At 43.6% G+C, this 1,153,433-nt stretch overlaps 59 protein-coding genes, 3 long non-coding RNA genes and 2 other non-coding genes across 112 annotated transcripts in view; 32 read left to right on the top strand and 32 right to left on the bottom strand.

Moving 5' to 3' along the window:
* LOC120955139 (uncharacterized) overlaps nt 1-314,502 on the top strand; it is a 438,811-nt gene extending 124,309 nt beyond the window's left edge. Inside the window, exons 1-10 of one of the 3 annotated variants that reach the window (XM_040375677.2) lie at nt 131,642-131,775; nt 134,793-135,686; nt 168,087-168,132; nt 305,272-305,474; nt 305,559-305,737; nt 305,841-306,016; nt 306,126-306,339; nt 306,496-309,003; nt 309,094-309,361; nt 309,993-314,502. In XM_040375677.2, the coding sequence (XP_040231611.2) occupies nt 135,630-135,686; nt 168,087-168,132; nt 305,272-305,474; nt 305,559-305,737; nt 305,841-306,016; nt 306,126-306,339; nt 306,496-309,003; nt 309,094-309,361; nt 309,993-310,004 (3,663 nt within the window). In that variant the 5' untranslated portion in view covers nt 131,642-131,775; nt 134,793-135,629 and the 3' untranslated portion in view covers nt 310,005-314,502. Of the gene's footprint in view, nt 1-131,641; nt 131,806-134,789; nt 135,687-168,086; nt 168,133-305,271; nt 305,475-305,558; nt 305,738-305,840; nt 306,017-306,125; nt 306,340-306,495; nt 309,004-309,093; nt 309,362-309,992 lie in introns of those variants that run through there. The other 2 variants (XM_049610695.1, XM_040375674.2) reach the window with 2 other exon arrangements.
* On the bottom strand, nt 62,653-66,436 carry LOC120955140 (condensin complex subunit 2). Its single transcript, XM_040375678.2, has 5 exons — nt 66,033-66,436; nt 65,819-65,941; nt 64,246-65,739; nt 64,002-64,172; nt 62,653-63,364 (listed from the first exon to the last, which is right to left on the bottom strand). The coding sequence occupies exons 1-5, from the start codon at nt 66,114-66,116 to the stop codon at nt 62,984-62,986; spliced, it is 2,253 nt and encodes a 750-aa protein (XP_040231612.2). The 5' UTR covers nt 66,117-66,436; the 3' UTR covers nt 62,653-62,983.
* Nucleotides 314,503-328,489: 13,987 nt separating the features above from the next.
* LOC125907356 (adenylate cyclase, terminal-differentiation specific-like) lies at nt 328,490-329,799 on the bottom strand. Its single transcript, XM_049609011.1, has 2 exons — nt 328,618-329,799; nt 328,490-328,543 (listed from the first exon to the last, which is right to left on the bottom strand). Exons 1-2 carry the CDS (start codon nt 329,797-329,799, stop codon nt 328,490-328,492), a joined length of 1,236 nt encoding a protein of 411 aa, XP_049464968.1.
* Nucleotides 329,800-338,859: 9,060 nt separating this feature from the next.
* On the top strand, nt 338,860-342,577 carry LOC120958860 (para-nitrobenzyl esterase-like). The gene is made up of 4 exons (XM_040381924.2): nt 338,860-339,263; nt 339,337-339,600; nt 339,668-340,704; nt 340,787-342,577. The coding sequence occupies exons 1-4, from the start codon at nt 339,036-339,038 to the stop codon at nt 341,085-341,087; spliced, it is 1,830 nt and encodes a 609-aa protein (XP_040237858.2). The 5' UTR covers nt 338,860-339,035; the 3' UTR covers nt 341,088-342,577.
* A 34,083-nt stretch (nt 342,578-376,660) lies between these two features.
* LOC120956829 (uncharacterized) lies at nt 376,661-379,081 on the top strand. Its single transcript, XM_040378588.2, has 4 exons — nt 376,661-377,047; nt 377,161-377,263; nt 377,364-377,577; nt 377,651-379,081. Exons 1-4 carry the CDS (start codon nt 377,024-377,026, stop codon nt 378,768-378,770), a joined length of 1,461 nt encoding a protein of 486 aa, XP_040234522.2. The 5' UTR covers nt 376,661-377,023; the 3' UTR covers nt 378,771-379,081.
* A 16,260-nt stretch (nt 379,082-395,341) lies between these two features.
* LOC120958803 (uncharacterized) lies at nt 395,342-397,236 on the top strand. 2 transcript variants are annotated; one of them, XM_049610700.1, is made up of 4 exons: nt 395,342-395,501; nt 395,573-395,671; nt 395,761-395,974; nt 396,056-397,236. In XM_049610700.1, exons 2-4 carry the CDS (start codon nt 395,593-395,595, stop codon nt 396,981-396,983), a joined length of 1,221 nt encoding a protein of 406 aa, XP_049466657.1. In that variant the 5' UTR covers nt 395,342-395,501; nt 395,573-395,592; the 3' UTR covers nt 396,984-397,236. The 2 variants fall into 2 exon arrangements, with proteins under 2 accessions (XP_049466657.1, XP_040237740.2); XM_040381806.2 differs by having other exon boundaries at nt 395,343-395,501; nt 395,569-395,671.
* An 8,039-nt stretch (nt 397,237-405,275) lies between these two features.
* LOC120957886 (uncharacterized) lies at nt 405,276-409,784 on the top strand. The gene is made up of 2 exons (XR_005751992.2): nt 405,276-405,553; nt 405,635-409,784. It is a non-coding gene; the product is annotated as an uncharacterized LOC120957886 (long non-coding RNA).
* Nucleotides 409,785-431,203: 21,419 nt separating this feature from the next.
* LOC120958524 (protein transport protein Sec61 subunit beta) lies at nt 431,204-432,387 on the top strand. The gene is made up of 3 exons (XM_040381394.2): nt 431,204-431,410; nt 431,536-431,744; nt 431,829-432,387. Exons 1-3 carry the CDS (start codon nt 431,408-431,410, stop codon nt 431,914-431,916), a joined length of 300 nt encoding a protein of 99 aa, XP_040237328.1. The 5' UTR covers nt 431,204-431,407; the 3' UTR covers nt 431,917-432,387.
* A 2,140-nt stretch (nt 432,388-434,527) lies between these two features.
* LOC120954923 (uncharacterized) lies at nt 434,528-436,953 on the bottom strand. The gene is made up of 3 exons (XM_040375270.2): nt 436,298-436,953; nt 435,592-436,219; nt 434,528-435,525 (listed from the first exon to the last, which is right to left on the bottom strand). Exons 1-3 carry the CDS (start codon nt 436,471-436,473, stop codon nt 435,352-435,354), a joined length of 978 nt encoding a protein of 325 aa, XP_040231204.2. The 5' UTR covers nt 436,474-436,953; the 3' UTR covers nt 434,528-435,351.
* Nucleotides 436,954-436,962: 9 nt separating this feature from the next.
* Nucleotides 436,963-446,511, bottom strand: LOC120954925 (uncharacterized). Of its 2 annotated transcripts, none has more exons than XR_005751755.2 (3): nt 445,555-446,511; nt 439,186-440,239; nt 436,963-437,132 (listed from the first exon to the last, which is right to left on the bottom strand). It is a non-coding gene; the product is annotated as an uncharacterized LOC120954925 (long non-coding RNA). The 2 variants fall into 2 exon arrangements; XR_005751756.2 differs by having other exon boundaries at nt 439,186-440,236.
* LOC120954924 (protein phosphatase PHLPP-like protein) lies at nt 443,495-444,743 on the top strand. Its single transcript, XM_040375271.2, has 2 exons — nt 443,495-443,705; nt 443,777-444,743. The coding sequence occupies exons 1-2, from the start codon at nt 443,689-443,691 to the stop codon at nt 444,588-444,590; spliced, it is 831 nt and encodes a 276-aa protein (XP_040231205.2). The 5' UTR covers nt 443,495-443,688; the 3' UTR covers nt 444,591-444,743.
* Nucleotides 446,512-449,387: 2,876 nt separating the features above from the next.
* Nucleotides 449,388-451,173, top strand: LOC120959230 (zinc finger protein 572-like). Its single transcript, XM_040382484.2, has one exon. It carries the CDS (start codon nt 449,539-449,541, stop codon nt 451,009-451,011), a length of 1,473 nt encoding a protein of 490 aa, XP_040238418.2. The 5' UTR covers nt 449,388-449,538; the 3' UTR covers nt 451,012-451,173.
* A 6,291-nt stretch (nt 451,174-457,464) lies between these two features.
* Nucleotides 457,465-604,292, top strand: LOC120955582 (solute carrier family 12 member 4). 11 transcript variants are annotated; one of them, XM_040376603.2, is made up of 25 exons: nt 485,873-486,114; nt 504,114-504,976; nt 505,064-505,586; nt 562,064-562,134; nt 562,989-563,112; nt 563,893-564,026; nt 568,719-568,801; nt 570,541-570,643; nt 583,316-583,421; nt 584,114-584,243; nt 584,540-584,661; nt 584,757-584,839; nt 585,041-585,176; nt 589,816-589,972; nt 590,064-590,456; nt 590,532-590,651; nt 590,752-591,114; nt 592,402-592,591; nt 592,674-592,889; nt 597,122-597,229; nt 598,191-598,250; nt 599,715-599,846; nt 599,954-600,120; nt 600,236-600,375; nt 602,320-604,292. In XM_040376603.2, the coding sequence occupies exons 3-25, from the start codon at nt 505,520-505,522 to the stop codon at nt 602,409-602,411; spliced, it is 3,297 nt and encodes a 1,098-aa protein (XP_040232537.1). In that variant the 5' UTR covers nt 485,873-486,114; nt 504,114-504,976; nt 505,064-505,519; the 3' UTR covers nt 602,412-604,292. The 11 variants fall into 11 exon arrangements, with proteins under 11 accessions (XP_049466655.1, XP_049466654.1, XP_049466656.1 ...); XM_049610696.1 differs by lacking the exons at nt 485,873-486,114; nt 504,114-504,976; nt 505,064-505,586 and adding exons at nt 516,293-516,560; nt 517,296-517,379; nt 533,287-533,630; XM_049610698.1 differs by lacking the exons at nt 485,873-486,114; nt 504,114-504,976; nt 505,064-505,586 and adding exons at nt 457,465-458,092; nt 465,456-466,263.
* Nucleotides 479,636-480,484, bottom strand: LOC120955584 (uncharacterized). The gene is made up of 3 exons (XM_040376605.2): nt 480,373-480,484; nt 480,028-480,163; nt 479,636-479,871 (listed from the first exon to the last, which is right to left on the bottom strand). Exons 1-3 carry the CDS (start codon nt 480,373-480,375, stop codon nt 479,756-479,758), a joined length of 255 nt encoding a protein of 84 aa, XP_040232539.2. The 5' UTR covers nt 480,376-480,484; the 3' UTR covers nt 479,636-479,755.
* A 5,466-nt stretch (nt 604,293-609,758) lies between the features above and the next one.
* On the bottom strand, nt 609,759-613,285 carry LOC120956020 (vacuolar protein-sorting-associated protein 25). Of its 2 annotated transcripts, XR_007452783.1 has the most exons (3): nt 613,047-613,285; nt 612,443-612,967; nt 609,759-612,346 (listed from the first exon to the last, which is right to left on the bottom strand). XR_007452783.1 is itself a non-coding variant. In XM_040377372.2 (2 exons), exons 1-2 carry the CDS (start codon nt 613,094-613,096, stop codon nt 612,496-612,498), a joined length of 522 nt encoding a protein of 173 aa, XP_040233306.2. In that variant the 5' UTR covers nt 613,097-613,285; the 3' UTR covers nt 609,759-612,495. The 2 variants fall into 2 exon arrangements, 1 of the variants encoding a protein (XP_040233306.2); XM_040377372.2 differs by having other exon boundaries at nt 609,759-612,967.
* A 1,394-nt stretch (nt 613,286-614,679) lies between these two features.
* On the top strand, nt 614,680-625,128 carry LOC120956018 (uncharacterized). The gene is made up of 2 exons (XM_040377370.2): nt 614,680-617,778; nt 623,834-625,128. The coding sequence occupies exons 1-2, from the start codon at nt 615,592-615,594 to the stop codon at nt 624,542-624,544; spliced, it is 2,898 nt and encodes a 965-aa protein (XP_040233304.2). The 5' UTR covers nt 614,680-615,591; the 3' UTR covers nt 624,545-625,128.
* Nucleotides 619,078-623,816, bottom strand: LOC120956019 (uncharacterized). Its single transcript, XM_040377371.2, has 3 exons — nt 622,010-623,816; nt 621,550-621,944; nt 619,078-621,454 (listed from the first exon to the last, which is right to left on the bottom strand). The coding sequence occupies exons 1-3, from the start codon at nt 623,248-623,250 to the stop codon at nt 620,649-620,651; spliced, it is 2,442 nt and encodes an 813-aa protein (XP_040233305.2). The 5' UTR covers nt 623,251-623,816; the 3' UTR covers nt 619,078-620,648.
* Nucleotides 625,129-625,343: 215 nt separating the features above from the next.
* On the bottom strand, nt 625,344-629,545 carry LOC120958748 (CD2 antigen cytoplasmic tail-binding protein 2 homolog). Its single transcript, XM_040381749.2, has 2 exons — nt 629,130-629,545; nt 625,344-629,058 (listed from the first exon to the last, which is right to left on the bottom strand). The coding sequence occupies exons 1-2, from the start codon at nt 629,270-629,272 to the stop codon at nt 628,110-628,112; spliced, it is 1,092 nt and encodes a 363-aa protein (XP_040237683.2). The 5' UTR covers nt 629,273-629,545; the 3' UTR covers nt 625,344-628,109.
* Nucleotides 629,546-631,492: 1,947 nt separating this feature from the next.
* On the bottom strand, nt 631,493-637,496 carry LOC120955438 (UDP-xylose and UDP-N-acetylglucosamine transporter). The gene is made up of 2 exons (XM_040376312.2): nt 636,297-637,496; nt 631,493-632,999 (listed from the first exon to the last, which is right to left on the bottom strand). The coding sequence occupies exons 1-2, from the start codon at nt 636,380-636,382 to the stop codon at nt 632,072-632,074; spliced, it is 1,014 nt and encodes a 337-aa protein (XP_040232246.2). The 5' UTR covers nt 636,383-637,496; the 3' UTR covers nt 631,493-632,071.
* A 3,650-nt stretch (nt 637,497-641,146) lies between these two features.
* LOC120955437 (major facilitator superfamily domain-containing protein 12-like) lies at nt 641,147-646,427 on the top strand. 3 transcript variants are annotated; one of them, XM_040376311.2, is made up of 7 exons: nt 641,205-641,312; nt 641,819-642,308; nt 644,297-644,736; nt 644,819-645,141; nt 645,215-645,519; nt 645,594-646,064; nt 646,147-646,427. In XM_040376311.2, exons 3-7 carry the CDS (start codon nt 644,307-644,309, stop codon nt 646,286-646,288), a joined length of 1,671 nt encoding a protein of 556 aa, XP_040232245.1. In that variant the 5' UTR covers nt 641,205-641,312; nt 641,819-642,308; nt 644,297-644,306; the 3' UTR covers nt 646,289-646,427. The 3 variants fall into 3 exon arrangements, with proteins under 3 accessions (XP_040232243.2, XP_040232245.1, XP_040232244.1); XM_040376309.2 differs by lacking the exon at nt 641,819-642,308 and having other exon boundaries at nt 641,147-641,312; XM_040376310.2 differs by having other exon boundaries at nt 641,206-642,308.
* Nucleotides 646,428-647,930: 1,503 nt separating this feature from the next.
* Nucleotides 647,931-657,197, top strand: LOC120957572 (sorting nexin-17). 2 transcript variants are annotated; one of them, XM_040379846.2, is made up of 7 exons: nt 647,931-648,086; nt 648,767-649,113; nt 654,780-654,972; nt 655,038-655,756; nt 655,838-656,095; nt 656,171-656,278; nt 656,358-657,197. In XM_040379846.2, the coding sequence occupies exons 2-7, from the start codon at nt 649,051-649,053 to the stop codon at nt 656,526-656,528; spliced, it is 1,512 nt and encodes a 503-aa protein (XP_040235780.2). In that variant the 5' UTR covers nt 647,931-648,086; nt 648,767-649,050; the 3' UTR covers nt 656,529-657,197. The 2 variants fall into 2 exon arrangements, with proteins under 2 accessions (XP_040235780.2, XP_040235779.2); XM_040379845.2 differs by having other exon boundaries at nt 647,931-649,113.
* A 54-nt stretch (nt 657,198-657,251) lies between these two features.
* On the bottom strand, nt 657,252-657,932 carry LOC120956276 (uncharacterized). The gene has a single exon (XM_040377658.2). It carries the CDS (start codon nt 657,930-657,932, stop codon nt 657,252-657,254), a length of 681 nt encoding a protein of 226 aa, XP_040233592.2.
* Nucleotides 657,933-658,906: 974 nt separating this feature from the next.
* Nucleotides 658,907-729,886, top strand: LOC120957020 (tyrosine-protein kinase-like otk). The gene is made up of 12 exons (XM_040378926.2): nt 658,907-660,071; nt 668,115-668,243; nt 668,336-668,524; nt 719,584-719,731; nt 722,222-722,418; nt 722,520-722,936; nt 723,278-723,421; nt 723,751-724,332; nt 725,305-726,158; nt 726,227-726,405; nt 726,484-726,820; nt 726,903-729,886. Exons 1-12 carry the CDS (start codon nt 659,966-659,968, stop codon nt 727,008-727,010), a joined length of 3,390 nt encoding a protein of 1,129 aa, XP_040234860.2. The 5' UTR covers nt 658,907-659,965; the 3' UTR covers nt 727,011-729,886.
* LOC120960250 (U5 spliceosomal RNA) lies at nt 677,476-677,602 on the bottom strand. The gene has a single exon (XR_005752306.2). It is a non-coding gene; the product is annotated as a U5 spliceosomal RNA (small nuclear RNA).
* Nucleotides 729,887-730,125: 239 nt separating the features above from the next.
* LOC120958574 (conserved oligomeric Golgi complex subunit 8) lies at nt 730,126-732,190 on the bottom strand. The gene is made up of 3 exons (XM_040381468.2): nt 732,065-732,190; nt 731,481-731,956; nt 730,126-731,404 (listed from the first exon to the last, which is right to left on the bottom strand). Exons 1-3 carry the CDS (start codon nt 732,117-732,119, stop codon nt 730,151-730,153), a joined length of 1,785 nt encoding a protein of 594 aa, XP_040237402.2. The 5' UTR covers nt 732,120-732,190; the 3' UTR covers nt 730,126-730,150.
* A 1,070-nt stretch (nt 732,191-733,260) lies between these two features.
* On the bottom strand, nt 733,261-755,878 carry LOC120956797 (E3 ubiquitin-protein ligase SH3RF3). Its single transcript, XM_040378534.2, has 10 exons — nt 754,405-755,878; nt 739,999-740,107; nt 739,494-739,923; nt 739,021-739,368; nt 738,091-738,689; nt 737,864-737,985; nt 737,181-737,785; nt 736,856-737,098; nt 735,897-736,178; nt 733,261-735,819 (listed from the first exon to the last, which is right to left on the bottom strand). The coding sequence occupies exons 1-10, from the start codon at nt 754,516-754,518 to the stop codon at nt 735,648-735,650; spliced, it is 3,024 nt and encodes a 1,007-aa protein (XP_040234468.2). The 5' UTR covers nt 754,519-755,878; the 3' UTR covers nt 733,261-735,647.
* A 1,771-nt stretch (nt 755,879-757,649) lies between these two features.
* LOC120958228 (zinc finger protein 317-like) lies at nt 757,650-759,751 on the top strand. Its single transcript, XM_040380869.2, has 4 exons — nt 757,650-757,920; nt 758,004-758,752; nt 758,827-759,567; nt 759,639-759,751. Exons 1-4 carry the CDS (start codon nt 757,774-757,776, stop codon nt 759,679-759,681), a joined length of 1,680 nt encoding a protein of 559 aa, XP_040236803.2. The 5' UTR covers nt 757,650-757,773; the 3' UTR covers nt 759,682-759,751.
* On the bottom strand, nt 759,740-760,450 carry LOC120958229 (uncharacterized). The gene is made up of 2 exons (XM_040380870.2): nt 760,295-760,450; nt 759,740-760,096 (listed from the first exon to the last, which is right to left on the bottom strand). Exons 1-2 carry the CDS (start codon nt 760,339-760,341, stop codon nt 759,976-759,978), a joined length of 168 nt encoding a protein of 55 aa, XP_040236804.1. The 5' UTR covers nt 760,342-760,450; the 3' UTR covers nt 759,740-759,975.
* A 1,755-nt stretch (nt 760,451-762,205) lies between these two features.
* On the bottom strand, nt 762,206-832,123 carry LOC120959165 (probable phospholipid-transporting ATPase IA). Of its 10 annotated transcripts, none has more exons than XM_040382356.2 (18): nt 817,942-818,560; nt 809,930-811,153; nt 783,826-783,946; nt 782,850-783,392; nt 782,523-782,658; nt 782,235-782,376; nt 781,288-781,397; nt 780,891-781,112; nt 777,622-778,392; nt 777,184-777,540; nt 776,969-777,105; nt 776,773-776,892; nt 776,507-776,699; nt 776,293-776,411; nt 776,064-776,198; nt 775,205-775,264; nt 769,073-769,104; nt 764,867-765,077 (listed from the first exon to the last, which is right to left on the bottom strand). In XM_040382356.2, the coding sequence occupies exons 2-18, from the start codon at nt 810,654-810,656 to the stop codon at nt 764,980-764,982; spliced, it is 4,023 nt and encodes a 1,340-aa protein (XP_040238290.2). In that variant the 5' UTR covers nt 810,657-811,153; nt 817,942-818,560; the 3' UTR covers nt 764,867-764,979. The 10 variants fall into 10 exon arrangements, with proteins under 10 accessions (XP_040238288.2, XP_040238297.2, XP_040238296.2 ...); XM_040382355.2 differs by lacking the exon at nt 769,073-769,104 and adding an exon at nt 767,453-767,544; XM_040382354.2 differs by lacking the exon at nt 769,073-769,104 and having other exon boundaries at nt 762,206-765,077; nt 817,942-818,561.
* LOC120959166 (trypsin inhibitor ClTI-1-like) lies at nt 803,488-804,052 on the top strand. The gene has a single exon (XM_040382365.2). The coding sequence runs from the start codon at nt 803,636-803,638 to the stop codon at nt 803,882-803,884; it is 249 nt and encodes an 82-aa protein (XP_040238299.2). The 5' UTR covers nt 803,488-803,635; the 3' UTR covers nt 803,885-804,052.
* Nucleotides 832,124-849,575: 17,452 nt separating the features above from the next.
* Nucleotides 849,576-956,671, bottom strand: LOC120957297 (5-hydroxytryptamine receptor-like). Of its 2 annotated transcripts, XM_040379422.2 has the most exons (7): nt 955,746-956,671; nt 933,363-933,400; nt 908,001-909,630; nt 884,092-884,335; nt 874,783-875,080; nt 870,820-870,855; nt 849,576-861,272 (listed from the first exon to the last, which is right to left on the bottom strand). In XM_040379422.2, the coding sequence occupies exons 3-7, from the start codon at nt 908,863-908,865 to the stop codon at nt 860,640-860,642; spliced, it is 2,076 nt and encodes a 691-aa protein (XP_040235356.2). In that variant the 5' UTR covers nt 908,866-909,630; nt 933,363-933,400; nt 955,746-956,671; the 3' UTR covers nt 849,576-860,639. The 2 variants fall into 2 exon arrangements, with proteins under 2 accessions (XP_040235356.2, XP_040235357.2); XM_040379423.2 differs by lacking the exon at nt 870,820-870,855.
* Nucleotides 956,672-964,416: 7,745 nt separating this feature from the next.
* Nucleotides 964,417-965,675, top strand: LOC120957261 (uncharacterized). The gene is made up of 3 exons (XM_040379359.2): nt 964,417-964,496; nt 964,571-964,664; nt 964,735-965,675. The coding sequence occupies exons 1-3, from the start codon at nt 964,476-964,478 to the stop codon at nt 965,523-965,525; spliced, it is 906 nt and encodes a 301-aa protein (XP_040235293.2). The 5' UTR covers nt 964,417-964,475; the 3' UTR covers nt 965,526-965,675.
* Nucleotides 965,676-976,205: 10,530 nt separating this feature from the next.
* On the top strand, nt 976,206-1,003,128 carry LOC120958015 (hyaluronidase Tab y 2.0101-like). Of its 8 annotated transcripts, none has more exons than XM_040380546.2 (8): nt 976,206-976,392; nt 982,328-982,769; nt 985,931-986,223; nt 986,343-986,482; nt 995,830-996,011; nt 997,854-998,055; nt 1,002,629-1,002,717; nt 1,002,797-1,003,128. In XM_040380546.2, the coding sequence occupies exons 2-8, from the start codon at nt 982,696-982,698 to the stop codon at nt 1,002,903-1,002,905; spliced, it is 1,089 nt and encodes a 362-aa protein (XP_040236480.2). In that variant the 5' UTR covers nt 976,206-976,392; nt 982,328-982,695; the 3' UTR covers nt 1,002,906-1,003,128. The 8 variants fall into 8 exon arrangements, with proteins under 8 accessions (XP_040236480.2, XP_040236481.2, XP_040236484.2 ...); XM_040380547.2 differs by lacking the exon at nt 976,206-976,392 and adding an exon at nt 980,866-981,133; XM_040380550.2 differs by lacking the exon at nt 976,206-976,392 and adding an exon at nt 981,148-981,285.
* A 6,703-nt stretch (nt 1,003,129-1,009,831) lies between these two features.
* LOC120957243 (apolipoprotein D-like) lies at nt 1,009,832-1,020,667 on the top strand. Of its 2 annotated transcripts, none has more exons than XR_005751913.2 (5): nt 1,009,832-1,010,209; nt 1,014,670-1,014,895; nt 1,015,043-1,015,194; nt 1,019,964-1,020,269; nt 1,020,453-1,020,667. XR_005751913.2 is itself a non-coding variant. In XM_040379336.2 (5 exons), exons 1-5 carry the CDS (start codon nt 1,010,069-1,010,071, stop codon nt 1,020,561-1,020,563), a joined length of 837 nt encoding a protein of 278 aa, XP_040235270.2. In that variant the 5' UTR covers nt 1,009,844-1,010,068; the 3' UTR covers nt 1,020,564-1,020,667. The 2 variants fall into 2 exon arrangements, 1 of the variants encoding a protein (XP_040235270.2); XM_040379336.2 differs by having other exon boundaries at nt 1,009,844-1,010,209; nt 1,019,964-1,020,170.
* A 1,025-nt stretch (nt 1,020,668-1,021,692) lies between these two features.
* Nucleotides 1,021,693-1,023,033, bottom strand: LOC120957244 (zinc metalloproteinase nas-13-like). The gene is made up of 4 exons (XM_040379338.2): nt 1,022,894-1,023,033; nt 1,022,601-1,022,820; nt 1,022,089-1,022,531; nt 1,021,693-1,022,021 (listed from the first exon to the last, which is right to left on the bottom strand). The coding sequence occupies exons 1-4, from the start codon at nt 1,022,912-1,022,914 to the stop codon at nt 1,021,902-1,021,904; spliced, it is 804 nt and encodes a 267-aa protein (XP_040235272.2). The 5' UTR covers nt 1,022,915-1,023,033; the 3' UTR covers nt 1,021,693-1,021,901.
* Nucleotides 1,023,034-1,024,095: 1,062 nt separating this feature from the next.
* On the top strand, nt 1,024,096-1,024,985 carry LOC120957245 (zinc metalloproteinase nas-14-like). The gene is made up of 2 exons (XM_040379339.2): nt 1,024,096-1,024,227; nt 1,024,309-1,024,985. Exons 1-2 carry the CDS (start codon nt 1,024,153-1,024,155, stop codon nt 1,024,723-1,024,725), a joined length of 492 nt encoding a protein of 163 aa, XP_040235273.2. The 5' UTR covers nt 1,024,096-1,024,152; the 3' UTR covers nt 1,024,726-1,024,985.
* A 499-nt stretch (nt 1,024,986-1,025,484) lies between these two features.
* Nucleotides 1,025,485-1,026,864, top strand: LOC120956344 (astacin-like). Its single transcript, XM_040377729.2, has 4 exons — nt 1,025,485-1,025,747; nt 1,025,814-1,025,984; nt 1,026,057-1,026,163; nt 1,026,232-1,026,864. Exons 1-4 carry the CDS (start codon nt 1,025,660-1,025,662, stop codon nt 1,026,643-1,026,645), a joined length of 780 nt encoding a protein of 259 aa, XP_040233663.2. The 5' UTR covers nt 1,025,485-1,025,659; the 3' UTR covers nt 1,026,646-1,026,864.
* A 342-nt stretch (nt 1,026,865-1,027,206) lies between these two features.
* On the top strand, nt 1,027,207-1,028,463 carry LOC120956345 (trypsin-3-like). Its single transcript, XM_040377730.2, has 4 exons — nt 1,027,207-1,027,355; nt 1,027,433-1,027,589; nt 1,027,674-1,027,932; nt 1,027,996-1,028,463. The coding sequence occupies exons 1-4, from the start codon at nt 1,027,298-1,027,300 to the stop codon at nt 1,028,278-1,028,280; spliced, it is 759 nt and encodes a 252-aa protein (XP_040233664.1). The 5' UTR covers nt 1,027,207-1,027,297; the 3' UTR covers nt 1,028,281-1,028,463.
* A 673-nt stretch (nt 1,028,464-1,029,136) lies between these two features.
* On the bottom strand, nt 1,029,137-1,034,421 carry LOC120956343 (uncharacterized). The gene is made up of 7 exons (XM_040377728.2): nt 1,034,291-1,034,421; nt 1,032,031-1,032,477; nt 1,030,864-1,031,962; nt 1,030,657-1,030,792; nt 1,030,438-1,030,580; nt 1,029,779-1,030,361; nt 1,029,137-1,029,714 (listed from the first exon to the last, which is right to left on the bottom strand). The coding sequence occupies exons 2-7, from the start codon at nt 1,032,451-1,032,453 to the stop codon at nt 1,029,396-1,029,398; spliced, it is 2,703 nt and encodes a 900-aa protein (XP_040233662.2). The 5' UTR covers nt 1,032,454-1,032,477; nt 1,034,291-1,034,421; the 3' UTR covers nt 1,029,137-1,029,395.
* Nucleotides 1,034,422-1,035,727: 1,306 nt separating this feature from the next.
* LOC120959534 (protein charlatan) lies at nt 1,035,728-1,057,499 on the top strand. Of its 4 annotated transcripts, none has more exons than XM_049610266.1 (7): nt 1,035,728-1,036,128; nt 1,050,766-1,051,210; nt 1,051,337-1,052,308; nt 1,052,387-1,052,585; nt 1,052,721-1,052,957; nt 1,054,271-1,054,534; nt 1,054,826-1,057,499. In XM_049610266.1, exons 2-7 carry the CDS (start codon nt 1,050,796-1,050,798, stop codon nt 1,056,864-1,056,866), a joined length of 4,128 nt encoding a protein of 1,375 aa, XP_049466223.1. In that variant the 5' UTR covers nt 1,035,728-1,036,128; nt 1,050,766-1,050,795; the 3' UTR covers nt 1,056,867-1,057,499. The 4 variants fall into 4 exon arrangements, with proteins under 4 accessions (XP_049466223.1, XP_040238930.2, XP_049466225.1 ...); XM_040382996.2 differs by lacking the exon at nt 1,035,728-1,036,128 and adding an exon at nt 1,047,022-1,047,228; XM_049610267.1 differs by lacking the exon at nt 1,035,728-1,036,128 and adding an exon at nt 1,047,303-1,047,738.
* A 371-nt stretch (nt 1,057,500-1,057,870) lies between these two features.
* Nucleotides 1,057,871-1,063,451, top strand: LOC120959535 (ubiquitin-protein ligase E3C). The gene is made up of 9 exons (XM_040382998.2): nt 1,057,871-1,058,812; nt 1,058,896-1,059,033; nt 1,059,118-1,059,751; nt 1,059,831-1,060,298; nt 1,060,374-1,061,168; nt 1,061,237-1,061,381; nt 1,061,451-1,061,672; nt 1,062,528-1,062,618; nt 1,062,697-1,063,451. Exons 1-9 carry the CDS (start codon nt 1,058,477-1,058,479, stop codon nt 1,063,249-1,063,251), a joined length of 3,384 nt encoding a protein of 1,127 aa, XP_040238932.2. The 5' UTR covers nt 1,057,871-1,058,476; the 3' UTR covers nt 1,063,252-1,063,451.
* Nucleotides 1,063,419-1,064,006, bottom strand: LOC120959541 (DNA-directed RNA polymerases I, II, and III subunit RPABC4). Its single transcript, XM_040383005.2, has 3 exons — nt 1,063,815-1,064,006; nt 1,063,655-1,063,747; nt 1,063,419-1,063,574 (listed from the first exon to the last, which is right to left on the bottom strand). Exons 1-3 carry the CDS (start codon nt 1,063,873-1,063,875, stop codon nt 1,063,552-1,063,554), a joined length of 177 nt encoding a protein of 58 aa, XP_040238939.1. The 5' UTR covers nt 1,063,876-1,064,006; the 3' UTR covers nt 1,063,419-1,063,551.
* A 325-nt stretch (nt 1,064,007-1,064,331) lies between these two features.
* On the bottom strand, nt 1,064,332-1,066,464 carry LOC120959538 (leucine-rich repeat-containing protein 47-like). The gene is made up of 2 exons (XM_040383000.2): nt 1,065,668-1,066,464; nt 1,064,332-1,065,591 (listed from the first exon to the last, which is right to left on the bottom strand). Exons 1-2 carry the CDS (start codon nt 1,066,281-1,066,283, stop codon nt 1,064,531-1,064,533), a joined length of 1,677 nt encoding a protein of 558 aa, XP_040238934.2. The 5' UTR covers nt 1,066,284-1,066,464; the 3' UTR covers nt 1,064,332-1,064,530.
* Nucleotides 1,066,465-1,066,715: 251 nt separating this feature from the next.
* LOC120959537 (large subunit GTPase 1 homolog) lies at nt 1,066,716-1,069,669 on the top strand. The gene is made up of 3 exons (XM_040382999.2): nt 1,066,716-1,066,999; nt 1,067,079-1,068,614; nt 1,069,308-1,069,669. Exons 1-3 carry the CDS (start codon nt 1,066,907-1,066,909, stop codon nt 1,069,545-1,069,547), a joined length of 1,869 nt encoding a protein of 622 aa, XP_040238933.2. The 5' UTR covers nt 1,066,716-1,066,906; the 3' UTR covers nt 1,069,548-1,069,669.
* On the bottom strand, nt 1,069,670-1,072,363 carry LOC120959540 (RNA polymerase II subunit A C-terminal domain phosphatase SSU72). Of its 2 annotated transcripts, none has more exons than XM_040383003.2 (5): nt 1,072,254-1,072,363; nt 1,071,802-1,072,202; nt 1,070,599-1,070,728; nt 1,070,389-1,070,517; nt 1,069,670-1,070,138 (listed from the first exon to the last, which is right to left on the bottom strand). In XM_040383003.2, exons 2-5 carry the CDS (start codon nt 1,072,032-1,072,034, stop codon nt 1,070,037-1,070,039), a joined length of 594 nt encoding a protein of 197 aa, XP_040238937.1. In that variant the 5' UTR covers nt 1,072,035-1,072,202; nt 1,072,254-1,072,363; the 3' UTR covers nt 1,069,670-1,070,036. The 2 variants fall into 2 exon arrangements, with proteins under 2 accessions (XP_040238937.1, XP_040238938.1); XM_040383004.2 differs by having other exon boundaries at nt 1,071,802-1,072,185; nt 1,072,254-1,072,340.
* Nucleotides 1,072,364-1,072,694: 331 nt separating this feature from the next.
* Nucleotides 1,072,695-1,074,348, bottom strand: LOC120959539 (uncharacterized). The gene is made up of 2 exons (XM_040383001.2): nt 1,073,696-1,074,348; nt 1,072,695-1,073,627 (listed from the first exon to the last, which is right to left on the bottom strand). Exons 1-2 carry the CDS (start codon nt 1,074,057-1,074,059, stop codon nt 1,073,170-1,073,172), a joined length of 822 nt encoding a protein of 273 aa, XP_040238935.2. The 5' UTR covers nt 1,074,060-1,074,348; the 3' UTR covers nt 1,072,695-1,073,169.
* Nucleotides 1,074,349-1,074,781: 433 nt separating this feature from the next.
* On the bottom strand, nt 1,074,782-1,076,193 carry LOC120959542 (odorant receptor 94a-like). The gene is made up of 3 exons (XM_040383006.2): nt 1,075,865-1,076,193; nt 1,075,250-1,075,806; nt 1,074,782-1,075,183 (listed from the first exon to the last, which is right to left on the bottom strand). Exons 1-3 carry the CDS (start codon nt 1,076,178-1,076,180, stop codon nt 1,074,863-1,074,865), a joined length of 1,194 nt encoding a protein of 397 aa, XP_040238940.2. The 5' UTR covers nt 1,076,181-1,076,193; the 3' UTR covers nt 1,074,782-1,074,862.
* Nucleotides 1,076,194-1,076,346: 153 nt separating this feature from the next.
* Nucleotides 1,076,347-1,079,262, bottom strand: LOC120957786 (odorant receptor 49b-like). 2 transcript variants are annotated; one of them, XM_040380143.2, is made up of 6 exons: nt 1,077,679-1,079,262; nt 1,077,167-1,077,623; nt 1,077,013-1,077,115; nt 1,076,841-1,076,939; nt 1,076,605-1,076,760; nt 1,076,347-1,076,539 (listed from the first exon to the last, which is right to left on the bottom strand). In XM_040380143.2, exons 1-6 carry the CDS (start codon nt 1,077,980-1,077,982, stop codon nt 1,076,489-1,076,491), a joined length of 1,170 nt encoding a protein of 389 aa, XP_040236077.2. In that variant the 5' UTR covers nt 1,077,983-1,079,262; the 3' UTR covers nt 1,076,347-1,076,488. The 2 variants fall into 2 exon arrangements, with proteins under 2 accessions (XP_040236077.2, XP_049464997.1); XM_049609040.1 differs by having other exon boundaries at nt 1,076,347-1,076,760.
* Nucleotides 1,079,263-1,079,355: 93 nt separating this feature from the next.
* On the top strand, nt 1,079,356-1,081,370 carry LOC120957785 (uncharacterized). The gene is made up of 5 exons (XM_040380142.2): nt 1,079,356-1,079,839; nt 1,079,917-1,080,050; nt 1,080,117-1,080,548; nt 1,080,631-1,080,808; nt 1,080,874-1,081,370. The coding sequence occupies exons 1-5, from the start codon at nt 1,079,615-1,079,617 to the stop codon at nt 1,081,006-1,081,008; spliced, it is 1,104 nt and encodes a 367-aa protein (XP_040236076.2). The 5' UTR covers nt 1,079,356-1,079,614; the 3' UTR covers nt 1,081,009-1,081,370.
* Nucleotides 1,081,371-1,082,555: 1,185 nt separating this feature from the next.
* Nucleotides 1,082,556-1,087,175, top strand: LOC120955157 (uncharacterized). 3 transcript variants are annotated; one of them, XM_040375712.2, is made up of 6 exons: nt 1,082,556-1,083,059; nt 1,085,230-1,085,354; nt 1,085,437-1,085,602; nt 1,085,677-1,085,945; nt 1,086,021-1,086,198; nt 1,086,293-1,087,175. In XM_040375712.2, the coding sequence occupies exons 1-6, from the start codon at nt 1,082,796-1,082,798 to the stop codon at nt 1,086,437-1,086,439; spliced, it is 1,149 nt and encodes a 382-aa protein (XP_040231646.1). In that variant the 5' UTR covers nt 1,082,556-1,082,795; the 3' UTR covers nt 1,086,440-1,087,175. The 3 variants fall into 3 exon arrangements, with proteins under 3 accessions (XP_040231646.1, XP_040231650.2, XP_040231648.1); XM_040375716.2 differs by lacking the exon at nt 1,082,556-1,083,059 and adding an exon at nt 1,083,923-1,084,197; XM_040375714.2 differs by lacking the exon at nt 1,082,556-1,083,059 and adding an exon at nt 1,084,244-1,084,351.
* An 89-nt stretch (nt 1,087,176-1,087,264) lies between these two features.
* On the bottom strand, nt 1,087,265-1,098,217 carry LOC120955156 (SHC-transforming protein 1). Of its 5 annotated transcripts, none has more exons than XM_049610737.1 (8): nt 1,098,119-1,098,217; nt 1,095,601-1,096,705; nt 1,091,698-1,091,768; nt 1,091,383-1,091,614; nt 1,091,019-1,091,312; nt 1,090,784-1,090,940; nt 1,090,505-1,090,719; nt 1,087,265-1,090,435 (listed from the first exon to the last, which is right to left on the bottom strand). In XM_049610737.1, exons 2-8 carry the CDS (start codon nt 1,095,721-1,095,723, stop codon nt 1,090,265-1,090,267), a joined length of 1,263 nt encoding a protein of 420 aa, XP_049466694.1. In that variant the 5' UTR covers nt 1,095,724-1,096,705; nt 1,098,119-1,098,217; the 3' UTR covers nt 1,087,265-1,090,264. The 5 variants fall into 5 exon arrangements, with proteins under 5 accessions (XP_049466694.1, XP_049466693.1, XP_040231645.2 ...); XM_049610736.1 differs by having other exon boundaries at nt 1,098,093-1,098,211; XM_040375711.2 differs by having other exon boundaries at nt 1,098,097-1,098,211.
* Nucleotides 1,098,218-1,099,634: 1,417 nt separating this feature from the next.
* On the bottom strand, nt 1,099,635-1,102,377 carry LOC120959072 (outer dynein arm-docking complex subunit 4). The gene is made up of 5 exons (XM_040382226.2): nt 1,101,092-1,102,377; nt 1,100,906-1,100,997; nt 1,100,664-1,100,821; nt 1,100,341-1,100,584; nt 1,099,635-1,100,254 (listed from the first exon to the last, which is right to left on the bottom strand). Exons 1-5 carry the CDS (start codon nt 1,101,442-1,101,444, stop codon nt 1,099,878-1,099,880), a joined length of 1,224 nt encoding a protein of 407 aa, XP_040238160.2. The 5' UTR covers nt 1,101,445-1,102,377; the 3' UTR covers nt 1,099,635-1,099,877.
* A 7,622-nt stretch (nt 1,102,378-1,109,999) lies between these two features.
* Nucleotides 1,110,000-1,110,072, top strand: Trnaf-gaa (transfer RNA phenylalanine (anticodon GAA)). Its single transcript has one exon. It is a non-coding gene; the product is annotated as a tRNA-Phe (tRNA).
* A 1,119-nt stretch (nt 1,110,073-1,111,191) lies between these two features.
* On the top strand, nt 1,111,192-1,112,037 carry LOC120959706 (uncharacterized). The gene has a single exon (XM_040383306.2). It carries the CDS (start codon nt 1,111,314-1,111,316, stop codon nt 1,111,929-1,111,931), a length of 618 nt encoding a protein of 205 aa, XP_040239240.1. The 5' UTR covers nt 1,111,192-1,111,313; the 3' UTR covers nt 1,111,932-1,112,037.
* Nucleotides 1,112,038-1,113,711: 1,674 nt separating this feature from the next.
* Nucleotides 1,113,712-1,114,792, bottom strand: LOC120955261 (WAP four-disulfide core domain protein 12). Of its 2 annotated transcripts, none has more exons than XM_040375967.2 (4): nt 1,114,646-1,114,788; nt 1,114,506-1,114,562; nt 1,114,257-1,114,415; nt 1,113,712-1,113,911 (listed from the first exon to the last, which is right to left on the bottom strand). In XM_040375967.2, the coding sequence occupies exons 1-4, from the start codon at nt 1,114,647-1,114,649 to the stop codon at nt 1,113,802-1,113,804; spliced, it is 330 nt and encodes a 109-aa protein (XP_040231901.1). In that variant the 5' UTR covers nt 1,114,650-1,114,788; the 3' UTR covers nt 1,113,712-1,113,801. The 2 variants fall into 2 exon arrangements, with proteins under 2 accessions (XP_040231901.1, XP_049466681.1); XM_049610724.1 differs by lacking the exon at nt 1,113,712-1,113,911 and adding an exon at nt 1,113,946-1,114,150 and having other exon boundaries at nt 1,114,646-1,114,792.
* A 471-nt stretch (nt 1,114,793-1,115,263) lies between these two features.
* LOC120955255 (cyclic nucleotide-gated cation channel beta-3) lies at nt 1,115,264-1,120,062 on the bottom strand. The gene is made up of 6 exons (XM_040375961.2): nt 1,118,552-1,120,062; nt 1,118,303-1,118,487; nt 1,117,834-1,118,219; nt 1,117,619-1,117,768; nt 1,117,467-1,117,551; nt 1,115,264-1,117,395 (listed from the first exon to the last, which is right to left on the bottom strand). The coding sequence occupies exons 1-6, from the start codon at nt 1,119,565-1,119,567 to the stop codon at nt 1,116,092-1,116,094; spliced, it is 3,126 nt and encodes a 1,041-aa protein (XP_040231895.2). The 5' UTR covers nt 1,119,568-1,120,062; the 3' UTR covers nt 1,115,264-1,116,091.
* A 251-nt stretch (nt 1,120,063-1,120,313) lies between these two features.
* On the bottom strand, nt 1,120,314-1,122,230 carry LOC120955257 (inactive peptidyl-prolyl cis-trans isomerase shutdown-like). The gene is made up of 2 exons (XM_040375962.2): nt 1,121,928-1,122,230; nt 1,120,314-1,121,857 (listed from the first exon to the last, which is right to left on the bottom strand). The coding sequence occupies exons 1-2, from the start codon at nt 1,121,978-1,121,980 to the stop codon at nt 1,120,597-1,120,599; spliced, it is 1,314 nt and encodes a 437-aa protein (XP_040231896.1). The 5' UTR covers nt 1,121,981-1,122,230; the 3' UTR covers nt 1,120,314-1,120,596.
* Nucleotides 1,122,231-1,124,328: 2,098 nt separating this feature from the next.
* Nucleotides 1,124,329-1,125,411, top strand: LOC120955259 (ribose-5-phosphate isomerase). Its single transcript, XM_040375964.2, has 2 exons — nt 1,124,329-1,124,846; nt 1,124,920-1,125,411. The coding sequence occupies exons 1-2, from the start codon at nt 1,124,415-1,124,417 to the stop codon at nt 1,125,307-1,125,309; spliced, it is 822 nt and encodes a 273-aa protein (XP_040231898.2). The 5' UTR covers nt 1,124,329-1,124,414; the 3' UTR covers nt 1,125,310-1,125,411.
* LOC120955260 (protein TEX261) lies at nt 1,125,312-1,126,497 on the bottom strand. The gene is made up of 4 exons (XM_049610723.1): nt 1,126,362-1,126,497; nt 1,126,157-1,126,295; nt 1,125,652-1,126,065; nt 1,125,312-1,125,567 (listed from the first exon to the last, which is right to left on the bottom strand). Exons 2-4 carry the CDS (start codon nt 1,126,224-1,126,226, stop codon nt 1,125,449-1,125,451), a joined length of 603 nt encoding a protein of 200 aa, XP_049466680.1. The 5' UTR covers nt 1,126,227-1,126,295; nt 1,126,362-1,126,497; the 3' UTR covers nt 1,125,312-1,125,448.
* Nucleotides 1,126,498-1,126,583: 86 nt separating this feature from the next.
* LOC120955256 (uncharacterized) lies at nt 1,126,584-1,129,334 on the top strand. Its single transcript, XM_049610721.1, has 2 exons — nt 1,126,584-1,126,659; nt 1,126,942-1,129,334. Exons 1-2 carry the CDS (start codon nt 1,126,634-1,126,636, stop codon nt 1,129,214-1,129,216), a joined length of 2,301 nt encoding a protein of 766 aa, XP_049466678.1. The 5' UTR covers nt 1,126,584-1,126,633; the 3' UTR covers nt 1,129,217-1,129,334.
* A 161-nt stretch (nt 1,129,335-1,129,495) lies between these two features.
* LOC120955258 (UPF0598 protein CG30010) lies at nt 1,129,496-1,130,451 on the bottom strand. The gene is made up of 3 exons (XM_040375963.2): nt 1,130,235-1,130,451; nt 1,129,970-1,130,174; nt 1,129,496-1,129,899 (listed from the first exon to the last, which is right to left on the bottom strand). Exons 1-3 carry the CDS (start codon nt 1,130,358-1,130,360, stop codon nt 1,129,604-1,129,606), a joined length of 627 nt encoding a protein of 208 aa, XP_040231897.1. The 5' UTR covers nt 1,130,361-1,130,451; the 3' UTR covers nt 1,129,496-1,129,603.
* A 1,925-nt stretch (nt 1,130,452-1,132,376) lies between these two features.
* LOC120957521 (uncharacterized) lies at nt 1,132,377-1,142,260 on the top strand. The gene is made up of 8 exons (XM_040379770.2): nt 1,132,377-1,132,742; nt 1,132,943-1,133,133; nt 1,133,278-1,134,764; nt 1,135,974-1,136,069; nt 1,136,155-1,136,341; nt 1,136,417-1,139,429; nt 1,139,497-1,140,601; nt 1,141,033-1,142,260. Exons 1-8 carry the CDS (start codon nt 1,132,703-1,132,705, stop codon nt 1,141,400-1,141,402), a joined length of 6,489 nt encoding a protein of 2,162 aa, XP_040235704.2. The 5' UTR covers nt 1,132,377-1,132,702; the 3' UTR covers nt 1,141,403-1,142,260.
* A 1,385-nt stretch (nt 1,142,261-1,143,645) lies between these two features.
* On the bottom strand, nt 1,143,646-1,148,698 carry LOC120956922 (transferrin-like). The gene is made up of 4 exons (XM_040378741.2): nt 1,148,406-1,148,698; nt 1,146,058-1,146,570; nt 1,144,941-1,145,765; nt 1,143,646-1,144,858 (listed from the first exon to the last, which is right to left on the bottom strand). Exons 1-4 carry the CDS (start codon nt 1,148,479-1,148,481, stop codon nt 1,143,933-1,143,935), a joined length of 2,340 nt encoding a protein of 779 aa, XP_040234675.2. The 5' UTR covers nt 1,148,482-1,148,698; the 3' UTR covers nt 1,143,646-1,143,932.
* Nucleotides 1,148,699-1,150,455: 1,757 nt separating this feature from the next.
* LOC125907293 (uncharacterized) lies at nt 1,150,456-1,152,217 on the top strand. Its single transcript, XR_007452572.1, has 2 exons — nt 1,150,456-1,150,959; nt 1,152,030-1,152,217. It is a non-coding gene; the product is annotated as an uncharacterized LOC125907293 (long non-coding RNA).
* The last annotated feature ends 1,216 nt before the right edge of the window (nt 1,152,218-1,153,433 follow it).

The raw sequence follows: 1,153,433 nt of genomic DNA, 5'->3' as shown, positions 1-1,153,433 counted from the left end.
GCAGATCTCCAGCGTCCCCGAAGGAGTACGACAACTACGTTTCTCCATTTAAGTGACATCGAATTTGGGTATCGATGAAATTCATTGCCTTGTACGTTACACAACATCTTTGTATCATCGTGCCCCGATAGGGCATCCTCTTTTCTTGCTCAGCAGGATCAACGGAATACGTGTGTGTGTGTGTGTGTGTGTGTGTGAGTGTGTAGATGGAAAGGGTTTCCTTACGCTTTCAAGCACGACAAGCTTAAACACCTTTCGCCCATGAATAATAGAGCACCCAATTTCCGTACTTGGCCGAACGAACCGAAGTAGCAGACGCCGGCTTCACAGTATGGTTTGCTTACGTATTTGGAGTTTGGGAAACTCATCTCAAGTGTGATACCAGCAAGATACATTCATTGCATAAGCTTGCGCTGGTCCTTTTGGCTGTGGGGAAGGAAGGAGCCCGCCCAAAACCAAACGTCTGTGCAGTTGAAATACTTCTTAGCACATTGTGGGTAGCACTTGACAGTGTACAGCACGAGGTATCGATTGAGTGGGCAATAAAATGAAACTGGAAATCGAGCAAAATCGAGCTCCTTGATACGTTACGTGTCATTGTAGCAGCACTAAGATATTGGTGGTTACGGTGGTTCCCCGCTCCGGCGACACGATTGATTCTTTCTGGCATGAAATGTTGAAGCGATCGAAAAGTTCTTGCGAGCGTTTGGGTGAACCTAGCCGAGACCGAGTCTTGAAAACGATGTAGACCAAGTTCTGTACACCAAAAACCGACTGTGACAGGAAGGGGGATGTGTTGCTCTTAAATGGATATTAAATATTGAATAAATTAAATACTCCCCAAAGACTCGCAAACGGTTTTGCGGCAAGTGCTGAGGGAAGAGCTGATTCCCTACGATGTCCTCCTCATCTAGGATTTTAGCCCCGGAGTTGGTGGTCCACAAACTAGGGTTTTGGAACAGTTTGGGACGAGAAAATCCTTTCACTACTTTGTGGTTTCAATGTTGCGGTCCTCAAGACAACGTTCAATAGTTGGGAGAGCAGCCTCACTGCGGCTTGTTTGTCAACAACTTTGGAAACATTCTCACCGGCTGGGATAAGAGAAATTGAATTTAATATGCAACATGAGGGTAATACATTTTATTACTCACCACCTGTAAGAAAGATGCTTGGATTGAGCTACTTGTCAAGAACGATGACTGTCTTGGAACCGTTTGCTTCTAAAGTAGCTGAAATAAGATCCTTTAGCCTTATATCACTCCTCCTATGGCATGGGACATGTGAAGAAGTATTTAGCTGTACTAGTTCAAATTCTCAAGGGCGTTTTGGTCCAGTTTAATGCTTCCGAATCAGAGTTAAGGATGTAATTCAGTAAAATTAAACCAGCGGATCCTAATGGCCATTAATTCTTAACTAATTTTTGATACATTGCCGGCTTTTATGGCTCTACAACACTGCGTAATGCCGTGCGTATTCCAATTGAACAGGAATCTATGACTTTCACCCATTTTTGGTCCTGTCTTCTAACGGCTGCTGTTACCCTGGTGGACTGTCCGTCCGTTTGCAACAATGCATTTGCATGAAACAACCATTTTGCAACGTTCTACTGCACAAAAAGGTGCTAAGAAGCCTTGGGTGCAAATAACGACTCGTGTTTATCCGTGGTCGTGTTTAGCACGAATTTCCCTCCTGCCATCGGCTTAATGATACCAAACAGGCTCATGATCATCGACTTTACTTTAACCTCAACGCTGTCCGTCGTCCACAACGGACAACAGTAGTAAAAACCACCACTAGTCGTTTGTCTGTGAGTGTGTTTTAGGGCTGAAGGAGACTGAAAAATCTTCCCAACTGGTAACGAGCCTTCCTGGAGCCTTCAATGGATGGCATGGATAGGGGTGGAATGCGAAACGATGGTGGATTATGTAAATTAAAGGATATTGAGAGGCTGGTTAGAACTAACCCGCCTCGCCCAGTTTGGAATGGGTGTTTCGTTTTGTCGAATCGACAGTGGTGTCCGTGTCGATGACCACTTGAGCTGGAGTCGGACGGAGAAAAGGGACCCCGATTTCTTGCTCTTTGCGTTCGAGGCTGCCGTTGCGGTGGCTGTTGTTATCGGTTGTCCTGATTATCGGCGTTACGAGGTGGCAAGAATTCTATGCAAATCCAACGCCACCGACTAGAATGCGCTCTCCGTGACAGGCAAACGTCTGCAGCGGGTTGTGGTTTTTCACAAGCAGCATCATCATCATCACTCTCTTAAGGGTGAACGCCTACTGGCCATTCTGACCCGTTTCTTCCCTGCCACTGTCAATGATCGAAACGGCCCGCAAGTGCTTCTCGGAAGTTCATTCAAAGATAATTGATCCAACCATTGCGATGGTGCTGACCATTCCGGTACGCTCCACCACAGTACACCAGTCCGATTGGTCGGTAATGGCAATGGAGTAGTCGTACACAAAGTGGTGATCATTGATGGTCGATTTATCATTCGATGGTGAAACCGATGCGAAGACCTTGTGGCCAAGTTTGTCTGCCTCTGTCATAGAGCGCCGGGAAACGACGGGAAGGTAGCAGCAGAAAGCAGAAAACTCATTATACTGCTGCCAACTGCTGCTGCCAATTGGTCCATTCCGGAGTGATGAGTTATGGCTCGGGGTCCGTTGGAGCCGTTGCCGGTTCTTAAGAGTGGGCGCGTGCTGTATGATAAGCTCACATCAAGTGCAGAAGCGTACCATTTGTTGACGTTTCGATCTTAGCGAAAGTGGGTAAGAAAACCAACCAAGCTACTGAATGAGTGTTGTTTTTTTTTAATTTAATGTTCGTTTCATGATTTTGTCTTAAATTTGAAAAGATCAAAGAATGGATGTTATATCTACATAAAACATGTAAAATTCAACAGGTTGTTCAAATATTGTCAAACATTTTTTTATCATTCAGTATAATAACTTGGTTAATGTTTTTTATCTTCTCTTTCAGGTAAGCTGTTTTATTAATTATTGCCGTGGATCCAATTCATAAATAGGATATTGGTAAGATTTTATAAAAATCGATAATATTCTGTGTATACCAGGTTTGTGACACAGTCATTAACATTAAAGTTTATTGGTGTATTTAACTGCAAACTTAAATAATTCGATCCACCATTACATTTCTGCGATAGTACATAAACATTAACTGTTCATTTAAATATTTATGCATAAATATTTTATGCTCTCCCACCACACCCCACAAACAACAGAAAAAGGTCAATCATCTTTCTTCGCACTTGATCCGACGGTAATTTGTCACGGGTTGTCAAAAATCATAATTCTCACAACCCTCTCACACTGGGCTGCACGTCGGTTACCATCAACCACTTATAAAAAGCAAAAAAAAAAAAAGAAACGAATAAAGAATCACAATCTCGAACAATTATAGTTTGTGTGGCGATTGCTGATCGTTTCGCTTCAACCATTAACCACGCTCACGTTTCGACACTTCAATTTTATCCATTTTGACTAGCAATCCCCTTGCTTCGGACCACAGACTGGTCAGTGCGGTGCGGGTACGTTAGGTTCTGGTGGGAAAAAATGTTTATTTTTATTTCCATTTTGAGAGAAAAAAACCCATAACGATTTACCCACCTCGGAGGGCATAAATTGGGGCGAAAGCATTTTATGGTTCATTTGTGCAGTTTGGCCGCCGTAAAACGCTTAGTTAAGCGGGTGCGGAAAGAACGTGATGTAATTTACACTACAGGAGGAAAAAAGTTTGAGTGTGCTTACTTTTTTTGTTGTTGCTGCTTTCTCTAACGAGGGCGTCCGACGAAAACAAACAGGACAAATGGGTTTCGATCGTAAAAGAAACTCAGCTACTGTTGCTGCTGACCCGTACCGGACCAGGACCGAACAGTTGTCGCAGTGGATTTATTTTATTACAACACCGAAAGCATTTTCATGGAGACGCAATGATAAATTGGGGCAAATCTTCGTTTAAATGACCGTGGTATGGTTTCGCACTTCACCGCGATGCAATAAGTGCTGCTGACGTTAAACAAGTCTTGATTTCGTCACAAATAATCCGGTTCGAAGGACTAAGCTTTGTGAAGAGAACGCCTAAAAGTATGCAAAATAAAACATTAAATTTTTTTTTTACAAGATACCTACATTTAATTTTGGTTTTTTTAAAGGTTTCTCAATCAGGCTCAGCATTGAAGCACAAGCATAAATAAATAAATGTCAGTGCACATAAATAATTGCTACAAGCACACTCCTTGCAACATGCTTCTCCGCAAAATGCAACAAATCTTGCTACATTGTTGCGAACTATCTTTAATTAAGCTCGAAACATCAAAAGAGACCGCCAGCACTTCCGTTCTGTTGTTGTTGTTTTTGTTGCTACTCTATTCTGCTCTTCCTTCACTGTAACATCCTTCATGTTTAACTACTTCTGCAGCTGCACTTTCCAAAAAGGAAGAAAGTTCATTTCCGCCCCAAGAGGTCAAGCCTACTGCAGTCATTTTTCAACGTCCAGCCACCACCACTACCACAGTACGGTTGCCATTCCGAACGGTCTGTGTCTGTGGCCGACCCGATGCCGCCTCCTTGCCCAACATCCGGACCGGCAATTAAGCAAACGCTTGAGCAGCAAAAACTGTGTCAAAGGCGCCCGGTGAGTGAATGTGTGTAAACCGTTCGGTTTATGGTTCCGATTCGCATTCGGAAAAATGCAAATGTGCACGCTATACAGCCGAACGGATAAGTTTTGTTTCGTAATTAGTCGAACACGATCCCACCCGTCGCCCTGGGTCCCGACTAAACCACCCTGGGTCCGAGGTTTTGGGTCGAAAAGTTGGCTGAACTTTAATTTACCGCCAGCTGCATTAGTGCTGTTGTTGAGGGCTTGCACAACAGTGGCAGCGGGGGCGATAGAAGGAGCAAAGGAGTAACTACTCGGCACCACACTAGCGAGCACTGTTTGTCTTAAATCCCGCACACAGGGCAATGGGAAATTTATTCCATTATCCTGATCCAATACACCTTAGTGTGTGCACGGCTACCACTCCCCTTTTGTGCGGGGCTCGATGGGGCAACGGTTGAGATTTGTAACGGTTGGTTCTCACGCACATGTTGAGAAGCAATTACAACACGTTGGGTATGTGTGGGATACATCAAGTGAACGAGAACAAGGAAAAACAAGACGAAAAAACTCGTCACCCGTCAGGAGCTCGATATTTAAACACGAAACAATGATTAAAAGTCCCTCTGGTTGGGGCCATTTTAGGAGGAAAAAGAACGTCCCCAAAAATAGAAAATAAACAGAAACAGCGACCGTGTTTGCGTGTACTTTTTTCATCCGAACTTTTCGTTACATTGTGACTGAAAGGTAGTGCACACGCAGGAAGTCGTTCGTTTTTTAAATCCATAATAATAATCCATTCCCATTTCAATTCCCAGCGCACCAGTGCGGTCCCCTTTTCGACAGCGTTGCGTGCCTCGTTGCTGGGTCCCTAGGTGTGAATTGATTGTTGTTATAGCCCTCAGGCCTACCTCACCCGATACGGATATGATATGAGATGTGATCTTCATCCGGCTGTAATTCGGGAATTGAAATAAATTTGTGCTCCCGTTAGAATACTATTTACATGCGATTTTAAGGGTACGCTCGCTGTTTTTCTTATCCGCGAGTCCGCTCAACAGTTTTTGCTACAATTCCTGGTTGGTTTTCCTTTTTTACTGCGCTCCAAAACGACCATACGACCGTGAAACGAGCCCGTCCCGGGAGCCATTTTCGGGGGCCCATTCACATTCATCCCCGGGCCGGGTGAAAGTGGAACGACGCAAACGGTACGATAATGTGATGCCATTTTCGCTCGCATCCGTAGCGTCTGCCGCATGTCTGTCGGGGAGTCGGGCCGGAGCGTTGCAACCGATGCTGGAAGTCGTCTTTTCTGTCCCTTGGCGCTCAGGTTTCGGGCGCGTTTTGTAAGGTTATCTTCAGTGTTGGTGGCGGTTGTTGGCGAGTTGGAGGCAGCAGGACGCTCGTTTCGGCTAACGTGCTTTTTGCCGTGTCGTTTGGTTGACTTTAAGTGTGGGGCATACCTGGGTTGTTTCGCATTTTACATCATCGGTAAAGGTAAATTTGCAGGGAAAAGCTGAAGTTGCGTTGAGTTTAAACACTGTTAAAGAAAATGGTAAAAAGTACACCCAAGAATAAAATAACAACAACTAATTAAGTACTTTTAATTTACTCAATATTGTGTCTTTTTTATCCTTAAAGTGAATCATAATAAGCAATAAAATTTCTAATAAAAAATAGTCAATATTATACGCGTTTTTCCCTAAATGTCTTAATTCTAGTTTAACTTGTTAAAACAAAGCTCTACGTTTTGATATATTTTTATAATCTTTTTCCGACATTTTTTCCCATCTAAACGGTTCTGTTTTCAAAAAAAAAATCCTTTATTCTATACCGTTAAAATTTATGGCTGCTTTATGCTGCTGATTTTACACGGCCAGCAGTCACATAAAAGGTAAAACTGCAGCACTGTTTTGAGCAATGCTGACCAACGCCACCCAACATGCCAACATGAAAGTGAAAAGAATGAAAACAACCACCATACTCCTCTCCTGTGTTCTTCCATGAGCGTTCTATCGTAAAATCGGCCCTCTTGAAACCCAGCCAGCATAAAATGGCCACTGGACATACACCACACAAGCCTTAACGAGAGAAAAAAAACCAACTACCACAACCCTTCTCATGTTCCTGTTTTGTACACTGTTCCGTGCAGAATCGCATGCTGAACGACACGCTGGCAAGAATCAGCTCACACCAAAGGGCCTTTTTTTTTGTGTGGCTGAAACAAGAATAGTGGCGGTGGCCTTGGTTTGTTTCACCTGGCCTGTGATAGTTTCGGGGTTTGAGCGCACGAAAAGGTACGAGCCGACAGCAAAAAAAAAAATCGATAGTGTTCCGTTCGATTGTTCGATCGACTGGACCTTTTTGGCTCGGTGTGCTTTCTTCCGTTGCCCGTGCTCTGGTCAATTCTTTCGAGAGTTTAAAGTGTCTATTCATTATTTGATGGTTGTCCCTGAGCGGCACCTGGGTGGGGTTGCCTTGATTTAGTTCCACCGCACGGTCCAGCGCCTCCATCAATGGGCGTAGCACCGGGCAGCACTGTTTTATAGTGTAGCGTAAACGGTAGCGTAACCGTGCCCTCTGCATCGACATAATTTTTGCACTTTCTCTTCAATTGACAGAATGATTTATCTGTCTACCTGTGTGCGGGTTTGGCTGTTGCGCTTGCGGATTTGTTTAAGGTGGGAAACGCGTTGGACAAAGACTGGCCAGTAAGCAGAAAAATTTGGGTATCGGGTTTTGGGGTGACCACAAGGAAACATTAGGATTCTCACGAGATTTGAGACGTTGAACATCAATTATGGTTTCAATTGGATGATAAATGACCAATTAGGTTCATTTTTACCTCATTAAATTATCCTTTAATATCATGATATCGATATATTATATGATTTCAAGCGCAAAAGCAGAACAAATGGCAACAGTTTATCAAACTGCTCTGCAAAATGTAGGAATCTATTTTATATGTTATTTTTCGCTCGATTCCAAGACATCTTCGGCCGGTCTCGTGGTACAGTTGTTAACTTGCACAACGTGGGCCATGGGTTCAATCCCCATATGGACCACATCACCCCATACGTAGGAGAGTTTATTCAGCTATGGGTAATCAATCGTTAAGGCACTGAATGTCAAGCCCATTAGTGATATAGGCAGGCCTAAACCAAGAACAGTTTAAAGAAAATCTAGAAAGAACAGGAAAACACATTTGATTTTAAGAAAGTAAACAATCTCCCATATCTAAAACAAATACTTTATGTCAACGAAAAAAATTAAATTAAAAAGAAAATATTACATATACATGTTTGAAGAAAGAAGACATTTTTATACAAGCTTTTATTATCTTACTTTGATACAAATGATTACAAAAAAAAATCTTCATTATAATTCAGCAACTTCAAGAATTTATTTCCTTATCATATATTTTACTAACATTAACATATTTATAAACCTATCTTATCACGAATTGAATTTGAGCCTAACATTTTCAAACTGTTATTCTATTCTTCATTCACCACACCTTACGCTATCACCGACAGACGAGTTATAGATTTTTTTCAATCTTAGATTCCCCACCATCAAACCTTTAGCTTGAGTATAGCACCAAATGCTGATGACTTTCAACCTGGGAAAGGGAAAGCCAAATGGCTTCCCCATACTTAAAGAGAGCTGAGTTGACTGGTTGGAGAGCAACCAATGAAAAAAAACACAATGGAACAAATTTAAACCACTCGGCACAGAGGGCAAACCAAGAGCTCACCGAACTTTGACCATTATTATTGAAAACTCGAATCGATAAACGTGAAAACTCACCGCACTGCTGTGCCCGACTTTGCATGCACTGGAAGCTAGAAAAGTTTCGAGTCCAACTGACCGAAGGGATGAAGCGGAGCGTAAACAAACTTGAGAATTTTAATTTCCCTCAAACCGCCAGCTAGCATGCCGGTTCTGGGTTGGGAAAGAGAAACGGCCTTTACCGGAGCAAGTGGGCAAGTCGGGAGTGCCACATTGGTTGAAAATCAATTTCCATTTCGGTGGTTGAGTTCATTTCCTCTCGCTTCAAATGGAGTCCCCTGCCTGTTCGGCAGGGGGGGGATGGGTGAGAGTGTTTAAGCCTGGATCTGCATAAACACCGAGAGTCGACAAAGGTTGAGCTGAGTTCGGAAGAAGCTTGAAGCACTCAGGGAAGGAATACCGATCGATCGAGTGTTTTGGATATTTTAACCGAAAGAATGCCAAGGGAACAAGGGGCACGAGAGTGGAACGGTCAGTACGGTTGCGGTCGCCCGAGGTTGTCCCACACGCACACTTTGTTTCGGAGCGGTTCGAGCTAAATCTATCAATTACAAATCAAACACAGACACAGTTTGCCCACAAGTCAGAACCACAGGCATGGGTGTAGTTTTCCATTCCGTGCACTCCCAGCTAACGGTCTAGAATCGATGACTCGATGGCAAGTTTTAGCGAGTATGCTTGATTACAATTGTTATTCCATCGGTGATTGCTTGGCACTTGTATTGACTTTACAGTGTAATGGTACGACTGGGTGCACGTTGCCGTCAAATGTCGCGCAAAATGGCTGTAAAAATAGAGTTAAAAAGTAACCTCCTGCTAGCAGATGCATTTAGAACGAATGTTTGTTTACCCGCGCCCGTTACTTTGGCAAATAAAGTTTTTCTGCAGTAAGTATAGACAGCTGCCGATTGTACCTGTTTGTTGTGTGGATTTATTTTACGTGAATGAAGTGATATGCTTATTTGAATTATTCTTATTTGGAAAGTGTTTCAAATTTTGATTATTTTCTGATCTCTATATAATTCAATAAAATGAAAGATTTTTTCATTTGATGGGACTGGATCTTAATCTACTAATAAAAACTATAAAAGAGGACCACAGCTTAAAAATATTTGATTGAAAAACAGCTTGCATACTTTTAGGCGAGTTACTATCATTTTGTTTAGTTGCCTAATTTCAGGGGCTAGTGATCGTAATTCAAGTTTTGGTGTGTCTTATCATTGAAATAATGGATGTTTAAAAATTGTATAATAATTGAAAAAGAAAATAAAAATTATCATCAGTTATTAATTTTAGTAACAAAGCGAAGAACTTCGTTGTTCCCTTTCGATACCTTGCCAGCGAGTGCCTCACCGATATTATTATTTCAAAAAAAAAATCTCAAACAGTTAATTTATAAACTGATTCAAGACACCAAAAATCAATAACCTATAAACTTAATTAATGACTGTCGATTTACGAAACAAACGCACGGGAGCGCCCCTGCTGCTGCACGAATCGAAGGACATCAATTACGGCTGAGCCAGCATGCGAGAAAACCGTTCCACTCATCAAGTAAGAAAGCTTTTAGATTCAATGTTTTCGCCCTTCCCTTCGTCTGCTGCTCTAAAAGCTTCTTGGAAGCGTAGCAAAAATGAGTGTTAAATGGACGAAGTAGCTACGGTAGGACGCGTGTGTTTTATGTGTGTGTGTTGCTGCTGTGAATCGTGGTTAGACACTCGAACCATGCAAAGACGACACCCGGTCATGAAAAAGTGAAACCACCCTTTAACCTCCTTCTGCAAAAACAAACTCCAAAGAAAAAACTAAAAGCCCAATGACATCTCAGCAAACCGCTCGTACGCTGTACGGAAGCGTTTTTTTCTTCTGCTCTCCCATCACAGCCCATCGGCAAACCGCTTCCGGCAGCTTTCAGCAAGCGACGCTTGATGAGACCTGGTGCGCGGGTGCCTTCGGTGGTTTATTTCGCCACACGCAAAAGACGACACTGTGACACCAGGCGAAGGCAATCATGCACTTGCTCGTTGTCAACCTTCTTTCCCATCCCCGGAGGGGTTTCTTATGCCTTTTTTGCGCCAAGCGAAAATCGACAGATCAATTAATTAAACTGCACTTTCTGCTTCCTTGGCGCGTGGTGGTGAAGGCGCGGGCCGACATCATCACGCTTCGTTTTGCTGGCGTTGACACAAAAAAGTGGTAGCACGCCCGGCACATGGTAGGCGGGTTGATGCTGGGAAGCTTCCAATGGTAGAGCACGAGGTGGAATTTGGTTAGCAGCAGCAGCAGCAGCAACAGCAACCGAACGGCACGACAGTTTGCCTTCTTCACTAATTGCGCTGAAATTAAGCAACCATGATGACATGGCAGACACACACACAGCCTGAGCCTCGGCCATGCTTGACGATGGAGGTCCCTTTCGGAACCGTGCAAGGAAGGCGAATTAAGTGCATTGAAAGCACATCGAATGTCGGGTGTCACGTACGATGGCATCCCTACAGAGACGCAAGAGCCTCAACACTCAAGAGAGCAAATTATCCATCCAGCAGCCACCCGCTACAGGAAAGGTGTTGGAAAAATCATCAACACTCCAAACAAGCACGAAGCAAAAAGCAATCAATGTATTGTGTTGGAGCCAAGAGAAAGAAGCAAAATCAATTATCGAATAAAATTGTACAGAAATGCTTTAAATTCCACTTTAAAACCCCAAAAAACACTCTCTCCCTCAAACATCCCTTCAATTAAAGAGCTACGAGTATGAGTGAGTGTGAATAATTCAACTCTATTTGAATTCCACCGCGCATGGGGAGCGGTGATCGAATCGAAAACCAAAAACAGACGTTACACAGCCCTTAAGCATTGGTCACATTATTCCAATTTGCGCCAATTCCAATTCCATCTTCCTTCGGGCTGGACCATGGCGCTGTGCATTGCTGTATCGAAACCCATCCCAGGCTGTAACGGGCTTCGCACATACATTGTGCTATTAATTATTTTTTAATGACAGTTTAATTTGATTGTGATTTATTCTTCACTTCGTTTGTTGTGTTTGATTGTTTTTATCTGTCTCGGTTGGTGGGGTTTTTGTTATCCTTTTCTCTGCGTTTTTTTGTTGTTTTTTTGGAGCATGTGTTTTACAGGGTTTCCCACGATTTATTGGTTAGTTTCCATGTTTTTTTTTGCGTTTCCACAATTTTTTGATCATATACCATAGATTTTTGGTTCGTTCCCATAATTTATTGGTATTTTCCGATTAGATATCAATACAATTGCACTAAAAAATTCTGGGAAACGGCCAAAATATCGTGGGAAACCCTGTATGTGGGGTTTTGGGAGGAGAAATGCAACACATTATCATGTGGGAGCTTACCACCTGTTTATTTTTGTTTTTGCGTGTGTCTATGCTCCGTATGCATTGTTTGGGTAAGTTCAGCTTCACAATATTTGTCATGCTGGCAAGATGCGAATTACACTATTTTCCACGAACTGTTTCATGCTTCCCTGCTTTAAGTAGAATAATAAAAAGGCACGTGAATGGATGCTGCACGTGTCTAAAGAGCGAAAGTAATTAATGAGTCAATGCTAAATGCTGTTTCTGTTCGAAACAATTTAATGCGACCGAAAATGCTTTCACGGTAGTTGGTTCAATTTGCGAATGTAAATATGCGTTATGTAATGTTAAAAATACACTGCACATATATTGATTTAAAGGACAATGCAGGAAAGTGGATAGAACATTAAACAATCCAAATGATTGACTTTAATAGAACAAACCCTAAACAAATAAAATAAACAAATCCTTAAAATAACTTTTTAAACAATTTAAATGTAAGCCTTTTTAAAACAACATATTTAAATTCTTCGTTATTTCAACGAATAAAGAACAGCATACATGTCGCGAAATGGGTTCCAACGTGTCTGAAGTTTTGGGAATTTATTAATTGAAGACAGGACCAACCTACAACCAGCGAGTGCATTTTCCGGCTAGACGAAATAAATCTCCCAACTGTCACCATTCTCAACAAGACGACTTGTGTCTTGTGCGATCTCCTCCTGACTCACACTGCGCCCCTTCCATGTGAAGGCCAACCGCTTTCCACACAGAAGACACTTATCGGATGTACACGCCCCGGCGAGCAGATTATTCGCGTTGGCAACCTTCAACGCACTCCGCACGCGAGTACACGAATTTACCGGCTCAATGATTACACGGGTGTACGCTATACATTACACAACTTAGCGCTGAGTAGGAAAGCTATGCGGCAAACAAAACAACTTTAAGCTCGTGCTTCTTCACCAAACAACGGCGGGGGAAGTTGCTCTGCCACAACAGAGCACGATCTCAAAATGCTGATGGGAAAATGCTGTAAACAACAAACCGAATCCGAACTCAGCACACGAATCGGCGGTTGGGAAATCCGGTCTGTCAATGCATGATTCATAAATATTTCCCATCGAATATGAAACTACTTTTCTAGGGTGGGGATGTTTTTTTTTTTTTGCTCGACAACACCAACAAAAAATCGACACAAAAAGCACATTTTGCCAATGGTACGTACTCAGCGTCGGTGAGATGTTTTGAACGCTTTGCTGCTTGTGTGCCCTCTTGCAAAGTGGCTTACTGTACGAGAAGATGGAAATAACGTCTCCAACCCCAAAACGATGCTGCGGCACATTGCATGTACACGTTTGTGTGGCCGCTTTTTAAAATTGAAAACTTTTTCCATACCACTTTCCACTCCATTTTTTTTCTGGTGCGGCATATTCCATCTCCCAAAACACAGCAATAGCTACACACTTCGCGATCAAAATTGCGCAAAAAGAGGGCAGACGGCGCAGAAAACATCCACAGAAGAAGAAGTAAACTGCAAACGCTTCAAAATGCAAAGCATGCGAAACACAACAATCGCAAATCCTGCCTTAGCTACCGCAGTTGGAGTAAGTTGGCTCTCACAAGGAGAATACACAACAACAACAACAAAAAATGGTTGACGAAATTGAAAAATCATTGAACGTTTATTGAATCATTGTGCCTGCAAAAGCTCGTTCCGATCGGTGCCCCAGCACGAGAATGCTTCTGACTGCAACTTTTTCGCTCCCAAAAACCTGCCAAGGGCTACACTCTCGACTCGAACTGCTGCTGCTACTGCTGCCGCCTGGCACTTGGGACTCCTTGGGGAGATTATTCATTGATGGAAAAGTTTTGCTGCATCCGAATCGGGGCTGTGCAGCTTTCGTCGGTTGGGCCGGGAGAATGCAAAAATATTGGCAGCCAAAGGAGGCAGTCCAAAAGGGCTAAGATTAATATTTCCCCCAAGCTTTGACGTAAAAGTTGCACGTTGCACGTTGCACGCTGTGTCAGGCTAACCATACTTTTGGCCGTGGTCATTGTACTCTGTCCTTCCGGCGAAACAATATGTCCAGTCCAGGGTTGTTTTGTTTGCCTTGTATCCCGTTGCACCGCTTGGGATATTGGAAAGGATTATGATGTAGAGAAGCAACGTACGGCAAAGTAAAGAAAGATGGAGCGTTTACTTTGTTGCCTTGCCTTCTGATGGACTTGTGACCTCAATCACAATTGACAAATATTGACGATGGAGTGTGCTTGAGCTATTGAACTTTGGTCCGCCTTGGTGAAAACATTCCACTACACTCACCGAGATGAAGAATTAATAAATGCTCTTCGGTAGCTATTGTGGTTAGGTGCATTGTGTTCACAAATTAATTTTATGTAAATATACATTTTGATTAAAATGTGGTCATTCAAAAGTGTAAAACATTGAAGTAGAAACATAGTCATTACTTTGTGATCAATATTGTCTCGTATGGTAAAACTGCAAAATATTCTATATTCTTTTGCTCTATTAGCTTTCCTTTTTTGGACGTCAAAGGAGTAATATCGTTATTTTTTATGTAGTAGCCTATAATCGCATTCACTATTTCAGCTTTTATCTGTTTTGTATTAACATCTACAAAAATGTGTGATAAGGTATGTTTGTAAATACACTTTTGCTATGTAGATTGCATACCTGCAGGCGTTTTTGTTCATGAACATGTCTGTTGCAAGTATCACTAAATCCATAAGTTAAAATTTTGCAATTTTAAAAATTGTATCTAAGGACCCAATGCACATAATGCAGAAACTATTCTCACATGATACGGACAAAACGGTATAATTCTTCACCTTCCAATATTTGAAAATGGCGGTACGTGCCATCTAGTGCACTCGGGAACAATACGAATACAATGGAAACAAGAGCGATAACTCACCGAGAGAGAAAAAAAACCCACTGCTACGCTCCAGCACGATGACGGCCTGAAATGTATGCCAGCGTCTGAATGTGTGTCGTTTGAGGTTGTCTGCATGCTGCTAGGCGAGCAATCCGTACAATAAATCATTCATTTTAATTAAAACTAGGAAACGTAGCCAGAAAGAAAGTATGCACAAAAGACGGACGGTGAAAGGAATAGCGCATGTGAGTATTCGAGCTTTCAAAGAAGGACATTCTTTTATGTGCGCGTGTCAGTTGCTTTTAGGTAAGGTAATCTGAATGAATAGAGTGAATCCATGTATGGTTCTTTATAAAGACAGTAAAAGCTCACTATGGACTCACTCAAATTTCTAACATTTTGTTTGAAGAATCAAAGTATGGAATAATGCATTCATTTTTAGCTAGTAATAAATTCACTCAAAATGAAAATAGAAACTAAAGCGTTTTTTCGACTTTCATCACTTCAAAACTATCACCATCAACAGTCCTCGTGCAGTGAAAAAAGGCAACCGTTTTCCGAAACTATTCGCTCCTATTCATATGTGCCTGCGTGCTGGGCTATATTTTAACCGTCCCAAACGATCCCCCCCGGGCGGCATGATTTGCAGGCTTGTGAATGTGAGGGAATGACTGATGACTGACCACGTGGCAGCTCGAACAGAACAGGCTATTCTTCAACTTTTGCCGCCCGGTTTGTGTGCGATGCGCTTGTCTGCCTTGACTCTGCCGACGAAGGCGCAACAATTCAACAGTTGTGTTCCGGTGGTTTGGCCTGCCTGTGTGTCTGGTCGTATCTCTCGAGCAGTGCCCGTTTTCTCAGCCCTATGCTCCACCCGGGCTGTGCTGACGGATGAAATCCACTCTACCGCAAAAATGTCCGTAACTATAACCACACTCATGAGGCGATTGTATGAATATTCTTTTCACTCCTTCCCGTTTCGGGCAAGGATTTTCGGAATGAACCCCCAATGGTGCTCTGGCCCAGCTGGGTAGTTGGGGCGGTGACTCATCCTCCGGATGAGCTTTTAACAAAAAAAACTCCCACCTTTTTCATTCAGCCCACCCAACCCAACCAAACTGCTGACCGAGGAGTTTTGGTGCAATTTTCGGGATTTTCGGTTTATTTGAAAACGGACTAAAACTGAAGTGTTTGGTGTGGTGTGGTTCTATTCTCTTTCGGGCGCTATGGTAAAGGCTTGGCCCCGGATGTTGCACTTGGCATGCATATCAAGCGGTATGATACTCTGCGGTTAAGTGAGCTCCTTCCCGTAGGCCACTCATTTAGTTGCGATGCAGGCACGCAGATGCTCTAACAGAGGAAGGCCACGGGTGATGCAAAATGCTTAACCGGCGGATATTAACACCAACTGGTTCGGTTGAAAATCACCAATTTAAGTTGTTGAGAATTTGCCAACCGCAATCAAACCCATTGCTGCAACTGCCGGCGATTGGAATTTAAAGTGGTTGTAATGTTGGTCAGTTTGCTCAATTTCACCTACCGATAGCTTTGTGTTTTGGACAGTTCAATTTAATTTTGTTACAAAAAGATAATTTATTTAGAACACGATTTTATTTAAGATTAACTAATTAAGATACACAAAATGTAATTATTTTATGGGGTGTTTGTGTTCAAGGGACCAATATTTTTAATCATTAAACAATAAAACACCCAATGAGCAGAATAATAGAGAGATTTTGGTGTTTTCCTTTAATCTTTTCAATAATTTTATTTATTTGAATTACTAAAGTATGCGAGCTTACTGTTCATCTTTGTTTCATTTAATATTTCTCTTACACGACTGTTTTTTCCTCATTATTGTATTTGAGGTTTTATTTCATATAATGTTGTGGGATTCAAATTGGATTTTTCATGTTATATATCTTTAGCATGTATCTATCATATTTGTTACATTTTTTGACTAAGACGATTAAATTTGTTCCTTTATATGACTGTTAATGCATTTATTTGCCATTCTTCGTTTTCTTATTTATCACTCATTTGTCTTAATTATCTTGAAATATTTTACCTGAAAGCTTAAAATATACTGTGACAACTTTATCAAACACGACAAGAATTGCTGCAATTTCAACGAGCAATAACTTATTCAAAGCTTAAATTGAAGGAAGCAATAAAACCTGCCCATAATGCAACACTTAATTGCCGATTCCAAGCAGCTCATTAACTCATTCAACCTTTTCAAACGGCGTCATAAATATTCTCAGCGCGTCATGATAATTAACAAAAGCGACATCATTCCTTCCCGCCTTCAACAGAATCGAAATACCGTAAATGCAATAAACCATGGCAGCACTTCGAACTCATCCATCGTGTCCCGCCAACAATAATGATGATCACCGTGATGGCACACCGTTTGACGACATTCCATAGTGTGACGCTTTTTCTAGTGACACCTATGGCTGATGAACACATGTACAGAGTGTGTCCCAGTCCCAGAAATGCTCACCTCGTCATGCTTTTACGCTTTGGTTTTTGCGTTTTTTTGCAGAAGCCATTTTTTCATGCGCTCCGGGACTTGCTCTCACCAACAATCTATACGCGTCATGCTCTTATCATGCGCCATTTAATCGACAACGATATGGTTTGTGTTAAAACTTACTCCATCGAGCGCCGAGTCTCCGTTACCGTCCCGTTTAAGCGCAATTGGGGGAAAAATGAACGCTCACAAAAAAATAATACTACAGCGAGAGAAAGTTCAGATACATCATCCTCCATTTCGGGCGAGCAAGAGACCCTAGCGCATGGTAATTGAATTTTAAAACCCCGAACTCTTGCAAGCGCACATAAATATTAATTTCATCAGCTCGTTGGAAATGTGTTCGTGTTTTAACAGATTTATGAATCCGTAATGAAGAACGAACAAAAGCGTCGGACAGGGCGCTACCGGACAGGGCGAAGGCATGCAGGAAGGTGCATGATGCACGCGAGCTTGTTCTTTTTCATCACTCTGCCTCAACAGATGAGTGCATGTTTTTTTATTCTTCATCCCAACTTAAGGGAGCGTCCCGTAGAGGTGCAAGAGAACGGCGGCTGAAACACTTGTTCGATGACACGTTCTCTTTAGAACACCGCTCAAACGCATCAAGATGGGAACGGCAGTGCATTGTGGCACGGGCGCTGAAAAGTGCACACAGAACAATCTGCATAAGAACCATGCACAATGGTGTACAGCGTGTTGTGTGCGGGTGTTACTTTTTATCAGCTTCCTTCCCACAGGACCGGCAGAGACACGTCGAATGGAGATTTATGCGGTGTGCTGCTGCCGGCACTAGGCAAAAATCTAGTGGTTGTGTGCATTTTCAGCACGCTTGCTTCCTTCGGTGGTGCTTCACCGAGATCGGATTTCTGCCATTTATTTTGCTTTCTCTGCTTACGTTCTTTCGATAGATTATGGGTGAAGACTGCATAGTGTGCCGAACAAGAAACAGAGTGCTAGAATACATTTCATTCTTTTGAATGCAATTCAAAGCTCTCGAAATCTCTTAATAATATTCTTTTGTTGCACAGTCAATGTTACTGTCGGTTTTAAGCAGTTTAAGTATTCATGCCCTGAAATGGAATGACTGTAGGATGATGTTACGCTTCTTTACATTGCATTCAGTGATTTAGGTGTTACAATGAACAAAGATAATATTGACCATTGTGGATGAAGAAATGTTTCACAAAACTATTTTTTAAGGAGTTTTATGTCTTTAATTGTGTTTGAACAATGATTGGTTACAATTTATAATGTTAATTTTTCTTTTCATATTTGATTTTCATTCTACTATGACCATTACATTCCAATACGGGAAATGTGTACCTTATTGCATACTTTGAGGCGTTAATTTCATAACGAATAGTTACCAAAAGCGTATACCTAGCATATTTTAAGGCGTAAAATACAAAAGAACGATATTTCTTGGCTTGCAACTGCATCATTACAGTAAAATTCAAGACGATTAATGCATTTTCTTAGCAGCTGCATCAGTCTACACTTTCAAAAGTCATTATTATCAGCACAAAACCCAAAATCTCCTCTCTTGTTCGGTTTAAAGTCACGCGATACCTTAATTGCACTGATTATTGGTGAATCTCGTCCACATTAAGTCCCCTTTTCATCGATCATAAATCATCGCATCCTGCGCATTCTGGCCAGCGTCCAGCATTCAACCATTTTACGACATTCGGCAGCAACAGCAAATCGATCGAATTTATGGTTTATGGCATTGTGTGTGTGGCCCACCGTGCTTAATTGGAGTCCGATTCAACCCGATTGCACAAATTTCCACAACAATGCACCCACAATCGGGAAACGGAACACGTGGGGTGTTTTTGATGAACTCCAAAGCCCGCTGCATGATCGCGCGGAGCATGACACGATAGTAGTAGTAGTGGCAGAAAGGGTGGATCACGCACGATACGAGAAAAGCGATAAAATTAAACGCACCATTTCTCATGCGGAACGCTTCCGGGGATGGGTGCTGGTTGGAAAAAGCGCGGCGTACACCTCGCCGGCTTGCTGTTAGGGGAAGGGAGTATGCTGATTGTGCCTCGGGCTGTGCTGTCTATCTTAATTAACATCTAAATGATATGTCAAACAGCGCATCGGCCTAATTAATTAATTCGTATGAATTATGATGATTCGCGCAACGTGTTCGATCGATCTGGAGGCAGTCGGCGAGCCAGTCCAGCATCGCCGCGAAACAGGATGCCGTGGGAAAAGTAGCTCAAATTGGGCGCTGCTGGTTCAGGGCCGGATGCAAAAAGGCACGGAACGGCAAACGATGACTTTTGAATTTTGAGACGGTGGTGGCTAAGTGATGCGGTTTAGCTATGCAAAATTGATTCGTTGTGCTTTTGATTTCGGCAGGCGTGGGTAAGTCTCGGTAGGAAAAGACATATCATGTCCGGTTGATAGGGGGAAAGGAAATTACAACGAAATTACAGTTTAACGGATTTATTAAATAAAGCTACAGCTAACACTATATCTTGATATTGATACTTTGTAGCATATACTGTTTATCGTCAAATGATAATAGAATCAAGATGTTGACTCCTAGTCAAGAAATACTACATGAAACCAGTTGAAGTTTACTAAATTTTGAGAAATCCCATGAAATCATAGAATTAAAAGCATAAAAGTAGCTTTCAATTTATCATGAATCATTAATGCATTGAATTCAATATACTTTTGATAGGTTCCGAAACAAGAAGCTTAAGCGATTAATTCCTAAAGCACTCATTCGCTGCTATTCCAATTCACTCGTCCAAACCCACGCCTTATTCCCAGATCATCCATCCATGACGTATTGCTCCCCCTTCTCAGCCCGTGTTGTGGGATTGGAAATTATCTGTATAAATTAAACATCCACCAGCGCTGCTAAACGTTGCTACCGCTCGGGCAAGAAAACTTGTCACTTGTCACTCATAGCGGCTGGTTGTGCTTTCTCACTCTGCTATTTCCAAGTTGATTTTTACCGCGATTTTTCGGTTTCTTGGTTAAGTGCTTGAACTGTTTTAGTTCGGTTAATTTGCACTCGCGCGTTCACGTATCACAAATTTGTGCGGCACCTGTGAATTGTACGGTTCAACAAATAAACATTGCGATCCGCCTGCGGTTGTTTTGACCACTCATTGTGCAGTTGAACATTGCGCTATTTTGCGATGGCGTCCGTGATCTGTAAGAAATGTGAAGGTGCTATTAGCAACGATCCAATTCCGTGCTTCGGTCTGTGTGAACACTATTACCACGATAAGTGCATTGGACTTTCAACCCCGCTCCTGCGTGATTTTAAGAAGTCACAAAATCTATTCTGGGCTTGCGCGGATTGTGCTCAGCGTTTGCGGGCCGTTGACACTTTACGCTTTTCGCACGGCCTTTCTCGTGATGCTGCCTACCTGTTGGAATCGTTGCAGTCCGATTTCCGCGATACCTCACGTTCTGTGCAGGCGACATCAGCTGGCTTGCGACTCGAACTTTCCTCTTCACTGGATTGTTTTAGAAACGAGATAGCTTTGATGAAACAGGAATCAGCATCATCAATTCGTTCCGTGAAAGATTTCATAGACTCACTTACTGCTTCTCACTCAATGGAACGCAACTACTCACAGGCTCCACTACTCACAACGCTTGATGAAGTTAAGCATGGCATCAAGGGGCTTGATCTCATGCACCGTGAGTTTCTCACTTCCTTCAACTCACTAATGAACAAGCTCAACTCTCATCTTGCCACGCATACTACTACATCGAGTGCTCACCATTCCGCGATTCCTGCTACGCACTCAACGACCACGAATCCAGTTGCGGCCTCTAAGCTCACCCATCAAGCTGTTGGTGAGAATCCTTCTAAACGCCGATTGATGGATCGCTCTCCCGACTCGTCGCCTACCAATACCGTTACACGCGCTATGCTGTCATCGGGTACAGGGTTGTCCTACAACAATATTACGACCGTTCCTGAACGCCCACCCCGTACTTGGGTCTTTATCTCCCGTATTGCTCCTGATACTCCGATTGAAGCGATCCGTGAAATGGCCTGTTCCAACATAGGGACAGACGACATCTTGGTATACAGCCTTGTACGACGCGACCGGGATCTTTCTACGCTCTCCTACGTATCTTTTAAAATTGGTGTACCGGATTCGCACCGGGCTATTGCTTTGGCTGCTTCAACCTGGCCTCGCGGGATCACTTTTAAGGAGTTCATCAACCTTAATCCCCGCTCCGTCAATGTTTGGCGACCCACTACTGCAGCATCCCATGCACCTTCTGCGCCTGTTACCCGTGAATCGGATCATCATTCATCGCCACCTTCTATCAACCACGCGACACAACTGCGAAACGCTGATTTCACTATTTCGCCCGATCATGGTCCTATGAGCTTGCCTTATACGCAGTACTTTCAGCAAGCGTAAACCGGCTGATCCGGCTGAAGATTTTCATGAACTACCGACTTTACCCGAATTGATGGAAGCTAACCCTGCATCTAATACACACAATCCGTCCGACTCTCTTCCGCCGTTAATAACTTGCAGCGAGAGCACTCCCGGCGCATCTCGCTCTCTCATTCCTTCGATCGATCGACTAAACATCTACTATCAAAACGTAAGAGGATTGCGCACAAAACTAGACGAGTTACGCCTCTCTCTATCTGAGCTTGATATGGATGTGTTGGTGTTAACTGAAACATGGCTCGATGGCTCAATTCCGTCCTCTCTTATCTCGGAGGATGCGTATGTCATCTATCGCTGCGACCGAAATTCTCTCAACAGTAACCGTTGCCGTGGTGGTGGTGTACTCATTGCCTGCTCTTCCGTGCTGAACTCGTCAACTTTATCACTGCCGTTCGACTCGCTGGAGTCTGTTTGGACAATTGTTAAGCTTCAAAACCTTGCAATCTATATCGGCGCCGTTTACATCCCACCCGATTTGCGTTCTTCCGAAGTAGTCCTTGACGATTTACATGAGAGTGTTAGTTTCGTTGCTGGCAAACTTAAACCAAATGATCTTATGGTGTTACTTGGTGATTTTAATTCACCATCACTCTCCTGGCAACCGTCGGCATCGTGCGTTAATCAGTTCATTCCTACTGGTGTATCTCGTGAAAATGTTTCTCTGCTTGATGGAATGTCGGTAAACGGTTTGCTGCAATTATCCGGCATAAAAAATATACGCGGAAGACAATTAGATCTTCTATTTGCCAATGCTGGCTTCTTGGAATGCTGCTCCCCCGTCATAGCTTCACCTGTTCCACTCGTCGCGCTAGACAATCATCATCCTGCTCTTGAGACAAGCGTGCTCCTTACGCACTCTCGCCCTGCACCCTCCCAACGAATACCTACGGCTCGTATGTTCAATTTTAGAAAATTGGACTACCAAAAGCTTCATCGTATATTAGCCGATACCGATTGGTCCTTTATTAATGCTGACTGTGACATTAATCAAGCTGTAGCAGCGTTTACTAATGTAATCACTTCCGCCTTCCCTTCCTGCTGTCCTCTCCTTAAACCCGCTCCTAATCCTAAGTGGTCGAACAGAGCTTTACGTCTATTAAAATCGGACAAAAACCGCGCTCAACGCGCCTACCGTTTAAATAATACTTTACACAATCTTTGTGTATATAAATATGCGGCTAAGGCTTATCGTCTTCTTAATCGCCATCTGTATCGTCGCTACGTTCGGCGGCTTCAAATGCGCTTCACTATTGATCCTGGGTCATTCTTTCGTTTTGCGAACTCTCGGCGAGGCTCTGCTAGCCTTCCATCCACCCTGTTTCTTGATCTGTCCTCTGCTACGTCCAATCCTGATATATGTAACCTATTTGCCAAACATTTCTCTAGTGTATTTGTCGATCCTAGTACTTTTAAGGTTCCTTTGGACGTGGGCTTGTCTTACACGCCCTCTGATGTGATATCATGTAATTCAGTCGTTGTAAGTGAAAGCCTAGTAAAATCCGCTTTATCCAAACTAATGTGTTTTTTGTCTTCTCTATATCACTATCTGTCTAGTGGTAAGCAAGTAGACACTATCTATACCGATTTCAAAGCGGCATTTGACAGTATACCTCTATCATTACTTGTTGCTAAGCTTCGAAAACTAGGTTTCGGTGGCTCTATATTGCCGTGGTTCAACTCCTATCTTGAGAATCGTTCATATGCAGTTAAAATCTGTGGCTCTTTCTCTGAATGCTTTCTTAGTTCTTCGGGAGTCCCTCAAGGTAGTGTCCTTAGTCCCTTACTGTTCATTCTCTTCCTCAATGACTGTACTTCGATCCTTCCTCCTAACGGCTTCTTGCTATATGCGGATGACGTTAAAATTTTTCTTCCTGTATCTTCTACAGCTGATTGTCTAGTCCTTCAATCCTGGCTCTGTAAATTCTCTACATGGTGTGCTTCTAACGGTTTAGTCCTGTGTCCTCAAAAATGTTCCGTCTTGTCTTTCTTCCGTTCTTCTACAAGTATAACTCATGCTTATAGTGTCTGTGATGCCCCTATTCCCCGTGCGTCCTTGTCTAAGGATCTTGGCGTCTTCTTTGACCCGAGTCTTTCTTTCAAGGAGCACACGGACTATGTCATCAACAAGGCCAACAAAAGTCTTGGTTATATTTGTCGCATGTCCACTGAAATTCGTGATCCCTTTTGTCTTAAGTCCCTTTATTGTTGTTGGGTCCGTTCCGTACTGGAATATGCCTGTGTCATCTGGTCTCCTGTCCAACTATCTCTGCTCCAAAGGATTGAGAGGATCCAGAGACGTTTTACAAGGATCGTATTTCGTAGGTCGCTGGGTCATCACTCTATTCCGCTTCCTTCGTATGAGGATAGATGCACTTTATTAGGCCTTGCCAAGTTGGAGCACCGCTTCTCGGTCGCTCAGGCTTCTTTCGTCGCTGGCATATTGCTCAATACGATTGATACCCCTTCACTTCTGTCGCGCTTACATTTGTATGCACCTTGTCGCACCTTACGTTATCGTTTTCGTCTCCAGTTACCTATATGTCGTACACGTTTTGCTCGCAATGAGCCTTTTGTAAGAGCTATGTCGTCTTTTAATAGTACTTATGATCTGTTCGATTTCAACATATCCTATCCTGTCTACCGATCCCGTCTTCGCTCCTTTTCCGTACCATAAACTCCTTCCAACTCCTTCGTGAATAATTGTTATACTATAGTCAGTAAGCACTATTGCTGTAACCCAACGTGGCCGAGCAAATAATAAAATAAAAATAAAATAAAAAATAAAAACTCCCAGCGGAATTGCACCGTCCATCGGTCGTCCCAATGATTTGCTGGTTTCCATTTCCGAGCGTTACTGCACATTGATTCACGAACACACCCGTGTGCGCCATCATTTGCTCACAATTAGTTTACACTTTCACTGTGCAGCAGCCCGGCCACGATGAGCAGACGATGGGTTTAGATCCAAACCCCCGGGTCCGGGATTTCTCAAACCCTTGCTCGACCGAAGGTTTTGCCGTCCCCTCAGGGGGGCAAAGTCACCGATGCATCGATACGGCACCACCCCGAACCGCTCCACGAGCGAGTGTGTCATCGGAGTCACGCTGACCGACCATCGGCGACCAGTGCCATCGAAACCATCCGAGCTAGGCGCAGGCACAGGACGCTCGAGTGGAATAATTTAATTATACCAACTTCATCGAAATCGCATCACACTCGGCACTCGAGAGCACTGGAGAGAGCGGCGGGCACACACTGTGCCGAGTGTGGTCGGTCCGTTGCGTTCGACTTGTTGGGTTGGGAAGACGGGTTGAAGGTTCGAGTGTTTGTGGTGTCACTGGTGGTGGTATGCGACACGATGGACAATCGATCGACGAACCCACAAACACACAGGCGCACACACACACTGACCATCAGCGTCTAATTAATATTCTACAAAGTTATCGATGACGATAATTGGTAGGAAAATATATCGCATTTCATTAGGCCGATTGATCTGCGGCCGGCGGCGCACGCACACCATCGATCGTTTCGGCACTTTGAGTGTCTGAGTGCGAGCGTTTGTGTGTGTGTGCGAATAAGTGGTCAGTTTTGGTTTCGTTTCAGTGGTTCCTGCGTCCAATGAAAAAGGGTGGGTAAAATCCCAATTTCCCCCATTAGAATTCCCGTTTTCTCGTTTCAATATCACAGCATGGAAAATGAGAACTTAATCGATTACTCTTTTTTTGTAGCTCGTTCATTGTACACTTTGGTTGAATGGAAGGGTTGAAATTGATGTGCGGTCAGGTTTTCCCTGTAGTATTACAAAACTAATACAGTCTGGGTGATATGGAAGCATTCTTATAGCATTTTATTGAAGCAAACTTTAATTATTTCATGCAACTATTTTAGGAATTTTCATAATATTTCAGCTAGAATCTGGAACTTTAAGGAAACCCTTTAATAACCTTCTCATAAAGTGCTTGGAATTGATCGAATCATATTTTATTCAGCGTGAGACCAACTCCGACTGTCAACGTAAACCGTTTGAGTTTTTTACCCATAAACTTTACGTGCTATAGACATCTTCTTCGGATTGGCCAGCCCGAAGAAACAACATATTCTACGCCTCCACTCGGTGACAACGCTCTGCCACGAGCTGTCGACCATAAATTTTATTATTACTTCATAATTTCATCACCAAAGTCACCGTAGCCCCGTAGAAGGTAAGGTGGCTGATCAAATAAGCCAGCCAGACTCGCTGAACTCGGCAAAGCACAAACTGTCTGTTAAAACAAACGCTGCCAACCCCGGAGATGGAAAGGAATGGGAAAGAATAACCGTCCATTCAAGCTGGTGCTGCAGCCGATGAAGACTACCGTGAACGCAAACGATTCGAACTCTTCCCCATCTCAGGTATGGCAGATAGCGATAATAAAGATATTAAGCTGATCTTCTCCGACCTCCGGCCCGATGAAGTGCTTCCCCAAAAGCAGGGGTAGAAGTTGCTTAAATGTTTTGCAATAATTTTTGGTCACCAAGATAAGGCGGGGTAAAATGGGGGGTGGCAGGTCTGCTTCACCGACGCCTTCATGAAGCCGATGATCGTTTCGACAATTTTCGGCTCCGTTTCCTGGGGACATAAATTCTCGTAAACTTCCAAAGCCTACACAAAGCCTGCACAGGTTAGCGTAAGAGGTGGGAGTAACAATAATAAATTTTAAACGAAACATCAGCGTAATGAAAAGTTATATCCACTTTAACAACGCTCGTGCAGAAGGGGTTGATTCCGGGATAAGCTTCCGTTCGATGAACCCTTTACACGCAGAGTTAGGAATACGTACCTATGGGGCTAACGAGTGGGGGGGGGGGGGGGCAAAAAAGTTTCAGACAAAATTGTCACAAGGATTAAATTGACATCACTTTTGGTTCGGCAAGGGATGCGAGGAAAAAGGACTAAGCCTACATATTGTAAGGATAAGTTGATGGTTTAAAATTGAATGTATCGAGAGGGTAGCGTTTGGTAGAAAATCTTTATCCTTGCTCTCAGGAAATCGGCAGGTTATACCCCTTTGTTGTGTTTTTTTATTGCTATCGAAACACCACTACCACCAGCTTCGCCATCACCAGTCATACTTACAAACTTTATAATACAAACAGTTGTACACTTCAGCCCAAAAGCGAAAGATTCTATCATCCTTGAACTCTCGCATCTCCAACGTTTTATCGATGTTCAAGTATGCGTTAGCTGAGTCATTCCCATTCCAGGGTGTCCAGGTAATGTTCGAAAGCTTACTGGGAGTTGGTGTTGGATTGCTGAAGAAAAAAATGGAACCATTCCACTTCAAACTACATATTCACAGCCTTCAAATTATTACTACCTACCCATGCTTGATAAAGTTGGCAATCAACTCCACTGTCCAGCGATGTATTCTCCATTCTTCCCGATACTGATCCGTGTTTGCAAGGGCCTCCTTCAGATTGTAGGGTGAAAAAATGTACCCCAAATCATCCCCGTGTATGGCACCGTACTCCGAATCAGGCAGATAACTAATATACTCCTTATATTTTGCCTTCCCAAACTGTCCATCAAACTCAAACCGAAGATAGTACACGGGCATCGTTCCGTGCAGTGTTTGTGCTAAATCCTGCGCCAACCGTCTCATAGGATATCGTAGATTTGCTACATCTGCTATCTGTTGAAACACCTCCTCACTGGAGTTAACATGACCTGCCGCCACCAACTGGGATGTAAAATTATGAACGAAGGAAATTAATGCACCAACCTTTTGCGCGGTCCAATTTTGAGGAATATTTGGGTAGAAGCGAAACCCATCTAAATGCTTCAATTGGTCGACAAATTCACGTGCCGTTTCACTTATCAGTATTGGAACCTTTGTAATCGGTGGGCTTAGCACGGATATATGAGGTGCATTCACGGTGTAGTTATCCCGCTCGATCTCTTCCTGTTCCTGCTCAGGTATGAAGCAAGGAGTACCCATCGAAGCGAACCCAAACGCAAATCCGGTCGTTCCATTTTGGATGAAAAAATCTTCAACAGCTCTGGTACGAAACTCTATCGCAGTTTTGGGTTGTAGATCACTCAGGTACGACTCCGTGCAGAGTCGCGGTTCGTACATAAAGGACCAGGACGCTAGCAGCGATCCGCTCAGTACAATCATACGATGGAAGAGATCTTTAGACTGGGGTATGTAGAGATGATGCGTTACGGAGCCGGCTCCCGCACTATGACCGAGCAGTGTAACTTGCGCAGGATCACCGCCGAAGTTGCCAATGTGCCGCTGCACCCACCGCAACAGTGTGGTTTGATCTTTCAGCCCAAAGTTGCCACTGATGTTGAATTTGTTTGTTTTTAGAAATCCTAAAACATTGAGCCGGTAGTTAAAGGTCACCACAACAACACCCTGCAAGTAGCGTTAATGATGAGTAGTTAGTTACAATACCAAAACACAACACTTTTATACTGCTTACACTATCTATTAGTAGATCAGCCCCGTTAATGTCTTTTTCACCATGTCCAACCGCATAACTTCCACCGTGAACAAACACTAGCACAGGATATGCCGCTGCTTCCGTGCTTTCTTTAACACGAGGCGTATAGATGTTTGCAAATAGACAGTCTTCGCTACCAATGACATAGTCCCGAGTGAATGGATTGTTGTACTGGGCACAGACACTCCCGGGTGTGGTGTAGTTTAGAGATCCACTCGGTTGATGCACTATTGAATGCTGTCAGGTGTAAAGCCTTAATTACTGACAACGGTCACATTGCTAATCCTTCATTCAATTTTCTTACACGAAATCGTAGGCTTCCGGTCGGCGGCTCTCCGTATCTGACACCATAATACGCACAGTATGGTGTACTGTTGAAGGTAGCCTTGGGCTCTCCCACTCCCGTTGCTGCCTGTTCGTACTGCACCAGACAGTTTGCCTGCACGCTGCTAATAAAGAAATGACCCAATAACATAACAACGCAGGGCCACATCGCCACGACGTGATCGGTGGGGATGGTGATGAATGAATGAAGCTTCTAAACGACAAACCGATGAGCACGAGATGCTAGCAATGTGTACTATTTATAATCAAACATCATCACATCGGGTGTGCGAATCTTTATTGTGCGTGATAAGGAGTATAGTTCCGTCACTCCGTACCGAGATTAGGAGCGGTGCCAATAAACAGTTTTGATTGATTATTATCATGAACATCAGAAAGTGTGCCTGGAAGGTGGCTGAGATTTTATAACAGCAATAGTGCAATTCCAGTAACAATGACGTTCTTTACATGTAATTCCATATCTTTTGGGGAAATCAATTTCTGGTTCGGCCTTTTACTAATAAGCTTATCATTATCATCAAATCTCATCATGTTTTCAATCGGATGGAGACAGATTTCTGTGAATTTTATACATCACTGCTCAGTTCTCATCTCAGAATTCTGTAGTGTAAGTAAGAAAGTAAATTCAGGCCAGTGGACGGCAACTCATACTTAGCTCGTGAGTTATTTTGAAACAGCTAAACTCAATCTTTTACATCCTTAACTTTAAAATCCACAATGTAATTAACTAAACGTTGAAATGTCATGTTTTCATTTGACTTTATTTTAGTTATTAAGGTGCTTTCTATCCACTGTTAACACTGATAGCGATGGCAATAATAAACACATACTTTAACTTTCCAAGAACACGTCGTAGTACGAACGACGCTCCCAAGACATCATAGTCCCAACATATCAACCTGTACAACGTACTAGCCTTCGCGTAGTATTCTCACCTCCAAAAACAACCGAATTGCACTGTCAGAGAAGATTATTATCTAATCCTGAATGTAAAATTAATTGTGCCATGAGCTATCATCTACAACGGCAGCACGGAAAGTGAGCTTCATTTGTGCAACTAAAACGTTGAAAACAGTTGAAACTTTAAGCGTGTACGTTTAGTACAGACGTCATCATCATCATCAACGACTTTCGTTTGTGTGTGAGATGATGATCCCTCTTCCAGGTGGGAAAGCACCAAGCATCGATTCAGTAAAATGGGCTGTAAACAGGTAAGCTCCATTTAAGGTAATGCATTTACTTACTGCCAATGGAAGGCTTCAGGTCGAGCGAGAGTGTAGTGTAACTTCTCCACAGAAAGGACGCCTAGGCATGATTTACTCTACCCCGAAAGGTGTGGGCTTTTATTGTCTGGTCCGTATGGGGCTCCTTCCAGTCTGCCTCTCGAAGCTTAAGTTATTAATCTCGCATTGAAATATGTTATCATTATCATACGACTTTCATAGGTGCTTAGGAAATTGTCCTTTTGAACTATGGCTTCCTTCCCAGATGTAATACAACCGGAACCAACCCATATGGCAGGAAGGTCATCCAATGCGGACAATCTGAACCAATCTGGGGAGGAAAATAGACCTCGGCCAAGGGGACCTCGGATTGCGGATAATCATAGGAAGCCAACTAGCACTGGTTTTGCCTCAAAGTCTAACCTCAAAGGACAATCAAGCCGAACAGCTGGTTGGCCCTTTCCGTTGCTACAACCCCGTCGGTAGGGAGGTCGTACGGACAAATAAATTAGATTGTACCTTCGCCCCACTTTTCCATCCTTGCACTTCTAAAAAGGAAGTTGCATAATTCAGTCAAGGAACTTGAACCCAAGCAAGCCAAGGAGTTAGCGGAGCGCTCTGGCCGCCCAAATATGCGCGCGTCAAGTGCATAAAACGTCACATCCTATCGGTGCAGTATCTTTCCACTGCTCGGGAGCGTGGTGCGAGAGAAAGCGTGAGTCTAGCAGTCGCAGACTAGAAGTACCACACCCGGGGGCGAAAGTCGATTACGGGTGAATATTTTGTCGCTAAACTCGACAGCGCCGGCTTCGTTGGCGCAATGCTATTTCTGGATGCTGTGTCTGCTTGCGGAGAAAAGTTTCCCCGAAGGCAAGCTGTGCGGGAAGTTACGCTAAGCTCTGGAGGCATTGTGTCTGTGTGCGAATTGTGACTTTTCCGGGATGCTGTTGCTGCCTGCCTGCCTGCCTGCGATGCAGACGATCTCTACGATCCCGGTCAAAAGTTTGCACACAATTCTCACGTGCTTTTGTTTTCACGGGATATTGTACGAAGGGGCCGCCTAAAACTCGTCGTGGCAGACGTCGTCAGCCTTGTTCTTCCCTTTGCAAGATGGCAACTAATCCGATGCGGATGTGTATGTGTTTCGTTTCTGGTGAATGAAGAAGTTTTGCATTATATTTTCGGCAATGGTATTGAGCCTGAGGTGCTTGTAGTATGATTCGCACGAAGAACTTTCTCCCGAGCACCCTTGGAATGGGAACGGGAAAAGGGAAAGAGAATCGAATTGTTTTGTAAGTTGAAATTTATTGCTTTCGTTTAACTCAATTTAGCGAGTGGGTTGGTGCGATCTTTAGCACAACGGGTGAAGCGCAAGGCTGACCAGGATGGTGGGGAGTTATGACGAAACAATACACTTTCGCCCAGCCAGGGATTGACTCACCAAGGAATGAGATGCCAACAAGGACAATAACACGAGAAGAATAGCGTCTACGTAGTGGTTCATTAGCATTAGTTAGCTCGTTTAGGTTAAACACTGTATTGAGATGAAATTATTGAAGTTATATAGACCTTTAAGTTCATTAAAATACCCTAAAATTATGCATATTCCTCAATCAATAATCCTATTTCTCCTAACGCACTCATTCCTCCATATTTTACTTTTCATATAAAGGCCTTTGATGCATTTGCGATAATAAATAATAATCCAACCATAATTATCTCACGTTCACACCATTCAATTGCAAAAGGGGAAAAAAATCATTCCTTTTCTATCCCCACTTCGTGATATACTGCAAGGATAATCCAACTCTTCGCAGCACTCCCAAGTGAGCTATTGAAAAATTAAACATAAAAAAACCATTCCCCAACAATACGTGCCTTCTTAAAGACGCTGCTCGCAAAGAACGGACTTGGCAAAAAGCTTCCTGCAAGGTTTTATTGCATATGCGAGTGCGACAGCGACGAGAAGCTCTCATTCATCCTGTGCTGTGAAAATCCCACTTTATGACTCGTCACGTTGAGGAGAGAAGGGATGAACCGTAGAAAAGCGGACTTTAGATTGCTTTATTGCATTTCTTTATTTTCACCGCTCGTTTAGCAGAGTTGTTCAGTGTTGTTCCTGCGTTATTGTTGCTGTGGTGGTGGAGAAGGATATCGTTATGACTCCATGCAACCACTCCACCATTCGTAAACAAAAAACTTCGAAACAAGAGTGTAAAAAGGTCAAGCGAAAGTGTAACGCACGAACGCACATCATAAAGCGTAAATCATACCCTCGGTGTTGGAAAGAAGCTGACCTTTCTTAGCCTCACTGATCCTTGCCACACGGGGGCTGAATGTGTTATGAGACAGCATAAATTTATCCATCGGCTTGGCACGGCACAAAACAACCAACTACAAGAAGCCGTAAAAAAGCATCCCATCCCCTCCCGGCAAGGATCTCGGAAGAGTGAAGCGACTGCTCACATGAGAACTGCGCCTTTACACGAGACTGCGGTCATGTCGAACACGGTCGTTAAGTGAAAAATCTTACTAACTCATCGTTGACCCGCGAATCGGAATGGTGATGAAAGACCGAACGAGGTTGGGGTTTGGGTGGTGTGATGAGGTAGTTTAAGTGTCGATGAAGTGAGAATGAAACACAAACCAGATGTCCAACGTCCATGTTTGGTCGGAGCTGGGAACACTAAAAAGTGGCATTATTTTCATTGACCAGCGTGCTGGGAGAAGACCGAAATGTGAGTGGAATGTGTGTTTGTATGGAGAGCTGCACAGGCTTTGCTAGGAATTATTGCGTTTGCAATAAAACGCAGCCGTGATTCATGTACGCAACATCTACGGTCAAATGTACATTGTTGATACAGGATCATGTTTTTTGTGTAGGAAACGTTGAAGTTTATTAAATATCAACATAAATACACGCGGTTCTTGCTAAAACGAACTGATAAACTTTCAATAAATTTAATTAATATGATATTAAGGATATTTTATATGAAGGAGTGTAAAATGTAATAAATAATTTAGTGGAAGAACAAAGAGATTTGAACTTTTTGAAACTAAATTCTTATGCATCCATTAGATTTTCTAGAATTAAATTATGTCTTAAACGGAACTAATATGATTTTCTCAATAAAGGCTTCCGAGGTTTAGTATTATCAAATAGCCTAATAGTCAGTCCTAGATACGGGAGGAAGAATAGAGTTTGAGAATCATATTTGACCTTGTTGGAGGCGATACATCTATCGAATAGAGCAACTAACCTTAGAAATCATGTTAAACTCAAAGTAAATTAAATTATACACTGGACGTAAACCACAAATATCTGTATCATATATCTTCTTCTATTTGACGTAACGACCTTCGAGGACATACCGGTCGATACATGATAGCCAAGTCCTTGCTACTATATCATACATATGGTGCCTTAATAAGTCCTTAGAATCTAAAATATTGAATTATTCGTGACATGAAAAGGAATAAAAATCATCATAAAATTGTATTCTACTTTACTGATATCAGTAATTCTTCAGCTTCACTTAATTCGTATACAATTATTTTAATTCATTGCAATGAGTTCCACCCTAGTTCAATAAAAGAATGTTCATTTCTGCTATGCATGCCATAAAAACACAACTTCCAGTTTAATATTGTAGTGGTTCAATCCTCAAAAGTAGCAAAGTATTCATGTTCGCTCTGCACACAAACTTCCTTTCATACGCCACCATCGAACCGACCGCAAAACCTTTAAACATCTCCTGCCTGAATCCATCGGGCAGAAATCATTTCTTTGTTGTCAGGACGATGCAGCGAGCACTCCTTCCCCGTGACATCAAGGGGTAATTATTATCGAATGAAGCCCGAAAATGAGAAAATAATTCGATTTTAATGCCCTCGTGACCGGCGGCCATCTCGTGCACGCGTAGCCCTGACGAACCTATCCGACCGTCCGATTGAATGGTTAATCCGTATGAAAGGAGTTCCTTCCAACTGCTGCCGACGTTGATAGAACCGGCATTGTTCTCTACTGTGTAGCATTTTGCGTTGCTTATGAGTGATAAGCGGAAGGGGCCACTTTATGATCGAACCCAAAACCGTGACTGTCTCGATGTTCAACGGCCACCGGAACGGCCAGTACCGCTCGACGACCTTTCTTGAGCGGCCAGAAAAAGTACACCGATAACAATCGCAGCGATTAAGATGTCGTGGTGGCGCACAGTTTTGTTACTTTCTGTCGGAGTGGGATTGATAGTACAAGAAGCCAACTGTCGCTTACGGTTAGAAAACACAATCACCGAGGAATACCAGGTAGAAGCGGAGGTGCCGAACATATTTGACCAAAACAAAATAAAGATATCTAATGCGGTCAAATCCAGCAGCTGGGAAGCGAACCGGCGATGCACCTTTCCAAATGCGAATAAAACAATACAGCTTGACAGGATTCGTGAGGGCCTATGGATACCGCTGGCCTATCTACGCCACAGTGACAATCATCTGCATCCCTTCGTGAGCCCGTACGTGGAGCTGCGCTGTCTGCGCGTACTTACCAAGTACGATCACATCACACGGCGGCTCATTCTCCACTACGGATGCGCTACGCACGTAGACAGCCGGTTGTGGTGGGATTTTCAGTTCGAGTTCCTGCCCAACAAGCGCATCTTCTATCCCGAACGGTACGGTTGCAGAAAATCAAGGCGGCTGCGAAGATCCGTCATCGCCAGCACGGACTACACCGACTATCTGCTGCTGCACGGCTGCCAGAGCAATGCGACAACGTTGTCGCGTGCCAACGCACTGATGGTGCTGGTGCGAACGCTCAACCTGCAGGAGAGTATACAGTGGGAGATTGTAAAGTACAGCCGGGAGGTTCTGCTGCCTGCGACGATTTCAAAAATTACCTACCTGAATGTCACGCAAGGTTTCGCGCTGAACGCCAGATGCAATTGTACCCCAGGAAAACAATTCTTATTCTGTAAGCGAAAGGAGCGCACAGATTTGGCTACGGTGCCGAGTGTGGATAGGGTCTACTATTGGGTTATGGTTGTGGTGACTACTATTTCCCTGTTGATGACAGCATTTGTACTTCTGGAGCAGCTGCACTTATTTCGAACGGTGGGCAGTGAGACGAATGTTGTGATGGTGCAAGAATGCATGAGAAACGAAAGTTGAGGAGATAATTTCAAAACTTTTAGATGAGGTTCACGTAATAGATACTCTTTGCATTAATGTTTAATGTGTTTTAATATCCTTTAAAATATTTCTAGGCATTAGGCTGTTTTATATTTTTTGTAAGACTTCTCGCCGCTCCCTGTATCATCAAACACTATTATTAGGAGAATCGAAATCCAATATTTGAACTCTTTCATCAAGAAGCAAGCCTCAATATACTAAACTAATACAGAGCTTTATTGTGTTGTTGTGAGATTTGTGAATTATGAACTGTATCGCTTATCGAATAAGCCAGCCATTCTGTTCTATTTCTGGTTTACTACAAGAATCCTATATTAAATAAAGGTTTTTATTGATAGAATTTAAATATCATTCAATAAATCTAACATGCTAGAGACTTGAAAACATGTCTAAGACAATACTATAAACATGAATAAAATTCATGATTAACAGTTCTATTTTGTATCCATTTGTCAAATCATTTATGTCAAAATCATTTATGAATTAACACTCAACACAAATCAAATGCCGATCAAATGCGGAAAATTAAACTCAACGATTGAAAAAAAACTACACACCATGTCACAGCAATTGCTTCAAAATCAAACTAATCAGACGTGTGAATCGAAAAATATATGAGCAACCCGATGATTCGATTTCCGATGTGCTTTTTAAGCCCTCCCGTTTGATGACACTAGGCTTATGACGGCTTAAAGCACCATTCAGGCGTGTGAAAAATCCGATTAACTTGTAAACCACAGCTGGCAATGTAGAAAGCGTTCTAAACCTCTCAGCGAAGTTTCGAGGACGTTGAGTGCACTCGCTCACGCGCTCACAAACCGCCGTCACGCGTTAACCGGCATGGCATTATCAATTAATAAGCGGAATCAATTATGCTACACCACCGCCGGCAACATCACCACAACCACCGGTGCACGACCGGTGCGGGTGTGAACAAATGCTTCCGGTTTTGCAAACATTTCTCGATTAAGTGCCTCAAATCGGTGGCTCGGTAATTGATTAAAGCTGGGTATTTGCAGTCGCGGGTAAAAAAAAACAACAATACAAAACAATAAATCCTTCTCATACCGGTGGGCTGATGAGATGGTGGAGGATGGGGCTGCATAAAAATCAGTCCAATTTATTAATTCCAACCATTCCCTGCTGGGTCTGACTGGTAAAAGATTAAAACCGTGCGCGAGCCGGAGGGATGTGGTATGATATGTATGAAAACCCATTGGGATATGGTCGCGGTAGGGTTCGGTGCCAGCGCATACCGTTATGAAAATGATTTCTCATTTGTTTTGACCGTTTTTTGTGTGCGTGTGTGTGTAATATGCTCCTGATTTTTCACACCACTGCCCACAGTTTGCTTCGTTTGCTGTTTACAATCGTTCAACTGAGCCAGCCTTCAAACTCGCTTTTGGGTAACTTTTTTTTGTATGATCGGAACACACATATCCCGTCATAGTTTAACACTCGCATGGTCAGATGTGGCTAACAATGCACCCAATTTTACCCCTTACTGTGGTGAGATTGAAAAGCGATCGCACGGGCATTAAAAAAAATGCATACAAAAAACCACCTCAATAACCCTCATCGGAGCCGCAACAACAGAAAGAAATAAAAATAAAAGCACACAAAAAAAACACAGAGAGACGACGGCGGGTGGCATTAAAAAGCAGTGAAAAACTATGGTCATAAAACATGGAAAAGTCACCGCGTGCGTACCTCGCCGACAAATGACGGTGAGCCGAAGGTGGAGCACGGTTTGGGGGATGGTGATGGACGGTGTACGGGATTGTAGGATTGCTGGTTAGCAATGGTATGATTTAGTAAACGATGCCAATCAGATATTGATTATATGTATGTTTTTTTTTATGCGTGTTCTTTTGTGCGTGTTATTTTGAGTTTTAAATTGTGATTTGGATGTTTGAAAAAAAAATGCCACAAACCATATTGAATTGTTCAATTTTATTTCAGTTTCATTGGTGGTTAAAATGGTTAAAAGTCCTTTGCTTCAGTTTTTAAAAGGAAAGATCTGCGATGTGATTTGCATACCTTCAGGCGTTTTACATTATTTTATTATTCAAGACATTCTCATACCATGGAGCTCATCCTGATCCAAAATTTATGTATGCCAAAATAGTTAGTAATTTTAACTAACCTAATAAACAAATAACTTAATAACAGCCTTACTTCGCATGTTTTTCTGAAGCCCAAACTATTATCTAAATCATAAATAAATGATTGTTTTTGCTGATTTCAAAACAAAACAGTATTAAAAAAAGAAATAGCTTGCACCGTCGATCTAAAGTGCATTTAGAAAACAATGTAATGCACTTGTAATCCACGTTGACAGGGGCAACATACATAGGGCATAAAAGCTTAGTTGGGCATTCAGCAAACCGGTCACGTGAAATCCGACAGCATCAGTAAACCACCTTTGCAGCTCAAAATACAATCAAAGCCATGAAGCTTAAAGCATTTTAATCCATTGCTTTGCTGCTGTGGTTGAGCGAATTTTTCATCCTAAACGGGTTTATGAAATGAATTTCGCTCCTTTACCCTGCCAACAAAGGGTTGAATTGGTGGAGTTGATGCACTAAATCGAAAGTCAAAAAAGGCTGCAGCTGGACATGAATTAGGAAACGATCACTGGTGCAGGGCACAGCAAAAAACAACGCTGCCGAATTTGGTGCGATTTATGAAGCGCTAGAATGCCGCGGCAACTCAATCAGATGTCAAATGCATTTTTCATACAAAACATTGAAATGTGGCGGCAGTAACAAAAAAAAAAAAACACTCTCCCACTAACCCGCTCTCGATGTCAGTTATGAAATTTAAACACACAACAAACCAAAAATAATGCAAAAAACTGCAAAACACTGTGGTGCTGTGGCTATGATAAGTCTTGTTTTTGAAGTTTTGCTTCCTCCCGGTACCGCAGCATCATCATTCATTTCTCGTACCGATTTCTAACGAACTGGAAAATTTGTCCAGTCCGCGCATGAGAGAGAGAGAAAAAAACAGACTCGGCGGGATTAAAAGTTTTAGTATTGGGGTGAAACCGGTACGACTTTCAGTACGGAAAATGTGAATTTATTTCTGCATAAAAACATATTTCTGCAAGAGAGGGAGAGAGCGGTATAATGGTCAAAATCTGACGTATTGGGAAGGCAGCACGAGCAGCCTAAAAAAAAAGAAAACACTTTGAGACAGACGGCGTCATACTTTGACGGTTGCCGACACGCAGACACCGCTTAACGATGTTAATTAATTACGCTCGAAATTCTGACGATCCAGTTCGTCAATTAACTGCACCGAATTCGGGAGGGTTGAGGTTGAAAAATGGCTAAAGTAAACTGAAACTAATCCTTGCCGCTGAAGCTAGCTGCCGCTTCTACAGCCAACGATTCAAAGAGAATTTCAGTGCACAGTGTGTGCCGAGGAGGAAGAGTTTTGTTTAAATTATTTGAGTTTAATCGTAATTAGCAAGGAGGCCTAATGGAAGCGATACTTTGAAGATGCTTTTGTATTTATTTTTAATAAGATCACTCTATAGTTTTTTTTTAACAAAATATGGACCTTATAACATTTACCTAGAACGTCATTTAAGTTTATCTATTGAATCTATTTATTTAGCATCGTTTTTGTATCCACTCAATGCCTTGGATTAATGTGTTCCTTTATTTCAACCATCAATTAAAACAGGCTGAGCTGTTTATAGCTGCTCAATGTTTATGGCACACCAGATAGCAGGCAGCTTCATCCAATTACCTTTTTCGCTACCATGGCGACTGTTCCCGCACTTCATTGCACGCTCGTATGAGTTCCCGTTTGTGTCTCCCGCCTTCTATTACGGCAATAGTTTATCGAATTCCAATCAAAATAAAACCATTCTGTTTCGCTGGCCTGGGCTCTGAAAGAGTGTGTGTGAGTGAGACAGGGATAGATAGCAACCAGGAGAAAAATAACAAAACAAAACTACAATCACCGGAGATAATAATAGATCGAAGTTATAATTTTCAAAATAGCAATCGTTCCCTTCGCGCGGCCCTCGTTCCCAATCGTTTTGAACGTTTGGCGCGTATCGATCACCGGAAGTGCAATTCCAGCAGAACGAAACCACCATAAAAAGTTACCAGCATCAAACGCCACTGCACTTCATCGCTTCCCACCTTCCTCGAGGGTTTTTTTGCACCCCTCCCCACTACCGCCAGCAATGTCGTTGGCCAGACGTTTGGGGAGAGCTGGTTTGAGAAATTTTTCAAACAGCAATAACACTACAATAAAATGGCAAACCAACCGGCAACCGGTAGGCGTCCGAGGCCTGACGATGAGGTGGTAATGTTGCTTGCCACCATCCCTACCGCCGGGCGATGTAGTTGCTGTAATTCCACCCGCCCCCCGTCCAAAACGCTAGGTCGCGGGCGGAAAGTAATATCATTTTATGTCTGGCAACGCGAACCAGAAGACGGTCACGGAGAAAACCTCGGTAGCAGCCGCAGCCGAAATGCAATCGAGCATAACGCTTCCTCTATAGCGTTGGGTTGGTAACGCGGCCCACTAGACCGAATGGTACTGCACTACTGCACCGTATAGAATGTGTATGTGGTGTGTGTGGTGTGCGCGCCATGTGAGAAAGGATATATGAGCGGAAGGTTGAGGTGAGCATAAAATAAACATAAATATGCGAAGGTTCCGTTTCCTCGCCATCCCGTACCTGCACCAGGCGATGGGCATTTGTTGTCGTTGTTGTGGCTGTACGACGTATAGCGGGCGACGACTTCACAACGCCAAACACTTTGGCCACCGCAGCGAAGGAAGGGCGTTGAAATACTACGACAACGGAACAATGCTAACCGACCGGGAACAACAAAAGCTTCTCCTCGTTCGATCGATGGCCGACCGTGTCGACTTGGGGGTCCCGGCGGCCACCCCTATGGAGCTACAAAACGAGGCGCAAGGTAGTGGAAGGTCAGCGGGATTGGCCAGGAGTCGATCAGATAAGATGCAGGTAAGAGCGGTTCGGTTATGTATGTACTGCTTCGATAATCAGCTCCGTACGCTCCGTATCCTCGGTTGTGTCAGGTGGGTTGCAGGTGACGTGATAAGGTAGCGTGATTACGGCAAAGAGACGCATTATGTGTTTTGAACACCTTGGAATTGGGCAGATTTAATAGTAGAAGTGTTTGGTATGAAGACATAAATTGTTAGCCTTTTGTAGTTCCAGTACTAGTAAACAGGGTTTGACTTGAAATGTAGAACATATTCCTGGTCACGGCACCAAAATGAAGAGTAGTTCTGTCTTATTTGCTGTGTACGGTTTTGCTACAGTAATACATATGAGTTGATTTATACACATTACAAAGCTTTTATAATTGAATCTTTAAATAACAAATTCAAAAATGAAAATATAATTCAATCAAATGATGGTCACCAAGTGAACAAGATTTTTTTCTTTCTTTTGGTAAAACTGATCACGCATCTTGTTTTTGAATAAAGTTTTTTCAACGGTCACACAATTCTTAAGATAATTGATAGTTTTATTTTAGTTTTTCTTCCAAATTCTATGATAGAATTGTTTTCTGTATTGAATGGTACTATAAAAATACCTTCCCACGATGCAATTGAGCATTCCACTGTCCTACAAAGGATCTGCTCTGCCCTTCTACCCCTATCTTAAGCCTAGTTGAGAAATCGTTCAAGTGGAACGTCATCCGCATGCTAAACAAACGACATAACGAGAGGTGATATTTACGAACAACATAATCGTCACACACTCAATCCTGCATCCTGCAAGCCCCCACACAGTACGGGAATGTCTGCTATTCAATGGCAGAAATCGTCCTAATCGTCCGATCCCCGTACCAACATGCCGTCAACCGCATTCGGAGGAAGCAATGCAGTCAACATTCGTTAACAATCTTATGTTGGTCATGCAAAAGGGCACATAGCTCGATCATCATCATCATCATCATGAGCAGCCTTAACATCGTGCTGAAGCCACACGTCTCGTACTCCGTTTCAGTAGCCACCGTCGGCCTGCTACGTCTTGTACGGCAGTGCAATCGCCTCAAGGACTGGTTAGTTGAATTCAACCGAAACGGCAAACGACGACAACCAATCGGTACATCGGAACCACTACGTACGAGTGTCGTACTGGCAGTGCGACACTATTCCTTTGCAGCACAAGCTAAATTGCTGCCTCCCCACCTTCCTAGAAAAGCTCAATGGAGCATTCATATCGATGACACATGCTGGACCTGCATCCGGATCGAATGGGATTACTCATTAAATTCGATTAATCGATAATCACTGAAAGCAAAAATCCTGCGTCGAAACCTTTCGCCTGCACTGTGATGCATCGTGCGACCGGGGGAATTTAATTACTATATGCCAAATGGAGTGCAACCTGCAAACATTAAAAACTGAGAGGTCTACACTGGTAGAGGCTGAACATTGGTAGTTAATTCAATTTTTCCGGCAATGTGGGATATAATTAGTTCGAGAGTCCCTTGCCAATTGGTAGGCAATTTTGAGTGATAGGTTTCTGTTCGAATGATTGGTTTTTAGCCCTGGTAAACTTTTCAGAACATTCTCAGTATTTTACCTTGCCTTTGTTCATCTTTCAGTGATGTCCTTTTTACATCCTGCTTTCAAGCACAAAGTCTTCGCATGACCAAAGCTTGTTAATATTTTTGGGTAATTCCTTCATCCCTTTTTTAAACTTCCGTAAGCTTTTTTCCCCCAAAAATACAAACCATGTAAACTGCAACGTCAACACATCACTGGAGACCAAAAGAAGAAGAAAAAACCCTGGCAGTCTGAATTCCCCTCCCGGGAATCATACTTTCCGCATCCGTTGAAATGATGATACTGGAACTGGGAGCTGTTTTTGTGCTTTGCATCAAGTTGAGGCAAATTCTCCATACGAGATGGACCCAACGTCACTGTTTTTGACGTCAAAGGGGTTTTCGGTGAAGAGCGATGCCCATCTTCAGCGTCATCAGAAAACGTTCAGAAATAAAAAGGTGAACTGTTTGGGTTTGTTTGGGCGAGGTAAGACAACAACAAAAAAGAAACTGAATATGGGAAGATTTCCCAAATGGGATACACAAATCGAATGTCTACCGAGAGAGAGTTAGAGTTGGAAATTGGAAGTTGAAGAGGCAAATGTTGCCCTCACATTCGCAGTTCGTCTGTGTCCCGTAAATCCAATTCCGGGTGGAAATGGGATAAAAATGGAAACGGACAAAACCCCGGGGTGGTCGACCATCCTTTCCAGCATTTATCTTTCCCGTATTTCCCGCCCCCTTATTTTGGATATGATTCCCAAGTTTGATGGGGATGATGGAAAAGTGAACATGTCATTGGAAAGGCATTTTTGCTTCCTGCAGCCCAACCCACTTGCCAGGTTGCCTTTGTTTGGATATCTCACATGCACAATGACCCAAAACAATATATCGATGAGATGGAACGGTTCTCCTAACCAACTGGACATCGGTGTGTTGTGCATGCTCGCGCCAGAAGCTCCGGAAGCTTCAAGTGTCCAATTGTGAATGTCCAGCCGGTGGAACGAAATGCTTTGCCGTATCCTTTGCTCCACAAAAGGACGATAAGAAAGCACACACACACACAAAACGTATCCAAGATATGATCATGATGCGAGCAGCAAAGGATGCTGCCAACGGAAAGCTGAACCAGTCTAACACAATAAAAATCATCATCATCATTTTCCGGTCCATATAACGAACGAACGATCGGAATGTGTTTGTCGATGGGTATGCCGTACCCATACCCTGTGCTACCGTGCCGTACACCAACCCGTTGATCAGCTTTTCTTGGCTTCCGTTAAAAAAAAAGAAAAGAAGGAAAAACAACGACAGCACAAAAAGAAAAACTCTTAGAAAGCTGACTGGCTGACGTTTTGCGAGAGAGTGAAATGTTTACCTTCATCTACATGCTTGCTTGCAGTTCGTCGGTGCTCCCTATCATCATCATTATCAAGATCAACATCATCTCGTCTCGTTATCGTGTAGAGAAACGGTTTTATTTTATCCGTTTTTTTCGTTGCGCATGTCCCTTTTTCCTCTGGCAGCTTTCGTTCGTTATCGTACGCCGGGGTCGGTGTGAACGATGCAATAATGATAACGCGCTACACACAGCCACACACTGTTGCCAGCTCAGCAAGTACGGTGGAGTTGCCGAACTGTGAGTAGTGCTTTGTGACAAACTAATACAAATTTGATAGCGGATGTGATACATCATTTTCGGTGTGTAAAAGACTACCATTACCATTTGCTGCTTGCTTCTTTTTCTCGGCAAAGGGTCGTTTGGTTGGTTGGTGGGGAGATTGTAATTGAAATGATAGTATGAACATGTGTTGTCATGTTTCATGCCTTTTTGATTGGAAGTGTGACAAATCATATAAATGTTTGCTTATGATAGGCTTGGGGCTTAAACAATGGAAAGAGCAGAGAAGTTTAAAAGACGTTATGCTTGTTTGGTTCAAATGTCTTAAGCTCTGATCCCAGTACTTCAAAACAGGATTTTAAAAGTTTATTTTACATATAAAAACATTTAAAAAAGTTATAAATAATAATTATAATAAAGACTACTTGTTTATAATAAAGACTAACCAAATGTTTAACAATTTAAGATAGTAAAATATAAGTAAACCACGTAAGTACTTGAAAAGTTAAAGTTGTAAGAATTATTGAAAAAAACAACAATAAATCTTAAAAATTGCGTATCAAATTTTAAAAGTCATAGTAACCGGTGAAGAGCTGCTTAAAACGACAAAACAATGAGGCAAATGTATTAGTGGTGGGAGCTCGGAATCAGACCTACCCGATTCCGATTTCGTGTTCGGAATCAATTCCGGAGCCGATTCCGGAGTTGGTTCCGAAGCCGATTCCGGAATTGGTTCCGGAGCTGATTTCGGAGTTTAATCCGAAGCCGATTCCGGAATTGGTTCCGGAGCTGATTTCGGAGTTTAATCCGAAGCCGATTCTGGAGTCGGATCCGGAATCGATTCCAGGATCGGAATCGGCTCCGGAATCAGAATCGTTTCCGGAATCGGAACCGGCCTGGGAATCGCAATTTGCTCCGGTGACGGAATCAGGCTTGACTCCAGAAATGGAATTTACTCAGGAATTAGAATTACTTTTTGAATTGAAATAAGAAGTGTAGGAAGCCAAATGAGTCAGGAATTTTTCATGTAAATAGATGATTTACAAGTAAATTTTGATTTTCTTTGCCTCTATCAACACGTAGCATCATTGAACCCAAACGCCTATTCCTATGAAGATGCCGAAACCGACTCCGTTTCGAAGCCAATTCTGATGTCGGAGCCGATTTTGATTCCGGTACCAATGCCGAATCCGATTCCGATTCCGGAGCTGATTCTGATTCCGGAGCCAAATCCGATTTCGGGGTCGATTCCGATTCCGGAGCCAATTTGGATGTCGGAGCCAACCAATTCCGGAGCCAACCAATTCCGGAGCCAACCAATTCCGGAGTCAACCAATTCCGGAGCCGATTCCAGAACCAATTCCAGAGCTACTTTGGAACCCATTCCGGAGCCGATTCCGAAATCGATTCTGGAAACTGATTCCGGATATACTATCTGGAATCGATTCCAGATAACTTCGGAGCTAACCGGAATCGATTCCGACGAAATCTTCATTGTTTCCATCACTAAAATGTATCATAGATTTGTCAATAGGAAAATAAATATACTAACAAACAAACAAACAAGATTGAATAATCAAATGTGTAAAAAATATGGCACAGTTTTCGTAAGCCTTTAAAATATTTGATTTGATATTATTTTAAATCTTTTATTGAACAAATATATAACTGCACCTTCACGTTCACTAGCCAGTATGACATTAAATCTCAATATAATGTCTTGCTGATCCTGATTCTGATATAGCTCGGTACTTACCAAAAAAAAACTCATCCAAGCGTTATACTAAAATGTTGCTTCAATCCACTGTAACACACTACAAATCCCAAACAAATGTGTACTTACACCGTTATCCTGCGAATGGGTGATTTGCAACATCCGGTTCGTCTCCTAAAAGCCTTTAACAGCCCGCCCGCCACGTTGCCACATTAAAGCGGGGGCAAGTTTCGCACAGCCCGCGTCACGAACCCGGGCATCATATTCTGCCGGATGCTTATGCAAATATTTACCCCGTGCTGATGGCGTTGGTGGTGCAAATTTTTGGCTCCCCAGCTTTCCTTTTTTTTCTTTTTCTTGCGCGTTCCGTGTTCGCTTAGCTCCAGCTAGCTTTCTTTTTCAATATTTATTCATCTAGCGGAGGGTTTTTCCTTGAACGCGGAAGTGCGAAGAAAAAAATATCTGGCGAGGATTTTGCTTCACCATTTTTTTCCTTTTGCATTTAACTGAGGTTGAAGGCCTGTACTCTACGTTTCGTCGCGTCAACAACCTGCGCGCCCCCGGTGGTGTCGGTTTCGTACGAGTGGTCCACCGCAAAAGCTACCGAGAAGCAGTCGGGTCGAGAAGTCGAGGTTGTGAGTGCGCGTGTAACATTTTCCTAACGCACCACCGTCTCTTGCAGGAAAAGCGTCTTCCATCTTCTGAGGTCAGACAGTTGAAGTGTGAGACTGGCTGGCTGTTTAAATACCCACAATTTACATTCAAATTTTGAATGGCAACGCCCGTGGAGGAATCCATCTACCGTTCCGTGGGAGCCCGTCCGTCCGGAAAAGCTGATGGCGACACGGTTCTGCATTTAAGAATATTTCCGTCCCAACATCCTGCTGCTTGGCGAGAAATCCTTCTCGACGTAGGGATAGAAAGAGAAATACAAAGAGAGAGAGTGGGGGAAAAACACCGCCTTCCAGTGGGTCCAAGCTTCGGTTGGCTTGCGACGCAGCCCAAACACAACTGCAATATGGAGGTAACGCGCTTTTTCCATTTCTTTTTTGGGGCGTCTCGCGCGACCGGAAATAACAAACAGGAGACGACATTGTGTTGTGAGAATAACAACGGTGTGAAGGAAGAAAAAAACCTGCCCACACGTACAGCATGTATCTTCTCCCCGACTCGTGAGTATGAAAGGAAGGTGATTCGTTTCAATCTCGATGAAATCGATCAGTGTCGGATGCGCTTCGGCGGAACGCGACATTGCAGTGTACTTTTTTCCTACGCTTTTTCCTACGCATAAAAAAGCCCGCCCGTCAGATTTTGCATGCCTTTCTTGTTGGCGATTGATTTCTGTAGCCTTTTCTTCACTGTTTCGATTTGTTGCCTTTCGGCAATTCGTCCCACCCGTGTGCGGAATCAATTAAGCGGAAAATGGTGTAAAGCAGGGAGTGGGCTCTGTGCTGTAGATATAAATAAGAAAATGTCAATCGAGATAAATTTTGGCAGGCTACTCATGCGTTTTTATCCTCTTTTCATTTCAGGTAAGCGATCTCACTTACGTGGACGGGTTTAGTTTGGGAATGGAGATGTAAATGCTACAGCGGTAAGCTTGTGTAAGCAGAATCATTATGTAAACCATTCAACGTGCACTAAATTTTGTATCAAATCTTTATTTTGTATCACACATCCCGGAATAAAGCTTTAAAATACTCAATTTCAATCGTTGCCTGTAACAAAATTGTGTTTCACAACTTGTCTTCCATATATATCGACCAAGAAATGGGTACCATATTACCGTCATATTTCTTAACTTACGTACCCTCACAGCCCCATAATCTGATAGTAAAACGGATCAACAGTGCTAATAGCATTTCCACGTACTTTATATCCACGTAGAAGCATTCCCCGCACTGCAGCAGACCTGTGCCATATTGGGTTCGAAGACAAATACGATAATGATCGGATGAAGTCATATAGATCAAGCAAGCAGCTGCATCGGACGACTTAACTTTCGAGGTCGTTTGGATGGATTTTATCTTCTTGCTACAACGAAAAAAACAAAAATGGCACAAATGCATGTGCAAACGATGGCACAGGCAATTTGGGGAAATAGATTACCGATGCGAAACACAGTTCGCTTTTAATGCCAAGGATACTATTTTAGGGATTATACTGCTATGAACCTGTTTGCTTTGTGCCATTCCGGTACGTTGTACCCCTCAATTGATAAGCTGCAGTTTCTTTCGGCCAAAACTCACAATCAACAAGAATTTGTTCAGCAATTTGTACACTACACACACGTGTGCGTGTGGTGGAAAGAAGTATTATCCCCATTTTTGTCTTCAATAATGAGGACTTTTTTTTTGTTGGAAATCCGGAAGCACTCGAACCAACGCACATCAAACGAATCCCAACCTACTGGTGCCTGCAATCGCATTAAAGGGAGGTGTTGCTGCGTATGAATATTTGAACCCAAGCAGGATGTACCTCGTCTGCTCTTTCGCTTTGCTTTCCGTTAATGATTGCTATCTCTAACGCACTGAACCGTCCCAAACCAATAAACTAATACCACACGGTGTGCACCTTGAAGCATACGTTCACATTCTTCTGCCAAATGCGGAGGGGATCTTTTATAATCTGCTTTTGCGAACTGCAGCTCCCTACAGCCCAAAATATCGTACTAAATGCTACAAATACCACACACACACCCACACGCACACAATAGCAGCAGCAAGCAGTTACAGTATCAGCAGGGGGTTAGCCATCAGAGATCAATGAACTGTGGAGAAACTGGGAGTTTTTGGGAGTGCCGAAATTGATGCAGACCGAAAGTCAATGGCTCAAGAAATCCGATTCCACACCACCGTCGCTCATTTGGTGCGGATTTAGAAGGAAAAACGCCTGGCAACCGGGGGGGGTGCCAGTCCTGGACAACGCAAAAGGAAATATCTTCCAATCAAAGAACCTAACGACCACCGATCCCTCGGAAGGAAATGGACTGTGCCGAGGGTTGCGGTGTGACCACATGCGGAGAGTGCGGGGAAAGATTAACTGCATGCTGCAACAGATTTGTTTGATGAGAAGGAGGTTCCGTTTGGACGTTTGCTAACGATGTGGCCGATGCATGCAGGACTATTTGTACCGAAGAGGGGGGAGGTGAATCAAGCTCGAGGGAGCATTACCGTTTAAGAAACGTCAGTTTAGGAATTGAAGGATTTTTTTTTTCTTTTAGGTTTTCTGTAGCGGCAAAACGGGGTTCGGCTGTCCATTTGATTCGATTCGATGTGGATTGATTGATTGAATTGTCTTTGCGTTTTGTTTGACACCGAGGTAATCGACTCGAACAGCTAATGGGTGTGTTATGGTTGATGGTCAATTGATGATAAGGTTTTCTATTGATGAGAGGGATTGACCTATGGACGAAAGGAAGAAGAGCATAGACCCGATGCTTACCGTACAATATAAAGGAATGACTTTGTTAAATGCAAAAGCAAACAGTAGTATGTTGTTTTAGTGCCTAATATAGTGGGGTGATCATTCTTGTCGCAAGGAGCTTTAAAGTATTGAAAAAAGTATTGAAAGTCCTGAAAAATAGAATTTCAGGCAACATCCAACAGAACTGCAATGCTACTAAAACTTTACATTTCTTTTGCTTTTGCCACATTGGTATACAGCGGATTTTTTGTAGATCAATGTTTGGAATGTTATGATATCATAATAAAGATATCATAGCCGTCTCAACCGTACACCAATCACTACATAATTCTCGATAGCATGTATAGGCCGGCATGACTGCATAGGTCGTTACACCGAACAGAAGAAACGTGGAGTTTGCCGCGAGGGTTGTACAAAGGTTCAATCTAGTAACAAAAACTACATATCTTCATAATCTCAATATATCTCCTTGCAGTATAGCTAACGAACAACAGGATGTAGCTCAATCTTGCAAACATTAAAAAAAAACAATTCAAATTAGTAAATATATCTCTGGTGGTAATTACATTTTAAGATAAAATAATAATAATATAACATCAATAGCCAAAGCCTGTTTTGTAGAAAATCATACTATAATAGCTAGGCATTACAGGGTTTTCCCGGAGTTCTCATAGCTGTGGAACACTTTTTTGACTCCTTCTTACGTGAAATGAACTTAAAGTAATACGAATTGGACTCTATAGCACCCTTGTTAGATAAATCCAACTGGAATTTCCAAGGAGCCAGTCCAAAAAAGTGCCATAGAGTCCAATTTCCATCATATGAAGCTCATTTCTCGTAAGATAAAGTCAAGGAAGTGTCCCACAACTATGAGAACCCCTGGAAAACCCTGTAATAGACATTAATATCCTGATGCCATTCATTGAATATTTGTGTGTAACGTTGCAATGGATCTTTGGAATCAAATACAGTCTGCCGAGGTTCTATATACAGGGCATCTCGATTTTTTAAGAATTTCGCAGAAACGTACCAATTGAATTTTGCCAAATAATACGGGAGCATCAAATTTCAATTCTATTTTATCCTGAACATCGGGAGTTTAATTACGGTTGCAGTACCTGCAAATGCTTTATTTTGGGTTTGAGTTTATTAATTTTCTATCTGTCAATGGTCAACATGTCCACCGCGAACTTCTGTACGAGAGGAACGTACCATCTTGCATTAGTTTTTGCTGTCCTCATCAATTATCGAAGAAATCCTCGAGCTGCTTTGCAAAACAAGTAAAACGAGAAGGGCTCATTGTACCTTTAAAAACTGCTTTCAAAAGAAATTGTAAAAAAAGCTATGATGGAACATACTGTACGAACTACTTACATACTGTATTAAAAACGTTTGTTTGTGGTTTTAAATTTGTTTGCTTGCTTAATTTCTGTACTATTCTAATTTTAAAATAATCTTTATCTTTTCATTTCATCGCTACACTGTTTCCATGTGACTACTATCACAACATACAATCAAACAGTATCCCCACGACATTATATAGACCTCATTGACCCTAATCCTTCCACCCCATTCAAAGCAGAACAACTACCACATTGGCACAAACTTTCAGCTTCAAATGAAGCCCATTTGCACCTCGACCTCGGTCGGTGGGTCGGTTGGCTGCAAACTCGTTACTCGAAAAATCCACCACGTAGACGATGCGTCCGAATAATTCCACGCTAATGTTCTCGCCGCTCGATAAACAACACAAATAAAGTGGTCCTCCCCCTAAATGCCCCAAAAACCAGGGTAATTGCAGTTTCTCATGCTACCTGCTTTTGGGTAAGGAGGGGTAGGTTTTGAACGGTGTTCGTGTGGATCATTCCAACTTGTTAAGCATCTGTGTGTTACATTTCACGCTAGATAGTGAGTACTGAGAGTAGTGGTAGGTTTCGTTACCAGTGTGTGTATGTATTTTATCCTTTCGAGCGATCCACCACAACCATTCCCATCTAGACGCAAATCTCATCACGTAGAGCTGGCAGGAATGGAAGTAAAACAATGGGGAAAAAACTAACTTTTCCATTTTTAACTTTACCGTGACATTTTTGTACGGATCGGAAGGTTAGAGGAGGTTTTCTGGAGCGCGCATCTAAGGCCTGCCACCATTTTCGGTATCCAGTAATTCCCTGGAATTCTCTCTGTCTCTCTTCCCGGGAGAGAATTGTGCCCTTGTCCTTAGCCTTCTTCCAGTGTCAGCCACCATTGCGCGTTCGTTTCAATTTATGACTGAGAAATTCCTAGTTTACGACCACGGGAAGAGCCATAAAACATGACACGTACGTACAATATGTTTTCACATGTAATTTTCCCCGTTTTCGGGCCGCTGTTTTATTTTCCCACACCGCTGTGCTGGATCACGACGTTGGGTCGCTCGGTGTGTGTGTGTTCTCCAGCCCACAGTCCCAGTTGAACGGACAGCTGGGAAATGGTTTCGATTTTGCTTCTTCCTTCGTTCCTCGCTCGCTCAAAGTCACCCACCCATTGGGAGGGAATGTTTTCGGTGGTCTCGTTTGTGGTCTGTCACTTTGCGACCAAACATCGTCCCGCCCGGCACCCGGAGAAGGCTTTTTCCCAGCAGGACCACAGCATACAAAACCACACAGACTCACACGGAGACGCGTTCGTTTGGCTGGGGTTTCCATTCCCTAAAAAGGTTGCGACATTATTATCCTGACCAACGGTTGGGAGCATCACACAGAGCATCGTAGCGTTCCCATCTGTACCTTTGCTATCTTTCCCACTTCTCGGGCACGGACGCAGTCCGTTTTTTTTTGGGAACAGTGCCTACAATGCCTTGCAAATAGCTTACCGTTGTCAGATGATGATGACGGTGAGTTGCACCCACATTGCATCGCGTTCTGATGCACATGCTCGCTTCTTCTTACGACCCGTTCATCATCATCGGATGACTTTTTGAGTACCGGTACGATAAGAGCGCTTGCGGTACCGGAAAGGGGATGGCAATCGAATTCGGATGCCCTGGGTGCAAGGGATGTTTATTGAACTGAACGGCTGGCCATGAAAACGGAGACACCGAGACCAGTGTCGCTGCATTTATGGTCAACCGAGCGTACGCTATGAATTTTCCATTATCGTCCGGTGGTACTGTGTTGGACCATGGTGAGCATTGCAGCCGAGCTTTTGGTTTGCGTGCACCGTACTTTGGGGTGACTTTTCACGTCGCTGGCTGATAAGGAAGAGTAGGGATGCATTGAGAACATGGTCTGGGATGGATACAAGTTCTCGAAAGCTATTTCATTCGGAACAATTTGAGTGGTTTATGGGTTTGAAGTTTGTGTAAAAGTTGCTAAATAAATACAACTTGAGACCCAGTGCAACAAGACTTCACATAAATGAGAAACTAGATATTAAAAAAAAACATTTAATTAAAAATACATCCAACTCTTAGCTACAATTTTACAGTAAAATACAAATTACTTTCCCATGCTTAAAACGTTTATGTCGAACGGTCCTTTGAGAGGAAATTCCAAACTACGTCTCTTTTGGTCAAAAATCCCAATTTCTTCACTCCCTCCTCCCCTCTCTTTTTATTCCCCTCTTCATCTACCTTGCTCGGTTCCGGTCAGGTTAGAGGTTACGTAAAGAGCATCATTACAGCACGAAAGCGGGAAATTGCTTTATAATATGCTGACCTTAGCCCCTGGTTCGCCGCAACCCGCAGCGCATCGCTCCGCATTCATCCGGTTCGAAGGACCAGATGAATTTCTGCACCGAACAACACTGAACACCGGCTCCAGTGGACGGTCCGATCGATCCTTTCGCAGCGCAAAAGGATGATCGTGAGAGCAGAGAACGGGGGAAGATGCGAAGGAAAAACATAATAATAATACCGACAATGATGCCGATGACGGTGATGATGCCGATGATAATAAGAATAAAAGAAGACCGGTCAAGGTTTGCGATGGGTCCGCAACCGTCCAATCGGTCCGCCGGGTTCCGGATGCAAGACACACAGATATATCCGCCCCGGCTGGGCTAGGCACCACCAAGCACCACGCTTCGTACGTGAGATGACATATTTATGATCGTTAGGATACGGTGCCGGAGATGGTGCGACTGGGAGGGAAGTTATCGCAAGCAGCTCCACTGCAGTGGAGCGCCCACCAGTAGGGCTGTGACCTACGCGCGAAACGCGGGGACTCGACTCGCTTTGCACGGGAAATGATTTACTCGCCTTTTGGATTGTGTAATTCACCATCGCGCACCATCGTTATGGTACGGAAAATGGACTTTTCTCGCTTCTCCACAGCCACCGCGGGGCCGTGCGGGGCGGGTGGTGCAAAGTCAGCGAAGTAATTGTAGCTGCCAGGTTCACTTCTTTGCACTATTTCATTCCACCGCCCTTTTGAAACGCACCCACACACACAGCTCCGTCCGTGCGGTCATCGCTGCAGATAAACTCACAAATTGAATGCACACCGATGTAACATCGATGCAGTGCAAGCAATATTTATGGTCGATGGGCTCGTGTATGCAGCAGGACACCGTTGTATGCCCACGCCCGCTGGTTTGTGAGCCGTTGCTTTGTGCAAGATAGTGAGGTTTTAGGATGTTTTATTCATATACACAGTGCAAAGGCTTTGCAAACCCGTAGCAGCAACGCTAGACGCTACGTGTTGGTGAGCGAGTGATAAAGCGCTCTTCTAGTAGCGACAAACTCCAGTGCAAATTGAGCTCGGATGTAATTTAAATTAAGACCTATTATATGGTAAGCCTTTAATGAAACGCACCTAATGGTAGTAAAATATTAACGCAAATCTTTAAACGACAGCTCTCCATTCTCACCGTTCGATAGGGAAGTAACCAAATCAAACGTCATGTCTTGTTTGCAGTCATCGCCTCAAATCACATTACGCACCTGTCCAAATCCCTCCCCCAAAGGTCCTGGATTGATTCTACTGTCCCCCATTGCAAACGGGTTGCAATATCCGGCCCTAATTCAATATCCCGCACGTAACGTAACGTAAGCGAGTAAACTTCTCCGACATCCAGGAGTGATTGACAGCTTTAATTTCCAGCCCGCGCTATGACAGACCGGAATCCGTGTGACGATTCCTGCCACCTGTGTTCGTGTGACAGTGTAAATTAAAATGATAATCGAAGCAGGACCACACCATCTCCGGGTACTGCGTGAAGAATGCACAATGCGCCTTAAAGTATGCACGCTGTGCTGAAGAATTCGTCACGCTCTTCAGTTTCGCCGTTGAACGACGTTAAAGGACGGGGAAAATTTAAAGCTGACTGTGCAATGTGTGTGCGACTGTTTGTGTGTATGCAAAGTGAACAATTCTAGACGAAAAAAAAAGGACGCATCTTTAGTTTGCCCTATCTTGTCTCTTATCTCTTCACCTTTTTTTTTTGTAGCAACGAGTGATTGTAAGGGTTTAGATTGAATTTTAAATTTTCAAATACTACCACATTCGGCTTCACCGAAATCTGAGGGAAGATTCAGGCCGGGGGGAGAGAATAAGCAACCCACACACGTTCAACTGCCCCTGTTGCAAAAACCATAAAGAAGCTTCTCTAGCGTCAGACACACAGCATCGCGCGTTTTCGCGGCATCGCACACCGGCGCTTTAGATAGTGATAAAGGAAAGCAAGGCGATAAAGAAGAGAAAAAAAACCCAACGCCAACCGATTCTGAAACGAAATGAAAATATTATTAAATGCATATCAAAACAGGATGAAATGAAATTCTAGCCCCTTGAAGGTATGCTCCTCTGTGAGCAGTGAGGATAGAAAAGATGTTTCTGAATGACTCTTTTATCATCTGTTTTTTTGTTGCTCTTATTCCTTTTTTGATACTACCTTTGACAAGACGAAAAGGACCCGAAAAAAACAGGCTCTATTGAAAATCAATTTTCCACCACCTTGAAATGATGCTGATGGTGGTTTGCACCTTTTTTCGTCGTTCGATTTTTAAAGTCTTCATTCACATACACGCACGCAGCAAAAAACAGGACACCGCCAGGACAGGCGGAAAGAAATCATAAACTCAACAAGATAACGTTGAGGAGGGTTCGGCGAAGTAATCGAAATGGATAGTGTGCGCCAGCTGGAAAAAGATGCCAGCTGCCGCACGCTGCCGTTTGTCACGCAGGTGTTTATTGTGTGGAAGACTTTCGCGCGTATGATGCTTCGCCACCCTCCCCCCGTAGACGTGGCCGGCTTACATCGACCCCGAGCTAAGCCCGGCGACGGCACGGCGTGTCTTACATTCTCGACTTACTCTACACTCCCCTCCCTCGTTCGCAATCACACTTAAGATGACATTTGATGCCGGCATCGATAAGGCGTGCGTCGTACGTTGGTAGCAATCAGAGAGCTTCTGTTGAAACAACCCTCACTGATTCATAGGAATTGCCAAACCCTGGGAGGAGCAAGAATACCGCTTCCCGACGTCCAATTTTCTTACGTACTGCTCACTTGCTTGCCGTTCGATGTGGGCGCCATCGAGGTGGCAAATTTATGCGCACATTTCGTGCACAAACGCCCCGAAGCGGAACCGCAAAAACGGGCGCATTGTGCTGGCAAGGATTTGGGGTGTGCGGGCGGCCCGAAAATCGAGCAGAGTGTTGAATCTAATTCCCAAACTGTTGATGAGACGGTGGCGCTCGTTGCGGTGCGTGTTACTTTGCTCATTGCGCCATCCGGCGTCCCTCCAGGTCATCGACATCTTGCCCAGCGTCGATTTGTCAGTAATGTGCGTGCGTGCGGTGAGGTCGGCGAGAAGGAATAGTCGGTAAAACCCAAGGCTTTATGAGACGCGCGTCACAAATCTTCCACAAAAGGGCGGAACAACGAAACTCATAATAGTTTTGGGAAGATGGCAAAGGAAATTGGTGTAGGACCGTGTGTGTGCATTGGAGGGGATTGAATTGTCCATTGGATTTAATTAGCGCTGGCTAAGGTAGGATGTAGTTTGACGCTAATGTATTCTGGAATTCGACCGAATCTTCATAATTGCTTTCTCGCAAAGGCGACATATTGTAGTGTGGAATTAATTTTAATGGTATTTTAATAACGTTCAACATACGCTTGGTTATTATGCATGCTAAAGTGAAGATGCTCTCAGAAGCTGAGGAAATATTCAAAAAAAAAAAATTGGGGTAAATATATGAAAAAATATAATTAATTAAATGATACAGGATTTTTTTTTATTTTTAAAACAAGAAATAGTTATTCCTGGCACAAAAATAAAATTCCTAGATAGACACATACAATATGCTAACAAACTACCCTGAAAGTATGCAATATGTTAAATTATGTCCTGAAGTTATACAATCCTTTTCGCAAAATGAGAACGATCTATACGCCTTAAGGTATGCAAAGCACTATTTAATGTTAATTTTGTTTGAAATTCCCCGTTTTTGGTAAAAAATCATACTAAAAATAAGTAAAACTAAGTAAAACAAGTAAAAATAAGTAGCATACTAAGTAACAAACACTGGCATTTAGTTAGAACGTCTTTATTCCACAGTTACCTAAGCCTATCTTGTTTTCTGCTTTTTTTCTTAAATTTTTGAAAATATCAATTGATGTAGTTTTATTTTATGTTTTATTTTTGTTTTTTTTTGTTTTTTTACTCTTTACATGCCAATGTAGTGGCTTAAAATAACTAACATGAAAATGATAATTATATTTCCCATCTCTTCATCGTGAACGCCTAAATGTATACACTACTGCAAAAAAAATTATTATACACATAATTGAATGTTAAATAAAGGAATAGTACTTCAATTACTACTTATTGCTATACTTTGCTGTAGATCCATTATTCAACACTTTGAAAAGATTAATACTCCGTGAAAAACAAGTTGTTTCATGTACAGCATACTTTGCATATATTTAGGCGCTTCAGTCCCGTGTGAGCGTGAGTGGATGCATTGTGCCCCATGCCAAAGCTGTACTTTTAAACATTAATGCATAAAACAACCTTTTATTTCAATTCAATCCTTCAATAACCATTATCAAATTCACTTCCCCAAACTGTTTCCGCTGTCCCAATGCATGTCCTTGTTCCATTTTAAGCATCTCATTTTGTACGAACGCCCCAATCCCGTGCTAAAACCGAAACACCCGCTTAATGCCCCGACTATTAGTGTAATCGTTCCACCAGCGCTCGTGGAAATCGTATCACTTTTCCGCCGAAACTGTGCTTAAACTCTACCACCGCCAGTGCGACGTGCAGGAAGCGCCGAACCCAAATCCGAAGGTTGAATCAATTAAATAAATAACGCTCAATCAAACGGAAATACGAAACGCGGCACTAATCTTTCCCCTCAGTGCACCATCCGCTGTCCGCACTGCAAGAGCTACAGTTTCACGCAACTGTACGGGAGGGGACAAGAGTGCACACTCGATAGTGTGCCGAGTACTGTCGGGACGTACGGACAGAGCAGCAGGTGGATCATTAGTTTTTGCTTCTCTACCGACACCAGAGACGTATTGCTGGTAGAGGTACAGTGGGAGGAAATTCGCTGTACCGTTCGATTGGATTTGGCACCATGGTTCGATGTTGCGCTTATCCTTGCGCTGTGGTTTTCCCACAGCGGGTGATGCAAGATTGGCGAGAAGTCATCTTTCTTCCCAAGCGTTTCTCAAGCGATAAACGAACCAACCAACCCGCTGTGATGAGGACTCCCGGGGAAGTCTTCCTTGCACACACACACACACAGCACTGGTCAATCTTGCACCGGGAGAAAAGGAACCCGCTCAAGTGTGTGTGTGTGTGTGTATGGTTAGCAATACGCCACGGGAAAACGATGATTTATACACGCTTACGTCAGGCGTTTTAAGCACCTTCTCTCGGTGGTCTGGTCGAGCACTTCGCGCCATCTAATACGGCTAAGTGGCTCGATAAACTTTACAGCACGGACCACATACACCCAGTCAAGTCAAGTGAGTGTAGATACTTTCCAGCTGCGGCGGCAGCAGAAGCAGCAGTACATCACATCCTCTGCCAAGTGAACTCTTCCGAGGCGGGTTTTTTGCCTTTTCCGAAGGAGTTATCCTCTCCCAGGGGGCACTGTTTTGATTTAGTCCACCATCGCCATCTTGCGGTTGATTTATTCACCCGTACGGTGCGATAGAGTTCCTCAGTTTCCGAATCATTATCATCGTTGGAGCCTCTGGCCAAAGGGTTCACCTATCAAAAGGACTGGTAGCAGGCGGTCGCGGTAGCTTTTAAACTTCCGCCTCAGGCCACGAAACAGCCTTTCATCATGAGCTCGGCGCGTATAAATCGTATAAATCCCTTCGTTTCCGGCAAGGACTGGGCGTAAGCCAGGTGGCGGATGCGAAGGCTTTTCTTACGAGCGGTTCGTGTTTTCTTTTACCTTTTCTAAGTGGGTGTATAAAGCGGTGAGTAGGTAGGTGTACGGGCTGGATATTGGTAAAGGATTCTACGAGTTTATGGTGGTGCTAAAGAAATGCTATAGGTCGAACGTGCTTGCTCGACGACTCACGATACAAATGCTGATTGCTGCGAACTCTACGCTCCGTTCTACGGCGTTGGTCAATTTACTTCCATTCCAAGAGAGTTGTACAAACAAAACCTCATTCACTCATTTAGTGTAAATTGTGGAAACACATACCGTAAAAGCTCCATTGCTCAAATACAAAAGACACAACGTGTCGGTTCGGTTCCATCGTTAATGTAAAACATGCTTTCTTAATATGTTATTACCGAGAAATAACCGCGATGCCATCCCGATCAGGGTTATTGGAGCAAATAGATTGAATACGACCCCGTCCGTGCGTCCTTCAGAAATGGGGTCAAAGCTTCTGCTTCGGTTTGCGTCGTTTGAAGCGCAAACTGCAAAACAGAAGAAGCAACCACATTAAAGCGTCCACCACACAACATCAAACGGTCCACTCCCGGTGGCCACTAGTGGGAGACGTCTGTGTATGCTTTTTTTATCTTCTTTAGAAATTTAGCAACAGACACACAAAACGAAAAGCGGAGAGATAAGGTTATAATACCAAAAAAAAAACACCCTGTAGAAATCTTCAACTCCAGTCACGTTCCTTAAACACAGCTTCTCGCCGGGGAGTCCTTGCACAAAACGGGGCAGAAGGGCCGAACAGGTATTTTGGGAAGAGAAAATTCGGTTTCGACCAAAGCCGTGCCCCGAAATCCCCGGACATCGGATGAAGACATCTCGTCTCAAAACGATGTTCGTGCTCGAGGAAGCACACGAGATTTTCAAACGGCTACGGGACATAGGAGGGATTTACGAGACTGTATAACGGTCGTCTGAGGCTTGTGTCGCGTTCGCATTTTCTATAAAGGTAAATAAATTATCGATCGATCGGTGAACTTTCCAGGGGCTGAGGTAGCTCGTCAGGATTGTAATGCGTGGGGCGTATCAATTATAGTTATTGCCCTGGTTTTAGATTGACATCAAGTCCGGATTGCGTGTGTGGTTCTCCACGCATCAGTTCACCACTATTGATTGTGGCAACTTAAGGGATCCTCGATTAGGAGATGTCGTTTAGGTTGGTGTTCCTTTGAGACCTTTTCAAAGCTTGTAAGATTTAGTAGATTGGTTCACGATCCTTTGTATTTGCTGTCTAGTTCGACACTTAGGACCTTAGCAGTAAGAACTTCAGCAATTATTATAGTTCAAACTATTCCAAGGTGTATATACTAAAACAGTATGTTTCGGCTACTGAAGGTAAGCCTGTAAGCGGCTAGATGTAATACAATAATAAACAATAATATAACTCCTTCATTGGGATCTACAATGGGGAGAGTCAGGACACTTCAGAGAGTAACATTGTTGTTATATTCTATCGAGACATTTACGTGAAAATCCGGAAATTATAACTCATCATGTTCAGGTTCTATTACATTGTTAGTGCTATTTCTAGAACAAAACTATAAAATCTCGTTTAAAGGCTCTCTGTTACGACCAAAATTTGGCTGTGCACAATAACCTCATTTGCCCTCTTATAATAGAATCAATTTAATTGAAACGATATTAGCATCCGAACATAATCCTGACCATATTTCTCACTCAATGCCCTATTTATGTTCCGTTTCACCCCCAAATAAACATTCTCCACACAGTACCAACCCATGTGACAGGTCTAACGCAAACCAGCAGCCTCCAGAGAGGTGCAGTGTGGCATAGGGAAGTGATAATTATTCGACTGCACCATTCACCGTGTGCAGTATACCGTTTCTTTTTGATCATACCCACATCCCACATTGCCAAAACGGTGTTATTAGGTCTAGCGGAGGGTATTCACCAATTGCACCACAGACATAGCACCGAGCACCCCGAGGTGATACCGTGGAACCTGCTGAAGTTATCGCAATAATTGGATAGAATTATTTTCCATACGGTGACCAACAACGCGCGTTCGGGTCTCGATGGCTGTGATGATAAATCGATGCCACGATTTGGAGCACCGGACACACAGACTCCGCAACGATGCGTCATCTCTGGAATGGATCATAATTAGCGCGGACCGTAATTGCACGTTGAGAGGGATTTAATCGGCGCAAGGCTCCCCGAAAACCCGTGTTATCTCTGGTGTGTGTGCTTGTGTTTGTGCTTGTTCCTCTCCCGAAACACCCGAACAGTGTGAACAGTGTGTTCTGGGTTAGGACCAAACTGTTTAATAATTTCACATCAAACGATTTGTACATGGGGACTACTCGTGTACACCGGAGCGTACCTTTGCTGGTTGAAATGGATGAATTTCTCCAAACGCACACAATCAATCAAAAGCACCCAGAATCGGATATATATTAATATTTTACGTCAGTAGATATCCCTGGCACTTGTCTGAAATCTCTATCTAGAATCGCTACAACTCCCTACAACACAACACATGTGTCTATCAGCTGGTTTATCAAATTATATCGTTACCTGTAGTGTATTGTTGTTGTCGCGTGTGATATAAATATCAATTTCATCATCCATCTGCCGTTAACGTGTGCGGCGTTCTTTTAGGACTGTGTCCTTTTTTTGTCTTTTTGGTTCCGTTACCCTCATAACTCATCGCAAGTACCACGGTCCCAGGGCTGAAGTTGAGCAGTAGAAAGGATCATTTTTTACACCTTTTTTTTCTTCGCCAAGAATGCTTGAAAGTGTCTGAAAAATAGATGATCCTGAAGAGATGCCGAGTAGAGAGTAAAGACAGGAAACACAACACGCTCTCGGAGAAAGTTTTTGCACACAAACAACACCATGATTTATCCGTGGGTCCCATGCATTCAACAATCCTTACATTTCATACCAAAAGCGCACACAAAAAAGTGACCCATCGGTAGTATAAACTGCCACCGTACTGGCAGGACACGAATGATCCCCTGTCAGAAAGTTTACCTATTTGTTCGGCGGCAAATAACTGCCATATTGGGTTGCCATTCATTTTTGGGGCTCTCCTCTCTCAGTTTTTTTTTTGGGGCGAAGGTCCACCGAAGGTAAGGTGTGTCGTCCAGACTGGGGTCGTAAGAATTTGCGCGGAAAACACTTGGAAATTCCGGTTGGATCCCCGAGTGTCTAGGGGAATTCATTCGTTCATTCTAAAAATGATGATATACGTTTCACTGTTCTTGCACGTTAGTCGGGAAAACAGTGGACACAGCAGAACTCACTGTCATGGAGACGCACAATATCGAAGGTTCTTGCGCGTTAGGACACTACTGTTGCAAAAAGTTGTTGCAATCGGAAAATTATGATAAGTTTGGTAAGTTCACTTCTAGACCACTCTGTCGCCAATCTCATCCCTGCGATGTCTCTTTGTTCTTAATGGAGTTTGCTACAAAAACAATCAACTTAAAACAGGACAGACCATGTCAGACAGTCCGTTTTTAACGGAAAACTTTATCCGATCCCTGTCGTAAAGAGGGGATATGAAACTGTCCTAAAATAAGACATTATGATGGGCAGACAGACTGTCCTTGGACTTGCTTTTTAAACGTTGTTTTGCCGTGTCTGCAAAAAAGCAATCCTTTGTTATGTTTCTTTAGTATCCTTTTAGTGTCTACTGCTTAAGAACTCCAACTCCCATCTGATTTGAATGATTCAATCCCTATAGGAAAATCTTTTCCCGGTGAAGAAATTTAATTATTTTAACACATATCTCACATAAAATAAATAGCCTACACTCTATTTACTTTCAAAACTACACTTTACATGCATTCCCATTTCAATTAAATGTACCACCCTCTTTTGCGGATGCTGATTGGCCTTCCTGTGTGCTTACCGAGCAAGGATATTGATTGATCAATCAGTAGCGCCTTTTTTGTGTTGCTTCTATCTCTCCCTTCTCCACCCAAAACAACTCCGGAACAAATCCTTCAATCGATCGACCTTTTGAGTAGCCTGTGTGCATGCAAAGTAAAAATAATCCAGGAAGTTAGCCCTTTTCCCTTGAAGGCCGATCAATCGTTGTCCCAGCCATTTCTTTTACTACTTCTAGCCTGCAAAGTGCATGCCAGAGAGAGCGAGAGCGACCAGGAGTGAAGGAGAGTTCTCGTTTTATTCCACATTCCACTTGATTTGATTGCATGCCACTGGCCCGTGGATGCAGTAGCAAGGACCATTAAAGGACCTCACCGTACCAGAGGTTTTTGGAGACTAGCATGAACCACCACCACTCGGCTGGCTCCGTATCTTGTATTTGTCCAGCACGGGGAAAAGAAAAAAAAAACGGTACACTCACCGAATCCCCGCCCGCATTCAGGGCCGGTGTGTGCTTCATCATACTGCCAACACTTCCACCGGCAAGGGCCGTTTCGTGCCCTGTCGGATTGATTAAATGGGTGGATATTGGGTAATAAATTTAGCTGATTTCTTGCACCCCGAGAGCGTTCCTCTGCGGAGGCTGAATGTTGCGTGTACCGCTGGACATGCGAGATGTGTTTGCCGTGTGTACGCGTGGTCATCCACAAATCCATTTGCAAACACACACAACACATACAGAGAGGACATGACGTATGGCATGACTCACGCAAATGGAACGCGGCACCGTCCGTCCGTTCGCTTCTGTGTTTTTATGGACCGCAACACACACACGGAAGGCAGACGTTTTGCACCTTTTCTTTTGGGAGAGAGTGGGGAATGGTATAAAATCTGAAGCAACGGATCGATCGGTTACATACAGCACCGATTAGATACACGCCCATGTTATTAGAGCTTGTATGAATTTAATTTACTCGTGCAATCCTTCGATTGGCTGCGATGGGTTAGGAGGTGTAGGAGCCCATTGTATCTATTTTATTAACCTAAATTTATTACGAATCGTTAGCTCTTTAGTCATCTTTCCCAGGGAAGTTAGTTAGGAAGAATTCAATTTAAACTTTCATTCTACTTATATTTGAAATTGCAAAACCCTACGCACTATTATTATAAGTGTACATAAGCATTTGAATTCCTATGTGCCAGTTGTTTTATTGTTCAGTTGTGCAAAATCATTATTACGATGAAAAAGATTCCAAGTTACTGTCTGACATTGTAAACAATCTAAGATGTTTTGAAGACGATACATACATTTTGTACACACAATCATCTCCAGCGCGCCTCTCCCCAGCTTAAACTCATTTGTCTATGCTGTGTACCCTGCCTCCTTCCCCCCAACACTGGTAAATCTTCCTGCTTAGTGTCGTCCCAATTTCGTAAAATGCAAAAATGTCTATACATTAGCCTATAAATAAAAAATGCTATCCAACCCCTTTTGTTTCCTTTCCACCCCCGGTTCAGTCGGCATCCCCGTCGTCCTCCTTTCGTATGGTAAAATCGTTCAAATCCTCCTGCCTGCCCAGCAGCAGTGACTTTTCGTTCGCTAAATGCAGCACGGCGTAGAAGGCGAGCGATTTGGAGATGTTTTCGCTCATCGTTTTGCTGAGCAGCTGGGGCACCTTCCGGTAGAGCGCGCTGAAGGTGATTCTCGTCTCCTCGGGCTGGGTTGGCGGGGGCATCGTGACGTCCGGTTGCTGGGAGGCTGCTGGTTGCTGGGTCGGCGGCGGTCCTACCTCCGCCTGCACGTGCGAGCTGATCACGCGCCAGCAGTTGTACTTCAGTTGCTTCATGTCGATCACCTTGGCCGTCTTGGCGTACGCTATGTTGATCTTGTGGACCTGGAAAGGTGTTAAGTGGCATTGGGTGGTTTGTAGTAGTGATGGGAAACATGAGGTTTTCGTAGGAATCGGCTTCCGGCTAGCACCGAAGTTTTCTGAAATCGAAACCGGATAGTTGGTCCGGAATCAGCATCCGGATTCGATCCCAGAATCGGCTCCGGAATCGGAATCGGAATCGGCTCCAGAATTAATTCCGGATTCGGCTCTAGAATTAATTCCGGATTTGCCTCCAGAATTTATTCCGGATTCGGCTACAGAATCGGATTTGGTTCCAAAATCGACTCAGGAATCGAAATCGGCTCTCGAATTGAAATTGGCTCCTAAATTAGAATCGGCTTCCAAACGGAGTCACTAATAACTAATTCTAATTCTGGAGTCAAATATGATTCCGTTATCGGGGCAAATTGCGATTCCGGAGCCGGTTCTGATCGCGGAATTGATTCCAGAGCCGACTCAGGAATCGGCTCCGCAGTCAACTTCGGAATTGGCTCCGGAATCAACTCTGGAATCGGCTCCGGAATCGACTTCGGAATCGGCTCCGGAATTGATTTCGAACACGGAATCGGAATCGGGTAGGTCCGATTCCGAGCTCCTACTACTAGTTTATAGAATCGAAGGTAAGGCCTCGCCTTCCTACCTTATCCGGTGCACCCAGGAACTCGGTAGAGATTGCCTCGAGCCCGACGGTCGCATTCATCGTTTTGTCCTTTTCGTGCTGCTCCTCCGCCGGTCCACCGTTGTCGTGGTCCATCTGGCTAAAGCCACCATCGTCATGGTTCATCATCATGTCATTATCACCGCCATCGTTCTAAATGAAGGCAGAGGAGGAAGGGTTAATTTAAACTCCATTTCGGTACCAAAAACCCCAACACTCATCTTACCGTGTCATTGCTGCAGGAAATCTGATCGTCTCCACCGTCACAGTTGTACTCCTCCGACGGTGCGTGGTTCGGGGCCCCGTAGTCCGGCATGCTAAGCCCCCGGGCGTACTTGTATAGATCGAACCGCTTCGGATCGATCTTGTAATCGGTGGGCAGCTTCAGCTTTTTCGACTCCCACTTCTTGCACACCAAACTCTTCAGATGCGTGATGCCCCTGATCGGCCGGTTGGGGTTGTACTCCTGGAACAGAGTCTCCGTCACGCTCAGCACATCGTCCAGCGTGTCCGGTTCGAACGTTTTCTTACGCCGTCCCACCGCTCGTCCCTTCGCCGTGGTCGATGACGTTTGCGAGGCCGTATCGCTGGGCGGCGGGGCCATCGTCGAGCGGGGTCGCATCGAGCGCTTGAACTTCCAGTGCGCCGGACCGGCCCAAAACTGCGAAATGTTGTCGAGCGGCCGGTACGAGTACTCCAGATGCGAGCTGGTCGTATCGAGCGGCCGCATATCCTCGATCACCACCGTTTTGCGCATCAGCCCCTTGCACTGTTCCAGCGCCAGCTCGTCATCCTCCGCAAAGTCGTCGTTGCCGTCGATGTCCTTCGCATCGTAGTCAAGTATGAACGCGTCACCGGACGGTACCGGTTCCACCTCCGCGTTGATGTCAAAGTGTACGTCCAGCGCGGACCGGTTCAGCAGCGCCGCGCTGTGATCGCGTGCCTCCACATCGTCCATGTGCGCGTCGAGCGAGGTCCGGTTGGTGCGCGCGTCCTCCTCGTCCTCGTCGGCCTCGGCCGGTGCATCCGTGATGAGGTAGCCGGACCGTAGCGTGCGCAGCAGATTGTTCGGCCCGAGGGGCAAAAAGCGCATCGTGCTGCACTCCAGCCCCTCGTACGCTTCCGGCACGCCGTCCAGATCGAGCTCGGGCGATGGCGCCGGATCCCAGAACGCGTAGTCCATGCCGAGCCGCAGCTCCGACTGCTTCGTCGGCACGATGTTCTGCATCAACCGGCTCGAGCTGTTCACGTCACCGACGACCGAGTTCAGCTTGGCGAAGAACGGATCCATGAACGGGTTCGTGTCCAGCGGACCGTTGATCGAGTCTTTCGATTTCGTGATCGTGCTGACCACCTTGCGGGTGCGCTTCTTCCTCGCCTTCGGCTGCTGGGTGACGGTCTGCTCGTTCTCCTTGTTGCCGCCCCCTTCGCCACCCTCGGCCATCGACTGGTCGCCCGCATTGCCTTCGCCTCCTGCCTCCTCGTCGTCCTGGTCGGCGGCATTGTTGTTCATGGCGCGGGCCGTTTGACGCGTCAGCTCCGAGCACATGCGCATGACGTCCGTGTGCACGGAGTCGACCCGCAGCCCGTACACCTTGGTCGATGCTTCCAGCGTGGAACCGGCTACCTGGAAGTTCTGCAGCGATTTCGAATGCCGGGACATGAGCGTCGCGAAGCTGTCGATGATCGTGAGCGACCAGGCATTTTCTTTGCTCATTTTCTGCAAACAGAGAGACATTAACACACGTTAATACACGGCACATTTACACTGACTTGCGCATGCGCGCGCCGCTTCTCACATTGTCCGAGTACAGCTTCAAACACATCTTAATGTTTTCATTTTCCTCCACGGCGCTTGTGGATTCGTTGAGCGTAACCTCCGAACGTCTGCTTCTTCGTTCGGCTTCATCGTCGTTTGCGGCCTAAAAATGTGAAACGGGTTTAATGCGTTTTGTAAACACACAGCGATGTGCGATAAAAAAAACAGACGCCACCCTCCCGGGCCGTGTTTACCTCCCGGACAACAACAGACTGCGGTGTGCGGAACAGACGCGACGCGTCCGATTTACGGAGCGGTGTGCTGGTGAACGAACTCATGGGGGGATTGGTTGAACTAAACGCTTATACTTTTCAACGATGGAAATATTCCTAGCTAATGCATCAATTACTATTACAAATAACCGACAATTACGGGCACTGCGCCGCTTCCTGTTGCTCTGTGGGATGTAAACAAACGCGCGACGCTCTCGGTTTGGCGTGCTTGACATAAATGGCGGTTGGGAAAATTGAACGCAGTGTGGCCAGATTATTTTGGCGGTTTTCGGTAGGCGCACTGTTGAGAACGCAACCATTTAAATTTAATCAATTATTTTAACGATCAATTTCTTTTTACCCTACTAGCATAGAGAATGAAAAAAAAAAGTGTGCGTCTTTTAAAAATAATGTGTGAGGTTTGAAGTAAGATTGTGTGAAGCTATGAATTGAAATGTGCGTTTAATTTGCAATAAAAGTGATAAAATATTTATAAACCAAGTTTGATGTGTTAAAGTTTTTCTTTTGATTCGGGTGCACCAAGTCCGTGTAAAGAGAAGCGCACAGCACGCTAAGAAAGACACGAGCGGGAGGGGGATTCAGTCCAGCGCAGAGCAGCTCGTTGGAATCAAGTGGGGTACCAATTCATCGCAACGCAAGGCGAAAGAAACGGAAAGGAAGGGGTATAAGAAAAATACAATGAAACAGCGCGAGCGAGCGTTCTTTTCAGTGAGAGCGCCTCGTGCATTTGAAAGGCATGCAATAGAGCGCATTCTTTCCGTGGTAACGCTCCATCCGCCATTTTTAATTTTTATCCCAAAACAACGGACTTCGGATCCGATCTTGGGCTGGACCCCTACCGTGTGTTTCTACTTACCCTTCGCCTGAAAATTTCATTCTCTTTGTCGGTCGGGTAGCCGGTCTCGTAGTACAGTCATCAACTCGTACGACTTAACAACATGCCCGTCATGGGTTCAATCCCCAAACAGACCGCGCCGCCATACGTAGGACTGACTATCCTGCTATGGGGGGGAATCAATTAGTCACTGAAAGCCAAGCCCACAAGTGGGTACAGGCAGGCCTTGACCGACATCGGTTGTTGAGCCAAAGAAGAAGAAGTCTGACGGGTAAGCTTTAACCGCCGACAGCGAGATTCAAATTGAAATTTAAATGATTTTCTTTGACGAGCAATTCTCGGAATCCACGCAACTGACATTTTCTACTTATTATGAACATTACATTTTAACGGATAAAATTAAAAGTGCCAGCCAAACAAACGTGCATCAGCGCGATAAGTAACAAATGAGGTTAGCAATTCTTGAAACAGCATCCCAAGCGTCACAGATTAAGCTTAAACGACTGAAAAATCAAAGATCTGTGATTTTCGGTAGGATAAATGGAAAATCGGTAGTTTTAGGAGGCTTATTTCTGAATCGGTAGGCATATGAAAAATCGGTAGGAATTAAATCGGTTTTTCTGGTCACTTTGATTGAACGGCTGTCATCGCGCAACGCAAACGCATTACGTGACGTGAGCGCCCTCTGTTGCGGAAACAAACCCCCCGGTGTGCTGTCAGTTTTGTGTTGGTTGTTTCTGTTGATACGCGTACGCTGAATAATAATGTGGCAAATTGGACGAAATAAATGTATTAAATAGTGTAAAATTAGTTCAGTGCTGTTTTTAAACATTATTTAAAGGCTTTTGTATTCGGTTTACATGGATAATACGTGGAATTCCGTTCCAGCAGCTCAAGCCAGTCCCTTGTTGTGCGATCTGGTGCGATATGGTGCACAGGGGTGTCAAACCTTTTGTTTGGTAAATTTAAATAGGCAAAATCGGTTTAAATAAACAAAACCAAAACAAGAAAATTAACTTAAATTAATAATCTCGTTTGTGAAAAGGTATAAAAACGACTATTTTAGCATGCTCCATTATTTGTTTTTTTCATTTGGGATATATTTCAACCTTACTTAAATTTTCAGTTATTGTTCTTGTGATTTAAAAATTATTCGTTTTACCTAGAGAACAATGCAAATGCTTACCATGTGACTCAATTCCTGCAACAAAGGAGTGAATGCCTGCGTATGTTCTTTTTGGATTCTTTGCCTTCAAAGCCTACTATTACTTTTGGCGATTTCACTACCCTACAAGCCCGTTCATACTGGGTGTGAAACGGTGCTGCCGCATTTTGGTAAATCAACCTAGTCATCGTTAATCACATCGTGTGCTCTGTAGCGATAAAACTTGTTCTTCCATTTCTGTAAAATGGCGAGACTTGGCCCACTCTTAGTCCAGTAAGTGACGAAGAAATTCAAGTTAAATAGTGACAGTTTGATTATGTTTAATCAAACACTGAATCTATATTTGAAATCGTGTATCGTGTAAGCAGAAAGTACCCAGCAAGTACTGTTGCCGAGTTGTTATATAAGGTAACAACGCCTGAATTCCTTCCGATACTACTTAAATTTTTGTATGCAAATTTTACGCCTCGTACGATTTCACTAATGCTTCCCCCCCCCCCCCCCCCCCTCTATAATCTTCTTTTTCGTTTTAGGTAAGTCTGGTTCATGTAATTACACACCTTTTTCCAAGTTCCGGACCGGTGCGCCCTGGTGCAGGAGGTGGTATGTTTTAGTGATGGGTGAAGTTAGCAAAAATCCGGAGTCGACTCCAATTCGACTCCGATTCGACTCCAATAATTTTGGAATCGACTCCGGAAGGCAGGTCTGCCCAGCATTATCTGGAGTTGTTCTGAATCGGCCGGAACCTTCTGATAGTCGTGCGAAGTCGTCTGTAGTCGTTCGGAGTCGTCCGGAATCGGTTGGAGTCAGCTGGTGTCCTCCGGAATCGGTAGGAGTCGAAGTCTTCCGGGGTCGGCCTTCGAAACAAAGGCCTGTATACGAAGTGCACGCACAAAGTGAAGGTAAAAAATACGGTATGAAATATCTAATCATAAGCACATTATACCCGACGGCTCCTGTTTACTCCGACCGCCTCCGATTCCGGTCGACTCCAATCGACTCTGGACGACTCCGAATGACTCCGACTCTGGTCGACTACGGCCGACTTTAGCCGACTCCTGACGACTCCGAACGACTCTGGATGACTCGGGACGACTCCGGACGACTCTGGACGACTTCAACTCCAAACGACTCCAAACGACTCCAAACGATTCCAAACGACTCCGAACAACTCTAAACGATTCTGAACGACTTCGGACGACTCTGGACGTCTCTGGACGACTCCGACTCCGGGCGGCACTAGTGGTTCAGATTTTAACGGAGTCGGAATCCGACTAACAATATCCGAAGTCGGATCGTAGTCGTGGATGCGCTCCAAAGAGCACATCACCAGTATGTTTCGTTTCATCAAAAAGTGTTACCAGCGTGCAACGAAACGCACATCACACGTGTCTTAACCACATTCAACATAGCGTAGTAATTTAATCTCTTCCTCTTCGGCGAGTTCTCTTTCAACAGAGAGAGGTGGTTCAATTTTTCCCATATTTCATAGTTCTTGCAAAAGGAGAGGAGGGAGTAGCGCAACCGAGTACACAACATACTGCTAATTACAATGTCGAAATGTTGTTACAAATATCCGGCACACGTGGTGCACACAAATTTGTCAGGGGGTTTCTTTGTTGTCCTCCCCATTGCTTGAATACACCGATACAATCGGACTCGCCCGAAACGGCACAACTCAGCGGTGGAAGGAATTCCGACAGCGGTGTAGATACTTTCGTGGGGAATTTCGCACCATTTCGAGATGCGAGACATGGTGGGGTTGGTGTTGGTGGTATGTCTTCTGGTACGCTCCAGTAGACTGCATTTCTCAGTGCTTGCAGCAGCGTTCCTAACCGGCACCAAACAACAGCTTGATTGTTGGAGGGAAAAGTTTGCCGCATTAAAAATTCATTATTTTTTACATCACCCGAGAAAGTAAAGGGTGTGTGTGTGTGCGCCCGCTTGGGATGCAGCAGCACTCAATGTCGGGTACCAACAGGTGTACCACGGTGCTGTATTCTGTGTCCGGAAACTTTCCTGCTTGCAAAGGGGAAGAAAATAGCACTCGTTCACTTCGCGAAGGTGTGCTGTCAGGACACAAACACACCCTAGAAGGTAAAACTTTTCCGTTTTGCTGCAGAAGAAAAAGAAGCAAAAATAATCCAAAAAAGAAGTGAAGATTCGTTTTTGCTGCATAAAGCGATGTAACACACTACCGCTTCCGCTGCTTGGCGATGCATTTCCCCAAGAAGCGGAGATTGTTTTTCCTTCAGCTGAAATGCGATGTGTTCACTCCAGATTACTGCTGAACAATTTAAATTTAGCACCAAGCAGAAAGAAATACTCGCTGAAAGTGTCTTGCCAATAGGAAGTTTGTTGCGGTTGGAAGAAGCGTTGGAAATTTCTCGCCCGAAATGCTATGAATAATGAAAAATAAAATCGTTCCCCATCGAGCAAAATTCATGTGAATGGCAGCCAAGATAGGTTCACACAAAAAAAAACCCATTTCGGACAATTCGGGCCTGGATGTCGCAGGTTTGCTCTCAAGATTCAAGTGAAGCCTCCTCCTACACACAATGGGGGAAAAGACATCGGCTGTCCTAAACCAAAAAAACCAAAGATGAGCAAAGCAAAAAAAACAGCCTGCAGTGTGCGAAAAGCGCCACCGGAAACGAAGAATTGAACCAACTGCGAAAGCAGCAAGTCCAATGTCACTGCCCGAGTAGGACGCCTAACGTAAAGGACGCCGGTAAAGCCTGTCAGCTTGACAATGGGTGAGTGCCATTCTGCTGCTGCTGGGCCGTCCTCCGGTTCACTCCGGCCACCGTCCGGTGGACGAACTTCGCCAGCCAGCCAGCCAGTTCCCGGGAACACACTGACACATCAGCGTGGAATGGGTGCGTAAATTCAATTGTGTTAAGAAGATTAAAACTTCCCATTCAGTCGAACGGAATAATCGGATGCTTTTCTTTACGACTCAATATTCGTCCACAAGCGTCACCACGCGGGATACGGGGAACCGTTCGAAGAAAACTATCATCGCCCGGCCTTTAAGAGGCTGTCCCGGTGAAAAGGTGCACAATTCGGAGAGGGGGGGAAAGTGGCAGCAATGCGCACGGGTGTATGATTTAGTGTCGCTTCTGCTTCTAATAACCGTCGTAAAAAAAGGAGCGTTGCGGAAGATTGCTGACAGGTTTTGGTGCTGACGCACACCCGCTTAAAATCGCTCTCTTCTGCAGCTACTGCTGCTGCACTTCTAACCCTCCTAACAGAGTTGGCCACCTTGCCTGCGTGTTTAATTCAATTAAGATATCAAAATATAACGCGCGAAGGCATCCCGCAGAGGCTCCCGCTGCGCTGCGGACATTGCGAAAATTTGATGGAAATCTCGCAGCGACTAGAGCGGGTGAAGCATCAGGAAGTAAATCTGGCCGTGAGAAAGTGGCTACTTGCAGTTTGTGCTGACATTGTGGTGCGCGGGTGCGTATCTGAACCTGGTGGGCGCGCAAACGGGGTTGAATTTATGGCGGATTAGTGCTTCGGGTTGGAATGGAACACGTTGCAGAGATTTCGCTTGAGATACGCTAGAGATATCATGGAGAGATGATGGAACAACGCGATAGCGGAGCGTGATTTTACGATGCACCGAATGGTATGTTTAAAATGATGCCGGAAATCTATATAAAAACGAATGCTTTATAACCTCTTTCTCGTGTCTTTTCGTAGATTTGGTGCAAAATGTGCAATCGGTCTGCTTTAAGTTGAAGAAGACACGCTTAAAGTGATGAACCGACGACCGATCGATGGACATGCTTGGACAAGGGAGTTGAAGGGGAAGGGAACAAAAATCCCGGAAAATGTGTTTTAATGATCTGAACATTTGCTCCTGGACGTGTTCATCTACTTCTCCCCCGTCTCCATCAATGCCCGATAATCCTTGAACTAACGCCAATCAGCTTTAAAGCAATAAGCCATAAAGTATCCTCATGGGATTTTCAACACCTGGCACAATGTGTAGCGATTGAGCTGTGTGTGTGTCTGAATCGTGTGCCTTAACACCACTTCAGATTTGTGAACGACTTTTTTTGTCGTTGTAATCATACGCTTGGAAACAGCAGCAACAACAACAACAAAAAAGTCCTTTTAAAGAGCATTATGTCGGCATTTATCCAGTTTTCGCAAGTAGTCAACTAAAACGTTACAACAATCTCTCTTACCTATCAACACGTTCGTGAGGGGTTCTTCGCTGTGTGCCGTTTTTGTTGTGTTTGCTTGTGTGTGTGTATATATTACTTTTAATCCATTTCCGACCCTAACTTTGCGATAACTTAATCCCATCTCCCCCTGTTCCGATATCCTTTTTAAAAAGGAAGGGTACAATTCTTTGGATCTATCTCACTCTTTCGGTGAATCTCGCTCTCCCCATTTTCATTGGACTCGATATTAAAGAGCAGCAAACGGGTTCACCATTATCGTCACGAGGGGGGTTTGTGCGATTGCCGGAAATTGCTGTAACCCTTTTTGTGCGCGCAGCGTGTACCTGAGGACTGCAAAGGAACTTCCCTGCCATGATTCGATTAATTTTCACTCCGTACCGTAACTTCCGTGTGCCGATGTGTGCCGACTCATAAGTATTTGCTGCCATTTTCCGTGACATTCTGCGCCCGGGATGGTTGGGGAGTTCCGCGGAGGAGTACGGTTAACCATTCCATTCCTGCTGGTGAAGCCGGAAGTTTTCGCGTAAATTTTCTCCGTGCCTAGCACATGTACACCTGCTGGGAAGGGAGGACGTGTGGCACGTTCCAAATAAATGGCACCCGGCCTTGAAGGTCAGAAACCGGCAGCAGAAGAGGGTCGATTTGTTTGGTTTTTGGTGCATATAAATTTAGAATTATTTCTGGCTCAACCCCTTTTGCTGCTTCGTTGTCTGGGGATGAGAGGTTCACATTTGTACTCCCTTAATCCGAGCGAATGTGTTTGGTACACAAGTTTGGTGCCATTGAGCCACCTAACGAGTTGGAGGTAAAGTTTGTAAATAATACACCGAGCACTGGAACTGGTTGCTGAAAAAACCGCAAAAAACCCCCTTCACCTGAGATAAAAGGGACGTAGGATGAACACGGGGAAGAATTAAATCCTTCCAGCATAACTTCATGGTACTGTTCGCTACTTCCACAAAGGGTACGACAAAGGTTTGTTGGTCGATGGTGTTTCATCCACTGTAGAGTTTTGCGTTACAAAATCGAATGGCTTTAATATTGGACATTAATTTTTGTCTGTGTCCTCCGCTCGGATGACAGGGCACGTATGGCATCGGTTCCGGCTGGGAAGGCCGGTTGGCATGTCGATTACGGAAAATCACACAAATTGACTAGCCTGAAAGTGGGTAAAAGGCACGCACAAAGGTCCTCACCTCACCCATCCACTCTCTCTCTCTCTTTCTCTCTCACTTACTCTGTACAATTTTAGCAAACCCCCCGCCAACTGGGGTGGACATTATCATGATAATCATGTTTTGGAATTTCTAAATTAAAACTTCCTCGCCGTTTGGTGGCTTGCTGTGCGCTCCCGTGTTTTGCTGTTTGACGATCAGTTTCACAAGCAGGCTTGCTTTTTCCAGTGTTTTGAACAACGACCATCCTTACACAAGTGTGGTAGTGTGGCAACAACAACGACGGGGCACACTCGAACATATTGAACCACCGCTGACATTTTTGTGCTGCGTTAATTGGATTGGTTGTGGTGGGTTGGTGGAAAAAAGGCAAACGTGAAAAACAGACACATTGCTACAATTTATATGTGCGCCTGTTTGGGCCGGGGTACGAGGGTATGGAACGTTTGCGAACGGAATACATATTGGGCGTTAAATAAATGCCCTAATTTGCATTTGCAAGCCTAAAGAATGGAGAGCGGAGACAATAGAGGGGATAAATACGTAGTGCGCGTATATGTCTTGTTGCGCAAATGGCAATTACTTTTAATTAGTAAGTTTTTAAGGTAAAATTAGTGTGACGTGTTACGAATTTAAGGTAAAAAGATAATCCAATAGACTGGGGGCATATTGATTAGGTAGATATACCAATGGGAGTTGGCATCCTGTGTATGTTATTATTATTATTATTATTATTTATTTAATCTTCAACGGGCCGTATGGCCTAATTATGTGCTGTTTTATTTTATTTTATTATCTTATTCTAATTATGTAACAAACATTCATTGCCTTTAGCTATTCATTTCGTATTAATGTTCATGTCTTTCTTATATATTCTTGTTCCTTTTTTTTTTCTTTGACTTTGCGTTTTTCTTCCGTACTATAAATGTCTTTATCTTGTATTTGTTTCTGTTTTTAATTAATCATTTGTGTTTTTTTTCGTGCTTCTGCTGTTTTATTTTATGGTCATTTGTTTTGTTGATATTTGTTGGTTTGTTATGTTTATATTTCATGTTGTTATATTTCTTTGTCCGTTTTGGTTTTAGTTTCTTGGTTCGTGATTTAACTTATGTGTTTCTGTTATCATCTCATTTTGTTTCATTTTGCTTCATCAATCCTTCGTTTTGTCCTTTAAATGGTTCTTCGTAATATTATTCTTTTTGACGAAGATGACAAATTTTAGTATCATTGGTTATGTGCATTATTAATTTTTTATTGATTATCTTATATCATTCAGATTGGAAATTCATCGGATCACGAAAAAAAGATTCGTAAAAACATACTTTATTTTTTTCCTGTTCAGTACTTTACTAAAGATACTCTATAATAATTTAAGTTTAATAACCTAATCCTTCATAACATTTCAAGTACATTCTTCTTCTTGTTCTGCTGTTGGTCCAACAATCGCTTTCGGTCAAGGCTTTTTCTATACTACAAGTGGGCTTGGCTTTTCTGTGACTTACTGATTACCCATAGCAGGATATTCTGTCCTACTTATAGGGGCACGGTCCACCAGGGACTTGAACTCACGATGGACATGTTGTTAAGTCGTGCGAGTTAACGACTGTACCACGAGACCGTATATATGTATATTAACTAAAAATGCCCAAATCGTGCGTTCTTAATTTCCACGATTGTCTCGCCTACTTGAGATATTAGTAACGCTACACACACAACAGCACTCGTTGGTAGCATTTCCGAACAGCTCAAACTCATCCTTTTCTGCCCAGCCAGCCACTTTCATCATCAATATTCTCCACGGAATCATAACGCATCGAGCATGGCTCGGAAATACTCATTTACCGACTGTTTACATTTCATTAGGGTTGTTCGGGACGGCTCCCGGCGGAAAGCCGGGAACTGATGCGCACACGGGCCCCATCGGTAGATGTGTCCTTGTACTTTGCGTTTAATTTGCGCTTCAACTAATTTCAAAAGCCGCCTCCAATTCGAGTACTACCGAGTATGAGATTGACGTCGATAGCAGCGTGGCAAAGCGAATGCATCGAAGCGTTAGCGAGGATGAGTAGGATTTCAACGAAACCAGAAGAACAAAAAAAAAGAAAACCTTCAAAGTCAAGGACTCGGCCGGCAAAACTGGAGGCGGGTGCACATTTTTGTTTTACGTGCTCGTCCGACGGGAAAATCGTGTTAATGAAGCTTGTTCGCTTTTCATCATCCTCGCCCTGGTGTGTCGCCGTGCTGTCGTGAATCCGGTAGTTTCCGTCGCTGAAATGATAACTTCTGAGGCAGGCTGTCGTGTTGGACTGGGACAGAGTGTGCAAAAGTGTGTGAGTGAGACTCATCAAATGCTTTTTTAAAAATAAAACCAAAACCCAGCTGGGGGGAAAAAGATCTGAGGCTCGATTTCAGTTCAGTTGAAATGGCTAAAGCTTCCCCTAGTCCAAGCCTTAGCGATTGGTCGATTGGTGTTCCACTTTGACAATGGCCCCTAAAATGGCATATCGAGTCTTTAGAGTAGGTGGTCACTGTGCTAGTCTCTCCGAATGCCCAACGGTGCCATGAGATCATCAACCTTGAAATTAATAAAAAGCTTTAATTATTCCACTCCATAAAGCAGTCAACTAGCCACTTCGGCTGTCATCGTGGGCCGTCATCGTTAGTCCGCGTTGGTAGCGTTGGTCAGCGTGGTGAACTCGGGTGAATTTTTACACCCGGCACCACTCGCCCGGGCGGGGAGCTTTTACTTCCGTTACCATGCCGGGGAAAAGTGCAATAAGTGGAGGGGAAAATTAAATTGCACTCATCGTTCGGTGTGATGCACTTGGCGTACTTTGGTGGAGGCATAGGAAAAAGGAAAAAAAGTGGCGGTCGCTCTCGTTAGACCCCCCGTGGTCGTTTTACATGTCGAGTATAATGGAGTTTGCAAACTCATGCTGGCGTCAGTGTAGGCTGCTCTGTTGTGCCTAATAGCATCTCTTGCGTTCGGTTGTAGCGGGATATAAGGATTTTTAAAAGCGTTTCATGAAAAAAAATGGCACCATCCAATCCGATTCGTTTAACGCTGGAGAGTTATTGGGTGAGAAGGCAAACTAGTTTGAGGCGGGCGAGAGAGTAATGGAATGTGCGGCAGTGTATTTGAGATGCCAGCTGGCCCAGCTGTTGGTGTGTGTTGGTTGATGGTTTTAACTTTCCTGCGCCAGGGGAGTACTTCATCAAGATGCTTTGGTGTTCAGGCTTTTATTTGCATTAGCGAGATATTGGCAGATTTCCAAGAAATATTTTAGGTGCTTTGCTGAGCGGAATTTAATGTCGCGATAAATGTAGCGTGATTAGTATGATCGTGTGACTGCAAAATCCCCCTGGCGGTCATTCCAGACATTATGTTATCCCTTGTAGAATATTGCTATGCATATTATAGCGTGTGTAATATCGCTTGTAATAGGATAACCAGGTAATGGGAAGGATAACATTAAAGGATCTAAAAAAACACATGATTGTTGGTAACTTAAGCAATACAAATAGTTTTGGGTTTCATGAATCTTTCTTTGAGATTCATTCTTACGAATCTTGAGAGATGAGTGATTCGAATCTCGAATCGAATCTGCAAATATTCATGTATCTCTAAATCTAAATGTGTGAAGATTCATAAACTTCCAAGAATTCACGAATCTTCCAAAATTCATGTATCCAATAAGATTCATAAATCACCAGGGACTCTTGAACCTTTAGAAATGTATGATATTCAAAATATTGAATTCCATACTGCGGCGATCGATGCCGTAGCAAAACAAAGAATCCGGCTGTGTGGTACATGCCAAGAAGTCTCGAAAGTCTGCATAAGCTGGCATCACCACATCAGTTGTTACGCTAAGAAGAAGAAGAGTAATAAGCTCTATGAAGCTTGGCAGATTTATGAATCCCTAGAGATTCGTAAATATTTCGAGATGTATGAATCTTATGAGATCTATGAATTCGAGACCAGAGATATCATCAGAGATACATGATGCTTTGAGATTCATGAATCTTTCCAGCCGAGATTCAGATTCATTGAATCAGTTGAAAGATTTATTCCGAATCGTGAATCTGAATCTGTTTTCTCCAAAACTAAATACAAAGCTTTAAAATTGATGTTTACAAGAAGCCTAAAGTTATGCAATTGTCATTAAAAATTTAGCCTGTTTAATTGTTCGTTTTTAAAACACGGTGGACTTTAGTTGAAGTCGTTTCTTCTCGTTTTCTCGGCGTTAAGGATGAAAAAACACATGTCTTACTTAAATGATACATTATTTATGTGACTTAAATAGGTAATCAAACGGTGCAGAACAGTCTTAAATAAAATAAATATCAATTCAATGAACAATCAGAGGGGACTCCTACACTGGCTGCCACGTATAATGAATCCCCATCCCCATCAATCAGTCCATTCAATTCCGATAAATCATTACCGCTCCCGTAGGAAGAAATGTTTTCTTTACCATTCGCTCGCCCTCTCGAAGGCTGTATCGATTTTCCCGTCCAAAGCCAAAATAAACTTTCCTCAGCTCTCATTCGCGTTCCCCGCGATAACGAACCGCATCAAAACCGCACAAATTATCCTCCCAAATATCGGAAAAGCAGCGCACAAAAAAAAAAGTTAATTTCCCTATCAGACAACCGCGGCCGGTGGTTCGTTGGACGCCCCCTTTTTCCGCATCGGAATGCAGCAATTCAGGCGTTGTTGTTGCGTGGGTGGGTGAAAAATAAAAGCTTATCAAAATCAATAAATTAATTCAACGGCCTCGCTCTCGACCCGGATACACACAGGCAAGCAATGCATCCCACCGTAGCAGTGTGGCCCACATTTCTTATCGATGGTGGTGGTGGTGTTCCTTGTTATTGTTACTGTTCGGGCGGTAAATGAAAATAAAACCCGGCGAACGCTCGTCGCAACGAACCTCGGAAGCGGAAGGAGCAATCGCGATTTCGCGAATTGGAAATCGTTAATTTTCCACTTCCGCTGTCGCATCGACGGGGCTTTGCTCTCCGTTTGCCTTGTGTCTGTTTCGGTTTCGGATCCCACGTTTGCGTATCGTACAGCGTCGAAAAAAAACAATTTAAATTCTTTCTTCCCTCTCCAAACCTATCGACGCTACATTGTGGGTGATGGAGAGGTGTTTTTTTCCGGTGGAGCTGGTTGTAAGGTATAAGGAAAAAATGGGCCACGATAAAATTACAAACAATTTACCATTTATCATCGGCCAGCCCTGTTCTCCGGGGATGCTACGTGTTTCAATTTCGATTTGATTCTAATGTTTCGTTACTGTTGCTTTATTCCAAAATTCTTAAATTTGCTACAGCTGTGGATTAGAAATTTCCCTGTTTTTTGGTTTGAATATGAAGCTCTTGACCTTATTAAAATAATTCGTTAGACAAAGCGAGGAACTTCAATGTCGAATTCAATCAGATATGCAATCAGCAACCATTCTCAAAATAATGACTATTTCGCTTCAATAACTGAACTCTGGGCTTCATCTTCAATGCAGCGTACGAACGAGCTCTTGTTTCAGTATTTTAACCACGAAATAGCAGAAGCACAACAAGAGCAAGAAATCGTTCCAAGCTATGCCGAACAAAACCAAAACACTACCAGCAAGGCGGGGGGCAAGTTTTGATATCGAACATGACGTTATTATTAAATTAAAAACTTTTAATGAGTTTGAATATTAATTCCTCCTGCACCTTTTGCATACTTTTGCGCGAGGGTGGATATTAAATTTTCGAAAGACACATTGCCAAATGTCTTCCCTCTCATTGACGGAACGCGGCGCGGTTTCTTCCACTACACAAACTAACTGTGTGTGTGTTTCGCGGCGCATCTCTTTTTCAGTTGCTCTTTCACCGGGCCGGCACAATAGCAGCAGCACCACGGAAAAATGGCAAATCCACTCGACTGCATGGAGGCAAAATTGTCTTTCCGCTTCGCTGATAATGTACGATGCTTTTTTTGATTAACATCGTCGTTGCCATCGGAAGAAAAGGACATAAATGGTGTCTTTTGGCCGTGGTAGTTGGCAGGATGCGACAAGTCGTTGGCTTTTGGGTCTTGTCCGAGGGTTTTTTGTGTGCTGTTTGTAGACACCCGACGTCTTGATGAGCGGTGAATGGTTCACGCTTTTAGGTTGTTTCCTTTAGTTGAAATGGATTTACCGGAGTTTTGCCTTTTGGTTTCCCGCTTACTGAACTGCCCGGCTGGGATATCGGCTGAGGACAAATACTTGCCTTATCTCCAGCGTAACTATTTCTCCAAGACACTGACTGTTTAATTCAATTATGCCACCCCTGGATTCATAATCGAATCAAAAATATCGTCTCGTCTTCCTATTATCTGCGTAGAGACAGTTCGCTCAGGAACGAAAGCCACGGTTTTTGTCCAAATAAAGTCATACACAAAACACGTGTTGCTACGAAGACTTGGCTCTGGCAGTAGCAAAATATATGAAGCCGGTGTTACACGATGTTCATTACAGCTCGTCCAGCTGCATCTGCTGCAGTGAAACATTTCTTCATAAACGATAACAAATTCAATAACGAAAAATGAAAGGGGCGCTCGCTCGAGTAACTCGAGACTCCCGGGAGTGGGCAAACATTGTGCAAATTTCCGTCCCGTTCGCCAAGCAAGGCGAGACTCTGGTTAGTGGCTTTTCTTTCATATCCTTCACACAGCGCAGAAAAGAGTAGGAGGGAGGTTAAGTGATGCAGCCAAATGGTGCGCGCTTCGTATGCAGCGCTCTCCGCGATGGCAGCGATTAATATTAATGATATGATGCGCGCATCTATATCGTGGATGAAGGGCGAGCAGCAGTAGTCCCAGGACATTGGACACTATCCGGTGTTCGGTCGTTGCTGCTTTATGACTTCTTCTGCGGGCTCTTCCTGCGGATCTCGGTTCCAAGACTGCGATGGAAATTTATCCTTCCCGTTTTTTGGATGGACCAAAGCCGGAGATAATTATGGTACGCGTGGAAGATCGCAAATCGCCGCTTTTATCTGCTGTTGGTACAGTGGTCGCTTTAGCCGTGGCGGAACTTTATCGAGTTCCGTTAGCGTCGCAGCAAAGTGCAAATTTAAAATTGTACTTTTGATGAGTTTCTGGCAGCAGCAGCTTTTAGCAAAGGTTGGCGCAAAGTGCTGCTAAATGTGCGATGGAAATGAATTTTTGGAAAGCATTTTTGACTTCGAGTTCTACGCCGCGTACATTAATCGTACGTATCGTTTATTCAAGATTTTATGGATGAGCGTTCTTCAATTTATCAAACCTAACCACACGATTAATATGCTTCAAAATCGATGCTTTCTGCTCCAGCTTGGGGGAGATAAGATGTAAACCGTTCGACACGTCACGCACGTTTGATAGGGGCAGAAGAAAAATGGCATTCCACCATGAAGATTAACGTCACATGGCCTGACGGTTCGCCCGGTTTGAATGGGCTGCAGGGACGTGCAGGGAGTCTTCATAATTCAAACTCTGCACTCACTCTGTCACTGTCAGACACAACGGCCTCCCCATGCACGGCTGGATCATGCATTGGAGTCCGGCGTCATTTACAATTACCCAACTAGATGGAGCGCCGACCGAACGCGCCAAATGCCTCCCAGTTATTGTGGGAGTTGAGCATTCTCCCGAAAAAAAAAATGTCCTGGAAGGATGCAGGACTTGCTGTGGATACTGTTGGATGCCGGTTGGTTCCGTTACATTGAGCGCTACGCCCAGGCCGTGTGCGTCACACATGTCACCTGCAAACGATACACGAGCGATACGCGGGCGCCCCTATCAGCAGGATGCGTGTTGTGACGATTTATGTAATTGAAATGATTATCTGTTCATTTTGTGATACGCATTGGGATATTCACCGCGGGGAGTTGCATCTCGTTGAGTTGCAAAGTAAGCGCGGGGCACGGTTGTTGTTTCAGTAGCACACAACGCCCCTTCCCAACACGAGCCTTGCGTAGGATGGTGTGGATGGATGTAAAATTTCGGAACCAGACAGAGGACCTAAATCATCTCAGAATTTATGTCCTCTATTATCTCGGAACCTTGGAGACTTGTGACGGTGCTGGTGTCGATTTCGATTACGGTTTTTAAACCAAAACCCCATAGAGATACACACACTATGGGGGGATGGTTTAATGTCCTGTCCTGTTCCGCTTTGGCCCGAGCAATTCCGGCACCGTTGCTATTGGCACATACAATTGCCTCTATCAGTAATGGGCTGACGTAATCAAATCACTGCTGCTGCTGCTGTTGCTGCTGCTATCGGTGGGAGGAACAGGAGAATCACGTGCTTTGCGTCCATCGTTGAAGCCGTACGGGCGTACGAGAGCAAAACACACACGTACGTTGAAGGCTCCAGTTAAAATCAAATCGCCTGGGACTTAATTAATGCTGCTCGTGACTTGACGCCCAGCGAGCTCGAGCTGGTGCGTGCGTGTGCCCCCCGTGTGTGTTTTTGTAGCTTTTGTTTGCATTATGCACGGCACACTACTCTACCCTCTCTGCTGCTAACCTGTTTCGCCTTCCGACACGTTTGTCCCGGGATGTGAAAGACGTCAGGAGCTCGCCGTGTGTATGTATGACTTCCTCGCCAAATGTGCTGTGCATGAAGCCGGTTGGGCATCGGCGGTGGGGTTTACTCATTGTTCGGTGGTATTTTCATACAGCCATTTAAATATTGCCACTGGTGTAGGTTTGCCTGTACCCTTCGCCCCTCGTGGATGTGCCTTCATCAGACCGTAACGATGGGCCTATTATTTATACGCTTATTTTGCCACATCATAATCATCATTATCGTTCGCCGTGTTGAACGAGTTGTCGATTTGTTGTTTCGTGGCGCGCGCGTGCACGACCGGAGTCGTGGAGGAACCGTGAAGCCCAGCTGGTGGAGGTTTGTTTGATTGCGGGTTTTATGATGATTGTGATGATTAGAAATTCCTGCCTTTCTCTTCTTCACCCTTGGATTGCTGACTTTTGAGTTAACACTCTTTGAAGCAGCAATTTTGGAGCGGTTTAATGAGAGGTTGACTTCGTGCGGGTGATTTTTGTGTTCGGAATTGGATGATCATTGAAGCCGATGTACCGACTGAGACTCAAGAAAGGGGGCTTAAGAACAAAAAGCGGAGCTAAGATTTGAATTGCTATTGCTGTTAATTTTTGTTAGTACTTTTTTTGTAAGAAGATTCTTAAGTCGCTGATGTACTCTCTGGAGCTTATCCACGACTCCGATACGACTTTGGCTATTGTTAGTTCGATTCTGGCTCCGGCAAAATCGGAACAACTAGTTTCGCCCTTAGTGGGAATCTTCCGGAGTCGGTCAGAAGCAGAATCACACTGGAGTCGGAGTCGGTCAGTGTCAGGCTGGCATTTTATTTCGTTCAGTTTTTCTTCGTCTTTTGCTTTGCGAGTGCTCTTCGTAACCAGGTCTTTGTTCCTAAGTACATATAGCGCTTAGCGACGACAGCATTATTAGTAGTATCCAGCTACGACATTGACCGATCCCTACCTATTCCGACTCCCGTCGACTCCTGTCCAGTGTTGTAAACTGTTGACATTTTTTTTTGACGTTCGTAGTAGGCTGCTGGTCAAAATCATTTTTCGTTCATCACATTCACTGTTGCCATGACTCGACTGTTGAAGAACGCCATTCATTTCTTCGATGACACGACTATAAAAAATGTAGTTTGAATGTCAATTGACATTCATCTTGTGAATCCAGAACTGCCCCGTGCCTTTAACAATCGTAAGAGACTCAATATCTCAGATATCTTTACTCGGCCAGAGCGAAAATTAGTTTCTTCTTGCTGGAGTACACGAATTTAAAAGAAAAAAAGTGTTACATAGGAGAAGGAGATCTAGTGCACTCGAAAATGAAAGTCAAATGAATGTCGCCAAAAAATGTCGTCAAATCAAACGACATTCTTTGACGTGACTGTAGAATGAAAGAATGAAAACTGAATGCGAAGCTTCAAGTCGTGTCAAAATAGGCAATTTCATGTCCAAGAACGTCACCGCTAACAACACTGCTGCTGTCCATTCCGACTCCTGCCGACTCTGGACAACTCTAAACGACTCCGACTACGGACGACTTCAGATGACTTCGACTCTGACTTCGGACGACTCTGACTCTGTACTACTCTGATTCCGGACTACTCCGAGTTCGAACTTAGGCCAATTCCATACTACTCCGGATAACTTCCGATAATGCTGATCGGTCCTACCTTTCGAAGATGGTTCCGAAATGTTTGAAGTTGAGGCAGACACGACCCCAGAATTTTGCAGTTTTGAGTTTTGAATTCCTAATAGAGTATGCTTCTGCAAAAAAATATCTTGAACACAAGTATTATATAAAGATCATCATGCAGGATCATTATAAGCAGGAAGAAAAAAGTATGTCGAGTTGTGATTGCGACGATTCATAGTAAATTCAAACTATTTGAGTAATCAGCGAGACGAAATAGATACAAAATCACATAGAAGTAGGAAATAAAAAAAAACAACAAAAATACTAAAAGATGTATGGTATGATATGCCTTTCAACAATGACAAAATGGGAGAATTCGAGTGGATACATATGTACGCTTCCTACTCTGTACGGCAAACTGTATGCTTCCTGTAAAGCAATCCTTTTATTTTTGGAAAAGACAACCTCCTCTCTTTAATGCTGTTAGTTTGCTGTCATCATTTGACTTGAAAAAGGGTTAAATTAAAGCTTTTAATTCTTCAAAGTGTAAATACGCATAGAACAACAATAATCTCGTTGAACATTGTTGGTCCTCCTCGACCCTTTTGACACCTCTGCCAAGGAATCAAATTGTATAATGTTTCTCTTGCCTCAACAAGAATTTTGGAGTTCAAATAATTTAAAAACTGGGTATGAGTATTTTGAAAGAGCCCTCGTTACGCTCATATCTGCCACTACCAGAAGCTAGGCAGAAAGGTACGATACGATACACAAGCAGCATCAAACGAGCATGCGTGTAATGTGGGCGCATCAGTGCAAAAGAGGCAAGGCAAAACGACAGGGGCAGCATAAATTCATTTGTCCCGACTAAAGCGGAGGAGTGTGGAAAATGGAAACTTTGCCTTTTGTGCTGGCGTATGATTTTGAGCCATTATTTATGAAACATAATACCTGCCTGCTTCCCGACGTATGGTCGGAAAGCGGAAAGGGTGGATACATCACTCCGCGTGTACCGTACGCGCGCACCGAACTGCCGTGCGGTTGATGTAATTGAGCAGGCTTATGAAGCCGGGAAGGATGGGTCAGTTAAATCCTTTCCCCCCTCATCTAACAAAAGGTGTCGGCCGACTTGTTGTGCATACCAATGTGGTGGCCTTTTCCGCGCCTGCTATACGCACTCGAGCTTCGCCGTACGGCTTAATCCGCGCTAAGACCCGTTGATACTGGCCGATAAATTACCGTACTTGTGAAGTACTGGAATCACCCTTTCCTCCTACGGGTTTAGAAAACAGTCCACTTACTGTTGGTACGCGATGGTGCAATGGTGAGAGGCCGTCTCCCCCGAAGAATGGAACAATTATCTTACGAACGTGCCACAGGAAATGAAGTCTGCAGGTCCTGGCGAGGATGCTGGGTAGCAGAAAAGGTTCCCAGAATTTGAAGCGCTTTCTGCCAATTTTGCCGTTAATGTTCATTTAAAAAGGCCACCCCTTTTTTTGGTGGCGTTTGTCGGAGGAGTCTATTGCGCTCCATTGCGCTCAACAAAGCGCAGTGTGTTGGGGACTTGCCTTTGGTGGCAGCACCCTTCAGCAGCAGGAAACGCATGCCGGAAGTAAAGTTGTTACCGTTTCCCGACCTCCCGGCCACCCCAGCAGAGACCGTGCATTCTTCTTTTTATGCGCTCCCTCACCACCGAGCATTTTGCTCCTGGTGGAAAAACTTTTTCCGCTAAACTTTTTGAGCAAATTTCATCTTTTCTTACGTTGTGTCAACTCGTTTTCGCCAAAATTGCTCTTTTTTATTAGTCTGTGTCTATTGTTTCGTTTGCTTTTCCGTCCTTGCTCTGCCACTCGCCCCCGTACTTGGAAACCTTTTGTTCCTTCCACACTGGGACAATCGTTTGTGGTACAATTCTTTTTGCGCGCAGCGACTGATAGGTTGGCAATTTGGTAGATTCACGCTTGTTTCCTTCCTGACGGGCGCGCGCGCTCCATGTCCGGAGAAGGGATGGCAGCGAAAAGGTGGAAAATTTTAACTTCTTCCGTAACACAGAATGGCACAGAAAATGGTTTGGTGAGGACGCAAATCGGTTGGAAGATTCTTTTCCAAGTGTCACGGGCCCACGAGACAGAGTGAGAGAAGCACCCACTTCTTTGCCGTCTGTAAAGTTTGAAAGAATAAGCGTTCCGATGGCATTTGTGACATTTTGAAGGGAGAGTGAACCTTCGGTGAGGGTTTGTTTTATGTTTTTGTTTTATCTTTTTTTTTGGGAGCAAATTTTACAAAATAATTATACATCTTTGTATAATGTAACTCTTGTAAGAGAAGTGTATAACAGTTTAGTTTTCGTATAACAGTTTTGTACTACCTAAAATATCTTTTTTTTTCAACCAAACAGACATTGTATCTGTTGATGACATTGCGAAAGAATAACAAGTGCTTAACTCCATTCTGAAGACTTCATTAGAGGATCACTACGGGGGCGATGCCGTCAAAAGAAAGGCAAAAGAAATTGAGTGTAGTGTAAAAGCAGATCCTTCACCGATTCCCAGTCTACTTTTCAATTTGGCCCTCCGAAAAGTGGCAAAACGAAACTGTCACCGTCCTCTGAAGGGACAGGCAGTTGTTTCATTCGCTTGCAGGAAATGAAACGTTTCGTCCATTGACAACGTCCAGCTGGAGTTGGAGGTAGAAATAAGGAATCTTTTGCTCTTGTTTTACCCGTCCATCCGCTTGCCTTCCGTTGCCTTGCTAAGGATCTCGACCAATAAGACCGACCGAACGCGTCAGGGGATGGTGAATCATCTTCGTCTCGTATTGGTTCAAACGGACGTTGGTTGTCGGTAAGATCTGCCTAGAAGGTAGTTTTTCTTTTCTTCTCCATTTCGTCTTTGGCAACGGCTCCAGATCTATGGCCAGTTGGGTGTAGAGGCCGTGTCGTAAAAACCGACCACTCGGCAGAAACTTTATCGTGCGGGAGATCGTCTTAAACCTTGCTTTTTCGAACAATGTCTCGTATACCGGGGGACTTATTATTATCCCTTTTTGAATATCTTACCCACTTCTGTAAGTACCGGAAACTCGGAGCTGCCTCTGCCTAGCTCAGACTCATCCGGGAGGAAGCGAGAATCCTTGTTGAAAATTCAACCCACCCACGGACGTGACCGACCGGAGCCGACGGAGCACTGGTTGAGAGTGTTCGAAAATGAAGTGTAGTTAATATTTAATTCCGCTCAAGTGCTGCTTCAAACAGAACGGCTCGATTTTACCAAACGCGCGTCCCTTATTTCAGGACGCCACCCCTGCTGGCAGGTTGTTCGTTTCAAGTGGGCAATAACCTTCAGGCGACAAATACACGGATCTACTACAGTACGCCGCCTTGCAGGATGCCTTTCCGTCATTTAACGTGACTGAAATTATGCCGATTGGAAGTCAAGGTTAAGAGAGCGCGGAGCACATACACACACACACACACGCACAGGAATTGCTTGGAATGTGGCTCCCAAAATAAGCGATAGAGAACGAACCCCCCGCGCCACAATGCACTTGACACTAATCGCCGCCAGCACTTTGGATGGCAAATTTGTTACCGCTCTTGAGATAATCACGTTTGCAAAAATCTCACCAGCCAGCAGCACAAGTGCAAATAGTTTTGTCGTTCGGGGTCGGCCGGTCCGGCGTGTAGAATTTTGGGCCTGGTGGTGATGATGCCTTTGTACCCGGCGCTCGTAAAATCAATTGGAATTCCTTCCGATTGCCTTGGTGCCGTGACCGGGATTGTGCAGCGAAGGAATGGGGCACTGCTGACGTGTTTATAACTTGACATGGCGCACGTACCTTTGGGGCGTAAAAAGTGAGCAGTGTTTTTCGGGCAGGTTCTCTGTTTTGTCAGGCAGTCGTTTAGTTAAAGATTAAGTGCGCCCTTGAGGGTGGCAGAAAAAGGTTTTTCTTCGAACGAGCAGCACACAAGTGTTGGTTTTGATTGTTGTGCTTTCTGATGATTTACAGCAGGAAGGAGGAAGTAATGATAAGGTGTCATAAGCACGGGATTCATTGATTGTTGGGTTTTTCCTACTAAATAAATGGAATAGAACAACCAAAGTAGTATAAATCGACTTTAGTTAAGTCGGTTTTTAATTGACTTCAATGAAAAAATATGTTTTGCTCATGGGATCTGTCCTGCTGTGTTTTATTTTTTTGTTTTGCTTTGTTTTATAATCATTTTATATAGTATTTTTTGATGTTTTCTGTTTGTTTTGTTTTGTACCATGAACTGTTTTACGTATTTTAAAGTTGTCTAGTACTTTTCATACATTTTTTGATACTATTTTTTATTATTTCCATTTAGTAATTTTCTTCATGTATTTTAATCTTTTCCAAGAAACGCTAACAGAAGCAACATTAAAAAAAAAAACAAGTTACAAACAAATATTGATAAAAGAAAATTAAAATTTAAGATGCACGCTTCAATCAAACAATTTAAAGTAAAACAGCAGACTACAAACAACTTCAATCGCTCCCGGGTGTATTCCTCAAAGTAGTACAAAATATCCTTTTATATTTCCGTATTGTTATTATTTATGCTTTTGCTGTTCCTCAAGCCTTTCCGTTCCTCCTCTTCCTCGACTTCATCAATTAGCTTCCATTTGGGATCCACTTCACTAATGTTTCAGCCGCCAGTGCACAGCATAAATCATACCGCGTGGTGTAGAAGTCAGAAACGGCAGAGAACAGACCGACCGCTACTACTACCACCACCACCATTGCGTGTACAGAACGATAAACAATAGCATCAAAACCACCACCAACAACAACAGTTTGCAACCTGCAAACCTCAACCACAGCCGCCAGTGCCAAGTTGCCCGGAATGTCACACGTTTCCTGGATGATGCGCCATGCCACCGGTGGCTCAAGTGGTGCCACTGCTAGGTTTCTGGTGCGCTGCAGAAATAACAAAAGTACTTACTCACTCGCACTGGTAGAAGAAAGAAACAATCTCGAGTACCACCGAGTAGCACACACACACACACACACATTTCCCCTGTACGGAACGGCACGAAGACAAGAACACACAAATGAGACAAACAAAGCAGCAAATTGTGCCGCGGGAGAGTGCACTTACCCGGCGTTGTACCAATTCTAATGCAAAGGGTGGAAATTTATTGCGGAAAATCAACGCTTTTAGTTGAGGTGTTGTGCCGCGAAACGTGACTTCAAATGAATGCTACGCCGGTAGTAGCTGGCCTGGGATAGAAAAGCTTGCAGAAAAATACAACAACAAAAACATGCTTGTTTTGCGATATTGTGTGGCATTTTTTTTTTTCGCTTTCGGTATGAATGTCATGAATGTGAGACAATTAGCAACAACAGCAGCACCAATGATGACCGTTTGGGGGAAAGGCGAGGGTTAAAATGTACTTGTAAGCAAGCTAAAGTTACACTCTATAATGAGTTTGCTGTTGATATATCGTTTCCTTTTTTTTGTTTTGTAAAAATGATCGTTTTTGCTGAAATTGGTGTTAATATTTTTTTTTGAAATTTTTGAATATTTTAAATGCGCTGAGTAGAAAACATTTTAATGAATGAATTTGCTTGAAAAGAGTATTCTAGCAAAAACTTATAAAGTGGAAAAACAAATCTTCATATTATCTTTGAATTTGACCGTCGCTGATGCGTAGATAGGTTAATATTAACCTTAGGAGCAATTTTTGCCTAACTTCAGGCGCTCACTACAACTCGAAAAGTGTAGGTTTGTAGATTAAACAAAATTGAAAAACTCCCAATAATTTTTGTTTTGTTTTTTTTACAAATTATTTCATCTATTTTATGAACAATAATTTAAAATGCTTATTTCCTCGACAAAATACTGGGTCGTTCCTGTTGAATAAAAAAAAACGCCTAAAGATATACTTTTTTCGCAACAAACTATCATTTTTAAGGACTATTAGAGTTATTTAAAAAATATTAAATATACGAAAGATTAAAAAATGAAATAACTGTAGCTTAAGTTCTGTTTATGTCTTTTAAACTGTTCTTATCACTTTAAATTATCATTATTTCCGTCATTATTGGCCTGACCTACTTCGATTTTCTCGAAAATATCGGTTTAACGAAACTTCTTGTGGAAGGTTCCTCCGTTCACCTCATTTCTGCTGGCCTTTATAAAAAAAAACCAGCTGTTGCTATTTATAATCACGTGCTTTCATGCACCATATTTATGTCTGCAAATATTCGCAGGACAGAGAAGCATCACACAACATTGCTAGCCCCTGCTGGCAGCCAGCCAGCCCCGTCCGCTGCTCGTGAAAGATGAAAGGAAAATCAATAATTTTAAATTTATAACAACCAATCGGGCGTGTTCACCGTCTAACGCTCGCCTCTGGATGTGATGCTGGTGTGTTTTTTTGCTTCGCCGTTTTTTTCTCCTCTCTCTATATCCCTCTCTCTGTACTTCTCAGCACAGAAATTCTCCTAATCGGATCGATATCCTGCCGGGCAAATGTCTTTCGCCTATGATGCAGTTTCCCTGTTTGTGGGTATGTGTGTGCCCGTGTGTCCGTGTGAAACGGCAACCGAACCGACCGTGCAGAATGTGTGCATTCACGTCGAAGTAAAATCGGTACAAAATAAATGGGTTATCTGTTCAGGCACGACGACGACTGACTGTGTTTATTATCTCGTCCAGCACCGATGGCATGGCAGCAGCAGCAGCCGAAGCACTACTCTGCTCAACCGAAACCGGGTGCTCGCTTGGTGTCATCGAACCATGCCTCCGGTTCCACGGTCCCATGGGACCCGTGATGGAGAGCTGCGGGTGAGGAGCAGGAAGCGAATGCAACGATTGAATTGACAGCGCCCTGTCACTTTCACACCCGGCATCGTAACGACTGGCGATGGTGCACCACCGTGGTGCATACGTATGTAATGTCTTCCTCTGTTGCTAGCAATGGCAAGCAGCCTCCATTCACATTCAAATGTGGCCAACTTCATGCGCTATCTTCCTCCTACCTTGCCCAGGATCGAGGGGAAGAGCTTTAGTAGATGTTCCGGCGTTGTAAATCGAATTCAATCCTTAGTGGGTGCTGCACAGCATGAAGCGTAAGACCTGGCCGTAGGGGAAAACAGAGAGATGCAGAGAAAGAAGGCGAGACCGAAAGCAAAAGTGCATGTTTTATTCATTCCGAACAAAGCAATTTCACAAAGTGAAATGGTACCGCTGGCGGTGGAGACGCATGGTGGTTGTTGTTTGGTGTGAAAGAATCGAACCGAAGGATCTTTTAATCAACCGGGCCAGCGACATCACACACACACACACATGTACTGAGGGGTTTTACTGGCATGAGAACGCAGGGTGGAATGTTTATGAGAAAATCATCTTGTTCCAATCGTTGCTTCTGTGCGGGTAAATGAAACGATTGCAAGACACTTAATTGATATCTTTCTTGGAAATGCACTCGCTCTCGTTGTTTAGAAGGAAATAAATGATGTTTGTTCATGTGACGGAGGTAATGGAAATAATTGTAACAAGAGCGTTGATTGCCTTTTTGAACGTATTTTTATGATACTTTAATTAGAATTTAGAAATGTATATTTAGAATTAGAAGTAATGCAGACGTTTTTTTGAAAAAGGAAAATAAACTAGTAAAATATACATTTTTGTTTTGAAAAAGACAACCATAACTAAGAATCTCGAATGAATTCGATTAAAATTACCTAAAATTTAATAAAAAAAAATAGTGTTGATGACTAAATTCATAAATAAACAAGCTAATTTTAATCTAACTGGACTGGATCTAACTGGATTGATAAATATATTTTTCCTTTAAAATATAATCGTAATCTAATTACATTATGGATTTCACATTTATTGAAGTATAAGAAATGTATAAATGACTAAAGTAGCCAATTAAAATGCTGCTAATTATAACCTAACATTAACTTGTTAGTTGCACCGAATTTTGACCTTTTTTATTCTTGCGAAGAATGTACCTTTTTTAAATGTAATCATAACAATTTCCATAACAAAAGAATGCGCCTTTGTTCGCCGCCCAAAAGGCTGCCAATATAATGAGGCCTTTAAATGCCGTTCCATTTTTTTCCTTTTCACACAACACAAGCGTCGGCAGCTAAAGCAAAAATAATAAAAAAATCCTGCAAATCGTTCAGCTAAACTTTCACTGCAATGAACAAAACGATGAAAAGAAAACATAATTTCCCTCCCCCCTCTCTTGTGCAGCGCGTGCATATTTAATTATATCGCACCTTTTTTCTTTTCCGTAGCAACATTTCCTTCCCCCCCCCCCTCAACCAAAACAAAAGCCTGCGATGCAGCAGCAGTAGCATCACTATCCGTGGTTGCACGACGCCTGCACAATTCCTATTTTAATTAGCGCTCAAAATGGGGGTTAAAAAAGCACAACCAACAAACGGAGGAGAGCACACTGTACAGCAAATTGAAACCGGTCGGTCGGCACTTTCACTCGCTCGTGTAGGGTGCTGGTGAGAGGGTGCTGCTGCTGCAGAGAGAGGAACTACCCTAGATCGCTTGTGGGATTTTTCGGGCAAGCGCTACCGCATCTTGCCACAGTGCAGCGTGTTTAGCATATTTGTATAAATATTTAAAGCGATTGCGCCCGCCGCAAGGGAGTTTCGACCAGCTTGCCAGTGCGAGATTGTGCAAAACTGGGAAGGAAAAGTGCAACCGCAAAATCTCCCCTTGCCTTCTCGGCTACAGCACCGAGAGCTTCACGTGCGCTTCACTTTTGACACTCGAAGCCGTTCGACTCTTGGCCTTTTGTTATCTTTACTTTGCGCCTCCTGATGCGCTTTGCTTTTCCCGCTGTCCCCTTTTTCAATAATGCTCCGGCTTGCTGGCATTATGTTTTTGGGTTTTCCTTCAAGAAAAAGCTGCTGCATCCTAAGACCAACTCAACAGCTACCCGGGCGAGGGAGATGGTTTTAGTTTAAAAGTTTGCTGTGCCGTTGGGAAGTTTTGTGCCGCTGCAGCATCTTTCAATTGCTTAAATCCGGTTGGTGCAAGCGCACTGTTGTTGTGGTTAGGAAATCGAATTAGCACAGTGCGCCGTGGATTAGCATTTCCGCCCGGGGCCAGGACAACTTTTGCGCGCCGGCGGCCCAGTGTGTTTCCATCGGAATCTGTGCGAAAATTATTTCAACTATTCCCGTAAAACCACTTGTTCTGCGAAACAAGTTACGGGCTCTTGTTTTGTTAGAATGCTGCACAGTTAAATTTCGGTCCGGCTGTGGCTATACATGTAGATGGGTTCCTGAATCGCCTCAAACTAGGGCTTCGAAGCCCTACCGGAGCGTGGTATCGTAATTTACCAACAAATAAATTAATTGCATGAGTTCACGCCACGCCGCAAACAAGTGCCTACTGCCGGCGCTCGAATGCACACAATCGGAAGCAACCAGACCGAAAAACAAACTGCTGCCGTTGGAACCACGGGCGTGAACCTTCCCCCTCCCGAGTGCAACGTCCTGCTGTGGCAGATCGCGGGGGTGGAGAGGTATCGATATTTATCGGTAAAATCATGAAGCGTTGGAGAGCTTTCGGATAATAATCTAGCCCAGTGCGCGTGCCTTTCGCGTTAATATTTTCTAAAATAACAAACCTCAAACCTCAAACCCTGTTACGATACAGACGGCACGCAAATACATGCCCGGGCTGTGGGCTATCCGCTCTTCACACTTCCTCCCCCTTAACGGCCTTTCCTTGATTTCCTTTTCCCGCCCGTTTTTGACAGCACAATCGATGCGAATGGCTGTATGGGTTTTGCGCTAGAAATCGATTTGACCGCAATCAGAGGAAAGATTGTTTAAATTAAAAGCGGATTTCGTCGCTGGAATGGAATGTAGTTGTTATTGTTGTTGTGAAGGTACTTTACCAAATCCCCACTACTATGCGTGTTATGTCGAGTCACAGTCCGTATTGAATGTTAACTAGCCAAAAAAAAAACCGGTAACCCTTTCCGTCCGTGCGAATGGTTTTGGGCTGAAGGTCATATCATATTTCACGCATGCCCGGGTTTTCCGGCGAGCGCGTTTTCCACGAGCTTCCAAAATAAACTCGTGTGTGTGTTTACTCGATGGGAGGGGGAGGGAAGGATGTAAACGTGGCGCCCGTGTGTGTTTGTTTAGGAAACAGGCGACATTAGCATTTTGAGAAGGGTGGAGAGAGTTGTATGTAATCGATCCCCCATAGCCGTTGACTTCCCCTTTTCCACCAAGCAGCTGCGCCTTGCCAGGGAACAACTTTTCTAATGAGATGTTAATTATGAGCAGCAATCGATTACATTCTCGTTACCGAAGGGCATTCTTTTTTGGTGTGGTGGTGATGGTGTGGGGAGGAGGAAAATAAGCTTGGAAGTAGGGTTGAGCGATTGTTTGAAGAAATAACAGTTCGTAGTCAATTTTCCAGGTCATTTTGCATTAGTAAAGCCGTGTCCTAAGTCTAGTCTTGTCACTACTTCCAATCATTTTAAGTAAAAAGTAATGTATTGTGTCAATAAGATAGATTCACAATTACGATACGTACATCATTCTTTATTTAAATTAATTTATGTTAACGTATTGGTAACGATTTAAAAAGGATGGTTTAGATCTAAAGATAACATTTAATCCTATGCTAAAATGTTGAATAAAACATAAAATTAATATTAACCTACAAGAAGCCACATGTAATAGATAAACCATCCGGGAATATAGTAAATACTTTTTGACACTAGAAATACCTTGCCTTACTAAAATAGGACAATTCGTTTGGACTGGTAGCGTCTAAATTCAACAACCTATTACTCATAATTAAGAGTATGGCATGAGATGAAAATGAATTAATTTAGATTTTTTTTAAAATTTTCTAAACCTCCATCCATCAATTACTAACTAAACCGAAAAATATTACTAACAATTCCTATCAATTTGGTCATAAACTCTTTAAACGCTTGGTAGTTCTAGTGTGAGATTTAAAGCATTAAGTAGCAGAATTGAAAAGTTTTGCCTATGTCAGGGAAACAATTATCAATTGTGTTGTTTCTAGCTTCGTGTTCACACAATCATTTTAATCAGGCTTATTTTATCATTTTACTCGATTGCTGTTTTAAATATGCTGTTTTAGAAGTCTCTTAGCGGATATCAATTGAGATGAAATCGCAGTAGGCGTCAAATTGTCAGATTAATTGTCGGATTGGATATTACTTCCACATAATTGAAACTTAAGTTATCGAAACAAATATCCTGTTTTATCTTATTACATTGAATTTTATCTTTTTTCATTTTGGTCCATCCAGTTTTGCGTTATTGGCATTCAAATGTTTATCTTAGATTAACCTTAAAATATACCATTAATTTACCATCGCAGAAAACTGCACAAATCTTCTTCCTCTTCTTCTTCCTCTTCTTCTTCTTCCTCTTCTTCCTCCTCCTCTTCTTCTTCTTCTTCTTCTTCTTCTTCTTCTTCTTCTTCTTCTTCTTCTTCTTCTTCTTCTTCTTCTTCTTCTTCTTCTTCTTCTTCTTCTTCTTCTTCTTCTTCTTCTTCTTCTTCTTCTTCTTCTTCTTCTTCTTCTTCTTCTTCTTCTTCTTCTTCTTCTTCTATTTGACGTTACGTCTTACGCGGGCATGCCGGCCTATACAGGCTTCCAACACTTAATTCCACCACACAGCCGGATAGTCAATCCTTTTGCTAGATGTTATTGAGTCGTCCGAGTTGACGACTATACCACGGAGCCACCCCAAATTTGTTTAAAAACTGCCAAAATATCGCTTTAGATTCATTTCCTGCTAGTTTTTTGATGTCGAGAACGACTTACTTGAATTGAGTTAAAAATCGAAACACTCGTAGACGCTTACATGGACTACTTGGCTCATTTCTATGAAAACCTCAAAACCACTATAGTATACGCTCGGTAATCTGCACTTTTGACAATCAAATTCATTCGAAGAAACAGTGTTCGGTCAAAAGTAGTGGTATTTATCGTTACAAAATGTTTATGTTTTAATTTAAAAACAAAAATTGGTTCGATCCTAAGGCTAAAATGATCTTCAATAAATTTGATGCTAGTTTGGCGGTGTGATGAAGTATATATTGTAGGCATAGTTTCAGCCGTTAAATGGCAAAGTGCAAATAACGTAGTAAGAATATCCATGTGGAATCATAATTTGTTTTCAAATAATGAGTTTCAATGTTATATCATGTAATTGAAAATTAGTTCGACGCAAGAAACTCACTAGCATTGATTTATCTCTTTGGTTAATTATAAAGAAGCAATTTACTAAATCTGCCCCTTTTCTCCTCACTTCCCTTCACAACCCCAATGATCTATAGTCACCCAATAAAACTAAAACACGCGTGACGTTTAACATTCCAGCACTGAATCTTGCACGGAACATACCGAAATACGACAAAAATCAATCGACACAATAACCAATTAGGAGCATTATGTTGAATGTATTTTTCTCCTCCAGTCACCAGTCCCTCCAGTATCCGCGATATCCATCCAGCCGAATCGAATCACGCCCCCAACCATTAGCAGCCTGATTGCCTGATGCCGCCGGCGTCTTCTGCCCGTCTGCTATTAAACGATGCAATTTAGCTCTCCACACACCATACGCGTTTTCTCCCCTCCACTCAATAGGAAATGATGCGCAAGGAACGCAACACCATCTGCTTCCCCCGCCCCAAAAAGTATTCCGTATTTTGGGCCATCCAGAATGTAAAGACAGACGAGCGATGGCACAAAATAGATTGCCATCCATATTCTGCTGCTGCTTCTGGAAGGCGACATTTTTTTTCCACACACCCCATTGGGTTCCGTTCCACGCTTGTTCTGTATTGCAAGAGTAGGAACGAGATGTGCTCGCCCTTCGTCTCCGTTACCGTTGTGTCCTGTGGAAAGTGTAATTTCTCACTTTCGCTACGCTCTTTCGGTGAAGATAAGTCTTGCTTTCCTTCGTTTCTTCGGTGGCAAGCACGATCGTGGAGGGCGAAGCGGTAGAGAAGAATAAAATGAATATGTTTTCAATATTGATACCGAAATTTATTGCACATTGATGGGTCCTTCCGATACTGTGAGGTGATGGTGTGCTGCCTCGTACGGCCAAAAGGAAGCTTATTGAAGAAGTCATCCCCTACGTGTGTGTGTGTGCTCTCTCTCCCTTTCCCCTTTCTCGATAACCTTCCGATGTCGGTTGAGCGATCGGAAACACGCTTCCGCTACCGCTTTCAAGCTTGTACTTGGCCGTCTCCGTTATCTTTAAGCATTGTCTTCCGTACCCGCCGTATCAGCGTACGGTTCGAGTGTTGCCTCTGGTGGTTTTTCTGTTGCCACCTAACACACATACGCCACACACTGGCAAGGCGACACGCGGTGTCATTCGCTTCCTGTCACAACCAGATTCGAGAAACATACTCGTGAGGCGTGTGTGTGTGTGTGATTGTTCCGGAAGACAGAAGCAAAGAAAAGAAATCCTTACCAATCACCACCATGCACAAGTAAATCGATATGCGCCACATTGTCTCTTTGCCGTACCAGGAACATGTTAGGATTTGCAGCAGCCGATGATGCAGATTTTCGGCATTAGAGTGACGATGGCCGGAGACGGACGGGATTGGACGCGTCACTGCCAGTGTGCTTTACCCTGGAGGGGGGTTCAAAATGGTTCAGATGTAGGCAACAAACCGTTGACTTCGTTCGTTAGAGCTAACGAGCCACACACAAAGGGTAGTAGACAGGCCTGGGCATGCTGGCGAAGGCGGTGTGCCTTAACGAAGCTTTAAAAAGCTTTAACGAACGATTTCACTTCACAGCCCAAATCGGAAAGTGGCCACTTCCGGTGTATTTGGGGCTGCGTAAAATCAGCTGCTGTGTGAAAGAATACAAAAATGCGCTTGCAAATTATGCTGATGCTAGTATGTAATCATCTACTGTAAGTTAACATGTTTTTTATGTTCTATTGACATCTTTTTCTCCATCTATTTCTCCTTGTCATGTTTCGCCTTTTTACGAAAACTACATTGTTGAAACAGGGAGCAGCCCATTTTATTACATTTTTGCAACGCGTATTGCATACCTTTAGGCGTTTAGAATTACGACACAGATTGGGTTATACACTGCGGTTAGTTTCTATAATCGCAACCCTAATTCTCGTGTTGATATAGCAAATTCGTATGTACCACTTGCATGTACCACTAGTGGGCTTGGCTTTCTGCGTCTTATAGACTACCCATAGTAGGATGGTCAGTATGAGAGTACAGTATACTATACACACGAGCACGGTTACAAAAATGTGATATAGGAATAAGAAAATAAATTTCTTACATTGCCCCTCCCAAAGTTTTAATCTTAATTCGGTAGAAATCATTGGATGAATCATTGTTCCTAGGGTATTGAAGTAGAAATATATATTATTATTCCAATCGACAATATCCTCAAAAATGAACTAAGTTGTTGCCAAATAGTGCTACTTTTGCGTGGCTTGATTATTCGCTTCAATGTGTTTCGCCACAACAAAAATGTCTTAGCGAAGCGAACTCAATGTTTGGAAACAATTCGTCTAGAGGTCATGGGGGTTCCTCGTTTTTGCTAGAACTATAACACCAGGAAGTCACATCATAACACCCATTAGAACATAAATGTAAGAAAGGAAAAGCGCTAGTGGTAGTGAGAGAGAGAAATAACGATAGCGAGATCAGGAGAACGCGAGCGAACTAGGAACGAGTAGCGAGAGAGAGAACGCGCAGCTTTAAAATCGGGAGCGCGGGTTAAGCGCGAGGAGTTGAATTCGGACCGCGAAGCGAATAACATGTTGTGAACTAAAGTAATTAATAAAGCGTTATTTGTCTTAAACCGAATAAAAAACTCCACATTTGGTGTCAGAAGTGGGATGAAAATCCAGCAAACAGTGGTTTTACGTGTAGCTTGTGGAATGAACAAGAGTGATTAGAACGTTGAGTAGCTTGATCTAAGAAAATCAATTGAAGTGAGGGAAAAGTGATCCCGTGACTAATTGATTTGAGGTGATCAGAGTAAGACTCAAATTTCTGTGGAGTGAAAGTCAGTCAAAGTGAAGGAAAGTGTTCGTTCCTGTGACCGATTGATTTTCGCCAAAAAAGTTGACTGATCAAAAATGGATGAGCTGGAGCAGCGCATTCTTGATCTGTGTGAAGAATTGACGAAGACTGGCCTAGCGAAAAGGTGCCAGCAAAAAGGGTTGCCCTCAACGGGAACCAAAGAAGAGATGGCTAGATCACTAGTGGAAAGTGAAGAAATGTCCAGCGCGGATGTTTCTACCATGGATCAGTATCATGACGTTTATGAAAAATCTGAAGCGGCAGCTAGCAATGCAGCAGCGAAAGTGGAGCCGAGCATAGTGCAGCAGCCCTACTCCTTTAGGGACGTGGAAGAGGGAATTGAGGCGTTTTGTGCAGATGGCTCGGTGGATTTTGCTGCGTGGCTGACCGATTTTGAGGATGTTGCGACCATGGCGGGATGGTCAGATGAGCAAAAATATGTGATGTGTCGAAAAAAGTTGGTGGGCACAGCGAGAAGTTTTTTGCTAACGATGCGTGGGGTCTCATCGTTCGGGGCTCTTCGCAAGGCGCTAGTAGCAGAATTCGGAGAAAAAGTGCGTCCGATGGACATTCATCGTCAACTTGCATCACGACGACGGAAAAAAGGGGAATCTGCTTTGGATTTCATTTACTCTATGCAGCGAATTGCCAAACAGATTGACCTTGACGAAGAAAGTGTGTGTGAGTACATTGTTGATGGTATCGCGGAGAGCGAAGCGCAACGCGCGGCATTGTACGAAGCGCGCACGGTGAGAGAGTTGAAAGAAAAAATTGCCTGGCAAGAGCGTGCAGCGCAGAAACAAACACGTGCGGTGAGATCTGCATGGCACGAGCGCGCGGGGCAGAAAGAGAACAAAAGTTTGCCGGTTCAAGACACAATTCCTGTGAAAAATGCAACAAAAGCACGTTGTCTTAATTGTGGTGTGATGGGACATATGGTACGGAATTGTCCAGAACAAAGAAGTGGACCACGGTGTTTTCAGTGCAACGAGTTTGGGCATCGTGCGAATCAGTGTGGGCAAAGGAATAAACAACAACCGGGTACAAGTACAAACCTGATAAACCATGTCCAAGCTGAGCTACCGACAAAAATGGTCCAGTTGGGGGGAAAAAATATAAAAGCGGTTATTGACACAGGCAGCGAAGTGTCGATTGTCCGTCAAGACACATTGCAAGATTTAGGGTGTGTACAACAAAGGATGGAACAATCCATACAACAATTGCGTGGTTTTGGTGGAATCATACAAAAGCCGATAGGCGAATTGGTAACAAACATTGGCATCGATGACGTTGAATACGAAATCGGTTTGCTGGTGGTCTCTCCAAATTCGATGAAGGTTCCAATGCTGGTAGGCATGAATTTTCTTCGAAGTGTTTGTTACGCTATAACCAACGATGGAGTGCAGATTTTTAAGAAAAAAAGTGACAATGAGGAATCGGGTAGCGATCACGAAAGTGCTGTGTATAAGATTGATTGTGAACAAATCCAAGAACTGGAAGTGCCGGAGAAGTTTCGAGACAAGGTACAAGCACTGAAAAGTCAATACGAAGCTTCAGTGGTGGATAATTACGAAGACAATTGTCCCATACAAATGAAGATAGTGTTGGAAGAAAACGCGTCACCTTTTCGGCATACGCCCCGTCGCTTGCCTTTAATGGAGGAAGAAGCAGTCGAAAACCATGTAGGGGAATGGTTGAGGAAGGGAATTGTTCGTCCATCGACGTCAGACTTTGCAAGTCGCGTTGTGGTAGTGAAGAAGAAAGACGGCACTAGTCGGATTTGTATCGACTTTCGGAAACTGAATACAATGGTTCTAAAGGATGGGTTTCCAGTTCCATTGTTAGAAGAAGTTTTGGAGCAGCTTCAGAGTGCAAAGGTGTTTACTGTTATGGATTTGGAAAACGGGTTTTTTCATGTGCCGATAGAAGAAGCTAGCCGCAAGTATACCGCATTCGTTACAAAATCGGGATTATTTGAATTTAATCGTGTGCCATTTGGACTATGCAACTCGCCAGCGGTGTTCATAAGGTTTGTGAATTATGTTTTTCAAAATTTGTTAAGAGAGAATGTGTTGCATATTTACATGGACGATATTGTGGTTTGTGGTAGTACGGCTGAGGAGTGTTTAGAAAAAATGGGGAAAGTGTTTGAAGTAGCAGCCCAAAATGGATTAAAAATAAAGTGGAAAAAGTGTCGTTTCCTTCAAACATCGATTGAGTTTTTGGGACATCATATTGAAAACGGATCGATTTGGCCTGGACAAGAAAAAGTTAGTGCGGTGAAAAATTTCCCTATACCGAAAAACATAAGAGCAGTGCAAGCGTTTTTGGGTTTGACGGGATTTTTTAGGAAATTTATAAAAGGATATTCTATTATGGCCAAGCCTCTTACTGACTTGTTGCGGAAGGAGGTAGATTTTAAAATGGGTAGTATAGAGATCGAAGCCTTTAATGATTTGAAAAGTGCGTTAGTGAAAGAACCGGTGCTCAAAATATACGATCGAAATGCTAAAACAGAAGTGCACACGGATGCTTCCATCAAAGGGTTTGGGGCAACAATGTTGCAATGGTTTGATGGAGAGCTGCATCCCGTATATTTTTGGAGCAAGAAGGCAACCGATGCAGAGGCCAAACATCACAGCTATGTGTTGGAAGCAAAGGCTATTTATCTTGCGTTGAAAAAATTCAGGCATTATCTCCTGGGGATAAAGTTTAAGCTTGTGACCGACTGTAATGCATTCAAACAAACATTGAAGAAAGCAGACGTTCCGCGAGAGGTGGTGCAGTGGGTTATTTGCTTGGAGGAGTTTAGTTTTGAGGTGGAACATCGTGCCGGAGACCGATTGAAACACGTCGATTGTCTCAGTCGATATCCACAGTTAACAATGATGGTGACATGTGAAGTGACGGCTCGTGTTAAAAGAAGTCAACAAAGGGACGATTCAATAAAAGCGATAGTTGAAATTCTTAACACCAGACCGTACGAAGATTACAAAATAAAAGGAGAACTTTTATACAAGTGTGTCGAAGGACAAGACCTTTTAGTGATTCCGCGTGATATGGAAAAACAAATAATTTCGGACATTCATAGTGAGGGCCATTTTGGACTATGCAAAACCATGCACGCCATAAAACAACGGTATTTTATACCGCATTTAGAGCGAAAAGTGAAACTGATTCTCAACAGCTGTGTGAAGTGTATCATCCACAATAAGAAGTTAGGACGAAAGGAAGGGTTCCTGCACCCCATTGACAAGGGAGATCAGCCACTGCAAACCCTTCACCTCGATCATGTAGGGCCGATGGACGCCACGGGAAAGCAGTACAAATACGTTTTGACTGTAGTGGATGGTTTTTCCAAGTTCGTCTGGTTGTACCCGACAAAAACGACTGGAGCGGAGGAAACGTTGAGGAAGCTGGAATGCTGGTCGACAATTTTTGGCTATCAGGCTCGTATCGTAACCGACAGGGGCTCAGCTTTCACAGCCAACGCATTTGGTGAGTACGCTAATCGCCATGGTATACAGCACGTCGTTTGTACAACAGGAGTGCCGAGGGGGCAACGGTCAAGCGGAGAGAGTGAACCGCACCATGTTATCGGTTTTGACGAAGTTGTCATCGGAAGATCCTGGAAAGTGGTTCAAGGTGGTGCCTTCTGTGCAGCGAGCGATTAACTCTCATATTCACGTAGCAGCTGGAAAGTCGCCATTCGAGTTGATGTTCGGGACAAAGATGAGGACGTCGGAGGTGGAAGACTTGTCGCGGTTACTGGAGGAGGAAGCGTATGATCGTTTTGATTGTGAACGGCAGGAAATGCGAAAAGGAGCGAAGAATGACATTTGTAATGCGCAAAATGTATATAAAAAACATTATGATTTATCACGAAAGCCGGAATATGCGTACGTGGTAGGAGATTTGGTAGCCATCAAAAGAACACAATTTGTAGCCGGAAGAAAGCTTGCTAGCGAATTTTTGGGACCGTATGAAGTTATTAAAATTAATCGTAACGGACGATACAAGGTTAAAAGGGCAGCCAATTGCGAGGGACCGAACATAACAACAACAAGTTGCGACAACATGAAGTTATGGTCGTTTGCCATCAGTAACGACAAAGTATTTTCGGAAGATGAAGCAGAATCGGAAAATGAATAAAATGAATTAGAAGAAAAATCTTCAGGGGCTGAAGATAGGGTAGGACGGCCGAATGTAAGAAAGGAAAAGCGCTAGTGGTAGTGAGAGAGAGAAATAACGATAGCGAGATCAGGAGAACGCGAGCGAACTAGGAACGAGTAGCGAGAGAGAGAACGCGCAGCTTTAAAATCGGGAGCGCGGGTTAAGCGCGAGGAGTTGAATTCGGACCGCGAAGCGAATAACATGTTGTGAACTAAAGTAATTAATAAAGCGTTATTTGTCTTAAACCGAATAAAAAACTCCACATAAATATCGAAAAAATGACGACTATACACATGCTTCAACTTCATCCCAAACCTTCCTTATCTTCTCCCAACAATTATTGTTTTGATGCGAGCGTGGATAAGAAATACCGACGTAACCTCAAAATGTCACCCTACTACACTTAAAATCTCAGTGGAAGTCTGGGCGGGCAATTTGAACAATGCAAATTTGCTCTAATTGCTTACCATTTGCGCACACAAACACACACACACGTCTACCAAAACGGGCAACGGACAATTCAGTGTGTCATACGCAACTGTACATAAACATAAAATACCGAGCCCAGAAGAGGCCGAAGAGGGTCGTAGCAGGAACAGTTGTTAACACCGCCGTACGTGAAATGGACTTCAGGTTTTGGGGATGGAAAAGACCACCAAGGTGTATTGGGGTGTTTATGGTCGTGTGTGTGTGTGTAGTTTTGATGTCATTAATTTGCAGCAGAATTTAGCGAGTGTAAAGGCACTTAAAAGGCCCGAAACACACAAACACACCGAGGCAGGTGTGAGAAAGTATGCTTATCGTCTCATTATCCACCACTTGAAGCAATTAAACGAATCTAATTTACGATTATAATTGAATCATATTTAATCCACTTACGTGGCAGCGGTGGTGCGGTGAACGTGCCTGGTTTCAGCCGAAACTCACAGACGACCATAAACATTGCAGGTACGCTAATGGTTCAAACGGGCGAAACTGGAAGACCGCATAACACAACATTTGCCAAAAACGGAACTTCTGTGTGAGTTAAAAAACCTAGAATAAAAAAAAAAAACGAACTAAGGCCACAAAGGGATCTGTGGAATTGGAATTCATACGCCGTACCATCACACCGGCAGAGATAGCTGGCTAGAGACGCGCTGCATCTTCAAAGCGTGGCTTCCCCGTGCTCTCGTGCGCTCTAAAGAGTCCATTTGGCAGTGCTCGTTTCAGCTATAACTGAGCTCACTGCTGCCGACTGTAAATTGTATGTGAACTTCCCTCGAAATGGACCTGGACGGCCAGTTGCCACCGTAAGCTGCAGGCAGCATATGGGAACGGCAGTCTCACTTTGTCCGTAGCCTCCGTATGCGAGAGTGTTTGCGTGTGTTGTTTTCATTCATAAACAAAATCTACCCCAAAACAGGGAAGATCTCTCGGTTGGATGACCCGCATCGCGGGTCCATTCCATTCAGCAGCCACATCATATCTGCGGTAGGACGGACGGTCGACGACGCACTCTTTCACAGGTACCATGAATCAGGATCAAGCATCATGGGGGTACATCTGTGCTGTACAGTGTTGGTCGGTAATACCGAGTATCTCCCTGTCTGGACTGTAGACGTACAACTTTACATGAAAATACCGGACCACACCGGTGCGTCCGTGCATATCCAAATGGCACCCGTTCGGACTAGGAACATCATATCTTTCTGCGGATTGAATCCTCGCCGATGCGTGTGTGTGAGGTGTGGTGTGGTTACGGCTTACAATTATGTGATTCGTTACGGATATCTAAAATGCGAGATAAATCGGGACGTGTGCTCTGCTCACATTGCGTAGCTTTTCAGCTGCAGTGCAGCGAGGTGTGTAGGCGAGATGGGTGTCTTGTTTTATTTTTTTTGCGGGCTTTGCTCGTTTGCTGGCGGTACATTTTACTCTATGTAAAGAGCGCACTTGCGCCTCGTGAAAGGTAGGCAATACAGCACCGTTCGAAAAAGGGACCATCATTTGCATTTTGGCTGAATACATGAATTTTAATGTCGGTCGACGAGAGGAGGCTATGATGGGTTGAGTGGCTGCTGCTGTTGCCTTTTTTTTTAGGTTCATGTTCCATGAAAATTGTTCCACGAGCTTAATTTTGTGGCAAAAATGAAATACAAACCTTGTAATTAACACGACACACGGCTTGACCAGCTTATGAAGAAGAACCTACTCATGCACCGACATACTGCACGCACGGATACAGCAAGAGATTCGTTTCCTTGGTAAAAGCTCCCGTATCTAGGCATCTTCTGCCTCTCGATGAGTATCAGTTTTAATTAAATTGCATATGACAACATCCCAATCTTTTAGCTCCCGTTGTACGTTGAGCGTCCTTATGATGGTTAGCCTTTCTGGAGACACTCGTGCCCAGAGGAACATGATAAGACGAAGTTTCTGCTACTTCGCTCCCGTGTCCCTTATAACTGCTTCGACAAATATCTCCTCCATGACAGTTTTGCTCTTGACGCTGGGATGCGAGTGCAGGAGGGAACAGCTGCGATTATACGCCCAAGTAGACACTAGACACGATGCTTTCTCCTTCAAGCAGTAGAGCCTTAGCGTCTTAAAGCAATATGTGCCCCAAAATGTGGAACTTCTACTTACCCATCCAGTGGCTTGGCTAGCTGGTCCAGGCCCTGGGACGGCCCAAGTTAAAGCACACCCGAAGGTGTTTTCATACCGTTTAGTTGCGGGGGCGAACAAACCACTGCCCTTTCGGGTTAGTTTAGGAAACGGTTTCAGCAGGAATCTTGTGACCGGAGAGTTTGCTTCCTCGGGCGAAGACTTTCGGTACAAGTTTTTCGAAGCAAAGTTTGCCGTAAGGCAACGTTACATGTTCCTGTTGGTGTTGTGTGTGCGTGTGTGTCTGTGTGTGGTAGACATTGCCGGCTGCAGAGGATGTACATAGGGAAAGCTTTGAATTTTTAAAGTGGCTGACCAGTAGCAGAGTCACCTCCTGTGCATGTCCATGATGGTTGCAAAGGTTCGGTTTTTCGAGCAAGTTTCCCAACAACTTCCGGGAAAGGCGAGAACATGCACTAAAGAGTTTGAGGTCATCCTTATAGCACCTTCTCAAAAGCGACGACCTGGCACGTCAAGTATCGTGTCGTGTCAGAGACACGAGGACGATGTTCGATCTCGGTGTCCCCGGGGGTACTCTTCCGGTTGCTACCTTAATTAATAAAGTTTCCGATGGTGGTCAGTTGGAAGATGTGTGTGTATTTTTTTATATTTTTCCAGTGAAGTTGTCCTAGTTTGCTGCTGGTCAGCTTGGTAAACAACTTCACACCCGGTAAATTGTGGTTTTTAGCCTAAGGTTCCGGGAGGGCGCTGGTGTTGTAATGGATGCAAAGGGGTCAGAGTGTAGAGATTCATTAATAGCCTTGGAATGTTTTTAATGTGTGATGAAACATTCCCCAGAAAGGGGCTAATAGAAGTTAACTATTCATCAACCAAAGCGGAAGACGTTTCATAACTCATCTCTCCTTGTGACAGTCCCGTATCTGGGACGTTTAAAGATAATTAATCATCGGTTATCCTTATTGCTTAATCAGAAATTCTCAAGCTCCACGTAGATGGAAATCGTCACAAGTTTGCCACTCGAATGACCAGCTCTCCAACGAACCCCGGGAGCCAATGTTTATGGATTAGACTTGAGGCGTTTCTGCTACTGGATCTACTACTGCTGCTTCGAAATATTCACACCGAAAAGGTTTCGGCGATGTTGATGACTGACTTTACCATCAATCTTTTTGCTCTGCCCCGGGTCCCATGCTTCGTCTGGCGGCTCCAGGGATCAGGACCCGGACCAGGACCAAGGTTTATGGTAATGCCCTCTTTCGAGCGAGGTCCGTCCCCAAGGCTATTCCCTGCTAGGACGCAAAACGAACGATGTTTTGACATGTCATTGGCTCGGATATCGGACGATATGGCGCTTGTAATTAATTACCATTTTTTGGCACGAGATTATTAACTCATTCACCCGACTTCATCTTGCCTTCGCCTTCGTGGCGGTTGTGGTTTTGCCAACTTCCGGGCTCCCAAAAGGTTACTAAAACCGCTTGAACACAAAAACATTCAACGATTATCATAATTACTGCTACCCTACTACCTGTTTTTTTTAAAGTATTTCGCTTGCCCTCTGGGGATATGTTGTACATGGGGAGAACTCTCGTCCACAATGGCTCGTTTTTGATTGGAACCGGGATAGCACGGTTAAGGTGTTTTTCATCCATAAAACTATTTCCTCCGTCTTCCACCCTGGCTGGCGCACGAAGGAGGAAGAAGGTTTGAAAGTTGTGTGTATGTTTTTGATATTGATTTGATTTTATCGGGTTCCTGAAATTATAGCTCGATTAACTTGTACCTGGCAATCAAACCCTCTCTCTCGCTTCAGGCTCTCTCTATCCTCTCCTTCGCTGGCTTTCTCTGTCGCTTGTACGATTGGGATGGAGGCGCATGGTAAAGTTAACGTAGATGGTACTCCATATGGAAAAGTTTATCGTGAGTGTGTGAATAAGCAGAGGAATGATGGGAGGGCGCGTGAGCGTGTGATAATTGCTTTTCGTTACACTTTCGATTATACCGATGTGTGCTTGAAACTAATTGAATAAACATGGGAATGGAGAGTTGGGTGCGAGATCGGGTTCATCGCTTCGGTGTGAGTTGTTTTGGCGTTGTAAAGTGATGATTGGACAGTCTGAGCCTTTTATGTGTATTAAAAGTAACACAACAAGAGTATGAAGTGCATGAAATTGGTAGTGCATAATATGCCTCATTTCTAAATGACTTTTTATTATAACATTTCTGTTAGCACGATAACGACCACGTGCATTTTGATTGGCGATTGTTTACAATACATCAAGCTAGATACGATAGCTCGAATAGTTGGAACTAAAAACGACAGATGGTGATATCTTTTAGATAATGACGAAACGATATCCGCAAATATGAGACAACTAGCCAACCGATTTTAGGGTCAACTTGCAATAAGTTCGGCTAAGGCCCTTAAGTAGTGTTAAGCAGACCAGCTGATCGAGTACAGGATGCTATCGAAAATTGTCAGTAGCAAAAGAGGTACCAGAAAGGACGGACTCATTTTTAAACTGTGCAGCAAATACTAAATACACACGAAAACCAGTTGTTATTTGATAGTATTTATTAACCGTTTTCCTATTTTTTCTTCTTCTCATTCCAGGTTAGTGTAACAATCGACATACAATCAGTACAAGAAATGATGGAATTATGTTTAACTTAATTTTACGGTCCCGTTGAAAGTGTGATCACTAACAGAATATTAAGTTTATTATGAAACTAAACCGATCTGTTTAGCTGTTGTATATGAAGCTACATTTTTATAAGAACAAAAAGATTTATTAAAACTCGATAAACATAAACTACATAGTTGGGACAAACAACAAAAGAGCTAAGGTAAGTGTTGAATTTGTTGCTACACTTCTTTCTAGACAAAATGGCACGCGTAAAAAATTCATCCCCCTTTTTACAATTCAAATTGCATTTACTGTGCACATTCACGAATATCAAAACAGCAGCACCAAAGGACATCTTAAGCCACTACACCTAAAGCTAACAAAAAAACAGCGGAAGCAGAAAGTTCAGCGAACATTAGGCTTTAAAAACAATACACAGAAAAACACAAAGCGACGTAAAATCACGACGGGAAGGGAAAATGGGAAAAGCGCTTCCGTGAAGCTAGCTCACCGTCAAATGCCTTCAGATCGGTATCGGAGAAAATGAATGAAATTATAAAACGTGCCCGACCGTGGGTCTGATGATGGTGCGGGAAGGTAGGAATGAAAGAGACCGAAATGTTCGCTCCACCCGGCAGTTAGGATATGGTGTAGCAAAGCTACTGGCAGCATGATTCTTGGAAAGTTGAAAACAACCAACCGAAGTGAGGTGCTTCCGGGTTCAATTTGTAGCGTTTTACCTAAAGTTCGGTGTGTTTGTGTGTGTGTGTGCTACTATACAAACGGATTTGTTGTTAATCGATGAAAAACGAGCAAAACAATGGTAGATTGGTCTCCAACAACGATTGTGCGCTGCGGCGTTGTGAGGGCAAGGAGGACATAGAAAAGCAAAATTGGTTTCATTGGAAATTTCACCTTGTATTTCTAGTTTGAATTTCTTCCTGTTGGTTTGACGCGGGTCCATGCCGTTTTGTTGGGACCGGATGGAGAGGTGTGTTGATTAATTGCGGTTGCCAGCGTTTTGGCAATCAAAATCGGGAAAATTAAACCAAAGAAGAACAATTACCGCCATTGCGGGGTAACGTTAATTGGAAAGTGTAAAAGTGATAGCTCATTTGTTGGAGCTGAAGAGAACTTTCTCGCTCGTAAGACGTTTGTTTTTTTTTTTTTTTAATATTTTACACAAGTATCAAAATAACGTCTCATGAATGTTTGTAATGCATATTTATGCCTCCTAATCCCGAACATCCACACTGGGAGCATGTTGCTTCAACTGTTGTTTTACGCTTTCTGATTTTCCATTCTGTCCGCGCTCCGGCCGAGCGCACGCAACAGTAACAAACACTCCACGGCACAGGCTCACTAGAAGGAGGGGACGATAACAAGACGGGACACAAATGTGTCCCCAACGAAACATAACGAGACTGTGTTATGCCAGCGTTCGTTTCATCTTTCCTCCACTCTGCTGTTAAAGCTGCGGGCCGAAATTGCATACTTTCGGTCACAAATTATTATCCCTAGCAGAGTGTATCTCCCGTGCCCGAAGTTCTCACACTTTCGCTCTTCTGCATTTATTGTGCCAGCTGAAGAGCGAATACACTGGAAAAATTCATACCATCGCTGTGGTAGGGCAGGAGCTAGACCATAAACACGAGGGCGATCTTCTCCACCGTTTTTCTACCATTGTACGTACGTTTTCCTATGTTAAGATTTCCTATTGTGGCCACCGCTCGAACGTCGTGGCAGCACTACTTGAGTGGAAGGCGGAAGTGGGAACGTGTTTCGGAACCTATTAGAAATTGTTTCATTGTTTCAATTGTTGATTCCAAAGTGGTTTACAAAGCAGCATGGAAAGAAGGGGGGGGGGGGGGGGGGGTGGTTGCATGTCCTTCACGTTTGCGTTCTTCTTTCATTTTTTAAAACGGTAAACGTTTCACCCGAAAGTGCTTCGATCGCACTGTGTCTCGTTCGCTTTTCGCTTCAGCCCGGAACCATTATTTTAAGTTCTCGATGGTTTCGGCACTTCAAGCCCTGGCGCACGCCGGCGGCGGCAGGTGCTTGTGAATCGAAATCACAACCGTCGGGGGGGAGTTTCGTGTTGGGGCGGCGGCTGCTTTAATTCGAAACTTGTTTTAATCACGAGCAGCAGCTGCGCGTCGGTTTGATATGGGAATGAAATGGGGATGATGTTTGTCTGCTGCTGTTATTAGTTTTGGACAAGATTCAGATGATCTTGGAGAGATGATTGTAATGACTAGAATACTGTTTAATTGAATATATTGATTGCTTTATTTTAAAAGTTTTTAATGAATTTGACATAAAATATGCATACAAGATTCCGACTAGAAATAATATTTTGTATGATTTTGCAGCATCATGAACGTAGATTTTATGATGAATGAATGGTACAGATTTGTACTGGGTGGCACATATTGTAAGATGGGGGTTTACCTTGAAAATACAGGGTTTTCCTGGGGTTCTCATAGCTGCGGGACACTTTATTGATTCATTCTTACGTGAAATGAACTTAATCTAATGGGAATTGGACTCTGTAGCATCCTTGGACAATAGGATCCAATAGAAATTAGAGCCTGTCCAAAAAGAAACCAATTTCACAACTATGAGAATCCTTGAAAAATCCTGTCTAACGGAGAAACTTGTCGGAAGATTTCTAGGTACTTATTACGTCATTTGTTGTGAAATGTTGTAGGAGGTGTAATTGTTATAGTTTGTTCAGTAATGTACAACGTCTTTTTCCTGTATGTCTGCTTAAAGATTCATTAAATCATCCTGTGCAACATAAACACGTGCAACAAACGGACAATGAATTAAAGTTGTCTCAGTTTTGCCGCTCCAGGTTTTTTTTTCCCAATGACATGTTAGTAGCCATACGGCACCGTCGCGAAAACAAAGAAACCCTGAAATAACTCAATTCGAAAGCTAATTACTCACGAACGACCGGGCTAAAGCTTGCGCGATTGCTGTTCCAACTTTCCGCTTTCCAACTTTCCAATTCCCCCGAAGGGATTGAAAGCAACGGCGCACCAATACGATGGAAAGCGGTGGATGAAAGCAACAAAAAACACACTCACACACACCTTGTCTTCAAAGTAGCTTTACTATCGAAAGGGTATGGAGTGGAAAGAAAAACCTCTCTGCAATACCCATGCATGGAATGATGAGAGGAGATTTGGTTTGGATGTATTGTACTGCAACGTCTCACGTGCTCATCGAAAGCGCGTCCAGTCGCAGTACACCTGCCCAGATTGCGGGAGGCTACGAGAGTCGTACTGATTGTGAAGCTAGAATCACACATAAATCGCTTGTCGACGTTGAACGTTGGAAAATCCGATAACACTCACACACTCGCACGATACCCGCGGCAAACCCGGAACCCGAAACCCGTTGGAGAATTAATTTGGAATTTTTCAAATTAATTACTTATTCAGCGAGCGTCGTACGATCGGGCGTATGTTACAAAGGATCCACAAAGGATGGTCGTAAACAAAAAAATGGTACCGAGTTGGATCCCACCCTAAGGGCGGTAAGAAGAAAAAAGTGTAATGTGTGCCTTGCTTGTTCCGGATGCTTGAAATGCCGTATCATCGATTGGTCGTTTGCTACGTTCCGGTTTCTACCTGGGTTGAATTTGATTTCACCTTTTGAAGCCAACACGGTTTCACTTTTCAGTTCGATCGTTTGTCCACCAACGCAACGCTACATAATGTATGCGTCGGTCATTTTACAGCGCATTCAATGTTCGCGTTTTTTTATGTGTGAGTGGGTGTTTGACGCCTTCCTGAGGCTGGGGCTGTTTTGTGTTACGAAATGGGATTCAACACAAAGGATCAAGCGATAGTGGGGAATCAGCCGTTACGAATTAAGCACCGCAACTACAACGAACTCCGCAACAACGAAAAAAAACCCTTTGAGCCATAAAAAAAAGTTACCCCCTGTCCACCAATACAAACCAGAGACGCTGGCACACGGATCACCCATTTCCTGTGCCCTGGTGCGGGATTTCAATTTGTGCAGTTTGTTGAATTCAATTTATTTTATCAAACCTCATCTTTCTACGTTCTTTTTTGTGTGTTGTGACACGTTCCGTGTGCGTGTGGGATCCGTTGGAATTGGATCCTTTTGGGCTGTAAAATCATGCATCACCTAGTGTGTTTTGTACTTTTATTTGGCTTAAAATGAGCTTTCTACCTTTCCCGCTGGCCGCTGGCTTTTGCGTTTTCGTTGACCGTGGTGGTGATCGCTGTGAGGCCAATGAAGTCGATGCCACAAATCTATCGCCGCCGTGGGTTTTCGAATAGCACCACGTTGTGTGCGGGGAATGAGCGCGTCCACTGTTGAGGACGCAAGTAAAAATCACCGTTTTGGTGGCAATTTGGGAATGTGTGCTGCTGGTGTAATGGGGGTGGGGGGAGTTTCTGGTTGAAATGTACCTTTTGGCGATACAAATCACCTTGCTGTTCCGTGTTGACGTGTGTGGGAAGTGTGTTTGATGCGATACTACTTTGATGGATTTTTCGTTCACTTTGTATTTGCGGGTTAGTGCGCACCACAAAGCGCCTCTGGACAAAAGACACATGTTGACGATGGTTTGATTTGATAACACTTTCGTGACATTTTGACCATGGTTATTCAGGACCATAGCGGATATTGGAAGTTTAAAAGATGTGAGAATGTAGGTACTATTTGGAATCTTGCTGTACTAGACTGTACTGGTTTGAAGACTGAAATGTTATTAATCATAGCTTTGTAGTCTACGAACAAATAAAACCTTTCCTCATATGTTTTTGTTTAATAGAAGGTTGAAAAAACAATAATTTTAAGCAGAATGAAAATATCTCATCTGTTAGTGTCTTCCAATAAACAACCTTTATGGCAAATACGGTTTCTTTTTTTCTTGTTAGAGATGAGACCGTTAGTTCTTGTTTACATGAAACGACCTTTTTTCGTATTTCTCAACGTGAGATCGTTTGTATATCCTGTAAGATATCCTTTACTTTTTAGCTTTTGTGTAGAAAGTGTCATACAGATTTTCATTTTATTAAACATATCATGACCATTTGTTAACATTAATTTTAACTTGTAGGATGCGATTAAAAACCATTTAACAGAATTGATACAATAAAACTAAGATAATCTTCTAGACTGTTATACGCGTTTGAAGACTTCGGTTAAGCGGATCTATCTGACTTCCGATTGTGCATACAATACATGTAGCACGTAGCAATGGTTTTGGGAAACAGCAGGCGCCATCTATTGGCAGCATAGTTGCACTGCAGCTTGCGTTCAACCTCCCTTTTGTGTGAAGCATAAATTGAATACAACTTATGCGATGTACATTCTTGTTGTGAGCAAGGTTTTTTCACATAAAAGTTATGCTGCAATATAATGCAATAAAATGCGTGCAAGGTTTTGTGTGAAAATGTGAAATTGCATTGAAATATGAGCAATAGTATACAGGTTGACATTTTATGGCAAGTTTATGGCATCAGTGTGTCCTTTGTTCAGAAAAGTATTATTGTTTCCAAAAGGCTTTAAAACGGAGAAAACAAAAGATTGAAACGACTGCAGATAGCTTAGGTTTAGTATGATGATGGATCTATATTTGTAGCCCTCGAAGATCTTTATCTTGTCCAAGATCTTGTAGCCCTCGAATACAACAATATTATAGCAAATAACAAATAATGCAAAACATATTACAAATATTTTAGAAAATATATTTTTGAAGCAAATAGTTGAAAAAAATACAGCAGGTCAAAGCCTAATCAAGAAATTCAATAAAAAGAGTAAAAAAACTTTCTAAATCTTTTGAAACTCATCCTTTTCAACAAAATAAAAACAAACTTTCTTGTTCATCACAAAACCATCCCAACCACGTGATGCCGAGCTAATTCAGTGGAAGGTAAATAGTCCAGGACACACACACAACGAACGCATCCGACCAGCATTGAACCAAACTTTCCAGTCTAATTCATTTTTGCGAGAAGCAAACAGAAGAAAACAGCCAGAGATTACTTTCAACCAGCGCCCTGGTTGCCCATAGTTTTTTCCCCTTCAAACAAACCTTGACAGTTAAGCTAATGCTCTGGCCAACCGCTGTGGCACTATCGTCTTCACCGGTTTATCATCCGAACACAAACACAAAAGCTCGCTCCCACCAATGACTTGCAACGAGAAAACTTGCGACAACCATACCGGCACCCGGTAGCGCTCTTGAAATCGTCAAAAAATCGTTTGTTTTTAGTTCTTCCGAAGGTTAGAACTGCTTCGGTTCTTTGGTTCGCTCAGACAAAACTTAACCACCTTGCGGCGTGCAGTGTGTAAAGGAAAGATTTGCAGTGAAAGGGGACGGGAGACAGACCCTATGTGTGTGGCCCGTAAAGTTACGCGCAAAGGTGCGTTTTCCCTGGAATGATTCTCCGGCCGGTTGTCGGTGACAGTTTCGGTTCGTTGAAGCGATCTTCCACTGCTACACTACTACAGCCCGCGCTGCGGCATGCCTCGAAACTTTTATTCTGCTCTGATTCATTGCCAAACCTTGGTTGTTTTTTTTTGAGTACTTCTTCAGAAATATCTTCTGACCAGCACGAACTTTCTTTTGCGTCTCGATATTTTCTATCTCTCCATGGACATCCTCTCCTTACTGTCGCTGCAGTTTGGCTCCTGCAACGCATAGAAACGGATGAGTAAGTGGGAAAGTTTTCCATCTTCTACGTTTTTTTAATTCCTTTTTCCTTCTTCCCACTATGATGACTCTGCAAATGATAACTCCGCATGACATTTATTAAATTTAACTTTTAATTATATGTAAATTTCCGGCTCTTGGTGAAAAGCGGATTTACAGCCGTAGAGAAGCGATTTCCCTGGGAAGATAGCCAACCGGACTCTGCAGCGTTTGCTCAGAGGGCGAGCAGTTTTCTGCCGAGAGCTGGGAGCTGTAGCTGATAATCCACTTTGCTCGTACGAATTCCGATCATGCTAATGGGAGAAGGGATATAAAGATGATGAAAACAAAGAAAACTAATTTTCACCATGAAGATAAGGGTAGATAGTGATTGCATTTGATTGCGGTATTTGTTTTCGATTTGTAGAAAGATAATCATTTTGCGCGAGTGCTTTTGTTCTGCTGACCTAATTGCTTGACTTGAATGAAAAATAATTTATTCGAGAATGACTCACTACTTGAATCTGTGAACAATCAATTATCATTATTCCTATGAAAGGAATATAATATTTACAAATTCTATCATGCACAGATTTCTAATAAAAATTATTCTTACTGGATGAATTATAAACCAACAGAAAAAAAGATTCGTTAAAAAACACACTTTGTTGTTTTCCAACCAAGTGTCATGTTATCAACATTTGGCGAATGATAATAGCACAGCTATTGAAACGAACAAATATCTGCTGATTGACAAGACTTCCCAGCGTGATGCCACCATTGTTTTAAAGGTGCTAATAATCACCCACGGGAACAACAGCCATTCTTTGTCCTTCCCCAAGCGACATCTAGAATTTGTTGTAATTTCTCGCCCGCCAGCGTACGCCCATTTAGAAGCTTAATGAGCCACCTGTTAGTGATGCCGTTTTACGTTCGCAGCAGCGGCGGACACCATTGTTGTAACGGGTAAGCTCTCCCGGTTATGGTGTAACAATTATCCGTCGCCTGCGCTTTCTTCATCGAGGCGGTATTGTCATTTGGGAGAAATTGCCATCATCGTCGTTTAATATGCTATGGACTGGACGCTGTGTTTCGTGTGGAAACGGGTTTTGGATTATGGTTCATGATAGGGAGTTAATGGTTTAACCCGGTTGGGGGGAAAAGGTAAACTCAAATTTGAATGGTGTAATGGAGACAATTAATGGTAAGGATATTGTGACGTACTGTTTTCGGTGTGTTAAGTTCATTAATAAGTTCATTCATTAGTACACATTAGTTATTACATTCATTCAATGTATTGTCTTCTGTTGTAGTGATCGTTATACGTATATATTTGTAAGGATATTATTCAAGCTATATTCATATTATTTAGATTATAAAGTAATTGTTTTTTGAAATTTAACTTATGTTTTCACAAACTTTTTTTGAATTTATCTGACAGTAGTTTATCTTGTATTTTAATTTTCATCAATTCCAGTTAGAACTTTTGTAATGAATAAATGATGTTAAAAGATGAAAAAAAACATCTAAAAACAGGAAAATTATTGTAAACATTACAGGGTTTCCCACGATTTATTGGTTGGTTCCTATAAATTTTTGGTCGAGTCCCATATTTTTTTGGTGCGTTCCCACAATTTTTTGGGCGTTTTCCAGAATTTTTTTTTCCAATTGTATTGATATCCACTTGGACGATACCAACAAATTATGGGAACGAACCAAAAATCTATGGGATACGATAAATAAATCATGAGACGAGCACAAAAAAATATGGGAACTGACCAAAAAATCGTGAAAACCCTGCACCACGATTTTTTTTTCAATTTTATGTCTAACTGTTCCATCCATTTATTTTATCAACGATTTAGTACGGAAAATCTTTAAACTACCCTCAGGATAGGGGACAATTGTCAGACGAAGCTCACTTTTGCCATCATTAAACTCAATTACCAGAGCGTGCCGACCGCGAGAAAACTGAACTAAGAAATAGCGCAATTGAAGGATAATTTAGAGAGCCCGTTCCCTTCCAAAACCTACTCCCCGTCCATATTTCATTCAAATTGTTCGCGCCTGTTGGACAGCATTTAATTACAACTTCCGGGTGCGGGAGGAAAATTGTCTTTCGCCGAATGTATCGGCTAGCAATCGGATCTTTCCCCGTCTCCTTCGGCCTGCTAAGTCTCCAAATATTCACATCAATTACGCAAATTAATCTAATGGTACGTGCTCGTGACGAACGACAACAAAACCACAATGGCTCATTTGCTGTGGGGGGGAAAAGACAATAATGAGAAAGAAAACCACATTTGCAACCAATCCGGAAGCCACCGGGGTGTCGTGTTTGAATTTTCACTGCAGAAATGGACACCAAGAAAGCGAAGTAGACAAAAAGTCCACAGACACACACTCAGACGTACCCAGTGCCTCACGCTTTAATTGCATTAACCGGGCAAATATCAAGGGAGCAGAGCCGGGGATCGGGCAAACTGGGTTGTGCAAAGAAAAGTGGCTCAATTCGTCGTCGTTGTGGCTTACCCCGGCAGGCATTTGCGCGTCCTTCGGGGAATGAAAGAAAAACACCTGAATCAACTGAAATAAAACTCCCGAGCGCCGGTAAAAACCGGCCGGTCCGACCGAGAACGCCTACGAAAGCTTGAGTAAACAAGCAGTTGGAAACGGAAATAAGGAGCGAGTGCAGGCGAGCCGTAGGCGATTTTTCCACCACCAAACGAATTAATTTTCCCCAACAGTTGTGGAAGAAAAACGCAAAAGCCTCAAGGTGGTGCCCGTGTATACACCGTGTGACTGTGTACCGCCGGTGGTCGTCGTGTGCGCTGGCCTGATTTTCTTTCGTCGTTGGTTGGCTTTGGTGGTCGCAGTCGGGGGCACAGTCTCGGGAGGGAGTTTGGCAAGGCGCTGCGGTCCTCTGTTTGCCCGTGGGGTTGATCTGTGCAGTAGGATTTAATGCCACACATGCGCCGCACTCGTCGCTTTTAACTGGCCATAATCTTAAAGCCAGCTTCGGATGATGATAAGCCGGAAAAACAATTCAATTGAAATGAAATGTACTTTGCGGCAGGTTGGAAGAAGGAGGAGTCCTTACTTACCAGCCAGCAATCGTCAGGAGGAGAGGGAAATAAAGCGATAGATGTATAGATTAATTTAATTTCATTGCATTCCCTCCGATTGTGTCTCACCAAAACCCGAAGTAACGTTTTTGCCTCGAGGGAACGACCGTTGAGCAAAATCCTACCCAAACTGCGTATCACAAACTGTGTCCGTAGTATTTTATTTTTTTTTACATTCACTTTCTCCCTATTTCTCCCCGTACACGACGCCAGATGATCGACACGGTGTTCAATACGCACTTTAAGCAGCCAAGGGTGACCAACCGACAACTTAATTTGCCATTGTTCCACACCCATTCCTCGGGCGCTTAGCAGCGCGGGAAACGGTGCCATTAATCAGTGGTTTATTTTGTAGTTAGGCCACCGTAACACTGCTGCTGCTGCTGCTGCTGTAAATGCACTGTGCTGTGTTGTGCTAATTCGTAAATTATGTAAATTTAATAGATCCTGCCACATTGCTACCATTTCGACGGCGGTCTAATGTGTTGCTGTGTGTGTGTCCTTTCCATTGATGTGCTACCGGATCTGTAAGTGCGTTACTTGTGCGTTGTACTTTTGTCGGCTGGTGGTGCGTTGTGCGGCGAAGGTGTATTGCGAAACACTAATTATGATAATCTAATCGCTGGAGCTGGTTTTGACCTCTGACTGTAGCGCTACTCGTGTTACTACCGTGCTTGGAGCTGCAGCGTGTCCAATCGAATCGATATTGGATTCAAAAATGAAACATTTCATCAAATAATTACAGCCGAGCAAAGTAAACTGGAGGTTAATTAATGTTTGAAAAAAAAAAGCATTATGTCTGTGTGGCTAGAATGTTTACTTGGAATAAGTCGCAAAATATAAATTGCAACGGCTTGTTTTACTGAGGGAGATAGAGCAGACATCTTGCTTTATTAATAAAATCAAAATTTTCTTTTAATCTGATCTTTAAACATACATTTACAATAAGTTCAGAAATATATAAACAGATTTTTTATTCGTTAGAGTCGTTGTTGTTTAATTTTTGCTCCAAGGCGTTCATTTTTTCCTCTAACTCTCCCATCTTTTTTTAAATTATAACGCACCTTTTTTGTCTGTAATTTGACATTGACCGTGTAGTTTGATTGTTTTTTTGCTGAGAAAAAAATGAAGAAATGTTATGTATTCTCACGAAATTTTTTATACCTTAAAATGCGTGCTACTTTTTTTCGCTCCAGAAAAACTTCCAAAATTGGCGTTACAATTTTTATATTTTCAATTAAACAATTTTGAATAACATCAAAACACACACTCCCAGAAATTAGGTTCTTCTTCTTCTGTTTTCCGAGAAAGGATATATCTTCCTATGTTGTTCAAATTCAAATTGGATTCCCAAGACGCAGCGGCTTACTTTCTCTTGTTTCGACTTTGACTATCTAGAGGCATATGAAACATTATGTTAAATTGGGTAAACAAAACGATTTACTTTAGGTAATAAAATTGAAGGCTTAAAGGCAAAAGTTGTGACACACTGCCAACAATTGGTGCCCGAGGGATGAAAATTAAAGAGTTAGAGCCAAAATTTAGCCGCAATGACCATATCTATTAGTACAGAGTATCGCAAAGCTTTGGCCTACTCTTTGCAATTCTTGATTTTACAATAATATGAAAGCGTTTTTATAAGTAAAACACTAAAATCTATTCATTTGTTTTATTAGTTGACTTAAGTTGATTATTAAATATTTAGCTAAATTAATACAGTATTATTCCTAAGGCTGAATCAACGATTTACTTGAACACTTGCTTTTTTTCTTCTTCAATTATTCATAATAGGAAGTTTTGTTTATAAAGATTTTAAGATCAATGCGTCATAAAAATCCTTTCGTGTGTTGAATGTTGAATAAAAGTATCACACACATTGTTGCTCATCTTAGCTCATTATACCTCACTACCGGATAGAAGCAAAAACACTTTGCGTCCTTTCATCTTTGCTTGTACATTCCTTTAAGTGATGTCTACACTCATAAACATTTATGACAGCGGAGCCCGCCTAAAGCATATCCCTCTTGCAGCGCTTTAATTGTTGAAATGAAAATAAATGGATGACTGCTCCAGTGTGTGTCCTACCTTCCAGTTCATTGAAAGCGGAGGCTCCCGCTGTTTTTGGTTGTCGTAGATCAACGCCTCTCAAACCTGTGACGCTGGCAGAGTGCACAGCAAGGGGAAACAACGCACGTACGCGTGCTCAACACTCCTAAACAAGGGTGCGAACCAGTGCTTCCCCGGCTCATCTTCGCGTCCGCGATTTTGAGGTACACCATTAGTGCTATTAATGGTACCAATGTCTGCAGACGATGGATGCAGAGTGCGTGGTAACGGGGTCGGTGGCGTAACTGAAAAATGAATCCCGACGTGACGTACCATCTGTCATCTGTTTACGGGGCTGCCCAGTCTCCTGTGCAAAGTATTTGACGCGGTTGGCATTGGCCTTCTAGCTTACGGGCGATGCGATTGATGGCGGTGGTACTAGGTTTCTTGTTTGCCGCGCGAGGAGATGAAGATATGCCAGTGTCTATTCTTAAAATGCGTTTTCAGCTAGGGGACAGGGGCACACATCATTTTCGATTATGCTTTTGGCGCCAGTGACTGCGCTTTACCGAAGGGAGCACCAAGATCATCTTAATAGCAGTGAGCGATGCAATAGGATCGACCCGTACGATGATGATTTAATTGAGCACCCTACGACAAAAACAAGAATTCACTCTGTACTGCCGCAGTTTAATCATCAGCATTTGTGCAGTGCTGAGTCTGTGTCAGTTAGAGTCAAAATGACAAATCACTTCGGTGCGCATCGGAAGTGTTTCGAGTGATATAAATAAACGGCATTTTGCTGTTTGGGGTTGGTTGTTGCATCAATGCGACGGGCAGGAAATGCATCGAATACGTAAACGGCATTGATGAGTAATCAAGTAACGATGCTCGCGTTCTTGATGTGCGGTTTTGGAGCGTTTGTTGTGCGCATTTGGTTTTGATTGGTTTCTTTTCGTTTATTGTATCATACGATGGTGGTTGGTTGAGGTTGCCTTGAAAATAAGGAATTTGTGTGACTCATCACGTTAGAAGATTATTTTTAATCAGCTTACGTGTATTTGAGATGCTTCGAAGGACTTTATCTTCAACTATTTATTGTTCATGAATATCCTGTTCACCTGCAAATAAATATATTCGCGTAAAATTGATTAATTCTTGTTTGATTAATTCAAATTTAAACATCTTTTTATTCTGTTTGCATTTTATTGAATTATTGTTGAAAGAAACAAGCGCATTGAAATACAAAATTAATCAAAAGTGGCGATCGTATATTTAAAACACATTTCAATAATTCACGCCTTTGTCATTGGAATCCATTTGTTTTAATCATTGCGAGCAATGTTCATCGTTTTTCCTATCGGAAAAAAACGATGCACTCATTGCGCTGTTTATTTATTAATTACTGGCAGCACACTCTCAACCATTCCTGCGATCAATTTAAACAATTTCCTCCGGAGCAATATTTACCGGTCAATCACATTATTTACGTTCAATTTACATCCTCATTGACTCGGTCGCCTTCGACAGTGCGCGGGAATGGAATGGCTGTTGCATAATTATTAATATTCGAAGTCCACGGCACCACCGGGCCAAACCCCCAATCGTTCACGCAGGGAAGATACTGGCGTTAATTGAAAATTACTTCCAGCGCAAAGAATACGACCAATCGCTTCCAAGCAATCAATCACCATTAGCGGAGTACGGAGCGGGTACCGTTCGCTCAACTATCGGGCTAGGACGACAGCAAAAGCCATCAGCACTGTCCCACCGTGTACCAATGCTCTCCTCCCCATTGCTGTGGGTGTGAAATGTGTGCATTCTTGTTGTGCCTTCGACCCATCGATGCAACGCGGAGCGTAAGTCGTCGGTCGCGCCGTGCATGTTGATGATTCGTTATTTACAGATAAATTTACGGCATTCTCGTGGGTTTTTCATTTATTCTTTGCCTAGCGCTCGTTGACAAGCTCATTCTCTACCATAGTTAACACGTCGCCGTCAAAGGCAGATGTAATTGCAATGAAATGTTTGCATTTTTTTGCATTTTGTCAGGTCGTAAAGGTTTTGTTGAATATGCACGCTGACCAAGGAAGGATGAAGAAAAAGGTTTAAATTATTACTCTAGTTGGTAGTGATGAATAAATTGAATGGTCTGAAATTGGCAGCAAACGTCATCGCAATGGATGAGATTCCTGTACAGAAATAAGAGTGATTTATTTATTGAAGTATGATTTGAGTATGTGCTCAATTTAATGGTTAAATTATAACATCGATGTTATCTGAATACATTTTCACACTATTTTGAGTATTTTGTAGTGTGGATATTATCAGTAATTTGTCAGTTGTATACTTCTGCAAATTTGTTTGTGTTTAACTCTTGATAATGATGCTGATTGGGGCAAATTGATGATGGTGAAGATCACAATATCATATTGACGAACATTTTTCTCAACGTTTGTCCATAACAATTTTTTAAATTATAATTCAAATTAGGCTATATTCTATAAGTATTTTGAATTTCGTCGTCTTTTAAAGAACGGCCTACGACAACTATCTAGTGACAGTGCTCTCTGGAGCGTTCCGGCATTCCGAGCCCGGTAAACCACTAGCTCTGCCCGGAGTTGGAGTCATCCTGAGTTGGAGTCATCCGGAGTTAGAGTCATCCGGAGTTAGAGTCATCCGGAGTTGGAGTAGTTTGGAGGCGGAGTTGGCAGGAATTAGAGTCGAACGGAGTCGGCCGGAATCAAAACCAAACTGCTTTCGGAGTTGCCCGGAGTCGGTCAGTGCGGAAGATTTCGTATCCAGCCTACTCTGACTCTGGACAACTCAGGACGACCCCGGACGACTCCAGACTACGCTGACTCCAGATGACCCCGTCTCTGGACAACTCAGACTCTGAGCCGCTCCGAATAATGCTGGTCAGACCTACCTTTTGAAATGTTCGGAGTTGGGTCTTGTCAGAGGAACTACAAGAGGAATGGCTACAAATATCACTGTTTTGCTCCACATATTGAACACATTTAAGACAAGTAACATGTTCCTTTGTGTCTCAGATGCATCGGATGAATTAAAGTCTATTCATAGACACTTTCATCCATCAAAACATTCCTTTTGCTGACCAGAACTCATCATCTACCGATCTTTCTTATGAAATGGGCTGCCTTCTTTACTGCGGCTGCCACCATAACCATGCTGTCCATCTGTAATAGAATCTGCCTCTCCTCTACACCTCACCCTTGCTCACACACTCAGTGTACTCAAGTGCAGCTGCATCAACACGTAACGGGATGAAACGAACCGTTTTGCTGATTTGCATGGCCCGCGTCCCACTTCCTGCATCCTGTCATGCATTGACCGTCCCATGCAATCTTAAAGAGCTTTACTGGGGACCGTTTTTACTCCCCTCCTGGATGGAGCTGTGGTACGGCTGCTTTCTTGTTGCCTACAGTCGGTCAAATGTTTGCCCGGTTCAATATTTATGAAGACATTAATTTCGAGAATCTCGTTCCCATCGTTCAGCCCTCTCACCAGTGGGCCGAAGAAAATAGGACGGGCAGCTCTCTGCTTACACCACGAGGAATGCTGACGTCGCTGCTACCACCGCCCTTCTCTTTGAAGTGTGACGCCTCTTGTGTGTGCAAGCGAGCAAAAACCGGACACAAATATTGACCGCAGACAAATGTTTATGTCATGACGCAATTTAATGAAAGAGTTATCTGCTTTTCGAGCGAGGAAGAATCGCAGGAAATCACACACCGAGGGCGTGCAGGAGGGCACGTGTAAATGATCCTTTCACGAAACGTTCATTTCGGCCACCATCATTACAGGACGCTGGCGGCTGCCAGCAGAGCACGCATTAAATGACCATCTCTCTGCCATCGTCAAACAACAGCGGGGACAGCGAAAAGGACTGTTTTGAATAATGACCCTCGATTTAGTGTTAATTGAAAAGCAAAAGCGAGCAGCCGCAGCGTGCCAACGAGAAATAGAGAGGAAAAAAATCCCTTTCTCGTCACCACTAAACCCCGAGGACCATTGAGAGTGCAGGAAGGGTTAAACCGAAAGGGCACAACACAAGAGGGGGTCTTTTGGTGCAGGTTTGCACCGCGAGACAGGACTGAGCAATCCTCAATGTCGTGTCGGTGTCGTTTTACACCGAAAGGAGAGGGATCCTCGCGCAAAGGATGTGCAGCGCATTTTTATAACATAATCCGATTACGTTGACTTCGGTCGGTTGGTTTTACGGTGCTGTCGCTTTCGCTCGTACGGCTTTCAGGGTTGATGCTGCAGCAAAGAAAGAAAGAGCCCGAACTCTTCTACTGGGAAGATAATTTTCATCCTGCGTTTCAATTCAATTAAGTTGTACAAATATTTTCCAGGAAATGTTTAGGGTGATTGTGCAATGGAGGAAATAATGAATTTAGAAAGTTTGTTAGATAGTGCTTACAGGAAAAAAAGGAGCCGAGTCGTGATGCGTCATTTGCTGAGAGGGGGTTTTGAATTAATATAAAATTGGCAGGATAGCGCTACACAGCAATATCTCTTGTGCTGCATTAAAGGCGATGAAATACAATCCTTAATCCTAGAATACAACCACATTCTATGGTGTTTTCTGCTGATGGATGTCCCATGTTTTTGCACATCATTCCGTCATAATCTGTGTGTTGTTTCTGAGACCACAGAAATCGCATTCATATCGTTTCCACCTTCTCTTTACCACCATTGATCCTGACGTTTGTCGGGTTGTGTTTTCATTCAACTGTTTCTTTCTCAGCAGGAAAACACACTCGGTCTGCTGTATGGTTCGTAATCGCTCGGGTTAAAATTGATAGTGGTAATGCTTCAGAAACATACCTTGCGCTGTTCACGAACATGCAAAATCTCATTACGAATCGGAACTCTGCCCCTTTGGTTGGTCTTTGCATTTGCGACATTTGTTGATGAGCTTGGGTAGTATTGTGTTTGAGAATAAATTGGATAAATGTTATTAGAAAACAATTTCGTGCGGATTTAAATCCCTTTTGTGTCTCAAGGGACGGGAAAAGTCGTTTCAATTACAGTGAACATCAGTAGAGTTTCAATCCCATTTTTATACGTTAAATGGATTTGGTTTGTAGTGTTTGAAGGTTGTAGTCGTATTTGGTAAGCTATACTTAGTATAAAACGAAATAAAAAATCTTTTTAATTGGCAGTTTGATGATAACACACTTCAAGAACTACTAAAATGGTTTAATCTTGGAAAATGATAATCTTTAAGAAACAAAAAACAGATATGTTTTAGTGTAATAGAAACGACTGCTTATAAACAATAACAGTAACTCGATGGAGAAAAATCTATCAAAATCAATATAAAAATGTAGTAGCACTTGAATTGTCCTCCAAATCTCGTTTACAACAGTTTTTGGTGTTCGTAAATTGTAAACATACGTAAATACGTTTTGAAATATTATCCGTCACAACTCTGAAACCCAAATCACCCGTTGTGATTTGCGTTGGCGACCACATATGTGACCGCAAAGCTGTGTAGGCCCTTTCGGGTTTAGTGCCTTACCGATGCTTGAATGCAATATAGCTCAACTTTTCGTTAAATCCATCAAGCCTATTCAGGTCCCGGATCAGCACACAAAAGCGTCTTGTGTGCGTGTGTTATATCTTGCGTCAAGCGAACGTCGACGTAATATTCCATCTTCTCTGTATCTTTCTTCCTTTCCTGTTGGGATTTTATCACTAGAATTATCCATGCTTTTACACCAGAATCTTTACCCCTTTCACCACCGAGCAGATCCGTAAAACCGATGATAGTTTTCTCAAGGCGCGCTTTGGCTTCGTTCGGAGCTTTTTGCTGAGTGGAACGAGCATACACACACACACCATAGCTCGACTACTTCAGCACACAAAACATCAAAGGGAAAAGCCACAACCATAGACACACAAGTGCACGCAAGCTTGGTTGATGCTGGTGTTGTGGCTGAGATTGAATTCGACAGCTACATGCATTGCGCTAGTGAGATAGCATGTGTTGGCTCTGGTTAAGGGAAATTTAATTCGAAAGACGGGAAAATATGGGCAAAGGATCATTCTTCTTTATTTTGTGTGGTTGCATGGCGATGGCGTGGTTATGTTTATTGCTGCTTCAAACAGATTAAAAATAATTTAAATACACATTTTCACCCAAATTTCTGGCAAGTTTCACGGTTAGGACAATCTTTCGTATGGTCAAGTCACAGATTTTTACTTTTATCCCTTAATGTCATAAATAGATTTTCCGATGATGATCCCTGATGCCTGAACTTTTTGAAATTCTTCCCCATATCTGATCACTTACAGCATCCTTGCCGAAGCTTGTCTTTTATAAATATGAGAAAATGTATTCAGCTCATTCAAGTACGGTTGAGTGGTGGATCCAATTTCCGTTGCACTCCGTCATCTGGTCGAAAGCTTGACGTAGCGTGCGCGCCGAGCCTTCGCTTGTCTTCGCTGTTCGCTTTTCCCACTGGAAAGAGTTTTAGTTTGATTTTTCATTATTTATATACACCATAAGTAGCGCAGAAAAAAATGACAAAAGTCACCCTTTGAAGTGCAAAAATTAAATACAAAAAGTAGCTCTCGTTCATCTTGTGAACATCCTTTCCGCCAAACAAACCATTGGGAGCAAACACACAAAGCGCTGGGAAAACATTATCACCATCGACGTATTTACGGCACTTCTTCGTCAATCTTCTTATTGGCTATTGATGGTAGACCATTGGGATGATGTACAACAATGCTGTAACTGTTGCTGTGTAATGTTTTCCTTTCTTTGCATCTGATGGAGCCCAGGGAAGCAGAAAAGGGTAATTTTTCCATATCCTCTCGAAGTGAGGTTTTCTCTGCGAATTCACTCGTGCCATTTCACTCAAACCATCCGGGGCTGGAACGTGCGCTGGACAGTTGCAACAGTTTTCCTTTATCGGTAATGATGATGATGGTACTGCTGCTGCTGCATGGTAGAAAGTGGGATGTGTAAGTGCACAAGCACTAGTGTATTATTTACTACGCTCGCTGATACTTCCATTTTATGCGAGATGGGCAAGTGTTGTTAGTGTTCGCCCGTTGTTGCCGTTGGCGCTCAACCTTTTCCATTAGTGAATTCCGACGAAAATGGAGATTGCAGAAGGAGGCAGGAATGGTAACGCAGTACCATCGGCGGCAACATGCTAAAGAGATTTGCCCCATCGAGTTCTGGGGCGAGCGAAATAAAGCGAAGAAAACCTCAAACAGCGCTCCTTCGTGTGCAGTGATTTTACTTGCCTTCACATGCGAACACAAAGCGTCCGTAGAGCGGGCATTCTTTTTCTCCGTTTTTGGTGGAGGTGGTTGAAAACAAACAAAAAATTAAGCACCAATCTTCCTTTCGAGTGTGTAAAGTTTGTGCATTATGTGTGAACCGTAAAGGGCTGATAAGGGAAGCAGTCCAGCAAACACACAAGCGATGAAATGATGCGTTGAATAGATGCATTTCGTAGCTCTGTTGTCTTAAGTACAGTTGTGCAGATTTAATGTGTCTGAGTTAAATGTTCCATGCAAATGATGACGTTTACCGTTCGTATCGTATTATTCATGGATAATATTTCAATGTAGCCATTACAAGAAACATTTAGTTAATGAACTGAAAAATGTTAATATTAATATAAAATATTTTAAATTTTGATGTCCACAATATGACTGTCTTCTTCTGGGGAGGATTATTCTTATTAAATGCTTTAAACATTCAGTTGTATTTGAAAATTGTAACAATTTTTCCAATATTCAAACTCATGCTCTCGAAATTCAATAATTCGTTTGAAACGAGCCAACGCTCTTCCAAAGTGCCCTTGACCCACGTGAGCGATAGTGATCTTGACAAATGCCAAACATGCCACACGTGCGCAGGCTCGTTTGCGTGCCGCACCAGGAAGAACCGCTCGAATCTGATCGTTATCTTCCCTTTCCTTTGCCGTCCCAACATCAACCCCTCACGATCCTAGTTCACGGATCGTGCAATAATCCCAAATAGTATAGCCCAGTCGCTTGTTTCCCCCGCACGGGGTTGGAGAAAAGCGTTGAATTGGCGTACAATTATACTTTCTTTTTTTTTTTCTTCTTCCTTAAATCCTTGTCACGTGTCATCTTTCACTGTATGAATATAAAGCATAGAAAGCAAACGCTGGGTGGGAACGGCAAGTGACAATGCTAATGTAAATAATGTCGCGATGGAATTGATTCGCCGCCGACCGTCCGGTCCATTCTGTTTTGCCGTTTTCTGGCACCTTCTCTCAGCCTTTTGTGTGTGTGTGTGTGTCTGGATATAATGGGTGATTGATGAAAAGGTTATGATTGTGCAATTGAATAAAATGGTGGTTCCCTGCATTTACGGTGCTGAGCTGAATGCTCAGCGACGGTGACGGAAATGATAAAAGGGAACGGGATAATTCATTAGGAAGCTTGTACGTGTGTTTGAAGGTTTTGTTTCGGCTTATACTTCAACCAGCAGAAATGCAGCAACCCCTTTTTTGCCTTCTGGGCTCATTATATTTCGGGCGTTTAGTGTGTAATCACCCCTTTTATTTCCCAGTTTTCCTTCCATTTGTTTCTACTTTACACTCCGCTGGTGTCTCTCGCCCAAGGGCATGACAGTCCAGGGGCGCCACCCACAATTCAGTGAAGGTCGAACATGCATTTTCTATTATTATTATTGTGACTCATGCTCAGTGGACTCAAAACTGCCTCGGGAGCGCTGCATTCCTGCCCAGTTAGCGGGTGGAGGGGTCGTCGGAACGAAAGGAATCATAATTAGGATTCATGATCCTTTTTTTCCTGCCTTTCTATCCAAAATATTCACATTTTTGGAAAATAATTTACCCTCCCGAATTGTTGACGTCCTTTCCTTCCGTGTATCTCATGCACACTGACACACACACACACTGTCAACATAATAGGAAAAAAATGACAACAAAAAAGCAGCACAATGGTGGTTTGAGAAGGACGACCGCGTGAACATCTCAGCGTAGTGCCTTTCAAAAAAAAAAAAACGGGGAAAGAATCAAATGTGGGGGAAAATCAAAAAAAAAATTGAAATGTAGAGTTAGGAATGCGATCAAACAATTTTCTCTGACCCTCCATCCAAGGAGCTCCGGGACGGGGGATCGGTCTCGCGCATCCTTGCGGAAGGTAGATGGCACGGAACCAAGACCCAGGAGGGTATGTCGCCCTTTTGCGTAGGCTGCTCATGAAGTACTCTGCGCGGTACGGCAGAGGGAGAAAAGTTTTGTTGTTGTCGTTGTACCCTGAGAATTATTATAATAATGCAACATTACCATGCCTTTCTATTTCAGGCGCGCTCTCCTGCACCTTTTACCGCTCAACAGGAGCGAACGGACGGCGTTGCATGCCACGAGCCGATGACAATAAAAATTATCTATTGTCGAGTGGCTGTTGTCTCCGGTTCGGTTCACGATTTGCTCTGCCTCTTTCCTGTGCCGTGCCGGAAACGGTACGGCCGTACGTGTGGCAACTTCCGTGGCTAATTCTCCCGCTCACTGGCTGGCTACTGCGCTGTTGCAGTGTGGGGTTGGTGTGTGGAGTTTGTGGACGGCTTGTCTGTGACTTTTCACAAGGGTGTGCAGTAACTTTTCATTTGCGTAATGGTAGCTAGTCGCCATGCCCCGCGATTGAGCCACGGGACGCGCATCAATGTCGCGCAATGTGGTGCGTTTGTGCTTTGGGTGCGGTACGTGGGAGGAAGCGTACCACACGCATAGACTGGCCGGATGCACACAGGACGCAGTACAAATGTTAGGTTGCTTGCTCTGCTCGCAGTTAGCAGATTTGTTCGCGCTGATTATCGAGCAAGCGTGTGCAGCATTATTATCAGCATCCAGAGGGCATCCGCTCGCAATGGTTTTAATTGCCGATGTTTGGGTTACAGTGGTGAAAGGGAACTGAAATAATCGTACGAAACGGTAGCTTTTCATTTGTGCTGCTGATTTTTGGTTTAATGTGGGAGAAATTTACATCTCAATTCTTTCGCTTGATGGTAATGTGCCTATCTAGTGAAGTGTAGCCTCGCATAGGTAGGTATGAAGAGGAATGGTACTGGTTTTATAAACTTGAATACATTTGAAGTTTGAAAAATATTTCAAAAACAGATTCCAATAGTACTATAGATGAATATTGTATATCTTCTTATTGCGTAACCACATACGCAACCGTGCAATTATGTATGATTTCAGTTGTGATCATGTTTTATTCTATGAAAAAGTAAAACTGAATGCAATTAAAGGGATTTGCAGCAAATTATAAAAAATAAAAAAAAATCGCAAGAAAAACTGTTTTTTTTAAATTTAGTTACTACGTTAAGCATTTCAGAAATCATTTGCAACGAACCCTGCAATATATTCATTGGAGGTAGGTTTGCGTATTTTTCCACCAGGTGGCGCTATAATGTTCCACAGATGAACCACTGATTAAGAGTTCATTTGTATGAATTTTGGGTGCAAGCAAAAGTTTTGTGAGGAAATTGAAGGCTGAATTAGTTAAAATCGCTTAGTATAGCATTTTCTTTAAATATAGAATTATTATTTAATGTAATTTATCTTATTAAACCTAATTTTATCTCTTCCCGTTGATACGACTTTGAAATTCAAGTGCGTTTTCGAATGCTCATATTTTACGAGTTGTTTTATTTATTATTGTCATAAACAATACGACAGAAACTGGTAATTCTGGTAGTTTATTCTATTTATAACAAATTATTGAGCAACTTTTGATAATGTTTTGGCTAATAACGAAAGCTTCTTACAGGTGATTTATCGAATTGATTCGATTGTGTTGCTTTTTGAGTTTTTATTTCAATCTGCAATCTGAGGACACGATAATGTCCACAAATGTGTTTGATGGAGTGCTTTGTGCAGTACCTTTGCATATCAACACATCACATCGTTTTTCATTATCCAAATAGTGTGCCTTTCTGGAAATACTAATCGAACGAAAGTGTTGTAATAATGGCCTTATCACACATGCACATGATTCGGGATGAACGCAAGATACCGGAAAGCCCGGGAAATTGGTCACGGTTTCGCAAAATGTTCGGCTGCGACCGGCTACCAATGTTCGGGTGAATGTTTTCCTTCAAAGCAACCCGAACGCAAAGGGCTTCTGTTTATACTGTTTAGGTTCGGCAGCAGTCGGGGGCATTTCTGATGAACTTCGGCATCTCTTTGTCCCTCGCCTCTAATTCGGGTTGGGTTGGTTCATGTGTGACAGTCGATTACTTCAATAAACATGCTTTTGTGCTGCGCTCTGTTTGCCTAATCCAAGGGAAAAATCGTAGTTTTAGGTAGAACAAATATTAAAATATACAAAAAATCCCTAACAATAGTAAATGCAACTACTTTTCATTGATCATTTTGGCCAGAGAAAAACAAATCGCTCACCGTTCGCCCGCACTCGTATGAATGAACCCAGCAAACGGCGGACACAGAATGAATGTTTTCGTTTCCAGCCCCGGCATACCGGTCTCGGGGTAGCAGCTTCGGCACCGGTGCGCGGCAGCATCTGCGCAATTTGGAACACGCGCACCCGAATGCAAGGGAACAAGCGTGGAATTCATTCCTTCCCTTCAGTCTGCTTTTGAACCGCGCGGAAGGTGTGTGCACGCTTGTTCGATGTTCGCGCGAGACCGCTAGCAATTGAGGGAACAACGATATACGCACAGGGCGCCCCCTGTGCGCGTTTCTTGTTGTGGTGTGCGTATGTAATTTGGGAGTTAAATCTTGGTTGGTTAAACTGTGGAAATCATTGCACAATTTGTTGTTTGAAAATGTAAACGTGTGGCGTTAGTGGTTAGTTATTAAGATTGAAGTGAAGATCTGTGAAGCAAAACACAATCAATTGCTCGTTGTTTAAGCGTGCTAGCTTACTAATAATTCCCATACAAACCGGTACGCGAAACAGTTCCTGTGGTGACGACGAGAACTGTAAATTACAAAGCATTTTTTTGCAGAAAATACGAAGGAAACAAAGTTCATAACCGCACTGAAGTGTATCCAATAGATTGAAATCTTATCGTTATTAAGTAAGCAACGACAACAAAAAAAGTGTGGCTTTTGTTTTCGCAAAGTATTTGCAAACCCGTAAATACCCAACTTTTTGACGATGATGACTCTCGAGCGACGAGAGGAACGAGCGGAAGAAAATCGTCCCAAAGAAAGGATAAGTGGTGTGCCTTTTGTGCTGTGTGCTGTGTGGTCGCGAATTGAAAAAGTTACCAAGCGTTTGAAGAGGGTCAAATTTTAATAAAACCCTACACTACAAGCAAAAAATATTCCGGACCGCGCGTGCTGCTGCTGCTGTTGCTTCATTCATAACGCGCGCGCGAGGTTGTCGGTCCCGGGAGAGCGTCCTCCCACTGGTGGTGGTGGTGGTGAAAGAAATTCAATGAAAACGGTGGAGCATAAGACGGCCATATTTTGTGTGAACGCCATATCAATACAGAGCTAGGCAGAGGAAACTGAAACTGGAGCATCCTGCTAGGAGGTACCGTGTGGCTGGTGAAAGCAACCAAAAGAATCCTTGTATGTGTGTTTATGTGCGTTTTTGTAGGGTCGGTTGGTTTCCCTTGGAGTGCTTTGGAGCTGACAGAACGCACCAGAAAACCCCGAAGCGCCGAGGGGAGGCTGTGAATGAGTGGGTGATAAGTACCGGTGTGAAAATTGCGAATCACAGCCGCGCGCCCGTGCCTGGTTGGGAAGGAAACGAAACGGATGGCAACCTTGAAGTCCTCCTGGGTGGGCAGCATAGCATCGGGTGCAGTGTGGTGGATGTTGGAGGTCTGTGGGCGTTCTTTCGGAAGGCATAAGGAATGTTTGTAAGCTGCCGAGGGAACGCCGGTAGAGAGAGAGTGATGTTGCTGCATGCTGCGTTACCTTGTGGCAAGGACGTGCTGTGATCTGTGTTGTTGTTGTTGCTGCTGTTGCTGCTGTTACCTTCTTGAGAATACGCTGTGAGGCACGGACTGGGTTTTGTCGTGAACAAAGTGGTCCAAATTTTCCGCTCCAAAACACTCTACATGTTGGAAGATACTCGCTTTGGGTGGTCCTGCTTACTGCATGCACTAAACGTCTGCTCGGAGAAGCTCTGTTGCTATTCACTCCACAAAAAAGAGGGTCTTTGTGACCTTTTTGTGCCATTTTTTGGAGCGAGTACAGTCCACCGCTCAGACATTAATGACAATTTGTGATTATCTGCTCATCGAGCCCTTTTTTGAAGTTCGTTTATGCGAGTGTGCGTGAGTCGCATTTCCAAAGGCTTACCCGCTGCTGTTTGGGGATGGGAAGCAGGTAGTAAACGCCAAATTGCTAAACTGCTCCAGCTTCAAAACGCCTCAGCAATCCCGGAAATTAAACCTGCGGATTTGGCCGATGGTCCCAGCTCTCAACTTCGGTCGTCTGGCGTGAGAAGGCTTAAGCGTTTCGCATTCGAGTGGTGATGCTCGGTGTATTTTTGTGTTGTTTTTATTGCGATGCCGCTACACTTACACACCCTGCTGAAAGTGTACGTGGGGCATGAGCAAAAGTGGAAAGCAAGGGGAGAAAAAAAAATTCCAAACATAGCCAACGTCCAGCACCCCGGGAGTTCTGAACGCAGAGCAGCGCGGTCTGGCAAATGCCCACCGGCGTGTTAACCTGCAACGGAGTGCCCGGGCGATGAATAATTAATCGCTGGTCATTCATTATAAACGAAACCGTCCGGCTGGTGCTGGTGTGCTCGGCGCACTGTTTGTGGGTCCTCGTGGATGAGGACTTAATTAAAAACGAAAATCTGGAATCGGCATAAAGGCTGCACGCTCACTCACACTCTCTCTTCCAGAGAATGCCCGACTTCACTTAACGTCAAAGGGCCGCCATGCGAGATATTGGGAGGCCGTTTTGGCACCCGACACTCTGGAGATGATAACCTTCAATTTTTCGGAACAGTTTGATTGATGGATTGAGGCCGATCGATCGGTGATTTTGATGGACGTGTAGCGTGGCCCACGAATGGTTATTCTTTTGCCCGCAAAAAAATATATACACAAAATTCGCATAATTATTTGGGGGAGACGGAGGACGGAAACGGGTTTGATGCCCGGAGAAAATAAAACTCAATTTTGGGCCATTCTGATATTCGTGTGAAATGTTGCGGCATTAGGCACAACCAGATTGTGACGGGATGCGGAGTCTAGCTCGAGGCGAACGGGCAAAAAGCCCAAAAGAGAACGACAAGCTTTAAACAGAGCGCTTGAAAAAACGGGAAGTGATTTTCGAGTGCGAAAACATCGCTTCGAAATAAGTTGGCCTGGCACGCAGGGTTGCTAATAGCAACCTCCCTTTTTATATCACTCACCACAGCACACAGCACAGCATCACTTAGCCGGCAGTGGGTCCTTGCGGACGCTCAGTGAAGCAAACACGCTCGCTTGAGCAGAGCAAGTTCTAGGAGTTGTTCAATTGCAATCGAACATCAATTCCAAACGGACATGTGTTATTTTTTTTTTTGCTCGGTATTGGTGTATGTGTGGTGAACGGGGAGCTTTTCCAGTAGCCCGGAAGCGTTGTTCAGAAGTGAAAATTGATTGCAGTGAAACGAAACGAAAAACAAAAACGGGAAAGAAAAACAGAGCAGCCAACCGAACATTGTGCAAAAGTTTTCTCTTCTCGTTTTGTTTTCTTTTTATTGCCAAAAATCACTCCATTTTCGTGTGTTTCGTTTTCTCATACAGCAGTGGTAGCATCAGAGCAGCAGCAGCATCCATGCCCGTCTAGCGGTGCCGGTTAGATATTTTTGTGTGCCAAAACCTGAAATCTAGTACCAAAAGAAAAAGAGAGAAAGAGAGAAATATAAAGTATAGAAAGAAATGGTTTGAAAGTGTCCGGTAAAGTGCCAAGTGAACGCGAAAGGAAGCAAAAGAGGTGGTCGAAAAATAATTATAATAATAGTGATCAAAGTTTTTTTTTTTTTGCTATCAACCTCTCCCTTGTACCCCCTTTTCGCGCTCAGTTTGTGGTTGAATTGCTACAGGGCTGCAAAAATTGGAAGCCAAAAAGAGAATAATAGATAGTGGTGTGCGTGTAGTGATTCTCGTACGCCGTTGTGAAGCGATGGCAGAGATGATGTGCTGTAAAGCCTACTACGCTCGCGTCGGTTCGCTTTATCCGTCTGATAAAGCACGGCAGGTGAATGTGAAAGTGTGATGGTATTGGTGCGTCCGCGCGCGCGTGTGTGTGTGTGATCGGTTTGTGAATTAGATGCAGTACATCTGCTCTTGGTAGCTAGCAAATATACAAATTCTATACCCTACTCAACCAAGCTCCGAGCTAATTAAGGTTTTGTAAGTGTTGGAGAAGGAGTGGTTAACACTGCCTTTCTCTAGCGCCATTCGAATAGCGGCCAAAACAGGAATTAAGAATTAAAATAGAGAAAAAAGTGGTGCCAAAAACAGCATCCCTCGTTAGAGTGCGAGATAACAGTGAGGGAGAGGTGCTGATAACGAGTGAAATAGGTAACGGGCAGCGTCCATTATCAAACCCCAAAGAAGAAGGCAATCAGCGTCATCATCATCATGGTGGATATAAGCTCAATTATCGAGGGAACTGTCAAGTTTCGGGATGGAAAAAAGGTTAGTAGACTGTGATCGAACAGTGGACGAACAGTGGGAATGAAGCACTAATTACCGACAACACAACGCATTTGACGATTTTCGGGGGGATTTCATTCAGAATGCGTAACGCCCGTGTACTATCTTCTGGTGGAGGCTTAACGTCAAGTCTGGTTTACTCTTATCACCGGAAATGTCTTCCAGAACAATCCCTACTTCCTATGATGATCCAAATCCCGTTTGGTTCTTACAGAAATCAATGAGCTGCTCTAACAATCATTACGGCATGCCGTAACTTTGAAGGAAATAGAACGAAAGTGGAGTGTTTCAGGGAACTTTTGAGGCACAAAACAACTTCTGCAATAATCACCAAACTCAAATCCTTAACGGTTCATGTAACACCTGTTTCTGTATACATATATACTCTCTCTTATTATCTACATAACATCTACTGCTGCGGTAACTTCTCGCGCAATGTAACACTTGTTCTGGGAATGAAGGCTACACTCTCTTTGTATACAGCCCTGACATTACCAAACTACGCCTAATTGGGTGCCCTGTTTAGACGTTGCAGTACGCTTTTTCGGTCGACCTTGAGAACAAGACCAAACCGACACAAGAAAACCAACTTGTGGCTGGGAGTTTTCCACGCTCCCAAGACCTTTGCATTACTTGCTAATGTTCGGCTTCAATGTTTCTTTCGGCTTCAAACTTCCAAACGCGCCAGCACCACCACCCGGCGAGTGCGTAGGCTGGGTAAAGTAAACAATTTGAAAGCATAATATAAACCACCGTGTACCGCCTTCGTACGGCGCGAACCGAAAGAAAATCCCCGCCAAGCGAGCAACTCATGCCGAGAACTCGTTAGATTTGAAGATCAGTGGCAGCCGGCAGTTTCGGGATTGTTGTTTTGGGTGGTTTTTTGTCTTTGCATAATGGTTGCTGGCGGCCTATCGCAAATTTTCTTTTCTTTGCCAAGACCTTGTTGTTCCTCGAACGGCAAGGGCTCGCGACGAGAAGTTATGATTGGAAGAAAAGGGGCAAAGAAAAATCTCCCAAACCTTTCCCGCTTCGTTTCACAAGAAACGTCATAATGACCTTCGGAATGATTTGCGGAAAAAAAGAGAGCGAAAGAAATTATCTGCGGCTGCGGAAAATACACCGTTCACGACGATGACGCTGCATTAGTGCCAGCCGGATGGGGGTGTAGGCACTAGCCTGATGATTATTTAAGACCCCCTCTTCCATTTGCACCTACCCCGAGGTTATCCGCGGGCTTATGGGTGGAAGTAATTTTGTTAGTCTATAGTTTTGGCCATCGGCTCGCTGGGTTGAAACTTTCTCACGAACTTCCTCTCTGTTCGCCAATTGCACAAAGTCTCTTCCTGCGGCAAGGAGGTTTCCTGCCAACCAACATCACCGCTACCAGTACGTGACTGACTTCGAATGACTGGTCGAAACTTTTGTTGCGCAAAAGTTTTGCACCATTACCATGCTTGCTACCGCACGGAGGCTGGAAAGGCCTTGTGATGGGAGGTCCTAGCGAGTTTATAAGGTGTCGTTGTGAGGTGCTCAAAGTTAGTCGCTGGGTATGGAGTGCTAGCACGCGAACAACTTCAAAAACGTGTTTGGAAGGCGTAGCTCTGCGGACCTGACTGCCAAACAGGCAGGGATACGTTTCAGTTGTGTCCAATTTTGGATAATGTCTGAGATGGTAGGAGAAATGGGAATGGTTCGACGATGGCGAGATCCCGTAACCTGCGTGCCTGAAAGTTGCATCACATTTCACTAAGAACCCATGCTTATAGCTACAGCAGCAAGCTAGCGCTAGTCCCGAGAGCTGTGGACATTGAAGCTCTCTCCATTTCATCCAGCGAGACGACCGATCTTAATCCGATTAGACGTTTTGCATTTATGCATTCAGCAATATTCTCCATCCAGCGCTCGGGGTATATACGCTTGCAACGACCCGAACGACACTGCTAGCATATGCAGTTGCCGACCGGCAACTCGGCTAAACTTATTCCTTACACCGAGTTGGAAAGATGAAGCGGAAGTTCTTCAAACGACGACAGACACACAAACCGTACCAGACACGGGCCTCAACTGCACTGGAGGAAAACGCACCGGCAAAGTCTTCTGGAAGTTATGATATGCATTTTTCATCCCACCTCGGATTGATTACGCCGGTTGCAAGAAATGCACACCGGGAGCTTGGCTGGGAAGGGAGTCAATACCTGCATTGACGCTGGGGGCTGCTGTGCCTGTCAGACGTAAGAAAATTAATTTTCAATAATTAAAACCACCCCGGCTCAGATTTACGTGCCCAACTGCTGGCACTGGATTCGGGAATGGAGCTGCAGGAGCTGCACGAAGTCTGTGTGTCTTCGTAAGAACCCCAAAGGCTAGGATTTTGAGCTGTAGGTTGAGTAAACGAGTACATGATTTAAGGCAAGGGATTACGTGTGTAATCTGGAGTGCAATTTAATCGAATGTCGCATTCATCAATGTTGCATCAGGCGAAGAAGGAAGCGCAGGGATGGTAGTTCATGGATTATAGAAATAGAAATAAAACGATTTAAAAATCATTTACGTACCAAGTGAAATCTTGCCGGTGCGCTTTCAGTTCAATTAAAAGTGTTATAAATTGGGTCTGAATTTCATTTTGGTTATCTGTACAGTCGAAATTTATTTCAGTGCAAGGGTTAACGAACTTATGGGTGGATTATTTCTTCACGCCATACCTTTTATAAGTTAAAAACTGAGGGTCTGAGTCAAAGAGTGTCAAGCCTCTATCGTTCTGCATTTGACATTTAAAATATTCGACCCCATTCGATGTCTAACGACTAAAGAATCACGACTTGTTCAGCACGCAGTCTCGCGAACATCAAAGGACAAACGCGCCCGATGTGTACCACGTCAAACGTTTGATCTGCTTCTGTACGATTACGGGAACCACCACCAAAAAGGGCAACACATTTTCGACCGAAAGATTAGCAGACATTGAGTCGGCAGTTTGTGGCCATCATCGTCATCATCAGCACCAACGCCATCAGGCAACGATCGATCGATAGGCACCCGGTATAGCTAAATCCCCGTCCGTATCTTGACACTTAATCGATAACCACGATGTAACATTTCGCGAACAGTTTGATGTAGATTGTCGATTCATTATGGCGCGCGTTACACGCACTCTCACACTGCACCTTATACGCTACCGGCCTTCACCAAATCGTGGTTTGCATAAGAGACCACGGCACTGGATGGACGGCGATTGCTAATTTGCTGATAAAATTACTGTAATCATATCGGGGAGCAATGCTTTGCGTCATCTCTCCCAGCCCTTGTGCAGCTCTCGATGTTGGGATGTTACAGCATCACGGAGTAAGATTACTAGGTAGCGAGACAAGATTGAGAAAGTGACAGAAAATGAACACATTCAGCAATCTTGATAAGCTTGGACGTAACCGTCTCTAATCCATTTGCACCTCGCCGGGTGGTTGGTAATGCTTGACAAAGAAGACACTCGGTATGACCAAGTTTGAACCTAAAGCCTACCGCACACTGAAGTCCACGTCGACATCAGGTCGGCATCTTAAGAACTCCGCCGGGACACATTCGTTGTGCGGTGCAAGGTGTTGTGCTAATTTGCCCACCGGAGCTATTTCGTCTTCTTCGTTCGGTACTGCTTGACTAGAGTTTTTTTTTTACTAACTTCACTCTACTTCTTCCGACTTTCGCGGTTCGGTATACCTTCGGAAACGAGCTGCTAAAATGTCCCACCGGGGGTGCCGTGCGCTCCAACTTATGGTGGAGATAATAAAAGAAAACGGTTTATTTTTTCCATTAAATAATGCCAACCTTACTACCTATCGCAAGTGCCTTGAATGCTCGTACATCAAGAGTCCATTGAGAGATTGGGATAATACGCCGTGCGCTTCACCGGATCTTGGGAGCAGACAGCAAAAAAAAAGAACACTCACACAAAATACACGTTTGGAAGTTTCCGGATTAATCAGATTATGATATTATGTAGGGCATGCTTCCAAGAGCCGGTGGTCGGTTGTAGGTATTTTGTTTCACACCGTCCCCATCATCCGCGATGTACATTAACTTAGTTGTGATTTTGTGGCTACCTTAGGTCACTTTTGCTCTCTCCGTAGCTCCCCACTTTGTCGATGATGGATCGCTACGGGCACGTCATGTCTCGTTTTGAGGTGAATGAATCAAATAAATACTTCATTAGAGAGGGGTCGAAGCGTAACGCGAAAGACAACCACCGTTGGCTTTTATGGACTGCCGGTCGGCATAACTTTGGGAGGTAATAATGGGTAGGCTTTCCATGATTAAGATATTGTGGAGCGAGCTGTCAGTAAGAAGACATTGAAATAGGTAGCTCGCTTTTACACGACCTATTTAATGCTGGGGTCCTGCCGTTAGCGGAGTGGCTTTTGTTTCACAGTTTGTAATCATTTTGTTCTTCAATTTGTAACATGTAAGCGTACAGCAAATCACCTTGGCTACGGAATTCCGCTTAAAAAGGTGTCAATTGCTACATGCTGCGGAGTTTGTGTGGCTGTCGCTCGGTATGGCATGCAAAAGAGTTTTGCAGGTCAAGCAGTTTTAATGCTAATTGCAGCAACCGCACTCTCCACATGTGTCAATTAGCGTATGTGTGTCGAGCATTCCGACGCCAGCAAACTGCTAACCAGATTTTGCACCTTTTTTGCATTACACCAGAACGATGTCGATTAGCGTTCTTCTTTGCCCGAGCTCCAGCATTGCCGTTGCGGGGGGACCACCCAACGTAAAAGTGAGCATTCAGATCATTCTTTCCGGTGCTTTTGCTCTCGAGTGCCGACTGCTGCTGCTGCTGCTGCTGTTCGGGTGAAAGCATTTTCGTGCTCCACCGTAAGAAGAGGTACTTGTGGGGTCCATTCTCCAAAACCTCCGGTGCAAGAAAGCGTGAGCAAAACAACAAAACTCTTCAGACATTGCAATTTTGGAGTGCCATTTACGTCTTCCGCTACACTTCTGGGTGAGTGGAGCAACGTAAAGAAAGGGTAGTACCTCGATTTGGAATTCGTCGAAGAGTTGGGAAATAGTGCATGGCGGCTGTGGAGCAAGAGACAAGTTTGTAGCGACTCTGTAGCGTCGTTGGAGAAGCTGAAGCAGTTGAAAGCAGTCTTAAGAGTGCGCTTCAACAATGTGCTGCAACAACACAGGAGCCGATCTTTTCGACACACCAAAGCGGACCCGAGCATAAAATCTCAATCAGAGTGCTGTTCCATCCCGTTGGACAATGTTTTATTCAAAATGAAAATGAAAACATTTGGGCACGACGCTACCCCGAGCAGAGCGTCCGGGTAGTCGCTCCTTTTCTGAGCGAGAAAATTATAGCATGACACATAAAAGCGTAAAAAACCAATGATACTGTTAGTTGCCGAGTCAGGAACGATGACCACTATCAAAAATTCTGGTGACATTTACTATGGTTCACAAACGGGGATGTCCCATGAAAAGGGAAATGCTTTCAACTCTACTGAACAGACTTGACTGCTCAAAATTGGGTGGGTGCCTTTGCACAAACGGTTCCAAACTGTCGGTGGTCCTCAGTTTTGGGACGATGAGCCTCTCCCCATTTAAAAGGAAGACTACCAGAACCTTGCTCCAGTGAGTACCAGTCCGGTTTGTTCGGTTCGGTGATTGGTCCTGCTTTCTGTGTCATGAGTTTTCGGGCAAACTGACAACCGAAACGAAATGCTGATTAGCATACGATTCTTCATAATGTTGTCATTTGCGTTTGTAAAAGCCCCCGTTCGGGTAGGTGTGGTGTGAGGCAATAGTTGCCTTTATAGTTTTATCTAGCCATGAACGCTAGGCACATGTTCGCGTCAAGATAACAGCGCACAACGGTCTTTTGGTGTGAGTGTGCCATATGCTATTGCAACAACGTTTCCGACCTTCCAATTCGTGATCCGGGAGCTTGGAGCCTTGGAACGGGAACACGTACCATTCCAGCATGTTATTTCATTTAAATATTCATCAAAAGTGTGTATGAGAGAGTGTGTATTTGGAGTTTTCTCCCATGTACACCGCATCGGTGGCGGCTTCCAATTGCTGTCACAGGCACACGTCACGTTGACTCATTTCTGGTCGGTGAACTTGTCGCGCAGTTGGCTCTCGTCACGCGTTTCTGAAGAGCGGCAACGCAGGCAAGGCGTAAACTTTGACACTTCTGTTGCGGCATTGAAGTCGAAAAATAATGCCTCGCAGAGAGTTTGGAACAACAACGGGGAAGGTGGCAAAGATAGCACAATTTCTAGTTTCATTTTGTGTGTGTGATATATACCTCTCGGTGACATGAATATTTTATGAATTTAAACACCTCGACGACCGACGCTACGTTTGCTTTACTCGTTGGAAGTACCACTGTTTCTAAATATGGTGAGATGAGGTCGTATGAGTCTCAAACAGGCTATTAACTGTGCAGAAAAAGTTGGAATGAGATCCTCCAACCCTAGTGCAATGCGTGAAGGTATTATTATGGTTATAATTACACCACGTACAGCTTCTGCGCTTGGGTAAAAATGTTGCCCGTTCCAACGAATAATTGCGGAACCCAGGCGTTTACGTAGCCTGCGGATGAAAAGGGGGGTTCGCAGCAATGTTGCTGCTTCAAGTGTTATGGGTGGTAGTTTTGCTTACTTTGGGATTTAATATAGCCTGGTTCCGGAAGTGTGGTTTTCCAAAACTACTGGCAAACTACTTCCGTTGGTGGCTTTTAAGTTATGCTTGATGAGTGAGTTGGAGGTTTTGTGGAAGTGCGAACGGTGGGAGTAATGTTTAACGTTTAACTGGACATATTATGTAAGTTGGGTAATTTTAGTAGGAGGCTCTCGTAAGGTTAAGCGTTAAACATTACAATTTATCAAAATATATGAATATTTGTGCAATGTGTTACAGAGGATCCTTAGTTTTAAATTTATGAAGTAATTCAAACTCTGCTTTCTCTGTTGCAATCGAACCTCACTCCCCGATTCATTTATTATTCCAAACCCTGCAACATGTTTTGGTACGTGGCGTAATCTGGCAAATCCCAAACACTTCACACTTCAATCGAAATCAGATTTAGCTTCAAGCTTTTTTAAACCCTCCGCCTTCTCTTTGCATTCGTACGAACGAAACATCCTTTCAATCAACACGATTGAGTTATTCCGCCAATTCTGCTTCTCACAATGATATCCACCCAAGCGAGCACCAGTAATCGAACCAGTAATCAACACATCCTAGCCCTCTTGTGTATGTATGGATGTATGTATGGGTGTGTGTTTCCACAACTCATCCCTTGTGATGATGCCGCAGCTAATGATAGACACCGGCAAACCGAATAACCAGGAGGCAGAGAGCGGGGACTGGGGACAAACAAACCAACAATGGGAAACTCTCTCTCTCGGTGTGTATGTGTAGTGTGCTGGTGGTGTGGTTCTCGTTCACTCTGTACGCTCGTTAAATAAATAATTATTCAATTATGAAAATTCCGCCTCGTAATGGTTCCGGTTGCTGCTGCTGATTGGAAGCAAAGGAAAATGGGGAAAGCAGGAAGAAGCAGGAGCAGATTGGTATGACATGAGATTGAAAGTGGCAGGCTGCCGGCGGGGTATGCAAAAGGTTATTGTTAGTGTTTGAAAAGGGATAACGCTTCCGAAGAGAGCAACATCCCCGTCTGTAGACGAGCTTGCTTCGATTACGGCAAAGGATGCGGTGTGGAGAGCTTTTCCTACAAAATGCCCGCTTGCTTATGCGTTTGATGTGGTTGTGTTTTGAATAATGAACGGGTGTTGATGGCATGGCACGCGGGACCCAAGGAGCTGGAGATCGTGTATAATCCACCCCGAACGAACGTTGCTGTTTTCGCGTAGCGATGCTCTGCCACGCTTAAGTTGTCACTATTCATTATGCCTTCCGATTCCGGGCGGGATAATTAAACGCTTACTGGAGATTAATTGCCGTTGCTGCTGGTTGCTGCTGCTCGGTTGGCTGTGATGCGCAGTGCTGGCTTGCAACGGCTTCTTGACGTGCGGCTTCCTAACCGCAAGTAGTTTCTGCAAGCAAAGTGCATCAATCACCGATCGGTTCTCCCTATCGGTTGAAGTTATGAAAACCACACCACCTCACGGTGGCCCGATCGGTGGTAGTTGAATAAACTTGAACGATGCCGGCGACTGAGCATGGAGCGGAACATTCCAGCCATTCTAACTTTCGCCAGGGTCCGGTCTGTGCGGTGCATCATTGTGCATTATGGCAGTGCAGTGGTAGCACAGCTACCGATATAGCTATGGAATGTCGAGCACTTTCCAGCGACTCGGGGCTTTGGACATCGATCGATAGAGGGAGGGTGACGTTCCAGTGCAAGCGGGCGACCTTTGCCCAACCAACCTCTGAGGTTCGTTGGTTGATAGTTTCCGATCCCAAAAGCACTCATAAAGTTTTGGACCCAGCCCAAAGAATGTCGATATATGAATATGCGGTCGGTTGGAGTTTTTGCGAATTCCGAAAGCAAACAACAATCTCCGTCCAACGTGGGAAGTTGGGAGAAAATTATAAAGAAGTTACGGGGTTACGGGAAACGTCTCTGAACTTTCGAAATGGGAAGCAACCTCTGGATTCCGGAGGTTTTGCTTTTGCAAGTTCCTGCAACCAGCAAACAGGAAGATGAAATTAAACCCATTCCGCATGAAAACATTTTGCGCGCATGCGAGAGAACAACCCCCTGTGTGTGTGTGTTCTTCCCAAGATTTGGTTAAAAGTTTTGCCCAAGTAAATCTATTCTTTGAGACTTTCACCCGACACGGAACGAAAATCGATTGTACCCACCCAACATCAACGACCTTAAAAACTAAACACAGCCCGGGAACGTTCCGGAAGAATGCGCGACGACGCATCGGGTAAGCTGTTGGTCTTTAAATAGTACGCCGTCGCACCGCCACATCGAAGGTGTTGCTGCACCGGGAGAATGCTAATGGACTTTCGGGGGTGCTTACCCCCGGGGATATTGGGGTCACGACGATTTAAGGTGGCAAATCGTACATTATTCAAGCGTTGTTTTCGTTCTAAACCTGCCCAAGCAGGGTGAGGTCCAAAGTCGAGCTGCTCTAACCTAATGTCCCGAGTTGCTAGACAGGAATGCTCTTCCAATGCGATTGTGCAATCGTAGACATTGCCTAGCCATCAAACCTTTGGCTAACCTTCTGCATCTGGTGTGACTTGTTGCCCGATCGGAAAGAGGAAAAAAAAAGAACATCCAACCAAACTCGTAATCTAAACAGAGTGAAAGTGTTTTTTAATTCGCAGCCCCTCTGCAGCTGGTTTTCCGTCGTTCCCCTGTGGGCATAAACATTGCAGCGGAAATTTATGGAAATTTATTGTTTCCAATGCCCAATCGGTTTCGGCTGGTGCATTCCGTACCGTACTCGCAAGTGCAGCCCAAATACCAATTGCATTGCGCAGCTTGCGATAGTGGCGTTTAATCTCGGTCGGAAACCGGATGGATTTACTAAAGTAAAGATACGCACCACGTGCGTTTTGATGACCCGAGCCTGGTGCGGATTAGTTGCTTTGTAGCGATTAAAATTTTAATGCAATCGTTTGGAGCTGTTTGCTTGTGTTGTGTGTATGTGTGTTGTTTGTTGTTAGGATGACAGGAAGTTTTGAACATACAAATGATTCGAAATTTATTGACTTGACTGGTGCACGGATGTGAATTCCTTCTGGTGTATTTAATGTGCGCCCGATTTATGGAGTTGGGTGTGTTGTATTTAGGTCAAATAGCTTGGTGCAGAACAGTTGGAGATGGTCGACGTTTAGTATGCTCGATATTTATCGTTACTGTTTAATAAAAACAAATGTACTATACTCTTCACTCTCTACTCAAATTTTTAAATAAAATTAAAAAACCAAGCAAACCAACAGCTACTTACAGTCTGATATTTGAAATCCTTATATTTCCAACTCAAATATAGTTTTGTTCACATTAGAACGTTAGGGATACATTATTTTCCAATTTTTGTATAGATTGAATTAGAATGATGAATGAATATCCTTTACTGTAACGTCTTTCCCGATGTGAGATAAATGATTACAAAAAAAGTACAACAAAAGATGTTAAATAGCTTCTCATTACATAAGAAAGTGGATTTCATTCTCCAACAGAGAATGGAACAAAAGAACAAATAATGCTTTGCAATTACAATCGTGGAGGACTTAAGTGCTTTCATTTATTTCATCTTTATAGTTCCTTAACCTCCCAGTCCTAGATAGCCTAGATAGCCTCTTTAGTTTCTATCGCTTACAAAATTGCCTGCCAGTTAGCCATCATTTGGATCCTTCCTCATGAAGCGTTCGTTAGCGCGTGGTCCACAGGGGAGAAGTAAATTATCTTCACCTTTCGACCGGTGAACGGAAACAGTAGCAAGCAAACCAATCGACATCGGGTGGGGGGAGGGGTGGGGGGATGGAAACCATTGCGAGAAGGAGATTAATTAAATCTCGAATTCGATGCGCTGAGGCATCGCAAGCGAATTAATTAGATTTTTACATCTTTTGCTCGATAATGATGTGACTGCCTGCCGGTTGGAGCTGCTGTACATAAATTACATTCCGATTCTGGTTCACAACACGGCGGGACGTATTGCCAGAAATATGGCTACCCACCCCGACCCACAAAAGCAGCACTGTAGGGGGTTGCCGGTGCTGGGTGTATAATAATCCAATCTGACCCACATCTTGAACCAAAAGCAGAAGCTAGCACTGGTGGTGGGTTAACTCGGTTGAGAGGAAGTTAAACATACCCCCAATTGAACTTCGGCCGGCGTGACTTCATCTGATATGATTATCGCTCTAATCTAACGGTGGAAAGGATTCGCCTAGCTTATGTCACTTCTATGCAATAGGATACTGCTGTTGGGTTTGGGCTGGGTTGGGGAATGGGGGAATTGCTTTAATATTTACCTTGACGCGTTCGTCGTTCGCATCCTACCAGCTTTCCGGAACATCCGGTACACCACGGAACGAGAACGAGCTGTGGAAGTGCGGGAATATCTTAATCGATAATCATCGTCAAAGCGGCAGAGCACCTGTAGCCCACCTGTTTTTGTGGGGTCCTTTCGCCCCGGAAACTCTTCGAAACATTGGAGGAACCATTAACGCTTCCAATGGGAGCGCGTGAGTGGAATAGCGCTCCTGGTGGTAGCGCATGTTGCGTGCCCTGCGTTGCTGTAAACAACCGCACGAACTGAAGTATCTTATTTCGCGTTCGAGTTGAGGATGGGGGTTTCAGGTTAGGAGTTGAAGAAAGAAGACCTACACGACCAGAAGGGGATGGTTGTAGGATCCTGCTCGACATCTTAATCGATGATAACAGTAATGATATCATTATCAGGTTGCGTTGGTTGTTCGTTGCTTGGCTCTTCCGCACGATATCGTGCAAACCTCCCGCGAACGGCTTCCACGATAAACCTTCGAGTCAAAGGTAGGAACTCCGATGCCTAAACCAACATATGGGGGAGTGAGTAATTTGGGCAAACACAGAAGAACATCGAGGCGCAGGGCGCTTTTTTGAGTTGGGTATGAAAGTTGTTAAACATTGGTTTTTAATGTGTACGCGTGTGTGTGTGTGTGTGCTGTTGATGGGAGTGTGAGAGAATTTAGCATTTAATGTGTCTAAAGCTATTTGTCGGATATGTTATCCCTCCCGAAACCTCATCGATGGAAAGCCATTATCGATAAGGACAAATATTTGGTTTCTAATTTTAACTCAAACTCTTTCGCCTTCTTCGGATCGTTTCCCTCCGAAAGAGTCAAGTTCCGTTTTACGCACACAGACATACACACATGTACAGCACTCCAGTAGTCACTCCAGTAGGTAGAGAGAAATATCAATTTTGATGATTTGTTTGAACGGGAAATGGGATCCATGTTTGCCGAGAGTAGTGGGAGAAAGTTATTTAATTAATAGCTTTTCAGTTTTGTAAACTTTCAGCGAGTGCTTAGCGTTACCGTTGGGTGATACTATCATTTTTCGATGCACCGCTACCGTACGGTTACGCAAGTAATAAATCTTACCTTCCCATTAACACTGGATGAAATTGAGTTGCGGGCGGCCTCTAAATTGTTTCGAGTGTGATTAATGTGAAGTAATGCACTTCAATTGGCTTCAGTTTCGATTCCAACAGAGAAAAAAGCCTTCTTTCCTCTTTTTCCCCTTTGTTGCTCGCTTTGTTTCGGAGATCAGTGTACATCAAGCTACTGGCAGCTCCGGATCGGGCCAGTGTGTAAGTACGGTGGCGGCTGGAAAATGCGATTGCTTCACACCCACTCGAGCTCTCGTGGCCCGAGCGCACTTGAACAAATTTGATGGGCCACTTGGTACAAACTGGCTGCGAGCAAGCGAGACAGAAAAAGTGTCATTTTCGATGCAATGAACTCTCTTGCCGCCGCCTGTAGTCGCCACTAATGGACCAAATGATCGGATAGAGTGTAGCAAATGGACAAATTGCACAAGCTTCGCCACTTCCACTCTCCGATCTTTCGTGCGTCCTCTTTGCGCTCGTTCACGGACACTCGGAATGAGTTTCGGTCCGAGATTCAGTGACAAATCCGAGCGAGTTAGAACAGTCACGGAGAAGGAGCGTGAAAGTGAAAAGCGCATTCGAACGCCCGGGGCTTCCGGCTGGGAAAAAAAGCAGTTGGGGGAGTAGTTGGAGACCATAAATAACCGGGATGATTGGCGTTGGCAGCAGCTCGTAAGTTCGAAATTGAAGAAATTAATTGAGCCTCCGCTTTCCGCTCTATGAACGCGGCGAGTGTGAGCTGCGATTTTCACAATTATGCAATTAGAGCGTTCCTTTTTTTTTGTTCCTTCTATTCTTTACGTCCCCGTAGTGCAGAGATAATGGCGCTTATCGGCGCACTGGTTTGGCTGGTTGGCTGTGCTGGGACGGACCCAGAAGCGGAGAGACATCATAAAACAGTTGAAGAAATTACCCCAAGGCACAAGCTCAAGGGGCTGTTAATCCCCCCCTGAGCTCCGAGCTTCGTCGTCCTGTTTGTTCGGATGAGGATGAAAGGAAATAAAACGAAATGCGCTCACTCGAAATAATTACAATTAAATGCGTCATTTTAACTTCATACAGTCGTCCGGTTTTGTGTGCGCTTGGGCGAGTGTGGCAATCTGGGCCAGTGACTTATGCGCGAAGCCTCGAGAGGGCCTTTTGTTTCTGTCAATAAACGGCTAGCGGACCATGGGGAAAGAAAATTGCCTCCATTGCGTTCTGATACGACGATTCGTAGGTTTTTTGTGTCCGATGGCATAAATGAGCGAAAATAAAACAAGAATGCTCCACCAGATGTTGATTTCAACTAAGAATCGCCGAGAATCAAAGCATTTCGAAAGTGCACAATTACCCTGTGGGCAGGAAGTAAATTGTGACGCATTTCTGTGATAATAGGAAACTTAACAAAGCAGAAATACGTGCGAATGTGTCAAGGCAATAATAAATGCATGTTCAATAAAAAAATGACCAATAATAGAGAAAAGAAAATTAATATTCAGTAGTTGATGATTTCAAAACATCTCCAATATTTTATTGTTGTTTTGACTCCAGTTTTTTCGGTGTCTTTTATCAACTTGAAGCATTTCTCACAAATTAAAGGATCCCTCCAACTATTAGAGAAACAGTACTGCCATTACAAAAATAAAATCGTCTTTTTCCATTAAGTTTGGCTCTAAAAAAAACACATCAACAAACAGTACTTTAAAACTCCTCTCATAAAACTCAAACTCCAAAAAACGCAGGCAAGCTAACCGCACAGGACAATAAAACGAGCGTCAACGCAGCAACCAGCAAACGAAACCGCTGCACACCGGGAGCGCACAGGAGTTCAGCTACATAAATCGTCATCATAAATCGTTCGTTGGATGCGTGGGGGCTTCTGTCTACAGGAATGGGGTTTTGGAAAGCTTGACAAAAAAAACAGGACCTCTCCATCGTCCGTTAGAAACCGCTAGACAACTGACTACCTTGTTCGCTCCTTGGGAGGAACGGATTTCCAGGCAACGGCTTGCATTTGCTCCCTTGAAAGCTGACTTTTCTTTTGTTCCGCCATTTTTCGCTTTCAACTCGCATTCATTTGTAAGTTTTGTAACTTCTTGTCGAGCGTTAGGGCAGACCATCATCGCGAAGAGGACCTCTGTCCCGGTCACACGGGGGCTATGTGATAGCTGAGAAAACTTAGTGCTCTAATTCCAACTTCGTGTGCTCCGTCGAAAAAAAAAGAATAAGAAAAAAAAAACATACCAAAGGGGGTTGTAGTAATGCGCTGATACGGGTCGGCATTTGATGTCATACGTTCCATCTTCATAAAGGAACATTTTCTCCCTCTATTGTTGTTGAACGGGCTCTGGTGAGCACTTGGAAGCCTGGTTTGGGGCTGGTATTTGCCGCCCAATGTTATGGCTTGAGGGTGAAACCAGCAGCCGGAAGCATCCGTTACAGTGCGAGAAACTATGTTTAAAAGAAGTAAAACGGTAGTTAGGAAAACTATTCAAAAGCACAATAACGGTACGTTTCTACTGTTGGTAGACTTCGTTTTTTTCTGTTGTTCCGTGCTCCTGTGAGCTACGTTCTTTTGTTACCAATGTGTACGGCAGGGTGGAAATGTTTTCCTCTAGCCGGGAAGGACGGCTTCAGAGTCAGAGTTTATATTTTTCCTTCCATTCCTGGGAGCTCTGCTCTCTAAGTAGGACGAAGGAAACACATGGTACAGTTTGTGGAGAGAAGTTATTTTTTATTATTATTTGTAACAGTACGTCGTTTTATTTGTAACCGTCACAATTCATCTCTAGTCATTCGAAAGGGAAAAAAGGACGCCGGAAAAAAAGACCCGTCGCAAGCGGAACCCCAAAACGTTTCGTCTCGCAAAGTTCAACCTGGTGGTGACTCTGGTGCGCTATAATTTAAAGCAACTCTCTGTTCGCTTTGCTGTGTAAAGCTGTGAACAGAGGAAGAAAAAGTTACAGCACTGAGGGCAAAAAAGGACGAGCCGTACGACCACCGTAACTCACCGAAATGTCAGCGAAAGAGTTACTCCCCCAACTGCCTCCTCACTTATATACACGCGAATGTCGGATGAGCGGAAAACCATAAAGGATTCTGGACGGCGCATTTCCAGTCGCGAGCTTCTCGTCGGCGTCGTCGTCGTCTGCTGCAACCCAGGACCACAGGGTGAATGAAATATGGCTCCAAACAAAACGCACCAAAACGGCGGCGTATGTGAGGCAATAATGCGTCCCGGTTTTGGTCGGCACCGAATGCTGTCTCCCACAAATCTGGGCGCTTGCTCATTCACATTCTAACCACTTTTTTTGTGTGCCCTATCTTTGCGAAGATATTCACCTCCCGGGTGGAACGACCGGATGTTCCGTTTGCTGGCCTAAAAGTGCTCTCCTGCTTCTGTGCATGAGGATGAGATGAGTAGGAAAAAAAGGGTTTTGAATAAATCAAATCTCTCACACCCGTTCGCTCGCTTTATGCTGGCGTTTATTGCAAAGATTATGAAAATGTGTTATCCATTTTCCGGCTGCCAGGGCGGGGGCCGAGATTCCAATAGATGACCTCAGCACGGTAGCAAGGGCAGAGCGGGCAGCCGGATTGCGTTTTGCGGAATTTATGATGGAATGCAAAAGGGTGAGACGGTTTACTAACAAGCAAAGTATGGCAGTATTTTACCGTCGGTTGAAGGCTTTGGCTTTGGGCTACCGATGATGCTGATAGAGGAATAAATATCCTAGAATTGCTTTAAGTTTAATTTACTTTTTTTAGTGCTATGTTACAGCTCAGTTCAGGCTGCTCTATTTCCAAAGTTAATACTGTGAAGCTTGTACCAATATTGTTCTTTTTACATTTTAACCAAAAATCATCAATATTGAAATACAGGATGTCGTAGCATAATTGGAAAGCATCTCGCAAAAACGCCACTTGCCCCTGTGCTATGGCAACAGCTGTCCACTTTTCCACGCATCAATCATTGATCTACCGTTTGGTGCGTGAGAGGTCTGTCCGCTCGTCCTTGACTTCAGGGATTCTCAACACGCTAGAGTTTTATCGATGATTGTAAAAAAATGGATTCAATTTCACGCGCGGGCTGTATAAATACACGGAATGAATTTAATTACCATTTTCAGCGCACAACAACTGTGCGCGGGGGGCATCGATACAGCGTTGACTTTTTGCGTGTAGCCCAACTTTTTTTTTCATCGGACGGAAATTTGGACAGGTGTTTTCGTTCACCGTTGCCAGCTTCCATGAATTGATATTTTAGCAATTTCCATTTCGAACCGTACCACACAAACGTGCGCACAAAAACGCACTCCGAGAACTGTACGCAGATAACAACTTCGGAATTAGATCAGTTTTTAGTTACATTTTGGATGGTCGTTTTTGTCGGCCGCTTTTAACATGTTTGACCTACTGTGTGTGTTTGTTTATGGCCAGCGACCTAGCTGGAACTGCTTTGGGAAGAAAAAAAGATCGTCTGTTTTTTGACGCTCCCACGCTCTGCGCTATGGTCACACTGCACGCTTTGCTATTTTTGTAACCGTTAAAAGTACTGCCCAGCGCGGACTGTTTGTTTAGCCAGAAAAGCTTCTCTTCCTACGCATAAAACATCAAAGCCGAAAAAGTATCGCGTTGCCCAGGTTGCGTGCTTCGGTGGAATGGTATGTTGTATTTGTGAGCTTTTACCTATCAGGTACAGTATCGGACATTAAGATAGGACCCTTTTTTTTCAATGCACCGTGCACTTGTTTTGCCACGTTACTTGTGTTTGTGTGTGTGTATGTGTGTATGTGTGTGTGTATGTGTGTGAGTGTGTGTGTGTGTGTATGTGTGTGTGTGTGTGTGCATGTGTGTGTGTGTGTAGTAGTAGAAAGAGAGTGTGCTTTTTAATGTGTATTAGCAAGTGCGCGGGTTTGTGTCTGAAAAACATAGCTTGCCATGATGTCATATTGCGTTGAAATTATTCTTATTATGTGTGTTATCATGTGAAACATTGTGCGTTTACACTTGGATAAAAACTAAAGTTTGCATCGACAGCAGCGCTTGTTCCTCGGACGAAAACGCAGGTGTGCTGTTTCATGAATGTGAATGCGACACCGGTGCGAAATGGACACGCGCACAATTGCAATGAACTCGGCATTCCCTCACAGGTGTTTCTCCAGTGCACGCCATTGAAAGGCCTTCGTGCATCTCTGCGTTGCACGTTGTGTGCGAATGGTAAACTTTGTGCGTGCATTGAGCTGGCGCGCAGTTATTCTTTTCAATGGGCGTTTTGTTTCATGAGCGCGGCAGTATTCTTTTCTCGATTTTGAAGGGAAGACGCTTACTCGCGTACTCGTTGATAGTTTTTATCCATGCGATGTTTTTGCTGCTCCAAAACGATGTAATTCATCGCGTATAGAAGTAGAACGCAGGCAGAGCACGGGATCAGCCGTGTCCAAGTTTTTAACCAGTGCGTTCTTGACGGTCCAAGCAAGCAATGTTAGTAACAATGGGTCGAGGTAAACGTTGTACCGATCATCAGCGCCATATGTAAAAGCGAATGGCTGCTGCTGGCATTAAGTGCAAAAGGATCGAGTTCGTAATGGAACGATCGCGCACTTTTGTAGCAAACGCGCTTCGGACAACCGAAACGTGCTTAGACAACTGAAACGCGTTTGGACAACCGAAACGCGCAAATCAACCGGACGTCCTCAGAAGACCACGGCGAAAGAAAACCGTAACATTGTTAATACATCGAAAACACACTGATCGCGAGGGCGGTGGTCCTGCTTATCACACCAAAAACCTAACCCAAAACACAAAAAAACTACTTACAAATCTATTCGAAACGACCTACTTGTGAAACAAACACACACATCAATACACATTCAAACATACATCCACACACACACACACATGCACACACACATATACACAAACACACACACACACACACACAAACACACATACACACACATACACACACATACACACACACACAAGCACATACAAACCACACATAAACTTGACCCAACGGGTGCACGGTGCGTTAAAAAACCAATGCCCTATCTTTCTGTCCGATACTGTACCGGGACATGTACATGTGAAATGATGATTTTTGCGAAATATCAGCCGTATGCGGAAAGCGTTAATTGAATGATTGCTTTAGTGTAGAAATAAATGTTAGACTTTAGATGAAATTTAATCCGATTTTGATGGGTTTTTTATTCTAAAAAAATGATAAAAATGCTGAATTTGTATGGAAATAGTTTTTGGTGCCGTGACCAGGATTCTATGACTCAATTCAAAGTACGACCAATTGTGGTTTGAAAAATATGGTCTCTGTGTGATTTGGTGGCTTCTTTAAGCAATTGATAGTAACACGTGTCTGCAATAAAGTGAAGTCATCTTCCAACGCTCGAAAAGGCACTGATTTTTACTTCAGACCTTATTCTCATGGGAGTTGATTAAATTTTCCCTGCAGCTGTATAAAGCTGTATTGCAATGAAGAAAAAACTTCCATTTCTTTATCACCATCCATATCTGACGCTTCTCCAACAATAAAAAAGTCAATCTTTATTCGGTGCCAGAAGAATGAATGCAGCATGCACGCGCGCATACGCAGCATCACAAGGGCAGGCTTTCATTAGAGCCCTTGAAAAAGTGTCCCGCCGCTAGCGGTTGTCGTCCCTCGCAAGCCGCGATGGGAAACAGCTTAATCAGTGTCACCACCGCTGGTTTGGCGGCAGCTTCCGGCACGCGGCTCGCGTGTGGCTTTTCCACATGGGACCTCAATTAAGGATCGGCCCCGCGGATCAAAACCAAACCGACCCACAAACACAAACACGAACGTGCGCGAGGTGGGTACGCGTATTGTGTGTATGCGTGTGTGGGACCGTATGATTGAGAGTATGTGTGTGTGCGATGCTCAAGTGTGTGCGAGAGCGAGGAAAATGCCACCCAATTAGTGTTGTCGAAAATACCATTTTAATGAGGCTCCCGGGGGAGGACGCGGGCTCCTATTAGGAACCTTGCGGGCGGAAAACCCCGGCTGTCGGTAGCAGATGTGGTGGTGTACGGCAAGAAGAAGAAGAGAAAAAAACGAATGAAGTGCTAGAAAATCTCACAGCAGCTGTACACCAGGAAGAGGTATGGTAAGAGTGGTATGTGGCATATACACGCGCCATGATACATCATTAAGGCGGTGTGCATTGCGCTTATTTTCTCCAAACACTTGATTATGTTTACCAGAAGCAAACAAATCCTTATTTTTCGTTTTCATGAAAACATAAAAAAAATATTAGGCATACACAAACATTTCATGCAAAAATGACATTCCGATTTGCTAAGAAAACGATATTAATCATTAGTGTTGAACCTTCCGGCTGCTCAGATGTTGTGTTTTCAATTTAATTATTGACTATTGTTTCAAGGGCCAACGGTCTGTCAATTAAGGCGAAATATTTTTAATGAGATACCCTGATTCTTGGTATTGGAAAATGATTCGGACAAAGCCGAAAATCGAAAACAAGTGGAACCACAGCTCGCTCGACATAGCATTGCTTCGTCTACAGCGTCGCTTACAAGCGAATGTTTGTGCAATTTTAATTGAAATTCCAGCCACGGAGCATACCCCGTAGAACAGGGAAAGCTATCGAACCGATCGGGAGGCGAAAATTTTAAATCCCGTAACTACAACTTTTGCTGCATCAGTTTTTTCCCTCCCAGTGCGGTAGCCAAAGTTGTGAATGTGTCAACCGCTGTGTTTCGGCTTTCCACCCCGAAAAACCATATGTCCCCCTCCGAGATACTGAAATGGAAAGAGAAAATATCACCCGGTCCCAGAATGGATAAATTAAAAATTTCCTTCCGACGGGCTAGACGGCGACAGCAAACAGTTGAAAGTTGCTGCGCTTAGTTTGTTTTTCATATGTTTTCCTGTATTTTTACGACCACTTTGCTGCCTCGTTTGTGTGAATGTGTTTGCAAGCTGTGCTTGCTTTCTACCACCGGGCTCAGCTTTTGCTCAATTTGGCGGGTGTTGAAAAATAACAACACATCGTCAGTCCGCATCGGTACAGGAACGCGTCAAACTGTTTTCCGATACAAGGAAATCGTCCTGAGGGACACACACACCCTGCCTGCAGACTGGGAATGTGGATTATAGTTCCGGGAATGTGCGCGATGAAATGTATCGTCCGGACTATGGCGCCCAAACACACCGGAACTCTGCTAGGCAGGGCGAAAACAACGGGGCAAAATCCCCTCCTTGTTGCTTTTTTTTATTGTCAAACGATCTAACCGATAGCTTCTCAAAACCAGCCTGGCGGTGTCCCGCTCATACTCGATAATGTTTTTGATCCAGCAGGGGTTGGTGATAGTGTTATTGATTTTTCTGGCGCCTTCCCTATACGAGCAACCCTCCTCGCGAACGACGACGACGACGACCGCTTTACGCATTTTTTGGCCTCGACCTCGAAAAACGAAAGCGAAGACGCGCTTGCAAATACGCAACAAAGGCCGGATATTGCACCGGTGTGTGGGTTGCGCTGAAGGGGGAACGCTGAGCAACAACAGCGCAACGTAACACAACAACAGCAGGAACGCTGAATAGAAAAGAAGGCAACAAAAACACATAATGGCTACAAAACGCCATTGAACCCATGTTGGGCGGTGTTTGTCAAGGTTTGACGCAATCGATTTTAGACGCAATTTTCGAAGCCGAAACGACGGTAGGGTAGGGTGGTTGTCGCCAAGCTAATGGAAGGTGATTTGTTTTTATATCTGTCTGACTCGCGTCGTTCGATTTGTTTCGTTGCGATCGTTGCGTACGGAAATAGGTTTTCCAGTTTAACCATCGAGATCCTTGAAAACGAAAATAGGGTCCTGCTTGCAGGAGGGTTATTATGTGCTTGAATGTTTTATTTAAGGATTTCAAACAAAATGCAAGTATTAGTTTTAACACACCAACACCTATTAGAAGTAGCGAAACAATTAACAATTGCCCCATTCACGCCGTATGCCGGATCCGGGTCGAAGGACTAAATTAATGCGCCCGAAGTGCGGTGCGTGCTATTATTTATGAAGGTATCAAGTTCCGACCAAATTTCCACTTGTGTGCCAACATTCTATTGCGCCGGTGCAATTGGACAACTGTCACCTTACGTCGCTGAAGCACCCCTTTCATCTTAAAAGCGCACACATTAAACACTCCCGAGACCGATAAATGCAATCCCTGTATCCCTTACAGCGAGCAGGAAACAAGCAAAAAAGCGCACACCCTTGTATCGAATCGAAACACTCTCTGCGTCCGCTGAGGGGGGTTATACCTAATCTCGGGCTGATGAATTCTTCTAACGAGGGTCCTATCCACGGACACACTGCAAAGTCCCATGAGAGCAGTCACAGTTGTTTCAGCGGCACATGTGTTGTGTACACAGTGTGCGCAGATGAAAACGGAGAGCCTAAAATAAAGAAGAAAAAAAGACGCAGCAACCAATTTCCGTTCCGAGGGTCTCATTTGTCCTCCTGTCTCCCTCGGGCATGTCCTTTGCGCGAGGTCCAATTAGAGATTTTCCAATGAAGAAACCCGCACTGCATCTCAATCGGAAACAAATCGGTCCTGCAAGCCGCGTGACGACCCTCTCTGGTGATGACATTTTTTTCCCGTGGATGTCCATGTGGAAGATCTCAGCTTTCGCGGGTGCTTTTTTTCTTGCCTCGACTTCTTGTACCGTTTTCTGCGTTGGTCTTTTTACAGGGCAGCCAGTTTGCAGTTCGTTCTTCCCGTGGGTATGCGAGCTCGTGGATCGTTCTGGTATCGTTTCTGTTCCCGTGGGCATTGAAACTGATGTTTCTGATCTAGTGCAGCAGGACCCGGGAAGCAGCAGTTTGGACCCGTCGGCCTGCTGTGGAACTGATTGGAGTTCCTGTACAGCTTCAAACTCTGTTAGGTTCTTTTGACAAATGGCTTGTTCAATGCTTACGCGCGGGATGAGAATAATCGAAAAAACCGTTGAAGGACAAAACACAACCATAAACACTCATTCCCGGTGACCTGGGACCGCTGCGCTATGTTTGTTTCTTTCCCTTTTTTCCAAACTACCCAACAAGACACCATTTGACTTCTTCGTTTTGTATTCGATGAGCGCTGCATGTGTGCTGTCCCTAGAAATGGTAGGACTTTACTGCGTTGTTCGTGTCCTATCCAATGCGCACGACTTGGTTGATGAAGCCCGCATCATCCGCAGTAGAACCCTAACAGTTTGTTTAGGCGGCCTTACAGTAGCTCGCCATCAGTTTTGGTGGTAGCTGCCCGGGCCACGGGACATTCAATTTTGATTGTTGCCAATGTTTTTGCCTTCTTTTCTAATCCGCTCGGCAGGGGTCCCGAAGGATTGTTACTGCTTGTGAAAAATCCCTCAGCACGTGTGTGTCTACTTTTTTTTGTCTTTTTCACTCTCTTGCTTTGAGCCGCTCGGGACCAGAATCGTTGACACAACAGCAAATCCCTCCACGGCAAAAGGTCTTGCTGAAGTTGTTAGGTGTCGATTGAACCATCATCATAATCGACATATGGTTTGACGTTTTGGAATGGTGTACGGTCGGAAGAGTGTCTGTCCCGTTAGGATGGTGTTTCCTGCACAGTGGTTTTCTCTTCATTTGGTTTCGTTCATTTTCTCCTCTCTGTTTGTTTTCTTTTTCTGTGCTACCCTTACTCTTGGGTCTGGTGAAGTGGCGATCAACTCGGTTGGCTTTGCTGATTGTATGTTGTGGCTCTTTCCGTCCGCACGATCTCGGGCTTGATGGTTGGCATTTATTGGATAGGATTTTCGGATTATTTTTGCATGTGTATAGGGTTGGGTATGGGAATTGGTTTTTATCATTGGTTTCTTCAATGCATGAGACGGGAGCTTTATTACAGCGAGCGAGCTTTATTACATGTTACCGTTCTATTTTCCGTGTTGGGACTATATCATGCTCTGTTGAAATAAAAAGAACTTGTAAAATTGTTCTATCTTTCAACTTTTTTTCGTGAAACTCATGTTCGAAATTAAATTTGAAAAAAAAGTAAAAATAAATTCAAATCAATTTAGGCTTCCAATCCGAAGAATAGCTTCCCTGGTCTAAGAAGCTACACGTTCTGCTAATTAGGAGTTGTTCTCAGAAACGACATCTTACTTCAATTTCCAATATATTCCGTTTCAATTCGTTTAACCTTGGCCTGGTTTGGTAGAAAACTGTCAAACGATTACTGAGAAATCAAGATGAAAGAAATTTTTTTTTTCAAATAATGGTTGTCGAATCGAGTCCTCCTAAATGAGGTTAAGAATAATTTGAAGCTGTTCCGAACACATCAACAATACTAAGAATCATAATATTCCGTAAGGCTGATAAAAATCTTTAATTACACGTTTGATTCGAGTCAACAGCTATCAGAACAATTAATGGTTAGATTGAAACGGCACGCCGACGTCAAAAAATAAAACTAATAATTACATATTAATAACAACCACTAGCGGTAATACAACATTCATACGACTCACTGCAGTACGTCCCTCACAGCAAACCTTATCGTGATAATATTTGTTATGCGATTACGGTTTAAATAAACCATTATCGATTCAAACTGATCGCCCCCTCCGCTTGTCCGGTGCGGTCGGTTACGATCAAACGTTTGTTTAATTTTTCAACCCAATGCCATGTTCCACGGTGGATTTTTTTTCAGCGACTAACTCCCTGCCACTTCAATCCCTGCGGTAATACTAAAGGACCAAATTATGTAATTAATATAATTTTTCACCCCGTCCTCGCGGCATCAGTGTGCTGGACGGGCGGTGGACATCAATCCGGGTCCCCGTACCCGTGAGTAGTACTGCTTACCAGTCTCTCCAGTACAAATGGTTGTGCAGCGAGGGTATGAAATAAAAATTATTCAACCAATTGGGTTCTCTCTGACCCCCATAGCGTCCGCTGTCCACGCCGGCAGACGTGGAAGGTTTCAATTTCCAACTCCTTCCTCATTTGTACAACAGAGCTTCGAAAGAGGGAAGGAACGAAAAAAAAACAAGCACACGACATAAATTAAATCGAACCTACGGGTTTGTAAAACCAGACGCACACTAGAACAGCGAGCGCTGCCCATGCTCCCGAGGGTGGGTTTGGGAATTTTTAAGTGGTTTCATAAATTTTTACATCACATAATTGAGATTTATTTTTTCGGTTCACGATGTGTCCACCGTGCTCTGGTCACATGGCGGCCTGCTGGCTGTTTCAAACGTACCTCGAGCCTGGGAAAAAATGTATCCCTCGAACAAGCGATCACCGTTTTCCGTAGCGCCTACAGGCGCAGGCAGTCTGACGAATCGGTAGTGTGGTGCTATTTTTGCACTTCATCGATTGTTCCGCTCCGGGCGATGCGAGGGACTTATCCGGCGCGCGCTTTGTGTTCACGATAGAAAGCGCTTGCATCATCATCATCATCATCCGGTGCAGTGAGCCAGAGCTGCGGTTGGGAAAATATCGACAGATTTGCACATGTTTATAAGCGTGCATGATTTGCATAAAAATGTAATATGAAAAATCAATTGCCCGTCCTGCCACTTTTCCGTGACAGTGATTTTTTTTTTGGGGGAGCGAATGGGAGGATGGCGATCTGTTTGCTGTAACGATGTATCGTAATGTGGTAGTCTGCTTCTCCATCCTCCCGAGCGCGTGAGTGTCTGGATTGCAGGCAGCGGCAGCAAGCACGAGCGCAAAAGTTGCCCCATAACGTGCCCCGAGCCCGTAACGAACCATCAATCTTTGCTTCATTTAACCTCTGGCGCTGCTGGGAAGCATTGTGTTGCCAGACGAATTGGCAAGGATGAAATATTGGAACCAGCGCCGGTGATAGATGGCCATGAGATGAGCAGAGCAGCAGAAGGCCGCACTTTAGGAAGTTTGGGTCGTTTTTTTGTGTTTTCTTTTTTGCTTCGTTTCATCGCTCCAATGTTCCAAAATCGCCCATCACCGTGGCGAAGGCAGCGTCTCGTCGGATATCTCAATATCCGGCGCGTCCCAGATCTGGCGATATCGTCTTGTGCACCAACTGACGCTTATCCCGCACAGTGTCTAGGATGGGCAAATTATGTAAATTAGAACAAAGGATCAATATCCATCGCTTGGTTTTTGCTGCGTTTGGCTGTGTTTGTGTGAGCCGTGCGGAAATCGTTGAGCCGGAAACAACTAATCTGTTCGCTTTAGTTGGCTCACGAGCGTTGGGAGCGATGGGTTTGAAGATGCAAAGATCCAAAGTTGAAATTAAACAATGTGGGGCTTGGCAAAGTTTAATCGTGTGGAGCAGCCGGCTCCAGTGTTCTTGTCATTACTGCCAAAAGAGCATACCAGTAGAGAGGGCACTCCAAAAAGTATTCGGCTTGACGAACTAAATCTATGCCCCATCGGGTTTGTGTGCTCCGAGACGGCAGACGATACTTTGGCTCGTTAGGGGGTTTCCCCGAAACGACCTGTTTTGTTACATCCATTTAACTATCAGGTTGATATGAAATTACGCCCTCAATTTCGTTGAAGATATGCCTTAAAAACTCTATCTTGCGTCGTGCACGGAATCTAAACAACCTCATGAAAATATCCCGACGGTATTAACCAAACCGGCTACACATCCTTGTTGATGCCTTTCACTTTTAGTTTAGAGTTTGCTCTCTTGCTATTTCCCACATCCATTTGCTACTCCACGATGATGGTATGTTTCAGCAAAGGAATTGGGGTGGAACGTTGCCCGTGGGCAGCAACAATCCCGTAACCGCCATTGTGCAGTGTTGAAATGTCAGGTTCTTGTTCTGCAACACACTTCACAGCATAACACTCATCATCGGGCATGAGTTTGTACCAGGGCGTGATATCAAATTTCCATCCGCAATGTATGGCTGAAAGGTTCTGACCACACCACTGCCGCCAACCATCTTTCGAATCTTTCTTTTTTTATTTCGTACTAAAACTCGAAGCACGAAAAGAGGAGAAAAAAAATCCTCCCTGACAAGCGAACTCTCCACTTCAACGTGCCTGCCTGGAAGTTGCGGTGTGAGTTCGGAAATTGCTGTTGCATTTCTTGCCCTACACACAACGAAGGTGAAGTTCGGAAACGTGCGAAGCATAGAACCAGAAAATGTTGGCACTAAAACTAACTTCCTCCCTCAGCCATCGCCGCCGTGTGCGATACACGTACCCAACAAAAAAGGGGTTCGCTGTGCCACACGTCCAACCTGGTCTGGGCACCTTTGCTCGGGCGTAACGTTCCACTGTCGAAAATTGGCTGCCATTACAAGCGGGGTCCAGCCTTTGGACGGTGAGGTCCTTTTTCCGGAATCGCTAGAGGAAGGAGGATAGACTAGCCAAAATGTGGCCAACAAAAAAAAAACTACAACAGGAGGGGAGAAAAGGGGGCCTGACATGAGCTTCGTGTCCCTTTGGTTCCGGCCTGACATGTGGTAGCCTGCGGGGTGATGAGGGTGAAACTTCAGGAAAACCATATGTTAAACACATCAAACACAGTTTTCAGCGGAGGTTCGCTCTTTTTTTGTTGTCGCTGCTGCTGGACGTTCTATACATGCAATCCTTCTCCGTCTCCGAACGGCAAGCGATCGGTGTGTGCGCGTTGAGTCGTCGAGTCGGTAGAAGGTGTACCTTGTTCCAGAATTCCAGGCGTGGACTCACCTCAAACACGACAAGTTTAGGAACATTAGCTTCAAATGGTTACCACCCGTGGTGGATGGTGGATTATATGCGGGAGACATGGCCGTTACAACACGCTGCTGGTGGTGGGGATGGTAGGGTGGGTACGTACGTGCACCACAGAAGTTAGCATAAAACGACAAGCGTGCCTGAACCCACTTCCTGATTGCACGGGGGCGCTCACGGGTTGAACTTTAATAACAAGGGTTATTGAGTTTTATTGCACCCGCGCCTCCTAGGACTGAAGCTGACGGTGAAATACCTGGAGGTAACTGTTTTTTTTGTACTCTAGCGTTTATTGGTATCTAGTTTATGGTACGGTAAACCCAATAGACTGACCTCATCGGTAGTGATGACAATTGACACATGTCCCTTACGGTGGGCTTTTAACCAAAACCAACACAAAAAAGAGCTCTGGGCATGGTTCCACAACCTTTCGGGGACATAGACCCTGTATCCATTCCATTCCACGGAACAAAAAAAACCCAACCCACACGAGCTCATGCATTATGCTAAATAGCATAAATAATTGTACACTTAACCGAATCGCATCAAAAAGCCATAAAATGTCACATTTTCTAGATAAGCTTTTGGTGTGTGTGGTTGTTGTTTTTTTTTTTTTGTTTTTTGGGCACCTATATGTCAGTAACCTCCATATCAGATGGTTTACGGTGGTACGGTGCGTGCAAAGCCACCGATCGAGAGGCACGCGGCATGGAATAAATTTATGGAAATTTTTATGTTCCACGCTGCACACGGGGCCGCCAACGAGTTATCGTTTCGTTCGTTGATTGTGAGGCAACCGCTTGACGGTGATGGATGGAGGTCGAATCATTCAAACGCTTGTCAATGTTCAATTTTACGCCTCGAGACAAACGTTCAAGATTCATAGAATATCACGAGGAGAATCATGGTCGTTCTTGGTGATATAACAGATTCTTTTATATTTGAAATTTGTAGACATTGGACACTTTTTGTGAAACATTAGTGAGGTACAAATCAGTTTGTTAAAAAAATACAACTTCTCGTTAAATATTACCCTTTAATTTCCAAAACCTACCTAGCACGTCCTACTCTTATAAGAGTTGTATGAATTTTGTAAAAAAAAAAATTGAATATTAAACATTCCAGTTCTTGACGGTGTGCCACGCCTCGCACGTCACATACATCTGCGACCGACAGACGGCTTTGCGGGGATTATGACGAATTCTATCAGAGAGTTGTTTTTTCTTCTTCTTTGTACTGTTATCTCTCAGTTTTTTTCTCTCCACTTCCTATTACTCAAATACTGCATTGAATCGAGGGGCGCAGGCAATTGCCAAACTGTGAATCACACAGGCTCGGGGCACATATGATAAGCGGCAACCACCACTCCACGCGCGATGTGCATGTTTCTAGCATTTTGGCACGACATCTGATTAAATAATGTCAAAATTTTAGATTGACGCGCTCGCACAAACACACACACCGACGGTTCTAAAACATTCCGGCTAAAACCGTCCGAATGCTGTCAAATCTCGGCGCGGATGGTTCATTCCGGCTTTCCGGCTGTCTTTATCCTTCACGAGGGGGTAAAGTTTTTGAAGTACACACGCTTTCTAACGGGTGGCGTGATGTTCATTTGAACATCAACCACGCGGTTGCTTTCTAGACGAGCAGCGTACATTATCAGATGGCATCGGTGGGAAACAGTACGCACCGAGATTTCGAAATTGCTGTATGCTTCACGTGAAGTGTGTTGCAGAAACGTGATGTGTGTCCGCATAAAAAAAGAGAGAAAAAAACGATGAACATCTTTCATTTATTAGAGCACGAAAGAAAAAAAACGTGATCCAAAAATCTTGCAAACCTCCTTGACAATGTGTCATTTTTGCCAATTTTGGGCTGTCGGGAGATTTTCAAAAGTGGAAGAACGTACTTTTCGTGTGGATTATGCAAAAATCCTCCCAATGGCTGGTACATCCAATGTATCGTAAGCCGATTAGGACTCGCCAAATAGACACAACTCTTTGTGACGAATATCCGGCGAAGAAGTTTTGCGAGTTGGGTTGGCCACATCCAAGCATTTGGGATGTTTGAGATGGATGCATGAGAGCGGAAGTCAACAACAAGCTTACAATACGTTTCATTTGGGTAAAGATGAGATTAAAACTTTGCCGAACAACTCGTTCGCTGGGGAAAAAAGTGTTCCGCAAGTGTCCCGCCATAATGTTCAGGAAATCGGGACTGTGGAAGGGATGGATTTCTTTCGGAGTGGATTTATTCTTTACCTCACTGTTGAACTAACTGAAGGATTCCATCTGGCTTATTACGCTCCCTGATTCGTTCACTGATTCTTGTTCATTCCGATAAATCGCACCCTAATCTCATCCCCGAAGCTCGGATACTATCGATCCTGTGTGGAAAATGTACGCAAGGCAAACTTTGAGTATATTGATTGCCACAAATCCCGCACGTCCTCGGGGGACTTTCTCATCTTATCAGAGTTTTCCAGCAGTCCCGCTGAACGGTGACCTTATGCCAGTTTTGCACATCGAACGCTTCTATGGGAAACTCTGTCTTTCTCTAATTTCTCGCTGCACCAGACACTCTCTATCGATCTCTCTCTCTTTATCTACTTATTTCTCTCTGTCCCTCGACTACCAAAGGACAAGTCGTAATTTGATTATCAACTCTTAATCTATCACGTGCAGCAATAATCACTATTGGAATCTCTCCATCTAGTGGAAAGCCTCCTTCAATTGAGGAAGTATTCCAGCGCAAAACACCTAGCACCACACCCAATACCGGCATTGGGAATGGTCTCCGAGGTCTTTCGTACAATAAAAACAGCTGGTGACCAAACAGAGCACAAACCCCAGAGTGGACTGGAGAGTTTTCATTGCCATGCACACAATCGGAATGGCAATTTGATTGCCACAAAATGGGCAGCATCTAAGATGAGTAATGCGGGTCTTCTAGGCGTCAATACCCTACGGAGCGGGTTCGATCGATTGATTCTCAAGTTCAATGAATCCCTGGATGCTGTGTGCCGGCTTGGAGAACATAGATTTGCTCTACGAAAGATCTTCATAATCACATGCACAAGTATGGGAACGGTAACGGTGAGCGAATGGTGAATAGCATCGGAAACGGAATTCGATTAGCATTAAAAGCGATGCGTTTGGATTTAGGCAATTGTGTATTCTGAGCGCAGCACAGCGAACACAGCAGCTGGCGAGTATATCGTGCTGAACGAGAGATATCTGGCATCCAGCAGTGTATCTCGGCGAGTTTGCTCCTCGGCCGGACCCAGCAGGGATCCTTTTTAGCGATGCAAAGCGATGGATCACGTACCGATGGCGATGATTTGAATGCCTGCGTGCCGGTGAGGATGATACATAATGGGATGTAAAAGGTACGACTTGGAATTGTGGACGGGCGTACCCCATCGATACTAGCCGGTGGAACTGTGTTAGAAATTGAAAATAGTACTACCAGCGAGCGACAGATGCAGGCAGGGTTTGTGTGATGAATGTTGTTGGTCGTGTAAATCACGGACAGATTTCAGAAATAGGCTTAGCAATGCTAGGATCACACTTGCCAGAAAATGTATTTTGGCTTTTTTCTGTGACGACCTGAGTTTCTGGGTTTATATTAATCAAACCAATAAAATAGTTTGGGAAAATTTAGACGACAGTTGAACCTTAGTGCTTTAAAAACTTCTGTACAATTGTCCTCTGAGTAATGAAACTGTAGAAAAACTGTTGTCCTTAAAATACTTAATTTGATAATATCTTTCTGTACACTCAATTGTATTTCAAAAAAATGTTTGAGATGCCTTTTCAGGATTGTTAAATATCTTGTGCATTATTAACAGTGTCTATTCTTCACAAAACACATTTTATTTTTGTGCCTGAAGTTGTTTGCTTTTCGTTTGCAAATCTGCTGAAGCATATCTGTTAAACACATACTCACACACCATCGTTAAGTAGTGTCCCAGATTGAAGTGGCAGACCATTCGGAGACTGTTCTGCAAACATTTCTTGCTCGTTGTAATATCACAAAATTCAAGTTGCATATTTCTCTTCCCTTTCCCATTTGTGAAGACTGAGACAAGCAGACCTGTAATGTAGCTATAATATTTGCATCAAGTCAGGCGGGGATGTATCCACCAGTTTCTCCCCTACACTCTGTGTTTGTACAAGGAATATATTGTGGGCTTTAGACTCGTTGCTTCCGTAACTTCCACTTTCCTCTTCTGCATACGGTAGGACGTGTTCCCGAAAATGTTGGTGATCTATGGGCAACTTTGTGAGAATACTAGTTGTCTCTACTGCGCAGTCATCACGGGGATGAGGAATGTAAAAAGGGTTGTATGCAATTCTCTCCCCTGCAAACGTAATAGTGTCCCACGGTGCAAGGATACAATGTACAACAACCGGTGAGTCAGTGCACGCTAATGTTCTGCTGCTGCCGCTGCTGCTGACACCTGCTCCGGTGGTAGCAGTGGGAGTGCCCATGTTTCCATAACACACAGTGCACTCTCCGCTGCAAAGGTGGCGAAACAAAATTAGTGGTACACTTTCCCCCAAGTTGGTCTTCAAAGTTTGCACCCAAGCGTGGGCATGAAGGGTAAAAGGAACGAATCTGTGTACGTGTTGACATTATGGTCGCCAGCACGGATCCCCCACCGGTAAAGAGCAACATGAGCGAAGCCGTAGTGCTAATAAATTTGAAATTTTTATTGCATTTCATGTTGTTGTTTCCTGAGATTTTTCCTACCGTTTTAGCATGGTAAGGAGTGGGTATGGCGTTTAGCAACTGGCCCAACTGCCTTTATTAATGTGTGTGAGTGTAGACCCGGTGGCAGCTGAAAAGCACAGGGGTGAGAGTGATCGGGAAATCCGTTTATTATTTTTTGCCCAACTGGTTGCTGTTACTCGAGCGGCTTTTCCAAAAACATGCACTTGTTTGTTTTAAAATGTGGGATTGGCTCCTCAACTTACCACCTTCGTTTTGGAATTGTATTCCTGCGGGGTTTGTACATGTGTGAGTTTGTTTTATAGGGGCGCGTCAGCTTTCAGGCGTACCAGGTCTAACAAGGGCAGGAGTATGGGATGCACGGTGAACAGATTGTCCACGAGCTGTAGCATTGTGCATGTTTGTATTAGCTAACAGTCCACCCGGCGGTTACTGTGTTGGAAAGCGTATTCCACCAACTCATTGTGGTCAGTTGGCAAAATCAGTGCCTACAACACAGCGCAAGGGTATGTGAGTGTGTGGGATAAAAACAAGGATTTGATGTGATTTTAGGATGTTATTTCATGGAGGGCGTTTTTTGTGTGTGTTTTGCACCGAAACTATGGACACAGATTATAGCCACCCAGAGTTTTGGTTATGAACCAGCTCCAAAGTACGTAGCAGTGCTAACTTGTCGACATCGTCGTTATTGTACTACCCCGAGCAAATGTGTTGTTGTCTGCAATGTGCTTCATTCCCAGGTACCACGCTAAGAGGGCTCTCCAGCGAAAGAGAGTGCATTGAATTTAATGAATTTATTTTTGTACCTTTCCCTTCCCCAACTTTTCCTTGAATTCCCCTTTTTCAGTGGAAATCACGGTGGTGTGTCATGCGGAAACTATCACCAGTTGCAGGTAAGTGTTTATAAGTGGTGCAACAACCGGGAATCTAGATTTTGGGGGATATTTTATTGTCATGTTTTTCGCGCTTTGGAGCATCGGATTTGCGCCATTGCACTATTTGAGCTCTTAACAGCTTACCGGTAAAGCAATGTTGCTGGAGGTTAATTATGCAGAGAGATTATACAGGGCGTACTTCTGTTGGGTTCCGGCGTAAACCAACAAAGTGGAAATGTGGAATATTCGGATTAAAACGGATAAAGTGGTATCCACTTTTTTATGATGCTTCCCGGTACATCCTAATATTCTGAGTGCTAAGAAATGTTTCATGTTTAATAACTTTTTTCATTAAATGAATTACTATCTAGGTCTTTATATCTTTATACAAAATTGCAATCAAGATGATTGAATCTATTCATTACTTCCATGTTTTGTATGAGTCAGCATCAACGCGAATGAAAATTGGAATGTCCTTTGGGGGGTGTCATTAAAATCGTACCCCACCATCATGCGTCATACAATTTAAGCTTGCTTGACAGTAGATATGATTTTGCAATTAACGTCCCCTCGCTCAGATATACAGAGAATTCGTTATGTGCCCAAAACTTTCAAACCGATTTCCATTTACAACCATTCCATTAAAAAGTCCTAATGGACAAGATGTCACCCAAGTCGTTAGGCTCGGACTCCCTAGAGAGTAATGTGTCTCGGTACTGTTAGAAATGCCGTCTAACTACGGTGGTTTCTTCTTTAGAGTCCAGTTTGGAAAATATTCCTCAGACATTCGGCAAAGTAAGAACGTTCTAGTTTGCAGTGCATTAAGCTTGCGTTGAAATCGATCATGCCCATCATCACACTGCCCCCACCATCATCGTCAGCAACTGGGCGCAATTTTCACCTATTCAGCGTGTTGCCGTTCGTTCACTCTCGTGATTCGCGGTTAGGGAAATTAATTCCAAATTGAGGATATCATGGCTTCAATTCAAACTTTTTGATAACTTCTCCCATAAAACTTTACCGTCCTGGGTGGGTTTGGTTAGCTGGGTGAGTAGCAACATGCTCGACACTCAACCTTCAGTAAACCATCAGCTACATTGCTCCCGAAACTCCCGAAACCACAAACGCGTCCAGCTGAGGGCGATAAAACCGGAAACAAAGTATCGTTGGAAAAGGGAATATGGGAGTGAGTGAGGTAGAGAGAGCGCGCGCGATCAGTTCGTCTTGGACGAACGGCAGTGATTTATGATGATATGTTTCCTTCCGTTATCAACGAGACGGGGGCGCTGTGAAAATCCCCGTTAGATTTGAAATGACGACGGTATGGGAGACTGCGGGATGCAGGCGAAAAACACGAACTTGGTGAACAATATTTCATCCCGAGGTTGGAAAAAATACAACCCAAAAATTGGGTGAGGTTCTTGCGGTGCAAACATCTTATCGAGGTTATTGAGAGAAAGAGAGAGGCGTTGGAGCAGCGAGATCGATTGAGCGAGCAGGAGTCATTAATTCTGCTAATCTTATCGCATTGAGGAGTTGGTTCGAACCTTTAGCTATTTTCGAAATGAACCAGTGAGAATTGCTTGGACGCTCGTTAAAGACTTTCAATGTCTCTGTGTTACTTTCATACATTCCATAACGTTGAATGAAAAGATTCAAAATTCTAGACATGCAAAACGTGATGTAGACTTGGTTGTGTTCTAGCATTATTAATGGTTACTGACGAAGTTTTACCAACAAAACTCCAATGCATGTCTGACTGTCATGAATATTTAAATTTTTCAATAAAAACTTGTACATCTTGGCAAACGGCTAGGCAACAGTTGTATCTTTGTCGTTCAACCGTCGGTTGGCACAAAACGAAACAAATCAGACAACAAATAACACTCGCTCGGGTTGATTCTTTGCACACCATTATTATTACCCAGACTCAACTCGTCCGCTCATCCCCTGGAGATTTCAAATGAAAACTTTGTCCTGCCGACAACAATTTGCCTCCAACCGAACAAGATCAGAAAGGCAATCAAGGCAGCACCCGTTGTTGGGTCCGCAATCACAGCGTTAGCTGAAAGAAGTTGAAAGGGGGAAAAACCTCCAAAGCTTTCTTCTCTGGTCTTATTGGCATCGTTGGTGGGTGAAGAAAAAAAAGTATTAAAAAGACACCGATGTGCTTGGTTTTGATGAAATCAAATTTGTCGCTTTCGATCTTGTCTCGAAGAAGTTTGTTTTGCTAGCTTCGCTAGCTTTATACACCGCCCACGCAAAAGGGCAAAACGATATAGATCATGTGAGCGGTTCTTTCGTTTGCTTGGATCTGCTTAAATGGATTTCTTCTGTAAATCAGTACAACGCTCATACTTAACAACCGTTAAGGGTTCCTTCCTTTGCTCTGGTGTAGCGGTCCCGCACAGCTTTCCAAAGTGTAGTGGCAAACCCAGGTGTAGCGTATAAAAAAAAAATACAAAATCCCGTACGACACAGGGCAGAGTTGACAAATGAATGCTCGCGGCCCGGCTCAAGTGCTCACCGGTACACAAAACCCACGCACAGCTGCCTTTGTAAAGGGGCTACGGAAACGATCCCGAGCCTCCTCTTGGCGAACCTCGAGGTCTTAGCACACACACACACAACCCTCCAATAGGTCACTGAGATCAACTCGGGGGAATTATGGTTTGTCTCGAAAGGGTTCTTGGTTCTTTACTTCAGCCTTCGCCTGGAGAGGGTTTAGATATTGGTGCGTTGTTTGTTACTCTGCCTGCTCCCGCGGTCTGCTCCAACGAACTTGCTCTCCCATTCACATCCGACTTCTTGGATCGGAAATAAGACTTGCACAAAAGAGAGGGGACTTGCCCCATGATGCGGTGTATCGAGCACCACGCTGGTAAAGCGGAACTGGAGTGAAAAATGGTGTTAAAGTAAGAACTCCCATTCGGCTGCCGCTTTGGGCCACAGTTCGCTTTATCCCGAGACGAGACAATGAAGGATGATTGTTTGCAAGGTTCGATGGGCGATTTTTCTCCTCTTGTGTGCACTCTCTAGACGGGCTTTTGTTCTGCAGGGAACCAGCACGCGGGGCAAAATGGATGTTATGGCTGCTGTTGACGGATGATTGCTTGCCTGCACCAGCTGAGGCCTTTTGCTGCGGGCTGAGATGATGGTTTAGAGCCGGGGCTCCGTCAAGCTCAAGGACCCATTCGTGTAAATCATCGTGTAAACTCATTTTCAAAGCGTATCCTGTTCAACTTCTGCACGGTTAATCGACGGGTTTAGAGGTAGAGGTCGTTGGTCGCAGTCTTTTGCATTAGGATGTGCGTTGGGGAAATGTGAAGCAAGGCGAAATCAAATCGAAACGAGCATCAAATTCGGGTTGGCACTCGGATGAAAATGAGCGCATGTTTGTTTGTCGCCATAAATTGTCGCCTCACAAACACGCTTTCCCCTTACTCACAGTCACACTCACAAAGTCACCCCGCTCGTTAATGATGCGATCTAAACTCCGGCACTCCCGTGTAATGGGCAAATGATTCATGGATTTATTTGTTTTCCATTAAATTGCACGCCCCGTTATGTCGCCCCGGAGCAATAAATGGCATTGATTATTTGCTCATTTTGCTAACACAAACATACACACACACACATGCGCCCGCGCACACACAACGTTACTCCCCTGCACGTAATTGTCAACTAGTTATATTCCAATTTCACGCGCGCTCTCGCTGCCTGCTCGGTGCGAACTACGCTCTAGCGCTATGCAAACATGTTTAAGTGCATTTTTATGCTTTACCAGCGCTGCAAATAGCATTGGAGCAGTTATTTTTTTGTTTAGACTCTTCCAGCTTTTCCCATCCGCAGCAAAACCCGTTTAAACAAACAACGCAATTTGAGTTGAGATTTAAAATACACAGAGCTAGAGTTTGGGTCCATTGCGGGTGGATTGGAGATGGTGTAGCAATGCATTTCGTTTACGCACGCTAGATTAGCTTTAATGTAATAAAATATGTATGCTTTTTACAACTATTCGTCGCCGTAGTGAGAGGTGTGTGTGTGTCTTCCCTCATCGATTAGTTTAGCATCGTTCGATAGCACAAAAGCATGAAATAAGTTGAAACGCTAGGAACTGTAGTGGATGGAAATAAGCGGCGATTAAATTGCATAATTAACAAATTATACAAATAATTGCATAAATCGGCAACGCAGAATGGAACCTTTGGGGTGGCCTTTTTGCCACCTCTCAAATGGGGCGGTGGATTGTGCGTAAAATTAATGCTTTTCAATGTTCAACCACTTTGCGTATGAACTAAACTACACTTTATATTAATAAAAGAAACTAGTTTTATTTTTGTTACACCGTGTTAATAGCCAATTTATTGCACCTTCTAGCTTCCCGTCCACCGAGTTAATCCTCCTTCGTATCCAAGTTAGCCACCACTTGACCTCTCTCCCGAGGAGGAATGACCGGACGACCCCCCCTTCTTCTGCTTCTTCTCAATTTCTCTATCTTTGACAATCTTTCGTCGATCCTTACGTTGTCCTCCGCGCGATCACTAACGCGCCGCTTTGTTTTATCCTAGCGTTGCGCTTTATAGCGTGAGCGGAACGCTTCATCTCATTACCTTTTTTTTTTTTTTTTTTTTTTTTCTTCACCTCGTGACAAACGTCATAGCTCATTCCGGAAACATCCTTTCGTGCAGCAATACCGAAACTACCTTTAACTTCGCCGAAGTGTCTTAACTAAGTAGTTTTTCATGGTGCTTTCCTAATCCTTCTAATAACATTCTCTATCACCGACTTTTAGCTGTACGGTGTTCTGCTGTGCTGATCCACATACCATTCGGCTCCCTACACATCGTCATCGATTCATGATTATCGCTCAGCGATCGCTATCCCTTCTTCATTGTCATATCATCATCGTTCGTTACTATCGTCGTTCCGTTGGGCTATACTCAGTGTGTGTGCGCGGAAATAGTACGTAATATGGATATCTATTTTTCTTTGTGACCCATTCTAACCTTTTTTTTCGTTGAGTTTTTAGCCATACTACTACCGTTGTATCCTGGTGTACAATACATGTAACTTCACCTCTCATCTCTCTCAATCATCGCTCTCTTCGATCAACGTTTACAAATGATCGATCATCTTCTTCTTCACACAATCATTCCGCCTACGCATACGATACGTTGAGCGCGAGGCTTCCGGATCGCCTATCAAACCCCTCCGAGATCAAAACCAAGCAGTTGCTAAAATGGAATGTAACTGTTAGTGGCTTACAGTGGCATAATGTGGTGTATGTGTGTGCTTGTGTTTTTTTCTTTTTTTTCAAATAACGTTATAAAAGTAATCTTAACCTACGCGTACTTAAAGCTACCTACAATCTAAACCTAGTGAAAGAGCCTACCTAAGATTAGCGATGAAACCTTTCTAAACCTAGTGAAAAAGCGTACCTAAACCTAATGAATTAACCTACCTAAACCTAGTGAACTTATTAATATTTTAAAGATAATAGGGGTATGAAGTATTTCAAGAGAATTCACAGAGTTTCTTTTTTTTTTTTTTTTTTTTTTTTTTTTTTTTTTTTTTTTTTTTTTTTTTTTTTTTTTTTTTTTTTTTTTTACCTAGCTAAATCCTAAACTTATCACTCATAGAATCTTTTTAACCTATTATTGTGAACTTTTTCGAATCTTTTTCCATTTCTTACGACACATGTTTGGTCGCTGGGAATCTCTACTACTTCATACGGACCTTTCCACAGGCTTTGTAGCTTCTGTCCTGCACCTGTTGGGATATTTCTTACCAACACTTTTTCTCCCCACATAGGCTTCCATTCTTTCGCATCTTGATCATATTGTTGTTTCCTCATCTCTTTTGATTTGATTAGATTTGTTTTTGCTATTATATGCATTTCGTTTAATCTTAATTTCAGTTCCTCGCAATAATCATTATACACTCGCTTATTACTATTTTGGTTAAAAATTGATGTCGGTAATCTTGCCTTCCTGCCATAGATTAGCTCATATGGGGTAAATCCGGTTGATGTATTTACTGTAGTATTATATTCAAATGCGAAGTATGGTAGATATCTGTCCCATGTTTTATAGTTTTGCCCTACAAACTGTCTTAAGTAAATTTTTAGCTCTCTATTAGCTCGTTCTACGAGGTTTGCTTGAGGATGATATGCCGAAGTGTTTATTTTTTTAATTTTCAACAGTTTGCAAGTGTCCTTCATAACCTGGCTCATAAAGTTTGTCCCTTGGTCGGTTACTAATTCCAAAGGAGCTCCAACATAGCATATAACTCCTTCGACAAATGCTTTTGCTACGGTTGTTGACTCTTGATTTTCCATTGGTAAAACTATTAAATATCTTGTTAAGTCATCCTGAATCACTAGTCCGTATTTGTTACCCTTTTCTGATTCCGGGAGAATGACAATATCCATGTATAGCTTATCAAAGGGGTTATTTGAAGTGGTTGTTATTTGCATGGGTATTTTGTTGTACCGGCTAATTTTGTTACATTGACAAGATCTACACGTTTTAACGTATCTTTCTATATCGACGTTCATATCCTTCCAGTAAAACAGTTCTTTTATTCTTTTTTTCATCCTACGTACCCCTACGTGTCCTCCTAAAGGTGCGTCGTGAAATTCTTTCAAAACTGTTTCTATCTCACTTCTATCTACTTCTATTCTCTCATTGCCCGGTTTGTAATTTTTAAATTTAGTTTTATCAACTTGTTGCATAGAGATCTACTAGCATATGCAATAGGTTTTTCTTTAGTTTTTTCATTAGAAAGCACTGCTCCAAGTGCATAATCACTGGCATCTGTAGTGATTATAAACATATCATTGTAATTTGGTCGTACTAATATAGGTTCAGAAATTAAAAAAAATTTTAGTGTTTGGAAAGCCTCATCGCAATTTTCATCCCAAGCAAATTTCGAATCTTTCTTTAAAAGTTCGTGCAAGGGCTTTCGTACCTCGGAAACATTGGGAATGAATTTTCCGTAAAAGTTAATAGCACCTAAAAACGATCTGAGTTGTTTTAATGTTTTTGGTGCTGGCATATTTACTATTGCATCAATATTAGATTTTGTAGGTTTAATTCCCTCTGAATTGATTGTATGCCCCAGATAATTTATTTGTTTATGTAATAGTTTGCATTTAGATGGTTCTATTTTTAGGTTGTAATGCTTTAGACCGTTTAAAATTTTAATTAAATTGATATTGTGTTCTTCTATGGTTTCACCAAAAACTACAATGTCATCTAAATAAACAAATGCTTTTACCGGCTGTATAGCATATATGACGGTATTCATCAGCTTTTGGAACGTAGATGGGCTGTTTTTTAGTCCCATAGGCATTCGTGTAAATTCATAATGCCCTCTAGTTGTAGAGAAAGCTGTCTTTGCAGCATCTTTAGGATCTATTAATATTTGAAAAAAACCGGACTTCAGATCGATAGTGGAAAAAAAATTACTTTTGCCTATATTATCCATTATATCGTCTATTCTAGGTATAGGATAGATAAATGGTTTAGTTATTTGATTTAGTGCCCTGAAATCTACAACAATACGATATTTCTTTTTTTCATTTTCGTCCGTCTTTTTCGGGATACACATGACAGGTGAATTCCACGGACTTTTGCTTGGTCGTATTATATTTTGTGCTAACATTTCCTCAATTTCTTCTTCCATTATCGCATTTATTGTAGCCGGGAATCTGTATTGTCTCTTGTAAATTGGTATATTTGAACTAGTTTCTATTTCATGTTTAGTTGCTTCAGTGAATGTGAGCTTATCTCCCGGCAAGTAAAATGTATCAGAAAAATCCATTATTATTTTTGTGATGCATGTTTTTTCATGCAAATCTAAATGGTTGGTATTAATTTTGTTTAATAATTCTTTATATCTTGCTTCACCTATTGCCTCTTTCCCCTTACCTAGTAAATCGCAATCTGCATCTTTTTCCTCCAAGTAAGAGAGGCATTCATGTGCATTCTCTTCTGAGTTAATCTTCTCCAAGAATCCCTCCTTATCGTTTTCATCATTCCCTTCTAAATTATTACCCTCTTTACACTCTTCTTCGTTGTGCGGCTTTGTTAAAAGAATGTTTTGAAAATGTCTTTCAACCTTGCTTGCATATTTTCTTAAAAAGTTCGATCCAATAATTCCCGGTACCAAAAGAACTTCCACTATGTGAAATTTCTCACAATATATAAATTTTCCAATGTACAAGCGTACTAACATTGAACCCATAGTTTCAACACAACTTCCATCGAAACTTGACAACATTATTTTATCGGTATAATTAATAGCCGATTCCCCTAACATTTTAGCTGCATCCCAGCTCAGCACATTGAAACAAGCTCCAGAGTCTATTAAATATTTTAGCTCGATTTTTTCACGATGCTCGGATAAAATATTAGCCATTGGTTTTCCTTCATTTGAGAAACTAACCTGAATGTTTTCATAATAATCCCCATCTGTTGGCTCTGTCTGACTATGATTTGACTCTGGATGGCTTATATGAAAAATATTTTTCTTTTCTATGGGAACACTAGAGGTTTTAGTAGCAATATCTAATGTTCCAATATTTAGTTTTTTTGTTGTTGGTTCTGGCATAACTGTTGCTGTATTTTATCGTTGTGATATGGGTTATGTTTTGGTATTTGTTGGGTGTTATGGTTTTGATATTGACTACGTTGTGGTTGTTGCAAATAACTACTTTGATGTTGGTTACGTTGGAAGGAGGATGGATTATTTGGGTAGTTTATGTGTTGTGATGAGTGTTGATTATATGAGGAGCCATATGAAGTGAATTGTTTAGGTTGAGAAAAGTTTCTTGAAGTGTTAGGATAATAAGTGGTACTGTTGTGTTGAGGTTGGAAATTACCCTTATCTACCCGTAAATTATTACATCTACTTTCATCGCAGCGTGTTAATCTATCTCTATTGTAAAAACTACCGTGTTGACAATTTCTACTTTGCATCGGTTGTTGCACGTTATCATCTATGAAACTTTCCTCCAGGTTGGGTTGATAATTGGTGTGTGTATCATGTGTGAGGAAACTGTGTGAGGAAACTTGGCTTCGATTTAACCTTTCCTCAATCTTTCGAATGTGCTCAATTTGCACCACCTCCTCTTCGAGGTAATCTAACAAATCATCAAATTCGAGATGCTTGTTGGTTCGAGCCAGTGTTTTCAGTTCTTGATTTTTGAGTCCAGCTAAGAAATGAATTTTTAAACTTTTAATGGCATATGAATCTTCTGCGTTTTTTGCATAGTTATTCATGATCTGCTCTTTTAATTTTAGAACTCTTTCCTTATACGTTGTGAAAGGTTCATTGAACTCCTGCTGTAGCGTTTCCACTTGTTGGAAAATGGCCTCCACGTTAACCTTTTCACCAAATTGCTTGATTAAATTTGTTTTCACATTATCCCAACTTTCATCAACAATGCGATTAAACAAACTTGCAGCCTTTCCTTTAAGTTTGAACATTACTACTTGAATAAGCTCTTCCTCTGACTCCCCCTCAGGGATTCGTTTAGCAAAGAAGTCGATTTGATATAAAAATCTTTCCAAATCTTTCGATTCACCGTGAAAGTCCGGAATGCACATCATTGCTCTCTCTGTTGGGAACGCGTACTCCATATTTGTTAATGTGTTATTCAAAGCTTTTTCAATCTCAATACTTTGGTTAAAAAATTCCGCCTTAAGTATTTGAAGTCGTTGCTTGTAACAATAAGCTTTATTTACGTTTGATTCACTTATTGCAGTTGAATTGAAATTGTGCAAATTGTGAATTTTGTTAATATTATCCGAACTATTGTTGATTCGAACAGCTCTATTCCTTAGCGCCAGCACTCTGTCGTTCATTCCCGTACCAATGCTCTTATACAAATGCTGTATACGCAATAATTATTTGACTTATTTAACTACTTTTAAACTTATTGTATACATAAAAATAACTTTAATATTTAAAATAACCCAAAAAAAATTATTTAAAAAATATGTTTAATAAAAAAACTGAAAAATCCAAAACCAAAAACTTCACTATGTGTTAATCACTATTATAATCACTAACTAATTAATCACTAAATTTCACTATAACTACGCTGCGATTTACCTTTCACCAATTTACTTTATCACCTAGCCACTTGAATTTTAGCACCAGCCAGAAATCACCATGCAAATATTTGCTTTACCGCTGTCACCAGATGAACTAAACTACACTTTATATTAATAAAAGAAACTAGTTTTATTTTTGTTACACCGTGTTAATAGCCAATTTATTGCACCTTCTAGCTTCCCGTCCACCGAGTTAATCCTCCTTCGTATCCAAGTTAGCCACCACTTGACCTCTCTCCCGAGGAGGAATGACCGGACGACCCCCCCTTCTTCTGCTTCTTCTCAATTTCTCTATCTTTGACAATCTTTCGTCGATCCTTACGTTGTCCTCCGCGCGATCACTAACGCGCCGCTTTGTTTTATCCTAGCGTTGCGCTTTATAGCGTGAGCGGAACGCTTCACGTACAGTGAGTTTCACGTACAGTGAGTTTCAGTTTGAGCGTACAGTTTTTCTGTAGGAATGTCAACGAGAATTACACTTCTTTTATTCAACCTTTTTTTAGAATACCAACAACAGTTCTTTGTTTTTTTATTTTCAACTACTTTTTCTTGTTATAACAAAATTGTATTTGTTAATTTATTCCAATTTGAAATAAAAGCATCCGCTGTAACATTTTACTATCCATCTGTGTAAGGGATGGTGTCAATCGCGTTAAATGTATCGCTGTGCATTATTTAATGCTGCTCATTTGAACCCCACCAAAGGGCCTCCGTTGTTCTTTTCACACGGGAAAAAAGAAAAGGGGGAAAAGATCGAAAAACAACTACAGGATTTAAAATAAAACGTTTCCTGCAATAAAATAACGCGAAAGGTAATGGAGGAGTATATAACCAATGCCGATTTTTTCTAGTTTCCGGACATCAAAACTTTGTTGTGATGTCCACAGTTACGTGTGTCCGAACGCAGAAAACACGTAAACTGAGTCGTGCGTTCCGGATTCGATTTAATTTAAATTAAAATGTAATTTATAAAATATACATGTCGGGTCAAAGTGAAAAGCTTTGTGCGGTTATATTTTCTCTCATTGGCAGTAAGGAATGTGATCGGTGGGATTCTTATTTTCAAATTGTTAGGTTATCATTGCCACTCGTTTTTCAAATATTTAGAACTATAATTTTAAATATTTAGAAATATTTAGAAGTTAGAATTTAGAAAAAATCGTTTTTTTTAATATTTAGAATTTAGAATTTAGGATGTAAACATTTTTTGTAAGATTTTTTTCCATTTCGAGAAAAAGCTTAAAATCCTGCAATTGTAAAAATGGTATCCTCGCCAAACAGAGGAACGGAAGCTAATTAGGCATTGCTCTATTAACCGCCGAATGATTTAATGATTTCCATTTCATTTCCCAGTATCATCGGTAGCGAAGAGGGGCCACGGGGTAAAGAATTTTTGTAATTAAAAAATACTCGCTCCATGGGAAACGGGTCCTGTTTGATGTTTTGCTCCCCACACCATCCACGCTTATGATAAAATTTCGAACGCTTCCGTCCCGATAGCCATCCGGCGCTGGGAGTATTTGCGGAAATTATTCATTTCCACTTTGCCTACGGATTCCGCTTTTCCGCGTTCCAATGGGAACTGCAGACCAGCCGAAAATGTGCCTACAAGCCACCGCCTGAACCACTTCCCTGTACTCGCAAAAAAGCCCCACATTCCACAGCCGTGTAGAATTATCTTGAAACAATAACTTGTTATTGCTAGCGCGCAACAAACAACATTCGCGGGCGATAGCACCGCTTTGATCTTTTTGTTCCCGGGAAAAGTATTTCGCTATTCCGAGACGCACGGAAAAAAGGCATTTGGTTTGGGTTAAGCGCGCCGTTCCTCTTTCTCTTCTGCCCCCTCTGCTGTAGGCGTGCGTATCGATTCAGCGCGATTTTCTTCCCCAGCCAACCAAACAAACAGTTTCCGGAAGGACACTGTTCGGGCGAGTTTGGTTCGATCGATTTTATTTTTTCGAGTTCAGTTTGGAGTGGGAGGGTGGAAAAACCACAACATTCAATTTAGCGCAAATTGTCCAGAAAGCTAGGAACCGGTGTCGTGTCATAATGATGACAGTGGCGTTTGGCAGTGTGCGGACAGGAAAGCTGTTTGTACTACCGTTCGGCTTCCACCTGAATGCTCACACTGAAAGGAGTGTGGAAATGCGGAGGACCAACAACCTCTCTCCCCGGCTTGCCTACGCGCCTCGAACCAAGGGTGGCCTTGCTCCTTTCGAGCGCAAATTTGTTTCGTCAATTTCGGTACGATCCTTTGAACCATCTCTGTCTGTATGGTTCTCTCTCTCCCTCTTGCTTTGGGTCCGTACTTGTGCAACCATCCCGAACGGCCCCGGTTAGCGAAAGGGCCGTTTTGGTAAGGCGCCTTTCTCCACGCGCTAGGCATTCATATTTCCGTTTACCATGGTGCGTGTGTTTGGTTGTCGGGTGAAGTGCCGTCAATGTGGCTCATTTTCACAGCTCACTTCCGTTTCTCGTTTCGCATTTCGATCGCATTTGCGTATTGTGCGATGGCAGATACACGTCAAACTCGAGTTCAGTTCAGGGCAAAAGAGGGCAAAAATATTGAGGAAAAAACCCCAAGCCAAACAGTCGCTTTGAAGGGTTTTTTGGGGAAGACCCAATCCTCGTGTTCGTGTTTTGTGATTCGCGACTAACGAGCGACTATTTTGCGTAACTCCTCGCTCCCTCTTACCACCGTTTGCATGGTGAATGCTTGGTGTATCTTGTCTTGGACATTGGCAGAACAAAGAAAAGCATCAGCCGCTTTTCCGCCGGCCGTCCTTACGAGAGCATTTGGAAGGCAAAAATATGCACAAGTTTGATTATGGGAAGAAGTGTATCCGCTTCGAGGAAGCCACCGACGGCTCGCTTCCGCTCACTTCTTGTTAATGTGATTTGTGTGTTTGAAGTTTTTGGTGAATAATTATGATTATGATTATGGAATTTCGTGTTGAAATATTCCAATCTCTCCTCCCACACACCTTCACCCGACTCCTTTGGCTGGTGCGAATCGTGTCGTGCGGCGAGAAGGACCACCAAACCGGAACGCTACTTTGTGTTTCTTTCCTGCGGCCGAGCTTATCCAGCGAAATTTGTTTGAGTTTCCACGATCCACGCCACCACTTCACGCGAATTATCTTCAAATCACTCAGCGAGCTCGGCGGAGCCCGGACACACTCGATGCCGGTTACGTTTGATGCTGTTTCGCAGTTTTCTTCTTCGTTTGTGTTTTGCCAAGAAGATCCAGACAAAACTGTTGAATTTGAAATGATTTAATTGCTCTCAGGCGTTTGTGTCCTATCGGTGGAACGGCGAAATGGGCTGCTCGACAAGCAAAAAGCTTGCGAAAAAAAGGCCCGGGCGACAGAACGCGTGTCGCCCACGAGCGCACCCGGTCGAGATGGCGAGACGTTCTGTGTGCGTGGGCCCTGTTTTCCTTTGATGTAAGTGCCTTGTGCCTTGTATCACATTTCGATAATAATTGATTGAATTTTCCCCCGAAAGTGAACGACGAGCGTGGGGCGTCGTACCGTGGTAGTGAATATTTTAATTTCCAATGAAGAATGCTGCGTTGTAAGCGGTGCTTCAATTAACATACCTAATAGTAAAATGAAAACATTAACAGTAGCAAGCTCTGTTTTGGAGCCGGTATTAACCATCGTTCTGAGTATTTGTTGATAATGTTACTTGCCTAACACCAACTCTGTCAACATAAGTAGCAATTGCACTTTCCAAAAATGTTTGATCTGTTCAAATCATCCCATCTATCACTAGAGATATCTTTTTTTTCCTCTAGTGGAAATGAAAGCAACTCCTTAATACCACAAGTTTGGATATATCTAAAGAACCGATACGACGTCTCGTCAACACTCCACGCCTCGGCTAACTTCAGCGCAAACATGGTTTCCATCGATCGGTTTGTTGTTTGTTGTACTTTTTGTGCTTGCAATGCACGGTACAAGATTTCTTTCACTCCACTCTCGCGCGCCACTGAATTGCTTCTTGCCAGGAGTGAGTATGTGTTTGCGCTCCATGCGACGGTAACTGCGATTCTCCAAGAATCCAAGATGTTGGATTGCCTTCTCATGCTTAGTTAAATATTTACCTCGGAATGATATTTTTGACAAACAGGATCTCAAGTTCGTTCGGCTTCGACCGTGATTTGTGCCAGCGTGAGAGTAAGGGACAGCTTTTGAGGAGTGACGATAATGTGACACGCGATACGTTACGCTACTGCTATTGCGTAACAATGTAATAACGAGTGATGTGTATTTTTGCTGTGAACCTGATTGCGGTAGGTACCGGTTGCCCGAGTGCAGATTGTGATTGAAATTAAGTACACGTAATTTGACAGCTAGAAATAAGGATGTTTTTTTTCATGAAAAGAATAAAGGCTGAACAGAATAATTTTGTTTCAAGGAATTGGCCTTATTAACTTACATAAATGTCATATATGATGAAGTTCCAAATTAACGGACATAAGGATGTTTAAATTCTATTGATTTCACATGTCTGTTGTCTATCCTATTTAAACATATTTTTGATAGTTTCAAACGAACGGTTGAAAATCATCCTCTTATTTCTGAAGATCTTATTTCTGAAGATTGTACCTGCAAACTTGAATAGTTGATATCTTCTGAAACCTAATCATAGCTTAGTTTTACAATATCTCAGTTGGAATGTTGCTTAGGTTCAATTACATCACGTAATCTTAACGTTAAACAGTGTGTATAAAGGAATGTGAACATCAATTGCATTACCCGTAAGCTATTCTTGACACAGAGCAACGGAAATAGGTCTCAACATTTCCATTCCCTACATTCATTTTCTTCTACCGAATTCACAGCCGCAAGGATCGCCTTCAGCCGAACGGACCGATCTCACCGTTTGACAGGTGTGTTTTATGGATGGGTGCATCTCACTGCGTGCGCACACGCGAGGATCACACATTTGGAAACGTGTCATAAATTTGTCGCCGAACCCTCCTGCGCTCAAAAACGCATCCAATATACACTGAAGAGGTTTCACTTTCACAAGCAACACTAGACCAAACATCGTACCGAGGGATTAGATGTCTTAGGTAGAGAACGTTGGTGCAAAGGGTGACTCGTGCGTCTACCGCCACAGCGGGACCGTCACTCGTTTGCGCAACGCGCGCTTCAAAGTCGTCCCGCCGTCTGATCGTTGTTTGTTTAATTTCGCCCTTTCTTTTGCTCTCTTGGGAGTGTTTTTTTGTTTCTATCTTCCCATCCGTTAATTCGCCCCCTTCGTCGGTATCAATTAGCTTAATTTTTGGATGGGATCATCTGTAGCAGCAGCAGCGGCATCAGCACACGGTGGTTTGTTTGATAAGCATGCGCTTAACGATGGGCAATAAAATGGCTAATTTTATTGATACGCTGCTTTTCGGGAGTTAGCAGGCAGAAAGAAAGGAGTATGCTCGTCCAAAATGATGATCGGTTAGAAAAGGAGAAGAAACGAACTCGTGGGCATATGTTGTATGCCGGTTCCTCTTTTTATTTCTTTCACCAAACCGTTCCGTTTTGAGTGGTTTATTGCTTTATTTTATAAGAGCTCGGGCCAGAAGAAGATGGTTGAGATACGGTGCATACATCAACCGGCTGTTGAACTTTCGGCTCTGCAGGCATGTGGATGAGTGTAATTGGCCCCATCGGGAAACATCTGGCCCGTGGTGAGCGCAGTTCAATTGATGTTCTTTTGGCAGGGTCGTTCAATGTATGTGGGTGGATGAAGAAGTAACGGCCGTTAACTTTATAGATACCTCTGGTCATCGAGAATCGAGGGAATATCTTTGAAGTGTGAGTCGATGTTGAGGTGTTGAAATAATTGAGTGATAATCACTGAACGCGCAATTTAACAGGCATTGGACGCGATTAAGGATTATGGAGAATAACAAGCTTGAAGTTCCTATATCTCTTTTTTTTGGATGGAATGTTAATAGTATTGTTATTATTATTTTCATTATTATTATTACTTGTATTATCGCTATATTTATTAAATTTATTACTATTCTGATTATTATTTTTATTATTATTATTATAATGTTGATTAATATTATTATTCTTATTATTTTAATTATTATTATTATTGTTATTATTATTATTATTATTATTATTATTATCATTATTATTATTATTATTATTATTATTATTATTATTATTATTATTATTATTATTATTATTATTATTATTATTATTATTATTATTATTATTATTATTATTATTATTATTATTATTATCATTTTTATTATTATTATTATAAGTTTTATTTTTATTATTCATATTATTATTATTACTTTTATTATTATTGTTTGGAGTATGATGGTTATTATTATTATTATTATTATTATTATTATTATTATTATTATTATTATTATTATTATTATTATTATTATTATTATTATTATTATTATGATTATTATTATTAATATTTTTATCAATATTATTATTATTATTATTATTATTATTATTATTATTATTATTATTATTATTATTATTATTATTATTATAATTATTATTTTCTTATCATTATTATTATTATTTGTTATATTATTTTTGCTATTAATATTACTATTTGAAATTTTGAGTATGATGGTTATTATTGTAATTATTGTTTATATTATTATTGTTATAATTTTCATTGGTATTATTATTGTCATTATTATGATTGATATTATTATTATTAATACAGTAGGTGACCGCTAACTGGATGTGTTTTACTGGAGTTTTTTTTAAGTGGAAGTTCGTTAACTGGAGTGATTTTCAGTTAAAAATCACATAAAGGTCAAAATATGAAGCATCTGGAATCTTACGAAGGGAAATTCATAGCAAATGTGCATTTTTCTCACAAATTTAAACTCTCAGTTAGCGGTCACCTACTGTATTAATATTATTACTATCATTATTTTTCTTTATTATCTTGTTATTATGATTGTTTTTATTATGTTGTTATCATTGAAATGTCTCCTTTTAGCATATTTTACCAAGAAGTAAAATTTGAACATTGCACAATGTATCATTTTATGTATGGTTTTGATACCTCTTATTCAAGGTAAGTTGAAGACAACTTTTAATAAATTATGAATATTAATATCAATTGTCAAAAGAATTCGAGAATATATGCCACCACTTACTAAGCAATACTAAATTATCGTTTATTACTGTGTCACATCTGTTCTATTGTAGTTTCAATATAGGTTAAAGTTAAATAATTGCAATTTGGATTTTTTTTCTTATTAATTTATAAACACAATTTGTAATTAAAGCTATTCAATAAGTTAAACAGCCAAAGCTCTTGTGTGTCGTTATGCTCAAAAGCATAAACTGACATGGAATTGTGTAACAGGTCGCCTTTACACCGCATAATACATCCCAAACTTGTCTCGCATTTGCGCCCCTTTTTTTCGTCTAATCTCGCAGTATATTTGCGTTTTATTTATAGCTCCAACACACACACACACACAACGCAGGATCATTTACGGTTCTGACTGCACAAACCTCCTCTCCTCGGTACCGGCGTCCCATCCATATATGCCACCAACGCATCCGGCATTCAAACAGGCGCGCGCGCACGGCTCGCAAAACTCGCAAAACTCCATACCGCAGCGGGCGCGTGTGACACCGGACAGGCTAGCTCCGGAAACATTTCGACCGCACGATCCTGCGGGAACCACCCGGGCAGCCCGGTCCGGCGTGTGTGTATCCGGTCGGCTGTGTGGTTGCGCCTCGCACGACGAGAGTTTGTTTTTCCACCTTAAATGCCCTGCGGTCGAATGCGGGAGTTGACGCTCGACGGCCAGCTGGGCTCGAAATTTCAAATATCCTACCCTCATAGCCTCCTCTGGATACTTCCTCTCTCTCCCCTCTCCATAGACCGGTCCGGGAACTCGGAGCCTAAGCAAACTATCCGCATGCAACGGTCTACTGAAATTAACAAACAATTAATTATATTTTCACACACAAGCCCGATTGTGAGAGAAGGTGGTTTGGCCGAGGCGAAGGATTTCTGGGCAGTGCTCATGATGTGGGTTCGCTACGCTCTCGGTATGCGTCGGTTGGAGCTAACGGCCACGCACAGTGCAGTGCCGGGCCGCAGGGGAAGGTCGCTCTATTTACATGTCAAATATCGATAAATACTGTACGCTTGAAGAATTGCAATTCCAACAGAACCGTAACCGTGTTGCTGCCTGCTCCCCTATCGGGTGACTTGCCGGAGGCAGCATACATACCGACGGCAAGGAGGAGCATGGCCTGGGACCAAAGGGGTGATAGAGTATTTCTGATATTTAATGAAATTATTAGAACTAAAGAGAGCTGTTTTAGCGTTGCTAGATGAATCCAGAACCAAACCCGCACAGGCCCCGATATGCGTCACAGGTTTGAAGAGCATACCGCAAACCCGGTTGGGTCCTTTTTGTCACAGCGCCGTTTAACTTCTCGTGGATGTTCATTAGTTTTTGCCTGTGATTCCAAAAACTATCCCTCACCATCTGCTCCCTCATACCTGTACCGCTTGATTCACGAAACTGTCCGGGTTCGTTACGCTCCATTCGCCATTTGCCGGCGCGCTGGGGTTTTCGCCTCTTTGTTGTGAGCTCACACGAGGCGCTCTCTCTCTTTCGCCTACGCTGCTCCGGTTGAACTATTAGACCAATTTATCGGAATAATAGCAGGAGTGGAAATATCGAAACCGATTTTCGGGAAAATCGTGTCCCGTTGATCGCCGTCCCCACGTGTTCCCTTGCGCCCACGTGGTGGTGTAGGTTTTCTATTCCGTTCGTCGCCGCTCGCGTTGTTTATGAGCGTGGGCAAAGCGGCGTGATTCGGAAACGGATTTCGGTTCGATGGTTTGCACAGGTAGTGATTTTTCCTAATTCCCTAGCACCACCACCGGGGTCCGAGAGCACGGTTGAGCAATTCAATTTTCGGCTAGCCGATTTCCGTTTGATTATAGCCCATTTTCCACGCTCAAGCAAAAAGTGCCTTTTCAGCGCTGGTAGAAGTGAAACGTGTTTTTGGGGATTGGATTGAAATGTTGGACTCTGTTGCGGGGAATACTAATCAGTCATTTATGGTTTAACCTTTTTGGGAAAAATATTTTTTACTAGGCTTTTTGGGTCTTGTTGTGTAATGTTTCAAAATCATAAATTCTCAAAAATATTTTGTTGTCTTAAGGTAGATGCTCGAGTATAATTTCAATATATTTGATGTCAACAAAAACAGCTTATTATATAGTTTCTTTCGTTAAGAATAGTTATTAAAGGGTCTTATTCTTACAACATATGATATATTACTGCTACAAAGCCTTCGTTATCACTTTCGTTTTCATCCTGCCCTTGCGACGGACGGTTACACATGCACTCTCCAACGCAAAGCAAGCAGCAAACAAGCTTAAATCCTTGTTCCATTTCCTTTTCTCTCATCGTTGTTCCCGACTTGCTGGAAAAACTTTAAATTTATCGCGCACGACTTTTCCGTGGCGGTTTTGTGGCCATGTAACGCAAACCATTCCAGTAGGTCTGGCTGTGTAACGCAATGGAACCTTTCGTGTTTTGCGGGATGCCTCTCGTGCCTCAAAACCATCCTTCCGGGGGACCGAATTCCCTGTCCTTCCGACTGACCGACTAAAGCATTTCGCAGCCGTTGCAAGGGGGGAGGAGATCTCGTGAAGGATCCGAGCATCCTTAACCGCGAGCCTCGCAAAGGCAGACCCGCATTGAACTTTGGTAAAACACGACGAGACCGGCAGACAGACAGGAGCAGGAGTTTAAAAATGGTTCAGATTAATGATTCCAACACTCGCAAAGCGGCGACGGCGGCGGGGTCTTTCGCACGAAAAAGGGGTTACGGATTTGGTTTGAAAAATGGCACAGCGTGTCCTGACCTTCCGCCCTTTTGGGGTCTTCTTCCCGTGTCGTAGTCGTAGGTTGGCGCTCTCCGAACGGAACAGAACAGGACGGAACCGAACGCGGCTGTGGCTTTTTTTTTATTATCAACACCCGCTTTGAGGTGAGGTTGGGCTTTTGGGTGAATTTGTTGGTAAAGTGGTTATGTTTCTAGGCGGGCGAGGATTCAGTTTGGTGGTCCGCACCTTCTTTGTTAGGTGCGCTTGGTGTGTGTATTCCAGGGTGAGGGTTCGAAACTATTAATCAAACTTGCAGATCCGGAAAGAGCCTGCAGCTTTTTTGGTGAAAACGTTCACAGTATGTGAAGCGGTACTACTATGCCGCCATACTGCGAGTAGCAGACTGGTTGAGTTTTACCCGGAATAGGGTGAAAGATAATTAAGCAGTGGAGTTTCGAGTGGGGCATCGTTTTCCATCGCAAAAACACAGAGTGAAGTTTGCAGGATTTTAATTAATTCTTTTGAAAATCTCACAATTCATTACAGTGTTGCCTAATGTGTCTGGTGTTTTTGGTGAACATGTTCAGTCTATGCTGTTTATTGGACTGTGTTATTTGCCAAGAGTACCTAAGGTCCCATAATGCTACGAGCTGCACAAGCAATGCACTGAATGCTACAAGCATACGATTGAAAAGTAATAATAGAAATCGATAATCACTGTTTTAATGCTTACATTTATATATTTTTTTATTGGAACCAAAAATTACAATACATAAAGATCCTATTCAAGCTTAAATATTTTAGCTTGAATGTTGCTTGAACAACTATTTCTTGCAATTCGGCCTTTATGCATCGGTCGTCCTAAATGGAAAAAATCTATAAGCTTTGTTGGTCTTTTCTTCGCTCCTCGAAGGCTGCATTCAATTAGTACATGTAAAGTCAGCTGTCAGTTTGACTTCTACACGTCTGCTTCTTCCAGCTGCTCTGTGAAACTTTGTCCACGGGTCAGACATTCAGAGCCTATATAACGAACCTTCTGTGTGCTCCGTTTTCGAGCACCTGAAATTCCCTTGTTGGATGATTTCTGGGAAGGTTTCGGGTAAACATGTGTGCACAATTTTTTGGAGATACGTCCCAGCAGGTCCTGCTGTACCTAAGTAAGGCTGCTGTGTTTGTTATTTTTCTCTCCAAGATATGCTATGATATCCAACATCTGCTGTTGCCACGCGCTGGAATATCACTACACTGCAAAAAAGGCTCCATTTCATAGTGGATCAATTTGATGCAGCGAAGCAAAACGCTTTCCTGACTGATTGTCGGACACGTGGAGCACGTGCGCTGATTAAATGTTTCGCTTATTGTTTGCAGAAATGTTATATTCTGGGTTTTTTTTTTTGATCGCGTGAAAAACTGCCCACACTGCTGAAAAACTGCTCTGCTCAAAGTTTCCGCAGCTGCGTGGCATTTGGCCATACTTTAACCTGCCGTGCGTACCTTCAGCACATTTATGCGATGTACCTGGTTGGGCAGAGGACGCGCGTTAATTGTGTTTCGGTTGAATTGAACATGCGTTTTGTGTTTTGTTTTGCAACGTTCTCCCCCAGCAGGCATACACATGTACGTAAAACGAGCCTGGCGAGCTGTAATTTAAATAATCCTTCGGCGTTGTTTTGTTTCGTTTGATGTTAATTATTTTACACGCAACATGCAGAGCGATAAGGGAACGGTGGTGGAAAGTATAAGTGAAAATCAAACAAACCAATCACGTGGAAATTGGTTATAATTGGAATGTGTTCTGCACCGGGCATTTGCGTGGGAAAGAGTGTGATTTTTTTTTCAATTCTTCCACGTCAAACTGAAAAGCATAATTGTTGCAAACCTTAATACAAATCACTACGTCCACATTCACTTCACAACATCTGCCGAAATGGTTTAATGCACGGGCAATATCGCAACAGGAGAAGCGTAGCAAACATCGTAAAGGAAAAACTCTCATCTTTTGCTACTTTTTTTGCTAGCTTCCGGATGGCTGGATACTTTAAAAGGAAAAACTTTTCCTCCCCTCGCTTCCATCAGCTCGCTCTTTCGCCCACTAGCTGTTGAGCGCTCGGGAAGTTTTCACGGGGAAATTAATTAACAATCGTTTCAATTCATTTATCAATAGCGATCGATGGCTTGTGAAAGTGGAGAACAAGAGTACCCCTCCTTGGCAGCTTTCCTAGCGTTGTCTGGTCTATTGCCGAGTGAGTGTGACGGAAAATGGTCACCATCACCAGCACCACCACTACTTCTCTCTTGAACGAACAATTTGTTGTTGTATGGGGCGTGAAAAAGCATAGAAACTCTGAACACCTTAAAAGCAAGATTTGTTGTTGCGATGGTGACGACGACGAAGACGGAGTTTGGTCGCTGCGTCTGACGGCACCTGGAGAGTGGCATTAAGTTTTGCCGGCAGCTCTAGGTTGTGTGTGTGTGTTTGGGGGGTCTTTTTGTTACTTTGATATGTTTCGGTTTCTTTTGTGACACAATTTTAGCGACAAACGATAGATGAAGAAAATTGCGGAGGAGAGGTTTTTTTTTCTCAGAATCCGCCTCAGATTTCTTGGAATGTTCTCTCTCGAAGGGAAAGTGAAAGTGTCGATTTACTAGCTATTGTGTTTGTGTGTGTATTTTATCAATTGTTTGTTTAATGCGGAGGACACAATTTCAATTATGTAGCCCATAGAGGGGTTGATTTTTCTTCCGAATAATTTACGATTTCAGTATCTTGATTAATAGTTGTTTTTATTCTGTTTCAACGATTTTGATTTTTTCAGCGCAAAGAACTGTCATAATTCTTATAAAAAAAAAAACAAGTGAAATGAACCAAAAATTGTAAAACATCACTCAAATACCACTGTTGTTTGTATTTAGTCGACTGTGAATCAAAATTTTCCTTTCCCATCTTCAATGATCCAATCTTTGTTGCCCGGTCGAAATCAACCAATCATAAAATCCGAACGCTCGCGCTCATCAATCTTTCCCGCCCGGTACGGGACAGGTATTTTTCATTATGTTCATTTGTCCAGCAAAAACACAAAACGAGCCCACCGCAAAAGAAGCACCATTGTGTGAGGCTTTTCTCGCTGAAGCGCACCACCGTTGGTTGCGGCTTAATTCGATCAGTTTACTAAAATTACAACTTTTGCAGCTAGCAAGACCTGCAGGTCGTGTCAGGTTGAGCGTGCCCGGTTCGATAATCTCAGAGACAAGCAAGCGCTCGCTCAAGGTGGACACCGTACGAAGAAACACAAAAAAAAACGCCAGATACACTAGAAAAAGAAAATCCCGATGATTTATATGTTTTTGATGATGATCGTCAATCGGATTTGATTCACCGTCTGGCTGGATGGAAACGTTCAGCTCGATTGCCAGCGCAATCCGGAGCCCGTGACCGGAAGGGCAGAAAATCGTATCACACTGAGTGTACTGGTGGATGGGAACATCTTTCTATGTCTGTCAATCACGATTGATTAAAAGTGACGATTAGTGCATCGATGCGAACGGTTTCGAAAGGCGCGCGCACACACACACAGCGATCCTTATCAAAGCGGACGCAGGACATCATCGGTTGGGTGGTGGAACAAGCAGCCGTCAGCTCGCTTGACAAATGAGGGTCCAAATAAGGTGGCTGGAGAGGCCTGGAAGAAAAGCCCTCAAATCTCAATTCCTTCTTCAATCGAACGTCCCTGCCGTGTCGCCGGGTTGTAACGATTGGTGAAGTAAAACTGTCCCTAATCCGGAGTTGGACGAGGACTCACTCGAGAAGAAAATGCTAGAAAACGTGTTCGGTTGTGATTTCTGATTTTGGTTGATTCCATCACTGCTGGACGGTTGTTGTGGGCGCTTTACTGTCGCTCATTCCACTGTGTTTGGGAAATCCACTGTCCTTCGGTCAGGCAAAAGCAAGGACTCGTAAGTGTGCTTGAGCAGGAGCTTTACGCTCTGCCCAGTGGGATGTATTTTCTCCATCGCTAGTGGTAAGATTTTCTCCTTCTTTTTTCATTCGGGCTTTCGTTCAGCTAGGGATGTCAATTAGCAAAAACTTTACGTCAATCTTCTTTTGCACTCTTGTCTCGTCTTCGGTAGCAGACGATTTGGGGAAAGGGTAAAAGGATGTGTTTTTCTGTGTGGGGGAATTGGTTGATGGACAAAGAGGGGGAGAGCGTTTCTGTGAGAAGTTGTAAGAAGCTTTCGTATTTACCTCCCTTACCCAACATCGTTTACCAAGGCGATTATGTGAGCACGTGGGGAGGCAAAGTCGTAGCTTACGAGTGGATAATTTTCCAGCTGAAGTTGGTAATCGTGTTGGTTTTAATTATGAAACACGCTCGGATCACGACGGATTGGAGGTGGCGCAGAAGTTACTTCTTTGTTTGATCGTCCGTTGTCTAATGAAGCGTTCACGTTGAGCGTTCAATAAATGTCTGCTGTTTGAAGCTTATCATTACTATTGCAATAAATTTAATTGTTTGTACATTATCAAACAATTTCCAACCCATGTGTGCATCGTATAAGTAATGATTTTTTCTCTCTCTGTCGTTTCAGGTATGTCTTCGTCTTAAGCAATTCGTCTCCATATTTATTCTCCACCTCATCGGTAAGCAAACTCAACAAACCATTCGTTTGTATCTCAATTAGAGAAAGCATAACGCCCATGCTTGCTATACTTGAACGAACGAACAAACAAAACCACCACACCGCGGCTGTTGTTGCGCCTTTTCAAGGGAACTCCCCACTCAAACACCACATGTGCTTGCGCAGGGAGGATTTCGATTGCATTGCCCTTCGGGCTCTTTATTTTCTCATCTGCTTGACAATTCATTAGTAAAACAAACAAAGTGATACATTTCGTTTGGGCTTGGTACTTTCTGGAATAATACAAAGGAACAAATGATTTTATTTTTGGGAATGTTTTAATGGATTTTTTAAGCAAAGTTTAATTCTCTTCAAAGTCAATTTTGCAAAATATTATCTGTTTTAGACATGCTTTTATGGAAAAGTTGCGAGAATATTGGTTTCCAACTGGATAACAATTAGACCCAAACTGATTTTAGGTCATTTTTAAGGGCAAATACGTGTACACTTCTGTTTGTCAATTCTTTAGGCACGCTGAATGGTGTTCAAGTCTTGGTTGGAAGTACACGATTACTTGTTATAGAATAAATCTCAACATTTAAAGTGGAAATATTTGCTCGCTAATGTAATGTGACTTATATTTACAGTCTTGAAAGAGCATAGCATACTTTGAAGAATTGTTTGGAAAGAATGTGTTCTTGAGAGAAAGAATTTGAATGAGTATGAGTACGTTTTGCAATAAAAAATAACGAATCTATTATATTAAAATTAACCTAGCAACATTAGTTTCTGAAAAGATCTAAAATTCTGTGTATGATGAAATGCATTTGTTACTCATTACAATATATAATATCTTTAGTATAAGTGTAAGCAATAAAACGATTCAAGTGCAATGATACATTCTATCAATAAATAGTATTTTGTAAAAAAAAAAACTGCACTCTTCATTGCGTTAGGAAGCAATAAACAAATCAAAGAAATGTTTTCGTTCCATGTTTCTTCCTTCTCGAGAAGAAGCTCTCTACCATGCAAACTGATCGTCACACAAGTTTCTGTAAACATCTCCAATTCCCACCAGTGCCAGATGGATGCAAACGCGCTTCTTTGCGCAGAGTGTAATTTTGCAACGGCTCTGGCATCGTTTCGCAGGGCAGAACCCCACACGCACCTCATCCGGGCGATGGTTTCACATGCCCTACCGGCCGTTCCGGATCGTTTGCACTCAGTTTTGAGGCAGTTCTCGGTAAAAGTGGTCGACGACCAGAGGAAGCTCATCTTACTCTCCCACTGTGTGGCTGTGTGGAAGCCAAAACACGCGCGAGAAAGTGTACGGTTTGCACGCATGGGATATTGCAATGCATGTGTCACACGGATGGGCGTACGCACATTTTCTTGCTGTGGAGAAAAGGAGTGTGTCTTTCCGTGCAACAAAAAAAAAAAAAGAAAAGTCGTACGATGGAGAGCATCAACCACGAATGGATGAGAAATGTGATCGATGGGGGGTATGCAAAATATGACTTGCGCATGCATGCGATCGTTACACCGGTTGAGTCAATTTTTCAACTTGAGTAAGAATAAATAGCGAAAGAAATGCTCGTTGCTTTGTGTTGGCAGTTTCCACGAACGTGGTAAAGCGATACTGAGTCAACCGCAATGAGTTGACATTATGGAGCGTTTGCATTAATTAACTAACCACCGACAGCTTGGTAACGTGTGTTGCCTTTACTCATGACCTGTTTTATCGGGTGTGGTCAGTGGAAGATTTATGATTTTTCATGCAATTATCATAATTGGAAGCAGTAGCTGTCGTTTCCGAATGGGGTACAACAAGCGCATAAAGAGCAGGAAACAAAAACCGTTTGTTTGTTTGCAGCTGCAGTATACATTCCACCTCCATCCCCTCCGAGTGCAGTCAAACCTTCCCGAAAAGCATCACTCTTAATCAAATATTGTTGAAGCGTGGATGAAAAGCATGACGTGTTTTTCTACATTTCACTTTCCAACGTTTGCCATGTGTGTATGCTTCATCTTATGCTTTATGATGCCCCCCCTCAGTGAGAGGTGATATTTATCTCATAAAGCTTGGGCGCCAGGTCGATGTTTACATGTCACTACCCCCCCTCCCCGCCTAGCGCAAACATACTCTCTGCCCCTTGAAACAATCTGACCCATCCATCCATCCATCACACACGGCATGGTTGCACGCTCACCTTTACAATTAGTGGCTAATGGGGTGGGCAAATGTGCGTGGTGCGAGAGATGTGTACGTTTTTCATCATCAAAAATGGGCCTCACAGGGCCGGGGGGAGAAGGGAGGGAGCAACCCAAATGAACTGTTAATTGAATGGTGAAGTGCGATCGTTTCATTATTACAATTTGTGCACCTACCATTACTGTTTTGTGTATGAACTGGTGAAAGGGGCTGCTGTGGACATAATTGCCATTTGACACTTTTCATTTCATCCACGGGAGGGCCATAATTTGAAGTTGTTGTCGGCCATTCTAATGAGCACACACACGCACCTTGGTAAATTCCTATGATGGAAATTAGTTATTGTGTTGCTAAATTGTTACAAAGTGTGTCATTTCAGCGTAATAATGGCCACAATGGATTGGGAAATCGTATCAAAAGAATCGTTTGCAGAGAAAATTTCATGCTGTGAATTTGGATTTTTGAGGTGCCAAAGATTGGCAGCTAATATTATAAAGCGTAACATGATAATTAAATCAGATCATTCAACGTGATAATCACGTTGATTGTTAAGCGTTCACATTACGTTGAACAATAATTAATACATCAATGAAACTGTGTTAAAATGTATGTTCAGCGCACGGTAATGTCAATTTCTGAAATATGAGAATATTAAATATATATTGGGACTCTTTCCGTTTTAAGTTCGTAGCTGTTTGGATTGGATAGCAGTTTTCGAGCAGCTATCTAAGTGAGTATAATATACAGGTGGGCTTATCCCAAGGTGTATGAATTTAGAAGGCTGATTTTTATCGCTTCTGCTTCTAAATGAAGATTGTGAGAGTGTTTTCAGTATTCGTCAAGCCTCCAGAAAGCTCGATGGAGCAAAAGTTTTCACTCGTTCCGTCAAAAAGTGATGTTCAAAATTGGTTATAAAAAAATGCTATGAGGCCACCTGGACTACATACACTTTGATTCCAGATTCCACCACCTGATCTCTTTAATGCACATTGGGATAAATGTAAACAACACCGTGTTTTCGAGCAGGTACTCGAATCTAAATGTAGCTTTGTGGCTAGAATAATCTAGACTGAAAATTTCACGCTAGTTTTTTTTTGTGTGGTTTTGTATGGAGTGTTCACATGATTTCAGCCTCCAACTGTCAAACTCCATACAAAAAACTAACTAGAATCGTGAAGGCCCCCATTATTAGAGTTACAATTAAATAATAAAATTATACAACACCAGCCAAAATAATTTTAAAAAGTAACGGAGAACTTAATGATATCGGGTTGCTTTCAAACTCTTTACAATGAAAATCTATTAATCGAAATTGAAATAAGATTTATACACATTGATATTAAATTAAATACATATTTAACGTACTAGACATGTTCAACCATCAATAAATGATAGATCTACAAAGTTATCAAATGATATTACATTACACGAGCGCAAACGATAATGACCCTGGAAAGCAACTTCAATTAGTTTGCCTTGTGTCTGTTTGGACGGGTAAACATCGCTGTATGGAGTTAATTAAAATACGATACACTCCAGCGCACGGGTTTGCACACGCATCTTGAGTGGACTTCAAACACATCAAACCCCGACCCGCGGAACTTTTCGCATGACATTTGATCCCGTAGCTCGCCCCGGCAGCATCAGCAGCGGCGGCAGTAGTAGCACGGACAGACAAAGACTTCCACAGTCAATGTGTGTAATGAAATGCTATCGAACGATGTGGCCAAAGTTGGCAGAATGTTTCCTTTTTTCTGTTCTCCCATCTGCTCTCTTGAGAGCCACACTGTTTACGGTTCAACTTTTCCAGCGTGTGTATTTGCTGCAAAGTAACGTAAAACTCGGCTCCTCACATAACAATCATTGCCATTCATTATCGCACAAAACAAACCATACCGCATTCGCGTGCACGTACGTGGGGAGTGGAATAGCATTATATGGTGCATTACGCGGGGGGAGCCTGCAGCGACGCATCGTTTATGCTGCGATGAGCAATAAAACAGCATCGCACGGGCAGCGCGAGCTGTGCAAACATTTCCGAATGATGAAAATCGAGAAATCGTTCTATCGTGCTTCGACAGAGCCGCTGCGCCGCATCGGAAAGGGAGCGCAGCACACGAATAGGTAGCGACTTTGAGTTGGAGCGCTTTTGAAATTGGAAGACCCACCGACAGGGCCAAACCAGCAGACAATGGGGGAGAGCAACCAAGAACCAAAGTGAGAGAGAGAGAGAGAGACACCCAGTTTGTTTACGGCGGTAATTAAAACATTTATCCCAGTGTGTTTGTTGCGAAAACACACAACTTTCGCTCGGCAACACCACGATGGTACGGCGCGTTGCCCCCGGGGTTGTGAGCTCGAGTGGAAACATATGTTCTGCACTGGTTTTTGAGAACGAGAGCGAAAGACAGAGAGCAGGCCCTGGGTACGACACAGACGGGGTATTATGTTGCGGTTTGATGATGGAACCTCTGGTGCTGCTGCTGCTGCTTGTTGTCGGTGGTGAGTTGAAGACGATACGTCAGCCCGTCTCGGCAGGAACCGAGGAAGATGTAAGGATCTACTGGTAATGGAACCAGTGTGAGTGACGGAGAAATAAAAAGAGTACCTTGCGGATGGAGTGGCTGTTCCGGACGGAACCAGTGCCGAACTGGGCTCGTGCGGAAATGAAGTGAAATTGTTTCTGTTCCATTAACCCATATTTGTCTTTATGTTTGTTGCCCCGGGATGTATGGATGCTGGGGGAAGGGGGGAGATGTTGGATGGTGGTGGCGGTTGGTTGGCCCGTAGCTATTGCTAGCAATTAGCCCAACTTTGAAGTCGTATTTAATTGCAGTTTTATAGTTCGGAGCAATAAAGTAAACTCTAGTTTGATGGTGTCCTTGTGCGCTGGATAGTTGCGGGCCGGTTCGCTCTCTGAGCGCAAAAGGGTAATGATGTATAGCGATGTTATAAATTCGTTTAAACTAATTGGAAACTATGCTAGAACTTAATGACGGTTCAAAAGCAGCAGACAGCTTTTTTTCATCGAATTAGGTGTTTCATAAAAAGATAAACCCTATGATTGAACCCAATGCACTTAAGGATGAATTGGTTGGTTGGATGGGTTTTTTATCGCTTCTGCTTCTGAATTTAAGATTTTAAGAGTGTTTTGAGTATTCGTCAAGCCTCCAGAAACCTTGTTTGAGTAAAAGTTTTCACCAATTCTGTCAAAAAGTGACGTTCAAATTTGGTTATAAAAAACATACTATGAGACTACCTGGACTACATACACTTTGATTCTATATTCCATCACCAGATCTCTTTAATGCACCTTGGAATAAAAGTAAACACCACCTTGTTTTGCCCTTTTTTCGAGCAGGTACTCGAATCTAATTCTAGCTAGAATAATCTAGACTAAATACTGCAGGCTAGAGCTGTGTGTAGTCATGTATCGAGTGTTTACATGATTTCACCCTCCAACTGTCAAACTCCATACACAAAAACTGAGTAGAATCGTGTAACGCCCCAATATCAGATTTAAATCGATGTTAAAGTACCTTTAGCGTACCTGATGGTTCTTTGTTAGAATGTCTGATCTGCAGTTCACAAAAACTCACATGCGCTGCATAACAAAAGTATTGTTCCTACACTAAACAAACAATCCGTTCAAATCAGTTCCCTCGTTTAGGCAAACACTTACTCGCTGCGAATGGAACAGGAACCTTAACAAAACAATGTAAATAAGCCCTGTTTTCCACTTGTTGTACCATCCGATCCACTTGAACCACGAGCATTTGTGAACCGGCCTGCAATTAGTGTCCCGATTTGTGCATCACCATGCTAAGCCGCTCATTTTTTTATCTTTTGCTGGCTCCGTTGTTGGCCTAATCCGCCAGCCAGGATCAGGTTACGCAAATGGATCGCCATAACCGCATGCGAACGAAGCAATCCCGACACACAGCAAGGACTTCCTGTGAAATCTATCCGCTCCGAAAAGGTATTGCTTACGCTACACTGGATCAGAAAGAGAGAGGGAGAGATAGATAGAGAGAGAAAGAGAGAGGGAGAAAGAAAACACAAATTTTCCAACCGAATGCATCGCAACGCGTTTGAAGCTTGCCCACACTCCCATCGCCTGGCTCGATGCCAGAATCATTTAGCTAATGGTACAATGTTCTTCGTTGCATATCGAGCGTATATGTGTGTGTGTGTGCGTTGTTATCATTCTATCCTTTTACCCTAACCTTGTACAAGGTGACAAACATTTGATCTTGGACACTGCAGAGCATCATTGCCGGGAAACGGGTGTTCGGGAAACTCGATTTTCGATTGTCGAAAATGTAAAACATACAGTGCACTGGAGCGGGTGGTGTGCCGAGTGAAGCAGCGAAGAGGCAGCGATGGATGTTTGCCGCACAAAAACATTGCCCTCATACCGTGCTATCATGCATACAAGGATCAAAAGGATGATACGCTGGAAACAAAAGGAAACGGGACGCGTGGAGCGGTCCTGGTGGTGTTTGTTTATCCATCCAAAATGGGAAGGTATTATTATCTCATTTATTTTCCTTTAGCTCCGTTGTCATCCGATATCCTTCCGCTGGGTACTCGGTGTGAAGTGCAGCAGCAGCAGCAGAAGTCGCTTGAGAGGTGCCCTATGGTTATTGGCTTTTCGGATGGCACAAGCAGCATCTTGTTACTAAACAGTTTCCCTTTGCTCTCTGGGCTTAAACCGTACATACATCCTGTACAAGCGCTCACCAAGGATCATCACCACTTCGATCGTTTTCTGAGATTTCTGTCAGTTGTGTATATCCTCTGGCTCGGGTAAAAGAACCAAGAATGCCCGTGTCTGTTTTGCACATCCCGTCCGCTGCTGGCAGCTCCTAAACACCAGGCGTACAACCATTTACACTTACATGGCCGGATTACATACAAGCATCCGAGGTTGGTTCTTTTCCGCTTTCCGCTGCGCCACTCATCATCATCTCAGGGATTGTCCATGGATCCTAAAATAATAAAACCACCCTCCGAACGATAAGATGCGCTCGATACGATAGTGTAATAAAAATAAGTATCTCGTTACACACACACATGCAGCTGAAAAACATAGGACCGGGTAAACATCACGCTTGATGGTGTGGTGTGGGGGTGTATAGGAGAGGGGAAGGTCATAGCAACACTTGCACAAACAAAACGCATTGTTGCTACTGGTACACAAGATCTTCCTCTCCTGCCGAGACAGCGAGCGAGCGAGCCATTCTGCCGGAAGCGACAACCGTAATACACACTGTTTTTGCCGCCATCTTCTCACCATGCTCAGGCAAATCGGCTTGCCGCGTCTTAAGCTTGACGTGGTGCCATCGTGTGTATCGTCTGTGCCCAAGAGAGCACACAGAGCAACGACGGCTTGGTACAGTGGCAAACAGCAAAAAGCCCTAATCTTCACAACACTCACTCACCACTCAAACACAATGTTTTATGGGCTTTTAACTATTGTTGCGTGCGGGGGTACTCTTGTACGGTTGTGTAGGCGAAAGTTTGCATGCTTGCATAGTTGCTGTAGATACTTTCTTCGTGCGGCCAGTGTGGGAGAGGAACCTTTGCCACATTGTGATGCAATCGTGTAACCATGTGTAAGCGTATTGATCGTTCGATTGTGGGATTACAAGAAACTGGGGGATCTGGGGGCTGTAAACGTGTTTTATGAGATAATGGACTTTTTCGATTGGCATTACTACTACAGTTGGAGCTGATGAGCTAGCTGGTGGTAAGAACACGACGAGAATACCGCTCTGGTATAGTTTGCAATTGGAGCAGAGTTCTTACGGAGGTACAATATTGCAGTTTTTATTGCGTTGCCTAATGGCTGTGATGAGTGCACTGTGTACGCATGCCAAGGGAAAGTCATTAGGGGGATTGGTTTTTGTATGTCATTATAAATTGGTATACAAGGATTGGCATCTGTGTGAAATATCTGCACCATGTTGGAATGTGTTGAATGTTTTTTTTTATGCCCAACATTTGACTTGAACACAAATATTGAATATCAAATTTAATCTTTGTTAATAAAAGCTTATATTAACAATCTAAGATGATCCAATCTGGTAGAAACGATTAGTCAAAGCTATGCGGATTTTTTTGCATAAGCTCTACAGTGATATGGTAAAACTGTTTTTGAAGACTTTTGAAGAATTTTGATAGAATTGGCAGATGTTGGATGAATGTAGATAACGTTATTGCAGCATGAGTATTTGTACTTTTATCATAATAACCAGAACTGATCTAAATTATTTGATATTTATTTCTGTACGAAGAATTCCAGTAACAATCTCAAAAAGGTAAAAGTCGATTCCCAAATATTGTATAACTCAAACTAACAGATTCACCAAAACCCTTACAATTTATTTTCTCATTCAAATTGTTTACTGAAAATCAAAATATTGTTTATTGGCGGACAACGATTCTACTGATGAAATTTTAAGGTTCTAAAAGAAATAAAACGTTTGAAAAAGCAATAGAATGCACTTATTGCAATTTTTTATCTGCATAGTTTGAGCGGATGTCAGGATCTATCAAACTAAGCAATAAAACTGCGCTGAAATATCCCAAATTAATTTGAATTTCGCACACGCACCGCTCCGCTAATGAGAAAATTTATTAAAAAGGCACCTAATTGCCTACCTACTCCCCATTATACGCCCTATGCCACCTAGACATCGATGCTGTTCAGCAATAGGTATGCGCCGCAGCGCTAAATGCGTTCCCACTCTGCCGTGCGCTCGACATGCGTGAGGAAGTGCAATTTGATTTTTCAAGTGGAAAACTCTATTCTCAATTAAGTTGATTAACACATTTTTCACTATCCCTTCCTCCTCCTGGCAGCGCATTTGCCCCAGCACTCTAGTGCACCTATTGCACCTTCGTTCGTCCGGGCGGGAGGAGAACCAGAGAACGTTAATGTTCGGTGTGTACAGGTGGTTCAGCCATGCCTTTCAATTTAATTCTGTACTGTAGCCGTCTGTACACTCCGACAGCAACGTATCATTTCTCCATGCACGTTTGCTCTTTCATGCGAGTGGCAGTTAGAATGCTACTACTAGACCTGAAGTCGTTCGCGCTTCTCGTTCGGTCGCTTTAGCTGCATCTATGACTTGCTTGTTTTTGCTACTATATCCGCTTTGGGGGAATAAAAAGTGCACAATTGTACGTACGGATGGAGCTACGATCGCTTTATGGGATGAAGTTATGCTGGCGAGCAGTGACGCATACAGTACCGCCGGCCATTGCACACCGACAGAAGGTTGCAAATGATAAGCAGCAGCTCGACGTAATGATTGGTTTAAGTTGGTAATTATGGTGGATAGTGCGAGGCAATTGCTGCAAAGTTTGCTCAATACAGTATCAATTATTTGCAAAACTGGCTGTGGTTGGCACGATGATGAAGAAGAGAGTTCAGCTTCAGTTCACCTACTGAGTTAACCGTCAACTATGGAAATGTTGTGTAATTTCAATGGAACAGTAGAAAAACACAATTAAAACCAATGAATGCTGGAGTCAGTCGTCTTTAAACCTTCAACATCTTACATAAAAAATGATTTCAACAATTCTTCTCCAAGCGATCCGTAATAAACTTAGCTTTAAAGATCTTTATCCAGGTTGAAGAGCATGGCATTCGTAAAGCAGTCCAAAAACCCGGCAGCACACCTGTGTTCTTTCCCTTGCACACATACCATAACCCAAAAACAGCAGTCGAAAGAGAACCTCAATCTGCGGACATTACGGTGACAGCACGCACACAGGCACGCACACTGCCATCCATTTCAGGAGGACCGTCCAAAGATGTATGCTTCCGGGATGCGTCCAGCTTACCGAGCTATCTCGACAAGCCGAATCTCGTACCTTACCGAGGTCGTGCCGCTCCGTGATGCAAAAAAGCATGCAACCTGCAAGCCCGAAATGGTTCTGGTGTATCCCTCGTCCCAACAGCAAAAAAGAAACCCATTTCCAATGGGAGGGAAAAGCTCAGCCCGGCTTGGGTTATCTGCCCAGGGCTCTTCATCACAGCGCACAGCACCAAGATGGATGTATTAGCACAAAAGCGCTCGCGCATTATTTGCATGTCATCTGCAACTGGGGCGGGCGTATACGGTTGGCTGTATATGGAGCTTTTGGATATGGTGGATCGCTGCATAATGGTCACGTAAGGATTACGAACCGAGCTGCTGCTTGCCGTTACTTCCGGCATGGGACTGTAAAATTCTGATTCATCGCGCCGTGGTCTCGGCGAGCGGTGCAGTTGGCAAATTTGTCAGCCAACGCAGAGCGCGGTCAGTGCGCGATCTGTCCGGATATGCCGTCGCTATCGTTGCCAGCTGGTTGTTTTGCAAATGTTCGCATCCATAAGGGGTGCTTGCTGGAAATGTTCACTGGACCACCGGTAAACAAGCGTCACCCGACCGTCGCACAACGTTTCGCAATCTTACGCTCGCCAAGCAGCAGATCTATCGGAGGAGCACATTCGTCGGACGACAGTGGGAGAACGAAAGAAACATCTGCTCCGAAAAAGCCAAAACCACAGCCCTCCCCGCGGATGCTGGTCGTCGTCGTCGTCGTCGTTGTCGTCGGTTTTCGGAAAATCGCGGCCCATCATCGGTCCGGGATGCCGCGAGCATCATTAGCATAACACTGGAAAAGCAGCAGCCTCTTGCGGAGCAGATCGCCCGAGATTTTGGCGCGGTTTTCTAGGAGGCATGAATTTCAATTTTCCCCCAAAAACCGCGGACAAGCTGCGGCTGTTTGTGGTTGGTGAGAACATTTGCTTCCGAAACATTTGCAGAAGGAAACAAAGGAATAACAGCAACAACAAAAAAAACTTCAACAAGCCTAAAAGGTACTCCTTTTAGTTAGGCAACAGAAACGGTGGAAAGCAGGACCGCCCACTGTCGGTGTAATCTCTGGTAGCCGTGTAGGTTTAAACAAAATCCTGATTCACTGTCCCCATCCGCACAGTGATGTGATGGTTTCGTAATGGTAGCGCTTATTAAGGAGGCCGAAGGCGTATGTTAGCTCGTTACATTTCAACCGAAACACGGGGACAATTTCACATTGACATTTGCTGCACGACGGCTGTGACAGATGGGTTTTCCGTGCCCTTATGCCGTGTTCGGCTTTTATTTCCTTTCTTTTTTTTTCGCTCCACATTTGATGACCCGAATGGTTAAATTAGTTTAATCACGTCGCGCTCATCCACTCTGCTGTGTCGGTCGGCGGCCCGTCAAAAATAAAGGATAATTTAATTTTTGAACCGAAAAATGAGCGAAACGACTCGCTGATGATGGTGATGGCAGTCACGGGTGGTGGCGCTGGTCGATGGTAGTTACTCTCCAGGGGACGAGGCTGAGCTAACCGCTTCAAACGCGCGTACGTGTGCAAACGTGATGGTGGTCATCATGGCCCGACCCCTGCTGTAGTGCTCTCGATGTAATGGGTTTCAATTATGCTTTAAAATAACGGTAATTTATTCTAATGGGTTATTGATTAGCTGTCCGGTGACATTCGAGGGTGCCGTACACTGTCGCACCCAAAACGAAAACGCCCCAAACCAAGCGGGCTACAGTAAATGTGTTCTGTAATTCAACGAACCGTGAGCCCTGCTCCAGACGCATTTTACACAATTTGAATACAATTTTTGAAGTTTGTATCACTCTTTTTTTGGTCATTTTGATTTTTTTTTGTTAACGTCATATCAATTTTGCTTGGATTAATTTCGAATATTACAAATTGAAGAATTTTTAGATGAAAAATAAATTTCTACAGTAAATTTTATAAACAAAACCATAAAAATATTACTAAAGTGATTGCATTTTCTTCCCTCGATATCAATTTCCCAACACTCTAGTCAAGAGTTCCGATGTATATTATCCGTCTTAATTTTCCTAACTCAACTCAACTCATGCAACCCTCCCCCTACCCACCTAAACTCTAATGCATCATCATCATAATTAGAAAACCCCCGTCAAGGTGACAGTTTCCCAGGCCAAGTCCAAGAGGATTAAGTGTGGAACAGCCGGAACTCAATTAACAAACGGGTTATTTTAAATTGAGACGGTTCACTTTTGGACCTTTCGGGGTGGTGGTGTTGGTGGTGGAATAGCGCGTATCGATTATATCGCTTACCCCGGGTAGGAGTGCAACTGCAGCGTACGTGTACGTGTCAAAAAGTGAACGTGTGCTTAATTGGGTAATTTTCTGGTACATTTCCACTCGCCGTCGGCGGTTGCAGTGCCTGTTAGTTGCATGGTTAGTCATTTTGAAATCATTTTTCCTTGACCCTGTGGACCCTTGCCCCCCCCCCCCCCACACCCCATGCGATGGATAATCAAATTATGAAGCCCACAAATTGGTGGTTGCACAATTTAAAGCCGACACATTCGTGTGTTTGACCTTCACGTGAAGCACGCTGCTGGGTGAATTATGAGTTTTTTCCCCTTTCAGATGCAAAAAACGATCGAATCTCGTTATCGATAGAATATTCCCCAGGTGGGGTGCATAAGTCAAATATTTCTGCTGTCTTTTCTTGATTTCACCACACGCACACACACATATATGTAGGAGCGTAGAAGCAGTTGGAAAATTCATTCCAACAGACAAACAAAAAAATCCTACGAGATTTAAGCTTCCCTTGGTTTTGCAATCGAAAACGGGCGAACAAGATTGAAGCACGTTCATCCGTTGGGAGTCGACAGTCCCTTCCTGCCAGACTTCTTGCCGCTGGAAAGTTGCTGGAGCACGATTGAGGCTCCCATGTGGCCACACAAAATCAGGAAAAAATAAAGAATTCAAACAAAAAACCGAAACGAACAGAAAACAAACCCACCCCCACACACACCGAATCCGAGTTCAGCACACACACGCAAGGGCGAACCATTGGCATTAGCATTCCATTTGCGTCGGCTTCCGGTGGCTTTCGATTGATCCTTCATCCGCCTGATTCCGATGGTGGCAGTGGCAAAGACGGGAGCATACAATCAAGACACTTTTCTGTCCCGCACAGGAAGCATCCCAGCATCATCAGAGTGCATAAGTCGCTGGAACCATTGCTGACCGGTCGTTCTTGTCTGCCCCTTTGCCGAAAGTCCGGGCAGAGAATTATAGCGCGATGGAATTGATTTTTTGACGGAAAGGATTCCGACGGATTTATTGGCTCATATTTGCACAGTCCCCAAGATCAATCGATGCCGAGGAAAAGCTCCCCGAAAAATATGAACTCAGACAATTGGACACTACATGATATCGGTGTTTTCTTCGTTTCATCTCAACAGTCAAAGCTTTTATTCATCATCAGGACGCTGGACGAGGCATAGTCACTTCGTTAAGGTTAATGACCCAATCGTCTCCACGTTTTTTTTCCCGCAGTCCTCATCCGCAGACGAACTTGCTACTAAAACGGTGATCCAATATCCTCACACGACAGTCGTTTGATCTGGAAGTGTATTTTTATGAGCCAGTCCCCGAGTGCCTTCTGCGAAATTCCGATAGAGACATAGAGCTCGGCTCATCTCAGCAAGTGATGGTGTCCAGCGTTTTTGATGTGAATATATTCCACCACCACCACCATCACTCATACCCATAAGCACTCTCTACCCTGTTTTGGTGACCCGTTGGAGCCAAATCCGGCAACTTCATAACACTCTTGCGTCACGAATCAATATTTGCACTGCAGAAGGTTTTTGGCTTGTACGTAATGAAAATTTATTCTATCTTGCACGTTCGTCCTTCGTCCTGCTGTGCTTTACTCAGAACAGGAGGGTCCGGGGTGTGTTCATTTTTTTTTTATTTTTTTGCTGCTGAAAAGCCAAAAGTTAATGCGGTACCATTCATGTGTTTTTTTTTTTGTATTCAAGAACGGGTCACATTGGCGTGGTCCATTTTATTGTTGCTTGTTGGTACGCTTTCCAATTGTACTGCTCCATGTTGTCTTTTTTTTTATTTGTTAGTCGATGTTCTTATCGGACGATGGACGTTTATTTTCGCTCGCAAAATGAGCGCGGTTTTGGAGTTTCATTTTGCTTTCCTTTTGCTGTTGCGAATTTCAACTACCTTCTGGTTGGAGGGTAGTGTGGTAGTGGTGGTGGTGCTGGTGTGTCACGTACTTCGATGCATGTTTCACCGCAATTATGGCGTCTGGTGGCGTGAATACTGATGCGGTGTGGTTCAGTTTTGTTTTTCGCACCGGGAGATTTTCTCTTCCGGGAGGTTACAATTTTGAAGGATTTTTTTTATTTATTGATATTAAAAGGCAAAAGAAGAGGCAGTGGTGGCAGTGGGAAGCAGTGACAAGCTGAGTTTTATTTTCCGGCTGTCGCGTAATTGACCACAAAAATAAAGCAGCCGGCGCAACGAGAACGCTACATGGATGGTATAAGTTTTAATTTAAGGGTATTTTTTTATGAAAGTCCCTGGCTGCTGCTGGATTTTGTTACGAACTGTGCGCTATAACGAATGTGCTGTCTTACATGGTTCATCAGATGTTATTGAGCTTTTCGATTCAAAACTTCTGACTGAAGATCTGCAGTAATAAATTAAACGTTATTCTTGTTTTAACTGCAAGGATCATTGTAAAAATAATAAATAATTCCCAAAAGATGTATGACGTATTCGATAAAGGGTTGTCATTGGATTGTTTTTCATTGATTGTCGTTTCCGACGACTTGCCTAGAATCACCTAATCACTGTAAATCAATTGAATGTAGTTTAATAGCTCACACATATTTCAAAACATTCAAAAACAATTCTGAACAAAAAACTGACTCACAAAATTCTCCGACAAATTGTTTCAGGTGTACCTACCACAAACACACCTTGACATTCCGTTTCAATCCAAATTGTTGATGTACCATGTCAGACTACCAAAAAAAAAAACCCCTCTACCTACAGTACCTAACACTTACGCCACTGATTGCACGTTTGCGCGGAACTTTTTTGACTGAGAGGAATTTAAACTAGTTTAAACTTTACCTTGCTCCCCTCTCGGTTTGCGTCACGCCATCATTCGCGTTTGCGTTTGAACTTTTCGAGATAAAGCTATTTTTACAGAACAAAGCACAGAACACCGCACCACTAGCAGCAGTGCAGTGTGTGTGTGTGCATCAGCAAACAAACAGAGAATACACACACAAAAAAAAGCAGGAACTGCACGTACATGACGGAGCTGCTGGTATAAAATAAATAAAAATGAGAAGATAATACACAGCCGCTGCAGCCCCTGGCCCCGTGACAAACGCAAACTAAAAGGCGACGGGAGGGCAGACGCGAGTGGTAAAATTAAAATATGACTAACAAACTTCTGCCGCTGCCACCGCGAGCCGAGGGCACAGGCACGTGTCGGCGTTGGAAAATGTTGGTCACATTCCGCGGACGTGGTTGCATTGTGTGCATCCCTGCCCGCGCTGCAGCAGCTGGTTCGGTATGCATACATACAGCGAAACGCACGCGCTCGTGTGGTTCTGCTTAACCTCTCGACCGACTGATGGCGAGCGCGCGCTTGGACCAAATAATCTGATGTTCGTGCCGGGCGCGGCTGGCACATTATTTCGGCACTGCGGCGATTGCAGTTGCATAATTGAAAACAATTAACTTTTCCACCGGAGAAGAAAAGGACCCTTGATGATGGACGGTGGCATGTGGATGGATGAGTGGAGAGTTTTAGTTTCGTTCGGGATGACAGTTTCGCACCGACACTGTTGGAGAGAGAAATTTAGACATCAAATGGGCAAAATAGTGTGCTTTTATAGCTTTAACAAAACTGACTAACAAAAATAAGTAAATATCTTTTTAAAAATGATAAATGAGATAAACCATGAGATACATTATAAATTATAACTTATTTATTGCAAGAAATTCCCAAAAAAACATAAATAAATAAAACAATATATGGCAAAGGAAAAAAAATACTCTCGGAGCAAATTATTATTGCTAGGCTAGGGACGTGAAATCTTCAGCAAACGTACAAGAACATTATTCCAAATTCCAAATATTTCCACCGTTCATTTTTCATTTTCACATTTTCCTATTCTTTCTGTTCGTCATCCCTTCTGCTCTTAGCCAGCTAGCATCCATCCATCATCGAAAGTTGAAAGGGTGAAGCTAGTTTCTAGTTTGTGTGTGCAAACATGCCACCGATGTTCGATGTGTGAGCCATGTCATCGATGTTTGCTTGGGGGATTTTCTTGTGTTTAAAAAAAACTAGCTTCCAACCGAACCCCAGCTACCATAGTAGTTGCGACAAAATGTGTTTGTTGTAGAGTTTCTTTCCCATTTAGTGGGGTTTATATTGAAAGTCAACAAAAGTGCTTCTCCTTCAAAGGCCCCTTCCTTTTCGCGCGTAGCGTAGCAGATATCCCATCACAGCACTGGCGCTTGTCATATAAACGCACTGGCCCAGTCTCGCTGATCACTTCTCAGCGATGTATTTTGATGCGCTTTTAGCTGTGAAAGATTTACGAGTGATGGCAGGAGCCGTCGCCACCGAACACATCACCACCAGCGATGGGACATTAGTGTGATGAAGCTACAATTTTTTTAGTGTCCCAATTTTAATGATGTCACACCGTGGTGGTGTCTTTTAGTGAATCCCTCGGGGAAGGTGGCTCTGGAGCGCAATGAGTCGCCGCATACCTCAAGGCGGCTTCTGACGATGGCTTTTTAACGGACGTACATTTGACATTAAAAATACTTCTCAACGACCACGAGAGCACACAACATTATGACGACCAATGTTTTAAAATAAATTAAATTAAAAAATTGTTCCAGCGTTGCTTTAGGCACTCCATCGTCTTCAGGATCTTCTAATTTCGATTGGGGGCTTCTAGTTTGGTAAATATGGCCCGATCGTTAAAGTTTTAGAGCTGCCAAAGGCGATGTTTCGAGTCGTTTGTTCTCGGTTACGCTCTCCCGCTGACAGATGGGCAAGCGAACAAGTCGTGTGTGTGCGTTTGTTTTTATTTTTTTCATCGTTTCGCTAAGGTGGTCGTGTTTGGTCATGTTTGAACTGTCAAACTCAGCCGGCAGGTTGGTTTCGTGGGTGATGGCGTACCACCGACGCACCCGTCATTGGAACGGTGCCCTGTCACTTTTCACACACCTAGATGCGTTTTCCCAGTGTGGCTGACACACACGCTGGCGGTGGAAACGGTGGAAACCATTGACGAGCATTAAAACCCATCGATGATGACGTTGATGAAACGTTTCATAATTGCCCACACATCATTGCCCCGACTGGACGACGACTACCGGGGGCCGAAAGACGGGTGGCAAATGTTTGTCGGCGCATCATCAAAAATCCGGTACGAAGGGGAACCATAAATTTGATTCCGTCCCTCCCGGGAATCTGTCCGATATGTGCGTGTGTAAGCTTCGGTTCGATCGGCCTGTGGTTTTACATGTGCGGCGGGAGAGAGGTGAATGTGCATCACACACACACCCCGATAATTGGCACACAACTGCAGCTGCTGCGTTAATCTACCGTGTGCAGCAAAGCCAAAGACACACGCAGGGGGAATATCCGTCATTCATCGATAGCCAATGGGTGTGTTTGTGGACCGTGTACATGATTTATAGTTGTTCTATTTCTTGATTTTTCGACATCCCGCTATATCCCCATTGATAACTTCCCATTTTGTTCCATGTTAGGATGGGATATTAGAGACACCTTAATGCCTTCCATTTGACAGGGTTGATTTGAAATATGTTACAGCTTAATGACAGATCGTGAATGGTGGCCTAATTTGTCGGTTGACAATTTGTAGAACGACCGAATAGTTCCTTGAAATACTGCTTGTAATACTAATGTTGTATCTATTAAAAGTCTTATATTAAGTCGATATCTTTTGCTCTTTGTGTCCTACTTGCTTTCTTTTTATCGCTCGCTTTGATCTTTGTTGTGCTTTTCAATGAATTCCAAGTGATAACGCTCTTTACCAATTAAAAGTGATTGAACTCGCAGGCCTTTTACTTTTATTCTTCCTGGCCTTGACAACCTTTCTGAACTCTTCCAGGGCTTGTCCTCATAACCTTATATCCAACCTAGAATTACCACTGCAATTGTCAAGTTCATTGCCTGGAGCCATAATCCTCGATCGGCACAAGCAGCTGCCTGCAAAGGAGTTTCCATCCTTTCGATTTTATTGCAGATGTCGCATCCAATATCACGCTGTGGCGTATTCGATCGCCCACTCCTAACCAGCAAGGCTGTGTGACTCAATAACAAACAAAAAAATCCTCTAAACTAAAAAAAAACTTTTCGCCCGCTGGTTTCAGTTTGCCAAAAACACACACCTCGTGCAGGAAATGCATTCTATCGCCCGAAGGCAGTCGTCGGTCATGTTTCGAGTCTTTGACTCTCGGTCGGTTGGTTTCGAATCGATGTGTTTCGGTGCAGGCTTTTTTGTACGCTGAACGGCAGTACTGCAGGCGAAGGTGAAACCAGTACATCGAGAAGAAGTGTACCATCCGACCGCAAAATCTTTCCCGCTGACGAACTTGAGGCGTTTTTGGGAGGGCGCAAATGACATCAAAGGCGCGCAGCACAGGCCTTTTCGATTCCGAGGGAAGATAAAACGCGCACAGAAAGTTGACACGAATGGATGACTCTGAAGAGCCTGGAAACCGTTTCAGACCTTTCGGAGAGCTGGGAGGCTTGGTTTTGTGATTCAGTTTGTTGTCCCTTTCCTGGTGCGGAATCGAAATGAAGTTTCAAACATTCAATTACCACTTCATCGAGTGATCACGAGCCGCGCAACCACACGCTCTCTACGGTCGTGGCGAAAAGTGTCCGATATTTTGCTGGAAGATATGTCTTGTCAGACGAGAAGTTTGTCTCCCGTTTTTTTTGGTAGTTTTTAGTTCTTGAAAGCAGTGCCAAAAGTGACCAAAAGTTCTGCTTTCTTTTGCCAGACGTGGTGTGGTGGAGATAGAAGAAGAAGTAAAAGTGTCTGAAAAGAACAAACATCAATTGTTGGAACAAATCTTGCGAAAAAAAAAGAACTTGATAGGAATAGCTCCACAAATCGTAGCTCAAATCGTCTGTCTATTTCGTTTTTCAAACATATCATCTAGACTAACGTTTAATACTACTTTGGGTTGTGTAGCTGAAATTTAATTAAATTCCGACAAGATTACATGAAGCAGTTTTACCGTTACAAAAAGCGATATGTTTTCCATTAAATAAGTTTTATCATATATATCAGGCAACAACAATATGTCTTTGAAATGTCAAAGATTCCACGATGCAGTTAGAGCTTAAAAGCAACCTCGGTAAAAGCAAAAATGAAAAGCTTGAGCGTTTTTCACTTTTGCTTCCTTCTAGCCGAGACTGTTTTCCCTTGCATCTTCTAGTATGTTTCGTTTGTTTTGCTATGGTCGCTCCATCCATTTTGCCCACTCCTTCTTAAGTGCATTTACGCGGACGATGCACTTACTACGTACGGGCATGAGTGTATCTCCGTTATCGTGCTCCAAAAGCTTCCTTGCTTCCCACCACCGGCAAGTGAATTGCATCGGAAATGATGCTGTGGATCATGCTTAACCGAGCCAGCAAGCGCTCGACATCGTCCTGTGTCAGGATGTGTGCCGGGGGGTTTTTCTTCTCCCCCAAACTCTTCTTCCTCGCCTAAAACTGCAGCGGAAAAGTAATGTCCTCAGCTATCTGAGAAAATATCTTCTGGCCCCATCTTGCCAGTGGACGGGCATGTAGACGTCGGTACCTCTTCACCATCATGTTTACACTTGAGCGAGCATTAGCGACACCACCACTGTGAGAAAAGCGCCGCGATGGAAAGCGTAATGTGAAGACACACACGTATGTGACAAGAAGGACGAGCGCGCGCGCGCGCTTGGATGCTCGGCACAGTGAAATCAGTTTAAATCCTTCGCTTCCATCAACGGCTTCCAAAACCCTGTGTGTGTCTCAACCGTGGGATGTGGGAAAATCCCTATGCCTTTTTCGTTCCCTTATCCACACACAAACACACACACACACACACACACTGGTGGATGCTTTCAGATGCCAACATGGTGGAGCATCTCGTCATCATCGCCTCGCTTGCGGCCCGAAGCACTCGTTAGCTCGGTTTGGCGGAAGTTTTAGCTTTTAAATCCTGCCAGCTTAACGCCGGGAATAGCAGCGTAAGGCAGAACAGTGTTGCCTCCACTTCGTCTTCTGGCCTATCTTCGCTCGTGCCTGGCTTTGGAGCTAGCCAAATGAAAAGGGTATCCGTGGGAAGGATGCAGCATAGATGTGTAGGACACACATCGGGAATAAGAAAAAAATGAACATGAATGAGTTTAGTTAAAAAAAAGAGAGAAACGGAATAGCTTTTCGAGCATAGACCTAGCAAGGCTAAAATTTAGAATGAAGGAAACTTGTGTCTGAGTGGATGTGGGTGAGAAATAGGAGGAAACAAAAAAAAAACGACCAGCAACCTCAAAATGTTGAACGGAAAAGTGGACCGCTTAAACTTTATCCTCGACAAAATCGACAGCGGTTTCGGTCGTTAAACAGAGTGACAGAGTGAGAGAGTGAAGAAAAAAATGTTTTTTTCGCACTCACACTTAAGTTTTTTTTTTTGTTCACGGCATACAGAGCGTCCAGACTAATCGGTTAGTCGTCTCGTTCCCTAAGGGGACCGCTGTGTATGTGTTTAGGTGTCCTTTGATATAGTGCTTACTATCCTCATTCTATACGGCACCGTAAAACTCATTTCAATGAAAAACTAGTTTAATTTTTTTTGGTGTAGAATATTTTAACCACTCCGAAATTGGTAAGGCTAAGCAATTTAAAATGTTTTGGTTTTAGTGGAGACACATTTCGTTTCACTCCTAAAGACGTGGTGCTTTTGCTCGGGGAGATCAACAGAAAAGTCATTAGTTTTCCTATTTTGCAGAAAAATCCTCGCCATTTGGGACAATTAAAACAATTAGAAAACATTGAGAATATAGAATATATGACAAGATCATCTTCTTATCTTGCAAATGTTTTTGGATATGCCCCCCAGTACGTCAGAATGAATGTAGATATTACAATAATATTATCTTAGCGACTTGAGACTAGATATTTGATCAGCAATTTTTTAATGTTCGATTCAGACTGATTTCGATGTTGATTTTAGACACTAAACCGGTGGACTGTTGCCAAATTTTCAATATAAAATCAGTTGTATTGTGACTAAGTTCCAAGAATATTGCTGGAATCTAAAACAGATATCAATTAGGACCTGCTAGAATTCCATCAACAAGTACAATTGAACGTTTAAAGACCACGTTATTCTTGCATGCAATACTGCTCCTATCAACCACCAATCAGCAACTAAGTGATCTCCAGCAAGTCCACCAGAGTAGATGACGTCGTGTGACTAATGAGAAAAAGAGCATGTGGTTTCCTGGCCTGACCAAACAATACCCAAACTGTGTGGAGCGCTCGACAGTGTAGTATAGCCCAACGTAAACGAGCTATGTTGCAAACAGCTTACACCAACAAACGATGTGAAAAGACACACACTGTATGTGTGTGTGTGTGTGTGTCGCAAAACAAAGTTCCAACAGGAGACGTGTGCTTTGACGCAACATCAAAAGTGCCACCTCCGGCTTGGGGAGGAGCGGACAAAAGTTTCCCGTTTCAACGGTTCCTCTCTACCTAACAGGAGTGTGTGTGTGTGTGTATTTGACCGGATACAGGTCATTATTCTAATGTTGATTTTTATGTGCTCTAAGGTAGGTCTGCCGTCTTGTCAGGCTCCTCTGTATCCAACCAGCCTCTGGCTGCAAACACACACACACACACAAACACACTTTCGTGCCCGATGTCGTAGAACAATTTCCGGTAGTTGGTGAAGTTGGCCCGTTGTGCATACACATACGCCCGTAGGGTACATAAAAGGTGTTACAAATTGGCACGAGTCACACATATTTTACCTGCGCACCCTTACTTGCAACCGCCAAAGGACCTCCTAATGCCTCGGAACAGGGCAACAACGAAGAACGCACACTTTCTCGCTTTCCGGTGTTTACCTCCGCCACAGTGTGCTTAACGGTGGTAGTTTCTCCGGTATATTTGGACCATATCTGAAACACTCGATCAAATTTGGACAAAAGCGGGGTAACGTTACGACACTTCGAACAACAAGCATCCAAAAAAAAAAGGGACGAATGCCCCTTACACCCATTCACAACTACAAGGGACGTGCGGCGTCTGTATCAAGGGCAGGAAACTTTCGTACTAATTTCACGCACCAGGTGTTGTTGCTCCCATTTCAGGGCTCAGGCTTTGAAAAGTTTTGCCCATCGGTTGGTAGGTGGCGGTGTTGGTTTTTAGTGCGAAAACTGTTCGCATTAAGGAACGTCCACACTCTGCTTCTGCACACACGCGTCCTCTGCGGTGAGGCGTTAACTTCCGATCGATTGAATTACGGCGCACGGAGGAGTACATTATCGAAATCGACAGCCATTATAATAATGCTAAATTTAAGCCGCTCAATAGGCAAACTTCCAAACTCGCCTCGTAATGATACAGTTTAATCAAGCGAGGCTGAATGTTACACAACAAAAAACATAGCTTATAATGTAGACAAAAGAGTGAAAGGATCTCAGCCATTGGGTTTTTCCTTTCACTGCACCGAACTGGACCTTATTTTACTGATTTAATTTAGTTTCCTGGATGTGATCTAGATAAGGAGCGTGAAATCTTCCGGTCAAAGGGAAAAGGTTTTCTTCTACCCGATACACTGTTTTGTCGACAAAAAACGAGGGACTCATCGATAACGATCCGGCATCATTTTTCTAGTTCTGCTTCCTATTACGTGTGATTGATGTTGAAAGGCCATATGCCCAGACGTACCGGGTAAACTGAAACCATGTTACACACGTCAGCTGAAGAACCGTAGCAACCGCGGGATGAGAAATCAAATGGGATTAAGGGGTACGGGACGGATCAAGGACCTCTTGTCTCTGCTCAAGATGATGGAAGGATAAGAAAGCAAATCGGACTATTCATTGACGGAACATGATGCGTTCTTGAAAATCTGGAATCTTGAGAAGGTTTAAACAGGCGTTATTGGATTACCAGGCTCGGGTTGAAACCTTCGGTTGTAGTCGTTGATGGGCAGTGGGTTTTACGTCACTGTTTCCAATGTGATGTAAAGGTAACACAGATAGTGAAAGCGAATTCTTGCTGATTCTATGAAATTCCTGACATTTTATGTTTGAATTTTTACATTTTCTAGTATTTCTCATGTTCGTAAGTTTATAATTGAAGACGGTATTAATGTTTACAATGTAAGCTTATGTTTGAATGAAATAGTTTCTCATTTCAAAGTGTCCTTTGAATATCATAACCCATTTCATGCTCACGAACTGAAGTCAAAATAAAACAAAAATTTGAATCCAATTTGTTTTGATTATTCTCTTCAACCGCTCATTGAACTCGAACTGAAAGCATCTCCCGCCGCAAAAATAAACTATCGCTGCGATGTAGCAACGCTAATTATACTACACAAACTTACTACGAACAGGAAATCCTTTTACTTCAGTTTCCTTCTCTATAATTGGGTGAGCTGTTCGCGTGCTGCAGAGCAAATAAATATTGTAGTGCAAAATTTAAATATTTAATCACCGCCACTAACCAATCTTTCCCACCGAGACGGAAAGTTGTAGATTATTATAGAAGTAAGTGCGTTTGTGAGAGTGCTTTTTTTCTCGCTGTTCGCAATGTTACGAAGGAAAAGATAAGCTTTTGCGTCCTATTAGGACGTTCCGCTTTTCTTGCCAGCTTTAATCGCGACAACTTTTACTTCATTCCACCCGGAACCCGGGGAGGTTCACTCTCTTGAGACCAATTTGCAAGCGCTTTTCCTCCGAGCGATGACTCCCTCAGCGTCTCTGTATCGGAGTGGTGTGTGGGCCGCACTCTTCCCCGTCGACGTTTCGAATAAAATTAGCGACGCAAAAGTTTCAACCGCGCGCGGAATACGGAAGTGCACCGAGCTCAGTGGCGCGGGTGGGGTTGCAAATTTTATAAATTAATTTGCTTGAAATTTGTTCCTGGCAGAACCTTCCTGGGACGTTGTATAGGAGATGAAAAGGGCAATGAAGAAGCAATGAGTCTGCTACCACCCGAAACAGGGAAAGAACCAGCACGGAAGGGCACTTGCCGAGGTAAAAAATGTGCATGTGCATTTTATATTCCATTCGATGTCGCGTGTGTATCGTGCTCTAGGATCTTGCTGTGGGTTGTGGGGTAAGGACAAGAGTCCGTCCCGGGATTATACCGTCGGGACAAATCGATCTGTGTAGCTTTCGAGGGAAGCAAAAACAGATACAAAAAATATTTGCCCAGAAAGCCACTGCTACTGATAACTAAAAGCACCGGTTGTATGGGAAATAGCAAAAACAGAGAGATAGAGAGTTAAAAGTGAAATTTCATTTGGCGAATTTCAAAGTTCCAGCTCTGTATGCCCCACTGTGCAGTCAGCGAGGAGGACGGAAGTGCATCACTCTCCGTACATATCGTGTGTCCGTGTACACCTCCGGCCTGTGTACGCCCGTTTTAGGACGACGAATTTATCCGTTGACGGAAACGGATGCGAAAGCAAATTAGATTTTCATATTACGAGCACTTCTGCTTTCCGATGTGTTTTTGCAACGCGCCATCCATGACAGCTTTACAAGCAGAAGAGAAAGCTTGATTATCTGCAATGCAACGGTTTTTGGTGGTGGGGACGGGGACGAAGATTCTCATGGCACGTCGCTGGTGTTTCTTCCTGTTTTTTTACGAAGCAGTAGAGTTAGCAGTAGCACCAGAGACATAACATGGTAGTAGTGGGTCTAAAACCAACTTTTTCGTACCTCCAGGAAATGTTGGTTCTCAAACGGTTGGGAAGTCGTCATCATTCTTCGGGGTTTTTTTAGCTGTATGACCTATACCAACGGCGCATTTCACACATGTCCTTCGTTTTAAATCTCATCGTGGGTAGGTGGATCGTTACTACACAGCGATCAACGATTGGTCTGAATTGGCAACGATTTTAAATTGGTTGCATTCCACCAGAAACGATGCCGAGGTCCGAGGCTTTTTTTTGTTCATCTCCCAACAGAATCCTTTTGTGCACTGCACATCGCCACACATCGATATTTCCTTTCGAATTGGCACGCTTGGTACGCTTGCCGGGGAAGCAAATGCTGCTACATACGCCGAATGCGAAGCAAAGGAAAATCGTCGGAAACGTGCCAAAGTGCTTTACACAGTAATCGAACGTAAATAAGCAACCTGCTTGCGGAGGAGTACTTTTCTTCTGATTTTATTAGCGTCAGAAGGACATCGCTGCCGGTCCGCGCGTCTAGCATTTTGAACACAATCGGTGCTTGGCAATTCGGCTTCGAGGAGATCACGTCGCGACGACGGGGTGGGGGTATCTAATGCTCGGTAAAAGCACCTGTGTGCAATGTTGAGCAATTGTGTGCGCTTACTCCCGGGGCCCGTCCCATGAAGCGGCGGCACAAGAGGAATAATGGAAAGAAAGGGGTTTTTTTTGCTCCTGTGCAATGCTGCTTTCCACCTGATTGGTGTTGGCGGAAAATTGTAGCAAGCTTTTGTACACTTTTGTACGATTTTATTTTTGGCTGGGCGAACGTTGGTAATTAGACAAATTACGTTATCCATCTGGAGGTAATTTGTACGTCTGGCATTGCTTGTAACTTGTGTGCGAGGATTGGTGAGGCATTATAACTATATTCTGGTCATGTTTTGTTTTGGTTTATGTTTCAATACATGTATTTAAACATTGTTTTTAATAATCGTAAATATTTGAATATATTTTAAGGACATTTTGTGAAGGCTGTTTTAACTGAGCAAGAGATTTGTCTAATTTAAATATATTCAATTAAAGCTTAACAGTTTTGTTGATAAATGTTTATTAAAATTATCTTTTTTCTTTCTCATTTCAGGTACGTATTTCCTATAAATCGCTTGAAAACCGTATGCACGTAGTGATGTGTAAGTAAAAGAGAAAAACGAATTAATTCGTTTTCTAGTCGTTGACTTTCAAACCCCAAAAATAAATCTTATCGCTGCACAATAAGCAACTACTTATCCTTTGAGTTTATCATCTCCTGCAATGCGTGTATGAGACAAGCTGGATGAGACAACACAACCTCAACCACCACGCAACCACGCTTCACTACCAACTGAAGCAAGCAATTATGCTTTTGATCATGTTTGGCAAGAAAAAGCACTACAACAACAACAGCAAAAAAAAAACACATCATCAAAACACTTGAGAACATTGTCTATGTTGGCCGCTCTCATCCCATTCCTTGCGCTGTGCTTGTAGTTTCATCAAACAGATTTTTCCGCCATTATTTTCATAATGCTTGGAAGCATTTTTCTCCCCCCCCCCTACCCCCTTTACCCTGTCAGTGCACTTCTGGCTTTGACTCGCTTTATGATTGCAATTATGATCATTATGAAAAAAAAGAGAAACAACTGCCCCGAATCATCCCGGCTTTATAGTGTGCGGTTTTATCGTACGGGTTTTCTTTTTTGTTATCGTTCTACTAAGAAGATAGCTCCTTTTTTCGCCTTGTGCTTTTTGCTTCTGCCCCTTGTGCAGTGTCGTGCAGCCCATTTGTTTTGTAGTGTTTGCCTACAGCCACTACTGTTTTTGCTCGCTGCCTTGCTCATTGAAAGTGTGCGAAGAATTGTTCAAAGAAGCATAACATTCTAGCAACAAATCATACTCTTAAGCAGGAGCATCATAAGAAAAAAAGCAGTCAAATCTAAAATGCATCGCAGACAAAAAACGACATCAAGAAAACAGTGCAAGAACTTGCACTGACAGCAACAAAATAAGCACCAGAAGCGCTGCCTGTCAGGAAAATCGACTACGGGATGCGATCCATTCGGTCGCCCGGAATGATGCTACTGCCGAGGTGCTGGGAGTCTGAAAAATGAGCCGCACACTACGAATGAGCCCACATCGCACCATCGCTCAGAATGGAGCCAGTGGGTTGGATAGAATTTTGAAGATGAGCTAGAAACGAACGAGCGTAGAAAAAAAAACCAGGTAGCACACACTCTTCGAAGATGGTGCTGGAATTTCTTGTCGAAGTTTGCGACCCAAATCTACCGAGAAGAGGACGTTGTGGGCTTCATAAGTAAAAAAAAAACTTCGAGAGTTGGGCGGATCAATCTGTCCGTTGCAGAACATCGCTTCAGGAGAAAATCAATTCTGCTCAAGCTCAGGTGTCTGTAGTAGTAGTAGTAGTGTGTGCCCACCCACAAAACCGTTCGGTTGGTGAGGATAAAAATGACTCTGCCAACGCTCTGCTGAACGGCATTTTATCGTTCTAAGCACGGTGCTATCGGAGTCGAAACTCAAACAACCCGTTAAAGACTCACAAAGCGGAAGCGAAGCGGAGGTTCCCAACACGGGGAAGACTATTTGCTCAGGACCGAATACTCAGGTGCGATACGGGGTTCCAGTTTTTTAATGTCTCGTTCCTATACCCCTTCTCGGCCGAACGGTGGTTGGCTAATCCGTGAACATGTTCATTGGATCTTTGTGTTCGCCCGGGCAACGAAGTCATCCCGCTCATCTGACATCTGATCGAGTCTCGTTCAAAACACGAACTGCATCGGACGTGAAAGTAGAACGGTCTCCCGGCACTGTAGCAGGAGCCCGCTAGGCCAAACCTGGCAAGACCCGGTGTCGAGTTAATGTTTATTTTTATGACTCTTGCTCAACAAAGAGATTATTTGGCAAAAAGCTTTTGTCACTGGCCGGAAGGTTGGCGGTTGGCAGTAACGAGAGTAAAGATGGTCCATGGAAGGATAGTTTTTCCTCTCTCCGTGCCCATTCTGCGCATCCGGACGAGAGCTTGATCCCAAATGTCTAATATTCTGAAAATAGAGAGCAATTAAGCGCCGGAACTTTTGCTTCTCTGTATCGGGTGGGTGAAAGCACGGCACAGAGGGTTGTAAAGAGCTTGACCGCAAGCCTACTCCACTCTGCTCGAGTTCCGTTGCTAAGGCCATCAGGGCTGCCCACTTTCAGCCCTGTCGGCTTACTTCCTTGAATGTCGTTTTTTCTTCCTCTTTGTCTCTGCTCTCCCACACTACTGGCGGCATCTCCTGCTGCGATAAATCCGAGGCTTTATTCGCAAACGATAGTAGCAAGAACGGGGATGTGGAGAAAGCTCCTCATGCAAGCAAGACAATTGAAAAGCATTATTCAAATTTCTATCTCTGTGCCCAGTGAGTTTTCGGAACAAAGCCTGTCTACGTTTCTACTGGAATACGATGCCCAGTTCGAAGACATCTAGAGAGAAGGAGGGCCTGCATTATAAATGGCAGCTAGGAAAAAGTTCCTCCGAAACGATTGGAAGGGCGTGTTAAGGGCTTGATCCTGTAGGGAAGAGTTAACATTACAGTTGATAGTAAAAAAAAAATCTAGGAAGACAGATTTCTGGGTGGAACGATTTAGTTTAGCTTCGCTTTTTTGTTACCATACATTATTCTGAAGGATGTCGGTTCCGGGCAGGAGTGCCAAACCGAGCCACTATGTTTGGGATGTCGTTTACACAAGTCCCATTTATCTTGGATTGATAAAAATGGGGTTTGGAATGGATGTTTCTCTCAACCGTTTGCTGGTGACATTATAAAGATGGACAGTTTTATTGGACATGAACAATTTTTGAAGCTTATTCATGTTACACTACGAAACAAATTTTCCCTTTGACAAGACTGCAATAACATTTAAATCACCTGTTTTCTCACATTGAACTTGTTTGCTATGTCAAGACTGCAGACCCATGCTATAACTAGCCTGGTAGCACAGTAGCCACACTCCAAACATCGGCATAAAGTGTGCCCCTACCATCAGCAACCCCACAAACATGCAGACAATTTCTACTTAGAACACTTGTAAAACATTCATAACGCTCACAGATCCACGCGTTCGGGTATCTCTCCAGAGGCACTGTTACCGTACGGTTGGCCGGTTACATTGGGAACGCACATAAAACTATGCTTCACCTATACCATCGAGGAGACCATACCTTAATGACACGGTAAACGTGGCATGGTAGCTGCTCGGCTTGGGACTCGTAAATCAAACAATTGGTTCGCTGTAAAAGAGCCTTCTAATGGGTTGGAATGTGCATTAGTTAACTTCTCGATATTTACTCGGGCTGTTGGGTAGCGTACTTTAATTCAATCATTACGAAATTATGCTCCCGGGAGCTAGTGGTGAGTTTATTTGAAGACGTGTATTCAATAAAAATAAAACCATCCTGGAGTGTGAACTACCGATTGTAAGTTACTGTTGAAGATATAGCCGTTTTCAGGAATTCCAAAGGGCTGTGAAGAAATGAACCATTCTTCCTTCGGCTAGGTAGCTTGTTGAAACAATTAGTTGGAGGTTGTAGTTAACAGGGCACATTGCTATATGCGATTATAACTTGACACCTTGGAGGAAGTTAACACCTGCTCCAGGGTATGTTTTTCTATGTCATGTAGTTGATGTGATGACGGATGGAGGATCTGTCGACACTTAGAGGAAACATGCAACCTCAAGCGACACAGTTTCACACCTCTTCCAACGTGCGCTAGACAATGCGATACAACTGTCCCAAAATACCGTGACAGGTGTCAAGTGAACTGTACCCAACACCACGCACGGAATGTGTGAATAATTAACGCCTTCCGTACGCGGTATGGTCACCGTTTTTTAGCTTATGCATGGTCACGAAACACTTGGAAAGTTTATTGACAATGTCTAGGATCTCGTAGTTTTGTTTTCCTTTCTTGCCAAGGTCATTAACTCTTGCGACACATGCAAGATGGTCCCTGGAGAAATAATACAGTTTGAAGTGTTTTGAACATGGAGGAAATACGACGTGAATTAAGATAAGCCACATGCTCTGACATCTGTTGGTGATACATTCTAATTAAACTACTGAAAGCAATCCAGTCCATGGAACTAACGGGGGTATTTTGAAGTTACCGATCCAAAACAGTACACTGTGAAAGACCCAAACCGAGCGACCCTATCGTTCGATCTTTCCTGCTTCACTAATCCAACCGATGGAACAGTTGTTAGTTTCGGCAAGACATCTTCGGCCGTAAAACGGCATGAAAAAGGACCTCTCCGACCTTCGAGTCCTTGTTTGACAAACGGGCGCGTGCCGGCACATCTCACCCCGTCCCGCCGTAGAACTCCCAACAGACAGGCAGGCATGGAGCGAATGATTTCTTTCTCTTTTCTCTCCGTTGTTTTTTTTTCACTTTCCGAGCCAGGCATCATAAGCATAAATTAACCTCAAAGTACCCGAAACGAAAGTGGAATACGAATAAGCAGCTAGGGCAGACAAGAAATGGTCACCCTATATCGCGCAGCCATTCACTCGCGTTAGTGATTTTCCTACGGGGAAGGGGACCGGAATGAGCAGTGAACGTAAATCCTGCAACCAAGTAACTGGTGGCTCCCGATTTGTCCCTGAACTGATACTGTTGCGTGTTTTGGCTTCTTCGTCATGTAAGAAGCACAGGGAAGAAACAGCTTCCCGCAAACGGTTCACGCTCACGTAGAGAAGATAATGGATATTAAATGGTTTGACTTATTCTACTGCTTTATTTGGTGGCTTTCGTGGCAAATTTCAATGCATAGCGGCGTATGATGTGTTCTACGCGAGGGAAGAAGTTAGTTGACCGTAAGTTCGAACACGAAGGGTTACCGTTTAATGCGGCTGTGTTTCAATACGACGCACATTTGTATGCTAACGATCGACTCTTAATGGGTACAAGTTTGGGTTATGTTTGACAGAGAAGTTGAATTTAAGAAGATGCTCACGAGTCACTGCGAACTGGTCTTATCTAGATGTACGCAACACAATCACCGGAGTGATTTTAAGAGCATTTTGGAAAAGTGTATTAGCTAATATCATTTGTATATGAAACTTTGAAGGTGAGCATATAGAAGCAAATTCATGAAATTATATTTGATTTTGTTAGAATAGCCTCTTTAGCGTTAAAATACTAAATTGTTCGTCCTAATGATTTATAAAAGCAAATGCTCGCAAGATGCCTTGAGGGGACTCCTTAGGTTTTAGGCACGGTCTTTCTATTGATTTTGATTACGCGACTTCAAATAGCTGAGTTAGCTGACAGCTAATTGTTGTACACCAAATTTACACTTTGATCTTGAAGAACTGTTGCAAAATAAACCTATTCGTATGCTTTTATCGCGTTTCCCAGTACATCCGGAGTATCCTTTCCACAACTGTAGTGCCTCTGAAGGCACTCTAATGCTGATGGAAATTCCACCGGTTTCAGGTTCAAATATCTCCTGCTCCTTCAGCGTACTCCAGAATTTTGGTACATTGAGTTTTTAGGGAGGACAAAGCTTTAGGAAAGGTACTCTGGGTGTACTTGCTTCAATGTGGTATGCGGCAGTCATCAATGCTACGCCACGTTTCAACACCTTCGCCGAAACGCGGTAAAGGTGGGAAAATTCCTCCGGAGTCTCATTTCAATGGGTGGGCGCAAAGGGCGGCAGTGCTACTGCAGTCAGCGTCCTTCGTAATGCGGTGCGTTATTCGAGCCCGTCAGCCGACTCGCTTAAGCCTGACGGTTTTGATGTCGTACCCTTGCGGTACCGGCACACAGACAGCGTTCGTTCGTTTAAGATAATGAGTGGGTATCCTGTTTACTTGCCGCACACGCGCTTCAAACAAAACGCCATAGCCTTTAATACCTCCTGCGAGGGGGTTTCAAAAGGCCTCCTACACACACACACACACACACATGCATTGGGTCGTATCTTAAGCCCTACCGTGGAGCGTTCACGCAAACAATCGGTGGAATAATTAGAAAATTCCATCAAACACTTCAAAACGAAGGGGAGAGGCTAAGATTCTGGCAAGTACGCACTGCAGGCGTAGGTGTAATCCAAGAAGACCGGCGACTGGCAGCTTCTGAAGTGGTCGTACTGTTTGCACATTTTCATGTGTTTTTGGGAAGCAAAAAATGCTGCTGAGATCTCTTATGAAACGTCTAGTGAAGTGCCCAAAACTAATTTCACACACTCACACACTTGCTCTCATGAAGATTCCTGGAGATGTCCTTTTGGTTCAGATTTCTTGACACACTGTACTGTGTCTAGTTGATCCCCGCGGTCCTTGTTATTTGCACAGGGAATAATACATTGCAAACCCGATTGGCTTTCAACACTACAATATTAATCTAGACCCTAGACGCTACCGACAGAAAAAAAAGTTTATCCAATTTCCCCCTTTCTATTTCAAATTAACGTCTGTGTTGATGTCTGTCCATCGCCCTTTGAGTGGCACTTGATTGCTCAAGTGTCTGAATATTTGTTTATTTTTCGTACCAACCACCACGGGATGGTCTGCTTTTTTTCTTCTTCTCGTCTTCCATTTTTATTTACTCTCCACCACCATATGCATCAGCCATCACCCTAGTCAGAGCTAGACATACTTTCGTGAATGTGCATTCGGTGGGAGTGCCTCCGATCGTTCGGAACTTTGACAGGTCGGCAATGAGTGGGAGAAGAGGTAGACAGCATTTTATACGGCTGCAGAACTAAGAATAACAAGATGCTGATGGATGTGGTTTGAAAGGCGGACGACCGACCATATATGCACGCGACAATAGTGTTAGTGGGTGAAAGTGTTGAAACTGTATCTCAAGATGGGATGATGCGTTTTAAGATGCACTCAATTGTTTGGTAACACTTGCCTGGGTGGTCTTTGATGATGAGTTTTCACTCTTGAAACTTGAAACTAGGTTATGTAGGCATGAGTTTTTATCAAATTTCTGGCTGTAGTTTACTTGGAACCGAAATACCATGGCATATCCTGGTCACGGCACCAACGAGCATTTTTTACGCTTATATTTCTGCATGAATATATGATTCCTTTGTATGTTTTCATTTTTATGCTTTACTATGTATTGCATACGTTATAAATGTAAATTGTGCTACAAATTGAACTAGCATGCATTTGATCTTTTATTTATGTCACACTATCATTAAAACAGTGATGAACCCATTTCCTTACAAATATTGTTTTCACGCGTCGCGAATGACCCATTTTAAGTGACCGTCGGAGTAAATCAGACACTGACCGGTCGGGGTGTGATGATTTATGTTATCATGATTGCATACCCGTACCATCAACATATCACTTCACTCGTCCATCAATACAATCCGGCCAGATTTTACTCGCCAGCAGCTACTGCAGTAATCCTCCTCACTCGAAATGTATTCGTAAATGTGAATTGACGTTTCTCTACCACCGTCGTCATGCTCGTTTAGCAATAATATTTTTCTCTCATTTTATGGACACTTCGGTATGCCTTACCATATACCAGTGCCTGCCAGCATTCGGGTCCCGTTACCAGAAGCCTGTTAACATATCGCAATCATCACGCATTTGCGCACATCCGGTGTGTGTGATAAGTTGAAAAACGAATTTGTGTGCTCTTTTTTCCCGGCCCTCCCTTCCGTTTCCATTCGACAGCAGCGGATATAGCGTTTAGTCTACAGAAGGCTTTGGATGCCAAGCCTCACCGAAAGCCAGAACCAATTTTGCTGAGCGTTTTTATGATTGACCAATAAAAAATGCTCCACCCATGGGTCGTCTGCTGCTCTAGCCTTGAGGGCGAAAACCGGTGGCACATCATAATGCGTCCTTTTTGGGTTTTTTTTTTCGAAGCGTAAGGCTGCTTTTTTTCGTCACGCTGAAGTATTTTTTCCCAGCACTAGCAAATTTTGGTTGGCTTGCAAGAAGCAAAACAAAACTGAAAAAAAAACACATTCTGCGAGTCGGCTTTCAAACGGTCCCGACCATCCAAATGACGGCTTCATAAAAGTGAAGAAAAATCATGTGCGCGCCTGTGTCCTTACACAGCTTGAGATGTGGGCTAACAGAGAAGAGAGAGAGAGAGATAGCAAGCAAGGAACGATTCGAGTGTTTTTCGTGCAAAAAAAATCACACCAAAATAAACAATGAAAAAGGCAGAAAAAAGACATCCCCTCTCAATATTTTATGATTCCAACGGTGACACACAATCACAAGGACAGCAACCATCTTCTTTCTGTTTGGGGCTGCCCTTCCAGGCACGAGATCTTGGCGTAAAAAAGCATTGCTGGAAAAAAAGCATCATACGTAGTACTCCTGTACGGTCCTGGGCGTTCTGTTTCCCCAAAACACTACGATGGAGAGGGTGAACCGGAAACGAACATCAGCAAATGTTTTGCTTTTCTTATTCTCTGTGTTTTAGATACCACTGTGTGTGTGTAAGTCTGTGCGTTTAGTACCTCAGACTCAGACCGTCGCATTGCTCTACGCATTTAAAGACGTTCCTGAGCCAGTCGTCAGTGGCTTCAAAATTTGTCTTCCTCATTTTCGTCATGAAAAGCGTTTTGCCGGGGCGTCAGTTTACGGGCGTTCCTCCTTCCACATATTTTCGCTTCTATATTTTCCCTTCGTTAGATTTTCATTGGAACACGGGGAGATATGATGCGGTGGTTATTATTAGACTCGTCCGCCCGTTACTGGTGAAGGTTACTGATGCCTTTTTTTTCATTACTCAAGCGATACCTACCCGAAAAGGCAGAAATGAAGTGTCCAAATGTATTTTCAGTATTCCTGTAGCATGGTCGTTATGTCTCCAATGGCACAGCGGAAAGTGAAATCGAGAACAGAATCCCAAAACGAGAGCGCAATGAATAAACAGAGATAAAACTTAATTCCTTTGCTTTGCGTTTCGGCAAACCGTGTACAAAGCGGAACAGGGGGGAGTACCTTCGCTCCCCCAACAGTGAACTACGTACGATATCACGGTTTGGGGTGGGATAATATCTGCAGAATAAAACGAGGGTACGCCATCCCGTTGTAGGTATTGCATGCTCTCCATTAAAGCTGCCCGAGCGGGGAACAACGACTCTAAGTGAAGCAGGCGTCATGACGAGTCCGACCGGCGAGACTGATGGTTCCGTGCTGATTCCTCTCTGCTTGATATGTTTTGCCGACGCGTCCCGCTTGGATTGGAGGAAGCCAATATCTAGGACGTCGTTTCGTTTTCAGCAAAAGTACAAAACATCAAGCCACTTGTACTTTCATGGCTCGTTTATGATTTATACACTTTTTTTGTTGTTGCCTCACCGCAACCGCGCTGTGTTCCTTACCGCAAATACCACGCAAAAGTATCGTTCATAAACCGTTCTGCGCTAGCCTGTGGCGTGTCGAGTCAGAATTCATCTGTCAGTGTGAGGCTTGCGTAAAACCGCCCTCTTGGAACAAACCGGTAGAAATACCCGGGCTCTTTGCCCTGGAAGTAGGTTGCAATCAGAGAGAGGAGGTAAGTTAGAATTTTAATTAGACCAAATCGAACGCAGATGTTGCTGCAGCCCGGCAGTTTGTGCGTTTGTTAGTTGTTGTCGTTGTTTGGAGCTCGGCAATGTGTATATCATTTATCAAGTCGGTCCTTTTTGAAGATGAGATTGGACGCCACCGGCGGGGAGAGCAGCAAGAAACAAAGAAAAAACCAAATCAAAACATTAAACAAGCAGCCCCTCAAATGGGGAGCGCAATGTTAAGGAAAGAGAAAAAGATTAATCAAAGAGGGTAACCGCAAGGGGACGGTGAAATGAATTCACAAAATAAACTCGTCTCTTAATCATTCGTGAACATGGGCGAAAATATTACCGACACAACGGAACATAAATAATGTGGATGATTATTTTTGACAAATAACAAAAGCGTAAGCATGGAAAAGGACTCTTTACTTAATTGGTTTGATTGCCTGTGAAAAAGAAGAGGAAATGGTTCTTTTTTGCGTTCTTATTTGTTAGTGTTGGGTGAATCTCTTTCAGACTCATGGAACTGAATGAATCTTTCAAATGATTCAATGCATCTGAATCTCGATCGGAAAGACACATGAATCTTAAAAGATGTATGAATCTCAAAAGATCTCTCGAAATATTAACGAATCTATAGAGGTTCATGAATCTTGAGCTTTATTATTCCTTTTCTTGTCTTAACAACAGGCTTTTGAGACTTGTTTGTTTTACTACGGGGAGATGGTCCATACGAGGGTTGACCACGACGATCTTATCACATATATTAGGTGGGATTGGGTAAATTCAATATTTTGAAAATCCTACATTTTGAAAGAGTGATGAATCCCTGGAGATATATTTATTTAAATGGATTTATGAATATTACAGATTTATGAATCTTACAGATTTATGAATCCTTAAAAAATAATGAATATTTCGAGATTCAACAAATCTGTAGAGATTCATTATTTCTTTCGAGATTAATTCTTGGAAATTCATGAATCTTTGAAGATTCCTGAAGTCTTAGAGATAAATGAATCTTTGAAGATCAATGCATCTTTTAAGATTTGATTCGAAATTCGAGTCACCCATCAGTGAAGATTGATATGAAAAATTCATTAAACCCGACACTATTAATTGTTTTATTAAAATTATTATTACGTTTATTTTTACAATCAACCATCTTTTCGATTTCATGTTAAAAGTGAGTGATTATTGTGTTTATATATACTAATTGTACAAATTCATTTATATTCAAATTATAGATTCTCTACAGTCCTTGAAAATTCCACTCTGCTTGAGTGAACTCATTTCCGGCGCCACCCACATTTGGCTCGATCCCTCATTTTCACTGCAACGATGTGTATTTTGTGCACTTTCCCCCTCGGGGGGCGAAATCGATTGGCCGATGGCAGTTGCATTGCAGTGCCCATTGCAGCACGTCCGTCAGTGAAATGCCACAATTCCATGCGGGTGTCGTAGTAGTCGTGGCGGTAGACGATGCAGCGTGGGAGAAGGTAAAGCGGCGGATTTTTTTAAACGCCTCCAGTTAAACCTGCTTAGAGCCTGGTGCCTGACATGAAGGAGGGGTGGGGGAGCTCGTGGGAAATGGGAACGGTTTGCCAGCAAACTCTGCTGTGGCACGTTTGCCGACGCGCCATATTTCATTATTCATTACGGTCACTCATAAATAAAGACCGAAGCGATATGCATACTAATTTTCAATTTCATAAATAAATATTAAATAATCGATGACTTTGCATTTCAATCCTTTTGGATCGCTGCTCCTTCCCCTTGCATACGATTCCACGCTTGCTCCTCCTACGATGCTGCACCAATCTCGCGTTCGCACTTTATCACCGGTCTGCGGAAACGGATTGTGTGACAGTTTTCGGATATCAGTTCGAATATCAGCCAATCGGCAGCACACGCGCGCTTGCGGGACGGGTCAAACCAACCAGAAAGCCAACCGAACCGTTTCAAACAGAAACGTGCGTCCACCGAAACTGTCCGCGTCATGTGGTGCGTGTCATGCATCGGTTGCGCTACTACCTCACCCCCATCCACACAATATTGTATGATCGCTTCCCTTTTTCGTTGCTGCTGACGTCCCGACACACCAGGCTCTGGACGACCCGGCTCTCCCCGGCACTCTCTCACATCCTTGGTGACAGTTCAATTTCGTTGATTAATTTTTATTTTCTGCGGTTGACAGATATGAACCTGCCACACGGGTCTCTCTCTCACACCGAGGAGTGTGTGTAGGTTATGGTGTGTTTATTGTTTCAGCCATTGTTCTGGTTCGGTGGATGCTGTGCTTTTCCAGGACGAGGGATTTTTGGAGTGTGGTGGCCCTGTCGCGGTCGATCCTGTCGAAAGCTCTTAAGCTTTTAAATTTGACTTTTATCGTGCCAAAACAGGGCGGCGGTGGCGTGGCGTTTCGGTGGTTTTTGGTGCACGTGTTTTGGTTGTCCCTGCAGTATTTATCATACCTTTCTTTTACAGTGTTTTTTTGTTGTTGTCGTTGCTTGCCCACCTTTGTGTTGAGTTTGATAGACATGGGTCTATTGTTTTACACTGCCCGTCCGTTGTTTGTGCTTTGCTTCTTATTTCCATTTTCCACTGACCGGCCGGTAGGTGGCGATTGGATCGGATGTGCGTGTTGTTCCTTGCGATGAATTATCATGCCGTTGTACTATTATTTCAGCCACGCTTGTCTTTTTTTTTTTTTTTTTTTTTTTGGAAAATAAAAGCATCAGCAAAATATTGCGATTCATTTTTGACTGATCTTGACACCTTCATTTGGGTTTTTTTTCCTTTTTTGTGAGTCGTGAATCACTTCAGCTTGCCGCTCAACATTAATCATCAACAGTGACACTTTTGGGTGCTTTAATGTGTGACGTCACTATCACTTCATTTGGTGGATATGAAAATTATGTAAAAAATGTGCACAAACTGGCTTCAATACGTACAGTTTTAGGTAAATGTGTATGAAGCACCAAGTCGATAAAAGTCTGTTTTTTTCTGTTTTTATATTCATACTAGTTAGTTTGAACAAGATATAGGGCTGTGCAGTACAATCTATAAGAATCACTTTATTCTACAGAGCTCGCCGAAATTAATGGCTTCAGTGCCCAGTGTACTTATGAGGACCCCTTTAGAGACCTAAAACCAAAACCAAACCAATATTGTTCCTAACACCAATACTTCACCTATTATGGTTCAAAACTGCACAGAATCGAATGCTAATCCTGGACTTGATGGAACCTATGATGAACCCATACCAGTCCTGGAACTGATACTGAATCCATACCGGACTTGGATCCTATCATGAACACATATTAGTCCGTGAATGTATCATGAACCCATACCGGTCCTGGAACCGATCATGAACCGATACCTGCCTGGGAACCTATTATGAACCCATTCCGGTTCTGGAACTGATACTGATCCCATGCTGGTCCTGGAAACTGTCATGAACACTTACTGGTCTTGGAGCCGATCATGATCCAATACCGGTCCTGAAGCCCATGATGAATCCTTGCCGGTCATGGAACTTATCATGAACCCATACAGGTCCTGGAACTGATACAGAATCCATACCGGACTTGGAACTGATTCTGTACACATACCGGTCCTGGAACTGACAGTAAACCCATAAAGGACCTGAAACTTACACTGAACCCAAACCGGTCCTGTAATCGATCATGAACCAATACAGATCGATAAATAGCTCCCGATTTCATTTATTTCCATGAATAGTTTCTGGAACTGTTCCGGATTCAATTCCAGTTCCAGTCCACAAACCATACCAAGAAGTAAATGTGCAGCGTAAGAATTTGTATAATATTTATTATCAAATATTTATTATCAAAATCGAATAAAAAGAAATGGTTTTTTCAAGTCAAAAATGTGAATAAGAATCATAAAAAATACTTTTTTGATTGAAACTTATGGTTTACTCAATGTACGATGTACAAGATCAAACATTTTCACCTTTAAATGAAAAAATAATAATGCCCACACGAACATTACAGGTGCTCGGCAGATTGATTCATTTGCATTTGCTGGCAGTGTGCCGGGTCGGCGTGCCATGCATTTTATGGGCTTGTTTTGTGGTAATGTTAATTTAACAGCGATATAATAAATATGTTAATGAGTTACACACCCGATGTACAATTTTATGATCCCCTGCTCCTGCTCTACCACAACTCACCTTTTGCCCACCCTATTGTTGTACGTGTTGTTGGGATTATTTTTGTGAAATCAAGATTAAAAATGGTATTAAGAATTGAGGGAAAAAATACATACAAAAGCCTGTGTGTAAAACATGCGGCTGTTTATCGTCCTGCTACTGTTTGTGAACTCTGCTACTTTCCTGTTGCCTTAGCCATGATTAGGCTCGTAAAATAAGTTCGCTTCGGTTTAATGGCTCGGCGTGATATGGGGGAGCGTGCCCATTAAACGAGCATTAAAAATGTTCCTTTTTGATCGGTCACAAAAATAATGGCTTTCTTTCTATCCTTTCTTCTCTTTCCGTTGCAGGTACGTGCGTTTTGCAGCTTTCTTCATCTGCCACTGTGTTTTTTTGTGTCGGTGCTCTCAACCTGTGCGCGCACAGTCTACCAAGGATAATTGATCACCCGTTCGATCACACCGCGTAACCAAAATCGGATCAGAGTATGAGCGTGTGTAAATTAAAAATCTCTTCAAATTTATGCTCAAATCACGCAGACGAGTGTTTAAGAGAGCTCTTGGCAGGATGTAGAGCGTACCGATATAGCATCCATCATGCGGTGGTACGCACAAAGTGCTACCGGTACTGATTGATTACCTCGCCGATCTTTTGGGTTCATCGCTTGCTCGAGCAGTCTTGTCCACCAGCAACAACGGGGACGATGAAAATCTGCAGCAGCAGCAGGAGCAACCCGGGGCAGTGACGAATCATCTCCGGCAATGATGACGGACGGTGCCGTAATCGGTCAATTACGAGATGTTGAGTTTATTGCACTCGCACAACGAAGCGACGTTTATGCTGGATCGACCAGGATGCATCGTTGCAGGCAGTGATGCCGGTCCCGGTTTCCCCAAAGGCTTCGGGTGCTATTATCTTTCCCACTTTGCAAAACGATGATTTATGGTGTGAAAGTGAGCCGGTTTCCGCCACTTTTTTTCGCTCTCTCTCTCCATCTTGCGTCGGTTCCATGACAACCCAGATGACCGAATACGGTTGGGCGTTAAGGGCTCCAGGGTGTTCACTTCAGGCGTGCCCAGGGATGTCCTGTAAGTGTGTCGTTCGAAGCGGCTGGAAAAAAGGATTCCGATGATAGTGAACAGTGGAGCAATTTTACTGGACATTGAGTAACGATGCTCTGGACGGAAGCTGTAGTGATCTGTTTCCTTCTAGATTGTGCTTGGTTCGCCACTTTCGCCCAATAGCATATACGTCAAGTACGTTTTAATCGTTTCTGTACGTTTCACCTTTGTTAAATGGACTTTTACTGCACATGTACCTATTATTGAAGATTTTGCATACACGCTTTGCTCGTTTTGTATTAAAATTTCATAATAACTGGTACTTTTTTCTCATTATTCTTATGAATGATTTTTGAGGTCTTAATACTCAATACATACCTTAGTAATTAATCAAATCAGGCCACAGCAAACAAACGCACGCCTTTATTTTAATCTAATTGGATACACTTTGATTCCTGCAGCTGAAAGTAATGTTTCGTTACGCAGCATCGCAATTTGTAAAGAGGATTCAAACAAATGAACCTAACAAAAGAAATCTTCAGCAAGGCAAAGTTTATCCGTGCAACTAATTCCTGCTCATCCCGGCTTGTCAGGGGAACAATTGAAAACTTTTTATTTTCATCACAATATTCTCAACTCTTCGAAGCGGAGGGAGGGAGGAAGATAAAGTTGCAGTAACGCCAGAGCTTGCGGTTTTGCGCTGTAATCGACCAGATGTTGTCATTACCGTAGTTGCCAATAGCTCATTCGCTGCTCATCGAACGGGCGGGGGTATTCTTTCCGATGCGGCAAAAAAGAGACACCACTGCATGCTGGTGGAAAATCGCGCTGCGTTTAATCAGCGAAGCATAATGTCTTGCCGAGTTCCTTCCATTCCTCCCACAGAGTTTTCATTCGACAGAGAAGATGCTACAATCCGATCTGGTGGCAAATGGTACCGTCGTCGCGTGACATCTTCCATCGAGCACAAAGCCAGTGGCAAAAGCCAGGACGAAACAATGAACAGCAGGGAGCAAACTTTCTCCATCATCGGCTGAAAGGGTGGGAGTAGCCGGAGCTCGGAAAAAGCATCATTTGTCTTTTGTTCGAACCGGTTCGATTTTCTTGACTTTCCGATCACTCGCCCCACCATCAACCAGGAAAAAAGGGTTGGAGAATTTTCCGCACTAGCTGATACGGTCGGCCGAAGGAGCGAAGGAGGCGAGTGGTCGGTTGGTTGGAGTTGATGAGAAATAGTTTAATTAAAACAAGGATAACCCCATCATTACGCAGTGCGCCGCGCCTGTGTACCGGGGTAATGGTATTCAACGTTAATCAAGCGAATGTGGTTGCTCAACTCGAACTCTTGGTGCTGCTGCTGCTGCTGCTTGGAGCAGCATTATTCTGCTATTTTTATTTTTTTTTCTTTGCCATCTCTCGCTTCCATAATATCTATTGTTATTTTGCTCTGACTCTAGCATACGATTCGATGAAACGGCACAATGTAACCACTCGCCAATGTGAAGAGTTCTTGCAGTGGGCCGCAGTATGAGACTGTTGCCAGCGTGGAATCAATGCAAGATGCTTACAGTGTGGAAGTTTTTCTTTTCAATTACTTCGATGTGCACGGGATCGTGGATGCGATGGTCTAGTGGTCTTTCGGTCAAGGGTTATGCGCTCTCTCGTGCCAGTGCCAATGCCGCTGTGCAAGCCAATGAGAATACAATGGGATAACCAATAACCATAAATGTAACAGCTTGATTAGAAATCTTCGATTGATTTGGCTTGTTATTGTTAGGATTTCAATTGTACTTTTCTTTTGCTTTCGTCGGTGTCGGATTTGTCGGTGCGTTCCCACGATTTTTTGAGCGTATCCCATAGATTTTTGGTTCGTTTCCATAATTTATTGGTATTTTCCGATTGGATATCAATACAATTGAACCAAAAAATTCTAGAAAACGGCCAACAAATCGTAGGAATGCACAAAAAAAAAAATATGGAAACCCACCAAAAATTGATGGGAACCAACCAATAAATCGTGGGAAACCCTTATAATGAACTATTGGCAATTTTATAAACGTATTTTCATACGATTTATTTACTATTTTAAAGGCAACAATACTATTTTATATTACCTTCAACATTGCGAGACACCCAAAAAGACTAAATGTCTGTCTCGAACTATAAACTTAACCAAATGAAGCATCTGTTTAGAGATGATTTAGTGAAACCCACAATAGAGTCAAGAAGGCAAATTATACAGCCTTTACTAGGATTGACATCTATTTACCACCACCACCAACACAAAGTGCATTCCCATGTCAATCGTGCACTTGTCCTTATTAGGAGATAGATGCACCGTTACGGTCACAAAAGCCTGTTCAGCAGAGTGACGTGCGACTAGCTCATCCATTATCCCATAATAATCGTGTAAAATCGTGTACGTTGCTGCTGCTGGAACGAACTTATGACAGCTCGAAAACAGAACATGTCCATTTTACTTTGCCCTGTTCTGTGGGAAAGGGGTAAATGGATGCCCCATACACCACCAGCACCTCAACACGGGAAACATTTGCCGTGATTTTGCCGGGGATGAAAAGGAATGAAAGTAACACGACATCTTTAGTAGTTCCTGTTTTTTTTCGTTCTTTCCCTTTACTGACGTTGAATTCAATAAATGTCGTCCAGACGGGATGGATTTTGGGCAGTAGAATATTGAACCGCTCAGTTGAGTTTATATGGAAAAAGGTGCACACACTCAGACCAACAAAAAGAAGCCTTCAAATCATGCTGGGTGCACAAATGATGCTGATCGAAGAGAGAGAGAGAGAGAGAGAGACGGATAAAAAGAAGCGAACCCCTTTTTCATCGAATGAAGATTGACATAATGGTGTGTGGATCGTGTTTGAGGCTGTCTGGTTTGCATGTTCGCCTTCTCACACACACACAGACACTTATCCCACGCGGAAAGAACCCGTGTGCGGCGGGTGTGCTGCGTGCACAAATTCTTTCCATTTTTGGAAGTTACCGGTACGCTTAGAAGTTACTCGTGACGTACGGATTATTCCACGACTGTACCACTCCGGTGTCAGGATGCGTCCGGGCTCCTTCCGCCCCTTGTGCTTTTCACCAGAACACGTGCTCGATCACGTTCCTTTCCGTGCCAAGTGAGACGCAACGGACACAAAAGGATGGTGTGTGTGTGTGGTGCAGCAGGGTTGCAGCACACCACATGCACGGCGATGCGCTTTTGTTGGTGTTTGTTTAATTTCTTAAAGTGCATATCTACACTCATCGCCCTTTCTCGTCACGTTCTGGGACTTACTTGCGTGTTGCGTTGGATAGGAGGGGGAGCACATGCACAGAGAAGCAAGAAGCGTGTGCACTTGACAAGGTGCACACACACACGAAGGGGCTGGGTGCTAGAACAGCAATATGAAGGGGTTCCCGGTTTGAATGATTGATTTTTTTAGGCAGGTTTAAGGGTATAAAAAAGTAGAAAATAAGGGAAGGCAACATTTCCTATGCATATTGATGGTTGATGTACCGTTAATGGGTTGTGAGACAGTGAAGAAACACAAATTTCGTTTATGTCGTAAAATATTCCAAATATTCTGTACAGAATAAAAACTAACCTTTTTACTAGAATTTAAGAAATTGAAGTTTGAAACTCCTAGAAGTAGGCAACACGGTTTATTCAATGTATTCTACATTCATAGGGTTAACATTAAATGTATAAACTTCAAACCTCTCCTCACTGTAAAGAGATGAATCGCCTACCAAAAAAAAATCTAATTTATTCATGGAATTGATTTGTTTTTCAGCTGTAAAACGGTATTTTCTACCAAAAAATTCTCCTCCGTTGCTGCATGCAACACTAAACCGTCTAAATCTCAACCCCCCGGGGTGTATGTTAGTCGCTCTCTGATTGTTATTATCATCCGTATAAATATTTATAACGGATTAAAGCGCAACAATTTTTATGTTTCGCAATGTCGGCCAAATTTTCAGATTCAGATACCGGATCCGGAGGAGGCAGGATAAAGGATTGCGGGAACCCGATAAAAGAAAAACATTCTGAAGCAACAGCAACCCGGCAAAGGCGCGCAGAATAACAGCGCATCGATCATGCGGACAAACATCCGGATTTTGACACAGCAGCGTTTTCTCTAACGCCGTAGGAAAACACCCAGAAAGTGCCGATTTCCCGTTTTGCTCCTTTTGTCAGCCAAAGTCAATAGAAGGCTGAGCCAGAAGTCAAAATGTAGCCTGCCGAAATCCTTTTCAAACGCGCTCCTCAAGGCTTACTTGATTTCTTTGTGTGGTTTATCGATTTTCGGAGAATTTAGCGTTCTCTCTCACTCTCGACCGCTCGAATGTGTGTATTTATCACACTTCCTTCAAATCTTGTGGCAGGAAACTTCGTTTCGATTTTGGGTGACACACACACACACACACACGGCTGGTCCCGTCTGGTGAGGTGCTGATAATGTATGAGCTAAGGATTAGTATTGATATTTGGGATATTTCCTTGCTACGAGTGTTTTTCCGCCCCTCGGTACAGATTTTGACAAGGTTTTCCTGGGAGTACCACTCACTCCCTGCGCCTGAGAGCAGATACAAATAGGCAAAGGATTGGATTTTTTTTTGTGTTCGGCACAGTGTCACACTTGCTCTGCTAGCGAACCGCAACCAAAGGGGGAGCGAAGAACGAAAGAAAGGTGTCAAGTGTTTGTTTTTTCTGTCGTTGCGATAAAGACGGGCTTCATTTTTCTTTGGCCGCGTTCTTTTGACTCGGGTGCGCTTTAACCACCGCACAAAAGGGGTGTTTTTCCCCGAGACGATGGAAAGATTGGTTGAATGGTTATGTTGAGAGGAAGTGAAAGTGAAAAGTAAAATGTATTACTAACCGGAAAAACGGTTCTTACCGGCAACTGGAGCGACACGAAATAGGAGAGCATTGAAGAGGTTTCGATTTCAGTCTTCCGTTGGAATGTCCTGTTATGTTGAGGTGTATATTGACTCCTTTTTTTCTGTGGGTTGTCCCGATATGAAACGGTCCGAGCTGGACGGGAATAAAAAATTGAATTTCCTTTTCGAGTGAGTAAGCTGTAAATGTTTGATGTGCTTGATCCATGGGGCTCGGATGAAAAAGGAACACTAGTATGCCTCCCAAAAAAACATACGTTTGGGGCACTTGGGATTGAGGAAGTTTATCTAGCCGAACAAACGAGAAAGGGGTTTTGTTGATAGATCAGCTCCATGACATACTTTTAACTTCCTGCGTTTGTTCAAAGTCCAGTGTATTATGTCAACAAACGGTTATAGAGAGTCGTGTTTGAGCCATTGATTCATAGCAGTGGAGAAAGGAACTGTACCACGGAGTCTGCAAAGGAAATCCGGCTCGAAGGACCATGATTGGATGTCTCAAATTTAATGGACTGCACGCTTTCTTTGATTTGCTTTGTTTTGCACTTAATTTCCTGTACCGCTTGGTGCTGGTTCTGCATGTCTCTCCTTAGCAAATATCGTCATCCGTGTCCATCACGATTGGTATTACGACTCTCCGAAAACTGAGAGGATAGCTCATAAAATAGCTTTCTTAGGAATGTGGATCAACTGCTGTCCCGAAACTTATGCAAACAATCATTAAAAGCAGACCATTCTTATATCGCTATCAACTATCAGGAACGTGCAATAAGCACCAAGATCATTAACTATTATTTAAACAGTGTTTCCAATAAAGCTCACATCTTCGCAATAAAACTCCCACTACATCATTGCTTGCTGCTGCTAGCTCCAGTGACGCCAACGCGACAGCTCCAACGCTCGCAACGTATAATCGTCCAGATAGCAGGGGTACAGTTCTCATCACCGTTTTACGATTTACGACGCCGAGACAGCTCCGAACGGAATTTTCTGCGAGACAAAACCGCCCGACTAATTCCCGGCTCATTAAAACAAACACTTTCCGGCACGTTTTCCGCCGCGCTGTGCTTCCTTTGCTTCGTTCTGTAGCATCTCCCGTGTTCGCTCGTATTGTTTCATTTCGGCAAGGGGAGAGCATTAATTTTACCGAAATCCGGCGCCGACGGTGTCTGTCTTCCGTCTATCGCGTGTGTCACCACATCGGCCACTAACCGAAAACCGATTTTCCCTCCGTCGGTTCCTCCGAACCGATTAAGATGTAGATGGCGCTGCTGAAGCGCTCTGATGATGGTTCTGGCGGTGCCGTAGACCACAAACAAAGCACACTTTCTCCAGCGCTGTAAGAACGTGGCATTAGGAGACTCCAGCATGAAGCTTGAAGGTTGGTGATGAGCTACCCACGGCGGACGGGTACATGGGAAGCCATTATGGTGATAATTATGTTTTCAACACGTTTCACTTTATTTCAATTTTACATTTACTCTGGAGTGATGGAAGCACGATCAGCAGCAGCATGAGGATATCGTCCCGTAGAAGGAATCTTCCTCGTCATCAGGAATGTATGTGTACATGCGGAGCCATTTCATTTCACTCTGCTACCGCCCAGATTTTTATGGGATACTCGCATTGCCTGCCCAGCTCTATCTCCTCCGCCTTCTCCGGTATGCTGCAATGCGGCTGCGGTTTTCCGTGCTGACGGCGCGCTCTTGGGCGCACGGGCATGAAAATAAAACCCCAAAGTCCCAGGGCCACCGCACAACAGCAGGATCGATCGTTTGACGACTCGGGCCAATCAATTTAATTTATTTCTCAATTTGTTACCTCACATTCGTTTGCCGGCGGTTGTAGTGTTGAGAAGCGTTTTGGTTGGCGCTGCTGTTCGCTCGTCCCACGTACCTGCTCACTGTGATCTGTTTGGTTGTTCGCGTAGTACGCTGTGACAGCTGACACGGGACTCATCGAGTTGCTGGAGGCGTGTGGGCGTGTGTGTGTGTACGTTGGAAAGGTTCATAAATTATTTAGTTTGATCTTTGCCTTGAAGTTTGCTGGCTCATCTTCAAATGGGAGATGGTCGGGAATTGGTGGAAAAACTCGGGAATGGACTTCTGGTTTACACTTGATGAATTTGGCGATCGTTACTAATTATGTTTGTTTGGTGATCTTTTAAATTAAATAAGACTTTTGAACGATACTGGTAAGAAAAGAGGTTGTATTTTGTATGACGTATTTTAGCATGTTATTTCTTTCTGATGTATAAAAACTGAATTCTAAGAATAAACGCTTGCTACACAATGCATACATTTAAAAGCGACTTTAAATTGATTTTTTTCTCGTTTTTCAACGTCTATTTCAACATATTGCGAAGCTTAAAAGTGTGATTTTCTTGTATTTCATTGTTTTGTAATTAGATAAACATAGAAAAGTGCTACTCATGTGTAGATGGAATTAAAATATTATTATGTCGTGTGCACTTTGCATTCATTTAGGCGTCTTGTAGATTGAAATACGTTTTAGTATGTTATATCACTTCAATTCTATGTATTAATATTTATGCAAACATGTATTTTTATGACTTCTTGAGAAATTCAAGACTCAACTCTTACTCCGTTTGGCCGCATAAATGTAAATAAAATGAATTCATTGCACAGCATCAAGCCGTAATGGACGATTTCCGCTATCTTTAACCATATTTTTTCCACTGCTCAGTAGCGTGCTTTTGATGCTCGACAGACTGGAAGAAGTATTTTGCATTACCAAACCCGCCGCCGCCCGCTCTCTGTCTGAAACGGCCTACTCTCGCTTCCACCACTGCTCCTTTGGAGTGGATTTGCAACGAAGGGCATTGTCGCATTCTGTTCCATCCACTTTTCCTTTCTTTTTTTTTCAAAACCACGAGTGTGCAAATGCATCGCCGGAGCATTGTTATCGCGGCTGCAGCGACTACTACCTCCCGGGATAATGATGACTTCAAGTTTGATGAACGGGAACCGAGGGCTGCCGCCTGGTTGTGTGGAAAATGGCATTACGAAAATCGATACACACGTGCCGGGGAGCGAGTAGGAAACAGACGGGAGACAAATAGCAGGCCAGACAGCTGGGGGAGCTGATTATATTGCGTTCCGTTTTTGGTAGATACCGTTTGGTGTGTACCGGAAGAGCACTGCCGGGAACTTGCTCCGAGAGGTGGCGGGTGCGCGATAGCGTATGACAATGACATCGAATTCCGAGTGCCACCGCTGTGTCTTCCCTTTGGAGACAACTGAACACACACACACACACGCACATAAACACACGTAGAATACGTTCTCGCGTCCCTCGTTCGCCCAGACGCCCATCTTCAACGACATTTCTTCTGATCGTTCACACTGATACTTATCATTATTTCTCAACGCTTTGCCCGGCCCACAGCAAGGAGAGGGCTGGAGCTGCTCTGCTCCGGCCCGGAGGGACGGTAGGCCGAGACGATCACCGAGAACAACCCACGACGAGAACAATGCGCTCTAAACAGTCGGAATCATTTGCCATTTTGTCTCCGAGTCTTGCTGCGAGTTCTTTGCCTCTCAATCCGCAACCTTCAAATCGCCTCGCTCGTCTCACACGAGGCGCAATCGCCCCCGTACACCAGTGCAGTCTGGAGCGTGCGTGGAGGGGTTTCGGGCTAGTCGGAAAATATCTAACAACCCGACAATGTCAACCCAAGGGAGGAGGAAATAAATTGCTGAACGATGTTCAAGCAGACTACTTACCGACGGCTGCTTGGTATAGATGGCGTGTGTGTGCGTCTGTGTGACCGAGAAATGGTTTTTCCGGACAGGACGCCAAATGAGCGGGGGGTGGGGGGACAAACTTGCCACTCGAATGTGGCCCGATTCCCAACCGACACAAAACAATGTTCTGCCAGATGTTTAAGATGTAAAGCGAGCGAGGGTAAACAAAATGGACCACCGGAGATTCTCTACCGGCGTTTGGCGTAGCTGAAAGTGCGAGATTTGTTCTGCTGTCAAAGAGATTTTGATTGTATTGTGTTGTTCCTTTGGTGGTTCAAAAATGATCTAAAACATAGTTTAAACTTTTTTTTAAATTTTAGGGTTTTTCTCTGATTCGGAATTGACTTTGACTGAATGAAGCGAATTTGAATGTAATTTGAATGATAGATTAATCGTGTCTGTTTTGTCTTTGCCACAGAACAAAATACTCAAATTTAAGTATTTTGTTCTGTGGCAAAGACAAAACAGACATGATTAATCTATAATTCATATTACATTCAAATTCGCTTCATTCAGTCAAAGATAATGCTTTCAATAACCAACGATGTACAGCTTAAATCCTACTGTTAGTCTACTGAGTGATTTTTAGTGCACATAAATTTGCATAACTCTCTCTTTGTGCATGAATAAAATATTTAGTGATTTACTTCAGTTCAGGTTCTCGTTTCATTTGATTCCTACGACCTCCTCAACACTGCCGACACATTGCATTGCATATTTTTTTTTGCTGTGAGCTGTGGACGGGGGTGATCAAGTATTGTTGAATGGTATGCCTCATATTTATTGTTTTTTTTTCTTTCACTACACACACGCACACGCTACACTCAGTCGTATACTAAAATAATAGAAAAGCGCACAGGATTGCAAGCGCTACCCGAAAACGCATTCATTTGTGATGGTGATGGAGAATATCACTCGCGCGACAAATTCCCGTATGCACCTGGCGGAAATTCCACGCATCATTGAAGCGTTCATGTTTGCAATTTTTCTCGATTTGCTTTTTGCTTTCTTTTTTTTTTTGTTGTGTTCTTCAAACCACACCAAAACGAACCTTTTCTGTGCGATCGAAACCTCCGAATCCCACTTACTAAACAATTCAACCCACTCTTCACCCTTCGGTTCGTGATTGGGAAGGTGACAACGGTCGCTCTCGCTCGCAGGAAGCGAATTGAAATCGAGCTATACATACGGGAAAGCGCGCACCGAAATCACTCAACTCACACACGCACCGCGGAAAACGACTGGTGTCGATAAAACCCCGCTGCACAGAGCCTATTTCATTAAAATGCGCGTACAAGATCCGATAACCGGATACATATTGAGCTGGGGGACGATGCAATATTGCAATCGATGGGAATGGGGGAGGCAAGTGGGTACACAATTCGTTAGGCGAAAAAAAACATACTCACACTCACAGTTCTGCCGGTGGAATTTTATTTGGATTTGGGCTTCCGCTTGTACGGGGGAAAATGGGGATCGGGTGTTGTGATGTGACCTATAAAACTAGTGGAAGTGATAAGAGCGTGATGGGTGTGGGGTACCCGGCATTGATGTTAAATTGTATTTCTGGTTGAACATACTATACGGAGTGAGAATGAATGTATCACAAAATATGTTAGGTTTTGTTCCATAACAATATTTTATAAAGAGTTTCAGATACATAATTTGATAACTGATAGCTCCTAACTGATAGTTCCAAGGCTGCAAAAAAGATGTATTATTCGACTTCATAATGATCCGTTCATTCGTTCATCATAACAAAGTTGAAAATGGACAACCAAGAATATTTAAAAAATTGAACTTAGGTCCTTTGAAATATAACTCAAACTCATTAGTTTCATTCCTCAAACAATTACATTCTGCCAATTTAAAGTAGAAAAAAGAAATAGATCATGGAGAAATGTGTCATTTCATTAAGCATGACTCTCTTCAAGTCTTCTTGTCATTCACTTTCGTGCACTTATTAAAAATGAGTCACTTACTGCTGTCAGTTTGCATAATGTCCCTTTAATCTTAGAGCACAACAGAAACAGATCAAGATCTTTAACGTGGGTAAGGTTCGGACGAATGGGAAGTTTTTCAAAACAAAAACACTTCCAGCACGCTCACTGTGTCCAGTGTCTTCCTTCACAATTATCCTTTGCTTGAACAGTCCTACCCACCAAGCGACAAAGACCGTGAAGTGTAATAGTGCACTTAAATCTTTGAACTTCTTCTATGGTGATGTAAAAACCGCTGACAAAAACCCCCCCACCTACCAACCAACAACATCATCTCGCGCTGGGCGCGCCGTTAAGAAAGCGAAAAACCAACCAGGACATCCCACTCTCTTTCTCTTTCTCGTTCGCTTCTCAATGGCAAAACTTTCAAACCTCAAACTTACATCTCGCTTGCGAGACTCTTTAATGCGCCGCACCCAAGAATGTGTTTGCCTGCAAAGGAAAACGAGCCAACGGGGTTTTGTTTTGTCTTGCATTCCTTTGCAGTATCTTTACGGCGCTCTCGCCAGCAAGACGCGCCAAACCAAGGGGTTAAGTATCATCGTTTATTGCGTTCGCTTGTTGGCAGCTTGCTATTGGCCCTCCGACCCTTTCGCCAGTCGTTGTTTTTTGTTTCGTTGTCTTGTGCGTTCCTTGTGCTGTTGCCACTTTTTCATTAAGTCTTATTTTCATCGAGAAAAATGGCAATTTTCCGCATACAATGCTTAATCCTGGGTGCGCAGCGAGCACCTCGGAAATGTGAAGGAATGCATTTTTATGTTTATTCTTATGGAGTTTCTTCCGGGCGGTGGTGTCGTTACAACGCGTTTTACTCCGCACTAAATTCACTGAGCCACAAACACAAATACTCGCTAGGAGTAAAGGGCGGGTTTACGATGCAAAAACGTACACTAAATTCCAACCTCAGGATATAGTGGTGAAGCGGCAAATGGGAACAATATCGTAACCGTTAACGATATCGTTTCTTATCGTTTTCGGGCGGGTTTGGGTTGGCGGAGAGCTTGATTAAAGATCACTCCAAGAGCGAAAGCCTCCGGGAGGCTTTAAAGTTGTGTATGTCATTCGGGTTTGGTTGTTTTGGTGAAAGAGAGGCGAAGCAACACTTAAACACGCTCACAAAGATGGCACAATTTCTCCATCCACAGGCAGCTAGCAGATTGGATCAAAGGCTTAAGGCTTAATACTGCTGGTTTGGAATTTATCCTTCCAAAGGAACCCTTTCAGCTGGCGCGTTGGGAATTGGCAAGAAAATTGGAAAGTTCTCCTTCATGCAAAAGGCTCTTCCAGCCGACGCTCTATTTTAAAGGACATTCTGTGCGAACGGATCATCGGAAAGTTTATTGTGCAAGAAGTTCATATCGCCTAAAGACCCTCATTCCCACGAAAGACCGATTTTCCCACCGGCTAGAATTTAATTTTAAAACCACAGCCCCAAAATGGCCACCGGAGGGTTGACACTATGTCTCCGTATCACTCTCGTGTTTTCCAGGCGGATGTAAAATCCCGGACGCGCTGCGCGTCCGAAAGGCGACTGACCGAGGCAAAATTATCGGTCCAAGCAGCTGTGCGCTAACTCTACGGCTAATGACAGCGGCAGACCGCGCCCGGGTGACATTCGCTCGCCATCCTTCCCCCTTCCTACGCTACAGTAATAAACTAACGAGCGGAAGAGCGGAAAGGATAGCGTCTCGTGCCTGGCGTTCTGCCTCATAAATTGTGCTTCCGTTTGCTCGCAAAATTTCCAACTGCGGGACCGTTTTCCGATTGAATGTCGCTGGAGGGATTGGGATTGGATTGGGATTTTTCGCTCTCCCTTCCAGCGTAGCCTTATCTCCCTGTACCACATATACACAAACACCACACGTACAACCCTCAGTTACTCCTAGTTTTAAAATGGCTTGCCGTTGCAGATACTGCGCACTTCCATCTTTTGCCATTCGGTCGCAATGTGCCGTGAAGCTGACGACGGTTGGATTAGCCGTTGTGTTTTGGCATCAATTGCTAATTAAATTTGTACGGTTGCGTGCGCTTTTCGCCCGGGCAATCCGACCCCTTAAGATGTTCTGCGGGCGGCGGGTGTCTCTGTTTCGCAATCGCGAGCGCGCGCGCTGCCAATTGCGATGATTAATTGCACCTTAAACGAGCTCCGATTGCAGTGGTGGGGCTGTGTGGGGTTGCGCGGGTGTCGGAGTTTATTGGTGCGCTTCCCGTTCCACGTCAAAAGGCGCGCGAATTAACACTTGAGTTTAATTAAACCCAAAACCCGAAAGCTAGCCGAGCGGAAATGGCGAATTGGCGAGTGAAGGGAAGGATTGGGTAGTTTATTTATGGGACTCAATGTGTCGAATGTGGCATACAATTTTATTATTTCCAAACATCTTTGCTGCCCGCAGTTCAGGGAAGATGGTATAAAACGTCAATATTAAATGCTGCGCGACCGCTCGTACGTAATTAAATTTTGGAGGATAATTATACACGATTATCAACATTAACGGGATTGGTGGGTATTGCTGGGATGAATTTTGGATATCTTCTTCACAGTGAAACCCGCCATATCTTAATGAAAAGAAGTTTGCTTTATTTTTAAATAGTCTTAGGTTGAATCAACGGCAATTGAAATTTTGAATAGAACATTCTCTGTTCTGCTTTAAATTGAAAATTTGAGTCGTTGAATGTAACTTTAAATGGTCAGAGTCATTTTATTCCAAAGTTTTAGTGAATTATCTTCTCGTAGTATAGCTTCCCTAGGCACTGTTCAAAATCTCATGCACCCCTGAACACACTGCCGGCAAATTAATGCTTTGTCTTTGAGCGGCGACGCTGCAAGAATTAATTACACACGGCTCGAACAAAACCACGTCTCCTTTGCGTCTCCAAACCACGGGGCTGTGTCCGTCCATCCAACTTGTCTACTTCCGTGCGCGCGTAAAATAAGTCACTTTTATGATCGTCATTTCATTCGTACATCATCGTTACTGCAAAGAAGAAAAAAAGGAGAATGAAACCGACACACTGGTTCGCGAACTGGCAGTGAAAAGTGCATACGAAACGGACGTGCATAAGTGGCTCGTGGTGACTACGACGCGCGTTCGTCAGGCTCGTTGTAGCTCCAGGTTCTAGGCCGCGCTTTTGTTAGGCATCGCCACCGCCAGTTACATTGCCGTCGTAAACGTGCTTCCGTACCGGCCTTTGAGGTCCGTGAACCTCCAGGAACAGTCGGTGTCGGGATAGGGAAAATGTAATTATGTTTTCTAATTAAAATCATCTAATAAATCACAGTACGCGCGCGCGGAACTATATTGTGGGTACCGCTTGTTTGGGTGCATGGTGCCATAAAATCGAGTTCACTGCTCAGCTCGCTCAGTGTACCTGTTTCCGGTATGGATGCTGCAAACAAGTAGATAATCTATTTTGCTTTTGCGAATTGTGTTTTTTTCTTCACACCAACCTCGCGTCTTCAGTTTTTGGGAGAACTTTCCGGAAGGAAGGAAGTTTTGAAATTAATTTGAAGTTCAATGTAATTAGTGAAGTTACTACCCGGCAGGGATAGCCACACAATTACTACACACTATTAACAAGCTTGTAGAGCCCCGTTTGTTGGTCACTGGAGTAGCCAAATTTATCCTGAGGACACGTTTTGTTCTGTACATTGTAAAACAAGGTGTATTTAGTTTAGATGATTCGTGTTAAGTTCTCTTATTCATCGCCATCTATTGAATGCCTCATGTCGCTATGCCATATTAAATTGTACTACATTGTGTTCTTGTGCCAGTGCTTGGTAGTTTCGCATTTTATGGCGTTAAAAGTTAGCCACAGCTCAAAACTTCCAGCATCTTACCACTGGCTGCCATTGGCAGCTAGTGTACTGCTTCCAGCCGGTGCAAGACCATCAAAGCATATTTGTGATAGTCAATGTTGTTGCAAGCAGTTTTGCTACCGGGCGTCATAAACCAAGGTGCGCATTAATTAGATTATCTTTTCCTTGGCGTACCTCGTTCCATTCCATGTCGGTTCTTTCATGCTCCATGTTGTATGCGCTTTAAGTAGAGCTGTTCGGAAAATTGCAACAATTGTTTTAAGCGCTTAAAGCAAACAGACGAACATATTGCTCCACTATATTGGATAACATCGTAAACATTTGCTTTGAACGGAGCAGAGCTTCCTTTTCAGAAAGCAGCCAAGAATTCAAGAAGCTAAACTATATCCTTGCGTATCTATAAGCTCCAACACAAGCTCTAACACCATTTGTTGACAAATGAAATCCGGTTGGATAAAGCTATGAGCAATTTCGGGAACAGAGTATACCTGTGTAGCGCACCATCCAGCAATACAGTGCACTACTTTTCTCACATACACTCTGCATTGAAATATGAATTGTGCTTCCTGTGGCTCAATTTCTCCAGTTTTTTTTTTTTTTTTGTTGCTCCTCTGCGATACCAAGCTCAGGTGAGGTAAGAGAGTAATGGATCCACTTCTTTCGCCCAAGCAAGACGCCCCTACCATTCTTGAGCGGTTTCAATTTAGTTCGTCTTTGCTATAACCCCACCCACCCACGCTTGCCTGACGCTTCCGTTACGCCGGGGCAATCGCTTTTCGTACGTAGCTGGAAGTGCACACGCGTTCGGTAGCGTCCCCGTCTGCATAGAATATATATATATAGAGCGACGAGTTCCATCCGATACGATGGAACACGGCAAATTGGTGATGATTTGCAACATTCATGAGACCCGCGCACATTGTGTGTGTGTGTGTTTGTGTGTTCATGCTCAGCGAAGTGAGCCAAGGACGCGCAAGGAGAAAAATTACGACATCACCCATCACTTCCGACCGGGCGGTATAGGACGATGCTTGGGACGTACGTTTTTTCCCCCCGGAGCGCATCACACGACGAACCCACGGTTTGAGTAGCACGGAAAATTGGAAAGAATGATGATGTGAATAGTGCCAATATTTACTTGACGTGGTCGTCGCGCTCTCTTTCGTTTCATCTCACGGCAGCACGGCAGTGCAGGCATCTCAATCAGTTAGCTGCAAAGTGTTTCCTCACTTTGCCTTTTTTACAGGTGAAGAAATGAGATTCTTTCCGGTGTGTAAGAGATAGTGGGTAAAGCATACTCTGGAATAGTGCCTGCAGGACTACGCTCCATATGGGAGAAAATTCAATCTATCGATGCCATTTTACGTTCTGCAATCATTTGAATGAAATGGTTTGGGACGCTGTTTGTATAAACAGCACTTGGTGCTACTATTGCTCGTTTGAGACTGAAAAACAGCTAGAAATCATGAAATGTTATTAAAAAACTCTTTTCTTGGAGTTTAGTTTTCAGTGATAATTTGGGTTTTTTATTAGTTTACCTTTGAATTGTATCTTAATTATCTTGTTTGTTAATGTCTTTGTAATATCTTTGTATTTTTCATTGTTTTGTTTTGAAACATCAAAGAAGTACAAAACACAAAACTGATTTGACAAGAAATACAAAAATCACAAAAAACTTTGTGCAAATGTTAACACAGCCAACAGAAACGTTGAAACTTGAAAACTCCGATAGCAAAGAAACCACCATGATTTGCACAAGAATATGATTTAAATGTTTGCAGAAATTGGCATCTGCAATCTAACGAATAATTCTTTTCTGAGAGTTACCGTTCAATGCATTCTTCGAAACCTTGAAAGAAAAAATATACATAAAAAGAGACCTCCTGGCTAGTTTGTTCTTTATTCTTTGCTTTCGCGTTCTGTTACGCTACCAACCGCTCCTCAATAATATCTAACCCTATAGTCAATATTTGATCGAGCGCGAAAGAAGTCTGGCCTTCGTCAGTTGGAAGCGCGAGGGGAATGAGTTTCTGGACTTTAGGTAGCGTGGCGTCGATCAGCCTTTCCGTGCTTCCTGTGAGTGATGACGCAGGTTGACAGCAGCAAATAAGGAAGCGTCTGCTTTCGCTGTGAAAGGCGTTTCTTTCGGCCGTTACATTGCATCTCGTTCCCTCGCTATGTGTCAAAGAGAATGCGTTAACGGGTGGCATCGGCAACTGAATGGTGGAAAATTATGTAAATTTGATTGGAAAACCGATTTTCCTCTGTCAATGAAGGGGTAAAACACGGTTAGCGCACGGTCAGATGACGCCGACCAGGCCAAGCCCTCTAACGATAGGGACAAGAAAAAAAAAAATGGAACCTGTGTAATCGTTTAGTGCAAAAATCAAAAATCCCCCCGGAAGTCATCCCAAAATCTGTCAGCTCCGCTGACCTTTGAGGCATTTTTTTGATTGACTTTTTTTACCTATACCATACTAGGGACCGGTGTTAGCGAGCACACAGTGTCGCACCAAACACCTCCTCACCCTCGCCAGTGCAATCGATGCCGATGGTCTGAGTTTTATTGACGCTAGGCGCCGTTTTTTGATGTTGCCGGATTGCTATTGCGTGCGGATTTTACGGTTCGCATTTCCCCCCAGCTAGGTGTGTTTGATGATGTTCTGGCATGGTGAGTGAGTGGATACAAACCAGTGGACTTCCATTAGGGTAAGGTGTGGCTTTGGAAAATGGTTTTCATTAAAATAACGCCACCACGCCACCAACCCGATCCCTCCAGAACGGCGAAATCCTCACAAAACGGGAATAATAAAATCCCGTCCGCTCGCTAGTATGTTGTATTGGGGAGTCTTTTTTGTGGGAGTGTGTGTTAGTGTCGTTCTCTCATCTGCAGCAAGGTCCGATGCAGCATCATTGCATAATTTCCATAACAAAATTGCATCCTACAAAGGGTAGTAATTTGGAGCTGGTAGGAGGGAGGCGGACATTAAAATTCCGACAGCCAACAGTCAGTGCCGGTGCGACAGTATCGCGTACGATCGCTTATCGCTCACTTTCCGACTGGCGGCATTTGTGGAGCGAGATAATTTTAATGTTTCGTTTTCGAGACACGGACCCTGAGTGCTGGGGATTCAGGTGGTCAGGGTGGTGCAACAATTTTGAAACAATGTCCAGACGCCATTTGCAAAATGTGATGCTTTATGTTAGTGAGAAGGTACGGCAGACGAGAAAGGATTATTATAAAATATTACTACACCTTAAGTTCCTGTCGTATGGTATGGTTAGAAATAAAGCAAACATCACTGTGAAATCTCTTTTTTTTTATGTTACGTGATTCTTACAGGCTTTTCCAGGAATTCTCATAGATGTGGGACACTGGGAATTGGACTCTATAGCACCATTGTAGGACAAATCCAATAGGAATTTCCAAGGAGCCTGTCCAAAAAGGGTGGCATAGAGTCCAATTCCCAAGATATGAAGTTCATTTCTTATAAGAAAGCGCCAAGGATTTTGGGACGCACTGTGAGAAATACCGGAAAACTCTGAATTGATTTGATATTGCTTGCAGTTTGGAAAATTTGAACTAGCGATTCTGCACCATTTCAGATACACTCAAGCAACAATTGCAAAACAACACCGTCTAACCACAAACAATAACCTTTAAAAGCAATCACATAGCCCATTTTTCTAAGCTTTTCGATGAACGGACATTTATAACACAAAAAAGCCCGTTCGACTCAACGAGAGGCCATCCAGGAAAAGGCTCCGGTGCGAACAAATGGAGCAATATTTTATTCATGAACTTCGCCATCATTCGTGGCGCCGTGAACGAATTTTGCCTCTCGCCGGTTCTAGGGGTGCACAGAACCTCTGGGTCTTTCTGTCGCAACTCCGTCGTCACCCCGAAACAGTACTCGATTGTACTCGACCGATCATTGAATTTTATTTAAACCGGAAACACATTCCACCGATTTGCCTATTTATGCTTGCATGAGCGTTGGTTCCTAGTGCCCTAGGAGGTGGGGCGTTTTTTTTATCTTCATTCTTTTATTCGTTTTGCATTTCTACTCTCACCAAGCGCCACGGACATGAAAGATTTTTTTTCTCTCCTGAAATTCTGGTTGTTATTACTGCTGCGCTAGTTCCCCGGACTGGCCTGGATAACGGTGTGCGATTTTATCTATGGAGATAGAGAGCCATTCCAGCCCGGACACATTCTACTACACGCATGTCCCCCGATTGTGTGTCCCTGTTGGGGTTTGCTCACATCCCGACAACCGGGACAACCGGATTGCTTCCCGCTTTCCGCTCCCTATTCCTCAGGGCACAGGTTCTCCCGGCTGTGAATGTCACCGGATTGTTGATTCTGTTTCCCAGCAGAACCAGCTTTTGCGGGTGCTTCTAACTGATGGAAATCAATTTGCATATCGAGCTTATATATTCTCACTCCCGGTCTATGTGTATGCGTGTGTGTGTGTGCAAAGGTGAGCGTGTTCAAAGCCTTCCGCTTCCGCTCGTCCTGCACCCGGGAGTTTGATCGATTTTTGTAGTAGCGCACGTTTATTTTTGCCCTTTTTCACTCTCTCCCGCGTTTGCAAAATGCGCGTCCCACGGGAGCAAAATCTTTTCTTTTTTTTTGCTATTGTATTTGCAATAGAAAAAAAGGCTGAAAAAATGGTCCGCTGGGATGTTGGTCCTAACTTTCGAACGACCAATCATTCTCTTTTCCCCTTGCATTTGTTTTGCTGCTACAGCATCGAGAGCTACCAACAGGGACTGTCAAAAAAGCAGGATGAAAGTTCGTTTTTCCTTATTTTGTGTGTGTGCTACAAATCGAACTGAATTCATTCGGGGTGATTGATTGTAATTTCTAACAAAGCGGCCAACGCTTATCTACAACTGTTCCCGGAAGGATAAGGCCCTTTTGTCAAATGTATAAGGATAAATGCACCCAAAGGAGCGGAGACTCGGCTCTTTGGGACAGTAATCCGTTTCTTTATCGCCAACGATCACTTTTCACGCCATAATCTCTGTGGCAGAAAGCAGCAGCTCTCGCTCACAATTCATCTGGCCACACCAAAGTTATTCGTTCTGTTCTTACGTGCGAAACATCCCGAAAGGCTGGAGCTGGCGCGGAATAATGGAAACCGCGCCAGCATTTCGATAAAGCAAACTTTTCAAAAGTTAAATCCATTTTTTCTCGATTGCGCACACTCGATTCAAACGAATTGTGCCTGAAAATGCGCACAAATTCACGCGAACTGCAATGCAAAACAAAACTATAAATTTGGTTCGGTGTGATTTTTTTCTCTGTTTTCTCGTGTCCCTCGCGAGCTGGTTTGTCGATGACAAACGCGAGGAAAACCGGGACAACTATTAATTTCAGTGACCTGGAAGATTTTTCACATTTTCGTGGTGTGGTTCCTTCCTCGAAAGAGATTCATCGCAACAATTTATCCATGAGAGTGATAGTAAATTATGACGGGGAACGAAATAATAAAAGTGCTTTTGAAAGATTTTGCATCAAAAAGGAGGGAGGAAGTAATAAAAACAAGCCGGAAAGGCGAGAAATGCGATTTATGTTGTTTTCGGTGTTTGTTTGTTATTCGACGTTATCATCTTTTCAGTTCAATTATTTTAGGAGAGCTCTCATTCTTTGTTCCATTTTTGAAGATTTATTTAAATTTTTAACGTTTTTATACCAATTAAGAAACGAAAAAAGAGACCAAAATCCTTGAAACTTCAATCTTAGACGTCATAATGCAATTGTGGTACATTAATTTATATTATTTATTAAAATCGAATCATTTTGTTCATCGATTTTCTACCACGACTCATCATTGTATTTTGAAAGGGTTTCTCGAAAATTTATTTCAAGCAAATAGCATCCTTTCGTATCACCGATTCGTATCAATTTGGTAATTTAAAACACAAATATTTTGCCACTAATGCGCACCCTTCCTAATCCGGTAAATTGAACCAAAATGAACCTTAATCAGCTTTGCCAAAAACCCCCCCTGTAAACAATCAGCACTAACGAATGTCATAATGAGATTAAATCGGTTTCGTGTGTTGTGTCAAATGCGTCTTAAAACTTGCGGTCGTTTACCACAACATCGGCTCAAAGCGTATCAATCCCATGCGCTGTGCCATTGAAAGTAAGGAGGGAAAGTAGGGAGCGTGTGGGTGTTTTGTGTAACACAAAAAAACCGCCAATTATCAAACAAAGGGTGAAAAACTTGTGTCACGGCAGAGATTATCGGGTGGGTGTGGTTCCATTTTCGAATGCCGCCAAAATCCATTCGGATACCCCATACCTGACTTCAAAAAATCGACCTAACGGCTCGCACTCTGTGCGGCAGCATAATGGAATCATATTATGTTTTTAAATTAACATTTTTATGAGCAGCAGCACCAGCAGCAGCATCTCAGAAACGCCTTTGAGTGTGGGAGACAAAACAGGTGAATGGATGAAGGAAAGCAACAACAGCAAAAAACGCATGCTCATCCCATTGCGTCAAACCGCGTACCGACCTGTAAAGGAAACTGAAGGAGCGAATATAACCATAATGTCACATCAAATTATACTTTCTGCTACGCTTTTCAATGATCCCGCGGGTGTGCTGTTGGCCGGGGAACCACAAGAGAGCACGGTGCATCGCCTGCACCGATGAGTTTATGAGTTTTGACCATCCGGGGTCCGGGCGCGCGTGTATGTGGGATGTTAATGAATAAGTTGTCACGTTAAAGAGGGCCGGCTGTAAACCCGTTTTCCGCGCGCTTAATGTGTTGTGACTCGTGTGCACATTCTCTCTTCCCAATCGGGATGATGTTGAAGTTGCTCAACGGGCCATAAATGTCAGCAATCTCCTTTGTGTGTGGCGTTTATGTCGAGAGATTTCAAATTGTTGTCCACTATGTGTGCGCATTACAAAAAAAGGTGGCTTTAAAAGGTGGTATGAATGGGATTTTAAATAAAAAGGTAATAAACGTACAAAGGGATGCATAAAAATGATAAAATTATTAAAAATGCCATAAACAAACATTGTGTGACCGTATACCTTTGTTTGATGGTGTTATTTATTTGATTGAGAGGTGACATTCAATGAATTTGACAGCAAAACATTTTTTCAATATGAACAGAAAATTTAAATTGTTTTGCTTAGAGCTAGATTTCAAATTATTGATTACACATAAATCCTGCATAGTAAAGGCTTGGAATTTTTTTAGTGTAAATGTTGCAATATTCGGAAGAAAAATCTTCCATTTTAAACCATATGTTTTAATTCTCATTACAGGGTTTTCCAAGTAAATTTTGAATGTGCACATAATTATTCACCGCATCCAAGAAGTTTATCAACAGCTGTCAAATGGTGTATTCATAATGAAATTTCAGTTTTTACACACGATTTTCAACACATCACAAAGAACTTTCAAACTCAGTCGTGTTGAAAATCATGCTGAAGAAAATACAAATTATTGATGATGGAAATTAAATATCAGATTGATGTGGATTGACATCTTGCACGCGGTGAAACACAATGTTTACATTCTACAACTGAATAGAAAACCCCTGTAATATTTAAGACTTAGGAAAACAGTTCAATAGTTAAAGAAAGGAATAACGTTTGTTGTTCGACTTTAGACAATTTACTTACAGAGTTTTCCAAGTCACTTTCAAATGTTCACATTATTATTCACCGCATCCAGGATTTTTTTCAACAGCTGTCAAATTGTGTATTAGATTCGACATGAAATAACAGTTTTTACACATGATTTTCAGCACATAACAAAGAACTTTCAGATTCAATCCAGCATGAGTCGTGTTTAAAATCATCCTGAAGAAATTAAAAATTATGGATGATGGAAATGAAATGTCAGATATATATGGAATAACATTTTGCTCGCGGTGAATAACAGTTTTTACATTCGAAAAAACCCCTTTATGTGATCACGATGAGTATCTTGGAGTTATACGAACGGATAAAATGAAAAGCAGTAAGGTTCAATTATTCCTATTATTTTCGAAACGTATGAAAACCTCATTGTACCTTAGGAAATATCCACCCTCCCAGGAGAATCTAGCGAATTTTCCCAACGGAAAAAAGGTATATGGCATTCACGGCAAAGAAAAGGTATTTTGTAAAAGCCAATCCCTCATCGACGAGCACACATGGGTCGGACTCCCCACGACCCCCCTCCGGCACACGGAAGCGTTGAAGCAAATCAACAGGACACACACACACACACACACACTGGAGGATACATATATTCTTTAAAAGGAAACAGCGCATTTAACCCTCCCTTCACTGCCGTGCCAAAAGCCATACCACTACTCCACTTGTCATATTTATTCACTGCATGCACTAAACTCCTTACCCCCACTGCCTCTAACCCGCCACATACCCACCGCGAGCGTGTCACATTGCATCAGCGTTGAGCGTTGAAGCGAACGGTTTGGTCAGGTTGGTTAAACAGCGTCGTAGTCCCGTCCCTGGGCAAGGAGCTGAGGACCGCCGGAAATAGAGCATCCACCGGAAGCACCGGGAACCGGATGGTGCTGAATTTTCGCCTCTCCGCCGCCTTCAATGGGAGGGTAAAACAACCCAGTCATGTTCATCTAATGTGTAAGCACGTCAGAGCGTGTGCAGAGCAGGTTTGATCCCGTTGGTTTCCGCCCGCTCGCTGGACGACTTTTGTCTGCTGCACCCGCGCTCAAGTGGATTTCAGTGCATCGGAATTGCATGTTCCGATGACACTCGACCTCTTCTCCACCTCTCATCCCCCCGCCTGGTGGTGTTTCGTTCCAGGCCCCTCCAGGCAGCAGTTGCAATAAATGACAACCGCTCTGACTTGACAGGACAGGGCTTGCGAAAAGAGTTATGGGGGCGCATAAATAGCTGCCAGGAAGGCATGAGCGCGCGCGCACGCTCATCGTTGAGGTTAAGGGTTCGCTCCTTTCACTCATATTCTTCAGCACCACCACGGCCCGTTTTGCCACTGGAAACAGGGCAAGAATTACCACCGCTGCCAGGTTAAGTATGCCATTTTTCTTGTTCACCATTTTCCAAGACCGAGCAGCAGGCATCTTTGTGTGTGTGTGTGTCTGTGTTATCTCCCGGAACAAACGCAGCGATTTTCCAGCCAACCGGTTGTGGGTTGCATCTCTCCGACTCGCGAACTGCTACGTCCTGGGTGAAAAGGCTAATTTTAGCAATGCCCTTTACCGCGTCGCCGCCGCGTGGCGAAAGATGAATGAAAAGCGTAAACGCGGCGCTCTCTTTGTGCGAGTGCATCTCGCGTACGTCACCTGCCAGACTGGTGTGTGGCGTCCAATATGAATTGCCTATCATTGCTCACTATCGCGGTAGCGGTTGGTGTGTCGCGTTTTTTTTTTTTTTTTTTTTTGTTGCGACCGACGGAAAAGCCGTTTTGCCGTTTCTACGAAATTGGCATTAGCCGCCTGTCTAGGTTGGATTTTTATAAATAGTTTCGTTCGTGTGAGAGGATGAGAATAAGGATGCTGTTTTGTACTTTGTTGAGTGTGATTTGAATTGTGGATGCATTATCTATCGCTTGGCAAGAACACATGTTCTACAGACACAAGGCGTGTAGTAAGGCGTGATGATATAAGAAATTAAAACAAATTTGGCAGAATACTTTCATTGTATTTTTTTTTTAGTTCAAAAACACTAAAATAATCTCTAAAAATTGAATAAAAATAGAAAAATCTATGCCAATATTTAAAGAGCTTCACTACTATTTGGGGTAGAACGGAGTATTCATCTAATCATGAAGTTTTTTGTAAAAAATACTTAGATTAATGGAGAAAAAGTGATTTTAAAATTGCAATATTTAAAAATGATCCTTTTTCATATTTGGAAAACATAAACATATCAAATTTTATAATATAAATTTGAACAATATAAATAAAACAAATTGCTCGACTTCTAATACACTTTCTCCAGTCTAAATTAAAAATAAACTCTTTTTCTTGAACAAATAATCGTAGAGTTAAGATTGGAGATACGGGAAAACCTCGACATATGACCCACTCGAGTTACAACGATTCGCAGATACGACGATTGTAATTTGACTGCTTGCAGTTGTCATTTAGCTAAAACTGATTTTGTTTTCAGTTTTAATACTGTTAAAAGATACACACACATCTATGAAGAATCTGTAACTTTCAGTATTTGCATATTTATTGCAGTCATTGATGCATTGTTGAAAATTTCCTTCGTTGAAATTCAATCTCTTGTTGGAATTATTCTTGTTGGAAATTTTTGTCAACTCCTAATGAAATATCGAAAGATAAAATATTGCACACTTCTTGTAGAGCTAATAAAACAATTGCAGAAAACACTGTAGCTGTATAATGTTTTAATTGAATTTCGCAACGTGCGTCAATTCGTAACATCGAAGAATCGCTCTTCACTTTGGGCTGTATTTATTGCACTATCCTCGTCCTTAATCATCTCTTGAACGTTTGCTCATCCGTCAAGAAACTCAAACGCAGAAACAATTCTGCCTGCGCCACACGCGCAATATCTTATCGCGTACCATCGCACTAACGACTTTCGCATTCGTATAATTACTTTTTTCCGGGTTGTATTTTTCTACCATCGCCATCACCGCTTCCGCGCGAGAATACACGTTCGATTTCCGAACGCGCGATCTGTCGTGCAGATTATGGCAAAAGCAATTATGATTTACTACAGCACATTAACACCACATCTCCAAGGCCCGCATCGCGTTTATCGCAACCGACCACATTGGTCACGGGACGCGCTGTCACTGCCAAAAACTACGACCCCATCCTGCCGGAAAACGTATCAACTGTGTCGCAAAAGAATAAAACTTAATTAAAGAATCCGCAACAAAGGCTGTGTGTGTGGCTTTGTGTCCTTTTATGTGTGTTGTGTCGCTCCTGTCTTGTCTTTGCTGCTGGGCATAAAGGCAGCAGCAGCAGCAGTTGCTCATGGTTCATTGGTAATGCCGCTGTTCCGTATTTAATTCCGAACAAATCGATTTCGATCCGATCGCGGCAAAGGAGAACACGCAGTTGCAATTGTAAATGAGGAGGAAAGCATTACTGAAGCATGACGATAAGGTGGCGCCGCAGGACAAATGAAATTGTAGCGTTAAATAATTAACACAGGAGCGCGCACTCGTTGGAATTTCGGGCACGAAGAGCCAAGCAGCTTCCCCCACTGGGAATGAAAAGCAAAGTGGAGATGGAAGTTTTCTTGAAGCACGCCAGGACACTGTTTTGGGTGGCTGGAATAAATTCTTCACCCGATGCCCGATGATGGCTCTATTTCTTGTGCTGTGCTTCCTGCTGCGGTCAGCACGGCAGCCAATTTTACTTGCAGACCGGAAAAACTGTCGCAGGGGAAAGCATCATCACCGAGCCGAGTCAGTCGAGCGGCAATGATAATAAATTAATTACGGTTCGAATATCTTTTCCATCCCCCATTGCTGCCAGACGCCTAACGACAAACGGATGCAAACGTATCCCGATGGTAACGTGCAGCGGAGGGTAGGGCTGCATTTTCACCCCTCGCTGTGAATTTTTGTTTCCTGCTTATCGTTCGATTTTGGCTACGAAAAATCCATTAAAAGGAATTTCCTTCCACAAGAGGCGGATAACTGCCTGCAGAAGGAAAGATCTGTTACTCGCCCCCGGGATATACCCCGGGAGTAAATGTTACGGGTGTTCAATTTTAGCACTAGCCGATTGATGGTGAAGTTTTAATGGGTCTTTCCCTACTACTGTTCTGTACTGCAATGCAGAATTTTGCACACTGCCACTACCGAAACACAAATCATCAAATCACCAAAAGACACCCTTTTCTGTGATCGCTTTCCCTGCTTTCTTTACAATTCTGTCCCAAGTTTGGTCACTTTTTCTATTAACCTGGGGGAGTTCTACCCCGGTTTGCAGTAGCCGTAGTACGCCTCACGGCCACATGCCACACGTTTGCTTCCTGAGCTGTCGTCAGCTATCGCTCAGCCAATTATGGGTTTGGTTTCCCCCCCCGAAAAAGCCATGAAAATCCTCGAAGGATTTGCTGTGTTGTTGTGCTTGCGCTGGGGATTGTACCCGTTGCACTGCAACGAATGAAGCGCGTGAATCGGGTTTCGGGCCTCTATCGGCTTTGATCTTTTTTTTCCGGCGTTCGCAAGAGGTTGCGTGATGAGGTTAAGGGTTCTGCATTTCCCTAGGGTTCTGTAGTTGCAAGCGATAAGATAGTGCTGGGCCAATGTTTCTGAAATGATAAGTTGCTGGAACGACTTGTTTAACGTGTTCTTGGGAAGATATTATTTATGTTGTAAATAAATGTATATTTAATGTTTAATTTCCTTCTCAAATAGTAAAAATTGGTTCTTTCATGGTTTTTAACATCAACAAGAAATCATCAAATTGAACAGTTGAATTACACTTCTAAACTTTTAAAACAAACTGGTGAAAGTTCTTAAATTAACAATTTCTACCCAAACCGAAACCTTTGGCAGCATTTTATGCGATTTAATGCGCATAAAGGTCAATTAAATTTTAAATTTTAAACCAATTAAAGTAACATTTTAAATATGAAAAAAAAATCTTCATGTTGATCGGAACATTCCCGTTCTTTACAAAAACAATTCATCTCACCTCTAACGATCAGTTTTCAAGTGTAGCGATTATATCAAACTCGTTATCTGTCCACACATAGCATCCCTACCCGTCTTTCCTGTCTCACACCCACATGAAAGGGAAGCAAATTGGAAAATATTAGCCTGCTGGAAGTCGGGCACACCTTGCCTTCCACCTGTACCTGAGCGAACTACTCGCTCCCATTCGCTCACTTACCAACTGCTAGAAACCGATTCGACATTAAACAGAATTTTTGATATTCGGCTCAACGGATGGCTTTCCGTTTCTTTCAACGCCCTTCAATCGGTTTGCCCGAGTTGAAGGCTGAGCTTGATGTTCATCCTTTCGTGTTCCTGGTGGGCCACAAAGACAAGAGTCGTCCTGCACAACCGCGCACCGTTGCACCGTTCTTTTGAAGCCGCACCAGAATACGGAAATGCAAAATTGGATTATCTGTACCAACGGCAGCTACGGAAACGAGGAGGCAAATATTTTTCGGCACTTTCGGCAACCCCCCTCCGAGTGCCGAGCCGAAAACGAGCCAAATTGCGTTTGGCAAAGCGTTCCCTCCTAACTACATGTGTATAGCGAAGCAAACGTGCAACGCAAATCGTAACGATAAGAAGAGGGAAAGCCAGGGGAAAAGCGCCAAGATATGAATTCTGATTGTGTCGGAAAATTGAAAAATTAATATTTATAACACAAATTGATATTCGTGTGTACTGTGTGATGCATGTGTACAGGCACGCTTAACGACGAAGAATCTGGCGACATGCCCAGTGCCGGTTTGGTAAGGGTGCTGAAAAGACGAATCGCAACAACGCAACAGCGTGTGGCATCTTTGCAAGAGATAGCGAAGTATAGGCAGAAGGGGAAACGGGGACAAAATCCCAACGAACATGGAGACAGAGAGATTTGTAATGTCGTTAGGATCTTTCACAAGGACATCGAACCAGCTTACTTCCAATTGATTCCACACGCACTGCTGCTGGTGCTTCTTTTATTTACGACACAACAGGATCTTACCACACATACACTGGGAGTGTCGTATTCTTTTCTTTCAACGAAGGTGGTACGCATCAGGTTTTACCTTTACTTACCTATCAGACGCAATGCAACAGGGAGCGTATCTTAGAGTTTACGAGCACGAAGAAACCTTTTTGTGTGACGAATCCAATCAACAAGCCAACTGTTTTGTAACTGCCAAGAAAGAATCGGGCGATGATTTGATGGAATCTTCCCCGATCGATTTGACGTACAACCGGTGCCAGCTAGCCGTGTATGTGTTAGTACTGTGTCGTGCCTCACTTATTGGCGCAGCGAAGACGAATCTTCATTCAAATCTTCCAGATCCTGTTATTTGCCGCGACTAGGACGGGCAGAAGCGGGAAGCCTTAATCAGATTGATTTCCTTCGCTCTGTTCTGGCGTACATGGGAGTGGCGGGTGTGTTTTGTTTTCTGATCACCTAATGATGAAGCGTTGCCGGAATTTCACCTGCCGACTTGGCTAATGATACGTGATAGCATGTTGCCAGTGGGGATGGGATGATGATTTACCGCCGAAAGGTATTGTTTTTAAGCTCGTTAGGAGAGGTTAGAGATGAAAGCGCTCGAGAAGACAGTAGCTGGAGCTTGAATCCTTAAGTGGTTGACATTAGGCTTCTTATTGTACATCTAATTTAAGATGAAAACATCAACTATTGACTACAGACGCTCAACTCATCTTAAAGACTGTAATGGTTTATGATGTGAATGTGCAGTAGGTCGTCACCAGAAGCCGATCCGATTGTGATACATTCCTCATTCTGTCAGCTTGTTCGCTCCGCCACATGAAAACTGGACCACCCGCTAGCGAACTCTCCACGCTCCATTGAGTTCCACTCTGGGGTTGGAAAATAAAAACGGGCAAAGCCTCACACTCCCTATTGTCTAGCGAGATGACTTTTTGGGATGAAAAATGGATTTTTATCGAACCTGGTGCGCCTGCACCCTCCATCCTACAGCTCCCAACTCCGCTGAGAACCTTCAATATCTCAGATTTATGGACCATTATCGACTGACCCAGTGTGTGTGTATCTGTGTTCGCCTTTTTTCGATAGTTCGCCATTCCAACGCCCAACAATGGCGCGATGGTGTTTGCGTTTGTCTGCAATGAAAAATGGGTTTCCCGAGTGCCGGGAGAGGGTTGCGCCGAAATGTTCCCCCGGGAGACGTTATATCCGAACCTCCAACCTCACCATCTCCCAACTCCGACACCAATGCCTTGCCTCGAAAATCAAGTCACCAAATCCAAACATTACCATTTATTGAATTGTTTATTTATTGCACTTCGGTAGTGTCGGGAGTTATTAATGTTGCTTCACGGCGAGCTGAAAGATCATTTTGTAGCCGCGGTATCGGAGCATGGCAGCGTAAAAGAAATGACACCGCACCGGGGCGACTAATGACTTCCGAAATTATGAAAAGAATGCTGCTACTTCTACGACGCTCGGTTGCAAACTGCATCGAAGAAGTGTTCCCGTGCTGCATGCCGCAGTCGTTAACTCGATTTACTGGAATGATAAATGGATGCATCGAAGATTAATTGCCATCGCGGGCAGCATGGTTTGGCGGGAGTGAGCGGGATGGTTTGGCGCTGCCTTGTTGACGCCTTTTGCGACAGAATGTGGAACGCGTCGTGCTCACCGACAGCCTAACCTGGAGTAGGAGCAAAATAAACCAAACTAAGTCGACTTCGGTTCAGACATGAGTACACGGGTGCGTAGGAATGCATCTCGTCTTGGTGGTTCTTTAGTGGCGTTGGAAAGCAGGAAATGTTTTCTTCGACCCCCTTCCTGTCATTAATCGTTAGCAGCGGGATTAGTAGTGGAAAAATAACCCATTTTAGGATACTTTTCTGCAGAATGCTTCAGCTCGAAAAATCGTTCACTAATCCTAGTTTTTCTCTTTTCTTTCCATCTATTCTGCAGGTAAGAAACGGACGCTTGACAAATCCATCTCTCAATCTTGTCCGGTCAGGAGGGCACTGGACCAGTTGCCTGAAACATGGGCAGCGTTGGAGCAAAAAAGGTTTTAAATAATCTTTGCCACCCAGTGTAGACAGAGTGGAAATTTATGGTCAACCAACTGAGCAAAGAATCGTTGGGTTTAGGCCTCATCGCCATCACGAACCACGCATTTGATGTCGTGCTGATGTTTATGTTTTGCCTGTGAAATGGTCTTACCACGAACAAGCAATAAGCTATATAAATGGACACCATATCGGACCAATAAAAAGGGAACCCACTAACGTTTAATTTCCCTCACGATGACTTGCTTTTGGATATTCGGAACGAAACTACTCTACGACTTAGAATCTCCACAGAAGTCATTAAATGCTGACACCAAAAAGCAAGCCAGCAAGTTGCTCGATTGAGATCATATTTCAAAGATGTATTTAAAGACCAACTTCGGAGGGGAATTAAGCGTTCCGTTCCAGGTTGCAGTAGCTACCCGCCACCCTGCGATAACTTTTAATTACTTACGTCCAGCACTGCCTTATCGGACTGACGTCGGGTGTTGCATTGATAATTCCTGCACAAACACGTGCATCAGCACGTCGGACAAATTTACCCAAGTAGGTACATGCGGGCATGCTGTTGAGCCAACCAACCACTCAGACACACCGTCCAACTGTAAATCCTGCTCCGGTTGCCGAACACCGGTTGCCGATTGAGGATTTTTGGGACTTAACCCAACAACACGTTCTGCTCGTCGCCCACGTCGCGCGTCGGAAAACTGAGCTGTGATATAAATGTTAAATGTGTTGTGGGTAGTGAGGGTGGGGAGCGTGTGCCCAAATTTCCAGCAGCTCAGTAGCTATTCCTGGTACACACGCACACATACAAGCTGGTGCGCGTGTCCTGATCCACACACACGATTTTTGCGGAATGGTTGGTTCGCCCAAAGTACAAACCGGCACCCGCAAGGCAGGCGGAAGAAGAGGTTGGTAGAAGGAGTTGGCGAGGAGGTAGAGGAGAGTCTTGTTTGTTTATCATTAACATGTATTTGGTCCGTTTGTTTTTAGATTGCGAAAATCCATCTTCCCCCTTGTTGCACAAAGCCGTGGCGTGTGTGCGTGGTTGCCTACATTCGGGCGCACCAGGATCGAATCATGTTTCATGCTGCTAGCGTGCGCGGGTGTGTGTGTGGATGTATTTGGCTGGACTTGTCGTACAACATGGAGGAAAACGCGCATTGAAGGGTGTGCTGTGTGTACGGCAGACATACACACGCGGAAACAGCACGTGTGTTGCGTAAAATTTATTGCGCACCCCGGAAGTTCATGTCGCAGGCCTGGCGCACTGGCACACACCGTTGGAGTTGGTTCCTGTTTTCGCTCGGAAATAGACACGCGTAGCACATTACTCTATAGCAGCAGGGGTTAATATAGCAGTAGAGTTTGGAATGGAGATGCACGATGGTGCACCCCCGAAATCAACCGTCAGTAGTTTAAGCAGAGCATAGGCCCGCCCGCCACGTATGTCCGGAAGCAGAAGAAATGCCGGCCACGAACGTGCCAATATACATTGGCGAGAGGAGGAGTGCAATTTCAACGGGAAAAAGGTGTCTGGATACCAAATTAGGTATCGATTAACACACACGCGGGCAGACAAAAACTAGCATGACGCGCGCCTCGGACGAGGACGTTCACGGAAACCGAATGAGCCGTCCCGAAAACGAACTCATCGCTCGTTCACGAATTTACATTTCAATCAAACGGGATTCACGCGGAAGGATTTAGTTGTAATCGATTCGCGGGCGTACTGGTGTGCCTGCGAGGTTCCATTCAACAACCTGGGGTTGTTAGAATCGCCGATCAAATCGACCCCATAGGTCGCCCCTTGTTGTTTCTCTCCGTTTTGTGTTTCGTTGCTCATGCTCGGAGGATGAGTTTTGTCATCAACAGTCTCTCACCCTCCTTCATCGCAATCCCCAGGAAATGAACTCCCATCACGCAGCGCTGGATTAAATAATTGATTCTTTGCGCCCGTTTGCGTGTGCCCAGACACAGTCGGGCGGGGTAGCTTTAACTGGACCTACTGGGATTAATGTGCGTGTGTGTGGGGTACGATTAAGCTATGAAGCGAGCGCGCGCGGGTGGATGGGTTATTAATATTGTACCGAATCAAATGGGATGGAAATTGATCCGGAATGGAGCAAATGGCAAATGCAACGGGAATGAATATTGCAGCGAATGATGAAGGCTCGAGCATTCATGAAGGGTAATTTTTATGCAAAACAGTTTTAATTGGCTCGCTGTTGCAAGCAAGGATTTGTTTTCACCTTTAGGGGCGGGATTTCATAAAGTGATTGTTTTCTCTTATTTAAATACACAATTTTCCATTGCCAGTGTAAATGTGATACATATGCAGCATTTTTTCTATTCGCTTTTTGAAAGTTGAAAGCTCTAGAAACTCTAATAATCGCATGTCGTTGTCAAGATGACGTACAATGTTTGTATTACATTTGTGGATCATTATTGCAAAAACGTAGAATTCTCTTTATAAAACAGGTACCGTTCTGATTCAAATTACGGACAGCTTCAAACTCCGGCCATTCGGCATGTTTTGAACTCATTTCTTCACATTTTATTCCTGGTCATGCGGATTTTAAATTTTTAGATGATTACCACGATACACTAGAATCAATTAAAAATGTGTCTGGCCTCTAGTAGGGCCTGTTTCCACAGTAAAAAAATATTTTCTATAGGTCAGTTCACCACCGTAGGCATTCTTAGCAGTTTTGCAAAACCGACCGAAGTGTAATTTTGTCTATAATTCTTAACAATCGTGTTCACGTTCATTGAAGTACATCAGAATTCATTGTACCAGTAGTTATCAACATGATAACAACAGTATTTTAACATGTTGTGCTCTGAATTTCATTAAAACGCGTATTTCTGTCCGGAATTTGAAGCATTTTGTTTATCTTGTTTGTAATTCCGGACAACAGTAAATTGTGGTTAATTGCATAAAAGTATATGTTAAGACTGTGATATAAACAAGAACAAAGATTCAGTGCCAGCGATAAATCAACGACATTTGAAGAAAGATGTAACAAAAGCCTTAAAGGCCCAACCGGGAAGATCGTCAATTCGCACATCAGTACTGCAGTTCAATTCATCTATGAACAAGAGAAAACCCGCACTCTGTTGTCTATAAGACCGTCATCCTGTCGTTCCAGGAGGCCACCGACCCTCAGAGTTGGGTGTCCAGAGCTTAAAATAAGTTCAGATCAAAATAAGATTTGGTGTATATGTATTAGTCAAGATAATTGACGAAATGTCGGGGCTGTCCAGAATTTGAATCGAAATATCGTTGTTATTTCATGCATTTTTGCAATATTTTGAATAAAATTATTGGACATTTTTTACTTTTCCTCAAATTTAGAGGGTTTGGTTTTAGTTAGCTGAGGTAAGCAGAGCTATGACCGATTAAATTTGAATTAGTAAGAAGATATTAACCATTAATGTTTCAAGTGTCCGTTATTTGAAGCATTACTATATATTCTGATATCTTAGATATACAAATGTATAAAAAAAATCATTGCTAAAATAACCGATTATGGCAACGAAACGTGCATTAATACACCCGTAAGCAACCCGTAGCTCTTCGCTCTGTTTAGAACAAATAATCGCCTGCCACGCACTCACTTTCGGTTTTGTTTACCTTCTGGCGATGACGGAGTCCACTTGCGCGGAGGAAATCTTTCCAAAATTGCCCCCATTAAATAATGCACAACACACACACACACACACACACACAACCCTTCTTCAAACGGATTCCACACGAGACACCACGGCAAATGTCACCGCGTCACATCTGCAACGCTCGGGGCTAATTAAAATTGCTTCCCACGCGGTCCGGTGGCAGGGCAAAATGTACGCTATTATTGTTCAAAATTCTCATTATACTTTGTGCAGACGATTTCGATGGTCTGCAGGACCATCCCAAACGCACACCCACACACACATGAGGGCTGCCCCCGGTACCAGCCGCTTCACGGTTTTTCGGTGCGTCAAACGCAACAGCCTGCCGATGAAGTGCGCTCTTACCAGTCGTTTTTCATTCCACGGGGGGATCTCGTTTGGATTGCTCTCGCGATGCAATATAATTTCATTCATCACACAAGGTGGTGGACACGGCCGTGGTGTTGTGGTGCATGGGAAACAGGCCTCTGGTACCTGGTTTAGAGAAATTGCGCTCCATATGGTCCGGCCGAATTCCGCTATTGGTTAGGGCTAACAGACGCGAGCATCCGTGGGCAATCCACACTGCCGTGTGGAGGTGATCAATAAAAGGCTTTCATTTTATGATGGAAGTCATGCAGAATCCGCGAAACGCATGGTGATTGGTTTTTTTTGCGGCATTTTGGCGCACACTGTAGTGCGCCTGGAAGGTATGCAGCGTGCCCAACATACTCAACATAGCCAGTGGATGATATATGATCGCTATCTTGGCCCCCGCATCCGGATCGAACTGTTCACCTTCGGCAAGCAATTTTTCCTTCATATAATGGAACGAGTTGTGTGTGTGTACGCGGAGGGGTAGCCGGGAGAAGAAAATTACGCAAATGTTGGTCAGTATTGTGCCGCAGCCCCACCCGCTTAAAGGAAGCGCATAAAATCGCGTTGATTTGAAAAGGGCGGAGTACACACACCACCCCAAAATCTGCCTGCGGCATTGGTTTGTATGAGATGGGGCTTTTATGGTTTTTTACACGGCTTTCTCTGTGGGAAATAAATTTTCCAATCCACAAGCAAAGTCAGACAGAGGCTGCACGGTATGTGAACGAATGGAGTCTGCTTTCGCGTGTTGGACTGTAAGAGCTACACTGCTGCTGCCTGGTATCATCGACCGGGCACGTTTTCCATTCTCAATTGTCAGCTCGTTAAGGAAGGCTGGCGTTTTATCGCTTTGCTGTGCACTTTTTTTTGGTTATTGTCTTTGCGGTGTAACGTCGTACAAATCCTTTTTTCGTTCAACGGTCTTTTTTTTGTGGCGCGGTGGAGATTGAAAGTTGGTGTGAAAAATTGGTTACCCACAAACGTCGGTGTCGGGTGGGTCTTTGAAACGCACTGCACTGAGCATAAAAAAACGACATGAAGTGAAATCTTGATGGATCTTTTTTTCCTTTTACAAATCCACCGTAAGAAGTGTTGGATGTTGAGGGAGTTGATTTGACGGCTCAGGAGAAAATGTACGCCGGCTTTTGGTATTCCAACAAGTTGACCTTTTTATCATGTCATGCGTGATTGGTTATTTTTTTCTTATATTTCCTTTACGTCAAGTAAACACGTTTAAAAATGGATTTTTTTAATATAGTAGAAGCGAACACTCTCCATTGTATTTTCAACGAATTAATGCATAGTCATTTCAAAGAAAGTTCCGTTTTATTGTTTATTTTATTGATTTATGTTTTAATTGATTGGTTCGAAAAGTATTGTTGCCTTGTTATTTCTTTAAAATATTGTTATTTATGTTGTCGTTTATTACAATAATAATAATTATTATAAAAAATTGTTATTATTATTATTATTATTATTTTTATTAATTTTATTTTATTATTACTATTTTTACTAGTTACTAGTTTTTTTATTACTCTTAGTTTTTGTATTTATTATTATTATTATTTTATTATTTATTATTATTATGATTATTATTATTATTATTATTATTATTATTATTATTATTATTATTATTATTATTATTATTATTATTATTATTATTATTATTATTATTATTATTATTATTATTATTATTATTATTATTATTATTATTATTATTATTATTATTATTATTATTATTATTATTATTATTATTATTATTATTATTATTATTATTATCATAAGTGTTATTTTTTATTCACTCGACAGTTAAATCCTAATAAATTTACTTAATTTAATACATAACTTACATAAATTTCATAAATAAATACACATAAATACAATCGCAGACTGGATTATAGATGTTCTTTAAATTACTAAAGTGATTCGTTAAACAAATTAAACAATTGATAGGCTTGGTTTAATGCTTTACTCATAGAAGTAATGGGGTTGGATGAGCCATATCTTGTTGTGCTGCGCGCTATACTACTTAGCAGTTACTACTACAATTCTACATACTACAATTCATGTCGTTGGAGTATAGATGAGCAATTGATGTTCCCTGTTCATAGCAGACCTTCGACGAACATTCGTTGTGCTACGCGACGTCAATCGATGAGTGTTTGCAGTCCAAGCTACTTTAATCGTGCTTGATAAGATGAGTGCTAACTATCTGGAGGGTTTTACCTTTATGGCAAATGAGAAAATTATAGGTTTCTCTTATTGCTATTTTACTCATCTACGATACGTATGATTCTTTAAAATAAATAGAATGAACATGGCTTCAAGTTCTCAAACATTTGCTGTTGAAGCAAAAGCTTAAATTGATTGTATTTATAGAATAAGTGGATAACCAAATATTTTACCCACCTGTTATCCAATATGTTTAGTAACAGAATGAAACTCATAAAATTCCCAAAATGACACAACTATTGCTGGCGCTTATCGTGTTTCGTCAGTTCTGCCAAATGCTGATTTATTTTAGTAGCCATTTTGCTTAAACCATTATTATCGGTCACTTACAAGCAGAATGTTCCGACCCTCATGCGTTGACCACCAAATACATCCTTTAAAAACACTCAAATCTTGGTATTATCACCTTTTCCACATACTTACTATCCACCCTACAGGGTATACCTCCACACACACGTGTATATCGATGGTGGAAATCCGGCCGGGGATAAAAAAGTACTTATTTATCCCCGTACGGCCAACGGCCACAAAAAAAAAGCGACACCAACAGCGAGAGACAGAGAGCAACCTGTCACAAAGCATTAGCCGTCACTCACTTTCAAGAGTTGTCGCGGGGAGTCGAGTTTGCCTGCAGTTGTGTTGTGTTATGTGCCATAAACAAACTCTTTGATATCCGCTACCGCCCGCTAATGACGTGTCAGTGAAACACACCGAACCGTAAAGGCGGTTAAGCAGGCTGGCAGCAACAAAAGTAAAAAAAAAAACATCCCCCGAAAACAAATGGTCGGAAGAAAATCATAAACATAATGCTTTCGAGCGCATAAAATAAATGATGTGAGTTTCTTTGTGCGGAAAATGGTTTCGCTATTTATCGTTTGCAGGTATGGTGCGTTGTGTTTTGTGCACACGCACGCTCTACCTGTGCTACTGCTGCTAGTGGTGGTTCTAGATCCTTCGGATCCTTTTGCCACAGCTTCCCGGTTGTTAAAACGGCCTCTCCGTTTTTTAGGTTTTCCGTAAGCGCAAGGGTGAAAGCGTGTGTGTTTTTTCTACTTTATATTGTAGCCTAGATTTTTTGGGTCGCTCCGTAAAAGCAGAAAGATATTTCTGTTGCTTACGCATGCCGTTTTTTTGTTGTCGTTGTTTCGGTACAGGCGCCTGTATTCAATTCACTCAAAGCGTATCAAACCCTTCCCCGCACTAATGGGGTGGCAGGCAGTATTTACGCATCCGTACATAAAAGTGCGTCAGAAGCAACACCCATAAACCGGCGGTGACGGACCTAAACTGGCTTGCCGGCAAACAACAATCGGTGGTTCCGTGGGGCTTCTGGAGGTTTTTCTCCTCTGCCGTTTGCAGGGATGGACATTCCTTTGTCTGGGATTTATTTTCGTGAATGTCCTAGCATGTGCTAAAACGGATTTGTCATTTAGTTTTGTTATGCAGCAGGTCGAAATAAAATCATTTAATATTAAAAGTGAAGCAGATAAACTTCCCCTTCGTTTGACAAAAATAGCACGCTACATTGTTCTTTCTGAAGTCAAAATTTCATGCTTGGAATTTCGGCACTTTATTCAAAATCTGAATCTGTACCAAACCTTCGCTATCTACTTTAACAACCAACCTCATTTTCTATTTCACATTATTAAAGGGTTATAATTAATAGTTTCAAGGGGAAATATAAATCCCATCCCATCCCTTTGCTATGCATCACTGCCAATCTGAAATCTTCCCTGCTGCCTACATACATCCCAAAATCCCAAAGCATCTTCCATTATCAACCAAATGCGGTGCAATATTTTCGCAATTTTAAAGAAACATAACCTTCTCCTTAAAGCGAAACCGCTGCCACCTCTCCTAGTGAACGTTGGTGGTTAACCGTTGCGTCCGTGTGCTGCCTGGTGCCTGCTACGTCTTCCGGGAAGTACGAGCATCTCTCGGGACTTGAGAATCTCGTTCACCTGGAACCTGTAGCCTGGAAGTTTCTTGGATAGTCAAACATTTAAAATCTTGCAAAAACAAACTCCCCACCCTGACCGACCGGGTCTTAAGTTTTTGGGGGGCCGTCCTTTCCGATAAGGTCGGCAGTAAAGCCAACTTTCCTTTCGGGCAAATTCTGGTGCACAAAGGTAAAAGGATGAAAAGTTTCACCCACTCTGCAGGGTGGGGTGCTTTTCCTCAATCCCGTGCGCTCCGGCATGCTCCGGAGACGACTACGCTTACTGTTCCGAGGTAGGCAAACCCCGGCTAAGCGAGTTGACAAAGAAAGCCAATTATCGGGTCAATTTGGGACTTTAAGTTCTTCCGCGCCTTCAGTCCGCTAAACAAAATGACCTTATTTTTTACTTCTCCTGGGCGAAAATCTTTGGTATATCCTTTTCCGTTTTTTGGGAAAGCGGCTTCGATTTGAAGCCCACGCTCGCTCGCGTCACTCCTTCGGTGAGCTTCGTGCGGGTTGGGGCGTCCCAAAGTGTGCGTCCCGTGAATTACTTTTCATCCCATCGTGAAGGGTTAATTTATTCAAATTCAGTGCATTAAACCTATTTTCGGATGAGTGATTTTTGCACGTACCCAGAACGGGCCGGGAAGGGTCATTCCCTTTTTTAGGCGTCCACTAGGCGGCGAGCCTTACCTGTGACACTAAATGGATCTAGCGCGCGGGATGTACCGTCATAGTGCTTTTTCGGCAGGGTCGCCCGTTTTTTGTGTGAGTCTTTTGGGGTACGCAACTCAACAAGACTGCTCTTATAAACCTTTATTGTTCCACACCAGCAACTGCACACAAAAAACTCTCAGTTGTCAAAACATCTGGTTCCAATCAGAGTTAAAAGTGTTGGTGACCTTCCCCCAATTGACGCCTTTGTAATGCCAGCCAGCAGCGGCAAACCAAGGTGAAGAATACTGATTGTTTTTTTGTTTTTAATTTCCTTTTCGTTCCAAAAAATCGTTGTAGAGGAACGGAAGGAGAGGAACCTCAGACAAAATACGGAGAATGTCGAGGCGACGAGATGACAATCAAATTCAATCCCTTGCCTCTGCTTGTTTGCATGTTTTGGAGTTCAACGAAACGACACGGTGCGAGATTAGATGCAAGCCACTGGCACTGGCACACGAGATTGATGCCCCTTACAGAACCAAGAGAGGCAGAGAGAGAGAGGGAGAGTTTATTTGGATTTTCCAGTGAAAAATATTAATAAATTTTCCATCAACCCACAAACACTTCAACGGGCGTGTCGTCGGGGACGCCAGCAAGTTGTGAGTGAAAAGGGCAACGTCTTTTCGATCGCACAGCAGCTACCCTTTGACACTGGCACTGCAAAGAAACTGCTGCTTCGAAACGTGTATTCAAATAAGAAAACGAGAGAAATCCCCATAAAATCCTAACTGTCGTTGCCCTGGTACAAATTGGAATCAAATCAACTCGTCGTAGCAGCTGCGTGTGCTCTTGGTTTGCTTTATTTAAAAACACAACTTTTTACTGTAGGTGGAGGAGTTGTTCCTGGCGCTTCTGTTTGTTGGTAGCATCATTCTAGAGAAATGTTAAGAGTTTTTTTTTATAATTCATTATTGCCTATATCGTTTGAAAAATGGCTTCAACCTTTAATAAATTTAATTTTATCAATAGTTTTTTTTTGTTGCAGAATATGAAGGTTATCACAACCCTTTCTTGATATCTCTGTGAAACGCATTAAACTATGATACCCTTTCTCACGGTCCAGTTCCGTTTCAAATTACAGCTTTAACCTATAAATCTATAATTTGTATCGCGCGAAGCTAATCCTATTTTCCGTGAAATGCACCTTCAATCTCTGCAGCTCGTGGCGAAAAAAGAAGAAGATAAACGATGAGTCGTTCACTGGTACGAGCGAATGATTGCATGCTTAATAGGTTACCGACAGCAGTCTTTATACTCGTAACCTCCCTTAAGGATAAACCCTGTGATCCCTTGAAGAGATCTACTGTAAAGGAAATTAATTGAGAACTTACACCATGTCGGAAAGGGTGCATATAGTGCAAGCGAAAAGAAGCAACTCGCACTCGGGTACTCGGCTTTTCCCATGCCTAATCCAGCGTCGGGCGAAGGCGCGGATTCTCTCGATTGGAAATGGATTCCGGATCGATGTTTTATGAAGCGCAGATTATGCTGAAAATGATACGGCAGAATACGCGCGCTGCATCTGTGTAAATTTGTATGCGAAAAAAAACTCTCTACAGGGAAAAGGGTATCGAAAAGGCACTGCCAATGCACGAAGCAGCAGCAAAAAAATATCCAATCACTAACAACAAAGTGCGTTGCGGGGATTAGTTTAAATTGAATCAATTCCCCCGTCTTGGTTCAAATAGGTGTAGCTGAAAAAAAAAACAGCGCTCAACTACTCACCCCAAGAGAAAGCGAACCCATATCCTGTACGGTGGACCAGTACACTGGCCCGCTCGCATGCATTGATGCACGGTGCATCAGCAACGGATTGGCCCGACGCACAGGTTCATGAAGTATCAGGGGAAATAGCCCGTTCCCTTTTGCATGGTTTCAGCTGATTCCTATTTGAACCCGCTTCTCACCCAGCGGCAGCATATTTCAATTGGTAAGCCTTTGGTGGTGAGGTGGTGTACAGAGCGAACGCGTTAAAACAAACTCACCCAACAAAAAACGCCAAAAAACGATCAATTCCCACCAGTGCAGGGGGGATGAGTGTGATGAGCAAAAGCAACACACACAAATAAAAAACGGTAAATGCATCAGAACAACACCCCTTTTCGACCGTGCGCAAAACCCAAGCGCGTGCCAAATTAAGCCGTATCAATATCAATTGCAGCGACTTCTTTTTTTTCCGGCCATTTCCCCCGTCGCACGCAAACGGATTTCCGGCGATGATGGGTTCGGGTTTGCTGGTCTTTTGTTTTCCGTTCTTCACTTGGGTTAACGGCTGCAGTTGGGTGATGCGCTTTGTGGGGAGGGTTTTAAAATTGTGCACGTGCTCGGTGCGTTGCTGCAAATTTGTGCCAGATTAAGTGAAACGCTTTGCAGCGTTATTGGTCGCGTGAAGAAAATTGTCTCGATTTTCTGGTGGGTGTTGTTGGTTTTTTTCTGTTGGGTTTATACTCCTTTTTAAGGCATTAATGTTTTTTTTAAGTTTGACAACTATTTGAAGATTGACGTTTCGTGATTTTAATTTCGTCAAGAAATCATGCGCCATAGGTCTCAGATGATTAAATAAATTAGGTTAAATTTAATGCACAATTGATAGTAAATATGTACAAAAAGAACATATTTATTCTATTAATTCAGCAAAGGTATTCTTATGAACTCTTTTTAATGTTGTAAATCCATAAAAATGCACAGAAAAATGGCAGAATAATGAATAGTTCAATTTATTCAGACAGAATTTTCAGCTTTCTTATCAAACTGGTAAATGCTGTAAATACACTTTAAAGGTGGAAAAGGATGTTACAACTAACATTTTTACCGATTTATTTTAGTAACCAAAACCGAAAATATCAATCCAAAAATGTTATCAAATAATAACACATGAATAGCCTTAATTCCACGGAACGATTTATGCTTGAAAACTCCTGTCAAAATCACCTGTCAAAGAGTTTGGCAAATCTTTGTCGTGGAATGTTTGCCATCTTCTGTAAGCTGGATGGCACGAAGCTTTGCTTGTAAACGTTACTAAATCTTTTTTTGACGATGAAATGGGTAAGATTCGGCATCAAACAATCATTCCGTGAAAAGTTACCTAATTTATATTCTTGAAAAACCTATAAAGGGGCCCTTTCCGTTTTAAGCTCGTAAGCTGAAATTTCAGCCTGTCAGATGTTTGCATTGTATAGCAGTTTTCGAGCAGCTATCTAAGTGGGTATAATATACAGGTAGGCTTATCCCAAGGTGTATGAATTTAGAAGGCTTATTTTTATCGCTTCTGCTTCTGAATGAAGATATTAAGAGTGTTTTGAGTATTCGTCAAGCCTCCAGAAAGCTTGTTAAGGCAATAGCTTTCACCCGTCCTGTCAAAAAGTTCAAAATTGGTTATAAAAAATGCTATGAAACCACCTGGACTACATACACTTTGATTCTGGATTCCACCACCTGCTCTCTTTAATGAACCTTGGGGTAAATGTAAACAAACCCGTGTTTTCGAGCAGGTACTCGAATCTAATTCTAGCTTTGAGGCTAGAATAATCTAGACTGAAAATTGCAAGTTAGTTTTATGTGTGGTTTTGTAAGGAGTGTTTACATGATTTCAGCTTCCAACTGTCAAACTCCATACAAAAAGCTGACTAGAATCGTGAAGGGCCCTAAATATGGGTTTTTAAGTCCTACTCTTTCAAAAATTGGTTTAATATTTGAAAATATGCTTTATTAAACCCTTTCTGCATTAACTGCTGTATTCGTTCCAATACAGTGAGACACTTTTCCCGGAAACAATCTGTAATACAATCCGAGATCTATTCTTAGCTGCACTGCATCAATCCGTCGCGCACCGCAAACTGGTGCATATTGCAACCGACGACCACCCATTCGGTCAGTACATCCGGTGCCGCCGGCAAGATGCAGCGGAAACTTAACGATCTCTGGTACACCATCCTTTGATCGACTGTCACAAGAAGCGACACCGACACAGCGCAACATATACCCGATTGCGATGCGCCGACCGCCGGCGGTTTGCGTTACTTTCGCGTAACACGCCTTAACGATTCGCAACCTTTTACTGCACAACCGTAATGGATGGATGGGCAGATCCGGCTCCGTTTCCCGAGACGCTCATAATTCACTCATTTTCTTCACAGATTATGATGTTAGTGGGTTTGTTTTGTTTTATTCCCTTTTTGCCTTCAGTGGTTCATTTCGTTTGAAGTCACCCGAGAGTTGCTGTCAATCGGTTTATGGGTTATTTTCTCGCTACTAAATGTTGCTGCGGGACGACAGATTAACAGCTGCTACCCGCTAAGTACATGGAAGTATCGTGGTGTGGAAAATGGTACCATCATGTGCACCGTTCCGTTTCCTTTTGTGTAATCCAGTGCGCACCAGTGCAACGGTGCAAAACCGCATAAAGTTAAAAGCGGAATGGACAGATGGATGGATAATAAAATTTGTTAGTCATTAGTTTAGTGCCAAAGTGACAGACACACATACACGCGATGGAACATTGGTTTGTATGTGTGAAAACTACACTCACCCTTGTCGCTGCAGGGTCATTTTCGTTGCATTCCGGGATGGTTGGTGCTGCGAGGATGTCGGTTTGCTAGTTTGCTGTTTTTATCTTTATACAACCTTTCGCTGATGCGACATGGGACGCTCCAGAGGGAAATTCACCTCCCCCCTCATGAAAAGCATATTCATTTCCAGCTCTAGGTGGAAAGGAAACATTCCCAACTGGCGACAAAACGGTTTCGCTTTCTCGCAGAAGCAGCAGCAGTAGCAGCAGCATCATCGTTATCTTTTAAATGGAATCATCCATTTTCCAAAACCACAAAACCGTCCACCGGGACACACCACCGAAGGAGAGCGGCGGGAGAGTTTGCACGCTTTTTTACTGCTTCTTGGTTTTGGTTTCTGTTCCGTTGTTGGCTACCCGTATTTATGACAAATGACATTGTCATTTTCTTTCCACCTCGTATAACATCCTGCATTCTGGCTCCCTCGCATCCCCGCCGGGCGCGGTAACCGATGGCTCGTGTTCCCAGCGGAGCAGTCGAAAGCGGACAGCCGCCGTACGGACGGGTGGGCGGCATTCGCTGCGTGGTGCCGTGGACGGGAGATGGCAGCGGCAAACCAAAAATGCAAACACGAAACCAAATTAGAGCTGTGATAGCTGACTGGCTGGTATGCTTGTTTTTCCCAGTGGTTGGCGTGTTGCTTGCTCCGCAGCACAACATATCGTCACTGTCCGGGTGATTCTTTAAATTTACTTTGCATTTTTTGTGCTGGCCTATTCAACCAAGCACAACGACATATTTGGTGGTAGTTTGTTTGCAAAGAGCTTTTGAGACATTTTTCGTTTTATATTTAAGCTGTAAGCTTATATCTGTTTTGGGTACTTTATTTGATCCTACAAATATCGTTTCAGCCTGAATGTATGCAAGCAGTGTATCAAAATCACATTTGTTGTGGCATAGACATGTTGTTGTTGTAACAAATAACGACAGAGGGCAAACACTACTATGATACATCATTCCCAGAATTATGAATCGATCTTTCCATAAAATAGTATCACGTTGCTTTTTGTTGTATCTCTTGGCAGAATGAAATAGACCATTTCCAACCATATGCTAAATTCCCAAAACACCACAAACCACGGGGTAGAAGAAACTTTTTCTTCATTTCTTCCTAACCTTCGTTAGCGCCACTAGATGGCGGTCAGTTTCCGGTACCGGGTACACCACGGTGAAGGCACCGTAAAAAGCTTTATTTTGCGGCGGGAACCTTTAGTCGATCATTCATTTTCCATTCATTGTTCACTTCCGTACCGATTTTCGTGAAATGTCCTTTTTTTTTGTTGGTGTATGTCATTGGACGGCGTTTTGTGTTTTTTTTGCTTCGTTTGCATACACGACACGAAAAGACCAGGACGGTAGAAGAAGTGGCTTAGGCGCAGTATGGGATGGGTTTGTTGTGTATTTTTTTGTGCCGAATTTTGATTCGCTTTTTTCAAGAGTTATTTCCGGAGATTTTGTCGGGGGAGCGGTAGGCAACAGGAGGAATGTGAAAGCGAAGGTACAGATGAATGAATGAAAAAGTCCATCTCTTTAGCTTTCCGTGGTATAATGGTTGGATGAGGGTTTTTTTTTTGTGAAATATCATGCTGTTTTTGCCAAATAAAAAATACCCAACACACGAGAATAATTAAAAAGCTGTCTTCTGGAGCGAAAGTGAGATTTTCATAAGTTTCTTTAGAAAGGGCTTCCTCGTCCCAGTTAATACTAGTTGTCCTCGAGTTCTTTTTGGGTGTGGAAATCGAAAATGGAAACTCATTTCAATATATTTCTGGAAAAGCAATTTCAGATAACGATTCAACAAAATACAATCAATTAAAAATACAGTTTATACAACTCACTGTAGCTGATTGGTTTAACATTTAGAAGAGTATCTTAAGCAATAGCTTTAAAGAAATTTTAAATGTGCCGATACAGACTGTGAAACTTTATGCTATGTTCGTTAACGGCTTCTCTTCAATCCATTAAATGAACCCCTGCAGGTATGCAATTTCGGCTTTAGCCTTCCTTTATCCGGCTACCGTTACTTTGAAAGTGATTTTACAACAGCACCATTATTCAGTGTCCCCAAAACAGTGTTCCCTAGCCTTGGTTCTTTGCAAACGCTCCACCGTAAAGTGTGTATTGAAAGAAATAAACGGCCACAAGTTGGGTAGATTTCAATAAAAATGGCTTATTTACTTAACGCTTGCCCTGCTGCTCATGAAAATTCATTGCAATGACCACGGCGGGCTTACCGGAAACTCGCAACACACTCTCGGTGCGATAATGCTGGCAACGATGACGGGAAGTATTTTTCTTCTTCTTCTTCTTGCACTCCCATTTAAAACGCTCACCACGGGGGAATGGAAGTCATAAAAACCGTTTGTCGAAGGAAAATCACGCCGTAACGCAAGCTTCCTTCGTTTGCCACGAGTTTAACAAGCTGTAAGAAGAGTGGAAAAACACACTAGCAATACAAAAATACACTCGCCAGAAGCCAGACACGGGGCACTGGTAAAACCCACCTGCCATCGAGGTTAAACGGGTGGAAAAAGTTTTCTACCCCGATGAGCCTTTTAAACCTCTCTCACCCTCGTTGTTTGCTTCACGTTAGTTTTCCCGCCCGCCTACGAATACGTTCCACAGCGCGTAACCCGCTCTCCTAGGGGGCCACTAACGCGTTACACGTAGGGTGCATTTTATTGTAACATTTTTATTTTACTTTATACTGGCACTACTACCTGCCTGCCTGCCGTCGTCCTCGCTGGTACGGGGGACACGGCACGGGCAAGTTTACTCAGCAAGCAAGTTCATGCTTTCGCCTTCCGATTCCGACCCAAGACGTTATTCTCCCGGTTGAAAGATGCTGAAAGCTTCCAGAAAGTGGAAAAGGCACTTTTTTCGATCCTTAAAACTTCAATTGTTCTACCGACGAGGGGTTTACTTTTTTTTCCCCAAGCTATGAATGTTGTTGGAAGGTTCCTGTTATGTCGTTCACTTACCTTTCCCTGGAACGCTTCGGAAACTCCAACAATAATATAAAAAAAGCATCCAAGCATCCCGTATCCCCGGATGTCCTCTTTATCCGAGGCTCCTGTGACAGCTAGCCCCCCCCCCCCCCCGTCCCCAGCACGATATGAGTAAACTTTTCAACAGCCGAAGAAAAACTGTTCCTGGCGCACTTTTTATTCGACACCATCCGACATCGTCAATCTCCGTTGCTCGGTAACGATGGTTCCGCACCATCCCGTCAGCCAACAAAGAGTGAGAAAAGGAGAGGGAGATAACATGGGGGAAAGATGCATCTGATGAGCTGTCGTAACCTCTTCAGTTCGCAAAACTGAAGCACCACTCAAAAGCGGCTACTAGGTATCCTGGTCACGGCACCAGTGTACGGTGAAACGCTGTCATTTATCTAGCCGCAGTAAAATACGTAGTACCAGCGTGGATGTGGAAATTTTTGCACGTCAAATTGATAATAGATGAATCTTTTGTCGGGTTTTTCGTTGGTGTGTGTGTGTGTTTGTGTGTTAGTGGCATGAAGAAATGGAGATTGATGCATCTGAAATTGCTATTATTCACGAACGCGCTACGCGGCGAGAGATTTGTTTTTTCGGTGCGCTCGGTGTGCACAGAAGTGTCGTTGATTGATATTTGCTGTTGACACTAGATGGTTGGGTAGGATATTAAAATGTTTCTATACAGAAAAGAACATGTGCCAGTTTGAAGTAAACACCTGAAGGGGATGTTTCAAGGTGTTTAAGTACATGGTTGTAGTATGATAGGTTTTATTGCTGCTATTTATAAAACAGAATGAGAACATAAATATGAAATGACAGCTGTCAAACTACATTTAAGAAATATTACAAACAATCCGCTCTATTTTCTTTGAGAGACTAGTGGGCCAATAAATGCTTTCACTGAACTAGAGCCGAGAACATGCATTCGTATTTTCACACGACTTTTACTACTCCTACATTGCATCGTAGTAGAAGTAGCTCTTATCCATAGCACGGGCAAGAAAACGCTACCAACATAGTTCCTGGAGTGTTTTAGAATCATTACTGTGCAAACACAGCAAAACACTGCTGGACGGACCGTCCACAGCCGTCAGAGCACAAAACCATCTTCGCATGGTTTCGATGCCCAAGAAACACTCGGTACAATCAGTTAAGCAAATAGGTTGGCAAATACAAGGGCAAAATCCCTGCCATTGCTTGCAGCTGCACCGGAGCTGCTTGTTGTTGTTTGTAGACAGAATATTGTCTAGCAGTCGCGCGCACAGTGCCGATCCCCGGTTGGAAGCCGATTTGGGATTGGAAATGGACAGAAGATTGCATACTGCCGGGCGCACAAAAAACCGACGAGACTCTGCTGCACTCAGCACAGCAGAAAGCTTTGTGTGAGCAACGTAAGCAACCTTTTTACGTACAAAGCTTGTCGAGTCTTCTCGACGAGCGAAACGAGACAGCTTTTAGCCATTCCTCCTGCTATGTATGTGTATGGGATTGCCGTCTGCCACCGCTTGGTGCTAGTGCTGTGCAAGCAAAATAGGAAACAAGATTTATTTACATGTTTTAAATTAGATTTAAATATATTTTACCACTCTTGGACCTTTTTGCGCTGGCAATAAAAGAGGGAAAAAGAAGAGCAAAATGGATTGTTACTAGAAACTACACCGGGCGTAGCGTCACATTCGTAAACGATGGAACAATAACAACATCAAAGATGGAAAAGTTTTAGCTAGTCGCCATTTTTGTTGCTGTCCATTATTGTTATGGTTTGTGCTGATGGAGCTTTTCTCTGCAACAAAAAGTTGCAATCGAAAGTATTTGCTGGTACCTATCGACTCCCTGCACAGACACACATCGACCACGGAAAAGCCTATTTGGGTGTTAGTAGTTACTCCGGTTCTCCGTTGACTATCTCATTTGCTCCGGTCTCGCGCGCTCTCTACACAATGCCTCGCATCAATCTTTCTTTTTGCCTCTTCCCGCGCCGCTTCGTGCGACATTTTGACAATCGAATCAAGTTAAATCGAATTGAATTGAACTGTTTTGCAAGTTTTTGGAAAGACACTTTCTGTGCAGCGCCGGGCCCGTGTGCTTGCTCTGCCCGGTTTTGTGTGGCAACATGCAAAGGACATGACAATTTGCAAATCCCTATACCACCTATGGTCCCGTTTCGGTAGGGGCCATTCCAATCGGTGGAGGGAAATGCAAAATTGAATTTCAATCACTTCCAGAGCTAAGGCTGGCGAATGGCATCTAGGGAAAAGATTTTCTTAACTCAATAATTTTAGATTTTTTTACGATTTGTTTTTGGAAATTTCGTACATGTGTTAACGTGTATCGCATAAGACTATTTGGCTTTTTGGACAGCCGAAAAAAACTGAAAAAATTTTTCAAATCAATAATACGTTACTTTTGCAAAACGCATTGCATAACTGCAGGCGTTTTATGATCAACTTTTCAATTGTCTATCTTTAACCGTCTTCATCACAAATACATAAAATAAACATCGAATTATTGCATGATATTATATAACATTTAAAATGTCTGAATGTCAGCAAACTCGACACATTTAACCTGCCTCAGAAAACACAATTATGCCTCAACGAACGTTCAAATCGTATAATTACAATAGTCGCAATCTAATATTCTCGCTTAAAAGTAATTAATTTATTCACGATCCAAGTTATGGCAACCCAAGACAGATCAATATGCATCGAACATTCTGTAAATTTCTCCCCCGAGACTCGTTTACCATTGATTGAATATGGTTAGTGCCTAACGAACAGTCGCACTCCATCTCCCTACTGCAGTCAATCCAGGCCTGTCCTATGCATTAATCTCTGGTCTGCATCCAACTCTCAGCTCCCTTGCCTTCGAGCTTGTTATCGCAGTTCAAAGCTGTTTGCTGTTAAGTAAACTCAACGATCTTACCATGTTCAGATCGATTGCATTTATTTCCTGCACCCGCCTGCTAGCGCATAAATACTCCATCCTTTTCAAGCTCACCGTACAACATCTTTCCATTTTGAAAACGAAACGATGCAAATTGCATTTCGCACGCTTCACTCACTGGTTGCCGCTGACAGATCTCAAATCCGGCAGCCCGGTGCATGTTCCCAAGGGAGTCTCGCGACTTTGCAGGACATCCGCTGCGCGTTGAATGATTCATTTCCAATCCATCTTTTTTGTCACCGGTTTCTGCTCTGCCGACCTGACTGCTTGATGGCGCGTGATTTCGCGCTCGGAAAGCACGATCCTCACTACTCATTACAAATGAAAATGTGCGCTGATAATAATCGAATGAATTATGACTAACCGGCTTTAGGCTGTTGGGATAGGGGAAGGGGTAGAGTGAAAACGGAGCCAGGCAAGGAAACATTTGCGATGGCACAGCTACGTCAGGTCAAAGAGTTTTCGCCGAAAGAATGGTGTGTGACCTCTGGTGTGATTATGATGCTGAATTTAGGATCAGAATGTGTGGAACCGTGCTGCTCTGCCCGGCACGGGAAGCTGCTCTGGCACGTCATTATGTCAGCAGATGCCGACAGGTGACAAGGCATCTATTTCCCACCGGGATTGCACGGGGATTGCTGATGCCTAAATGTGGAATTTTATCCGGCAGTTTGGAGGATGGACGGGTGTTGTTGAGATTGGATCAGCGGCTCATTCTCACCTGGGGCTTGACCTTGTTTTGCCGAAAAGGTGAAAAGAAATTAACTTCATTTTGGGATGTCATACACACCGGGCCAAATTGAAGATGTCTACCGAGCTGTGATCCATCCCGAGCGTGGGAAATATCTTTCGTAATGAGAGGGTGTTTAATTAATTTTTGCTATGCTAAAGTAGTTGAGCATTTGTTTTAAGTCTAGCCTAAGTATTGTAAATTACATTTTTGATCAGCTCTTTGAAAGTGAATTAAGTTAAGTAAAAACTGATTCTATCTAACAAACAGCGGCAATGTATCAAACGAACTTACTAAAATATCTTCACGCTGATAAGCTCATTCAAAGAACACAATAATATAACAGAATAAGATGTCATCACTAACAAATAAAGTGACCCTTTACCCAGTCTGAGATCGACTTTATGTCTCCTTGCTTACCAAATGCTATCACTGAGTTTTGGCTCTTTCTTCGATTGGAATTGAATTACTACAATCGTACCATCGTTTGTGGTATCATCGAAACCGATGGCAGCCACCGTCTGTCGCTGTGATAGGATTTCATTTCCGATACGATAGACGGAATGTCAGTGTGATGCTGGTGGCGGTATTATTTTTTTATTTATCCTTCAAACAAACTCCGATTGGAGTGGAATTTTCGGGTTTACTTCGATAAGGAACTTCCGCGAAAGAATGCTTTTGTGGTGCAGCTCTTCGATGGAGCTCGTTATGCGTGGTTCGAAGTTAGCTGCTTATCGTTTGGTGACCGCATGGATCGGGTATCTTGTTCCATTTTATTGATCTTTAGCTTCTGTTATTTTCATCATGTTTGGTTTGGGGGTTTGTTTTACTTCTTCACAAAGAATGTCTTCCTGTGTTTTCTTGCTTAACCTTTTTTGCGGATACATTGCAAAAGTTTACCCGTATGAAACTGAAACTAGATGAAAACACATACAGAGGGGTTTTAAACATTTGCTCATAGAAAAAGACAATATCCTTCTTGCTCTAGTTCAACTTATCAACTTATGCAACGACAGTGCTGCTTCATAACCTATGGAGTAAGAAGTTACTTGAGTCCACCTTTGAGCTTTCAACCTTGCTGGTTGGTCACTCTCGTCACAAAACCCTGGACGGGCAAAAACAAAGGCAAACGGTACTTCTTAGTTTTCTACAAAGTTTGCCTACTCTCTAGCTGCACACGGGAAAAATCTTACCGCATGAGCAGGATTATCCTTCTTGCGGATTTTAACTCAAACATCGAAAAATCACTCGACCGGAACGCTCAAACTTTTTCGATACTACGACCATGGGGATAGTATTCACTCACAAGAGTGAGAAAATTCCCGGAGCATAGACAGACAGATATGCACCTTTGTCAGTTGCGCTGTCCGCATCGCGAGAACCCGGACAGTAGTAAGGCACACAATTTCTCGACCGTCCGGAAGAAAGTTTTAGCCTTGCGGTCTACACGTTGATCCTATTTTATGTGGTTTTGCCTTTTGTTTGAAGGTTGGCTGCTAAATGGAAGTGGACGGTAGGATTACCTGGGTATGATGTTTTTTTTTTATTGCCAAAAGAGCTGCGCGGTATTGAATTGTTGAAATAGAGCAAAATGAAGAAATGGGCCTAGCTAGAGCATGATTTAGGACGGTTGCATGATTTGATCCTTCGTCAGATGTATAGTGTAGTGTGTAGTAAAGGAAGAATTGCGGAAATCAGAAGTTTTTACTGCACCGAAAATTATGCTTTAAAGTTTATCAAATCTTGATATTTTATGTTGCTGTTATAAAGTTCAACAGCCATTTACTTGAGCAAATTTTTAAGATTTACTAGTTCAGATGACGATACTGATTTATGGCTTTATCTTCTGAAGAAAGCTACGAAAAACGCCATCTATCGGGAAATTATAGACTCACTAACTGTTGGTTATGCTATCTTCCCTTGATTCATATTTTGTGCAATGTTCAACTACAAATTCAATTCCCCCTACTCTCCTCCCAACAAATTGCTTTCAAATTACTTGCCTATTATGGAATGTTTCTTTTCCGCCCAAAATTGTTCAATTTCTTTCTCGCCCAGTATCGACGGATTATAACTTTTGCGCTGCGCTTGCCGGAATTACCAGAGTTATTGCAATCTTTCTCTGCTTAACAATCAACTGCATTCCTCAACTATCCACAAAAGCGAAACAACCTGGCAACATCATCATTTTCGATCGTTGCTTTTACCATTATTACGCGCCTTTTGGGGGTGGAAAGTTTTGCTTTTTGTGGCGGCAAGAGAGTGATTGCTTGCAACTCAAAAAAGTTAAACAGCCCGAGGTGATATTAGGCGAGCGGAAAGGGAACCGAATTGCAGCCTTGCATTTTCAATTGGTTGCAAATTATGGTTTGTGCAAAGTTTTTTTGTGCTGCTCGAAGTTTGTTTTTCGGCGAGATTGGTATCTGCATTTTCTGACGAATAATTCTATAATGAATAATAATGAGCAATTTTAATTTGCTGCGTAAGATCTCGTTCACTGTTGCCCATCAACTTCACAGTTAGGCTAACCCAGCAGCAACCTACTGCAGAGTAGGTTCGCCAACCAAAACTTCAACCAACCTGTACATTCGCTTATATTTAAACCATACACTCTGACCTTCGGCGAATTTGGTTCTAAATTTTCTTTTGTTTTCCTTTGCAGGTATGTGTGCCAGTGCTCGCTCCGCTGGGCAGTAAACTCATTTAGAAGCCCCGCCGTGCCAGTAAAAAGTATGTAAAATATTTATGATCCTTTGCTGTGTTTGATCCGTGTGCCGTGCACAGCAGCTTCCGCAGCCCTTTGCTTGGAATTATTCAAACGGAAACAGATGCTCTGCTGTTCAATGGGTGCTGGCCACGCCAACAATACGGAAGAAAAAAAAACACGAACTAACCCCGAAACAAACAAAGAACCTGCAGCCGTACAGTGGTGTGCAAAGCTCCACTGAATGTCGGAGAGCTTTAACGCCTCGCCATTATGTTTTCGGTTCGGAACGGATCGGGTGGGTTGAAAATTTAGCAAACAAGCTACCCACACCCACATACAAACACGCTGGGAAGCATTTTCCAACAAAAAAAAAGCTGCTTTTGCATCGGCTGCCCTTACCTGGGCAACCGGTTATGAATAATTTAATCTTAAGCATTTCCTTTACGTCAAATAAAACGTGTGCAAAGAGGGAAGGGAGGGGTGAGAAGTAAAAGTGAAAAAAAGTAAACTTTTACCTTAACAAAAATGTGGACCCTTTTTTTCGGGGAAAACAGTACAGCACCATGCGGAAAAGGTAATGGGTTGACTTTCTGCCCCGTATCCTACCAACCCAGAATCCTTTTTTCTAGTCTAATTTATGAGCATTACCGAAAGGGTAAAGAGGCAAAAATTAAATGAATTTGTTGTAGAGCCAGCAAGGCATCAAACAGAGCTTTAAGAAGCGTACCTTTCGGCACCGATACTTTTGCGATCCTTTTGCAAACTGTGGTGAATTATGTATGGTTGGCAGCGCTACCAGTACCCAAAACGCTCGGGGAATTATTTTAATGGGAAACATCTCATTTAAAACATTCTGCAACGGCTGCTGGATGAAATAATCATGCACAATTCGTTACATTCAATTTCGGCGTGATTAATTGAATATTTCATGCGAGAAGGCAATGAAACGAACGCCTTGACCTTCCAGGGATTGGACGACTAGTGTGTAGGATGTTGTGTTTGCAACTCAAAATGAGTCCCAAGTTCTAGTTATTAGAGCTGACTCAGTAATCAACAAATAATAAACAGTACAATTGCAAGGAGCTCCGTTGGACAAAAGCACAAAATTGCTGAAAATACCTTTCGGGCACGCACAGTCCTATCGCACTCACTAAAAACCCCAGATTGATCGATGTAATGAATGGCAAATCGAAACCATACGATTTGTTGCACCTTATCATCTGCGTTGGAATCGTTGCTAAATCCTCCCTTTTTGCATACCTTTAGGCGGCAGCATTACTGTTCGTGGAAAATCATCTTTTTCCCGCCGATGATTTATCAATTAACGCCGTTGCGAGCGAAGTCTTTTCAATGCCCCTGTTACGCATTTCGTGCGGCATTTCAATCACAGCCATAGCTTGCGGTGATCGAAACCGTTCGTGTCTGGTGCGTTGCGTGCCAAGCCATCGGGGCTCATGTGCACAGACAGAGCTGCCGCTTATTTGTACAGCATTTGGCACAGCATCGTAATCCATCGTTTGCGCATCGGTGCCGATATGCAGATCTGCGGGATCACTGCCGTTTTCGGCGAACTCGCTCTACATTTGCTCTCTCCCGGTAACCTCCCCGGGATATGGTGGCTGTTCCCCTGTTCCCTGCGTTTTGTATGCACTGGGGTCCCAAAACCAGGCATGCCAAACTTTACACGTGTGTGCTTAATTTCGGAACCGTGCACTGTTTAGAGAGAGACAGTATATGTGCAACTCTGTGCGACTGTGTTTGTGGGTATGTTTTCCGATTTTCGACACGCCAGGTACACCTCACGCTGGTAGAAGCACACGCATGTGCAACCCCGGTTTTGACAGCGCGATGCGGATTGTAAACTAATTCAATTTCCCCGACCAGTTGCTGAGGTTTACCGTGCCCGCTAATAGGCAAATACCGCCGCGGAACGTTGAGACGCAATCAATTTTATTGCGACCCCATGCCGCTCCACGCCGCTTGTGTTTGACTTTCCGTCGGGTTTACGGTTGCGGTGGGAAATTTCGCACGAACATTTGATGCGAAAGTACACAACTGGTTTTGCGGGATTCAGTAAACGTTCAATCAATTGAAAAGAAGAAGCAAGTGAAATTAATTCAAAAGGCTTTTTTCCCTCGTGTTTGTTGTGTTTTTTTTTTTTTTTTGAGAATAAAGTCCATTCTTTTAAAGACATTTCGTTAATTTGAAACACACAACAGTGAATTCATTTTCATAGTAATGGTACTCGATTGCTCTATGAAAAAAAGAAGCTCCGCATGAATGTATGTAATGGGAAGTTATGGTAATATTATTCCATTCAAGGACACTACTGCTTCAGGACATTGATTATGTTCTTTTACCCCGGCCGCTTTTTTATGTGCAGAATAATTCTCGCACAGTTTCCGCACAGCCCAATGTGTGCTGTTGAAACTGTCACCGTTCACAGAATGGAGCTATTTTATGCGATTATTACATACTTACTGAGAGCATATGCTGTGCAGAGGACCCTTTTTGCCATCGTTTCGTGGCGATTTTGTGTCGTTCTTTCCCAGCTTATGAATCCAAACGAGCATTCCACAATTCATTCACAGTACTTTGCGCCTTAAAGCATTGCACCAGACAGCAAACATGTGGCACGAGCTGGAAGATTCAAACCCTCGTCCGCTTTCAGTGCTCAGTAACAGATTGATCTTAATTTTTCACTATTAGCACCCAACGACTGTGCCCGAGCAACCCTTACCGGGTGGAGTTGTGTACCGTCTGACGACCTAGTTCTATCAATATCGTATTCCGGGGCGGCCGAGATTTACTCGATGAGAAATTAATGAGCGAAAACGATATACCTTCCTCCAGCGAGCCAAAGCCTCGCCTCGCTCCACAATAATCCTCCCCTTGGGATGCGATAGAATGATGAATCTAATGATGGCGCGGTGTCGATGGCGATGTTTATGAGGCTGGCAGGAAGTACCGTACCGGCTCGAAAAGGAACCCGACCGCACGATTAGTCGATGAAGCATAATGATGAATTACTGGCAACCTCGCAGACCGTGGCCCGTCGGTTACTCGTCTTCTTTCGCGCTCGCTGCCTCTCTATCACTCCGTTCCAAGTGATTTGTGAATCAATAAATCTGTTATCAATAAGTAAGCCGGGAAGAAGGAAATGCTTTACCAATTCCGATACGGTCTCTTCCCGCAGGAGCTGATGATGGGTCGTCGTAAAAGGCGGGGCAGCCGCGAAAGCTTCTCCACGGTCTATTATCTTCCTGAAAAGCCCAGCCCCAAAAGGTCCCAAAAACGGAATCGAGTCAATTGCTTCATTTGTAAACATGATTGAAACCGTTCCGGAGTGGTGTTGTAAAATCGGCTAGAGAGTCGGCCCCATGCCTGAATGCTTTCTTGCAGCTCGTCGGCTGTTGTTATGATTGTGGTGTGCGAGGCAAAGCAGAGGATGAGTTAACGAGTGGCTGATAAATATTTATTCCCTCCTGCGCTCCTCGAGCGCGCGGCAGCGCATCGGAAACGGAAGTCCGTCGTTGGCCCATTAGCGTTTTGGGTTGAAGGGGCGGCTGCCACCTCGCTGCCCGCTAAATGGCCCGCGCTTGCAAGTGGAGGATTTGTTATGCAAATTTTCGCATTGATTGAATTTTGTGGTAGGTTAGCAGGACAGTGGCAGTAGGTACGGGCGCTACTTCCGCGTTTTTTCGCGTTAGCAGTGTGGAGCGCGCTCAGTTTCACCGCTCGCTAGTTACGCTTTAAGTGTGTCAAAATATTTGCTGAGTGGTTTATTTTGCTTCGCGAGGACGTTTATTAATTTTCTTTGTTGATCAAGAGAAAAGCGTCAGCTGACGCTTTGAGCCGTATCTGGTGCGCGCTGGTTCCTACCAACTTCTTTCGCTTTGAAGCAAATTCTTGTGATGGATTGGACAATTCCCTCTGCGCGCTTGCCGGGATATAAATTGGGACGGCGGACACTCACAATAAAACGATCACTCTTGCCCTGATTTGCTTTCTATATATCACTAAAAATCCATCAGATACGCTCGATTAGATTGCACCCCAGCCCCATGGGAAGGTCCCACGGTAAACTGGCACAGAAAGTATGTTATTCTCTACCACCCGTGCCAAATCTAAGCAAGAGCCAAAATCGTTCAATCGTAACCGGAAAAAAAATAATAAAGATAATAGGCCCGAGTCGCTGCCGGATTGACCATCACCGCCGGAGCCGGCAAACAGATAAATAGCGCGCTAGCAAACAGTCGCGCGCGCAAACATAATGAAACATTCATCTCCGTTCCTTCGGCTTGCGGGGACGGGACGGTATAAGAAAATCGAGGAAATGGATGGCTTTTGTGTGCCCAGCACAGGAGCAGCTTCAGCGTATGCGTGGAGATATAGGTGAAGGATTAAGCTGGGAGAGTCAAATTTATGATCATCTTGTGTGTCTCCATTCCGATCCGATCGATTGAGCTGAAATTTGTTTGCCTAAGAGTAATGGATCGTAAAGTATATAAGTTGTCAACTCAATAAGCAACTCTGGTTTACATTTTCCCAAATTGTTCCAAAACTCTTCAGCTAAATGATTTATAGAATAAAATACTTAGCTAAGTACATTTTGCCTTGTGGATTGCATACTTTTAGGCGTATTGACCTATTTTATATAGAAATTTAAGAAATAATACCTAACACTTTTAAAATCGTCAATTATGATGATATCACATCACTCATTCCCATTAAATATTAATAAATCACTCTTGAAACGAATTTTATCAATCTAAACTACACCAATCATTGGTGAATTATTTTTTCCGATAGCCTTTCATCGCATATTTCACTCATTGCGAGCAATAAGTGGTTTCCCAATGTTCTTTGCTAAAATATTTCACTCCCTGCGAGCTATAAGTAGTTTCCGAGTGAGTTCTTTGCTGAAACACTGTTCATCGCATAGAGAGCAATCCATGGAGCGGTGTTTCATAAGCATTTTCTACACCCAACCCCACCAAAGGTCAATAAGAATGATGAGTGTTTAATGAAATGATTGCATTTGGTTCGCACGCGATAATGCATTTATCGACTTTGCCAATCTGTTCCAGCCATTTCTTGCTGGGAACTGGAAGAGCAAAAGCTTGGCCAATGACTCACGCAACCAAAGGATAGAAGTAAAAAGTGATTTTTCAATCCTCAGTTCAAGAAGATTTTCTTTCCCATCGTTCCCTTTTGCCTGCTCCTTTTTTTGTTTTTGTCGGATCCTATCACTTCACCACATTTCTTGTTTGCTCTCCGCCCCGAATCCGCCCCAGACAATCGCTCTTTGTTTTCCGACACTCATATCCATTTGGGAGCTGCCAAAAAAAAAATCGGAGTTGGAAAAATATGTTCCCACCTCCTCGTGAGCGCTTTTCAACAGTTTTCGGTTCGTTAGCTGTGTTGGAGCATGTCCAGCAGTGGGCGCCCGCCTTGGCGAAGGCAAGCGCTAGAAAGTCTATAATTCACCACTTACCAGTGTGCTGGCACTATCTGCCAGTATATTTTTTACCGTTCACACCATTCCCTGCTTGCACTCCTAATGCTCTTCAGATTTGCTACCGAGCTTCTATAGTTTTTTTCGTGCACTGTGTTTGGCTTCTTACATTTGTTTGCTTTCCCTGGGCCAAAAGGATAAGACGACCGACTAACGGGGCACGCACTCACTCCTCTGTATCTACGCTTACTGCACCGCTCGGTGAAATAATTGTACGGATTGGTTCGCTTCACTCTTTTGGCAACGCTCCACGCCTTTGGCTGGGAGGTTGTCTGTTCTGGCCTCGCGCTGGAACAAAACGCATTACGACGTAAATCTTGCGGAAACCGACCACCACGAAAACCCCATTTCCGATCAGCAGCTACAGCTGCTGCTCGCTTGCGTACTGACCCCGATAATGCGCTCGCTCAAGGGGGGGGGGGGGGGAGGACAACCGCCGCGCAACGGAAAACTCTACGCCGGAAAACAATATTTATTGCGCGAGTGCATTTCGGCAGGTTTTACGGTGTGATTCTTCAGTTTGTGTGTGCGTGTGTGTGTGTAGTTGCCAAAGAAAGAATGGCCACTTTCTTGGCACTGAAACGAGGCGCTTTCACCGCGCTGGGAGTGGCCCGGTTCTTCCTGTTGAATGATTTACAGCAGCGTGCGTTCAATTCTAAATGGCTTCACGCAGCATAAATTTGCAAACAACAGCTTGAGAATATTATTTTCATTTTTAGTTTTAGTTTGAATGTTATTTAAAAGTCTTTGTTAATATTTTGTTATAGACTCACGCAAGTGGATTTTTGCACACAATCTTCTAAATTGTATAAAAAAAAATCCGTTCCAAGATCCAAAGCTTAGTATGTTCGAGATAAACAACATTTCCAAAACATTGCTTCACCCAGAGACTTATACCGCGTGGTCCAATATTAACAACATGTGTGCCTCGATTTGTCTCGAATCCAGTAGATAAACTAGAACCCCTCCCCTCCCCAGTTTCGCCTGTTTGTCCAGCGCCCTCTTTAGAATGTAAGAAAACACTCTTAGCCGGGGCAAAATAAATAAGTTTCCCGGCACCACTAGCCTGCGGCGTTAATCCTTTTATCCTATCAGCCATTCCCGGCACGACTCCGACCGTCAATAGCCCTGCCGCGCCAGACAAACCCAACCCCGCTGATCAGCAGAATAAACATAATCAAACAAGTAGGCGAAGCCGAAGAAGCCAGGGGGTACTACTCATCCTGCACGGCGGTGCCAAGTGCCATTCGCTCGCTTGCTCGCTTCTACTTTAGTGTCCGTGTGGCCTTGGACCTTGGAGGGTCGAGAATAGCGTCGCCATAAGGTGCAAAAAGGTTCATTCCACTATGCTGCGGGTATTTTTCTTTTTTGCTCTCCTCACACTGCCCCGAGGTGTGTGTGCCGTGATGATGAGAAATCCATTTCCTAAAGCTTTTTTTGTTGCTGAGTGTCGTTGTATCCCTCACGTCTCCCAAAAAGAACGAGTAAGAAAAACGGGGAAACACGGACACGGGAAAAATCGATAGCACTGTGGTTGTGTGTGCACTTTCAGGCCCGGTACAGTGTCCCCAGTGCTAGCTGCATTTCCGAACGATCCCCGAGCCGACCCGTAGGTCGATCGTGGGTGTGGCTTTAATTTACCCTTTCCTGCTGTGGTGCCACGGAAAAAAACCATCATCGTCAGCTTAATTACCCCTATGTATGCAGACACGGGCACAGGAGAGGACACAAGACCACCCTCCCATCTCCAGCCCACACGGAGGTCTGCGCCTAATGCAGTGTGTGTTTTTCCCGCTTTCTGTTTGATTCTATGTCTCGACCAGTGGCAAAAGAGTCGCCCAGCGCGAATGTGTTTCATTTTCACTTTCAACCATGTGGACAGACCGAGAGGTTGGCAGGTTTTGCGCCCTCGGGGCATTTCCGTGCGGCCGTAATGAACTGCTGGGAATAGCGTTTGAGGATTTGCTGAGTGCAGACAGTGACAGTACGAACCGTTGTTAAACCCTTAAATACGAGCCCGCATGGCTAAATGGCCCCGAGGTGAGTTTGGGCAAGTGAATCGATTCAGAAGAAGGGATTACGTTTGCTCGGAGTCAGTGAGTTGCGAGATCTTCTTTAAAGTCTGCAGAATCTACCTGCTCTGGGGTTGAGTAAATACAGCTTACATTTAAAGATTCAAACTGTCTTGATCACTTGGAATTGAAAGAGATGGATCATTTCTAAACGATTAAAACGTAATGATTGCGCTTGTGTATCCCGCTGAGAATTATAATGGGTAAAAAGGTTCACTTAACCTTTGTGAAAAAGTCCCTTAGTGGACATTTAAAAAAAACATCTACGTTTTGGGTTTTAACAATGCCCTACCGGATCCGAAATAAAATTCCTTACTGTCCCAAAAATCAGATTAAACGTACAGCAACATTCCTTCTCCGCTCCAGTTTGAATTCATAATCCTCAACTAGTCCCTAGCGAATTCCTTCCAGATTAGAGCGTATTTTCCTTACGCAGAATAACGACATCCTTCGTTTGGTGTACTCTCTACTACTAGGGACAGGGGGGAGAAAAGGGCTAGAAGATCCAAGGAATCTCGGGTTTAAAATGCGTATCCTCACTAGTAAATGACCGAAAATTGAAGTTGTTAGTCGAACGTGATTCAAATTGACAGTTCCGAACACCGAATAGGCTTGGCTTGGGCTTGGGTACTACATCCGTCTGTCCGCTGTACCGTTGTACATCACCGTACGACACACTCTCAGTCCGACCCGACCATGTTGTGTACCGTTCGACCGCACAACCGCAGCCATGACATGAGTGTTCCGTTCTAGTTTTGCTCCATTTTGAGTGCCACAGAGCGTCCAGAGCTGTATTGCGGGCGGTGGCCCGGTGGGGGAGCCGTTTTAACGCTTGAAATATATTTGATTTACGGTGAAAGCTCTGAACAGCACTCGACCACCACCGGTGGCGTGAGTGTGTGTGCTGGAAACCTTACATGGATATCACGTACGACATCGAACATTGGTCAGTCAACCGATTAGAAGGCTTACCTTTTGCCCCTTAACTCCAATGTGGAGGCCCTCCAGTGTTGCTCAAAAGTTGTTCCGGCGTCACAGAGGTCCTCGGTTACACAGAAATAAGTGTACATGTGTATATGTATACCCAGGTGACTTAAGCATTTCGCCAGGATCATTGTTAGCGGTTTTCTGTTCTCACACACGCACACACACACACTCAAGCTCAAGAAGACCTCTTTTCCCACCGGGACACCGAGGTTTGGACTAGAGATGCCAATTTTCCGCCCAGCACTGTAAACCCTGTTCTTCTCGAAAGCGTCTCTCGAAACCCACGCCTGCACGGAGTGAGGCACGACGATGGACGGTGATTATCGTACAATAATTCATTGTTGGTTCTGGTTCTGGCTCGGGAAAAGAACCTGCATGGAAATAATTTCTGGACCGTGTGGCAAAACTTGGTCCTTTCCATGACGGAGAAGCTACAAGCACACACACACACACACAATTTCCCACAGGGCAACTAGCATGCGGAGAGCACACAATTTTGGTAGTCAAGGGACAGGAAAGAACCTGCAAGACATCGATGGTCGAAGTATCGGCACCGTTGTGAGCGGGGGGACTTCTCCAATCAAACGCTTCGGTGGACATCTTTTTCTGGGGTGAGGCTCCCTTTGTCGGTCATGCACCAGACGCCGGAGAAGGTTTTATGTTAAGCAAACACATAAGTTATGCCTTGATTGGACCACATTTTTCAATCACTTCTCGGACTTGGGCCCGATCGCCTTTGTGCAGAAGGAAGCTAGCTGGCACGATGAAAATGGCCGAAATCAATCAACAAGCCTTCCGGGCATTCTTGAGGAATCAATCAAGCCCAGCCGAAGCGCACGCAGAGGACACATGGTAGATTGGCTTTTGGAGTTGGTGGCTGGTAAATTATTGAGCAGCTTATTGTGGAGCAATATGCTCCGCGTCGACGATGACTACGAGCTAAAAGAGCCTACGAGGAGTGGTTTGGAAACTGAATATTTTATGTTTGGAGTACATCGAGCCTAAATTCGTATGTGCCATGGTTTTTGGAAAGATGCTAAACAGTACCGGCCTGAGGCCTAAGTGAAAGTTTATAAAAAAAGTATGGAATGTTAAATAAATTCCTTTAAAAATATAATTAACTTTTGGATTTGGAGGAGAGAATGTATTCCACGCTAAGTCTGCAATTCTGAAATGAATAATTTTCTTCCCTTTTAAAGATGTGGGTTTTAAGACTCATTTCAACATTGCCCGTCTTTTTGGACCATTCTTCTGCAACAACAAAAAACCGACGTCTTTTTAACATCCTCCCGTGAAACTCAAACTGCAGCTTCGTTCGCCTTGACTGCCTTCCTTCCCAATCATATTTTACAAATGACTATGCAGAATGGCTGACATTTTCATAAAGCACAATGACGGTGAATTTATTTCTCCAGTGCAGCGTGGTTTTTCTCATGCTGTGTGAGCGAGTTCGAACCCGGCAAGATTCTCAGCTTCTGCCTGCGTGCAAAAACGCCGCAGCGCGTACTGCTGCGAAGGTAAACGACAATCATTCCGGCATGATTCACTTCCTTGGCAGCACTTCTTTGAGCTCTCAGGGCGTGGCACCACCACCACCCTGCCCCACCGGTGACATTTCATTGTTCTGGCTCGGTCGGAATGGCTCGGCGAACGACAGCGAAAATTAATCACCGGTAGCTGTTCAACTCTTCCGCAGCTAGCTAGGGGTGCGTCCGGCGTCGATGGGGGTTTCTGTCAGGACCTGTACTTAACACGGCTCTTTGGAGTTCAATTGTGTCTTCTTGCCTGACATATGATTCAATATCCGATTTGGCAAGTGCCGCAAGCGGTTTTTGCGGCAAGACATTCCAAAGCCGTTTGTGCTGTAACACAATACTGCCGGCCGAAGATCTGGTCGGAAACCTGGTCGGTCGTATAATGATAATCCTTATGGCAAATATTTGCACTTTAATGGTACACGTTTTCAGTTCAGCTTTATACTTTGGGGTTCCTTTGAGAAGTTCGGCTTCGATTGACTCTATGACCGGGAGGTTTCACTTTAACATAAAAGGGGGAAAACTGGTTGGTGAAAAGCAAAGAAATAGAACAAAAGATGTTCTGCCCGTACAAAAAAAAAGTGTAGAGAGAGCGAAAGAGGAAATCAAACGAAATGGAAGGAAATTAATGATCTGTCCTGTGAAGATTTCTTTTCCTGTCTGTTTTTGTGAACGACAGCTCGTCTTTCAGGTTTCTTGTAATTACAGTAGAAACACAATTCCTTTATCTTTGAGAAAGAGATATCATTAAAATCTTTATCTGGGAAAGAAGTTGTACCAAAAATAGAAGAGTAAAGTTTATTTCTATCAGTGTGGTGAAACTGTTCCGAAACAATTACGCAACCAAAACTGAACTACAAATATTTCTTTTAAGCATATTGAAGCGTTATTTATATTTATTTCTTCAGTTTTTGTGATAGCATTGGCCATTGGCGGATGTTCCCGATATGTTTGATTAAGAAGTCTCTTATGAAATGCAGATTGCATACTTTTAGGCATTTTTATTTTTAATTTGTCCTGAATGTCTGGTGTGAAAATGATTCTGTTTTTTTGCTTGAATTTAAGCATCTATGCTCTAAGATATGTCATCAAACCGATTATTGTTCAAAGTGTTCATAAGATCTCTTTATTTTTTCATATTTTTTTTCTCATCTCAACTTAAAGTGTACACATCAGGCACATGATTCCTTCTGCATGAATCATTCAAATTTAAATCAAGCAAACGGCATTACCAATTAATGCAATTTGCTGCACCTGCCAATCAGTGCGCAAATGTTTCATTGAATCTATCTATCATAATAGAGCCCATGATTGCGGTACAAAAACCAACACACAATAAAGCTGTCCAGGACGGCAAAACAAAACAGTTGGCAGAAACTAATCACGCCTGTCGTGGCAATGGATATCTTACCGAGGCAGGACACTGTCGTCTCCCGGTGAAAGCAATCTCGAGCAAATCGCTCTGTCTCCGGTGTGGCGACGAAAGCGCTCCCTCTTTTAAAACTATCATCGATTGCATGCGATTGCGATCGATTGCAGTCGAGCGGTTTGCGTCTTTGGTTTACTCTATACATCCCCTCCTTTCCACTACTACTGCCACAAGTAGGAAGAATTTTCTCTCTCTCGAGAGTCTAGCCTGCTGCCCAGGATTGCTTTCAGAGTAAACATTTGCCGTTCAATTTTCCGTCCGAAAGAAAACGGACCTCCGAGAACTGCCTGCCGAGAGCGCTTGCCGAGTTTGAGGCGTCTAGACAGGGCTATGAAATTTGCATTACCGTTTGCGAATGCAAGGCAGACCGAGGTGCTGGGGAGAAACTGGCAGCAGCCGGGCTGTGCCTGCGAGTACAGCAGCGCGCCCGAGTAGCTCCGCAAACTCCGCAAACACAGAAACACTAGGAAATGGAATTGTTTGAACTTGCCCCGCAGGACCTTTCCGTTGCTCTCTGTCGGGACCGATGTGGTTTGCGCCGAAGGGAAGGGAAATTCCTGCTCCGCTGCTCGAAGAAGTTCGACGGCAAACTATTTTTCACTTTCCCACCGCCACATCCGTGCATACGGAATGTGGAAGGAAAGAAAAATAAAAATGGGAAAACACTCTGATAGCCATTCCTGGGGATCATTTGTCATCATTCGAGAGTTGACATTTTTGCCGCATTTTCCATCATCACCTCCCATAGCGCGGAGCAATTTGTGAAAGCTACACGAATATGCAACGTAAAGCATTTGAACCACAAAAATACAAAAAAGACATACCATCCACGCTTTCGATGCGTCTTAAGCCGTCCGCAGCAGCCAACCAAGTTGATAGTTTCAATTAATTTAATTAGTTTTACTTTTAATTTCCTCACCCATCCGTGTGTGACCGCGGGGACGGTGGTCCCCGTGCAGCGAGCCGGATAATCACCACACACCGCAAGAGCAGGGGACCACCATCCGGCATTTGGCTCATAATGTGAAATGCATCCTGCCGGAAAAAGCTCGAACTCGGCTGCGCACAATAATTAAGGCGACATCAGTTATTTTCTCGGGTGCGATTTATCTCTTCAGCCACGGGCTTCTACGGCGGGCTTGCGTGCTTCCCCTTAATGGGAATTTTCGAGACGTACGGCTTTTTCCCCCGAGCGCTTTACCGTGTCGCAAAAAGGATAAAGCACCTGTGCACGTGTGTGTGTTCTTTTTACCTTGGTACGGTGTACCACCGGTGCAAGGATTGGCCTTCGGGAAAATGGGGTTTACGGGCCCAGGAGGGCAGGACGGGAAAGATAACTGCATCCTGCTGCCTTCTGAACCGGTCTTTCGGAACGAGGTGAAGAAACATTTGAAAGCATTCGTTGATTCGGGGTTTTGGGAAGGACTAGTGCACACACAAACCGACACATACACACGCTCCAACTTTTGCGACAAGATCAGCCACCACAAAACGTGTTTAATCTAAAAACACATCACATCTCAACGCGAGCACGAGTAGCACTATGTCCTTGGTTTCACTCGCACACCCTGGCTGACGAATGGAGTCGAGAAGACGCGAAATCACCGGTATGTGTGACGATCGTTCGCAGCAGGAAGCTCAGTCCCCTTGCCCTGTGCCGAGGTTTTCTTGGAGGTTCTTATCGATGTTTTAAAATCTTCACTTTATCGCTCGAATCCATTAAATTTAATGAAAATGTATCCTTTCACTCTTCCTACCTTTCTCTATCTCTGCTGATTCGGCACTTTTTCTCGTTGGTGGTGAGGTTTTTTTTCGGTCTGTTTCGATGCGCTTCCGGTGGCGGTACCAAATTCGGTTGGGATTTATTGGACGTAAAACGCATTTAAGCTGTTGTGCATTGCGATTCTAGTGCGACTCTGCTGTAGGAACATAGAGAAAAAGGTGCTTGAAGAACATTTAGGAAGGGTAGTGTATAAGGTAGTTTTACATTAAGGCAACATTAAAGACAGTCTTCAAAAGTTTTTTGTGAGATTTCTTAAATTCGTTATTTTATGTTAAATCTGCTGTTTTGAGATTTCCGTTCGATATAAGAGCCATTTTGTATGCTTAAAGCCGGAAAGTATGTACTTCTTGTGTGTATGTACTTTAGAATTCAAGAACAAGGCATACAACGCCATTAGTTATGCACCTTTAAAAAAACAAAAATGGAATTAAAAAAAAACGTAAAATTGTTATTTATCCAAATGTTGCACGCCTAAAAGTATGCAATTGTCAAAGCATGCAAAGTTTAATCGCCTGTCGTTATGCAATTCGAAATACATTATGACATGACTTGGGCTAAAAAGGTAATTTTGTATGAAATTTTATCATCTGAAATAATGTGCTATAATTTCTCAAAGAAATTTAATTTCATACACACCTCATTAATGATTTTTCGCCAAATTTCGCCTCAAAAATTAAAAAATCATACAAATTATGTCACGTAAAAAGGCAAAAAACATGCTTCAATCGTGCCCACTTTAGACGTGATAAATATCCTTTTAAACCTTTTCAATTGCTTCATTTACCGGGCCCCGGTGAATGGTGTGATGAATTTAAAACACACACATACCATGTCATGCATTCAATCCAACCCCGTTCGGCTCAGCTACACCACCATCAGCTTTATTCCCCATCCGGTCACATGCACGCTTAAAAGGCGCATTAAACAATTTCGAAGGATATAAATTAAACAGTAAAAAATGTACACATACAGTACAGACAGCTCCAAGTCACCTGGGTTTTTTTTGTCCACCCCAGTGGGACTGCACATCGAACAAAGAACAAACACATTCTGCCCACGGGAGAGTGACAGAAAAAAAGGCAACACCGACATCACACTTCCTGATAAATAATTCATGTACGTAATCCGTTTCGTTTTCATCCCGCCCGTTCGGAACGCGCTCTCTCTGATTCTCTGATTGGCGTTATCCATTTGCCGGCTCGTGTGGACAAGGCGCAGCCCCGTCCTTCATCATCAGCATTTATTGTTTGTAATTTGTGCTCTCGCTCTCTCTGTCGCCTTCGGTTTGTCCGCAGACGCAACTTGTCCCCGACATCACCGTTTTTTGCCCAGCTGAAGGGCAACGTCAACCTCAACAGAAACTTCGTCCACCGCCCGTTTCCGGTTGAAGCTAGCAAAGCGTACCGCTTAGCACCCGACGGCTAATAGTTGGTAAAAGTTTTACAATCAATTTAATTGGATTTATGGTGTATCCTCCCTCACCGGACGCAATGAGAACGAGTTGCCATTTAACGTTCTTCGCAATGGTGTAGGGATCACTGGGGTTCTGTCGTTAAGTTCTTCATTATAAACGTTTGACCAATGTGGAGAAAGAGGGCTGCATTAGAAGCAAAAAAAAAGGCTGGAGAAACCATAACGGGCGACGTAATTGTCATCAAGCCGATTGTCCGAAAAAGTTAGATCCTGTGTTTACGGTTCTCACTCTCTACGGTGGAAAATGGGAGCGGAAAAAATCCCTTCCACCCTGAAGGTACAGGAGAAAGACCAGAAATTAGTGAGAAATTAGCATTTCCCAGGAACAAAGTGAATGTTTTGCTGTCAAGGTGTGTGTGTGTGTGTATCACTGTGACAACAGCTGCAGCACAGTCACGCCAAAAGGACGGGGGAGAGGCGAGCGCTGGACGACTGTGAGTGGTTTTTGCTGACATTCAATTAGAAATGTTATTCAACGGTGTTCGCGTGCGGAAGAATATTAAGCAGCAGATCTGCAACTCCGGGAATGGAAATGAGCTACAAAGAGTTTGTTTTTTTTTTCTATGGGTGACAGCTGCATTTAGGAAGCGAAATTGAAAAACCAACCCACAACTTGGTGTTGGACTAGGTGTGGTGGACAGGTGAACGGGAGAAATAAAATTTGTTTTTCCTTTGCGCTGAAATTAAATAATCCTTAAAAAAAAAGGGAATTGTGGCTGTGGTTGCTGACGGTGCTGCTGACAGGAGAGGATGAGGTAGAACGAAATCAAAACTAGACGACTCTGTGGCGGTAAATATTTATCAGGAAAAACTAATTTACCATTTGAAAAGTATTTTAATAACCGCTGGAAAATACACTTAGTGCTTGAGTTTAAAATGTAAAAAATAGCTCCAATTCAGCTCCAAGCGCACCATTGCTCAGTAATTCAAAAGTATCATCTGTCTTCCGTGTTCCTGTAGTTTTGCTACTTTTTGCCCATCACCACCAAGCGACGGGAAACCCCCGCCGTAAACACAAAGCAAACCCAGCGCCAACAACATCTATTATCGGTTGTGCTGCAAACGAACACGAAAAACGCCTCCAAGCGGTTTCGAACTCCTTAAAATCAACATCTTTCCCTCGGACAAAAACCACACGCCGGAGTACGGATGGCCGGAAAATTGATTATCTCCGGGAGAGGGCAAGAAAAAGAAGAAGAAGACGAAAAAAACATCTGCTACAACTTCCGACCGAAAAGACGAACCCTCGCGGTGAGCACTTTCAGGGTTCAATGATCGAGTTTGGGTTCCTGCTGCTGCTGTTTCTACTTTTTTGCCAGTCCCGCTTCAAGTAGGTGCTCGTTTTTAATGCCCTGCGGGAGAAAACACTTTCCACAGTTTGTTTGAACTTCCTACCACCAAAAGGAATCCGGAATCGACAAAAACAGCTCCGAACTGTGTCGCTTTTCTCTCCGTCCTTCCGATGCGCTAAGCGGGAGCTTCCGCCACATGGTTGCTGTTTTGTGTGTGTGTGTGTGTGGGGAGGTTGTTTTTTTAAAAGCGAAAGCTTTCCTTAAAGTTGAGTTTGAACAAAAAAACTGAGCGACGGTTTCCCAAAAAGGCCTCATCCCCGAAACTCGAAGCTCGCACTGTGATTTCCGTTTGCTCTACGGAGCATGCTTTTTTTGCGGTCCAGCACCGCCCGGGGTCACAACGTTCGTGTTCGGTGCGGGAGGGATAAACAAGTCTCCCCAGTATGCACTGCTGCTTTGGCCGGTGTGACCGCCCCCGGAGAAGATGATAAATGATGATAATGATAACAAATTGATAACGGTGCGTAAACAGTTGCCCGGAACCGTTGCCCAGGATCGCGCCCGAAACGAGCCGGACGGACACAAAAGCATTCACCGGTGTTCGGTGCTCAATTCGACGACAACAACAGCCCGTTCCGGTTCGAAGGACCAAAACCGCGCGCGCTTAAGCAGCGGATGAGAACAGCAAAAAAAGTATCCCAAAAACATCCCGCGGGTGATTTGCCAGTTCTGCCAGTGTGCGCTAAATGTGTGCACCAAAATGCCTTGTGTGCGTGTGTGTGTGTGTGTGTGTGTGGCTTTCCACTAGCCACTCCAATCACTGTCCAGTGCACTGGGAGATCACCCAAAGGTCTTCGGGTTTTGTTCTCCGAGGCTGCCGAGCGACGCCTGAAGGTACGATAAAACACACACTTAACGTCACCATACACTGGGAGAGTCCTGGGCGATTGTCCTGCCTGAATGGCTCCATTTTGCTCCGCCGGCACAGCCAGACGTGGTTGACATTTGCAAATGGCCGACGGTTTTAAGGTACATTCCCGCAATCGCCCAAACTCTCAGAGGCTCTCCCTCTCATCGCCGGTCTGTCGGTCTCGCACGTGTGGCGGACGACAACGATGATGATGATTATAATTGTGGTGTGTTGTGGAATGGAAATTGAACACTCTGCACACAGCGTCTCTCTGGGCGGTCCCGGGGAGGCTCACAGTGCAGCCCGAGAACCTGAGGTTGGTCCCTCTTCATTCCAGGAGCATTCCAGGCGAGCTTTCACACCGCACACGGCTGCACAGACGCGAAGGAATGTGCGGTGTGGCCGGAAGTGAACTTCGTACGTGTGATTTCATGGCGATGACCTATGCAAACCATGCAACCCGTACCCGCACTGTGGATGTGTGTTCGTGTGTCCACCGTGCTGCTCCTTTGGCTCTGTCACTAACAAGAGCTTAACGAGAGTAATGAAACACGTTCCTAAAGCGGCTGGTATGTGTGACCAAAACGGTCATAATGTCATGTAGACAACATTGTTGAACTCTGGGCCACGGTAATGAAGAAAGGTTAGAATGGGTACTGCCGAGATGCAAGGAGCGACAGGAAACTATTGCCCATTGCGTCTGTGAAAGCCGGGTGTGAAGCTAAAATCAGCAACTAAGCTTAAAATATGAGCCAGATTTCGCTGACTTCGCCAGCGTTGGTCCTCGCTACCGAGAGCCGATTGAAATGTGGCTTAGCTGGCTGTGCGGAGGGGAAACCGTCCGCTTAACCACACACGGGCTATAATATCACCCAAGTCTGTCAATCAACTTCAGCGGCAAAACCGGGAAGAGATGGGCGTACGTTTCGTTTGGCTGGCTTTCCCATTGATCTTCGCGTCACGCGTGGTGTAAAGTAATTTTCATTTTTGATTGAATATGACGGAAGTAAATTGTTTCTTTGGCGATAGAACTTGGTGGCGTCTGCCGCAGCTACACCAATTTTCGTTCACCAGTGCCTCCGGGGTGCGTTACCCGGGAAGTTTCTTACTTACCGGCAGCCACGCACGAATGCTCCAGCTCTGCCTGCTGGAGAATATAGCACACGCTTTCAAAACACACGCACACGGAAACATACCCCTGCGGGGATTCGAATATGCTGACGCAAAGGGGAGCGAAAGGAAATTGTGGGCTCAAAGAAAGAACAAAACCACGCTAGTAGACACGCCGGTAAAGCTCAAAGGATCTTCTTTCGATGCTGCTGCAGGGCAGGTTCGGCTTTCAGCTGCAAAGTGGACGTGTCTGGGCTGCTGAGCGGTTTCGGTGGTTGTAGGCACATTCGCTTTGGTGCTGATGCTTATGCTCTGTGGCGCACCAAACCTTGGCCCGGAGCAATCAGCTTTGTTAGTGCGGCAGTGTTTGATTCCGTTCCGGTTCTCCCCGTTCTCAGCTGCTGCAAGCCTTCTGATACTGTGTTTGTACTAATGCTTGTTTTCTTCTTCTTCTGCTCTCTCTCGTTCTCCCTATGTTCCTCATCCGCTTCACAGATTGCCTTCATCTGCAGCTCTACCGGGACTCGAAGGATCGCTACAAAAACGGTCAAACGAAGGCATCGCTCTCGCTGCAGCACTTTCTCGGCGTGGAGTCGGGTTTCACGCTGGACAAGGAGTCCAACACGATAGCAATCATCTGCCAGGACGTGATAGTCGTGCTGGCATTCGATACCCGCGAAAGACTGATACAGTGGCAGGTTGGTTTGGGTTTCGCTGGTTCCTTCTATGATAATCACATACTCACCCCCCTTTGGTGCTTCGATGCTTTGTTATACCCGCAGGTGAAGATATCCAACAATCTTGGGGACGATCTCCAGTACCTGGTTCTGGTGTCATCGGCACCACCGAAAGCGAAACTATCCACCGGACCCGCCCGGATGCACATCCAGGATCATCGGTTCTGTCTGACCACGGGCGTTCCTCCCCGGTTGACCGGGCTATGGCAAATCGAGCACTTAAGGTGAGCGAAACACATCAAACGTGCGTTTGTTGGATATACAATAAAACTAACCATTGCTTTGCTCTCTTTCTGCCATTGGATAATGCCTTGGACAACTCAACAGACGGTACGGTGTGGTGGACAATCGGTTTTGCTTCGAAGGTGGCTCGAGCTGCGGGAAAGGCGAAGGCCTGTACGTTTTTGTGACGGATCTGGGCGAGGAGATAACGCACACGTTTAAGCTGGCGTCGCAGGGCAAGCTGGCAAGCAAGAAGCGGGCAACGGCAAGGAAAATTGCAGGTAAGTAGGCACAGTCATTTCTGTTTGCTTTTTTTTTTGGTAAAGTGGATTTTCCCCACCAACTTGTCAACCGGAGCTAATGGAATCTGTTTGCTTTGTCTATTCAAAGCTCTCGACAGTCCCCGCAAGGGCGCAGAATCACGCTCGACGAACTACAACGACGAGATCTGCACCGTGCATATCGAAAACTCTAGCTGCACCTGCCGGAACTCGTACTGGCCGTCGACGGAGTCGCGCGACCTGGACAGCAACTACGGCTGCGGTGATACGGCCTCCGTCTCCGAGTGCCACGACAGCATCAACGATTTGGACTCGTTCCCAAGGTAAGTGTTGCTGCAGCCCACCAACCCATCCAGTGTTTTCATTAAACTTTGATGCATTATCCTGGTCACGGCACCAACTATGTTTGTGATTAAAGAAGCTTTGTGCTTAGAAAAATGCTCACAACCCCCCATAAACCTTGTCTCGCACAAACACAGGAATACGGTGGCCAATCTCGAACGCTGCATGAGCTGCATCTCCAAGCTCGGCGCCCCTTCCATGTCGCGCAGCTCCACCGTCACCGGGACGCCCGGGGCCGTCGCCCCACTGCCCGCCTGGCACATGCTAACCGAGCACAACAACCACATCAATCAAACGCACAAACTGCCCGCACCGCAGCTAGCGCTCGACCGGATGTCCCTGTGTTCGCACGGCAGCAGCAACAACTCGGAGTACTCCATCCCCCGGCAGACGTGCGGTGGCGGCCCGGGTGAATCGAGCTGGTACGAGAAGGCACCGAGCGGACAGCAGCAGCAGCCGGGTGCACCCGCCTGCAATCACCATCGCTCAACGTCGCCCTGCAGCTGTCCGTCCGTTCCGGGCCGACCGCCAAAACCGCGAGACATTGCACTGCACATAACGGCCCCCATCCATACCGCCATCAGTATGTCGACCGGCAAGACCCCACAGCAGCAGCAGCACAGCGTCGGCCCGTACGAAAACTATGACATACCGAAGACGCCGGTCGCCTGCGATGGCTCGTCGTCCGGCTGCACGCCGGGCGAGAACTACGATACGCCGAAAAAAATACAAGAGTACCTGTCGAAGGAGGGCAAGGATGCGGTGGACGGTGCCGGCAACTACGGCAACTACGACATGCCAATGTCCCTTACAAAAGCAGTCTGCAGCTGCCTGTCCGGTGGAGCGGACGCACCACCACTACAACCGCCACTGAAAGGGCCCGACCGGGGGGTGGACTGTACCTGCCATCGGGTGATGTCGTGGGCGGACAACTGGATCTCGCTGCCGCTGTGCAAGCGGGGCAACGGGATCGAAAACACTGCCGCCGTGCAGGTGAACAAGGTGAAGCTGAGCGGGGAGGGCAAGATGCCGGTGATGGATGCGAGCGGTGCGGGCGACGGTGCGAGCGGCGCAATCTACGCCACCGTCGATGTGACGAAAAAGATCCGCAAAAGGCTGGAGCAGGGTGCGTGCGCGTGCGAGGAACCGCTCGTGACGCAGCCGCAGGCCAGCGGTCCGAAGCAGCTGCCCGCCAGCTGCTACGACAACTACGAGGATGTGGAAATCAAACCGGAAGCGGCGGCAGCGGCAGCAGCAGCGGGAGCCAACTACGCCAATCTGGAGTTTGAGCGGTCGCTGGAGAACTACGAAAACTCCAAGGAGGTACTGCAGCGCGCTGGCTTATGTCTGGCGGGGCTATCGAACGAGGACGAAGAGGAGGAAGAACCACGCCTGTGCCACAAGTGTGGACATCCGAGTGTGAAAACGCCCGACACGGACACGGAGAATCGACACGGAGACGGTGCTGGCGGTGGAGAGCAACCGACGGCGACAACGTCAACGGACGATAAGCAAGAAAACTACATGATGATGGAACCGGGCAACAAGAAGTCCAAGTTCCCGGGCTATATTCCCATGTCGCCGGCCGCTCCGACCGGCGCGTGCGGTGCAACCGAACCGGGCGATGGAACGGTATCCCCAACCGCACCACCGCTACCCTCCAAATCGGACCTGCTGAAGCAGCGCATGAGCCGCATCATTGGCGAAAAGTCGGCCAGCAATCCGAGCCTGTGCGGGCCGGCGGTGGACCGCAGCCGGAAGCGAATAGATGACGAGTCGCGCGTCCCGGGCAGTGCGATGCTGCGTGCCACCCTCGCTAGCCCGTACGCCCGCAAGCAGCTCATGGACAGTAGCGATCTGCTGCCCGCCTGCGCTGCGGAAAAGGCCCGTCTCTCGCCCAGGAAACGGTCCGCGTCGGCGGAGTCGTCCCGCTTTCTGGACGCGGACGGCGACGAGCTCGAAAGCCCGCTCAGCGGGACGGCTTCCCCCAGTACGGAAACGCTGCTCCGCAAGACGCCAACACCCGGCTCGGCGACGGCCCTACGGCGGTCGTCCTCGCCGTGCGTCCACCAGGAGATGGAGGCGTGCGACAAGTCGGCAGCGGCGGCCACCGAAGCCGAGGACGACCTGTCCGCCTCGACGAACCCCGCCTCGAGTCAGGCCTCCCAGTCCGTGTACATCCGGCGGTCGGAAAGTGTGCCGTGCAAGGCGCAGAACCGGGACAGCTCCAGCTCGAACGATTCCGGCGTGTCGACCGGCTCGCTGCGGCAGCGCGGCACCGACTTTACCGACTTTGAGCTTCCGCTGACGACGGCCATGTCGGCCCGGCGCCACCAGCGGCACGTGCTGCCGGCCCAGAACTGTGTCCATGCGTCGCTGCCACGCCGCTCGAAATCGTTCGATCCGCTGCGCGAGCTTTCCTTCCAGTTCCAGAAGGTGCGCGTGCCGGAGAAGAGCACTTCGGCCGAGGCGGAGGTGCCGGTATGTCCGCCCAAGGCGAAGGACGCGATGATGGCCGGTGGTGTGCCTGGTGCACCGTACATTGATTCGCGCAGCACCAGCAGCGGCACGTCCGACATGTCCGACTACATCGAGACGCTTTCCCTCTCTAGTCACAGTTCCTCCGATACGCCCGAAGGCATGAGGTAGGTTGTGTTTTGCGAATGCTCATCATTCCAAGTGTGTCTTAATAATGCTGGATTTTTTTTTTGTTCGCCCCCCCCTTGCACGTAAAGGCACATCCGGCAGGCGACATCGACGCTAAGGCCACGCTCTGGCAAAGAGTATCAAAATATCGATCGCTCGATACTGTCGCTCACGCAGGCGAGCACGACGGACGCGATCAAGATGCCGGGCACACCGTCCCAGCTGCGCGGGCTGCTCTCCTGTTCGGCCAACTACGCCAACATCACGCCCGTGCCGGAAAATGCCGAATCGCCCAGCCCCGGCTACCAGAGTGGCACCTCGCCGCAGGACGCACAGGGTCAGCATTTTATGTTTAAGGTGAGTAAGCATGACTGTTTCATTTCATTTCAAAAGAATGTTGTCATTTACTGGGTTTCCCTGGAGTTCTCATAGCTGTCGGACACTTTATAGGCTCTTTATTTTATGAAATGAACTTAATGTAATGGGAATTCTACTCTATAGCACCCATGTTGTACAAATCCAGTAGCAATTTCCAAGGAGGCTACCATAGAGCCAAATTCCATCATATGAAATTCCCTTCCAATAAGAAAGGGTCAAGGAAGAGTCCCACAACTATGAGAACCCCTGGAAAACCCTGTAATGTCGATAAAAGTATGAACGCCTAAATGTATGCAATATTTTGCTACAATTTTATTCATATCATACGATGTTCCTCTTTTGATGCAATATTAGCCTGCCTTTTAGGCGTTAAGCACTTGAAGCTGTAATTATGTTAACGAATGTAAATAAGCGAATTATTATGTTATTATGATAAGAATTTTTATGTTGGTACATCAGAATGATTTGGAATATTATTTTATACGTTTTAAATTACAATCAAAAATACATTACATACATTTAGGCTCATATGCTGATTATCGTGTTCTTATCAAAAACATCTTCACTGACCGATTTACATCAATTATTTCTCATCTCTTTTTTGTTGCAGAACTCATCGTAAAACCAAAAACACACAACCTGCAGCAGCAAAGCCAAGGTATTGTACAGAAAATTTCATTAATTTTAAGGTTCGTTAAACGCACGTGTCTGCAGTGTGTTGAGAACGAGGTGAAATAGTCACACCAAGAACGACAACAACAAAGCAAAAAAACAAAAACAAAAAAAACAGACCCAAAAACATTCAATGAAAGCAATAACATTATGAAGTATAAAACATTTGTTTTTGTATGTTAGTCAGTACGAATGGTATAAAAAAGAAAACTAGAAAATCAAAACAACCAAAAACCCCAGTACTCCTGCAAACGTTAGTGGAAATTGTACAGTTTTTTGTCCTTAGTTTGCTACCTAAAAACGAGCCCCAAACACGTTCGACTAGGAACGTTGGCGCAAGCAGTAAGAAGCATTGCTTATATCGATGCTGTAATATAAAAACGCAAACACACCTACAAATGCGCTAGCGGGGGTGGCTTTTTGTTTTTGCTCTCCCCCAGCAAACCACGAGCAGCAAACTCCTCGCGCCGCGAGCCAGTTTACCAGGAGACAGAAAAGACATAAAAATTGATCGCTTACATTGCAAGAAATCCCACCAACGACTGATGCCACCGCCGGGCCGGGAAGAAGGAACAGCGTCTGATGAAAACGGAAAGAAAACACCCGGAAAAGAACGAATTGCAGTTGGATCTGTTGTACCGGCTGCTCGCGTATTGTTGAGCGCGCTCGCTCACCCTCTCGTTGGTGTGCCGCCGTGTCGCTCTGTTTGATTGTAATTATTTAACCTTCCGATCCTGGAAGGCATTACTCGTGGCCCGTTCCCGTTCGTGGATTACCTGGTCCCGGTGAAGTTCCGTGAATGTGTACCGTGGTGAAGATTTTCCTTCCCATTGTCATCACCGTCATACCGTCGCAGTGATGATTGGAGAAGGGAGGGGGGAGGGTGCAAACAATGGAAACATATTCTCCAAGTGTTTTACCGTCTTCTGCTGTAAAGGTGCGGACGGAATCCATTTCTTTGTTGAGGTACAAGGAAGGGAGGGGATAAACTGGAAGAGGAAACGGTACAAAATGGAGACAATGATGCGAAAGAATTGCTTCCTTGTAAGTAGCAAAGCATCTCCACCCCTCGAAGAGGGAAACAATAATAAGTTTCCGATGAGAGCGAGTGGGGCTGTGGCAGTGTGGCTGGTGTGGGGGCCTGTGTGTGTTGGTATATATATTTTCACATTCCCCAAAAGTGGGTGGAAAATCGTAAAAAAAGATAGACTTCCGTCATCTAGGGAATGTTACACTAGAGTTGGTAAATAAAATATTTCCCATCCACCGAGTTGTGTTTCAGCGAGATGTAACTTTTGTGACACTCGCACACACACACACAATCGATATTGTGTGATAAACATTGATCGTTACGATTGAGCTCTCTACCTGGTAGATGGCGTGTTTTCGCGTGAGCTGTTTCGTCTTTGGGTGAACATATTTTTGAGAGATTAAAACAAACACCGCCACTTCGGGTTGATGATATTGGTTGATGGCTTTTGTGTCGCTACTGTTCGTTGAGACGGAAGATGTGGATTGGACATTATTTCAATATTTGAACATTGCCATGAAGGTTGAAGGTGGTGCAAATATTTGTGCATCCCGAATCTATTTTCTAACAAATCAAAAATGTCACCAGCATCATTTTCTTTTGTAGAAGACATATGTAAACATGTAAAATGAAAAACAGTCGTTGGCAAACTTAAAAGTGGATTTTGTGCAAAAAAAAAAAACGAGTAAGCGATTGATTTCTGTAAATAACAAAGAAAAACATACAAAACAATGCATATACATGAAAAAGAAACACACAACAACTGAAGCAAATCTCAAAGCTGAAAGAGAAAAAACTGACAGAAAAAACATGCCAAAAACAAAACTGAGAGAAAAGCAAAGCCGAAAGAAAAGTATCTGTAGTAAAAGCGAATCGAACTTGTTAAACATAACAAAACAGGAAAAAAAAACGGAACTATTATTAACTCAAATATGGCGAACGCGCAAGGAACGTGCAATGTAGATAAATGAAAAAAATGTCATACGTCATGCGTCTCTCATCAACTCACCCTGCTGCAAATGCAAATTGTTGTGCAATCTTTCTCCTTTTCAAACGTCTCTGTTCAGCCGACGAGATGTTCACACTGCAACTATACATGAAAACTGACTGAAATCATCCAAACACACACCTTTTTCTCTCATACTTCCTTCAATGTCCCTTAAACCATTACCATTGTTCTATTTTCTTAATCTGCCCGTACTCCTTAACGACTACGCCATTCGCTAGAACATAAACGAAAGAATATGCCTTAAACTTTATTCCTGATCGAACACCTACACCGACATATGCATACATTCGTTTTCTGTGAAGATTTATAGTTTATTCAACGAATAAAAAAAAGCACAAAACATTCACCACCCATCTCACCCGAAGGTTTTGGCATTGAAAGGTTTTTTTTTTGTAGAAAGATATACAGAAAACATTCAGAGAACCTTCACACATTTGCCGGAATCACGAGAATCAAGAAATGAAAAAAAACGCCACAAAAATGATAACCTGTAATATATAAACTATCCCACACGCAAACACAAAGCTATGTGCGTAAAATAACATAAGCCAAGCAAATAATCCATTGTTTAGTATTACTCAAACCAGTGAGTGGTGAGCAAAGAAAACAAAACCGAAAAAAACACATACCCCCACTCACACCTGTAACCAAAGTTTAGCACAATTTTATCGCCACACGAAACAACTGAAACTGACAAAACTTCCTACTGCTGTCGCCCTTGGCTGCCCCGGGATGACAGAGAGATTGATTTTTTACCCAGACCTGTCGCCAGTCGTGTGTTTGCGGGGCAGTGGGCTCGTAGATGATTTTAACGAACGAAAACATTCGAAACACAACCCCCCCACCATTTAGCTCTACTCACATTCACAACCGACAGCTGCAAATAGAACGCTGAAGCAAATGAACGGTGTTTGCTGAGCACAGTGCTGCTGTCTGTTGCTAGAAAGACAGTTCCATCACGGTGTAAGGAGAGTTTTACAGAGTGTGTACCACCCGTAGCAAGGTGCGGTGGCTCCGAATTTTCAGGAGTCAATTTCGAGCAATGTTTGTTTCTTTTTTCTACGAATATATGTACACGTATATTCTATACAGGGAAAACCATGGTTTAGCAAAAGGGGGAGAGAGAGAGAGAGAGCGAGAGAAGCGAATACATTTAAAATCAAATTTCAGTAGGCAAATCGAAAGCGAAAGCTCGTAAATGAGCCCTGCGGAGCGCAGAAACGGAAGAAAACGTTCGATTTAAAAGGGACGGGCTAAACGGTTTAATGGGAGGAAAGGTCTTAGTTTAGGTGTACCATTTTTTGCTACCAATTTTACACACCGGCATAGCAAAACCGAGCTTGCTGGTCGGTCGGTACAAAAAAAAACAAACGAGTAGCATCGGGACATTCAACACAAACACAAAATAGCATTGACACAACCAGCATTGGATGAAGAGGCAAAGGATGAGCGACGATAGGAGAGCAAACACGTCCCTATGTTGTAAGACAAAATTAAAAAAAAAAAACAGATATATCAATTGGTTTATTTTTTACGAAAGACATTTGAGTGTGTTTGAGTTTATTTGAAGGGAACTCCTGAGCGGTGCTCCACCCTCTTGTTTGCATGGTAGATTTTTAATCAAAACAAAACTTATATGCAATAATTTATAATACGTTTCCATTTCACTTTACTTCTATTCTTGCGAGAAAAAAAAAACGAAAAGAAAAGACGAGATAATTCAAAAGCACAGATACACTGATGTGCTTCCACAGTCTGGCGTTGCGTTTGCATATACACGATATGTGTGTGTGTGATACACGCAAGCCAGGTGTTTGTAAATAGGAAAAAAAGTATGTAAAACCAAACGAGCAAACCCATATTAACACTATTTGAGTATTTATTGGATTATTGCAACACAAAACCAAACGAACGCAGACAGCAAGTAGTGGTAGCAGAAGAAGAAGAGAAAAAAAACGAAAGAAAACAAGCGATGAGACAAGTACGGGCTTAGCGAGAAAAGCCGTAACAGGTTACGGGTGAATGCTCAATACACCAAGCAAACGGTAAAAGGAAGTACGTGTAAGCAAAGGGCGAATGAATCTCTTTTACGCAAATCAACCCCAACCAAGTCCATTTTGCCACCCGGAGCTAATTTTTATGCGTTCGTTTCGCCCGCTAAGCCCGCTAAGGGCTCAACAAATTGGCTAACTGATGGCTACCGTCAAATGGTGTGTAAAGCCCGGAAATGAAAGGAAGGAGAGGAAAACAGAGGATCATACAGAAGACGAACGCTTACGAACGTCGGCTAAAACATTAAAGTCAAAGTGACATGCAAAGAGAAGGTGGAGGAGTTGGAGAAGAAAAAGCAGGAAGAAAAAGTATGCAAAAGTCCAAAAATAAAGTTTAACGACACTTTCATGAAACATATACACACAGCTCTCGAGCATTAGCCCGGAGTGGATTGAATGTGAAAGAAAAAAAAACAAAAAAGCTGAAGAAAAATGTCCGAAAACTGGAAGTTTCAGCCCGAAGCAAGCTATAAATAGCAAGCTTAGCCCCGGTAAGCCTTTTTAACCTTTTCAATCTGCACCTAATGAGCTTGCACATTTTAATTACAGTCAGTTGTGTTACGGTAGTGCATACTGTTCGCAAAGTAATCTATCTTGCTTATTTAAATTATTTATTTAATTTTGAGTATGACGGCTTGCATCTATCTTGATTATTTGGCTTAAAATCGCTGTGAAAAAAGTTTTCTTTTTACTTTTAGATACAAATGATGATGCCTTGATTTTTTATCTTAAAATAGAGTAATTGTTTTTTTGTTGTTTATTTTACCTAGGGTTTACCTAGACAATCTAGCAACGTAATCGCGTTATCAGTCAAGCGTTAATACTCTTTCGAGTAAACCCTGACTGTCGACCGTGGACGCTATTCGAGCCTTGTGTCGACTCCTATATGGCATAGTAAAGAATGAAAGTAGTCTTAAAGGATTTTTTGTTGCAAAAATGAGTAAAAGTTACATATAACCGCAAAATTCTTGGTCACAACATTTTTGGTCGCAAAATTCTTGGTCGCAAAATTCTTGGTCGCAAAAGTCTTGGTCGCAAAATTCTTGGTCGCAAAATTCTTGGTCACAAAAATCTTGGTCGCAAAAATCTTAGTGGCAAATTCATCTTTTAGATAGCCGTATTCTTCTGGTTTGATGTCTTTGTCCGAATATCGAAGGTAAATTAAGTTAATTGAATTCCTTTTTTTTACGTTTTTTTATTTTTTTTTTTCAATATTTTGGTTTTTTATACTTTCACTTTTCATCTTTTGTATTTTATTATGCTTCTTGTAAATATGATATTTTAAACAACAAGACAATGTTTTTAAGTCTTAAACCTAGTTTAAAAAAATATCTTGAATACCTTTACGCCAACAGAAGGGAGGTCAGAGTGCCATCATAGAAGCATACGGAGGTTTGAATGTTTCACTTTCCTCTATCATATCATACTTTTGTACTAATTGTTCATTTAACATAACATTGATACAAGCCTAGACTTCATTGGTGTTTTTTCATTCTTTCATTTTTCTTTCATTTTTTCATACAATTTCAAAAATTCTATATATGTACTGATGCTATTTGATTTTGCTTTGGAAAAACACAAACACAAACTTCACACCTATCAATTAAACCAAACACATCGCCAGACGTATGTCTGAACTACTCATTCGAGCTCTGTTTTCCACATCCGATTCCATTTGCAATACTTTTCATCGATTCGGTCGATTCGCCCAATCATCGACAAAGAGCCATATTTACACCTTCTAAAGCAAACGTTATCAGCCACTGATGGGGTGTTGGTTGCCTCTGGTGTTTACCACCTTACGGAAAAACTAAATTTATTCCACTAGAAATAATGAAATACAAAAAAAATCCATGCACAAAGGATATCTAAAAAAAAATTCCAGAAACCAGATCGGAGTTCGCCCAACCAGTTTACCACCCTGTACAGAAAAAAGAGGAAACACTATCTCTACCAAGCAATTGGATATGCAATGGATGGTTTCAACAACAAAAAAAACAAAAAATATGATCATTCCTACGCTAAAACCGGATTGCTTATCGTCGTCGGTTCTTGCTCTCGCAAAACAAAGCGCAACGCAAGGCTGAGTCTCAGTAACGCCTCGGGCTTATGTTGCTTCATGCATACCGAAAGGTAAGAGACCGGTATACTTCCCCCATCACCACGTGGCTTCGTTCCAGGGTTTACGCTGAGTGGGGAGGGGGTGGGATTTTGTTTTTGCCTCTCCTCGGCCGATTCCATTGTCGGAAAGGACGAGTGCTATTTATTTGCGCCCCGCTATATCGACAGCTGAAGCATCATTGGGGGCTACGGCCCGGTACAGCCTAAGGGAAAGCAGCATGAACAAAGCACCAAGAAAACTACTGGCGCACTCGTGTGGCGACCGTATGTGCTATGCTCGCAATGGACGGTTCAAATCAACGTTGATTGCATGGTTGATTGGGATGGATTAGTCGGGGCCATCGACGAGCCAGCCCGATGTTATGGGTGTGGTGAAATGGCTTTAAAGCCGCTCCGCAAGCCAAGCTGCGTTCCAAGAAGTGCCAGCAAATGTGCATAAATTTGGAGCCTATCTTTGCCTGGGGGAGGATGTTTTAAATTTTCCCACACGAGCGAGATGCTATCTACATTGTAAGCCTGAGTAATGGAGGGCGTCCATTATCGGGCTGGCACGTGTTGGAGATAATGTGTGTCCAATAGGAAAGTCTGAAATGTGTGCAAGCGAATAAGATGGCAAAGGTTTCCCACAAAATGAATTGATTGCTTGCGCATCCTAACTGAGGTATATTTTTTCAGTAACAAGGACCAATAAGGCAAAAGTTTCTTCCCAGATATTGAAAAATCAAACAAATATTTGTTTGGTAAGGTTTTTTTAAAGAATAGCTATTTCAAACGGAGTTTCTTCCATTAAACTATATAATTAAGAATTATATAAATTTTGTGACTTATTTTTATTTAACAAACAAAACTGGAAGAAATGGATGAGTGTATGCCTTATGTTAGCTTTGTTCTTCCTGAATAGTTATTGGTTTCATCATTATTGTTATCAATTAATTATCTTTAACATTATGTACAGCTTGCAAATGCTTTTTAAATTATTATTATTACGTCTATTATATTATTATTTAATTTTTATTATTAATATTATAATTGTTATTATTATTATGTCATTATCAATTTAAATTATGTTTGGTCGACATCTTTTATTAGTTTCATTTAAATTTAATTCAATTGGAAAACATTTGAAAAATAACCTCGTGTTGTTCTTACTTTTTGCTCACTTATCCCCATATCTTCTTATTTTGAATCATAACATTTTAACAAATGATTTCTTTTTGGCTTCTGACTTTTGCCGCTTTTTTGCCGTAAAACCCCTCAGAGTCATGACGGTCTACACAGGTATTGGAGACTTACTTAGTATTACGCATTCATATAGTCAGTCCTTGCTACGGCGGAGATGGTTCATACGAGGCCTTATCCTACGACGGACGAATTAACAAATCCTACAAATTGACGAATGTACCACGGGACCATCACTAGTTACATATTTCACTTGATGGAGACGCCTGGTACGTTACAGCTTTATTCGACTTTTGCATGTTATTACGTGCTCGAATTGTAGTTCCCATGACAACACTGCACTCAAATTAAATCAAGCAAATGGTGCCATTTTTTTTTATATACTTGTATTTCGATGATGAATAATCGGTTTCTACAAACCTGCATGCCTCACCGACATTATCCTTCCCCGAAACGAAGTCGAAATAAACACATCCCATTAGATAATGCCGTTTCGACAGCAAAGATTTGCTGAACAATTTGCTCTGTGTCACCTTTCCCAATATCCCCCAAGTTGTGAAGCAAATTCCGTTTCCGACTACAACTCATCCATCGCCATCCGCAGCAACGATGTCACCTGTTTGAGCATAAAATCCTATATTCGATTTTCGCGTTCTTGCGAGCGGGCACGTTGTTGATGGAGCAGCAGTTAAGCTAGTGCACTATTTTCCCTTTCGCAGAATGCTTCGACCTTTTACCCGATCCGAAAACGTTGCAATGCGATTTTAATTTTCCACATACTCACTCGCTCCACTCGTTCTCGTACCAGCAGTGGCTAAACACACACACACACACAGGGGAAGGTGAAAATCTTTTTCGAAGGATTGAAATGTAAGCGCTCTCGAGTCACCCAAAAAAGGGCGATGTGGCTCCCGTTACAATTCTGTTTCCCATTCGAATGCGTGCTTTTCCTCCCATCTTGACAGCAACGACAACAGCAAAAAAAGCCAAACGTTGCATCGCTGCTGCCACCTGATCCAACAATGGACCCTGATGTGCCTCAATCACTCACACACCGGTTTCATAGAGCGAGACAGAGAGATAGAGAGAGAGTGACAAAGTCGAAGACGAAACGGAACACCGTAGCACATTATCAACTCAGCAGCAGTGGCAAGAAACCGTGGTCCCGTGAATCAGCCTTCTCCAACTAAACGGCTTTCCCATCCGCAGCTGGTAAAGACATTCTGTGACAGCAGCAGGTGCATCGTCTGAATCGGAGCTTTCCATGACGGAGCTTTCCGCTTCCACCGTCATCACCTAATGTGCATCGAAATCGAATTGTGAAATGGGGAGAAAATGAATTCTCTCCCCGGAGGACGGGCAAGAAATAAGATCAGGTATTTGTGCCGGGAATTGATGATGTGTAATGGAGAAAATTGAATTTCTCACCTCCTTTGGAGTGAGGAGGAACGGGGACTGGAGATTCATTCTAGCATTGCAATGCATTCGGTCTGCGCTGTTGATAGAATTGAGTATTCTATGAAAGTTACAGATTAAATGCATTGCCGCATGCCTCAGTTGGACGGGAAAAACGAAACACGCAGCACTGGCAATACTTTTAATTGATTTTAATTGACAATAACATATTTTGTTTGCGTGCTTGGTTAAACTTCTTTGTGTATATGAAGTTCTTTACTTAATTTTAGAACTATAGTTTCTATTATGATTCTGAAATACAAGACAAATTGGTTTTATTAAAGGCTTTTACTTCTACAAAAACTTTTTGTTTTAACCTCATTAGTTTCTCGGCAAAACAATACTTACCACAGTGCATCATCTCTCCACTACTCGGGCCTCGTAGTGCAAACGCCCAACCCAAAACCCCCTTTACGTACGACAAAGTTTCCAATTTCTTGCCATTTAAGATCCTTCCCCCGTTTGCCGTTCCGCTTCTCACCTTCTCCGACCGTACTGGCAGCAAAGTTGTGTGTAGGACAGTGTCGATAATGGAAGCACAGTAACACTACTTCGTCTCGACCGAAGCTTTCCCCCAGAATATTCAACCGGGCAGGCACCAGAGGACGATGAGGAACCAAAGGAATGACACGGTAAATTAAGACGTCCGTTCTAATCCGTTTCGGAATCGCTTGTCCTCGACAAACCGGGGGTGGTGGTGGCGCCGGGTGTTAATCTTCGAAATCTCGTTAGGAATTCAATTGTTCTATCCTGTCGATGCAGAAGGATGCAATTATGGCGGTGGTTGCTCAGAGCAGTGGTGGTACAGCACGCTCCAGGATTGCATGCTGATGCAGGGCAGGAATCGAATACACCTATTTGTTGGCTTCTGTCCTATCGTCGGCTTTGATTGGGTTGCAAACGCCGGGTTTTGGGGCATGGCTTCACTCTAAAGGCGAAGGATTAATAACTTTGGCTTCATTATCGATCAAAACTGGTGTGCAATTTGCTCGGCAGGTGATGTAATTGTCACCTTAAATGATACTGAACCTGATGGAGTCTGATGAGTCGGACGGGAAGGATGAGCTTTCATATAACGTAATTTGGAAATAATTTAACCAACAAAGCAATTGCAATTTAATACAGCTAGGGTAAATGTACCAATAGTGGTGCAATTTGTAGTGGTACCGATGTGTTTTAATGGATTTAAAGTGTCAGGAAGGACAATTTCTGAATATTTTAACACATACCAATTCTAATATGTTTTATTTACGCAATCACAACCATTTTTATCATGAAATACATCAAATTTACGAAAAAATACATATTTTTGTGACTGCTTCGTTGTACCTATAATGGTGGTATGGTTCTTATAGTCGTCGTATTGTGTTCCTATAGTGGTGATAAACAAAGTTGCATCAAAAACGGTGTATAATATCTATGAAACTTAGTTTCGAAGCTGTTTTCGTATGAATAGCAAGGCTTACTGCCATAATATAGGTTTCTTGCGTAATTTGATCGTAAAAAAATGTATAAATTTGATCAATGAAACTATTGACAAAAGTACTGCATCACACCTGTCGTCAACCTACACCCGGAAGAGTGTGATTGATTTGAAGTCAATTTTTATTCAGCCATATAAGCGAATTTTGGCCTGTTCTTTGGTAAATTACCTACATAAAACTCATTTCTGTTGCTTGTTTTAGTGAAAACAGTACGACATGTCAAAAATAGCCTCGAAAAAATCTAAAACGACCTGTTTTTATTGATTTTATAACTATAACCACTATAGGAACATGTCTGTTTTGTGTACCTATAATGGCACTATGGTGAAAAAAACTTGAAAATGCATAAATATGGTCAAAAGGCAAATAATTTTAGTAAAACAATAACTTTTCATAACAGTTATGTTGAAAAACTAGTAATTGCGTGGTTATGTGGTCATTTAGAACGTTAACAGAAAAATGAGTTTCGCTATGAAATCCTAAGGATTTTGGAAAAATGTTGACTCATTTCACAAAATAATGGATTTTTCGGTCACTAAATAACGGAATGGTCCCTTTTAACTTTTAAAACCTTTGTAAAAGGCTAAAAAACATTTCACACTAACGTAAATAACGTAATTACTTGTAATTTGCCGTATGAACCGCATTTTAGTGCAATACCACCACTATTGGTACTAGCACCACTATAGGTACATTTACCCTATTGGGTGAAAATTTGTTGTATCTTTTTGTCCGGTAATTTATCGAACAATTGAAATGCTTCTGCCTATATGGTAGTCGTGATTTAATTAAATATGAGCTATTGTAATTATTATTGATATTATTTATTGTTTATTTTAAAAATACAAAATCTGTGACGGAAGCATAGTGGAAATCAGTTCAAATACTGAACTAAATGTTGTCATGCTGAAATGAAAGTTCAAAAGTACTGGATGCTTGTAAAATATTCTCTTCATAAAAAAGTCATAATATACAGAGGTTTTTACTTGATTTGGCAAGCGCAGCAACGTTGAATGCATCTGCAGCATTTGACGCGCCAAGCGCAACAGTTGTTTTTAGAACGTCATCATGCTTAAGACAACATTCGCACTTGATATCATAAGCGTGGTACACAATATCACAATTCCAGTGTAGCGGATTCAACCAAGCATTCAACTAACAATGTGTTTCAACGGATTCAGATCAATTGGCAGCTTGAAAAATTGATTGTTTACAAGTTTTAAATAAAAATTCAGCAATATTTTATCACGTAAATTAAAAATTATAAGAACGAATAACGCTTGCCAAATCAAGTAAAAACCTTGTAAGAGCCTGCAAGTATGCAACTGTATTCAATTATGATGTGCACTCAATAACTTAGACAATTTAAAAACAATTATATTGTATACTTGCTACTATTACATTTTGTTTGTGTGTTGGGATATAGGGCACATGTAATTAGACAGGCGAATTGGGCAGATGTTTACAAACATCGAGCTGTAATGTTCCATGGGCTCGAATAGGTAGAAAGAATCGCAGCAGATGGCGCTTCAGTACAACAACAGATAAGGATAAAAATATGAGACAGATACATGACCAAGATTAGAGCCAATTAGAGAAAAGGTTGGCGACGGTCACTAAAAGCGTCAACCAAGTTCATTGCCAAACAGCTGATCTGGAACAGGGCGCCATCGCGAAACGTAGTTAGTCGCAAATTAGAAAACGGAGAGGCAACATCGATTTTAAAACTACGCTTTGAACATCGCCAAACGTGAAAGCTAGTTTGTGAATTTTGTCATCCTTTCTGTCTAAACTCAAATATAGATTGCTACACCCGTAGCAACAATGTGCATACCTGGTTATTCTTATTTAACTTTTTATTTTGAACTTCTCCCGTTGTCGGTTTATACGTAGCTTACGGGCTTTGGTGTTCATGATTGATTGGTTTGCCTATAATCTGCACGTAAGCTCCGTATCCTGGAGCTCCTCGTTCCAAACTTGATTTGAACTCTACATGACAGACCACACTTGATATTATTAAGCTATTTGACTGGACTATTATATTGACAACCCATAGATGCAACTTAAGTTGCAATGATATTTTTTTGTAAAAAAAAAGCCTTTCCCGTAAGAGTGTTGTTAGGTATATATATATATTGTAAAAGGAATTATCATAGAAATAGTTATTGGTTAGGTTTCACTAATCATTACAAATGTCTTCTTTTCTTCATTGCAATTAAAAATGTTATTCATCAATGTGTGAAAAATTAAATTAACGAATTCTGTATCCTATATTTGAGACGCGAATCAGATAAAATCATTTGCGTGCGGGAAATTTCATCACGAAATCATTCACGCGCTACAATAAGTGTTACAGATTCCACATGCATTTGCACGGTTTCATCTTAAACCGTTGAACGATCGAGTTCAATTGATCCATAAGCACAAATCAACAGCGCGCTAAATCGTCCTCAAAAACTCAAGTACTCTTTAATGGCTTCGCATAGATTTACCCAGCTCAACAGCCGCTTATACTCAGCATTCAAAATAAATCCACACCACTTTCCGCATTTGTCATCCGCAATTTGTTTGCACTCATTTGAGAGTATTCCTCCTCGTCGTTGGCTTCCTTCTACGGCTTGTAAAGTCTTTGATCCTTGGCCCCTTTGTATGCACAAACACAGCGCCAGGCGGCCACGCGCTAGCTAAATAGGAACTCCCACAGTGACTCGGTTGAACTCGATCCGTTTGGGTGAAGCAGCAACGCTGCAGCAAGCACAAACGCGCGCGCACTCGGGCATAGTGTGAGACGCACCGTAATGCTTTGGCACCTTTCGAGCACCACTTGAGCGCGCTGCCTTTCAAAACATGTACACGTGTACACATGCGAGCAGAAGTTTGGAATTCTTTTATATAAAATGGTGCCTTCGTTCAACAGTGTCGCTAGTGGGGGAAACAGCTGTCTTTGAAATAATTATGCAGTCACTCGCCAACGGCAACCATTGGTAGCGGGTGGTGGTATGGCTGCGTGTCGTTTGGTGCGAGAACCTTCTCTTGTTCCCTGTTCGGAAACCTCTTTCGGTGCAAGAACTTGAACGTAAACGATCATGCCAGCAAACAGCCCGTCAGGCTCTTGTTAACGTTACCCTGATTATGTACCGGACTTGCTAATGGCGTTCGGCATTTGCTTTCATCGCGTTCTTCCGGCGTCAGGTGGTTTTTTCTTGCTTTCTTGTAAGGCTCACGCTTTCGAAACGGCCGTTTACACAGCGCGCGGGCGGTGTGGCCAAGGCCGGTAATGAATGAACACACCGGTGATAATCACAACGAGCTTGCAGAAGTGGGGGGGGGGGGGGGGGGGGGGAAATAATCTGACCCAGTACGTCCGCTACTAAATCTGATGCGCTGTGTCTGATCATTAAGCAGGGGCAGCTAAAGTATCCTCCCGGCGGAGTCGGCCAGGTGAAAGAGCGGCGGCGACACAATAATTAAATAAAAGACGTTAAATAATTAACCTCATTAACGTTTCCTGCAACCGTTTCGCTGCCGCTGAAGCACGAACCGGTAGAAAAAAGTGGCTACAATAATGTACCCCATTTGTGAGGCGACAAATTCAGCAGCCAGGCTAGCGCCAAACACACTCATACCTGCCCGGTAAATGTAAGCACCGTGAAGGAACCAAGGACAGTTTTTATCACGGGATAAAACGGTCGCTTCTTTCGTTTGAAATTAAATACTGTAAAGAGAATTTCAAATTGGCAACATTAGTAGGAAGATCGTTTTTATTTTCCGCTGTGAAAAAGGGCGGCTAGTTAGTATTGTTTGTCTTACTTCTATTAAGATGTCATGATAACAGTATGGAAGTACAGAATACTACGTGAAGATTGTTCAGTTCTCCTTGATGTTGATATCACGTTTAAAGAGGTTTTAATTATAGCACCTCTTTCTTTGTTTGTAGTCACGTAGCCGGATAGTCAGCGCTCATGACAGTTCTGGTGGGAACTGTTTAAGTCCGACTTTGCAGGAGTGCTATCCAAATTCTGCATACAAATTTACATTTCCAAATTCTGCTTATAGTATATTTCGATTACTTTAAAATATCCTTCTAAATATCTTCTTAAATAAATTATATGATATGAGCTACAAAAAATTTAATTTAAGCCTGTGAGTGGAACACTATTCATCATCCGTGTGGTGTACATTTTTTTAATGTATCCGCAGTTTATTTGTCAAAAAATTTACATAGTTAACATACAACTGCGCGCACCTTCCGATGGGGGTTACCCGTTAGGGATTTACCCACCGGATAAGACCGTCCGATTGGACCTTCCTTTTTTATTATTAGTATTATTATTATTACGAATTTATACACTATTGTGCCTTCATCCTTTATGAGAAAAAAAAAAACCTTTTGACCTAGCTTAAGCCCTTCCGTTACTCGCGTGGGAGTCATCCTCTGTGCCTTGAGCAGCTCTCTTAGCGCCCTGATGTTACTTGAGCGGTAACGGCTGCTTCTTCTTCTGGTGTTAGGCCAGTACGCCTCTCCTGTCTCTCGCCCGATGGTGGCGGTGACGATGGTGTCACCGTAGCTTGGCGCTGGTCCATTTCCACAGTAAGTTGCGCTGTGTGACCCTGCAGCCGACTGTCGGATAGTTGTTGTTGTCCGACCCTTCTCTGCGTTCGCCTCCGGTTGCGTTGTGGTGTCGGTGGTGCTACTGCTGCTGTTACTGGTGCTGGTGTGGCTTCGGCTGGTGCTGCATCGCTGGCTGCTGGCATGTACAAAAGTCGTAACGCGGACGCCAGTTCCATGTCGCCAAGCTGCTCCGCGCGTAGCCGAGCTCTACGGGCCCTTGTTTGGCGGTTTCGGGCCGCTCGTCGTACTGCAGCCTCGTCCTGCGCCTGCTCTGCGTTGACTGTCGCCTCTTCGGAGGCGGAACTGATAAGCGCGTTCATCGCTGCCTCATCCTCTCTCCAGCGCAGTTGCAGAACTGTGGTTATGCGTTGTGCCGCTTCCTTGATTCGGGTCCAAGAATCTGAACTTTGCAGCAACCTCCGCCCGATGTTCTCCTCGGTAATGGGACCGTCCGTTCCCAGCTCCAGTAGGTCGCGCCGGACTTCTACAAATCTCGGACATTGGAACAGCACGTGAGCCACTGACTCGACCGAGCCTGTGCATTCCGGGCATTCTGGAGATGGAGCGAAGCCGCAGACGTGCAGAAACTCTCGGAAAAATCCATGTCCCGAGAGTATCTGGGCAAGATGAAAATCCACCTCACCCCGCTTCTGTACCATCCATGAATGCACATCGGGAATCAGGCGGTGTGCCCAACGTGCATAGCGGCTGGCTCCTGGATTTGCAGCGTTCGCGTCCCACTCCCGTTGCCATGCCGCAAGTGTCACAGCACGTTCCTCGCGTCGGATGACCATTCGACTCGCCTCTGTGTCGGCGAGGTATCGCTGGTGGCATCGAGCATCCTCCCTTATCAGATGGTGATGTGGAATGAGCCCGGCCATGAGTACAGCAACGCTGTAGCTCATGGAGCGAAATCCGCTCACCACTCGCTGCGCCAGGTGTCGTTGGGCACTTGCTAACATCCGCCGGCACCACTGGCGTTCCGTGGCCTCAGCCCAGATGGGTGCACCGTAGCGGATGATTGACTCCGATACCCCGGCGAGCAATCTCCGCTTGGCTACCTGGGGCCCGCTGTGATTTCTCATGACGTTGGTCACTACCCTCACCACGCGACTGGCCTTGTCCACGACCATTTTCACGTGCGGTCGCCACAAAAGGTGGTCATGAATCATCACCCCCAGGTAGCGAATCGCCTGCTTGGAGCGAATCTCAACTCCACCCACTCGCATTGGTATCTCAGGATGCCCTCGGCGGAGGCTGGATATCATAACGCATTCCGTCTTTTCTGGAGCCAGCTGCAGATGGTGTTGCCTCATCCACGCGTGCACTAATTCCACTGCTTCCTCTGCAATTCTCGCCGCGTGTTCTGGCGTTGTTCCTGCCGCTAGAATCGCCAAGTCATCGGCGAACCCAACTATCTGAGCCCCTTCAGGGAAGTCCAACCGCAGCACGCCGTCGTATCCGACGTTCCATAGTGTGGGACCCAGAATAGATCCTTGCGGACAGCCGGCCGAGACTCGACGCGTCACGGGACCTTCTGCAGTGTCGTAAGTCAATTCCCTGTTGGTGAAATAGTCCTGCAGAATGCTGCGCAGCTGCAGAGGAACTCCTTTCTCTCTCAGCGCCTCCGCGATGCATTGCCAGTTGGCGGTGTTGAACGCGTTGCGTACGTCGAGTGCAACAACCATGAGACATCGCCTGTCGCGGTTGTTTGTGCGCCCAAACGACATGGCTCGTCGACCCGCGTTCACCACCTGTTGGATAGCCAGCAATGTTGATCGTCCGCGCCGAAATCCGTACTGATGCTCAGACAGTTTTGGGTTCTCCGGATTCTCCAGGTGCTCGTTCAAGCGGTTCAGCAGCAACCTCTCGAACGCCTTGCCCGCGTTGTCCAGAAGGCAAAGCGGACGGAAGGATGATGGGTCGCCCGGTGGTTTGCCCGGCTTAGGCAGGAGTACCAATCGCTGCTTTTTCCACTGTTGTGGGAAGCAGGACGTGTTCAGGCACTCCTGGTACACCTGTCGGAATGGGCCAGGGTATTTCGTTATGGCCACTGCAAGAGCGGCATTTGGCACCCCATCAAGACCCGGGGCCTTCTTAGGATGCATGCTACTAGCGATGGTTTGCAACTCCGGATCGGTGATCTCACGAAGCGGCACCATGTTGCCAGCTTCGTTTCCGTCTATAGTGGGCCACTCTGCTGGGGGATGCTCCGGGAACAACGTGGAGACCACTCTCTCCAACACCGCTGGATCGCGCTCCTGTGCCGTACGTGTGGGTTTCATACGATAAAGGACCTTACGGAAAAGTTGCCCCGTCTCATCGTTGTGCATCGCTTGCACCATACATTCGAAGAATTGCTTTTTGCTAGCTTTAATTGCAGTCTTTAATTCATTTCTCGTCTGCTGGACCTCGGCTGCCACTCCCAGATGGTTGGGTGATATGTTGCGCAGCTGATCTGCCTCGCGGCAAGCCTCTACCAGGTTCGCGATTTCCGGGGTCCACCAGTATGCTGGCCGGCCTGTATATTCCTGCGAAGGGAACACGCGTGACATAGTCTCGTCACAGGCCCGTGTCAATGCCTCCACCAAGCTTTCTGCACTCGTGCCTCGCTCCTCAAACTGGGAAGCCCGCAGCGATGACTCGAATAACTCGGAGTTGAACTGTCGCGTGTTCCATCGTGTCCCAGTCAAACGCGCTGATGCTGAGCGTTGTCCCCGTGGTATCCCTCGTCGATCCGTCGTTGGAAGCTCGCCGATTGTATAGCGGATGTACACATGGTCGGAGTAAGAGTAGCTCCGCAAGATCCGCCAGCAAGTGGCCGGGTTTGTCGCCAGGTCCGGACGGCAGATAGACGGGCTAGCAAACGCCACGTCAATTCTACTGGGCCGCGCTACTCCACAGCCCCGGAAAGTGGGTTCGGTTCCGACGTTAAGGACTTCGAGCTGGGGACTGTTGGCCAGCTGGAGAAGCGCCTCACCTTTCTGGTTGGTACGCTCGCTCCCCCAAGCGTTATGCCAGGCGTTGAAATCGCCTGCCAGCAGCACCCGTGGATGGCCTTGGGCCAATACGAAGATCCGGTCTAAGATCCCCTCAAACTCCGCCACTCCGATGTGAGGTTGAACGTAGCAGTTCACAATCGTTACCCCATTGACGTCTGCTACCACGACGCCCGGAACTCGGACACTTCGGATGCGCTGGATAGGGTATCGCACTCCGCTGGTTACTATGGCCACCTTTTTGTCGCAGTCAACCACCCAGTTGCCGTTATTTTGGGGAACTCCGTAGATTTCCGACAACAGCATAACGTCCACTTTTTCTACCCGCATCGTATTGAGCGCAAGATCTTGCGCAGTCCTGCTCTTGTTGAGATTTATTTGTAAAATATCCATCAACAAGTCCGTGTTGTTATCGCACAGGAGGCGGCGGCGATACGATGCGGGCCGCCGCAGATCATGCATTTTAGGTCGTTATTGCAGTTGGCTGCCTTGTGGTCAATCGCTCCACAGCGCAGGCACATGCCGGATCTGTCGATCCCCTGGCAGTCGCTGGACATGTGGCCGCGTTCCAGGCACCGGAAACAACGGCGCGAATTTGGCAACGGTTTCGGTGCTTCTCGTACCATGCAGCAAGAGTAGCCAATTAGGAGCCGCTTATCTATCAGATGGTTGGCGTCGCTGCGTGGCAATCGCACTCGGGCACGCTGTGAACCATCGCGCCGCTCCCAGATGTTGATAGTGGCCAGCGTCGCCTCCTTCTCTAACACTGTCTGGAATGTCTTACGGATGTCCTCCTCCGTGGCCAACATGTCAATATTGGTGATAATTATCTCCGCCATCTCAGTGACAACCCGCGCAGTACCCATCTCACCTAACTCTTCCTGTATTTTTCTCATGAGGGCTACAGCGTCAGCGTTGCGCTCCAGTTTAAGGCGCAGGTGGTCGCGCGCCGTTCGATGTCCCCTTCGAATCTGGCGATTTTCCTCAGCCAGATTCGGGTTCAAACGAACTTTTTCGTACAGCGTTTGATAGGTTTGACCCGTACCCGGTGCCACGAATATTTCATCTGGCCTCTTCCGAGCAGAGCGTCTCTGCAGGTTTTCGCACCGTTGATGTTGCTGACCAGCTGCGTCTGTTGTCTGCAGACCCGCCCTCGGCTGCTCCTGCTGGTGTTGTTGTTGTTTCCGCCGCTCCGTCCGCAGCTCCTGCCAACGACGCGACTTTCGCTGGACAACTTCTGCGAAGAAATCCTCGAGTGTCCCCGCTGACGATGAGGCTTCTTCTATCAATTCACTTTCCTGGTGCTGTCGTTGGAGCTGACGTAGTGACGGTTGCAACTCTTGCGACTGTCGCACAGTTAGTGACTGCCGTGATGGTTGTCGGTGTTGTTTTCGCTGCTGCTGCTGCTGCTGTTGCTGGTTGCCTCTTGAATGGCTGGGTTTGGAACTGTTTCCCATAAGCAATGAGATCAGCTCCCGATCGCGCTGGGCCTCTTCGCATAACGCCTTCGTGCGTTTTTCGGCTTCCTCTCTGAGGGTGTCCTCGCGACGCCTGGCATCTTCCCGCGCCTCCTGTGCTGCGCGTTCTACCCGTTCAGAGCTTTCTGCAAGCTGCTGCCGCATAAGCCCGAGCTCGACTTGGAGCTGGGTAATCACAGCCTGCAGCTCCGATTTCTCTCTGCGTGACTCCTCAAGCAGTTCCGCTTTTTCCCTGCGCGATTCTTCGAGCAGCAAGCGCAATTCGCTCACATCGCTTGAGCGTTTCGTGAGGCCCGTGTCAATGCGAGCCTTTGTAGCTACAGCCATAGCATTTGGCTTTTTTGGAATCGCCCCGCTGCTACAATCCATTGGGATTGTTCTCGTTCGGAGCGTCTTCGCGGTTCCATTCATGCTGTTGCCGCTATCATATCGTCTTTTTTTTGGTATGTACCGCTGTAAACTTTCTGAGCCGCTGTACTGCTGCTGCGTGCCGCTCCGCCGTCTGGATCCTCGGATCCGGCCGTCTAACCGCGCTGACACGAGTTTTAGCTGTTTTCAATCCTTGAATCCTACCCTATATCCCCCCTTTTTTGTTTGTTGTCACGCTTCCCTCTGCTTGTGCGAATTGCGATTGTGTGTGAGACTGTGAGCCGACGACAATAATTTTCGCTTATTTCCGCTGTGGTTCCTGTGGTATTCGAGAAAACTTCACTAAATCCTTGTGCAAATCACCCACTCCTCTCGATGTGTGCATCTGAATTCCGTAAACTTTGTCAATATCAACTATTTTATGACCGATCCGAGCTTGAAGCTACACGAACACATCCGATCACGCTGAACACTCATGGCGAGTCGTGTGGTGTACATTTGACAGTTGCATTCTGCCATACAGGACTTCACTATTGTACACAAAAAAGATGCATTTTAATGTTGTTTTGTTTTCTTTTTCTGCTTGGAATTGGTTTTTAATACTTTTGATACATCTTATATATCCATTACATTTCTATATATTTCATACAGTTTCAAATTAGTTTTAAGTATTTCATGACGATATGTATGCTTCAGCGAAAACCAGTCATGAGCTTGACGAAGTCATGGGTCATGGGACGAATCAGTGTTCGTTTACATATTTTTCAGTCTTAAATAATTTAGGCTGAAAATTTGAACACTAATTTATCATGTGGTATTCTATTGAATATTAACATGGTATCAAGTGTCAAATTGTACATAAAAATGATGACTGAAATCGTTAAACCCTCGAATGTGTACGGTAATTTTTATTATTATTATTATTATTAACTCTTTTTTGCGACAATGCTGTGAATCATGTTTGACCGAGCGAGCGCTCAGACGAATCGAGACAATTTCACGTCGTGAAGCGTTAAGGCCGGGCTACATTGATCGTACTCTCTGGTGTAATTTTGATTTTCACTGGCGCACCTGGCGGCGGCTGACCGAAGCATTTTTCCAAACAATTTGGGGCCGCTTCAGAAAATATATTATTTTTACATATTTTTTACTTGAACTGGTCTGAAAAAGCTGTGCAATTGATAGATAAATATGTTGTGCAAGTATTTCAGCCATTTTCGCATAAAAAACGATGAAAAAACAACTTAAATTTGAGATCCGGCACGACCATTCCCTCGACGACTTCCTCCAGCCGCTGCCAAATGCGCTAGTGAAAATTTAAATTACACCAGAGAGTACGATCAATGTAGCCCGGCCTTTAAAAAGTAGCCAAAGGCAACATGGCTGAAACATTTCGCGCCTAAATGTATGCATCCATCTGTCATTCTGTACGACGTTCGATGAATTGTTGATTTTTCATGTGTCCACAAATAGAATGAAAATATTTGCTGTGAAACTGATTGTTTTTTATTGACTTTTCATCAAATATAATCAAATGTCATCGATGTTGGCTACACGCATCACGGCGAGATGATATTATGCAGAATGTCTGGTTGTACGGTAATAGTTAGAATTGCTCCTAAGCCTTTTACAATGTTTAAATAATCTTTTTTTTAATATAAAAACGACTAATGGGTTTTTTTATTTGCTTTAGTTATTTTAACATCCAAAGTGTCTTTGCTATTTTCTTAAGTAAGAACAGTTATAATAAGTACAGCAGCTACCTGCGAAACTGCATTAGCTGTTTTGGAACTTTGCTTCTTCAGAATCATATATTTTCTCCATAAGAACTAAGCCTTTTTTTGTTATTCGTTTCATCGTTACAAATATTACCGAACATTTCAATCACCTGTAAAAGAAACAACAAGAGTACAAAATTATTTTTTTCTAAAACTAAAACACGGATGTTCTGGAACTCTACCAAAATGTGAAACCTTGTTGTCATTCAAGGCACGCTCTGTACCTGTACCTATTACCGACCCTTATCCATACAAAGTGCAAAGTTTTCTAGTTACATCCTGGCGAAACAAATAACATATCACTTGCAGACTTGCCCTCCGACGCGTATTCACGTCCAACCGTACAGCTTCTTCACTGCGAACGCTTGTGCGCTTCAGTCTGACATACAAAGGCTGGCTAAAAACTAGTGTTTTCGCCTCCCAAAAATTGCCACTTCATCGTGACGCTCCTCACTGCTCAAAAAACCCCCAACCAGTCGATTGACACAAAATATGAAACTCCAACGGGAACTCTCCATCCAACATTTGCTTTGCGGTGGAATGGGTTGGGTTGCGTGCCCGGAGGGGTTGCGAGTTGACTTGAGCTGAAATGAGATGAAGCATTCTTATACTGACACAGTTTTCTCAGCTGCGCTCCTAGTACAGCTTTTATGAAGTAGTAATACACAAACGCGCACACACAAGCGCTCCAAAACTCCCCTCTTTTTCGGAACACGGAAGTGAACGAGCGCTTTGAACGAAGTGCAAAAAGCTCTCAAACAAACTGCTAACTACGGGAGTTCGAAACACCCCTTCACAAGACCTCCAAAGATCTCCATCCGAAGGGGTTGGCAGCTGCAAAAACTACTGGAACTACTCTCCACTACAAGCTACAGGGATGCAGCAGTAGCCAGCTTCGTTAGAAAGTTGCGAATTGTTTCCTGGGCGTTGTTTTCACCCGCTACAAACTAAATCGAGAATTTAGCGTGTATGTGAGTGTGTGTGAGTGTGTGTTCCTTCAATCAGAAACACGCAAGTACTTCAAAAATAACACACAGGAGAAGCAGTAGTAGTACTTCACTCTACTACTACAGCAAACTACTTCCACCGATTGCCAATAGAGGGCGTGAGCTTGTGTTAATTAAAGTGCTCCGGCGCTCGTCGATCGTACGCGTCCATAATTTCTAGCACGCGTTTTTTTTTTTTTAAACTAGGTCACCGAACCTGGGACGAATTTTATCGATTGCTTTCCCATCCAGGTGTTCCGGTGGGCCGGGCCGGGACTCATCGCTTTCTTGCCCTCATCAAGGCAGTCAATTTCTTGCCCAATTCAATTATGGAAATAAGGCTTTTGGTGGCACATCGGGTGGCCCGACACCAACGATCGGACGGACGGCAGGAGGGATATGTGTGTCAATATTTTGCTACTGCTGAATTGCGCTTCCTTCCCTCACGAACACGTACGCCAGTAGAGAAACACAGGCTACAAAAAAAAACTCTCCCAGCTCGAACAGTAGGGCCTGCGAGGCCTGCGGGAGCTCGTTGCCCTTTACACCACGAGTCAGCAGCACAATATGTGAAGGCGAATTCAATTTATCGTAAAATGTATGCAAATTTAATGCCGACTATCCATTTTGCAGCCGATGGTGGTGAACACGATGATGATGATGATGGCTTTGTCATTGTGGCTTGAGGGTAGCAAGCAGCTTGGTACAGTTTTTGTGCCCGTCTGTCTGCAAATCCTGGGTGCTGGTCAATCGCTTTCCCACCGACGGGAAAGATTCCGTTTCCAGGGTACTAAGTCACCGTTATCGGTCTAACTAACCTATCGATTGAATATATTCAGGTATCTGTGCTTCCGTATGGTACCGAAAAAAATGGAACAAAATGGAAGTGAAGCCACAAATTGGTAACAGCTGCGGTGCCAGGGAGATCAATTTGGCAAAGCGACCGTACACCGTACTCATTTTGATTATCTTAGTGATGAGTAATTTTTGAAGCAGTTTTTCTACACTCTATCAAATTGCGGCACGCTTGGAAACGTTTAAAGTAAGCCTTCGTCCTTCTGCTGCTTTCACAGCGAGGGAAATTTTGACGAACGAGACAGATTTAAACACAAATGACGTGGTGGTGTGGCATGTGCTGCTCCCGCTGCTGCCAACGACAACGGCATGCTCTTCTCATTTCGCTTCCCGGGGCGAGCGCAAACATTTTTGCTAATCTGAGAAAGTTGACAGATTGTTTGTCTTGTGCCTCCTTGCTTGTCGTGTGCGAATGATTTGCGCGATGCCCCAGACTGGTAAGGATGATTGTGGTTGAACGGCGTGTGCGTGTGTGTGTGTGTGTGTGTGTGTGGTTGCTTAATTTCCACTTTACTTACTCGCCGCACAAATCGCGCCACGATGCTGATGCTTTTTGTGGGTGCATAATTTGTGCTTCATACTTTATCTCGCCATCAATTTGGCTGAGGGGGTTGGTGCCGGCTTGCCAAGAGAAAAAAAATAATGCTGCAATAATTCATTGGATGGAATATTATGTATGTTTGTATAGAATTTAGAATTAATTGATTTTTATTCCTTTATATTTTTTAAATATATAATATTCCATAGCATTCGCGTTTTTAGCACTTGCTCTTATGCAACATACAAGAACACGTAAAAAATATCTAAAGACGTACATTTTGCATACTTTTAGGCGTTTAACAAAACCGTCAAGGATTTTTTTTCTTAAAGCAAATTTTCTTTAAAGCTATTCGCCTTAGAACGGAATTTTGCTCGGATAAGAGGGGGCTACATCCAACGGAGCGGATCAGCTCGTAATGAAAAACTGATTAAAAAGCTTACAAAAATACTTGTGACAAGGGTTTTGCATGAAACCGCGTCCAACAAATGAATGAATAACGAGCGAGCTGACACACACACACATGAAAAGAATCTCCGGCACACAGCCCACACACTCTGCTATAGCCGCTAGAAATTAAACGTAAAATAAAACAAAACAAAAGAAAGGAAGAGGAAGAAAAAAACTCAAAAGCTGTCAAGGAGGAAAAACACAACAAAAAGATCCGCCGTACAAAAACATGGAAAAACTGGCACCGGGTATGAATTGTAAAAGTTATGAATATGCATGCCGGTTTTGTCATTCCCGTTGCCGATTTACCACCCCCACTCCACGTAGCGCTCCTCTTCCCTCTCTTTGCACTGCAGCAGATTTGCTGCCCGTGCAATGGCCGTGTACGTACAAGCGTGCCAAGCTTCTGTCCTACCCCCCGGCACTGCCACACATTTAGCCCGGTTGCATTTAATGAAGTTATGCAAATTTGTCTAGAATTTATCTCACCCGTTGCCAACCTTGCAACCGGCAGCATCACGCTCCGGCCGGTTACGCGCACTGCTTCGCCCGCAAGCCAGCAGCTGCGATGGCATGTGAATGCTGTAATCCGATGGAACACACACACACATACACACAATGCGCCTGAAGCTCTCCCCATCCTCGGCCAACAGTCGAGCAGGCAGCAAGGAATTGTTTCGCTTTTTGTAAGAAATGGCAATCGGATGTGGCAAAGGATTAAGATCTTTCTTGACGGAGAAATGGGAAAAAAGCCGTACAGCTCCTCATCGCTTTGCTAGCACCGGGACGGAAGGAAAACTGCAATGAATCACGTGCAAATGGTGTGTGGGGGGGGGGGGGGGGGGGTTTGTAGGATGCGCTTAAGGTATGCAGAGTTTTTTTCCGTGATGTTCCCTAAAAGGATGTTGAAATTCGTCTAAGAAGCGTTTCTTTGGGACTAGCACATGCCGACTTATTTATCATCCTAATTTAAGGACTGAAAGCATTCACATCGAGATGTGTTTTTTCTCAAGTTACGAGATAGGCTTTTAAACGTTAACATTAGGCTTAAAATCTATAAAATACAAGGAAAGTAATGATTTCACAGCTAAATAAGCAAACAGTGAAGGTTTTAGTATAAAGAATTGAATTTAAATGATGTTTTACTTAAACATAATACAGTAAATCAATAATCTATGCCTTAATATGATACGCCTAAATTTATGCAATTCGTCTAACATAAAGGCAATTTTAGTAATGCACTTTTGAAACTAATGTGTGTAGCATATTCATATTTATCTGTCATTAGTTGTCAATAGTTTTCTTAACTGTTTTTCCATTCATTTTCAATACACAGATTAAAACATGACGGCAGATTTGATATTTGCTCTCCCAATTGAACATCGTTGTTCAAATTTATGCAAGCTAAACGGTCATATTTTTGGATCGATTGAATTGAAACCCATTAGCTGTGAGTTATGCTTAAACCATATTGGTTTTCATCGCTTCAAATCCTCCACAAGCATTTATTGCTTTTCATTCATTTTTTTTTTATTCTACAAATATTTTATACGAGAGTCATGCATTTCAACCCGAAAGCCCCATAGCTAACCGACAAAGCAGATAGCTGACTGCAGCTCCTGCAAGCGTTAACCCGAAGCGATTACTTACTGAGGATGAAGTTTTAACACTGGCGCTTACGATGAGGATAATGTGTTTTCCATGAAGTTTACTGCTCCGCCAGATGGTTTCGCTCCGTTCGACATCGTTAATAGTTTGATCGTTTGTTTAAACTTCCGCTACGCCATCGATTGCGTATCCATCGGCCTTATGCTCACTCAGGACCTTGGGGATGATTTTATAATCGCTTATTGATGCCAGCTTGATATTGTTAAACCTCTTAGTTATTAGCATGAGATAGGGCTTTAGCATTTCTAAAATGGTGGCTTAAATAGTGTTTTAAACAAACATTACTTTGCAGATAAACGTCTTGTAACCTTGCAGTGTATTACAAGATACAAACACAGGAAAACGTCTCTTAATGGGCAGGCTCCTCAAAAGCGACATGCGCTTTCTTTTTTGCTTCCGGAACAACGGCGAACCTCCCAATTCCCACTGGCGGAAAACAACATCACATCGCAAATCCCGTTTATTAATGGACACTGTTTGATTAATGAATGCTCCTCCGCCCGCCCATCGCAACTGGCAACTGGAGTTCGTAGTCGGCAGTCATTGCCCAGCTCTGCGTGGTCCAGGCCCATTAGAGAGTGCCGGGTCGTGTAACAAATTTGCAGCCTGTCTGGCAAAGCTTCTGGCCCGCACGGCGAGGTACTGAGCAGCTTAAACTGTCACTAGCTGGGCGGTACGATGTCCGATAGCGCGATGTCCATCAGGGATAAAATGTGGAGGAACCACAGGAGGCTAGAACGATACAAACTTCCTGCTATGTGGAAAGAAAAGCAAAATTCCTGCTCCGTGGGATGAGATGGGGGAGGCTGGAAGGGAAGAGTGTGGATAGCAAACATGACATTTTAGATCCCCCAAGTCCTGGAGTTCTCTCACACTCACCGAAAGAAATCCTGCTGGGTTAGCCTAAAATAGGACAGGGCAGGGCATCCGGTTGTTGTGAAGATTCTTTTATTGTCTTGCTTCACATTCACTCCGTAGTTCTGATTGAATCATCCAAACTGTCGGCACTGAAGGAAGCGTCCTAGAGCGTCCTAGCGCTTCCCACCGGAACCTTGAAACTCTTGAGTGGATGTTTGCTAAATAATTGTCCGCTTTCTTGGAACAACGATTGCTTTATTGATGTTGACCGATGCTTCAGGCGCTTCAGTACAACTGTGCGACCTACGCCGTTACTTACGTTACTGCTCGAGCATCTCACTGGAGTAAGTGCAAGAACGATTCGTTCTTGGACAACTCAGACAAATGTGACAAGTACCGCAGCTTTCCATTTGCTCTGTTTTACCTTGACACCATAGCGGTGTGAGTTGGTGTAAAAACTGCAAACTGAAAATGCTTGCTGGAGCAAATACTGACAGGAAATTAATGACCTACTATTACTGGGTGGAATGAAGCGAACATCTTCCTGCGCTTCCCAACATTCAACCAGCGAAATGTCTTTGCGGTGCATATTTTCAAGGTCTGCTGCACTTTTGCACCTTAAAGCGGGGAGAATTTGCGGTTGAGAGGCAGGTTTGATAAGGTTATATGCAATTAAAAGGAGAATTCTATAAGTTCTACGTTATCAAGACATTAGGAGATTAAGGCCATTATTGAAAGAGACTACCAATATCTAAATACTATGTAGCTCTTACTAAACTCTCTTAGTATAAATGATTATAAACCGCATTCTACAAACTTCAAGACTTCAACGTCTGTGCCTAGGAAAATCATTGAAGCATGAAGTTGCCCACCGTCAAAGCTACATAAACAAATTACGTTTTAATGCACCAAAAAATTAGAATAATAGAAAGCGCTTTTAGCTCTAAAATGTTACCATACAACAACTCACTTTCTGCTGCGCTCCGAGGTGTTTTTTCTTCTCTCCAGTGCAATGAAAGTCTCGTTGCAAGAATAAACGCCCCCTCAAAAACTTTTCCTTGTTCATTCATAATTAATTTATGTGCAAAACACAATTATAACGCTTTGATGTTTTCGGTGCTGTGTTTTTTCACCGGCTGACGGTTGTTTTGCGCTTTGCACCTACGTAGGTGGTTCGGCCAGTCCAGCAGGAATAAAGTTCGTCTCCTTCCATCCGGCATATGCAAATGCAAAAAAAAATGCCTTGTCACACCGGAACCCGGAACTCACCAAGTGGTTTGCGGTGCCGTTCGGTGTCGTCACTGTTTAAGCTGTCGTGCCAGATGTGTGCCGGTGGTTGGTGAAATAGTCATTCGAAATTAAATGAGGTTTTAGAGCCATTGCCTGCGTTGGGTGATGAATTCTTCCGCTGTGCGCTGTCCCAGTCCACAAGCTGAGTTGACGTAGATAGCCTGATACAAAGTAAACACTTAGAATGGGGTCGACAGCAAAGACTGAACCACAAAAAAACGCTGGGCGGGCGTCGACATCTACGACTTTGTCACCTATCGTCAGACTTTGTTCTCTTTACGTTAAAAAAAACGCCACAAATTGATTCTAAACACAAACTGTTACGTTGTTTTTTTGTTCGAGAAAAACACTATCGAAAAACTTCACAAACGGCCGAAACAGACTGACATAGTTTTGCATCCGTTTCGCTCTGAAGGCGCGTGTGTGTCTAGTACAGCGATTCCAGCGCACAGCATGCCTTACAGACAGCATTGACCTTGCGTGACGACTCAATAGTAGCATTGATGTCTTATCAATCGTAATGAAGCACCAAGCAGCAACTTACACACACATACATACTGTATTCTCGCTAGCCTCCGTCGAATCCAATACCGAAGTACAACATCGGGAAGCAGCATTGAAACGACGAGCATTAAGATTATGGGCCTATGAGACGATCACAAGCGCTGCTGTTTATCAACAGTTACGAAAGAACGTCTGCCGGTGGTGGTCGTTTATTTTTTCGGTCGAGCATTGCGGAGAAGAAGCGTTAAACCCATCACAGTGACAGTTATGTATGGTGCCGGCGTTCTGTTGCTCCTGATCGTCTGCACGACCCATAACCTTTGCCAGTCCGTTCCGGCGGAAGTAGCGGAAGAGGACACAGGTGCCTGCTTGGTTCGATTCGGTGACGCTGCTACCGGCGAAGGTGTCTACAACAAAACATTCAACAATGTGCCGTACTGTGCGTTTCTTGGAATTCGTTACGCCAAGCCTCCGGTCGGCGAGCTACGATTTGCCGTAAGTTGGACGTTATCAGATTGAAGTAATTTTTTGTTTGTCTCTAATCGAACACACTGGATGTTGATTGTAGAACCCCGTGCTGGAAGATCCCGTTGATCAGCGCAAGTACACCGCGTACGGGAGCGTGTGTCCACAGTTTAAAAACATCAACCGCCAGAATGGGATAGTGGGCAGCGAAGACTGTCTCTATCTTAATGTGTTCGCACCGGTGCAGCATGTGGACAGTGAGCAGGAGACAACCCATGTCAAGTATCCCGTGCTGGTGTTTATACACGGTGGAAGCTTTGTAGCAGGATCGGGAGAAGTTCACGGTGTGGATTTGCTGATGGAAAATGTACGTCTTGCGAACGCATCACATTACTTTCGATGGGTGGTCATCTTTACGATCCCTCTCTTTCTAGGAGTTGATTGTTATCACTCTGAACTATCGTCTCGGGGTGCTTGGATTCTTGAAGAGCGAACGTCTCAACATCACCGGTAATTATGGGTTACGAGATCAGCAGGCCGCTCTGCAATGGGTACAGCGCAATGTGCACCATTTCGGAGGCGATCCTGCACGTGTAACCCTGATGGGACACAGTGCCGGTGGTGCGTCGGTAACACATCAACTGTATAACGAACAAGCGGCCGGACTATTTCAAAGTGTGATCGTGCTGAGCGGTTCCATGCTGGCCCCCTGGGCCGTTCTTTACGATCATCTGCGGTGTCAGGATAATTACGTACACGATATGGATGCAAGAACGCTGCCTGAGTTCCAGCAGCTCGAGCTGGAGCAGTTCTTCATCCCCGATCGTAAGTTACGCTACACATTCGCATACTGCAGCATGTTCTACGTGTGTTTCATACCCACTATGAGCAATCGCACGGTAGAGGACGGTGCCTTCTTTAGCCATTCACCACACGAAGCTGTACGCGTTAAAACTCCACCCCAAATGCCGATCCTTATTAGCGAGACGGCAACCGAGTTCGAGTTTCTGCTGCCACACATCTTCGACTTTTGGATGAGCACAAACTACCCGAACCAAAACCATCCCATGATCAGGCGGCGGATTGGTGAAATCCTGGACAATGTCGGTAACTGGGCCGTGGCACAGGGGCTTGAACCGACCAAGCAACTGTTCTACCAGAAGATGGCAAACATGGCCAATCTTTACTACCCGATCAGGCGGCTGCTGGGTGTGCTGGGCAAGCATCTGCACGAGGGCCAGCTGTACTATCTGCGCTTTGAGTTTGATGGAATGTTTGGTGAGTATAAGAAGAAAATTTACGCCCAACATCTTCAGACGAACAAGTACGGTGCATTGCATGGCGATGAGCTGGGATACATCTTCAGTCCCTACAATCTGCGGGACGCGTTGGCGAATCGTTCCGAGTATCGGAAGGAACTATCCGTGCACATTCGCACTGTTGAGTTGATTGCAAACTTCGTTAAGTATGGGTACGCACAGTTGTCATCAGATGTTCTGAAATGTGTATTTTACATTTGTCCTTTGACATTTGCGTCCCGTTCCTCTTTCCAGCAATCCCACACCGAAGCGTAGCAAACTGTCCGACATTGTTTGGCCACCGTACAGTGAAGCTAACAACCACACCCAGTACCTGAACATTGACGAAGAGTTTACGCTGCGTCGCGTCGATAATCGTCACAATCTCTATTACCTGATCTGGAAAATTGTGTACGAGTGTTTGTACCACGGGCACTGCGACACCATTACGAAGCTGGAACAGCTCGGAGAACAATACGGCGGGATGCTAGTGGCGCAACCGAACGATGACGGCCTGGACGTGCTAGATGAGGAAATGAAGAGCAATCTGACTTAGCCGATGGTGTCCAATCATATCGATGATAAAGTAATGCCCAGTATCTTGTAGTTGTGTACTCATCGCTAGTTAAGGAAAGGAGTTAAACATTAGTGTTAAAGTTTTGGGGGCCTTTGTCCTCAATTTGAAGACCCTTACAGACCCTCACATTCCCATTGAATGTGTTGATAAACATTACTATTTATTCCTTTAGAAAACCGTTGCCTTTCATATGCACTTACCGGTATGGCTACCTCCAACCAACCGATTATCCAATTCCCAAAGGAAGCCGCTGATAAGCGCTTTCTTCCTTCCATTATCAGCCCTATCACCCGGAAATACATTTCTCCGCCATACTCTATAGCGCTCGGGAACATCCCCCCAAAAACTTTGTCTGGTTTGATAGACACAAATGCATAATGGCAGAATGCTATCCCCAAGGAATCGTCGTCGTCTGCTTGTGAATCATTCCCCTCCGGGGAAGTTCGCATGGGCTGGATAGCTGAATTTTACATCCTACCCCACCTACTCAGGAAAGGTTTCGGTCGACTTACCTCTCCAACAACTATGCCTTTTTTCTCTTTCCGTTTCCTGTTTCCAACTCAAGCAGCAGCAGCAAAAAAACGACCGGAAAGATGCTTTAGTAACTCCATGAAGTACGCTGCTTAACGCACCGGAATGCGTCCGTCTTCTGTAGGATTCGCCCCGCTTCTTTAATTCCAACTTTACAGTCATTCGGATGGACAGTTCTGCTGCTTTGGCCATTTGCAGATTTGACAGAATCTTGAAATTCCTCCAGAGGCAAGCGGAAGGTCCTCGTCTAGGGAATGGAATCAGTGCCGCTGGCAGCCTTTTCCTTTCCCGAGCGAAGTTGTCCGCCCCCGTTCGATCTCATGCCAGGTCACAATGTTTTCCATTCTTATCTACTGCCGCGTACAATCATGCTTTGCCTTCGGTATTATTGGAATTCTTCCTTATCTATTTGTTGCTTCCCCGTTTTCTTTTTGCGTACAATGAAAACATTTGAATGGAGAACTGGCGAAGAAGAACCACAAGGCTTTATTCTCTCTTTTCTATCTTTCGCTTATTCACATTTTTCTCCAATCGTTGCTACTTTCATCTGCTTGAAATCGGAAAGAAATCCTTCACGAAATCTTCAACTACACAAAAAAGATCAGCCCCTTCTCATTCAAATACTAATTCTGGAAATGTTTTTTACTCCCCCAAGTGCATTACCGTAAAGCGGGAGAGCCAAAGGCCTCTTGAGTTTATTTTCTGTAACAATGCGTTGCAAATGGGAGGAAGGTTTTTGTGTTTGGTTTAAAGTTTTGCTCCTTCCTAACGAAGGTGTTTTTTTGGTTGCTGTTGCTTACCTTTAGATGCGAACCGAATTTGATGATTCGTGCACTCATCCGTTTTCACCAGTTTCCTTCCTCGGGTTGGGTGTCTTGCAATCTTCCAGAGACTTCGATAAAATATGAATGCTCTTCATTCTTCTTATCGGATGCGGTACGGTGCTGAATTTTACTGCTAAAGCACTCCAATGGTAAGCGGTGATGCTACTGATGCTTTCATCATACTGCCAAACGAGCACATTACCACCGGGCATGGGAATATGCGTTCGATGCGGCATTCGTGCAGAAGTACCACAATTACTTCTGCCGAAGCCCGCACTCGAAGTTGTGCAATAATTATAAACATACCTTTGGGTTGCTCGTTTAAGGAAGGAAATTTGAAATGGATTAAAATATTCATCGATTTCCGGTGAAGGCTTCCCCGGAGTGGTTTCTCCGCCTCTCTTGCTCGCTCTCTGCATAGGTGAGTTTGCATTGCTGAGTACTATTCTGTGTTGTGGAGGTAAGCACTACGTCGTTCTGCAAAGGTGCAATGTGATGTTGAGTCGGCGTTTTCTTGCTTTTGCTCGATACACTTTAGGTGGTAAAATATTATTTAGAATCCTGTGGAAGTTTAATAAAGAAATGTATTTGTTTGATTATAAACATAAGAGCAATGTTCTTATACAAAAAGATGATGCTTTCTTTTTATTCGAGTGTAAAGAAGAAATGATTTTATCGGACTAGGTCTGGACCTGAAGTGATACTGACAATTGAAAAACCAGAATAATTTTTAAACTTTTTTATTAACAATCCTCTAAGTAAAGTTATGTTGTTTGTTGTGAAAACATAAGTGTTGTATGAGTGCTGGATATTTTCAATGTATGAAAACATTAAACATTCAAATAGTTTCAAAAATTATGATAACAATTAACAGTGAATGAATGAAAAGCTCCAGTCTGGTATATGAACATTAATTACTAATCCCATTTTTGGTTGCTTTGTATGCAATATCATTCAATTATTGTAATGTATACCAGATCTTTATTAAGATACAAACCCAATCATACAATTTCCAATTAAAGGAGGTGTTCAAAATTTGATGAATGAAAAGTTGCGTTATCCTTACTTCAGAACAAAACAGTTTATAAACAGTCTAGAAATAAGTCCTTCGTTTGTTTTTCCCTCAATCAGTAATAAAAATTAGTTTCAATGATCCTGTTATTGCAGAATTTATATTTAAATTTTATTGGATAATTTGCTAAAACAGTCTTTTCTGCATAGCATAAGGTGGTCATTATGAGGTGGTCATGAATAATGCTTACTTATACCGAACTAAAGGCTCGCTAGTGTAATTTCAATTTTCACTAGCGCATCTGGCGGCGGCTGATCGAAGCAATTTACTAAACAATTTGGAACCTCTTCAGAAAATACGTTTTTTCCATGTTTTTTACTTAAGTCGGACAAGAAAAGTTTAGTTAAAGGTAGATACACATGTTTTGAACGCATTGCATTCATTTTCACGACAAAAAACGATAGAAAAACTACTTAATTTTGAAATCCGGCATGACCATTCCCTCGATGACAAAAAAGCTTCCACAAACCGCCGCCAGATAAGCTAGTGAAAATCAAAATTACACTAGCGAGTACGGACAGTGTCCCCCGGCCTTAAGGATAGAAGCTATCATCGCTCTATAATATAAGTCGAGGTGAAAAGTAAACCATCTACAACTTGTACAAGGCCGGTATGACTATCAACATACACAAAGAAGTATGTTGTAGTATGTTTAATCCTTTAAAAGCTTCAGGGACTACAAAATCCGGGAGAATAAATTACTAAAATGTGAGTTAATTACTCTATTTTTGTGTTTCAAAATAAAGTACATGAAGTCAAAGGTAATAAAATTTAATTAGGAAAAAATCACAATTATACTCACCTTCCAAAAAGAGACCAACAAATCGGAAAGCTTCCCACTGTGCTGCAAAGCCAGCTTTACTCTCATGAACGGCGAACCCGACCTCGGTAATGTTCCAACCGGTTGAGCTCGGTCCGAAATGCTGGCATGGCTGTACCGCTCCCGGTGCGCTGTTTATCCTTCCCGGCTCATTAATTATCGTTTCGTCGTGTACCCCCCCCCCCCCCCCCCCCACACCTTCTCACCAGTGTCATTATCATTTTGATCATAGCAGCGGGAAAAGCTGCCTTGGCCGAAACCGTAGCGAACCGGAGACCAAAAGAAACATCCCCAGAGCGCGTAGGCTTGATCCATTTCCCGTACAATCAACGGACGCTGCCACGGGGATGAGATGGATGAGACCGAAAGGGACAGTAAGACCGGTGGGAGGTAGAAAAAAAATGGCCCCCAGATTATCGTTGTAGCGTGTGCCAAAATGGCGGCCGCCAGATTAGTGGAAGAAAAATACGCGTGTCCCAGATAGTTGGCACATTATGTATCGCTTTTTCGCTGTTTTCTTTGTTTTTTTGGCCAAGAGGATGGCAGAATGAGCTGCTGTACGGTGGAACAAAGCACCCCAAAAACAATCTGTTTTTCCAGGGATACGTACTCTGGTCAAGCTCCTGAAAGTAAGATAGATGCTATCAGTGAAAAGATTACGCTCAAATTTGCACAGTCAATACGCTTTGTTGCTGCTTATCTCGGCAAGAACATCTAAGCCAACAAGTATCCTTTGCATCAATAGTAACTACGTATCGAAAAATGTTTGTTAACAAACAAGTTGAAATGTACGTTTTATGCAAGTTGATACCAGTGTTAGTTTTAGCTTTTCAAACTCGGTTTCCCCCCAATCATATGAACTTGTTCTTGTTACGACCAAAGCTGTCCAGTGCTTTACCGCTACAGCTTTCGTTAGATTCGCGCTGTAGATAGAGTGAAAATCTAAAGTACTCCTGTACATCCCCTTAACCAATCACACACAAACACACACACACACTCCATACAAACCCATATCCGGCCCACCCACTTTTCAATCAGCGCGCCGACACAGAAGGACACCGGTCCAATCCATTCCGACCGCCTTGTGGTACGACTTTTCCGAAATTCGACCAATTTATTCAACCACAAAAAGGGGGCAGAGAGGACACAGGATGTAACACAGAAAAATTCGCCATATTTCACCCTGTTATGATAGGAAGCCGTATATTTTTTACGCTTTTCATCGGCTGCACAATCGGAGCGTGTGCTCTTCCGCGTGCGTCCGCTCCCCATGCACACATACAAAACGCCGGTACGCCACCAACTTCGGCCCATTCGTGATAGTCTATTTTTAAGGCAACCCTTCCCCCCATGCAGCTGCACTTCAGGCTGTTGGAATTCATTGGAATCGTTCTAAAAACAGTTGCCAAAAAACACTCTGAAAGAGATGATCGGTGGGGGGCCCCACCGAAATATATGGAAAAAAGGCAGCCCAAAAATCGCCCGGCTGAACGGTGAGTGAGTGCGAATTGCATGCGCCGACCCACAAGAAGCAAAGCTAGAATAAATAAAAGGCCCCGCCATTGCTGCTGCTACGCGCTTCATGCCAAACGAGCTGTGAAGCCGTGTCATCCCGGCCCGGGCTAACGGGAACGGGAACGGGTGGGTTGCAGGATTTCTTTTTTTCCAGCTCACCGAACCGGTCCCCGGATAGTTTTGCGTGCGATGGAATATTGTCAAAAAATTGAATGTGAAACCAACCCCGTACGCAACCCGCCATAACACGGAAAGGCGGATTGGATTTATTGGAGTTAAAATTATAGTTTAAAGTTTTCGGCGGTCGGTCCGTTTTTGTCACTGACGTATGAAGGATTTTATTTTCAATTTTTACATTGCAATTGTTGATCTTGTTACCTAATATGTACTTGTTTTTGGTATTCTTTTTTTCGGTCACACTCTCTCTTTCTCTGTCTCTTGTTTTGTTTACATCTGTAAGATTTTTCTTTTTCTTTGGTATTTTATATTTCTTTTTGTATCTGTTTTACTTGTTTTGATATTATACGTTCCTTTTATAGACTTTTTTTTAATTTTTATGAATGGTTTTCTTTTGTTATAACATTTTGATATTTCTTTTTAGGATTGTTATGATTGTTTCGGACTGTCTTTTATTTCGATTTTAATGTTAGATTTATAGAATGTTTATTATATTTATAGCATAATTTCAACAACTGGGTTATTAGATCTGTTACGATAGTTTTTGTTTTGTGATTATTCAATCCTATATTTTAAATTTTCATGTTTTTACATATTTTTGTTCTTAATTCTCGGGTTTAAAGCGCAATATAGTTGCTTTTTGTTCTGTTGCAAACCTCCTCACATCTCTCATGACAAGTACAGCATTACATTTACATGCGTGCGAGCGTACCCTGGTGCACATGTAAAACTTTCGCTTTATCCAAGCGCATCACAAACATTTTCGCATGATTCCCTATTTAAACTCATTGAACCGTGCGATGCTGGGCGTGTACGACCCCGGGAGCCACACGTGCATACTTATCCATTGCAACGCCCAGACCCGAACCGAACCGTCTTGCCTGCTGCAACTGATCCTCCCATTCGCCACTTGAGCGCCAGTCGAAGCCATAAGCCAAACAAAGTCCTCTCCACGCTATCCCTTCAGCTTCATGCATATGCACCCTTTCGGCAAAGTTACTCTCTGGTGCAACCCAGACAAAGAGAGAGAGAGAGAGAGATTTACGCTGTTTGCACCGAGCCAAGCGTTCCATTGCGTGGCTTCCGGTTGGCGTTCCCGTTCGCGCTGCCCGGGAAGGATTCTGGCCGGCCGGCGAAAAAGCCATCCCAGGCCACAGGCTCCGGCAAATTTTTGGCACCGGAAGCCTGTGGCGCCATCCTGCACGGATGTGCCACGGTGCGATGCGAGTGTACGACCGAGTGTGTGTGTGTGCGGTTGAATCGATCCCAAACTTTTCCCACCACACTCTACCGTGCACTTCGGAGCCGCCGGCTCGTCCATCAACGTTTTGCGGAAAACAGAATCGTTAATCCGGAGCGAAAACCGCAAACCGAGCGCCATTCCGAGTGAGCTGAGTGAAACTGATGCTTTCCCGCGGTGCACGCTATGCTCAGCCCCGATCAAACAAACGATTGCAATCGGCAACGGGATGGGTCGGGATGGTTGACCAGTGCATCTTGTCTCGAGAACAGAACAGCAAAAAAAAAACCCGGCAATGGAAAACTTGCTTTATTAATTAAAAATTTCCAACCCATCCAGCCACACACATCATACCATCGTCATTGCGCATCGAAGCCTGAACTTGCGGACTGAAAACCCACTTGATGTTTTGAAACAAATGATGATTTCTGTTGCTGTCGAGTGGCGCCCGACCGTTCGTCGAGAGGCTTGGTCGTTCGCGTGCACTTTGTTGTGCGAGTTTAATTGCCTGCGGGACGGGTTCGCCTTCTGGCTTCGTCGTGAGTGAGTTAACCGGATTAGATGAGTTTTTGAAGAATTAATCAAAGCATGAGAAACGAGTTGAGCTGCCGGAAGAGTTGCGATGCAGATTGAAGAGGATTTTTGTTCGCTTGAGAGATGATGCTACAATGATTGGTGTGCAGTTGAATGAGTTGCAATTGTTATCACTGCAGGCGTAAAAGATACGTTCTTCAAGCAAATAAATTTATAACTTGCGCCAGAGCGTATTACGGTCCATTTTTATCATGTTTAATGGACAAACAATACATACTCAGGAATCGTTTGTTTCGTTAATTTGTATTATTGCCTAAAAGTATGCAATCAGCATAACAAAAAGCATATGTTAATACAATTTGAGGTTCATTGGTGACCTAAACTTAAATTTTGTTCCTTATTTTCTTCACTATGTTTCCAACTGCTGTAATAATATTTACACTAACCGATGACTTGTATTTTATCGCATTCAAGTTAAAATGTAAATTTAGTATCATGCTTACTGTACGTGTTTAAGTTTGACTGATCTTTGTAGATCATACTCATGTCGTAAACCGTTGCTGCTTCAATATTTGTCATCCGATTTTATTACCAACCAACACGCCACGATCTCAACACCTGGCTCCGTCAGGTCCTTCGACAGCACTGCGATAAATCCAGTCTTCTGGTTACACTTCGTCAATCTGCTGGATGAAAATGAAAGAAAAACTTTGCAATATCTGACAATCTTTCTTCTTCTTTTTTCACTCCAGCATCTCTCCCTACTTCCATATCAAACGATAGCTTCACTTAATATGCAACCTTCGAAACATTGGCTTCTATCCATCGAAGGGTCGACCTTCGCCGCAATGCTTGAAGTAGTCGTGTTTTGATGAGTGCTAGAGTAACGCATACACTGGCAAAAAAAACTGGCAAAATTCACTCAACCTATCCTAACAGTCTGGTGGAGTGTTTGCCCATGAGGATGAGACATCGACGACGACGACGACGATGATGATGTTGACTTTGACAGGGAACGTCACACAAGCCAGCGGCAAGGGCCTTGGTGATGGGACCGGGTGTCCGAAACGATTTAACGATTCCTGTGTACCGTTGCCTGCGCGCCAAACAGGGACAACCGTTTCGGCGCTGGTTGGAGTTGGCAGGACACCAGCCCATGGTAACGTAACAGAGCGAGTAGCTTGAAGAAGGAAAAAAAAGACGTCACTCTCCTCGCTGCACGGAGCCACGTGAAGCTGGTGGTTGGAAAAGGTAAATATTTGACAAATCTGCTCATTTGCCCGGATTGGAAGCGCCTGGACGTAATTTGCTGTTGTGGTTGTAATTTCATTTTATTAACCCCATGGACTGATTGACTTGCGGTCTTTCGGTAGTGCCATAAAGCGAACACGCCCGAGAAGAAAATGGAAAAGTTTGCTGACAGTTGGACCACGCTTCGAACAGGAGCGTACGCACAGTGTTTCGGACCGGTGTTGCCTATGCTGGACTCATTTGCTAATTGAACTTGAAGCTCGATTGGATCGCGGAGGACGACAATCACAGAGGATCAGGGGAGGAAAGTTATGCAACGTCGTGTAATCTTGTTCGGTATTTATGCTAATCACGTTTGTTTAGTTGTTTTATTACGCTTCTTTGGTATTTTGTAGCATGTTTTCATGTTAATCTTTCCATTGTGCTGTCTTACACACTTGTGTGCCGTTGTTTCTGGGAGTTAAAAATTTGACAAAAACCGTCTAAAAAATAACTATTATTCTTTTCATTTGCATACTTGTAGGCGTACATTCTTGTTGAAGTTCACACACTTAGACTTGACATCAATTTAAATAAAATAATCGCCACCGGAAATTTTCAAAACCTTTCCAGTTGCGACAAAAATGTATGGAAATGCATTATTTTTCCATCAGCAGTTGCTGAAGAAACAACATTCCTTCCATACCAGGTAATCCTTCGAATGCTTGGCACGCAGGTTCGCACTGCAGTGTCATTTTTCTTCAACCACTCTCGCTTCGCAACGCATTAGCGCAAAACTTTCACTTTCAAAGTTGCCACTTACCGGGCGGGTGGGCGGGTACATGCATACTACAAATAAAGATTTGCAGTACCGGAAATTGTGTGCACAGTGGGCGGGTGGGTTTGTTTTTTCAAACGGTTAAGTAGAAGTTATTTCCCCTCCCCAACGTCTGGTTGAACCTAGAAAGGTTTCGGGACAGTGGGGGCCAACGACGGCGCCCTTACGTGAAAATATTCAAATGGAAGAGAAAGTGAAACATAAACTCTGGCGGATTATTAGTGCACATGCTGATGGGGGAAAAGGTGTTGCTATTGCAACCATGTTGAATTCGGTGAAGCTTTGAGTGTGTTTAAATCTTGCTTTACCGGTTTTCTGCTCGTGCGTAACATGGTACTGCGGCGAAGCTAGCGTCTGGTTAACATTGTTACCAAGCATGTACAGCAAAGAAACTTTTTGGGACTATCCACACATATACTAAAGCAAACCCTATTAATTTATAAGGAATTATGCAGCCTAAATACTGTAAATGTACGTGTTGGTTGAGCTGTTCAAACAATCGTACTTTAAGCAAGCGAATTAGTTTCTATCGAATGCTTAAAAAATACATTTTGCCTACATTTAGGCGCTAAGTAGTTTCCTTCACGTACATGTGTAAAGTAGCAGTGAATGTTCTCAAATCTCATTCACCGGCAGATGAGCTCTTAGAATGCTACGCACACGCACATTATGAGACAAATTAAATGCAAATAACTTCCACCAACCTGTTCAACCTCCAGCAAACACGTTTCGTTTTAGCCCCCGTTTTCATAGCGAGTAGCAAAAGTTTTGTTGAATCGAAGTAATACCATTGGAGTTGCAGACTCTTTCCTCTGCTCTGCCCACGTTTAAAGTTCAAGGGTGTCACATTATTGTTGCAGTACGTACGGGTTTGCGGTTTTCACGGTCACAGCTGCCTCCCGAATGCCTGTCGAATGCTTTGCAACGCCATGCCAAGTGCTAGCGGGAATGCAAATGTTGCCCCACCTTGGCAATCGGTTTGGTGGCCACGCTGGTCGTTGCAAGTGAAGGTCGCATCCCATGGTATACAATTATAATAATTTCCTGTGTGGCCATAAATATGAATAAAATTTAATTCGCAGACAAATTTATTGGTCGATAGGAGAACATGGAGTGGAAAATTGGTTGCGCTTGCTGTAGGGAAGATAGAAGCGGAGCTATATGGTTTCACGTTCAGCAACTCGAGGGAATGTTAGTGCGATCAATTGCTGCAGGTGCTTACTCGATAGTAGACGTTAGTCATGTGGGAATGTGTCTGTAGTTTTATTGTAGTAAGTAATGATAGTAGGTGACATAGGGTAACGCTTGAAACAAACATTGATATCATTTCTAAATACTTAATTTGCAACATCATTATGACTTAATGAATAATATCACTAAAAAAACATAAGAATGAAATAAAAATAATTTACTTCTATAGATTCATAGCAATCAGAATTCAGATTCCCTGCAAAAATATGATGTTAAAAATGCAAAGAAGAAAAGCAATCAAACACGATAAAATTTGCGCCTAAAAGTATGCAATGCTTGTTACTTTTGATTCATCTTACTAACTGCTACACTGTAATTTAATTATAGCATATTGTTCATCCACGGACCCATCATTGCGCCGACAGAAGCTTCACTTACAAAAATCTTTATTAGCACTCTCTCTTAAGTAGCATTATATGTATACTAATTTTATAATTAAATAACCATACACCATCACCATTTTAGCAAAATACAAACCATCACACAAATCTGATATGAGCATGAGCAACTTTCACCAGCTGCCACGGTTTAACACTTCCCATGTGATCCCAAACACGTTTGCAGAAGTGAAAAAATACTCTTCTATGATAAAAACTAAAGGCTATAAATAATCATTTATTAATTATCATGCAGGGAAGTTTCAGCAAGCAAGTTCGGGCTGGTAAACTTCCACGGCATGTATAGAGGCCCCACCCGAAATGCTTGCAGTACTTGTTGAGGTTTTATGTAAATGCTGCCTCACTGTGTCACCATGTTCTGGTGGCAGTGGATGCATTTTCCAACATTGCATATACTGATTTGAGGATACAGGCCTGCAGTGTGATGAAGGCAGAACAGTCCGAACAGACAGTTTCCTTGGAGGCTTCATATCGGGGCAAACCCCTTTTCGTTCAGTATCAAAGAGCACATTTTTCGTCGTCCATTCTGAAAGTGTCATCTGAAAAGCGTCAGGTGAAATCTTTGCCCGTGGCATGCAGCGCAGGTCCTTCCTGCTGATCCGAGAACCAGAACACCAGAACCTATTGCTACTCAGAAAACATAACCTATAAAGTCTACATAACACAACCGGGAGGCAACCACAATCTATGGTGGTACGTTCGTTTGTGACTCGTTTGCTTGAGCTTTGCGGCCCGCATGGTGCACTGTTGTTTGCCTTGCGTCGAGATACCCCCCCCCCCCACCCATACGCCCCAAACGATCCCTCTGGACATCAGATTTTCACCTGCTGCTGTGGAGTACTTTCCACCTCAGCTCTCAGCCTTAATGGAAGCCAGCTTTTTCCCTGCCCGTAGTGCCGCCGTTACCTTCTCGGTCACTGCTCAAAGCGCGCTGCCTGCTGTTTGAGTTCACTCACTTACGTTGAGTTTGTAATTAAATTAGCCGAAATGTTAATTTTCCTCGCCAGGCACTAACGCCACTACCACCACCACCAACTCCACCGGTCGTAAAAGGGGCAGTGCAGCAGAAAAGCCTTCCCGGGCCGGCAGCGAGTAAAAGTTTGTCGAAAAACTTCACCTCCTAACGAGGCCTTAGCCTGGTGCCGTTCCATCGTGTTTCCCGGGCAGTGTGTATGTGCACCACGCCCCTGTTGGTGCTTTTAGTCAAATTGATCTTTTACGCTTTTTTGGCAGCATACGATGCCCAGCCCAGCGGGGATGACTTTCCAGCATCGTGTGCTCGATCGCAGGTATATCGTAGCACAGCTACTTTGGGTTTGGTTCGGGAATGAAATTTGCCAATCGGCCCAAACTATGCCAAAATCTCCTCTCTCCTCAGCGGGCAGAAAAAGGTTCCATGGTACATTTTAAAGTACACTTAGCTGTCATTGTGGACACTGGCATACTGGCAGTATCCATTACAATGTCGGACTTGCTGAATTTGGTTTTGTATCCATCAGCAAATTAGTAGACTTAGTGTCTGGGCTTTGCGTAGCAATCAATAAATTTAAACACCTGACCTGATGGGGGAAGAAATCTAATAATGAGATTGGTTAATTAAACATTGACACATCGGATGGTTAAGTATTTTACGCATGTTTAGATTGGTTTTTAGCTCTTTGTAACGCATGTTTTCGATTATTAAAAACAACAGTGTAGGTTAATTTTGTAACAATCAAAAAAAAAAAAACAATGTAATAACTGACATTGGGGCCCTTTCCGTTTTAAGTTCGTAGGCTGAAATTTCAGCCTGTCAGCTGTTTGGATTGGATAGCAGTTTTCGAGCAGCTATCTATCTGAGTATAATATACAGGTGGGCTTATCCCAAGGTGTATGAATTTAGAAGGCAGATTTTTATCGCTTCCGTTTCTGAATGAAGATTTTAAGAGTGTTTTGAGTATTCGTCAAGCCTCCAGAAAGCTTTTTTAAAGCAAAAGTTTTCTCCCATCCTGTCAAAAAGTGATGTTCAAATTTGGTTATAAAAAAATGCTATGAGACCACCTAGACTACATACACTTTGATTCTATATTGCATCACCTGATCTCTTTAATGCACCTTGGGATAAATGTAAACAAACCCGTGTTTTCGAGCAGGTACTCGAATCTAATTCTAGCTTTGTGGCTAGAATAATCTAGACTGAAAGTTGCAGGCTAGTTTTTTGTGTGGTTTTGCATGGAATGTTTACATGATTTCAGCCTCCAACTGTCAAACTCCATACAAAAAACTAACTAGAATCATGAAGGTCCCCATTATTGATAGGAAATTTAAACATTTATTTGATTATTTTAATTATTTATTTATTTCACATTTTGAGTATGACAGCTATGAAATTTCCTCATATTAGCTGAAAAATATGTAAGGTTACCCGAGAGTGTAGTAATTGGCATCGAATAATTCAGGGTTTTTTGTTTACTACTACAGGTACAACAAGTTAATTTCCAGTTTGACTGCTCTCGTGTTTGAAAGATTTGAAGTAATCTTTAACATCTTTAGTCCCTGTTTCACGGTGATCAACTGTGTGACAACCTCGCTAACAAATGATAATTTGTTACTGCAAGCAAAGTGCGATCCCGTGGTGCAGTCGTCAACTCGAACGGCTCAATAACATGCCCGTCATGGGTTCAAGCCTAGAATGGACCGTTGTTCCCTAGCAAGAACTGACTATATACGGCTGCGTGATACTGAATAAGTCTCTCTAAAGCCTGTATAGCTTGGCATATAATGTCTGCATATCCAAAACATGCCTACATTTAGGCGCTTCTTGAGCAGAACAGTTTCAGTCAGTCTTCTGAAAATGACGTTGCACAAAGATGCGGTAATGCTTAACATTACTTAAATTATTTAATTATCCTTTCAATTTTTTTACGTTTTTCTGTTACGTTGAATTATTTTTTTTATTATTGTTTTATTATTATTTGTGTTGTTTCTTGAGAAATTTAGTATCCATGTTCCTGTGTTATTTACGAAATAACAAGACAAACATTAAACGAATTTTCTAATTTTAATATATAATATATGACCAATATGTACGTGAGTGAAAACAATGCATCATCAAAATCATACAACAAAAGCCCTGTTTGAGGCAATGTTATGCATTAAAATTCATCCTGTTATGCTTGTTCATCCTGCTGACTGTAATCCTCCTTTAAACTAACCACTACCGTGCGAGCTTTCAGAATATCTTCTCTGTTTAGCTCCCCTGTTACCAATCATGCTTAACGTACTTGTGAAACCTTGTACTACACACACACACACACACACACACACACACACACACACACACAAGATTACTGTCTTCTACGATGGGAGGGGAAAATCTCTAACTACACCACACTGACATATGAAATTACAAACGTAATCAAATGCTCGTACACTCGCTCCCGGTGCCACTGCAAGTATGTGCGGCATAAACCAGAGCGCCGCTGTGCAGTGGCATTCTCTAAAATCTCAGCCACACAAACACATCCCCACTACCAGCGCAACCAAGCCATGCGTCGTTCAGGTATTCATTAGAAAACGAGCACATCACCCCTACCAGCCGACCGGTTTTTATATGAGCGAGTCGCTTCGCTCGAGACCATGTGCTGCACTAAATGATGATGAGCATTCCATTCCTTTCGCTTCCTGCCTTCCCTTTGGCCACTCCACATCCAGGCGGCAGGGGCAGCATCCATCCCCCCGAAAACAACAGCAAGTACAAGTGCTTCGCCGAAATTACTGAGGCGTGAAAAACTTGCTCTTTCGCGGGCCGCCCGGTTTCTCCGTCTGCGTTAATATGCAAAAGTTTTTTAATTATCTCATTTTAAGTATGCTAATACTCGGCGCCACTATGCGTTTCGCTCGTGCGCCCGGGATGTGTGTGCGTTTGTGTGTGTTGTTCCGTTCCTTAGCGAGTCACTGTCGTTATTTTGTTGCTCCTTGGCGCCATAGTCTGAGCGTCGCATCGAGCCTTTCCTTTTTTGCTCGTTGCCGTTGTTGCTTTCGTTGCTTTATTCTTGATTTTCTCAACCATGAGACTGTGAAAGAAACACGGGCACCACCCAGCACGTTTTGCTTGTGAAGTGTAACCTTAACGAACCAAAAACTCTTTCCCTTGGTCGAACAGAGAAAAAATACAGCCGACTCGAACGGTAAGCTTCCCCTGCCGCAATGAATATGCTTGTTCATCACGTTCTTCCTATCCCCGGTGACTAAATTGGCCGCCGGAAGAGCAGTGTGTAAATGAGGCCGGGAAGCTTTGCACGTTTGGGGATTCCCGGGATTGTTGGCATTTGTTTGTCATCTTTTAGGGATACGATTTTTCATTCATAAAAATTAGAAGTGATGTTCTTACGACTGATCAAAGTTCACGACATTGAGGACTAAAGACATCGAATTTCATACAAACGGAGTTTAAAATTTGCCTTATTGTAATATGAAAAACCAAAATCAATTAATTGGCAAATTTCCCAAAAACCCAATACCAAGTGACACAGAAATCGAATTAAACCTCCGTATTGTAACAACATCATTGATAGATTTTCGTACGCTTCGTTTGTATCCGGTTTTTGAATGAACCGTTTTTTCGTCCAAATTGCAGATGCCTGCGCTGCTGTATGATTAAGGGAAAGGGCGGCAAAATGGACAGGTAAAGCAGTTAAATGAATATTCAACTGAATGTTCCGTCAGACACAATTATTCTAACATTTTTCTCTGAATTACTGTAGTACTTATCTATGAAATAAAATTGCCACAAAGCCTCAAAATAAGGAAATAGCAGCGAAATAAATTCCATTCACATTTAACCATAAATATATTCTTTTAATTAAATTTAAATTAAATTAATTTAAATGAATTCTACTGATGCTTTGAAGCTAGCTATATTTCGTGGGAAAATACAACACCGTATCCTCACCAAGCGCTATTTGTCATATGCAGCTGCCATGCCATATGTTGCGCCACATGTATTTTTTTTTTTTTGTCATATTTTTATAAAAAGACACGTTCAACTTTCCGGCCTTCTTGAGACAGATTGTATAGAATTACCAAATCTTTAAAAATAAAGCATGTAAAACTTCAACACTTTCTTTGCTATTGTGTAATGGCCGGTTCTTATTTGGTGATCATAAAACACTTCTTATATACATAAATTAAATGTGCATACATTTTGAAACTTTTAATGAGTCCTTCATCTGAAATAATGATGACATTTAGAGTGCCCATTTTGCCAAGCTTTCCCATACTAGTGGATGTATTTTTGTTCAATGCTTTTCATTCATTCAGCTCCCACTTCTACGGCCGATCGAGTCAAATTTTCTCGTTGTTTGAGTTTCGGATCCTTTTTTTCCCCCAAACCCTTTTTTGTTCAAACTCTGCTCACCGGCTTTTTACATCGCTCGGCAAGCGTCGAAAGTGTATCAAAAAACATTGAGCAAAAACAACAAAGATGAACAAAGTAAAATAACACCGAAAACAGTATGGTCACAGCAACATAGCACAAGCCAGTACAGCTATAATAAAACAAAAAACCCCACACATCCACATTTGAATATCTGTTTTCGTTGCTGCAATTTTCGGTACCCCATCGAACACGCGTGCAATGGTTGCGTCCAGCTACCAGAGGAGACGTAGCGTAGCCGCGAATGCAAATGCACCCGAGTTTTATTGTTGTTGAAGGCTATTTTTATTTGACGATTTATGATAGTGTTTTTGTTCACTGAAATGACGCTTTTTTTTTGGTGCGCGTCCGGTTCAACCACTGGTCCCCAAGCATTACGGTATGCTGTGTGCTGGTGATGAAAATAGCAGAAAGCCGAATCGAAATCGGAACCGAATGTCCATTGCGCGAAATGAAAGCCAAACAACGGTGGAAAGAAAAACGCACGAACAAATTATAACGTTGTCAACATGGCTTGACTGGCTTTGGCTGCAGATAATCTTTTGCTCGGCTGTCTTTTTGCTACTGGTTAATCCAGATCACGCTATTTGGACGCCTTATTTGTCGTGCGGTGTGACACTTCACACCATGGGTGATTTTATGTTTGGAATTTAAAGCTTTTTGCAGTTGGACAAGTTGTTCATTTATTGTTCAAAATAAACAGGTTTTAAAATAAAATAACAGTTTAAAATTTAAAATAAAAATGTGTTCTAAATCGTTCAAATTTCAACTTGAGCTCAGGGAAAAAGTCTAAAATATTACCAATCTTCAAAAGCTCCTGCTAACCCGGCGGAAAAGTTTTCCATCATTACTCCTCTCTCCACTTCACATACACACAGAAAAAACTCCAACCGCTTCGACGTTTATCTTGTTCTATACTTTCATCAAGTTTCCTCTCCTGCTGCCATCCGTCCATCATTCTTGCTTCGTCTCCGAGGTCGGAGTTTTTCGGTGTCCGTAAGCTTTTTAAAGCTATATCCCCAATGCCTTCAAAATACACATCCTTGCGCTCAATATTTTGCTCCAGTTTTCCCGCCCCAGCTTTGCCGTGGTGGATTTTTCTCCTATTCTTGCTGTATGAAATATTGCCAAAGGGCAAACATTAATTGAAAGTTTTTCATCGACCCCCAACGGTCCCCGGGGGCAACTTGGGGCAATAATTTTGCCCCATTCACTGCTCACACTGCTTAACAGATTTCCGTTTTCTTCCGAGCGTGGTTTTGCATTTCCTTGTGGGTTTTTTTTTTTGTTGCTTTCTTCAGTTTTATTTCATTCGCTGTTTCTTTGATGGTTCTTTTAGATACTCGCAGGGGAAACACTTTCTCAAGAGCATCCTTACAACAAGCGGCATGATGGTGGATCAAATCACCCACAGGCTTACTGTGTGCCCGGGCGACTATCGATAAGCATTACACGGGATGCTACTTAAGCAGAAGTAGGCAAACTTTTTTCCACCAGAAATTGGAAACATAATACAAGCAAATGTGCAAACAGTTGGGAAGAAAGTGCTGCGAGCGTTTTACTTCAGCGTGTTCATTGCGAAATACCGCATTAGCTGTGTGTGGGTATATTTTGCATTTGAAATATAAGTAGAATCTAGATTTTGTTTTCAAATGTAATCTTACTACATCAAAAGCTACTGTAAAAATAGTGTCTATAATAGTTTTTCGAACTTTAAATTTCCAATGTTATGAAAATGTCAATTTATAAGGCTTTAAGGCATGAATTTTTAACTCTAAAGCACCTATTCTTATCTGAAAGTCAACCATTTTTTATTCTTGTTGGAATCATGTTAATTTTACAAGGTATTTGAGCAGATGCGTGACAATTGTAATTTAACATCGCATGACGACTACAAAAACCATATAATTTGATTATTTTTTGTGAAAAACAAAGAATGAAATTTAATAAGTTAACAAGAAAATCTTTACACCCAAAAGTACATGCCGTTTTTTCCACAACTAACGTAACAATGTGAATATTTTAAATTCAACCAATTAGATTATTAATTACTGGACATGAATTGCATAATTTTGGATAAGTAAGCGATCTTGGAAATTACATTTAATTTTGTAGATAAAGCTTTTGTAGATGACCTTCAGTCAAAAATTTATGCTTTAGAGGCAACAGTGTCAAAATTGGTACATTAAAGGCGGTTACATTAAATTGGTACATTTATAGGGGTGTTAGAGCCAAAATTTAGTTGCAACGATGGTTTTCATACAAAACTTGTCAAAATCATCCATTACACTCATTGTGACTCACTCACAAAACTGCTACATGATGCTTCGTTCTGGCTAGATTCAAACAAATCAAACATCCCCGAAGAGAAAGGACCTATGTATCAGTACACTTTGAACGAAAGCTTGATTACTGCTTGTACCGTGTAAAACCCCGCGCTAAATCCTTTCTACATCACACATCACGGGCACATCGTCCTCGTACCCCATCACTCGGCACGTGACGCCAACACGTGAAGGCAATTTAAATAAATTTACTTCTTTGATCGTTTGCTCCAAATTTCTCGCAGCACGGCAAACCGTTGCACCGCTGCATGTGTAAGCGAATGTTTCCAGCATGTTCGGCTACATGCCCGCTGCAACCGGAACAATAGTGAAAACAATTCGTGTGCACAAACATCCATCGCACTCAATGCCCGTTCGGTTCGGTACCGCTAGCTCGCTACGCCGCTGTGTTGCTGTGTTGATCCACTCCGCTGATATTTAGCACGGAGGCAGATAAATTGCTCCATTTCGTTTGCTTTCCTCGAGCGCATTGCAACGGCGGTGGAACACATTCTTGCCACCGCTTGCCTGGGGGGGGGACAGGAAGGAAAAACAATTGTACCACGGGAACTTCGGTGCATTTGTTTATTGTGCGCTTCGCAATCGCCGCACGAAACCGCGCGATTCCTTTGCACGCAGCAGCAGCACGAGCACGTTACGGAGCACGGTCATAATGAAGATTCGGGCGCATCCATCTTTGTCTCGTTTTGTAGCCACTTCCGGATGGGAAGAGCTTTGGGTTGGTGTGATGGTCCCCGCTGCTGATCAAGCACCATTTCCAACGTATGCGTCGTCCAACGACGACGACGACGATGTGTAACATAATGCTGCAGCGTAAATTCCGCCATGCACTTTCAGAACGATACAACACCCAATTTTCGAATTCGGATGGTGATTCTTCGTCGCCTCGAAGCGTCCGGTCCGGTTGGGATGGTATCTTAGCGAAACCGTCCAGCTTCGAGGGCTGGAAAATTACCCCTGCCGGTCTGCTCGCACGAGGAGAAATATTGTTTCCATTTCCCGCCGGAGATTTCCGTTTGCCATTTTACACTGATTTAAGGGAAGAGCGATGATACATTTTTCGACCACACATGGGGGGGGGGGGGGGGTCCGGTGCCAACTGACCAATTGAAATGTGGCCTGGAGGTTTGAGCACAAATCGCTACGGGGGACTGCTTTTACTTAGTGCGGTTTATGTTGGGGAGTATCTTGAAGGGCATGCAGGCAGTGGATGATGTACTTTAAATGATAATGAGTTAGTTCAACGTTTTATGGTGACTGTTATGGGTTTTTCTTAGAAAACCTTTTGTAAGTTGCCGGTATTTTATGAACATTTTTAATAAATTGTGTTTTCAACATAAGGGTACGACAAGTGAGAAAATTGTTTGGCAATGCAGTATACTTGAAGTTTAATATATATATATATATATATTTTTTGTAAAATACAAATTCTTATAGGTTCCTGAAGAAACTGAGCAAGATCAAGGTAATCAAGGTAATCAATTCTGGGGCTGGGATACATTTTGAATTTGGTCACAAACTGGACAGAAAATAGTTCTTTAGCGTGGAAAGGTTTGAACCAAGGCTCAGATAACGATACATTCATGATTAGTTCTTTTCAGATCAATTCATGAACCCAGTAAAAGTTCGTATCACAGACGACATAAGTCTGCTTGAGCAGCTAACGTTAATTACTTACTTATTCGGCGCTACAACCGTTTTGCGGTCTTGTCCTGCCTCAGGAGTGTCCGAAACCACTCACGGTATCGCGCCTTCGTCTAACAGTCCGTTATTCCGGCCTTAATTCCGGACGCCTCCACGCCTTGTAGACGTCTTAAAAAGACTTTACGGGCAGGGTCGTCTGTTTCCATGCGTACAACATGGTCGACTCACCGAACCTCTTGTAGCTAACGTTAGTTATACTATGGTGGTTTTATTGGTTTTCCCATATTATGTTTGAGGCTTGGTGCATAACGGGACTATAACCAGATGTTGGGTAAGGGAATAGGAGAGGTGATTGAACTCCTTGAAATATGTTTCTTGATGTAAGTCCGCAGAAATACCTAAAAAATACAGTAGTTTAATACAATGAACGCGACTTAACGACTACGATAGAATGAAGATGTTTAAGGTTATGATCTCACCTACTGAACCATTTGTTTACTGAAATGCTCGTCATGATACCTCAAGCTGTGACGAATGCTGAAAGCATGTTTTGATGAATGTATTCGTTTCCCGTCAATAATAGACGAGATGAACACCATAAACATGCCCATTGCCAGTCTAAAAGGTCTCCGGTTACAGTAAACTAATTCACTAGTATCCTTGTTCAGTTCTTCGTCAGTCTCCGACCCGATCGGACGCATCTAATCGTTATCTGCGATCACTGATATAGAACACACACACTAGTAAAACAGACAACTACAACAACAAAATAGCGAAGGCGTTAAAAAGGCTAGCTCGGCCCATAGCCATGGGCTGCAGCAAGAAAGGATCAGCACCGAGGGACGCCGTGCCTTCGTGCTCATACATCACGATACCAAACGTTACCACAAGTAACGATTACGACATTCTTAGCGAAGATGAAGAAGCTCCATCGATAATTGCCGCATCGGCAACGGCAAAACAACAAAAATCAAAAATACCACCGATCACAGTCACCGGCACACAAGTAGGAGATGTGCACAAAAAAATCACCTCCGTTGGTGTAGTGAACTACACAACAAACTGCACATATAAAGGTATAGTGGTTAACACTACCACATCTAAAGATTTTAAGCTTGTAGTGGACGTGTTGAAGCGCCACAACAATTCTTTCTACACGCATCAACTACCGGAAGAAAAAACAACGAAAGTGGTAATCTTTGGGTTACCCGAGCAAGATACAGAATACATTAAAACCGTTCTTGCTGAAGTCAATATCGCACCATGTGTAATCAAAAAACTCGAAATCAAGAAAAAACGCTACGACGACCAGTGTATGTATCTCCTACACTTCCCTAGAGGGTCAATAACACTGAGCGAGCTGAAACAGGTTAGAGCAGTAGATCATCACCGAGTATACTTTGAGTACTACTCTAACAAATACGGTCCAATGCAGTGTACAAACTGCCAGCGCTACGGACATGGTAGCGCAAACTGTTATCTTCCTCCAGTGTGCGTAAAGTGTGCCGATAAACACACATCCAAAACGTGTCCACTAAGCCAAACAACAACCTGTCCAGACGGTAAAATAGCTCCAGCCAAATTGAAGTGCGCAAATTGCAGTGAACATCATACGGCAAATTTCTCCGGCTGCCCAGCTAGGCTACGGCTTAAAAAGGTAACACCAACACCTTCTCGCTCCAGAGAATTTACGTACAACGAGACATCGTTCCCTCGTCTCCCCAACACACCAACACGTTCCACTCCTTCAAACCACGTGAATTTCTCTGACCTGTTCCACCAACAACAAACACGTTCAAACAATAATCTTGACTTTGACCTCAACGAGATAGGGCAAATCGTTAAAGATGTATTTTCAAATCTGAGCAAATGTAGCTCAAAACAAGACCTAATCGCAGTTATTGTTCAAATATCAGCAAAATATTGTTTTCCTAACCTCAAATAATGTGCTTAAAATCATTCACTGGAATGCCAACGGTATTTCAAGCAAAAAAGACGAATTTTTTAACTACCTTTTGAAAAAAGATATACACATCGCAGCCATAAGTGAGACATTTCTTAAGAATGGTACCCGTTTTTCGCACCCCAATTATCATACTTACAGACTAGACAGAACTCAGGGAGAAAAAGGTGGAGTAGCTTTAGTAATATCTAAAGCTATCAACCACGAAGTAAATAGTGACTACAAATTAAAAGTACTTGAAGCAATAGGAATTACCATCAAGACCCAAAACAGTAAAGTGACCATTATTTCCATCTATAATCCAGGTTCAAACAATGATCACAGTAGTTTCAGGAAGGACATCACAAAACTAAGCAAAATATCAAATCACTTTATTATCTGTGGTGATTTTAACGCACGTCACCGTTTCTGGAACTGTAGCAAAGCAAATCAGATGGGAAAAACCCTTTTCGAGGAAAATCAAAGAGGAAAATTTTCTATTGTTCATCCTGAAGAGCACACCCATTATCCAAATGACCCAAATCGTCGCCCCTCAACCATAGATCTACTATTAACTAACAAACCCGAAAAAATTTGCAATATTCTTACCATACAAAAATTTACCTCAGATCACTTACCTGTTTATTTTGAATATAATATTGGCCTAATACAAAACAAACATATTTCTGGAATACCGAACTACTCAGAAGCAAACTGGACTTTATTCAAAGAAATTTTAAATAATCGCCTCAATACAAATAATCTAAATCTCCAAAATATTAACACATCAAACCAAATAGATCAAATGATAAAATATTTCTCAAAATTAATTAACTACGCCCACACTAAGTCTGTCCCATTCATAATACCAGATAAATTTAAAATAATTCTACCCCCTAATATACTTCAAAAAATTAAACATCGAAATGCAACAAGGAAGCAATGGCAGAAAGATAGAAATAACACTATACTTAAAACAATTTATAACACAATAAAAAAAGAAATAATATTAGATATAAAAAACTTACGAAACCAGAGTTGGACAGGCAACCTTGAAAAAATTAATAACGACCCAAGCAAATCTAGACTATGGAAATTTGTTAGAATTATAAAAGGTAATTCTTCATTTATTCCTCCCTTAAAAGCTAATGGAAAGTGTTATATTACAAATAATGAAAAATGTGAAATTCTGAGAGACCATTTTGAAAAAGCTTACAGAACAACGTTTCCAAATCAGAGCCCAATTGAACATCACATCCAAGAGACAAATAGTAGATTCTTTTCCTACCATCAAGCACAACCCAGCAACAACTTCGATCCCATAAACTTTATTAAACCAAAACACATTAAAAACATCATTTATAAGTTGAAATCAAAAAAATCTCAAGGGCCAGATCAAATCAATAACCATTCCCTAAAACAGTTGCCTAAAAAAGCCATCGTATATTTAGCGTTTATTTTAAACGCTTGTACCAAAATCCATTATTTTCCTCTTGAATGGAAAATTGGCAAAGTCATCCCAATTCCAAAACCCAAAAAAGACCATAAAGACCCTAAAAGCTATAGACCAATAAGTTTACTCAGTTGTTTGGGTAAAATTTTTGAAAAAATTTTACACAAAAAAATTATTAAGCATCTCAATCAACACACCATCATACCTTCTTACCAATACGGTTTTCAACCAGGGCATTCAACTACTAAACAAATTGATAGATTAACCACAAACATCAAAACACAGCGAAATATTAAAAAATCCACTGGTTTTGTGATGCTAGATCTAGAAAAAGCGTTTGATACGGTATGGCACCAAGGGCTTTTGTACAAACTAATTTCTTTCAATTTTCCTCCGAACATCATTCAACTGATTCAGTCATTTTTATCTGATAGAAGCTGTTTCGTGCAAATAACCTCTTCGAAATCAAATGACATTCACCCACCTGCCGGATTACCCCAAGGCAGCGTGCTGTCACCCGTTCTTTTCAACATATTTACAAGCGACTTGCCTAAAACAAAATCTGTAAAAAAATATTGTTTTGCAGATGACTTTGCCATGAGTAGTTCGGCTTCCAATCCAAAATCTATTATTAAAAACCTCAACAATGGAATTAAAAAATATGTGACATTTTGTAAAACTTGGAAATTAAAAATCAACGAGGAAAAATCTGAGGCCATATTTTTTACACGTTGCACTAGCGCATATAAATTACCAGATCGTAATCTAAAAATAAGTGACTGGGATATTGCTTGGAAAGACAATGTAAAGTATTTGGGATTGTTTTTGGATAAAAGGCTCACCTTCAGGAAACATATAGAGGAAAAAGTTATAAGTGGATCAAGACTTATAAAAATTTTGTATAGCTTCATAAACAAGAATTCTAAATTGAACTTAAAAAACAAACTGTTACTTTATAAAACCGTAATTAGGCCAACAATTCTTTACTCATCTAAAATATGGGCAAATTGTGCAAATGTTCATATAAATAAGTTACAAGTATTTCAGAATAAGTTCTTGAAAAGAGTGCTAAACCTTCCCCCATGGCATAGCACATTTGATATACATAGAATTACTGGTTTTGAACTAGTAAAAAATTTTGTTCGTAACACATAAGTTTTGTAATGCCAGTGAAGGCACAATTGTAAATAGCTAGATTGTAATGTAGATGTAAAAATAGGAGTAAGGACTAGTACGTAGGATTATCTTAAGGTAAAACAATCAGAGGGTTTTTTTTCTAATTTTTCCCGATCTACTTCAATTCAGGTAAAGATGTACAATCCAAATACGCAAAGCGTTATAACAATCAGGTTATTGAGTAGAGGTCAATCGATCGGAACTAATGTATAATTCGTGGAATATTGTTACAAAACAAATCAATAAATTACTTACTTACTTACTTACTTAAAAAAAAAAAAGTATCCTTGTTCCCCTTAACTAAACTCTTCATTTCGTTTCTCAACGAAAGACTCCTGACGCTCTTGCTCAACTCACATTCTTCAAACGGTTCTTACAAGATGTTCTCGAAACCTTCATCATAATACCATCTGAATCAGACTCCCACCTCTCGCTGCATTCGCTTTCCGTTCCACCCAAAACCTGGAATGGAATGTAAACAGAACATAAAATAATGATAAGACATCAACAACACGATTAGCTTCTACCTAGCCATCTTTACTGCCATTGCTGCTGCTACTGCTACGAACGACAATGCGAACGAATCAGCACGATCTAAGGTGACGGGTGAGCCACTGCCGGTAAAGGGTGGTCTTCCCTGCGCTTCCGGTTTAGACGTGTTTGTCAAAGTGTTTCCATGTTTACACGGACAGCTCCCGCGTACACCACACACGTACACCGAGGTGCCCAACGTCCATGAGCTCCATTGCTCGTCATCATCATCTTTCGCACCGACAATGGGCAACTTCATCTTGCCGTTGGCATGCAGATGCAGCGAAGAACAATACACCGGCTCCGGGCACGCCGTATCGTTGCATTTCGTGCGATGCGGGTTTTGAAGCGCTGTATGTACGTGTGTATTTACCTTGTGTCAGCTTTTGCATTGTGCTTGAGCAAACAATGAATTCGTCAATTTTGGAAGATCAACGAGCTACGCTAGTAGCGCTGTCTATTATTTCTCAACGATAGTGCCGATGCCTGGTGCAATTTGTCACGTTGCACATTATAATTCCAGGATATACGCATGCAAATCTGCACCATTTCAATATTTCATTACAGTGCTAATACGAGATTGAAAGCACATTTTTGATTGAAACCCCCAAAGTTTAAACACTCCTTTCCAGCAACCTGCATAAAGGGTAATAACTGCCCCTGTAGCATCCATTAAACCGATCAGGAAATAGCACCATTTTTCACTCTCCCCCACGCCGCCAACATAAAAGTGTCATAATATCCTGTGGGAGACTATTCCCGTAGATCGTTATGTAGGTCATTCCAATAATTTACTGCCACAACTTTTAACGAGAGACGGCCGACCGTTTAGAGGCACGAGGCAGTGTCATAATAAACATCGGGACAAACAAAGGCTATTGTGGAAAATAAAGTCACCACGGACACTGCCATGGTGACTTCACAGGTCGTAAGACAGTTTTTTGTGTGTGTTTATTTGGGCCTTACAGCCTTAAGAACCAATATGAATTTTATCGTTTTCCATTGAGATGATATTATTTGCTGCTCGCGCCAATTGGTTTGGGTTGAAGTCGCTGAAGACGCTGAATGGTTCTGATACTACAATCTTAACTGTGTACACCGATTATGATACAGACAGACGATGTTGGTGATGTAGACGACCCGACTACGAGCAGTAAATGTGTAATCCATCCAACGCGAGCTAGAATACACCTAATGGATTGTGATGGAACACAAGGGAGCGCAGGGAGCTTGCGATGACGGACGCGTCTCCAGGGATGTAATAAATGCAGCAAAATGGGCAGCTTTTATGATGCAAGGTAGTAACGGTGACGGTAGCGTTGCAAGAGAATTAGGAGGGGATGGTTTTATGGACACGAGACCAATATTACGAGCTGTGGAATGAGGTTTGGGGCGTGTATTTTGACCGACAGTTAAAGATGTTTTGAGAGTATTTTTGGTTTGGTTTTATCAAACGAGAGAAGTACTGGTGAGTTTGACATGGATTAAGAAGCATGGGTGATTTGTATCGAGACAAAGAGCGAGTTAATCTTGAATGTAGATGTTAGTATAAGATTTATCATTGAACTTTGTACATCGAATTTTTAGTTTGGATATTACAATTCGATGCATGTTTTTGTGATTTTTTTTAGTTATATTGTATGTTCCTTTTTCTAAAGGTTTTCACAATAAACAACAAACATACTAATAAGATATGGCTACGTGGGTAATGAATTAAGTCCTGAAAGCCTGTATAGGCCGGTATGTCCGCGTAGGACGTTACGCCAAATAGAAGAAACGCGACCATCTTAGATACATTGTAGAATAACTTCTGCAAAAAAGTACTCAGACCAAAATTTATTGTCATTGCTTTTTGTTTGTTTTAATAGATAATCCTTAACGACTTAGCATTGTATGTAATATCTTGAAAAGAACGTTTTTTAAATAATAAAGCTTGCTTTATTTTCATTAAACTTAATGTATTTATGTTATCAAAAATTGTAGTCAAATTTTCTTCAAACAAATCATCGAGGTTATGATTATATATTTTATTAGAAGTAAACTTATTCTTTTACCTAATGTCCAAACATCCATGTTTTAGCATTCTAAAATAGATTTTCATTTAAAGTCCTCATTTTAAGTTATTTACCTTCATACAAAGTCCTCAACGCTGCAAAACATCTTAGGTGTGGAACGTTTCATATTATACCGTTGAGCGGTAAAGTACTTCGATACTACGATACGATAACTACCCAGAACGAACGAGACCATGGCTGTGGGAGGCTTAACATGCATTTGATTTCTTATTTGCATGTCGTTATCATCAGCCTATCCCCAGGACACACCCAGAGGTAGCAAACGAGCGCATCATACTGGGAGTGCAATCAATAATTAAAATAGCTCATAAATCACCAGAGAGAGCCCACGAAGCAAGCAAACCATACCAGCTCTTGCTGATACCTGCAGTATAAGTCGCAACGAAGACACTCCTTAGCCGGGACCGTAAAGTGTACTTCCCTCTTGAGCAGGCTCGAGGTGGAACCGACTCACTAACGATGCCACTCTGGAATTGGCAGCCGATATCAATATCGAACGATGACAAAACCATACCACCATGAGCACCGTCTGAAGAAACCCACCCCGGGAAAAGCCTTTTGTATGTGTGCGTACCACACAGCAGGGAGGGTTATGTGTGTTGAGTGGGAAAGGTGAAACAGTGAGTGACACGATTCGCAAAAGGAGGCCACACATTTGTGTCAGCAACTTGTACCGAGCGCAAGCCAATCAACCATTACGTCAAATTTCTCTCCCCCACCTCGCTCCATTTAATGCCGTTTCCATTAACGCCGGCGTGTCACAAGACGCTGCGTGAAAGCCAGGGCCAACGCTACGCGGCCACGCGCAACAAATCGTCCTGCGACGGTGGTGTGCGCGACGCTTTACATTATTGCTTTGCCGCAACAAAACCAGCCAGCCAGTAACAACAATTAACGGCCGTGCATTCATAAATCTTCATACAACTGTTCGCAGCGCGCGTGGAAAGCAAACTGTTACAAACTGTAGCCTCCCACCCCCGTGTACTTAATGTTCTACGGAACACAAAGGACTTTTCGTGAGGGCTTGCGTTTTCGCCCTTAAAGGGGGGAGGCATTTGGAGGAGCTTGTGTACGGGGACGGCGAGGTGCTCGCGGGAAACAAATTACGCTTAACTAACCGGAGGAGTGCCGGGCAACTATATTTCCCAGTCCGTGCAACCGTGCCACGTACTGGCCCGTTGGGTGGGACAATCGGCGAACGGAAATCTTACAACAGGTACGGAATCCGGTACAAGGCAAGCGACAAGGGAAAGGCAGCAAATGAGCTCGCTTTGGGAGTGTTTGATCATAATTGATTGAAATACAGCGGGCATCCGCTTTGTTCCAGTGCGGGAGGCGTTTTGATAAAGGAATTTTGGCCAGGCGAAAGGTCTCGATTGGGGCATACGAGTAGTTATTGCATGGTTTTACGCGGGGTTTCTGGAAGGAAGTTGTTTTGTATTTTAAAGGAAGGAACATGATTTGGTGTTTCATTTTACAGCAACCGTGAAACCGATTTTCGGCGAATACAATGTTTTTGAAGTAGTATACTCCTGTTTTAAGTCGTTCAGATTATTGTCTTACTGCTGACTCAAACTATGAAACATAGTAAAATTTCTCCAGACAAAAACTCCAAAACTTCGGCATTCTATTTTTTGTAAATAATTGACACTATCATCACGTCATATTCGACCACTGTGCTGCTGAAAATGTTTTCTTTTTTAGTTTTTTAGGTTGAAAATCAATATCACACTTGAGACTCACATAAAGGATACAGTTTAATCAGCATTAACATCAACATGTTTAACATCATCTTGATTATATGCGCGAATAGACGTAGGACCATCATTTTCATCAATATTGCTCAGTCCTTTAAAAAATAATTACTTGCTTTACTGGAGCAATTCAATCACACATGCGATAGTTGTCTGCAACTATAGTTTGAATAATGTCTTTATACTTATAAAAACCTTTAAAATTTTACATCCTATTTGGAACGCCAAATAGAAGACGATTTAGAACCAAGCAAAAATAACGCTTTTTTCATCATATTACGAAAAAATGTAAATGTAATTCTGTGTCATTTAAAGAAACACATTTCTACATAAAGAAAGTCTCTTAAGAGGATCATATTCCTGAGGGAAAATTATTTCCTTCGTTTAAATTCACTTCATCTAGAATCACAAATTCAAAATACGTCTTCTCCCTTTGCAAAAGAATCAAACAAAACTGCTAATAAATTAAACATCAATTACTTTTAAAGCGCAAATTGAATAAAGCCCCGAGGCGCATCTCCATAACCATCCACGACGATACATCTTCGCCAACGCTGAGCATGATTTATTCATAACTACAACCATTTACCATTCATTTCCGTCCTAACGTTCAACAGAGCAATCGTTGATGGTGTACACTACCAGTTCCCCCTTTTTTGGGGGGGGGCGGAAAGCCACTTTAACACCAAATTTACGGCGCTCGCCTTCTTTCTGTCTGTGACCTACAAAAATTAAACATTTGAACACACTTTCTTGCGAAAAAAAAAAAACAAAATTCCAGGACATTTCCAATCTTCCAAACGCCACCCACCAGCAAGGGTGAGATGCGGGCACGCACTCGCATAAAATACAACCGACAATAAGAAAGCACGTGGCAGGACGCAAAACTACTAATGTTTTATTAATTCGCGTTCCCGTCGCCTCGTAAATGGCTTTCCCGTCGTAAAGTGGAACTTTTTATCACGCACGAATGGCGCACCTCATCGAAAGGTAGCGAGCCCTCACGACTACGTCTACTGCTATCGTATCCTGCTAGACAAGGCAGAGACACAGACATACAATTCCGGAAAGAAAACGCAATGTATGGCCACGCCATCATTGCGTTTGATATTTCATCGCTTTTGTCTTTGCTCCCCTCGCTATTCTTCCGTTCGGTGTGAACAAAAAGAGTAAAGGAAAGAACAAAAAAAACTGGCCATACCTTGCTAGCCGCTGGAGTAAGCATCCCTCCCCGGCGGGACATGAAATACTGAAACCTTCGGGCCAAATATGACAATTCCTTCGGCTATTTTATTTCACCCACTACTTTGACTCACATTTTATTTCTCTTTCAAAAGTTGGATAGCTCGAATTTTCCACATTATTGCAGCCCATTACCCCTGGTGCTGCGCCGGAGCGCCATCTTTCCGGTTATCTTGGTTAGTGCTTGGTTTTCTTAATGTTTATAGAGCGTTTGTGGCTTGGTAGAGGCAGAAGTATACATTTAACTACTTCTTAAAGCTCTCAGAATGCTGCCCAAGTGTTCGATAGTGGTCAAAACAGCATCAAAGAGAGTCAAAGTGTACAAAAAATGTTCACCTTTTTACAGCTGTATTTATGCCATTTCGCCATGATGAAAGGGAAACAATTGTTAAGAGATTATACAACAAGCGGAGAAAGTGCCGGGGTAAAAGACCATCATCATCCACTGTACCATCAACTCCGGAACTTGTTCAATTTTAGTATTCGTTCTCTTTAAAGACTTCCGAAACGGCAAGCAACATTCGAGAATTCACCCTCGCCGGAAACCACAATCTCCTCCCAACATGGCCACTGGACACTGAGGTGTACTGGGAGAGAGAGACAGAGGAAAAATAAGAGCAAAAATTGAAGAAAAGCCCTCAGTGCAAGAAATTCAACCTCCTGCCAAACGAATCCGTTTGCTGTGCTTCTTATTTCCATTCCTTTAGTGACTCCCGGAGGGGACATTGTCTTGGCGTAGTGTAAAGAGCGAACAGCAGTGAACTTTTCGTTCCGGAGCGCACCTTTTACGCCCCGGATAGATTATCTTTCCACGTGGAATGGAATGAAAAGGAAAAAAAAACGACCGCGTAAAGATATCTCCGGTAATTCGGTACCGCCCTGCGCCGACCACTTGCTGGCAATGCCACAAAGACTCCTCTTTCGTTGACCCTGCTGGCCCTGTACTGAAAGTAAATGGATATTGGTGGTTAGAGTCTGGTGAGGCTGAATTTAAATCGTCTCCCACACGCTGGCAACGCGCGATGCCAATAATGGACCCCCGGCTACACACACACACACTGACTCTCGACTCGAGCCATGCGCTTCGATGCTGGGTACGGGGACACCAACCAAACGCCAAGCACTAAGTACCGCGGCTACCGATGCTGGGCGAAGCTAAACGATTCCTTGGACGATGCCCCCGGACGTCTTGAATGATTTGCGCTCTGTCGGTACCGCCAGTTAAATCTTTTCCCACTGCGCTTCACTTCTTTTACTTCATTCCGAGCGTTGGGTACGTGGTATGTGAGATCGGAGACAGAAATCGATTACGACCCAATAGCAAAAGGTAGCGGCCATCTCGCTTAGCCCGGCTCTTTAATCTTCATAAATCACCAAACCAAACCACCGGCGGTTTTCGGGATTCCTTTCCATCGGAAGTATTTTCCGATCGTACTGGCGCTTTCCGGGTTACAGCAGGGGCTCTAGGGCACTATACGGTGGAGAGAGAGAGAGGGGGTGAGGATGTGGCGTTTCACTTGCAATTCCTTTGATGACACCCGGAGACATCAGCAAGGAAGCACCTTCGCTTGCTTAAGCAAACCGCTTCTGGCAGGTTTCAGTATATGTGTGCGGTTGTGTTTTGTTGCGGATTACGGAAAGTGCCATTAGATACGCCCGCCCGGAATCAGATTACTAGAGAATGGGAAGTAATCCTTCAATAGGAAGCCGACGATGCTTAACGCAAAGCTGTTGGCTGGGAAGGGAAAATATGGATCAATAACGGAGAACAACGGTTCGTTTCCTGTGATGGAATGCTGAAACTGGACGAATGCGTTGTCAATGAATATCTATCGTTATATTACAGCTGCTAGAAGCGGTAAAGAGAACTATTGTCAAGATACTAAGTTGATGTATGTATTTTATCTAAACTTTTGCAAACAATTACTATCCATATTTAAAAAGCTAGAGCGCGTAAGATGAAGCGAAAATGATCTCACTGTGAGGGAAACATCATTGAACTACGATCTAAGTTCAACACCAGCTGCTGAAGTTCCTTTTCAAACATTCACATACTTGAGCACCTAATAAGGAACGGATAGTACAAAGTGATGAGTCCTTCTCCTTTCTTGTCTTGCGCATCACACTGTAGGCTTTGCATGAAGGATTGTCCACTTTTGCTGAGAAAATGGCGCCAACATTCTTTGGTGTTGTTGTCTTTTTGAGAACTATGTACAAAGGTTTCTTTGGAATTGGAAGCATCGATATTCAAAGCAGTGGATGCTGTCTCCAAGCTACGATGTTCCTTAGATAGCGTTTGCACAATCGGACGAATCGTAGATGCGCACATTCAGATGGAAAGGTAAGCTCCTGCCATTGAGTCGCTACAGCAGCCTTTCCTGGGATTGGGTATATGGTTATCGTTCGACCAGGAGTCACCGTTCGGTAACCGAACTGAACGGCTCCTAGAAGGTCCGATGAACGCCATAACATCCGTACGTGACATTATCTGCAGTTTTGAGCTTTTGCTGGTACTGATCGTTTTCTTTCCTGATTTGATAGCCGTAGCTCAATGTAGCTGGAAAAGGACACAATAAGGCGATCATATGTATGAATATGTTCCCAGATGTAGTTAGGATAGCTGTACTGACTTTCATTATTGTCCATGTTTTGGTACGAAGTGAAATTTCCGCCTTGTAGGGTGATCTGTCAACCCGATACAACCCGCCAACGCTAAGACAAACTACAAAGCCGTTAAGAAAATTAAAATCCAATCCATCAAACTTCACGATTCTGAACACAACGCTTACCAAAATAAAGAAGGTTTTCATGGTGGAAGGTTTCTTGATATGCTTTGTCTTAAATTTTGAGCCCACCAGAAAAGAAACAACGCTGAATACTGATGTTGAGAAAGGTTTCCCATTTCATTATATACCAATCGTTGTTCATCAATCCTTTAGTGTCATTTTTTGCAATATTGGTAGAAAGAATGGATAAAATTCTCTTGGAGAAGGTCAAGCTCAGTACCACTATGTGTGGGCCTTGCTTTCAGTGACTTATTGATTCCCCCAATAGCATGATAGTCAGTCCTACGCATGGAATTCTACGTATTAACTAGAACTATATAAAATGATATTTTTATTTTATTTTTTATTTATTTTTATTTTATTAATTGCTCGGCCACGTTGGGTTACAGCAATAGTGCTTACTGACTATAGTATACAATTATTCACGAAGGAGTTGGAAGGAGTTTATGGTACGGAAAAGGAGCGAAGACGGGATCGGTAGACAGGATAGGATATGTTGAAATCGAACAGATCAGAAGTACTATTAAAAGACGACATAGCTCTTACAAAAGGCTCATTGCGAGCAAAACGTGTACGACATATAGGTAACTGGAGACGAAAACGATAACGTAAGGTGCGACAAGGTGCATACAAATATTCATGCTATTAGTAGTTCATATGTTATACATGCATTAACACCTGTGCAAATATGATACAATTTCGAGTTTACCAGAATCTTTAAATCGTAAACAGTATGACACTTTGCTTACGGGATGTTTTTCAACAACTACTAAATTTCCACATGCCGGTTAGCAATACGGCAAAGAAATATATGAACATTGAGTTAGTAAAGTAGAAAATGTTTGGTACGAAACAATATGAATTAACTTTAGTCTCGATGTGAAATATTAATCGTTATCGGCAAACAGTGCTGATGATTATCGTCTAATCAAGATATAAAACAGTTGTTCAATTAATGCCTGTGTTTGTTAGACCATCAGTAAATGGGAAACAAGAATTTCCATCAAAAGTTTCCAACGCAACCACGCAACGATACACCCAGTGTCAACAAAATGCACTCTCTGCTTAAATTTACATTGTTGTGCGTTGTGTTTGCTGCTCCTAACCAACGTAGTTCTAGCTTTATGCTTTTATGAAATGATTTTCCACGCCGCAGCACGTGCATCGACCGGCGGTGGTTAAGTGAGCTCCGGTAAGTGCTTTTAATGCGGAATGATAAAATTGTTATACGCCATCGAGCACATCGAGCCAAAGTCCATCGTTTGCCTTCTCCCGTTTATGCTAACCGGCAGCGGCAGCACAGGAAGCTAGCGTGGAAGCGGAATATTTGTTAAACTATAAACAATGCAGACACATTCTTGCTGCCCGTCTACCTCGCTCGCTGCTGGTGGCATGCTAGACTTCATTGTTTCAAAAATGCAACACAACGCAATCGATGCATCGGAACGGATGGATGCTTCTAGCTGACGTTGCACAATGTTCCCGAATATCCTACCCCACCCGATGGGACGTTGAAAAGCATTACTTCAACTTTCAACGCTCACTTGCCTGCCATGGTTCACGTATGCAGGGTACGTACCGACCCGTAACGGTCAGCACTTTTTGTGCAGTCCTCAGAGCATCGCGTTTGCGCTGCGGTAGGATATAAACAGCTTTATGAGTTCTCCTCAGCTGCAATGTCCGAACGTTTGATGTTGAGTTCTGCCAGGATCTATCACCGCGTACGCTTCCCAAACTTCCACAATGTGTGCGAAACCGAGCAGCAAAAGCCAGAGAGGCCAATATCAATTGATCCATAATCAAGGTCTCTACAAAGGAGGATTGAAGAGAACTTCTACTGGTACATAGTAGTGGCGTCAATCACCAACATCGCTTCACCGGGAGTGAACATCATCAGCAAGAATGAACGAAGCGGAATTTATGACACATCCGGATTGGGTCGCTTGCTGAAGAGTAAACGTCATAGTAACGAGCGTAGGACGATGTTCGCTTAGCATGTTTGTGGAAGGGATTACATCGACTTACCTGCACGTGTACATGGCTACACCTACGGAGACATCGGAGTTTGTAATCAAATTTGAAGCATTGTTGCAAGATGTGAATGTGGGCAATGAGCTCATAATTTTATTCGAGGGACAGGAAGTACTTGGGTAAAATGTTGAATTTACATAGGAATTTACGATACTCTTGAGCGAGTTCAGCTATATACGAGGAAATACGTTAAACAAGAGCATGTCACTTTTGCTTAAATTTAACTAAAGTTGACACTATGTTTGTTGCTTTTGATTTTCAAAGCCTGAATTTCGTATGATCAACCTAAATAAAACAATTGTGCAATTCCTTTCAATTCATTTTGAAAACCCACACCGCGCTCTTAGATATACCGAAGTCGCTATAATCAGCAACGTCCACAGGAATTGAATCGCAACAAATGCAACAGTCAAATTGCAAAATCAACAAACCGCTAATACAAACGGACGACATTCTTGCCGTGGTCGACCTTCAGATAGGCGCGGCATCTTACGTGGCCATGTGTTTATCAAATACCACGTCAAAACATTGAAGCGCACCAGACCAGAACCCCGAGATCCGGTTCAGGAATTAGATCAATCCATACCCGGGCACAAGAATGCTGATGACACAAGATGATTTACCTTTTCAAGTAAATCCCCCAATCCTCGTCCAAATAAACCACTTCCAACCAAAACGACCATATGCTAGGAAGGGACACAAATATGCCAAAAAATTTGGCAAATATTGACTCAAAATCTATCCCCGTACACGACGCCAACGATCGGCAAGGCTTTAAATTCACCGTCAAGCCAACCTATGCATCCCAGTACATACGCAACCGTCAAACGGTGCACCACCGAATCTTACGTACCGGCCCCGGACAGGTTCCTGACCTTCACTAGTCTGTGGCGCGCGAGTACTCTCACTCTTTACGCGTTTGATTTGCTTTCTACGTGAGGCGCGACGCGTCATCTTCGGCACGGTGTTAATAGACAAAAGGGGGAGGGTGCTTCAACCAGTGTGCCACGCGTTAGGCAATCGGGCCGTTTAAGGTCCACGCCGAGTGTGTTTTTCACGGTCAATCGAAGGTGTTAATGTGCCCGGCAAGATGCGGCCAGTGAGTTTAAGCATTGTGAGTGAAACGTTCCCTTGGGACGGGGTATTCCCACATAAAGATAAGGAGATCGAATCTATTAACAACAACAACGAATGTGATCGTGCCAATTTCTGTTTTTGCTCGAAAAGCTTTTTGCAGTAACAGTCGCTGTATCGGCCACCGACGATGCGTTCAACATTGAGCTGAAACAGAAGGACGCCGAAGTGTACCATGAGCAGAGCTTTGGCAAAAGTAACTACTCAAACATCGAACGAGCAAAACAAACACTCTCCTAATTGTGCTCACCGCGGCTTTGATCGTGATCTTTTCCTTTTCCTCCTCCCTCGACCAGATGAGTTCAATTACGGGTATCAGGTGGAGCGTACCAACAGCCAATTTCAGCATAAGGTCAAGGGTCCGGATGACGTAACGTACGGTTGCTACGGTTATATCGATCCCGTCGGCGAAAAGCATCTCGTGTACTACATTGCCGATCGGCTCGGCTACCGGTTGCTGGCACCGGACCAGCCAACGAAAGTGTTTACCGACCGCGTCGCAAACAGCGTGTAAGTTGGCGTGACTCACATGGACGGCCGACAATTTGCTATCTAAACAAGGCTGCTCCTCTTCTGCTTGCAGCAATAAGCTGGATGCTGATCTTCAGGGCCGAAAGCTAGACGAGAAGGTCGTCGCATGGAATGATCTTTACCTTCCCTCCACCTGTCGGCGGTTGGATGAGATCGTAAGCATTACGCCACCACCGACCACGGCTGCCCCAGTTCTGCCGCCGGTAAATGGAGGAGCAAATGGGGACTTTCCCAACGATCCAAATGGTGCTGGTCCGCTCGGAACATCTCAGCGGCCGGAAGGAAGTGGCAGTGCGGGATCATCTAGTGGAGATCATCAAGATGACATCAACAATAGCGGTGGAAGTTCTTCGGAAGTTGGTAAAGTGCCAACTATACCGGTTGTAGAAGAATCCACTCAATCGAACCTTTCAATTTCTGGAGGAATTCCGAGCTCTACGACTACGGACAATCCTTCAGGAAATGGTGAAAAAGAAACAAATGATCATGGTAAAGGATCGGAAGAAATCAAAGATCTTCCCAGTGGTGATCTTCTACGATCGACCACGGTCCATTCAGTTTCTATTGCCCCAACCACTCCAAACACTCCTTCAGTTCAGAATGTCACCGTTCCACATGAACCTACTCCTGCTCCTAAACAAATCGATCCCGTTAACATTCCTCCCCGTACGACTTATCTTCCCATAACTTCAACACCCCGTTCTCCCATTATTCATGTGCCAGAACAACCCACTCCCCTCCCTGCGAACACTCCTCCCCAACCCAACTGCAGGTCCGATTCGTCCGGTCCGCGTCCCAAATATCCCGGCTCCACCATTGCCCAGTTCAACGGGTTCGTGTTCCCGATCAATCGTAACTGCGACGACAGTGGCCGCAACACGGCCGATCTGCTCGCACAGATGCAAACACTCAACGAGATGGTCCTGAAGGTGAGCAATGCCCTGCACGCACTGGTCGAAACCGATCGCAACCGTGCCGCGGCAAACGAGACGTGCGAGCGGGTGCTGGAGCTGCTCAACATCCAGCAGCCGGTGCCGCTGCTAGTGTACGTGCCGATCATGGTACCTTACCTTGACGGTGGCATTCAGCATGGTGGTGGTGGTGGTGGTGTGCAGCCACCGGTCAATCCGGCTAGCTACGCGTACGCCAAGACGTGCAGCGAGTGTCGGTAGACGGGGTCACGGGTGCGATAGAAAGGGGCGGCTCAATTATGTTGACATTTTCCTCTCTATTGGTTGGGAAGGTCTCTTTCACCTGTTGTTTATTTGTGTGTTGCATCAATCATAGAGTCGTTAGGTGTATTGTATGATATTTTGACATTTTTGTACGGCAATCTGTGTTGAGTAATGGGAAAGGGAACGGTTTTTAGGAGTGGGTAAATTATTTAAACTAATTACTTCATGCAGTCTATTTGAACAGTCTGTAATGCGAAGAAGGCCGAAATGTGCAATTGTTTAAATAAAAATTGTAAATAAATCAATTACATATAGCTACTCACTGTCTGCTCTTAAGAGAAATCGGTTGTAAAAACCAACTTTTAGAACTTGTAAAAACCAACCCAAACATGTTTTATCACAATCTCTAATCCTTAAATTTAGCAACGAATAAAACCAAAAGCGCAATATATCAACTTCTCCAACCAAAACTTTCAAACTGAAAAGATAACACTCAAAACTCAATTACTCATAAAATGCGATAGATTTCCCTGGTTCGCAAAGCTCTGCTCTCCCCCTTAAACCTTATGCCGTTCTGCATGTTATTCGCCACTGCAGATCAACATGCTTGATTTTCCAATAACGGAATTTTGAAATTGATTCGTTCCATAAAACAATCAAACAATCTTTCCAGCTTCCTGCCTCGCTGCGGAAGAGGCTGCGTTCCATCTTGCTCGTTGCTGAAACCCGTGGAAAGACGCTCCTCTAGCGTCGTATAAAATGGATAAAAATAATATTCTTCATTCCTGCGAACCACATCGCTTCTAACCCATATCGTGATCTTTTTTCCTATAAGTTAGTTTCGCAGAGAACGCACCCACACGAACACGTCCATACACCAAGAGAGAAGAATTATGATTACGTTCTTCAAGCAAAGGTTTCGTGGGGAGGCCCGAGTGGCAGGAAAACTTTCTCTTGTCTGATGCAATAGTTTCTCGCCAATAATGCGAGACGAGCTGGCCTTCAGTGACGGTTTCCATTGACGGATACGCGCGTAGGATTCGCTCCTGTCAACGAGGTTGGGCAACTAAAAAAAAAGAAAGAAACCTTCCCACTTGGCATGATTCGTCTGGCAAATAGCATCCATCCGGCATCCGATGAAACGATGCAAGTGTTGCAACGATGAATGGAAACTTTTAAATAGAAACGTACGCCCGTCCTCCGTCGCCGTTTCAACGCCGAAAGTAAACTTCAAGAACTTCCAGCTCCGGTTGTGGATGGAATGTGGATAAGATTCTTTTCATCCCAAGGAAATCCTTTTGAGGGAAGGGTTGAAGCGTTGAGCGTTGTCTGGCTCAATTTTTCACCCATCCCGGAAGCGGGCGATGAGATTTTAATATCTGCTCAACCAGTAAATGTTGCGTTCAACGGAGAAAGATGCATTTTATGATTGCTCTAGTTTAAAGCTTGCTGTATCTTGTGGGAAGAATTTAATGGAGCTTTTTAAAGCGCTTAGCGTGCTGTTACACACAACAAAAGGCCCTTATGCTGCGTATGAGCTTCATTGGATACTGTTCTTTTATGTTATCATTCTTCTGCATTCCATGGAGTTGGTTCGGTAAACCAGGCTTGTCAAACATAGAATACATTCGGATATCTCATTTTATTATATTTTAGTTATACAATGTTTATTTTTTATTCTTTCTTGTAAAGTAATTCTAGTGTTCATATATAAACAAACAAAAAAACATATTAAATGTTATTTATATGATGAATTTTGCAAAGAGCTCTACACGGTTGATGAACGTATTCCACGGGCTCTTCCACTGTTCAAGGATTGTGCAGTTGTGGAGCCTCCGGTAAAGCACGGGATTGACGGATTTGACGGTTCCGTAATAGAAGGAAACTCCGAATGGAGGTTGTTGCATAACGCATCATATTAGTATTGTATCCAGGAAGCGGTGCGTCGAATCGTTACTGTCTTGCAGCTGCATTGTAGAGAACAATTCCCGGTAGTCGAAAGCCAATGCCGACGCAGTCGTTGATGTGGCATTACAACAGCGTCATCACCGGCATCAGTGATGACATGGCTGATAAACTAGAAGCACACGACATGAATGTCGACATAACCTGCCTTAAAGCACAGACGGATTTCTGCTAGGTCTGAAGAACATAGTTAAAAACAGTCTGGTTCATTGCTGGATCAAAAAGGATACTAGTTCGGTTCCTCGGCCGCGACAGATTCATACGTTGAATACGTTCAAGAACCGGAAAACTTCAAAATTATGTCCAGGACAAGTATGAGGTAATAATAATCCAGAACATAATCAGTTCTAGGTTGTGGATTAGTTACAAAGTCCATATAGATTCTGTATCCGTTCCAAGATTGATAAGCGGTTTGTATAAGTTCCTGGAATTATTTCAAGTTCAGTTTCATGAACGATATGGATTCAGGATCGGTTTCAGGAACAATGTGGATTCAGTGATGTTTATAGGACCAATGAACATTGAGTAACGGATGAGGTCCAGGGCCGATATTGATACAGCATTTATTTTAAAACCAGTATGGCTTAGTTTTTAGTTCTGGTGTACATTAGAATGAGGTCCAGTGCCGATATTGATACGGCATGTATTATAGGACCAGTATGGTTTCAAGATTAGTTCCAGAGCCCGTTTGGGTTCACGATCAGGCTCAGAAGCAGAATGGGCTTAGTGTGGGTTAATCCTCCGGTGGTGAATTACAGTGATACCAAGAAATTTGGTTGATTTTGATAACAATTATAAGATTGCATCGTTTATTTGTGTTACCTTCTTTGGTTCCCATCATAACCAACACCGAGTGTGACGCCACTGTCTTTAAAAGCTTTGCTGCTGAAGTTGTCTGTAACGCCAGTTGAAATAACACCCAAAAAAAGCCAGTCAACAAAATCTTCATGTAAAACTTACCACAAGCTCCTATCGTCTCATGCAAGACACAACTCTTCGATATGCACTTCCTCCCATCAGACACTCAATCTTCCTGCACTCACGCACGCGAGGGCACAGCTGCACAGCCGAGTGTGCAATGTGCAATTTTCTACCAGATTCCCCCTCTCCACCCGAAACGAACTACACCCTCACGTCACGTGCCGTCATACATAAATGAAAAGTTTTCACATCTTTTAATAAACTTTTAATAGTAACATCTGTACACTCCAGGTCGACGACTGTGCGAAGAAGGTGCCGCTGTGGGTGCATGATGGGTAAATTGTGAGCGGAACTTGAGCCGAGCGAGAATTGAGCTGCAACTTGTCTGGTGCCTCCTCTACTGCCGCTTATCCTGAAGCGATGCTGAAAGCTTCACGCTAGCTACTGAAGACATCGCCAGAAGATTGGGGCGGTACAGCCATTTTCTACCCGAGGTAGAGTTCACTGACAGCTGGAAAAATAAGACATTTTGCCCGGTTGCAATTTGGACGCTCGGAAACGCGCGTGCAGATGCAAATGTGCCTCACCACACGCTGTTGTGCGGAAGTGCGAAGAGGATTAAGTTTTGTGAAATTCAAATTTTGCATCGTTTTGCAACCGGCGCCGGAGGGGGTTTGGCTGGTGGTTCGAGGCATTTCCTAAACCTGCCACACAGGCACACCTGAGCACGCAGCGCACTACAGGGACGGGGTGTTTGGGCACAACCGTCCCACTGCGTCCCAAAAACGGATTATAATGAAGAAATGTAGATTTTCTATATCGTGTTTTAATTATCACCTGTCTGCCGGCATGCACCACGGTGGCAAAGATTTTCGGATTTTACATTCATTTCGTCGGGGAGTGTTTAAAATTTTATTAGCACACAATTTCGCACACCACACCACCCCTTTGCCATTTGGGGAACACACAGGTTAGCTGGTGGCTGGCTTTCCAGTCCCCACACTCAACCCCATTTGCCAGACGTACTAGTTGTGCTATTGCCATAAACTCAGCTCATTAATATTCGCTTATGATGTGCTGCAGGAACGAACGGGGGCAATGGGATGAATTATGCGCGGGCAAGCGAACGTGCTGCTCGTCGGATTAGTACACCGATTTGCCATCTAACACCTACGAGGAACGAAGTGGTTTGGCTGGGAAGAGGCAGAGGTGTGTGGTGCAGTTTGTCGGATTTTTGGTTAGCATCGTTTAGCGCTGGTTGTGCTTGTCTAAAACCTAAGGTTGGAAAAAGTTGATGACGCTAAAGTAGGTATGTTACATCGTGTGGCATCGTATCCCAGAGTTGCATTGATTTAGAGGCAAACGATAAGGCAATTGGCAATTAGTGTTAACTATGAATTTCAATACATATTTTTGTGTTCTATTTCGTTAGCAGCGCAACTGAACGATCGTACGTTACTTTATACGACCTTCATTAGAGTAATGATTTACGTCCTGTATTTACGTTAAATTTTGTAGATTTGTGTGCTTTTAAATTAAATAGTTGGCAAGCAACTCTTAGCGTTGGAACGTTGGAAATGTCTTACGAACGATAGAGAGGTAGTAGACTAGAAAGAGTGGACCTGTAGAAACGAATCTAGTGAAAGTACCGAAACAGAAACAAGCATAAAGCAAGAACCAGGTTTTTTTTCGAATATTGCTGCAAGGAAGACAACCAATACGGCTTAACTAGAAAGGATACGATAACATGAATTGGAAAGAAATACATTGACACGTTTGATCATATTGAACTATTTTATGATACGTTTATTTCATACAATAACATTCTCTTCGGCGTTCGTTTACATAATTTCTTTATGATAATCGTTTACGCATTTATAAAGATTTCTTTAAGTTCTCTTAAGCTGATGTACACTGATTATTAGCTAATATTAATTGTAACTTGCTATGCTTCCCTCAATAATCTGTTCTGGTCATTGACATGATAGGAAAATGCTAGCAAATTATACAAACAGTCATACCTTAAGCGAATGGTCGTAAGATAGCTTGCTGAATTAATATCTAGTAGCGTAGGCTTTATTTAGGTTTATTTTACAATCTGAGAAATACTTCAAGTTATTTCTTGTTCTTGTATTCGACTTTTAAGAGTTTTGATATGAACCGATAATCTATTGTTTGAATGATTTCGAACCTATGAACTATTTCCGTTGTATTGTGACATGTAGTTGATTGCAAAAATATATATATATATATATGTTACTTAAATTGAGCATGCTTCTGCATTTTTGTATTTTTTGTTTTATGTTTGTAATAAACATGATAATCAGGGAGCTTCGGCGCTTGAACAACGAGTTGATCGACTTGTACAGTAGCATGTCTGGAAACTATCACATTTCACATATCAAATAGTTAAATCTGTGCCACATCCGGTTAGCACAGTTGTAACTGATTTACTACTAACAGTAGGTCAAATCTAACTTAGCATTGCCAAAATCCAGGTAAAAAGACGTTAACCACCAGAAGCTCAAACCCGGAAATCCAAACGAAAGCTCACATTTGACAAACATCTGGTTGCCAAATGTGTCACAACTTTCACACCATCTTTGTTATAAATAAAGCTTAAGCTGATGGCGAAGTCAGTTCACATTCCACAGACACGTAGATCACTCGTGTTCTGGTGTATCTCACCAATTTGCAGATTACGCCGAAAGGCTCTGCCCATTTTGATAACCACTTCTGGTTATCAGCTGTTCAGTCGTGTAGCATCCATGCTATCGCATACCCGTGAAACAACTAGCACTAAATGACCGATAAAAACTATTTCTAACTACTAAATAAAACTAACTTTTCATTTATTTGAACTATAACTAATTTAATTTATTTTTATAATCCCGCTACTTTAACACCGTATCCCGCGATCACCGACACCAGAATGGCCTTTTTTCGCCATCGCTTCGCTCGTCTCGATCGCTTCTCACTCTCTTCTTATAAATTGTTCTCGCTGAGTGTCAGCCGCCCGAACCATGTATGCCGCCTTCAGCTCCATCTACACGTAGCCGGTTGTGTAGAGAACTTGTTGCGGCTAAGGTCGCTACACCCGCTTAACGCATGAATGCTAACAGCCGGATAAAATACTGCACATGCGTCCCGTGCTTTACTGCACATGCGGTTCCATGTTTTACCATGGTGGTCGCACCACCCAAGTTGGAAATAAACACGGAAGACCTCCAAAGTAGGTCATAAATAAGGAAGAGCAATTAGCATAAGAAACGCATTAGACCTTAAGCAAAACATTGTAAGTTGTAAAAGCCCACCAGGAAGGCGACCCTCTTGACAAACATTCGTTCGTCAAAGCCCATCAAGTTGCGAAAGGGAAAGTTACGAGCGCAAACATCTGATGGACAAATGTGCGCTAACTTTCTTAAGATGGGAGTAAAAATAAAGCTATCAGAACGGACAGAAGGTCAGTTCTGATCGGACACAGGATCGTACATCTTGTCCCTTCAACTCATTTATGAGCAGTACTGTCCCCCTACCCAAGGTATGGCTTTACTGTCTCCAACAAACGCACCGGGTATCAGCTGGCCGGTCAGCAAAACTCCAATCCGAAAGGTTAACGTATGCTAGGTGGCATAACGTCGAAAGTTCCCACGGTTTAGCATAACTGGAAGTCCGCTTTTCACCTGACGCATCACATTGATTTCAATTGTTACGCAAGGTCAAGTTCGATTAGTTTACCGCGCCAATCGCGAAGTGCTAACTCAGCGCTACCACCAGGCCTATGACGCGAACCCGTACCGAACCAACAGCAATTATTCCCATCACCACATGGCGACCGTGACAGTTTAAACAAGTGCGCGTAAGCAACCGTTATCGTCCCAAATAAGTGCGCGTAAACAAAAATCATAAGTGAAATCGATACCACGAGCAAAAGCGCGAGAAACAAGTGACTATCAGGTGCAAACCATAGCAGGTGAAGTGTTTATAAACATCGGCAATAAGCAACAAGTGCAGTGTCGCAAAGTTTTAAAAACAAAAAACGACAGCGAAATCGAGACCGCAAGCGAAGCGCGGTAGTAAGTTACAAACGATAAGTGCAGTGTTTGTGCCGTGAAACTTATTTAAAAAACACTTAGTGAAAACACATATAAAGCTAGTATGGGTAATGATAACTCGAAACCGGAAACGAATGTGAAAGAAAACACAGATTTAACTATTGTGCAAACCCAGAACATTCATACGGAGCAACACGAAGCCCACGAACTCGAACTAAATTTGATTCTGGTGCTTATGGTCATAATTTGTGTGGTTAAGTTATTTAAAACATTATACAAAACGGTTTATGCACAGGCACACAAACAAGCCATCAAAGTTTTGTCACTGCCAAAATAAAAAGGTATAAATACCAAGTGAACGAGTGAAAAGTGCACATTCCAACCCGAGCAGAACAAAAACAATCCCTTCAAAGCCGAGGCAGCATCTGCAAGAAGAAAGCGACAGCGAAACCAGACGCAGAAAACAGCCCTGACGAGATGCGAGCAAGCATCAAAAAACAACAGCAAGCAGCACGCAGTAGCTACAGGAAAGCACTGCAGTTCGTGCAATGGATGTTCAATGAACACGAGAAGGTAAACCTTTCCAAGATTCTTGCGCCTGCAGAAAGCGTCATTTTCTGTAAGAGGGCTACACCAAGAAAAGGAGCATTAGATACTGCGGCAGCCACAGTTGAAATCGTTAAGGCTCTCGCAACAAATGAAATTATAGATAACTAAAGAAAAAAGTAGTCAAATTATTTCAAGGCATCTTCACTAACTGAACATATTTCAAACCTAGAAACCATTAAAGACCGGCTGAAAGATATTGCAAAAACTTTCAGGTCGTGTCAGCTTAGAATAATTAAAAAACAAATTAGCGACGGGTACGAAAAATTACAAATCGACCTTGTCAAACTCGAAGGAAAAATAAAAGAGGACGAATTAAATAATTTGGGACGAAGCAGTAGGAAAATCTACTGTGAATTGACGGAACTCGTCCAGTTTCACGAGAAAAAAAGTCTGGATAAAGTTTCACGAACAATGACTTCGCCAGTAGAAATCATTAAAATCGCGTCACTAGTGCCGACATACAACGGCAACGAAAAAGAATCTGTAACATTTATTGCAGCCTTAAAAGCGTTAAAGGCCGTAGTGGAAGACGCAAACAACTGGATCGCTGTTTGCGTCGTTGTATCAAAATTAAGGGGAAAAGCCCTTACAGTAGTAGGAGAAAACCCTTCGGATATCCAAACCATTATAGAAAAAATATCGAGAAAATGCATATCAAAAAAACACCAGAGGATCTCGTGGAGATCATAAAACGAACTACACAAAAGAGGACAGCAAAGGCTTTTGGGGAAGAAATAGTAGAGTTGACCAGGCAACTCGAAAATGCTTATCTGGAGGAAGAAACGCCAGCAGCAAGAGCCACTGAAAAGGCAAATAGGGCGGGAATGCAAGCCCTAGTCACTGGTCTAAGAAAGGAACAATACCAAACAATAGTAATGTCGGGAAATTTCGCCTCTTTAGGACAGGCAATCGATAAGGCGGAATCATACCAAGTGAATGATCCCTCATCCCCACAGCGAGAAATCGCCAAGAACTGGAAAAAGCCCGCACAAAACTGGAGGGAACAGAAACCTCAAAGCTGGAGAGAAAGACCTCAGCGTACCCCGGAAAATCGGGTTAACCTAGAAAGTGAAATAGAATATAAGACATTTTTTTCATTGTTAATAAAGGACTTACAAACTAGAACTGAACCAGAGTAGTCGCGTCCGCGTTTCTTTTCCTTCACTAGCTCAAACATTGTCATTGATAACAATTACGACGTTATCAGTAAATTAAGGAATTCAAGTGGTTTTTCAAAGATGATATAATATGATACAGGATCCTTTGTTGAACGATGAACAGTTTCAAAATTTAGTGATCGTTGAAAATTACTTTCACAAATGCCACTCGAAAGCAATGTTTTTAAAATCCTTAGTCATAAACTACCGAATAGTCGGTATCTAAATTGTTTGCTATCGCTCCTATAGTGAGCAATAACTATTCCTAACTGTTCCAACATTCTAGAAGAATCCAGGAGATCGGTACAATCAAATATTATTAATCACGATTCAAAGTATCGCTTGGTTTTAAATTATTGTTAAAAATTGATTGGAATGCAGAACGAATGAGCAGAACATTTCAATAGGAGAACACCGAATTGTTGGTATTTACGTTTAGATGTCACTATCATTCTCACTGACGATGCGCGGTTGTTATCGGGATTCACCTTCTGCTGCTCAGCCGTTGTCGATCGGTTGGGACTCCGGTCCATTCTCGCTTGTCAATCCGTGTTGCACTCAACTTGACTCACTTTGACTTTTCTCCTTTGCTTTTGTTTCACTGTTATTGGGATGTTCCGTGCGCATCTGTCGTGTTTCCAGGCGTAGGTGTTCTGTCTACATTTATCTTGCACTTGAGCACTTCAAATTGTCTGCTACGAAGACTGAACATATTTTTTATGTTTATTTTGTGGAAGCTTTCAGATGACCCTTTTTCTCAATCGCCATGTCTAAGGTGTTTGGAGTACTGCTTCTCTTTGGTTACTTGCTTACTTTGATTAGCACTTGGTGCTTTTCATTCACTTCACGCTATAAATGATCTCGTTCTTGGACACTGTACTCTACGTACATTTGACACAAAATTGACCTCGGTTCTGGGGTTGTTTTTCGCAAGATGATCGCTAATGTTCGTGTTTGTAGCTCACTTGCACTTGAATAAGCAGAGTTTTGGCACAATCACTGCACTTTTTAACGGAAAAAGTTACGATGCTTCTTGTGTTGCAGCTCTTTTACATACCACTGTTCAGTTTTTCCATGGCACTATTTGTTTTAGCCGTTCCTTTGCCTTCTTTGGTTTGATGATCACACTTGCGATGTAATACAATCAGCGGCATGCAAGCCAGGATCGTTCAGACGATCTTCGAGGCATTCGTTGAAACGATCACCACTTTAGTTTGAATGAAGGAACCACCGAAGCTCATGAAATGAGGCGACGGAGTTAAGGATGGACATAGTTATCTCTTGACGGTTGAAACAGTTCTGACTGGAGAAGAGCGGTGCGGGCTTATTTATACCGCAACGATGTTCCCTTTGGGTATTACATCGTCCACCAATGTTACAGCATTCGAGATGAGGTAGTTTTTTGGGTATAAACGGGTACAGCTTTTCGACAATGTGTGTTCCATGGGTAGGAAAATAATTACACCCGTAGTACATATGCTTTGCTCTCCTTTTCTCTTCGCCACACTAACATAGTAATGATAAAGCTGCTTGCAATGATGTTGTTAAAGCACCTCAACTTTTTATCGTTTTTTTGTTGTTGTATTTTTTATGCTTATTTTTGTTAAACAAGTTCGTTAGTTTACATTTACATAAGGTTTACATTTTAAAATCAGCTTAAAATCGAACCGATTACATTTGTGCTTTCCAACAAATTAGTTTTGTGATGGTTTGATGGTTCTGAAGCATGTTAGGCAGATTCAAAACCTCTAAATCAAACGCTTCAATTGAACTTAATCAAATCAAAGCATTATGAATCATTAAGTTTAAACTAATGGTATTTACAATTGAATGAACTCGGTACAGTACAACGCTTTCACTGCACTGCAGTTGTTGGTGTGAAAAGCATTCAAAATGTTGCCTCGACAGCTTTACTTTATCTGCCTAGTAATCACGCACACTCACCACAAAACGAATCCATCCTCATCACCGGTCTCTTCCACATCATCATCATCATCATCACGAACACCGTACATGATCGCTGATGAAATCGCTGTCATCACGTTCTGCATGTAATTAAAATGTTGCAAATGGTCGCTTCGGCGAAGCAAAAACCCATTTTCTGGTATCAAATTCATACAGTTTTTTTTTTCGCCTCAACCGTAGCCGAGTGTTATTTACCAACCAAAGCCACGTGTGTCGTTTTAAGTTGAGGCAGTACGCAAGGTATGTATGGGTGTGGGATGAATTTTAATTTTCCAACAACTACATAAACTATCAGACACACTCTGTTTTAGTGCATTTTCAATTGGTTCGTTCAGCAAGCGGTATCGGTTATTTCAGGATATTTGCAGGCATTTTCAAGGGTACTCCGACAGGACGTTGTTTATGAATATATTTGGGTAGATAAAAAAAGGGTTTAAAAAATCCAAGCGTAGACAAGGTTGACATTTTTTTTTTTTTTGCATTCCCGACAATCGCTGTGAGGATGTCTCTTTCTGGGTAAAATGTTCTGTATTGTACCTAAATGCTTTACGTGTACTGATGGACATTCCAGGCGCAAAAAAGCACGGGCACGTGTACAGAAAAAAAAACCGTCGTCTGGTCTGGGTATGTTGTGAAATGAAAACATATGCGTGGTATTAAAATAAGGACCGAAACAAAAAATAACAACACACACACACACATGACAATCTATGCGAACGGCACCAATGCATACGCAAACACACAGGCTGCATCCTGTCGCTGGCATGCAAATTAGTAAGAAATGTTTTAAAGATTTTTTGTTGTTGCATCGAACATTGCTGCTGCGGTTCTCCCCCATTTCCCCCATCACTGCTTGGTTTGGTTGTAATTTTTCGTGGGAAACTACTGAATTTATGTACAAATAGTGCAAAAGAGTGCAAACTCCAAACACGCAACGCCACAGCGGGGGCTTTCAGTATCGGTCTAGTGGGGGTACTGTGGTAGATTTGTGTTTACATTTCTGTGGGTTTTGTGTAAATTTATCTATCGCCTAGCTGCTGGTGGTGCGTTGGAATGATTGTTATTTTTTGTACGTTTGAGGTTTTAAATCGCAAAACAAAATAAAAAACTGATATGGGACAGAACGAGAAACGGTCGCACGAATGGAGCGTTTCAAAAATCAATCAGTCAGACAATTTATCGCCATTGGTGGTCTTGTTGATAGTAAACATAAAAGAAGACATGAAAACTCAAACTACTGGTAAATTATAGATTTCGCTTGTATTTGAATGTTTTAATAGAAAAAAGAAACTAAACTAAGAAAAATGTGCTAAAAATTTAGCTTGTTAGAGAAGAGTATCACAACAAAGATTTATACTCTAGTAATTTAACTACTTTTCTTGTAAAGCATGCTGTTTTGCTTTATAAACGATCGTGAAATAAACTTTTCATGAAAATTAAACTTTAATTCAGTTCTCAACCTTCAAATATCCTTGAATATTCATGTTCTCTTTAGGTGAACGCACAATGTGAATGGAATATCCGACAAATGTACAGCAAAAGAAAACATTGAAGACCATCCTGAAAAAATGAGAGAAAACCCAAGGATAACTTATTGTGTGATGATCGCCGGCCTAAACAAAAATATTTTTGGGAATGGCCCGATACACGCGTTCAAGGATAGGCGTCAGCAATATGGACACACGGGGTCCAATAAACCTCGCAATAAAATGCGTTTTCATCAATACTGAAAAGGATCACCCGACGGGAAATGCGCTAAAGCGGTATTAGGCAAAATAGTATAAAAAGTAGGGCCGATCGAGTGATCCTTCGTAAAACATGAACTTTTTGCTTATGCTTTTGCGCAAAGGACATCCCAAGTTTCAGCTTGGTGATACTAAACAATTTTCGATACACGGCACAATCTCGAACAAACGAGACAAACAGGTCGTATTTTTTATCAGGGATAACACTGATTTCTCATACAAGAGTTGAAGAAAAATAAATGTACGATCTTACGTCCGATTCAGAACGGATCTGTTGAGCGTTCGGCGAGCTTTATTTACGGCAAGGAAGTTCCAGCACATTTGTTGTCAAGATGTTCAGAGATAGTTGAAGCACATTTGCCCAAGTCTTGATCCTTAAATGTGTACTTATGCCCATGTTTTCGGGTTTGGGGGTTTTCTTCAATTTCTTTCTCTACGTTTCTTTTCTCTACGTTCTGTCTTTGGTGATGTCCTTTGGATGCAAGATATTTTTTCATCTTTGTGTTGCTCAAGTTTTGTATTACACTTCCCTATTACTTAAGGTCTGAGGTCTTTCTGTACTAATGTTTTTATGGTCCACGGACTCGAGCAATGCTACAAAACTTTGTAAATAAATAGTAGACAAAGATAATTTTAATTTCAAATAATGATTTTAACCATTTTTTATCAAGTTTCAAAAATGTTTAAAAACATGCTACTTAGGTTAAAATAGTGTGAAAAATCTTAGAGTATTAGAAGAATGAATGAAACATAAGAAAGAAGCGTAAAATGAATAAATTAATTTAATTAAATTAATAATTAAATTAAAAATCAAACCAGAAGATACATCTGCTTACATTAAATAAATACAATGTAATTAAAAAAGTTATGTTAACGATGTTTTTTCCCACAAATGTCCTCCTCAAAACCTCAGATGAAGCGACAGAGAATACTACAATCATTGAATTGTCATGTACCACACTCACGCGATAACTTATCTGTCTGTGGTGAACTAAACCCCACCGGCACGAGAACGATGCCACTTGTGCCGTGGGCACACGCTTATGGCTGGTTTGGTTTGGTTGTGCTGACGGCCTGCAGGCAAAGCTTCTTCACCGAACCGAACGGTTCCGATTGGATCGGAAGCCGTACGCTATACATTAGCGCTAAATGCCGCCTGGCATTAACGCTGACGGTGACGAAGACCGCCAGCAACCCGAAACGCGCAACACGACCATCTTGCTGGCCGTACTGGAGCAAGCACCACCAAAGCAAGGATCATCTTCTCAAGCGCGATATGCGCACGGTCGTGGTCTTGGCAAAAGTCTACAGGACTGTAATTTTGTAACGCAACGTGTGCTTGGCGAACAGAATGTGCTGATGCTGCCGGTCGCTCCACAGCCAAGATGAGTCGCGAGAATCAACCTGCACTGCACTGCGGGGTGACTTGCGGAGGAAGAGAAGAGCAGTAGATTGAAGTAGGACACCCGGGCCGGACTTCAAAAGAAGCCCTGCACAGGTTCTGTAATTATATTGCATGATTACTTAACAACATCTCAACGGAAGATTGCCCCGTGCCCGGAGGAGCTGAAGAAGCCAAGCGAGCAGGCGATGCAAGGCGAGCGTGTTATGATGTAATCTTTGCCAAGCTTTCTTCAGTGCAAAATGTTACATTTTCCGACAGGCTGCGGTCGGATGGAAAGATGGGCCACAAGCGGGAAAGTGCTGAGTACCGAGAATTAAACAACTGACCATGCTTAAAATATATGCCTGGTCCTGGGAAGCTTCGAAAACGGACCAAGGCTCTGTGCACAATAAGCAGCGCAGCTGCAGTTGCGTTACTCTGTTGCTCTGTTTTTATTAGAGCTTTTTCAATACTAAAAGCTAAGCATGCTTACCAATCATAACGATATTTTCAATTCCATTCGGATTTAGTTGAAGCACAAAAAGCCAATCGCACGCATAATCCACTTAACAGCACCAGAAACGATTAATAAGTGCAGCAATAATTGGCAAAGTAGATTTAGTGAGTTTTGTTTCCGCAGCCCCCACAAACAACATGGCCCCAATAAAGGGTTACACTGTTGCCCTCCTCCCAAACAAACCCCCTCGGTGAGTTTATTTATTTTCAATTAATTTATTCAAATTTTATATTAATTATTACTACCTTTGCCGTGCGAAAACCAAGCGCGCTGCCAATGTGGTTACACAAGTCCCTCGCCCTCCCCGGGGGCCGTGCTTATTTAAATCCTGTAAAAATAACCGATCCAACCCACTCTCACGGGGAAGCTTTTGCCGGGTTTTGGGCTGGGGCTGTGGATTTGCTTTGCATTAACAGCGCTCCCGCACTGTGCAGTGGAAGGGATAAATGCCGGCGATGGCAACCATGCAACCAATCCAATAGCAATCCATTACGGTACCGCTACGGATAACCAGCACTTTTCAGCACAATTGATGTTTGATGCGTTTTTCACAGCCACGATCCGGCAATAGGACAGTAGGAGAGACACACAGAGCGGACACTCACTGTCAACCTGGGCCTGGGCCTCGGTTTGCGGGTTAAAAAGTGCGATAATGGCAGGTAATAATAACGCATAAATGAACTTAATTTGATTGAAATTGCATTGAACCGGGTCGGGCGAACGCGGGCCCTGCGGGTTTGATGGAAGATTACAAGCGCGTGCCAAAAAGAAGGCGGACTGTGGAAGGGAGGGTTGGGTTTCGTGCAATTTATCGCCACACTGGAAACGGGAAACAAGCACACACACACACACACAGACACACAATCGTAATTCTGTCCCGCTTTGCAATCGTGATAGGGGAATTAATTTCGCGCATAATAAAAGGGGGCCACGGGACAAATGGGCCCCCGCGCCCGCTGTTCGCATGAGCGCGGATTCGCACACAGCCACTGGCTGGAACATGGTCCGTTACGGGTCTTTGACTTTGCGTGGTGAGCGGCAAGGAGGAAGGAAGGCGAGGGTCTCCAAAAGTGGATGCGTTTTGATTAAAATGGGGCTGGGAAGGATTTCCGGCGACCGGTTCCGGCGTGACTGTTGAAGTTGTAGAGCACTGAAGGAGTTGCCGATTTGATGAAACGGTACAAACCGACGGGTAATTGTTTCATTTCAAGAAGCTGCGGCTGGTTTCTTGATTTTATTAAAACGTGGTAGGTTTTTTAGATAGTAAAAGGGGTAGCAATAGTAGAAGCAATCGAAGAATTCTACCCAAACAGAGCCACGCACACCAAAAAACCCCATCATTTTCTATTATTACGGGTTTCTGTTTCTGCGGTAAAAAATTCCATCGCTCACGCCCTTCAAAGCAAGCAAAAAAACCACAAGAATCGCCCAATCGATCAGGCACTGGAATGTTCCAGGTACGAGTGGATTTGGTTTTTTCGTGTTAGTCTGCTGAGGTAGCAGCGTCCGAAAGCATTAAAATGCTCTGTCGATCGTTGTCTAATCAGCAGTCTTAAGATGGATTTCGTGGTGACCGTTTTCGGAGCGTTGTTGCTGATGTTCTATCGCTGTGCGGTGCTGCTAACAGTGTGCTGCACCTAGCGGCATGCTGCAGCCGTATTTATTCCACCCAGTTGTGCCCATAACCCAACGGTAAGTCAATGGTTGTAATAGTGGTGAATGTGATAAGAGGAAGTTTAATGTTATATTTGTGTGTTTTGATACAGAGACCTACAAGCGTACTTAAGAAACGAGCAGAAGAAACGAGCCACACCACCATGGAAGGATGGACGCCTTCGGCAGTCAAACAGATTTGGCGAGAAAAGTTCAACAAATAAAGTGATGCAATTTTGTTGAATATATTGAAATAAAACAAATGAATAAATTTGTTAATCATCTAAACGTCCACTAAACAGTCTTGCCTAGTTGTTGATTGTGTTGAGAAAATCCGAACAAGCTAAACATGCTTATCACATTTCCGCGAAAAAAAAATATGAATTCTTGGCCAATGTATACGCTTAAAGTAATTACAGCAAACCTCCAATCAAATTAAAACCCTCCGCAAACGAAGGCTGTAGAACTATCTGGGTCACAGATTCCCCGGTCGCTGTACTTCCCGTTGTGTACCAAGCCACAGAGAGAGAGAGAGACAGAGAGCCAAGCAGTGCGATAGCGGATCCCGTGCGTAATCAATCGCCAAATGAAAACAATCGGCCGGTGAAGCTGGCGGCGAACAAATCCTGAGCCATCAGGGCTGCTTGATCAGTCTGTTAAGAGCAGTTCGTGCATTAAGACAGAGACAGGAGCTAAGGGTTTTGGGTGTTGCTGTTCAATTTCACTTTCTCGTTCGATTATGGGTGCTCTAGGGGCGGTAAGTTTGGTTCAGTTTCGGGGGAATGTTTTGCGCTGAAGGTGAGAATAACACTCTCCTTTTCCAGATAGTGCTGGCCATCATCGTGCGGATGGTGGCGGCAAACACGATGGAGGTGCACGTGAATCAACCGAATGCCGAGGTGTACCATCGGCAGGATATGAAGCGAGGTTGGTTCTAGTGGTGTGGAGTTAAGAGTGCTCCTGAGTTAGTTTGTTTTTTTGGATACTTGAGTGAGTTCCTTTCCTCGTCCTTCCAGGGGAATTCGATTACGGTTACCATGTGCAGACAGTGAACAATCAGTTCCAGCACAAGGTAAAGGGCCCGGATGATGTGACGTACGGTTGCTACGGCTACGTCGATCCCTCCAACCGCAAGCACCTCGTGTACTATGTCGCCGATCGCATGGGCTACCGGATCATCTTCCCGAACCGACCCACCAAGATCTTCACCGCCAAGCTTGCCGACAGTTTGTACGTTTAGTTGAGCCATCTTTTGTATTGAAGAGACCTCAAATCCCAACTGACGGTACGCTATCTTTATCTCACTCTCAGGAACAAGCTGGACGGTGCTGTCAAGGGTAAGGACTACGACGAGCAGGTGGTAGAGTGGAACAATCTCTACATGCCCGAGTCTTGCTTTCGGCTGAACGAAATTCTCGAACCTGCCGCCAGCAATCAGGCCCCCGTGCAGAAGGTTGCTCCCGGGTCACCGACCGTTCCTACGACGACTCACGTGACGGCTCAACCGGCGGCGCCTGCATTGCCTCAGCCAACGCAGTACACGATTCCAACCACACCCCGCACGTACGTCGATCTTCGTGGATCAGGATCGGAGGCTACCGATCGCCACGTCGGTGAAAACGGGCTCGGCGAGCAGCAACTCCTGTACCCCGGTATCTACGTGCAGGGCAGTAGCAACCACCAGCAGGGACAGGAGCGTCTCGATCAAAGCGGCTACCAGAATGCCGGCGGACAGCAGCAGCACCAGCAGCAGCAACCTCCCCAAAGCTGGAACCAGGGATCGCTCCCGGACATTAATCCGGCCAACATCAATCTGGACCAGTTCAACGGGCACGTCTATCCCATCCACACCGGTGGTTACGCGGGCGAAGACCAGGGTGCAGCAGGCTACCAGACCACGGCCGGCCAGTTTGCCGCCTCCTCCCAGTACAGCCTAAACATTACGCAGCTTTTGGCCCAGATCGAAGCAGTCAATTCGCAGGTCATCACGCTGAACATGCTGCTGGCCGGCATGGCTAACAATCCGACGGCCTACAGCAACGCGAACGAAAACTCGTGCCGCAGCGTGGTCCAGCTGCTCAAGACGCAAAAGCGCACCCCGCAGCTTGTCTACGTGCCGATCCTAATCCCGTACGCCGAGGGACAGTACAACATTAATCAACCGATCGCACCGCCGGCCCGGTCGGACGCGTACCGAGGTCAGCCGACGAAGGGTGGATGTCACAACTGTCGGGGCTGATAAGCGCCGAAGCGTGGTTGTCTGTTGTGTTTCCTTTTTTTAGTCTGTTGCTGCTCGAAAAGGCAATTAGACAGTGCTAAAGAGAGGGCTTGGAGGGGGAGATGTTAATCGTTTCATGCGTGATGATTATGTGCGAAACGAGGCGGAATGTTTAATTCGTTGGTCGAGTGATTGCGAACGCAAAGATGAATGGAACCGTGAAGCGGATGACCGGGAAGGTAATAAATGATGATTACAGCAGCAACACAAACAATCATATCTCTTACTGTTTCTTACAGCTTTATAGAGTATTTCGAATATGTGCAGTTTACGATTTTAGCTATTGTTTATAAGGAGTTTTACTTTTGATGGCTGAAATTATGGCAACAATTCATGCAAAGCTACTTTCTGTAATAACAGCAGGATCCAGTCCAGATTATTTCATCCCAAAAATACTAACATCAACGGCTAAGCTCGAGTACATTAGCTCATGTATGATTAGGATGTTTCATACAAGACGAATCTTTGTGAGTTGCGATTGAGACTTCCCTGAAACTGCAAAAAAATTAAGAGAATTGAGTAAAAGCACTCTAAAATCAGCAAAATCTTTGTTTCTTTCTCCTGGTTTTGCCGGCAAGTAACCTTTCCTATCGATGCAATTGGTGATGTAGTCATATTATACACACAAAAAACAACAATTTTTCACAAATTAACGTCGCATAAAATTTGCTTTCGTTCTTCATCGATAACCAAAGCTGTGAGAGTGCAAAGAGCTCCACAACATCGTCTATTGATAGAAGAAAGTCTAATTTACAAACACACAAGATCTTGGCGTTTTGGAATATATATATTCTTCAAAGCGTAATTGTCCCAAATTTACGATTAAATACAAAAAAACAATTTTTTTTTTGTACTTTCAAAATTATACAAGCAACTTTTCGAGCCATCCAGCAATTAGCGGATGGCAAACTCTGCACGAAAAAGACTCGATGAATCCTGTTCGATTCCTCCAAGAAAGGGAAATTTAACAAAAACATAAAATCCTACAGGAATCATGCCGCGTAACTGCTCCTGTTGGGTATTTATGGTGAAGCACATGCTTTGGCAAAAAAGGTAAACACAGAATGAAATGACTCTTGACAATTTGATAAAATTACTCATTTCAATAGAAAAAAAAAAACAAAAAAAAAATCTTAGATGCATAATATTTTGTGAACTATTAATAAACTGTGGTGGAACACAACTGTAAGTTGGATATGGAATATATAACCACATTGATTAATATTTCTACTGGTAAAGACTGATATTTACGCTTTCTAAATTAAATCGTCTAAGGCGCCTATTTCAGTTTTACACCAGGTCTTCTATAGATTTGACCAATCATGGAGATTGAGACCCTAGTTGGGAAACTGGACAACTGACTGGTATGTTTAAATTTTGGTGCACTATGCTTGCGCCTATCCGCGTCCTGTCAACGGACGACCGTCAACGCTCTCGCCCTAAGCATCAACCAAGCCGGTGTGCAGGTGTTTGCGGTCACAAGGTTTCAGCCGGATCGCGGTCAGATTTGCTGCTGACAGTTCGAACAGCTCCCAGTAGCCTGCTGCAAGCCGTACTTAACCCCCTTGTCAAATCCGCTACCAGTCTACCGCCAGCTCGCACTTATGAATAATGAAGGCTGCTGTCGATTGCGAACCGAAATCGACCACGATCGAGACGCCGGACCGACACCCTTGTGATGCAATGCGGTCCATCTTCAAGGGCACAATGCGGGTCGGGCTGGGAGCGCACGCTCGAGAGCGAAACGCCCGTGCAAACTAACCCCAAAGTAAGGCCACAGTAAATAAATGGCCATGTTTGGACGGGGCGGCGGTTTAAGCCATCCGCAAACTGGTACACGAATACGTAATTGCTCGGAGCTGCGAATGGGGTGGGCCTTTCTTTGATAGAGCGGTGGGTGTGAATGAAATGAGTAATGCATTAGAAAATGGAAAGGAACAAATACCATCAAGCACTTCAATGTGATTTGAGATTTGAGCACTTTGAAGAACTTGCAATTACTTTGATTTACTATCCAATATCTGTGTCTGGAAACAGCCCAGAGCTCATCATAACGAATTTTTGACAGTCTTAAGTTGCTGCCGTTGATTTGATTTTTGAAACGAATATTACTTTACCATCTCGCCTGCTGGTGGCGAAGACAGGGCGTCCTTGGAGAAGGCTCTAGAACGTAAATCCGGCCATAATACTCGCCTGGAATCAATTTCACTTCGAAAGGTGAGCCAAATCCATTTAAGCTATTGCTGCCAAGTGCTCACTTACTCGCCACGTTCGGGTGTCTTGCCGAATGCCAGATGTCGGTGCCCTTTTGCCACCGACACGCCATTTTGTGCTCTCGCTCCAGCGCTGAAACCTAATCCTTGGTCAGTGTCGTTTTAATCAAACGACACGGGGCCACGCGAACGAGTTCCTATCGATATTTTCTCTGCCACCACCTGCCTCCCTCCTCTTTGCCTACCCCTCCATGCACTCCATCTCCACTCTTCGACACAGTGAAAATGTTCAGTCGAGCTGGGAAATGGATTTTTCATGTCCGGCGGCGGCAGCAACAACGACGCCACCGATGACAATTTCGCAATGGTGCAATGGAGTGGTTTTTCGGTTTGCTCGTGCCACTAGACGCCACACCATTTGCCGAAAATTTTGCCGGCTGCTCGATTACATCATATCGGTCGCGTAAATTATTCAACGAATCGAACGGTGCCGGAGCAGATGGAGCTGCAGTAACCGCACTCGGTGCTGCATTTGGGCCCGATGAGAACATTCGCAGCCTACAATCAGTTGCATTAGTGATTGATACGCAAATGGGAACGGGGCTATGGAAAGCTGGCCGGGAACGCATTCATGGGTCATGGTTTTTAATTATCGATTCTGAAACATGTTTCGGGAGGGTTTTTGGTTTTTAATTTATTTAACCGGTGCAAAATAACATTTAAATCAAATCGATCGATCTAAATGCCGAATCAATCGTTTCATGGGCACGGAAAACGGAATAATTGTTTTATTCTATTTCAATGACTAAGATTATAATTTTCAATTATGCAAAGCGTCGATAGTAACTAGTCGTCTTTTGTAGTGGTCTATAAATAGAAAAAAAAGAAGGATTGTTAATATTCAGCCGTACCGGCGAACTCGTTCGTTCCTGGGAACGTTCGCCGCGACGCTCATTTTCACTCATTTCATAGCCCTCTATGATCAAAAATTAGAAAACCGTCTAGGTTTTGTTCTGCCCAATCTAGTGGTACAACCCTGGTCACTGATGAGCAACCAACGTTCTTCGACGAACGAGCTCCCCGATACGGCCGATTATGTTTCATAACATAACTGAAGGAAGCTAATATTGATATTGTACGGGCAGTTCCAGGAAACCAGTATCATGATATTGGCATTTTTATTCGTAGAAATGTAAAGACCTATAACTTACAAATATTTCTTTTGATTAAGAAGTCGTGATATAAAAAATCTGGGATTAATTCAAAAGGTTTTAGCAAACGATAATATTTAAAAAAAAAACATGGAAAACTCTGTAACACCAGAAGTCTAAAAGAAAAGAAAAATAGATTACTATGAACAGGTTTTTGATATTGTTCTTACGAAAATCATCAGTTTATTCAAATTAACAATGAATTTTATTTCAATTTTGTTTGTGTTGTTTCAACCCTTTAAATCAAAATTATTCATTTTATTTAAATTGTATTTTCTCCTCGATTTTTATAGCTTAACAGTCAGCAGATAATTATTTGATTATTATTAGAGAGGGACTTTATTTTTTGTGTGCAACATTTAATTGCCATCTCTGTTGTGCCCTAAATTGTGGAGTTTTGATAATTGATCGATGTGTTGAAGTGACTGATATTCACAACAGCGTTTGCTAACAACAGATATTATTTTTTTATTTGTTACAATTTGTTACAATTTTGTTCAATAAATTGCATTATTTCTTCATCTGAGCAATGATTGCCTGCAATTGGTTCACTACATTTATATGAAAGCAATTTATATAAATTTTACAAAATATAAATGTATAGAATAAATATGAGTAAATAGAATAAATAATTAGTTTCTTAAACAATGAAAAACTGATTAACAATTTAAAGAAAAAAAGGCAATAGTTTAGAATAAAATAAGTGAATTTAGTGAATGAACTAAATAAGTACAAAAAATATAGCTGAAAACAAGTTAATGCCACTTAAATCTAAAAAGATATAGAATAAATGGAATAAAACTTGAAGGAAAAGTTTAAATGGTTTGTGTAAAACGTTAGTAAGTGATTCTAAAACATAAATTTTAACAATTCACATGGAATATTATTTTGTTACAACGAAGAAAATCACAATTCTATACCTGATTTTTTTTATTTACCAATGATTGGTTAAGCTTGAACCACGTTAGTCGCTTTGGTTTGATTAAACACAAATCGAAACTCATTTCCAACTACTGACCGAGGAGCTTAGTTACCGCTACATAATGAACCGACAATGACTGGGGTCTTTCATCGGCTGCTTGCTTCAAACACCGTTCAAGCGGCGTCGGTGTCACACAATTGCAAAGTCAGCTACAAATTGCCCGGCCAAAGTTTGACCAGTGTGCTCAAAAGTAGTTAAAACTTTCGGTCCCTGCCGGTCGGTATCTCCGCGCGGCCCTAGCATGGGGACACCCTGAAAGACCCCTGTCCTTTTAGACACACACCTACACACACACACACACACACACACACACACACACACACACACACACACACACACACACACACTGACGAACCTTAAACATCATCATGATGATGGTGACGATGATGTCCATAGCAAGGCTGCTGCCGTTTTTATCGCCGTTTTGTACTGCTGCTTCATTTCTGTTCAGCTTTTCTCCTATCTGAAAATTCCCATTAGCCAATCGAAAGGCCGAAAGTGCTGCCGGGAGTGTTCAAGAGAGCGACTTTTTGCAAGCCAGTGACAGGAAATGGTTCGCAAATGGTTGCTGGCTTTTTGTTTTGTGTGTGTGTGTGTGTGTATTTTTGTTCTTAAAGCATGTTTTGTTTTGTCCACTTTTCTTGCTTCCTCCCCATTTACCTCGATCAAGGTTTTCCCTGCCAAAGAAATGGTACGAAAGTGAAAGCACCGTAGCAGCAATGTGTAAGCTTTTTTTTCTCGTAAAGCGGGAGTAGGAAGTTAATGCTTAAGGATTCGCCTGGGAATAAACACACATGCGGAATGTTTTGCCTTTTGTCGGCTTAACTTCCTTTTTTGTGTGTGTGTGTGTGTGCAGATTGGTGTTTCACGTCAGGAGCCATAATGGAGGAAGATTTTGCAAATGAAGTGATTGGTGTGGAATTGAAAAGTTTACAGCGAGCAGTTTAGTTTTCGATGCAGGAAATTTAAGATCAAAATCCACTTTGGTTAGGTTCAGCCATCGTGGAATGATGGTAAGTGGAATAATCAGGGATATTTTATGATAAGTTAATTAACTTTTATGTTTATTTATTCTACAGCGATTAAGTATTTAGAACAATAAACAAAAAGTATTGTAGTATTCTATTGCATTTCAATAATTTTGTACAAACAATCATGCATTATCGAGTGAATAAGATTTTGGATGATAGGTACACACGCAAATACACTATTTTCACGAAAAATTTGACATTTCTTCGAAAATCATCGTATCACACAGAATGAGAGTTGTGCATACATTTAAGCGTGAAATATTTGAGCTATGTCCATGGTGTGAAATTGTCTCGCTATGTCTGGTTGCACGGTTAGCGCTAAAAAATATGGCAAACAAATAATATGCTGTCATCGGGTGACAGCGCAAATTGTCTCGCTATGTCTGGTTGCACGGTTAGCGCTAAAAAATATGGCAAACAAATAATATGCTGTCATCGGGTGACAGCGCAAACTGTAGACCGAGCTACGTACACCCGAACATAAGCAGATAGCGCAAACCGCTTAATCTCCCACCGACAGAGGGCAGCACGTCGTAAATGGAATACAGTAGTGATGGGAGTTGTGGATTGGATTCGTAAATCCACTCCGACTGCGAAAAAAATCTGGCTTAGAATCCGACTGGTCCGCACGAATAGAGATCCAATTGGCTTCATTTGAATGCGGAAATAATCCGAGCGAATCCATATGGCTCCTATAGAATCCGTTTTACTGTCAAACCTTTATTCGTAGAGCAAAATACTTGCACTACAAAAGTAAATTCGAAAGCAACCTTAGCAACCTAACAGGGTTCCTTGCAGAGGTTGTTTCCAGATTTATGTTTTGATAAATTATGTTATTTGTTGTTTGCTTTCCTTATATGTTTGGATTCGTGTAAGGAATTACTAACAGTTTCCTGCATATTATTTTACCCGTTCCCTTAATTAATTGCCATAATGCTAACATTTTACAAACAAATAATTCAAACAATTTAGAACAACGTTCAATACATTGTTGAACAGCTCAAATAAATTAATTGAATCCAAATAATTTCTGAAAGTTAACAATAAATTTTGAGTTGAGTTTAGAGACAAATAGGAAAGTATTCAAAATATAACAGGAAACTTAAAGCTTAGAGCAACGTCGATGTACAGTGTACAGTGGCACTGTATAGTGCAGATAAAGAAATGAAAGTAGTTTTAAGTTATTTGTCATTAATAATTAACTCAGAATGATTAAATTTATCCAAAAACTAAAGATTAAACATTATTCAAGCCAAACCAACCTAGTTCCCCCAGCTGTCTCCGAAGTTGACCCGGATTCGAATACGAAAGCAGCTGGAATGGAATCAATTTAAATGCGGCTGCAGGCCCATCACTAGTTTACGCATGATAATCCACCCTTGATCGAGTGCTGTTTTTTGGTTTTGGGTTAATATTAGGGGAAAGCGGGGCAAAATGGGCATGTTAAGCAGATTACTGAATATTCCATTGAATATGCCTCAAAACACAATTATTCATGCATTATTGTATGCCTCCACTATTTATCTATGGATTAAAATTGCAACATAGAATGAAAACAACTTAAAATCATGAAAACAGTGTAAAATAAAAGTTGATGTTTTACGAGAAGCTATTTTGACACGCGGGGTAAAATGGGCATAGCCCTGGGGCAAAATGGGCATATGTAAACAAACTGTGAAACGTCAAAACATTGGGGTAAAATGGGCCACAACAACTGCGCTTAGGTAATGGTCTATGCTTTTGCGCACCGTTTCGTGAAATGTATTTTCGTTCTATTTTTTGTTTTGCTGGTCAGGAAAGCCCTTAAAATTCTTCCAAAAATATGTTATCAAAATTAAAACAGTTTTTACACGTTTAAATCTACAAAATCGATTCTTTTGAAGCTGTGTCTGTTATCATTATTGAGGCGACAAATACAACACCATAGCCTCACCAAACGCCATTTGTCAAAAGTATCTGCCCATTTTGCCCCAAGCGTAACTGCCCATTTTTCCCCACGTGAAGCATTTTTGTATTTTATGTTATATTAGTAAAAATACGCATTCGATCGCCTTGCTTTCTTCAGACAAATTGTATAGAAATATCATATCTTTAATAATATATAATGTAAAACTTCAACGCATCCCTGTGACACTGGGTTAAGCTTATTTTCGAAGTGACAAAAATTACATCAATATGCTACTAAACCTTATTTTGCACTTTTCTTGGTTATTTTTTGTGTTAGGGTTATGAAACTTACATGGTGTTCATAAAACACTCTAATGAATACATTTTGAGCATTGGAAAGTAGCTTTGTAGTCAAATAATGCTTAAATAGAGGGTGCCCATTTTGCCCCACATGCCCATTTTGCCCCGCTTTCCCCTACATTACACACATTTTCATTTAGTGCAAAAACATCTTTTAATTAAAAATAAACTAGAAAGATAGAAAGATCTTTTGAGTAATATTTCCCTACTTTTGACTGAACACTGTTTCATCTCATGAATTTGGTTGTCAAAAGTGCGGATTATCGAGGTGAAGATTACCGAGCGTGGATTGTAACCACGATCTGGCTGCTTAAAATTTGGTCGCTTTATTTCCGCCTTCAAATGCTAATGACCATGATCAGCATCTTCTCGTTTCGCGACGGCACACGTTTCGGCTCTCGTGTGCTGGGTCAACAGCCTTGATCGTGGTAATTCCAATTACGACGTGCTACCCTCTGTCGGTGGGAATTTAAACTGCTACCTGCTTATGTTAAGGTCTACGTAGCTCGACCTACGGTTTATGCTGTCATCCGATGACAGCATTTTATTTGTTTGTTTCTTGTTTTTTTTTTCGTGCTAAAAACCCTCGATGCAATAAATTCTATACACATTAAAATAAAACAAGCTTGAATGAAAAACCGTATTAAACCTTAATTTCACTGTTGCAGCTTAATATGTTTGCATTCTATCACCGTAATACAGTCCTTCTGTGTGTCGCATTACTGCAATAATTATTTTATATTTTATGTTTAAAATTATCTAAGTTATGAAAATATATGTAACGAAAGAAAAGGCATGATTGGCTTCTAGACAATCAAACAGGTAGAACTGTACCCAAGCTAACCAGGTAGTATCATCCTGATTTTGTTACCGTTGAAAAAAAAAACGCATACGAACATAGCCTTAATTTTAACCTTAAAAATTTTAGCCTGCCCCACACAGGTATGCACACAGCCACAGGCACAAGACGGAAACGATGTTTTGGTATAAATAAGCCCGCAACGCTCTCGGCATGTCACATTCGTTCGAACCATCTAGACTGATGGCTTCTCCATCGACAAGAGAAATTTCCCGAAGATCAGCATCAGCAAGCCGATTGTAAAAGTGAAAAAGCATTAAGCGTCACCAAAATATACAGTAAACATACCGGCAACCAAAGCAATACCGGTTCAAGTGCAAGTGTTCTTCAGAAACTACATTTCCTGTGATGGCATCAAAAACCACCTTTCCAGCGATGGCATCAAAAACCATCCAAAGCGAGCCGAGCACATGGTCAGCGCACCTCCGATCAAGGTTATGTGTATCGAAATGTGGGATAAAACTAAAGCGACATGTAAATACCAACCTGTGATCGAGATAAAGCGCAAGCATCATCTTACGAAAGTGCTGAAGTGATGTGATTGAAGAAATGATTACCATGTACAAATCGTCTAAAAATGGTGTTTGCGTAAATATTTCATTCCGGAATTAATAAATCGAGCGAATACACGCAGCACAAAGAAGAGGACAGTCCACCAACACCTGGAAACTTGGATAGACGGCCCATAGAGCTGGAGTAAATAGATAGCCGGCACAGACAAACAACGGCGTTAGAAAAATATATGGAGTGAAATGTGACAGTGAAAGTGGGACAATCCTTGAGTCGACAAGTTTGCTGAGCTCATTGTCCAACACGGATTGACAGGCGAGAATGGACCGGAGTCCCAACCGTATCTGCCGACCGAAAACGACTGAGCTGGCGCTGATATCCGCTAACGTCTGCGCGTCTTCAGCAGCTAGAGTGAAAGTGTCATAATACACCATAATACCGGTATTTAACAATTCAATTTCTCAGCAGCCCTGCTTGGAAGTTTGCTTGCGATTAGCTCTCAATAACTCAATAATCGTCCAATGTTCGTTGCAAGCAGCAACGCAGTAAATTCCATCTATCCCTCAACTTTCGAACCGGTTTTAGTTAGACCCTTTGCCGCTCTTCTGCAGTTTCTTTTTTTTGAATTGTAAAGAAATTCAACTGCTAGAATTTTCGATTATTGCGAAAGAAGAAACGATAGTTAACAGTTGATTTAGACAGTGTTTAGAGAGATGTTGTGTGAGTTTGCAGTTTTTTTTTAATTTGACAAAGAGCGGGTTTGTGGGAAGTATTGCTTCCTACCGAATTGATGATGTATTCTTTTAGTTTTTTTTTGTTTTATTCATTATTTTGGTTCATTTATGTTTGGGAAAGTGGAGTGAACAATGTAAATATCGTCTATTTGGTATCTTACAACTAAAGTTATTACCATTTATACTTTAAATCAATGCAAAATATGGCATTGTTTTAACAACTTCTTAAATTTCGGATATATTTTACATTCTGTATTATATACCTCAATGGACCATTTCTTGATTAAAGATACCAAGATAATAATTTTACAATCACTACAAAATTGCCACGCGGATTTTATCCATCTGGAAGATGGATTATATCGATGAATCTAGCAAAACGTAAAAATGATACCAATTAATATGCTTGACACATCATAACTGCGAATTGTATCGATAATCGGCAAGCAAATGGGGTGCTTGAATTGCACAGCGCTGGCAAATCCTATGTATCAAAATCGTTAGCATTGTTGGTTGTATTGTACTGCGGATGAATGAAGATCTTTTCGAAAATAGTTCTTCAACCAGAAATTATTAAATCAGTTTAATATCTATTACCTCTCCTACCTACACAATTCTATATCAACGCTTCAGTTGGCCCTGGAAGCATGCTGAACTGGTCTCAAATTCACTCGTTCATTTCGTATCCTGCTGGAGTACGAAGAATGTCGTTCGAGTTGCCTCACATTTTTTACTATTCCACAATCAATTTCAGCGCGCTGTTCATTGTCCACAGACAGAAGGGTTGCACGTACACCTGTGTGCATAAAAATAGTAACTGCTTAAGAATCGACCACAGATTTTCTATCGGCTTTAGGTCAGGACTCAACGCAGGCCACGGTAGAACGCTCTGGATAATCGCGCTCTGATACTCGGTACAATGTTTACCTCGACCCATTGTTTCACGTAGCGACTAACGCGCACATCCTGGTTTGCCAAATAACTCTTAACTGTTCGCGATGTGTGTTTTGAGTCGTTATCATGCTGAAAGATGTAATGCTCTTCGCTTTCGAATGTTTTTCGAGCGTATGGAAACCTCTTACGACTAAGTATTTTTCTGTACCCTTCCGAGTTCAGTGTCCCGTTGATACGGAACAAAGGACCCGTGCCGTGACAGGAGAAGCAACCCCACACCATTACGTGGACGCCTCCGTGCTTAAGGGTTTTTACCGTGTTTTTCGGATGATACGCCTGATTGGGTAGGCGCCAGACGTATTTAATGCCGTCCGAATCATCCAGATTGATTCTGGACTCATCCGAAAAAATTATTTTCATCCACCAAGTGATGGATGCAGCTAAATGTTCTTCGGCAAATCGAATGCGCGCTTCAACGTGGTGCGGCAGCAGCTTCCGAACCTTCCGTGGTCTCCGGGCACGGAACCCAGCGTCGTGTAAACGGCGAAACACCGTCTTCGATGAAACTTGCAATACAAGCTCCTGCTTGATTTAAGTGCAAGTTTTGAAAGAGTCCGCCCTGCGCGTCAACGTTAGCCGTTGTTTTTCGCGGACGACCGGTCGACTTACCCGTAGCCTCGCTACGAATGGCGTTGTCCACAAACGTCTTGCAGATTGTCTTTATTGGTACGTTCTCACGAAACAGCCCCTGAATGTGTTTTCGCTCCTCTGGTATGCAGTGTTTTCTATATCAACGCTACAGCAGCCACTACTTCTTTATTCTAAGCTTTTGTAGTCATAATGTGGCGCTGGAAGCATGCTGAACTGGTCTCAAATTCACTCGTTCATTTCGTATCTTGCTGGAGTACGAAGAATGTCGTTCAAGTTGCCGCACATTCTTCACTATTCCGCAATTAATTTCAGCGCGCTGTTCATTGTCTACAGACAGACGGGTTGCACGTACCTGGTCATCGTGATATTGGAGCTCAGCTTGATCAAGGCTATGTCGTTGACGATGCTGGCTTTGCTAAACCCTGGATGTATGATTATCTCCCGCGCACTTGCTGGCCTTACCTTGGGTAGGGGGACACACCCAGCTCATAAATCAAGACGTGTAACATCGTTTACAGTCTATATACTAACATTAACATTGTACCGAATCAAATTTACTTGCTGTAATTACTGGGTACAATTTTCGTAGTTTAGTGCTGATCGGTCAACCGACTGAACAGCTGATAACCAAAAAGCTGGTTACCAAATTGGGCAGAGCCTTCGGCGAGTTTTGCAAAACGATGAGATACACCAGAACACGAGTGATCCTCGCTTGACGAAATTTGCATTGGTTGAAGCATTGATTCGAAGCAGAAAAATGTTTGTTGGTTCTATTTCGTCATTCACTTTTCGGTTGAAACGATGGACAACTATCTCACATTAAAAACCCCATTTAAGTTAGACGTGAGAACTAATGCAACGTAGAGACTTCTTCTAGAAAAGTTCCATGGTCTCCTCGTGTGACATAGGCGACAGTTCCAGTAGGAGGTTGCCTTGGAAGCATGTGCGAATTCTTTGCACTTCTTCCCTATTAATACTCCCCTTGGAAGTATCTCCATTCAGCCGTGCTTGAATCCATTAACGCATTGAAGCTCTATTGCGTTTGGTATTCGGTCAGCCTTATTTTCGAGTTAAAACAATTGATTCTATGTTACGACTATACTGTAGCTCTAATCACTTTAGGCTTTACTTGCTTCCCTCTTTACATTTAAGAAATGTACTATCATTTAACAGCCGCATTGTTGAATTTATTGAATTTACAATCGCCACTTCACTAGAAACCCCTTTAACACCATACTCAAACTCACACACATGTCTCAAAGCAATATACAATGAAGATCATATTTGAAGAAAGGAACGTAAAAAAGAAACAATAGATGTTTAAAGATAAAGATTTAAGGAATCCTGTAAATGGTCTCTATAATAAATTCCAATTCAAATAGCATTCTAATGTAATTATATGAAATAAAAATATAATAATGTATACTGAATGTCCCAAACACTTGCTTTTATTTAATTATGTATGGTTATTTGAATTGTCTGGTCGCTACCGAACTACAATTTTGCTCTGTCTACCTGTAGACTTGTTTATGATTTTCAGCATGGTTTTACGGTTTTGTTCACTTTTTATGTGCGTTTTTATAATTCCACTTGTTCGTTTCACTTTAGTTGCTATTTTCATGAGTTGGTACCACTATCAAAGTAAGTATTTGTTAGACATTACATTCTGGTAGTTTGATAAGGTTAGGGATCTTATTATTCCGCATGAATGCAAAAGAAGTTGGCAGCGATCACTGAATCTAATCTTAAAATCTGAATCTTAATCTGAAATTAGTAATCCTTGCTACGGGGAGACGGTCCATTCTAGGTTTGAACCCATGACGAGCATGTTATTGCATGTTATTGAGTCGTACGAGTTGACGGCTGTACCACCAAACCGCCCCAATATAGCCAATAAAAGCTATACATGTTTGAATCACTACTTTTTGTATTAAATGTTTAATCTATCTTCAAAAATCCCAAAACCCTCCTCTTCAATTCTTGAAATCGATTGCCGTAACACAGCACGGTAACTACAACACTACTACTTCACACATTTCACATCTCTCGATATCCATGCACAACCAATTAGAACAAACGGCTTCATTCCCACGTGAAATGTTACCACGATAATAACAAATAGCCTATCATCGAGAGCCCGGCCGCTACAACTTAAGCACGGTTCGTTTCTCACGGCCTCAAATTTGCACCTTCTCACAGCCAAAAAACACCACCTCTCGAGCCGGGTTTCGGCATGTGCAGTGCAGAGAGCGCTTGATAAATGCAATGCAAAATACTCACTCTATTTAATTAAAACAAACTGTACACAGTCGGTGGAGTGTACAGGGCTCTCGATTCAGAAATCGAACCAGCCTCGAAGCGGATGTCCAAGTGAGCTCACCGGTGTTGCAGCTTTCGTGACTCAGAATTCCTCCAACCGCGCCCAATTAGAGGAGAGCAGTGAACCACTCCTACCACCGCTTCTGTTACGATTTTTCCGCATAAATCGACCGAACACCGGATCGAACAGCATTCTGTACTGCCCGGGTTAGTGTGGGCACTCATTTTTGCGTGAATAATTTTTCCAATATTTCCATCCTAATCGCAGAAAGGGACTGTAGGGGCTGAACGGAGCCGTGCCAGCTCGCCTGCACACGATTGACATAAACAACGGATTGCTTTTAGCTAATTAGGTTCGGTTCGCTAAAATCGTGGTGTGCATTCATTCGTTCGGCGTTCGCAATCCGTGCGGCGGCACAAAGTCATCGAAAGTTTTGACGGTACATAGTTTGACCGATCGTGGCCCCGGCGTCGATTGAGTTCGGTGGTTGGATTTCGGTGAATTTATTCCGCGTGACGTGCTACATAGTTTGACTTTTTAGCGCCGATCGTTCATCAATTAGTTGGGCTGGTTTTTGGGGCGGGCCGGTGGCTGGGTTTGATAAGCCGCTAAATAATGCGCCCGTCATAATTAAGTTTGCACGAAACATGTTTTACTTTTATGAATTTCCTGGTTAATTTCAACAGGGTTTTTGGATGGGATGGATTCGGGCTCGATTTTTGCCAGTAAATTAAATGTTTTCCATTCCACGAATGTTTGCAATGTGTTATGCATGTTTAGTATGTCTCATTCTACATCTTACAGTACATTTATTCTAATATCTTTGCGTACAAAACCAATTCATTTTTGACTCAAAGTTAGCCTAAACGGTAACCGACCACACGGGTCTCATACATCTCATAATATCTGCACGTAATATTTGTTAATTTGCAATTTACTTCCCTCGATCAAACATCAACCAGCTCTCGCACGTTCAACCTCCGAATTCCACAGAGATACTAACCAATCGGCACAATTTCCCAGCATCGTCCAAACCTCACCCTCAAACTGTAACCAGAAAAGCTTTACATCAGCGAGGGCGGGTGTGTGAGTGGCTCAAAACCGAGAAAATTGCTTTGCCGATGCCATGCATCACTTCGTTGTGTCCATGCATGTGTGTGTGTTTTCCCGTGTGTTCGTCATCCAGGACAGTATCGGAATCTTCAGCATTACACTCGAACAACATCATCGGCGAACGTGATCAACAGTCGATTGTTGATAGCCACGCGTGCAATTTCTGCATTCACCCGCGTACCGTGGTTGCAGTGCGGTAGGTGCCACGTTGCAACGCTTAACACCAACCAACCGTCGGTGCCTGTCCTACTGGCCAGCGCCCGTTCACGTGTGCAATAATCGAAGATCAAATCGCTTCCGATTCGTGCCCGGGATGCACAACTTTCTTCGGCCCGGTTTCGCTCGAGAATTTCCCGCCGAGAGAGTTGCCCCTCGAGTTGAGCACCGTTGCCACTAGATGGCGTGGGTAGGGCTGGGTGGGCATCCTTTGCCACCAGCAAACCGGTACCAGGTTGCGGTTTTCGGGATGATGATTGCACATTCCACGATCAAACCGATAGCTGGGACGGGAGTTTTGCAGTCAGTGAGGAACTATGGGCAAAGGACATTATTGGAAAAAGGAAATGTGAAAATGGTTACATTTTGTGGGTTTAGCATTTGTTCTTTTTTTGTTGGTAGTTTTAGTAACTCAATGTTTTGTTTAGTTTCATAATTCTGATGCTTTACTTTACTTAACTATTTTATTAAAAAGCAATCTTGAGTTGTCGTCATTTCAATTATTCCATCTATTTTAGATTCATTATTATTCACTTCAATTTCATCATTTTTCCAAATTTTGCTCACCCACATACAACCACTGTGGCATCAAAGCCACTCAGTCCATCCTACCAGCGCGCCTCAAAATTCCCACCGATCGAAATTTTGGTCCCGCAGCTAATTGAGCACACACTTTACTTGTACATTCCACCGCACAGTGGCAGTGGGCAACGTGCATGCAGCGGCTCGAGCTTTGCCAAGATTTGCTGATTGATTGCCGATTGCCGAGACGGCACGTTTGCCACATCGAATCATCGCTCGTCTTGAGACGTTCCGGGACGCCTTGTTGAGTGCAAACGTTTGTCAAATGCAGCAACGCGTCGTGCACCCTTCGGTTTGCTCCTGCTCGGGATGAATTCACATTTGCATTATTATTATTATCACCGCGCTGCACACACAGCCAACACACAATGGCCAACAATATCGTTACCGTTTGACGGTGAACAAGTGTGAAGGATTGTTATTGTGGGTCGAAAATGGGCTCGAAACTGTCCTGCAAAGCGCTACAAATCGAGGCGCTCTTTGTGTCGGCAGTGCTAGCGCACCTGTTTCATCCAAGTACAGGGGGTTTTACCAAGAACGCCTGCCATTCTCGGACGCCTAAATGAAGCATTGCGAATGTGTGTTTTTTGTTTCCTCGGAAAGCCGGTCTGCTACATAAACGCAATGAATGTCGCAAAGATAAACCCACCTGGCACGATAAAAGCCTACGCGCTAAGTGCGTGGATACAAACTTTACATCAACATCAAGCAAGCTGCCTTGACGCACTTTTGTTCCCCGGCTAAGCTACATTCTACGGGCGAGCGGTAAAGACAGCCCGGGTTTTCGTTGGAATTTCATCAGCGATGCAAAACAAGAGCTTTCATTCTTGGCTCGCGCGTACCGGAGGATTAAAACAATTCTACATAAAACCAACATTTTTATACGAGTACAAAGGCAAAACACGGTCGCCCTCAGTCAGTGTCAACAGTACAGAAATTGAACAAAAATATCTTATGGAGCTGTAATTTTGGGAAGAGCTTTTGATTTTTCAGAGCGCAACATACTTTATTTTCATTTCAGAACGCAACATTAAATTTTTATTCTTTTTAAGGTTTTTCTTTTTCTATTTTTTTTTTTCGAAAAATGTTCATGTTTCGTTCATTATACTTCATGTTACAAATGAAATCAATTAGTGCGTCATTTACGATAATTTTATTTAATTCAATAATGTTTAATATTCTATAATTAATAATTTATTAACAGGAAAACAAATTATTATTTTCGTATTCAATAAATAAACAGTTTACATTTTAAGTTTCAGTTTTCTATGCATCTTTTTGAAATGTTTTCGTATATTCCTACAAATGATAAAAAAAATGTAATCTAAAAAATTGAATAAATTAATTATGTTATTTATTACTTGCATATTTTATGTTTGCTTTGAAAAATGAGCGTTCTAGTGATGGGAAAAATGAAGATTTCGTCGAAATCGATTCCGGCTAGCTCCGAAGTTTTCTGGAATCGATTCCGGATAGTAGGTCCGAATTCACTTTCCAGAATCGATATCGGAACCAATTTCGGAATCAGCTCCGGAACCAACTCCGGAATCGGCTCCGGAATCGGTTCCGGAATCTGCTCCGAAAATGGTTCCGGAATCGGCTCCAGAATTAGTTCCGGAATCGGTTCCGGAATTAGTTCCGGAATCGGCTCCGGAATCGGAATTGGATCCTGAATTGGTTCCGGAATCGGCTCAAGCTCTGATTCCGGAGCCGATTCCGATCCTGTAATCGATTCCGGAGTCGACTCCGGAATCGGCTCCGAAACCAAAATCCGGAATCGGCTCCGGAATCGGCTCCGGAATCGACCCCAGAATCGGAATCGATTCCAATTCCGATCTCCCACCACTAGAGCGTTCCCTTGTATTCAATAATGTCATTTTAACAAACATATTCACATTTGCTACTACATGTTGTATAATTCTTGCATATTTATCAATTCCTTATCACACATTTTCACGTGTTGTATTACACCTACGCGTTAGGATAGACTTTACCGCCTCACCAAAGCTTAAAATTTCACAAAATTGAATTTTTGGTATCGTGTAGCGCAGGGCAAGCAGTGTAACATAATAATACAATCCACACGCAACAACCAAACAGTGAAAGGCAGCATAAAAAGCAAAAAAAAACACTGTTCAAAAACACTCTTCAATTACTTACGTGCGCGCATCCGGGAACAAATCTACGAATTTTGCTTTGTAGACGCGCGGTGTGCTGCATGTCACCCAAACAACCTTTGGCTACCTTTTCGGCACGTCGCTACGTTTTTTTTTTCTTGCTCCACAGCACGGGCTAATCATGCCAGCGGGTGAGCACGGGGGTGAATTATTCCATCCGGATCCTTCCGACACACAACAACGCGCACATAAACCATGCTGAGACGAGCACTGCAGGAAGATCGTGCAGCACTACCTTATGGTGCACGTATTCTCTGCACCCATCCCCAAGAATGAGGGTCTCACAATAACGACAAAAAATATATACATCCAGCGACCAAACAAGAATCACGTATCAGCTCCCGAACCATCGTACAATCTTCTCGGAAACTGCAAGACTCACACACACACACACACTTGACTCGTTATCCTTCGTTACCAGTGTGCCTAAACCTGTAAATTGAATGATATTAAGCAGCAGTCAAGAGATTCCGTAGTAACAGTGCGGGACAAAGCCACACCAAGGATCTGCGCGTGTGTGTGTGTTTGGTTGGTTAAAATGGGTCATGGGGCGACGCTTGAGTTCGTGTTTTGTGTATGTGTCTATTCTATACATACATTCTTTCTTTGCTTGTGCTCTATCTGTCTTCTTTAGCCTTGCCGTATGCGGATCCAATTGAACCAATTTCTTGGGGGGCCTCCTTTTCTGCACAAACTCCCAAATCTCGAAGATTGCCTGTTAGTGAATCCCGCTGACACCTGGCAACGCCAGATTTCGTCCGCCCTTGCGCATCGGGATAAAGAGATTCTTGAAGCTCCCCATCTCCGCCAAACAAAGGCACAGGGATCGAAATTTTCATCACGAACTCGAAGCATCAGCAAAGGTGGACGAATTTTCACTACGTCACTTACATTTTTACCATACGAGCGAGTGCGATGATACGAATTTGCTTCTCCCGCCTGATTGTTACATTTCCCCTTTTCACTTGCTTTCACCCCAAAACCTACAAGAACAGACAACGAGAAGCAATATTTGGAACCACACACTTCCATCCCCATTTGCCACTCACTTAGGCGTAATAGATGTCGTCAGTATTTACGATACCGTCTCCAAACTGTGGACAAAAACAGATGCTTGGGTGTCTGCTCAGTAATATTTAACGCATACCTAAACAGTCGCACGTAGTTCAATGCTTGTTCATCCATAAAATCGCTACACATTTTAGTGTTCTTATTAAAACGAGCAAGCTCCATCACATTTGGAGAAGATGGAGAGTTCTTAAGGGAACCGATGAGTTCCCGATTTTTTATTCCCAACCCCCATACATGAACCTCCAATTATTGCGTCCAGGCTGTGAGAGGAAAAGAAGCAGTGGCTGCTAAAACCTTTCGCGACAAATCGAAAGCATAATTCGATGTAAATCATTAAAAATATTCGCCTCATTAGATCGCTCACTCCATTTGCCAGTGGCACGTTGATGGGAAGAATGTTATACTCACGCTGTGCGTCCTTTTCTTCTCGTCGGCATGCCATATGAATATTTTGCAAAATAGGGCCAGACCACTCATCATCGTCATGCTTACACGGTACTTATTTTTACCCAATTTTCGACCGGCAGCGTCATCAATCGGAGCAGAAGTGCTCGAACGCTTTCGATCGGCTGGTTTAATGTTTCATTCACCCGATGAGTACGGTTCGCTGGGCTGCGTCGGCTACACAATACTACGGCTGTTTCGTCTTTCGTTCGTTGCATTCTGGATTGGAAGGCTTTTGAACTGTTGGTAGTGCTTGAAACTTTATTTTAAATATTTCTTTTTCGCCAACAGAAGACCCCAGATAAGGAACATCGAGTGAGTTGGGGTGATAAAGATCTTGCACGTTTATCCTTTTGTGCATTGATTTTTTTTCGTGGAGGACAGTGATTGGTAAAAAAAGGTAATTTTTACTGCAAAATTATCCAAACATAAAATTATAAAATATTATGCATTGTAAAGTCAACGGATGAAATCATGAACAGACACTAAAGTAATGCCAAAAAACAGACAGCTAATAAGCTAGAAAAGATAAATAATATGAAACTTCCCTACAATAAAGCTGCATTTAATAGGTTTATCTTTCGCTGTGCTTACGCTTGCACTGCTCTGCATTCTTCTCAGCTTTTCTATTTCTTCCTGCTACTATCGTCGCTGAAGGTTGTGATCTACATGCAAACGCTTCGAGTTACACGATTAAGTGTACCGACAGAGAGAGAGAGAGAGAGTTCACAAAGTCTTCTGCCCAGAACGGACCACGATCGGGAGGATGATGGAAAAATCTCAACCCGATGGACTTGTTGATTCATTAAAAAGTTTGATTATAGAAAAGTTGGCGCTAGCTAGCTAGCTCAACCCGAAAAGGAAGCTTTCGTTTCGAGATGGCGAAGCAAAAAACAAAACAAAAAACTTCACTCAGTTCACGCGGCTACGGCTGAAAGTTCTTGAAAGTACCGTACCGCCCCGTGGAACCCTTTCCATGTCTTTACGAGCGACTGCGAGCGATGCGAAGGGAAAGAGAGAGAGATAGAGCTTTCGCACCGCCGAAGCCTTACAGGAATTGGGTGTTAATCTACTTGGAAATCAATCAAGTGAACTGTCTGCTTGAAAATCGGGACGTTGGGCTTGAAAGTAATTAATAGAATGAAGTGAAGTGATTCAGGCAGGGGCAAAAGGCGTTGATTTTAAGCTTCAACGGGTGAGCAAATCTGGCAGGTGTAAGAAAGGGGGGGGGGGGGGGTATTTTCCAATCCCCGCAAAGTGTCTTATTTACAGATGATTTATTGGTGATGAAATTGGTCATCATATGACTTTTTAAAATTTATCAAAAATGTTTTTATGTATGATATATTTACGACACAAATTAAAAGCATTAAAAGCCACGATGCTTTATCAAGCAATTAACTATAAAGTTTAACCGTTGTTTGCTTCTTGAAATTACAGCAAAATATCATTCGCTTCCCAACAAGCTTAACAATCTTAATTACAAATCAACCCTCCAACCCCACCGAAACCAACCTCTGCGCCATCAAACGATCAACCGATATTTTATAAGCCAGAGAGACCGCTCCTATAAGCATTAGCATCCTACTGAACACCCTAGTCTTTCTACTTCTGATTAACCCCGGCACCGTAATACCGCTTCCGGGCGTCTTTCTGCAGCACCAAAATTACGAGCCCGACCTGGCACGGGCTAGGGAAAACATTTTACGCCACTAATCCTATTTCAACAATTCCATCAACCAGACGAGCCAGCCTTCTCCTACGGGTGAACAAATGAGGTAAAAAAAAGAAAAACGGAAAAAAAACAAAAACTTTTCCAACGGAAAATGTAGAAAGATTTTGAACAAATCCGTCCGCTCCGAAAGATAATCATCATTGGAAAGCGAATTTTTGGAAAAGCAGCATCTTCCCCCGCCTTGGCGTTTTAATATACGCAAAGAGCAGCCGAAAGTAAGTTTGGGGTAAAAAGGAGAGAAAGTTGAATCGATAATGTTGAATCCATTTTAGTAAGCTGGTAGAAATTTTGGGGGGCGATAAAAACGGAATGGAAATATTGATTCGTGGAGGAATAAATTTTCTTTTTCCTAAAAAACGGATATTCAATGGATATTCCTTGTTGGATTCAAGTTGGATTGACCGTTTGTCAGTTACAGTGAAAATCCTTTTTTCCTGAAGCGAGAAAAGTAACATCACCATCACCACATAGAAGCGCAAAGTTTTGGGGCGATTATTTTGTGGATTTGGTTGCGGAAACTTTAACACGGGAACATTATTTCGGTGTTCAATAATGTTTTATTATTTTCCCATTTGCCCAGTTTTATCACTGCGATAGGTACAATTGAACATCCGAAGTAAGAGAATGTTCCGCTTCTAAACCTTTTCAGATGCAGCAGCAGTAGCAGTAGCAGCACAACCAACCAGTGCAGTGAGGCAGAAGCACCACATTACCACAATCAAGGGCACGATTTATCCTTCCCCGGGTTGGGTGTGTCATTCGCCGTCCTTTGTTTTACTGTAATCGCAAGCATCGCTTCGCCATCCGCTCAATCCATCCATCCATCTATCGTGTGTCGTCCTTTGGTTGGCGGATGGCTGTTTTTGCTTTCTGGGTTGTCACACGGAACCGTGTCTGCTCGCAAAGTTTCCCAATTTCAGCGGCATTTTCGACAACAAAACTTCTCGCTTTCTCGCGTAACGGGACAATTTTCCCACCGCCGGCAGATGCGCCATTCTCTCGTACCCTTAGCCTGCCAGCGCACAGACCGCAGACCGGTTCGACAATTTGCTGCGTGCTGCGATGCTACACTTTGTTCGATGGGTTGGCTGCCCGTCCGACACAAAGGGAAGAGATGATGAGAAAGTGATAAATTTTTAATTAATTAAAATTTAATTAAACGGTTTTTCGGGTTCCCGTATTGGGCCAAACCGCCGGGCAAGCTTACCGTTCTCGTACCCCGACCGTTGGACAGAGAGACCGGCCGGCGAAATTTCTCGGTCGGCGGGAAAACTCAGCAAATGCTGTAGGGAAACTCAGTTGCTATATGGTTTTAAAGCACCGAGAGCTGAACCGAGCTTTGGTTTATCCATGTTGTGGGGAATTTTTGGGTGATTAAAATGTTTTCAATTTTCCTAAACTTGAATCACTTGATCTTTAAATATAAATACTTTTTTAAAATCAAATAAAAATTTAAATCAATGTATGAAAAATGACATTCATGAATTACAGTCTACAATGGAATTTTCCGAATTGCACGAAATTGAGCATCACTTTCTGACCAACCGTGTTGGCATTTCCCATGTATTATTCTTAAATTAAATTGCTATCGTTTAATTTTACTCGCTTGCGCTTTCTCGTTACGGTACGGTCACTTTAAGAGCATCGATCGGTTACCGACAATCGATATTGAAGTGATTTTTTCTAGATTTCACATTAAACTGCTGGTCTTATTCGTACAATCACCGTCGGCTTTGTGGTCTTCTGATTTATAGGAACACTCTTCCTCTTCCGACACGAGTGGCATGATATGGCTCGTTACCTACGTGTTGTAGGTAAAGAACGAAGTAAAAATAGCCAACAAGAGCTGTTGTTTTTCATCCAATGCCCAGCTGTATTGAAAAATAAAGTCGCAGGAATGGTTTTAAAGAACTGAGCGCTGAGATCAAAATAAAACTTTTAATTTTAGCTCTTCTTTTGGTCAAAGCGAAGTTTATAAACGTTTGAATCTGAAAAGCTTTTGAACGATGGAAACGCCTGGTAGTTCATGGATTGTTTTATGAAATTTAAAAATATCGTAGATGAGATGTGATCCCGTAGCACAGTCAACTCGCACGACTAAACAACATGCCTGTCACGCGGTATAAAGCTCCGTATGGACGATTTCCCCCAAACGTAGGATTGATTTACCTGCTATGGATAATCCATAACATGCAGGCCTTTACCGACAATGGTTGTTGCCCCAAAGAAGTAGAAAAGAGCCACCAACGACGGATCTTTTTGTGTTTAGATGATAAAATGATAATATAAGACGTGCATCTTGACATTATACTACGTCGCATTCTTAGCTACACAATGTAACTCGGACGAAGGCAATCAATCTCGTCAGATCAAATATGGAAAACTACAACATAAACGAACATTTCGTTTCCCTTGAAATTATGAGTTGAGCTACAAAAACATATTTTTATATGCAGAATGTTGACTGAATAACACGTTGACTAATTTTGTTTTCAAATGTTTTCTTCCTCATAAAGTTATCTAAATTAATTTGGATGTTATCTAAATTAAAAGGGACAATACACTTCACTGATAGGAAATATTTACCTACACATATTCAAATAACCACTCTATTGACTCATTCGTTTTTCTGATACATCAACCCCGTTAAAACGACTTACCACTCCGAATGTGATTGAATACTGCACAATCAAAACATACATTGAAAACATATTGTGCCCAAGTGCTACTCCAAGTATGAATATTAAATGTACGACACAAAAAGTTACATGCAATCGGGTTTTTTTTCAATTCTCGGTACCATTTACCAACGCCCCGGTAGCTAACCTGTTATTAAAAACTTGATGAGCCTTTCTCCCCTTTTCACTCAAGCTTCATCACGCAGTGTGACCCACACACTGACACGCATTAACCAAATGTGGTCACGAAAAAAAAGGGATGATAAATGGTCCTTATTTGAGTTGAAGGCACATCGTTCGTATGACACGCTGAGCGGTTATGACAATCGATTGGTTGACACTTTTTGCAATCCTGCTAAGCGGTTCCTTTAAATGATTGATTAGACTGGATGATATTAACGCAATGCAGAAAGCCTTGGAACGTAAATGGTGTATCTAGGCAAGAAATATAATATTTTCTTATGGCTTGAGAGGAATCAGCCCGCTAAATTGTGGTCTTTTATTAAACAAACTAATATGCACTATGTAATGTGTCATCTTTTGCTCATTATCGTTAATTGAGGGTTCTTAAAATCTTTCCAATACTCCTTTAAAAAATAATAACCAATTCTATTGCCTTTCAATCAACTTCAAACATGGACGTACCTGTCGATACGCTTTGCAATTCCACTCCCATTCCAGCGCTTCTTCGAAAGGAAGCTTTCAAGGCAACAACCACCATCTTCTCAACCACTTACTAAGACGATAAAACATGCAACCACTTCTTAACCCTTCTTTTCTTCGCCCCCCCCACCTCCTTCTCCACTTACTCGAATGAGAAAGGTTAACATTTATTTACACACGTGTTGTTAGCTCAGTATAAATTGGTTCCAATTTTTCCTAACCAAACCCAAACCAAACGGCGCGCGGTTGGTTACATATGGAAAGCACTACGGCAATGTCGGGGATGAGGCATGAGGAAAAAGAAAAGCTGAGTGAAGTTCGTAAGCTTTGCTAGAACCTCAGCTTTCCATCTGTGCATCTTGCCAGCAAGGAAAGCAAGAAGCGACTGAAACATAACCAGGCGCTTTGTGGAGCAATCGTTCGGGATGAGAAAATTTATTGGTTCCGCTTGGAGGACGCTTGGCAGGCGGCCGGCCTTCCTAACTAACGCTCACAAACCTCCGGTTTGCGGTGAGCTGATGCACGTTCCGTACGGTATTGATTTGCCGGCAAGGGCAAAGCTTACCGTTTTGCATTTGCAAGCAAAAAGATTCAATCGAAAGCAGGACTTTCTGTGGGATTTGTACGATTATTGTACATTTCATAAGAGCAACCAGGGTTCGAATAAAAGTTATGTATAAACTTTTTAGATGATTATTAAAGCATTGCTTCAAATTGGGTTAGTTGCTGAACTATGGATATAGTCTTGGATGACCTAATAACGGTAATCGTGGTTTCGTACCCAAACGATCCTTACCAAGCAACATAGCTGAATTTGTATCGAACTGCCTCCTATATTGGGCATTAGACCATCAAATTGATGCACTGAACACTTATTTCTATACTGCTTTTGATCGTTTCAACCATTCTCATTGAAGAACCATGAAGATCCTTCATGCAAAACTCTACCAATTTTCATCAATCAGTAATTGTCAGCAAAACCAATAGGATAGGCACGATTCGCAAAGAAGCAGATCAAATCTGACTGGAATTAACGTCATTTGCGTTGGTACGATATGTCTTGTTGGCTAATGCCGTTCTTTTCTATCCATACTGTGAAGTTTGTGAGGATAGAAGGCAAATACAAAAATATCTTCAAAATATCTTTATAACGCCTAGTATGGCGAACATCGTAACAGTTAGATTATTTATTAAGATTAGTGCCTAGTGAGATGTTCAAACCTTACAGCCCAGACAATAAAGGAAGCAGAGTCTGTTGCATTTTTATGAATCCGAGCGTCCCACGAGCCTACGTGACCTATTGCGCCTGTAAACTAATTATCGGTAAACAGTAAGCTAACTTCATCAACAGTAGTGCAAATAAGCAAACAGGAATTTTTAACGAATCAAACACTTTTAGCACACTTTTTGGGCATTTGGTAACGTTATGTCTTCTTCTTGTTCTTCTTCTTCGTCTTCTTCTTTTTCTTCTTCTTCTTCTTCTTCTTCTTCTTCTTTTTCTTCTTCTTCTTCTTCTTCTTCTTCTTCTTCTATTTGGCGTAACGTCCTAGGCGGACATGGAGGCCTATACAGGCTTTCGATACTTAATTCATTACCACGCAGCCGCACAGTCTTCTTCGTTCGAGTTGACGACTGTATCATGGGACCACCCCGAGCGGACTGGACTGACGTTATGTCTAAAGCTGTCAAATCACACCCAAGGTATGAATGTACCACTTGATGCCTTAAAGAGTCCAGAAAGTATGCCCACTTTATCAAACAAAAAAACCCTGAAAATCCAGCTGTCTTTCATTTTCACATTGATAGCAAGAAAGTTTGGTTTGGTTTGTGAGGTTAATGTATATTAAATAAGTAAGATTAATACATTTATTTAAAAAAATCAAATGCTTCAACTTTGATTGAATCCTTCTTTTCACCTACGCACTTCACTCCAACGAACGCAGCCCTATTTGACTTACAATTCAAACTTATTAAACCATCATTTCATTAAAACGTCGTATTAGTTAGCCCCCACGCGGTCGTCCCCACAACGGGTCAATCAATTTCATTTTCATTCCCAACCCACACCACCGGAACCCACAAAAACCCTTATCACAGTGGCATTAAATTTATGCGGACCGAATCTAAACTCCTCCGCAAAAAAAAACCTTCTACACCCTTCTGTTATCCTTGCATCTTGTATCAAATCCACAAACAGCTCTAGAAATGGTTTCGATTGCTTACAGTGCGTCAAGCAAACGGTGGTGAGGCCTCAAAAACAGAATGAAACATCTGAATAAACTTTAATTAACAGCGCAACACGCAAAAGCACAGTCCACAAACTTCTCGTCTCGTGAGGGGAGGGAATTGATGGCCCCTTTCCTACTCCACTTTTCACCCATTTCCCTACAAAAGTGTGTAGGCTTGCGTGTGGTGGCAAAGGCAATCCCGGTTTTGCAACTCCACGGCAACGGAACGAGCAACCGTCTCTCGGTACGCTTCACTACTTTCACTCATTTTGAATCGGTTGATTTGTTGATTGAGGATCCCCGAATCCGCTGCTCCTTTGTTAACGATACCGGCTCGGTGGGGCGGGAGCTTCGGGGCAAATGGTACCACGCACTTCTGCCTTTGTCAAACAATTGCCTAAAAAGGGGCCGCGCATTTTGGGGACTTTGAGTTGAACCTTCGCTGCGGGATTTCGCTTTTAAAATCAGCTTTCAGGTTTTCATCACGCATGCATCGGTTTTGGTGGTCAAAGTTATTGAACGATGGAAAAGTTTTCCCCCGCCCATCCATCCGACTCAATGGACTTGATAAAGAAAAAAAGCGCCGGACACGATGATTGAAAATTGTCATCTTGCTGAGTGATTTCTAGCCGAAACTAACCGGGATAACAAAAACACTCCAAACCTCATCCCGAACGACCATTTGCCACAGCATGTAAATGTATCGCCTTTTGAGCCGTTTTCGCAAAAGGGGGAGAAATGAAAGCCTTCTATTGAGCGGAGGAATCTTTCGGACCGTTTTTTGACTCCTTTGTGCTACTGTTACAGCAGTTTCATTCTAGCACTGGGGAAGGATTCACCAATCGGTCTCTCAATCTCCCCGTTTTTTGTCTGCTCCTCGTTTTTCCCCCTCGTTGGACGAATCATTTGAATTTGTGTTGCAATTTTTATCTCTACCACAACGCGCGTTTTTTTTATGTTCATCCGTTTCGTTTCGGCATATGGACGGCACGTTTCCCCTTTCGCTTTTCATTCCCGTTTGTTTTGCTTCTTTTTTTTCTTTTTTTTGTACACTCTCATTGACATTCCATTGAATTTATTTAAGCTTTTCGGGTTGTGTTTTTACCCCTTTTTTGGTGCTCTAACCCAACATTCCCGGAAACGACATTTTTGACAGAAACATTCAACCGTCGGTTCAGCGTTTGGCCGTCGATTGTCGTCGGCTCGGCAGTGGCAAAAGGGGGGAACGTATAGTTGCCAAAAGCTGGGGAGCTTTTTTTGATTGTAGAATTGTTCAAATGTTTCGACATGTTTGTCCTTGTAGGCCAATGTACTGTCTAACCGGTTGGTTGAAGATCGGGAAGCAGAAGAGCTTGGGGAGGTAAAGGGTTTGTTGCAACATAAAGCACAGCCCGTTTGAGTTTAACGGTTTGTCGAATTGATAAAGGGAAGTTAAATCGTTTGTAGGATAATGACATTCTCTTATTGCACGTTATCTCTATAGTAAGACTGTAACCAGTCTGAAGCTATTTTGTGCATACAATGCTGATCTTATGCCATTGATACGAGTATTGTGTTTTATTCTAATAATACATCGTTTTTAAATTAAATGTACGTCATTAGCAATTATGTAAATTGTATTTCTATGGTATATTTTACACTTAGAATTATCTGTATTGAAATACTTTTGAAAAACTATGAAACTTTAAGGCCGGGGAACACTGTCCGTACTCGCTAGTGTATTTTCTATTTTCACTAGCGTATCTGGCGGCGGCTGCCCGAAGCATTTTGCCAAACAATTTAGAGCCGCTTCAGAAATTATGTTATTTTCCCATGTTTTTTACTTAAATCGGACAAGAAAAGTTTTATAAAAGGTGGATACACATGTCCTGCACGCATTGCATCCATTTCCATGACAAAGAAACGATGGAAAAACTACTTAATTTTGAGACCTGACATGACCATTCCCTCGAGGACTAAAAAAAGCTTCCACCAGCCGCCGCCAGATGCGCTAGTGAAAGTCGAAATTACACTAGCGTTTACGGACAGTGTCCCACGGCCTTTACACTATTTTAAATATTTTTTTATGTTAAAATACTTTTAAAAAACACCCAAAAAAAACTTACGTGCAAAAAGAATAGCAAAAATATGAAAAATAAATATAAACGTTTGCAATCGAACCAAAATTACTTCGGATCTCGTACGCTTGATGTATTTCAAAACAATCCAAATCAAAATACGCATTTCAAACATTTGCATAACCCATTAAAAACAGGCTTTAAATACGTTCGATTTGCTTATGAAATTCGAGCTTATGACATTCGCTTCATTTTATTATATTCTAATGCCCAAACTTCCCAAAGATATCTGCTCTGTTTTTTTGTTTTGCGAAACCAATATGGATGTAAATGATTCACGAACGTGTGACCCGACGATATGCGTCGATATACGTTCGTGCAATTTACATTCATGAGTTTTAAGCATTAAGCATTACGCAGGCTTGTCTAATGTGTTCGATATATTTGTATGAATTTCAAATCATTCAGATCTACTCTAGGAACACAAAAAAACGCAAATTTTTGGAGAGCTATTGTGCAAGCCTAGGAATATGCAAAGCATTTTGCGTCAATATCTTTAATTTTCCAAATCTTAGAAAGGTGGAAATTCAACAATTTTGAATTATATTGCTGTACAACTTTTCTTCTTTTGTTAAACAATCAGTTGAAGAATATTCAGTATTTTGCTTCAAAGTTTTAGTAGGTGTTCATGTTTCTATTTCTTTTCCTAGACCAAGTCTTCATTTTTTGTAAAATAATTATCGTAAAATTAAACCATTAAACATCAAAATATTCGCTCAACATGCAAAAGAAAATCTCAAAGAAAACAGTTTGTTAACAAGCATCATCACAGTCTAAAGTGCTGTTTTGCTCATCAGAAAAAAAAACATCATCAACATCAACGGAACATACATTTTTGAGTGTTTTCTCGTAAGACAAAAATCTTCCTCAAATGACAACCTCCTCATTTCGCCACCAAACCAGCAATCCATCATTAAAAAAAGGCACCATCTGACAAGTCATTTTACCCCATTTACCGCAACACACAGCCCACCCAGAAGCATGCCACTGTGAGTGTGCAGTTTTGTGTTGGTGTCTCTACGACGGTATATAGGCCGGATGGGGACGCTTTTTTTCGGATGACTTTTCAATATCGCTCGCTTTCTGCACGTTCGTGCCAGTTTATGACTTTTGCTCGTCGTTCGCAAAACTCTTTGCCGTTCAATGTGAACGGCGAGAAGGAAAGATGCTACCATTCTGCTCCGTCTTGTCCCGTTGAAGACACGGTCTCGTACGACTTGTCGGGCTGAAACCAACAAATCAGGTGAGGGAAGCGAAAATCTGCTGACTAAGTGGTAAAGAATTTCGTTCCCAAGGACCTGGCAAGCGCTGTCAGGATCGCTGAAATCGCTGAGCGCTTGACAGTTACAAACTGATTGGGTTGTGCCGGGAGAAACGCTCTGCGATGTGCATTAAACACTTGCACGTTTTTGCTTTAAAGAAATGTTGCTTACTCGCACCATTTTATTCCCAATTTCCGCTCCCGATACGTAAGGCGTAAACGGAACAGCTCATTAGCGATTTCACCATCATCTCGGAAGAAACAAATCTATCCATCATTTCGATTCACACGGAACGAACGAAGGCACGCACGGGAAAGCTTTACGTGATATAATCCCCGCGATCAGCATGACCATCCAGCACGTGTGTAGTCAAAGTGGATGGAAATAGATTTATCATGTCAGACCGCTAGCACCGGTAGCACACACACACACACACACTCAAAAGGGGGGGCTCAGGTGGTTTCGGTTCGGTGGAGCATTTTTTTCCTCACCTTCTCCGAAGGGAATATGTGAATCTATTATCACCACCACCGATAATACGTGTGATATATTGAGGAATTAATCAATATGCCCCAGAAAAGGATCTGTGGTGTTATTGGGTTTTTTTTCTTCTCTCGAATTCTTTGGTTTTGTTTTCGGAATCTTTGCGGGTATTAAAGCATTGCAGATTTATCTGCTACGTATTATTCTACCTTGCATTACCTTTGTTTTATTTTACATGCTGATAGGACGTTTTCTTCTGGCTTGATTATCCCATGGGGAATATAGTAATATTAAATAAACGAGCAATAATCAGTTAAATTTGCTTTCCGTGGAAAAAGATAGAAACAAGCATGATTTTCTTATGGTTATACAGGGCATACACAATTTATTTACAATCAGATTCTGATTTGAAATTTTCTTTTTAAGTTTTCATTTACATTTTTTTTTCTTCTATGAGTTTTCTTCACTTCTCACAACAGACTTTATCAAAAAAAATTGGCAATTTCTAGACTTTTGACTTTTTTGGATAAAAAATAAGAAATATATAATACATTTTAATTTATAAACTCTGCATAAATATAACACTTATTTGTTGCTACTGGGACTGAGAAAGCATCAAATATCTTCCTTAAACAAACCATCGCAAATGGTAGCTTTATTGATGCTACCCTTTTTTTTAAATAGATTATTTTATATAAATTATTGGTTACTATTTGGAGCAAGTCTGAAAAGTATTCGTCTAGCGGAATATTTTACATAAAAAGTCGAATTATGGCCACAACAGGCATGAGTTGGTAAAAGTAATTATGAGGTTTGATAAAGGGACCATCAATACACATGCTTGGCTCTTAAAATATGCATTAAAATAGTACAATAGCAACTAAAACAAGTAAAATAAAGAAAAAAAAATCGTTAATCCGTTTTGTGACCCTATCAAAAATATTCTATCTAAACACACAAATATTCTATCTTGGCGATCAAAGTTTGAAAATTCAAAGTATTTTTGGTAATGCTTGACGATTCTAAGTATATTGTTTAATTGACACGGTTAAGTCGTTAACTTATTCCAATAAACTTGTTCTTGTATCATCTTTTAAAAAAGAACCTTTTATTGTTGTAAAATGTCAACAATTGGAGCTGTTATATATTGAACTACTGCTAGTACGATAGGAAACTAATTTCTAATTAGTTTCTTCTGTATCCATTTACCCCATTACATTGATTAAATCCCAATTTTCTAATAGCTTTTTTGTCATATCAAAACTGTACCACAATCGCGTAAGAGAAACGTCTACTTTTTACGACCAGAGCAAAATAAAAGGAGCAAAAAATTACATACATTGCCAACATTCTGCCAAGACATCTTGAGAGGCCAGGAAGACCAGCACATATTTCAGGTCATTCCGGTTTCCAGACAACCCGACCCGATTGGGAAAGGTCAGAAGCGCACAGAACAAAAAAAAATGCAACAAAAGAAAGCGTAATAATTGCTAATTTTTAATGAACAGATTTATTTCCCATTAAAACCATCCTTCTTGTCCGTTCCGGTTTTGGGTACGGGAAGACACCGGGCAGCTTTGCTGGTCTGCTCAACAATGCCCCCGGGTCGTCATAAAAAGCTGGCCTTCGTGAGAGGCAGAGAGGAGGCTCAACCATATCGACGACCACGATGCTATCTCGATGATGATTACGCTAATGAAAAAGTAATAAAAACGTAGCTCGCGTGTGTAACCACGGAGCGGGGCGTGTGGTTTCGGGTGTCATTTTCTTGTGTGGGAAGGCTTTTCCCACAGTGGAAGGCACGGGGAAGCAAGCAAAGCGGGGCCGAGAAGGGCCGAAACGATATGTTATACCGTGTGACTAAATATTGCTGTTTGTCGTCCCCTTCGTTCGTGGCGGGGCCTTATTTGAACGCTGATAAAGCTGTCGGTGGTTATTATTTTTCAATTTCCATCGAAAATATGCTTTCCGCCCACGTAACACTGTGTTCTGTGTAGGGGCAGAAAATTTGACAAAATTGGCCAGTGCTGCCGGGGGTAGGTGCGAATGGTTTGCTGGTGCGTTTGCTTTGGTTCGTCGATTCGGTGAAAAATAAATGTTCGCGTTCATTGAGCCGCACCGCAAATTGGGAAGGGGAGCAAAAGGCACAAAGATATGGTCCTTGCAGGTAGGGGGACACTTACCTCCGTGCTGTGGAAATCCATTCCAATCAGGCTCCGTCTCGGCTCCACGTTATGATCGCTATTGACACGGACTATTGCATGACGCTTGTTCGTTCGATTCGGGGCACCATTATTGCTAATCATCGATGCGTAATCATTCTTCATGAGGATGTTTTTTTCCCGTATTTATGCTGGCAGTATTTTTATGTGTGAATATCGTTCGTGTAAATGATGATAAAGCGATACCTGAAATGAATGATAATTTATTTAAATTAGACCAAACTGTATAGCAGATACTTAGTGCGATATTTTTTCATCTTTAATCGTTCTATTAATGCTTCGTTTGTCATGTCCAAGAAGAATTTGCGGAATGTTTTAATAATTTAATCGGTAAAGCTTTAAGTTTTTTTTTTAAATATTTAGTATTGTTCTTTTGAATATATAGAAAAGAATAATATCAAGAATATAAGTCACGTAAAAAGAACACAAAAATTTAATCAAATCAACAAAATGAATTTATAAATAGTTAACAAAGGCTAAATAATTAAGATTCTTAACTATATTTAAAATATAATCATGAGCTACTAGGCGTCTCCATCAGTTTATGTTTAAGCTAATTCGGGGCAAATATTTCATGCTAAGCGGTTAGTTGCATTATTGAATAATAGAGGAATGAAACGCTTAATAAATAGGGGAATGAAAGTAATGCTCATAAAGGTATTTTAAATATTTATAGTTTTATAGCCTTACTTTTGAAAGACTTTGACCCTAATCGTCTAATTCGCCTTTTCTAATTATAAAGCTATTTAGACTTTCTTGACTTTACACTTTTGTAAGAATTTAGCTAGCCTTAGCTAGAACAGTTTGAAATAAACTTTTTAACCTTTCTAAGATTTTGTATAAATTCTCGTCCTCGTCGACTAGCAAATGAATGCGATGGCGGATAGCATCGTGTGTGTAATTTATATGTAAGTCGAATTTGGTGATCTGTAAGCTCGCAAAAGGGTTATTTTTTTATAATTTTACTTCACAAAAAAAGTTAAACCACTATATCAGTTTTTTTAGCAATTCTCTTGAATAAAATAAAACAATTATTTGATAAAATACTAACCAAAAATTTAAAATTTTTGTCTGTTTATCCGACTGTTTATGTTAAATTCGACGAAATCGAAATTTATTTTTAATTTGACGATTGAAGTATGTGAAATTAGTAAAATAAATAAAAATATTCACCAGTAATTTGCAGCACATGTAATAAACCACTTTAACTATTGAGCAACTTTTGCTTTTAATAATTTGTCCAAAATTTAACAAATTGCTCGGATCAAACGTTTGTCAAGTCAAACTAAAGTTTTCTTGCAAAATTGATTTATTAATTATTAAAATTTTTGTACACAATAAATACAATCTATGAATAAAAACTGTCCATTTAAAGGTGTGCAGTTTAAAAATAACCGTCACCATGCTCGAATTCGAGCTCGAATGCGCCCGCGGTCCGATTTCGAGACACTTCGGGTTTCGGTTCGGCATGCCGCTGTCAGGGCCGAAGTTTGACAGCCGCCGCACAATTTGACAGCCACGTCATCATACGTGTGTATGTTTTTGCATTGTTGTTGGTGGGATTGTCCGGTTGGCACTTTCGCGTTTTCACAGCCTAATTCACCTTTCCAGCACGCGCAGGTTGATCCGTGCCCGTACCTCGTCCGTAGTTGCGATCGAATCGTGCATCGTGCTCCGTGCATTCCAAACTAGCTTTCGTTTCACTGTCCCGTTGTTTATAGCCAGCATCAGTAAAAGTTACAATGGTGGGTTTCTATCGATTTGTGATGGCGTGCGATGAAATGGCCGTGCTGGCAATGAATTGTCGCTCCTATTTTGCATAAACGGTGCCGTGATTGTGACCCATTTCAATTCCCTCGTTCTTCGACAGCCTGCTCCAGCGAGTTCCACTTCCGTCGGCAGCGGTAGCCGATCACCGTCGAAGCCGACGTCCGCCCCGCGGGCAGCGGCCGGAGGTTCCAGCACGTTGAAGCAGCGCAAAACCACCACGACCGCCACTGCCGCGCGGAATCGTAACACGGGCACCGGATCCGGTGGCATGTGGCGCTTCTACACCGATGACTCTCCCGGCATCAAGGTGTAAGTATGACTGCCGGAACACTTTCCACCGAAGAAAGACGGTCGTGAGGGACTAATCTTGGTAAAAATTGCTCCGATTTGTAGTGGCCCAGTCCCAGTGCTCGTCATGTCGCTGCTCTTCATCGCCTCCGTCTTCATGCTGCACATCTGGGGCAAATACACGCGTGCATAAACAAGTCTGCTACATCCCACCCATCGCTAGGCTTAAACGTGGAGGCATCAGTTCTCTTACATCGTAAATCGATCTACAACCAGCCCAACAACACCGCAGGAGAAGGACACGTGTCCGTCTCCCCGTTCTCTATCCGTGTTTTGTTCGCGTAAACTCATCCCGGTACCCCTTGCGGTACATGGCCCACTTGTTACGTGTCGGACATGGCGTTGAGAGTCATTGGTTTTGTTTTCATCTTCCAATCCAATGGGCGGTAACGATCGGAGTAATAAGACACGGATCTTATGGTCCACCGAGTCGTTCGGTTTTTTTCTTTCTTTCCTTGTTTTCGTGTGAATGTTTGAGGAGACCCGCTACTACTAGCCGCTACTAATTTAAAATACTGCAAACCCCCTTGTAGGTCAACGTAAGGCAATCTTTATTATTCGTACTGAGAGACACAATATAATTATATACAAACAAACCCTGAAACGAATGTGTTCGAAGATTACCCACTCTCCGGTGTAGGACTGGAGGGTAAATTAATGATGACGTATGCAGGACGAAAGCGAACCGACCGATGTTACGGAGACGGTGAGCTTGAGCGGACTAATTACAGGTAAGTGAAACATTCCGTATACCGTATTACTGCTAACCAAATGATCTTTTAGGGCGTTTTTATGTGAAAAGTAATTCATTCTTCTAATTAACAATGACATTAATGTATGACAGCTCTACACGGTAATTGTCTCGGCAAGGTTCTCGATAGGATATACTCATTATGCCACGTTTTATTAATTATATTTTTACATACATTTTCATTTTGTATCATCACTTGCTAACAGTCTAACGAACTACACCTTTAATTTCTAATAGAGCATATGCTTACGCAGTCGTATGTTGTCGCTGGTCAGATAATTTAAACTCCCAGACTTGTAGAAATTGTAGAAATACATTCGTTACAGCCGTGAACATGCTTCACATTCTCATATATAAAAAGAAACACGATTTTCAAGAATTCTAATTTAATAATAAGTTCTCCGTTAGCAAAATTGCTTATTCCTTAAGCCCGGATTACAGTTCCAGTGAACTCGAACGTGATGTTTTGGAGTTTTCTGCTATACTTCATTAAATATTAATCAGACTATGGCTTTTTTTACTCCAAAAGAAAGGATATTCTATTCCCCAACTATTTAGACTATAAAACATATTGAAATAATAACTTAAATACCTTTCCTCGTGATTTCCCGCTTTGCTAACGATGAAAACATGATGGCCAGCGGAGTATTGCAAAGAAATTCATTACATGCATTATGTCAATATGTTTTACAGTCTAAATTGTTGTGCGACAAGCCATATTCTGATAAATATTAAATGAAATATAGCAAACAAAAAATACGTTCGCTTTCATGCAAGGTCTAAGCGACCAGACCAGAAAAGATCCAGACATTTGAAAATGAAGTAAACTGCATCAAATTTAACTTGGTTTTTGTTCTGCTTCCATTGCAATTGTTTTCAAGACGTGTAACATACAAAAGGTGGTTAAAAAAAGTACCATTTGCACAAATTTCCAAGAAAACATCTCAAACTAACAGTCAATTTGAGGGCAGACAATTATTATTTGTGTCGCACTAAGGGTCTACATCCACGAGTACACTCTCGTCCTTATTTGTCTAATAAATGCTCTAATAAATACTTATATGTGATCCTCCATGGCCATTACAATACGGATATGCCGCAATGGAACTGTTCCAAAGTCAAGCTAAACCAGTTAATGTTCCAAATATCCTAGCTTCGTTCATATCAAATGAATTCGTGATTGAACATTTAAGCAGAAGCGAATAATCACGCAGTACATTGGACAGTTGATGAAAATTGGCCAAATTAATGGAACTTACTGGCCTAAACCATGACTCCCTTACAATACAAATCTAGCATTTGATTTAGCATCATTTTCCCAAAATAATGGTTTCTTATCTATATTTTAGTCCAAGAAATCAATTCAATGTGCATGTGTTTCCTTCTACCTAAATCTTTCAACTTACCTACTTAACCGGCGCTACAACCGTATGTGAGTACCGGTACTATATTATATAGGTGCTATGTATAGTCCCAGCTTCGACCATCACGACAGGTTCTTTGAGATGAAATGATTTCTCAGGTTGTAGAATGTTGGCAGCCAGCATTCTTGCGTACAACCTGAGTTGTTGTAAAGCTGACTTCTATGCTGTTATCGGTGCTGACCTTTGACCCGATATAGGTGAATTTTGGGACGACTTCAAAATGCATTCACTTATCAGTTAGGTCTTTACCTCGTTTATCTGCAATCCGAGGTTCTCTGCCGCTTGCTCGATGCCTTGGTCGGCTTCTGCTACATAGGAGAGCCGCAGACCAACGATGTCTATATCATCGGCGTATGCCAGGATCTGGGTTGACTTATAAAAGATGGTTGTTCCTTTCTTTTGAACTGCATTCTGATGATGGCAACAGCCTGGGAAACAACTTTGATATATTTATTGTTCATCTAATCGATTTCGACATTCCCCCAACACGTTGGCTATCTTTAGGTGCTCTCACAGGCTTGCCCAATTAAACGCCCCTTTCTTTCTAAAAATAATATCACAAATAATCATACGTTTTTGTTTCACTTTATTTGTCAAGCACTCTGTTGCTTTTTTGGGGGGTGATTACAATACACATTTTGAATAAAAATGATTAAATAGTCCACAATAAGGATGGAGCTAGAGAAGAAACACGACACTCTACTACACGTTACAATGCCTTTTGCTTGCTCGTCCGTGGTGCATCGGTTGGTGGTGCAGTTTTCGCAAAGTGTGTGCACGGAATTAGTGAGACACTAATAAAAACAAACACACGCACACACAATGCGGCAAATCATTGTGACAAACAGAGTTTGCTGGAATGACTTTGCGAAGATTTGGTCTCGTTCGTGGGTTTGCAACAGAAAAACCCCAACCAACAACAGGCTGGTGCTGGCAGGCAGGCAGGCATTGAACAAATTGATACAGAAATATTGTGAAGCAATAATGGGGGAAAACCTAGCTGGAGTACAGTGCAGGGTAGCAAAAGTTGCTTAAAACACGCGTATTAATTTTGTTTGTTTTTCGTACGACACACAAAAGTTACAGTTTAAAATTTGAATTACACATCAAAACAAATACTACGCACGCGGTCAGACACAAGTGATCAAGTAGATATGCTAAGGTCAAGCAAAAATAGTAAGTGCTTTAACCCTTAATGAGCGATTGGGCCCATTAAAGGGTGGTGTGTCACGGATTGGTGGTTACTTCTTGGTGAATAGTAAATTGTTCGATTAGTTTGGGTCGGTGCGCTCTCCTATTAAGCTAGTAAGATATTAGAGCTAGTGTGAATCATAGTTTGTAAGTAAGTAAGTTGGGAAAAAATGCACAATATATGGTTGTTGTATGTTTTGTCTTAATTATCTGCCGACAGCTCGTTGATGTTGTTGTTAATCTCGAGCACCTGCTGCACGAACTCGACGTCGTGCACGGACTCGGCCAGATCCACCATCAGGTCGATCAGGTCGCCGAGCTTCATGCGCAGCTGGGGGGCCAAATTCTCCAGATGGGCCAATACCGGGTCAGGAATCTGTGTGTGGAAAAGGCATTTGATTAGATTTGAACATAATGAAAAAATAACACCCAAGCGACTTACCGTTTCCGGATCTTTGAACTGTGCAAACTTGCACTTCTGCTTCACCTGCGTGCCGTTCGCGTGGTCGTAGAACAGCGTCACCTGTGCATCGTGCGGGTTCGGCACGACCGGGAAGTACAGCCCGGCGCACACCCGTCCCTTCGCGTCACGGGACAGCAGCGACCGGAAGTTGTACACCAGGTTGCGGCGCACCGTCACATCGATGGCGGTGCGGTACGGGCGCGCAACGTACACCAGCGACTCCTCGTACTGCTGCTTGGCGCCGCGCGTCATCCGCTCCGTCCAGGTGATGTAGTCGCTGCTGAGGTCGTGCAGGGCGTAGCTGTACTCGCGCTTGCAGTGCGGCTCGTCCGACTGCGTGAACCAGCCGGTGTGCGGGTACTTCTGGTCCTTCATGACGGTGACGGCGCGCGCCACGTGGTAGCCCGGGTCGAGGATCAGCACACCTTCGCGCCCCCCGACCACTATCTTCATCGCTACCATCGCGTGCTCCTTCTCCAGCGTCGACCCGGCGTACTCGATGCCGTTCTCCTCGCAGTGCTGGATGTACGAGTCCGTCTCGTCAAGCGCTTCCTCGCACGATACCAGATAGAACAGACGTGCAATGTCCGGATGATGTTCGGCGATTCTGTAACGAGTCCACGGGAGTGACGTTAGCGATTTGTCTCTTGTCAAAACCAATGCTCCCCCATCAAAGAAAACCTACCTAGACACAATTTCCATTGCCAAACTAACACACATATGGTGCCGACGGTTGATCGGGATGGTGTAGTGCTGGAAATGTGTCCGCAGCTCACCGCGGCCGTGACGGTGAGCTCCCCGGTAGGCCCGGTAAAAATCCACAAAGTTGTTCGCCGTGTTGTAGTGCGTCTCCTCCAGCATCCGCTGCAGCTTGGTTTCGATCAGCCCGATCAAATCCTCGTACTGCCACAGCTTGTCGACGACGAACGGGGTGACCGGCCGGGCGGACCACTTCGGCAGCGGCAGCGGCTGCCGGATCGGCCACGCACCGTTCGTCTGATCGAACGCGCCCAAATTGTAGCTATCGCCATCGTCCGCAATCCAGTGGGTGCCGTTGGGCAGCCGGGACGCGACCGCGACGGCGGCGGCCAGTTCGGTCTCGCCCGTACCATCGTCGGGGCCGGCGCCGGTTGCGACGCAACCGTGCGGGCCACCGTTGGTGCATGATACGGAGCGGACCACCGGCCGCGGCCGCGATGGCGGTGCTGCTGCTGCTTCGTCGCTGGTAGTCACATCGTGCCTGTGACTGTCCGGTTCGGTCAATCGTCGGGCAGATCGACCGGCGACGCTCCCATGGTCCTCCCGAACCACGGGCCGTAGTTCGTTCCGCTCGGTTCCGAGTCAGCTTGGCCACTCGTTGCCCCAGCGGCCAACGGTCGGTACGTACGCGCCATCTTGACGTTCAACGCTAGCAATTTTCACGGTGCTGCTGTTGCTGTTCGCACAGATAAGATCGCTCCGGCCCTGCTTGCCAGCCAGGCCCGGTTCGTCCCCTTTTATAAACGATGGTTTTTCACGCTCTGGAAAATGGAAGAGGAAACAACAGGAAGAGAGAGGAAAAAATGTAAAGTTAGTAGAATGTTTAAAACAATTTAAAGGGTAAAAGATTTGATGAAAAACCTCCTTCAGATTTGTTGAGAATGCAGCGCGAGAGTTTATTCGAGCACATTTGCTCGAATTTGCGCTCGAAAGCTCAATTACAGTGCTGAACAACAATATGGAACACGATAATTTGAGGATTGTTTTATTAAAGTTGCACTTTCTGCAAAAATCTGATTTTTTTTTGTTAAATCTCGAGCCCTAGCTAAATAATTAAAACTCGCCTTGCTTATGTTTATGTTATTTCAAAAGAGCAAAAAATATGAAAATTAAAATAAATGTAAATGGTAGGCTCAAATGCTTACAGCTACCATTTCTAAAGATTGGCCTGATTTTAGTTCCCAAATTTCGATATAAAATAATATTTGCAAATATTGTGAGTTGTACTGTACATCGAAAGTCCCTCTCGCCATATCTTTATTCTGCTCTTTGTTATTCTCTTTATTTCTCTGTTATTCGTTCGCTCGTTGTTACGCTCTTTAAGCTGAGTTAAAATATTGAGAGGCACATAGAGCGCAAAAGAGAGAGGGAGATAGAAACAAAATACCCGTAGTAAGGTCGTAGTAGAAAAAAAAACGTATAAAAAACTACAAACCAAAACAACACCCGACCAACACCAGCTGTTGGTTGTTGGCGGCCAACGATTGCGCGTGTTTTTGGGAGCGTAAAAGAGCGCATGCTTCGTAGCGGGAAGAAGAAGATTTGGTTGTTCGACAAAACGCGTTCAACTGTTCAAGAGCGTTGCTGAGGAACGGAAAACCCCTCTCTACCTCCTTGTTTGATAAGCGCATAACGACCGCTTGCCATAGCATGCGTAAAGCGAATGAGTGAATGGCGGTGCTGGTTTGAATGTCATTTCATCACGTGTCATGAAAGCACCTCCAACAACGACGCGATGCGAACTGTGCCATTCTCTTCGCACCAATATCGCGCTATCTTTCTCGGACACACTAACCAGATCCTACTGCAACAAGCTCTTTCGTACAGCAAATGGGAGCAATTAAGCACCAAGGAATTCCACCATCTTGCCATAAAGTAAACAGCGGGTTGCGATGGCTGCGAGGAGGGCGTTATGTTCCGTTACAGCAGCGGTGCAATTACACAGGTACACAGGTCCTCAGGGGCTGGTGGTGTTCGTCTGAGCCGCTGCGAGAAACGTTCCCCCGTTTTGCCAACCCTGAAAATGTGGTACCATCAGGCAAATGATGTGTCTCGCCCATGTGTGCGCTATCCAGGACAGGGGGGCAAAGTCCAGCCAAGCAGCGCTCGGTATCGTAGTTGTCGTTGTGCCATGTTTACTGACGTTGAATCATGCCACGTTCCACGATATCTTCGCATGGTGGTTAAGTTGTTTTTTTTTGCTCCCTGCTGGTGTGCACACCATACGATCGACACAGCCACGACCACGTCCGGATTGATGGCGAGATGCGTCATGTGGTTTCAAGAACACACTGGCGATAATAGTTCGCAGGGTGTGCGAGGGAATGAAAGTAAACAGATTGCATGGCAACAGATCGTTACAGCAGACGCTGTAGATTGCAGTTTTTGTGTTGTGCCTTTTTTGACTACTGTCCCAAAATTGCCACCATCTTGTGTCTGTAGTGCGTCGACCTTCATACGGCCAATCGTATGCGTAAAATGGCACAGACATTTGTACAATCCAATTCCGAGGTGTTACGATTAATTCAATTACCAACACAGCGACGGGAAGGCTAATCCAATTATGGACAATCGTCTAACAAAGCATATCCGGCTACAGACGGATGCATGCAAACGGCCTTCGTTTTGGGGTGCCATTTTAATGAACTAATCCTTCGCGGATGTCAAGTGACGCCATTTTTCGAAGGGGTCTGTCTAGTTCGTTTTTTCTCCCTAGCGCCCTATCGCCTATGTTGATTATTTCTACGTTTCGCTTTTTATCTAGCCTATTACATAAAACAATAATCTATAAAGTATTTGTCAAACATTACTTACCCATACAACGGCCTAAGCCCCAGTGAAGAAAATTGTCCTTTCGGCCACCTTTAGCACGAAAGTGATGCCCGTTGGTGCGTAACTCGTTCAAGGTGTTTTGACGGTAGGTGCAAATTGAAAACGAGGAAATCCGCTTGGTTCTCTTCCTTGTGGTTCTCTGTGTTGTGCTTTTCAACAGAAATTTGCTCTTACTTTCAAGGGGGAAAAAGGTCTTTTTCTCCGGGACGTAACTACGTGTCCCAAAGTTGTAACCAGAACAGTTTGTTCGACTGTCTTTCTTCTTTAGTTTAAGTTTACTTTACAATTTAGGCTTTCGCTTTTTCGTCAAAATTACACGGTTAAAAAATGGATTAAACATAAAGAAACGACGACGGTGGTGGTGTTTGTAACGCACACTCACACACCACGAATTACAAAACAACTTCACAACACAAACACGCGCGACAGACGCTTTAGGGCGTTCTGTTAGGTTTTACGGGTTTTTTTTTTGGGTGCGTTTTTAGCGCTCTGTAGTCCAACGTATGGCGTACATTGACGCTGCTTGGTTGTGGTCGGTAGACTCAAACGGATTTGAGCTACCAGACAGAAAAAAGCGAAATTTAGATTACTTCACTCCCTGTTTGTTTTTTTTTTCTCACTTCACACACATAACTACTTTTTCGTACTGCACTGTTCGGTTGCGGGGGGGCCTGCTCAAGCGAGGCCTACTTGGCTTGAAGATACACACAGGAGATACACCCGATCGACTCAATCGCTCGAATGCGATTGCTTTGTTTTCGTTCGCGGAAGCGAAGGCATTTATAAAGCCGCGAGTTCAATGTGCGCGCGAATATACACACACACACTTATACACACACAGCCACTGAGAGGCGCGGGCTCTTGTTGGTGTTTGTTTTGGCTCGTTCCCTCCTTCTCGCACCGTTTGTGCCTGAGCGTTTCCGTCTCGCTTGCTCGCGTCACGTTTGCCAGTGGCTGCCAGCGTTTGTGTGCGTTAAGCCACTGTAGCTTAAGTCGGTTCGAAGCGGAACGGACACGCACACACCGCTGTAAGCTGCTGCGGGGAGAAAAAAAGAGACAGAAAAACAGAGTGAGGCATAAAGGTTGTGTGAGAGAACAGGGTAGGCTACAATGTTTTGAATGCGAGGTAAAAGCAACGGGCAAGGTAAACACACACCAAACGGGGCGCGATCGCACGGAGGGAGGGTATGATGGAATAGGGGGAAAAAAACGGGTCCATAAACAATCGGTCAGTTGCTTTCACCATAAACAAAAAAGAAAAGAGTTGATGCTGCGCATGTCCTAAGTGGAAGAGGTGCCAAAATGTAAAGGGTAGACACAGTTGACTGCTTAAAAACGATCACCACAAAATAAGATAAATGATTTTAGTTTAAATTTAACAGTCGTCACACAAAACAAAGCTTTATATAGCCTGTTGAGATGTGGAATAGAGCGAGAGGTCAAATAGAGCAATTAGCATGGCGACGGCGCAACATAGAGGAGGTCAAGGGTACATTTCTCGATTCCAGATGAGATCTTTTTCTATGGGATAAGTTTGGCTCTTGTTATTTTTACGGGTACACAAGAATTTTCTGACCTTCAATATGGATAAAGTCTCTCTGTAATCAGCTGCTACTGCTACGCAGTAATATATTCTTGTTAATTAGTTGTGTTCTATCCACCTGGCATAACATTCTGCCATGTTAAGACGACATTTAACACAATCCCCACATTGCATTTCTGGCACCGAAAGTGCGCGCGACATTTGCCAACTCGATAAACAAACCCGAAACACAGCTGTGAGTTGTGTGTATTGTGTTTTGAATATGATTGCGCACACAATGGTGTCTGAAGGCTCGCGCAAAACAAAGTACGCGACGGTAGGTTGGATCTTATTTTTGCGCTTTAATTGCGCACCAGAAATTGCCGTAAACTAGGCCACCAAGCCAGTTTTCCGCTACATACATTGGGCCCTTATAAGGGGGCGAGGAATTTGATCAGATTACCATACGCCAGCGAGGAGCGGTTGTTTGACAAGAACTGCATAAACACGCACCTTCCGTGGGCACGTGAGTCACGTGGTTGCCGTCGTCCCCGTCAATCATGAGTTTCACAGTGTGTGCAACGGTTCAATACGGTAGGAATTCTCCTACCCGTTCATCCACTGCTCTGTGCGTGCCCGAGAAGAACGTGCCGTGTAACCTTAAACCGGACGTTGGAAATTTCCACTCCCGCTGTGGTGAAGGAAAGCCACCGCCCGATCCCTTACCACACAACGCTTTGATAAGATTGTGTTGAATTGATGGAATCAAGTCTTTCGGCTCGGCGTCTATTGTGTGCACCCATCCACCCAGCATCCAGCGCCTGAATGTGTGATCACGCGATGCTCCTCCCGCTGCATGATGGACGTAAATATATGAATTATGAAATTCATTGCAATTGTACTTTGTATTGTCGGTCGGACTCAGCAGACGGAAGACATAGGGACGGAAATGCATCACACCATGGGAGGGATGGCTTTCTTTCCACTGCACGTGTCGTTCATCAAACGTACAGGCGAAGGTCAAACCAGATGGTCCGCTGTCTTGCCCGCGTTTGCATTTCATTACAGAGTGCAGCAGCACTGCTCTAAATATTGAGCTGGGCTTGGAGTGATTTGTAGACGATGAAAGATGGCCGTCTATCAGTCTCAGCGTTTGCTGAGCGTTGGTGATTGTTTAGTGTACATGGGCGATTTAATTGCAGAGGAAACGAGGGCGCTTGGAATGTGACCATGAGAGCCATGTTGTAACTAACATCTCGAGTAAATACTGATAGCACAATGTTCACTAGCACAACATATCCGGTTCGAAGGACCGAAAGAGTCGTATGTTTTGCTTTTTCGAAAACATGATGCACTCTAGAAACTCTGATAACTTGTGACATGAACGATAACGAGAGGAGGGAGGAACTAAAGAATCGAAAGAAAAATCCAGTAAAAGGCGGAATATTCCATCGCAGCTCCAAAAACAATCTCCAAAAGATGCACACAAACAAAACTTTCCATTTGCGCACTCACGGAGATAAACAGTCACTACGTCACCACCAGTCATGTCCCCATCAGCTGTAAACCAGATGATGAAAAGGGCAAACGATTCATCCAACCCTCCCAAAATATCACATGCCAAGCGTGGACCAAATCACGACACGACATTTCACTTCGCACGAAGATTATCATCAGCAACCCACTCACGCATACACTGAACATGTGATAACAGAGTTGTGATCAATGGCGAATGGCGAATATTGCGTCTTTTCGCACCATCAAATGGTGTGGTATTGTGGGGCAGTGAACAGTGAGTGACACTAAGCCTTCCCGCCATTAGGTCTTGTCGCATTTGGATGGTGTAAATGGTGTTTTGTTTGGTATATCACTTGACAACTGCGAGAAAGCGTTATCTGAGCATGACCAAGTGGTAAAGCGCTGTTGTGCGCAGAATGTAATCCGCTGCAATTACAGTCGTTTGCCTTTAAGAATCCAGTTTTTGTCCCTAATGCACTTGTTTTCAATTTTTATCTCGAAGGCACCAATGTTTGACAGTAAGTCAAACGCTTGATTTAAAAATGTTTAAATTGTTTGTTCTGAGTTTAGTGCATTTAAGTCACAGAATCAATAATTGAATCAATACTAATTAAATTTACCCATTTTCATGCAGATTTTGATATTTTAAGTATTCAGATTCAGTTAAGTTTGTGTTAAAACGCAGACACGAAAATTGATTAAATTGAATTAGTTTCTACGTAAAAAAACATGAAATTACAAACTATTCTTAATAACGCAACATAAAAGTTGTCATAAATTGGCTCCAATACAGTGTGAATTTGTCATTATTTCTACTAGAATTTGTCATTGCAGAAACATTGTCAAACAATTGTGCCTAAGAGACAACAATTCATGAACACTATCAAAATTTGATGCCTTCCAGCCAGCGGCTAATACTGTAAAATACACATCATTTAACAGGTTTTTCGTTCAATTTTATAATGAATGAAATAATAAATAAAATACAAGTTTGGATTGCTTCAGGCAAGCTTATCAGACTCCTTAAACATGTAAACATTAGAAAAGAGGGTCGAGAGCGTGCGCGTTATCTTACGAGTTGTCCCATAAACACTTGACACATAAACTCGAACATGGAAAGTTCCAAAACACTAAATTTGGCCTGATAAACATTCAGAAAAAACAAGTTTTTTTCGGACAATCTTTCATGGAATCGTCTACAATGACTCTCCAAGAATCTTCTGTCAAATGACATCAGCATCAGAGCATGAGATTCAATCGAGTCAATTAAGCACCACGCCCAGAGCTAATATTATTCGCTCTTGTATGAATGATTTCATTGCTTCAATCTACTGATAAGTGTCTGTGTCATCTCACATCACAGACACTCTGGAGAGTGACTAGTGAGCGCTAATCGCTTGAACAAATAGCATCGGCAGCCGCCGGTGGATTACACCGCTAAGAAGATGGCCTCCCTGCGGCTGTAAGTATTGCTTCACCCTTATCTGACATGATCATCTTCAAGTGCTAAAAACATTCAATTTATCATTTTAGTTACATTTGGCTGTTTCTCAACATTTGCTTTTACACCTCCGGAGCGGAAGCTAAAGCACCTTCCCGTCCGGTTCAGCCGTACCACTACGGTTACAGCCGCATCCAGGAAACGGACCAGGCGTGGAAATGCTGGAAGGAAGGCTACAGACCACCACCGGCAACTTCCAACAAAATCCACGAGCAAGGCAACGGTACGGTGGCGGAAATCGAACGTATCCTGCGCTTCGATCAATCCAACACGGTCCTCTTCCTGTTCAGCAGCAACTCGGACAATCAGAATCTTCACACGACGTTCACAGTAGAGCGTAACAAGCTCGTCCGCCTATCGCTGGATAATGCGGGATTGGAACGATTGGAGCTGGCGCTCCTCGGTCGTGAGAATGACTGCCGACTGGCGGACCTGTCCGTACCACGCAATCGGTTGCGCGATCTTCCCACCGGCGTGGAGCGACTCACTGCGCTTCGAAAGCTCGACTACAGCTACAACCTGCTGGAGGAGTTCAAGCTGGACCGTTTGGCGAATGCGGCGGGTCTCAAGCAACTGCTGCTGAGCCACAACCGACTGGAGCGCTTCGTGGCGACGGAGCAGGTGAATTTGGCAGCGCTGCACAAGCTAGACCTGTCGAACAATAGGCTGCGGGCGCTGGATGCGTCGTACTGGACGATGCCCCAGCTGGAAACGTTCCACGTCGATAATAATCGGCACATGACGATGATTGACGGCTGGACGCGGGCAAAGTTTCCACTGGTGAAGGGTTTCGATCCGGCCGGTACGAACAATTGGAACCAAACGTGGCTCAAGTCTGTGCAGTAAGGATTCGTAAGGATACTCCTCCCGTCCTACATTGATATAAGAACGGTATGAGGACTTTCTATAGAATAACTTCCGATACGTTATTTGGAGCTCTCTTTGTGCTACGACTTTGTTACGTAGCTACACGAATAAAAGGTTCCTGTCATAATCTCACGTGTCCCAAAAAGCCATTTATTCCACTCTGCATGTTCCCGAATAACCCATTCCAACTTATCGATCCAGCAATCGTCCGATGGCTAGGAAAACATCTAAAAATCTAACATTCTTCTACGATGTGCTTCGCCTTTACCTTTACATAACTACGCCAACCTGCAACATGCCTCAAGTGACATTCGCCATTCTTTCAGCTGCGGAAGAGGGGCGGGTTAAAAATACTCTCAAACCTTGCGACAACAATTGCGCGACTGTGGGGTTTGCAGGTCCTCAGCTCCTTAGCAACGGTGTGTCGTCGTTCGGGAAATGACGTTGACACGCTCTACCGTACGGACTGTTCTGTTGGCATGAAACTGTCTGCAGCAAATTCAAAAACAAAACATTATGCTATACTACCACACCAATCGCACCAAAGCATGGTGAGGTTGGAAAATGGCGACACACACAGCACACACTGCAGTAGCAGCAGCAGCAGTGTGTGTGTGTGGTATTTCTCTGCACAAACTGCAGCTAACGAACCGCAACTAACGAGACGACGACTGCATTCCGATCGATAAATGAGGTTCGGACACACTTGCATGCTGAACATGGTCGGAGTGGAGCGGACCAGGAGGAAACTAGAACGAAGGTTAATGACTCTTGATGATGGTTTTGCGCTGATGATAAAGCATTGGGCGTGAAATAAAGCTCCAGTGTAAAGGTGGAAGAGGGTGCTCTGTTGTCTTTGTGGTAAGTTTGATCGATACGACTCTGAAGGACATTCAGGCTGCATTCAAGGAGGGTTGCCCTGGGAAAGAAGCGCTATATTTACCTTTGATTTCTTAGAGCACGTTGTACGCGATTTTAGTCGCTATCAACTGTGCAGTATGTCGTCTATTTTATATTCCCCTGATGACCTTCAGGGTTTCCCTCGTACCGTATCCGCTTTGGCTTCTCTATACGGGTTGTAAGCTTATTCGGAATGGGTAGTGGGCGGTAGTAGTAGTTGTAGCAGCAGCAGTTAGTAGTAGTATTGATTAAAGGGAGGTAAACACACTGTTCCCACGATACACTTTAATGTTTATTGATATTTTTAACGTAAAATATTAAATCACAATTAAAATAAACCAGAAGCACTATCAACGGTTCGACCATCTTCGCTGACACCATTTCCTTCTTTCCACAAACACCGGACGCGACGTAATGATGGCAGAGAGGGAGAGAGCGCACACACAGAGTGATGGAGAATATACTTCTGCTACTACTCGTCCCGCTGTTGTACTAGATTTCACTCGTCGTTCACTGTGAACATACAGCCCCGTCTTGCTGTACAGCAGGAGACTCGCTTTTTATTGATCGATTGTGTCCCCGTTATGGGTGACGCTCCTGCCAGGACTCTGCCGCCTGGTGCGAGCTCTTGTTGCTGTGTTAATTTACACTCTTTCTCCTATTTTTTTATTTAACAAACAGTGTAAGGGAACTCAATCCATACGGAAAAAGGCACACACGCACGCACACACTCGAAGAACTGAATCAAACCAAAGCAGAAGAATTCCTTTCCTAGGGAAACGGAAAACCCAAAACAAACGGGAACAATAAAACACAGGAGACTATCCCTCCTGTCCTGTCCTGGGTGGGTGTTTTGGGATTTTTGTTGTTTCAACTTCCAAGAACTGATGTCTGATTTTTCTTCCCTTTTTTCACTGGCTCTAAAAGAAAACTAGAAATTCCCTCTACGGTGTGGTGTGTCGAGCAAAACGCCCTGCTGGCGTTGCTGCCTGAGAGAAACTGAATTTTCCCAACGCGCTGCCAAACCGAGCAAGGGAAAACGGTCGCGTTGGTGAGGTACTAGTGTGACTCTCTTTTTAGAAATTGCTTGCGAGGAAAACTCTCGCTCATTTTCTCTCCCGTTCCTTGTTTTGCTCTTTTTTTTCGAGTCTATGCTCAACCACAAGTACACACGCTGGTGAGGGAAAATCGGTCCTGAGACACGTTGCTCCGTGGAAAACTGCACGTTATTATTACTTGAGGGTGTCCCTATCCTCCTTGTTGGTCTTCTTTCGTATGCGATAAGCATGCGCTTCTTTCCCGGTTGCCAACGGGAAACCACGTACATCGGTTAGTCATCGTCTGGTCTAGGTCTTGGTAGTTTTAGGGGCCTGCGTGTGTAAGAACGAGGCGGGACGGGAACGCACAAAAGCTAAAACGTTTCGATCTTTTTTTGGATAAAAATAAACTGCTCATTCGGATCTTTTCTTCTTCTTTTGAGGTGGCCATACCGTCTACAGGTTGCGCAGGGTGGTGGTTGGGCAGATTGTGTGGGAGGTAGCGGTTATATGTGGGATGATGATGACGGACGCCGTTGCGTGAGATGACGCAACGCTGGCTTGATTGGAACGTATGGTTTCAATTAGGATGAAAGGACACACGGGAGGTGGCAAAGGTTAAGTCTTTGTAGCGTTCCACGAATGTCCTGGTGCTTGTTGATAAATTGTGCTGTACCATGGCGACCGACCGTTCACGTTGGTGGTGAACTTTCATGAAGTGCGCGCAGGCTAGTTACGTAAATAAGGTTGATTATTTGATGAACTACTCAACGAAATGATTACGACACTATGGTGATTGTTGGATTGGCGCTTACGGATATTGGGGTGGAGGCACTACACGTAACACAATCAAGCAGCAAAGTTTGCTCGCTTTGAAAACGGTTGTTTATTTCTTAGTATACCTCGTAATGGTAATTTCATCGTCTTTTTCTTAAAAACAGTTTTTTGGATACTCAATTACTTAAATTGGTTAGCTCTACATTGAGTTGATTTGTACGGGTTATCTTTAAGAGATTCTATGCAGACAGCGGAGAGCTTGTCAAATTTCGTGGATATCATCCATAATATATCTAATGTATGAGCAATTTGATTGTAGTCTGTGGTTTTAGCCACTAAATTAATGATTTCATGTAAATTAAAACTTCACTGCAGAAATATTCTTTCTAATCCTTCTGCATCGGCATGTCCCCTTACTTCGAAAAGATAGTCAGAAAATAAGGGGAAATAAGAGGGAAATGGAAAATGTTCAGACCCTTTCGACCCCTATCTCGGGTCAAAGGTCAGCAATGACAATAGCATGGAAACAGCATGCAAGAATGCTTGTTGCCAGCCGGTCATTCTATAGCTTGAGAAAGCAGTTTACTTCGAAGAAAGAATACATTTTTGGCCCCGTATGTGTAGGAGGTCCCGTGATACGGTCGTCATTTTGCACGACTTAACAATATGCCTATCATAGGGTTAAGCCCCGTATGGACCGTGGATCCCATAGGTAGAACTGACTGTCCCACTATCCTAAGTCACTGATAGTTCAGCCCATTTGCGGTAGTGTCAGATCTAAACTTTTAGCGGTTATTGTGGCAAAGAAGAAAAAGGTTTATGGAAGGGCAATGGTGGAACCGCTACAACGATACCATGGCCATTTTATACGCATGAAACTGGACGACTCAGCCGGTAAATTTAAGTTTTTCTCTTCTGTAGGTAATTTTTCTGAACTTTTAAATGTGACAAGCCATTGAATGATGGATGTGCCTGGTATTTTGTCGATAGTGTAATGATATTTTAAAGTATTGCGCATAAAAACTATAGTCCGAATTCAATAGTTGAAGACTTTTTAGCCTTGATGTTATGCATCGCTAGTAATAGAACGGTGATACAATTGTTTAAATACTGAAGTTTAAAGTCAACCATAAGAACCGAATCCAGAGACTTGAGTACAGGCGTCCCCCGAGTTACGACCCCCTCGTGTTACGACGATTCGCAGAAACGACGATTTTGATTTTGACAGTAATATGTTGTCATTGAGAAGAAATTGATGTATTTTTTTGATTCTTTTGCTGATCACCGTTACACACACATACACACACACACACACACACACACATTTCCAAAGATTTTACAACTACTTGAATATCAATATCGTGTAAACGGCTTTTGGAGTAAAATTAATACATTATCGAACATTATTTTAATAAATTACACAATGTCATAGATTCCAACTCTTCAACTTCGGCTATAAACTCCATATTCACATATATTCAACATACGACTACTCGTTAGATATCCCACCAATAGATGGCGCCACCAGCTTTTTGCTATTTTTTGAATGCGTCAGTTGTTCACCGTCTGCTAAACGAAGACTTTCTATATTCCGCTTAGGTCGCTTGAAGAGAGAGAGAGAGAGAGAGAGAGAGAGAGAGAGAGAGAGAGAGAGAGAGAGAGAGAGAGAGAGAGAGAGAGATAGAGAGAGAGAGAGAGAGAGAGAGAGAGAGAGAGAGCTTTATTCGTTTGGAACCTGTTTAGTGGTCGTTTAGTGGATTTGTGGCACTTGGGAAGAATGTCGACGAAACCTGACGGCTCGAATGCGGAATAGGATACCAAATTTTCTCCCGTTCGAGTTAAGTGCTTCCGACGGACTCAAGTGTTGTTTGACATTTATAATAGGCCTGTTAATTATCCGTATCGATTAGTAATTCAATCCCGACTCTATCTAGAGTAAAATTGATTCTACTCTGTGTTTCACACGCAAAAAAAGAAAAGAAGAAGTGTAAAAATTATAGCAACGAGAAGTGCCATAAAACCGGATCCTACCGTTCCGACCATTCCATCCGGATTTTTGTGTTGCCCATCCCTAGCAAAGCCCTACTTGACGTTTCGAACGTAAACAAAGCACAACGTAAACAACATCGTATCGTCCAACACTGCTTAGAAAAAGATAAAACAGAAAAAAGAGAAATTACTAATGTTTGCAACAAAACCATACCGACAGTAGTATGGAACGTGCTGATTCCGACCCTGTTGTGTCGTCGTCTAGCTCCGGCGTTACCGTTTTACAGTATCTTTTGCAGAATGAGTCCACCGTACCTGTGGTTGGTGGAGAGAGCCGTCCCACTGGTAACGCAAGCTCCACATCGATTGGATCTGCCCCATCGGTACAAATATATCCCTGCACACATCCAGGCTGTAAGAAACTGTATTTAAACGCGGAACACCTGAAGGCGCATGAAAGGTACCACAATGGGGATGCCCTGTGCATTGGAAAACAAGCGGCGAAGGAGGACAGCATAGTACAGCAAGAATCAAAGCAGGAACAACATGAGCAGAGTGATTTGCTATTTCTGCTACAAAACGGTCATATGGAATTGCTGCCCGACGCGCACGACAATTCGGATGAAATCGTAGAGGAAGAGCTTATCGAAGAGTCCTCGGAAGATCAAGACGAACTACGAATGGGAGAAAAAAGCCTCGTTTTACAAGGTGCGAATCAAATTGAAAAGCATTTTGTGGTGCATGAGCAGCTTCATTCGAACGAGACCGAATTCGAGGATTCGATCATAGAGTACGATGGGGGATCCGATTCGGAAGAGCTTCATGTCGTCGATGCGAACGCACAGCAAGATGTTGTTGATGACGACGAGTATGATGATGATGATGATGATGGTGAGGACAGCTTTTTTGGGGGACCGAAACAGCTCACTTACTCCAGCAAGGAACGCAAATACGCCTGCGACTGGCCCCATTGTGATAAAACGTACATTAAGGTTTCGCACCTTCGGGTGCACCAACGGTCTCACACCGGCGAGCTACCCTTCGCATGTAGCTGGACCGGTTGCAGGCAACGGTTTGCGCGGGCCGAAACGCTGAACCGTCATCTGGTGACACACACGAGCGATCGCAATCACAACTGCCGATGGTGCGAGAAGCGCTTTCACCGGCGGGATCATCTGCTCGCCCACGTGCGTCGACACAATCTACCGAACAGTGAATTTCAGCAGCTTTTTCCCGGAGTTAAGGTGACCAAAGCAGTACTAAAAGAGGAAGCACCAAAGCCATCTACTAACCCACCGATAGAGGAGATCCCACCAACCGACACGATTCCTGCTGCCACTGCTAACTCGATCGTTCCGGACCCCCGGGATCCAGCCAGAACGTTCCGCTGCTCGTACGAAGGCTGCACCAAAAGCTACACCCGCCAAAGCCATCTAAAAGCACACGAACTGCTCCACACCGGTACGCTGCCATTTCGTTGCCCGTGGGAAAACTGTGGGGCGGCTTTTGCCCGCTCGTACGAGCTGTCCCGCCACCGTCGGAAGCACTCGGGCGAGCGGAAGTTTGTGTGCCACATCTGCCAGCAAGCGTTCATACGCAGCGATCATCTTTCGTGCCACGTTAAGCGGCACACGTTTCGGGCGGTGCGTGTTAAACGCTGTCGGGGAGATGTGAGGGTAAAGCTGAAGGTTAAGTAGTAGTTAGTAGGGGAGTTAGACAAACAGGGAAGCACACATGTAACATTTTGTAAGCGAAGCTCTATACTGCGGCAATGGTTTGATCAAACTATGAATATGAGACCAAAGATAAAATCAAGGAATGAATGTACATAAATGTCACATATGTACATACAAAATTGATGCAATTTATCGTTATTTTATACTTTACTTTGAGAACGAATGGTCCCTTTTAACCCTCCCTGTACATTGAATACATTCTCTCTGCATGCAAATTGCTTAGACATGAATGTACACACTCATCACTTGCAATAGGTACAATTATTGTTGTTCCCAACGTCTGCGACGTAGCAAACAAAACTTAACGAAACACGGTGGACGAAGAGCAAATCTTGCGATGTAGACGTAGGGAAAATGGTTCGTGACCAAAATCGAAAAGTTCATGAGTTCATCCTGAGGTGCTAATCATACGCCTAATGAGAAAGTAATATAGAGTGTTCATATTTGTTTCTCATCAATTCTTCTGTCGTTTGCCGTAACGGCGGTGGAAGTGACGACTTCACCGACAAAAGCCAAACCCGCTGTTTGAAAGTAGGCCAAATTTAGGTGGTGAAACTCTATAGAAACATTGTCCATCTCCAAAGCAAACATGTAATCCAGTTTAAAGGTGCAGTAGCCTACACATACAGATTAAAGTGCCTTGGTTATATCTAGACAAGGGACTCCCAAGTAACCCAAGCCAAATCAGAATGTAGATTTGATCGCCTGTATCACTGTCTTTTGCTTGATTTAAGAGACTGACGGGGATGACTATTAATACATTTTTAATAGCATCAATTCCTGAACGTCCCACCCGACCCACCCGAATAAATGCGGCAACTGCCATAAATAGGCATAATAACATTCATTTGGCTGGCCGCAGTTACGTTGTTTTTTATACACCGGACAACCTAACCAGGTAGTCACAGCGTAACGTCGTCCATGGTACACATCTTTTTCTTATTTGTATATGTGGCGTAACGTCCTACGCGGACATGCTGGCCTATACACGCTTTCAAGACTTAATTCATTACCACGCAGCCGGATAGTAAGTTCTTGCTACGAGGGGACGGTTCATTCGGGGCTTGAACCCAAATAGTGGACCAAATAGTCCCCATAGTGGACATACTCGTCCATAGCTATTTGATGAACTCAACTCTTTGTTAATCATTTTTACGACTTGAGACTAGATTTACGGATTTCATTGTAACTCTTCCTGCAATCTTGAATTTTTATCACCCCCGAATTATTGCATTCTCAAATAATTGCATCTTTGACTTTCATAATCTTTCCCAAAGCATTCGGAGCGATTGGAACTAGATGCTTCATGCTATAAATTAGTTTATTATGGAATACATTTTTTTTTTAATTTCCCGTAACTTCCTATGATCGTGGTACTTGATCTTCCATTCTTCCACAAACATTCAACATATCTTGGGTACTGATTCTACGTTCTTTCATGAAGCTTTAAATTAGTGGTACGAGCTCGGAATCCCGGACCTATCCGACTCCGATTCCGTGTTCGGAATCAATTCCGGAGCCGATTTCAATGCTGGAATCGATTATGAATCCGGAGCTGATTCCGGAGCTTATTTTGGACTTGACTCCGGAGCCGATTCCGGAGTTGTTTTCGGAATCAGAATCAATTGCAGTATCGGGATCGACCTGGGAATCGCAATTTGCCGCGGTAACGGAACCAGGATTATTCCAGAAATGGAATTTTCTCTACAATGAGAAACAGTTTTTGACTTGAAATAAGAAGTTTCAGAAGCCTAACCAGTCCGGGAATCTCCATAAGAATAGATCGTTTGCAAGTAAATTTTGATTTTTTGTGGCTATCAATACGAAGCATCATTGGATTCAAACGCGCTGAGCCCTTTTCGAAACCGACTCTGGAACCAATTCCGGATCCGATTTCAATTTAAGAGCTGATTCCGATTCCGTAGGCGATACTGGAACCCATTCCTGAGCAGATTCTGGAACCAATACCTGAGCCGATTCTGGAATCGATTCCAGAATTTCGGAGCTAGTCGCAATCGATTCCGACGAAATTTTCATTCTTCCCATTACTACTTTAAATGTGTCTAATATTGGATTGCTTGTACTTCAACCCGACGATTCTATGATTTTGGGCCTTAATTCTTCCTTTTTACACGTGATTTGTGCATACTAATTGTCACAATATCGAAAATAACAAAGATTTTACATAAAAGAATATAGATTTTACCATTTCTCTCAAAAATCCATACGAGAATTGGCCATACATTTTTAAGCCCTTTATGTACTTGAACAATTCATAGGCTATCAAACAACCATCTAGAAAACGTTCAAATATTGAATTCCTAATGAAGATTATTTGTATTATAACATAATTTACTATACACGAACGTTTCGGAAAAAAGGTCACATTCAAGCTTGTCAAACTCAATGATATTCCTCATGAAAGCCTCATAAGTGAACTTGATGATTTTTTTACGGTTAACCCCTTTTCCAGTTATATGTCCTGACTGTTCCTTGCACCAAACAAAAAAATCCCCTTCCCCGTACCTTTTGAGTTCAGCATGTCATGTTGCCGGTTTTTTTTAGATCTCATGTTTCTTATTCACCGCCCCAAACGACCCAAATGTATGCAAAACACGTAAAAAACCGCTTTAAACGATCGTCCTCAGTGAGAAGCCACATAGCTTCACTGTGCCAGTGGTCGTTACATGCTACGTACTTGACGCCTCTTTTTTTTATTCAACCCCGACAAAGTTAACGATGACTGACCCTTCCCTTGCCGACCAAGCCAAACAAATGGACCCAATGATGTGTGTGTGTGTTGGTTTGTTCTACTGAAAAAAGGCTCACAAAAAGGAGCACTTTCCATCAACGTAGACCATGAGCAGCGAGAGAGTGAAATATTCCCGCGCGTTCTAACTCTCTGTTGTGACGCCGGAAATATCTTCTCCGCCGCTTCCAACAGAGGGGGGGTTCTAACTACCCCTAATTGCACACCCGGATCATACCGTTGATGCACCCCTTTGATCACTGAGTTTTGTTTTTCCATTCGCCACTCTCTCTCTTCCTCTCTAACGAATGGTTCTTTTACGGAAAAGTGGGAAAAGTCACTCTCTCGTTGCTGTCTTGATTGCGAGAGTAGTTGCTCTCATTTTTATCTGTCTCTCTCTCCCTCTCTTTCTATCTCTCTCTTTCTGTCTATTTTTTAATGTCTACCATCTAGCATCACTAGCGAAGGGGTGTCGGATAGCAGAAGGGTGGTTTATTTGTACTTGCTCACTTGCTTACTCACTCTAGCGCTCACTCGCTCGCTCATTACGACAGTAACGTTCGCGCGCGGGTGCATCTTCCAGAGAGGCTGCTGCTGCCTTTGATTTCTGTGCCCGAGTGCCGCACGGATATGAATCATCGTTGCTTTTCTGTAACGGGCCGCGCAAAGCAAACGGGATGGTCACTCGGGGGTGGGGAGGAAAAACCATACAAGTTGACGCTAGCAGCTGACGCGGTGTACGGAAGGAGGCAACCATTCCTCCAACAGCATGTCCCCCCCCTCCCCCCCCAAATGGCGGCAAACTCAGAACGTCATCGTCGTCATCGTTTTGGTGTTGTTGTTGGACGCCGAATAACCGATATTGCCGCCGACGGGGACTTCGGACTTCGTGGGACTAGGGATGGTCGCCCGTACAGCACAGCACAGCAGTCTGGATCTTTCGCTTCCTCCGTGCTGTTGTGAGTTTGCGGGCGCTCGGGTGCACGCGCGCGCGTGTTATTATTTAGAAATTATTCACGCGTCGGCATTTTGTGATTATCGCTCCACGTTCGCCGTGCAGGCAGATGTGTGTTTGCTGTGTGTATTTTATGGAATGAAATTATCGTACACTCCCACCACCACCCCGCTACACAGTAATGCACTTTGGGAAGGGAAATTTAGAGCGATTTAAAAAAAGAGGCAATATTACTAATGCAACATACACACACACACACACACTCAACGAGTTAACGATTGGGGAAGGTAACGCGCGCGCTTATCTTCCAGCCCGGCGGTGTGCACACTCGTTGTGGCGGAAAATCGATTTCGAAGCGTGGGCGATAAGAAAAGTAGTAAAACAACGAAGAAGGACAACGTCCGACACACCACATCATTAAAAGGAGGGGAAGGGCAGGTGAAAAGTGAAGGAGAGTGGTGGGAAAAATGAATTACACTAAACATCCTGTGCGACACACACACACACGGAAAACTAAGGGAACACACCTCTAAGTAATGTGCCGTTTCGCTGACGAGTGACAAGTGCCCGTTTGAAAATAAATGATGAACAAACTCGAGAACATAATAGGTCAAAGGTGGCATACTATTGCCGAGTTAAAACTGGAACATATTAGTGACTTATAACGATTGATAGATCCTGTTTAGTTCATATCACACGTTGAAATATGACGTTAGAAAGCCAACGTAACGTTAAACAGATCATTCCATCAAAAGTTGAATAGTTGATTGTTTTTTGCGCCTTGGATTCTTCTGTAATGACTTCAAATTGTAAGGAATTAGTCCTGGAAAGTGTAAAGGTATCAGACAATCAGGGTGAAGTAACAAAACATTCATGTCAAGTTTTATATCAAATTTTTGGTACTTAGGGTGGAATCGCTATGGCATTGAAGATGATTTCTGGTATAAATAGTATGTCAATAATCTACAGACCTATGAGGGATGTATCGTTTATTTATTGCCACCGTATTTAGCAGGTTCTGCCCCAAGACTCTAGATAGAACAGACATTTATTGGATTATATGCCAAAATCGAGAATAGGTTCACAACAACCTCAGTTAGTTCGAGTCATTAGCAATACTGAAAACGCGAACTTAAAGAAAATCCGTCATCACAATTAGATAAAGCATATCATATGATTTTGTTAACAGTTGTTGATCTCCACATTATAAGCGTATTTTATTGGTAAAATCCTGGCTATTACCAATATCATTTGAAATTCCGAGTCCAGGAGAACATTGATTTCTCTAAACCTGTTGAACGCACTCCATTGATCAGAGTTCCTCAGATTCTCTGAACGATCATCATCTCCATCAGAAAAGATCAGATCGTCTCGATCACTCGAGTGCTGAAATCGCATAGTTTTACCAACTACTCCAACATTCCAACAGTTCCTAGAATACTAAATTACCTGAGGTCGAGTACAAGGTTTCACTGGAAGATGCTCGATAGGGTTTATTTTCAATCTTGGATATCTACAAAGTGTCAATAATTAGTTGAAGCTTATAGAATCATCAGACATGTCGATACAACCGTTGCTGTGAACATTCCATCAATTTATGAACATTCAATTTCAAAACATACTCTATTAGAGCTGATGCCTGCTTTCATATCGGCACAACAACTATGGTCGGTCAAGCCTTACCTGAACCACTAGTGGGCATGGTTTTCAGTGACTGGTTGATTACCCATAGCAGGATATTCAGTCCTACGTTAATGGGCCCTTACGTAGCATAACGGCGGGCATAATGGCCCTATGGGCATGACAAGATCTAAAGGCAGCGACTAGTTAGGGAATTATACCTAATCAGATGTGTCGAACCATTGGCATCTAAACAGTGAAAACTTCGATGTTATGAATAGACCCACGTCAAATTGTCACCTGATATGATAACCTAATGGGAAATCGAATTGGAATCGACATGATCTAGCATGCCTTTAACTATCTGGGAGTTCAAACTTGATCTTGATAAGATGTCTAACTGCATCTCACTGATACCTAAATGACAATGCAATCTACCATATTGTCTTAGAACATATATGTTGGACATGCATAGACCCTTCACACTCTTCTCAACATTCTTCAGAAACCCCCCGAAGAGATAAAACATGCTAACCGTAGAATGAAAGAACGCAGGCAAAAGAGCATTGATAAAAGAGCTATCTATCACTAAAGCGGGTGGTGTATCAAATAACAGCCTAGGCGAGATACTGAAAAGGGAACGGACGAGGAGATAGGTTCTGTGCTTCTCCGACTAGGCGTTCTCCAACCGATATCATATATAGGTCTGTTATCTCTCTTACCAAGCGTTTACTCTGCGACCAAACAGCAGTAGGAGAAGAAGCACCGTTTTGTTGGTGGTGTGACCGAGCCCGAACCGATCGTGTACTGCTCGGAGTGCTGCAACACACACGCGCAACACCCCTCCCCGTCCCGCTTTCCGCTATAAACGACGATTAATTGAAACTAATTCGCCTTCGGCATGTAGTTTCAACGATTGGGCCGGCGTTGTGCCGTTGTGCAGGCACCAGATCGAAATTCATTGTTGTGGCTGGTAGTAGTGCTGTGCCGTGATCGCGAACAGAGCAAAAAAAAAACACAAACGGTTCAGTGATTGGGAAACGATTGAAAGTCGAATTTAATTTGTTCAGAGTGTCTCTATTTCTCTCCAGCAAAATAAGCGTTAAATCCACATTGATTTCCCCATTTTTAAAACGGTTAAAGTGTGTTTAAGAAGCAAATGAGCCGCACATGGTAAAGTGATCGTGTCGTGTTTTAGTGTGTGCAAATACTACGAGCTACTAATTCGTACTGGAAAATTCGACCATTTTCCCACATCGGTTCTCTGCTCAGCACGCGTGTGAGAGTGCACCAAAGCAAACGATTTGCAGCAGCAACTGGCAAGCGGCAAAATACGCAACCACGACGATACGCATACCCGTCTGTGGTGTGCGCCATAAAATGTAAACCGATCGATACCGTCCGATCAATAGTGAGTGGAGACGCGTGTTGTGGCCCCCGGTGGTGTGGTATTGGCGAGCAATTTTGCAGACACACGCACCCCTATGCGAAGGGGTGGGGGGATGGTGTTGTGAGTGAATGTGTGTTTGTTTGTGTGATGCCCAAGGGTTGGTGAAGGTGGTGACGCACAGAGCAGCGTCGCACGGCAACGCAGCTGCAACTGTGACCGGGTCTGTGTAGTGCATTGCTTGAAATTGTAAACTCGCGCGTTTTGGGGTGGTTCGACGTTAGTGAGTGTGCGGCGTGCTCTTGCCGCTGTTGCTGCTTGAGAAAAAAAGGTAACTACTGTTTGGCCTAAGAAGGAGAAGGAGGGGTGCGTTTTTGGTCGCATCCGCAGCCAGCCAGTGGTGCGAAACTGGCTCGATACAAGGCGTGTGTACCTGACCCTGACACGCTGCACTTGCCCCAGAATGAGTTTGATTTTTTGGCCGTTTTCTCGGTAAGCCGGCGGCGGCACGACGGTCGAGCAGTTTGCTATTGACATTAATTTATTCAGCAAGGTTCAGCGTGTCTGCCTCTTTGTATCGCTATGTGGCGCGATCAATAGGGGGTAAATCGAAGCGTACTTCTGCTAGAACGTATTGGAACATGTTTAGACGGGGGAGCAATGATGATGATGATGATGATGTGAACCAATTGGATTGAAAATTCCTTTCCCACTCACGGTTTAAGCTGCATCTCGGCATAAATCTATCGCAAATCTTAGCACATGCTTCGCATTGGAGCGGGTTTCCGGAAACGGCGATAAAATCGTTTCAACAGACGAATGGCGAAGACTGCATTCTTTTTAGATAAACAAAACGCACCCTTCCGCTCCCTTGTTGCTTGGAACGGGCTAGAAGAGTATCGCGTTATTGATGACTAATAACGCAACAGGAATGTAAACACAACTGTTCGAACCGGGAGCGGTTGGTAATAGATCGATCGGCTTTAATGTAGCTTCAGTTCAAACCCATTCAGCTTACATTTGCATTGATTTCAGTGTTATTTGCGTACGATATAATGTTGAAACTTAACATATAATCATCGTAGATAACAATTACTTTGATCATGGATCTTTTATTTACTCCATTTGTTTACTATTCAAATTAAAATACGATCACATGGTGTGAATTTTATTCAAATGATTCATGAATTTATAAACAACGTTTCAACGGACGCTCATTGTAGGATCAATGAATACACGACCATAGGTGTATTATTCGGATAAAGCTAAAAGGGTCTTTGGATATTAATAATTAGATAATTGTTAAACAGATAGCACATTCAAAATACAATAGGATAGTAGGAGGTTTTACGATATCAGCTAGTTTTTCCTATAAAGTTTGACATTAGACGACTGAAATTATGTCAATATAAACAAAATCAACTTTAAACTTGCCAAAATCGTACAAAAACAGTCAAAAATTTAAACAGGAAATGTATTTAAATGGCAAAAAAATTACGGAAAGAATAATGGGGGTCATCCGTAAATTACGTATTACCAAAAATGATAAATAAAAAGGAATCGAACCTCACTTCGAACGAAAGAATGTACAAAACACCTTTCCTCTTCATAAGCGATACGTTATTTATGGATGGCCCCTTATCTATAACATCTAGGTATAGCAGATGTAGCGTTGACATTATTTATTTATTAATTTATTTATTTAGAATAACATATGGTTAATCAATATCATATTATGTTCTGTACGATTGACAAACATTTGTTTGAAGCTACGGAAAAGTAGCTGATCATTCTTCAAACTTGTTTATTAAATACTGACTTTTGACCTGATCAACATCTTGGTCCGTTAAACAATAAAATGATAACCAACCCATGAATTACTTTTAGACCAAACGACCTACACACGTTTGTACCGCTGATGACTGACCCATAAAAGCAGCGAGCACATAAGTTTGTAAAAAAGTGTCTGTAAGTCTCAAAATAATGTTAAAAGACATCGCAAACTTCTCTTTAGGGCCTACTTTTTATAGGAAGCACTTTTAAGTTTATTTACTCGTTAGCTGCATAAATGATTTATTTCAAACATACAACAATGTAACAGGAATATCAAAAAATGTCAGTTGTAAAATGATGTAAAACAAGTATGTTGTATAGTCGTACAAGTATTCGTTTACATTCACAGCCATTAATACGGTTATTCGTCGGCTACCTAGGAATTATTGCAGGACAGAAATAACAAAGAGTATGCCAAGATACTGTGCAAAGATTTACAGCTGCCTCCCAGCCCAAACCGGTGGCAGTATCGATTAGCGATCTTCGATTACGATTGTTTGTCGCTTGTTTAAAAAAAACATCAATTTTTCTTATCTACGAAGCAACAAACCGGCGTTTTCTTTATCGCGCGTGTTTGAAAGGGGGCGCCCATAAATCACGTACCCATGGGTTGATAAAATAATGATTTAAATTGTAATTATGATCTTCGAAACCTTTGAGCAAACTAATTAACTGGAACAAAAACAACAACAACACGGTATTATCGACACACTATCTGAAAGGGCAAACAACCACGTGCTGTGTATATTTTTGAAGTTCGGCAAAAGGCTTGTGACTTTTCTTATCACACACTGAGCCGTTTATCGTGCGTTGTGGTGTATCGTTTTATGTTTTAGAGCGTTTTTTTTTGCTTCCCTCTTTAAATGGGAGTATTTGAAATGAGAGAGTATGTGTGATAATTGCCGCGGCCATTGCTTCAATCGTCTACGGACGAAGCACAAACAACACGAAGGACGTAGACGATGGGTGCGTTATTATGCTACGCCTAAGGTTGGGGAAGGCATATCAATTGCGTGCATCTAAATGATTATGCATATTTAATGCGCTGATCAGGTTGAATTATTAAGCAAGGGAGGGAACGAAAACTTATTGATGTGCCCAAAACAAGAAAAAAAGCGTTAAATTTTCTAGGTTTATAAGTCGGGTTTGGCTATGGATGAAACTAAGTTTTTAAATCATAAGAAATTAAATTGAAAATCCTGTTCAAATTATTGTTGATTTTGAGGCCAAATTTAGCGCCAGCGACTGTAATTTAACCTTCACATTTACATGCTAAGTCCATTAAGATATCCACAACCCCACACTGACAGAGGCCTCGTTCATAGATAAAACCTTTATTTTCATGTTTGAAGCTGTCTATCCGATAACACACGCATGATAACACCGTACTGTACCATTCTCCCGTTAGGCAGTTGGTTACCCTGTTGTCGACAACTGCTTGTTGTGGAAGAGGCATGCCGATCCTGTCCGGAAGAGAGGTGTTTATTTAATGACCTGTAGCTAGTCACTTTTTTCGGAACTGACAGGTAATGACACCTTGATCCTACACCGTATGTCCATCCATAAAAGTGTTTCATGTTGATGAGTACACCTGTTACATACTACGGCTGGCGCGGGGTAAGGGTAAATCGTTTCATGTCCCCATTTTTGGAGCACTTCATTGCACTCATATTCCGGGGCCGAAATATTTCACTTCCATTGGTGCCATTGGTCCGGCAATTGGTTGCCATATCAATCTGTCTATGTGTCTGTGTCTGTGTGTGTGTTCTCTTTCATTGAGTGGTGTTGTAGAGATGGACAATCGATGCTTGGATAGCTCCTTTGCCGATACTCAATCAAAACGCTTCCAACTCCTTATCGTTTCCGACCGTCGTAGCAAGCGATCGCAGCACTCGTGGATGGGGGAAAGGCCCTGCGGTGGCCAGTAGTTACGCGGTTCAATTCAATTGCCAGTTGATCCAAATAGCCAATTGGAATCGATCGTAAAGGTTGATGGGACGCTGCCTCTAAATTGATATGTTAGACGCTTTTCGTCGCATAGCAGCACCCGTATACGGCGGCTGTCCCTACACACTGTGGATGTTGAAGGCCGCCGCCGGAGGGAGGGACTAGAAAATTAAAAGAGTTTTGTATGGGTTCGGGAAAAGGGGTGGCTGTGTGAAGGCTTGTCCATTAAATTGGTTGGTCGGTGCTGAATGCGTGTGGTTTGAAAATAATGTTCCTTACCCGATTGAGGGCTATTTTTGAGCTGGAGTGCTTCCTGAATTCGAGTTTTATCATGTAACACATTCCTACTAATCGAACAAACTCAACAATGGAATAATAGTGTTTTAGATTTTATTTAGAAAATACAAACGGTATTATTTAAAAAAAATCATAATGAATATAAAGTGTGTTGAAGCGATCTAGAGTCCTTCAAAGTTTTCATTTAAGATTACTTCTTCATCTTATTCACCTTCTACTATTTATCGTAACGTCCTACGATGGGTCATGTTAGTCTACACAGACTTTTGAGACTAATTATTAGATTACCATGCAGCCGGATAGTCAAAATAGTCTTGTTACGAAGGGGCGGTCAACACGAGGAATGAACCCGTGCGTGATCGCATGACGGGCATGTTTTTTAGTTATACGAGTTGACGACTGTACCACGGGACCACCGCCGCGACAAGCCTTTTAGATGACATATGTTATGCCCTAACGTAATACAAAGTGCTCGTAATAACTTTTCCTGTATAAATCCCTAATTTCCAATAATCAATAATCCGCATGTTGAGTAACGTAATAAATTCCACCATTTTACACATAAAAGCCACGTATTTCTCAATCACTCGTCGCTGTCCGTCGTCTTAACCTTCCTCACTAATCTATACATTAAATTTCTCCTCGTTATGAAATCGTTTATCGCATTTGCTAATTGTCCCACCTGAAAAGCCGGGTGTTGCATAAATGATAAAATGTTCCAGAATAAAGAATAACATAGCCACAGATATAAGACAAGGTAGTGCTGGGCCCGCACACTGGGGTGTGGACGCTCAATCCCACATAAGCCCGGTGCCGAGGTTTATTGACATCGATTTTAAAACCGCTGTCCACCTGTATTCCCCGTACAGTTTTGCCTGGCAGCTTGGAGAAGGAGTCCAAATGGGCCCAAGGAATGTCACCTAGAAACATTGGGAGCACACTGAGCGGACCTTGTATCAGGGCGGCAAAACGTTCGATGACCAAAGTCACGTTTTATTTTCCAATGTTAAATATAACGAAAAGCTAATTCCAATATCTTCCTGCGGGGATTAGATTACGTACGCGCGAACCCAACTGTAGCACCGCCAGCAGAAGATCGAGCTGATATCTGTTGGGCTTTCTTACGCGTGCGTGTATCTGAAGTCTTCTTCCCAGTGTGCACCGGGGTCGGGACCATTTCAAAGCCGAACCGTACTTGGGCTGTGTACGCGTTACGCCCGTTATCTTCCTTCCGATACTGCAATGGCCTAAATTTGAGGTTTTACGAATCTGCAGAGAACCAAGCATCAACTAATAGGTCCAGGGGGTGGGGTGATGCGGGGTTTCGAGGTGGTCTCCCGCGTACTATCTTTGATAACACGTTTACACACAAAACACACACTGCTCCCGGTCCCCATCGTTGTTTCATCGTTTCTAGTCTAAAACATTACCCCCTGGCTTTAGGAGAGACGGCGTTGGTATATCACACGATTAGTCACACCAGCTGGAGGAAACCAGAAGGTGTTTCACCCCACCTTTTAAAGTGGCATTTCTTATCGCCCATCAGAGAGGCTGCTGGTTGGCCCCTCCCCTGCCCACAATTTAGCTGGACGGTGTGCCTACTGTAAGCCGGTTGTCAATGGCCAAGATTTTTGGCAGGTTTTCAGTCGACGTTTAGCGATTGATGGTCGGTGTACCGGGTGCGATTAACGTGCGTGTAGAGATTGTTGGTTTTTAATCGTGTTTTTTTTGTTCAATCGTGCGATTATTGAAGAGGTAATATTACGTGTATTTACTTTGAAGTTGATCGAGAAATAATGAAAAAATGAAGAATTTATTTGCAAAAATGAGATATCTCTGAAGTACAGAGATATAGTGCAAAAAACGATTGTATAAACTGATTTAGCAATTTTATTGTGAGTTAATTTGTACGACTTCAAACTTGAAACAATAAAGAAATTGAATGACATCAGCCTGGCACCACCACACTTCTTACAGTGCATTCGTTCAAGTTCGTATCGGTGCCAACGTAAACCCATGGGATTAAAAAAAGGTTTCGTTCGTGTCGGAAGCTCCGAATAAAGCCGCAGGATTATGCAGTCAGGATTTGTTCGAGAATAGCATATCTGATGCAATGACTGGACACAATGGGAAACAGCAACGGGGTTTTGATTGAACAGTGAGACAAACTATATGGAGTAATGCATTGTAATCGATCAGTTAAAGTGACAGTAAAATAATGGGTTAAGTGTTATGATAACTGTTATAACTGTGATACAAATCCAAATCATTTTGAATGTGAGACTATTGGCTCACCACATATACTTTTTGTGTCATTACACAATTACATTACACTCTATAAGCTAACACAATGAAGAAAAGAGTGTTGTAGAAACAATCAGCAAAAAAAAAATGGTATCCCAATTATCAATTTAATATTTTCAGTATAATTTACAATTGCATGTCTTAACGATGACAAAGGTTGTGCATCAATATTCGTGAAATATGTTTTAAGCTTAAGCTTTGTAGATAATTTAAGCTCATAATTAACATGAGAAGAATTCAAGAAGTCAAGAGAAATCAGTTCCTTTCTAAAGTATAGCAGAGACATAAGAAATTTTAAAAAGTATGAAGAAAATCGCCATCAGACAATAAAGATAAAAGTAGAAAAGTCTGATGGAGACATGAAAAATTAAAAAAAAGATTAAAAAACATATTTACTTATAAGAGCAATTAAAAAAAAATTAAATAAATGTGAAAAGCGTTTACTTTTATTTCGAATAACTAGCAATCGCTCTAACCAATATATGATGTCATACGTGATTTTTGTATATTTTCTATACAATCTGAACATCTGCCCGCAAAGTAAATTTTAAAACCCTTCTCTCTATAGCTATTTCTAGCGCAGTCAGCCCATTTTATGTAGATTTAAAAGTACTATCCACGCTATCCTATGCAGTGCAAATGAAATCAAAATTCAAACGTCGCATTTGTGGAAAAAACAGGTCCTTAAATAGCTACAAAACATGTTTCGAATTTAATAGTTCACCCTGCAATGCACCAATCAGCAAAACAATGAAAGGAAAACAACCCCCGAACTGACAAACAGACAGCAAGCCTAGGCCACATAAATCATCGTTTTGCAAAATTCGATCACATGTCGTTTATCCATTACCATATAATGGCCACAGGGTGCTTCTTCACGCAAGAAACCAAACCCAAGAAGTAGGCATACAGGGTTTCTCACGATTTATTGGTCAGTTCCCATGATTTTTTGGTGCGTTCCCACGATTTTTTGGTCGTATCCCATAGATTTTTGGTTCGTTCCCATAATTTATTGGTATTTTCCGATTGGATATCAATACAATTGCACCAAAAAATTCTGGGAAACGACCAAAAAATCGTGGGAACGCACCAAACAAACATGGGAACCCACCAAAAATTGATGGGAACCAACCAATAAATCGTGGGAAACCCTGTAATGGGACGCCCAATGAAACGGAATAGACGACTCTCCTTCCTTCTGCTTAATTCCCCTCTCTCTCTTTTTATCACACACCAGCGAAAGTATGCAATCGCGAAGTAACAAACATATTTGTACTAATATTTTCTTCCTTTTCGTCTTTCCTTTTCCACAGCTCGAACCTGGCCTTGTTTTGAAACGGTGCAAGGCACACATATCGCTGGACGGATTTTCCTTCCCCCGAGCACACACACACACACATACCGACTCATACCCGGCATCGCGTAACTACGAGAAACCGGGTCGGGAACGTCAATTTAGCAGACAGCACACCCCGCCTGCTTCGCCTGCGGGTGTACCATTTCCCAAGCGAAAAGAGAACCGTGCTAGGTCTCGCGTGTGCCAAGAAGGAAAGAAATCAAAGCAATCTATGCGCGTGTGGGTTACTGTTACTCGTACTAAAATTGTGGAAAACATTTACCAAGAAAAAGTCTGAAGTGCTGTTTTTTTTGCTACCATTCCAGTAGTGGGGCCGGGTAAAGTGAAACGAAGTGAATTCCGACCATTATTACGACCCCCTGGATGGTTTTGTGTGTGTGTATGTGTGTTGGAGAGTGTTTGATATCAGAGTTCTAAGTGGTCCCTAACTGCCCCACACGGTGTAGGTGGTGTGTGTGTTTGTGTTTGTGGGTGGCTCTAGTTGAGTGCGTTTTCGGGTAGGTCCAGTGCCGCGCGCCTTGTGTTAGAAAGTGGTTCAGGTCCAACGGTGTCCTTTTTTTGGCCGCACTTGGCTGGTGGCGTCATCGGTGCTGCTCTCCAATTTCTTGCGTACTCCTGCGAGGCACGGAAAGATCCATAAATAACACGACCACATTGACGGGCGATGGCGGAACGTTTCAAGGTTACGAAAGCGGAACAGGCGGCCGGCCTAGACGAGGAGGCGGCCGTCACCGGAAAGCTACTGTCGAGCGAAAAGCATCAAGGTAAGTTGGGCCGCGCCGGGCGCACTCTGCGGCAGCGGAATGGGCCAACTGTTTTTTGGCGTGGGTTTTGTTCGGTGGGCTGTGTGGCCTTTTACGCACCTCTCCCCGCTCGGGATTTGATTTATCATTATTTTCATCCGGTTTTCGGTTACAGCCCGGTTTGATTCGTGTCATTAATACGTTCATTAGCGAGGCCAAACCTAAGATTAAGGCACGTTCTGGAATACGACACAGTCCCGAAAAATATCTTGTGCCTGCGGGGGTAGTAATGAAAATGGTAAAATAATAATGAGACGTTTTACTATACTAGCCACTTTTTTATATGAAGTTTGACTGTTTGATTTTATACCTTTAAAGGTATTAAAAGCATAAAAATGCAATTTTAACAGGAAATAAGAAAAAAACACAATTTATAAAATGAATCTTGATACAATGCATCGTGAAATCCAATATGAACTTAAGTAATTGTCAAATGTATACGAATTGTTGGTTCTTGAAATATACGAATGTAACGCTCCAGCAAAGCAGGTTTAGTGCTAAATTATAAATGTAAAATTTAAATTTCTTTGAATTATTTATTGGGGAAATATGACCAAAACACAAGGGTATTGTTCATACATTCCGTTACATCATATGTTTGGAGATAAAAGCTCCAGATTACAAGTTTCTTCTTCTTCTTCTTCTTCTTTGGCTCAACAACTTTGTCGGTCAAGGCCTGCCTGTACCACTTGTGGGCTTGGCTTTCAGTGACTTATGGATTTCCCCCCATAGCAGGATAGGCAGATTACAAGTTTACAAGACCAATAAAACAAGCAACAGCGTCAGTAAACTTGGCTTAGCTCCTGCGATCAATGGCATCTGGTCGAAAAGTTAATGTTACGGGTGTTGTTCAGTCCCGTTTAATCTACTATTGATATAGTGACCCCAGCACCTTTCTTTTTGCGCCTTTCACACACTTTTTTAATTCATTTTCACGCTCTACTAAGTTTTTAACAAAAATTAATCAGTAGACAAGCTACATAATAGATTATCTAGGTTCTCCTGCTTCGAAAGGCAGTGCCCTAGTATCAACTGTTGATACCAATGGAACTGGCCATATGCATCTCGCAGTTGTGTCCTCATAAGTGGTTCACCAGATCTATACGTTGAGTCTTACCGAACTATTTAAAGGATCCTTGGGAATACAATTGTATTCCATGGAGTTAGTTCTATTTATCATTGATGGAACTGCGTTGATCGTCTTGGGTGTGTATGACTCGCTTCCGCAGATGTTTTTTCAATACCATCACTTTCTCGTACATTTGTGTATTATACTTATTAGAGTAATATTATCTTAAAGCTCCGTCCTTCTCAAAGCTGCAGATTTGTTTTCGATCAATTCGATTTGATTTCTTCAATAGGAAGAGTAATATTTTAAAATAGTTTCTTCATCAATCTTCCTCGAGCGATTCTCTAGCTCCTTTTTATAGTGTTTTGTGCTGCTTCCACTCTTCATTTAACTGTACAGCCATGTCAGAAACACGTAGAATTATTACCCCTTTTCATACCAACGCACAACTAAAGCAACTCAGCGAGAATGCATCATTTCCTCAGCTTGCCTACGTGCACTCGTGCTCTGTTCCCTTCTTGTTTTTTGTTGCTTGCATTTTCCACGGCTTGCAAATTTTACGACCCCAACCGTACGTATAAATATAACATTTAATTATTCAACCTGAAAGAAGAGCCCCCGTTTTTGGCGTTGAATATTCAATGTACTACACTTTATTTCCCCCTACATTCCCATACACACTCAGTTCTCCCTGCATATGTGGCTCGCGTTACATTATATGCGCTCACGTAGCGCTGAAGGAAAACCCGTTTTCCCTGACAACGGGCCGGATATTACTACCGGTCATTTTTCACCAGGCCTGTTATTGTGGGTGAAGTACTTAAAATAGTTGGGCTGTGTTTATTTCCGCAATCCCATATTAAACGTCCGCGTGACCATAGGTGTATTATGTTTTTAACCTACTTGAATAACGCGTAGGAATGTTGCTGTTTCTAGCACAATTCAAGCGAATATTAAGATTCTCGGAAATTAAAGTGCATCGTGGCAGTGCTGGAACGCGATCGCGGCAATGTGTCATTTAATTAGCATCAATAAAGAATGTTTGGATCTTATCTTTGTCGGCAGTAGAAAGGAATGTCGTAAAAGAAGGAATGACACCACTCCATGATGATTGCGGTTAATGATTGTACGGTTTATGCGGGTTGTGACTGCGCGAGCATTTTTTGGTTTTGTTTATTTGAATGCTATGAATGGTTAAACTTATATCAAGTCTTGAAACAAAAGGATACTAAAAAATACAAAATATATCGTGACCAACAATCGAAAAAGCATTCATTTGGTAAACTGAACATTAATAGTTTGAGTAATAATAAGAGTATCCATTCATATTCAATTGATGATCATTTAAGAACACAAATCAACTATGACACTCACTCTGTCACCCGGGCTAATGGTTTCCAATGACTGTTTTATCATCACCATCGTCATCATCAGCATCATCATCTACTGCCCCGCCCCCATTACATATGGGGTTGCCCAGTCCGCAAACACATTCGCTTGACGGTTATTTCATTATTGTTAATTAAATAGCTTCATCGCCGGCGTTTGCAACATCGTACCCGGTGTGGCAGCAATCCTTACGAGACGAGCTGGGCGGTCTCTTCTGAAAGCGATCTTGTTAAAGATATCGGCCAGCGGGGATGGCCGCGCTGGCCAAATGATTCCACTATCCATTGCGTATCGTGACACCAGGGTGTGGAGGGTTGCTAGGACGCCAACACAAAACAAACAGACCGGCCAATTAATATAGATCGGACGCGGCCGAATTAAAGCGAGATTCGTTTGAAGCGACCGAGCCTTCTCGTCCCTGCTGTTTTTTTGCTGTGAGTGCACTGCAAGGTTGGATAAAGTTGCGTGACATCGCCAAAAAGGGTTTATATATCTTCATTATCGATCGGCACTGGGACGCGGAAAAGCGTTCGAAATTTAAGGCACCACACAACACGCCTACTATCGTTCAGCGTGAGAAGTAGTTCTAACCTGCCGCAAGCTGTTTGGGCCTGGTCGGAACCGGTTGAATGTTTCCAGCCCGACTCTGGCGTTTCTTTTAAATACACAGTGTATCGCTCTGCAGCTCGATACCAATAGAGCGGGGTTCCTTTCATTCACTGTGGTGCGGATGGATGGGTGGCCCTAGGGGGCGGGTGGTGGGGCTACTATTTTATTATAATTGATGCCAAAACCGATGACGTATATACACGCGGGCGGTTAAAAATATGTTGATTGAGTAGTGCCCGATTGGCTCGCGGGCAGTTTCGTAGTGGCACAGTCCAAGAATACCATCGAACGCGAAGGCCTTCGTACGATGGCTTGATAACTTCATTCACTCTGGAGTTTGGTTGGGTGAATGTGAATAACAAACATAAAGCTAATAAAGTGCGTCAGTGAGCGTCTTTCCGGGAAATGGAAGAGATGGTTTGGATTCTATTTGCCTTCACGCTTCATTGTATTGTGGATGCGGACAAATATTGGCATTACTTTATGCCTTGGCTTTGTTTCTTTCGAATGTGTATGTGTAAAAGATAGCAGTTTTGTGGTAAAAATTAGCAGCTTATATCTTAGTAGCTTTCATACGTCAACATTTTTTTAGATTCCAATTTAATTTAAAGATTTAGATTTAGATTTAATTTCTGTATTAAAAGCGATATTATTTAATTCATAAATAAGTTTCACTTAGTTGCATATAATCTCAAAACAATTTTACAGAAGATGATGAAAGATTCAATACAAGCTGAATAATTCATTCCGATTGCACTGAATGTTGGATACCAGATTCCATATTTCGAAGATTTTTATTTCCTTAAGGCCGAGGGGCATTGTCCGTACTCGCTAGTGTAATTTAGATTTTCACTAGCGCATCTGGCGGCGGCTGATGGAAGCTTTTTTTTTTGGTAATCGAGCGAATGGTCGTGCCGGATCTCAAATCTAAAGGCCGGGCTACATTGACCGTACTCCGTAGTGTAATTTTGATTTTCACTAGCGCATCTGGCGGAGGCTGGAGGAAGCTTTTTTTGGTCGTCAAGGGAATGGTTGTGCCGGATCTCAAATTTAAGTTGTTTTTTCATCGTTTTTTGATGTGAAAATGGCTGAAATACTTGCACAACATATTTATCTATCAATTGCATAGCTTTTCCAGACCAGTTTAAGTTAAAAACATGGAAAAATAACATATTTTCTGAAGCGGCTACAAATTGTTTGGCAAAATGCTTCAGTCAGCCGCCGCCAGATGCGCTAGTGAAAATCGAAATTACACCAGAGAGTACGATCAATGTAGCCCGGCCTTAAGTAGTTTTTTTTAAAGTACTTTGATGCGTAAGTTGCTGAAATCCTTGCATAACATATTTATCTCTCAATTACAACACATTTCCAGCCTGGTTTAAGAAAAAAAAATGCAAAAATAACATATTTTCTGAAGCGGCTCCAAATAGTTTGGTAAAATGCTTCCAACAGCCGCCGCCAGACGCGCTAGTGAAAATCGAAATTACACTAGCGAGTAGGGACAATGTACCCCGGCCTTTAGATTGTTTTTTTTGTATTTATTTCCTCTTTTGATGTGTTGATGTGCTTTGCTATCGACACGATTAAATAAAAGAGAGAATATTATTTGTATTAAATAATAAAAAAAACATACAAGACGAAGAGATAACTACCAATCAAAACAAAACAAAAAAAAGACATTTTTTCGACACAGGTCCAACACAATGTTGCACAAATTGGTTAAATTTGCGTTCGTCTCAACAACCGAACGCTGTTGAATAGCCTCCACCAGTTGCTGGATGTAACTGCAACAGCGCTAAATGCCTGTTGTTTATTGCAGACACACGCGAATTCAACTTGTAGCGGCTAAATTGGGCCATTGCACTGTACAAAACGAATGACGGACATACGGAGGAGAATTATGATTTCTGGTCGCTGGTAAATAGCAACACAACACCGGAGGGAAGTGTTGACGTCGTTGTGGATTGGGTTGGAATATTTTAAGGAATTTAAATTCATGGTTGATAAGTAAAATGAATATAAAGGATTGTATTGGCACAATTTTACAAATACTTTAATATAGTTTGTGAAAAAAAGAATTGCCATGTAAAGTACAAAGGCGATCTATTTTATAACTTGCCTGCGTTAAGGTGATACAAGTTTTATAGCTTTACTTTACGGATTAACACAATTTTTTTTTCTTTAGGACAGTTTTCAGCACAATTTAATTAAAGCCAAAACCCCAAAAAAAGATTCCATTTTCATGGCAGAAACGGCTTTCGCTCGTATAGATTACAGGGAGGGATTATGATAAATTAAGCCCCCTCGAAAACGATACAGTTTCAACGCCACTCACGGTAAAAAAACGGTTCACAGAACACCAAACGCAAACAGTATAATTCGAACCGGATATCGGGACACACACCACCACCACCTTCGTGAAGCTCGTGACACTCGCCGCCCTCGGTCGGTGGGACGATTTTGGTGCGAAAAAATAAAACTGCACCCCACATTGGCCGAACAGGTTTATTTACCAATTTTTATGCCAAAACGAACGCTCACGTCGTCGCTGCATCCCCACGGGGAGAGGGGAAAGTGTATCCCTTGACAGTTGACAGTTGGATATGGAGCGGAGAGAGGGGGGGGGGGGGGGTTCGTGCATGAGCGATGGGGTCACCTTTTTTATTTAGCTTCTCCTCTTTTACTGTACACTTGACGTGGTGCTTCAAACGGTGTCCGCGCCCGGTGCCGAGCCGTTGCGGTGCGTCGTTGCGGTTGTTGTGCTGCCGGGACATGCATTTGAGACCGACCCGACCGATCCACGTACGCACTCCTATACCTCACACGGCAGCAGGACAGGAGGAGCAGAGTAGGTTTGGTTAGGTAAATTCGTTCGATAATATATTTTTAGTTTCCCGTCGTCGGCCACGGGCAAGGTTGTCAAGGGTGCACCAGTATTACGCAAGTTCCCGAGCACATCGGCGGACTCGAAGGAGGAAGAGGACGTTATTAAATAGACATTTTCCAGCTGTAATTGTTTGTTTGTTTGTAAGGTTTCCGTTGTGCGCGCCGCACTCTTTTGAACGGCGGTCATTTGCTTGTGAAGGGTAGGTCAGGGCTGAGATTTTATTACCTCTTCCCCTTCTCAAAGTACAGTGGAGTTTCAAAGCAAAGCAGTTTAATAGCCTTAATTTGAGTAAATAAAGATGTGAGAGTGCTGCATGATTTGTTTACTATTCACCATTGCCAATCACTATAAATAGTCGAAAAAAAATTCAAAGTGGATGAGCAAATAGTTACTGAAATGCTATAAAATGTCTACTATAAAAATCCCGAATACTACATTCATGCTATAGTTCATTCTGCAAAATTTGTATGTTTTAGGCCTTGAAATTCATTTTATATGATTTAGGAAAATATTACGACATCAATTACATACATTGTTTTTTCAAAGAAAATAAAAACGGTTTTAATCTCTTTTCATTCAATACGCCTAACAAAAAAATCCTACTTCCTATAAAAAAAGTCAACCATAACGACGCTCAGAGCACCATGCCTTCAAGCAGAAACGGGCAAAAGTGCAACGTTCCATATCATAAATCATAATTAATTGAGTGGCAAATATTCGTCAACGATAGTTCACGCCCATGGCTGTTGCTCTTGCCCCTGGGACGTGCTAAAAATACAAACCGTTCGCCCCAAACCACCAGCTCATACGCTCTAAGTATATGAGCGATTTGTTTAGTATTTGGCTATGATTCTTCTTTCTGCTAGCCCTACAGAATCATTTCATTTTATTACCCGTCTGTCGAAGATGACACAAAAAAAGAGTCGACAGTCATACTTCTACCACCATCCTCCTTGGGCGAAAGAAGTACTGTGTGTGATGGTTCGAAGAAAAATCGAAGAACAAGCAGTGAAAAAACTGGGTCAATGCCAGTCAGTACTAATTAGTGGCCCCCGACAGCTGGGGTTTGTGTGTGTGTCTGCAAGGAGGACAAAACTTGAAGCTCGTCCAAGTAAGCGACACGACTTTCAGTTCGGGTCAGCGAAACTCTGAGTCGTATCGTACCCACCCACTGACCGACCGGCATCGATTGTTTGAGCACGGCACCTACTAATGGACATGACAAACCGAAACGCTCCTCATAGTAGAGAGGTGAAACTTTCTATTCCTTTGGGTGAATAATGGAACGGTTTGAATTTTCCTTTCTCACTTTTACCCGGCTTAGGGTGCCCTCTGGTGGAGAGTAGCAGGATTGTTTTATGGCAAACAACGATAAGGATATATTTATGGCACGAATCCATACAAAAGTTCTCTTAGTTTTTTTATAGCAAAGCTCATCTAAAGCTTTCCTATTCGTTTCTGCATATCAATATTCTGACTTTCTGAAATGGCCACAGCAACCTGTTGCTGTTGGAAAAATGTTACAGACGGTGTTAATTATAAGTTTCGCTACTGCAGCCCATAAACCATCGCGTGTTTATTTAGTCTGTGCAATAGTGTGGACGGGAAATAATTTTAAGTTGAACGTTCGCCGAGGTATAGGTTCGTGTAAATTATGCAGTTGTTTGATGCAGCTAGTCACGCGCGACTAGCGACTGCGCTGCACTCTGCGGGAAGGAGCAGCTGTTATTTGGAGGTTAGCGACCTTTGTAAAGGTGCCTAATTGCGAATGCATGTAATTGGTGGGTTGGATAAATAAAACCCTTTAAATTTGATTACTACCGGACATAATTTTTATAAAACAATTACCGAAGAGGGACACAACCGAAAAAGGACGAATTACAATAACTGATAATGGGTAAATGTCTTATAAACTGTGGAGCGTAGATTTTTGGGATCCTATTTTTGTTTTATTCTCCCTTTTTTTTTGCTCTTCAACGTAACACAGTTTATCGTCCTACCTCTTCCTGCTACGATCCTTCCTCTTTACGCGTGTTTGTCCCGTGTCCCATCTCCATCCTTTTTACGAACCCTATTCCCTTCTTTATCGTATTAACCTCTGCCGAATTGGTTTCGCTTCATACGCCGAGCCGCGAAGGTGCGTGCAACAGAGTTCATTTATCGGAAATTGAAAATTCATCATCGATAGATAACGGCCCACCTGCTGGCGGTGAAAACATCGATTTCAACCGAAGCGTACTACCGCGTACCGTTGTGTATGTTTTTTTCACGTATACACACAACAAAAAAAAACACGAGTATTGGAATTTGAATACCATCAATTTCAGTACCTGCAGGCTACCACCGCTTCAACAATCATTTGCTTCAAGCATGAATTTTCATGGAAAGTGTACTCCACACCCGCCAGATCGGCAACGATTTACCCGTTGCGGCTGGCTTTCCCACGGCCAAACCTCCCCTCTCCATTGAAGTGGTGCTTTCATGTGTAAAATCCATTTCCGGATTATGGTGTGTGTTTGTTTTTATATCACACATAAATTGTTCCGATCTCGAGAAGCTCGAGCTGAGGGGACGACGGACACAACAAACACTCACTTAGGGGGTTTTGGTGAAAGCTTTCAAGGGGTTCCGAGTGTTTGTGTGTGTGTGTGTGGTTGATTTTTATCATCGAAAGCCCATAATCACATTGGATTGGAGGATAGGGTCGGGCATCGATACCTCTGCGAGCAGTGAATGGTTGTGTTGTTACAGAGGATTTAATCACTGTTATGATCCGGTTGTGAACGATGATGCTCGAGTCAATGGATAGTAGCTATTTGGGTTGGGGAAAATGATTAAATTCTCTGTTATTATGTTATGACTGTACCCCGGATTGTTCCTTAATCTATTTGCCCATACTTTTGCTGATCACTCTTATATTTTATAGTTTTTTTATAGTCCGATTTTTTTCACTATGACGACCAATTTTACCAATAAGGACTAAAACACGATTATAATTATGATTTTCATGATATATGTATGATCTCACAATACTATTATTTGTTTGTTTCATTCAGGAGGAACGACAATATCTATCTTTTTTTTTAAATTTATTTATGATTTTTTTTTGTTTTTTGTTATATTCATGATTATCTTTTATGTAATGTTTATTATTGTTATTATTATTATTATTTTAATTATTATTATTATTATTATTATTATTATTATTATTATTATTATTATTATTATTATTATTACTATGATTATGATTATAATTATTATTATTATTATTATTATTATTATTATTATTATTATTATTATTTCTATTATTATTATTATTATTATTATTATTATTATTATTATTTCTATTATTATTATTATTATTATTATTATTATTATTATTATTATTATTATTATTATTATTATTATTATTATTATTATTATTATTATTATTATTATTATTATTATTATTATTATTATTATTATTATTATTATTATTATTATTATTATTATTATTATATTCTTATTACTGGGTTTCCCACAATTTATTGGTAGGTTTCAATATTTTTTTGGTGGCTGGTCCCATCTGTTTTTGGTATCTTCCAACGATGTTTTGGGCAATTCCCAGAATTTTTTGGTTCAATTGTATTGATATCCAATCTAAGGATATCAACAAATTATGGGAACGAACCAAAACTCTTTGAGATACAATGAATGCATGAGACGTCGTGAGATGAGCCCAAAAAATTATGGGAATCGACTAATAAATCGTGGAAAACCCTTTATTCTTGAAAAATATATTTAAACTATTTTCAAATTAAATTCAAATGAACAATCTCCATCATTGCATAGTGGGAACAAAAACGCATTCAAATTTGTACACATGTTTCAAGAAATACAAACTCATGCATAAACCATACCTCGACTTTGTTGCATCGAGCGAAATCTACACAGTTGTTCTTACTCTTAACACACCACTACTGACGAAGTACATAACTCACCCTTTACTTTCCACTATGCAGCGCACAATGCAGGCGCAAGTTGTGTGCGGAACTCTCAGTCTAAAACATATCCAAATCCATTTCCCTACCTAGCGCGCAACACACTGACGCTTGGTCGCTGATCCGCGCATAAAACATGGCACTCCATTCCGCTAGAGCGCCGGGATAGAAGTTATGTCGCGCGGATTTTTTTTCTTTTATAACTTGCCATGCCGTTACTTACAATCTTACAGCCATTACGGGCGCCGCCGGTGTATGTGGTGAGGGACCTCAAACGAAGCTCACGAAGAAGGGCCAAGCTCCTTCACATTTCACCATCGACAGCGCGCCGCCAGTGCTGAACCCCTATACGCTCTCTATACACAGGGGTTTCAAGTTTGATGTTGTTTGAAGTTTGGGTTGTTTTTGTTTTTATTTTTCCTATCCCATGCCCTCTACTCTCTGTACACTTGATGAATATAAAAGAAAAACGAAAAGCACAACCCTTGCTACAGAGGAGGGCTGGTTTTTAGTGGATGGATCGAGCTAGAATAACCTGTTGTAAGGTTGCACACGCTCGTAAAGTGGCGGACCCGGCTCGGTAAGCGACGTAGCACTGGAGTGGGGCACAGCAGCGATGGTAAGAGAAACAAAAAAAGCTCTAAAGCTCAACAGCAACGGTTACGAGTTGTATGCGGAGTTGTGTCCGTGATACACTCCAGAAACCGCAACCGCGAGGCTATGGAAAATCAAGCCGGACTGGAATGCTTCGATTTTTGGGGCCTGTGATTCCCTTGTACCCTTCAGGGCGGTTAGAAGAGGGGAAGGCATTTCTGCGGCAAAGCGTGTATAGTAAGCGTTTTGAAATGTGCTCCGAGCATGAGTGGAATAAATAAATTTTGGCAAAACTTCTGCACCGAGATCGGTCCGATTGGATAAGCGCCCGGAGAATGTTTGCCGTGCGAGCGAGCGAGTGGAAGAGTTTTTGCATGAAGAGCATCGTGCAGGTGAAATGTTTTGCTACAAAAAAATAAAAAAATAAAAAAGCAAAGCGACCCCGGGAGCTCTCGTGTGTATGTATGTGGGTAGGCATATTTTACTGTGCCTTATAATTTCTGTTTATTATTTTTCTCACGTAAGAAGTTCATTCCTTACCGCAATAATTTCCATCAATCTTGCGACGATGATTGAACGATAGCAACACACGGATTGGAAATCAATCACACTTTAAGGTGACTTTTGCGCTAGATGTGTAATTTGCTTTAATTGTCATGCAGAGCGTTTGGCTTAATCTCATGTTCCGGTTTGAATGCGTGACCGTGTCCAACATGCTTCAGGGCAGCTTAAAAATATAAAAATAGACGTCCTGGACCAATATTTACCTACATATTACACCTTTAAACTATATCTTATACTAGACTATAAAGGGACTTCTAGGGACTTTATATTACACCTTAAAACAACACACCTTCTGAAGAGTGAATAATATAAATAATATTCTTTCTACTTTTACAGGTAAGAAACCAATTGGTAAATGAACCTTTGTCGTATATAAATACAAACACCTGCACCACGCAATCTAAAGGTATGTACGTAACAACCTGTTGCTTCTTCGATGTTGCTGTTCTCTCGGTAAAACGAGCACAACTTCAGCCGCACTTCCGGATACTCCGATAACGGCAATACCGTGCGTGGCCCCCGCTCGCGTTCCTTGATTGCGCACGCGTTCGTCGTTTGCGCTTCCGGAAAGCGTGTCTCTTCCTTCCTGTTCGCGGAAGAGCAACACATTTCGATTCGTTCCGATTCCATGCCCGCGCCTTTAACACGTCGAGGCATCCATCGGCTTAGCGATAGCATCGCACCGGCAAAGCGTTTGCCAAACAATCGACGAAAGGAAACAATTATCGCAGGAAGGACTGCCGCCGCCCGTAACCGTCTGCGCACATCCCCTCTACTGCTGCACCGTGTAGATGCTCATATTTCCACTGTTTGTTGAATGAAGGCGAGCAAAACTAGCCACCCCTAACCGTGATACAATCCAACCATGCCCCTCGTGTCCGATAATTGATTTCAACCCACTTCTCACAGCACGACTCACATCCACGGCGTCGCACATTTTGCATCGCGCTCCGTGTCTCGATGATCGCTCTTCTCTCCCTCGGGCTCGAGTTTTCCTCGCAGCAATAGACTTCCGCCCAGTTGGAATGCTTTATTGGGAAATTGCTTTCCATTGTTGTAGGTTGGGTTTGACGGGGCTGAAAGCTTTCCCTGAACATGCCCCCAGCAACACCCGGGTAATGGAAAAGCACCGTTGGAAAAGAGATCCTTCGCGTAGGAAAAAAACTCCCATACGTCCGAGAATGGAAAAGTGAACCACCACAACAACAACAAAAAATCCTATTCTCGCTGAAAAACTGGGAATTAGAGAAAACTGATCCCTGCATCACACACGTGTCGTCGCAGACGTGTGAACGGCAGAGAGGCGGTGAGGTCGCGAGTGAGGAGCATCATGCTTTCCCAAACATTTTCCCTCACTGCCCCTATCCATGTTGAATGGCGAGCTCAGCGCGTTCAAACTCCATAATGGGAAGGAAATCGTTCGTTTTGCCATCCACTTCATCCACGTCGGGATTTTGAATGGAGTCCGGGGGAGACACACGGCCAGCGTAAGGATGTTGCTGCTGCTGCTGCTCGAGACCTTTCGGGACTTTCAAGCGGCACCTTTTGCAAGAACCCAGTCAGTTTAAGGACCCAGTTAACACCGTTGCTTACTAGAGGTACTAAAACGAGAGTGTTAAGGGATACTTAAGAGAGGTTTTACATGATTTTTTTGTTGTATGAGTCCTTCTTGTAGAAGAATTTCGCGTCTATACATACGTTGAAAATATTTTTAAAAAAATTCTAACGAGACTGAGTACAAAACATAAAAATCCTACAAGACAGGGGAAACTTTAAGAAGAGAAAATACGAGCAGACGCCACAGAGGAAGTGTGCAAAGAAAATATTGTTCGGGAAGCCATTAGATTGGCTATCGTAGTGTGGCGTAAAAAGAGCTCCAACAAGGTAGATTCACCTCAGCAAAGGAGGGTTATAAAGTGTTCTTTTTAAGGACGATATCAATTTATAAAAATGTGTTACTCTCTTCCGTTCAATCGTGTTTGCTGAGGGTTCGCTCAAATATTATGAGGACACGTGTAATACACACACACCTTGGAGTGTAAGGCACTATAAGGAAATTAAGATTTCGAATACAAAAAAAAATATCTTCTTTGTGGTGAGAGCGCTTTTTGTGCGATAAAAGGATTAACAAAAAACATGTTTTTAAACTTAAAATCTGATCAGAATACGATACGATAAAATTTGATTACCTAATAAAAGAAACTCCCGACCAAAGAGAAACACATTTGATACACACGAAAATAAATCCTTAAGATCCGTTGCCCTTCTACGTTTATTCATAGCTACTTGCTGTAGGCTTGTGCTTTCCCGATCAGTGCAGGTAAGGCTCCATATCAAAAGGACATGAATGCCTTTGCCTCACTATTTCGCTGTTCGAGCGTTGACTCCATTACGCATGCAACGGCGAACGTGCTTAAGATAACGCAAGCGACCAGCACCGGTTGTTCGTTTCGAAATGGCTTTCTTAGACCAATTAACTGAAAGGAAAGAATGTAAAACAAAACGATGGGTATTACGGATCGTCGGAATCGTTGGCGGTACTGTACGATATGTAACCGAGGGGTATGGGCAATTCAATGATAACGCTTAACCAACTATGCTACACTAATTAAGCAAAGCCGTTCTTTACTCACATGATCGCATCTTAGCCGCCGGAAAGTTACAGCTAGCGCACCGTTTCTTTTGCGTATGGTAAGATCGTTTTCCACACCGATTGCACAACGTGTGGCTTTTGTTGCGCCACTGTCCGAAGCTGCTTGTCCCTTTCGTCTGCAAGATGGAAATGGGAGTTAACGATAAATTCGGATCCTGATCTCTCGTCCCGACCACAAGGGTATTTAAAAACACCATCAAGAAAGGAATGTTTGTCGTCATGTGCAAGAATCTCCACCGTCACAAATGGAAGCTGATCAATTCACTTCAATTGGTGCGGTTTGCTGCAAAAAGCTAGAAATATCTCTTCCAAAGCACAAACTTACCATCTTGATATACTGCACAGCTTAATTAAAACGAATGGTACTGAGAAGCAGGAAAAAAACTGACCTAAATTATGAAAAAGTTATGGCGCAACTCTGATCCCTTTGACGACAAGAAAATATGATGCAACAGAAATCAACCAAAACAGGTGTTGCCAACACAATCTGATCCTTCACATGTACAGTAGAGTCCTAGCTCGCCGTTATATGTTTTGACAGACGAAGCTGTCAACGCAATGTTTAATTTGGCAGTTGCGCACTTGTAAATGGTTTTAAACCAAATTGAAAAAGCCACAAAAATTATAAAAAAACTAAACCAATACTGAAACATGTAACTAAAAGCAAAAAAAAAGCTTTATTTGTAATGATTTACATGTTTAATTAACAACAAACAAAACCTTATTTATTTGTACTGAGATGAGATTGCTTTTACAGTACAGTGGAGAGCCGTTTATCTGGGCTTTTCGGGACTTGACCTCGCCCGGATAAGCGAAAAACACGGATAATGAGTCAAATGATATATTTTATCACCAATTCCTGGTTGTTTTATGGAAATTTTTCTGATTTTTTTTATAAAAATAACCCAGTTTTTGTTAACTTCATGTTTTTTGAAAGAGATTTTTTAAAATTTGCCATGAATTATAGTGTTTTTTGTTTTGACAATGTGCTCTTATAACCTCTTTTTTAAATATCCTCCTCATAACGCAATGTCACTTTTGTATTGAACTGTCATTCCTCAACAGCACGGATAAACGAAAAACCGGATAAAAGGTACCCGGATAAACGGCGCTCCACTGTACTGCTGTACTCCATTCTCCCCGAGGTAAAACCACTATTCCTGGGAAATGTTTTCCTGTATGTGTTTTAATTTTTGTCCCAATATTGTAATACGATACATAATGCAACAGTAATCCCTGCAATCGATTGAACGACATCGAACTGATTGCCCTAAACAGCAACTATTTAAGATAGGATCGGTGGGCAATAAATTCCCCAATCTCTGTCACAGAGTAATGGACCCGAAACATGAAACGATACCAGCTCTCCTCTCCCACGCCCCCGTCCCCTCGTGGTCGCACGTAAATTCTTAAAATTGTTCCCGGTACACCCGGGCACGCCAGGGGATGAAACATGCAAATCAGGTCACATTAATCCATGTCGTAGTGGAGAAAAATCCCATCCCAAGCACTAATCGCGGGATAGCTGCCGGGGCCCATCGTCATATCCCCGTTTTCTGCAGTCGCATTTAACCCTTCATTATTGGTGTGCGACCCCAGAGTGAAAATTTATGGAAATCAGAGTAGAAATTCTTCACTGTGTTTTGCTTCTTTTGCCTTGCCGTTATCCCACCCCTGCCTCGGTACATATTTTGCTGCGGGCAATTCAATTCGAGCACTCCTGTTGCGTACCGCCCATTAAGTGTCCCACACCCAGTGCTTGCGGACACGGGCGCGAGGGGAAGGAAAAATGGAAAGCCAATAATAAAGAAGGTGCGTTTATTGAAGGTTGTGCACCTGTCCTGTGCGGAAAGGGAAGCCGGGGGGTGGGGGAAGTGGGCAGTAGGTAGTGAGAAGATGTGGGATGTGATGGAAAATAGAACGGAAAAGCGTTGACGATTCACTAGCCTTCCTCGTCGGAGAGCGGTTGACCGCAGCGATTTTGTGAGTGGACGATGGATGATGATGATGATGATGATGATGACGATGGTAGTTGATGACGATGATGGGCTCTGGATCGTCCGGAACAGTTTTCAGCGCGGCTGGGAGAGGACGGTCATACCGGTCCGGTCGGTTTGAACCGTCGGGTCAGTCGTCAGTCTTACTACGACCGGTGTGAAGTGTGGTTCAGGGGCTTCATCTTCATCGCGCTACCACTCTGGTGAGCGGGTATAAACCTGTCCGTCACGGTGCGCTGGAGCAATTATGGTTTTTAACTTCTTTTTTTTTATTGTGCAACAGTGGAAAGCCACAAAGAAAAGTAGAACCACAATGGTGGACAAAATGGACTGTTTAAGAAAACAAACTGTGAGGTTACGAAAAGGGCACACACAGCACACGCTCTTGGAGAAAGTGTGTTTGTGACCGCGCTTTCGCTAAGCGTTCTTAGTCCGCGTTCGTTACGTCGTGAACTCTGCAGCAGTACAGTTTGTACCAACGTGGAGTATTAGAAGGAGTGAATGGCGACCGTATTACTGATGGCCGGTGGTTCGGGGTGTAGTGGTGACGAATGGCGCGCGCGAAGTATACATACCGAAACGCTGTACTAAGCTCGTGGAATATGGTAGAAAACGTGCTGGAAAATGAAGGATTATCACTTCGTGAGCGGTAAAGGTAACGGTTCGTCGTTACCACCAGCGGAGTACGTTGGGCAGAAGCAGGAAATGAGTACAGTGGGGTGGTGAGCTGTGTTGTATAAGTGGTGATTTTAAATGGCCATTTCTATGAAAATATGCCTTGCTTTTTTTTAGGGGAAAACCATCAATCTTTTCTGAATGAATGAATAGCTTGACTCTTAGGGCGTTTACGATACTAATTAATCGATCGATCATTTTCATCATCGCTATTTTGAAAAGTATAAAACTGTATGATTATATATGAAACTATTCTTGTGAGTGTCTTTTTTGGAGGTTTCGTACCTAAAAGGAAAGAGATTAGAACAACTAGTCTGATGATATTCTGTTAACAATTAATAGACCGGTTCTAGAATTTGGGTTTGAAGCTTAAGCGATTGTTCACATACCAAGGATGCATCACTTTTAGTAGTTAAATCTCGTATGATCCAATCAAGCCGAACATTATTTCATGATCAATGATTCATCCAACACCATGCATGATGGTGAAGGCACGAGAATGATCCAAGAAGCTATGAAAGATGAAAGAATGATAGATTGGCTCCCACAAAAAAAAAAAAAGAAATGGCTTTATTTGAAACATTATATTTCACTGGTTTATTTCGTTTGTACTTTGATAAGATTACTGCATAAGGATATATTCACTTAATTTATCTTCAACAAAAAGTCACTGCAAGATTCATTTAATAAATTAGATTTCATCTACAGTCTATTCCCGAGATATGCGGTTTGTGCATCACTTCGAATATTACGTTTTTCTGCTAATATACATTCAATAAAAGGTGATTTTTTTACATTAAACTTTTACTCTTTTTTACACTAAATTTTATCCGTCTGTTTAGCGGTTTTTTTTGGAAAATAGCATCTTATTTGGAATTTGATAATTATTGGAGCAAATTGTACTAATTTGACACACAACCTGCAAACTTATAAACCCGCGTATGGGGCCCTTTCCGTTTTAAGTTGGTAGACTGAAATTTCAGTCTGTCAGCTGTTTGCATTGTATAGCAGTTTTCGAGCAGCTATCAAAGTGTGTTTAATATGCAGGTGGGCTTATCCCAAGGTGTATGTATTTAGAAGGGTGATTTTTATCGCTTCTGCTTCTGAATGAAGATTTAAAAAATGTTTTGTGTATTCGTCAAGCCTCCAGAAAGCTTGTTTGAGCAAAAGTTTTCACCCGTTCTGTCAAAAAGAGATATTCAAATTTGATTATAAAAAGACCACCTGGACTACATACACTTTGATTCTGGATTCCATCGCCAGATGTCTTTAATGCACCTTGAGATAAATGTGAACACCACCTAGTCAGACAGCCTTCTGTTAATTTACCCATTCGAGCAGTTTTGTGTCTGTCATAACAGTAATTTTAGAGCAATTTAGCAGTACGAAGTGTTGTCGTTTGTTGTCAGTGAAAAGATGTAAATTAGAACAAAAAGAGTATTGTTTTAATGATCTTTTAGTGGAAGAAGACATCGGCGGCGTGTTTAAAACTGTTAAATGTAAAAAACAGCCGAGAAATTGCATTTATTACTGCTATTTGTGCACCACCTTCTCCGGGTGAAGCGGCTGTTCAAGTCGAGTTTGCTTAAAAAATACATTGTAATCGTTTGTATAAGTTAAGGACAATAATTGAATAAAAGCATTCAACTGTAATATAATACATTTCGTGTTAGTTATTAACAATTTGGCCGACAAAAATAAAAATAAAATAGAGGAAGGAATAGGATCTGTCAAAACTGCTCGAATGGGTAAATTAACGACAGCTAATTTACCATTAAATTACTCTTAAATTACCGGTAATTTAGCGGTAATATAGGGGTAAATTAAGTCCGATTTGTCTGACTGGGCACCGTGATTTGCCATTTTTTCGAGCAGGTACTCGAATCTAATTCTAGCTGTGAGGCTAGAATAATCTAGACTGAAAATAGCAGGCTAGTTTTTTGTGTGGTTTTGTATGGAGTGTTTACATGATTTCAGTCTCCAACTGTCAAACTCCATACAAAAAACTAACTAGAATCGTGAAGGGCCCCTATATCAGAATCCACGTAAGTCGAGAATCGCGTAACTCAGGATCGGACTGTAACGGCAAGTTGTCTAGAACCCCTAAATGTATGCAATCTTCATACCATTAGTGGCAATTAAGCGACTTGCAGTAAATTTAAAACTAATGATTGACGATTCTTTAGGTTCATGTTACCGATTGAACTTACGTTGACAGGAATGGGCTTGGCTTCATATAATTTAAGTGAAAGTAATGATTAAATTAAAGCTTGTTTTTGAGGACCATAAAATTATTATCTGTAATGTAAAGTTACTTGCGATGTACACATGTTTGCACTGAGGAGCAAACTTCATAACGAAAAGTTCTTTAATCTCTCATTACTATCTTCCACAAACTTTCCCTCTGTGCTATCGTATATTGACATAAATCGAACTTTTGTTTGTTTGCTTTATTTCCCCTCCTGGCTTATTTTAAAAGCAATTTTTAATGATTGTTTTCACGCTCCAATAATGCGCCCTTAACAAGAAGCTTCTGCTGGATCGTTTTCTACAACTTTTAAACAATCATCCTGCCGGCTTAATGGCATCGATCGTCGCAAAACTCACCCCGCAGCAGAATGGGGGGGGGGGGGGGGGGGGGGGCGGCTCGGAAGACGGATCGACACGTTCGACGGTAAAATGTAATAATCAAGCTGTTGCGGTACCAAAGCAGAGCCGAGCGCCATCGTCATCGTTGATATCCCTTTCGCCATTCTTGCGTACGTACCGCCCTGCAAGAACGCGTCGTGCAGGAAGCAAAAGGTGCAAAAGTAAATAGCACCAGCAGCAGCAGCAGCAGCAGCACAAATAAAACAACGCGCAAAGCGAAACTCGCGCTCATTCTACCGCTTCGTCTAACTATCGGAGTTCCACCTTTGCTGCTTCGCCGTGCAAAAGCAAAAGCGTTTGCCCACCTCGCACACGGATAAGCGCGGAAAAGCGTACGATTTTTCCTCCCTCCTCCATTCGGGGGCGGGTGGATGAAACGGGTGGGACGGAGCGGCAAGGTGGCCTTGTGTGCGCCGTGGAGGATACGGCAAACCCGTAGAAGCGCAAAGCCAACCATCGTCGTGCCGGGGCGACAACCGGTTTGGCGTTTCGGCTGATGGCACAGTTCTGCTCGAGCACTGTTGCTGGCGTGTGGCGTTTGTGTCTGAGGGTCCGGTTCGCTCACTCGTGCGCGCACTCACCGTTTTGCCGTGGCTAGAATCCGTTGCATTCGCGTTTCACCACCACCGAGGGAGCCACTGCCGATGGGAAAGTGTTGTTGCTGGAAAGGAAATCTGAAAATCGCGTCTGCCGTCAAACGATGCGACACTGCATTCGGCTCGATTAAATTGCACCGTTGTGCACGGGTTAGTTATGTTCCCCTGTGTTTGGAAGCTCCCCGTTGAAAGGTTATTAGTCAGTGAGTTTATCTCGTTCCTTGTTGCGAAAGAGAAAGTGTGATAGGACGTCCGTCACCTTCGGTGCCGCCGTCGGTTGGGTGTTAGACGCGCTAGTAAGCCGTATCACTTTTCCATTAATCCTGGCTCTTACAAACTTCGATTGGTGTGCGGTGAGATGGTGATTAGTGTGTGTGTGTGTGTGTGTGTGTGTGTGTTTGTGTTTGTTTCAACCCGTGCACCGCTCTTGGAGGACGGAAGAAAAGGAAGGATCGGGCAGAATAATGACAGGATACTTTCCCATGGAGACGCCTGGTCGTTTGTACAAAAAAGAAAGGGAGTGTGGTTTCATCGGTTTGGAGTGGTAGAAAACAGAGTGTCGACATCGGGAGAAACAGAAAATCCCACAACAAAAACCGAACCGAGGATTTTCTAACGAACCCATCAAACCCAGTTTCCACCTCACTGCGTCCAACTGTGCATCTTGTTGGCGCTCGTTGTCCGACAAGCACTTACGGTCGAATTACACTCTCGTACACGCAGCTAACAGAACAACGGACGATCATGACGAGAAAAGGTAGTGCATATGAGTGTGTGTGTGTGTTTGTTTGTGGTTTTTTGAAGTGACTTCAAACTCGCTAATGAATGTGGCATACACACTGCAATGGGGAAGAAAAGTACAAAAAGTGCATTTTGTGAGGTACTGTCCGTTCTGAGCCATGCTGACGAGAAGCGTTGCCTTTATCTCGAGTGTTACGGATGAACAGACAAATCAGTGGATGGTCTTTTAAAATAGAAGAAAAGCTGACAGGGACCAACTAACCGACTTGTTGGAGCTTGTTTATATAGCATAATTTAATCACATCCTACGGTGCATCGAATGAAGACTACCATATTGATGGTTCAAACACACACACACACATAACTGCACATTTCGTTAGGGACCATTTTCGCTTTCATCTCGTAACCTGTTGGCTTTTACGTTGCATGTCAAAGCCACAGGCAGCAGTTTCCAATCTATTTACCTTTCGTCGCAGGTTGTATAATCAACCACTACCACTGTCAGATGCAGTGCCATCGCTGGGCTAATAATTTCCTCCCATGCAAGCAGAAAGCATGATTAAATTGTGCCTTGTTGACGTTGGTCCTACTATTTGCACAGCTGCTAAATGAGCAATTTTACAAATGCGAGAGGCGGGAGTGTTGTTTAAAGTTTTGGATTTATTTTACATTTCACTGTTAACACCTGTAATAAGATGCGCTTACAAGTGTGTAATCATTGTGTTTAATAATGATTCTAAATTAGCAAAAGCAATATAGTACCAATTGCATACTTTCAGGCGGTCTAACATCCAATTCATTATTATTTAAGTTATGAATGAGATTTAAATTAAAAAAGCAACTGTTTTAAACCATAAACTTACATAACAAAACTCAAACTCTATTGGAGACGTTTGGCGTACAATAATGAAATATGCTGCTTTGTGCTTAATGGTGCTTACAAGCCTAAATGTATGCTATATGTTAAGTTCTTTGCTTTTTAATACTTTCATAGCTGAAATTACATAGATTTAGGCGCTTTCCAATGCTTGCAACAATATTTCTTAAACTATATAAAACCCTTTTTTTACCAATGTCAATATTTTCTGCACATAAACCCACACTCTCATTATGGTTCTTTTTAGGTAAAATTGACCGAAATACACGTGTAAAAAGGTTACGATTTTGTGGTCTCCTACCATACCTTACCATCAAATCAGCTCAAATGGTAAAGCCTGCGGCACAATGCCGTGTGCCACAATGCCATCAATTTGATTGAAAGCCTTTTGAGCAAACTCCATCCTCCAAAAGCTCTGCCTGCATGCTAAATCACTCGATCTTAGTTGACAGACGTTTCACCAGGTTTTTTAAGGACCTAGAAGAAAAAGAATAAACCTGTCTCATCATACAATTTACGATGTGTGCTGAATAATTTCCGATGTCGTGTTAGCGTCTAGCGATCTTCTTTTTTTCCCCCACTGTTTGTACCCGTACATTGTACCCGAATATTCTAAAGTCTATTTTCCGTGCCCCATTACCATTACGCGTATGCACTGATTGAAGGTTGATTTAATGTGCAAAAAGCGGACGAACCACACCGCTCCTGGAACAACACGAGAAGAATCATCTGTTGGTGTGTGTGTGCGTTGGATGCAGGGACGCTTCTAGTGGCGTCGTGTGTCGCATGGCGGGTGGAAGGTTTGGTAATATCCTTTTCGATTTAGTGTGTACATGTTGAATATCGTCTACCTACTACGGTCCTGGTGAACGTATGCCACTCGTCGTCAGTTTGAATGTTCACGTCAACGGTACCAGTCGGCGAAGCTGGTACACTAGCAGCGTTTCGAGGGACCCACTTCGGTTGCGGTTAGACAAGTGTGTGTGTGTGTGTGCGGATGCTAGAGACGATCGTAGCGCACGCAGCTGAGAGTGTATACCTTCCCGTGCGAGTGAGTGCCCGCGAGAGATAGAGAGAGCGAAAGCACAAGAGTACCGCTCAGCAGGAGGCTGACTGGCAGGAAGTTTGTTTGTTTTTTGGTTGAGCTTTAGAAGAAACGTGTTTTAACGAGAATTGTGGTAAAAGTTTGCTAATTGGGTGGGTTTTCTAGAGCAAGCTCTCGGTAGTGTAGTGCCATTAGACCATGATTTAGTTTTGTGTTGAACAATATCGAAATGTTTTCTTCTCCAGCGCTATAAATGGCTTTGTGTGGACGAGATTTTAAAATAGAACCGAACTGAAATGCGTATGAAAGCTCCTTCCTTCGCCGTTAAAAGGATTTGCGAGTCAAACGTCAAACCGGTCGGCCTGCGGAGCGATCGTTCAGCGCTGTCAGCGTGAAAATCTCACCGTCTAGGGAGTAGTGTGATACCATCAGACCGCCATCCGCCTTCCGGAAGTCTCTGCCCTGGTAAGCCCTGGCAGCCCTGCCCTGACAGCGTACCGTTCGACATGGGCTGTATGATTTAGTATTCAGTTGATTGTGCATCCTTGATGGGAAAGGACATACTGACGCGCACGAGCAAGGCGTTACTTCACTCTGGTGCTCGTGAGTTCGGACGAGTGAAATTTACACTTTAGCGTTAACGGCATCATAAACACAACAGCAACAAAAAAAGAGCCCACAGACGAGTGACCAGTACGTGACGTGGTGTTGGAGTGGAAAGAAAACGCTAGACCGCAAAGGACCACCGAATAAAAGCGAAATTACAAACGGAGTGATTTCGTTTGGCGTGATTTGAAGTGCGGGTTGGGATGGCTGTGTGTGTGATGACTGCGTGTGAAAATGCAGTGAAAGTAGACGAATTAAAAGAGAAGCCAAAATTAAGTGACAATCTGAGCGGCTCTACGTGCGTGGCTCTACCGTGCTTGTCGAATCATTAACGCCGCGAACAAATCATTAACGTGGTACAAAGATTTCGTACAATAAACGTTACATTACACAAGCGAGGCGGATGGCGTAGCGTGCAATCATCATCGTGCCTTTGGCAGCTAATTTTCGATGCACCAAACGTCGCAGCACATTAAACATTCTTCCCGCGTCGAACGCCCAGCACGCTTGCGGCAAGGTCGTCAATTGGTGGTGGTAGGAGATAGGGCCGCCCGGTTCTACCCGGTGGCCATCTCGTGTGTGTGCCGTTTCGCCCTTTGTCAACGCTCCCCGGTTGGCTCCAGCGTTGGTTGGCCCGGTTGCAGCTGCAGTGCCTGGTTGGAACTGCAGCACACATACACCACCGGGGTCACGTTTAATTTAATTAAATTGAGGCACGTTCGGCGGACGGTTCTTCGCTTCGGTAAGCGACTGGTGGTGGTGGTGCTGGTCAAATCTAGCCACAAAAGCTTATAAAACGCTTCTGGTTAAGAAATGCACCATAAGCTGTGGAAATGGAAGTGCAATGATAGTGCTCGTTCGGTTTTTTAAATGCTGAAACACGGGAGACTGTGAGAATGTTTTGGTTGCTGCAAATTGATTTATTTAGTAAAACGTGCAATGTTATGCGCTTCGATACATAAGGAAGTAAATAATTACCTTGAGGCACTTCTGCAATGTAGTGTGTAATACATTTTTATACAGTATATTAACAGTGCCATTGCTGTTTTAATGCGATAGTAATGTAATGCGTATTGCATACTTTAAGGTAAAATTATGATTGTTCAGAAACATTCTATGACAATGTAGTTGTTAAGGAATGCAAACACGATACAATATCTTAGAAAAGACCTCTTTAAGATTTAAATCGACAAAAAACAGCTTGCATAACAAAGCTGTTCCAACAACTTACACAGCTCAAGATTCCTATGGGCTTCGCAAAACGGCACCAAACGGCACCAGCACTCTTTCAGTTCAGTTTTCACAAGATCAAACCCTCGCGCAACAAAAACCATTGCGCTGACAAGCTCCCAGCCCAACATCACCGTCCACCGAAAACAGCTGTACTGGACTAGCTGCGCGGTCTAGTGCTGGGTGTGTTTGCTACTTCCCTTTCGTTTGCCTGGTAAAATGTTGCATTCCTGCGGACAGCTGCCATGAATTTTAATTAGCTAATGTGCGCTAGATCTTTCCAGGCCCGTTTCGACCACGGCGGTTGAACATTGTCCCCGAGACACAGAGCAAGAGCGAAAGCAAAGAAAGAAAAAAACCCCGATTTAAAAGAAGCAAACGTCAAGAGCAGCAACCGTCATAAATTTGCAACAGCAAAAAAAGTATAAATTCTTGGCGGGTGGTTTGTGTGGGTTGGGAAGAAAAACACCTCCCACCGGTTGGGCAGTGGCAACATTTTCACACCAGTAGCGCAATTTTTCTTAAGCTGGAAATAATTATTCCACGATGAAAAGGGATTCCCCGAGGGGTGGAAACAATAGTTGGATTTGGAGTGGGAAGCGCAAAAACAGAAGACGAGGTATGATCGAAAGCTTCGTTTGCATTGCAATATGGTTTGTGCCCGCGGACGGTTTCACGCCAGCCTTTATTACGCGTATTCCGTGCTCAAGACGGCAAACAAAGTATTTTTCCTCCAGTGGATCTGCGCTGCGTCCAACCGTTCGGGCCCGAAGAAAGCAAAGCGATGGAAGTGGTCCTTATGCAAAGACAACGACGACACACACCGACACCCACCGAAACAAACGATGCTTGACTGCCCGAAATTGTAAAACCCGTCTGTCAAGTGGGTCGATTTGCAAACTGCACGGGGTGGGATTGTGTTTTTTCTTCCCATCTTCTGGTTTTCCATTTCTTCGCCACTTTTTCATTCGGTGCTCTAATTCATCAAAAAAGGATAAGCTGTGGCATTTTGCTTACTGGCCGTGTTTGTGTGCCGTGCCGAGTAGGGCTTCGTTGCGCCAGGCAACTTATTTCTCGCGTGTTGATTTTCAGATGGATTGCTTTGCTCTTTTGCCGTGCTGATGTCTCACATCTAGCCCATTTGTTACCCTGCTTGTCTGCCCGCAGTGTCTGTAGCCGAACGCAGTGACACGGTTGTGAACATGGGCTGTCCGGTCGTGGGTGACTCGCTCTTTTTCTCTCTGTCCCAATTGAGTTTGAAATGTTGATTGGTTTCGCGGGATGAATTGGAGAGGTTTACGGATGCAATTTACCGTGACACGGTGATGGACAGCCCGAGCGAGCTTGGGCGTAAGGTAAAAGTTTCAAACTTTCAGACAAATGTTTTCAGTCACTGGAAGACCTTCGTTGCATAACTTTCGTTCTGTGTTAACATTCAGCTTGAAAGAAAACGAAATGTTATTCTTTTGCTATTATTTTGAAATGTTCTTGCTTAAATTGCATACTTACGGGCGGATCTGTTGCATCAACATTACGTATGCAATCCGCACAGCAATACTGACATAATTGGCGTTGTTGGGATGGATTTATGGATTTTTATGGTTAATCTTATTAAATAACCAAAAACATAATACCACGTTCTCTCTGTGGTAAATTACGTTGTAAATTACAAACAGTTTGATTGAGCATTAAAATATTGAAGACCTTGGATATTTCACTGCGGCCTGGTATTGTTGAAACATATTATAGATCAGATTTAAGATCTTAGGAGCTTTATTGATGCATGAATGCTTCTAAGCCAGGAGATTGTATATTCCGATCACTCCATAGAGTCCAATAAGATTCCGGTGTTTAGCTCTGAATCTGAGCTAAGAAGAATCCTTAATATATTTTAAGCATCAAGTGTGTAGTATTAACACTTTGACCGCCGGCCTGACGTCACAGTTTGCGAGTGAGCACGTAGCGCATGACAAGAGAGCGATGAGAGCGACAATTGTTCGTGCGACTATTATCACTCTTTTGTTTCATTTCGATAAGCGGCGTAGCACATGTCGTTCTCGTTTTCTCTTTCCTACCTCATTCGTTATCAAGAGAATTGGTGAGCGTCAGATACAGAGCTGAGCGGTGAACAAAGCCGTCGTGCGATTTCATATGACGCGGCGCTTAAAGTGTTAAAAAAACCCCTGAGATTCGACTCGCTATTACTTACAAAAAGTTCAGCAATTGAATTAAAACCAAATAAATAAGATTCATTGTAGCTGCTTCGATTTTACACCCCGAAACTTGCTAACTCTCATCACTCCCGGTAGCGTCATGCTTAATGAAGTAATTGTATTTGATTATTTAACACAACCCGCAAACGCTTGCCATGCCAGACACAGGAAGATTGCCATTAAACATCCTTCCTTGTTGAACCACCATCGTACCATCGCACCCATCTTTCCCCCACCTGCCTGTAATCGTTCGACGTCAAAACACGGAACAACCTTAATATTCAATTTCAACCCCCCGAAGCAATAATTAAACTAACTTTTCTAATTGAATTCATTGAGGCGCTGCCGTAACGTTTTGGTGGCTTTGGCCGCCTTCCGCCCGACCACCGGATAGTGCTTATCCTGTCTGTAATAGCTTCGTTCGGGGAAAAGGCGTCAAACACACACATACACACACACACACACACACACACGCCAAAAAGCTTTCCTGCCGAAACAAAATGCGCTCAAAATCTTTTGCTAGCTTAACAGTCACTGCTACCCTGTATGAACCCAAAGTTCATATGAGAAAAGGCACATCAGGCAAGCCTTCAAGAAGCTTCTCAGCAACTTGTTACACACACCCACATACACACCCACACACACACACACACACACACACACACACACACACACACACACACACACACACACAGCGGCACTTGTGCCTAGGGATGAATAAAAAATGGATAGTCTACTATAAATCTAATTTGATGTTTCATTCCTCATCGAAGGTTCGTCGGAGCAGACTCCATCAGCTCCAGCGTCCCACATAACCCGTCGAAAGAGTCTATAACCGACTTCTCAATCTATTTCACCGAGCGCCGGCATGTTTCACTTCCGGACCCGCCCGGTACCAGCAGTGTGGGTACTGTGCGGCTCCTTCCGGAGCCAGTCAAAAGCCACCGGTGGGTGAGTGGGGGTGGTGGTAAAAGTTTATTTTTGGGTTCCTTTGCCTAAAAATTCACCCTGCTCTCCATGGTTGCCGGTTGCAGCACACGCATCTTCCTGTACGCCTGTGTTATTGGCTGGTCGTGCTTTGCGCTGTTTGTGGAAGGAAGCAATAGTTTCATCCCGCCCCTAGGTCCTCATCCTTTTCGACCCGATCGCGCGATCCCTGTGTGGTGTCGGGTATCGTAAAGGGATTAAAAATCGATGAACTTTAGCAACGATCACCGGCATCCCGATAATGTGGTTGGTGAGAGGGTGAGGTGCTTTATGGCTGCTGGTGATGAAAAATGGTAAAACAAGTTGGGTTAGACGGACTAGCAAATTTGCTTCATCTGTTTCGACCTAGTTCCCGAGAGAGGGAGAGAGAAACGACGAGAGAGAAGGGGAGGTGTTGTTTTTGATAAATTATCGATCACACTAAATGGCAGGGCGAAAACGAGGGGTTTGCAAATGGAATGGTAGGGAACTACATTAAGAACATTCTACAAAACCCGCATACATAACCGCGCACACATTGCGTTTATTAGATTGTGATTTTTATTGTCTTGTTTTCCTGCTTTATTTTTACTTGCCAAAAATCACATTGACAAACGACTGCACTAGCGATGGGTTAAGTGCGCTAGAGTTGGTAAACATCTTTGTTCCTTTGAGTTTTATTTCATTGATAATTGTGTTCCGTGAAAGTCGTGTTGGTGGAAACTGCTAAACGGAATACTTAATTCTAAGAAAAGGCACACCAAAACATAAGCCTTTATTTGGTTTCCTATTAGTACTAGATACAGTCTTTCTTCGAGTTACGCAAGTTAAATGTATAGGTTTTGGATACTCTAATAAGAACGTCTGTTCTGGTTGGATTCTACTTACAGATTGATCTTTATTAGAAACACTCGCTTAGATTTAACCTATCAATCCTATGTACTTTGCATGCATATAAGCAAACAGTACCAAGTTAGTGTTACCTCGCGAAATTTTAGGTGTGTCAATTTATGCATAGAATCGGTGAGATTTTCTCCAAGAATTGTCAAAATGCATTTTTGCTTAAAGTTTGAAATCGATAAACATACAGAAATAACCAAATTTTCTACTGGAATTTTATGAAATAAACAAAAATATGCAAACATTACTAATTTTAATAATAATAAAACAATATTTATCGTCTATATTTTGGTTGATAAACGAGATACTTGACGTATGCCAAAATCCGAGTTGCGCGAATGTCTCTGGAACGCGTAAGTTGCACTCGGGGAAAAACTATAGTAGTTAGGTGCATTATTATCCATCGTAATCCCATCATGAAGGAATGAGTTGATGTCCTCAATTGATGTTCACATATCTTCAAACAAGAGTTGTTATTTAATTCCTGAAAATAAAAGTAGCTCACCCACTTGCAATGGAATAATTCTCTACCGGTAAGCTCTTTGAAGTGAATAAAATCTGAGCCACGGTTAAGGTGCTGCCTGCACGATAATGATCCCTAGGAAGTAAACCCTGTTTTTCTTGTTTTGATTTTCAAAGCATATGGTTTATGTTATGTAAATGAAACAAATTTAAGTTATTTCATTGTATTTACATAACTATCAAAATCCAACGAGACGAAATGCAACTATCACTAAATTGTCGGTAGGGGATCACTAGATCGTTAGATCGAATTCGAGGATTGTTTAATTGAAATGGAAAGTGTACCAAACACGCCATGACTTGTTTGTAAGTGATAGAATGTACTGTGTATGTTTATTTTTTCTAAACAAACATTGCTAATAGATCGTGGACAGTTGTTGATTGAAGTGTAAAACCATGTAAGCAGGGTAAGCCTGATCTATAAGATCAAGAACATTAGTAAAACGGGAAGTTAATTACATATTATTTTTTCATTTTATTGGTTACCGACATCGTAAGGCAATTCAACTGTTTAATATCGTGTTTGTTCAAGTATATATTAATTGTTTTTTAAACTAAATTTTTATACACATGGTTATTTTTAATTGATAAATTTATATAGCTACCCTTTTACCACATCAAATAATGCTGCAAATAGCTGTTAGTGATGATTGTTATCAAATCATGGCATGGATTTAAATTTACTTTTCACTTCTATCTTTCACTAAAAGCCTGTCAAGCAAACGGGTAGATAAGTTCGCAACGAACAGATAGATAGTAGCCGGCTGCTATTGACTGAGCTGTTACAACCAACGCAATTTCAAAGATAAACAATGTTTCCTCACTTTCATGTGCTCATGCTTTGAAGCAAATTTTGATTCAATTTCAAATGATTTCAAACACACAAAAGCAACAATCGCTGCTTGAACGTTGCGCAACCAACATTATGTAGATGGTGTTAGTGCTTTTTTGTTTTTTGTTCATTCTATCACGGCTCTTTCCATTCGTTCCGTAGTAACCACAGTACCAGGCCAGAACGCTCATGGCACTATATTTCTTCATGAAGATTGCACTTCATCCACTAGACGGGTAGCAAAGAAGCAAAGAAGATACAGAGCGAACGGGGTTGGAAAACAGCGGCGCAGCTCAATGATTCAAGGATGCACAGAAGAATTTTGTTTCCATGTCGCGTTGCCCAGAACCATTACCATGGGTTTTGCTGTGGTTGTTTAAAATTGCAAAACTATCCTTTTCGCCCGGCTGCTCTCGCTCTCTCTCGTCTAGGTGGTGGACGCGAAAACATTAGGGAATGTAACGATCCGGAAGAACAACGTTTTGCTAGCTGCGGTAGCAACAGCAGCCAGCAGCAGCAGAACGGAGACGTTGATGGGCAGCGTGGGGTTTGCTTTTCTTTTCTTACCGTCCTTTCCAAGAAAAAAAGAAAGACAGTGGGCCAGAGATACAGTGGATTTCAGCTTATGCAAAATAGTTGGCAAATTCGAATGGGAAGCGAGTGATCGTGAGCAGGAACGACTTGTGCACGGTACGTGTTACTGTCAGAATCTATTGCCCAGATAAAAGGCATCGTTTTGTAACATTTTGGGTTTCTTGCTTTTTGTTCTGGAAATGGTTACAGTATACATCATTCAAAATGGTCTGAAAAATGGGATGCAGCGTGAAGAGATTGGCAACAGTAAGACTGTTTTTTTTAAGAGAAGCGTTGTCATGATTTCAAAACCACGGAATCGATGGAATAAAAATGTAGTGTTGGTTACATATTTTCACTTGTCATTTCCCTTCACCTTGTGAGCAAGGTATGAGCCCTAAAAATGTACATAATACCTTTTTTTGTAATATTTAAGCATAATTCTTTTCAAGTTCTTGAAAATCCAATCATTAAAACAGAAGGTAATTGCTCAAACTTTTGGGTGTATTGAAAAGTCATCAAACACTGTAAAAGCTAATATATATTTCCTATAAGAAATCAGTCTAGAAGAAACCAGATCACCTCTTGACAGTCTAAATACTGATCGAGCATAAAATGGCTCTTCTGTATAATTATTTGTCCAAACTCTTCCCTTTTGAGGTGAGGTGATCCTGAGTTTCAGATTGTTGTCACTTTTGGCGATGGATGAAAATAGAGCAGCTACACTTAATGAGACACCTTGAACGGTGGAAAAGGTTCCGGTCCAATAGGATTATATTTCCAACGTGCTAATATGCCTCGCGGGCCAATTCCAACTGGCCTGCTGGAATGCGTTTATGTGAGTTGTGTTTGGGTGTGTATGTGCGTGTGCCTCCAGCCAAGTGGAAAATGAAGGCAAATGGTAACAGCACACCTGTCTACCGCATCGGCTATCACAATCAACGGCTAAAGGGCTCAAATGATTTTCCATTCTTCGAGTTCCTCCGTTGTTCTTACCTCGTCCTGCTCATTTGCCTTTTTCACGTGGGAAATAAAATTATTCAATGGATTTTCACTTTGCCTACATTGTCCGTCGAGAAACGAAGGCCCAAGTTGGAAGTTTACTGGGGGCTTTTCTTGAAAAGTACCACTCTACTACCCCTTAATGATCCCCTTAGTACTATGCCTTCTCCCTCCCCCCTCCCCCTTCCATAAGCCAGGTTCTTTGAAGAGCCTAGCGGATTGTAAGTGGACGGATCGAAAAGCCGAAGGCCGAACCTGTGCTGGCGTAACCTGAAGTGACAGCAAAAAAAAAACGTCCACCTTTTACTACACTGCCGTGTGCCACCGTGCGTGTGCAGAACGGAGGGGGCGGAGATGGGGCAGAGCTTTTCCACACCTCCCGTTGGACCGGGCCCGCAACCAGGGCGTAGTATCAATTTTCAATACTAATTGACTTATTTAATTATTCAACACTTGGACCTTGGGCTTAGCTGGGTGAGAGAGTGTAGGGCGCCTCGGGCGAATTCTTCCACCTTCCTTTGCCACCCGCCCCTTTTGCCCTTGCCAAAGAAGGCCAGTTTCGCGACGATAAAAGGTACTCCATTGCACGCCTACTGCTGCAGGAGCGAATTCGTAGAGCAGAAGTGTGGAAAGAAAAGGCAAAGCAAAACTAGGCTCCTCACACGATCGGCGGTTAGCTGGTGGCTTTCTTTCTGTTCCATTTTCACCAAATCCGCACTCGCTGGCTCCTGACAGGTGGTGGTGAAATAGCATAAACAGTGGCGAGGCGAGGGAGAAAGGGGTAACCCTCTTCGGCTCTACTAGTGCCCTCGATATTGATTAGACCGGTTTCGGTGGGTTTGGTGTAGACCGTTGAAGCTTTTACGAATCGGTGTATTTTCTCTTTATCGGAACCGGTGGAAAACTGATCGCGTACCGTTAAAGTGTCCTTTGGCAGGCAAATGCCAAATTACATCGCGCGTGGTCGATTGTCGATAATTGTTTTTGTTGTTGTTGCTGTTTCATGTGCTTGTAGTATTAGCAATTGAACCATGACAAATGAAGGACGCTATTGGTGTTGCTGGTGCAAATATTAGTTGAGGTGATTTAATATGAACTTACAAATTTCGTCTCATTTCATTCGGAACATAAACTGCACAAATCATTAAATATTCAATATTACTTACAATAATGTGACTTTAAGATATGCCGCCTATTCTATTCTATTCTATACACTATTCTGAAATTAAATGAATTAGGATTCGTAGAAATTAGGCTGATTTTGTCCAGAAAGTTTTACATCCAAAGTAATCTGTAGACTACATCGCATGACTAATCTATCCATACCAAGTAAACACACCTATGCTGCGCACAAGTTACACATGCCGTTTATTTATTACTGAGCAACAGGAACGGCAGCGGGCAAATTTAATTACTGCCAAACAACAATGTCCAAACAAGCCGCAAAACAAGCCAGCGAACATGGTCTGATTGGGCTGGGCTAGCTGCCAAAAGCGGGTGTCCAACATGGGCACAGCAGGCAAGACAACTTTCAACCCGCTCTACCATTCCATCGCACCAAACCGATAGATGATACATCTTACGCCGAAGAGCGCCAACTCGCCAACGCAAAGCGCACTGACAATTGCAGGAAGCGCAAAGTTCCGAGGGGCGTGCAATTTCTGCGAAACGTCCTTGAACTGATTTCCTTGACCGAGCCAGTGCGCCAGTTGGACATTAAGACAGCGCCTGACCCCTTCCAGCTTGTCACTCAGACGTCAGACAGCTCCTGACGGGTGGGAAACATTATCACTCAACCGCTACCAAACCTCGAAGCCTTGCGTGTCGATCAACACTCCCTGCTTGGTGTGCTGCTTGATGCTATGCAAACGACCTCGCGATTGCTGCACACCATCCCCGACCATCGGATTGGCGTTATCCAGAAAGCTATGCGGCACCTGTTGACGTGAACTTGTCCGTGCGTTCGTTGTGCTGCACATTGACTCATTAGCACCGGCAGACCAATCGGTGACCAATCGCACACAACGTTCCGGGAGTTGAGCCTTGGCAAGTGTACGATTTGGTACGACTACGGGGGGTGAGGTGTGAGTGTAGATGGCTGAACCCGGTTGTTTAACGGACCGTTTGCATGGTCCGGCGTGGTACATTAATATTCATCAAGTTCAGGATATCAAATGAGCCTTGCTGGTTGCGAAAATACAAGGCAACATAGCGGAAATGAAACAATTCTCTTTGACAAACTAGCAATTGGAATTGACTTTGGAGATGTGCCTGGGCGTGATGAAGTCTTCTCTAGTATGCAGTTGATTTGAATGGATTCTTGGTGCGAGAATAATGAAATGATGTCTGAGAATTCGATGAGTTCCTGGAATCAAGATTCCACAAGATCTTGACCAATCCAAGACATCTTAACGAAGATATACTTCCAAGAACCTACAATTACCAGGTTGCACTCCAGAATAATGCTACAGGACATTCTATCTAGATTACGTCATTACCTTAGATCTTCGCCACAAATGGAAATCCAAATGAATTCTTAGACAGGAAATGAAATGATTAGTACTTAATTACCCACCCCTAACACTCGCACATCTTACACAATATCTTGAAGGTCACCTAGAGATTAACCCGTTTAATGGCTGCTAATGCCTTAAGCTTGCACAACATCAAACCAGAACTTATTCTGTGCCGCTCCGGACCTATTCCAAGACCAAGGAGAGAAGGCACGATCCATACGCTCCAAACGAATCGTCCTCGTCCTTACAAACACGCGCGCACACGCTTGCCCTGAACCATCGCGTAGCGTGTTGAATAATTCAACCAGTTTTATAGGCTGAGTGCCATTTCCGTTCTACTCTCGAGCCACCGAGCGAAACTTTTCACACAACCACTCTGCCCGTGAACATTCAACACAGTCGTTAATCGGTCATTGCGCGCCTGAATGTGGAAGCAGATCCTTATCGTTTGCGCGTTTGCCGATCGCAGAAGCTTATCGCGGTGGCAGGGCTCTCGGTTGGGCACCTCACACCACCACCGCGTGGTGGTGGAAGAGTTTCTGTTTTAGTTGGGAATTTATTTGCCCGACCAGAACGGAACTGCTACTCCCTGCCGAAGCAATGCCCGGCGGTGACGGTGGCGTCGCTTCTTGGCAGACTATTTTTATGTTCGCAACATTTAGCAACAGCGACATTGCACGGTGGTGGTGCGTTCGGCCTCCCGTGTGCGGCTGTAGGGTCGAGGTTTGCGAGGAATAAATAATTGAGCAAGCGACCGGGTCGCGATGGTCTTTTTTGTTGCTGTTGTTGTTGTTGAACGTTCTTTGGCAAGGCTAAGATTCTTAGGCCAGGTCCAAGGAAGGCACCTGCTGAGCGCACCACCTTCCAGGAGGTGTAGAACCTTTGTTGAATCGATAGACCAGACATACAAGACATAAAAGACAAATACCCTTGGTCCTTTGCCCGTGAAATGTTGTTTGTTCTCAATGGTTTTTGGGGCCACGGGACAGTGAAAGGAGCTTCCAGGCTGCCCGGTTGGGTTCAATATTACGTTATGACACAAATGAACTGTTTTCTTTGCCATTCCGAGGAACGAGGAGAACGGCTAGCGCAAGCTTGAAGCTTGGCATACATTATGTTTGCTCTGGGGGCGTACATTACACGTGCGTACCGGCCGGGCGTGTGATAGATGATGGAATAAAAATGTGTAATTTGATACGCAACTGTCCTAGGACGGGACGGCGATTTTGGTCCTGCTTTTTGGCGATTCGGTTATCCTGTTGTTCTGTGCCTCGTACCTGAATACCTGAATGCTGTGAATACCTGAATACAAAAACAACTCCGCATACCAATTGAGAAGCAGAGGCATGTTGTGGTTGCGGTGTTGATCAACCGTAGGGAAGTAAATAACATGGGCTAGGGAGCGGGTGCTAAGGTGCTGAGGAACGGTTGGTTCGATGACAAATTTATTCATTACATGAAGGATTTATTGATCCTGTTGGTAAAAACAAGGCCAGGTAATATAGGATTTGGTTCTTTTTGGAGAGCGCAACAAGTGAAAAGTAAGGGCCTAGAAAACATGGAAAAATTCATTTGATCTTTGGTGCCTGTTTTATGGAAGTTATTTTTTAATCGTTGAACAGTATTCTAGAGAGAATGTTATTATTCTTGATAAAGAATAAAGTTTATTAGTTAATTAAACTTTGAACTTTGAAGTTAATTAAACGTTAAACTTTGTACGATTATTTGAGGCTTCAAATTGTTTGTAAAATAATGTGTTACCGCAACAGTTAAAAAAATATTCTCCAAATTTTTTGATTATTTTTTATTGAAGGTGTTTTGCATTGATGATTGCATACTTTCTGGCGTAATGCGGTTTCTGTAACACGTATTTATTTTAATTTATTTTTCCTAACTTTTTTGTACAACAAATTTTCAGAATATTAGAAAACTTGCCAAATTCGTTACCTGTCTGCAATAGCGTCTTCTTCACTGAATAAAATACTTTATAGTCATTTTGCATTAAGGGCATTAAGGGCACACTAGTTATAATTAATACTGACTCGTATTGTGGAACGGTATTTTTTTTTAATTTTATTAAACCACGGTGGTAAGATAAATTATATGTGAATTCTTATCCCTGAGTTTGGTAGCCTTGATGGAATCATGGGGATTTCTATGAAGATTGTCAGGTAGGGAGTTTGGGTTTATAAAGACTTTATATCAAACTTTGAACTCCCTAGCTGCCCAATGGAGATTTGTCAAAGCACACTGGACGGTCCGACTAGTAGTAATTTATAAACCATGGAATAAACGTTAATATCAATGATGATACATACTCATAGTTGACTTTCTATACTGAAAATTGTAAAATAAAAGATTTGGAATACATGTGGCAGAATTAAGCCGTGATAAGAATTATTCGAAAGCTACTCCAATTTTTCATTTTTTTACAGTTTTTAAATTACAAAATGTTATAATAGATACGTAAAGCAGTTTATTACATTGTACGCCATGTTTCTCTTGTTGTTAGAATTGTCACGAAGCCGTGCCACCTATTTTTCGGAGGACAACAATATCACACCGAAATTCTATTAAAACTCAAGCTTTGCGACCCTGCGCTCTTCCAAGCTGACATAAGCTTGGAGATACTATTTTAATTTTGTAATTGAATCAGAAGGGGTGTTAAATACAAACACATATAAGTAAGCGACGCGCACTCTAATCGGAGTTTTGTGACCTCATGGGGAGTTTTGTTCAAAAACTTTTGGGATTGTACGTGTAAGCGTAAAATATATTTGGTCCTCATACTATGGCATATTTTGCGAACACATTTATTGTACCTGAACACCCACCGTATGATGAAGATGATTTGTCCAGAAGCCTTACATATTTTATTATTGTATGTGATTTGTCTACACTCTGGCCATTTTTATGATAATTATTGATTCATAATCAATTCTAGAAATTTAATTTCACTAAACATTTCCTATTGGGTATAGTTGTAATTTGTAGAACTTTAACATACTGTATCTCACTTTAACTTTTCTTTGATCATTTTAACGATTTGCCATTACATTCTCTTACTTCTTCACCCTGCCAAACACTTGGTAACGAACTGGGTAATTGAATGAAGCAAAATTTCAACCAATCGAACTGGAAACTATTTCCAATCATGCACAGTACGGTATGTAACAAGCAGAGCACACACACACCTCCCATATCCATGTCCTTCAGATGCCGGATACCAACCAACTCCAGTACCTTTTCCAGTGCAAACTATACATTCGATTTCCTCTTCTGCCCCCAAGGGGGATCGGACAGGGAATGCTCTCCACCCATTCAGCACATTTCGGCAAACAGTTTGTAATTGTAAACGATACCACTTTGCAAAGTTGGCCATAGTTTGCAGCAGCCCACGAGCAGGCTCACCTGGTGGTGCCGAAGCGTTTCCATGGCATGGCAATGCTTTCCGGCTGCCACAAAAATGTCCAATCTCCGTGTCACACCCCACCGTCAACAACCGATCGAAGCTAGCGTCGTTGCGTTAACGCTGCGAAAGGCAATGTGCAATGGTGAGCTGTAACAAGCTAACAAGAACTGCTACGAATATAGAGCCCTTGCCCCCACCAGGTGCGACTATTGAACTGTGCAATAAAAAGCAAGGATAGGAGAAAAGAAGAATGAAAAAAACACTCACGCTGAAAGAAACTGTCTCCAGCGGCAGTCGTCGTCATGCTGGTTTGCAAAGCACTGCAGACGTTGGGTGTCACAACTTGCTGCGCGTCAGTGTGGCAGCGAGACTAAAAGTTAAACTATTGTACCGGTAAAAGTGATTCAATTCCTTGCCCCATTCTCGAAGCGTCAGGAGCGGTCTGTATTGTGAACTTTTCCATCATTTTTTCTTCTTCTTCCTCGTGACACAATGGTCGAGTGACACCTTTAGCCTGATCTCCCTCCTCCACCGCAATCGGTTAGCGTTTGGGGGCTGAGGAAGTATGACCACAAAAGCCATGTTCCCCCAAATTTTTTGTTGGTTGTTGCTTTGTTGGACAACAAAAACTTCAACACCAGCAATAGTCACAGTGAGCGTGAATTCCAGGAAGTTTCTTTCATTCCGTTGCTGTTTTTTTCTCCTTTCCACAAGCCGGTGGTCCCAAAGAGGAAACTTGAAATAGAGTGTGTTCAGTGAATGTTTACATATCTCTCAGCATATCTGAGTCCAGCGTGTGATAAAGCGTCCAAAGTGTGTGTGTGTGTTTGAGTGTGGGAGTGTCTGTGTGAATTTATCTGCTATCTGGAGTGCCGCAACCCATTGTCGAAGGTGCCGCAAAGTTGACAACATCGCATCGCGCGCAATAGTGGTACCAAAGTCACGTGGTGCTTGAAACTCGGGCAAATCCAGCCTCACTAATCCGGGCGGTCGTTTGTTGCTGGCGGTGGCGAGCTATTGCGGTCTACAGAAGAAGTGTGTGTGTGTATCTGTGTGTCACGAGTGGCATCGAAATAGGGCATGTGAATGTGTTGAGTGCAGGAAACAGTGCAGGCAAGGCTTCCGTCGCGCTATACAGTTGAGTTGCATCAGCGTATGCACAGCACGCGGCTTTCGCCGCATTCTGTTGCCAGTGCAGGTGGGGGCTCTTGAAGCTGGCTCCGGGTGTTAATGCGTCCCGAGCGTGAATGTGAGCTGTGCAAGGAAGCATCGGTTCGTGTCCGAACGCACAAGGAATAGGTCCCGGTAGCTGTGCTGAAAGAAATTGCTATTAAAGCCTTCGATCGGCTTAGGCGGCGGTCTTCGTGGAGCGAAAAGTCATCAGCCACCGTTCGGGTTCCTGCCAGCGGTGCACCCTGCCACCGGCGCTCATCACGCCATCCCACCGTAGCTTCCTTACCCCTTGCTCCCCTTCCTCGCGCCCAATCTCCTTCTCAATCTCCTGAGCAACCCACCCCCTCCGAGTTCGAGTATCCCATCCGGCGGTGCGTTTTTTTGCGGATTTCGGAAAACGAAAGGTAGTAGTATTGTTGCTTCCGCTTCCACCGCTGGTGCTAGTGTTTCTCCTATTGCTTTTGTTACTCTTTCAACTGGCCCGCCGGCAGGAGGAGGAGGAACGGGAACGGGAGCGGACCGCGGCAGCGGCGGCCCACCACTGCCGCCGGGACCATCCGCACCACTGCCAGCACCATCGCCACCATCAGCATCTTCACCGTCACCCCCATACAACCCCTCCGGCTGGCTCCCCTTCCTCCGGGTCTTTATCGCTTGCGTCATCGCCCTCCACACCCTCATCCCCGGCTAGCTTACCGCTCACGGCCGCCTCTGGTGGGGAGCCGGCGAAGCAGCACCGCACGACCACCGCCGGGCTGTTGCGGTCCGCGCGCGACAGCTTCATAGGGCGGAGGCAGCCACAGCAGCGCAGCAGCGGCGTGCCGGGAGCCGCAACGGGAGCAGTGGCGGCCTGCAGCAGCAGCACAGTCGCCACCGCAGCACCACCACCGCCCACCGTCACCTCGCCGCTGCTCGCGAAAGCGAAGGAAAGGTGCAAACTGTTCAGCATGCAGCGCCAACAGTACCAACACTGCCACTCACAGTCCATCGAGATGGACGTTTACGACACGGAAGGTAGGTACGGCAGGTGGGAGGAGGGCTGTGGTCACACCTGTAGTCGTTGCTAATGGAAAGCGTATTTTGCTTTCTGTCTAGCATCAAAACGTTGCCCTGTTCCTTCCAACATTCAAACTGCCAGCGAAGCGTTGTGAAATATTTCACAGTCATCAGTGTGAAGCGAAATGAAATATTTCATTGCGTTTGCAGGATAGCCATGATTATTACAGAAAGATCCGAAGAGCTGATACATTCATCTAAAGTGACACTGTTGGAAACTGTCGCTGGTGCAATTCTTTACTCGAGCGTGCAAATTTATCTTTCCACAGTCGTCTTTAAACTTTAGCCCAGAACTCTGCAGCATGAAACTCTTATTATCGGTGCCGCTACTGCTGCTGCTCAGTTTAGCTTTGTCTCGAAGTCGATTATCGTATTATCTGGGTCACCGCGTGGGACGTCCTCCAAGTCCTCCTCTGTCCCGCCGCCCGTGCTTCTTCATTGCCGTTCACAGTGTTTTCTCTTCATTGATCCGTGCACTTTACATCAATCCTGTCTCGCGCATCCTAACACGGGGCTAAACCTAACTAGCTCGGGGTGGATGGTTGACACTGAAGATTGACACAACACAACCCCACGAGCTGCAATGCAATGGTCGTGGTCGTTTCGATACACGCGGGGAAAAACGCCTGAGGAGCTGAGGGCTTGGGACACATTGCAAGGCAATCGACAAACCAGATGAACGACGAACCAGTTAAATGACATGCAGAAGTGGTCGTCTGGAAATGGATAGCGGCATATTGAGCGAAGTGTGCCGTAATTTTGCGGGCCAATTGAAACTATTGGAGCGTATTTGCATAGGCAAGAGATGTTGTGTTTCGAGTTAGCTGCAGGACGTAATTCTGTCACTGTGGTGTGCTTTATTATACTCTGTATGCAGAACGTTTGGCCGGTAGAGTTGTCAGAAACATATTCGAAAAACGATGCTGGTTTCATAATAATGATTGATTAGTTGATTGATTTCGTGGAAATTTAACGTCAGTCACTAGCAATAATTGTTTATTGTTACAATAGCTATTAAACTATTGGATAACCATTGGAAACACATCCTCAGCAGGTACTAAGAAACGATTAAGGTCCATGATTTACAGTCGGGCACGAGTCCCTCTTTATTGTGTTGCTTGAAACTGCGTGTCAAATACATGAGTTTTTTTTACAGACTGTCTAGTTTACTATTTTTTTCGAAATAATTACATTTAATTTTCAGTTCGCCTCATCTGGAGGTAAATTTGAGCAAGTAAACTAATCTTATTTATGGAGCAGTCGAATGACATCAAAAGGCATCACTAGAGTTGCTTTAGGCAACTGCATTAACAACAGGGAAATTACTATTTTTATTCATTGACAGAGGTGAAAAATAAACAAGGAGTATTACTGGCAACACGTTATCAAATGCCAATTTTAAGCCTTGCGAAAATGCAGTTTTGGCTTTCAACAGGATACAGCTCCAGCCCATAAGGCTTCAATCGTTGAAGAATGGCTTAATGAGAATATGTCTTACTTCATCAGCTAATTTGAAAGAACTGCAAGCTTCTCCAGACTTGTCCTCAATGATCTTCAGTATTTGGGAATATATGCTATATATTGCGTTAATCCGAATACAAGAATTGCTTTGGTGAAGATTTGGGGCAAAATGCCGAGTGAAAGTTGTGAAAACGGATTGCAATGACTTTCAAAGGCGTTTATGGGCCGTTTTCAAAATACAAGTGAGAAAGAATCGAACTCAACTAAGTAAATTGTAATTCTACTTAAAGATGTAGTAGACATCGATTCCGTAGATAAATAAAATCTAATTCTTGTACAGATTTAATAGAAATATAAAAAAAATAAATAACGATTTCGATACTCGAGATTTTGGAGAATGTAGATTTTGAAGCATGTCTATGTCTAGCGATAGCTATGACCTCTTACTATGGGAATATGTTTGTCAACAGAACAGAACGACCCGCTTCCTTCCAATAACAGCTAATAGAGCCTGTGATCCTAGCGACCCGCTGTTACCATTTCCGGTCGATTCCGTCTCAGAGCGTCCAACCCCCCACCCCCCACACCCCCAAAATGCTGCTCTCTGTGACCTGTACTGAACTCTGAACTTACTGATACCAAGAACCCACCCGCCGGGACGAATGTCCCGCCACCGGACGTACTAAAATATCTCGCCTGTTAAATTTCCTGTAAACATGCCGTCATACATCCATTATGCAGATTCAAATTGCACTCACGGGCCGGTCGCATATGCATACCCACTCGTCCCCGGTACATCCGGTCACCGTCCGCCCCTGGGGGCCACCTCGGACAACACGCATCCGGGCACGCTGGCTTTCGGTCACCTTCCAACAGCAACAACAACAGCAGCAGCAAAAACGGCTCGAAAGCATGTCGGTGAATATGGTAAACATGTTACGGTGCAGCTTCCCCTACACACTCCGCCACCGCTACCACCTCTCAGGTCACATCAATCCGTTATTTATAGCGAATCAAGTGCATCTTTTCCCCATCGCGATAGATGGCGCTCGGCTCGGTGTGTGCGAGAGTGCGAACCCTTTGCCCTTAGCACGGTGGGTTCGTTTTTTAAGCGAGATGTCTGCTCTTCCTGCCGTTGCTGCTCGCGTTGATCAAACAGTGCTAGACATTTGCCTTTTATGTGTCGTATGCTGTGTGTGTGTGTGTGTATTTTACGCTGCCTTATTGATGTACTTTTTATACACTGAAACGCACAAACTCACTTACTGTTCTGTTCTCCATTTCTCTCTCTCTCTTTCTCTTTGTGTCGCTCGATACAGAATGTTAGTGCTAGCTTTTGCACACTTACTCACACACACACACACATACAGCTCTGGCCGATTTTCATAATCCCGCTTGTCTAGGTCAGGGTGGGCGCTAACAACAAGGGACCCATGACAAGAGTGAAGTTTTCCCTCGTTGTGCACTTTGGCGTTTCCGGAGCGCTCGGAACGGGCACATACACACAGGGGCACACACACACACACACATTACAGCATTCGCTTCAAAGGCATGTGATCCGCCTCGTAGCCGGGTGGGGTCTTTGTAGCGAGTAGATGTGATTAAGTTTTGCGCTGAATGAGCTGGCTCATCAGAAATGAGCAGTAAAATAAACATTTTATTATGCCACTCGTACAAACACGCGGCCGTTCAACGCTCGGCATGGATGGAGCATTACATTTGATTAATATTTGGTGTGGCATTTATAATGTTAAATTGTTACACCTGCTCGGGGTGGCCTTTGGTTTTGCATCGAGCGATTAATTGTGCATCCCCATCGTAGCGATTTTTCCTCATTCGTTAGTCGAATTGAATCGCCATCAATGCACGGCCAACTGAACTGTCAATAACAGGTCAATTTTGGGTTATCAGCATTTGATCAACAAGCGGGAGCAGAAAGATATGAATTTAATGAGGCCGAAACCTCTGGCCATTACACAACCAAATTGGGGCGATGAAGCGTTGATCATTGATGCTCGTTTGTGACTGTGACAGCTCCATGGTGTAAATAATGGCAATGAAAATCACTTTCATGTGAAGCAGGATAAACACTTTAGAGAGTGCGGTTATTAAACGATTTGAAAATTATTTGTACTATAGCAACGGTCACCTAATTGAAGCTTTTGCATGAGAAAATAATGTTTAATTTGTTATCCCTATTTTGCTGCTGGACACACAAATAAGTGCCATCCATTTATCTCTGTCCAGCCTCGCGTGCCTTTCCATAAAGGTCAATTGAATTATTTTCCAACCCCTCCCGGCGGGACCCTAATGCTCCCACCCAGGTTTCCAGTAATTTCCGTTATGTGGCCCACTTTTTATAACACTCCCAGTAAACGTAACCTGGGAGGAAAATTCAATCTAAACTATAATTGTTCGGTCGGGTGCGTTTATTTTTCACCCTACATGTTTACTTTCGTTCATTCGATCGAAACCTCATCATCATCTCTCTCTCTCTCTCTCGTTCTCTTTCATTCTCTCCCTTGTTTTTCTTCGTTGTGCAACTTTACCAACACCGCATTCATTAGCTTGCCCATTTAACCGTTCAGTAATTCAATTATTCACTTTTTTATGCTCGTTGTCGTATAACACGACGGTATAGATCCTGGATGACCTTTAGGTGATGGTTAAAATGGGGGTTTTTTTTTGTTGCACCTTGTTTGCTCTTCTCGAATTGCACAAAATCCATCTTTCACCCTTTCAAAAATATCGATTAAAAAACGTCCCCTCCGATCCCAGCTAATGGAACGCGCGAAAACAGGAATTGCGGGTGGTGGATTATTTTTCTTACGCCCTTGATTTGCCCCTCCTCATCACTCATCACTGGCCGGAATAGCGTTCAGTCGCGCCGGAAAGGTTGCGTACGAGTCAAACAATGAATGTTCTGTGCACAGCGGTGCTTGAAACCGAACGGCATATGGCGTTTGACACTGTAGTAATCGAAGTGTCAAAAGCAGCAGTGAGTGGTTCGGTTGAGTGAAACTGAGCATAAACAAGCTCGGTTTCCCCTGGGTCACTTGTTCAACCGATTGATTGGCATATTTGTCACAAATACTGGTTTCCAGTGGCTTTCGATAGTTTTAATTTGCAGTGTATTGAAATCGCATTCTGCATTACTTGTTCACTTTTTTTTCACATTCAACTAACGCTTTTTTAATTTCATCTTTTTTCAGGTAAGATAACAAACACCAATAATGAAACAAATAAACACATTGCAAACAGTTTTGGTGAGTAGCTAATTGAACTTGAGGAAAATATTTTAACAAAACATTAACCTTTTGGGAATAAGAGACAATTAAGGAACTTTTTGGATTCACAATCAGCAAGTTCACATCGTATTATAACATACAAGTTGTAAATAAACAGCTTCTGTTATGCAAATTGCATACATTTGGGGGTTTTCGAACAGTTAATATCAAAGATATTAAACATGGCATCTCTTCACATCACGTTGATTCATTGCACATCTCGCACGGCTTACAACTTCACGTTGCCGGGCGAACAACAGCGTAACTACTCGCAATTACATTCCCCAGGAGGATGGCGAACATCATCGGAGATGGTTACAGCTCCCCAAAACTATTACCTACCAACTGACTGCTATCATGAACAAACCTTCTGTCGAGGGAGTGGTAGTAAAGCACCACAAAAAAAGCTCCAAACCCCACTGTTCCGTTTGTACAGGCGAGAGACAGCCCGACAATTGGACAATCCCGGAAAGTATTTTCATTATCTGCATAATTGCCCAGTCAGGCGTTTGACGGTGTGGTGTGCGGTGAGTTAAGCAGCCGGCTAGAATGTCATTTTACGGCGCATGTGACCGTGCGCAAAATAGGGTAAGCCACAGCCACGGAAACACTCACCCTACGGTAATGGGAATAGTTTTCTGCCAGCTCAAAACGGGATCATAATTCTTCATCCCGAGCCGTACAAAATTTTACGGCAGCTTTATGCCAACTGTCAACGTCATTTTCGATCCGCCGCCCACATACAGAGGGCCACAAAAATGCAGTAATCTTTTGCACACACACACTAGATGATGCCAAATAACGAGAGAGTTTCCGTTTTATGCGCGACCATGCCAACGCCTCATGCATGGAATATTAAAAACTTGATTGACAGGGCAGGATCAGTTGTTGTTTTTTTCCCCTATGAAAGCAAAAGCGTTTAACTTAGTGACAGTGCTTGGGCCCAGCAGACTTGATTGTTTTAAATCCAGTTCAAGCTTAAATGGTGGTCTTTTTAATCCCAGTAACACCAGACCATCGTAAGGCCGTGGGGATTTTCGATTTTAAAATGTGGTATTCGTTACATGATTGTAATTAAAAGCGCTACTAGACATTTAAGTGTGTTGTTTAAGGTCGCTCAGGGATCATTCACCTGCACATCCGTTGACCAGTGTAAGCATGCTTTAAAACAATCGACGTCAGAAAATAATGCCTCGTTTTTCGCTGTTTCATTACCATTTTAATGAACCGCACAGTGTAAACCGACACTTTGTACATGAGCGCTACTTCCGCCACACCCGGGGCCGCATAAAGCTGAATAATTTACAGTAAAACCACGCGTTCATGCTGATTGTAAACTTTGCTAACTAATTGTATGGTAGATGCTTTTAAAAAACGGCCGTCCAGCACGGTCACGAGCGAGTTAAAGCGTTTTTAAGCAAAACCATTGAAGGAAAAAGTTTCAGCAGTATGTGTGTGTGGGAGCTTTGTCTGCCCCAGCCCCCACTGTGCCAGAATCTCTCGATCATCGCTTTAAATTTGTTTCGTTGCCAGCGTAGCCGAGCCATTTGCAAAGCATTTTATTCCAACCTTTACGACAATCGCACGGCGGTGCCATTTGATTGCTCACCTGAGCCGTAACCGTTCGCCGCTGCTGTTAGTTGCTTTCGGGAAATTAATTACGGCGCTCTAACGAGCTATCTTTGCTGAATGTTTCTTTCGCCTGCAACATTTTGTGCTTTTCCATTTGGTTTTCCGTTTGCAAGGTAAGGCGTAGGTCCTTTTTTTAGTAGGTCACTTACTTACCCGTCGACGTCCGGTTGCGTTATCCCCCTTAATTCTGTAGGCCATCTTTTGCGCTTTTTTTGCTGTTGTTGTTGCAGAGACTGCTAGTAACAGCTAGTTCCATTTTGGTACAACTATGGGAGTATCTTTTTCTTGTTTTTTTGGTCTACCACGTTTTGCTTGGCCTCAATCGTGATCGTTAGTGCGCGCCGGGTACCAGCTGCCAGTTCATTATTTTGCTCGCCTTTTAGCTTCGCTGCTTACTATAAAGGCACCCTGGGGATAAGTCAAAATGGAGTGTCTTGGGGTGGATTTTATCATCCTTTTTTTTCCCCATCTGCTTGCGGGATAAGTTTTCACTAGCCTCAGCTTCTAACTAGCTGCCTTCAGCTTCAACTAACTAGTAAGGTGGAAAGCATTTTGAAAGATTTTCCCCCGTTTTTGGTTGCTACTGCTACCCTTGTAATGAAATGAATATCTCAATCAAACCAAAGAGCTCAATTTCTGTATCTCAACGTTAGAATATGAGCTTATTTCACGATGCACAAAATTGCTAAAAAGCTGTTTCACAATCCAGGTGAAGTACCATGCGTCTCCATTTCCGATATCGTAAATAACCAGGCTGCTCCATTGCAAATAGTAGTTGATAAGTACCAACATTTTCTATGTGTTTTATGATGATAATAAAATCAAGTTGCTATCAATAACAACCATTACTATCATAAAATTTTAGTTTTGTATGTACAGAAAAACTAAAAAAAACCTTCAATTTTAAGTTTTAATGCAGTACTTTACAAACATAATCCAATTTTGATATGTAAAAAACGCGAAAGCTGACATTGTTCAAAGTCAAAGAAATTTGAGATTATCATGCAAAAAGAACAATAAAAAATGCATTCCCTTAGTTCATCTCTCTGCTGCACCAGTGTCATTGTCAGTTGCACTATTCGCCCCCCCCCCCCCCCCTACACTTGAATATTACCGATCGTAGCATAATCTTTCTAAGAAACCATTCCATGTACCGGTTCGAGCGCCCGAACCCTTTCTCGTACCGACCTTTTCGGCAAGATTCATTGGCGAATTGACTTGCCTGCGTTAAAAATTCATTCTCAAGTTCATTCCTGCAATTTGCCGTTGTATATGTGCTGCTTGTGGTGATGGAGCACTGGTGCGGTGGTAGCAGCTGTGGAGCTCGTTTTCCCTCTTCTCCCTTTCGTGCGACCTTACTAATCACGAATGCTTCTATTTCACAGGCTGCAAGCATGTTGGCTCTCTTTCACGCTTTATCTCTTTCGATAGTTTGATGGCCTCTCTCAAGTTCAAAGCCTCTTGCCTCGTGACACTTAACTGAACTGGTCTCTTGCTCTCACTCACACACGCGCATGCATGGTCGGGCCTGTTCCCTGCTCACCACGTTCCATGTTGTTCCCGCTGTTATCACACGAAGCCTCGGTCAATGTGTGACTGCTTGTTTTCCCCTATCACACCCAACACATAGAACGGGGGAACCGTTCCAGTTTCCATCGGTGTCCCCCCCACCCCGACGAGAAGGAACTCACGGTTGAGCGTTTAACAAAACAAAAAACAGCACGCTTTGCTCACTATGGCAGCAGTCCCACCCTAGGGCAACCCTGTTTCGGGTGGACCTGCGCACTGAACAAACACCGAAACCTACAAAGCTCTTGGGGATTTTGGGGAAGAAAAACAAAGCAGGGGGGGGGGGGGGGTGGAGGGGGATTTTCGAGTAGGCCCGCTCTCGCGGTTATGTTCGTTCCCGGGTTGCGCTTGGTTGCGCGCACCGGAAATGCCCACCGCCAAGCGTGCTGGAACTGTCCCGGGGTGGCCGCGTGCCGTACCGCTAAGCTTAAGCTCTCATCGGGCTGATCCTTGTTTATTGTCTCATGTTTTGTAATCCGTTCGCTTGGTGCTATTATTGCTGCCTGCCAACTAGCGGAGCCAACGGTTCTGCGGTGCTGGCGGAACTGATGCTGTTTGCCCTCCACTAGAGGGGTCCGCTTTTCGGTTTGATTGATTGTGGAGAAGGATTAGCCAAAATGTGGCACTGAACAATCGCCCTGCTTTCTTTTCCTGCTCCCTTTTGTAGACGTTCCCCAAACGAGGTACTCGATTTAGTGAGGAAATATTGCATCCTATCTACCTAATCCGATCGACGAAAGTGTGGAAAATGGTTCATTAATTATTTTCCACTTCAGGCGGTTCCATCACGTCAGCCGCTAAGTGGTCAGCCTCAACAGACCGCGTGACTCATTTTCCAGCCCATCAAAAATATCTGTCGAATTAAAGTTAATGCCCGGCGCTGGGGATTAACGTCCGTAACCTTTCGCTAACGACTCTTCTATCGCGCACAATGTCTCTTCACGCTTCTGTTCATCGAATAATTGCCCAACTACTCGCAGGGAACGGGCAAATCTCCGGCGCGAAGAAAAAGGTCCTTCGCTACGGTTTGCTTTCGCAGCAAACGCCCGAAAAAAAGGGGGAACATGTTAACAGAACAACACAAACTAGCGCAAAAGAAGCCGTCCGCACGGGTCCGAGCCGCTCGTGTTCCCTCGTGCCACGCGATGACCTTCAATCATGGGAAGTAGCGCTTCCGACATTGTTCTGCCCATCTGCCCTGTATGAAACTGTGTGTATGGGTGGGTGCGCGTGTGCGCTCCTGTTCTGAGCGGTGATGATAGAACCGTACGGCCGCGCAAACATCCGACCGCCTGACAATCCAAAGCCGATTGTGCACATTTGTTGGGCTTCGGGCACCAGGCATGGGTTACTACTTCGTGAGCAAAGGGGAAAAGCAAAGTCTCAGCAGGCTACCGATGTCTGCTCCCCTTATCTGGGATGGTTTCGGTGATGGTGAAAATCGAGCCACTCAACCGAGGGGAAAGTGAGCCGTCGCTTTGCATCTCCCAGAATGTGGCGCCGAGCAAAAGAGTGTGAGTGAGAGATCGGATGAACCTTTTGGGTTGTACATCCGGGCATTTGTATGGGTTTGACCTTATTTTGTCGTATTGTGCTCGTTCGGTGGCGCTTCATAATGGTTGGAGTTCCCTCTAGCAACCTTCCCCACCGGCCGGTCCATGGTGGAAAGTGGAACGGCTTATCCTGGGGATGTTTTGCAGCATCTTCATTGCGTTGCGTTTGATTCGGCGGCAGGATTAAGCGTAAAGTGTTTGCCCAAAAGTGCGCCCCCACCGCTTTGAAGATGTTAATTCTGCTGTTGTTTTGTGTTCTTTATGCTATATCTTCATTTTATAGAATTACAAGCTGTTTGAATTTGTTTGAAACCTTCATATGCTCTTAATACATAATTGTATGCATTATTAGTTTTTGGTCCTTCGAACCGGATTTCCAAAAATTCCAAACGCTCCGGAGTCTCGCTGTGTTTATCACTGTAAACAGATCGAAGACACAACCGAAGCCTAACCGTCACCCGTCGTGACAGCCCTCGTTTGCGCTAAGGTTCACCCCCCCCCCCCCCTCTCCGAAAGGAATAACACACCTCCACCGCGTGCCTTATAGCCTGGGTACACAAAACGGCACCGAAATGTTTTCACCACACTCACATACAGCTTGTGCACGGTGGTTGTGTTGGTTGAACCGAGCGGAAATCGATCTCGAACTGTGCTGTGAGCCTGCTGGAAGAGAGAGTTTGCACGTTTTTGTGTGTGCTCCTGCTCTCGGCCACAGCCTGCTGGAGGCTGCAGAACCCCAGGTCCAGGTGCTGCCGAAGGGGACGAAGGGAATGGTAGGCACGAAGACTGCTCAACGTGATAGAAATGTTCCACTTCTACAGCAAAAGAGCACTCCACATGGCGCAGCGGATGTTGCTGATGAGGTGAGAAGCTCTATCCCCAGGCAAATGGGTGATACACCGCACAACGCAAACACACACACACACGCGCGCACAGACGAGAGATGTGCTCCCAAACGCACACACCCTGCCAGCATGGCGGAACAGCTCGATATCTAGGACTCCGAGGCATTCTCTCCCACTCTATCGCGCCTGTCGCGGCCCGCTCACAACTGCTGTGCGCTTTGTTGCGCTCTATCGCAGAGCCACGATCTCTCGAAAAACACTCGAGATATATACACGCGCCACACGCCAGAACTTCGTGTAGCGTGTAGCCTTGTGTTGCCCTAGTCGTCGTGTGCTCTCGCCGTGCCTCTCAAACTGCTCCTCCTCCTCCTTGCCGCCTTCGACTGCTGGATGCTGGATGCTGCTGCGTGCGATACCCACACGGTGCCATTGCTCGGAGCTGCCGATTGCTGTTGTGCTAGTCTCTGCCCTCTGTGCTGTCGGTCGGAAGGCTTCTGGGGAACCGCATCAGTCCAGATCTGCTCAGTTGGAGCACTGACGTCACCATCGCAGGGTCCGCTGGTACTAGTCCCGGCTGCTAGAGAGGTAGGCCTGGTTCCGGAACGGTGGCTTCCACCTGGTTCTGTGGCAGACTCCATCCCGTGCTGTTGTGTGAAGAGTCGTGCGAGGACTCGACGTGTGCCGTGTGCCGCGAATTTCCCTTGTGCGTCCACACCCAGGTGGGATGGATTGTGATGTGATGTGTTGTTCTCAATGTGTGCAGTGCTAGGTGGAGAAGCCTGGAGATCGGGCTAGAACTAGAATCTGGACAGCAGATAAGGCGTAGGCTTGCGCTGTATTATGGGGAGATCCTGCAACCAATGTCTCATGTCAAAACATTGAAGCTCCAGAAAGCCCGTACACTGCCTCCACTCCTGAGAGGACTTTTACAAACGAGGGCGTAAACATTTCTCATCCTCAATATCCCAGTTGATTTTTTGTTTTTAATATAAAGTGATCCAGGTTAATGATGTGACTCCACTGCCGTGCCTGTGTGTGTGTGTGTGTGCGAAGCTGTCAAACATTCGCTACGCGGCGTATGGGAAAATATTTATGTGACAAACATTCTGCATGAGGCGCTCCATCGATTGACAGTTCGCAAGAAATAGGGCCTGCCTTTGCTTCCAGCATCTCTTGCCCGTTTACCGCCCCGCAGCGGATCTGTGTCTTTCACTCACTCTACCCTCTCTGGGCAAGACTGAGCTTTTCCATTAACGAAAGTGCGCCTATAAAAAAAAACCCCCGACAAATCGACTTCTCACGGTTGTTTACTTGACACAGATTTGCTGCTGGTAGTGTTTTGCGTGTTTTCTGCAAAGAGTGTATTTGCGGATTTCTAACCAAATCACGAGCAAATACACGCGTGTGAGTGTGTGTGTTTTTGTATGGGTGTGCGAAACAATGTGTCGTGTGTGTGTGAAGTGGTGTTACATAGCCTGTTCGATAGCAGGCTCCAGCTGATGCTGAATTTGCTGCTCGTTATCGTGTTAATGAACCAAATCCCTTTTGTAGTCAATCGTATCCTCCAAAAATTATTGCAAAACATTCCTCATGCCTGAAAAATAATGTGTTACACACCAGCAAACCCGGAAAAGCAACGTAAATAGTGTAATATTTATGTGCAAAATGTACTCCACTGACGGACTGTGCGCACATTGTATCTGACGTTTGCCCCAATGTCCTGGGTTGCCCATTCGCCTACCGTACGTCTGCGTGTTTGTGTGAGTGCGTGCGCGCGAAACTGTGTGACCGATGGAGCCAGTAATGGGGTGCACAAATACCATAAAAACGTGACTCCCAGCATTCCTTGCTGCCTTTCGCGCGCCCGCACGCTCTCTGTCGCTCTGCGCTATCCCTTTTTCGCTCTTCGTCCTTTTACTCTGGATGAGATGTGCTCTCAGCACCAAGCCTGCCCATCTGCTGTGGAATTAATACACTCTCGCCTCTCCGCTCGTGAATTGCCCTTTCCTGGAGGGTATCTTCTTCGGTCTGTACACACACTATATACTTCCACCGACGGACACTATCACAGCTGGCAGAAGGAAAAAAAAGACTGATGTTCCTGTGGGATGATGTACCACGCTCCGAGAGCCGTTTGAGCCCGCATTTCGTGGTGCTCTGTTTTTAACGGACGTTCTTTTTGTCCCGCGTCAGCGATAGTATTGTGGAGCAGCCCATGTGACGATGGAAATTGTAAAGCTAGCGTGTTTTAACCCTCGCCAAGTGTAGCTTTTTTTCTACCAGCACTGTGCACGGGGTTACACGGCTGTCTCATACTGCTCTCACGTGCTTCATTTCGCTCACTTACGTGTTACACGACTCGCATGTAACGGTCTGTAACGTAAGCACTGGAATGTGTATTTCTTTCAAACTGGCTAGAATTGAATCGTATTGGAAAGGCAAGAAAATGCAAACACCTTCTGACAGCTGTCATCTCTAAAGAACGCAGTGAATGTACGGCTCAAATCACGGTTCGTTTACCGACAACCGAGCAAAGAGATACACAATGCACTATTTGTTATCGAGATTGACAGCATGTTTGTGCAAACAAAAATGTGGAAAACATACACGCTAACCTGCTAAAAACAAGAAATCGCAAATAACAGTACATCCACACCAACACTAACGGTAGTAACCCAGTACCAACATGACACACCCATACGGTTGCGCAATTGATAGCGCAGGATTAGAATAGAACAGAAAATAAGAAATCTTCTCATTCTTTTTTTTCGTGTTTATTGGACCACTTTGAAATTGTTTGTTGATTTAGTTATGAAAAAGTTTCATAAAAAACTGTGCCTTAATTTGTTCTTGATTTAAGTGTATATGTTTGTGTTTTTTCATATTTTCCATTCATTTGTAAGATTTTTTTATATTTCGTCCTAGTATCAATGTTTTGTTTTTAATTTTTTAAATTTATTTATTCTTTTTATCACTCTCATAATTTATATATTTTGGACGGTTGTGTTTAATTTTCAATAGATCTTACATTTGACATTTTACAAAAAATATGTCTATCCCTTTCTTACGATACTTTTTACATAACGAGCAAATCAAAATGCTCAATAAATACCTCTCTTAACGAGTATAATATCGCATAACGAGCAATTGTGTTCAGAATACAGTTTTTGGGAGCAGATTTCAAATTAAGATAACGATCGGTTAACATTGAGCATTTCTATAATTTTGATTATCGCTCAGACAATCGAGAGTTTCGATACAAAAAATCGTTTAGTTGCCAGAAGAAGAAGTTCCGTATAATTGTATATTGACGAATGTCTCTAATGCGCTTTTCGGGTTCTATTTGTTCATTAAGAATCCCTTGTCAATTGCTGTAAGTTGGAGGAGTTTCGTATGACTACATAAGTGGTGTGTGTTTAGTGTGCTGTTTTGAGCCATGAAATTGAACGAAATATTTAAAAACTGTGTTCATGCTGATAATCGTTGTTCATAGCTATTCTTACCACAAAAAATTATCAATTGTGATGAGAGTAACTTATTTTGGAAAATAAGTCTAATAGGATATGTTCAACAGTGGATTTCTTCACATACGTATATGCCAAAATAGTAGCATATTTGCGGTCTTGGGACCAATTATTTACCTTTTTATAGAAATCATATACAAAAAAGCCTCCCGCAGAACCAGTTTTTCATGTAACGAGTACGGGATTCCACCATACATACTGTTCAAATTGAAATAACCAAAAAAACTGTTTAATATTTTTGCTTTTTTCCTATATTATGCTCAACCAGAAGCATTTTCATTAAACCTTATTTAGTACTTTTCTCTTATTGTGAAATATATTTTAATTTCCACAACTTATGCCACCCCCCCATTTCGTACTACGCTAACGGCACGCAATCAACTTTATTAATCAACAAATGGATAAAGTTGTTGGCCCCGTGCATGAAGTCAATTTAAAAACTTTTTATTTATCACATTTGCTCAAAGCCCACCCACTCCAAATACATTGAGACACACACATACAAACACTACCCTAAACAGACCGAATGTGTTGAAATAATGGGCGCCCAAAATGTTGAAACACACACACACACACACACACACACACACACACACACACAAATATACGCTACAAGCTACTACACGGTCACACCATTTCACCATTTTTCCTGTTGCATCCCTGCACGAGACACATAAATTTGCGACTTTCGTTCCCACAATTTATCGTTGCGAAAATTTTGCGATCGGTTTAAATTTGTTTCACGGGGGCACCCTACCACACGGGGCGCTTCGTTCAGCCTCCCCCTCCGTCGGCCCACCGTTGGCACGACGCGGTGAAGCGGTGACGTTTAAATTTGTCACATGCGCCAGGTTACGCTTCAGCAGCAATCCAATTACCACTTTAATATTTTATCAACCGAACACACACACGGTGCACGGTTTGCAACGGCCGGGCAACGAGGTGGTGAAAGACTTTGCCCGTCACGAATCACATTATCGCAAGGCGGAGTGAGAGAATTGAGTTTTTGCAAACATTTTCCGCGCGTGTAATGATACGGCTCAGGTTTTGGGGCGATGGGCGCTATGTGTTTGCATCTTCTGTGGGTGCATTTTTGTGCTGTTGTGCTGCTTGAGCACCTCCCATGCGTTCATCTCCGAGCAGGTTGCTTGCAAAACTATATCTCCCCGTACGCTGCGATGAGACGGGCGAGGTCAAAAGATGGTTAGGCGTGGGGCGAGGGCTTCTCCAATGAGGCCCGTAAAGTTGGTGCGAAGCAAAATTTGATTTGAATTTCAATTTTCGCGATCACACAATCAACGAAATTGCTAGCACACCGTACTCGGACGTCATCGTTTCTTGGGGGCCATCAAGTGTATGACGAGCAGACACTTTAGCGACGGTTGTACGTGAGGGAAGCTGGAAGTTTTCCTCCTTTCTCCACATGTATCTACCTCTTCCCGTGCTTCAAATGATACTCTTCAAGATCCTGATCTCACCTAAGCTGTGGAGTGTCTGCAGTGTCCATTTTTACATTCTCTCTCTCTCTCTATCTTCCAAGCATCGCCAGTTGAGATAGCAACTCCGAAGCTGCTCACTTGTAATGCATTTTTTGTTTTGTTTTTTCGTTTCGCCCGCTATCTTTTTCGAAGGACTAACGGAGCAAACGAAGGTTATCATCATCCTGATTACTCACCTCGTGCGCCGTGGCCGTGCAGCAAAAATGGGGCACAATTATTGGCGCCTGTATCTTGTTACCCCCGGCGACGAGTTAGCGGCAAGCCAGGTTGGGAATGGAAATGGGCAAGCAGGAAACAGTTTCTGGATAGTCCCGAATGTCTGGCCGAAAAGGGTTGTTTTTTTTTGTGTGTGTCATCCATCCACTCTCTTTCTAACTTGCAGCGAAAACGACCGGACGAAATGTCGCCGATGTGTCCGGTTTTTTTTTTTTTTTTTGTATGTCGCTTCTTCCATGTACACATCCCCGAGTTTGTCCCAGATGTGGTACAAACGACAGAAATTTGCATACTACACCGAGGACTCCGAGGGAAGACTCCAACTCGTTCCACGAGCTGACAGGGATCTGACAGTGTGTTGGACATTGGAACGAAACTGAGCATGTTTTGCACCGAGCAGAGTGGAGTGAAACTTTGGCTGCGAGAATGTTTGCTGCTTGCTGGACAGGGTATGGAGACTATATTGTCCTATATACACATTTGTGCTTGCTTATACTAGTGCGTCCAGCGTCTAGTGTCTAGAATCTAGCTAGAGCACTCCCTGGAGGTTTATACATCTCGATTTGACAGTACGACGGTGCTCACGTTATTCGGCATCTTTTGCAATGCTGGGACACACCGACATTCTTCAATATCAAGTTTGGTTTGGAAGTGAAGCGCTACCCCTTTTGGGGAGTTCGTCATGTATTCTCATCCTCCCATCATATCAACCGATACACATTGCAGTGATGCCTTATTTATGCGGGATTCCATGTCCACACTATTTTCAAATTATACAATTCGCCAAAGGGAGCAACTCCTCCCCAATCACCCTGTCCAGTGGCGTTCGCAAACCTACGGATGAGTTTAATCGAATTCGAGCTTCATTCAGCTGAAAAGAAACGATTTGTAGCACCGTGCACCTCTGAAACTGCAGCCATTTTTTGTTGGTCGACTGTTCCTATCCACTTTCATGGTTGTGGAGTTCTGTGAGCATTTAGGCTTTTTTCATTTGTTTTCTGCAACCCCCTTTTCACTCACTCCCCACATCCTCCAGCCCGGTCACCCACTTTTTGCATCCAATTTCGGACCCAACCAAAGCCCATCATCATGCCCATCGACAAACTCGTCGAAAATCGGTTTTGAACTCGATCCAAAAATAAAATAACCTTTCCCGGGGAGATCCCGGGCAAGCTTGGGCAGGCACCATTGTGTCCAAACCTCGGGGCGAGCCTCGTGGCACACCTGGTTTGCACTCGCAGTGTGTGCCACAGCGTGCGATGGGGAAGGCTCGCGGCAAAAGTTCCGGAAATGTTTGTCGATTGTTCGCTTTCAACTGAACGCGCTGCTGTGCCGGAACTGGTTGGAAATCCAACCAGAAAGAAAAGAAGAAAAACCATCACCAGAACTCCCGGAACGGAGAGCTGGTGGAGTGAAGTGGGGGTGAAATGAGAAATCGACTATCAACACTCCTTTATTTTTTCGCACGACACCAGCAGCAGCATCCGTTCGATCCGCGGATTAAGCGGATATGCAGAGCCAGCTTCGTGGCAAACAATCGCGGGCAAAACAGTGCGACGCAAAAGGATTCGTGTGAATTGCTCAGCCCCCTAGCTTTTGGCATTCATCGGGTTCCGCAATCCTGGTGATTTACATAATCACCCAAGACGCTGAAAAATGGGTGGTTCGGAAATGGAGCCAAGGCGTGTGCTTTCTTTCTGTTTTTTCGCTCGCATCAAACCCGACAATCCCGAGAACCGTGTGACGGTGTGGCGGGTGGACTGAACTCGTGACATACCGTAAGAATGAGTCGGTTGTTTTACAAATAGTGAAATACCGATAAAATTGTGCCCAACCTCACACCCCAAAATAGGGCGAGTCACGCACACTCTATTTTTGAAGGGGTCGCGTTTTGCGTTTACTCGGTTTTGGGGGTAGTCGGAGCTGTTTTCGACAAATCCAAGCCTCTGGGCGTAAAACCGCTCTACTCAGAGCTGTACAGTGATCAAAACTGAGGAGGAGAGAGAAAGAGAGAGTGAAATATAGGATGAAGATAAAATTAGAGTACCTTCAGGATCCGATGTACCAGGAAAAGCTCTTAGGGAAATGCTTCCCAAGGAACATTACGACTGAAGTATGGTATAAAGACGCTCGGGTGAAGATTTTAGTACAAACGAGAAACCACACTAATGCGCTCGTGTGAAAATGGAAAACTAATTTGCGTGCATTTGGTCATACACATGGGACATTTATAAATGTATTAGCGAGGAAGCTTGTAAGTCCTTAGTGGTTTTTGCTTGGTTTGGTTGAATTTCTGGAATAACATTTCAATGACAAAAAAACTAAGCTTAAAGCTTGTCACTTTTTTGTGAATTAAATACTCTGTGGATAATTTGTTTAATTTCACAACATTGCGCAGTATTTGTCTAACTCATGGACAGTTTTGCATGGTTTATATAGCAAACCAAAGCAACATACTAAATAAAAATATTATCTTAAGTCATTTAAAAAATAACACAAATTTTACCTAAAATATATTCTGCACATTTCAATCCGTCAGAAAACGTAAAAATCGTTAAATTCTGTCATTAAGCATTGTTTTAATTTACCTTCTTTCTTAATGCATGCTTAAAATTCAAAATATCATAAAAAAATATAAGATAAAAAAATAGTTTTGTCTTAAAATGCTATTTTGCAATGTTTAATTATTTGTCTTGCAGATTACACAGGCTTTTCCGTGTCAATTTCAAATGTCACTAACATTTTTCATCGGTTTGCAAGATGTTTTTTAACAGCTGTCAAGTATTGCATTTGCATCACAATAATATTTCAGCTCTTGCACATAATTTTCAAGACGTTTCAAGCTGGATTGAGTTTGACTGTTCTTTGTGATGTGTTGAAAATCATGTGTAATAAACAAAGTTTTATTATTATGCCAATGCATTGTGTGGCAACTCTATTACAAAAATTGAAGCTGGCAAACAGAATACAGGGTTTCCCACGATTGATTGGTCAGTTCCCATGATTTATTGATCGTATCCCATAGATTTTAAGTTCATTCTCATAATTTATTGGTATTTTCCGATTGGATATCAATACAATTGGACCAAAAAATCCTAGGAAACGGCCAAAAAATCGTGGGAACGCACCAAAAAATATCGGAACCCGCTAAAAATTAATGGGAACCAATCAATTAACTGTGGGAAACCCTGTAAGTTGTAACGCTAAGTTTAATACTGTTTAATATATTTAAAAATGTACACAACTTAAATTGACTCAAATTTTGAGCCTTAAATATTATAAACTTTTCCCTTGGAATCCTTTTAAAAGCGCAACATACAATTGATCGCCATTATCTTGCAATGGCCGTTAGCAATAAGCACCTTAAAGCCGCCCGAACATAATGAGTGAACTATAACATCCATAATTCCTTTAAACAATAATTTCCATCAATACTTAATGCGGCGCACTAACTAACGCTCCGTCTTCTGTTCATTGTTTCCTCCATTCCTGCACCGAGCTACCGAACGGTTTCCGTTCTTAGCTCAACGAAAAACAAAGCCAAAAACAAAAAATACAGGCCTGTGCAATGACGGCAAAACTGGGTCGTTGCACAATACTACCGTCCGTTGCTGCTGCTGCCGGGATAATCCTCCGTCCTGAGGCGCACTGCCTGTTACCGGCCAGCCTGTTCCACTCGCTCTCTCTCTCTCTCTCCTCTAAAGCACACGATACGAGCGGAACGCGTGTGCGCGCGCTGCAAACACGTGCACCGTTCCCCGTTTCCCGCATCGAGAGCTGGATGGTCCCGCAGGATGGTGGGTGTCCCAGCGGCAACCTTCCGGTTTCACTGCGAGCGCTTTTCCGGTAGACCTGCTTTCTTCGGGAATGCCTCTAAAGGGGAGGAAACAAACGTGTCCTCCGTGTGCTCCCTGTGTACAGCGCGCAGTTGATAGACTCACCAAACTCGCTAACTTCCTGCTATCTTCCGTGCAACGCGTGTACTTGTGTGTGCGTGCAATTCGTAAGCTCTATCTCAATGTCAACGACGACTAGCTGGGCTGGACAACCCATACGCGTCCGTAAGTCTCCCGAGCGAGTCGTTGGGAGTGCATTTTCTCCTAGGCCGCTTCAAAACAGCGAAACCTCTATTGCGTAACCGTTTTTGGTGCGTTGCCGTGGAGTTCCACTGAGCACATCGAAACGGGTGCGGGTGCTATATGCCTACGGTCATCAGCCATTAATTGACAGCCGGTGACACACAGTGTGTGTATGTGTGTTTTTGTACTTCGCCCTCATCGTGAATGATTGCCTTCGCTGTGGGGTTTCACCAGCCCCCGGTGGGGGAGGGCTTTTGATACCTCGGTTGTGCTCGGTTTGGCCCGCTCGAAGGCCATTCAAAGATGTTCCCGGGGCACCGGGGGGTAAAGGGCGGTATGCAATCCGATTAGCGACGCAAAACCACCGCTCTACCGGATGGTGAGAAGATGACCCTATTTATATAATGAATTTGGTCAGCTGTGTGTGTGTGTGTGGCTAGCTTAACCCGCTGGACGGAGGTTTTGGCGCGTCGTATTGAGTTAGCGTCAGGCTTTGTTAACACTAGCAAAGACAACTTCAGTAGGCGTTTGAAACGGTCTGAAATTCTCAACCAGAGCAGCTAATCCAACTGGAACAGCAAATCCAACTGGAGCAGCTGCTTTATAGCGCATCCTATAAAATATTGCTTTCAAATATGCAAGCCCATAATAAAAAACATTTAATGGTTGCTAGCGATTCGAGCACCGGCAAACGTGACTCAAGAAATTTTCAAAAGATGCATCTCGCCTTCTGGTTCTCGTTCTAGGTGGATTTTCCCGGGAGATAGTTTTTCCTTTTTACTGCGCGTCGTCCGCTTGACTCCCTGAAGCTGCTCGCCTGCACGGTGGTACAATTTCGAAAGTAATGTCCACCTCCGACCATAAACCGAAATAAAAAAAAAGTATTTCACTGTGAGCGCCACGTGGGTGTGTCTGGCAATGGCGCCGTTTTGGTCTCGGTTTTTACTGCACAACCGCTTCCTCGCGGGCGTTATACGACTGTCAATGAGAGGAGGAAGCAATTGCCAACCAAACTGTGCTATAAAATGAAACGAATGTCTTATGCCCACCTTATGTCCTATTAGAATCAGCAAATTCTTATGTGACATTAGAATCAGCAAAACGTACGTTCTCTAAATACTCGTACACTTTCGTCATTTTCGAGCGGAAGAGTTGTGTTTTTCTGTTTGTTTGCTATTCTTGTTCCCCACTCCCTCGTACATCATCGCTCCGACGGGAAATTAGTTCCCGAAAGCGTTTAAGTTGCGGCGAAAAAAACAACCAGAAAGCGTTTGTTCCCGCTCTCCATCGTATCGCTTAATGGCACCGTGCACTGTGCTTGAGTCCAATTAAGAAACTTTCATTTCTTTATATGCCAGGTGCAGGATCGAGCGTTCTTATCAAACACAGTTGCCCCTCAGCAGGAGGCTGTCTTGTGGGAGCTGCTCAGCTGCTACCTTTTGGACTGCAGCGAGGATAATAATAACCAGCGAAGCGTTACACTAAAACCCCGCTCGCCAATATTTATGACGTGCCCGGTGGCCACATTACCCACATTGGCACAGGAGCCCACGCGTCTTATGCGCTAATTTAGGAGCTTGCCGAAACACTCCACACACACACACACACACACACACACACACACACACACACACACACACACACACACACACACAAGCATGCCGTACATCATGTGCGCGCTTGCCTTTACCACTAGCGATTTACACACATCCAAACCCCGCCTCAATCGCTGGTCGGAGTGTTCTAGGATCGCATTAATTTAATTACTCATACAGCTCATACAGCTCCCGCTTACCTCAATCCAATCCAATCCCTACTCCCCTGGATCAGTATGATGACGACTTCGACCACCTCGACGCTACTGTCAAACGAAAGAGAGAGCTTCCCGAAATTGCTTTTGCCCCGAAACTTTTACGCCGGCAAAACACGGCAAAAGATCTGCTCCAAAAAGTTTCCTTTCGCGCTTCGTTTCCGCACTTTCTCGCTCACCGTGCGGACTTTTGGCACTACTTTATACGTACGTTCCCTTGGCTCAGCTTGGGACGTGTGAGGGTCTTTGTGCGGTGCGTGTGAGTGTGTACATGCGTAGGAAGAAATACAATTTCGGCAAGGTAAAACTTTCTGCACGGTTCGTTTCCGGCGAACAGAAAGCGCTTAGCGCAAACCTAAAATAGCGCCATTGTGCTGTGAGCTTAATGTTTGTATTGTTTGTTTTTTGTTTTTGGCTTTGCATTTTGAGTGATGATACTAGAAAAAGAAGCTGGAATTTCATTAAGTACAAAAAAAATATTTAAAAAAGAGTAGACTGTAGACAACAGAACGATATTAGAATGAAACGAACTATAAAAAATGCTTTAATGGAAATGCTAGGGAAAGATTTTTTATGATCTTTTTTGTGAAATTAAAAACTGTTCCCAACAAACAGGGTGCACAATATCGAGATTTATTTCTCCTGACAAAACTAAAGGACAAAAAATATATCGTTTCTCGCACACTACCAAAACACTGAATATTAATTGTGAGATTCTGTTCTCCAATGCTTTTTTTTCCTCGACCTCGTTTCTTTTCTAAAGCTACACCAACAAAAAGCAGTCCGACTATGCATAGAGTAAGATGAACGAGAAAGTAAAGCAAATGCGCGCTCCTCTACGATTGGCCTCATTTTGGGCTTGATTTGCACAGAGAGGCATAATTCGCGAGCCCGCGAGGAGCGAGTGAGCCCATGATACACCGTACCTGGGGGGGACATTGCTTTTAATTCTCGTTTTAATGAGTTTCGAATCGCTTTCCACTGAGCGCTGATCCAATTGGAAACTGAAACTGAAATACGGCATTTCAGGGCGTAGGCTTAATTTGAACAGGTTATTTTTTCCTTTTTCATTTCAATATTTTCGAAATAAATCATTTTTTCATTAAATTTTGAATTGATTGGAGTATAATTAATCTTTTAAAATAATTTAGAGTTGATTAAAAAAAAACACCTACTAAAAACATACATGAAACATACATGCGTTGGTCGAGTAGTGTACCATAAATCATCGCCGTATGCAAAACAAAGACCCAAGCTTTCGTTTTTCATGTCACACCTGAGCCCACCTGAAGGCGCACTGTAAACACAGCAAGACTGCGTGGGAAACGCATTCGTCGATGGCATTGTTGGCGAGAGCAGCAAGATGCATTGCATATGTGACGGTCATCGTGGCACTAGCATACGGAAGCGTCGGTCGCTCGGTTGACACTGGTATTAGCACACGTGGTGTAGTGCACGGCTTAGGGGGAAAGCAAGCAAAAGTCAAACTGTGTTGCTTGATGTTTCGCTCCCGTGACCCTCGCACGCTTTTGATGGTCGTCACCGTATCAAGATTGATCAGTTTTTCTTTTCCCCACTCCCCAATTCGATGTCGTACATGTTTCAAGCTATCAAAATGGTCCGCCGCATCTTGTAGGCGCTTCCAGTGCCGTCTCAACAGCTCAGCGTGCTCGGGTGGTGTGTGTATCACCAGCAGCCAAGTGTTGTGAGCTGCAATTTTACAAATCGTAAATTGCTTTTCTGCGTACTGATAAAAAGCATTACCCAGAAGGGGGAAAAAACACAATTTACTAGAGCGCTAGAAATGTTTCCATCCGTCGGAATGCGGTGAGGTTCAAATTTCTAGAAATAGGTCAAGTTGTGCGAGCGGTGTAAAACTTACTACCAAAGCAAAATTTCGATGAGTGGTGTACGGTGGAAGTGATTATGTTTAGTAGTGCTTCTTCCGCTAAAGTGTTGATTCCGAGAAGAGGACAAATCGAGGTGGCAAAAATACTGAAGGCAGGCGGGGGCAACATGATACGGTTCGAACAACAGAGGACAGATAAAGGTCATACCTGTGCTTGAACTGGCTCTAAAGGAAGTTCTGGTGGTGTGTCTTTCCGCGTTTGAAGTGATGTTGAATCAATCGAATCAAGGAATGGGTTTTATCACATCACCGTCTCTAGGCATTTTCCAGCTAAAAGAATGCTGTCAACTGAAGCGATAAGCGTTGGGATTTTAATTTCAGCTGCTGCGCTTGAAAGAACTTCACACGTGTTGTGCAATACACACTCTATACCGTGGTAGTAAGATTCACATTGGAACAGTTTGGTGAGCTAGTTTTCCATGCGGTTTGCCGCACCGACTAAGATTAAACACCGTCTTATCCATCATCGAAGAAGATTAGAAGCCGCGAGAGAGCCGTTTTCGTGCTGGCAATGGAACGATAGACGCTAGCAAAACTGTCCTCGTATAACCACCTACCCCCCCCCCCCCCCCCCCACTCCACCCACTGTGCAAACACATTTGAAGCATCGGTAATGTGGGAATGGCGAATTCTGAAAACCGCTGCGCGTGAATCGAGCGAGGCTAAATAAATGACTAAGTAAATAAATAAATAAATAAATGAGCAAATAAATAAATAAAATCTCCTAGAAGACATACACACACACGCGCGCGTGCTGAAAAACCGTCGATTCAAACGTCGCATACAGTGGCACCCCTGCCCCCGCTCCTCCCCCTGTCAAGCGTTGGGCTTGGCAAGCTCGTCAAGCACAAGCCCCGGCAGCCATAAATCGCGCCGAGCCGTACCGGGGTGCTTGGTGTCATGTGTTGTGCAGCATGTTTGGCAGCAGCAGCGGCGAACGTGTGCGCTATGTGCGAAACCCCTATCTCAATTTTTTTTTTTTTTGCTCTTTCGTCACTTGAGCCATCCATCATCGGGATTGTGGGACGCTTACGCGATGCGGCGGGGTCTTAGGTCGCCCTGCGGATCATGCGGCGAAAATGGGTAAAATAATTTTTTTGAAGGTACGGAGAAGCAAACCAAAAAAAAAGAAGAACACGAGATAGAAATAAAATAACAATCAAGGCATGCGAGCGTTCCGTTTCGGAACAGGAACGGTGTTTTGCGAGAATATGGTTGCCTGGCATGTGGAAAATGTTCTGTATATGCAGGGATTGTACACTTCCAACGATAGAACATGTTTACGCTTTTGTTGGTTTGAACTGGTGATGTGCTCTTTGGAGCGCACTCACGATTCTAATCCGACTCCGGCTATTGTTACTCCGATTCTAACTCCGCCAAAATCGGAACCACTAGTTCCGGCTGGAGTCGGAGTCGTCCGGAGTAGTCTGGAGTCGGTGTCGTCCGGAGTCGTTTAGAGTCGTTCGGAGTAGTTCGGAGTCGTTTGGAATCAGAACGACTCAACGACTCCTAACGACTCCGAACGACTCTGAACGACTTTGAGTTGAGTCTTTTGAGAGTTGAGTTTAGTTTGAGCACTTTGAAAATTTTATGTTATGTAAAAGTCGCATCACTAAATAAGAAATAATCGAAGAACTGTTTTTAATTAGCTTCACTGCTAGTATTAAAAGATTTTGCTTCCAGAGTTATAATTTAGCTTGCATCTGACACTTTTTTATGTCCGATGAACGAGCTCAATCAATACAGGGTTTGCCACGATTTATTGGTCGGTTCCCATAAGTTTTTGGGCTCGTCTCACGATTTATTCATCGTATCCCATAGACTTTTGGTTCGTTTTCATAATATATTGGTATCGTCCGATTGGATATCAATACAATTGAACCAAAAAAAATTTGGGAACCGACCAATAAACCGTGGGAACACATAAAAAAATATGGGAAGCAACCAAAAAATGATGGGAACCGACCAATAAATCGTGGCAAACCATGAATTTAAAATTCTAAAATACTGAAATACTTCTCAATTCGTTTATATCGGCGACTTGAGCACTGCATACAGTTATTTTAGTATTAGCGAATTTCAAGTGGTCGTAATTGCAAACTGTTCTTTATTTATTTGGTGTATGCTATACAGAACCCCCTTGAGATACGATCCACTCGAGTTACGCCACTTAAAAGTTGACTTTTAACAGATATTGGGGGCCTTCACGATTCTAGTTAGTTTTTTGTATGGAGTTTGACAGTTGGAGGCTGAAATCATGTAAACACTCCATACAAAACCACACACAAAACTAGCCTGCAACTTTCAGTCTAGATTATTCTAGCCACAAAGCTACATTTAGATTCGAGTACTTGCTCAAAAACACGGTGTTGTTTACATTTATCCCAAGGTGCATTAAAGAGATCAGGTAGTGGAATCTGGAATCAAAGTGTATGTAGTCCAGGTGGTCTCATAGCATTTTTTATAACCAATTTGGAACATCACTTTTTGACAGAACGAGTGAAAACTTTTGCTCCAACGAGCTTTCTGGAGGCTTGGCGAATACACAAAACACTCTTAAAATCTTCATTCAGAAGCAGAAGCGATAAAAATCTGCCTTCTAAATTCATACACCTTGGGATAAGCCCACCTGTATATTATACTCACTTAGATAGTTGCTCGAAAACTGCTATACAATGCAAACAGCTGACAGGCTGAAATTTCAGTCTACGAACTTCAAATGGAAAGGGCTCCGTTGATGGATCTTTCTTCCTTTGCTCACTGATAACCGTTACATACTCATGTAAAAAGATTCTCCAAATAACCAAACTTCAGCTGGGCCCCAAACCCCTATTCAAGTTTTGTAATAACATAAATACATTATCCATATTTTATTTTTGTTAAAATACACGATACCTAAAATTTTGGCTCCTCAACTACGGTTATAAACTATATAATGATTGGTCATACGACTTTTTCGACTAACACCTTGCTTTAGGACTTTTTTTCGGTCCCAAATAGAGTTGCACATCGTGTATTGGTTTCTGTGATGATAAAAATTGCATAAAATCACACAATTGACGATGCTCAGAAAAAAAAGGTTGAAGACCCCTGCCTTCGCCAAGAACCCAGGCAGAACGTGTCGAATGAAATTGAAATCTGTCTCATCGGTTCTCGAGGGCTAAATTCAATTTTCTCTTCACCAACGGCCAACAGCAAAATTGAAGCTATGCTTGAAGGGGAGGGGAGAACGAAGAAGAAGAACCAGCGGAAAGGTGTGGAAGAAATGTTTTGGCAAAATTCCTTACCGGCCAGTCGTACCATGGCTCCTCCCTGCCCTGATTGGATCGGCAGATTATTTTTATGATTGCGCCGTGCGATGACGGACGCCGTGTGTGATGAAGGTGGAGAAGGTGTCGCCGTGCGTGTCATCCGCTAATCATTCGCGTGAATTCTGCGCAAAATACCTCCCGGGTCATCTTGTTTTTTTTTTCGCCCCCACCCACCCCCTCCGTCTATTTCTTCTAATTCCGATCGAGCAGCGTTTCCTGCTCCTCTCCTTTGGCACGAGTATGTCTATTTTGAAAACTTGGAAACAGGTGAGGGTCACGTTTCATGAACCTCGCGGATAGCAAATAGCGCGAGCAAAAATCACCAACCACCACCACTCCCACCCCCGTTGGGCCGTTGGAAGGGGGGGAAAACTTCAGCTCATTCACTCGCTCTCTCTCTCTCGCGCTCGAGGCCGACGGTTGTTTTCTTCTTCTTTCGGCATCGCAAGATCTCGCATCGTTATGTTCTAATTTTTCGCGGTCACTAGCAAATCGCACCGTTTGGCCGATCGCAAACGGTAATAGATCGTTCGCGGCATCGCAGCGGGCAAGATCGACCGTGTGGAGTTTCGTTTTTGCTTTCGGCGTCGTCGTGTACGCGCCTTTCCGTCTCCATGGAGGTGATCGTAGTGGCTGCGGATTGGCAACGATCGTGTTAAACATGTCGTTTCGGGGCGTGCTACTGGAACCGGATGCAGCAGGGTCCTGTCGGTCCAAAAGTGTACAAGTGACTTCGTTCCCCCTACGCTGGGAGTGAGGAATGTTTGACAAGTGTAAAAACAGGTGAACAGTTTTTTTAAATCGAATGAAAAAAGAGAAACTTTGCTTGAGAAGTGTGTTTAAGTGATGTATATATTTTATTTATAAATGCTAAAAAAGCAAACGACACATGTTTGAACGTTCATCGGTGTAAACGTTGACCCATCAATTATCTGTAGCTGTCGTATTTTTGTTTCCCTCCAGCGTGTGTGTCCCAGCTCATCTGTGACGCGAAAGTTACCCACAACAAGCTTGTACTACTTCTACTACTACCCGTTATATGTACTTAGTGTGTGCGTGTGATTAAAGAAGGCTCAGAATCATTTTGTTGTCCGTGTAAAAGCGTGTGGGTAAGTGTGTGTGTGCGAGTGTTGTGTGAAATAGTCGCAAGGTGGGTGTGAAGAGTGCCGTAAGCAATATGGCGGAGGATCGCAACAAAACTGCCGGCGGCGATCCCGAGAAGGGCGCCAGCAAGCAGGCGAGCCCGGCCGTGCAGCAGAAGAACGCGGGCAGCAAGGGCGCGTCGCCGAACAAGGCGGCCGGAAAAGGTAATGGAAGTGTAGTGTTGGTGAAAAATAATACTTTTGGGCTAATTTTATAATATTTTTCTGTACTAAACTTACTACCAACTAAATGACACCTTCTTCATTGCGATGAAACAGAGAATACTTGTTCCTCATAAAATGGCTAGAAAATACATTCGTGTGCAAAATACGTCTGTGACAATTGTGATTAAACTTTAATGCGAGAAACCATTGCTAAACCAATTGGCTCTTCCTTTTGGGTTGGTAAAAACAATATTATGTTAGCTTGTAATAACTTCCGGGCGTTTAATCCGTTGGGTGCCACCATCCAACCTTCTGAAACCGAAGCTCCTGTCCCGACATTTCCCAGCTAAAGGGTGTGAAAGCAAAGAGCTATTAAACAACCATCACCGTGCACCATCGTGAAAGCCAAGAGCGGTGGACGGCGTGGTGTGGCTTTAAATAATTCATATCGACCATATTCAACACACTTATCGGCGGTATGCATCTGTACCGATCGGAAACCGCCACTGGCCACTGTGCACTGGTGCTGCGGTTTCATCTACCATTCTATCGCGCACCTGATATCAATGACAGCCCCCAGTTAGTGTTTCCTCCGTTTTTCCCGTTTGTAGCAACAGCAGCCCTGTTGACAAAACCCGGCTGCAATTCGACGAACCGGAAAATTAACACCAAGATTGGACACGGTGCGCACGGTGGAGAAAATTGTGAAAAGGAAAACCTTTTCCCCGGAAGCTGTCTTACAAACGGGCCAACCAGCGTGTTGGAAGGAGGCGAACCGCGCTCATGCTGACATGATGCTGTGAAGTAATGGAGCCGCATTCGCTTGAGGGCATTGATTTGCCTTCCCTGTATTGGCACGATGGGGAGGATGGCTTTTGTGGCTGTTCCGATCGGGGGTTTCCTAGAAAGGCAAAATGATTGGCCGTTTGCGTACGGGCGGGCGGGCTGTGCCCGGGGACGGAAATGTCGTGTAGCCCTGTTAGTGCGGTACCGTTGTAATCGTAAAGTAAGCTTGAAACAAAAGCACGAGACCTGCTCAAACACCTTCGCCTGGCGAGCTAAACTTCCAAACGATCTCATTATTCACAAACGGATGAATGTTACAAGAGCTTTGAGCTGTTTTATGGCAGAAGTTGGATAGAATTGCGTGGTTTTTGATTATTTGTTTCAATATACGAATTACGATTCCTTTGAAACTGTTACATTTGGAACTTACCGTAACTTAACATGCAATAATGCTCCATAAAAAACACAATTCTGTATTGCCTTAAATGAGATTCGATCCAGTGATTTCCTGTGTGCAAATTGATGACTCTATCCACTGGTCTATAAAGCTCCAGCACCTACTGTGATGTTAAAACCTGTTCTGCTTCACAGGCAAATAGAGTTCAACCCGTACCATCCCGTACCTGTCAACTAACGATCGAGTAACAATTTCCGGCGAATGGTTCGTTGCTGTACGACGAAAGGTCCTTTTGCAACGGAGAGAAGCAACAACAAAAAACTGAATCCTCATTGTGTTTGAAATGGTTGAAAGTGACACCACTCGGAATCAAACCTTTTTTATGCTCTCTATCCTGCTCCATTCTCAATTGTCACCCGCAGCATCTAAACATCAAACGGAAATCGATGCTTCGAACGGTTGCGCCCCAAAATAATTGTACACCGAAGCACCGAAAGGTTAAACCACTCTCCACCACTACCACTACCCCGCACACATTCCACTGTAAAGGTGTAAGGTTGGTTGGTTGGTTTGGCACGCGTCTTTCATCGGCTGTGCGCGCGGTGAAGATTTTCGGAATTGAGAGCGCTTTCCAGCTCCTCCAGGCATGTCTTAGCGACGATCGAATTACAGCAAAACCTTTCCATTTCCCGGGCAGTGAAAGTGTTTTTGCGAGCTGGCTGATCCGCTGGCTAAAGAAGGCGGCCAAACACTGTGCCTCCGTGTACGTGACGCGCTTGAGACATGCAAATGTTGCCCCGGCGTCGGTCAATTTGGATGTGCCCTGTCGTCTGTCGTATCGCTTCCGCGCTGTCTTTTTCTCATCCCGCCCCATCCCCACACTGCAACACATCGTTTCTCACGTCGAATGTTTGATTTCCTTGTCGCCCTCCCACTCCCCCACTCGAATGGACTCACATTACACCCAGCTCTTTGGTTGGGTCGGTTTTCCGGCATGGGTTGAAAGAGTATATTGAGTTCAGGATTTGCTCGCTTCTTTTTGTTATTTTTGCCTCTCGCTTGCCTCTCCCGGAGGGTGTGGGATGGCCAATGTAAACACAAATAATTGAATAAATCTCGTCCCCACGGTCGTGGTGGTACGGTTGTTGTTTGAACATGTTTGGCCGTCCCCCGGCCCCTGCCCTTGGCCCCAGGAGGCATAGTTTTGATTGCGTCAGCCACTCTATAAATAGAGTCCTTTTTTTCAAATGGCCAGCTACGTAAGTAAACAAACGCCCAACGCATCACACCGTGTCGTGCACTGCATGTGCCTTTATTACTAGCCTGCCTCAATACAAATGGCCGTTTCGCGCTACAAACCCGTTTCACGCGCAGGCAGCGGGGGGAGCAAAAACCATTTCGCTCGCAGTGATTTTCTTCGCCCGGTACGGTCATTAAAAAATCATTAATTCTCTCATCGCCCTCCCAGAATCGAGAAGCAGATTGTACGGGCGAGCCTACTTACCGAAACCGGTTGCTGCTCTGGTGCTGGTTAATTAACAGTGGCAGCCGTGGTTTGCTAAACATCTCCACTAAGCCATCATCAATTTTCATAACCATTTGGAAGGGATGTTTTTTCTCCCTCTTTCCAAATTGGCTCTAATTGCACTTTCGAGTCAGTGCGGGAAACCAATAGAGAGTCTGTAAAATGTGAAAGCTTAAAATTCCCGTAGGAAACGGTGATGCTTGCTCCTCTCGAAAATCACATCGTTTCTAAAGCTGTGTGGTTCGAGGCCGAACTATCGACAATCATCATTCGGAATTGGCAGATCGCATCGAGTTACACTTCATGCCCGTAGCAACATATCGATGATAATCCCACTCACGAAACGTGTACGAGCTGTTCAAATATTTACCACCGGGTTTTCCCCCATTCTAAAGAGCCACACACACGAAAGGCAAACCCACTAAGCTGCAAACAGTCGCTTGGTTTCCCACACGCTTGGTTTCTTCGTTGGGGCTTTGTTAGCAATGGTTGCAAACTTCGCACCACCACCATCACCTCAACGATAATCAATTTTAATGTAATTTTCTTCCAATTAGAATTTCAAGCAGATCAAATGTGCTAAGAATCGTCGAAAAGTAGAACGTGGGAAAATATGTTCCCAGTCTCTTGAGAATGGATGCTTCGCTTCTGCTTGCCTTTCGTTCGTCGAGTGATGTTCACTGTACGACCGTAAAGTCGTAAAGTTCCCAGCCTAAGGCCCTAAGCGTCCTGAAGTGGTGGTGGTACAATGAGTGGCAATGCCAGCTGTTGTCAATTAATGCCTCAACAGTGAAATACCTGTCAGGGTGGATGTAATATTTTAACGACTCCGTTGTTGTTCTCATGCATCATGTCGTTGTAATTTTTAATTTATGACAGCAGTACCTGCCAAAAGCAAGTCCTTGCCAAGTTATCGCCTTAATTCTTCTATCGACAACAGTGCCAAGACGCACTAAGTGCTATTGTTGGAAGAAGTTGCATTATGTTGGACATACAAGAATATGAAATATGTTCAAATGATCAAAATGATCAAATTAATAAGTTAAATATGTGATGCAAAAAGTAAACTTTTAGGCGCATATAATCAAGCTTTTGTTAGGCAGAGAAAATGTTATTATTTTGGTTTTGGTTTTCTTTACTAAAGATCTAACTCTGCAAGGTATGATTTGCAATCGTGCCGCCAAACCAAGACACGGCACACAAAAATCTTAGATAAATTTCGCTCCCTTTGCGCAACACAGCGTGTGGGTGGTTTGGTAAACCGTTTTGGCCGTTCTTCATAGCTGGGCAGCTTCCAAACAGCCGTCCCGATGTTCACTCTGCTGTGAAGAAACGCGACAAACAGTCGCTGCTTCGAACTCGCCCGGACGCTAGGGTTCGACCGGCAGGCGAGTTCTGCAAGCCAAGGGAAACACATTTAAGCCATTACTGTGAATGTGATGAGATTGCATAAGAAAAGGCGCAGCGCGCTACTTCATGGAGGAGAATAAATGCGTGTTTTTTTTCCTCGTTGTAGCACTTTCTTCCCGACAGCTTGAGTCCAAACCCCCATCTTGGCGCACGCAAAACGTGAACACACTTTTGCCGAGACACTTTCTCATTATCTCTGGGTACAAGAAGACGAATGAATTTTTCTTGGAACCATTTCGTTTTTTTTTTTTTGCTACAGCAAACATCTTATTTGTTCTGGGCGCTTTGTATCAGGTGCAGCTGAAAGAACTATCTTCATTATTCTTGAGCTGGTTCTTTTGTCCATGTGTTTTTATTTTACTATTTTCTGATCTTTGCATTTTCGTCCTGTTCTGCACTTCAGAATGCATAATGCATAATGCTTTATTATCACTTTTATGCGCGAGCACACCCGGGCACTGTAGTGCGCGCTTGCTGTGTAAGACGTTGGACGTCTTGATATTCGAGGCCGGTAAGAGATTGGAATTTTATTTGGTATCTTGTGCCTGTGGGAGATGAAATAAGTAAAATTTGTTTATTTTTCCGCACTCTTTAGGATGAGCGGAAAACATCGTTAAGCCATACTCAAACACGATTTTTCTAATTCCTATAAATCACCAATAAAAACCAATCCAATCTTGGATCACTACCGGTAATCCAATTTATTAACCATTTTGTATGGAACGTTTTTGGTGCTGCTTCTTATCTGTCCTCTATTACTTGTAAAACGAAATATTCAATTATTTATGAGCGGTACCTTTAAATCTCAGATAACGCACACACACACACAGGGAAACTTAAAAAGGGCAGGGGATTGGGAAGCGAGATTTGGGACATTGGGTGTAAAAAATTAAACAATTCTATATTTCATACCGTTCGCTTGGAAGGCGGGACCTTTTGCGGAAATCCACCACCACCTTTTTCGATTTCAGCGCTTGGCATCCAAACAGTATTTTCAAACAGCTTGGCAACATTGGCGAAAATCATGCGGGACCTTCGTGCGCCCCCCGCCCAACAAACCTGTCTGCTGTTAGCAACTTTTTCACCAAAAAGCACGGTACGAAAATTCCAGCGCCAATCCGGTCCAATTTTTGATACTCTGTGCGCTTGCGAAAATTTTGTACATTTTTGTCGGCCAGATGGTAGAGCCGCCGCGTAGTAGCGCACGGATTTTTTGGTGGCGCTTCGGAATTTATGAATGTCAGTAAAAATGGATATTTACTGCCTTAAAGCTTCCCGGACCCGGTCGCGTACCAAAATCGCGTGGCAACTATATGTTGTGTGCTCTCTCTCTCTGAGCTTCAGGGCTTTTCTTTTTGAATTTTACCGTGTGTTGGGAAAGCGCTTTGACTGCGTTGTTTTCAGCGGTGGTCGTCGCTTTCCGCATGGAACAGAAGGCTATTTTTGTTCTGTGCCTTTTTCATTGCTTCCCTAGGTTCAATGCGCCTCGCCATGGACAAAATGAGGCACAAAGCGAAGCCGCTGTGATCGGCTGATACGGTGCCGGAGTGCGGAGTGCTTAACGTTCGGCAAACAGTCTAATGTTTGCGCAAAAGCTCGCAGTGGATGTTACGGTCCTCATACCTGGACGGATATTCATTATTGGTGCAATTATGAGGCTTTTTGACTGAAATGACTGGTAAATATTTTTCGAACGCTTACGTTGCGAGATTTTGCAAATAAAATTGGCACTTTTTGCAATGCTGAATACAATTACTTCAGGTTGTTCGTTTCCCTGTAATATTCATTAGTATGAAATGTATAGTATGTTTTAATAACATTTGTTTCAACCAAAGATACATTTTACCATAACATTAGGATCTAAATATAGTTCTTTATGTTTCCGCGAGCCAAAAGTTTCGATGCAGGAATGACAGCCGACTGTTATTAACATTGATTTTTTTTTCTGGCACAATCGCATCATCCTACCATCATCAGCACAAGTTATGATAGTTTTCTCTCGACAAAGCACTAACCTCACTCCTCGGATCTGTTGCCTCGGCTGCACGTACTCCCAGTATACAAAACGAAAAATGTACTACCACCACTGGCAATCGGCATCGCGTTGCGGTGCGTTTTGCTTTTTCATTTCTGCACGCTGAATTATACATGAAAACCGACACGGCAAAAGCGTCCCGGAATCCTTAAGGTCCCACTTTTGCGCTCGAATCCCTCCCCGTAAGTCGAAACATCCGGACCATCCCGATGAAGGAGGCGGACCCCTTAAGGAAGTCAGCGTGTCGTCGGCCGTCCCGGGGTCCTTTCGCTTGCAAAAACCCATCATTAACCGTCGCTCCTTGCCCAATCCCTCCCCGGGGGTTGGAAAGGAGAAGGTCGCAGTGCTTCAGTGTAAAGGAGCGAGTGCTTTCTCCACTTTGGAACATTTTTGCCCAATTGAATATTTTATGCTGCTTTTGACACTTTTCTGAAGTTGCACACAATTTTTCCCTGTCGTTGGATTTCGTTTGCTGCTGCTGCCGTCTTACCCTTCAGCTTCCGGGCGAGGCGCACTTGTGAAGCAAAGCGGCACGAGAAAAAAAGGATAAGCCACGCTGAGAATGAACAAAGGAACAAATAAGGAAAAAATAATGTTTCGTTAAAGCTGGCCGTGGAAGCATTTCCTGCCGCGTTGCGTGCGCTAGTGACAACGTGACGGCGCCGTACGAACGCTATTTACATCATTAAATTGACTTCATACTAAGCGAAAAGTTGTTTGTATAGCTTTGTTTCATGCGTAGGAAGAAGGATGTGCTAAATGTGAAATGCTCTTCAAAGTCAAGCAGCGTTGGGCAACCCTTGGAAAGCGTTGTCTTGGAGTTAGCGTTCCCAATTTAGATAATTGCATCAGTAAATACTTAAAATTAAACACACGTTTTTGAAGTGATTTACATTTTAGAAACCACAAAAAATGACTACCATAAGGATTATGTGTTTAACTTGTTTTAATGTTCGTCTATGATCATGTTTTTGATCATTTTCGTGCATTTCAATGGTGTTGTAAAGACTTACTTTTATTACAATTAATATACGATTAGAATACATAGTGATTGTATGTGTTATTATGTTGTCAATTGATGATATTTTATTTTATTTTATCTTATTTGCTACAAGTTACGATCCAAATTGCTCAACAGTACGAATAAACACTAACAGATAAATAATTATAATTACCCAAAGTTGGTGTAACAATACATTATACAACAATGCTTCAACCTATCCCACTAAAACCTCCTGCAAATAAAGTATATGAAGAATAAATGGGAACTAAACCCAATCCTTTCACCTCTTTCGCTAGTGGTAAACTTGGCTTCGTCCTAAGTAGAGACGTCGTACCCCCTGTTTGCCCATCGACACCTCCAGCAAGCGTCAGACGGCGCAAAGCAAAGAGGTTTCGTAACCGCAACCAAACATTTGTCCCGACTCGTTTCGCAACCAAACGCAACGCGAAAGGGAGGGAAGCATTGGAGCATGCTACCGAATGGAAAACGGTCGCGGCCAGAAGAGCGTATGATTATCATCATCATCAGCAGCAGCATGGACCATCATCGGTGCAGGAAGTTGGCCAGCGCCATGATAATGCTGCTGCTGCTGCTGCCCATGATCAAAGGTCGCTCCGCTTTATTGACGGGCTCGCCTTACCGCTCCGTGTTGTTCCCCCTTCAGCAGCAGCAGCGGCAGCAGAGATCGTAATCGTGCGGTCTTCTGTTTTCGGTCAGAGGTCAGGGAACGCTTGCCCGAAGGTTGGAGATGAAAGTCCACATCCGGCGACACAATATTGCGGTCCCCCGGTTTGGTTGGGGATTTATTTTAATGAGCGTGTACTTTTGGGGTTTTTGTCCGGGACCGGCCGATTTGCGACCGAGCGAACACTGGCACCCGGAATCGTCTGCGAAAGTTTCATTAGTTTTTAGTAAATTATGCATGCACCATAGTGTGTTTGTGTCGGGCACAGCCAAGCTTAATGTGATTATTTTTCTCATTTCAATTCTAATTACAGGTAAGGATGGGATATGCCCCAATCCCACTGGCTGTACACTGGTGAGGGATGCAGATTGTGCTGCTGGCGACATCCGTTGGGTGACTATAACTGTAAAAAAATAAAAAATCTAACAGTCAAACGGACTGCTGATCTTTACCGTCCGCTTACTCCGCAAAGATATCCTTCACATTGCGCGTATCACTATTTCTTATCAAGATCTAGAGCATAGCTTTTCAAATCCGCTTTACATCTTTTCACAGTGTGAATCCTTGCCCTTGATATGGCTCGAAAATTCCCGATCCGATCAGCGTACGGTTCAAATCAAAACCCAATGATTGGACACTGTTTTGTGTAGGGGCGCCTCCGGCTAGCACGGGCTCTGCTTGCAAAAGCCGCTGCTGCGTGCTTTCCATTACAGGCCAATCCGATTGCAGAAGGGCTTACACGTGCTGATCCTTTTCGCACATCCTTGCCCATACTCCCCACCCACACACACACTCACACACGGCCATAAGTTACAGTTTGCTAGTGAAACTTATCGTCTCGTTCGTAATGGCGCCTGGGTCGCGCATTTGTCATGCATACGGGACGTGACAACTTTGTCTTCCGGTCGAATCCTCAGCATCGCGTCCTTCCCCCTCGGATGGCCCTGGCGAATGCTTTGTTTCGCATAATGTAGGAAACCCAAACCGGGGTGACGGTTTAGCGCCTGTGTCGGGTTAGAGTGCTGATTCGTGCCATTCCGGTAATCCTTCACCGGGACCGCCTCGCACGGAATTAAGACGACTGTAGGCCCGCTCCAACATCTGTAAAGTGTTACCTACCTTCCCTTCTCCCCATCCTTCATGCCTCCTTCCAATCGGTAAGCGCGGAACGCCACACTCAATTTTAATTTACACTGCTTCACGCTTCCGCTCAAACGCATCCAAACGGGCCGGGCGCCTAAGCTAAGCAGACCGGGCGTTACGGAACATTTGCGGCTTGTTTGGCTGCTGCCGGCTCGCACTGTTTGCTGTCAAGTGTTCCGTACACATCCGCCGAATGTAGCTGAAACCGGATGTTTAACTGCTACACACATGCGAGAGTACGAAATCGTAGCTGCTTGATCTGGCAGCGTGTGCTTCCTTACATCGCGGAGAGCCTTGTACGGAAGTGTGCTTAAACTTTCGTTCCGGCTAGCAAAGTTGGATTTATTGTTCAAATAGATGTTGTTGAAACAGTTCTTTTTTACATTAGACTTGCTTTATACTCTGAATTACTGTTTAGAATTGTTGGTGATGAAATAACGAACTTTTAAGACGATTTTTTTTATTTTTTTGTACAACGCAAAGGCTTTCAAGCGATATCGAGATAATTGTGTGGATTACAGCTTGCTCACAAATTTTTCTATTGCAGTGGCAAAATGTTTGTTTTACCTATTCCGTCGGGTGTAGGTAGAACTATATCAAATGGAAATGCTATCGTCTATATCAATTTACTACTACTAAATTAAATTATAAACTATCAAAACAATGTCCTTTTAGCAATATGGGCCTAGTGTCAGAATCATTCTACATCAGAATATGAATCAGAAGATAATCAGAACATAAGATAATTCTTCACATGGCAACAATAAAATTGACAATCCCTGCATTTATTGGCATCCCTTTGAAATAGTGATGGGGTAAAGCTGGCAAAGATTCGCAGCCAACTCCGTTTCGAGTTCAATAATTTTGGAACCGACCCCGGAAGGTAGGTCCGCTCAGCATTATCCGTAGTCGTCCAGAATTGTCTGAAGCCGTCCAGAGTCGCTTGGAATCGACCGGAGTCACCTGGAGTCATCCAGACGCATCCGGAGTCTTTCGGAGGCATCGGCCGGCGACTCCAGGTCTCCGAGTTACTCCGGGTGACTTCGACTGCGAGCAAGTCCAATTCTGGACGATTCTGGACAACTCTGGATGACTCCGGACGACTCTGGATGTCTATCGACGACTCCAAAAGACTCCGGACGACTCCAAATCCCGACGAAACTAGTGGTTCCAATTTTGCTGGAGTCAGAATTGAACTAAAAAATGGACTGGAGTCCATACTTTGAAAAACAATACAACCGATCCACAAAATCTAGGTAGCGCCCAATAAATTGTGGGACAAGACCATAAAAATAAAAACAAGACCGCGACAAGACCAAGAAGCATCCAAAAAGATATCGTGAACCAGAAAAAACATCGTGGAAAACAATGTAAAAAGATTTAACTAAGATTTGTTGACAGTTATTCAAAAAACAAAGCATGTACAAACTCTTATTTTTTTGGGAATATGTTAATTAATTTTATAAAATAATCTTATGATACTTGTGAGTTTTTTGGGTCGTCATTAAAAGACAATGTGAATTGTCTATTTATTTACAAAAATGCAATCCTTGAATAACGCGAAAAGATTTACTAACTCTTTCCAACTGGCCTTCGTTAGCTCCCTTCCTTTGCAATAATTAATTTTATCAAGCTCAGTATCCACTGAATCCGATTTCCCACGGCCCATGTCGATAATCTTCAACAGTCGCTTTGAATGGTTTGCATATTTTATACATTTGTCTCACCCTTCGCCACTCAAACTTTCACAAATCGGCCTTCTGTGTGATCCTTCTGGCTGGAACCGTAAGATATGTACATATTGATAAAAAGCACGAACGAGCTTTGTTTTGTACATCTTTCACTTGGGGAGGGTTTTACTTTTTACTTCCTTGTTGGCATTATGCTAAAATATTCACGATCTGTCCAGGCACACCGAAAAAAGGGGTTTGATTTAACAGACAAATTCGTACACCTTGCCCTAGCGGGAAAGAAGCTTCGCAGAGCTTTAATCTTGTTCAAAAAGGCACTATCGTTGCAGATAAAATTACACTTTCGTCTTTTTATGTTCCGTAGCAATTTGTTGCTACTTATCCATTATAAGCGATGCTTTGCTGGCGGGTTAAAATAAAACCGAGAAACGAGAAATACTGGCCATGAAATAGCATTATGATCGTTGTGTGCGATAAAAGGGTAATATATGATAGGGATATTATTTTGCAATGGGCCAAGTGCCGGTTGCCGGTGTACCAAACACGTAACTTATTGCTTTCGGAGATTGTTTTTGCGGGAAGACTGTCGTTTTTTTTTCATGAAAGAATTTTTTCCAATTTTCTTTTCGCTTTTTTCATCATCCGCGTCCTCCAACATAGTTAGACGGATTTGATATATTGGTGAAATTGCTCCCCAAGGCTCTCGTGGGAGCTATGAATATTTCGACCCACGCGAGTCTAGCGCAAGATAAAACCAGGTAGCTTTGCACGAACAAAACAGACATGCTTCAATGTTTGACAAAATAAAAAAGAATAACAAAGGCGGGGAAAAAACTGCTGGAAAACTTCACCACAAGGTGGCCTCTATCCTATTGGAATTGAGCGTACCGAATCGGTCGGTAACGCTCACCTTTGAGTGGTTGGCGTCTATTCGTAGCAAGCTGGTTGGCTTCCATGTCCCAATAGAAAGCACGAAAGTTCAGTGTCCTTGGAGCGGTTGAATGTTTCTGCACAGAACCGAAAAGCTCAACCACTCACCAGCAACTCCTCCCGGGCTTTCGAGGCGCCCGATCTCGAAAGTATTCTGGTAGTTCCTCCGGTTTGTATTTATTTGCATTCAGTTACGCCTGGTGCGTTATTTTTACACCCACGCTAGAATGCCCCCCGGGGGCGGTAGTGGCGAGCCACCGGAAAGTTGTGCTGAAGTGTATTGACTTTTTCTCTTCCTCACTGCTGTGGGCCAAACTCAGCGGGAAATGGACTGGACAACGTTGTTCGACTCTCGAGCACAGCACCGCACCGGGTTCAGATGACGATGATGATGATGATGATGAGGGCAATGATGGCGATGAAAGCGAATGATTGTGGGAAACTATTTCACTTAAATCAAGCCAAGTCTTCCACGGGGTAGCTTGTACAATTTCTGTAGCGCTTTTATTTTGTTTTTTGTTTCAACTTTCTTTGTCACCGGTAAGCGTTTGGAACAATGTGGTCCGGGAAGAGTTTTGAATTAAATAATCCACTCTTTGCTGTCATGCTGGGTTGGGTTTTTTTGTGCTCGTAAAATACGTAGCAAACTTTAGCCGGGAAACGAGTTTTAGCTACAACCAAAACTATACTTGAAAAACTTCTTCCGGTAACAAAAAAAACATCTTTCTTTTGCTTCTTTCGTTAAAGCGACGGCAATGAATCATTTTTCTTCCCTTTTTTATTCGGCATTTTACATCGGAATCGGTTCCTCTTGCGGCCCACCCGGCCAACTGCTGTTCTAATTGGCAATGGCAACGATCGAAGCCAATGTAGGCCGATTTAATCTGCGAAAGCAGCTGCACAGCTGGCGAGCATTTGCGATGGCAGTTGGGTGCCTTCAGCAGCAGGCAGCAGTGATGCAGATAATGGAGATTATGCGCGTCGCGTTGCGGCAAGCTAAATTGCCAAGCCGGAGAAAGATATTGCCAATTGATATTCGTTCGGGTAGGGGTGGGTGATTTGAAATAAAGTCGTGAAAGTTAATACTGTGTTTCTCCCGGCTGCGCTCTGGTGTAGAGTAAGGTGCGTATGCCCGCTGAGGGCGGCTGGGAAACACGGGACCCGATTATTTACCGAAGTGAAGATAAGCGAAGATTTTCCGCTTGAAGCTCCTCAATGTCAATTATTATGCCGGCAGTGGGATCGAGCAGAAGCGGTAAGATGCTCGCTGGTGTTTTTTTTTTGTTTTGTGGATTGTGCAGACGGGTGTGTAAATCTAATTTAATTCGTTTTTGATAAGTGTTGATCGAAAAAGATGAGCGCAGTTGATGGCTTGATAGTGCCTGTTGAAAAATTTATATTTTGTTTTCACTCATTGTCGTTTTAATTTATAAAAAAGAACATTTAGAGATAAAAATAGCTTTACTGTGTAGTACTTACAATTTTTGTTTATTTTGAACGATTAAATGTTATTTCTATATGAAAAATCCAAACCACTTTTTACGTCATTTTCTTTTCCAAAGTGCTCGTGAAAGGCATCGTACCAACCATTTTTTATTACCATTCGTCCCCCCGGCAATGGAGACGCCTGGTAGTTCATCTCAAGAGCGAAGTTGGACCTACACCATCGTGGCAAGTGAGAATTCACGGTGCTTGCTGCGTAAGGTGTAACCACTCAGGCAGAAACATTACCCAACAAACCATCATGAGGGTCACCAAATATTTATGACCATTTTCACTTTTTACGTTAACATCTGCAATAGCAACAGCAACAACAATGTCAGCCAAATCCAACCTCCAGCATTGACAATAAATATTTCGTTGCTTATTTTTTACCTTCTTTTTTCCGTCTCAATCCAAACATACAAACAACAAGCTCCGTATTGTTTCCGCTTATTGATTCCGGTTTGTGTCAAACCTGGCAAACCTTGAACGAACTTTTTTTATGCCGCTAGGGAAAGCCGCTGATGGACGACAAACGACAAACCATTCGTAGCCGTACGGTATTAATATTATCGTGTTTGGTCATTGTTGGAGCATGTTTTTTTGTGGCATTCCTTGCCCATGCTTTGATAGGCGCTGGAAGTTGAAAGAAAGCACATAAACTTCGCCCCTTGGCCTACAAAAAGCTCGGGGTGGTAAATTTTCACCGTCATGGAGTACGCCTTATACCTTAGGCTCAGAAATAGAAGTTGGAAAAGTTCATTGTCATGCGTGCCTTAATTTATGACAAGTCTTTTCACAAGTCATTTGCCCAAAATCAGACCGCAGGTGACGGCTGGTTAATGGGTGAATCATCTGTGCTAATGTCGGCTCGTTTGCCAGAGCTGTTGGCGTTTGTGGAGGGTGTCTTTACACCGTTGGATTAACTTAATTAATGGTTAATTGCTAGATTATTTTTTACAGTGTAGCGTAATGTATTTATAACAAAAAAAATGGCTCGGTTAGATCTGATATCATTAGTACATAAATTCTACTTTATGTTAAACCAGGTACAGGTGCAGGCACATAAGTAAGGCATGTTGATTTTCCATTAATAAATCGTTAAATAATGATCAAGTATGAAATACATCATCTATTAAAAATGTTAGAAATACCTTTATTCAATATTTATCTTCCAACAACAGCAATCAGTTTACATGATTGAAGCTTCTAATTCACCCTCAACAACGATGAATTCAACAATTCCTGCTCACTTATACTCACCCTTGCATGAGCATAATGGTTCCTATAATACTTCAACAGACAAAAAAACACCTTTTAGAAGCGAATTTATACCCATTTATACCCATCTCCATTAGCAGAAGCCGCAGTAGGAAAGCGAACCACCGAAGTAGCAAACGAAATTCTATTTAAAAAATAATCCTTACCCTCAACAGAAACGAACATGTGCTAGCGAAAGTGCTGCTGGCTTCCCGCCTCGTGCTGAACACGTTTCGAACAAAATAATAGGTCAAGTGGATGCTGATGATGATGATGATGGAGGCTGTGAAACAAAGTAGCAGTACCAGCAGTACGTTCGTGCAGTGCTCGTGAACACACACACAAAGATAGAGAGACCAAGACATAGCGGCAGCTAAAGCCAGAGAGATTGTTGAGATGATGGAAAAATGAACCATCAGTAATGGTGGCCGACCCCGTTCGCAGCGGGACACCGATAGGCACTGCGGGACGACGGCCCAACAAGGATAAGTTGCTGACCCACTGCTGGGGGCTGTGCGGGATGATTTTATTCCAAAACCAAGAAGCCACCAACATATAATGCTTCGCACACGATCGAACCAACTGGCGGTAGCAACGGTCTCTCGGTGGGAGCGCCGTTTGAGCTTTTTGCTTCTTACGTTAGATACTACCATTAACCAGCAGCAAAAGCTGCGCTGCTCTGCTGCAGTTTTCACGTATGCGTTTTTTTTTCCTTCGACCTTACTTTAAAGTTCTAACTTTGTGAGTACCATTCAGCGCCGGCTTTGCAACATCCGCAACAATTTATGATGCCGGGCAAGTGAATGTCTCTTGCAAGACACTTTCCAGCACGTGACAAACTGGCCCCCGACTATCGTTCGGTGGGCTCGCACTATAAATTTCGCCCTCGCCAGTGCCATATGCAAAACGCGCTTAAGTGTGGCAAGTGTGGCAAGCGCTTTCCATCGGTTGACGAACTGAGCTTTCACTTCGTTGGCGTGTTGGCGGAGGGTATGTGAGTTTGTGTTTTTATTTTTAGTAGTTTGTATATTCCGTTTGCTAACTTGCTTCGCTTGTAGCGTTTCGGAAACGACACCGCCGCTCTCTGGGCTGCTAGTTTTATTTCATGCTCGGCAACATCTGGTGCGCACCAACAAGAGCGCGATCATTGGAAAAGTTGCTCTCCATGCTTTGCCCGTTGCGATGTGTTTCGGTAGTCCGAGAAGAAGAGCGAAAAAAAGCATGCGCTACAAGAGCTATATGCCATGTTTAAACGATTTTTACTGACACCGGAGTGATAAATGATGCACGATTTGTGGTGGGAGTAACGGCCAGTTTTTGCTGCACATATATCCGAGCAAAGCTTGGCTGTAAAGCTTGGATAGCAAAACAAAAAAAAAAAAACACCCAAAACGAAACAAAAACTGTGCGGAAAAAATGGTTGTCCGTTAAAACAACCAATTGCTGTCCGCACGTATTAAGGGCAGGGGAATGAATTGTAATGGATATTCTACCATTATTGCTATGAGGTCATTTTGATGGGCTTTAAATTATATTTAGTATTTTCAAGCAATCGATTAAATTGTGTTATTTTCATTGTAACTACTGCGATGTTACGATTATTATTTTAGTTTTCTATTATTCAGAACAACGCCGATCAATAAATATCAAAAATATTACTTATCGATTTATCAACACCAAATCTTTACATTCTCGTGTTCCAAGAATGCATAAAGTATGTAAAAAGTATGCTTAATTATTCTTCTGAATTACAAACTCTCCACCAACTATCGAATATTGATGAAAACCTTCCAAGTACGGCGCAAAACTTTACAGATCTCTTGTAATCAAGAAGAGCGTTCGCATTAAAAGTTTTATTAAGCTTCTTTCTCGGTTTACAAACTCCTCCTAAGAGTTCTTACTACTTTTCGGATCGCAATCATTCTCTTTTCCCTTCATTACTTTCATTGATTCAACAAACATTGAAAAGATAAGACCATAAGAACAAATAGTAAACATCGTTTTTTCCGGTAACATTTCATGGATTTTTTCAAGGAAACCGCTTTGGAAGCTGATCTTACGCTTGAACTACCTAGCGTTACCTTTTTTCTGGCAGTCTCACGAAACTTTTTGACTGATCGTAACATACACATAGGCACAGGCAAAATTACTAGGTACGGCATTATTACTTAATGGCAATACAAAGCAGAACAAACATCACGATTTCTGTTTTCTTTGCTGCATAACACCGGCTATGACGAAAGACAGGTTTCTTTTAAGATTTAAGATTTCTTAGTTAGCTACATTATCTATGAAGAATAAATAATAAATAAACTTTAGAGCATGCATGCATCAAATGGAAGCGAAACAAAACATTCAAATCACAAAATTTTTAAACCTCCTGCATGTCAAATCCCAAACAAGCCAATTATTGAAACGACCCAAATCGGAACTGTCAACCGCCCAAACCGTCCCAAACGGCTGACACATGCACAGGGAAGCAGCGGGAGTGACATATAAAATTGGCCCACCAGCTAGTTCTCGTTTCCGGCTGCAGCAGCTCAGCTCCCGGAAAGGCCGGTTTCCGGTTTGTTTAATTTGTTCCCGTTTTTTTTTTTGGCAGATTTATTATTAATGATGACCCAAAGTCTCGGCCACTTGGTGACAGATGAACGGTGACACGTAACGAAGGTCACATCGAACACGCGGATGCGTAAATTGTTCCCGTATCAATCACTCGTAATAAAGGCTTTTTATTGGGTGTGTCAGAAATAATTTGAAACAATATTGGGCTCTGAGAAAAAAACAACTTTTTCAATGAAACTCTGAAAATGTCATGTGTGTTTTACCTTTACTTGTGTAAAGTTATGTAAAGCAAGCGATCAATTTTAGCTATTCTAAGCAATACTCCCTGTGTTTCTTAGCCGAACAGTATAAAATAGAAATTTACGACATCACGTTACAACCTTGTGCTGAAACAATAATCGCCACAATATCACCGAGGCATAAGCAAAGCGAGGCGTCCTATTGCATACCCAAATGTCTACCACTACTACCGAGATGGCATAAATTACCGGGCGACGGCACAGCACTGAGTCCCCTTGTTCGAGCCGCCGGCCGAGTGACGATGTTGATTAGTAATTCTTAGCCGGTGGCACTGTTGATTATGTGATTATGCAAATACACACCACACTGGTTAATGGCTTCTGACTTCTCAAGGCTTCCCTTCTGCGTGTTGCTATTGCGCTGTCGTGTATGTATTTGTTTACTGGTTTGCTTTCACTTTCCATCTTGCTAAAAAACTACTCGCAACGGTCGCCTGCTACGGGGCCGGAATCTTCCAAATCGCCGCAAAATTGCTACGCCTAGCCGGAAGGTCACAGCACAGCGGTGCTGGCAAGCAGGCAAACTTTTCCGCCCCGAAAACGCACCCATCCGCGGTTGGAAGTGAACACGGTCAGCGAAACCGCAAATAAGACGCGTAGCACAGCGCCATGAACGCACCTCAGCGCGACACAGCATATAATGGCTGGCGGAATGTAATCAACTTGTTTTTCTGTTCCGGCTGGTGCCACTCTTGTGCCTATCGAAGGGGAAGAGCCTATTTTTATGGAGCTCATTCGGTGCTGAAGCTTGCTCGAAATTAATTCCCATCGTTAAAGTGTGCTTGCACCCAGCAGGGGGTGTTCAAATTGAACTGTATTGTTGTTCACCATCACCGCTTACCACCGCTCGAAGAGAAAAATTATGATCCCCGGTAGCTTCCAAGGGTTGGCTAACGAAACCTACCAAGCACATTTAAAAACAAAGTGCCACAATAAAGCAGCAAACAAGTAACAATGGCCTGGAAAAGGTTTGATCTACCAGTCATAAAATCATTGATCGTTAGGGAAACCCTCTATTGAGTCAATGCCACAGGCGGAGCGAGGGGAACAAGGTTTGGAAAACATAAACGAAACAACATGATTTGCACATCAAAACCCGAACCGTTTGTTTTGAGCTTTTTATTGCCATATTGCTGATGTGATCGTAAAGCAGTGAGCAAAATGGAGCACACAATCAATTGACAGTAACGGCGCAATTGTTTCTATCCTTATCTGCTTTTAATTATGCGCAGCGTTATCATTCCATCTGCTTCGATTAATTTGAGTGCATGTTAACCATTGAAGACAAAGAAAAAGAATAGAAATAGTTTAATGGGAATCGTTGGTGAGAAATGTGCTACAAATGGTGGTGCCATGACCAGGATACGACTGGTAGATGTTGATAATGTTTTGTATAACATAATGTACAGCCATTTTTTCTTAATGATTATAAACTAATCCAACACTAGGCTTCAAATATACATGTCACTTTATTTCCTCATTATCCTAAAAGCTCTGTAGAACGTCCATTTTTATTGGAAACGACGGCCCCCACGCGGGTAAATGTCACCACTAAGCAAGCTTTGAAATTGAATTTTTCCCGGCGTCTTCACCTTTTGGTAAAAATTTCATTTTCATCTCGGAAGCAAAAACATCCGAGAACGAAGCTTAAAAAAAAGCTCCCACCGAAGAAGTATTTGCGCATAATTTAAACAAATTTACACTTCATTAGTCACGGCAAGGTTATCGTTGTCGCCGTCGCCACCAATCTGCTCTCGGTCTTGGTACTGACGACACCTTTCCTCCCAACGACGACACACATTGCTGCATTTTTTCCCCTGCCTGTCAACATTTTCTCTCTATACGATAGGGTAAGAGGGTATGTGGAGAGGAGCGGGGGAAAAATAACCAGCACAACCGGAAGTGTGCCATCCTCTCGCATCCTGCGTCATCCGCCCGCACTGCCAGCGGTGTGGGAATCGTTACAAAATTAAAACAAATGTCATCTCATTAAAATTGTTTATTCGACATCCCGCGACCGGTCGTAGCGGCGGCGGCGGTGCGCTAACAGCTTCATCATTATTATGTCTCGCGCCCGCCACCATTCGTCACCGCCTTTTGGTCACATCGACCGTCTTCCGAAGCTGCAACATGGTGAGCGCGTGTGCACTTGGTCGCACAGAACACCGAATCTCGCTTCATCTTGCGCAGCTGGAGCTGGTTGGTTTGAACAAAACCTCCCGAAGGATGGGCGTGATGATTTATGTTGATGCAATACGCGTGAAGGAATGCAATACAGCTCTTGCGCTTGCAGCGTGCGGCGTTTGGGTTTGAGATTTGCGAGTCGTCGTTAGTACATGCGCGCAAAGTGGGACACCGCTGTACGAGCGACACGGCGTCTGCCGTTGCGGGAAACCAAGTGCTTATGTTTGTGTGTTATTTTCTTGTTTATGGGATTGCATTGTGCGCGAGAAAACTAATTGCGATGATAGTTTGTGTTGCAATTCATTCCCATTCATTCGGAGAGGTACTTAACCGAAGCTAGAAACTGATGTCGTTGAAATGAAATGTGTGCAAGTTTTATCAATTAATAACCAAATCTGGGACATTTAACCGTAATAAATCCATTCCAGAAATTCACTCAGTTTTCTGAAAAAAAAAAAACACAAATGAAATTTAATTTTTACCCCTCATTTCACCCCTAAATGAGACACAAAACTGCTCCAACAGCTCTTGGAATTGCATCTCACCACACCGGTTATTCGCCTTGCAACTCGGGCTTCCACAAAGTAAACGAACGGTTCCAGCGGCGAAGTGAGGTATTAAAATCACATTTCTGCTGAAATTGCAACAAAATTTCACGCTCGTCGTCTGCTGCCGGACATGCCCGCTCCCGGCTAACAGCTTGCTCAATTACCAAACTGACCCGAGTAAACTATTTGCCTAGTGCTAGCGATTTCGCAAACGCGCGCTCCCAACTTTACCCGCAGTCGGTAATGAATTTTGCACGCAGCCGTTCGGGGACGACAAAAAGTTGCATCGAAGAAAAACAAGCTAGTTGCTGCTTGCACAGGGACAGGGGGAGTTTTTCTTTGCGAGCGAGTTTTTCACCAAGCAGCAACAAGATAAATGGCAAACTCCTGTGGCGCTGATACCCTGTGCAGAAAGTAGCGGTGCGATAGTAAAGCGGACAACGATTGGGTACAATTTTCCTAATGAGCTGCCGGGTGATGATGGACAAGGGGTGTTTTTTTTTTTGTTAGTTCCCCAACAGCACAGCCAACCATTTACCCGAATGTCGCGGTAAATGAGGTGAAATTGTTCCCTAGCACTGATTGCGATTGCGAAAGTTTTGTATGTTTTGTGTGTGCCGTGTGCAGGATTTTTTTTTGTCTATAAACTGTTGGTATACCAGAGCACGTTTGAGATTGAATTTTATGCTTTAATGCCAGGGAACATGCTTTAATGATATCACATTGTGCTGTCGTGAGCAGCAAAAACTACAGACTATTACACATAATTGTTGCTGGTGCCGTGACCAGGATAAAAGGTACTTTTAATAGCTTTAGTAGAAATTACTGTTTGTACCTTTATACTGACAATTACCAGTTCTCTATATTTTTACCATCTTTATTCCCGATATTGGCAAGGTAAATGGAACTAAATTTAAATGGTTTTTATGATCTATAGAGCAAACGTTTTAACTCTTTCAATATGTTAGAAACAACGAATTACAGTAAAGTTCACCATTCGTGCAAGAAATAACGTAAAATAAGCGAATATTAATAAAACATAAAATAAAGTTACACTAAAAAACAAATACAAACTACAAAAATTGCATTTGGCAAAAGTAATTATTTTAATGAAATTACTAAACCAGAGAATATAACAAAAAATGGTTTAGCAATGTTTTTTTGTAACTGAAATACGCAATTTTTCACTGTAATGAGTTTAATGTGTTATTTTAATGAATTGGCAGCACAAAGCACAAAAATAAACTAATGATAGAGTTAAAGATACAATATCACGGATTTGGTCGTTTGCAATTTTTGAACATTTTGCAATTTATAAAATCTTTTTCAATTATAAATTATAACCTATAAATTGTACAACCTGGTTTCGGCCTACAAAACCAAGCATAGCTGCAGTTCGTTGAACTTTATCGCAAATGTAACCTCACAATGAAATGGAATGCGAACTCGGAGAGAGTGAAAATTTACATACGAACAACCGTATCCATTGGTTGGGTATCCTTTTATACGTAAATAATGATACACTTTTTTATGTCGTGCCATGCATACCGATGCCACCGATGTTTAATGCAAATGTATCCATCCTCGTGCCAACCATTGCTATTACCATTGCTTGAGCATTCGTTTGCAAAGCTACAACAATAACAACAACAACAAAAATGGCTGACAAACTCGATCCATCGCCCAACACAATCGATTAATAATCGAACCCGAGGATGAACCAGCACACGAGTTTGCTCCAATCGCTCATCCTCCGCTTTGTGTTGGGCGCCCTGTTCGCCTCATTTCGAATCCATTTGGGACCATTTTAGACTACAATCGGCTAAATATGCCAACACTAATCCGTACACGTCCACGCTAGCAGTTTTTGCTTGCCGCTCCAGCGCTCCAACGCGTCCCCAATCAGTTCCAACTGGAGCGACAACAGCCACCATGATTGGAGCAAAGAAAAGGGGGCGAAAAAAACCCGAAACGAAACGAAAGCCTGAAGCGAATCACGAAACTAGCTTTGCCTCGTTCGGCACCAGGTTCGTATTTTATTATGCTGCGGATTATGTTTCACACAAAGCATCACGCAAAACATCGGCTCGGCTTGTTGGCTCTGGGTGATTGGGCCGAAAGAAGCTACACGAGCAGCGTCTGTAAACGGTCGTGCTCGCAGGAAGGCCACCACGGCAGACGGGTCCATCGGGGCTTCTACAGCGAACAAAAAGCTTTGGCACAGTAATGGTGCCACGTGGAGGCCTTTCAACATTCCGTGTCTTCCGCACGGTTCCACCTGCACGCTCGACGCAACTCTTCGCCTTCAATTAAAGGTATTTTGATGAGGTGACTTGCCGACGGTGTCCCGTACACAGACCAGACGAGTACAGCTCATTGCGCCCTACCCGTGGGCGGTAAGGGGTGTTTCCTCCCGGCATCCCTTTGTGTTGTGCGATGGTGTGGTTGTTGTGATGCTGTATTATACGTCGTTGTTGTTGTGGTTCGTTGGATGTTATGTTACAGTGGATCGTCTTTCTCCTCCCGCACCTGACACTCATGGCGCAGGGGTTGCGAAATCTTCACCGTTTGGCATTCTTCTACACCGGCTACTTTCCCCTTTTGTTGCGACAAAACCCTTCGCACGCATTTTCGACAAGTTGGCGGACGCTCATGCTGTCGGCGGTTTGCCCGTCCCGTGGCGAGATTTGACTGTTTTGATAAATAGGGACTTACTACCACCACCCACGCTAATGGACATGAAATCGAGCTAAACGGTGGTCCGTTGCTTGCTTCATTTGTCAATGTGTTTTGGCTTATCGGACCCAGGCTGATGGTTTTGGCAGTATTGAGTGAGAGAAAAAGTGGAAACCGAGGAATTTATTTTGGGTCTTGGGTAACGGACTTTACTTGGAACCATTAGCCGCGGAGGCAACCGGTTAGTATCTTGTTTGGTGGGTGATTTTTGTGTCGGGTGTTCATTGATGAAAATATTGGAAATGTCTGGGATGATTGAAATGGTCAATGCTGCCACAATAGTGGGATAGATTGAATGATGAAGTTGGAATAATGATAATTTTAGCAATTCAATAGGAGTGTGTTGGAATGAATTATCGATTCCATTGATTTGGAAAAAGGAATCTTTGACGAAGCTTTAATTAATTTGTTAAATTGCCTTAAGTCTGAAGTACTTCAATCAGAATAAAGCAATTTTCATTAAATTTGCTATGCATAATTGCCATCATATTCAAGAAGATGTAAAGCCTGCATTTCTTATTTGCAAAACAATCAATCAATATCTTCTTATGAACAATCAGCTTCAACAGTTAAAAGTACCGTATATTTCCGTAAATTTTCCAAATGATTTCACGAAACATTTCCGCACAACTTGTGCAAGCTGTCCTTCACGTAGACCTAGGCTCAATCGGAATGCTCCCCCGACGCGTGACAGTCATCTGGCCTGCCCAATCTAATCGTTAACGGGCCCCACATGCTGAACAATAACCATTCCCAAGATAATACATCTTCCAGCTATTGTCTACTACGGGGGATACATGTTAAGTGTTACGGAAAATGCAGCAACAAATTTAACCCATAAACAGGGGCAAAACAACTGTCCCTCGCAGAAACTTTGCAAGCGCTAGGTTCCGGTACAACCGTACCCTGCATCCCATCAACCTTGAATCACGTGGGATCAAAGTGAGCAATTTTTCCTTTCGAGATACTTTCCCGCTCGTTTTTCTTTTTGTGTGCAAAAGTATGCCCGTACCACTAGCCGACGAGCACATAATGCCTGATATCGTATGCATGAAATGCGTTGACTACGTAATGCTTAGGATGCTTCACAAATTCTGCAGTGTGTTCGTATATGCGTGTGTGTGTGCGCGTGTGAGCCGGAGTCTTTTTCAGCCATCTTACTTATCCAACTTCCCTCTCTAACGTAGGTTTGCTCTCTCTCTCTCGGTCTCGGTGGAATTACGTTCGGTTTACTTCCACCTTTTTTTTTTTTGCTTTCCCACGATGTATGCTGATTCCGTGCGAATTTCACGCAGATAAAGAACTGCCCCGCCGGGTGTGTATGAGCTGCGCATGTATGTGTGTGTGTTGAATCTTTCCTTTTCTGCCCCACCTCGGCTTTACTAGGTTAAGGGCTCTTCTACGTACGTGCGTGCTGCACGTACTATTTTAGCTTCTTGCCACCGTTTGCGCCTGGTGGGTATGCAAAGCGGCGTAACGATTCAACGGGTGCCGAAGGTTTACCACCAATCCGGCCATGCCTCCCGTGGGTCGAAGTGTCGAAGGTCTTTCGCTTTACTTATCTTTTCTGCGCAAACCGAAGCGAAAGTATCTTCGCAACAGCTTAGGGCGCGCCAGACCCCGGGGCGAGAAAATCGCTCGATGTGGACCCAAAACATGATGCCATTAAAAGTTATGTACACAAAACCGGCGCCGGTTCGGTTTTTTTTTGTGGGGATTTTGACGCGAGCGGAACTGTTTGATGGGCCGTGACCGTCGGAAGGGATCATTTATTATTTTTGTAACCCAAAATGAGGCACTGCTCTCGTCGCGAAACGAAAGAGGGGGCTTGCTTTTTTTCTTTCCATCTCCATCTCTATCTCTCTTTCGCTTGAGCGTCAATGTTGGTAAGCTCCTATCAGATGAAAATTGGTAAGATTTCTCCCCCTCGAGCGAAGGGAAAGAGTTAATGAAATGAGCTTCCGTGGAAGGGATTCGCGTGTTTTCTTCACCCAATCTTCCGACGACTGGGTTGAGCCCTCGGCCCTGTGCCTAGAATTATTTATACCATTTTACGCAAACTTTTAATAATTGCGGTTTGGGACAGGATGCTTGGTTGCGTGCTGCGGCTGTGATGAAATGAAATCAGTAAGAAGCTTTGCCGCTGATTATCAATTTAAAAGCCTTTTAATTATTCTCTTTCTCCGTGCGCTCGTTAACGTCGACGGGGTAGAAAAAGATGAGTCAGTAACGCTTTACAAACGTCAGTAACGCAAGAGTAACGCTTTACAAGCAACACTTTAATACTGTTGATTTAATGATTATAAGAGCGAAAACTATATATTTCATTCTCAGTGCACAAATGTGTGCAGCACGCTTCAATCATTCACTCTGTTTGAAACTCAAACGAGCTCTTTTGTTACGCCCTGTGCTCACTGTAGGATTGCAAACATGCGCTCCAACGCATCGCACACCCGTACTCAAAACAATGAACTTCACATTAAGCTACCCACCTAACCAGCTCCTTTCCTTCTTTTTACCTCAACACAGCCACATAGCCTCAGCACATGCACCAATGCAATTTTGCTGAACGGGAAAAAAATCCATCACAAAAAAAAGAATAATTTAAAAGCCCGGTTCGTTCCCACACTCATGAGAGCAATTGTTCCGCGTTGCACGTCAGCGACCACAGTAACGAGCAGGACACTACACTGTAAAATAATACCGCAACCTCACCATACTGGATACTAGAACACACACAACAACACACTATCCCTTCCTTTTCTGTCGAACAGTAAACAAACGCACGACCATCATAATCCTGCCAAACTACAAAGGACCCCACAACCCTCTGGATAGCGAATAGCCATAGCTCCCGTTTGTGATCTAACCTTACCATACTTCAGCGTGGAGGAGGAGGGTTATATAGTACGGTCCAGGGGTTGAGTTACAGTCATATAAAAACTGGGCCCTATCCACCCTTAGCCTCTTTGCAATTCAATATTTAGGTGTATTGTGTTGCTTGTCACAAACCACGGTGCTCCAGTGAATACGGGACACACGATTTGGGACTAGTTCTTTTCACAGGGACAGTAGCAAATGGTATTTTATTTAGGTACAATCCAGGCTACATCACGTGAGAGCACTTACATTTTACACTTTACTGGATACTTCGAGTTTCATATTTAAAAAATACAATATCCCTTTTTTATAAAAGACCCTAGTGACCTTCAATACATAACAACATGGCTACAGGACCTATGATTGGCAAAATAGAAAACGCCAAAAGTTATGCAAACTGCGTAACATTTTATTTTCATTAAGATGCTTAATGGGTTTACTATTCAACTACGTATATTTATCGTATTGGAACGACGCTTACATAAGTCTATAAATCTGTTTGACATCAAGCAGAAATCTATTTCAAATTGAGTCATAATTTAAAGCACCATATGGCTGATCAATAATTAAAACATTGTTTTTAAAAATTAATCTTATACACTGCCATCCCAAAACTATGCAAGCAACCACCAACAAAACCTAAAACACGATCAATAAAACCATTCCGGGTCGTATTTAGAACTTACTTCCGCTTTTCAAACCACTGCATGCAAACATTCCATTCCATCTCGAAACCGTAGCAAAATCGATAGAACCTCCCAAATCCCCGGAAAGTGGAGAGAGTTTTGAGTGGTGCGCTCTTTAAACATGTACCTATATTCTAGCGCGACCGAATAGCGACGGCATACATACACAGCTGGGATATACCGATGGATGTCCGACATTCCTCACAGATGCACGGACCTTCGGATCCAGTGACCAATGTCCAACGTGTGTGTGTTCGGACAGAACCTCATCGATGATTTATTGCAGATACTGTCCCGCATACATATTTATGGGCAAATTTCTCCTCTGCATGTGTGTGTGTTTGTGTGTGACAGATAAAGGAAGGAAGCGAAAATAGAATTTCGGTCAGTAGAGCCTGCTTACTGTGTGACTTCCTGTGCGGCACAATGTGATGACGTCGAAGGCCTTTTTCTGGTGTGCCCTAGTTTTCCCACCGTTCTTTGCCTATGCCCTCAGGCAATGTACGTCCTCCTAGCTCAACCCCACGGTCTATCTACTGGAGCTCCCTCCCAAGCGGCTACCATAGATGCTTACAGCGTGAAGCTGTTTTTACCGCTTTTAGATAATAAAAAGTCATTTCTCATTACTGTCGGATTTTTTTGTTTTTTGTTCTTGAGTATGAACAGACCATCTTGAGCAACCGAGTGTGTCATAAGGTGAATGGGACTAGCGAGGCTCTTGCACGCCTTTTTCTCACTTCTTAGGAAGGTTGGCTGTACGCTTGAACGGGCTATTTGTTATCATCTGTACACATGCATCGACACACACACACGCATATACACACCTTTAACCTCAATTCGTACAAGCCCTCTCTACTGGGACCTGCTCAATATGTCTGACCGAATGAATCGATTACTGTAAGAAGATTCGCTATCGTCCCCAAGAAGACATTGGCGGTTATTTATGGACCTGGGCGAAATTGTTTAGTCGAGCGACACAGTGTGTCTAAGGCATTTTTCGTATCTGTAAGAGCAGGAGACCGTCCACGAGTCTCCAGCTCCAAACGAATGTCCAACCTGGGCACGACGGTGAATGATACCCGCTCGATTAGCGAGGCGTAATGTCCATCCGTTCTGTGACAAGAATCCCGGTCCAAAATCCCGAACAACGTACTGAATCGATTAAGCTTTTATGTGAAATCATCAATTCTCCATCTTTTCCTTTCGCTCCTGAGGCTCGCTGTCCACACATATGTCCACTGCTTGTGGTCTGTAATCCGCTCGGACGCACTGGAAATGGGTGTTTTTGGGGGAGGAAAAATCATACCGCAAAAGAACCATCCGTTGCCAACCATCTCCGGAAGGGAGGCAGGAATATCCAACGGTTCCCCTCCGCCCGAAATGTGTCTTTGCGTGTATCTCGATCGAAAATACGGCAGGCGCCACCGTAACGACTCACATAATGCGTTTTATGAGTTTCGCACATTAACTACCGATCATTTGTGGCGAAACCCCTGTTTAATGGGCGCCAGAGCCGGTTTTGGTCGGGAAAGCACTCAACCAGCCGGGAATGGATCGATCACTAACCCAAATCCAAGACAACAGAGCCAAAAAAAATGAAAAAAATGCTTTTGTATAAGCCGTGTCCTCGTCCTACTCATGATACTAATTATCTCAAACCGGGTGCCCCTTTCGATACAGGAGTTTTCCATAAACAATCCAGTAAATTATCGACCATACCGGTCAAGGACCTACGAATACGTCGATCGGTAGGGCAACATTTCCAATTAATTGAATCATCCAAACACACACACACTCGATAAAACCTTCGCATGGAAGTAACCACACTTGAGCACGTATCGTCCATTCCGCTCTCGATGTGTGTTGTGTGTTGTGGTTCGGTGGGTAAATACTATCCTGCCGATACGAGTACGCTTTCCTACGCTGGTGGCCCGTATCGGTAAGAGTTTGTTACACAAAAAGTTAATTAACGTCCCAGACGGGGCTCGGATCATTCCTTCCACAGCACAATCTACAAGCAATCCTCACGAGTACCAGTGGGATAATATCTTCACAATAAGACTTTCTCTCTTAGAAATAGAAACACGTATCTTTTCAAACCTCCGGTCTTAGCAGCCTGTAGCGATTTCAAATGAAATAAAATCTAACCTCTCACATTCGTTCTTTCTTCTTCATCTCTACTCCGCAGGTGAACCCACCGATGATCAACCCTTCGTGTCGAAAGGAGATAAAATCGATACAAATCTGTACCTTTACTCGGTAAGCACTGTTCCTTTGGTGTACGGAATTAAACTAATGTACCCTCCTCACAGCGGGATGATTGGGGAGCAAGTTTTTTTGTTTCTCACACTCCCACACTCCACCTACCACGTCACACCAAAACGGAGACATCAACGTCAAACCTATCAACGTGTTCAAAACGTTTGCCACCGTCATCATCGTCAGCCGCTTAACGATGTATTCAAACTTTTTAGCACCCGAACGGCCAAATTGGCTTCCCTTTTTCTGTTGTGTTTGGTCGTTGCCCGAAAGGCACTTGACTGTCGGGGTGTGGCGGTAGTATCTCCCAACCGGCCGGCTTCGATGTTTGGCTTTCCGTCGCTCCCTTGGATACGAGAGGCAGTAATTACTACTGAACCGAGCGAGCTCCGACCGGCACAGACCTGAAACCATTTATCATGCCTTTAACCTAAGAAGCCTGGTAGAAAAGCAACCACTGTGAGCGGTACCACGAGTTCCTTCCCATGGGCGATGCGAACCCCACCGGTGCGCACGCGACGACACTATCCACAAGCTGCAACATTACACGAGTTAATAGGGTTCATAAAATATTAAAAACGATGTCAAAGATGGCGCCCGTGTCAGCCTCCATTTAGCTGGGTATGGTCGGGTATCACTTCGCTTACACCTTTACCGTGCGCCATGCTACTACAGCTTTACGGCTTCTTGTGCATAAACAGAACCGGCTTGGCGGTAGTTTCGCGTTCGCGTCGACTTGCAATATTTGAAGCATAGCAAATGAAAACAAAACAAAAATATACATAAACCGCTCCCCGTTAAAGATTAATATACCAAACGGTTGACTTTACTCCCGTTTTCCCGTTTTCACACAGGATGACATTCAGGAACGTCCCCATGTCACCACGCTCATTTCGTCCCTGGCAAACTACTCGAATACGATCGCACCGGCACCGACGGATCCCGATGCCAAACCAGCACCTGCCGCCGCCCGCATGGGTAAGTAATGATCGCAAGGGAATTCTTGGTTCTTGCGAGTAGGAGTGAGATCACACAAACAGGAAACAAGACGCCACAGACTGTCCTCGGTGTATCGGTGGGGATGAATTATAGATGACCGTTTCTCATCCAGTTCCCGCTTCCGCTGTATTAAAGTTAAAACACCTAATCCAGATAAACCATATCAATAAAGCCCAAATTGGGTGGACACTGACGGGGAGGTTTTCGCATGCTCTATTCCATGCTACTAACTTGGGTTCGGAACTTCAATAATTAGGCACCTCCTGTAGACTAAACTAAATTGTAGATAGTGATCAGTGAGGACCTGTCAAAACTGATAGAGAGGATCTGGCAGATCGCTTTCTGATATATTAAATTTAGATTAAAGCCACATTATTAACCGTTCTTAGTTAACTAATTTTGGACTTTGAAAAGGACAGACAAACTCAATGTGCTTAGTACAATTAATGCTCTTGTTTTACTAATCGTTATTTTCTTTACGTCTATTTACTTCTCTTTCTTTCTCTCGTTTCCACCATCCTTCTTTCTCTCTCTCTCTCTCTCTCTCTCTCTCTCTCTCTCTCTCTCTCTCTCTCTCTCTCTTTCTGTTTCTCTTTTCTACCAAATAATCCACCCAAATTACGCACGGATTTCCTTGCTCTTCGGTGGTGCTGTGGTACTGTCACTCTGCGCCTAACCCTACAATCAACGATGGATAAAACACCGAACTTCCGACCCAACTTCCGAACCATTTGCCCCGAAACCACACACCGTACACAGGCACACTCATCGGTGTCTACCTGCCGTGCATACAGAACATTTTCGGTGTCATTTTATTCATCCGTTTAACCTGGGTTGTCGGTACGGCTGGAGCCATATTCGGGTTTTTAATCGTATTATGCTGTTGCTGTGTGGTATGTTGCCGTGTCGTCTACCTATTATGATCTTGCTTGTTAAATAATCGCGCCCATCCGCCGCATTTGCTCGCTGTGTGTTTTGTGACTGTCTTCCGGTAGCACGCATCGCATCATCGCATCTGCATCCGTTCGCTGGTGACTCGATTATGAGTCTACTGCTCGTGTCATCCTGTCATCCTGTGTTCATTAGCTCATTTTAGTCATTTGCTTTTTTTCGTTCAAACTTCCTCGTTGAGTTGATCACATCGTCAACTTCCCCCTTGTTTATAGCTGCTCGTGGAAGGATTTATCTCTACCTTTTTTTATTGACAACACTCAGCACGATTGAACAACTTTACTTTACTGTCACAACCGTAAAACCCGCCCGAAACGCCTGTTCCTATTCCTGTTCCGTAAAACGTGCGCAGCGACAAGCCACACATTGATTTACAACACTCGTCTTTATGGTGCAACTTCTCGCTGGTTGTGCGAGGTTCCCGAAGCCCCTCAAGAGGATATAACTTCTCGTACATTAAGCAATTTCAATCACCTACACGCACACATGCAACAACGGTTCTCTCGCTGCAGTAAAATCCCGAACCGTCACATCATTGAAATGCAAAACACGCCATTCGGACCGGCTCAACATCGAACTAGGTTAATTTATTCTCCACGCTACCGTAAATCGAACAGAGGCAAAGCCCCACACACACACACTCACGCACACATACACACACACTGTTAAATTTATCGCGGCTTTCGAGCTCTCGGGAGCAGAGCTCCCCGGGAAGTGATGCTGAATAAAATCGCAAAATTGTTCCCAGCTGCCTTTAGAACATGCTCGCTTTCTGAAGCTGCAGACAAGTATATGCGTGTGTGTGTTTGTATATATGTGAGAGAGTGAGAGAGAGGGTTGAGGATAATAACAAAAAAAAAACGAACTATAAACTGGGTCATATCTAGGGAGGAACGAAACTTCATGTTTTATGTATGGGTTTAATCAAACAATCATTTGCATACGATCTGAAGCCCGGTACACGGAATGGCTATCGGCCGATCCGATATTTGCGCGAGCCCAAAAGTCCTAAGGATGGGGGATCTTTGTGCAGCACTAGTGGCCTGTTGAATTGGCCGCGCTACAGTTTGCGTACAGCATACAACACACACCCGGTTCCCCGGTCAATGTTAATGAACACCGTCCATTTAAATCAGTAAAGCCTATCCAATCTCGGCAGCAATCCGGTGCAGCAAAAACGGAGCAATCCGGCAGCATCCTGAATCCACGCATCCCGGTGCACTATTAATTCGTAGAAATTTAATCGCGAAAACGTACAACCATTTTGTATCCCACCGGGGCTACACCATTCGGGTTCGGTTTGATTATTTTTCCAATGACGCCGCTCGAAGCGGACCAAACACAGCGCACGCTGGTCGCCATAATGATTTGTGAAATTTTGCCCGTAAGGTGCCTAATGAGGTTATAGAGCAGTGGCAGGCAGTAGTGCGTCTAACGAAGTGTCGAGTTTGCTGTCCTGGTTTTGTGAAACCGTGCACAAAAGCCACAAAATGTCTGTGGGATTGCCTTGGGGAAGGATGCAACGGACGAGCTGTGAGCAGCTGTTTTGTACCACAAATCGTTATCGGCGAGAGGGACTGTAATTCGGACACAGTCTAATCTAATTAATGTCATACAGTTCATGGACAAAATATCTGTACCGATCCCGGAAGAGCTTAGCAAATAACCTGAACTACTAGTTTCGGGCGCTCGGGCGCAAATGAACCAAATGTGGACGTAAATGAGGACAACCTCTTGAAACGCGAGGTAGTAGCGTAAGGAAAACCCGTTGTGGATGGAGCTGGTCTTAACCCACAGACCTTCAGCTCTGGGCGGCTCCTGCAGGCGGAGGAGACGTGAAGAAAGACAAAAAAGAACCCCAAGCGAACTACGCCTGAACGAATCGAATTAATCTCATTCCCTTTCTGATTGAGGACTATCAATCAAAGGCAATCAATGCGTCCGCCTTGAACGTTTGCCGGTGGCCTTGCACACGACACCCAGGTCGCTCTCATTATGAATTTCTGCTTGCTCAGGATGGCTCGAAGGCTTGCGAACGCGACTACGCATCATTAAGAGGAGCGAGTAACCGTCCCAAGGACGTCCCGGTTTTCTTTTCGACCGGCTCGGCACACAAACACATACACACAAACTCTCTTTGCTAATAGATGCAAGCAAGCAGCGGTGAAAACGGTCGATTAAAGATCGACATGGTCGGCGGACGAAGGAATAACATAGCATTTCGCCGCTCAAATCAGTGCCTTTTGCTTCACGCACGAGGCAAATCCTAACGCACTAGTTGGCTTCTGGCTGCTTGTGAACGGAAAGCCGAGCGGATAAATTAACGATAATTAATTATTGTGTTCACATCAGTGGGTAGGCCTAAATTATGGCATTGGTTAGGGATTAGTTCTATGAATTACTGGCTTTGATTATGGCCTTAGTTCTACGCATTTCGGGCTTTTGTCATTACCGTTCTACGAAATAAGTAGAATGGTTTTCATTAAAGAGTTGGTAAACATTAAAAGCCAGACTAATAAAGTTCTGCAGAATGACTTCTTTGCTGGCATCTGTTCAATAAGTCAATAGATATTGAATGCCTTCATTAGATTAATTTTAACACATTGTAAACATAACATACGATTGTTATTTTTATATTACGAAAATATTAGCACAAACTGCTATTGAGACAGCTGTGTGCATGATTATAGCCTAGAGTTAATCCTGGTCACGGCACCAATAACGGCGCGACAGTTAATCAATCATTGGTTCAATCATTGGTTAATTTAATATCAAAAATGTCCATGTATGGCTTTGGATGCGTTAGTAAATGAAACAAAAACGATCAGTCTGTCTTCTATGGCCCGATCAAAATAATGAACCAAACACGCTTTGTAAGAATCTAGCCTCCTAAACTGATCACAAGTACAGTGCCTCTAATGAGCAAATACTCCATCCTTGACTGCATCATTATGTCATATGCTATTAGGCAAAATCAATCGTAAGCCTTCTTGGAACCATTCATATTTCCCTGTTTCGTTGGAACAATCACAAACCAGACACATACACACACACACATACACGCATTACATTGGAGTGTCCCTAACGATTCCAGCAAAAGCAACCCAATAACACGGGGATTCCCCAGTGTAAGTATCTCGGCTGACTTGTTCCAACCATCTGCGGGCGATGTAATCCTATTACACATCATTTGCTAATCTAGAGCACAAGGCAGCATCATCAGTTTCGGCAGTACTGGTTCGTGGGACAACGTTTGTTCTTTTTTGTTCAACCGAGGAAAGAGAAATTCGTCCCACCCGCCACACATGCTGCCGAGTTCGGCACACGCTACTCGTCTCTTCGGCTTGTGAATTTAATTTACTTCGTTACCGAAGAACATATTTTTCCAATACCGAGAGCACAGCCATCGATGTTACAGGCCAAAGCGTAGAAGAATGCTACCCACTTGCTTGGTTTCGTGAGCTCATTTAGCAGGGCGGATATTTTTCAGAACTCGAGAATCGTTATTTATCTGCCCGGCTGTTTCGTTGCTATTGTCTAGAGCGTATACGCCGGCCTACAGCAGCTGTTTGATGATGCGAGGACAAAAGGACAATCGCGGTCCATCAAGCGAAACGATGTGAAAACGCGCTAGAAATTCCTTCCCAAACCACTCCATTCTGAGGTAAAGGACATTACTTTCTATTAAGCTTCGTCTAGCGGCGTGTTCCTTCCATAGAAGGCCAGTCGATATGCTTTGCGATCGCTGTGTCGTGAATGGGTGTTAGCTTTCGTGCCATCGTGCGAGCACGTACCAGAAGAAATAAATAAAGAGCCATAAATAAAATGCAACCCCTTCAACACAACGGCACTTCCGACTGTGAGGGTTATGGGATAGTCTCGACACAATACCTTGAGGACACTCATAAATTTGTGATGAGGTGGAATGTCCAGCTGCTGCTGCTGCTGGACCTTCTAAATGACCTGCTGCATACTTTCACAAAAGCTTCAGTTTGATAGGCGGAGATATCTGAAGCCTGCTCAAGTTCTTTGTTAGGCAATTTCTGCATGAACAATCCGAATGCTCATGAGCAGTTAAAGGGCTCTTCATTGTGCGCCGGAATTTGCCTTCGATTGACTTACAAGATAGCTTGTTTTGAATTTCAAGCCCGTTAACCCTTTAACGATTTCTTGGAACCTAACTTTATACTGTACTTTGGGAACAAGTCCTTTTCTACGGAATTAGTTAAACTGAAGTGTCATCGTGTGTGGCTGCTAACTTAATTCTACACTTCAGGAAGGTCAACGCATACACGTTGCCCTTTTATCTCATTAGTTCATTTCATCGTCTAACCTTTTCCTCACCACCACTCCCCCACAATCAGTTCCAATTATTAGTATCAGCATCATCATCATCAACAACAACAGCATCTTCCTTAGAATCGGCATCATCTTCACCACATCATCTCTCGCATGCCTGCCATAGTAGTACTGCTCGCTTTCAGTTTAAAGTTTTCGCACACTGAAAAACTTACGCCCGAAACTATGCTAATCATGTTGTGCCTTTCCCTCCCGAAAATGGCCTCTTTTTCTTCTTCCCAAACCCACCAACCACACCACCGATCCGCGGATGGGGACGACGCCCGAATACATAGACGATGTTGACTGCCATCTCCATGTCGGCTATCGCCACGAACGGGGTGGTACCGGCGGGCGGCAGCTATTTCATGATATCGAGGTAAGTTTACGCCAAAACCATTCACCCACTTGGACCAGCGCCAACAAGGCGCGACTCCGAAACGGCCAAGCAGGGCAGTTAGACCCCGCACGCAGGCGGAGGTTGCGGTTCCAGCTGCTCCGATAAGCAGCAAACTTTTGCTCTGTAAAACGCCCCAAAACTGTCAAACGAACCAACTTTTGCCCGAACCAAAACCCCCGATACAGTCGAAAAAGGTCCCAACGTGCTGGAGAGCTGCGGCGGTGATTCTTGGATTTCGAATGCTCTTTTCTGCCATTTCTAGACAAACGATATCTTGATTAATATAGCACAAGCCATTCCGTTCCTTTTTGGGGTGAAATAGGATGGTAATGTACACAAACGACAACAACCAGGAAGTTCACAAGTCAATTAACTTTACCACATTTCCCAGAGGACCGAGACAGTAGCGCTCTACGTAGGATGCGGTATTGCTTTCATAAATCCTTCCTGGGTAGCCTATCTACCATCTTGGAATAACGTCTCGTGGCAACCATTGTGACCTGTTTTTCTTTTTTGCCTAAAATCTGTCTCAAAACCGATTAGTAGCTGCTTCCTAGGAGCCATCATTTCGCCCAACACAATGACCCCAAAGGAAATACCTTAAATTATACTCTACGACAAGCCTAGGTCCCGGAAATGAAAGGTCAAATCATGAGCTTTTTCTCACACATACACTCGCTCGCTTGCTCCCTTTTCCGTCAAAGGCTCTTCTCAAATGGGTTCTAAGAATGTCTTCATTTCCTGCCTGACACGGTGAAATAAAAATTTCCATCCTCTTCGATTCTTCTGAAGATCGCCACGAATTGGAGTTTTTGGTGAAAACCGCCCGGACCCATCATACCGGGCGAACGGAAAGACGGTTAACCTTCAATTGACTCGCCAGGAGGGATATGTGCGAGTTCTCCGAAAACGAGTTGGTCGAGTGTTACAAAAAGAAAATAACCACCCAGCAAGCAAACAGGGGTGCGGAGGAAACATAAATAACACGCTACATAAAATATGCTACAACGGTTGTCAGTGATGTCAAAGATGTCTTTCCTTCCTGACATCAACCTAACAGTGCGATGGTCAGTTATTGGAGCTCAATTTTCATGAGAATTGAGATTGCTTTTCATGAATGTTTTCGAGGCTTTTTGAAACGACGAGTTTTTGGTCATGTATTGAATTACGAAAAGGCGTCACGTATATGGGAACATTCCAAACTTGACACTTTTTTCGCTTATTGCACGTGATCAAGATAAAGATATGAAAGAATTAGCTTTTGAACATCCATTGAATTGACTCAATAACGCCCAAAAATGACCAATACTTTAGAACTTGTCATCTTCGTATGTGATTGAAAAAAAAGTCTTAGAAGTTTTTATTTTATTTTAAAACATGTTTTTTAAAAGAAACAATCAAATTCAATACAACGAGTGATGCAACAACTGATAAAAGAACCGCATGAAGCTGACGCAATGAAGCTGCTCTCGATCCTTTCCTACCTCTTTGGACTGTGGATCCTTCAGTACTATCCGTGCCTGCTTCTTTACCAGCATCGCCAGCACACACACTGCAAGCAACTTTTATGCTTGTCGTGTGAACAAAAGTTGGTACCAAAGTTCGCGTCAAAGTTTACTAATCAATTCTTTTCCGTTCTCTTTCCTTCTGCCTTCAATATGGAACGACCTCGACGACGACGACAACGATGTACGTCTTGCGTTCGGCGCGTAACGCAGATCGCTGGGGCCCGAGTTTGGTGGCGCTGTCGGGATGTTGTTCTACACGGGAACAACTTTAGCAGCCGCCATGTACATAGTCGGTGCGGTAGAGATCGTACTGGTAAGTAGGCAGTCCGGTTTTATGCATTTTCCTTACACACCTCCCGTTTCTCGTCGCCCAAATTCAAGCTACAAGCATTCGTAATTTCCGTCGCTGAACTTTTACCACCGAAAGAAACCCAAAAAAATAACGCCTCCAACACGACAAGAAAACAAGGCCAAAAACGAGCGCAAACGTGGTGGAACTTTTCTTTGTCCATCATAATTTGGACGTTTATATTGGAACTTGTTTGCCCGCGACCATCATTGCCTCCCGGTATCGCTAAATGAATCCGGTTGTTTTGTGCTGTGCAAACAGCCCGCCAAACCGTATCGGTCGTACGTATAATGATGAACAACCGTCATATCGGGCGTTTGCAATTAGTTCGCATGTTTTATGATATGGCCACAACAACAGGTGCACGACGGCAGCTTCTGGGGAGTGGAAGAAAAGTTCGCTGTACATCAAATCACGAGTGGACAAGGTAGAGCAATGGTACGCAAATTGGAAACCTGAGTAGGACAAATACTGAATGATATTATAGGTTTAATTATGTTGATTGCTAGTATGTACATTCTAGGAACAAAACGGAGGTTAAGTTAATATTCCTACAACATAATTTGTTTCCAATGTTTGGAGCAACGAACGTTGAAGTTCTTGGCATTTTTCAGAAATGATCTCATGTTGGATGTAACCGCTTATTGGCGTGTCTTGACGATGCTCACAAAGGTCTCAAATCCTCTATATATACTTCTGTAAGCATAAACAACGCCTTTAAAGACTGTACTAGTATTGAAAGTCAATTTTTCTGTTGGAGCTGTACTAAAAATCCTCGATCCAAGATAGAATAAATTTCAATCAGATCTGCCGATACCTGCCCGCACTAGAAACATTTTCTTCCACACAAAAGTTGATTGTTTTGCCCATCTTCCCGAACGCCATCTTCACGATATACGTACCCAGTACGGTAAGCGAACCCATATTCCAAAGCAAAACAGAAACCGTAATCTTGCCATCTTCAGCACACCCATAAAGTCACATCTCAATACCCACAGTTGCCACCGGCGGCAAGAAGAGCTCGATTGCACAGGAAAGCTACCACTACTGGCTGACTTATATACGCTCCTGTGTCGACTTCACACTATTCCGTGTGTTTGCTGAGCTGCTGCTGCTGCTGCTACTGCTACTGCTCCAAGCCACCGTGCCGTCGTTGTTTTCCTGAGCGATTTTTCCCCGGACCAGGCCCGCAATGTTGCAGGAAGATTTTGCCAGCCATTGTAAGCGCCACGTCTATCTTTCACTTTCACGCCGAGCGCTCCGACCTGGCACATAACTGCCTTCCGGCTGTTGGAAGTGCTCTCATACATCACTCCAGCCTGCAATGCAAACACATACACGAAGGTGTTGCAGCCGGTACTGAACGAATGGGCATCCTTCAACAGTGATCCCCGGTGGCGAATCTTTTACGTTTTGCCACTTTTAATTAAAATCTCTCCCGCAACCCAAGCTGTTTTGTTTCGCAATTCCGTGTGTGCGTGTGTCTTGTGTGAGTTTAAGCGTGCTCAAACAGACGTGGCTAGGCTTGGATGGGAGTTGCAGCTTGCAAAACCAGAAACCCAAAGCTTACATCCGACCGCGAAAGTATGTGCAAAGGAAGAGAGCAACAAGACTCACATAGTCGGGGTGCTTTCGATCTGCTCGCCAACGACTGGTACAGAAAAACGAGTTGAACAAAGCTTCGTCGGGTGCATTGTATTGGGACGGTGCTTCGGGCGTTACACACGTAGAATGCCAACCAGACCGTGGTGCAAGAAACAAATCAATGTCTGGTGATTGAGTTGCCCCTGTCAATTGGATGGCAATTGTAAAGGAACTTTAAGATGTTGGCGAGAGTTGAGTTGATGCTTTTAGGAAATTCGTAAATTAAAGAACTTGAAAATTGTTATCCATTTCAAGCATTTTCGTTTCTTTGAGTTTCTCTATAAATTCTGTAGGGATTCCAGATCAATTCCAAAAGCAACACATTTTCAGAATACTAAATAATCTTATCATTAAACGACCAGCAGCACATGTAGATTATGATCTACATATTGTTATTACTTGCATGAGAGTTGTTGAAGAGCAATACCAAGCGTGAGTCAGTAGCAAAAGTAACTAAATCCTGCACGGCTATTGCGAAATCCTCATTTCCACTGTATGTCTTTATACGTACGTACAAAGAAGTAACCATAGCACACACACAGACATTATAAGATACGTCTTCTTCTACGTCCTATTTATGCTCAACGACCACAATCTAATCGCCACCAGTATTTCTCCCCGTGCATAATTTCGTACGACTCTCCCGGGACAGCAGCACGGCTTCACGCTCTTTTGCCCCAATCGTCGACCTACGGCAAGGTTAAGACATTAACCCGCAGGCACATCACGAAACACGGACCAGCACACTAACTACGCACCAAACAACTCCCTGCCAAAATCCGGTGCCTGACGGGAATATTTAATTGAATTAGGAACTAAACATCAGAACGTGTTCAACAAGCCGAAAATGCTCGCCCAAACCTTCCCGAGCGCTAACCAACTTCAACCAATTTCGCTGATGCCGCGTTTGACGGGTCCCAGCAGAATCGAACGAAAGAAAGCATGATGCCATGCCTATCGGTATCGATCGACGGCGGGTTGAGGTGGGTTTTATCAATGCCCCTTCCGAGTACACGCACACACTGGCGCCTCGAGAGAGCATTGAAGCGTGCCGATTCCGAATTCCGAACAATAGTTGACAGCTTTCGGAGTTTCGGCAGAAGCAGGCATGAAAAAACTGGGATGTGTCCTTATTTAGGTGCGGGCCAGCATGCACACCCACCCACCGCATCCTGCCGTTTAATCATACTCGATTGGTTTCGAAAATTTGATCCAGCGAAATATCGATTGAACTAAGGAAGAGCAAGCAGGCAAAAAACAAGCCAGTTCTGCCCGGGCAAACAGCATACGTGTGTGTGTGAGAGAGAGAGAGGGAGCGAGAGAGTAAGAAAGAGGGCATGTCTCAAATCAATGTCTCAAGTGTCGCATCATCAAGTACACCTTCCTCGACGGTGAAGCCCAACCCAGGCGTGGGATGTTGCTTGCCATTCTTCACTGCATGTGTTGTGAGAAAAGTTTCAAATCTTAAATCAATCGATACGTCCTATTGCAGAATGTTGGGGACGTTTGGCTTTGCTTCTTTCTGAATCAGCAAATGCGTCGTGTAGAATTTCTGCAGAGTACAGCCGTTTAGGTGACGTGTTGTAGAATTACAACACTTTCAAACTTAATCCAAACAGCCAAGGACTTATTGTATGTACCACTTCAACGTTATGATTGACTTTGAATGCTTATTATCTCTTGCATCTTCCAAATTGTTCCATCTTACCAAGCTTAATTTGTGGTAGCCGCCTTTATTGGGACACATCTTACAGTTCCAAACGAGTTCAAACTAATTACGCCACCACCAAACGATCCTTCGCGTTGCTTTTACACATTATGTCTTCGCTCGAGACGTTGCAACTGACTCGCGTACAAGGACGTACATACCTCGCCGGTGCGGTGTAACACGAGACAATCATTTTTAATTAACCCTACGTCGTCATTTACACAAAGCACAAATCTCGGCCTCCACCTGACGCTCCGCCCGGCATTCCTGGAACGTGCGGTGGTGCGGTTACGGTGCGGTGCGCCTAATTAAAAGTTATCTCTCGTCGGTTGTGCTCCCGTCCCGGTGACAAAAGGAACGCGGCTGTTGTCGGCACCAAAAGGCACTTGACCGTGAAAGGTACTCGAGATAAATTAAAACGCTACTAAACGTTGGCACGTGGAGCTTACCGTGCAAAAAAAAGGAAAGCTTCAATGGGAAGTTTGTTTTTTACTCACATCGTCCAGAATGGTATCGGGTTTCGGCGTCCCCCTGAAGTATGTTAACTTGTGTGAAGCTTTATTTCGGGTGACATTAACACGCACAGACACTTTTCTCTGTATCTATTAGAGGAAGAAAAAACACCAACAAATGGGGCTCGCTAGTGCTCGCCATGTTTTCCAATGTGGTTACATAGCGTCAGCATTTATCTTAAAGTCTGCTCTCCATCCAACGCATTCACCGGCGCTTCACAAACAAAAAACCAGACCCCATCGTTCATCAGCCTATCGTTGTTGAGAGTGTCGTCTTAATTGAATTCCATCGGTCGCCACTGTCCTTGTTTTTGTTTTGTTTTCGGTCGCCCTGCGTTTTGGATGGATGGGAAAGTTCTAATGATATTTATTCAATTATCCCCGGTCCGGTGGTTTTTAGCCGATGGTTTGAATTTGCCCCCCCGCCCCGGCTGACGGATCTAATTTTGGAAACGTTTTTCATAAACATCTTCCTGACGGGGTGCAATTGAATGAAAAGGTGGTGTTTTTTTGGTGTTATGATGCGAAAAGCACACTTGAAAGCTATCAAAATAATAATCCAGCTGAAGTTTCATGTTGAAATCATGTTGACGCTTTCCAGTCAATTAGTATATGAGTTGTTGTTAAGTAGGTTTTTTGACAATTGATGTCCTCGAGGTATTTACGTTTCATGCAGCTATTTGCCTACGTTTGTCTACATTAGTCCAAATTTGCCGTGCAGCTTGCATACCTTCCGGCGCTTCAATCATCATTTGATAAATAATTGCCAAAATCGCATAAAAATCTCAACTAACACCGTTTTTGAGCCCAAGTAAACAATGTTAGGGTGCTTTTGAAGATTGCTCAACGATAAGTAAACATATGCCGCTCAATCCATATGCTGATGCCTTTCTGAACAACTGCAATTGCCACTAAACATTTGCTTTCTCCAAATATTAACGTCCGCATATATTACCCAGGGTTCGTTTCTTTGATGCTCATTTTGTTGCAATCAAACTGTTTCGATTTTCGTTTGAATTCATTTTGTACTATTTAATAGTCCATTATTGATTTTGAAGTTTTTGGGATACATTATTGGCAAATAAATTCAATTTATTTTTTGTAAATGAAGGCACCAACAAAAGTCTACACTCCTTACAGCAAGTGGATCAACTTGTTTAGTTACAATTGAATGAAATTCATATAGGCATCAGTATTTCAGTTCGACAACAAATGTTTACCTATAGTTTAACAATGTTCAAAAGCACCTTAACATTATTTATTTGGGCTTGAAAACTGGTGTATGATAGTCTATTTTTTTCATTGATATCAAGGTAACTGATCTTATTGAATTATTGAAGAGCTTTCGTCCTATGCATAGTATGGCCGTTGTTATCATTTAAAGTTTATATGCCCGTTAAAGTGTAGTTGTAAGTTATTTTAAACACACTCCAAATTTAAGAGCTCGTTTTACTAGCACATCCATTTGCAATAAATGGAACCAAAAAAATGTAATTGTTTATCAGTAGAGACAAAAAAAGAGTTGGACCCAATCAACGAACGAGTCCTACACGGAAGCGTGTGTGTGTGTCGTACCGTAGTAATCGAATAATCGAATCGCCTCTTCTGCCCAAGTATAATGACATTAATGTGCGTAATAATAGCCAATATCGACCGGGTTGTAGCGGTGGTTCGTTTGCACGGTCGGCTGAGCGTTCCGGAGATTCCAAGCATCGAGTGCCGGAAGTGTGGCCTCTTGAGCTTTGCCGCTTTTTTTTTTGCACACCGCTCTAGGTAAGGTTGGGCACACATACACACACACACACACACATGTTTGAAACGCAAAGAAACGAGCAGAGATCCCACGTCTATTTATATCACCGACACCGAGCACTGTTTCTTCACTGCTATCACTTGCAGGCGGCATTCGTTACGCGAACCACGAAAAAAAAAAAGAACGAGCTACAAAACCGTTTTACCGAATATTTCCACACCCATATCGAAATCGAATCAATATTCATGTATTCCAAAATTCATTGTCACACCGGATCGGTCCGTTTCACCCGGTGCACGCGCTGTCACAATTTATCCAATTGGCAGGTCTATCAGCGGCAGCGCACGTTGGGCTCGGCTCGCTGCACCATCCCTCTCGTTCCGGTCCCGGTGTGTCAAATTGGACATTTTACAAGGTGTGCCTGCGGTATGTGCCGTGTCTGTTCTGTGCTGGCCGCGTGTCGATTATTTCTGACACACCGTTTAACAATCTGTTTGAAGGTTTTTTTTTTGTTGCTGGTCGTTTTTTGCGCTATACCCACCTCAAAACCATGTGTATCGCTTCACAACACTTTGATTTCACGGTTGCACTGTAGCCCGTGTATCCTCGGTGTGGTGTCGTTTTTCGTCCTTTGGGGTGGGCTGAAAATGGAAGATACGACGCTCGCTGTGTCGGCGATGTGAAATGCAAATGGGAAACGCACACTGTTACTGTCACAGTGGTAACTGTCCTGTCGAACCCGAGTCCTGTACAGCGCTCGTTTATTGGCTGTGGTTTTGTACTTTATTGCGGCCGGCCACCCCGTGCAAAGTTGTTCAGCCAACCCCGACCCGCCTTAGGCGATCGTCTCATCGTTCCCCGGATGACATTGAGCGTCCTTCGAGTGAGCGTTTTTGCCACATGCTAACCCAATCCCCGGGCCAATCGCCCGGTGGTACGCTGGGTCAACCTTATCCGGTTGAGAATTTCCCCGGGACTCTCGTACCCCTGCGCATAAGATGGGCTGCTTTTATCCGAGTAAAAAAAGGGAAAGTCCAACGCCTTTCCGTAACGCCAGCCCAGCTCAACCGTAACGAGCCCGGGGCTAACAGCTCTCTGGGTCACTGTCCCAGGACGTCGTTCTGTCGCTCGCTTTCCACTGTCCTTGCTTGATTTCTCAAAAACGGGTTCTTGTCGGACGGGATGGGATGAGAATCAGGTGGAATTAAATTACATTTGAAATTGCCCAAACGCAAAAACGGGGAACCGCCCCAATCCATGATTGGAGGGAAACCGGTTTCCCAATGTGTCGTGCCGAGTGGCTGGGGTCGGAACCGCTTAACAAGGGCTGGCCCCACAATGCGGGAAGAATTGTTCGAAATTAATCCAAAACGCTCGTGTGCACAAGAGGGAAGGCAAGGGAGGCTGTTTTGGGCAGTGTGAGCAGAGCAAAAATCAACATCATACTCCCTTTCGATTTGTGAAGGAATAAGAAAAAAGAAGCAGCTTCACGAAATAAACACGATACAGACATGCTCATCTAATTTAGATTGGCCCTGTGTGTGCCTGCGAGAAACAGCCGAACGAACGAACCGAGCCTGTCTGTTGCCGGTTGCCGTCCGAAGCACGGCAAACAAATCAACAGCCCCAGCGAAGAAGCTTCCAATAGCTGTCCAAAGCAATATAAAACGTCCACGCCCAGTGCACAAGCGTAACCAGTGTCTGGAGGAGTATTTACTTTTCAGAGTGCTTGAGCTTTCGAAATTAATTAGCATGTCTGCTAAAGTCCATTGGCAGAGCGAACTGGGGCACTGGGTACTTATTAAACTATGGTGTAGTACCAGGCAGTGTGGACTGAGCTGTTCAAACATATTAAATAATTGCGCAATGCGATGCAACAACGCATGTTTGCTGTTTTTGAAAGCGGGGCTATTAAATTTTTATTTTCTTTAATAAATTCTATTTTGATAAAAGCTATTAGTTAGCCATTTGGCCCAAAAAGCCAAAAAACACTGGTTTGTCCTCGATCAGACGTACTATTCTTTTCCAGGGTCTATGCACGGATGTCGCTAAGAGGTCGTGTTGATTCTGTTATTGCAAGATGAAATTCAGATGTTTTTCCAAAGCCGTCAAATGTTGTATTTGGATCACAATAATGTTTCGGATTATCCACATGATCTTCAACACGTCTCAAGCTATATTAAGTTTCACAGTTCTTTGTGGTGTGCTTAAAATCATGTGTAAGGTCTGAAAATTTATTTTGATGCATTTGACAGCTGTCGAAAAACATCTTAAAGGTGGTGAATAATGATGAGCAGTAGTGTTGTGCACTTTGGAGGACACCCACGATTCTGATCCAACTCCGGCTATTGTTAAACTGATTCCAACTCAGGCAAAAGCGGAATTACTAATTCCGCCCGGAGTCGAACTCGTCCGGAGTCGTTCGAGGTCGGAGTCGTCCGGAGTCGGAGTCATTTAGAGTCGTCCTGACTCGATTGGAGTCGACCAGAATCGATAAGTTGCGCGTGCACTTCGTATACAGGCCTATGTTTCGATGTTTTGAGAACCGATAATGGACGACTCCGGACGACTTCAGACGACTACGGACGACTCCGACTCCGAACAATTCCGAAGGAGTCTTAGTTCCGAAATTATCTGAGTCTGATTGGAGTCGATTCCGGATTTTTGCGAAGCACATTCTTTGTGCACATACGAAACTGTCTTGCAAACCCCTCTACCTTCGCAACACAAGATACTACGATACTGACGGCAGACTATGAGTAAACATTTAAGCTTGACGTCCTGTAGCAAGTTTCTCTATGAAATGACTACTGTATGACGGATAAAATTTAAAAATGTAGTAGTCCATATGTCAAACAACCAAGTAAAACATAAAACGAAAACTGAACAAAATGCATTGAAACATTTGAGCTCCAAATTAGAGTCAACTGAAAGTTAATTTATTAAAAAAAATCTAGTTGTTCTTTATTGCCATAGCACTAAGTGTCTTGTGCATTGAGCATATTTGCATGATATTTTCTTTACAGGGTTTCCCACGATTTATTGGTTGGTTCCCACGATTTATTGGTGCGTTCCCACGATTTTTTGGTCATTTCCCATAATTTTTTGGTAGCAACCCACGATTTATTGGTCGGTTCCCAAATATTATTGGTCGGTTCCCAAATATTATTGGTCGTTTCCCAAATATTATTGGTCGGTATTATATTATATTATATTTGGGAACCGACCAATAATATTTGGGAAACGACCAATAATATTTGGGAACCGACCAATAATATTTGGGAACCGACCAATAAATCGTGGGTTGCTACCAAAAAATTATGGGAAATGACCAAAAAATCGTGGGAACGCACCAATAAATCGTGGGAACCAACCAATAAATCGTGGGAAACCCTGTAAATAAACCCCTAATTTCGCAATGAGTTAAATCAATGCAAACAGACTTTAATGTTAATAACAGCAACTCAGCAACAATCCAACGCCTTTCATCAAGCGTCTTAATAAGCTGCTAATTTTTCACAAAGTTGAGCTTTAATTTAAATTTAAATTGGATGCTTTTGTTGACAGCCCCGAAAGGCTTTGGGGGAGGCAAAAACCAAACGAGTTGATACATACCGATGAGTAATGAACCACTCAGCAAAGCATTAACCCCCTAGCCAAACAATTTCCAAACTCTCCCACCCGGTGCGCTTTGTCTTACTTTAAGTTGACAAAGAATTTGCCGCTCGTTACAAAACGGCTCGCACCGAGCGGGCACGAATCGCTCCCTCCCAAGCAAGCAACATTTTCCACCCGTCCTCACGCTCCAACCGGGCAGCGGCCCCACATGAGCGCCGTTCATGAGTGCCGTGGTTAGTCGTGGCGTGCCGCTCGACAATTTCCCCCTTGTCAACTTAACAAATCATCGCTTCCCAGTTCGCCAGTGCCGCCAACGATGAATTATCGCAAAAAAAAAACCGTGCGCCCACCGCTTCCGAGTGCGCTGTTTTCGTGGAAAAGCGGTAAGAGAGCCTGCCGGGGAAAGAAAAATCTTCATCCCACCTTCATCCCTGACAGGCCGTTTTCCCCTGTCGGGCCGGGTGTGGCAGACGCGATGATTTTCATCCTTCCGAACATTAACTGTGCAATGCAAAAGGCTTCTCGACCCTTGCCGCCGCCGACGCCCGAAAAGAAAAAGTGAGCAAAGACGGCTCCGGTCGACCCCTGAAAGTTAATCCGATTACCGACGGAAATCTTAACTGTTTCGCACAAGTGAGCTCCTTCCTTTCTTGCGCACCCAAACACCCGACCGGAAAGGGCGGGGAAGGCGCACAATGTTGGTGGGTGGAGGTAGCGAGAGGTAAAGAAGCGAGAAAAGCCCCCGGTTTTTCGATCTTGCTGCAATACAGAACTGTTTTTGCTTGGCAGTGCGTTTGTTTCTTTTTGTATGTGTTGTTGTCTTCCGTTCATACCTTCCCGTGAACGAGGGTGTGTGTGTGTGCTCATGTCACTCCACAATGTGTGAAGAAAAACAATCTTTTCGCCCTCAAATGAGCGGCAGATTAATAAATCATTTTCCGATTACTTACATATTCTGTTCCCTTCCTTCTTTTTTTTTTGTTTTGTGCTATTTTTGTGTGCTTCTCTTTCCCTCCACACTAATTTCAAACACTCCAGGGAGGGAAGGAAAACGTTTTTCCCGTTTAATGGAGAGCCAATCAGAAAATCGAAATCTCTCCATGTTGTACTTAAACGCACGAAAGCGCGCCCGAAACGCACATTACAATATGATTCCGATCGGTTTCTCGGTAATGAGCTTTCTGTTCGCTAAAGCTCGCGGCAGGGGTTCCCTCGCCTGCTTTAACATTGCTTCTTGGTTTTGCTACAATATTTGATTGTCACTGACAACGTAGCAAAAAACAGTCATTTCCCCACTCCACAGTAGCCGTCTCATCCTGTTTCTCTGCTTTTTGCCTGAAAAACGGTAAACGAGGCTCGTATTGCGAAAATTGCGTATTAGATAATAATTCGCCCCGAAGTGAGCCGGTCTAAAAGAAAGAAAATGGATCTTGGCGGAAAAAGCAAGCACACACACACACAAACACACACACAACCCAATACGGACGCATCGGGAGTCAACGAGGAGAAAAATTAGTCGACATCATTAACCGCCGTACGCTGTACGGCTGTTCTGCCGGGTGACAGCGACATCCTCCACAGACTACACGACCCATTTCGCTACTTCATCGGAGTATAAAATTACATTTCACATTTTGGAAATGATGGCAGTTTTCGGTTGTTTCTTCATTCCTCTCCGGCAAAGAAGAGTATCTTTTCCCCCGTGCCCCGAGACACCGTTTCGCACGAAACGATACCTAATAAGCATTAGTCCCGGGTGGCCCAATCGGAACAACGGTGTGGGTTCGCGGTTTGTATGCGAAGCTGGTGGTTTCGGCAACTGTTATTAAAATTTAGCTTTGCCACTCCCGAAACAATTGGTGTGCTTTTGGTACTCTCTAAACCGTGCAGCGGTGTAACAACTCGCTGGGCAATCCGACCACGTTTGTGCAGGACCTTTTTTCACCCTAACGGCAGGTTAATAGAGTGTGAGGTATTTAGAGCTTTACCGTAAAGATTCTTTTTTTTTTCTTTCGAGGAACCGTCCCAAAAGAATTCCTTTTTGCTTTTCATTGCTTTTTTCTTCCTTTTTGGTATTCCACCTCATCACTATCCCACAGGTTCTTGAAACAGCTTTGCAAAAAGGTTGGATGAACAAAAAACCCCTCGTCTCAACAGGATTCCACACCAGTGTCGAGTGTTTTCTTTTTGATGTAGCCGATAAAGTGTGCTGCGGCTTTTTTCCGTTTTCCCTTGCGCACACGGTCTGTTCCTTTCCAACTTCCAAAGTTTTTCACCCTCGCAACGAAACCCGTTTCGGACAAGAATTTTGATGAGCTCATAAAGCACGGAACGACTTCAAAACCTTTTCGGTATTCACATTTACGCATCCACGAGCTAACCGGGCAATCTTTCGTAGCCGGGCACGCTGGAGTGCCTTTTTGACCGATGGTCGCATCCTCCTCTACATTCGAGGTACATGGCCCTTTGCCCTTTTGTGTGTGCCAAATTCCCTTCCATTTCTGCCCTGTTTGACACTTCAACGGAATTGAACGGAATTGGAGAGGGCGGAGGAAGACGCTTGAGGGCTGAAGATGATTGCAAACCCGACACCCGTTGAGCAGAGAAGTAGTAGAGGAACCAGTAGGGAATTGCACCAGCTTACCGTTTACGCAGCCACACTGTCAAACGTTTGACAAAGGTTAACCGCAACTGACAAAAGCCGCTCCAGTGCCGTGCCAGGCGGGCGGGCGCAATTCGTACCTTTCAAACAGTGGTTGAGCGTGTTGATTGGTGGTTTAACTGTCCTTTCTGTTCAATGTCCGGTTATAATTGTCTGGAGAAAAGACATTTTAGAAGAAAACAGCAGAAACCCCCTGCAGCAATAAAGCTTTTGATGGGATTGCGCCTAAATGTAGGCAATGGTTCTATTAATAAGCTTCAAATGTGGGACCCACTACATTCATGCATAGAAATAAAGTTGACAAAACTCTTACACATGTCTACAGTTTTCAACAAAGCTTCCTTTCATCGATTTCGACGTAATTACCACTGCAATACAATTCCTCTCGATCGATTAGCCCATTAGCTTCTCTAGCACGTTGGCATAGCTATCATCATCGGCAGCCCACCGCCTCCAACCTGCTCCGCAACAACAAATGACTTTTCATCATCATCATCCTTTATTTCCACTGCACCGGCTGCGTGATTGATTCCACATGTTTCTCTCTTCTGCGAAACAAGGCTGCGGTCTATAATTAAGATTGATTCATTTCCATCCGCACGACGAAACGGGTGCGCAACCACCTCCACACGAGCACGTACCACAAAGCAACACTAATCTTTCTCTTCCTATCCCGCTCTGTTTCTAATGTTTTTAACATACAACCCCTACTTTGCTCTTCTTTTCTTCCACCCAACAGACGTACATGGCACCCTGGCTCTCGATATTCGGCGACTTCACCAAGGACGCATCGGCAATGTACAACAACTTCCGCGTCTACGGTACCGGTCTGCTGTGCGTGATGGGTAAGTTGCTGCCGCTGCCAAATCATAAATCGATCGACGAATGCTCTGAAGCATCATGCCACCATGATGCTGGTTTCTGTTTTCTGTATGTATAGAGCGAGCGAGCGAGCTTAGCTACGCTTTTCAACGAGCGAAACGAAAGCGAAAAAAAAACAAACCCCGATCCCCACTCAGCAACAAAGGACCGGGGACACATTAAAACGTCAATGCAAGTGGAATCAATGCGCTACTGCACCCGGTAGCTCCTGCAGCGCAGTCTCGCGTGTACATTTGTTGAATCCTATTGGAAACCCTCCAAGCCGTTAATCATTCGCCGCTCGCCGTCCGCCGTCCACCTGAACTCGGTTTCAGGCTACGATTCCCCGTCCTTGAAACGAACACGCGGCGTAACGGTTCAGCCATGAAATAACTTTACCACACCACGCACCCAAAAACCTGACTGCCACCGATAAATCACGTCCAATTCGTCCAATTTGTTCTACAGTGCTGCTGCACATGCACATACCGATCTACGGGTTCGCGGTTTAGAATTTGCTAGCTTCACTTCGCTCAATCGCTTTCTGATTGGCTTTCTGTTCATTTGCAATTTCGCCCCTTTCCCCCTGTATCATGTGCGCTCTGGTGTGCGCGGCTGTCACATAATGCACGTGAATGTAATTTCCCTCCGCATCTTCTCTTTCCCTCCTGCACAGGTCTGATTGTGTACGTTGGTGTAAAGTTCGTGAACAAATTCGCCACGGTAGCGCTGGCCTGTGTCATCTTCTCGATCATCGCTGTCTACGCTGGCATTTTCGATAACATCGATGGAAACGATAAGCTATTGTGAGTATCGTGGGGGATGGATCGCCCAATTCGTCAATGCTACCTGGGACAAGTAATTTGGGAACCAGCTATAGTGAGAAATTGCCAACCGTCCTTTCGGTTTTGTGCGCTGGCTTTGTTCCATTTTGATACCTCCTGAGGGGGCTTTGTGGTTTTATGCCCACCACACGGTCATGTTTAACACTTACCAGCCACATTTAGACATGTACACCTCAGTGACGGTTTGTGGCTCACGATGTTTCCTTTTTTGTTCCCCTTTCCCCCCCCCCCCCCAAAACCCCTTCCCCCCCTTGCAGCATGTGCGTGCTAGGAAAGCGATTGCTGAAGGACGTTGCCGTCGCCAACTGCTCGAAGGATGAGGGCGGTGTACTGTGGAACTACTTCTGCGCCTCCGGCGAATGTGATCCCTACTTCAAAGGTGCGTACGTACGTGGTTTTTACACTGCCGCGCGTCCCTGCTCTCCATTACCATTGCCTCTTACCAGTGCTCCTACCATGCTACACATTTCACAGAGCAAAACGTTACGCTGGTGCGCGGCATCAAGGGACTGAAGAGTGGTGTCTTCTTCGACAACTTGTTCCCATCTTTCCTGCAGGTGAGTGCAAACTACACTTCAAAACTATCGATGCGATGCGAGCTGGCTTCCCCTCCCAGTGCCGGATGGATGTGCAGCAGTACGTGGTGTAACACTTACGGGCTCTGGGCACTGAGCTCTGGGGCTGAAAGATCAAAGACTGTGTGATGGTGATTGATTTTACCAACGCTGCACGCTTACGTGGCTTGTGTCTGTTTGCAGGAAGGGCAGTACATTGCGTACGGTATGGATCCGGAGCACATCGAACCATTGGACCGTCCGAGCTACAACCAGGTGTACGCTGACCTTTCGACTGCCTTCACGATTCTGATCGGTATCTTCTTCCCGTCGGTAACTGGTAAGTACTGGTGACAGTGCTGAACTTGATTGGCTACCTTTTTGCGTTACGAAATCTACACAATCCGTATCTTTTGCTTTTCAATTTCAACCACTTCATTTGTTCAATTCTTTCGTGCTTCAAGAATAGCATTTTTATTGATAGATTTTGTCTTGGTTTGATTGACAATGACTCTGCGTTTCAACGATTTTTTTTTCAATTATTGGAATTATTAACCGTCAAGAATCTTATAACAATTTCGTTGGAAAGGATTTAATAACAGTAGCATCCGAATACGAAAACGACAACGTACTTCAAATTCATAGAAATGTATTTTTCTAAGCTCATATATAAAGAAGAAAAAGTAACATCATCTACGACTCTAGATCATCAACGAAAAAATCTGGTGAAAATGTTCAATGCAGATACTCGATGCAAAAAACTAAAGACATGAGCCGCCACAATATTTATTTCCTTTTAAATTTGATAATTTGGAGTTTAAAGTTTTCGACTACATGAGCTCGGTTTAGATTTGATTGTGAATTTATTTATCCAAGGTCATTTAATAATTTAATTTAATTATACTGTATTCCATGTGTTTTTGATGGTAAAACATACCGATGAAATTGAACTAGTTTGAAAGGTCACACTGACCACGATGGAGACGCCTGGTACATTGTAGGAATAACGATGGTACAATATTCGAAGCAAGTATTACAATAGTGTACAGCGCGGGCTGCTTTGTTCTCAATTTAGCATTGAAGATTTAGTCTCATTACAAAATATGCAATCAATCATATTCTTTTTTGTATGTGTCTTTTGATGTACTTAGTACCATAGTGGCTGAAGCCTAACCGCAGACTCTGTAATCAACGCAAACAAAATAATCGTGTACCAGAATTCAATCGTGTATTGAATATATTTTATTCCGTATATGTATGCCGTATGCCTTTATTTAGGCTAGTTGATTTATCAATCATAATGTTATAGGTACATACACTTTTTTTTCTTTAAACAATTCAAAATGTGCAAAAATCATCTCTTATCTTTTTTTAAATTTTTAACTTCAAAAGCTTACTACTCTAAAACTGACCCACAAATACGCTGCCAACTATATCATACAGAATTTTAAAGTGTAACTCTTCCCCGTGCATCTCGCACAAATGCGGTATGAAATTCACCGAGCACTAAACCCCGAGACCAAAAAACAATACAAGCAGCACCAGCTACTAGCCAAAAAATACTGCTGACTTGCACCGTCATGCTCATCGCTAATCGTGCTATCGCTGATCCGGCTTCCGAAAGTGGCGTAGTACGGCGAAGCTAGGTAGCTTAATGTCACGAAATCCACGATAGCTCTTCACAGCTGCCAGAATGCTTGACGGTGATTTTTTTGGTTCGTTCAGTCAGCATGCCCTCTAGCTATTGGGTGCCACAGCTACCTCATTGGCTTCATCTCGAGAGAATATATAGAGAAAAAAAATCCCCCAAACGGGTAGAACATCTACCAGCTATTGTCCCACGGCACAACCATAACCAATTCTGATAAGCCACTTGAAACAAGGCGGACATTTTAGACGGAAAACTAGGGTGGAGCAAACACAAGCTCCCGCTAACATCGTCAGCGCTATGGGCACGGATGAGATGAGCTGCGACAGCTACGATGCAATAACCGTACCAAGGGCCAGGGATAATTGCAAAAGTCGTTACCGTGTTGTGGCCCGTGAGGGCTAGCGCAGCCATCTCCTCCTCCCCCCGAAAAGGTCGTGGGCTAAACATGGGCTCGCAAAACGAAGAATGCTCGCAGGTTGTTCGCCTTTGAGCCGAAAGTTTTTCCATTTCGCCACGCTTCCCGGAAGGTTACGCTGTCAGATGAAAGGTGACGCGGGTCTGGCCGCGAGAGTGGCATGACTTGCTTGACACGAAGGAAGAAATCTTTCCGTGCCCTTTGCTGATGGGGGTTTTTTTTTCGCGTTGCCATTGCCCCGGTCATCAGGTAATTGGTTTTGTTTTGTGAAAGGGTTGGCGTGTTTTTTTGTGTGTTCCCAGTTATCAGGAACGGGATCAATCAAACGGGAAATTGTCCGAGTGCAGTCTGATTAAAAAAGATTTGCTGGGATCTTAAGCTGTATTGAGCAGGGATAAGATGTTTTTCTTGACCGGCAATACCATTAGGCTGCTGAGCCTATTCTTCCAAAAAGTTTTAGTTTTTTTGGACTTCTTATTTCCGTTGCTTTTTGTCTCCGAAGGTCAAGCATAAAATAAATTTAAATAATTCATGTTTATTCTTTTCTCTTAAATATAAAGCCCCTTCTATAAAGACTAAAAATCAGTCCGTCAAAGAACTTCTTCAACCAATTGAAACAAATTTTAAAATCACACCAATTAAATTTTTGACAAACATGTTCTACAAGATTCGAGAACATATTAACTGCGGTTAAAAATGCAACATTACTGAAGAAACAATCATTTGAAGGTCTTGGCGATTATAATTAACGATCATGCTGTTATTGCTTTTACTTTTTCTCCTTCTACAACAATAAAATTGATTTATAGCATTTTTTTCTCCGTTTTGTTGATGGTTTAGTACACATCAACCAGTCATTAAATGTTTTTTTTTTAATGTCATTATGCTTATGTCCTTATCCAACAAGTAATAGGTTAAATATAAGGTTTTAATCTTTATAGTTAGCACTTTTGTAGATTTTAAAGCATTTTTATGTCACGAAAGTACACAAAAAGCTGGTTAATTGGAAAAAAAAAACAAATAAACCTGAGAGATATTTTTGTTTTAACCGTAAACGTAAAAGATGTTTTCCCTTAAAATGTAATATACGGTTTAGCGAATTAACACCTATCTGGGGTTTGTTTACTTTTCGGTTAAAGGAAAATGTTTACTTTTCACCTGTCAAATGCATCGAAATACAAATTAAAATATTAAAAGAGCTATGCAAAGCTGTAAAGGATTTCAGCAAAACAACATCTAGTCAGCGAACATTTACTGTACTAACCAAAATAATATGACCACTCGTCTGGCTGCTTTGACAGTTCGACTTGATCTTCTTCTTCTTCTTTGGCTCAACAACCGCTGTCGGTCATGGCCTGCCTGTACCACTTGTGGGGCTTGTGGCTTTCAGTGGCTTATGGATTACTTTCCCCATAGCAGAATAGGCAGTCCTTCGTATGGCGGCACGGTCCATTTGGGGCTTGAACCCATGACGGGCATTGTTTTCAAGTCGTACGAGTTGACGACTGTACTACGAGACCGGCCGTCAAGTTCAACTTGATATAGCGCGACAAAAGCTCCTGTAGAAATAGAGTATGAATTACAAAGCTAGCTAAAATCATCTATTTTGATTTAAATACAGGGTTTATCTAGCCAATCCGGCATCGTCAAAGCGTTATCGGTCGCCGTATAATACTTTTTTGGGCGACGTAAACCCTCAATTGGGCACTGTCATTTCTATTCGAGCCTTGTGAAGTATGAGTCGGGCAAAGTACAGAATGAAAACGTCCCACTCTTGAAGGTGTCAAATCGGTAGCTCCAGTGTGTTTGATCAATCAGGTTGTTTAAAAATACATATTTTGCATGTTGTTTAACTTAGTATGTATTATTTTTAAATGTTAACCGAATTTAATTACCAAACATATTATATTTTTTTAAAATATAAAACCCAATTGCATTGCATGGGCTTAAATTAAAAAATTTAAATAAGGAATCTGAATCATTTTTGTATGTAATTTAACTGAAAAATAATGAATTTTCTTACATATCAGTTAAACTGCTTGCAAAAAAGTATTGTTTTACAACTAGAAAGCAAGAAAATATAAAGTAGGCCGCATTCATTCTGCACTATGCCCGAATAAAAAACCGTAAAAAAAACCTTTAACATTGAATGGCCAAAATCGCAAAGTGTTTACACAAAAAATGGTGAAAACCCAACAAAACTATGTTTACCGAGTAAAAATACAAGCGATTCTTTTCAGACAACAATGCTTAAAACTCTGTGATGTTATTTAAATCCAAACAAATATCCTATAATTGTGCAAGCAATATAAAACAATTTGAACACTATTCTTAGAATTATTTGCTATCTCATTGAATGATAAGCGAAGTATTGAACAATTGAACGTGCCCTCAAAAAAAAGCACATTCTCTATGTTTATATTCATTTATTACTATTTTACCAAAGCATCGCTGGCTTAACTGACCCGAAAACAAAACAAAATACGCAACCCACACAACCAACTTGTAAAGACGGTCGGTACTGCACCACAGCATATTTGCTGATTGTTCGCTTCCAGTTTGCTTCTTACAACAAACACACAGCAAGCAACCTAAATCTCTATTTTATCAGTACTTCTAGTCAGTTATTTTCGACCCTCCCACCGTTCCTTATCAAAGACCAATTTTCCCGTGAGGGGCGCCAAAAAATTGTACCCAAAAGTAGGTCATGTGAACGTTTTCGCCCGGGCAGGACCGCCTCCCAGGGCTAACATGTCGTTTGTCCTGACAGTTATACGGTCCCTGAGTTGGTGTACGGTATGGTGCTCGTTACCCTGCACCACCCGTACTCCCCGTCCCAAAGTCAACGAAATCCCTTACCCCGTCGACCCAATCACTTACTCGCCGCTGTTTTCCATGTCCACCAATCCACAGGCATTATGGCTGGCTCGAACCGTTCCGGCGATTTGGCGGACGCACAAAAAAGTATTCCCATCGGTACGATTGGTGCCATCGTGACGACCTCGACCGTGTATCTGTCGTGCGTGCTGCTGTTTGCCGGCACCGTCGACAACCTACTGCTGCGTGACAAGTAAGTGACGGATCAGTGTTGGCGTTCGTTGTTGCGTTAACTTTAGATGCGGACGTCTCACACTGTCTCCCTCTCTCTCTCGCTCCCACAGGTTCGGACAGTCCATCGGTGGCAAGCTGGTGGTCGCAAACATGGCCTGGCCCAATCAGTGGGTTATCCTGATCGGCTCCTTCCTGTCCACGCTCGGTGCCGGGCTGCAGAGCTTGACCGGCGCACCGCGACTGCTGCAGGCCATCGCGAAGGACGGTATCATCCCGTTCCTGGAACCGTTCGCCGTCTCGTCCAAGCGCGGCGAGCCGACGCGTGCCCTCATCCTGACGCTGCTCATCTGCCAGTGCGGCATCCTGCTCGGCAACGTCGATCTGCTCGCACCGCTCCTGTCCATGTTCTTCCTGATGTGCTACGGCTTCGTCAATCTGGCCTGCGCCCTGCAGACGCTGCTGCGCACACCGAACTGGCGGCCGCGCTTCAAGTACTACCACTGGTAAGGCGCAATCATTTGGAACAACTGCACCTAGAGCTCGTGCTAAAATCGCCTTTTCCCTTCCCACACCCGCAGGTGCTTGTCGCTGATTGGGCTGACGCTCTGCATTTCCATCATGTTCATGACCTCGTGGTACTTTGCGCTGATTGCGATGGGAATGGCCGTGCTGATTTACAAGTACATCGAGTACCGTGGGTAAGTTTTCGCTGTGTCACGGGCACATTACATCACACCGGACTTTGATAAAAATTCTGTTCTATTGTACCCGTGTGCTCACTCCTCCATTCCCAAACAGTGCCGAGAAGGAATGGGGTGACGGTATCCGTGGTATCGCCCTGTCCGCCGCCCGCTACTCGCTGCTCCGCCTGGAGGAGGGCCCGCCGCACACGAAGAACTGGCGCCCGCAGATCCTGATGCTGGCCAAGCTGAACGACGACTTTACGCCCAAGTACCGCAAGCTGTTCTCGTTCGTCTCGCAGCTGAAGGCGGGCAAGGGTTTGGCCGTGGTCGTGTCGCTCATACCGGGCGATTTTACGCGGCGGGCGGGCGAGGCGGCCGCCGCCAAGCAAGCGCTGCGCAAGGTCATGGACGACGAGAAGGTGAAGGGCTTCTGCGACGTGCTGGTGGCTTCGAACATTGCCGACGGACTCTCACACGCGTAAGTAGTGCGGGATGGCGGTAACGTAATTCTCACAGCATCTTCCGCACTTCTTCCTCCACATTCCGGGGGTGCCCGGGGTAATGAATGGGAAACAATCTTGCCAAAACTAAGCGAAATCAAATATTCATCACAATCCAACCTGTTATAGGTTGGGCAACATGAAAGCACGGTGCAAACAGTTCGCTTTCGCTCTCTCTCACCCGGAGCTCTAGCCGGCATCGTTCCGAAGCATGCCGTACCTTGCAAACCCACACACAGACACAGCCAGAACTCCACAAGAACGCACCATAATTTCTATCATATTTTATCAATTTCTCATATTTTCCCATCACTAAGCCCGGGCATTATCTTTTCCCTGTCGTGGAAGGAAGGTCCGTGTATTTGATGTAGCCCTCAGGCTACGGAGCACACCGGACTCTGCTGGAGCGTCTGTGTGTTAGCTGCAATCAATTTCCCGTTCAAGGTTTGGATCCTTCTCGCCTCGTCCCCTCGGGTGAATCGTATTCTCCATCCACAAAACCCCCCTGAGGCTCTCCGCGCGCACAAGAAATACGGCCCAGATGGGACCGATAAATAAAAGGGGCAACTTTTTGCCGACAGACTCCGATTTTCTTCTCTTTTCCCTTTTTTGGTACAGGTGAAACGGACCTCTACCTCCATACTGGTTCACCTTTGTGTGGTTGAATAATCGGTTTCTGAACCCTTGCCAGAAGAAAGGCATTCGCTGTTATCAGGCCGGGTGCATCGGGGTGCTTGGCAATGAAATTAATACATTTTAAATCAATGTCTCAGTTCTCCCCCGGCTGCGGAGGGAGATGCAACAGTCAATGGATGTTAATTAACACTCCAATGATGATAGGAATGATAGGATTTAGTGTAAGCATTTATCGGCAAATGGATGATAAACTTTTGGATGACGGGAAGGCTTTCACTTTGGAGATATACATAGCAATACTGCTGACTGGATGTCTGCTGGGCGATTGCTTTCTTTAACTTATTTATGACTGCTTGAACGTTAAAAACGTATCCCGGTGCGCATTAAAGCTAATGATAAAATGAATATTCTACGAGCGAAACTACTGCACGATAAACAACCCCGTCCTGATGGGGTGTTTGCTTGATTACGATTCCTTGCGCCACACGATACGAGTGCTTTTCCGAATCAACTCACACTCGCCCCCGCACACAAACATTGCACATGATTTATTTATAAGACTCAGTGGATCATTGGCATTTTCTTATCTTTTACTTGGTGCAACAAAAAAACAACAACATAAACCACAGCGTGCAAACCATTGGGCTCGGTGGCATGAAGCCGAACACGGTCATCATCGGCTGGCCGTACGGTTGGCGTCAGAGCGAGGACGATCGCACCTGGCACGTGTTCCTGCAAACGGTGCGCCACGTTAGTGCCGCCCGGATGGCGCTGCTCGTCCCGAAGGGCATCAACTTCTTCCCGGCCATCGGCGATAAGGTGGGGTGGTGGCTGCACCTCTAACGCCCGTACATCTGCCCGCTAACGCGTCACCCCTTTTCTTTCTCCGAAACCCCTGCAGATTGCTGGAAACATTGACATCTGGTGGATCGTGCACGACGGCGGGCTGCTGATGCTGCTGCCGTTCCTGCTGAAGCAACACCGCTCGTGGAAGAACTGCAAGATGCGCATCTTCACCGTCGCCCAGATGGAGGACAACTCCATCCAGATAAAGAAGGATCTGAAGATGTTCCTGTACCATCTGCGTATTGAGGCGGAAGTGGAGGTCGTTGAAATGGTAAGTCGAGCTCGCCGGAAATGGTGCAAATGTAAAACGAAGTGTTGTTGATTATTTAGAAACCACTGTTACTACACTTGTCGCTGGTTTGTCTTAGTTATTGAGATCATAAACTGTTTAAAATTGAGCACTTGTGTACATTAAAGGGGTCGTTTTACACAAAGAGTTTGTTAAACTATTGCAAATTATATACGCATTTATCATTTATCATGTCGCATCAGCTCGAATACAGGTTTTTCCGATTCAGTTTCCTATGTTAACCACATTTTTCATTGCATGCGAGATGGTTTTTCAACAGCTGTCAAACGTTGTACTTGCATAAGAATGATACTTCAGTTCTTTCACATGATTTTCAACACGTTCAAAGTTGGATTGACTGTTTGATTTTGTTATGTGTTGAAAATCATGTGTAAGAACATTATTTGTATTGTGATGTCAATACAATTTAAGATAGCTGATGAAAAACATCTTGGAGAAGATGAATAACGATGTACACATTCTAATGTGACTTGAAATCCCTTTTTGATACTTTTAAAAGTACTAAGTATAAACTATTAATGACGATTGAGTTTGATATCATTTTTCGATAGGAGGTAGTAAGTGAATACTACGTTAGTTTCTTTGTGATAGAGTCTCTATGAGAATTCTCTTTCTCTGAGGAAGAATTCGTTTTAATGCGGATTTTTCTCCAAATATCACACTCCAATCCCCGTAACCAAGTGATGATGAACATAGATGATGAATCTGTGATATTACGCCGCAATGAAACCGTAATAACGCTATCAGGCTCAAAAGATGTGAAAAACATGTCACAGGGTTTATCAGAGGTTCTAATATCGTGCCAAAAGTATCACTACATGCGAAAAGGAGTTAAAAAAGTGCCAACATTGAGGCCCTTCACGATTGTAGTCAGCTTTTTGTAAGGAGTTTGACAGTTGGAGGATGAAATCATGTAAACACTCCATGCAAAACCACACACAAAACTGGCCTGCAATATTCAGTCTAGATTATTCTAGCCTCAAAGCTAGAATTAGATTCGTGTACCTGCTCGAAAAAATGGCAAAACAAGGTGGTGTTATCCCAAGGTGCATTAAAGAGTTCAGGTAATGGAATCTTGAATAAAAGTGTATGTAGACCAGGTGATCTCATTGCCTGTTTTTTATAACCAAATTGAAACATCACTTTTTGACAGGGCGGATGAAAATTTTTGTTCAAACTTTCTAGAGGCTTGACGAATACACAAAACACTCTTAAAATCTTCATTCAGAAACGGAAGCGATAAAAATCTGCCTTCTAAATTCATACACCTCGAGATAAGTCCACCTGTATATTATACCCACTTTGATAGCTGCTCGAAAACTGCTATACAATGCAAACAGCTGACAGGTTGAAATTTCAGCTTACGAACTTACAACGGAAAGAGGCCCGTTATAAGAACTGCTAAAAAACCCTGCTCTTATTTAGATCATTGCTGCTTTTTTTCATACCAATTTGCTGATTTCTGTCTGCAAAATTCATATAGCAGACATTACTATGGTTTCAAATCTTTCAAATGTATGCTCCATATGCCTCAAGGTTAGGAGCATTGGATCTAGAACATGGAAACAGCTCAATATGCCGTTTGCTATTAAAAAATTAATAACCTTCCATCCACCGATCATGTCTTGAACAGCTGCCATACATCATAAACACATATCTGGAGAAACCGTTGCACCCACTCCAGAGTAAACCCTTTCTCTTCGGTTTCGATTTCTGAAATGCCTCCCCTCCCCCCTCGCTGTCCCTCGCTGTTAAACAGCAACATTCCCAAACCGTGCCCAATTCTTCACACATCGTTCGACCCGGAAACAAATCCATCCGCCCGAAATCGGTGGTTTTCCCTTTATTCAAAGCAATCAAATCACCCCCGGGGCCGGGGGAGGGGTGGTGAACCTTAAAACCTTCTCTCGCCCTCCGAACGGCTTCATTATAAAATGGCGCTTTAAACGTTTTATGTCTCTATACTTTATGGTGCTTTCCCGTGCCGAGCACGGAAAGTATACCTCAACAATCCATGCCTTGGGGAAGCGTTTGCGTATCCGCCCGAACCGGTCCTGTTGTTTGTTTTACTGCTCGGGCAAGATTTCTCTCCCCTGAGCAGCAGCGATTCGTGTTTGTATTATTATTTTCTGCCTCGGCTGCCGCCCACGGCTTTCCCCCTTGTGTGTTGAGTTTTCGCTTCTCCCATTGTGTACGATCTCATTCGCTACAATGCGTCGAGTTGTTCGTGTTCTTTTCATTTGTAAATACACTCACACACACACAACATTTTTCGCACAAATATGGCGAGTGGCAACAACTTTGTTCCTTATTTTTCTTTTGCTGTTTTCTCGTCTCCTCATAGCTCCCTTCTGCTGTTGCCCTATCGTGTGCTGTTTTGCGCAGAAAAGGGGCAACCGGTTCACTTAGGACATAGCAATTCTTTTGAATGTTGTTATTTTTACTTTGCCAAATGCTTTCCCTGTACTTCTTCTGCTTGTTTCTGCTTGTTTGTGTATTTGTTTGCTCTATGCAAGCTTCCTTAAATCGATTCGTAGCTTTGCGCGCAACGTCGACTCGGTACTCCGTAGGCAAACCGTGGCCAATTCGTAGATCCCTGCCCTACAGAGGCAGATGGTTGACTGCGAGCGTTGTTTAAAGATAATTTATTTGTTTCACTCTTTTGTATTTACTCACGTACGTGACCCCGTGGTTCAGCCGATTCCTGTTGGTTGTCTATCCTTTCCCTACCCTTCTTGGACTTGTTTTACTGAGACCACTTTTTTCTTTCGCATCGCTGCCTGCAGAAAGTGTGTGCGTTTGTGTGTCGGGTACGATTAAAACGCGCCCAAGCGTATTTATCCGGTCAGAGCATTGGGGCAGCTTATAGCCGATCCTTCGCCGTGATCCGGCGCGGTGAGCTGAGTTTCTGTTTCCCTTTCTGAATGTGTGTTTTGAATCGGTAAAACTAGCACAAGCCTGGGCTACTGGCCGGGCCACGGGAAAAGTGAAACAAGCTTTCATAAATAATGCCTCACCTGCCGTAAATCATCGCATTCCGTATCATTCGGATGGAAACTTCACAGGCGTGTTCGTGGACTGATTTTGACCTTTTTTTGTTGCTGTATGTGTGTCCGAGATCCCTTAGATATACTAGTACACCTTTAAATCATTCTAATGTGTTTTGCCTACTTTCCCTAACTGGCCGCCTACGAGTATGGAGATTAATTTGGAAATGGTATCCGGTTAAGGTCAAACGGGGTTTTTTTATAGCGAAACTGAATGAAAAGGTACCTTTTTCACAATTCAAAAACACATTCAGAAACATGTGTATAATGTAAATGCATGGAACGGCACCCTTTTTTACGTTGTATGTAACCTTTTTTCCAGATCAATACAGGTTAGAGACCGGGAACGCAAAGAGCAAATCGCTGATTTCTAGCATTTTTAAAAGGTAGCATGTAACAAAAAGTCTTTTTTCATTTGTTTTGTAAGTTTCTTTTCATGTATTTGATAAACTTACTGTAACTTATCGTAATTTAGAGACCGGGAACGCGTTTAACAATTGAAATAATTTCTTCATCCTGGTCATGGCACCAAAACCGATTTTCAAGAGTTTAGAGTTTATTACAGTTCTAATGGGGCGATGTCTTTCAAAATGTTAAGCATTATTGAGTATTCCCTTCCATTTGATAAACCATAAGATTAAACATTACAACAGCCAGGTTATTTTAATATATCAGTTGAAAAGTCAATCATGAAATGCTACCCAAAAAGATACATTTACTTTTTATATTTATCATATGGGTATTAGAAAGATTCTTCACAAAACTGATGACGAGCTAAATTTTACTCACATCCTTCACTTATTCGCACGAATGCATATAAGATGCCCAGACAGCACACCCTAACACCCTTAGCACACACACCTCCCGAACAGATTTCACACCCCATTTGAATCGTTCAAGCGATCGAAAAACGGTATAAAATATGTTTTCATTACAATTCACATGCATCGGTTCGGACGGACGTGGGCTGCCGCGCGTTCCGATCATCAAACGCAATACTGTGAAGATTGCAAATTATATACATTTCGCTTATGGCATGCTCCGGCGCCAGCACCGTCTGGTGTGGAATTGAGCTGATTTGACTCGATTTTCATGTCTGCTTCATTTTTTTTCTCTTCTTTTCCCTTTTTCACTATCTCCCACCAGATGGATAGCGATATCTCGGCGTACACCTACGAGCGGACGCTTATGATGGAGCAGCGCAACCAGATGCTGAGAAAACTTCGTTTGAACAAGCGCGAAAAGGAGAACGTGGTAAGTAACTTGGTGGTGGAAAGGGGAAAAATCGGTGCTGGTTTCATCCTTACTGCTTTCAATGGTGCACCATTCCAATGGGTGGTGCTGGTGCTGGTGATGGAAAATGATGCGAAAAAAATCGGGACACAACTGTTTGATATTTTACGCTGAAACTAAAAAAAATATGGCCGTACGTGACCGATACTTCGGGTCGTGGTGGGGTTGAATTACACTGACGGAAGAAGGAAAATAAAAACTCTCCACCTATTCGTTGAGCCAGCAATGAACAAAGTTTATAGAGTGGCAAAATTGAACAAAAAAATAGCGATTCCGGTACGGAACTGCCGGTGTGCGAACGATTGTTATGCGTCGCCCGCCAACCCAGGCACTTCCTTCCGGTGGAGGCGCCCAGTGGTTTATAATTAATTTTGGGAATTAGGTAAAATGATTCCAACACACCGTAACACAACTAAAAAACATATTGGAGAGATATAATGCTTTCAAAACGGTACCAAAAAAAACCCATATCCAATTATGTGGGCAATTTACCTGCAATACTTAAAGATTAAAAAGAGCTCGCTCTTTTGCATGCGTCTGCTACCCAACCCCCCGCAAAATTGTGCGTAAATGTGCAGGAAAAACTCAAACTAAACAAACCTCTTTTTCTTCTCTCTTTCTTATATCTACCCTTCGATCGACTAAAAACCACGCAACCACCTTTAACCAAAAATTGAAACATTTATCTTTACACCGTACGATTCGGGTCTCGCTTCGTTCGTAAACGCTCTGCCCCACCAAACGATAACCAACGTAATCGATTCGACACCCGTCCCGATGTCTGATCACAACCAAACACTCAAACAAACAAACAACACACAAACGCGCCCCCTTTAAACTGTACAAACAAAACCACAACCATCCCTTACACTCACATTCTTGCGTGCATATAAACAATAATAAACAAAAAACACCCCTCAAGGTGGATAACATGGTGGAGTTCACTCAGGCCACCGCTAACGGAGAGGATCGAACACCGCTGGTAATGACGATGAGCGTGATGCAGATGACGAATAGCGATAGTGTTGTTTTTTTTTGTCTTTCCACTTTTTTATTCTATTTTGTTACCTTTCTTTCGGTTCACTGACCTTGATTGCTGTTGACTTGCTGCAGTTGTTCTGTTTCCCTCCACTGTTATTGTTGTTACCGGCTAGAACTAGAACTTTCCAGTGTTGTTTAATTGTTTGTTCTTCGACAGTTTCGTTTTCTTTCGCTGCTTTGCGCTGTGTACTTAAAATAATCGTTTATTAAATTTGAAATCATTTTCAGCCATGCCTTCTGCTATTCATTTTTCCCATTTAGCTCTCATTCAGCAAAGCATTCTAGCATTTTTTTATTTCATTCTCACTAGCAATTATTCTCATGTACAATATCATACTATTATGAGATCTTTTTAACGCTTCATGCAGCAACATTCAACGTCTATTTAATATAGTCCTTTTTCACTTTCATCTCATCTCCTCGTCATCTCATCTACCAAAAAGATCGCGCTCTGAATAAAGCATGTTCGTTCTACTTGCTCGGTCCATTTTCCGATTGGTGTTAGTTAGTGTGCACAAATGAATCAAATCAGTTTTCTGTTTACCATTCGAATCGGAATCCATACATTAGCAGTCAATAAGAAATGATTGTTTTTTTTTCATAAAAAAATCAACATGTATTCATTTCCAATGGGATATAGATGTACAAAATCAAAATTACCATCAACTCATTTAGAACAGTAATCACTTCATTCATACTTGATGTGTGCATTATAACATACCATATCATCGCGACCGTTCATGCTCACACGTAAATTGACACGCACATGCACTCATGAAATGCTCTTTAAAAGACCGGCATATGCATCATCATCATCAATTATTTCCCCTTCATCTCTGTGATGATTATACCTCGACGCAAATATTGATCATCGTCAGCACATAAATCGTTTGCTAATTTCTTGCTAGCACGTTGATAGAGCTACGATTTTATGAGTGTGCGTGTGTCAGTGTATCCGCGTGTGCATTTTGCGCGTTTTGTATGCAAATTTTCACCCCTCCAATTTTGCTGTTCGTTCGTTATTTATCGTGCTAATTTTATTGCTGCAAACTGTTCACTTTCTAAACTGTCGATCGTTTTGTTTGACTAACCGGTTCTAATTTGTGTTGTTTTTTAAGCCGCGTAAAATCACCACCCACACATGCATGTGATTGATGCAGCAAAACATGGTGCCTACAACACAAAACGATGTTAACAAACGATCTGTGGTTTAGAAAGGCTGTTAAGTTTGGTTTTGATTATTTTCTATTGAAGATTCTTGTTTTCTTCGCTCTTCGGCTTTACAAAATTCCACCACAAGCGACTAATACTTGACAACTGGTTCTCTTTTTCTCTCCTCTGTCTGGGGCGGCATAATCTCTTCCTTCCTTTTTCGTGCCGAACAAAACAACGCCGGGTATTTTAGGTACAAGCCATCGTTGACCATCATCATCACAATGACAACAATACCAAGACCGCGTCCAAGGTTCGGTTCGCTGATCCATCCGAGAACAAAGAGGCCGGAAGCGAGGAAGCGGACCGGGAGGAAAAGAATGAGGTAAAGCTGGTGCAACAATTTTACGGCGCTTTCACCCCTTTTTTCAGGCTTCTCTAACCAAACCTTTCGTTTTTTTATGTTTGCTATCCTCCACGCCCTTCTGCCAGACTGAATCCGAAAAGGACAAGGACACCAAAGAAGCCACCGATAGCGACAAGGAAGCGGCCGGTGCCGAAAAGCTGGCCAACAATGTGTCCGTCTCGCCCGTCAAGGATAAGAAGGCCGGCGGCGATGCAGCGAAGGTGGCGGACGACGTAAAGTCTGCCTTCAAACCGTAAGTGACGGCTGGGCCGCGTACCGTAGCGCGTCAAAAACTCGTTGTACACAAAATATGCTCACCGGTACTGTTCGGGTTTTTTTCCTTCTCGGTTCTACCTCACACGCAACAGGGACGAAGGCAACGTCAGACGGATGCACACGGCTGTGAAACTGAACGAGGTTATAGTGAACAAATCGCACGATGCTCAACTGGTCATACTCAATCTGCCCGGCCCACCGAAGGAAACGTACATGGAGCGGGAAAGCAACTGTATCCTTTTTAAGCAAATTTGTTATTTCAAGTTTTGTTATTTTCCCTCAAATCTCTATTAATTGGACATGCTACGTGGACATTTTTCATGCTACTTAAGACCGTTGACATGCCATTACAAGGTTTTCCAAGTCACTTTCCAATGTAAACATTGTTATTCACCGCTCACAAGATGTTGATCCACCTCAATCTGATATTTAATTTCTATCACAATAATTTGGAATTTCTTCAGCATGATTTTCAACACTACTCAAGCTTGATTGAGATTGACAGCTCTTTGTAATGTGTTGAAACTGAAATTTCATTTTGAAACAAATAAATCTTTTGACAGCAGTTGAAAAACATCTTGGAAGCGGTGAATAACAATGTTTAAATTGGAAAACCTTGTATCTTCTTCTTCTTCTTTCTTCTTTGGCTCAACAACCGTTGTCGGTCAAGGCCTGCCTGTACCATTTGTGGGGTTGGCTTTTCAGTGACTTTTGGATTACCCTCCCATAGCAGGATAGTCAGTCCTACATATGGCGGCGCGGTCTATTTGGGGATTGAACCCATGACGGGCATGTTGTTTAGTCTTACGAGTTGACGGCTGTACTACGAGACCGGCTTAGGAAAACCTTGTATAAAACTACTAAAACTTGTTGATAGGTTATATGCAGACGAACCTTTTTTACTCGATGTAATGATCTTCAGGTTATTTACTTGTGCAGTTTTTAAGCTTTTAATAATTTTTCTAGCTTTTAATAATTACCGAGTGTTGTTTCTCGTATCGCACAATTTGAATTATTTCACGGAATTTATTTCACGGAAACCACTTATACTTATAAACTAATCGATCGTGCCTGAAAGCTCTAAACTTAACGAATAATCTTCGTGTTTCGTTAAACACGATCCAACTGACAGGCCTTCCGTGCCTGTGCCTGCATACAGGGTTATCCGTATCAATTTCCAATGACTACAACATTTTTCATTACTTGCGAGATGTTTTTCAACAGCCGTGAATTGTTGTATTTTCATCAGTATATTGTTCCAGTTCTTTCGCATCATTTTCAACACGTCTCAATCTGGATTGAGATTGACAGTTCCATGTGGTGTGTTGAAAATCATGTGTAGGAACTGAAATTGTATTGTGATGTCAATGCAATATGAAATATCTGTTGAAAAACATCTTGCAAGCAATGCAAAATGTTGTTAACATTCTAAATTGACTCCACGAAACATTAAAATAAGAGTCAATTTGCTTAAAGTATTTAGACTGGAAAACATATATTTCAATCAATTTGTACAGGGAAAAAAGAAAAATTTTCCATTTTCATCATTTTGAAATTTTCGTAGTATGACTATTTACTTTCTATTTGACCATTAAAAGCATTCCATCGGTTGGATTGCGTGTAGTAATTTGTGCAATTTGGAAAATAACGTATCCTAATTCGATGAGTTCATGGTGCATTAAAAACCAGAAATAGACTATACAGGGTTTACCAAGTCACTTTCGAATATGCACATAATTATTCACCACTTTCAAGATGTTTTTCAACAGCCATGCCAAATGGTGTATTTGTCTCAAAATGAAATATCAGTTTCAACACATGATTTTCAACACATAACAAACAACTGTCAAACTCATTCCAGCTGGAGTCGTGTTGAAAATCATGCTGAAAAAATTAAAAATTATTGGGATGGAAATGAAATGTCAGAGCGATGTGGAACAACATTTTGCACGCGGTGAATGACAATGTTTATCTTCCAACTGACACGGAGTCAGGCGAATCATTCTACAGTAGTATTCTCTTGAAGCAGTGAAATGAAACAAAAAAATTGACTGATAAACTTCCTTACTAACTATGACTATCAACGAACCAACTCCTACATTTCCATTTAAATTCCAATATACTGCAAACTGTCAAAATCGTGTCCATCCTTAACTCATGGCACCCCAAACCACAGATATGGAATTCCTGGAGGTTCTTACCGAAGGTCTCGAGCGTGTGCTGATGGTGCGAGGCGGCGGACGGGAAGTCATCACGATCTACTCTTAAATCGCTATCGCGCCTGCCGACAAAACCACACTGATCGTACGTACGGGTGAGTGTGTATGTGTGTGACTGACACACACACACATCTCGCCAACAACATCATCAACAACAACAACTACAACGGGCAGCAAACGCTTCGTCCAGTTTTCCAGCCCGCTTTCCGCAAGGACACGTTTCGAGGGGGGGGAGGGCGGGTCTATGCGTAACCGATATTACGAACTCATCCATCGAGGCCATCGTATTTTAGCTGTAAGAATGTAAACGCCCTTCTTCCCATTTCCCAATGAATACGCGAATGTACCAACATACACAAACAAACACACATACACACACAACGTAATGGAAGCAGCTCTCGAAACCGAAACCAAAAAGAGGAAGTAAAAAAACAAGCTCGATCAAATCGATGGGTGTCTGCGAGATCGCCCACAAGCAAGGCTAGCTTTTCGAATAGAAGAAAACCCGTAGTATGTTAAGGCGTTATTAAGTGTCGTGTGCGGTTCGGGTTTTGTGCCATTGGAACGGCTCTATCTTTTTACACTACTGGTGTTGAGTGCTGGGATGCTTGGGGTGGGGAGGGCATGGAAGGGGGATACGAAAATGTGTGTGTGTGTGTTTTGGTCTAGTTAATGCCAATAGGCTGAAAGGTACCCCGCTCGTCGGTGTTTGTGTTGTGTACGTTGAATTTGCTAGTTTTAGTCACGAGAGCATCGTCGCATTCAAAACCTCCGAAATCGTATGTGGACAGAAGAGCGCATAGAGATCCCCAACAATTTGTTTTTTCATTAAAGTCTTTATGTTTTATTTTCCAATTAGCTCCAATCATTCCCCATCCCATTAAAACAAACACACACACATAAAGGCACTGGCGTATCGATAGCTCGATCGTTTACCGAATCTGTCGAATACGAATACAGTTCGAAAACGGATGTGCTGTGGCCGGTACAAAGTACAAACCCCTCCTCTCCAGGAAACACACACACACACACACACACTAAAAGCGCCCTGCTGTGCATTACATGACAAGGCATCCGATTGCATCCCATGCCTGACTTCCCCCGAACCCGTTAAATTCGATGTGATAAGTTCAACACAACATTTAACTGTATTAAGCTCTGCGAGGGAGAGGATGGAGATGACGGAAGCGCTCTCGTCACACACAACTGGAGACAACTGGTCAGTTTAAATTTCCCACACAAGCAATAGACAGTGGTGAGAATGTGATGCGTTGCATTGTTTCTGTGTGTATCCCAACCCCCCTCCCGAACAAGGTAAACACAACAAAAAAACACCCCAAACTGTTGCAGTATAGTAGAACTCTTACGTGCCTATAGTCTGTTAACAACTCGAACCGAACGCAACGCGTGGACATGGAAAACAAAAGTATTTGAGTGAAAGATATAAAAAAGGAAGGAAAAACAAAGAAGAGCAGTGCAACAAAAAAAGAAGTACGAAATACACCGTAACACAACACAACACAACACACACACCTAAATACGCAGAGCTAATATTTCCAAAACACGATACCAAAACAGAAAGACTTTGCCAACAAAAACAAAAAACGAAAACTGGCGGAAAAGCGAAGATGCAAACGAAACAAGGCGAATTAGGTAAACCCCGTGGAGGTGTTGACTAATGTCTCCCTCCACACCAACCAGCGGATGCCAGCCTATTGATTCGGTTTTTTTTCCGTCCCAGTGTATTTGTGTTTTCGTTGCGCCGTTTAGTTGTCTGCTTTACTAAAAACTAAGTAATTTGTTCGAATTTTTAGCTTTTATTTTTATATGTTTTTTTTTGTTTTCTTTTTTTGTTGTTTTTATCACCGAATGAGTTATAGATTTACTTTCACTTATTCGCAGTAATCGGAGCGGTTTATCGATTGTGAAACGGGTTGTGTTTTTTTGTTTTCTTTTACTTTGTTTTATTCGAAAGAAATGTATATTTTAGTAGTTTACTTCTCAGGTAAGTGAGTGTTTTTGGTTTTTGGTTTTGTTCGCCGTAATACTTTATCATTTTTGCATCCATTTATTTATCTATTTCAATGTCTATTTCTTTACTGTAGCAAATGGACACATGAAGCGTACATTAAAAAAATAAATAAAGTCAAAACGGATTTAATCGGTGAGTGAATGACATACCAAAATTCCTCGGCCTACTATAACAAACCCACGTTACAACAAAACAACAACAAACTCGCAAACACATACACACACACATATACAGAACGAATAGTACTGAGAGAAGAAGAAGCAAAGCAAACAAGTAAAAGGAATACAACCAAGTCTACTACTACCGTTCAACCAACGAACGAACCTTCACTCACCTTCATTGGCAAAGCTGAAACGGAAAAAAAAAACAAAAAAAAACATGATAAAATGCAGTCTTTTGCGTACCATAGATTTATTAGCAAGTAGACACGTCGTGACGTAACACGCAACACCGTAAACACAATATAAAAGTATAAAGCATTGAAGCTCACAGCACAGCAGCGTAACACAAAAAGGGAAAAAGAAACACAAAACGGTCGATCGATGAGTACGTGTTGAGCCCTTCGAACGCGACATTTACTAAACAATAACAACAAAACAAACAAAGAAATGATATTAACATATTTAAGACTGTGTTTTTATGTTGATTTTTTGTGTCTCCGTTTATTACGTACATATATATACCATACATTATGGAAGTAGGTATAAACAAAAACAGAAACATGGACAAGTACGCGTGCGTGTTATGTGTGTGTGTTGTGGAAGAAAGAGAACACAAAACGAAGCGAAAGCGTAAAGGAAGGAGTAGAAAGAAAAACAGCCAAATCTCCCACCATGCTGAACAAACAAACAAAACACAAAAAAAAAAACAAACAAATGTCAAATGGCGGTGGGCTTAGTGGGCAACAAATTACAACACTTAACATTTACCACGTTTTGCGAATATATTACAAACAAAACAAAACAAAACAAACAAACAAAAGAAAGCATACTTATAATGATATAAACAGTAACGCATATAGTTGTAAGACATCGGCGTGGGGCATCGATCGACTCTGAAAGCAAAACCAGCAAAACCGGAACATTGAAGAACAACAGCAACAGCAGAAAAAAACAATAATATACAAAAGTTGAAAACTTCTTAATCTTTCATATACACACTCACACACCATAAAGAGCATATGCATACATTGTACGATCTCTAGGATACTTACTTGCTGGTATGGTTGATGGCTGCAGCAGAAGCGAAATGGTAAAACAAACAAAACAACCCAAACAAACAAAAGAACGTACCGTAATTAAGCATTAAGATAACAACTATTAGAAGTGATTAATGGATAGCAGTAGTAAAATTGAAACGGTACAAGCAAACGGGTTTACACTTTTCCTTTTAGATTTATTCGTGTTACTCTTATTAGCATTCTTTTTCGTTTGATTTGTGTTTGTTTTACTTTTTCTTCTTTTTTCTCGATCGATTTTATCTTTCTTTTGTGTTTTATTGTTTCTTCATTGTCTTTTTTATTTCATTTTTAAATTTTTCATATTTGTATCTTTTTTCTTCGTATTAATTTTTTTCTATAATCTCTTTTAAGCAAATGACAAAAGTATATAAGTTCCTCCCCTGTAAGCTGTACCGTAGTAGATTGTAATTCTATGAAATTGATTACTTCTAAAACTAAATTTAAACAAACAAAAAAAAAACTCTTCCCGCACTGTTGTGCGATTGTAACGATCGTGCGACAGTGTGACAGAGGAAGGGCAAGGACACACTCATGAAATTAACATAATTTTATTGCATAGGTTCATTTTCGGAGCAGGAGAGCGGTGTTGGAGAGTAAAGTTTCAAGTGAGCGAGAGAGTGTGTGTGTGTGAGAGAGATGAATAGAAGAAAATTCGAATTACCAAGGACATTCCTTGGGAAATTGGAAATGGCACAGGACATACAAAGAAAAACGAATGGTTCGGTAAGGTGAAAACGGAGTGTGATGGGCAAGCGACGAAAATGACCTTTATCTAATATGTAAGAAGTAAGAAAACCCCCCTAGTAACGAGAAGTAATAATGTTGCGTGCGTTAGGGAGCCAAAAACAAAACTCAAACACGCAAAATGGTTAATGAAAAACAGAACAAAACTTACGAAAGCAAAGCACACAGAAAAACATTGCTCCCGTTTTTTTAGATAATTGTAACTGTTTACATTAATACTAGCCCAGGTAGTAGTAAATTTTACCCTCTCTCTCTCACACACACTCTTTCTCTACAGTCACACATACAGTCACAAAACGTACAGAAACGATCCTGCCGTCGCAGCGCCGTCTGTTCGCTGCACGACAGGATGCACGGAACATAATATCCCCGAACAGGCAATCACGAAGAAACAAAAGTGTATAGTAGAAAAGATAAGCAAGCGACTACTTAACAAAAGAGAAACTGGCAAAAGGAGGGACAAGAGAGGGAGGGACACAACAACAACAAAAAAACTAACAAAAAAAATCCAAACTATTCCTACCGTGCAAACGTGCTGGCCGAGTGGTGCGTTGTTGAAGGGTTCGAAGGAAATTCGCCAATCGCTTGAAGAAACGTTTTAAAGGCAAAAAAAAGAAAGCGTTGCTCCCAACGGAAGATCAAACACCTTTTTTTTTTGCTTAGTTTGATTGGAAAGGGGAAACAAATGAAACGAAAGCACTTAAGAAGCAGCAGCTAATTTCTTAACCCCGAAAACGGCAAGCCTATCACGACCCGCTGCGTACGTGCCGGATGGAACAGTTTATAGCTCATTTACTGTGAAACAAAAGAACAAAACCATTTAAATCAAATTATAAAGTCTAGAGCGGAGAGCCGAGAGCCACAGAACAGGAGCAGAGTAAAGAAAATGGAAAGGAAAAATGGAAAGTAACGTAACAAAATTCACACATAAAAAGGTAAGAAACGTGGTAGCCTAGTGTGTAGAGTGGTAAGTGGAAAACACACACAAAACAAAACACAAAAACTAATAACAATCGATCGTGTAGATTGGTTGAAGTGTGTGTGGCGAAGAAGTGCTATTTAATATTATACATACATATACATATATATATACATATAGGTTAATGTGTCTAGAGTCTATCCATTTCAGCAAACCCACTTACCCAATGAGGCTAGAGATGTTCGAAGAAAGATTAAAAAACAGCAGAGAAGAAAATATGAATCAAACAAAGTAGAAAATTAAACAAACAAACATACACAAACAGGTACACCAACGCTACAAACACGACAATTACACACAGACACACAAGATGAAGGTGGAAACTTTGGGCTAAATCTGCAACGCATTCCATTAACCCATTTCCTCCTCACATACAAACACATTTCACCCTCTCGAGAGTATATTACACTCGATTTTGCGAATTGTATCGTTGTTTTTTCTTAACTATTTGTAACGAAAAACCCCCCCACTAGGCAGAGCCAAACAAATGGCCGACGAACGGGGACGATTGGCGTGCCATTCGCAACTATTTATCCTACCATCCCTTCTATCTAACCACATTTAACAATTACTCGAAGCAAAAAGCGCTCTATCTCGCTCTCTCTCTCTCTCTATCTCTTTAATACCCGTTTTTATAATGAGACAAAACAAAACTCCACACAAACACACTCATACAATCCTTATCCAAGTTTGCAATTGAAACCCAAAAAAAACAAAAAAATGGAGGCTAACCTACGTAAAAGGTACACACACAAGAGCCCCGACTTTTAACCACCAACTGTATCGACTATATAACGAAAGTGAAGGAGGAAACCCCCCCTCTCGCCCATCTATTGCTTGCATCTATCACAGGTGGGAAGGTGTGAACTGTTGATTGGCAGCAGCGGAACGGCGTTTTATGGCATTTTTGCTGACAAATTTGGGGTTGAAGCTATATGTCGCCCCCGGTACTAATCAGCGTTTAACACCAACCTTTTTATTTCATTTCGAGTCAGCGAACCGAGCGAAACAATAAACTCTTTTTCCCGAACAAACAAACACACACACACAAACTAACACTCGAAAAAAAACATGACATAGAAAAACACAAGAAAAAAAAACTACAACATAAGAAACTGTACGAAATCTCTTAAAGCAATAACTCATAGTTAAAACGTTGACCGATGCGAATGCAAAAGCACGTGAACTAGAAGAAGAAAAAGAAGAAGAAGAAGAAGAAGGAGAAAAAGAAGAAGAAGAAGAAGAAGAAGAAGAAGAAGAAAAAGAAGAATAAGAAGAAGAAGTAAAAGCTAAACAAATGAAACACAATGATTTAATGAACAAAGACGCGAAAGAGAAAAAAGAAGAGAGAAGAAATGAATCAAAAGAAACAGATGGATAAAAGGGAAAGTGCAGTCTTCTGGCGCAGGCGAGTCCATGCTTAGCTGATATTAAGCAACATCGATGGGCTGATATTAAGCAAGTAGTAGTGCTAGCAATTACTGCTCTTACCAAAACAAACGTTAAAGGCGATCATACAGGGTTTTCCAGGAGTTCTCATAGCTGTGGGAAACTTTATTGACTCTATCTTGCGTGAAATGAAGTTATTGTAATGGGAATTGGACTCTCTAGCACCCTTGTTGGACAAATGCAATAGGAATTTCCAACGAGCCTGTCCAAAAAGGGTGCCATAGAGTCGAATTTCCAACATATGAAGTTTCACTTCCAATAGGAAAGAATCTAGTAGGTGTCCCACAACTATGAGAAACCCTAGAAAACCCTTATAAGAGAAAACAAACCGAAAAGGAAGCGAACCCGCTAATTATATATGGCCGAAACTAACTTGCACTCTCTCCTTAGAGCACACAGACACAGACACAAAACTACAACAAAACAACAAAAGAAAATGGTGAAAATGATAAAGTCAAATTATAGTAGTAGGTTTTAGAACGCGCGCCGACAGATGTTGAGCATACCGAACAAAACATCAGAACACACCAAAGTAAGGAAAGGCAAGCGACAGAAACAGCGTGTATTGAAAGATACAAAGAAAGAGAGCAAGAAAGAGAAGGAAAGATGCGAAGGAAAAAAAATGCCGACAAAGCGTGTACGCGCCCTGAAACACAATTAGAAACGGAGCAAAGAGTTCGATGTTCAAATCGTGGGACGGATAGCGTCCGTCCCGCCTTTCCCCCCGGCATTACAAAAGGGAGCGTCCATTGAATGATACTTTCTTCGCTAGTGGTTTTGTGAAATGCTTGTTCGTATTGCTATTTTCTCTTATGCTTTGTGTTGCATACACATTCTTTTATGTTTTTCACTTTACTTTTAAGTTTTCCTATCTAAGCTTTATAACTTTCTTGTTAGTTTTTTTTTTTTTCATTTAACATTTTTTCCCATGGCGTTTCTTTCCCATTTTGTTTTTAGTTTCTGCCACCTGCCTATCCCCTCACCCCGCACGTATAGTAGTGAATGTTGTGGCCAAATCACTGCCGATTTTGTAACTCGGTTTCTGCGACTCATTTCAAGAAAAAATGCTTTTCTAAACAACAAAACAAAACAATTCGCCAGTTTGGAACACAGACGCTTCTGGTAGAAGAGGAAAAGAGCAGCAACTTATTTCCCTCTCGATACGAACGAGCTACAAAAGTACATTGTTGGCTGTACAATCACATGTTAGAGGGGCGGCAAACAAACAGCAAACCAACGCGGTGTCTAGTAGCGCGTTCTTTCTACTTACATCTCAATGTTAGAGCAGCAAGAGTACCGTTCTAGTTGCACCTAGGTAAGACCAGTAGCTGACCAGTGTTTGTAGGGTGTAGTCGCGTGGAGCTACAGTAGCAGAAAGCAGTATCGGCCCCCATATTTGCCAAACAGCGCCCATATCGCAAAACACGAAAATTGAAGCGAGAAACCCCATCTGAAATGGATGGACATTTGTTTTACCCTTTTTTTTCTCTCCTTTATTTGTCCGCTTTGTACCGTTTCGTTATGCTCTTTTGTCTTAGTTGTGTTACACCATCACCAAACGATTTGCAGCGTATTCAGTTCTTTAAATTACATTAAAGAAACCGGTAATCAAAAAACATGGAAACCAAACCTGAGCTAAAATGCAAAGCGAAGACCTTCAGTAACGATACAAAACAAAAATAAACTCACACACCAGACTTCATGCGTAGTTGTATAATTGTTATTATCATCGAGTCTAACTTGAAAAGTGGATAGGAAATTATTATATTTAAAAAAAGGAATAGTTCCAGCAGAAAAAACTTCCGCGCGAAAAACTCTCCCCACTCTCTCTCCCTTCCCCTCACTACTCATAAGATGAGTTTAACACCTTGTTCCCGGTTCCCGGAAGCTGGTGGAAACAAAGGGGAAGCGAAGCAGAATCAATGCGTAGCATATATGAACAGAGATATAATTATTTAACTAATATTACGAATAATACGCCTAGCCTAGCCATGCACTTTGTTGTTGTTATGAATAATGTATAATGAAGTAATTGTATCGATTGAGATTGTACACTGATTGATTTGATATATTTATTGGGAAATGCTGTGCAGATTTTATTTTTTCTACTACAACTATTACGAAGATAACGGATGGCCCGCGTGTGCCATGGGTAGGCGGCTCCCATCGATAGGGAAGGGCTATGCTATTACTATCACCACAACCTTCACCAACACCACCACCACCACCACCACTGAGAAACTATATTCTATTTTCCGTTGCGTCTTTTTAGTACGGTTCGGAAATGGCAAAAACGGAAATGGAAGTAAAACTCGAAATAACCCAAAAAACTACCGGTTTGCATACGGTCGGTTATGTAAGAAATGATTTTTTTTTCTGTTTCCGCTGATTCTATCATAAAATGTTTAAGAAACAAAAATGGAGAAGAAGAAAAAAAACACCCAACCAAAAGCCTCCATTATTTCTGTGTGATTTTGTAACTATACAAAAGAAAGTGGAAAAAAAGAAACATAAAACAAATCAGTCTTTTGTCGTATGCAATCATTGTTGTCATTGGAGTGGCTGCGAATGGAGTAACCGAATAAATGGAAGAGGCAGAAAAGCACAACAAAACAAGCAAAAACTATAGAAATAGTACTTGAAAAAACAGAAAAGATAATATGAACAAAAAAAAAACAAACAAACAAACAGTTAAAACAGTAAATTAGTCGTGCGTAGTAGTGTCACACGATAACAATCTATTTCTACTTGCGTGTACGTTGTTTTTTTTCTAAAGTTAGAACACGACACATTCAAACCTTGAACAAGATGCAGTGCGGGCGCAAACGCAACACAGAGAAACACGAACAAGATCTCCTTCATTCTTTGTAGAACTGTTTACCGGGAAAACAAAAACAAAAAAACAAGTAAACAGTATAAAAATTGTAGAAGAAAGTAACAAACAGACCGCAAACGCAAATGGAACAACACAGAAGTTAAAAATGGAGTTAGTAAAAAAAAAAGAAGTAAATGACAAAACTTAATATAACACCATATACACACACAAGCATTTCTCCTGAAGAAGAAAACAAAACAAAACAAACAAATCAGTTTACTAGAATCGGTGTTGCAAAATGCAAATCATTTAAAAATAAAGAAACAAACCAAAAACCACATAGCTAAAACTCGTATCGTACCAACAAACAAACAAAACAAAAAAACGCAACCCTTTATCTAAGGAAAAATGCGAAGAATGGTCAGAAACAGGCAGAGTAACTTTGGCATGAGCGAAAGTGGAAAATGAAGTAGACAAATGTTTGGTTAACATCGGGAAAGGGCTCGAGAACCACCTCCACCGTGAGGCCACAGGAAGAGAAGAAAAGCGCCACTCCGTTCCCCTCACCCCCACACCCCACCCCACATTCGGTCATCGAAAGGCAGAACCGATAACGAGCTCAACTTATCAGGATACCGTGAAGAAAGGAAGTGGCAAACAGGGGGCGGAAGCGGGAACGGTGGTGGTCGCAGCAGCCAGAACGGTTTGAAAGTGTGCAACAACATCTACCGAACAAACAAAAACGGGAATGAAGATTAATAAAATTTGGAATTTGATGTGTTTGGTCGTTTCTTTTTTTGGTTTAACCGTTAACATCCTACCAGTTCCTCGTCCTTCCAGCGTGTATTTCCCGACTCGTATCGTGTTACAGGTGTTAGAAAAACTTCACCCCCTCATTATCGTCGAACGCTATCAGCTCACACTTGCCCCGTCCCTCCAGCAGCTTCAGCGCCTTCTTCAGCACGCCCTCGTCCAGCCCGTGAAACTCTTCGCCGACCGTATTATCGCCCGCCACCAGCTCGTACAGCGTGCAGACCGTGTTCGTGGTGCCGCTGGCAACGGCCCAATCGTACAGGATGTTGCTCCACTCGTCCAGCGTGTGCCAGTACACTTCCCACTGCTGTTTGCGCTTGTCGGCGGTCGCGGCATGGCCCGTCCTGGCCAGCTCCTCCATCACCCAGAGCCGGGCCTCGGGCGACAGTTTGCGGGCAAGCTCCCGGTTCACGAACGGGGGCGCGTCTTCGGCAATGTTTAGCAGCGCTTGGCCCTCATGCTTTTGATAGTTTAGCACCAGCTCCTTCCAGGTGGCCAGCTGCTGTTCCTTCGTTTTGGCGTGCACTTGCACTCTGATGGATGGTCGTGTAGAAAAACAGGGCGTTTGAACAGATTGAGCTCTTCTTTGTGGGGAGCGAATGGTGTTCTTACGTGAAAAATGGTGGAAACGAATACTCCCATGGCCACTGGAATGCACCCATTCGGTCTGCCGTTGGTGGTAGTGCTGGTGCTGGTGGTGGTGCCAGGCCTTTCCCTTCCGAACAGGCGAGGGCTCTTTTTCTTGCGTGCGCGAAACTAAAACTAAAAGGGAAAGCAAACGAACGATCGTTTGTTGTTTGTTTACATCTTGCAGCCGCAGCAGCGGCAGAGGCCCACTGACAGCTGCTGTGACGGATGGTGCCCAAGGAACGCAATCATTTTGCATGCCACAAGTTCAATCAAATCGTGTCCATTTTCGTTCAAAATACGCGACAAAATATGTAAAAAATGATTAAAAAGCATAAAACGCTAGCTCTGTTTAAAAAAATAGTCTTACGAAGCATAAAACCTTCAATGTTGCGGTTCAATTTGCAACGGTCAGTTACGATCGCTGAACCAGCGCGTCTAAACACATCACCGCTCCAAATCGGTGCGATTTTCCCTCGCTAGCGACCGTTTTTGAAAGGCGTTTCGAGGGTTTTTGAGGGTTCAAGTTGGTCGCCAAAAAGCTCGCGCGAGTGTGCGATTGTGCTGGTGGACAAAATGAAATGGTGAAAAATATAAACTACACACCAACATTCCACCTCCACCTCCCCCTCATTGACCCCACGGGCTCCTTCATTTAATATGTGTACCATACTAGCATCCATAGGGGCCGGATCACGTTGCCGAGCTATGCTGCAAGTCAGGCTACCGTATATTTTAGACAGCAGCCGCTAACAAGGAGCTTGAGCACCTTCCGCATCGATCTGCAGCAAAACGTGCAGAGCCACACGGGGAGCTAGAGCTCAATATCAAAGCTCACCCAATAATACTTACGGAACATTGGCCCTGGTTCTTGCATGATCGGCAGATCAGCTGCACGAGGGTGTGGGAGCATGGGCGTGCTCTGATGCCAAAAGCCGTTGACCATTTTTCACCTAGACCGTCATTCCAAAAACTGCCGAACGATCACAACATACCTGTCCTCTCTCTTCTAAAACATCTCCTGAAACATCAACGTAATTGTGCCACAGCAATTCATTTTGTTTTCCTGAAAGGTGAAGAAGAGGTTTGAAGAAGTTTTCCTGAAAGGTGAACTCCTTGTTAATCGAATGCTTAAGATCAAGTAATTTTTGTAACTTACCCGCCGCCGGATGTTTTGCATGGCCCCATTTTCACGCTGCTCTCTCTCTCTCTCTCTCTCTCTCTCTCTCATTCTCTCTCTCTCATTATCTCTCTCTCATTCTCTCTCTCTCTCATTCTCTCTCTCTCTCTCTCTCTCTCTCTATCTCTCTATCTATCTCTCTCTATCTATCTATCTATCTATCTCTATCATCTCTTATTCTCGATCCAAGCATACGTTTCCTCTCTTTCGATTGATGCATACGTCTAACTCTTCCCTCTAAAACATTCTGTCTCTCTCTTTTCTTTCGGCTAATCTCTCCTCTTTCTTCTCAATTCACGCATATCCCAATTTTTTGTCGCTTTCCTTGATTGTCTCTCTTCTCTCTCACTTTCGATCCATACACCCATGTTCTATTGATTATCATACAAAAATTTTTCATCAAAATTGATTCACGTCAGTTCCACGATTTTTTTTACGCGTCCACGTGCGCGAAAGAGATGGCACGACACAACGAGCGAGAACATACACACCTCGAAAATGAGCGAGATGCAGCGATGCTTGAACGTCAAAACCACTCGCACTTGTTGTACGGGCCCTGATCGCCCTGCCCGTACCAACACCACTTTGGGTCCGCTTTCTGCTTCGAGCCGTTGAACATAACGCTCGCGCATACACACGCAAAAACAACGGGAAGCAGAGCGAAGGCACAATTTGTGGTGTCCCGCTTGTCTTTGGGTCGACATCCACGGTCCGTGCCGCTCTAAAAGGTTCTGCCGCGTAGCGAAGAATGCTGGCCCGGGTTCTAAGGGAAGAGTGCTAAACTCCCTTTGGCATCTGCGGGCTTAACCACGGGAGTTGCGCATCTTTCCAGGACAGTGTTTGTGGTGTATCGGTACGCGCGCGCGCGCGCCTTTTTGTATGGAAATGTGCGTAAATTTGTGTGTCCTCCTCAAGTGAAATTCGTCTAGTGTGTGAAACTCTTGAGCAATACATGCAGAAACAGTAAAAGACTCTCCGAAAATGTCCGTAAAGAGGCTTTAACTCCCGTCCCTTTACGCTACCACCTAGTACGTCGTGTGTTGTGTTGTGTGAGTGTGCGTTCGAAATGGTGTAGTGCGCGCGTATGTGTGGTGTATGTATGGTGTATGTGCAGCAATGTGTGAGTGAGTGTGTGCATTCGTACGTTTCGTATGCAACGGGGAAAGCGTAACAACATCGCAGCTGGCGTGGAAGAAGAAAAGGGAAAGAGATAGGCCAGCGAAGAAAGAAGCAGGCAAAAAGGAACGTTAGGGCGCTGCGTTTTCCCAGCACACACACTCACAGGGGGGTGCAAGCGCATTTGTCCAAAAAGGGCGCCTTTCTTCAGCAAGCATCCTGTCCGTGAGTCGGATGGAAGAAGTTCAGCAGCAGCAGCAGTCGGCGTTGCGGCCATCCTTTCCCCCGGTGGCGGCGGTGAAATGGGTGCAAGATCTCGGACCATCGGCAGCGGACGGGCTGCCGCCCGACGGTGGGCAATCGTTTGGCCAGGACAGTGGCTACACGTCCTACCAGGCCACCACGCCGAACAACACGTTTAACCTGTCCTCGCGCCACGGCATCTCGTCCGTAACGCTGGCCACGATCGAAGAGGCCGGCGAGCACGACTGCAGCATGAACGATACGGGCGGCGGCAGTCCGACGGGTGCGATCAACCTCACGCCCAAGACGGCCGCCAGCATGGTGCTGCTGTCGAACATTCATATAAACACGCCGAAAAGCACGGACCGGGCGAAGCGCATCCGCCGACCGATCGCGTTCGATTACGACGGGTCCGGCGGCAGCTGCTCGTCCTCCTTTCTTGCACCGACCACCCCGGAACGGCTACCCGGGCTGTCCCGGTCGGTCTCGTTCGAGCTGCCGGAAACGCCGCTCCGCACCGGGAACCGCTCCGCCAGCCAGCCGAGCAGCCAGCTCACGCCGCACAAAGCGCGAGGCGGCTCGCTCAAGCGCAAACACTCCACCTTCCGCGAGAAACTGTACTCCGATGGGGACGGCGTGTCGCTGCCGGCGGACGAGAACGATCCGCGCGATCTGAACGACTCGCTCGATGCGGACTGCCGCCGGCTGGAGGACATCTCGCCCATCCTCAACGTGAAGCGCCGCAAGCACCAGGACCGCGGCATCGAGGATCTGATGCGCTCCAGCACGCCGAAAACGGCCAGCTCGCAGCCAACGTTTCTGCAGGTGGGGGCGGCTGCAGGGCGCAACCCGCCCCTCGGCGCGAAGCGAACGTTCCGCAAGTTTCAAAGCTTCAGCCCGAGCAAAATGCAGCCGAACGCAACGCGGCCACTGCTGCGGCAAAATGCGATCCGCGCGCTCGAGCACACGCCGGAAAAGCGGAAGGAGCAGCGCGTGCTCGCTGAAATCCATCCCCAGCCGGCGGTGGCGGACGCCGTGCTGCCACCGCTCGATCTGGCCGCCCTGCTCGACGCACCGATACTGGGCGAGCCGTCGCGGCAGCTGGAGCAAACCGTCACCACCGTACCCTCGTTGGATGACTTCAGCCTGACGCCGTCCAAGGCGAACCTGATCGACCTTGAACTGATGGCACCGGCCGCCGATGGTCCGTTCGCGACCGACGACTACCTGGTGCGGCACGCGTCCAACTTTTCCTACGCACCGACCCTCAACTCCATCCTGGAGGAATCGCCGATCAAGGCGGCGGCGGCCTACCTGCCCGGCAAGCTGCCGCTACCGAAAACGCCACCCTCGGTGACCAAGTCCGGCCGCAAGCTTAAACGGCTCGGCACGAACGGCGGATCAGCGTCCTCGTGCGCATCCAGCCCTGCCCGGAGCGTGCGCTCGCTTTCCTCGCGCCACAGCGCACGGGCCTCCGTTTCGCCGAAGGCGACGCGCCGCCTGCACGGTGCCCAACCGCACAACTGTCGCCTGAAAACGGCCCAACCGTACAGCTTCTGTGGCTGCGAGTACATTAACATACTGCACCAGCTGAGCATGCGCAATCCGGACGCGCTCGAGACGCTGCTCGACTACCTGGCCGATACGGATCTGGTGCAGGTGGTGCGCGTGTCCCGCGGCTGGAAAGCGATCATCCAGAATCACAAGAAGAGCTGGAGGCGGCTGCAGCGCTTCCTCAAGCAGCAGGAGGAACACAAGGAAAACTGTCATGGCAGTCGGTGGGAGAATGGGTCGTTCGCGACGAGCCTGAACGCCGGCAGTTCCCAGCTGGGCACCGCACTGCCCGAGCTGCTGAGCGGAACTTTTGGCAAGGATAGCAATGCAGGAGGCACACTGGGAATGGTGGAGGATGCTGCTGCCGTTCCGGTACCGCCGCCCGTTCCGGCCGCTGACGCGAACGCAGCGCCAAAGCGGCTACCGTTTAAGGTGTGCAACTCGCTCGATAACAGTCAGGCGAGCGCGGGCAACGCATCGTTTGCGCATGGTTCGTTTGCGAACGTTTCCGGGCTGGAGCAGAGCCGCCGGCGGTCGTCCTTCGCGGCGCGTGCATCGACCAGTGTTGCCGCGCAGTCGCCACCGGTTAGCCCCTCGATGCGCAAGTTTGTCACAAACCAGAAGGTAAGTGTTGAGCAATTCATTCTTTACCTTTAAATTATGCTTTCTGATGGTAATGGTTCAGCTAAATCTGTTGGATCATATTTATCTTTTTTGTTCAGTATTTAACCATTTACATTAAGTTTCTAAATCTGTTTATTCATGTCGCTGCTTGTGAGAATCTTTTTTTTTCTCGTCCTATTTACTTATATTTTTGTTTAATTAATTTATAACAATCATGGTCTTCGTAAGTGGTTTACTTATTCTCTTAAAACCAGATATCCTCATTTTATGATTAGCAATCTTCACTCATTTTTTATGTGTTTAAGGGCATATTGGTAGATCCTTTGGCAGTTGAGGTCAATTTATAAGTGCTATCTATTGGGCAGAAATTTTAATTATGCCTTGCAAACTCAACCCTCAAATGGTAATTTGCTTATTTTTCATAATAGTAAAATTACAAATATTACAAAATTATACTTTATTTCAAATTGATCTTTTTTTTAAACCATACTTTGTATCAAAGTGTAAAAATTCACTTCACTTCTGTGCTATTTTATAAAACACGACGCTTTAATTTGAGTTCTGCTGATTGTATAATTTTAAGTAATTGCACATTTGAAGCCTTGTTAACCAGATTTTTAATACTTATTGCAACGAGATATTCAAATTTAATTTTTCTAGTTTACACTTACATTTTTGGAAAAAGTAAACGAACAATTTATTATTATTATTATCATTGCTAATAAACATATTATTCAATTTATAATAATAATAATAATAATAATAATATTATTATTATTATTATTATTATTATTAATATTATTATTATTGTCATCATTATTATTATTATTAATTATAATTATTTATTTTTTTATCCAAAACTTGCTTTTATGATTCTTTTACTTCAATTGATATGTCTATTCTGTGTAATATTTACAAAATTGCTGAAACGAATGATATTATATTTTAATTATTCGCGAAAGAATGGCGAGGTCGCTCTATTTGGAGTACAAAGTCATTGAAAAGATGTCGTATTGCATACCTTTAGGCGTTTGACAAGGCTTTTTTTAAACAATAATAATAATAATAATAATAATAATAATAATAATAATAATAATAATAATAATAATAATAATAATAATAAGAATAATAATAATAATAATAATAATAATAATAATAATAATAATAATAATAATAATAATAATAATAGTAATAGTAATAGTAATAATAATAATTATAAATTATCAAATAAATTGAATCACGAATTGCAAAAGATCACAAAAAAGTGATTAGAAAGGCTATAAGAAAAATGTATAATTGCCCCATGATAGCTCATTAGAGACCAACCGTTCGCAAAAGATTTAATTTGTTGTTGAATGTTGTTAACCCATTCTCAATTTACCTTTACACTGGTCATCCTATAATATCCGCAAATTGTTGCTCAAGACCCTCACTATCATATTTACATGTACCCGTAAAAGGTGTTTGTAGAACGTAGTGGGGGGAAGAAACTATCCAAGAGATATCAATTCGGTTATCTAAGTTCGGACCAGTGCCTGTGATTCCTCTCTCTTGCTGAATTGGGCGCGCGCTGCTACGTCCGTTGAGATCGAATAGATACGCTGCGAAGGCTTAAAATGAAAGTACGACAACTCTAGTTCTGAAATTGAACCATAATCACCCCTTCTATGCCCTCTAAGCCTATGTGTGCCTTATCTGATTCCCACTTCCCGAAAAGCGCACTCGGGGCCGGTTGAGCAAATTTGCGCGCCAGAATCGTCTCGGTCTTGTCGCGGGCTTCTTGTTGGATCTGGAGGGTTTTCTTTCTACCCCCTCAAAAGAACAGAAAATCACATTTACAATCACGCGTGTACCATAAATTATTTACTCGCCCCCTTTGGTGGTTGTGTAGTTTTCTCGGTGGGTTGGTGCTGGAGTTTGTTGCGTGTACGTACGTGTGCTGTGCCCTGTGCTTTCTCATTTGCCGGCTGACACTGTATGTACATAGACGCGCTTCTTTGCGCGCCTCGCAAGAGTCTCGGCAAAATACGCCTACTGTGCGAGCCCGCCACAAAATTGCCCACACTCGGCTCCCCCCCTCGGCTCAACTCTTCCCGCTTGCGTGCTCTTCTGCTGCAGCGCGAGAGAAGAAGCGGTGCACGGATGAGAGGATTCGGCAGAACCCGATGAACCCGCCAAAAGCAGGCGGGAACACACGGGCCCCGGGAAGGATTTTTTACATTTACTGAGCAGAGGAGCCGTTGTTGCTGTTGTTGTTTGGGGGGTGGTGGTGTACTGATTGGGCGTTTGATTTTTGGCGTCGGATTTTTGGCGCACTTCTCTTTGCTGGTTGCGGCGATCCGTTTCGCTTGGGTGAATTTATTTGTTTTGAACCCCCCGGGGGCGCGAGAAGTGCGTATGGCACGCACTAGAAGAAGGTGAAAGAAGAAACATTTGGTAGCAACACCACTCTAAGGGGGCCGCGGACGCCAAAATCGGTCTTGCTTGCGAGGTTTTGGGCGGGTTCGGTTCTGGCGCGCTTTTCCTTCTTTTTTTTTTTTTTTTTTGAATTACCACTGAACGCACTGATTTAGTAATGAGGTGGTGGTGCTTCTTGCACCGTAATTCTTCTTCGGAAATTAAACAATTCGCACACGCCGATGCGTCAACATGCGTGTAACGCAGCGCGATTCGCTGTTTTTGGCATTAATCAAATAGCGCCAGTTGCTTTTTTTTAAAAAATAATAAAAATAATTTAAAACAGTTTATTGGTTTACACAAGAATAAAAAGGAACACGTTTGGTGGATCGAGTAAATGTTTTAGCATCAGTGTGCGCATGCGTATCACAAATGGGCAGGCATTATTTATCACACTTCCCCCCGTTCAACTTTCAAATGAGATCGTTCGGCAGCAGCTGCGTTTCGCCTTCCGCCAGGTGTATGAGCAACGCCTTGTACAGTAGCAGTATGCCGAGCTGCTTGCGCCTTTTCATCGGCCACGACAGACACTTGCCGTAGTAGTCGCCCCGCTTCAGATTCGTCAGGTTCTGCACACCGTACGCATCGATAATGGCCGCCTCGCGCGTGTACGCCTCGGCCGGCATGATGTTGTGGAACACGTGCAGACACACGACACCCTTGCCGGCGGCCCAGATGTCGATGATGCGGTTTAGCTTCGCACTGTCCACTGCCTGCTGCTTGCGTCCCGGCCCCTTCCCGGACTGGCCCCGCTTGCGCAGATTATTTCCTCCCGCCACCACCATGCTTGCTTCGCTGCATTGGAAGATGATTTCTTCCGCCTCGACGGTAAAACCTGCCCCACCCGTCTGCTCCCGGCGGATGTTTTCGCAGCCAGCGCTCTCCCGCTGGTGGTGCAGCTTAATCGCATCGTACAGATGGCAGTACGGGCGGCTGCTTTTACCCTTTCCGACGTAAAACACGGCGCTGAGGAAGCGCTTCCACAGCTCGTGTGCCGCTAGATGGTCCCGCTGGGCGGACAGATTTTCGCTGACGCGCGGATCGAGCAGCAGATAGACGAAGCTCTTCTTCAGGTGTCCCTCGCGCAGGTTGCGCGCCACCTTGGTGGTGGAGCTGGACTGGAATTCGGAAGCCATCTCGTCCTCCAAACTCTGATGGTCTAGGATCGCCTCGAACACATCCTCCTTTCTTACCGTTGCGCCCAGCTCGACGGAGAAAGCTGTGTGGGAAGGGAAAGTGTGTGTGTGTTGGAAAAGGGAAACGTTATTAGAGCTCCCTTTAAATTCCATGCGAAAGCGAAATATGGAATCTTACTTGGCTGAGGGTTTGCTTTGGCTCCATTTACGTTCTCCAATCGTTCTGGATGGCGTCGCAATTTGACCAGCTTTCTTAAGTACAGTTTTTTGGTGCTACTCGTTATCGGGCCGGGTGGTTCACCGAACGTGGTCAGCTCGGCGCGCAGCGCGTCCGTGTCGTAATCAAGCGGAGGTAACGTGACCGCTGTAGAGAGGCTTGTAAGCGACGGATTCCGTCTTGCTGTGGATGGTGGACCCTTTCCCGGGTCGTTTGAAACCGGCTCAGCTATTTCCGATGTTACCTGAATGGTGGGAATGGTGGATGGTGCGGTAATCATTCGCTTTTCCCGAAACACCACACCCGCCTCGTCGTCCGTGTGGATGTATTCTTCGCTTATTTGTACGATGTCCATACTAGAGAGAGAGAAAAATGCACAATTATTTTAAACACTCTTGTTATGATCTTTGCAACAACTTACAATTGTGGTTGAGCCGTAGGAACTATTTCCTCCGGGACATTCTGTTCAATTAATTCCGGAAATTGTTGTGGACACTCTTCCCTTTCCGAAACAACAGTTTCGTCGCTCGTTTTCAACCGTTCCTCCTCTCCGTCCGCGGCAGTTACAAACGTTTCCTCCACCTCGTCCATAAACGATTCCAGCACCGTGCTTTCCGAGAAGCTGTTCAGTATCCGATCGATGTCGTCCAACCGTCGGCTAATGCGGGTTCGCTCCCGCAGTTCCGCTATCTTCTCACGCCAGCACTCGATGAACGATCTTCGCCTGCCCGTCGGTTCACTGTCGCATGTAAAATCCCGCAAATTGCGCTCCGTCAGTTCGAACAAATTGGTCCTGCTCGGCACCTCATGCACCAACCCCTCTTCTCTTCCTAGCTCCTCGGTACTATCGAGCGCTGTTTCCTGTTGCCGCCGCTCTCGGGCAGCGATTGGTTCGCACCCGAGCGACTCATCGTCAACGGTCGGTGCAGTGTTTTCCCGATTAGCAGAAACGTCATCCGTTGGGAAGAGTGTTTTAAACCGATCCTTCCGTCGGTGCGTTATGTTCACGTAGTACGGGCTGGTGGCGTCAAAGTTGTAGTGTAACTTGTTCGGCGTCAGCTTGTGCTCCTCCAGCACCTGCAGGGCGGTTAGTGCGCTGTTTGGGTGCAGCCGGGTAGAGGAAACCGCTGGCAGAAAGCCGGCCACACTCTTCTTGAACCGCATGCTGGGAGACAGAACGGTTTGTTGTTGTTCCTGCTGCTGCTGCTTGATTAGCTGCTTGCGCTTCTGGTCGATCTTTTGCTCGAAGACGTGGTTCTGTATGACCTGCACCACCTCGAAGTGATCGCCATCGATGGCGTGCTGGATCGGCGTACGGTCTTCCTCGTCCAGCAGCTCCACATTGCCGCCCGCCCTCAGCAGCAGCCGCACGATTGCGACCCGTCCGAGGTTGGCCGCTACGTGGAGCGGCGTGAGCATCTGTTCGGCCGCTGGCAGGTTAGCGCTGCCGCCTCGCTGCAGCATCAGCGAGGTGGCCCGCAGCGCAAACGTCTCGTCGTCCGCACCAATGACCAGATGCATCGGTGCGACGCCCTTTTCCGGGAAGATTGTGTTTGGGCTCGCACCGTACTTGTCCAGCACCAGCTGCAGGGCTTCTATGTTGGCATCCTCGATTGCGTCCAGCAGGCACAGCGCCAGATACATTTCGCGTGCCTTCGCCATGGGCGCGTTTTTGTTTAGTGTTGCACCCTTTTGCAGTATTAACTTGCACAAAACGATGAAAAAGCGAACCAGGACAAACGAACCGGGCACAAACAACGCACAAAAATAAAGCGGACCGACCGATGCTACGCTTGCTGCGAGCACGACGATAATGCAATTCAAAATGACGGCAACGGGCGGTGCGTTTATCGGGCATGGATTGAGTTCTGGACGTGTAAATTACGCAGCGCGTGGTCGTTATTATATTTTTTAAGCATTTTTAACCTTTTGCAAGAATTTACATTGTTTGCAGCATAATTTAAGGAATTCGCATGGTGCATTTTGTTACACGCTGCTTCAAAATCTTGTAAAGAAATAACGATCAACGGTTAACACCAATACATCGACAAATATCCCCCGTTTGACAGCTGTTGTTGCAAAGGGAAATTTTTCAAATCAAAAAGGGATATTTTTTAAAAAGCTCGTTACAAAGGGCTGTTGTTCTAATTACTCGAAATTTGTATTACTATGAGCTGCGTATTATTAAAAAATGCGTCTTGAATATAAAATAAATTAATGCTTCTCCCCTTTCTCTCCCTTTTAGATTGCATCCCATCTGAAACAATCGGAACAGCTGCGACCCTGTCCACGGTGCGAGCAGCCGAGCCGTATCATCCTCTCGCGGGCCTCCAAGTCCAGCAAATCTCGCTCCTCCGCCCGGTTCAGTGCGGTCGGAGCACGGCTAGAAAAGTCCTACACGTTACCTGATCCGGAGACAGTCACTGCTTCGGGGCACCGTCACAGCGGCAGTAACAATACTCATTCCTCCACCATCGAAACGGTACGATCGTCGAACCTTTCCACCGATACCATCACCACCACACACCGTAACAACAACCATTATGGTGAACCATCGCCGGAACGGGTACGCAAGAACCTGTTCAACAGTAGCAGCAGCAGCAGCAGCAGCACAACACCCGCAAACACCAGCAGCAGGTGCAACGAACAGCGCATGAAGTTGCGCAGCAGTGGGGCCACCAAGAGCCTGGACTGCTCGTCCACTGCCGCGATGCATCCGGCTGGCGGGGAGGATACGCTCGGTGTGCGTGACTCCAAGTGCGACTATGCCATCTGTAGCGGCGCGTTCTGTGGGTTCCGGTTCTGCATCAAGTGTCTGTGCGAGTATCATCCGGACACGGTGTGCGCTGATTTGGCCGCGAACTCGCCCACCAAAGAGGAGGAGCGCGGACGGCCGAATATGGCCTGCAGCCGGCAGAGTCGCCGCTCGCTGCAGCGTCTGTGCCGGAAGCTGTAGATGAGGAGGAGGAGGAGGAGGAAGAGCGTTGAAGTTGAAGCCCAGTTCTCAAGCGCGTGTGACTCCTTGAGGGAGAAGAGGAGGACGATTTCATTCCGAACAGTTCGTTCCGCGAATCTCTAGCCAGTACGTTTTAATGTGTCTTTATTTCTTTAGTTCGTTGTATTTTGTACTTTGCGCTACTTACTTCACATATCTATTCACTTCTCTTTTACACGGGCGCGTATTGTCCAATTGTTTTCTTTCCTTTCCTTTCTTTTGTGTGTGGGCGCCGCACCTCGAAGCTAGGATTAGTAGCGATGGGGGCCGGCGGAGCTCAGAGCGCAGCTGCAGTAATTTATGTGTTTTCTCTTCTCTATTCGTTACAAACAGTAGGTTTTTACAATCATGTTCATGTTTAGTCGGTAAGCACCAAAACCAAGACCCCAGAAATAAGCAATTCAAAAGTAGCGGAAAGGTGATTAGTAACAGTGCACTGGGCGATCATATTATGTAGCAACTCGTTATCGGAAAGGTGACCACAGGATCATGTATATGGCCATTTCGTTGGCAACACGAGTGTAAACGGAGATTTTTTGAACGAACATGACGATTATTTTAAGTATTATACACAAGCGCACACTCTCACACACACACGCCCATGACCCATGTATCCTGAATCTTTGTCGAATCTTCCCTGCTTAAGCCCCTGCTGAAAGGGACACTGAAAGGGGGACGTAACTGCAACCTAGTGAATGCTCAACGGCTATCAAAAGACACTGATTGTTTAAACTTTGCTTAAGACACTCGAATGTTGCACACACACACACACTCACGCACAAAAGAAAAATGAACCCAGGAAAGGAAGCTCAAAAACACCTTTATTACACTTGCCCATCGTGGACCGGAAAGTGACGCTTTATTATTAGTTTCTTAACTTAAAAAAAATCCCCCAATTCCCCAGTTCAGGCACGAAGCTTTTTTTCCTCTCTCTCTATCCAAATAAGATTAAAATCCTCTATGTGTGTGTGTGTGTTTATGTTTTTGTTTTATTATTTAACTCTTTTGAAAAGGACTGAATTTCGTATCAGGGAATAGTAGCAGTAGTTTGCAAACGGGTAATACCAGCTGCTAGCGAGACAGGCAGGTGTTTCGAATGATAGCGCTATCTGCGCAAAAGGGTGGTGCGCGAGTGTGCTGCCCCATGACTGCATGTAATCTTACAATTTAAGCTAGTAGAACACATCACCCATTTCATACAGTAGCCACAGATAGGAAAGGATGTTAATGCGATAAGTTTTTGATAAACGTCTTTTTTTAAATATATATAAATAAAGGTTCTTGTTGAAAAGCAACACAAAAGACACACACACAATGCGGTTTTTGGGGAAATGTTGAATATCTTTGACAAACTTGAGGCTTATTCCGGGTCAGTTCAACCGATGTTACCAGCATAGTTCAACGCCCGTGAGATGTTTTTCAACAGGACACAGCTGTCACAAACACATTGACAGCTGTTGAAAATCATGTCGCGAGTGTTGAATGATACTGAGAAGCATTGTTGGTTTAAGTCGACTTTGTAATTCTCATAATAACTTTACAAATTCCTACGCTAATTCCAACGCTGCACATTTACATCGGTTCCAGACCCGTTATCAAGTATCGTTCCGAATTCGAATCTGGAACAGATCCAGGTACTGTTTAAAAATAAATAAATAAATCGGGAATTATATCTGGATCGATATGGGTTCATCATCGCTTACAGGGCCGGACCGGTACGAGTACATCACAGGTTCCAGGGCCAGTACGAGTACATAATAGGTTGCAGGACCGATATGGGTTCATAACTGATTCCCAGACCGGTATGTGTTCAAGATAGATTCCGGGACCGATATGGGTTCTATATAGATTTCGGAACCGATATGGGTTCATGATAGGTTCCAGGACCGATATGGGTTCAAGATCAGTTCCTGGACAGATATAGGTTCATGGTGGGTTCCAGAACCGGTATAGGTTCATGATAGGTTCCAGAACCGATATAGGTTCAGTTCCAGGACCGGTAAGGATTCAAGATCAGTTCCTGGACCGATATGGGTTCATGACAGGTTCGAGGGCCGGTATGGGTTCAAGACCAGTTCCTGGACCAATATGGGTTCATGACAGGTTCCAGGACCGGTATGGGTTCATAGTGGATTCCAGGACCGGTATGGGTTTATGATAGATTCCAGAACCGATATAGGCTCAAGATCAGTTCCAGGACCGGTATGGCTTCATTATCGATTCTACGACTGGTATAGATAGGACTGGTCTAGGACTGGTTAAAGATCAGTTCCAGGACCGATATGGATTCATGACAGGTTCCAGAACCGGTATGGGTTCATGACAGGTTCGAGGACCGGTATGGATTCAAGATCAGTTCCATGACCGATATGGGTTCAGTGTGGGTTCCAGGACCGATATGGGTTCATGACAGATTCCAGGACCGATATGGGTTCAAGATCAGTTCCTGGACAGATATAGGTTCATGGTGGGTTCCAGAACCGGTATGGGTTCATGATAGGTTCCAGAACCGATATAGATTCAGTTCCAGGACCGGTATGGGTTCAATACCAGTTCCTGGACCAATATGGGTTCATGACAGATTCCAGGACCGGTATGGGATCATAGTGGATTCCAGGACCGGTATGGATTCATGATAGGTTCCAGAACCGATATAGGCTCAAGATCAGTTCCAGGACCGGTATGGGTTCATTATCGATTCTACGACTGGTATAGATAGGACTGGTCTAGGACTGGTTAAAGATCAGTTCCAGGACCGATATGGATTCATGACAGGTTCCAGAACCGGTATGGGTTCATGACAGGTTCGAGGACCGGCATGGATTCAAGATCAGTTCCATGACCGATATGGGTTCAGTGTGGGTTCCAGGACCGATATGGGTTCATGACAGGTTCCAGGACCGATATGGGTTTAAGATCAGTTCCTGGACCGATATGGGTTCAAGATAGATTCCGGGACCGGTATGGGTTCATGGCAGATTCCACGGCCGATATGGGTTCATGATCGAATCTAGGACCGGTATGGGTACATGATCGATTCTACGACCGGTATAAGCAGTATTGGTTGTGTGCAGTTCTTAAATCGTTATTGGCAACATATTGGTGGCAGGATCAGTATGGGTTTTGGTTTGGTTTTAGGTTTTTGCTGAATTTTAGATCAATTTATAATTTAACACGATTTAATTGGCAAATTTGTGTAGTTTTTATCACGGAAACATTCAAATAAATGTAAGATGTTATCAATTCGTTTTGGAAAGATTCTAAAACAATCTAGAACCGAGTAATTTAACAATACATTATTTCACATTCGTTTGAATTCATCCGTTTGGATTAATTAATTTAAAACTCTATTTCAACATGCCGGTTTCAATTGAACTCACGGATTGAACGGGTTTATGGTTGACAAAAATGGGATGTAAAAATGTGTGTGAGTGTGTGACTTTATTAAGAAGATGTTAGAAGCGCTTAAGCGTAGTTTTGTGGCTTTGTACGTACCCAAAACCCCTCCCCCCCCCCTACCACCGTCCTACAGGTACAGCTCGAAATCGATCCGCGCGGCCGAGTAGAACCGCCCATCCTCATCCTCAACCTTCCGCACGAACGCTCCACCGGTGAACCGGCCCTCCTCGGCAAACTTTTGCATCTGTTCCGTCGTGTACGGGCCGTGTATCGTTTCCGCCTCCTGTTGCTCCTTGTACTCCCACATCAACGGTTTGTCTTTTTCCTCCTCCTCCTCTTCCTCCTTCTTCTCGGTGGAACTGTTCGACCCTTGGGCGATCGCCTCCTTGCCATCACCGCCCGCACCGAGTTTGCTCTGTTCGCGACTGCCGAAATCATCCGCGTACATGTCCAGCTCTTCCCCGGGGCCGGCTGCCGCAGCTGCCTTTCGCTTTTCTGCCTCCGTCACCTTCCGCTTGATCATCTCGAACGTTTCCTCGTACACATCCATGTTGCCGTTGTTGGTCAGTATGTCGTTCGACAGTTCGGTCAGCTTCGTGATCTTGGCGCTCGACTCGTCCGGCGACTTGCCCGCCTTCTTCAGCTTCCAGCGCTGGGCCGTCGTCAGCTTGGCCGTACCCTTGCCCAACCGCTGCAGCGCCCGTTTGACCGTTTCCCGCGGCTCCATCAGCTCCAGCATCTGCTGGTACGTGGCAATGTCATCGAACTTTCCACTGGCCGCCGCCGCCTCACCATCCTCATCGTCCGAATCGCTATCGGCCAGCCCGCGCTGCTCTTCGCCCTTGTCCGGGCGCTCCTTGTAGTTCGGGTCGTTCTTCAGCTTCACCCAGTCGATGTTGTCCAGCCAGTGGTCCTTCACCTCGACCTGCTTCTTCCACAGATAGTGCCCGTCCGCATCGAAGTGGCCCTCCTCCATCTCCTCCTTCATGTTGAACGGCGTGAACTTGGTCTCGCCATCGATGCGGGCCATCCCATCCTCCTCGCCCTGGATCTCATTATCGTCCAGCACGTTGTATCTATGGGGGAGGACAAAGCAAAAATCGATAATAATTATGCAAATTCCCGTTGGCCATCCTGTCACACTTACGGTGCATCATCACCGCTGTCGTCTTCTTCGTCGGAATCGAGCGTGTGCTTGCTGGTGGAGGGTTGATTGTTCTGCTTGTCGCGCACCAAATCGTCCAGATAGTTATCTTCCTCCACCACGTAGCTCGCTTTGCGTTTCGACATGCTGCACTGTGCGATTCACTTTTTTTTGTACAAATTTTCCAGTGGGGATTTTCCTTCCCAGTACACACGAACGTACGCCGCGAAAGCAAGCTTGCTGCTGCTGCTGCCCAGAGTAGAGTGGCCGATCACAACATAAACAAACTGTTTGGCCTGTTTGATGACAGCTGCGACACACTGACAGCATGTACATACTAGTGATGGGTAATCCGGAGCGGAGTCATGGATCAACTACGACTCCGGTGCGCAAAATATGACTCCGACTCCGGATCATAACCGGATTCGACACCGGATAAGTCCGGATCAGTTCGAAGCAATCTGGATGAGTCAGGACGAGTCCGGATCAGTCCGGGTGAGTTCGGATGAGTCCGGATGGGTCGGAATGCGTCTCTAATTCCCAAAATGTCTGTTCATTAGCGTTTAGAAATTTCGGGAGTTCATTTATAGTTGATTGACTTTCAAGTATGGCATCGAATATGTACGATGCAGTATAAAAATTATCTTTCTGTTTCAAATATTTCTTTCTTGTACTAATATTTACCTTTTTTCCTTCAAAATTTAAATAGCCTTTGCACTGCCATCCGAAACTGCTCGCCCGGACTCGACTAGACTTATTCGAACGTTTTCGGAGACCGAACTGGAAAAAAAACCGAATCGAATCGAATTCCAGACCAAATCGAAAACGGATCCGAACTGATCCGAATTGCTTTAAATTGATCCGGATACGGAGTCGATGAGTGCGGAGTTTAAATCCCACTACTAAACCAATCTGAAGCAACTTTGAGTCCAACTCCGATGGGTCTCTCTCTCTCTCTCTCTCTCTCTCTCTCTCTATCTCTATCTCTCTCTCTCTCTCTCTCTCTCTCTCTCTCTCTCTCTCTCTCTCTTATTGGTCTGCTCACGATAGAGCACGTCGGTGTGACATGGCCCGGTCAACAATCATTCTCCAGGATGCTCAGTCCCTGACAGCAGCCTCCCATCCATGTAAACACCCGATTTCCCACAGATCTTGCTTCACCTGGTACAGCCTTCGAGTTCGCTGTGCTCTCCTATACCTTATGCCGAACTGGAGCACCTTCTTCGTGGGGCATGAGTCCGGCAGCCTCATGACATGCCTCGACTATTGTATCCTGTCAGCCTTCGCCACTGTCCGGATGCTTCGTTTGCCGTACAGCTCATCCAGCTCGTGGTTCAATCTTCTCTTCCACGCTCCCTGTTCGAACACCCCGCCAAAGATGGTCCGGAGGATGCGTCACTCAAACACGCCCAGAGCGTTTGCATCCTCCGCTCGGATGGTCCAGGACTCGTGTCCATCAATGTGCGACATATCTCGTATTTCGGGCTGGCTCGAAGTCTTATGGATATCAGTTTTCGGTGAAGCCCATAGTATGCACGTCTCCCCTGCACAATGCGTCTCCGGATGTCGTTGCTGATGTCGTTGTCCGAAATAACGACCTTCCCATGATAGCAATGTCCAGCTACGAATTATTAATTGGTTCCCATCAGTTTTTGGTGGGTTCTTATATTTTTTTGGTGCGTTCCCACGATTTGTTGGCCTTTTCCCAGAATTTTTTGGTCCAATTATTTTGATATCCAATCGAAAAATACCAATAAATTATGGGAACGAACCAAAAATCTATAGGATACGATCAAAAATCGTGGGAACGCACCAAAAAATCATGGGAACTGACCAATAAATCGTGGGAAACCCTGTAATACACTGCTTCTCAGATAGTCTGAGTCTCCGGCAAGCAGGTACTTCGTCTTCGTCGCAGTGATTCTCAATCCAATTCTTACTGCTTCGCGTTTGAGTCGGGTGTACGTCTCATACACCTTCGCTGTTATCCTGCTGATGATGTCGATGTCATCCGCGAAGCCAAGGAACTGAAGAGACCGGTAGAGGATCGTGCCACGGATGTCGTTATCTAGCCCCGTGCTCCGAATGATAACGACTTGCCTCAGAGCCCTGTGAGATTCGAACGATTCCGACGTCAAGTTCGATACTCTCACTTCACCTTCCGATGATGGATACCGGAGTCGGATACGACTCCGGAAAAATGGTATTTACCCATCACAAGTACTGACAGCACGGCAAAACGGTGTCGCTTCCCGGTGAAAAACATACCACAAAGGTGTTTAAAAATTTGAATATGCACTGCATTGCCGTCTCAAAGTGGCATTTAGATCATTCTCGGTGAAATTTTAAATGGCACAGAGGCATCGTATGATTCATCTCTTTATTCCAAAAAAGCAATCCACCGTGCGCCATCAATCATGCTTTCGTGTATTGCACGCACATCAACACACGATGCAACGGCTTTGATTTTCGAACCATTTCCTTTTCGCTTTACAGCTAATCATCATCATCGCCATCATTGGGACGCTATATGTTACAGCTAGGATACAATACTACAATCGTACAAATTGCTTTCGACACTGCTGCCTCGGAAACGTGAGTTTAACCCCTCCAAACTATTAGCTACACCACGAGGTACGCGATATTCCAAGTATCATTCTAAAAAATGGGACCAAAAACTGTTTAGCCTGTGCTTGTATCGTTGTTCAAAAATATCCACAATTCAGTAAGGTAAAAAGGTAGGCTAAGCTATTCGAACAAAAAAACGTAATTTCTAAACCGACCCTCCGACACGACATCATATTGTCCTTATTTCTTCAATTATAGAGTAACCTGTGTTTGTTTTCCATTCTCACTCTCACTATCTCCTTAATTATCCTGATGCTTCCATTGGCCCGCACCATTATCAGCCTCTCACTTTGAGCATTAAGCGTACCCTTTTCGCCTTATTTAACCTTTTTCTTCTCCTCGGCAGGAGCCAAGGCGGACCGCACCTTTCCGACCACCTCGGTGAAGATGATCGTACCAACGAACACCAGTATCGTACCGATCCAGTGCTGCACGGTGAACGGGTTGCTAAAGTACACGATCGAAAACAGCAGCGACACGAACTTGCGCAGCGTCACGACCAGCGTCACCGTCAGCGAGGAGCATTCGGTCGTCAGCACGTACACGGAGCTGATGCACACGTACTGCGTCAGTACGTTGCCCAGCAGGTACAGCCAGGTGATGGGCAGTGACACGCCCAGGGCCGGGATCGTCTGCAGCGGGCTGGCATTGGCGAGCTGCACGTGCTCCCAGATGTTGCCCGCCAGCAGCGCAAAGAAGGGCAGCGGCAGCAGGTGGGTGTAGAACAGGGCCTCCTTCGGGTGCTTGCCGTACCGCTTGTACAGCACCTCCTGGTACAGGCCCATCCGTGCGGACACGAACAGCGCGAGCGTGAGCAGCGCTATGCCGAGCGTCCACCAGAAGAACACCGACATCGGATCCTCGTCCGCCGCGTTCTTCAGCACCTGGGTGCTTTCCACCTTCGTGCCGGACACGATCGTGCAGATCACGATGCCGAGCGTGATCATGCCGACGGACAGATACTTGGAGAAGTCGTACCGCTTCTTCAGGATCAGTATGCCCATCACCATGTTCGCGATCAGCGACCCGGCCCGGAAGATCATGTGCAGCGGCATGGGAATGTTAAAGTCGAACGCATAGTTGTTGCACACGCTCGCGACAAAGAACATCACCACCAGGATGGTGTAGTCCTTCAGCCCGATGCGGGGCCGCACCGTGCCACACTTGGAGGTGAACAGGAATCCTTCGATCGCGATGAACAGAAACTGCAGGAAGGTGATCAGATTGCCCGAACCGGGATCGATTCTGTCGAGGGAGAGAAGAACAGACAACAGTTAATGTATGTTGCAAGAATTTTTTCGTTTCATCTAAAATTACATCGATAAATCATGCTATCAATGTTTTATCTTTTCAGCAGGATTCAATGTTTGTTAAACAGACATATTTGTGAAGTATTTTAACCATGTAATGCAGGTAATCATAGGCACTAAAATAGAAAACCTTATCTTATATGATAAGGGATAACTCATTAATGTCTAGACGTCTCAGATAACCTGTTTTTCGACATTAATTCATAAAAAAACCTAAATGACAGAGCAAACATACATGAGAATCAATAATTTAAAAAGAAGTAAACCAAAACTCGACTAGTCATTGCTCTTTTTCGCAAGGGTTTCATCTTCGTTGTGTAGACACATCTGTTGCCATCAAACCTTAACCCACAGCTTTATCAAATAAAAATATATATTTTTTTAATATTTGCTCATTCATTACGCGATACAGGGGGTTTCAAGACACTTTCCAATGTAAACATTGTTTTTCACCACTTGCAATATGTTAATCGACATCAATATGATATTTCATTTGCATATTCTTCAGCATGAATTTCAACACTTCAACGGTTTATAGCCATCGTTTTTTTCACCGTGGAAGTTGAAGCCACAGCTCATCAAGATATAAACAACATGTTCATAACAAATACTGGTTTTTCCGAGTCAATTTCCAACGTCTACCAACAATTTCCATTGCTTGCAAGATGTTTTCCAACAGTTGTGAAATATTGTATTTGCTTCCAAATAATGTTTCAATTCCTCCACATGATGTTCAACACGTCTCAAGCTGGACTGAGTTTGACAGTTCCTTGTGGTTGGTTGAAAATCATGTGTATTAACTGAAATTTAATTGTGATGAAAATCAAGGTGTTATAAATGACAAGGTGAAGTTGTTCAGAGCAAAATGACATTTCTCGACTTGACATTTCTCTTCCGGGGGCTCCAGTATAAAAATCGGGGAGGGGTGGTGCGGGGTGATGAAATTTGTATGCAGAGAGTGACAGATGTCCCCCACAATGTCGCCCAGCAAAAGCGATAAAAATCAACCTTCTAAATACATTATCCTTGATGAAAATACAAAATTTGACACCTTGGAGGAGGTGATACAGGGGTTTTCAAGTCACGTTCAAATGTAAACATTGTTATTCGCCGCATAAGCATCAAGGTTTTCAACACGACTCAAGTTGGATTGTGTTTGACAGTTCTTTGTTATGTGTTGAAAATAATGTGTAAAAACTAAAATTTCATTTTGAAGCAAACACATCATTTGACAGTTGTTGTAATAAAATATCTTGGAAGCGGTGAATAATTATGAGCACATTAGAAAGTGACTTGCAAAACCCTGTATTAATTTTGAAAATGTTGTACAAATCATGATGAGATGCTGCTTCAAACTAGTGGTAGGAGCTTGGAATCGGACCTACCCGATTCCGATTCCGTGTTCGGAATCAATTCCGGAGCCGATTCCTTTAAGGCATAATGACTCCAGAATTAGAGTTAGCTCCGGAATGTGAATTAGTTCTTGAATTGAAAAAATAAGTTTTAGAAGCGAAATCAGTCCGGGAATCTCCATGAGATGGATCTTTTACAAGTAAATTTTGATTTTGTGCGGTTATCAATAAGTAGTATGATTGGACCCAAACGCCTATTTTTATGGCGATGCCGAAACTGACTCCGTTTGGAGGCCGATTCTAATTTAGGAGTCAATTCCGATTCAACAGCCGATTTCGATTCGGGAACCGATTCCAATTCCAGAGTCGATTCCGGATACGATTCCGACTAAAACTTCATTTTTCCCATCACTACTTCAAACCCCTGGTGAAAAGACGATGGTAACAGACCTTTGAAGAGTTGAAAATCATGCTGAAGAAAATTAAAAAAAAATTATGATTAAAATGAAAAATCAGAGTGATGAGGAATAACTTCTTGCACGTGGTGAAAAACAATGGTTACATTCGAAATTGATTGGGGAAAACCCTGTAAGTTAATAAGAGTAAGAATTCCAAAACCGAAAATTGGTTTCATTTAATGTGCTTAAGTAATATAAAAAGTGTATCGCCAGCCAAATGAAGTTCTAAAACGTCCCACAATTCAACTGCCATTCCCTAGAGCAAATGTATAACTCCATTTTTTATACTTTATTTTTAAAGTAAGAAACATGTAACTAATTAAAAATTGTGCAACGCACATGTTCACATTAAACGGTTTTACTACTTTGGCTCGCATGAGTGCATTAAAAGAGGGCATACAAAAAACGGCGACAATGATTTTTCTGTTTGATAAGGCTGGTTACTATAGTAGCAACACGCACACAACTGCACGCGCGCGTAAACGACAGTTGCGATATTGTGACGTTGCTGATGCGCTAATGATTGGTGCGCACGTTTCACGCGCCAGATAGAGAGAGAGAGAAAGAGAGACAGGGCGAAAGGTGCACAATTGCAGCAATGCACTCAAACCCCATGGCTTGCTGAGATGGGTACGATGTGGCGCATTTGATTGCCATATCATCATTATTTGATATCGCTTTGGTACCAAACGTACTGGATGGATGGCTATGCCTTTTTGTATCGAAGAGTGCCAGCTCCTGTGAAGTTTGTTGAATATTTCTGATTAAAAATAAATGTTTCACCAAACGTTGTTATTTATCCCTCTTTTTTTAAAGCATTTTCCTAATGCAGGAAGCAAAACAGCTTGATGACGTCAGTTGCCATTCTCATCGATGTAAGGGGGATTTAAAAATACCATTACAAACAGATGGATTCAGGGGGCACAATAGTTTTGTGTTTATAAATAAACGGCACCACACACTTTGGGCAAGGTTGTTTCGTTCCGAAGGGCACAAGAGCACATGTGCCGGCAAAAAATTGCCGCATTATCTTTCGCACGCTCCCGCAACCGCTCTTCTCCCTTATCGCTCTGGCGCTGCTGGCAGTTTGGTAGGACCGAGGACAAGATTGCGCGAATTGCTGATAATAACAACAAAAAAGGGAACGATCAAAGAGCGCGTTGAGTATATGAAACAGCTGATACACCACCCACTGGCACACCAAAACACACACACACATATGTGTCAACCACACTGCGAACGATACACGGTTTTCCTCCCTTTGCCATCTTCGCTTATCACACTCGAGCGTTGGGGTGGCGAAGAGGATGATGATGATGACACCGCACAAACTTTACGCGATCGTTCATTCGCGGTTACATAATTTATATTTTTTTTTTGTTTTTTCTTCTCTTACTAATACACGACACCGCATCAACTTACTTAACCAGCAGCTCGAGAAACACCACGTTGCTGCAGCAGCCGACGAACACCAGCGCGATGGCAAGGGCAGCCTTCATGTTTGCCATCGTGTTATTATTATTATTCGGGATTCGGGACGCAAAATTCCAATTCTTGTCCTCTATTAGGTGCTTCTCTCTCTCTCTCCGTTCGGTCCGTTCAAGTTCACCACCAGTTGCAGTACGGCGCGCAAGCACACGCACCCGCTCGCCGTTAACCGTCGCGTTGGAATGAATGCCGAAACCGAATACCGTCGCGGATCGGGGGCCGTCCGTTTGGGTGGCAAATTTCGGCTAGCCGATTCAACGCAGCAAGCCAAAAAAAACTGGTTCGTTAGAGCGGACACCTTCTAAAACCCGCGCGGGCAGCAGTAGTAGGCTGGTGACGTTGCCTTTGGGTCGCTTCCTCCGCCGCCTCCTTCGTTCTGCCGCCGTACGGTGTCGTCCGAGAGCGGTGTTCCTTTCAGTGTTTCTCTCACCCGCTCCCCGTTGCTGGTGTGCACCTGTTCGGCTGTCGATACGGCCGCGTCTTGCGCGTGCCACCAACAAAGAGGAGGTTTGATGTTTCCGAGGGCACACGGATCCGCGTCTGTGTACACACCCTGAGACCGCGATACGTACTGTTCCCACTATCGCAAACGTACCGACCGTCGGGCGTTAGCTAGCGGTCATCATCATCATCATCGTGATTTGCTGGAATTGGAATCTACTCCCTTTGTTGTTTGGCAAATCATGCCCCCGCCGTGTCCCGCGCGGCAGTCAATATTTGATGATGGTAAAGATGAAAGTCACTCTCGTTGAGGGGGGGATGATACGGGTAGGCTGTGGGGGGATGTAGCAGAACAGGGTGCTGGCGGTGATACTTCCTTTCCCAATCGCAACTCCCGCGACGCCCTTTAGTGTTCTCTCTCGCGTTGCCTCAAGCCGGACAAGCAATTAATCAATTTATCACACGGCAAGTTGCCACAAAAGACGCACACACACATAAACAGAAAGAAACAGGAACACAGAGAGCGCACTGTCTAGGAAATGTTGCCCGTTCAAGGCCGTTTCTGTTGCGACCGCGGTGTCCGATTTCTATCGTCGAATTGTACCGCCGCCCGAAAAGGTATAATTTAGTTCAAGCCGACGACACCACGCACACACACACACCCGAGCACCCGACACTGCAGCGTGTTGTTTCGCGTTGGCATTTGTATGTAAATAAACCGCTGTCAACGCGGGGCAGGGGTTGCCACTCTCATTTGTACTGACAGCATTTGGCTGACAGTTTTTGACGGGATGAAACTGGCAAGCGGTGGAATTTAAAATTGCCGTTAAAAGGTGTGCAAAATGCTGATTTATGTTTTTTTTGTGATTTCTAAAGTATTTTATGTAGGCAATATTTTTGTTTTTATTTATTGATTTATACAAAATAATATGTATTTTGTCAAGTGATATGAGTGTGTCAAGCATGAGATATCGCTTGAGTGTATGAACTGTAGAAGCGAGTGCGATAGCGCATTTCGCAAATCCAAGTATCCAAGTAGTTTTACATTACAGTACATATACATCAACCTGAATAGAATAGTCAAAATTTGAATTTTGAAGCACTTTTCAACTTCGTAAAAATTGTCAAAGACATAAAACTTTTCTTATAATACAGTCTTTCCCCGAGTTACGCGAATAATGCGTTCCGGATACATTCGCATAAGACGATTATTATGTTTTTGAGGAAAAATATAGTTTATAAAGGCTACTTGTTGATTACATTGTGTTTGCAGTGTTCTAAAGGAGAAGGAGAATTTTAAGTACTTATTACTTATTTCATACAAAATGTTAAGAAAATTAAATTATGTCTGTCTTTTTGACGATTTCAAACATTCAACGAAAATACAATTTATTTTGCATTCAACAATTGTAGGAGAAAATTGTACTGATTTGATAAAGGAACTGTCAACATTGCAAATTCGCGTAACTCGGCGAAATGTATCTGCCTTTTTGACTTCCCCCTTTGCACAGCAGTCGAAGTCGAGTATGGACATGAGCACTTTCTCGAAATTTGTATTTTCTGAGTTATGGTAATTAGTTTGTATTGGATTTTAAAAACCCTTCTTGAAGTTCACTACAATTTTAACATAATTCAATTAAATGTGTAAGCAAAGTTTGCTATAGGTAGTTCAAATTGAATCATTTATCTGTGAATCCAAATTCAATCTAAATCCTTTCGTGGCTTATTGGTCACACTCATTCGAATAGATAGCTCTTGCTACGGAAGGACGGTCCAGATGGGAATCGATTCTAACCAGCATTGTAGGAGCTGACGCATCTATCAGATAAACCATAGGACCATAGGCTCCCGTTGTATCCTTTCCATTTTTTAATCGTTTCATAGAGTTGGGCTGGCCATCAAATATCAACCAAGATTACCCTTATCAAAATATGTACATGTTGATCTTTTACATAATACGAACGTGTAATATACATAGATCTGAAAGCATTTGGATTCATCCCAAATTTGATCTCAAGAAATTCTGAGTTCATAACAGGTACATTTGAGGATCACAAATAGCTACATCAAACGAAATCTGATAACATCAGAAGTAAAAAACCTTACCATTATTAATTCTTTTTTTAATGTTTCAAACCTTCGACTAGAAATCCCGATGAACTTTTCTGAGCAATCCTTTCTCACAAAAGTAAAGAGCATATAGATCATGTTCCTATCGCGCACCTAAGATCGAGCCAAAACTGCGCACATTTAAAACTCTCACCGCGATCTAAAAAAGCCCACAAAGGCCCATGAACCATGAAATTAACCCACTCCTTCATCGCGACCTGACAAGCCGCAAAGAACGTGCTGCTGCTGCAACAGTAAACACAGGCACCACTTGATAACGCCAAACCGCACACGCTCGACACTTCATCGAACGCCCATTGGCATCAAACCATTGTAGGCAGCGGGTGCGGTGTGTTGCCGTTATCATAAATCAAACAACCCCCCGTCATCCCGGGGAAATTGAGAGCGCGCTGGACTGTTTGGAGGTGCGCGCAGTATGCGGCCAATGTGCACAATTGTGAGAAAAGGGCTTCAAAAACGGTGGCGATCACACAAAGAATAATGTGGTGCTGATGCGTCACTTGCCTACCAACAACAAGGATGATGCAATGAGTAGAATCGAATCGTGCAAGACGCAAGACGAGTCACGGTTCTATAGTTCTCTAGGGAGGGAAAAAGCATGTCAAAGCTTCAATCCACCTACATTGTAGGCGCTTTACCGTCAGTTGCAGGGCGGCAAAGTACAACAGACTTCTGAGGCCTCAAGTCAGTTGCGGGTCTTCGCTGTTGCACCTTCGCACCAATGCCATTGCTCTTCCTCCAACACGAGAGTGCATTTCTTCCTCAGCAGCAACAGCAGCAGGTTGGTGTGGTTTGCACGGAGGAAAACGAAAGTTTCACCAACACGTGCTGTTGGAAAACCGGGTTTGGCCGACGACGACGATCGTCTGCTACTACCGCCACCCTCTTCCGCTGTGCCCGGTTGGGGTCGGGTTCCTTTTTCATTCAAGGTGTATATTACCGCAATATCGTAGCGCATTGCGTAACGGCAATGCCAAAGTGTCGCCCTTGGGTGGGTAAGATGCAAAAACTGGTCCGAGGCTAAAACAATCAATCCGAACGGGTTTCAGACAGGTCGATATTCATTCAAGACTTTGATGTCGTTATACAAAACATAAACTTTAACAATAACTTTATAATCATATTTTACCCCCCTTAAGAGCCAAGAATACCACCATGACTTATGAAGAAAGACTTTAACCTTTCCAAAACACCACCTTCACCACTGCACTTCCAATGCACCTGAAGCATTGCGTCTTCGGTTCATGGTCCGTCTACGCGGGCGTCTACGGTGTCTTTTCACACGAATTAGTTAGCGGATAATGTTAGTAGTATCCTCAATTATGAGCGAACGCGAGCGAAGCACTACTATGACTTCTTTTTCCAGCCTTTGTGGAGATACATACCTGAGACCTGGCCGACATAAATGTCATTAGTTTCGAGCTACGTGCCCCGGTATCGGTTACAACGTCTTCCACGTGTTTGCCTTCGGTAGAACGGTTCTGTGCTTTACAGACATTGGAATCTAGAGCATCGTGCGGTCTTGTACCTTGACACCTGTAAATCATACAAAAAAACAATACTTACTAGATTAATAGTTTCAGGAAGTTTCCAAATGATCTTTTAATTCACGCTTGATAATATCATTCAAGCCGATAACGATCCCCTATAAACACGTGGCTACACTAACAACTGTCGACGATTGCTATCCGAACAGTTCATCAGCACATTCATCCAAAAGAATCCCTCTAAATGACCGGAACTGGTTCTATGTCGGTACAGCAAACAAACCAAAAAACACCCTCACGTTCCACATCGATGACACTGTCGAGCGAGATACGTTGCGACAGTTTGCTGCAAAAAGGCTCATGCCGTGTGATAAGAATTCTCTTCAAATACTACACATTTCTAGTGACCACCTTCTTACTCCGACCAGTTGAGTATCCCCCCTTTGATGTTGTTAGCACGCTGCACTCGCCGCAGCACTACAGTAAATCCTAACCTCAAAAAAACCTTCAAAGAACCCAGCGTCGTGAAAAAATCCTCCCAGAATCCAGACAAATGGAACGTTGTCCTAGGCCATGCATGAGTTAACACGCGCCGCGGTGGCGTTACTTGCCGGTCAGCGAGCCTTCCGCTTAAAGCCCTACATAAGCCTGCCTCCTCGCTTTGTGGCGGGGTCGATGTACGAGGGTACGAGGTCCCGTAGCAGTAGTAGTAGTAGAGGAGGTGCCACAGGCACGAGCGAAGCCTTTCAGCTGCAACCGGCTCACAGTCAGCGGTGTACGCGAGTCATCATTCAGTCACTTTCAGACCGGTGCCGCGTTCGGATGGAGCCCGACCGCATGACGCGTGCAGAGCGTTAAACCAGTTTACAGTGAGAAAAATACCGACCATAAGGTGGGGGAAAACCCAGAAAATTTAGTGTGTAATATTGAGCAATAATCAATAAGCAATGTGAATTTTTGGCGCACAAAGATATCTAACAAGAGAGAGAGAGAGCACCGAAAGAGAATTGCGTTGTTGCCGGTATCGGTGTAGTGGTGAGCGTGGTTGCCCCATCTATGCTCCCAAGCAAGGGCTACTGCGATTGAGCACCTTTGTTGGGGCAGCAGCAGCTGAGACAGTGACACGGATATATCAGTGTTGATAAACAGTTCTATCGCTGTGGAGATTTTTGACAGAGCTGGTCTACGAAACGCATATCAGCTGCAGCTTCTAGAAGATGTCTCTACCAGCTTCCTGTCCAGACAGTACAGTTTTGCAGAAATGTGCCACTTTGTAGTGTAGTGGCAATACATTCCCTATCTGCTTAGATATAGCAGCCTCCAAACAGATTGTTTCGTAAGCCCCTCAGGTTCAGTGTTCATGCTCCACAGTTAGGCCACATATTTGTGTCATTACAGCACAGCAGTGTAACAAAAAGAGTAGCTCAAGTCGTAAGCATCAAAATAATGTGCAATCAAAGTGGATAAATCTGTGCCCGTTCTGGATCGACGTCACCGTGGCGGATGCTCGTTGACAGCTTTCCACCCCCTTTTGTGTTTTGTGTGTGCAAGTGTGCGTGTTGTTGTGTGGTAGCGCTTACCAGAGAGCTTTGTAAGCGAAATTCATCTGTAGTGCGCCTCTGTAAGATACGTGCAGCAGGCGAGCGTGTGTTCCCTCTCTTTGTTGTTACCAACCCTGTTTGCGGAAGGGGGTTGCGAGTGTATAGTGTGCGGCGTGCTTGGATACTTATGAACTTGGCCGGTGGGGTGTGTGTGTGTGTGTGTGTTTAGTCAGCTGTTTATCGTGATGGTTTGTTTGGATCGTGCGAGCAGTAATCGTTTTCACGCAGAAGAAACCACACTATGAACGAGAAGACATCGAAGTTTAGCAAGCAATTGAATAAATAAAGTAAGTAAGAATTTAAGGGAAGCATATCGGAAAACGGGGACCTGCTGTTATACAAACTTCGGAGAACAATGAAAATGTTAAAAATGGGAATATTCTTTTTTAATGTTCAAGAATCACGACTTACAACAATGTAACATTGAAAAGCAAAGACATAAGTGCACTCAACTGTTTACGATTTTTTTACGTTTCTTATTGTTCTGTGTTACTTGAGGTACATTGTCTTCCTTACTTTATTTGCGTTTTATCTTTTATTTTTATCACTTTGTCGTGCAATTTGTTTTTATTTGAAAAAATGAACGCATTCTACATGTAAGTTCCCATATGTATACGTATAGTAAGGGTCAATGTTGAAGTAGAAGTTTCCTTATTTATTCATTTGAAAATTTTTGTATAAAATTAGTCGATAAAGTTTTCCAGTTAATTAATTATGTATTTTATACACCTGTTTTTTTTTGTTTTTTTCAATTATGACTTAAAGAATAAAAAAAGGCCAATTTTTCAGACAATATCAGTGTTTTAGAGGCAAATATTTTACGCATGGAGTCATTCGAGTTTCAAGAAATTGCGAAATGATACCACCGAAAACTGGTTATGGTTTTTCTTTTGTCTTGCACAGATGTAGAAGAACATTAAACCAGCGCGATAGCACACGTTGCCAATTAATCTCTTTTGCTTAGTAATTTTTTTTACGATTAATAAAGCCTCGCCAAAAATACAAAAGAAAAGAGAAACTTAACAAACAACGATAAGCAGATGACGTTCTTCACAATAATTTAAATCTAGAATGTATATGTCGCTTTAAGTATTATTGGGCATAAAAAATCCACTGCAAACATGTTTAATCGATTTTTAATTTTCCTTTTTCGCCACCGTGTTAAAAAGCCGGCACGCGCCGTTATCAAATTGATTACTTGCACACACACACACTCCCAATTATCCCCAAGAAAAGCAAAAAAGGATGAAAGCTGTATTTTGTTTTTGCTTAATTTTTTAAATTTTCAATAAAAAACTACCATAAAAGTAACTTGGCTGCGCAGTTTCGCTCGAATTGCAATTTGGCCAAATAAATGAACAAAGGCACTAAGTAGACCATTAAATGTGCTATTTTTTGTGTATTTTTGTTGCTCGTGTTCTAGTGCGAACGGGTGTTGACTATTCTGCTTTGTCACGTTTTGGGTCGAATGATCGCTCGCACATATTTGCACTTTTTGTCATCACTAACGTGCATTTGATTGTTTGAACTAAAGAGGAAAGTGATGAAACATTGTGATTAGCTGCACAGGGAGGGAGGGATGCGTTTTCATCAGTTATTAGTGATGAATCATATAATCGGTAACGAAAGATTTGGTTCTTTGTTGTGTTTTAGACGTTTAAAATTACATTGAAATAATTTACCATAAGAGGATTACTGCATTCGTTTATGTTTTTCTTGACCAGGTTATAATTATTATAAAAATGATGCAAATCAATCACTACATAAAAGTAGCTCTCATGGAATGTTATGAAGGCTCAGCAATAAAAGATGACATTTTAAATGTTTTCGTTTGGATTATTTTTAATAAATAAATGATTACTTCAAATTTAGCTAAAATACAAATTTTAAAAAAGTTGATGCGAGTATTACCCACAATATACTTCTAGTATGTACTGTAGTATACCTATATAGTAATGTGAAACTACTGTATTTAGTAATGGAGACCAAAAGTATAAGAAATCAAATAGTAAAGGAAGAAGTAATAAAGTTCTAAAAAACACTGAGAGAATAAACCCCAAATAAATCATGTTTGCTACTTAGAACGAGAAACAGAGAGAGATAGGGATACAGAGTAGTAATAACACTTTAAACCTGGTACATTTTTGATTATCACTCCGCTCTACTAATTAATCTCCCAAAATGCCCAAAACTAACGCCCTCGAATAATAAAACACTTTGTAAACGCGGCAGCGGCTCTAACTAATCGATATGCCCATTAATGGTACCATTTCAGCCGCCACAACATGGTCAACACCGGCAGTAAGGCACCGCTAGCGAATGGCAGCACAACAACGGTTCAACGCTACGGTGCCACCACCGACACACGAACAATCGTACCGGCCGTAAACGGTGCCGAGCCCCATTCTGTGGACCCCGGGACGAGCCCGACCTTCCCCAACACCACCGTCGACATGGAGCGTGCCCAGCTGGAAAAGCGCTCCACGCTGAAGATGTGCGAAAAGATCGGCTACGGATTGGGCCACGTGTACAACGATCTGTGTGCGGGCATTTGGTTCAGCTACACGCTCCTGTTCATGCAGGGCGCCCTGGGTATGCCGGCCGCCGAGGCCGGCGCCATGGTGATGCTCGGACAGGTGGGCGATGCGATAGCAACACCGATCGTGGGTCTGCTTACCGATCGGTACGGCACGAAGAGACAGTGGCACATAGCGGGTAAGCAGTCTGGCGGGTCATTTTGTTTCACAATTAGTTTCCTGTTTTAAAACACCGCTTTTTTTGTTTGTTATATTTTTAGGAACCTTTATAGTATTTTTAACCTTTCCGATGATATTCTCCCTCTGCCCGTGGTGTTCGGTGGCACCCCATTGGTGGGAAATTCTGTACTTTGTGATCGTCATACTTGCCTTCCAGTTCGGGTGGCCCATCGTGCAGGTGACGCACCTTGCCATGATACCGGAGCTGTCCCGCACGCAGAAAGACCGCTCCGATCTGACCGCCATCCGGTACTCGGTGTCGATCGTGTCGAACGTCGTGGTGTACATCGTCACCTGGGCAGTGTTGCGAAGTCGCACCAGCACCGACAACCAGATTGGACCGGGCGATGCTTACCGGTTTCGGGTAAGTTCAGAAGATTTCCCCCAAAACTATGGAATGCATTTGTAACATGACGTTTTTTTGGTATCACTTACAGGACATATCGCTCATACTGACACTGGTTGGCGTTTCCATGTCGGTGCTGTTCAACTTTTCGCTCACCTTCAGCGGGTACGAGCATCGGCGAAACACGGCCCTCCAGCACAACATCATCCGAACGCCGGGGCCACGAGCAGATACAGACGTTGAGCGTGAATCGTTGCTTGGCGGACCGGACCAACGGCAACCGAACGGTGCCGGTGCACAGCTGGCAGGAGCGTCCAGCCCTCTCGATACGATCGTGCAGCGAAAGCCAAAGAAAAACTTCTTCAAATCACCACTGCTGTATCAGAATGCTTTGCTGTAAGTAAATCCATCGTGAGCGATCTCTCAAGCAATGTTTTTAACACCTTTTTTTTGTAACTCCTATCTTTAAGGTACGTCTTTTCGAGACTTTTCATGACGACTTCGCTCGTGTACATGCCGCTCTGGCTGGACGAGCGGGCCTACCAGCCGGACGTAACACCGGCGGAAAACAACGCCAATGTGGAGCATCTCGCCACGGTTCCGCTTGTATCGTTTCTCGCCTCGTTCGTCGCATCCCTGCTGCTGAAGTACACCAATCGCTTTGTGGGCAACAGTTTGGTGTACTTTGTCGGGTCCATCATCAGCACCAGCGTGTGCCTTTGGATTGCCCTGTCGCCCGGGTCGGGAGCGTTCAGCACGGTGTCCCTGTTTCTGATCGCTTCCCTGTTTGGGGCGGGTAGTTCCATCACGATGATTAGCAGCCTGTGCATAACGGCCGACATGATCGGGAAGCATGCGGATCAGGGCGGTTTCATCTATTCCGCGGTTACGTTTGCGGATAAGTTGATCACCGGTGTGGTGGTGGTCATCATTGAGTCGGTGTAAGTATTCAATATTTGACCTTTTCCTAATGTCAGGCAGCATTCAATAGTCAAACTGTGCTCTCCCTCTCTTATTTTACAGAAAATGTCGCGATCGTTCCGAATGTCCCGAGTATTACCGTGGCGTGCTGTCGTACGGCTGTGGGCTGGCGGCTATTTTAGGATGTCTCACGTTGGCAACCCTTCTATGCACTACCGCCTCTACCCGGCGAAGGAATCGGTAGTGTTCGATGTAGCGTCCATTCCAGAATTATTCCTAGGTTCAGTTACATTTATTCTATAGAATTGTTTTTTATTTTACATCTTGTGTTTGTGTTAGTATGAAGTAAATAAATTTTATCCAACCCGTTTACGGAAATAAAAGGGGGATTAAAGATCAATTAAATTTGAAGGAAATTTGGAGATTTGGCACAGTTGAATCTGGGCAGTCATTGGACTGATGCCGAACACATGTTGCCTGTTTTACGAATACGGAAACTTTACCGATTTCGCTATCGAAATATTCTTAGTATTCTTTGAAATGAAATATTTTGATGAATTTGTTACGGAATTTTTAACATGTTTTAATGTTTTGGATTCCATCGTAGAACAAAAACCATGATTGCAGTCGTTCGTTTTTCATCTTTTATGCAAGGAGCGCTCAGAAAACGATCTCAGTACTCAAAAAATGTACATCGAATTAATTAAATTCCTTGACCTTGGTTAAAATATAAACTAAGCAATGCACTTTTTCACTTTTTTGTGTCATTTAGTGCAGAGGGAATAAATTACAGTCCGAGCTCACTGGTTGAACTTCGATTCCCTGCCAACTATGGAATATATGCCTTTTAGTTGGCACATTTCTCCATACAAAAAATAAATGAAATTTTTCTCGGCGGGCCATGAGATTTTTGTAGATTTTTCGGTTTTTCCATACAAACGCATGCTTTTTAATTGAACTGTCAGTCAACTATCGAGCGTTCAACTAAAAAGCATGCCAACTAAAAAGCGTTCAACTATTGAATTCTGACTGTATTTTCAAGGTCATTAAATAAAAATTGAAAAAGACATTTTTTTATTAAACTCACACGCTTCGACGAAGTTTTGGATTTCTATATCATCTAAGCTTATTTTTCATGATATTTAAAACACGCATTGCATTCCTAATTCTTTGTATTAAGAACAACATATAGGGGTGTTCAAGTAACTTTCGAGTGTGCACAAAAATATTCACCGCCTCCAAGATGTTTTTCAACTGCTGTCAAATGGTGCAATTGCTTCATAATAAAATTCCAATTTTTACACATGATTTTCAACACATCACAAAGAACTGTCCAACTCAATCCAGCTTGAGACGTTTGCAAGCGGTGAACATTTTGCACGTGGTGAAAAACAATGTTTACATTCGAAGATGAGTTGAAAAACCCTGCATCATTTTTGTTAAATTTCTTCTGCATGGTTTTTAACACTTCAACGGTCAACGGGCAGTGTGATCCGGCTTCAAACCCAAATGAAAAAACGACGGCAGCAGCCCGTTGAAGTGTTGAAAATCATGCTTAAGAAATTTAAAGTTATGATGATGGAAATGAAACGTCAGATCGATGTGGAATAACATTTTGCTCGCTGTGAATAACAATGTTTACATCCACACTAATACTGCTACATCCATCAAAATATTTAATTTCAAAGAAACTGACTTGAAAAACCCTGTAAATGTTTGTTTCTCCAAATTCACAACTGCCAATTTAAAATTTAAAACAAGAATCACATTGTACATGACCACTCGCCCACAGTGCATCTGTCAAAGCAACATGTCACCTCGGTTGATAAACGTCACTGGCAGCACTGCCAATGTTTTTTTTGTTGTTGTTGTTGATTATTCTTTTTTTACTCCAATCGGTGGTGGGTTGTGTTGATAATTCTGAACACTTTCTCATCGCCGTCGGTCCGTCCTGTCTGTCTGTCGTCGGTTTCCGCTACTGCAGTGCGTGTGTGCGTATGTGTGTGTATAGAGAGCTGCAGAGCAATTGTACAAGTTTTGTAGTACGTAAAACGGTCCGGCAAAGCGAGGACGAAGCTTAAACGGTTTCGCAAGCTAGGCTGATACAGCTCTACCCTATTTTTACAAGCAGCTCCACCACTGGCTTTGGAGCAAGTGGTAAAGTGTGTGGTGACAAGACACCCCAGAAAGCCTTGCCTCCCCGCGCGTGTGTCTGGCTGTGAATAGATTAATCTGTGCGGATATTTTTTCAATTAAAGCCAATCGTTCCCTCACAAAGTGCAATTGCGAGCGTGTGTGTGTATGTGTGTGTATGCAAAAGCAGGGAGTAGTCCTTGGACGAGTCGCAGCCCGGTTTTGTGACACCGCCAGTTCAGTGCGTAGGATGGTGGTTTGTGGCGAAACCCACGGAACTGCTCCGTAGCCATCCATTCCACGGCGTAGCGACAGCGAGGTTTTAAGTCCAGGGACTGTGTGAAACAGACGGTGCGCGAGAGGCGTAAAAAACATGTAAAACAGTTGCACGACACAGTGTTTCAGTTCCATTTTTGTGTAGACAGAGATAGCAACCGGTACACCCTCCATTACACCCGTCGGCTGCCGAAGCAATCCGACACCAAAGCACTCATACTCACACATAACACACACCGTTTTGGGGTCGGAAAAGAAGAAAGAGCTTAAAACCGTACACGTAATGAACACCCGTCCCTTTAACCCTGTCCAGCGCGAAGACGATACACTTGGTATGCCCGGGAGTAGTGGTGCCTAAAACGCTAATAAGGTTCTAAGGTTCGCCCGGACCGGTGGGGTGGTGGTTGGTTGGTTTGTGCTGTTAGTGCTGGCAAGCGAATGTTGACCCCTTGTGCTGCTCCGTTGCACGCGACCCCACCCGAAAGAGAGGCCAGAATCGCACGCTCCCCGAGACGAAATTTATCATCGCCGTAGTACACCGAATCACAAAGAAGCGGCCATCCACGGGAAACACCAACCCTCCCCTCCCCCTGAAGGATGCACTTTTCCATACCCAGCACGCAAGAGTTCGGTTCCGATGGGAGCGGATCATCGTACACGGTAAGGGTTCACCATGGAGACGCACGCTCAAGTGGTGGCAGCTCCGAGGCAACACTGCTTCCTTCCTCGGTCTATCGAGAGGTTTATCCAATTAAATTTCCCCTTTTCAACACTCCGCAACCCGCTTCGACAAATTGATTGGATCTATTCGCCCGTGGTGAAGGCGGCCGGCACCATGGACATCATCACAGCTCCCTTGTGCGCTCGCTTGTGCTGCTCTGATTGCTTTCTTGGCGGACCGAGTGTGCGTTGAAGATGATCGCGCGTTTTGTGATGTTGTGGAAAGGAGGGAAGGGTTTTTTTTAGCTCTCTTGCCCCGCTTGCTTGGATTTGCGTTTTGCTGCACTTGAGAGAAACTCCGTCGGCACGAAACCCGATGAGGCGTGCGAGTGAGTGGCAGGGTGAAAACGGGGCCATCCCCAACCCGCCAACAGCAGCAGTCGCTTTCGTTCTTCAATTTGCTATTTACTGCTGGAAAGTTTTTTAGCTTTCCGGGGCCATCGTCGCAGCCGTATCGGTCATCAACACGGCCGTAGCTGTGTCGTGCGCGTTGAACACCACCCAGTCTCCTCAACTCTCCATCTCAGTGCTTTGGCTGAGGACGTGTGATCTCGCAGTTCCAGTGCGGTTCTACGCCAAGTTGTTAAGATAAAATATGGTGGAGCAGCGGCAAGATCTTGCACGATAATTCCGTCTGTGCGTGATGGTCACTGGTTCTTACCAATGCGAGCGATATGTGGACGGAGTGACGCGTAAGAATTGGAGCACAACGGGAATCCCATGCATTGGTGGGAGAGTGTTGGACCGTGGAATCGGGGGGGGGGGGGGGGGGGGGGGTGATATGGAATGTTGCAAATGTTATTGCAATTATTGGAACGCAAGCGAGCCTTCCCACCCCAAATCAAGGGTGTTATCGTGCGTTAAATTGAATAGCCGATAAGGCAAGTGTATCCTCCCACTGAAGTATGGCAATTTAATAATGAATGCAACAGATGCCCACGACGCTCCACTGGTGATGAAGTCTTACTGTTTGGCTACAACTAAACGTATCAACCTATTACGTAAAACCTGCTTATTGGAACCCTTTCCTTTTTAAGATCGTAGACTGAAATTACAGCCTGTCAGCTGTTTGCATTGTATAGCTATTTTCGAGCAGCTATCTAAGCATAGCCTATGCAGGTGTGTTTATCCCAAGGTGTATGTATTTAGAAGGCTGATTTGTATCGCTTCTGCTTCTGAATGAAGATTTTAAGAGTGTTTTAAGCAACCAGAAAGCCTGTTTGAACAAAAGTTTTCACCGTCCTGTCAAACAGTGACGTTTAAATTAGGCAATAACCACAGTCTATGAGATCACCTGGTCTACATGCACTTTGATTCTAGATTCCACCACCTGATCTCTTTAATGTACCTTGGGATAAATGAAAACACGACCTTGTTTTGCGATTTTTTCGAGCAGTTACTCGAATCTAATTATAGCTTTGAGGCTGAAAATCGCAGGTTCCGATCCGAATCCGGTTGTTGTAAGTCCGATTCCGAATCCGGCAAAATTGGAACCACTTGTACTACCCAAAATCGGAGTCATCCATAGTCGTCCGGAGTCGGAGTCCACCGGAGACCTTTATTTCTAACCGTATTAATACACGATGCGCAATCTCAGATTGCGCATATATTCGTTTTATCAAAACATAAGTCATTTCGCGTAGTCAACCCTGAGCTATAAACGTCATTTCCATACATTTTCACATTGCGCCAAGATTGCGCATAAATTTTCAAGATTATATGTCCGAGATATATAAATTTTTTTTGACAGATAAATATATCAAACCGACCCGTTTGACAGATAAATATATGCGCAATCTGAGATTGCGCATCGTCTATTGCTACGGTAAGAATAGTGCTTAGCGACAGCAGTAATACTTTTCGACAGCATCATTTCTCACGACCTTGTTTTGCCATTTTTTCGTGCAGGTACTCGAATCTAAGTTTTGTGTGTGGTTTTGTACGGAACGTTGGCATGATTTCAGCTGCCAACTGTCAAACTCGATATAAAAAAGCTGCGCAGTATCGTGAAAGGCCCCATTCACAGAAAACTATCGCAATAATACAATATGAAGGACTAGAGACACCTTTTGTAGGTGCTAGTTGTTGGGATTTTACAGGCTTAATGGTGACAAGTTTCTTCGTCAACTTCATGTTATGTTGCTTTAAATCGGATTATTTTTAAGGGGCGCATATAAAGAGGTTTCTTGGGTGATTTAAGGCAGTGGCTGGTATTATTGAATCCGTTCGTAGCGGCGGCGTACGTCCCAACACTCATTTTCCTAACGTACTAGATGGTTGCTACAGTTATACAGGTTCCTTCAATCGGTGACCCATGCGGCGCCGCTTAGTTTGCGCACTGCCTAATCCGCCCCTGACTACAGTTCGGTCCGTCCCGAGTTCTTTGCGAGTCCAAAGTTACTTTGCAACTCATACAAAGTCCTTAGCAACCATAACATCCTATCTGCCAATCTCCTTGGCTAGTCCTTAACTAGACTAGAAAGAACTAGTCACCTTGGCAGTACCTTAAAATATTTTAAAAACCTCGGTAATGTTACAAGAAATGGGGCTGCAATTAATAAGTGCAGCATTCGTTGACTCTATCGAGAAGAAGTGAATCGACTAAGAAAAAAAATCTGTTGATCGTAGGAGAAATAGATGTACATTCCGTTTTTCTTCTTTCGATTAGATTAGATTCCAGGACAGGCGTCTTGTTAAGATATGTATGTGCACTTGTACCACTGACCTACTTGATGTACTCAGTTATATTATATAGAGGCGGTTAAGTGGTCCATTGTATGGAACAGTACAAGGTCGTACGGTCGTAATGGTTCAATTTCCACCCGGATAGTCCATAGGAACAACTGATTGGTACACATTAATCGAAAAATGTTGTATGAGCTGCTACGACCGCTTTAATCGTTTAATCACCTAATAGAAGAAGACAAATGCCAATATTTTAGATAATTAACACAATTCCTAAAGTTTGGTGAAAGTCTTTCCAAACAAACAATAAACTTTTGCAATTATAAATTATAAAAGACAAATTAGAAAAATCAATTTTTGGTCAACTGGGTCGTATCACTAGTATCGAATTAATTTGTAAAACAAAATTCCTTTTTTTGTTGTTGTAATTTTTCATAAAAAAGGCAAACCTACCCGAATAGAAAAAGGCCTTGTTTGTGCTAACAGAAATCCTTTTCTTTTGAACCCCCGTTTTCTCCCTTTATTAGTGTTACTGCCTCCATTTCCTGTCGAAACCAACCCGACGGTCCGACGGTCCGAACGGTGTTTGCTCGATATGATGCAAGGTTCGGGTACGGAATTATGCTGTGACCCGTGCCATATATATATTTTTTAGATTTTTTGGAAGGGGCTGGGCTGGGCCGCACACATCTATTTTCGACTGCGCACATTTCCAACGCACTAAATAAACAGTATAAACAACGCGCGCTCCCTCGCCCTTCTTCGCCTGTCTTACTGCCCGTACGCACGCAAAACGAAGCGAATGGAATGTTTAATGAAGCCAGGGGATCGATTTTGGTTATGGTGGAACATCGAGTGAAGTGTGGGATGGATGGGAAGCATGGAACAAACCTTCCCAGCATACTGGCAAGAAGGTCCGTGTGCCGTCCAATATCCAATAACGGTAGAGAAAATACATTGATCATTTGTGGTCGATTGATCGATTGCATCTGTGAACTGTTGATGTAAATTTCTCTGAATGTTCTGATTAATTTTATCAGAAATTCCAGTACACCGTATCGACTCCGTCGTTCCTTTCTGTGCTGGACCCGGATGATGCACTCGGATTAGCTAACCATTTTACTTCCACTTTTTCCTCCACTTCTTGCGCTTCTTCAAGCACATGAATGGTATAAACATTTGAACTGCCGGTCAAACCACTCGGCGATAAGAGAGCATGATCGCCTAGAGAAGAAGACTACGGCCGCAACTCAAACACACACATACACAGCAGAAATGAAGCAAAATCCACTTGTCCTTCGCGACCACTCTAATAGTTAAACGGCAGGGTGGTTTTAAGCACTCGTAGCACTCGACTCATCGTTCGGCGTTGTGTGGACGTGAGCGAATCCAAACCGCAAAAACAAAACTGATGAGTAATCGTGTTGAAAGGCACCGTTTTTTTTGTGTGCGTGTGCACTAAACCCTGCACGACAAGGGAATGGGAAGTAAATAATTTAAATACAAGCAAGTTGATAATTACTACGCCCGGGGGTAGGGATGAGGTGTAAAGTACGTTCTAGTCATGCATTCAGCAACATTGTTGCACCCAACGTCCCAACGTATGTATGCGGTCGTTGGGAGCGAAGTGCGATCAATGTGGTACGAAATTGGAATCGATTAATCCTATTCGCTGATTGGGGACTAACAACTCTACATTAGTGATGTGCTTTCTACAGCACACCCTTGGCTCCGATTCGAATCCGGTTGTTGTAGGTCCGATTCCGATTCCGGCAAAACTGGAACCACTTGTTCTACCCAAACTGGGAGTCGTCCAGAGTCGTCCGGAGTCGAAGTCAGTCGTAGTCGGAGTCCACCGGAGACCTTTGTTTCTAAGAATAGTACTTAGCGACAGTAATAATACTTTGCGACAGCATCCTTGCCCCAAAACTGAGAGACCCTGGTCGATTCCGACTCCGGACAACTCCGGACGACTCCGAACGACTCCGACTCCGGATGAATCCAACTCTGGACGAATCCGATTCCGGATGACTTCGACGTCGGGTGGCTCGAGAAGGCTCCGGACGACTCAGCTCATCACGAAATTGTCGAAAATCAGTTACGAAATTGTCGGAGTTGGATCGGAGTCGACACCGGATTTTTGTCAATTATAGACTAAGCTAGAATCTCTAGAATCACTACTCTACACTAAGCTGTTGTTAATTATTATTAACGGTCGATTCGCTGGCACAGTGTTATTTCTTGTGATTCCCGAAAGAGGGCGACACAGACAGTGTTTAGTGTGGTCAACGTCTATCACTGATCGGGTTGAGCATTCCCGAAGGATCCCGATCTAGGCTAAGCGAAGGATGCAAGGTCACTCTTTTGTCAAAGCCCACGACAAGTGACGGATTTTTTAGCGTCTCTAACGAAAAAATAAATCATAAGACAGCTTAAAAAATTCTTGTTTTAACTTAAAAATATTTACCAACTGGCGAAAGAAAGAGTCCTGTTGCAGTGTGCTGCAGAGCTTTGTTCGTGGACGCAACAGCTGTAGTTTAGTGGTCGGGCTTAAGTGTTGGCATGGATCAGGGTTTTTTCGGGAATAAGCATTTCAGAGATTTATTTTATTGTTCTTTGGGGGATATCGACGCCCCGTCACTGGCATATCCGATGGAATATCTGAAAATTCCTTGTTTACCAATAATGAAACATCAATCGATAAGGCCAGGAGTCTCCAAACTTTTTGATTAGACGGATTGGAATTGACAGTAATTTCATTTGGACCAATAGGATTCCTCATCAGTTTTGCAAATTAAAATAATGCATTTGAAATCCTCTACATTTCCAATTCGAATACCCTGGAATATAAATTTTCTAACAGACTTATCTTTATGTCCTTATTAATGTACAATATTGTTCATTCTTCCTACCCAAAACAGGGCTTCAACATTCACATAAATGGCAGTTTTCACTGTTGCCTTCGCTACAAGCAGCTACACAGCCTGCAGGAGCAGCTGAAACGGTCCCTCCCGTCGATCGCACTGCCCAGCTTTCCTCCAAAGAAACTGCTCTCCCTCACGCCGAACCAAATCGAGCAGAGGCGGCTCAGCCTAGAGCGCTACATACAGCTAGGTAAGACGCGCCGGTAAATTACCTCCCCAAGCCACCTACTGTACCATTGTCTCTTCCTCTTCCAGTGGGACAAGATCCGGTACTATGCCGGTCGGAGCTGTTGCGCGCATTTCTGCTCAACGCCCAGCAGGAGTCCTCGTTCACTGAGTGCAGCGAGGTAACGCTGGACGTTTACCTCATGAACGGGTACCGAATATCGGCCAGCGTCTACACCACCGACTGCACCGGGAAGGTGCTGGAGAAGGCGTGCGCCCTGATCGATCTGCCCAAGGATCGGGCCTGCTACTTTGCGCTCTACCTGATGCGCAAGGAGGCGAGCGGTGCGCTGACGATCGTGAAGCGCCTGATGGAGTTTGAGGCGCCGTACATCTCGGCGAAGCGGTGGGACGACTGCAAGCTGGTGCTGCGCACCGGCTACTGGGACGCCTGCTACGATCTCGAGCTGATGCGTGACCGGATTGCGCTCAATCTGCTCTACCTGCAGGCGATGAGCGACGTCGAGCGGGGCTGGATCGTGACGACGCGCGACCAGAGCGAGCAGCTGACGAACATGCAGGCCCGGGGCAGCAAGAGCGAGTATCTGGACGTGGTGCGGAAGCTGCCGCTGTACGGTTGCCTGCAGTTTCCGCGCGCCTGCGTCGACTATCCCGAGCCGAACACGGTCGCGACCGTTGTGCTCGGCAACAAGGAGCTCAACCTGCTCACGTACGTCGGCAAGGAGATGCAGGAAACCAAATTCAAAGTCACGCGCATCCGGTGCTGGCGTGTCACCCCCATTCATATTGTAAGTAGAGGGGGGTAGACCGGGTGTAACAAAAGGATGGGATTTTAATGCTCGGTTTTTGATCTTTACTTTTCGACAAAGAATGAGGACAATCAATCCTCCACCGGTGGTGGGTACGGTCGACAGCAACAATCATCATCGCATGCGTCGTCGCAACAAAAATCATCATCATCGTCCACGATCAGCCTGGAGCTTTCGTTCGAGTACTTGATGGCGAAGAACCAGCTCAAGTGGATCACTATCTACAGCGAACAGTCGATGCTTATGTCCGTGTGCCTTCAGTCGATCGTCGACGAGCTGCTCAACCAGAAGAATGGGTCCGATCCCGCACACCTGCAGGTGCGGCAGCAGTGGCTATAGACCGGAAAACGAGCGCCAGCAGTTACTAACCCAATGTTCTGCTTTTGTTTCCAGAATCCACAGCATGTGGAGTATGCACCACTCTCCTACATTCGGCGGGATGGATCGAACCACTGCATTACCGACTCTAGTTCAACCGATACTCTCTGCAATCTAGTAAATGTAAGGCATTCCATATTTCCTAATAATCACAAAAGCATCGTATTAAATCCTTTCCCCCACGTCCTGCCCTTCCTTGCAGAATGATAGTAGTAGCAACAACGGAACATCGACGCAACAACACTCCACAAACAACGGGTCTTCCTTTATCCGGCGCAAGCTGAAGGAGTTCAACACGACGGTGCGCTTCAAGAACGGCAAGGACTCGGTGCAGAACGAAGCGTTCGAGTGGATCGGCGACGACGATCTCTAGAAGCCGGCTCGCCACCCAGAAGCACAGTGACATTTTGATATCGAATTTACTCTTTACCGAGACACACGCGGTGTTGTGTGCGCGCTGCTGCGTGACTGTGAGAGCTTCCGCGCCTCCTCCTTTCGGTTTCTCCGGTTTTTTTGTTGTTAATCGTGCTCGTAGTAGTATGTAATACGGTTTAGGATATATGTAGATGGTGGTGAATAGATAATCTATCCTTCCATTTTGCTGAACCTCTTTTTTCCTGCATGGTTTCGCTTACATTCTGTTTTCAAATTGCGAAGCAATACCGGCGGCCACTAAATTACATTAACAAGTGGTGTTAATTTGTAGTAACAAGTTGGATCATGTCTCTTTTTCCAAATCGTTTAGAAAAGGGTTTTGATTAGCAATTATTAGGTGTGAAACGAAAAGGTTCTCACTATTCTCGCGCTGCCTATCATTGTATGTTAGTTATATCTACAGGGACGTGATAGCAGAAAGGGTTACATGCACACAGGGTGAACCTAGTAAATCTCCTAACACGAGCGTATTTTGTATTCTGTGTAACCATGAGTAGTAGCAGGCGGCGCGACAAATGCGCATAAAATAGGCACACACGGACGCTTGGTGCCGAAATAAACAGCGAAACGAAAGCTGATCGAGATTGATGATGCTTCATAGATGTAATATGGTTAAGCTTTTATATTTAATTTGTGTGTGTGCGTGTTTGAAAGAAGAATTTCATTTGCGTAGAATTTCTCGCAACCAGGGACCAGCGTGACCGTACGGATCGACCGGGATAAAGATCGACTCCCGGAAGAAGGTGAAACCGACCACGCGGTTCTGCACAACGTCAATATGGCTGTGGTAGCTGCTAGCAAACGAACGTTCCGACACGATCGCCGCCTGTTCGTCCGCAGCGCGCTGCAGCAGCGTCAGCTCGAATGCAACGTTTGTCGCGTGGTTTTCTCTTTCATCCGGAATGTCCGTAATGAGCTCGATCGGCATGTGCGGTGTATGTCCGGACAGCTTCGCGAGCAGATAGTCTGGGCAAAGTACCAACGCCCGGTGACCGTTCGCGGCGAACCACTGGTACGCTTGGTAGATTCGGTTGGCAACGTATTCGCTCGAAATGTCGTTGTAGGCGACATTCTCGCCATCGATCAAGACCGGCCGCCGGCTGTCTAGCGGGATGTCCAGATCCGTTATGGCGACGCGCGTATGATGGAAGGGGCTGGACGGGATGGAGCGGCGTGAACGCTTCTGCGGATACGTCCTGAGCGAAGCGGAGCGGTGACTCCTACTCGGTCGTGCCTTCGGTGCCGGCCGCTTGGTAGCGTTTCTTTGGTTTCGGGTAATTTTGCGGTTAACGAACGGGTTTGGACCATCGCGGCCAGAAGGTTTACGGGCGTTGATAGCCATGGTTGTTTTTTGGCAGATTATTGGACAGCCTTGAAAACTATTTTAATTAAGTTGAAATTTAAAAAAAATGGAATAAGGTTTTAAAACGAAAGAACGTCCTACAGGATAGGACGGATTCACCGAAACTAAACCCAAAGCGTATCACACGGCTACTTAGATGAATTCTTTACGTGAATAATGAAATGTGATTTTTCCAATTGGAAAATACTTTCGTCTTCATTTTTCATGTTTTGCTTTCATTTGCTTCATTTTTGCGTTACCGACTGTAGGGGGTTTGGCCAGTGCTGCCAGTGACGTTAGACGCCGCAACACCAACACAACCACACCGGCAAATGGATAGCGTCAAACAAATTCACGGCGTCACCGGCATAGAAATATGTAAACAAAGAGAGAGCAAAACGCCAAAACGCCCCTCAATGAGCATGAAACATAACTTTTTTTCCCCGTGAAAGAGACATCAAGAAGTGGAGAGCACAGCTCAGCTCTCTTCGCGATGACCAGAGTAGGGAGCAAGTGTGTGAGTGTGTGTGAGTGGGTACGAGCACGCGTCTCTCAGCATAATTCTGTATGTGCAGCATCCTAGAACAGGGTTTTGCAGGAAGGTAGGAAAACAATGGAAAATAAATATAAAAATTGATATTCAAAATTAGAAAGAGCATGAACGTGTGTGAGTAATTTGATATTTTTAAACATAACCACAAACAAAACACAAAATTGATATAAAAAAATGAAAACAAGCACTCGAAGAAGTTGAATAAATAAGATAATATTAAATGAACTTTTAAATTCCCTTTTATATCTCTACTAAAAAATGGAAAGCAAATGGATCAAATCCCCTGCATGCTTTCCGGCCGGAGTGCGAATCATCCAGACAGACCACATCACATAGAGAGAGAGACTAAGAGAAGAGAGAAACAGCAAATCCAGAGCAACAAAAAAGAGCAGAGAGCATAAACGCGCCGTTTGCGTGTTGCGTTCGCTTGCGTCCGGTTGCGTTAGATGAGTTGCGTTGCGTATCGCGAGGAAGTCGGACGGGTGTTCTTTTCTCGCCTCGAGCCGGTCGGTCCGGTGTAAAGTTGATCCAAAAGTGCCGGCTAACACCTGCAACTGCAGTGAGACCGTGTTTCTGTGGCGGCGTTCAGCAAATTAGCTCATCTGTTTGAAGCGGAAGTCGTACAGGCAAACAACATCAGCAGGCGTGTCTGCTGGAATTGGGAAGGGAGAAAATTCGCTACAGAGAACCAAGCCGGCAAATACTTTCTTTAGAAAACGAGTAACAAGCGGCGATGGTTTAGGCGAAAAGGGCACATACTTCTTTTCAATCAATACCAACAGACCAACCCCATTTCTGGGCAGGGTGCAAAGTGCTTTAAAACGATACACAATCAGAGCAAAAGTGTTGTGCATATCAGGCTTAAGAAAGTCAAGTCTCTCTGTCTCGGTGCCGCAACAAAGGAGGCTGGCAGTTTGAAAGCAAAGCATAGCGCGCGCGTGTGTGTTATGTTAGTGTGGCGTTAGTGTGTGTGAGTGAACGTACGCGCAAATGTGGTGAAGGTGAAGAATTTGAAGAGCCGAAGGTGTTTTTTTTTTTCGCCAAAAAGTGCATCAAAATGCAGTTCGTCGAGCAGCAGCAGCAGCAGCAGCAGTGTATTGTTCGGCAGTTGATAAGGCAACAGAGCCAGTGAAAGAGGGAGAGAGTAAGAGCGAATACATTAATTCGACCTGCGACCGATGCAGTTTCGTTGATTGCATTGCCCAGAGTGTAGTGCAACGAAAGCGAGTGAGCGAGAAGTGAAAGAGAGTGTGTGAGAGAGAAAGTAGGAAGGAATTGTTTTGCAGTCAGTGCAGCAGCAGCTTTTCGATATTTTATTGAAAGGGCTGCTATTTTTTTCACTTCTTTTATTTCGTGTGCAATTTGGTTGGTAGTTTCTTGTGGCAAGAGCAAGAAAAAATCCCCCCGAAAGAAAGGTGCATTGTGCGCTGTTGGAGAGGAGAGCAGCGGAAGAGCCCGAGATACATATCCCGGTGCAGAAATGCAATCAAAAGCAGCAGGAACAGTGATTCGTAGAAGAATGACGGGATTGAATTGGACGATGATGGTGCTGCCGGTGCTGGTGGTGCTGATGCAGTTTGCGCTCGGTAGGTATCGACCGTCCCGATTGGTGACGCGGGGGAGGGAAGCGCAGGGGAAGCTAAGGTGCACATCCGATTTTCCTTCCGTTTTCTTTCCAAATTGATTGGTTGTTTTTTTTTTGGTTCTATTTTTGTTGGCAAAGGGTAGCTCCATCCTCCGGCAAACGTTGTCTGACTTCTTGACATTAAGTTGATTAAAAACGATGTCGGAAGGGATTGGGATTGTCTTTCGCGCGAAGCGATACTTACAATAACTAGAGCATTTTCAGGATGTACTGTCGCGTATTAATTGTTTTCTTTTCTGCCGGTACAGAAGTACTGATTGTGGCAGAAAGCAAACGAAAAAAACAAAACAAAAATTAAAACAAACGTCCAAATTGCACTGGAGCGGCACTAAAGTACGCGGCACATCAAACCGAAACGAGCGATAAGAAACCAATTGCCTTGACGGCGGTGAAGGTGGCGAGAACGAATACGCCGGCAAATGACGACGATGACGACGACGACAGTTAGTGTGTGACTCTCTTTCCCCCCCCAGGCTCAATCGTTAAGGTTTTGCCGATGTTTGCCAAAACGGACCTTTTGCTTATCTCGCTCGAGTGATCTTTAGCGCCCACCGGTAGTGTTTGTACGACCTAGCTCTGTAGCCTCCCGTTTGGGAGGCCTCCCGTGACTTCCACTGCTGTCTCTCTTGCTCTCTCTTTATGCTAGCTATGAGCTTCTTATCAAGAGAGACATAGAAGTATACTTAAAAAAAAAGTGTACTTTTTGTTGCTGTCTTCATTATAGTTTGATGACAAACGGAAGTTGTTCCATTACTGATGGTGGTACTTCAAGAACTTCTATTCGGTTGATAAGTGAATTTGTTTAGCTTTTTTGATTAGAATTGCTCGACAGTAGAATTGCTCGAAATTAACGTTGCTATCAATTAATCTGTTTTTGGGATTTGAAGATTTGAATTGTCAGCTTTAGCAAACCAGACTAGCCACTTCTAGTTGTGGTTAATTAATTACAAAAATATGGCATTGTATTGATTACGTACGCCTTCCGGTTCCTCTGATCATCCACTAAGAAGGTGTGGTTTGTACAATGACACTTTGGTATGGGCCCATTGACGTCAGCAGGACTGAGAGGATTAGTCGGAAGGTTGTGAACTAGACCGGAACCACCATCATTTTGTGTCACAGTCCAGTTTTATAGAGGGTTGAAGAGGTAGTTTTTGGAAATAAAAAATACACTTCTACTGCAAGATTCGTTTCACAGATTCGTAACGGTGATGTTCCGGTAGATGATATTCATGGAAAAGTATTATCTTCTACAAGTTAACATAGTTCCCAAGAATATAGTTCCCAAGAAAACAGAAACTGTCCATCAACGGGGCAAATTGGCAAATCCGAGAACAAGAAAAGCTCTAAGTTGTTGCGTACCGCTTTGAGAATATGGTCAAACATTGAAGTGGCAAAAGGATGTCAAGAAGTTTGCGTAACGCTTCAAAAGATCTATTCGAAGGGACATTAAGGCTATCAGAATTACACCAGGCGGCCAATATTTTCGCAAAAGGGTGATTTTAAAGACCTCTGAAGGGGCATTTTCCCAGAGCCGGTTAAACTGAATTGAGAGGATTCTCCTGAATCCGTTTCCACTAAAATTAGGTTTGAGATGGATCGCATAACTTTGCTTCATTTTGAAACATCTCTTCTTTTTTGAGATTTGGTATATGTCAATCAATTCTTCGTCAATTAGTTGAAAAGATATCCCGAAACATGTGCATTGTTGAAATTGTAGCAGTTGTTCTTTTTGATACTAAAAATAAAGCATTTTTAACAAGTAGACTACTACTACTTTTTGGCTCAACAACCGTTGTCGGTCAAGGCCTGCATGTACACCACTTGTGGGGTTGGCTTTCAACGACTTTTGGATTACCCTCCCATAGCAGGATAGTCAGTCCTACGTATGGTGGCACGGTCTATTTGGGGCTTAAACCCATGACGGACATGTTGTTAAAGTCGTACGAGTTGACATTATGCACAAGGCCAAATAAACTCCGCCAACGATGTTCAACACTTGGAAGCGATTCTCTCAACAATTTTTATTCTATCAAATCAAGAATTGTCTGCATGTTTTATTTCCATGCAAATTCTAATTAAATTGTTTCCTCGGTACCTTAGACCGAGATCATTTCGGTCCGTTCTTTGCATTAGATCCCCCGTGGGCTTCGCCCGATTCATAAAACTCCTGCAAACGCTGATGAAATCTGCACACAGTTTAGACAGATTGCGGAGTACCACCGATCTCATTTGCCCCGGTGCAGATAAAACGAAAAGACCCAATTCATTCCGGCTGTGCAGTGCTTTTCAGCACTTATCTAACGCGCAAAAGTGCCAAATAAAAATGGCTTTTTCTCGCAAAACAAAAAAGCAAGACAGCGCCCGCGCGCCGTAAATAAACCACCATCTCGTACACGTCGTACAAAATCTTGTACCGTCGTTTGGTGGATGGCGCGGATGATTGCCGCGGTCCTTACTTTTTATGAGAGCACGCAAACCCTTAAGTAGACACGATCCACCAGAGTGATGGTGGGGAATGAAATTTTCCACCGGCGTAACGATGTGTTCATTGCCAAAATCCCAACTCCATGTGAGTGTCTGTATGTGCCTGTGTGTGAAGCTTTCCATTTCGAGACACCTTTTTGGGGAGTTTGTTTTTTTTTTTCGGTGGAAAAAAGCTCTTATACCTTCTACCTTATTGTGGGATCGGAGCAGCACACGTGTGACAAATCGCACACCTGCACGCACCCGAATCCTGGCGCCACGTGGTTCCGCCCTTCTCCAAAAATTCCCAACTCAGTGGCCGAGAAGTTTACAACAAAGAGTAAAGCAAAACAACCATTCACACACACACACAAACAAACACACGAAACAGTTCCGTTAAATGGCAGGATTAAGCTTTCATCGACACGCGAACCTCGGGACAGGGCGAATAAAAACGGTAATATTAAGGACCCCCGGTTTGCCGGTTGGCTTCACCGGCTGGACCGGAAAAGAAGGTCACAGCAACAATGCAAACGTTGTCCCCAAAATGCTGTCCCCAAATTCGGCTCCCTCTAGCTGGCATAAACAATCGCGGGAGAGACAGTTTTGAAGACAGTTGGCCGGAAGTGCGAAATATGTGACTTTATGTCGGCGGGATGAGACGGCACACGGTTGCTTTCAGCATTTCAGCCAGCACAGCAGCAAGGAGTTCCGGGTTGGCGTGTTTTGTCATCGCAAATCGTGCACTACACACAACTAAAACACACACACACATACACACGCTTCTATTAAAAATGGCAAATAAAGAGCTGCACCTTAGGCGGCACCGAGGGAAGCCGGCTGGAGTCATCGGTTGTTTTGTATCCCCGCCGTTTGTTGGGTGTCCTCTTTTTATTCGCTCTTTGCTTTGGTTTGTTACGCTGTTGTTGTTGCAGCCCAACCGAGTGTCGCGGTGTGATTGCTGTTTTTTTTCCGCTGCCAACATTGCCCGGGGAAAAACGGTATAGTGCCACAAACGGAACGCAACCCGGGGAGGAATGCTTCATTAATTTTTATGACAGTGTTGCCAGTGCGCAAGAGCAAACGCTGGGGCCCCCGGTTTGCGTTGCACCGTGCAAAACAGTTCCTCCAGTCGGTGTGTGGAATGCAACCGGCTGATTTGAAGCCCTTATTTTTGTGCAGGCCAAGGGGCGATGATGCTCGTCCGGGGGGAGTGTAGCATAAGAACGCAAGCCGCCCGCAGCCGTCTGCTTTAATCCGGCCGGCTGGCCGTCATCGAAATTCATCCCCTCGTGAATGGGGTTTCATTCATTTGCGCTGCGTTGGCAAATGCGGTGTGTGTGTGTGTCTGTGCGGATATGAGGACGCTCTTCTAATTAAAAAGTTTCGCTACGCTATTTGTATGCAATAAATTGTAATTTGCTTGCTCCTGCTTTCGCTGCCCTGTGCCCTGTATGTTCGATCGCAATCCTCCCTTGTGAAAGCTGTGGGTGGTGGATGATTTTGCCCCGTCGATAAGCCTTCGGGTCAAATGGTGCTGAAAAGCCGGCTCCATGCGTCTGTGTGCTGTTTTTTGCTTTGTTTAAATTATTATTATTGTTGCGAGGATGATGACGGATTCTGTGCTAATGAGTAGCACGGGGATTAGTGTTTGGTTGTGCGCGCGGGTGTGTATGGACGGCTAAGGGCAAATAAAAATGTATACAAACACACGAACAAAAAAGGGTTCGCGACACAAATCATGTCCGCCCGATTAGACGATAAGCTGGCTGGCTGGCTGGCTGCCGGGGCCGCCGCGGGGCCATTGAACCGAAACCGTGTGCTAGGAGCTTTGCTTACCAAGCTGGCTGTGAGCAGCTTTTGTTGGTGCGGAAAATGAATGCCGAGGCAATGCTTATTTCATTACGGTAGGTACGGTTTTAATTGAAACTAAAACTCATTGAACGACGTTTTGGTTTTGCGAATGGTTTTTGGTTTCGCTCCACAACCGAGTAAAACATTGCCTTATTGCAAATGAACGTTTGACGACTGGAAGTGCCGAGCTTCGTACTCAGAATGACAGTTGGGAAAAGTTTACTGTTTAATGTATGGACGAATGAAACACGCGGTTAGTTCTATTGAATCTCATGGACACTTGAATAGCTTGGGAACATGCCTCCCGTTCGTTGGGGGTACATAATAAACAAATCCTTTTCAATACATTATTTTACCTTTCTTTTTTGCACACCCTATTATGCGTTGGTTTGTAAACAAACATGGCAAAACATGAGAGGGCAACGGAAAAGAGAATCAAGAGTAAAATTATTGATGTTATTGGCAAAACCAATACGAGAACGTGCAGTGCAGTCAGAGGTAAATGGACATTAATTATGAAAGGAATGCCTCTATCGGAATGTATCACAAATGGTTTGTACAAATATATACAATTTCATATTCCATTTAAAGCCTTTGATCAGCATGCAAGGGCGAAATTGATATTGGTTGGAGCGAAAAAGAAGTTTAAAATTATATTTGTATTAAAAAAGCACTCTCTATCTCTAGACCGTTTTGATTCAAATCATATTCATGTTTTTACTACTTTTGATTTTTAGTACAGCACTTTAATTTAAAATCTGTCCGAAATTCAATGCAAGATTCTTATATCTCAAGAATATATGTTGAAGTAAATTGTGATTAATTGCATAACAATATTTTTGAGATTGTGATAACAAAAAGCAAGGTGGATTAATAAGATCAGGTGGAGGAATCTAGGACATTTTGACAATTCGTCACTTGACGTAAGGTCCCCAGGATTCAAACACTGTTTACATTTATTTAATTGGTTCCTTTAATTTACACCTGTTCTCACTTTCCTCTGAATCGTTATCCGGTTGCTATGGATCGCAATCCATGAGAATGGATCGCAATCAACTACGTCTGAATCGTTTTCAGCTACGTTTGGATCGTTTTCAGCTACGTTTGGATCGCTCTCAGCTACCTTTGGATTTTACGTTAGCTCGCGCAAATTTTGTTGCGGCGCATAGTTTATTTAGCGCATAGTGTTCTTCCACATTTTTTCGATTAAATATACTTTAAAAATATATTTTGGGCTTTGCGAGTTGTATTTTTACAATAAAACATCGATTGAAGTGAGTTACTTAGTGTGATTTCGTGAATTTATTATATAATTAATCGTGTTTCGACATGTTTGACGATCCAAACGAAGAAATCATTTATTTTTCCTATTTTTACATGTATTCCTCATTATCTACGAAACAAACGGACGATTTTAGTGAGTGAGATTAGAACTCTTACTTCTATGATTTTTCGAAACAAATCATAATTTTTTTTGTTATAATAGCTCATTTTTTCGATAAAATCATTAGACATACATAAATGCACTTTATAATCAAGCAATCTTTTCTATTTGCGATATTTTGTGTGCGGAAACCATTGGTTAACGGTTTTAAAATGACATAAAGTCCCTCAACTATGGCGACCCCCCGAAGGCGCTTTTCCACCACCTGATATTTTTAATCCACCTTGAACAAAAAGAAAACAACAATATTTGATGCGACGAAGGCCTGTCAATCCAAGAAAACACCGACCCTAGACCCCTGGCCTGGGTTTATTTGGCAAACAACCGTAGTCGACTCCGATCCGACTTCGACAATCTTGGAACCGACTCCTGAAGGTCAACATTATCCGGAGTCGTTCGAAATCGTCGGGAACCGTCCGGAATCGCCCGGATTCGCCTGGAATTGCTAGGAATCGGCCTGGAGTTGTGTTTTTTTGTCTTTTACTCTGCGCGTGCACTTCGCATACAGGCCTTTGTTTTGAAGGCAGAATCCGGTAGACTCCGAACGATTCTGAACAACTCCGAATGACTCCAACTCCAAACGACTCCTACTACGGACGGCTCCGGACGGCTCCGGACGACTCCGGACGACTCCGGACGACTCCGGACGACTCCGGACGACTCCGGACGACTCCGGACGACTCCGGACGACTCCGGACGACTCCGGACGACTCCGGACGACTCCGGACGACTCCGGTCGACTCTGGGCGGCTCCGGACGACTCCAGACGACTCCGGACGACTCCGGAAGACTCCGGTCGACTCCAGACGACTCGGAACGATTCTGGACAACTTCAACTCCGGAAGACTCCGACTCCGGGCGGAATTAATGGTTCCCATTTTGCCAGAGTCGGAATTGGACTAACAATAGTTGGAGTCGGATTAACCTTATGGTGTATATTAAATTTCCTTCGAAATCAACGAAAATCAATAGAATAGAATAGCAAAGGATGCGAAGTCAAAAGCGTAGAATATAATAGAATATTAGAATATAAAAGTTATTTCAATATGTTTGCCAATAAAATAAACAAAATCTTCCAAACACCTCTACTATTACACCACAGTACATTAAATCCTGGCAAAGCAAATTTAAAATAACATTATGCCGAAAAGTTAGGTACTGCATAAAGTACACTTTATCTTCACACTGCCAATCGTTATTCTAGCCTCCACCCGAAAGCTCTATTCACCGTTTAACGGCGCAACGGTGTGACAACATAATTTTCCTCTCAAAAGCATATCAAAATTCATGTGCACATGGTAGGGGCCCATAGAACGGGGACCAACACCAGCAACCAGCACCGTTGCACCCTTTTTACGTACGCAGAGTGTGACTTCGGCGTAGTATTTTGCGGAAGTAGAAAATCGAATTCCATAAAATCCCCATCGGAAACAGCCGGAGCTGGGAACAGCGATGACGTGAGCCGGGACGCCATGTCGCCGTCGTCGTCATCATCGTCCTTGTCGCTTATCTAGAATCTCCCCCGAAAGAATCAGTTCAAACCCGCTCAAACCTTTCGCCGTTTGCCTGCTGACTAAGGAACCAATCACTTCCCAGCTATGCTGTCAGCCGCTGTTGGTTCCAGCGAAAAACAGGAAAAAAACGCCCGGGATCGTCCGCTCTGCTGGTAGCGGAACTAAAGCGAAACCATTTTCCCCGCCCCTGACCCCGGTGCACGATAGGCAATCTCTCTCGTGGGGCAGTTACGGTGCCAACCACTGTCACACCTGAACACCTTCGCTTGGGTTGAGTTTGATGACAGTAGTTTCACGTGCCGATAGAAAATCGTTTAACATTTTTATCGATACGAGCAACGGGCGAGGGGTGGAGAGTGCCCTGTGTGACATGGCTTCCGGTTTGCCGCACCCGATGGAAGCAACTCTGGAGCAAGAAGAATTTCCAAAATTTGAACCAAGAAAAAAAAAAGAAAGGTTAGATTAGAAGTTTGTTACCGAAGAACACACAACACCATGTCCTGCCAACCAAGTCCTACCGGCATTGGCTGGTAGTGCTCTAGAGTAGAACCTAAGGCGCTAAGAGCTACTGATAGACTTGCCTTGTTCTGTTCTGTTCCTTCTATTGGCACTCCCCGTTTGAGTATTTTTTCCCTCGCATTAGTTTCTATTCCTGCCTTATCAAAACCAGCGACACTCATACGTTTCTCGTTTCTTCCACCCACAGATACGGTTCGGTGCGAGTTCCAGTTCACCGTGACACCCGAGAGCCGGCAGGTGTTCGAAGGGGAACCGGTCACATTCGAGTGCCGGGCAATGTTTGACGATGAGATCGATTTTTCGTGGACCAGAAACGGTAAGCCCGCTAGTCGTCCAGAGAACATATTTTGTGTGCTTCCCACCGCCCCCAGCTCCAAGTTGCCAATAATTAACCGCCCCATTTCACAGGCATTCCCGTTCCGGCTAAACACGAGCGGCTAAGTTTCGCCACACCGCAACGCATTTACCAGAGCGGTTCCAATCTGCATATCCGTGCCGTCAACGGGACGCTTGATCGGGGCGACTACGTGTGTTTGGCAACGGCGCGAGCATCCGGAGCCCGGGTGGCATCTCCCGCCGCTACGCTGGACGTTATCGGTAAGTCAGACCGACCTTCGGGCAGTGGAGCATACAGCAAATTTTGCATACACAGTGTCTATGCCGTCGCCCTATCACAAAAATCACAAATATATGTACACCTCAGGACAGCACAGGAACCCAGCGAGCGAGCGATCTGGGATGACTTTCCGCTCCAAAAACTCCACAGAAAGCTCCCCAGCTGCCTGCCAGCATGAGAATAAAGGCGGAAAGAATAAAATGTCCCAAACCGTCGGGCACCCCACGGGGACACAGGGTCACGTGCTGGTCAAAATTATTACTCTATTAGTTGGAGCCGTACATTACCGAGATACACCGAACTCGAAATTAGATACAATCGGCATTGGACACAGAATTTAATGCCTCGTACCAAAAAAAAAGCAGCCCATAATTTGAACCTGTCCCTATTTCCCGAGGATCCAGTCCAGCAAACACAAGCATACGTACGTGGGCAGAGATGGTGAAAAATATTAGATTTAATTAATCCCACCCTAGAGGCATTAGAGATTCCCAACGATGGGAGCTTTCGTGTTGTTCCCTGTTTTCGGCTCACACTCTTTTTTGCCCACGGAGCCTGTGTGCAGGGTTCCAGGGATACGCATTAATTCATCGTGTGCGTGCGTGCTGTGTTGGAGTAGACATTCAAGGGAGCGTTGAACATGTGTGTTCTGCGAGATCTTTCAAACCCGCGCAAATGGGAAAGTGTGATACCCGGGCAAGGTTTTGGATGGTCTGTTTTGACCTAGATATTAACACTTGCACCAGAGGCTGTCCCGTGGGATTTTGGCAGCGAATGGGTTGTGTGTGTTAATTTTTCGCCCATACACGCCCACACATGATTGTACAATCTGTTCCCGAGGTTTCGCGGTTCGTAGACATCGGTGTTACTCGAATATCCGTTAAAGTCAGATATGATGATAATGATAAGTCTCGCCTCTTACCCTAACACAGGTTAGAAAAGGACGGAAGTATCTTATTTTACTCTACTAGGTGTAATGAACCACATGATACACACACACCCAAGACGAACAAAATAGTTTCGTTAAGCAATTTTCAGCCAAAATGCATTCAAAGTATGAACAATGTTGAAGAAGTTTTGTTGATTTAGCCCACTGGTGACAGTTTTTGGATCAAATAGATACAATTCGCTTTAAAGAATTATGAACTTTGAAAGATTGTATAAAACTCCGCATCTGTAGTCAAGAACCTCGGTAGTATGCTTTACTTAGACTGCTGCAAAAGACCCTAGAAGCAGTTATTATTTGTTTCGAGCTCCAACTCCAACAAGGTGTGACTGATACGCTGGAACGCTTGTTGGGAATGATACATCTACATGATGTACACGTTGGAATTACGCTTCTCAAATCAGCAAATTATAACATTTGCAGACATCAGCAGCAGAGCAGACAACAGAACTTCAGAGAGGGAGAAAAACACAATGTCTGCATTCGTTTCCACCAGGCAAGATGCATAATTAACACGATTAAACAGGAATTAATATTTCATCCAGCGTGTTACATCTGCTGCCGGAATGGAGTGTGTTTATGCTCTCTTCTCTACCCAATGTTTTGAAACGGAGATAATAAAATATTCTTCGCCCTTGCTGGTGGCGATAAGCCCGGTGTTTGAAGTTGTTTCATTTTTAAACAGCGTACAAAGCGTGACGAGCCAGTTGGAGTTTTTTTTTATTGTAATCAAAATAATAGGATCGTCTCGAAGCGCCAACTTCCTATGGAGAAGTTACTGGAATCACAAAATCAATCATTTAATGAATACTATTTTTACCTCTCTGTGTGTGTGTGCTGTTTTTATGTATTTTGCTGTAAAGAGAAATGAGAAAATCTTTGCCGACGACTGAATGTGTGTACGACTAATCCTGTTTAACGAGTCCTCCCGTCTACTCCCTTTGTATCGTACGGTTTTGTCTGGTGCCATAAACTCAAAACGGTCCCCCTCGTTGCAAAGGGCGAACTGTTTTAAATGGTCATAAAAAACCGAGACTCCAAGCAAAGCAAGTTGCCCTAAGCGAGAGAGCAAGAGCCTGGTGTTTGTCCAAACGCGTGGTACGCGGGCGTACAGGAAAATGTAATCAAGCCAGAACACATAACCTGGCCCGATTTGAATGGCCGGTCGGGATGCATTTCAATTCAATCCTTCAGGACTCGGAGGGGTCGTTCTCGGCGGCTGCTCGGCCTGTGGGAAAGGTACGCAAACCAGGAGTAGCAATCATTGTCTTTAGTACTGTAGCTGCTTTTCCGTTGTTCAGCGTTCTTTGAGGGAAGGAAGGAATCGTTTCTTCCACTGTGCGTTTGCGTATAATGACGTGGCAGTGGAGAAAAAACACGACCCGGTGACTAATCCAGACTACCGAGCAGTTGCAGGGCAATTCTTTCGAAGAAGGGAACCGCGGTGCTGTACGCAGCACAGCAGCCGCTTCTGTTATACGCCGAACGACGCGCAAAGCAGGGAATTCATTTGCAGGGGTGGGCAAGAGCCATAAAATTTTATAGCTCATCCTGGTATGCTACTGCTGCTTCCGCTAGGTTAGGGACCGAGCACGACGACGGCGACGACGACGACGCTGAACGAATGAAACTTCTTGGTGCGCTTGTAGTGGTGATGCAGAGCCAGCAGGGACTTTCTTTTCGTTTTGGAAATAGCGTACTATCGTTGCAGTGTAGTGGTGTGATAGTGGTGGTGCACCGAAGCGTCTCCTGAGCGTCGCGTTAGTAGCCGATTTGCTGAGTAGCAGTTGTCTCTGTTCCAACGACCCCTTAGTATGACGATGCCTTGATGGTTGCTTGCACTGCTTTTGCACTAGCCCTTGCTCAGGTGGCATACCGGTGGCAAGTTTGCTACTTGCCGTCCCATTATGCCGAAGCATCCGAGCAGCCATCCCCACCGGATGCTTACCGGAGCTTGCGGAGGGAACTTTTGTTTTAGTTTCAGTGCAGTACTTTGTGTGGGGAAAGAGATTCGAGACCGAGGTACGGAGTGGAAAAAGATTTGCCTGTCGTTTCCTTTGTTCATCCTCGGGAGAAATTTCTGGATGGAAAAGTCTCGGTGACATTTACGATGCTGGAGAAGATATGAAAACTCGTTATGAGCCCTGATTGTTCGGTGTCTTGTTGATGACACGACTGGCCCTGGCAGTTTGGTAATAGGCTAAGCCTAATATGCACAAGGATATAAGCGAGATAACTAAATCAGGAAGAATTGTGATAAAACTCTAAACATTAAAGTTATTGGAAGTAACAATATTTACATAAAAAAACTGTGAGGAATACAATAAAACATACATACTTTCTGCTGCTAAATAATTTTCATTTTGAAGTGGTAATAATTTATGGGTAAGTTAATTCCTCCTCTTTCGTCTCTTGTTTTAACCAATATTTCTTTACGTTCATCAAAACAAACTAACGAAAACTGTGAGAGTAATTCTTTGAGGGTGTAGCTTTCATAGTTGAGGCATGTCTGCTGATGTTGATTCCATGCTTTAACTGTTCATTTACATCCTGTAAAACAAATTGGAAAGCACCTCATAATGTAATACCTATTTCAAGCAACTTATCCACTCACTGTCACCGTATCATATCCCATGTGCACTGCATGTGCATAATGCCGCAGTACGCATCTGTGCACAGTGCCGAGAGTCAGCGTCCGAGTAAACATATTTATTTCAACATTAGCATTAACGACCACCAGGCCACCTTTCTACTATATGGAGAGAGGGATAGACTAGCCAGAGAGAGAGAGAGAGAGAAAGAATGTCGACAGAAAATTCGAACTGAATGCATTTCTGATAAGAGCTCGCTACACAGCGTGTTCGTTAGATATATAAAAGCCACAGCTCGTTCCTGATGGGTAGCGCTAGCTGCTGATGATGATGATAATGATGATGGCGATGGTAACGAAACTGACGAAGGGGTCGTTGTGTTCGTCTGCGGTGATGACGACCTGTGCCCATAAAACCGTATGGCAATCGCTGTATCGCGCTTCCTCGTGCATCTCTACACCCGGGTAATATCACACCAGCGTGAAATTGTTGGAAAATTAACTAGCTCGTGTGTGAACAAAGTGCCCCAGTTGCTTGTTTCATTTTTTTGTTGTAATTTTTGAAATAATAAAACGTGACTTTATGTATATAAAATGTGATGCAACGTTTCATTTTGCTTGTGTTGAATTCATATTATACCGCCAAACGACTACAACCGAGTAACCGAGAAACACACTTGAGGCGAAAAATTTTGCCAAGTCTTGGTATTTTTTTCGTTATCCTCTGAGTGCACGAGCAAGCTTCTCCACTCAGTTTTCCGGCAGCGTTTAATCCATTTATCAAAGCAAACCATAATTCAAAGCGCAAGGAACTGGGAATAACAAAAAAAACCCACGGAAGGCAAAGAAGCATCCCACCGGAACGATGAAAAGCTCGTATAATGCGCCGAACCACGTTTTTTGGAGTCGACCAAAATGTTCCAAAATCCATCCACCGGGCAATGTGATGGCGTTCCCGGCAGTGTGTTCCTTCAATGTGTTCAATTTTGTGGCTCAGTCTTTTTTAAGCCATCTTTGAGCATGAATTTATCCTCACCATCGTGGTAATGAATCAAATTTACATTACACCGGAAAGTGGTGTGAAAAATTTGCATTCCTGTGCCGGCAAAGGTGCCGATGAAGTGGAAGTGTAATGAAAGATCCTTTAAAGAACTCTCCTAATTTGTTTTTTTTTGTGTGTGTATCCGGGAAAGCTTCTTGATGGTGCCTCATTGTGCGAAGCAAGCACGTAAAGCTTTACCTGCTTCCAAGATTAATCTGCTCATATTACGGCGAAAATTACGGCAAAGCCTGTCATCACATCCCTTTTTATCGGCACTCCTTCACATCGCCGCAGAAAGGGGGTCCTGCCCGGCTCGGCTCTGTTTGATTGACGCGTAAAGCAAATAAATACACACAAGCACAAACATGATCCTACTTATTTTATCCTGCCGGTATAGCGTCCTGTCGAGCAGTAGCGCAAGCGAGCGACCGAACGAACGAACGGTTGCTCATAATTTCATTACATCGTGCGGCGGCTTATCGTTTGTTACCGGGGCATACAAACAGATCCACTTTACTGCGAAACTCTCCGAATGCTACTAAATACTCCAAAAACTTCTGGAGAGCATGGGGTTTGCCGGTGGTTTCTACTCGTGATCCCTAGCCCTAGTACACACAAATGCACACACACACACACACGCCGAAACAACGGTGACGATGATGACGAACAAGTGGGTATACAGTTCAAGTGGTCTCTCGAGTCTGGAGTGGCTCGATGTAAGCGACATAGCTACGCAAGCTTCCGTATTTTGCCGGTTTGGCGAGACGAGACGACAAACATATACACACAGCTACACACACACAAACACACCCAACCGTACACAAAATGGCAACAAAACTTCCTTCCTGTGTTCCAACCTCAACTCCTTTTCCGCAGCGGGGCGTTTGAGCGCGGCTTGGATTCCTTTTACTGCCAGCAGCGCACGCTTCGATGCACCGTTTCGAGTCCGCACACGGGGTTTGCCGTTCGGCTGGAATCAATGAGACGACGTCCTATCAAAGAGAGCTCTCGCACGGTGGCTTGCACCCCATCGGCTCGGTATCGTTCTAGGACGCGTTCCGTCCGTTCAGGTTCTGCTCCGGGGCCTAAATCTAAAACTGAAACAGCAAAGGGAACCATCCGCAGCAATAAAAACTGAAATCCGTCGTAAAGTACGTAATTTACGATTACGCCAACTTACGCGCCAGAGACCCTCGCTGTCCCGTCCCGTCGGTAGTGCGAAGTAGTTTAGCCCTGTGCGATGCAAACCCCATACGACAAACACGTCGGTCAGCACACCGATACGTGATATCATGATAGGGACGTTTCAGCCAGTTCGTCACAGACAGGACACAGACACACACGGGAGACACAGGACTGTGGCATTGCATCCAGAGTCGAGCATACATATTCCCCTTTTTATTTTCCCAACACGCGTGCCCCTTTTCCCCGTTTGCGTAAAGCGATAATAATGGACAAAATTTATGACACCGTCGCCGAAAGAATTGACGAGAGAGTCGGTAAAAGCGGGACACATGCCAGTGAGACAAGAAGAAAAAACAAATTAAACGCACCCCTTATAATATCTATATGCAAGAGCAACTATCGTTCCTCCATTATTTTGGCACCTATTTGGATTTTTTCCCCAAGGGAGGAGTGTCCTTCCTGCGACATTTAGTGGAATCTACCATCACAAGGGAGATGGTGTAACGATGGTCAGAACTACATACAACCTGGGCAATGTTTTACAAGTTGCATCCAAGGAGCTAGCTGCTTTATAGAACCTTGTGTTACCCTTTTCTTCCTTGAACTTGAGAGTTTTTACTTAAAAAGGCTTTTGAATGTTGAGCAGAGTGCTTAAGAAATTCTTGATGCGATTTCCAATCCATCTTGTAATTACAGTCAACTGACGGCTCCATTTCAAAAGCCACATCTAAAGCATTGTTGAGCGGAAGGGTAACTCCTGAACAACTTCTTCAGAATGCATCGATGCAGTCGGCTCCGACTTCAACATGCAAGCCAAGTGTACGTTTGATCTCGTCCACCGGTATGTTGTTTATTCACTTTGGTCGAGAGTCTTCAATGCTTTCAAACTTCATAGCTCTGGGCAGATTTTGTATGAAGTCGTCGTCGCCCCGCGTCGGAAGAAATAATAAACAAACCGAACCGTTCGTAGCAGCTCCACACAGCTGAAAATGCTTGACGGGATTGGTGCAAGGGCAGCTGAAGATTACGATCGTTTGTATGTAGATTTTTTCTTCCAACATACATACACACACATACATATCAGCTTAACTTAGTTGCCCGCTTGCGCTTATGATAGGAGAAATGTCGAAGGGTCGATGTTGTCGGATCAGATTAGTTTCACCTCGCTGGGGCGCATGAAGAAGCGGTGCCGGGGCGTGCGGTGCCGGGGCGTGCGGCGGCGACAACTTGGGTGTTATTTTCTGGGAGCTTACAACTCTCCCAACTCCAGGCCCAGTTCCGCGCTTCGGTTTTCTTCAATTTAGTGTAAATAAAACGCAGTGATAAACGCGCGCGTGAAGAAAAGATGTTCCTCCTGGGAACCTTTGCGAGGAGTTCCGAAAACTATCATGCCCGAGGAAGCAAGTCGTCAGATGTTGGGAACGTAAGCGGAAAGCCTGCTCGGACGGGAACTTTGTTTACCAGCTCGGCGTGGAGTAAATAAATTCTAAAACAAACGGTTCCCGCTCCCCTTAAAAAAGCCCAAACCTTTCAAAAGTCGCCCGTTTGAAGTCGATCGGTTGATGTGTGTGCCTTTCAAAATGCATACCTCCGTGGCCCTTTCGATCGGCCCACAGCTCGGTAGCATCGCTGTACTCAAATTTCGTTCTATAAAACAAACACCGCAACAACAACAAGATCGAGCCCGAGCCGAGAACCGCAACCAAACAGGAACGCCGGCGGACCTGCGCAGGCTTCTGACCCCGGGGTTGGTCGGTAGACTCTGATACGGGCGTGGGGTTGTGCGGTGCGAAACCAGTAAGCCATATATGGCATACAGAATGTTTCTTTGCGTCTGTTGGCGTCTGTTTGCGAATGGGAAGAAGCAGGTCCGAAGATTAGTTCTCATGGCCGGTGGCACACACACAAACATGCGTATGAACAGAGAGACTGCTGCTCGCTCAGCGACTTCTACGGTCGGGAAACCCGAGAGGCTAAGCTGGCTGGCTGGGCCACCGGGCCGCTTTGATGTCTAGCGGCGCGACCCCCAGAAGCAGAATGGTAATAAAATGAGATGAGTATACGTACGATTGGGAAGAATTTATTGAGAATAAAATTAACGACTACCGGACGTAAAGTGAGGTGCTGCTGCTGCTGCTCGGGTGGGCTCAGGGCGGGCGCGATGTATTACGAGGGGATGGGGGCAGCCTGTATCTTTGCGCTCGCTGTTTTGTGAGATGTGTTTCGTTTTCTCACTCGAATGAATCAGAAACGAATTTGCGGCGGAAGGTAGGCAATGCTCAGCTAATCACTGCTTAATTGTTACGAGCGCGATGGGGCTGCATTAGAAGAACGGGATAGAATAATGACATTTTCTAATCGGAAATGATAACAACAGCATCAAGGAAAGGCAAGTGGTAGACTGTATCACAGTGCAGGCCAATAGAAATTAAATTGTTGTAAAATAGAATGCCCTTAAAAGTTAGGATGTACAAATTAAGGCAGTTATGTAGATTAAATTTCATTTAAGTAATTATATCAGACATTCCAAACCGAACTCGTAATATTACAATTAAACTAAAGTTCTGTTCCACTTTGATAGTGTTCTAATTTACAAACTGATCCTTGTACCCACCAGAACAGAATATTTTCATATTTATTAAAGTCTATTGTGTCCCTTTTAGAGGCTAAGTTAGACCTTGATTGACCACAGTTTTGTTATGTTTGTTTGATACATTATAGAGACGTTGAGTATTTGAGACTGCACTGGTCTATATGGCCACAGTTAAAGAAGTTTAAATCCAAATAGCTTTATTATAACTGTCCTATGTAAGAATTTTCGCTGATTTTTCGCTCAACTTTGGGTAAACTAAAATTACATACCAAAGCGACAAATATTTTGACATTCGATGTGTTCAGTATAAAAATATATTAAATCGTTGCAAGGCCTTACCGATTTTAAAACGCATTTTATTCTATAATCTAAAATTACTAGGAACGTACATCCCTACCATGATGATTATTAGGTGATTATCATCCCTTCTAGATATTAGTACTAGGTTTCAATTCAAACATGACTGTAAAAGAGTTACACGTTTGTAAATGCATTATTATATTTCAACATATTAAAGATTAGTATAAAGCATTTACCGATATATATTAATTTGTGTTTGCTTAAGTTCAGGTGTCCCGACCTCCACGAGGGAAGCCAGGACTGGACAAAAATTCACTTTAGACTCATTAGAGTATCCCTCTCCACGGAAATCTTTAGTAAAAGGCGAAAGATTTATTCGACTACTGAAGAGAGATCAGAGTAAATTCTAACCACAACTAACGCTCTGACCCTACCCAACCACGACTCGTTGCTGTAGCGATGCATAAGTATGCTCCCTTCAAATGGCACGCAGCACAAGCAAACCCCGTACGTAACTCGCTACTAACGCCAGACGGCAAACAAATAGAGAGCCAGAGCGACCGCGAGCACGCGTACGATCTGCTCAGAGCGAACGCATATGCCATGTGCTTCGCCGAGCGTGAACCGCACAACACACAATGGTAGCGCGTGACCCGACTCAACTGCTGTTCGAGAGAGGAACTGTTGTAGAGTTCCTTTTCCCTTCTATTGCCCTGCTCTAATATTCGCACAAGCCGTCTGCTGTGATAATACATTCGGAAGGGCGCCGTACGGATAGGAAAGACACCAATGGGCGGTTTTCTCCTACTCACTGTGTGACATGTTTTTGACAGTCATTGCCATCGTGATTTGTTTGAGCAATTTTTCGGCTCTAGTTCGAGACAGCCGCCCCGGCACGTTGATAAATTGAAATATGAAGTCTATCAACAGGCGGAGCACAGGTTAAGACGACAGGCACGGTAAGCCACATTGCCGGGGCAAGGATGACAAGGTGGAAAAAAGTGGCTGATGTTTACATTAGATGTGCGTAGATTAGAGATGTTGCTGTCAAGGGATAATTTGTTCACAATTAGTGTTAATTTTAACGAGTTGTTTTAACAAGCTTAACTAGAGTGTAAGTGAATATATTAAAAGAGAAATGGCGTTCAGGGTGTGTGTTTGAGCGTTGATAAGGAATTTTTCATTAAGTTCAAAGTTTTTCCATATACGGAGGAAGTAAAAACAATCCTGTTCACACAGCATTTTGTAGCAGAAACGGTACCACCATTCAGTTGTAAAAAAACGAAGATGAAGCGACGCGTGGAATTTCGCATGTTTAAGGATCCTTCTTCTGCCGGGCGAGGAAACTGTACTACTACAGTTCGCCCGTTCATCGCGAAACACGATCACAAGAAACACGGGAATACACGCTTTATGTTTCAGATTGTTTTTTTTTTATTATGATTCTGTCCTACACCATCGGTCCCATCTGCTGGTCCTGGCAAAGCACCACAAGTCCACCATTGCCTTGCATAATAATTGCCAGCGCTGGGACGAGCGACCGTGTGCGCTCTATGAAACGGTCGTCTCCTGCAGACGACGACGCGTACTTTGCACACACACACTGTCCGGAGAAGGGCAACGGAGGAAAAGGCCACCGCGAGTGGCTCTTGGAGTGCAATTCTTAGTTTTATGCCAGGCGAAGTTTCCCAGCTTTTCTCTACCAGACTCGATGGATTTCGTGGCGAGACGTGGCGAGCAACGCTGAATGGCTACAGCAATTGCTTTGCATAGGAAAAACTATGCGGGTTGCCTTCTAGGCCTTCGAGGCTTGCGGTTTCAATATTGGATACCGTTGCGCGCGGGGTCTTGGCTGCCGCGGGACATTCGGTGGTATTTTCATTTTCTTCGCCCGCACCACGTCCAACGTTGCTGCCACCACCGTCATTCTGTACACGCTGTTCTTCCGCACGATGAAGCTTTTCTTCAAAGGATTTTAATTTATTTTACTATTTTTTTATGCTCTTTCTCTCTCTCGCTATTCTCATTCCCGTTTTATTTCGTGTTTCGTCCTCGTTGTTGCTTGCTAGTTGGGCTATGTGGCTCGGTGCTGGTTCCTTGGGCACTCGCAATAATGCCATTGAATGATGAACGGCGCTAAGTGGCATTTAAAGCGCGGGTTTTGTTTTATTTCGCTCGCTCGGTTTGCTGCTCGGTTGCGGACTGACTGGCTATAAATTGTCTGTTTTGAGGACTCTCCATTGAGGTTGAATTGTTTTTAATCAAATAGAGAACGTTTAAAGGTACCAAGGAGTATAATGTCTGTAGCAGGTTGTTATGCAAGGTTATACAAAAGCATTGAAATTGGAATGATTAAGAAAGGGACAGCGTGGTCTTTCATTGGCTGAAGAAGCTGTGAAGGTTGTGAATGTTTATAGCAGTCGAGAGGAGTTCATTTACCCATCTAGATGAATAACTTGTTAGACGAGCCTGATATTTAGGATGAAGGATACAAAAAGACGGCAATATAAAGAAGTGGTCCTTAGACTCATTAATGTCCTAACATAACGCTGTTAAAATGCAAAGTTAATGCGCGTTCAAGACACCAAATAGATCACATAGAAGCTCTTGAAACACCCAACATAATTCCAAGGATTGCCCCTAGGGTCTCAACATGACTTCCAAAACTGCCCTTGATTCCAACAATTCTTCCACAGCTTCTCTGCCTGCTTCAGACAATTCAATCAACCGAGATTAGCACCAAACCAAAGCAAACAACTTGTTCGTGCTGCTCTGACTGCCATCTGCCGTCAATCCGTTTCATCACTCTCTACATTAGTCATCACCGCAACCCCATCCGGCAATCCACCACCACCGGGTTTGCACAATTGAAACCGAAACAAGCCCGAAAAGCCCGAACGTAATGTGATACCCGTGGTGTTGCTGCTGTTCCCCCTTTTGGCGCACGTGAAGGTTGTGTGCCATGTTCTTGCCACTTTTTAGCGTGTTAATCGAAGCGAATCAACGCGCTCGGGCTCGTTCTACAAGAAATGCCCCGGTTAGAGAAATACGAATATGCGTGCGTGTTTGTATGGGTGTGTGTGAGTGTGGTGCTTCATTTTCTAAATAAGCGAACCCGAGCAGCTCGGCCTACAGTCAAAATCATTGCATGTGAAGAGAACGTAAAAAATAACAACAGCTTGCCTCGGTTAGGTTAACCCCTTTTTAACATGCCACACGAAGGCGCAACCGGCAAACCTACCCTCCCTCCTACTACGCGTGGGATGGATGGATTACGCTCAAAAACGCTGTGTACCATCAAGGGAGCAGCGGAAAGGCAGGAATTTAATGAAACATAACCATCGGGTTAGGGTGGAAAACAGGCGAATTGATTAACCTCGCTTCGGGCTGCGGGCTTTGCTAAGCGGGAAACTCCTGCATTTGAATCGTTCCCGTGGCGCGCGGGAGGATAGTAGTAGTCCCTGGCTACGTCATTGGTACGATTTGCATGTAGAGGGTATGCAATATTCTGTATCCTTTCAGCCGGACCCCGGGGTGCTTCCGGCCAGTACAGAGAAACACAAAACGCTGCCCGGCTTATCAGTCAGTTGGGATTTACAAAAAAACTGCTGCGGGGATTTATCTTGTATTGTATGTATCATCACAGCAATGCCGGAGAGAAGAAATGCACCCGAATATTTGCGATAATCCATTTCCCACATCTTCTCTTGCTGACTCGGGATTGGCCGAGCGTATTGTGTGCGTAATTGTACGCTTCCCTCGAAGGGACGCGTGTTCAGTGTTCAGGCACCGATCTCGTCGTAACTAGGACCGTGTTAGGGCGGAAGTTCTGCTTGCTTCGGAAAACAGAGGGGAAAGACTCTGGAAACCGTGTTGGCCGTGTTTGTTGTTTCCTTGTCAAAACGGTCGTCATGTTGCTGCGTGTGTCTTACGGGTTTTGCGATGAACGTGTTGTAGTGGAGGGTGTGTAGCACGGTGGTAGGTTAAATGGTCAGTTGTTAGCGTCGTGTCCTATTATGGAAGTAGGCTGTCAAAACTCATTTAAAGGGAAAGCTACCGCTAATGAACATTTCGAACACAACACAACACCTTACCCCAAAACAGAGTCCCCCAAAGGGTGTGTCGTGTGTTGCATGTTTCGAAGTGAGAATCTACTGCGGAAGAAGTTTAATAAGAACGATTTAGAAGCGGAAGAAAGGTGTTAAGGAAACATGTACTATTCTAATGTTATTGTTGGGATCTTGGTTTAAGTGGGTGAAGTATAGTAGGACGCCCTTTTTGCTGCAATTGGTTGAGTGGTATTATTTTCACGTGACGTGTGCGATGAATTTGTCCAAAGTTTGAAAATGGTAGCGGGGATTCAGATTAGCTGTGTGGAAATGAAAAATCCACCACACAGTTTGAAGTCCAAGGAACGTCACGTACTTTTGTTTAATGTATGAGCAAAAAGAACGAAATGGGTTACTCTATGATATTATTTGGATAATATTGTAACTGAGTTGTTAGAGATAATCAAAACTATTATTAATGACTATAAATGCCATTAATCTAAAAATTTTGGGAAAAAATGAGAAACTTGAATCGTTTCAATACGTTAAACACAAAAATTACAAAATGCTTGGGTTGTTGCAATGTCGGACAATTCTGTGTAATGATAGTTCAAGGTTCCTTTACTTAGGTATTCCAATGGAAAATTCAACATTTAAACTTAAAAACAGCTTTACTATTACCTTAGTTTCCTTAGCGATCATCATTCAAACCTGTTCCAACAAACTACAAAATACCCTGCCGGATATGTCCTTTGCTATTGCTGAATTTCTACATGGTAGGACCACTTATATTTTTGGAACATCTTTTCCAAAGATAACGTATCAAAAATGTACACGTTGATCGAATAAATTGAGTAGTTTAGCCTCATGGAATTCGGAAAAGCAATCCAACTTTAATCTTCAACAAAATGCGGACACAAAGCTCCTTCAATCCTTGGAAAAGTTGAACATCTCTTCGGATAATTCGGAAACTACACACACACATACACAAGAACGTTATTATACCCACAAGAAGACGAATATAACGATGAAAAAGTCCATCAAAAGAAACGATATCTTTGTGCTACTTTTTTGCCACACTTTACAAACATGTCCAACCCATCTCAAACCACTTTCAATGCATTACAGATGCATCATTATCCGTCCACCCGAAGGCGATTTGTCAGTAGAGAACTCCTCTTCCATCACAAGAGTACCCCCCCGCTTGGGGACAAATTCTCACAAATTTGAATTCCCAATTCATCGTCCAAACACGACTGTTGAATCGATGGGTCTACCATAAACACGAGCCGGATAAAACGTATGAGCCTCGTTCATCTTCCTCCGACTCCTGAGTCCCGCGTGCTGTCATCTTGCTCTCGGACCTAACGCTTTGGTCGTCACTTGAACACGTCCCCATGTTGATGCTGCTGTCGGTTATATGTATGTGTGTGTATCTGTTGGTCCATCGCCACAATCTTCTTAAGCATGTGAGAAAAGTTTTGCGCAAACCGATGCCATAAAACCCATACTTCTAACTCAATCTCACCTGCGTTCCCTCCAGCAGCAACAAAAAAAAAAAACGCTCGGTGTGTCACGTGGTCGGAAACATTCGCTGCTTCTGACTGTGAAGCTTTATGAAGTTTTTCGTATGGGAATCATGTTTCAAATAGTGTGCAGAAAAGAAAAATTATCTTGCACCCACACTCTACTCTCTCTGGCCCCCCGTCTGGTCTGTCTTGGTGCCGGCAGTTCGACTATCTCCGAGGAACTAAAGGCTAATAAGTATGCACAGGTCGTGCTGGTTCCGTGCCGCCGACGAATGAAATACGATCAACAGCTTCTGCCTGAATGCCGAACGACGACGACGATGAGGACGACGATGGGTACTGGAGCATTTTATTATGTTGTGCGACAGCTCCCGCAAGCATCCTTGCTTCCAACAGACAACTCTTTCCTCGTCCTCTTTGTGTATGGATCTGAGTAATAAAATGGCCGGTTAGTATCGACTGCATGCTCCGGAGGGCATAACAAAAAAAAAAGAAAGGATGCAGCGTTGGGCTCCAGCACCAAACACCCAAAAAGGATCGGCTCAGTGCAAACTGATGGGCATCGTACACGGCCCACGGTTTCGAGAGCCCACTTCTCGGGTCTCGGAACCAACGCGCGTCGTCCTTCGGTTCGTCCCCTGTCCGTGATGGTTGCCCATCAATCCAGTGTTCATAGCCGAGCGCATCCCAACAACACCCCCGCATGGCGATGCAAATATTTACCATTCCATTTGCAGTTAAAATAGCACCAGCCGTTGTACATCGTACAAGTACATCACCAGGGCAGGTGAATTTTCGCTAGCGCACAGCGACACGCCAACCATCGCCACCATCGCAAATAGGATGCTTCAGGTTCAGGTGCGGTACAGAAGATAATTATGCAATCGTGTCGTGTCGGCTGCTCCGGCGAGGGTTAGAAGAGAATTTCATATTGCAAATTGTCATTTGGGTCGCACGTTCCTGCATACTGCGCACCCGACGACGATGACGATGATGAAGGCTGACGTCTCAATGGTATCCATGGTACCATGGAAGGATGCAATCCAGGCTGCTTCTGCTGCTGCTCGGTGCCCTGGGAGAATGGCGCACACACACCATCCATCCATTCATTCATTCACGCGAGGCTCTATACAATTTTCAGCGCATCAGTATCAGCACTACTTCGTGGAAAAAAGAATCTTATTAGCCAGCCATTTATAAATCATGCCCGTGGCTTAATGCAGAATGGCATCTTATTTTTGTGCTTTTATTATTTCGGGGTTGAGAGGGGAGCAAATTTATCTTAACGTGTTGAAAACCGGTAGGACTCTTCATTTAGAGCGGTCTTGCTGCATCAATGCAGATTGCGATACGCCGGTTGAGTACATTTCCATGTTTACCAATCTCTTCTTGCCGGTGTGCTCGTGAGAGGACGAAGAGCCAAAAAGCTAATACAGGCATTACAGTAAGGAAAGTAATTTAGTGAAACTCCAGTGAAATTTACCGAAAATCGAAAAGGAAAGATTAACTTCAGTTTAGTTTGACTATTTAACGACAGTTTGCAGCATTACTGAGTTATATTAAGGGCAATGCAAAGAAAATATTTACATTCTTTGCCTTGCCCTTAAAGGAACTCAGCAATGCTGTAAATTGTCTTCAAATAATCTAACTAAAATGAAATTAATCTTTTTTATTCGGTTTACAGCTAAGAAAAATCGAACAATTTCAAAAATAGAACCGCAAATCTCATTTCAAACTTAATATAACAGATAATAATTGAACTATTACAGGGTTTCTCACGATTTATTGGTTGATTCTCATATTTTTTTGGTTGCTTCCCATTTTTTGGCATTTCCCGTAATTTTTTGGATCAATTGTATTGATTTCCAATTGGACGATACCTATAAATTATGGGAACGAACTAAAAATCTATGGGATACGATGAATAAATCGTGAGCCGAGCCCAAAAAAACATGAAAACCGACCAATAAATTGTGGGAAACCCTGTAACAAAAGAAGTAGCATACAAATATGTTTTTCGCATCTGTTAGTCATTAAATATATTAATATATTTTATTAGTTTTTTTTAAGTTCGTCCCAATCAGACAAGTCAAAAGTTTAAAACAAGACAAGACAATTCAAATAAGAATATAAAACTAACATATTCTCTTTGTCTAGATATGTTTTACTTTTGACAGATGTGATAAAATGGTAGAAAATCTATCAAATTACATTAAATATATATTTAGTTTTTGAGATAAAAGATGCACTCATTTTTTGTTTCATATCTTCTAATAACTCAGTTCCAATTTCAAAGATTTCTATTTTTAAATACAATTTTCAACACAATTGTCGACATATCATTCAGCTAAATACCATTAGTATCAAATGTATGCAACGTATAGTAAAATATTCATTTTAATTATTGTCAAACATTTATTAACCAAAACATAAATAAATAAATAAATAAATAACCAGAACGTCGACATCCTTGTCCCCCAAAATATCATAAACAATAAATTATTGATTTTGCTGCACTTGAATATCCCCCCATTGAATCATATCATTGTTCCATTCCATTTACACCTGTTTCAAGATTTGCTCTGCCTCTTCTGTCTCGCCTCCCCCTTTTCTATTAACACATTTCATTCCATCATCAATTCATGGGTCACTTTATCACAAATTGTGGTTTTTGCTGCGTGTGCTAACGATTCCATCAATTATAGCGAACCACCACTTTCGCGTGATGCAATATTGATGATAAAGAGGAATGGCATGGAATTTCCTGTTCCATTCCTGCCCACATTCCCGCCAATCCCCATTTCCATCAACAAAGCGCCTTCGATCCGTCAAACGGCAGCACCGACAAACAGCAAATGTGCATACAGCAGAGAAGCAACAAAAAATGAAGCAAATGATCCTGATTAAATTATCCTGCTAATGAGTAAAATGCGTTGAAAAAGAAATGCAGCGAAGAGTGCAAGTGCACCGTACGGATCAGCATAAAATGAGGAAATAATGTTGCCGCATAAGGTAAAACCCCGAAACCTTACAAACAGGTAGGCGCACACACACACAAACAGGAAAAACGCACAAAAAACGCAACAAAAAATGGTAAACTGAAAAAGAGAACACGTTTTTATAAACATAAAAAACCTGAAGAAAAAATACAAAACACCAACATTGAGCAAAAACAGGACAACAAAATGACAAAACGACAAAATAAGAACTTTGAGCAAAAATAAAAGAAAACCCGAGGGCCCAACGGTGCCGGTGTGCTCGTGTAAAGTGCTGCGCGGCGCACAATAAAACTGAAGGGAATTAATTAAATTTTCGGAAATGAAATAATTTCCCCCAGCTCAGGAGGAACAGAAGAAGAAGAAAAAACAGAAACGAATGCCAATTTCACCCGGGAGGATTGCACAAAAACTCTGCAGCCCGCCAACGAAACGAGCAAGCGTGCGCGAAAAGAGCGTGGTGCGCGCATCGCAGGAAGCAAAAAAAAAGCAGCAAAAGAGCAGACAAGCTCTCGCGTCGCGCGCCGAGTCCTTACCATTCATGCACCGAGTGCACCCCAAACACCCCGGGCGGCTTTGTTCGGAAGGGGGCACACACACACCTAAGAGTTGCACAATTGCCGGTTGCAGCGTGCCGTAATGGGTTGTATTATTTTATTCCTCGACTTGCACTATTTCTTTCCATTGGTTACATTCCCAGCGCGCGGTATAGAGAGAAAAGTACGAACCAAGTGCAATTCGCATGTGTGTTGCCACGCAGTGCCCGTGCCTTCCATATGCATCGGCTTGCCAGCATCACCGTCGTCAACCGTAGTGTGCCATTCGTTAGTTGGAGCGGAGTGCAACTCGAAACACAATGCCACTGTTTCCATCGTCTGCCGGCCGTGGAAAAATGGACGGCTCCGTCCATAGAAAAAGTGTCTGCGTTTTTTCTGCTTTTCATTCCCTACTCCCTCTGCCGATGCACGTTTGCATCGGATACATTGACTCGGGAGTCTCTCCCGCCAAGATTCGTAGGAGCGTGTATGGAGTATGGATTGAGCGTAGAATGAAGAATGGATGCCTTGCGGGCGTGAGCATGCGGCGAGATGCTCAGCTTTAAATTAGATGAAGGTGAAAAGAGTTGTGTGCATGTGTGCAGAAATTATGGAATATTCCACCGCACAAGAAAGAGGGCGGGAAGAATGGCGGGGGGCTCACTAGCAAAAGTATGCCCGTCTAATAGCTGAGTGAAACTATATGGTTGCAACCCCCTCCTTATAGGGCGGAAGCAAGGAAAAAAAGGATTTATACCGATCAGACAATCGTGCTGAAGTGGTTTTTGTTTCTTTTTCTTCGCCGTGCGGGACCCGCGGATACGGGAAGGGTGTACTTTGCCATCTAATGAGCTTTCGTCGTTATCTTTCATTACAATTTTTTTCTCTCTAAACTTTCAATTGCATTTTCCGGAGCAGCAACATTGTTGCATTGAATAGGAGGCGTTTTAATTCCTGGCAGGGTTTACATGTTGTGTTTATAAAAATGTTGGATTTTTAAAGCGTATTTTTTACTTTCGAGTACATTCTGAGTTGAGGTTTTCTTCAATTTTGTATAGGGTATATTTGGAGAAGTTTTATATGTTTAAGCTGCCTACATTGACCAAACTTCAGTAGCAACATTTTAGATCATTGAGGTTTTGAGAGATCGATGAGTTCGATGGATCATTTTCCCATAACTTACGGGTATTACAAGGTTTTTGAGGATTATATACACATGTTCAGCGAGTTTTAGTTTTGTTAAGGAATATAATAGACTCTTTCAGCGAGATATAGAATTGTTTGGAAGTAAGCGTTGACATGTTCGGCGATACTATAGAGCTGTCACTTTCGTACCACTTGGACTGCAGCTTGGATAATTCTCATCAAAAGGTAAACAAACGGTTTTCAAAAAAAATATGTTTGTTTCAACTAACTCATGTTATAAACAGCTTGGGGAATAATCACTTGCTACTTTTAGGACATTCAAGAATAAAAAATTAAACGTTGCGGCACAGGGTGTGAACTTAAAAAAATGACAGAATCGCTGAACATGTCAATGCCTACTTCCGAACAATTCTATAGATCGCTGAAAGAGTCTATTATATGCCTGAACAAAACTACAACTCGCTGAACATGTCTAAATAATCCTCGAAAACCCTGTAAGTTTAAATGATTTGAAGGGTTCAAAGCAAGAATTCAAGCTAGACAAGCGATTTTATAGATTGAAATTAAAATGTAGCTCATTTTAGACGTCAAATTTTATTTTAAATTTTTAGTTTTTTTCGTTGTCTTTGTCTTTGATTTCGTTTGAGTATGATTTAAACTCAAGATAACGATATGCTTTTTTGAGCCGGTCTCGCAGTACAGTCGTCAACTCATACGACTTAACAACATGCCCGTCATGGGTTCGATCCCCAAATAGACCGTGCCGTCATACGTAGGATTGACTATCCTGCTATGGGGGGAAATCAATTAGTAACTGAAAGCCAAAGCCCATTAGTGGTACAGACAGGCCTTGACCGACAACGGTTGTTGAGCCAAAGAAGAAGAACGATATGCTTTATAGAAAAATAAACATTAAACGGTCATTTTTATACTCATTTCTCATTCATGTGATACCAAAGGTTGTTTGATAAGTTTTTTTACTCCACTGTCTTTGTTATAGGACCTAGAACCCACCAATGTTATTTAATAGTATATTAACGCAAGAAGCGCGGTCCCATGATACGGTCGTCAACTTGAACAACTTAACAGCATACCCCGCCATGGGTTCAAACCTCATATGGACCGTGTTCGCAAAGGTCTATAAAAGGTCTATCCAGTAGGGTGGTATCCCTGAATCCTGTACAGGCAGGTATCTATGACCGCGCAGGTTATTGTTAGGCCACATAAAAAAATAATCCAAAAAGGACCGTAAGATATATTTCAGAAAATGCTAATATTTCGAAATTCTTGGCATATTCAATGAATCCGTAATAAATCAATCGTATCATACAAATACCGGTGATCTCGCATGATTCCAAACAGTTGTAGTGATAGGAATTATCACCCATAATGATTAGAACAATACAATTTCAATAGTATTTTATGCCTGCGTATGATCTAAAAGGCTTCGTACTCATTAACATTAAAAAGAAAAGGAGGAAGGATATGATAAGAATTCAGAAGGAGAAAAAGAAGAATAAAAGGGAAAAAGAAGTTATATTGTAAACAAAATTAGAGACAAAATAAGGATTGTCTTTTCCAAAAAACTGGTACTGGTCATTTTAACAGTCACCGATTTACATTTAAATGTTGAATATTGTTGAACGCTTCACTTCATAATTGCTCCTTACAAAAAGGCGCCATAAAGTTAATTCTTTATCTAAGACCATTCACATCCACTAGCACTGCAATTTGATATATTTTTCTTCTGTCTCCGTTATCTTCTGCAGGAGAAATTCAATTTAATCCTTTTCTCGCTTTCACCAGTTTCTTAACAATTGAGAGTTTAACTCATCCACGGATGGGATCAATTCCAGAGATGAGAAAGGAATGAAAAGTGCGCAAACACACACACACACAGCATTGCTCCACAGCATGTCCTGGAGGCTGTTTGCATATCTCGTGTGCTGTCTGCTGCTGTTGCTCCATATGCTCTTACCGCTTGCCCACAACTCAAGACAAAGAAAATTATCATGCTCTATCTATTGTGCCAATACGCTTCACGCTTTGTTCGCTTTCGGTGAAAAGCGGTTTTGCACGAGAGTGCATATTGTGCAGCGCATGGTTCCATCATTTTCAGGCGGGTTTTCCTTCTTTTTTTTTCCTTCCTATACCATTCATTTTGAACAGGGATTTCCGCACCGTATGGGCGGCGGCTGGTGAATAGCATTATTGCACCGGCGGCGAACTCGTCGCTCGGGTCGGTCGGTCGGTTGCAGATGCATTTTTCCCATTTCTTAAGTGCAGCCAAACGGTACCGGTGGGGGGAAGCACCGGAAATGATGCAAATTCCGGGCGAGCGATTGCAAATTCCGTAGTTATTAAGAATTTTGCAAACAGAGCGAGCACGGGTGCAAACGTGAAAGGGTGAGGAGCAAAAAAAAAAAAAAGCTACGAAACACAAAACAACTACCATCCTCGTCAATTCCTTGAGATGTGCCGGTCGAGAGGATGCGATGCGCAATGGGTTCGGTCACGGATGCAGGCGAACAATAGAGCGGAGAAGAAGAAAAAAAATAGCTGCTAAGCAAGATTATAAGGAATTAGCTCCATATCCATTTCCCTTGCCCATAGGGCTGCCGTTGGTGCAATTGCAGTTTGCAGGAAGATTTGCGTTTCGACGAGGCTAATTTTTAATGCGCGCAGAACTATTGTTTCCCAACAATGGCCACTCCAGGGCAGCTCCACGATGTATAGAATGCATCGAATGGAATGGAAAAAAGAAGGATCAGCAGCATATATGTGCAGGATGTGAAATTTGTTGAGCGAAGTTTTTGTGTGCTTTTGTGCGCGAATAAAACATATTGAAATTAGCAAGGCATGCAGAAGCATGGCATGGCTGTGAAATGAATGATCCAGCTCATCAATCTGAAAGGCACTACTAGTGCACAACTCCTCAGCCCCATCAACGAAGCACGCACGGGAGGAAACAAAAGTGAAAATAAGACATTCAACTCACGTCACAATTCAACCAATGTCAGTCTCATTGCGCCTGCCCTCTTTCCCAGCGAATTCATATTTGCAGGGTATGGTTTTCTTTTTTCCACGAAATATATATCGCCTCTACATACCTACATCTCAGAGTATCAACCTTGTGCGAAGGAATGTGTCGCGCCACCGTGCCTGTGACGAAACATGAATTAATGTGTAAGGGCAGATGGATGTTTTATTCATGACGATTATTAGAGCATGTTATTAGGCTATTCAGCACCGCTGTACAGCACCACGACGGACGAACGGGTTAGATCCGTATTCTATGGTACGCCGCGCCACACTAGCGTGAGGATACTGTGTTTATTTCGCCAAAATCTAACATTTCTCTCTCTATCTCTCTCTGTGCGTCTAGACGACGCGTTCTGTGTCAATGGCTATTTATTAAAAATGTATTTTCGTTCTTCTTATTTTGCAGGTAAGTGCAGAGCAACAGCAAAAGGTCACATTGGCAGCTGAATACACACATGTCACGCATTCAAGAACTGGCTAATGATGGTGAGAGTTTAGAGCTTAGTAAAGGTTTGCTGGTTTGTTGCAGGTGACATTTAATCATTTTAATTGTGAGTGTCATTCATGCTTTGTTTTTAGTTCAAATATTGGGTTATTTTCTCCCTTGTACATATAATGGGGCCCTTCACGATTCTAGTCAGCTTTTTGTATGGAGTTTGACAGGAGGCTGAAATCATGAAAACACTCCATACAAAACCACAAAACTAGCATGCATTTTTCAGATTATTCTAGCCTCAAAGTTAGAATTAGATTCGCGTACCTGCTCGAAAAAATGGCAAAACAAGATGGTGTTTACATTTATCCCAAGGTGCATCAAAGAGATCAGGTGATGGAATCCAGAATCAAAGTGTATGTAGTCCAAGTGGTCTCATAGCATATTTTTTATAACCAAATTTGAATATCACATTTTGACAGGATGGGTGAAAGCTTTTGCTCAAACAAGCATTCTGGAGGCTTGACGTATACACAAAACACTCTTAAAATCTTCATTCAGAAACAGAAGTGATAAAAATCAGCCTTCTAAATTCATACACCTTGGGATAAGCCCACCTGTATATTAAATCCACTTAGATAGCTGCTCGAAAACTGCTATACAATGCAAACAGCTGACAAGCTGAAATTTCAGCCTACCGAATTAAAAAGAAAAGGGCCCTAATAATAACTTTTTCATTCAGCAAAATGTTTTACCTATGACCAATATATGATTGGTGAAATGAAATAATTTTCTTTTGGAGAAGTCCGTGTATCAAACGTAGAAATCCATAACTCAAAAATATGAAATTAAATTCTGCGTGGGTTGGACATTTGCGATCCAAAAACAGGAAAACAAATTCATTCTATTTTTGAGACCAATCTCATACTCGGAAGCTTCACCGTATCTCGTTAATCCGGACACGAGCTTGTCTTTTGGAGTCGTTGAAAAGAAACTGTTGTTATTCCTTCAAGTTGTCTAAAACAACAAATCCAAATCATGTTTTAGCTATAACTAAAACTTTACAAAAAAATGTATTGAGTGTATTAATAGCTTAAAGCAGATCTGCTGAAAACTATATTATCGAGCTACTAGTAGTAGTCATTCACAAATGTTGGATATTGAGTAAAACAAAATCCAGTTAAAAATAGTTGAATATAAATTAGCTTTCTACGCTTCTACGCTCAACGAAATCCTCCGCCATTTTTCTATATCAGGTAATAGTCAATATTTTAGCAACCAGGAGAGTGATACCGACAGGAGAATTGAACTGCATTCGGCTTTGTGAGAGCTGACGTAATGAGTAATCAGACCAACGGATAGCTCACACTGCGCATATGTTAGATGGGTTTCATATTTAATAGTTGAATTTTCGAGTAAAGCTTGAGCAACTCTTTCCTTTGTTTTTGAAAAGATACTCACACACGAATAGAGTTATAAACACAAATAGTTACTATAAGTGATAATAAATGAGATGCGTCACATCGTAAGAGACTGAGAAATAATGGTAGCAAAGCTCTCCTACAAGGATGCGCTTGAATTGCGTAAGGCTCGATGACAAATGATCGTCTAAAAGCTTACTCTTTATAGGAGTAATAGTTAGACCTAGAACGTAAATATTACATGTTTTAAAAATTACACGTTACCTTTAACTCGCACACACACACAGCATATTGCAAACCATAACATAACCGCTGAACCATCAATAAGCGGTGCCCATTCATCCACTGGAACGTTTTATTGCCCGTCAAATTAAATCACTCAAAAACGGCGGCCACCGAAATTTATCCGCCTGTGAGTTTGTGTGTGTGTGTGTGTTTTTTTGCTCCTCTCTCTGCCTGAATATGTGTGCCAAAAAAGAACAGGAAATGATAAAAAATGGAAAACGTTTCCACCATTCGATAGTTGGCACACGCATGGCACCGCAAAAAAAAAAAACCTTCCCGCGGCACTCTGAAATGTGGGTGGTGTGGTAACACCACGCAACGATGCCCGGGCGAGTGCCTTTTGCATTCCACGCTCGCTGCAGGCACTGAAATGTTGCCCCACACGAACCATTTCTCTCTTTCCCGTTCCATGCCACGGTCGGGCTAAAATCCGCTAGCGCGAACCTTTCTTTGGGGGTTGCCCCAAGAGCTGAAAAAAGGTTCGAGAAGCTGGAATAAAAAACGCGAAGCAAAAGTTCGACCATTTTAATAACATAAAAACAGATACAAGAAATGTTAAATTAAGAGAGTGAGAGGGGAGCGTAAAGGAGGCGCGGACCGAATCTGCAATCCAACCCATGGCATATTCGGTGGTGCCGGCCTTTTGGTAGCGCGTCCGATTCTTCTGCACGAACGGCCGTTATTATCTACGAATAAATTAAAGTCACATTTCGCTTCGGCTGCATGGAAATGGAGTTCAGGAAAAAACGGAACCCTTTAAGCGCGGGTTGGATGTATCTCTCGCACTCGATCCACAAAAGGCATTTCTTTTACCCCGGTTGAGCATTCCCGGGGTCGCTCCGGGGTGGTTTCTTTTACCGAAACTCAATCATTCGTGCGGAACGTATCGCATCGCAACCGTGGAGCGGATTAGGAATTAAAGTTCTACGCTGCTGCTCCAGCAGTAGGGGAGTGTTATCTTTCAAGCGCGGCGAATAACGTGATCGCTGTACAGTGCAGATCTCACACGCCAGAGATCCGACAGATTCAGCGCCACACTAGCGGCTGCTGTGGCAGAAAACCTGTTGTCGTTACACGCTAAAGCATGAACTGATCAGCCAACCAGCCTCCTTCGATGTAAACCCCTCTTTGATCAAACCCTTCTGCAGCAGCGAATCAGACAAGAATGCAGGCCGCGTGGGGGTTGGTGCGGTTGGGGCAGAACGAGGACAAGATAATAATTTAAAGTCATTAGTTGCTTTCAGCACCTACATTTAAAAGCATTTCCAAGCGGGGTCGGCCTGTGCCACAGGATGCGGCGGATAAGATATCAAACTCCGATGAGGTTGCTGCTGCTGGGGCTGATGATGATGCCTTTTTTTACGGTCCAATGTGTGTGTGTGTGTGAGAGAGAGAGAGAAGGTGTTTTGGCCACCAATTTTCTGCAGTGCACACCATAGGCGGATGAATTTTCCATTCCAATCCAAGCAATAGAGTGACTATCGCAAGGTTATGCTAAATTTGTATGCATCATTCTAGTTCTGTAACGGTGGGTAAGGCAGATGAGTTTAGTTGGCCAAAAATCGCATCTGTTACGATCGAAAAAATAAATCACTCGTAGAGTATAATTGAAGTGAAGTTTACACTGCTTTATATAAACTATCGTTGTATGAAATAATCGAAAAAATAAGAAAGTAGAAATTAGATATCGAGTAATCGAATTATTGGTTTGTAAACAAATTGTTGAGAATAAAGACTCTTTTAAGTTAATAGAGTTTATAGAAAGCCTCTTTTTAATACCTAACTGAGCTCCATTGTCTTGACAGATTTCAAACGTCATCGGTGTTACGCGATCGACATGAAATTCAACAAGACATATGACTCTAGATCAGGTATGTCAAACTGGCGGCCCGCGGGCCGCATGCGGCCCTCGTCGATTTTGAATGCGGCCCGCGAGAGTATTTTGAGAATTGCTAAAAGCACTGCAAACCCTAAATATGTTATTACTATTTGTCAAAGTGTATTAAATTTTCCAGAGAAGAACAATCCTTTTGTTGGTATATGGAAACTAACATGAATGTACCCATAACATCTCATAAACTTATTTTACACTAACGTACATATCAATCGAGACCCTTAAGAATCATTGAATCGAATGCAAGCTCAGTCGTATTATGTTTCGATTAAATTCTGAATATTAGTATAATTGTGTGCACATTCGATTGCGCATTCTGTATGGAAAAATAGATTTGCGTCAACTGTCTACAAACGAAAAAGGAATGAAAATAACTTGATACACACACTAGGAAACTTCGCAACAATTAGTGATGGATTGTCGGAATCGCATCCACGGCTCAAAACCATTTCCGATTTTAGCTATTCCTACTCCGAATCCGGCCAAAATCAAATCAACAGTTCTGTTCGGTGCCGTCCGGAGCCTATCTTCTTCTTTTCTTTGGCTCAACAACCGATGTCGGTCAAGGCCTGCCTGTACCCACTTGTGGGCTTGGCTTCCAGTGACTAATTGATTCCCCCCATAGCAGGATAGTCAGTCCTACGTATGGCGGCGCGGTCTATTTGGAGATTGAACCCATGACGGGCATGTTGTTAAGTCGTACGAGTTGACGACTGTACTACGAGACCGGCTCAATCGGCTACGGTCCGAAGCCTATAGAGCCGTTTAAAGCCATTCGGAACCGTTGGAGTCATCGGTTGTCCCACCGAATTTGACAATCTCCATGCCTCCGACTGCCGAGTAAAGGATTCATTCGGCTTCGATTTTTCCGACCTTAGAATGTTACATCATTGATATTCGATTGGAGCCACTTCTGTTTTTTGTCATAATCATGCCACCATAAATGTTAATAAAAATGATTGTAGCCAAGTTGGAATTATTTGTACCCAACATTCTGCAAGACGAATTAATGTAATTTCCAACCTCCCCAAAAATCAAAACCAAAATGATATGATTACGCTTAAGCCTAAAAGATTTAGATTAAGGATAAAAATAATCGAAATGCCGAAGCCTTGCAATACAAAGCTTATTAATAAACTAGCTCACACAGTCCTCAATTCCTCAATTCGCGAATCATCTCCCTTTAAGTGTCAAAAATAGAATTGCCGATCTGTATGGGATCACACACCACGACTCTTCGTGAGATAAAATTATCGTAATTAAAAAAAAAATTATTCGTAAAATACGGCTTCTTGTTAAAAGAAATGAATATATCACCAGAACACTTGGAACTTGGAAATTAGCGAAAAATAATGTTTAAATACGTGTTATTACAATTTTTCTCTTGATCTGTCAAAAAATTGCAAGAAAATATTTTTGTTATTCATCCAGTGATGGATAGCTCGGTTTGTTTGAAAAAGATTCAATGTAGGCTGCTAGACTTCTCCTACTTCAGTGAAAAAGTTTGTTTGACAGATATTTTCTAGCAGAACTGCCGTAAGAGAACGCGAGTAATGTAAAATGTCCTATTTTAATAATAACGTTGAAAGTACATTAAAAAATTTTCTCATGTAAAAAATAGCACATATAAAAATAACATCGCGAATTTGTACATAACAAACGATTCCAGATAATAAGCGAGGAGTACACAAAAAGTCAATTTGTTTAACAATAAAAATGTAAAAAAGTATTTTACATAAATATTGGGGTATATTTTCCATTCTCAACTTTGCGGCCCGCGAATCACTGAAAATTTTTACTTGCGGCCCTCTGATGAAATGAGTTTGACACAGCTGCTCTAGATAGTCGAAGTCTATAGAGAGTAAGAGAGCGAGAGAGTAAGCCTCTGAATGTGTTGTTTCAAACAAACGTTTGAATAACATAGAAGGATACATCCCCTCTCGTCAAATAGAAATAGAAGAAGAAGACATGAAGTTCATGATCAATTGCCGATAATGATTGCTGGACAATGCACAAGATCTAATTTTGAAACGGCGAACGCTATTTTGTTACCTAATGAAGGGGTCCTGTATGTCCTGGTCCTACAGGATTGGGTCGTACAGTGCCGAATCCTGAAGAGCTTGATTAACTGCACGAAGGATACGGCGATCGTTGTTTTGAACGATCAGCTCGACGGTATTAGAAAAACCTCAATCAGTAAATAAGAAGTTGTTAGGATGACCTCTGCTGGTGCCACCGTAAATTCCATCTCTCATTTGCAATGATTATTCTTCGTCAACTGCTCGATCAAATAGTAGACTTTAGTATGCTTAATACAAGAATCGTGAACTAATCTTTAAATACATAATGTATGATCTTCTTTACCTAATACAAGATGGTTTCCAATTCTTTATCATTGAGTCACTGATTTAGCACAAGTTGAAAAGAACAGAGTTGAGTTAGAAACGTCCTTCTAGTTCATAGCATTAATGATATCAAAAGAAAGGGGAAATGAGAGTGGGAGTTATTGTTTCGCTAACGTTACCCAGACACATGATGCATATCTGGAAATTACTGCTGCGAAATCCTGTAGTTCCGATAGTTTGGAAAAATATTCAAACTTCATTTTAAACGTTTAGGATAAAACCTTCCAAACCCTGGGTTTTTGAAGGATAAGGAAGATGAAAAATCTGATACATCCTCTAAATACACCTTGAGTATTCTCATCCATTTTCTATGGATGCATACAAACCAGATGTTTTATACAGATCATCAGATTCGACTGTTGAACTCAGCTATTCTTGATTCAGTTTCCTACGGCAATCAGTTTTCCGCTACTGGAAAACTAATGTATCATAAAAGATTGTTGAAATTGATAAAACTTCAGAATCACTACTTTCTGGAGATAACTTTGTTGCACTAATCCCTTCCACTAATTTATGTCCCTCAACTAAGCTACTTCCCAAGCAAAGAACCGCAAACGATCAGTCGACTAATTCATTCCAAAATTATGACCACCGTGCCGAACCACCCAAGCACACCGTGTATCGAAAAAGGCGGCCGCGACCCACACCCGAAGGCCCGCGGTAAGCAGTGGGAAGCGAGATAAAGAGCAAATACAGGTATTTTTATTATTATTTGAATCGCGATATCATCCTCCACCGGCAGTTCCTTTCCCGAACGTTGCGGCTCCCCCAGCCACCGCAAGGGGATTAAGCTTTTTGCCCTTTTTTTCTTTACCAAACGGTGCTCCTCACACGCTCCACTCCTACACATCCTCCGCTTCTTGAATAGGTTCGTCGGCATTCTGATGCTTCTCTCGACGATTTGCGAATTATCTGCTTTATAGCATTTTAGGTGTTCTTTTTTCAATCTCTCTCTCTGTCTCTCTTTTATTCATTCTTTGCGTTGGTTCAGCTAGGCCTTTCATGCTGTTGGCCGTTTCTCACGTTCCTCACGGGGGGACGACCCCATGCAACGTAGCTGACGAAAAACAGTATCAAGCATAGGACAATGAGAGGGTGGGAGTGTTGAAGATGGAGGCGAAGATTTTGCACAGCCTCCACACCCAAAGCAAACCGGACTTTCTTCTTACTTTTTTTTTGTTTGGCTTCAGCGTTGGATAGGACAGCACCGACGCTTAGCCAGCGTGTTCTTTTCTCATTCCTCTTCAAATGAACTGTTGCGCTAATGTGCTGACTCTTTGGCGCTCGCTGCTGCTTGGGGGCTTGAGCATGAAGAAGGAGAGGACGTAGAGCCCAGGGTAGGACTCACTTCGCCCCAGTTTTGGGAAGCATAACAACAACAGCTTATTTTCTTGAGCCGGGCCCCGTTCGGGGTGGAAGACGTTTTTGCTCTGTTCTTTTGCCCTCTCATTGTGTGTGTGTGTTTGTGACGATTGGGCGGATTGCGTGCGTAGTGGGATCACTTCTGAAACAGCTCTGTTGTTGTTGATCGGTCTCTGGCGTTTCTTTGCTTCGCACGTCGCAAGCCTAAAGTAAAGCGGACAGTATATGTGCTATCTTTATCGATTCACTCTCCATTATTCTCATCCAATCCTTTTTTACACCCCTTTTTTTGGTATATTCTTCGCGCATAAATTGTTCACACTATCTCCTTGATGAGCGTTTCATAATGCAACGCACCGAAAAGCAGGAAAAACAGACAGGCAAATAAAAAGCCAAGGGTCATCAGCAAAATTATTCCCGTATTGTGTAATGTCCTCCGCGACAAGGAAGGTTTTTGAGTTCTCCAAAACTGTTCCAAAGACGCAGAACGTCCAAACGAATGTACTGCCAATGCAAAAAAAAAACACTCAGATGGTGCACTGCCTCACACCGGGATGTTGCTTAAACATCCGCAATTTTGGTGTGGAGCACGAACAAACGAGGGAAGCGGCATACGGCGCAAAACTTGTTGATTGGCTTCACGATAAGTTGACGATGGGGCGGTTTCTGGTTTGAGCAGTGTAAACCCCGGCAGGATGCCACGATGTCATTGCACGATGCCATTGCATCGATTTGATATGCGCTAAATGCTGTTAATTGGTTTGGAAGAATTAATTTCCTCCCCTCGTGGCCAGTCTTGCGTGACTGAAGTCGTGGAAGAATTGAGAATTGACGGTTCAGGTTTTTGTGCTTGTGCGAGCTTTAATGAATTTGTACGATAAGGTTCTGATTGGTAAGCGATTTGCAGGCTTAAGTGCTCGTCGCCAAATCGGTTTTTGAAGCTTAAGAAGTCATCGTAAAGAGTTTAAACTGGTGCCGTGACCAGGGTAAAACAATTCTTAGTCATTCACTAAAATGAGATTGAACCACTTAAGCTATTGACCCTTTAAGCAATAATGAGAAAAAAACTGGACGAATATAACGTATAGCTAATATTTCCAACTGGTGCCGTGACCAGGATAAATAAACTATTTCCGAATACTTGTTTTTTTTTAACTATGATTTTGAATTCGGAAAGACATAAATTCGATAATTTATGATGCCTGATAATTGGCAACTACAAGACCAGATCGGTTCAATTTTCAACCCAACAATCCCGGCGTAGAAACGACTGACTATCTGGTTAAATCTTGACCGAGTAACACAAAAGAAGAAGTGCAAAATTAGTAACACGATCAATGTTATTCTAACATTGCAACTACAAAGTAAAGATCCTAGAAGAAATGACTATTTACTCCCATTGTGCTACATTGACTAAGTGGTTCTTGATCGCTAAGTCATCCCGGAAAACCAAATACAATATAGACATCAAATATTCATAACATTAATCGCCCTTTATATCAAGTTTTCATCGAATCATCTTTACGGCCCCGAAACCTCCATAAACTGAGCTAGCCGAGGCCGGTTTTGACGGAAGATATTAAAACATTACTACCCCGAGCAGTTAAACCTACTCGATAACGGGGTGCGTCATGAAATCAGGTGGTCGATTCGTTCGTTTACTGTCCCCATCTACCGCCGAACAGCTCATTAACACACAGCCACAACAACCCCAAGATCCCGAATGCACCACACTTGATTCAAGCATCGACATCAAAACCCGCCGGAGTTGTCCGATATGGAAAAAGGCCGTAAATTTTACATCGCCCGCCATTTTACTTCTTCTTGCGCTTCGCTTTTACTACTGCCCGCGTGCGTTTAAGTGCACTTTGTCGGCGTGCTGGCAAGAAAAGCAGCTCGTTAATGCGTTAACGATTTTGCGCGATTTCTTTCATGGTTGATTCGGCTGGTTCGTGGGAAGTATATAGTATGTAGCTCGCCGGGTGGTTGCTAAACGTTCGATGGCACCCAATAAAAGTGTTCCCCCGAAAGCACAGTTGGTGGGGAGGGGGGTTCGCGGTCTGGAAGGCTCATCGTAAAACGTAGCGATAAACAATTTAACAACTAGCCAGCGTTAGATATCGCACTTAGTAGAACCACGATGCACAGCCAACGCTGGTACGTGGGTTTTACATCCGGTGTGAAAAGAAATCCCAAGTCCCAGGTACGAGCCATTTGCATTTCAAAAGCGTGCAAACTGTTGCGAATTCGGTGTAAAATAACGCCCTATACAACAGACTTAGAACATTAACGTACTGTAGGGAATTAAAGCTACACACACGCTCTAACACGTACCGTCTTCTAAATATCCATTCGTGATTGATGGTACGACGAGTGGCCTTTAATGCAGCGCCCGTAGCTGTCTATCGTTCTTGCACATTTGCGTTCGGAAATGGTTTCATTCAAATTACCGATTCCGAACGGCTCTAATCTAAATAATTTCCAGCTGTGAAAAATCTTTCATCTCAACTATTTACTCTTCGGTGCACGGTTTCCTCAATACGCGCAGTGATGTCGGCCCGACTACCGGACGAATGTTTACATTAGCTGCACGGGTATACAAAACCTCCATACCTCTGCCAGATGTCAGTAGTCTCCAATCGATTAGCAGCGAGCTGCTTTAATAAACTGCACTGCAACTCCTCCGTTTGACTTTGATGTGAGCGTAAGATTACACTCTGGGACGGTTAATCACCGACGTTGCAGCCATTTGGATTACGCTAAACTCTGCCTTTGGGGACTGCATGCAAGAAGAAACACTATCCGGCCAAATGTGTTGGCTCGGTAATCATGCACAAATTCTCATGCCAGCCGGTGTATCGCCAGACGGTAGAGGTTTCTTGTTCTCGGGCCTCTTTCTTCTTTTTTGCTAGCCCCTTTGTGTCTTGCGCGTTGTTCCACTGTGTTTATCGGTTGTTTGAAATTAATCCAACCCGATGGGTGCACTCAATGCACCCATCAAGTGTAAGCAGCTCTGGAAGATCAAATTACGCGAACTCCACCGACGAAGGGGAAGCACTACAATGAAGGATGTACGGTAAAGAGTGCACAGGCGGAGAGCATTAAAGAAACCTTTAAATATGTATGCAAAAATGGTTCTTTTTCCTCCCCTTTAGCATCAAAGATGCACAGAATAATCTGAAGTTGTTTTTTTTTTCGTTTCTATGTTGCAGTGACACATATCACTCCAAAAGTACACTATCTATGTGTCGGTTCGAGGGCCTAGAAACAGAACTAGCAACACAACTCCTCCCGAAAGACCTCCCGCGACGTGACACGAGTGTTAATAATTTAACAGATTAGTGCAATAAAATATCCAAATCTCCACTCTTGCTTATCCCTGCCATAGACGATCTCTCCCCATTTCCCTGATGTTTATGTTTAATTTACTAGCAGTACACCATTTTACGGGACCGGGAACGATAATCCTACCCGAGCAGTCGACGCCAATCGAGTCATTTCTGGGATTGCTGGAAGATCGCTCGGTCTGGACGGACGTACATACGGACAGAGTCGAACCACCAAACCTAAAGAGCGCCATAGAACTCCGTTTCCCGTTCCTAGGGGTTTGGCTTTTTACTTCGATTTCTCGGCACTCGGCGTCGGCAACATATGTGTGTATAATTCCTACTGTAAATTGTGCCGTTTAAACCAAACATAAACTCTACCTCACCACACATCACACGTGCACCTCCACCGTGTAGCAATTCCGTCAATGTCTGGCAAAGTTCTGCTGGAGTAATTCTAACCGCTCGCTCTGTCTCATCGTTTCGCTACGCCGTGTCGTGCCGTTCTTTGAAGTTTGTATTTGCGTTCCTCGTTCCTCGAGCGGTGATGATCCTGTGTGATGGGGTTCTGGACAGGTTCCTGTTCGAGTGTATGGGAGTATGTGTGTGTGCACGACAGAAACCCAATACCGGCAAACAAGTGTGTCCTCTTGCAGTGCATCAGGATCTTCTCCGTCTGACAGTTATTATAGCACGGACAGGTTTTGGACATCGTGCACGGCGGTGCATGGTTTTCGGCAACCCGTAATGCTTATGATGGCTCAAATTGGCTAGTTCGGATGTTGGGGGATGGAATAACTTCACGTAGGAATCGTTTCTAACGATTATGCCGGGAAATTCAGAGGACGTCCGGTGGTCCAAACAGGATCGTTCTGGACCGTGTTTCAAATTCTCGTTCTCGGAGTACCATTGGATACAGAGCATTGAATGCAATTTGTTATCGGAGTTTACACATCGCCCGATTGCTACGACCCCTCCCTCACAAGCACTCTCCTGCGCTGGTGGGATGAAACGAACAAATTCAGTAAAAGTGTAGTTTACAGTCAATATAGTGCTTGCTTGGTTGGTCGTTTGTTTACAACCTCAAAACGTTACCCGTCGTTGCACCGGCAGCAGCGTTTGCCACCAATGCCGGCGGAAGGACGTGAACCATGTACCGGGAACCTTTATTTTTATTAACTTTCTTCTGACGCCTCTGCTCGTTCTGTTATGTTCAGGTCGAGCGCATCTTTCTTCTACAGTTCGGAGCAGAGCGAAATCCATTAATGACACTCGCCACCGCCACATACTACACACCGTAGCAGCAGCACACAGAAGGTGGATCATAAATAATTATGTTTATGAGACGTTTGGGTGTTTCTCGCCTTGTTTCCTTATACCATCCCCTTCCCCGTCTGGAGCGTCGGCGACGGCGGCATCTAAGGTTGATGCATTCTTTGAACTCTGTTCTCGTCTGCTCTGCCCCTCCGGTAGATGCCCGCGGGGCGTTTCGTTTTGCTTCGTAGTCGCAAAGTGAAAGGCGGCAAATTGCTGGCGGATGTTATGCTTTTTGCGGTTTGCTGTTGTGGTGCACCTTCCAGCGTGCGAGGCGTAGCGCACTATTAGAAGTTATGGTACACAGTCATGGTAGTGCCATGTTTGGCGATGGGCAGAAGAATTGACATTTGGGTGTGTCAGTCTACGAGACGGTGACGGTTTCTGCCGCTAGTTCCAATTTGCTCCAACATATAAAACAAGCATTTTAGGAGCCTAACTTTGTGAGTAATTATAAACATAACTTTAAAGGAGTCACCAGAGCATAATAAGAGCAGTGAGTGCCCAGAGCAGTACAACTTAGTACAACGGTACCGAAGTCATTGAAACTTGCACTTCATTACTGGCTCTGCCGCCACTGGCAGTTTCCTCATTCCTGTCTCAAGCACTGCACAAAACGCCAGACCATTACTCCCCAATAGGGTCGTGACCGCGTGTGTATTGCAGTACAGCAGTCATAAATTTGTGCACAAAAGCTACACCGCCGCGAACGTGAGATTGTTTTCTTAATGGTGTGAGCTTTGTTAGTTTGGAACCACAGCATTGGTTGCACAGGGATGGGGAGAGGTAAAGTAATGTGTCTCGGAGGAAATTTAAACCGAGTCCCTACTATACCGTGCGTAATGTTATTTGGTTGGAGAATCATTCTTCGATCTTGTTGGATGTTTACATGGACATTAAGGATCTTTGCACTTTCGAAATATCTTACGCAATGAAGCTTATATCTAAGATTCTTTGGACGCGAATTATTGAGACGTTAATTCCCAGTTTTTAGATCATTCTCCTTCAGTTTTTCAGTTTCAGTCATCCTAGCACTATCCAATCTGAAAATATATACTCTTTAGTCCACTATCCCGCGAAATCCTCAGAACTAGCCGTCATGTCGTCAAAGATTTATGCATATCGGGTATGCCGCATTCATTAGATCAAGTTGTTGAGGTATGTTTTATTTCGTCTCTCAACAACGCGAACTGGAACGATTCTTTGTACATGACGAACCCCAAACCCCCACCAAATTTAAGTGATTCCACCGTACAGAAAGGATCCAATCACATTTAACCGCGAGCGGAGCGATTTGCCGTGTTTTAATTAAATCCACTTCAAACTCTTTCACCTCGCACATCGTGTGCGGACCGATTGCAAGATATCCAAAGCACGAGTGGTTTTTCGTCGGGCTCCTGGCCTGGCTGAGCAGACATGCAACATACAGAAATGAAACGTATAAAATTAAATAAATACACCAAAACTCCGGTTTGACTCGCTGTGTGTGTGCTTCTGGGTTTTTTTCTTCTTCTGCGGGTAACAACACACTTGTGTATTTTCTCGCCCGTGCACGTTATTCACGGCGAGTGAAAATATCATTCGCTATTGCAGCCAACTGCCGCCACCGTCGTCGTCGTTATGTTGGTTTTGCTCTACCTCAAAAAAAGAAAAGAACGAAACCAACACCAAATGAAAACATCGTCGAAACCAGCAGCGATGGAGAGCTGAGCATCACATAGCTTTTCCACTTCCACGAAGAAAGAAAGGTTAATATTTTCATTGCGTTCACTCGCGGCAGCATCGTTTGGATTATTTTAAGCTTCTGCCCCGCAATCGCTTTTCACCCCCACACACACCCAAGACCCAAAACGGTCGGTCTTCTACACTGATAAGCTTTGGACGCGTGGATCAGTGTGTGTGTTTGAGTGAGGATCGGAAAATGGGCGCGCCGCTAGTCGTCGGTTTGAAGCGCTGGCAAGGCACAAAAACTTCCGAAACGAAAATAACGTAACGTAAGTTCCTTGGTAGGGTGATACAGTTACTTTCTATCTTTTTCAACTGCGCTACAATGTGAAGTGAAAAGTTTCCCAAGAACGCCCGCTTTCTGCATCATAAACACACAGGGGGGGGGGGGGGGGGGGCAAAGGTGGGCGGGAGGATTGCAAACTTTTGAAGAAAGCAACAACAGTAGTGGTGGAAAAAAGAATCTAACGACTGCTGCCATGCGTCCTTAACGAGTGGGGCGAAAGTTTTATTTCCAATTGAACTCACCAGTGCAGCGATTAAGCACAACAAGTCGGAGAGTGTGCGGAGAAACCCATTCAAGTGCGATTAGTTTTTCGCTGCTCTAGTTTTTGTTTTGTGCTGGGTTTAAAATTTTCCCTTCTGGTTGCAACTGTTTAAAGATTCATTTAAAAAGTTCAGCTCATGGAAGAAGGAACAGCAGGAGCAATATGTTTTTTTTCTCTATCTTTCTTTAAGTCTTTCACACACAACAATAAATAAAATTGTGTTCCAGCCAATGGGGGAGGAAAACATAACACGCGGAAGACTCAGAATGCACTCAGAATACTTGGTGAAAGAATGTCGAACAGAGAGGATAAAAGTGGCAGCGGGTAAAAATACAACCGCGAGAGAAAGAGAGAGAGAACAGTACCCAATGTACATTTATTTTCCTACGGCTATCGTTCAGTGGGAAAATCTGTTTTGTGCACTATGCAAATTTAAAAATAAAGAAAACTCTTGAAAAACAACGTTTAATCGAAAGCACTTCGTAGCCATACATCTTCTTCGTATTCGGGCAAAAGAATTGGGATTGCTGTTGGTCCTATAGAGAGGCAATCTATCCGTGATTTATTGTTCCATCTGTAGTCAAATGTGTTTTATTTTATTTGTATTTTTAAAAGCATGTCAAAACAGACTTCCTTCAAAGACATTTGCATATCTATGTACTATAGAATCTAACAAACTACCAATAGGATTGGACAATCGTCTTTTCTGAAGCAACATGACGTACTAATTCATTCTTCTTAAAGGTTCTGAACAAGCACGGCAGTTCTTGATCGACTGAAGTCTGTGTTATTTAATTTTTAATCATAAAGGCATTACAAAAAATAAAGCAAGATAGATATAAAACAAAGAAGGTAGTTAATTCTGTATTTTTACACAGGCACGCCCTGCCATTGACAGAAAGATCTCGAGTAGCTCCTTCAAAAAATGAAAACATTACATTAGAAAGAAGGCAAACCACACGGCATCTGCGGTGCCAGTGGCAGCAAGTAGCGGCACAACAAACACACTACACAACAGACCATCATAAAGATCGCCAGGAAGTCATCCCGGTTCATCGTCGCCAAGGCTCATAACTTTATGCCACTTTAAACCTGACTTACCGCAACGTACATGCAATTTAGTGTAAAAATGCATGTTTGCCAAGTGCATGTCGGCATGTCCGGGAAGGGGTGGTTGTGCTTGGGTGTTGGGAGAGAACACGGGCTCTAAAATGCAGCAAACACACAATCACCATATGTTGTAGCAGCGCCCGAACGAACGAAGCAGCAGCAGCATGCACTCGCGCAGCAATTTAATAGCATGCAAATGTGTGTCTGTCCAATGCTACTGACACGTCACGGCCTCGTCGTCTATTCCAGCCCGAAACAGGAAACACTACATACTTACAGCAGAAATCGTTCCCATTTTATGGCCCCCTCATTCCCCAGGTTACATCGCTCCATTACATGCCGCCATGAATCATTTTCAATTTGCAAACCGACTGACTGAGAAAGCTCTATCCCCGACAAGAAGAAGTCCTTGTTTGTGGCGAGCCTGGGAGCAAAGGACGCGCCACGACTGTTGCGCGCTGCTCTTCCGTTTTCCAATCTCCGCTCAGACTCACCACCGAAGGGCTGGGGCTGCATGCTGTTGTGTCGTCGCTTGACATCTCTCTCTCTCCACTTGATGGGCAAATGGGCATGTTTGCCGCGAACGATAGCAGGGTGTGTCAAAGGTGGAACAGGAAAGCCCCCTTGGCAGGATGATGTCTGCTACGCTCATTGCACAGCTCACAGCCTCAAAACCGTCAATGCGTGGCGGCGGGTGGGCACTGCGGGTACACGACGTCAAAGACGTCAACGAAGACGATAACGCCGTGTAGTGCTATGTGAGGTACATGAAACATCCATTGGCGATAGATTTGCGATCGGCAAAAACGGACCTATTGAAGTGTAGGGCCCTTCGTACAGGACTTGGAATGGCTGGGGATGGAACGGGTTGGCGACCATGTGAGACATTTGCTGCGACAATGCTTCAAACGCGGGCTTGGGGTTGTCTGGAGATGAAGATGTTGTCGTCGGAGGAGTGTTGATGGGCAAGACTGCAAAGCCTGTTTTGCGCTCGCAGCGATACACACACTTGACACTTAGTTGGCGGTACATGTCACCGCTAAAAGGTGGTTTTGACCCGACCACGCCTAATGACGTGTTTATTATCTGCAGCGATTTATTCCAAGCCAAGACCCTTGTCTGTGCGGTTAAGTTATCGCAATTGTGGTCGCTGTAATGTTGACACACATCTCAACCGTTCTAGCGATGCGCGTGTTTAATGACGAGAAATTTAACCGTGGTGATCAATTCCACGGGAAAACACACAGACTTTCATGTTTTTCAAGCATTATAATTCTTGCGTGGAAACTTGCTTCTTGGGTGACAAACGCGCGCAAGTGTACTCGAGAAATAAAGAACTTCCAGGAATTCGAACACCACAAGACCCCATTCATGCTCGTATTCCTTTCAACTTCTCCAAAAGGACCTTTTCAACTGATTGATTCAACAAAACCTCAGAGCTGTGGTTTATATTCGTTTTTACTTATTTTGGTAGGAGACGAAAGCATTACCATGTAACATTCATGACGGAGTGAAACCCGCACGGAAAACATGAATGGAATAATTTTTATCACCACGCTGAAGAGTCGGTGGTGTTGTGGGGAATTATTGCCAAATGTTTCATGCCCTCGCTTTCCATTTTTTTTTTTGTGATTTTCAACTCCCCGCAAAATCTGTTTTTCCCCGTTTTCCGTGGTTTGCATTTCCCGTGTGGATACTGTGCTGTGATGAAAAGCGTCACCGAAACCCACCATTGCCACTGGTCCGGAAATGCAGGAAATTATTAAACCAATGCCGGGGGGTCGTAGGATAAACTTGGGATTGAAGTTGGTTGGAAACAAACACATCGACCAAGTACGGGTTTGGTGGCAACAGAAACACGAAACGGAAATTGATTTCTTCGACCGAGCACACAAAGTTGGAATTGAACTCTCTGAAAAAGCCAAACAATTTGGGCGTCGCTTTGGACGAAACATTTTCATTTTACATTCCCCGCCGCCCAACCCGAACGGAAGGCAAAAGTGTTTCTGTGCGCATTATTTCCAGTGATCCGATGTAAAAGAGCGCAACGGAGGAACGATACGGAAAGGAAATGTACACCACTCACACCCACCACACATTTTTCCAACGGTGCCATTTTAATGAGCAACTCCGCGTGCCGCTCTTACTTCGATGGTTTCCGTTTTGCCAAAAGGCAGAAGAATGCTAATGCTTCTCAAATAAAACCCCAGAATCCCACACACACAATGCTCAGGTAAGAGGCAACACAGCAGCGTATTGTGTGTGTGTTTTTGTCCTAACGAAATTACAGCTCACGCTCGAATACGGTGAGGTTGCTGTTCGGGTTTCCAAGGAACCAGCTCCCGCAGCATACGGTGTGTTGTGGTTGTGATCCTTTTTCTCGCTTTTCTCGCCAAATCACTCAAGTGTTTGCGTGAGCAAAACACGCTAAACCGCCCCCTTAAACATGATACCAAAATCCATCGGATCCTTAATGGTCTGATTCCTGTCCCCCCACCCATTCCCGTGCTCCACACACTTCATTGGCGTTTATGAAGCGACCGATTGCTTCATCGTCTTGCTGCTCTATTGATGGGGAAGACCCTCGACAGAGTCTGTTTGGATCCCCGTTGGCCCGTTGCTAGCAGGTGGCATGATTAGCGAAAATGGGTTAATTACGCTCGGATGCTGCCAAATGATTTTCCGACGACCACCATTGCGTACAGTGTGTGTAGAAAAGGATCACAAGCAAACAATACCGCAACACTATGATTAGCACTATCAGCATCAGCGCACGCGAGGGATCCTACAACCGGATGAAGTGTTGATGCGAGGAGAGTGGTCGCCGGATGCGTTTCAGCAAAACGTTCGCCTAATTGCAGATCGCTGGCGCTGCATGAACTTGTTGTGTCTTTGTTTAGGTTTATTGGAGAGAAGTTTATTTTAATACATTCTTTTCGGTAACTATAAAACAAAATTAAACCAACATTCTTGCAGATCTGTCATACTGCACAACTGTTCAACCAGTGTATGTAAACAGAGACATTGAATCCTTCAATCTATTACTAACTGTTATGCTAAAATGCGATAGTGCTGTTCAACGCGAAAGTATAAACAGATAGGCAATATGTCAAAAGTCTGAGAAGCTTCTTGAGTAGATTAAGCATAAGTGTCACGTTTAATTTGTTGCACACTACATGAAGAACATCGCTTCGAACCTAACCTAGCCTAATTGATCAATTAGCAAACCAATTTACGCTCGCAGTCAAAAGTGTTCCCCATTACCGAAAGTTCAGAGGGCAACCAAAAAGGAAACAACGACGACGGATCTCCAACAAAAGACTCTCCGAAATAATTTCCTTAACCTTTGCTATCCCAAGAAGCAAGAGAAAATAAAGTTTTGGAACGCTTTAAGCTTAATGCTTAATGTGCTTGGTCGGTAGAGGAAAAAGAAACGACGACGCATTCTGCAACTCTTTCCCGGACAGGAAGAAACCAAGTCGCCCCACACCCTGGGTTCGGTTTCCCAAACCGCTTCCTTGACGGAAAGTGTAGTTGCTCTTAATTAACCTACTCGTTTTTCCTACTGCCATCGTTCATCGTGCTCTCGGGTGGCGGAAAGCTCAATGAATTCGACCTAAATCTCTGGCAGGAGGTGGTAGAGCGGGCGAAAAAGCGCATCCAGGGACACAGCAGGGACGCGAAGCTACAATATCCGTCAGAGTGCGGACGGAAACGTTTCTTGGGCAGACGACCACGGCGGACACCTAGCCGGCAGGGGAGGATTTGGTTTCCATGTTGACGACCAGGGATAATGTTGTGTACGGTTTGGTCGATTCCTTGCACCGCCGGTACACTGTTACACCCAACTCTCACTAACACCCCGAGAGCCGGAAGTGAAGTTATTTCCAAGACTTTTTCCCTCGCCCATACTTTTCCACCCTTCGGCACGATGGGGCGTTGTGTATCCTGTTTCTCGCGTTTCCATTACAAAAGCTTATCGCTATGGCAAGTGCGGGAAATGCGGGATGCTGACCCAGACTCCATTTATTACGCCCGGCGCCGGTCAAGAGGTATTCAGAAAATGTAGCGGGTGATGAAATTGTTTTTTTTTTTGTTTACTCCCCTACTGCTCGCGCACCATAACAAGGCTAAGAAAAGGCAAAAAGGATTACCGGAGCGAGTGGAAAACTCTTACTTGGCTCCAATTAAGTTGATTACTTAATCGGTAATTTTTGGCATTAGGAATGGGATAGACGAGAGCAACGGAGATGTAATTTTCAGCCTTTTTTTTCCTTTTTTTGGTTTTAAATCCCTCAGTAATCCCACGAGACATAATCCGATCAGTGGCACAGGAATAATGAAAGCACTCATTATCGCAGTGCAGACGAAGGCATGCACTTTGCAACAACGAGAGCTTGTGAGCTTTTGCAGCGATGAATGCAAAGTGTTTACCAACTTGCTATTACATAATTATGACTTGAAATTTATACTTTAATTACTTTTACTTTTACAGAACGCTAAGCATGAAATTGATTAAAGTCCGTCAAAATAATACCATTAAATAGCTTTCATTTCAGAAAAAAGTAACAAATATTTTGCAACAAATAAGTTTTCATTGTACATTAGCAAATAAATATTTCAAATTTCACAGAAATGGTATACCGAAGAACAAGTTAAAATATAATATTGATACCAAAGAAGGAAAAAAGAAGCAATACAGCATTACAAACTAAAACCAAACTGTCAGTCCACATATTGATTCGTGACGTTTTTTCACCTGAACACATCCACATAAAATCACTAAAACGAAGGTGTGAAGTACAGCAAGAGCTACGCTCCCTAGCAGTATTCTGAAGTGAAGTTCTTGTTCACACTTATTAAGCACACATCTTTCCTACACAACCTGCATCATCATGGTTTTTCTAGTACGGAGCCACCACTCCATGCTGCAGGAAGGGAAATGCATCGTAAACATGCCGAAGGAAAAAGAATAATGCACGCCGTGTCCTCCCTTCCCTGGAAGCCATAGAAGTGCATATTGCTTTTCCGTAGCAAGGACAGGAAAGCAAGAGAGAGTCGGTGATTCGTTCGTTCGATTTGCATATGCAAATTTTATTCTATACCATTTCCATCGCTCGATTCCACCGGCGGCGGGACACCAGCAGTTCACATACGATGGATCTCTTAGAAATTTGCACTGCCTTACTCCCTCCACAATGGTTCGTGTTTTCCCACTGTGATTTTGTTGAAAAAAGGAGCATTTTTGCACCTTTCACAACGGGTGTGTTTTGCAAACGAGCCGTATTTTGCAAAGAAGAATTAATTGACGTTTCTCGCGAGTGTCTGTACGAGTCTGCTGCAGTACGTTTTCACTTTTTAACACGAAGAAAATGGGGGAAAGGAAGGAGAGCTTGGTAAACATAAAACACCAAGTAAATATTGCATATCGTTTTGTACTGCATTAATAAACCGCGTTAGTGTGAGCATGCAAATGCCTCACCGCACATGGTAATAACTTGCAGGAAAAAAAGGTCGCACTTGCAGCACAAAGGTAGGATATCAATGCCACGCTGGGAACAATCATGGACAACAAATCTAGGATGTGAATTTTATGTTACAGGCCAAATAGTGTTTAGTCAATTGAAACAAACAATTCTGATTTATTTGCTTCAAAAAACTGAAATGATTTCTAAAAGCCCAACAGTTTCACATATTTTTTTTGAAGAATGATCTGCTTGAAATTAGATATGCAAACCTACAAGAGAACCTTCAAAGTATATTTTATTTGTTTATTTGTCATTTGGTATCTTGCATAGATTTGCTGGGACACTTTCTTATATAATAAATCCTTCATTCATCTACAAACTTAGCTACGGCGCTATCATTGAGGAAACGAGAGACAACTGGTTTGAAACTGAGCTATACTAATAGTGAAGTCAAAGAATCTTTGGTATTTGTTGAAGCTTTGTATCATATGGTTAATAGGCGCATTGTAGGAATGTGCAGATCTTGAGAACGTAGGTCTTAACAGCTCACGTGTCCTGAGAGGTCGTTCAGGAGCATAAAGTTTCAGTTTTTCTAGCAGGTAGGGAGAGTCTATGTCCCCGCTGATTAACTTCGCGACAAAAGTAGCTTGTAATGCCTTACGTCTATGTTCTAAGGTTTGTTGACCAAGAAGCATGCAAAGTGACAGGTTAATTAGATTAGATTAGAGAATTTTGCTCGTAACATCATAAAAAGACACAAAAAAAATAAATATTTTGTAAGTACATTTCAGAAGTTTATCATATAAATCAATTTTTAAAAATTTGAAGAATTTAAACAAACACTAATCTACACAAAAATCTGAAAAAGTTCTTTTTCGTTTGTTCCACAACTATCCCACTGTGCAGTTGTCACCAAACGTATCCCGCCATCATTCGTTGCCGAAAGGAGGGGGCAACATTTGCATTTTATGCGCTTCGCCAGTAATGGCGAGATTGTACCCTTCTATAGAGTCGGTTTGACTTTTTGTTTCGTGCCAACCCCTTCTCCCTTTTTCACCACCTTTTTTATCTTCCCATACACACACACACGAGCGCGGCATTACTTATGTTCAACACCTCATCAAACAAAAGCATCACCAGCAGTGTGCGCGCGGTTGCCGCCGTTTCTGCCGTCGATCGTTTTGTGACGCCTTTAACGAATTGATGTCGGTACCAACAATCGTTAGCGGATGCAGGGAAAGCAAGTACCGCAAAAGCAAGGATCGAGGTGCGGCGGCGTCACATGTACATATGTGATTCAGAAGAAAACAGCGAGGATGTGTTAGGAATTGATGGTGCCGTAAATTGGTACCATGTATGGCCGATGGGCGGAGGTGTGGTCGTTCTGCGCGAACCCCGATGTGGCGATGATGCTAACGATTATTCGCGGAAGAAGCGAGAGCACTAAAAAGGACGCGACATTCTAATGCATATCTATGGTAGAAATAAGTCCTGAGGGCATCGTTAATTTGTCTTTGTGTGCATAAAGTGGTGATGGGTTTGAAGAGCATGATATTTATCACAAGTCATGTTGTAGAATCGAATGTTACTGACATAGGCGATACGATGGATTGGGAAGTATTACAACAAAGTAAGGTCCAAATGTTAAGTAATAATAATTCTAAAACACCATAACTGATCCCCACCAATGCCTTAAATCTTATTTTTACAAGCATCGAGAGCTCCATGTTCCGCCACTAACTAATCAACCCACAATCGAAATATGATGACGGGAATATGAGAAGCGCCTTCGAGTATAAATATTCAGCATCTTCATTTGATGTGTAAATAAACATCACACTACGTCATGGTTTGGATGTTTATGCGTTTCATTTAATCGGCTGCAGCATCTGCTGTTTGATCTTGTCGCTTACGTTCCGAGAATTTTCTCCTCCCAGAATTAATGACGGCTTCTTCTTGCAAGCGCACAAAAATGTTTGTAGCGGTGCGTGTTACACATTCACGCCAGTAATGCCCAAAGCGCTCAAATCCTCAAAGTCACAACAAAGCCATCCCAACCGAAGGCTCTCCTGGAAGTGGAAGGCCCTTCTGGCCGTGTACGGGTGAGGTGTGATGAATTGTGTTGTCATCGCATTATGCATCTGCTTCCGCATTCTTGCGCTCATCATCAGCATCACCGGCCACCAACACCCACTTCTTTTTAAACATCAAAAGCATCTTTTGTAGATTGCGTGTTTGAAAGTGCACTGGTGCGATGCGGTTGGGGCGGTTCAGGTTTTATCTCCCCGGTACATACACACCAATCACACGCGCACACGAGACGATTACAGCAGTTGCTGCATTGTTTCAAGTGATGTTACACCGTCGCTTTACGGCTTTATGTCTTTAGGCAGACTGCTCTCTCTGTGTGTGTAATCCTATGTGTCTCTCGGAAGTCCTTAAACTGGAAGTAATGCCTTTTGGCACACGAGGCTTACACGCTCCGGTGCTACATCCGTCTCATTGTGTTTGGGTGCTAGTTGTGCTTGGATAAGAGAGTACGCTGTTCGCACCTTCGGCAATGGCCCGCCGCCCCGCTCCATTGGCAGGTGTCACAAACGAACAAGCAGTGAACAAGCTAATGCACAACTAAGAGTCCTTCAAGTTGGTGCATTTAATGCGCTGCTTATTGATGCATCGTTATAGCAAAGCTTAATACCAGCAACATAATCCCAAGGGTTTTTTTTTCTGTTGGTAGCATAGGATATTGTATACTTCCTTCGAAACTCCAAACTCCAACCACTATAACCAAATACAAGTTGGTGAAAACATGGACAACGCTACAATCAGTCCAATTGAGACATCAGTTTTTCTTTCCTTCTGCTAGCACTTTTGCCCAAACACGGTTGCCTTAACACGGCAGCGGTGGTTGTCACGGTGATACAACTGAATTACCACTTGTCGAAACCATCATCAAGAGCACAAGTAGCAGCAGCAAGAGGCGGCAATGTGCCACCGATGACAACCAGCAGCCATCGGAAACCTGCCAACTTCACTCAGCTTACCGAAAATTCATCATCACTATACAAGCAGCTGCTACCTTTCGCCGGCAAACCAGGCAATGTACCCCGCGCAGGAAGTGTAGATGATTGTCGTTCCGTTGAAAAGTTTTCCTATTCACAGACTTGACTTGGGGAGGGGGTGTGAAGAAAAGGTGAGTGGAACTCCACTAGGACACCAGTCTGCAAAGTTTTGCCCATCCGGAGAGCTACCGGAGAGCTGCACTTTTCAGGTCAGATGTCTAGCAAGTTTTGTTTCTCCTTCCTTTTTTTTTTGTTCGAGTTTCGACTATAGTACACATCTTACCCAACGTCCTCCGAGACCATCTCTAGGCAAGGTGTCGTCGCTAAAGCGAGTGTTGTGAATGCGTCCAACATATTGCCCATGGCAAAACCCATGGAAGGCAAACTTTTGTGGGCTATAATTAGTCTTGCATTATGTTGGAGAGAGCAAGCGTGTGCAGTAACTCCACTCTATCTCTTAATCAACGAAGCCCAGCTGGGAACACGGCGGCAGTGTAGAATATCTTTGATGCAACATAAGATTATGCGCTGCGTTGAGTTTGTCTGCTTCTTCTGCAGGAGGTCTTGCCGTACACTGATGTGCACACGGTAACGGTCGTGTGGGCTAAAGCTTTAGCACAAATTATGACCCCGAACGGACACGGAGCAACTTTTGTTTCATGTTACAGAGTGCCAGCCCAACCTTCAATGCACAAGCGTATCCTTATTTATGCCCGTTGGCAGAGAAATGGCATATTCACGCTCGTTTTGCATGCTTTTTTTACCAATGCTGGGGAGCTGGTGGTGTGAATCACTGCCCCGTGAAGCATAATGGGCAAGTCGGATTTACTTTTGCACTTTTCTCACACCACTGCTCGCTCGAAGGGGGAACCCGCGACCGTTGGGTCCCGTCCGTACCGAATGGACCGTGGAGGGAATCGAATGGCAAGTGAATGCGCCATAGTTACCGAAATGTCATCGGAGCGGATGAGCCGGTACACTCCAGGGAGGGGTGGGAGGTGTGGTGTCACGAGATTTATGGGTTCTTTATTGTCTGTGGAGAAAGCAGAATATGCAGAACACCACACACGGAGCTGTTGTTCTCTCTCTCTCTCTGTGCACTCGTTCGATGTCCCATCCACCGAGCAAGCATATCTCGTCGGACAAATCGCGACGACAGTGGCCACTGGAAGATTGATATCGCTGGATTACCTCACCGGAGTTGAATGGACTTTCCCCTCTGTGCTACGGCGTTCTTCCCAGTGCCCGCGAGTTGGAGCATCACATGACGAGGTCGTACATGTGCAGCACAGGAACAGAATGCCGCATAGCAGGTCAGAGCTGCCGGAGACCGGACGGACTTTCGATGGCTTTTGGATAGTAACCCCCCGTGCTTTGATGGCATCTGGACTTTAATTTATGACACACTCGCACAACACAGCGATTTGCATGCCGCGATCCAGAGATGCGACACACAGGTCACGGCGGCGATGTTTGATTGGCCGCATCAAAGGATAAGAGTACGCGCCCGGATGCATATTAATACGGACAATATGCTCCAATTTCCATCCCAACCATCCCCTGGCTGTGTCTTGTATGTGATCGATGGCAGACATCTTGGATGCGGTGATTTATGGCGGGTAAATAACACACCGTCAAACTCCGCTTTAACCGCAACTCACAGTTGAGTTAGTTTCTAATAGTTCTTAATGTTCCGGCGTACCTTGGTACCTTTATTCCCCAGAAAAACTGCGCTCCATTCCGTGAGAACAGTCATAAATGCTATTACGATTGTTTGAACCACACAAACACAAACTTCAAACCTCAATCGTTGCAATTAGAAGTTCGGTAAGCACTTTGTTCCGATTCCGTTACATCCATCAAATTTCGGATCTCTTTACCACAAACACACCACTAGCATTAGGTACTAAAATTTATCGAATTCTCCACCACCCATACCTCGCCGACGTCAAATTAGTGTTTGTTCCGTCTCATTAAACAATATTGGAGGCGCGTCCTGGAACCAACGGGAGAGCCTTAATAGGAGTAAGTCACGTCGCTTTCCCAACCTTTCCTATTTGCGAAAAGGGTAATTAAACGAATTCCCATTCAATCACACAAATCTTTCGTTCGCTTACGATTCACCCGGCTACGCCACCATATACCTGCGGCCTGGAGGAACTAACTTTATTTATTCAATTAGCTTGCCCATTCTCTTCCCAGCCCCTGCCAAATGAATCGTCTTTTTTATGATTATTTGTTTGTGTACTGAGTGCTGGGATTGTGGCAAGATAGGAGGCAGAGCACGTTGAGCAGTAATGAACCTGAGCTTCGCAATCGAACTGACCTCGATTAAACTTCCGCACACCAGCTGTGGTTGTGGGGCAAACTTTTTCCCAAGCGGTGCGCGGTGTGTGGAGTTTGTGGTGCCGTAACCGTGCAACCGCATCGATAGAACCTAATAAAATTCCTGGTGGAATGTATTCTTCAGCCCCGTAAGTGTGGTGATGGTCATCGGTGCAGAAGTTTTGCCTCGAGTAGCGAAAGAATTAAATTTCATTTCAAGTCATTACAACTTTGTACCATATTTCTTCCGGAGCACAACTTTCACGGCGGCATTTATCGACAGTTATGCGGTGTCTTATCAGTTTGGAGCGTGGGTGTTCGGTAATGTGTTCCACTTGGTGGAGTATTTTCCCGTCATAATTGATTGTTCAGCTCATTGGATTTGTGTGAAGAAAATAGACAAGATTTAAAGAACTTTTCTTACAGCATTGCTCGTCCGAAGATTTAAATAATAATATGTTATTTCCCAGATCTTCAGTGAGTCAAAGCACACAAACAATCGATAGTTTTGCTCCTCAAGAACTAACTGGTCCTCTTATCGATAACCACAACCACTGAGACGTCGTAAATTGTTCGATTACTCTTCACGACCCAATTATTTCCAGTCACTTTCCGCGGTCGCGCACTGCAAGATGGCGACAGACACGAATGAAAAACTGTCGAGACGCGGTCGAGATCCTCAAACATTCTCTCTCCCCTTTCCAAGATGACGCGAAACCCAACCCAAAACGGGGGAGAAGTAGTAAAGGAAGAAAGTATGCGCTTCGTCCAAATGCACAGAACGAGCGGCGGAAAAGCGAAAACTCGTAACTTTTTATGACCCGCTAGAGGGGAGAGGAAGGAAACGAAAGGGGAAGGAAAACAAAAAAAAACTTTTCGCCGAACAACTTGGCCTGCAAGTTGGACATTGGCGTGGCAGACTTTCCCCCAACAACGGCACACACAAAGGATATAAACATCTGCCTCGATTGCGGGTTCCCCGCCATCGGGCCTTACTCGACATTTCCGTCCTAGCTTTCCTCCGGGGCAGCGAGCCGGATTAGGTCGAAAAGGCATTGAGATATATTCGTACCTTACCCGCTGCTATCCAGGAACTGTGGGGGATGCCCGTGGCAAAGGGAGTAATGTGGTCCCAGTGTTTAGGTCCATTAAGATTGGCTCCCTTTTCTTTCTGTGACGATTATCGACCTCCACAAGGCCCGGCGGGACGGAGCGGGACAACAGAAAAGATTGGAGGTCGTTGGGCGGGTCGCCTGCAAAAAAGATTTGCCGCATTATCGCTTGGGCTGTGGGGTCGCCAGCGAAAAGATCATTCCAATTCCGATCACCCCGCAAGCTGTGGGCTCGGGCCCAGCTTGAAGTTCAATTATCTGCCAGCTGTTTCGAAAGGAACAGCGACGAGGGAGCAAGGATTTAGAGCCTTTTTTTATTTATTGATTCTGCTTCCAGTTGATATTTGTTCGATGTCGTCGCTTGGAAAATTCCGTTGCACAGTTCTGTGTCAGGCACAAGTGTCACCGTTATGTTGTTCGTGTAAAGCATTTCTTTCTGTATTAAATTAACTAGATAGCCACGTCCGTATAGTTACAAAAGTATAGTTTACAAAAAACATAAGTTTCTAAATTTGAGTAAGGTTGTAGGGTTCTTGTTTCTAGACTTCCTAGATCCATTTAGTTTAGTTTAGTTAGATCTTTAAAAAGATCCACAGGCTTTTCACCTCAGAAAACAAGTAGCAGTGTACCTTTACCTTTAAGACACCTTTGAGACATGCATTCCAGTTAAATCGTACTAAATCTTGACTCTGCTCTTGTGCAGGATATTGTTAAGTATACCACGTATGTTTAGTGTAATTTCATGATGTCTAGAAAAAAGCGTACATTATTCTTGCTTCTATTGGAGCATTCAAGATCCTTAGAGTTTAATAATGAAATATCCAGATATCACATAGCAAACATCCCGAATGGAAAAATCACTCAGAAGATCCTACACAACAAGGCTTATGAATGGTATGAATTTGACTCGTTATGTTCTGAGATCTTGAGTTCAGGACACAAAACTATACAATACATCAAATTTCACACAAACTTTGCCCCCAACTGTCCATAGATAAATTTTAGCAGGTCTGTAAGACACTTTATGACATACAACAAATGTATGATCGCTAATTACTACTAAGAAGCATTTTGAGAGTTTGATGTTGAATTTCTACCCACATGTCAGGACAACACATTGGAAATAATCACGAAGTAAAAAGCCGACCAAAAAATACACTTCCCCGTCCCTATTTTAGTAGTAATTGCGACACACCAACCCATTACAAGCTCTAATTGGTGTCACCGTCAGCACAGATGTTTCTAAATGACTTTTTTCTCACCACAACATCCCACCCCATTGTCGTATCGTTGCAGGAATTTCCCCGCCAGTCGTGCAGCTGCTCAAGCACGATCCGGACCGCGATAGCATTTCACTCAAATGTCACTCTACTCTGGAACAGGCCACCGAAATCATTGGCAGCGATGGTAAACCGGCCGAAGAAACTCACGTCGAATGGTACAGGTAAGACGCAAGGGCAATCGAAAAACAACCAAACCAAACACGAACAAACTGCAGCGATCAAAATCACGTGAAGCAATGCGTTTGTTGCGTGGAATTTGGTGCATTTCTTTTTATTATTTCCCTGATGCAGCACACGCTCGTTGGACGTGTTGTTTCGATGGTACTTGGATGGTACACTCGAAAGAATTTGCCCACCAAAAGACATTATCGTCATCATTTTCATCAGCTCATATGAGTTTGTGCATCATTGTGTGTGTGTGAGTGTGTGTTAAAATTGCGAGCATAAATGCAACCAACAAACAAAAACACCATCACAGCGCATTTAAACGAACCTCATTTATTTTACCGTTCAATTAAATGGCGAATAAAAAATGTGACGATGAAAAAATAAGTCTTCACGGGGAGAGCGGGCCCTCGAATTTGCCCAATTCCCGGTGGCGCAGCATCAACTCAACATTGTTGATAATCGCACAACCGAGGCACACTCGTTTGTGTTCTGCCTGCCTGCCTGTCTGCCTGCTCGTTGATTAAATGCGGTGTGGTGTTTAATCGGAAGGAAAAATAATAATCCCTCACCCTGCTGTCTGAGGCGGACAACAGTGGGCGGAGAGCCTTGGATGTTGTTGAGCTTATTGGTGGGTTTCTGTTTTTTTATCATGCATTTTCATTGGACCACTATATGCATATGTTTCGGTGGTGATAATGCTTCGAAAACGATGCTTCCGTAATCATACTCATTGAGCGTGGCAATTTTAACGAAACATTGCCATCCGATTCGTGCGACAAGAATCGACAGACTTGGCAGGGACGTTAGGCAAAGTTATTTTCTATAAATCGTTTAGTATCATTTGCAAATTCATTAAAATGAAAGCTCAGAATATTTAAAAAAATATTATTTACGTCATGAAACTCTTTTCTATATAAAGACTTTGAGCCACTCCTTCGATATAATTCAGACAAAGTGAAAATAGCCCTGATAATTTTATTTATAATTTCAACTGGTTTCATAGTGGTAAAGGCCGGAGTACATTGTCCGTACTAGCTAGTGTAATTTCGATTTTCACTAGCGCATCTGGTGGCAGCTGGTGGAAGCTTTTTTTGGTAATCGAGCGAATGGTCGGCTCAAATTTAAGTTCGATGCGAAAATTGCTGAAATACTTGCAGAATATGTGTATCTCTCTTTTACAAAACTTTTCTCTCTTTTCCGATTTAAGTAAAAAAAACCATGAAAAAATAACATATTTTCTGAAACGGCTAGAAAATGTTTGGCACAATGCTTCGGTCAATCGCCGCCCGATGCGTGCTAGAGAAAATCGAAATTACACTAGCGAGTGTGGACATTTTATCCCGGCCTTTTCACTTGTACATATATTTTAGTAGTTTGAATAGATAACTAGTGAAAGAAAAACATAATTTTAAAGTTGCAAGTATTGATTATTTTTTTAATAAATATTAACAGTAAATATAAACACGTAAATGACATTCACAAAACATTAAAAATACTGAAACTATCAATAGCTTGAATATTTCAAAAATACAATACAAGTAGTTCTTCACAAAATGTGTGATAATATCCAACGATTTTCCGTCGCAAATGTAAAAGCATTTAAGTATTCTTTAAATTGCAAGGCTTTTGAATAATTCAAAGAAACGTCATTTAGATTGCAAAATCGATTTTTTTTTTGGAAAGTGATCAATGGCTTAAAGATTACTTGTAAAAATCAATGTATAATCACAAAGGACATGTGTTAGCAGACTTTCACCTCGGCGGAAATCGTGTGTAACAGCTTCTATCTGCACTCATAATTCAATATGGTAAAAAAGGCAATTTCAAGCTATTACTACATACTATAATCACACAAGAAAAACTCATTTTTTCACTTTAAAAAAACGTAAATTTTTATAACGTTTTTACATCCCTGTACATCTCTGCATATGCTTGCTGAATAGACAAAAGAAAAACGCCCTCGAAGCGCATCACAATCTCAGACGCGCGCTCCCTTTCTTTGTCTCTGTGCATACGAATGCCGCAGCACAAGCACAGAAAGCACACTCCTTAAAACGTGGAAACATTGAAGTGTGGTTTTGCCCACACCATTCCCCACTATTTCCCATCCCCATATGTAAAAATGGAAAGCGTGCAGAAGGAAAGTTGCAACGTGCAACAAAACGTACACCCCATCATGCATCCTTAACCGTTCCCGTGTGTTCCGGGGAGGGACCGCCGGGCACACATCACGGTACGTCGTTCCGCGGCAAAATAAAACTATCCACGCAGACAGAATTTCAAATTCCGTGCAAGGAGTGGCCGCGGGTAGTTGCAGGCGAGGGTGGCATGGATGAAAAGGAAAACATGAAAACTGCATCGCTTCACACAGCGTTTCGGGAACGGACCCGGAGGTTTTCCCGACGTGTACACCTTTTTCTTCCCCATTTTCTTATCCTCCCCATCGGGGCTTGTTTCCATCCCTTTCTTTTCCTCTTCCACAGGAACGAGGTGAAGCTTACGAAATCACTGCACATCGATCTGCAACGCCGGAAGCTGCACATAAAAAATGCCTCGGCGAAGGATAATGGCGTCTACAGCTGCCTGCTGGTGGTCGTATCCCGCACGGACGGTAGCCGCCGGATCGCGCTACGAAGTTCGAAAAACTATCGGCTCAAGCTAAAACCGGGAACCAATTACGGTACGCTGGTCAAGCGAGCGAGCGAGCCCGTTCAGGGTTAGATAAAGCAGTGTGTGGTAACCTTTCGTTTTTTTTTTTTTTGCTCGTTCTCTCTGCAACAGGCCAAAGCAAAATCGATTGCACCAAAAACCACAATTTGCTGCTGTGCCGGGGCAAGCGAGGCGACCGGCAGCTGGGTGTGGCGGGCGACCGGCTAACCACCGACCGTCCACCGATGAGCGATGAGGCACCGGCCCAGCTGCAGCTCGCCGGCGAAGGACAGTCGTCGTTCGGCGGGCCGGCCCCGGTCCGTATCGTGGTGCATCCGGTGACGACGGTGGTTAATGAGAGCCAGCCGGTCGTTTTCAACTGCGGCTTCCGGGTGACGGCGGCCAACGAGAGCGGCGGGTTTGTGCTGCGCTGGCGCAAGGACGGCAAGGTGATACGCCGGTGGGACAATCTGGCGGAAGCGACCACGGTGCCGACGGACGATGCGATGGTCGGTGCGACGGAGAGCAGCTCGATGTTCCGGGACGATGGTAAGCATGGGGCATAATGACTCCTTCCACTCAGTACATGCAAAGTTTTCGATTAGGCATAGATTGTAAAACATTGGGAAAACCCGTTGAATTTAAACAAAGAAACTTAATTAATGCCATAAACTTTTCAATGATGAATTTAATAATCATTCAGATATTATAAAAAAATATCCCTTTTTTGTCTCATCGACCATGACAGACACCAATCTTTGAGTAAACTTCAAAGAAATGCTCGCGAAAACAAAAACAAAAAAGGCCACCCTTAACCTCTTGCACTTTGAGAAACCGTTTTTGCTTACTAATTTCCTCGGATTTTATTTTCCACTCCACTCCAAAAACAGCTCGCATTCACGTGGACCGCACGAACGGATCGCTTGTGTTCGGTTCGGTGGTGGCCAGCGACGAAGGAACGTACGACTGTCAGATAACGAACAATGCCAGCGACTTTCTGGTCAGCTCGACGGCGGCGGAATTGCAAATCATTTGTAAGTATCTTTTGGGGGTTGACAGAACCCACTGGGAGGGATGGGAGAGGCCATGCGATAAGCCCGCTTTCCAGGCCACATCAAAGCACTACGACCGTCCCAGACTCTGACGGTCGTAGACTGTGACGATGGTTCTGCTTCTGGAGAAAGGGGGCCCACCAGATGGGCAACAAGATAAAAGCATTATTCCATTAAAGGGGGCGCACTGGTTTATCACCCGAAACCCTCTCATTTCCCTGCGGGAGTAACTCTTCGCAGTCGGTCTTCTTAGCAAAACACAAACCGTACTTTAACTGACCCGTGTGGTACCACACTCGCGCCCTTTTCAGCCAACCTTCGCTTCACACCGAAACCACCGACGAGCAAAAACCTGGAGCTGGGATCAATCGCCAAAATACACTGCAAAGCGCAGGGTACACCGGCACCGACCGTCCACTGGACGACGGTGGTTAGCGATGGTGGGCCAGCGCCGGCCCTGCCCGACTCGATCGAGGACGTCAACGGTACGCTGGTGTTCCGCAACGTGTCGGCCGAACATCGGGGCCAGTACGCGTGTGTCGCCGCGAACAGTCAGGGCGAAATTCGGGCAAGCGTTTCGGTGAACGTGGTCATTGCGCCGAAGTTTGAGATCGCACCGGAGGGTGCGGTACAGGTGGCGGAGCTCGGTACGGTACAGTTTCACTGCGTGGCGACCGGCGACCCGAAGCCGACCATCCAGTGGGACAAAGATCTGCAGTATCTGCATGCAAAGGCCGGTGGCGCTAATGGCAGCGAGGAGGAGCGCTATCGAATTCTGGAGAATGGGACGCTGGTCCTTACCGAGGTCCATCTGGAGGACGATGGACGGTACGGGTGCACGATTGGCAACAGTGCCGGACTGAAGCGGGAGGAGGTGCATCTAATCGTCAAACGTAAGTAACTGCCACTGCATTAGTGAAGAAGTTTGGAGCAGTGCTGCAAAATGTCATGAGCATCATGAGATATTCACCAACGAAAACAATGAACATATCCGTGGTAGCTTGATGCTCATTGCTGATACTCAATGAAAGTGCGTCATGACATGCCGAACACAACATGCAAGGATCAAAGTGCTTGAGTCAACAGCGATACTCTGACTCACAAGCTAAGCATAATACCGTCACAAGCATAATCATGACTTTTTCTGTCATGACTCATGACTGTAACTAAGCTCAAATCAGTTCTCGTACACAACTGAGATGATCAGAGATAAGACTCAAACAGTTGGTAGACCAATCACATGCTAGATGACATTTTGTATAGCACCCAACTCTTGATCACTCACTTGGTGACGACATTTTCTATCGGTGATAATCACGACATTCTTGGAATATATGTGGAGTGTGGTCTCATGCAACAAAATGAGCATTCTTTCTCGCTCTGTCTGCTTTGATTGTCCGCATATCTCCCATGACTATCGGGATGATCACCGAGTGAATATGTCGCGACCAAGTGACTGACCATGAGTTAGTTGCACACAATGTCACCAAGCATGTGATGATCGCACCAACTGATTGAGTCTCACCTCTGATCATCACAGTACAGGAGCCCGTGACGCTGACATGATTTTGTTTTAGCCATAATTTGCCATGACTATGTCAGTGACATTTTGCAGAACTGATCACAATAAAAAAAAGTCATGACAAAGTGACTGACCAAGCGATGGTGGCTAAAATGTCACCAATCATGCATTGGTCACACCAATCGTTATGAGTATCACCTCTGATTATCACAATTGAGTACGGGACGCTGACATGGATTTTGTTGCAGTTACATTTGTTTTATGACATTGACAGTGACATTTTGCAGCACTGGTTTGGACCAATTTTTAACTCCACTTCTCTCTATTCCATCTGTGTGCACAGCGTCCGACGGTATGGTGATGCCGGAAGAGTCGGCAGAGGATGGCTTCCTGATAACGCGTGCCGTGCTCATCACCATGTCGGTCGCCTTTGCGTACATCATACTGGTCGTCGGGCTGATGATATGGTGCCGGCATCGGCGGGCAGCACGCAAAGCCCGGCTCAATCTGGGCTCCTCCAAGGAAAATGGTGGCGATGTCGATCTGAAGAACTGCGAAATTGAACCCTGCCTGCCGGACAAAACGTCCGCAGCGGAGAATGGTGGCGTAGGGGTAAGTTCCGGCCGTTCCAAAAGCAAGCAGAAGAATGGATCGGCAGGAGGCAAAGACACGGTAGCAAATGGTGTCGACAATGGGCAGGACAAGAGCGATGATACGGTGAACTCGAGCAAATCGAAGAAGTCGTCCGGTTCGGGATCGCTGCTCGAGCAGCTCACGGTGCCACGGTCGGCCGTCGTCGAGATGCTGCAGATTGGCAAGTGTGACTTTGGCGATGTGTACATCGGGAAGATACGGGAGAATGACTGCCGATTGCCACCGCCGAAGGAAAGTGTGACGCAGGAACCGATTGCCGGGGATGAGGTAGGTCCCAGCACCGAGCTGACGACGGAGAACGAGCGCAAGAGTCCCGTCAAGAAGGGCCCTTCCAATGAGGAGCTGAATGCGATCCGACCGGAAAATGACTACAAGCCGGTGATGGTAAAGGCACTAACGAAAGTCAAGGACGAACACTGCTGCGGCGAGTTCCGGCGTCAGCTAGAGCTGTTCCGCACCGTTTCCCATCGCAACGTGGTACAGCTGTTCGGGTTGTGCCGGGATAAGGATCCACACTATCTGCTGCTGGAGTACACCGATTGGGTGAGTTGTTTAAAATGGTGTGTAAGATCGTTCAAAGATACTTATTCAATGACTATGGATTTTTATAGGGAGATCTGAAGCAATTCCTGCTAGCTACATCTCCGATCACACCGCCCAATGGAACGGTCGACAGCAAGAAGGATGCCACCACGAAACCACCGCCACTCAACGTGCCACAAATTCTTGCCCTAGCGCACCAGATCGGACGCGGCATGGACGCTATCTACAAGGCTCGCATTATTCACAAGTAAGTCCGCCTTACGCCTAGAAGACTGTGATGTCCCTCTTGGAACTCACACAACCCTTACATATTATCTGTACCCAGGGACCTGGCAACCAGAAACTGTATCATCAGCAGCGATTTTTCGGCCAAAATCTCCATGCCAGCACTGGGGCGCGACAAGTACAGCAAGGAGTACTGCAAGCACCGCAACCAGCTGATGCCGATCCGCTGGATGGCACCGGAATGCTTCCAGGAGGACGATTACTCCATCAAGAGCGACATCTACTCGTTTGCCGTGCTCGTGTGGGAGCTGTTCACGAACGCGACCGAGCTACCGTTCAAGGAGCAGACGGACGAGGAGATCATTACCGCTGCCCAGGCGGGCAAGCTCGAGTGGAAGGTCGCAGAAAAGACGCCCGAAGCATTGCACAAGATACTGGTAAGTGTTTGGATGGAACGTGTAACATCTTTCGGCGTGTGAAGACATCGCATTGAGCTGATCTTGGTGAATCGTTTTGCAGACTTCTTGCTGGTCAACCAGCCCGAAAGAACGGCCATCGTTCAGCCAGCTCGTCGTGGCCATCGGTAACTGTCTGCAGAGTGAATATCCCAAGGAACCAACGGAATAAGCAGACTGGAGGTAACAGACGAACCAGCGACTGCTCTCTGTCTATCTATCGAATCATCATCCATATACAACGAGGTATTATTCAAATGCATCTCTTTTTTGTATTATATTACACATACATGAATACCGTACACACACACACACATATTAATAAAATCATTAAGAATTGTGTAATGCAAACAAAAGCAAATGATAATGAAGTCTACCAGTGTGGTTAGGCGTTTGGAGGAGCGTTTTTGGTGGATTTACACCTAGCGTACCCAATGTTGAAGGCAGTTTCATTAGGAAAAGATAAAAAGAAACATGACTACATCTCCATGAGTAGTGAAAGCCAAGATTAAAAGAAAAAAGATATTCGTCCGAGGAATTCTTCCAATGAATTTTGATACAAAAATACACACACACACGTGCGTGTTTCAATGCAACCACCCGGGATAGGTGTGGTCAAACGGAAGTGTAGGTAGGCGTTAGGGTAGTATTTAGTCGAAATATTTATACACATACAGTTTTTGCTCCCTCAACAGTAGTAGTCTGAAGGATACGTGACCACTTTGCGGAACAGTTTCAAAAAGAACGGATGGATTCTACGAATCGAGATAGTATAGGGAAAAGTGAAGTGAGTTGTAGCAGAATGATCATTTAAACAAAAAGCGCATCTCTACACATACTTCCAGTTCTAACACTGCCCAGAATGATAATTACTACAAACAACACATGGCGAAGGTCTGAATATTCTACAGTAGCTTCAACTAACTAAACTAAAACTCATTTCCCAGTGTACACATACGCACACACACTGGAGTACTAGTGTTGGATGAATCTGAATGAATTTTTGAAATGATGAAATGAATCTGAATCTCGGTTATAAAGATTCATGAATCTCGAAAGATTCATGAATCTCGAAAGATTCATGAATCTCGAAAGAATCATGAATCTCGAAAGGTTCATGATTTTCGAAAAATTGTATACCACAAAAGATTTTCGATTCCCTAGGCATTCATGAATGTCTAGGGATTCACACATCTCTTAAGATCCAAAGAGCGTGAGCTTCTCAATATTCTTGTCATGGCACTTTACACAGGCTTTCGAGGAAAATACCTTCTTGGAAAATACTACGCAGTGGGAGAGTTTGTTATGCTAAGGGGAGACGACCCATACGAGGTTTGAACCCACGACGGGAGCCCACGATTTATTTATTTTTCGAGATTCATGAACCATTGGAGATTAATAAATCTTTCGAGAGTCATGAATCCTTGGAGATTCATGATTCTCCAAGGATTCAAAAGTCCTTGGAGATTCATAAATCCTTGGAGATTCAAGGATCTTTGAAGAGTCGATTCAAGGTTCGAATCACTCATCACTGAAGATTCATATGAGTGAATCTCAACGGATGATTCATGAAACCCAACACTAAATCGTACTGACACTATTGCAACACACGTTTATCACACAAAACACGTACGTATCCTTATATCGATAGGCATTATTGTTCGCTTTTTGAACGTGGTACTTACAGCACATATATATATACATAGTCCTTTCGCCATGATCGCTTAGCAAACCAGGCAGCAAAAAGCCACAGTGGTGTGGTGGAGATGATGAAAAAGTAAATCACACAGCAGCTAATAGTTTATTCTCCAAATACTTACACCACAGTCCACACAAGTCTCCAAACGATCCTCCCACGGGGACGGCAAGCTTTTATCGTCTGCTTTAGTCTGTGCAGCGTTTCATATACACCCAATTAATCACTGTCGGAAAGGCTTCGGCAGCGCGATCCGTGTACTGTTAAAACGGTGGCTTAAGTACGGCCGCCACAACACACCAGCATTGCATTTATTACAACACGTAACGCAGCGTAACGCCTTCGTAACAAGGGCACAGCCGCTGAACAAGGGCAGCAATTTAATCATTCTCATTTGTACATACACAATTATACGCAAGCCTCGTGGGCGTAGAAATAATCTTTTCAACGTTACTGGAAAACAAAACTTTGCAATTAAGTTAGAGAGGGGTTTTTTGTTTCCTAAAATGAAACCGAATTATTTCTCCATTTAGTTTGTATCCTGTTTTCGTGCGTACTCGCTTTGCTACCACATTAATCTGTGCTTGGGTGAAAAATACAACTAAACGCCACCACGCTACTCGCGAGTAGATGAAACACCGACCGGCAAAGTTTGGAAATGAAATTGAACAACAAAAGAAACTGTCCAAAATCTAGTCATTTTTGCATAGGGGAGGGAAGGGGGAGTTAATTTAACTCCATTCCCTTCCCCATCACTTCTTTGCTATGCTGCACGGATTCGTACACAATTGCCATATATGAACTAAATTCGGTTTCAGCAGCTGCTGTATTTAAAACCTGTAAAATGCAACTTCTGCCGATATATTCAAGCATTGAAAACAAACAAACAAACAACACTGCAAGGAGCGTGTAACAGTTTCGTTAGGGTTAAGTTTAATGCGCATTTACTCTAGCCGGCATTCTCAGTTAGAGGCGGGAAGCAGCATTTAAGTAGCGTTTAAGCAAGATATCGTATGCTAAATTCATTACTGATAGGGAGGGACCGTACTCAGCATATAGGCTAGTTAGCAGGCGGGGAAAGTTAGAAAGTGATTGGTGCGCTGTACTTCTATGAATTAATTGCATTTACACACATCGCAAACCATCGTAACATTGAACACTTCCGCTAAGGGAAAGGTCGGTTGAAAAGTTGGAAAATGGCATAGTTTTTCTTTCCCATTTTTCCCCCTTATCGTGTTATGTGAGGAAAAAACGCTATAAGCATTGACAAAAAAAACAAGAACCGCAAATCGTGATGTGAAAAAACAAACAACCAGAAATCAATAAAATTAAATATTATCTAAAACATTAAATATGGAAATTTTGGTTATTTAATAAAGCATTAGTTATACGAAGTATAAAAAGAAAGAAACAATATGACTTTGATAAATATGTTTGTTTACTTACCAAACATCTGGAAGGAGCGCTGCTTCACATGCTTGAATGAAGAAACTAAAAAAACTTCGGATATTCAATTCCAATACGTAGCAGCACTAAAGGTAATATGAAATTGTGATTTTTCACTCGGATTGCACCTTCTCTCGGCAAAATGTTCCATCTTTTCACCTTTTAAATATTTATTCTTCTTCCGGAACATTAACTGTATCACCACTGGGCACCTTTTCCTTCAACTTCTCCTCCTCCTTCTCCTCCGCCTCCTCCGACACTTCTTTTCCGGTAACACTCAGCTCAGCCACCTGCTTGACCACCGTTTCGATCCGGTCCGGCAGCAGGTAAGCGATCGGTTCCAGTATTTTCCTCTGCCGGAGGTACGTTACGCCATGCTTCTGCAGCGTCAGCACATTGATGCCCAGCTGGCTCGCCAGCGTGGTCGGTGGAAAGAGCACATGCACGCACCGTTGCAGGTACGGAAGCAGATCGTACGCAAAGCAGGAACAGAGCCGAATGAAGCATTCGCGCTCGGTCGGTGCAAAGGCCTGCTGCTCCTGCCGGTAAAATCCCAGTATTCCGCGACACACCTGCTCGAGCGAGCCCTCCAGCTGCTCCGTCACCATGGTAGCGAGGGCAACCGGTGCACACAGCCGTAAATCGTTAAACATGGTCAGCAATGCATTGCAGTACAGCGCAAGCGGCTCAAAGTCAAGCAGCGTCTCCGGTGGTTGCACCGAGCCCGCGTCGTCCACTGGATTCGTACGATCTTCCTGCCGGTTGCGCCGTATCATGCTCGGCACCTTGTTGATCAGCGTGTACCGCTCAATGTCCCGCTCGAACTGGGCGGTCGCACGAGCCATCGTGGCACGGAATCTGTTCCCAATCACGCGCACAAACACCGGCGCCACGAGCGCACGGAAATCGATCCCAACGCGGCTGAACGATAGCCCGAAGTACATGCACTGTCCGAGTATGGTGTCGTACGAGACGAGATCGTTGGAGGCGAGATCTCGCTCGAGCGTACGCACAAAGTCCATGATCTGGTCGTGCAGCCAGCTGTGGAAAATCTTACCCTCGTCACCCGCTGCCATTCGCTCGTTGCCCATGGTTGCGCCGACCGGGCTGAACGTGTCTTCGTCGTCCGGGAACAGGGCACGGTACTGGGTGATGATGTTGAACAGATGCACCCGCGTCGCTTCGATCGTTTTCGTCAGATGGAGCTGCGCATCGTCCGACGGGATGGTGGCAAGCACATCCTTCAGCCAGCTGGTTCGCGTTTGGAGGAACTTTAGCTTCAGCTCACTGCCGGTAAATGCTTGCATTCGGCGCAGATAGCCCACGACCTGGAGGCACTTGGGGAGTTGCAGATCGGTGCGCAACTGGGTCAGCAGCTGCATTAGCATGGTGTGCCAGGCCGCTTCCACCGCTTCGTTAATACTCTGCAAGGACAAAGAGCAAGTGGTGGATTATCACACAGCGTTCCTTTACAACTTTCTGCATGCAATCCACACTTACCGCTATTACCGGAATGTTGCCATGCTTCGTCATCAACCGCTGCACGTACGACGACAGCTCCAGCGCCTCCTCGTACTTGCCCTCCCGTATGCAGCTGTCCATTAGCTGCGGTATTTCGAGCACCTCCAGCAGCTCCGCATTGCGCAGCAGCGTGAGCGAATTCAGCCGCCGAGCCGCATTAATGTCCGCCGAGCCCTGCTGGAACGTTTGACACGCGGCAATAAACTTGGGCCACTTGTCGCTCAAACAATCGAGCTTCCTTTCCGTCGCGACAAACTCGCGATAGATTTCGCGCGAACTTTCCGCCGTCCGGATGAACGTGGGATAGTGCGAGATGGCCAGATCCTGCGTTTGCTCCACATTCTGCCGATGTTCGTCCTGCAGGCGTACTTTTTCCTTTTTCAAGTCTTCCGCCTTGTAGGTGCCCAGCTTGAGCAAATAATCGACCACGTCGGTCGTGTCTTGGGCGGACAGTTCTGCGAACGAGAAGGGGGACAATGGTTACTACGATTGTACGTCACACTAACACACTTTGGGGGGGGGGGGGGTTAGTTGTTGGAAAGCTGCGGAAAACGTTCTTATACCTTCGTAATCATCGGGAAAGATAAATTTTATCACTTTTTCGTTCTCGTAGTCCATTTTCCAGACTGTGTGTTGATGAACGGGGTCCGGTTTGTTGACGATTCGTAAATTTCGATGACGTTTCTCGTTGCTTTGCATCAGCTGTCAAGCTAGCGCAGCACAGGGTGATTCAGCGGAGCGGGAAACGAATAGAAAAAAATCTCCCGAACGCGTGATTTGTTGTCGTTATTTTGAAAATGTTAGAAATGTGTAGGATTTCTATTATCAAATTCTAGTAGTTTTTAGTTTTTTTAAATATGTTTACAATTATGGGCCAAATTGAAAGCTAAAATATAAACAAAGTAAGTCATCTACAACGTGTGTGGATTGTTTTGAGGAAGAAAAAAAGTGATCAAAGGAACTGACCAGGAAGCCTCGAAGAAAAGGAAACCAGAATATAGGTATTCTACTTCTGGTGGCTGGCACTGTAGGTCCGAAGGTATGGAAATGTTGCGACAACATTAGTAAAAAAAAAGTTACTGCGACCAATAACCTATGTTTGGCTCCGAATTAAACAGGGAGCAGTATCAGGGACTGGATATCTGTTCCAGTGCCGGTAGGTACATGTTACATACATCTGTATGGGGTCAAAATCAGTTCCAGGACCGGTATGGGATCAGTGTAAGTTTGTGTGGGTTTTGGATCAATTCCAGGACCGGAAGAGTTTTAGGAGCAGTTCCAAGACCGGTATAGCGTCAAAATCAATTCCAGGACCGGTATGATATCAGGATCCGTTCCATGACCGGTAAGGAGTTAGGGTCAGTTCTAGGGCCATTGCAGGTTTATGACCAATTCTAACATCTGGAAAGGATTGATGTCAATTCCAGTATCAGTATGAGATCTGTATAATTCCAGAATGAACATGCGTTCGGGATCAATCTCTCAGTTTCAGGAATCAGTTTCTCTTAATGTGTCCTTTAAAAGTCACCAGTAATTGACGTCTTTTCAAAAACCCTTTGCACGTATTCTAAAGTTTCTTAAAATTACATATCTTGCATAACCCTGTAACTGGGCCAAATTAACAAGTGATATTAAAATTGGAGTAAAATTTCATCAGTTTAATGCAGTTTAATCCACAATTCTTCTAAATCGTCATGATTCCCAAAAAGTCATCCGTATGCATGACAATGGCACAGTAATAAAATCCATACGTCTACCCTTATTTTCGAATTTGTTGCTCGTTTTATTTCACCTAAATTACCACACTAATACTCTGTGGTATTTTTTGTTCTGTCCAAGAAAATACATGCACACGTACACACACATACATACACACAGATTGGACACAGACAGACAGATACAGATACAGACGATACCCTTTAGTCTCTCGAATCATTTTTCTATTGCGCATTTTCCGATCAGATCTATTAGCTATACCTTGTATATTCCACTGACAAATAGTACGTAGCGGTTGTTACGAATCTGTCTAATTTAGGTACACACTTACACACACACAACTCGCAATCGCTGTAAGTGTGCCATAGGACTAAACACATTGGGAGGCGCTTATTTTTTCTCTCTTTTACTTTTCCTTAAAGAAACAAAATCAGTCCACTATCGTTTACATTGCTACTACCTCTCATCGCTTCCTTTTCTACCGCCAATCATGCACAGTCAGTACCTATATAAATGGCCGCATTAAACGACGGGATGGATGGAGTTGGTTGTGAGTTGTTTTTGTCCAAATTTGTGACGAATTTTGGTGTTCTAAGATAAGATCTCTATCTCTGTTTCTTTTTTACCTGTATTACATGGCGAAGGAACGCTGCACTCTCTCACAGACACACACACACGCACGCACACAGACATTCATTTGTCTCTATCAAAATGATCGAAAACGATGTGAGATGTAAGTTATCTAATCAGTAACATCAACATGTAACGATTTGCCCGATTTGTTTTTTAGACTAGTGTCTGTCATCCTCTGTTGCTGTTATAAATCCGTATCCAGTATTTGTGCTTGCGACACCTTCCACATTCTCATCGAAGATTCTTCCCTCAACACTATGGCTAGTAGAGTTTGCTAAACTAAATATATATGCGTGATTTCTTCTTCTTCTCCTTGTTCTGCTTCTATCCCTCATTAATAGTATTAGACACCAGCGTTCATTTTCCTTAACGTTTTGTTTCTACATAACAAAGGTAGTACCCAAACACTACACACATATACAATTTTCCTAACAGTGTTCTTTTTTGCTGCTCCCTTCAGCTGCACGTAATTTTTAACCGTAATTCCGTGCCTTAGTTCGCTTTTTTTACGCCTAAACTGAGCTTGTTTGCACTTTCCAGCACAGCGCACAAACATATCAAACTAGTTTTGGGGTGTTTTACTTTTGTCCTCCATCTCATCACTCTCATGCGAGAAAACAGTTATCTTTTGTTGTTGGATTTTGCTCCTGCTTTTTTGTACAATTTAAAATATGCTAAAATTCAATCACACACTTTCACAGATAACGAACAAGAAGTAGTAGTCGATAGTGTTTTAGAGTACGGAGAGAGTTGCCGAAATAAAGGTATCATTTTTTGTTTTTTTCCTCCTCCTAATAAATCTGTACAATTATCCCTTCCTTTGCCCATGGCTGTTGCGTTTTGTGGAATACGATTGCAATCTATTTGATAGATATTACCGCACCCATGCCTGTTTGATAGTATATTGAGCTGAGTATTTAAAAGCTAAAAGAAACACAGGGTGATTCTGCACCACCTTCCCGCTGCAATATGCAATTTAAAATAAAAAGAGATAAAACTATTCAGTTAAAATTGTTAGCATAATAGTATACGGATTAAAGTTTTTTTGTTTGTTAACAGAAACAATAAAGTCTCGTTTAAGATGTATGGCGAACTAATAATATAGCGCAAAATAATCATTAAAATTGCTTACACCTAGCGTGAAAAACTATGAAAAACTAATTGTAAAACATCTCAGCACCGTCGAAAGAAATTACTCACACATAAAAATTGCATTGGATGGGAGGGAAACGAATGTAAAAAAAGCACCTATTATATCGCCGATCGCTGGGTCATGGCGGGAGTTTAGTTTAGCACAAAGAAAGGGGCGGAGAGAGAGAGATTCAATTTACCATCAAGATATCAAACGATTTTAGACTAACCGATCATCACGCACCGATCAACAGTAAAATGTAACAGTCATGCATATATGAGGAGTTCATTGGAAGATCGTAACCGACGACCGGTGTATAAGTATAACACAATACTGTTCTATTAAATGCTACTATTGCGTAGAGAGTACCGCGTACTGGAATATGCGCTTCGCTCACACTCAACTCAGTTCTTTGTTTCATTTCGCGATCGACAATATCGTCTGTGCTAAGGTGGTCCGGACAATTCTCTCAGCAAACAAGCACCTAAATATAATTCAACCATTTTCATTTCACCAAACCAACGGGTACGAAAGGAAAGTTCAGGAAAAGCAATTCAGGGGGTTTCTCGAACCATCCCCGAAGGTACATGTGTTGCACTTTAGTTGTTCCACAGTTGCTGCTGTTGTACTTGCCGGACGGCACCGTAGTGCTTGTCCGCACCGTATCAGATGTCCGGCTCGACGAACGACGCAGGGAATAGGCCCGTCTTGCCCGACCGCGCGTGCGTTCCTTTGTACCATCCGTTATCACGCTTTTTGTGCACCATCACAATGTCGCCGACGCGCAGCTCCAGCTCGTACTCACTGTTCGGTGGGTACGGCACGATGCATTTGAATCTAAGTGGGAGGAAACGAATCGAAACATTAGGTGTTAATTGCAAATTATTCGGGCATGTTTTCTCTCCCAAACTAACCTCTCCCGAACGGTTTGCGAGTGGGACGACTTGGAGGACGTTTTGGAAGGTGTTCCATTAGCGGCCACTGTTGGGACCACGGTTGCTGTGGCGGACGTGTGCTGCGATGGGCCGAGCTGCGAGATGATTGCGGACGCGTCCAGGCTTTGGGACTTCCGGTGATAGATGTGGGACTGTTGCTGCTGCTTCGCGACCATATGGGAGGAGGACGTTGAGGCGGGCGCTTCATGCGCGATGTGTTTGGGCATGGCCGTCACCACGGTATGATCGCCATACTTGAACCTGCACGAGTGAAATTTTAAATTTAATTTCTTATCCTCTTGAGAATCGATAAAGGTCAGTTTCGAATGTAAACATTGTTAATCACCGCTTGGAAAATGTTATTACTCATCGATCTTATATTTCATTTCCATAATAATAATTTTCGATTTCTTCAGTATGATTTTCAACACTTCAACGAGCTGCATGTTTTTTCACCGGGGTTGGAAGCCGAATCTCATCACCCGTTGACAGGTAAAGTGTTGAAAATCATGCTGAAGATATTAAAAATTATTACAGGGTTTTCCAAGTTACTTGCGCAAGTGCACATTATTCACCGCCTCCAAGATGTTTTTCAACAGCTGTCAAATGGTGTATTTGCTTCATAATGATATTTTAATTTTTACACAAGATTTTCAACACATCACGAAGAACTGTCAAAATCAATCCAGCTTGAGATGTGTTGAAAATCATGTGGAAGAACTGAAACATTATTGTGATACAAACACAGCATTTGACAGCTGTCGAAAAACATTTGGCAGTAAATAAAAATTATATTGTAGACATTTCAAATTGACTCGGAAAACCTTGTATGATGAAAATGAAATATTAGAGTGCTGAGGAATAACTTCTTGCACAGGGTGAAAAACAATGTTTACATTCGAAAGTGACTGCGAGAAACCCCCTGTATAACCGCTTACCCGTGCATCGATGGTCGCTCTTTGTGCGGTTTTATACGCTGGGAACCGTACATCATTGGAACGTTTTCACCGCGCACTCCTGCCAGAGCGGGATGATTCTGTTGATGATGATGTTGTTGCTGTTGATGGGTATGCTGCTGTTGCTGCTGCTGCTGCTGCTGGGAAGAGTGCGTTACGCCCGCCCCATTCAGCATCAAATCCATCGGTAAATTCTGAAGCAGCTGACTTGGACAGGAGCCCGACCTGCAATTAAAATTGAAAATATTCTTTAAACATCCTTACAAACCACACAAAAAGTAATATTTTGTTTTGCTTATTTAATTACCTCACGTGCACTGGATTGGCGATCTGTTTAAAGTGTGGCTTCGCCAGCTGTGCTGCTGAGCCAACGCCGGACGCGAGCATTGCCGCATCCGCCGCCCCGGCCATCTCTTCGAACAGCGAGCTGTCGCTCGTGTACGCCGGATTGGCCGTACCGCCCGAACAGCCACCGGTAGGCGATTTCGAACGCTTCATGTTGGTCAGCCGCTTCATCAAACTGACCGCCGACGAGTCCTTCTTTACCTTTCCGCCACCCGCTGCCGGCGGTGTCGTGGTGGCCTCCTGCCCTGCAGCCGGTTGCTGCAGCTCGTTGTTCGGCGAACCGGGTCCTCCACCGTCCAGCGAACCTTGACGACCGAAGATGGAATCAATATACTTCATGCCCTGCTGCTGCTGCTGCTGTGGGATTGTTGTATTACGTGGCGGCAGCTCGGGCAGCTGCAGCGGTTGTTGGGGAGAGGCCGATCCACCGTTGGATGGACTGCTCATGGCACCGTTGGAACCGTTCAGGGCGGACGATGCACCACCACCGGCTGCCTGCTGCTGCTGCGGACTGGAGAGGTTGCTCATCTTGCCGAAGGAGTGGGCATTCGCGTTGCGCGTTGCAGACTAGCGGAAAGTATGGGAAAAATGGCATTAAATATAACAAAACACATTCTTCTTGAGCACAATAAAAACAAAACCTACCGAAGCACCATCACGGCCCTTGTGGATGGCAACATAATTGCCGGGGAAAACGCCCGACTTCTTCTGCCAGTTTGTACCCTTAAACCAACCATCCTGACACCGTTCCGTGACATAGTAGACGGCTGCAAAGGAAATGGAGAAACAAAAAACATACGCTCAAATCAATACAACTTTGACAGGGGCGGATGAAAAGTGCTAACGAAAACCAATTTCAACACACAACTCACCTCCTTTCTTCAGCTCGAGCTCGTCCGGTTTCTGCGGCTTGTACGGGTAGAGCGCAACGTACATCGTCGGCAGCTGCGGATGCTGCTGGTACATTTGACTAGCTTTTGTCGCGTTACACTTCTGGTAGGCCGTGGCAGTGGCCGTGGACGTCGTTGGCGCTGCCGCAGCCGCCGTCGTCGCATCGACCGATTGGCGGGACGGTTTTGCATCTCCGGCAGCAGCAGCAGCTGCTTCGGTGTTTAACATTTCCGTCGAATGTCGGTGCGGTGCGGCCTGGCTCGGCTGCAACGGTCCACCGGTCGCCGTCGTCGACAGCCCGGACGTGGTGAGGGAGTGACGCTTTTCCCGATTGGCCGGATCGGAGCGCTTCGACTGGTGCTGCTTGCTGCCGGCTGCCTGGGCGGCGGGCTGCGACTGCTGCTGCAGGAAGTGAGCCGTCGGGCTGCTGGGCGCGGTGCTCGAGTTGGAGCTGGTCGTGCTGGTGGAAGAGTTGGGGCTGGTCGTTACGCTGGAGCTCGTGTCGCTGCTGCTGGTGGCACTACTGGCATTTAGATCGAACGGTGTCGGCGGTACGGTTCGATTCGAGTTGTTCAATATGCTGAAAAAAACAAAAACAAAATTTGATTAGCAATTCGAGAGGATATATAGGGTTTTCCAGGGGTTCTCATAGTTGTGAGACACTTCCTTGACTCTTTCCTATAGTGAAGTGAACATTTGTTGGAAATTGGAATCGATGGTATCCTTTCTGGACAGGCTCGTTGGAAATTCCTATTGGATTTGTCCAACAAGGGTGCTATAGAGTCCAATTCCCATTACATTAAGTTCATTTCACGAAAGAAAGTGTTAATAAAGTGTCCCACAGCTATGAGAACTGCTGGAAAACCCTATAAATCGATAATAGACTCCCTAGCGACCCTTCGACCACTTACTGCTTCAGTGCCGTGTCCATCATATGCTTCGCCAGCCCGTTCATCTCGACGAACGAGATCGGAAAGATGCCAATCTTGTCCCCGATTCGGCCCTCCGCCCAGTTCTGGTCGACGCGCCGCAGCACGTGTATCAGGGCGCCCTTCTTGAACGTCAGGCAGCCCTCCTCCTCGGTCGGGCCCATGCGAAAATCGTACAGCGCCTTGCACTGCGGGAACGGCAGCGGCACGATCACCTTGATGTGGTTCAGCGGCACCGCACCCTCCTTCCCGTTCACCTCTCCCACGCACCAGTTGTGATCGATTTTCTTCCGCAGTATAATAATGTCACCCTTGCGGAAGCTTATATCGCTGGAAAGTAAAGAGAGAAAAGCAAGCAACCCGTGTGAGTATCGCCGTGGCCGTTATAATGTCCAACCGCCTTTACAAAAGCCACATTCCACAGTGTGAAAAGCCCACACAAACTGTTTCGCTACCTTGTCTCGCTGGAGGAAAAATCGTAAAACGCTTTGGCGTGTGGGATTTTCGACAGATCGAGCGATGCATTCGGGCCCGTGCCAGTGACACCGCTCGACGCAATAATACGCGACAGTGGCTGATGCGGATGGTGATGATGCTGCTGCTGCTGCGGATGCGATGGATGGTGCGGGTGCTGCGCTTGGCCGTCCGCCGTACCCTGGCCGTTGGACGATTTGCCTATTTTAGCACCATGCACGCCCCCCGATGATGGATGTTGCTGCTGGTGGTGGTGTTGATGGTGCTGCTGCTGCTGCTGCTGATAGTTGACCGCATTTGCGTTCGACGTTGGTGCGGCGCCATGTGATTGATTGCGATTGCACGTGGGTTTGCCGCTGCCGTTGGTCGTCTGGCTCGTGTTCTGGCTGTTCAGTTCCGCCGTCTTCATACCTGCAAAGGAAGGGAATGGGTATGCGTTTTGGTGAGTGACTTCATAATCGAGAGGGTTGCGTGCGAGCAACATACCTTCCAGTATTCGCATCAGCAGGACATTCGGGGGCAGCTCGTCGATTCGCACCTCGACCAGGACGCGACACTCGGGACATCGTAGCTCTTGGTGGCTGGCAACGATTTCCTGTACAGAGAGAAAAGGGAGTAAAAAAGCGGTAAGTAAGTAGGCTGGGCAAGTAAAGAGAGGCGGTAGAAGTGCTGGAGAAATGCTGTTGTACGATAAGACAACAGACAGCTCACACACATGGCCGGTTATCTTTCGGACGGGGATAGAAGACAATTAAACGATAACCGACTAAAGTCATCCACTTCACACCATGCGCAACAGGATGCGATAAGTGTGACGATACGCAATACTCAAAAATCAATAAAACAACCTTTTATTGGTTAATGTTTGGAGAAACATTTTACGATTCATTTTTTATCGATTGATCGAAAATGAAAACCGATCCCAATTTTCAGTCTTGCGAAACACATACGACACACGTTGTTGGTTAATTGTCCACATTAAATTATTTCTTTTGATAAACTTGAAGAGCTTCCCGTGGGTGGGCGGGTTCGGGTTTAAAAATAGCATACTAGGAAAACGATTATGCCATAACGGTGTGTAATTTTTCAAGCACCGAGTCTGTAACGCCATCATCACACTCCGTTTCCGGGGTGGTTTAATCTTGCCCGTGTTGCTTGAGAGTGGTGAGGAGAGCGGAACCGCTCTTTTTGTTTGCTAAGAACAGAGAGACGCCCATCACACAAACCTCTACAAGACGTTTGCTTTCTTTTACTTAGTGTGCAAATCGTAAAGTGCACCGCGGCTCTGTGCCGTGTTTCCGTGCAACCGTGCAACGAATGCCATGTGTTTTGGGGACGCTTGGGAACAGCAGCAACAGCAGCATGGAGTGTTTCCGCAAGCATGTGTTTTAATGTTGCGCACAGTGGCACAAAATGTGTTGCTTTCGATGTTGTTGTGGTGCCGAAAGGTAACACGTTTTTCACGCCCAATGCAAACGCGTGCAAACAGAAACACACTCTACAGCGTATGCAAGACAACACACAGTCGCTTTCTATTAATCGTGACATTAAGCTGGAACTAAACGTTGAAACGGACTGCTTTGGATAGACCGGTGGCCCCTATTTCAAATGCAAATTCTTGCGGTAGCAAAAAACAACGCAAATGACGTTGCTTTTCGCCGTTGAAATGTTACTTTATTATAGTCACTGAAAAGGTTTTTTGTGTGTTTAAAACACTTCTCTTAAGTTTGTGACCCTGATGGAAATAATTACTTCGGTAATTACATTTAAATATTGCAAAAAAAAGGCTCATACAGCTTGGGCAAAAGATGAACCGATTATGAGTTCCCGCTCCTTAACGGTGTGCAGAATAATAAAGATGGGGTTTTCACGTTTCATGATGAAACATAATCAAAATATAAAGTAAAAAAAAAACAATCGGCATTTTTTTTCTTTTTGCACACAAATGCTTTCATTGCGAATATTAAATTGGAAGAAAAGTGAAGAGCATACGGCAATGTTTCCTTTTTTGTAGTTCATAAAATAACTAAAATATGTACTGCCAAGTTGATTATGTGCTGCACGCAAAAAGCGCACATATAGAATTGATTAAATTAACGTTTTAATTACGCTGTAATTACGATAAAGTTTTTTATAATCACATTTTTTTTTGTCTTTGCCTCAATTTCAAGAATTTGATCATGATAAGATTCGAACCCACGATCTGCGGTGCGTTGGTCCAATGACTCTGCCAAGGCACCGTGACGCTTCTGTCCAGTACAGCGGTTCTAAACACAGTTTTATATAACGCAATCGACCTATGTTTACAATGTGTATCAATCTTTTAAACGCCGATTTGATATGATATATTTACCAAGATTTGATGTTAATGAATTAGCACGCCCGAAGAGGGGAATTAGAGCGATTTTCAAAACCCATCTTACACGATACAATTTCTAATATGTTTGTAAATAAAACGCTTCCTTCTTTCGGTTATACGCTGATGATTAATTACTAATCAAACCGCGTCAAATATAGCTAGTCAATGATCTCGGAAACATTATTTTGATAGCCGTAAAAATAGTAAATATTTTTATTTACTAAACAAACTATTTTGATACGCATGGCCGCTGCTAATCAATATGAATGATGCTTATCTGCTAGTGCAATTTTACACAGCAGCATTTATTCGCGATTATTCTATTTTTTTTAATTATTCATAAAATTCATCACTCTATATTATATTAAATTATGTAAAATTATATTGGTCTTTCAAGATAAGGAACCTTTGAAAATATTTTAAATTTTACTTTTGAAGTAGAATTGGTTAACAAATACATATATGGAACGCATAATTCTCTTCTCACCAGTTTTTACTGCGTATACCGTACTAGAGTGTAATGTATCAATACTTTATATTTAAATCTAATTAGTAGGAGAGAAATTTATTACTATAATGGTACATATTTTGGATCTCTTGTAAAGAGTGATCTTACATGGTTTTTCGAGTCAATTTCCAATGTCTGCAACATTTTTCATAGATTGCGAGATGTTTTTCAACTGCTGTCAAATGTTGTACTTGCTTCCAAGTAATGTTTCAGCTCATCCACATGATTTTCAACACGACTCAAGCCGGATTGAGTTTGACAGTTCTTTGTGGTGTAATGAAAATCATGTGTAAGAACTGCAATTTTATTATGACACAAACACACCATTTGACAGCTGTTGAAAAACATCTTGGAAGTCGCGAATAATGATGTGCACATTTGAAAATTACTTGGAAATCCCTGCATAGGCACGATTGGTGTCTCATTAGACTAGATAATAGTAGACTCAACCGTTACTTCCCAATACGAGGATCAAGGCTTTCGAGTTGTGTATACATGAAATATGCATCGTTTTAATGTTTAAATACATAATTCAAAATATTTTTCATCGAATTAAAACTCTCCTAAAACAACCATGCGATCCTTCATTTCCACGAACTGGAAGGAAACTGTTTCCAATCGATGTGGCAATTTATTTATCCCACTGTGGCTGCCGCTGCTTCCTTTGCCCGGGATCTGGACGGTGAGAGACGCGAGCCGCAAAACCGCACCACCGTGTTCAATACAATGCACTGCACAACTCTGCCCGTGGGTGTCCGGCGGAGGGCGACGACGGCGGCACTGTCACAGCTGCCATTTGCCATTTTCTTAGCGTGTCTTAGCGACCTGATCTTAAAGCGAACGCCTGTGTGTGAAGGTGGAGCAGCATGGGCACCACGAGGAGTTCGATTCCATACCACATCATCATTGCATAAGGCGCAAGGATAAGCAGCAGAAGCTGTGTGTGCGCAAGCAGAGCATAGATACACCAACACAGCGGCGAGACAACAGGGCTGATGCAAAAAATCGCCCAAGTTGCGCATAACGAAGCAAAATCCGGTTCGAAACTACGGTAAAGCGGAGGTCGAGATTCGAGTGCTGGCGGCTACGATACTGCTGTTGTTGTTGTGTGCTCCATAAATGCAAATAAACGTGTCAGTGCAATGGTTGCGCGGTGGAGAGTTTAGCGCACTTCATTTAGCGCACGAATAAAACGAGCAAATATGAACGACATTTAATTAATCCTTTCTAAAAAGAATATTGCTGTGTGGCTCTCACAGCAAAAACACAAACGGATGCGTTCATATTAGCTGACGACATGTGCTAAAAAAAGCCAGCCCCGTTTTATGGAGTGATGCAACCCCGGTACGAACGATATGGTGTGTCGGCAGCACACACGAAAAAAGGCATCCAAAGAAGAAATAACCAACACACACACACACACACACACACAGCGCGGCGCGAAGCCGGATGAATCATGTGAACCAGTCGCCAGAAGGAAAAAGACCTTCGCATTCACTTCGATAAGCAAATGCGCGAAATTTGCCAAACCACTTCTTGGAGGGCAGCAGCCCCAGAGCCTCGGAAACCAAGCCTGTAGAAACGACTTTCCCACAGCACGCCCCACAGCGGGCGATGCACGTGGTTTGGTGTTTGTTGCGCAAGGGGGAAACCGGTTTGATGACGTTTAGAAGTTCCAACCATTTCATCTCGAACAGTGTTAGGACGAACAGGTTTAATCTTGTTCCTTGCGCGCAGGGGGGGGGGGGGGGGGTTTGCTGTGTTCCTTTTCTGTTCCTTTTTGTGCTTGAGAGCACAACAGAAAGACATCATCAAGGCGTACCACCACCGGGTCGGATCAGTTGGAAACTCACAAGGCTGCAGACGCGGGGCTGCTTGGTAGCTTCATAATTGATAGGATTTTTTTCTTCTAAACAGCGATCTTTGCGCTAAGGATGTTTAAAACAATCGATAGGTCGTGCTACAAATATGATAACAAATTTATTGCTTATGAAGGTTTCTCTGAGCACAGTTCATAACTAAATATGGGGGCCTTCACGATTCTAGTTAGTATGGAGTTTGACAGTTGGAGGCTGAAATCATGTAAACAATCCATACAAAACCACACAAAAAACTAGCCTGCAATTTTCAGTCGAGAAAATTTTAGCCTAAAAGCTAGAATTAGATTCGAGTACCTGCTCGAAAACACGGTTTTGTTTACATTTATCCCAAGGTGCATTAAATAAATCAGGTGATCGAATCTGGAATCAAAGTGCATGTAGTCCAGGTGGTCTCATAGCATTTTTTTTATAACCAAATTTGAATATCACTTTTTGACAGAACGAGTGAAAAACGAGCAGAAGCTCCAACGAGCTTTCTGCAGGCTAGACGAATACTCAAAACACTCTTAAAATCTTCATTCAGAAGCAGAAGCGATAAAAATCAGTCTTCTAAATTCAAACAACTTGGGATAAGCCCACCTGTATATTATACTCACTTAGATAGCTGCTCGAAAACTGCTATACAATGCAAACAGCTGACAGGCTGAAATTTCAGCCTACGAGCTTCAAACGGAAAGGGTCCCTATAATAGTTTCCCTACAGGGAGATACACAGTCATCCGCCAATGCTTAAATGGAGGAAAACTATCTTAAATATTGTACATTACAAGAGCACATTACATTACAAAATGAAAACTACAAGAGCTTTTTACTAACTATTTATGAAATTTGACAGCTTAATTCTTCCGGGAAGTAATGGAATATGATTTTATCCGCATGGCTGTCACGACCCAATACCGTCGCTTCAATTTTTGAGTACATTTTGAACTGTGTGCAGTCCTATCTCGGCTATGGTACAGTGAATTTTTTTGTAAGCTTCATCATATCTGTTTTGTTGGCGTAACACTTATCTTTGACGGCTCTTTACAAATAGTAATCCAACGGTGTCAAATCGTAGCTCCTTGGTCACCAAACGACATAAGAATTTCGACTAAAAATCTGAAAATCTGAGCGCCAAATATCGATGGTAACTAGTCCTTATATTTAATTGTAGCGAACAAAAATGCTCCTAACAAGGTCCTTTATCATTCACAATTGACTGTAACCGTCTCACTTGCATCACTTTCAAAGAAAAATCGCCCACTGATGCCTTTCGTCCAAAATCCACACTAATGGATTGACAATTCGTCGATTGAGTATGAGTTCTCAGTATCATGAATCAGAGTTTCATGAATCTTTTCTTGGGATCCATTCATGTGAATCTTCAGTAATGAGTGATTCGAGTCTCGATTCATGAATCTTTAAAGATTCATATCCAAGGATATATCTCAAAGCATTCATGTATCTCCAAAGATTTATGAATATCCAAGGATTCACGAATCTCAAAATACAAATCTTCAAAGATTCATGAATCTAAAAGAGTCATAAATCCATTAAAATTAATATATTTCCTGGAATTCATGAATCTTTAGAGATGTATGATTTTCAAAATATTGAATTTGCGCGATCCTAACAACATGCCCGTCGTGGGTACAAGCCTCGCCGGGACCGTCTCCCCGTAGCATGACAAACTATCCGGCTGCGTGGTACTTGCCCAGAAGTCTTGAAAGTCTGTACATGGTGGTCACGTAGGTGGCCTCTATTATCAAGCTCTATTATTGGAGATGTATGAATCCTTGTATCTTGATGTTGATCTTTATGTACCTTGTAAAGATGGATGTATCTTTCGAGATATATGAATCTTTTGAAATTCATGATTTGTTCGAGATTCATGAGTCTTGTAATTCATGAATCTTTGAGATTTACGAATCTTTAGAAATTCATGAATCTTTGAGGTTGAAGCAATTGGTTATATTGTTCTTTAATATTTACTAAATCGTAGAAACATTATTTTTGAAACAAAGTAATTCATTGAAAATGCTCCAAAATTAATCGAAATATATTTTCATTAATGTTATGATCATTTTACTAAGCATAAACAATGTGTCCATCAAATAGTTGTGAAAATATAAAACAGCGCAACCCAATTGTCATCTAGTTTTGGGATATAAACGTACTTCGGTATTAATATTGGAATATTTCCGCTGATACAGGTTTTCCAGCTGAAACCATCAAATGGGTCTTGCTCCTATGCTATGCTCAGGTATCAGGTAAGACTACCTTCTTGAAGATTGATTGGTTTTTGTGTGTGTATTTTTTGTGTGTGCTAAAGAGAGTCTTTCTTTCGTTTATGCAAACAAAACAGAGAAAACCAACCCCTTCCCATTAAGCTTCATGAATAAATTGCATCATTTAAAATCGTTGACCTTTTAACCTCCATGGCAGGCTTAAAAAAAGGACCACCAATCTCCCGTCCTAGGTCTGACCGAGCAATTTTTGTTCCGCGCACTTTGTGCACCGTACACTTTGATGTTTGTATGAAAAAGTACCCTACCTAGGGACGCGTAGAGCAAATTTGTACCCCCGGGCATGTTGTCGATTGACATTCTGGTTGCACTTTTCATCATCTAGGGTGCGTTCCTGACACGTTTTGAGGGGTTTTAGCAAAAAAAAAAATTTCGCCTACTCGAGCTCTCTGGCCCGTTCGGTGCACATTTTTGAAAAAAGCTAGGGAGCTGCCCCTAGGTTCGGGGTGTCACAAAATGTTGCCAAGGAAATGCCAAGGATTTGCCCTTTTCTTCGTGACCTTTACAAAAAAAATTGAAAACAAAAAAAATACCGAAAAGTTTTTATTTTTCTACGTTTGCACACAAGCCACATGACGTAATGTCGCAACTTCTGCTGCGCCCAGCACATCCGCCCAGGACTCCCGAAAACCTCCCCCGAGCGATCCTAAAATTTATGCCGCGTTTAGCGAGCAGTTCAGTCGTAACCAAAATGATGATTGGCCAACAATTAGATGGGCATGTGAACAATGGAGGTGAGCGAGAGAGAGAGTGCCAGTCGTTGCAATTATCGAAACGAAGGCACACAGCAACCTGATGCCCAAACCCGCCACCGATCCTCCTGCTGCAAAACTGGAACTGCCCGGGAGGATCACTTTTTTTCTGGAGCAACCTGCAGCAATCGAGACAACGGTCACAACACCACAAACGCATGCTCGCTCGCTCGCTTCCATTATTTCTCGTTTTCGAAGCAATTTTCTCAAGTGCATGTTAAATGTGTGCGGTAAGGCTAAGACCGTTTTACACTTCCTTTTTTCTACCCTGTCATTGCTGCCGCTAAGAGAGCGGTCCTCATCATCTCTTGACCGTTTCACCGCTGTAAAATATACCCCTCCCAATTAGCATTATTCATAGGCAAACAGAGACCCAAACTAAACACGGCAGAAAACATCACCGAGGCGACAGCATTCCACAGGGAGGGGGCTGGCCAGAGGGCGTCTTCCAAGCAAGAATGTGTGAGTATTTGTACGGTGGTTAGAAGCGTAACAGGTCCGCCTGTAGCTCTGCTCACAAAAGATGAGGAAATATATTTAAAAAAAAATAAAATAAAAAAAAAACTTCAACAACAGCCTTGCTTCGAGTGCAGAAACACTTTACACCGAGAGCACGACGGTGCGGGTAACAACAGCAACAGGTGGACGGCGCACGGATCAGGGACCGGATTTGGAAGTGGATATGAGATTAGGACCACCGAAATGTCTTCCCAGCGCTTCACCGGGGCAGGCAGGCAGACAGGCAATTTTTGTTTTATTTTTGGCAGACGCCGGTTTCTGTGTGACATGCATAGATAAAACGGGGAGGGAAATCCCTTTCCTCGGTCCCACTGCCCGTGAGCCACCAACCGGAAAGGTGCGAAACGTGAACCGTGCGAAACAAAGTTTGATTGAATCATTGGATTGGAATAAAATGGAATATGCGAGACGAGGAGCGAGCGCGCGCGCAGGCGAATTTGGAAGAATAAAAATAAAATAAATCAATATTCAGACGATGAGACAGGGTGAGGAGAGAATGGAGAGAGGAGAGATGATAGGGAAAGGAAAGGGAAGAGCTATTTTGTAAAACGTTCGCCAAAATGGTTACAAAATGTTAAACGATTCCAGCGATAGATGAATTGATGAGTGAGTGAGCTTATAAATTGAAACAATTCTCTTTTCCATTGTAATTCACAATAAGAAATTAAATGACACATAAGAAAAATATACTATAGATTATAATGTAAAAATCAACAAATAATTCATTAGAGAATGCAATTACGTCAACTATGTTGTTACTGGTAAAATAACAATTTGTATTTTTAAGTTACAGGGGTTTCCATCTCCGTTTCGAATGTAAACATTGTCATTCTCCGCATTGTGCAAAATGTTATTCTATATCGATCTGATAATTCATTTGCATCATAGTAATTTTTAATTTCTTCTGCATTATTTTCAACACTTTGTACACTGCACCGATTCGAATGAGTTAAAAAATTCAATCTTTTAACAAATCTTGTATAAAAGATGACACAAAGAACACAAAATAAAATAAAACATCATAGAACAAAGAATGCCTGTCTTCAGGAAGAAATTCATTGTATTCAAATTTCAACCAAGATTTGTTTTATTCGTGCAAACGAATTCATCATCTTTTCGAAAACAAACAAAAAAAAACTCGCTTTTTCCTCCGTTTCGTAGTTCATAAAAAGATTATAATTATTTGGATCTTCCAGTAGAAGTGCTTTTGGCACATTCATTTAGGCGCTGTTTTCTTTTTCTTTACAAGTTGTGTTGAAAATCATGCTGACGAAATTGAAAATTATTATGATGAAAATGAAATATCGGAGTGATGTGGAATAACTTCTTGCATGTGGCGAAAAACAATGATTACATTCGAAAGTAACTTGGAAAACCCAGTAAAATAGTTTTTAAATGTAGAACAACAATACAGGATTTTCCAAATCACTTTCGAATGTGCACATAGTTATTCTTCGCCTCCAAGATGTTTTTCAACACCTGTAAGATGGTGTATTTGCGTAATAATGAAATTTAAATTTATACACATGATTTTAAACACATAACAAACAACTTTCAAGACCTCAATTCAGCTCGAGGCGCGTTAAAAATCATATAGCAGAAATTAAAAATTAAGATGATGGAAACGAAATATCCGATTGATGTGGATTAGCTTTAATGTGATGAATACAGGGTTTCGAATCATATCAGGGAATAGTTCAATCACTAAGGGGAATGTTGCAAATCGGTAGGGGAATATTGCAAGAAAGCTGTGGAGGTTTGCAATCATATAGGGGAGTGTTGCAATCAATTAGAGGAATTTTGCAATCGATTAGGGGAATTTTGCAAGCGTACTGTGGAGCTGTCATCAGACTGTGGGTGCCGCTGTAAATACCTCAAAATATTTTCTTCAATCTTATTAACTTATCTTGTTTAATTATGGCTCCGCAGCAGGATTTATTTAGTTTATCATGTGTACAGCAGAATCCTACACGAAAACAACTCCAAATAATGTTGTTAAAAAATCAATTCGAAGCTGTAACAACCTTTGCATTCGAAACTGACTTGGAAAACTCTGTAATGATGTGCACATTCGAAAGTGACTTGGAAAACCCCATAATATTCATGTCTTCAGCATGATTTTCAACACTTCTCCTGTCAACGGGTGATAAGATTCGGGAACAAACCTCGGAGAAAAAACTGAAGCTCGTTGAAGTGTTGAAAATCATGCGGAAGAAATTGAAAATTAATGTTATGGAAATTAAATATCAGATCGATATGTAGTAACATGTGCATGCGGTAAATAACAACGTTTACGTTTGAAACTGACTTGCAAAATGCTGTAAGTTTATGAATCTTGCTAATTGCATTTTGTATACCACATTACACCTCACGAAGTGAACCTTGATTTGATACCGGCACAAGTATAGGACAATTGTCACCTTCACGAAGAAGAACTGCTTAGCTGAACTTCACCTTACTGTTGGCTAAACACACTAAATATACACCCGTTTTCTATTTCCAGCCAATAAGCTGAAATTTCAGCCTGTCGGTCGAACAATTAACATCACCCCTGTAGTTTCAATTTGACAGTGCCGGTGTGCCATGTTGGATTTCAGCAAAGACGCATTTTTAGTTAGTTTTGTTTTCTTTTATTATTTTTGGAATGAGTGATAGTTGTTTTATCAAACTTCAAAAAAGCGATCCACACAATTTTTAACCTTTTTTTTGCACAATATGTATCCTTCAGAAGAAGAAAAATCAATTGTTCATGAGCGTATGGAGCGTTGACAGGGCTTTATTTCAGCCGCCAGGTGTCAAACTCCATATAAAACAGCTGCCTGATATCGTAAAAGCCCCCTATTGATTGACTTAATTCCATCAAACATGGGTTTGCAACAATCAGTCGGCCACCATATCTATTGAACAAGAAGCGCACTCGAACATGCTGAAGCAAAAGCAGTTCATAAGAGAAGCATTAAAAGTATTTGCGTTTAAAATGGAGGCGTGTGGCTCTTAAACTAGAAGAATTAAAGTGTCCGAATTCTAGGAAGGAAATCCTGACTAGCCCGGCGAACAGAACGAAAGCTCATTCTGTCATAAGTACACAGACACACGCACGCAAGCAAACATAAGCACATTACAGGATGAAAGTGTTTAACAAACACAGCAGCTAGCTACAAAGTTAAGTTGCTGCCCGGAGAGCCCCCGCAAAGGGAGATGATATTTTTAGCACTTTATGATTTCGCTTCCTTCCCGCCTTCCCCCTCCCAAACACAAGAGCTCCAATCAATCAAGCAAAAGAGCCGCAGCGAGCAGCAGTTGGAAAGTTGCGGAACGGAAACGAAACGGCCCCCGTTCAAATCCTTTCGCTTTGATTTCTCACATCTACTTCATAATAATCATTCTTCCATTTTCTTCTGGGGAGCCGCCCTAGCAACCGCATCCACATCCATCGCAGCAATCTCGTCTTAAGAGCATCCCAAAGAGTTTTGGAGCCGGCATTTGCGATGGAAAATCATTATCACTCCCACTCCCCTACTCACCCCACATTAGCATTACAGGCTATTCTTTGCAAACTAAAAACACAGCTACGCACACACACACAAATGAGTTCTCGCCTACAATTATTGGTAAAAGCCGATTCGTATCTTCCCTTCGAGGGGCTTCTCTTCGGGGGGAAAAGAGGGAAGCCGATCAAAAATTCCACTTCCGGACGCAAGGCTATTTTGTTTCCAACCAATGCTGAAAGAGGGAAGGTAAAGTATCGCTTCTTTTTGTCTTTCTCACTCTCCTTCTCCTTCTCCTTCTATTCCAAAAAAGGTAAGAACTTTTTTGTTTTTCTTTCGGACGAACAGGCCACACAATCCTAAAATACCAAGGAACGAAGAGGGGAACGAGAGAGGAACAGTGGGCAAAGGACGGGGGTCAAACGAGGAGCTTCGGTAAGGCGGCCGCAGGTATTATTAAAATGAAATGCCCATTCACAAAAAAGAGAGCTAAGCAAAAACAGCAACATCACGACGATCGTGTTGGTACTTTTAGTAAAGGCTGGGAGGGTGGTGCCCTCCCCTCCACAGCCCTCTTCAGAGATCTTCAGTGTGTCTGTATGTGTGCGTGACCGATCGCACATCATACAGAAGGAGGAACAGCGGCGGATGAGCAGCGATGGAGGATGGCGAACGGCGCAAGCAAGAGCAATGAGTAATGCAAAGGGAGGAGGGAGCGGTTTAAAAAAAAGGAGGGGGGGGGGTTTGGTTGCGATGGTAATGTGCTTTTCCGCGACTCGCCTTCTTTTGTTTGTTTGTGTGTGTGCGAACGCGCGCCAGTGTCTGTGTGGTGAAGATTCTTTCTCAGCTCTTGCTGGTTCTTTTGCGGTCCGACGGGCAAGATTTCTCAGGCTCCGGTTAAGACGACCTTTCCCAAGGGGGGAGGGCGGTTGAGTGCCGGTTTGGTATCAAAACGCGGAGATATACATCAAAATTCCAGCATTGCAAATGAGCCTCTGCCCTTCCATCACCGCACACGCGTGCAAATGCGTCGCGCGGGTCCTCCTTTTACTTGCTTTTCTCCACCGCTGCAAACAGACTTTTAAGGGGGGGTAAAGCAAGCATCCAAGTAACATCATCCCCTCCCCATGTGTGGTTGTGTGGCGACGCTGTTACACATTTATGTACGCAAATCACGCGGCCTGCTTGGTTTGGAGATGATCCCGGGTGGGCCGCCCCCCTGAAACTTTATCCCTAAGCCCCGGCTTTGTATCGCTCATTATCGCACCACGATTTAAACCTGATCCATCCAAAAGCGTCCCCCCACTTCCAAATAAAAGCGCAAAAAAACAAAAAAATTGGAAAATCCTAATCCGAGCAAGTGTGTTTTGACAGGGTTCGTCAAGCTTTTTTGTATAGGGGTCAATGGGGCAAAATGGGCATTCGTTATTTCGACACTATTACACGGCAAGCATTTGTCATAACAATGTCAGTGAAACTGATCACAGTAAAAAAAAGTCATGACATAGTGACTGACAAAGCCATGGTTTCAAAAATGTCACAAATCATGCATTGGTCACACCCAGTACTGCAAAATGTCGTGAGTATCTTGCGATGGTGACTACCGAAAATAAAGACCATCACGCTTTTCAGTGAGTATCAATACTGATAATCATTAAAAGCGCTTCACGATATGCCGAAGATGACATTTGAGTGCTTGCGCCAAGCCTGATACTCTGACTGAAAAAGCTGAGCAGAATGCCCTCTCAATCATCACGCCGACCAAGCTTTCTAAACATGTGCTGATCACTAACACTATCAAGAAAATTCATGACTGAAAAAAAATCGATGTCTGCGTCGCGTACTCAATTGTGATGATCGGAGGTGATACATACTCACATGACTTATATGATCTAACGGGTGATATTTTTTAAACGAATTTTTGTTTAATCACATGGTCGTCATATTTTGTCTAGCGGTGATGATCGCGATGGTCATGACACGCTTGCGAGTGGTCCCATGCAACGAAATCAGAATGCCCTGGCTTTGTCAGCATCATCGGGCAGAAGATGAGATTGATTGTCTTAGTTGGAATAGTCCGAAGTCGTCTGGAGTTGTCGGGGCAGTCCGGAGTCTTCCCGAGTCATCCGGGTTCGTTTGGAGTCAGAATCGGAATCAGAAGTGTTTTTGTAGAATTCGTTGAAATTCAGTCGGAATTTGTCATGATCATGTCAGTGATATTTTGCCGGACTGCTCACAGTAAAAAAAAAGACATGACAAAGCGACTGACCGAACGTTGGTTGTTAAAATGTCACCAAGCAAGTGTTGGTCACACCAACAGTTTTGAGTATCACCTCTGATCATCACAGTTGAGTACGTGAAGCTGACATGGATTTTGTTTCAGTCAGAATTTTTTACCATTGACGGTGACATTTTGCAGCACTGGTCACACCAATCGTTTTGAGTATCACCTCTGATTATCACAATTGAGTACGTGACCCTGACATAGATTTTGTTTTAGTCAGATTTTTTTAATGACATTGACAGTGACATTTTGCCGAACTCGTTGTTACCCATATTACCCCAGTGTATCTCGACGTTTCTCGTTTTGTTTACATTTAGCCCCGCGTGTCAAAATAGCATCGCGTCATAAACATCAACTTTTATGTTACACTTTTTTTCATATAATTACGTTATTTTCAAACTCTTTTTAATCCATAGATAAATGGTGGAGACATTTAATAATGTAAGAATAGTTGTGTGTTGTGGAAAATTCAGAAAAACAAACACTAAACTGCTCGAAAAGCTCATTTCGCCCCACTTTCCCCTAAATTGTGCCAAACTTTTTGTTACAAATTAATACTTTTTTTATACTTGTTTTGCTATTTAATCTTTCTGTTTGTTTCTGACAGCGGGGACGTGAAAAAGCTTTTTCAAATATCTCATCAAACCCCTGGCAACCCCTGGAGAACCTTCGAAAAGCTGACCGGCACATTTAGCAAGGGTTTTTCTTGCAGCGTTCTGACATCCACAGCGGCCCAAAGTTTGGGCCTTTTTCAAGTGTAACCTCGAGCTGTTAACGAAAGGGGAAGGAAAGGAAGTTTGTGGAAGGAAGATACCTACCTCGAGACACTTCCGGCAGAAGGTGTGCTGGCAGGGCAGCACCTTCGAGGAGGAATCCAACCGTTCCAGACAGACGGAACATTCCAGCAGATCGTTCAGCAACCGTTCGTCCATGTTGCGGCCCGTACCCTTCCTTTCTCCGGCCGTTCTCCTTTCCGCGCGTGTTCGTTTGTACACGCGCACACAACGGACGTACACGGCACTTCTTTTCCGATCCCTTTTTTGTGCTGTGTTGCTTTTCCTACCACCACCAACACACACAGAACGCACTCTAGACGCGCATAACTAGCGAGGACACTTGGAAATTCTTCGGAACAGAACACTCAAAAGGCTTTTTTTGGGGTTTCTGCTTCTTCTTCTTTGACCCTTTCCAAAAACTAAGGATTCACCTGATTTTGGTGTGTACTTTCGGACACAGCCTCCTTGTTTTTTCAAGACACACACTAACACACACTTGAAAGGCGACCTTCACAGAGGGAAACACTTCCCAGGCCCACCTACACACACACACAAACACAGACAGCTTAGATGGTTAAAGGGCCACCTCGAGTAGGCTTTGCTTGCATTGCTTAGCCCCGTTTTTTATTTAGTTATCTCCTATCACTTTATTGCACATTTAATCATTCCCTCTCTCTTTCTCTCTCTTTCTCTTGCACGCCCCCGTCCCGTCTTGTGTATCGATTCTTATTGCATAGGCATGGAAAATACCTCTTGCCTCTTTCCCATTCACAGTGGCCTCTTTCTCGCTCACTCTCTTTTCCCGCACAGAGACATTCCACGGGACAGCTTTATTTGCGTAAACGGGACACCGAGGGTTGTTGTGTGAACTGTTGTTTACCCCATCATCGTGCTGCCACTTCCACGACCGATCCGTTGCGCGCTGCGTTCGAGAGCTTCGAGCGACGGCTTTTCCTTCGCATAATTACCCTGGAATGTGCATTATGCTGATGATGATGGCGATGCTGTTGCTGCCGTTGATGATCAGGGGGGGACACGCGACCCACATACACTTGCCCGTTCTTACTGGAGGTGGGGACCTCTTAAGAAGGATGATTTTTAACGCTTTTTCTTATAGGATAATAGGTAATTTACACATGTTTCTTCTTATTTTGCACAAAAACCAAGATGCTCTCATGCACGGCAACATTCACTGCATCTTCACACACACATACAAAGCAAAAAAACGCCTACAAACGGTGCAACAGCGAACCGAACGCTTTCCTTAGCAAGCGCTCGTTAGCATTTAATTTTAAGCTCGTTTTTTTCTAGATGATTTTTTCTCGATATTGCACTTTGCACCACTTTCAACACTGTTTCACTGTGTCGAGCTAGCACTGGAGCCACCAAAAAACACACACACACAGGCAGCAATTGGTCGGGAACAGTTCTTGGACGCTTTCGTCGCAGCGCAGCCGGGAGAGCGACGTGTGCGCTTCGCTGTGCGTATTTTTTTACTTTGAAAATCTTTTTTGAGCTGGCTTTTTAATCTGACAGCCGTTCGCGGACGCTTGACAGTAGGCCAGGTTGTACCAATGGTTATGCAGACCAGCCATTTTGGGTGGATAGAATGGAGAAGTTTTAAACCATTCGAAATTGCATGAATTGCGTTTTAAAACAAGCTAAATACTGAATCATAAACTAAAATAAAATATGTTTTAATTGTAGGATTTTTTATGTTTTGTTTATCCATTTCTGTCCTGTCATGCTGTCAAGTTGCCCTCTCCCCGACTAGCAAAACATACTTAACGAAAGATTTTTTTTTATATAAATCACCAAGGCGGCGTTCTGGCACCAATCGAACATGTCAAATCCCGTACATTTCTCATGTTCGATGTCGTGTTCGATTGGTGTTAGAGCGCCGGGTGAGTTTGCCCATAGGAACAGTATTGAGAAAAAAAATATTGAAAAATTTCTCGTGCAAGATAGCACATCGAATGAAAAATCGATCTTGTTCATCGAAAGAATTTGTTAATGGTGGAATGTCTATTTACGCCAAATAATTTTATCAATTAATACCCAAGTGCCACAAATCCACTAAACGACCACTAAACGGCTTCTAAACAACTCAAGTTCTCTACCTAAACGGAATATAGAAAGACTTCGTTTAGCAGACGGCTAACGACTCATGCATTCTAAAAATAGCGAAAAAGCTGGTGGCGCTCTCTGTTGGTGGGATACCCCAACCAGTTGAGCCTTCATCGCTTGGAGGAGAACTTTCTCATTTCCTCTATACTGTTGTATGGTTTCGCATTGAAGTTATGCATCGCTAGAACTAGAACGGCGATACGATTGTTTAAATACTAAACTTCAACGGACACCACCAGCACTGAAGCAAGTGAGATTTGAGTAATGGTCGTTGGTGTTGATACCCACGTATCTGACCACACGACCATTCACATAGATTTTTGCTTAGAAAGTTAGAAGGCTATATAGGTCATGATAAGATGAAACTTGTCGAAACACATTGCAAGAAAAGGATAGCAATATAATGATGAGTTGTAATACGCCATCTATTGATCAAACCAATGAAGCTGTGGAGCTTTAATTTTTTTTCTATGGATATTCAATTTTCCAGTCGATTAAGCTTAATCTGTGGCGCTTGGGTAGATACATATAGTTTCAATAAAACCCATATGGAAACGAACACAAATAAACTAGTACCATAATTAAAGTTTTCCATTCTTAATATTTTATTTTTTAAAAAATCTCCAACACTCCAAGATTTATTTGTTGATTCTTATATATATATTTTTTTTTACTTGTAGTATGTTAGACAGAACATTAAAGAACTGGAATATCGCGGTTTCTGCCGGTCTGGTGGTACAGTCGTCAACTCGTACGACTTAATTAAGTCACTGAAAGCGAAGCCCACTAGTGGGTACAGGCAGGCCTTCGCCGACAAATGTTATAGTGCCAAAGAAAAAGAAACTTTCCGTTAAGCTGGTGTTTATCTTTCCTTAACGTTCCACATTACTGTTTTCTTGAATCAAGCAAACAAAGCAGCCATTGTTCCTGTTTTTCCCAAAATATAGTGAATATAGTGTATGATTTGTATTATCATTTACATTTCCTTCCAATGTGTATTTAAATTATCCTTTCTTCATTTGCAACCCAAAAACAAGCCCTTTATCGTTGAAATTCCTCCAATTAAAAAAAACAAGCATTAATAAACATTCGTTAAGTTTTTTTTTTGCATTTCCGAACCTATGCCAACTGAACGTCAACTATTTTGCTCAACGGGTGTGCTGATGTCAACGGCAGCAAACGTAAACAAACACCTTGCATCACTGCACAATTGATGCAATCTAGTTGAATTAAAATAAAGCTTCAAATGATGCTTTAGCTGGTGGTCGATTACTATTCATAAAAATGGAAGAATCTCCTCCCTCCGGAGCACCGGAAAGCTTGCAATGTCGGCTCTGCCTGCATACGGCCGATTTACTGATTTCAATATTCGGTAAACGGGGCCGTGAGGCGGAGATGTGCCAAAAGCTTCGCGAACACTTAAAACTCACGGTAAAAGCTGCAAATCCCCCCGCGCTCGCAGAAACCGCCGCGTTTGACCGTTCATTTTAAAATTTTACCAATTTTGTTTGCAGGTTACAGAGGATGAAACGCTGCCCAAACACATCTGCCTCAAGTGCTGGGACACGGTGGAGTACATCGATTCGTTCGTCCGCCGGGTGGAACGGAATCAATCCGTTCTGGTGTACGGTGAACGGGGAGAAATAACCTTTATCGTAAGCGTAGCAGAACCGCCGGTCGAAATCGATGAAACCTATGACTTCCGGAAGGACTCGGCAGATCCACCGTCGTACGATGAGGCACAGAAAACGAAGCAGGCCACAGCCATGTACGACGAGGGGGAGGGAGAGGAACTGATCGAAATCATTGAAGCGCCCTGCGAAGATACGGTCTCGGAAGAGGAAAATCTGGTCTATGACCTGCTCCCGGTCGATGATGATTCCGACGAGCGAACAACGGCCGAGAGGGATGAGCTGCGAGAGGAAAAAGACCCAATCGGCGACGGTGCGACGACCATCGTCAGCACCACGGACGAAGAAGCTGGCATTCTCGTCCGGGTGAACGATTACGACTTCCCACCGATGATCAAGGACGGCAGGATGATTGTGCATGGCGAGGAGCTGGAGAAATGTCTTGCCGCGTACTACGGACTGGCGTGTGAGCTCTGCCACCAGCGGAACTGGGCCACGATCGGGGAACTGTTCGCCCATCACCGGGCAGCTCACGATCGGGAGGGTTTTGTGAACTGTTGCGGACGTACGATTGAAAAGAAATCGCAGATGGCCATGCACATGGCAAAACATGTGCAACCGGAAGCGTTTGAGTAAGTTTGGCCGATCGTGAGGCGCATTATTAGCCGAACAATTCCCAATTTCAATCTTCCCTTTCTCTCGTTAGATGTCCAATATGCAAGAAGATGATGACCACGCCACGCATACTGAAGGCGCACATGCAGAACCACCTGCCGGAGGAGGAGCGACCGCTCAAGTGCGATCTCTGCCCAAGGCGCTTCAGCTACGTTAGCGCACTGCTCATACACGCCTCGACCCATCGGGAAGAGAACGAGGGCAAGTGTGCGTACCATCTGTGCCACAGCTGCGGGCGGGCGTTCCGCTCCGGGGACAAGCTGGCGGAGCACATTGCCCTGTCGCACAGGACGGACGGCACCAGCAACTGTGTGATGTGCGACACGTGCGGCAAAAAGTTCATCTCGAAAAGCAACCTAAACTACCACCTGACCACGCACCAGCCGAAGGTGCTGCATCAGGTGCAGTGTGAGCATTGCGGAAAGTGGCTAAAGAACAAGCTCTGCCTGCGGAAGCACATGCTGCAGCACTCCCAGGTGCGGCATGCCTGCGACCAGTGCGACTACACCACCATCAACGTGCAGAGCCTGCAGAACCATCGCCGGGTGCAGCACACGGACGAGAAACCGTTCGTTTGTCCTACCTGTGGGAAGTCGTTCAAGGTAAAGAGCAACCTGCGGGAGCATCTGGCACAGCACCGGCAGGGGCAGAAGTATTCGTGCGAGTTCTGCTCGCGAAAGTTCACGTCGAAAAGCAACTACTACTGCCACCGGAAGCGGATGCATCCGAACGAGTTGGAACTGGAAAGGCGAAAAAAGGAGCAGGAGGAAAGGTAAGATCACTTGTGAAAAATGCAGCCCGTTTTGAAATGGTAACGGTTTCTGACTCGTTTCTCCTTTACAGCGCCCATCGCATCAGGCTAAAATTAAAACTGCAGAGACAGTAAGGTCACGGTTCTCAAAAGCTGTGTGTATGGAAGAATAAAAACGGTAACAAGACTTGGATAACCGTTAGAAGCCGATTTTGGTATTGTTTTTTGCTCAGCAGTGAACTCTTATTGAACTGCAAATTTGTTGGCATTGTACTGTGCGAGGGGGCCAGTGGATGGTTTCACCCTCTCCTTGACGTGCAAGCACGCCCTGCAGCCTCATTCCGGATACTCTCCTCTCGATGTGTCCACTGAGCGAGAATTTTGCTATAACCGAATTTAAAGCTAGCCGCGATGCGAGTCTGACCGTGCCTATTCCTTCTTGTCGAATTTGCCGCCGTAGAAGGGGATGTACGACACGATCACCTTCCAGTCGGTCAGGTAGCATCCAACCAGCGCCGCAGCAGCTCCGTAAGCGGCGGCAGAAGAGGCCCTACGGAGGCATTAGGAAAACGGAAAAGTGAAATTAGTGCAACTGCAAGTACAGTGCAACGAAGGGAATAGTCTCTAGGATGTCTTTCGCCCTTCGACGGTATGGAGGAGCACACGAAAACACAAGCTTACATAACGCGCCACCCAAGGATGCACAGATTTGCACAGCCTACCCGAGTTAAGCGGCACCGTTACCTACCACTGAGCGGCCTGTTCGGCTTGTTTACGTCCCATCGGCAGTCTCATCTTGAGGGCTGTAGATTACGCTTTTTGGAGAATTTGCGCAAATTTATCCGAAGGGCGCCTGCTGCAATCGCGGAAGAAATGGTACGACAGAAATCCTTGGCACCAACTTGACAGCCACGGCTGCTGTCAACCAAAAATGTCAAGGTCGAACAACGTGTTTACGGCTCAAGGTGCAGTTCTTTCCGAGTTGAGTTTTCGTTGCGATTCGAACATTATACCAGTTCGATCAACTTCCCAAGCAGCAAATGCGACCGATTCTGAGCTGACCGAAGTGATGCTCGATGATAAATTGGATACAGTGGAGCGCCGTTTATCCGGATACCTCTTATCCGGCTTTTCGTTTATCCGTGCTGTTGAGAAATGACAGTTCAATACAAAAGTGACATTGGGTTATGAGGAGGATATTTGAAAAATCGGTTATAAGAGCACATTTTCATAACAAAAACACTATAATTAATGGCAAATTTTTAAAATTATCTTTCAAAAAACATGAAGTTAATAAAAACTGGATTATTTTTATCAAAAAATAAGAAAAATTTCCAAAAAATAACCAGGAATTGGTGATAAAATATATCATTTGACTCATTATCCGTGTTATTCACTTATCCGGGCTGTGGTACTCTGCTATTCCAGTCCGGTCGTGATCGCGTACATGAATATACAGGACGATCTGCTCGTCATCCCTTGACAGCACCGCTGTCATCCGTGGATCGGTTGGTGTCATCCGATCTGGAACTATCGTTCCATGTAGTGATGTGCAATCTAAATATTATTGCAATACCACACGGGCGAAGCCAAGTCCCGAGAAGCCCGGATAAACGGCGCTCCACTGTATTTCTATTAGATTTCGAATGAGCCTCCCCAAAAAGGGTGCCGTAGAGTCCAGTTCTCGTTATATAGAGTACATTTCTCGTAAAAAGAGCCATGTTTCTACGTGCCCCTCGCCTGAAAGTCGCACACTTTTTCATTCTCATTGCTCATTAGATTTCGAATGAGCCTCCCCAAAAAGGGTGCCGTAGAGTCCAGTTCTCGTTATATAGAGTACATTTCTCGTAAAAAGAGCCATGTTTCTACGTGCCCCTCGCCTGAAAGTCGCACACTTTTTCATTCTCATTGCTAGTAGGGTTGAATTTGATACACTAGAGTCTATCCAAGCGACACCAATGCACCAAGCAAAGGGGTCTTAAGGACTCAAGCTATAAGTATGAAAGGAATTTGACCGTGCAGATACCTGTCCAAAGCGCCAAAAATCCACTAAACGACCACTAAACGGGTTCTAAACGGCGCAAGCTCTCAACTTACAAGGAATTTAAAAAGACTTCGTTTAGCAGACGGTAAACGACTCATGCATTCTAAAATTAACAACAAACAAACTGGTGGCGCCATCTGTTGGTGGAATAGCCATATAGTGGAGCCCCTGTCTTGTTGTTCTTCCCCCTGTATTGTTGTATGGTTTCGCATTGAAGTTATCGCTAGAACTAGAACAGCGATACGATTTGATGAAGCTAGACAAAACATATTGCAAGAAAATGACAGGAATATAATAATGAGTTATAAAGTGCCATCTATTGAGCAAACCAGTGATGCTGCGAAGCATTCATTTTTTTCTATGGCCATTTGATTTTCCAGTTGTTTTAGATTAATCTGTGGCGCTTGGGGTGTATCAGACCACACGACCATTACTATTTATTTTTGCTCTTCGGAATGTTCAAATGCATCAAGGCAATGATCGCATAAAGGTAGGTGAAATACATCGCAAGAAACGGATAGCAATCTAACAATGGGAAAAAACAGCAGCGACAGTACATTTTATTTAGAAAATAATATTCGGATTGTTATAACGAAAGAACACAAACTCCATAAATAAAATTAAGTATAATTCGTGATTGTTTTTCCTTTATTTCTGCAAACACTCGTTACTCGGCCACAAAGTTAGAGAATAGGTTCGACACTTCAGCCGACACATCAAAGATGCAGCGTCACCCTTTCTTTGGTCTCTTTGGTAGTTAAGTTTTGTAGTGGTAGCTGAGGGCCAGTTCTCTTTGCCACAGTTACAAGCTCCGGAAATATTTACTTTAGTTGTTATCTAGTTAGGTTTGAAGTTACTAGAAGCTTGTGCCGATCAATCGGCCACTCACTAGTTTTATCGCGACACTATTGTTGTTTGTTTGAGAGCTATCGTCTTTTGTAGTGGTTGAAAAGAAATTGTAATCAATTCTATGATCCTATGGATAAGTTGAGAGAGGTGCACATTGCTGTAGATAGGGAGTGGTTTGGTTGCTTACTTCTCTGCCTGCTACTGATTTTTGTTCATCACTTCACGCCATTTGCCACACTAGAACACTGCACTAGATTAAATTCAATATCATATATAAACTGTAATTTGTTTTGTAACGGTTTTTGTTAACTTTTACTTGCAGATTTAAAAAATATGACAATACCATGTTAGCGTTTTGGTTGTTAGTGGTTGGAATCATTTAAACGCTTTTTTCGTTAATTCCATCATCCATTATTTTGTTAGCCAAAACCCATTTTGTTGTTTCCATTAATCGATTTGCTAGCCAAAAATGTACTACTACCGCGGACTATCTTGCCTTTGGGCACGTCTGGATCGATTTGTCTTTCAGTTAGTTTTAGAGTTTTCAAGATAAAAATAGAGCAAGAGAAAGAGAGAGATAGAGGGAAATGTTATACATAAATAAAGTACAGTAATACTATCGTTTGCTTATATGCTAGCGGTTTTGTTCTTCCATTTCCTTACTCTTATTCGTCGCCATTTGCGCTCTTATTCGTCGCGCTCACAACACGTGAAAAAAAGACACTGAAGTTTGGTTACAAAGTTATTACATTCAAATCCTTGCAAAAATTTTCCACATCTTTACCATTATTCATGTTTTTTTTTTTCAAAAAGCGTCATTTCAAGAGTATGTCTGTTGTTTAATATTGTGCTCGAATCAATTTAAACTTGCAATTGAAATAAACAAAAAAAAACTAGCAACAGATTTGTGAAATAGTTCAAACATTCAAATTAAATCAAGCTATCTGATATGTTCTTATGTTGAAAAGGTGGGTTTTATGATAATAACTTTCTGTTAAAATGGTTGTTAAAAAAATCCAAATGCTATTGTTGTTGGTTATAGGGAAATGTGTAATAGAAAAATAGTAGCCCTTTTTGCAAAATTTCATACCAGCGCTCCTTATTTCATTCGATGTTATACCTTGGGTTAGGTTCAAGCTGTTGTTACACTTGTGTGGCACTTAAAACAAGCACTAAGTATACGGTCATTAGAGCACATGTTCTCATGACATGACAAAGTAAGCGACGCCATTTCAAGACAACTGACAGCTTCGATCGCATCGCGAACGGTCGATGCAATTGTCAAAATTTCATGAAGTACTAATTCACTGGTACTTAGTAAATGTTGTTCGTTTCAAAGGGATTGAGGTGAACGAAACAGCTGATAGCTTTCAGATGTATGTGCGTTTTATTATAAACATGTTTTTTTTTGTTTCAGCTCTATCTTGACGAATTGGTTGCTCAATGCTAATGTTATTTTTTCATTATTTTAACATCGATAGTTAAGATGAGCTAATCAAACAATATGTGACTGGGATAGAATAAAAGTCAATCAAAAATAAGTCTGAAGAAATAAGAACGAAAAAAATGCAAACTTTGTAAAACAATACAAACAGAAGAAACAACAACAATTAAAAATATAGGGAAAAAGAATTTAGTACATCACAAAGCAAATGTAGTAAAAGGGGTAAAAAGTGTGATAATTTATAGTTGATAATCCGTTACCTTTCTCTACCGCAACGGGACAGCACACCAGGGCTTTCCGTTTCCAGGCGCGGCTTAAGTCTGCTAAAGTCTAACCATTTATAAGTATATACTAGATGTACCCTGTGTCTTAAAGCTAACGAATAGTGGCCATTCGTTTATGTTTTAATTCTTTTCGTTATCTGCCATTAGCACTATGCGGATGTGTGTGGATGTGTGTGCTCACAAATATGGTTGCTGTCGTACTTTAACATTACAAACACACACACACACATATATAACACAATCATTATACACACAAACACTCACATACATATTGTACACCATCCATCTATATTATGTCAATTGTTGCGTGTCGTTGCGACAGTGAAAAATATAACTTTTGTTTTTGTTTTTGCTTTCTAATAAGAGGGCTGAACCATGTCTCTATTACTTATTCCCTTTTTTGTGTTTTGTTGGCTGTTATAGTTTGCATAACATCGTGTTTGTAAATAGTGTGTTGCCTGATTTTTTGTTTTCTTCATTTTTTGTTTGTTTGAATATTTTATATCCCTCCTTTGAACGTCGTTCCCCATTTTCCTGCCCGTGAGACGGGAAGTGCGGAAATGGGAAACAGTAATTTGGCCAAAAATGGGGAAAATAAACGGAATACACACTCACTCACACTATCCTTTATACTATACACATCACCTCGAATACCGGTTACACCGATACAGCGACGAACGATGAGCGCTGCTGGCCCGGCCGGCGGCACCGGAACCGATGGTACGCGGTGGGTTGCGGCAGCGACCGGAAGTAGCGCCTTCTCAGCAGACGGTAAAGTAGCTGTCGTAGCAGTACGCGCATCCGCGACACGCTCAGTTGCCGTCCGGCTTTGGCAGGTTCGTGTCGTACGCCCGGATGACGTCCGTTTGCGTCACCGAACCACCTTCCTCCTGGGAGAAGGCGTACCCGTCTGCGGTAGATTAGTAGATAGAGGTAGATTAGTTTCACGGAGCGTTTCCCACGAGAGGGCGCAATGGTACGTTAAAGCTCAATGTTAGTGAGAAGCATCGTGAGTGAGTGTGTGTGAGTGGTCATCGTCAGGTGAGTAGTGTGTTTGGTTTGGTGTATTTTAACACTTTCTGTGTTTTTGTGTGCGCTTCTACACTTTCAGTTAGTGTCGTTAGTGTTTTGTTTAATGTCTATAGTTTTACATTTTTATACTTTGTACTATGTTTTGAACATATTTTAACATTTATTGTCGATGTTTTTGAATGGTTTTTATCATCTCATCTCTTATTCTTTAGATGTTATCACATTATTCAGTGTGTTTTGAAGCCTTCATGTCTTCAGTCACGTTATAAGTCATTTTGTCAAGCTGTACCACCTATAAGGGTGTGTTGTGTACATGTTTATATGCAAGTAGTGTGCCAGCAGCTTTGCTAAAAAGTATAACGAAACGAAACACAAACATACAAACGAAACGAAACATGAAAGCAAATGGAGTCCCAGCACCAGCAGCTAATTCAGGGAGCAATGAACACACATCAAAACATGAAAGCGATGGGTAATGCTTTGTCAGCAAGCAAGTGGTGAGGCGGTTCGAGCGGTGGGGAAACTTTCAAACGACAAAATTTCAAATGACAGTCATTAAGCTTCGCTTCCCGGAGAGCTGCTGACTAATTGGACGCCTTCCTTTTTGATGGGCTGGTACCATTCACGCGTCAATATTTACCTTCGACAGGTGACGGTTTGCGGTTAAATATTTAATGCACGTTGCGTTCGGGCTTGGTAAAATTAATGAAGCAGCCCCGAATAATCGAATCGGCAGCGTACCTGCTAGCTCGTGACTCGTGCAGTCATCGATCAACAGACGGCACCACACGTGTGGTAGGTGGTGGGTGTAGAATTTACCCTTCAGTAGCGTGTTGATGGTCAGCAGAGAGCACAGTGAACACATTGATTTTTAGCCCGCCCGTCCTAGGCCGCCGAGGACACACCAAACCAAAGTGAGTAGATAAAACAAACGCAAACAGAGAAGGCACAACAATGCCGCCAGTGTCCTAGTGGTGTGTGGTGGTCAGACAAGAAGGGATAATAGGGCAGAAGGGTGTATACATTTGTGCATACAGGGTTGATAATAATAGGGGACATACAGCACTACACACAGCGGCTGTGGACAAACAACGGTGGCCATTTTGTTGTTATTCACTCTGATTCTGATAGCCCTGATCGTACGTTAAATTATTAAGCAATTTATTCTAGCGCACTTCTTTCACTTTCGGTTTAAGGTCAGCCCGCACCAAAGGGGCGACAACACACAATGACGCAGATGGCCGAGGCCACGAGGAAAGCCACATAGTTTTCCATTGTTCGAACAGTTTCTGCGGGGCTTTTGGGGGGGGAAGGTGAAGGAATATAAATCACACATTAGTGGCACAGGGTACACACTGGGCGAGATAGTGGCACTGCTGCTCCCGGGAAAACCCCATTCGTTCCGGGAAATGGCATTCAGTAGGCAAGAGAGTGTCGATAGTGACGGTATGGTGTGACTAAAATCACCGTTTTCTTACCAGGAAAACATACAAGGGTAGTGTGGATAACAATTAAATCGCGTTGATTGACTGAAAGAGCAGAAATAGTACAATGGAGCAGCCTAGTCGTTCGCTAGTAGCAATACTCAAAATTACTCAACATTCGCTCGTTATCGCTCAGTTTGGGATGATTTGCATCGGAATACTTTTTAACAGTTAAGCAAAGCAGTTTTTCATATTTTAAACAAAACATTGTACATTTAAAATTAGCTTCCAGTGCACTTCTATGTTTCATTTTCTTGTGTTTTGCTAAACGGTGTTCAGAGCTATTATTTACACAAAAAAAAACAAAAGTTGAATAAATCTAAACGAAGTGATTTTTTAACTGTGTTTGCTCTACAATTAAAACAAAACAAATACATAAACAAACTATACGCTTTTGGGCTTGTGAATGATTATGAAGCGAAGGTGTGTTAGGTTCACGAAAGCGTTTCAACACTAGCCACCAATAATAGAGTTTAACAAATGTTTAATTTAGTTTACAATTCAAGCCTTCCCTGCCCACCCATTGGCATGGCTTTTGTCGTTTAGCAATACCATGTTAAATTGTGAGTGTGCTGACTGTTTTTTTGTGTTAGCTTATTTTGCGTGTGTTCGATATGTTTCGTTTCTGTTTCTTCATCTTAAACCGTGGCTCAAAACAATGGTTGCATTCTGGTTGTTGTTGGATTTTTTTTTAGATTTTTTTAGTTTTCTTCTCACAACAACAGCAAAAACGGTTATGCTCGCTTCCACTTGGTGCAGAAATACTCACGCTTCAGTTCTAGTTCTTTATTTTCGGTCGTGTGTGATCTTCCGGTAAAGACCCGCCGTACATTTCGCAGAAGCCGTGCAGTTTCGGTTAATCTGTAATAATTCGGGGTTTGGTTTTGTTTGTTTGTTTTTTTTTTGTTGTTGCTTGAAGCAAATCAAATAACACCACATATGCTATAAAGAATGTTGTAGGTGGAATCGTTGGGTGGGGGGGGGGGGGGAGGTTTGGGCTAAAGGCGAACAAGAGATGGGGAGAATTTGGGCCAAACGAGCAAACAGGGAACAGGGAGAAAACAAAAAACTAGAATATGATGGGAGAAATTCGATATATTTCTGGTATGATAGGGTAGGAATGAAATATTAAGTCAATAAATCTGTGCAAAGAGAAACAATAAAACCAACAATGAATCAAAAGATACAACAAATCAAGTTAAAATGTAGGAAAAACTCGGATTGTGCACTGACGATGATAAAAGTCAAATGAAATGAGACAAACTTCATCAAAAACATTCTAGTTTTCTTCAACCAGTTAATGCAGTTAATTTGTTAGAAGAAACAGATTAAACTGAATCACTTCAAACAAATACGTAGAATTGCGTTCACTTAAAACTGCTTTCCAGAGCTGCGGATTGTTTTCTTTCCAAACTATCTAAACTAGTTTAGTTTACGTGCTGATAAGAAAAGTGTTTAAAACCATTTACGGTAGCACAATACAAGTATGGGCGGCAACACAAACACACCAATTATATATATTTACAAAATTAAGGACGCGTTTTTAGGAAACACAATAAAAGTCCTCTAAGATTGAAAACATATAAATAACATAAGAAAAATATATTAAAAAGTCCAAAACATCAAACAGCAGCACTAAGAAAAACCAACTGCAACAGTAAATAAAGACGTAAAAGAGGTGAAAAAAGTAACAAACATACAAAGACAGCTAATAGATGAATGCAACATCTATAAGTGCAAAAAACGTCCAGTAAATGACGTAAAAACACCTAACAACGTGTTCTATATCAATCTATAAATATGTTACAAAACAATCTATACTCAAAAATAGTTAAAGAAAACGTGTATGTACACAACGATCAAACAAAAAATGCACAAAGCAAACACGACAGTGGCGTGCTGCCGTCGTTCGTTCAGTGTGTGTTTTTCTTTACTTTCGTACTGTTGTCGTTCGCTATAGTTGTGTTCTTGTGCAGTATTGTGCAGCTGTGTGTGCGTGTGTTAATGTCTTTGGCAGTGTAAAAGTACTATTATTATTCTATTTTGCTCTATTATTTGTAGTTTTAAGTATTGTGCACTGCATTCGCTTGCTAAACATTGCACACATTACTCGGCAAGTCTTTTGGTTCCGCTCACTCAATATTTCTCTCACTTGCAGCTGGGTAGGTGTGCTAATAATGTGCGTGAAATGTACTGGTAATTGTGGGGTGTGCCTATTGTGCTAGTAAAAGAAAGGCTTTCCAAATGCTTGAGCTTTGGGGTGATTGGGGTGGCACTATCGCAAGCGCATTTGGTGATGTACGCGTCGGTGTGATACGTGTGTGAACCGAATGTGGTTGGTTTTGCACCGTGCGTGCGAACTACCGTGTTGAAAGGGAGAGCTACTTACACCGTATAATCGATCCCAAGGCATGCATAGTTCTGAAGAAGAAGTTGGATAAATGTAACAGACAGTTTGTAAAGGTGGAACTTGTGGGTGAGTGTGCGGGGGAAGTAGTACGCATTGGAGCAGGGGGGGGGGGGGGGAAGAATTTCCAGTGGGCTCCACTGGTGTCTTCTCTTCCCTCGTCTTATCGTCACGCTAGACGTGTGTGACTGTGGCGGAGAGGATGACGATGGGGGTAGGAGGTGCTGCTGCAGCGAACTGTTTGGCTAGGTGGCAAAAGTGGGTTTGGGCATCAAGGAGGGTGTGTTGTGTTTTGTTCCAGTGTTTTCTTTGCTGTACTGGTGGATTACTGTAGTGGGTTGGAATTTGTTTGCGAAATAACTGATTTGTAGTACATTACACATTGCATCTACTACAAGCTAGAGTAGAGTATATCTTGCTTTTATATAAAAAAAATACTAAAAGCAATGGTTTAAGAGAAGAAAAAACTGCTACAATACTTTAGTGATCGAAACAATACAAATCAATACAAATACTTAAAAAAAAACATTTCTAACAACATTAGAAATTTGATAAATGAAAATTCACTTGATAAAACTAGTCAGCAGTAAAACACACCTAAAATACACACGATAAGACAAGAGATAAACAAATAAAAAACACACACAAAATCACGCGCCAAGAAACATTCAACAACGGAGCTTCACAACGGAACCACTACGTTCCAAAAGAGATGAAATACATTTGGGGTAATTCATTAATTTCGGATGCAATTTTAATGGCTGCTTGTCTTAACCAGGTCGGAATGGGGGAAATCAAAACAAATCAAAACATCTTTTTGGAGCTAATGGATGAAAATCTGGCAACGACATGCACTCTTGCAGGAGGGAGTGTTGGTGGTGGTGGTGAGTGATGATGAATCGCACGGTGCATCTTTAACAATAGTTGCATGTTGCAGGTGTTTTATTGTTTTTTGATTTATGATTTTGAGTGAGTTTGTGTGTGTGTGGTGTGAGTGTAATTAATAAAAAATAAAATCAAACTGAACGTGTGTTGTAATGTTTTCGTTTTTACTTTTTACTTGCTTATTCTACCACTACCCCGGACAGCTTACTAATAATAATTCTATTACCGCTTACTCCTAATGCATTTTTACTATTTAGCTTTCCGTTCTTTGTCGACGACAAGGATGTGGAGCACCTGAAGACGTTTATTTTTATATTGTATAAGAAAAAAAAACAAATATAACGCTATACACGGCTAAGCCGAAACCGAACGTGTGGAAATGAAGAGAAAATAAAGATTATTTTAGTTAAACTAAACACGATTGTTTTGCAACTCTGTTGCCGGTTCAAAGTGCCATCTCGTATGCTGAGCATAACAAGACAGTTTCCTGCTACATATAAAAGCTTCAGTTAGTATGCCTCGAACATAGTTACTTAATAAAACATTTATTTAAAAAAAAATCGCTATCCATTTTGTCTCTTTTTTCGTATAAAATTGTTTTGTTTTTAATTTATTTTTTATTTGCATTAAACAAAAACAGATTCATTTAACTACAGCTTTAGCTGATGTTCTAACTAAATCCCATTGCCTTGTTTGCTTTACGTCCATTATGCTTATGTTTGATTTATTAATTCCTTTATTTGGTGTTGTTGTAATGTTTTATTAAAAAAGAACGGCCCCAAAGGCCGTATTGTTTGCTTATGTTTACTGGTTTTTATTTTCAAAAGGAAGAAATGCCCTTTTCTCCTCTACCATTCTCTGTGCATGTGTATGTGTATTTATTTTCGGTTTTTTTCGTTTTTTTTTTGTTTAAATGAATACTGAGAAAGAAAATTTCAATAAAAATAGGAAAAAAATCCCTATATTACAATGCCCGTAGATAATACAGGTGGTTCTTATTGTTGTTGTTTAAAAATGGGGAAAACCGGACTTTTCCTCCAAGGATCAGCAAAATTCTACTCTATGCCAGCTCTTCGTAACGTTCGCTTCTGCTTCTGGGCGACACCATATGGTATGCTTCGGTCTCTCTGATGAAGGAATTTGATGGAGAGCGTGGAGCAAAAATGGGTGTGATGATTTAGCACACAAAAAGAAAAAGATTAAAAGGATAATAATAATAATGACTGCTTATCAACGATAGGCCGGATAGGCTGGAAAAACAGTACAGCGATCGCGGCACCATAAGTAAAGAGCCAAGCCTGCAGCCCAACATGTAGCGGAGAGTAGAAGGTAGCGCAGCAGTTTTGCACGCGTATCAACTAAGAGACTAATAGCTGACACATTGGAAAAAAAACAACAAATACAAACACAAACAATCTAGCAGATTAACACACCATGGCGATGCATTGCTTGAAAAGGTATGTAACGCACCCACCAACCAGATAGCCAACAGTAAGAACATTGAGCGTACCACCCTGGGATTCGTTTAATATCACAAAACATAAACACATGAAGGGCGTATTACGCGTCACGGGTGACATTTACAGCGAGCTGCGATTTGAAGCGATTATTGCATATTTATATGTTTTTAATTCCTTCCTCAACGCCATACTTATTAGCCTGCCAAGGGAAATATTATAAGCGTTACCCGTGGGAAGGTGGAGGTGTCATGAGAGTTGCTGGAGCCGAATACAGCCACACCCGTAAGTAGTAGCAAATGATAATCAGATAGTTGGATGCAATATTGTTTTTGATGAGCACCACGTAAAGGACACACATACACACAAACATTGTTTGATTTTGTTTTTAGCAAACACACATACACATAGCACAGCAAAGGTAGGACAAACAAAGCGCTGGAGGTAGGGCCCGCTCCCTTTTTTTGTCTTAAGTTACGCGTAGAGCCTTACAGGGGGTCGTCATTTACCTATCTATTTCCTGTCGTCTTTGAGCTTCCAAGTGTTATCTGTGCTTACGCTATCTATTTATCGTACAGTACTGACAACCTTACGTACCCTTATATAGAATCACAATCTATTATTGCACATGTTATTTATTACTGTCTCTTTTTTGTTTGCACCTCTTACCACTTTTCACTGTTTACTTTTTTGATATTACAGTGGATTTGAACGCATCTGTCTTCTCTATTTCAGATTCTATTGCTCGTAAAACAACTTCAGAGCCAACCGAAAACGGATGAGCACCAAAACAAGCCTTAAGATACTTAACACCAATGCACAAGGACGAGGTTGTTGCACATGTTGCAGCGAATAAAAGAAGGGAATGCCATTTACGTGAAGTTATGAGATCGGCTAGCTTAAAAATAGATAACACAAATACGAGCTAAAGATTAATACTGGTGCAATGGTCACGACGATCGGTAGCCGATCAAGTTGTGTATTAAGTAAACGCTAACTAAAGGCGTACTAAGGAAGCAGCAGCAGTGTGACTGCCTACGGACGGAATGTTTTCGAATCATCTACCATGAGAAGGCTTGCGCAAAACTGAATTTTACTTCGAACTTGCGAACCTTTCTCCTCTACTGCTTTCTACCTGATACCGAACCCGTCCCGATCGTGACCTCAGGGTTCAATTGCTACGAGCAGTTAGTTTTACATAATAACAATAAATAACGATAACGACAACCACTCCAATAAAGAGAGCAAAACAAACAAGGAATGTTACATTTACAACGCCCCGTTTACACGCTTGATCGCACTATCACAAATGTTCCCTTTTGTCATCTACATTGTAGTCCTCCATTTATTTTTAGCCCTACGTTTAGCCCGCTACGTAAACATTTACTTTACTTTTACGCTTTTTCTTTTCATTTTTTAGCAAATGTTTCATTATATCTACATGTGCAACTCGGTTATGCTAATACTGTTCTGATGCCAAGCCGCTAGTGGCGCCACGGAGTTACGCCTACGCCAGGAGAGTATCTTCGACAAGCTTCTACACAGGTGTGCAAAAGAGAGAGAGAGATAGAAAGAGAGAAGGGACGGTGGTCAGGTGTTGAAGGGGGTATGCAAGGGGGAAAGGGGAGGGGGCAAAATACAAAATATGGTGTTAAAATAGTGATTACATTGCTAAACGCGTTACAATCAATAATATTTTGTAAAGAATAGTTAGTTATTTTCATTTTTTTTAAATAAAATATTATTAAAGGACATTGCATAGTACGCAAGAAAGGAGAAAGCTGTCGCGCATCCCGTTCAGTAATACTAAAATGATAATTATTTCACTGTTCTATCATGTATCTATCCCTTTACCACTATTTTTTTAATTGGCTACTTAACAGTATTTGTTTGGCTAATGCTAAAACCATCATGATTGTAAGTCACATGAAAAAACACACCATATCTTATAAAATATGCAACTATTATTCCCTTTTCTACGTTCGTTTTGTATGCCTATGTCGAGTGTATTGTAGAAAAAAAAATGTAATTTTTGTTTATGTTTTGTTTGTTTTCCATAACTAAAATTGATCAATAAAACAACATTGGTAACGTGTACACTAATACCACAGAAAATGTACGTAAACGTATTTAAATAAAAACAGACAATTGCTTTGAAATGTATTATTAACAATACTCATGAATAACTAACAAACAGTAAGGATTTCAATAGCATTCGATGTAAACATACTTTGGCTGTTTTAGTATTCATTTAGTACTTTCGAAATAACAAATTTATTGCTACCATATATTTTCTATCATTGTTCTGAGCAAAGTATTTAGTATAATAGTATTTAGTTATTTTACTACACTCTGTATGAGTTCGTGCCAATTCATATAAAAACTGTGTATTTGTGCGTGCCAGTTAATGTATGTGAGTGTGTTCAAGGATGTTTTCATAAGTGTGTAACCGATACATTAAATGATTGATGCGAAAGTAATTTCATCTAGAGTGATTTATTAATCATATTTGTGTTGATGGAGAGTTAAACTTGATCAAATAATAACCATTAAATAAGAGAGGGAAGAGAAAATACACATCACCATGCTTGATTGCAATATCAGTTGCATTAATGTGTAGACAAAAGTAAATAATAATTATCTATATCTACATGAGTATCGCTTGATTATGATAAATGATCATAATTACCGGGTAATACTATTACGATTGCTCTAGTTTGTCAAACGGTTTACTAGGAACAAACAAACACACATACACACATGACGCACAGATACACGTGTTTACATACGATAATACGAACACATGGTATCATATAGAGGTAAAACACACATCAAACAAAAATCCCTCAGGCTCATTCTAAACTGGAATTATGACACAACAAACATACAAAAGCATCAAACAATGTTACGAAACTGAAAACATGGATGTAAACGCTAGGTTGAAAATGGCATGACACCAAAGCATTGTTAAGGCGCAGATGAAGCTCGTATTTGGTCAACAAAAGTGGATAGGAGTGGATGGGAAAGGAAAATGAGGAAAATGGAACCACATATCTTATGCAACAAAATGCTCTACATAGAAAAGAGGGAAAAACAATTTACTAGTAAACTAATCGTTGCATTACATATTATTTCTTCAACTATGTCTACAGCAATCAAGTAGAAAAGTGGAGAATGAGATTGAAAAAGTTTAAAATACTACATAATACTCATGTACAAAATAAAAACAAGATAAAAACATATTACACTTGAAAAGCTTAGAAAAAAACAAACAAACAAACAGTAACTAGTAGTTACTTTCAGCAACAAAACATGTGAAGCTTTACTGATGTTAAGTCGGTTTATTCCATTCATCTTTTATCAACTCAAATCACAATTTCATCGTAGTATGGTAACATAAACAAAACGCCAAGGAAAACACTCTCGAGAAACCAACAACATCCACGTTAAGGGGAAGGAAGAAGGGAAGTGATTGGTGGAAGATGAAACAGTAGAAGCAATTGGGGGAACGGATTTGCGGAATTTGTTAGTGGACAAAACATAGAGGCGATGAGTTAGAACGATTCGAACCCATCTGGTGTTAAAATAAAAAAGCAAAAAAAAACAGTCATACGGTGAAAAAAGACACAGAGACACAGTAAAGAGTGGGCAAAAGAGAAACACGACAGCAAACGGGAAAAGAACGGGAGGGATGATATTTCGTTTTTTGGCATGGTTTTTGATTGGTACTGTAATGGGTGGGTTTTGCTTAGTAGCTCGTAAGAATACTTACGAAGATCTGGATTCCTTCAGTGGTGGTGTTAGTATATTATCCTTTCTAGAGTTTCTGTACCTGTGCGGGGAAAGGGATGGTAAGAATCGAACGTTAGCGCCATTTAAAGGGCAACGAGGAAATTAAATCAAATACATAGCGGACCGAAGAATACTATTACGATACAGGGGTTTCCATGTTAATGTCCAATGTCTACAGCATGTTTCATTGCTTGCGAGATGTTTGTCAACAACTGTCAAATATTGTATTTGCATCACCAACATTTTTCAGTTTTATTCACATGATTTTCAACTCATCACAAGCTGGACTGAGTTTGACAGTTCTTTGTGGTGTGTTGAAAATCATGTGGAAAAATAAACATTCCATTGTGATGCAAATAAAACACATGACAGCTGATCAAAAACGTCTTGCTAGCGATGAATACAGGGTTTTCAAAGTCAGTTTCGAATGTAAACATTGTTATTCGTCGTGTGCAAATTCTACATCGATCAGACATATAATTTCCATCATCATAATTTATCATTTCTTCAGCATGATTTTCAACACTCAATTATCAACGGGTGATACGATCCGGTGAAAAAACCCTACATACCCCGGTGAAAAAACCATGGCAGCAACCCGTTGAAGTGTTGAAAATCATACTGAAGAAATTAAAAACTATTATGATGGAAATGAAATGCCAGATAGATGTGGAATAGTATTTTGCACGCGGTGAATCACAATGTTTACATTCGAAACTGACGGGAGAAACCCTGTAATGCTGTGCACATTGGAGATTGGCTTGGAAAACCCTGTAATGATGTGTACATTCGAAAGTGACTTGGAAAACCCTGTAATGCTTTCGCTAATAGACACTTACGCGTTCCAAGACACGTCGAAAAGCAGTGCGGATAGTGGAATTAACAGTAGTCCAGCCCAGAACACAGGCGTCGTAAAGACCATATCGTCCATGCCCGTGAAAACCGCACCCACCGGTAATGCTGGCCAAATGTTGCTGTAAATTTCCAAAAACAAAAAGGAAATTGAATTTACAAGTAGTTTAAAATGGTGATTTGTTGCACTACGGGTAAAACTGATTGAAACCGTACCTGTAAATGAATATAAATATAAACCATAGCAGTATCGAGCCCCAAATAGAACAATGGGTCAACCAGGTCCACGAGTTGGTAAGAAGACCCGCCTTCAAGCACACCGTCACGACTACGTACTGCAAACATGGGGAATGATAAGAACAATGATTAGAGCTATTTGTTCCTCAACTTCCCGTCTGCTGAGCTATGCTATATTTGGCTATATACTCACCGTGTAAACTATGTTGCCTAACACTAAATATCCACCATCGCGTCCGTTCTTCCAGATGACATCCTTTTCGTAGATCTTGTACGACAACCAAAACAGTATCATCGAATGGAACAGCGCGTTAATGATACAGCGCCAAAACACTTTGACGTTAAACAGTTTGGCATTTTGCGACGGCGCGTAAAGTCTTGGTTCTCTGCAAAGGACGAGAATGGTACGGTTAAATGCGGAGCTACGCTTGACAACAGTACACCCGTACTTGCACCTACTTTAGCATCTGTTCCGCCGATGTCACTTTATCGAACAGTCCCATAGCGAAGGGTGGTAGCGCAGTAAAAAACACGTTGTATAAACCGATTGTCCATCGTTCGAACAATATTTGACCGGACCTAAAGCGATAAAAAAACATGGAAATTATTACTTGCTCCTCTTGCCAACACCAACAAGGCAATGTAAAATACTAACCATCCAGAATAAATCGCGAACCAAAGCTCTATCACGTATAGGCAGATGTTTTTGTAGAAGCTGTACAGGATCAGCTTGCACATACGGCTGTAGTTCCAGGCCCCATGCACCAGCAGCAGCTTTCGCAGGTAGCTGAACTGTAAGGACAATGCAACAACGATCGGTGTTAGCACATGCTAATGTTTGCGTTGAACAGCGATCGCAACGATGCATACCTGCGCAATTGAATAGTCGGACGCGCAGGCCGCCTGCAAACCTTCCACACCGGAGATGCCGACGCCCACGTTCGCCTTCTGTATCATGGCGACATCGTTCGCACCGTCCCCGATCGCTAACGTGACCGATTTTGTGCTGATCGTCACCAGGTCCACCATTTCCGCCTTCTGGATTGGCGACACGCGGCAACAGATCACGACCTTGCACGAGATGCACAGGTCCAGAAATTCGCGCCGCAAATCGCAGCTGAGCGCGTACTTAAGCGTTTTGCCGTCCACGATCAGTGCGGCATCCTTGCGGCCCACATTATCAAACCGCCCATTGGAGGTGTGCTCCAGTATGCAGCTGCGCGTGTTCTGCGTGGAAAAAGGAATGAAAATGAATCGTACAAACATTCACTATCGTTAAAACTGGTCCACCGCCGCATCGTTACGTACATCCAAACAATCCTGATTCAATAAAATCAAATCCATCGAATGGGACAGCAGCTGGCAGGAGTAGCCGATGTTGATGGCCGTCTCCTGCTTGTCGCCGGTAAGCACCCACACGTTGATCTTCGCTTCCAGCAGCGACGCTATCGTTTCGGGCACACCGTCCTGCAGCTTATCCTCGATCGCCGTCGCACCGAGCAGGCGCAGGTTCGTTTCGATCAGGTTGGCCGCATCTTCCACCTTCTGCTCGCGGTACTGCAGCGAGGTGGACGCTTTGTGGTACGTATGCTTCCAGTCTTCGTACACATCGTCCGGGATGTCGGACACGGCGCAGCAGAGCGTGCGCAGCCCCTCCGTCGCGAACTCCTCCAGGTGGCTCAGGGTGGACTCGCGGTACGCGACACCCTCCGGTGCGAGCCGCTCGTAGATGACCGTATCCGCACCCTTGCAGTACAGCTTGATTTCGCTCTTCGAGTTGCGCGCGATCACCGACATGCGCTTGCGGGTGGAGGTGAACTCCAGCACGTTAAGTATCTCGAACCGTTCCTGCACGCCGAGCGCCTCGATCTCGACGTACGTTGGCGTGCGGGTGTAAAACACGTAGCCGAACTTCTTCGCCCCGTACACCAGGGCCCGCTCGTCCGGGCTGGCGGCGTGATACTGGATATCGTTCATGCTGTCGCCCGGCTGCTTCTCCGGGATGACCGTGTGGCAGATCGCCATCAGCGTGAGAAATTCGCGCAATGTAGGCGCCGTGCGATGGTTGTTGAGGATGTTCTGGAATGGATGCGAGCAGATAGTAATTAATTGGAAATGGTTAGTTTTGTCCCACTCAATTGTTGTCTTTCGTAAACGAAAGCTATAATTCTCAAAATTTATATTTAATTCACCAGAGTATTCTGGGCAAAGAATAATACCAAAACAGGGTTTCTTAGTTGATATCGCAAGAGTAACGCATATGTCAAAACAACAGTAAGAATAATTCTACGTAACATTAGCGTTACGCGTAACCGTGCGGCAACAAATGAAGTGTACAAAAGCGCAACAAAATGCATTCAATAGCTGCCAGCTGACACACCAAAACATTAATGAAACGAAAAAAATGACAAACGAAGTATAACGCACTGTAACGCTCCTTTTTTCGGTTCACTGATTTTAGTCCACTTATTGTTAGGTTTCTTCTTCAGTGCTAACCAAAAATTAAACAATAATTTAGATTAATGTTGTTCCTATTTTTCTGATTAGAATTGTGTCAGGCACTGCTAAACATACCGAAAACAATATTACAAAAAAAAAAAAAATATGCTAGTCATAGCGATTAATAACAACAAAATACTAAGGTTTGTTTACCAAAACTCTCGTTACGTTTCGTATTGATCGACCGTATCAACAACAACAAAAAGAAGCGTTACAAGGCGTTATATTTAATTAACAATATATTCCAGTCAAAATTTTGATTACAGTTGGATTGTTTTTTTGCATAAACAGGTTATCAGAAATTGAAGCTAATTCATTTCTTCTTTTGCGATTGTTTATACTTTGTCTAACTATTAATGCAGTTGTCTTTTCATACACTGCGCTTGCGTTAGGCCGTGGCCAGACACACCGAAAAACGACCGTAACGAAAAAGTTTGACAACCGAAAAGTAACGCTTGTTACTGTAAACAAACAAAAAGTGAGGTTTGTTTTCCTCGAGATTTTGATGAAAATAACAAGAACACTTATGTTTAATTTGTGTTACATTGCTGATTTGCACTGCAGAAGCATGTTAGCAGCAATTTCGCTAGGATTTCTCGCTCGCTGACCGGTGGACCGAAATCGTTCAATCGAAAAAAGGAGCGTTACAATGCGTTACATTTAATCTGCCATTTTAGGCTGCCTTCAACTGTATTACATTTGCGAAGTAAAGTAAGAAACCATGTAATTTTATTTGATCTTACGTTCCGTCGATTTTAAGACGAGCGTTGAAAAAGACATAATACCACTCCCCCAATAGGACTTCCGGTGCTTCGATTTAACCGGTAACACCTCGCACTGCAGGCAAATGAAAATGCCAGCATACCAAAGAAGGGGCAGCCCCGTCGTACAACAGACTTCAATAACTCCAACGCTCAACATTGGGACAGCCCCTCCACCCCCCATATGAAACGCGCAAATAGAAATGAAATTTATAATCACTTCCTCACGCGCGAAGGGAAAGACCCCGCCGGTAGTACTTTAGCACATAACATATATGCTTGTGTACCGTGTGTACCGGATATATCTGTCAGCGCCAAATGGGAACACGTTCATGCGGGATGCGGGACACGAACGCGACTAACGCTTTCCGCACACACATACACAACATTGCTATAATAAAACATTGACCCGTTTTGGAAATGCACAAAGCAGAAGAGTGATGACGTTGTTCCGGCCCCCCATCCTCTAGGGACGCGTTATTGCCGGGGAATTGATGCGTTAGTGAAGAAAAAAGGTACAAACAAATCAGCCATGGCCATCACGACACGCACACCATATAGAATAGTAGCGCTGCGCTGCGCTGCATAATCGTTCAACTAGCTCGATTGGCCATTCGAATTACCACATCATAATAAAAATTGATCGATATCGTCCGGATGATTTGCCGGGTGTGGACGTTTTTATTGAGGATGGGATGATGGTAGGAGGTCGAAGCTCTTTGCAAAAGACTATTGCTTGTACCACGAACCAGAAGAGTGGCATGTGTATATGCAAATGTATACATTTATTTCGAGCGGAATTCTGCGAAAGCGGAAAGGATTTTGTAAATTGAGAATTATTTTATTCATACAGGATTGACATGGCCGGACGGACCGCGCTAATTTTGCATGCAACTCTCATCACCACATCCATAAAACATCACCTTAGTTCGAGGGTAATAATGTTGTGCTCTTACTAGGAAAATTGGTTTTTGCAGTCCGATGTTAAAGGAAGCAAGCTAATTTTAATAGCCGGGTAGTTGTTCTGCAGTCACGCGTAAGCATGTCGTTTCATTTTTGTTTTGTTTCATTCCACATCCTCCCCCTCAACATTCACTTGCTGTGGTCTAGGGTTTCCAATTACTAATGATATGGGAAAACGATTTCCCACTTGAATGACACCCACCGGCAGAGAAAAAGAGGAGCGTGTGTGTGTGCCAGTTGTGGAATATGGCCATCAAATATTCATTACGATTGTCCACCATCATACTCCTCTCTCTTGAGCTGAATGAGTGTAACTCCCCCTCCCCCCCCGGGTTGTATGCCCGTAGCCTTTACCTGTACCAATCGCGACTGGGCCGGCGTGTCCTCGATCGAGTATATCGAGCCCGCCACACTGCACTTCTTAAACTCCATCACGTTCCGCGTCAGCGTGCCAGTTTTGTCCGAGAACACGTACTTCACCATGCCGAGCTCTTCGTTCAGGTTGGAGGTGCGCGCCATTGCCGGTGTGTCCGATTCCGCGTGGTACATATCGATGTCCATGTTGATGAAGATTGCCTGCGCGCGGCGTTGGGGAGGAGGAGAAAGCAAGAAAGAATAAGCAATCAGGTGACCAGCGTGCGGTGGGCGAAACCTATCGAAAGGGTCAGGTAATCCCGGTCACGTTTGCCGGTGCTCTCACCCTTTACACGTGGTTCCCCCAACAAGGGGAGTGGGTTGGTTGGATGCTTACCTGTAGAAACCGTACCAGCTCTAACGTAACTTGCAGCGATATGGGAATCAAATTGTTGTACAGAATAATAAACGTAAGCAGATTGTAGGCGAAGTTTTTGTTCAAAAGATCTGAAAGAAAAGCAACGTGGAGGAAACAAAATAGGTATGAGAGATGATGATGATAAACATACTGTCATAGCATTTGCCCTTCGGAGCGTTGCATTGTAGCATTTTGTTCCTCTTTTTCTGCTTCTGCTAATCCAATACACACATACGCTACCTCTTCGAGCGTACTTTGACATGTTAAACGGCGAAAATGACAACCCTACAAGGCGCAACAAACGCGCGCGCAACAGGAAATAGTTTAGAATACATACGGGAGCACACTTAAATAGTAGCCGGCATCGCGAAAGAAATGGCTTAAAATTAACAGTTGTTTAAACTTAACCAGAGTCGTTAAATATTGCTCGAATTCGACATCGCGAACGCATTGAGTTCATTTGTAAATTTGAAAGACTGGAATCTCGATAGATTCATGAATTTCAAAAAAAAAATCATATATCTCGAAAGATTCACGCATCTCTAGGGATTCATGAATCTCAAGGGATTCATACCTCTACTAAGATTCATACATTCATTCATGAATTTTAATAATTTTATCTTTGAAGATTCATTTATCTTTCGAGATTCATGAGTCATTGGAGATTTATGAATCTTTCGAGATTCATGAACCTTTGAGGAGTCGGTTAGAGATTCGAATCACTCTTCGCTGAAGATTCATATGAATAAATCTCAACGAAAAATTCATGAAACCCAACAATACACATAAACCACCTCAAGTAGGACACGGTGTGTAACACACCTCACGGGCCCCACACTGTTCCCGCAACGTGACGCAGGATGGCAGGTCCCCCCCTCATGCTAATCTATTTCAAACGACCCGCACGATAGATAAGCGGTACTTACTGCCGATGCCTAAGTACCAGTCCGTTTGAAAATGTCTTTTCGTCCAAAGTTGGTTGAAAATGCAACTCACGATACACAGAATGATCAGAATGATAAATAACATTAGAATTTGCGTGTTTGTCAGTCTGTCAACGGTTGAGCGCTGTGGACGAAAGGGAGAAGAAGAGGAAATAGAAAGACAACAAAATACAACGTTAGTATTAGTGGTTTTGGGTAGTTGTTGGAGGTCAATGGGCGGCGGTTTGATTTAAAATGGTAAACCGAAGCGCCCCTGGTGACGACACTCACCTTCAACGGCGCTGAGGTAGAGTTTCGCATAAGTTTCGTATCGTGACCGGTGTAGATAACGATGCCGAATATCCAGGCGGTGTTACGTAGCATGGCACCTCGCAGTAACAGCTGATCCGGTCCGAGGCCAACCGCTCTGTGGGGAGACGAAAACAGAAAGGTACGTTAGAAACGAAAGCAACCCCCTAATATAGTTTACCTTCTATAGGCCTCAATACCCCCCTACATCAACAGTGTAGTGCGCGCAACTGGTGCCATCCCCTCGTCGTCTAGACACAGGACACCGGTGACCGGCAGCACACGAAAACAAACACTATCACAACTTACTGTTTGTCATGCTCCTTCAGCACGCCATTGAACTCGTACAGATGCCGGTTCGGTGGTTCGCTCTCGAGCGTCCCGCGAAACTGGCTAAAGTCCTTCGTCTCCAGGATCCGGCTGGTGGTCGGTACGCCCTGCCGGATCTTCAGGTTCGTCTCGCCGTCTAGGTTGGACGTCTCGATGAAGGACATGCCCTGCGGCTCGCTGGAGGACAGCAGCACCAGGTCGGCCGGGAAGAAGGTGTTGTTGAGTACCTTGACGATGTCGCCGACCGACAGCTCCTGCCACTTGATCGTGTGCCACTGGCCATTCTGCAGTACCTCGATCAGGCGGTGGTTGATCTCATCGTCCGCCCGGTGCCGCTTGATGTCTTCGACGATTTCCTTGATTGCGCTCACCGCAAGTATAAACATCAGCGGCACGAGCGTGGTGTACCGACCAGTAGGCGACACGTCCGGTATCTGCTGCAGCAGTGCGATCAACAGAAAGAAGCAGTTCGAGTACCGCCGGAACTGCTCGAACAGGAACGAAGGTAGAAAACTAAGGACACTGTCGTGGGGGGAAAGGAAAACGTCATTAAGAGTATTTTGATGCACCGCAGTTATAAAATTTAAATTAATTTGTGACACTTTGGGGATGAAATGCTCAGGAATTTCAAGCATAGCCCTGCTCGTTAAATCCCCCAACGGGCCCCAACTTGACATGACCATACGACCATGCGTTCTCCATTTACCAGCCAGGTCGATAAAGCGGTGTGACTCAGAGTTAATGGTCAGAAATAGCATGGACAAAAAGGATACACCTCCTAATGCGTTATGCATGCCACAAGCAGGCGGTATGGAAACTATTATTGGAAGCTGTCGTGTTGACGCTCCGACATTCTCCGTTGCATGAAATGAGATACGTGTGAAACGTGCCTATCGCTAGAAGTGGTCGACCATCATTCACAGCGGGTAGCGCCAGTGTGGCAAAGAGGGCTTACCTATATTTAGCGGTAGAGATATGATTGTTACAGTACTTTTGAACCTGTGGTTCGTTCAGCCGTATCACGCGTTTATCGGAATCATCCAGCGTTATGCCCGAGGTTGTAGCGTCGTCATCATCTATAGAAGAAACGGGGGGCGAAAGAAAAGAAAACAAGAAACAGGGGTTTACTAGAATGCAAATGTTTTCGTTTGCTGCCCGCACGATAATTGGGTCAATTCGGTACGATTTCACAGCAATGTTAAGCATCACAAACCGTTTGATTAATGACATTTTAAATAGTCGCTTGAATTATTTATAGCGTATAGTTTGATTCAACGACTTTTCTTTGTATAACTCAAGAGGACAGTGGCAGCAGCAAAAAGCGAAACCGGGAGAAAATTGTAATATCTGACCCATCTCATCTATTCGTATGCAAAACGGCATAAGTCATCGGAATTGTTCACTGAATTCTGAATGAGGTACACCACCAACCTCACCCAAGACCAGTGCCGTTTGCTGTCTGCCGGTTGAACTGGATCGATGGTTTGTTGAAAGTACGGGTCAACTTTGTGTGTGTATGTGTGCCGCTATGTGGACAACTCATCACAAAATGTTTTTGTTGTTTTACCGCACAGTTTGAACTGCTTTGACACAGAGTCGCAAGTGCGCGGGGAACGCGAAATTGTTGCAACATTGAAGAGTGCATACCGGGCAGAAAATTTAAGAGCTGAACAAATAAATACCGCGCTTGGACACTATTGCACACGGTGACGTAAACAAGCATTTCGAAGAATGCAAGTGATCTGTGCATGAGTGAACCGGGGGGAAGTAGGTTCTATAGCTGGAACACAAAGTATAAGCAATCGTTTAAACCAAAGTTTCATGTTTCCAGTGGCAGATTAACACGAGTGGAGGAGACCCTAAGCGGTCACACAAAGGTAAGGCCTTCTGAAGTGCCGAGCGAGAAGTTGGATGAAGAAAAAGTTGTTGTAGAATTCTAAACCAGAGAAGAATTGAGAAGCAAATGTATTTGTAAGCAGAGAGAGAGCGTCCCTTTTCTCGGGCCCCCTAGAGATCTCGGGGCCTCACGCGGCCGCTTAGTTTGCGTAGTGCTTAATCCGCATGATTTGATTACAGGGTTTGAGTCACATATGTATCAATCAACTAATGCAATCTGTCATCCTAATAAGGGAAGTGCCATATGCCAGTATGTTGTAGAATTCTTCGGGGGTTTCCAGTCCATTTCAAAGGTAGAACTAGTGGACGAAGTGTTCATAATAAATTTTGCAGATTGTACGGGTAATTTCAAGTCTGTAAAGTCTGTACGAAACAAGAAGTTTTATTTTCAAAATCCTAACATTATTTTTCTACTACATCATATGGTATTTCACAGATGACGTATAGTTGTGGAATTTTGCAGGAGTTTTCCAGTTCACTTCACAGATACAACCAGGGGTTCCAGGAGAAAAACCTGGGGTTTTTTGTTAGGATATGTGAAATGGCATGCATGACGATATGACAAAAGAAATATGTGGTATAAAAAAGTTACTAGTTCAAATCGAACAGAAGATCAAAGCTTAATTTTTATTTAAAATAAAATAATTTCAACGAACCCAGGCTAAACGAGTTTATGGAAGAACCCATTGATTCATTCGATACATTTGGAGCATTTATATTTCCTCTTTAATAAAGTTACTCGTTGTGGGAGAGTTTACTGTAAAGCGAATTTTTGAGTTAAGCGGGTAATGCATTCTGAAGACATCAGCATAAGTCCTCATATTTTTCAGACAAAATACTTTAACAAATTTTGATGAAACAATTTTAAATTCGTTTAAAAATCGGATATCTTCGGAGCAGACTGTATATGATTGCGAAGATTCACGGAATTATTGCAATATTTTACTACTAATTTGCAATTTTACACCAATAGATTGAGCCGTTCCACTAAATTCTAAGGCATAAATACATCGATCTGAGGTAAGCAAATCATTACTAAAAAGAATTATTAGGAAGCAGCGAAATCCAACATCGGTAGAACAGCAAATCGCCATAGTAAATCGCAGTGTTATAATCTTCCGAGTTTATGGTTTTGTACTAGAATACCACCCAACATTTTGTATCCCCACTGCAAGCAGATACCATTATCATTACTTTCACCCAGAAGCGATCCACCCCCTAGCAAGTCCAGTGCAATTCAACGCAGCAGCAGCAGCAGCGGTGACTTCATATCATTGAAACACTCCGTTCAAGATAGCTGACATAAACAGCAAATCAAGCACTCCACCAAAGCCGCACACAAAGAGGTCCTGTTTTTTTATCCCACATCCACCAGATTCAGCAAATGGACGGTACTCCAGCTGGCAGCTTGAATTTCTAGAGTGTTCCTTCGTTCAGCGAAAGCAGGATCGATGATGCCCGGACGACTCCACTCCACGGCCTGGCGACTGCGAGTCAAGACGCCACGGTGGCCACTTATTGCTGGCGCATATACCTGGCACATACACACACACATACACACACCCGTAATCCTTTCGTCCTCGTAGTTCAATCTCCTTCTTCCCAATCCCTCCCGACGGCTACCATGCCAGAGCCGCTCCTAGCAACTGGGAAGCGAATAAGGAGCAAACGATCCGGGTGATTGCTTGAACAGAATTTATCCGATTGCATCTAATCGTGTGTAGAGAGCGTCCTATTCCTCACCCCCTCCCCCTTCTCCTACGGTGATGCCGGAGATTATTGCCAGGTCAGAGCAGCAGAGTGCACCAAACACATTCCCGGGCCTTGGGAAGAGTACATATTGGCAAAGGTTAGCGTGATGGCGGAAGAGGCACCCACAATCGGTTGGACTCCGCTGACTCCATGCCAAAAAACCGCCAGGATCGTGGCCCCAAAGTCGTTATACCGCCTCTCTATCTCCCTTGTTCTCTTCCAAAAGGTTATGCTCGTAATCGTATTTTCCCTAGCGTGTAGCTTTAGGAAAAGGCACCGAGGGCCAGCTGGAGCGTACCGCCGCACACAGCCACACAAACACAGTCACACCGACGTAACCATTTATACCGGGTGGATGATGATTTCGGTGTGGATCCTCTCACCGTGAAGGTTGAGCGGAATAAAACAATAAATCCACCCGTGAATTACGTTTATTATCTACCCGCACAACCCACAACGTATGCCTCGGAGGAGGTCAGGTGTATGAGGTGCAGAATTAAATGCAAAATTATGAACCATACAGCACACAAGTGGTCGTCAGCTGGTTGTTCGCAGGGGCAATAATACACGTGCATCGCAGCAGGTTTGGATCACGTCAGGGGCCACGTTAATGAGAAGGATTATTGCCCAATGTTGGGGCAGTTGTGGCGGTGGTGGATATTAAATAGCAATAAAAAAACGAACAACGATTATACTCACATTATATTCTGGGTATTACACTATAAGCTGTTACAGCCTGTTGTATCGAATGGAAGTGAAAACGTTGCAATATTGAAACGTGTAAAGCAAACGCCTAATGACTCAAAATGTGCGTCATACACATCACTTCAAAGAGAATGAAGCTTTTTATCTGTGCTTGTGCACTTTAAATATTTGGATACCCTATTTCAAGGATTTCGACGTTGGCTTTTACCTCCTTTACTGACGCATATAACACCATGTACGGCATCGGTTGCGAGCTAACAACAATTGAAACAGCGTGTACAAATAGGCCATTCCAACGGCTCGAGAACAACCGTTTGCCCCTTTGTCGAAGCTTTCAGTGACGAAGTGGTTTTTGGTTGGTCGAACCAGGCCTAACAGGGAGCCCTGTGGCCTTGAGAAGCACCGAACGGTAATAACGACCCGTAGCATTCTCAACACCGCTCCCAGTCCTACCCGCTACAACAATGGCAATTAAGTTCATTTGTTGATCGTCACAACCAGAGAACACGCCGGCACAGCGCGGGAGCGACTCCGGTTACGATGTTCCAGTTTCGAGCTGGCCGGGAAGTTGAGTGATATAAATCTTCCAACCGGTGGGTCGTACCCACTATCCCCCCCTAAAACGTGTGTGCCACCCAGGCAGTGTCGGTTTCTTCCGGTGTGCTGGGATCCTGTGTTCGTCCGGCTTGAAACTTTACCGCCCGGCACTAATTACTGTTTACACGCGCGCTGTCCCTTCGCAGCAAAGGAAGCTCGTAGCCTACTAATGAACACCTTTTGCCGCATTTACTGCTCTTTACGACTGTCCCTGTGTATGTGTGTGTGTGTGGGAAAGACGTCACAGTGATGCCTACACAGTCCCACTGTCCCTTTGGACTTGGCTGAGTTTTGCAGAAGAAATGCAACGCTCTCCGTTACAGGTATAGAGCGTAAAGGTAACGGGGGCAAACACTACATTTCATGGTCAGCGGTGCAGTTTCACGAAAGGTGAGAATAGACCAGCCTGCAGTGGGAAAATTTATGCTTCACCGGAGGAAAGCAACAAAGCAGGTGAATGCGTTGCTACCCCTACTCTCGTGCTGGTACTGCCGGTAGTTCCTTGTTTGCAATTTGCATACAAATAGCAACAGAATAGTGCACCGTACGACAGAGTTTCACCTGCCACTGGGCCGTCGGCATGCATCGGCATTTGCAGGATGAGGCTAAAATAGAAAAGTAAACAAAAACCGGGACACACCCGCATGGAGCAATCGCTTCAAACGCTACGTCTTGGTATGGTACAGGTAAGGGCTCCGGATACATGATACCTTCCTGCGAGACAATCCTTCGAGAGCCGTTACCCTAACAATAGGCAGTTCCGGTGTGTAGCAGCAACAGAACCCCCGTTCCCCTTTTCTAGGACGCTTCCCGCGCTAAGGGATGAAGGTCTAGCGCAACCAGGGTCACACGTTATAACCGAACCGGTTCCACTCGGCACTACAAACAACTCAAATCCAATGTCTGCCCGGCAAGAAGTGTTACGCTTCTCCAAGCTCCATCGGTAAGGGGGGGAGAAAATATTGATTTTACACGGTAATAGTAGTAGTAGTAGTATCGGGGAGCAGCAGACACGGAAAAGTCATAAACGAACCGTACGGTACCCTGCCTTCCCCCGGGGTACATTGCTTCGTAATGAGTTTTATGCCAGGGCAAAGATCGGAACCGCAAGACCCCTTACACCGGTGTGGTGAAACCCTTGAAGTGAGCGCGCAACTTCCCGCACTGCCCAGGATGTAAATAATGCAGAAAAATAACGCCAAAAGCCCCGGGATGATCTACAAAAAAAGCAGGCAACTAAAATATAATCAAAAATATAGCTTCACTCAGGCAAAATAGGGAGGGGAGAGTAGAAAACGGGAGCTTACGGTTCACCAAACGAAGCCTCAGCGCACGGTACATGGAGTGAAATGCCATATCCGGGATGACCAGCAGCAAAACAGTTCCTTTTCCTTCTCCTAGCGCGTTTGTGGGGCGGTATCTTCCGTTCCGTCAGCAATTCTGACGTTCTGTTGCGCGGACGGGCTCTTCAGATGCGATTGTCCACTGTCCGTTCGTGAGCTGGCCGAAGTAGGGCAGGCGCCTGGATGACGCAGACGTTGCGAACCTTATCTCGTCTCGGTTGGGCGTCCACAATATCCTGCTGCCGGGGGAGTAGTTCTTGGTATGTTGCCATGAATAGCTGCAATTTCTGGCGACACCTAATGCCTATGCTTATGCTTCCCAAACAACCAGCCCGGCTACTAGGATGTGGCTTCGTGTAGCTTGGCTGGTCCAGTAGGCGCTGGCGATTTCGGGCGTTCGGGGGCTACTTTGAGTCCCGGCGGTTGCTAGTGGGAAGGTGGCTCTCCGTACCGACTTCCGATATCGTGTCCATGCTGGAGCGTCATAGCAAACTGGCGACGGGAAAGTGCACAGGTCATCGGAGCTCATTAAAGGCTCGCCATAACAACACCAAACCGGAGCGGGGCTAGGGGATGTTCAGGATTACGTTCCACTTCGTATCACCCTATCACCAAGTTAGCAGCACAAACACACAGACACACACGCAGGACTAGTTTCGCAATAACTCTATTCACACGAATCAATATAATCACCGTGCCCTAGGGCGAAGGGTGTATGTATTGCGTGGAATTATTAGCTTGATTGATTTTTCCAAACCAGTCACAGCGAACGAGAGAGAGGGAGAGCGGTAGCATCAGGATGCATTTGATGCAAGCACACACAAAAATAGGCAAAAAAGGTTTCACTTCTTGCACCAAACACCTGCACAACACACAGCAAACCCTCCGAAAGGCTACGCAGAAAGGGCGTCACACCGTATTATTGCAGCTGCCTCTCACATATGGTAGCATTCTGGGGGGCATTTTCTTCGCTTCCAGAATCATCCGCTTTCTTCTGGGATAGCACAACTGGTTAGAAACTTTTGCACCAAATCCCTGGACGCGAAGCTGCGCTTCACACGCGTTGCAGACAAATTGCGGAACAAACACACACACCACACCACAAAACAATAGACGCGTTTAGACGGACACCGTGTCTGTTTTTCTCTTCTCGAACCACACGCGACAACAGCGCTCGCAGGACTCGTGCTCTCGCTCGGTGCCACCGCCTTGCAAGGATTTGTCACGTACACGCACAAAGGACGCTACATCCAAAACATCAATACCATCGCGCATTTGTTGTGCTTGCCTGCGGAGCAAGGATAACCCCGTGACAGCTGGCCGAAAGATGTCAAAGGTCACAATGACGATCTGCGTGCTGTCATTTCAGGTGACAGTTTGTGGCACGGATTTATTTAAAAACTGTTTGAGACGATTTGAAAAATAAATTAAAGCAGATTTGCTAAATTTTTTTACTGCTTTACCCACACGTTATCAAGCTATAAAGGTTATTAGTTTGAAAATTGTGACACTCAAGACGTACTTCAAGAGGGGTACTAAGAGCTGAGAGTAAACACAATTGATGAGGCATTTTGTTTGTCACGTTTGGAAGTTTTTTGAATAAAAAGACGTTTATAAAGTCATCTAAAAAAGGTGTCCAGCTAACTTAGAAAATTGATATGGGTGATATTGAATTACACAAGATGAAAAGATATTTTTTTTCAATACTGTTCAGAGAAATATAACATATTGCAGCACTTCAACAAAAGATTTTGTGATTATAAGTTATCGATACATTTGAAAATATTAAATGGACGATATTTTGCTGCAGAATCGACCACTATCCCTTTCGGCGGATGTTCTGCTGCACATGCGCAGTACATGTCTAGCAACCTTGGGCTTAGGCTGCAGTCCACACTAATGATAGAATGCTTAGGTTGTGGATTTTATCAATTTAAAAAGGAATCACTAAACTTCTTCTTGCTTAGGAGCGTTGTTGAAATTTAAACCTTGCATCTTCTCATATAGTTTGTTTTATTTTGATTAGATGACAAAGCATGGCTTTCCGCACGAAAGCTGATCTGTTTACTTTCGCGGGACGCATTAACTTTACTTCTTTGTTTTAAAAATAATCAAGCAGCTTGGTTGGTGGTAATGAAATTTCAGATCTAATGCAGAACCAAAAAGGTCCATGAGGAAAGGCATTGCACGAGGAGGGAGGGAGTGTTTTGTTTACATGATGCCACCGCCATGTTTTCACCGCCCTTGTGCGTCTTGCACGTCCTCTCGGGAGTGGCAGGGGTGAAATTGAACGATCTGGCTCCCATTCTTCACTCTGAACACGAACAGTGGCCAACAGCCGTTAAATCAATTAACCCTGACCGTACGTGTGACCGTTAAAGGGATGCCTCAAGGCTGAGTATTGGTTGCAGTTCGGTGTGGGTGTATTTTTGGTAGTTGGGCCACAAGAAAACGAGTTCCAAACCAAGGTTTCTCGAGGTATCTAGCGGACATGTGCGAATGGAGCGGGTGTTAGTATACCACCCCTTTCTATTAGTGATGGATTTCTGGAAACAGTGCCGCTTTCGAGCATCGTTACTATGACTATAGTTCCGCCGAATTAAAATCCGTTCAAAGTTAAGGAACCATCCACAACCGTTCGGATCTACTAGACGACAGTTGGAGCCATTCGCCGTTAGTGTCGTTCGGAACTGTTCTGAGCGATCCTTCGGAACCATTGGAGCTGATTGAAATTGTCGGAACCGTTTGAACTAGTGTTGGGTAAAGTTGGCAAAACTCCGGAGTCGACTCCGATCCGATTCCAATAATTTCAAAACCGACACCGGAAGGAAAGTCTCCCAGCATCATCCGGAGTCGTTCGTAAACGTCTGGAGACGTCCGGAGTCGCCCAGAGCTGTCCGGAGTCGCCCGGAGTCGTTCGGAGTCTGAGTCATCCGAAGTTGTACGAAGTCGTCCAGAGTCGCCCAGAGTCGTCCGAAGTCGTCCGGAGTTGTTCAGCAAACAAGCAAATTACACCGGATGGCTCCTGTTGACTTCGACCAACTCCGATTCCGGTCGACTCAAAATGACTCCACCGAACCTGCTGAAGTCAGTCGAAGCCGTTGGAGTCGCTAGACGGCTACCATAACCGTAAAAAACGACTAGCGGAGAAGCATGCTATTTTGGCGTATTCATTCGGAAGCTATTCCAGCTATTGTTGTCCAATATACCCATCTCTACTTGACACGGCGACCTCCATTGAGCCGCAGTGTGGGAGTGGAAGTGGGAGTGTGTTAGGAGAAAACAAGCATAAACATACCTCTATAAATAATCATTAAAACTTCATACACTCTACCGTTTTCAATTACATACATACATGAATGATGTAGATTGGGATAATAATAACGATGCGTTATTGCTTACACCTATTGGCTTCAGGTTTTGATACATAGCGGTCCACAGTACACAACAATGTATTGGATGTGTCTGCCAACGTTTCAGTTGTTTGAAAGTCGGCGAAATAGAAAGTTTTGATTTCGCAACACTTTTTCGGGGCACAATGAACTCGGAAGCCTGGAAGACGGTTGTTGATAGATGAGTCATGTTGTCAGAAGGGGAAGGGGGAGAAGAGGTGGAATGAAGTCTTAAATAAACAGGTTTCCTTTGGAATGTCTTTCCATCTGAGAGTGTCATTAACCATAAAACCACAAACTCTGAACTCAAAAAGTGGAAGACAGAGATATAGAAAGAGAACTAGAGAGAGAAAGAAAGAGAGAGAGAGAGAGAGAGAGAGAGAGAGAGAGAGAGAGAGAATATCGACAAAGACAGAGAGAAGGAGAAACTGGGATAAAAATGGCAAGATTTTGAAATTCAAATCGTTACATCGTCACGTGGCGGAGATGTATTGGCTTCATAGCTAAAAAAAAAAGCCACTGATCAAGTAAACGAAAGACGACAGACGACAGTAGGGCAGGAAGAATAGGAGTGAGAAAAAAAACGATAGCTTACGTCTTGCTGGAGGCTTTCGCTGGCAGGGAAAGTACTCGAGGGTACAGCTTCGCAAACGTGTGAGGAGGCCATCGATTGTCCGGCCAACCTGTTGCATAGTAACGTCGACGCAGCTGACAGTACGGGACACACACATACAACACAGTACGGCGAGCGAGTTGGCAGTGATGGCTGGTGACCCAGGAAACCGGTCCAGCTGCTGCAGTGCCGATTACGTCGACGAGTTAAGGCCACCACCTCAACCGGTGCTACGATTGCACGACGACACTATCTGTCACCTGACTCGGCGTGTGAAGAAGGCTGTGCGAGATGGACTCACACTGCTCTGGCCGTTGGCGATATCATCATAGCAATGGTGACAAGTGTTCGTAGTAAGTTGGGTTGATTTTCCAGCGGCCTGCGGTAGTTCAGCGTTGACCGATCGATCATACGTAATGCCTTGCGTTTGCAGGAGAAAATGCGTAAACTATGCATTGATTCCGGGGAAAATGCGTGGAGCGTTAACGTTTAACACCAAGAAGTTGCGATTGCTTTTGTTTTTTTTGTTGTTTTCACACACTCTTGCCACTCTGGCACCACACCGGTCGAATATTGCAAGCAGACCACAAAAACCGCACACTTTTTCCAACAAACACTCACAAAGAAGCACACATTTTCTACACCACACCGGGTGGAGGAACAAACAACACAACGGTAATTGTGCTCCGTTCCAATTCCGTTACTACGTAGTCGAATACACACAAGCACACGCACACACACTGAGAGAGCTGCTTCAGTAACCGCAGCTATTTACATCTTTGCACAGATGTTCGATACTCCGAGCACAGGAACACTACAACACTGCTGGCAGCACTGCCGTGGGAAGAGATGTCAACCGAAACACGTTGCCATTAGAAACCTTCAACCTCAAGTACAGCTAACAACCCCATCCAACGTGGCTTCCAGCTTATTCCAAAGAGTGCCTACTTGCACTCTGAGGACGCACTGAGATCGATACAAAACAGATGCCTGTCTTCAAGGTTTGCGTCATGTGTTCCCAAGGGGTATATTGGAGCACCAGGAAACGGTAGTTTGTTTAGATTCAATTCAAACAATTAACACTTGCGCGCAAACGACGGAACCGTTGGGATCCCAACTCGATGCCAGTGAGCTTGCGCCTGCTTTTGCTTTGCGACTAGCAGCGTGTACTTGCCTCATCGCCGGCCGGAGACGGAATGAGCTGTGTGCCGTCAGCTGCACGGTTTCGTGAACCGTCACGTCAAACGAATACAGTGTGTGCGCGCTAGGCACGTAAAGCTCTCGTATTACTTATCAAACAATAACCACCCGTACCCCAACCTCTTCCGGAACTACCCACTAGTGCACATCCAGTTTCGTACGCAACCCACCCCTTTAACAAAACGAACGACTCTGACTGATTTGATCAAATCGAAATTGTTTAACCTTTACGACCACAACGTAGACTTGAAGGGTGCATTCACAATTAAAATGTATTGAGCAAGAAACCATGTCCAAGTCCATCAGGCTGTCCAAGTCAGATGTGAAGATGTCTGGGGTTGTTTCTGTGGAGCATCTGCCCTTGCTGCTAGCTGAAAATGTGCCAAAAACTCAACCGAGGGTGCACTGTTTGCGGAATGATAACAGTGACGTTCCTAGAAGAAGGGTTGGGCTATCAGTAGGGAGACTTTAGTGATAAGGTAAAAGTGTTTTTGCGTAAACAATTTCCGGCTGTGATATGAATCCCAGACACGTATCTACATTCGACGTATGGTTCAGATACATTTGTGTATATTGTGATAAATACGATATATCACTTGGTGCCTCTGGCATGGTCTCAATTTTCCAAGTAAAAAATTCAAATGAACTATTTGCAATTTCTAACCACAAACGGCCGGTTTTCTGTGGAATCTTCCCACATTCCAATGGCTCAAAGACGCATACACCATAAAAGAACCGAGTTAAAATGTGAAGATATTCTTCCCGGTCCGCCTGTCAGGAAATACCGTAACTCCACTGTCAGCAAATGACTCTTCCGTTTAGTCATCTTGAAATCGCTCTCGACGCATGAGTCACCTTGAACTGGCGGGGTTGGTTGGCTTGGTCGGGTAGGCGTGAGATAAGTATTGGATATTACGTAAGCTCATTGTGATTGCATGCATGCATAGTTTAATTGCAAGCGCATGCAGTCACATCCGACTGTGTCACAATGCAGCACGAAGGGCGCCGGTAATGAGAAAACTGCTCACAGATGAATTGTCCATGAATAGTAGTAGTGCCATCGGCAATGGTGGATCGGCTGTGGAGGAGATTATGGTTAAAATGATATGAAATCTAGCAACATAAAAAACCTTCGCTGCATGGTCAGTTTGTCTTCAAGCTGCACGACGGTTGTACAGCACGACGGTTCTTGAGGTCGGCTCTCGATTTGGAAACTCATTAGTCCTTTTTTGAGACACTGGATCAACTGCTTTGCTTGCTCTTTTCTATATCGAGCGCTCCAAGTGCTTGACCATGATCGTTTTACCAGACGTTTTTTTTGTATTTACACTGTAGCGACCGATCACTACAAGACGCAACAACAACAAGCTGTGTATCGTGCAGCATCACACCCTGATGGTTCTAAATTAAGAAATAGGGAGATATTTTCTAGTGGGAGGGTTGGATTGCGTACGTGTGCGTGTTGTTGTTGTTGTTGTTGTTGGTTTCTGGTTGAAAATCTCCTGCCTGTAAAAGCTGACCTAATACACACCACAATTTTCGTTGAAACGTGGAGATTTTTCAACCAGCTCCTGTGCCAGCAGATGGAAAACAGAGGGATAAATGGACCGTTGTGCTGGTGGGCTGGTGATGTATTATTTTACTCCGATACATTAAGATGAACACTGTTCAAGGTTGAAATGGGTCTACATCATGCTGATGGTGTAGTTAAACGGTATGTTTTTTTTTGCGTTCCAAATAAAATGTGTTTTGCATATGGTAAATTCATTTTCTCGCTATTCTGTTGTAGATTTTTTGCTATTTTTTAAAGCTGTTGATGGATGATTTTCTACAAGACACATGCTTTTTTTCGTAATAATAGCACGTGTTTCTCATTTTACGCAAAGTAACAGAGCAAAAAACACACAAACGCACATGTGAAATATATTACGTCAACTGACACGTTCTTGCTTCATATTACATATGCATGAACACCTGCTCCAAGCATCTCATTTAAGAACCGATGATAATCCATAGTATCATCATACAGAGCTAGTAAAAAACGGTTACAACATCATGTAATTTGCGTCTCTTGGTTGACGTACGGAAAAGGGCAGCAAAATAACAAATGGCTGTGTATTGTCGTTGTGCATTGATGACACTAATTTACTAAAGTTTCCATCGCTTTCCACTAAACGACAACAATAGTGCATCGATTACAGGCGGGCAGTTGCCCCTGTCAGTGTGTTTGTGGCCAATTATGGGCTCATTACAGTAATGCCCTCACCAAAGCACACGAAGATCGTATCTTTAACGGTTACAAAAAAAATATTTGTTTAAAACATAAATCTTTTTTTGATGTTAAAGTTTTTATAGTTAAGTTTTGGATTTCGTAAACTGAGCCTATTAAATTCCTATTGAACAAGAACAAGCCTTCTTTATCAGAATTTAATTAAATTATAAATATTTTTTATATTTTTTAATGTTTTTAATATTTTTAATATAAATATATTTTTTTTAAATCTAAACCCAAATTCCTTAATTGTGTTGGTATGCACCACACTGTAAGCACACACAGCCAATCCCTCGGATTCCCACGGTCGACGGATTCCGCTATCACGGTGCCAACTGGACCATAAATTGACCGGCGCCAAGCTACCCCCCGAAAGCCTCCCCGTTTTCGCAATCGAGCTGCACAATCAATCTCGATCGATATCTGTTGAAAAATTTACAATCAACAGGAGAGGAAAAAAAAAGAAACCCATCACTACAACCACAATCGCTACGGTAATGCAGCATTGCAGTGAAGTTTTGCAACTGCAACTGTGCATGCATTACCTTCACACGATTGACACTGGAACGGCCATTACCCGGCCCGGCTAAACGTACTAGACGATAGCGAAGGGTGCAGATTAGATTCAAATAGTACAACACAACAATAGCGATCGTTGTTGTGCCCAAGCGGCAAAATCAACAAACTTTCTCGCTCTCTCAGGTTTACCGCTCTATTGGGGTAGAACGGGAAAGCATATCGGTTTTGTTAGTTGGGTAGTGAACAATAGCTGTTTCCTCTTCTTATTTAATGAAGCAATCGAGTGTATGCTATTGCGGATACAAACACAGTCAAATAACAGGCGAGAGCTACTTGTCACAAATACAAAGATATTGGAAAAGCAGGGCTGCTCCGGAAGAGTATTTTAACACGGTTTAGTTGCTTTTTCTTGCTGCAGTGAAAGTTGTTTGAACGTAAACAGCCACGTGCATGCTGATTTTGTTTGTGTTCATCACAATAACAGTAGTCACTATTTCAATGAGTCAGTTTGAGAAATGTTTGGATTTAAAATGCTTATAAAGCTCGCGGAGGTGTTATTTTTAATAACGCAAAAAAGTGCAAAAACATAGCACTGTAACAGCGTACTATTCAATTAAAAAATAATGCTTTTTTTTGTTCAATTCTTAAATCTTCCTTCCTTACTAAGCCACAAGTTATTCTAAATTCTAATTAAATTCACCCAAGCCTCACACTTTTGCCCGGTACGCGTCACTATAGCACACTGAATCGGTTCAGAAAAAGGGGCGAAAACCCCTTTCCTTTTCACAGTAACTCGAGCCGATCACGAAATGCACCGATCGGTTCAGATCGGCCAGTTTTGTTGTTGATGCTTATTTGTTTGTCACACTGATAAGAAGCACACGTAACAAGAAATAGAGCACGATCACACAAATTAGCGGAGACCAGTGAACTTGAGATTCAGTGCGCCTGTATCGCGACAGCGAAACAGGACGGCTCTCGCCCCATGAGCAGCGGAAACATCTCTGGCACTGCATTGACCCATGGCGGCGAGTAAGTGCTTCACTAAACCACAACACAACGGGAGTAATGTGACGATGCAAAAGGGCCAAAAGTTGATGTTAATATTTTAAATAAATTGTAGATAGGCAATAGAAGGAAACCTGCCAAAAGGAAACTTGCTTCAGAAGTTCTTAAATATGCTCAGAAATGGTTTGCATCTAAAAGCAATTAATTATTAAACATTTTTCATTCAATATTTATCCTTTCATAGATACCGTCGAATCGTGTGATCGTTCTTTTCGAGTGTATCTAACAGTGTTAGATCACGTTAAAATGTACATTTTATTATTATTATTATTATAATTATAATTATGATTATTATTATTATTATTATTATAATTATTATTTTTATTATTATTATTATTATTATTATTATTATTATTATTATTATTATTATTATTATTATTATTATTATTATTATTATTATTATTATTATTATTATTATTATTATTATTATTATTATTATTATTATTATTATTATTATTATTACTATTATTATTATTATTATTATTATTATTATTATTATTATTATTATATTCTGTTGTATGTTATGTTGTTTTTTGTTTGGTTTTTGCGATCTTACTGGTTGTGAACGTCAAAGATCCTTACGACAGGTATATCCACAATGTCTACCTGAGCGTACAACTGTGCTAATGTGCGTGTGTGAGTGAGGCATAAGGATCTGTCGACCATGAAAGGCAAAGAATTGATAAAAAAGGCAAAGAAATACGGTAAAGCCGTCGAAGCGTGGATTCTTCATTATCTTAAATACTACGTACGTTACGTATCCGAAGAGGTAAAAATAAAAAATAAAAAAAATTTGATATTAGTTTTTACAACTTTCTATACCAACTATTATACTTTTGAAAATTATGTTATAATTTTTTTCCACATAAATACCATTTAACCGTTGCGTTCTATCGGTGCTTAAAAGTTCTAAGAGCATTGACATGTAACTTTGGCTTTCTGTGGTTCACAAAAAAGAAGATGGGAGAGTTGTGAGAACGTTTGGTTGGGTCCTCAACCAACACGATCAACATGCTTTCTTGTTCTCTCCAATAGATCATCAAACTTGAGAGAATGAGAAAAACATGTTGATTTTGTTGTTTGGGTTACGATCCTTCACTCTCTTCGGGATCTCTGAGACATGCCGTTCACTCTCTTTTTACTCGATGCTGTTCATTCTGCTGAGAGTTGCTGAGATGAAGTACAGAGGCGAAAGGAGACTAAAATCCATCGATCGAACTCGATCGTTTCAGCGCTAAACTTCTCACAGTGTAATAAAATATGGCAATGCACTGTCGAATGAGAGTTTAACTGTTTTATTTGAATTGAAATACAAATTACATCCATATTGCAAAAAATCAACACATGATGAAGAAGTTGATAATTTAATAAAAGAGCATGTTTGCGGTTCCACATGGATTAAAATTGACGTCAAAACTTTCCGAAAATGATCAACATCGCTGGCGTGACTGGCTGCCTTGGTTATCTGGTTTTGTAGACTCTACGCTACCGCCATTCATTATCCACAATTTGCTTTCATACTCCTTCGCCCCTTTTTTCATGCGTTCTTCACGCTACGATGCTACATTTGTACAAAGCATAACATAGTTTCAATGGTTGGTTTTGTGCTCTTAGAAGGTCGTATTTGTATTAACTCTTTCTCTTAAAGTCATCATTCTCTTTGGGATGTGAACGAAAGGTTTCATTCTATTACACGCAGTTCGTTCGATGCGTGGCCGATCGGTAGCATGCAACGGAAAGATCTCGCACAGAACCAACAAAATGTCTGTTCGACAAAGTATTCATTTTAGGGTGAATTTTTGATAAAATCGACTTGATTATTACTTGTTGCTTCAATGTGGGTTTGAATGCACCGAGAACCGATGTGGCACTTCCGTTACAAAAGTATCTCACACTAAAGCACTGTAATTTTCTAATGAGGCGATCATTTCTGTCAAATTAAACTCTGTTGACGTCTGGATCGACGAAAACATGTTTTCAAAATACAAAACATATTTTTGCAAAAAAAAAAAATAATAATAATAATAATAAGAACAGGTAAATTATTGTATGTATATGATTCCAGATCAGAACGAAAGAATAAGACAACTTCGATCAAGGATTTTGCGTCCAAAGATGTTGCCACCATGAAATTTGCGATCAAGAATTTTGCAATCAAGGATTCTGCGAGCAAGGATTTTGCGATCAAGGAATGTGCTTTCAAGGATTTTGCAACCAAGCATTTTGTGATCAAGGATTTTGCGATAAAGGATTTTGCGACCAAGGATTGTGCGACCAAGGATTAGGCCACTAAGAGTTTTATGTTCACGAATTTTTTGACCAATTTTGTACTTTAATGTCTTATTTGTTCGAATATGATGACAACATGAATCTTCCCCTAATGGTAAGTATATTTGAACAAGTTAATCATTCCTTCATTTGTCCTTCACTTCAACATCAAGGTTCTTTTCTCGCATCAATTAAACATCAAACGCCGTCCGCAGTGTTATCCATTTCCCAAACGTTCCACTGCTATTCACAGTGGCCAAAAACCTTGTCAAAAAAAAGGAAAAAAATGAATAAGAGCACTGCCATGACGGAGCATGGCAAGGTTCTAGCACTACAGTCCAAACAGTTAAACGATGCCGCCGGAAAGTACGATGGCACGGCAGGCCAGGCGACCGTGGGTCACCATCGTTTTGCATCCAGTCATTGACGTAGATTTATGTGGGAAGCTTCCCAACTGAATAGTGAGCTTAACTCAATTTTGTCCTGATTTGCATATGCAGCGTCGCGCATATGCAGCATGATAGCGCTGCCCGTTCGCTGATGTGGAGTTGCTGAAGACTAGCCCCGGCAATGTGTGGGGCCAATGGGTGATGTTTTATTCAGCCACGAGGAGTAATTCAATATGCGAAGCTTAATGCACTTTCGTGTGTGACGTGTGGTTTGTGAGAGGGTGTAGTAGTTTTCGATGCTTACGGAAAGTAATGCTCGGGAGCGTTTATGTTTATTAATAATTTGAGTGAAGGCTTTTGAGGCGACCTATGGACATAATGGACAAAAAGTGAAACGTTTAAAGTACCGCTCATAAATACAGTGCGGTGCAAGTGATTGTTTTCATAACACCATGTCGTTCCGTGAAAGGTGTGGTAGAAAGCCACATCGACAGCAAAAGCTCCAACAAATGCAATGTTGAAGCTTCATCGTTCGAAGGCTTTTAACGCCACCAAGCCTTCAATGTGCGTGTGTTCTGGCACCAGCTGCTAAGGTTGCTGTCAATCGTGCAGAATAGCGGTAGCCTTAGTATTAAAATTTTGTTTCTCTTCCATCGCCCAAACTATGCTTGGTAAGAGGGGTTTTACTAACGCTGGTTTGCTTTCCCTTTGACGTCCTGCTGCATTAACGTGCAAGTGAAGCTCTAAAGTCTGACATTTCCATGGCCGGATATTCAATTAGCTTGGCTAGCGATGAGGTTAGTAAAAAGCGGTACCTCGGCTCGGCGTTCTGGACGGTGATGATGATGCCATTTATTGGGCCATATACACATATTGGACGCAGGTGAAAAAACAACGCGATACGTGAGTCATTGAATGGTAGTCCGAATGGCGTCATAGGAATTTCACGATGATGTTGCAGAAAGGAATGCTTGATGCACTTGCATGCTGTACTGATGGAAATAAGGACTTTTGTGAAAATCATTCAACGATAACGCTAATGACATCTGATCTGACATCTGATACGTGGCAAACGTTTGAAACGTTACGATTGCTAAGGTTTTGGTGTACGCTGGTCATATGTCTAGAGAGTATGTTGGATATGTGGGAAGTGTGTTTTTTTAAAATATTTTTATTAAAATTAAAATTACACATCAGTTGATCAGTTGCGGACACTATTCCATTTTCTTCCTTAAAACTACTGTACAAATTTTACTGATTCATGTTTGCAGTAAAACTTCTAGCTCAAATTTGCATAATCATACAAAGACCATGTGTTATCATTGCTTCATAAATGGTTCATTCATGTAGCATGTGTCATACACTTACGCAAAATATACAATATTGGCTTTGCAACAAACGCATGAGGAAACAAACAGTTACTAGAACGCTTTGTCACTTATCAAACATAGTGCGGATGGTGTGAGTCCCCTTTGAGAAATGTTATTGAATATGCTTACAGGGTGATCCGTTCTCAGAGCCAGCGAGGAAGAATATTTTTGGAAAATAATGTTTTTGGTCAAATTTTATAGATATTATTCGTTGGTGTAGTGTTAGTGTAATTGTAAGGAAAGTTCTAAGGACGAATGTAATAGAACGTAAGAGAAATAAATTAGTCATAGTCCAACTAAACAACGATGCACCAAAACTCCTCTACGACAGACAAGTTAGTTAAATTATTCGATATGTATGCTTTGTCTTTTCAATACGATACTTAGGTTCATCTGCTATTTGGCATAACGTCCTGACGCGGACATGCTGGCCTATAACAGGCTTCCGAGACATAATTCATTACCACACAGCCGGATAGTCAATCCTTGCTACGGGGAGACGGTCCATTCTAGGTTTGAACCCATGACGACTGTACCACGGTGCCGCCCCATAGCTTAATAGGTTTTTAGATACTTAGGTGTTATCTATGAATTACGTAACGCGTTAACTGCGTTTTTATCACCTTTCCTATCATCTTGAAACAATTTTTTTTTTACGAAACAACACTGTGAATAAATGGAGTTAAAACAAATTAACCTGCAGAATATAACATGCTGCAGAATGTAACATTGAATCCAAATGATGACCATTATGGTTTATGAAGGACTATTAACCATGTTGAACCTGTTGAAAAAAACCATTCCCAGTTATGTTTCTATTCATAAGGAATGGTATTGGTTTGAATCCACTTAATTATAGGAATCATATGAAAGAGTTCCTTAATAGTTCCTAAGCAGAATTCTCCACAATTCAAGCAATGTTTAAAAATGGTATGATGACTAATTATGCTCAGGCGCTAGAACACTGCCAACAAGACACACACACTGACAGATGCATGCGTTTGCAAAGCAATCTCAAACAAACAATTCCAATCATCAATATCATCTTGTTATCATTTTACGAATGTGTTGATCCTATTCTGAATTCCCCAAGAACGTACATGACTCAACTTGTGTTTGGTATCATTTTTGTTTTTGATTACACGCACACATACAAACTCACACACACACAAACTTTGCCAAAAAAGCCCCTCGTCTAAAGTGTTTGCGATAAAGAATAAAATTGCTCCCAAATCCGGCAGCACATCACAGTATCGTGCGAGATCTCTTATCAGAAAGTGTTTGTGCTTTATCTAACACGTGCAAAGAAAAACTCAAAGTGTGGAAAGCTGTTCCAGTACCGTTGGGTGTCGTTTCTCATAAAAAAAACCTACAAGTGAAGATGCGTTTCCTGTCCTACATTAATCTGATGGTGCTCGGTGTGCTGGCCCTGGTGCTGAGCGCTAGTGCAGGTCCTTGCGGCTGCCCCCGATCGTACCGACCTGTCTGCGGCACGGATCTGAAGACGTATTCGAACCAGTGCGTGCTGGACTGCCGCATAAACTCCAACTATGGTCGAAAGTTTGGCTTGAAGCTTTTGCGCGAAGGCCACTGCAAACAGCAGCAGGATGATGTGGATGAACAGGATTAATTTCATGTGCCCGGTTGCCGAAATAGGAAGTGGTTCTGTTCTGTTTTTACAGGATGGAAAAAGTCACACATGAGTGTGCATATTTATAATGTGTTGCCCTTCCAGTGCTCAAAAATAGAAGCAGTATGAATAAAATGCTTCAACAGCATATGTAAGGTTCCTGAACAACGTGTCTATGAGACTTCGTTTGCTACACACGAAAGAACCAGAGCATCCATCTGTACAAACAGGGTTGAAACCTTACCTATGAAAATACATTTTGTTCTTGTTCTGAACAAGCATCTTTCCGTGGATTTTTTCACTCTCTCTCTCTCTCTCTCTCACACACACACATACTCTTAGACTCGCTTGATAGACATTTGTCGTCAAATTTCGACATAACAATACATTAGCGGTGGCCCAATTACGGAACGGCAATGGGCGATGAAATACAATACGTCATCAAAGCGCTCTTTTCTTTGATTTGGTCCCGAAGACATCCTAACCCTGTTAAGGGTCCACGACTTCCATGTGCGCTACAACACCACAGTTAACCTCTTTTTCGAAAAAATCCTCAGAAACCGCTCGAGCAACAGCACAAAGTAAATCAATTTACTTCCGGGTTTGCTCACTGTAGTACGTGTTGCTTTTTTTGAGCGTTTGTGTGAGTGGAGGGCCTACACTGGTTGAAAAACTGTCACCTCCAGGGGGGAGTATGATGAACCCAAGGAAAGAGGCTTTATGAAATTACAACTCTGTACGGTGGATATTGATTTTAACAGGAATTTCATACGATTTAGAAACGCAATTATGTGTTATACGTTTACGATCGTTTAGTATCTGATGTTAAACGTTTTTGGGTAATTGTTTTGTTATTTGAATCTAAATAGATAAACTTAGGTGCTTTAGGCTTTAAACTGGAATGTTCTTAAGAGGATTAACTCGCATGAACTTTGTTATTTCGTCCGTCAATGTTGATGGTTGAATATTTGAAATATTTAGTTTAACTGTTTGTTGTTGAAAAATCTTAGAATATTGTAGTAAGTAAGAAGCAATATTGATCAAATTTTCCTCTTGGTTTATTTTTATTTATTATTTGTTCTACAAACCATATGATGTTTAGATTAACGTTTCCTGCTGGGTTTGACTTTCTGTGACCTGATTGATTTGTCCATAGCACGACAGACCATGGAAGGCTTAGTTAATACGGCATTTAAACCAATTTTATCAATCTAGAACAACAAAAAGAAACTTGAAGTGATGTTTCATGCTAAACCAACTATTTGATCTAGCATAATATCTATCGTCTAATGCTTTCTTCTACTTCTACTTGCATATAATTTTATAGAATTTCTATGTTCTACTGCATAGAATTTTGTTGTTGAAATATTATGAAATAAAGTTTCAATATTCTTAATAAAGTTTTGTTAAAAAAGGTAAAACACTCAAATAAATTATAATATTTAATTCTTTGAGGCGCTAAGACAGCTGTTCGCTAAGAGAAACTTTTGCCCCATACTCTAATTTGTTAAGTTAAATGAGAAATATTTTACATAACTTTAGGCGTAACACGGCCCGAACGTCATCGTTGACTGGGAATTGCATTTTTTTTCGTGCGATGTGTAATTATGATTGAAATTCCTATCAAAAGAAGACAAAACACGGCAAAGTATTGAAAACTTTTGTTAAACGATTTTTGACTCTGCCCTAAATATTTTTTTATCTTTTCCTCTAACCATCCCAGAACTTGGATTTCATAAATGTACATAGATTGGTGCAGTTGCTTTTCTTGTTTATTGCGTTAACTTCATTATCTATTTTGTTGGTTCTGGTTTGATTTATATTAATTTAAAAGGGCGTAAAATGAAGAATAAAGCTAAAACCTTCAGATAAACCAACGTAAACGTAACGTCATCGTTTTAGTAGTCGTAATAAATTTACCCATTGAGGCACACGGCACACAACAAAACGGAACCCACCGTTCGCGCACGACAAACGCCCTTCATTCCACATACGCAGCCAAACACGGGAGCGCATCAATTTGCGCTGGTATTCGGTGAAGTTTTGCTCCACCATTACCACCACCGACCAGCTCCCTTGGGGGTAGCCCAAAGCATACCAGGTAAGGGCGATGGCACTTCATCAACCGCAGCAGACAGGATGAACATGATCGAGTGCGCTTTGTTCCGGAAATTGGAGTCCATCCATGGTACCGGCCACCGAATGCTAGCGCGGGACTTTACTGATAGTTTTGTACGGCCACCAGAAGTCGATGTGTGTGTGTGTGTGAGAGTGTTTCGATGGACCAATTCCCCCGCCTGATATGTGCACGATGATTTAGTGTGAATGTCATAATTTGCCATTTTCGCACGTGTCATGCTTTCCTGCACGGCTGGCAAGGTGTGCCGTGGAGGTAAATGTCAAAAACAAGAGAGGGACTTGTTTTTTTGCTGTTGTTGCTCTGTGTCAGTGCACCTCACGCGACAAGCGAAGAGCAAGTTGTCCTGTCAGAACGTTTAAGTTGTTCCGGTGATGTTTCTTTCCCCGTCTTGGCGGACAGGCACAACTGGAAGTGGAACATTATCACGCCTGTGCGGTGTGCCATAGCATGACATTTGGGCATAAATTAAATGTGTATCCTTTCGTTTTTTATCCCTTTTTTGGTCACTGCCTGCTGGACGGATGGCAGAAAACATTACTGACGAAAGCACGAACGAGTACTTCTTTTGCGTTAGTTTGACTTTACTATAGAAACTAACTTTATGTGTGAAATCTGGCACCAACACGAAAGGAAGAGATAGAGGCGGCGCAATGCGATGAATAAGATTGAAATGTTTGCAAATTGCAGATTGATTAATTGCTGGATGAAATTAGGCGTTGTTATTAGTAGCTGCATGCACATTGTAATGACACTCATGATTTGTTTAGGGAATATCATTACACTCATATTTACTGGTATGTTTTGCATCAATAGTTGGTTTTTATCGCTGAACTGAAATGCTTAAAGGTATAGTAAATAAAATTCAAATACGTTGCATAAATTTAGGCGAAAGTATTTGCCGTTTGATACAGCGCCTAAAAGTATGCATGTATGGCGTATGCTGGATATTTGTTTAAAAAGTATTCGATAAATATCGTATACGGTAATGCAAGAATAAAGCTTAGTTGATAAATATGAAATACATGAAAGTCCAGTAAAACGGATAAAATGTTATCTTATTTAATATAAATAAAGTTTAAACTGTGGTGCAGATATAAATATTTTTTTAAATTTTATTTTCTTATTAAATTAATGTATCCAGTAATACTTAACATCAAGATCCCATCATGATAAAGTTTGATTTCGTATGTAAGGATGCATTTTGAAAAAGACACAACAGATTATGGAGAACACATTGTAATAAATCGTTTTGTATAGTTAAACGTATCGCATTTAATTACGTTATCAATTGATGAATAATTACACGAACATACTGAATAGTTAAAAACACAAAAAACTAGTTAAAAAGCATAATAAAATAACAAAACCAAATAATTGACCTTTTAAATACTGTTGTTCCGTTTCATCGCTGAAGCGATAAAGCCTTGCTGCACTATTTCGTGGTACTACCACTTTCCGAACTGGCAGAATGGCCCCCCTGTTCGTCCGCCCGATATTTCGCAGAAGCGCAAAACGGAACAGAATTTAATAAATATCGATCAAAAACCGACACCGCTGCTCGATACCTACTCAATGTCGAGATTTGCTGCATAGCTCTTGTACGCCGAAAGCGAAACATAAAACTTGCCACAGCCGTCGAGCTATTCGGCGTACTCGGAACCGGTGCAGTTGCAGTGAAAACATGTTGGACGTGTTTTCCGTCGACTGAGCGCTTTCCCGAGAGCGTGTATGAGGAAGGGTAGCTGGTGTACGCGGTGGGTTGTTAAAGTATTTCGGTTTTCGAGTGCATACTTTTTCTTCACACCACGGATGCAGGAGGCGTAGAAGCGTAGCTGCGGAAACAGGCTTGTCGTACTTTGGAGTGGTATATTTTTTTTTGTTGAGTTCAAAAAGCCTTTTCCATAAATCGCTCCAAAGCAAAACTCGTCCCGGGAAAGGATGTTTGCATTTGTACTTTTGCTCGTGGGTGTTCCGCCCCTTTTTGTTTGTCCTCGTTGATGTTAGCCTTGCTTGCATTTCAGCAGAATATGCACTCGGCGATAATTTAGCGCATCTGCACCTTCTGGCAAATTGTGTGTTGGTTTGTAGAATTAATTTCTATTGTTGTTCACCGTGGGTGTTTGAATCCATGAATTTGGTGTAAATGTTTATCGATGTGTAACATACAATTGTAGCACACTAAAACATATATTTTACATCATAACTACATGAGCCAAACAGCAAGTTTGTTGCAATATTTGTAGCACAACTCACCTAATATGCTACAGCATAAAAGTCTCAATGTCAACCTGCTGATTAACGAACCACCTTGCCAACCAGCAAGCCATTATAAGGGAAGATTAATTCAGCAGAAAGTGCGAAAACCTTCCTGCATTGTGCGGAAAAGGGCAGAAAAATAAGACGCTTATGTCGCTATCCTCATCACATCCTCAGCATCACATACTACACAATGCTTTTTCTCGGCTTGGGATGCTTTTTCCCTTCGTTTGCGTTGCGAGTAAGCTTTTCTCGCCATCAGCAGGATCTCTTATCAGCCGCTTCAGCAGTGTGCTTCGCATCGTTCCCAAACGTCCCTGTGTGTGAGCATCGGAAGGGCAGAGACGCCGGTGTCATATACTGTCCTCTCGAAAAAAGGATGCAAGGTTCTAGGGCGTACGAGTTCATTAATGCGTCAAAACGAGGTAAACAAGTGTGTCAGAGCTTCTTGTTTGTGTGACGGTGTTTGTGTATGTGTGTGTGTTTGTATGTGTGTTTCTATGTTTAAAGATTTCATTTAAGGAAGGTTGAAAACCACCCGATACGCTGTGGTAGAGAGGAAACTTTATTTTTCCAGGAAACGGGAAAACAGTTTTACCATTTTATGGCCATTCCGTACCAATGCGTGTGGAGAGTGGAGGTTCTAAGAAAATATTCAATAAAAAAGAGTTAGAAGAGAAAGTTAACCGTACGTTTTCGAGATTTCATTGTTCGTTTGGCTTGAATTTGGGGTATGAAGACATGGTTATAAAGGCACTGTGCAACATCTGCTGATCAATATAAACGATACATAGCAGCAATGTATTTGGTAGGATAATATTAACTTTTTGCTGTTTAATTCCAGAATGGCGTAGATGGTGTATTTAAATCAAATTGGATGTACCATGATTGAAATACTAAATTTAATAATTTAATTACTAATAATTTAGTAAATTTCAGTCATATTGCAAAAAATAGACATTTAAAAATAGAAAAGAAATTGAAAATATTTTTTTATTTTTCCGCCTAAAGATATGCAATTGGTATGACATATCTGTCTACTAAGTTATTAAGTCGCAGTGGATTAGAGTTATTTTGAATAATAAACTTTGACCAGGTGGTACGGTCAATATGTACGACTTAACAACATGCCTGTCATGGGTTCAAGCCCCGAATGGACCGTGCCGCCATACGTAGGACTGACTATTTTGCTATGCGTTATCCGTAAGTCACTGAGAGCCAAGCCAGATAGTGGTATAGGCAGGCCTTGACTGACAACGTTTTTTAAGCCAAAAAAGAAGAAGAAGAATTTGGAAACACTATTAAAGCATTAAAATGTTTTATAAATATTGAAATATCTATGGATAAAAGTTCCGGCTCATGTAAGATTGGATTTGGCTAGGGATTATCCATAAATTACGTATCATCAATAGTAGTCCCTTCCCCACTAATGTAACAAATTGAAACGGTAGTGGTTTAAGAGCATTTTTTGATTCTTAGCAAGGTTTTGAACTCCAATTTCCTCTATGAAATGGTCTACAACGTTGGAAGGTTCCGATCCGTAATAGAGATGATTACGTTTCAATGAATCAACGTCCAACGTTACCCAAACGCGCTTGTCTGTTCTTTGCCCAGTTAAAATTTTATCCCCGCCCAAAAAACCCACCTACCTGCGTACTCTTTGCACTTGCGCCTCAAGAACGACGACTTGAGACAGCGCGGCCGATCGCGAACCGGCGGCCCGTTCAGCTCGATGTGAGCCTGGGAGCTGCGTTTGCGCGAGCCGGCGGACGCGTGCGACTTCATCGAGTTCTGCTGCGACAGCTCGGACGAGCGGCGGGAGCGCGACTTGGCGCTGGCACTGTTGGCTTGGGAGGCACTGACACTGGTAGCCGAGGCGGGCTGGCTGAGGCTCGTGCTAATACTGCTACAGTTCACGGCAGACCCGTTGGTCGTCGGCAGCAAACCGGCGCCGGCCGATGCCGGTGTGGCACTGGTGGCACTACCATTGCTGGCACTGTTGGGCAGGAGCTGGGAGCTGCGGCGCCGCCCAACGCTCGAGCCTTCCCCGCCGAAGATTGTGTAGATCGACCCGTCCGCCATGCCGGACGTGACGCTCGGCAGGGGCGACGTGATGGGCGTAATGTCGCCCGGATCGAGCAGGCTGCTGAAGCGTAGCTGTGGCCCCGACCCGGAACCGCTGCGGATGGAAGACGGGCGCGCGAGCGGCGTCGGCAGCTCGACCACCACCGGGCGCCCCCCGTTCGGTTCGGTCGGCGAGTGGGCGCCATCCGTTAGCGGTGTCGTGGGTGTTTCCGGCTGGGCGAAGATACGCGCCGGCGGCGGCGTGTTCGGTAGGATCGCAATGGGCGACAGGCTGTTCGGGCTTTTGCGCATCGTTCACGCTTGACACTGAGGCACCACTGAGGCTGTACGGGCTGCTGCTTCCGTTTTGCGGCTGTCGTTTCTGGTGCACCGCGAACCGATCCCACATCCGGTCGGGTTGTTGGGGGAGTGGCGTCAGTGTTTAGTGGGTTAATTTGATTGCGCAACTCGGTTTCGGTTGGTGTTGCACGCACGGCAACCGCTCACCCGGATGTGGACGGTCTTTGGCCGCACCGAACACGGACAGCGGTAGGGGTTCGAGGTTGGTTCAGGCAGCATTGCGTGGGACAATCGTTGGAAGCAGAAAACTTTAACACGTTTGCCGACGCTCGTTTGTCTTGGTCTTGGCAGTGATGCTGATACGTTGCTGTTAAATGCACTTTTGATAGTTCACTCTTTGTTTGGTTTTGTTGCTTTCGATCAACAAAATGATAATATTTGTCCGGTCTAATTATATACAATCTCTCGTTGCCTCTAGAATGGTGATATTTTGGTACGTTGAAGAGCGCCTAAATGTATGCAAAGTAAATATTTATTTTTTTCCTTATGGGTCGCTGCTCGTGTGTATACTTTAAGGCGTCTATCCATCATAAACACAGATCAAGTAATATAATTAAAAACTACATAACAAGCTAAAAAAATACTTATAATTATAAGCTCAGCACATGAAAAATCATCGAAAAAAAATCTGGTAAGAATAAGTAACACACTGCATGTTTGCGATCGTTTAATGCTTTGTCGTTAGTGAAACTCGTGTTCAAGTGTCAAAATAAAAGTCAAAAACCTTGGCTGCACACCGATAATTAGATCGAAATTTATGCTCTACCCTGCGGAGGTATTAACAAGCATAATAACTTCCTTTACACTCACTCGCCGTCCAAACAAAACAAAACAAAAAGCGAAAAAAAGAACAACGTAGCCAAAACGATAAAAACACAACCAATCGTACCAATAAATATCGCCAGCTCGGCATGCCACCGCCGGCCCATTTCCCGCGGACACGCGGTTGGCACGGATTTTTGGTCAAAAATAAAACAGCAATAAAATCGCACAACACTTCGCTCCTTTTCGGCCAGCAGCCGAGGGGAAAGCTTGCCCGCTCGATGCCGTCCTTATTAAAGCAAAGCGGAAGTCCAGCCGCGTGTTCCGGTGCGCTTTCCGGGAGAGTACTGGCGTGTGTGTTTGTTTGGAACTTTTAGGTGTAGTGCGTTACAGAAAGAAAGGAAAAAACGCTCCACAAAATTAGGACGAAATGCGTGAAATTTTTGAAGGAAGGAAGTGGGGAAAAACAGCACAGCATAACGAAGTGTGACTAAGAATCGTTAAATTTTCCACCGTCCGCGCATTAACGTGACACCGTCAGCCTAATGTTAGAATGTTTAGGCTCGTGCCGGCTGCCATATTTAATGGAAAGCGAGCATATTTTTGCAGCAAAACAGCAATACAAGAACAACAGGGACTCTTCCCATAAATGGGTAGGAATGAAATCGGGCTTGATGTGATTTTGTTTTTATTTTTATTAATTTTGCTGGAAAGGAAGGTCGTTTGCGGACTGTGTGCTGGAAAACAAAAGCTTAGGTAGTGTTTGCGTTTTTTGTGTTTTATTAATTCATTGCATTGCTTTTGTATTTTTTTTACCTTAATCAGTTTAATTTACCTTTAATAGGCTCAAAATACTAGCTAGTACCACAGCCTCGTTATGCATTTAGCATACTTTTAGGCGGTTTGCACCACTCACTCCATTTTATCCAAATTGTCCTCTTTGTTCAACTGTGTAATTGAGTGTATTAAAAGGAATACATCAAATTTCCAACTTGATTCAACAGGGATTTAAAGTTTTATAGAATTGGAAAAACAATGTTTTCAACATTTTAATCAAGATTCTAGTCGGATTATTCTTGTTTGCTGACTCAACCAACAATCATCTCAAACAAGTGTCAATGTAATAATTTTAATTAGATAAATTGAAGATCCTCTCTTCCACCTCCTCCATACTCCATACTTCGGTTAAGCTGTTAACAAACTGTCGCGGGATTAGATTATTTTCTAATTGACATTAAATATTCATTTAGTCCAAAGATTTGGTTCATTTTTATGTAACAAGCCTTCTTCAGCACCCACTGCTTCGTTCGTCTTCGTTCGATTCGTTCCGGCTTATCTAGCTCACCTTTGTCGGTGGAGGCCACTGTAACGTGAGCGTTGAATTTGAATAAAGATAAAACAAGCCCGCCAATCCACGGTAACCGCGGGTTCATTATAAACTTATTTACTCCCTTCGGTGGTTTGGCTTATGTTTCCACAACTGGGCTTACGATAGAATAAATAACACCGAAGACCAAATCGCTACGTTGTTGGCATTTTTTTGTAGATATTTACTCTTTCTTAGCCTTTCGATGATTCCGTTCCATTGGAGACATACGACGCACCAGGGGAAAGGCAGAGCGTCTTAAGGTTTAAGCGATCAATATCAGCCTCAGGTTGGAATCGGTAGAGCGGTGGGGAAAGGAGGAAGCGGTTTTGTTTCGATAAACGTGCGATGAAACGTGCCAGTGGAAGTGGATAATAAATTGGCCAGGCATTATGTACATGTACCAATGTACCGTGGGCTCGATACAATTTATGTACATGCTTTTAACTGGTGGAATGGTAGCAGAAAGGGCAAATTCGGTCACAACGTTTGGTGGAAATGTCAGCCGATTTTAAACCGATCAATCGATCGAGCCAGGCGGGTAAAGCGTGAATAATGAAAAAAAGGGAAGTCTCATTTGTTTTGTTGCATTTTTATCATGTTTTAAATCTTAATTTGCAATCACCTGGCTTGCTTTGAAAAATTGATATTTCAAAGGGCATAGGACAGAATAATTCTAACAGTATCAGCGAATGCCTTTTTTTATTTTCAACCTCATTAACATGCAGGAATCATCGAAACGGAACCAACGATACCGACCCTACGCAATGCCCCAGGACTACTCTGAAAATGGGCTCATGGAACGTACGCACTCTAAGCGAAGCCGGAGCCTTGAAAAAACTTGATGATGCCCTAGCCACACTGAGCATGGACCTCGTAGCTTTACAAGAGATTCGGTGGCTAGGGAACGGTGTGCACAACAGGCGTGGTAAGCATTGCTACGACATATATTTCAGCTGCCACGACCGCCACCGCGTGCTCGGAACGGGTTTCGCCGTAGGTCCCCGGTTGAAACCCGCAATCATGGATTTCAAGGCTATAAATGATAGGCTATGCTCCCTGCGCATGCGAGGCAAATTCTTTAATATAAGCCTCATAAACGTTCACGCCCCTACCGAAGACAAAGAGGAAGAGGAGAAGGACCTTTTTTACGGCCGCCTCGCTAGAATTGTAGATGCTTGCCCCAGGCATGACCTCATAATCATCCTGGGGGACTTCAACGCAAAAGTCGGTAGGGAGCCAATGTACCGCCAATACACTGGCTGTCACAGTCTGCATGAGCACAGTAATGATAATGGTAGTAGATTGGTCCAGTTCGCCGCAGCGAACAATCTGGTTGTAGGAAGTACCAAATTTGCGCGCAAAAAAATCCACAAGATTACGTGGGCGCACCCGGGTGGAGAATCCTTCAACCAGATCGACCACGTGTTAATAAGCCGCCGACGACAGTCGAGTCTGTTAAATGTCAGAACATATCGAGGAGCCAATATCGATTCCGATCACTACTTGGTTGGCTTAGTGATACGTTGTAGAATCGCCCGCCCCCGCGCCAATGGGGGCGGAGAAAACACGCAGGCTCGGCTCAACACGGACTCTCTAAGGGACATTGCTGTCCAACAGGAATTCAAAACCGCTTTAGAAGAGTCTCTACTACCAGAAGACAGATACGAAACTACGAGCGAGAGGTGGAACGCTCTAAAAACAAAAATAATAAACTGTGCAAGAAATATACTCCCACCACGTCGTGGCAACACCAAATCTGGCTGGTTCGACGATGAATGCAGACAAGTGACCGAACGTAAGAATACTGCATACCGAGCAATGCAGCAACGGCATAGAACGCGGGCATGCGCAGAGGAATATTCACGGCTTAGACGCGAAGAGAAACGAGTTCACCGCTCCAAGAAGCATGCTTTGGAAGAGCAAAACATGCGGGAACTCGAGCAAACCAGAGAGGCGTACGGACCGACACGAAAGTTTTACCAAGCGATAGCAGGTCACCGAAACAACGTTGTACCTAAGGTAACCTGCTGTCGCAACAAGGATGGAGATCTGGTCAGTAACCAGCCAGAGGTCCTCTCGCGGTGGGCTCAGTACTTTGATGAATTACTCAATGACCAGTTTAGCGAACAGCTAGAAGCGCCACTAGCAGATAATGTCATGCTACTGCCACCTAGCATAGATGAAACACGAAAGGCTATCCGTCGGCTGAAAAATAACAAGGCACCCGGAACCGACGGAATTGCAGCCGAACTGGTCAAGAATGGAGGTGCACGACTAGAAAACGAGATTCATCAAATTGTTACTGAGGTGTGGGATAGCGAATCGATGCCTTGTGATTGGAATCTCGGCATCATCTACCCCATATACAAGAAGGGAGATAGGTTGGACTGCAACAACTACAGGGGTATTACGGTGTTGAATACCGCCTATAAAATATTCTCCCTGATCCTTCAGGATCGCCTTGTCCCGCACGTCGAAGAGATAGTAGGAAACTATCAAAGAGGATTCCGAAACGGAAAATCAACCACTGATCAGATCTTCACCATGCGGCAGATCTTGGAGAAGATGGCTGAATACAAAAACGACACATACCATCTCTTCATAGACTTCAAAGCCGCATACGATAGCATAGCCAGGGTAAAACTGTACGACGCTATGAGCTCATTTGGAATCCCGGCCAAACTGATAAGGCTAGTTAGAATGACTATGACCAACGTCACATGCCAGGTGAGGGTGGATGGAAAACTCTCAGGACCTTTTGCTACCACCAAGGGTCTGCGCCAGGGGGACGGGCTTGCCTGTCTCCTATTCAACTTGGCGCTAGAGAGGGCCATCCGCGACTCGAGGGTGGAGACTACGGGAACCATCTTCTATAAGTCAACCCAGATCCTGGCATACGCTGATGATATAGACATCATTGGTCTGCGGCTCTCCTATGTAGCAGAAGCCTACCAAGGGATTGAGCAGGCGGCAGAGAACCTCGGATTGCAGATAAACGAGGCAAAGACCAAACTGATGGTGGCAACATCAGCGGACCTACCAATAAATAATCCAAATCTACGTAGGCGTGATGTACAGATAGGTGAACGCACTTTTGAAGTCGTCCCAGAATTCACCTATCTTGGGTCAAAGGTCAGCAACGACAACAGTATGGAAGTTGAGTTGCGCGCAAGGATGCTGGCTGCCAACCGGTCATTCTACAGCCTGAAAAAGCAGTTCACCTCAAAGAACCTGTCGCGACGGACGAAGCTGGGACTATATAGTACCTATATAGTACCAGTACTCACATACGCCTCTGAGACATGGACACTGTCCAAATCTGACGAAGCCCTCTTAGCCGCGTTCGAGAGGAAGATGCTCAGAAGGATACTTGGCCCCGTATGTGTGGAAGGACAATGGAGGAGCCGCTATAATGACGAGCTATACGAGATGTACGGCGACCTCACTGTCGTACAGCGTATTAAGCTCGCCAGGCTCCGGTGGGCTGGCCATGTTGTACGCATGGAAACGGACGACCCAGCCCGTAAAGTCTTTTTAGGCCGTCCACAAGGACAGAGGAGGCGTGGTAGGCCCAAATTGAGGTGGCAAGATGGCGTGGAGGCGTCCGCCATTAAGGCCGGGATAACGGACTGGCAGACGAAGGCGCGAGACCGTGAGCGGTTTCGGACACTCCTGAGGCAGGCCAAGACCGCAAAGCGGTTGTAGCGCCGGATAAGTAAGTAAGTAAGTAACATGCATTCAAATGGTTCGTTTGGTTCGCCGTCAATCATACGCCGAACGCATTTCTTCGGGCCGATGCAGCTCGGGGCCAGCAACAGAGATTCATCTTGCAGCGACGCTCACTCGCGCTCACGGTCAGTCACGGTGGAAATTTTACGATGGAATGTTGGCGTATTTACTACTATTCGCCCTGCTTGCCACAGCACGTGCCAAATGGTTTACAATTGGCGCAAAAAATATTACCCGCCCGTCACACCGTGGGCAGTGGGAAAAGTAAGTCAGCGGGTGGGGTCAACGCTGGATGCAGTACGCGGCAGGGCACGTTCAATATGAATTCCTCGACACAAATCCGTCGATGAAAAAGCGCCCCTGCCGGGTCGGGGTGCATGGTGTTTGGTTTTAGCGATGCGATAGTTTTGATCGGCATTGGGGGAGGCGGTCGGGACAATACGAAAATAACTTTAAGCCGATCCTTGCGTTCGGTTCGCTGCTCGGTTTCGACGATGAGTTCAGAAGGTGATGGACAGATTTTCCCTAACAAACATCTAAAACGCGGTGCCGTTGGGTGGTTGGTGGAGGCAACGCAAGGGGTAGAAGTGTTGTTTTTTTGCAACGTCCCCCTTTAACGCGAGATGGAGCAGATCTGCTATCGCGAACGACCGCAAAACCGTGGCAAGATGTTGTTAAAATGGGCTGGCAGCCGTGTTTTTGATGCATCCGCGCGAGGGTGGATTTAAAGTGGTTTTGGCCTTAATTTCTCTTTCAGCAAGTGATTTTCTCACTGGTGCGGGTGGTAGTTTGGGATTAACGATTATTTGCGGTCAAGAATATGCATTTGAGTGAGTGTGTTGTTACTTGCTACTATTTTTCATGTGTTTGGCTTCACTTGAATGGCAGAAATTGTTATTAATAGGACAAAAAAGGATAAATTTCAGTCAAAACACTACTAGGAACAACTCATTGTGAGCTCAAATTACATACAAAATAATAATAATAATAAAATTATTAACTAATGTACGTCATTATTTGCGTCTGTTATTTGTTTATTTTCTGTTTTTTTTTTTTGTAAATTAGTTTTTGGTCAGTATATTATTTATTTTCTGATTAAAAAGGTATATTTCAAAAATGGAAATTGATGGCAGCTCGTTTCATATTAAGTAAGAAGAAGGCAGTGCTGATCTGGTAGATTGGATTTTTTGGATGTTTTGTGTGCCTAATGCCATGATAAATTGAATAATGAGAAATAATAAATAGAAATATTAAAGTTAAAAATTGTCTAAAATAAACTAAGGTTTGAATAAAGCTATTACTTATTGAACAGAAAACTCGAAACATAAAGCAACCTTAATAATTTATCTTAATTTCTAACACACTTCACTTCCTTACACTTCTTAGCATCTCACACGCATAATCTAACACTTGTGCACAACTTTTTTTAACACACTTTCACACACCAACACTAATAGAAATAGCAGCATCACACGTGGAGGCTCGACCTACTAGCAATCATTCCCAACCGCGCGCACCGTTTCCACCGTTACCGCCCCCCGGGGTGCAGGACATAATTTTTCATTCCCATCCGCCCGCACCATTTCCATGGTTTAGCGCATTGGAACACATTACGTTTGCTGCTGCTGCTGCTGCTGCTGGAGGCACGACGGCACGATGTGCTTATAAAATTGGCTCACCGTATCCTTTCACGGTTGAGGGGCAGCTGGCACCGGGGCTGCTGTGTGCCCATGTGTGCCTGTTAACTTATCAGACGCGTTTAGGAACGCGGGTTATTTCCCAATTTTTCACGGGTGGGCACTTTTGGCGGTGAATTGATTCGGTTGTTTGGTTTGAATTCTTGTCGGGAGTTTTGCTCACTAACCACGAAAGCTCACTTTTGGGCGTTTGCCGTTTTCGTTTTCCAATTTCATCACAACTGAAGTCACCCAGCTAGCCACGATTTACATTGTTTTGCTTTTATCCTTCACGCACACGCAAATTCACGCACACTTTATGCTTGCTGTTTTGGGGGATTTTTTTTGGCAGCTTAAACTCGGAACATTCGTTCTTTTTTCCTCCTTCTTTTGATTCGTTCCTTTCGCCTTCCGTTCGCGGAACAAAAGCGCGTTATGGTTTTCCCGGGTTTTCTCCCCGGGGCCCCGCTTTCACGTGAGCGTGGCCGAAGCGAGCACGGCGCGGGAGCGCGTATTGTTTTTCGATTGTCACGGGCCGAGCTTCCTGCGGCAACTGATCTTGTGGTTCGTCCCTGCGTTCGACAAATTCGCTTGCACACGCGAAAGCCGAACTCTCCGTTGCCGTGTCCGGGCAAACCGGGGTACACCCGCCGCACGGTGCGAGCGGTGCGCATGTGTTGGTGCGTCCCCGTTCGGGCATCCGAGCGGGCGCGCGAATCGACCTGCCTACCTTCGTCCTGGTTTGCGTCCTTGCTGGGGGTGCGGTGCGGTCTCTTCGATCTTGGGTGAGCTAGCCGTAGATGAGCGGGAGAGAGAGAGAGAAAGAGAGAGGGAGAGCAACCGAGCGAAAGCCAGGCATAACCTCCAGCCCGCCCCCGGTTGTGACACAGAAAAGTCGCCGGGAAAAAGTCGGACGCTCGATGTTCTCGTTGCTCGGCATCATGTCACTGCACTGTGTTTGTGTTTTGGAGCAGTTTTTTTTTTGGAAATATTTTTTCGGTTTTACTTCTACTCGGCACTACACACTTCAATCGCACTGACTCCACCAGAAGAAGGATTCGCATACGTGCGAAGGGAAATGAAATAAAATAAAAAGCGAAATGAAGAAACGAGGCAACGAGAGAGATAGAGAGAATTGTGGGAAAGCCCGAGTACGGTCGCAGGTCCACGTGGTTTGGTTGAAATCGTGGTCGCCCACCGCCGTACGTTCGAATGCCGAATTGCCGAAGGACGCCGTCAGGCGAACGAACGATAGGCATTGGAGGGTCGGTGGGATTTATTTTTGTTTATATCGTCGATTGGGGTAGCAGTTTCCACAGTTCGTTGCGGTGGTTTGGGGTGCTTTTTCATGTTTAGATTTTTTTTAAAGCCACCGCCTTTTGGTTCTTTTTTGGGGCAAGGGAAGATTGGGTGTGTGTGTGTTGCAATTGCCTATACGTTGGTAAATTATTTTGTGTATTGCTTCAAAGAGCTTTATTGGTTAGCAGAAAAAAACCCTTTTAAAACATTAGACATAATCAAATTGATTTTGAAAAATGATTGCAAGAGTGAACCTTTGTATAAATTAAGACAAAAAGTTATAAAAAATAAAATAAATTATTAATCAAACTACACCGAGCAAGAAATAAAGAAAAATAAAAAGAAGAACAGTCATAGAATGGTTGCAAATTAAAACAGCAAAGTGTTCTTAAAAGCTCAATCATACACTATTTCTTACGTTTTCTTCGAAGACACTTGAGAGAATACGAACCAAATAAACTAGAAAAATTAATACACAGCTCACAATGTAAGGCGATATGCATACCATTCAGGGTGGTATATAGAATACGCCTGAGCTTATGCAATTTAAACGAAATTTATTGAAACGCCTAAAAGTATGCAATTGAAATAAAACGGTAGTTAAACGATACAATTTTCCCTGCTCGGGAAGGCAAATAAACATTTTCTAAACCTTCTCAACACCTTGTTAGCACCACTAAACCAGCTGGATAGCGAAATCAAAGAAAGAAAGGAGAGAAAAAACAACGAGAATGAGAACAAGATGGATTAAAACCATGCTCCGGTTTGGTATCGTTTGATCGCCACTAGCACTACCAGTGTGTGTGTGTGTGCGCGGTGGTCTTATTTTACTACCACAGGGCAAACCTTCCCTCCATCAGCACAGTCTCCCCGCTGGCCACAAAATGGCACTCATTCGGTACCACATCCAATTTCGGGGCTGGCAAACGGAGCAAAAAACCCCCCAACAAGGACAATGTCGCACCAAACCAAGCGATCGGCAGCTTTCATTGAGCAGCTTTAACTTGAATGAAGTTGATTATCATAACGTCGTTTGGACGGACGGACGGCCACCCCACGACGGGGTGTAAGTCGGCGCTGTACGATAATTGGGAAAGTCTCCCTTTAACTCCCTCGAGCAAAGTTGCGTTTGGCTGTGTGCATTGTGTTGTGTTGTGGCCAATGGGCCGACTGGTTGGTGTGTTTACCGCCGTAGGGTGTACCCGTTTGGTGGTGGTGTCCATTGAGCGTTGGTATAATGTTGCCTTCCACCTTGTTTCCTCCCCCTTTCGGAAAGCTCGCCCCGGGCCAGTAAAGGGCGGATGTTTTGGGCTCGATTTTCAAAGCAGCTTTTTCTTTAAATGTCATCAGCACGTGGAACACCCGGCAGCAGAATAAAACAAAACCAACGCAAACCAAATCAGGCCCTTCGCGCAGCCAGCTTTCGCTGGGCGTGGGGTTTTGGGGCGTGATAGTGGGTGGTGAGCAAACTATGCTCGGGGCCAGAAGGAAACCAACCGACGACGCCACGAGGACGAGGACGCATTTTATGACGCCAGCCTTTACGACTCTCGGCGGCGAGCTGCACTTTACCCGGCCGCATCTTTGGGCGCTACTATCACGGGGCGGGTGGCACATGCTCAGCCACACCAGATGATTGCCGGAAATGATGAATAATAGACAATTTTATTTTGCCTCGTAGCTGCTTCGCTGCATTGGACGTGGAGTGGTTTGGAGCCGGTAGTGTGGAGCGGGATGGCATGAAGTTGTACCTACCAGCAGACGAGGCCACCTTACGCTCGGCGTGGGCGTACCATGCGCCTCCACGGTCGAACGAAAGGAACGGCCCAAACGCTCGGCTGGGGGTGTGTGTGTTTCGTTGAGTAAATATTTATACCATTAGGTGGTGATGAAATTTGAAATAGAAAATTAATTAAAAACCGGCCCCCGGTGCAAGGTGTCCATCGGCGGGCGCGTGTGTGCATTTTTTTCGGAACGACTTTTGGTAGTGAAATAGGTTCGAAACTTACAAAAAAGTATACCTTTTATTAAAAATTATCGTCTCGCACAAAACACCATTTTTTGTATATTGGTCATAAGTTTATGAAAAAAGCTTTCGTTCATAGTGCCTGGTAATGGACAGGCCCCCTAGGTTCGCGAAAGAAATTTGCTGTTGATCGCTCACTTTACGAGACTTTTCATAGTACTATAGACACTCATACAGTTTTTGTATGAAATATTTTAATTTTTTTCATTCAGGAGGAACGGTTCAAAAAGGCATAATCGTTTAAAACATATTATTTATGTTGAAATTAAAAGTAAGAAACAATTAAATTAAGATTAAATATAAGCTTAAATACAAATATAAGATTAAACCACATAAGCTAATAAGAAAAAAATCATACAGGAAAAGGAAGCAATTGAAACGCAAATTACCAATATAGCACCAACCAAATCAGAAATAAATAAAAAAATGGTTATGTTTGACATAAAAACGACATGACCGAATAAAAAAATTGAAAAAATGACCTTATTAAAACATGAGTGTTACAAAAGCTTTCACTGTTCTGATGTGTCTTTTTACACGTTTCTTCTTACAAGAATATTTTGAAATTTTGTTCAAATCATATAGTAAAATTCTAAAACTCTTAGTTTCTTATATGATTAAAAAACCATAACGCTAATAAGCAAACGAAGGGTACAGTTCATCCTTCATCGGTTGCTCTCAATAACTCAATTTGACCGGGGCAATAAAGCTTTGGTATTTCAGCCACATTTCCTCTACATCCGGAGAAGTTTTGGTTTACAGCAATATTTCTAGAACCTCGCAGAGCATCTTCTTATGTAGATGAACTGTGTCCATAAAAGATTATGCAAACGAAGGGATGTTAACTAAATAATGGTTCTAGAAAGGCGGTTTTAAGAGAAGGAAAGCATCGTCTTCTTCCAACATTTTCTCAAACCCACGCCGAACCGGGGGAGGGCTGTTTGTTTAGACCTAGCTTGGCAAAACATTGAATCATTGAACATTGAAGAGAAAAGTCTAGTCTTTGATTTTAGTTTTTTAGGCAAGTTTTCTTTTTTTCTTTCTTTTTTCCCCCTCCTGTTCGTTTGCCGTTGGTAGATTCTAATGGCTTGGAAATCGGTTTAGATGTCACTGCTCGTCCGCTTTCACTCTGGACTTGGAGAGCGTTCAAGAAACTATAAATTATTTATTTATACCATTGTTGTCAGCAGAAAATATATGCTCAAAGTGCTGAATCGGTTCGTTCATTCGTCGTCTTCGTAGGCTGCCGAAACTCAAACACACATACACACCCTCACTTTAAAGACAATTTAAAGGGCAGCACACGAAATAAGTGGCAGTGCAAAGTTTTCCCAGCTGCCTTGTGCTAGGCGGAGAGCGTTTATTCCGTAAAATAATATCCCTCCACCCGAACGATAAACTCCACACGAACAGATGAGCTTTTATGCGCTGCAAATTTGCTCCTCCGCGTGTGCAGCTTCGTTCGAAGCTGTTTAATGCACCTCTGCAGCGAGATAAGGTCACGACAAATGACTAAACTTTCCAGCTGCATGGCTGCTTGCCTGTTTGCCTGTTTTGTGTTTGTTGCTGTAGAAGGTGGCCAAAACAAAACAAAAACAAAAAACAACCCTTACCGACTACCTCACTTCACCGAAAACAAACAGCGATCTGCAGGATGGGATAATATAAATTGCATTTTGCTCACGATGCAGCTTAAACTGTCACGGGGTGCTTAAAAAGAGGGAGCGACAAAAAGCTGGTTACCATGCGGCAATTAAATGATAGCTCTGGCATCCGCCATCCCGCCGGGCAACTGGATTAGAGATGAAACAATCACGAGCCTGGACGGGTTAGGTTTTGTTCCCTTAGGGGGTTTTATTTTTGTTATTTCGTTTTTGTAGCCCACTCTCCCAAAATGAAATCAAATATAAGGGAACGTGAACAGTGGGTTGGAAAAACTCCACTCCAGCCAACTACGGCTCACTGTCGGTCGTCGCGCAGCAGCGCTGGTTAGCGGAATCGATTAGCGAAATGAAAGCTTTCCCCATTAGGCGTTCCTTATCACGGGAGATGGGGCTGAATGGGAGAAAATAAACCTTACGACTCGTGCTGGTGGTTGCGTGGCATTCTGGGTCATAAAAAGCGCAATATGTTAACGCGATAATGATCGGGAGCGGGCATTTTCTGTGCGCCTTTCGAAGAGCTCACTCCATTTCTTTTTTCTTTTGCTCTCTTTTCGAAGAAGTCGACGCGTTCGGAACGGAAGATTGTTTAATTCCGGTATTTGAAGGGTGCGTTCAGAACGATCTCGCGATTGGTGCCCGCGATTTACGACACAAATATTTGGCGATTGAGTCGGCACGATTCACAGTGTCTTCGACTGTTCCTTCGCTGTGTCCATTGCTCAATCCTCCTAGGGGTTGTGCGTTATAGGAATTGGCATGAAAGCATTGATTGATTAAAAAAAGCTAAAATGTTGCAATTGTATTAATTGAGGGAAAGAATGATAAAATTATAGTGAAATTTAAAAAAGGAATTTATTGTATTAACCATGTAAGTAAGTAAGTAAGTAAGTAAGTATGTAATTTATTGATTTGTTTTGTAACAATATTCCACGAATTATACATTGGTTCCGATCGATTGACCTCTACTCAATAACCTGATTGTTATAACGCTTTACGTATTTGAATTGTACATCTTTACCTGAATTGAAGTAGATCGGGAAAAATTAGAAAAAAAACCCTCTGATTGTTTTACCTTAAGATAATCCTACGTACTAGTCCTTACTCCTATTTTTACATCTACATTATAATCTAGTTATTTACAATTGTGCCTTCACTGGCATTACAAAACTTATGTGTTACGAACAAAATTTTTTTACTAGTTCAAAACCAGTAATTCTATGTATATCAAATGTGCTATGCCATGGGGGAAGGTTTAGCACTCTTTTCAAGAACTTATTCTGAAATACTTGTAACTTATTTATATGAACATTTGCACAATTTGCCCATATTTTAGATGAGTAAAGAATTGTTGGCCTAATTACGGTTTTATAAAGTAACAGTTTGTTTTTTAAGTTCAATTTAGAATTCTTGTTTATGAAGCTATACAAAATTTTTATAAGTCTTGATCCACTTATTACTTTTTCCTCTATATGTTTCCTGAAGGTGAGCCTTTTATCCAAAAACAATCCCAAATACTTTACATTATCTTTCCAAGCAATATCCCAGTCACTTATTTTTAGATTACGATCTGGTAATTTATATGCGCTAGTGCAACGTGTAAAAAATATGGCCTCAGATTTTTCCTCGTTGATTTTTAATTTCCAAGTTTTACAAAATGTCACATATTTTTTAATCCCATTGTTGAGGTTTTTAATAATAGATTTTGGATTGGAATCCGAACTACTCATAGCAAAGTCATCTGCAAAACAATATTTTTTTACAGATTTTGTTTTAGGCAGGTCGCTTGTAAATATGTTGAAAAGAACGGGTGACAGCACGCTGCCTTGGGGTAATCCGGCAGGTGGGTGAATGTCATTTGATTTCGAAGAGGTTATTTGCACGAAACAGCTTCTATCGGATAAAAATGACTGAATCAGTTGAATGATGTTCGGAGGAAAATTTAAAGAAATTAGTTTGTACAAAAGCCCTTGGTGCCATACCGTATCGAACGCTTTTTCTAGATCTAGCATCACAAAACCAGTAGATTTTTTAATATTTCGCTGTGTTTTGATGTTTGTGGTTAATCTATCAATTTGTTTAGTAGTTGAATGCCCTGGTTGAAAACCGTATTGGTAAGAAGGTATGATGGTGTGTTGATTGAGATGCTTAATATTGTATTAACCATGAAATCTTATTAAAATGTCTCTTTTTAATTCGATTTTTTATTACCAATCTTTATGGCGCCTAAAGGAATGCAATATGATTTTTTAGAGTTTGTTAAAGTAATTTTATGAATAAGATATTGTTTGAAATGAAGATTTAACAAATATCATTAAGGAGAGAAGCACCGGTAGTTTAATCATACAAAATCATACATCAAATAACTGTAAATAAATATTGTTTTTGTATCTTCATAGCTCCTAAATGTATGCATTTTGTGCCTAAAAGTATGCATCTATTATGTGATAGTTTAGGCTGAAATTTCAGCCTTTCACATGGAATAATTTTAATATTTTGTTTAGTATATTTTTTACAAAAATGGCAATTCTCTTATTGAGGTCTATTTTGGAATATTATTTATTTGTTTTGAAAATGTATTTTAATACTTTTACTAAATTAAAAATATTGTTTGAAACGGGTTTGAATCTTCATGACCAAATACTGCATAATTATACATTATTTTATACTTATTTTTAAAATACTTCATTCCATTACAGTCTTTCCCCGAGTTACGCGAATTTTTATTTTTGACAGTTCATATGTCAAATCAGTACATTTTTTTCCGCCGAATCAGTACAATCAGTAACGATAAAAATAACCAAAAATCATTATTTATATATTAAGTATATTTAGGCTGTAAAACGTGATATTAGACTTCCTCTCGAAGTCGGGGAAAGACTGTATAGGGATTTCTATGTCACTTTCGAATGTACACATAATTATTCACCACCTTCAATTTGTTTTTCAACTGCTGTCAAATGGTTTATTTGCATCATAATAAAATGTCAATTCATACACATGATTTTCAACACACCACAAAGAACTGTCAGACTCAATCTAGCTTGAGACGTGATGAAAATCATGTGGAAGATCTGAAACATGATTGTGATGTAAATACTTGACAACTGTTGAAGCTTTTTCAGCTTAAGTCACGCAAGCAAATTTTCCTTAATTAGTAATTTGACGTCTTTTTTATTTGAGTCTTGTACAATCTAGATTTCCCATACGCTGGCGATGAGCTTTCTTAATAAATAGTCCCAATTGCATTACTTTTCTGCATGAATGGACTAGAACCGAACTCAACCCAGCAACATCACTTCAATTTGATGAGATTTGGCCAAATTTTACCCCTACCAAACCCAATCCCGGTGATGCAACCAGGGTGATAAGACAGTGTGATTTGTTCCCTAAACCGCGGGACGGTTCCCCAGGCATTCTGATCACCCAGTGTCACGCACGCATGGTGACAATAGGAGTGTAATCAAATCACCACCAAGCGAGAAGACATAATCCAAACACAATGTTACAGCGGTAATCGATATCGTTGTCGCGGCGCTGTGTAGGCCAGCACGGCCCATTTCCCACAGGATCACAGCTGTCAGCCGAGATGACAGGTCCTTCGTCTAGCTTAGGTCCGATGAAAGGTAGGGCAGGGAGTTTCGTGCTGCTTATTCTTACTCTGGGTTGGTGAAATGCAACCATCAACCTGGTTTTAATGTTCGCGAGTTAATGGCCAGTGAGGATGGTCTTTGATAACAGGCACACCTTGCAGTTTTTGGTCGGCTGGCTACCGACAGGGCTAGGGTTGGAAAATGTTCTAGCAAAGCAAAGGTGCCACACCTAGGCTGGAACACCTGCCAAGGATAGTGTAATATAGTTAGAAAAATCGGGGGAAAGTAGAAAAGTATCCTTTTATGTATTTGTGTGTGTGTGTGTCTTCCCTTTTAGACAATCTAATGGATCTGTTTCCCGAAGCTGTCACCTGCTTCGTGATAGCAATACCAAGGCAAAAGGAGACGTTACTGATGAGCAGGTCATTTGCTATGACTCTGATAGCTTCAGCGTACTGATGAGCTTTACTGGCGAGCTAGATGACAGCCTGAAGGGGGTATGATTTCCCCTTTCTTTTATGTTTGCGAATTATGCACATCATAACACTGTTTTGGAAAAATTGCAAGCTAATGGTGTCACTCTCACGTTGCTTTTATGATCCAGCAAGTAGTACTGCATGCAACACGCAATCTGCATGTCGTGAGTGATGCCGGTAAAAGGATGGATGAGTCACCCGGACACGTTACTGTAGGTCAATGTTGACCTAACATTGGCGGCACGGTTCGTTTTCCCCGGCAAACAAATAGCTCCAAATACATTGTGGCAGTATGCGTTTGGCATCGTTTGCTTTACTTTGTCGTCGGATGGCTGTTGTTTTGGGTGTGATATTTTTATGATCCAGCCATATATTCCAGCAGATTGTGTTTATCGCTGGCCGTAGAACGCAGCCGAATCAACATTGTACGCAGTGTACGATTGTGTGCTGGCAGTGAAATGTTGATGAAATGTAGCAGGCAACGATAACCAAGGGTGGCATTTATTGTGCGAGGAGAAACTGTTTCAAAAACGGGTAATTTATATAGATTAACGTGTTTGCGCCAGCCTCAATTTTGATGATACGTTCGAGAACCTACAATTTTCCAATAGTACACTTAATGTGATGATTTTAGTGGAGCTTGCATGCATTAAGCATTGGCCGAAAGCGACGCTCACAACGCTTCTGTGAAGTGGCATTTTTTGGGCGGGCAGAGTTTCCAGGCTCACTCCAAACCGTAACAACGCGAACCCAGTTCCACGCCAAGGTTGACTGACAGTTAGTGGAAGCGCTTGTCGGATGATGATTTTTTTCCGTTCCGTGTTTTGACTCGCACGAAACGTATGAACTATTTACGATCGTGCGGGTCTGCGGGAATGAATTGATTTTATGTCGGGCGGGTTCAGCCAGTGCTCAAATGAAAAAGCAAAAAAAAAAAATCTCTCTCGTTGTCGGTACGTCACGCTACGCAAGCACCGCACACCGCAAGGGTAGTGCAGCTTGGGTTGCACATTCGTAGGTAAATTATAAATATTTCCATTAAGAACAGGGAACTTCAAAATATGATTTTTATAGCGAGAGTATCGGTTGCTATCGATCGTGAATGGGAGGATTGTTTTTTTTTCGTTTTTATAATGGAAGGTTTCATTGTTTAAGTGTGTGTTTTACTGCTGTGAAAGGTTGCTGGGTGGAATATTGAGTGACGCACTCGATGTTTAATTTGAAGTTTATAAAATGAATATCTCTAGAACATTATAGGCCAGCATTCTTTGAGATAGAAGGAGGTAATTATTTATTTTTCTTTGCCAACGCCTTGTTGAAGAAAAATAGGATTTTTGCTGATGTTCTATATTTCATCTTAAGGAAGTTTTAAATCTGGATCAAGTGTATGATGTGATGTTGGAAGGTTATGTGTGTATATGTAATATGTGTAAGTACATTATAACTTTAGCTACAACAACATAAGATAAAACGTCACTAGGCACACAATACAAATATTTCAGTCTTTGCACAATTATTTTCTAACAAACGGTAAAAACACATGACCCATACCCGTGCTGGATTTTTTTCTAAAACAGCTCCTGGAAACTGTATCAAAATCATATTGGTTCTGCTATTGGTTCCATAGTGCTTCTGAGGTAGATTACAATCCCATATAGATCCTGAAGCTGATAGCGGTCTTAGTACTGCACCTGATGCTATGCCAGCCCTGGAATGGATCTCGACCCTATACCGATCCTAGAATTGCTCCCAAACCCGTACTGGTCGAGCAACGAATCTCCAATCCATGCCAGAATTAACATTGAGCCCCTACTGTTCTTGGAACTGATCTCAAATCCCACTCCTGGAACAGATCCCGTACCTTTACCTCCATTCCATTCATGGAACTGCTATCTTGCCCATGAATGTCCTGAAACTGTTTCCTTTTTTAATCCGGCCTAAAAACAGTACATATTGGTTTTGCACGGTTGGAGGCTAAAGCCCCGGGGCTTGAGAAACTTTCTCAACGATCATTTTCTCAGGCACTCATCAGTGCATTTCAGAAAACTGCGTTCTCAACGTTTGTGGAATCGGCACAAACTCTATTTGAGAGACTTTTGAGAAGCGTTGAGAACGTTGACGATGCAACAATCGGCTATCTGCAAAATTGAGTCATTGTTCTATACGCTTGTCGGTAACTACGTTGCATATTGTTTTCAATGCTATAATTGGCTAGGGTTATAAACATGTGCGACCAAATCCTTTTTCCTATTAAAAACTCCAAATCTTGATGATGATGATTATATATTTTTCTTTATATAAATGAGAATTTAAATATAAAAAAGAGTTATCATAGGTTTGAGACACGCGCGCGTAAAAGAGGAAATTCGGGATCTGTTTGGGAGAATTTACAGTTTGCACACGGTCTGGGAGATCACAACAAGATTCACTCATTGATGATTGTAAGTGGTCAATTCCAGATACATTAGGGGTCACCTGCTTCGGAAGGTAGTGCCGTAGACCCAACCATTGGCACTAGTAGAACTGGCCATATGCATGTTGCAGTCGTGTTCTGATAAGTAGTGCGCCGGATCCAATAGTTGGTTCTTGGCGAGCTACGTAAAGGATGTTAGGAACATGTGTTGTGGTAAGAGGTGAGACTTATCATCATCATTATCATCATCAACATCATCATCAATAAAGCTGGAGTTACTGTATTAGTTTTTCTTTAATGATAATACCTGACGACGGTCACGGGCTCGCGAGTTGAGAGCTATTTTTGAGGGCCTAAGAAACTATAATGAGTGATTGAAATATTTTGCTCGGCTTGAGAAAGCCCCATTGTACCGCGGCTTAAGAAGCTGCTGTTATATTCTCTATTCTGGGTCTTATTTTCAGGTATTATCCCAGCAATGAGAATACTAGGTTCGTATGCAGCTCTAAGACAATCTTATTTCATGGATAACTAAAATGTCCAGGCATTGTCATTATAATAATAATAATAATAATGTTGTGGGAATATATTTTAGTATGACAAACAAATCGCTTTGTTTCACGTATATATTTGTTATGACACTTTAAAAATTCTTTATGACGCTTTAAAATTCAAACGAGACATCATATAATCGCGATTTAATTTTAAGTAATTTTTCTGATCATTTGTCAGAACATGTTTTGAAAGAAAAAATTGTATATTCTTACGTGTTGCTATGAGCCAAATGTTGCCGCAACATTTTTATAACCATAAATTGTGCTTTTTAGTTGACACGTTTTTCCACATTGGGTTTTTTGTCCAAACGCAAACTTTTTAGTCAAACTAACAATCAACTATCCAGGGTACATATTTTTAGAACGTATGTAAAACAAAAGTTCAATTATTGAATTCTAACTTTACCTCCTCAGCAACGAAAACATAAAACCACCACTAAAATAGGAAAGAAATTTATATTCATCCTTCACAAAACACTCCACCGCTTTCCATAGCAAAAGCGGTTGTCATTGTATCGATGTTATGTTAAGCTCAAAGCTTTCAGGCACCCAAAGCCTTCTTTGTGAACAATAAATAGTTCCTTTGCTTGCCATACGGCATGAAAAATGTATGCGTCCGTTCAAAATTTTAGTATTGCACCGATATCAATCTGTTATACGAATACCTTCGATTCATCGAACGTTCGTTCCGGAGTCAAACGTTTCTCGCAATTCCGGCACAGCGTACAGCTCGTGAACAGCTGATTTTGTTTTGCTTTCTCCACACTGACGGACACCCGGCGTAAAGTGCGCCTGCGCTCTGTAAAACATATCTCTCTCCCTCTCTCTCTCTCTTCCGCTCTCGAGCACAGACGCACACGCTCGTTCGGGGGGTTTCTTGCACCTTAGTGACCGAAATATAAATAACAGCACACACGCAAAACACACCGCTGGGTTGCTTTCGCCCGTTGGTATGATTATGAGCAACCCAACCTAAATGCCTTCTGGGTTAAAATGTGGAGCAAAAACTGAAATCACTTATCACTTATGCATAGCAAACCGAACGCCCTACGGGGTTGAGGGGTACTTACTCGGTATGATGCCATCGTCCAGCGGGGAAAGCCGGTTGTAATTGCGTCGATGCCACCACCGCCGGATACGCCCGAAAACTCGCGAAAAGAGCGCCTTTACTATGGCAACCAACTGTGACACTGTCGCAACCGGGTCCATTACTCAAAGTTAACTGTATGATGAGGATTTTTTTGGGGTTTTTTTTAATGGTTTTACACTAAAAAAATCGTGTAACAACTAGAGTGATCGCACTGCCTGCGCACACTTGATAGAACATACGCTGATCTCGATAGAGCACTACTACTTAGGTTCCTGGTGTTGTTTATTTTTTTATTCCACACACCCTCGTGTTTACACTAGTAAGTCATCTTTAATTGTGTGACTGTTGATGACAAACACAAACATCACCAGCGCCAGGCACCAATTGCGCGAAGGAATGTGGGCAGCACCAATACAACGAACCGTAGCGTTTGCGTTTGCGATAATTTAATTTGTCACCACTTGACTGCAGCTGCAAATGTAGCTGTGGATCAAACGTTACACTGCACTGAAACCGCTGGCTGCGCTTGTAGCTGGAGCAAGATGAAACAAAAGCCCTGCTGACTGCGGTTTCTTTTGCGATCGAACGCATCCAAGCGTGCGATAATGGCTCAGTGGTAGTCACTGAATCTTGACGGAGTCCGTGGCTCTCCGGAACCGAGCTGGTGGTGGTTCGATTGCAGCTTATCAGCCGAACACGAACGCTTTACGCCTGGGCAGCCGATAGACGTCCGGATGCGGAGGAAAACGTTCCTTGTGTACCGACTGGCGCAAGATAAGAAGTCGCGACTACTAAAGCGGTTCAAGCGGCTTGCGCTAGCGGAGAAGCTCGGCATCGGTTCCGACTGGGTATCGGGACGAAAGTTGGGAATGCTAATGAAAGTGTATACCAACGTTCATGCTGCAGTTTGGGGGGTAGTAGTGAACGTGCAGTACGCTAGTAAGCTTTTAAGTTGGAGCAAATGCAAACGCAAGTGATTTTACAACAATTTTTTTTGTAGAAATGTATTTGATTATTACTTAAAAACTCATATTTTGTTCTTTTAAGGGTAATAAAAGTTAGGTGTATTGTGATCAACAAACGGCTCATAGTGATTTTCTGTTCCCGTCAAGAGCGCGACATCTATTCGAACGCAAGAAATCTTGTTTGTGCCGCTAGCGCCATCTGTGCGCGACTAGCGGAAACCATTATTTGAAATTTGAGAAGAAGCTCACTAACGGAAATTAAGCGCATTCAAATAGTGAACTGTTTTGAGTATTTTTATTTTAGTTTCATCTACCATTTTCAGAAGTCTCCCAGGATTCCATTTACATGTCATAAATCTTTCTACGCTCGATAGACATTGTGCCAAAACCTGGAGCAAGCAAGAAAATGATAAAAGTAAAAAAAATATATAAACTCATTCACTACACACCCACTCCCTTAACCGCGCATGATTTTGTGCACAAATAGGCCACAGAATCAATTAACTGGGACGATAGCTTTTACGATTACACCAATCATTGCACCAAAGATGGCATTTCTTTCTGCAAAACATTCGCCGTTCAATCCACACCCAAAAAACCTTGAGCGGTTCTCGCGATTGGCATGCTGCCAGGCCTAGAATTCAGCCATACCCAGCGAAATGGCATGTTCTGCCATGAAAGGAAGTTTTTTTTTGGCCAGTATGCACCTACCGCAAATTAAGCATGCTTGTGAACACACCATAAAGAAATGAGCAATGGGAATTTTTTTTCTTCGCTCTTTATGTTACCATTTCTTCCCTCCATTCATTCACACCATCACCCCGCGCGAAAAGTTATGTTGCGAAAACTTTCAATGATGACAGTTATTGGATATTAGAGATGGTGCGCGGTTCGGTTCGTGGGGCTGCACAAAGGGAGGGTGGGAAACAGTTCCATTTGGGTGGGCAGCAAAATGTATGGCAAAGTTTAAAACTAGCAGAAAACAAATCGAACTGAGCACGGCTGCAGGGCGAAAAGAGTGATTTTTTGTTTCATTTCATTTAATTATGTTTTTTTTCTTGTGTGCTTGCCAAACTTGCCCTCAAAGTGCTGAGCGCTAGATTAAGCGTAACTTTTTATGTGGCGTTAGAAATGGCACACTATTACGCAGGACAATGAAACAATTAATGCAAGTCGCAACAGCAGGAACTTAGCTGAGGTGTGCGTTGAAGTTCATTATTGTGAATTATTTTGCAAAAAAAAAAAAAAACAAAAATCGATAGGCATTGAAAGGATTTAATATTTCGGAAGATTCGTTCGTTTAATTACAACCGCCGAATGATGTCTTTTAAAAATGTTGTAATATTCCCCACCCATCTAAAACATACCCTAAACGCTTTAAGACGAAACTGAAGAAGCTTGAAGAACGGTAAAGGTATCGCAAAGTTGCTGCCCGTCGATGTCTGGTTGGTAAAATCGCTTAAGATCCTATCACGCGTGCTTTAGTGCGCAACGTACTACAAGAGCTAATCGCAGTGTAAGCCATCGTTTGGTGCGACTTCCATTTCCCGTACACTAGCGCACAACAAGCAGGAAGAGGCATGAAAATTAGCTTCGAAAACACAATTGACGTCATTTCCCGGCGTGAACCATCTCCCGCACCGATCACGCAACACCGAGTGCCGTTGAAGGGATCTGTGCGCCTTCCTCGCTGTGCGCCCTGCCATCGGCTGCCGTCGTACACTGTTGCGAATAATTTCAATTAAAATCTAATTACCCGCTTAAAACGCTCTCATATCGGATGCAAGCGTCAAGTGGCTGGTATGAATGAAAAACGGAACCCAACCCCGTCGGGATGGTAAGGTTGGGATGGCAAACATGTGCGTGTGTGGATGGAAGCGGAGAAGGAAGGAAGGATGGACGAATCGCTCCCGGGACCGGCACCGGGATGGAATAACCGATCATGGTAAATTACGTATTGATTGAAACAAATGTTATTCCATTATGTACGCGCCCGCCGGTGCGTATGCTTCAGCGGTGCGGATGTTCCGCCCGATGGGAAGCGCACCAAGTGCGTAAAGGTATGCAATGTGCAGTACGGCGGTTAAGCTTCATTGAGCTTCGAGTGCGTGTGGATCGCGTAACATCGATCTGTGAGCTATTTTTATGATGCATTTATTTGTACTGCTTGCGGGTGACGTAATGGGATGGGACTCGGGGGTTATGCATCGCTTTACCCGCTCCCAAAAGTGAGAATTTAAATGCATTGAACAAATGGGAATGCAATGCACAGTGATACTTCGGACAATGCTTGTGCTGAATATGGTTATGGTGCATTTGGTCTGCTTGGTACGTCATATTCAGCTGAAAATATTTGGAAGGGTAATAATTTGATTTATTCAAATGTGGTATTGATATTTACATACCGTTTCAGCAATTCAATCGAATTTCACAATTAATAATTAAATTGTGGTAAAAATGTAGACGATGATTTTACGCACACGTTATGAAGTGTATGGTCGTAGCATAAAATGATAAAAAAAACTGAAGCGTATGAATTATTTGTATTTAGAATACGATACAATTTCATGCCCATCTTCAGACTGGATTCAAAGACGAAATTACAGGAGCTTCAAATGATAATTTAAAATGTATTTTTGTCGTTTTGTTTGAATTTCATACTTTGGACGGCTATGACCAGTTCATTTTTATTTCAAACTGTTTTTAATTTCAATTTTTAGACAACGAATTTTAGACACGGATACCGCCAAAACAGTCTTCACTGTGCAGATAGGGGAGTATGTATCTTAAAAACGTACACCGACTGTATGACGATGATGCATTGCCCGTCTGCCCACCCGTAACCGGAAGAAACTGTATGAATGCCACTCCGGGCTCAGCACTATTGCTTTCGCACTCCTAAACGAGAGTAATTAATTTAATCCGAACGATCTACCTCAAGTTGCTCTTCCTCTCTTTGCGCTGCTGCTAGGGATAGGGCGTAAAGCATCCGGCTCTAATTGTAGAGTTTTTGAGATCGATGTTTGGAAGTTGTTTTCTTTTCCGGAAAACTGATGCTGCTGCTGTTGCTGATGCTACTACTGCTGCTGATGCCGATACTGGATGGAGGGTGAAGTAATGGTGAAGTGTTTGATTGAGCGGTTTTTTGGCTCCCGGTTTGCGCGGGTATATCGCGAAAAACACGGGGTTTGGGTAATGAACAAATTCCCGTATCGAAAACTTTCTCTGCTCCCAAAACTAGCGCAAAACCTAGCCGAAAGTTATGGTTTCAGGATTTGTTCGGGGAGCTCCAAGTGAGTAATGAGTAATTGAAAAGTGCTAGCAATATTTTGATTTTCACTAGCGCATCTGGCGACGGTTGACCGAAGCATTTGTCCAAACAAATTGGAGCCGCTTCAGAAAATATGTTATTTTTCCATAAATTTACTGAACTGGAAAAGCTTGGTAATTGATAGATAAATATGTTGTGCAAATATTTCAGTCATTTTCGCATAAAAAAAACGGTGAAAAACTACTTAATTTTGAGATCCGGCACGATCATACCCTCGATAACCAAAAAAAGCTTCCACCAGCCGCCGCCAGATGCGCTAATGAAAATCGAAATTACACTAGCGAGTACGGACATTGTCCCCCGGCCTTAAGAAGCAAAATATAAAAAAAACCATGAGAATTAAAGAAAGTAGCTAAAATAAATGTAGAATAAATGTAAATAAACAACTGAAGAGCAGGAAAGTAGACCTATGACAAAAAAGAGTACAAGAGATAATTTAAAAAAAGTCATCATGTAAACAAATAGTGAAAATAATGAGCAAGTAAAGCATATGAAGAGTAGATGATTTTAATAAGAAATACTAACAATGTGATTTGCAAGAATGCAATAATGAAAAATATGGTAAAAAATCACAAAATTGTTAAAATTGTTCGAAAGAAGAAATATAAAAGACGAAAACTTTGCAAAGAATTAATGCAAAAAATATTACCAAATTGAATATTTTTTTTTTCTCACGTCATTACTCCACTGGTTTATTCCGGGAGTTCACAAAACGTATCAAGCAATGTCGCTGCTCCCGCGCGTACTTTTCTACTTCTAGCACGTAAGTTTCTACATCTTCTCCACATCCCCTTTCTCCTGCAATCCACGTGCAGCATTTACGCGGGTTGTATGATTTTAGGAAGCAAAATGATTGATTGAATTGATAAATACCCGCGCTTTGATAGATTGAGACAAGCTGATACACACGTTTTCTACCCGTGTTGGCAAATGGCCGTTTTGTGCTTCCCGTTTCACCTCTCGATCGCTGCCAACGCGCTCATAAAAGCCTAAGAGGGACTGGGAAACAAAACGCGACCAAAAGAGCAACCGTGAGGGACAGGTGACCTTTGTAGCGACTGCCATGTGATTTTGCGTCAGTCGGTGGTAAGTGGGAAGCGTGCGTACGCACTTTTCCCGTGTGCGTACTTCCCTACGCAACGACACAAAGTAGGCTCGCGTGACAGGTTTGATATGCGATGCTGGCGGAAGTTTACACATGTCATGCTGGGGCCGGCCCTGCGTACGGAAATCGATAGCCCCGACACAGGGCCCGCGAACAGCAATGAACATCGATTTCCCGATGTGACGAAAACGGGCGATAGCATGGTGGCGGTGCACAGGCAAATACTCGACGGGTGAGATAATTTCCGGCAATCGTACACGCACACAACATTATATCCGCAAACACACACACACACACACACACACACACACAAATCAACGAGTAGGCTAGGAATCAATAAAAAAGAGCGTAAACCGAAAGACAGGGAAGCAACCATTCGGTTCGGGCGACATTAATTAACATCAATTAGGTTGCGATTTGTTATCAGTTTAGTGGCAGAAAAGTGGCGCTCCCGATGGGATTGTGTTTATCTGTGTTATTTTTCTCTCTCCTCGGCTGCTTCTGCACACATCATCAAGGCTCATTAGTTGATTGTTTATGTTTGTTCAGTGTGTATGGGCTTTTCGTTGGGGTTTGTGCGTGCGTAAGTTATGAATCATGATGAAGCTACGCACGGATGCTGGATGGGCTTGCGTTTTTTTTATATTTTTTCTGCATTATCAAGCCTGCTAATGACTCATTGTGGGATAATGATTTACGACTTTTCAATTATTTCAATGATTTTTTTTGAATTCATAGATTAATTGAATTGTTATAGTATTGTGCCTCTAAACAAGATATTTTGATCCACATACCTTAAAATTTTTGTATTGTGCTACCGTTAGACCAGTTCTAGAACTTATCTTTATATTATGGACACAAACCCTAAAATACAGAAGTTTAACGGCTAGAATCAGTAAAAAAAATATTCACTTTTTGGACTGGAATCATGCGAATGACGGCTCAGTGCACTTTCTTACATAAAGTTCATTAGCGGATACCCGTCCCCGTCCATTCTTGAAACAAAAAACTCATTTTCAGGCCCCTAGCAGCACTTTATGGCCACGAGCACTATTTAACACTGAATTCAGGACGACGGAATTTGGCTCTAAAGATCCACTACATCTTAGAATAAATACATATAGCTCTCTAAATACCTTTGTCAATCTCAACGTTAGTGAAAATTGTCTTAAAATGATTCTACGAGGCACATATCGACGATCAGTAGCTTTAAGTCTATCTATCTATTTATTTAGACGATTTAGTCTATTCTATCTATTCAGTCTATTAATCTATTTATCTATTTATGTTTTACTTGTTTTGCCATAACTACCTCTTTGTAATTCGTTATCACTATATTTTCTATGGTTTTAATTTCAGTTAGGTTCAATATTAGCCAGTGCATGTAAAAACTGAAAATATGTATGTGGGCCAGTATAGGCTAGATGACTTTATTACTAAATAATAATAATAATTTTCCCATTATATATATGAGGGGATGCGAGGTGACGAGCACTAACAGTTTTTTTTATAAACTAATTTCAACTATTCTGCTCTGGTGTATCACTATTCATTAGTATATGAATATTTATTTCCCTTAATTTTGACATGAACTTAAAAAATCGATTCCTCACTCAGTTATATAACTGGGTTTTGTCATTCAATAAAGATGAAGTAAACATAAAAAGTTAGTTTACATTACTTTTATTAATGAAAACAATGCCGGAGAGCAAAAATATCCTGTTAAATTTATCAAATTTTACTTGTAAGTTAATGTTATGCATATGATCAATAAAGCATCCTGTCAATATAATGCAATGAGACTTGAAGAATAAATTGAAAAATTAAAACAAAGTTAGCAAAACACAATCAACGTACTTAAAACAATGATTTTTCATGATAAGTGTTCTGTGCGCAGTTCAGTGTTTTAGCCTTGAATGGGACCATTTACCATTTAAACACTTCGGAACAGACCAAATATCATTTCAAATTACCAAATAAAAATACATTATATTTTCATTAAAATATATGCAAAAAAATGTCTTGAAGCACTACAATCACTGTTGGTAGGATTGCTCTAAAAAACTAAATTGTAAAATATTGTCAAACATTTGTGATATTAATCATATTTCAGCTTTTTAACATAGCACTTCAACAACAATAACTTCACACACAGTCCACAGCAAAAGCAATAGCTTCTTCGAAACAAAAACAGATGAATCATATGAACACATTGCCCTAAAAATAATTTATTCCTTTGAAGTCATTTCGAATCAACGACTCAGATTCGGCATTTCGTTGCCCACTCACGGCCCAAAAGTGGTGTAGAATTTGATTACGCAGACATACGCCAACACCGGCTGCTGATGTCTGTGTGCAAATCCGCTTATAAATGATTGATGGTAATGCATTTCACGGAATGGTACATATATTCCTGTGCTGATGAAATGATAATGAAAGTTAGATTGAGTTAGCGAAATCAGGCAACTTTGGAAAACAAAAAAAAAATTAACTTCTGATAAAGGAGTTATTTTATGTTGTTTGTTACGAGACTAATCTGTATGCTGTTTGTAATGGTAAAAATCATACGGATAACAACCAAATATTGAAAACGTTTCCCTTTTCAATAGTTAATGTATCTTTTAACATTACTAATTAGAAATGATCATAAAACCATAAGACCAAATAAAGCTCCTCGCTTGCCAACACAAACACCCAATCACTCTCTCTTGCTCTTTGTGAGCCTTTTCAATACACATTCACCAGACCGGCTGCAGACATGATCATAATGACCTCTAATGATCGGGCTCTGCCCCACTGCACCGAACCTAATGAAGCGGATTTAATATCATCCCAAACCGTGAGCCCAACGTTAGCCGTGATGCAATTTTGCATGCTCTCCTCGCACTAGCTACCCTTTCGCCTCTCCCAACATGTAGCACACAGTTAGGTCCAATATGGATGTGTACGTAAAATGATTGATTTTAAGCTGTGCCGTGTGTATGCTGGACAGAAAATTAATTGAACACAGTGGAACGCTACGACGAGAGATCGTGCTGTGGTAACATGCAGTACCACCAAATGGTTCAGCGTTCGCAACGGTCCCTGACTGTGACCACTGAGGAGGATGCTGTGCTGCGTAATGATGATGTGCTCCGATTCTTCTTTTCATTTAAAAGCTTCACAAAACGCAAATGCTTTTCCTGTCTCATGGGCGTACACTGGGTTGGGCTGGCGGGCTGAGTGTCTGGTGTAATGAGTGCATTTAAATGTGGATAGCAAATGGATGCACAGTTAACGAGCTGGCTGATGATTGGTGTTTGTGCAACAGCTCGCTCGGGCTTATCATTTGCACAACGAAGGAATGGGGATTGTAATTGAGAGTTAAACAGCTACATTTAAGGATGCATTTCTATAATTACTCTGTTATGTTTATATTGGGTACTGCACTTACCTTCCATAGAAATTCAATAATACGCAAAACATGTAACCAAACATTGTGTTTCTTTCATTGCAAAAACTAAAATGAAACAAACACGAGGTGTGCTTTTTTCATAAAAACATTCTCCATTCCTTCGTCTGCTTTATTCCCAACAAAAACGGCCTCTCAATTCCTTCGATCGCTACAGCGGTCCTCTTTTCCTTCATTGCTTCTCTTTGTTTTTCACTCGTCGCCTACTTTCTCACTTTCACCCTTCACTTCCTCATAACATTTGCTGACTACTTCACTGTTATTTTAGTTGTTTGCTTTGCTTACCTGCACTACCACTTTGCTAGAGAGAATGTGCCATTTAGAGGAGTTGCTTCCGATTCTATCGATTGTGTTTGTGAATTTCTTACTTCCACTGTTTTCAATTTTGTGTTTGTGGCTCATTTTTTTCCTTACTTCCTTTGCTTTAGTGTACATTACATTTACCCGCTTACTTGTTTGTTTTTGGTTTTGTGGTTTGCTATTTGATTTGCAACAGTGTTGCTACATAACATTTGTTTTATATTGAGAGTGTATGTGTGTGTGTGCGTGTTTCTTAAACTTGTACTCTTACTTATATTACTTTACACATTGTTACGTTTGTCTGTTTTGGTTTTGCTTGCTCCTAGCGCTATTAAACAGCCCTTTAATAGGTTTAGTTGACAAGCATGACACACTTTGATCGGTTTACGTTGCTTTGGTTGAGATTTTTGATTTATTATTTAACACTTCTTAGCTTATCGTGTGAATAGTTTGTGCTTTCTTTTCTATGCGTGTGTTTCTCGTTATGTTTTGCGCGGTAGTAACAGTTGTTTTTCCTCCCTTTAACGACCATTTCTCCTCTCGGGAGTAGTGAGGGAGACCATCTTCGGAGGGGGTAAGCTTTTCATTCCTTCTAGGGACAAAAATAACAAGTAGTTTTGATTTATGCTACAACTTGCTTCCATTGTTTCTTTTGCTGTTTGTGAATTTTTTTGTTTCATCCGTGTTTTTTTTCTGTTCTGTTGTGTGCTAATAACATCAGTGTTGTGTGTTGCCTTTTTGATGCAGTGCTTTATTTAATGTTTCTATTGCATCTCTTTGTTTGTGTAGATGTGTTTTGCTTTCTTTTTCTTTTACTATGCTTGCGCAACACTTGCGCCTGAGTTTGATGTGCGCTGTGGGATGATTTATTACGTTTCGGTTGGAAGAGATTGTCTCGCGGTTTTTCATGCTCGTTGGTTTTTTTGGTGTCTATGACACATCCATACACACACACAAAAACACATACATACCTACACACAGTTTTTATTTCTTTTGTTGTTGCGAAAAACGGAAGGAGTCAATTCACGAACATTGAATGCAATCACGGATACACGGCGCTGGCTACGGTTTACTTTTCTACTGTTGCCACCATTGGTTCATGGCTGCTAACACTGGATGGTGTTTACAAGTTGATTTTAGGTGTCTATTTTTGTTTTTTTTTCTTCTATTTATTTCGCAACAATTGTTCAACAGTTTCCGACGCCTAGCTCATCAGTATACCCTTCATAAATGAGTGTACATGTATCTCCTCACTCATCTCGTCTTGTTTTATGGCATGGAAACCATTTGAGAAACTAAAGGTAAGGTTAGTTTGCTTCAATGAAGTATCTGATTGATCTGCGACGGGTGTGGCAAAATGCCACACTGCAGCCATATTAACTAGACAGAGCAAACTAAAGGCACGCAGAGTAATCAGGGCGATGGAAGGATAAAAGGTAATTAAAGCTATTGAGGGCTAGCAGTTTGAACCGAACAGTTGAAGCTTTACCGTTGAACATGTTTACAAGAACTAGGGTGTTCTGGTTGTTTGGAAAACAACAATATTTGAAACACTTTTTTTTTGCCTCCCATTTTGAAGCCCTACTGCACAGTGAGTATCTGCTCGGAATCTGGTGAATGCTAACGGATCTACACAGATGGTACATTTTCAGACAGCTTGCGAGTATGGTGGAGCAGAATACCGGCCCCAAAACATTCTCCATTTACAAAACCCTTTCAATCATATCAACAACATCACACGTGTTATCCAAAATGACACTTTGATTATATGATGATAGTTTCATGCCAAAACCAAAAAAAAAAAAGAGAAACAAAAATCCACATCGTTTAGTTGCATCAGCTGGTTTGGAGTGGCGGTGCTTTTTAGTGAGGAAATGGCAAAATCTTCGTGTTGCAGGAATCATTTTTCTTGTCCATTCTGTTGACACAGCTGTGGTAAACGGTACCAACGATGGTTGAACCGTACGCAATAGGGATAGCGCTAGTGCAATGCATTCGACAGGCGTCAGCAGCAGCATTGATTTATAGAAGCCGAATAGGAGTACCATTAGTAGATGCAAACGATTTGCAAACATTTAGGCTCATAGAATAAAACGCCTCAATGTACAGCTCGGCTGAAAGTTGCGAGTAGAAGCGCAACCTTAGTGTTTGCAATGAAAATGATGTTTACGCAATTAAAGCACGCTTTTTTCTTATAAGATAAAACACGCAAACGATTTTTACACGCGAATTAACAAGATAACGACGATTCCAGTGTAATTGGATCGGGGATGTTTGAGGGCATAATTGGTCACGGTGCTTGGGCATTGGCTTCCCGAATTCTGCTTCGGGATGCGGATAGCTTGATTGATTGTTGGTAATTCTGCTCACAAAAGAAAGCAAAAAAAAAAAGCTAAGCCAAAGCCATTTTGATTAACATTTGTGTTTTTTTTTTGTTTCGGCCTGCCAGTGGGAAGTATTCCTTCGGTTTTGGTGGAGCTTCTGAGACGCCAACCACCGGCATTTACCTGCCGGTGTGGTAGATTTGAGCGAAAAGATTACCAACATGGCGAAATGTGCCTTCTGCTTGCAGCTTTTTTTTTTCATCCAAAAAGTAAAACCATCGCTATCGGTTGGGCACGTGTTTGGACGATTTCGATCATCCACCTGTGGGTGGTGTAGGTCCTGGCTTTGTTTGAAGATTTGTATTTTTCGCTTTTTAATTTTGCCTCGACTGTTCAATTCGTGAGCTCGCCTTAGCTGCCCTTTTCATGGGTGGCATACTGGTGGGCGACTTTGCTCCCTTTGCAGTATCACAATTGGATGGGCTCAAGCCGCGTGTACATAAAAGAAAAAAAAAACAATATAATTTTGACTGTTAAGAACTCACCAGCTCCACCAGCGGTTTGATTGGTGGGTACGGTGGGTGCGATGCTGCAATTGATGCAGAAGCCGTTTGTCCATTTGCCAGCCTCCATAACGAGCAAACAGAACTACGGTGATGATAAATTAGATGAACAAACGCTCGTGACAGCCACCCTGCCGGTGCCGGTGGTGCAATTTCGACAAAAGTGATATTTATTCCAATTTCCATTAGGTTCAACGTGAGGTACGTGATTTTGAGTCTGAGCGCGCGCGCCCGTGTGTGTGTGTATTTGAGAGCAAATGGTTTTGTTTTCGATTCTATGAAATATTAGCAAAGCAGAGCAAATTAATCATATCAATGTCAAAACAAAAGCAATATTAAAAATTGTTTTCCTCCCTGTGAGTGCGGTGATTGCCCTGAGGATGTTGTTTCTGTTTTGCAATCTTAATTTTCAGGATTTGTTTATATTTCAATTTGATTTCAAGTTGAATAGGACTTTTAAAATTTCAACAAAACTTCATTTTAAAATAATATATTTAATTTATTATATTATTTATAAAAAAGGATTTAACAAATGTTTATTTTGTTCTCTTTTAAGATAAAGATAATTAATATAAATTACAAACTTGGTATTTTAGTGTTAATATAAATGATAATTTAGTAAAGATTATTTTAAATATAAGCCAAAATAAGGTGCTAGAATTGTTTAAAAATATGCTTACAGTTTTGGTTCGGGCGTGTAAATTAACAAGAAATATATATAAAAAACAAGAAATATATAAAATCAAAAAGAATATTAAACAATAAGATACAAAAGAACTATATTTCCCATATGTATATAGTATAACTAATAAACAAACTAACAAATAAAATTGCTTTTCAGCGTCGTGGTAGGCAAATCAGATTCGCATTTAACCCTCAGCATTGTATGCGATTAATGTCAACTGTTGCTTTACGTTGAATGGAAGAAAAAGACCCCCCTCAGAATAAGCACATTCGCTGCGAAATGAACGACAATTCCCAATTCCGCGTATTTGCTGTGGTTCTGAAAATAGTACACACCGGTGAAAAACAGAAGCAGACCTCCCGGCCAGCCGTGACATTCCAACGCTTAGGACAAACCAAACAAAAAAGCCGCATTCTGCTGAGCAATGTCGATGAAATGTCACCCCAAAAAGGGCCCAAACTGCCGTACGCCGTGGGTTCTTTTGATCTGCTCTGGCCAACTTGCTCCATCCCTGATCCCTTTTGCCCTGGAGTGATGCTTGGAGTAACATCACCATCACTTTCACCCAGTGTGCTGTCTACAAAGCAGTGAGACTTTTGGGGGCAGCTGCTCGCAAAAGAGCTTTCTATCAGCCTACCAAAAATCCTACCGGGGGGAGATAACAGGGGTAAAAAAATAAACATCTGCCGTCTGCAAGGGTTTCTTCAGAATTGTGTTTTATCTGTCCGACGAATCGGTACCACTGGTGCAGCGGTTGCCTTCACCGTACCTCCGGTAGGGCATGGAGAAATGTTTTCCCGTTCAATTCTTTGCTTTTTTTTGTATTATTATTATTTTTCAAAAAGCTCTCGATTGTCCTTATTTGTTTCGGGTAAGGAACGGAACAGCCAGTAGGAGTGGGTTGTCTTTAATATTGTTTTTTTTTTTTATTAAATGAAGCCCAACCAGTGAGCGCACATTCGTGCTGTCACACACGTGTGTAGACGCACTCACACTCACGAGTGCAGCCACTTTATGATGTTGTTTTTACGGTACAGAAAACAACCGAAGCCCTGTGTGCTTTTCTGGCCCCCTCGACAATAGATATATGAACTAATCAAAAGCCATAATAAGGTTAAGTAGACGAATGAAGTTAAATGACGCTTCGTTCGAAGGGGGGTGGTGGGCGTGTCTTTCGAAAGGGACATATGAAAGGATTCACCAGAATTTCCATTACGCTGCGCGTCTCCTGTATTGTGGGAGTGTTGCAAAAAGACGAAAAAAACCAGTGAAAATTTAAATTAACTCCTGACAATAAATCCCAATCTTGAGCGGCAGCAGCAAACAAAAAGAGGATGCGCCGAGAAGTGGCAAAACTAATCTTCAGCTTACCGACCAACGATGTGCCAACACGGTAACTCATCCATTAAATTGAATATATTGCATACCTTCGCCCAGCACCTCTTCCCGCGTGCTTTTGTTGAGCTGTTGCTGCTGTTGTGCCGGGAAGAAATACAGGTAAGATGATGAGATTTAATTTTTCGCCCGGTCTGTGCAAAAAGGGAAGCAGCAAGGGTCGAACAAACCGAACAACAGGTCGGTCGGCTGACGGCTTCAAATAGGATCATGTCGTGTAAGCCACGCCGAAAAGGTTGTGTCCTAGGGAATGGCTCCCTTCCCTTTTCGGGTACGGTGAAGCATCGTGTCGAAATACTGTTGATGTAACGATATGGGTATGATGGAATCCTTTCTACTTCTTTTGTTGTTGTTGTTGTTGTTGCTTTTTTGCAGCATCGTACTTTGACCTTTGCCGTTGGTTTGGGTGATTTTGGACGGGAAAGAGAATGTAAAAATAATAATCCATTCTGTTTTGAGCAGCAGTCCGGGCTTCCCGACAGACAACCGACAAGCTTCCGCGAGCATTGTTGAAGAAGCAAAAAAAAAAAAACAAACTCGATTAACGAAGCTTATCACATACGGCTCGTTAAGACGCTAAGAAGACATTCCGTTTCCTTCTGGCATCCCTTCCCAGCGACGGGGTGATTCAATTTGAATAATGAATACGAAAAAGTTTGGCTCAAGTTGAATACATTCAATTCATGGCAGCAATCGCTGGAATGAAATTCATAATGTGGCTTCCAAAATTTTTGACTTTTATTTTCGGGTGCGTTGCTCTAGTCCCCTCTCCATTGCATTGAAGTGAACGGCATTGATCTTGCACATCATTTTCATTAAATTAAAAAAAAAAACACAGATGAAAGCTCACAAAACTGATGGTTGTCTTCACGCGCAAAGACATCGGCTCGGGTTGCAAATAATTCATCGTACATGGGGCAAAAGAAAAAACATAAAACATGAACCACTTTGCTCCTTCAAACCGCAAGGGAGCAGCGAGCAGGCGACTGAGAAGACTTTCAAATATCCTTTCATAATGCCCACGGGCCACAGGCGCGCACACACGGTTTCCCCCGTGCCATTGTGGTAGAATTCTCCTTCTGCCGCTTGGTTTCTTTTTATTTCCTAGCCTGTTTGTTGGTTGGGCAAGAAATTATTTACATGGCACCTGGGTTGGTGGCAGCAACGCCGTTAGACGTACGGACCGTGTTCAGCACCGACTCCGATGCCTCTCGGCGGGTGGGGCGGCGAAAACACGCGACCGAAATACACACGCGCACAGGAATGTTGTAATGTTTAGATGAATTTAATGCAAAAATACCCGAGCTGATTGGAAAGCTAAACATCGCAGCGGGCTGTGAGCGGGGTGTGCTTTTGTGCGGAAAACGTAGCAAAAGAAGGATGAGACATTCCGTGGAAAAAAGAATGCCACGTTTTCCATGCTCCTCGAGGCTACACCATGTGCCAATCCGTAATGGTGAAAGGTGTGCAAATGGGAAAATATTGCACCTTTAAAAGGGGATTTTGTATGATTATGTACGTGATAATTACACAATATTTAATATTCGTTATGATAATATGATAAAACAAACATAGTAATTGTAAATGGTATTAAATGTCAAAATGACAATACTGCTAAATATCTTAATAAATCGAGCACTATTCGAGCAATGCTCTATCAGTTTTCGAGCAGTGATAACTTTTATCAAAAATTTAATAATTTTTAAATCATTTTAAACCAATAAAGGTACAATTTATGTTTAAAAAATGAAATTCATCAAAGATGTTAATTTTCAGTGTCTTCAATTCATTCGGTGCCGTGACCAGGATATACATTATTCGCCCTAAAATGCAACTTGCTTGTAGAACGATGCTGAAATTTCATTTGCTTATCCTTTTCCATACAATTCACTGTACAATTCAATGGAACTGCAAACCACAATCGATTTGTGGAAAAGTCACTCACAACACCAGCAAAGTATGCAAACGGAACCGAACCACCGTGAGCAACCGCCGGCATCCGTTGCTGCGGTTACTTTGATCTCGCCTCGAATCGAACGAAGGTTAATATCCTTCTCCAGGCTGCTATGTTTTTTTTTGTCCGGTTCAAATTCTTTCCATCGTTACATTTCCCGCCCTCCTTACGGTAAGCTCGAAAGAATTATCCTTTTCCCGGGGATGGTTCTTTTGATGAATCAAAATTGGAACCTGCAAGAGAAAGCCTTGTCCTGTCTTGTCAGTTCTGTTTTCCTGCTCTTCGTTTCCTTCAAAGCCGCTTGTTAAAAGGGAAACAGCAAAAGAAGAGCGAAACCATGCCTTACAAAACCGTTAAAACCCTGTCAGCTTCAGCGATCGGGGTTTGAAAGGGGGGAAAAATGCTGAAAGCAATCCTTATGTTGGGTGTATTTTGCCACTCCCCCACATGTACACGTGTGCCTAAAGGTTCGTGCAGCGAGCGGGTTCTTCATTTATTGCCTGCTATTCTTGTGGCAAATACGGCAAGCCCGACAGCAAACCACCACCACCATCATCTCTCTGGAGCGCTTCCGGTTCCGGTGCGTCACAATTCGGTAGCTTCACGATTAACAGTTCGCAAACCGAGCAGTCGCAGCGAAGACGGGGTCGAAGATTCTCATTAATTTAAGATTTCGCTTTCACTTCTTTTTTCGTTGGCGAAGTTCACTCGATGAAATTGGATGCCTTTCGGGCAGGTTTTGTATGGTTGGTTCTTCTTTCGTTTCAGCCCGTGAAGTGCTGGATCTGCTGTCTGCGTTGCGAGGGAATCGATCCACTCGATTCGAGAGGCACGTGTGTAAAAGCCGGTGGCAAGCCGGGCGGGTGTATGATTTGTGATATGACAAATTATGGTGCCGAACTTCGAACCGTTTCGAAGGATTATGTCTGCGGTGTTGTTTGTTTTTAGCACACGCGCGCCACGAGCGCCAGACGTATTATGTTTGCGGCCACATATATATATGTTTTCTTTCATTTACTGAGTGTGTGTGTTTATGTATCTGTTTGATGTACACAATGCAAGCTCTCGTGTTGCAAAAGCAAACGGAAGCACTCTGTACCGCTGTGTGCGGAAGCTAATCGAAGTGCGCGGGAAGCACGGTCGGCCTCTCCCCGACAAGGGTAAGAGGGTGTTATTTTTCGCCACCAAATGAAGTGTGAATTCTTTGAACTCTTACAGCCGGATGGTGCAGTATTTGCGATGAAACGATAATAAGTGGAGAAATCGGAGACATTTTTCCAACCCGATCACCGCAAAACGCGGGGAACCGGCGGGAGGTGTGTATTGATTCACAGAACCGATGGTGGGTCGCACATCATGGTATGGCGTGTGTGTGTGTGTGTGGTGCGTCTCGAGATCTCGGCGCCGTTACAAATGAGCAGATCGGGATTAAGAGAACCCGGCAGAACAAATTAACACACGGATGAGATGAAATCATCGGGCTGGCGAAAAGCGTTTGCCGTGAGCCTTTTTGCGTGCGCGCCGGTGTTGAGGCTGATCTTTGGGCTGATGGTGGTGATGGTAATGAAGTAAAACTTTGCCCTTGGGTGGAGCATGAACTTGAGCAGCTGAAGCAAAGCCTAGAAGAGGAAGTTGTTGCTTGATGGGAGGATTGCTTGGTTGCCGTGATTAGCGGAAGTGGAGAGAGTCGTTGCGATATTGAGATGGAGCAAATTAATTTTCCCTTTTTTTCATTTTCAATGTTGTTTTGTTTGCTTGCTTAGAGAAATAATAGGCATGGATTTATTAGATAATTAAATATTTCACAATTTTCCTTGAAATAAGCCAATTAAATATAAGTGTTTTTATAGCCATTTTTGTGACACTGTAACATAAAAATACGAAAATACAATGGAACCCACTGCAATGTTCATTTATTTTGCATTTATTTTGCATTTAAGATAAATTAAGATCAATAAGGAATACTTAATGATGCTTCAAAAATACTTATACGACAAAAATGAGATAAATTACTTATTTCCTTGGTTTTATTTTGGTGCCGTGACCAGGATAGTAAAGCAGTTTGGAAAGCTAGCACAAAACAGGTTTCCGTGATTCGTTTTGGAATCATATTAAATCAAAAATATTACAACAATGATTGTAATCAAAATTAAAAAAAAAATATTACTTCCACTAGGAAATTTACTACTACATTACTAGGAAAAAGGGAATTAAAGAATTTAGTTAATTTCGATCAGAAATAAAATTTTGGGATTTTGTGTCCAAGTTAAACAAAAACTATGCATTTTGCACATTTTAAAGGCCAAAGCTTTATCAAGCAAGTTGCATTAATTAATCAAGCCACTCTTTAAGAAATGTGTAACGCTCGCAGCACGCGTATCACGTTCCTAGTGACACCTGCCAAGAAAACGCCGATTATCTTAAGCGGCGAGCGAGCAGGAATGTGACTTCAATCGAGCAGTGTACATGCCGCACATTGGAAGTATAGTTCCGGTCCACATTCGGAAAATGCGAAAGTTATGCAAAGCACGCGTGTGCATGTGTGTGCTTTCGCTAGTGGGGGATTCTGGTTTCAAATGACTGCTCCGTGCGTGTGTGTGCAAGTGAAAATTTGAATAATGCCTTCCAAACACATTCCCTCAGCCTGTGTGGGTCACGTGCCACCCAGTAGGCCCTTTCGGTTTCGGTGCGCGCGTTGCCACTACACGGTGACATTCAAAAGTGAGCAACATTCCGCGCGGTAATTAATCAAGGAACGTGCGTAATTGGCAGCGAATCAGATTTCGCCCCAGAACCTTCACCACCATCGTTTGCGTTCGTTCCGTGCCATTCTAACCACAGATTAATCTAAATTAGTTTCGACTGTTTGTACGCGTGTGTGTGTGTATCGTGATGCCTATTTGAGTGATGTTTGTGTATCTGCTAACCGCACACACGGCTGTCTATCACATCGAGCTGCGCGTTCTGTCGTGCTGCTCGCTTGCCGGAAAATGGGAATACAACTGGGAATCGTTTTTAGGTGTTTATTTTCATCTTTTTGTTTTGTATTTGGTAAAGGTGACGGTTTTTTCCTACCTACGATATCAAAAATATACATATATACGACTATCTATCAAATGGGGATTTCTTCTAACGATATTTACACTACCATCACGGTCGGTCACGGTGCAAAGGATGTGGAGCATTATTCTTAGCACCACCTCTTCAATCTCAGCACAAGTCGAGGTGGAGGGCCTAATGCTTCTCTTTAGTCTAACCCACGGTTGACCCCGTTTCTTTTGTTTATCTCCGTGCAATAAACACAAAAAAGGAGGTGCAAAACCTAAATGACAAAATGTGTAATCTCATTTCGGGGAAAAGGTCATCGCACCTTAATGCCCGTGGCGCTGAGAGTGAAAGCGAAAAACACGGGCGAAAAATGCTGTCGAAACCATTACTGGTTCCAACTGGCTATTAGCTTTAACGAGGTGACCATTGTGACCACACGGTGTTTTGTTGTCTGTGGACTAGTTCTCTCTCTCTCTCTCTCTTTGTATGTCCTTGATATTCGCAAAACCCACCGGTTCACACCAAAACGCACGACGAAGGATTTGTTTACCGTTTTGGTGTGAAGGTGTGGGATGAGCACGGCTGAGCAATAAATGAATACATGAAGGGGAAATAAAACATCATTCTTCTGCCACCATTGCCACCCGGAGCACGGCAGATTGGGCACGTTGATAAGCAGCGCCCACCCTTGCTCTACACGAAAGACAGCAAGCTTTTCCACGGGGTTTTCCCCGACTCCTCCCTGGTAACGATAATGAGGGTAATGAGCGCACGGCTTTGGATGACCGTTACGTTCGCTGCCATTGCTTCGAATCGAAGACTCTCGACAGAGGCAGGGGAGCGGATTAGTTATTTACGCGTGGCTTCGTAACGTGAGCATCTCGTGTTAATTACAGCTCGTGGAATCGAGCCCTGTCTGTCTGTGTTGGGGCAACGGGGGAAAATAAAAAAAAGCGAATCTATTCGTCCCAGCCGTCACAGGCAGCACAAGATTGTGTGCATGTGTATCACGCGTCAAGACGTGCTGCCAGCATGTCGGAATGGAAAATCACATTTTGGGCTCATTTACCGGCGGTTGAGTGTGCACTGTCTCGGGATGCTCTGTTATTTTAACGTTCTGCTTGGCATTCGTTTTTTCTTCTTTCTCTCTCCTCCTTCTATCGCTGCTAGTAAGTCGGTGGGTTTTCGTTAAGCTTTACGTTCCACTGCTGCCCGAGCGACGATTATGTGACGGCTCGTAATAAATCGGCGCGTGTGCAAGGAGCAAAACACGAGGGCAAACTCACTTTTGAAAAACAGAAAAGCACAACATTTTTGCTTTCATTGCTTTGCTCCCTTTGAGCCAGTTGGAAGCTCACGCACGGCCGACGGAACGAGCAAACGTCAGCACAATCGTCAAATAATTGTGTTATCAAGCGCCGGCCATCGGTATCAGGCGCTCGCCCACACGGTAGTCGTGTGGGGCTCGGAAGGAAAGAATGGATGTACAGAAGGGAAGATAGTCACAATGGTTGGTTAGAAGCAAAGGGACGAAATAAAGGGACGATTGTAGGGTTGTAGGGCCGGTGCCGGTGGAGTACTGTGAGCGAGCGCGCTGCCGAGGGATTTAAAAAAAATGTGATTTTCTTCGTGACAGATAAAGCAGTAAACGGCTCCAAGATACGGTCACTGGTGCCTCGCGGCGGGGACGAATTTAGTTTTTAATTGCGTTTGCAGTATTCGATTTTATGAAATGGGATTGGTTCGTAGTTTATTTTCACATGTGAATGCTTCCAACTTCAACTGAGTGAGGGAATTTATCGTAAACTATACGCTTTTTTATAGTAGACTGCTTATTGTTTCGAGCACTTGATATCATTTAATTTCATTGTTTTAAAATGGAACATAATATCGAAAAAAGAGAATTCAACTACTAAAACCCTAAAATCTAACTGTAAAAAAATAATTTTCAAAATAACTTCTTACAACTGCTCGAAAAGTGCTCGAATTTCTAACGATCTTTATTTTTCTAATAGGAATTGGTACTGATTCTTTGATTAGTCCAATTAAATTCCTTCTCGATGTTCTGATTTTTAAAAAGCGAAATAAAATTGATTCGCAGTACAAAACGGTAAACTTTCGGGAGTGGAAAATAATTACCAACTGTGCTCATCCTGTAGGGCTTTTTGGCAGAACAATATAAAAGTTTTGATTTCACCTCGTCCTAACTACCTCTATTAATTTTCAAAAGCTCTTGAATTGTTCACCTATTAACACCTGTTTTTTTGTTTAAATACAAAACCGGGGATTGTCTTTGGTGATGCACAGCTGCAGCCGGCACCTCTAAGCCCACCTACCTAATTTGATTTGCTTTAATCTGTATCGTATCATTCAAAGGGTTAATACAGACTCAAATACATCAAAGATTGGCAAAAGGTTCAGGATGAGGTGGGACGCTCTTGTTTGTGCCCTCGAAACCTCAACTGTCGACGGATGTAAACAAAGAAGTGCTTCACCTCAAACACGCACACTTCAAATATGTAAACACGATCCCAACCTGGTGAAGCTGGTCCATAGCGCGCAGGTGCTCGTCAACCGTCGGGGGACGAAGTTTCTGTTCCTTTCATGGTAGTTTATTCCCGGTACCGGGGACATGCTTGGGGACACTGTGGTGGAGCACATACTGGGGGGAGACTGGGACTGTGTCAAGTGGTGTTTGCTTGTGCATATGTACACAGCACCCTTCCCGCCGCGGCCCTCTTTCCTACTTCCTACAGGCCTCATTGTGAGGCAGCTAAAGTGTTTATATGTACACAGTTTTACGGTGTGAAATTTGTCAATTGCCTTATTAGATGATATGCTTGCTGTTTAGCAAGCAAACACACATGTGTAGGTGTGGTTTTTTTATTCACTGAACATTTCATATTTGATCCTACGTCTTATCTCCTGGTACAGTATCTCTTACTCTAGCACCCGTATTGTTAGAAAAGTTTTAAAGTTTTCTTCTTCCTTTTTTAAATCTACGTGCTGCGTGGTTTGCCGTTGTGTGGTTGATGAGGGGTTCTAATCCTTTTTATTATGGGTTTGTTTCATAGACATGGCTCAGGTCTGTGGTACTGTGGCTGTTGGAAGGTTGAGTTCTATTTGTTTTATTGCTTAAGCAATGTAAGCAAACACACACACACACGCAACACAATACATACATACAGACTCATTCAAACTGTTGTTCTGGAAGAAGGGTCGTTTTGCCTGTGTTTAATTGTTTATGAGAGGGATTAAACCACTCTCACTGTGCTTTCCCTTTTTTCCTACTCTCTATGGCAATGGACGAACGAAGGCAGTACAATGGTGTGGTATGTAAATGTTACGGCAGGTATTAAATTAGGAAAAAAGGCTAATTAGCATAAGTAAAGACTTACATTTATTTTCACCCCCAGCAACAAAAAAAAAAAAAAACAACGTCCATTTATGAAAACTGAGTGTATAAAACCGTATTTCTCACAAGTTTTCTCCCACTGAATCAAAACGCCGCAAGCAACACAGCTTAAACAGCTCCGAGGAGTGTTTTTTCCATGAAGTTGTAAAACAGCAATAGCTTGCGGGGCCCCGACTAGGCCTCGAATCAACAGGTCTCGTTGCAACCGTACGCCCTCAACCGCACAGCCATTATTAATTGACGAAGAAAGTAGAAAGTTTACACCTTTGCCACCTCTGCCCCTCCCCCCCCCCCCCCTCCTGCCCTGTTTTGCGGTGCAACGAGCAGGAACGAAAACACTTTTTTGCTCAGCCAGCCTGTGTGTCTGTGGGTGTGTGAGAGTGTTAAATAAAGTCAAGCCAACTTGCACGAACGTTCTCGGTGCTCGGTGTAAAACTCCTTCGACCGTGTAGCAGCCAGACAGAAGGCGATTGTTTTGGTGCCAGGCATGGCTTGACACAAGAGCCAGTGCACGGACCAGACCTGGAACAAAATTCATTTATCAAAGTGGCGTTCATCAGGCAAAGTGGTTCATCAGGTGAGGTGAAACCACCTTCATTGGTTACTGGTTTCTCTTTGTGCTGGATTGCTTCAATGCTTCATCGTGGCATTGTTGAATGGTTTAAAAATTTGAAAGAATTATGGAAAAAATACAATTAAACCTATTTGTCTTTGTTGCTATCGTTTTAGGTAAACTCACTTTCAATGCAACTAAATATTATAATCCGTAATATTGAATCTTAATCTTCATACTAGCGACAGAATTATACTTTCGTGGACGTTCGTAGTCACTACTCGTTTGTAAGGGAAAGAAAAACACTAACATCTAGAGGACAATGAAACAAACCTGTCACCGGCAGAAGCAATTATAGCCAATTTGCTATCCAACAGGGCAAAAAAACGAGTTATTCCTTCCATTCTTGCAATATTTCACTGTCCTCCATGAAAGGAAAAGTCCTTGGTGACCTTTTTTGTATGAAGACACCTAGAGGAATGGTGTTGGTGCTGAAGTTGGATTTCTTTTCTATGAAAAAGGTCATTGTGATTCGATTGCATGGTAGCCTGCAGCTGTACGCTATTCTTAAAGCTGAAACATCAAGCAAGCCTGTTAAAATCATAAACTACTAGGCGCCTCCATTACCGTACGACGGTACCATGCGTCTCCATACGCTTCTAGTGAATCGAAAAGTACCCGGCGTCTCCATTGGAATTCTTGCTCGGCTAAACCATTCCAATAGCAATACTTTTCATAATTTTGCTACCCTTGATTATGAAGCAAAGCAGTACCTTTCTTGCTGGCTAACCAATCAACCGGACAATATCAATTCGGAAAAGAAAATTGCGCGAAGAAATCGAGCGGCTGTTAACCTAAGCGCACGGAAGCTGACTAAGGGATAAAAGGTGGCCCGTTATCCTGGTGGGCGACCGTTGTGCACGGTACGGAAAAGTGGTTTCACGGATCATGGATGAAGTGATTTACCTGGTGGCCGGTGTACTGGGTCTACCCGGGCTGAGCGAAAGGAAGATTTAATGGCAATCGCATCGGACTAGGATGGATGGGCTCAAGAGAAGAGCGAAAAAACCGCTACCGGGGAAGAGAGAAGCATCCTTCTAGCATGGTCGGTAGGATAATACATGGACACAAAAGGTAAGAAAGTGCAGGGAGAGGTGGTAACACGGTGACCGTTAACGGTCAGTTAAGCTTTGTTAGGATAATTTATAACTGATTGAGCGTAAGAGAGCAATGGTTTTGTCGGACCTTCTTTCAGCAGCGTCCTTGCAAGTGTAAGGATAATTGATGCAGTTTTGCTTTTCTAGACATTCTGTTGGTGAAGGATACGCAAGGGATCGTAGTAGCAAGTGGAAAAATCAATTAAAATTCCCTAAGTAAATAATTGATTATAGAAACCCCGGCGGTATGATGTTTCTCATGTGGTTGTTTTCGTGCTTTTACCCTTAAGTCATAAAACACTGTAAAATTAAATTATAATTCCATTCGAAGCAAGTATTTACTCAGACACACGGAAATATACAGAAAAAGCAATGAAATAGGTTCACAAAATCTAGCTGACGCTTTCATGTTGCTGCTCCACTTCTGCCCGAGGGCTTGTTTGATTGGGAACAATCTCATCTAATCTCTGTACGTTCTTCGGCCATCTCGAAATACACAATGGACACCGGAGTGGAGCAGGACTCGTTCGTCCCATCCATACGTGTGCTCATTCGTCGTTCTAGTGGACCCCGAACCCGAACACACAGTGCGAGCAACAACAACATCCCGCATGCGATTTGCTTTTTAATAGGCACGAATTGGAACGTGATAAGATTCGGCAAAAATGGGCGAACATCCTAAAGTCAAAACTCCCGGGTAAGCTTAGGCCCTGGAGAGCTGGATTTTCCTGCCACTCGCTCGGTTTGGTACGGTTACGGCTACGGATACGAGCTTTATGAAGAGGGAAGGCTGTTTTTCGTTTTGTTGTCGGTTTGTTTTTTCTTCTTTGTTTCGTTCCGTTGACAAGTGGCCCAGCACATGGGATGGCTTGAGTGTGTCATCGCGGGACATTTAAATAGAGATGTGACGTTCAGCAGTTTCATTTGTCTTTAAAGAGGGCATTGTGGGGGTGTTTTTTGTGCAAAGATTTTTGTGTTTGGATATGTATTATTGTAAAGGTTTTGTAGAAAGTGTATGTTGATTATCTCAAGTGTTATTGTTCACAAAGTATATTGAAATGATTTTACAAGCCGGTCAGTATTATATTAGAATTTACAATACGATAACTTTGTCGCCTTTTTATGATGTTTATAAATAAGTCTGCAAAATAGGAAAAAATAAGAATCAATCACTTTACGCTCATTAAATTCGACTACGTTTTATGCTTTAAAATTTAAAGTATCGTTTGCTTCCCCTTTACGACATTGAAAATGGTTGAATTGAGTTGCAAGAGCACCTTACAACTTTCACCTTTAAGCAAAAAAAAAAACAATCTTTCGATCGATAGGAAACATTTCTTGGAAATTTATATACCACTGCTGTACCATATGCTGTACCTTTATGTATCAAACCCATGTACCTTGTGTGGGATTTTTTCTCTACAATCCTCAAAAAATGGCCCACGGTACAAAGCCGATTCTTCAAGCTGTCATTATCCGAATTGGCGGAAGAAAAAGCCTAAGAATTGAGTCACCTATCACCGATGACGCACAGCCCCCAGCCCGGCATACACAGGTAGAACGGAATCCCTATCTGGAGGATGCCATTTTTCGGTACGCCCGAGCAGTACAGGAATGCCACAGCGACCAAGAACCCACGCAACGTCCCAGCAGCAGCAAGTAGTGAGTGGGTAAATCGAAAAGGATACGATTTGACATTTGCGGTGAGAGCTGGTATGGTTAAGCCTGAAGTGTAAAGCCTACCCGTAAGTCCCCTGTCGGCTTAGGCGGATTAGTGTTGTCCCGGAGCAAGTCAAAGACAATCGGCAAAAGGTGTCACCGAACTCCGGGGAGTTCCAGGAAGCAACCGGAGTGTGTGTCTTCCTTTTTTTGCGGAAAATGATAATGACTACATGCCGGTACTGCTTCTTGGCTGTGTTTCCAGAAGCTAGCTTTCATCTTGAACTCCTGGGATCGATATTGTTTTGAAATTCAAGCTCAGATTTCGTACAATAACCTAATGGCACATTCTTGTGCTAACCCCGAGATTGGATAAACTGAGCGCAGGTCGTCGAGAGGGGATTGTCTATTTCAAAGTCAATCGTCTTGAAAGGGTATAGGGATTAGATTGCTTCCAGTAGGGTAAGGGATGACCGTACTAACTCCCATATGACAACAGGCTCTGGTCGTTGTAGATTTCCGGACCATACACTTTCTCCTCCGTTTAATCGGATTGATTAGTAACAATCACTCGCCAGCTGGCTTGCATACGAGTAGACCGCTTGATTGAAAGGAATGGAGTGTATTAATTTGTGGAAACATGGTTCGTAGTTTTTCCTTCCTTCATTGACAAACAAACGATCAATGGACAACACGAAAGCTCGCTTCAACTTTACTGCACTGATTAGACACTTTAGTATGATTAAAGGAGCTGAATTAAAAGAAAGCTACTTTAAAGGGCTGAACGTGCATCGCATTGAATAGAAGATCGCATCAGATTAAGATTCTTCTCCTTCCGCAAATCAATTGCTAACACAAGCGCATTGAATATTAACTGTTTGTATGCGTAGTAATTTACGTTGAATTGGAAGCCTTTTGTGATTAGTTTTGGAGCGTAAAATAAGCGGATTACTGTGCAATTGTTTTTCGACAATAGGCTTTTCCGTTTGATTTGAGCTCAATGCGTTGGTGTTCGGTTCATTTAGTACACTGCGTTTGGGGAGAATGGTTATTGGGCCTGTTTGTGAAGCATTCTAAAGTAATAATCAAGTTTCGGTTACGCTTCGATGGTTTCAAATGATTCCAATTAATGCAGCAAGTCTTTATGCTATTGTTCGGTTTAGGACAAGCATTGCACAAGTTATGCCGCCAGTTTCGCCGGATGAAATCAAAGAAAAAAACGGTATAACCAGTTGCCTAAATACAGTGATTGTATTACTGTAATTCAATGTTATACGGCGTCTTCTTTATGTGAACAATAAATGGTATTGAAAAACTCGTTCTTTCGCTTCAACGCTCACTTTTACTAATTTCATAGCCAGCTATATAACAATGGTGAAATATGAGGAAAAAAGAGCGTCGTGGCAAACGTTCCCGAGAACTAACGGGTTCGACGGTATCGCTGAATATTTTTTGACTGTATCTTAAGGCTTCATATACGATTTTTTGCTCTCAAATGGCGCTTTATCCGTTGGAGCATTATTTCTGATGAAAACTTTGAAATATTTCAAGAATAGAAATGTATTGCCTGTTGCAATGTAAAACTTTGAGGAAAAACACACATTTAGCTAGAATTTCCAACAACTCAATAGAAAACATACCCATGATACTGCTTTGTTCTCGCTTCATGCTTCAAATACTCACCAAACAAGGTTCAAAGAATGGGTCCAAACATTGCCCAAAATAAACGCTGGACGTTCCGTCCAACGCCTCGAGGCGGGATATAGTCTTATCTACTCTCTCACAACTAGTGAGCGTACCGTATCATGGCATGGCTCTGTCGTAAATCGAACGTTAGACTTTCATCTCACGTGATTCATTAAAAATTAACATCTCCCAACCTTAATCGGTGTGTGAGTCTGAGCGTACACGGCAGCACGCTCTTTCCTTCGCTCGGAGTTCTTAAATTAAGATGCCCCAAAACCAGCCGGAACATCGTTATCTTCTACGTAGCCGTAACACACAGTGCGAGGTGACGTTTCATGGGCACTGTTTTATGTTTTGTGTCCAGTTTTATTGGCCCGCATAAGAGACGTGTTACGCATTTTAATGTCTTAGTACGATAGTGGTACAGCATGATGCTTTTCGGGAGTGGAGAAAATTGGCGAAGTGATGATAAGGTGGGTTGTGACGATTGGCAGTAGTATTGCAATACAGTAAGGATCAAAAAGATAAAAGTAATGTAGATCAGTTTTTGGAGTCGGTAACAGTTAAGAGAATTGAATCCATTCGGTAAGATTGTTTTGGAGACATCAGCAGTTTAAAGAGTGGTTCTGTATTACAGGAAAAGATTAATGACATCAGCAATTACAATCAATTCATACAAATTACTTTTAAAAGGAAGATGACGAACAATATGAGACTTAAATTTGAGACGAACTCTTACCCCAACAATACTCAAAGTTGTCTGAAAATGTACCTTAACATTGCTTTTTGTATGCATTCCTAGAAGAGTTGGAGTGTACAATCACGTAATTGCACACAATCTCCCAAAGACCAACAAAAACTTACACAATTACACCTACCGGACATGATTGTTTTGACATCCTTTACCATTTCCCGAGCATTACGAGAGTGTAGGCGATCAGGCGATACCCGCGTCAGCTCCGCTAAACTTAGAATCAGCTCTTGCATGCACTTAACACTAAATCTTTTGTGGATCTACGATGGTTCGGCAGGGCTAGCCCGCGTGTAGCACTCCTTCCACAATCCCCCCGCCCCCTCTGAAGCTTATCGACCTAGAAAAAGGTTAAGGTTACACTGGCTTAATAAACGAAGGTTACGTCAACTATGTATTTCCTAAGAAGCGAGTGCAAAATGGTTGGGCGATGTGACGGGTACGGAACCACCGGTACCGCCAGGTTTTGGCTGGCTGACCTTCGCACACCGCCGCCGCCTTCCATTGCCCTCGCCTTTTCCCGTTTCTGTGAATGTGTGGTGTGCTTCCTAGCCGACTGTGTCCGACAGGAGATGTACAGTCTCTGCTCGCTGCTTTCGCTTCACTATATTTACACTACGCGGCTACGTCAGTGCTACTAAACGTTACAGCAACCTGCCGCTGCTTACATTGTACTTATGGATCACACTTAGGACATTCACGCAGTACACTCACAAGCACCCCACAAAGTGGTGGTGCGATTGGTGCACACTACTGTTGCTCTAGAATAGTAAGAGTAAATCGTACACAGCTCGCTAAGTAATTAGTAGTAGTGGTGGTGGCTGGCGGTTTTCGCGCCAGATGGCACCACCGTCCAGCACCCGTCGTACCCGTTGAATCCCACGCAGCAGCAGAAACAGCAGTAGAAGATCCGATGCTCTCTCTCTCTCTCGGGTCCTCTCGTTCTTATCGCATATGCCGCACGCCGAGGTTTCGCGTCCGCCGCAAGCTGTACCTTCGCCCGCAAAGGATGCGCTTGAACGCGTGCCGAAACTCCGGACTGAAGATGGTGTAGATGATTGGGTTGAGCGTCGAGTTGAAGTACCCGAGCCAGAGGCAGACGCTCGTGATCAGCGGGCTGATGTTGCAGCTGGTACAGGTCGGCAGCAGGATCGCGATGATGAAGAACGGCAGCCAGCAGCACACGAACGCACCGGTAATGATGGCTAGCGTTTTGGCGGCCTTCCGCTCGCGCTTCGAGTCGGTGGACGACTGCGTTTTCTTGCGCGAGGCGAGCCCGGACGAGCCGGGCGGTCGGGTGGTGGACGAGCAGGACGCCTGGTTGCCGGACGGGTAGGCCATCGAGATGTCCGCCGTCGGCGGATCGATCTCGATCCGGTCCCGCTCGATACCGTTGCCGAGCGAGCCCTTCTCCGGGCTCGTGTTGGCGGAGGAGACGTTCGTGAAGGCGGTCGTCGTCTCGCTGATCGTGGGCAGGGGGCGCCCGATCACGGCGACGACCGCCGCCGCGATACCGCCGGAACCGCCCGCCACGTTCGCTATCATACCGCCGCCGCTCGCCGTCTGCGTCGCAGTTACCTTCCAGCGGAAACCAATCGATGTTAGTGCCATACAGGAAGCTTTTGCCAAAGGTTCGGGATGGGTCTGAGCAGCCTAATAACAATGGGGCACGTATACAATATATACGCACGTATTGAAAGTGGGACTTATCTAAGGAAAACTGTTTCGGAAACGGTTTTGCCATCACGAAATCAGGAGAAAAGCACACGCACGCACACACAGAGAGACACATACAAAGTAGAGCAGCGGAAGAGTGAAACGAAAGAGCAAGAAAAACGAAAAAGCATACACGCACACGCACAAACACATACATGGCAGAGGAAGCATTCAAGGGTTCAAGGGAGGAGAAAGAAGGATTAAGAACGTGCTGGGAATGGGAACGCGTTTGTGTCAGAGGAAGGCAGCGCAATCGGGTGAAGAATTCGAGCGTAATTCAAACAATAGATGCAGTGCACTTAGAGCAGTCAAGGCAGTGGCAGGAAGCAAAAGCAAATGTACTACAAGTGTGTACAAGCAGCCGATGGACGAAGCATACGAGATGGGGTTTAACGAATGCAATTGAATGGAAACGCAACGTGTTTGTGTGTACTTGGTGAGGCATGTTTGTGATGAGTGATAAAAAAGTGTGCAACCGATTGTTGTAAGAATGGCCATTTTATTGTCTACATCTCCTGGCGCTGAGTTGCTAATGCAGCTATTTATTCTATTGCAATTATGCATATCTTTCCATTAACGTGTTTCGCAACGGTTGGTAGCCGGATGTCACTTATAAATGGTTACTTAAAAATAAAGCAAAATGCTTTCATATTGACTCATTTCAGCACATTCAACCATGCAGAAATAGGAATGATACAGGAGATGCTTATTAAGCAGTTGATTCATTGATTTAACTCCAAAATAGGCGATAAGAAGGATACAACACAACAAAACATAACCTTTAGTTGTGGTTGGTTTTCTTTGTATTAGCCTAAGAATAGCTATAAAAGGTTCAAATAATACGCCTAAAAGTATGCACCGATATCCTATGATAGAGCTTGCGAGCATTTTATTTCATATTGGAAATCGTTGATGACATTTACTAACCTGAAACAGCTAAACTCATCATGTTTCACAAAACATTACTAAATTCAACATAATTTGATTGATTTTATTTTATTTTTTTTACGCCTTAAAGTATGCAATATGCATTGCAAAATAAGGTATTTTGTAGTTTGTTTGTTCGATTACTTATAGAGAATTTGAGTCTTGTGGGCTGCATTCGCCTCTTAGTGAATTTGATAGGTTTCAATCACTTTATTTATTGTTCAGCTCAAGTGCTGTCAAACATTAAACAAATAATGAAACATTCTTAAAAAATATTCTTCAATTTGAAGTTAATAAAAACATAAATTAAGTTCCTGATAATAAGAGTTTTTTGCGATAATAATTTACTGTGTCAAACTGATGCTCCTACATTATTCGGAAAATTCATTACTCTTGGTTATTATACCATCCTAAAAATGAAACTTTTTTGTCTTCAAAATTTTAAATTTTCTTCAAATGATGTTACGCTACATTCTGTGTTCAGAGTTTTTTCAAATATGTATGACTGTTCTTGTACTGAATTTCAAAATGGTTGGAAGATACTTCAATCTCAACTGTATTGAAAGTACTTGAATTGAGTTAGATTAAAGAAAATGGAGGAAATGAAAAGATGTAATCTAAAACTCTGCCTAATAAAAGTCCCACACTCACACAAAGTAAAACAATTGCTTCAAACTGTCGAAGGGGTAACGATGCGAACAGTTTCACCAGTAAGATCGAGCAGTTCAAAGCGGAACGGAACAGTGTAAAGTTCAAAGTTCAAATTGCCAACTAAAAAGGCGGGAAATGAAATGCTTCCCTTACTATAGCTTCATATTTCAGCCCGTTTGGACGATCGCCAACCAAGAGAAAGAGGTTTTTGGATGGAGTAATTTACAGCAGTAACGAAGCAGATACGGTAAAAACTCCGTTACTTTGACCAAATGCCAACGTGCTCTGAAAGATTCGTGACCTGATAGACGGCATAGCGTTGGGATTCTTTTGGGTTTTTTTTTCGATTGAAGAAAGTGCAATGAAACATTTTCCCTAGCCAGCCGATAATGCTTGAAGCAGTTGGCCTTATCTTCTTTGCCTTCGTTCGCTGGTGCCTCCGATTGCTTCTCCCGTTGCTACGGCTGCTACCTAATCCCGCGTGGAATAGTTTAACCCGATGAACTTGATCTAGGGCAATGGGGCCATGTTTGCTTTTGGCGATCCACAGCATGAAGGCTTACGTCTGAGAGTGAAGTGAAATGGATTAAAGGTTTTTTTTTTAATGTTGGATGGAAGATAATACTTTTCCAACGAAAGCACGTGAGTGAGTGGTGAAATGTTACAATGCGATAAGTAAGGACAAAAGACGCGAAGCTACCTTTAGGAAAAGATTACAGAGATAAACCGAACAAACAATACCCTACGCTAAGACGAGGTTTAAATATAAGCATACCTAACCTGTTGAAAACAATGCGTTGTCATGCAGATTGCATAACTGAAGGCGTTTAAAAATTTAAATCGATTTATGCATTGTGCCAAACACAAGTTGTAAGTTGTAAACTGTAGAGGACATTGCAATATCGCATTCTTACAATTCATGTTAACAGAATGAAAACATAAGATCACTCCGCCATTGCTTACACAAATTTGAAACGTAACAGCTCGTTTTGCAAAAATGAATATTGTAATTTCAATTCAATTGACATGAATTTGTAACAGCTTTTGAAGCGACAGCAAAAACAAACGAATGCGAAAAATCTCCCAATTGCGAAATTAAAACCAATCAAATTCACTAAAAGCAATTCCGTCTTTTGTTTGGAAACTCCATCCATCCAAAAATCCACTGTTAAATTGCCATCTAAAAATTCTTCCCGTGCAGCAACGCAATGAAAGCAGTTGAGTGCATCGAACCACGTTGCAGGATGTGGATGTGGTTGAGGGTTTTTTTTCCATCGGAAGCGGCAGGTCGGCCCGAACCGCGGAAACCATCGACGAGCGGTTAAACATTGTGGAACCATCAAAGCCACGGGCCTCGGGCACGCACATACCCATCATTATGTGGGAAACCGTTTCGTTCAATATTGTAAAGTGAATGCTCGTTCACCGTGGTAAAGAATGAGCTCAACAAACAAAAAAGAAACCCACGAAGCAAAAAGAAAGTATCCACACGCATACCGGAAAGCGATGATAACAGTTTACCGATGTAACGCAAGCGTTTGAGTGGGAGGAAATGTAATAAAACACAAGTACGACTCAGAAAGTGGTTCTTTTTTTGGCTGTGTGAGTGGATGTGAGTTTGTGTGTGTTTCTATGTGAAGGACTTAATTGTATTTAGAGGCTGCGAAATATTTTATTCATCGCAGGAATTCGTTTTCCGAGGCGCAAGGAAGACTCATTTATTGCATTTTGATGTTTGATGGGAATTTTTGGATTGGATGGTTTTTCAACCATGGTGAAAAATGTTTTTTTGTTTCGCTTGTTACAGAAAAACGAAAGAAAGTAAACGACAGTCGCTTTTCAATTATTTAACAGATATTCTACAGGCTCTTTTCAAAGTGGCTTTGTGAAGAGCTGTACAATTTTCATTGTAATTGCGTTCTATCAAATAATAGTCAACATATTTAAAGAATTTGTTGGTAGTCCATTAGTGGCTTGTTTAATTAAAAACAATAATTTCCAAAAGATTTGATCCTAACAACATTACTTAATTGTTTTTTTTTTAAGTTTTGTTCTCATTGTGGCACGTTTTAGTATTATCACGTTTATTATATTCCAATTGCCCTTCTGAATTGGATTCTAAAGCTTCACTCTCAAAACATCTCCCTCGCTCATTTAGGCGTCTTTTTGTGATCGCAAAGTTATTCTACCCACAGAACGAAGCCTCCACCTTAGCGTTTGGGGGCCAAGTTTGAGCAAAATTAATTAAGGTGATGGCTAAAAACATTAGCAAAGAGCCCGGCTCATCCGAGCACCCACAAAACGGCCCTAGCGAATCCTTTCCCAGCAGGTGGTCGAGTGGTGTGCAGGTTCTGGCTAATGCTTTTGCCAAGGTCGCCCAAGTGTGCTGTGGTTTATCAAAAGATAGTCCTGATTGAATTAGTGTCGGTAATGTTGCCAATCTCCATACCGTGTAGCTGATTTCCGGGCCCAGATTTTGGGCGTTTTAATGAATGGCTTTTTGTGCAAACATAATTCAATGTACCTGTTTCGGGCGCGAGGGGAAAACAAGTGGAAGAGAAGCAAGCGGTCTTTTACTTTCTACTACAATCCCGGAGAAAGCAAAAAGAAGCACAAACAACGGTCCCCGAAAATGTCACCCGAACAGGGTGGAAAATGTCGCCCGTCTCGCTCGTCTCGCAAGTCCAATAAATACAGAGCCAATTAAGGTGACAATGATTGAAGGCGAGCGCTTTTATTGTATCTGCTCCGCATTATGGATAACATAATTTTAAAATTACCAACACACAAAAACCCGGTCCCCTCTTTTGTTTGCGTTTGAGCGCCATTGTTTGAATTTTGCCTCGTTTTGCATTCGTTATCTCGGTTGGCCAACGGTGCCAGCACGCTGGTGAAGAAGCTTTTCATCTTTTGCCTGCCCGCAGTGAAAGAAGAGGCTTAATCGTTTTGTTGATGGGAAATCGTTCAATAATTATGGCATTATGATTTGCAGCATAATGGCTATAAAAAGGCTCTATTGAACTAGAAGCTTTATGGCTAAAAGTGGTGTACAGCGATTTATTTATTGAGTCGTGATTGTTTAGCCATGAAAGAAAAAGCTATTTGATATTCATATAGGAAGATCAATGTCGATTAATGTAGAATAATCTCATATGAATTTCTAATATTTGAAGAAATCTATAAACACTTTAATTGTAAGTTTACATACTTTGTTCAAAAATGAATAAGGCTTAGCTTTAATAACAATTTTGAAAGTCTATTTAAATTCATGAATGTATCGACTACTGGAAAACATTCACACTATAATTTTAACAACACCACTTCTGATGCAATATTGTAATTGACAAACCACAGCAGCACATGACTGCTGCGTCCAATGCAGAATTGTTAGCAAAACTTTGCGTCTCCTGGGGACATCAATCATAACGACCAGCCCATGGAGTGCAGTGCAGCGACGCGGCGTACAATTGCGGATGTAAATATCACCACTGCGCTATGTGTTGGACTTTGAACTACATAAAAGCAACATAATGCGGGCACTGACCACAACCACAACAGGCTTACTGGCGTACTGCACAAATAGAATCCTTGAAACAGTTGCAAAATTTCCGTTATGCATACTTTAAAATCGATCGTTTGTTTCAAAAGGAAAAAAAATATTTCCATAAATTTGTGTTCCACATACTAAGTTAATGAAATAGGTCTGAGAACTTTAAATATTTACAAAAAGCTTCAAATGTTTAGATTTTTGTTGTTTTTTAAGGACCATAACCGAAGACTATATCTTCATGTCAAACTACTGTGACATGGTGGAATAAGCTGCTTCAGACATGCATATTGCATAAATTTAGGAGTTTGTAGAGAAACAAATGTCAAACACAGGTTGAACGTGTTCTCGGAACAAGGCGAAAACTAAACGACAAGCTCTTGCTGCCAGCGTAGCAAGTAAATTGTTTCCTGCAGAAAAAGGATTGTTTAGAAACATATTTTCTGCTGTGCAACACCATAGAAGAAATGGTAAGGCATAACTGTTTCCACACCAGCACAATCCAATCGCATTCTCATTTGAACAACAAAACAACGGTACGCTTTTCAACTCTCCGACCCCCAGATGATGAGATAACTTGGACCTTACCTCAGGAAAATGGCGCTTAAAACTATCGCCCACATCACGGAGAACGGTTTGTGCAGAGCAAAGTGGCAACGGAAGCAACCAGTAGAAAACTTCATCGTTTTTCAATCTCCTGCGCTAGCGTGCAGTACAATAGAACTCAATCAAGAAACAAATCGAATCGGGTTCTGCAGGCGGTAAAATTTGCCAGCCCCTGTAGCGTTCCGGTTACGCCGCATCTCTTCGAGTGAGTGAAAGTGTGAGCGTTCCTGGAAAGGGTTCACAGCGGCTGGTAGTAGACGAGGCAGACGCACCCGACCCAATCCCACTTGCCAATCAATGCCAATTCAGTGCTGTAAAACTTGAATTGCGTCGCTCTCTATCTACCACCGAAGCACTATGAGCGCGGGAAGCTGTAGGTGCTGGAAAACTTTGCACTTTGTGCACGTAGGTGCAAGAGTATGGGCACAATTTTACTCAACGTATCAAAACCACAAACTTATAAACATGGTAAAAGAGGGTAGATGTGCACCGGAAGGTAGTAGCAGGACAGGAAAACCATGTTTGTAAGAAGGTAGCAAGCACCGGTGAGGAGCCAGCACGGATGCAAACAGTGGTTTGATGTGTATGGTAACCTTTCTCAGGGCGGTTTGCTCCAGTTATCGGATTTATTTGTTTGATATTAGCATAACTTGGTACGGGGTGCTCGAGTACGCAAAACAATTTGTTTTGGTAACAAGCTTTGGCATAGCTGAAGCGCTCCTTTAAAAGCACAAGAAATTGCTGAAAGCTCAACCTCAATGTAATTAAAAACAGATTTTCCATGTTTTTTTTCTAGGTTTTGCTGGAAAGTTGGTTGCATTTTGGACAAAAAATGATATTTCATTAGCTTTAGAAGCATCCTTTACTTTAATTGTAACCATAATTTAAGTTCATTTTACTCTGATGTCCTATTTTAAACTTTTTTTCCTGCGCTTTTAGGCGCAAAATTGTCACGGCATGTGGTAACGCATCGTTAGATATTACAGTCTGTTCCTGAGTTACACGGTTCTCGACTTACGCGGATTCGGAGATACGCGATTTTTTTTTGTCAAGATTATATGTCAAATCAGTACAATTTACTTCAAGTTCGGTATAAATTGCAATTTTGCTATCAAATTGAAACCGCTTAAAAGCCATAAATGGGGCCCTTTCCGTTTGAAGCTCGTAGGCTGAAATTTCAGCCTGTCAGCTATTTGCATTGTATAGCAGTTTTCGAGCAACTATCTAAGTGAGTAGAATATACAGGTGGGCTGTTTTGAGTATTCGTCAAGCCTCCAGAAAGTTTTCACTCGTTCTGTCAAAACGTGATATTCAAATTTGGTTATAAAAAATGCTATGAGACCACCTGGACTACATACACTTTGATTCCAGATTCCACCACCTGATCTCTTTAATGCACCTTGGGACAAATGTAAACAACACTGTGTTTTCGAGCAGGTACTCGAATCTAATTCTAGCTTTGTGGCTAGAAGAATCTAGACTGAAAATTGCAGGCTAGTTTTTTGTGTGGTTTTGTATGGAGTGTTTACATGATTTCAGCCTCCAACTATCAAACTCCATACAAAAAACTGACTAGAATCGTGAAGGACCTCAATATTAGATTTTTTTTTTTGCACGAATCATACCAAATAAATGATAAAGTATATAAAAGCATTAAATTAAATCAAAAACACCGAGTAATCAATAGTATTTTAGTCAAAAAACGTGAAATTCGACTTACGCAGATATTCGAGTTACGCGGATTCGTCGGAAACGCAGAAACCGCGTAACTCGGGAACAGACTGTAATATTTTTATATTAAAAATGTGACAAATATCAAATCGAGCTTCCCAATTGATTTGTTGTATAAAACAATTAAAAAGTGTAGCCCTTCCACTAAATGCGGGTATGCAAACTTAGGTAAAAAAAACGTCTTATGTTGCCGTAGGAAATAAAATACATTCAATTGGATCCCACAAGTTTCAAAACTCTTCTCAAGTTTAATCCATAGTAGTTGTAATTGAATCACACTGCACTATGCGTTCTTTCTTTTGAGGTTGAAGATGTGTTTAAAGCTAAAAAGAACGCATTTGTTTTTCTACACTAAAGTTAGCAGTGAATATTGTCACGCATACGCATCACTACCACACTGTGCACTATAGCACTATGACCTACACGTGCTGCGAACGATGTGCATGCTACGCAAGCTACAGTTTGCCGACCAGCTTTGTCAGCGGAACGCACTATCCGACCTAAGGTCTCTCTATACGAAAAGCGCTATGATGTTGGCATGTTGTGCACTACATCATGACAGCAAAACAAATGTGTTAATGTGGCTGCGAACTAGGGGGAAACGAACACGGGTGAGTTAGCAGTTTTAGTTGCGAAAGTGAATGTGCCGGTAGAGGGCGCTCGCTACGCGGCTACTATGTTCTGCGCTGACAAGCGATTAAGCCGCACACACACACAAAACAAAAGCATACACAGACACGGGTAAAAAGAGTCAGATAAGTCCCACCGCACGTTCTTCCTTCCTTTGCTGGTGTTGGCCGATCTCGAACCAACCCCCCCTGGGATGTGCGTATATATTGTAGTTTGCCTTTACTAGAGGGGGTAACAAAACATCATTTGCCATCACTACAAGCAGAGTTGAGTACAGAGACAGAGTATTGGTACGAACAGAGAGAGAGAGATAGGGAAAATAGAGCGAGAGAAGTAGATAGACAGACAGTGAGCGTGTTTGTGTGTGCTCCCGTGGACTAGGTCAAGTTGATTGATCTGTCTCACCACGAGTGCGATGACAAACGGACAACTTGTAAGCTAGCAGTGTAGCAGTGTGTTGCTGCAACTAACATGAGGCTGAGGCTATTACGGGTGAAACGCTACAACAGTGTGAATAATTTCAACTACTTTGCTACGCACTAGTAAAGGACGTGGTGGTGTAAAAGACCGTTTTACACCCAAGTCGGGTGGATGCGTTCAATGCTAAACAAGGGTACAGCAATGGTACGGAGAGTGTTAATGTGGGTGTCTGCTGGGGGTGTGAGTGGCCGAGACGATCTAACAGGGGTAGGGGTACGGATTAGCACTAGAGCAGATTCCTACGGGTACGAAAGGTTGATGTGCGTGTGCTGATGAAGATGACGGGATGAACCCTTTCTGACGGGTGAGTAGTTTAATTTCACACCTTCGCAAAGGGCGTTCCCTCATCATGAGCACACTCACACACGCGCACGCAACACTCTAATCGCTATTACGCAGAAAAAATATACGCACACACACAGAGATACATTCACATACTTTTTTAATCGTTTTGATAACCTAAAACAACTATGTTTTTTTGAAATAACAAAACAATATATATATATATATATATATATATATATATATAAATTGAAGAAACAAAATAAGACTTTGTTCATCTTCTGCCTTTCTTCTATTAATTTTGAGCTTTAAAATTTTGTTGATTAATCCATTACGTAAGGAAAGAAACAAAAATAAAGATAAAACAATCGGCATTTGTGAATTGAAACAAAACAGGAGCAAAACACACGCCAAACAAGACGAACACAAAAGCACAAAATCATCACAGGCTGGACTAGAATTAAAAAAAAAACAAAACAAAACAAAACAAAAACAACCAAACATCCCGAAAACTAAGACGATAATCGGAAAAAACAAACTAACCCAAATACTTACTAAAGGCTTTGGTATCAATTGCACTATTGTTCTGCCCTGTATGTGTGTAAAATGAAGAAAATTAGCGTTTTGTTTTTTTTTTTTGGTTTTTGGTCAAACATATGTTGTTGTGTTTGCATTTTGTTTTTTCGTGTGTGCGCGGACAACACATCGGGTAGGTACACAGAGAGCGGGAGAGGGGGGAGGGGGGGGGGGGTTGCCTGAACGTACATCTCGCGGCAAGCGGTAATGGCTTCAAACGAATGTCGTTGCGGCTGACAAAAGGAGCTGCAATCCTGCCACTGTAAACGCGTAAAACGAAAGCTCCCCTTTACACACCAACGCAGGTACGGGGATCCGGAATGGACGGAGAGTGTTGGCGAAAGATGTGCCTTGCCGAAAGATAGCAACCATTGCGGAGCACTGCGCGGAACAACCAAACCAACCGGGGCGGAAAACGTTAAGCTGCGTGAAACGCGAACGCTCCAGAAGTCGAATTCATCGAGCGAAAAGCACCGGTGTAACTGCATTCCATGCAGCGCAGCAAATGTAAAGGAATGCTTTGTGTTACTGCTGCTGCTGCTGCTGCTGCTCCTGCTCTTTGATGAAGCAATCGGTGAAGCCTGAAATAGTCTGCGCGTTACGATGGCAATGGTGGAACACAATAGGCAAAGCACGCGAGAAAGCAGATAGTAAGCGCGTCATCAAATGAGCTTTTGTACGGGATGCTCTGTCACACACGCACACACATTCGCTACCAGTGTGGCATTGAACTGGGTTGTCTTGGCTGTTAAAAAAACGCTCACATCTGGATGTATCCACCAGCAGGAAGGAAGTAAATGACTGGCTGGAGCAGATAGACGAAGCTCTACCACACTCGTCCTAGTTGGTAGACCGTCTTCAAGAATATCTATTTCCTCCCAAAAAGCAGAATCGCGTGAACGGCCCGGTACTCCTTTAGTGAAAGGTAGTGTGAACATGACAACACGCGAGCAAGAAACAGCACGTACGTACTTTACGGGGTGGGTTTATGTAAACGAAGTCCTTGGGAAACTTGGGGACGAAAGAAAGAGTGAGAGACCGGAAAATAAACATTTTGATGACGTCAATCGGCACGGAACGGGTGAGTACGGTATTAATTTCCAAGGACAATTGGCATTAGAAGGGAATTATTTAATTGTGTTGGAGAATACAACTGAACTTTATTAACACTATAATTAACTAGAAACGATTTAAAATAACAAAAACAATAGGAAAAATATGAAAAAAAACACGCAACAAATGCTGTCACGAGGAAAGCATATGGAAAAACAAGAAAATTAAGCAAAAAAGGAAAATAAAAAAAGCACAGCAGCAAATAATAACATATAAATGTAAAATATCTATTCCAAAACAAGTAAAGTAAAAGTAAAAGAGACGCAACAAAAATTATAGCAAAATCCAATGTCGAAAAGGAAAACAAACCTAAACAACAAAACAACGCAACGAAACGCACTCATAAAAATGAATGTAGCGGAACTTGGGGCAAGTGTGCCACCTTAAGCATTTCAAGTTATAACTCACTAAAACGTGTTTTTCAAAAGCCGATTTAAATCTCATAACCATTTTACATCTATTTCCTCACTTATAAATGAGTTTCGCTTGAAAAAAGTGCAAATAAAACAGTTTTTGAAGCGTTTTAAAAAGGGTCCAAAAAGACGTTGTTTTTTGGGCTATGGGGCAAGAGTGCCACTCGTATGAGGCAAGACGGCCACCTGGTTAAAATAACCGTATTTCTTAGATAATTGGAAATTATTACGTTTGTACCACTAGTGTATATATTCCTACATGTATTTAGTCACCAATGAACCCCTTTTGACCACCAACTGTACCACAATATGGTTTGTTACTGTTCTGTTTTTCTGGCGTGGAATCCGCTCACAATAGCGCACCATTCCGCAGCACGCTACAACAATGTTTACATTTTTGACAGCTCGCGCCTATGAAAGATGGTGGCACACTTGCCCCAAGCAGAGATGGCACACTTGCCCCAAAAGTTGTAACTTTTTTGAAATTGAATTTTTCAGTGACAAAAAGAAAGTTTTTTTTCAACTAACCCCACAAAAAATTTCACGTTTTCTCAGCTATACGGTGGTGTAAATATTTTCTCGGTTGATTGTTCGCATGATTTTTGAGAGCTTATTTGGTTGGATTAAAAAAATATAATATTCTGCTCAATTTTGAAACTCAATATAAATAAGTTCAATACAATGGGAAATATCGATTGGTCTATATGCAATTAGGCTCAGAATACTTAGTCATTGGAAAGCAACCAACAGTATACACAATTGATCATTAAACTAAAGTTTTTAAGGAAAAATGCTTGGTGGCACTCTTGCCCCGTATGGCACACTTGCCCCAAATTCCGCTATGCACATGTTTTGCCATGAATGCAAAAAAAGATCATGAACAAAAGGAAAAAAATAAATCGTAACACCCCATGAAAGCACAACCACGGCAAAAGGATGGAAAAGTAAAACATGTACACAAATATATGTACAGCTATCTAGCAATAAACTGAACCAAATGGTTTCGATACAAAAAAATCCCCCCCTTTATCAAGCGCACAAACAAAGAGTAACACACAGGTTGGCTTTCGTGGTGGAGCGTAAGAGACGAGAGAACGAGAGAAACCCAAACAAACAGATAAAAAAAAAGATAAAAATATAGCGAAAAAGCAAAAAAAAGGGGCGCAACATTCATATCTTTGGCCGAGGCACTATATGGGTGGACTAGGAAACTGTCATCCTCACACTATTTACACCGCCCCGTGTAAGCACACAGCGAAAACTGCACCGAGAAGCTCTTAAAGTAGCGAATAAAGTGGCAACGCTTTGGAAAGAAATGCAGCGCAGACGTTTCGATGTTCGCACAGCCTGGCGAGCGTATGTCCTTGTTGCAGGGAAGCGCACGGTCTTCTGTGTTTGGTACGTGTAGAAGTGTACGGTTGAAGGACTATCAGCAACAATATAACAAAAAAAAAATACATCAACAAAAAGACAACGAGCCAACGAGGGAAAGAAAAACACAGAGAATGCTTGAGTAGCTGAAACAGTCAATGTTGAAACTCGGCATCGAGGATAAGGGAAAGAAAACAGAGGAAAATCCCGCTTGTAGGAAGGGCTTTGTGTCGCTCGCCTCGCTTGCACGGGGCTTGCGGGAAGCTGTACGAATCAATTTTGGAAATAGCTTTTGGAACGGGTCGAGAAATTCAGTACCAAAAAAAAAAAGAGGGGTAATGACAGAGCATAAAGGGGTAAGGGTGGAGCTTCTCTTATTGAATTCTTCGTTACTAAAGCAATGTTCACTGTCATCACGCTCCAGCATGACACACCGAGCATCATCCAAAACCAATTGTAACGATGAGTTGTTAAGGATAGGCCAGCCGGCAGGGAAGTATGGAGATGGGGAGTTGTGAATGGTTTATGTGTGTGTGTGTGTGTGGAAACAATCGAGAAAATAATGACAGGATGCAGTAGAACACATGAAATTTAACGGTGGCGTGACGTGGTACAAAAATGTTGAAATCGTGATGACAATATGTGCGCACGTAAGGGAAGAAGGGAAAGGATGAGATCAACAACGAACGATACACAATACTGATGGTGACTGAAGTACGGGATTGGATAACGAAGTGGATGATAAACCAGCAGCTACAACCTCTCGGATGGAATACAGAGGTAGACAACGATTCAAATGACGGGGATCGGGATTATGGGATGGTATGATTTTGTTCCGTTTCGAGAGTAGCATTTAATCACAAATTCTAATGAAAATGACTAATGACAACATGTTTGGAATAAAATGCGACAATAAGAGATAAAGAGAGAAAAAGTGGAAAAACAAAATGGAACACGAGAGAGAAAGAGAACGAGAACAAGAAAAAAGAAAGAAAAAAACGAAACACCAAACACATGGACGTGTGAAACGGGGTGCAGTTCGTACCTGCTGCCTTCGACGGATCCGTTTCCGGGCGGCTAGGAATATTCGCCAGTACAGGAACAGTATGACGAGCAGCGGCACGTAGAAGCTGGACGCGGTGGCAAAGATCTGGTAGCCGACGTCCTGCGACACGATGCACTGCAGGTCCTGGTAGACGCGCGTCTCCCACTCCGGGTCCTTCCAGCCGAGCAGCGGCGCTATCGAGACCAGCACCGACAGCGTCCAGATGATGATGATCATGTAGCCTATCCGGCGGGCCGTACGCTGGTGCGCGTAATCGATGTCCGTTACGGCCCAGTACCTTGGGAAGCAGGTGGGGTGAAGATAAGATAAAGCATATCAATAGACTGTGTCATTTCATAAATACTGTGATAACAACATATCATATTTACGGTGTTGAATACCGCCTATAAAATATTCTCCCTGATCCTTCAGGATCGCCTTGTCCCGCACGTCGAAGAGATAGTAGGAAACTATCAAAGAGGATTCCGAAACGGAAAATCAACCACTGATCAGATCTTCACCATGCGGCAGATCTTGGAGAAAATAGCTGAATACAGAAACGACACATACCATCTCTTCATAGACTTCAAAGCCGCATAGGATAGCATAGCCTGGATAAAACTGTACGACGCCATGAGCTCATTTGGAATCCCGGCCAAACTGATAAGGCTAGTTAGAATGACTATGACCAACGTCACATGCCAGGTGAGGGTGGATGGAAAACTCTCAGGACCTTTTGTTACCACCAAGGGTCTGCGCCAGGTGGACGGGCTTGCCTGTCTCCTATTCAACTTGGCGCTAGAGAGGGCCATCCGCGACTCGAGACTACGGGAACTATCTTCTATAAGTCAACCCAGATCCTGGCATACGCTGATGATATAGACATCATTGGTCTGCGGCTCTCCTATGTAGCAGAAGCCTACCAAGGGATTGAGCAGGCGGCAGAGAACCTCGGATTGCAGATAAACGAGGCAAAGACCAAACTGATGGTGGCAACATCAGCGGACCTACCAATAAATAATCCGAATCTACGTAGGCGTGATGTACAGATAGGTGAACGCACTTTTGAAGTCGTCCCAGAATTCACCTATCTTGGGTCAAAGGTCAGCAACGACAACAGTATGGAAGTTGAGTTGCGCGCAAGGATGCTGACTGCCAACCGGTCATTCTACAGCCTGAAAAAGCAGTTCACCTCAAAGAACCTGTCGCGACGGACGAAGCTGGGACTATATAGTACCTATATAGTACCAGTACTCACATACGCCTCTGAGACATGGACACTGTCCAAATCTGACGAAACCCTCTTAGCCGCGTTCGAGAGGAAGATGCTCAGAAGGATACTTGGCCCCGTATGTGTGGAAGGACAATGGAGGAGCCGATATAATGACGAGCTATACGAGATGTACGGCGACCTCACTGTCGTACAGCGTATTAAGCTCGCCAGGCTCCGGTGGGCTGGCCATGTTGTACGCATGGAAACGGACGACCCAGCCCGTAAAGTCTTTTTAGGCCGTCCACAAGGACAGAGGAGGCGTGGTAGGCCCAAATTGAGGTGGCAAGATGGCGTGGAGGCGTCCGCCATTAAGGCCAGGATAACAGACTGGAAGACGAAGGCGCGAGACCGTGAGCGGTTTCGGACACTCCTGAGGCAGGCCAAGACCGCAAAGCGATTGTAGCGCCGGATAAGTAAGTAAGTAACAACATAATTGGCATCACCCAATTCAGTACCGATCGTTTGTGAATCATTGCTTTCAGCACATCAATATATGCGGATGCTTGCGTTTAAGAAGCGTCAATTGGCTAGAGCTTTTCGATGTTTGAATGTAAGTGAAGTTCAATAAAGACATGTCTGCACTTTTGCCTCCCGGAGACATACATTCACAACAAATATGTAAGCCCATGAAGGGAAGCTCGAGCTACTTCTAGAGCAATAAAAGGAACCACCGTTGTTGAGCCACCGTTTCTTAGCCCACGCTCTCCAAGCGAGAGTGAAGCTATTCTTTCCCACTGGCCAGTGCGGTACATGCATTGGCCAAAATTTGCATACAAATTGAATGCAGAGTGCGATATTTTACATATGTTGCTGCGACAGCAACCGACGCTGCAAATAGGAAACAGTCGAAGAGCACATGGGCGACTAGTGTTTCGTACAGTCGTAGGTTCGCATTTGAAAGGCGACCACTGTACACACTTGACTCGCTGGCTGAGCAATGGATGAACGTTTTTGTGTTCGGCCAGAGTGGACAAGCTTTGGGACAGGATGAACGGTTGAAGTGCACTGAAACGCTATGCTGAAGAGTAATAGTTTAGTTTGGAGTGGTTCTTGTCATAGTTAAAAGTGCACTGGAAAATAGCAATCATTCTAACATTTGGAAGCAACTGAAAGGAAAAAAAGACGTGGAAAAGCAATATATGGCAATTTGTGTACATTTCAGTGTAATAAATGATCCTATATCGTCAAACAATGGTAAGTCTAAATTTTACGCAACACTTCCCTAAACCTGGCACGAAAAACTCCCAACTAACAAAAGCTAAGGCGCACTTAACACATACTTTCTTTGCATTTTACATTTAACGCATTGGTTGTCCATCGTACTTCCTACACCAAACACTGTAGCGATGAAAAAATAGCAGCAACATGTTGTTCGTTGGTACAAAGTGCACACACACTTGTGCCTTAGCGTGCCTAATCGCATACGCCCGTGCTACGTACTATGGTTCACGCGCCACTTGCCGCACATAAATATGGATTTGATAAATTATTTTACGATTACGCCGGATAAATTTGCACCGCTCTCAAGCTTGCATGTTTACATTAGAGCTTCTCCCCACTGCACCATTCCTGCGTGTTGTAGATACGTGCATCTGCCAGTGTGCATCGCGCGCATTTCAACGGTCCTGTTTCCATATAGGAAACTGTTTAACTATCTGCATAATCTATCGCACGTGATTGTGGCGTTGGAATGGAAAAGCACACAGCACAATCGGAGGGCTGCAATCTTGCCTACGATGGCACGGAAGTAGAGCAGCTTCTTATTCCACGACACACCATGCGGTGCGGTATCTTCGCTGATCAAATGTTAGCAGTGCACTTGCTTGGGGAAGAGTTTATGGGCACGATTATGTTAATAGTGTACACGATTCGGAAGGGGGTTCGTGCAGAGCTTATGTGTAATTTGGGAAACCGTGAGCAATGTTTGCGATCATTGTAATGAGTTGAAAGCGATTCCTGAAGAGCGCGAGCAAAAATGTTAAGAAAACTCAAAAGAACTCGCAAAAATCTCAAAGTAGCATTAGTAAGAACTTTAGTAACATCAGCTGAGTAAGTAACATCAGCTTTTGATTCCTATGAGGTTCTTTCTTCAAGTTAATCGAAAATTCAAAAAAAATTATAGAACTTCTGAAAAGTAGGGTTGTTTGCACATTATATCGAACATAACCCATATCTATACATTTCAGGCCACTGACAAAGCGAAGGAAGGAAGGAAGGAGTTAGAATAAAGGAGATAATAACAGCCCGCACACTTCCTGGGCAAAACTGTGAAGCGATAAGCTGTATACATTCAGGCGTTTTGTATGCATTCATGTGATTTGTATACATTCAGGCGTTGTGTATGCATTTATATGATTTGTATACATTCAGGCGCTTAGTACACATTTAGGCTTCCCTTTGTGAAACTCTTCAGGTGTTTGTAGAAAGAAGAAAAAGTTACTCAACATTTGAGTTATAACAAAATGTAATATATTTAAACTGATAGCCATTAGGACAATAATGCATTACAGTGCATGCGAAACAGCACTGTCTATTGTTAAGGACAAAAGTGAACCTTTAAATGGAACAGGACAATTTCATTACGTCAATATTTTCACCTGTGGTTTGCCGCAGTTCTACAGTATGACTGCACATTATACCACAACCACCACTAGCGAGGGACTGAAACGTTTGTGGCTCTCACTTAAACCACAGCACTCTATTGTGCATTGTTTCGTTCACACCTTCACACCTTCACACACAACCTTGCTGCCGGTGCTGCTTTTACTTCCCGGTATGCAGTCCCACTACTGCCTGCTAGCTTTTGTGCCACCGGAGAGCACACCGGAACACACCGGGGACAATTCTTCGCACTGCAGCAAAGCAAAACGCCCAGCTGTAAAGCTGTCAGTAAAACGCATTAAGATGATGACATAACGATGGGAATGGATGGGCAAAGGGTTCCGGTGTGCAATCGGGACCACGGGTTCCGACATTTCCATAATTCCAACACCTTTAGAAAAGGTTACCCCTTTCTCTACCCTTGCAGCAATCACTCCACTTCGGAACGAGCCTTATCTACGTGCCCGTAACCGGAGAACCACTCGGCTGTTCGTTTTCCGAATGACGAGTGGTCGTGGTGTGTGAGTTGGCTGCAGTGCTTGATGAACTGGATTCTCAGTATCCTGCTAGAGTTACAATTTCCATTTGAATGCTTTCGATTCGATTGGAAAGCACGAATGTGCAGAGCATTACGGTAGCACTGTGTGGTACGCTGTATGTTCTGTTTTGTATATATCACGAATCAGAATGTGGTTTGTATACGCATTTCAGTAAGGATGTTCATCGCACATATCGTTAAGAAGAAGCGTCAACTGGTAAACGCGTCGGATTTTAGTCTTTTAATCATACTTTCTAGCGGGATGTAATTGAAATGCGTAATTATCGTCGTGATATTTTTTTTTAAATATTTTATTTATTGAACTGAATTCGATGAAAGTGGAATGCAACGAGGAGGATAATGCGATCGACGTGCTGCCTCCTTCGCGGACATGCCGGCCTATACAGGCTTTCGAGACTTATTCATTAAGCAGCAGGATATTCAGTCCTTGCTACGGGGGACGGCTAAACTTGAAGGCACGACGGGCATGGAAAATTAAGTTCTCTTAACTTAAAATTGGTGCCTTGAATAATGTGTTGAGTAAAAAGGGATAGCTTGGAGGTCTATCGAACGCCTAATTTATAGGATTTTTGCTTCATACATTTGAATTATTTTCTCGAAAATACCTTTTCAGAGAATTTTTTTATTATTACAACACTTTTAAAGAACTTTAAGTTTTTTTCTTTCAATTCAAACAGGCTGAGTTTAATTGTTGATTTTAATTAAAAATCTAAGTAGCGTTGAAAATAAGTTTCAAATGCAAAAATAAACATATTGCGCCCAAATGTATGTATCAAGCATTACAAAATTTACTCAAGAGCAGCTAGTGTCTTATTGTTTTGCAATGTATCATACAATAAGAGATGAAATAGAAAGAAAAAAAAAAGTATAAAATGTGGGTCTCTAATGTGGGCAAATTTGAATCATTCTATTAAGCTGAAAAAACCTCCAGCAAAACAACAAACACATTGAAGCTTTTAAGCTTATGCACCGCCATCATTTCGCCTGCAAATAGTTTCCACAGCAGCTTTGCCTATTAAAAGTTGATGTTTTCATTAGTGTAGAGCGGACATAGAGTGAAAGCAACGGTGTTTTTTTATTACATTCATCATCAGCCAACATGCCCGCGCTGTGCTTTTGTCCGCCATCATTAAGCCACGTGGAAACGGCTGACGCTCCTCTCCTCCAAACGCATTAATGTGTTCATAAACGTTACCCTAAAGATTGAGCCAGCTTTTCCCCTGAGGTGAAAAAAGCAAATCTTTGCCTTTAATTGCATCATCCACCGGCAGCTTAGTGCTGTTATCCTGTCGCTTTATAGTACCCGGCAATTAAATTATCTTTCGCCACGTGCAACGGAATGGACGTGTTTTTTTTTGTTGCTGTTGCTGTTATGTCGTCCGTGCTCTTTAGAAGATGATTAATTGTATTCGTAGCTGATGGGCAAAGCTGGTACCGTGGTGCTGCTAGCTCTAGCCATCTTTGCTTTAACATTGTTCGTGCCCTTCGTTTGTGTCCGGTTTGTCACATGAAAACGTGGAACCTGCCCAAAGGGGCGACCTGCTACCGATGATAATGGGTGTGAACTACTTTTACCGGAAAAGGCAAAAGCCATACGACACGCTACCGCTAATGGGTCTCGCAAAATGGCGTTTAGAAGGCTATGCTATTTTTTTGTATGTTTTTTAAACTCTTTTGCTGACGAAGGTCGCCTTACACTCTCGTAAGAATAGGTTGTTCGAATCAACATACAGAGGAAGCGCCAAGCAACATCCGGTACCGTGCCTTAGACTTAAAAGCCTTTCAGTGCTTGTTAAAGGTCAGATAAGACAAGATTGTGCAAGGCATATTCGTATAAAATGGGGTGCACACAATCGCACACAAGCGCAAGCAACTAGCAGCATGCACCAAATGGGACAATGTTTGAACAACTCCACAGTTAAAAGTTACCCGCAACCACGGTGGCTGGCAAGTCTGATGCCAAAAGTGTATGTCTTTCCCATCGCTGTTGACATCCTTAAAACATCGCTTCCGTGCAAAATGCATCCGACAAAACTCTCGTCCAGCTCGTTCCATCAAAAGACGCTTACAGCTGTGCTTCTTTTCAGAAATAACTTTCAACATGTGTTGTGCCGCAAGAATATCGAAAAGTTCTGCTACTGCTGCCTGTGAACGCACCGATCTTCACCGAGCCTGGCTGCATCTAGGGGTGCCACGAGCGGGTGAAGCATTCTTTTGTTGTGCTCGGATGCTCGGTTCAGCAGATGCTCGGCCTGCTACCTCGTGGGCCAGGTTTGCACATCATGCCACTGAATTGGGAATGAAATTAGGCCTTCAACTTTAGCCCGCAACTTGCATGCGTGGAAGCCTTCTTGCGGGTTGATTCGTCCGGACCAAGCCAGAAGATTTCTTCCCAGCTTCCCAGGCAAGCTCGGACAAAGTTATGCGAAAGTTATTCCATCCCCTGCCGACAAAAGTCAGCTGGTATCAGCTGTTTTTAATGAAAACGGTCAGGGATAAAGTTGGTGAAGCTCGTGGAGTCACATCGGTTTTAGGGGCCCTGGCAAACACTAGCACTCGCAAGCACGCAGCGAGCAACCCCAGAGACAGACACTGACGCGCGGTATGGCGACGGTCGAGCCACACGAGCTCTCTGGACTGAAGCTGAAGTTAATCAGATTAGATGCAAAACTTTCAAGAAGGAATTTTCCCTCTCCCATCCAGTGTTTGCCGTGTGCTTCTGTAGAAAGTCGACTGAAAACGAAACGAGCACGGAAACTTACACACACGCATCCCAGCAATTTTGGCCGGATAGATCGAGTTGTTTCAATATCAGCAGGCAAACCGTGACCAAGTTGTCGTGGAAAGTTTTGGCCAGAGAAAACATTGCACGAAAGGTATTCATTCTAATTATTACTCGCAATCTCCAGTAAGATAAACTTTGATAGGATTTAGAGATACAGAGATGAAGAGAAACAAACGCAAAGGTGCTAAATGAATAATCCAAAATAAAACAATTAGAACCACAGTACCGTGCAATCGTTGGCGCCTAAAGTTAGGCAATGAAATACGTTAGTGCAAATGGAGTTTAATAGGTTTGTCGTTGGTCAGGGTTCAGAAGATGTAGAAGAGCGTGTACAAGATATTAAATTGAGAACCGTTCAATTTGCTTACAGGTTTTGCAATACGCATTAAATCACACTGCCTTCCGCACACGTTCTCTTGTGTATGTCTTAGCGCTCTTAGTAGGATACTAAGTTGTGGAGAATAGTAACCGTATAAAATTTCCATATTCATCTTGCAGGATGTCTATGCAAAGGCTGATTTCTGCACATCTTACTTATTCATAGCCACTCAGGGGCGGCTGCGCGCACATCAAACGAGTCGTTCCCGGAGCAAAGCCACCTTGTCTGAACGCATGTCTCCGTTTCAGCGCACTTCATCAGCTGCGTCTTTGGAAGACATCTGAACAGATACGTTGGTTTTGTAAAGTTAGGCTCTACCTGTCAGCTCCAATGACCAACCATGGGCTCGTTATGCGTACCTTGCTTGTAGCTCTCCCCATTTTTGCTATGCGTCTTCCATCATACGGCTCACTGCACACAATCCATAACGAAGACAGGGTTAGAGAATAACCCCTGCATTACACACACACGCACACACACGACGGAACATGATGGATTGGTTCTTTTAGCTCCATAAACCGGCCAAACCTACCTGCACGGCAAGCTCGGAAGGTCTCAAGGGAGAGCGTGATACTCACGGCAACATCACGTCAAAGGCAGACTCCTCCTCCAATTCGCTCGAGTGAAAAAACAGACATAACTTCCGCCTCTCCCGGGCAATACACTTGATCCTGCATATGTTAGCAAAAATCATTTTGCCTCCTGTCAATCTACGATCCCTCCTGGGGCAGGGGGCACACAACCGACTGGCGAACAAGAGCGGAGTGTTTTCTTTCCTTCCCTTCCCATTCAGGCTGTTCCGGGTTTTGGTCCTTCGAACACGAACACGCTCGTGCAAAAATGGGCAGAATTAAAGATGATATAACGGGAAGATTTCATCTTCTCCGAGTGGCAAAGTGGGTTAAGCGAGTAGAGGGGGGGGATGAATGCCCCCAAGTGGGAACCGTTTCAGGCCGTTACAGGTTGTTTGGGTTCGAGAAAATAAACAAACATGGCAAGCCGAGCACTTCGCAGGAGCGTAGGCCGGAAACAATATCATGGCAAATCGGGGAGGCGTTTTTTTTTCTTCTCTTTTGCAACAAAGTTGAGTGGGTGGGTTGATCAGGGAAGATTTGAACGAGTTGATTTGAATCGATTTCCTCACTGCTAGGCTGTGTTGGTTTGCCACTTTTTTGTTTGCTGCCGGGGCAAAAGGCACCTTCGGCTTTGGCGGCTTAGCTACCGAGGATGGTGCTTCAAGATATTGAGATAAAAGATGTTGAGAATCAATATGGTTGCCGAACCGAACGCCTTCGCCGACAAAGTAAGAAAAGACGGTTCATATCGACGGCAACGAAGAGAAGGAAAAAACCAACAACCGGTAACGGTTCTTAAGGTGTCCAATAAGTTATAAGAAGCGTCGGATGCGCTATACGGAGCTACGCTCAAAAAAGCTCTCGAGAAGATTAATACCGGTTGTTGGTTGGGCCGGGTACCTTTTTTTACTTCCCTCTCCCCACGCGCAATAAAGTGTAGCATCGCTGGTGTGTGAATTGCGATTGGCACCGATACAAGAAATCCACCGTAATGGCTCGGTACGGCATCGAAGCGAGCAGGAGCAAATGCGCATTTGCACCCGAAAGCCCCGGCCCCGGTAATCGATAGACACACTTTGACCGGGCAGACACGGGCGATAGACAGGCTTCGATCGAATTACGGCGAAAAGCACTTACCGGTCCAGCGCGATGGCCACCAGATGCAGGATGGAGGCGGTACAGCACAGCACATCGCTCGACGTCCACATGTCGCAGAGGTCGGCCCCGAGCCGCCACTCCTTCGACACCTCGTACACGGCACCGAGCGGCATCACCAGACAGGCAACAAGTAGATCGGCCACGGCCAGCGACAGTATCAGGTGGTTGGCGACGCTCTGCAGGTTGCGCTCGAGCAGGATGGCCGCTATAACGAACACATTTCCTGGAAACACAAAGAAAGGACACACAAACAGAAAAAAAAGCCAGAGAGTTAGAGAAGTGATGAACCCGAGGGGGTGTGACTTTTTTCGTGTGGTGAGTAAGCTAGGGAGCGTACGAAGCGACGAACCCTCCCAGGGACGTCAACGCTTACGAAATGTGCAGTTTGATTGATGCTGATGATGCGATTGGGCTGAGTTTATGATTATTTTATGAGCGCAATGAGCGTGGAGTCATTCAATGCTTTTTTTTGTGTATTTGTTCCGGTTTGCAGATTCACGTGTCGCCAATCATTGTGTGGCCTGAAAATCTGTTCACCTTTTTCATGCAGTAAAACAAAAACCATGATTGCTGAAATACCGCACCGTCAATCATTTAACCATTGAGTGGTTGGAGTTTGATGCAAAAACCACTTCTGCCATGGGGCGGGTAGCGCAATTTATTTAAAAGGATGTTAACTTAATAGGCTTCAAATTAAGAGAGGCAGAGAGAAGAGATAAAAGAGAGAATGAGCTTTCGATTGAGTATGTATGAGGCTAGGTGGCGAAATGGATGTACATTTTAAATGATTAAATTTCACTCTGCGTTGATGAGCGGAAGTGATTTTATTCGAAATCACTCGGTGGTTTTCACACAATTTTAAAATAATTTGATTACTCCATGAATAATCCCCTTCTTTCAATCGAGCAGTTGAGTTTGCTTCTTTCTTAGATCCATTCGTTCATCTCAAAATAGCTTCAATGCTTAAACTAAAAATAGCTCAGCTGTGCATGTGCAGTACAGAGTTTTGTTATTTTATTGTATTTTAGTAAAATATATAATATTCTTATAATTTAATTTATTTTATATTATAGGAGACAACAACCAAGCTCGGCTTTCAGCCTGACGGATATAGTCAAACCCTCTATCTTTCTCTTTAATGATTTTCAAATTTTAGAACAACCATTTCAATTTATTTTTAAACAACTCTTAGTACCAATTGTGCCGACTTGACACATTAACTTCGAAATTTATAAAACCACGTATCTCTAAATCCCAGGAACAGATTGTATTTGAACTCTTCAAACAAACGTGAAACTAAATATGTTTTGCTCGTCTTACATGTTATTTTTTCCTGCAACATAACTTCATAAAACGAAAGCTTGAAGCCGTCGCAAACCATCCCCTACGTCAGACAAATTCTACAAACTGTTATCGTTTCCATCGGCTTTGCCCACAATTTCCCTAATAAGTTTGTAAAGCAACATAAACATAATGACTCTACAATTACCAGGAAACAGGCCGGTCTCGCTCGGTGTACAAAAATTCGAGCAACCGTGCCCAAACCCCGGACCCGCTCTCCGATGTCATTGCTTCATCGATCGAATTTTACCCATCCCTGTACACACACACACACACCCAAACACGCACAGTGGCAAAGACATTTTAAGCCATAATTAAGAGTACTTTAAATTGGAAATATTCACCGCCAGCATCGTCACTTAGTTTTGAGTGTATTTTTTTCGTCTTCTTTTTCCACGAAGCAGCTATAGCAATGCTTGGCACGTTTTGCATTTTTCCGTTTCCACGAATTACCCAGAGCCACGAGATTTGATTCCCGCTAAGTCGACTGGAAAACGGGCACCAACAATGTGAAAGAACACGCCCTGTTCCCTGTACCGATGAACGTACCACGGTGTGTATTCACGTGGCGCGGGCAGAAGCTGCCCGCTGTTTTTTTCATAGAGTCGAGTCTTAAAGCTTGCCACTCGCCCTGTGCGCAGCATTGATACATCAGAGTGGAACACATTGGAGCGTAGGGAAGACAGTGCTCCAAAAATCGATTCGATTTATGCTAAAAAGCGCCAAATCCTTAAACCCAGAAACTCTCGAAAGAAGCCTCAATCGGGAGATAAGTTTAAACCGGCACAATGTGGCGGTCCGGCTTTTTTTCCTTTCTCTTTTCTGTCGGTCACGTTACAATAACACGACGGATTAGAGTCCTTCCAGGGAGGGAAGAAAAACATATCCCCGCCAAAAAAAAAAAAACGGGACAGGAAATTGGGGACGGGTGAAACTTATTCAGCAGGTTTATCTGCTTTAAGCGTCTTGATAAAAGAGCAAACGGAGAAGAAGAAGAAGCAGAAAAGAATGCCCAGAAACGTTGCCCAAATCTCTAAGCGACTATCTTTTCGTTCGCTTTAACACACCACCAAGCCAGCAATCCGGCCAGCTCAAAAGGCGAGACCGAAAACGTGACAAAATGGATTATCGTCCAAGGATCCCAACCATCACCGTCCCCATCGTGTGTGTGAGAGAGAGAGGGTGGACTAAGAGAGCAACAGCCAACCGACCAGCGATGCAGTGGCAGCCGGTTCGGATAACTTGCTGACTCTCAAGACATGACCGGTCGACCGGCGTTGGGCGACTGCGACGTTTGATGGATTTTTTGACGAATCCCGAACACGAATTGATATGTGTCCCGGAAGGAGCAACGGAGTGTGGAAGCAGCAACGGTAGCGATACCGAAATGTCTGACGGGCAGATCAAGCGACACGGCACAAACAAGACTGGAGTGGAAGGGGGGGAGGGGGGGGGGCGAAATAATACTTCCCTAAATGTTTGCCAGCACGGCGAGGAGAAACCAATCAAATCACTCTTATCGCCCCGGTGTCATGGTGAGAGCTTTGGCTGTGCGCTCCGAAACACTGGGTGCGCTATTGTTCAGCTTTCGGGAAGGAGTTTGACTAGTCAGAGGATTCATTTTTAAACATAGAAAAGGCGATAACATTTTACAGTGTATAAACGAACTGTTACCAAACAAAAAAGAAACTCTTTAAATATTACTTCAGTTTTATTTTTAAATTTGGAAACACCTTATTTATATGTTACTCATGAGAAAAAGATTCGATTCCTATTGGAGGATTTGGCCAATGGGTGACAGACATAGTGCAGTGTTGTCGCAGCACTTCGGAGCGAACTACCTGTTATAGAAAGTGTCATCGTTCGTTAGACACGACGGCATCCTTGGTGGCATCCGTGGTCGTAACAGCTTCGTCAGCTGGATGCTGACAGCTGAATGACGTAAATCCGGTAGTTGGAAAGTTGAGCAGGGTAGCACAAATACAGATATGTATCCTTTATTTCAACACATAAGCAAAAATAAAAAGGGACCTCTCGCACAACTACCGATTGAGTTCACCCCCGCGGTGAGAAGAGGGTGACAGTTTTGATAAAGTCTAAATGAAATAGCTTTACTTTGGATGTGCAAGATATGTACAGTTTGGTTTCGTGATAGCAACGGGGAACCATTTGGCACAGTTTAGAATGTAACACTTATTTTGTGTTGCAATTGACGGTTTTGCCTCAAAAAAATGATTATGTTCCAATATGCAGATTTCAATATCCGATATTGTATCATTATTCAAACAATCATTACAGGGTTTTCCAAGTTACTTTCAACTGTAAACATTGTTATTTACCGCGTACCAATTAACCACATCACTCTGATATTTCATTTCCATCATACAGGGTTTCCCAAGACACTTTCGAATGAGCACATAATTATTCGTCGCATTCAAGATGTTTTTCAACAGCTGTCAAATGGTGTAATTGCTTCAAGATGAAGTTTTAAATTTCAACACACGATTTTCAACACATAACAAAGAGCTGCCAAACTCAGTCGTGTTGAAAATCATGCTGAACAAATTAAAAATTATTTTTATGGAAATGAGATATCCGACTGATGTAGATTAACATGTTGCACGCGGGAAATAACAATGTTCACATTCGAAAGTGACTTGGAAAACCCTGTAATATTTTTTAAATTATTTTGTATGATTTTCAACACTTCAACTGTCAACAGGTGATGTTATTCGGCTTTAAATCCCGGCGATAAAACGATGGTAATAGACCGTTGAAGTATTGAAAATCATGCTGAAGAAATGAAATTTTACTATGATCGAAATGAAATATCAGAGTGAAGTGGAATAACATTTTGTACGCGGTGAATAGCAACGTTTACATTCGAAACTGACTTGGAAAATCCTGTAAAAAAACTCTTACTGCATACCTTCAGGCGTACATTACAACAGGAAGCGTGGCTAACTAGAAAAAAACCTTGTTTGAAGTTTTCCGATATGAAGTTGATTTGTTATTTAACGTTAAGTGCTTTCAAGTAGATGCGACGCATACAATATTTGTCATAAATTCTTTGCAAACCAGCGTCCATAAATATCATACATATTAGTGTGTGATGACAGATAGCTATTGCTCTATCAAGTGCTCACATTGAATATGAATACATGTTCCTACATTCTGGTGCTACATTTTAAACTTTATGATTAAAATAAAACCCATGATTTCAATAGATAGCTACACTGAAACAACTAGCACTGCTTCCATGCATCCGAATGCCGTAAAACCATTGCTGCAGTTTGTTACATTTTACCTTTAAAAAAATCCCTCATTCCATTCAATTTCAATTGAGCATCGAAAGCAAAACGTGCAAAACCAGCCACTAAAAACAAAAGTGACATAATGGCAGCTAGGTACACGGTAGCACACAGAGTAGCAACATTTCTAACGCATTCTAACTTTTCCAATATGAATCGCTTACAGACGACAGCACATCCTCCCGCGCGATGGTGCTCCCGAGGGTCGCGAACGAAAGGCTGAGGGGAGGAGAGCTGAGAAAGCAGGCTGAGAAAGTGTCAAACTTTCTAGAAAGCGATTTCATTGCACCCTACTACCACCGAACCAGCAGGGTCCGTTTAACGTCACCTCCGTTTTTAGTACGCTCCGACTTCGACGCAAAACTTGACCGAAAAGTCGTTCTCACTCGGCGCTCGGACACAGTTTGGGTACACTTTTTAACGACACGCTTTGGAAAGTAGTGTGTGTGTGAGTGGATGTGAGTGAATGTCAGTGGGTGTCTAGGGTGTTTCAGTGGGCCGGGTGGGAAACCGTTCGGGATAATTAGTTTATTTGTCTGTTAATAGCTTTTGCAGGTTGTTTTCAGTCCACAGCTGTTCGTACGCGGTAGTAGTATAGGGGGACAACTTTCCAGCATGCTCTTAGCCTAGCATCACGCTGGTGATGGTGTATGAAAACGTTCTTGAACGTTATAATAAACTTTGATATAAAATGCGCAAATTTAAGGTTCACTTAATTTGCCGTATATCTCTCTTGCATATCGTCATGCAGCAAATACCTTTGCAAACCCCCCTGATTATGATTCAATAAAGTAAAGCAGCTCGTGCAGAATTAATTGAATGCTCTGCCCGCTTCCTAAGAAGTGATTTACTCGTCGTTCTATCAAGCACGAGGGAAAGTATTGCGTGCGATGAAACTACCTTCCTACGAGAACTGTGAACCGAGCTCTGCTTCATCTTTATGCAATGCTTGCCCCGAGGGTTCGATCTCGATGCCAGCGCCACAGGTCCAGCATAATAAATAGTCCCCAGCACGAGCCTAGCCCGAAACGCTATTAGTGATGGGTTTGGATAGAAAATTAATTAATACATTGAAATCAAACTTGTCCGGATCATCTCGCTCCCGCTGGGTGCTGGGAGCTTGTCCACGTCCTGTCAACAAGTGTGACACACGCACACACCCCTAGCGGGCTTCACTGACCAATACTGTGTAGCGAAAAGGGGATTACATTCGTAGAAGACATGTGTGTTGTCAAGCGGTCACGGTCACTCTCTCTCTCTCTCGCTCTCTCTCTCTCTCTCTCTCTCTCTCTCTCTCTCTCTCTCTCTCTTCCAAGACATGACCTACAAGAAAGCAACATTTGCGTCAGTCTTTCCTTGGGCGTCGCGTTAATTGTGGAACGACACCAATTACTGTTTAATTTATTTTTGGACAACCTATTTACGGAATCGAGCTCCTCGGCTAAGTGGACAAACTAACAAATTGTGGGGTTTGTCGTATCTTAAATGACTTTCTCCTTAAAACCATCGTGTCCCCCGAACCCGTTTGAACAATCTAATTACACTTTTGCCCAAAAATGTAAAGGATGTTCCCTATTTCCTGGTACCGAAATAGCTTTCTTTCCCAGAACGTTTTGCCGGGCGAAAACACTTCCCACAGCCCAAATCACGCCCTCCAGTGTATTAATAATTAGATCACAATCACCCCGCAAACGCTGAACGAAGTGGAGGAAAAAAAGGGGTGAGCCCATTGTGAAACATTGAGGTACCGTGTGCCTCCCGGCTAATAACCTGACTCGTGACGTCAGCAATGTCACTGTCGAGGGAAAAAATGATTATCACGTCACCGGTTCCACTTCCACCCGGGCAGGGCAGTCATGTCAACCGAACGAAAGCAGGCACCGCTCGCCAAAGTTTCATGACCTAAAGCCCTATCCTGTTCCTCCATCCCGGGAATCAACAAAAGAGTTGCCCAAACAACGACGACAACCAAACCAAATCGAAAAAAAAAAACCTGCCTGGAAGTTTCACCGAAACACAACCGACCGATGTGGGTTGGAGCGCTTCGTTCGTATCCATTAAGCGATACAGTGCGACGCAACACGGCCGAACGGCTTTTTTGCAGTCATCATAAACCGTTTTTCATCGTGCTTCAACTCTTTGGCCGGTGTTTTTTCCCCCTCTTCTGTGTGTCACTATCGTAAAATTCGACGACTTTCCCGGCCCCGGCGGTGGAGCGTTGCCGAAAAGACAAAAGTTCAACAAGTTATAATTGGAAAAGATGGGTCGCTGTAAATAGGATCGGGCCCTTCGGCGGGTGGGTGACCGGAATTGAATTGTGCTTGGTTGTTTTTTTTTTTTTTGGTTCATTTTTCTTCCCCGAAGGGGGTTAAAGGCGACTAGCGAAAACTGCGAACCCGTGGGTGAGATCGTGTTTTGTTCCGGTGCTTAGCGAAGGTGACAGAAGAGAGTCGCGTTGAAGTTTTCCAGCACCGCGGGTATGGTCAGCTCGGAGTTTTTGGCTTGAGTATAGCATTGTTTAAAAATATCCTTTCAGGGATTTCTTTTCATGTTTCGACCGACACTTTGAGGTAGCTGGGTAGCAAATTTTAAAAAGGTAATATCATCCAAAAATAAAAGGTGTTCATTTTTGTTTTCGATTTTAGGGTAGAATTAGGCTCTGGAAAGATTAATTTTTGCAACAAATTGTACTAATAATAATAATTCTATTTATGCATGTTTCGATTTAAAATGATAGCTTCAATAACTTGAAGACAAAATGATTACGAGAATGATACAAAATACATGATGTGACGTGAGAAAAAAAACCTCCTGATTGATGATAGGAGTATGTCCCTTCATTAAACACAATGATGTACAAAAACAAACTGAATGTTGTGTTTCTTCTGTTGAGAAAACATCACGAAAAAATAGAATCATATCATCCTTAAATTATCCTATTGATTTCATAGCACACAAGTCGTAAAACACGTTCACATTGAAATTGCACCATACGTTCACAATGTTCATACCGTCGGCAAGAGCTGATGTAAGAAAAAAAACACACTTAAATCCGAATGAAAACCACAGGCACATGACATCGATCGTGTACGACCACGAGTTTTTGTCTCGCCTGACCTTCGGAAGCGGTCAGAAAAACAACTCGCGCGTCAGCTCACGGTGACTGCGGCGGAAAGTAAAACCGAAACTATGGAAAATCAAATTACTGTCCCGTTTTTATGATGACCTTCAATCAAATTGCTGACGTTTTCAGCGCTCCATTGGTCCTTTACGATCCGTCTGGTTTGATTTGTTGCGTACGTTTGATGGTACTAGATGTAACAAAACATACGAGAGGGACAGTCGAAGCCTTGACGGGAAGAAGGACAAACAGTACACGAAGGGTAATAGTAACAACAGTCGTATGTCTGTACGGTCAGCTGAAATGAAAAGTGATCCATAAAAGAGGCTAATGTAGGCGGTCCTAGTAACTGGAACTGGTATTGTTTGTACCGCTTTCCATGCGCTCGTTTCGGCGAAGTAGTATTGGTGATTGTTTCCAGTGATAGGACACATTGTGAATAACACATTACGAACAGATGTATCGTATAACAGCATGGAGCTACGAGATGTTACGTCAACTCGTACGACATAACAACATGACAGGTCATGGGTCTCAAATAAACTGTTTTTTTTTTTTATATTAAACCTTATTCAATGATAAGTAGCTAAGTAGTACGAATCTAAGTAGATGCAAAGACATGCTCAAAACGTATCATCAAAAGCATCTTCAATATCGACTTCAAACAAAACAAAATGCGCCTAAAAGTATACATTGTGCACTGCATCATAGGATTTGGAGTAGAGATGGGTTCTGCGGATTGCACCCACGGTTCCGCTCCGGTTCCGGCAAGTATGATACCGATTCCGATTCCAGAAAGAAGGAATCGCTAGTTCCACCGAAATCGTCCGGAATCGTCCGGAATCGTCCGGAATCGTCGGAATCGTCCGGAATCGTCGGAATCGTCGGAATCGTCGGAATCGTCCGGAATCGTCCGGAATCGTCCGGAATCGTCTGAAATCGTCTGGAATCGTGCGGAATCGTCGTAATAGTCCGTAATCGTCGGAACAGTCGGAATTTACCGGAATTGGCTGGAATCGCCCGGAATCGACCGGAATCGTGCGAAATTGTAGTCAAATTCCGACTGTTCCGACGATTCCAGACGATTCAAGTTCACGTTCCGGCCGTCGCGCATTTGTCAATGCTGTCTGTCGTACATTTAAGCCAGGAATGTCGCGCACTGAGTTCCTCAATATCGTTCGATATGGACGCTAGCATCTTGTGTTACTGTTTGTATCTATTTGTATTAGGTTATGCACTGAATAAATGACATGAAATGAAATGGAATTCCGACGATTCCAGACGATTCCGGGCGATTCCGGGCGGTTCTGGCTTGTCGGATTGAACCTACCCTTCGGAACTGGGTCCGAAATTTGTTGGGATCGTTCGGACCCAGTTCCGCTTTTTTGTGCGTTTTGCCCAACTCTAATTTGGAGCACAAATGTATTCATATTTAAAAGCTTGATAAGTACAAAGGAACAAATTATTCGCCAAACTCATAAACTCGTAATATTTACGAGTTAATGCTAGCAAACCCCTTTCGTATAATCCTTTTTACTCGGTTTCATCGTGTTCAAGGAACAGCAAAATCTCAAAACAAAAATTGTAAGCATCATTAATCCCACTGCCAATCACTGTTATCGTCACCAACCGGCACACACCATTCCCTGCAAAAGATCAGAAAGCGTACCTTTACAACTCTCGGAAATCAATCACCAGTGTTTACCTGCACCACCGGCAAACCGTCCAGAAAAAGCCGGGCCAAGTAAAAGCGAACTTGTTAATCCTTTTCACCAAACTAATTGCCTATCATTGGAACAAGCTCTCAGGGATGTTTGCTCTTCCCCCAAAATATCCGAAAAGCTCCACTCTTATCTGCCCGGAAACACTACAATCGCTTCAAAACTTCCACCTATTTTAGGGATCGCTTGTCCCACAACGGCACACAAACCAAAACGAGTGTTTTTTTTTTCGAAGCGGGAAAGCAGAATAAAGAAAAAAAAAACGCACCAGAAGATTTATCGAACAGCATCACCACGTTCACCGTCGGTTGAGGCGTTGTCGTGTAATTTATTATCCTTCAGGTGACAGTTAGTTTGATGAAGTCCGTTATCATCCCGACAGCTAGCGGTGCCTTTCGATCGGGTGTGTAATGTTTGCAAAACCTTTTGAACCTCCCGGCTGGCTGGAATGGAAGGAGGAGGAGGAGGGCAGTGCGATGTAACCGTCCGACCGTGTCTACTTTTACCACACCGGTTAATGATGATGAAGACGAATGTACGCAGCACATCGCATAACACATCGCTAACCCTTCTGCAACGGAGCACAAAAGGACGCTGGTCGCTGGTTTCTGGCCAGCTTACCCCGATGGGTCGGACGTTGCGAACGTTGCACCTGCTCGCCGGGACGTTGCCGTGCGGCGTTTGAATGTGACACCTGTTACCGGTGCCTTGTATTATATTTATCTTTACCGTAAGTGTGGGGTGCTTCGGGTGCTGAGCGGACGAGCGTTCCATCTAGCCCGGGGACGTGGGCCTTGGACTGTGTCCATAACCTTGTAATCAATCCTGTTCCCTGGGTGGCGTTCGTACCCAGCGCGTCACCTTCCAACCACCAACGGAACAAGGGTATTTTATTTATTTATTATCCATCAAATCCCCCGCCGTGGCGTAACCGTTGCAACAGCGACCGAAAGGATCGACGCACAAAGCGGTAGTGTTGTTTAGTATCGTGCTATTTTTTCCCTTTTTTTCAATTTTTGCTCCAACATGATTGCATTTCCCGGGTCCCGGTAATCAATCTCTATGAACACTGACGCTTCACTAGTACACCGATCACAGTTATTGCGGAGTGCTGGAAGGATGCTGCCATAGCCTGTCTGCTGTATCGGTGTCCACTAGAGTTGGGCAAAACGCACAAAAAAGCGGAACTGGGTCCGGACGATTCCAACAAATTTCGGACCCAGTTCCGAAGGGTAGGTTCAATCCGACAAGCCGGAACCGCCCGGAATCGTCTGGAATCGTCTGGAATCGTCGGAATCGTCGGAATCGTGCGGAGTCGTTGGAACCGTCCGGTATCGTCCGGAATCGCCCTGAATCACCCGGAATCGTCCGGAATCGCTCGGAATCGTTGGAATCGTCCGGAATCGCCCGGAATTGTCGGAATCGTCCGGAATCGCCCGGATTCGCCCGAAATCGTCCGGAATCGTCCGGAATCGCTCGGAATCGTCCGGAATCGTCCGGAATCGATCGAAATCGCCCGGAATCGTCCGGAATCGTCGGAATAGTCGGAATTCCATTTCATTTCATGTCATTTATTCAGTGCATAACCTAATACAAATAGATACAAACAGTAACACAAGAAGCTAGATTGCATGTCGAACGATATTGAGGAATTCAGTGTGCGACATTCCTGGCTCAAATGTACGACAGGAATTGACAGATGCGCGGCGGCAGGAACGTGAACAGTCGCAATCGACCGGAATCGACTGAAATCGCCCGGAATCGACCGGAATCATCTAGAATCGTTGGAATCGTTCGGAATCGACCGGAATCAACCGGAATCGTGAGGAATCGTAGTCAACCAATAGTAGTAAATGTTAGAAACCACATTTAATACATATTTTACTTTTTTCGTCAGTGCTTTGCATGCACCTCCGGCAAGTATGGCTTCCCAAAAATGTTTGGAGCGTTCATGAAACCTCGTACGACTTGATAACTGTGTTCATAATTAGAGAGGTGCGTAGCTTTAGAAATCAAAATAGTAAAAATGTAAGAATCTTATTAGTTGTTGATTAACACTAGGTTTACGGAACCAGTCAATTTGACGGAATTTTAACTTTGCAGTGAAATACGAACAATACCTTTTGTTTAATTTCGTTTTTTTTCTTTTCGTAAACTCATCATAACATACTATAAGTTTCTAACTTAAAACTATATTTACATTATATATAAGACGTTTCAAGTCATTCATACGTTCACTGGGGCCCCTCAATCGACGGGATCATCAACGGGGCCCCCAAATGGCCGAGGCAATGGAGATTGTTCTTCGTGTTATGGCTGTGTATGGCTGTATGTAGATGCAGCTGTAACGGTTTTTGGTCTTGTTGTATTCGCAAAAAATTAAATAGTCGATAAAAACCATATTGAGTATTTTTATACCCTCCCCCCCTTCCTTCTAACCTGAATCCTTTCCCATTTCCCCTTCTCTTCGGTCCAGGGCCAAGAATGAAAATTTTATTTTTTGCATTAAAAGACACACACAATCCACTATCCTAGGCCAGGAATGTGAATACCATTTTTCGTGTGAAACAGCTGTCTGCTTTCGGCACACAATCGCAAAGCGGTAGCAGGGGCCCCGTATACAAGAACAGGACGGTTCATCCCAGCCAAGAGCGCAAACAATGACATCGATTCAACCATTTCTCGAATGAAACCTCAACCCACTGAAGCACCGTTGACCAAACGACCTTCCTAGGCTTTTTAATACTTTAAGCGCCGTGTCATATAAATTCGCATGACGGTTTTGCTCACCGTTCAGCTTTGCATCTGACGTTCAGTGATTCTCTTGAGAACGAATGAGGTAGAAAAGAGAGAACGAGAACGACATGTGCTACGCCGCTTATCGCAATGAAACAAAAGAGTGATAACAATCGCACGAGAAACTGTCGCTCTCATCGCTCTCTTGCCATGCGCTACGTGCTCACTCAAAAACTGTGACGTCAGGCTGGCGGTCAAAGTGTTAAAGCGACGCGAGCTTGGTGTCAATTTTTCCTGCTAATTTCTCCGGCTACGAGCCGCTGTATTGAAATTCTGTGTAGGGGCCTTTAAATTTTTGTTTGGGTGTGTTGTATGCTTGTGTTGTATAACGGGTTTTCGGTGGTAGTTAAGCGCAGCGTTCTGTGCATTCCATTTTAGCAGCAAGTTGCTCTGCGTGGTTTTGGGTTTGGGTGTCTCGTGCACAGGCCACCCACACCAGTAAAAATTGACGATTTCTCGCTCTGTCCAATACTTTGCGCCAACGATGATGAGGTATTGATTTGAGCTGTGCGCGCGTGTCGCAGCGTTCTTCGCTTGCGACTTTGATGCAAGTATTGGCAGATTTCTTCGAACATTTAATGTGCTGCTTTGAGTAGTATGGGGCCCCGGTTTTCTGCAGTTCGGGGCCCTCGTGATAAAGTGCTTGAAGCGATGGGAAAAATTAATTAATTAAAAATAAGTCAATTTGAAATAGATGGTAAAAGTCCCATCCAGGAACGAAGTCGAACATCCACAATGACGGGGCCCCTAGATCGCCGGGGCCCCTGGCGGCCGCCCAGTCCGCCCACCGTTTAACGCGCCACTGGACATGAAATGAAATGGAATTCCGACTATTCCGACGATTCCGGTCGATTCCGGGCGATTCCGATCGATTCCGGACGATTCCGGACAATTCCGGGCGATTCCGGACGATTCCGGACGATTCCGGGCGATTCCGGGCGATTCCGGACGATTCCGACGATTCTGGGCGATTCCGGACGATTCCAACGATTCCGGGCGATTCCGGGCGACTCCGGTCGATTCCAGGCGATTCCGGTCGATTCCGGGCGATTCCGGTCGATTCCGGACGATTCCGGGCGATTCCGGACGATTCCAACGATTCCAGACGATTCCGGTGGAACTAGCGATTCCGTTTCTCTGGAGTCGGAATCGGAATCATACTTGCCGGAATCGGAGCGGAACCGTGGGTGCGATCCGGCGAACCCATCTCTAGTGTCCACGTGTGCTAGTGGCAGTGTTTACACTTTGTAAAGCACGGGAAGCCACAATTGCAGTGCAGCACTGGCACCATTATGGTTGAGTGAAGCTTTTGAACATTGCGTACAGCAACACGGCGAGTCCGGCTGGACGATAGTGCGCTCGGTTTATGCGTGCAGAAAGAAAATCTCACTTATAAAACCTATTGTGTGCGTGTTTTTGTGTTTGGCACGTGTTGCAATGTAATTCACAAGTTAATTGATACTTTGTTTTGCTGGTTATAATGTTCATTTAACCCTTTGTTGTGTGATAATAAGGATTGTAATTAAAAGCTACTGCATGCTATTGCTGTTCTGGTTGTCACCTTAATCCATAGCTTTAATTTTCTAACGAATGCTTTTTTTTCTATATTCCTTTTTTCCGCCTTTCCAACCAACGCACACCTCGTAAGCAATTTTCCACCTATCAGCTGTGCTAATTCGTGTAGCAACTCCACTGACAACCACTCATCGTGAGTGAGGGACTCGCATCGGTTGTGACACGCATGAGTTCATCTCACCGTTTTGTACCGCACTGCCAATCAAGAGCTTGTTGACCCGGTTGCTCTCCTCCTGCGCGGGCTCCGCACGACGCACGAGTTTTAGTAATATTTCACACAAATTTACACGGATTTTTCAATATTGCAGCTATAACGCTTTAGGCGAAACTGAATGCGAGGTGCGAGGACGCGCTTAAAACGAGTAACCACGCTTGACCAGAGTCAAGTGGTTGGTGTACGATACGTGGCGGAAGTGCCATAGAGGCAATCGAGTTCAACAATAAACGATTAAGTTCTTTTTTTTTGATAAATTGGGAGCTTAAATACATGCTTTAAATTTATAACAGACTTTAAATAATAATATATAGAGGTAGCTGTTTGTCTTGGTAGAGTTTACTCATTATTACTCCAAAATTTTTAGGTTCTGTTTATGCTTATGGTATCACAATTTTGAAGTTAAGTATTAAAGAAAAACATTCAAGCAACATGTTATTAGATACAAAGTATGAAATTCAATTGTTTATTTTAGTTTGAATTCAGACACCTTAATTATTTTGAAAAAGAAAGAACCGCAGCTCAATGCTATTTTTGCAACTGATTTGCATTTCCATTCGCGATTACATTTGAATAACTTTGAATGTTTAACATTCACAAACAAATGTAAATTCCACCGAAGCAAAACCCCCTCTTTTCAAGTTCTCCATTCCATTGAATCCACCACTTTTGCAGGTGAAATAGAATTAAACGATAGTAAAAATGAAAATAATCACTTTCATTCCGGGAAGCTCTACCGGGAAGTTCAGTGAGCAAAGTTCGCGTGTGTGAGTTTGTTGAGGAATTCCAACTCAATGCGCTGGTATCAAATTATTCACATTGATTCTTGCAATGACCATTGCACTTCCGCTTAATTGATTTACGGTCCATGAATTGCAATCCAACCGGAAGCAGCTGGAAGTAACGACGGGAAGAAAGCAGAAAAAAAGGAAGTCCCAAAATTCCAGCTACCGTAGCCGCCCCAAGCAAACCTTATCCCAAGCATGGCCCGAAAAAAATATACCTCTGGGTTTGCAGGATACTAGTGCGCTATGCGATTGCAGAACCGTTCTGTTACATTTTAACTGGAACGCTTTCCGGGCGAATTCTTTCATACTTCAACTCCCTTTGCTTCCCGCTCACTACTGCAGCTTGTTCAACTATGTCAGCCCGTCCCGGCAGCACGGTTTGACTGATGGTGGATTTCTTTTTCCTCGAACGAATTAAAGCTAATGCACCGGTATTTAATTTGTGCCGGAAAAGGAACGCTTTCAAACGTAACGACCGTGTTCTGTGTCCCGTTGCCGGTGAGGTAGCGAGGAAACTCGTTCGCTCTCTTCGCACTTTGATGTATGGTGTTTCACCTTTTGGAGTGCGTTCACAAACGACCGTGTTCAAGGGATTTCTGTAGAAATGTAATTTAATTTTCACACACACTATAAATAACGTGCTGCCGAGAAGCGTTCCTTCAAACACAACTGTGTTGAAGCTGTGTTTTGAGCGAAAAGCAATCGGCTCAGCTTTACAGCAGTTGACAGGGCATGATCGTTGGCGGGTTTCGATCGCTAGCAAAGTGGCAAGTAGACCATAAATAATTTTCATATATTGTTCCCTTGGTTTACGATTATTAATGTCATTTATCATGCGATCCGGGCAATGCCAAAACCGGGCCACGAAGGCTTTGTGGCATTAGAGCATTTTTTTGTTGTTGTAACAATGATTAGGTGTTTCAAAGAGGTGTGCGATCGAACGTCGAAAAGATCCTTTTTATTTGTTTTAATGAAAATAATGATTTTTATACTCCAGATGTTTAAATTCTTTCTTAAATTTTTGAAACCAGTGATTGGCTTGATCATACATAAGACGATTCTTATGAAGGATTTTTCCTACCCGCTATATGAAAGTTCAATCCGGTTCGAAGGACCAAAATTGGCCATCGCACGCTCAGACAGTTCTAAAAGGCCGTTGTCTAAATGGGATGACAAATTGTTTGTTCAACTTTTAATTTCCTTCTATTAATTCGTTCTGCAACAATGGAAACTTGTTGGAACTTTTCGCTACACCCTATACAAAGCCTGTATAGCACTCAAAAAGTAAAAAAAAAACTTAGCTTCTCTACAAACCCATCCTTCACAGTGCGCTTTTGTGTTGCCTAATGTTTTCTCCCGATGCTTGTTTTACGTTTTGTTGCGCACACGGAAAAGCGAAACACTCGATACGCTTCATTTCCTAATGCTGCTTCCCGAAGGCTTGGCGCGAAAACAGCGAAACCTCCCCACCCAACGCTCAAACGCGAGCACGCTGGCCCCGCGAAAATGACGCCCCATTAGGCCATTTATCAATAACTTCTGACATATTCTGGGCAGCGTGGTTCACCCAACCCAAGCTGTGGAATTGGATGTGTACGTGTGCGCGTGTGCGCTTGGGTGAACAGTCCCAAATTGGATGCTCCTGTGCGAACAGGGAATGTCTTTGAAGCACGCGAAAGGGCACCGAAACCACGTGGGCCACCGTATTAAATCTTCCCAGAGACATCATAAATCGTCAATTTCGAGAGCTTCGCTCCATCTATTCTAGCGCGTCCACTGCGCGTCCTGACACCGGTAGCTAACGAACCTAACCCCTAGTGCTACTAGTGGAGTGGAAAACTCTCGCCTGCTATGCCCGCAGCTAAGCTAATTCTGTCAGTTCCATCCCGCTGCCTAGGCTACAGCGATCTAATATCATCCGAACCAAGATACGGGTGCGGAAAGATATTGTTCAGTCTCCGCCCAGAGCCGGAGTCGGATCTGGGCAGGAAGCGTTTAACTAAACCCCACCCCGGTTTGTACGCGTGGTGGGCACTAACTCTGTGGGCGACGGAAGTTGTGGCATACCTACGGGAAACTTACTTCAAACACCCCAAAAGCTGGGCAGTGTAGCACACTGGAAACGTGTACTTTAACTCTCCATCCGGAGCGAGTCGATTATACAACAGGCAAGCAAAACCCGCACAACTTTACACGATGATACTGCCATGGTGGCTACGATACAGCCAGTTTCTTGAAAACCACTCCTACAGCCAGCTAGCCCACAACCGGAATAAATCAGTGTGTGCGCGTGCGGGTGGCAGAGGAGCCTTTCAACATTTTAACCATTACACCAAACACGGTTTGGGTGTGTGTGTGTGTGTGTGTGTGAGTGCGTTTTTTAGCCACTTCCCAAACAACGGAACCAATCAACCGCACACACTCTGTTCGGTTCGAAGCGCTGCGAAGTGGAAAGTAATTTAATTTTCGCAGCATAATTGAGGTTTTCGGTTCAGTTCCGGAGACTAAAAGTGGGAGGCAACATAGACGGTGGGTAGAAAGTGTGTAATGATTTTACCGATGTTTTATTAGGCTGCAAGGTAGGGAAAGTTTGCCCACAAGCACAGCACGTATGTACGCCCCTGAGTGGATGCTAATAAAGCTTGAGAGAGCTTTCGCGTAGTGGCGGTGAAAGTGTTTTCCTGAAGTGAAGACGCTTAATTAACTCACATATTGGTGGAAAAATGAGCAAACCCTTCGGTAGGTTTATAGCTGCCTGTATCTTGGCGTGACGTGACTGTACTGCTCAAGAATGGAGAAAATGTTGGTAAAAAAATGCATTAAACCACTGAGCTGAGCGGCGTTCTGAGGGAAAAAGCGTGTTACAGACAAGGCCACTGATCTTTTTATTTTTAGCGTTGTCACAAAATGTTTACGCCACATAAATTAAAGATTTATTAGTTAAAAAAAATAAAATCATACAAAACCATAGCCTAACAATGCTTAACAAAATCATTTTATTTATAGTTAGTTAATTAGCTAAAACCTAATCAGAATGTAATTAAATCTAAATATCCAAACGTTTGTAGTATTGTGGTCATCTCGTACGACTTACTGATTTGCACCTCAAGGGGGCATGCCTTATGGCACCGTCGAACCCTTAGTAAGGACTGACTAACATGTTTGGGCCAGCATGTCCGCGTAGGATATTACGTCAAATGGAAGAAATATCTGAATGATTACTCAAAATGAATTATTGTGTTATTGCCGCGTTTGTAGGTTTAAGTTAAAAGTTGCATGTTCAGCCTGTGTCATGGAATCACTCGACTATAGAACCTTCCACGTCCAATGTTTATATCAAGGTGTTACAGTCTTGGGTCATCGAATGAATAATACATTAACCAACATCTAGGCATAATTTCGGGAATTTTCATGATTGGGATTCTTTTTGAAATATGCTCCAAGTCAGAATTATTATATCTGCTAGGAATTATAACATGTTTTTAACATTTGCTACAGTCGCATTGTGAGTTATTTGTTAAAAAGAGGCATACAAACTCCCAGCCCAGAGTTCGGAATTTGTAGAAATCATAATAAATCAATAGGTCAAACTACAACACAACCATTAAAAGGCATTGCATAGCATGTGAAGCTGATGTTAGTTACCCTTCTTTGTTGGCCAAATTTATCGTTTCGATGCAGAACTTGTTTATAGAAGCAGTTTAAGTGTCGAGAATATTCAAAAATGTAACTAGAAAACAGGAACAAAAACACTGAATTTTGCTTAAGTCACAACAAAGGACTAAGATATAGTTTTTCAGAAAACATTTATTTATTCATTTATGACACAGAAGACTTCAGGTTTGCAGGTCACAGCATTGAAACATTCTGAACCCGTATTCAATTCCAACCGTTGTTCTGAAATCGCTCAGCACTAGCATTATCACTTCCGGGGAAAACAGGTCCCTTACAACCACTCACAATAAGCCATGATCCGAAATGGCACATTGACATGAAACACCTTAACGAGCAGTCGCAACTCAATACCCCGGAGATTGCCTCCTTCTCCGTAATGCAAGAGATATCAATAAAGTTGTGACTCGTTCACAGACGCATTCACTAACAAGAAAGACAACACAAGCACACAGACACACATAATCTCAAAAATGATCGTTCCCGGTACGAACACTCCGGTCAATTCTTGGAACAAAAAAGCATTTCCACCCTAACCGATGTTTAGTGACCGATATGGGTACCTTTGGATGGGTATGGCACTAGACTCCTGCCAACTTCTCAACAAGCTGACGTTTAGGCTTTGGACTGTGTGGCGATGAAGGCAGGGTAGGGTTGCTGTAGGACATCGGAAATAAGCTTATTTCGGCCGGCAAGAACAAACTCTTCACGTCAATCTCATCACGTAAAGCCGCAGGCTAGCTGTTTGTTTAAGTGACGGTATCATCTTCCCACCGGCGATCACGCTCGGCACGTTAAGTAGTTCACCTTTTCGGTTCACTATCTCGTACCCGTGCGAAATGTTCCCGCAAAACTAACGGCAAATGTTAAACATCCTGTGCATGTGTTTCTGCCTTGCTCCAAAAGGTTTCGTCTGAAAAATTGTAAATTTACGCAAATTATTCCCAACAGACACTGACGGGCCCTCCGGTGCTATCTGCCCTGGTTATTAGACATTCAGTACGTTACCCTACGCTTGATGCAGAGCGAGCCGTGTGCTCGTACGTCATGAAATAACAATCACGATAAGAGCCACGATCAGTCTCAGGCTTCCCATCGGGGTGGATGCACAACGGCGAGTTGATGCTTTCCAGCCATCCCCCCCAAGAGCTTTCGTTTCGTAGTGCCCCGAAACGCGGCAAGACGTGAGACATGTTACAGAAAAGAGATGTACTAGAAGCGAATATTTTGATTTGATTTTAAAGATGATAACGAGAACGAGCTTATTGCTTCGAGCCGTGCCGCACTGGCACGGGTAATAGGTGCAGAAGTGCCTTCCAAGGAAGCAGCACGATTTCGCGTGCGGGGCAAATGAGAATTTCTACCGCGCCGACAAACTTCTACTCAGCAAGGGATGCGTTGAGCGTTTTGGAATCTTTTTTTTTTTTTGTTCGCTTCGCCTAGACGTTGTGATATATGAAGCTTAAAATTGAATTTTAAATTGCATTTATGCTACCCTTGGAGTGAGATTACGTCGCATCATTCTTAATGTGTTAGCGTTATAATTGCGGTTTAGCCCACGTCGGTTTGTGAGGCACGTGTCGTAGAGAAGTGCACATCATGGAGGGCGTTTTTTTTGTGTGGCACAGCGGCACGTCTTCAGCCAAGAGCTCAGTGCCATGTTTTGTCCAATCTCAGAGCCAGCATCTCAGGGCGTGCAAGATGCCGCGGTAGCGCACACCGGCAAGTCACGTGCTAGCTTCCAAGTACCCCAAACAAACTAAACGCTCTGAGCCTATGGTGCGGATGTGCTTCCTTCATGCGTACTTCCTAGCGCGTGTATGTACTTCACGTTACATACATCATCAAATACCAAAACATCACCTCTGTAATGGCCCTCTAGCCTCACTGACGATGGAGGGAAATAAATATCAAACACCCAGCAACCATATACACTTGACACCGTAGCCTCCTAGGTTCCGCACTAGGCAGTTCCCCGACACAGATGACGTCGACGTGGCGCGTGACGTTCCCTCGAAATGGCAATGACTTTGACGCTGATCTTGATGGTCTGTGAAAGCGTGGAAAGCGTTAAGAATATTTTCTTCCCAGCTCCCAGCACGTTGCCAGCTCTGTCAAAAAAGCTCACCCCGGGAGCATCGCCGCTGGGCCCTTGAAATCCGGCTGCGTGGTTGTAGAGCGGTGCAAGATGGAACCAATGTTATCACCCGGGCACGCGGATACCATCGAACCATCCTCCGACTTGCGCACCCTGGTCCTAGGGTCCCGTTCCTCTACACTCCAAACAACTTCGGCGGTTCGGCGACAGCAAGGAGCAGTTTGAAGTTGTTCTCTGTCCCATTCGCTTCCGTTCCTCTCCCTCTCTGTCTCTCGCACCATCTGTCACAAGTGATGAAGACATTGCGCGGTCCTGGGGCAAGTGCGATGAACAGTGAAATGTAATTCGTCCATCAAAGCTTGTGTCCTTGACTTCCGTCACCGAGTAAACTTCACCGTGCGCCAAACGTTGTGGAATGGCGCGAGAGGGAAAAAGCTGACGATGGAAAATTTGTCTCCGCTTTCCGTGCGGAAGATGTTGTCAAATGAACAAAAGTGCCTCCAAATGCCAAGTTGGTTTACATTACATTTCGTATGTTTTTCTGTTTTTTTGGTGCTCTCTCTTATTATTCTACGCTATCATTGCAGACGAATCGGAAAGTTTACATTGCAGAGAGCAAACAAATGCAAACAAGAAAAAAGAAAACAACATTCTGCTACCTTCTCCCATGAAAAAAAAGTATTATGAACAGTATCGTCAATGTTAACTGATGCGCGTTCGATATTATGATTGGATTTTGGAGAATGCTTCACCAGGCGCGTCTGGCAACCTGGAGGCTCGTAAATGGGATGAACTCGTCAAACCAAATGTAAATATTGTACTGATGCCAGTTGCGGAACACAAATCAATGCATTTGCTAAAGGTGAAAAGATGGTAGCAGCAAAAGATACACTTCAAACATGAATTTGGAGTAGTTTGAAGGGCGCCACGTTTTAAATTGAGCAAATCGAAAATGATGATAATAAATTGAATGTTTATTTATATGCTTTTTTAGGGAAAGTATGAACGCACGACCCTATTGTTCGTTGAGCTGTGAACTTTGTGGATCAAATAGAAATGAGCAACATAAGATTTTTTTTAATTTTTAATTTATAATAATATAAGCAATACGGCTTTTTTATACCGTTACTCTTGAATAATAAAAATAATAATTATAATAATATAATATTTTCAAAATGATACATAAAAAAATATAATTTAAATTTAAAATTAAATGCATTTATTATTAATTCACTATTTCTCTATTTGTCTGTATTACTAAATTTCTGAATCTGTATGACCAGAATATACCAAAAAGCTCACAATCTTGCTGTGTTTAAGGTCACGTATGAATTATGCAATTGTGTACAAAATAGAATTAAATTATCCGACATTTGGGTCCTTCACGATTCTAGTTAGTTTTTTGTATGGAGTTTGACAGTTGGAGGCTGAAATCATGTAAACACTCCATACAAAACCACACACAAAACTAGCCTGCGATTTTTTCAGGCTAGATTTTTCTAACCTCAAGCTAGAATTAGATTCGAGTAGCTCTAAAAATCTTAAAATCTTCATTCAGAAGCAGAAGCGATAAAAATCAGCCTTCTAAATTTATACACCTTGGGATAAGCCCACCTGTATATTGTACTCACTTAGATAGCTGCTCGAAAACTGCTATAAAATCCAAACAGCTGACAGGCTGAAATTTCAGCCTACGAACGGAAAGGGCCCCATTATGATGTTTTACGTTACATGGTGAAAAATTGATATTTATATTATGCATCTGTCACCCATTTGTCAACCAGGACTACATCTAGGCCAAGTGTAATAAGTTTATAAAAAACCTTTTCATTTCATTCCTCAAGCATGTTTGAAAGAAAAGGATCAATGGCTTTAATTTGTTTGTACACAAATAATGAAATCCATTACAGAGGAACGTTATTGTCGAATTGAATACAACCCGAATGATGAATATTGGTCCACTGACAAGCTTAAATGTCAGCTTTCTGGCTTAAAATATAGAACGGGCTATTAATTTAAAAAACAAATGCAATGAAATGAAAAAAAAAAAACAAGCCTTTGTAGTTGCATATTTGGTAGACTTTTGCGTCTTTTTGCTGTACCTGTTAACCCGAATGTTGATTCAAAGCAAAATTTCGTGATTTTTACTCGTAAGTGTTGTTTAAGTCAACTGAACGACTAATACAGTGGAGCGCCGATTATCCGGGCTCATCGGGACTTGGCCTCGCCCGGATATGCGAATAACACGGATAATGAATCAAATGATATATTTAATAACAAATTCCTTGTAGTTTTTGGAAATAAATCGATTGTTTTGATAAAATTTGCCCAGTTTTTATTAACTGCATGTTTTCCAAAGAGAATATTTGAAATTTACTATGAATTATATCGTTTTTTGTTATGCCCATGAGCTGTGATAACCGATTTTTTAAATATCCTCCTCAGCACGCAATGTCATCATTATATTGAACTGTCTTTTCTCAACAGCACGGATAAACGGATGACCGGATAAAAGATACCCGTATAAACGGCGCTCCACTGTAATAGCAAATGTTGGGACGTTTAGCAATGTATAACTGCTGCAAGCATTTTCATATATTATGTCATCAGAGCAACTACTTTGCAAAAACAAAATATGCAAAAAAAAAACATTCTAGATTTGCAATCAAATCATTTCAACGTCGAATGGATCAATTCTTCAATGTAAAATATTACTTTGGAGTTCACTTTATCGATTGAAATCGAATCGAAATCAGAATAGAATAAGACAGTTCAATACTTTTATCGGAAGTTTCAAAATCCTTTCGAAACCAAATACATCCGCCCGCACAATGCTCGGATCAGTTTTCCCTTTGATGGCAAAATGCTGTTTCTATCAAAACGGCTTCCAAGAATATTTTTCGATTTCCTTCGATCGTTGCAATAAGACAGTTTCATGTGAATGGGTAACCCGACGTATAACAATAGACCAGGCTGGTTGGAAACAGTGGGGCTAGTGTTCATCCTGCTGTCACCTTTTACATTATTAGGATAGCAAAACTATAATTTTTATCATATTTTACCAATTGTTTGTATTTACGCACATTTCAAAACAATAATACGCAGAAAACCCCCTTTTTGACACACAACTTTTACGTTTATGATTGCCTTCTAAACATAACGCAATCCAATTTCTCTCCTTCCAGGAGAGCGCTTCAAGTGATAAAGCACCTCCGGAGCATGTACCCCGTACATTATCTACCAGCACTTACCGATAACGGTCGCGAGGATGACAATTCCCAGCACGATTGCCGTCGCGATCACACGTATCAGATAGATTGTCGTCTCGCTGGCGAGTATATCATCCTCCCCGATCGGCAGCACGTCCCGCGGATCGATCGTCCCATTGCCGTAGAATTTGGACGTACCGTTTGCACCGGCGGCGGCGGCCGCACCGTAATTGAGCAAAAAACAGTTGGTACAGTTCCACAGAGCCATCAGCTCGTCCTCCTCGAGCAGGTCGGGCAGGGATAGGGAAAGTCCCGCCGATGCAGACCCCCGGGCCAGCGTGGATGCGTCGGGCGCGAGCGACGAGCCGTTCGTAATGTCCACGCCATAGTCTGTCGCCACCGTCGCGGTGTAGTTGGACAGCAGCGACTGGGTAAGGTTGTGCACGGTTTCTTCGTGGGCCGTCTGCAGGGTTGCCTCGGACGGGAAGCCATCCAAGGGGGCGGTTGTGACGGTACCGTACGGCGATGACAGGGCCGTTGAGAGGCCACCGTCCTCGGTCGACCGTGCATCATCGTCGGTCACCGTGGACGACGCAAGCGATGACAGCTGATCGACCACGGTCGTCAGCCGGGCCCGGGAACGGACACTGCTGGTACTGCCAGAGACAGTGCTGGTACTGGCGAATGTGGAGCGGGCTGCTGTGCTGCTGGAATGGAAGGCCGCTGGGGAGGAAACCGTTGGCGGTGAGGCGGTGAAGGAGGTAATGGTGGACGGATCGGCTGGGCGGAAAGCGGAAATACTAGTGCCCGGCGTCACCCTGGACGACGCGTCCCGTGCGGTAGACCATGGCCAGGCGGTCCAGGCGTGTGATTCTATGGTCGGGCGTGTACCGTCCGTCAGGGCCATAGTTTTTCATACGTTTCGGCTGCTCGCTGACCTACACACATACGCTGCCTGCCGTTGCCGAATCGGTTTCACTGTTTTACAAAATAATTACTACGCTAACACTAATCCGCAAGGACATGTACACACGTTGCTGTAAATTCTTTCTCTCGACAACCTTTCTGTTTTCCTGCGCGGACTGACTCGATCACTTTGAAACTGCTATCAATTGCTAACAATACACGAAATACACATACACACACACATAGAATCATCAACGCTGCTTCCAGCTGCTTCGGTCACCGTTTCTTAATCCCAGCAATCCATGCCCCAGCATGGTGACGGTGTCCGGTACCGATCGTTCACCACTCTGCACCTTCTTTCCCACGCACACGCACACACTCACTCATGCTCTGGCACACACACGCACACACTAGCGCACACTATGATGTCATTTTCAGTGCCTTTCGGCGGAACCGATTGTCCGTAACGGAACGGTGGAATGCTCCTCCGTTCGATCGATCATTACTCGTGGGGCTGTCGGGTGGGTTCATAATGGCGTCGTTACTACAGTTGCACCCGCATTGTTGCACCCGCCGGAGCGTGTAATCGTCTTGCCGCTGGGGTGAACGTAAAAGCCGGTCGAGCCCGGTGCCGTAGCCGCGTTAACAGTGTTCCAGCTGGTGGATGAGATGAGCTGCGGCGATCATTGTAGGTAATGTGGGTGGTTGCCGCCTATCACCAACCACACAATTGAAGCCCTAAGGTAGGCACGGTGTACACAAAACCCTAGAGAGAAGGTGAAAAACAAGAACGAAAGCTGCCGATTAGGTGCCGATGGATATTGTGGTGTTTGAAGGTGTGTTCGATGGAATACAATTAAGAATGTAATTAAAGAAAAACATCAGTAACGCGGCTTGTAGTGGCCTGCAGTTATTTAAGTTTGCTTGTATTCCAACAGATGGCACAGTTTGTTAAAGCTAAGTGACTTTTTGATAGAAATGATTTAGCTTTGAATTCTTACAATGTTAATATCCAATTCGACATATTTTATTCATTGGTTTAATAAAAAGGAAATATTTTAAAGACTCTGAGATTTGAATGCATGGCAATAGTATTAAAAAATGGAATAAATAATTGATTTATTTTGACCATGTGTTATCGATTAATTAAAAATTAAAGACTATCGTTCATTACCTAATACATGGTTTTCCAGGAGTTCTCATAGCTGTGGGACACTTTATTGACTCTTTCTTATGTGAAATGAAATTAATGTAACGGGAATTGGACTCTATAGCATCCTTGTTGGACAAATCCATTAGGAATTTCCAAGAAACCTGTCCAAAAAGGGTGCCATAGACTCCAATTTCCATCATATGAAGTTCACTTCCCACAAGAAAGAGTTGAGTTGTCCCACAATTATGAGAACCCCTGGAAAACCCTGTAATGATGTAAATTAACATAAAAGTCTCTAAAAAGTACCTAAAAAGATCCATCATCTGCACCATTTTAGCATTATATAAGTCATTTTTATAAAACAAAAGGTTCAATTATTCAAGAAATATTTTAGTAATTGTGAAAATTTTATCTTCTTCTTCATTGGCTCAATAGCCGTTGTCGGTCAAGGTTTTCAGTGACTTATTGTTACCATAGCAGGATAATCAGTCCTACGTACGGGGGCACGGTCTATTCGGGACTTGAACCCATGACCCATGACGGGCATGTTGTTAAGTCGTACCAGATGACGACTGTACCACCAGACCGGCCCAAAAATATTATAATTCAAAAAATATTAAAATATTGTAAAAGGTGATAAAATTACTGAAGATAATAACGGAAGGCTGAAGTTGTTTCTTGCTCGAATGTTCAACTCGATCTGTCCATCTTTATTGTTCTTCTTCGTTGCGTTTCGACAATTGTCAGTGTGACAGCAGAATCAAGGTTCTTAATGGTTGACGTATGATTCTGAGACGTATATAAAACTAAGGTAACATTTACATAGTTTACAATATCAAAATTCAAATATCATACTATAGGACCGTTTAAGTACGTTGCCTGTTTGCGTCTGTAAAAAATCTTTTTTTATTGTGTTTAAAGGTTTATCTACTATCATGCCAAAAACAAACCGAATGTCACAGTCTAGTTCGATCAATTTTTTTTTTTTTTATAATCTTTACTATTACGACCAATATTCTAACATGCAAGCAAACCTATCATATGATACCGTAAATAACGAAACTTTTTCATTATTTTTGCATCATTCCAATGGTCGTTCAACCGGATAAAATGTTCCCACGACCCACAAACATTGTGTGTTCCGCAGCACTGGGACGCAATAATTCCCATCCATCGTGGCAAAAAAACACTGGTGCAACCGCTAAAACCGTTCAACCGTGGCGGAATGTTTTCAGGTGGGTTGGTAACGGCTGTGCAGGAATCCGTTCCAGTTGCACTCACGCGATATGCGGTGCAAAACCAAATAACACACAACTCAAAACCCACACCCCAATAGCTAATTCAATAAAAGCTACCACGTTTTTGGGCCCAGTCATGCATTCCAGGAACTAGGAATATTCCCGAATTTTGCACCGAAAAATGGTTGTTGACATCAAATAATCAATCGTCTAGCAAACGCACCGCCAAAGTGGTGCCAGTTCCGACACCACCCGTCCCGATTCGGATGCCGAGTTGCTGAAAGTGTGCATCCGGTAAATGGGGTAAAAAAATAGAAGTGGGGCTTTGCCACTCCACGCGTGTGTGCGAATTCAAATATGCGTGAACCAATATGTCCAAAATTTCATTATTGGAATGAAGTTTGAATTACCTGCCACATCAAACGGAAGCAAAACAGCGCGTGAAATATTAACAATACAATACTTCAAACTGCCTTCGCTACCGGACACGTAAATAAATTAACGATGGAATCGATGAGTAACAGGTATCGATAATAAAATCATCAACAAAGCCACCGCTCGTGGAAGAGCCAAATACCATCGAACGCAACTATTGGCGCTCGCAATCACGAAGTGCCCCGAAACATCCAAATCGGAAATCGGACCAACTCGATTTAGATAATGTCAACACATGGTGCTGTTTATTCTTGTCAAAGCTAGTTACGCGCATACCAGGACGCGTTCCGGTGCGTCACGTGTCGTTTGCGGAGGAACATCGAAAGCAGGCGAGAAAATCGCTGCTCGGGTTCAAATAGTTACCCGAACGACTTACCATCACGAGGGAGAACAAAACCCCTGCTGTGATGGTTCCTGGCGATGGTTCATTAGCTCATTCGATTTGATTATGCTAATGGAAGGAAATCAACCGATAGCTCCAGGATTGGACCGGAATGGCATTCGGGTCCCAGAACGCTGCCACAATGACCGTCTTGTGAGTGGTTGGGTAAAGGAAATCATTTTTCTCCTTTCTTTTTTTATTTTATTTTGGGTGATTACATCTACCATTGGGTTTCGGGTGGTCGTTTTGTTTGTGGTTCACATTTGTTGGCTGAGCCTTTTTTTCTTTCGGTGCGTTAACTGAACTACCAAAGGACGTCGTGTGGGTCAACCAGAAATCTCAGCTGTGGGAAAAGAATTTAGGATGATTTTTTTCGGAAACGGCAGAACCTTCTTGATTGGAAAGGAAGGCTTCGGAACGTATTGTGACCGATTGGATAAGCAAGCGACGAGGTGACGTGATAAAGTTAACCTGGTTAAAGCAAGAATAATGGAAAACAAGGATAGCTGTACAGATTGTACGGTAGCTTGATAGAATAATGATATGATTATTACATTCGTTATTTATATGTTAAAATATGCTATGAAATTTATCAACGACAGCGTTGCTATGGCCATACAAGTCACTCAATTTGCTTGCGATTGATATTGTTAAACATAAAATATTGTGGTATAATCAATTACATCGATGTTTGCACGTAGTAAAAAAACTTTTGAGCAAACTCTGTACAATATCTGTACACATAATGTTAACAATAAATGTGCAAATTCCTTAAAATGTATCATTAAATCTAGAAATTTGTCATTTCAACGTTACGCACGTAGCGACCATTACGCCTAACAGTATGCAATTTTGTAGCATCAAAGTAAGGCAAAGTAGAATTTACTTTCGTGCTACAAAGAAACTATCGTTTGCTATAACCGTGGTTTGTTTTTACGTTGTTTTGAAACAAATTTTTTACATTCCTCCGTTCCGTCGTGCCAAACAACCAAAAAAGCACACTAAAATATTAAATTAACCTAAGAAAAACAACCATATACTTAGTAAAGTTAAAAGACAACCGACAAGTAAAACAACAAGCCCACATCGATACGATACAGAAAATTAAATCAATTAACCACTTTGTTTTTGCTTCGTTTCAACAGTTTGCTAGACTCCACTATCAAGAGAAGAAACAACAACAAGGATATAGAAAAAAAACCCGACACCCAGCAAAACCTTGCCACCACCGCCGCTGCTGCTGCTGCTGCTGCTGCTGCTCGTGTGGATGTTATCACACCAACACACGGCTGCACGCAACACGCGGAAACTGACGTGATGAATTTATTATGATTTTTCCGACAAACTTATCCCTCGCGTCTAGCATTGGAGCGCCGGAGCATTCGCAGACGTTCGCAGCGGTTCGTTCGTGCCCGTGCGTCCTGTTGACGTTCATGATCTCGAGACAACGGCTCACCATGGAAAAAAAGGATAGCAAAACCCAAGTGTCACTGTCCGAAAATGCAAAACAACTTTTCTTGCTTCATTTCCGATAATGCTGCAGGGTGAAACAGAGACTAGCTGAAACAAAAAAAAAAAACACACACACACCACGCTGTTTGGCGGAAGGAATACATATTTCACAGCAGCCAAACCAAAAGCTTCATCCACACAAAAGGGCCTCACAGCTCTCACAGCTGAGCCAGCACAACACTGACGAAATGTTCAGTTTAATTAAATTCTAAAGCACCATCACGCTGTGAGCAGAGCTCCACTGTGGACGATTTCCGCAACTGCTCGAAGGACAAAAAAAAATGCTTCCATTTCATAGGCCGCCCAAAGCAATCAGGAGCGCAGGGAGTATAGAGCGATTTTGTGAGCCTTTTTTTTTGAGGGGATATGATACACAACCTCTGCCAATTTTCCGAACCCAATCAGACACACCGGTGTTGCGCCAAAATAGCGTGGAGGGGCTCAATGCTGCTGAGTAACGTTAATCAATCCTTCCTGCTGTTGCCTAAAACGAAATTCCGTATCTAGCTAGCAGGGGATAATAAAAAGTGCCCGCAGTGCTTCTATTGCAGCAGTTCACCTAAAGACTGGGCAATTCTCGCCCTGCCGAGGAAGCATGATAGTTGTCGTACAAATTACATTTCCATCAAAATTTTGCTTCACCAAAAAGGCTTCATTGTGTAATCGGAACAGCTGGTACATTCTATCATTGATAAAGGCATTTATGTTGCATTTTTTGCTTCTGTCTGTTCGTAAAATTTTGATTTTGATGCTTGATATGTTCAGTTTTTTTTTCTGACATTTAGCCGTTTTTGCATGCGGCATGATAAATGACGGGAAATTAAACATTCCACATAGTGGGAAGCGAAACCGAACCTTTTCCGGGGGACAAATTCACGCTACAGCAACATATCGAATGACTGTATGATCAAAAAATCAAACCATTCATATTCAATCAAGGATTTGTTGATGTTTTATATGTTTCAGTTGATTTTTATGAAATGACTGTTTGTTCGTTATACAGGGTTTCACACGATTTATTGGTCGGTTCCCATCAATTTTTGGTGAGTTCCCATATTTTTTTGGTGCGTTCCCACGATTATTTGGTCGTTTTACAGAATTTGGTCCAACTGTATTGATATCCAATCAGAATATACCAATAAATTGTGGGAACGAACCAAAAATCTATAGGATATGATCAAAAAATCGTGGGAACGCACCAAAAAATCATGAGAACTGACCAATAAATCGTGGGAAACCCTGTAAATTGAATGTGGTAAATATTATGATTCTAATTGAATACAACTTGTTCCAATTGAAGCACTTGTCACATTGGAAAGTAATGAAATTCCAACGAAAAAAATCAAATAAACGTTTTGCAAGTTGTAGAACATCCACTTCGTTTGTGGAAAGTACTACATTTCCAATCAAAAATCAATATCCGAAATTTGCAGATTTTTTGTTTAATCCAGCTCCTGGCTATTTTTATTTTGCTTTTTTTCTTTTTTGGTGAGTCAGCGAATCAATACTCGCAGACATTAATTACCGAAAACAATTGCGCATTCAATTTTATTGCCAAGAAATTTAATAGCAAAGGCCTGTTAACAGGCAGACAGGGGATAATAATTCCAATTTCGTAACCCATTGCATTCCTTTTTTATCATGGAGGTTTCTGAAAATTCGTCGCAAAATTGTGTTACAAGTAAAAACTCATTTTCTCTCTCTCTGTTTACTCCCGATCGCAGGCTCGCTTCAGCTTATCTCAATCAGGTGCGAATGGTTTCATTTGCTTAATCAAACGTGAAAAAGCCACATCTTTCACGAGTGGGCATGGCTGCTATGCATACGCTTGAATTTTATTCCTAGTATTCATTATTTGAAGTGCAGTCGTTTTGCAGACTGGAGTTTTTATTATTTTTAATTTAAACTGCGCCTAGAGTAAGCCATTTCCGGTTCCATTTAAAATGTTTTCAAATCAAATACAGTAAGGTATAACAGTGCTGAGATCATTCAATAAAAATACATTATACTAAAGATTAAAATTATTATATACAATTATAGCAATAGAAAATAGAGCGTTAGGAATTACAAATATAATTTATATATAAGTCTTACAACTCACACTTTGGAGCTGAAAACATCCAATTGTTTGCACCGCATCCACAACCAACCAAAGGATGTAATATGTGTTCTACTTCAGTGGATGCAAAACCGTGCAGCCAATGCTCGTTTTTCCACAGCAAAGCTTCTGCATGCCACAGCAGGCCAAATAAGCGCCCAGCTCTTTAATGAGTTTCCTGTGTTTGCTTTTAATTTGAATCTATTTGAATTTGATCATCGTCTTTAGCCGGTTCTGCTAACGGCTACGCTACGCTTTCAACATGTTGGCGAGAGAAGACCGTAACGGACCGGTCTCTACCAGAGTGACCAGCAATCGATCGATCGGAACTGGCAGCTATCTTTGCCGGCCGTTTGCTGATAAAACGGTAAAAGCGAACTTAAACGTTACATCCGTCCGCGTCCCCTTGCTTGCTATCGATTGAATTCCAAAAAAAAAACTCAACCCATTCCGATTGTTCCCCACTGTGGCGCCGGACGTTACTGGAGCGTTGCATCGGGCCAACCCACCGTCATGGAATAATATTTGCATCCGTAATGAACACATTTTGGAATGGATAAGTTAAAGCGGATAACTGCACACTGGCAGATGGGTTAGAAAGTGGACCGATTGCATCTCGAAGCGGATGTGAAGAATCTTACAGCTCCAATGTCAGCTGTCTCTGTAATGTACCGTTTAAATGTAACATGTGCGATGCAACGGCAATTTAAATTTAAATGTGTTTCATTGCTTTTGCGACGGGCGTAACGTTACACGAACATTAATGAATCCTTCCTTGTAAAACTATTGCATACCTACATGCTACAAATGTAAGGTATTAATATTGCATATAGTCTCTCATAATAAAAAAATCGGGAAAATGGATTAAAAAAATCAAAAATTGTTTAAATAATTGTTGTATTGTATTGTAATTTATTATGCTATCTTTAAAATAGACCCCATTGTAAGTAACTTACGCAGTGTGCAATTGTCAAGCTATTCCCAGTAATAGAAACAATTGTTGGTAGCGTATGAAGAGAGCGCCTTGAGATCCCGTAGCGATAATCTTCTTTTTGATCATCTCAACTTAAGACTCGGCGTAGAGAGCTAATTTCAGATTCTTAGGCCCAGAAAAATGTAACAAAATGTTAAAATGACCAAAATGTGCTCACAATATGGGCCTTGTGAGACGGTGCGTTGTCACGATGCAAGATCCATTAGTTGTCTTACAACAAATGAGACCGGGTTTGCTCTGAATCTCTGAAACAATCAATAAACTGGAGCTTCTAGTACTTCTTGGTTACTGAAGAACCGAATGAAACCTACGAACAGAGCCGCAGAAAGCTACGACGACGTTAACAATCTCTGATCAAATGCTTTATACTTCTATTTAGCATAAGTTTACGACAAAATAAGCTTTTTGTAGTATTTTAAATTATTCAGATCACAAAAACACGATTTTCTATCGTAAAAATTGCCAAGAACTGATAATATCATATTCAAATTCTTATGCAGATAAACATGGAAACTAAATGTTAGATTCACTTTTTAATTTATTATTTCCCGGTGCTTTTGTAAAAGAATGTACAAAGTTGCTAGGTGCTATTGTGCTGTGAATACATCAGTTTTGCGCAATAAATTTGAAGTATTCTGAGCATAAATCAAATCCAAACTAAATCGATTAAACTAAAGCTTTATTCCATTTCTAATTTATGTGCACAAATGTTCCAAAACTGTGGAAAAAGCAGTCAAGCGAAAAGCAGCTCTAGGTTTAATATGAAATGCAGCAAATTTAAAGTTTCACCACGTAAAGCTACACTCCACCCTAAAGCAACACAAAGACAATTTCGAAAAAAAGGACACCATAAATAGTCGCTAATAAAGCGCCGCTACAGCAACAGCATCCCACTCTACCAGCAGCGGTATATTATCGCTTACTAGTACACTTGTTGCTAACGGCACTGGGGCATCTGTTTCTGAGCGGCTCTATCCTTGCCAGACAATCCTTTCCAGCACGCAGTGCACCAGGCACTATCGAGAAACAATTGCCCTGGGCTCGTAAGCATCGTTCGATTGGCGTCGTTTCCTGCTCCGTGCTCGAGAGCCGCACCTAACCACGCACAAACGCGTTTGCTGATTCATGCACCGATGGTCGAACCCAGCGGTTGGATCTCACATCCCAGGCATATAAAATTGTGCAAAAATAGAAGCGCCTGCGAGAAGTGCCCACGAGTTGAAATGTTGTACCAGGACAGTATGAAGGAAGGCTTGCAATCGTTGCGATTGGTTTGCATGAGATCGCGATGCTTACATTGTGAAGTTAGCGAATGCATTTCATGGTAAATGGAGCTAATTGGCTGCGTTGTTGGTTCACTGGGCACGCTGTTCAGGATGGTTGTTTACAAAGTTTCTAGTTATTGCTTTGCATGCTCATAATGAAGCGGAGGGATATTAGAAGAGTAAATAAGCTCTTCATTTCCGCTGTTTGTCTGCTAAGTCAGTAATTGTATTTGATAATAAAATACAAAAACATTCACCAACATGCTGGACGGTTAATAATCTAATTTATACGACCTACTTCACCCTAACTCCCGATCGGTTCGTTACATTATTATTTGCACACCTTCCATGCAATCGTCCGATCGGGATTAGCCTAGCCATATCCACTTCTAATATGATTTTATTCACCTACTAGATTAGCCAAAGTTCAATGTCAAGCGCGTGAATTCACTTATCGCTGCTTCGGTTAACCGGTACCGGATTAGAGCTCGATAGAGCCATGAATTTGTGCAACTGATGTTCTTCTGTGAAAAGTTTGTAAAACATTGCCCCGCTTCATGGTGGCATCGCGTAATGGCAACGAACGGATTAGACATACATACAGCGTCACGCAAGCTCACGAGAGCTCAACCACACACACACCGTCATTGATGTTACATTTTATGTTTATGCTAGCTCGGTGGCTAAGTCGAAAGTGTTGTTTTTTTTCCTTTCCCACCAAAGGCATGGCGGTGATTGGAACGGTGTAGTTTATTGATTCGCTTTATGAAAATTGCTCCGGACTTTCGAACCGATTTGACGGCATTAGCAGCTTTATGAAAATATATGGACGTTTGGATTATCCAGTATCGTTGGAAAGTGTTTTGTTTAAACATTTTATGGATATGGTTGGTGAGTTTCAAACCTCAACGAGTAGCGCAAGTACTTTTCAACGATTTTTATTGATTTTCCTTGCAGATAAGTTTGAATTAAATGATTCTCGTTTGGATTTTTTCCACTTTTCTTATAGAAACTATAATTAATGTACATAGCTCATACCATAACCAGCCAATAGTATAATTAATATTTTTTCTTGTTTCATGGTTTCAAATTATTGGTTTTAATATTTTAATGGATTATTGGACCGAAATTTTTACCATTAAAATAATTTACCATTGTTCTTTGGACTTTATTCCAAATTTCAGATTTCATAAAAAGGTTTTAGGAGAAAAAAAATTAAATAATTTTATTTTTACTAACTAAAAATGTTTAATAACTGTTTTTCAAATATTTTTCATTATGTTTTTAGATTTATTGATCGTTTTCAATTCATTTGTTAAGTGTCCCATGGTTTATTGTTTGTTTTGCTATTTTTATTAAATAATTTGGTTTCAGAATGTCATGACGATTACAAGTAAATAGTTCTTCACATTCAAACGTTATCCTGCACGATATGCAAGGTTTTTTTTAATCCCCTCATGATTAGCCAGAGAGCGACCCTAAAAAAATCGTTTGGTTGAAGCATTTATGCAGAAAGGAGTCTTATATTCTGATTCTGTTCTTAAAAAGCAGAAGATTTTTTTTGCATTTTTAATTATTATTTCTTTACTTAAGTTCAACGGACTAACATCGTCATGAACAAAAAATAAATAACCTTACCCTAACCTACTTTATTTTTTTTAATTATATTTAAAAAGTTGTACTAGCCTTCATATTAAAATAAATTCTTTAGCAGTTAGGCCTTATATATTTACTTTAACATATATTGCATATTGTAGTATGTAATAAGTTGTATAAATCAAAACAATTTATATTATAGTTCATATTACTTCACATGGAAAAGTTACTTTAGGATTATCTTTACCCAAAAAGAAAGGAAAAACTCAACTCTCCTACAAACAGATAAGAATCACGAGCAAAACCATCCCTACTCTCAAAGTGCTACGATTACGCTGACCCAAAACTATCTTGAAAGCGTACCTCTTTGTCTTTTCCGCTTTCCTGGCTGCCCCTTTCTACCTACACCACGCGCAGCTCAATGTGTAGCAAATGAAAACATACAATGCACTCGTAAAATAACCTCTCACAGTGTGGTAGTGGATTTTCGAGCCAGCTTAGACCCAACCCCATACAACCCGAGGCTGCGGCTCCACATCCCCCCCCCCCCCCCCCCGTGCTCGCATCACACGCAGACAAAAGAATAAAATAATCATATCCTTTTCTGCCGGGCAGGCAGCCCAAAACACCCCACAGCCGTCAAAAGCGGATTAGCTGCTAGCGGTGCGACGGCGATGGCGTGTGAATGGCAGCGGTGCCAGTAAAATATTTCGCAACATCAGAGCCTCCTCCCCACCCCCATTGCCATCGTCCGGAAATTATTTGTTCTACGCTTTGCTTCTAGCAAGTTTTCACTCCCGTCTTGTCCGACACCATTTTGGCAAGCAACATCTCATCAGTGTATAGTTTCTCTGGCTCGAGGTTGCGCACAGCCAAGGGATGCTTGTGCTCCGACCGTACTAAATCTGTAATCTTTGCCTATCATTTCAAGCTTCGAAGCGCTTTGAGGTTCCGGTTTTATTTGCGTTTTGAGCGTACAGAGCAATGGCAATCCGGTGGCTCCATCCGGCATGCTAAGATGATGGATCACGCGCCGAACTTAAAATAACACACCACGGTTTCGGTCTTTGGTGGAGCCGCCCAGTGCTTCTGCCGATTACGAAATGCAAATGTAATCCGCACAATTTCGCGCCGAAACCAAAAACCCGGGAGCAGGCGTTGCCCTCAGCTAACAAAGGATGCTAGGTGGCGTAGGGCATAGCGAAAACAAACGTTTATTGCACACCTTTGTGGCGTTTGCTCTTCCTTTACAGACGACTTCACAGTTGCATACGAAATGAAACAGCCTGCGAAAGGTATCTTTCTCTCTCTCTCGTGACGGCACGGAAGGTAATTCGAGGATTACGACTATTTTCCGTGAGCATCAACCTTTCCTATTGTCCTTGGATGCTCCAAGTAGGTATGTGTGTATGTAAGTGTGTGTGTTTTTTTAGCTCCAAGCAAAACGATAGAAACAAAGTTATTGCACTCGGTCATAAAGCAATGTGTAAGGTAGTATCGGCGGAATGAAAGGGTAACGCTTGCAAAAAAGGGACACACAAGGCACAAAAAGGCGACACAAAGGATCTGACAGTGCGCTTTGAGCTCTTGTTCGCGAGAATCTAGTTTCGCCTTCAACAGTCGTTTGTGGTCCGTCACGCTGACCCTGACCGTGGTCCGGATTGGTTTGAATCTTTGTGTGTTTTTTTTTTCTTTCTGCGTTTCCTTTGACATTTTGTATCCTTCGCTTGGTGGCACAGCTCGGGAAGCTCGGGTCGGAAGTGAAAAATAATATAAAGCTCAACGACTGCAGACCCGCGACTGTGAGCTGCTTTTGAAATGGATGAGATGAACTTGGTTGCTCTCGTTTCCGTTTTTTTTTTTCACCCGCCACATCAAATGGAAATAAAATATTCCTAAACGCGCTGATACTGACCCCGTGATGCCGCTCAAACGAGCAACATTTTATAGTGCGCTACACCGTACGAAAACGCTCTAAAACATAAAACCGACCCGCTTGGGATGGAAGGTCTTTTTGTGCAATTTATTGTAAGATTCATGGTTGCCGTTGCAATGCTTTTTCTCCTATTCTCTTTGCAGGAAAAAAAAGCATACAGTGAACCTCAAACTGCTACATTACGTCAGCTTTTCTAGGCATACCGTCTCCATGTATCTAGTACGACCACATGAAACAATGCAACCGATTGCCTGTCTACAGCCGCACACTTGCATGCTCGCTTGCTGGTACGCTGTCATAAAAATGGTAGCCCGAACGATGCTCACCAATCGTCCAATAAACTAAATGACCTGCACATATTTTGTGGTTGTATGTAAATTCTCCCCCCCCCTCCCCCTCACACATTCGTCGTTTGTTTGTCCTTTTGCCCGTGCGTGAAATAAATTGCTGCTTCGATATGTACGAAAGACAAACAAACCGCCGATATGTTTAATGCGAAAACAAATTCCAGAATGGTTCTCCCGCCAGCCCCGGAGACAGAGTCGGACCTTTTTTGTTCAATTTATTTTCTTTCATACATCACGCAGCGTAACGATTCAGGAACATGTCATTCCGGAGCCCACGTTACGCCTTGCGCGCGTTCCGAATCCGTGACGTTTTATCTATACGCACGAAATGTACACAGTGGTGCATAAATAAATGCAAGCTGTTGGCATTGTTTTTGTTTTGTTTACTTTTTTTCTGCTAAAGGCCGGGCATACATTGTGGGGTTCGGTGTGTTGGGACCTGTTGAACATTTGCAAGGATGAATGTAGCTATAAAGATACTTTTTTTGTGTGAAATCATGGTTTATGAGAATCGTAAACATGGATATTGAAATTGAAATTCAAACGAACATGTGTATATTATTTTCAAAAAACCAACATGAATTATAAGTTGTGGCAGTGAAATAAAATGTAATTCGTTTTTAAGGTATGTTTTATAAGATCTTAAATATAAGCTTAGACTAATGCATTTTACAAAGAACTAAGAAAGCACAATCATAAGAAAATAATCTTCCCCAAATACTTTATTTTTTGTTGAAAAGTTTAAAACCATGTTTACACGTTTTTTTAGTCATACGATATAGAAAACACATAAGTTAGCCTTTCTGTGCTAAAAAATGACATCCATGAAGAGGATGAATGTTGTTGTGCTAGGTAAAATAGCGGCAAACGTTGATGAGATAAACGCCTATTGGTATGCAATTTACAATGCTTTGCGTTTAGTTTTCCCCTAGGATGAAAAATATTAAAATTAATATACTTTAACCCATACAGCAATTCGCGCAAAAACGACACGGGTAGTGTTTTTGTTCTCCATTTCGATTCAATCGTCGCGTGGAGGAAGAGGGTGGGAAATAAAGCAACGATAATGACACATCATCTTTTGAGTAAAACAACGGTTTGCGGAATGAGTTAAAATTATTTACTTTTATTAAGTTTTTGCCATTATTTCATAATGGGTTTGTGCTATTTACAAAAAAATCATAGGACTATCAAAGGGTTAACATGAACAACCAGCATGTTTTCAAATAGGCTGATAACTAACATTTGTAAGAATTAACATTCTCTAGGCCATGTGAGAGAAATGTTTACCTATTCTGAAAATGCCATGCGTATGGGATTAATTTAGGATCATAAATCCTTCCCCTACCTCAAAACTACATAAACTAAAGCAATTATCCGCAGGACGCGATTGTTCATTGTTCATAATTTGACAGCTCCATGTGCTTTTGGAAATATTTTTATTTATTTGTATATTTCATGCTTTTTTTGAATTTTTCTTATGTTTAATAAGCTTTTACATCGATTTTGTCGAGGAAATTCAAGTTTTATTATACCCCAGCTTCTACATTTGTTAATATAACTTTTATCATGAATTTCCATAAAATAATCGAATGATCCTCCCCAACGAATGAGAATGAATATACTGTTTCATTGTTTATTCTTCTCATTGATTCCTCTGAATTTCTACGATAGACATGTTTCCAACACAAAACATTTTAATTGCAACAGTACCAATTACTACCAGGAAAATATTGATCAGCTATCTATACGCAACATACGCTCACGTATCATTTTCATTGCTTTATTGAATTGCTGCTATGTTTATAAACGGGAAGGAAGCGTATGGGTCGCATTTTTCCCCGAACGCCTTATTATTACTATTATATCCCAAACCCACTCATTATGAACTGATTTCCGCGGTCCTCACCACTTCCTCGCACTCCTTTTCCTCGGGCTGATGCTGTGCTCGCTCGCTACAGCAAACTGAACACATCACGATGTGCAGGTTAAGGTAAACAAAGCTCTGCACTCTCCCACGTGGCCACGCAAGCAAGCCAAAACAAAGCAATAATGGAGTTGGAGTAGCAAAACAAAAAGAAAGAATAAAACACGATCAGCAAACCTGTGGCCAACAACGGTGGCGTGCAATTTTCCACAGCAAATCACTAACACGAACGCATGGCACGTGCCGGTCGAAATGCCAAAGAAACTAAAAAATCCTCCATGCCAAGAAGCTACATTGGCGAAAACATAAATCAAATTTCTGTGAACCGTTCCGACATGGAATTGATGATCGTTCGGAACGGGGGGGGAGGGAGCAAGGTTAGCTGCACCCATTTCTTCAGACACTCTCTCATGCAGCTCTCTCTCTCTCTCTCTCTCTCCTGTGCGCTCTAGTGTGGTTCTACGTCCTCTTTAAAAGAGCTAAAAAAAACCGACGCGTCCGCTGCACGGATAAACGAGGAAAATTAATTATGAATGTGGGTTTCCGCTAATGAGCCGACAGACCGATCGGTCAATGCCACCGTGTGAAGCAGACTGTGTGTGTGTGTGTGGGTCTGGGTGTAGCTGAAGCGATCTGCATCGGAATCGTATTGGCATTTTGAAAGATGAATGGAAATTTTTTGCCCAAGGTCAGTTAAACAAATGTATGGAATACCATTAAGCAACAAGCATGCCGAGCCTCTCCCACATCACAGTGCAAATTACAGCAACACAACAAAAAGGCGTCATTTACGCAAACACAAATGCAACACTATCAATCAGATCGATATTTTAAATCAACCTAAGCTAAACAAGCGATTAGCTTTTGGAGCAAAAGCTGGTAAACAGAGATTCGTTCCTACAGCTGCAATTGCACGACCGACCTCACAGAACCGAGACATAGGCCATTAAAAATGCATCAACCAATCTGTCGCCGTCTGGTCGGGGGATGGGGATAGGCCAACATGGCTCGCTACATCTAGCACCGGTGTACCCTTCGGGGGAGCACAATGAATGTTTTAAAAGCGACAACTTAACAGCTGCTTTGCGATGCCGCTGCCAAGAAAAGGGTACAGACAAGCGTGTCTAATAGGACTGAGAACACTGCAGCCCGTTTTTCTCAAGCGCTGAGCTAAGCTAGTAAGAAAATGGTGCATGGCCTGCAATGAGCGGGTAAAGCTCCGCTGCCAACTGCTTCAACAAAAAGCGCAGGTCAACTAGCACAACGGAAGCATCCGGGCTGGGAAGCTACTGCTTCTAATACTACACGTTCCCCCCGCAGCCCCTCGGCTTAGCTTCCGAGTTGCTGGCGAAGCTGTTGCTATGTTTGCCGCTTCGAGATGGAACATAAATTATGAATGTTTCGTTTCCATGGACCAAATCCATGGAGCAACAGATCTGCTAAAGTTCTCCGCTCACTAACAGTGCTGAGCTGCTTGTGGCAAGGGGTGAAAAATGAGACACAAGTAAGAGCCAGCAAGAAGAAACACTAAGCTTACATTAGCACGGCCCAGGTATGAGTCAAGCACTCGATAGCTTGCACTTAATGGTCGGTGCTAGTTCCAGGAAGCGGAGTACATCTTGCCGATTGTTTCGGGTTTGTGTAAGACAGAATCGAGCACTAAGAATTGCACTGAAGAATGCGCCACGTGTCGAACGTGTCGGTGAATGAAAACACACACGTGGGATGCCGAAGACGTTCATCGTGGGTTGGTGTTTAAAGAAATGCATTGGAAAAGGGCTAACAATGAATGCTTTGCTATCCAGCAAACCAGAATGTATTATCCGCTTGTACAGCTATGTTTGCAAAAAAAAACGCTTTCCTGCAATTCTTAAAATAACAGCATAGCTGCACACACCCACACACCACACCCGAATGCTTCATGTTTTTCCACGGAAGCATATCTTGCGTACTTCGACAGCCACGAGCACATACCGTACAAAGTTTTGCAAGCAATATCGTGATCCCATGTCAACTTTCCGCGCAGTAATTATTTCCTCTTTCTGAGTGCAACTCTCACAGTCACCGTATCGTAAAAATGTTTCACAGTTGTCCACGAACACCCAAGTGCACTATTTCACTTTATGCTCCACAACTCCACAACGTTTGCGCTGCGCCAATGTTTTTGACGAAGCAACGGTGCAGTATTAAAAACCGACCCGACCCGGGTGTGCCCATCCCTTACGGGTTTAGAATTTTGAAGTCAGCTCACGAAGCGGATGTCTTCTCAAAATGTGACGGAAGAAGGGTTAGCTCCCAGGGTGCCCCGGACAAGGCGCTCTACTGCCAATATTGGTTGCTAGTCGGTGACAACATTGGGACGATGCACACGCTACCCGATGACGCACACGCTGCGCTTGGTTCCCATTTTTGGTGCATTATCCCTGCGGTGTTCAAACAGCGCACTCACACACACACACACACACACACACACACACACACACACACACAAGCTGAGTCCTAAAGCTGAGTTTCTTGAAATTGGTTCCAGTCCAGTAAGCACAACCCATCCGTAATGGTGCACACAGTTAAACGCTTCACGCTAGTCCCGGGACCGTAGTCGGTCGACTTTCGCATTCTTTGTTAGCATCGGCATGGACCGCTGCGTGGAATGTAACTGACGCGGAGCGCCAGGACGAAACGATGCAATTTCAATGAGCGTACACCCTAATTGCAGGATGTGCGTTGCAGCAAGATGGTGAAGGGTAAATGTATCTTGCTGCAACAATGTGTGTGTGTGTGTGTGCCTCTGTCTGTTGCCCTCTGTACGGTATAGGAACGAGTAAAGTGGTGCTGTATCTGAAAAGAATAATTTATTTTTGCCTTGAAAAAATGGCGACATGGAATGAGGGTTTATTACCCTAACCAACTTCATTTTTTAACATTCTTCTTTTTCTTTATTTGTGTGACTATTTTTCGAATTAGTCTTACCGCTATTAGACTTTGGCCAGCAAGCTAAAAAAGTATGTTAAAAGCATGCAACTCGCATTACAGTTACCCTATTTAATCAACTGAAATAGTTTCGTACCCATTATCGCGTAAGATTTCCAACTATTGTACATCATCTTCTTCTTCTTTGGCTCAACAACCGTTGTCGGCCAAGGCCTGCCTGTACCCACTTGTGGGCTTGGCTTTCAGTGACTAATTGATTCCCAGTGAATTGATAGCAGGATAGTCAATCCTATGTATGGCGACGCGGTCTATTTGGGGATTGAACCCATGACGGGCATGTTGTTAAGTCGTACGAGTTGACGACTGTACTACGAGACCGGCCAAACCGGCATTGAACATACTCATGAAATTTAAAAATGAAAATAAAAGAACTAACTAACTAATCAATGTAAAATGTTTCCTAACTGGCTTACAAACTATAATTATTCTCTTAATTTTTACAATATACATAAGAAATGTAAGAAAAATCTTATTATTCCAAGTTTTCGCAGAAGCCCATAACATTTAACTGTCAAAAATCAACATTTACACAGGTACATTGTTGGCAGCAAATAAAATAAAATGATGTTATAATCAATTCTCCAACCATGGAGTCTTTCATATAAGCCTTAGTAGCAGTGGTTGGTTGCACTGATTTTCATAATCAAGAAACCCAGCCAAACTATTGGTACTGTGGAAACCTGCCGAAATAGTAAATTTGACGGAAAAATTATTTATAAATTATCAACACATTTATTTGATAGTTTGGAATCTTTGCAATGAAATGATGTTAAACTTCCAATATGAATAACAAACGATAAAAATGCTATTTCGATCAACTTTGCAGATTTTCAAGTGTTTAGTTATTCTGCCAAAAGTAGGATCACTGACGGCAACTGGTATTGTTACTGTACTTAAAAAATTGACAAAAGATTTATAAAACAAATCTACAGTGTTTTAAATGATAAGGCAGATAATGCTTAGATCACTTGAATTGTGTTGCATTTATTACATGTTTGAAGAATGTTAATTGAAATACACATGAAGACGTAAAAGTATTTAAAACCAAGGTCACAATCTGTTTAATACTTCACTATCTACAGGATCTCAAACTACAATACAAGTGTCATAAAACATGTATAGACCAGTGTTTAAAAAAATAGTAAAAAGACAAACATACAGATCTCAACAATGATATAGCAAAAATATTAACTTAATATTAAATGGTTAAACAAAAATTTTCTTGATACATTACATTAGATTAGATTAGGTTTTTTTTTCAATTGATTGCTAAAGCGTTCACCAAAAAAGCTAGCAAACAACATTTTGACCTGTATTCAACCCCATTACGCGTTGAAACAATTTTCGATTGAACGCAAACAATTCACGCCGCAAGCGCAAGACTAAACAAAATGCAATCAACCCATCAGTCCCGACCTTATATGCATGACAGATTTTCCCTTTTTTGTCAGAAGCTCGAACCAAATGGCATCAAATATAAATACACACCCACTGACCCAAATATGAAACGCAAAAGAAATGTTTGGTGTCGAGAAAAAAAAAATAATTTCACTTAAAAACATATCATTTTGGTAGAAAAAATGGCTACAATTCGGGAAACGCTTTTACGTGACGTCATTTTAAAAGCAATCCTATGGCAATTCTTGGTGGTCTCACACTGGTTTGTAGTAAAGTGGTTGTTTGAATTGGTTGTAATATTATAGCCCGTGATACCATTTCCCAAATACAGCACTGGATAGGTAATTTGTCTTTTTGAGCGGCCGGACCAAAGTCTTCAGAACCGAACCGAGTCAATCAAATCAATACCTTCCATTCAAAAGGTACTGGAACCCAAACCCTTATCGGTGGTAAAGCACCGTAAAACAAGAACAACTCCACAGTCGGTTTACAAACGACTCCACAGTCGCACAGCCCCGAAAAGGGACAGGCAAAGCAGCACCGAAACAGTGCACGTTTGCGGCGGGGTTTGTGCGGGAGGATAAAAATAGAAATCAATTTCATAAATAATATACGAGCACGCCTTCCCGCTCGCTCGCTAGCCGGCCTGGCCCAAACGGGACTGGGGGGTTTTCGGTTTTGCGCGCTCTCAAAACCTGCGTCCTGCCTGCCCGCCAAAAGTCACACCGAGCACCGGTTCGGTTTTCGGTACCCCGCTAAAAATTATGGTTTTGTTACCGTTTTCGAGAGGTCACCGCGCGAACTCCCTTCGAACCTTTCGGTGGCTGACGTCGTTGCGTACCGCGCAGCATAAGCATTCGTCATTTGTTATTTACCTGGACAGTGGAGGGCAGTCGTGAGCAAGGGAGACATGGGACACAAGGGAAGAAAATCGTACGTTTCACTCAACCGTAATGAGACCGTAATCAAAAATGGATTCCAGATGGGCCATAATAAGGGTAAGCGTTCTTTGTTTTCTTCCTGCCACTCCCTGTTTCGGCGCTTTTCGGGATCACTTTTCCTCCCCGCGGGAGGACAAGGTTAGCTGTACGGTACAAGGTTGACGTGTGTTTATCCCAGAATGATTTCATTCATCGCATGAAGCAAGTGATTCCTCCGTTGCTGGTATTGTTTGGAGCAGCAGCACTTAGTTGGACGTCTCTCGGCTGGGCAATGGCAGCCTGTGCGCCATGACCCAAACATACTTAAGACAAAGAAAATGGTTTCATTAATCGTTGACAAGGTGTAACACTCAGGAAGAAGAGGAAAGAAATGCCTAAACACTAGTAGTCGCGTGATACAACTATTCTTAAGGCAGTAAGTTATTGATTTTCTGTCAAATTTATTTTGTACCAAAAGCAGTTGCGAAACAATAATGGAAACATTTCACGTTTACAAATATATTAACAGATTCATTCCGCCGGATTTGGACAGTGTTTTTAACACTATAGGGTAAGTGTACCAATTATGGCTATAACGAGCACTATTTTCGCTCTAAAACAGTCTCTTTGCATTCTAAAACCACGGAAGGATTTTTCATTTCAATTATGAACATTTTAACACATTTGTGCTTCATTAGTTTCATGTTGGTCACTTGTTAAATATCACCCTTTTAAAATGTGTTGCCAAGATTTTTGGTATCTCTTACCATTTTGCTAAGAGCAGCATTGTAAGATTTCAAAATCTACCAACATTTCATCGAAAATGTGCCTTTTTTCTGTACGTCCATAATTGGTACAACTATCCTTCGGTGTACCAAATCTCGCAGTATGCTATGGACGCTTTGTTGACAACTATCGTTTTGGTCGTGGCACGTAGTTTACAAGTGAACAACTCAGGTTTCTCGTTGTTATTTTCGCAATCTGAAGTCTTAATATGTGTTTTAAGCATCATTTATTTGTAAAGTGTTCGAACCAGTAATCAGTGGAATAATCAGGGGAATGTAATCGAATCAGTTTCACCAAAATAATGCAGTCTTGAATGACTTTCATACGAAGAAGTGAAATCTGAAGCCGCTCGTGTCGCCTTATTGCCAAATGTGCTCTTGTTCTTCCCTGATCAATAGTTAATGCTAGTCTTGACCGGAAGTTCAGAAGATAGTTGAACTATGGCTACGATTCTTCATTTAAACAAATTCCAACAGACCACCCTGATTGTCTGTGCTCCTCTTCGTATCGCGCTGAAACGGTACCTGGTTTCGGTATAGCTTCCAGGTGATATGAAGGATTGTCAGGTGTGAGTCCAAGCACGGTCTCATGAGAAAGGTGTACGAAAGTATTTTTTTTAGGATTAGCCTCATCAATTGTGCGATTAATTGAGCGTAGATATCAATACAACCAGTGATAGAAAACGGATATTTAAAAATGTTAATATTACGTATTTTATGGTGATTACATACTTATATTGGTGCAGTGAACTTATTTTGACTTGATTTCAGTTAAAACAATGTCACAAAGTAATTTTTGGTGTAAATATCCACGAGTTTTAGAATACAGCCACAATTGGTACAGCTATGGCGAATTGCTAGGAACACTATAGCCATAATTGGTACCTTAAGATGCAATTTTGAATTGAAATTTTCTAGTATTTTGATAAAAACTGAGTGAAAATAAAAAATACCCTCGTGTGCTACACATTGTAGGCTAAATAAAAACATAAAGAAGTTTGAAATTTCACCCAATACTTATTTATACAGGCGTAAAATCGGTATCTTGATGACATATTATAGCCATAATTGGTACACTTACCCTATATACCTTTTTGTTTATTTTGAAGGTTATGTAATATTTCTTGACATTATTTCTTCAGCGAATTATAAATCCAATCAGTTTTTTTGCTTCTATAAAATATTCCAATAATGTTTTTTTTTTATCTATTGCTAATATTGTTGTGCATACATCATTCCAACTGTGCTTGTGTAAATTTTACTGAAATTATTTTTTATGATATCAAATTTAAAACATCAAAACATTTATCAAACTTAAACAGTGTTTGATGTGATTTTTTGAAAATAGGTTAAAAATATATCATTTTCACAGGCATCATTAGCGTAAAACAAGTTTGTTTTGGTTCGATAGCTTCACTTTAATTGCAAAACGTTTGCTCTCATTAATGCTCAGCAAGACGGTAGGTGACTATCACACCCCTGACAGACGCAGCTGGAAAGCTGAACGGCATCAAAGCAAATCTTCCTTTTCAGCAATAGTAAAGGCACGAGCGCTAGCGGTATTTAAGCACGCATTAAACATATTTAAGAAAAAAAAGAAGAAGCACAACAAGCTGCTCTCATCAGCAGTAAGAAGACAGGAAAAAAAGAACAACCCTCCAAAAATCAACTCAGCTCCACATGATTCACAAATAAAAACGATTAAAAAACGAAGCGCACTAGCGAAGCAGCGTTCGTTATGAACAATTTTGTAAATAAATACGTTCCATCACCGCACGTGTTTCACTTGCCCCACGCTGTCTGGCTCGCAAGGCTGAAGGAAAAACTCTCATCCCTGTCCTCCTCCCTTACCACCTCCCAGCAAATCATGCCTGCTTATGTTTTCTTTTAAATCGCAAGCAGTAGAAGCAAAAAAACACCGCCAGAAAGGAGTCCACATTCCCGGGGAAAACAGAAAAGCCCCCCTTCGCTGTGAAAACTGAAAGAAAGACATGAAACAACAACAGCCGACACCACACACATTCCAGGGGTTTGAGCGAAGCGGGATGGTTTGAACAACCATTGGCAAGAAAATTGCCATTATGCTCCATGCAGCAACCGGACGCACCAGTTCGCGTGTGTGTGCGGACAGTTGTTTCGGAGTGTGTAACGTTTATTTGCACATTTGGACTTTAAAATAATCATCGTAAATCATACGCCCAATGGGGTTGGAATTGTTTTTCATGTGGAAAAAAGCGGGAATGCTCCCATTATAATGAGAACTGCCCTGTTAAAGCGTTACCATTCGGTGGAAAGAAGAAGAGGGAGCGTTTTTTTGTTGCTTGCTTGCTTTGCCTTGTTTTTCTTTATTCACCGGCAACCATGATCGGGCCGGAATGATGAAAGATTTAATGACGACTCATTCCCAATCCGATCGCGGGGCAAAATAAAAAAAAAGGAGCAAGAAACATCAGTCGATCTGCAGCTACGGTTGCCAACTTAACGTGAACACTTTTCATCCAGTTTTTTCCTTTTTTTTCCTTTTTTTTCCTTCACCATCCCAGCCGTCCAGTAATTTTAATTACCCATCATCAGCGGTGCAAATTGTTTGTAAATAAATGACTCGCCTCTAACGAGCGGTAAAGCGAAGCCGATCCGCGGGTGGGCCATATGGTTTCCGGCAGTGTTTCGGCAGACAAAAAATGGTAAAAAAAACATTCCTCCCGCGGTATGTGGGATGGTGCTTTGTGTGATGCTAGCGGTAATCGTAGTTGCCGTAGTGCTAAGTACGTTGTTAACCATGCGCAAAGCATGCGTTGTACGACTTCCCGCGTTTACGCAGGAGGTTTGACGCGCAACGGCACAAGGTCATTTGCAGGGATGACAAAGCCGCTCAATAAATGAGCATAAACAGACTACCAGATGGTGGCGATTTTGGGATCAAAGGAAAACATGGTCCAAAAGTTAAGCTTCTAATAGCAGAGCGTTCAGAAATTATTTATGATTATTATTAGCCATTTTAAGATGAAAGAATCTGAGAATGTGGCTATGCATTGGATTGGGCGGGATAAGAAAGAGCGAAGTACTTACACAGATGAAATGTATTAAAGAGTAAGAATATGTATTGAATAAAAATAAATAAATTAATATAATTAAAGGTTGAAGGTGAAATACACGTTTAAAAATAATTGTATTAAAACGCCTACATGTATGCAACCATGACAACGAATTTCGCTTAATAGGACATTCGAGATTGGTAGTCAGTTTAAGTTTTTGAGGTTGTTTAGGATTGAAATGCGCCAAAATGTAGGCAATCTGTTGTACACTTGAATTACGCCATAAAACCAACAGCAATGCCATCTCGAGGCGATGAAACAACTACTCCACACTTTACAGTAGCGCCATCTACGTGGTTACGTAGCTAGGCAAATCATGGGATCAAAGGGCGGTGTATTGACTAATAATTAGGAAACATTTGTATGCTTACGGAAAGAGGGGAAGTAAACTAAGCCATCGTACAAATACAATTAATTCATTATTACCTTTGACGTTCACACGTTTTGAAAACGGCATCAGTGCACTGAAATGAAAACAAGCGAATAAGAATATGAGTATTGGTAAACAATAGTAAAATCATGAAAAGGATATTTCCTATAGGTATTTTTACAGTTCCCAAGAGTTATTGAGGGTTATCCAGATTTTTCCATATAATTTGTACGACATTTCACTGCGATGAGTCTAATATATCCTTGGCAACGATCCTAACGAATAAGTCGTAAGACGAGCCCAAACAATACTTATCGTGGGAAACCCTGTAAACATAAAATTGCTGCAGGCGCTAGGATACGACCAATTTTCCATTAACGATATTGCTTTGCAAATAACACTTTTCACGAACCGCTTATCCGGCTGAGAAGCAACAAAGACTGTGTCATCCCGTGCATCAATGTCCCCATTTCCCAAAAACTGCAACTGCAGCTGCTCTGTAATCTGTACGCCTCCGTTTTTGGGTTTTTTTTTGTTTCGATTACGCCTCAATTTAAATACAATTTATTTCAAACGACATTCCGGTAGCTCAAATAATGAAAAATTGGATGGGCAAAAAAAAAATAAGCTAACAAAACAATCGCAAATAAAAATCGCATCCCTGCACAGTGCCGTGATAGTGGGCCACCATCACCACCACCGCTCAGTCACAGCGTCACAACCCAAAAGCTCACCGTGCCGTTGGATTAACAGATCGAATCAATCGAAAATGGAATGCATTTTTCACCGAATACCAAACCGACCCTCGCTTCCCATCGCTAGCGGACCCGGTGGTGCGGTCGAAATGGAGTTCGTTTCATGGTAGATTTTGTTTTTCCTTTCCGTTGGAGCCAGTCCCTCTTTTTGAGTGATTTTCAATAAAATGTATCTCTCAAAGCTGCAGCTCGGCAGTGAGTTTGGTTAGCCAAAACGAGCAAAAGACCCCATTTCAAAGGATGCTCCCACAAAAAAAGAAGTGCTTTTCAGGAAAAACGGTTTCCATTCACTACAAATTTGTAGCATCGAACCTAAGCGTTTTTTTTTTTTGCATTTTGTTTCCTCGAAAAAGCACATCGATATGGAGGTTGAAGTGGCGGCAAACCTATTAATCAAATATCAATCGATTTGTTTTACCAATTCACAAATCATAATTTGCTATCGCTCTGCATTACAGCGTTAAAAGACCGATGCAATGAAACACATAACCCGGTATGTAATTTACTTCTATTCAATTTTGCTCCTCGGCTGGCAATCGATTCATAATTGGCTCCCACCAATATTGCAAAGAATGGTACCGGGAAAAGTTGCCCACCCGTTCCTCCGTCTTGCACCAAGTCGTCTTACTGGCAGCTTCATTTCCGTTAACGAGTTGTGCGCTGGCTGCCAGCTTCATAAACCTTACCTTAGAGCTTCCTCCCCCGGTAGCCGACGAGTGCAATAAAATGCCATTACGATCCATCTACCGGATGGAGTAATAGCTTTAGCATCGAGATCGCACCCTGAAGTTCAGTACCACTCCCTTCCCCCGATGTTCATCGGTCGTTAGCTTATCGGTAGTAACGCCTGCCGTGCTGCAGCTGATAGTTATTGCAGGATATTCGGTCGTGGGCTCTGCCCAGTGCAGAGTGAAGGAAGGACCTCGGTCTGGGAAGAAGGCAAATAAAAATGCAGCGAAATCCCAATGTAAACCAGAATCGTAAACCGGTCGTTGAGATGGTGACTATCGGGACCGTTTTTTTTCTTCTTCTTTCTTTTGGCCTTATTTATGAACACACCTTTCTTGCGGCGGGAAGAGAGTGCGAGAGATCCGGCAACATGATTCGTTCGATTCGATCAGTTCAGGTATTTCAACCATTTCTGTTGCATCTCTGCCAGATGTTTGCTCAGCGAGCCGGTACACCCAACATCAAGCTCGTAGCTTGAGGCAAAAGCCTCACAAATCGACAATTTATTGATTTATTATGCGATTTTAATACTCGATGTGGCACACACACACAGCTGCACATACAAATAACACTTACACAGAGCGTGCTGCAATGTCCTTTTGCCCCCAAACCTACCTACCGTGCATTCCTGGATAGGATGCAGAGCAACGAGTGGCAACGACTCGAAGATTTCACTGCCTCACGCTTATCCGTGCCTGTGCCGAGACCGTGTACCTGTCAAGGGAAGAGATCGTAGAGAGTGCTCAACAGTGCCGGTGAAAGGCACCATCGAACGTTGCTGTCGTCCGTGTCGTTGCCAGCTTCAGCGACACGCCAGCCAGTGGTTCAAGCCGGTACGCTTGAAGAGCTTTATTGATTTCGTGTTTTATGACTGGTAATTTGATGGATTTCCGTTTCGGGTTATCCTGGTCCCGGGGCTTTCGTGCGCTGGATGGTCAAGGCGAGTGAGAGCTCTTGAGCTTCATTGCTCGGCTTAAGATGGCACCGTACTCAAGGGACGTGATGGCATTTTCGGGATATTTTGGGGTTGATATTGAAGGCAGCAAGAGGATTAAAGTGGCGAATTTATGCAGCCAACAGATGTTGATCAGTTGAGTGAGTTTTTAATTTACAAATATTTAACGAACAGTAGTTCATTTATCATGGTTTTACTTGCTTTTTTCCATAAGCTTTGCCAATAGCACAGTTTTTTTTACTGTTGTTCTTATCAGATTTTATTTAATTTAATAATCGTTCCAGTCTGTTTCGGAACCCATTAAAGGACGTTTGTTTCAATTTATTCGCAATGATACAAAACACTCCCATCGCAGTAAAACGCCTCTCATTTAAATCGAAACAAATGCTCTACCACAGAGTTTCTGCCACCAGAAATCTTTCGGTCCCGATAGCATCACTCATAAATATTCCTGCCAGCCGCGCCATATCGTGCTGGCCAGAATAATTCTCCCGCTGACCTGACGTCACGTCGACACCGACGTCCGCCATTTCTCAACAGTAATAAATGTTAATGATATTTGTGACCGACCCGCACCAATCAACGCGCAGGAAGGTTTATTTCCATCTCCCGCAGCGGGAGCCGGCGAGAGTCCCGGCTTTTCCCAATCGGGGAACGTAAAGTTGGATTAATTTGTTTTAGCGACCGGATTCAGCGCCGGATGATTTAAGACCGGTTAATGATGGCGAGAAATATTCGCAGCATAATTTTACACAATTAACGAACTTCTCGCAGCGCACGAAGCCGAGCGCTTAAAACCTTTGCATGCAAACGGGGATTATAACGTTTTTTTTTTGTTGTACACCATCCCGAAACAGTACGTCAAAGTAGGGTTAAAATCTGGTCGAGCTCAGTTTATGGTGTAAAAGCAGACAGTTTGTTTCATGGCAGAAAAAAAATCATTGTTTTTAATTTTAAATTTAAACCCCTCTCACGGAATGAGTTTTTTGTTGTTCACGGCTTGTGTATTTTTGGATTTTTTCGACACCATTGAAGTTGTATGCTTACAAAAAAGCTAATATTATATTATTACGATTGCATTGTATTGTGAATCTCAAACCGATATTTTTTATATTGTGCAGCGGCTAGCCCATATTTGTAAATAAATAATATTATTATTTTGAATAATTTGCATAGCTTCAGGCGTCTAACGGATTGCTAAAAGTTGTAATTGTAATCTGACTAAAATTAAGTTACATTTTTTTTTTAATTATTTCGATAACATCAACATAACATAACATAACATAGAAATGTATGCATTTCAGCAAATTTACTCATCTATAAACCAACCATTAAACGTCGCTAATCATACCAGTTCCGAACAGAAGTTTAATTATTTGCTATATTTGCTACTCATTGCAGATACACTACAACATACTTCAAACAAAAGTCTTTGCGAATAGCATTTCTCATAATCAATGACCAAGTAATTCCAGGAAAAAGTGATTAATAAAAGCATAAGCTATAAACTTGTTCCAAGAAGCGTCCACGAACACACAGTCTGTCTACATTTAGGCGCATGACATTCTCCGTATTGGACCAGTCCCGTGGTACAGTCGCTAACTCGTACGATTGAACAACATTGGTGGACAAAAGCCTCGTATCGAACATATCCTCCAAATCTGTCTCATAAATATCACTGAGTGTTTTATCCTAATAGAGTTATTAATTTCTGACTAGGATCAGCCGAATGTAGTTTTCAGTGTGTCATAATTATTGCAGCTACACTTTATTTTATGTTCCAATTTGCGAAACGAAACAGTCTTCAAACGAGACCTTTGTTTAACAAATTATATTTAAATTGAGTACAATTCTGCATCATGGTCTGTTTGACTTTTGAAAAAAATTAAGCTTTCCTCATAATAAAGTTATAGTAACCATTAGTTATCCTGAATCTAATTCCTATTCGAATCAGACCATTCACGCTATCATCAGACTCTCATCGCTATAAATCAGACTCTCAGACGAAGCAACAAATCAAAAACACGTGAAACCCCATACGAAACTGACAGCCAGCCAGCAGGCACAGTATCCGACAGCATATCCGACGCTAGAAGAAACTTTTCCAAAGCGAAAGACGCTTCGTCCGTTGCGTCTGTGAGTCGTTATTAAATACCAGCACTGCATCATGCACTGCAACTCCACCGTGCCCGCACTGACCGGTGACAGGGATGAAATGAACAACAACGGCTTCCCGCAACCCGCGTAGCAGTGGCAATATTTTAAAACTCGTTTCCATTTCGCTTGGTAACTTTCAATCACGACCGCCCACTATCCATCAGCCAGCGGTTGGCGCGAGCCAAAGGAAGGGAGCGAAACACGAGTAATGCTTGCTGCCCATTTATCAAAGGTCAGCAGCGCGCGGGAAGCTACCGGGTGCACCGGCACCTAAGCCACTCCCGAGGCATAACTTATTCAATCAGAGAAAATAGTTCCGTATCTGATGCCGGTGGTAGCCTCGAGCCGGGCCGGGCACTTGCACGGCTGCCATCGGAATGCATTGCACAATGCAATGCCGTCTGTGCTTGGCTGCTTGGGTACAGCATTCTTCCCCATTTGCCCCCCCAGCACGAAATCTGTTTCCCAAGACGATACACACAATGAGCCATTGGACAAGCAAAACATGTGCAACATTAAAATTCCTGCAGCGTTCCTTTGTTCCGCAGTGGCAGTGGGTTGTACGGGAATCGGTACAAGTCGCCCGTACGCTATGCAAAAGCGCTTGCCATCGTTTAGAAACCCGCACCCCTTTTTGGTTCAATTTTGGAAAAAGGAGCTCACAGGGCCGGAGATAAAAAAAAATAAAGCAACTCAAACTAAACTCTGTCAGTTGCCCGCTTTGCCCAAGATGGTCGAAAAACGGTAAAACTTTAGTTCAAAATGTAACTTTCCCAAACCCCGCCAACCACACAGGGAGTGACTTCGCTACTTGTGGCAAACGGCTTCGACCCAGTTCGACACTAAGCCGCTGTATTCCATCGGGAGGGCGTGATGGTGCACGGCAAATGGAAAACGCGTGTAACTGACTAACCCTACCAGTACGCTCTCGGCAGCACGTAGGAAAACTTATTCATATCACTTGTGCAGAAGCTGAAGCCCCCATGCACTTCCATGTCGGATATTCGGGTGGGAGAAGCGATTGCAGTGCCCGTACAGATAAGTCCATGTGGGAAATTGCTGAGGTAGCCACAAAATAAATAGGTAACAAACAGAAGAAAAAAAGACTACAGCAACCGGAGAAACAATCCCTTCCACGAAGCCACAAACACAACCACCCCGTAAGGCCGGTAGCTTTGGGCAGAGAGCGAGTGAAGGAGAGATTATATGCTTGGCAGCAAAACAAAAAGGAAAGCGCAAGCTGTGCTTGCCCTATTGCCAGGAATGCATCGAACGCTTCCGGATTTACTTTTTATCCATCACGCCGCCCGCCAGCCTGGGGATGGTGCGGGCGGGGGAAGATTGTAATTCAGCAAAAGTTTGTCGGCGCAACATCGGGTGACATACGAGACCGTTGCTGGTGATCTTTTTCTATCCTTTTTTTTGTTTTTGGCCCCTTCCATCCTGTGCCCCCAAGGGGTGAAGCTTATATTTGGTTTGGCAGAAAGTGCTGAACGGTATTTAAAAAAAAGAAGAACAGAAAAAGAAGGTCATGTACAGTGCATGTCCCCCTAGGGTAGGGGTGGGGACTATTTTTCGGCTCACATGTAGGCCATGATGCTGCGATGCTAATGTATTACATGCAAACCCTCGGGGCTTTGAGTGAGGCTATGTATGCATAGCGCTGTCGAGAGAGAGAGAGAGAAAAAAGATCATACTTACAAAGGGGCTCGGGGGCAGCACCGGCTGCCAGGGGCCAGGCGGGTGCTGATCATGTTTTGAATATTTTCTGATAGAGCATGTTTTGTCCTTCATCAATTTTGTCAATGCACGGGGGATCTAGGGGAACTTGGCTTTACTGCCTACGTTTGCGATAATCGATTATTGCGAATGAGACACACACTTGCACACACAAGGTGGATCCGCTATAGAAGGGGCAATTAATTTTCCCATTTCCTCTATTCTAGTAAGAATTTCTCTTGAGATAGTGGAGTAATCAAATACGAAACAAATGCGCTTTTCGTAGGATCGGAATGAGCTTTTTTTTATTAATTCTGTTCGGGCGGAGCAACTTAGATTGTTTCGCAAAGATTGTTTATTTATTACTAATAAAAGCGTATATGTTTTACAGGCTAAGTATTGTAAAACTGATTGACTGTCATTCCATTTTTGTTTGAAAACTTATTGTTTTATTGTTAAATTACATATAATACAGAGACTTGCTCAACTAAAGAATATTTCAACTAAGAATGTTTAGCCTTTTTAAGAATTTTACGATTTTTTACCATAGGAATTCATTAAAAAAATGACTTTTGCAGCATTAATCCTATCTGTTCAGCCAGACCATGCACAATTGACCAGAACAAACAGGCCCTACTAATCAGATGGGATTGGAATTACATCGGTGTTTGTCATACAGGGTTTCTCACGATTTATTAGTCAGTTCCTATGATTTTTTGGTGCGTTCCCATCAATTTTTGGTGGGTTCTCAAAGATTTTGGGTTCTTTCCCGTAGATTTTGGGTTCGTTCCCATAATTTATAAGTATTTTCTAATTGGATATCAATACATTTGGACCAAAAAATTCTGGGAAACAGCCAAAAAATCGTGGGAACGCACCAACAAAATATGGGAACCCATCAAAAATTGATGGAATCCATCCAATAAATCGTGGGAAACCCTGTGTTGCCAATAATGAACCAAAAATACTATACAAAATATACACTTTTCGCTACAAAAGACACCTTATTATGGAGCTTATAAAAACAATATTTTATCCACAAATTTAATGAACTGACTAATGCTGACGTCAGCACGCCATTGGACACGATTTGATCGGAAGTACTATCAACATTTTATTGGGGTTAGATAACCTAGGACGTCGAGTTGCAATGCGATATATTTGTGTGATGTTATATTTAAAAACCCATACAAATATTTAAACAGACGTCCAATAAATTTGCATCCGATGAAGCACTGACACCAACGTAATAGTGAGAAAAACAGCGTAAATATGACAGTCGGAAATAACAGTGTTGCCTGATCAAACAATCATAAAACATACAAATAGCGACATCTGATGGGAAACGCTATGAATTTATAAAAAATCCTAATAAATGCTCAAATTGTGTATAAAATCACTAATTAAAAAGTAAAGAAACAACACATTTTACCAGGCATAGAACACGAGACCAAGCATAGGCGGGTCTCGTAGTACAGTCGTCAACTCGTACGACTTAACAACATGCCCGTCATGGGTTCGATCCCCAAATAGACCGTGCCGCCATACATAGGATTGACTATCCTGCTATCAATTCACTGGGAATCAATTAGTCACTGAAAGCCAAGCCCACAAGTGGGTACAGGCAGGCCTTGACCGACATCGGTTGTTGAGCCAAAGAAGAAGAAGAAGAATACACTTGGTTATCCTACCTCTAATTCAAACAAAACATAATTTAGTTGATAAAGTGCATATACTGTCCCAAACTTTACAATAATAAATGATGAAATGTTGCATCAATGTATTCCAAATAATCATAAAGAAAATATCACAATTCCCCGTATATTATTACTCTGCAATCGATTTTCAACATTCGATCCACATTCATTCCGCACTGGAGCAAACATACAAGCGCCGGTGCAACGCTGCTCTACTCCATCCGTTCATCTTAATGGACTACATTACGATAATGCACGTAAATGGGAATGCTATTCAGGCAATAAATCGGCCGACCATTCCTGCAATCAAATGCTGCTTTCCCAAACGCTGGCCGGTAACACGCAACGCAATACAAACCGCCAAGACGATTGGATGCGAAGGCAAGGGCAAGGCTCAACCTTCAAGCAGCAAAGCCCACGCCCCGAACGCGTCAAACATTTCCGGTATTTTGTTTGAGAGTGAGGTCCTGCTGTGTGTGCAAAGATGCTAACCGCTCAAACAACGAATCGAAAACCAAATGGCAGATCCATTTACATCAGGCAACCGATGCCCTGTTTACTGCAACGACCGGACGACAAGAAGGAAAGCTTCTTGAGCGAAGAAGGCCACGCGCTCTGTGGCAGGCTTAGGGCAGCGTGCGGTCCGCGTCCAAGTGGTCCAAGTGGTGTTGCATTCACTTCCGGGCCAGCTTGCCGTGCACAAGTGCTGCACAGATTCGCTCGTGTTGTGCGTAATGCTCACCGTAATCACCAGAAGCCCATCCACCCGACCCAGCACTAAAGTGGAGGAACGTGTGTGTGTGTATATATATCCTGCTGCCATAATTTGCAGATTGCAGACCAAGCTCCCTAACCAACAGGATGGGTACACACATACGGGCGTGTACAAAGCTCCTGAAATGGAGTCGGATTTGGTTGCCTTGCGGCAATCAGGACCACACACACACGACCTTTCAGCAACAACGACGCCGGATGTACATCGTCTGTCGAAATGTGTAGCATGTTGTCGTTGCGGGTGCTTTACATTTGCCTAATCTTGTTTCCCCAACCCCGCAACCGTGACGCTGATGAGTGATGAGCATGAGCGCCGTAGTGAAGGGGCAGGATTTCTATTAACCCACTGCATCAAATTATGTGCTGTAAATATTTATGACCATCTTCCCGAAACTGTCACGGCTGGGGAACCGTGGGTGTCAGTGGGAACCGTGGGTGAGGGTTGCTTGCAGTCCTAAAAACAAAACCGTGTACAACCTGCTTCTTCGGTCGAACGGAATTGCTGTCTAAATAATACGATTGTCCATCATGCTCCCCGGGCAAACCCAACCTGGAACAAACGAATATTTACGACCCGCCACGGATGAACCACATTCAACCTACTGGTTTCGGTTTATCAACTTTCTCCTAATCGGTGTACCGAAACCAGCCCTTGCTCTTTCTCTAGCCAGTGTCTCGGGTATTCGCCCCCCAGTGGATATGCTTTTGACAGCTTGTTCGACCGAAAGTCAGACATTCTACCGGCAAATTTGGCATCGCCCGACGAGAAAAGTGGGCGTGAGAAAAGAAAAAAACAAAACAAGCAGGCATACACATGTGGAGCCTCTTACAGCGAAAAGGTCTACATGCCCTCAGCCGACCACAGCAACCTGTACAGATATGTTCAACCATTGCCGCACGGCCCGCACAGTATTTGCCCTTTAACCTTCTACACCGGGAGAGCACGTGGAACCATTGTACCATTGGAATGGAATGAAAAGTTTATGGTTGAGTTATGCCATTCATCCACCGGGGTGCACGGGTGTGCATATTCAATACGGTCGTGCAATACAATTGGAAGCTAATAAAGAAATACAAACCGGGCAGTGGGTGGGAGGGCAGATTCAACAAAACAATTCAACATGGAACAGAAGTTCTTTTGCATCGGGTAGAGTGATCGAGTGCTGCGCGCTGATATGAATCGTTTCGTTGCTTCTTGTCGTTTTGCTTTTGCGAATCTGTCAAGCGTATTGTGCAGCAGCCAACGAAAGTTTAATTAGACTTTTCATTGCTGCCCAGTGAGATATGTAATCGTGTTGGATTTAATCTCGTTTCTCAATCTCATTGATATGGAGAGCAATATGAAGAATAAACAGGAAGGGTAATTTATGTTCCTGGTTGCGGATATATGCTGGCTAGTCATATGTTTCAAATATTTTATTAAAAACGCCATAAACTAATGATGAAATGTTCGTTGAAACATAATTGTAATAAATATGAATATGTTTTACTTATTGCATAGCTTCAGGCGTTTCAGGGAAAATACTCCTAAATGTTTGCAAAAGCTGTTATTTACAAAAACTTTGAAATGAATATCTATTTATTTGCTATTTATTGTATTCATTTGTATTTATAGGGTTAATAATCATAGACAGTATGTTTGCTCTCTTTTAAATTTATCTTAGTTAATTTAACCAATTTAAATTAAGCGACAAAGAATTCCTGTAAGTCTGTTATAACCTAAATGCTCCCTAGCCAACAGGATGGGCACACACATACGGGCGAGTACAAAGCTCCTGAAATGGAGTCGGATTTGGTTGCCTTGGGGCAAAGAGGACCATCTTAGTTAACATATTTAAATTAAGTGACAAAGAATTCCTGTAAGTCTGTTATAGCCTAAATGTAGTCTATTCAGGACTGTTTAAAATAATTTTGTTATGGTTCCATAAACATTAATAGAAAATTGTTGTTTGTAGTTTCAAGAAATATGTCTTTCTAATGTATTTTTTGTAAGTTTAGTACACAATTTGTGTACCTAAATTTTCTACTATGATTCGGTGCAGTATACTTTGACAAATCAGCATTGGACACTCAGGGAGAACAAGATTTTATTGAACGTTCTAAACAACCATACTATAATGTTAGCCTCATCATTACCCTACAATCGCTATGCTATACAACGTATATAACATTACAACGCATTACGGCTCCACTACAAAAGCTACCTCCGTTAACCGATTAAAATTCAAAACCATACCAAGCTGACCATTTACAGCAATCCTTCCAGGTCCTTGCTTGCCCTTGCTCATTACTACCCGGTTCGGTTATTGCAGCACTCACCAAACCAATATTTTAATTGAATATATTATCTTGATTAATGCATTCCCCGGTCCCATTCCTTCAGCTCACTCCACTCGTCCCCAAATCGATGGCCATCATCGTTCCCACGAACGTTCCATTTTCGTGAACCAGCGTTTTGGAAGCGGTGCGCTGTTATTAAGCTCATTTCTTTTCACCGACGCAGCTATGAATACGCCCACCAAACATGTTCGAATCGAGGGCTGACACGCGAAAAAGGAGGCAGTGTATCAGGAAGCTTTCCAGGGCAGTTTGTGATAAGATAACGATGATGGGTACATCAACATGATAAGGTTGATTGCTTTTACTGTTGGATGTTGTTTTTTTATTTCCCTGTTTTATGATTTTGTCCATTAACTGTAACTGGTAACATTCCAGCAAATTATTTCACCATAAACTAATGTGTTGATAGATATTTGTCAGATTTCAGCACGTTATTATTTTTAACTATTAGCACAAATCTCTGTTTCACTGTACCACATTTTTGTTAAGAAATTTCTTAGAAAATCAACGTATCGAATAAATCCCAACGTTAGCAAGAATCGCTCGTACGACTGTTGCAAAACGAGAAATGAAATTGTCCCCGGTATCAATCATTGGAAGTTTCAAGAACACTTTTACCACACCGGCACTGATCGATATCATCATGACCCTTTCGTCGAACTATACACAACCGTCCTTTCAGAACAGCAATGCGCGCTTCTAACCGATACCTTTCCGAACTCGTATTCGCAAAGGGAGCAAAATTGTTGCCGATCCGGCAGTCAAACGCTCCTCGCCCTGGAAGGATGCATTCACTCGGTACCTCATCGCTTCAGCCCAACTGTACCAAGGGCAAAAGTGTTGCATCGTGCAAATCGGTAACCTCAAATGAGACGCAATAAATCGCTTTCAATCACAGCAATAATTTCAACCCACTTCAACATGTCCGATCGAACGCTCACCTGGCACCGCTCAACCGAACCACTCACAATCGAACAGGGTCGGTGTGCACCAGTGGTGCAAAAGCTACCAACGCTATTTGTCCTAGGACGGTCGACTGGGAAAATAGGATACGTTACGTGAATGGTCTCGAGAGATGTGGCGAACACCTGCCAGTGCGAGTGCCTGGTCGAGTACTTTATTCTTCTACGTCTGGACGGTAGTGTCTAGCGTAGCGAAGGTCAGGTGAGTGTGGTGGAATGAAAGAATCGATTGTTGGTAGCATCGAACAAGTGACTCTACGGTGATTTTTACACCTGTGACTCACAGGAATTTTACTCGTGGAATTTATTCGTAGAATAAAATAAAGATTATTAATCTTTAGCAAGATAACAGGAAATATGAAAGATCAATTCATGAACGAGAAATAATTTTATAACTTAAGATGAGAACAACAACCTTATGTTTAATAAGTTTCCTGATACATTCATTTCAATCAGGTTCGAGGTATCAGATAACTTCAGTTGTAAAACTACATATCAACTAATCGTTTGAATACCAGAACTCACCAAAAGCAACAATAGAGCTCGGCAATGATTGCGCTCATCCAAGCGTAGATCTTTGATTTCAATAATCATTTCGACACAGCAGCTATTATAACAATCACTTCATCCATCTCCTCTGCCTAATCGTCACATCATTAAATGCATTTAATTTACGTGAAACGATAAATTACTATTCATCTGGCAAAATATGCTGGTAAAAAATGTAGAACGAATCCACTCCTATCAACCATTTGCCGCAACACCAAATCCCACCACTATCAATCATTCTGTTACCGAACACTTCATTACGCCACTCATCGTAGCGAAGCCGCCGAGCGAAAGCGGTACGAATCCTTGCTTCAATATCGCATCAAGAAGCTAAGCCTTTGCCGTTCCTCACCAAGTGGCAATTCCGCGACGATGATAAGTGAATGTAATTGTTCGAAAGGATTACAATCGGTCCCTGGACTCCCCCGTCCCGGAACACGACACGAACGGGCACCCCGGGCACGACCGCTCACAAAACCGGTGGGCCAAGACGACACATTGTCGCATCGGTTGTAATGAAGATTAATCGATTGGTCCCGCACGGTCGCATTTCGGTGACAGTTTGCCGAGGAGCGGACTGATGGATCGAGGACCGGGACACGGGTACCGAGAGGAACAAACTGAGCGGAAAATGGATTATCCGAGTTTGAGCGATTTCAGCGAAGAATGGAAGGACATGTCTATTAAGTACGATTGTGTCATCGAATAGAATTTTGTTTTGGGACTCAACTTAAAAAAAAAAATGAATATTTGATATTAATTTGATTTTAATAAAACCAATTTACTAAGCAAGTGTCATTGCGCTGTGAGTTATAAACGCCTGAATGTATGCATAGCAATGGTTGCACCTAGTAGCAAGAATAATTCGATAAATGTTGTCACACAATTTATTAATCAAACAGACCCTTTCTGGCACTTAATATCATAAGACTTAAAAACAAGCAAAGCAAACAAATCCTGGTACCGTTTTGTTAACAAAACATTTAAATTATTTAACACAGATATGTAACGCTTCTACCGATCACACAATGATGCATTCTGCAATGCATCAAGTATAACTTTAGGGGCTTGTTGTGCGCTCACACTTACCCATGATAAAATGAAAAATAAAAACTTAATAACGACACTAAACTTATCTTTTGCTGACTATATTTGTTTGTTAAATAAATAACCTGTAGATGACAAACACTTGAAGAGAATATTTTGAATATTTATAGATGTTTTTTTAATGACAACTAGAATTTTCAAATCATGCCTTATCGCTTTAAAAAGAATGCAAAAGTGCACTATCGCCAACTCATACCAGTCGTCGTGAAACGTTCGTTTTAAAGAGCAACTGAAGGACCGTTGACAGAAGTATCACAGTTTGCGACTCGGGACATGTTGCATCTACTCATTGCACTGATCTTAGTGCAGTAAATATGTTTACAATGTTTTATGGATAAAATGCATTCGTATGTACAAATGTGTTCTGTGACTTTGCATAAATGTTTGGAAAGTTTATTCCATTGTTTCAAACCATCACCGCCATCATGTCGAACGTTCTATTCATTTCTCCTCCTGTGTTTCTTGCTTACTACCGTCAGTGAACTATCTCACTGACAGTCTAGCACTAACACCCTCAGTAGCTAAAGTGCACACATATTGCTACCTTCCGGGCGTAAGAAAGCCCCGTATGCTGCCTATTCCTTGCGTTTCGCTTTCTAAAACAGGGTCAACCGCTGTTTCACAAGAGCTCCACTTTTGACTTCATAACGCTACGCCCTTGTTGGCCTTCAGATTCATCCCGCACGCTTAATAATAGAGATCGAGGGGACCATTTTTGTTTAGTCTTTTCTTAGTATTCTTTTATCACTAGTTTTCCTTACACTGGTGAGCGTTCGGTCCATTTCCTTCGGGCTATAATTCCCGCTAAAGAACCTATACTTCCCATGCACGCATCATTGCATTTTTACAATCTTTCTCGTTCCCTTTCTGCTACATCTTGCTTTTCCTTTCTGCTGCTGCTTTTATTCAAGACCGTGGCTTATTAGTTTGCGTTAACCTTTCCCTCCCTTTGCTCATGGCACTGTGGTAGGTAAAGGAAAGCACGAACGTAGCATAAAATTTTCCTTCCCAAATGATCCTTTACCCTGCTATTGTTTCGAGAAGATCCAGGAGGAAGGTGGCGCATCCGGTGCGAGAATGAGCAAAGAGCGGTGCTGTACATGTGCTGTGCTCTAGATTCTGTTTCTTTTTTAAGCTCGCCAGTGCGCTGCTTCTTTGCAGCTTCCAGCCGCTGGCGCTGTAGCATTTCCTGGCCGCAAAATAGGTCGCCCAATATCGATTTTGTCCCGCGGATGTGAGACATCAGATGAAAAATGTAGGGTAGACCGCGCTTTTATACAAAACTGCAGCACGGATGAAAACTAGCCAATGCAATGCATAAAATTGTACATTTTATCAGCATTTTTATGTTTTTTTTTAATAGAATAAAAGTATTAAAGCTGATGGGGACGCCTAGTGTTTTATGACATTTTCAACACAGCAATCGTGATTCTGTTATTACTCAAATTTCATTGGATGAGTCACATTAAATTATACAAAAAACTTAACCTGTTATATATTTCAAGTTTCTACTAACAGTTTCTAAAATAAAATAAAAAACATGATATAGTCAATCAAACGCAATCTCTTAATCCCAACACATAAAAAACAGTCAGAAAAACCAAACCTTTTGATTAATTTTTTACATGATCTATGAGAACAGGTTCATTTATTTCGCACACAGTTTTGCCTATCGCAAATTGAACGATCACGGACTGACCACCGGCGCCCCAAAAATAACCTAAAAACATGAACGAAATTATTAGCTGTCCTGTTGCATCCTACCCGACCCTCGGAACCATCAAAACCATTATGCCAACTTCACTAAACCCTCCTCTTCCTTCCCTCTACGCGGTATTTTAATCCCTTTTCCATTGTCTTGGAGCCCTTTCAACTTTAAGCCCCGAAACTGCTCCTTGATCGTGCTGTCTGTTCCGGAAGGATGCTGCCGTGCCTTCGGCGAGCGAAACATAATTAATCTTATTTTGTTTCGCTACCTACCGGACCCAGCATCATTATCGCTCGGTGCCAGTGGAACGTTTTCTTCAGATTTTTCTCATTTCCTTTTGAGTGATTTTTTCTTTTTGCAATAGAAAGAAAAATCCCCAAAAGTCTCTTTACAGCATGGACGAAAATGATAACACAAAAACACAGCCCCAGTTCTGGTCGAATGAAGCGACCTTTCTCTTCCTTGGTGCAAAAGTTTTGAGCCACAACTTTCAACATTTCCTCTCCACAGCACCACCGTTTGGAATCGTGTGGAAACGATTCACTAGCGAACTTTCAATCTTTCAACGACAAGAGGCTTTTTGTTCGGAATTTATGTGATAATTTGGTCAAATTTATACATAAGCCGATTCTATGCGCAACCCTTGCCATCGTTTTCTCGAAACCGAAACCGAAAGCAAGCGGATGAACTGGACCCTTTTCTTTTTCGCTTTTCTTTACTTTTTTTTCTATAACACAGAAGAATGTTAACTCCATAGGGTACAGGAAAGCATTCTCTTTTTCCGTTCATTGAACCGTTGAACGCATAATAATAAGCTGCCTTATTTTCTCTTTAGTGCTGCCAGCAATAGGAAAGCTTTTAGGGGTGAAAAATGAATAATTACTTCGGAATTGATATTCGCACAAGCAGGCAGACGGCAGGCAGCAGGCGTGAAGCACAATTTTGCATTCATTTAAAAACTTTTTTAATCACGACTAAAACCATCGGTTAATGGTTTTCTGTAGCCACTTGGAGTGTGCTTTATGTTTGCTAAGGCCGTGCGTCACGCGCATTCGCACTGATTTTTGATTAACCACTGAGAGGGGTTTAAGTTCAGTGCTTTGGATCAAATGATAAATTTTATACAGCTTCAAGCAACTGACACGAGTGATATTTCAAAATCACCAAGATGTGTGATGAAGACCACCAAACTTACTAGCATTTACGTTGAAACGTACTCTTAACATAAAATGTCTTTAAGCTACAATTATATCAATTGCACAAAACCTTATCTGAAAGCACTAATTCGTTTTCGTTACTTTTCACCACCGTGAGGCTAACGATCTGTCACAATTACCTTCCCAAATTGAACAGCGGCTAACCTTTCGGTTTACCACAAAGCCCACGGCATTAAAGATGAGAACTTATTATGCATCCCTCTCGGAATCCGGCACAAGCTTGGCGATGTTGCTTGTCTACTCAAACGCTTCACTTGCACACTAAACGATCTCCAAGCTTCAAACGGGCGGGATGGGTAGAGTTCGAACCATTTGCCCAGACCCCATCCCATGCTGTGTTTGGGGCCATATGTAACCAGTTTTATTATTTCCAACTACGCTCAAGCAGCAAAATAACCTCACAACAAAGCTAACAGCATGTTACGGAAATTATTCGCGCATGTTGTGTTTTGTCCTCCACGTGTGTTTCGTTGTTCGAGCAAGAATATTAATAATGCGTACGCACAACAGTAAGAAAAAGTAAACTCCAACAAGCGCTATACAAAACCGGGCTCATTTACTTCTTCACCCAGTTTGCTGTTTGTGTGTCTGTGACCTTTTTTCCATTTCGGCTAGTAGCCAGAATCGAACAAAAAAAAAGAAGACATTTTGTCACCACGCTGTTTTTCTGCCTCCAGTGCTCCAAGCATTTTTTTTTTTTACTTTATAAAAGGTCCCAGAAAAGCCGGCCGTCAAAGAGGTGCGTGTGTGCACTATAAACAAAGCAACAAAATTCCCACCGTAAAAGGATCGCGTGAATTTCATCCACTGTAGGGGAGAATGGAGAGCAAATAAAAGGCTGAAAGTTGCTTTTCACTACAGCAGCGGTGCGGCTTATAGCGCACAAGGTAGGAACGAAATGCACAGAGCAAACCGCCACAAAACAACATGAAACCCACAGCGGTGGAAAAACAAATCTTAACCTGTAGCACGTAAATACGTTCTGGCGTGAAATTGATTTTTCCAGACAGTGCCAGTTGTTTGCTTTGTTCATTTTTACCACATTTTTGCTTTTGCTAAACAAAACATTTGAACTTACATGTTAAAAAAACTCTGCAATAAAATCCAGGTTAAAAAAAACAAGCTGTAAGCTATTACTTTTCTTCCATTCTGAAAGGAAGCTAGATCGTTTGTTCTAATTTCTCCATCTAATTGCAATGGACACAACGTTAGACGCACAGAGCAATTTGCTATCATAGCTTGCGTCCCCATGCCAAGTGAACAACCGTGCGCCTCCACTGAGCTCCTTTTCCATTCAAATGTTATTAAGATTGGCATTCCCAATTTCTTGCCCTCAGTTCACCCCAAACCCATTCACATACACACACACACATACACTCAATTTGCCAAAGCCACTAACTATTCAAACTTTGCTGAAACGTTCCCAACTAGGTCATGTGTTGCCGAATGAGCAGCAGCAGCAACAGCAGGAGGAACAAATTCGAGAACAAAGCGATAAATTCTCGATAAGATCGTCTTGGAGATGGGCTCCAAAGTTCTCCCTCCGAGAGCGCTGCTTCACCGGTGCTGGCACGCGGAATGGCAACGCAATGGTTTGGCGTACACACGGTAACCATTAATCAACCTTCACCGTCTAACCTTCCTCAAAATGGTGCCTGCCTGACGAAGAAGTGATGCGATGTAAGCGAGATTTTAATTAACTTGCTCACATGGCTGGCGAGCGTGTGGAAGAAGAGCGCGAGGGCTCGGCAAAACGGATTTACTTTAAGCTACCCAAATTAAGGTGATAGTGTTGGAGAGGTTTAGAGTTTCATATCCTTGGTGGTTTATTAACTTGCTCTAGGCTTAGTAGCAAATGGAGAAGAAAATTAGTATGTCATCTAGTAGCAAGACTTGCAGGGATACAAACATATTTCACACTTAGTTACTTATCATATTGAAATAATAAGATTAATTTGTGCTAGATTTACAATTTTTACTCATTAGTATACTTTACATTTATATTCTTCTCATAAATTCTCGCTTCTATTTAAGTCTACGACACGTGCGAAATGTCGCAAGCTAAGCAGAATGAATCTCCAAAACTCTTGCCATCGCCCTCAAGATGAATGGGCCTGTTGCACGCCTTCAACAAGCAAGATGCCAATGTGCACAAACTCATTACGGGAATTAGTTTTACTACGTGTACGATACGTTCCTCGGCTCGGCAGGATATGTTTTCCACTTTTCGTACAATAGAAGAAGACGAAAAATCCACCGAGTAGGTCGTAAATATTGCTGCCTTTTCAAGAGGCACACCACGATGTCTCTGAGGTCGAGAAAAAAAAAAAGACAAACCAAGCATGGTTGTCTCGTGCTTTGCTGACGTCAGTTAGAAAGGAGAGACATTTTCCCCCTGCATTAAAAGCACAAGAACGGTTCGTGGTATAGAATTGCCTGCGCAAACCGGTCTGAATTCTTCATTCAGTAACGCAACCATACACTGCAACCGTGTGCTTTGTTTTCCATGGAATACTTTGAGCGTACTTATGTTTTTCAGAATTTCATACTTTTCCTGATGGTACTATAAACGCGGCTGGCAAGGCCCTACGAATGATTTACCCGGAACAGCACTCTACATAAAACTGGCACAATTCTTACGAAGCTTCCGGGATGTATAACGTATAACGAAATAATGCGAGCTGCATCTAGCCTGCAGAACAAATCAAAGTGAGTTTTAAAACAAACAAATGTTATGTCCGCAGCAGGAAGGTAACCAAACGGGTGACGTTCGCATTATTTTCCATAAGCAAGATGAACATTCTAGGAATTTTATCTAATGAAAACAAGAATCATTTTGCTGATGGTATGGAAAATGTTTGAGAATGAAAGGCCTGGTGGAACAGTATAAAACTTTTTATCTTTCAGTCAACAAAATGCTTAACAAGCTAACATTATTTGCTATACTCAAGTATGTAACGCTCAGCGATTCTCTTTACAGCGAATGATGGAGGAAAGAAAGAATAAGAACGACATTCGCTACGCCGCTTATCGCAATGAAACAAAAGTGTGAGTGATAACAGTCGCACGACAAATTGTCACTCTCATCGCTCTCTTCCCATGCACTAAGTGCCCACCCTACACTCGGCGATGTCAGACTGGTGATCAAAGTGTTAATCCTAGTACAAATTCAAAACTGACACGAGATGTAACCTATTCAATAATTATATGTGTGCAATTGATAATGACAAAGTTTGATAACCTCCTATGTATCTTCAACGGTTTGACGCTCTACTGCTTATAAGACCACAAAAACAAAATAAGATCGATATTTGACACAAAACAAAGTGAAATAACTGATGGAAGCAAAACATTGATGTCTATGACGTGTTGGATACTTCTATCGTCCAAAATAAAGTTGTAAATAGTAGTCATAAGAGCATCTCTTTACTAATACGAACAAATTCTTTAACTCTGAAATTTTGTCAATTCAGGCCTTAATGCAGGTTTTTGTAAAATTTTCATTGTGGTTTCATAAATTTTCATGGTCATTTACGACAAATCAGCCGTTATGCATAGCCATTGCATTGCCGATTGTGAGCCCCACTTCCAATAATTCGTAGAATGCAGAAACTACATTATTGTTGAATCCTCTGGAACGAGCAGTTGAGGTTGCTCCAAGTCTACAGAGAAACAGTGTCGGATTTCCTGTTAGGAAATAAGTCATGAACGCGACCCCAGCAGGTTTCATGCCATTTCTTCCACGAAGTCAAAAATAAACTGTTTAAATATATTTTTTTTAAATTCCACCAAAGTTCTCATTTATTCTTACAACCTGGTCAGTTCATCCGGTTCGTATCAATTCCTCTTCTTAATGTGGATTGAACATAGAAGCATGCAGTCGATTATGTTACCAGATAGTAGGGTTCGTTAAACGCCTCATCAGCGTTGTGCATGTAACAGCATAATGCATAGCTGCTGTTTTCATAGGTCTTCAGATTATTGCAAATTTGTATGCTTTCTCCAGTTGCTGGTGGGTCCCTGACTTACAGTAATCCTTATTTAAGGTATTTTGTTCACATCTGCCCATCGCCAATTGATAGCAGATAGCAGAAGTAAAACAGATCGAAAAAATCCCGGTATTCTTTTTCCCCTACGACTCAGTGACCGTCTTTCCCACTTTGATGTCAGGATGGTTTAACCTTCAGAATACAATATTTTGTATTGCTTAAATTGCCGTCCTTGCAGCAGTTATGTGCTTAATAATCACGACAACTCATTTGCATGGTAAACCTGCCAAAAACTTTAACTAAGCAATCTGTAGAGCTTAAAATCTCTAGTAGCAAAATTAGATCCTCACCAAAAAGTTTTGTTGGAATGATAGAAAATTAGTTTTGCTCCCAAATTTAACCAATTTAACAGATTTCATGCTAAAACAGGTTCTCAAACATGTAGCCACCCTTTCCATATTTCTCGCAGTATCCGTCTTTACCTTCTAATGAAAAATCCACTGCTTTCAATTCATTTCACAGCGTCACCATCTTCTTACCACCCTTATGCTTCCACAGTCGAATGTACCATTGCGATCAAAATTCCACTTTTCCTTCTTTATACCTTCAAACATGCTACCGTTAATTATATTCTTACCAATCCCTTAACTGGCTTATAAACGTGCACCATAACACGCAGCGCATGATTCTGATGCTTCTGTGTTCCACACCCGTCATAAATATAAGCCCTTAATTGTGCTCGAAACCTCAATTCTTTGCCGCCAAAGAAAAGTCATTTCCCGCCTTGGTACCAAACCTTCTGCTTTCTCATCTTCTCAGCGCTTCTTCTCTTCTTCCTAGATGGTTTCTGAATTTGCTTCCATATTTTTATGAGCTTATCCCCCACGCCACCATGAAGGCGTGTTACTCCCTCAATCGTGAGCTAAAAATAACCGATCCATACAGGGGGTATGCAGGGAGTCGATATTCATTTCTCGCTTTTTTCTGTGTTATGAAGAGACCCTTCCAAAGAATATGAAATGAATAAAAAAAAAACCGAAATCCTAAACAAATAAGACGCTGCTTCCGATTTGGCAAACCAAACGCACACACAGCACCAAGAGGAAGGAAGCCATGAATGAAGATCTAAATTGTGTGTTTTACTTGCTTTCCCGAAACCATTTGCGCGTACAAAATACTGCTCGGGGGCCCCTAGAATCGCAGCATACGAAATTCTCCACAGAGCGCAAAACCGTAGAACGTCGGACGAGGCGGCATTCGAGAGGGATAGACAGTTGGAATAAAATTTGCATCTTTTATTTAGCTACCGTACTAACTCTCTGCTTTTTTTTTCTTGCCCTTAGTACTGACTTTTTCCTGCGTGATTCTCTGGGCCAAAGGACTCTCCGTGCTCCCTTCGTCTCGGTACTTGATCGAGTCTTATCTTTCGATTTACTTTCGGCAGCGTTCCCCCACAAACACGTACCAACCAAACAAAAAAAACAAAAAAAGGCAATTTCACCAGTTCACCAGGCCGAGCATATTTGCCACAAACAACTGCTACGAAGGCTACGAATAGAACACAGGAAATCGATCTTCGGGCGCGTATCGGGTGAAAAGCGATATCAAATAACCATAAGGTCGTTTATTTTAGCTTCCCTTCGGCTGTACGCGTTGCGCAAAAACAAACCACGAAAAAAAAACAAAACAGGCCAAAAATTAAATCAAATAAACCCCCTCGACGACGCCGAGGTGTGCGGAGCGCTGTGCGAAAGAAATATTGGTTGTCTGTTTGTACTTACAATTTATGCTAATCGGAAATTCATATCGCGACAGATTTTCCCCTCGCTACGCTGGGGCATTGGCTGCGTGGCGGCTCGAAACATTCCACCGATTCCAGCCACCAACTGGCAGGCTCATTTCCGGCTACGATCACATCGATCGTTGCGTTTCTTTCGATATCACTCGCGCGTGTTTGTGCGTGGTGGTTAGCTTTTTAAGGTTAGTTTCCACTAATAATACGTCAAAACTAGCACACCTACTAACACCGAGAAGCACGCAGACACAGTACACCCTCTTTCTTTTTTAACTCACAAACGTTACTCGCCATTTTTTTCATAGAAACACCGTGCCACAGGAGCGTGTATATTTACGATCACAAATGAACTTTTTTTTCTTCTTTTTGTGTTGCTACCCGCACAAGAAAACGGGATCGCATTGCACTGGACGCGCGTACCACAGCTGCCAGCTGGAGCACTTTTTGACAACGCCGGAACGCGGTGTACGCGCGAATAATACGTGCCTGCTGTGCGATAGCTGTCAAGTTAACGCAACGTGACGCGGGCTCTTTTTTAACACTTCAGAGTTGTTACGCTCGTTTCGCTCGCACACACGCGAACGTTTCAGAACCGCGAGCACATACTAATACTTTAGGAATGGTCACACTTAGCAAGGGTAGCTTCTTCGTTCACTTATTTTTAATACTATTATTTTATTTTATTTTATTTTTATTTTTGAGGTAACAACACTACAACACTATTATATTTTCTGTAAATATTCTACACTGCGAGTATATTTATATTTATATCTTGTATTCTTCATTTTATAACACTTCATAGCAATAACTAGATTATATTTTTACACTTCTTCACCTGTTTTTTTTTCTCTTTTTGTACACACCTAATATTTCACATGTTTATCTTATGCTTTTCTGGTATACTCCACATATTGAGCCTGAAAGTAATATGTTTTATTATTTACTTGATTTTATTAAATGTTTGTAGATTTTCTCTTTTATTTGTTTCATTTTACTTCCATTTTCAGTATCTAAAAAAATCGGTTTTGCGTAGTCAACAACTTATTCTTCTTTTTGCACATTGTTTTTAGCAAACAGCTCCTGCTGTGTGTGTTTGAAAAGCGAACTGCTCGGTATTTCACCAATCCGTTGCCCACCCGGACCGTTCAAATCAATATAAAGAGGGAGAAACTGTTCACCCTCCCTCCCATTTTTCCTTGCATACCTTGCTTACCATTTTATCAACAGCACGGCCAGCAAGATCCATCGGTAACAGAATCCTTCTGTAACAGCTCCGTGACAAGCTCCGGGTGCGGCAACCATTATCCAGAAACTTTTCCAACGCCAGTATTTATTAGTCGTACTGGGTTAGCGAAACAGTCGAGTTTTGAGCGCGCGCGCGTTCGCTGTGCCTGACGGTGTGTTTCAATTTACCATCCATTTTCCATTGGAAGTAACAACAGCAACAAAAAACCATCACCATCGTTCTACGTGTCAGTTTCCCCCACGCAGCATACATCGTTTCCATTCCCAAACGCAGCCGCAACAGCAGCGCAGGTGGGAGAAGAAAAAATCGAAACTGCGATTGAAAGATAATTTACGATCACGTACCCATCGTGGGACGGCAAACGTAATGTAGGTGAGCGCATCTGGGCGTGTGTGTGTATGTGGAAAATCGAACCATTTTCCCACTGCGTACTGCGCTTTCATGTGACACTTTTTACCTTCTCCTTTTGCACCATTTTCAGTACAGTTTCACGTCGTATTTCGCCTTCCAAGGGGTTGCTGCTTTTGGCAGCTGTACTGAGAATGGTAATAGAAGCACCCAAAGGTGTGTGTGTTTTTTGTTGCCATTTCGAACTGTTTTCTAACACTCCGCAATGCCACGTGAGCAAGTGAACGTGCACATCGCGCAACTTCGCTATCGCTACTGCTGCTACGAAATCTATCATTTTCTATTTATCTTTTTCAGTGTTTCATGTTTTTTATCAGCTTCAAAGTGTGGGTAAAGTTTTCTTGGTGATCTTTGTAGAAATGCTATTTCTGCAAGTGCATCTAGAAGTTTAAACATAAAACATAATGTTTAAAAAATGGTATGCAGTACTTCTTTCTAGATATCAATGGCTTGATGTTTTTACATGTTTTGTGTTAGAAAATCAGCTCCCAGTTTAGTTTAGTTTGAACAAAGAGGCAAAGATAGTACCGAGTACTGATAATACCCAGTATAATGAACAATGATTTCTACTCCCAGGAAGCAGTTAGGCAGCAACCAAGCATATACAATTACGTGAGTTAGCTTTTTCAAACTTTATTAAACAACCAAGGCAACCCTCGCAAACTGTCGAACAATGTTATAAGCTGTTTTCTTTGATGCTCGGCATTCATGCTTGCCAAAATTATCAAACTATAACAAAACGGATCATTTCAACTCATCCAATGTAGTATCTAAAATATACAACAAAGCTCATATTGATTTACTTAGTTACCCATTTACTTAGCTATGCAACCATTTGATATAAGATCTTAAGTTGAAGACATTAAGTTGATGCTCATAATTTACATAAATGTGTTTTAATTAATACATTCATCAAAATTTCAAGCCAGCAAACTAAATGTTTTAGTGTGTTGAATTTGCTTACAACACCAAATTTAGACCTAATTTTTATTTCAGAAAAGTTTACACTAAAACAGATCTAGTAGAAAGTTGAACAGATTATTGATGATTTCCAGCCAATACATGTGAAGCTGTATTTTTTGTATGTAAATGTAAAACATTGTCATGATCTTGGCTATAAAAATTATCGAAATTATCTGTCTCACGCCAAATCCCATTTTTTGGCTGAATTTACAGGGCTATTAAATACCGAAACAAAATATTGAAATAAATTTTATCGACGGTTCTTCCTTATGTTATGAAAGCATGAATTGCTGGAGAACACTTCGTGCTGCATAAGTGCAATTTAATCTCCCAGCATGTCTCCGACTACGTAAACATTATTATACCCGTCAAAGCCGTACGATTGACTTCAGGGCAAGTGTTTTGCAAATCCTTCCTTCCGCAAAGTGATCCTCCCTTCCCGGGCCCCGTGATTCATCGCAAACATAATCGAAATGTCTTGACTCTAATGACCCTTGGTTTTACATCCCCATAAATCCACATAGTAATGGAGCACATCGTGCGAGCTGTATTGCTACGGCGTAAAAGCTTCCCCTGTTCTGCTCTTTCTCTCTTCCCCTACTCACTCATCGTGGTGCATTTCCATTTCCTGCACCAACACATTACGCTTGAAACGCGCGGACAAGGAAAGTTTGTTTGTATTCCAAGCGCGAGCGCCGAAACGTGGCATCCGTCTGGACAACACCTGTGCGGTCATTTGCACCCGCCGAACACGAACTGCATTCTTTGCTCCCCTTTTCGAACCGCCAAGGTTTTACGGGCGTTTCGTTCGTGCTCTGCATGCAAAGTACATCCTTCCGGGTTTGGGTACATTAATGACCCAAACGTTGTCAGTTTACAGTGTTTGTTGTAAAGTTGGTTTTTCACTCTCTCACTCTCTCTCTAGCTCTCTTTTTCATTTTTGTTACGTAGAGTCAACAAATGGCAACAATTTTCACACCTACAGCAGGGGCTGACATGCGTCGAGTATGGCAGTCACTGAACACATACATTCCTTCTCCCTTCCCTCTCTCTCTCCCTCGCCTGCTCTTCCTGCGCCTTCCTTCACGCCTTATCCGAGCTCCGATGTTCCTTGGGATTCGCGGAGGGCGGATTTTATGTGTTTTCCAGCAAGAAAACAAAAAGCAAGAAAAAAAACATCATCACCACCGAGGAACTCGCAAACGCTCGCTCGCATGCTTGGCGACCCGAACAGAAAGGATCCCGTGGTGTGGCAAATGCCGTGGCCGTAAATTATTTTTTAATATTCTATTTATTTACATTTTATCGCTTTTCCCTACCTCCCCCCGACACCCACATTCCAGCAGCGGGGCGAGCGGTCGCCCTGGATCGATCGATCGTTCGGACGGCCGGGCGCGCTTCTATGTTTATGGGTGTAAAAAGCAATTTATGGAAGCAAATGGTGTTCGTTCGGCTGCTGTATCGATAGCTTTGTGTGGGCGAGCGAAATCATACGGAATAATAAAAAAAGGCCACTGTAGAGCCGAGGCTGGAAACTTGTCGCCAAACTGTACGAACCTGAGCGAGTGTAATGTAATTTTCGGCGCTATTATGTAGCAGCAGGGTGGGCATAAGAATCAAAGTAATGACGTAAGCATCCAGGTTATGAATATCAGATTTGGCCATTTTTCTTACACCAGATTTGGGGTTTGATTTTCGTGTTTTGCTTTTGTTTTTGTTATATTCCTATAAATACTGAACGCTATTGAGCTATTATTAAAATATGTCACATTCACCACACGAGCGGCGCATTTGTTTTGATCACACAGCAAGATTCATGTCACCAGGCCCAGGCTCGTCGCTACACAACCGCACTCGAATCCCCTCCAATTCTCCACACAGCTTCTTACGGTGGGTTAGGTTATGTGTGGCCCAAAACTGTCACAAACAGACACCGAACTGGTCTGCACAAATCCCATCGCTACAAATTTTAATGATGTCTCCGATCACTTCTGGCCGCTCACACTTAAATCGTGTCACAATTTTTGCCACCCACTTTCTCCTCCCCGGGTCAGCGCCTTTTCACTCTGCACCACTCAGCAAGCAACCACTGCGATACACATTCACAACATCACAGGCATTAGGCCAGTTAACGACGACGACAACGACAACCGGCCCGCGCACGGACTCGCCACTGTGGCTGAATTAATTGCATCTCTTCCGACCGATTAAAAGCAAGTGACAGATCGGATTTGCAGAAAATTTTGGCAAACGACCCCTTGATGGTGGTGGTGATGGTGGCTGGTGCAGCGAGCCACATCCACCCCGCCTCGTGTTGCTTCGGTCGGTTGGACCGAGTGATGAGTGGAACGGTATAAATCAAACCCTTTTCCTCTTGGGCATCGCTGCCCTGTCCGTGCAGTGGCAGAAACGAAATTAATTACACCACCATTTCCACTTCCACTTCACCACGAACGGATTTCATGTGTGCGTGTATGTGTGTGTGTGTTTATATGTTTCGACAAAAACACGATCGGTTGTCCCGCCACCGCACACGCTCTAATGGCGTGTGTCAATTAGACGCTGCACAGTCCCGTCATCATCTCGACTGGAGATCAAGCGATTTGGACAGGAGCGTTGGAAAGTGCGGGTGCGCGTGCCACTCGTCATGTCTACCTCGGCTTACTGTCATCAGTCGGTCGCCGCGCGACGGTCGATCTGTCCCGAAGATCTATCATCGATAGGCACACCTTGCCCGTTTAGATACAATCGCAACCGGGCCATTGTATCAATCGATCCCATTGATTGTGTTGCAACCACCGAGCTCGTCCGATGAAACACACCTTCTCAATGGCGGAGGTTATCTATTCACTGCACTACGCTACACTTTTGCTCATTGTGCGTCACCACCATTACCCTTTTTTTTCGACCGCGGCACACCACTAAACCGCAACGGCACTCCAGCAGCAGTTGACCGGTGGCTGTTCCCACCCACTGAATGTGATAACGGGGCTGGGGTTAAGGGAGGTGGGGGGGGGGAGGATGGTTTGTCCCAATGTAAATGTCGACGGTTGGGCCCCCCAACCAACAACGAACAAATCCAAACAGCACCACCGTTGTTGTTGCGTGTGCGTCCTGCTTGCTGGCAGCTCGAAGACTGAGCGGTTTTCCACACTCTCTCGCAGGACGTTGGAGCCCCCGGATTGAACACACACAAACACACACACACACACGTGCACACAAAGGAGCGAGGAAAAGCGGCTGCCACATACATACCAGCCGGTGCCGAACACAGCTTCTGTGAGACTAGTTTCTACCGCTCCTCTCGACGGAGCGCTTCCAACGCTCTCTAAAGTCTCTCGCGGGGCTATCTTAGTGTGAATGAAAAAAAAACATCTCACCTGCACGCACATTCGCTTCTTATCAATTCCTACTCTCCTACGTACAATCTCATTTGTGCCCTCTTTTTATCAAACGGCGATACAGCGATGCAAGAAAGAGACCAAACCCCGCTTCGGAACAACAACTTGTTGGAGGGAAACCCATTCACACGTGCAATGAACGTGCGCTGGGTGAGAGACCATTTTATCGCAAAGCAATAAATGAGATAAGTTGCTCAGAGCGGATGCAAGAGAATTGCTTTTTGAGAGCTGCTCTCACGGCCGTGCGGGGTGAGTGAGAAGAGAGCTTAGTGAGCTGTTGTGAGTGGCTCACTAGACGAGCAAACGATAAGTTTGCTGTAGTCGAATTTTGCGCGCTTTATTTTTTTGCTGGGGAAAACGATAAGTTACGTTTACAACGGTATCTTTTACCCCGGTTGGTGTGGAAGCGAACTGAACATTCTACTATGAGTTGATTCTGAGCGAAGAGGAATGTACTCGTAGCTACCAGGAGTAGTAAATTATTTATTTTGGACTATTATTTCTGCACAATCATGCGCTGTTTGAAACCAAGCTGAGCTTGGTTCTTGTTTTTCTCAATTCTAGCAACTGCCCGTCAAAACACGTTCCAACTTCCTGATAAATTCATCCAAACAAGCATGCCGTAGCTGCCGTCCTCCTTCACACCGTGTCACTTCAAAGTAGCACTTTATTAACTCAAGTTTCCACCAGTTTCCCAGGCCGGTGGTACAATCTTACCCCATTCACAGGCGCACGGCACCGGTGCTCATCAAATTACCCCGGCAGGTGATTTTAAAAAGCTGCTCAACTTAACCGCTCCACTGTCTCCACGGATCTCATTTGAGGAGGGGTAGGGATGGACGGGAATCGTGATAATAAACAACAAAGTAAGCTTTTCCTACCTCGCGTGTCGACACTCCAGCAGCTGCCCACGCTGCTGCACGCTGCTAAGCCCACCATCAACCACCAGCACAAGGATAGATAGTCAAAGTTGCGGAAGCTGCACGAAATGCGCATGGAAAGAACAGAAGGGGGAAAAACACCGCCACCACCTTGCTCTTGAGCTGCGAGGAGCGGGCAAAAGTTCCTGCACTTGGAAGCGCATGCAGCCGGAACACAAATGGAAATGACTCATCATCAACTTGGCGGTTGAAGAAAACGAACGACCGTAAAACACACAGGGAAAGAGCGTAAAACAGAACGTCATGAGACAAGGTGCCGAGCGATGCAGCAGCGAAGAACGCGTAACATTATCCACAAGCTGTGCGGAATTGTAGCGTGCGCGGCCGTAAGGTAAGAGGCAATGTTGTTGCCAACTATTTGCCACGCTTGCATTCGAGAACAGTTCTGATTTCAGTTTATGATTCTAGGAAGCGTTACCAGAGGAGGTATATGATGTTACAAGAGTTTTCCCGTACGGAAGCTTTCTCGTTGTGAGGACATGTCAATGGTGTAGCTTTCCTAAGCATCTGTTTGAGAAGGGTGCTTTTTTTGGCATGTTATGTACATTCCATGCACTGTGGGTTGTATTATTTTGTGCAACTCATTCAGTATTTTCTGAACAAGTTTCTTCACTTCACAGTACAATTAATTGTACATTTTAATTGGTCTTATTTGTTGGTTAGTTTGCATTCTTTTATGTATATCTCATCGTTAGGAGTGATTTGTCGTGTGGATTGCATGCTTTGATACTTTGAGGCATGATATTCAAATCGAGAAATTATTTTGAATCTAGCTCATATAAAACTATTTTCTTCCTTTTGAACTTTAAGTACTAACAGTTAGACGTATGGGATTCCGTTTCACTTATTATGGCATCGAATTAGAATAAATGATCCATAACCTAGGACCTATTTTGTCGAAAGCTGATATCTGGAGTTGCTGATTAATTTCCTCTAACGTTAATGAATATTTTATTTTTAATGATCAAAACTACCGTTTGATATTGTGATAAATTATTTGTATGTTGAACGAAAGCCATTAAATGCAAACGTCCCCAGAGAACGTTTTATTCGGAAATTAGTGAGAAAATTCAGACCACTTCATGCAACTAACTCCTAGGAAAACAAGTTATCGCCTCGATGACTTGTTTTGCATGACACATATGATTCTCTCATTGCAAGTTGATAATACAATTCGCATGAATTCTGTGTGAATGTGTCTAATTTCAAAACATTGTATTTATGCAACAAAGCGTAATTTCGTAAGAAATACTGAAACAGCTCTTCATAGAGAATTGACCATCTTGCAGTAATACTACCTACTTGACTATGGTAGCACATCTTCGAACCAGTTATGTGATGCCCCAATTCCTTCGAGTGAATTACGCCAACGATTCTTTCAAAGATATTTAACGAACGAAAAAAAAAACAATGATCTGAGTCATGCATGCAAATATCAACGAATGCTCCGTACATCTCATCGTCTTATTTTTAAAATTCTCTCACACCTGTTGCCCAGCTTCGCACAAAACAGAAGTTTGCGTGAACGATTAATTAGCAGAAGCTTGGCGACATCCGTGTGTTTGGGAATTTGACAGCATTTCTCCCAGCGTATCGGCGTCTAGAATAGAGTTGCTAAATACGCAAAAACAAATCGCTCAAGGTCATACTCGAAAAGAATCGATATAAAAATGAACCACAACACCATCGCCGGAATCAGTTGAGTGAATGGTGTGAGCTGTGAACGTCGGAATTTTTAAGGCACGGTATCAAACAATATGGGTTCTCTCGTTGCTCTGGTAAATATTGTTCTCAAGTTCACTACTACTCCAGCGTAACATTGCGAATTTTAAACGAAACGTTTTATTTTTAGCTTGTGTTATCATTCGTGACGTATTCTAGAGCGTATCAGATCGACATAACGGGTGCAGATGCCCGATCGTACCAATCCATCCAAAATAGTGAAAGTAAGATCGGACACCGTTTCGTATTGGAAACTACACGATTACTAATCAAAACACTTTCCTTGTCTTTCAGATCAATTTAAGTATGGCTACCAAGTAACGAACGTAAACGACCAGTTCCAGCACAAGCTGAAAAGTGCCGACAACGTAACGTACGGCTGTTACGGCTATACGCATCCCGCTGGCGAAGGTGTGCATCGTACTTTCTTCGTCGCCGATCAGTTCGGTTACCGTATCGTGCTTTCCGGTCAACCAACCACCATATACCCTGCCCCTGGAACGAGCCCTGTGTTACGGCAATGGCAAGAGCTTACGTTTCCAGCGGCTTGCTTTGAAAACGATAACGCAAAAGGAGCAGGAGCAGGATCTCAAGCAGCAAACAATCCTAACGAAGACCGTGGACGCAGTGGTTTAGAGTTTGCTTCTTCCAATCTGCAACCCATCGTAGACTCGTCTGACCGTGAGCACAATGGTATGAAGTTTGCTGCGACCGATCTGCGACCCATCGTAGACTCGTTGGGCCGTGGGCGCAGCGGTTTGGAGTTTGCTTCCACCGATCTGCGACCGATCGCCGTGCCGTATGATCACGAACAAAGTGATATACATTCTGCTGGTTCTGAGGTAGTTCCTGTAACAGAGTCGGAAAAACATGCAGAAAGCACCAACAAATCTAACCAATGTTGGCGTCCTTTTGCTGGCGAGAATGGCAAGTCATTTATACAAAGTTTACAGTGCACGTCCAATGATGCGCGAAGTAATCAGGTGATAACTCTGTTCTATCCATTCCGAGTTGCGTGCTCCGATATGGAAGCGTTTGAGCAGGAATTGAATTTACTAGTTACCAAATTTGATCGCCAATCGTAGACTATGCTCAAAACTTCTCTCTAGCTGTAAGTGTTTGTTAAGCTGTCTTTTACAAGATCCGCCGACAGGATCAATCGATTAGGTGATGAGATCGTTTATTCATTTGTGATTATTAGTTTAAGGAAAATAAAATGTGTGTTTAAAACTAAATCATTGTCTTTGCTCTAGTACATCTCTAGAGTCTCGGAGTCCAAAAATAAATAGAATACATTACTCGTCACAACGGATCATTTTATAAGATGAGGTCCGTTTTAAGAATTAGATGAAATCATATCGTACGAAGAAGACCTAAAATATAAAAATAAATGATACACTTTTAACACATTACACCCAACATGTTTAAAAATAACCTAAAAAGATATCATCCGATAGAAACAGACTAAAATACGTTAAAATTTGCGGATGATAGTCTTACCTATAACTGGCGGGTGTTGTGAAAACGTTGGAAGCTTAAGCTTGGATGCTCATTCGCCCCTCCGGTGTACTCTCACTCTTTATGGGTTTTTTGAGGTGTGAAGCTTCATCTTCATCACAGTGCTAATAAGCATAACTCTTAACTTTTCACATTCCTCCTTATATTCACCGTGCGATAGGCTATTGCCCTGCATAGTACGCCCCGTAGTGAGTTCACGGTTAATCAAAGATGTTAATTTTTAGTGCGACATTCCAATAACGTTTGGTTTTGCCACCTCATAGGTTAGCTGATGGAATACATTATCCACCAAATATATTCCTCTTTATGCAGCTGTTGAGTTGCCTATCCTATTAAGATAAAGAATTGCGGTATTCATTTTATACCAAATTTATTCCATTTTTTTCAACCCGGTACCTTTTCTCATTGCCCACCATGCTGCTATTGCATTCAGCAGAACAGCCGAACGGTCGACTTTTATTAATTTCCAACTACTTTTGAACTCCACTCCCGCTGACTTGTTAGGTAAATTGTGTAAGACACACTTTTGCCTCTATACCACCCTTCCCAGCCACGCCCTCGAACCGCCTGCCCCTTCGGTCTGTAACATTATTGGTTTCCCTTTCGAGACTATCCTAATCCTGATAGCATCGCCTCATCCGGTACAACGTGCAACCAATCGGTATAAATCTTCCATTTAAGCACTGCACACAGCAACCAATACTGGTAGGGGGAAAAGCCACCGGTGCAAGAATGGAGCGTCCGACCTTCGGACCAAACTTTTACTGCCCTACCCAACCGGCCAGGATGCTTTCGGATGGGCAGAGCATCGAATTACTTATACCGCTTCACGGTGTTGCAGAAAAGAAAGCGGAGAAAGTTGCACCCCGTCCCCCATCAACTGTACATCGTGAAGTAAGGGAAGGATCTCGGGCAATCGAACCGTTTCGAGGCATCTTCGGGGATAAAGCAGGGATACAGCTCGAAGCAATCGAAGACACACGGCAGCAAAGAGGGGAATTCAATGTGGCACTGTTTTTGCGAGACGGTAAAACTGAAGCTGCAACTGCAATCGATGAAAACTTCAGCCCGACGAACCGATGCAGCAGCAGATGGGGATGGGAGGCTTCTAGTTTGTGTAACGCCAGCGAGATTGCCCCGACCGACAGAGGTCGACCGACTCGAAACGGGTGACACAAAAGTTGATGTAATTGATTTCAAAATTTATCCAACCCAAAGGGAGCGAAGCTACCATCAGCTCAAGTTTGCAGCAGAATGACAGAAGGGAAGCTTCCGGCGCCTCTGTCTCACCGTCTCTCCCACTGCCTTAAAGCCAGCTCGATAATGGATTTGTGGTTTCCAGATCAGATAGTTTCCTGGTTGCGCACACACACACACACACGCACGCCACAACAGTGTTGTGTTAGAAAGGAGCGGGCAATGTTGCGTAATTGTTGCTGCCGCAAGGCCCCTGGACGTGCGGGAAGCAAAGTTTCGCAGCCGAGATCGGTTTTCCTCAGCGATGGTGGTTCAATCGTTTTACAAGCTGTCGGTAGCGTGTCATGATAACTTGAGGTGGAGAAGATAACACGCAAACCAAAGCTGGTAACCGTAGAAGGTGGCGCACGCGCTCGAGAGAGAGAGAGAGAGAGAGTTGGGCGGTAAGTTTGCGATGCAATTTCGTACCATTCATGGCACGGGATGGCACGAGTAATTTCATTAGGTGATGGGTAGAAAATGCTGCATCGCAGACTGACACACAAACACACAATGGCACTCGAGAGGAAGGTTAAGATCTTCGAGTGCGAAATGAAAGCACTGTGCAAAGTATTAATTTTAAACTGGTGCAAGCGTCATTGAGCCGGTGCTGCAATAACTTTTGCAAATGTTCAATTTTGCTCGGTATTGAGCGGATGATAATGCACTTAGCGCGGCAATAAATTGACGTTTCCATCGGGATTATGATGCAATAAAGACACGAACCATATTAAACCATTACAATATCTTGGAAGGATTGTCATTGAGGTGGAGTTATTACAGTTTACGATAGCTCACCATCAGTTATACCCAGAAGCTACTGAACAGCAACAGTTTTGTTCAAAATCGCCTTAAAGTATGCAATTTGAGAGCCATATCTATCTCCTTTAGCCCCATTCAGTAGACAGTTTAGTGGTACAGTAACAAATCAATGTCAATATTATACAATTATTCTACCATACGATTCATTCATGCTTGAGGTGCCCAATGTCGAACTAAACAAATAACCAATATCTACGTTGTACTCGCCCATTGAATTCCGGCAAAACCGCAACGTCAAACACCTTAACCACAGTGCGAACGAACGCCGCCTAGCAGCTCGCACGGTACCCGCACGGCCGTGCGACAAATGGTACCCCAGTGTGTTGTGGTGCCTTTTCTGCCCTGCCCTGCCCTTTCTACCCGTGGAGGCCTAATGATGTCAAATTTATTGTTCATCGTATTGTCGTTAATTATGGCCGCTACGGGGTTGGTTTTTCGATGGTAATACATATTCCGGCCCCGGGAACGACCTGCTGCTGGTAGGTGGTCCAGCGATAAACGAATGATTAGGGCGGTTTCAGCTGGTAGCGATATAAAATGGTAGCGCTGGCTAAAAATGGCACCACCGTGAAGGAAGGAGTGAAATGAACTGGAAGCAGGAAGGAAACTTTTTAGCCCACCAGCTACAAATAAACATCTCCGGAGAGGACGTTGCAAAGCGTAATGCGGTTGTTAAAGTAAGGCCATTAAAATACACCTGCTACACTGATAGAATGAGACATTGCAAAATGGCGCTTTAATTTGATAGCAGCTAGAACGCATTGGTAAGGGCATTATAATTCATTTAAAAAATTATTATAATAAATAAAATGCTGTTATGTTCAGCTTGGATTCAGTTTCCGGATCAGGATTAGGTCCTGTCCCAAATCTAATCTATCCATGGTAACTATCTAGATCCGAATTAATCCCTGCACCAGAATTACCAAATAATAGAATACCTGTATCTGACATCAGTTGTGTATCCGGTTAGGATCCAATTTTTCTAGTCCGTGGTAGGTGCAATACCAGCTCCAGAACTAGAATAGGTTTGAGTTTAAGAACCAGATCAGTATTGTCACTGAAAATCAATCCCATAGTGTGTATTAGCCTCGGAAGAAGATATCTATTGAAGGTCTTTTCGGTATTGCTTTTAGGATACAATCATTAGCAAGATCAGATCGAGATCAGTTGCCACACAATAGGACCAGCATCAATATCTAAACCAATAGATCTGCCTCCATAGCTCCGTATATTAGGATCATTATGTGTTCCTGGCAGGCCTACGATCAATTTGGTAACAGTTGTTGGATCGTGATGAGTGCTTGATAACATAAGTAATGTATAAAATCCTCCTATTCCAGCACAATCTTTGTACTGTCACCGTAAACACTACATGCACACCTCCAAATCGTTTGTATCATCCACACAAATTCATTAGCGCTCACCTTTTTATGCTATATCTACGCTGCATTAATGAGTTTCCAAATTGCGGATAGGTTTTTATATCATTTCTTTGGGGATTATCATGCACGTACACAACGGCCAGTTCAGTTTTGGATAGCTCCCATTGCGATTTCCCATTAGAGTGCGAAGGACACCGAACGGGGTAAAAACGGGTCTTTCGATTCGATCTCACGATGTCACATGATATGCACCTAGGGAGTAATACTTCAGTCAAAAAACCTGCATGCATCACACGGTGGGAATCGTTTTTCAACCACAACCACGCACACACAATCACCTCCGGTTGAGGTTGCAGCCATATGGTTCGGTACACTCCCTGAGGATCATGATTTCCACGGTCTCGTGCTAGCGAGAAGTAGCGAAATGACACGAACTCGATACGCTTCGAGTCGTTTCAATTTTCTCCTCAATCGAACCAATGCCCGCTATTTGCGATGTTCTCGTCAGCGTGCTCTGTGGGGCGGTGATTTTAGCGTCAAAGAAACACGCTCACAAAAAAAAAGTATCATAAAGTGCCGCGGTTTCAAATGCAGCGGAGAAGAGTGATGAAAAAGGATAAAATCTACGGTAAAGTTTTTACACGTGCTACATCAAAACCAAGCGAAAGAAACGCCATTCTTCCTCGGCAGAAAGATATGTTCATTCGCACAAAAGATAAACTTTGCACGCACGCTTCGCGACATTCGCCCACCTGGCTTTCTGGCTGCAGGATAACAATTGAGCTCTCACGTAACCCGGCGAGCGACAGGCGCTGACGCTTTTTAAAACAACATCTCTCTTCGAGCGTACACAAGACACGAATAAAAACTTTCCTCAACATTTTTGTTTGCTTCGCTACTAAATGTTCCCATCAAAATTGACATACGCAACCCCTTTTTGACGTACATTGTCAAACTGTGCGGCGAAGTTAATCAGCATCAGTGTGCTGAAAGTTGTTCCAACACACGAACTAACTTTTAATACCAAAAAAAATCATGCATGCTAACGTCCTTCAGGGAAAACGTTTCGCTTACATTTCTTCACTCGTTTCTTTTCCGCACTGAACGTTTGTGTTCCGTGGCAGTAGCACACTCAAACGCTTCCACGTAGGCACGCACGGATGCCCTATCACAGCACTGGAAGTGTTTGTCGACTGCTGTGAGCGAAAGATAAACATTCGCTGCATCGTTTCCCAATCAGAATGGTATCACAATACAGCCAAAATGGTTTGCCAAAATGTGTCTTCTCTGTTTCATGGCAGACCGATCATGAACATGTGTGCTGTTACGAGGAATCGGGTGCGTTTCCATTCGTTTGCAATGCATTCCAACAGGCTTTTAGTCGGCACAATAATGCTAGCTGGAAATCGGCTTACCTGGTGGCTACTCTTCTCCGGCATAGCATAACAATTTCACCAATTAGACCCTTTCTCTTAGTTTTCAATTGCTCATTATCCATGGCAGCGGTGCACACCTGACAGGCAACAGAAATCCAACCATGAATTGCAATTGCGTTTGTGCGCTTGGGCGTCGCTCTTTGTTTAGATGTTCCAGCCACAACAGCATTTGTATGGAGGAGAAGAGTACCACTTCACCCTGTGATATCATTAGCACATTCTCTTTTATATGAATTCTGTACTACGCATCAGGATTGGCCTTTTTGTGTTATGAAAAATAGCTATTAATTTTAATTACCCTTTCGGTTTGGAAAATAAGCTTACTCGCAGCTGCTTTTCAGTTATTATTCAACCGCATTCCGGTGTTCTTACTTGCAGCAAAACTGAGCTATTTTTTATGTGAAACAACACTAGAAATGTAGAAAGCATGACAATAATATGATACACTGGGAATGTCATTGAAACTAGCTATAATCACTCTCTAAAAGTCATCAAAGTTTTATATTATAAAAAAAAATGTTAAGCAACTCGATAAGCAAGATGTCCTCTCGCATGCTTGAATTTGACTGTGAATAATTTGATAATCGTCGCGAAGATTTCATCTGCCATTGAGTTTAATTGTTAAAATTGAAATGATTTCATCGAGTCTAGTCAAAAATTGAACCCCAGTGTTGATTTATTTCAACAGGCTCCTTCTTTCTCCGCAGTTAATTTCGGTAAAGACTGGAGCTGCATGATCGTGTCGTTAATATCTATTGACACACAAAGTATTATCATTCGTATGTAATTTGTTAGTAGTATCATTCGTATGTAACACAAGAACCAACAATAACTTGAATTTCATTGTAGTTCCATGTCAAAAACTTGTTCTAACAGTGCAGCAAATAAAACTTCAAATATCTATTAAATAAAACGCTTTCTCCTTCTATCTTTTATGCCATTAAGTGTTAAAATAATCCACACATTTTGATATCATTTTACGATACCAAACGTACCAATGCATCCTTTTTAGTCTTTTATTCCATTCTGGAAACCATCGTTTTGCCCTACCCCTGGGGCTCTTCTCCAATGGAGCAAATTGCACATGCCATTTCAATCTTCCATACACCATCACAATATTACCTCCGTTATCTGCCCACAAAATATCAATATTGACAAGCCCATAATCGGGTGCGTGCATTTATGACACGCACCACGTTCGGTGTGCCTGCAAACATAAGGCTACCGCGCGCCACTATCTGGCAACTCATCCCAACAACGGTATCAAATAATGATTATCATTTACTTATCTTCAGTGCCCGAACGCCCCCGTTGAAACGACCCGGGATTTTTGTTTTTTAATCGTGCAGATTATTATCCACAGCTTCTTGTCACAGATTCTTTTATCTCTGTCCTTCGCCGACGATCGTAAAAAATGGGGTTGCCCGACAAAGATAAGACAAAGAGATGGACCGTATTTTCAAGCACCCGTAACGAACCGAGGCAATTAAAAATGTGTCAATAAAATTTCGATCCCGCTCCTACGAACTGTTAACATTGACTTTAAACTTCTGGGAGGATATTTCGCGTTGCGGCTTCTGCGCAAGCACCTTCCCCACAGGCGATCACGGGCATTCTTCCACTTCCGGCCAATGACTTCCCGCGCTATTGCTGTGTTTGTGTTCCTGCGTGGGGGTGGATACATTTTTGCGCTAACCTTCTACTTCTGTATGTCACAAGCGAACTGAACCATTCTGCCAAAAACCTTCACGTACGCCTACATGCTGATAACACCGGCAGTCACAGCGGCGCACCGGCTTTGTAGCATTTGGCAGTGGCAGGTCGGTAACTTTATGTGCACAAACTTTATGTGCCTCCGCTCTGCTGGCTTCGCTTCCTTCCTCTCCATCGATCGACCATAAAAACCCTCCCCAGATGTGGTAATGCAGTTTGTTGGTGTACCAGGAATGACTTAATTACCGCGCATTACACGAGCTTTCTTGTGCCAACGCTTTTGGGAAGAGGAGTGAGGGCGCCCCCTTTTTACCCATTCAAGCGGGCTTTTAATGTACGTTCGCAAACAGCCCTACCTGTTGATTGTGCAGAAATTGAACGTTCATCAATTGCCGTTTTTGGGGTCGCCCAGCCGGGAAGGATAGATGCAGCCATTGTAGCCACCGTCTTCACTAATTACTATCATTAAACAATGCGCACCGAGTTTAAGGTCTTCCTGGAAAGGGCAAATGGTTCAACGTGCTATGTTTCCAGCAGTTGTTTCATGTTCTCTTGTCCGTTCTTGATATCTAGATGGTCCAATACCGCACACTCCAGCACTAGCCAATGTAACCTTCAATTTTAAACGATGCCGCAATTCACCTAATTTTCAAGCCCGCATCGCCCAAAATTTCATTTTCATTTGGATCCAACCGGACCAAATTGGTTCACCGACTAAAGAAGGTCATCTAAATTCCGAACCAAGGCCCGTACTTCCTGCGATACCTATTAGCACACGAAACCGTTCCAATTTGCATTCGATTGCAGAGCGAGAGAGCATCGGTATTGGATGTGGTGCAGTTTCACCGGATGAAGCGTTTGCTACTATTTCGATTGCTGGTCGATGGACAGTCTGAAGAAATGACTGGTTTTCATGAGTTTCAGGTAAAGTTACAGTAGCGTTGAATATTTAATGAAAGATATTAATATTCCTCAATACATATTACTTCATAATCTACGTTTAGTAATTTATATTAGTGTTGGGTAAATCCGATTCAGAATCTTTATTCTGTATAAATCTTTGAAATGATTTAATGATTCTGTATCTCGATTGCAAAGATTCATGAATCTCGATTTCAAAGATTCATGAATCTCGATTACAAAGATTCACGAATCTCCAAAGATTCTTGAATCTCGGAAGATTCCTGAATCTCTAAAGACTCACAAATCTCGAAAGATTAATATGTCTCGAAAGATTTACAAATCTCGAAAGATTTATAGAGGTTGAGCTTTTTATAATTCTTCTTCTTGGCGTAACAACCTACGTGATCATGCCAGCCTATAAAGGATTTCAAAACTTCTTGGCAAGTACCAAGCAGCCGGATAGTTTGTTTTGCTACGAGGAGACAAAACACGCTTGAACCCACGACGCGCATGTTGTTAGGTAAGATCACGCAAACTCAATATTTTGAAAACCATACATCTCTAAAGAATCATCAATCCCTGGAAAGCTATGAAATTAACTTAATCTTTGAAGATTCACTTATCTTTCGAGATTCTTGAGTCATTGGAGATTTATGAATATTTCCAGATTCATGAGTGCGTGGAGATTCAATAATCTTTGAAGAGTCGATTCGAGATTCGAATCACTCATCACTAATCATTCATATAAATGAATCAAAACGAAATATTTATAAAACCCAACACTAATCTATATTTAAATATACTTTAAATCAGTGCTATATAACCTTTTAAGGTTCGCGGATCACTTGGCTTTGAAAATACATTTGCCGCGGCCCACATCGATTGAAGGCATGCATTTTGTAGACTTAGTTGAACGTTTTTGATCAATTTTTTTTATTTATTTTTTATTTTATTCTAGACATACCTGTTTAATACTTAATCTTGATTGAAAGAAAAAAAATTGCACGATATATATAGTAATTAGCTTTTCTTATTCAAAAATAAGTTCTTTCACGGACCACATCTGTTAACGCCACGGACCTCAAGTGGTCTATTATTTTGTAATTATACAACACTATAAATGCAACACTATGAAACTTATTAAAACATATCAACAAAAATTACATTACTATATCCAATATTAAATTAAGCTTAAGCTTTCCTGGTAGGTTAGCTTGCTTGTCCGCATACGTTGAAGATAGATTTTGAAATTAATGAACAAATTAACTAAAATGACCAAACATCTGTCAACTAGAATCTCATAAACAAAATTGAGTACCACCAAAATGGTAATATTGATTAATATTATATTATTTTTTGAATATTATTAAAAAACGGATAAATTAGAATTAATGTTAATCAATAGATATTTTATTATATATCAATGCAGTTTATTATATGTATAGTAAAATATACTATACACTTTATCACCATAAAAAAGATTAATATTTTAGTGTAAATTTTCTGAAGAATCCTTTATCCGTTATTTTTACTAAACATTAAAAGTACAGTATGAAACAAAAACTATAAACTCTGCTTTTCACAATCACTTACATGAATCTGGAAATAGGTGTTACAATAAGTGTAAATAGTATATCAATTCATCTGCCTATTTAAAAAAAAACAGAATAAGTTGAACAACTAGTTCCACCAAATTGTTTTTCCCTTCAAAAGGCTAGCCTAGTCTGTCGGCTGCCGCCCTGTCCTTAACCCAATTTTTATGGGGCCCCAAGCCGCACACATCAAAGCCATTGAGCTTGATATTGAATCCGTGCCGACAAAAAAAAACCTCAATTTGGATTTAATGTCACACAAGTTTTCCCACCTTTGCTCACCTTCATATTATTTTCTATTTTCATTATCACACCGTTACCCCCAGCACTGCACTCCACAGCATACTGTAGCCCTGCACGTTGACGATTTGCTTTTTCAATGGAATAGTTTCCACGGCCCAGAATAAAAGAGTGCGCACTGCGATAGAGTATAAAAAGAGAAAAACAAATATACACACTGCCACATACAAAACAAATTGCTGCTCATTCAAAGTTGCACATGCCCGGTGGTGCTGCAGTTGACCGAAACTGCAAATGACTACCGATTCCAAAACTCGCGTGCTGGGTTTAGGGGGTTTGTGTGCAGATGGGTGGGTTGAGTGGGTGTTTATGAGGTTTAAGTGAGGGTGTTTTCACAAACCCGGCTCTTCTTTTTTTTTTGCAAAACATTACCATACCAAAACCTGCTCCAAAACATGCAAGCTCCAGGGGAAAAGTTAAGCAGAAATAGTTGCAGGAGCAAAGAAGAGGAACCAAAAAAACAATCGTGCACAAGTACACACATACTCTTGGTACGGAATTAAACGACCCGATCGGGACGGAACAGTGCGAGGAGGGGATGGTATGGGATCAACGTGGAAAAGTGTCATGCATTCATGCCCGAACGCAGCGAACGTCACCCAAAATGCCGGCTGCACATAAATGGGGACCGGGACCTTGATGGCGTGCTGTCGGGTGTGTTGTCGGTGGTGGCTTGTAACCGGATTGGCTCTTTTGCTTGCTCACTCCACCAACGAGCCACTCGAATCGGGTTCGGGTCGGAGCGGAAGCACCTTCCGCCCTTCATTGCCCACCCTGTTGCCAGTTGCAGCCAGACGCACTTGAAACTGTAGCGCTGTGCCCGAGCGCTGGTCTTATAAATAATAAAACGACACCGAACATCCTGCTCATTTCCCGGTTGCGGTTTGTGCGGCGCGAGTGTGTACTGTTGTGAGGAAAAAGCTTTCCAGCTACGGCCCAGTCCCAGTTTCGATTCCGTGCGCTGCCCGCGCGTCTGTGTGTGTGTGTGTAGAGGAAATCGACGTCATATGACAAAAACTCACCATCTCCCAATTGGAACGAAACAGGAAGGTAGTGTGTCCTCTGTGAACGGATTTGCTGCTGTTATAAAAAAGCGCTGTGTGTGAGGTTGTTTTTTTTTCTTCGCCGTTTCGTGTTGCTTCACTTGTGCTATTTGTTACACGGTTACGGATTTAACTCGCATTCGGATAGCCGCAGTCTGGTTGTGTGTGTGTTTCTGCTTTATCCCGGAAAATGGATAATTCATCCCAGTCGGTGGTACAAAGCCGGGATAAACCTTCTTTCTGGCTGCAGTGGGAACGAATGAAGGTCTTTTCTACGGTGTGGGAGAATAGGGCAAGGGATGTGATATTCATGATACCGCTTGGTTTATGTAAAACCGGATATGAAAGTTTGAAAAACAGAACAGAACACAGCCCGGCGTGTTGGACACTTCTGTTGAATATTTAAAAGAAAATGTCAAAGAATTCCTGGTACGGCACGTAGAGCTGCATGCCGAAAGAGCTGCAGGTGTCAAAATGTATTAAATATTTAATGAAACGAGATAAAAACGCCGAACAAAATGAAACACAGCAAAAAGTGTATCTATAATTGATATTTTATTTTAATCATATTTTAAAAAGATATTATTTAATATTTCAATATTTCTCAGTCTAGTCATATTATTTAATATCTCAATATTTCTCAGTCAAGTCAGAAAACAGAAAAATGAAAGCAAACCATCCACAGTTTTGTGTAGTATAAATGCTCATCTAGCTCTAGAAGTACGTACTGTTGTATTAAAAACCTAAAAATAAACCACTTTACTTGCCGGAAAAACGATCAACCGCATCGTAAAACACCGCATTTATCGCACTTCCTGCCCGGGCGCGCGCGCACTTGAGCTCCCACCGTGTAAAACAGCACTCAATCAGTGTAATTGAATTGTGCTGCTTTGACACATATTTTGCCACCAGCACTAGCAAACACCGGGCGAAAAACCGGAAAATCCGGACATCTAATCAACTGATTGTAGCAATTAATGCTGAAAACCCGGTCCCCGGCACGGCACGTGTCAGTTAATTTGTGCTAACACGTTCGATACGCAGCAAAGCTTTTCGGGGTTGTCCACCGGTTGCCACCATAGAATATAGACCAGTAGTAGTGGTGCATGAAGTAGATTTTTAATTAAATTTGAGGTGTTTATGTGTGCTTGTGGTAGATAAATCACTTAACGAAAATTCATTCCCCACCACCACGTGCCTTTGCAATTGCTCCACTGTTTGCGGTGAGTACCAATTCACGTCAATTATTCCAATTGGACACGGTGACTAAACGTGGCACTAGATGATAAATAGGTGGCAGGTTTTCGTGGAACCAACAGCTTTGCTTTGGGATAGTAGAATGATGCAGTTCGATTGCATTTAGTTTTAATTTTTCATTTCCAAACTAAAAGCACGCTAATCCGAAAATGCGCAACCATGCTTACCACGCTTAGCAAGGCGTGTGTCAGATAGTGCTTACAACGGGCCGGGCTTCCTCGACGGTAATGAACGGGCTCGTAATGCTGCCGCTCATTACCATAACACGACAGTTGACAGCCGGGCTCATCTCCATAACTATAAAGTTCTTTCAACTTGTCGCAACGTTGCCGCAGCCGCGCGCAAATTGAGCGTGCACTCTGCGGGAGAATCTCTCTACCCCCATGCCCAACGCACTATCTGGAACGCATAAACACTTAGCGCGGTTCGGTGACACCGGACCGATGCACAACATTGATCTCGATTTTTTCTCCCCCTGTTTTCATCCACCACCACCAGCTGCTGGTGCTGGCAGGGATGAGGATTTTTGTTTGTACACCACAAGTCGGCCAGGCTGAAAATGCAGCTCAGCGTGGGTATGGTTCGCGTTTTTTTTCTTTGTTTTTTTTTTTTACTGCACCTCTAGCACCACGAGCGCGCTGTTTGCTGCTGTTCTGCTTGCAGCCGCCGGTTGATTGCATTCCTTCTGCTATCCATTTCCATAAGGTTCAGGCTACCGTGAAAGTGCTTTCCCTTTTATGGGTGGTACCGAGAGGCAATGCAGCGAAGGTTACGCTATTTTGACTTGCTTTGTTAGGGTAAATATTGTGAACTCGAAAAAAAGCAAAACAATAACAACAATAGCACAGCTGAAGAGTAGCTTTACGCACGAAACCAAACAAAAAAGGAGAAGAAAACACAAGTACATTTTAATTGCATTCAATGGTTCTGCAGGTTGTGGATTATTTGTTTTTGCAGCGCTTTCTTGGAAATGCGGTAAGCGTTGTAGAAAAAAGACCTGATCTACATCGGTATTTTACAAAACCATGGTGCAATATTGGTGCAAGGTACGAGGTTTTTAACATTTATTCAAACGATATCTCTGTTAGGACATTACCATGAATTTCCCAAAGCGATTGGTGTTTATTCAAAATTATAACAAATATACCTTAGCGCGGTTCGGTGACACCGGACCGATGCACAACATTGATCTCGATTTTTTCTCCCCCTGTTTTCATCCACCACCTTGTGCAGTGTCAAATCATCAAAAGCTTACACTTCACCGTATGGATGCACCCGATGCAATCGATTTTAATCGTATTTACGGATCCAATTTGAATAAAGTCATCCATTTCAGTGGCGCTCCACCGAAGGTTGCCCGGAAGTTGAGTAGGCGGTGCTTAGGTTGCATTTTTGTGAGGTTAGTAGTACACGACCCCACAGCAGCATCACGCTTTCTCTGTGTAGCTCTCTCTCTCATTCTCTCGCGCGCTCCATGTTTAGTGCAAGCCATCTCGCTGTTCTACAGTTCACAGAAAGCTTCCCATTTTGCATAGCGGCACATTCGCGGAAGCATCCCAGTCGCCCTCGGTTATGGAGGGAGTTGAATTATTCAGAATAAAATATAAAAAAGGCACTCTAAGTAAATAAAGAAAAAAACGAAGCAAAGATACTGCAAACGACGAATCGTGCATGGAAGCTAATGGCCCCCGCTTGCGCTTTTCCCGCCCAAGTGGATGTTGTTGTTTTTGCAGCCCTTCCCTCGCGCCAAGCTGCTGGTGCTGGCAGGGATGAGGATTTTTGTTTGTACACCACAAGTCGGCCAGGCTGAAAATGCAGCTCAGCGTGGGTATGGTTCGCGTTTTTTTTCTTTGTTTTTTTTTTTTACTGCACCTCTAGCACCACGAGCGCGCTGTTTGCTGCTGTTCTGCTTGCAGCCGCCGGTTGATTGCATTCCTTCTGCTATCCATTTCCATAAGGTTCAGGCTACCGTGAAAGTGCTTTCCCTTTTATGGGTGGTACCGAGAGGCAATGCAGCGAAGGTTACGCTATTTTGACTTGCTTTGTTAGGGTAAATATTGTGAACTCGAAAAAAAGCAAAACAATAACAACAATAGCACAGCTGAAGAGTAGCTTTACGCACGAAACCAAACAAAAAAGGAGAAGAAAACACAAGTACATTTTAATTGCATTCAATGGTTCTGCAGGTTGTGGATTATTTGTTTTTGCAGCGCTTTCTTGGAAATGCGGTAAGCGTTGTAGAAAAAAGACCTGATCTACATCGGTATTTTACAAAACCATGGTGCAATATTGGTGCAAGGTACGAGGTTTTTAACATTTATTCAAACGATATCTCTGTTAGGACATTACCATGAATTTCCCAAAGCGATTGGTGTTTATTCAAAATTATAACAAATATACCTAGCAAACAAAAAGACAGATTTTGAAGAAATCGTGACATCTGCTGCATTCTGCCTTGAGCAGCAAATGTTCGGATTGTTTACTTTATCATTCTCCAATCAATGACACCTAAGCCCCCGTAGCCTAACAGAGCACACCCTGAAGACTTAAGCTTTCACCTTGATCCCATCCCATCGGCAGATGTGTCGTAAGATCTCGGGCAAATCTCCCCCTGATTGAAGCAATTCCACACACTGACCACGCAATGGCGTGCGGAATGGGAGGGTTTTAATTACACAAGATTAACCTGAACGCCGATGGCCGTCGTCGACGGCCGCAGCACGTTGAACGGTACTTATTGAACGATAACAACTGTCACCGGCGATAAGCTGCCAGGAGGTTTTGATTGCACCGATAGGGTGGTGCAGCTATTGCACTGTTTATCTTGAGATAGGCAGATAGAATGTCTTTTAATTAGATAAGAGCAGTGCTGGGTTCCGTTTTAGATACCGTCTGCTACCTTGAAGGAATAAACTCCAATATCCTCCCCGCCCGAAGATGTTCGGATGCTTCCGGCCAAGTCCCTACGCGCTGTTGTCACTTCCTTCTACCAGATGAATGTAGCCCACTGTCTGCCATCAGCTGGCAGGTTTCGTTCAAAGTCCTATCTTTTAATTGAAACGATTCGATCCAATGCCAAACGTGCCTCGTCTGCCGTATCTCGTTCCGCATTGACCATACCGCCATACTTGCTGCCACTATGCTGCCACTATGCACACCCGTAAGTGCGCCGAACCACGCGGAAGTATAAACTGGCAGCAGGCAGAGCGTCAGCAGACAAAGTAGAGGGGGCGTTTTTGTGTTTTGTGTTTGTTAAACCTTTACGACAAAGCATGCAACGGTGCGCTGCCGTTTGTTTTTGTTATCGTTGTGCGCGTGAAACACGCGTCGCTTGTTTTTTGTTTAGCGGGTACCAATGACAGACATGCAAAACAACACTACTTTCTTCTGTGCAAACAACACCGAGCAGAGCCGTTTGCGATTCATTTTGTTTGCGGTGTACTTTTCCGCAGGTGAGAACTGGCGGCACCAGTTCACGCAAACGTGCGCAGGTAAGCGTTACTAGTAGCAACACAGGGTGACACACAGCAGTGGCTTCTCAGTAGCGTACGATCTAGGGCGCGCTTCAGTTCATCACCTCGCAGCGCGTGCTATGCACAAACGTCGTTTAGGTCGATTTAGTTCACACATACAACACTTCACGGTACTTGATTGAGTGAGTGGTGGTGTCAGAAGTAGAACTTAATTAATAAAACACGATCGAACGCGACACAGAACAGCAACAAAAAGTAACTGCACGCGCTCGAGTTGTTGTTTTTTTGCCCCTCTATTCCAAAGTTAAGCTCGATTCTTAACCGCACAAATCGATCTAGATCGCGCGCGCACCAGCTGTTTTTGTTGTGCTTTTTTTTTTTGCTCTTCTATCCCCCCCTCTGTCACCCTGTCGCTTCGAGAGTGTTTTAAGCGTGCGCGGCACAGACAGCGTTGCGTCGTCGTTCTCGACGGCCGTCCCCACGGTATCGAAGTGCGCGATCTCGAACGAGTGCTCAAAGTGCGCGCCTCCGGTTCAGTTCGATGAGCAAACGCGGTCACGCAGTTTGTTCTTCACCATTCGTAGTGTATGAGTGGCGCGTGTGATACCAGAACAGAACCCCGAAATCGGACTACTTTGCGTAAACGCCCACGGTGTGCTGCTTGGTGTGTCGTTTGTTAATGGATTTTTAATATGGTCGCGTCCGCGAGCCGAGGCATGCGAAAACGCTCAGCGGCTGCACGAGTGTGCGAGTGTTAGGAGTGGCGATTCGAATTGACAGTTACGAGATGGTTTTGTCGGAGATGATGATGATGATGACGACGGCGACGATCGCAACAAAAACGACCACGCCGATCAGGGTGAACCAGCAGTGAGTGAGTGCGTGAATCAGTAGCGTCCAGGCTGTGGTGTAGTTCGGAGATTTGCTAAATTGCTACCGCACAACCAGATGAATCAGAATGTAGCGATGCAAAGTAACGGCCCATTGTCTTGACACGTATCTAGACAAGCAAGAAGCTTCAGAGGTGTGAAGATATATTATCTTCCAGCAGTGCATTTTGTATCTTTTATCGCTGTACCATGTGCGATATCCTCGGTCGTCAATTGCAGCTATACGGTCGTGGTTCGCAACTTTGTGAAGTGTCTGATAGTATGCAAACCGTTGAGAGCTGTTGTTGAAGTAGTAAACTTGATGCCTTTCATCTATTTTTAGCTCCATAAAGGTCAAACAACGCTCGTGCAGTGATATAGTGCTAAACGGAGTGCATCTGATGTGTTTTATAAGTGTAATCTTCCAAAATATTGCTACCACCATCAGAAAACGCCACCATCTTGCGTGAAGTTGCAATCACTCATATGTGTTTTGCGGTACAAAAGTACCACATGCGGCAGTGTCGTCGTCGGAAGTGAAACGCGAATGGGGCAGGGAGGACAAATCTCTTGCAGAAATCCCACACAAGTCTCAATTAGCTGTAAGTGATTAGCGCTTTCCGTGTATTGCTACAATCGTTTCAACACAACCGAGCAAAACCAGCATCGTCACCATCATCATCAGCACCATCGAAATTGACACCAACCAACATGGTTTACGTCTCCACCCGTTCGACTACGCTATGGATGCTACTACTACTGCTACAGAACCTTGTCACAATCAAGTAAGTCAATATCAATTCTTGTGTATGTGTTTTTTTCCTTCTATATTTATCGTATCGTTTCTGTCAGTTGCTCTGTTGTCGACCATAACGAAGCTTTTCACCATGATTAGTTCGAACTTTAGCCAGCTGTCACCGATAACATCTTGCTGATGCTGCTGTAAAATTTTGTTTTCGCTAGCATACCTCCTACTCCAGTTACTCCAAATCCATTTTGCCCGTTTTCACCGCCTCACCTTGGGCGCGATAGTCACTATGGTGAAGATAATCAACCAGTCAACATCTAGCACGCCAGGATCTTCCCCGTAGCACATCTCCCCCCGAGCAAGTTAACTTTTCATTTCCAGTAGCGCGGGATGTTGAAGAATAAATATTGCAAAACCATGGTTCGCTCATTCAATCATGTCTCATTCATCATTCACTCACAGTTAGATGCGCTCCTTGCTCGTGGTTGATGCTTGCAACACCAGAATAAGCTGCAAAAGTTGTCTGTTTTTGTGTGTGATTCTGTGCAAGTGCAATATGTCACCGGTGTGCGCTGTGTGGAAAGACGGGAAAGAAATTTGAAGAAGAACTTTACCAGCTTTCCAGAATGAATGGGTGACAGTGTGCAAATTGAAACAGCAAGACGGCGTGTTGATAGATAGTTCGCTTTTGGGCGAAGCGAACCACCAGGTTGGGAGGGGGACCGCTGTGCAGCACAAAACATTAGTGTAAAAACACCTCTGCGCTAAGCGCCCCTTGCTAAACCGCTAACCGCACGGCTAAGTCAATGCGGACAAAAAAAGAAACACACGCCAACACGCAAGAACCTGCTACCATCACGCTCCCTTATCACGTGTGCCACAAATGGAGACCACCTCCGAGTTTGGAAACGCTTTGCATAAACTGCATACATAATAGATTCCGGGCTTGCTTGTACCCCGAAGCACAAGCAGCAGCAGTTGCAGCTGCTGAACGCTAACGAGGGGAAGAACTTACTAACGCCACTTAATTACAATGTCAAAACTGTCAGACCAAAAACCTATCATCGGGTGCGCCTTCCTACTCTCGGGCCGCAGGCCCATTCGGCTAGCCTTCCTCCCGAAAAACACTATCATTTTAGAGGTTAACCGCTTCCGGCAGCCCGTGAACGTTCTTTGGCTGGTGTGCTACCACACGCACACCAACGTCGATTGTAATTTCTTCCCTTCGCCGCACCGAGTTGAGGGTTTTGGGGCGGGTGTTTCGCGGGGGGGGGGGGAGGAGACCTTTACTTTCTGCCTGATGTGTACCGTGCCTAACGAGAGCGCCCCGGGAAAACGAGACACACCGAGCGATGGTACCGGCGTTTAATTAAATCTCAAAAACCGCCAACTTCCGGAGCATCTGGCCGTGGGTGGCGGGCGTGGGTGGTCCATCAGCTTCAAACGGCAACCTAGCCAGCCCACTAGCGACATTCAATCCGGACTGGTAGCCCGCAACCGCTTGACTGCCCACATGGTCTGCACGGCTTAGCCGCCGTGCGCAAGCAGCGCACCCGCACGCTGGATTAGAATCTTAATTGAAGTAAATTTGGCACAATTAAACAACCGAAATTAATAATGAATTAATGCACCCGTTCCTTTCGGGCGCATTAGCTATGAACGCAGCCAACGTCCTGACAAGGAGCAGAAAATCTAATTAAAATCCCACAAAAAAATGGTTGTCTGCGTCAAATCTGGCATCCATCAGGAAGCGAAACGGTGTCACCATTTAGGCCTTGGAGATTGATGCTTCTTGCGTGGCTAAAAATAGTAATGTTTTTTTTTGTATGGAGCAGTTCATGAGATTCATTGAGACTGTGCTTAAAATATCTTGCTCCGACTAGTTCGTAAGCTTTGCGGATATTTGCGGTGGTTTGTGGATGCACAAGAAAGATAAAGTTTGTGAAGCAAGTCCACCACTACCTTTAGAGTCTAAATAGTTAATCAAATGGGTCTAAAGCATTAGAGGTCACTTTAATGTGAAAATGAAATCATTTATGTATCTAATGGTAATTGGATTGCTCCATAAATCAGCTTAAATTGTTACCTGCTTTCGATAAAATTGGGATATATTTTAAACTTTTATCAATTACTGAAGTACTTGTTGACTTTTGGACCTGAAGCTGCAGTTTCAGTACATCCTATTTGGCTAGATCTGACTAAAATAATACTATTATTAGGATTTTAATATTTCGTTTAAAATGATTCCTTTAATTCTGTAGGATTTTTCACACATTTTATCAGTTCATTCTCATATTTTGTTCTGGCTGATTTGTCAACAAATTCAAATATCTGGCTGAAAACATTTCTGTCATCTCCAACTTTCGGTATAGCTGCCTGAAAAACTGCACACTGAGAGTTTTGTTGGCCTTTTTGACGACTGTATCGATGTTTCATATAAGGAAAACATAGTTTAATTGTGCATTCCCTATTTGACGTTGATATATTAGGGGGATATTTATTTTTTGCTTAAATTCAAAATTTTGCTCTATTCAAAATCGTTGAACAAAAGAATGAAACATGCCATGAAAATTAAAAATAAATCCAAATATATCTAGAGATGTTTTAAGAAAAACGTAGATCATGTATATCATGTTTCTTACAGTTGAAAGTCTTAATTGCTCCGGAAACAAAAATAAGTTGATTCTATCCCAACTATAGTTGTTATTAAACAAATTCCCTCACAACATGATGAGCTCCTAAAGGTATGCAATAGTAATTGTCATTGTGTTTTTATATTTCAAATAATAAGTAAACTAAATGGTATGCAATAGGCCCGACAATAGGTATGCAATAGTAATTGTCATTGTGTTTTCATCTTTCAAATAATAAGTAAACTAAATGGAAAGTTTTTTATGCGAAAGAATCAATCAAGAATGAAGATGCAATAAAAAGATCATCGAGACTTTGAAAAGAAAAAATGATTTGTTAACACGACCTGACGAAACTTCATAGTTTGTGTAGACAAGGAGTCAAATAAAATTCCCAAAAAAAATTTTGATATATGTACGGGGTCAATCAATTATTCGTCAATCAACGCGGTTTTACGACATATGCCAAGACAAAAAACCAGTCTATAAATAAATTATTTACTCAACAAATCAGGATTTATGATTGAAAATACTCTCTCTATTACTTTCTTTGTTGCATTTCAAACAGATCATTCGAAGTGTACTGGAACATACCGACCTTCATGTGCAATCAGTTTGGCTTCGAGTTTAGCAGTGTCAACCGGACGTACTCGGTCGTGCAAAACCGAAACGATACCTTCCGTGGCAACGCCGTCTCGATACTGTACGATCCGGGCAAGTTCCCGGCTCTGCTCGAGAAACCGTCCACCAAAACGCTCTACAAGCGCAACGGTGGTGTGCCGCAGGAGGGCAACCTGACCGAGCATCTGGAGATATTCGAGCGCCATCTGGACGAGCTGATACCGGATCGCAATTTCAGCGGTACGTTGCTTGGAAAACATTACCCTTCAAAAACCCAACGACAACAAACAAGCAAACCCGTTGCCAACCAACCAGCAATCGCTGTCATCCACTTCTTGACCTTTCCAAACACCTTCCAGGTATCGGCATCATCGACTTCGAGTCCTGGCGGCCCATCTACCGGCAGAACTTTGGCTCGCTCCAACCGTACAAGGATCTGTCGGTCAAGATCGAACGCGAACGACACCCGTACTGGTCGGGCAACCATCTCGAACGGGAGGTAGGTAAACAGATTAACTGCTTTTCTTCGGTAAACGATACTACTACGTCTCCAAAGGCGACGACAAAGCGCTCCCATACAAAGCGAACCCATTACTGGGGAAGCTTTTTGAAAAGGTTTCAACCCTTTGAACAGTGAAAAAGTCCCTCTGTTTCACGGTAATGGCGACGGAAAAACGGAAAACATAAAGCAGTAGCGAAAACAAGATACTTCCTCCGTAGAGTCCATTTTGGTTGACGAGCGGCAAAACGGAAAAAAAGCCACAAATGTATTTGTCCAGCTTCTCGTTCAATAATCGGGACTCGGGCTTTCTGGGAAGCTTTTCCGTTCCTGCCATAAATAATTGCCAAAAAAAAGGGGTAAACAAAAAGCCTTTCCTGCTGCATTAAGTGCAGAAAGCCATCGGGATCGGATGGGGCGTTCCGTTGTTTAGGGGCGGTCTGAAGCGCTTCACTCTTTACACAGGATCTCTTTCGCTTCCAAAAAGATCAATAAACGCCAGTAACAGATCTTAAGGGCTGTGGATGAAGGTAAAAGCAACACACAAAAAAACAACCACACTCCTCAACAGAAAACCGATTATCAGCGACGTCATGATGGTAAGTGGCCGGTAAGGGTTCAACCTTCGGGAACGCCCGTTCACTCTCGGGGTGGAAAATAAATGAATGCACAAAAGCACGGTAGTAGCAGGTGGGGAGGGTCTTTTTTTTCTTCATTTCTTCCAACCAACTCACCGTCATCATAAATATGCGGAAATCATGCGTGACCCAACCAGTGGCTTGGGTTTTTCGGTACCCAGGGTGATTTGTTTACCGTTTCGATCCGTTTTTTGCCCCACGCAACACGGTAACGAGCGTTGTTGGTTGTCCATATTGCTTGGATCCTTTTTTCTGCGCCATCCTCTTAAAATAGCCTGCAGCAAATGTGCTGTAGTATGAATTGGTTTACCGAGGGGTGAAATTTTGAGTTGCTAAAGTAGAGTTTTTTATGAAGGCAAAGTAAAGCACAAAGCATGAATAATAGGTTGTGCTCCAAAGACCGTTTTGCAGGCGATCAATTATATCCCGTCCTGATACGGGATACCATAGTGATCAATTTTCAAACGATAAAAGACTAGTAACACTATTGTAGTAATGGTGAGTCAAGGTCAATAATATGATGCACGAAATAGATAGTGGAGATATTACTACCTTAAGCTTTATACCATTATACCTTGAGTTACATCAATGAGCTAAAAGTAATATTTGTAGGTTTGAGTAATATTTCACCAATATTTTACATAGCCTTTTCTAGGTCAATGAGTTAAAATTGTAGGTTTGGTGGGATGTGCACGAAAAACAAGAAAATAAATAGCTTATACAAAACATAAACAGCTAACACTAAACATCATGTCAACTAGTGATGAGTAAATACATTTTTCCGGAGTCAAATTGTTGCGACTCCGGTACCCCTCAGATCCGGACTAGGAGTTGCTCCGAACTGTTTAAGCGGGGGGAGAGAGAGGGGGGGGGGGGGTTGTGCACGAACTTCGGACCCATCGACTCCAAGTACGGATCAATCCAGATCAGTTCGGATGGTTCTGAACCCACCTGGACTGATTCGGACTCATCCGGACTTCTACAGACTCATCCAGATTGGTCCGGACTGATTCGGATTGATCTGGACTCAGCCGGACTGATCCATACTGATCCAGACGTATCCGAACTGATCCAGATTGATCCAGATGCGGAGTCATATTTTGCGCACCGGAGTCGGAGTTGATCCATGACTCCGCTTCAATTAACCATCACGAAAACAAATCAACAAGAATTCTTACATAAATACATATCATTCTTCGTTTGCTGTTTAGAGATGAGTAGGTGTAGCGCCTAAATGTATGCAAAATATTTGTTTTTCGCATATACAGCGCCTACCACAACTATATGGACAGTCGTTTTTCGCGATTTGCAGAAAATTCATAAGAGATAGATAAAAACAGTGAATACATGAGTTGTGCAGAATACTATTTCACATCTTCGTATATTTTTTTCAAATTTTTTTATAACCTTTTTACATGATTTATGACGAAAAAACAAATTTATGGTCGTACCATAACTATAAAGACACTTCGAAAAACAGGTTTTATGTGCTAAATAACGCATTTAAAAATCGTTCAAAAATATAAATAACATATTCTACAAAGGTTTTACAGAAATACATTTTTGAACGATTTTTAAAAAGTGTTTTTAGAACTTATTTGAAGGTTTTATAAGTTTTATAAGAGTAATTATCAAAATATTTTTTTTTCGAATAGCAAAAAAAATCACAAAATTTTTTTTTCGCATGTAATGATGGTTTTGAAAATGCAAATCAAAGTATTTTAAAAAGTTTTTTAAATACTATTTTGAAATTGCCATGAGAGCCTTATCAATATTGTGAAAAACGGTTCAAAACTGATCCGATCAAACAAAAGCGACATAAAAAGCTCCACAACGTTTTTTTAGCAGAATTTAAATATTTGCTGCAGTTACATACATAGTTAAGGAATGTAATCCTAGTCCGATATTTTTTTCCTGCCACCACCCACTTCACCATCGATGTTCTCTTAGACCGCTACAAAGGCGCCCGTAAATGTTTTAGAGGAAATGCAGACGAACACGATATTCAATTGCAATGGGCTTAGAGTATTACTCTTTGCACATATTCTTACCGGCTTTACAAATACTTATCTAATACATGTAAATATCACCACACTAATTCTGCCAGTCCTTATGTAGGCTCATAAACTACCTAGCGAATTCACGACTCAACTTTACAAGCAGACGGCTACCGGCGACTTTGTAGCGGCCTAAGAGAACATCGATGGTGAAGTGGGTGGTGGGAGGAAAAAAATATCGGACTAGGATTACATTCCTTAACTATGTATGTAACTGCAGCAAATATTTAGATTATGCTAAAAAATCGTTGTTGAGCTTTTTATGTCGCTTTTGTTCGATCGGATCAGGTTTGAACCGTTTTTCACAAAATTGATAAGGCTCTCATGGTAATTTCAAAATAGTATTTAAAAAACTTTTTACATACTTTGATTTACATTTTCAAAACCATCATTACATGCGAAAAAAAAATTTTGTTAAATTTTTTGCTATTCGAAAAAAATATATTTTGATAATTACTTTTATAAAACTTATAAAACCTTCAAATAAGTTCTAAAAACACTTTTTAAAAATCGTTCAAAAATGTATTTCTGTAAAACCTTTGTAGAATATGTTATTTATATTTTTGAACGATTTTTAAATGCGTTATTTAGCACATAAAACCTGTTTTTCGAAGTGTCTTTATAGTTATGGTACGACCATAAATTTGTTTTTTCGTCATAAGTCATGTAAAAAATGTGCTAAAAAAATTTGAAAAAAATATACGAAGATGTGAAATAGTATTCTGCACAACTCATATATTCACTGTTTTTATCTATCTCTTATGGATTTTCTGCAAATCGCGAAAAACGACTGTCCATATAGTTGTGGTAGGCGCTGTATGTTTCCTCTTATTGTTTTTTTTTTTTTGAACTCCTATTATTTGTTACACAGTAGCAGATAATGGAGAAAAACAGGTTTTTGGAGCATACCACTCAGAAGTAACGTGAATGGTTTACTATAAATATAAATGGTGTAATTAACTACAAATGGTTAAAGCAATTTTATTGAAGGAAGTACAAAATTTAATTCGATTACTTCAACATTTGATACCAATAAATTATGTTTTGCTGACGGGACTCCATAGTCGTTTGACCCTGGTGCCTTACTTTAGAACAAAATCCCTTGTGGGATTATACGCTTTTATATATAACGGACCAGTCATTCTGCCTACCGTTCAACCCATCACTGTGCACACCATATCCTTATAAGGAAGGGTGTATCTTTAACAATAACACTAAATTGCATTTTAGTTACTTTTTCACATCAACATTCATTCACACTTTTGTTTCCCTGAATGTAACTTCAAGCAAAACCACTTTAGCCAAGCTTAAACCCGAACGTATCCAATGAAACATTCGCCTGTCGTCAACCACGCATGAAAAATCCTTCGGGGAATTAATTGTTCCGGCAAACCATGCTATACGCCCCCATCTTAATATATTCATGGGACGCACGGACAAGATACGATGACAGCAACGATAAGTTGTTTAGGCTTCGTTATAAATTCATCTCTCTATTCCGCACTGGCTTACCGGCTTGGGTTCCGTCCATCCACTGTCAGTTGTCGTTGTCCCTTGTTTTTCCCCCCACGCCGAAGTGAATATTTTCGCGAAGACGATTTCTGGCACAAGGATCTAGCCTTTTCGGTTTCCCGGAAAGTAGATTGAGTTTTTTTTTTTTGTTTGGTCCCTTAAATGCCCCACCGGTTTCCCATTCTTACAGCTCATTGATTCCGCTCTGTTGGCCAAACGGTTGCAAAGAATGAGTGTAGTGACGAATCCGTTTCGTTCCGGGAAGGATTTGCCATAGTCAGCTCGGTAAGCACCAATTGTTCGTCCATTCCTTCATTTGGGAACCATTTTGGAGCTCTGCGAATCATTTAGCTGTAAAGATATTTTTTTTGCCTTTGCTTTATTTTGCAAACTGGTTCCAAAGCTAAAAGTGGCTAAAAGTTAGCACTAATTTAGTAAGCATATTAGAGTCACTTTTGCAAATGACATTGGAAGAGAGTATCCTTTGTCAAACACACCCACCCTCGCAACGGGTTTGGTTTTGACATGCATCAAGGAACCGGTTTTTTTTCTCGTGAACAGGTGACAAATGTAGATTTTCATTTCCCTGTCCGAGCGTTGTCATTGGAAATTCATGTCTTGCTGTGCCATCGCATCCAAATCCGGAGAGACTCGTGCTTTTTTGCCTGCTTTTTTCCATCCTATTTCTATCGTCTAACATTGTTCAACGAGATTGGAAACATGACGGAAGCACTTCTTAATCGAACCAAACAGGCTGGCTGGACAGTGGCTGAGGTCGCTGTAGGCAACACAGAATGGCATCCAAGGTAGCAGGGAAAGTTTAATAAACCGGAAAATGAAAATCATATCCCGGACGCCGGTGACTCCCCAGAGTACCGGACAGACCGTGCCGGATATCGTTGTCGACGAGTGAAGCGTTGGGACATTGATCGGTTTCGGGGGTGAATTAAAAAGAAAGAAAGAAAAATAGGATATCCAGGAACAAAGCCTATCCTTTGCCGGCGTAGAGAGTGCTCAGAACCGGTGGGCAAGTGGGAATTGAGTGTAGGATATCAAAAAAAGCATACAAAAACATAATTGATCAACATACGATTATTGGATTAGAATGATTCGTTAGCATTGGCATCGACATTTTTCCGTTTTGGCTCGAACATGTAAAGGAAGGTCAGAACTAATTAATAATTCTATGCACACTGTCACAATCAAAACAAATCTGAGGTTTATAAACACACACTACAATTCTCCTTTTTTAGAAAACATTTTTGTAAGTCAAAAGAAGTAAGCAGTTTAATAAATTAAAAATAAACGGTGGGAAAACACGCTGTAGCTACATACAAAACTGCTCTGAACATTCTCAATACAATTTTTACTTGTTCTTACCACTTCAACTTTATCTTTGAATGTATTTATCACCTTCACAAAGTATATAATGATGGCTGTGAAGTTTCGGAAGCAAATTGCTGCTGTGTCACTGAGCTACTTCGCTAAACTTCTCTAATTCTGTTCATTGAAGCATGCAATTGGCTCGCCTTCCCTCGTGAACCTGCGGGTCCGAATCGATGGAAAAGTTCAAGGTTATCAAAAAAAGACAGCATGACGAATTTCACATTTTTATTATGCTGCTCATCACAACTAAGTTTAGCGTGAACCAAAGGACCAGCGAGGTTTACTGTAACTTTTTTTATAGTGTGATTGCTTTGGTCTTGCTGTAGATGACACTTAGTCAATACTTGTAGTTTCCTTTAACTCTATGCCTCTGTATCTATCTCTCAATCCCTGTCGCTCTCTTTCTCGCCATGTTTTTTTTTTCTTTATTTCACTGATAAATGGTCATTTATATCGAACCAATTTCGGCCCGATCTACTCTTTCTTTGTCCCGCCGCCATTCTTTTCCCATTATTTCCAACTGTCCAATCCACTGGGAAACAACTGTCAAACGAGACAAACTTGACAGGATGGTTTTCAAATTACTGGAGCACAGCACGGGGAAGCCAAATTACAGCGGCGCAAGCACTGGAGAGGAAAACCACAAAACCTGGGGGAGCGGGGGGAAGAAAAGGAAAAACCGCGAACCAACATGGACATGAATGTAAATTCGCCTGCCTGGTATGCAATTTGTGCCGCTCGTTCCGCTGGGCAGTTTTGCAGCAGTGCAAAGTGATTTGGGTTCCTTCACAAAACCGCTTGACGTTGCTGTGGTTTTGATGAAAATGGTCAATTTTTGTTTAGCAGTGTAGTGGTATGCAGACAAGGTTTAATTTAGATGGAATGTGCCCCCAACACACCGTTAACCACAGTCGGTTGGGCTGGGTAGTGAAATATTTTCCTATAATTAGAGTGTTTGTGTCGCGGTATCATTAGTGAGCATTCCGGCAAAAGCTTACTCTAGCTATGATTGATTTTAAATCGTTAAGCTTACCAGTGACAACGTTATTTTCTCATTTGATATTAAAAACAGAATACCATACCACTACTAAACTACATCAATACACCACAAATCGATACCGCACACTGGCAAATGCAATCGAAGCCGAACGAACGCTCCTCAATGCAGGACACACTTTGACCTTTTTCCCACTTACTTAACAATTGTTTATGAACTTCCGCTCCTCCAGGCCCCTTGCACACTTCATAACCGCTATACGGGGACGTTCGCCTGCTGGCACTCAATATCCTCACTCTTCCCAGTTCATTACAATTTCTACAATTTTCTTTCGGCACACTTTGGGCGCAAAACTTTCCCAAACAGCGCAACCCCTTTTTACGCGCCAGGCTTCACCTTTCGTATGCGTCTCTTGCCATCACCTTTGCAGCGCTCCACCGCACGCAAGAAAAACCACCGACGGGGAGTCCAATAAAACTTAATTAATATCTTTTACGATATTAGTTTTATTGCTCGGCAGGACTTCGGTGCTGTTGCACGGGGGTGAGGGAAAAGAAAAACTCTTCCAAACTGTACAAAGAGTCAACGCTTTTGGGGCAGGTTGAAGCGGAGTGCTTTATACCGACGATGTGTAGAGTAAAAGGCACTCATGCAAGGAAGCGAAAGCTCATCAGAAACTGTGCAAATTGCTCCTGTGAATCACCTCCGGTGACATCTAACTGCAAAATATAGTATGACCGAAAGAGTTTGGTAGAGAAAGAAACTAAAGCATCCCGGGTATGGTTTTATTTCCGACTGGAGATGGTGTACAAAGTTCGAGGAACTTTTCAACTTTATCTTCTCTATTGGAGATCAAAGATACGTTGGTTTTTACTACCAATTGAATTAACTAGAACTTATAACAGGAGTGTTATGTCCAGTACGTTCGTAGCATAGTTACATTTACTGAATAACTCAATGCTTTCATCTTATTAATTTTATATTTAATGAAAATCAACGCCTTATTAGATTGTTTATCAGATTTAAGTTTGAATATCATTGACTGCCTAACTTAAGACGTTTATGTTCTACGGATAAGCAAAATGTTTTCAAGCATAATATTTTATCCTGAAAGAACTAAATACTTTACAGAATTGTCCTTGCATCAATGCCATAAAAAGTAATATATCCAATGTAACCAACTGAACGCCTAGATGTATGCAATTTTACATTGTTTCCAAAATTGATCTATTGACTAAATAGTCGATATCCAGTTCACGAACATTCTTTTCTTAAAAAGTATGATTTAATTACATATTCGAAGGCTCCCTGCATTACAGCAATCATTTGACAATTGCATAACTCTAGGCGTTATGCTACATGGATTGCATACATTTATCAAAAAAGGACATCCCTCACACGACACGCCTAGAGTTATGCACATTACCTAAATAAATCACAACAAACTATTTTTAAGCTACTTTTTAAGCGCCTTTGCAAGAAATCACAAGAATTATTCCATATTTTGAAATATCACAAATAAAAGAAGATCAAAACAATTGCAGCGTTGATTGCAACAAGCTGCTCGCAAACGCTTCGATATCCACAAAGATGGCACAGCAACCAAACATCCAAACAGCAAACCCCCTTAACGACAGTGGCTCGTCCACACAAAGAGTAAATCAATTCCCTTCAAACAGACCATTGCATTGCTACGGGTTTAAGTACATCACAATGGTGCGCCCACAAGACATGCTATAATTGCTGCACCATTGAAAACATTTCCCAAATAACCTCAGACGCTTACCGCCAAGCAATTAAGCAAGCAAAAAGAGATTGTGAAGTGGAAGAAAAGGGACAAATAGAAATGCAAAACGGCAGACAGATTGTTGCTTGCACTCTCTCAGTTGCGAAGAATGTTGCTGCTGTATGAATACCATTAGCTACCGGTGTTTCTCTACACGGTCCCTTCGTCGGGACGACCATGCTAGCCGATGCAAAGTCCTGCTGCTATCTGTCAACCACTAAAATGTCATTATCTTTTCTTTCCCTTTTTCTGTTGGAAGCAAATTTCTATTGTCTCAAATAAAGGTCTTCCCGTTGACCTGACCTACACGGTGCTAGAAAAGGCTTTGTGGCAAAAAGGCAACACGAGCAGCTGGCGAACATGGAGAAACTCATGCATCCGGTGGCCATATTTCACCAGGATACCAAACAAGCATCGCTTCTCGAAAGCAACGTGAGCCTAGACTACGGGCAGCATTGTCTCGTCCGTTCCACACAATAACTCGTGGGTGCAGTAGGGTAGAACTGTCGACTCGAGTTGCTGTCTACCGCCATCTCCTGGGTGCTGTCTTATTCTAAAGAATAACGCTAAAACAGTACCCAAAACTACGTTGAGTCCTGCTGGTACTGGCCTTCCTTGTACAGTGTGTCCTACGGTCGTATATTATCCTGACTGGTTCGGTAAAAACCAAACCTATCCCCCGGACCGTGTACCTACTGGAGAGCATATGGTAACCACCTGCAGCAGTACGTTCCCGGTCAAATCTAAGGCACAGAAAAAAATGAATCTCTCCCCCGGGATGGGACCACTGACCGAAAAAGCTATGCTGCTATGGCCGATTTAGATGTAGAGTTTTAGGTGGTGTAGTAGCAGTGAAGTAGTGGCCTGCAGAGTGTTCTTAGTAGAGGAAAACGTTCCAGCGCCAGTGTTCGTCTGCTCGTTCCGTTTCATTTATTTACTCACACGGCGTATTTCTTTCTCTCTTTCCCCAGGCGACCCGTCGATTCGAAGCAACAGGGCGCGAGTTTATGGAGCAAACGTTACTGCTAGCGAAACAGCGACGACCCCAAGCGGCCTGGGGTTACTATGCCTTTCCCTACTGCTTCAACATGAACGGTGCGGCTAGCACTCGCTCGGAAAACTGTTCACCGGAAGTGCAGCGAGAAAACAACCGGTAATTTAGACGCGCAAGGCCACTGTCCGAAACCATTCGCCTACCATTCGACCTCACCGCACGGTACCAAAAAAAAACAACACCTAGTACACCAAACTTCTAAAGTTCACACTCACACAGCATCCAACGGTATCTAAACGATGGCGGCCCAATAAAGGATAAGGCTCACAGACACAGACTGCGAATGAAAGCGACGAGCCCTTGTTGTTCCCTTTCTTCCCTAGCCGGAAACAGCTACCGGTTCCGTTTTCAATCCTTCCACGAAAATGGCTCTGTCTGGCTTACATCGCCCATTGTTAGATGATTTTCCGTACCTCGGAAAAGCGATAGTGTTCCACCCGTAAAGGGATTCCTGGCATACCAAAAATCGGCCGAGCGGGAGGAATTAATAAATTATCGCCAACTTTCAACACTTCTAATGCGGGGTACGGTGGGAGTTTCGTCTACCGGCACCCGAGAGTCGCACCGGACCTGCAAATTACGACGCAAGACTGCATGCTGTTTCTGTTGTTTTGTTTGTTTGTGGTGTGAAGAAACGACGGTGTAAATGGATTGCTTTATTGTTCCTCCTCGTGGGAGCTTTGTCAGGGAGTTTGTAAAGCAGGTAGCGGTTTTTGTACTTTTAGGTGTTTGGAGGTGTGCACTAAAGTATTTACTCTTGATACTATTATGAAAAACTGCTATACATTGAACAAAGCGAATAGTGAAGGGGGAGTTGGGAAACTTTTGTAAAATATCATTTTGTTACCCAACAATTTAAAATGCTAACTTCGAGGGTTTTATAGAAAGAGTTGGTTCCTTATAGTATCTGTAAACACTTTGATATAGTACCGCAACTTCCAAATCCTTTAATTCTGTTTTAATTGTAGCTCAAAGTCACAACGGATTTGCACTGTGTTTGTTAATACACTTTTTTAACTGACTCCACACACGGCGATCGATTAAATCAATGTTCAGTAGTTAATAAATAACACAGGAATTAATTCAGGAATACAGGAATGCAATGCATCTAGCAAAGGTCTTCAAGGACCATCTCAAGAGCCTAGATGATATATGCATCCAGCGCAAATTATTAAAAAAAAAAAAAAAAAGATTGCTAGCAGATCATCAAAATCAAATATTTTGACTTCATACATGGGGCGGTCCCGTGGTACAGTCGTCAACTCGAACGACTCAATAACATGCCCGTTATGGGTTCAACCCTGGAATGGACCGTCCCCCTGAAGCAAGGATTGACTATCCGGCTGCGTGGTAATGAATTAACGCTCGAAAGCCTGTATAGGCCGGCATGTCCGCGTAGGACGTTACCCTAAATAGTAGTAGTAGTAGATTTCATTCTGTAAAGCAAAGATCAATCTATAAAGCAAGGATCAATCACTTTTGCTAACATTTGAAGTGATATTGGACTGAATAATAAGATAACATTACTGTATATGTTCAGAAATTATACCGCAGTGTGACACTGTATCACACTTGTAATACTATCATCGTTCTTTATGTCCATTTAGTAGTTCAGTAGAAGTGATTGTAATTGTGTGCATTATTGTTTTGCGATGATATCTCATAACATAAACATAAAACAAATAAGCATTAGATTGTTAACAAATGTCATATTCCCGCACAACAAGCATTTATATCGTGAACTGTTACGTATCGTGGCTCTTTTTTGTGGAGCAAAATAAACGTAAATGATAATATATTTTCAATTCAATTGGAATAGTTGTTTGCAGAACATAAGGAAATCGTAACCCAGTATTGCTATTCGATTCATAACATTAGAAGGAACGACTGTTCTGAAGTTTTAAACCTTATGCCGTATCCTTTTTATATCTTCCTCCAAAGCATCATGTGGCTGTTCGATGGATCGGACATCATCTTCCCATCGGTCTATCTACGGGAAAAGCTATCACCAAGCGAACGGGAGCAGCTAATACGGGGACGCGTCCGAGAAGCCGTCCGGGTCGCGCAGCGCTCCAAGCCAAGGCGCAAAGTTTTGACCTATCTACGCTATGTTTACACCGACTCCATTCAGTACCTGACGGAAGTAAGTATGGTGGTAGGAGAGTAGTTACTCCCTTTTCTTTCTTTTTTTTCTTTCTTTAAACTTCATCTTCAAGAACGATCGGTTCATCGCCTCCAGCGAGCCATACGCTCGGTTCTAAAGAGCAAGTAAACAGCACTGTTAAAAATAAACTTCTGACACACCAAGTGCCGACTAATGGTTCATGCATGATGCCGGAGCGGAACTATACAAACCTTTAAAAAAAAACAACCCTGAAACTTACGGATATCAACAAGTTTACACCCCATGCATGCGTGACTGTTACATCCTTTAGTAAGAAGTTTCGGCAACTACTTGTTGCTACAGTCGCTTGCGTGGCATTACTTGTGACGGTATAAATATTGATCAAACACTATGTCCCAAGTTGGGAAGTGAACTCCGGAAAACAAACAGGAAAGAAGGAAGCATGAACGGATGGCATTATTTTGCATACGTGAGTAACATGTGTGACATTTGGTACCATTTGCAATCCTCGAGATGGAGTATCGTACCGTGGAAGAATATTAGATGACAGACGTTATCATGTCCCATTTCATGTTCGCTCAAGTAAACAGACAGCTGAAAATGGACGCTATCCTTTGAATTATTATTATCTATCCAATTGATTTTGTTTCCCTTTTGTAACTCTTTGCGCACGAATCAGCATACCAAATTGGGAATTGAAGACTGATACTCCTGGGACCAACTTCCCGCATGATACGTTGGATAGAAATAAAACACCTGATACGGGTTGACAGGTGACGGGACATCCTTTTTTCAACGTTCCGCAATACACACCACAGAATGGGTTTGTTTTTCTCAAAGTCAAACCGAAAATAGTCCCAACCTTAGCAGCAACTCGGCAAGCGCTTAAAAAGAGCGGTAACAAAGTTTATGCCGGGCTCGCTTCTTCGAAACTGTTGACTGCTGTTGCGCAAAGTACGTCACCGGAAGTGCAACTGCACTTTTATCGGCATTTCTTTGCCCGGATAAGATACACTTGCTTTCTTAGCTTTCTTGTCGCTGGCTTCTCCTACCAACGCTCCCCTTACTTCTTCACCTCGCTCCGTTACATTGATACATTACAGAAGGCTGCCCAGACAGCGCATGATAGTTTGCATGAGAGTGCCAAGCAAAAGAACCCTTGATTAAGGTCACCGGAAACTTGCCCCAAACTCAATTACGCTCTCGGGAGTGGCGTATCAAGAACATCCCGCTATCCTTCGAAAGGGGATATGATAAGCATTAAAAGTTACGGAAAGCAAAAGCAGAAGCGCAAAGTTTCCGATTTTAGCCGAGGTGTGAAGTGCGGGACGGCGGCCCGGGGATCGTAGTTGTAGAGTTGCTGGTAAAGTTTTGTGACATTGAAAAAATGGAAATTTGTTCGTTTTTCTTTTTGTTTATGCATTCATTCCGATTGTGTTGAAACAATGTATCGTAATTTCATTGTTTTGATTCAAGAAATTGCATGATCTTTTCAGATAACAATGTGTTCATTTCACAAAAAAATGAATAACAATCAATCGCATTTTGTTTCAATCAATTTTTGCTTTTTCATCAATTTATCTTCACCTAATCCATTTTTCGTGAGTTTTTTTAAATATTCTATAATATGAGTTCTGAAAAGAGTACTATTTGAATCATGACAGTCGATATTTCAGTAATTCATCAAAGACAAATCATCCAAAACACTTGTGTCTTTGAACAAACTTTACGGTTTGGTTACAAAAAAAACTTTACTAATTCGCTGCAATCATCAGCATCAGAATACTCAAGTTCAGAAGCGATGTACGGAATACTTCAGCCAGGCACATTGGGCCCTTTTCTCGGATCTTTCTCAATTTGACAATTATTGTGACGTCTAAGGCTAACTGTTGAACGCTTGTTGTTTGAATTAAGTTACTTATAATCGCTTTCTTCCGAATGCATCCATTCGTATGCCTGATATCACGGCATTGGAGCATGCAATTGGGGCAATTGAAAATCGTACCAGACAGCTTTCCAACCAATATGAAGAAAACTGGGCGCCCACAAACTGGGCTCATTATATGAAAGCCGGTATTCCATGTTCTCGACTATGCTCATCACATCAGTCTCCTGCCGACACAATGGCTGAGCTGTCGCTGTTGTTGTTTATGCAGCCTCCGGTTAACGGAATCGTGGATTGTGTTGCTTTCTAGGGGGAAAAAAACATCTACAAAAAACATGCTCTCGGAACCATGTCCAGGCTCGTCCAGCGTCCGTCCCAGCAGCTGATATCAACGATTCAGCGACGACGCGCCTGGATACGCTATGGGCGAACTTTTTAATTATTTTTACCCACTTTCCACTGTCCCGGGAGATTGCGCCTGAACTTGAGAAATTCTCGGTCAAAGCCACTCGCTCTCTCTGGTGGGATGGTGTGGGAAAAATACAGCGCAACAGCACGACTTCCGAGAAATCGTACTGAAAACTGCGCTCGAAAGAGTGGAATTGATGTGGCAAACGAAGGTAAAAAAGGAGAAGAGAAGTTGGGAAAAATCTTCTCGCAAACAAGCCCCATCTAAACAGGGATACAACACGGCAAAAAAAACAATCTTGATATTTGACGACAAACAACACGAGACACTTCACTTGACTTACTCCTTTTCTGTGCCCATTTCCGATGCGCTCGACTTTGCTGTGTTTGTGCTGCCAGTTGATGTTTATTTCTTTTCGAATTTTTCCATCCTCCAAACGAATCAAGTTAAAATTTTTGCTCCCTGCTGCTTTGTTCGGGTAACTTTTCCCTACTTCGCGTGTTTTGCATTCGAAGAGATTGACTCTTTTTTGCTTCCCATCCTTTCGAGAATCATCACACCGCCAGCACACCGGCACTTTGGCCGTTGGAAGATTGATGAAATTGAGTGAGCTGACTTCCAGAACTGCGAGTGATAAACATTTCGCCCAAAACTTTGCTTCAACTGTTGTTTGCGTCTTATTTGTATTTTGGGACAATTTATGCCGATTTTTGTGCCCGAGACCCTAAGAGTTAGAGGCGATACAGACAGATCACAGCGGAATATCTAGGACGAATCGGGCACAAAACTATGAGCAATTTCCGAAAGTAGACGGTGAGGCACCAAAAGAAAGTCTTCAATTTTTGTTAGAAAAGAGTGCAAAACACTTCATTATTATTTCCCTAAGGTCACGGCAAACAAAAGCTTTCCATCCGAATTTCTCTTTCTCTTAGTGACCAAATGACGCATTTGTGTCACACTGCTAAGCTCCGGAGGTAAAATGCAAATTTCTAATTGCACTTTTTTCACAGCACAGAGTGTCCAATTTTCATTTTCTTGGCCTTCCATTTTCACCAGCTCGTTTTTAATTCGCAAAACTCCTAAGCTCCTCCTCGAGCACGTGCACAGCACTGTCAAACGGATTAACCAACCGGGTGCGAAACGCTGCAAATTAGATCTCAATTCAATGGGGACTTTATTCTTTCTGCTTTTTGTTGCTGTTTTTTTTGGCTCTTGATACCTTTTTCTTACTAATTGTCATTAGCAGTTGGACGTTTTTCTGCTGTTTGACAAGATTGTAAAGGTGGTTTTGTTATTTATGTGCATCTAAATGAGTCGAGATAATTAATCTTCCGATTAACAGCTGTGTTAATTTTTAACACGGAGCTCTCTGCCGTGTTTTATAATCCTTTCAACCATTTCTTGGTAGCAGGGAAATGTCTTATTGTATTCCGACATTAATTAAACACCGCTTTGTTTCTCGAAATCCCTTTATTAACCTTTAAATAGACACTGAAATAGGATGCACTGTTGTTTTTGCTATTTTATAAATTTTTAATAATAAATGATTGGTCAAGATGTCTGGTTAAGAAGAACCTAACCACTTCGCAACCTCTCATTGAAAGCATCACTTAGTATTCAGCTTAGTTGCACGATTTAGCAACATGCCCGTCATGGGCTCAAGTCCTATATGACCCATGCCGCCCCACCCATACGTAGGACTAACTATCCTGCTATTAGAAATCTACAATCCACTGATAGGCAGCCCCATTTGTGGTACAGACTGGCCTTAACCGACAATGATTGTTACACCAAAGAAGATGGAAAAGATTAATTTATAAAGAGTTTGTTTTTAAAAATCCAAATACAGGCGGTCCCCGAGATACACGGTACCTCTTATACGCGGATTCGGAGATACGCGGTTTTCTAAATTTGACAGTTCTTTGAGCAAATTGTACTGATTTGACATATCAATTGTCAAATGCCAAATAATTTCCGTTTCGATCCAATGTTAAAAACTTTTTCAAAAGGTTTAAAACTGTTATATTCAGTCAAAATCATATCAAATAATTCATAAAGTGACTAAAACCACCCCCTACTTGCAAAATTACTCGAAAATTTGTGATATTTTAGCTGGAAATCACGAGATTCGACTTACGCGGAAATTCGAGATACGCGGTATTTTGCGGCCGTTTTTGGTCCCCATTAACCGTGTATCTCGGGGACCGCCTGTACTTGATGTTAAATTGTAGCATTAAAACTGAACAAAGCACTTGTTTTTCAATATAACCTCTATCTTCATCATTATTCTATTTCAGAGCGATTGGATCAATGCACTCGCAGCCATGAAGAGTACCGGATCCGATGGTATCATTCTGTGGGGCAGTTCATTCGATCTTAACACACGGTAAGCTGGTCCATTGTTTGTAACATCAAACTATACTCACTATATTATGTTTATGTTTTCCTTCTAAACCATTTGACAGGCAAAAATGTAGCTCTTTTAAAGCGTACCTGGATAGTACGCTCGGACCCGTGCTCAGCACGCTGCAACCGCGCTACATAGTGAAAAACATTCCAGATACATCGACCTGAACTACACTGTTAGGGCCAAATTTTTAAAGTAGCTTTCTTTTGTCTTTGCCAAATGAACCAACCAACCAATCAACCGACCACCAGGGGATCCATCAACAAGATACAGCAAGTGGTGTTCTACGCTTAAGCAGACTGTTCGATTTCGTTAAGGATTTTTATACAATATTTTTTACTGTACGATACAACGAAATAAATATGCATAAAATGTGAAACAAACAAAATACTTCATCGATGATACCTTTATTGTAGCAATTATTTTATAAAGAATATTTTAATCGTGACTTACGACTACATAGATTGAAATGAGCTGATGGCAACACAGATCGAAATAAGGGATCTGAGGCAAGGTGACGCACTTTCTTCTCCACTCTTTAAAATCACCCAGAGTTATGTTTTCGCTCTGATGAACTTCTACCAATGTTTTCAATTCCTTTCCTTCACGATTGACTTTGACAGTGTTGGAAAAACGCCTGCAATAGTTTGAGATGAGAATACCAGATTTAAACGTAAAGCACCAAGAAATTAAGACGAAATAACTTTTTACCGAAGGTTCAGAGGGGATTGGTATTAACTGGGAGGCAGCGTTTTATTTGACGGTGACTACCTCTAGGCACTTTGAGTTCAGCTATCTTCAAACGTTTGTACCCTGGAACAAAGACATCACCATCAAAATTCGGAAAAGTATTTTTCAAGTGAATCGTTCCTTCTATGGCCGTCACCATTGATTCTCCCGTAGGTCCTCTATGGACACGAATGTTGGACTATCTTTTCCAGTGTGTTCCAGCATGCCAGATGTACCATGAATGAGTTGAAGGCGATGAATATACCACGAGTTTGCTGAGCTGAGCCAGTCGTCTTGGCGAAGGCATAGGCCTACAGAATACCGTGGCTGAGGTGTGTTATGAGGATACCGGACCCATCATGTCCCATCTAGAAAAGGTTCCACAGCAAAACTCAGCACGTGGAGCAGAAGTTCGTTGGCTAGATAAGATGAAGCAAAAACTTTCTAAAGTCAACTGTCTGCATCGAGGAGAAGCTGCTGCTAGGGGCTAAGGGCTTTACAATGTTTGTTGAAAACATTTTTTTTTTAATGTAATGAATTCTTGTCAACTCAACTCCGCTCAGAACATATTTTGAACCCTTCAAGGATAGGTTGGCAATTTGAATGCAAGTTCCAATAAACCATTATCAGTTGATTACTCATTCAAACGATACATGATTGTAATAAGAATACAGTTGAAATGGGATATTACGGAAAGGAAATGGAGCATACGATGATGCTTTGACAAGCAAATCCCTTTTAATGGACCAGTTAGTCTTTGTAAATAAAAGTATCTAGTACAGAAGATTCGTTGAAGTCCTCCATCGAATGATGTCATGTTTGTTTGACTTGCGTTACAAATTCTAAAGAACTACTTCACAAATGAATAAAAAGATGAATATTGAATAGGATGCACATAGTCCAACCACCTTGAAACGTTAACACCTGCTAATGACAATAACTGAATTTGTACGTAGAGAGTTGTTTTTTTGTGTCTTGTAAACAAAGCTCTATTGCTGGTTCCATTAACCCATCTCCTTGCTTAAAGTTTTAATAAAAATACCAACACTTTTCTCCCAAAAATCCCGTAATGGATCCATTAAAATGAGCAAAACAGAGTGTGCACACATCGGTGCAAAGTTTGTGCTAGCACGTTAACAAGATTGGAGTGACACCAGCTTTCCCATTTCCCTCATCACGACCACCAAAAAAGAAGGAACGCTCATTCACACGTTCCTGGCTGGCCGAAAATCTCAGCACCGTGTGGCGCTAGGAGCACCATAATTAACTGCCATGATTAATGATCGTGCACTTTTCTACACCCATAACGCACTACAAATTGGAATTGGCTTTGAAAAATGGGCTTTCCTCACCATTAACTTTGAACCATATACCAAGCAGTACATGTGTGAGCTGGGGGCCACAAGCTGTAAATCGTACCTTGCTTGTGAATAACTAACGACTTACTGTTTGCTGGCAGGACTTGGAGGGTAAGGGCGCAAATTGCTTGCGTTGGGTATACGGTTTGGTACGCTTGAATCTGAATATTTCGGCAAAACAGCAATCTTTCACTGCGAGCAACGCCAAAATCCAATCTGCGGATCAGTTTTCCAACGGCAAAGTGCTCTGGCAGCTGAAGCGTCTTCTATCATCCCTCCATGTTACTTCCTCCTGCAGGGAGGGGAAGAAATACTTACCCACCAAAAAGAAACCAAAATCACATTTTGTGCCTCAAAAATGCACAGTCCATTTTTCTAATACACTAACATCGAATAAAAATGGGAAAAATTGAAAAAAAAACCACACGCAAAGGACACACAGTTTCGCATCTGTTGGATGGCCTTGCGTTCGCTGAAAGGAAAGCGCCCTCTTGTCATTGGATACGTATCAATGTCTCTTTTTTTCTGTTCATCTTACACAAGCTTCTTTGATTTTGACTCACCAGAAAATGGATCCCTCGGCTAGGTGTCAAATCCAATCACCAATCATTCAGATGTACGTTTCGGTTTGTGCGAATGATGGGATTTACATTTCAATATCTAATCTGCCTTTGTTCGCAGATACCGACGATGGCATTCGGGACAGGCGGTGGGAGATAGGCGTGTGGAGGGGTCGAATTTTTGACAGGGGCAACGGTACCCTAGGCAAGATCAAATTTTTCAATAAAATTTTCTCGAACGAAGCATCCCAAAAGCTGAAACGGAAGAGCTTGTGGTTCAAAAAGCCAACAATCGAATGGTATATTTGTGCAAGCTTATTTCATTCCAACGAATTGCATTTCCTTCAGTCCTTTTGATATAGCAGTAGAATTTAGAGTAGGACTCAATAGTTCCTAAACTAATAATGAATATTCAAAAATAAGTTAAACACCAAGCACCACATGTTTCTTTCTTTGATAGTCCGCTTAATATTTACATTTATCTTATATTTGGCGTAACGTGCTACACGGACATGCTCTGCCTTATTCAGGCTCTTGAGACTATTTTAAAATAAAAAATACATCTTTCTTGAAAACGAGTCAATTGAAAAATCTGTCTCCCGTTTGTTGTATCGGTCATTCGCAGGTATTTTTACCTTTCTTAAAGAAAACAAATTCATCCCAGGAAGTGTTTCGCCATCACATCGACTCCGTTCATCTAAGCGAAAGCTGTTTCTTCTCACTGAAAGGTCACACGGCATGGATCCCGCCACGAGGTGGAAACGATTTTGCAACCTTGATTGCTTATCACGGCGACGGGCGATTTATTGCCGTTGTCTGTGCTTGTGATTTGTAATCATTCCAAGGTGACATAAATAGAAGAAGAAAAATTGTCATCTTTATGTCACGTTCTATTTTTAACCATAATCCCACAATGAATAAAACCTTACGCCCACTTTAAGCTCTTTTGATTTGTTAAATAAGGTTTCTGATAAGAAACATGTTGTGAAAGAATGTTGAACAATTCTTACCTTCATTTTACATTAAATGTTACTGTTCAATATGATGAATATGTTAATGAAATGAACACTTGCTCATATTAAAAGACCAAATAAAATTTCTTCCAATAATTAAGTTAGAACAAGCTTGACAAACACACATCCAAGTATGATTGTTATTTTGACCTGTTCATTCATTGTTGTATGATATGATGTACATTTTGAGCGAAAAAATTGATATACTTTTCACAATATTTTAGGCTTCAAATATGCTAAATATGGCATAGTATTTGAAACTAAAAAATCCATACAAAAACAAGCAGCATGGCCCTTATTTATGGCACGTGGAACACGATCTCATATGTCACATTACGTGCTACCTTTAACCCTCGTCACAACACTGTGCAGAGTAAAATCATAACACCTTCCACACAGCAATCGACAACCCAACAAACCAACTACAAATAAAGTGGACCGCTGCTAAACGAGATCAACCAAACACAAACGATGACGACGTTGAACCGTTTCGCTCTTGTCCTCCAGCCCCGGGTTCGCTCTCAACCTTTAGCCAACGCTTCCAGTTCCGAGCGCTGCACCAAACCGTAAAACACTCACCCATTGCTCCACCCCCCCTACCGGCCAGGCTAGTGCAAAGTGCACACACATACGCGTTCGCGTGAGTCACGGTCATCATCACAGGCGCTTCGGAACCGGAAGGCGCTGTCGGAAAGTGCACGGAAAATGGTTGCAGCAAATCTAATTTACTATTTGCCCAACCCCTTAAACCTCATCCCCACCACTTCCCCACATGCCACCCGGCGGTCGGGTGTGTTGGTTTTCTGCTTTTTGTTTACGGTGCGCACTTATCAAAGAAATGGAGGTGGCAAGTCGGTCGGAGCTGTTTTGGTGCGTTACAGAATATGGTTTGAAAAATAAACCTAGAGCTAGCGTTCGGTTTCCGTGTTTGCTCTGAGGGAAGGGGTTGTTATGAAGCTTCGTACAGATGCATTTGCAAATATGAATGCTTTTGCATTGGAAGGTTGCATATAATGAAATTGGAAACATTTCTTCTTTTTTTGCATGTCACTGTAGCCACTTATAACAATATAGCATACACAAATCTCACAACAAATCAGTACAAATCAATCCCAAGGGAGATGCTTGGAACGTTTCTCAAACAAAACAAGATGTAAACCCGCCACTCCCAACCGACCTTCTCCAATTATTAACAAGCAACATTAACTTCGAACCTACGTTGATACTGTTTAGTAAATCTTATCGCTTTCTTTGTCTCTTTTGCCTTCAATCGCGCATCATGCTAACCCTGTGAGAATCTGACTGGGCGCTGGTCGCCCGTCGCTGATTAGCTTCATTTAAACAAAACGATGATTTCCGCCTGCAAGCAGTCCTCCCCAAACGGTCTCCAGAACAGCAATCAGCTGCAACCCCGCGTAGCTTACTCACTTTATTCTCAAAGTCTCGAGACGATGAAAGATGGGAGCTGCGCTCATTATCTGTGGGATGTTTGATGCCAGAAGTCAACCGCCTGGATGATGAGATCCCGCCGCAACAGCATAATGTAAAGTTTGCTCTCCAGGGAGCTAAAGGTCATTAGCTGAAAGATTATAAAAAAAATAAACGCAATGCGCTTTTAATGTAGCTCGAATCAGTGCATTTCCGTACAATCCTATTCATCATTACGAAGAACGCGAAGGAGTGGGAGATTTTCTTGACAAGAGCATGAGAGCAGCTTTGCTGATGCTTTCTGTCCTGGGTAATACGTTTGTAGCGTTGATTCGTCATTACTGCACCGTATTCCATTGAATTCTTATGATCAATTTAAGGCATTGTTTCCTCTTAAATTAGATCTTTTTCATTAAATGTCAGCCAACTAACAAACATCAGCACTGAAAAGCATACCAACAATAACCACATGTCTACATTAGTTGGACCTCTTTTGTCAAATCTGAGCTACTCCATCCTCGCACATGATGGAAAACTGATCCAACGAACTCATCGACCATTTATACAATTTTGACAGGAGTTCAACGATATCGCTAGTCGACCACGAACAGCTTATACAGACGGAAAAATGTTCAACTATTGAATTCCAACTGAAATAGGGTTCATGATTTCGTAAATATTTGAAACTTCATTTCAGTCACAACACTCGTTTTCGAAAATATAGTTTGTATTTAATACAACACTTAGGTCTAATTAATAAAATTGATTCAAAAACTTAATGTAAAAGGCCAGTACTAAAAGCACGTATGGATTTTTGGCAAGAGCCACATGGTCAGGATTAATCATGCTTAAGTACCGGTACTTAACACTTACGATCTGCTAACACTTAAGATTTTCTGGTCTTCTTTTTTGAAATTTCAACTACACATTTAATTCATTCTACAGTGCCTACGATAACTATATGAGCAGTAGATTTTTTGCTATATACATTAAATTTGGAAGCGATACATGAAAACAGCGAAAGTATGATTTGTGCTAAAAGTGATTTTAAGTCACTTTACAATAAAGCTTTAAAAAAACGAAATCAATTTTTTCACCATTTTAAAACTTCACTACACTGCTTACATCAAACAGACGAATTCAGGTATTTTGGTAGGTAGGTAGGTAGATATTTTGCGATAAATAATGCATTCGAAAATGGTTTATAAAAAGCCATTATAAAGCCCAAACCAATTTTTATTGAAGTATATTTTTACGATTTTTACAAAACTGTTTTCGAATTATTTTTTGAAGTAAAACGCCTTCAAAATTAAGTTTTGTAAGGGAACTGATCACCTGACACCAATCTTATTTTTTATTAATTTGTTCTCTATCTATACATTCTGTAAGTTTTTGGAATAAGTATAGCCTTACAAACACATGTTTAAACTTTATTTAAAAAATGTTAAACTAAATTATATGTAAAGACTTAAACTTCAAAAACAAACTACATAAAAGACTCAAGAACTATGGCCGATGGTCGGCCTTGCCGTCTCGGGGAAGCCACATCAAAGCCAGATGAGTCATCGGATATACCGCGAACAGCGAAGCAAACAAGCGCAACACAAAAACAAACCACCAAACGGTACGGTGCCTGCGTCTCACCATCTCACCTGACCGACCACCTACCGTTAAGGGAAAGGTTTCGTGGTTCAGCAAACATAAACCGCGCAAAAAAAAAAACAATGGCACCAACCGTTCAGCTGTAGTGTAACTCATTCACAGTACTACACGCTGGACCACGCGCGTAGTGAAACCCGCTAGGAAGGGGGCACATTGGGCTGATAAGCGAACAGCAAACGAGTCCGATCTCGCTCGATCCACGGCTAGAGCATATGAATGCAGGCTGATCATCTGCTGAGAGGGAACAGGAAAGACATACAGCGCGCTCGCGAGACGCACCACCAAAACAGATCAATTGAATAATCGTCGAGTTGAGTGGCCGTCAAGGTATTGGTGTGGTGTGCGTGAACTGTACGGTCGGCCGGGTGAGAAACGTCCAGATCTACAAGAGGCAGTCAAACGTCTTGCAACCGATACAGTCGTACCTCAGCGCTCTGCCTGTGAGGAAGCGGTTCGCTCGAAAGCAAAGGGTAGTTTCTCCAGAAGTGTGCACTAGAACGTGCTGAGTGTGTGAAAAAAAAACTGTTTGTGAAAGTGCTTTAAGTGTCACAGTGTAACAGCCAATCAGTGTCACCTAAATATGGCTAAAGTTCCGCGTGTACTGGCGATGACGGCTACCGTCGTCGCTCTAGCCTGTCTGGCCGGTGTTGTGCAGAGTCATACGTACAAAACCGGCGACTGTCCATCGGTTGAGCCGATGAGTGGTTTTAGCATGAAGCAGGTAAAATAAATCAAAAGTGATACATTTTGAAAAAAAAAGGTTCTAGTTCATTACATTAATACACTTCTGCGCAAATCGAATTACGTTTAAGAAAGCGAAGTGTGAAAACAGGCAGATCTATAAGTTGTTGCTGATAACCTTGTTCGCACGTATTTGCATACGACACGCAAGAGAGGTCAACCACTCTCACTGTGGAGATGAAGCGCTCTGGGGCATCATCGTGCTTTACAGTGATTCCCACCAGGGGTCGGCACGACGTGTGGCACTATGAGGATTTATGAGAATATTTTAAAACCATTTCTGAAGTTTTTTTCATAAGCCATTCACGAAAGTGTGTGTTGATGAATTGCAATGTATCAAAATAAATCATGCATGTGACATGTTTTTAGTGTTTACATCATCATCCTAAGTAATGACGCATTAAGTTATTAAAAAAACAAGAAGAGATACGATTATTAAACCTGGGTGCGAGATAACTCTTAAGACGCTTCACAGAGTTTGTGTCTATATCGATGGAAATAATGGAAAAAAGCGAAAGCTCGATAAATAAACACCATAACCTAACGGTTTTTCAAAATCTTCTTCAAAAATGCACGTTGACCTCGGTTAGATTCTGCTCACATTCAAGCTTGCCAACCCCTGCCACATTATGAGCATCCATATAATCAATGCTTAAGGCCGTGCAAATGCTCGCATCTCAAGTGGATGCTGGTTAATCGGTTAACTATCATTAACCGTAACGATTTTACGTCGTGCGGGTAAACCCATCCGTTATCTCCGTTACGATGTGCGTAAAACGGCGCCGCTTGCGATTAACTGGCTCTGGCATGTAATAATGGAGGTTAACTATTGCTAGCAAAAGTAACATTCTTGCACTCGAGCGACGAACAAAGTGTTAATAATAAAACAGATTTGGAGTGCAAGCATTTCAAGCTGTCTGAAACGGACATTAATCATTCCGTCTATAGGCACTCGCTTCAGAAAACGGGTCGATAAGGATCCTATTTTCTGGAACCCCTAACAAGCGCGAGATAAAAAGGTCTAATGGATTTTTTAATATACTAGCGCATCCTTTTTTGTGCTGTTGCCTTCATTCCTGACTTTCACCACACCAGTCACCAGTCCGTTTAAATAAATAATGCATTCTCTGGACGCACAATAGCACACGAAACACGGCGTCACATCCTACGTCAAACGCACGTTTGCTTAATTGCTCGGGAAGAAGCGCGGCTCGATGGACATAGTGATACACTCACACATCAAGCTCAAGACGAACGCGATTCGCCCGTCCATTGTAACGCGTCCAAGGATAGCATCTTCTTCCTGCCTGCCTCACAACACAATCAACACTCCGATGTCCATTTCAGCCCAAACGGAGCGAAAGCTTTCATCCACTCGAGGGAGAGAAAAGGGGTAAACGCTTTCGTCTCGCTTCTGTCTGGTGAAGAGTGAAGTGCATCAATTTCCTACGCCAAAGAAAGGGACCGAAAGAAGCGGGCTACAAAAAGGTCAAATAAATATCTAGAACTTCTCCTCGCGACCCACTCTTTGTCTCGCGACCAACGAGCCACCGTCGAGAGATATCTGCCGGGCAACAGTTTGTTCCTATCTGCCGGGCAGAATGACCCAACCCGATCGTTACTTTCGGTTCGGGCCCCCTGTTGCTGACATTGATTGATGGGATGGGATTGCTTGGTGGGAAAAGAAACACCGAGAAGAAACAGAGAGAGAGAAAAAAAAACCCATCCTAACGGACCCCCATTCCGGAGTTGCCGGATAATGTCCGGCTACGATTTGTGGAGAGGTGTGCGGTGTGATTGCATCTGTTTGCCACTGACTTTACCATCCCCGTGTTGGCGTAAGCCTTTCGGACTTTCCGGTCGAGATTGCGGAGGTATGGAGGGCCATTAGTTTGCTTTCTCGCTCACTTTTCGGGTGCATAAACAAACTTTTCGACTAAGCAAACAAACAGCAGCGGCAGCGTGGGCGATGGGTGGGTGAACGGCAAAAACAACCATCCCGACGACCCGACTCCGTCCCGCCGGTACATGCGAGATGTTCGTAACGATTGATTCAATTTTCCTGCGCAACAAGAACTAGGTTATGTTATGCTGTCCCGTTCAGCCTGTGTGCTTGTTTTTGAAGCGAAATATGGATGGGTGTTTCTGAAAGTTACGGCAAATACATATTTTTCATCCACTGGTCGTGCTGCAGGTCGTGGTACCGTACATCGTCAAGCTTAACTCCTTGAAGAAGGGAAATAATGGGGTAGAAAACCCCACCCTCAAGCTTACGAACATGTTATTTAAAAACACAAACAACACCACTTCTAACGTTTCTCCTCTCCGCTTTGTTGCCCTGCCCTTTCGAGAGGTTAGTTGTTGAGCTGGAAGTTCTTTGCCGGCTCCTATTACTTCTAATTACACCATCCTACACGTGGTGAAAGCGCATCATCCTTCCACCACACTCCAAACCCTGTGAACCCGCTTTCTGAAGAACAAAAAAGAAGGTGAAACAGAACACCTTGCCTTTCTTGACGTAGGCGATAATTTATTGTCTGCCCCTTGCGTGTGTCCTTAACGCCACAACAAACACGCACACGCTAACGAGTAAAGTGACACCAGGAGTAGCAGCAGCAGCAGCAGCAGCAGCACTAGTGTGCGCCACAGATGGCGCAAATGACAATTGCACCGAAAACTTCACCAAACCCAACCCCATATCTGACGCAAGTCACACACTCCAACTCGCAGGCTCTGTGTCGTCCCGGACGATGGATGATGATGATGATGACGTTTGCGAAAGCGAATAAGGCGCAAGCGTTTCCGGCTGTTTTCCCCTTTCCCGGGGTGTGAAAAGTGGAAAGATAAATTTTCATTTTTGAAATTCCCACACGCTAGGCAGCTCGCTTTTTATAGTTCCGGACAAACCTCCGGTGGGGGATTGGGGGGGAGGAGTTTGTAAGCTGAAGCAGTTGAACACATAATGAGAATCCTCGACATGCGTGTGCAGCACAATGCGGTAGTACCGGGCAAATGCTTATTGCAGAGTTGAGACACATTCGCTTCTTCCCCTTGTCGCGCGTACTCCCGCCATGAAATAATGTTTCAATTCATCACGAGTGTAGGACGTCGGGGGGAGGGACGGGTTACTTTTGCCTTCCTTACCGACTTTTAATGAGTCTCGGAGGTAGAGAAATGAGTGCAAATTCTTCATCCACATCGCACGTGAAAGCGTGCGCAAAGAGACAGTCCCCGTTCAACTGCTCGTGATAATTGTTTGACGTTAACATTCTGTTTAATTTTTCACACTAAAACAAAGCTAGCTCAGTGATTGATGCTTTTGTTGTGCGAGGGAAAAGGGCACCGGGATAAACCAAGCACCGTGTAAACTTTAATAAGCCAATCAAAAGTTACGGTCTACACTACACCGGGCCCACCGGACATACAAGCATAGCAACAACATCCGATCGCCCTGACCTGTCAATCCCTCGTTCCGACACGGGTCGCACATCGACCCGATGCGACCGAGACCATGAAACCTAACCCCCGAGCTCCAAGGATCGAACACAAAGTTTGTCATGCCTTCTGGTGTTCGACAACATTTCTCCGTCACGGGAGGAGTCGGGCAGCAGGCCTAGGACGCTGCTTGTCTAAACTTTTTGCGGAAGCCAACTTCACTGGTTTGCTCCTGCACTAGGGCAGCAATCTACCTAGTTGTGGTGAGAATGGTGCTGGTAAAACGGCCCTGAACTTGGCGGTAGAACGAAGAAAAAGGCCAGCCAAGCCATACACAGCTCAATGCAGTTAAAGGAGGGACCTACCTTTGCAAAACATTAGCCATTGCCTTCACTACGGTGTAGCTTTCCCGGGCTACCACTTTTGACCTCTCGCGGTCAGTGTACTGGTGCTGTTTTTCCACGCTGCTCCAAAAGCGTTTCTTGCGAGCAAGGTGGGAAAACTTTTAAGTGCCTTAGAAACCACGTGTTCAATGTTTTTGTTTTCCTCTTACGAATTGTGCGTTGTTCGTTTCATAAGGGGGAGAAGCGACACCAGAGGATAATAGGTTACAATTTAAAATTAATGATGAAACTTCTAGTCTGGTAGTCTTTTGGACAGCTTTACGCACGACCGGCTCCATGATTTGCCTGCAGAGTTTGACAAGGGACATGGCTGTGTAATTAGTGACACTGGTACACAGGTCGCTCAGGGTAAGGCGTCACGCGGTGTCTCCAGCGCGACAAAGGTGGCATAAAATATTAACAGCTAATTTGGAGAGCTTCAATTTAATTACTTGTTAATTACTGATCAGGTTCAATCTCCGAATCGTATCTCAATATTAAAGCTTTACGCTCAACAAAAGCACTCCTTTCTTTATTCAACTCTTCTATTAGCGAAACTTAAAAAACTTTCAAATAATTACTCTCACTGCTTAACACCCTCTGTGTCTTATTTCTTCTCCAGTTTCTTGGCATCTGGTACGTTATCCAGAAGACGGGCACTGCCTCAACCTGCGTGATCTACAACATTACCAAAAACCCGGACACCCCGGACGAGTATTTTATCGAGCAGATCTCCCAGAAGGCACCGCTCTCGATCGCACCCATCAAGCACGAGTACTCGTACACCGGCAAGCTTACCGTCACCGACCGGGACGTACCAGCCCGAATGACCGTACGGTTTCCGCTCAGTAAGTGTCACAGCTGCGGAAAGCGAGCGTCATACCCTCCGAATGACGTCATTGAAACATCGAGCCCTTTCCTCGCACAAAGTACCACCAGCTGTGCTTACGTATGATTTTCTCTCTTTCTATCGTTTTTCCGACCCTTTCCGCCAGGCGTAGCCGGTTCCGCAAAGTTTGTCATCTTCATGACCGACTACGATACGTACGCCGGGGTGTTTTCGTGCCAGAAGATTCCGTTCGGCCATCGGCAGAGTGCTACCCTGCTGTCCCGTACGCGCGATTTGGACAAAATCTACGTCGACAAGGTAAGTGGACTGCTTAATTGCAAAATGCGGGTTGTATATCGGACGTATGAACACAATGAAATCGGAGGGTGGGTTGGCCATAAAATGAAACTTTTGTGAGTGTTGAAGTGTAAATCGAACTACTGGAATATCTTCATAGGGAATTGTGTTAGAAATATTGTGGCTAGGTATATTTAATTATAATATTTTACAAATTGATACGTTGCATGCACACGTTTAACACAACACATCGTTTAGTTTTTGTTTAAGTACTTATAAGTACAGTCCAAAAAGCTACATCAATATTGTTACCAAGTATTTTTACCTTTAGCGCCATATAGTGTAAAACAGACGCTACTACATTAAGCGAAATTTGTTTCCTTTTACCGACTTTTTCGGTTGCACTGGAAAATACACCTATTTGACTATTTTAATAATAAAAACCTAAGAAAACTTTGAAATTTAGCGCCAAATATTTAAATACAGCTATTGATTTCGATTTAGAAACCTACAATACATCGCAAGATACTAAAATATGTCCATAATTGGCTGTTCTACTAATTAACATCTCCCCTCATGGGGTAGATCACAAGCGATTCATTCGGAATGTATGAAAGTTTCCATTACACACACACACACACACAAACACATACACGGATGATATTTTACGTGACCTTTCAGAAATATTTGAGCATTTTGCAATTAGTGTACCTCGACGGCACTGTCCACAGCGCACCCCAGTGTCCCACTGTGCCCGGTGGCTAATGAAAAATGTAAACGGTTGCGTTTAGTTTTGCCCACATCTAATGGCACAACTTCCAGATGGACGACGACAAAATTCTGCCCTTGTTATAATCCACCACCCATGCACTGGGTGGAGTTAGTTGTCACTCTCGTTACTGCTTGGACGGTGGTCTGATTTTCCATAGCCTTTTTTCCCCCTCTTCAAACACGCTCATTCCGTTCCAGCATCCCAATTCGACACCTGGAAGTACCTGTGTTTGTTCGTTAGCCAGCTGTGGCCAACAAACGGTGTAACGAACTACGCTCCGAAAGCTTACCTTTGGCGCATCGTTCCCCCCCCGCTTCATGGAACTCCACTGCACACAAAGCTTTGGGGCGAGGTTTCGGTCAACTGTAGCACATGCTCCTTGCTACCCGGAACAAACTAGTGTACCCCTGCACCGATGTGTCCACCAAATCCAACAGCAATTTCGAGATGCCTAGGGATTTAAGGGGCCGCTTCTCAAATTGGTCAACGACCCGTAACCGGAATCTGAAACTTTACCACTCACACCATCAAGGGGGAGGTGTGGTGGAATTAGATTCGGATGTGTTTAAACGGACTATGAGTTGTGAGGTGAGAGAATACTGTTCCAGTTGGGGAAAAGTACAGCTGCTGGCAGTAGGAGAAGCTCGGTAGTAGTTGAGAAGCTCGAGCAAAGCGAAAGAATTTTTGTGACGCACAAAAAATACTCTAGTATGCCAAAAAAAAATCCAAACCAAGGAAAAAAGACCAAACAGCAAAATAATGTAAAACTCGCCCATTCTATGTCCCACGGGATTGTGCGAGTGCACAAATGGAGGAATAAAAAGGCTCATTTTCATATTAGCCTTACCCGGAAGCCAAGTGCACACCCCCATTAGTGGACCGACAAACCGGCACCCGCTCATCCGGCTTTTCCTCGCCAGCCCGCTTGCACACATTCTCAATTTGTGCCATTTTTCTAACCACGTGTGGCACCTGCGCGTATCCTCAAGCGCGTGTTCGCCCACCTGCCACGATCCGATAAAACATGCACGAATGTAAAGTGGAAGACAACTACTGGCTCTTGTGTTTGCTTCCTCTCCCAAAGTCCTTCCCCCGCGCACCAACAACAAGTCAACGAGCAACATGGACAGATGATCCCCACCAAAGGGAATATGAAATGACTGTTGACTAGTTTTGTCGTTGCGCTTACACGTCCCCCTTACTTGTTACGCACGGTTGACGAGCTGCACACGGGGTAACAGGGGGTAAGGGGTGGAGAGGTAGGAAGAACCACTCACAACTAGTGCTAATTACAACTGGTTACATCCAGCCCCGGGAACAACTACCCACTACCTACCCATCACATGCTTGAAAGCGGCAGCCGCGCAAAACACGACGGCGAACGGAACCATTCCTTGGGAGTTTTTGAGCGTTCCGAAAAGTGTTCCGCCATGCCCTTTTGGAATCTAAAAAAGACACACTTTTTGTGTGTGCACTTCTTGAAATCCCACAGAATTACACGACCGCGCGGAAAAGTCACTGTGCAATTCTAAGGAGAACGTGCGAATTGTAGCTACCTTCTTTTTTTCGCTTTCTATGTCTCTCTGTATCTCCGGCAGGCAGTGTTAACCAGACACTTAATTAGTCTTTTGTCTTCGAGTTGCAAACAACTGTGGTGGTGTTGGAGCTACTCGCTCGCTCTTTGGGCTGTCACATTCGTCTTCGGCAGCGTGTTACTGGTTACCATGCCATGCCATGCTTGCTGTGTTAAATTGGATGTTAAATGCGAGGACTCTGTTTTGATGTTTAAACTGATTGATGTACCTGTTCAAAATAGTTCTAAGTGGTAGAGCTTTGTATTGTGTTTATAGTGGATGAATTGAGCGATCTAGCACAATTTAAGACAAGGATATAGAGGAAAATTTTAAAACCATTGTTAATGGAAGCCTTCGAGTTCTTGAAGAAAAAAAAACTCTCATATTTTTCAAATATTAATCTTCTTTAAGTGTACCTGTAAGGACAGTAAAATAAAATAGATTGTATGAGAAATAGAAAAGAAAAATTAAAGAATAAAAAGCTAAGAATAAGAAGCTACACTCGACACAAAACTATTACCTGAAAACCTTATGCTTCAAAATTAAGAAAAATAATCACTTTCTTTAATGAAACGAAAGGTTGATTATTCAAAACCTTGATTTGGGATAAAGGCCAACTTGAAAAGCATGGTTTTGAGATAATCATGTTTAAAATGGAATATTTTATTATTATTATAGCACGAGTGCTATTAATAATAAAAGCTATTATCTGAATGAAACGAACGATTAATGGCCTAAGCATGGGAAAATCCTACTAATCTTCCAATTACGAACGCACTCTTTGGCTCACAGTCCAAAGTACAGCCCCTTACTTCGTGAAAATTTCATTAAAGTTACCATTTTGAGTGCTAAACTTACGGTGCCGATTAACACCATGGCACAGCAACTACATCGAAATAATCACACTCTCCACTATGCGGCATGCTACAACCGGCCTGTTTCGTGCCCATTACACCATCCCATCCACCCAAAAGCTTACCAACCTGTTGCATCGTGCTGGGACACCTTTTCCGGCGCTTATCCACCCATAGGCCGACTGCCGAGATGATGAACCGTGTTGTGTGCGCTTCCAGCGAACAACCACAATCTCTGCAAAATCTGCACGGAACGCAACACCCTGTAGCTTGAGCTCCCCGCACCGTACGCTGACCTCCGTTCGCTTGGCGTGCGTTAAATCTGATAACAACGATGTGTGAAGCATACTCTAATCTTCTTACCCTGCCATGGTTGGTTGAATAAACCACACGCTGCGCCATCACACGCGGGGATGCTTCCGGGAAGCTTGTGCCACAGACTGGCACACCAAACGGCACACAAACAAAAGGCCTTCCCAAACCACGCTGCCTGTGTGGGTGTGGGAGCTCGTGTGTGTGTGATGATGATGATGATACAGTGGAGCTGCAATAAATCATGCACCAAAATTGCTTTCGGATCACCCCGACCGAGATGGTCCCGAGTCAACACTGGTCAGCGTAATATTCATGAGCTCCCGAATGTTGCCACAGCTTGCTGTGTATATCACAGTTTGGTAGAGCCACGGTAGAATGCTAGGCGAGAAGCGATCCCTTGAATCATCTGCGGCGGGGGACTGGTGAATAAATTCTCATTAAAAATCAAAAACCCTGCCCATGTTTATCCTTACACTTTGAGGATCCAAAAAGGTGACTTTAACGCTCGTCAACTGTGGATACCGTGACGTTTTTGTGAATTCGTTTAGGATTTGGGAGATGTCCATTGTTTGTTAGATCCATGGCGAGGGTTCGTAAAAGATTTTCAATTTTATTTGTTTTATTGAAGTATCTTCGAATCCGTTTCCACAAATAATTTCAGAGGTGGACTAAAATACATGTTACATGACTGCTAAACAGGTTCTGATCAAGTACTTAATAATAGATCATGTCAAACCGTTCTTTCAAAGTTTGTGACTAAAACCCTCTATAAATCCAGTCCTCTATCATACTAAAACGTGTGATAAACTGAAGTATATGCGATTAAGCCACTTCGATAGGGCACTGTATACTACGGTATGCAAATTGATCATTATCACCCTCCTGTCCCAACCCCAACGTTTACAACGCGCGTTTCACTGATGGTACCACACACGCCACCCATTCCTGGTCACGGCACCGCCACCGATGCAGCAAGCCAATCGCGTGATTGCAATTAATTAAAATTGAAATGAGGACCGTCAACACGTGACGTTGATGGGAATTTGTGGATCGCATTTTTTGCACACTACCTTCGCCAGATTTAAAAGGAACGCAGGGAAGCTGTCTCGTTCCGAAACGGTCACCCTCCGGCCCTGGTGTCGTAAATCCATTTACCAAACACTGCCCGAAATACTACGATGTGCACTTATTCGCTTAGTAGTCCGATTTTTTTACTCACGTTGCACTTTCTTTTATCGTTATTTTCTGTTTTTTGTTTTTTCGATTCTTCCACAGATTCGCACCCGATTGGCTTCGTACTCGGTGGATCCGTTCGATCTGAGCATCGTCAACCAGACCGGCTGCCCGAAGGAGGGCGAAGCCGGATGGAATATTCACATCGACCCGGACACCTTCTCGACGCGCAACATTGCAAACGCTTTCCGGAAGGCGGGCGAAGCGATCGGTGACGGTTTCGAGGCTGCAGTGAACGCCGGCAAAAAGGTTCATTTATTTTGAGCAGTAATGCCTGACTAGCGCCCAGCTAGCGCAAGCAAAATCGAACAAAACACTCGAGCGCGAACGCTCGTTTACTACCGAATAGTAATTAAAACTTTTCACTCTATTTCGTACTGGTGCATTCCTTGTCAACATTTCCGACTGTCTGTTCGATTTCGAATAAATTATTTGCAAAAAGTCGAATTTACTAATATTATATTTTTATCGCAAATATTTCCTTTTTCCATGGCTACAAATCTTCTGCTGGACCTGTCGATTACCTTGCAGATCTACAACAAATATCGCGATGGAGACAGTGACGAGATGGAAGCCGAAGTGGTAGAAACCGGAACCCACCGTTCCGAACGACTGATTAATGCAGCCGAATGGTTGCCCTAAGCGGACAGTCATGGAACAAACATTTGCAATAATCGTGACTCGTTTCAATTTGTACTGATTAACTTATACGATGTGTCAATAAATGAAATTGAAATCTCCTCGAATGATTTGTTTCCATCGTTGAACTTTTGTTCAACAACTTTACAACAAAGTAGTGTTGGTGTATTACTGTTTGTATAGCTTATCTCATCAACGTATGCCCTCTTTGTAGAAGTTGGTACTCTTTGAATGTTTCAAACTTTTACTTTTATGGTTCAGCTTATCTGTGTTTTGTGTGCGTTTTGTCTAGCGACTCATATGGTGCCCACTGGAGATGGCACACAGTACAGGGGGTAGTGGTCGATAGAGTAGCTAAATGGTAGAAAACACCACTTTGCAGTAAGTAAATATAATAATAAATACAAATGTAAAGAATAAACAAATACATTCTCAGAAAAATCCAAAATATTTGTTTTCCATTCGCGTACTATTGAACTATTGATATACGCTAGCGCCTAAAAGTATGCAAAAGCATGTTTTCCTTCACTGCTCAACATTTTGCATTTAATATTACAGGCGGTCACCGAGATACACGGTTATTGGGGACCGAAAACGGCCGCAAAATACCGCGTATCTCGAATTTCCGCGTAAGTCGAATCTCGTGATTTCCAGCCAAAATATCACTAATTTTCGTGCAATTTTGCAAGTAGGGGGTTGTTTTAGCCACCAAATTAATTATTTGATATGTTTCTAAAGAATTGAACAGTTTTAAACCTTTTCAAATGGTATTTTACATTCGATCAACTCGGAAATTATTTAGTATTTCACAATGGATGTGTCAAATCAGTACAATTTGCTCAAAGAACTGTCAAATTTTGAAAACCGCGTATCTCCGAATCCGCGTATAAGAGGTACCGTGTATCTCGGGGACCGCCTGTATATTTTATTTCTAATATCAACCGACAACATCTTCATGCATTTTTTTAAATTGTGAAATAAAATTTAAAATTCAAAATTTTGGCAAACTATTGCCTGCCATCAGGCGTTCGAAAACAGACATATGATTTACAACCAATGTAGTATCGAATAACTCACTTTCTACACTTATCGCTTAACAGTTGCTTATACGATCACTTTTAACATTATTGCATAAACTCATAATTCATATATTTATTGATGTATGTTCATAATTACTTCCCTAGTAGGATTATTATCAAATTGGAATCTACTCTACTCTACCAATGGCTTTGATGTTATACATTGAGTTGTATGAACCACACAATTATGCAATAACTATTTAAAAGCTTACAATCCCACCAGCTTGATTACGTGCCAACTCCAATAATATTTTAACCGCGATTAAGATTTGTTACAATTGCCACGGTAGCAGTGTCCACAGTACTCGTAGTCGTACATCTTGTTCAGCTTGCGCACATCCTTCAGGCTTAACTCGTTTCGTTGACCGATCTCAACATCAACCTAAAAACAAATCATTTGTATCATTTTCATTAACTCCACCCTTTCCTCTACCCTAGTATTTAGTTACCAATGGAACGACGGTCGCTCGATTCGATGCCGACGACCCGAACGCATCCGACTGACAGTGAAGAATGCTTTCGTAATCGTACGGTATGCCAAAGTCCTCGATCACACCCTGCTGATATTTGTCCAGATTTTTCTTCAGACTCGTATCGATCGCATCCTGCTCCACCAGTACGTAAAAGTCACGATCCGGGCGGGACTGTGGGTGCGTTAGGCCGAGCACATGCAGAAGCTGGTGCATAATAACGCCCGTTTCGAGACATCCTTCTCGCTGCAGATTAAGCTGATTGGCTAGTAAATTCATACCAAGCGTTGCCCAGCATCCAGTCGGACTGGCGGTAATGTTGAGATACTGCCTGTCTGTGGGACTCCTCGGACCAAACCGAACACAGCTGTACGATGCAATCCTATCCATCGCGTACTTGATCTGATTCATCTCGAGTTGAGCTGAGGGACAAATAAAGCTCATTACAGATTACTAGAAACATTTGCGTCGACATGCCCTAAACTACTCACAGAACTCCGGTGAAATCTCGTACGGTACAATGCCCTTAACCCACCTAAAGGCATCCTGTACGATCTGTGTGGCACCGACATTAGCCGCATCGGACTGTAGATCGGACAGCACTATGTCGCCCTGATGTCGGTTTCCAATCTCTTCGTAGCGTTTGGCAACAGTCTCCTCTGCTAGCAATGCCAACAGTATGACGCATGTCAGTACAACATGGCGCACCACCTTTATTGTGGGTAGAATTTTCATAAATCGATGAGTTCAAGACGCACTGTCGCCCTATGAACAATCAACAAACCTGCTTTCTCTTTGCTGCCATTATGTGTTATTTACGTTTGCACAAATTCCACGACCCGAATATCTCCCAGGCGATGGTAAAATGCGTTCAAATGTTTCACTGCTACTAAATAGGCAGCAGAACAGTTGAGATCTTTTAGGTATCTACTCATACTATCGCGCAGTACTATCTGCCAGACACATAAACATCCGAAATATCTGTGCGTGCAAATATTTGCACTAGCGATAAGATCTGTCACTCTTCCCAGATGCTGCGTAGGAGTTTAATCCACGATTCGTTTGTTTTACATTTTGACAATTCTTTCCGGTTCATTTCTCAGAAATGCTTTTTTGTTGCACCGTAATGATTGCGCTTTGTTAAATGGACTGTTTAAGCTTACACTGTTCTGTCTGCCCTTGAGATAACTGCGCTCAAGAAGCAAGGCCCTCCCATTCAAGAGCACTAATGTAGTCATTCAAAAGAATAGCAAAGAGGTGCAACGAAACAAAGCTTGGAATGATAGCCTCCAGGCTTGGTACCTACTTCGGATGGTCGCATTATCTGTTCCTGCAACCACAGTTGCCTTTTATGAGGAACCTTTTAGTCCATCAAAAAAACACTAGCATAGATAGCATTACCGCAAATGCGCTTTATCTTATCTTCATCGTGGCCTTTTTTTCGTACCCTACCGATCGTGCGAATATTCCCAACTTTGGAATCCACACGGTGAAGATCTTAAACGGAAACCATTTGCACGAATGCTCCACTGACGTCCTGTGAAACAGTTTAGTATCATTCTGAGTGCGATAAAGCTACAACAACTCTACACAGAATGAAGTCACTGGTGGCTCTCTGTGTCTGTGCGATGTCACTTCTATCACATCATACAGTAAGATCTTCCCCGATTAAAAGGACCTCTCCGATATGTAAGTATGGTTTGATGTATCTCATGTGATAGCTGTGTTACTAATGGTGTCTCTCTTCTTCTTGCGATAAACGAAAAAGCAGTCCTTGATAGAGAAAACATGCATGAAGAAATTGGTGAATACTTCGAAGGAGACATGATGCTTTCTCTCGAGCAGACAGAAGCAGTTAAAAATGGATATGCCTCCATTGTGAATGATAAAACCAAGTGGCCGAACAACATCGTTTACTACACGATCGATACCACCGTTTACAGTGAGTGATGCTTGTCTGTTTTTCCTAGGTTTTCCACATGATATGTGTTCCTGTTTACCTTTTTAACAGACTCCGTTCACCAGACAAGCATTCGCACGGCAATGGATAGGATCGAGCAGGTGAGCTGCATCCGGTTTGTACCGCGCACGACCCAGAATGGTTACATTTTCATTTCGGTAAGTGTTCGCACACTTTAGTCCATGAGGGCTTATACATAGCCGCGTTAACCCTCTTATTTGTCTCAATTTGACTACCAGGAAACTGACCCGGGAGTCTGTTCGGCTAGGGTAGGCTATACTGGAACGAAGCAACCCGTCAACCTGTCAACGAACGGCTGCATGTCCCGTGGCACCATCATCCACGAGCTGCTGCATGCCCTCGGGTTCATTCATATGCAGAGTAGCCCCGATCGTGATCTCTACCTGGATATTAACTACGCTGCCATAATACCGGGCAAAGAGCACAACTTCAATCGCTACTTTTCATCGGCGGCTGACGATCATGGCATACCGTACGATTACGACAGTGTGATGCATTACGCATCGACGGCGTTCAGCGTAAATGGGCAGCCGACGATTATTCCGAAAAAGAAGGACGCTCTGATTGGACAGCGTAATAACCTAAGTCCTAAAGACATCAAACAACTCAACCATCTGTATCCGAACTGTTACTAGATGTTTGTACACGGTGCACTTGCATTTAAAAACAGTGATTTGGTGATTATTTATAAAATTCTACTTCAGCAACCGATACATGCAATCATAAACAATATCTGGACACTAAGACTGCTGGACTTCATATGAAAAGTAATGGATATATTTTATTGTGTACTTACCACAAACTTCAACAACATTCGAAAATTGTGCAGGGTTTGAAAATGTTTTATACTTCAATAAACTATCAGTTATTTTGTCATAAACGCTTAATACGACTAGCCGTTCACGCTGTTCACGCGTTTAAATTGCCTATATGATTATGTTGAAGTAAAGGAAAAAACATGTTTAATAAGTAGTACACCTACAAAATAATGTTCAGAACAATATGGAAGTTAATGCTACATAAAAAATCGCAAACAATTGTTTTACACCAACCTCATTACCAGAACAATGATCCCTCTCGTAGATAAGCATATTTTGCACACGTAAGAAGGCCATAAAATCACCCCAAACAACTGTACACCACTGAAATCACTTTCATGCTCATCATAATGCCATTATAAATGCCCTACTGGTTGCTTGACAATTCGTCCAACTTTATCACATTTTCGCCCAGCATCTGAAAAAAATATATCCAAAAATTTTGTACATCATCGTTCTTATCTTATCTATGGCTTGAATTTTGGGCACCTTATACGTGCACTGGTTTACGATCGTGTTCCGGTCGTTAAAAAAAACTCACTAAAATGTCATAAAATGAGATGTTCTACGCAGATCTTAAAACTAAGCTTCCCGAGTGCAGGTTTGCGCTGCGGACGAAATTCGCTAGCCAAAGTCATCCCACCGACACAGCGCTGTACGGTTCGGTTTTGGGAACGATTGCAACGATTGCGAGTAAAAGTTTGAATTATTTTGGGCCTGTGAAATATACCAGCTTCGTTCGTTCGTCATCATGAACGCGGTATCATGGGTATTGTTCTGTGTGGTGGCAATTTCGTCACAGACGCTGGGAACACCCGTTAAGAGAGACTCTGAAATCGGTAAGTAGGATCGTGAAAGTGTGCATCAAAGTCTAGACACTACATTACTCGCTCGCTTTGTCTCAGGTATGGAGATGGCGAGCTCGCTGGAGGAAGTTGGTGGCAACTTTGAAGGCGATATCGATCTTACCAGCGATCAGGAGAAGGCAGTTAAATATGGCTACACCGCTATCATTGGCGAGTCGTTCAAGTGGCCGAACAACATCGTACCGTACATGATCGATACAACAGCGTTCAGTAAGCAGTTTGGCACTGTAAGTGACGCATTGGCTAGCAGCTCACGGTCTCCTTTTTGTTTCTTTTCATAAGCTATTAGTCAGCAGAACAGCATTCTGTCCGCTATACAGCAGATCGAGCTAGTTAGCTGCGTCCGCTTTAAGCCACGCACGACGGAAGCTGATTACGTAAAAGTTATGGTGAGGAACTTAACAATTTCTTTCTAAAGTAAACTGTTTAATAATAATTTAAAAACATTTAATTCCAGGGTGGCTACAGTGGCTGTTGGGCTAGTCTGGGTCGCCGTGGTGGTGCTCAGACGGTGAATCTGCAACCGAACGGCTGCATGTCGCGCGGTACGATCATCCACGAATTCCTACATGCGCTCGGGTTTGTGCACATGCAGAGCGCCTCGGACCGTGACTTTTACGTGACGATCAACTGGAGCGCAATCCAGGCGGACAAGGCTTCCAACTTCGATCGGTACGGTCCGACCGTAGTGGATGACTTTGGCATCCCGTACGATTACGAGAGCGTGATGCACTACGGTTCGACGGCGTTCACCTACAGCGGACAGCAAACGATCGTACCGAAGACGAGTGGCGTTACGATCGGGCAACGTGTCGGCATGAGCCTTAAGGACATCAGGCGACTGAACGCTCTGTACCCGAACTGCTACTAATTTCGGTACGGATGATTCGATTGGGCGAAAAGATCAGATGAGACGGAATGTAGGATTAGTAACAGTGTTGTTCAGTTGTTTTCAGACTCATATAAATATAGGAAGGATAAGGTTTTCGAGAGATTAGCTTTTAGTTAAGCTTAAGTGACTAGACAGTAACAATTGAAGATACAAGCAAAGCCTTGCTAACTTCTTGCATTAAAGTACAACGTGCAGTCACACACTGTTTCCCTTTTTGAGGACATGAATCAGATGTTCAGATGTCGGGACAATATGTCCCGACACGAATAAGCTTGTAACCAATTTTTCTACAAACACTCAACGACACGCACACACACACACATCACTGCAACAAGCCAATCTGGATTGATGACCATGATGACTTTACAATTGTTTCGCTCGCCAGCGCAAGACACACTCACAGTTTCCGATAAAGAGTGGGGCACGCTCGCCGGCTACATGAATAAACACTTATTGCACATTTACTTATCACCGGTCGTATATCGCGGGCCACCGTGACAAACCCGCTATATCAGTCGATCGGAGGGCAACTGGACGCAATCGATGGACCTTATAAAAGCAGCACTTCATCTCCCGTGCGAAGAACGGACCGTTGACGGTTGAACGGTTTGGTGTTACGCTTGGCGCAAAGATGACGTTACGATTCGCTGCGGTGTTCTGTCTGCTGTTGGCCAGTTGCTTGGCGGCTGGTAAGTTTTAAGGGGTTTGAGGAACTTGAGTGAGTTTAAACCTGCGATTATCTGTGTGTGTATGTGTGTGCTTTCAGTGCCGAAAAGAAACATGGCTCGCGTCGTCGGCGGTAGCGATACGACGATCGAGGCCCATCCGTACCAGGTGTCGCTTCGGCGGCTGCACAAGCACAGTTGCGGAGGTGCTATTTTGAACACAAACACCATCCTAACAGCTGCTCACTGCGTCGATTAGTTAGTATACCGATGATTTGTATATAGATTTACACACACATGATAAGAACACGTCCATCTCACACACTGATGTTTATATCCCAGTCCAGAGCTTGTCCCATCGGACTTTGAGGTACGCGCTGGTTCCACGTTCCGCAATGAGGGCGGTCAGCTGATTACCGTTGCCCAAATCCACACGCATCCGAGCTACAACGATTGGACGCTCGAGTGGGATATTTCCGTCCTGAAGCTTGTCAGCTCACTGCAGCTCAGCCCTACCGTGCAACCGATCAGTCTACCAGACCGAGGCCTAACCATACCCGATGGTACCTCCGTATCGCTAGCAGGATGGGGTTCGCTTTACGTATGTACTGATGTTCGCAAGTGAATGGCTTAAGACTAACAGTATGTTATCCAATCCTTCCAGTACCAGGGACCGTCCACGAATCATCTGCAGCACGTAATGCTTCCGATCGTAAGCAACAGCCGTTGCGGAATGGCGTACAAGAACTTTGCCCCAATCCTACCATTCCACATCTGCGCGGGTCACAAGGGTAAGGACGCCTGTCAGGGTGACTCGGGCGGTCCGTTGGTGTACCAGAGCCGTGTCGTCGGAATCGTTTCCTGGGGCTATGGCTGTGCGTTTGAGAACTACCCATCGGTTTATACGCGAGTGTCTGAGTTTTTGGATTTCATCGGGCAACACTTCTAACAAACTATCGACCATGTCGGGGGAAGTTGTTTAGGAAACAGATGTGGAGCAGATAAAACTGAGTATGATTCGAGCAGTCGATTAAAATGAAACCTCACTTACCGTACCGTTTAGTGTTAACTAGTATCGATTCATGTGTTATTGTTGTGTCTACGAACATTAAAGCTTCCTTTTCTCAAACAATCGACTCTGACAGCTTATTTTCGCTAGTCTTCATCGTAAAGGTCCAACGATCCCCGGTGGAAGACGTAATTGTTCTCGGCACACTCTATCTTATCAACTCTGATAAAGTATTTTTGGGCTTTTCTTTCTTCTCGAAAACATACCCTGATAACTCGGCTGCCAGATATGATCGATACATCAAAGCTCTCTACTTTGCATTCCGTCCGCACGTCCGCACTGTGAGAAGGAAGATTGCTATCAAATCGCCTATATAGGCACTGCTAGTGTTGTGCTTAATGAATCTTTTGAGACAATTCATTTGGGTGAATCGTGTTTAGTCGTGAGTTATTTGAATCACGAACCAAAACTTGAATTTGAATCTGAAAATTTATGGAAATCAAAGAAAATTCACTATGCATTACACCTTCTGTGCTAAAAATGCTCAAGGCCTAGAAAACAGCACCATGCACCATGTCTTATCAGGGAAAGTAGACGTAGTCTATGGAGAGGGAACTTTTGTTGTATCGCCTCAATTCGAGCAATCGAAGAAACAGCAGTAGGACCGTCCAAAGTACCCGCAAATATTACAGATCCGAATGAAAGTTATTGCTGTACACAGTACTATTTCATATAGAGTCTGGGAAAAATTGTGTGTATGACATGGCCAATTATTAGAAGAAAAAAAGGTTGGAAGTGAACATATTAAAATTAAACCTTTATTGAACGAATACTAATTTAATGCTTGTTGACAAATCGGCAACGATCGGTTTATGTTGTCATTCAGTAACTGGTATCTCTATGGACGTGAAATGGATGAAACCGTAACTGGTACGCATTATATATTGTACCATCGGGCCTTCTTAATACTAGCTTGGGGCATTAAAGATGTCGGAAACGAAACGATTTTACAATAAACTAATGGTTACCTAAAACCCTCACTCTCTCTCTCACTCCTACGACTGCTTAAACAACGCTACGACCAACGCCAACATGGCCGCCAACAGTAGTGAGCTGACCGTCCTGCTGGCACTGCTGAAGCATCCCATATTGTCCAGCACAACAGCAAACCGTGCATTGTCCGGGAAACGACATTGCGGCTCGGAGCAACGTATAACGGCCGGTGGATTGAGCGGTCCTTCGACGGACACAAACAGCGGCGGACAGGTGTGAATCACCGAATGACCATCGCAAGCATTCGAGAGGTCAATATCGTACGCATCCGTGTTGATTGTGCGGCACTGGATCGAGTCACGGTTTTCGGTTGAGTTTTGTCTGAAAGAATATACAATACGTTACATTTGAGCGTTATCCTGTACACCCTTCCACTCCTACTCACCTTGGACGTTCAACCCAACGTGAGTGGCACACCGTTAGCGTTGCAAATCCATGGCCCTGAATACGAAACCGGCGGTTCTCACCCTGCCGGAAGAAGTAGTTCGGATGTAACCGGTAAAAGTTCACGCCACGGGGCTCAACAAACTGATTCATCGAGTTGGAGCCCCAATTTTCCTGAACCCAGTCGTGGCCACAGCGTGGATTCACAATCCTTCTCGGTTCCTGCTGAATCCGGTGAATGACCGGGCTTAGCTGGACGCGTACCGTATCCACGATTGAGCCAGACTCAAGCTCACGCAGCGGGAACACATCGCGCCGCTCGTCCCGCACGAACCGATTGAACCGTCCCGGATCGCCGGCGGCCAAATACAGGAAGCGCAGATCCGGAACCTCCTCGCGGAAGATTTGCAGATGCTGGATGGCAAAGTTGGTGTCACCCTCGCTGACGCGATCCGTGTGTACGATCATTAACGCAAGCTTCGATCGTCCGCTCAAGTTGTTTGTACGCCGTTCGGTGCTCATCAGGTTGTTCGTTTCTTCGCGCATTCGCCGGAACACGTTCGGGATGTTCAATCCATTCGGTACTGTGTTTTGGAAAATAAAACGAATCATAAGAGACTCCTTCAAACTTACAAATCCAAAGATGCTTTAGGCACTTACGAGTTTGGTGCAGCTCCGGCGTGTAAGTCATATGGAAGTCTGATAGGAACTGGGTCGAGTTAACGATCACATTTCCATCGCGTGCATTCAAAATCGTATAGTTCGTACCGAAGCGACCCACATCGAGAGAATCAAGAATGTTTCTAAGGATGCAGAAATAAATCTCATATTAGACCAGTTTTTTAGCTCTACGCATGACTACTCCGTGAAAGTACTTACGAGACCACAGAGTACGCGTCCCGGTGAGGCCAGGCAGCATCAATAAAGATATACAGATCGGAGGCCGTACGCCAGATGGTGGGATCGTTCATCACGATCGCAGTCGCTTCACACGACAGATCATTTAGAGCAGAAGCTGTGGAGAAGATGTCAAACAGTGATGTTGTCAATGGTCTTTGAATTCCCACATTAATATATGGTACTTACGAATGTAGTTAGCCAACGCATCGGTCGCCTGATCGGAGAAGTTAATAATAGCTTCCTGAGAAATCGTGAACGGCATCTGCATCTCCTTATCTAGCACCGTGCTGAACGCAACCGTCTGCTCGCGCAACTGCTGCATCGGTGCAACCGTCGTAAAGAGATCGCGACGATTACACGACCGCACCGTATCGTTAAACACACCCCGATGCGAATAGTACATATCCAACACCTGACTCAAGCGCAAATTATTCGCCCGGCTACGCCACTCGGCAATGTTTGTGGCCAGCAGCAGCCCATCAATACCTGCCCGAATCTCCGTGTCCGTCATCTGCAGATGCTCTCGCTGGCTCAGGAAGTACCAGCGGGGAGCAACCGTTCGATTCCACGCACCGGCCGCACCCACCTGCACATTGTTCGCTACCGACGGTGCATGCAGCAGACTCACCTCGGCCAAATCTCCCGACAGTGTCGCTGCCCAGCGGTTGTCCACGCGCATCGGCTGTACCTGCCGGCTGCGGTACTGATCCGACCGGGACATAAGATCACGCAGCTGCACGGTTTGTGGTTCCAAACCGGCCGCAATACCGGCCAATACCGTGCCGGCCATTACCGAGCCCCACGGCGTGTAGACAACACCGTTCTCCACCGGACAGGCACTGATCGCGTTCGAGGCAATGTCCACCAAGCTAACGTCACCGATCTCTCCGAGCGCACCATCCTCTTCCAGCGGTTCGCCAGTTTCCTCGTCTTCCCCCGCGGCAGCGATCGGTTCCTCCTGTGGTTCGTCGTCTCCTTCGACGGTCGCCTCGGGATGCTCCTCCTCATCGTTCGGGTGATCCTCGTCCGGGTCCATCTCAAGCCGTGCGGCCGACGATGCCTTATGCTTAATCTTCTTGATATGCTCGCGAATGCGATCCATTTCCGGTTGCTCCAGCATCTCATTATCGCCCAGATAGTTCGATCGCATTCGGCTACGATCCTTGAAGTCTAGCTCGCGCGGTACTCGAGCGGCCCGATACTGGGAGAGCTGCGAGCAGCGGATGTTCTCATCACCTCGCACACGGCGATCGATCGAGTTCGAGAGCATGAAATGAAGGGCACACTGCAGATAAGAAGTTGAAAAACATGTTAAAGGGAGCTGTTTGAGTTGAAATTAACCATCATACATACCCTTTCATCAATGCTCAATGTAGCGTTCGGGAAGTTGACCGCATTGCCAGGCAGTAGACGGGAGAACAGCACACGATGCTTCGTAAACTGGAACTCGGTAGGGCTGAACGGTATCACACCGGACATGCTCGTTACGCCCGGTGCCCGCACAATACCATCCTGCCGGAAGCGGTGCAGCATACTGATGGCGAGCTGTCGAATATCCTGCTGGAATCCGGGCGTATCCTCCACCTTGCGGATCAGCTCGATCAGCATGTTCATCGTCATTGGCAGCCGGTTGTCCCGCTCGAAGATCTGTGCACTCTCGTAGCACTCCAGCATGGACGGTGCCACGCGGGTGAGGACATTTTCCTGCGCCTCTCCGCCGATGGTTAGTGCCAGGGCCACCAGCACACACGTCGTTACCGACGCCACTAACTTCATGGTAATGCTCTCCTACGCAAAATACTGTAGATAAAGCAAAACGTACACTTAAAGAGAGCTGAATTCGAATATTTTAACGTATTATTGATCCTCGAATCTAGACAAACGCAAAAAATGCGCTTCAAACACGATTCAATCGACGCACGAAAATGAAACGTTTGCTCGCAACCACTTGAACGCAGCCCTACCCGTACTAGGAATTTGCCTTGCGTAAGGCTGAATCGCTACGACGCACACAGATAAGATAACGCGAGCGCGAACCCCGATACCGCGGTAAAAAATGTGGCTTCACCTGCTCTGCAAATTCACCTGTCGTGGGGAGCCGAAATCTTACCACCCTATGGCTATGCTTTGTTTGGTCATACTCAAGAAATGAACCTGCTGCCACTGTTACGATAATGCAGCGATGTTCATTTTAGCTTTAGGCCTGTACGTTAGATCTGTTTAAGGCTAAACTGGTGGTATGCCATTATTATGAATCATGTGGCTCTAGCAGGTACCATACCAATATCATTTCCTAGAAGTGGTGCATAAAAGTACTATCGATCGATGATGGATGAATCAGGGGGATGTTTGTTATCAGCAATTAAAAATAGCTCTGATTCATCAGTACTCCTGTTCTATCCTTTGGTGTAATATTGGAATAAAGGCACAATACTTTCAATACTTTTGAATAAATGTTGTAGCATAAGAATGCTTTAGTTTGCTGCCATATTTATGCCTTTTTATAGGGTGGAGACGCAGAGCATCTTGGCAAATGTGTAAGTCCTAGTGTCTTAGTGCCACGCCCTAACGCTACTGAAGCCATACAACTGAATGTATCCTCAATACACTCATACATTCTTCAAAATCCTTTCAGTTGGAGAAACAACCTTGGTGTCCTTGAATCTATTGTTCAACGTCCAGTAATCGCTATCCTCTACGGGGCTGCTCAAATCCGGGATAACTTTTTGGAGAACGTGTTGACCTAGTTTTGGACATTGTTTAGGCCAACCCGAGGACAAACTGATAAGAAACTATTCGGAATAGTTTCAGTATCGCTTTAATGTTGGGATAGGGTGAGCTTCAAATATTGCAACATTGAACTGTTTGTTATAGTTACACTCCTGTTCCACTCGCAACTGAAAGGGAACTCGGTTTGAGAGGGCAAACTGCCACATTATGTTTTATAACCTCAAACAGGCACTTTTCAAATGTTTGTACATTTGCACTTGTTACATGATTGCACACATCGTATCACAGTTTAATAAACAACCACTAGCAGCGACCAAATATGCAGGCTTTTGAAATATGATCGTGTACACATACTCGCACTTTACCACACACTTTTAAATTAGATGAACTATTATAACAAACAGTTTGTAGCATAAGTAAACAACTGTAATTTCAACTTTGATTAAGTCAATTTTTCTTCTCTTAACACAAAACTAATCTACGCGCACAGGTGCAACGAGGTCTTGAGTCACACAAAATAACTACCGCAAACACGTACAACGTGCACAATGTTCACACTTCCCTTCCAAAAAGGGGGTTTATGATCACCTTTGATACACATAGAAGACAGCAGAGAGAGAAAAAACCGCCGTATTGCTAAATTTGTCGCACCCCATGTTTGTGTAAACTATCTTATCAAACACTTTCCATGGTTAGAGCGGTGTAGAACCGTTCGTGCAGTGGGTTTAGCTGATAAGGCGAGTCTCGATGGCTGTTGTTCGTGATTGGTAGGCTCGATTACGATACATTATGATCAATTTCCGACTTTCAAATGAATCTGAAGAACGATTCATTTTTTAGGAAAACTTCACCTAATTTATTAGCGGACGACACTCCTTCTCACCTGTTTATGAGACAACACGCTGCTATTATCCGTTAATCTTAATACTAATCACACCCCAACAAATTCAATCGAAATAAACGACAACCGCACGGAGTAAGGGATTGAGCAGAACTGAATCACGATCGGCATTATGCTGGTTACCTGGGTGGGTGGGAAAATAGCACATAGCACGGCTGTTATCTTATCTTATCTTAACAACTACATCGGTAGAAGTCGCGATAAGGCAGGAAATAAAACCTCTAACATGTATTTTAGCTTGCCAGTAGGTTGTGGTCAAAATGTGTAAAAACATTGATTTGTTAATCTTTTGTTTTTTTGCTAATACGTTAACTTGTGAAAATACTGGGGTTTCAATATTTTTCAATTATCTTTTTTAATATTTTTAGCAACATTAAATTTAAAAGAAATAGGCAAAAATCTGGTAAAGTTTATCCACCCTTTTAAGTGGTAAAAAGAAAGGCGGTGTTACCATTCTACATTTAAACAATTTGGTATATCTCGTGAAAGAGCTTATGTTTTCCTTTTGGTTAAAAACAAGTTACTCAGAAAGGACGACATTAATCAGGATCAAACAAATAAAAAATCAACGCTGCATAAGTACTAAAGGATTTTAATTTTAAAACAGCATTTTGGTTTCAAAATTTAGCATTTTGGTACCAGGTAACTGAAAACGTTTTGCTTCATTCAATATAAAACACCATCAAAGTTGTTATTAACGTACAATGCATTTCACACGTTTCATAAAATTATTAGCACCATCTGTTGGTGGGTAATTCAAACAACTTTCAAATGCTCGCTAACGCCCTCTGTTGCTCAGAAACGCTATCCAGATGGATCAAATTCAAAGGAATTGCTTGAATTATAATCTGACGGGAAACTTTTCTTTACCCTTTATTTCCGTGAGCATCGAAAACGGTTGTTGGTAGTTTTTGTTTCTTTTGTATAATTTATTCTGAATAAAAAAATTAAAAATTTCCTGAATGATATTATGTGATTACAAATGACCATCATATTTAGCTTTAATATGTTTGCTTTACATTTAAAAATCAAACAAAATTCCCACCATTGACTCAAATTCAGGCGATAGAGAAAGAGAGAGAGAGATAGATATAGAGAGAGGGCAAACGAGAGCAACCGGTCAAAAGAGAGCACGAAAACAAAGCGAATACTCTCTCTCTCTCCTCCACCCCCTCCTATCTAACGACAAACGATATACAGGGTTCGTCGATGACAGATTAGATTTGTTAACAAATATATGTTTTGTGGTAAATATTAGTTCAGTTCACTTCTCTTTTAAGCAATTGACCTTCATGTAACTTTTATTTAAATATAATTTTAAATAATATTTAGTGTCTCATAGGAGTTGTTTCATCGTCATCATACCCGACCAACCCTGCAAACCCAAATGTGTGTGCCTGGGGATGCCGGTTGCCGACCCGCCGCTGCTGCTGCTGCTGCTGCTGCAAACACCACGCACACTTTCATCTTGTCAGCCGACCGAGACAGATCTAGCCAGCGCAAAGTTCGTTACGTTTTGTTTTCGCGCCCTGCAGCAACACGCGGTCGTATTGTTTTTTCGGCCGATAGAAAAGCCGACGCATTGCCAAGGGTGTGTGTGTGTGTGTGGGAGTGAATTTTGTGCGATGTAGCGCATTGCGTTATCAGTGATTGTTCTCGCGACTGTCTGTGCCGTTCTACGAGCTCCAAGGATTGCTTGGATATTGGCAGTGTGCGTGTATCCTTGTGCACGAGTGTTATTCACGTTAGAAAGGGCTCCCCAGCGACCCCCTGTCCCATCGCACGACTTGGTTGGATTAAAACGGAACAGAAAAAGTGCGGTAAGTGATTTCACACTGTACAGCTAGTGGCGTAGAATGGGGAAAAAGGAGAATTTTCTAATGTTTTCTCCTGCAAGGAGAGTTTAAAGGACCAGTGCGCCACAAACAATGAAAAAAATCGCCAGCAATTGTGTCGGCCCAGCGCTGGGTGGGACGCGGTCGGCAAACACGCGGAAGTCGGAGCGTTTGAGGCAGGCCCACAGGTTTGAAGCGAAAAAATTGAGGTTAATCAGGTGGGTGGATATATCGACACGGGATCGTGTGGACGGAGTTTGCTTCCACCACCACCACCACCACCACCCATCCCACGGGATCCATTTGACTCAACACACACGCACTATCTCTCTCTCGCTCTCGTCCCCTTTTCATTTCGTCTCCCTTTTACGCCTACTCGCCCTACTCTCACCCTGCGTTTCGCCCTTGGGACGCACTCACACACACACACACCGGTGGGTTTTTTTTCGGCACCGCTTTTATCGACTGCAGCCTCCTCGTCCTCTCACCCATCGCGTCAACGGTGACAAATGTTCGGTGGGTGATATTACCTCCTTTTCCCCGTTTGTCCTCTCCTTCTACTTGCTCTACGCTCACTCGCTCTCACTCTCTCTTCTTGCTCGACCGGGTCGGTGTCGTCGTCGTCGTCCACCTGCCGTCGGTTTCCTTTTGGGTGTGTGTTGCTGCAACGGCAGCGGTGCGGAGCATTTTCGGTGTGTCTCCTTTTTTTTTTTGCTTGCTTCGTTAATTTCCTTTCCGAAGGGTTTCTACCCTGACCCTCCCGCGGCTATTTCCACCCAGCATTGTTCACCCCCTCCCTTTTGGGTGAGGGTGGGAAAGGAGCGAGTGCCAGCGGCACAGAGGAAGATGAGTTTGCTCCCGTTTTTGTTCCTTTTTCTTTTTGCTTCCTATTCTACCTCATTCTCTCTCTCTCTGTCTCTCTCACACAGGTTCCCTTAGTTGAATTCTATAGCATTCCCCCTTTGTAAGTTTTCGGTGTTGGGCCGTAGGCTGGGCTTTAGGTTCGCCTCCTCCGATTGTCAAAAAGGATGTGTGCTGCTAGGAGACCCACACTACGCGGCTCCGTGTGCCCGCGTGCCCTTGTATGCGTGTTTGAGTCCCTTTTTTCCATCAAGATTCCTTCACATCACCCATTTTGTGCTTTATGTGTGTGTTTGTGTGTTTTTTTTTTCGCTCAACATCCATCCAACAGTGGGTTTTTGAGGAGGTTGAAAGGCGAGTGTGTTTTCGGGAGATTTTTCCTGGCGGTGTGGGATCGGCTTGCTAGGATGGTTTCGTTGTCGCCGATGGCTGTGAGATGAGGTTATGTGGGCTTTGGGTATGGTGGGCTGGTGGATGGAGGCAATGGCATCGGTGTTCGGCCCACTGCATGTGAAGGAGGATGGTTAAATGCAGAGAAATTAGAAAAAAATAGTTTTTTTCATCTAAAATCTGATCACAAAATTCAATATTTTGTGAAACTCATAACAATAATTTCGTATATATTTTCATAAATTTTTAACCTGTTTTTTGTATCGTATGAAAACTCCTTAAAGTCTGTAAACAACTAAATGACCAAGAAACTAGCTAAATTTTGAACATTCTCGCCTAAAAATCTATCAGAAGTTTAAATTGGATACAGATCTGAGCATTTTGGAAACATTATGTATGACTCATTTACGGATTGAAAGACCAACACATTTTATTATTATTATTATTATTATTATTGCTATTAAGATGAAATTAAGACTCGAAAACAATGTCAAACGTTGGATTTAAAAGCTTTAGACTATACTAAGTTTTACTTCTTTCAATTTCATACACTGTTCTTCCTTTTTTGATTGTTCACTCGCCATGCAAAACCTCCCTTACTGAAACTAAAATGCTGCTCCAGTCGAAATTGATCGAGGGGCGGGCGGAGGGTGTTTGGTCTGAATAAACGATGTAGACGAGCAACAAAAAAAAAAAAGAAATCCCCCCAAGGAGCGTCGCCTCGTTTTCGAAGGAATAAACGATCAACAGCACACATGCCGCAAAGAGGAGGCCGCAGACCACCATCACCACCAACAACAGCAACAACAACAGCAGCAACAAAAGGCCCTCTTTCGATGATGATGATGATGATGATCGCCTGAAACCACCCCTTTTTCGGGTGGCTTCGATGTCGGGGCGAGCGTGTGTACCGTGCATGCGTTTACACACACACACACACACCGTTCGTGCTCTTGCGCGCGAGCATATGTGTGTTTGTGTGTATGTGTCGCTCTTGTTGGGTTGCTATGGTTATGCCGCGCAGCCGGCAGGTGAGATGTGTGTATTTTAAAACAGCACACCACCCACCCGGCGGTTTTGGGGTTAAACCTGTTTGCTCCCTCCCCCCCCCCCCCCACCAGCTGTGCTTCCGAAAATTCCCGGCCGGATCACAAACAAAAAACAAAAACGCTTCTCAGACACACCACCACGTACGGGTAGGGGTTCGTTTCATCCTGATCATCATCCCCGCCCCCCATCATCATCATCATCATCGTCATCTTCGGCACGACTTCCTGCCGCGGGTTCGAGCTAACCCCCCTTTAGCCGCTGCTCAGTTGTTTATGGGGTGGAATGGTTCCCAGCGGATGCGATGGGCGCCCGCGCGCTATAAAAAGGCGCCAAATTCATCAAGGTTTTTGGTGCCGAATTGTTAGGTCCCACCGGTGGAACGTTGTCCTTCGACTGCCAATAAGGTTTCCTTTTTTCTCTTCTTCTGATGTTATATACTCCGTTCAAATTAGTGTTCAAACGGTTGGAACTGAAATTGAAATTGCACATCAAACGTCAGCCGGTCCTATACTTATATTCCCAACTAATCCCTTATTTTTACGATGTACACCAGTCGCTCCCCCCGGATACCTTCCGGAAAGGCGAGTTTTATGACCAATTTTCTGACTTCTCCGAAAAAAAAAAGATCCTAATGCTACACTCGTAAACACATTTCGCGATTCTCTTTACCCTGTTGCTCTTGGCTCGGTGCGTTCGATCGGTTTTCGATCAGAATTCGCTTTATGTGTGTGTCTGTGTGTATGTGGGGGGGAGGTTGGGTGAATTCCCATCATTATATGGGGTACGAGCGCACCAGCACCCTAAGGCGGAGTCATCACGAAAAGATCCTCCCAACCCTCCAAATGTTGATCGTCGATCGCGAATGTGAAATGACGGTGGGAAGAGGAAACTACATATCCAGGTAGAGAGCAAGCTTCGTTAAAGATCGTTAGATTTGGAGCTGCCTGCTTTGTGGAAGATGGTACATAAACGACCATCCGGTTCGAAGGACCAAAACTAAGCAAACGATTGATTGTGACTGGAGCCTTTTGTTGTGAAGTATGATAGCTTAGCTTACTCTTATTACAAAGTAAATATGGAAAGCAACTTTCGGAACTCGATGACTCCCTGTTCTCCGTGTTGAATTGTTGAATCTTAACAGAATTAGGTCTGTGTTCATTTAATACATCATCTCCTGTGTGGCTTAACAGCTGAAGTCGATTAAGGTCCACCTCAGCCTATAATGGGCTTGGTTATCTGTGACTAATCGGTTTCTCAATCGCTGGATCCCAACAAGCCGGACGAATATGTTTGAAGGCCTTTCAGCCGGTCTATCTTTGTGTGAAATATGACCTATATATTTAAATTAGTTGCGCAGGTGTTGAAGTATACCCTTGCGGTGGAATACCCTAAATGTGATTGAATGGCATATTAAACACAACACAAATCAGGATATCTTCCAAAAACGCACACTATCCTATCCTTTCAACAGGCTCATCACTCTGATCCCCCAAGCTATTCCATTGAAAGATCCAATAAATAAACCAACGATGCGCACAACCCAAACTCTTCTGTACGATCATATCCTCCCTGTGTAACTTCAAACCCACCCTAGATCGGCAACGGAATTGTAGGGGGAAAAACACGCTCGGCAACAAAGAGAAGACCGGATGCCACCAACACACCACCCAACCCAAACCAACCTTCGCTCAGGTCCTGTTGTCGTGGTGCGGGCCATCCTCAAGATGGCAAACAACGCACACACACCCGCCTGACAACGATCCCAAGAACCTTGAGCCTCTCTGGGGTGGTGAAATTTTCTGTTCGCTTTACCCTCTTTCTCGTTTAAGTGTGTGTGTGTGTGGTTGTCTGTGTCTTGTTGGGTGCACTTATGGGCTATCCTGCCACCAACACCCTACGGTTCATTAGCTCTCAACACCCGCCCTACGGGACCAACGCAACGTGCGGGTTTACTGCTTGGGACCTCCGGGCCCATCCCTCAGATCTGTGTAGGCAGCTGCGCCTCGGCAAGGAATAAGAAAAGGGTCTCTCTACCTTCGTAGAAGCAGCCTAGAAGAAGTTACTGATAACAGTCCCACCAGCACCGGTGTGTCCTTTCGGTGGACACCACCTCCAACAAAGTCATCCAGCCCGATGTTTGTTACTCCCCTCGTCAAAGTTCAGAGTTTTTCCAACTCCCACCTCTAACAGCGACTCTCGATGGGCATACGCCTGTCCGCTTGCCCTCGATCGCTTGATCCTTGATCGTGAGGGTGCGTCTCCTGCATCCACACAAGCCACCACAAGACCGCTCCCCTCCTTGGGCCATCTTGTGGGAGGGAAAAAAGGTGCCGTAGCCGAAGACGCCAAGAGGAAGACACAAAACCGTTTGCGTGCAGCCCACACCTTCCCTTCCCCCTCCACTCCACCGATGTGCCACAGGGTCTTTTTTGTCTCGTCAGCTCCTACATGCCCCGGTGGTGTGACGCATTGGGTTGGGTTGGCGCAGGTTTTTCGAAATAATGATCGTAAAACTGTCGACCTCCTCTCCCTCCATCCCAGCCGTTCTCCTTCTTCCTCTTCTGCTTCTTCTCAGTTGATCCCATCCCAACCCACCGTTTGTGTGCCTGTAGTGTTGTATGTGTGCCGCACCACCACCACCGCCACCTACCACCCATCGAAGACCCTTTTCAGGTTCTTATTTTTTTCTGTATCGTCCCTTTTTTTCGCCTCACGCGCTTTCGCCGTCCCCCGTGAAACCGTATTTCCTGCTGCTGCCGCCGCACTGCATCCTGCCGAGCTGCAGCTCTCTCCTCCTGCTGACTTTCCAACCCACTTGTCCCGTGGTTTGCTGCTGCTGCCATTGGGCATATGGATGCCTTCTGTTCTGTTTTTCGGCCCACCACACACACACACACACACATTACCACCCTCTTCTGTTGCTGCGGTTCGCTGGGCTCAAAAATCCACCCCTCGACGGGGTGGCAGCAAGCGGGTGGATAATGGAGGACAAAGAAAACTCAAAAGAAACGGTGCAAGAAACACTGACACACACACACATACACGCGTGCACAGACAGGCAGAGGCAGCCTTTCGAGCACGGGAAAAAGGGGCCGCTCGCGCGCCCCCTCTGAGCTGGGATGGAATTTTTATCTCGCTTTCCCTTTTGTTCCGATCCTTCGCACCGGAGGTTTGTGTGCGCGCGCACGAGTGCGCACCCGCGTTACAGCGGTGATCGTTGGTGCTCCGACGGTTCGAAGGAACGATCGTGTATAGCAAGTGTCCCTGTGTGTCTGTGCGTGAGTGTGTTGGTGTGTTCACATCCTGGGCCCCTTGGGTACGGGCCGTTTTTGCCTGCCATTTCAGGGCCATTTAACCGCGCGAGATCCAACTTCCAGCCCCCTTTTTTTCGTGGTGGCAGCGGCGGCGTCGGTTTATTGTGCGCCGTTTTCCGTTGAAAAGAAAAAGGGGTGGTTATACGGGAGGAGGGGGGGGGGTTTGGGTGGAGAAAACGAGGGTTGGAGAGGTGGGACGTTGCAACCTCTGTCGAAACATAATACGGTTTCCGAGAAAATGGAGTTTATTCTAGTTCGCTCCCGCGAAGACGCGTTTGCCATTTTATTTCCTCCCCCTCTCAACCCCCTTTGCCTCGCCCGGGTCAGTAAGTTTGTCAGCCCCATCAAATTACGTTTCTTCATTTTGTGTGAAGAAAATTCGATCGCATCCTTCGCGAGGATGTCCGTTTTCGGGAACGATTTACTTACAGCAAGCGACCCAAATTCACATCCCACAACTGCTTCAAAACTGCGACCATACCCGCAACGGAAGCGAACCTACTCTCCCTCTTGCGTATCCTTGTGCAATGCGATTCCGTGCCGCGATGCGTTCCTGTACACACAGCCGAACCAACCGGCCTTAAGGCATTCCTTCAGACACGCACACACACACATACAGACGCAGAAGTCCTTTTTGTTGCACGGATTTCACAGGCTATAAATAAATCTCGCTTCCTTTTTCGGCTTTCTTTTCCATGCGTCTGTTGTGTTCCGTTTGCGGGCCCGGGTTTCAATTATCCTTCTGGAACGAATTGCACCGAATGGAGAACGTATGTGTGTGTGTGTGTTGGTTAAAAGTTTAACCAAATCCACCCGGGAATGTCATCGATATTTCAAGGATGTGTGTTTTGAGATGTGTAGCACACGTGTGTTGTTTGTTTCGTCCTGCGGGAAATAGCTGTGGAAAACTAGGTACAGCGTTGAACTGCTTTTGAGATGGAAGACAAGATGAAATGTTTCCCCCAAAAATAAAATATTTAAAAAATATATTAATTTATATATGAACGAATTTAACCAATACACTCCAATATATAAAATAGTTAGGATATATGCGAGTTTTAATTAAATTTTAGTCTTTAGACTTTAAATCGATTTTGAAATTCATGCAGGAAATAGAAATAATTTACACATTAGGATTTTAAAAATTTGGCGGTGAGAAAATTTATTATTTAAGTCAAATCGGTACAATTAGCTTCACGAGTAGCCAAATTGGGAAAACTGTATATCTCTGAAACAAAAACTTATTGCGTGTAGATCCGCATAAATGGAATATCGTAGGTTTAATTCAAAGCACTTTCAATGTATAAATATGCTTTAACTTGGCTTTAATAATCAATACAGGGTTTTCCAAGTCAGTTTTGAAATTAAAGGATGTTATTCATCGCTCGCAAAACGTTAATTCACATTTATCTAAAATTTCAATTCCATCAAAATAATTTTTAATTCCATCAGCATGATTTTCAACACTACCCAAGCTGGTTAGAGTTTGACAGTTCTTTGTTATGTGTTTAAAATCATGTGTTGAAACTGTGTTGAAACTGTGTTGAAATTTCATTTTGAAGCAAATACCTCATTTGACAGCTGTTGAAAAACATGTTGGATGCGGTGAATTATTATGTGCATATTCGAAAGTGACTTGGAAAACCCTGTAATTATGTGTACATTCGAAAGTGACTTGGAATACCCCTGTAATACTGCATTCAACTCTTTGAACTACGTTCTTGAAGTGTAAATCATTTTCAATCAATTCAAGATGCTTTAGACGCTGTTAGGGGCCTTCATTCACCTGTTGACTTTAAGTTTTTATTACAGAGTTTTCCAAGTCACTTTCGAATGTAAACATTGTTATTCACCGCGTGCAAAATGATTTTCAACACGACTCAAAATGGATTGAGTTTTACAGTTCTTTGTTATGTGTTGAAACTGAACTTTCATTTTGAAGAAAATACCCCATTTGAGAGCTGTTGAAAAACATCTTGGATGGGGTGAATAACAATGTTGTATTAGAATTTCGAAGGAATTCGTCGACTTTTTTCCTTATTTGTTAATGTTGCAATAATATCATGTCCTATTTATTCTAACTCCCCCTTTCATTATTCTAATGAAGCCCTGCCATACTGCAATTTACTAGGAAAAACCTAACATTCATTAAATTGATTAGCCATTGAAATAGCCATTTCTAAAGATTGTTTGCAAATAAGCAGAGAATTAGAGGTCCACTGTTGCTGTTTTCTGCTAAGCATTATCCTTACAAGCGCATTCACTTCCTTGGAACTCCTTACAAGTCTATGGACTACATTCCAGAAAATGCCACATGCCTGGGATTGAAACACGCATCTCTTCCAAGGATTAGAATTACTTCTAGTAATTTCATTCATTCGCCTTTACACATGGGGATACCGAACCTCCATCCTTTTCAGTTGATCATCAGCTCCTGTTTACATAGCATTGAACCCCCCAAGTGATTCGTGATGTGTTCGGACAAAGCGATTTGCCACGGCACCGTGCAAAATGCTCGCAGTTGCATTGCTTCGTCGACATGTGCTGGAAACAGATTTTCTTACCCCTTCTTTTTGTTCCTCGCAATCCCCCGCCGGGCAGACTCCTCCCGAGGCCGTGAATCTTCCGAGAAGAAACCAACGACCCTTGATGGCTACCCTTGAGTCCCATCCTCCAATCCCACTGCACAGACACACCGAGTTTCATGGTACAGATAGCACCAGATGTTGGAGGTGCTAAAAACAAATACCTGAACCCGCAGCACTTCAACGCAGTCAGGTAGACACTGCTGCTTCTTCCCTTGCTAAGCCCGGTAATGAAGTTTGCAAGATGCATTTACCCACACCCAGACTTTCTCCCGGGCTCAAATTGCCAATGAAGAAGGTGGTGTGAGATGGCCAACACCATCACCACCACCCCGAGTCCGAACGCGGGGCGGAGGTCGCGCTGGGCGTTCTTGATGCGCCTGTGCTGCAAAAGGTGTTGCCTACATACACACATCCTCTCACAGCCCAACCAACACACACACACGCACACACCCATACACACACCCACATGCGTGTGTGAATGTATGAGTCGTTTTTCGGTGTAAGGTGCGGTGCGTAGGGATAATCCTGGGATGGGTGCGTTTTACCGCCACGAAGGAAGGGTGTTTGATGGACAGTGGGCTTAGCTTACAGCTAAATTGCGTCACATAAAGCAGAATGATTGTGCAAACACAGTTTTTTGGGGATACAATAATGCTTCTTCCAGCATATTTTATCCTTTTCTTTGTGTTTTAACACAAAAAACACCTTCGATACCCGCACTGTTCCTTATGTTTCCTTGCGTACCCACCCCCAAAACCATGGACAGATGTGCACTACCAAACCCCCCATCGGTTACCGTGTTCGAGATGCTCCTGGCAATGCGCTGTGCTCTCGGTGCCTTCGGTTCCAGCAGCTGCATGGTTGAAACGCACTTTCCACACAGCGACGCGAAATGTGTCAGCGTGAAAGGCGGGTTGTGCCCCTGGGTGGCATTACCGCCTTGCGAGCGGGGCCCAGAAGATGGGAGCCCGAGGGGTGGTCGAGTTCTCTCCCTACGCTCGATGCTCAACTTCCTTCCGACCGTTTGCCGCCTGCCGACACCGACGCTCTGCCACCACATGGTGTGTGTGTGTGTAGTATGCTGTTTTGGGTGGGTTTGGCGGTGGGGTTGTTTGCTATTCGCCGGTACCAATCATCATCATCATCATCATCATTGCCATCGTCGTCGCCATGGTCGTTATTGCCCATCGGACGGAGCTGTGTTTGTGTGTCTGTGTGTGTATTTAGCAGGGAGAGCACGAAACGATCTTTCCGCCCAGGGTCTGCTGTCGGAAAAGGGTTCCTTTTTTTGCCGGGTGCGTTTCGCACAAGAATTGGTATTGGTGGGAGAGTCGCTTGGATGGCGCGGCGGATGGAAAAGTGTTTATAATGGAGTTTATTTTGATTATAAATCAAAAATGTAAAATATATTTGTTTGAATAAATAACCGTTTAAAACCAACCTTTTGTCAGTTCGATGGAAGGTAATATTACTTATTTGTTTGCTCGCTGTGATGGCGTAACGACCAACATCAAATGTATGAGGTTTCCGACAGTGTTAATGCTCCCTTTCACATTACATACATCTTTCCATCTGGTAGATTAAACTCTAGCCAATAAATAAAAAATGTAAAAAAAACAAATATTGGAAAAAGTACGAATAAAAACAAAAGATATACTTTGTGAGTACAGATCCTTGTGGCTTGTTTTCAGAATTTCCTATTGTTTTCAGAATTTCTGTCGTTTAACGTCCTTTTTACGATTCTGAACCATTCGGTATCGGAATATTAAGCAACTTGAAACACCACCTTAAAAAGCTAGTTTTGCTTTGATTGCTGCATACTTTCAGGCGATTTTGTTACTTTGATTTAATACCTTCAATATTATTTCAATTTTTCCATTATTTTTAAATACACGCAATTCGTCTCATTTGGGAACAGTATAGGGAACTTCTCTAGCATACAACAGACTTAAATCCAGTTAAATTACACCGTCACTTAACACCAGAATGTCCGTATCAGTCTGTTTTGGGTGGATAGAGCAAACAGCGAATGTTGGCATTCTTCATACATCGAGCTTTTTTACAAACAATTTAGAAGTCGATGCATCGGCAATGGTATTGTGTGGATTTAAGCGTGTAGTACATCCCTATTCTATACGTAATTTCCAGTAGAATTCAAGACCAATATTTTTGAAGAATCCCGTCAATGAAGCACTGAGGTACTAATTGTGTTTCTAGTGTTCAAAGCTGCAACAAAACCAAATTCAGTATTATCAAGATGACCAAATGTTTAACAAAATTGAACAGACGATGTGTTTGAGATCTGTAAGGCTACAGTAGGCAGCAGCACTTTTGTATACCTCCACCAAACTTTACGAAGACTGCACTCTAGAATTGTCCCCCAAAAATTCTTCTAAACACGTTTCAATCCGCTGCTGCAACCGGACGCAACTGCCGCTGGTGGAGCCTGCAATAAATAAAAGGGAGTGGGGGAATGACTGATCCACGCATGAACCCTCGCATCATTCCACCTGCGCCACCCTGCCAGCAACCATCGTCATCGTCGTCGCCGTCATCTTTCGCGACCATCGGGATTCTTCGCCTTCTGTAGTACCACCTTCGATGATGTTGATGACGGCGGTGGGGTGGATTGACTCTCTTGTTCTCTCTCCATCTGTCTCTCTCTCTCTATATGTATATATGCTCTGGGTGCGTGTGTAGTCTTCGGCGCCGGCGTTGCCTGACGACATCGTCGTCATCATCATCGTCATCAGCAACCGCCATCGTCGTCGGCCACGCTCTGCTCGGGCGCGCGCTCTGCTGCTGCTGGTGGGTTCCGACGGTTTGCGTTCTTCGGTTGGCTCACACTATTGTTCCATCGGTTCGGGGGTGCGAATGGAGAAGTACGTACCTTTTGTCGGTCGCTCCTGGACAGTCACTCTGTGCCCGGGGTGGTGGTTTTTTTTTTTTTTGGTTTGCTCTGTGAATATTCGCTTTCCATTTTACTTCTTTCCGTTTTGTTTCCCATCGCGTGTGTCTGTGTGTGTCGCTGTATTTTTTCGGGGTGGGGGGTGCTCATTTCCGGTTTCGGCACGGTTTTTTGGGGTGGACAAGTTCGTTCTCTTTTCTTTTTTCGTTGAGGGGGAGAAAAAGGACTTCTTCCTGCTGCGGTGCTGTGAATGTGTGTCTGTGTGTGCCACTTGGGTGGACTTGTGTGGTTGACCAATTGGCTGGTAGGCGGCAGCACGAGCTTCTGTGTGATGAAGAAGTTATCGAAGCCTGCTGGAAGAGAGTGAGAAGAGTTGCTTCTTGTTGGGTTTTTTTGCTGTTGCCTGACTCCTTGGTGCAGGGAAGAAATGTGCAGTGAATGATAGAATCGTGACAAGGATGTATTAACAGCTGCAACGTGTGAGGTAGCATACTGATGCGTTTGAAACCTGTATAAAGCCTTAAAGGCAGGCTCTGAAGCTCTCTGAAGTTGTGTATTGCACCATGAAACATGTTCTTGTGAGGCGGAGATGCCTTTATTAAAAGTGTCCATAAATATCACCCAAAGCTTATTCATTAATTCTACTTCAATTATCTAAAAGAAGCCTAAAAACTAGTCTTTATAAATCTCCAGTACTGCTCCCGGCAAACGACTTAACCAAGTTGGCGAAACATCAAAGCCAGACGGCGTGCTCCGCGCGTCGTTATCGATTTTCTTTGTTGTTTTCTCAGACTGCTGCGGTGCAAATTGCCCATCAGCTCAATCAAGTGCAGTCGGTTTCCGGTCGGTCTACCCCTTGCAATCCCCCCCCCCCCACCTCCTCCTCCCGCTCACCACATACTGCAGCGTGGAACAAAGTGCCAATGAGAAGGAATGTGTGCCTGGGACTGCCGGGACAAACCATATTGTGGACAGAAGTGCCGAAGGGAAGAGCCGTGGATGGGAAAAGAGATTGGGAAAAATGTATCGAAACTGCCACCCACTAGGAGAGTGACGCGAGCCCACCTACCAGTGCTGCCACCCACTAGATTGCATTGCCCCAACTCCGTTTGAAAGGAAGAAGCCGCGCCACAAGGGCGCGCAAAGCAAATTCGTGTATGTGTGCGTGTGTGTGGGAGCTAAGGAGAGTGCAAATGAGAGAGAGAGAGATAGAGAGAGAGAGAGAAAGAGAGATGAAACGAAAAGGGAGAATTAATCGAATGGCATTTCCATTACTCCTACGCAGCCCTTTCGTTGGGTGGGGAGATGCGCGATTCCTTTCATCTCCCACCCCTTTCAAGTCCCTTCCCTCTATGCCCTGCTTCTCTCTCTCTCTCACTCTCACTGTTTTTGTAGATGTGGGTGGTATTGGAGACGGTGCTGACTTCAGGGCCAATATGCAGCCTTACAGCGAGCGTACGAAAGAGAAGATGTTGTTTTTCCACTTCGAACGTGGCCTACGCACACTGTTGTGGGGTTGGTGTGTGCCCTCGGCACGATGCAGTGGGCGTCGCAATTAGTCGTCCGGGTGCTCTGGGTGGCAGTTGGTTAATCATACGGCAGTTTTTTTTGTTTTGTTTCGATATGACAAGATAACATAGCAGAAGTAGCCAACAACAACAAAAAAGTCAATCCACCACCCACCGAGATAGCCGGTGCCCCCCAAAGGGGGTTGCCCGGTTATGTTTTCGTGGGCCCAGATCTCTGGTCCTTGCACAGTTGCACGTGCAGAATATGGTTGCTGTTGATGGCGCGCGTTTATTGCTGAAACCCTGCTGCTACTTCTTGGTGTTGGTGCAAACTTTGAGGTGGTGGTGTGTGTGTGTGTGTGTACGCGCGCGCGCACTCCCAACCATTTCCCAACAGCACTCCACCCGCTACTATTGTGGGCGAAAGTTGTCCGGCGGAGACTGCTGGAGAGCACTATTCAGGTAGTCCGGAAAGGATATTACAATATATTCCGAAAAGTAAGGCATCAATAAATATCTTATTCCCACATCAACCAAACAGGAATTGGGGATTCGGACGAACTGCTGTTCAAGAGGACCCAGAATTTAATCGGACACATGTGCATGAGTCATTGGAGAACGTCTAATTGTCTAACAGTCGTGTCGGTTCTTATATTAGGCACGCAGATCGACGACCCAGTTCTTTTGATCTTTATCTTCATCTGCAACAAAAGCAGAATTCAAAGATATAGAAGAATTCAGGATGTTTTGAACATTGGTTTTGGTGGACCAAGCAATATGTGTTCGGATATTCAACTTGGGATCACCCAAATGAAAAACAACTTTGTAAAACAACAACCCAAAAATCCAAAAATTGTTGAAGTTGTTTAACAAAAATCAGAAATATTCATCCCAAGCTTTTCCAACCGTCTTCTTAACGTACGCTCAGCCGCTGTGCAAATACTGCTGCAGAGTTCATTGAGCAGTTTAAAGAGGCACAGACTGTTTACGCCCAAAGACTAGCCACTGAACCGGTTGAACTTGAATCTTCACCACTTACCATGTTTACACACAGCTCGGGGAGCGGGTGGAGTCAACGTACTCGCATGTGACCCGCAATATCTTATTATTTTATATATTTTTAATGCGAATACATTCAAGGCCTTAACGGAAACAACTGCAACTAAGAAGCTTAAAAAATCAGTAGCATTTTGGATATCCCATTCATGCTTGGAATAGTTTTGGAACGGTCAAAAATCCTTGAAGAAATTTGTACAAACACGTCTCTCCTCCCGGGATGTTTCATTTATCGCGCCCACCACTTGGAGGGGGATCTTTCGAGTTCCGAAAAAGTTATGAATGAAACGACGTGTACCCTACCTCCGCTCGGGCCACACACACACACATATACACACAAACGCTGCTTCCTCTCTCCGTTGGCTTCTCGGGCCTTTCCGCCAGCGAAATTCTTCCTCACTTTGGTGTTTTTGTGTTTTGTGCTCGCGCTGGAATTCGGGTTTTTGGCTGTAGCGTTCGAATCAACGTGGGTGGCAACGATGAATAAGATCAGGAAGGGAGTGTGGGAAGAGGGGGGATTTATGCTGAAAACCGCCCAGAATACCGGCCGGGGAAGGATGGAGTGTGGCTGTTAGGGATGATGCTGTTTCCGAGAACGTGCAAGCGAGAACGCTCTCTGCCCCATAGCCACCCACTTTTCAACGGGCGGCGGCCCACACCACGTGGTTGATGTTTGCACCTTTCACACAGCACCATCCCGTTTCCCGTTTCCGCTTCTTGCGTTGCTAAAATGTTGCCATACTGTGATGTGCTGATTGACATTGAAATAATACCAGCTTGCCGCGCGGATGGGTGATGATGATGGGAGTGCTTTAAAGCGCCGAGCCGGGGCGCATCATTTTGGCGCAATTCTGGCGCCATTTTTGAGTTGTTTTTATATTTTCCCTTTGTCCGGTGTAACTTATAAAACTAACCGTTAGCCGTTTGCTCTCCATTTCCACTTCCAGCGTGTCTTCGGTGGGCTGTTCCAGTCCGCGATGACCACCCTCCTGCCGACGTCTCAATCGACCGGGGTTGAGACGTACGAGGACATGTTTAAGGAGATTACCCGGAAGCTGTACGGCGACGAGTCGGCCCACGGGCTCTACCCGCACAACACGCAGGTGGCCCAGCTGGCACCGGGCGCTCCGAGCGCGCCACCGGACGGCGGTGAGCGCTCCTTCACCACACTAACGCAAATCGGCTACGAAACGACCACGACGAATCAACCCTCCGCATCGTCATCCGCTGCCTCCCAACAGCAGCAGCAGCAGCAGCAGCAGCAGCAACAGCAGCAACAAGAACATTTAACGACTGCATTCGGACTGGCCGCGCTGATGCAGAATGGCTTTCCGCCGCCCGGCACGATGCTGAATCCGGTTAACTTTCCCGGCGCGAGCAAAACGCCCACAAGTGAGTTCCTGCTAGGTACACGGTCGCTAGATCGCAGTGTCGAACATAGTTGTGAGAGAGGGACAAAGTGTCTCTTTAGTAGAAAAAGAACCATTTTTCCTAATTCAATGATGTCTCTTCCCTCAGATATTTCGATCCCCTCAACGGACGATCGCTGGCAGTCGCACCAGCCCGGCGACGACCATCCCTGGAACGGTGGGAAACACTCCTCCCCTTCTGGCTACGGGGGCAGCAAAGCGTACAAGAAGCCCAAAACGGAACCGCACGATGCGACCGGCGCCTCGCCGACCGGCCTCAACATTCCCAGCACGGTCGATCGGACGGCCGGCAAGGGTGCGGGCTACGCGGCGGCGGCGGCTGCCACCTCGCCCACCGGCGTGATCAAACGGTACAGCTGCACCAGCTGCCCGTACACCACCGACCGGCGGGATCTGTTCACGCGCCACGAGAACATCCACAAGGACGAGAAACCGTTCCAGTGCTACGCCTGCCTGAAGCCGTTCAACCGGGCCGACCACGTGAAGAAACACTTCCTGCGGATGCACCGCGAGCTCGAGTACGATATTGCGAAAACACGCCGCCACCCGCCCGGCGGTGGTTCGGGAGGGGGGAAGGGCGGCACGTATTACGCGGCCAGCAGCCAAACCGGTGGGGCACCGACGGCCACGAGTAGCAGCAGTAGCAGTAGCAGCAGCAGTAGTGGCGGCGGTGGCGTTGGCAATGCAACGACCGCAATGACACTCGCCCAGATGCAGCTGAACATCCCGTCCGGAAGCTTCAGCAATGCACCGTCGCTGGTCGTACCTTCGCATACGCTCGACAGTGGCAGTGCGCATCTGAACGGCAGTCACCAGGCCCAGCTGCTGCAACTTCACAGTCATCATCAGCAGCAACAGTTGCAGCAGCAGCAGCAGCAACACCACCACCAACAGACCCATGCCAACCTGCACCCAGCCCAGCTGGCGATCAAGCAGGAAAAGGGGTCGTCGGGCAGCCTGAACACTTCCGCCAACTCGGCCGGTGGTTCGCCGGACGACAAGTACGCGAAGAAAATCAAGGGCGAGAAGAAGTTTGCCTGCACGTACTGTCCTTGGGCAGGTAAGAGAGTTTGGGAAGTGGATTACTAAACCGCCAGAGGACCTCATTTTACTAATTGCAATTGTCGTCCTCCTACAGGTGCGGACAACTGGGGACTAAAACGGCATCTCAACACACACACCAAACCGTACGTGTGTCTGCTGTGCGACTACAAGGCCGCCCGCTCGGAACGGTTGGCAACGCACGTGCTAAAGGTGCACAACAAGAAGGCCTGCAGCAAGTGTAACTTCTTCGCCGAGGATCAGGCCCAGCTGGAGGCCCATCTGCAGGAAGCACAGTAAGTATCCGAAGCAAGACTTTAATTCCCCATGATGCTGCATTTTTCACCCTGCCCCCCCCACCGGCACAACACAATGTGGCGAATGTTGAAATGATCGGTACACCCTTTTTCCTGTCAAACCACGCTCAAAAGTTCGCACGATCCATCGAAAGCTGGCAAGGCGGGCAGCGGCGGTTCGGCCGGCAGCGGTGCGGGACCGACCGGTGCCCATTGTGGCACCGCATCATCCACCACCTCCACCTCCGCCGTGCATCAGCCGGCATCGGGCGGCGGCGACACGAACGGCAACGTCGTCCTGCGCAATTTGGGTAATGCATTTACGTCGAACAATTTGCCCACCAACATTCCGACCAGTGGGAATGGCTTTGGGTGAGAGACTAAACACCAACCACTGTTTTCTGTTCCGTTGTTTTCTCCGGAACCGGTTCATTCGGTTTTTTTTTTTTTCATTTGTTTGCGTGCCTAACGGTGACCATTAACTCCTTTCTCGTTATTTTGTTTTAAAACAATTGGTACACTCTCTGTTCTATCCTTTTTTGGTTTGCAGTGCTGCAAAATGTCATGAGCATCACGAGATGTTAATCAACGAAAGCAATGATATCCGTGGTAGCTTGATGCTCATTGCTGATACTCATTGAAAGTGGGCCAACGCGTGGTCGAACGCGACATGCGAATGCTTGATTCCAACGCGATACTCTGACTGACAGGCTGAGCTTACTGCTGTCACAAGCATAATCATGATCAGGGGTGAGACTCAAAAAGTTGGTGGATCAATCACATGCTTGCTGACCTTTTTATTTTGACACCCAACTCATGGTCAATCACTTGGCCACGACATTTTCTGTCACCGATAATCACGACATTCTTGGAATATACTTGGCGTGTGGTCCCAAGCAACAAAATGAGCATGTTTTCTCGCTCTCTCTTTCTCTCTCTCTCTCTCTGCTTTGATTGTCTGTTGGGTCAAACAGAGCGAGAAAACATGCTCATTTTTTTTTCTTGGAACCACTCGCAAGCATCGCATAGCTCCCATGACTATCATGATGATCACTGACCGAAAATGTCGCGACCAAGTGACTGACCAACAGTTGGTTATACACAATGTCACCAAGCATGTGATAGTCGCTACAACTGTTTGAGTCTCACCTCTGATCATCACAATATAGCTCGTGACGCTGACATGATTTTGTTTCAGCCGGCATTTGTCATGACTATGTCAGTGACATTTTGCAGAACTGATCATAGTAAAAAAAAAGTCATGACATAGTGACTGACCAAGCTATGGTTGCTAAAATTTCACTAAGAATGCATTGATCACACCAATCGTTATGAGTATCACCTCTGATTATCACAATTGAGTACGGAACGCTGACATGGATTTTCTTTCAATCAGTTTTTTATGACATTGAAAGTGACAATTTGCAGCACTGACTGGGAGATTCATTATTTTTTTGGTTTAGTCCAATGCATGTTTTTTTTGGAATACCTTCAAAACCAGTGTTAAAATTGTTTTCCAAAAAATAACTTTTCCTTTTCATTTACCCTGAAAACTGAAGCGCTCACTTGCTCACTCTGTGCGATGAGTACTATTACAAAGCAATGCCCATTTTTTAAAACGATTCCACTTTAATCTTTCTACAAATAATCGACATTGCATACACATACACACAAAAAAAAACCAGTAACGGCACATCGAATGGCCAGTATCATTCCACTAACCTCCATCACGCGGCCACCGGTAACGTACTGACAAACAGTAACGCTGCCAATCTGATCGAAACGATCAACCAGCACGTCCTGGCATCAGCGGCGGGACAAAACGGTAGTGGACAGCAACAGCAACAACAGCAACAGTGGATCGCAACGAGACCGCACCGAAAGCGTGGTCCGGACCTGCTCTATAGCTACCTAGAGGCGGACGGCAGCGACTCCGGCGACTATGCACGGTACGCGGTTGGGGTTTTGGATGCGGAGTGGTTCGGTCCATTTTTTCTATTCTTTTTCGCTTTTTGCGCTTCTGTGTTTGCTGCTGTTTTGTTTTCGTTAACCGTTTCCCCTTTTGTTTTGCTGCTTGTTGAGGCGAATCCTTTTTTTATTGTAAATTTGTTGTTTGTTTTAAATTTCTAATGACTTTTTCTTCATTTGTTTTGCCGTTCGCTATCAGTTTTTGTATTTTTCATACCACTTTCTGTTTTATAATTAATTGTTTTCTGCTCTTTCTCTCGCTTTCTTCCCAGCCTTTTACACATGCAAGCAGTCGGACGGAACAAGGCTTCAGTCACGCAGGATTTTCGTAATGCGGGAGGCGGAGACAACAATGGCGGTGATGCCGGCGACAGTAGCAGCAGCAGCAGCAGCAGCACCGGCACAAGTGCAGCGGCGTCGCCCTACGCCCTGAGCATGGCGGCGGCGGCAGCAATCGAGCGGCAGATGAAGAAAAAGCATCACGGCGCGGACGGCAAAGCGAGCGCCGCCAGCCACGACAGTGTGAACCTATCCCTAGCCTCACTCTTCGGTGGCGACCAGCTGTCCTTCCTGCAGCTGCTGGCCACGGCTGCCGTGGCACACCAGCAGCTGCAGCTTCATTCGAGCCAGCAGCAGCAGCAGCAGCAGCCCTATCTCCAACCTCATCACCACCAACAGCAGAAGAAACAGCAGCACCAGAAACCATCGAAAGCAGTGGACCACCATCACGTCGGTGCATCGAATGGTGGCCGCTACGGCAGCACGATGGTTTCGTCGCCTCCCGCTACATCAACACAGCAACAGCACCAGCAGCAGCAACCACCAAGAGCAACCAACAGCACCGGCACAGCGCCACACAGTACAAATGGCAACGGGGCAACCGTTCCCCTCATCGACCCCCAGTACCAGCAGCTGCAACCACTCGCCCTCGACATGGGCAGCATGAAGAAGCGCCGAACGGCGTCGTCGGCGTCGTCGGCGGCAGCAGCGAACAGCGCATCCTCCAGCGACAAGGAAAACTCCATCGTCCATCGGAACCGCATCAATGGCGGAAGCGCCGGAACAGGCGGGACGGCCGTTCCGCAACAACAGCAATGCAACGGGACGGCCGCGGTGGTGATCGTTCCGAACGGTTCCAGTGCCATACTAAACGGTGGCGTAACCGACAAACACAACACCCCTCACAAAAATGGCCATCATCATCATCATCATCATCATCATTACAATCCTCATCACCACAACAATAACAATAGCAGCACTAGCAATAAGAATATAAACGATATTTTTGATAAAGTGTACAAAAAACCGCAAAACTCATTGAACGCATCAAAGCAGCCGCAGCCGGCCGCCCACTCCCTGGCCGCCACGATCCTTCGGACCGCGCCGCCCTCGGCCGTGGAGGAGGACAATCGGCGGGAGGCGGATGCCGCCCGCCAGGACACGGCTCCGTCCGCCCAAGCGGAGCAATTTTCGCTCACCGAGTTCCTGAAAAGCCACACGGAAGTGTCGATCAGTACGGTCGGTGGCAAGGGCGCGGAAGACGAGAGCCCCGTAACGATCATTCCCCTTCCACTCGTTGCGGATCGGCAGCAGCTGCCGGAAATGAAAGAAACAGAAGAGCAGCAGAAAGTGCTGCTGGAAGGAGAACGGAACCCGCGCAAGCGCTACCAGCCGCGTCGTATTGGCGAGAGTGACGAGCTGCCGGACCCACCACCGTCCGACGATCCGATGGCATTCGTGGCGGTAGAAATGCTGGACACGTCGATGGAAACGGCAAGCAAAAGCCCCGAGCCCAAGGAGCAGGCGGAGGAGCAGCAGCAGCAGCAGGAAGGCAAAGCGATCGATCTGAAGGTGCAAAAGCAAGCGACAGCAGCGGAGAAGCCGCAAGCCACCGTGAGCCGGCTGGCCGACATCCGGGACAAGCACATGATCAAGCTGATCACGAACCGGCGCTGCTGCCGCATCTGCCGCACCAGCGGTCTGCTCGACCATCTGGACAATGCGCACTACCACAGCCGAATGTCGCTGTTTCTGCACACGCTCTGGCGCCACCGGCGCTCGTCGGCGGGGATGTGCGAGTGTCGCAAGTGTGGTGCTCAGTTTGCCCGCCGCTACATGCTCGTCCTGCACCAGAAGCTTACCAAGCATACGGGCATGGTCATGCAGACGGAAAGCGGGAGCAATCGCGCCCCAAAGCGCGCTACAAAACGCATCGCCATAAAGAAGAGCAGCAGCAAGCACGTGGCCGGTGCGCGCAAGCAGCGGAAGCGCAAACCGCGCAGCCGCTGCTTTACGGCGAAGCGCAAGAAGTAGATACGGTAGAGCAGCAGCACGTGGGGCAACACGTGCTCGGGGGACGATACACACGATCTCTAGTGTACAAAGAGGAAGAAAAGGGTCATCTGCCCCCTTAGATTTAGGAGAACGCCCATTGCCATCGTTTTTTTTTCTTCTCTTTTGGACTTTCCGCAACTTGAATTTGCCATGCATTTATTTTGTTGTACAAAATTTTACTTAAAAAGGGGAAGACTTTGGATTAAATGGGAAAAAGAGGTAAGGCAAAGCAGGGGAATGATTGTAATTAGGAACAAACACTTTGGAACTCGAATACTGAATACTCTTGAAAAAAACATGGAGCGTGATGATTGAATTGTAAATTTGTATTCGCAAAAAAAGAACCACGGAACGAAAGGATCGTTTTTATGTGGTGTATGTTATGTCTAAAAAGCTGAAGCAGTTTGATTACAGAAAATGGAAAGAATTGTTCAACCAAAAACCGGCAACAAACAAACCAAATGCTTAAAGATAGAAGGAGGAAAAGCGTAGAGCAGAACGCATTCTCTTCGCATCAATCTTTACTTTCGTTTGCTTTCGGTTCTGTTTTTCAACTGGTCAAATTATTGTAAAAAGAAACGGTATGCCTTCCGCTTTTGGGCGCAAAGATTAGCAGGGACTAGTATCATTTAGTGTTAAACTTACTTCTCTAATTTGTTTCCCTTTTCAGTAGAGCATTTAGTACCTCACACGCGCGGTTTGTTGAATTTCAACGTTTTCTTTGCAGCACGTTCACAGCACGGGTCATGAGATCACATCAAAAAACATTTGAAAGGGGAAATAGAGAGAGAAAAACGAATATAATCGTACCATACAAAAGTAAAGCATTTCCTTTGCGATTATGATAATTTAAGCCATTGAAAAGTGTGGAATAAAATTCTAAAAAGAAAACGTGTATAAATTTAAATTTCTTTTCCTTGCTTCGTTTCTTTTTGAATCACCCTGTGTGGAATGTTGACAACGTTTGACAACTGTCAAGTGACAGCTTGTGCAATAATAGAAGAAGAAGGGAGGGGAACGCAGGTAGATGAAAGAGGGGTTTCTGTAAAGTGGTCCCGGTCGTATACACCAACACACACACACACCCGTACCCTCACTCATACATCACCGCGTAAAACAATGGATAAAATCTACTGTTGTGTTATTTGATAAACTTTCCTGTCAAACGGCGAGCACAGGGAAGAGCGCAGGAACAGTGAAAAACAGTTTTCCCCACTTGCAAGCGTAAAAAAGTCCACCCTCCACCCCCTCAAAAGCCAATCTCCCATTCAGATCACGCAATTACTACTCTTGGGGCCATCATCGTCGTCATCATCATCCTCATCGCCAGCAGTCATTTGCTCCTGGCACTTTGGCAGTCTTTGTTTGTTGTTTGTGGGGTGCCAGTATTTTTTTGTGCGACACAGTTTTATTGTTGGCAAACCGAAGACAGGCAATCCTTTCGAGTGCTCCCGTTCTCCAGTGAATTAATTGTCCCTTTTTGGGGAGGAAGGAGCGCGCACCGAAGACGAGAAGGGAGCTCCCTCCCAAGGAACCTTCCCGGTGGTATATCATCACCAACTAACCTTCCCCGTCCCCAGCCAATCATCATGTTCAGCTTCGATGGAGAGTTCCGGCGCCGGCCGCAGCAAAATCTCGGCGGTGCCTCACTGAAAACCGACCGGCTGACGACGATCCGGAAGGCGCAGCAGGAGCGGCAGAAGCGCGAGGAGGCCCGCCGCCACCAGTGCGGTGCGATCGTGATACAGTCCGCCGTGCGGAGCTTTGTCCAGCGCCAGCACACCAAGCAGCGGGAGCGGGACAAGTTCGACGAGTACCGGCGGGCGCACGGGGCGATACGGGACGGTGGGCAGGATCTGGAGTACTACAGCAAGCGGATCATCTTTTTCTATCAGCATCGCAGCGGTCAGGACGGAGATCGGCTGGTAAGGCCGGGGGGAGGGAGGAGCGTTTTGGAGCAAAAGTTCGTTCGGTTGTGTTAACAGTTCTCGCTTCCTCTTCGTTCCAGATCTTTCTCTGCCAGTACATGATTAAAAACCCGGGCGAAGTGTTCCGGCTGGTGGAGCGCGATCCGATCTGGACGTATCGCATCAAACGGCTGCTTGGGCTGTGCTTGGGCCAGATACTGGTCCCGGAATGTTCACCGGTAAGGAGGAAATGGGGCTGTGATTTATTTCATTCCTCATGCTAATCATTCTGAACACTTTCCGGACACTCTCTCTCTCCTCAGACCATACCGATGCGCATGCTAGAAATCTACTCCTCCAATACGTACATCACGAAACACATCCCACCGACCGGTAGCAGCGGCCAGCAGTACATCCAGCGCTACCTCGTCTCCATCTACAGCCATCTGATCGAGCGGCGCTACTTCCGCGTCGTTCGGCAGCTGATCGAAGAGAAGCTGCCGGCAATCGACGAAGACACCACCGCGCTAGCGAACCCGATCGCCGACGCATTGTTCGAGATGCTGTTGCGCCCGCTGCAGCTGATCGATACGGAAGCGCGCGACACGCTCAGCCGCCAGATACTGCAATCGTTCACGTTTAACGTGCTCTCGCCGCAGCTCTCCGACCAGGTGAAGCACTTTGTGCTGCCGGCGTTGGGCGAGCGGACCGATTTCCCCTACTGGACGCTGGTGCGCCACACGGCCGACGAGTACCAGGGTCTGCTGGACTACCGGAGCACGATACTGGTCGACCTGACGACGGACGACGACGATGCCGGTACGGCACCGGTGGGATCGCGGCCGATCGGCACGCCGAAAAAAGCGCGCACCACCAATCGGGTGCAGGACGAGCGGCTACGCTTAACTAGCTCACTTTTGTACTCCCTTTTGAAGCTAGACGAACGACACGTAGATGGTAAGTTTATAGAAGCTTTTTAGTACCAAATTTTGCGTTCATCTAATTGTCTCTCTTCCTCTCTCTCGCGCCCGTTTAGAAACATCAAACTCGAAGGAGCACTTCCGTGCCTACCTCAAAGTGGTCGCCTCGATGGTGGACAACATTACCAAACTACCTCGAAAGACGATCCGCTCTTCGATCAACCGGCCGCTGGACGATTCGAGCGATTCCGACTCGGACGGGGAGGACGGACCGGCGCTGGGTCCGCGCGAGGCCGCCCTGCTGCACGCCGTCATCGGTATGCTGAACGAGCGGCGCCGCGTATCGTTCACCGTGCGCCTGATCGATACGGTGCTGGACGATCCGCTGGCGGTGCAGCACCTCTGCCAGATCTGCCACCAGCTGATGACGTACAACCGGATGGCGGTGTACGAGTACAAGCTGCTGTACATGCTCGCGTCCAAGCCGCTGATCATCCGGGGGCTGTGGTACACGCTGACCGCGCACAGCACCGGCCAGCTGTTTAGCTCCCCGATCGTGCGTCTCTCGAAGGGAATCAACATCTGTAAGTAGATAGTTTTCCACCAGTTTTTTGGAATGAATTATGCAATTGAACGCAATTTCCCACGCTTCCCAACAGCGAAGGAAGATTCCGACCGTACCATTCCGATTCTAGCCTCGTTCTGCGCACTGTTCGGGCGGCTGATCGCCTCCCTGCACGACGGCGAGTTCGTGCAGGAGAACGTACTGCCCGGCACGGTGAGCAGCATCATGCCGTTCAGCATACCGGAGCTCATACCGCTCAGCACCACGCTGAAGGAGATCTCGCTCGGGCTGGTCGAGCTCGCCTTTCCCGAAACGCGCTCCAGCCTGCACGAAAACTATCGCACGATGATATCGTCCCTGAGCGGCGGGGAGGCGCGCAGCTTCGGCGGCACGGGCTCACTCGTCGGCAGGCAGCGCAGCCAACCGTACGAGCAGAACCGCCAGATATGGCCCCACCTGCTCAAGGTGTGCGTTTCGCTGCTGCGCCAGATACACACGCGCGATCTGCGCCGCTGCTTCTGTCCCGAGGGACACTGGACGGCGCAAAACCTTAACCTGCCGCTAGACAAACCGACCGATCTGCACCTGTCGCGCGGTTCGCGGCGTGGCCCCCGGCCCTTCCAGCCGATCAGGGACTTTACGCGGGAAGACATCGAGGACGGCCCGCCGCTATCGACCAAGCAGATCCGTTCGATCACGATCCTGCGCGAGATACCGTTCGTGGTGCCGTTCAATACGCGGGTCGGCGTGTTTCAGGGGCTGGTGGCGGCGGACAAGCTGCGGACGCAGGGCGACCTGCAAGGGTTTCTGCAGGGACCGTCGATACATCTCACCGTGCGGCGGTCCCATCTGTACGAGGATGCGTTCGACAAGCTCAGCCCCACGAATGGTAAGAAAGGAAACACGGGAAGTTGTTTTGTTGTCACACGGAATAACGCTTTTCTGCCCTTCTTTCAGAACCCGATTTGCGGCCCAAATTCCGCATCGAAATGGTCAACTCGGTGGGGCTGCGGGAGGCCGGCATCGACGGCGGAGGCGTGTTTCGCGAGTTTCTGTCCGAGCTGATCAAGCTGGCGTTCGATCCACATCGCGGATTTTTCATGTAAGTTTCATTGCCGCTGGAAGCTTCATTTTCCAGTTCGTCGCTTACTTTTGGTTTTCTATTGCACAGGATAACGAAAGACAACATGCTCTATCCGAATCCGTGCGTGGGGAAGATTGTGGAAGACTTCCAGCGCCACTACTACTTCATCGGCCGCATCCTCGGCAAGGCACTGTACGAGAATCTGCTGGTGGAGCTACCGTTGGCCGAGTTTTTCCTCTCCAAGCTGGCCGGCAAACACTCCGACGTGGATGTGCATCAGCTGGCCTCGCTGGATCCGGTGCTGTATAGGTATGGCGTTGCGATGGAACGGCTCCAACCAGTGCTGCAAAAGGTCATGAGCATCACGAGATGTTCACCAACAAAAATAATTAACTTTTTCGTGGTAGCTTGATGCTCATTGCTGATACTCAAAGTGCGTCATTCTTGAGTTCAACGCGATATGCGCTCTGACTGACAAACTGAGCTTAATGTTGGCACTAGCATGATAATAACTTTTTCTGCCTGTGAACAGTGCTTCCAAATGCCACTGTTTCAGCCACCAACACTCATGACTGAAACGAAACTCAAATCAGCGTACACAACTGAGATCATCAGAGATGAGACTCAAACAATTGGGGGACCAATCACATGCTTGTTGACATTTTTTGTAGCACGCAACTTTTGGTCACTCACTTGGTCACGGAATTTTGTGTTGGTGATAATCACGACATTCTTCGAATGTGCTTGAGTTGTGGTCACAAGCAGCAAAAGAGTTGGTCGCACAAAATGTCACCAAGTATGTGATGGTCGCACCAACTGTTTGAGTCTCACCTCTGATCATCACAGTAGAGCTCATTACGCTGACATTATTTTGTTTCAGTCGGAATTTGTCATGACTATGACAGTGACATTTTGCAGAACTGATCACAGCAAAAAAAATCATGAGATAGTGACTGGCCAAGCGTTGGTCTTAAAAATGTCATGAAACATGAATTGGTCACACCAATCGTTTTGAGTATCTCCTCTGATCATTACAATTGAGTACGGGACGCTGACATGGATTTTGTTTCACGAAGATTTTTTTTTATGACATTTTGCAGCACTGGTTCTAACGACCTTAGGGGCGCAATTTTAACTCCAAAATTCTTTTCCCTTTTTTTGCAGAAATTTAATGTCTCTAAAAGCGTACGAAGGGGATGTGGCTGATTTAGGGTTAGATTTTACTATCGTCTGTGATGCGTTAGGTGAAACAAAGGTAGGAAAATGGGCTTGTTGCCCACACCCACTCGTGCCTCTTTTTGCGCATTCTAATTCTCCTCACTCATCCACACAGGTGGAGGAGCTAAAACCGAACGGTACGAACATCATCGTCAACTCGACGAACCGCATCGAGTACATCCAGCTGATGGCGGACTTTAAGCTGAACCAGCAGATCCGGGCCCAGTGTGCCGCCTTCCGCCAGGGGCTCGCGAACGTGCTGCCGATCGAGTGGCTGTACATGTTCAGCAACAAGGAGCTGCAGGTGCTGATCTCGGGCGCGGAAATACCGGTCGACGTGCACGATCTGCGGCAGCACACGCGCTACGGTGGGGACTTTTCGCTCGAGCACCACACGATCCAGCTGTTCTGGAAGGTGGTCGAGCAGTTCGATGACATCCAGCGCCGGTTGCTGCTGAAGTTCGTCACGAGCTGCTCGCGCCCGCCGCTGCTCGGGTTCAAGGATCTCGATCCACCGTTCTACATACAGAATGCGGGCGACACGGATCGCCTGCCGTCGGCCAGCACATGCATGAATCTGCTGAAGCTACCGGCGTTCGAGGAGGAGGACGTACTGCGCGAGAAGCTACTGTACGCGATACAGAGCGGGGCCGGCTTTGAGCTGAGTTAATGCAGACGCAACCGTGTTCTTATGAGGTGTGGCGCCGCTTTTTTTGTTTGTTTCGGTGTGAAAGTAGCGTGTAATAGTGACGGAAGTGAAACGGTGAGTGCGGAGCATATGACACAACTTCCGGGGGAATTACGAAAAAAAAACAAAAAAACAAAACAAATACAGAATGTGTGAGAGAGATATATATCAATACCGATTTATTGTTTCTGTTTCGGCGTTTTTACTGCTTCCGAACAATCTATGGAAAGGTTCTTACAAGATACGTGGTCAAAACAGCGTTGCAACAGTCTCTCCTTCCGTCTATCTGGCATCAAAGACGATAACTACAGGGAAAGGGGAAACAAGCCGATCGTTAGTGTACTTCGAGGCTTCCTTCTTCTAATTTTAAAATGCATCTACTTACGTCGCTTCGTGCGCTTCTTGTACATGATACGGTAACCACACTCGCGGCAACGGATCGGATCCCTCGGGCGCATCTCATTCTCGTGGTGGCATTCTACGCAACAAGAACATCCCCCAATTTAGTAGGCACAGTGAATCGACCGGCATCAACCCACACTTACCTCCGCACACGTAAATCATTGCCGTTTTCAGCACCGTATCCTTCGAGCTGGGTTCCGACATTGTGGTGCGCTATTTAGGGATGGAAATTGCAGAGGGATATTCACGAACGCACGTGAAAAACACTATTCCGCCGTGAATCGCGCGTGCAAATGCTATGCTCCCCTCCTGGCCAAGCTAAGCCCAAAACAAACCGCTGCTGTCAACGCAACTGTCAAATCAGGGCTGCGTGAAATGGTTTATGTCGACTTTGTCGACAACGGTCGAAATTCAATTTGATATGGAGTTATTTAAAATATCGGTTGTGGATTTAACTCATTTTATAGAATTTTATTTTGCTTTGCGTTGGAAATAAGTGAAACTGTGTACTGTTTCTTTTTTTTTTTTAATATTTTTCAATGGTTTAAGGTTAAAGTGTCGAAAAGCGATTGAAACTAACTCGTGTACAAGAGAAAGGATTCGATTTTTTCTTGAATTTATTATACGATAAACAAAAACAATTGTAAACAGTCCATGGTCTTCATGAGTTCAACCAAAGAACATTTATTAGTTGTATAAAGCCGTGTATAAATTCAAAACGTGTCCTGATTTGCGTGTCGTTCTTTATGTACTGAAAGTAATTTCACTTTGTAAGCTAATCCGGTAGAATCTTATTCCCAATCGCAAATCGGTAAGTATGAATTAAAAGTTAAAAAAATCCCCTTGACAAAACTCTGCCTTAAGCCATTTCCACCACAATTCGTTTCGCTTCATCCCCGCACAGATCGCCCTTACCGGGGAACACGGAGTGCGGCTTACCCTCATGGTCATACAGCTGCACCTGTTCCACCGTGAGCGTCACGGCTCGATCATACCGAACCGTTGCCACCCGTTCGGCTGCTTCTTTGGCGATGGCTTTCGATTTTTTCTTCCTCTCACCGGCTGCTGGGGGCTGCTCGGTCGCAGCTGCTACCCCACCGGAAACGACCTCCACATCCATCAGCAGCATACGCTCCAGCAGCACGTTCATGACGCGCACGCACGGTCCATGGCCAACGCTGCTCGTCACCTCGAGCAGCAGATCGGTGGTGGTAGCGGATACCTTCGTCTCATCACAGTTCGTTAGCGGTGGCAGGCTGATCACCTTCTCCTCGTCGCTCAGATACGCAAACCGTTCCCTCGCCGTCAGCAGCGTAATGTACTTGTGCACGCCCGAGTACGTGTTGCGCTTCTTTTCCTTGCGCAGCAGCTCGGCCTGGTGGCATAGGTCGGCGTAATACTGTTCGGCCGTCACCTTACCCTGGGCGGCGCTGCCAAGCGCGGTGATTTCAATCTCAGCCGGCGGTGCAGCGTGATACCGCAGCGCGCCCTTCACTTTGGCCAGATCGTGCGTCGCAATGGTGGCCAGCTGGCGCCGGTTACACTCGGTGTCGTGCAGCGTGTTTTGCAGCTGAAGAAACTTTTTCAGGTTCGCGATCGGGAACGAGCGCACGATGCAGAGCACGATGTGCGGACGGGCGCTACGTGCTTCCTGCGTGAACGTTACCTTCGGTGCGCTAGCCGTTGCTTTGCGGACGATTATTTTAAGCTGAGCTTCTTTCTGCTCTTTCTCTGGCGCTCCATTGGGGGGTGGAACCATCTGCTGCCCGTTGCTAACGGTGGTTGGATTCTCTTTGGGCGTTTGCTTCGGTGGTTGGTACCCGTTCTTCTCGACGTAATCGAGCACCTGCTTGCTGCGGCACTGGTCCACCAGCTTCAGCAAACGTTTATCCTTGAGCGGGTTGCCCTTCAGGTTAAATTCTGTTGTTGTCGAAAAGAAAGAACAAAATAGGATAGTTAAGCTCACAATCCAATCAAAGCATGCTTTGCCGCTTACCCTTCAGTTTCGCGCACTTGGCAATGTACTTGGGCACCTGTTCGATTTTGTTGTCGCCCACGTTCAGCACGCGCAGTATCTGCTGCCGCGTAAGCTCTTCCGGCAGCGCCACGATACTGTTCTTCTCCAGGTTAACCTCCGTTAGATGGTGCACCTCGCCGATGTGGAACTGTGGCACCTCCGCGAGCTCGTTGCCGGACAGGTTGCAAACGCTCAGCCGGTCCAGCGCACTAAGATCCAACTTCTTGAGCTGATTGAAGGAAAGGTTCAGCGTGGTCAGGGAGCGCAGCTTGCCAAACTCGCCCGGCACCTCCGTCAACCTGTTGCCGGACAGATCGAGCACCTTCAGCTCGCCCAGCTGGCCGATCGTTGCCGGCAGTTGTGCAATTTTGTTCCGATACAGCAGCAGCGACTGCAGATGAGTCAGACTGTCGATGCGTGGTGAAATCCGATCCAGTGGCGTATCATTCACGTCCAGCAGGTTCAGGGCGGACAGCTGGTACACCGCATCGTCCAGACTGCCGCCGTTTTTCACAATCCGTTCCGATACGCTGGCACCGGTCAGCTTGAGCTCGCGCCGATTTTCACTCCTCACGGCTTCCACCTCGGGCCACATGGTTGTGGTTTTTGGGTAGGAAGTTTAAGGGGTTTGGTACACTTTTCAGACTAAAACTGAGGAGTAACGCGTTCTATTCCGCGTCGCTTTTAATTGCTATTTGCGCTGCACATGAAAAAACGTGTTTGTGTATGTTTGCTTTTGTTTGCGCCCGGGCGGCTGATGCAAGAATGCAAATGATTGAAGGAAGTGCTGCCAAACAAGGAGTAGAGATTTTTGAAACAATACTGGAAATATCATAAATTTAAATCCCTTTCTTGATACATGATGTGGAAAATTCAATGAAAATTGTTATATTTTTACGTATTGTTAATTAATTGAGCTTATGTTCTGATTATTTTTTGGCCTTTTTGTTTTGGTCTTCATAAAAATCAAATAAATTACTGTTTATCTGGCAGCACTGTACCAACTGTCAAACGACTGTTTTCGTAGCTGCCCATGTGCTATTTGTTTATGTGCAGCAATTTCGTCACCATTGGTCGGCGAAAGAAGGTGTTGTTGGAAAAATTAGACGAAAAACGTGCTTTTAAATTAAGTAAAAGGCTAAACCGCATACAGAGACACTGTATGAAGGTGTTGCAGTGTATTTTTTGTGATATTTAATATAGTAGATCCGTTAAATCATGGGTAAAAAGAAGGCTAATCAGCTGGGCCGATCTCTGATCAAGGACCGGTTCGGCCAAGGGAATCGAAAAACGGTTGCCGATGGAAGCATGGTAAGTTGCTTCTATTCCACCCAAACACACACACATACACATATACTCTTTCCTCACCAAACGTGAATCTCCATTCCAGCTCCACACCACCGAAGTGCAGGACGGGTACGATTGGGGCCGGCTGAACCTGCAATCCGTGACGGAGGAATCCTCCTTCCAGGAGTTTCTTCGCACCGCCGAACTAGCCGGCACCGAGTTCCAGGCGGAGAAGCTTAACATCACGTACGTCAACCCCAAGTCGAAGGTGGGCCTGCTGACCACGAACGAGCGGGTGGAGATCATCAAGAAGCAGGTCGACATGAAGGACCTGCTAAAGATACCGCGCCGCCCCAAGTGGACGAAGGACACGACGGCCGAGGAGCTGCTGCTCGCGGAAAACGCTTCCTTTCTCGAGTGGCGCCGCGGGCTGGTGGCGCTCCAGGAGCAGGACGGCATGCTGATGACACCGTACGAGAAGAATCTCGACTTCTGGCGCCAGCTGTGGCGTGTGGTCGAGCGAAGCGACATCGTCGTGCAGATAGTGGACGCCCGCAATCCGCTGCTCTTCCGGACGGAGGATCTGGAGCGGTACGTGCAGGAGGTTGACCCGAACAAGATGAACATGATACTGCTGAACAAGTCGGACTTTCTGACGGCCGAGCAGCGCGTTCACTGGGCAAAGTATTTCGACGGGCAGGGCGTTCGGGTGGCATTTTACTCGGCCGTGCTAGCGGCGGAAGAAGCCAAGAAGGAGCAGGAAGCGGAGGAAGCAGCGCAGCAAGCGGCCCAAAACGGGGAGCAAGCAGATGACGAAGAGGAGGAGAAGGAGCAGGAGGAGGTTAAGGAGCGGTTGGGAAATTTAAAACTGTCCGTTGACAGGGCGGAAAAGACGCTGGAAAAGATAGAGGAAAAAATCGAGGACCTTGCGCGCGAGGAGGACGCAGAGCCGGGCGCGATTCGGAACAGCTCCAAGCTGCTCACGAATGCCGAGCTGATTGCGCTCTTCAAAAGCCTGCACCGGGCGGAACGTGTCACCAAAGACGTCGTGACAGTCGGGCTGGTCGGGTACCCGAACGTCGGCAAGAGCAGTACGATCAATGCGGTCTTTCTCGAGAAAAAAGTGTCCGTTTCGGCGACGCCTGGCAAAACGAAACACTTCCAAACGCTGTACGTCGACAGCGAGCTGATGTTCTGCGACTGTCCCGGGCTGGTGATGCCAAGCTTCTGCATCACCAAGGCGGACATGATACTGAACGGCATCTTGCCGATCGACCAGATGCGGGACCATGTGCCGCCGGTCAATCTGCTCTGTACGCTCATTCCACGCCACATCCTCGAGGACACGTACGGCATAATGATTTCGAAACCGCTCGAGGGTGAGGATCCGAACCGGCCCCCGTACTCGGAGGAGCTGCTGCTGGCGTTCGCGTACAACCGGGGCTTTATGACGGCCAATGGGCAGCCGGACCAGTCGCGCGGCTCCCGGTACGTGCTGAAGGACTACGTCAATGGGAAGCTGCTGTACTGCTACGCTCCGCCCGGGGTAGTGCAGGACGATTTTCACCGCTTTCCGGCAAGGAAGAAGGAAGAGGCAGACATTAAGCTGCTACCACCGAGACAGCAGCGCGCGATGAAGGTGCGTTGCGACTAGTGGAGGTAGCTCGGAATCGGAGCTACCCAATTCCGATTTCGTGTTTTGAATCATTTCCGGATTCGATTGCGATTCTGGAGTAGGTTTCGGAATCGATTCCGCGATCGGAATTGGCTCCGGAATCAGAATCGATTCCGGAATCGGAATCGTCCTTGGAATCGCATTTTGCCCCGGTAATGGAATCAGAAATTAACTCCAGAAATGGAATTGGCTCCGGAATGAGAATCAGTTCTTGAATTGAAATAAGTTTCAAAAGCGAAATCAGTCCGGGAATCTCCATGAGAATGGATGGATCATCATTGGATCCAAACGCCTATGCTTATGGAGGTGCCGAATCCGACTCCGCTTCGAAGCTGATTTTGATTTCGGAGCCAATTCCGATTCCGGAGCCGATTCCAGAGTCGATTACGAAACGAATTCCGAAGCCGATTTCGGAACTAATTCCGAAGCTGATTCCAATTCCGGAGCTAATTCCTATTCCGGAGCCAATTCCGGAACTAATTCCGCAACCAATTCCGGAGCCGATTCCGGAAACTGATTCCAGATAGTAGATACCAAAAAACTTCAAAGCTAGCCAAAATCGATTCCGACAAAAACTTAATTTTTCCCATCACTAGTTCCGACCACGGCCACGTGCTGATGAAAGCGAAACGTTAATATTGTTGCTTTGTTTTTTAGATGAACCTGAAAAAATCCAGCACAGACGTTGACGAACAGTTCTTCAAGGAGCGAGCATCGCACGGTTTAGTGAAGGGGCGCAGTGACTTCCCGAACGTTCGACCGATCGGACCATCGGGCAGTGCGGCGACACTGTCAACGACTGACGGTGTGATCGTGGCCGGCAAACCGTGGAAGCACCAGAAGCGTGAAAAGCGTGAAAAGCTAAGGCGCAAGTACGCGCACCTCGATCAACACTAATCGATTCGATCGATCGTTGGGGCGTGCGTGGAATTGGGGGGAAGGGGTTCAATTACACAGTATGTTGTTCTATGTGTATAGATTTAACAAAAATAAAAAAATAATCGCTCTACACTTCCAAATACCCTGTGTGCTGTTTGCTGTTGTTCAACTTTAATGTCGTCTCTGCGTGTGTGCATTGGTGTAGCAATTTTACAATTTTTGCAAATGATAATGCAAATTAGTTTAAACAAAAACACGTACACACACACACACACACACACAATTCCTTTAACGTGTTTGTTTTCCAGCGCGAAACAAAACTGAAATTGGTCCAAAAATTTATCAAAATAAAATAATTGTCACTAGCATGCATCATTTTGCCATTTTTTTGTCCTGTCGTGCTGTGTGTGTGTGTTTCGCTATTTCCATTCAGCTTGCCGGGGGAGCTGGGGCTGGGACAGGCCATTCAAAAAGAGGGAAAAAGGGATTCTGGATGCAGTAGAAGCTCTAGTAGAACTGTACACAGTGCAGTACACTGCGCTGGCATTTGTTCTCGAAATCGTGCAGCAGCTCGTCGATATCGTTGTCCAGGTCTTCGCTTTGAGCCATCTACAAGAAGAGAGGAAAAAGAGAAATCGAATGAACGGGATTGAAGACAAGCGAAGCGAAGGGAATTAATACAAAATGAAAAGTGAATTGTTTAGCATCGAATAAACACAAACAAACGATTCCTTTGGAAATATATCTGTTTTTTTTATTTGCATTCACCCTTGCATTAACAAACAGGAGCATTAATCGAAAAACAAAAAAACTACCTATAATACAAATTAAGCAAATAAAAATCTCCTTCTTCACTTACCATCGTTATCAGATCACAGATGAGAAACGCGCCAACCGTCGCCTCCTCGTGGTTGTCCTGTATGTCAATGTTGATCACGTGCACCGGCAGGTTGTAGCTGGGAGTTTTCGATTCCATAAATTCTATCACCTGCAAAATAGATGTAGCGCATTCGTATTACTGTGCCAATGTGTGTTCTACATTCTATCAGCAGCTATTGCTTTTCCCAACCTGATCGTAAACTCGCTCCTCGCACGTGACCAGCACATCGAACCGCTCCGTGCAGAGCTGAAACTTTTCCGGGCAGGATTTTATTCGCCTATTGCGATCGAGCATGTGTAGTAGGCCGTTCTGTGTGTAGCTGTGCAGTCGCATTAGCGGTTGTTAAGGAAAATATCTTGTTTGCGTTTTGGAAATGTGTTGTTGGTGGTTTTTGGTGTAATAAAAGGATAGCAATATTGGTGCAGTAGCGCACCATTAGCATGGCAACATGTCAACAAATTTAATTTTTAGACTAAAAATCGCCCCTTGAATGAAACCGATTTTAAACTTTAATACAACAACGGTAGACGGTTATATAAAAGAATTTAAAGAAACTTCCTATCCAAATGGAAGAAAGCGACGTTAGCTACATAGAATGGTTATCAACGTTCTTGGCTAGGTTATTGTGAAGAAATGTATGGAGGTTGCATTTATGCATTTACCTTTTTAAACTGTTCCAGAAGGGATTATTTGTGGCACACAACCGGTGACGGTTGTTCCAGATAGTTAAAAACTATATTATTTAGAACAATTCCTATAAATGGCTTAAGACTGCTTTGTCTCTTGCGGGTTTAATTAAAAGAGGAATAGTCTTGCCACTTCAAACGAAAAATATGAGATTCGAACTCGCGGCTGGTTGTGTAATTACATCGTACATTTAAATGTGACTATACCAGGGAATGGCATTGCGACCAAAACAGTTAAATTCTACAACAATTGGTAGAGCTCCAAATGGCTTCAATGGATAAAAGTTTATCTTAGTTGGATGAAAATTCCCAAAACCAAAAGCTTTTTCGTATTTACAATTTCTAACAATCGCATCTATAGTCTTGCCGTCCCGAGTGTTAGTTAAAAATTAAGAACTTGACAGTATTTCTTTTAAAATGAGTTGAATCATTCGATAATTTGTGATTTCAACTATGCGTGTGTGCTTTCGTAGACTAAGTGAAGAAAAACAGGGTTCAACATAATTTCTGATATACGTCTGTGTAGAAGTGAGACACCGTGCGACATCCCCCCCCCCCCCTCTCCATAAATCCCTGAAATTGTAATTAATTTATCCACCGTTGTAAAAAGAGGGTTTCCTCTCTCCCCAATCCCATTCGTTACCGATCGTCGATCCAAGCATCATTATTACGTGTAGCAACAAAAATGAGAGAGAAAAAAGGATACTATTGCTTGTCTTTCGCGGCCAAATCGTTGTAGATGTCGTCGTACGTGGTGCCGAACTCGTACACGTTCGGCCGGTCCGCTGCCGTGCCGGGAAGCTTCACCTTGTCGCCCGTACCGAACGACCGTACCTTGAATCGCTTTTTCGCCAGAAACCCGTGCGCCTCCATCGATCGGTTCATGTTGGACGAACAGATCACGGCTATGGAGAGTGGGCTAACGTACGCTTGGCTCATCGTTTCCGGCACCGTTGTTGTTCCGGCCGGTTTTGTTGTTTACTGTTGCTCCGCTGCGTTCTGTTCTCGTTTTGCTCCCGTGTTTTTCCCCCGGTGGTGCCGCCTTTCGTTTTGCGGCGCGTTTTAGCTGCTGGTCGGCGACTGCTCTATCCTACAATGAAAAGAATACTGTCGGTACGTTATTGTGTGTATTTATTGTGGAAATTAACTGCTACGAACAGTAAATAAACGCTAAAATCGTAGGACTTGTGGCCAATGTTTTCGTATCCAATGCGCTGCGGGTAATAATAGCAGCAAAAATTGTACCCTGTCCTTCAGCTGTCAAAGGTGCAAACGTCAAAGTAGCCAAAAGACGTCACTGCGTGCAGGGGCGCTCTCGGTGCTGCGTGCGTCCAACAAACAGAAGACAGTGCGAAAAGGCCATTTCCAGGGTGGGAAACAGCAGCTCCTAAAATTGCTCCTTCAGTACTACGTAAAATGAATAGGACATCTTGAGCATCTGGAACGACAAGTAAGGCAAGTAAGATGCATTCTTCAGAATTTTCAAACTGTAATTAATGTTACCTTGCCAAACTGGGCCACATTGACGAAGCGAAACTTGCCCGCCGTTACGCCGAGCGGTTTTTGGGATCGTTGCAGTAGCAGGCGAAGTTTGCGGCGCATCGAAATGGAAAACTTGTACCACTCGCTATCGTAAATGGCGAGGGCAACGCTATAGCTCTAGTGGAAAAGGAGAAAAAAATCGAAAACAGAATTTGGAATTACTTTTTGAAGCTTCATCCATAGGGTATCCAAAGCACCTCCGTGGTTAGATCTGTTCCGAAGTAGCAGTAGCCGTAAGTTTCCACCGTCACCAAAATGATCTGGACACAGACATTCGCCACCGTCGAGCTGAAACCCTGGGCGAAAATTCACGTTCACTAAAATGGATTTAATTAAGTTTAACGAAAAGAAGGGAATGCTACTACCGTCACCGCTATGTAGAGGATGAGACTGCACCAGATCATTGTACACTGAATGAACTGCACGAAAAACACCCAGCGGAATGTTGTCTCCAGCAGGAACACGCAGCTAGGATATGTACGGGTCAGACACACTCAAGTTATTCCCTGCAAAACTTTCAATTTGAATTTACTTACTCGAGTACCCGCTGATGCATGGAAATGATCTCGTTCAGCTCCTTTTCCGCTCGGTCTTGCGCTACTCTCGCTAGACAGTGGATTCGGAGTGCAACGAGCTTCAGCATGGCCGAACAGTACTTAACATTGCTGAAAATGGTCAGCAGCTTTGTGCCACCGGTAAACCCGAGCGTATAGATCGTGGGCCACATAATGGCCACATAAAACGTATAGTGCGCCATCGAAGTCCGAATGTTCAGGAAGTACAGCTCTTCCTCGAGGTGCAACACGTGCTCGACCGGTTCCGTGCTGTTGCGCACAGCAAAGTAGGCGGAATAGGTCGTCCAGACGGGCATGAACCAAAAGAACGTTGCCATGGAAAAGTGACAGCAGCAGTAAATTTTGGAGAACCGATCGACCCGTCGGTTCACTGAGATCAGGTACTCTCCCAGCTCTGTGGGTAGGTCTTGGAGGACTGAAAGTGTAGCAGTGTTACGAAGGATGTTGCGAAGGTTTGGAACAATCGATTGGCTGCATACTCACCTAGAGCTGCCAGATCCTGCAGCTGATGCACCAATCGCTCGTAGTTGTCGCGTTGAAAGGAAAACATTAGCATGCCGAAGAATGCGTTCGATTCGAACATCAGCTCGGCCGTGCCGCGTACCGCAACCTCGAGATCTGGATAACCGAACAGCACTTTGGGTAGAACCACCATCGCGCAGAAGTAGGAAAAGATGAGATAAAAACGGTACCGCTGGGAACGGTCACCCCACAGTCCGGCGATGGTTTGAATTCGCAGCAGAAACGGCATCACTGCTGTTTCATCCTTTAATTTTGGCAGTACCATCGTGCGTTTGTCTCGAGGAGTTCCGAAGGAAGTAATGAGACGAAGTCGCTCAGAAGGCATCTATTTTATTCCTCCTCGCGAACTGAGGTCTGACGGACGACACAATAATTGCTTCTTGATGTGTTCAGCCCCGAAGGTAGGTATCGTTTGCAGTTCAATTATCTCGACATTGACATTGATACTATCAATCGAAAGGGTTTAATGAGAAGAGCTTCTGTTCATTATTAGCGATTGTGATTAGCCTGGCCATGTCTGAATAGCAAACAAAGTAGGAGTATTTAAAGGTTCTGTTTCAGTCATGCAACCTTTTTCTCAACATTTCACGTCCAATCAGCAGCAAGAACAAGAAAAAGTCTGAGGAAATAATGTAAAAAATACGTATCAATCCGTAGAGGTATATAAGAAAATAGAATGGCCCTTGAAAGAATGTTTTGAAACATAAGTGTTAAAATTCTCCTTGAACACCTCCATGACTTCTTACATCAATTATCAGTTCCAGAGGTTGGAATAATTGAAGATCTTTGTCTGGATAGATCCAGGTCAAACATCTGGACAAATATTTGGCACCGAGCCAGTTCCGAGGCAGAAATTGGGATAGTTTCGGTAATAAGTAGTTCCAGGACCCTATGTTCAAAATGGTTTTGAGAATTAGTTCCAAAACCGGGAGCCGGTCATTGCCAAGATCTAGATTAAATTCTAGACCCTATATAGATACGGATTGACTATCCGGCTGCGTGGTAATGAATTAAGTCTCGAAAGCCTGTGTATGTATAGGCCGGCATGTCCGCGTAGGACGTAACGCCAAATAGAAGAAGATAGATTCGGAAAACTTCATTCGTTGCCAAGCCCAAAAAAAAAAACATTCACTGTACATCCATCTTTATTACATCCTTAAGTACGACGTAAGCAGAGTAGGATAAGTTGACAATCCTGCTAAATTCTTCCAAATTAACGCGAAAAAACTTCCCCACCGTTATGTGTGCATGCCTTTGCGACTGTCTCAACATCATCCTAATGCTGCTGCGAAAGGCTATTGGGTAGTTGTACCACCGTGTAGCATAGAGTGCGTGCTCCAGCAGCTGCTGTTGTGTCGCAAGCCGCGTCCCGAGTAAACAGTACAGGAATGTTTCCGCAGTGGCAAGAAAAAACATTACCACCACGGTAACCGATTGTAGCGAAATGCCCTGCAAAAGAAAGTTCAATTATAACCATCTTTTTGTTTTTGGATTTCCAAACAAGACAAAACTAACCACGTTCGTTAGATAGATGAGAGAAATGCTCCAGTTTAACACGCAGGTCAACCACTGCAGCATCAGCATCGATCGGATTGACGTGTTCAAAAGCCTGATGCATTTCAGTAAACCACTGTGCATCTGCCCCACGTTGCGTATGGCGCTGGCAGTTCGTTCCGCTGATGCCATGCTTTCCAACTGCTCTACCATCTCTATAGTCAGCCTGGTGTACAGTGTACAGTGTCCAATGCTGCAGCAGATGGTCATCACCTTCAAATTGCATACGTAACCACACATAACCACGACGGGTAGCATGATCAGCACGAAGGTTATGTAGTCCTCGACTGAGGTGCGATTCTCGAGCCAATAGAACTTCACCTCCAAATGTTGCACAAACCGCACGGGTTCGGTAGAATTGGTCGACCTGTAGTAGTGCGCACAGATGGAAGGTATGGGTGCAATCCAGTAGAAAAGTGTTACAGCACCCATGCAGGTCGTTTGCACTTTGGCGATAATATCCGCTCGACGGTTGAACCGGGTCAGCTTATACTTTAGTCTGTACGAATGTGAGCATACTGAAAAGAGAAACAAATGATGATGCCAAAAACGCAATTTTCATTAATTAAATATTACCCAAAACCGTAAGGTTCCTCAGTTCCTGGATGAACGCTTGGAAAGTGGCCACATCGTATGCAAAGAACATACTGCCGCCGTAAATATTGCAATTAAACAGGAATTCCACACTGGCGCGTACACGCTGGTGACCATCGGTGTACCCGCCCGTTAGTGGCGGTATCACAAGAAAGATTAAATAGAACAGAAAAATGCAACCAACTCGAATTCGCGACCGAAATCCTGTCCCATTCATGCCCACGATATGCAAAAGCCTTAGCACGAAGGATAAGACCGTGTCCGGGGAGGAATATTTTTGAAACAGTTCAAACTTCATTGTTGATACAACCTGACTATTCGAAAGGATGCAGTTTTGTATTATGCAAAAATGATACAAAAACGTATAATAAAATGTGGCATATAATTATGATTATGTAGTCGATGGAACGAAATGAAAATCAGTAAAATATTTTTTTTTTCTTTTGCTCATCAACGGCCTCGATTTAATTTATTGATTTTTGTCCTCACCGTAGTGAACTTAAAAAGTCAAAGGGTTAGTTCGTTTGCGAGCAAAAACGCTACTAATGACTATTCAATTGCACATCGTTAGCTTTCCGTCGTCTGGTCCGACGGGGGAGTTCCCCTTTAAAATTGATCCTTCAGTACGATGTAGAACGAGTATGATGTTTTTGCCATCTGTAAATTAAAAGATGCATTAATAAAGAAAATCTTTCTTGCCACAGTGGAAGGTCTCCCCATACATTGCCAAACTGCTCAATGTCGACGAAGCAAAACTTGCCAGCCGAGATGCCGACCGGTTTCTGGGCACGCTGCAGTACCATTCGAAGCTTCCGTTGAATCGAAACCGAACGGCGATACCAGAGGCTACCGTACGCTGCACGTGCTACGCTTAAGCTCTGTCTCAAACAAATGGTACAAGTGGTACAAGTTAGAGGGGAACGGAAAAGTAACTGAAACTCAGCGAAAAACACCTTACCTCCGATGTAAGATCACTGCCAAAGTAGCAGAATCCGTAGGTTTCCACTGTTAGCAGTATAAACAGTACACCCACATTTGCCGCTTTTGTGCTAAGACCCTAGGAAGAGTGATAAAAAAGGACACAGCAGTGAATGGTGTGGCAGACAGATCACTACAGTGCTTTTAGTTACCGTAACGGCGACGTACAGAACTAAGCTGCACCAGATCATTACGCACTGTATGAACTGTCCCAGAAAAACCCACCGAAAGATGATTTCCAACAGCTCCACACATCTGAAAGCAGCTAGAAATGTATTCTATCCACACCATACAGGCAGACCTTACTTTAGCGCCTTCTGATGCATGACGATGATTTTGATCAGTTCCTTTTCCGCTTCGCGCTCGTCCAATCGGTCCATAAACTGGATTCTCATCGCCACAAGCCTGAGCATTGCCGAACAGTACTTCACGTTGCTGAAGATGGTCAGCAGCTTTAGTCCACCGAAGTACGCTAACATAAAGATTGTAGGCAGCATGATGGCGGTGAATATGGAGTAATCTACCAGCGAGACGCGGGTGTGAAACCAGTACAGCTCCTCTTCCAGATGTAGCACATGCTCGACCGGGACGGATCTGTTCCGTGCTCGCAGGTACGCTAGGTAGGTGCTGGACGAAGGCGCCACCCAGTAGAAGATGGCCAAACACAGATGGCTGCAGCAGTAGATCTTGGAAAACCGATCGATACGATGATTGATGCGTACCAGATAGTCGCCCATCTGCGAGGGAACGTCCTTGCGGAAAGCTTGAAAGGGATAGGAGTTGCTCAAAGGTTCCTTTTATCAATCATTATCACGCACCAATCTTTGATATGTCCTTGTACCGGTACACCAGATCATCATAGTCGTCTAGCTTGAGAGAAAACAGCAACATCCCAAACAGTACGTTCCATTCGAAAATCAGCTCAGCTGTTCCGCGAACCATTGTCTCTAAATCTGGATAGCCGAAGGCAACCTTCGGAATAACTACTAGCAGACAGAAGCTTAAAAATGCCAACCGGAACTTGTAGCGATAGCGTCGTTCACCCCACAGCCCAACGAAACGCTGCAGGCGTAGTAGAAGCGGCATCACGGCGTACGGTTCGGACAGCTTCGGTAGCACCATGATGCACTTGCTTGCTGACTGGTTGGATGTATTCGAAGGACTAAAAGGCACGGGTTCTGGCACACTGGTGGACAAAAAATGGACAGTGAATTGTATTTACTCTTAAGCAAATTACCTTGTTGCTTTCTTTGCAAATAACATATTTGCACGCAAAAAACGAAATGCAAACAATGTGATGTTGATTCAAGCATCGATAAGGACATTCCCGTATTATTGGACGATTTTGCAGAACCAGTAACGAATCGGGTGGAACCAAGACAACATCGGACAATCGGATTTTCGCTTTCGCGGAAACTCCTTGATGCACAGGTTGATTAGGTGTACGTAATGATTATTTAAGGTACAAGTTGTTGTTCTATCCTGATAACCGAATGGGTTCTTATGGCATCCAGAGAAACAAAACACGGTAGGCTGATCGCTACAAAAGCACATTATAATTAATTAATAGTGATAGTGATAAACGGGTGGTCCCGTGGTACAGTTGTCAACTCGAACGACTCAATAACATGCCCGTCATGGGTTCAAGTGTAGAATGGACCTTTCCTCCGTAGCCAAGGATTGACTAACCGGCTGCGTAGGACGTTACGCCAAATAGAAGAAGAAGAAGAAGTGATAATGAATGTTTATCCTCAGACTGATTTCAGCTGAAATTATTTACTGATTATTGAGATCATTAATTCACTACTAACACGAATCACGTTCAAATCTTATTTTGAATCCCAATCGAAATCCCCAGATGTGATTCAGTCCGATTTCGATTACGTCTAATCGGAGACGATTCGAATCTCATCTAGGGATTGAATCTTCCGAATCCTGTATCTACCAACCTTAAACTAGACTAGTATGTAAGAAGTAAGATTCGTGACTAGCTCGACGAGTTTTTATTACTTTTTTCGCGATTCCACTCAATGATTCTCGATGACTCGAAAAGACACATTGTACATTCCTATTGGATTCCAAACCTGTTCAAAAAGGAGCGGTAATTATGAGAAGAGTCCCAAAATTATGATTAAAACCCATGGAAAACCCTTTATCATAATAGAATGAATCACTAATAATTTTTAAAATTCTAAAATAAGAATGAGTGATTTAACTCACTTTAACGGCTCTTCTGCCTTCACTTCCTCGCTAAAATGAGTGATTATGTTATTGGACGAAAATGTAATTTGGTAGTTTCAATATTTTAATTTCAAATGCGTCTCCCTTTCCGAATCGCCCTGTACGCGCTCAGCTGATCGTACGAATCACCTTGTGATCTAATAGCTTTTCTAACGTCAAATCTCAAAGAGCCGAAACAAATGTAAAAAAAGAACAACACAATCATAATAATCATTTTATCAGCTCAAACATCTATAGCCGGTTTGATTTTCAAAAAGCAAACCACCAACTCAAAACGTTCATTAAATGGGTTAAAGTGGAATTGCACCAAATAAAACCCTTTCTGCAACAATTATCCCCGCACACACTGGGAAGCGTAACGACCACCTGCAGCACAATCACGCTTATCAGTGTGATGGAAATCTTTCCGTGTGGTTTGTTTCGTACGGCACAGCAAACCAACCACCATCATACGATGATCAGCAACTGGACGGCTCATCAGTAGCGTTCACCCAGAGGACCCGTACGTACCAAATGTTGTTTCCCGCTTCATCCCGAACACTGCTCCACCGTTGGATAAATCAGTGCGGAGTATTTGAATCCCGGAGTTTGAAAACCACCGGACTGCAGATACGGCAATTAGGTGCAAGTGCTTCATTGTTCGCTGGAGTGCAATTTACCGCTCCTTACAGTAGTAGCGGGCTGAGCCGGCGTTTGAAGGAGCAGCAGACGATCAGTAGTGGATACAGTAGCAAGAAGGTGGTCTATTGTGCAAGCGTTTTGGTTTCATTCGTGGCAGGAATTAATTGTCCATTTCTATTACCTCTCGTTTGCAGTATTCAAATATGTTACCGTCGCACGAAACGATGGCGCAGCGAGGTGGACCCGTCGAGCCGGTGCGCTTCACGAAAAACATGACATTCTTCACCAATCGAAAGCAAAGCTATGAAAAAGACAATCATACATTAAGGTATGGCTTTAATGGCACTGATTTGTAGAATTGTCCTCTCACACCTCTGCTTCTGCCTTTTCGCAGGCTGACGGCAACGCTCGACAAGCCGTTGGTGTTTATCTTCGCCTGGCTACAGGCGTCCGAAAAGCATCTGGCAAAGTACGCCGACTTCTATCTGGACCAGGGATTCGAAGTGCTGTGCGTCCACATAACGCCCTGGCAGCTGGTGTGGCCCGTCAACGGCTCACAGAAGGTGGCGGCCGATGTTGTCAAATTTCTCACCAACAACGCATTCCCCGAGGGGATCGTCATACACGGCTTCTCCGTCGGTGGCTACCTCTGGGGCGAATGTTTGGTGAAGCTGCACGCGGACCCGGCCGGCAAGAGTGTGCTGGCAAAAATCCGCGGCCAGGTGTGGGATAGTCTGGCGGACATAACGGAAATACCGGTCGGTGTGCCGCATGCGGTGCTACCACACAATCCCACCCTCCAGGGCGTCCTGCGCAACTATATCAAGTAGGTGTCGTTGGCTTATCGCAAATCGTGCGCTTTTGCACTTTGAACTCATCCCGTTCGCCCCCCATCCCCATTTTTGCAGCTACCATATGAAGCTGTTCCACGAGGAAGCAACCCAGTATTACGTGAAATGTACGCATCTCTTCCATTACGAGCCGGCCCAGTGTCCGGCCCTGCTGCTCGTCTCGAAAACGGATCCCGTCGGCACGGAAAAGGCTAACAATCGGCTGCGGAGCATTTGGGAATCCGTTGGAGTAAAGGTAAGCTGTGTACACCCTTACCGCAAGACGACTTACGCTTATCGACTTTGCCTCTTGTATCGCAGACATCGCTCAAGTGCTGGGATAAGTCACCTCACGTTGGCCACTTCCACAAGCATCGGGACGAGTACATCGAGCTGCTGCTCGCTCACCTTCGTGCCCTCGACCTGCCGATGTACAATCGTAAGGCTAAGCTCTAATGACCCGGCGACAAGCCAGTTATGATTTGTTGTGTAATCCAACGACCTGCCTGTGTTGGTTCGCTCGAACGGGAGCTGGTTTGATTAAAAGCGATAAGGTGATAAGGTGATAAGTACCCGGTCAGTTATCCAGTGACTTTTTCTGGCGATTAGCCTTTCTACAGCTACTACCAGTGTGACCTCTGTGTGGTCCACCGATAAAGAAACACATCAGGAATTAGATAAATATTTAAGCTGTAAAGATGTAGCAATAGTAGCTCTTTTGCTATCCTGCCCTTCAGCTGATATCTTTCACAACAAAGTATCGCAGCTAGCTGTGAAAAAGCAAGCAAATAATAAACTTCCCACGACAATGAAGCGCACGTGCACCACTGTGTGATCTTATGAATCACGCCGAAATGGGTTTAAATTGATTAAAAATGTGCAAGCACGCGGGCATGCCATCCAATCTACATAGATATGGTAATGATTTAATGATGGACAGACGCGCAGATGACCTCCATCATCCCCCTTCTTGTATGCTGTCTGCACGGTGCCGACGATTGATTCAATCGTGTATCGGGGCGGTGTGGACTTTGGAATTGCAAATGTGTGCGCTAATCCAAATATAGCGCGCAGCGCAGCTCGATACGGTTGCGACGTGGAGCTATGCGGTGTGCGGGTGATTTTAGGCAATGTGCCAAGCAAGAGGACTCATCCTCAATGTGCACATTTATTATTTTGTATTGCAATAAACATGACCTTGAACTATCAACCATAATGTTAGTCAAGTCGTAGTTTGTCCTTTTACCGTCATCGCGGCTGTGCAGAGAACAATTAGAAAAGATTTTAAATTTTAAAATAACGGTCCGTTCACTCTATAAATGCAGCCTTTCCCAGAGTTACGCGACACTCGAATTACGCGAATTTTTAATTTTGTTACTGTTAGGTACAATTTGCTGCAACAAGCAGCAAAATAAATAAATTATGTTTGAAATCGCTAAATGCACAGAAATAAGAGAATTTTCTATATAAATTGTATGAAATAACTAATAATGTGCATAAAAGTACTAAGATGAATAAAATTAGCTATTTAACAACTATATTTTGGATAGAAAACGTGATATTTGACTTACGCGAAATGTCCCTGGAACGCACGTGCTTTACTTCAAGCAATTATTTAAATTATTCTACATCTGCAATCCTTACTCGGTTGCATGTATGGGTGTTCGTTACTGTGCCACAAAAAAAAAATCGAGAAAGATTGCCATCGTGTCGAGATAGTGTAAACAATACAGCGGCTTTTTGTGCAGGCTGAAGCACTGCGTGTGTCAACCGAGCTTAAGCAGATTATGAAAAAACAGTGGGATGCTCCATGAATTTTAAAAATTGTTTAAATAAACTTAACATTGTCCTAGCACATTAAACAAAAATTACACTTAACATTTTAAATCATCAGCTAATTTAAAACAAGTTTCCATAATTTCGAAAAGATTTCAAAGAAAAACAATTAAAAATGACTTTTCCTGCACGAGCTGTCAACATCGCCGTCCTGCACACCCGTTCCCACTGTGCACTGTGCTGTGTTTTGCGTTCGGGGGACTGTGTGATGAGCACGGTACGGGGCAGCCTGTGAATTCTGTGTTAAATAACGTGCAAGGCAACATCGTTCCGTTGGTGGCCGAGCTGCTGCTTTGGTGCTGCTGCCCCAGTCTTACCGTACCGTGTACCGGGTGTCCTCCGCGCGTGTGTCCAACCTTAGCTCAGTGAATCGCGATTTCACCCACCCTTAAACTTCTGTGCGCGAGATGGCAATCCGATCCCTACGGTATGTGGCCAGCGTCGGTGCGAACGTGCCGAAACCTGTGGCCTGCATCGGTGGTGCGTTGCAGCAGCAGCAGCCGCCATTCATCGGACACATTGCACGAGTTGGAGCAGGAGCACCCAGCACCAGTGCCGCTGCCAGCTGGTCCGCGTCCGGAACGAGCGTACGGTTCTTCAGCGCACTGCACCACCACCCGTCGGCCCAGGGCAGCGACCGACGGTTCGATCGGATCGTGGCAGAACGTAACGTAAGTGTTGCGCGCTTACGCAAATCAGGTTTCCCCTTGAGTGTGGCCGGGGCCTTGTCTGTGTGAGTGTATGACGGGCGAAGAGGATTTGCGAATCGAAGCAACCTTTGGACTTTGAAATGGCTTCCCGCTAGGCGATTGTTGCCGATGCTGCAGTCGGCGGTCGCTGTACCCCCCCGACGATGATTTGTATGCTGCTTCGCCGATACCACATTGCACGGCGCGGGATGTTTGGGAGGAAGTTAAGGGAGGCAGCGCGAGAAAGTGTGCTGCTGCTGCGTTCCACTTCTGCTTTTCTGTACGCGCTCCACCACCACCACCACCGTTGGTGCGTGCAGTTACGGCCTGTAGGCGATCAACAAAGAAATGCAGGGGAGAGAGAGGGAATTAAATGCATGTGGGCCTGCCCGCTTGCAATCTAGCTTGTTGGAAACGAGGGGAGGAAACTATGCTTTTTTTCTCAATGTTTCCCAATGCGTCACAAAGCATCACCCCGGAATAGAACTTGCTTGGCGCTATGGGGCCCGATTCAAGGTCGAAATCACATTGTAGAATGGTTAGAAATTCAAATAGATGTGTGTGTGTGTGGCAGCGCATTCTAACGACGGAATAGGGTAGAAAGCAAATATTTAGCTAGTAGAAAACTCGTCGCGCCCGTGTACCGTGTCTTTTTGTCTTAATCTTGTGCTGGGTGCAGGTCATCGAATCGGGTTATAGCAAAAGGGCACCGCAAGATTATGCGAATGAGTTAACGAAAAAAAAAAACACAATACAAACGCAGCTTTAATTGAAAATCGCATTTTAATAGCAAAGTAGGGGAAAAAATGTTGCAATATATCAAACGACTCATCTAATGGGCAGTAAAGCGCTTCAAATCCAAAAGCAAAGGACCCGTTTGCGAATGAAAATGTCAAACGCTCACAGCAAACTTGTTATGACAACTTCCCATCCTTCTCTGGACCACCACCACAACACCCCCTTAGTGCAAAAGACAGCAGCTTCAAGTGGCAGCTGCTTTGATAAGCCTTCTAGCATCGCGGTCAGTTGCTCTGGTGGGGGGGGAAAAACCTCCAAGAACCGGTGCAGTCTTCTAATTTGGTCCATCGACCCAGCGCTACAGCAACACCGTCGTTTTACCGTGCGTGCATTAGCTACATCGAGCATAAACAAGCATTGAAAAAAAGAGAAGGGAAAGTGAACATAGGCCCTAGCTGCACAAGTTAGTAGGCGACCTTGAACTAGCCAGAGATTGCAAAACACACACCTAGCCGTACGGGAAAACACGCAAAGCGGTGAGAAGGGGGAGTGGTTGATTATGTTTGCTGTTCATAAAATTGTGTTTATAATCAAAGCAAACATTTGTGTGTTGCCATAGTGGAGGGACGCTTCCTTACCTGTGCATATCCCCCCACCGGACCTATCCCAAGAACCTGTCAAAATTGCAACTCCAGCAGCTTGTGTGTACCACACCGATCGGGACCCTTTTTCGCTATGCGGTTTGCAGTGCAAAAAAGCCCTTGCACTCTGATAAGCCGCCAATGGCTAAGCTCGAGCGATCGAAAATGTAAACCTTCCCTGGCAACAAGAACAAAACCGCGCCTCCATTGTCTACGCAAGCGAATGACTTGCACAACCGTATGGGGCTGCTCTTTTTTGTTTTTGCTTCCTTTTAATTTCCTCTTCCTATCTACGAGTAAAGTTTTAGAGCATTAGTTTAAGCTACGGTTCGGTTTCGGTGCATAAAACTAGAACCGATGTTACGTAAAAAAATATGGTCCCACCAGGACAACATCGTACGATCCTGTACCGGCCAAAATCGCTTTTTTTTATCTTTCGCTCTCTGTATGTCGCCCCATCCGCGAGCACCACACACCCACTCCCCCACGTAAGGGATTAACCACCCTCGGCACTCAAACACACACCTGGCCAGGCGCGGCTCTGCTGCTTAATCATATTGACCTTTATTTGTGGATTAAAGGCACCACGCAACATACATCTATTTTAAGGAACGCATCATTATATGATAAGAGCCCTTCTGTGAGGGACGTTCGATAAGGGATTTAAAAGTTGTGTCCAATTATTGCTTCACCACAGAGAATAATGTTACGGATTGTTATTTTTAAAAATAGTTCCTTAAAAAGGATTCTTTTCTTTTTGTACCTTTTTCCAGCTCTGTGCCCCGAAAGTGCACACGATGGTAAACGCTCGCACGGTGGCGACGCAGGAAATTAGCCGCAGCATTCAACTGTTCACCGACAAGCCGAGAAATGTGGAAAAGGATCAGCAAACCCTAAGGTATTGTGATGCTCGATGCTCCATCTCGAGCAGAAAGGAGACAGGAGACAGTAATCACCCCACTCTCGCTTTTCACTTGCAGGCTGAAGCAACAGTGTGACCGGCCGGCGGTACTGATCATCTCCTGGCTGAATGCGCGCCAGAAGCATCTGGCCAAGTACGCCCAGCTGTACATCGACCAAGGGTTCGACGTGTTCTGCACGCACATCACGCCCTGGCAGCTGCTGTGGCCCGTCAAGGGAACGCAGGTAAGCTCGGACCACCCGTTCCCTTTGAATACAAAGCACTAATTTCACGCTTAACCCACCCCACAATTTCTCAGTTGGTAGCGGCCGAGATTGTCAAGTTTCTCAAAAACAACGACTTCAAGCACGGACTGGTGCTGCACGGCTTTTCCGTCGGCGGGTACCTGTGGGGCGAGTGTTTGGTGCACATTGCGCGCGATCTGCCCAACTACCAGGTGGTGCTGGATCGCGTCATCGGGCAGGTGTGGGACAGTGCGGCCGACATTACGGAGATATCGGTCGGCGTGCCGAAGGCACTGTTCCCCAAGAATCCAACCCTGCAGAGTGCGTTGAAAAAGTACATGCTGTAAGTTCTTTGGGAGGGTTTGGTAATGGTAACACGGCTTTTTTAAAACGCACAAAACATACATTATGCTCAAAGGTACCACATGAAGGCTTTCCACGAGCCGGCCACATCGCACTACATCCGCTCGAGCCAGATGTTCCACACGAATCTGCTGCGCTGTCCGGCCCTGTTTCTGATTTCGAAAACCGACCCCGTCGGTACGGTGGAGGCCAACACGCGCGTGAAGGACAGCTGGGAGCAGAGCGGCGTGAAGGTACGGTTGAACGAAAGCTTTGCGTAACATGTGTATGTAAATCGATTATTAATTGCTCTTCATTGCGTTTCACCCCCCACACACACACCCACAGACGACGGTCAAGTGTTGGGATCGTTCGCCGCACGTCGGCCACTTCATGAAGCATCGGGACGAGTACGTCGATGTGCTGTTCCACCATCTGCGGCAGCTGAATCTACCGAGCCTGAAGCAGGATGCGCTACTGCGGGCCAAACTGTAAATGCCCACACGCACACGCGACGCCCTGTGATACTTACGACGCGACGTGTGTTGGAGGGGGGGGGGGAGATGTTCGGCTCGTCTCGTACCGCCGCGCCCGGTGTGTTGATGTGCGGTGTGGCCCCAAAAGGCCGACCAAAAACCAGTCGCAAGCTGGTCGGAACAAAACAAAACATACACACCTAAAAAGCGGCAGAAGGCCAAACGGGATGTTGCTGAAACGATGCAAACAATTATATGAAATTTATTAGGCACATTTTCTGTCGAGGTGGGAAAACAAGCATTATATATGGGATATTTTAAGGAAACAGATTCAAAGTAGGTGTGCACCACTTCTCTCCCAAACACACCCCCAATCAACCTTTACAAACACATCCACACACACACACATACTATTTTTTACTACTGTCGAGCGCTATTACGGTTGTATCATCACACGTACGACACGTGATAAATGCTAATAATTGTATTTTTTTCATGTTTTTTATCTTTCTTTTATAATCAATAATCTACTCGTTTTTTTATAGGTTAAATACTACAGCTTTCCATGATGGGAAATCATTAGAAACATTTACTTTCCACCAATTCCCGAGTACAATACGGAATGGTTTTCCGTTTTCGAATATCCACATTACACAACCGGACATCCTTGTTTACCGGTATTAAGCCCTTGAACCCGCAATATATTAATGAAATAATCCAAATAAAGGTGTGAAGTGTAGACATCAAACAGCAAAGCTGCTTTCCGTGTAAATTTTATCGCGTTCATCGCATCCGAAAGCGAATGGAAATTTCTTTCATTCATTGCGCAGTGACACACACAAAATTACTCAGAAACATTATTTAATTTAATAATGATAATAATAATAATAATCATAATAATGGCTAACTCATATTAGAATATACGAGCTTACTTTGCGCACGACTCCCTTCGTGCCATCCCTTGCGCGCGCAACGCCCCATCCACACATTCCTTCACGTTCGTGCATGTCTCTTTTCTTTTTGATCTCATTTTCTGTGCGTTTTGATACCATATAGGCAATGCTGAGAAGAGGCTATATTAATGGTTTTATGTTTGTTTGCATGGTTTGTTAGTTTGGAGACAGCTGCGGGCTGATCGCTGTCGTCCTGTAGGAGGCATCCTCCTTCTTTCCAAGCATATTAGTAGGTAGCAAATTTGCTCTGCTCAGTGGTTGAGAAATGTTAATTTAAGTAGAAAAATAGAAGTTTTATCAAAAAAACAACAACAAAAGCCCGAACACAACACGCATTCACAACAGACTGCATTATATCCTTTTATACAGAGCATGTTGTAAGGGGTTTTGTTGTAAGTTGTACCAGTTGTAACAGTTTTGCCGTTTGCGACTTCCAGTTGCGGAAGAAAAAGAAGTTGTACGGTTTATAATTTGAAAAAATGGTTATTTTTGTTTATAGTTGCGTTCCCACGTCTCCCCGCGCCCGTCCACGTGTCTTCTTTTGCACTGTTTGGTGCACTTTTGCGGCTTGTGCTTATTATTGCATTGTTTGTTTGTTTGTTTGTTTAGTTAATTTGTTGACTGTGTGATTTATGTGATAATAAGACAAAAGAACCTATCTGTATCTGATGTTTCTAGGTGATTTGTGTGGGTGTGTTTTTTTAGTTGGTACTATTAAGTGTTGAATCATAACATTTTTTTGCTTTTATCTCGTAATAGTCATTTTAGTCAGACGGGAGAATTTCAGCATAATCTGCTAAGAGAACGAGTTAATTATTTTAGTTTTATTTAAACAAACAACCATTAAATATTTTACCTTTTGTTTCGTTTGATTATAAAAAAATCTTCCCTTCATTATCTGTTGTCTCTACCATAGTTGTATGTGTTGTTAGTTTTCTGTTTCTGCTGTAGGTTATCGTGTGTGTGTAAATAGGAAATGGTTAATAAAGTTACAGAATACTGAATCTGAATATTGGCAATAGGCAACAGGAGGCGGACGCAAAAGTGAATATCGTGTTTTTTTTTTTTTAAATAAATGCTATTTGCCGAAACATTTGCGCCACAAGAATATATAAAAAAGACGGTCCAACAATAATTAAACCTCTCTCGAATACTTTAACTATCCAAAATGGAAAATAATTGAATAGAGATAGTAAAATCATTAGCACTGCTCAACCATGCTTTTGCACTGTAAAAGTGTTTTACCTTTCCATGTGTTTTGCTACTATTTGTGTGGTTGTGTGTTTGTGTATGGCTGTAGATCATTCGTACGCGGCCCTCTGCTCGGGACCGCTTCCGGTAGCGCCCATACTAACGTTCCTTCGTTCAATATGATACATAATGTATGCACGTGTTCGCAGTACAAGATACTTTGCTTTCCGTGCCGTTGTAAATGTTTGTTTTTGCAACGTGCATTGGAGGTTGATGATAAATTGCTCGGCTACACTCTCACTCAATCTCGACAATCTCCTAGTCTCTTCCTGCATTTGGCTGCCACCTTTTTAGCTAATTTTCTGTCTACAAACTACGATCAGCATATCTCATTTGGCCTTCCCGTTGACTAAAGAGAGAGAGAGAGAGATAGAGACAGGGAGATAGAGGGTGCATTACATATAAGTTATAACACTTTGTTTTGATCACACTTTCTTTTCGTTTGTTTTGTGCACGGATTTGTGTGTCTCCCTTGTATTGGGGGGAGATTGGGGGAGGAGGTCGGAACACATTTCCTCCTCTGGTTAGTGTTTGCGGTTAGAATATTGTGTTTAAGAGCGTTCTCCCGTGCAAATCACCTTCTCAACTACCTTCCCATTTGGCCTTTTCCCTCCACACTGCTGGCTGGAGTGTATTGTAAGAGGGAACACTTTCCTTTAGACAAACTTTTGATATTTCTACTCTCATTTTTTATCATTTCTCATACCTACAACTTGAACTAGCCCCCTTCCCTACTTCCCACTGCTAGCAAAAGTGCGTCATATCGCAAAAAACCCCTGCAACGTTGAGTTTGAGTACGGGAAAGTAATACGATTCATTTGTTAACCTTCCATTGATTTTTGCATTTAAATCTCCTTTTGCTGTGCACGCAGCGTGCTTTTCTTCTGTGACTTTCTGTGTATGTGAATATATATAATTGTATATATATAGATTTGTGTGAGCTAAATCACTTTATATCTGTTTCTTCTTATCTCTACTATTCAAAAAACAATTGCCTAACGCAGTTTTCTTTGTCCCTCTAATTCTCTTTCTCCCACTCTCTCTCTCTCTCTCTCTCTGTTCTCTCTTCCCCAGTGCTACACCAAGGTGATTCTGAGCTGTTGCTGAGAGAATCAGCTGAATCTGTATAGTGCAACTGCAGGTTGCGTTGTGCACCTTCTTTCCTTATTTAGTTCAGAATTTCGTTTTCCCCTTACATTTTCTCTTTTTGGTAGTATTATGTCGCATGCTTATGATAGTATCCGTATAGATACATACCTTAAAAAAAAGGAGCATCACGCTTAACTAAAATATGAAACAAGTGCGATCATCTCTGCGTTGTGCTACTTTTCATTACCTTTCGTATAATGCTAATGCGGTGACAAACTCACCGTTTTAAGAAGTGTCCTTCGACTCATTCGACTCGCTTGTTCACTCTTCTGCACATTCATTCATTTCAGCCCGTCCCCCGTTTGCTTGGTTAACTTCTTTATCAGGATGATGCCGGATGTGTATCCGCAACCGCATGCATCCAGTCTTTGCTTTGCGCCTTTCTGCGTGCTCTAATATACTCACTTAACAAGCTAAAGTTTGTGATCATGTCGTTTGTTTCTGTGCGCGTTTACCCTTCCTTGCTCACTCACTCTACACACAAAAACACACTACTGCAGGTTTAGGTGAGCCAGTTTGGCTTTCGACAGCAGATCGGTCGTCCGCAGGATCGGATGCCGCAGCAGCAACGCACTCTCCGCGGAGATGATCGGCAGAGAGTTTGTCCAGTGAAAGTTGATAAGGTGACTAATACTATCGAAGACTCGATCTTTGGTTCGTACCTACAAGGAGGGAAGAGCTTTACATACGGGGTTTCTGTTTGCCGTATCACTGCACCGTGCGGCACTTACGATTCCTTCCGGATCGATCAGCAACAGGTGCTTGGGCGAGTTGTTCTGCATGCCGGTCAGCACGTACTGGCCTTGCGTGCCGGCCGATTCGCGCACCAGAAAGTCGCCATCGTTCTTCAGCAGATGCTCGGACTGTGCCCGGCTGATGCTGCCGTGGTACCACGATTCCGTCAGCAGCTGCGACCTTTGTATCTCGGACGAGATGGTAAATGGTTCTAAAAGAAACGGAAAATTAATTGTTGCGTCGAAAAACAGATCCATTTGCAGCAAAGGACTTACGCATATCAAACACATCCTTTACGATCGTGCTGGAAGAGATTGACTTATTGCTGTGCGAATTGTTGGTCGCGTTTGCATGCTTGTCGTTCACGTAGTCGTGACAGGGAAGCGGCGTATTTAGATCGATCAAATTGCTCGGTATCCTTTCCCGCGTTTGCTGCAAAGGGGACAAATAAATGAGGTTAGCAAAAAAACCCAACTACACCACGTTTAAAACACCCTGAACGGCGTCTACCTTTGCGCTGGAGGAACTGTGCGACTGCGACGACGAATGGTGATCGTTCTCGGTCAGCAGGTCGGGCGGCATCTTGTCCGGCAGGTCATTGTAGTACACCTTGTCCGTTCGCGTCAGCTCGTGGAACTTGCTCTGCGTTTCCGGCTGCTTGAAGAACTCCTTGTACCGCAGCTCGAACGCTTGGCCGACGGTGGCGATCAGGTCCTGCGTTAGACTGCCGCCACACTCCAGCACGTAGCAGGCGCGCCATTCGTTCAGATCCTTCGCTACGTACGCCACAAAGTCCAGCGTGTCCTAGATACCAACAAAATGTTAATTAGCAGCGTTCAGCCAAGTGTTAGGGACCGAAGGCTAAGGCGCGTACCGTATCGCCACCGGAAGCGAACGATATTCTCGGCATGTCGTGCTTGGCGATGATCTCGCCCGTGTCCACATTCACCAGCGACAGGTACTTGCTGGAAACCGTCAGCGTGACGTTGGTGCCGGCATGCTCCATGTCGGGCGTATCGGATATGCACTGCAGCACACGCTTGTCGACTCGTCGCTTTTTCGAGCTTTTCAGGCTGGCCGCTTCGCAGACCCGATTTATGCATTCTCTGCGGGGGTGGGAAGGGTAAGAAATTTTTTGACCGGTTAGTGATTGTTTGGTAGGCGGCGTTGCTGGTTGAAGGGTACTCACTTTGCCACCTGTGATCGCGTTGGGAAGTCAAGCTTTTTCATGGAAGCTTTAATCTCCAAACATCCGATGTACTGTTGGGAAATGGCGGAAAAAATGGGAAATACATATTAATGAATTACATAAAAAAAAAAACATTTTATTTGTCTAGCTCAAATCCATAAAAATAGTGATTTAAAAAAAACCTCATTTCCAACTCATCTATCGTTAATTTCTCTAGGAAAGCATTATCAGCAATGACTTTCAATAAATCAATCCCACCAGCACCAACCATACGCACAATCAAAACGTTGAAAATAAATGTCTCGTTGCGAGATTGTAGGCAGAATTTAAAACATGATACTCTCTTCCTTCCTTCCTTCCTTCTGCCAATGGGGGGCAATGGCCGAGTGACAGTGCCCTACCCGAAACGGAAGCACTGCGTGCCGGCCGATTCGCATCGATGATTCATTAGAATACCAAATGGGAAGCCAAATAGTGGTACGCGCGCGCGATTTCGATTTCAAGTCCGATTTCGATACCCAGGCCTCGAGCGGGGACTGCGAAAAGGCGCCACAGCTAAGCACGCATGTACACACACGCATACACACACGCAATCCCCACTTCCGGTTAGTGGTTATTGTTTGTTTGTTCGTTTGTTGAAAAAAGTCTAAAATAGCATTACGTGCATGCGTGGTACGGAATGCAAATAAAAATTGCATTCTGCTTCGTCGGTCCATCACTATCGGGCGAAGATACTTCACTATCACCGTGAGTTTGCTTTAGTGAAATACAATCTTTAAATTTAGCAAACAATTTTACATACAGTAGCGCGACACGGATGACGTCAGCGGATGTGTTTTTGGGAAGGCGTTTTTAATTGTTCGCTCCGAGAATAGGCCCACGAACGGTGAAACGGGTCTTGGACGATTCTTAGGAATTGGAAGCAACCCGCCGATCTCGGAAATGCTGGTTAGATATGCTGGTATGCTGCATGATTCATGATGTGTGGTTCCCATCGTTGCCGTCTTTGCAGGGTTCGCTCGCAAGCCATCGCAAGCCGCCATGAGCAAATATTTAAAGGGCAATCAAGTAAACACATTTCAGCAATCTCAATGCTGACTCGAACGATCCATGCATCCATTGGTTTGAGCGGTCTATAATTCGAGTCAGCAAAGGATATAGCGGAATTTAGGGGCATGTGTGCCATCTTAAGCATTTCATGTTACAACTCACTAAAACGTGTTTGTCAAAAGCCGATTTAAATCTCATAACCATTTTACATCTATTTCTTCACTTATAAATGAGTTTCGCTTGAAATAAGTGAAAAGAAAAATATTTTGAAGCGTTTGATAAAGGGTTGAAAAAGACGTTGTTTTCCCAAATCCCGTTTGCCCAAAATGGGGCAAAACGGCCACCTGGTTAAAATATAAGTATTTCTTTGATAATTGGAGATTTTTACGTGTGTGGCACTTTTGTGGCACGAGGTGGCTCTTTTGCCCCAAAAGGCGTAACTATTTTGAAATAGAATTTCGGGCAATCTTGCCCCAAATTCCATTAATATTAAAATTGATTTTATGCATTGAACCCGGCTAGATGATAGAGAGAGAAGCCCTGTAGTATGTCACACGATTCTTCCTAATTTCGGTTGCTGTTCTTCCAGCTACGAGAAGTTGGGTGACGGCAGGTCGAAGTTCCGTTCCTTTTATTCCACAGTCACTGGGTTTCTGTATGGCAAGATGACCATTTATCTTCTGAATTACTGTTTTGAGCCGATTGATTGATCGTAAACTGGAATAGGGAATCCCGCAAACAGAACATAACAGAAATAGGGAATTCTACAAACTAACATGTATACGCAAGTGCCACAGGGCACAATGCAATGAGAATGTAGGAGAGTAAGGAACAATGCATTACATTTGAGTAAAATACAGATAAATATAACAAATGAATAAAAAATAAAACTAATTGACGGACTTTTCATAAGGAAAAATGATGCTAAATTTCATTCATGACAATTTAAATTTCAGAGCAGCTCTCTAAAAACTAAATAACAATCATCCCAGCGTTGTTTGTTGGCATCTCAAAGTATTCGCAAAATGAGGACGTTTAAAGTATTTGAAAATTATTAATATATAACGATTATTTTGCATGGGACATGAAAATCGTTTCGTTTTTTTACCGAATAGATCTTATTCCTCCAGTGTCATAGCGGCACGTTCAAGACAAAACGCTAGGAAATGAAAAACACGCGCTCTTGGTGCGCTTTTTTTTGTAATCTAAATAGACGCAATTATACTAAGATAAACAAAATAATCTTTTGGAATTTACAGCTTTTTTGCGGAGGCACGTATGTTTTCGTTAAACGTCAGCAAGCAACCCAAACAACCGGAAACCGAAACAAAAAAAAACAACTTGATTATACCTTTCCTTGCATTTCTAACTCGCAAGCAAGTTGTACGACTGACAAAATGATTTAATTTTGAATGTTTATTTTTCTACGACAATCTTCTACTTTGGTTTGAATCTGCTGATAGCTGTGCACACTCCTAATAAACAATATCCTTCATAGTATGTAGCGTTTTTTGGCGATATGAGCTCGCGTTTCGATCAATTTCCTTTCCCCATTTGTTTACCAGGGCTTCCGGTTGGCCCACATTCTTAACACCTGCTTAGTCACGCATAATTTTAGCCATAATCTTCGCTTCCCCGAGCGTATCCCATTTGCGCGATGCGGGACCTTTGCCGCTGCAGCAACAAAAGGATAAACAAAACACCCCGATGGGTGGTGAATTCTTTGGCTAAGCGTTTAACCCTTGCCTCTTTGCACATTGATTGTTGTGCCGCCCCGTCCAAACGCCATGTGGAACACGGTTCTTTACGCTTCAAAAAAGGGGGGAAACAAAATCCATGTCAGCGTCACGTACTTAAATTGTGATAATCAGAGATAATACTCAAAACAATTGGTGTGACCAATGCATGTTTTATGACATTTTTGAGACCAACGCTTAGCCAGTCACTATGTCATGACTGATTTTTTTTACTGTGATCAGTTCTGCAAAATGTCACTGACATAATCATGACAAATTCCGGCTGAAATGATCCGGTGATGATCAGAGGTGAGACTCAAACAGTTTGTGCGACCATCACATGCTTGGTGACATTTTGTGCGACCAACTCTTTTGCTGCTTGGGCCACATGGGCCACACAAGCGTTGGGTGCCAAACAAAAAAGTCACCAAGCATGTGATTGATCCGCCAATTGTTTGAGTCTCACCCCTGATCATCTCAGTTGTGTACGTGAGCTAATTTGAGCTTAATTTCGTTTCAGTCATGAGTGTTGGTGATTGAAACGTTTTGGCATTTGGCAGCACTGTTCACAGGCAGAAAAAGTCATTATTATGCTCAGCTTGTCAGTCAGAGTATCAAGCGCTAGAATCAAGCATTCGCCTGTCGCGTTCGGGATGCCATGACGCACTTTCATTGAGTATCAGCAATAAGCATCAAGCTACCACGGATATGTTGATTGTTTTCGTTGGTGAACGTCTCGTGATGCTCATGACATTATTTTGCAGCACTGGATTTTACTGCCAGTGGGAACCATCATTACTTTTCAACACGCATCAGGGAACATTTTCGCTTCCCTTCAAACAATAAATTGTGGCAGTTATTTATATCAAAGCTAAGAAAGAGTGAGAGAGTGGTTATAATATGAAGAACAGCAACGAGAACGAAAGAGTGTATGTGGAAGATCTGTTTGCCGATCCGGGCTTTGCCAGATGCGGAAGGAAGAAATAGGAAAAACCGGAAGTCGCAAAACAAAGAAAAGACGGTCCCCTCGCGTGGGGTGTGAAAGGGGGTTAAGAATTTTTCTACACACACTCACAGTGTGGAGTCCGGAAGCCGGTAGGAAGGCCGGCCGACTTACCCGCACGTCAAACGTAACACCTTCGTTCATGATGACATGATCCGGATGCAGCCATTCGGGGGCCGTTTTCGAGCTGCTGACCCCTTTCTCCAGCCCGGACGATGCTTCACCGTTGCGTGGCATTCTTGTTGCGTCGTCGCCCAAGAGCACTTTCTGCTGCGTTCTGCACTCGCTGGGGTGTGGAATTTTTAAATCAAATTACAGTGTGTGTTTGTGTGTACGCCCCTACGCCACTAGCTACAGCGTTGTAATGCGCGTGTGGACACACTCGGAGCGCGCGTTTGCTGGAGCACTAAACTATGTTCGTCTATTTTAAACCATTCTCCAACGTCTTACACCCCCACACAGGCACAGGCACATGTCGCACGCGGTCTTGGGTGGTAAAAAATATTCTGCCAAGCTTCAAAATCCGCCCACTGGTGGTACTGGGGATGGATGAAAGCACTTTTGTTTATCTTGCCCGCCGGTCATCACCGAGCTGCTGATGATCGTCGTCGTGGCTTGCTTCGACCGCGCGCAGCCACCATACGGCCGGCAACATTTTCTTTCGCTCGCCACCGCGGCTTTTGTCGCGTTTTCTTTCCGTTCCGTTTCCTTTTTCTTAGCAACGGGGGTTTTTTGTTGTTGTTATTGTTGCTGTTTTGGCACCTGCCGCCGTCGTCGCACACGTTCTTCGATTCTTTACTTCCTGTGCTTCTTTCAGCGGGGGTAAGTTCTGTTTTTTTTTCTCCAGTGGTTCCGGTTTTGCCCGTGTGACTCGTATTATTTCTGTCTTTCTCTCCCACTTGCCGACCCACACACACACACACACACACACAAGCACGCTCTTGCGGACGTTCCGATTCGATGGCTGTCGCTGCCTTCCCTTCCACCTTTCCTTTGTACGGCGTATTTCTTTGCGTCTCTACACCGTTACTTCCGCTACAGTCCGCGACCGGAAGGAAGGAAGAAATGTGATCCGGTTTTATTTCCTTTCCTTTGCTTTCACACTACGTTTCTGGGAACAATCATTCACACACACATATAACACACTAGAACGATGAGGTTTATGTTTTACCGCCTTTTACCCAAGGGCCGTCTTGTTTTCATCTTCGTCACCACTTCACTGTGGGGGAGGAGAAAGGTGAAAAAAATAAGAAAAAAGCCGTTTACACACCCTGAAACACTGGAGCACTTTTTTATCATTTGTACAACCCACACACACATATCCACAAGCACTTTTTTTTATCAAAAAGCGCATACACTACCGGGCGACAGATCGCGCAGACCCTGCACTGCTTCACAATTGATTGTACTTATGATTCGCCATCGCCTACTCACGGCCTTTCCATTCAATAGGATGCGAGATGATGATGATGTTCATGATAGCAATGATGATGTGTTGTGTATCCTTGAACACGAATCAGCCAGCTTGCGTACATTAGCAGACGCACACAAACACGCGCACTGAGCCGCCACAGTCTATGGAGACAGAATCCGAAAGGAATGAACTTCCCGACCCCTTGGCACTGCACTTAGTCATCGTCTTGGTTGGCGGAGAGCAGCGAGCGGGGTGGGATATTTCGTCATATCCAACGCCCTTTCTTCTCTACATCCCAACCCAAGAGCCTTTCAGAAATGCGGTGGAGCAAAGGTGGGTGTGTGAGCGCGGGCATGGAAAAGGATTGACAATTAGCAAAATGTTTCGTTCGGGGAGGGGAAGTTCTTCCGTTTTTTTTTCGGGGCGTGTGCCGTGTGTATGTTTTATAATAAGCGCAGTAGGGAGACACAGTGCGAGGTCAATAAATTATGCTTCCGGAGAAGATACGTGCAACAAGGCAATTTAGGAACACTTTGAAGCGTTTAGATTCGAGATTTGCTAAACCAGGAAACTTATTCAAAGGGTTAGTAAACATTTTGGTCCATTTTTTTAAGCCGTTTCTTGCTCGCCTGGAGTGCGGTTCTTTGACCTTCCAGGGCGTTCACGTCACGTCCGGGCACCGTTTTGAAAACAACCATTATCCTCAGCTCACTTTGCTCACCCCGAGGGGATGATTTTATGCATTTATCGACATCAAAACACAACCCCCTCCAACACACACACAGATTGTGTGTACGAACATTCCAAAACACACACACACAAACACACGATGTGTGAAGGAATTCCGTGACCACTTCCTTTAGCTACGTTGTGCTGCAGCTGGACGAAATGGACAACGCAATTCCACAACACACTACCGCCTGGAAACGGGCGGAATTCACAGACATTCGACCGGTTTGCCTATTTCACAGCACAGCAGCATCGGCCGTTTGCCGCAATGCACACACATACACACACTACCAGCAGGCAGGGCAGGGACATTGTTCCAGAACATCGGAACTGGGGGAACTGCACAACATGGCAAAGTGCACAAAACAACATTAAAAAAACACACACAGCCGTGATCTTGTGTTGGCTCTTATGATAGCAAGCCCGCCAGCGACACTCAACTTATCAATGGTAAAACCATTACCGACCGACTTGTGGGGCGCGACGAACCTGGTCCGGAAAACACCCGTGCTGCACGGTACTAGGAGGATGCGATACAGAGGAGAACTGGTAAACTTTTAGCTCGACTTCATTTTTGCTCTGTTATTTTTTTCTTCTTCTTCCCCCGTTTGCCCGTATTATGACGTTTTGGTAAACAACTTCAATGTGACAGCGCCGCGCTCCGTTTATGGTGCCGGGTTGGGTAGTTACGCCTTTCCAGCACAATGGTAACGGCTGGCGTTTGTTTTGGATCGTGATTTTTACAAATTTCTACTGAATTTAGATACTTACAAGCAGCTGTTGTACGTTTTTGTACGTTTATGTTGCTTCTCTAGTTGAAAGGCATCAATTTAGGAAAAACTCGTAGTGTAAATAAGTGAAGAAAGTGCAAAATCTCTGTGCAGAGAGCAGCAGTCGATTGTAGTGATGGGCATTCTGCATTGCACCCTCTGCTGGCAGTACCGGTTCCGACTCCGGAAATGCAAGCGCTGTGTGATTCTAGCTCGGCTATGTTTAAAGATAAGTGCGACTCATAGGAAGAATGCTGGAAACCATCCGGAACCATCCGGAATAATACGGAACTATGTAAAGTACAAGGTATTGTGCTGCTTCTTTTCTGCTAAAGGAGAGTCCGAATGCGTCTCCATTATACTGTTTGCTGCCCCTCACAATTGGTATGTTTAAAGGCTATGTTTAAAGATAAGTGCGACTCATAGGAAGAATGCTGGAAACCATCCGGAACCATCCGGAATAATACGGAACTATGTAAAGTACAAGGTATTGTGCTGCTTCTTTTCTGCTAAAGGAGAGTCCGAATGCGTCTCCATTATACTGTTATCTCGATTTGAGTCTATCATGGGATCAGGATACTCGGATGATCAGGACCAGCCGGAAATATTTGGAAGCTCCTGTTCCTTTTCTAATGGAACACACCGTAGAAGAGATTTCCCTATTTAGAGCAGTTAGTAAGGCTGCTGATGTTGCCTTCGTTATTCGGATATTTGCCTCGGCAGATATGGCCGGAATCATTCAATGTTTGTCTATAGGATGAATCGTTATCATTTTGAAACTGTTCAAACACTAAGATCCGGAACAGTTCCAAAAACGTTGGGACCTCCTGGTGCCTACAGGATTACAGGATAGTGTAAAGATGATCGTATTTTTTTGTACTTCCGTATTTGTCATCCCAATTGCTTGTTATTATTGGATTGCTATGGAAGTGTTCATAAATGATCGAAGTTTAACATTGGGTACTGTAGATCTGTTAGTTTGGCTTTGATAAAACGGACATATCCTCCACTTCGTTTACCTACTACACTATTAGTATCAAACCTGCTCTGCAGATTGTTCATAGTTTCGATAGACTTCAGGAACTGATGACGATTTTTATGGAGATTTTCAACCGACAAAATACATTTGTTAGGAACTATGTCATCCGGTGTCATATGAATCATATCTTTGTGCTTCAAGTGCTATCACTACTAGCATTAAGACTTATGTTATCCAACAAATCCATCGAAATTCATTTTAATATCAACCTTTATTGTACTATAAGCATTTATCACATAGAGGGGTTTGAAAGCCATTTCTACATCTAATGAAATTCCGTTAAGGTAAACATTGCTGAAAAAACGTTTAGAATCCAACGTAACAGGACGGAACAATGGGAATGCTTCTTTCACTACCTTATCACACCGGTCGTGTACTACCTTCTAAATTGTTCCTCTACTGTGCTGTTCGGTTTCTATTGGGAAACCGCTAGGCAGGTTTACAACCAGCGCGGAAGCATACCGTTTGCACCGTTAATTTTCTTCGCATTCAAGCTGGTGCATGGTTTCTGCTGTCTCCAAAACTCCTGCCTATTGTTCAGGAAGTTGATCGCGTCCTTAGCGTACTCCGACACACCCTCCGTGTTGGTGTCCGCCTTGCGCAGATCAGGGTGCTTGATCAGGTTCTCCAGATACTCCTTGTCAATGTACAGATCGCCCAGCAGTCGGCGGGAGGCACGCTTTTCCAGCTCTTCCCGCGACAGCTGGTTGCGTTTGGCGGTCTTGGGCTTTTCCACCTTGGTCGGTTTCTTTTGCGGCTGGTTTTTCGTATTATTTCCGATAGTATTCTCGATCGCTTCCTGCGTTTTTTGAACACCTGAATATTGGATGCAGGAGGGAAGTAGATTAGCTTCCGCGCGGGTAGACAGATTTGAGTCCGACTGATTTGTTACTACTACTTACCCAACCGAAAGCTAGCCAACTCCGGACGCAAGCGCAAACCACGGTGAAAAAACATCAAGCTGTGCTCGAACTGGCCCAGATAGTAGAGCGCTTCCGCCTTCTGGTAGATCGCACGGATGTTGTTTTTGTCCAGCACGAGAGCCGTCTCCGCATCCTGCAAAGCTTTGCCCGGTTCGCCAAGCTGCAAGAAACAGCGGCTCCTGGCAACCAACGCATTCTGATCATTGTTGTTCATCTCCAGTGCCTGCATGAATGTAGGGATGGATGAAGACATATTAGAAGTAATCGTTAAAGTAAATAGAGAGCAAAATAGTGCATTGTGCCTTGGAAATAAACAGAACAGCATTGTCCAAGTTTCCGTTCTTGATCTCACGCATCCCCAATGCCAGGATGGCACCCGGTTCGGCTTCCTCCGTTTGTAACGCCTCGTTCCGCTCCTGGCGTCGTTTGTTGATGAGATTTTGCTTTATATCAAAGTTTCCTGCAATCAATCAAACAAACACGATTCCTAGCTGGTTAAGGATCAGTGCTTCATGGGATGATAGCTCTTGCCACAGTTTCTTGCCTATACTAACGGCAGCCGCACGATCTTTATCGGTGTACACCTCGTCGAAGTAACGTCGCTTCTTGACGTCCACCGGCTCGTTGAACAAGTCACTGTAGGAAAGGTACAATACCGATGATTACGTGACCATCGTAAAAAAGCCGCACAGTACAGGGCTCGTGCTTCTAAAGGCCCTGCCAAACTCACCGATACTTTCTGGGTGCATTTTTATCACTCATATCAGAACAGTGGTCAGAAAACTGGCGTATCAGATGCGTATCCAGCTTGCCCTGGCTGGCCTGATGCTGGATGGTGGTCGTCTGAGACCCACCTCCACCACTTCCTCCCGCACCAGCCCCACTTCCACTACCACTTCCACCAGCACCACCACCACTACCACCACCGCTACCTCCACCGCTTGCACCGCCCGAAAACGTTACATTCGACTGCTGCTGCTGCTGGTCATCGTCACCGTCCGTTCTCAGACCCACGCGTACAAAGCTTTGGAGCAGCTCATCTTCGCCGCCCAATATTCCCAGTGCCGTTTTGGCGTTGCTCATGCTTGATTGTAGAGTTGTAGGCACAGCACACACAGTAGTAAAACTGTGATTTGAAAGGATTTAAAAGGAACTGTGCGCTGTGTAACAAGAGCAGTGTGACCCGCTCGTAAATGGGGTAACTTTTTCTTTAGGAACTAAAACTTTGAAGCTCCACGTCTGAAAGTGGAATGTGACCGAAATAACCGTGTAGCAGACGAGCGAACCCCCAAATGCCGAGTAAACCGAGTACCGGCACTTCACCGCCTATCGCGTGAAACCCATCACCTTCGCATAAACCTCACACATACACACATAAACACTCGCCAAAAGGGTGACGGAGAGTCATGGAAACAAACACTTGATAATCGATTTGTCATAAAACATAGTAAAAATTGCACGGCACGACATATAAAAAAGGGAGGTAGGTGGTACGTGCACCACCGTTCGGAGTCAATGGGTCAGAGTCGAGCGAATGGGGCTAGTGCGCTGTGCTTCTTTGATGGCGTGAAGGTGCCAACACGACCAACAACCAAAATATCTAACAGTAATAAATAAAGCCCAAACCGTTGTTGTGACGTGGGGTGAACTTCGTTGGGAAGCCAGCAGATCCAGCCCAGCGTGCACGGAAACGTCGGGAAGTGGCATTGCCTGATGTTCCGAAATAGGTTCCGAAACAAACAATACTGCACAGTATGGGTGGCAGCCTTCGTTGCATGTCAGTCAAACGCTAGGACTATGGTGGAAATATAGCAAATACAAAGTAATACTGGTTTGTGTGGGAGCGAAACAAAATGGATCTGCAATGCTGATCCGTAGAAGAAGCTTCTGAGACATTGCCCAAACGGCATAGGACGAAAAAATCGATCAACGTTGTATGCGTGGTTGAAGGATATAAGACATTCGTTGGCTACGTTTTGCGCAAAATTCTTCAAAGCAGACAAATTTACTGCTAATACTAAAGCGACCTACCTAAAACATCCTTTCTTAAAGGCTTCATTTATTTGCTTTAAAGCATTTAGTATTAGTAGGTGTATGAACCTCTCAGAATGTTATACTCCACTGCGATTGGTATATATACACACTGAGTGGCAACAAGTTGTTGGTCCTAAATTTAACGTTACATCATTGCAATCCACGGGCTACCACCGACCAATGCGTCAAATAAATGAATGAATGAATGACTCATTCAAAATAACTTTGCCTACTAATAGCAGCAACGGAAGGGAAAGTTTGCTGCCCCTCACAATTGGTATGCCTTGGCAGCAGTAGCATATACCAACAAACACCTATAAATAACACGTGCTGGGATATCGTGCAGGAAGGAAATAATAAACAAGAGTCCGGAAATAGGCTCACCTGGTCATACAATCCCAACGCTTTCGTGTAGTTTCGAACCTACAAAAAAAGAAGCAATAATTAATATAAGATTTGTTTTGTTTTTGAAAAGAAGAGCCAGATTTTAAAACACATTAATGAATCCTAAAACTTTGAAATTAATTCCAAAATATGTATATTTCAAACACTTCTACAAAAATCCTGCTGTATTTCTGTTCTTTCAAATGTATTGCTCGCTCGCGCCACTTATAAAAAAGCTTGCTATAAAAAAGCTCAGGATAAAGACTCCTGCAGAAAAGCTTCATGGTTTTCGTCGATTTTATAGCTCGATTATAGCGGCCGGTTGTACTGGCAAAAGCAAAGGACGATTTTTCCATACTCGTTTAACGCTTAAAGCAATTGACCGAGTGAATGAGACAAATAGAGATCAAAAGCTTTCGTACGAGCTTTCGATGGGACAAATACAAAACATTCTACCACTTGCTTCGTCGAAAAAGCTTTAACGGGCGGTTGTTATCCTTCTTTGATTTACAGTGATGGAAGTTTTTTTAACAATCAACTATAATTTAATGAGTTATTTTATGTGACCCGAGTAAAACTAGGACAAGGGGGAAATTCCTTGCAAAGAAGAATGTTTTAGGTTATAAGAAATAAATTTAAGATAATTTAAATGCGAATGAATCCAACGAATGGATTTTGATACGAATGAATCCAATCGTTTCAAATCTTATAAAACAATATCAGCAAAAGAGATTGAACATATAGTTAAATAATTCAGGTTAAAATTTGTGAAAAATTATCATTACATGTATTGGAAACATGATTCAATGCTTGGCGCACAAGCTTTCAAAGGGACATTTTAAACTATTTTGTATTGCTTTTAAAATTCCTGTTTCTTGATTCATTGTTTCAGTATGGAAACAGCATTACTTGTTTGCATCTTTAAATGTGTTGTAGCTTACCTTCATATACTTTAACGCTTCATCGCGTAGATTCTTTCCCGCTACCTCTATTTCGTCTATTACCGGTTTCGATCCTTTCTGACGCTTTTTGTTCATCGGTTTGTTCATCTTGCGCTGATTGGCGCGTTGCTGCAAATAGATCACAAGCAGATCATGTCATTATAGACTTCATTTTCTCTCTTGTACCTTATTGCTTATCGATTTATTACTTGATGCACTTGATTAAGTAATTTCGTTGTGTATTGTGATTTTAGGACTTCCCACCCAAAAACATTGGAAGCATTTTATTTTTAGAACACAGCTTTCCTGTTACATTGAGCTGCACTAAGTAGGAACAGCAATAGAACCATAGACAACCTTGAGCGTAATGTCTCGCAAAATAGACCGGCTTTCGTGTGGCGAAATTTTCAATTATTGACAAAATTGAACTCAAATTCCCATGCGCTGCTGGCTTCGTCTCTCGTAGCCGCCCAGCCCAGGAGTAGACCAGGAAACATCATAAATCTTTGTCCGCCTCCCCCCACAGCTTGACGGCCGGATGCCGGTAAAATCATGCTCGTCAACAAAAGACTACGGAACAACGAACGCCAGCTGGGGGATACAAAGAGGCAATGTGGGGAGTTTCAAACACGCGGAACACGGTGGCAGAACGCAAACGAGCTCGTCGAACCGCCGGTGAGGTTTTTACGGAAGGAGAAATAAACGCAAAAACAAACCACAAAACACATAAAATCGATTATCTTATTAGATTTATGTCATATTGAATGTGGTTTATACGGAGGTTCTGTGTTTTACGAGCCGAACTCGAAGGGCGCGCACTTTTTGTGTTTATTTTGATTGTGTTCGTTCGGGAGCTTGTGTTTCTTGTTTCCAGTTTTGGGTTTTGCTTTTTAGTCCCGTTTAAGTCCGTCGCTTCCGATCTAGTAGATCACCTTTTTTACATTATTGACAGGGGCACTCGTGTTTTTAATCTTCGTTTAGAGCTTGATGCTTGTTATTCTACTGCTCACAACACGCACGTTTAAATACATTTCTTGTATCGTAAAAATGGTCTATTAATGAAACAATTAACAATAAATGCTTATCGTAATACTTTCTAATGGCTACTGATTTTATTAAAAACAATTACGTTTATTTTGCTTACGCTCTAGTTAAAATCATTTTGAACTATTTTTATTAAAAATTGTATTATTAATTCATTCATTTAATTGATTATTCAAAATTAATTGTTGTTCTTTTAAAATTAATTTAAATAATTTTATTCGTGTGATAATAATTTTCGTTATTAACTTTTTTTTATCTTTCGGGTATCACTATTTGAAATTATCCCCTTTACAACAATGATTTAGTTAGATTTTTAGTTAGTTTTAGGTACCTTTAATGCGATAAAAATTATTCAATTAAACCCTCAGTGATCCTTCGTGGCCAATTTTGTTCCAATTAAAAAAAAAAAAGAAAGACTTCCTAGCGTTCTTTCAACACAGCTAAAACGCAAGCACAACAAAACCAACATTAAAACGTTCCATTCGTTGACAGTTTGTGAATTCTTTCTGAACGTTACGTGCATCAGTTACTTCCGCAAGGGCGCAAGGCAAATCGTTCAAGTCGTTATGCTTTCTCATTCCATTTTATGCGAAATTGCTATCATTGCACGTAGTGAAGCAATTAAGGTGATTTGCTTAGAACACGAAACACTTTGTTATTTATTTTTAGTTTTCAAACAGCTAGAGACTTTTCACCATTACTCCCTATCGTCATACTATATGAGATAATAGTTTTTTTTAAATCACTTTATATGTTCACTTTAATCATTAGGAACACACAAGAAGTGTTAACAGTAAGGCTCTTGAGAAGCCGTCATACTCAAAATTCAAAACAGCCACTTTATGTACAATCAAAACTACACTCACCATGCCACCACGAAACGCTTGGCGATTCATGTTGTATCCTTTTGCTGGTATCAATCAGTTAGAATGAATTTGGAAGTAATCAACAATCAATCAAGGCGGGAAACACTCCTCAATTTAAAAAAAACCCTATATCACGTTCTCCTTCCAGACACAGCTGGAACGTAAAGAAAGAGGTTTAACAAGAATTTAAATTTCACTGCGACTAAACTCCTCAAAATAATTAGCACTTCTCGCTTGAAAGTTTTCAAGCTAGAACCTTCCTTGAAACAGTTCCAACCGTAACGATAGCTCACGCAGAACTGAAACCAATGTGCTCGATAGTTTTTGAAAATACCGTCCCACCTGTACAGAGGGCATATGCAAACACCAACAACCAACAAACAAACAAACAAACAGACACACAGACAAACTCAACTCAACTAGAAAGATCGAAAAGAAGCAAAACCAAAAATCAAGGTATGAAACATTTATTTTTATCCTTTCATTATCGCGCGCATTATCGTGGCAGAACACAGAGGTGTCTTCTATTGTAGTAGAACAGGAGTTTTTGGCGATTATCGGTATCAACAGGACCGTTGTCAGTGCCCAAAACGGAAATCAGACAGTCATGATGTCTGCTACAGTATTCCGCTGCTATGAGCTTTCGTATTGAAATTTGTCGGCTTATTGGAAAAGCTGCTCCTTGAAAATGTACCGTCATCGTAGTTGCTCGTTTATCGATAAACTGGTGAGCGAGCAATTAGATAAGGATTTGGGGGGAAATAATTCGAACTGGGTTTTGTTGGAGTTGAGCTATTGATCCTTCATAGACTTGTGCCGGTGAAGTTGGCTGTTGATGAAAATTGAATAACCTAAAAAGGTATTACTATATTTTATTGCGGAAGGACAAGTTAGGATCGATAGTTTAATTATCAAAAATGTAACGAAAGTGAAATAGAGATCACTGGAATATGCTAAAACTTACTCAATAGGAAATAATAAAGAGCCCTAAATTAACAGGAACCTCCCATAGTCTCTAAGTCTCTAAGATATTGCAGGTTCTTTAATTCTCATTTAAGGTTTATGATCCTTTGCTAGTGATTAAACTAAACTCCATCTAACGATTCCGACCAAAACCCATCTATCGCGATCGCTATCTGCGGGGCCTTGTTTTACCGCTTCAAATAATGTTGCTCCATTCCCGACTCCCAGTCATTTGGCTCAGTCAGTGTAATAGTTTCCGACACGGGGATTCGGATTTTCCAACCACTAAATAGACGGATATATGTTGCCACCGAAACGGGGTAATGCGCCACCAAACACCCCTCCCGGGGGTGCCCATTATCCAATCAGTAAATCATCGAATTCGTTACAAATGACACGTATACCTGGCGGGTGCCACTACGCGACCACAGTAGTGGTAAAGCGTACCAAAAGTAGTCAAACAACAAGACACACGCAACCGACGGGTAGTAGTAGTACAAGTAGAAGGTTCCAATTGGAAGGCATTACCGTGGCCCCAATGTCCTCCTAGATTTCTTGCTATCAGTGTGCTATTATTGGGCTGTGCACATCGGAACTGCACGTCGCTTGTCCAAAACGGGATTCACACTTCGTCCCTTACGATGTAGCAACGTGTCAGTGAAAGTTACAGACAAGAAGGTAATAAAATGCACATGTTACATTACCGTTTCGAGGGACTAGGGTGTTGCGCTGGAAGAGCTGCTGGAGATAGGCAAGCGGGAGAGTACAACTAACAGGTTGAAGACTTCATTTTAGGTTGAGCGATGAGTAATCCTTGGGGTTTGTGTAGTCGCGCACCAATTACTTTGCGTCACTATCACTTTATGAGCATTCCTCACATGAATCACTTTATCACACATATACACTCAACACTATTACTTTTTAAAACATCTCAAAATGCTCTTGTCAACTTTAGAACCTTTTTGAGGTACTGCCTCAAATTTGGAGAAACATTTATTCCCTTATTCTTCACAACAACAGCTCACTTCAGCTCCCCCAAACACCGACGCTGCAACACCAAACATCGATCGACGTACGACGTTACAGTTGGTGAACGTACGGTTACTGCAACCTTTTCGGCACCATGTCCGACGCATACGCAGCTTGGCAAGGTACTGACTTTCGCCCAAACTTTCTGGCTTCTGGCTGATGGTTTTGGGGCTACGACTGGCAGTGTTTTAGGCTCTGATGGGGCTTACACACACTCTCGCTCTCTCGCTCTCTGTGAAGCCGAAACTTGGCACGAAAGACGCGGCCCGAGTGACTGACTGACTGCCTGTAGTATAGTAACGCGTGCCACAACACGTGCGCCCGCTGTGTCGTTGTACTACCAACGGTGGTGGCAGGTGTAAAGATTGTCATGTAGTTCACTCTTTTGAGCTGTTATTGTTGCCGTACTGCTGTTTGATTGAGAATGGCCGGGTTTGTTGTTACGGCCGGGCTGCATGCCGGTCTGAGTAGTGGTTGACTCCCAGAGCATTGTTTAGTGTGCCCAATGTCCGGAGCTTTATTAGTTGCTATTGAAATAGTATAAAATTCTCGTAGAAATCGTATTTTTTTAGATTTTTTTAAATATTTTGAATTACAATGAGCACTCTTTTGTGGACGGTTTAAAAAGCACAAAAATTGGAACAACTTTCGCCCCCTCTCCTCCAGGAGTTCTCTAAGACACCACATTCCCGGCACAAAACAGCAATAACATAAGGGAACCCCACCTAGCAAGCAGCGAGAGGAGGGAGGGTTAGGTTAAATTCATTTCGGTCCAGTATTGATTAGACAAATATAATTTCAACACGGACAGGTTAAGCCCGATAATAATGCTAAACCACGAAGGACGGACTCCCGACCGTACGACGCAAAGCAGAGAGGGGAAGGGAGCAGCTTCCAACATCCTCAATGCCACCACCGCCGACCTACCTGCTTGTAGCGTTTAGCAAACGCGTGGAGAAAGGGAATTCATCAGACGAAAAAGTTTATAATTTTCATTACCCAGTCAATCGCTTGGCATGCAAACGGGTGCGGCTCCCTGGCATTCGCCAAACGGGTTCGGGGTAGTCTGTTTGGAAATTATGGCCAAGTTTAGTGGAAACTGGCACGACAAAGCGGTGAATACGAAGAAAGTGCTGCCGGTGTGGATGGTTGGTAGGACTCTTCATTTCGTTCCTTGTGGGGCCGATAGTTTCGACAAACATAGACCCGCTATGTTGCTGTTAGAACGGTAAGACGTTCTATTCCTTTTTGCGGGCTAAATAAGTTATGTGGCTTTGTTGGGGCTGCATATTGGGAACACTCGTGGCCGGGGGAGGGGAGGCGGGCAGAACTTCAACGTAAATTTATCCTTATTGCTTTTTAAATGCTCTTCAAGGAGGTACTGGTGGTTTTATCGCTTGCCATGAAGTAGGACGGTCTAACCGCACCATGTTTCAACAAAAGGAGGGGTGCAGTGCGGTGCAGTTGTTGATTTTTTTCAATCACTTTTAAATTCGCATCGCTCGATATCGATGAATCGATCGAGCTGATTGTTGCCAAATTTGTTAGCAAAAAAGGGGAAAAAGAAATACGACCCTCGGGGGTTTCGACTAACAAGTGACCTCCGCAGTCGGCGAAATTGAAGTTGAAAGTCACGGACACTATCCTTCGAACTGAACCCTCTCTCTTTCGCTGACACCTCTGCCCGCGAACCAAACACGTTGGGTTTGCTATGGATAGACCCGCAAAGGCCGTCAGTTTAAATTTCAATATTCCATAGCAAAACGGGGGACCGCGGATGTCAAAGACGGTGACGGAAAGGAAAGAGCGGCAAAAATCAACAGTATGCAAAAGTGTGATGTCAAGGACGACGTCTCGCTCGAACGACGATTGGCGAGCGACGAATAGAGCACAGTGCACACAATAAACCCTTCCACATCAGCAGTGCAGATAACAGTGTACAGTGCTCCTTTGCACACTCTGTTTATGTTCCAATTCTACTCGATCTGACCTTATATAAATAGATTACCCAGCTGTTTACGAAAAATCTTAACATTCTAAGAGCTGTAACACCGTTCGATTCAGACACTTATACCTTCAAGGGTTACAGCGAACGGTCAATCTAAGCATAATCGTTATGCAAAGCATAATTCGCTTTCTTCCGCTTAAACGAGAATATAAAAAATTCGTGACACCCTCAGGCTAGCGTTCAGAATGGTAAGCATCGACTGTACTGATAATAAGCAGCACGGTTGGTGTGGTGAGTACGCTTGCAAGCGTGCAATGTGTGATAATGCCCTGCACTCACTCTACACAGGGGTTTTATTTACTGCAACGCTTACCTCTCCAAAGGGAGCGTGTCCATCCAAACGTATTTATGAACCCTTCCATTTATCTCGCCGAAATAGCTCAGTTGGGAGAGCGTTAGACTGAAGATCTAAAGGTCCCCGGTTCAATCCCGGGTTTCGGCACACAATGAGTGATGCCTCTCTCAATTCTTATACACACGTCGGTCGTGTCTCTCTCCCTTTCCTTTCTGGTTTTAGGAGAGAGAACACACAAAACCATGTGGAGAAGAATTGTTGAGGGAGGGGACTTCTCTTTTTCTTTTGCTGTTTAATTGTTGTACTGAAATATGCAAATATTGTATTGAATATTCATGCACTTTCAATTATAGTCACATTAAAAAGAGTACCATTTCCGTACGGAAATCATAATTGTATTACCGATAATTAGCACCTTTGGTCGCAGCATGTGTCATTGACTGCTTCTTGTGCCGTTTATGTTCGCTGGACTGTGCAAAACCTTGCCATTGAACGGTGGTAACGTTGATTCTGCTCAAAAGAGACCAAAGAAGAGATGCAATAAAGAAACTTCTGCTGTCGTTAGGTAAACCGGTGTCTTATTTAGATTTATGCGTTAGCAACTACCATCTGTAACTTGCATAGTTCAAACTGTCACTCTCGTTTGTACAAAAGCAGACTGACACTCTAAAAAACAACCTAATTCCTATGCACTAATGGCTTCACCAGAACTCGTTTCCACATGCCGAGAGTTGTGCGTTCTTTATCAACTTTACTTTCTGTGCTTTTAAGTCACCCCGGTTCTGTGCATACCTTTGCCACCACAGTGTATAATTTATGCACACTAACGATCATCGCCACCTTCATTATGCGCAACATCCACCCCGACGACAACCCCGTTGGTGAGAATCTGAGAATCGCCTTCTCAGCAATTCAGCAAAGTGGTTGTTATCTTCACCCGCGGCACGTCGCGTAGTACTAGAAATGCTAGATGACCTCGACCGAGACCGTCGGCGATGAGGACCTCCGTCGCTTGGGTCAGGGAGCGTTCGGGAAAAGCCAGCACCTCACCAACACAGGTTCATCGAACCAGTCGCGTTCTTGCATTCTTGTCTCACGAGCCTCCCCTCCTCCGTAGGGAGATGCCGTAGAAAGCGAAACTTGTTCTTTCTGCCGGTGTCCAGCCAAACCGGGTCGAGATTACTGCCGGACATTACCGGTGGGGCAGAAGACGAACGGCAGCAACAACAACAAAACCTGATCGTCCATGTTCTGCTCCAGCTTGTGCGCATCCACGAAAAGATGCATTATAAATAGGTCAGTCTGGAAAAGTGGCAAAGTTAGTCCCAGCTTGGCTGTCGTTTTGCGAATATCTCTTTCCATTCCTGCCCAGTGTGTAGCTCGATAAGATGGTGTCACAGGCTACAGTGCGCTGTTCCGCCCTGGTGCTGGTGGTTCTGGTGTTTGCCACCAGCGTAGTTCAAAGTGCTCCGCAGAAAAAGTTCCCCTTTGCCAAGGCTCGGTTAGCCGCACCGGAACCGGAAGAGCGAGCAAGCGCGGAAGCAGTGGCATCTTCCCAGGAAGCCGCTTCCCAGGAGTCCGCTAGTGAGGAATCGTTGGAGAAGATCCAAGCCAAGTCGGCTCAGTACGCGTACGATACGTCCGTGAACGATACGATCAACGATCATGCCATCATGCGCCAGGAGGAACGCAATGGGCTGTCGCTGAAGGGCATGTACTCGTACAGCGACGGGTTCTTCAAGCGTACCGTCCACTACGAAGCGGACGACAAGGGCTACCGTGTGGTGAAGGAGATTAACATCCCGATCGGTAACGGACCGCAGGTCGATCCGCACGGCAAGGCGGACGTGTCATCTTCGCTGACCGGTTCGTACTCGATCACCGCCGACGATATTGCCAAACCGCAGCGCAAAGGTGTGGCGGCATCGTCCGAGGAGGCAGCAGCGTCGTCGGAGGAGGAGCAACCGGAAGAGGATCCAGTTGCGTCGGACGAAGAGAAGAAGTAGGAAAGCGGAAAAGCGGGCAATGTTTGCGTGCTGTTATGATCGTCCCACGGCTCCGGTTATCGTTGAATGCAATAAAAGATCAGACTGTTATTTATGAACAAATGAATTGAGTTGTTTTTTGTGTGGTTTGTGCTGTAGAATGCAAAGATTTTTTAAAATTATTTCGCACGTCAGACCTGTTTGGGATATCCGTAATTATATTACCAAACTTGATCTTGCTCACTAATTTGGATCCATCTAGAGGTGATGTGACAAACAAGTACTCGTACTTTTGAGAAAACGAAAGATTCTTATTTTCTTCGACATTGGCAAGATTCAACTTTAGATGCTTAGATTTTCGTATTGGATGTCTGCGGGATTCTTATTCGTATGCGTATTCGTACAAGCTTGCCAGATGATAGAGGATGCATGGAAATAATGGTTAAAGAGATGATGATATTAAGAAGATCTTTTCATGTCATTCTAGTCATTTCAAATTGCCTAAAATAAAATGAAGTATATTTGCACATACCTCTTTTTTCTTGTATTCTTCTCTGTATATTCTACTTTCAAGTGTAAATAAATAAATGTTTCTCGCGAGAATAATACTATTTAACTGTGTGCAAATATGAAACATACACAGTCCTTCAACAATTGTTGGAGATAACACATTTTCTCCTAATAGCCTTGTTTTCAATGTCAAAATTTGGGGAAAAATTATTATTCCACAATAGTTCTTCTTCTTCTTGGAACAGCAACTGTTATCCGTCAAGGCCTGCCTGTATCACTAGTGGGATTGGCTTTCAGTTAATTATTGATTAAGCAATAGCAGGATAGTCTGTCCTACGTATGCTAAAATGGTTAATAATCAAATTCGGAGAACGGGCTAGGATTTGATTATCTAGTTAGATAAGTACAAAGTATTTATGTGGCTTAATGAATGTCAATAGTTTTCGACAGTTTGAAAAGAATTTCGAATGTGCCTGCAGCAGAATAGACAATTTCTATCATAAGGGGAGAGAATTCCGATTCCGAACTACATTTGTCCTTATACAAGTCATTGAGATTCCTTCAGCCCTTAAGAGTCGTCCCACGAGTCCTATGTCCTATGTAGAACGCCGGGAAGTTAAGTAGTTAAAGACATTACATGCATGCCCAGCAGAGAATTGCGTTATATTGATTGGTTCTCTCAACAGTCTGCAGAATATCTGGGAACAGTCTGTTATTGAATGCTGATTGAGGTATTTAATATAAATTAATAATTTGTAAATAGAAAAAAATATTCATTTTGTTCCCTTTATTCTTATATTCTTATAAAGAATATTAACTGAAGCGACCACGAATCCATGCTGAGCCCGGTATGCCTGCCGTACTCTTGTTGTCTTGAGTCATCAAACGAAGCTGCTTACTTAACGAAGTGCGTTTAGGTTGTAAACAGTCATAAAACTGTCCGTGTATGCAGAGTTTATCCAGGCAGCAAATAAGTGAGTGTTTGCAACACACTCAAAATGAATGTATGGATAGTTCTGCTGTGCGATCGACGGTATAGTATAATTAGTCATTGAAGTTGCGCTCAGACATGACGATAAACTACTTTAAAGGCATGGAGATGACGGTTAAGAGATAATGTACGAGATATCGACCGTATCCTAATTGGAGTTGAAGGTTAGATCGGTGGAGGTCTTGAGAATGTCAAGCCTTAATTGTTATTGAGGAGATGCCTCACACGATTAACTGCGATGTACACCTACCTGTGCAATTTTTGCGTTCCCCACAACCCAACACAACACCCACTTGTAAATGCCTTCTAAATTTAATAGTTTATTTAAGAACAATTTTGTTTTTTTATAAGCTAATCATTTCACTCCCGACCTCGAGCTTCTCGCTTCCATTACGCACGGACACACTTCGGCTTCTTGGAGGATGGATCGACGCCACACTTCTCGAACGAGTTGCACTTGGTGCTGCCACAGTACGAGCCCGAACCGGAGTTGGAACCATCTGGAGCCGACGCAGCAACAATAAAACCGGTGGAATAGTAATGAAAAAAAACATGCAAGATAACCATAACGGAGAGGACCGTGATTAATGAGCAGCCCTGAACTGAAGTGCCAATCTTTAGATATATTGAAAAACACAATAGAACGAGTGTGTAAAGAAGAGAAGAAAACATAATTCCAAATACCAATAGACAGTGTGATATTTTTAGTAATCTGCCCCTAAACGGTCAATCTCGTCAACTTCGGTTATGAAGCGTGCACAAAGCGTGCGTGGTTATAATCAGCACTCTGGTGGACATTGCAAGCAAATGTGGGTCATAATGTAGGGGCGGCGCTTTATACTTACACTTGTTGCTGCCCTGCTTCAGTTTGCTTCGCTCGACGCAGGATTTGCGATTGCAGGCGTTGGAGCAACACTTGCCACCGATGTCGGCACAGTCCCGATCGGTCAGGCAGGTCGGTGAGCAGGAGCCAACTTTGGACGCGAGTGGACACTCATCGCCAGCTGGTGGTGGTGTTGTGTTTTGAAGAGATAAAGGGAACATTATTGCACAAGGATGTAACCAGGATTTAAACGGTTTCAAAGCTCACTTACAAGCACTCACAAGCACGACGCACAGCGCAAGGGCCAGGGCAACTACCATAAGTTTTGCTGTTATGGATAGACGATTAAGAGGAGTTAATATTCATATGATTCCACAATACAAACTCTTCTCCAGAACGCCACATTCCTACCCATTTTGATGTTGTTTGAGATGATCTTGTGTTTATTTCACAACGCGAAGATTAAGACGCCAAATCCAAACGAGTCACAATCGGCGAACGGTTACAGATGAACTGATCGGTCGACCGGTTCACAAGACGCGTGGAGATAACTTGTTGCTGTAACGCACTTTAAAAATCGTTAACCCCCACCCCGGCAGCTCGAGTTTCGCATCTTGTTGGCGAAGGGAGAACTATGGGAATGGAATTTACACTGTCGTGGTCAAAACAGAGCTCTTACGGAGATCAAAACTTCACACGGAACAAATGTTGATTTATGGTAAGGCTTTGTAGAACCGTAAAGAGAAGAAAACTCTATATACCTGCCAATAAGTTTATGTAAAATCCTCCCATATCATAAATATTCTTCCATGATCAAAGCCCCGTTTACCTGCACGTGATCCGTATGATCGTTAAATCCAAAACTGGTTTTCTACCACCGTTTGAACGCATCAAACGTGCGTTCATCGATGGCGAATGGGAGTTTCAACGCAAAGGCCAATAAAATCATTCCTTGCTTCGCTCAACCTTCAGGACCCTCGACCGCCATGCCCTCGTACAACCACGATTGTAAACGAACCCATATGAATGTCATTTTATAAAGTCACAAGTTTATTTAACAATCTTATAGACTGTGTTTGTATGTGTGTATGTGTTTTTGTGGCACAAGTAAGTGAGTCAAGTACATCGAAACATGTATTCTAACAATATTCTCTATCCAAAGCCGCCTTTGGCAAAGTAAAGGTACCCACATAGGAAAACAACAACATCCGACATTAAAAAACGGTTATCAATCATCCAACGGCACACCGCTTCCGCTCGAGCGCCACTATTGAAACATTCCCAAAGGCCAACTCGAATGCATTCCCTCCTCCTCCTCCAAGGCATCGGTAATACTCTGTGAGTGTGTGTCTGTTGATTCGAATCGAAGATATCGGCCATCAGCCGGTCGATCACGTTTCCGACGCTTACGCCAAAGGCGCACACGCTCTCCCGTGCTTGTATGTGCGCGAGCTAATTTATTGCGCCTGCAGTATGCACGCGACATGCATGCGCACAATGGTGGAGGACGCCGCGGAGACCTTAGCATTGATTTTACGATACGCAAAACACATCCAAACGATGAGAGTGGTCAATGCTGTTATTAGGCGCACCTATGGTGCCCGATGGCAAGGGGATTCTTCGGACACTTCGTTATGCGGTTTCTTCAATTAACTTTGTAGTGACCTAACTTTAAGTTTCAAGCAGCATATTCTAAAGGGCCTTCAACAGAGGGGATATAAAACATCACATTGTTTGTTAGGTTGAAATATCAAAATACGTGGCCATATTCTCCATACAAGTTAGTGAGAAGAAGCAGATCATAAAGCAGGTCGTTAGACATTGAAACAGAGGTCCTCATAGTCCCGGCACAGGAATTCAAACGGGCGACTTTTCCTGATCCTCATACTCATCCTTGGAAAGCTCGTGCAGCAGCTTGTACTTCTCCGCATCGGTCAGATTGATGTAGCTATTGTTCTCCATCAGCTCCTTCTTGATGCTGTACACCAAATCGCACGGCAGCTCGACGTTCTTTTCATTCTCGATCTGCACCTCGGTCGTATGCCTCACCTCCACACTGCCCACCGATGCCGTGTCCGGTTCGTGCACTTCCTTCTCCAACACCCTTTCACCACCAACTTCCGGGCTTTGGGGCTCTTCCGGCTCTGGCTCCTCCACCGGCGCCTCCACCATCTTGAAACCCTGCATCAGCAGCTGAACGGCGGCCGACTCTTGCGGCAACGCCTGGATCACCGTTTTCAGCAACTTCGGTGAGGCGGGATCGGGCGGATTCCGGATGACCACATCCACCTCGCTACCCTTCGTGTCGATGCTTTGCTGCGATTCTGCCTTCTCCCGTGCCGCATTCTTGCGCATCAAGCTCTTTGCGCGCTTCTTCAAAATGGCCTGCGCGTTCGGGTAGTACACGATCGCTTCGTTTAGGTCCGATTTGGACAGCACAAACAGATTGGAGAAACCCTTCGATCGTACGTCCGCCGTGCGGCGGTTCCCCTCCGCCCCATTGATCGCGAGCAGACTGATCTCCCCGAACACGGATCCTTCGTACAGTGTCGCCAGCACTACATCGTTCCGGGGGCCACCCATCACCTGCACCTGGCCCGTTTTCACGATGTACATCTCTTTGCCGACTTCACCCTTGCGGCACACGAAATCCCCGGGAAGGAAGGTGACGGAGCGTAGCTTCAGTACCAGCTCGCGCAGCAACGCTTCCTCACAGTCGGCAAACAGCTGCACTTTGGAGAGAGTTTGGATGTGCACCGAGATGGCAATGTCCGTCTTTAGGTTAGCGGGCAGCGCGTCCATGATGTGCGTTTCGTCCAGACACTTTTGCTGCTCCCAGGTGAAGGTGAACCACATCTTGACGCGGCGCTGCAGATCGGTCGGCAGGTTGAGGCGTCGCATGTACTCCAGAGTTTCGTCCACTAGCTGCTTGTACTCGGATTTGGACCGTGTAGCCGTCGCTATGATGTCCCGTATCTGGCCGATAAGCAGCGCGAACACAAACACACCCATCAGCCAGGCGGCGGTCATGAACATTAGCTCGCCCTCCTTCTCCGGTTTTGGGTTTTTACCAATCGAGGTGGCCGTTTTGGTGGCGAACGCGAAGCAACGGACGTACGCGTGACCCTTGTTGTTGAAAACCCACCGATTTGAACCGAGCCCTGGAATGGGAAGAAGAGCAGGAAGTAGGCATTGTTGGTTGGGGTTGAAGTGTGTTTGTTTTGAAGAATACCTTGGTAGGCGCTGTATGCGTAGTAAGCGCAGGCTGTCAGATGTATCATGTACAGCATGTAGGTCAGTGTCTTCACTACACGAATCTGGAAGAGAAGAGATGCTTCTAGCAGATCTATTTCCGAACTACAATCAAGATCCTGTGTGACTTACAATGTGTGGTGATGAGATAACCCGATCGATCAGCTTGAAAAACTCCCAAAAGCTCTGTATCTTGAGAAGTCTTGGTGCGCGGAACACAACATGCTCGGTCCCGAAGCGAAGATAGAGCAGATCCAACGGAACCAGTGCAAGTAGATCCATCTGGAAATAGTAAGTTAGCAAAGTCCTACTTTCACGAACTGCAAATCAGTGCCTTTCAGGCTTACCTTAAACTGCAGCTTGCGCATATAGTTCTTGCGCGTCAGATTCTTATCCTTTACCCAGAACCCCTCGTACAGGTACATCAGCCGATGCTTGACGAACAGTATGTCCAGCAGATAGATCACATCCGCACAGATGTCCATCGCGATCCAGTACTTGGTGTTTTCCGGTGTTTGGTACGGAAAGGACGACCGCAACGGTATGACCCACGCGTTGTACAGGAACGACAGCGACACGATAAACAGCCAGGCGATGTAGAACTTGCCCTGCGGGTCGAGCACATTATCACTGCGCCCGCCGCAGCAAAAGATGGGACAGAACAGATAGTGGCTACAACCGGGCGTCTCGGTAGCGGACTGAAGCGTTAAGGCTGAGTTTTGTATCGTGCGCTCTTTTTGGTGTACATGTGAAACGCCAAGAAAAAGGGGACATTAGACATGTTCCGATGGGTATCTGAGAGAGCGTATAACTTACGGTTTACGCTGTGCTTCTGCATGGAAGGTGCCGTTGAGGGTGCACTGGCACTGCTGGACGGTGTCGGCGGAATCTCGAGCTTCCTGCGCATCTTTCGCGTACGCTCCGAGAAACGGTTTGCCAGGTGGCGCAATCGGACGGTTACAAAGTCATTCCCACTCGTTGGCATCGTCTCGGAGGGGCAGCTGTTGGTAAGGGGGATCCTTCTCAATGCTTCAATGAAATCATTAAAAGCCCTCGGTTACTTACTCAGAATTTCGTCTATCCTCCATCGGTTCCATGGAGATTCCATTCGCGCTCTCAATGTGCTCGCCATCATCCACGTGGCGTTGCCTTTCTTCCCCATTTAACCCACTCGAATCACCACCCGGAACCATCGAAACGGTTTCTTGTTGAAGTGCTAATGGCTGTGAAGGTGCCAGCCCTGCTGCCGGCACCTCATCCTCGCACAGCGACGTGCCGGCCGATTCCGTGACGCACATCTGCAAGCTCTCTACCGGCGTGTCCGCCGAGCTGGAGCGCGACTCCAGCCCATCCTGCTCCGCCGTCGTGTAGTGCTGATGCTCCAGCTTCACCAGCATATTGCTCTCGTCGTTGATGATCCGCTTCACCAGCTCGTGCGTGCTGCGCAGATTCGAAACCGCATTCTCCGCCTCCTGGCACCCGATCTTGCCGTTGCGAAAGTACAGCTTCGACTTGTACCCACCGCCGCCCCCCTTCGGGCTGAACGATTTAATGCGCCGCTTTTGCGTAATGTTCACCTTGTACGTCGGTGAGCGCAGCAGCACCTTGCGCGGACCGTCGGGCGACGTTCTGGTGACCCGGTTGAAGCACTTCTTCGTCGGGCTGCACTTGCTGCGTATCAGCGCCATGGTACGCTCGGCCGCCTTGCGCTGGCGTTCCCGCAGCGTGAGCTGCTCGTCCTCTTCCCGCTCCCGCCGCAGTATGTCCTCCGTCACGCTGATAAAGTCTTCCAGCTCGCGTATGTCCTTCGAGATTTCTTCCAGACTTTTGTGCAGCTTCACCTCGTCCCGGCTGCCGGCCCGCGGTAGCGCTCCGCTGGAACCACTCACCCAGGCCGGTAGGGCGGGACGCGAACCGAACCTGGGCGCTGCACCATACGGACTGTTACTGACCCGTCCACTCCAGCCCGTAAACGGCGACCTTGGCGGTGGCCAACCACCGTCCAGCGAGAGGACCGTTTCCGACCGCGAACGATTCACCTGCTCGACAGCGAACGACGCCCCGGAGGCGGACGACGACATCGTGGAACGTCCGAGGTGCGACTGACTAACGGCTAGACGCAGAACTATGCTGCATTACTCCGTGTCTCCCTCCACGCGTGTGCACTCACTTACTCGCTCACTCAGGCCTGAACGCGAGATGCGTTGATGGCCGTGACGATGACGGCAAGCACGCTCTATATGGCCATCAAGCTACCGATTGCTCGTGTACCACCGTATGGTAGGGGCGTTCCAAGACAGCGGCACCTGCTGCCAGAATATTAATTACGCTGTTTAGGGGCCACCACCAGCCGAGTCACACACGGAATGCCGATTTGGGAACTACAATTCGCAATTTGGAGTTCGCAGTAAAACTGAACAACAAAAATCGATATCGGGGAACTTGCTACGCAGGGAGTTCGCTATAATTATCCTTTTTTAATACGCTGTAAGACGATACTCCGTTTCTACGGGAAACGTTCCCTTCACAATGTCCTGTGTGTCTGACTGTCAGGTCGCTGGCAGAAAGGATAAGATACCTTTTTTCTTGCTGCTCATACACGAAACGTATGAAACGTGTTTTGCGCATGCCCGAGAGACCGCACGTTGCATGTGTTTTGGGCAAAACGTAACCGAATTCCGGCAAAGCTGCAGCGGCGGAGGCACGTGTGGACGGGACTGTTTTGTTTACATTCTTTTGCGCGAAACGTACCAAAATTGGTGGACAAACAAGTTTTTACGAGTGCTAATCGGATCGTATCGGAGCGTGGACACATAACCGTCAGGTGTTTCTGTTTGTTTTGGTGTTTTTTATTCGTGGTTTTGTTCAAATTCATGCTTATTTATCTTCGTCTCTCATTTCCCCATCCTTTTTTATTATGTTTACGCACTTTCAAATAATATGCCCTTCCGACAGGATAATTCATATAAAAGAGAACTCTGTAATATACAAACGAAGCTACCTCTGAGGAAAAAAAGGAACTTATTTCTAGTTAAACGCTTAATAAGGGCAAATACCAATAGATACGATGCCGGGCTAAGCCTGGTTGTTGCCTTGATTTTAGCGCCACATTACTTCTGCAGCTTGTAGTTTTTCTTGTTGTTCGTCACGTGCACGTTCAGCTTGAGGTTCAGCTCGCTCGCCAGCTGATCCATCAGCGCCAGCTCCCGGTCGGTCAGCCCGTCCGGCAGCGGTAGCGTGCTGCTTCCCTCGTCTTCCACAAACAGCTGTATCGTCTGCTTCATATTATCCAGCAGCTCCGTATCTTCCGCCGACAGCTGCTTCTCCTTCTTCTCCGCCAGCCCGAACGCACGCGACCAAATCTTCTTCTCCTCCTGCTGGTGCTTGACCGAGCGATCGTTCAGCTGCTTCAGCACCTGCTGCACGATCTCGTCCTGCGGTTCCAGCTGCTGGGCGCGCAGCAAACACTTGCGCGCCCGGTCGTACTCCCCGAGGCTCATCAGCGCCTTGCCCTCCTGGTAGAGTATTTTCGCACTCTTGCTCACGTCACACAGCCGGCGCAGCTCGTTCACCATCCGGCAGGCATCCTTCGGCCGGTCCCGGCGATTGTAACACACCGCTAGGCTGGTGTACAGTGCGATCAGCGTTTTCTGCTGCTCCGCCTGCTCGGCTTCGTCCTTCAGCTGGCACGTCTGCAGCGTGTGCACCGCTTCCAGATACTTCACGATCGCGTTCGGTACCAGATTGCGCTGGAAGCAGTCCCGTGCGTACTGGCGAATCTCGGTCACCTTGTCCTTTACCGTCGCGTACGTACGCCGCTCGGTTTCGTTCAGCTTGGCCAGCGCCTCGCCATCGCTCACGGGCGTTGCGCTAATCAGCCGTATTACAAACAGCACGTCCGCCTTCGGCTTGACGCGCTGCAGACAGCCAAACTCACCGTACATCAGCTGGTACGCAATCACGAACTGTGCCTCCTCGCTGACGCGCATCGTGCGGACTGCCTGCTCCAGCCCGGGCAGCACATTGCTCTTGCCCACCACGAACCGGTGCGGCTTGTCGCGCAGTGTCGTCGAATCGAACGGTTTCGATTCCCCCTCGAAGAACGCATTGTACTCGATCACGACGCGCGTACTGTCCGGAATGGGTTCGCCCACGCCCGCCTTCGTGACGCGCTTGTAGAGGTGCTCGTTGATCTGGTCCATCTCCTGCCGCAGCTCGTCGAACGTTCGCTCCCAGGGCGTCTGCAGCTGCTTGTACCTTTCATCGTCCTCGTCCGCACTGCCGTAGTCATCGTCGAGGAAGTACTCGTCACCCTCGTGATCGTTGAACTCGGTATCGATCTGGAACTCGGTGCCACCGTTCAGCAGATCGCTGGAACGATTCGGTACAATGGTTATTTCACGACTGTGTGGCGTGCTTGCTGAGGGAATCGTGCGCTAACCTTAAGTTAATCGGTGCCTTCAGCACGCTTCCACTATCCATTTTGGGTTCCATCGGTAAAATCAACGAAATCGCACATGCAAAATTGCGTATTACTGCTGCCGCTGCTGAGAAATGGCCGTTTCCCTGAAGCCCGCAACAAATGCGCTGAGGTAAACAATTTTCCCAGCTGTCAAAAATCTGCCGCCATACGGTTTCTTCTGTTTGACTGTCCTACAAAGCTGTATAACAGAAATGTCAAACCCATCGAAAGGTGTGCAATCTATTTTACTCAAAATTGTAATTATTTTCCGGCGAAGATAAAATAAGTCTCTCTCTCTCACTCACTCTCTCTCTCTCTCTCTCTCTCTCTCTATCTCTCTCTCACACTCTCTCTCTCTCACACACACTCTCTCTCTCTCTCTTACTCTCTCTATCTCTTTCTCTCTCTATTTCTCTTGTTGGCCTGCTCACGATATCCCAAGTGCCACAAAACCACTAAACGACCACTAAACGGGTTCTAAACGACTTAAGCTCTCAACCAAAACGGAACATAGAAAGACTTCGTTTAGCAGACGGTGAACGACTGATACATTCTAAAAATACCAACAATAAAAAAAAACCGGTGGCGCCATCTGTTGGTGGGATACCCATCTAGTGGAGCTTCCTCGCTTGGAGAGCTTTCTCATTCCCTCTGTACTTTTGTATGGTTTCGCATTGAAGTTATGCATCGATAGAACTTGAGCGGCAATACGATTGTTTAAATACTAAACTCCAACATAATCTGCCAACACCGAAGCAAGTGAGACATGAGTAATGGTCGTTGGTGTTGAAACTCGTGTATCTGAACACACGACCATTCATATATATTTTTGCTTGGAAAGTTAGAAGGCTATATAGGTCATGATTAGAAGAAACTTGTCGAAACAAATTGCAAGAAAAGGACAGCTATATAATGATGAGTTGTAATACGCCATCTATTGAGCAAACCAGTGAAGCTAGGGAGCTTTCTTTTTTGTCTATGGATAGTTGAATTTCCAATCGTTTAAGCTCAATCTGTGGTGCTTGGGATAATTGCCATGACGCACTAGAATAAAGTAAATATGTGTCTGACCTCTAGTAGGCCCTGATGCCACTGTAAATAAGTAATTTATTTCGGTCTGTTTATAACCAAAGATAATCTTAGCTTAGACGTTGTACTTCAAACCGATGTTATTTCTTCGGTAATTCCTATTAATCGCGCACACGTGCATTGACATACATCGGTATTCATTATGGAAGTAGTTATCAACGAGAAAATAACAAGGTTTTTTATATTGTGCTCTGAATTTCATTAACACACGTATTTAATAATGTCCGGAACTCGAAGTAATATTTTTTTATCTTCATTTTAATTCGAGATAGTTGAATTAAATTGCCAAGATGTGATGCATAAAAATAGGCAAAATTGCATAAGCAGCCAATTTTGGCAAGCTAAAGATCGCTAAATTCGCCTTTTGCAGTAGATAAATGCAGCAGATCCTTTTACGTTAAGATCTTGAGCCATTTTAACCCGTTTAGTGGTCGTTTAGTGGATTTGTGGCACTTGGGTAAAGTGGGTTATGCTGGGATATGACTTCCCAAGCGCCACAGATTAAGCTTAAACGACTGGAAAATTGAATATCCATAGAAAAAAAATGAAAGCTCCACAGCTTCATTGGTTTGATTAATAGATGGCGTATTACAACTCATCATTATATTGCTATCCTTTTCTTGCAATGTGTTTCGACAAGTTTCATCTTATCATGAAATCCCCTATATAGCCTTCTAACTTTCTGAGCAAAAATCTATATAAATGGTCGTGTGGTCAGATACGTGGGTATCAACACCAACGACCATTACTCAAATCTCACTTGCTTCATTGCTGATGGTTTCCGTTGAAGTTTAGTATTTAACCAATCGTATCGCCGTTCTAGTTCTAGCGATGCATAACTTCAATGCGAAACCATACAACAGTACAGAGGAAATGAGAAAGCTCTCCTCCAAGCGATGAAGCTCAACTGGTTGGGGTATCCCACCAACAGAGAACGCCACCAGCTTTTTTGCTATTTTTAGAATGCATGAGTCGTTTGCCGTCTGCTAAACGAAGTCTTTCTATATTCCGTTTAGGTAGAGAACTTGAGTCGTTTAGAAGCCGTTTAGTGGTCGTTTAGTGGATTTGTGGCACTTGGGTTACTAAATTTGAATTAGTGAGAAATTATTTACATGCCAAAAAAGCCTTAAATGTTCGTAATTCGAAGCAATACGGTAGTTTATAAAAAGAAACATATAGTCCAGTTCTTATCTTCGTTGTCTGCTTTTGCTCAAATAAATGTAGGTTTGAAACAAAAATGAGAAATAAAACAGTATTGATTTGACACCCCTGTCGAGCTGGGCCAGCGCTGGAAAGGGTTTTGTCAAAACCGGTATACACGATCGACCGGTTTGATCGATAGCGGTAGCGAAGTTCTCGTGCATCCTCGTGGGGCACATGTTCCGGCAATTGCTGCATTCACTTTCACCTAGCTTAGTACAGTCGGGACGACGGAGTTCGCTCGCTTGCAGCACAAACCTTGCTCTGTTTTCAACGCAAACCACCGCCAAGATGTCCCTGGAGGAAGCAAAAAAGTGTGCCGCGTACAAGGCGGTCGATGAGTACGTGAAGGATAATACCGTCGTTGGGGTCGGTTCGGGCTCAACCGTGGTGTACGCGGTGCACCGGATAGCGGAGCGGGTGAAGGCGGAAGGACTGAAGCTGGTCTGCATTCCGACGAGCTTCCAGGCCCGGCAGCTCATCATCGAGCACGGGCTGGTGCTTGGCGATTTGGAGTGCAATCCCCGGCTGGACTGTGCGATCGATGGGGCGGACGAGGTGGACGCCAAGATGGTTCTGATCAAGGGTGGCGGTGGATGTTTGCTGCAGGTGGGTTGCATTTTTTTTTTGTATTAGTAATCGTAATTAAACATGTTTAATGGGTGTGTGCGTGTGTTGGTAGGAAAAAATCGTCGCCTCCTGTGCCGACCGGCTGGTGGTGATAGCGGACTACACGAAAGACTCGGCCAAGCTGGGCCAACAGTACCGTAAAGGCATTCCGATCGAGGTCGCACCGATGGCTTACGTGCCGATCAAGGGCAAGGTGGAGTCGCGGTTCGGCGGTACGCTCAAGCTGCGGATGGCCGTCGCTAAGGCGGGCCCCGTCGTCACCGACAACGGTAACTTCATACTGGACTGGAGCTTCCCGGCCGATAAGGAGCACGACTGGGACGCTGTCAATCGGGAGATCATGATGATACCGGGGGTCGTTGATACGGGGCTATTCGTTGGCATGGCGACCAAGGCGTACTTTGGCCAACAGGATGGTTCGGTCACGGAACGGAGCGCCTAATCTTGTGTTGTGTCATTTGATTGCTTTTTTTTATTATTATTCCTATCTTGGAGTTTTTTTCTTCTTCGTTCATAATAAATAGAAATAATATACAAGAGCGAACCGATGGCTACTGAATGTTTCGATTCGTGGTCGCGGACTAGAACGCTTTCTTGTTGCGTTCCGGCAGCAGGCTTTCCTTCGCGTAGCTGAACAGCGAAAGCAGGCCCATCTTTTTACGGCTAGAGAAGTAATTCGTCACCACATCGTCATTGCCACCTGGAATGTTAAAAGGGAAAACAAGTGTTGTAAGTAAATTCTCGTTTTCGGAGGTCCCGTCCCGGGCGGTTCACTGTTTCTTACTGAGCAAATGCGTCCGTTCGTTGCTCGTTGGCAGCACATTGTCGTTGGCGGACAGGGACACAAACAGCGCGAATGGCACCAACCACAGGCAGAGGGTAAAGTACGCCAACACTTCCGTGAACGCGTGGTACTGCAGCTGGAAGTAGACGAAGGCCAGATAGTGGTTGCCGACCAGCAGCCCGACCGCCCCGATAAAGGCGGGCGAAAGAAACCGCACGTACGGGAAATCGGTCAGGATGAGCCCGTGCAGTGCCTGGGCGCCCAGCCCGCACAGCACCATCGTCCAGCTGAAGTGTTCGGTAAAGATGAATATCACGTACAGGCAGGCCGTCACGGCCACCATCCAGCTGATGACTTTCTTCGCAATGACCGTGTACTCCTCTACCAGCTCGGCTAGATAGTACAGACCGGCAGCTGTTGTGAAAAGGTAAAGCGCAGAAAAAAATGCATTCAGATGGCCACGTTCCAAGAAATTATTACCAACCCTTGGCACTTGTTTACGTACCGATCGAGACGGTTACGAAGCAGATCTGCACCAGCAGCGAAACGTAGCTCAGCAGCCCGAGGAAGGACATTTTCGACGGGATTTTTCGCGGGGGATTTACTTACGACAGAATAGGGGACACAACAGAAGTCTCCGGGAGCTGCTGTTTAGGACGGATAATAGGAGAGCGTTATCGGGCACGGAACAGACACACTCACACACGCACACTGTTTCACGTCAGCATTGCGTCCCTTTGATCAATCGGCGCTATTATGCGCTACTGTTTGTCCTCGCCAAGTGATGATGCGTAATGAAATTATGAACCAGGCAGCTCAGTTCAGTTTTCCTCGCCAGGTAAACAACAAACACAACCGCACGCACAACGCACGCCTTGACAGTTAAACGCCATCAAAACAAATTTCCACGAAATGACAGTTCGCTTCTACGATTTGGCGAACCAAAACATAAACAAAGTGCACGCGATCCTGCCGGCATCGGATGGAAGAGTACAAGAAATTAATCTGGTGAGTGTGGGAAAAGTACAGGAAAATGGTTTTATTTTTCGACTTTTACATCCCAGGCGGGTCATGTGGGACTCGTACGGAGATTGTTTTTATGGCCAAAAAATGGTCATCCTTCCCAAAACACTTCATCAGGATCTCCAAGACAAACCTTGGGTTTGGGTGCAATTCGGCGAATCTCCACTGATGGTCCAAAATCACACTAAATTTGGTCAATGTGGAAGGACCAAAATGAGTGATTGGGTCGTCCGGTTTATTGTAATTGTGTTTGCTTTCCCACCGCAGGTCCCGACACAATCCCCGCTCGGAAGGGAAGCTGCTCGAGCAGGCGTCGATCGATTTCGCCGACTATCACAATGACATCTTCAATCTGCACATTAACGAAATCGATCCGATGCATCAGATCGAGGACATTAGTGCCGCCGATACGGCCCTCTTCCTGCCCCTGGAAATGCCCTCCGATCCGCGGACGGGGCAAAAGATACAGCAGCTGGAGGTGAAATGTGTTCAACCGCTGCTGCTGTTCAACCGCTTCCCCTCCGGTTCGGTACTGACGCGCCAGGAGCATCAGCACTGTCTGACGGTGCAGAATCGTATCAACATGCGGCTGCCTTTTACCACCGCCGAGGAGAAGAAAAAGTACGCCCGCTACCAGGTGCTGATGGAAAAGCTTGCGCCGGAGAAGGAAATGTTCGACAGCTTCGTGCGGAACCACTTCAACACGCATCTGCTGCGCCGGGTGCAAACGATCGAGCCCGAGCTGAACGAGCTGGTGGTGCGCATTTGGCAGGCGAAGGTACAGGAACGGATCGGTCTCCAGCGGGAGCTCGGCGGGCTGTACGTGCTGATGACGGTGGTGCCGTTCTTTGGCCGCGCGGAAAACGCTACCAACGTGAGCTTTGAGCCGTACGGACAGGAGCAGGAGCAGGCTCGGGAAACGGGCACGGTGCGGAATTTGTTCAGCGAGAATGTGTTGCGCTGCATTTCACTCAAACGCAACGAACGCGTGCTGGAGGCTTTTGCGCACGAGTGGACCTCGGTGCGCTGCACGCGGGACCAGTATCTGGCGGATGTGGACGCGTGTCTGGCCGAGCTGCCCGACGTTTCGCTCGTCGTGCCGGCGGGTGCATTCACGCTGCTGCTAAACTATGCACAAAACGCCCAGGAACAGTGGACGATACCGTTTCAGGTGAAGAAAATGGCCGACGGGCGGCACGTGCTTATCATGGACAGCAGACTGCCACCGACCCGGCTGTCGACGCACGCCCGAAAGGTGAAAGCGTACAAGCTGCTGGTTAGAAGCTTTACCACCTTTCTGGCATCGCAGAAATCAAACGCTGAATTGGATAAATCAGATGCCACAGTGGAAAAGGACACTGCAGAAGGCCCCTTCAGACCACTTCCGTTTGATGAGTTTATGAAGCAGATGGCACAGAAGAAAACGGCCAACGAAACAATGCGTGAGAACCGGTTTTACCAGCCGTGGAAGTTGAAGGATCAAGAGGAGGAGCATCAGCTGCTGGTGTGCTACCGGCAGGATTGCTACGAATCGTTTCGCAAGATGCGCGTCTTTATGAACTTCTCCATCAAGCTGGAGTATCAACCAGAGTTTGGTGCGGAACAGATGACACTGCCGGAGCTGCTGCAGGAGTGGGCTCGCCAGCTGCTGCGTCCCCACTCGAAAACGATGCGCCTGCGCATCAACAGCACGACCTCAACGATCATCTCGCACCACTATCTGGAGCTGCGCGACATTGAGGAAGAGCTGAACCGACTGTACGGCGTAAAGCCGCACAATCTGCTCACGAACGTGTGGAAAATGCTGAAGCTGATGCGCAACTTTCCCGCCGGCCAGTATCTGCTCAAGCGCGACGGCAAAAGCACCCAGGGACCGTCGGTGTACGCGCGCCCGAGCGAACGGAGCGGAGGACTGGCGGGACAGAATGCTCCCAGCGGAGTCAGCTTGAACTGGGAGGAGTTGCTGTGCAAGGTAGAGTACGATTGTCCACCGCTGGAGCAGTACGATTGGATACCGATCGATAAGTTTGTGATAACGCAGCTGCACCGGACGAACACGCTGTTCCCGTGCAGCTTCCCGCACTGGACGAACTTGCGGTGGCTAAACACGCGCCAAAGCCAGATGAAGGCGAAGCCGGTGGAAAATAAAGCATCCGGCGGCAAGAAGAAGAAAGGCGCTCAAAAAGAGGCGGCAGGGTCTGGAGCGGCGGCGGCAACTACGGTGGCGACGCAGGTGCTACCAGCAACCAAAGTGCTCACCCCAGTACAGTTGGCACGGCGGGAGAAGGTGAGGCAACGGAGGCAGCTAGCGCGGGAGAAAAAGTTAAAAGCGGAGACGATTCAACAATCGCTCCACCAGTTCGCTCCTTATGCGGGGTCGGTTCAGGGAAAGCATCCCGAAGGGAACACGGCAGAAGGGAGGGATGGTGCTGCTACCGGGGGAAAGGACCAGCCGGTTTCGGCGGTGCAGCAGGCGTCCGCAATCGTTGACTATAAATCTTATGTGGAGCAAGCTGCGCTCAGTCCGGATGAGCAGTTGTGATCGCAAAGGGCACATGAATTCATAGCGTAACATGAGATAAGATTTGTGATCTTAAATATAGATTAGGGTTTGCTACCTTATCTCTGACGATCGGTCGGGTACGTACGAGTGAAACATATCGACTGAGTTATTCTCTAATTTAACCAAAGCCTACTACATCCTTTCAGATCAACGAGATTGATATGATCGCAACATGAGATAGTGAGGAATGGGCAGCGAGGCCTAGTAGCTCATCCGAAACGAAAGCATTGGGCTGAAATTTAAATTAATCGTTTAACGTTTAAATCGTTCAACACATTTAATCTCAATATTTGTGCGGCAATATTGTATCACATTTTCAAATTATTCTACAAAACAGTACTCCCTTTCCTTGGTCATCGCTAGCAGTCAGTCTTGCTGCGACCTCTTGCCGATGTACGTCTCCTTCCACCAGTCCTGATCGAGCTCGTAATTGTGCTCCTTCCACCGGAAGTGTGTCGGCGGACGATCTTCACCATTTTGGAATGTAAACGAAGAGCTCAGCTCGATCGCAAGCTTCGACCGGACCAGCCCTATCGACCCGTACCGTTCCGGGGCCGGATGGTACACCCGCCCGGTGTCGGGAAACATACAGATCCGGTCGGGTTGCCACGGTACGCTCATCTTATCGTACCCGTGCGCGTAAGCTAACCTATCTTCGCTATCTAGAGAGGAATGCGTAAACGTGTATGAAATAAACTGCCAGTTTGAATTAACGATACAAAAAATACGAACCAATTTTCACAACATGTGTAAACACGATCGGTAGATCGTCACAGCGGATAAAATTTCGTTCCCGGCCGCAAATAGACAGAAACGGGAACTCGTCCGTATACCGGTCCGTGTCGTTTAGCTTTAACCTTTTGAAGAAAAACTCCAGAAATTGCTTCTCCTTGAAGCAGGAGGTGAAGTTTTTGATTCTCGCATCATCTAGGAAGAGCTGCAAAGTGAAGTTGTGATTGTGATGGTAGGGCAAATAAAAACTCTAATTATCCCTTACCATTCCTTCGTGATCGATGTAGTAGAAATATTCGCGTATTTTCGGCGCCGGCGATTGGCCCTGTACGTACGCGACCCGGCGGCAGATTTGTGCCGTTGGGGAAAAGATTCTTCTCAGAAGCAACATTATGGTGCCGAAATTGCACCACACACCACAAACAACAAAAACAGCCCAATTTGCAGAATGCAATCGCGATACGCAAACCGGTTGGCAACGTTCCCGAAGGGAGCGTCAAACGTCAGTCAATTTGACCGGGTCGACTGTGGACAAAGTGGCCAGATATTTTGTTCGGTTTTCGGTAGGCGCAACAAAATTTTATCGGATGGTGGAGACGGAAGCTAATCTGCCCAACGAAGGTTAAGCAACACGAGACAATACATCCTTTATTTATTTAAAGGAGATAGTTTAGATCAAGGTGTGTTTATTAAGGAGGTGAATCGTTAGCGCGTTTTCCGGGCGCCATCATTGAGTATTGTTATGTCAAATCGCATACAATTTTCTATACCCCCCTCCAGCCCTCCCCGATTTTAATACCGGAGCCCCCAGTATTGTTATGTCAAGTCGTGAAATGTCAATTTGCTCTGAAGCACTTCACCTCCTAATATCCATACACCTTGGTTTAGATTTGGTTCATAGCGGTCCAATGAGGCCTTTCTGAAGTGTCGATCTGAAAAATGTACTAGGGAATCTAACCCAACGAATGATGCACATTTGCTTCAGAGTTACTGCCGGGCTACATTATCTGTCAAATCCCATCAAAAATTTTACCAGCTCGTCCGATTTCATCGCATCTCACAGACACTGACCTTAGTTCCCAAGCGCTACAGATTAAGCTTAAACGACTGGAAAATCAAATATCCATAGAAAAAAAATGAAAGCTCCACAGCTTCATTTGTTTGATCAATAGATGGCGTATTACAACTCATCATTATATTGCTATCCTTTTTTTGCAATGTGTTTCGACAAGTTTCATCTTATCGTGACCTATCCCAAGTGCCACAAATCCACTAAACGACCACTAAACGGCTTCTAAACGACTCAAGTTCTCTACCTAAACGGAATATAGAAAGACTTCGTTTAGCAGACGGCAAACGACTCATGCATTCTAAAAATAGCAAAAAAGCTGGTGGCGCTATCTGTTGGTGAGATACCCCAACCAGTTGAGCTTCATCGCTTGGAGAAGAGCTTTCTCATACCCTCTGTACTGTTGTATGGTTTCGCATTGAAGTTATGCATCGCTAGAACTAGAACGGCGATACGTTTGTTTAAATACTAAACTCCAACAGATACCACCAGCACTGAAGCAAGTGAGATTTGAGTAATGGTCGTTGGTGTTGATACCCACTTATCTGACCACACGACCATTCATATAGATTTTTGCTCGGAAAGTAAGAAGGCTATATAGGTCATGATAAGATGAAACTTGCCGAAACACATTGCAAGAAAAGGATAGCAATATAATGATGAGTTGTAATACGCCATCTATTGATCGAACCAATGAAGCTGTAGAGCTTTCATTTTTTTTCTATGGATATTCAATTTTCCAGTCGTTTAAGCTTAATCTGTGGCGCTTGGGATATAGCCTTCTAACTTTCTGAGCAAAAATCTATATGAATGGTCGTGTGGTCAGATATGTGGGTATCAACACCAACGACCATTACTCAAATCTCACTTGCTTCAGTGTTGGTGATTTCCGTTTTAGTTTAGTATTTAAACAGTCGTATCGCCGTTCTAGTTCTATCGATGCATAACTTCAATGCGAAACCATACAACAGTACAGAGGAAATGAGAAAGCTCTCCTCCAAGCGATGAAGCTCACCTGGTTGTGTATTGCACCAACAGATGGCGCCACCAGCTTTTTTGCTATTTTTAGAATGCATGAGTCGTTTGCCGTCTGCTAAACGAAGTCTTTCTATGTTCCGTTTAGGTAGAGAGCTTGAGTCGTTTAGAAGCCGTTTAGTGGTCGTTTAGTGGTTTTGTGGCACTTAGGTTGTCTCTGTTCAACTTCTGGTTCAGGTTGCTAGTGATTTCCATATGGAGTTTAATTTTTTAAATGATTTGGGAAATGGTTTTATGACTTTTTGGTCAGCATTATGAGAAAATCTATGATTTTCGGTAGGTTAAATGAAAAATCGGTAGTTTTAGCAGGCTTTTTTGTAAATTGTTAGGCACATGAAAAATCGGTTGGAATGCAGATAAATCGGTATTTCTGGTCACTCTGACTGTGGAAGTGGCGCCGCGCGTATTGACAGTGCGTGTCAAAATAAGAGCCAATGCCGGGTGCGAATAACCGCCAGTTTTTGTTTCTACACCGATGAGGCAGCAGCACTGTGCTTGGCTGGAGAAGGGAAGCCGCGAATACACGCGAATTCGCTACACGCATACTGCGATTTTATCCGCCCTGCTGCGTGCAATCATCGCCGAACCGCAAGCGTGAGTGTGCCTCCGTGGGTCGGAGAAGTACCAGGATGGCCACCGCGGTTAATCCTGCCACGTTGGATAAACTGCGTAAGTAGCCCAGCGGCAGCAGCAGCAGCCGTCGCCGCCGTCCTTGCTGCTCCCCCTTCACCTACACCTGGGTGGTTGGCTCCTGGGCTGGAGCGACGCGCTGCTGCCTTCCGGAATGCGTGCACATGGCTGTGTGTGAATGTGTGCGTGTTTGTGTTTGAGTGTGTGTTTGATTTTGATGCACATTCCGCTTGTTTCAGTGCATCCGATACAGGAAATACGCGTCCGGTCCCTGCACGACATCGAGAACACGCTGAAGCGCGCACTGTGGGACGATGCGGACATTGGGGCGGTGGCGTCGCCACTGTTCAAGAATTTGATACGCTGGTTCGGGCATGTGCCGATCATCAAGCAAGTGACCGTGCTGGAGCTGATGTCACTGCTGCTGGAGGTAAGCGCGCGAGCGCTCGCTCTCGCACGGCCTTTGTGCGCGATTTTATGTCGTTTTATGTTTTATTGCCTTGCCCAGGGGGTCACATCAACTCGATTTCATGTTCTCTTCTCTCTCTCTCTCTCCATCCGCGTGCTATTGTAGAGCAAGTATGGGAAAGATATTTTAAGCTTCTTCACGCCGATGCGCATCGTCAAGGAGCTGATGAAGATCCGCTGCCTGATCGGGTCGAACCTGGAGTATGACGAGCTGGTGGTGAAAATTATCAAGCAGGTGGAGCGGCTCAAATCGACGCCCTCGGCGTCCGCCACATCGTCCTCCAGCATCGATCTGCTGGAGAGTGTCGCTAGCAGCATGGCCAGCCTGAAGCTGGACCGGATCGACCCGCTAGCGAATGGCAGTGCCGGGGACGGCGAATCGATGGAGGAGGAGGAGGCCACCGGAACCGAGGGCGGCCGGAAGCGCAAGCGACGCACGGTGATCGATGCGTACGCGGCACGCTGGAAGGGCGACCCGTCGCTCTACGCCGAATGCTGGGAGGTGCCGGAACCGTCCGTGGAGAGTGTGCTGGACCGGCTGAACGAATCGCTGTTCGAGGGCGAACCGGGCGACGAGAACTTCCAGCGCGCTCTCAACTACGCCATCCCGTACATGCGCAGCTACCCGCCGGAGTTCTTCCTGCAGCCGCCGTACATCGGGCTGTCTCTGCTGCACCTCATACAGAGCGGACGGCTCGGTGCCCGCAAGGGGTACGGCATGATGCTCGCGCTGCTCATCTCGTTCCGCAAGCGGATGCGCCAGCGGATGCTGACGGTTACGTACATCAAGCCGGCGGACGGTGAGACCGATGGTCGCCGCCCCACGCACGGCCGCCGCCGGCCGCAGATCTCCATCGGTGCGTTCGTGTACGAGCTGTTCCAGCTGTGCATCGAGCAGCTGAAAGGACTGTCGGGCGATGGGGACCGGCTCGCCACCAACATGATGCTGATCGTGCTCAGCCAGACGACCTCGTTCCTAATGACGGAACACTTTTGCGACCAGCAGAAGATACCGGCCCACCGGTTCGGCGAGCTGTGCGGCGAGCTCGGCCGGCTGGTGCGCCACTACCGGCAGGAGTGGGAAGTGGACGGGAAGCGAACGTTCGCCCGCACCCGCTACCGGATAGCGCTGCAAATCATGGCCGACTTTGTGCGGCTGTGGCAGAAGGAGCCGGACGCGGTCGACGGCGGGGCGGACGAGACGATGGCCGGTGGACGCACCGGCACGATCCAGTACAAGTTCGTCGACATGAAGGTCAGCTCGACGGCGCACCGGCAGGCGCTGGAGCGGTCGGACGGGGTGTGGCGCGAGGAGTGCCAGCTCGCCCTGTACGACTATCCGCTCGGCATTGCCTGCCCGGAGCTGTACGAGCATCTGGGGGCGCACGTGGAGAAGAAGAACGAGCTGATGCTGGTGACGCTGACGCGGCTGCGGGAGAAGCTGGTGCCGGCGGTCCAGCTGCTGCAGGACGGCTCCGGATCGGGGAAGAACTGCACCGAGCGGCAGCTGCTGCTCGGGTGGGAAGCGATCAGCACGCTCGGCTTGCACCGGTCGGTCGAGATGGTCCGGTGTCTGCTGAAAGCGGTCGAAAGGTATGGATTGGTGATGGGAAAAATGAAGTTTTCGTCGGATGCGATGCCGACTAGCTACGCAATTTTCTGGAATCGATTCCGGATAGTAGGTCCGAAATCAGTTTCCGGAATCGATTTCGGAATCGAAATTGGATCCGGAATCGTCTCCGGATTCGGAATTGGCTTCGAAATCAATGTCAGTTTCGACTATTTCGATAAGAATAGTTTGGGACCAATAATGCTGCTACATATTGATAGCCACAAAGAATTCAAATTTACTTGTAAACGGTCCATTCTCATCGAGATGAAACTTGGCTTCGGAAACTTCTTATTTCAATTCAAGAACTGATTCTCATTCCGGAGCAAATTCCATTTCTGGAGTCAATCCTGATTCCGTGACCGGAGCAAATTGCAATTCGAAGGTCGATTCCGTTTCTGGAGCCGATACCTGATTTCGGAGCCAATTGCGATTCCGGAACCGAATCCGGAGTCAATTCCAGAAGTCAATTCCGGAACCAATTCCCGAGTCGATTCTGGAGTCGATTTCGGAGCCAATCCCGTAGTCGATTCCGGAGCCAATCCCGTAGTCGATTCCGGAGCCGATCATGGAATCGATTCCGGAGCCGATCATGGAATCGATTCCGGAGCCGATCGTGGAATCGATTCCGGAGCCGATCATGGAATCGATTCCGGAGCCGATCATGGAATCGATTCCGGAGCCGATCATGGAATCGATTCCGGAGCCGATCATGGAATCGATTCCGGAGCCGATCATGTTCCGGAGCTCTGAGATCAACTCCAGAATCGACTCCGGCGTTGGCTCTGTAATCGGTACTGGAATCGACTCCTAAATCGATTCCGGAATCAGAATCCCTCCCAGAATCGGAATCGGCTGCGTAGTCGATTCCAGAGCCGATACCGGAGTCGATTCTGGAGTTGATTTCGAAGCCGATACCGGAGTCAATTCCATAGCCGATCATGGAATCGGCTCAGAAGTCAAGTCCAGAATCAGCTTCGGCGTTGGCTTTGGAATCGACTCCGGAATCGACTTCGGAATTGGAGTCGATTCCAGCTAGCGAACCGGCTTCGGAATTGATAACGAACACGGAATCGGAATCGGGTAGGTCCGATTCCGAGCTCTCACCACTAGAATAAATATCAGCGTGTGAAAAGTGTGGTTAAGAAAATGGGTTTTTTTTAATACTTTTCTTTTTCTTTCCATTGGTTTAGCTGGGCCAGTTCCGTTACAGAGGATGAACCGCTGTGGGACGTCATTGAGTCGATAACGGTGCGACTGCTCGCTCACGGAGACGAAGAGATTCGAAGGTAAATGGCAACTTCATTTGGAATTTACCTTGGTTACTTTGATGTGTGTCTGTAATGTCTTTCCAACGATCTCTCGCCCTTGCAGTGTGGCCTACGAGTTGTGCGCTAACATGATGAAAGATTTCATTGGCCATCTGGACGAGGGGGCCATCCTTTCCCGCCGCAGCCTGTTCTCCAGCTCGGCTCCCAAGCTGCGCGCTATGGGTATGCCACTCTCGCTGCAGATCATCACGGAAATCACGTGCTTTGGGTACACCAGCAAAAACAGCAAGGTAATTACGGTGCCGCGAACCGGGAACCCACTTTATTCAGCAAGTCAAACGGTCGTCGCAACCCTTATGTTTCAGATTCACCAATGCGCGGAAACGATGCTGCTGTTCCTGTGCAACTCGAAAGCCTTCCTGCGCGAAAAGTGGGCCGACGTGGAGGAGATTCTGCTGCAGATCACGCCGCTGCTGCAGACGGTGGCCGTCGGGCGGGAGGAGTCGAAGCTGCGCAAAGCCGTCCTCAACATGTTCCATCCCGACTTCGGGCTGCCGTGGCTGGACATACTGCAGGGCAACCTGCGGCTGCTGTTCCACCTGGAGAGTGCGGTGCGGGAGGAGGCGCTGACGCGCGTCCTGTTTCTGCTGAGCTCGGTCGAGGAGAGCGAAAAGCTGGCGCCGCGCATCGAACACATCAGCGACACGGTACCGAACGGCGTGTGTCTGCTCTCCTTCCCGTACGACATACGGCGGCAGCAGGTCGCGAACGTGTACGAGGTGAGCGCGGTCAAGCCGCTGCTGGACGCGCTCGAGCAGGAGGAGGGCGACCCGACGCTGCGCCGCAGCGCCCTCACGCAGCTGAACGTGATGGCGGACGATCCGGCACTGTGCGAGCTGATACACAACGCGTCCGGCTGGGTGCTGGTGATGAAGGCGCTGTACAACTCGCTGCTGGCCGACCCGGTGCTGGACTACCCGGACGCGGCCCTTCCGGCGGTCGGCATCCTGACGAAGCTGTGCTTCAGCAACACCACCTTCCGGCGCTTTCTCGGCTCGAACACGAACGCGTACCAGCTGATCGTGCGCGCGCTGCTGGCACACCACCACATGCCGGTGTTTCGGGTGGAGTGCTGCGCCCTGCTCTACCTGCTGCTGTTTGCCGACTGTTCCACCGGCAACGGGGCGCTGCTGTCGCTGCCGGCGGTCTGCGCGGCGTCCGCGTTCAAGCTGCCGTTCGTGTCGTGCTTCCACTGGCAGGCGAGCCCGTTCCGCGAGTACGGCAGCGAAATGGAGCAGCTGCTCGAGCGGATGCTGCTGCAGGACGGGCCCGGTGGCGACATGATGCTGCTGGGCGCTGCGCTCGCCAATGGGTGCGCCGAGGAGGGCAGCAGTGCCTGCTCCGTCCGTCCGTCGGTGGTCGGGGTGGAGTACGCGAAGCGCTACCTTCGCTTCACGTTTGCCGATCTGTGGTTCGGCGGGCTGGAGAACATACTGAAAACGACGGCCACCACCGTGAAGCGTGCTGGTGCGGGTAACGGCGTGGCGGTGGCGGAAGACGACCAGCACCCGCTCGTGTACCGGGGCGCAAACAAAAAGGCGATGGAGTTCAGTGCGGCCCTGCGGCTAACCAGGCAGGACATCCGCTGGCTGAAGATGATCGACTTTCCGGCCATCTTCCGCAAGAGCATGCGCCGGCTCGCGTCGGCCAAAGCGCACACGGACGTGTACGGTGGGCTGGCGACGCTCGAGGCGAACCTGAGCTTTCCGCTCAAGAACACGATCTGCCAGCAGGACGTGATCATCAGCACGCTGAAGCGCTACATCCACACGCCGCCGGTGTCGGTCGCGGACCAGGAGATGCTGGTCGAGGTGTTCAACGTGATTGGCATCATGCTGCACCTTAACTTCCGGATGCTGCGCGACTGGCTGTTCACCGTGCTGGCGGCGGAAGACAATTTCTTCCTGCGGTTGCTGCGCTCGAACGACTGCATCGAGCCGCTGTTTACGCGCAATGCTAACCTGATCTGGGGGCTGCTGCAGCTGTACGACGGTACGAAGGATCCGGCAACGGCAATGGAAAACGCCGCGACGAAGAAGGAAAAGCAACAGCAGCAGGCTGGTGGCACGAACGATTGGGATGTGCGGGTGTTCCGGGCAGTGCTGGAACAGCTGGACGTGTGCCTGAAGAAGTGCAACCTGTCGCGCATAATGTCGCTGCTGGAGCTGGTGGAGATGATGACCGGGCTGCTGGACGACGTGTGGCGCGTTGACGTCGGCGAGGTGATCCCGAAGCTGCTGCAGTGCGTGCGCCAGGTCGGCTCGACGAGCTACACCGGCTCGGTGATCGTGCGCTCGTGCCTGATGGCGACGGCCCATCTGCTCGAGCGCACGTCGCCCGAACAGCTCCGGTTCGAGTGGCAAGCGAAACATCTGAAAACGGTTTCGACGCAGTGCGGCAACAGCTGCACGTTCGTGCGCTCGTTCGCGTGGAACATCCTGACGAAGGTGGCCCGCACGCCGGCCGGCGCGGCAGCGATCGTGCAGGAGTGTGCCTACCTGCCCGGGGGCATACACGCGAGCTGCCTCAGCACGATACTGGACGATGGCGAGGCGTGCCTGGTGCGCGAGTCGGCGGTCGGGCTGTTCGTCATACTGCTGTCCCACACCGAGGCGGATGGGTCGCTGCAGCCCGCCGTCCTGCCGATGGACGGGGCGGCCAGCATGCGGCGGGCGGCGTCGACCGCAGCCGGCAGTGCGGGAACGACGCCGAAGGGCGGTGGTTCGTTCGATGTGATTTTGGAGCTGCTGGCGAAGCAGCAATTTTTCGAAGCGGCGCGCCACACGCTCGCTGGCTACACGTGCATGGAGTTCCTGCTGGAGGACGTCAACCCGAGCGAGCCGGGGGCGATCATTTCGGCCGACGTGGTGCGCGCGTTCGCGGTACTGTTCCGGGCGCTGGTCGAGCTGGATCCGGCCGGGTTCGGGGAGCTGATCGGCGAGAAGGGCTGCCTGCAGTGGCTGCTGGACTGTGTCGAGCAGCAGGCGATGCTGCCGAACCGGGCCGTCTGCCTGATGGTGGGCGACGTGTGCCAGCTGCTGCAGCGCTGCCTGGACGAGCCGAACCGGGAGCGGGTGTGCAGTCTGCTCGCCGGCCACCAGAACTTCATCGAGAGCGTCATCTACATGCTGAACCCGTGGCTGTACGGGAAGCTGACGCAGCCGGTGATGGAGCAGACGCTGTGTTACATCATGCGCTTCCTGTGCGCGCTGGTCGTCACGCCGACCGGCAAGCAGCAGATCCATCACGAGTTCGGGCACCAGGACGTCAAGCCGATCGCAAAGATGATCGAGCTGGGCATTTCGCACGAGTCGAAAAGTAAGTACGAGCGGCTACGGCCACCTAGTGTAACGAATCGTTTCTTACAACCCGTCTTTCGCTGCAGCGTTTCAGATCATGTGCTTAAAATTCCTCTGCATGATGATGCACACCTCCGACGAGCGGCCCTCGCCGACGGCCGAATATCCGACCTTTCTGATACAGTTCGAGCAGATGGACATGTACGCCGACGCGGGCGACGCGGCCAAATGCTGGAAGCCAAGCCTCGACCGGGACTACTCCGAGGCGGAAGACGACACGGAAAACACTAACCCGAACCGGCCGGCGGCAAACGCGGCCGCCGAGCAGGACAAGCAGCCGGAGCCCAAGCCGGACGCGGAGCAGCAGGACGGCACGCTGCGCAGCGGCTCGGCGGTGATCTTCAGCGCCCTGATGCAGCAGTTCGAGTCGTTCTGCAATCGGGATCAGCTCGTCGCCGGCGGCATTACGACCAGCAGCTACAAGCGCACCGTCTACTCGACGCTGCAAACCATGCTGCACTTCTCGATCGAGTCGTGCCGGGTCGCGTGGCGCAACGATCTGCTCACCGTCATCTTCGACTGGTTCGATGCCATCCACGAGGGGCTGATCGGGCGGCTAACGTACGCCGAGTTTGTGCGCAAGTACGGCGACGTGAAGAAGCTGTCGGTGATGGCGGAGCTGAAGGAGCTGGCGAGCGTGCTTGGGACGTGGTTCAGCGTGCCGGACGAGCCGTGCCAGCTCGAACCGGCCCAAATCGACCGGCTGTGCCAGATGGTGCTGCAGTACTGGCCCTGGTTCGGCAATCACGGCGTGCTGCAGATGGAGTTCCTGCAGGTGCTCGCCTTCCTGTCCGAGTGCCGCATCGCGGTGTGCAAAGCGCTGGTCGCCACCTATCCCGGCCACCCGCACAGCATCATGAAGCTGCTGATCGTGGCGGCGACGGGCGAGACGGCCAAGGTGAAGGGGCCGAAGTACGACCTGAACCTGCTGCGGGTGTCGCTGCGGCTGCTGAAGAACTGCTGCTGCTGCCAGGAGGGGCGCAGCATGATCGGCAAGCTGAACGTGTTCGGCAACATCAGCAAGCTGCACCCGAGCGTGACGAAGCTGCAGAAACCGTGGCTCGAGGTGACGCAGCTGTGGCTGGAGTTCTACGAGGTGTACACCCGCTACGTCGATGTCAGCGAAGTGAGGTGAGTTGTGGGGTGGCAGCAATTGCGTTTTTTCGCAAAAGCGGTGCTTACGGGTTGTGTAGGCTGTAGTTTGCATTAGTGATGTGCTTTCTGGAGCGCAACCATGACTCCGATCCGTCTAAGGATATTGTTAGTCCGAATAACTCCGGACGACTGAGCGACTTCGGATGACTCCGACTCCGAGAGCCTTTGGGCGATTCTGGAAGGTTCCAGACTTGAATCATGAATATTGACATATGATTATTAGAATCATAAATATTGATTCATGATTATTTGAATCATGAATATTGAAATTCGATGACTCATGATTCACAAACCACATGATTTTATTCGTGATTCGATTTTTTTTTATTTCCATTCTTTGTCTTTTCTTTCTGTTCGTTTTTTCTTTTCATTTTCCATTAACCATTACCATCTCCTTCCTTTTGCAGACATTTGACCGTGCTGGGTGCGTTGATACGCAAATCCGACATCGATGTAAGACTGCTCTCGCTGGCCATCGTACGGAACCTGACGTTCGTGCCGAACAACCGGGCGGCACTGTTGGCGTCGGCGGACTACATGTTTATCTTGCAGAACGCACTGCAGCGCACCTCCTGCCGGACGGAGGTCCTGATGGCAGCGGTAGCGGTGTGGAAGATGATTGCCAACAATCAGCGGGGCAAGGCAGCGATCAAAAGCAGCCCGCTAGTGCGGCTGATCGAGGGCCAGGTAAAGCACTACTCCATGACGCCGGAGGGAAACGATAAGAACGAGCTCTGGTGCGTGCTGATGACCGTCTACCATATACTGAATGCGTAAAGAGTGCACCCTTCAGCCAGCTTCTCGGCTGCGACTGTGTGTGGTACCTTTGTGTGTGTGTGGGTTGTGCATCTTGGGGGAAGGTATATTTACGGTAGAAGTATGTTAAGATATTTGGCCAGCCAGCCAGAGTAACGATGAGTAACGGAACAGTAGAATATGGTAAAAAAAATGGTACTGCCATCCTGCTGCCGATTTTGGGCACCAGAAATGTGTCTTTTTATACACAAAAAGTGAACTCTGTCTAAATTAAAATCAAACCCTTTTTGGGTAAAATGTCAAAAATTTGTTTTATAAGATAGAAAAAAATGAAAAAAAACGAGAGCAAGAAGGTTTCATTTAGCGCTACGCGTAAATCAATTTAACGTATGCTGCATCTTATGAATTCTCTTATAATATCGTTACAAAAGAAACAAAGAGATAATTGAGTGGATTGAGTGGAGTGGATCAACAGTTTACTACATTCATAAGCGCGATCGACACACGGACGAGAGTCGGGGATTTGTCAGCCAATTGTTTAAGTGGCAAGCAGGAAACTCCATGAGCTCTCCATATTCTGTCACGTGAATGACGCCATACGCGCCGCAGCCTTGCTGAAGAAATAGCGCGCGCGAGGGAGAGAGATCGAGAGAGCAAAAAACAGAGTGAGTTAATGCTGAAAATTGAAACAGCAGGCTGTGTTTTGTATTAAAATGAAAACCCACAAGCCATTAGCAGTTAAGGACACTAGTTTTGTGTAAGCTGTAAGCCCATCAAGGTGTTGATTTTGAGCAAAAGCGCGTTTCACGAAAAATTGGAAGTACAACGACAAGCGTGTCATCGAAGAAATAAAGAATTCCTGGAATATAAGTGCACAAAGATGGTTGTGTTGACTCTTCTGTATCCGGTTGCCAGACGTTGCTGGTGAAATCAGAGTTGGCATGGTATCAGAGTTCAGCATTTTAGGATCAAACGTCACTGCTTTGGGTAAGTCAGAATGGTTTCTATCTCCCCATATACTTAACTTACTTAACTGGTGCTACAACCGCTTTGCGATCTTGGCCTGCCTCAGGAGCATCCGAAACCGCTCATGGTCTCGCGTTTTCGTCTGCCAATCCGTTAATCCCGGCCTTAATAGCGGACGCCTCCACACCATCTTGTCACCTATGTTTGGGCCTACCACGCCTCCTCTGTCCTTGTGGACGACCTAAAAAGACTTTACGAGCTGGGTCGTCCGTTTCCATCGCGCTGCACTACAGTGAGATCGCCGTACATCTCGTATAGCTTGTCGTTATAACGGCTTCTCCATTGTCCTTCCACATATACGGGGCCAAGAATCCTTCTGCGCATTTCCCTCTCGAACGCGGCTAAGAGGGTTTCGTCAGATTTGGAGAGTATCCATGTCTCAGTGGCGTATGTTAGTACCGGTACTATATAAGTGCTTAATAATCCAAGTTTCGTCCGTCGCGACAGGTTCTTTGAGGTGAACTGATTTTTCAGGCTTTTGTAGAATGACCGGTTGGCAGCCAGCATCCTTGCGTGTAACTATTCTCATTGCTGACTTTTGATCCGAGATATGTTAATTCTGGGATGACTTCAAAAGTCCGTTCAGCTATCTGTACGTCACGCCTACGTAAGTTTGGATTTGGTATTGGGTAGGTCATATGATGTTGCCGCCATCAGTTTGGTCTTATCCGGACCGAGTTTCTATGCCTAATCGTCAGTTATCTGCAATCCGAGGTTCTCTGCCGCCTGCTCGTTTCCTTGGTTAGCTTCTACTTCATAGGATAGTCGGAGACCAATGATGTCTATGCCAGGATCTGGGTTGACTCATTGAAGATGACTGCCGAAGTCTCCACCCTCGAATCCTCGTTGGCTCTCTCTAGTGACAAGTTCGATAGGAGACAGGCATGCCCGTCCCCCTGGCGCAGACCTTTGGTGGTAGCAAAAGGCCCTGAGAGCTTCCATCCACCTTCACCAAATGACGCTGGTCATAGTCATTTTAACTAGCCTTATCAGTTTGGCCGAGATTCCAAAAGAGCTTATAGCGTCTTACAGTTTTACTCTGACTATGCTATATGCGGCTTGGAAGTCAATGAATAGATAGTACGTGTTGTGTCTGCATTCTGCCATCTTCTCCAAGATCTGAAGCATGGTAAAGATCTGATCAGTGGTTGATTTTCCGTTTCGGAATCCTCTTTGATAATTTCCGACTATCTCCTTCTACGTGAGGGACAAGTCGCCGTGAAGCTAAAACAAAATGATTCCCTTTTTTCGTTGTTAGTTTAAAGTGTTCCTCTTTATTAGTATTTCCGTTACGTTTCGACCGTTAAACTAATGAATGTTCCAGTTACACTAAATACACTTTTCATTCCGGTGTGGCATTAGAACTACGCTAGTTATGGGTTGAAGTGATATCGCGATGATGCTTTCGAAGAAAAGTAAAAAACGTTACGTGGGGGAAACAAAAACAAAACTTCACTTCTGGGTGTGGTGTGGCTTCTCGCGAGAAAGAGAGAGATAGCCCAAACACCCACCAGAAACAAAATGATTACAACCGCCAGGCAATGATGCCCGCCAGAATGATGGTAAGCAGCAGGTTGACCGTGACAATCGCCGCCCGGCCACCGGTACCGCCCGGCGCCAGCGTCGTCGACGGGGCCGCATTCTGGCAGTCCTCGATGTTTTCGAACAGCCGGATGTAGTTCTTCACCGACGTGCCGAGCTCGTTGTGCTGGGGCGAAACCAGCCCGAGCGCCGAATCCTCGAACAGCAGGTTGCGCTGGCCGGCGAAAATGTTGTACATCCGGAAGTCGGGATCGTTCTGCAGGTACACGTCGAGCGAGGTCAGCAGATGCACGATGTTGTCCGACTGTTCCCACTGGCGGCGCACCACAATTTCCCCGTCGACGATCGTGGTCAGGTAGCACTCCTCGTCCACGTTGAAGCCGGTGTAGGCGGCCAGCGTACCGTTCCGGCACAGCACCCGGTAGTCGCTCGCGTTCATCGCCAGGAACTGGGCATGTTCGGCCAGGTTCTGCGCCTCGATGATGGCCACCTCGCCGGCCTCCTGCAGGCAGCGCAGTGCGCCGCGCGTACCATAGTAACGGTTCGTTTCGGCCGCCGCACACAGGACGTTCCGGTCGATCGAACCACCGATGCCGTCGTTCTGGCGTAGCGCTGGATCAATGCCCTCGACCGGTGGTTCCTCGGCGTCGTCTTCCAGCGGGCTGTCCGTGTAAAGGCCGTCGTCATCGGCGGCCTGATAGGTGCCGAGTTCGCGCGGCGTCGGCTTCTCGGCGTACCGGCACAGTGCGCAAAGGTTTTCCGCGTGCTCGCCGGTAGGATCGTGCAGGTCATCGCGCGACCCGGGAGCGCACGACTCGGAGAAGAACTCGCTCATCAGGTGGCCGTAGTCGCACTCGTTGCGATCGAAAATTCCACGCGAACGACCCACATTGACGAATGCGATCGAAGCTTTCCGGGGAATGGAAAAAGATAGTTAAGGTCAGTACGGTTATTCTTCCTTCAAGAAACGTTGACCTCGCTCGCTACTCACCAATGCCACCAAACTCCGGGAAGCAAGCCTTCGCGTTGCGCAACTTCTCGAACCGATCGTGCCCCTTGCCCTCCTTCGTCAGCACCACCACCGAGGAGTACTTCTCCTTCTCCGTCTCCTGGTATAGCGCCGCTGCAAGGTTGGACTGGCGGGCCAGATAGCCATAGTTCGAATCGATGCCGGCAAAGTCCGCCCGGTCGGCCGATATTTCCCGCAGGCAGTTGATCCGGTTCGTGGTAGGATTGTTGCACTGCAGCAGCGGATACACGCCGGACGTTAGGCCGGCCTTCGCCAGCACGTCACACTTGTCCTGCTCCTCCAGCGAGGTCGTGCACCAGCGGGCCGTCGACTGGCAGATGTCGGCCGGTATCGGCATTGGCCGGTGCGGCCGCATATAATCGACCGGCGACTGGATCGAGGACGCCGCCGCAATCCGGTCCGTATTGTGCCGGGTCAGGATGTCGATGATGGCCGTTTCCCACGGTGCGCCCGAGGTGAGCGAGTTGCGCAGCCAAACGTCCATGCGGGCCGCTATCTGGACGGCTTTGGTCGCGGACGCTATAACGGTGCCCCAGGGCTGGGCTAGCCAGGTGCAGGCCGGCCCACTGACCGGCTGCAGCGTACCGTCCGGGCAGAGGTAGGAGAAATCGCTCGCGATCGAGCTCCGATCGGTGAAGAAGCGTTGGATCTCGAGCACGGACGCGTACACCACGTCGCCATCGCGCTCGAGACACTGCAGGGCGGACTGTTGCCCGTTGGCGTACCCATCGTACGAGCAGGACGACACGTTCGGGCAGAGCGAGCAGAGATTCGAGTATTTTTCCTCTACGAAAACGGACAAGCAAGCAATCAAAACCAACACTTACATTTAATACAGGGTTTTCCAGGAGTTCTCATAGTTGTTGGACAATTTCTTGACTTTTCTTATGGTAATGGCACCCTTTTTAGACAGGCTCTTTGGAAATTCCTGTTGGATTTGTCCAAAAAGGCTTCTATAGAGTCCAGTTCCTATTACATCGGATTAAGTGCATTTCACATAAGAAAGTGTCTCACAGCTATGAGAACTCCTGGTAAACCCTGTAATATTTCAAATCGCTCAATTCGTTGCATTACTCACTCAGGTCCGAGTCTTCCTTCGGTAGCTGCGACCAGACGCCCGGCCGGCAGGAGGCACCGAAAAAGTTCGCCACGGCAGCCGTCTCAATCTCGGTGACGGTGTGGAAGTCCTCGCACTTCGGCGGTGCGACCAGCCGCTCAAAGTGCTTCAGCACCCGCTCGGTCCAGCGCTGCGTGCGGCTGTAGTGCAAGCCCGGATGGCAGTAGCGCAGACCGCGCAGCCCATCAAGCCCCCCAGTATGGCGACTGCGCACTACCACAGCCGTCTGGAAGTCGACGGTTTCGCGCGTTCGCTCGGCATTGCGCAGCTCCTTGATGACGGTCAGCCCTTCCCAGTCGAGGCTGGCCGTGAGCAGCACACTCTCCGCACTGAACACGCCAAAGTCGGCCGTTCCATTGCGGATGCGCTGAGCGCACTCGACACTGTCCTGCACGTGGACGCACACTACCTCCGAGGCGCCGCGCTGCAGCTGCTCACATTCGGCCGTGTAGCGCGCCACGGCACAGACGCGCTCTGCAGAAGAAGAAGACGAAGAAGAAGCAGTTGGGTATGAGATTAGTCATTTTAATAGGCCCTTTTTCTACCGCTGGATGGGCTTTTTCGAGATTCGCTTTAAGAACTGTCGAAAATGGCGCGCTTGCACGCGTCTCCTATCTTATCTTCTAAATGAGGTTTTGGGCAAACAGTGTACGGCGAATGGCTGTAAGGTATGCCGTATTCCAACATTTTTATCCCCTCCCTTGCTTGTACACAACGTAAGCACCACCACTCCTTCGGATTGCTCTCTGACGCATCGTGGACTCCAACGATCTCACTGCACAATCCCCAAAACCTCTTCGATTGCTTCGATCGATAATGTTTTAGAAGTTTGCTTTATTTTTAGACGACAGGCTATCACGCGCAGAGGGGGGGGGGGAGGGGATTGAATTTAAGCTCTCGATATTGATCGCGATGTTGTATCGTGCTGGGACGGAGTCGTGAGTACAGCGCTGAGTTGTTTGCTTAGGTTATCGCGCGCGCTATCACGAGCAGAGATGGGGTGTTCGGGCTGATAAGAGAGGCAGAGGCAGCACTGCGACAAACTCGTCGATATGTTGGCCGTTTTTTCGGGGGGGTTCGCGGGCATCTTGGATGAGGTTTTGAGCGGAGAATAAGAAGGAATGGTGCATAAGTTCACCGTAACGTTTCTGTAACGTGTTTCGTCAAGCACTCTGAGGGGGGGGGGGGGGTCCTCTAGATCCATAAGGGTTGGGTTAATGTGTTTTTTTATGGAAGGGGAGAAGTTTGTACGATGTAAAGCACTCGTTACAACATACGCGGGATGGTTGGAATTTACCGGAAGTTGTAAAGATAATCGACAAGCCTGTGCCAGTTAGCGCACGAAGCCGTCAATAATTAATGATTTAGTCATTTGTGTGGACATTTTTGACTTTTTGAAGCTTTTCTTCTCCAGAAATTGCTTTTAATTACCAGAACATTACATTTTTTTTTGTTCAAATCATGATTCACAAGCGTTTAATTGTCCGTGATGAAGCCTTTCAGAGTATCCTCGTTAGCAGCCAGAAAACATTAAACTTTAATATGCTCATTTTTAATGTCCCGACAGAGTCATGTGAGTGGGAGATAAAACCTTGAGCATATCGAGATTGTAAAAAATACATGGCCATGGTGTGGGGTTTGTGGTTTCTCCCTTTTCAAAGCACCCAAGAATGTATGATGTAAGGTAGCATCCACGAATTTGCCCCCAAGTATATGCCGGCCAAAAGGTCCGGTATCAAATTACAACCCTACTCTGCGGCCTAATAATGTTCTCGCTTCAGATAACGAGATAAAGGCTTAGGAGAGTAAACCTGAAACAAAACAGTCTTCTCGACAGTGAAAATCTGTTGTATGCTGCCTGTCTTGTGACCTTCAGAGGTGTAGAATAAATCATCCGAAAATGGGCTCCCATAAGACGCACGCCTACGCTGACGGCACAAGTGGCATATAAAACAGTGGCCCCTTTGATAAGCTTAGCAGGATGGGATTGATAGAGCAGCCTACGTTTGTTCTCAAGTGGTTAACTTCGTGATCGCTTATCACTGTACGGCGGGGATATGATTTTCTAGCAACTAGTGTTTAATTTGACAGAATAACGCTTGAACTACAACATCTTTAGTAGCCTCGATCCCTTTGCCAATTATGACACAACTTGGTTGATTTAAATGACTTGCTGTTACAGACCTAGGGGAAATCCCAGCCCTCCGAAGCTAGGGATTAACGAACCGACTGAACCTGCTTGTTTAGTCTGCCACCTTCCCCAGTGAATCACATGATCAAGCCGGGCTGGGGCCGGATGGCCTACATACCTTGCTGCTGTCCGGCGGCAAAGCCACCGAAGGCGACCAGGAGCAATAATACTGGTAAGCGGTACACCTGACCCATGGCTAGGTGTGGGCAGTAGTGCTAGCGTTTCAAAACCTGATTATAAACTACACTTCACTGGGGCACACAAACACACTCGTTCCGGGGGATGTGGATGTTGCGTTACGGACCTAACGCATATCACCCTGCTGTTCGTTCGAATCTGCGCCACGGAGGACAAAACACGCACGCGAAACCTCCGCAAAGTCTCCGTTGAAACTGAACCCTTGCACTGGGGCGGTGTTTCGGTCCAGGTCTTGCAGGTTAGATTTGATGTTCGTTATCATCGCTAAAAAAACGAACGAACGAACAGTACACAGTCACGCTCGATACGCCCCAAAAGGTGTACACAGCTACATACATCTACAGCGACGCTGTACTGATAAGATAAATGTTCGCACAAAATCGCTCCAGATAGTGTAGTGTGACTGATTATTCAACATTTATACCGGCCGATATCGTCGGATTGTACCAGTTGCATGAAGGATTTGGAAGAAGAATACGGAATAGCTTCTCGCTGTATGTATTGGTTTTGTATATGTTGGGGTATTGGCACCAGCAATAGGTTCTCCAATTGCATGAGCGATGACTGATTCAGGTAGACTTTGGGGTGATGGGGTGCAAAAGTTCGTAAGAAAATTACCGAGAAATCAGATTAAATATAGGTAGTGCTTTTCATGCGGTTGACTCATTACTTGTAAACAGACAAATGAGTCGCACTCTTCCGGTTCCATAGAATGAAAGTGGAAGAAGTTTCCCGTGCAGGTGGAATGCATTTATGGTATACTGTTATCGTGTATACGAAGTTGTCAATGCACCAATTTGTTTGAACATGATAATGTATGACCTTAAATTAGTTCATGTCGAAATGTCTGCAAACACGTTAGGGACTTGGTAAGCTTATACCGATCGATGCCGATATTTAGTCCCTCAGTATAGTCGTTAACTCGTACGACCTAATAACATGCTAAGTGTGGGGTTAAGCCTCATATAAGTTACGTGGTACTGAATACTGAAGTTTTATAAACATATCGCGGAGTTCTTTACAAAAATACTACGAAACTCTCTGGTGCTCTGAAAGAACTTTAGCTCCATATGGAAGGGGAACCTTTTTTGTAAAGCAGATTAGCACACGTCAGATAATAGTGGAGTTGTGCTATCTTGGAACGGTGGTACGTTAGTTAAACTAACATTAAAAACAACCAACATGCTCCACAAATTTCTGAGATCCGCATAATGAAGCACAATAGTTAAGTCATCTGTTCGATCATTGCGTGTGAAGGAGTAGTTTGAGTTACGAGCTTGCTGAGTTATTTACGTACCGAACATCGGTAGGTTGTAACGGTAAAGGGCCAAAATGTATCAAATTCACGGGGTTGTGAATTTGAAAAATCAAATGAAAGGAATGAATGGAACCAATGTTTTGAGAAGCTTTAAATAAAGTTATAGACGGTTAAACCTTCTCTTTGCTATCAGTGAGGACGTACCATGAAGATCCTCCAAGAAGAAGAGACATAAGACAGCACAGCGAGTACGGATGTTGGATCAGGGTAACCAGTATCTCTTAGAAGTTTGATGTAGAAATGGAAGTATGCAGAGAGCGAGTACCTTCCCAGGTTGGCAAAGGGACTATTGGTTGGCAAAGGGGCCATACCTTATAAACTAAATTCGTAGATTTGGGATTTGATCATGTAAACTAAATGACACTGGACTCCATCCGACTCATGATGTATCTTATATCTAGAAGAGCTCCAAGATGTATTTGGAGTGCGAGTACTTGGGGATTGGTTGGCAAAGGGACTTTACCTTAAAACTAGAATTGTCAGGATTTGGGAATTGATCCTGTTAACTAAATGACACTTAAGCCCACCCGACTCATGATGTATCTTATATCTAGAGGAGCTCCAAGATGGAGAATTCACTCTGCTTAAAAGTCGTACGAAATGATTGAAAATATCTTAATTTAATCTTTAATATATTCTGAACCACTAAAGGAGGTGCAGTACCCCTGGTACCCGAACAAGCACGTGCTAGTTCGGAACGTTCGGCTTTCAACGGGTTTGTTTTAAGCGCGCGCCTGAACTTATCGTTCGGCCGGATAGCAAGCGACAAGCGACGTCACAGACCCGCTTGTGTTTACCAAACAAACCCGGTGGCCACACGGTGCAAAACCCGACTGCCGGAGCGGTAAGTGCGCCTGCGCGTCATTTTCCCGCGCTTCTGAATACGTTACCGTATTCCATTGATGTGTCGTCGGGAACGGGGTCGGGCAGCAGCATCATCATCATCATCATCATCATCGCCATCAGCCAGCCTGACCTGGTACAAGCCGCGTCGGGTTTCGTACGACAGCGGCAGATGCTGACGCGCACCCTGTGTATGAGCGGCCGGTGTTTTTATTTTCCTGTAAGCACAAGAGAGCGCCAGTAGCGCTACGTACCGAACCGAGCGCCACTGTCAGTAGCTTTTGTGCCGGGTACGGTGTCGGATTGATCTCTGGTGGGTACGCTAACGGTCGGTGCTAACATCGCACTGGTTCAGAGAGTTCGGCGTTGGCGATCGTCGTGTATTGTAACATCGAATAGTTTGGTGTGTCTTGCGTGCTGTGAAGTGTAATTGATGAACGAGTTTCTTTTAAAGAGGTGATTTATTTGGACACATACAATAAATACATTTAAATTATTTTATGGTTGTTACATCTTTAGAGGAATCAAAATCTCGATCAAAAATTTGATAAAACAAAAATACTCAAAAAAAAGTGTTCTTCAGAGAAATTTCAAATATCCACGGTTTGCTATGTATCTTCAATCGACTGATGAGTACATAAATCCATTATCGATGGTGTCCGTATGTTCAAACGATGTTCAAACTTAGCTGTGAAGTGAGAAGAGTTGTCCTATCCATCAACACAAGTGCTAATAAAATGTGTGACTTCCAGTGATTATTTTTATCAATATCTAGTTTCACTCAGCTGACGGACACATTATACAACACTTTCCGTGTCGCAAAGCAAAAGCGTAAAAGTATTTATGGTAAATAAAATAGATGAAAAATGAAATCTGCGTCACAGAACGTATGGATCCGCGCGCCATAGGGCTGCTAACGCTTAGAATACACAAAACACTGGAGCTTCCGATGGTGTGGAATTGATGAATTTAATTTCACCCCGAGCTGTTTACCTTTACCAGTTTTACGAGTGAAAGTGTTAGCAACCCCCCCCCCCCCCCCCTGCGCAATGTGTGGTTAGAGGAAGAAGAAGAAGAAAAATAAGCAAAAAAAAAAGATAAAAAAAGCTGTTGTGTGCGGAAATTGGCGTCTGCAGAACAGTGCTGAAGCTCGCTGACGAAGAGGATGTGGAGGATGTTGTTGGTCGGTAGAGTAAACTCTGTTAGCAATAATAGAAGTGTTTTTTCTTCAAACCTTTTTTTTTGATTTCCCTCCCGATACTATGCTCTGGTCGAAATTGCTCCGATGTTTGGAATCTAATCTTGCTTTTGCCGTTTTGCTACACTTCGGTAGGATTGCTGGAAAGATTATTAATTCCGTTAAAAATAGCCCCATCATTCCAGGGTTGTCTGCAGCGGAGAAACTGGTGCAGCCGCTGCGTGTGTAAAAAGTGTAAGTGTTGTGCAAATATTGTTCCTCTTGGTGGAAGTGCGCTTGAAAGGAATATAAAAAAAATCGTGAAAAATCCAACGCCAAAAAGGTTTCGAGCAGTTTGAGTGGTTGTGTAGTGTGTTTTGAGTGATTTTGAGGAGGAAAAGTGTAAAGAAAGCGTAGAGTTTTGGTGAATGTGATAATATTCTTTTTTTGTTGTTGTTGAGGCGATACATCAACAAATCTACACTTCAAAAGCCGTTTAGCAGAAGCAGCTCTCCAAAAGGCAAGTGAATAGAAAAACTTTTCCCCTCCATAGCTCATTCACGTTTTTTTCCACATTAAATTCATCCAACATGTGTGAGGTTTTCTAAAAATTAAATTTCATTAAAAGTTTACTCTACTTCTCCCCGTTTGTATATGTGTTGCTGTGCTCGGCTTCGACTTATGTGCTACTTTTCGGTGTACTTATCCTAAACATCTTCTAAACCGAATTTACTCATTCCTAATAGGAATAGACGCGCACGAAGCCGTACGAAGTATCGCATGGCATTGGGAACGCATCCAATAAGAAAATGAAATTGTTAGAGTGCTGCGTGGTGTGCGGGGCCAGTTTGAAAAATTCCTTTGAAATAATTTCCTCATAAAGTGAAGTTTGTTTTGTGTGCAGTGTGGGAAGAAAAGTACTTTTTTGATGTTTTTTTTAGTCTTTGTTTTTACGCCTCGACCACAGGCAGGCAGTTGGGGTTCATCGGCTTACGCGGTGAGTTAATTTAGAGTTTTTCCACGTTTGGTCTAATTGTTTCATGCACTGGAGTGGCATGCGTCATATTACTCTCACAATCGAAAAAGTTTGTTGTGCGTAAAGGAAAGTTGATCGAAGTTATGCGTGCAGGTGAATGTTAACGGCATTCTTTAGTGTTGTTTTTCTACGTGAATTTCAAGTGGGGGTAAAGCTTACAGGGTTTCCCACGATTTATTGGTTGGTTCCCACGATTTATTGGTGCGTTCCCACGATTTTTTGGTCATTTCCCATAATTTTTTGGTAGCAACCCACGATTTATTGGTCGGTTCCCAAATATTATTGGTCGGTTCCCAAATATTATTGGTCGTTTCCCAAATATTATTGGTCGGTATTATATTATATTATATTTGGGAACCGACCAATAATATTTGGGAAACGACCAATAATATTTGGGAACCGACCAATAATATTTGGGAACCGACCAATAAATCGTGGGTTGCTACCAAAAAATTATGGGAAATGACCAAAAAATCGTGGGAACGCACCAATAAATCGTGGGAACCAACCAATAAATCGTGGGAAACCCTGTAATGAAGGATTAGGAAACTTCAATTTTAAACTCCGTTGAAAA

This window comes from Anopheles coluzzii, chromosome 3 (assembly GCF_943734685.1).
Source record: "Anopheles coluzzii chromosome 3, AcolN3, whole genome shotgun sequence".
Classification (NCBI taxonomy): domain Eukaryota; kingdom Metazoa; phylum Arthropoda; class Insecta; order Diptera; family Culicidae; genus Anopheles; species Anopheles coluzzii.
This window is presented reverse-complemented; position numbering and strand designations above follow the sequence as displayed.

Coding starts and splice junctions, on each gene's coding strand:
- LOC120955140 (XM_040375678.2), bottom strand. CDS start 66,116: ATGAGTTCGTTCACCAGCACACCGCTCCGTAAATCGGACGCGTCGCGT. Junction 64,173..64,245: donor TTTCCTGCAGCAATGACACG/GTAAGATGAGTG, acceptor GCCTTCATTTAG/AACGATGGCGGTGATAATGA. Junction 63,365..64,001: donor TCCTGGGTGCACCGGATAAG/GTAGGAAGGCGA, acceptor ACACCTTTCCAG/GTCCACAAGATCAACATAGC.
- LOC125907356 (XM_049609011.1), bottom strand. CDS start 329,799: ATGGCTGTAGCTACAAAGGCTCGCATTGACACGGGCCTCACGAAACGC. Junction 328,544..328,617: donor TTGGCTACTCTTGCTGCATG/GTACGAGAAGCA, acceptor CCACATGTCCAG/CGACTGCCAGGGGATCGACA.
- LOC120958860 (XM_040381924.2), top strand. CDS start 339,036: ATGTATGGTGCCGGCGTTCTGTTGCTCCTGATCGTCTGCACGACCCAT. Junction 339,601..339,667: donor TGGATTTGCTGATGGAAAAT/GTACGTCTTGCG, acceptor CTCTCTTTCTAG/GAGTTGATTGTTATCACTCT. Junction 340,705..340,786: donor GCAAACTTCGTTAAGTATGG/GTACGCACAGTT, acceptor TCCTCTTTCCAG/CAATCCCACACCGAAGCGTA.
- LOC120956829 (XM_040378588.2), top strand. CDS start 377,024: ATGCGGCCAGTGAGTTTAAGCATT. Junction 377,048..377,160: donor GGCCAGTGAGTTTAAGCATT/GTGAGTGAAACG, acceptor TTGCTCGAAAAG/CTTTTTGCAGTAACAGTCGC. Junction 377,264..377,363: donor TGAGCAGAGCTTTGGCAAAA/GTAACTACTCAA, acceptor TCCCTCGACCAG/ATGAGTTCAATTACGGGTAT.
- LOC120958803 (XM_040381806.2), top strand. Junction 395,672..395,760: donor TCGGCAGGATATGAAGCGAG/GTTGGTTCTAGT, acceptor TCGTCCTTCCAG/GGGAATTCGATTACGGTTAC. Junction 395,975..396,055: donor GCCAAGCTTGCCGACAGTTT/GTACGTTTAGTT, acceptor TCTCACTCTCAG/GAACAAGCTGGACGGTGCTG.
- LOC120958524 (XM_040381394.2), top strand. Junction 431,745..431,828: donor GACTCTCCCGGCATCAAGGT/GTAAGTATGACT, acceptor TCCGATTTGTAG/TGGCCCAGTCCCAGTGCTCG.
- LOC120954923 (XM_040375270.2), bottom strand. CDS start 436,473: ATGCTGGAGGAGACGCACTACAACACGGCGAACAACTTTGTGGATTTT. Junction 436,220..436,297: donor GCAATGGAAATTGTGTCTAG/GTAGGTTTTCTT, acceptor GACTCGTTACAG/AATCGCCGAACATCATCCGG. Junction 435,526..435,591: donor AGTTCAAAGATCCGGAAACG/GTAAGTCGCTTG, acceptor TTCCACACACAG/ATTCCTGACCCGGTATTGGC.
- LOC120959230 (XM_040382484.2), top strand. CDS start 449,539: ATGGAACGTGCTGATTCCGACCCTGTTGTGTCGTCGTCTAGCTCCGGC.
- LOC120955584 (XM_040376605.2), bottom strand. Junction 479,872..480,027: donor GGCGGCTAAGATGCGATCAT/GTGAGTAAAGAA, acceptor CTTTCCTTTCAG/TTAATTGGTCTAAGAAAGCC.
- LOC120955582 (XM_040376592.2), top strand. CDS start 533,501: ATGGCGGAGGATCGCAACAAAACTGCCGGCGGCGATCCCGAGAAGGGC. Junction 589,973..590,063: donor AACCTACTGCTGCGTGACAA/GTAAGTGACGGA, acceptor TCGCTCCCACAG/GTTCGGACAGTCCATCGGTG. Junction 599,847..599,953: donor ACCGGGAGGAAAAGAATGAG/GTAAAGCTGGTG, acceptor CCCTTCTGCCAG/ACTGAATCCGAAAAGGACAA.
- LOC120956020 (XM_040377372.2), bottom strand. CDS start 613,096: ATGGGTGCATTCCAGTGGCCATGGGAGTATTCGTTTCCACCATTTTTC. Junction 612,968..613,046: donor TCGTTTCCACCATTTTTCAC/GTAAGAACACCA, acceptor ACCATCCATCAG/AGTGCAAGTGCACGCCAAAA.
- LOC120956018 (XM_040377370.2), top strand. CDS start 615,592: ATGGAAGAAGTTCAGCAGCAGCAGCAGTCGGCGTTGCGGCCATCCTTT. Junction 617,779..623,833: donor AGTTTGTCACAAACCAGAAG/GTAAGTGTTGAG, acceptor TCTCCCTTTTAG/ATTGCATCCCATCTGAAACA.
- LOC120956019 (XM_040377371.2), bottom strand. CDS start 623,250: ATGGCGAAGGCACGCGAAATGTATCTGGCGCTGTGCCTGCTGGACGCA. Junction 621,945..622,009: donor CCTACGGCTCAACCACAATT/GTAAGTTGTTGC, acceptor CTCTCTCTCTAG/TATGGACATCGTACAAATAA. Junction 621,455..621,549: donor CAAAGCAAACCCTCAGCCAA/GTAAGATTCCAT, acceptor CTTCCCACACAG/CTTTCTCCGTCGAGCTGGGC.
- LOC120958748 (XM_040381749.2), bottom strand. CDS start 629,272: ATGTCGAAACGCAAAGCGAGCTACGTGGTGGAGGAAGATAACTATCTG. Junction 629,059..629,129: donor GACAGCGGTGATGATGCACC/GTAAGTGTGACA, acceptor CCTCCCCCATAG/ATACAACGTGCTGGACGATA.
- LOC120955438 (XM_040376312.2), bottom strand. CDS start 636,382: ATGGCAAACATGAAGGCTGCCCTTGCCATCGCGCTGGTGTTCGTCGGC. Junction 633,000..636,296: donor TTTCTCGAGCTGCTGGTTAA/GTAAGTTGATGC, acceptor CTCCCTCGACAG/AATCGATCCCGGTTCGGGCA.
- LOC120955437 (XM_040376309.2), top strand. CDS start 644,307: ATGGTCAACACCGGCAGTAAGGCACCGCTAGCGAATGGCAGCACAACA. Junction 645,142..645,214: donor GCGATGCTTACCGGTTTCGG/GTAAGTTCAGAA, acceptor TATCACTTACAG/GACATATCGCTCATACTGAC. Junction 645,520..645,593: donor CTGTATCAGAATGCTTTGCT/GTAAGTAAATCC, acceptor CCTATCTTTAAG/GTACGTCTTTTCGAGACTTT.
- LOC120957572 (XM_040379846.2), top strand. CDS start 649,051: ATGCACTTTTCCATACCCAGCACGCAAGAGTTCGGTTCCGATGGGAGC. Junction 649,114..654,779: donor GGAGCGGATCATCGTACACG/GTAAGGGTTCAC, acceptor TACCCAAAACAG/GGCTTCAACATTCACATAAA. Junction 656,279..656,357: donor CTCTCTGCAATCTAGTAAAT/GTAAGGCATTCC, acceptor CCTTCCTTGCAG/AATGATAGTAGTAGCAACAA.
- LOC120956276 (XM_040377658.2), bottom strand. CDS start 657,932: ATGGCTATCAACGCCCGTAAACCTTCTGGCCGCGATGGTCCAAACCCG.
- LOC120957020 (XM_040378926.2), top strand. CDS start 659,966: ATGCAATCAAAAGCAGCAGGAACAGTGATTCGTAGAAGAATGACGGGA. Junction 668,525..719,583: donor CGCTACGCTGGACGTTATCG/GTAAGTCAGACC, acceptor GTATCGTTGCAG/GAATTTCCCCGCCAGTCGTG. Junction 722,419..722,519: donor AAAACCGGGAACCAATTACG/GTACGCTGGTCA, acceptor TCTCTGCAACAG/GCCAAAGCAAAATCGATTGC.
- LOC120958574 (XM_040381468.2), bottom strand. CDS start 732,119: ATGGACTACGAGAACGAAAAAGTGATAAAATTTATCTTTCCCGATGAT. Junction 731,957..732,064: donor CTTTCCCGATGATTACGAAG/GTATAAGAACGT, acceptor TCTCGTTCGCAG/AACTGTCCGCCCAAGACACG. Junction 731,405..731,480: donor GCAACATTCCGGTAATAGCG/GTAAGTGTGGAT, acceptor TTGTCCTTGCAG/AGTATTAACGAAGCGGTGGA.
- LOC120956797 (XM_040378534.2), bottom strand. CDS start 754,518: ATGGACGAACGGTTGCTGAACGATCTGCTGGAATGTTCCGTCTGTCTG. Junction 739,924..739,998: donor GCTGATGCGAATACTGGAAG/GTATGTTGCTCG, acceptor CTTCCTTTGCAG/GTATGAAGACGGCGGAACTG. Junction 736,179..736,855: donor GAGCGACCATCGATGCACGG/GTAAGCGGTTAT, acceptor TCACTCGTGCAG/GTTCAAGTATGGCGATCATA.
- LOC120958228 (XM_040380869.2), top strand. CDS start 757,774: ATGGAAGAATCTCCTCCCTCCGGAGCACCGGAAAGCTTGCAATGTCGG. Junction 757,921..758,003: donor GCGAACACTTAAAACTCACG/GTAAAAGCTGCA, acceptor TTTTGTTTGCAG/GTTACAGAGGATGAAACGCT. Junction 759,568..759,638: donor AAAAAGGAGCAGGAGGAAAG/GTAAGATCACTT, acceptor TCTCCTTTACAG/CGCCCATCGCATCAGGCTAA.
- LOC120958229 (XM_040380870.2), bottom strand. CDS start 760,341: ATGAGACTGCCGATGGGACGTAAACAAGCCGAACAGGCCGCTCAGTG. Junction 760,097..760,294: donor GCCGAACAGGCCGCTCAGTG/GTAGGTAACGGT, acceptor ATGCCTCCGTAG/GGCCTCTTCTGCCGCCGCTT.
- LOC120959166 (XM_040382365.2), top strand. CDS start 803,636: ATGCGTTTCCTGTCCTACATTAATCTGATGGTGCTCGGTGTGCTGGCC.
- LOC120959165 (XM_040382354.2), bottom strand. CDS start 810,656: ATGCGCAAAAGCCCGAACAGCCTGTCGCCCATTGCGATCCTACCGAAC. Junction 781,398..782,234: donor CTGGTACTTAGGCATCGGCA/GTAAGTACCGCT, acceptor CTTTTCTTTCAG/ATCTTTTGAACAAAAACTTC. Junction 776,893..776,968: donor TTCGCGATTTATTCTGGATG/GTTAGTATTTTA, acceptor TTATCGCTTTAG/GTCCGGTCAAATATTGTTCG.
- LOC120957297 (XM_040379422.2), bottom strand. CDS start 908,865: ATGGCCCTGACGGACGGTACACGCCCGACCATAGAATCACACGCCTGG. Junction 884,336..908,000: donor CATCCTCGCGACCGTTATCG/GTAAGTGCTGGT, acceptor TTGTGTTTCCAG/GAAATGTGTTCGTTATAGCG. Junction 875,081..884,091: donor GTGGCCATCGCGCTGGACCG/GTAAGTGCTTTT, acceptor CTGCTTCCCAAG/GTACTGGGCCGTAACGGACA.
- LOC120957261 (XM_040379359.2), top strand. CDS start 964,476: ATGGGTTCTCTCGTTGCTCTG. Junction 964,497..964,570: donor TGGGTTCTCTCGTTGCTCTG/GTAAATATTGTT, acceptor TTTTATTTTTAG/CTTGTGTTATCATTCGTGAC. Junction 964,665..964,734: donor ATCCATCCAAAATAGTGAAA/GTAAGATCGGAC, acceptor CTTGTCTTTCAG/ATCAATTTAAGTATGGCTAC.
- LOC120958015 (XM_040380546.2), top strand. CDS start 982,696: ATGGTTTACGTCTCCACCCGTTCGACTACGCTATGGATGCTACTACTA. Junction 982,770..985,930: donor CAGAACCTTGTCACAATCAA/GTAAGTCAATAT, acceptor CATTTCAAACAG/ATCATTCGAAGTGTACTGGA. Junction 998,056..1,002,628: donor CCATTCAGTACCTGACGGAA/GTAAGTATGGTG, acceptor ATTCTATTTCAG/AGCGATTGGATCAATGCACT.
- LOC120957243 (XM_040379336.2), top strand. CDS start 1,010,069: ATGGCTAAAGTTCCGCGTGTACTGGCGATGACGGCTACCGTCGTCGCT. Junction 1,010,210..1,014,669: donor GTGGTTTTAGCATGAAGCAG/GTAAAATAAATC, acceptor TTTCTTCTCCAG/TTTCTTGGCATCTGGTACGT. Junction 1,015,195..1,019,963: donor ACAAAATCTACGTCGACAAG/GTAAGTGGACTG, acceptor ATTCTTCCACAG/ATTCGCACCCGATTGGCTTC.
- LOC120957244 (XM_040379338.2), bottom strand. CDS start 1,022,914: ATGGCAGCAAAGAGAAAGCAG. Junction 1,022,532..1,022,600: donor CGAGATTTCACCGGAGTTCT/GTGAGTAGTTTA, acceptor TTTGTCCCTCAG/CTCAACTCGAGATGAATCAG. Junction 1,022,022..1,022,088: donor GAGCGACCGTCGTTCCATTG/GTAACTAAATAC, acceptor ATTTGTTTTTAG/GTTGATGTTGAGATCGGTCA.
- LOC120957245 (XM_040379339.2), top strand. CDS start 1,024,153: ATGGATAGGATCGAGCAGGTGAGCTGCATCCGGTTTGTACCGCGCACG. Junction 1,024,228..1,024,308: donor ATGGTTACATTTTCATTTCG/GTAAGTGTTCGC, acceptor TTTGACTACCAG/GAAACTGACCCGGGAGTCTG.
- LOC120956344 (XM_040377729.2), top strand. CDS start 1,025,660: ATGAACGCGGTATCATGGGTATTGTTCTGTGTGGTGGCAATTTCGTCA. Junction 1,025,985..1,026,056: donor GATCGATACAACAGCGTTCA/GTAAGCAGTTTG, acceptor TCTTTTCATAAG/CTATTAGTCAGCAGAACAGC. Junction 1,026,164..1,026,231: donor CTGATTACGTAAAAGTTATG/GTGAGGAACTTA, acceptor ATTTAATTCCAG/GGTGGCTACAGTGGCTGTTG.
- LOC120956345 (XM_040377730.2), top strand. CDS start 1,027,298: ATGACGTTACGATTCGCTGCGGTGTTCTGTCTGCTGTTGGCCAGTTGC. Junction 1,027,590..1,027,673: donor GCTGCTCACTGCGTCGATTA/GTTAGTATACCG, acceptor TTTATATCCCAG/TCCAGAGCTTGTCCCATCGG. Junction 1,027,933..1,027,995: donor CAGGATGGGGTTCGCTTTAC/GTATGTACTGAT, acceptor CAATCCTTCCAG/TACCAGGGACCGTCCACGAA.
- LOC120956343 (XM_040377728.2), bottom strand. CDS start 1,032,453: ATGAAGTTAGTGGCGTCGGTAACGACGTGTGTGCTGGTGGCCCTGGCA. Junction 1,031,963..1,032,030: donor CATTGAGCATTGATGAAAGG/GTATGTATGATG, acceptor TCTTATCTGCAG/TGTGCCCTTCATTTCATGCT. Junction 1,030,362..1,030,437: donor GCCGGAGCTGCACCAAACTC/GTAAGTGCCTAA, acceptor TCCAAAACACAG/TACCGAATGGATTGAACATC.
- LOC120959534 (XM_049610266.1), top strand. CDS start 1,050,796: ATGACCACCCTCCTGCCGACGTCTCAATCGACCGGGGTTGAGACGTAC. Junction 1,052,309..1,052,386: donor CACGTACTGTCCTTGGGCAG/GTAAGAGAGTTT, acceptor GTCCTCCTACAG/GTGCGGACAACTGGGGACTA. Junction 1,052,586..1,052,720: donor GCCCATCTGCAGGAAGCACA/GTAAGTATCCGA, acceptor CACGCTCAAAAG/TTCGCACGATCCATCGAAAG.
- LOC120959535 (XM_040382998.2), top strand. CDS start 1,058,477: ATGTTCAGCTTCGATGGAGAGTTCCGGCGCCGGCCGCAGCAAAATCTC. Junction 1,059,034..1,059,117: donor TGGTCCCGGAATGTTCACCG/GTAAGGAGGAAA, acceptor CTCTCTCCTCAG/ACCATACCGATGCGCATGCT. Junction 1,061,169..1,061,236: donor CAAGCTCAGCCCCACGAATG/GTAAGAAAGGAA, acceptor CCCTTCTTTCAG/AACCCGATTTGCGGCCCAAA.
- LOC120959541 (XM_040383005.2), bottom strand. CDS start 1,063,875: ATGTCGGAACCCAGCTCGAAGGATACGGTGCTGAAAACGGCAATGATT. Junction 1,063,748..1,063,814: donor AATGATTTACGTGTGCGGAG/GTAAGTGTGGGT, acceptor CTTGTTGCGTAG/AATGCCACCACGAGAATGAG. Junction 1,063,575..1,063,654: donor CAAGAAGCGCACGAAGCGAC/GTAAGTAGATGC, acceptor CTTTCCCTGTAG/TTATCGTCTTTGATGCCAGA.
- LOC120959538 (XM_040383000.2), bottom strand. CDS start 1,066,283: ATGTGGCCCGAGGTGGAAGCCGTGAGGAGTGAAAATCGGCGCGAGCTC. Junction 1,065,592..1,065,667: donor CAAGTGCGCGAAACTGAAGG/GTAAGCGGCAAA, acceptor CGACAACAACAG/AATTTAACCTGAAGGGCAAC.
- LOC120959537 (XM_040382999.2), top strand. CDS start 1,066,907: ATGGGTAAAAAGAAGGCTAATCAGCTGGGCCGATCTCTGATCAAGGAC. Junction 1,067,000..1,067,078: donor CGGTTGCCGATGGAAGCATG/GTAAGTTGCTTC, acceptor TCTCCATTCCAG/CTCCACACCACCGAAGTGCA. Junction 1,068,615..1,069,307: donor GACAGCAGCGCGCGATGAAG/GTGCGTTGCGAC, acceptor TTTGTTTTTTAG/ATGAACCTGAAAAAATCCAG.
- LOC120959540 (XM_040383003.2), bottom strand. CDS start 1,072,034: ATGAGCCAAGCGTACGTTAGCCCACTCTCCATAGCCGTGATCTGTTCG. Junction 1,070,729..1,071,801: donor GCCGCGAAAGACAAGCAATA/GTATCCTTTTTT, acceptor GCGACTGCACAG/CTACACACAGAACGGCCTAC. Junction 1,070,139..1,070,388: donor TCTGTGATCTGATAACGATG/GTAAGTGAAGAA, acceptor CTCTTCTTGTAG/ATGGCTCAAAGCGAAGACCT.
- LOC120959539 (XM_040383001.2), bottom strand. CDS start 1,074,059: ATGCCTTCTGAGCGACTTCGTCTCATTACTTCCTTCGGAACTCCTCGA. Junction 1,073,628..1,073,695: donor GCAGGATCTGGCAGCTCTAG/GTGAGTATGCAG, acceptor CTACACTTTCAG/TCCTCCAAGACCTACCCACA.
- LOC120959542 (XM_040383006.2), bottom strand. CDS start 1,076,180: ATGAAGTTTGAACTGTTTCAAAAATATTCCTCCCCGGACACGGTCTTA. Junction 1,075,807..1,075,864: donor GAGGAACCTTACGGTTTTGG/GTAATATTTAAT, acceptor TTCTCTTTTCAG/TATGCTCACATTCGTACAGA. Junction 1,075,184..1,075,249: donor TCATCTATCTAACGAACGTG/GTTAGTTTTGTC, acceptor TTTCTTTTGCAG/GGCATTTCGCTACAATCGGT.
- LOC120957786 (XM_049609040.1), bottom strand. CDS start 1,077,982: ATGGTGCTACCGAAGCTGTCCGAACCGTACGCCGTGATGCCGCTTCTA. Junction 1,076,940..1,077,012: donor TTCTGTACGTCGCCGTTACG/GTAACTAAAAGC, acceptor CACTCTTCCTAG/GGTCTTAGCACAAAAGCGGC. Junction 1,076,761..1,076,840: donor GCAGTGATCTTACATCGGAG/GTAAGGTGTTTT, acceptor TGTTTGAGACAG/AGCTTAAGCGTAGCACGTGC.
- LOC120957785 (XM_040380142.2), top strand. CDS start 1,079,615: ATGTTGTTTCCCGCTTCATCCCGAACACTGCTCCACCGTTGGATAAAT. Junction 1,080,051..1,080,116: donor AAAGACAATCATACATTAAG/GTATGGCTTTAA, acceptor GCCTTTTCGCAG/GCTGACGGCAACGCTCGACA. Junction 1,080,549..1,080,630: donor GTCCTGCGCAACTATATCAA/GTAGGTGTCGTT, acceptor CCATTTTTGCAG/CTACCATATGAAGCTGTTCC.
- LOC120955157 (XM_040375712.2), top strand. CDS start 1,082,796: ATGGCAATCCGATCCCTACGGTATGTGGCCAGCGTCGGTGCGAACGTG. Junction 1,085,355..1,085,436: donor AAGGATCAGCAAACCCTAAG/GTATTGTGATGC, acceptor TTTCACTTGCAG/GCTGAAGCAACAGTGTGACC. Junction 1,085,603..1,085,676: donor GGCCCGTCAAGGGAACGCAG/GTAAGCTCGGAC, acceptor ACAATTTCTCAG/TTGGTAGCGGCCGAGATTGT.
- LOC120955156 (XM_049610737.1), bottom strand. CDS start 1,095,723: ATGCCACGCAACGGTGAAGCATCGTCCGGGCTGGAGAAAGGGGTCAGC. Junction 1,091,769..1,095,600: donor GTGTTACGTTTGACGTGCGG/GTAAGTCGGCCG, acceptor ATTTCCCAACAG/TACATCGGATGTTTGGAGAT. Junction 1,090,436..1,090,504: donor TGATCGATCCGGAAGGAATC/GTAAGTGCCGCA, acceptor CCCTCCTTGTAG/GTACGAACCAAAGATCGAGT.
- LOC120959072 (XM_040382226.2), bottom strand. CDS start 1,101,444: ATGAGCAACGCCAAAACGGCACTGGGAATATTGGGCGGCGAAGATGAG. Junction 1,100,822..1,100,905: donor TGCGGCTGCCGTTAGTATAG/GCAAGAAACTGT, acceptor GATTGATTGCAG/GAAACTTTGATATAAAGCAA. Junction 1,100,255..1,100,340: donor GTTGGCTAGCTTTCGGTTGG/GTAAGTAGTAGT, acceptor TCCAATATTCAG/GTGTTCAAAAAACGCAGGAA.
- LOC120959706 (XM_040383306.2), top strand. CDS start 1,111,314: ATGGTGTCACAGGCTACAGTGCGCTGTTCCGCCCTGGTGCTGGTGGTT.
- LOC120955261 (XM_040375967.2), bottom strand. Junction 1,114,416..1,114,505: donor CGTCGTGCTTGTGAGTGCTT/GTAAGTGAGCTT, acceptor CACCACCACCAG/CTGGCGATGAGTGTCCACTC. Junction 1,113,912..1,114,256: donor GAAGCAGGGCAGCAACAAGT/GTAAGTATAAAG, acceptor CGTCGGCTCCAG/ATGGTTCCAACTCCGGTTCG.
- LOC120955255 (XM_040375961.2), bottom strand. CDS start 1,119,567: ATGTCGTCGTCCGCCTCCGGGGCGTCGTTCGCTGTCGAGCAGGTGAAT. Junction 1,117,769..1,117,833: donor TGCGCAAGCTGCAGTTTAAG/GTAAGCCTGAAA, acceptor TACTATTTCCAG/ATGGATCTACTTGCACTGGT. Junction 1,117,552..1,117,618: donor TTATCTCATCACCACACATT/GTAAGTCACACA, acceptor CTTCTCTTCCAG/ATTCGTGTAGTGAAGACACT.
- LOC120955257 (XM_040375962.2), bottom strand. CDS start 1,121,980: ATGGAACCCAAAATGGATAGTGGAAGCGTGCTGAAGGCACCGATTAAC. Junction 1,121,858..1,121,927: donor AAGGCACCGATTAACTTAAG/GTTAGCGCACGA, acceptor GAATCGTTCCAG/CGATCTGCTGAACGGTGGCA.
- LOC120955259 (XM_040375964.2), top strand. CDS start 1,124,415: ATGTTCCGGCAATTGCTGCATTCACTTTCACCTAGCTTAGTACAGTCG. Junction 1,124,847..1,124,919: donor GCGGTGGATGTTTGCTGCAG/GTGGGTTGCATT, acceptor GTGTGTTGGTAG/GAAAAAATCGTCGCCTCCTG.
- LOC120955260 (XM_049610723.1), bottom strand. CDS start 1,126,226: ATGTCCTTCCTCGGGCTGCTGAGCTACGTTTCGCTGCTGGTGCAGATC. Junction 1,126,066..1,126,156: donor CTTCGTAACCGTCTCGATCG/GTACGTAAACAA, acceptor TTTTCACAACAG/CTGCCGGTCTGTACTATCTA. Junction 1,125,568..1,125,651: donor CGAACGGACGCATTTGCTCA/GTAAGAAACAGT, acceptor TTAACATTCCAG/GTGGCAATGACGATGTGGTG.
- LOC120955256 (XM_049610721.1), top strand. CDS start 1,126,634: ATGGAAGAGTACAAGAAATTAATCTG. Junction 1,126,660..1,126,941: donor GAGTACAAGAAATTAATCTG/GTGAGTGTGGGA, acceptor TTCCCACCGCAG/GTCCCGACACAATCCCCGCT.
- LOC120955258 (XM_040375963.2), bottom strand. CDS start 1,130,360: ATGTTGCTTCTGAGAAGAATCTTTTCCCCAACGGCACAAATCTGCCGC. Junction 1,130,175..1,130,234: donor ACATCGATCACGAAGGAATG/GTAAGGGATAAT, acceptor TTCACTTTGCAG/CTCTTCCTAGATGATGCGAG. Junction 1,129,900..1,129,969: donor TACACATGTTGTGAAAATTG/GTTCGTATTTTT, acceptor ATTCCTCTCTAG/ATAGCGAAGATAGGTTAGCT.
- LOC120957521 (XM_040379770.2), top strand. CDS start 1,132,703: ATGGCCACCGCGGTTAATCCTGCCACGTTGGATAAACTGC. Junction 1,132,743..1,132,942: donor TGCCACGTTGGATAAACTGC/GTAAGTAGCCCA, acceptor CGCTTGTTTCAG/TGCATCCGATACAGGAAATA. Junction 1,136,342..1,136,416: donor ACACCAGCAAAAACAGCAAG/GTAATTACGGTG, acceptor CTTATGTTTCAG/ATTCACCAATGCGCGGAAAC.
- LOC120956922 (XM_040378741.2), bottom strand. CDS start 1,148,481: ATGGGTCAGGTGTACCGCTTACCAGTATTATTGCTCCTGGTCGCCTTC. Junction 1,145,766..1,146,057: donor GAAGGAAGACTCGGACCTGA/GTGAGTAATGCA, acceptor CCGTTTTCGTAG/AGGAAAAATACTCGAATCTC. Junction 1,144,859..1,144,940: donor CCCGGAGTTTGGTGGCATTG/GTGAGTAGCGAG, acceptor TTCCCCGGAAAG/CTTCGATCGCATTCGTCAAT.